This window comes from Bacillus rossius, chromosome 1 (assembly GCF_032445375.1).
Source record: "Bacillus rossius redtenbacheri isolate Brsri chromosome 1, Brsri_v3, whole genome shotgun sequence".
Lineage (NCBI taxonomy): Eukaryota > Metazoa > Arthropoda > Insecta > Phasmatodea > Bacillidae > Bacillus > Bacillus rossius.
In genome coordinates this window covers 139,425,267-140,571,659 of record NC_086330.1, presented here as the reverse complement: position 1 = coordinate 140,571,659, position 1,146,393 = coordinate 139,425,267, and the positions used below count along the sequence as shown (strand labels likewise).

The window sequence follows — 1,146,393 nt, the reverse complement described above, 5'->3', positions numbered from 1 at the left end:
GTAAAACGTCGACAGTAAAGAAACGCTTTTAGCATAATGAACTGAAATGAAATCGTCTACGCGGAGACATTCCCGAAACTGTCTCGCTCACTCGCCTGTGTGTTCCCAGATCCTCCTCTTTCCAAACATCTGCGTAATCTACATTTCAGCCTGGTTCTTAGGCCATAATCAATCATTGAATATATATAACGTATAGAATTCGCGAGGGGATATGATTTATTCCACGGGGGGTAGCACAAGGTCGTGCGATGCACGAGGGGTATGACGCCTAGAAGGGGGGGGGGGGAGAGAATCAGCTGGCCGCCATATTGGTAGATTCCACTTTCCGAAAAACACTCATAAGATTGCATTGGGCAGGTGGTGGTGTTGAGCTTCAAGATTGGTGTAAATGTGTATTTAGTGGCTTAAAACTAACATTTCGTGAATATATTGATATAAACAACGTGTACATGATCTGCTACCTTTATTATTTCATGTCACTAGATATTGGATAAACGAAAATGACTTGTATAGCATTCGGCTGTAGTAACCGAACTGGACGAAAATCTAATTTTCAATTGGAGAAAGAAAGTACTAATAAAATCACTTTTTCACGGGTATTTATAGATTATTTTATTATTAGTTACTGTTCTATTTATTGTTTGAAGCCTGTTTTTTCTGTTTATGCGCTTGTTAAAGTATCACCAGTGAGTTATTTCTATTTTGCTATATATATTGTTGTTATATGAAACACTGTCTTGATTATGCTTATGATTTTTTCCCCACACTTAGTGAACATGTTCTTGACCAAAACACACTTGATAATCATAAGTTTCACTTGATGAAAAGTGTTTGTGAGAAGTACATTACAGTGAGAATGCACTACATCTCCAAGAGGACAGTAGACAAATCAGAAAGAGACAATTTTTCAACAAATTAACACTCTTCAAAGGGTATTAATTCATACATTTCATTTTTTTTTTACTGTGTGATACATTTGTGTACTATGACTGCATTGTCTTTCTGTGTTACATTTGTTTGCTCAACAACAGTTTTACTAGACTAAATTACATTAATTGTTTATGAATTTTGTACTGTCAGTACCCAGCGATTGAAGCGATCGCTGCGACGGAGCTTCCTACTACAACAATTCTTCTGCGAAACCGACCAGAAAATTTACCTGGGCTCGCGAATTCTATACATTATATATATTCAATGATCATACCAACTGATTTTCTAACACGTTTTTATTGACTCGCTTTCTTGTCTGTCTGTTTGTTTGTCTGTCCATTTTAAACCAAATTCCCGATGAGCTAGAGACTTGAAACTTTAAACACAGTTCAGAACTCACACACACAATACGAAAGAGCAGAAAATAATTATTCAACTATTTTTTTTAATACACCACGTTTTTAAAACTGGTTAAAAAATATACAAATAATTTCTCCTAGCCCGATACAGATTTAAACAATTGTAAGGAGTGTAGGGAGTATCTGTCATTGAGAAAGCAGTTCATATAATTTACAGTGCAATAAAATTATTAGTGACTTTGGTGATCTATTCATCCATCAATTATCTATTGCATGCGCTCCATGTTTTTCTTTTTAAATATTACAAGTATTTTCATAGCTATTAAATAACAAATTTTCAAGACAATCTGTATGGGGTTGGAAATCTGTGTGGGGTTATAAATCTGTATGGGGCGAGGAGATATATATATAATGTTATACTTTTTAGTCCATTTTGAAAAACGTGGTATATTAAAAATTATTAATTAAATAATATTTCAAGATTTTTTTGCACACTTTCTCACCACGTCTGGGTCGTGAAAATGTGTAGAATGTAAAAAAAATTCAATAATCATAATGTCTGAAACATGGATATAAATCACTACTGCTTTACGCTTAAAAAAATACCTAGCTCAGTGAAAACGCATCCTAAATTATGATGATGATAATGAGGAAGGAATGATTACACGCTGTTAAATATTTTCACTTTAACGATGAACGCTGATAACAAATTATCGAGGGTTCTTCGTAAATTTACTGCTATATTCATGAAATTACGGACACGGAGTTCACTTACTTTGTAAACGAGTCCAAAAGAATATTCTTGGTATATTCACAAAACATTCAAGAACTGGTTAAGCCTACAGTAAGAACAATTTTCTTTTGTCCAAGGATGTGTTCATCTTTATTTAAAACGAAACATACAACTTGGAAGTAAAAATACGGCGTATTTTATACAAAGATTCATTTATTTTTATTTACAAATAACTCTTCGTTAATTTTAGTTACATTTTTTCGTTGAAAAGGCCGTAAATTTATTCTAGTTTCTAAGAGTGCAGGTGGGACTGACCTCACTTATTAAAGACCTCATTACAATACTCAGAACCAAAAATGTAGTCTACGTAAAATATGATATGCCTACAAAGAATAAAACCGTAGTGTTCGATCGCGAACAGTATGCTATAGCAAACAACACCCAAGGATGAATTGTAATTTTGTGAAGCTATTATTCAAGGGCTGTTTCCCAACATTTCACATAACTATAGTAAATTGACTTGTAAACGAAAATATTCTTTGTAAAGTTTTTTTTTTTTTTTAGAAAAGTTTTTTAACTGCAGGTCATTTCAATGTTTTACAATTAACGATAATTCAAAGATGAGCCAAATAAGTTTTTTTCCCTATCACTTTGTGAGAACTACAAGACTGGTGTTTTTAAATCTTTTTTCCCGCCGGAGCCGTAATCTACAAAGATAAACTGTCGAAATTTCTCAGTGTAAACAAGAACTAGTGTTTTGGCGCTATCGCAAAACAATCAGTTCAGAGTTGCTTAGCCTTTTATCCTCTCCGGATGTGCTTTGACGTTAAAACACACTTGTGTGACGACGAAATTGCCTCTTCGAGGGCACTAAATGTAAATTGGTTACAAGAAAATAAATTACGTTGACGGCTACATGAAAGTTAAAAAAAAAAAAAAAACCTCTCGTAGAATTTCAATGAGTGTCCTTGAGGTAGCGCTTCAGGGGGGACTTGAGAAACACAATCCACAATACCTCGTCTGTCCTTTCTCACGTTTTTTTTAGAACAAGCTAAAGGTCAAAATTAAAGACATGGATATATAAAAAATATTTTTTTTGAAACAACGTCGTGGGTTTACGGGAAAAATTAAATATTTAACATTACTAGGTATTTTGATGTACTCTGTATTTTTTTTTTGTAAACGGAACAGATTAATTCATGTAAAATTACGATTAATTCATGCAAAATTACAGGTATCTGTTAACTTGTACATTTACGTGAAAAAAATTGGTATCATTACAAAATAGTATTCGCAGTAATACTGAGTTCAGATTCTTACCCGGATATTTATGCTTTGTGTTGTCCCAGTTCCTCCAATAGTTAAAAGTTATTTGTAAACCGTTCCCTAAATAGCTTTCGAGAATTAACTGCGCACATAATAAGCATGATTAAAACAAAAAAGTCAAATTGTTTAATGTTCCATTATCTTATACATGGTTTTAAAAATTTATCCTTCAATGAAACATCAATTAAAACATAAAATTATACGCCATTTTCATAAGATATACTCAGTATTATCTTTAAAAACGTATTTCACATATGCAAAAGCAATCACAGCCACATGTACATAGTTACAATACCTTTCCTGTAGCATTAAAAAATATTTCTTCGCAACTGGTTTCCAAAGCACAATTTTTTTTTCTGTGTAATCAATGAAACAAAATAGTCCAACTATTTAATGTCTAAAACAACCATAAGAAAAATGCTCAGTAATTTCTCAATTTTCCCAGATACACAATTCGTTTTCTTTACCCTACGCCACAAACAACACCAGATTATCATGAAAATGAACTTACAAATTTTTTTGTTTCAATAATCCTACGATGTGTTTCACTACAATGAATTATATTTTTATTCCTTGCTAGTGGAAGTACCCGGCGTTGCCCGGCTGAACATAGGGTGAAGGGGATTTATTTTTGAAATCAGATGTAGACAGTCATTTTCTTCTTAATTTTAACGTCATGTGTGCAAAATTTCACCAAGGGTTAATTGCCCAAATTTTATTCAAGAGCAAGAAAGGGTGATGTGGAAGGGAGGGGGGTTGGGGGATACAGAAGAAAGTAATGTTTCAAAATTCATGTTTTCAATTAACCTTTTGTTAAAATCAGTTGTAGTGTTCTACTCGTTTTTATCAAGTGTGCAAAATTTCATCTAGGAGGGCCAAAATACTGGTTTAACGGGTATTCAGGTAAATTGAATTGTTTTTCGTAATTTCATGTTTTCAGTAAATTTCGTTTTGGCACGAAAATTGTACAATATTTCACCGAGAGCCAAAAATTTTCTTTAATGGGTAATATTTCATAACTTCATGCAGCTAGGGAAAAGCGTAGGATTAACAGTATTTTTATTTTAATTTTAACATCAAGTGTCAAAAACTTCATCAAGGAGTGAATGTTCCTTAAAGGGGTGGGGAAGGGAGATGGGGTAGTTTTTTTAAAATAACATTTATGCACTAATCCTTTCTTTATGATAATCATATGTAGACAGTAAGTGTGCATAATGTTATCAAGTTGTACTAGTGCTATACTTTAAGTGGCGAGTAAGGTAGTCGGGTGGGGTACCCGCCAGTAGGCCTAAAATAAGGCTAAATAATTTTAGACCATGTGACTTTATGCCAAACAATATTAGGTCAAATGACTTTAGGTCAAATATATTTATGCCAAACGACTTTAGGCGAAATAATTTTAGGTCAAATGACTTTAAGCCAAACAAATTTATGTCAAATGGCATTAGGCCAAATACATTTAGGCCAAACATCTTCAGGCCAAATAATTTTAGGTCAAATAAGTTTCAGAAAATTATTGTATGTGTCTTTATGCCAAACGCCTTTAGGCGAAATAATTTTAGGTAAAATGACTTTAGACCAAACAAATTTATGTCAAATGGCTTTAGGCCAAATCTGTTTAGGCCAAACGTCTTTAGTCCAAATAATTTTAAATGAAATAAGTTTCCGAAAATTATTTTAGGTCAAATGATTTAAGGCCAAACAATTTTTGGTCATTTGGTAGAAAGTAACTTTATTTCTGGCAATAGGAAGTGCTTGCACATTTAGCTCTCTCTATCTCTATCTATCTACCACACTCTTCGAACATTCAACATGGCTAGAAAACTTAAAATATGTTTAGCGGATTAAACACTGATGAACTTTTCTGTTCGCAAGTTTATTCTTTGCTTGTTATTTACATATTGCTTCTCTGGCGGTTATTTTAATAAGCGAAATTAGTAAATGATTATTTTATTTTCTGGTTAATTCGTTTAATAAATACCCCGTTCCTGGAAAAGACCAATAATGTGCACCACATGTTTTATGTGAGTGTCTTGTCATACTGTCCTTATCACAATTGTGTGGTTCGAGTTGAGTGAACCAGAATAAATTAATAAATAACACGAGTAAGACTTGTTTAACTATATTTTACTTAGGTGATAGATAAATTTCCCTAATAAATAACTAACAGTATCAGTATTAGTATCCAGTACGGTACCTTACTGAATACATAAAACCACTGAATACATAAAACCAACTGTAAACATAACATTAATAAACAACACGGAAACTATCTTTAGTCTACCATCTGGCGATCTCGGGTTCGGTCCAGCGGGTGATCCTGTCAAGTTTATTAGCGTATCAACTAGATGGCGCTGCAGCGCATCAACTTCCATCTTACACTGGCAAAACCATATCTACCGGGTTTTGCTAATTAGCTATAAAATGCTCCAATCAGGCTTTAAAGCAGAAAAATTTGATTGCCACACAAAAATGACTTGCTGAAAAATTTTTTTTGCAGATATAAAAAACATTTTCCAATAAAAAGTCAGTAATTGTAGCCAACTTTTTTCCAAGTGAGATGCACCAACTTGTAAAAAAAACATTCACTCATCCAGTATTTTTTTTTGTGCACTTCAATTTTTCGTCATACTGAGAGCATGCATTATTTGCTTAACTAGACAAATTATTTAACACTTAAATGGGAACCAGTTGTGACATGGAGAACAAACTGGCGCTACTTTATAAGCGACACATAGGTTTCATCAGTAGCGGTTGTTAAAATGCATGTCGCCATTATCAACTGTAGGGCACAGAAAATATATCTTGTTACTTTATGTCGGTAATCCAAATGTTCTGTTGTGCACACACTGTAACAGCGATAATTGGAAGAATAAAAGACAACAGATAAGTGTAATAAAAGTCTCATCTAAATGACCGTAAAATAATTAACTGCAAACATTACCAGCTATAATTTAACCCAAAGCATCTCGAAAATAATTTCTTTTAGATTTATTGGAAATGTATTTTATGCACGCACTAGTAATTTCACATTAATTTGTGTTTTCTTGTAACCAAAAGAATAATAATCTAAATAAACACAGTGTAGTATAGTACTTAAAAATAACAAAGAATTTGTACAAAAAAATGGCCTTCCAGATCTGACTCAACTGTTTGCTAAATAAATTGCTTTTTGTTTAATTTATTGTTTAGTATAATTATAGTAGTTTACATATATTCTTTAATTCAAAACATAATGCTATGAGTCTGATTTATAAATGCTATTTTCCATCATCTCTACCAATATGATATCACATTGATTTTTTTTTACAAACGCAAAACAAGTTTTATATTAGTGAGCAAATTTGCAATTTACAGCTATAATAATCTTGTAAACTGCAATTCTGTGTGCATTTTAGAAGTTTTTGTATGTCTAAATAAAGGGTTGTAAATTATTGCTTTATAAAGGCTACAGCTCAACATGTAGCATAGCTGGAAGTAACTAAAACATTCTACTATTTGCTAGAAGTACCTCTTGAAAGTACAGAGTTAATTATTCTAAAAACAGTTTAAGGCCAAATACCTTCAAGCTAAATTATTTATGCCATACGACTTTAGAAAAAATAAATAATTTTAGGTCGAATGACTTTAGGCCAAATACGTTTAGGTCAAATGACTTTAGGCCAAATACGTTTAGGTCAAATAACTTTAAGCCAAATACGTTTAGGCCAAACGTCTTTAGGCCAAATAGGTTTAGGCCAAACGTCTTTAGGCCAAATAATTTTAGGTCAAATAAGTGTCACAAAAATATTTTAGACCAAGTGACTTTATGTCAAACAATTTTAGGTCAAATGACTTTAGGCCAAATAACTTTATTCCAAACGAATTTAGGTAAAATATTTTAGGTCAAATGACTTTAGGCCAAACAAATTTATGGCAAATGGTTTTAGGCCAAATATGTTTAGACCAAACGTCTTTAGGCCAAATAACTTTAGGCCTAATGACTTTAGGTAAAAAAAATTAGGCCAAGTGAATGTTCTGAAACAGTTTTAGGCCAAATATTTTAGGCCAAACGACGCGCTCCCGTCGGGGGTTAGTTTTCCGATCGAAAACTAGTAGTACGGTGAATAAGGGGTGGTTTTTCGTACACTCACGTAAACAATGGAATAGGAGCATTTTTAAAAATCGGACATAACAGTTATCTTCCTATTCATTTTAACTCAAAGTGTGGACAATTTCGTAAAGAAATGCCGATATCCTGTTTTAAGGGATGGGAAAGGGGGACGGGTGGTTTATGAAACCTCATGTGACATAAAGATGGGGATGCCTCTTTTTAAATCAGATGAAGCAAAAAGATTTCCTCTTATTTTTAACATTTATTTTGCTTTCTTTTATTTATACATACCATTATTATGCTTTAAGGGATGAAAAAAGGAGGTGGGTTGGTTTTTCGAAATCTCATATAGGCAGTGAACTTACACTTTTCCCTAAAATAAATGTTGAACAGTAATTTTCTTCTTATTTTGAATGTCATGTGTGCAAAATTTTCATCAAGAAGTACGAAGTGGGAAAGAGGGGTGGGTGTGGTTTTCGACATTCCCCTTTTTTTTCTAATTAATTTAAGACAGTAATTTCCCCCCTAATTTTAACGCAAAGTGTGGTACAGCTCATCAAAACGTACAAAAATTATGTTTTAGGGGGAGAGAAAATTAAATGGAGGTATTTTTTTTATTTAATGTAGGGATGTAATACACCACATTTTTTTATAAATAAATTATAGATATAACTTTTCCCTTATTTTGAATTCAAAGTGAACAAAATTACATCAAGTAGTGTTGAAGTTCTGTTTTAAGGAAAGTGAATGGTGGTCGGGGGTGGTTTTTCGAAATAGCATGGACACTAACCTTTCTCGTGTTTCGAAGGTCAGGTGTGCAAAGTTTCAACTCCATCGAACGAACGATGCGCGAACCCATAGAAGACGAACAAAATAAAAGACGAACACACTAACATTCATTTTTATGTGTAAGATATAAACTTTCTCAAACACATTAAAGTAGATTCTTGGAGATACTATGTTATACTCACTAAAAAGGTGTGGATATTAATTTACGAATAATAAAAATTGCCTAGTAGGTGGTTAAAGTAACGAAATTCTCCAAGTGTTTGGATGTATGCATAGTATTTCGAAATAAACATACCTCCTTTCACTGCATACAATATAAATGTATACCTACTGTGCAATATTCTTACTGACAAAGAGTCGACAGCTATTATTTAAGCTGTGTATTTGTTCACTAAGCACACATCCTTATCTTGGTGTTTAAATACTCTCAGTGGAAATAATCACTAACTAACTAAAGTCAGTACAACTGTTCGCAAAGTAAGATTTAAATTACTGACTACCGCGGCCAGTCTAGGTATATGTAGGCAATTCGCGAAACATCGTGCAAGGCCTGAAAACTACCAGGTTTGAATATCTTACTTCGGAATTGAAAAAAAAAAGAGAGCATCGTGGGGTGGGCCAAGTGTAACTAAAAACATCACCCCTTCACCAAGGGTGCAAATCTGTATGATTCGCAGGGGTGGAATCTTTTGCCCAAGGGTTTTGCGTGTGAGGGTAACTGACAGTCACCTCACTAGGGGATCTGTACCTATATGCATGCAATAAGCGGAACACTATAATGCTCAAGAAGTTTCTCTTAAGGAGCCCGCCTACCTGGGCAAACATACGATGTACAGAGCTTCAGAAAAAAAACCACGCAGTTTGATAACTACTCAAGATATCTTAGTGGTGTCTGTTTACAAAAATCGTTTAAGTAAATGCCGAGGGCGAATGAATGGTTCTGCTTCCGTATTTCGTTTTTGAGCTGTTTTTATAAAAGTGTAAATGGCTAAAATGCTTGTTTTCGGAATAATGTTCAGGCATGAAACATTACGTACATTTTCTTGAAAGCACTCAAGAGACTTGTATTACGCTTTTATCTTCATTTCTCCGCCATATTATGTTATGGTTACCGCTCAGATTTCATAGTTGTCCTCAGCACGAAGAGAAGACTGCGCGCCAGTTCAGAGCCTTGAGCTTATAGAGGCGATATCGCGCTAGAACCACCAACGAGCTTCGCACTTATCATCCCGCCTGGTGGGGCGCACGAGCTCTAAAGCGCGGGGCACTAAGGGCGACACTGGCTCGCACATCGCACGCCTCACAGTCTCTATGCGCCAGGCACAGAACTGGCGTGCAGTCTTCTAGACGGTAACGCTCCTCTGTGGGACTTTAAGCGGTGGAATATTAAATATAATTGTTCCCTGTACTGTCGTATAACATTTACAATATTGTGTGTAAAGGTTTTCACACCTAAAAACGTCCATGAAAAAAAATCCGTTTTAACATTTTCACTGTCCATAAAGTACACGTTATAGCGTTATAGACGAAACCATGGAACGAAACAAGTGCAACGGCTCTTAAATATTATTCGCAATCAGACAATTTAAAGAAATCTCGAACGGTTTGTAAGTGGCGCGTTGACACCCGGAGCTCTGCAAGCCGCCTGGCGAGTCGCGTCTGAGTCGGAGCTGATGGTGTAGATACGGATATGGCATTTGTATGGTTCACGTGACCTATGGCGTCAGTAGGTAACTGATCCCTCATGATGGCGACAGCAACGTCGACCGAAACGTCGGTGATATCTTCACCTTCGACGCGGCTACAACCCAGAAGCCAAGCAACTCCAATATTTATATGGTTTACAAACAATTTGAACTGATTTGAAGGTGTGCCTACTAAGAGAGTTAAGATTTTTTTTTGTCCTACAAACCCTGTTTTTTCAACCCCTTGCAGTTATGGTTGGTCGTATAAAAATTATTTCAGAAGAAAGTTGTAGATAATAATTTAAGGTATTACAATAAAACACAACATATTTAATAGTGTACATGGTACGGAATATACATTGTTTTTTTATACCCTTTATTTTTTCAACTCCTGCATCATTCGCATGTCTTATCAAAAATTATTTCAGACAAAAGTTTTTGATAAAAGTTGTAATATTAACAAACGATATGTACGAATTCGATGTTGTGCCTACGAAAGGAGTTATGGTTTTTTTTTGTTCTCTAGCCCTTGTTTTATCAAGCCCTTGCAGTTATGGTTGGTCGTATCAAAAATTTATTCAGGCAAAAGATTTTTATATTACCTACTACTAAGATTTATAATGCGTTCAAACGGATGTGATATTTTCTATATTATGGGAGTTACAGCGATTTTTATGTTTTACAAAAAAACCTTCCCCATTTATACCTCTTTGGTCGGATATTGCCCATTAACGAACTCGACCGAAACTTTCCAATACTAGATTTTATGTATCAGTTTGAAAGTGATTTGTGAAAAATTTCGGCAGATATCGTATCCATAAAATTGTGATATATATATATATATATATATATATATATATATATATATATATATAAACTTTTGAGATAACGATGGTTTTGTGGTCTATGGACCATGAAACGAAAAACTGTAAAAAAAAAAATTGCGGAAGTCGTACCATGGTAACGACTAAAATGGTAGTATTTATTTCAAATCTACCTAAAATAATTTCTTAACGGGCTTTTAAAGCTCGAAGGGCGGCACTAGATAACCGTCAAGTCTCGCAGCATAGTATAGAATTAATAATAATAAACGCCCAAGACTTGTTTAGTTCCAGGATGCTCGATACAATTTCAGAAAGATGATTTTTTTCTTTTCGATTTAAAACAGTTCTTTACATTATGGACTATATTATACCTGCTTATTTCAATTTCTTCAGTTCTTATAGAAGCGATCAGGTGGTAACACATTACCGTTCAATAAACAAGCAATAATATTATATAGTAATTTATGTTTTGCTACATTGTATTATTTAATTAATACGTATATTCCGTCATAAACATTTCAATCAATATTTTATTCTAACTATTATGGCCATATATGAATTGGGGCGACTGAATTATTGTCCATTGGAAGGACAGCCCTTTAGGATTTTTCTGACAGTGGTTAGTTTGTAAAGTGACCTAACCTAACCTAACCTAACCTAACCTAACCTAACCTAATCTAACCTAACCTAACCACTGTCAGAAAATTCCTGAAGGGCTGCCCATCCAACGGGCAACAATTCAGCTCCTCCTATGAATTTACAAAAGAACTAGCTAGCCAGCTACAGTAGTGCTACCTATCGGGTGTATCTGAAGCACTACAAGGGCCGCTACCCGCGCGGCAGGGCGTGGGCGGGACTGCCGAGGACTCGTCCCTCGGCCTCCGGTGGTCGGCGGGCGCCGCTCCTTGTACGGCGACGGCAGCCGCGCGACTCTGACCCCCCTCTCCCCCCCAGCCAATCCCTCGTCACTCACTTCCCCGGTAACACAGCGCGACGGCCGCGGAAATAACTTCCTCACCAATCTGCGTCCGACGCATTTGTGACGTCCACTCGACGTTGCCTTCCGAACAGGAAGATCTACTACCATCATCATGTCGCGGGTGCGACGTTATCGAAATGAGCGTCAGAGCTTTTTTTTTTCTAATAATATTCTTACGCTGGGGCGTGGTTTATAAGATCATCGCTGGAATATTTTTATTTAAAGTTTTTTAAAGTGTTTACTGGATGCATCTGTTAAACTTTCAAAATGTGTTTGAGCAAAGTGATACGTAAACATTCACGACTGTTGTGTGTTTCGTGTGATTCCTTTTTGAAGTTATACTTCTTTAGGCGCCTTATGAATATATTATGAGGGTGAATTATTTATGATGCGCGAGCATAATGAAACGAAATTTTCACCGGATGAAAAAAAAAAAGCTTCACATAAATAAAAATTATATGTGCTTGTGCTTTTTAATCTGATACTTTAGTGACTGATATTGAATTCTGGCCCATATCATTAAAAAATTATTTATTGTGAATTTTAGTGATAGAAATTGTGTTTATAAACTTTTTAAGTGTATTTATATAAGTAAGGAAAGGTAAGGTTTCTGTTGTATAAAGATGTAAGGTTGCTTGTAGGTTTCCATTGTCGCTGGCAGTGAGCGTCTGTGGAAGGTTCAGTAGTCTCCTGGCCGTTTTCATGGGAGTGTTTGTGAGATTATGTTCCTGTGTGTATAATGTATCTGCATTATAAATAATAAATCATTACATTATTATTTAATAAAAGATTTAAATTAATAAATTAGAATAAAAATTCAGCATATTTATTGATTTTTATTATTAATTAAAATTCATCTCGATAGTTTTACTAAATTAAACAATTAATTTTATACAAGTTATATAAATATTGAATGTTGAGTATTTATTTAAAAAATAATAATTTGATTGAATTTATACTTTTCCAGCCGTATTCATAATATCACTCCATTATTTTTATTATTTTATTTTTATTAATTATTTGCATGGAAAATTAAAGTAAGTTATTTATTACGTCAAGTAGGTAAGTATAACTTCTAACGCGCGTACATAAGTGTACGCACCTTTTTGTTTCTTTTTTTATCGCGCGGTTAAAATATCTTATCGCGTCCTTCGCGTCGCGACGTCGCGCTGTCGCGCTGTCGCGCTGTCGTGGTCACAGCACGACCCGGGAGGTGCCGGGTTCTCCCGAGGCGCTCCGAGTCGCCTCCGCCCTGACGAGACCTGGGCCATGGTGTACACCATGACCTGGGCTGCGGCACGGCGCTGCTATCGCGCGTCCTGCAGGGTCTCCGCACACTGTTCCTTGATCCGGCATTTCCTGCCACCCACTAAATGTAGTACGTCCCTTAATTTGCGAACATTCTGTACATGTGTATATATCTGTACCACGGAGGCATAAGACACTATGTTACATAAACCATTTTTTTTCTTCATTAGATCAGTATAAACATTTTTAATTAGTACCTCAACTATTTTCTACCCAAATATACGTAGATTTTTAACTTGTCGAACAACGTCATACGATGGTTAAATTTATGGTTAAAATTGCATTTTGCCCAAAAGTGGACATTGTGTCTTATGCCTCCGAGGTACAGATATATAAAATTCGGCAGTAACCGGGCTGGCTTCAGGACAGCCACCGGCGACACACGTCGGCGTGTAGGACGTGATCCCGGGGCGACCTCTGTCGGCGACGTCAACGAGGCATCTCCCTCGCGATAACAAGTGCACGCGGGTGGTAGAAGGGGGGGGGGAGAGGAGCCGGAGCAGAAGAAACCCCCAGCGCCGGACGATTTATCACGGCAGCTCTCATGCCTCCCCCGACGCATCCCGCGCCCCCAGCGCTGTCCCATTAGCCTAACAAGACCCGCGCACCGCCGCGCGCCAGCCGCCCTCCATCACGGGCCGGACAACCAGACAACCGCCTAGTCAGGGGTGTGTGTGTCGGAGAGCCGGGACGCTCGCTGGTGCTTCTAGCTCTGAACATGCGCGCCGTCTTCTCGCCACGCATAGGGCAACTGCGAAGTTTGAGCGGTGACCGTAACGGGAAGCCTACAACTCACGTAGTTTCGGTTCCCTACCACGTTCGTGTAACTTCAGATTTCTCTCAAAAATTGAAATTTAAAAAAATCGAAGGGTTAGGTAAGGTCAGTCACAACATGCTTGTTTTCATTGGAAACTTCTGATTTAGCGGCTGAAGTGGCGTTAGTACCAAAACGCAAAACTTCGGAAATCTTCGGAAATTCTTGCAGGGAACCGAAACTACGTGAGTTGTAGGCTTCCCGACCGTAACATTACATGGCATAGACTTGAGGGTAAAGGTATGACGCAAGACACTTAAATGCTTTCAAGGATCTGTACCGGTTGTTTTATGCTTAAATATTACTCTGACAACACGCCTTCTAGCCACTTTAAATCTTATAAAAGTAAAGTTAAAAATCTTAAAATTAGATATCAAAAGTAATTTTCGGCCCTCAGCGAATTCGTGAATGCTTTTCGTAAACAGACCCCACTCGGATAGCTTGAGCTGTTTATCCTGAAGCCCGGGCAGGCCATCTCCCTCGACACTCGGAGAGCGCCCCTAACTCGAGCAATTACCGGGTCAGAGGCCCGCCGTGCAGACACGAGTATTCAATTATCCGTGGCCGACCATTTGGTTTCTGATTGTTATTTACCGCCGCGACGGCACGACTCGGCACGACTCGCGCGAGCTGACGGGGGGAGGGGAGGCGGTGTGGGTTCGGAACCCTGCTACATCCGGCACAAGTGCGGCGCAAGTGGTCCCGTCGCCTTGTGCATGCCTCCTCCCCTAGTGTTTCATGGCATAGTTCAACATCCACGACAATATTTACGGGTTTTCCACTATTGCATTTCGAGTTTTTAAGCAAATTGTGTCATAATATAGTACCATAAACTAGATGTTATCTGCTGTAGTATTTTACCAAGATAAGCAATTAATGTTTATGTAACTTTAAAGGAATTATAATTTTTTTTACTATGCAATGATTAGTATTAACAAGATTTAAATATAAAATTGTTTTAAAAGTTAAGAAATATGTTGAATTCATTGCAAGTTGGTATTTTCTATCCAACAATGCTATGCATTTTTTTTTAATTTAAAGTTTATGTTAGTGCTGAAAAGTTTGAGTTTTGCAGAGTCCAAAAATAAAACTCGGTAATGAAAAAAAAAAAACATGATTTAAAACATGTTTGAGATTAAATATGTCCATATTTATTTGCTGGAGAAATTTTGGAAGCCGCATTTCGTCCAAAATTAGCCATCAATCGTTGCTGTCAAATTTAACTGCAGACAGTGTCGCAGGGCCTTAACATAAAAATGGCCTCGTTACATACAAATGACGTCAAATGCCTTCCCGAATGTTGTCAGCATGCGGTGACAATATACCTATAATCTGTCTCATGCTTGGATCACAGAACAGAGCAAATGCCGTCCACTTTTATAAGATTAATACTACTTGGCTTCTTAAAATTAAATACTTATTTTCATACCGCTTTAATATTTTCTAATTTTACTACTGTTTTTTTCTAAGACCATTAAATGGTGTATTTTGACAATATTATTATAGCTGTATACATTCTGAAAGAAAAATATACTATCAATTCTAAATATCAATTATATTTCAACAGTAGAAAATTATTTTCAGCAGACTGTCTCTATCAACAGCAAGGCATTATTTGCTATGATGAAAGAGAGCCAAAAAAGTTTTAATATTAAATTATATTATTTGACATATATGGTTTTGAAACAAAGTTGTCTTTCAGTTAGTTACGTTTCCTTAGAAGTAAGAATAAATAGTATATTATCGGGTGATGCTATCATTACAAGAATATTTATTTCCGAAATTCTCGGTCCAAAAGACTCCTTTACAAAATAAAACTTTTTTTTAAGTACGTAAATTTTAAAATTTATTATGTAAAGTTTAAAAGACGAGACGGACAGTGCGCCCGGTGTATCAGGAGCACAGCGCGGCTGAGGAGGTGGACGGAAGGTCTCGCCTCTGCCTCTCCTCCCGCGGACAGCCGCGACAACCAGGCGCCACCGCCTGACAAGAGAGCGGCCGTATTTGGCCACGCCGCCGCGGGCTGTACACCCGACCGAAGTAGTCACCATCATACCCCGTCCACGCAGGGTTGCTGTCAACTTAGCAACACACAAGATAGAATTTTATAAGTTATGCTTGTTCAATTGTGTGTTTATAAGTATTGATGATTCTAAGTTGTGTGGTTCGGCGTTGTGTGTTTCTAAGTTACGTGACTTTAATTTATGACATTTTTAAGTTGTATGTTTAAGTTATGATAGTTTTAAGTTGCGTGTTTCTAAGTTATGACAGTTCTAAGTTGTGTTTCTAAGTTATGTAGTTCGGCGTTGTGTGTTTCTAAGTTAGCTGGACAAACATACGTTGTGAAGAGCTTAAGAACCCACGCGATATAAAACTGCTAAAAAGATATCCTAGTGGGGTCTGTTTAACAAAAGTATTTAAGAATATGCTGAGAGCGGATAAGTAGTTCTGTTTTTGTACCACGGTTTTTACACTTTATTTTTAAGGAGTGAAATGGATCAAATGCGTGTTTTCAAAATACTTTTTGGGTATGAAACACCTGGTACAGATTCACGAAAGCACTCAAGGCACTTGCAATACGCCTTTATCTTTATTTATTCTCCATATAACGGTGTAATACGCGCTCAAATATCATAGTTGATCCTACGAACGATGAGAATACTGCGCTTCAGTTCAGAACCTTGCGCTTGAAGGAGATACCGCGCTAGAAGCACCAGCAAACATCAACCTTATTATTCCGCCTGAGTGATAGGAAACTAAAGGCCCTTCTTTCTGGGGATAAGTTACTGAAGTGTTGAAATAATTTATTGTTGCACATTTAAAACAATTTGAAATGATCGATTTAAAACATTCTTGAGAAAAGGACCCGTAGTACTATGGACCCATCTTCCCTAGAACTCCTCAACTGTATCGTTTTAGGGGAACCTGGAGAATTATGAAGTTCTGGACAAATACACATTTTTAAAAGAGTTTGATAAGTGATAAAAATAAATATGTACATTTAGCTTGCTTTATAAGACCCAATATTAGGAACCAAATTACACAATAATTATAACATAGCAACAGTGAATAGTAAATATATTCTTACTTGTCTCATTCTGCCCCATGGCTGAGCCAGAATGGGGTACTTGAAAACGTCAAAAATTGAGGTTTGTAAAAGTCATATGTCTATTCAAGCACAAGAGTTATACGACTAATTTTTGCAACTTGAACATGATACCGTAACTTCGTTTCATGGTGAATAAAATTAACCATAGTAAAGACAGTGTCTTCCTTTAAATTCAACTTTGGATTAATTTGTTTTTGAAGAGCTAGGATTAAGATTATATTTTTTAAGCACTTTAGCATTCCCTTGAAAGTTTTTTTCTTACCATTTCCCTCGGCGTTTAATGATCTTGAGTTAGAGTTTTAGATTCAGTATGCTTTTTTCTTCCAATTTCTTTAAATACTTAGATTTATTATTAGATACTTCTAAATCAGTTGTATATAGGGAAAAACTAAGAATTGCAGCTTTTCCGCTTTCTACTTTGCTCCACTTTTGAAACTAGCAACGGCATCTTTGGTATAACGGAAAGAAATGCAGAAGTTTTACCAACAGTTAACACAGGAGTGTCTGGCATCCATTAAAATTTTGGCTCAACAGAAACATCTTCAACCGAGGAGTTAATTTCCTCGCAACTTTCATGGTTAGCACTTTCTTTATCTCTGTTTTTGGTTTCTGGAAGATTGTGGGCCTCTGGTAACTGTAGGCCCGTATTTGAAGCTGGCAAGAAGTCGTCCTCTGTGAAAACACTCTTATTTGGAGGCCAAATACCTGTTTGTTTTTAACCATTTGATGGCTGTGTTCTTTGCAGCGGCATTGATATTAAGCAGCATCAAACAGGGATGAAATTTTCCACAGTGTTACAACATTTCTTGGATTGCATCTTAGCCATTTTCTAACGTCTTCTTCATAATACATACTCAAAGGTTACGCGATAGCAATATCTAAGGGTTACGTAAGTGGATGTAAACACAGAAGAACTACACCATTTTTCTTGGCCATGTCAATGACTAAGTTTTTTTTTTGTGTACGCTGAATGGCCGTCCATAATGAGAAGAACAGGAGACCATTTGCTGGCATTAGATAATTTTACAAATTTCTTGAAACACACCAAAAACAATTACGAAGTTATTTAGCCTGAACCATTTACCTCAGCTCATGAACCAGATGGCAAGCCTGCCTGGAACTCTTTTTCGTTTCCTTTCCTAAGGAAAATCATCATTGGGGGTATAAATACAAGATGCAGAAAAAAACACATTTTTTCTGCAGTTACTGTTTCCCCACGTTCTGCGGACGTTATTATCCAAACTTACCACTTGTCTAAGCATTTTAAACTATTGCTGGAACCATAAGGTTTCGATAGCTGGTACGCTAACAGACGCAGTTATTTCATGGTTAAACCAAAAAGTATTTTTTAATGTCTTTGAGATAATCTACCAGCTCTATTTTTTTCTGTTCGTCAAAAAAAAAACAGGCACATATTTTCCCGTAGACTCATCTATACCTAATACAGTCTTTATCAGCTGTTCTCTTTTTTACATACCTTTCGAAAGTCTACTGAGGCACATAAAACAGTAGGGTAGACTGGGTACGATTGTGCCAGGGTACGGTCGTGACAGTCGTCGTATTGGCGAAACTATAAGGAATACGGGGTAGGCTTCAGGGAAGATAGGAGCGGCGTGCCTGTCCGCACGTGTTTCACAGTATTGCGTCAGCCGGCGCGCGACGTAGCGGCTTGCAGAGTACCACATTACTATTTTTCCATGAAATGTAAGTTTTTTTGTTTGATTTCTTTGTGTGATTGTTGTTTTATGTATACAGATAGTGTGATAGGTGTTTTTTCTCGTAAAAACTTAAACATTAGTGGTTAAATAGCAGCGATTACTTTGAACGTAGGTTATCCGGTATAGTCATGGCAATTTTTTTTGCGAATGAATGCAATGGGTACGGTTGTGCCATATCTTCTGGGTACAGTTGTGACAAAAGTAAACAATTTTTTTTCTTTTTGCTTTTAGATGGATCAAATGCCTTGGAATATGTAAGCTCTGGTCCCACTTTGAGTGCACAGATGGTAGTCGACATTACATTTGTCATAACTGTGAAGAGTCTGACTAGAACTCAGTAGGTTACGTTTTTTAGAAGAACTTCCTTAGATTTTATTGATTTCGTTTTTGTTTTTGCATGTTCACTTACACAAATGTTTATTTAAGCTGTTATACAGCTTATTAGAATTTTAGTTAACTATTGGCTAATTAATATGAAGACTGTTAATAATTGAAGATGCTATAGAGCCTTGTTAGTTATAAGTGATACAAATGTTACTTTATTTCCTGTATTTTACCACAAAATGATTGTATGACATTTATTACGTGCAATAAAGTTGATTAAAGATCATTTATGTGTATTTTTGAAACCCAGGCACTGTCACAACTGTCATTGGGGTGGGGACGATTGAGACATTCGTTTCTTTTTTTTAATGGCTCCTATAAGTTAACCTTTGAACTTATAGACAAAATTGTAGTATTTATACGTAGACAAATGTCCATTTCACTATAAAACACACCTTACATCCAGCTAACGTGAATACTTACGAAATTACGGGCGATCAAATGAAAATTGGCACAACCGTACCCAGTCTCCCCTACTGCAGCTTTTTTCTAGCCCATTTCAGCAGTAATTACTATTGTAACAACATTATTCATGGATTTTGATGACCATTGTTGTCTGTTTGTCTTCCTTACGTATGATTGAACCATCTGTAAAGGTTTAAAAAATTATATTATTTTTACAATGTTCAAAAGTTTACGAATAAATTTTACTCGACGCAGAATTGGATACTAGCATCGTTCCTCCCCACCCCACAGTGTACCAGATATATGTGAGAGGTTATAAGCAGATAACATAACATTGCCATTACACCACATTCTATCATAACTTAATGCATTAAAATATTGCTTACGGTAAGTATTATTTATGCTTTCTATAAATGAGATAAATATTTAAATGAAGTTTGCGACTTACTTCACGGAAGACTGTCTTTAATATTGCAACTAATCATAGAAACTTATGTTAACACTAAAAACCTACAGAAAACACACAGCGTTAAAAGAGAAAATGTATCTCAGCTATACGGGAAGACTAGTTGTAATCTCAAAAATTCCAGATAGGGAATACAGCCGATGTGGGTACAGGTTCGTGTTCTGCCCCGCTGCCACATTCCGCCCCAAGTTCCCTAATATAGTATGTAACAACCTAATATAGTGTGTAACAACCTAATATAGTGTGTAACAACCTAATATAGTATGTAACAACCTAATATAGTATGTAACAACCTAATATAGTATGTAACAACCTAATATAGTATGTAAAAACCTATAAAGTTGTAGTATTTGTTTTGATGTAGTGATGTATTTATAGTGCAAATTATTTCCTTTGTACCAAATGTAAATCAGCCAATGGCTTAGAAGCTATATTTCTATGACATTACTAAAATATTAACCTAACATTTTGAAACACATACTATGTAAATAGGCATATGTTTGTATAAGTATTTGTTTTTGCTTAAACGACTTAAATCAAGCTGTAAATACTTCCTACACACAAACTTTAACCTTACTGAGCTGATTGAACATTGAATATTAACTAGCAAAAAATTAATAACGAAATAATTTTATTGAACATGGTGTCGAAATAACGTCACAATTAATTTCTTGAGTCTAGATGGTGAATTGTTGCGCTGAAAAGTCTAATGCTTGCTGGGTTTCGTTTTACTGTGTTCTACAAAATGTTTTAGCGGAAAAACCAAGCAAAAAATAGCCGTTTTAGGATAACTGACCCTAGCTTTTCACTATTTCTATTGTTACTTCATTTTCAATAAAATTGGATATTTATTTTGATCATATATGTAAAAAATAATTGTCAGTTTGTATAAACCAGCGTGTTATTACCAAAATACTATACTTCGAAGCTTCAAATGATGTACCCTTACTTTTAAATTGTTAACGATCAGTCAAAAAGTGGGGTAAACACTTTTAAAATGTTTGAACGATACGCATGATACATCACTTGAAATTTTAAGAGCAATATGAAAAAAAAATTAAAAAGTAAAAAAAAAGTTTTTGTACTCACTACACACTTTAGAAGTTATACTTATATGACATTACTAAAATAAAACCTGAAACATTTAAAAACACATATTTTAACAATAAGTATATGTATATTTGTTTTGCTTAAACGACAGAAAACTGTCTGTAAATACTTTTTACAAACAAACCTTAACCTTATTGAGCTGATTCTACATTTAATAAGATTTAACAGTCAAAATATCATCATGAAATTCATTTTTTTTTCATGGCATCGAATATATTTAGGCCACGAATTTGTTGAGTCTCTACAGTTTGACGAATGCTGCGCTATCTCTACATTTCCGTGGTAACTAAGGGTTAAAATGCCAGTATTCTAACTCATTTATGGTGTCGTTATTTTTTATGACTATGAATTATAACATAAAGTACCTATTAAAGGAGAGCTGCACTATTATAAAGTTTTATTCTTTAATGTCTATGCGTGGTGTAACTTCTGTGATGTTCACGAAATCAGTATATACGGATGAATCACACGGGTCCGCCATTCTTTAGAGATTTCTGACACTTCCAAAGATGGCAGCACTGTGGTGAAATATTTCCGTTCCATTCTCGAAAATTACTCCTACCACATGCCGTGCACCGAGAGCTAAGATGTTTACGTTTGACGCGGAGGACGGTAAGGAATAATCTTGTTCGGGTATACAACACGGGAGATCACAAAGCGACGAGGGATGGAAAAAAAACCGAATAAATTGCCGCGGCTGTCACTGTTGCCAGCACTGCGGTGGTCGAGTAGAAGCGGTTTTGAGAATTAGCGGTAATGAATCGAGAGGCGACCGTCTTCAGGGACTGGGGAATTTAGGGTTGGCGGGCTGTAATCACTGCAACGCCGAAGGGTAATTCCTCCGTTTAAAGATACCTGTTAAACCGCGACATAAATTATGAAGCGACGCGACAAAATACTGCGCACCAAAGCACTTAAATTTATCGCAAAAAAAAACGTGATTTCGAAACTTAAATATCGGTCAAAGTATATTCAAAGCATTAAATAATAATTCTTTACACGCAATCAATTAACACTTGTAGAAGCAGCCATGTTTCTACACATGAGAGTAATAACCGGTCCTAATCTAATTTATCAGTGAACGCCATAATATTACCTAGTTTATTTCCGCAACGTATGCCAGCACGTTGCAGTATAAAGGCAATTTTTTTAAGTTGTTAAAGGGAATGAGTGGTGAATAGAGAATATAAAATCATTTTGCAGAATGAAAATGGCTTGTCATAACAGATTCAGAAGGCTGGCCATGCACTTGTTTGTGAGTGTATTGGAGGCCAGGGAAGTGGGGTATGAACTTGGTTGTAGCGAAATGAAGATAGGAGATTCTATGAACAACTTATTTGTTTAGCGTCGTAAAACGAATTTACTTAAATGTAAAAAGGGTAAATAAAAATTTAATGGTATAGGTACATAGACTACCCTAATCAACTGTCTTGTAGTAGCACCTAGTTTGTTATTTTAATTTTTTTCCATTAGTGTCAACTAAGATATTTTTCAATACATCTCTTTTATTTCAATATATCTATTGCATTTGTTGTTGGATAACAAATTTTCTCACCAGATGTTAATGGGCGTGATTTTCGAGTTTGATCACGCAAGTGATAATAATTATGAATCATGGCTTTATACGCTATTAAATAAAATTAATTTCATGTCTATTGAGAAAATGCACACGAATTTAAAATGATAGTAATGACAAGAAATTCTAAATAACAAACATGGCGCGTGAAATAGAGCTTTAAGATCCAAAAATGAATAGGTAGATTTAAACCTACTTTTAAGGTGGATTAGACCTTATTACATTCTTAGATTTTTTACATGTTTGGCTATAATTTATATTTTTAATTATTTTTGGGCATGTTAATGAATAAATCATGTCTCCCAGACCTCCTACGACTTTTTACAACCACATACTTACTAACAGGCTCTATTCAATAAGCGCCGCAAGGAAATGACTACAACGCGGGTGACTACAACTATCATGATAACCACACCAGTTCACAAAAGTTGACTTCAAAAAGTAGCCAAAGCTAAGTACCTATTATGTCATGTCGAGCCACAAAATTTAACGCGGAGGCTTTATTGCAAGCGGTATGAACATATTTGAAATTGCAAGATGGAGAGGCCTAATTCCCCTTGATGTGAAATGAAAACCAATACCTATGCACAGAAATGTGCACTGCGGTACTTTAAAGGAAACCACCTCGAGGTCGAAACTCGATCCGGCCATGCTGATTCCAGGCTTTCCATGGGTTTCTCCAGAAATAACACCAGGCAGATGCTGGGAAGAATTATCACTACAGCTCGTGCTCGAAGACTTTCCCAATAGGTAAACATAATTTGTGTTTCGAAAGAGTCTGGAATGCATGCCATTATTTACACGATAGGAATTATAGAATATTTAGGGACTTTAAAATGAAGAACTAACCTGGATCTTCGTAGAAATGACGCCAGATTCCGAATTCAGAGTTTTGTATTTATTTGCAAACAAGGTAAACTCACACGTGAAAGTAAATATGGTTTTCGCTGTAAATTCAAAACTATTTTGATTTTTTTGTTAATATAATATTATTATTGTTCATTCATATATAAAAAAAGTGCACTGAAACCCGTAAACTTACGAAAATTACAGTAAATTTAACAAGATCCATGGAAAATTTGTAACAAGAGATCTGCAAAAAAATTTAGGTGAAATATTTTAAGTGCACCCTGTAACTGCGTTCTCGTTAGTCTCGACAAACCCCGAAGCACAACACACCGACAACAACACTGAATAAGTTAAAAAGGACCAAACGCATGAGATTCGGCCGGAAGGTTAATGTGGTGGCGCCCAATGGTCGAAAAGATTCCAACATTTCGTGTACCAGAAAATAACGCGAATTTCGCTGGCCACTACTCATTAATTATCTCTATAAACATAATTCAAACACACTACAATCGGTGGACAGTGAATAGCACGGCGTCGGTCTTATTTGATATTGAGATTCGAACTAGTCATAATTTGAGAGCAACCATAGTTTGATAATACTATGGGTAAATTAATTTTAAAATCAGACAAAAGTTATTAAAATGTCCAATACCAATTCCTTGCTGGGTTGTTTCGTGTTCCACATTCCCTCCAAATGAGAACACGTCGGTTATCAAGTTCCGCACTGAATTGCGACTCATCGGAGAACAGAAGGGATCTACTCTCGGCGTGCCCCATCCACGAAGTTTCTCCGCCCAGTTCCCACTGGCTGTGCGGTGCTCTCTTGTTACTGGGACACACACCATGGCCTACCTGCATGGAGGACACCTGCTTGGAGACGACTACTGATAGTACCAACTGGCTGTGCGGTGCTCTCTTGTTACTGGAACACACGCCAGGGCCTACCTGCATGGAGGACACCTGCTTGCAGACGACTACTGATAGTTCCCACTGGCTGTGCGGTGCTCTCTTGTTACTGGGACACACACCATGGCCTACCTGCATGGAGGACACCTGCTTAGAGACGACTACTGACAGTTCCCACTGGCTGTGCGGTGCTCTCTTGTTACTGGGACACACCAGGGCCTACCTGCATGGAGGACACCTGCTTGGAGACGATTACTGACAGTTCCCACTGGCTGTGCGGTGCTCTCTTGTTACTGGGACACACCAGGGCCTACCTGCATGGAGGACACCTGCTTGGAGACGATTACTGACAGTTCCCACTGGCTGTGCGGTGCTCTCTTGTTACTGGAACACACACCAGGGCCTACCTGCATGCAGGAAACCTGCTTGGAGACGACTACTGACAGTTCCCACTGGCTGTGCGGTGCTCTCTTGTTACTGGGACACACACCAAGGCCTACCTGCATGGAGGACACCTGCTTGGAGACGATTACTGACAGTTTCCACTGGCTGTGCGGTGATCTCTTGTTACTGGGACACACACCATGGCCTACCTGCATGGAGGACACCTGCTTGGAGACGACTACTGACAGTTCCCACTGGCTGTGCGGTGCTCTCTTGTTACTGGGACACACCAGGGCCTACCTGCATGGAGGACACCTGCTTGGAGACGATTACTGACAGTTCCCACTGGCTGTGCGGTGCTCTCTTGTTACTTGGACACACACCATGGCCTACCTGCATGGAGGACACCTACTTAGAGACGACTACTGACAGTTCCCACTGGCTGTGCGGTGCTCTCTTGTTACTGGGACACACCAGGGCCTACCTGCATGGAGGACACCTGCTTGGAGACGACTACTGACAGTTCCCGCTGGCTGTGCGGTGCTCTCTTGTTACTGGGACACACCAGGGCCTACCTGCATGGAGGACACCTGCTTGGAGACGACTACTGACAGTTCCCACTTGCTGTGCGGTGCTCTCTTGTTACTGGGACACACAAGGGCCTACCTGCATGGAGGACACCTGCTTGGAGACGATTACTGACAGTTCCCACTGGCTGTGCGGTGCTCTCTTGTTACTGGGACACACACCATGGCCTACCTGCATGGAGGACACCTGCTTGGAGACGATTACTGACAGTTCCCACTGGCTGTGCGGTGCTCTCTTGTTACTGGGACACACCAGGGCCTACCTGCATGGAGGACACCTGCTTGGAGACGACTACTGACAGTTCCCACTTGCTGTGCGGTGCTCTCTTGTTACTGGGACACACCAGGGCCTACCTGCATGGAGGATACCTGCTTGGAGACGACTACTGACAGTTCCCACTGGCTGTGCGGTGCTCTCTTGTTACTGGGACACACAAGGGCCTACCTGCATGGAGGACACCTGCTTGGAGACGATTACTGACAGTTCCCACTGGCTGTGCGGTGCTCTCTTGTTACTGGAACACACACCAGGGCCTACCTGCATGCAGGAAACCTGCTTGGAGACGACTACTGACAGTTCCCACTGGCTGTGCGGTGCTCTCTTGTTACTGGGACACACACCATGGCCTACCTGCATGGAGGACACCTGCTTGGAGACGACTACTGACAGTTCCCACTGGCTGTGCGGTGCTCTCTTGTTACTGGGACACACCAGGGCCTACCTGCATGGAGGACACCTGCTTGGAGACGATTACTGACAGTTCCCACTGGCTGTGCGGTGCTCTCTTGTTACTTGGACACACACCATGGCCTACCTGCATGGAGGACACCTACTTAGAGACGACTACTGACAGTTCCCACTGGCTGTGCGGTGCTCTCTTGTTACTGGGACACACCAGGGCCTACCTGCATGGAGGACACCTGCTTGGAGACGACTACTGACAGTTCCCGCTGGCTGTGCGGTGCTCTCTTGTTACTGGGACACACCAGGGCCTACCTGCATGGAGGACACCTGCTTGGAGACGACTACTGACAGTTCCCACTTGCTGTGCGGTGCTCTCTTGTTACTGGGACACACAAGGGCCTACCTGCATGGAGGACACCTGCTTGGAGACGATTGCTGACAGTTCCCACTGGCTGTGCGGTGCTCTCTTGTTACTGGGACACACACCATGGCCTACCTGCATGGAGGACACCTGCTTGGAGACGATTACTGACAGTTCCCACTGGCTGTGCGGTGCTCTCTTGTTACTGGGACACACCAGGGCCTACCTGCATGGAGGACACCTGCTTGGAGACGACTACTGACAGTTCCCACTTGCTGTGCGGTGCTCTCTTGTTACTGGGACACACCAGGGCCTACCTGCATGGAGGATACCTGCTTGGAGACGACTACTGACAGTTCCCACTGGCTGTGCGGTGCTCTCTTGTTACTGGGACACACACCAGGGCCTACCTGCATGGAGGACACCTGCTTGGAGACGACTACTGACAGTTCCCACTTGCTGTGCGGTGCTCTCTTGTTACTGGGATACACGCCAGGGACTACCTGCATGGAGGACACCTGCATGGAGACGACTACTGACAGTTCCCACTGGCTGTGCGGTGCTCTCTTGTTACTGGGACACACACCAGGGCCTACCTGCATGGAGGACACCTGCTTAGAGACGACTACTGACAGTTCCCACTGGCTGTGCGGTGCTCTCTTGTTACTGGGACACACCACGGCCTACCTGCATGGAGGACACCTGCTTGGAGACGACTACTGACAGTTCCCGCTGGCTGTGCGGTGCTCTCTTGTTACTGGGACACACCAGGGCCTACCTGCATGGAGGACACCTGCTTGGAGACGACTACTGACAGTTCCCACTTGCTGTGCGGTGCTCTCTTGTTACTGGGACACACCAGGGCCTACATGCATGGAGGACACCTGCTTGGAGACGACTACTGACAGTTTCCACTGGCTGTGCGATGCTCTCTTGTTACTGGGACACACACCAGGGCCTACCTGCATGGAGGACACCTGCTTGGAGACGACTACTGACAGTTCCCACTGGCTGTGCGGTGCTCTGTTGTTACTGGGACACACCAGAGCCTACCTGCATGGAGGACACCTGCTTGGAGACGATTACTGACAGTTCCCACGGCTGTGCGGTGCTCTCTTGTTACTGGGACACACACCAGGGCCTACCTGCATGGACACCTGCTTGGAGACGACTACTGACAGTTCCCACTTGCTGTGCGGTGCTCTCTTGTTACTGGGACACACCAGGGCCTACATGCATGGAGGACACCTGCTTGGAGACGACTACTGACAGTTCCCACTGGCTGTGCGATGCTCTCTTGTTACTGGGACACACACCAGGGCCTACCTGCATGGACACCTGCTTGGAGACGACTACTGACAGTTCCCACTGGCTGTGCGATGCTCTCTTGTTACTGGGACACACACCAGGGCCTACCTGCATGGAGGACACCTGCTTGGAGACGACTACTGACAGTTCCCACTTGCTGTGCGGTGCTCTCTTGTTACTGGGACACACCAGGGCCTACATGCATGGAGGACACCTGCTTGGAGACGACTACTGACAGTTCCCACTGGCTGTGCGATGCTCTCTTGTTACTGGGACACACACCAGGGCCTACCTGCATGGAGGACACCTGCTTGGAGACGACTACTGACAGTTCCCACTGGCTGTGCGGTGCTCTGTTGTTACTGGGACACACCAGGGCCTACCTGCATGGAGGACACCTGCTTGGAGACGATTACTGACAGTTCCCACGGCTGTGCGGTGCTCTCTTGTTACTGGGACACACACCAGGGCCTACCTGCATGGACACCTGCTTGGAGACGACTACTGACAGTTCCCACTGGCTGTGCGATGCTCTCTTGTTACTGGGACACACACCAGGGCCTACCTGCATGGAGGACACCTGCTTGGAGACGACTACTGACAGTTCCCACTTGCTGTGCGGTGCTCTCTTGTTACTGGGATACACACCAGGGCCTACCTGCATGGAGGACACCTGCTTGGAGACGACTACTGACAGTTCCCACTGGCTGTGCGATGCTCTCTTGTTACTGGGACACACACCAGGGCCTACCTGCATGGAGGACACCTGCTTGGAGACGACTACTGACAGTTCCCACTGGCTGTGCGATGCTCTCTTGTTACTGGGACACACACCAGGGCCTACCTGCATGGAGGACACCTGCTTGGAGACGATTACTGACAGTTCCCACGGCTGTGCGGTGCTCTCTTGTTACTGGGACACACACCAGGGCCTACCTGCATGGACACCTGCTTGGAGACGACTACTGACAGTTCCCACTGGCTGTGCGATGCTCTCTTGTTACTGGGACACACCAGGGCCTACATGCATGGAGGACACCTGCTTGGAGACGACTACTGACAGTTCCCACTGGCTGTGCGGTGCTGTCTTGTTACTGGGACACACACCAGGGCCTACCTGCATGGAAGACACCTGCTTGGAGACGACTACTGACAGTTCCCACTGGCTGTGCGGTGCTCTCTTGTTACTGGGACACACACCAGGGCCTACCTGCATGGAGGACACCTGCTTGGAGACGACTACTGACAGTTCCCACTGGCTGTGCGGTGCTCTCTTGTTACTGGGACACACACCAGGGCCTACCTGCATGGAGGACACCTGCTTGGAGACGACTACTGACAGTTCCCACTGGCTGTGCGGTGCTCTCTTGTTACTGGGACACACACCAGGGCCTACCTGCATGGAGGACACCTGCATGGAGACGACTACTGACAGTTCCCACTGGCTGTGCGGTGCTCTCTTGTTACTGGGACACACACCAGGGCCTACCTGCATGGAGGACACCTGCTTGGAGACGATTACTGACAGTTCCCACTGGCTGTGCGGTGCTCTCTTGTTACTGGGACACACACCATGGCCTACCTGCATGGAGGACACCTGCTTAGAGACGACTACTGACAGTTCCCACTGGCTGTGCAGTGCTCTCTTGTTACTGGGACACACCAGGGCCTACCTGCATGGAGGACACCTGCTTGGAGACGACTACTGACAGTTCCCGCTGGCTGTGCGGTGCTCTCTTGTTACTGGGACACACCAGGGCCTACCTGCATGGAGGACACCTGCTTGGAGACGACTACTGACAGTTCCCACTTGCTGTGCGGTGCTCTCTTGTTACTGGGACACACCAGGGCCTACATGCATGGAGGACACCTGCTTGGAGACGACTACTGACAGTTCCCACTGGCTGTGCGATGCTCTCTTGTTACTGGGACACACACCAGGGCCTACCTGCATGGAGGACACCTGCTTGGAGACGACTACTGACAGTTCCCACTGGCTGTGCGGTGCTCTGTTGTTACTGGGACACACCAGGGCCTACCTGCATGGAGGACACCTGCTTGGAGACGATTACTGACAGTTACCACGGCTGTGCGGTGCTCTCTTGTTACTGGGACACACACCAGGGCCTACCTGCATGGACACCTGCTTGGAGACGACTACTGACAGTTCCCACTTGCTGTGCGGTGCTCTCTTGTTACTGGGACACACCAGGGCCTACATGCATGGAGGACACCTGCTTGGAGACGACTACTGACAGTTCCCACTGGCTGTGCGATGCTCTCTTGTTACTGGGACACACACCAGGGCCTACCTGCATGGACACCTGCTTGGAGACGACTACTGACAGTTCCCACTGGCTGTGCGATGCTCTCTTGTTACTGGGACACACACCAGGGCCTACCTGCATGGAGGACACCTGCTTGGAGACGACTACTGACAGTTCCCACTTGCTGTGCGGTGCTCTCTTGTTACTGGGACACACCAGGGCCTACATGCATGGAGGACACCTGCTTGGAGACGACTACTGACAGTTCCCACTGGCTGTGCGATGCTCTCTTGTTACTGGGACACACACCAGGGCCTACCTGCATGGAGGACACCTGCTTGGAGACGACTACTGACAGTTCCCACTGGCTGTGCGGTGCTCTGTTGTTACTGGGACACACCAGGGCCTACCTGCATGGAGGACACCTGCTTGGAGACGATTACTGACAGTTCCCACGGCTGTGCGGTGCTCTCTTGTTACTGGGACACACACCAGGGCCTACCTGCATGGACACCTGCTTGGAGACGACTACTGACAGTTCCCACTGGCTGTGCGATGCTCTCTTGTTACTGGGACACACACCAGGGCCTACCTGCATGGAGGACACCTGCTTGGAGACGACTACTGACAGTTCCCACTTGCTGTGCGGTGCTCTCTTGTTACTGGGATACACACCAGGGCCTACCTGCATGGAGGACACCTGCTTGGAGACGACTACTGACAGTTCCCACTGGCTGTGCGATGCTCTCTTGTTACTGGGACACACACCAGGGCCTACCTGCATGGAGGACACCTGCTTGGAGACGACTACTGACAGTTCCCACTGGCTGTGCGATGCTCTCTTGTTACTGGGACACACACCAGGGCCTACCTGCATGGAGGACACCTGCTTGGAGACGATTACTGACAGTTCCCACGGCTGTGCGGTGCTCTCTTGTTACTGGGACACACACCAGGGCCTACCTGCATGGACACCTGCTTGGAGACGACTACTGACAGTTCCCACTGGCTGTGCGATGCTCTCTTGTTACTGGGACACACCAGGGCCTACATGCATGGAGGACACCTGCTTGGAGACGACTACTGACAGTTCCCACTGGCTGTGCGGTGCTGTCTTGTTACTGGGACACACACCAGGGCCTACCTGCATGGAGGACACCTGCTTGGAGACGACTACTGACAGTTCCCACTGGCTGTGCGGTGCTCTCTTGTTACTGGGACACACACCAGGGCCTACCTGCATGGACACCTGCTTGGAGACGACTACTGACAGTTCCCACTTGCTGTGCGGTGCTCTCTTGTTACTGGGACACACCAGGGCCTACATGCATGGAGGACACCTGCTTGGAGACGACTACTGACAGTTCCCACTGGCTGTGCGATGCTCTCTTGTTACTGGGACACACACCAGGGCCTACCTGCATGGACACCTGCTTGGAGACGACTACTGACAGTTCCCACTGGCTGTGCGATGCTCTCTTGTTACTGGGACACACACCAGGGCCTACCTGCATGGAGGACACCTGCTTGGAGACGACTACTGACAGTTCCCACTTGCTGTGCGGTGCTCTCTTGTTACTGGGACACACCAGGGCCTACATGCATGGAGGACACCTGCTTGGAGACGACTACTGACAGTTCCCACTGGCTGTGCGATGCTCTCTTGTTACTGGGACACACACCAGGGCCTACCTGCATGGAGGACACCTGCTTGGAGACGACTACTGACAGTTCCCACTGGCTGTGCGGTGCTCTGTTGTTACTGGGACACACCAGGGCCTACCTGCATGGAGGACACCTGCTTGGAGACGATTACTGACAGTTCCCACGGCTGTGCGGTGCTCTCTTGTTACTGGGACACACACCAGGGCCTACCTGCATGGACACCTGCTTGGAGACGACTACTGACAGTTCCCACTGGCTGTGCGATGCTCTCTTGTTACTGGGACACACACCAGGGCCTACCTGCATGGAGGACACCTGCTTGGAGACGACTACTGACAGTTCCCACTTGCTGTGCGGTGCTCTCTTGTTACTGGGATACACACCAGGGCCTACCTGCATGGAGGACACCTGCTTGGAGACGACTACTGACAGTTCCCACTAGCTGTGCGATGCTCTCTTGTTACTGGGACACACACCAGGGCCTACCTGCATGGAGGACACCTGCTTGGAGACGACTACTGACAGTTCCCACTGGCTGTGCGATGCTCTCTTGTTACTGGGACACACACCAGGGCCTACCTGCATGGAGGACACCTGCTTGGAGACGATTACTGACAGTTCCCACGGCTGTGCGGTGCTCTCTTGTTACTGGGACACACACCAGGGCCTACCTGCATGGACACCTGCTTGGAGACGACTACTGACAGTTCCCACTGGCTGTGCGATGCTCTCTTGTTACTGGGACACACCAGGGCCTACATGCATGGAGGACACCTGCTTGGAGACGACTACTGACTGTTCCCACTGGCTGTGCGGTGCTGTCTTGTTACTGGGACACACACCAGGGCCTACCTGCATGGAGGACACCTGCTTGGAGACGACTACTGACAGTTCCCACTGGCTGTGCGGTGCTCTCTTGTTACTGGGACACACACCAGGGCCTACCTGCATGGAGGACACCTGCTTGGAGACGACTACTGACAGTTCCCACTGGCTGTGCGGTGCTCTCTTGTTACTGGGACACACACCAGGGCCTACCTGCATGGAGGACACCTGCTTGGAGACGACTACTGACAGTTCCCACTGGCTGTGCGGTGCTCTCTTGTTACTGGGACACACACCAGGGCCTACCTGCATGGAGGACACCTGCTTGGAGACGACTACTGACAGTTCCCACTGGCTGTGCGGTGCTCTCTTGTTACTGGGACACACACCAGGGCCTACCTGCATAGAGGACACCTGCTTGGAGACGACTACTGACAGTTCCCACTGGCTGTGCGGTGCTCTCTTGTTACTGGGACACACACCAGGGCCTACCTGCATGGACACCTGCTTGGAGACGACTACTGACAGTTCCCACTGGCTGTGCGATGCTCTCTTGTTACTGGGACACACCAGGGCCTACATGCATGGAGGACACCTGCTTGGAGACGACTACTGACAGTTCCCACTGGCTGTGCGGTGCTGTCTTGTTACTGGGACACACACCAGGGCCTACCTGCATGGAGGACACCTGCTTGGAGACGACTACTGACAGTTCCCACTGGCTGTGCGGTGCTCTCTTGTTACTGGGACACACACCAGGGCCTACCTGCATGGAGGACACCTGCTTGGAGACGACTACTGACAGTTCCCACTGGCTGTGCGGTGCTCTCTTGTTACTGGGACACACACCAGGGCCTACCTGCATGGAGGACACCTGCTTGGAGACGACTACTGACAGTTCCCACTGGCTGTGCGGTGCTCTCTTGTTACTGGGACACACACCAGGGCCTACCTGCATGGAGGACACCTGCTTGGAGACGACTACTGACAGTTCCCACTGGCTGTGCGGTGCTCTCTTGTTACTGGGACACACACCAGGGCCTACCTGCATGGAGGACACCTGCTTGGAGACGACTACTGACAGTTCCCACTGGCTGTGCGGTGCTCTCTTGTTACTGGGACACACACCAGGGCCTACCTGCATGGAGGACACCTGCTTGGAGACGACTACTGACAGTTCCCACTGGCTGTGCGGTGCTCTCTTGTTACTGGGACACACACCAGGGCCTACCTGCATGGAGGACACCTGCTTGGAGACGACTACTGACAGTTCCCACTGGCTGTGCGGTGCTCTCTTGTTACTGGGACACACACCAGGGCCTACCTGCATGGAGGACACCTGCTTGGAGACGACTACTGACAGTTCCCACTGGCTGTGCGGTGCTCTCTTGTTACTGGGACACACACCAGGGCCTACCTGCATGGAGGACACCTGCTTGGAGACGACTACTGACAGTTCCCACTGGCTGTGCGGTGCTCTCTTGTTACTGGGACACACACCAGGGCCTACCTGCATGGAGGACACCTGCTTGGAGACGACTACTGACAGTTCCCACTGGCTGTGCGGTGCTCTCTTGTTACTGGGACACACACCAGGGCCTACCTGCATGGAGGACACCTGCTTGGAGACGACTACTGACAGTTCCCACTGGCTGTGCGGTGCTCTCTTGTTACTGGGACACACACCAGGGCCTACCTGCATGGAGGACACCTGCTTGGAGACGACTACTGACAGTTCCCACTGGCTGTGCGGTGCTCTCTTGTTACTGGGACACACACCAGGGCCTACCTGCATGGAGGACACCTGCTTGGAGACGACTACTGACAGTTCCCACTGGCTGTGCGGTGCTGTCTTGTTACTGGGACACACCAGGGCCTACGTTCGTGGATGACACCTGCTTGGAGATGATAACTGACAGTTATAGACGACACCCTCAGTCATGTTGCTTTTTCAAGGCACGTTGCAGTTTCGTTGCATTCTTCCCGTGTGCACCGTAAAATCTTTTTTTTTTGTAAATGCAACAGTAATGTTCATTTTAACTTATAGATGTTTGTAAATTTGCATACATACCTCAAATCAACTGTATCACTTCAAATAATGTTCGCAGTATAACTAACTGGGTTCGAATTCTTACCCGGGTAATTATGCTTTGTGTTGTCCCCGTACCTCTAATAGTGAGTTATTGGTATCACTTTCCTGAATAGTTTTCCAGCATTAACTGCGCATATTACGGACAATTAAAAAAATTAAATTAAATTTTGAATAGTCGATATATTTTCCGAGTTGGTTCTTCTATGTAACGAAAGCGCCAAGGTACCTGCTCTTCTGAACCCGCAAAGACTCAAAGCTGGTTTACATGGTAAAACATTGTACCTCGAGAAACATTTCTCTTACATAAAAAAAATTACAGCAACAACAACAAAAAAATCTCTTGTTTTAATCACAAAAACCACGCGCAATGCAACGTTTAATTCTTCTTGGATGTCAGCAGAACAATGGAGTTTGTGAAAACTATGCCATGGGCAAATGCCTTAATAAAGAACACAAGGAAGGTTATAATTTTTTCCGTTAAAAAAAAGGATTGCGTGTGGTATTGAAGTTATAAAATATTAAAACGGGTGATCGTTTAAAAAACGGAGATGTATAAAAAAATTTAAATACCTTTTGACATCTGAGGGTTGGCGATTGGTTTTTGATGGAGGGGCGGAAGGGAGTGTCGGTAAGTTGGTGACATGGGGTTACACGCGTCTTTACAGACAGTCACTTTAGGGACCAAAGGTAAGGGACGGCTGAAACAACTCCGAAATGGTTCCACCAGGTTGGGGGGTGGAGATGGGGGAATAGGGAAAGAAAATAACTATTCCGGAGCGAACGCTAATGGCGGGGCGCGCGCGTTTTTTTACGACGTCGTAGACCATTGTAGACGACCGAATAACCGCCTCCCTTCATCATCTCTTTGCCCCTTTCCACTGGGTTTATGGACCACGCTGTAGCGACCACATGACAATGAAGGAAAGGGGGGAGGAAGGTTGTAGAGCGTTGGCGAGAGAGAGAGAGAGGGAGAGAGAGAGAGAGAGAGAGAGAGATAGAGAGAGAGAGAGCTCCACCGAGGAGACCAGTCACAAATCACCGCGCCTCTTGAGAGTGACACTGGAACCGCAGACCGCGCGAGATGAAGAGGGCATCTCGACCAACAGACAGACCCGGTCACCCGGGCTGTCGTATACTCACTCACCATGTTACTTTATAACATTTTTGTTTTTCCTTTCCAAAGATTTAAGTTCAAGTACCCGTATAATCCAGGAAACAAAGACCAAAATAAGCACAAACCTCCAAAACATTCGTCCAAAACTGAATTTTTGTACAGTGTTAGTCAACTATGCTCAAAACATACCACATGTTTACCGCCGTGCACCTTGTGCGTCACACCGAAAACATGCAGTAAAGTCCTTTATGACAGCGTCTTACAGCCATCCATTAAAATGTTTCCCATTTCTATAAGGCCGTAGACTTTAGATAAGGCCATAGAAATGATAGAGAAACGTTATTCTTCAAAACCATGTAAAAAATACTTAAATCTTGAATACTCAAAGGTATGACTAAATAGGTAAAAAATCATTGGGAAATTGCTTTAATTATGTATTGTAAGCAGGTGGAAAAGCGTGTTTGATTTTTATCACACGCCAGAATAAAAATATTTCCTTCTAATTAGAAATAACATTCCTTAATGAGAACTATCTGTGTTTTGTTTTCAATTGACCATGTAGCTGGGTAAATTATAAATTGACTGCCCACGTTACGAAAGTGGTAGTTTAAGTCGGTATCTTTCACATTACGTACACATTTTGGTTAATTAGTATATGTATTAATTTAAATATTTATTTTTAAATAATGATTAAATAATTTACATATTGGAAACATATTCTCATATGATACTATGTTTTATTTGAAATGTGAGTTCAGGTTTGATTCCTAGTGTATATCACTTTAAAGCTTATTACTGATTCCCTTCTTCCATTCCAAACAAACAGATACCAGCCAAATTATTAATGAACACATTAAATCGTGATTTATGAGAAAGAAAGCTTACCTGAGTTTTTATATATATATTTACATATATAATTGTTTAACTTAGATTTTAGGGTGTTACTGTTGAAAAGTTATCAAAAATAAGTTCTTTGCAATTTTATAGAGCCAATTTAAAAATACTTCACACAAGAGCAAAATGATTAAAATATTATTTTACGTGCGTTAATTTAACTAACATATACTAAATCGAATAAACTTAATATATTTTCAGCAGTTTCTAAACAAACGTAATTCACGTACTTGTGAACCTGGCCTTGAAGGTCGCGAGTGACGCACGTCGCGCGGGCTGGCTGCGACAGGGGCACCCCTCAGGACGACTCACTCCGGCGCCTGGGCTGCTCTAGCATTCAAGTAATGGCGCTGGATTCTTTATAATAATACCGCCTTAAAGCTTCCAGGACTGATTAAAAATAAAAATCAATAATTCAAACGATTTTTATTTTTGGACGCTGATCACGGCCCCCAGTGAAGTGCACACTGCGACGCCCCGACCTCTGTAGTGAACCAATCGAGTACTACAGACTGTTAGCAAATATAGCACTTTTAAAGATTAAGAAATATGCAACTACATTTGCTTAAGTAGTTTTCACGTCGGTCCAATCATGTTTATGTAATTTGTATTTTGACTTCCGTAAATTTTAAAAATATCTTATCTTTGAAGTTCAGCCAAGCAACGAGCAACGAATGACTCGGCAGAATTTTCATGTCTCTGATCAGCACTGCTTACCCTGCATTTTGTTTCGTTCGATTGGACCATCGATGATCTGTAAGTCCCCGAGGAAACGGAAATATTTCGAGACTAACTGAAGAGTTAAAACATTGTAGCATCGTCCGTGTTTTTTTTTTCCAGATAAAAGTCTCCACTTAAATAAAATAAAAATTTTATTTACGTGCTAACTGTTAAAGGAATCGCATATACGCCACTGGAAGGGCACAATTACATAAAAGAAAACGGAGAAAGCGATGGGAGAAACCTATGTAATCATCGCGAACATTTTTTGCCAATGAAATAATCACGTAAATTTACATATATTTGTAAATTTGTACATTTACATAAAAACAACTGAATCTACAAAAAAAGGGATTTGCAGTAATACTGGGTTAGATTCTAGCCCGAGCATTAACACTTTGTGTTGTCCCAGTACCTCCAATAGTTAATGTTATTTGTAAACCGTTCTCTAAATATCTTTCCAGTATTAACTGCGCACATAATAAGCATGATACAAAAAAAAAGGGTCAAATTGTCAAGTTTCAAATATATTTTCCATTATATATTTTATTATCTCAACAACAACAAAAAAGTACTTCATATGTGCAAAACGAACCATAGACATGTGTTGTACAAAGTTACAATATCTTTCTTGTGGTATTACAAACTGTTTCTTGGCAGTTGGTTTCCAAAGGAAACTTTATTTCCGTGTTGTCAGCAATGGAAACGACGGATTTGCGGTTCGCATGCAGGGTGATGGAGATACTGTATTCGAAGCGCGTAGCCTCGTACCGCAGCCGTGGTGGCGGGAGGCCTAACTGACCCGACCACCCACATCACGGCAAGTCAGGGGTCAGGGGTGTTCCTGCGGTGCATTAGTCGAGTCCTTCCCACATTCAGTCACCAACAGGCAAAAGGCGGAGATGGACGACAGAAAGATTAATAACAACGGCCGCGCAACTCTTCCACCGTGTTTATGAATTCATGAGTTTTATGGTTAGAGACAATATTTGATAGCTTTACTTTTTGTTCAATTTCATTTTTTAAAATATACAAGTTTCAGTGTTGGTGGTTTTATCATTTTCAATGTGCAAAATGATACTCTTATAAATTACCATTTTTAAGCCGCGTCGCCTACGGCTACTTCGATAGGCTCATATGTCAGTGTTAGTGTAAATAGTAAAATATTTTTTCTTAATACATGGGTTAAAATTTAAATTTTTTATGCCTATATTATTTTCTATCCGAATCCCCTTATTTCCCTCTCACCGAAAAATATACTACATCCGCCATTGCACTCCGTTTGGTGAGCTGAAAATCCAGTTTTGTTTCGACCACCATACGAGTATCGACCTCGGAAGTTTTGAGTCACGTTAAGTTCACCCACACGACACCGGATCTTTTCCACGCTAGGAAGGTGACATCTAAAGCAACGGCACACGCATAAAAAAAAAGGTCGCGAAACTGCAAACCAGTTTAGCGCTCGCTTGAACACGACCAATGAGACACTGAAACATTTCTTGCGGTAACGTGCCAAGTTTACGGACTTAAGCATTTCAAGACGGAAATGGTTACTTTATTTTTTCTGCTGGAGGAAAAATTCACAAGGAGTGGGTTTTACATGCATTGGCTTTTCGAGTTTCCTCAAACACTCTTAAATAAGTCGTGTACTCAAGGTACGCATGCTATCTCGTCATAACGCTGTAAATTACAGCAAATTAATATGTATTAATATATCTCGAATAAAGCACAATAATTAAATGCTTTCCTGTCGTCTCCGAAAAATAATTATAATTATGTACGACAAAATACCATAAATCCACTGCAGTCTATACATGCTGTACATCCTAGCAATCTGGTGAGTAGCAAGTAAACTTTTAGTTTGAAAAACACTTAAAAGATAGCGCCGCGTTCGTAATGCTTTAAGAACCAACAAAATGTTAAATATCTTTAACGCCATGTTTGTTCCAACACAATTTTCGTGACTAATAAATATCAGATATTTTTAAGTTGCGATTATATCTTGTTATATCTATTAAAGTTAACAACATGTATTCCAGGAGAGTTTCACTGCCATAAAGTTTACTTTGGCACACAAATACGCTTAGTACATCCTCCGCTGTTCGCGAAAGTTAATATATACGGGTGCATATTGCCACACGTGGGACCGTCATCTTTCCGTTGTGTAGTGTACGCTTATTTAATTTAATTTCTGGTTCATAATAACATTTCACCCTAACGTGCCTAAAGAAGTATAACCTCAAAAACGTAGGCGATGATAATTCCTGTCTAGCGGGAAATGTCACAAGTTCAGCGTTGATGTATTTACATGCGACATGTTCGGTACTCCTGTTCGGCCAGTACTAGCTTGTTACACGGAATTATAGTAAGGTTTTTAAAAGGGAAACAATTGTTATCGTTTTTCCCTAAAATGAATACTTTTCGTTCATTTATCAGGTTCGGCGTTATTTAAAATAATTCTACGTTAAATTTGGTACCAGAGCTTAATCGTATAAGTTTATTTGCAACATGAGAACTAGTGAATTTGCTAGTTACCGAGGTTAGATACTTCTACATCACTGGCGAGTACTGAAAGACTCGCCCCTTTTTTCCCGCTAGCTCTGTTAAATTTATTGTTGGGTCACACATTTTCTCGGATTTTCTAATCGTTATTTCCAAGCTGTAAAATTCGCGCAAATAATCATAATTATGAACAATTAAGTGAATGTTTACCGCTAGTGGACATTATTCCGTACATAAATGTTGAGAAAATTTGAACCGAAACATAAAATGCAAGAAAAATATCGTGATTAAATTAAAGTAAAAGCTGATATAAATAGTAGTGACAAGAAAATTAAATAACCAAAAAGGGTGAGACAGAGACTTAAAAGTCTAATTTGCTTGCAACAGAAATTTAAAAATTTTGTACTTCTTAATCAAACATTGGAGACTTACGCACTGAAAATGGCTTTATTTACACAAGCGACAAAAAAAATCAACAACTGTAGATGAAATAAGATACAAAACCTTACGTTTTGAAACTAATGTGCAAGAAAGCATTCGTATGTATTCGGAAAGTAAAATGTGTGGGAAATGAAAGTTGATGAATTATGAAACCACGTGCTTTAGCCGCGCTGTCTGGCACAAAGGTTTGAAGAATGATTTTTGTTTTTGTCTTCCTTGCATGGAACGTAATTTTCTCAACACAAATCACTTTTACGCCTCAACAGACAGTGATTTACAACGGACAAGTTAAATACGCTCTACGCGGTTTGCTCTAGCGATGCTCAACTTAATGCTTGGTCTCAAGTCCAGTCACGTACACACACTTGTGTACTTATTGGTCAAACGAAAGTGATAAATAACAATTTATACTAACGATCGCGGCCGTTGTCTGCTTTTTTTTTTTTTGGCTTATGGGTTCTAGTCTCATCAAAGGCAAAGAGTTAAACGACGTTTCGGTCGATGGTTGCAATCGGCATCTTCAGGGTAGTTTCTCGTACAATACGTTCTCTACAATCAGGTTTTTTTGTTAACATTCATACAGAAACAAGGCATAACACCTTTATTTTAAATATTAAAATTCAAGTATGTTCAAGTATGTTTTTAATTAGCAAATTCAAAAATTCCACAAATATGCATTGCATATCACAAAAGTACTCACTACTGTTCTCATGAAAACAATTATTTACCAGAATTATCTCAACAACTTTTGGGTCGAAGAATGTTACACTGTCATAAATAACTTACCTTAAGAAAATGTAATTAAATATAGGTCACATATATAAAAAATATATAAAAAAAGGTTCGAAAGAAGTCTGCTACTGTTATATTTAAATAGAAGGTATAAAGCAAAGTCGCTAACCACGTCCGTCTATTCGTTAGTTCACTTCTAAACTACACAATGGATTTTGATGTAGCTTTCACCATCACTTAGAAAATTTCTTCCTGAAGGTTTATTAATTTAAATATAGTTGAGAAATCTCTATGTTTTGTAAAGTAGTAAAAATACCCTTTTAGGGCTTACGCTGACTTATACATGACTGATACAAAAAATTAATGTACTACAAAATTGAAGGTCTTAGAAATACCTACAGAAAAGTTCGCGATAGAATAAATATATCTTCTAAGGATGACTCTCAGATACAATTTTTTTTTAATTTTGAAAGAAAATTTTCTTTAGTTAGACCAGTACGTGTTAGTATGGAAACTTACGAGAACTTGATACTTCTTAGTACATACTTATTAAATTTAAATTACGCTAAGTTAGTAGATCGCAGCAGTGTGAATCGGGGCGTGTCGCTCTTCGTATAGCATCACAAACACTTTTGAATGAAGTGTCCTCTTTTGCAAACACTCTTAATAATTCAAAAGTAATTTTGGTTACATACTCCTCAATACAAATTCACCTTCATTTAGGCAGAAAATTTACAGAACGAGATTTTATGGAACAGTAAAACAATGAAGTTTTATTATATTACATTGCAATTACCCATAAAAATAAAATAAATACCGAACGCCACTGATTTCATTGCCAAGTTTAGAAATTGCATCAAATTGTTTCCTTTGCCTTGAGGGGGAGAGATCACAAACAAATTTGGTTCCAACATATTTTAATCCCTAACAATGTTTATTCTATTAATATTGAAAATTTGCTTTCGTAAAGGCAAAAATCACCCATTAGAAAAAAATTCTGTGACTATAAAATAGAGTGTATTGATATTATTTAATTTGTAGTCATACACGTTAGGCCTAATAATTTCAAAGGGAAACCCATTTGTAGCAGCCAGTTACTAATTAATTTCAAACATTACATTATTATAATTTTAACGAAGCCAAATACATTATTTTAACCTCTAAAAATAGTTATAGCCGAAAACCTTTAAATTTAAGATGGAATCTTTCGATCTCTCCGCCTGAACTCAGTCGATCAGCTCGGATATTCATACGCTGACTGCCAGCCAGAGACACGACAGATTAAATAAAGATTTTTAAGATCCATTAATAAACATAAACTTTTGATAGCAAATCAAACATAAATTCCCGGTTATCAAGCACATAGCAATTCTACACACGCTGTGTGTTCGTGTTCAAGTAATAATTCCAATTTTTAGGCGGCGGTGATGAGGGATATATTGCATTTATATTATTGGATAGCTGATTTCATCCACAAACAGCACCACGCTGTATCACCGCAGACGGGAGTGGAGGGTCTCTAACACTCCAACCCCCCCCCCCTCCCTTTTCAATACGTTGTTAAACCACTACCATCACAAGTCCAACCATGGAGAACTCATGTTGGGACCGAACGATCTATGGAGGGAGAAGTCAGGGAGTGGGTGTGTGAAATCTTTGATAAGCTAATAATCCAAGTCAAAATGACAAAATAATGAGAACTAACCTCTACAAACCACTCCCATTTGATAGGAAAACATATATTTTGTTCAAAATTTTAAATCTGATGATTCTTTGCTAATGATCTATACTTATTTTTTTTTTTGTTTAACGATGCTCATTTCATAATGGCTAGGGTCAGTGATTTTTCACACTCCACGGACTACTACTTCCATGAACCAGAGTGAATCCAACTTCAAAAACAGTCACCCAAGTACCAGAGGTACTCCAACTTCAAGAACAGACGCCCGCTCGGCGGACACTCACCGCGGCACTCGTGCGCGTCCTGGGCGGACGCCCGCGCCCACGGGGCGTCGTTGTAGAAAGGCAGGCACTCGCCGCAGTCGGGGCCCGCCGTGTTGTGCTCGCAGCGACACACTCGCCGCGAGGCGCCGTCCAGCCCGGCGCTCGACACGCACTCGCTGGCGTGGCCGTTGCACTTGCACCTGCGCACGCACACACACACACGTGCGGTGACGTCACCCCAGTCCGGTCCGGTAGCCGAGCACGGTGAAATAACACCTTCATACAGACAACCAAGCCTACAGCAGGGACGTAGTCAGGGGGTCCAAACCCCTCCCTTTCAGAATAATAAAAAAAACATACATCATGTTACGAATATATAATTTTGGAAATATTATTGTAATCCTTGGTTGGCAATATTTATTTATATCCTCCATATTACAACCCTCATACACAGAAACGTCTGGAATTGTGTTTCCAAGTACAGTCTATATTTCATGCCAGTTAGCACATATTATGTAAGTATGTCTTTCATACGAACCTGACGTGTGTGTTTTATGTATTTATTAACATTAATATATATGTATTTATGACTTGTCTTAACGAAATCAAACTTAAGAACAAATCATTTACACAATTAAATAAAAATAAACAAAATATAGAATGTCCAGTTTTCTTTTTTCAAGCAAAATCATGACTTATAATTCTATGTCTAAACGTTGGAGTACTAAAAGTCTACTATTCACTGAGATTTAAGTGTGACAATTTTCTTTTACAAATTCCAAAAATTTCACTATAAAGAATACTTACTCGTAAAAAATTATATAACTATTATACTGGATTCCCTCCTTCACAAAATCCTGGCTGCAGTTCTGCGTAGAGACCCGGAAATTTCGCTGATTCGCCTGGCCTCAGGGTAGAATACAAAGTCATAGGTGTGTTCAATACATGATTGCTTTCCCACTGATTGATTTCTTAATGAGTACAATTGTATCTTTGTTAATTGACACTACCTGATTCGCTTACTTCTCTCCTAGCTGGTCACAGCTGGCTCAAGGTCATAGTGAGGGCATGTGAATGTTTGCATTCTAACTTGCGACTTTATGAATGCACGAATAATCCATATATCTAACCATGGCACTTTTAATATACTGTATTCAATTTTGTGAGTATCAGTGACGTCATGCCAGCGGCGGTCCTGAGAGAAAGGCAACGTGAGCCTTCACCCACACTCCACCCCCACACTCTAGCCACCCCGAGGAAAAAAAAACTGACAAGATAACAAGAAATAATATACTCCATTCCGCACATAAATACCAAAGTAGGTTCAATTTGTTAAATGTATTATTCTACTTTTTTTTAGTGCTACTACACTGTGATTAAAAAAAAAACTTCAGTACTAATTAAAAATAAGATAAAAGCAATATTTTTTTTTCATAATGACTTTACAAGTCCTCAAAAATGTGTTAAAATTGACCTTTAAAAGACTCTTATTTGTCAAAATTTTAGATTGCCAGAGGCGAATAAAAAAGTGTAGGATCTCCGGGGGCGGAGAAGGTGGAATTACGATCATCAATCCATTTTTCAATTGAGATTTTGCAAGCGAAAGTGGACACCCTCCGTTAGGGGCTTTTTGATTTTAGTGGGGTCTAGGGTCCCCCCCCCCCCCAATTCCTTGGATTTACGCACATGCCGGACTCCCCTTTGAACTGGGATTTATTACACACAAACTTAAACACTTCGGTCATCAGTCTTCCCGAAAATACGAAGCTCTGTGAGATCTTGAACCGAGCACTGCAGGACAGTGACACAGCAGTAGGTATGTTGGGTAGCAGTTTTTTGAGGCAGTTGACGAAGACAACAAGATAACAAGGTCACATCCTTTGGCTGTTGGCATGTGATTGGGTAACCACTTCTCCTTGTTTACAACTGGCTATGGTCGTCAAGAAAGTAGCGGACCCGTCTTACTTTTTTTTTGGGTTGGTGGTGGTGGGGGTGGGGGGATTTTAGTCTGAGGGTGGAAGTAGATGACCTAAGGAGCGGGAGGGGGGAGCTTATGTATCGAATACCTACGAGTTAAATGGGGAGTCAGACACTATTAAAAAGTAATAGCCCATTAAGGTATTTAATGCATTTCTGACGTCTCAAAAATCTATATTTTTTTATCTCTCCAGTTAATTTTAATCATTTAGGTTATGTACTGTAGTCCAATCACTGATGTGAAGCAGACGTATATAAGCTTTAAGTCGACTTTGCTGTCCAGACGATAGACGAAATACTCGCGGCTCTATCTCTACGTGATTCCCAAAGCGCGCAGTATGAAGTTGAACGAGAGGATGTGGGGAGGTAGGTAGGTAGACAGAGAGTGGTCAGCAGCTCACCTGGCACCCACGGCGATGTCGGAGATGGCGTAGAAGTAGGAGCGCAGCACCTGCTGGTCCAGGAACACCTCGTCGCCGAACGTGTTGAGGCGGTCCAGAGTGATGCGCAGGTCGGTGGCCGTCACCCACTCCTGCGGGGGGTAAGTACACCGCTGCAAGGATCTCTACGTGTTTCCAGGCAGTGGTCCTGGGTCGGCTCTGGCATTCGAGACAGAATCCATCAGGACCAAGGAACGGGTGAATGATGGTTAACACACGGCCTCTCCATACCAATGGCGACCCTTTCCGTCCTCACGGCACCACTGGTGTTGGCTAAGAGGGCTCTGTTGAGCGTATCCACCCTGCATCAAAAATCCCCAGCTTGTCTGACTGTAGGATCACGCCCTAACGGGATCATATGCCTGGGGGAGTTTAGATGAATTACGAGGTGTGAACCTTGTCTGAATGTAACGACATTTGATTAGTAAAAAATTATTATTAATTTTATTTAGGAATCAATACTTATAAATTGATTTGATACGAAAATTTCTACAAATGAATTTTCCACATAAGTAGTAACAAAATAAATCCAGAGGAATTTAACATAATAAATAAAAAAATATGTATTTATATCTATTAGCGGTGATATATTTAGAAACTTCCTTTTCAAATAAATATACAAACAAAAACGTAAAAAATTCAGAAAAGATAAACTAAATAGTTATAAAACTCTCGTTGAATTTTAAATATATTTTATCCATTGAAAACTTAGGGTGCACCCGAATTACATGCTAATGATGTTAGGATTTACTTTATTTTTTAATAATCTATCAATAGTAAAGTATGCTCTCAAATAAATATATCAGTCATTAGGTTTTCAAACTTTACAAGTAGATAATAAGCTTCTTCAGAAACAAAATAAAAATAAATATTAGAAAAAAAATTAAATGGCTAAAGGGCTGGCTGGTTCGCCGTAACGTACCAAATGTTATGGTGAAATAAGAAGACTGAGCGTGCCGCCGGTGCGATTGCAATGATTTTTTTAAAGATATTTGTAAATTCGTACATTTACATGTAAACAACTGTACCAGACCTGCCAACATTCAAATTTAAAAAATCATGAGGTCCTCGATAAAAATTTTCAGGCCCATAAATACAACCTGTACATATGTTACATGGTCTCTGCTTCAAAATTTATTTCAACAAATTATAGGTTGCAGATTTAATTTAGTTGAACATAATTTAGTGCTGTCGTGTAGTGATCATGCAGGGCCACAACTAAAAAGATGTAAAATAACATTCTGCTCGTGTAACACTATTATCACTGTTCACAGCAAAATTAATTTTTTTATTGGAAGCAATACACTTCACGTGTTAGTTGTGTTTTTTTTTGTAGCGACATGTTTCACAATGTCTCCTCTTCCACTATGCGAGATAGAAAAATCAGCACGGCACACGCTACAAAACACAAAATTGCTTCCTTTACGTGACTCGAGTATTGATTGAAACTCGTTACTGTAAGCTTTCGTAAAACTTGTTTTGTAACTTTTACAAACAAAATCTTGGGGCCCCGAAAAATCGTGAGGAAACACTATTTTGGCGTGAGGGCGTGAGATGGACCTTAAAATCGTGAGCCTCACACCAAAATCGTGAGAGTTGGCAGGTCTGCAGTGTACCATTACAAAATAGTGTTTGCAGTAATAATGGGTTCGGATTTTTACCCGGGCATTTATGCTTTGTGTTGTCCCAGTACCTCCAATAATATAATTATTTATAAACAATTCCCTGAATAGCTTTCCAGAATTAACTGCGCACATAAATAAGCATACTAAAACAAAATAAAGTCCAACCTTTGACTATTCGATTATCTTGTCCCATGTTTGAAAAAATCGTGCTTGAATGAAACATAATTAAAATATAAATAATGCGCCAATTATCGTAAGAAATACTCAGTATTGTCTCGAGAAACGTATTTCGTGTGTGCAAAAATAACCATAGCCATTTGTCGTACAAATATACAATATAATTCTTGCAGGAACAGTGGTTAGTGATACCCGAAGCGAACAGTCAGAACCAGCAAGTGGTAGAAGTGAGGGACCGGTCCTTGAAGTAAACTGTTCCCGCGGAGGAGTTCTCTGCGGGCCCAGGGGAGGACTGGTGTAGGATTCTCACTTGGCAGTGGTGTGTATGTCGCTCGGAGCACATTGGAGGGTTGAGCGGACACAATGAGTGACAACACAGTTCCGGACACTAGACTGAACATCTGGAAGAGGTTGGCTAGGCCTCCGTGGATCACAAGTTCTCTGGGTGACTCATGAGGACCCGACTGGTGTGGTGGCTCGGGGTAGGCGCCAGCAGTACTGAATTAGTTATCGCCAGTTGCACCATTCTCCTCTTCGATCCGCGATCCAATCATCTTAGCCCAACAATGATCCGAGGATCATTGCGCCAACACATACTGTGACTACACGAGCTTCGTTCGCGTGAACTGTAGTCCATACATTCCCAATCTGCGACAACAGGCAGCAGCAGCAGCAGCGTCGAAGAAATGTTAGCTGCATTTCTATTGGCGGGATAGACGACTCCATTCGTTACAATCGATTGTGACGCGGCGAAAAAATGGTTGATGCGATTGCCACAAGATGGTAGCACTCATAGCCGCTGCCTCATCTTTAGAAATTTAATAACTGAAAACACATACTGTTTTTAAAACTTAATATAAGACGAAGCAGCCGGAAATATGGAAAGGTTTTTACAAAAAAAAACTCTTCTATTTAATATGGAAAGTTATCATTACAAAATAAAATGTTAAAACATTCAACTAAAATATTAAGCATTTCAAACATTTAAAATGTGTGTAATTCTCGTGAGAAGAGGTTCTAACACTAGAACAAGTTTTTATACTTGTATTGTATATGATCTGAAATTTCTTAAATAATGCTCTAATATTTACGTCTGATTCAATTAGCCTGCATAAAGTCCGTGAAAATGCCGGCCATGTCTGCCGGCGCGGTGTCGATCCGAGATAATAGCTATGAACCTACCCGAGAGTCGGTTCACAGGCTTCACACCGCAGTTCCCAATGATCTTCGCTCAGCGCTCACAACACAATGGTGCAACAGAAAATTTGGTCGAACGATGATCAAACCAGCTTATGAATTGCGATCACTCTTATGGTGAAACTGGCCATTATAGGGCTGTGGACTCAGTCAACTGTCCGGTTAGCCGAGTGAGCTGATGGGATTTCGGTGGTGATGATGATGAGATGGGTTGCCTCAGCCTCTCGTCATGGTCAGGTCTCTAACCACCCTCCTGATGGCGTATCCATTTCCCGCATCCATGGGCCCAGGGCGGAAAGGGCGCAATACCATAGTGTACTGGGTTAAACGATCAAAAGTCTATACCTATAAAACAATACCGTGACTGATTGACAGACAACGTACCGCATGAACCGATGGATCTAGAGATTTCAAATTTGAAGGAAATATCCTTTGAGTACCCTAGGGGTTCACTAATATGAGATTTTTGTAATATTATCCCTAAAGGGGTGAAAAGAGACGGCAAAGTTTGTATGAGAATACATTTTTTTTAAATTTACGGTGATGAAATTTTATAATTATACTTTTCAAAATAAATAAAATTGCATATTATTCATTATTTTTAAAATTAATTTCCTAAGGGAATTTTTACCATTTTTCAAGTAAATGTGTCCTACAACAAACTTGAACCTCGGCAGTGGTGTTACTTACATTACATAACCATCAACTGAGAACGAGGTTTTCCGAAAATCAGCTTCCAAGGGTAGTTCAGTTCGGACAACGCCGGACACTTCAGCTAGTGTATACACACATATACACACATACACACACTACGTTTTTGGTTCACACTTTCAAAAAAAAAAAAAGAAAGTCCGTTGATGCACAGTTGGGAAATAAATCCACGTGACTTTGCATTATCTGAATTAGACAAATCGAAAGCCAAGATGTGACGTCGTGTGCGCAAAAGACAAGAACCGGTATACATCATGGAGGTAAGAAGTCAAGGAGTGGGTGTGTGGAATCAATGTCTTGTTAATAATTGAAGTCAAATCTAAATAGCAAAATTTTTTTTTGTTATATTGAAGCTTTACGCTAATTCCTTGCTGATGTGTTGTTAACATCTTTTTTAAAAACAATACTCACTTCATGTAAACTTTTTTTTATAATTTTCCTAGCAAATTCCTTTCAAACTATTTACTAAACTTTTAGCATTAGCATCTATGCAGATACTGTATGTTTTGCGAACCAGTTGATAACCAAAATGACTTCAACTTTATACGATAGGTACTAGCAGAACCTGCCAGACGCTGTCCTGTGTGTGTATTTTTTTTATATATAAAAATGAATGGTTCGTATTTTACTTAAAATCTATAATGCGTTGTAAAAAATTTGGAAAAATCAAACAGAACTTATGGTGATAAGATTTAAGTATATTTATTGGTATAAATTATAAACTTTTTTTTAAATTATTCACTTAAATGAACAATATTTCGAGACTATTCTATTTGTTATGTAATTGAAATAATTTTAAATAATTTAATTAATACCTACTAACATATAGCATAACGAGTTGAAAAATATTTTTGGTTTTCTGATTTGGTGTATAGATGTACAGAGTTTTTGGAGTTCTACTCTGGAGCAAGCAACATGTATGATATGTTAAATCTAATCCGGTAACGTGCAGTGACTGCCCTTGAGCTTTGTTTATTGTCATCGCGAACTCAAGACGCACAGGAAATTGCAGACGTTTGAACGTTAAATGCAAATCAGTGGGAATAATTTGAATGCGCGGAATCAGCACATCTCCTTTACATTTGCCTTTAATTATTGTTGCTTCATTCACATTTGGCATCAGTTTTTTCACAGAAAGTCTGGTTCTGTTGTTTAACTTTGGCGTGTTCAGATTCCGAAAGAGCAGAATTGATGAGCCAATTTTCAAAGTCAGTTTGTGCAGTGGGATTCCAGGTGGCTTCAATGAAATGAGAAATCCACTTAGTTGCGTGTGATACGAATGTCAATTGCCTCCAAATAAAAAAATAAAAGTTATTCATAGCTGCAGTACACGGCGTTTCCCGGACTTAAACCAGGGTGATAGCGCTATATGTTAGTGTGTTGGACATAGAGAAATGACACACAATTACTGTTTGTATGTTTATGACCTATACTTATCTGTTTACCCATGGAGATCGGTTGCACGGTTTATAAGATTATGAGCTAAAGCGCCATCTAGCGGCGAGTTACAAAAAAAACCTTATCCATGAAAAAAAAAACACTTCTATGTGCCAACTTTCATGGCGATCGGTCAAACGGGGCCCGTGTGCCAAACTTATCCCACAAGACACGCACCCCCGCCGTCGATTCAAATGATTCTTCACCAGTGTGGGGTGCACCTGATTTACTATGCACTTGGCGAGTTATAGAAACTTCGGTTTCTGGCCTCGCCCACGCTTACTGCCCCGGATGGCAATATGATGAATCGGCGGCGGTCAAACGGTGTCGGGGTTTATTGACGTCATTCATACATACAACAAATTTTATATAATAGATACCCACTCCATAAATTATACGTCCCTGAACCAGACTGTATTAAGGCAAGCCCACAATTCACAAGAGACGAAAGCCACACCCGAACAGTTCCGAAGTTTTCCAAAGCTAGCCTGATCGCTCGTAAAACAAAACTGTTTTGCAAGGATTTATATATATATTACGGTCATAGAGTACTTTAAATTACTCTAACCTAACCAACCTAATATTTAATTTCGAAGACGTAACCTAACCTACCCTCTATAAAAAAAAAGATAAAGAAATACGTATTTATTACACTGACCGAATTTAATATTTTACTTCGGTAAAATTCGGGACTGTTTGGGTTGTGGTTGTCTCTTTCATCCCTGTGAACTGCAGGCTATCCGTGAATTTAATTTGAGAACAATCGCCACTCCATAGACTAATACCTACAAGAAACCAGAGAGACTTCAACATGGTCTATCACACACACGCACCTGCAGCTCCGGGCTGCTGTCGAAGTTGTAGGCGGAGGGCCGGCCCTCGAGGGTGGAGAAGGCCACGTTGCCGCCCGTCAAGGGCGAGATGTCGGAGTACTCGGCCGTGCACAGCGCGCGCGTCTCCTCGGGGCCCTTGCGCGTCGAGCTGGAGTCGGGCAGGCCGTACGTGTCGCGGCACGTCGCGCTGCAACAACATGGCCGCGGAGGACGACCGTCAACAACATGGCGGCCCAGCAGCTGTTCAATTACTTTGGTGGCGCGTCTTGCCACGCTGCGGAGACAGCAATGCGCCATCGTCAACAACATGGCGGCGGAACATTGGTTACCATATTGCAATTCATTATTTTTGTTTCAAGAGTCGTCACAATAAAGGAACAAAAAGGCACGGTCAACAACACCAGTCACCATACAGCATTAATTTTTTTTTACTTCTTACCGCAATGTGGAGACAACAACGGACGATCATCAGCAAAACTGCGACTGAATATTTCATAACCAGTAAAGAGTTGGATCTGAGCGTCAACAAATTTAGCTGTGCAATCAACTTTTATTATTGTTACGAGGCGGCCAGAGGTGACTGGAGAAGCGCGCTGGCCGTTTATCTCTGGGGAAACCCCACTGCGACTCGGGTAATCTCCATTCCTCTCCCTTCCCCCTTCTCGTGACAGTTCGTGGACTCCATTAGTGGGCTACGTAATGAAAACCACACCTCTGTCCCGATGAGTCCAGGGGTAGCGCCTTATTGTCTCGTCTGCTACATTCTGCGTGTCCCGAGAGCACACACGCGTGAAGGGGAGTAACTAGAACGCCATTGTTCTTGGAGCTTCGAGTGTTAAGTCGGTAATTCTGATGACGCGACACTTCGTAGGGCTACGAGACCTTCCCAGGGTGGGACTTGACAGGTATATGAAAGACGGGCGCCGACTTGCAGCAGTAGGCGTGTGCGTGGCTGCACAGAAGAAAAGGTTTCTGTACTTTTACAAAATATTCCTTCGGAATCTAGTTGCCAAAAAAAGTTATGATACTACAAGAAAAATATTGTAACTTTGTTCAACAAATGGCTATCGTTATTTTTGCGTTTATAAAATACGTTTTCCGAGATTATATCGAGTATTTCTTACAAAAATTGGCGCATAAATTTATATTTTTTAAAATTATGTTGTATGCCTGCAGGCCTAAAAAATATAATATTGTATTATTTCGGCCATTTGGAAGCTGTAAATATGAACTTTCATACTATCTGAAGGTGCTTAATTTTATTACTCTAAGTAAAAAAAAACATGTTTTTGCACATTTAATTTCTTTATATATGGCATTGTGTTAAATTGTTTGAATTGTATGATCTTAAATAGCATGTTATTCCATTTTTGTTTTAAAATTACATCTAATGCTAATTATATTGACAGTAAATGTCATACATTACTATAATTCTGGCGAGTCTTCGTTACATTTTGAGCTTTAATATGTATTTATTTTATTTCAAACTAAATCATTGACCGGAATGAGTTATAAACATATTTTGTAAAAAATTATATTATTCGTCGTCTGTATTTGAAAATAACTACGAGAGAATAGTTTTATAAACATTGACTATACAATTAGTATGTCTCTATACTCAAGAACAATCTAGTAGTCTTGAGAAAGTGATCGTGTTTTCAGACTGATATTTAGCCTGGATTTTATGTATATAAATTAAAGTAAAATAGTAACACTATTGCAAAACTGGTACCTAACCAATACAGAATAAACGTAAAGATTACAAGCATAATTTTGCTAAACCATGTAAAATATACTAGTAATGTGCGCAGTTAATACTATAAAGCTTTTCAGGGAACGGTTTACAAATAACTTTGACTCATGGAAGTAGTGGGACAAACACAAAACATAAATGCCCCGGTAAGAACCCGAACTCAGCATTAATACGAACACCATTATGTAATGATACAGTTGTTTTCTTGTAAATTTACAAATATCTGTAATTTGATATGAGTATTTGTAACATTTACAAAAAAAAAAGCACAGTGTGGAGGCTATACCGGCGCATCCTAGGGCAGTGAAGTTAAAAGGGCGAGTGAATCTTCGTGCGTCGGTGTGTAGTTCAGATTCACGGCACTGACGAGTGAGCACTGAGAAGCGGTGTGTTGGGACCGAGGTGCGTTGTAAGAGACAAGCAGTAGAGATAGCCATTGTCGAGTCGAGTTCTAGTGGGGCGAGTCAATTGTGGATCTACAAAAGTACGATTCATTCGTGGGCAGAAATTTAAATTGTTGTAAATAAACAATAAACTGATAGTGTAAATATTAACTAGTGAATAAAACTCCATTTAATTAATTGGGCTATGCTTTCCGGACCAAAATTCCCAAACGTGTAACGTAATAAAGGAATGATAGAACAGAACATTAACTAAATATTGCTAATAGTATCACAAAAAATAGGCCTATGAATTGTAAGAAAACTCGAGCAGCAAGCGGAGACAGTTTAATAAGATGGCGGAAAATGTTCAACTTTTGAATTCACACAAGATAAGTCGTTGTGCTCTCTACACAGAGATAAAGAGGTAAATAGTGGACAGTTGGCGGAAGTCGTAAAGCGTATGCGGGAGTCAAATATCAGCTAAGTGCCAGGTTTTTAAAATTCCGTCCTTTACGTGTAAACATCTGCTATGTACTGAGGCTAATGCACCTCCAAAAAACGACAATGTTCCATTTCCCATTCTAAGTAGTTTAAACTGACCGTAAAAAAGCCTGCACTTAAGACACGTGTCACTTAAAAAATTTTTGTCGTGCTACTGAGGAAAATTATTTTTCTGCCTTATGCAAAAACTTGTACAACGCAACACAAACAAATGACACTTTAATTATTGTTCAGAACCACAGTTGAATTCGTATCAATAAACTTATAGAAATAAACGAACCTAAACGATTAAAATATTATTTTTCAAGACAGTTTTAAAGAGTCCAAGGTCAAGTTGGTGTGAGTGTAAAACATGCAAAATAAAGCTTTGGCCTGGGCGTTGTCCTGCGTTAAACTTACCAATAGTTTTCAGTAAAATGAACAAATCTAATGATATGACCAAGCCCCTTTATTGACATAGCTTTCTTTAGAAAACCATGTTTTAATCTGGTATGGTTTAGTTTTAAAGAATTTTTTTTCAAATAATCACAACAATGCGTAAAATTTTGGTGTTCACTTATTTACATATTTTGCTTCAATCTAATGAAAATGTAATCGATAGTACAGAGAATTCTAGTTTTTTTGAAGAAAAAAGTCATCGTCTTATTTACAATAATATCACGTGATTGTATGGAAAAGACCATAGTTTTTCTCAGTTCAAGATGAAAAATAGGACACTACTAAATAACAATCACAAGAAGATACCAATACTGCACTAACGATGCTCTGAATTTCCAACATTAGTACGACTACTTACTGAAAGACACTCCTGTAAATGGAAAATAAATATTCATGTAAATTTCAGATACTTGTAAATTTAATACATTTAATTGAAAACAACTGTAGCCATGGGCGTAGATCCCGGGCCGCCAGCCCCCCCCCCCCCCCTTTTTTTTCTTTCTGGAATAAAGAAACCTCTCACTTAGGGGACCCGCTTGCACTTGCAAAAGCGTGACTGTGAAAAACGGGTTTGATGCCAAAAATTTGTTTTATGGATAACTTTCTGCATATTTTAAAGTGTTCTGCTTATTGCATGCATGTAGGCCAAAATATTGGCAGTATAAAACATACAAGCACCGTATACAGAGACGTGTTGGTTAACTCCGCGTGGAAAACTCTCACCAACCCCCCCCCCCCATCCCCCCCCCCACACACACGGATATTTCCGTGGGCCTTGCGAATCCTACAGATTTGAGCCCCAGACTGGAGCACTACAACATAGTGTTCGAAGTAATACTGGATTTGGATTTTTTCCAAATTTTTTTTGTAAACCATTCCCTGAATATATTTCCAGTGTTAACTGCGCATCTAATAATCATGATACAACAAAATAGTTAAATGATACAACAAAATAGTCAAATAATTGAATATTCGATTTTTTTCCATGATTAAAAAATATGCTTGCATGAAACAATAATTAAAATTAAAATGATACGCCAATTTTCATAATTATCTCGAAAAAGGTGTTTTATATCTGTAAAATTAAGCAAAGCCATGTGGTTTACATATTTACAAAATCTTCCTGTAGTATCACAAACTATTACTGGCAACTGGTTTCCAAAGGAATCTTTTGTATAAATACAGAAACTTTTCCTGTGTCAGTGTGGTGGCGCGAGAAGCGGGAATAGCCAGAGCTACTAACATTTCTTACTGAATAATTTTATAGTAGAACCTAAATTATCTGCTACCCGGTTAAGGTTCACGATTAAAAATTAATTTGGGGGGGGGGGGGGAGGGGGAACTTAGCTCACGAAGTGGGCAAGGGAAGACGCAAGAAAGGAGTAAACATAAAATCTACGTATTGAAAGTAGAATTGTTTGTTATTCGTTACATTTTACGTACCTATTCATAAAAAATTGTAAGTATAATTCATATTTTTTATTGAAACTGTGTATTTTAGGTCATTACCAATTTCATTCATACATATTTTTAAAAATTAATAATTAGTTTCAATAGAAATTGTACATTTTTGTATAAATTACTTACGAAATTTTGCTGTATTGTATAACCTAAATACATTTGAATTCGATTATCCGTAATTTTCGCTTATCCAAGCTGACATACCCTCCATTACCCCGATTAATCAAGTATATACTGTAGTTGTAGAAAAATATATAACTGAAATAAGTAAAAATATGTACTAAAATTTAAAACAAAACACCAATTTATGGCAATAATTTTAAGGTTCTGTCTTTGTTTCACTATATATGTTCATTTATTTGTTTAAATATATCCACGTCATTTAATATGTTGATCTTGGGAAAATATAATTATTTTAGAATTATTTTATTTTATTTTTCAATCATCTCTGACCTACAAAATATTTTTAATAGCGAATTTCTTTATCTATAAGTACGTGAGAAGTACAAAGATTCGTTTATTCGCATTCCTGCATACTTCACTTCCAATTCGGACAGCTCTTGTGATAGCACTTCCAGGGGCAATTTCGTTTAAGGCCATATTTCACAGATTTTTTTTGATTTTTCCAAGTAAAAGAGTTGTGCTTAGACACTTTAAAATTGTAGTTGTTTTTTGTTTAGGGAGCATAATTTTCAAAATATTTAATTTCAAAGTTCATAATTCTGGGCTTTTGTGTACCAATATTTTGATTAACTATCCATTTTTTCCTTAAAGAATTGTATTTGATGTGATCTGTACAAAATAACTTATTATGAAAGCGATAAATCAATTGCCGAATGTTTGTTGTAATCATTAGTTTCACTTGAATTAGACATTATTATTTTGATAACAATCACCATTAATCTCTCAATGAAATTATTTCAGAGTTTGTTAATTTCTAGTTTGAAACTTAATCTGTAAAATAAAATCAGTTTCGAATTTTAAAGTAATTTGCAAAACCCAAAAAAATATCCAGTTTGGCAACACTGTTTTTGTTATATGTCAGTTGGCTACAACACTCCTCTCTTGGACTGTACAGTAGTTGTACCTGTGTTGGGGGTGCTGTCACATCTTAGAAACACACAACTTAGAAACACATAACTTAGAAACACACAAGATAGAATCTTATAAGTTATGCCTGTTCTAAGTTATGATAGTTCTGCGTTATGTGGTTAGGCGTTGTGTGATTCTAAGTTACGTGTTTCTAAGTTATGGCAGTTCTAAGTTGCGAGTTTCTAAGTTGTGATAGTTCTAAGTTATGACTTTTACGTTACGACGTTTCTAAGTTGTGTGGTTCTGCGTTGCGTGTTTATAAGTTACGTGTTTCTAAGATATGGCAGTTCTAAGTTGTGTGTTTCTAAGTTGTGATAGTTCTAAGTTATGACTTTCTACGTTACGTTTCTAAATTGTGTGGTTCTGCGTGGCGTGTTTATAAGTTACGTGTTTATAAGTTATGACAGTTCTAAGTCGTGTGTTTATAAGTTGTAATAGTTCTAAGTTATGACTTTCTAAGTTACGACGTTTATAAGTTGTGTGATTCTGCGTTTTGTGTTTCTAAGTTATGATTTTTCTAACTTATGACAGTTCTAAGTTACATGAATATTTCGAGGTTTCTAAGTTATGACTGTTCTAAGTTGTGTGTTTCTAAGTTATGTGTGGTTGTACACATCCCACTGGCACCCCCTGCTGTTAGGCCGCGCGGGATTTTCCCCTTCTCCCCCACAGGTACAGTAGGCTGCTGTCTGACCTTGAAGATTAGTCACACAAAATAAATACTTGTCAAGGTTCAAGGGACAGAGTGAGCATTCGTAGAAAGAAGTAAGGTGAAGTGAAGTTTGTAGAAATAAGTGCAATTTTTTTATGTTTTAAATTTGCTTTTCGAGGTTTTATTTAAATATCAAAGTATTAATGGGTAAACGAATTCTGGGAAAACCTCGGGCTTCTCGTCCACGGAAACGAAACAAACACGCGAAAGCTGCGAACGAGATATGGAGGAAAAGTAAGCAATATTGACAATGAGAAACAGGGGTAAGCAAAAATGTATTAATAAGCCGAGTTTAATCGAAATAGAATAATACATATTTATTTTACGTGAAACAGTACAGTTTAATATTATATGTAATACATTTATATTTTATATCGTGGAGTTTTATCGAAGTAAGAATTTTAAATACTATGTTAAAGTTAAAGTCTTCCCCCATGCGAATTGGATTTAAAAATGTAAAATTAAACGCATATTTTTGAAATTTGAGTATTGCACTGAGTTGCTTCAAACTTAGAGCTGAGAGCTTATTTCCCCATACGGATTTAACAAACTTTCAGTTGATTTTACTTTTTTGTTTATTGTAGTTATGTATGTTGAGTTTTATATTTAATAAATGCAATTTTATAACCGTTTTGAAGCTGGCTACCATTGTGTAATTGGTAGAACGCCAGCTTATAGTGCAAGAGGTAGCGGGTTCGAATACCGGCCAATTTTAGTTTTCTTGTGGACATATGTTTAAGTTAATAAGTAATGCAGCTTATAAACCCTAGTAATGCAGATAGATAACGTAAACGTCAGCTGAAACAATTTTATTTAACTTCTGCTAACAACATGGCTATAAATGCTAGTAAACATCGCGGGAAATTTTCTTTCTGTTTCTTGGATTTTAACATACGAGTAACAAATTTTCAATTTTTTCTTTCATTATTTTCTGTATATTGTGTGTGACGCTACTTTCCTATTTATACTGACAAAACAAATTCTGAGTCTTTTAAAAAAAATTGCAGTTTTTAACTTAAAAATCTAAATGTATTTAGCAAACCTGTGCGTGTTGATTCTCGAGGCCACAAACTTTGCTGAGACCTGTCAACGAAATTCGCTAGGCAGGTGGGTGTCGGACCCAACACACATGTCTTCCTTCTCCTTATTCAGTTTTTTTTCCATGTGTCATGTACTTAAAAATGTTTAGTCAGATTTTCTAACACTGTTTTAGCTACGCCCATGCTTACAGTGGGTGTATGTATTAGTCTTAAACCATCTAATCTGTGTCATAAGTACTAATTGTCCAATCCAATCGAAAAAGCAGCAGATCATTACAGTATTTTGAAAACTTGTTGATACAATTTTTATTATTAATGTACTACCAACTATGATTGACGATGTCACCTCAAACTCGGGTTAGTTGTAGGTACATACCAATCATCTAGAAATTATTTTTCTAGCTGAGAGTTACAAACAAGCATTTATAGGTCATCTTTTTAATAGCTTCTAGGCAATAAATGTAAATTAGTATTTTTTAAATTATTTTTGTCACTCAACCATAGCGTGAATATAATCATTAATAATATAACAGACTGTATTTAGATGTATAACAATACTATAGAACCAAGTCGGTGCTGTGAATACTTTCTTAGTGTCAAGCCGTATTAGCAAGTGTTTTTTTTCAACGAGTCTCCAAAAAACTTCAACACACAAATTTTCACAACGTAATAATTTTTTTTTCTCAAAAGTAACACGTATAAGACAGCTTTAAATTGTATACTAATATTTCAAACATATTTTTAAGTCATTATTTCAAATTTGTCTATCTTGTTCAGTGCGGTATAATGTAATTAATATTACCATACCTACCATTATTTGTTTATCCTATTCGGTGTCGTTCTTTGACCTGATTTCATGTACCTGTGCTGTTAACTTTAAAGTATATTGTATAGAAACACTCCTATGTCTCACATAGAAAATTTTATGTACAAAAACTATTTTTTTTTCTCAGAAACAATGTGGAAGAAATACAAAACATGTCTGGAGTGGAACGGCTATGAAGCAGTGGCAATCTGTCTTCTTCGGAATGTGAATCTCATGCGTCGTTATGCGACAGAAAGGAAGACCATGATAAATTGTCCATATCTGATGAGGAAAGTCTTCCAGGTCTATTAGTTGAAAACGTTCCTTCGTGTGCCCCTACAATAGCAGAAAACAGAATCGTAGACATCAAACATTTTATGAAAGAAATGGGAGTAGTCTACGAGCACCCAAACATTTGCACACTAGGACGTTTTGAGCTCAAGAGTGAGCAAAGAAAATAAGTTTGAATTCTACAGAAGTATGGTTGTCTTCCAAAAAAAATTGTTTAGCATCTAGTTCCCAATAAATATATATTGTACTGTGTACCCAATACTTTGATTTTGTGTGTTCTCGCAAATTGAAAATCTTGCGCATCCTGAAATATTAAAAAAAAATTAAGAATCTTTTATGTACTGAAACGTATATTTTATACTGTTTGCCATAAAATATTTATTCGTATGAAAACAAATAAACAATGGGTTTTAATGTTATTTTTGGCTCGCAGTTATATGAAGATACGTTTAGCCATCTAAAAAAAATCAAGGGGGCCTTTTTTTGTAAATATATCCATCTATGAATTTTCATGATTAAATGCTTGAATATACACTTTATAAGCCAGCTTATGTGTCTATTTTTTTTTTCTAAATCACCGTCGCATTTAATCAGTTTTCTGGGCTGGCAATAAAAATGCGGTATGTTGAAGTTATACGTGGACTACGTTAAAAATTATACCTCTTCCCTTCGCATCTCATTTCTCGCGGTCAAGATTTTATTACAGAGGGTTTTTCTTCCCTAATGCTTCTCCAAAAACAGCTTTTACAAACATTTTCAGAATAATAAATCTTTTCTGAAAAGTAGGACATCTAAGGCAGTTTACCGCAAACAAAAATTCTTAGTATTTTTTTAATGTTAATTTTTTTATGCTTGTTCATCTTGCTGCAACGCGTTATTCAGGGGTGACATTTGATTGTGTTAATTGTTTCGCCTTTTTTTTCTCTTTAGGTCCATGATTGAGTTACCCTGCACAATATTTGTTTCATATCTTAACAATTTTTTGTGAAAATTTGCCGCCAGTTCATGAGTGAATTATAATAAAGTATACTTTTTGGGCTGGAGAACTATAAGTACATCTCATTTTTGCTGTATTTCTCTTTCTTGTGCCCACGATTCGTTACGGCATATAGAAATGCTATTTTAGCTTTTTTAACAAATTCGTTCAGAATTAGAAAATAATCCTTATTTTTAAAGTTGATCATATTAATTTCGTACAGTGGTCGCTGCTCTCTGCAATGTGGTCATTTAGTTGAAATTTGCAGTGGAATCGTCAATGCAAGGCTAACGACTCTTTTTCAAATATGTGATAACGGTGCTATTTTCTCTGTCTTCGCTTTGCAGCTTTCAGCTCAGTTCCGGGAATCACTTCAGGTAGGCTCGGGAAGGGTGTGTGTTGGTTTAAGAAGGGGTGGAGGGGGAAGTGGGAAGGCATTAGGGACAGTACAGTCGCGCCTAGAACATTGTAGCCGGACATATACTAGACTTTCTGGCAGGTAATATGGCCTTAAGTATATACTTCATGCGAATATGGATACGATCTAAGTCGGGGAGTTACAATTGTATATACAATGTCAACCTAAATAGTGCTTACCAGTTTAGAGGTGGACATGTGTTTTCACGCCCAGTTTGCGAGTATATATATTTTTTCAATGGTTCATTTCAAGAGTTTTCATATAATCCCGAATTGACTGAGAGAAAAATATTGATGTATTGAGTAAGTATAGCCAGTAGCCAGGAGCGTACGCAATTTTTTTCATTTCCGGGGGAGCGGGAGTATTTTGACAACTCTGCCTGCTGTCATTTTGTTAGTGGGGATTATAGACTTTTTTTTTAAGATTTCTTAGAATTTACGGGTGGAGGGATATATTTCCCTATCTCCTCCCCCCTTTTTCTGAGTAGCCTACGCTCCTGTATATACCTCCGTAATGTTTCCTAGACACTGCCGCATCGCACATGAACTCTCGAAGATGCAGAGTTTCGGGATCGCCTGCGAACCAGTGGATATGCATCGTGCACGACGCGACGGTGTGTTTGGTTGCCTGCCAATCACGGCGCCGTAAATTGGAAATAATAACATCAGTAAAGAGAACCCGAAACTAGAATGAGTTTCAGTCTCATACACGCCAAGAAAACACCGCCAACTCCATGGAAGAAAAATTACTGGTGGTTAGTTTTCTGGTATGTATAATGTGTAAGGTCATGGTTATAAGTGACTTGGCTAGAGGGTTTTAACAGTTTCGAAAATTGAAGAAATGATCTAGACTAATAATATAACGAGAGTGAGTTTGTTAGTAATCTCGATAACTACTGGACCGATTAAAAATTTCTTTACTGTTTTAAAACCAGGTTATTCCAGATGAATATATGCTAATTAATAAATTATCAATATGTTTCCGTAGTTACAAAAATGTTTCTAAATAAAACCGGATACAAAACGACTAAGTACACACTGTGTTAGAGATTTGAAGTTTTTACAGTGTAAAAAATTCCCGCAGCGTCGTCCAATATGTTTCTCTATCCCCCGGCGTGAAATGCCCTTCTGTACTCAGACCGCTCAGTGACGACATGCCAGGAGGACATCGCGACGAACAGTGATGCGAGCCATCTATTCAGAGTATTGATGGGTCGGACACAAGACATTAACTCAGATTTTGGATTTTTTATAGTGATTCTTAAAGGTCGTCAAGTTGGTTTAAACTTGACGTGGCTGAAAACCTCGGCAATCTCGTTCGGGTGTCTTAAAGGTTTATAAAATAGGTAAAATGCGATTATGTCACTGAATGCATAAGCGCTAGAATAAATGACGCTCCTGTTCTGAGGAGAATGACACGCGTAATGTTTTACGTCACACGATATTGTAGTGGTTTAAAATGTTTTGGAGATACGCCACTGCTGGTTACACAATATGTCATAAGAAAACCTCAATAACGAACAAAATATAATAATATACAAACACAAAGAAAACCAGCCAAAATCAGCCGATTTCAAAAGTTATAAGTATAGGCAGCACAGAAAACTCCATGGCAGGAAATAGTCAGAAAAATATTACAGCGCGGATGGAAATTGTGGGCTGACAACGACAAGATAGAAAAATAATGTGAAAAAACAACACGAAGACGTATAGACGAACCAAGCGCTGTAACAAAATAAACATCCTGGACACCTCAGCGACCACAGCATAGACGAATTCAATATGCAGTTTTTTCTGTACTGTTTATGCTTCTAACTTTTGACATCGCCTGATTTTGGCTTGTTTTCCGAGTGTTGGCATATTCGTCTTTTTTGTCCGTTATTGAGGTTTCTTATGATATACAGTGTAACCAGCAATGAGGTATGTTCATAAAAAATAATTTTTAAATCAATCTTCCCCACACAGGAAAAAAAAAGTCCTGTACTTTTAAAAACGATTCCTTTGAAATCCAGTCACCAATAAATAGTTCTTAATACTACAGGAAATATATTGTAACCTTGTACAACACATGGCTATGGTCATTTTTGCATATATGAAATACGTTTTTTGAGATAATGCTGAGTATTTGCTACCAAAATTGGTGCATAATTTTTTGACGTGACAAAATCTAATAAATCGATGAACGCCGGCTGCACGCACGAAAAAGTGTCCCGTAACGCACATTGTCCCACTACGTATGTGTCCTGTTACGCTCATTGTACTCATGCGCGGAATCTCTCTTCCACTCGATTGGAACAACCATCGATTTGACTTTTCAATCATGTTTTCGTCGTTTGAATTATTAATATTATGTAATTTAACGATCGTCCACCGATTTTCAGCACAATCAGTACTGTTATTTAAAAGTAATGTTGAATATTCAAATACGATTTTAACGAACAATGGTGTTTTACAGTACACATAATAATTCCAATTACACCCAGAATCTTTTGCACAATGGTTTAAAAAATATTATAACACATTATAAATAAGTTTGGTGTATTTGGGATGCGTATTTCTTATAAAATCGTATTATAAAAACGAAATAATATTATTCCCTTACGGTACTGTCATCTACGGTGACGGACGCGAACTGAACGAATCCTGCTCTCTATCAACTGCCGCGGGAACTAGGCACTCGTTAACACATATTTTCCTTTGTTTATCGCGAGGGGCGTTATTATTAATGAATTATAAATAAAATTTCGTGCCTGGGGCCACAATTGCATATCATTTTGAGAACTGGAAGACATAAAAAAGTAAAATATTCTCGACGAATTTTAATCTGTGGTTATCATTGCTTATTACAACAACAATTTCGGCAATAAAAGTTCATTATTCTTGCATTTTAAAAATCTGATTGCTAGTATAATTTCAAGTACCTATTTATTCTTCTATTATTAAAAAAGTAGCATCTGTAGGCAAGTGCAGTTATAATAGGTTATGTTAGATATTTGATTACAATTTATTTATATGAAAACTTTAACATAATTTTATTTAAACGAAAAGTTTATGTGGTTTTCATTGCTTATTACAACAATAATTTCGGCAATAAAGGTTCATTATTCTTGCATTTTAAAAATCTGATTACTAGTATAATTTCAAGTATTTATTATTTTATTATTAAAAAAAGTAGTACCTGTCGGCGAGTGCAGTAATATTAGGTTATGTTACAATTGACTAAAAAATTATGGTGATTCATATAATTGATGATAGATATTTGATTACATTTTATTTATATGAAAACTTGTTCATAATTATATTTAAATTTTATAGCTAAACGCCAGTTTTTAAAATTAATTACAAGTCATCTACACGTGAACTGTTTCGTCGACTGTTTATAAAGTGAAGTGAAAAGTTAATGTGGTTTTCATTGCTTATTACAACAACAATTTCGGCAATAAAGGTTAATTATTCTTGCATTTGAAAAATCTGATTACTAGTACAATTTCAAGTATTTATTCTTTTATTATTAAAATAAAAATGATTCAATCTAATATATAAAATTCTCGTGTCACAGTTTTCGTTGCCATACTCCTCCGAAACGGCTTGACCGATTTTGATGAAATTTTTTGTGCTTATCCGGTATCTATGAGAATCGGCCAACATCTATTTTTCATCCCCCTAAATGTTAGGGGTAGTCCACCCCTAAATTTTTTTTTTTTAATTTTTGGAGAAAATTTTTTATTTTATTTTTTTTATAATGTGGCATTAAAAAATACACACAACCCTAAATTTTCACCCTTCTACCCCCAACCCCTAATTTTTAATAGAATTTTATATTTTTCAACCCCGGTCGATAGCTGATCAATTAACACTTGATCAACCTTCCCCGCCTACAGCGAGCTCATTACCTGGATTAACACATAGACCACATATTAATATGAAATTCCATCCCTAAGGGAGTGAAAAAGTGATAATTTCATTTTATAACAGAAAAAATCATAGGTCATAGACATACAAATAGTGAGGGAGTGTCATTTCTTTATGTCTGCCACACGATCATACACATAGTAAGGTCTGGCAAATTCATATTTTTCTCCTTGGTGAGACCAGCCCGCTTAGTGGAGCTCGCAGCGGCTAGCAAAATAAAGGCGCTCATAACCGTTTTGTTCTTAACTTCGTCAATAGATAGAGTTAGTTGCCTTGAATTTTAAACACACCATCGTTTGATGCGTTTGTCATGTCTTTAATTTTCGTTTGTTTATGCCGTATGCGTTACTATACCGTTCATCCAATTGCGATGCAATTTTGGTGAGTTGTAATGCGCATGCCCGTGAAGGTTTCTGAGACGGTATAACTATTTTGCAATAGTTGGAGCACAAATCGTTTCAAAAATGTGTTTATTTCATATTATATAGCGGTAATTCGTCTGTTTTTGTTGTATAAGTGCACACTAATGACATAATTTATTTAAATATAAAAGAGAGTCAGAGATAGAGTGATATATATAGAGTGAGATAGAGAGAGACAGAGAGATAAGTTGAGATAGAGCGAGGTATAGAGAATGAAATGGGTTAGATAAAGAGATATATAGATGTATATAGCTATATAGAGATTTATATATAGAAGAGATAGAGATAGTGTGAGGTATATATGTAAATATGTAGATATAATGAGATAAATAGCGATAGAGAGATGCATAGATATATAAAGATGTAGATAGAGATAAATATATGTTTAGAGAGATGGATAGATGATTTGTATATGTGTAACTACTTCAAACATATTACAAAACATAGCTGAATGAGGCATTGCAATGCATGTCGAGCATTAGCTAGATAATTGAATTTTTTCTATATTTGTAATCTCTTATTTTTAAGCTTTTTTCTATATTACTTTATAGAGTCTAGATTACATACAGACCAGGTAAATAACTATAAACTGGCAGAGCAACGTCTGTCGGGATCTGAAAGTGATATAAATTATTTTGCACACTTGACATTCAAATTAAGAAGACAATTACTAACTACATCTGATTTCGAAAAAGGTACCCTTCATCATGTATTCAGCCCGGGCAACGCCGGGTACTGCAGCTATAAATTCCCTAGAAATAATTTATATGGCAAAACAACGTTTGCCGGGTCAGCTAGTTTTATTCATAAAAGTATGCAATCATTTCATCAATGTTTTGTTATGACGTTGTCACGTTAAACTATCGTCCGTAAACCGACTTTACCGACAACCAATTTTTTTTTTGGATGAACATTAAATCTGTTTAATTTCATCTCTGGGTTCGCCTGTGTCACTGTTTTGTCGTCAAGTTGTCGAGACTATCTTTTTTAGAATTGATTTTTTATTCAAGCATTTATTTTAACCATGGAGAAGATGATCAGATATTAAATAACATGGTTTATTTAGATTTAGGGTAAATAATCCCAATTATATATCTAGTTTAATGAAAGAGAAACGAATGGGTATTTAATTTAATTAGCTTAAAAAATCTGCGTTCATTATTAGAATTAAAAATGTAACTATGATACGTAAATATTAGTCTAGCATGAACCAGGCCGTTTGGACAAAGAAATTATAAACATAATGCTAATACGGATTACGGCGCCCCGACTCAAGCGCTCATGGTGGCCTTCAGGGCGAAGTCAGTAATCGGTTAGATTCCGGCGTCATCTGACGTCTGGCTATCATCGATGAGTAATAATTGTACTAGGAACTAGCTGCAGTACGAAACATACAGCAACAATCTACCACGCGCAATTGCGGATTTGATAAGATTCTAAAATGAACTGATTTAGTAGGAGTTGAATTCACTTGAACGGAAGTAGAATTTTGACGTGAATAAATCGGGATGTCAGTTTGAACAGTGGAGTGTAACGAAAATAGGATGGATTTTGAAATTTTACGAAATATAAACCACATTTATATAGGTAGTGTAGGGGTTTACGCATGTGCCATTATAAACAGTTTGTGTGTGTGTGTGTGTGTGCACGTGTGTATGTATACACAGGTCGATAGGAGTAATATGCAAGTTTCTTGAACGTCCAGTTCCAGGTGACTCATCTACTCTGAGAGCAGAAATTGGGCACTTGTGTTTAGCAATTCGAATAAAATAAATTTCATTTTGTGCGAAAATAGCGAACAATTTAAACAATGTTAAAAACTTTTTAACAATTTTACGATGTAAACACTGTGCAACGAAATTACGAAGAATAGTGTGAAATAATTTAAAATGTCGAGGATTTATACAATGCGAATTGCAAGAAACGACGGTCAGAAGAACGAACGGTTTGCGGAGATTCCTAACTGCATGGAGAGGGAGAAAGCTAAGATGGCGAATGTCACCCGGGCTAGTATGAGTGCAGGTATTACCGATAGTGACGTGAGTTACAATGATAAAACTACCCCAATTTTCTGTGTTTACATGGAGATATTCTGTGTCAAGTTCCAACAGACAACATTTTTCGACTCACCTGTAGAACTGATAAGGAATCCATGGCCCGTCCTCTACCGTCCGTTTGTAGATGGCGAAGCTCTCTGGTCGAGGAGAGTAGAACCACAGACGGATGTAGGTGATGTCGAACGACTTTCCTGCAACGACAAGCAAATACATTTTTCATCATTCCCGTCATGTAAAAAAACGAGATGTTACAAAAAGCAGACAACTAAATCGTCATGTCCATTTTACAGAGCAAACAAAAAATCTAACATCAAACAGAATACCTACTAGACAAAACAAGTATTTATATCTAACTGCGAAACTGAAGTGAATATTTAGTTAATCTGACAACTTTTTTAGCGAAAACCCAAAACAATAGCGACTTAGATTTTTTTGTATAATTTAATCACTCTTCAAAACTTAGTAGCTAATAAAAAAAAGTATAAGGGTTTGGGGCTGTAATAACTGAAACCTTCTATTTAAGTACATATATTAAATTTACGATGAATTATCATTTTTATATCTACATGTGAACAGGAAAGTTGTTTGTATTTGCTGTTTTTGTTACAAATATCTTGTCATCAGCCCACTATGTTAAACTGTGTTGTTATTTGTCCTGATAAACTCCTTCCACGGAATTATCTGTGCTGTTTATGCATTTAAAATTTGACGTCAGTTGATTTTGGCTTGTTTTCACCTTTGAGCGTTCTTCAGGTTTTCTCTACGATATACAATGCAAACTAGCAACGGCGTATGGCCAAAATAACTATTTAAATGTTCATTTAAATTAAAACAATACAATATTCAATTCACAAATAAAATAATTTTGAACCATAATCATTTACACCTTCTTCCTCTGTCTCACACTCACAGCAACAAGACTCTTCCATATCTATGCTACACACTAATGTTAAGGTAGACCAATTTTATTTTCTGTTCGTACACCCATTATAGGCTTGATTTGCTAATATAACTTTAAAAATCATTGATTAAAATAATAAATTAACATGATATTGCTTACATTTCGTATGCAACTGATCTTAAACTTCGTTGAAATTCTTAAATTTAAATTTGTAATTGAATGTTGTGCGTGTTTTATTGGAGACATGAACAAGTCACGAACTATCAAACGCTTTCTGCAATGAAAGAGCTTAAGACTTTAAAGCCTCAATAATAACACTGTATATAAATAATTTTCACCATCAACACCACCACGAGGTGATTACAATGCCATTTCGTGTCGGGCAGCACTACACACAAGCCTTATAAATTACATTGAGTATTATTTATATTCAAATGTAATAAGCTAGTTGCGTACATCATAATAGGTATTTTCACACTTTGCACAAAAATAAAAGTTGAAACCGTAATTCGATTAAATTTAATTTTACTCGGATAATTATGATAGGTACCTATTTGTAATTTTCACTGCAATACTGCAATTCCATAATGAATTTATTCGTTTGAACAACCTAAATGTTTATTGCAAAGCTTTATTATGTTAACAAAGATTTCACACATTTATAATAAATACATGTAGAACAGATTTGAATGATGTATGTTATCATTTATATTAAAATAAAATAATATTAAAAAATCAATAAAATAATTTTGAACCATAATCTTTCCTGATTCGACTTATATTCGTGGAGCTATGTCTACACGATAAACTAAAAAATTCTTCTTCCGCAGCCCACAGAAATGTCGGCGTGAGCTAAGTTTTCGAAGTAGTTCGATAATTCATGCGGACGATAAAACTACGCTCTGGTTTGGTATTTTGATGTCCGCTGTGCCCGCTCAGCTGATTCGAATGTTGTAAATACTCACGCCGAATGCAGTATCGGAAACACACACTTGGGCGCAGCACCACACAGAGGAGGCAGCATTTGTTTCGAACGTCACACGCTAGAGTGCAGCAGCTACCGGTCCTACCACCGTACGAAAAAAAAAATCCTGATTGAAGTAAACCAATAAACTGTTTTTTTTTTCAATGGTACATACTGTATTCTGTATATTCCAATGTATACTCGGTAGTTCTATTTATTAAATATTAATTTACTCTACAGTTTATTCCTTTAAAATATGTGACCTGGAACTTGTATTCAATTATTTAGTGTAACATTACTACCGTGAATTTTATGAACGTGTATTTTAAACAAGCAAGGGGGCGTAGGCGGGTAATATTTCCGCGTTGAAGTGTTGAAGCCCCTCATTTTAAAATTTAAAATAAATATATACTTATAAAGGTAATAGTAAAATTATAACGGTTTGCAGAAAGTAACGCTTTTCTCGTGAACAATAAGGATAATTTAATCCCAAAATTGCTTTAATAAATATGCATTTAAACAATAAAAATAGTTATAAATGGGGATTCATCTCACCCTTGTCTTCCAAAAAACAAAAGTAGGCCTACCGCTCAATTGAAAAATACTTCGATAATTTTTCAGGTGTAAGACAGTAATGAATGATTGGTTCTTTGCTACTACTGCAGTACGTTACGTATTAAAACAGAAAACTCTGAGACATTTGTCAACTTTTAACGTGATTGTTATTTTTAAGGCAAAGTAAATCAATGTACAGTAAAGGCTCTTTAATGGCAATCGAGCCAAAGATAAATTAATGTAATACAATTATATTTAAACAAAGTGATACAATGACGGCAGAGCGTTTATGTTTATATAGGTATATGAAATAACGTTACAATAACTAAATTCACGCGAAAACAAATTTAGAAGGCGAGCTGCCTAGTGGGTGCCGAATTATAGAATGGGTTGAACCGAAGAATGTACCACTTATACCTGTACTTCACAAAAACCATTTTGCACGGGTTCTAGAACAGAAATTATAGCTAATAATGTGCCATACAGCACACAATGCTTCAAGTACATAAAAGAAATGTAACATCTAATATAAACGTAGTGATGTTCCTGTAACAAAATTGTCTGGAACATTTGTGTTGTATGGGTATAAAGGCCCGTCTACAACAGTCCGAACCTATGGGTGGTCCGTGTCCTTATCCTAATGCGAATGACGTCACATTGTCGCACGGAAAACAGCCCAGTATACAATAGCGATGTCCGATGTCCGAATATACTGAGTAGTCACCAGAGCTTCTGTCCCTCACGAGGATGAATGTTAAACATGCAGATATAGTTTTTGTCGTACAATGCTGACACAAGAAGGCCGCTCAGCTCACGGCACTCATGAAAACTTGAATGGCGTTATTTTTATAAAATGTAAAATCTCTTTCCAGGCAGTTAACAAAACAATTACTGCAGCCAATCGCTGCAAAATAACCAACAAGTTCTATAAAAAAAATTCCTTAACAATTTGTGCAAAAAACTTTGCAGCTGTCCAGCTAAATTAACGTGCAATAAACTCAACCGGTTTACCAGATTATGTTCGCCGTTACACATGCGAGTGCAGCGAATAATGAAAAGAAGCGCATAAAAGTTAAAGAGTTGCTACGGAATTATTATCCGCAAGCTAAAAAGAATATAAAAATATACTTGCAGAAAAAAAAATCTGTTATCTTGCACATGCAACTTGTGCAACCAGTAATTACGGGAAAGTCGAATACTTTATTCAAAAATAAATTACAGACAATTGTAAATTTGTAATTTGTAATTTACATGAAAACAACTATATCACTACAAAATAGTGTTCGCAGTAATACTAGGTTCGGATTCTATCCCATCATTTATGCTTTGTGTTATTCCAGTACATACAATAATAAAAGTTATTTGTAAACCGTTTCCTGAATAGCTTTCCAGTATTAACTGCGCACATAATAAACATTATACAAAAAGAAAATAAGGCCTATTGTCGACTATTCGATTTTTTCCATGGTTAAAACAGTTATGATTGACTGTAATTAAAATATAAAATTATGCGCAAATTTTCGAAATAAATACTCAGCATTATCTCGAAAAACGTTTTTCATATGTGCAAAAAATAACCATAGCCATATGTTGTACAGAGTTACAATATATTTTTTGTAGTATTACAAACTATTCCTTGGCAACTGGTTTCCAAAGGAATCTTTTACTTGTAAAAGTATAGATTTTTTTTTTCCTGTGCGCAATAGCGCGACAGGCGCAACGCAAAGGACACGATGCAACAGCAAAAGATCGCATTATTATGAACATGAAGTTTTAAACAGCGTTTCCATTACATTCGCACTGCATATAGGCTATACGACAGCCATGAATGTTGACGATTTTCTTTATTGAACCTGTTCGAGAAACATTTGTTTAATAAATATTAAATATTTTTTTCAGGGAAAAAAAAAATTGTACATGAACGTATACCCGTGTACACAAAGGAGTTTAGTACACAAAACATCAAACACAGACCATTTCACAATGGAGCTATTCGATCGAAACTAATAGAATAAACGGAAAATAGCAACGAAAACAAAAACACTATTTCGTTTTCAAATAAACTCATGGCTCGCTATATTAATTTGCAAAAGAAGTATCAGTCAAACCATTAAATTATAAGATTTATTACTTGAAGAATCATCAATTTTCAATTCCCACACAAAATACTAAGCATTGCGAGTGTGATACATTTAGGAAGTAATATTCATTAGTAATTATTCCCACGAGGAAGCAGGGAACAGTAATGTTTCAGAACTGCTTTCCATGACATTAAATTGGTCACAGATTGAACTAGGAATATTTAAAAAAATTACGATCATAAATATAGAACTTTTGTAATTTCATACAACTTTTTATGAAAGAAAATTTAACTTAACACTTTAAGAAAACAAATATACGATCGAGAATTTAAAAAAAAAAGTGAGAGAGTCTTTTAGTACTTGCCAGAGATGTGTAACATCTAACCTCGGTAACGAGCAAACTCAAGTGTTCTCATGTTGCAAATACACTTATAATACGAAACACGGAAACAAAATTTAACGTAGAATTCTTTAAAATAATGCCGAGCGTGATAAGTACACGAAAACTGTGTTATGAACTACATTTCTTGATGCGAACCACGTGTAGTTTCCCTCACTTGACGCTAGAATTCACTGCCGGAGTAGCTACGTTGATTAACCATTTGATTGACAAACCAAAATTTTAAATTACATAATCAAACGGCTCCGATAACGGAAAAAGACATAAAAAAAAATAACTAAACCCCGGCTTTGAGCCTGATTTTCGACAAGCAATTTTATTAAACTAGTGCCCATCTTGTTAAAATTATTAAAGGTAAATACTATAAAGTTTCTCTTAATTTTGGCTCGCGACATCCGCTACAGATGACTACACTGTGGTTTCACATTTCCGTTCCATGCGACTTCCGTTCCATTCACCAAATGTCGTGTACCGGGTTCGGGTTCGGTGCTATCTCGCCCCCCCCCCCCCCCCCCCGGGGGGCAGGGAAGACGCGCCTGTAACATATCTATCCCAGGAACAGCGGAAAGGTTGATGTTCGCGCTGGACAAAAATGATAATTTTGCTAGTCATGGATATTCTGAGGTGGTGTTGATGACTGGGTGAACGATTTGGAGGCTTCTTTGAAAATATCCTACCCCCCCCCCCCCCCCCCCCACCTTTTTCATCGGCTTAGACACAGGGAAAACCCTGGGCTCATTAGTAGTTTATAAAAGGGGCTCCTGTTACTGGGTCCATGGGTTTGGTGCCTGTGGTGCCGACTGCCAACTGGAATTCTAACGTTATGGCGGCCATGTTGAATGACTTGACCCTAAACCCGTAGGCTATTTTGGATTCACCATTTTTTTCTGCCATATTGTTTTACGTAATTTAATTTTCTAGAACTTTCCGCCATCTTGGAATCGAATGACCCACTCCCTAACGTTGCACCTTTCGTTGTGGCCGTCATGTTGAAAAACCATAATTTTTATGCTAGAAATTCGGCGAAAATTTAATTGATTAGTTTACGAAACTACTCGTACCTCAACGAAGTATCCTTCATACACAAAGGACTGAAGGGAATCTGGCCACATACAATAATAACCTGTTTTACTTGCATGTGAATAAGATTGAAAATTAAATTATATATAGGTTCTCAAAAGTGATTGTTTCATTTATCGAGATCTGACTTCAAACTTATAATGAGTTCTCGTAATACAGATTCCTTTTTGTAAATTTGCTTCCAAATGTGCTTCCTTTTTTATTTTTTTGAATGTGCTTCTTTTTTCGATTGTGCTTCCAAATGTGCTTCCTTTTTAGATTATTCTTCCAAATGTGCTTCATTTTTGTCGAGTGTGATTCCAAATGTGCTTCCTTTTTTGATTATGCTTCCAAATTTTCCTTCCTTCTTTTTGTCGAATGTACTTCCAAATGTGCTTCCTTTCTGACGAATGTGCATCGACAAGTCTGTAATCATGACATGATGGCTTCGTGGTGCGGATACGCTTAGTCTATACGTTTGACTTCTTAACATGACTTGTTTTAAAGTTATTCCAAGTATCGAAAATAAGGCATCTTGGCTACTGGCTATATGTACCCAACCACCAACTGGATGTGGCTGGCCACCGACTGGCCGTGTTGCCTTACTAAACGGCTGGTCGGGTCTGGTCATCTAACATGACTTTCCTTGTTAATGACAGGTTAATCGACTGTCATGTAGAACTGCCCTGAAAATACATACAAAAGACTCGTTTCACCTTCTAAGAAGACTCAGAAATCATGAAATACTAGCAATTTCCTTGTCTGTACTTGTAGAATTTACTTAATAATTTTTTTTATTTGTAATTTTGCTTTTTTTTATTGAACCTCTCATTTCAATGTGTAAATTAAAATAAATATATTTTACCTGAAATTACTTTTTGAAAGAAACAAGGATTGAACCGTGGACTAAAATATATCCAATCAATCATTATTTAAAAAATAAATGTTTTTATGCTTGTTGGAAATATTTATCGAAATTTCTAGGTCAATAATTACGAATTACCAAGATGACAGTCAATATGTCATCATTGGCTTACTGGAGGCTGTTAGATAAGGAATTTAAGCCTCGTTTAGGATATTTTACCATGTTTTATTATAAAAGTTTTTAAACCTGAAATTAACTTCTTGCATTGTCCAAGGATTGAACCGAGGACAGGAATCGATTTAATCAATCATTATTTTAATAAGCAATTCTGATGAATTTTGGAATTTTTCCCGAATTTATATGTCAATAATTACATATTTTCAAGTTGGCTCCCAAGATGGATTACAAGATGACGGGCGCCCTGGCAATAAATAATACTGCACTCTAGCAGGCAAAAATTAAACTAATATTATGGCAGCGTCCACTAGCCGACGAAAATTAGATTGTGACCTCCAGAAGACAAAAACAAAATGACCACAATGATGTCATACTGGCTGATATAATATCTGCTTGGCATTAGTGGTGGGTAGTGGTGGTAGCTCTGTCTGCTGGTCGCCTCCGTGGAGAAATGATCCGTCGCCATTTTTAATCAAATGATCTCACCAGGGTCATACCCAGTACCTTTTTAAAAATTTAGAATCAAAATTTAATTAAACATTAGTAAATCTACTATATAAAAATAAGTCGGGTTTTCCTTCCTGACGCTATAACTCCAGAACGCACGAACCGATTTTCACGGTTTTGCAGTCGTTGGAAAGGTCTCGGGCTCCGTGAGGTTTATAGCAAAGAAAATTCAGGAAAAATTCAGGACAAACCAACATTTTAAGTAGATGGCGCTGGTGCGTGATACATTGTTTGACAGCTACTCATTGTTCTCTGCTCAGTTAATTTCATGTGACAAACCGGTATTGTGTTCACTGTGAAATTGTGAAAAAAAAAAAAAGAAAAAAAATAAGTTATTCGTTTCCTAACATTTCAATTGGAAACCATCAAATCAACTACTCATTGTTCTCTGCTCAGTTAATTTCATGTTACAAACCGGTATTGTGTTTACTGTGAAATTGTGAAAAAAAAAAAAAAAAAAGTTATTCGTTTCCTAACATTTCAATTGGAAACCATCAAATCAACTACTCATTGTTCTCTGCTCAGTTAATTTCATGTGACAAACCGGTATTGTGTTTACTGTTAAATTGTGGGGAAAAAAAAGTAAAAAAACATATAACGTATATTGTGCAAATTTTTATTCAATTTCAACAGCAGGCATTTGTCTTTAAGGTCGTAAGTTGAACTGTGTAAATTATGTGGATCGTGCATTTGAGGTTAAATTCACCACTCTGTCCATAGCTCAAAATGCCTAGAGGACGACGTGCCAACATCGGCCGCCGCATAAGACATGCAAGCCAGCAACAAGTGTATTCACAGAACTTAAGCGAAGAAAGACAAAATATAATAAGAGAAAATGCCCGATTGAGACAACGCGTGAGCACACGAAGATCATTGGCATCATACAATCGCTTGGCATTCCAATATGATCCCACTGCGAACTACAGTGATGATGAAAATTTAGATATTGGACCAATGACGACTATATGCCGATATTGCAATGCGTTAAAGTTCAAAAGAGAAACGGCTGGATTGTGCTGCGCAAGTGTAAAAGTCAAACTGGATCCATTACTTACACCACCACAGCTACTGAAACCATTGTTCGATGGAAGTGATCCCGATTCCAGCCATTTTCTTCAACACATCCTTGAATACAATAACTGCTTTCGCATGACTTCCTTTGGAGCTAATATCATTCGAGAAGGCGGCTTCATGCCGACTTGCAAGGTAAAGTATCACTCACACCAACACAATGAATTGCAATACATAACTACATATACACCACACACTACACCATCACACGATCAGAAGTTACACCGTATTCTTAAACAAATGATTGTTTGCAATTACAGATACAAGGACAAATATATCATTTGCATGGTTCAATGGTGCCAACACCAGATGAACCGCATCAATTTCTGCAAATATATTTCATTTCGTCGATGGTGGATCAGCTGAATGTGCGGTGCAATATACAGGGAACACAACAGTTAAAGAGACGAATTATTGAACAGTTGCAAGCGTTTTTTCACGCTAATAATGCTGTGGTTAATATGTTCAAAACAGCATTGGAACGAATGCCATCGGATACGCACAAATTTGTCATAAGAGCGGATTGTACCCCAACAGGTGAACATGTGCGAAGATTCAATGCACCCACCGTTAATGATGTTGCTGCAATTATTGTTGGCGATCCAACTAAATCGCGAGACATTGTCGTTCAGCGAGGAAGCAATATCATGCATCGTGTAAACGAGACACATCGTTTGTACGATGCGTTACAATATCCAATCATTTATTGGCAAGGGCAAGACGGATACGACATCACGTTGAAGATGGTCGATCCAATTACAGGTACAATATTCACACACTAATTATTGCTATTATTGCTATTATTGGTTTCCATTAATTATTGCTATTATTGCTGTTATTGGTTTCCATTAACAATTCATTTAATTTTGCATTTTCAGGCGTATCAACGAATAAAAATCTAAGCGCAATGAATTACTATGCGTATCGTATGATGATTCGTACACATGAGGAGAATGTCATTCTGAAGTGCCGTCGGCTATTCCAGCAATTCGCTGTCGACATGTATGTCAAAGTCGAGACAGAACGTTTAGCGTTCATCCGATTCAATCAGGCAAAGCTACGATCTGAGGACTATATACACTTGCGTGATGCTATTCATTCAGATGGTGATGTTCAGAATATTGGACGTCTGACGATTCTCCCATCATCTTATATCGGAAGCCCACGCCACATACACGAATACGCTCAAGACGCTATGGCGTACGTGCGAAATTATGGAACTCCGGATTTATTTATTACGTTCACATGCAATCCGAAGTGGACGGAAATTGAACGTGAGTTGGAACCGGGCCAAAAACCGCAAGATCGCCATGACATAATCGCCAGAGTATTTCAGCAAAAACTGAAGGTTATGATGGATGTGCTTACTAAGTATCGAGTTTTTGGTGACACGCGTTGCTATATGTACTCGGTGGAATGGCAGAAGCGTGGACTACCGCATGCGTGTTCACGAGTTGGGAAACCATCCGCTTTGTTTGTGTTAACGTCAGACCAAAAAACAAAAAATGTGGTTTACCAAAGAGCACTTCAATGAAACGGATAATTTGCGGACACGTATAACGCTTCGATTCAGTATTTACTTTGGATTCACTTTCATTTACTTAGAGAATTTCAACTAAATAACACTTCTTTTTTGTAATCGAAATGAATTCATTACTGTTGTGAAATGAAATAAAATTTTTCCTTTTCAAATATAAAACAAAAAAAAAAAATTCTTCATCTTTTAATCACCAAACGAAATGTTACATAAAACGAAGCCATTTGGTGGCGAAACGGAGTTCGCCGGGTTTGCTAGTTATTTTATAAAATTTTAAAAAAACTTCAGATTTTCTAGCTTTAAAAAATAAGGATTTTAAATATGGTGATTGGATTTCAAAATAGTGGAATCGTGTTGTTTTTTTTTAATTTTTCTAAATTTCTAACATAAAATATAAGATTTTTCAAGATAACTGCCACAACGAAAAGTACAATGATTGAGGGTAGGGCATTCGATTCCAAGATGGTGGAAAGTTCTAGAAAACACAAAGGCGTAAAAACGATATGGCAAAAAACAAAATGTCGGATACAAAATGGCCGTGGGGTCAAGGTCATCCAAGATTGCCGCCGTGACGTCAGAATTCAAGATGGCGGTCGGCACCACAGGCACCACACTCATGAACCCAGTAGCAGGAGTCCCTTTTATGCAAGAATTAAGCAGGCAGGTTCCATACAGGACAAGAGGATGGTCCAGAGGCTGAAAAGTTTCAACCATATTGGGGTCAAGATACGCCCTTGGCTGGGTCGTTGGTACTGAAATATATCTTTCGCAACCATGCTTTCTCCTCGGTGTAGCCTTCCGTGAGGTTCGTCCGCTTGTTGCCCATTTCGAGGAAGGAGCGTAAACTGCGGCCAAGATGATGGCGATAAATTCCCTCGCCTTCTTCCATGCACCGTTCTGATGGAACACCATCATCATCAACAACAGCAGCATCTGCTCGCAGCGCAGCGAAGCGGCTGGAACGCACATTAATAACTTACACTACATTCCCTAAAGAACTTTTTTTTATTATTCTGGCCGCGAGAAGAAGTGCTGCAGGTGTGCAAAACTGCTGCGCACTCGACATTCCTCTCGGTGTTACCAACGGCGCGGTCGTAAACGAGAAGTTGCCGAAGGAAGTTATTACACACACAGCGTGTACGTCCATTTTCCTAACCGCTTACAATTACTTGCGCTGAAGGGAAAAAAACTTAAGACATAATTACGAGTCAATGGTTTTAAAATGTTAATTATTGTAAGCGAGAAAATAGATGGGCGAGTGGAACTCTTGTGCGCTCAAGTGAAGCTTATTACTAGCAATATATTTAAATTTAAAACAAAACTTAGCACAGTGAAATGAATGTATGCTTCACGTTCATTTGAATGCGTAACCAGGCATAAAATCGTACATTTTAACAGGATACTTCCTGGCTAACAAAAATTTTTGATTATTAGATACTTGTAATTATGGTCTGTATCATGCTTAGATTGCAGCACAGAGCAACTGTTGCCAGATTGATACTACCCGGCTTGTTAACAATACAATTCTTATTTTGTATACTATCAATAATTATTAAAAGTTTTTATTTTTTAACTTTTTAAATTTAATATATGTTGGTTTTTCTAAGACCATTAAATATATTTTGACTGTGTTATACGTGTATACATTCTGAAAACAAAAAATAAATTCTAAACATAAATTATTACTGTACGAAAGAAACATTTTGTAGTAGTCGGTTGCTACGAGAAAAAGAAGGCATTCAATTTAAGATATGCTATGGTAAAACAAAGTAAAACTTTCGAATATTAAACGAAATAAAAATGTTTATGATAAAAACGGTTGTAGCCCAGATGGCATCTTTCAGTTAAGTGCCCGTAAACGTGAGAATCTAATATTGCCGGGTGTTTATTAAATAGAACAAAAAATGTATTTAAAAAATTCTAATTCTAAAATTTCCTTTAAAAAATATTTATTTTTGTCTAAACTTTGGTGCTGTTTGGGTATCCGACAACAGATAACACCGAAACAAAGACAGCGCTAATAGAACATACAGTGAATTAGAAAGAGAGTAATTGCAGGGTCTGGAAAAATTCGCGGGTTCAGTGACCTCCAGGATAGATACCACAGTTTTATACATCCACGGGAAAATGACACCCGCTCATTGGTTGCTTCTTGCGAGACGTCTCGACGTAGTAGCCTGTGTTTCAATACAGCTTTGGTCGAGTGATTTTCGTAGGCCCAGAGTCAGCCAGGTGAGTTGTGACCCAATAGCAGAAGCAGCACCGAGGTATATCGTTGTAATTATAAACCTATCGCTAAAGTAATACGCGAAATTTTCCTGTCTCTATCAATTGCCTATTGAAACATACACTTCCAACTAAGGATCAGCCTTCCGGTGTGTATGTGTGTGTATATGTGTATATATATATATATATATATATATATACACACACACACACACACACACACACATACATACCAGCCATTTTATTCATTTTTACCGACGAAAGTTAAAGTTGGTTCATCAGTGTCTCGAGACATGTGGAAATCGCGAAATTTCTTGGCCCCAGGGTAGAGTTCTCATTGTACATAATCAGGGCGTGTCGTTTGCTGATTGGCTGACTGATCAGGAACGCAAGAACTCATCTTGGCACTCCTTTTTCTTCAAACCACCTAAACCAAAACATTTCCCGGCAAAACCTCATATCGCCACCACATATTAATTCAACTAGACTATTCCAAAAAATTTTAATTAATTAAATGGTAAATAAATATATTTATTTGCAGTCATTTCGTTTTTAATACATCGCACGTTGGATCGTACGCAAAAAATACCAGTTTTTGAATATTTGACAATGTACATGGATGTATCTTTCAATACAAATAATTCAGTTTATATGCCCTCCCATATGTTTTTTTTTTGTTATAACATTACGATATTCAAGTAAATGTCTATAGTTAAAATTACTCTGCCAGTTTAACTCCCCCCTCAATTTCGGCGCGCGGTTTACAAGCCCCGTCTGCCTCCCTCTGGTAACGCCCTTGTGACTGACACATTGTTCCACTTCCCTGGGTCCTCATGACGTAACTTTTTTTTTACAAGATTGTGAACGGTATCTAGTCCTTCAGGGAGTGTCAAGTCACACATGAGTTTATGAAAGTGTATAACAGTTTGCAGCCTTGTCTGTTGCAACACAGTAACACGATAAGGCGGGGCCTTTGTCACGGTCACACTTCCGATCTTGGCGGAAATGCATCCTCAGCAGTTTGCGGCTATGAGCAGTGAACTCCAGGGTCGTGAGTGGTGTTGATGCGCGTCCTGAACGGAAGCACGTGTTCCTTGTTTAGGCTGCAGGAGTCACGAGAGTCTGTCGCTGACACAACCGCCTGCCTCCTTCGCTTCGACCACTTACGAGGTAACGCTACATTGCCTTTAGCGTGCACCCTGACACAAGCACACGCCGTAGCTTTAACACATCTTTGCACTTAATGAACAGAAATAATTTTTGTTAACCCCTACACGGAAAAAAAATTCCTGTACTTTTACAAAAGATAACTTTGGAAACAAATTGCCAAGAAATAGTTTGTAATGCTACAAGAAATATGTTGTATCCCTGTACAACACATTTTTGCATATACGTTTTCGAGATATAACTGAGAATTTGTTACCAAAATTGGCGCGTAATTTTATATTTTAATTGATGTTTTATTCAAGCATACATTTTTAAACCATGGAACAGATAATCAAATATTCAATAATTGGACTTTGTTGTATTATGTTTCTAATGTGCGCCGTTAATACTGGAAAGTTATTCAGGAAACGGTTTACAAATAACTATAACTATTTGAGGTAATGGGACGACACAAAGCATAAATGGCCAGGTAAGAATCCGAACTCAGTATTATTGCTTACACTATATTGTAATGATACAGTTGTTTTCGTTAATATGTACAAATTTACAAATATCTGTAATATTACATGAATATACTGTGTAATTTAAAAAAATTTCAATAATAGGGCATTTTGGCCTTTCGGATCCTTGAAAATTGCATCCTAAAGAATTACAGCCTTTTTTGGCTCATCTACCGAATAGTTGTAAGTATCGTGACAGAATGGCTGATGCAGTCTTTCGAGAAATGACTAGTCATCGCTCATTTTAATGCATTTTTGTACCCCTTGAGAGGTTGGGGGTGTTATATTTTAGTGCAAATGTAACGACGATCTTGATTTTAGCCAGCCAATAACTGTCTGCGCCTTTTGTGTTTATCCATACAGTCAAATAATTATCACTGACCCTTTGAAAATTAGAATTGCGTGTATTGCGGGAATGCCAGCTACAGTACTAACGAAGAAATTATCCTCTGATATCAAGGAAGCTGTTGAGTCATTCACAGCTTCGAAGGCATTTAGGCAGCCCATGGTGCTTCGTATATAAAGAACGGGGACATTTGCAAAGTTACTCTCCAAATCGTGGTAGGAAACCCAAGAAAGAAGGCCAATGCTGTGATGAAAAGATTGAACACTAAAAGAGTCTAAGAACATGAGGTCGAACACTGTGCTTCGCATGCCGATAAAGAAAACAAGTACAATGCAACTGCCCGAATCGTGACAGGAACCCCCCCCCCCCCCCAAAAAAAAAAAAAAGAGTCAAGACTGTGATAACAAGATTGAACAGAAAAGAGTCTACCAGTTCGAAGAACAAGAGGTCGCCCACAGTACTTCACATGTCGAGAACGGGAGCAATTTCAACGCAACTGCCCAAATCGTGGGAGTAAACCCAATGAAGAAGGCCAATGTTGTGAGAACAAGATTTTACAATAAAAAAGTGTCTACCATTTCGAAGAACAAGAGGTAGCCCACTGTGCATCGCATGCCGAGAACAGGAGCATGTGCAAAGTAACCCCCCCCCCCCCCCCCAATTCATGGTAGAAACCCAAGAAATAAGGCCAATGCTGTTATTACAAGATTTAACAGGAAAAGAGTCAACCTGTTCTAAGAAAAAGAGGTCACCCACAGTTCCATGCATGCCGAAAACGGGGGCATGTTCAACGTCACTGCCAGAATCGTGGTAGGAAACCCAATTAAAATATGATAATGGGGTTAAAGAGGACAGTTTTCTGGTTCAAGGAGCAGGAAATTGCTCACGATATTTTGCCTGCCAAGGTCTTGAGCATAATTAATGGATGTGCCCGGAACAGGAATGTACCTTAACTGGTGGAATAGGAATTGCCATGGCAACAAATACATAAGTTAGGAGGCCCGAATAATCTTGAAGAGCTATTATTATGTAAAAGTAAACAGATTACTAGCGTAGGAAAAATTATAATATTCTTTCTCGGCTGGTTCCACACTGAATGCAAATCAAACAATCTTTCGGTTCAGGTTGTACCTTTGAAAGGTCACATTCGGAAAACCATAAATTTATTCTTGAAATCATATATTTTTTATGTTTTTACTGTCGGAAGAATTACTTTAGAGTGTCATATAATAAATTTTAGTAAAATAATATATTATAGCATTTTGATCAACTGCAATACCAAACTTCCGTTATGTCACATTGACATAGTCACGAGAATTTGGTGTCTTATTTTATTTGTAAGCAACCTAGATAGTAAGCACATATGCATTTGCTTTACTCAGATAAATAAACCATTGATATCGTTGAACCGAAAGTTTTCTAAACAGTAGCCACATTTCATACAGCTAAACTGATGACATGCTCCAATAAGATTCAAACTTTTCGAAAGTAAAAAAAAAAATCTTAGGGGAGGAAATCGGATTAATTAATTATTTACTAATAGCGGTTAAACATCTAGTCGAATTCGGTTTTTTTAAAGACGGTGAGGAATCATTTATTGAGAATGGAAAATTAACTTAATGAGGTTACAGGAGTACCCTGAGACCACCCACTGGTTCATTTCAACATCTGTCACTATCTCTTTTTGCGAGAAAAAAAAAATTTAAAAAAATCCGTTTTTACCCCACCATGAGCCAAACCCGAGTGATCTTGGCAGCAGGTGAGTGATCTGACCACTCACAGAATTTACTATCGCTATAAACGTGTTTCCGTATTTCTTCTGTGTAGGAGTCAAGTGTCTGTGTAAGGTAGCTACCTATAAACTCCTCGTGAACTATTTGCCACCTCGTTGAAGAAGCGTGGTTGGTATGACATGAACGGGGCTACCCACCTGGCCGTAGCAGCTACGACCGCCACTGGTGTTTCCAAAGAGTTGAGTGGGAGGAGTAAGTGTGGGTTTAAGGTCGCTACCTATAAACTCTGTGGGTGCTCTTTGACGCCTCGTTAATAATGCGTTGCTAGTACAACACTGACTGCAGCTTCACACCTGGCCATTGCAGCTACGAACGCCAGATGCGCTTCCATGGAGCTGCAGGGGAGGTGTCAAGTGTCGGTGAAAGGTCGCTACCTACAGACTCCAAGAGTGTTATTTGTCGCCTCGTTAATGACGTGTGGCGGGTGTAGGCGCCGCAATGCAGGTCCAATTGGCGGGTGGTCTGCTTCGCCTTTGTAGAAGACGCGCACTTACATCACTCCCGACATCTCACTGGAAAAAGACGTACCTCGCTGTCTCATTGTAGTCACTGTTGCAAGAATGATTCTAGTCGTTTAAGGCTCAATCTCACACGCCATATTGATTTTTTTAGTTCTTTTTTCCTTCATCACTTTTTAAAAGTGCTTTTTTCTAAATTTTTAACTCCATACCTCCCTTGCATTTGTTGTCCTGCGACAAATATTATCCACGGATATCACTTACAACATTTTTATGCAATAGAAGATTTTACAATTTATTATATATTGATCGTTTTCCTTCGTTTGGACAGCGATCATACACTGAGAGATTTTTAATGATTATAACATACATAGTGTCTATGAGCAGTATTATTTTAGCTGTAGGTTACTAAAAATGAATTAAAAAAACTAAACGCCAATGACTTTACGGGGAAAACTGAATATTTCAGGAATTATATTATGTTTTATGAACTATTTTTTCCAAAGCCAAATTTTGAAAACTAAACGATACAAAATTGTTATGGTTTTAAAAACTATTGAAACAAAATTGGCATTGTTCCTTTATCTTCTTTTTTGTCGTAAAAATAGGAACTGTTTATGGTGTCATAGTTTTTATTTATTTTAAATTCCTGTCACTGCGAGATGTTTATCAAAACGTTCGAAAACCGCTTAATTTTCTTCTAATTTTCGCGCAAGAACATTATGTACTTGGTAGTAAAAGAAATGGGCAAAACGATTTCATAATGGACAGGAATGTTTTAAAAGTCATTGTATGTCAAAATTTTCTTATATACCTGTATATGCATATTTATGAATAAACATATAATTATCTATGATATTATCAAGTATGAGGGTAAATATATATACAAATAACACATATATGTATACATAAATACACATAAACACATTTATAACCATTAATACGTATACACATATTCAAATATATTCATATACACATATATATGTGTTTTACACATATTCCAAAAATATACACACATATACACATGTATACACTTATACCTACATACATGTGAAACAATTAATACTATAACTTTTATCTAGAAACTCAATCATATCATTTTAAAGTTAGCAAAAAACGTATAGTATACATACCTGCTGACGAAATCATTAGCAACATTTCATTATTAACACATATGTACAAATTTATGCGAATATATACATATATATACTCGTATACACATACGCAATTACATATATATATGCATGTCAACATACATATGAATATACACAGATATGTGCATATACTGTGCGAAAATTACAAGTAAGTTTGTCGATTTTTTGCACGTTTCCTCACAACGCAACGTTTCGAGCGCAGCGGGACGCCGTCGCCGAGAACAGGAGAGACGCGACTATGCAGCTGACGGGCAAGTGCATCGCGCTCCATTGACCACGAGCCGGTCCTGCTGGTTCTCTTGAATGGGAGGGCGTGGCACTGGTACGAGTGGAGAACCTTCTCTCTCTCTCTCTCTCCTTATATCCCCCATCCCCCGCCTTGTTTGTCTTCCCACTCAGCGGCTCGCACGACAAACAAACTTGCCCGCGTGACACTGACAGGCCCGGCTTCCGACCGACAAACCCACTACAGTCTGTCTCAAGCTTGGATTGCAGTCCAGACTAGGCGGCGCACATTGTTGCTGCATTGATACTACCTGACTACACACTTACAACGGAAAGAGAGTACATGCCCATTTGAATGCACACTGCACTCTAAGGATGAGACGCGCTATAGTATTCGTTGACTCCCGAGTCACACGGCCGGATAATCCGCATTCGTGCATCTTCACAATTTTTTTTATCTGTTGTAAAAGTAAATGAAAGATAGGTAAGTGAGTTACATAGATAAAAACATCGCAAAAATTCGTTCTTTAGTTTTTCGTTGTCTAGGTAATCGTAGGGTGCTGTCATAACTTATAGCTACACACAACAACTTAAAAAATCATAACTTATAAATACACAAGCTGGAATTTTCTACTGTAAGACTGTTCTGAGTTATGTGGTACTTACTTGTGATTGTTCTAAGTTATCTTTCTCTAAGTAGTGATACTTTTAAAATGTGTAATTATAAGTCACATGTGTCTAATGATTTATTTTTTGTGGTTTGGCGTTGTTTATTTCAAAGCTATGACATACGCCATTGCTGATGAAAACTAGTAGTCACTTAAAAACATCGGGAATGAACTCCTTCCTCGCGTCGCTGTTGTCCAAGGTTATTGTTTAATGTACAGTACTTGTTGTAACTGTCACGCCGTCGTCAGCTCACTGCGTTTTTCTCTGTGAGTAATTTTTTTCTAACAATTCCTTCCATGGATTTTCTGTGCTGTCTAGTAATGTAACATTTGACGTCAGCTGATATTTGCTTGTTATACGTGTGTTTATGTATTCACCTATGTGGTACATTATTGAGGTTTTCCTACGAGAACCAGCAGTGGAAAAAATTAAAAATGGCGTTATAACGGCTTAAGGTCTGGAACCACGACTATAGCACACTCTTAAGGACGTAGTATCCTATATTATTTTGCTGCTAATACTTCGTGTTTACAAACTTTTAAATAAATTCATAATGTACATATATTTCATTGTTTATAATATTTTTTTACTTAACACGTCGTTATTTAATGGTATATATAACCTTAAAAACAAATTTTTATTGTCAAACGTAGTATGTATTGAAAACATGAAACCATGTGGTATACCGTTTTGAAATAACCGTTCGTATGTAGCATATAACTTAAAACTCTTAATATGTTAGTATTTTATTCATAATTAGGTTTTCTTCCCAAAACTCTGAAAAACTTAAGATTCGCTAGGATATGGCCTGGGAAAATACGCGATGGAGGGGAGGGGCAGGGGAGACTTTTGGGCGTGGGTTTTAACTGACACAAATAATCTTTGGATATAGGATGCTTGTATGTCGTACACTGCCCATAGTCCGACTCACATGCAAAAAAAAAAAAAAAAAAAAAAAAACTTTAAAATACACAGATAGTTTTTCCATAAAATATAGTTTTGGCATTTACGTTTATCAGCCCCGTTTCACAGTCACGAATTTGCAAGCGCAAGCAGGCCTTCTCCGTGAGGAGCTTCTTAACTCCAAGGAGGAGGAAGGGGGGGGGGTTCGGGTCTCCCTGGGTCCAGCCTTTAAGTTCATAAAAATTCATTGAATAACGTCTTGCATAAATAACGCATAAATAATTAAATATGGGTACATATGGATATATTAAAAAAAAAAAAAACATTAGAAGCAAAAACTGTGGCGCGGTGGGACTCGAAAAGAGAGAGGAAGCCAACCGCAGCTTCTCTAGACACGCACCGCATCGCTGCTGCGGTCGGGTGCTGGGTAGAGGAGAGGAGAGGAGGGGAGGGGAGGCCTCCCGACCGCAGGACCCGCGACCCTGCGATGCACAGGGAGGGGAGGGGGGGGGAGGGGGAGGGGGAAGGATCGCGGCACGAGCGCCCAGGCCGCAGCCACCGCACTCACGACACCCGGGGCACGCCGACACACCGAGGGCAAGGCCCGACGAGGCAGCAGCGTCCACACAACAGTACATACACTCTTCCCACGGCGCGGCGCCGTAAATGTTCACGCTCAATTTCACATGTTTGTGAATTTGTACGTTTACACGAAATCGCTACAAAATAGTGTTCCCGGTAATACTGGGTTTGGATTCTTACCAGGTCAATCATGCTTTGTGTTGTCCCAGTACCACCAGGGGCGCAACAACAGGGGGGGGGGCAAGGGTATTTTGCCCCCCCTCTGAAACCTTGAAGTGGGGGCAAAGAAAGTGCTGTATAATCAATTTTCAGATAATAAAACTGCTTAAATAGCACCATTTTCCACCTTGAAATACAAATTTTCCCGGGGTTGGACCCCCGGACCCCCCGGTTCAATAGGGGGGGGGGGGGGGGGGATCGATGATTCTTTATAAAAAGGTATATTGCCTTCCCCTTTGAAAATTTAGTTGTTGCGCCCCTGAGTACCGCTAATAGTTAAAAGTTATTTGTAAACCGTTCCCTACATATATTTCCAATATTAACTGCGCACGTTAATAAACACAATAAAAAAAATTAATTTCCAACTATTGATAAGTCTAGTATCTTTTAGAAGTATAGGAATGTATGTCCTGAAACTGGGTCCGGGGCGTGGAGCCGGAGCCGGGTCAATGACCGATTGCTCTGACGTCACGGCGGCCGTCTTGGATGTGTGTGACCTTGACCTTTGACCTTGACCTTGACATTTGACCTTCAACATTTGCCAAAATTTGCCCAAAATTCCTCAAAATTCGCCAAAATTTACATTTTCGTGGAAAAAAATTCCTCCAAAAAATCTCAAAAAATTCCACAATTCAAAAATCAGGATTTCGAAAATCCTCAAAAGTCGTTTTGCCCAGAAAGAACCCAAATTCCTAAAAACGGCTTAAGCATCCATGTCTAAAGCCTCCGGTACGCCATTTCTAGGAATAAGGATGTCACGGCAGCCATATTGGATTATGTCGTCACCGTTGCAATTTTCGTTACGGTCGCCATCTTTAACTTTTTATTTATTATCCGATTTTAATAAAAAAAAATTAAAATTTATAAAAAAAATTATTTTAAAAAAAATAATATTTTTTTTTTAAAAACAAACATTTACGACACGGAGTTCGGAGTCCTCGGTTCGAACCCAACGAGTGCAAAAAAAAATTAAAAATGGCGACAGGCTCCTTCCTCAATGGTGGCTGCAGGCAGACTGACTCCCACCACTTTTTTTCAAAGCACATATATCGTCACCTAGTATGACGTCACGTCCGCCATCTTGAAATTTGGACGCCATCTTGAAAATCTTTATTTATTATCCGATTTTAATGAAAAAAATTCCAAAATTCATCAAAAAATTAACTTATTTGAATTTCGTTTGATTAGATCGATTTACGTCCTTGGTTCGATTCCCGGCGAGAGTAAACGGCCGATCCTTCCTCCATGAAAGCTACCTAGACTGATCTACCACCAACAATACCAAGGTACATATATCATCAGCTGGTAACACGACATGTCCACCATCTTGTCTTCATCCACTGGAGACCACCATCCTGTTTTCGTCTGCTAGAGTGTACCGATACCATGTTAGTATAATTATCTGGTCACCATACCTTTGTCCTCAACTGTTGACCTTGAACTTTGCCCTTGACCTTGAAATTTGACCTTGACCTTGAAATTAGACTTTGTCCTTGAAATTTGACTTTGTCCTTGTCGACCATCATGGATCCGACATTTTATGTTCAGTACATGCTACCAGGAGCTACCACCTGCTGGAGTACACCATCTTGTGTGTGTGTACTCGTATTATGGAGTACTTTTCCATCTGGATAATTTTATTCTAACCCGCTACAGTGCAGTAATCATTTATTACCGAGGTGCCCCCGCCATCTTGAAAGCATTTGGATCCTTTTGGAGCATTTGGAGCCATTTGGAGCATTTGGAGCCTTTTGTAGCATTTGGAGCTGTTGGAGCCATTTGGAGCTGTTGGAGCCATTTGGAGCATTTGGAGCTGTTGGAGCCATTTGGAGCTTTTGGAGCTGCTGGAGACATTTGGAGCATTTGGAGCTGTTGGAGCCATTTGGAGGCCGTTTGGAGCTAAGAAGTAGTCGTTGCACGTCTATGCAGGGCTAAATGTTTATAAGATTGCTGGCTTTCGCAAGTGATTCTGTAGTAGGATAGAAATTGTGTAATAAATATTTTGTTTGTAAAAGACTTTGTGGTGTTTTATTTCTCGAACCTTACACTTTTCTGGTATTTAAATTAAATTAAGTTTAGCTTCGTCCAGGATCGTGCCAAGGACCTTAGTCGATCTAATAAATCAGTATATAGATTTCAAATTGATTTAATGAATTTTGAACTTTTTCCCGAATCTATAGCATTACAATTATGGATTTCCAATATGGTGGTCTTGATGTCTGATAGGACGATGGTAGTAGAGGATTCAAAGTCTCTTTAAGAATGTTGAACGTGGTTTATTGAAATTATTATTTTTTTCATAAAATTAAACATTATTGCATCGATCGAGTATCGAACCAAGGACTGGAGCGGATCGAATCGATATGTAGGTTAATGAGTGATTTTTTTGATGAATTTTGGATTTTTTCCCGCTTTTCTAGCTACATTATTACATGATTTCAAGATGGCGGCCGAATTTCAAGATGGCGGGGGCACCTCGGTAATAAATGATTACTGCACTGTAGCGGGTTAGAATAAAATTATCCAGATGGAAATGTACTCTATAATACGAGTACACACACACAAGATGGTGTACTCCAGCAGGTGGTAGCTCCTGGTAGCATGTACTGAACATAAAATGTCGGATCCATGATGGTCGACAAGGACAAAGTCAAATTTCAAGGACAAAGTCTAATTTCAAGGTCAAGGTCAAATTTCAAGGTCAAGGGCAAAGTTCAAGGTCAACAGTTGAGGACAAAGGTATGGTGACCAGATAATTATACTAACATGGTATCGGTACACTCTAGCAGACGAAAACAGGATGGTGGTCTCCAGTGGATGAAGACAAGATGGTGGACATGTCGTGTTACCAGCTGATGATATATGTACCTTGGTATTGTTGGTGGTAGATCAGTCTAGGTAGCTTTCATGGACATAGGCGTGCGCAGGACTTTAGTAGTGGTGGTGCCAGATTACACAACACCCCTATCATTCACGGACCCCGAGCCTAAAGCGGGGAGTCGGGGGGTCCTCCCCCGGAAAAATTTGGATTTGAAAGCGCAAAATGGTGCTCTTTGAGGTGTTTCCGAACAAAAGCATTAAATACACGGATGTAAAAATTTTAACATTTTTTATGACAAATTATGGCTTTGAACATTATAATCGCCAGGAAAACTACTAAACTATTTACAGTTTTAAGCTTTGTTGAGCCATAAAGTAAATTGCACAAATTGTTTGCACGGAATTCATGCTGGTGGCTTTGAAAAACCGTACTTCATGTTTTCTGAAGATGCCAAATAAATGCTAGAAAAAACATTCTCAAATGTTAAGTTTTAAAATCAACAAATCAAGGGAGTTTTTGTAACAGACCTCAAATATGTAAAATTTTAAAATAATAAAAATACACAAATAAGAGTGGGCAAAAGTTTTAACTTTTGGAATACCTACAACAATAATGTTTTGTCGGCGACTGCATATGAGTCATCGAGTAAGCCTATCCGATTAGAATAATGTATTTTAAGTAGTAGTATATGTTTAGATACAATATTGTTCAAAATTTCTTTTGAAAACCAGTTTACAAGTCCAGAAAAAAAAATAAAAAACCTTAGGGAAATCTGCTGAACATAATACTCTGTATTACTAAAGGGCCATTCGTCGATGAAACGGAACAATGTTTTTAAATTCATCAATGATAGCATTTGTGTTTGCACAAGCAGCCAGTTTTTGCTCCACAAATGGAATTATCAGGTTTTTCAAGCATTCCTGGCGCATTGTAGACCTAAGCTTTGATTTTATGATAATAAGCTTTGAAAAAGTTATTTTGCTTGTACAGCTAGTTACAGGCATTGTTGCAAATGTATTCATTACTGCACTGAAGCTTTTGTAGGTTGAACTTCGCTGAAACATTGACAGCCAATAAATCCAGTCAGAAACAGTTTTAGGTTGAAATTCGGTGTCCATATCTCTCTTTGTCTTCAAAAGCTTCACTTCTGCTTCTAGTTCCGCAGCATTCACTCTGAACTGTTTTGGGAGAACTTCAAAGTCACTACTTTCACACTTGTAAGGACCCAAATTTAACCCAATTAGCTTTCCTGTGGCAGAGATTAATTTCTTGGTTTCTTGTTTCTTGTGCAAACCTAGAGTTGATACCTTGAAATAGACTGTACAAAACAGAATGAAATGTAAACAGTTTCAAATCATCCTTTTTGGTTTCTGCGTAGAAGGCAGTAGAAAAGCACGAACTGACAATGCCTTCTAAGATGACTGAGACTTTTCGTTTTCGAACTGTAGGGATTTGAACATCCAGTAAGTTACACATTTCCTTAGTTTTGGTAAAAATATCCTCAAATTCTTCTTCGTTGTTTCACATTTCTACCAAGGCAAGGGCCACGCTTTCAACATCTTCAACTGCTTGACAAAGGTCTATTTTAGTATTTTGCAGGGCTTTGATCACTTTCACCACAAGCTGAAGGATTGGATGCATGATTTGCAAAGACGCGATGAAGTTGAAAGATTGCACTTGTAGCAAAATGCCTTTACCTTTAGCCCGGAGTTTTGAGTCGGAAGTAGATTCTGTATACTCTTCAATGGCTTTTACAATGTAAACCAAGTGAGCATGAATAACAGACACAGCTTCTGAACGGCACGCCCAACGAGTATCTGAAAGGGATTTTAGAGTCTTGATTTTGATAGTAGTTTCTTTTACAATATCCTCATATATAGCATGCCTCTTAGGACTACCTTCAATATAGCTGAAAATTATCTGGACTATTCCAAAGAAATCAAATATGATCGGATTTTCCTTGTGACTAGTGCAGGCGCTTACTAAGGCAAGGTTCAGACAATGTGCATAACAAGGCACATACATTATCGATGAATTGACCTCTTTGCATCTTGCCTGTACGCCGGTAAATTCACCTGCCATTGCCAACGCCCCATCAAAACACACACAAACTACATCTTTCCACAGAACACCTACTTCAGTCAGTACACAGTTTATCGCTTTAAATATGTTTTCGGCATCAGTTGACTTCAATCGCTGTAAGGACGTCAAGTCCTCGACAGGATATTTATCTCCTTTAGGTATGTAGCAAAACACGACTGTCAGTTGCTCGTGATGGCTCACATCAGATGTTTCTTCGGCAATAATTGCAAATGGTTGGCCCCTAATTTCATCACTTATATTACTGTGTATTACTTGTATTACTGTGCTTAGGGACGCTAATATGTCGTTCTGAATATGGTTGCTGAGATAAATACAGTTCTTAGGAGAATTTTCAATGTAACTCTTAAAAATAGGATCGTATTTTTCCAGAATGCTAACGATTTCCAGAAAAAGACCTTTCTCGTCACTCTCCTCGCTCACGTCATGACCTCTAAAGGGTTTTCCACCTTTTACCAATAGACGGACAATATCAATAAGCCGTGACATGTACTTATGATTTTCCAGATGTTTTTTCTCTTTTCCTTTTAATTCAGCTTCCTTAGCATCATCCAACATAACATCAACTTGTTTACTTACATTAAAATTTTCCCAGCCAACCATACATCTACTCTTTTCGTGTGTTTTGAACATTTCGTGAGCTTTATGCCACGAAGAAAACCCCATTGTTGTAAATGCATTTTCAATTGACCCAGGAGCTGAACTGTCATTAAGAGCGAAACAACGGCATGCAAAACAATAAGCAGCATCTTTCATAACGCTATACTCAAGCCATTTGTAATCTTGAACGATCTATTCCTAGAATATTTCCCCTTTCCAATAGTTTTTACAGGTTAGGTTGAAAGACAAGAATGATATGGTCCACGAGAAGTTCTAGCCAATTTCTCTCGTCTGTTTTTTTTGGTAGGTATCGACAAGGATCATCAAGCTCAGCTTGTCTTTTCACAGGTTCTTCATCCGTTTTATCGTCTTTGCAAACAATATCCGTACTTAGACCAGCAACAGCAGCTGAAAGGAAAGGGTACGTACAGGTAGTTTCAACTTCAACTTAATCATTATGTATTGTGATTAAGGGACTCGCCTACCCATGCCCAAATTGCACTGTCGTGGAGAACAGGAGAAGCCCTGTAAAGCCTGCTCCACACGATGCCCAATTTTGCTACACATTCTGTTATACCCGTGGGTATAAAAGTGGGTATAAAAGTTTGTTTAGCAGAAGAGAAGAAATAGTTCATTTCTCTAAATACACGAGACATAGAATACTAACAGAAAACCAGCACTTAGTTGCCGAGCAAAGCAAGCATAACAGAGTAGAATAAATATGCCGCTGTACATTTTACCAAATACTGAAAATATATTAAAATTGCAGTTGTTTATTTTAAAAATTATTTAATCTAAAAAAAAGTCTTGCAGTTTCATTTAAGCCAATACGTGTGGCGTTTCTAAGAATCATTAAATAAAATGTAAAAATACATACTACTTGGAACAATTGATATAATACAATAATATTATTATAAAAAAATGTTAGATGTTTAACACCATGGTTTGAACCACTCCACAATTCGCATTTTGAATCCTATCTGCGCGCTCTACCACTACACTACCGAAGCTATTATAGTTCGGTCGAGATACAGTGTATTATTAAGAAAGTAAAGCAGGTTTTCTAACGTATTTTAAAACTTCTGATTACTTTTTTATAACCATTTAGTTTAAATGATATAGTTCACGGTAGTTTCACACTTTCACTATCATATAGTTTTATTTGACACACAAATACATTTAGTATCTCTACTGCACGTAGGTCCGTCATTTTGATGACTCTGGCACGTTCTATTACCGTTTTGTTTAAGACATCTGTTATGAAAACTTTCATACCCGAAGGAAGACCTGTTGAAAGGGTGCTGAAAAGTTACCCACACGAGAGCAGGCGCGCTAACAGAAAAAAGGTATGAAAACTGCTAAGGAAATGGGTATCGTGTGGGGCTTGTCTAAGCACACAAAACCATCAAATGTCCATCCAAAGTGTTTATCTAAAAGAGGAACGCAATTTTTAAACAACTGTCCTTAACGCCTTAAGTACTTTCAAGACAACGCACATTCATAACAGCAATTTTTAAAAGCCTTCAAAACAGCTAAAACTGGCTTATTCAGCAGGCCGCTATCTCTCAAAATATACTAACCTTGCATTGGACTTTCCACCCCATTTTACGCTAATGCAATTAAAAAATAAATATAAAGTACCACAGATAAAATATAGGAAAAATAACTTACGGTTTTCAGGCTGAACATCCGTACCCTCCGATCTGGAACTGGAATCATTTCGGGATCGGGCTTTTTCATTTTAATCACCCATTTAGGTATAATCATAGCAGACCGATATATACAGCAATTAACGAACCATAACAACTAACTGTCAACTAGTGAAAATAAAATGATAATTAATTAATGACATTCACATAACAAACACAGGCTGTACTCGTGTACTCATTAGAACAGTAAACTGATGAGTAAGCAGTAAGAGTAAACACTACACAGTAGTGCTACCTGGCGGACGGCGGCAATTATTCCGTGCGCCTGCCGAGTGGAGTGAACAGTGGACACCGAGCGCGCATTCTATGTTATTCGAGGAGAACTAGGAGAAGTATTTACATTTCAGAAGTTTCGTAGCCACGGCCCGCGTGTACAACTCAAGTAATTGCACCTGGCTTGTTTCCGTGTGTATAGATGGTTCGATTGATAATTGATATATTGATAGTGTTATGAGCACATATCTGTAACTCGACACAATTGAAAAACATATTTTTTGTAAATAATACGGTTTTTTGTAAGTATGTATTATTTCTACTTGTAAAAAACAAATAACGTTAACCCTAATGGTGGTGCCAATGCACCTGTGGCACCTACCGTGCGCACGCCTATGTTCATGGAGGAAGGATCGGCCGTTTACTCTCGCCGGGAATCGAACCAAGGACGTAAATCGATCTAATCAAACGGAATTCAAATAAGTTAATTTTTTGATGAATTTTGGATTTTTTTTTTCATTAAAATTTGATAATAAATAAAGATTTTCAGGATGGCGTCCATATTTCAAGATGGCGGACGTGACGTCATACTAGGTGACGATATATGTGCTTTGAAAAAAAGTGGTGGGAGTCAGTCTGCCTGCAGCCACCATTGAGGAAGGAGCCTGTCGCCATTTCTAATTTTTTTTGCACTCGTTGGGTTCGAACCGAGGACTCCGAACTCCGTGTCGTAAATGTTTGTTTTTAAAAAAAAATATATTAATATTTTATTAAATAATTTTTTTTATAAATTTTAATTTTTTTTTATTAAAATCGGATAATAAATAAAAAAGTTAAAGATGGCGACCGTAACGAAAATTGCAACGGTGACGACATAATCCAATGTGGCTGCCGTGACATCCTTATTCCTAGAAATGGCTTACCGGAGGCTTTAGACATGGATGCTTGAGCCGTTTTTAGGAATTTGGGTTATTTCTGGGCAAAACGACTTTTGAGGATTTTCTAAATCCTGATTTTTGAATTGTCGAATTTTTTGAGATTTTTTGGCGGAATTTTTTTCCACGAAAATGTAAATTTTTGCGAATTTTGAGGAATTTTGGGCAAATTTTGCCCAATTTTGGCAAATTTTGGCCATTTTTGAGGGTCAAATGTCAAGGTAAGGTCAAAGGTCAAGGTCACAACCATCCAAGATTGCCGCCGTGACGTCACAATGTAAACAATCTTCTATCCACGCCCCGGACCCAGTTTCCGGAGGAACCAAAACATACTACTTCTTTGCTATGTTTTAAAAAAATCATGTTGGAATGAAACATCGATTAAAATATAAAATTATGTGCCAATTTTTGTAAGACATACTTGGTATTATCTCGAAGAAACTATTTCATATACGAAAAACTAATCATAGCCTTGTGTTGTACAACTACACAATATCTTTCTTGTAGTATTACAAACTATTTATTGGCAACTGGTTTCCAGAGGAATTTTTTGGTACGAGTACAGATATTTTTTCTGTGTGGTTCACAAGGAACAGATCATGCAAAATAAAACGAGACGAATAAGAATTATAGGATGTGCAGAGTAAGGTAATACTATTGAATATATAATTACATTAATATATATTCAATGGTAATACGGATGAATTTGCCTGGAAAAAAAATAATCTAAGAAATAGATGTTAATTCAGGGAACTTAAATTAAATCCCTAAACTAAGGCATCTCCTGTGTGTCATGCATTGTGTACAGTTTCTGTTTTCTGCAAGCCCATTTTTTTAGAAGTCTATTTTTTTTGCACATGAAGTTTAATTATATCTGCTATCCATAAGTAGGCCTATGTTGTAACACTGACAAAACTTTTCTAAATGAAACTCTCCGGGAAATTAAACTGTGTTCGTGTGTACAGCATTGACTATCCAGGTTGCTATTAATGTTTCAGCTTTGAGGCCTGCCTACTACAAACCCAATTTTATTAAATACGATTTTAAAGTTCTGAACTGTAAATTATTTTGTTTAAATTGTATTGTTTTATTACATAAGTATTTAAACTAATCTAATCTTTAATGATGTATACACAGAGAAAATATTGTTTTGTCACGTACCAATAGTAAAACGACCAGGTACATAATTTGGCTGTGAATAAATAAATTGTTAAAATTACACAACTGAAAAGCAGTTCAAGAAAAATTAGTACATCCGAGAAAAAATTAACTCCCATATACTAAACGGGTTTGAAACTAAGGACCTTCAACATTGTGGCCTAACAACGCAACGCCTCGATTCACACATCCACTCTCGAGAGCTGCTGTTCGTGAGCCACGACGTCTGGGTTCCACTATTGTTGCAATCAGCCAAGTAATACATTTTCTGCCACACGCTGTGCCAAACAGCAAAGACTTTGTCGCCGTACCGCTAGATGTAAGGCCCATTCTACCAAGGTAAGGAAACGGAGACGTATCAAGTTGACGGAAACGGATATCCCAGAACAGGATATCCCAGAACAGAGTTTCTACAACAGCACGCAGATGGTGACGGACCGGCAGTGCTAAGCTCTCCCGTTCACATTGCCCCGTGCGACCAATATAAGTCGAGTACTTGGCTGCGATGATAGCCATGTTTGTTTACGTTCTAAACACGTTAAAAATTGTTTCAAGTACAAGACTATCTAGTGTTCCATTATTACTAGGTCGTTTATTTTTATTATAGGGATATGCAAATTCTGCCCGTGCTGTGATCTTAAAGCATAATATTTATACTTTTTATTGAAATTAATATTTCGTAACCTTCAAAAGCACATCATTAATTGCCATTTGTTATGTTTGCGTGCATTGTGGAAGCAGCAGACGCGATAGTGAGATGTTCCGGGAGATCCGTCTCCGTCTACGTGATTCGTCTTTATTCTTGACATTGTAGAACGGGCCTAAATAATAACACGTTATGGGCGCCAATATGTGTTTGTGGAAGGCTGTGCGCAGATTCTCAGTCGGTAGGGCAAGAGTGGAGAGGGGAGAAGGTCGAGCCACGAGGCAAAAGGTTGGCTATACCAAGAATGATGAACACGGACACCGTTTCTCATTCGGACTGGTTTAATCATGGAGTTATTAATTGACTGGAGACGGAATGCTGTGACGTAGTTGAAGTCACTTTTTTAACCTCGTCATCGCCGTATTTAACGCCCAAAACATTTCGTAAATGGTGCTTGATAACGTCAAATGGTGGTTAGTAATAATGAATTAGAATCTCTGACGTTAAAAGAAGTCACTTTCATGAAAAAAATGTTTCCACGATGCAAACACTACACTTCAGCCAATGCAAAGGGATTCTAATCAATATAGCGCAAAAACTAGTTGAAGAAGAGAAACGGCTTCACACACTTACCATGTAAGCATGCAGATGTGGCCAACTCCTGAGTTTACTCATTCAGTTGTCAAAGACATATCAATAGAGACCGGAAAAATTCGCGGATTCATTTCACGATATGCTAGAATCCAAACAACTGTACCTTTATATTGCTTCTGCGAATGGCTTACAGTTTATCTGAAGGACTTTGAGCCAATGGAAAACCTTCAACCAAAAGAGTATCGAATCGCAAGCATCCCAGTTGACAGGTGTCACGAGTCAATAGCCAATGAGCAGGTGGCATTTGCCTGAGTGTGTAGAGGGTTGTGGAGTCTATCCTAGAGGTCATCGAAAGCGCGAATTTTTCCAGTCTCTACATATCAAACAGAGACTACGCACTCGGGCAGCTGCGGCGTTGATTGCGAGTTCGTGGTGAAAGAATGCAAGGAAACGAATACACAGCCAACGACTGCACGAGAGCGCGGTCCCGACTGCCCTGCACGGGCTCTCGAGCCGGACTGCCCTTCCGCCGGAGCAGCTGGCCCGGAGTTCCGCGCGGGACACGGCGCAGCCAACCTCGCTCTGCGACACTCGCGACTCTTTCAGGAGGCATGCACTGTTCCAGGCCATTCTTTTACGTTTACGTTTGACACGGTTACAATTGTACGCTTTTTGAGTCACCGAACTTCAACATGAAAATATATACAGTGCTTACGTTTTGCATAATTAGCTGGCAAAGTTGAATATTTTAACATTTTCGTGCAGTATGGATAACTAAAACCAAATGGAATAAATAACAGAAAATGAATGGGTTTAAAGACCGTGCTGGTGGCTACTGCGTGATATGGTTTCAATTTATTTCAGAATAAATTATTATATATTTTTTAGGCTTTTCAAATCATAAACATTCTAAGGATTTTAATGGGCAAAATTAAGTAATTTTTTTCTGAAATAAATTAAACGATGTCCTTGTCCATATTGCACAAAGCGTTAAAAATGAAAACTTTTCCCGCTAATTAGGTAAAAAGTAACTATGATATGTTATTATAATGTATATTATATATAAAATACTCTTTATTTTTGTGATTCTTTGATATTGATTTAGGAAAACGTGCGTTTGTATTCTCCATGTGCTTCTGATTGTTCTTGCACATATTTTGATGGTTTTCTCCGTATGTTCTTGATTATTTTTCTATATTCACTCCTACAGCTTTACAACCCCTCCTAATAACAAACAGACACATGTATATCCCTTTACAGAAGAGAAAAAAAAGGCAGTAAGCTACCCTTTCTTTCCAGTTTCTTTTATTAAAACTATAAATATATATTTCATTTTGTGAAAGTTCAGCCACTCAAAACGTCGGGCGAGTTAAATTGAGTGCGAAGTAAATATAAACGAATGACTTGGAACGGGACATATAACTTACCCTTAAACCTAAACATAATCAGTTGGAACTGCACGTGAATCATATGCTGGATCGGCTCATAACGGCCTTATAAGAGCTTTAAGGCCCATTGATCAGCGTCAACTTTAAACCCACCAAAGATATACTTCCAAGATTTGAAGATGTGGGTAGGCCAATTGCAAACAGCACTTCGCCCACAGCCAATCATTCTGAGATAACCGCAAAAAAAATTATTACTGTGACCCACCGAGGAAGGACAATATAATTATTTATTTAAAAAATATATAATTGTTTTGACTATACCACAGAAGTAAATCTATTTATATAAAATGTTTTCCTATGTTGTTATTAAGTTTGAATAATGCTCTGATAGGAACCCAATTTTTGACAAAATGGAGTTTGGAACAGTATCTAATGGACAAAATAAGTTTTGGAAATCATTCGGCTAAGGATTAAATAACAAAGAAAAAGTGATTAATAATAATAACCTAATCTTTATAACAGACACTTTTAAATAGAATTGCAAAAAAATGTTTCCTCGGAAAAAGGAGATTAAAAATAAGGTCCACTGTACTCTTAATTAGCACTCATCCTTCACAGGCTCGTCGTTAGAATCCTCCACACCAGGAAAATTTCTTTGCTCACAGAAACGTGCTTCATAAAATTTCAAGTTCCCGTAAGCTTTCCGGTCATCACCAAAACGTTTCTTTAAGAGTCGGTTAACATCTTAGTTTTTTTTCTGATTTAAAAGGGCACAAAAATTTATCTTCAGTTTGTTGGGGGAATTGATGTTTATAGCTGTTTTCCCTTCAAATGAGTATACCTTGAGATGATATGAATTTGTTGAATAAGATACCTCTCTTACTAGGTTCAGGAGTAATGAAAACCGTGGATTAAGCTGAATTTGGAATAGACTATCGTAATCCAACAAGGAGTCCTGTTGAACAATATGAGATTTACAACAGTTATTTGAGATCAATACAAAATGTTATTTGGAACGGAAGGTAAGAGGACTAAGTTGTGATTGAAAATTTATCTCCTTTTTTATAAAGTATTTTTTAAATTGTATAAAATGAGTTCTGGAAAAAAATACGTCATTTGTAGGTTTATACATGCACTGCAAAATGGCACAGCTAGGTCAATTTTGACAAAGTGGTGTTTCAAAACGGCTGTCACGATCTTTTGGAATAAAAAAATACAAGAAATAAGACCATTAATGAATTTTAATTTGTTGTATTGAATAGATAGAAAATAATGACTATGCGTTGAATAACGGAACTGCTTGGCGTAATAAACAAAATGATGTGAAGAGAGCAAAACATAGGCAACAAAGAGGACCTTCTTCGGTGGTAGGCGAGGAAAGACGTCGCACTCAGCGAGGCGGGGCTTGGCCAAGATTCGATCATAGATAACACATTCGGGCTCGCCTCTGGGCGTTTTCTAATCATGGCATCGTTTAAGTTTTTGTTTCGTACAGTTCCCTAAATAGTTTTCGTTCAACGACTTTGGTGACGTGTTGTTTCTTTGGCGTTTCATATTCCGTTCTCAAAGATAGATTTAAAAAGATGACCCTTCAATTATAAAAAAAATTGTTCATTTATGATTCATGCAATGGGGAATCTTGATTTAATACAATTTCTTGGACGTACGCCATTGCAGTTTTGTACTGTTTGTATGGGAGCAATTCATAAATGCAAAATAAGAAATAAAAATTATAACATAAAACTACAGAAAACAAGCCTTCATCAACTGATGTGAAACAGATAAACCCAACACAACCTACAACCAAACAAAACGAGGTCAGCACAGGCGAACACATTCAAACTTAAATATCAGACTAAATTCGTTCCACGGAATTCTTGTGATCCAGGCTAGAATAAACGTGCCGATATTACAAACAAGCATTTTGGTAGTACGCGTTGGTCGATAACGAGGTCACGTTTACTGGCGGGTTACATGTTATCTTTTCCTAGTGTCTAACCACTCACTAGACTGCAATAAAGCATGCCTCCGCTAGCGATTGTTCCATTGTAATTGGCGACCGTATGAAAGACACACCATTACCCTATTAGGTCAGGTCATTCAGGACGCGTTTGCGTGCGCACTGGATGGCTATGGTTATTTCTACATACGTAGAAATAAGCCCAAACAACCACGAAAGCACAGACAAATATTCTACAAAGTGTTAAAACGCAGCTTATCTGGAAATACACGGCCCCACTTAAAGCTAGCTCAGGGGAGTCAAGGGCCCAACCAACAACGCGAAAGGTGCAGTGTGGAAACTTGCTGATTTGAAAGGCCAATAAAAAATAAAGTAGTAGAGATATCATTATATTTTAATTTTTCTTGTAATATATATCACCTGAAATTTTTCCATTACATAGTTTTAAAGATGACAGCCATCAATGATGGTCCCCACATTGTCAGTGCATTGAGTTACCCGAATTCTGAAGTTCTGTGCAACTCTGTCAAGCATATCGACGGGTATCTTGGCGATAGCTTGGCATATGTTGTTTTTCAGATGAGGTAGGGTCCTTGGACGGTCATTGTAAACAATTGATTTCAGATAACCCCATGAAAAAAGTCACACGGAGCCAAATCGGGGGAACGGGCGGGCCAAATAAGGTCGCCTCTCAATGAGATAAGGCACTCTGCGAAATGATCTATTGAACATCGCGCGGTGTGTGCCGTGGCTCCATCCTGTTGAAAACAGACATCCCCAACATTCATTTCTGCGAGTGCAGGCAGACAAAATCCTTCAATAATTTGTGTGTAACAAGCCGCAGTCACCGTGACTGTTCGTTCATTTTCATCAAAAGAAAAAAGACCAATTATCCCCACTCTTGACACTGCACACCACACAGTTACTCGTTCACAGTGAAGTGGCCGCTGGTGAAGTTCACGTGGATTTTTATTACTCCAAATAACGCATGTTTTTCTTTTTTACACTGCCCGAAATGTGAAAGTGAGCCTCATCACTGAAGAACACGAGTGCGTCATGAGGCAAGTTTTCACGGAGCACTTCACATGCATTTCGGTGAGTAATAAAATTGCGTTCACTAAACACTTGTGTCACAGCCATTTTGTAGGGATGAAAGTTCAGTTCATTATGAAGAATTCATCTCACACTGCGAATCGAAATCCCCAGAGCAGCGACGTGTTTACGTGCTGAACGCCGTGGAGAACGCAAAAATGACTGTCTCACTCTCTCAATGTTTTCGGGGGTAGTGACAGTCCGCGGACCTCCTGTCCCACTTTTCATCACACTTCCACCCGTCCTAAATGTGTCCACCCACGTAACAATCGATTGCCGATCAGGAACTGGACCTGCAGGACGAATAGTGAACCGAATACGGAATGCTCGTTGAGTGGCGATAATGGAACGGCCATTTGAAAAGTAAGCCTCGACGGAAAACGCGCGCTGTTCGTTGGTCCAAGGCATGGCAGCAACTGACTAGGCGGGTGACAACACGTCATGGACTGCCATTTCGAACGAGGACCCCCCCCCCCCCCCCCCACCATTTCCCGGTCCCATCTCACCTCTTGACAAGTTTCCGCGCTGCACCCTGTATGTGTGCTTCAAGTCCACATTGTCTTCCCAACGAATCCCTGGAATAAAGGTGACTAAACACAGAGAAAAAAATGTTCTGTACTTTTGTAAAAAAAAAAAAATCCTTCTGAAACCACTTGCCAAGAAATAGTTTGTAATAATACAAAAAATATATTTTAACTTTGTACAACACATGGCTATGGTTATTTTTGCATATATGAAATACGTTTTTCGAGATAATTACAAAAATTGGCATACAATTTTATATTTTAATTGATATTTCATTCAATAGTAATTTTTTAAACTATGCAAAACATAATCTAAGATTCAATAATTTGACTTTATTTTGTTTAATAACTGTTAATACCGAAAGCTATTCATGGGACGGTTTACAAATAACTTTTAACTAGTGGAGGTACTGGGACAACACAAAGCATAAAGGCCCGGGTAAGAATCTGAACTCAGTATAACTGTAGTGATACTGTTTTTTTTTTATGTACATGTAAAAGTTTACCAATATCTGCGATTTTGCATGAATATTTCAGTTCCATTTACAAACAAAAAGCTACTGTGTTTTTAAACGCCCGCGGGATTTTGAACACGTGTTACGCGCGGGCAGCAAGCATAGGCGGTTTTAATTTTTGTTCTCGTTGTTCATGATGTCACTCCGAGTAACAGTTTGTTCCCTCCCTACCCCCCTCCTGCAGCACCCTCGATTAATCATCCAGCTGTTGTGGACGCGATCGGGTGCGGTCGTCCTCACACCTCCCTCCGTAGGTCCGCGCCCCACAAACACGTGGCCCCAACCTTCACGAGCCCACGCGCCCGTGAATGTTACACATAAATAAACGCGATCAGATAACGCGTGTAGCATTAATAGCCCCCCCCCCCCCCTCACCTTTTCTCTCTCTCGGGCGCCCCTAGGGTACGGCAGGAGTGGGAAGGTGTTTGGCAACCGCTTGTTTTTATTTTTTCCCCTTCCTTTTGCAGTCCTGCCCGTCCCATAACTTACATTAATCTCCCCGTTGGTCGGGAGCGGCCTTCGTGGAAATCGCATCTAGGTTCCTGCGGATCCCAGACGCCAGCCTGTATTTTTTTTTTTTTTTTTAATAAATGGAACAGAAATATTTCTGTAAAATTACAGCTATTTATACATTTTTGCATTTACATGGAAAAAACTGTGTCACTACAGTAATACTGGGTTCGGATTTATGATGTAGCCTATGTTGTCCCGGTACCACCAAAAAAGTTATTTGGAATGGCTTTTCAGTATTAACTGCGCACATTAATAGGCATAATAAAACATAGTAAAATTATTGAAAATTCGGTTTTATTTTTCATAAAATATAAAATGTTGTGACAACTTTCGTAAGAAATACTTAGTGGTATCTTTGAATATATATACTGTATAGAAGTCGCCAGCCCAGGTTAAAATTTCTAATACGGTTTTGAGGTAGTTGGTTAATTCACCGCCGCAATCGCCACCATCTCTAGGGCATCGACTTGTGGTGGTCCCTAGCGGATAAGTGTCGAATTCTTCAAACACCCCTTCCCCCTCCCGTTGAACGACGTTGAGCTGCAGTGAATGATGGAAGAGGGGTGCGGGGAATGACAGCGGGCGACAGCGCTGCGCTCTAACGTGTAAATAACAACTAAGACGATACAGGGCGTTACGGCAGCGCACTGCAGCGGTGAAGTTCCCAAGCTGCTCATCATACGCTTCTGAAAAACGTAGAGTAAATCCTATCCACTCGCGACTTCTATACAGTATATATATTCAAAGGTGGTATCTCGAAAAACGTATTTCATATATGCAAAAATGTAATATTTCATATATGTAGTATTCAATGTATGCAATCATGTAGTATTTAAATATTTCTTGACAACTGGTTTCCAAAGGAATCTTTTCTAAAAGAACAGAATTTTTTTTCCGTGTAAACAAGCTTTGCAGGTGACTTTTGAAAGACGGGCACCACTAGTACTAGGTACATGCGAGAACTGTTAAATTTAAAACAATTTACGTTACACAGACTTTACCTGAAGCCACGTAGGTTGAAGAAAATACTGTTTCGTGCCGAAAATAGATCCTTGAAAAAGCACACTTGGTGGTCTTGCTCTAATTTCTATCTGTCGAGACATATTTAAACCTTTATGGCGCTTCCAATTAAGTAATATTCTCAGGCAGGAAGATGTTTCCATCTTGTTCAAAAAGATGACATGCCTGACAAATTACAGTGTACGGAAACGAGTTGAATACATTATGCGTGTCATTAATAAAGGCCTGCATTCAATTAAATAATTCATCCTCATTAACCTGCTATGCTGGGTAACGTTTTTTTTTTCTCGGCCACGGCACAAGACGCCTTGATATTTCCACTTTGAGCCAAAGAATCATATTGAGGATCGCATTAAAAGATAATATCTCCGGCGAAGGGAGTCGGGCAGAAAAGGCGGCGACTAAATGAGCTGGAAGACGTGGGGGGAATTCAGTTTCAATTAACTAGGAGGCGTACGGCCCACATTACCCTGGCGGGGGCCGGGCGATTTTCGGCCATAAGGGAGAGGGCCGGTAAGAAAGGCGGATCTGGATGAACATGAGGGGGGGGGGGGAGGCGGGAAACTGGCATTTAGGGTTTATCACGCTGGGGAAGGGCATGCGAAGAGCATCTCGCGACCAGCTGCGCTGAGTGCTCCAACGGTGGCTGGAGACTTGGACACACGATCAAGAAACAAACCCTGGCGACTGCGAATCTGGAGATTAAATAATTTCTTGTATTACAAATTATATTTAAACATTACTTAATAAAAAAACAAAGATCAAAAAATGCATAATCATAGCTATCGGCAAGATATAAATGAACTGCACGTACACATAGCAAAATCAAAAAGCCAAACACTTGTGACACAACGAAGTACACATCGAGACAAGGACGCGAATCTATAGGTTTCTCAAGGAAATTCACAGGGAAGCCGCGCGGCGCGAGAATTGTGCAAGTGGGGTTAACCGAAACAGGTTGATATGATATTTGCCTGTTGTATACTGCCCATATTTTTGCCTATATACATATAATAAGCAGAAAACTGTATAATATACAGAATGTTTCCCATAAAACATAATATTTGACGTTGACATGTACCTATCCACCCCGTTTCGCAATTACTATTTTGCAAGCGCAAGAGGTGCCCCTTCAGTGAGGGGCTTCTTAATCACAGGAGGGGCTTGCCCCCCCCCCCCCCCCCACCTCCCCCCCTCTTTCCCCCGATATACGCCCATGTGGAATTGAGGTATGACGACAGACAGGACAACAAGACTCCGTGACGTTTCAAGAGGAGAATGTGAGAAGAGTCTAGCGACAGCAACTACCTTCCTGCAACTGCCGCACCGCTTACGCTCGTTCCGGGGCCGGCTGCCGCATCGCTCACGCTCGTTCCGGGGCCGGCGGCACGATCATATATGTCATCTGAAACTTCTATTCGTCAAATATGGCCTCGTGGCTGAGCGCTTAGCGGCGCTATCATCTAATCGTAAGGTTGCCGGTTCGAATCCCGGCAGGTGCGAATTTTTCTTGTACTTGTAAAAATAAATACGAGCACGTATAATTTCAAAAGTAATAAATATATTTGAATAATGAATGCAAATAAAAGTAAATTTATTAATTAAATTGTAATTTTCAGATAAGGACATGATAACTAATGGTCAATTAGGTTAGGTTAGCTACATTATAAATACTTTAAAACTTTGTGGACGGTTGATTTGGTTAGGATAGTTACATTAAAGATACTTGGAAATCAAACATCCAGGGGGTAGGCGCTCCCGATCGGCCAACTTCGGAGAGGATCGGCATTTGCTGCCAGTTGCAGGACGGTAGCATTGCTGTCGCTAGACTCTTGTGAGAATGTGTCCCGTCTTCAAAGATAACATTAATAACCGTGGAGTTAGGAATCGTCAGGAGATGGCATGCTGTGACGTTGTTGGTTTCTCTTTCTGCCTCACAATGGTCGTACTGCAACACCCAAGACGCCTGAAGACGTTAATAAGTATGAATCAGGATTATACCACTAAACACAGTTACTTCCATATATCAGTTTCCACCATGCAAACACCACAATTCACCCGAAGTCCTGGTCGTCCTGGGTGTCCCACAAACACGGTTCAGACCAGCAGCTGAACAACAATTCCACTTCATGAAGGATCCATCTAGTAATGCATGTATGGCCATCCCTAACTAAGAACCGTCACGCTGATTAAAGTAGGTTCCCTGTAAAACTTGGTCTGTGGGATTGGTGGTAATAAGTGAACATCGGGAGTTGGAAGTTGGGCATTCATGGGTGTTCTTGTGTTGGTGAGGCGGAGTGATACTTACGACGCTCGCTGGTGCTTCTAGCGCGGTATCTCCTTCTACGCGCAAGGATATTAAGTGGTGCCTCAGTCTTCTCGTCATGCATAAGGCAAAAATGAGATCTAGTGGTAACAATAACAGTCTTTGGCAGAAAAAAGAAAATATAGATTTGATACAAGTCCCTTGAGTGCTTTCAAGGATCTGTACTGGATGTTTCATTTCTAAAAATTATTCTGAAAACACGCGTTTCAGCTCTTTTCACTCTTCTAAAATAACAATTTAGAAAATAAACACGGAAACCAAACTACTCATCCGCCCTCAGCGTATTCTAAAGTGCTTTTCGTAAACAGACACTGCTGTGATATGTTGGGCAGTTTTCAAATCTCGAGGTTTCTTCTGGAGCTCTGCACACCGTGTGAGTGGCCGAGCCGGCGGGGGGGCACATAACTCTCCTTTGTCCCCCCTCCCCCCAATCACTCCAACCGAATAAACGCAGAGCCTTATCGCTCACCGCCACCGAGCACCGCAGCCCGCGGCGGGGGCTCGCAGTTCGTGAAAGGGGCCGCGGCGGCGGAATCTGTTTGCACGCAGAGGCCTCCGCGCGGGGTGATTAGGGGGGTTTGGTAGCGGTAATAATCCTCCGGTTTAGACGTTTCAACAGCCCCGGGAGATGGAGGGGGGCAAGTACAGGGGGTGTAATTTGGCGCGGCGAGCTGATAAATGGCCGCCGAACCAGCAACAGACCGTATACCTCCCCTCTCTTTATCTCTCCTGCACGCCCCCTTCGAAAAACCCTTTACTTTCGACGGCTACGCGAGGTTCAACGTCCTATCTCCCCCCTCCCCCATAATTCGGACATCGCTTCGTCGGGAGTTGCTGGACGTCTAGGTTGGTGGGCGCTCCGATCGGTCACGATATCTTCCTGAAGGCCCTTTCCATCGCAGCTATGCCCGGGGTAACTTACCCAAAACCACTAAGCATGAGTTTATTGGGGGGAGGGAAAATTTGGGAAGCCTAGTTAGGAAATAATATGGTGATTTGCAATAACGAAGGTGAAGAGAATACTTTCTGAAGTCATGAAGTCCAAAAGCAAATTTCACACATGAAAAAAAAAGTACAATTTCGTCCCACTGTTGACAGAAAAATACTTGTACATTTGCTTCTGATAGCAACCTTTTTTCCAGTAACCACTCAATGTAGAATACACACAGCTGCCTGCACTGCTGTTGAATGTCAACATCAAACAGCTGAGAGTGGCTTGTTTGGATTACCAAAAATGTCTTTTAAAAAGTGGCAGTTAAAGATATGTATAATCTTGTCAAGTCAATGCGAAGATGACTGGCCACACCTTCGCAAATGATTCTACATTACGATCATTAAAAAGCTGACTGCTGAAATTATGGTAAATTGGTTCAGAGTGGTTTGGCTTACTACCGTAAAATAAACTTCGTTATTAAAAATTAACGAATATTTCTCAAATCTTATAGTAAAAGGCAAATGTGTTTATAATGCATGAAGGCATGAATTGTCTGACTCTGTATTGTCTGGGTTACTGGTGTAGGCTTTGTCTATGATCTGTATGTCGTTGTTTGGTACTACCATTCCTCTCAAACCTCAACAAAAACTCTGTCAAGTTCACGCTATGCGGCCTTGCTTCCTGGTACGCATGTAACAATATGTATTTATAACATGTTTTTATCACAATCATTAACCAATTTATTGAAACAAGGACAAAAAATATATTTTTTTAATCATAAAATGTTGAATTTTCTTTTCTCAGACAAAAGCATTACTTCAATTTATGTGTAACATTGGAGTTTCAAAAGTCTACTATTCCCTGAGATTGTTGTGTGTTAAAAATTATTTTCAAATAAAATTATATCAAAAAAGAACTCATAAAAAATGATATAATCATAGTGGACCACCTCCTTCACAAAATCCTGGCTGCCACACTGAACCTTACTATAGAGCCGTGGCCACCTTCTTCCCCAAAGTACTTGGTTTGTGCTATTCTGTGTTTCCGTTTCGAGTCTCAAACTTCTCCCCCACGCTATAGGTGAGACTCAACTTTATTGGCACTGAGTCGATTATCGAAGATGTTCGGAGTCCAGGCCCATTGGTAAACAATATTGTCGGGGCCCCCATCCCCATTACTTTCGAAATCCCACAATGGAAAAAATTTTAAGACTGTAAACGTTAGCACGACGTTAACTTTAAACGTAATCTGAGCGTGAAAAAACTTGTAAGGAATAGATTTGTAATGTTTGTCCTATCAGGGTAAACTAACGTAAACTTCAGGTATTTTTATTCCCGGGGATTTTGCCCACCCACCCCCGCTCCTTTTTTCTACGCGCTACTTTTTTCCTTGCTCCACCCTCTCGGAGACTAAAATCTTAAGAGGTTCGTCGCCATAATCTTTATTAACAACCAGCGACGTTATAATCCTATCAAGTCACAATCACACGCTAAAGTTTGGTGGGATGTAGTTTTTTTCTTTCGTCGTAAAGAAAGTGGTTTCCGAGCGTGGGTTCGCGCTACGTTAGGAGTGGCCCGTGCCGGGCAGATTACCGCGAAGCGCTTCCCACTCGACGCCTCGGGTGCCGACGGACACCTGCTTGGACCACACAGGTGCGACACCCACACGCCCACACACACACGTACACACACACGTTCGGTCCGTGCACCACTTGGGCTTCCTGAAACGTTTAGAAGTCTTGCGTTGTCATACTTAGTAGTATATAATAGTTCCTCCGAGCTCTAGTTTCTGGTTGTGAATTGGAGTTTGTCGGTCACCACCTTGGATTTTGACGTCACGGTGGCCATTTTGGATTATCTTGTCGTGACCTTTCACCTTATCCCCGGCAACCATTATGTGTGACCTTGAACCCGGCCACTACCTTGGATTACGCAATATTTGATTCCGCCATTTTCAATTATGATGCCATGACCACCAAATTAAAATTCCGTGATAATTATCCAAAAATGGAAAAAAATTAAAATTTATAAAAAAATATTTAATTACAATTTTAGAAACAGTTAAATATAAAACCGCTCTTATGTATTGGATCTTGGGGTCCACAGTTCGAACGCAATAAATGCCATTGATTAAAAAAAGACAGGTCCCTTCTCATTGATGTCCTCAGATTGACACTCCAACACTTTTACTAAGGCATATATTACTTCCATGATATGGTAGCCATATTGGATCCACCATCTTGTTCACATTTGCTAGTGTGCAGTGTGCTACCATCACATTAGTTTTTTTTTTTTTTTTTTACCTACTAGAGTGCAGTATTATCAATTGCAGTATTATCATTCACCAGACAGTCAACTATCGTAGTGTCCGCCATCTTGTCGGCTATCTTGGCCACCATATTGATAAATTGTTATTAATAACCTAAATATTCGGAAAAATACTAAAAACCATAAAAAACTATCTATAATATATTGATTTATTCGATCGAGTCCTGTATTCGGTTCGATCCTTAGTCGATGCAAAATATATATTTTTTAATATTACTTATTTAATTAAATATGACGAAATTTCCCTACATAACCTTAGATTCCCCATCTACCAGCCTACAGAAAGCCGCCGATATATTGTTCACCATATTGAAAATCTGCATTCATTAACCTAAAAATTCGGAAAATTCTACAAATCATCAAAATATTTCCTATTAATATATTGAATGACTCGATCGATTCCAGTACTTGGTTCTATCATTGGTTGATACAAAACAGTTATTAAGGTTCAGAAACATGAAATTAGTTTCATATCACTTGAATTTAATATTTTACCATATAAGTCAACATTAAAGAAATAAAACATCATATTTTCATAAATATTATTTATTAAGTAAATTCTACCATACTACAAAAACAAAGCATACACATCATGAACAAAATTCATTCAATTATAAATGATTTGGAAACCAGTCCTTTGCATGTCTTGGCGTGTCTTTTCAGGGTAGCTTTTCGTAACACTTGATTACCACCTGTGTCATATTTGTACCACACTGGAACTATTTTTTTTTTTTTTTTTTTAGCAAATTCTCCATGGCGCTTAAAATTGCTACAATGCACAAAAGTCTTATCGAAATGCATAGTACCCAAGCGTACGTGATGATAGCACAACAGCATCGGTAAATGTTGAGTACGGTGCCTTTATTTAAGTTTAAAATTGAACGTGGTAATATAGATTTTATAGACTGGGGAATTTGTTGAGAGGGGAAAAAAAGGATCTGTCTAGATGACAAATGCTGCAGCAGTGATTGAATTCATTATTAAGTTTAAATTTACGAATTTTCTGATTTCAATATTGATTTTGGTTTGCGTGCTAGGCACTGTCATGTTTAAGTTGTGAGTTGCCTAAACCAAGGGCCACTTACATTTTTTTTTTTTTTTTTTTACCGGAGGCAGGGAGGGGCTAGGCCCGAGGAGGAGACCGCAACCCTCGACCCACAGCCAGCTACGCGTCTCGCTTGTTTCCGTGCTTCGTGAATAATCCGCCTACTCAGTGTTAGTGAGGCGGGATGGTTGTTAGTGAGGTGGGCTCGCTGGTATCGCCTATAAGTGCAGGGCTCGTCATAGGACAACTAAGAGAAATTAAGATAAAGATATGATAGAAGTCCCAATTACCGGTTGTTTCACGTCCGAAAATTATTCTGAAAAAAATGCGTTTTAGCCATTTTTCACTCTTCTAAAAATAGAGTTTAGAAACGAAGTACGAAAACATAACTACCCATTCGCCCTCAGCGCATTCTTAAGAGGCCACTCCAGTGTTTCAGGGGCACTACGCAACCCGCGTTAACATCATAAGATTCAATGCTATTTTCATTTTGCTTATAACTAATTAACTAATATATATTTCGAAATGATGCTTGCTTGATATGTAAGACAACGATGCTCTTATCAAAGCCCCTTTCTTCAAAAATGTGCATAAATTATGGTTAAAACCTAGACAATACACTTATGCATATTAGTAAGGATTAGTATAAAACCATAATTTATGCACATTTTTGAAGAAAGGGGCTTTGATAAGAGCATCTTTGTCTTACATATCGGGTAAGCATCATTTCAAAATCTATATTAGTTAATTAGTTATAAGCAAAATGAAAATAGCATTGAATCTTATGAGGTTAACGCGGGTTGCGTAGTGCCCCTGAAACACTGGAGTGTCCTCTTAAATGCCTTTCGTAAACAGGCGCCACAGATACACCACGTGGTTTCTCCTGAAGCTGTGCACATGGCGCGTGTGCCCGGGCAAGGTGCCGTGCAGCGAGAGCGACCCGCGTGCAGACCTGCGCACGGCGGCGCGGTGCCGCGCCGGGAAGAGGAGGGTCGTCGGCGATTAGCGCGCCTGATAGTCGACGACTAATTAAGGTCGGCTACCGGTTGCCCGCCGTGGTCGCGGCAGTGAATTAATGACCGGCCCGCATCGCGTCCATCGCGGGCTGTCTCGGCTGGGCCCCGACTGTCGGGAGTCCGAGGCCGACGCACCCCCGCGGGGTGCTCCTGTTGCGGAGCTCCAGTGCTGCCAACTTGCTAAAACCAATACCCCCTTTACGTGACCAGAAATATATCCCTTGCAATTCCCAAAAAAAAAAAAAAAAAAAAAATTCAAACGGGTTTGTATTGCGGCACGGCAATATTTATTTTTGGTTTTAAGTCTCCCCAAATCACTAATGACAAATTCTGGAATTATTATTTACTAGTTACTACATTGCTAAAAATGTTCACCTTAAATTTACAAAGAATGCTGATTAGGAATTATCCAGGGAACTTCGTAAATTTATTATCTTAGTAGATTTACGGGTACTAACTGCACTTCAAAAATGAATCTACAATAATACATTCAAAAACTGGTTAAGGACAGAAATCGGAAGTTAAAATACGACGTTGTTTCCACGAAGACCGAGTTACCTGAAATTACGAAGAATTCTTTTAATTCAGGTGATTTCTTCATTGAAAAGTCTGTAAGATTATTGTCATTCCTAACAGTTTACAAGCCATGAAAGAGTCTTTCTCCAGATTCCATGTCAATGGCAGTAGTATATATAAATTTGTTTCTGGGATTGGGTTCAGGGTGTGGTGTGTGTGTCGTGGACCGCCATATTGGATTGTGACGTCACGGCGGTTATCTTTGTTGAACTTGACCTAGACCTCCAAAATTTGCCAAAAATTCGCCAAAATTTCCAGTTTTTAGGAAAACAAATCCACTAAAAAAATCTTTAAAAATTTTTCAAATAAAAAAAAAACATTATCGAGGGAGAAAAACCCATAAAAATCAAAAACCGTAAATTCTAAATACCTCAAGGCTTTTGCCTTATAAAGAAACGAAAATTTCTCATAGCGGCTAAAATTCCCGTCATCTAGCCGCCCTAAGCCACCGAGATCATGTCCGCAATCGTGTCGTCTGCTGGAGACCACCATTTTGAATTGTGACGACAGCATTGCAATTTCAGTAAATTTTAAGCTAAAAAGTCAGGAAAAAAATTTTAATTAATAAAATAATTAATTAATAAAAATTTAATAAAAAGCGTTTAGCCATTTTTAAATTATGATGTCACGTTCACCATCTTGAAAACCCGTAATAAATTATGCTATAAAATCGGGAAATAATTTTAAATTACTAAAAAAGATATTTAAATATTTTTAAAGAAAGTTTTAATTAAAAAACTCACAAACGTAATGGAGTTTTCGGTTCGAATCCAGTGAGGACAAAATAAAAATGACGACGGATTCTTCCTACATGGAGACCACCGTCAGACTGACCACCACTAATACCAATGTATAATATATATATATATGGCAGCTACTATGGCGGCACGTCCACCATCTTGTTTTCGTCTGCTTGATGAAGTATTTTCAGTACTTGTAACTAGAAGAGCTAGTTGACACACATTGTCTGCTAGAGATCGCTGCCACCATATTGGTTAAATTTTTATCCGCTAAAGAACATTAGTAGATACCTATTGCAAGGGCGCCCGCTATATTGCTAACCGATGGAAAAAATATATAATTTGTACGTTTAAAATATTTATTTTATTTTAACATTAAAGTGACAGGTTCAATAAATAAAAACAAAATTACAATAAAAATTTATTAAGTAAATTCTACATGTACAATGAACAAAGCAAATTACTAGTGTTTCTCGATTTCTGTAGTCTTCTTAGACGGCAAAGCGAGTCCTTTGCATGCCTGGATATATATTTTCAGGGCAGTTTTACAAGACAGTCGATTAACCACACATGTCCAGTCAGCAACAACGCCCATCCGGTTAGATGCCCAGACTCAACCAGCTACTAAGTAAGGCTAACACGGCCAGTTGGTGGCCAGTCCCATCCATTTTATGGTTAGGTACATATGTTAGTATCTAAGATTCCTTTATTTTCGCTACTTAGCATACATTTCAAACAGTTACTGTAAGATGTCAAACATATAAACCAGACATCTCCGAACCATAAGACTCATCATGAACTGACTATAGACTTAATGATGCACAATCAATGAAAAGGACGAATGAGCTCGAAGTACCCCAAGTGCCCCAAGTGATTTCAATTGCATTTTGATCGAACTTGCCCTGATTGATGTAATGACTTTTTAATACTCTCCTTTTTGTTAGTCATTGGTGATGATTTTCTTCATTAAGTAAAAGTTGTACTACGAGAATTCAGTCTTAGAAATCTGATTTAGAGAAATAAATCAATAACTTTTAAAATCAAAAATATTAATTTTTAAATTTTTATCAACATGCAAGTAAAAAAAACGCCATTATTGCATGTATTCAGCTTCCCTCAGTTCTTTACGTATGGTGACTACTTCGTTGATGTGAGATTAATTTCCTGCCCTAAGCAAAGGCAACAGCAGTCTCAGACGAGCCACCAATTTGTTAGGATCATCCCATGTCATGAAATCAATCTCTTCTGCTGCTGTCATCTTCCTTGTGTGTTTGTTATTAATATTTTAAGATCTCTGACATTTTCCGTTTTAACACCAGCCTCAGGGTTACTATCGTCATCGTCCCAGTGATCATCACAAGTTTGATCAGAATAATTTATTTTAACGCATCGTTTCCAACATTTTGGTCTCAACGCTTCATCACAGTCTTCGATCATGTCAGCTTCAGGTGATTCATCACAGCCTTCGATCTTGTTAATTTCAGGTCGTTATCTATTGTTCAAAATTTCATGGCGGCAGTTTTGGTGTAAATATATTTTGATTTCCATGAATATCCTACTTACTTCATAAATTTTAAATCATTAGCGAGATCTGGGATAGCAGTTTTAGCCATAGCATTTTTACGTTCTTCATTCGTGATCATTATAGTCGTCTAAAGTAGTATAGTTTGGCCGGAACTGGCGCAGGCTTCAGGCTGTGGATTGAAGATTGTTTACATTGTGACGTCACGGCGGCCATCTTGGATGAGTGGAACGGGACATAGCGTAACGGGACATAACGTAACGGGACAAGTAGATCACGGCAGCCATATTGAATCCGCCATCTTGGATCCGCCATTTTGGATGACGTCATTGTGTTCTCGAAAATTCCGGCGATGTGTTTTCCGCCATTTTGAATGATGACGCCACCGTTGCAATTTTCGTTACGGCCGCCATCTTTAACTTTTTTATTTATTATCCGATTTTAACGAATTTTTTTTTAAATTTATAAAAAAATTCAAATAATAAAATTTTAACAAAATAATTATAAAAAATATACTTTTACGACACGGAATTCGGAGTCCTCGGTTCGAACCCGACGAGTGCAAAATAAATGGCGACAGATCCAACCCTCACAGTGGACGCAGGCAGACTGAATCCCACCACTTTTTTCAAAGCATATATATCGTCAACTAGTATGACGTCACGTCCACCATCTTGAAATTTGGACGCCATCTTGAAAATCTTTATTTATTATCCGATTTTAATGAAAAAAATTCCAAAATTCATCAAAAAATTAACGTATTTGAATTCTTTTGATTATATCGATGTACGTCCTTGGTTCGATTACCGGCGAGAGTAAACAGTCGATCCTTCCTCCATGAAAGCTACCTAGACTGATCTACCACCACCAATACCAAGGTATATTTCGTCAACTGGTATGACATCATGTCCGCCATCTTGTCTTCATCCGCTGGAGACCACCATCTTGTTTTCGTCTGCTAGAGTGTGCCGATACCATGTAGTATAATTATCTGGTCACCACACATTTGACCTTGACCTTGAAATTTGACATTGACCTTGAAATTTGACCTTGACCTTGAAATTTGACCTTGACCTTGAAATTTGACTTTGTCCTTGAAATTAGACATTGACCTTGAAATTTGACTTTGTCCTTGTCGACCATCATGGATCCGACATTTTATGTTCAGTACATGCTACCAGGAGCTACCACCTGCTGGAGTACGCCATATTGTGTGTACTTGTATTATAGAGTACATTTCCATCTGGATAATTTTATTCTAACCCGCTACAGTGCAGTAATCATTTATTATGGAGGTGCCCTCCGCCATCTTGAAATTCGGCCGCCATCTTGAACTCATGTAATAATGTAGCTAGAAAAGCGGGAAAAAATCCAAAATTCATTAAATAAATCACTCATTAATTTACATATTGATTCAATCGATTCCCGTCCTCGGTTCGATCCCTGGCCGATACAAAACAACTTTAATTAAAAAAATACTAAAAAAGTGTTAGGTTTGAGAAAATAAAAACACCACAAGTTCTTTTAAAAAAATTTTATTAAATAAATTCAATACACTACTACAAGTACAAAAAAACACTGACAAATTACCAAAGCCTTTTGGATTCCTCGATTCAAACAGTCTTCTTATTGTACGGACTAAGCCTTTTACATGACTTTAAATGTCTATCCGATCCGTTCATCACCGCAGCCAGAGACGGACTGAAGTTCATAGCACCTATATATAGTCTCATTAGCCGATACAACACATGAGTCAAATCAATAACCATGTTCATTATACGTCTCGGAGCATTTTTTATAATGACGATGTAAGTTATCGAGACGTGAAATTAGTTTATTGCACTTATTGCACTGAAATTGTATTCTTTGAACATTATTAGAACAACCGCTTCTTTCATGTCTGCGAGCATTTGAGGTGATAGTAAATGATGCACCACAGTATTTGCACTGATGCGAAGTACGCTCTTCATTAATTGAAGTATTCAATGCTGATGAAACTTCAGCTGATGGTGGAACAGCACAAATCGAAGTCTCCTCCAGTGTTGTCAGAGGCGTTGCCAACGGGATCTGCTCCAACATCGTCGGCGCCGACGTCATGGTTCCCGTAGTCGATGGTACATCCTCCATCGAGTACGACGTTAAAGTCGGTAAAGATGCCATCGAAGTCTCAAGAACAGGCAATTACGCGACTTATGCACCAGAAGAAACAAACTAGGTGATCCGTACACCGTCGACGGCAGTAACAAACTGAGCGTCCTGCTGTCTTGGACTCGTTTATATACATTAACCGGTTTGAATAATACGCTAGTCAAATCAAGAACAATTTACTAAAATACTAGAATCAAAACAACATTAAAAAAATAGAAGCACAATCAACAAAAAAGGAAGCACATTTGGAAGCACCTTCAAAAAAGGAAAAACAATAGGAAGCACCGACAACGAAAAGGCAGCACAATAGGAAACACCGACTACGAAAAAACAGCACATTTGGAAGCACCGACTACGAAAAGGCAGCACATTTGACAGCACCGACAACGAAAAGGCAGCACATTTGGAAGCACCGACAACGAAAAGGCAGCACATTTGGAAGCACCGACTACGAAAAGGCAGCACATTTGACAGCACCGACAACGAAAAGGCAGCACATCTGGAAGCACCGACTACGAAAAGGCAGCACATTTGGAAGCACCGACTAAGAAAAGGCAGCACATTTGGAAGCACCGACTACAAAAAGGCAGCACATTTGGAAGCACCGACTACGAAAAGGCAGCACATTTGACAGCACCGACAACGAAAAGGCAGCACATTTGGAAGCACCGACTACGAAAAGGCAGCACATTAGGAAGCACCGACTAAGAAAAGGCAGCACATTTGGCAGCACCGACAACGAAAAGGCAGCACATTTGGAAGCACCGACTACGAAAAGGCAGCACATTTGACAGCACCGACAACGAAAAGGCAGCACATTTGGCAGCACCGACAACGAAAAGGCAGCACATTTGAAAGTGCCATCATCGAAAAGGCAGCACATTTGGAAGCTCCATCAACAAAAAAAGGCAAAGAGGAAGCACAAGTTACGAGATCTAAGTCTTAGTTAGAAATCAGAATACAAGAAATAAAAACATTAAATTCTTATAATCTAAATTATTTATTTTATTGCTTTACACTATACAAATGCAAGTAAAACAAGCTATTATTGTATGAAGCCAGCATTCCTCAGTTCCTTGAGTATGAAGGATATTTCTTTGATGCACGAATAGTTTCCTGCACAAAGCGAACCATGTAGAAGTCTTAGCCGGTCAACCAACATGTTTGGATCTTTCCATGATGTGTAATCAATCTCTTCTACCACCATCTTCCTTGCACCTTTATAATAAATATTATGATCTCTGGTGTCTTCCGTTTTACCACCAACCTCAGGGTAACTTTCATGTTTGAGACGGTGATCATCACAAGCTTGATCAGATTTATTTAATATATCACGTCGTTTCCACCGTTTCGGTCTCAGGACACCGCCACATTCTTCGATCTTGGCAGCTTTAGGTGCTTCATCATAGTCTATGTCTTTATCAACAGCCTCAGAGTCACTGTAACAATCACCGTAGAAGGAATCGTCTTCACCCAATTTACCGTAATAATTCGATGTTGATGATGTTGAAGTGTCTTCATCGTCTTTATGCTTCCTTTTTAGGAGTCCATCATTTTTACAAAGTAGGAAAGATCTACTTGAATTCGGCTGGAATATATTCTCACTTTTCACGTTAAGGATTCTTCCATTGTCTTCATTCTTCCGTAAATCATCATCCTCCTTCAATTTAAGTTCTTTGTCGAGATCGGAAGAGCCAAGAAAATTATTGTCGTAATGCAGATCACTCTTCCTTAGGCTAGTAGATTCATCGTTTTCCTCTTGCTTGTACGCAGGCTTGGCGCTACAAGTTCTGCCATGTCTTTTTAGGCTCTCTCTCCGCGTAAACGACTTGCTACATCGAACACAACTTATCATATTGCGCAGTGGATTTTTAACACAGTCATTCTTCTCGTGTTGTCTTTTATTCTTTCTCAAGATAAACTCTTTACTGCAAAACTTACACCTATGTTCTTTCGATACAGCGTCAGATCCCAAATAAGAATTCATATTAGTTACTGAGACTAATGCCAGATACCAATTGAGTGTTTTAAATTAGATCCAATACTTAAATAGAAATTTTTTCATATTTCATCAGCGAGAATTAATATATCTCATGCAAAAGTACTTTATGTATGTAGTTCTGCTTTTCAACAACAGATGTCGCCACATGTTGCTTGCAGGTAAATAATATTTAGTTCTTTTATGCGGGATGCGGGATGCTCACTAACGATCGCAAAAGAAGGATGGCTTCGCTAGACTTCAAGGAAAAGGAAGTTCGTCTTGCATGTTGGTGCTTCACAGATGTCTCATGGCATAATATTAATTTGACTGAGTAATGATATGTGTTAATTCCACCTGATAAAAATATTGCAAGTTTTGATTTAGTAGCAGAAATTATCGAATTAAATGTAACTCCAAATAAAATGACATGTCTCATTAGACAAAAAAAATCCATGCAGAGAGCGGTTTCTCAGAATAGTCAGAAACACTTGAAGAAACCACAGGAATGATTGCAAGAACACGGGAAAGCCATCAAAATATTGACAATAATAATCAGGAGCACACGGAGAAAACCATCAAAATATTGACAAGAATATTCAGGAGCACACGGAGAAAACCACCATAATATTGACAAGAATAATCGGAAGCACACGGAGAAAACCGCCACAAGTTTTCTTTGTTATCATAAAATTACAGAAAAAAAAATTAATAAATAAAAAACACAACAAATTCAAAAACTGATTATGCTAGCTTGTGAACTTCTCATTGTTGAGCAAAGATAGAGTTCTAGTCCAAGCCAGAATCAGTTTTTGAATTTGTTGTGTTTTTTTATTTATTAATTTTTTTTCTGTAATTTTATGATAACAAAGAAAACTTGTGGCGGTTTTCTCCGTGTGCTTCCAATTATTCTTGTCAATATTATGGTGGTTTTCTCCGTGTGCTCCTGAATATTCTTGTCAATATTTTGATGGTTTTCTCCGTGTGCTCCTGATTATTCTTGTCAATATTTTGATGGTTTTTCCCGTGTTCTTGCAATCATTCCTGTGGTTTCTTCAAGTGTTTCTGACTATTCTGAGAAACCGCTCTCTGCATGGATTTTTTTTGTCTAATGAGACATGTCATTTTATTTGGAGTTACATTTAATTCGATAATTTCTGCTACTAAATCAAAACTTGCAATATTTTTATCAGGTGGAATTAACACATATCATTAATCAGTCAAATTAATATTATGCCATGAGACATCTGTGAAGCACCAACATGCAAGACGAACTTCCTTTTCCTTGAAGTCTAGCGAAGCCATCCTTTTTTGCGATCGTTAGTGAGCATCCCGCATCCCGCATAAAAGAACTAAATATTATTTACCTGCAAGCAACATGTGGCGACATCTGTTGTTGAAAAGCAGAACTACATACATAAAGTACTTTTGCATGAGATATATTAATTCTCGCTGATGAAATATGAAAAAATTTATATTTAAGTATTGGATCTAATTTAAAACACTCAATTGGTATCTGGCATTAGTCTCAGTAACTAATATGAATTCTTATTTGGGATCTGACGCTGTATCGAAAGAACATAGGTGTAAGTTTTGCAGTAAAGAGTTTATCTTGAGAAAAAATAAAAGACAACACGAGAAGAATGACTGTGTTAAAAATCCACTGCGCAATATGATAAGTTGTGTTCGATGTAGCAAGTCGTTTACGCGGAGAGAGAGCCTAAAAAGACATGGCAGAACTTGTAGCGCCAAGCCTGCGTACAAGCAAGAGGACAACGATGAATCTACTAGCCTAAGGAAGAGTGATCTGCATTACGACAATAATTTTCTTGGCTCTTCCGATCTCGACAAAGAACTTAAATTGAAGGAGGTTGATGCTTTACGGAAGAATGAAGACAATGGAAGAATCCTTAACGTGAAAAGTGAGAATATATTCCAGCCGAATTCAAGTAGATCTTTCCTACTTTGTAAAAATGATGGACTCCTAAAAAGGAAGCATAAAGACAATGAAGACACTTCAACATCATCAACATCGAATTATTACGGTAAATTGGGTGAAGACGATTCCTTCTACGGTGATTGTTACAGTGACTCTGAGGCTGTTGATAAAGACATAGACTATGATGAAGCACCTAAAGCTGCCAAGATCGAAGAATGTGGCGGTGTCCTGAGACCGAAACGGTGGAAACGACGTGATATATTAAATAAATCTGATCAAGCTTGTGATGATCACCGTCTCAAACATGAAAGTTACCCTGAGGTTGGCGGTAAAACTGAAGACACCAGAGATCATAATATTTATAAAGGTGCAAGGAAGATGGTGGTAGAAGAGATTGATTACACATCATGGAAAGATCCAAACATGTTGGTTGACCGGCTAAGACTTCTACATGGTTCGCTTTGTGCAGGAAACTATTCGTGCATCAAAGAAATATCCTTCATACTCAAGGAACTGAGGAATGCTGGCTACATACAATAATAGCTTGTTTTACTTGCATTTGTATAATGTAAAGCAATAAAATAAATAATTTAGATTATAAGAATTTAATGTTTTTATTTCTTGTATTCTGATTTCTAACTAAGACTTAGATCTCGTAACTTGTGCTTCCTCTTTGCCTTTTTTTGTTGATGGAGCTTCCAAATGTGCTGCCTTTTCGATGATGGCACTTTCAAATGTGCTGCCTTTTCGTTGTCGGTGCTGCCAAATGTGCTGCCTTTTCTTAGTCGGTGCTTCCAAATGTGCTGCCTTTTCGTAGCCGGTGCTTCCAAATGTGCTGCCTTTTCGTAGTCGGTGCTTCCAAATGTGCTGCCTTTTCGTAGTCGGTGCTGTCAAATGTGCTGCCTTTTCGTAGTTGGTGCTTCCAAATGTGCTGCCTTTTCGTTGTCGGTGCTGCCAAATGTGCTGCCTTTTCGTTGTCGGTGCTGTCAAATGTGCTGCCTTTTCGTAGTCGGTGCTTCCAAATGTGCTGCCTTTTCGTTGTCGGTGCTGCCAAATGTGCTGCCTTTTCTTAGTCGGTGCTTCCCAATGTGCTGCCTTTTCGTAGTCGGTGCTTCCAAATGTGCTGCCTTTTCGTTGTCGGTGCTGTCAAATGTGCTGCCTTTTCGTAGTCGGTGCTTCCAAATGTGCTGCCTTTTCGTAGTCGGTGCTTCCAAATGTGCTGCCTTTTCTTAGTCGGTGCTTCCAAATGTGCTGCCTTTTCGTAGTCGGTGCTTCCAAATGTGCTGCCTTTTCGTTGTCGGTGCTGTCAAATGTGCTGCCTTTTCGTAGTCGGTGCTTCCAAATGTGCTGCCTTTTCGTTGTCGGTGCTTCCAAATGTGCTGCCTTTTCGTTGTCGGTGCTGTCAAATGTGCTGCCTTTTCGTAGTCGGTGCTTCCAAATGTGCTGTTTTTTCGTAGTCGGTGTTTCCTATTGTGCTGCCTTTTCGTTGTCGGTGCTTCCTATTGTTTTTCCTTTTTTGAAGGTGCTTCCAAATGTGCTTCCTTTTTTGTTGATTGTGCTTCTATTTTTTTAATGTTGTTTTGATTCTAGTATTTTAGTAAATTGTTCTTGATTTGACTAGCGTATTATTCAAACCGGTTAATGTATATAAACGAGTCCAAGACAGCAGGATGCTCAGTTTGTTACTGCCGTCGACGGTGTACGGATCACCTAGTTTGTTTCTTCTGGTGCATAAGTCGCGTAATTGCCTGTTCTTGAGACTTCGATGGCATCTTTACCGACTTTAACGTCGTACTCGATGGAGGATGTACCATCGACTACGGGAACCATGACGTCGGCGCCGACGATGTTGGAGCAGATCCCGTTGGCAACGCCTCTGACAACACTGGAGGAGACTTCGATTTGTGCTGTTCCACCATCAGCTGAAGTTTCATCAGCATTGAATACTTCAATTAATGAAGAGCGTACTTCGCATCAGTGCAAATACTGTGGTGCATCATTTACTATCACCTCAAATGCTCGCAGACATGAAAGAAGCGGTTGTTCTAATAATGTTCAAAGAATACAATTTCAGTGCAATAAGTGCAATAAACTAATTTCACGTCTCGATAACTTACATCGTCATTATAAAAAATGCTCCGAGACGTATAATGAACATGGTTATTGATTTGACTCATGTGTTGTATCGGCTAATGAGACTATATATAGGTGCTATGAACTTCAGTCCGTCTCTGGCTGCGGTGATGAACGGATCGGATAGACATTTAAAGTCATGTAAAAGGCTTAGTCCGTACAATAAGAAGACTGTTTGAATCGAGGAATCCAAAAGGCTTTGGTAATTTGTCAGTGTTTTTTTGTACTTGTAGTAGTGTATTGAATTTATTTAATAAAATTTTTTTAAAAGAACTTGTGGTGTTTTTATTTTCTCAAACCTAACACTTTTTTAGTATTTTTTTAATTAAAGTTGTTTTGTATCGGCCAGGGATCGAACCGAGGACGGGAATCGATTGAATCAATATGTAAATTAATGAGTGATTTATTTAATGAATTTTGGATTTTTTCCCGCTTTTCTAGCTACATTATTACATGAGTTCAAGATGGCGGCCGAATTTCAAGATGGCGGAGGGCACCTCCATAATAAATGATTACTGCACTGTAGCGGGTTAGAATAAAATTATCCAGATGGAAATGTACTCTATAATACAAGTACACACAATATGGCGTACTCCAGCAGGTGGTAGCTCCTGGTAGCATGTACTGAACATAAAATGTCGGATCCATGATGGTCGACAAGGACAAAGTCAAATTTCAAGGTCAATGTCTAATTTCAAGGACAAAGTCAAATTTCAAGGTCAAGGTCAAATTTCAAGGTCAAGGTCAAATTTCAAGGTCAATGTCAAATTTCAAGGTCAAGGTCAAATGTGTGGTGACCAGATAATTATACTACATGGTATCGGCACACTCTAGCAGACGAAAACAAGATGGTGGTCTCCAGCGGATGAAGACAAGATGGCGGACATGATGTCATACCAGTTGACGATATATACCTTGGTATTGGTGGTGGTAGATCAGTCTAGGTAGCTTTCATGGAGGAAGGATCGACTGTTTACTCTCGCCGGTAATCGAACCAAGGACGTACATCGATATAATCAAAAGAATTCAAATACGTTAATTTTTTGATGAATTTTGGAATTTTTTTCATTAAAATCGGATAATAAATAAAGATTTTCAAGATGGCGTCCAAATTTCAAGATGGTGGACGTGACGTCATACTAGTTGACGATATATATGCTTTGAAAAAAGTGGTGGGAGTCAGTCTGCCTGCGTCCACTGTGAGGGTTGGATCTGTCGCCATTTTTTTTTGCACTCGTCGGGTTCGAACCGAGGACTCCGAATTCCGTGTCGTAAAAGTATATTTTTTATAATTATTTTGTTAAAATTTTATTATTTGAATTTTTTTATAAATTTAATAAAAATTCGTTAAAATCGGATAATAAATAAAAAAGTTAAATATGGCGGCCGTAACGAAAATTGCAACGGTGGCGTCATCATTCAAAATGGCGGAAAACACATCGCCGGAATTTTCGAGAACACAATGACGTCATCCAAAATGGCGGATCCAAGATGGCGGATCCAATATGGCTGCCGTGATCTACTTGTCCCGTTACGTTATGTCCCGTTACGCTATGTCCCGTTACACTCATCCAAGATGGCCGCCGTGACGTCACAATGTAAACAATCTTCAATCCACAGCCTGAAGCCTGCGCCAGTTCCGGCCAAACTATACTACTGTCTAATATTTTGCCTTCGTCCACTTCCTTGGTGTTGTAGACCAGTCCTAGTTAGCTTTAGTCAGCTCAGTTGTAAAGGTCTTGCGATGTTTACTGAAGAAATATCTTCAACCAAAGAATTTATGACACTGACTGCAAATAAATGGTTTTTGGCAAGGGTCCAAATTACACTCGGTCCTCATGCCGTTTAGCATTTTTTCTAAAGGTAAACTCCTTGCTGCAGTATCTACAGCAGTGTCCTATCGATAATACTACAGGATCGAATCGGGATCCACATTAGCTTCTGTGACTAACAGCAGATGCTTACTGAGAGTTTAAAATTGGAACCATTACTTAAATTAAATTTTTATTATTTCATCAACGGGAATAAATTTATCTCAAACAAGAAATTTGTTGCAAGTAGTTCCTATTCTTTTCCAACAGATGAGGCCATTCGTCATGTTGAGGTAAATATTATTTTTTTTTATGTGGGAAGCAGGATGCTTTCTCATGGTAGCAAGAGAAGGAGGGCTTCGCTAGACATAAGGAGAAGGATGTGTTTCATGCATGATAGTATTTCTCAACCGTCTCAAGGCATAGTAATCTACTAAGTAATGTATCCTATTTCGTTTTAATTCTACAAATAAAAATATATTGTAAGTGCTGATTTGGAAACAGGAATTCATCAATTAAATGAAACTCTGATACAATTGCATGGTCGAACAGGATAGGTAAACAGGACTTGGAAGATGTAAAGAGTGGTTCCTGTGGACCGAATTTTTTAAGACTTAGTCGGCACTCTAAGAAGTGTCGCGTCGACATGATCAATGTACGTAAACTCGTTGCATGTAATGTACGAAGCTAAACTTGACTAACCTGAAATTTTAGAAATCGACTTGTGACGATACATTACTGTCGGAAACAACGAATTTAAATTCAAAGACCACGTGTCTTATAATCTAAATTTTAAACAATAGAAACTTCTCCAACTGAATGCAACTTGATAGATAATCCGTTTTAAAAATACTGCATTTTAATATTCTTATTCCAGTGACTATAGAATTCACTATGAAAAGTGGTTTCCAATCCAAGCTCGAATTCCCAGTATAAAACATCTATTCACCAGTCACAACCCAGTTACAACCAGAACGTTAAAAAAAAATACTGTATTTTAGTTTGCAAGTTTTCGCAGCAATTTTCTGATAAAAAAAAAACTGTATTGACTTTCGCGGTCCAGCCGCGTCTCAGGGCGGTATTCCAAGACGTTCGGGGAAAGTAGCGAGTAATAACGCGGGCCGTATTCCAGAACGTGTCCAAACCGAATCCTAGCCAGGAAACAAATCGGCAACCGTTTTAATAATTAGTGCCCTGCGCGGGGCAAGAAACTGGTTTCAAAACAATCTAGCAGACGTTTCTTAACCATAATTATAAATGTTACGGCAAAAATACTAGAGATAGAATCATCATCGCACAAAAATAGAGGCACCTTTCTAATTTTCTCAAGAACTATTTAATCTGCGATTATTTCTTGTTATGACCATTAAAGAGTACAATATAGTTTCCATGATAGTTTCGGTATCATAAAGTTTCATCTGGCACACCAACACGCTTGGTTCGTCCCCGATGTTCAAAAAAGTGACTAGGCCTATATAGGAGTTAATGGCGCCAGACGCGGGTCCGCCATCTGGACGAAATCAACAAAAAAGTGAGCTCTGCGCATGAGCGAAATTTGGGCAACAGATTGTCAAAGGATAGGACACAATAATCCGTTCCCTAAAAAATAAGACTGGCCGTATCCTATCGTGCACTAGGAATACGGTTGGGGTACAGGTTTAGCACATTCATCACCTAAACCCTTATTTTTGTGTCTTGGAATACCGGCCTCAGTGGTAGAGTGTACTGACGATTCCCGCTGAAATACTGCATCTTCAGGGTGGCTCCACCTCGAAAGACTATATTGCTTGCTATAATTAAAAACTGATTTTAATCCTGGATTTGGGTTAAGAAATCACACATCTTTAAACTAGAATCATTTTAGAGAAAGTAGTTTCATTTCAATTCTGTAACTTCATTTTCCTGTCTTTCTTTTATGAGATGCGTTCGAACTAACTTCAATATTTTATCAAAAATATTTTTCGCAATGCCACATAAATAATAACTGTACGTTTTATGAGTTAATCTTCATAACGGCACCACGTTACTCAGTTCAATTTATTTTTAGCAAGTAGACGAAAAAAATCGTCAATATCAAATATTAGTTTTAAAACTTTTTTCAACCAATTTCCATGGTAAATATCCCATGAAAACGAAAGCAAATTATCCTGTTTTCACATTGTTTGTTGTATTTTGTTACTACTGTTTATTCATGCCTAACAGACATCTAATTTTATGCAGCCAAGCTTAGAGGGAGTCTAACTAGAGTCAAGTCCATCCATATCATGTGAAACTTACAGCTTCACTTCGTTTTCTTTTTGCGGGCTTGACGTTTAAAGCCTATGACTTCCAGGCATACAGACAGACACATGGGTAAAACAAATTGGAAGGAGGAAATGAAGAATTAGCATGCAGCAGTTGCCGCCTCCCGGGCTAGCAGAGCGCTCCCTTCCCCTCCATCCTTTCCCCCTCTCCACCTTGCCCCAGCCTTCCCCTCCGCACTTCCCCTCCTTTCCCGAGGCTTCCCGTCTTCCCTTCTCCTCGTTTCTCGAACCTTCCCCTCCGCCGCTTTTCTCTATTGTTCTCGAAAGACAGTTCGCCTGTATATAAGGCCGCGAGTTTGCTTAGGCCGGCACTGTCTTCAGTCACTCTCGCTCGTAGGCAGTCCGCTGGGAGGAGGCCGCGCTACTCATGCTCATGGTTGATTAGTTATGTTAGAAGCTTCGCTCTAAATCCACTATGGATCTCTGCCTTGTAATTTCCGCGGGCATTAATGGTCTGTTTGCTCAAGTTTAACTTCTTTCTTACGAGCCTTCTGCTCTTGATAGAGTGGTCTAGATGGGTCTTGTACCTAATTTTGTTGGATGCTCCATTTACCACCGACCTTAATTTACATGAGTGTTTGCTTGATTATTTGTTTTGCGCATTGGGCTTCCTCCCTGTCGTAATATTTTTGTCTTTTAGCTGGGGTTCGCGATTCCCATTTAAATTTGCCATGAAAACTTATGTTGCGTGTAAACGTAATGCATAATTTAAAGCCTTAATATTTATACTTAATTGTTTGATAACGAATTTGCTCTGCGTGAGACTTTTATATGATTTTTGTCTGCCTGCTAAGGTCTTTTAAATGTACATTAATTAAGAGAATTTTCCTTATGCGCAGTACTTAAATATGTGTTACGTCAGGCGCATATTTCATTGCGCAAATTGTTCATGATGCTCTCTTTTTAAGCATCTGTTTTATACTCATGTTTGTAAAAAACCACAACGATTAATGGGTATTGCCTGCACATTTGTTATATCTATTTGTACCTTAATATATTATCATTTTTGTTTAATGAATAAAATATATTTTTTTTCTACTTTCATGTTTTTTCTAATATAACAACATTTTTACAACTGCTGTTGTATCATACTGGAATGGTACACCATTGGTTCCCACTTAACCAGTTGAAGTTACATCCATCCCACTTACACCCAGTTTCAAGCAGGTAGCAAGTTCAGTATTAAAATAAAAATAGATTCCAAGTTCGAAATAAAGTGATGATCTTGCTGTTATTTCCAGCCAGTTTGCAAAGCCCAGCTCCCACCTAACTATATAAAAAAAAACACAGTTTGCGACGTGCTCATTTCATGCAAATGCCGTAGGCGGGATCCACGCGCAGTGGGGCCGAAGCCACAATTCCAGGAAGACCGCGTGCGGGAGAATCAACGAGGGAGTAATTAAGGGCGCGGTGAATGGGGGAAAGGAAAAAAAACCTAAAACTGCTCAGCTGAGCTTCAGGAAGAACGTCCGCAGCCAACCAATCAAGGGTCGAATAATGAGAGCGCCGTTGCCCCGATTATACAGACTTTTTTTTTTTTTTTTTTTTTTTAACTTTTACAAAGGTTTCCTTTGTAAACCAGTTTCCAAGAAATAGTTTGATATCATACACGGGGGGAAAAATCTAAATTTGTACAACACATTTACACGATTATTTTTGCATATTTTAAATACGTTTTTGGAAACAATGCTGAATATTTCTTGGCGCGCTTACTAAAATTGGTGCATCATTTAAAATGTTGTTTGATATTTTATACGCGCATGAAGTTTTTTTAAAAAAAAAGTAAAAAAAATGTTTAAATATGCTTATTAATGTGCGCAGTAAATACTGGAAAGCTATTCAGGGAATTGTTTACAAATAACTTTTAACTATTGGAGATACTGGGACAACACAAAGTGTAAATAATGCCCGGGCAAAATCCGAACCCAGTATTACTGCGAACTTTATTATTGCAATACAGTTGCGTTCATTTTAATGTAAAAATTTAAAAATATCTGTAACTTTAGACTATCATTTCAATTCCGTTTGAAAATTAAAATTACAATATTCTGTATCTTCCTCTCTCTTGCACTTTCTGTTCCGATTGTCGACTAAATCTTCTTGCAACTTCCGCGAGCAGGGATGCTATGGCAACCAAATTATATTTTAAGAGGAGGTAAACAAATAAAAGGACGCTTCCTGCTTTCAAAAGTTTTTAAGCCATGAAACTTTTCTATCGTTTAATTTGCATAATTTGGTTTCGTTAAAGCGTAGTACATAACTCGATGAAATGTCTGAAGTCAATAATGACTCGTTGCTACAAATAGAATCCCCCGTGAAGTCCTTTATAATAATAATAATAATAATAATAATAATAATAATAATAATAATAATAATAATGGACTCTGTGGTTTTGTCTTGTGATCTCTGCTTAAACGAAGGAAAAAAATTGATATAAAACGTTTAAAAATTTAATGGCAAACCATTTTAATAATATCTTCACAATATACATATATTATTCTTAATTTTCTATAGTATTATTTTTATTTTTAGCTTACAGATGTCATACATGGCCTAGTACGTGAAATTAAAAGAAGCAGTCTAATAGTTATGAAACACCAATAAATTACTCATCTACGGAGGAAATGTGTCTCTTAATATTGAGAAATTACAATTTATACCTAATACAAATTCTGCATTGTGCAATAGATTTGGCCAAAAATCGTACTATAAGTTATCAGAATAAATTTTTGAAATTTAAACTTAAATAATTTTAAAGAGTGTCGGGTTTTGAATAAAAAGTATCTTCACGGTATTCTTTTGACGCCAAGAAACAATCTACCTGTATCTAGAATCATACTTATTAATTAAATTCCCTTATTTTGTGTAAACTAATATTTTATTTCAAAGTATTAACAACCATATATATAGCAAAATCATTTTCCATAGGTGTTATATACAAATGTTGAATTAAAATTCACCGCTATAAGGCGAGTTTCGGTCGTTTCCAGGACGCCAAGTTGATGGTGGATAATAGGTTCACAAATTCGATTCCCGTCGTGTTGAAATATTGGCAAATAACAGCTTGTTATACTTGAATATTTTTTTAGATGGTATTTTCACTAAATTGAAAGAAAAAAAAGTGTTTCATTTTTTTGCATGATTAGCTGTAAAATTTCCATTTTCAACATTTCGACTGCCCACACCAAAGGAGAATTATTAATGTTTCCGCTAGCTACTTCATGAACACATTCATTATTTCTCCAAAAGAAATTGGTATAAGTTTTCTTTAGCTTGTGGGTTTTAGCCGCGTCAAAAAAAAAATTTAACCAACGTTTCGGTCGATATGATAGTCTCTCCATCATCAGGGTAACAGTCTTGGCAGTCATCTGGCCTTAAAATACTTTCGGCTGAGAGATGAGCCTTTCCTGATTGGCTGCAGCTGTGAGCCAAGCAGATGCTCCTTTCCTTCTGGTTGGCTGGATGGTTTGCCAACGTTTGGAAACGTCGGTGAACCCTTCACTTCTGACCCGGCTATCACCCACAAGCCAAGAAACTCCAGTAAATGGCCGAAAAACCTGCGTTCCTTATAAAGTTATGTACTTCCTTTAATTTTTGGTGTAAAAATGAACATAAAACCTCACCTTTGCCATTTATTTTTACTACGCAATTTCGTGGCGGCAAGGAAGATTATTCGCGTGCCCACGCGACCTAGGGGATTATGTAAAGGAGGGGGGGGGGGGGGGCGAAAAAAATCAAAACAATCACCGAAATAAAAGCAGAATGTCGGAATCGTCCGAAGGTCGAGGAACCTACTATTCATTGACCCTGAGTCAGACGCTTGTTGTTGTTGTTGTTGTACAAGTAAAATTTATTTTAGGTTAGGTCTGTTACATTAATACAAGTCTTGCAAAATTAGTTCTTTATAATTCTTTGACCCGGGATGGTAGGTTTTCCCACGCGATGATAATAAATTGAAAGCTTTATTGGGTTAGGTCAATGACATTTAAAATACTCTTTATAAATATGAAAATGTATAAAATAGCACGATATGGTACAATATTTTTTTTTCTTCTGAACGGGGAGTTGCACGAGAGAGCGATGAAATTAAGATGTGTTTGAAACTAAAGCAAAGTATTTTTCGCAGAAAAAAAATTAGACTTTACATATGTCAAAAGCAGAGTAGCATCATCTGTGTTTGGTAGTTGGTTCGGTTTCTTTCAGGAACATGTTTACCGTTTGTACACAAACCACACCCATCCAGTGCGAAAGCAAATTTGTCCTTGACAGCCTGGTCAAATAAGGCAATTGAATGAAGAAACCGCTGACGCGAGCATGCCTTACCGACCAACTCGTCTTCCGGGTCATCCTTCTTGTCCTGTCCTGAACCTGACCACTCAATGCTTGCACTATTTCACCTCGCATGAATGAGCCCAGTGTTTTCCCCGTGTCTATGCAGGTTTTACAATTTAAACTAGTTAGTCTAGTTATCCTACCAATATTATAAAAGCGAAAGTTTGTGTGTATGTTTGTTACTCCCTGACGCCCCGAACCGCTGAACGGATTTGGCTGATATTTGGCAAACAGCTAGCTCATAACCTGAATTAACACATAGGCCACATATTACAATGAAATTCCATCCATAATGGAGTGAAATAGGGGTAAATTCATTTTTATAACAGAAAATCATAGGTCATAGAGATACAAACAGTGAGTGTGTGTCATTTCTCTATGTCCAACACACGGTCATATACTAAGGTCTGGCAACTTCATATCCTTTTCCTTGGTCAGATATATACGCTTAGTGGAGCTCGTAGCGGCTAGCTAACGACCCTCATAACAGCTCAGTTTTTAAACTTCCATCAATAGATGGCGTTGACTTCAATTTTAAACGCGCTATCGTCCGTCACGTCTTGAATTTTCGTTCTTTTGTCCCGAATGCATTCTTATACCATTCATCCGAATGCGATGAAATTTTGGTGAGTTGTTAAGCGCTTTCCCGCGAAGGTTTCTGAGTTAGTGCAACTATTTTACAAAAGGTGGCGCACACAACAAATGTGTGTATTTGATATAGTTTAGCGGCAGTTTATGTGTTTTCGGTGTATGAGTGCACACACATTACAAAATTGAAATTAATTAAATAGAAATAGCGATAACTCACAGAATTAAACTGAATAAGATACTAACAGCGAAATTTCAGTTCGTGTGTGATATAAACAATAGGTAGCCCGAGAGTAGTTTCAACAAATGTGTTTATTCGTATTGTATAGCGACAGTTAGTCTGTTTTCGTTGTATGAGTGCGCAAGCAAAGACACAATTGAATTGAATTAAATATAAAAGAGAGATAGTTATATATATATAGTGAGTTAGAGAGACAGAGAGATAGGGGGAGATAGAGCGAGGTATAGAGAAAGAAATGGAATTATATAAAGAGATATATTGATATAGAACTATATGCAGGCATGTATAGAGAAGTACAGAGATTGGTATATAGAGGATAGATAAATACAGTGGGAGATAGATGTATATATGTAGATAGAGAGATAAATAGAGATAGAGCGATATATTGGTATAGGTATAAATGTATACAGAGATAAAAATATGTAAAAATATGTATATTTAGAGAAAGAGAGATGCTTTCTGTAAGTTTAGCTACTTCAAACAAATTAAAGAACAAAATTGAATGAAGCATTGCAGCGAATGGCGAGCATGAACTAGATAATTGATTCTATTAAATATCAGTAATCTTTTATTTTTACACTTTTTATAGTGCTTAATAGAGTCTAGAATCTAGATTATATACAGACCATCCATTTTTAGATATATAGAAGTAAATATATAGGTATACACAGGCAGAATAACGTCTGCCGGGTCTGCCAGTAATATAAATTATTTTGCACACTTGATGTTCAAATTAAATTAAGAAGATAATTTTATTACTGTCTGGATCTGATTTCGACTGTTCGCTGTTTGATACCTTTTTTTAATGCCTGTTGGCTTATTGTTGTATTTTATTTCCCCGAGTTTCACGTGATTTTATATTCGTAATTTTGTGTACAGTTTTTATTTAAAATTTTCTGTCTTCGGTAGTTGCATTTTGCATTGGTGATTTTTTGTTTAAGTTGGTACTACTGGCAAGACGGTTTCTGGAACGATTCATTAGATTGTTTATATGAAATGAAAGTAGTGTAATTTTTATTTTAGTATTATGAACTTTTAGAGACTGTAGGTATTTTCGTAAATAATGATGTTTACAGTTAATTTTATAGTTACGTGTTTTTTATATCAATTTTTTTGTTTGGTTATCTGTGGGACTTCAAATTGGTTGCGGTGGTCAGTGACGTATGCAGGCTCGGGGGAACGAGGCCGGCGGCGGGGGAAGCGGAGTTGCAGCCGAGCCACGTGTGCGCGGACGGACGCTGTGCCGCGGAACAGCTGACAGGCAGGGCGACTGGCCGCCTCGCGCGATCTTGCGTGCCTGGCGCGTGCTAGTTTCAGTGGCAGGCAATTTCACCGAGTTTAAGAAATACGTGACTGTTTCGCGTAGCAGCAAAATACCACGCAACAAGTTACGTCAACGTGTTACCGGAGTGTTAACTTCTCGCAAGAGTGCAGCTAGAAAACTAATCTTTGCTTCGCTACGAGTGCACTGGCGTTTAGACATCGGTATTAGATCTGAGGGCGCAAGTTCCTGGAACGCCATGTGGTCCGAGCAGACAAGAGCTCGGGTCGTGACCGTGGTTTCGGCCGATGCGCCAACTACGAGCAGGTAATCGCCAAGCAGATATAATCAAGAATGATTACAGCCGCGAACTTTCATTCCTTTCGCCTCGCCCGCCTTTTTGAATGACTAAGACTATTTTTTTTTTTTTTTTGCAAAAATCGTAAATCAATAATGGCCATTGAAAGAAAGACGTAATTTCAAGGAAAGTGAACAGATATATTGTTTGCAGGACACACAAAATTATTTTTGGAGTAATTTTTACCAAAGTTGTAAAGGGATGCATATTTAAATTCAGTGTATCTTAGAGAAACTAAACATAATTACGCCCGTAAAATTTAATATTGAGAAGTTGGTTTTCAGAATATTTTTATTATATTTTGTATTGCCAAATACATATAGTAGATTCATTTTAATATGGTTATAGATACTAAGAACCCAGCTCATCTGAGTACAAAGAAAACTGTTTAGTCGAGAAAGTCTAAAATATTTATTTTAAAACAATTATAACCACTTTCAGGGAATTTAATTAATTTTTTCGCGGGATCATTTTTAACTATCACTTTTCTCCTCTTAATTTTTTCAGAAAACAAAAAAAAAAGTTAACGATTTTACTTGCTCATATACGTAAGGGTAACGTAACGATAAGTTATATAATGTTTTATTTACGATTTTCTGAAAACAGTTTAGTATAGCCATTGTGGTATTGAGACGTTGTCTAGTGTGAGGACGTGTGCCACAAAATCTTTGCGAAAAATAGGTGTCCATAAAAAAAAGTCCCAGTTTCAGCGGTATACTGACACAGTTTAATTTAGAATATTAACAACAAACCATTCATAAAATGTAAAGTAAACTAACCTAAATTTTCTTTAAAATTTTCAACATGTGCACCTTTAGTTATACGGCACACATCCAACCTAAATTTCCATTTTTCCCACACTTTGGTTAACACGTCCGGGGTAATAGAAACAATAGCCTCTTCAATTCTGTGTAACTCTGACAAATCATTAGGTAGCGGCGGAACGTAGACACGATATTTTATAAAGCAACAAAGGGAAAAATCGCACGGCGTTATGTCAGATGAACGTGGAGGCCAGCGAAAAAGAACTCTGTCGTCTCGACCACTACGACCAATCCAGCGGTCAGGGACTTCGACGTTCAACCACTCTCGTACAAACGAAACGCACGTAGAACCGAAATTCCAGATTCACTCTTAGCAAATAGCAGAACACAAACGCTTTACGCCCAGAAGTCGCCATTCTGCATAGGTGGCGCTAAATTGTTTGAGTTACTCTTTAATTGTGACCTTCAACCAAAATCTACAACGCTTACAAATGATATTGTTAAAATTTATAACTGGGACATTATTTTATGGACATACTGTACATGTCCCTATTCCAGTTCTAGGCTTACCCTGCAGGTCTGGCGCCGTCGCCATTCGCCGTCTACGGCGACCGCGAAATCACGCGCAGGCGGGAAAGAAGTGGCTATAGTTACTTAGTTTGAGAATACGGGGGGGGGGGGGGGGGGGAATTGAGTCGCAGATAGACCAGAGACAACGGCACGTGGCCAGCACTCCGGAGTATGGGCGCGATCAGCCCAAGGAGGTTGGATCTGCCGCGAGCACTCAGCTGTGTGGGACGAGAAGCCTAACAGGGTTCCCATACTCTTGGTCTGTTTCGCCTGAGGACGGAAACAGAACTCGGTTCCCGAAACGTCGCAACTGTTGTCTTAGGAAGTCTACTGTGTTCACGGGTGCTTTCGTTGTTACGGTGTCCAGAATATATGTTTTGTCACATCGCTGGGTTTGCCTGAGCATTTGTGTTTGTGGTGTCCAAATTATCGTTGGGTTCGTCTGTTTGTCGTTGTATTATCCCAGGACGGTGTGCGGTGTGTAAAAACCGAGTGACTGGGGAAGCAACATTTTTTAAGTGTAATTGATTATTAGTCGTTTTTATAAGATTATTTGCTAGTGATGTAAATTTGGCAATCAATAAAACTGTATAGTAAAATCTTTAATTGGGCTATCCATTTACGAACCCAGTAGTTTCCCACACGACGATTTATTGGTTTTAATAAATCGTAACAATATATATAACTCACTTTTCTTCCACATAACATGAATCATGTCGCATTATCAACCATGCGACATTTTCCTCAAAGTTATCATTTTCAAAAAAAAAAGTTTTGGAACTTAGTTCACTTTGCAGCGGATCACTTCAATTCTGCTTGACTTTAGTGGATACTGGGACAACACAAAGCATAAATGCCCAGATAAGAATCCTAACCTAATATTACTGCGAACACTATTTTGTAGTGATATAGTTGTTCTCGTGTAAATGAGCAAATTTACAACTATCTGTAAATTTACATAAATATTTCTGTTCCAATTAAAAAATAAAATACAGTGCATAGATGTGTGTGTGTGAACGTGGTATAAATAAATGTCATTTATTTTGTCTTAAATTGACAACGTGTAGCTAATGTTTTTCTCACAATTTAATTACAGTGGATGTATGCATATAATTTATTTATATTAATATGTAAATTAGTTGGTTGTAATTTGTTCTTTTTCTCTAGTTTTTAAACATTTACCTAGCACTTAAATTTTGTTTTCTAAAATATAACTTAATTTATCATAAAATCTATCATTTGTGTTATTTTTATGTTAAATGGTTTATATTGAGTAGCAATTTCTATGGCAGTTAATTTTAAAATGTGGTTGAGCGATAAGAGAAGGCATGTCGTCTAAACTTTGCCGCCTACAAACGCGATGAAAAAAACAACACGTGAGCGAGTCTTTCAGTACTCGCCAGAGATTATAACATCTAACCTCGGGAACGAACCAAAAAAATGTTTTTTCATGTTGGAAATACACTTATTGTACGAAAATTGAACACTTAATTTAAAGTATAATTCTTTAAAATAATACCAAGCGTGATAAATATATACGCAAATTGTGTTTTCAATTACATTTCTTGCGTGAATCACACGTAGTTCCAGCACCCGCCGACATAATTTTTTGCCGGAGCAGCTACGTCGAATACTGAATAATTTGATTAGCAGATCGAAATTTTAATCTTTATGGTGTAACGGCTCCTATAAAATTGAAAAAGGCTTGAAAAAAAAATTACTAAAACCGGACTTTGGACCTGATTTTCGACAAGGAAATTAATTAAAATACTGCCCATCTTGTTAAAATTTATTAAACAATTGATACTATAAAGTTTACTTTTTGGTTTGTGAACTTTGATTCGCGACATCCGCAACAGATGGCAGCACACCATGATTACTACTTCAGTCGCATTCACGAATGTCTCTAACCAAGTGCCGTATACCGAGAGCTAAGATATTACACAGCAATAAGTATATGTGCTTCGCGACTACCTTTCCGTCCCATGAATCTGAGAAACAATAGTGCAGTTTGTTCGCCAGCACGAATGATACGGTAGTCTCTGCTTCAGGCTCTCAGCATCAAAATGACGCGGCGGTAGCAACGGCTAATTTCCCCAGAATCATTAGCTATAGCCCACGCGTAATCTGCTTCGTGACTGGCGACTTCTGGAGGTCTAGTGCGTCGTCGCAGCTAGCCGGCGCTTCGCTGCTAATCACGAGAATCCGGCACGTCTCAGAAGAGCAGAAAACCCGCCTTTACTTTCCCACACTTGTAAGGTCCCTCCCTGTCGTTATTTTTTTTAATCCTTCACTGCATGCTACCCTAACGGCTAGTGCCATGTATTATACGCGAAAACATTTTCAGACCAGCTGTGTGTTAAAACTTTGTAGCACTGTCTGTGTTTCGAGGATGACTGGGTTTTTTTCCAGGTGAAACATGTCAACTGTCAACACATCCAGTGCGGAAACAAAGCGTCTTGATTGGCATTGTCAAATAAGGCAACGCATTCTGTAACCCGCCCTGTGCTAAGGAATGCCGGCAGTTACGTCCTTTGATTGGTTTTACTCTATGCTACTGCTAGGACAGGGTAAACTCGCACGACTGACAAATTAAACCACAACTAAATTAAAAATGGCCACTCGTAAACTTGACTGCCACTGTTCCAATTTATGACCAATTTAACATAATATTTAATTATTTACTATTAGGATTCTATCGTAAATCACGGACGGAATTATTATTCGATGAACTATCTCGTGCCTCCACAGGCCGATACAATTCCCTGGGGTCAGCGTTTTTGCTTCAGGCCCTCAAAACTGGATCAAATACTACACGGCGCCGTCACCCTTCGAAGGCCGGACGCGTCAGAACGCCTGCGAGGCAGTGTTTTACTTCGCACATCGTCCCTCGAGGAGGCTGGTCCGGCGCCCCGGACACTCCCGGTCCACCAACCAGCAGTCATCGAAAAAAATTAAGCTCCGCCCCCGCTGTCAAATTTCATCTTTGTGGGCGGTGTTTCAGTGTGATCTATTTGGATTTTCATATTTGGACATCTGTGCATTGGTATATGGATTTCTTAAATCAGAGTTATTTGTGCGATAGTTTAGATAATATTTTTAAACTGAATATACGACTATCCTTGACATGCAGCTCCCCTATTGGCCAGGAGGAAAGGGAGCCGGGTCAGTGACCCTGGCTGGCGCCGCTAGCTCCGGCGTGGTCCTCGTGTACACCCAGGACGCCCCTTGACAATGGATAACATTAGGATTCCGTTCAACCAAGCAGTAGTGCAAAGTTTAAATTACTTAATATTCAGCATGAAATCTTAAATTAAAACATATTATGAAGTACCTTAAATACATTTGATGAAACGGGCCTATTACAGTTCTCTTGCAGCCGGCCACCAATCACAAACAACAAACTGCTGGCGCGGGCATACCTTATTGCAGTTTAGCGAGTGTTCAGATTTTTTCCGCAAAAAAATAATCCTGCTCCTACTTTTGGCTATTACCATTTCCGGATTAGTAAGGATGCATCCCTTACCGATGCGCCCCTAACCAAAGATTCATTTAATGTAAAGGCAGCAAGCTCGAAGTGAGAAACTACCGTGAATGGATGTACGAACGTATTTTCGACAATTAACACAACCAATTTTAAACAGAGAAAAAATTACAAATAAAATATAAATTTAGCAGTGTTTTTTACAGATCCTTCACGACTTAATATTAGGCCTTTTTATTTTAATATTTACGTGTCCTAAGTTGATCAGTTCACAATAAGTACACAAAAGAAAATGTGGATGGTATTTGGCTAGTTCAACTGCTGACTATTTACACATTTTTACTTAAGGAGATGTCACAAGTTAAAAATTACTGACAGATTTTAAGAAAGGTTATCTATTCAAGGAACGTTTAGGCTAAATGATACTTTCAGAATGTATTTTTAGCGCTTCTACTCATCAATAAATCGATAAACTTGATTTACAAATTATAAACCGCCATCATAAGTCACCGTAGAGAACAAATTAATGATTGTATGTATATTCAAAGTTTTGCTAAATAGAAGATACGGTTTTAAACGAGTCACTCCTCGCTAAAGTGATCAAACATATGGAATAAAAAGACACAGCGCAACACCCATCCCTTCCAAAAAGGGGTTAGAAACCTGAAAGTGATATTATTATTTTGTTAGCAACTCAAATAAAAACACGAAAGAGATATAAATAAGCAACGAAGCTCTCACGTGCTCCTGGCAACTTACTGACAGTGTAAACCTGGCAAAATAAAAATTATAAGCAGACCGTGGAAAGAGGGCGTAGAGAGGGTATCGACTGGCGTCTAAATAAACGAGACATAAATACCACGAGATACATTAATTTTGGTATGTCTGCGTGCGGTCTGCTGAGACAGGTACGAGTTTGCAGGGGAATACAGATGAACCTATCACGTTTTTTCCCCTCAAGTACGAACGGTTTTTTAATTTGCTTGCGGAGGGATATTTTTAAATTTTAATGAGTTAGGCGTATCACGTAATATGATTATTTTTGTATTTATGAAATGCTTCTTTGGAAACAATACTGATTATTTCTTGACGCGCTTACGACAATGTGCGCATCATTTTAAATTAAATTTGATGTTTTATACAAGCATATATTTTTGTAAAGATTGAAAAATAATCGGATAATCAACCATTTACCTTATTTTGTTTTATCATGCTTATTATGTGCGCATTTAATATTGGAAAGCTATTCTGGGAAGAATTTACAAATAACTTAAACTATTGGATGTTCTGGGACAGTGCGAAGCCTAAATGCTCTGACAAGAATCCGAAACCAATATTACCGCAATTTTTTTTTGCTACAGTGCTTTCATATAAATGTATAGTAATTTTACATGATTAGTTCAGTTATATTTATAAAACATTGTGTATCAAAGAGCATAATGATGCACAGTATTTTTTTATAAATGGAACAGAAATGTTCGAGTAAAATTACAGATATTTGTAAATTTGTACATTTACATGAAAACAAGTGTATCAATGTAAAATATAGTCGGTAGAAATACTGGGTTCGCATTCTTACCCGGCAATTTATGCTTTGTCTTATCCCAGTACCTCCAATGGGTAAAGTTATTTGTAAACAGTTCCATGAATAGCTTTCCAGTATAAACTGCACTCTAAATAAGCATGATAAAACAAAAAAAAAATTGAATATTAGTTTACTTTTTACATGGTTTTAAAAAAACTATGCTTGAACTGAATATCTGTTAAAATATATAATGATGCACCAATTTTCGTAAGAAATACTCAGTTTTATCTCTAAAAACGTATTTCATGAAATACGTGTTTAACACAAAGTTACATTACATTTCGTGTAGTATTTCTTGTCGAGTGGTTTCCAAAGAAATCGTTTGTAAAAGTACGGAAACTTTTGTTCCCGCGCAACTGGCCACAGTCTGTTGTTTCGGAACGCGACCGTACCCACGGCCTCGTCTCCGCCGCGCTCACCTGTTCCGCCAATGGGCAGCCTCAAAGTGATCGCGCTGCAGTAATAACTGTAATCCCGCGGTGCATTAAATCCTGCCCGTTGGCGAGCGAGCTAATTGCGATGCACGGTACAAGAAAAGGCTCTTCGGGAGGGAACAGGCGGAATATTGGATCAGGAAGGAACAGAGGGAGAAGCAGAACAAAAGAAGAAACGGAGGAGAGACGACCGGGAAGATTCTTCTTGGCTGATCAGCTGACGGCGGACGAATAGTTCGACCGAGGACGTGATAAAACACAACATGTGATTTCCATCTTACTGTTCTCAGTAGCCAACAGTTACCTCCAGACGATGACTCTCCAGACGAAAGAAATCTAGTCAGAGGTGTATCTATGTTGGTGAGGCAGGATCATAGGTGCGACGCTCGCTGGTGTTTCTGGCGTGGTGTCGTCTCTAAGCGCAAGGCTAACTGAAAGATTTTAACGGTAACCAGAGCATTATATGGCGTGGAAATGAAGATAAAGTTTTAATGCAATCCTTTGGGTGCTTTCTAGAATTTCTACCGGGAGTTTCATACATAAATATTATTCCGAAAACACGCGTTTTTAAGCACTTTCATTGTTAAAAATTCAGTTTAAAAACGAATTACGAAATCAGCTTATTATTTTTTAATTTTAACAGATACCAATTTGCTATCTTGAGCACTCTTTATACCATGTGTTTTTTTTAAAGCTCTGCACATTGTAATTGCTCACGTATATTTAACTATCATACACCATTATATGTGTAATAAATTTAACCTTAATATTATATTGTTACATAAATATCCTTCATAGTGACATCCACGAAGATATTGTTAATTTTTATTTTCATTTAAGATATTTTGAGGTGGGCCTTTTTTTTTTTTTTTAATTGTTTTGCCCGAAGGCGCCGGACCAGCCAAGTAAGACAAGGGCTACTGCGGACGAGAACACAGGAACCTTGAAGCGGGTGCCCCCAAGGCAGGACCCGCAGAGAGAGCGGCCAGGACTACCACCATCCGTCTCTGTCGACCGCGGCTCGCCGGAGCAACAATGGCGGACCCGCCGCCTCCAGCTGTGGTCAGCGGAGCGTCCTGCCTCCGGAGATCATTGTCCAGCGAAGCTGTGCTCTTCTGCAATCCTCCTTTTACCTCTTTGCGCACTCCTCACCACCACCCCAACAAACTCTCTCGCCCAAGGATTCTCATTCGGTGATCGGCATTTTTGTGAAATATGCGTCAATGTTATATGTTGTCAGTGTTAAATAATATTAAATATTATTCATCGTCATATCAGCTTTAAAAAAAAGTTATAAAGCCCTACAAGAAACTGCTGGACTGCTACTCCACAAGCTAACGAAAAATTCCCTAGTTTCCTTATAAATATTCTATAGGCCTACACAATTTATTGTAAATTTAAAGCGTGAATAAAACCGCGTTCATATTTGTCAAGTTTGAGATCTTTTTGCACGATTGTGAAAAAAAAAAACATGTAGAATTAATAGCATTGAGTGAGTACGCTATTTACGCTAGGCTCTTGACCAAAGAGCCTGGAATCGGAAGACGTAGTGAAGCACCTAGAGCTTACAACCAGGAAGTGGCCATGCATAAGCTATTATATAGATAATAATGCGTGAAGCCACTTTTTTCCCAGAAAAAAAAGTTTTGCACCATGTTTGCATAACACTTAAAACATTGGGTCAAGTGTGGTTTTTGCATTGTGTAAAGGAAAGTATTTAATGGAAGCATGTTTAAAAGACCGAAATTCTAACGCATACGTACTAACCATCATGCAGGCGTGGTCAAGCTCGATTTCTGCAAAGGTATGAGTGTTACCATATGGCGATAGTGGGGGAAAATGTAACTTCAACTACGTCACAGCCTGATTTCTCGTGACTAAATTCCTAAACTCCACGTTTACAACGATGATCACGTTAGAAAAAGCAACTGTTTATGAAGATGATAAAAAAATGTGAGCGCTTTCAGTACTCGTCAGTGATGTTTAAACATATAACCTCGGTAATTAGCAAATTCATGTGTTCTCAAGTTGCAAATAAACTTATAATACAAAACTGTCACAAAATTTAACTTGGAATTCTTTAAAATAATGGCAAGTTTGATAAATATACTGATAAAACAAAAACAAAACTATATTTTCAAGTACCAAAATTTCTAGACGCGAATCACCCACGAACTTTCTTCACCCACCTCTAGAATTCGCTGCCTGAAAGGTTGACGTTAACTGCCACCATAACGAGAAGATAGCAGCCCGAAACAGGCGGAAATTTTAAACTATCGGAAACGGCTACGATAAAAGCGAAAACAACTTGAAAAAAGCTTAAACCCCGGATAGTAAACAAAAAGGTTTTCCAGTGACGGGGTTTGAACCACATCATAAAATACCCCTTTAACTGCACAAACACACGCTCTGACGCCGCGCTGCAGAGACATTTATAATTTTGAAAGAAGATTATGTATATCAATAGTGTAATGCTAGCTTTCTAACGTATTTTAAAGCTTTATATTATTTTTACTATAACTATTTTAGTTTAAAAAATATATTACAGGATAGTTTCACTACCATTAAGTTTCATTTGGCACACCAATACGTTTGGTATGTCCCCTAATGTTTACGAAATTGACTATATAGGTACGGATTTACACGTGAATTTCGGCACCGTGGTTACACATTTCCATTCATTCGATTTCCGTTTCATCCACGAAATTACTCCTGCCAAATGCCGTATACCGAGAGCTGATGGACAGCTTTAATATAAAAATGAATATGTAGCGCACGAAGAAACGGAAAACGTACGTACTCATTACGGCTGTATATTCTGATGTTGGCACTTCCACAAAGCAATTAATGTTGGGTGCATTACTAACGAGATCAAAATATTGACTAAGTTACATCTAGCATTAAAATGATATATTGTGCATACTTCACAAGTACACATATTTCATTACTACCTTACTTGTTTCGTCAAAATAGTAAAATTGCGTTATCATTATTTTGTTTTCTATTACAAGAAACTTTTAAATAACTAGCTTGTTTTATATACAATGCGCAAAGAATGAATGACTGGGCTTAACGCATCGTTGACATCGAGTTCATTAAAGAATGAATGGGCGAGTAAAACGAGAGTACCCCCTAGAAAAACAACAAAAAAACACGGCAACGTTAGCCACGTTCCCGACACACAAAAAATCCAGGTTCGATCCTACCACAGGAATCGATCCAGCCACGGGAATCGAACCGGGATCGCCCTGAAATGGTGCGAGTGATCATACTATTTATTTTTTTTAGATGATGGTCTTGCTAGAAGATATAATTAGAAAACTCCGCGGCTTCAGTGACATTTGGGCTAGACTCCAAAGTCTTCTTTATAGTCGGGAAAATGTCACCTTTTCATTGGATGCTGGCTTGTGAGATGTCTCAACTGGGTTGCGCGTGTTTCGAGACTTTTTTTTATTGGTTCAAAGAACTTTACTCTGGGAAAGTCTTAGAAGTTGACCAAATGTATAAGATTTTAGGTAGATTTCGAAGAAATACTACCTATTGTAGCCGTTACCATGGTGCGACGTTATTGGGCAATATCCGACCCAAGAGGTAGTAATGGGGACAGTTTTTTCAAAAACAGAAAAATCACCATAACTCCTATAATCTTATGAATATCACATCGGTTTGAACGTTCTATAATTTGTAGGTGTAATACCAAAAAATTTTGTCTAAATGATTTTTTATATGACCATAACTGCAAGGGGTGGAAAAAACAAGGGTTGCAGGACAAAAAAAATCCACAATACTCTTCGTAGGCACACCATAGAACCCGTTCAAACTGTTTTTATATAAACCTATGTCTGAAACAATTTTTGATAATACACACTATTACTGCAAGGGGTTAAAATACCTGCGTTTAGAATAATATAAATAAATAAAATTTCCCTGCCATGGACACTGTCGAATCCATTCTAATTTTTATTTAACTTTCTAAATATTGTCTAAAATTGTTGGTAAAATAAATTTTTATGTGAGCAACCAAACCTTATTTTCACAGTATAAACAGTACTTTGCGGAAAAAAAAAGAAGAAAAAAAAAAGTAAGATGGAGAATGTTCATGGCACGAGTCTGTGTAATATTTCACCGACTGCAACAAAAAAAGATCAAAGGTTAGATATTTTATTGTTTTAAAATTGATGCTTACGGTAATTCTCCAACAGAGATACACTTCCTCATTTTGTTTCCAAGTCTTTTTGCTGAAGACATTTTATTAAATGTTTTGTCAGTTGCTTCTGCTTTGTAAAGTGACTGATATAATTAAATAAAAACAACGCAGATCCATTTTCCATCTCTACTTACATTACCCTACAACCAATTAAAAAAACACGTTTTCTAGATACATAATAAATAGGATCCACAACACATTCATTCGATGACAGCAGACAGTCGGTTTTGGATTCGAACACACTTGATACCAACTGCCGTGTAACCGTAATCTTTCGCGTTTGTAAGCATGTTCACTTAAACCTGTTGACCTGAAGTATCTCGGTGTCGAGTGTAACCGCGCCCCAAGTGGAGGTCCAAGACGGACCCAGAGGGCCCGGACCACTCCTTGTTTTGTCCCTTGGCCCCTACACCCTTCCGGCCGGTGTATTCTTGCCCCAGCCACCCTCGCTGCGGGAGCTGGCCGGAGCGGAGGGACTATTTGTTATATAGATGTTGCTGTGACTGGGGAGGGGGGAGGCAACAACAGCGTCCCGGTCGGGGCTGCGGCGCCCTCCCCCTTGGGACGGGACGCTAGCCTAAAAATACATCTCCGGACCCACCCCCTCGCCGCGCATCCACCTACCAGCATGCGTCTGGAGCAGTCTGCCTCCGATCTGACGACTCTATTGCCCTTCGCGCGAGCGTAGGAAGCCAGAGGCCGCTAAGGCCCCCCGACACACGATCAGTCCAGCTCCCAGTTCGGAGGAACTCTTACAGTGGAAACCTAAACCATGTTTTGCGAGACATGTGAAGCCATCCATCGGGTGGGCCCAAAACTACTAGCAAAAAAAAACCTCGGACGGGTGATTCAAATCCAAAGTGTTAGTTTTATAATATTAATTTAACTACTAATTGCTTAGTAACAGAGATTTAAACTGCGCGAATAACATTTAATGATGTATTCTAATTTAAAAAACATGTTCTATATAAATTAGTAGGAGATGAAAATTTGTAGTATGCCACACCACAAAATATGTGGCTACCAAAATAATGTGAATTAATTTTCACTGGTTGGTTTGCCTGATAATAGCTTATGCATAACTTCTCACAATCAATATAGCAATTTTAATAATGTATTACAAAAGCTGCTACCTAGCGGGTGGGCTCGAAGCTACTTCAAAAAACAAGGTCTCAGTCTTGGCAATTAAAGTTTTTCCCCTATGGTTCGGACTGCTCAACCCAAAATGTTAGTTTGTTTGCTGTTGGATTTATCGTATCATCGTAGAACTATACACTAATCCTAAGCATTTGGAAATATTTCTTAGGGCGTCTGGGAGGATGAACACAGTTACAAATCACAATAAATTAACGGAAATTTCAACGATGAATGCACATCGAATAATCGAATTTTTCTTAGAATTTCCCGATAGCTGGAAATCCTTGGTTGCTACGTTTGTTTTGAAAGGTTTTGTTAGTACCTAACAGGCATTTTTTGGACGTTCAAGTCAAAAAGAATTTAAATCACAATCCATAAATTTATAACAAAAATATTCGTAAATTTATAAATGTTTTTTGAATAATTTGTATTTAAAATTCTTTGTAAATATACGATGAAAATATTTGACAGTTATCTATCAATTTTTTTATTTATGTATTTACTATCGTCCTTATAGGTGGTGAAAGTAAATAGAATATACATTTTCTTAAACTTACGTACATTTTCTGCTATTAAATCAAACTTAGAAATTTTACAAAAATAGGCATAACAAACATAATAGGTGATGAAATCGGTGATAAGATAGAAAGCAGAATTATGCTGTAACTAAATGTTCAAAGATAAAAGGTATTCATTATAAAATTTAACCAGAAAGCTAATAATTTACAGAAAACTAAAAACTAAGCATAGGCATACACGTGTTGGAAAGTAGCCTACTTAACACTTAAAAAATCCGGCGTTGCCGAAACAAGATAATAATTAGTAGTAATACATTAACCCAGTCACTAACACATTTACAAACACGAGAGTGCCAATGAGCAGCAGTATCCCTGGTATCTCGCGTCTCATCCTTATTTTGCAGCGTGCATTAAAATGGGCATTTACTATATTTTTCCAATGCACGACATTTGCTATTAGCGCTGTCCTTGTTTCAGTGGGCTCTGTAGCCAAATATACGACATAATACAAAAGTTTTCAACAACTTTACAACGTAATGGAAAAAAAATAATGTGTCTGAAACATTTTATTTTCTACAGGAAAAGTTTTGGAATGAGAATTTTGGAAATACATTTTCTTGTATTTCATGAAGAACATCATCTAACTGTATTAAATTTTTACTTCTAAAGAGACGTAACTGAAATACACCCTCTTGGTTGCAACCGTTTTTGTCGATAAATATTTTTAAATATAAATTAGAATTAAAATTTTGACTATTTGTGCATAGCATAGATTTTAATGAAGTTCCTTGTTATTAATATTACCAACTGCTACAAATAGTTTCTCCTGTGAAATAATAATTGACTAATTGTTTATATTTTTTTATATTCTTTCAAAATGACTACAACTGCAGTGATATCTTCAGCAGACACTTTTTATGGTCTTAGAGAAATCCATAAATTGTCAAACTAAAAAAAAACTTAAAATTAACGATGGTATACCAAATAATGTTTGAAGTTATAAAGCCGGATAATATCAATCGCATCAATGGACGCCATTTACTCTGTACTGCAAACTAAAGGCGGAATTACAATAGTCCGTAGCCTCCGTCCGTCACTCTTTCGTCCGTCAGCGCCACGCATCTACCCAAGCGATTTACAACTTGACTTCATCCGTCCGTCAGAACATTTACCCCAGTAAGTGCTACCAACAATCAATGTTTTTCTCTTGGAGATTTATATATATACATATGTGTGTGTGTGTTAAGTGTGTGTGTGTGTGTGTGTGTGTTGTTTGCTATTTGTATCGTTTTTAAGCAGGTATTGTATTAGCATTTTCTCGGAAAAATTCAGTCGTAATTAAAGTATGTGAACATGAGTTTTAAGAAACGCAATGTTATTATACGAAACATTTGAGCGCCCTACACAATAACCACAGGTCTGTGTTCTGGTAACAATTGACTTCCGCGGCCAAAACCATAGATATAATCCGTCCTTCCGTCCGTCAAAAGTCAGAGCTTGCCAAGCCTTTGACGGACTGGCAGATATAATTCTTCGGGCCATCCGCAGGTCACTCGACACACGGACGGATGATGGACGGAGGCGCCGGGCTTTTGTAATTCCGCCTCAAGAGTGAGACACAGTATACCCTTTCCTCCCTCCTTCGCGCAACACCTCCTTTTAAATAACGTCCTGGAGAACGGTAATTACGTGGCGAGATGTTCCGTCAAGAAACGCCATCAGCAATTCCCCCGGGGGGCGGGAGGGAGGTTGCCCTTGTGAAACCCTCCCCGTCCTTCATTCGCCACGAGAAGCAATTACCGCGACGCGACCAGAGTCGCCAGGAAGATTACGGTACGTATTGCGGAAAGGAGGGAGGGACATTTTCATAGACGAAGTCAGAATTTGTGAAAGGAAGCTAAGGAAGCTATAATAATATATTTTTATAGGCCTGTTTATTTGTGTCAGAGTGAAGGTGGGGGTGTGAATGTGTATGTATATATATATATGTAGGCTATATATATGGATTCTTGAAAATGGATTTTGAAGCTACTTGAAGAATCTTAATGATCTTTAACGTCTTAAATTCATGAATAAAAAAGTGCCATTTACGAAAGGTAGATAAGAGCCTTACAATACCACTGTTTATGATCGTGTTCATATGTGTGTGTGTGTGTGTGTGTGTGTGTGTGTTCAAAGAGAAACCTTCTCTATAATTTTTCATATTTAGTGGCCATAAATTGAACCACACATCAGTCATTTTAAGCTACTCAATTCCTTGCATTATTATCGTCATAAAATAAGCTTTAGAAGGGACGGGGCTATAGTACCTTCCTGAATTTCCCTGACTACACTCTTGAATATTTTGTTTATGAGAAAACAGATTCGAAACATTACATTATTAATAAATACTTAGTTTTTTTTACTACTATAGTAATATAGGCCTATACCTCACAACTAAAACACGTTACATGACAGCACGACAGTATCAAAATTGACAACTGATCGAGTAACTTTTTTTTCTTCGCAACGAAGTGCAGTTAACTGCGAAGTAATTATCTTCCATGGGTGTTGGTTTCACGTGATTGGATACGTTTTAATTATGTATCTGATAATACACGCAACGCTAGGTTAGTTACCTTCGTATAAATTGACCCACCTGCAATTGTTTGAACGTTATCTCCGGTATGTCATGGTATCTTACAAGCTCCACTAATCTAGTTGTACCCGGGGCAATTCCCCGATGGTTTCTGTCGCTGTTTTAGCGTTGTTAAGTTAATTACACACGTATTGAATACTAGCGACCCTAATATCGCTTTTAATTGTGAATGTTCAAAAATCTATTATATGTATAAAATCTAATAATGTATTTATTTTTTATTGAAAATATGACACAAAATTGTCTGTTGATCCGATCACTACCAAACTTAGCAGGATCACCCGCTGGGCTATCTGAAGATTGCCTGAATATTTTATCAAAATAGATCCAGTCGTTTTGGAGTCCATAGGGAACATACATACACACAGATACATACACACGCCGAGTCGCGTGATTGGTAGTAAATCCAACGAACAAACATATTTAATAAATATCCCTTCTTTTTGAGTAAAGCACTGATAGGTCATTCCCCGCCAATTCGTTCATTACATAATATAAAGTACTTTGTTTTCCAAAGAACTAGTTTGAGCCAACCATTCGTCTGTATTTTTTTCTCAGAAATGATCGAAGAATATTCAAGTTTCAAACTAAAAATGTTGATAAGGTTACCTGCCAGAGAATTGAACTCTTTCGTGGTATGCATAGTTCGCGTGATGTAACGTGTCTCAAATTTGACAGTTCTCAAAAATAGTAACAATAGTAGGCTACGATGGGGTGCGGTCGGCTGGGGGTTAAGATCACCAAAGGCCGGCCCCACACCTGGTCTGACTTGCGACCCCATCTCCCGTCGGTTCGATGTGGCTCTATCCATACTTAGAACAGATTGTACTCCCTGGTTCTACTTTGTCGGGTGCCGGCACAGGGAAAGATGGATTTGTGTGCAGCCAGGAGTCCGGAGATGTACTCTCGGAGAACACGTGTTCGTAAGCAACTTCATGTGTTCGTAAAAAATAAAAAGTGAGCGAGTCTTTCAGTAATCGCCAGTGATGTGCAAACATCTAATCTCGGTAACAAGCAAATTCATTTGTTCTCATGTTCATGTTGCAAATAAACTTTACGACAAAAAATTTTACTATAATACTGTCCATCTTATTAAAATTCATTAAACATTTAATATTTTAAAGTTAATCACACACGTCATGAATTCACACTTTTATGGCATAACTAAAATATTAACCTGAAACATTTTCAAACGCATACTATAACACTGGTTAAACGACTGAAATAAGTCTGTTAATTGTTATTACTACAAACAAACCTTAACCTTACTGAGCTGATTAATCTTTGTTATCACATAATAATACTCAAATAATTCCAGTGACGAGATGGGAACCACGCGCTTTACCGCTGTGCTACCGAGCCCGTTAACATATTGCAAGGAGAATGTGTGTTATAATCATTGTAATGCCAGTTTTCTTAGGTATTTTTAAACTTGAGAATACTTTTTACAATGATTATTTTAGTTTAACAAATATATTCCAGGTTAGTTTCACTATCATACGGTTTCATTTGGCACACCAATACGTTTGGTATGTACCCTAATGTTTATGTTGCTGCACGTGGATCCGCCATCTTTGTGTCACATTTCCGTTCATCGACTTCCGTTCAATTGTTACGAAATTACTCCTACCAAATGCGGTCTACTGAGATCTATGTTTACACAAATATATATACATTATATATTAATGTGTATATATATATATATATATATATATATATATAGCTTTGCACGTGGCAGTTAGGAAATGAGTACAAATGTACTTGTTTTTGGTAACTGTAGAATTTGAGAGAAGTTACGTGACAGGGACTATAGTAAATAATGTACGACGGAGCCCAACCTGAAGATGCCAAAACACTTACTCCTTCCCACACACCGGCGAGGCAGCGTCTGGGCGCGCGCTCACAAAAGTTCGCTCTTTTACCTCGCTGGAGATAATAGATCGCCCGGCTCAAGATTCCATTTAATCGGCGTTTAAAGGGCAGGAGCTGCCTACACAGGGCCCCAGCAGCCATCGCGTGGAGTGGATACCGGTCGCAACCACTGATTAGAATTCCTTTGCCGCGAAGGGCGCTCGGAGGTTCACCGACTCTCCCATTAACGGAAATTTCACCCGGGCGATGGACTATGCGGCGCGGTACATAAAAGACTTCGGGGCAATTTCTGCCGAGCTAAAGATCGTCAGTCTTTGAGAAGAAGGTGGAGGGTTACTTGAAGGGTGCCAAGGGTCGCGGTAAACTTCATGGGCGGCTGGTCCTTCTCATTTTTATTTTTCTTGTTTGCCTAGTTTTCTGTGAAAAAACAGACATTTATGAGATAAAGGGAGAATTCAATTATTATTATCCTGTAATTAAAAAAAGGTGGGCAATACCTCTTAGATTTCAATTGAGTTTTCATAATTTCTTACTATAAAACTTCCAAAAATTTTATTGCATCATGTAATGTCGCGACTTCACCGGAATTCGATCATCAGCACTTATAAAACTAACTCGAGTATAATTTATTGGTACATATTACCATAATTTCTTAAGATAAATTAGCAAAACATTCAACTAAATTTAAGTTTGAGGTTGGTTTGAAAACGTTATTTTAAATAGACAATTTTTAAAAATTTTCTATACCGCCCATACCCCCCGATAAAACCCCTTTCAAAAATGTTTGGGCCCCGCGGAAAGTAAATGACTCAGGGCTCCGCCAAGTCTAGCGCCCCGCTGGTAAACGATGGTAAAGACAACCGCGACTCGGTGGACACTTACCTGTCGCTCCAAAAAGACCCGGGTTCAATTCACAGCCGGGCAATCGAAAAATTTCCTTTCGATACCCAACAGTGAATTTTACGTTTCTCCTTTGACCGCTATACTGCTGGAGGCGGAAGCGACCCACCGTGCGATTACTTCAGTTGGGAAAACCATTAAATGCCAAGGATTACACGAACACCTGTGCTGTGCTTGGGATCACAAATCGTTCAGTTATAGTCATGGTGCATCAACAACATTATTGTACATTAATTATAAGCAAATTGCGAAGTGTTATTCCATAAAAAAAAAAACAAAAAAAAGCCCATCTTATATTTAAAAATGTAATACTGAATTCAAGGAATCTAACAGTTTTTTTCTACTCTTCAATAGTTAGGGCAAGTAAGTCAGCCTCTTGGTGCAATTTTCACAATTTTATTAGTTTACGAACATTTCTACAAAGAATACGCCTAAAATGATTCTTTGAATTGTTGCTGGTCAAAGAAATGACCATCAGGAATGGAAAACAAAGATTAATACATTATAAACACATGGAGAACAAGCCGATTTCAGCTGATGTCAAATGCTACACTCTTAGAAAACAAAGTAAATTAAGTGAAAGGTATTAAGTCAGCAAAAAAATATAGCACAGACGAACACGACTGACAACTACGAGACAGTTCCAACAATAACAGTAAATAATAATAAAAAAACATGTGATCGAGTTTTTCAATACTCGCCTGAGATGTGTAACATCTAACCTCGGTAAAAAGCAAATTCTTGTGTTCTTAAGTTGCAAATACACTTATAATAAGAAACTTGGACACGAAATCTAACGTAGAATTCTTTAAAATAATGCCGAGCGTAATACATATATACGCAAATTGTGTTTTCAACTACATTTCTTGACGCATAATCACAGTTTCCGCATCCACCGCTAGAATTCGTTGCCGAAACAGCTACGTCGATTGTATAATGAAACGGCTCCGACAAAAGCGAAAAAATACTATATCCGGCTTTAGACCTAATTTTCGACAAGAAATTTCATTAAAATACTATCCATCTAGTGAAAATTTACTAAACGCGTAGTACTTTGAAGTTTCCCTTTTGGCTTTGTAAACTTTGGTTCGCGCCATCCGCCACAAATGGCAGCACATTACACATTACACACTATTACACTTTTCCGATAATACTCTTACCAAATGCTGTATACTGAGAGCTAATATGTTACACATGAAAATTTACAAGAACTCAGGACAACGCAGCTACACACAGTGATAACACTAAACAGATAATCAGGACGACACAAGGGCGACAGAATGGACGACAACCAGCGTAAAGCAGCAATGGCGTGTGTCCAAGATACGTATTAGGGGAAAGTGGGGGAATATGGCACACCTTAGTAAAAAAAAGTCTAAATTTTATTTAAATAATGACATTTTAAGGTGTAATATCTCATGTGCTTTCTCTACTATATATACAACACAGTTACATAAAATTTGTTCGCATTTCAGCACCATAAGTACTGGAGTGGAAATAGCAAAACTGGATCCATCACACTGCGTAATTTTACCCGAAGCTTCGGGTAAAATGACGCATTCGTTCGGGCAATATGACGCATAGCAGAAAATTGGGAGGAATAATAGAAAACATTCATTTTAAGATGGCTTAATGACATGTAATGGACTAAATAATACTATATGACAGACAATAAAAAATATTTAATTTATTTTTATTATTTTATTAAAGTACTTAAATATTTAGCAAAGCTTTTCAGTCCCATAAATATCACTTAAACTTGCACAGGCAAAATATAAATAAAAGTCTATTATGATGTAAAAATGTGAGTCATGAAAAATCATGTTCCTGTAAAAACAATGAAATTGTCAAAATAAAATGTAATTGAGGGATTAAGTACAAATTTTAAATAAGTTGTATTGATGCATAACAAAGGATATCATGAAAGCAAAATCGTGAATCACGTGACTATAACATAGACATTCTAGTGCAAAACATTACAGTAATTACTAAGCAACAATACATGCATCTTCATTTCAACTCACAGTTTAAAATTATGGTTTTGTCCTTGAATGTTTAAAGCCTACAGAGCACTGTCCCATCCCCTGCATTGGCCATGACACCACAGAGAACACACAACACAACGATACCAAATTTCCACATCCGTCCCGAATTCACCACAAACCAAACAAACGTCTGTTCCCAAACAGTTCTCCACTTTCCTTTTGCATTTTTCAGTTTGCACATTAGCTTCATCTGCTTGAGATTTTGAAGTTGATTTTAAATCAAAAGCAATCCGTCTATTAGGCAATTATCTTTGAAGAGTTTTTGACTTCGATATGGTGTTATTTCTTGACTTTTTTGACATTTTTTCATACTTAACATTTGGAGTCTCTGACCTAGGATAATTCTTTTTTATTTTCTTCTTTTGCGTTCAGCATCTATTGGTTTGGTGTTACTGTCAGAATTTTAGAATGTTGTTTTCTTCCTTTTGAATGGTTTGTAGTCATGAATGCAGGTTTTGGTATTGGTGACATTCCTTCTACATTTATATGGACATTTGATGTGGATGGGATAGGAGAAAATCTGGGTGTTTCTGCATTTGTCACTAGAAATGTAGTGGGAAATACTGGCGGGTTTGAACTCTCATTTTCTTCCTCGTCACAAATATGCATTTCAGGAGGAGAGATGAAACAATGCCCTGAAGCATCAAAATAGTTCACAGTAATATTTTCCCTGTTTAAAGGAAATATTCCCGCTGCTCTGAATCCTGACTGGGCTTTTTATATTGTTGACACTTTGGCATATGCATGATTAAAAAGTTCAGCCAGTTCGAAGGCTTGATTCTCACATTTTCTTTTGAAGTTTTCGAAAACAAGTCACTTTCCCTGTTGAGTGAATTTTTCAATTTGCCGAAAAAAAGTCAGATCATGAAGCCTGTGAGAATTGTGTGGAGGTATTTTCAAGAGAACAATTACATTTTGTTTGCAAAACTAATAAAATGGAAGAGAAATATGACTACCATGGTTATCAAGCATAATTAGAACAGGATCATCAGTAGTTAGTTTCACAAAGCTCTTAAAGTGATCAAGTCAGTCAAGGAAAATCTCTTCATTACTCCAACCATTTTTTGAGCATTTGTAAACGGAACCGATTGGTCCATTTCTACATAGATTTCTATCCATTCGTTTTCGAGGGAAAATAAAGAGAAGGGGCGCATATGTACATATAGTTGTTACATTCTTCCCCCGCTACCACGAAATTCGTGATCCAAACTGTTGCACTCCTTTTGGCCCGAGCTGTTTTGGAAGTTTCTGGACTGTGGTATCTCTGCCTCATCAACGTTAAACACTCTATTTTCTGTGAACTATTTTTACTCTAATACATTTTCTAAGTTGTCAAAATAAATTTTCAACGATACTTCATTAAAAGCTGTGATTCTGTTTAGACTTGTGCCCTCTGGTTTTCTTTGACTTATTTCAGGGTATCGTTTCATGATAAGATAAAACCAATCCTTTCCTGCAATCCTTGTTAAAGGTATTAGGAATATTGTTAACTTTAGGACACTGGAATGCCAATTTTATAAGCTAATAAGGTGTCAATCCATAGTATAACATAGCTAGTTTTAACACATGAGCAGCGAATTCATTTTCTTTACTTTGAGAAAATGCAGGTCCCCTGCCTAAGTTTGTCTTCAAAAGTTTTCCTTCCTCACTTTGCTTTCCCATTTTCATTTTTCTCCGTATTGTAGCTTCCGGAATACCGTGCTTCAATGCACTCTGTCTTATCAAAATCCCAGATTCAACATCTTTAATAGCATCTACTAACTATTATTCTGACCACAAGGCTCTTTAGAACGATAGCCATAATGTAACCTAGCTAATATGTATAAGCTTTTGAAGTTGGGAAATATAGGGCATGTGTGGGGTAATATGACGCACTCGAAACTTGTGCGCCATATTACCCCATTATATAGAGTTTACTAAGAACGCGAATTTTAAATAGGATTTTTTAATATAGTGTCATTCAGATATATAAAATAAGTCGCAAATAGATATACTTTTTAACCTATTTATGCATTTGACTAGATTATTAATAATACTTTCGATTCCTTTTACCAAACTGCAACGAAAAAATTACATGAAACATTCACAAAAACTAAAACCCTCCACAGATTCACCATGAGCACGACTATCGATATCTCGTTTTGAGAAAGCAGTGATTTCAACAAGTTTCTAAAAGTTTTGTTACTACTCAGAACTGATTCCTGTGTGGTCATACTCAAAACAAATAAATTTAATATCCATTAATTTACCGATATATACGTAAGTTTACGAAGATCCTTGGATCAGTGGAAATTATTATACTGTGTGGTATTGATATCTTTCGAGATAAATTAGCACTAGAGATGTTAGTTTTCAGGAAAAGTATTTTTTTATATTTTTTTTTTTAGTTCCAATGAGTTATACTTTCACAGAAACACACATAATTTTTGTTAACTTTTTTTGTTCCAACAGAACAAAACAGTCATACTTTTCTTGTCTTTCTTTGCCGCATAATGGCTCACTAACATTTGGAGTTAGGTAGGAATCATGCTACTCTCTATGCTACCCTCTACCAACTGATAGGAACGAAAAATTGTTTTAAACAATACCTACCAATCTACTGAAAATAAGTTCTTGCGTACAGATTATCAACCTATCGAAATTTATGTAAATATATGTTTATTATTGGGAAAAAAATTAAAACTATCTGGAAAAAAACTGTGTCGTTATATTTTTCAAGAAAATTTTCTGAACGGAAATTTGTTTCCCACTCACGTCTCTAATCACACAGCATTCCTTTAACTATACGAATGCATTAACGCGTCCGAGTAAACTACAAGAACTCACAATGTCTTGTAGTTTACACGGCATGGATTCCAAGCACGGACAAAACACGCGTGAAGAGAGAATTTGGATTTTATGCTCTTTTCGTCCTTTTTCCCCCCTTCCTCCTGGTCTTGTACCACCCGCAGTAGTTACATTTCCAGAGAGCAACCTATTCGAGCTCTTAACAACTCCGTCGGTTTCATTGTACGACTTTAGATAATGCACTGCGACCATTAAAGTAAACCTCTCGGCCGAGGTGTCCAGAAGCCCGCCTGTTTACGATCTCCGAATGGCGTCGCAGCTGGGAGCCCCATTAACTCGCGAAGGAAAGCAGCCACTCCCCAGTCATAACGGATAATTGTCCCTGAAAGAAACGGCCGTCCCGACTTCTGGAGGTGAGATTCCTCACACTACGACACCTCTTTCTCCCATTCCCCTTTCCGATCAAGTCTCCATGCTGCAATCTTTTTTTCTTTGTAAATGGAACAGAAATATTCATGGAAAATTACAGTTAATTTAAAACAAATGTATCACTAAAAAATATTGTTCGCAGTTATACTGGGTTCGGATTCATTCCCTGTCATTTATGCTTTGTGTGTCATACCAGTACCTCCAAAAACTTAAAAATTATTTGTAAAACGTTCCCTGAATAGATTTCCAGTATTAACCGCGAACATTAAAAAGAAAAAGAAAACAAAATCAAGTCCAATTATTGAATATTCACAATTCTTTCCATTGTTAAAAAAAAAATTATACTTAAATGAAAAGTAAATCAAAATTTAAAAACAACTAAAAAAATGTAACCCGACTACGAAAAAAAAAAACACTAAAAGGTAAGAAACAAGGTAGGCGCTGTTTTATATCATCGTCTTATTGAGTCAAACAAGTCAATTGATATGTTAGATATTCCTATTTATTTAGTTATATTGAAATCCTTTGTCACTTCCACATTAATAACATTGCAATTCAAATCAAATGCCGTAGTCGTGCGTTGTCAACTACAAAAAGCAAGCATTTTAATTTGATACACAAGCAAGCATTTTAGTTTGATATACAAGAATGGTAAATTAAATTATAATGTTATTATATCGAACTAATAGAATATTTTAATTATAAAAGATTAATTTTACTTAATAAGACTATAATAGTAATCAACACCTAACTTGTTTCTTACCTTTTGGTATTTTCCCGTAGTCGGGTTAGTTTTTTTTTTTTTTAAATTTTCAGCTTAAGTTCGTTTAGTCATCTGGAGTCCATACATTCCTCGTTAGATGCCGGGCTATTGGAAGTATTTAGTTTCGAAAATCGGTGATTTGCTGTACCTTTCATTTTTTTTTTAAATTTAAAACTGCTGAAGGCCATGAAAAACCCAGTGCATAATCATCGGGGCCAAAAATGTTAGAAACATTTTGTAACGTAAAAAAAATGATAAACAGTTGCCATAAATTTTTTTAGTACAAAAAATGCTGTAAATTCTACAGAATATTTATAACGGGAGGGATACGCATTTTTACAAAGGTGTTTGTGTTATATGTGTAATTCAGTGTAACAAAATTGTACTTTTAACAAGTAAAATCATTGGAAACCCTGTTGCCAACATTGTCATTTGTAAAACTGTAAGGCAGAGCTTTGTAAAATGGTCAATGGTACAAAGCTTTGCCATGAAATTTTCCAAGGACTATTCTTGTAAAAGTACAAAAAATGTAAAAAATGTTTGAAAGTGTATTGTTGCCAAAATTGCTTGTAATGATACAAGATATTGTCAAAGACTATGATGTATGTGTATGTATTATTATAACTCAGACCTAGGTAAAGTATGATAAACAACACTCAACACTGTAAACAAAAAATAAAATGCACAATTCTTACATAAAAAATTACTAGTTTGTTGAGCGCCTTGGTTATAATGAACTCAAACATGTTTCATGAACTGGAAATAAAAGCAACCAAAAGATTATATATATATAATTATATAAATAATAGTTAGGTGTCAATATTGATATAAATAAAAACAGTTTGTACCGAAACGACAGTTGTCTTGTACAGAGCCTATAATAAGGCCACGCTAGACAGCAACCACATGTACAGTTTTCTTTGGAAACAGTTGGAACAGTTTTGCAATTACGAGTTGTAATGTTTTAAAATCTTGTTTTATTCAATAGATATATATCTCTCCCTTTTCTTTTATAATTTTTCACTGACGTAAAACACGCGATGAATTCCATTGAAAACCAGAGTGATAAATTAATGCTCTACTTCCTAATACTGCCATAGACACAAGCATAGGCGTACCCAGGAGGGGGGGGGGGAGTGTTTTGGGGGTTCTAAACCCTCCCCCCCCTCCAAATAAAGCAAGAAAATTATGAACTCTCATGTCATTCGAGCTCAATTTCTAAACACAGAGCAACGAGAGAAATAACGTCACCAAGCAGCCCAATTGGTAAGTAAACGTAAACAAATTTGAATTGCAGTGGTTGGTTGATGATAGGTCAGTCTAAATTCTCAAATCGCGGTGATTGGTCTATGGAATAATCAGTTCAACTCTACTTTGATTATGTTTTAGATTGGCTTAGTAGAATTGGGCATTGAGTAACAGTAGTGATTGCGACCTAATTTCATACAAAACTCTATAAAACTATTAAAACTTGGGGGGGGGGGAGACTTTTTTGGTCGTTTTGTCAAGTCAGGTACTTTCATTTAAATATTGTATATCTGTACGTATAACACGAAGAAAAAAGTTTGATTATCGCAAGTTGCGTAATTTTAAACGACTGTTACAAACATTGAAAAGCTGAAATGTAAATTTCTCGCCTCAGATGAAAGGGACCTCGTTGAGTGCAACGTGGTGTGAAGTTGTGTTTGAGTCAGTAGCTTAATGGCCTCAACTCAATGTGTAGGTGTTTTTAGCGAATATTGTAATATGAAAGGGACCTCGTTGAGTGCAACGTGGTGTGAAGTTGTGTTTGAGTCAGTAGCTTAATGGCCTCAACTCAATGTGTAGGTGTTTTTTTTTAGCGAATATTGTAATAGAACAATATAATTTAATATAAATATTATACTAGCTGCCCGACCCAGCTTCGCACGGCTATACTAATGGGAAAAAATGAGACTAAATATTTATCCCATTTACAGTAATAATAAATGAAATAAAATGCAATTAATTTCGACAAAAATGTATTACAATGCTTTGTAATTTACCGGAGAGAAAACGAGTAGCACCGATGGTTTCCCGATTCTCGAGCAAGCAAAGTACAACTGATGTACCCGTACTTCGCTACGGCAGTTTACAGGCAGAACACTTGCGCCGCTCATTATACATGCCCCTCCTTGTGGGTACGCCACTGCTGCACCTTGAATGGAAAAAAAAATCAAAGCAATGCTCGTTGTCATGGAGACGCAGAAGGCATAAACAATGCAAAATCCCGCTGTCCCACTGTTGCCCGGGCTTAACCACCCTTGGGAGTTGATTTTCGGAAAACGTCATCCTGCATAACATTAGGAACATTACTGTCAAGTTCAAGTCTGTAGGATATAAAATTGAAGGAAAAAAGGGTAATTTTTGATATTTAAAGTCCCCGTAAAATTTCAACGGTGATGAGGACTGCACTAACAGTGAATTAGTTGTTGCCATAGAGACGAATGAAGCATCAACAAAGCAACAGCCGTTGCCATGGTGATTTTCTACCAAAAACTGGAATTTTGATATTTTACACCCCCAAAACTCCCTTTGGGAGCTGATTTTCGGAAAATCATATCTTAGTGAGCGTCTACATACATCACAAAATGAGTAACTATGCTAAGTTTCAATCGGTTGAAAGATTTCAAGTCAATAGTAATGAGTCAGTAAGTGGTATTTTGCACAATTATACTTTTAAATTGAAATAATTTTACATAATATAATAATTAAATCTATACATAAATATGCCTCGAATTGAAAAAAAAATAGATCTAAGCGATGCCCGTTGCCATGAAGACGCAGAAGGCATAAACAATGCAAAATCCCGTTGTCATGGAGATGGAGTACCCACTGTTGCCAGTGCTTAACCACCATTGGGAGCTGATTTTCGGAAAACGCTGTCATTAATTGAAATAAAATGTAGCCTATATATAAAGTTGGACAAAGTTACAAATATTTGTGCGAAATTTCATTAAAATCAATGCATTAGTTTCGGAAATTAGCCCGGACAAACATCGTGACACGAGATTTTTATATATAAAGATTTAATTCTGTTTTGCTACACTTGAATTGTAAAGCGTGAATTACAACAGCCCGTCGCATCCGTCCGTCATCCGCCAAACGATATACAACTTCACTTCGCTTCACTGTTTGGATTTTGGCCTTGAGCGGTATCCGTTTAGCCAGAAATATCAATTACATTATTATTTTTCATCATCTTTTATCGCAAGTGTAAATTTTGAATAAGTCTGTTTTACTCCCATGCCTTACCCGGGACTCGAACCCAGAACCTCTCCCACCATAAGCCGGTGTGCATCCGACTACGCTACGGAGGTCGGCTGGCGATTTACAACACTCCGCTCGTCCGTCATAATATTTCTCCACGTCAATGCTGACAACTGTTGAGAAAACTTAACAATTTGGGGGGAAAAAGTTATCATATGTATTTATATTACTTAATAAATTATGTAAAGTAAGTAGGTACTTGAAACCCATTAAACTCGGAGTTTTTTTCGGTATGTATTTTCACATTTCCAGAGTTACCATACGTAATTATAATACTTACGTGACTTAGACCATTTTTGTTTCAAAAACAGCTTTTGAAATGTGTCTAAACGTAAGCTAAGAAATTATTTTGGAATTAGCTAAACAGTTAAACAAAATTTAATACATTTTAATATACTTAATATTTTATATGTAAACACCTAGAAGACATAAGGAGGTTATAGTTTCATCCGTTCACCCGTCAAAAGTATAAAGGTACCAAGCTTTAGACGGACGAGTAGATGACATTTTTCAGTCCATCTTATTGGGTGCAGGCAGTAGCGGATCCAGAGGGGGGGCTAAGGGGCTCAAGCCCCCTCCAAAAGCATCTGAGTCCACTCTTGTTTTAGTGTTTGCCTTGATAAAGCCTAGCCTCAGCTGGGTCAAGCCCCTCTCAAACCAAAATCCTGGATCCTCCACTGGGTGCAGGTCACGTAATTGACAGACCGATGACGGATGGACGGGGTATTGTAATTCCGGCCTTATGTTGCCAACACCCTTACAATCAAATTATACAGCAATTATTCTATTGCCATGCCGTCAACTTATTAGGAATAAGTTTGTAAAGTGCGTACGTAAATTCGTTAAGTTAACTAATTATTTTTATATTTTTTATGTATATCTTTTTGGGGGGTTTTGTAGGTATTTTAATATTGTAATGTGAACTTACTTAAGTTAATTGAAAGAAAAATTACGTACAAATAACATCAACAATAGCCCAGGTTAAAAAATGAAATTTGAGACTATTATATTTATTTACTCAAGAAATAATAATTTTTGGTGTTTATGCAGTAGTTTTTCTTAAAAATCTGGAAGAACACCCCCCGAAAAAAATTCATGGGTACGCCTATGGTCACAAGCGTACATACTTACAGGTTTTTCTTCAGTGTCTTGGAAAAATAACTTCAAACGGTTTAAAAAAAAAAAAAAAAAAAAAGTGAACGAATTTTCTTACATCGCCTCGAGGTACCATCGCAGACGGAATCTAGCCTCACTTGCCAAAAAATTACAACATTGCTCAAAACTACTTGGCACACCAACGTTACCGAGCCCAATTATAACACGCAGGACACAGAAAATTAAATTCCTATAAAGAATGAGCCTCTGTATGAGAATTCAATTCAAATTCATAACGTGCATATCATTGCTGTTCCCTGATTTTTCGACAAATCAAAAAATTATTTATAATTCCGGGTTTTCCTTGTTTTTCCTGATGGTGTGAACACAGAAAAAAGAATTCTGTAATTTTGCATAAGATACCTTTGGAAATGAGTTTCCAATAAATAGTTTGTATCTAATACTACAAGAAAGATACTTTAACTTTGTACAATACATGTCTATGGTTATTTTTTTATGAATGAAATAATTTTTCGAGATAATACTGAGTATTTCGTACGAAAATTACGCATCATTTTATATTTTAATTTATGTTTCATTCAAGCATAAGTTTTTTTTCAAACAATGAAAAATATAATCGAATAGTCAATAATATGACTTAATTAATTTTATTACGCTTATCGATGTGCTCAAGTTAATACTGAAAACTTATTCAAGGAACGGTTGACAAATAACTTAATTATTGGAGGTACTACATAAAACATAAATCCGGGTAAGAATACGAACATACTTAGTATAACTGCGAACACTATTTTGTAGTGATACAAGTGGTTTCATGTAAATGTACAAGTTTACAGACATCTGTAATTTTACATGACTATTTCTGTTCCATTTAAAAAAAAAAAATGTACAGTGCACCCTGCTCAAGACAAAGTGACCTCCCACTTTACAGTGAGCTATTAACTATTCGGTTGTAAGTATCGAGTTCACATACTCCAGCGAACCCCTCGCTGCAGAAACACGAAATGTAATTTTAACTACGCTCATTGTGAAGTGGACAACCAGAGCATCTTGTGTTTCGCTGTCTTCGTGGACATAAGCGGCTACGATGCTCATTCTTCTTACACTTTATGTAAGCACTCACTCATCCTTTTATTTTATTTTAGATACTCTTTTTCCCCCTTTGTTGAATTTTTTTGTCAGAGGAACGGCGGAGGCCTTTTTAAGTCGGCGATGATGGAACTCCATAAATTAACTACATGTGGAGCTAGCTGCAGATGGCGAAGACAAGAGAGGAGGAAAAAACAAAGAGAAACAAATGCAGTGTGGGCAACCTCGCGGATATCAAGCAAATGCGAAGAGAACTTTGTTCCGCTCTTGGCTGTACATAATGTAAAACCGGGTCCGTTGCAGAGACTGTTATATAATACTATACATATGCATACATTACTAACTCCGTGACTGATTTGTAGTAGGTTTAATAGTGTCGTGTATACATAACCTACCACACAATCACACACACACAATCTCTCTAATATTGCCAGGGCGCCAGGTATCTTAGATACCGTTTACTGTTATCAATTGTTTTAAACAAACTCACAGATGTCATACCTTAAACGTGTGTAATTTAATAACACCTGCATTGATTAACAGTATAACTCATATTATTTAAATATACAAACATCGAAGAAAAAAATAAAATAATAATAATTTTATTTAAAAATAAAGTACAAATTTATATCCAGCAAAACTGTGTTTAGCCTTAACTTGATAATCGGCCGGAAGTTTACGGCGTGCGCAGATTTAACTACAAATGTTCTGTATCTGATTATCACAACAAATAATGGATTGAAAAAGTTCTTGATGTTATTTATGCACACGAGGGACAGTTCTTTCGGCTTGAAAAGAAAAGACATATTACAGAAAAAGTGAAATTTACGTTAAATTTTCAATTAACCTAAATTGTTTTCATTTGGCTTAGCTCAAGGTAGATTTGATATATTGTTAGTTTCTCACACCTCTGGGGAGATAAGAAAAGATTTAACTCTGATAATAATGTTATGGCCTGCATCAAAAGTACGTTTACTAGCGATTAATCTCAGTTTGCAATCGTAAGTGGCTGTTCATTCACGGTATTTACGGACGTAAAGCACTACCGATTTAAGTGTATTTACTGTTATTAAATAAATATAGTTTAAAAAACTAAAGAAACATGCTTTTAAAGATTATCAAACTAAAAAGTAAAAAATAATTTTAAAATTTAATTCATGACAATAGTATATAAGCAATACTAGTATAAATGAGAAAAAAGCTTGAGGCGCTTTGTGCCATATTTTTTGTATATTAAGCGCCCCATGCTTTTTTCTCATTTATACTAGTATTGCTTATATACTATTGTCATGAATTAAATTTTAAACTTATTTTTTACTTTTTAGTTTGATATTCTTTAAAAGCATGTTTTTTTAGTTTTTTAAACTATATTTATGTATAATTATCATAGGGAAATGAGTTACCGACACTACCTATTACCATCTGAGATAACTATTTGGAGTTGCAACGTCACAAAGAAATGGTAAAGTCTCTCCGAATCATTTACAGTTAGATGTATGGATATAATCTTAGAATTTACCGGGAAAAAAAATATATATTTTTTTTTTTGGCGTGGCCGGGATTAGAACCCACGATCGCTTCATCCGAACACTGACCACAGAAGTCGCGCGCCTTAGACCGCTCGGCTAACGAACGTAATGAAATTGATGGGACATTTTACAGTGATGCCGCTCACTCTTAGTCGAAAGAGTTACAGACGGACAGACAAACATACAGGTGAAGCTAATATAAAGCATGTAAATAGGCTTACTCATTTCTTCGTAGGTTCCGTCGTCCGAATCAACTTATTTATAACACTTTTAAAGAACTTTCAAAATGATTGCACTCGATGTACATACGCACCAAAAAAAACTGAATGTCCTTTTTAATATGGCATCACCAGAAGTTTTTTTTTTTTAATTCCAAACAAATCTTTCAAAAAGGTGCCAAAATCAAATGCGGGATTTTGATTGGCCGCCTCTTAATAATGAATATTGTTCAAACCAATGTTGATTTGCTCCTGTTATAATATCATAGAGTCTATCAGTCCAGAGAGCAGTGTAATGTCCAAAAATCAGTTAATTATAAATAAAATATATAAAAACAAATAATAAATAAAATATATTGCTGACAGCTTTGACTATCCCGCTGTGACTTGTTACGTCACACCGTTTTAATTTATAGTGCAAATTGTATGTTAATGAAAAGTCGCTACATTTTTATGTAACTTGTTACTGCCATACTTAATCTTAATGAAAAACGCCTTACAGCTAAAATATACCGAGTAGAAGTTTTTCACATGGTTTCAAAAGTAGTGCTTTGACTCATCTCTCCTTGAATGTTTTGGGTTAGCAGGGTGTGGGACAGATGGAGAAAAAATCGGTAAACATTTATATGTAAACACATTACATACAAAACCCTTTTGCTTTGTGAACAATGGGGAAAAAATGCAACATTCATTCACTTCAAATATACTTCCTAGCAATACCATTGAACATAATAATACTTTTAGAAGTTGCCAAGCCATAAGAAGAATTTTGTGCACTTTTAAAGTTAATAGGACTGCCCGACACGAGATGGCATTGTAATCGCCTGGTCAAGATGGTGGCGCCATTGTGCGATGGGAAGGGGAATTACCTTAAAATATCGCTCTTCCTCTATCTAAACAAAAGCGAGTAGAATAACAAAATAAAATAGAAGTGCGTTTTTACGCAAAGGAGAGTTATAATTGCTATTTTCAGTATTTTTTCATGGCGCCTTGCTGAAATATGGCATGAAGGGTTGTAAGTGATATTTACAGCAAGACTAGATTGTGTTTAAAAACTGTGAACAAAGAATGAGCCCATTAGAAGGATATGGTAAAGTGGAAGCTGTCGGTACAGACGCCCTACGCGGAAAAGTGCGTGAACGGCCTGCTCTTGTGTTCCTGCACGTATTTAGACTTTCAGCTCTGCATGGCCGTGCGCACTCGAAAAAAGCCTTAGTGTTGGTTCGGGCGGTAAAGCCATGAGCAGTTTCAGATGGAAGGTCAGAAGAAGCCTGAGATGTGCTGGGGTCAGATTTATGGAATGAATAATTAATGATTTATATTTATAACGTCTCGCCCACATAAGGTCTTAAGAGACGATTGAACCGTACCACAGTGAGTTGAAACGGCGACGAGATGCATCAGTGCGGAAAACAGGAATACCAAATATACCAAGAAAACCCACCGGCCGAAGGTACCATTCATAATTGCTAAAATAATAATAAGTTTAATTGCGCCGGGAGTATCCTAGTTGGGTCGGACCCTTCTCAGGAGCCCGCTCGTGGGACTCAAGCTCAGAATGTCTAAGCATCCAGAAGCGAAACCATCCTGTTAACCGCGAGCTCCAGCCTCCCACGCCAAGACAGCCGAGCTGGACGGCAATGCGGCGGATTACAATTCACCAATCATTACTCAAAAATAAACAGCCAATGAACGATCAGCCACGCCTTCATCAAAATATAGGCTACGACACGCTGTTATATATATATATATATATATATATATATATAATTAATTTCGCTCTAATTCAGACTCCACAATAATTATCTTTCTCATTTCTTATTAAATTTTAATTTTCTGGAATACAAATTACAAATTAACGTAACACTAAAATGTTAAGGAAACAGAAATTATTTTCACAACGGCTGATATTATGTTACGTTCGTCAGTTAACACAATAAAGGGCCAAAGCTTGAAACTTGATTGTAACAGCCAAATTTGCGAAAAGGTAGAACTTGCTATACTGAGAACTACCAAGTGACTTTAAATTCTTCAGTTTTTTTCCTCTAAAAAATATAAAATATGAACGAAAAGTATAATTCGCATAACATAACATTCCCGCAAAATACAACACGATTCTAAAACCGATTGCATTCCAATATTAATGATTCCCGAAGTATTTTAAAAAAATTAATATTTGAACTATTATTTTTTGTTGCAGGACTTTAAAACATTTAAAAAACCTTAGAATTGAATCTAAGTTAAATTTATATCTTTACGCCACACGTGTGTGCTTCAGAACTCTCCGGTACTGACTCAGTGCTCATGTTTGAGACATGCCGAGGTGTTGGGATCGAGCCACGACCCTGCCACGTGAACGAGACGTGTTACCAACTAATAAACTAACATTATGTAAATAAATGTTAAAAAGTTATATATTAATACATACCTAATGTGTGGTGATGTATTACAAATGAAAATATGTTTAGTTAGTAACATTTTTAAATTTAGAGTCAAAGGTTTTTGACAGGTTTTTAAACATATCAGAGGTTATCTGGCCAAAATTTATTCAATGGAAAAATTTGAAAGCCATATTTTGTAAAAAGGTATCCTACGTCCCACAAAATTAACTACATAAAATATTTTAAGATTGAATTAAATCGGTGTGGTGGGCTCTCAAGATAAAAGATTATATATATATATATATATATATATATATATATATATATATATATATATATCGTTGTACTCGCGTGACACTTCTTTACTACTTGTTCTGCAGTGAGCAGTGAAATTACTACAATCTCTCTCTATGTCTAGGCAGCCAGCAAGTCGAAATAAAACATGTAGATTGTATTATAATGCCAAGGAGAATAGTATTTCATGTTTTAAATTTCCTTGCTCTTTGGTATACAGAAGTAGAGTAGGCGAGACGGTTCTGATATACAGAAACGGTAAAGTAAGTGGAGGTAATGACTCATTAGAATGTAACAAAAAATGCAACATTCAGGAATGGGGAAGTCGATGGTGGAAAAGGGAAGGGGGCTTATGTGTATCTTGATGAGGGAAGGAGGCTTATGGGTCGCTTGATGAGGGAAGAGCTGATGGGTAATATTGAGTGCCCCACTCCTCTCTCTTGGGCAAGCGTTGGTGAAGCGACGCTACAGTGCTGCATTTTTCGTCGCACTGGAAACAAATTTTTTCTTTAAAAATTTATTTAAGTTGAATTATAATCGTGAAAATTTGTACGGTCATCTCCACTAGGTTTATGTATAATATATTATAGCTAATATAAACTCTTTAATTCATTCTTGGGAAATGCAATGGCAGAGAGAGGAAAGGGGCTAAATCATGATTGACTTTACAAAAACCCAATTTCAAGAGGAATAAAATAACTCATTATAATCAAATTTGAAAGCCGACTTTCAGGACGAGATAATTTGGGCATTATTATTATCATATCATGATTTATAGGTTTGAAGACCTGGTAGTCAATGATCGTTTCGGTTTAAAAAAGTAATTATAATAAATTACGTTGAAGAAAACTAGGATTGATCTACATTAAGTAGGCTACAGTTATTAATGCTTAAGAAATTAAAAATACAGGTAATAAACATAGTCCGTTTTCTGATCCACTCGTGTGTGGCGGCTTTATAACAACACGCTACATTGTTAAATTCAAGTAATATTTTATGAATACCTATTTCATTTTTAAAAAAATTGCTTTAGATATTCAAGTCAATTGGTAGCTTCCAAAAAATAAAGTTCTCCCTTTTCCAAAATACCCTTTAATGATCGTTGAGGTTACGGATTTCCCAGGAATCTTCGCTAATTTACGTACGGATTATTTCCAAAAACCACAGGTGCAGAGTTAGCTATCTTAGAACATGAATCAGCCAGTATAAACTTGAGGAGTACAGGTTCTACCTAGAGTTTAAGACCATCAGTAAATTTAAGATTATAATATTTTGGTTATAAAATCATGGTGGAAATAATGTCTTAGTTATCATTCCTAATTTTACTAAGACATTTTTAATAAACGAAAATTTAGATTTTTTTATATTAACTGTTGTAAAAGCTATTAATTTTTTTTTGTAATAATGAAGTTAAGATATATTTTATACATTGAAACAAACCTATATCTAGTAAAAAAAATTAATTCTCGCAATAATACGGAAATTTTTTTAAAGTCGTAATTAGTAAGGAAATTAATGGAAAACACATATCAGTTCAGAGAAAAAGTTCTAAAAACCTTATGTTTTTATAAAAAATCTTAACCGGACATCAAACGCCATTCATAAGTAGTATTTAGAAGATTTATTGTGGTTATTAAGCAATTTATACCAAAACTATACGGCGAAATATTATCATATCAAATTATGTAATGGTCTTAAACTTTTGATGGGTCCTGTATTAACATAATCTTTGAAAACTTGACTAAGCCTATAGCAAAAATACTCTTTCTTTCGCGTGCATGTTTTTATCATTTTTAAACCAAAGCCAAAGACTCTCTATTAGTCGGAATACGGGGTACACTTTCAACGAAGATCCAGTTACTCGCAACTACGACCGTACGTTTACTGTAATTTCTAACAGCGTGCCATTAAGGGCCCCGCCTACCCGGACACACACCCGGTGTGCACAGCTTCAGAAGAAACGCGGTTTGAAAACTGCTCTCGCTACCAGAGTGGAGTCTGTTTACGAAAACCATCTATCTATGAATACGGTGTGGGCGGATGAGTAGTTCTGTTTCCGTACTTGCTTGTGATTGTTATTGTTATCACGTGCGCGGCTTTTTTACTGCAATTATATCAAACTTATTAAATAACTCTTGAAGATATATCTGGGACAGCATGACGAGAAAATAAAACATTTAACATGGCGTATAAGACCCCACCTTAAATTGCATTATTAGGAGCGATAAAATGGGTAAAATTCGTGTTTTAAGAGTAATTTTTAGATGAAACGCCCGTTAAAGATTTTTTGAAATCAATCCATAGGGGCATGCATATTTCGCGAAAAGATTCAGAAACTAGCTGAAAGTTAAAACACTGTAGCATCGTCTGTGTTTCGTGATTGGTCGAGTTTCTCTCAGGTACATGTAGGCTATACTCTTGCAACACCCATCACAGTAATTCAGTGCGGAAGCAAACGCGTCCTGAATGGCTCGGCCAAATAAGACAACGACTCCTCTCATATAGACGGCCGACAATCACAAGGAAGAAACCGGTGGTGCGGGTATATCTTGTTGCAGTCTAATAAGCGTTCAGATTTTTTTTTCGGGAAAAATGCCTGCCCCTTCCAATCCACCTTCATTTCTACGGCGTATATAATGTTATGGTTACCGCTCAACTCTCACAGTTGCCCTATGCCCGACGAGAAGACAGTCCTCAGCCTTGCGCCTAGGGGCGATACCGCGCTAGAAGCACCAGCGAACGCCCGCTTATCACGCCACCTCAGTAACGCAAATACACCCATGACTAGACGGGCCCCTTGAGATGGTGACTCCAGCGTCGATCGGAACATGTGGCGCTTTCTTAGACTTCTACACTCGCTGACAGCTCAAGTCAGCAGTAATTATTGTTTCCCGATCGACCAGTTATTTGTTTCAGCGATGTCCCGCACTGAAACACGGGTCGTCCACTCGCGGCGGACAGCCTCTTGCTCGTGTACGCCCTGCCGCAACAGCGGTCGCTGAAGACATCCAAGAAAGAAATCACCATGGGAACGAAGATGCGGGGCAAAAAACAAAAGGACCTTTCCCCGGGAGCCAGATGTAACATCGCCAGCGAATCGTCATCTAACGCTCCGCCCCTCCCCCCATCACAAAAAAAAATTCTTATATTTCCTCTTCATCTCGCGTCCTTGTCTCTTGTTCTGATTGAAGTTCGCCGCCAGAGCTTCTGCCTGCAAGTCCTGCCTCCTGTTCCTTTTCTTTCCCCCCCCCCCCCCCCCCCTTCCCTTTTCAGTGATTCCTTCCGTTGCCCAACCAACATCCCGGCAGCTCAATTTATTGTCTCGGCTTGGTAATTTCACTTCTCACCGCCTTCAGCGGTTCCTTGTCCCCTAGTGCTCCATTCCCCCGCCAGTCCGCTCTTGCGGCAACGACAAAAGAGCAAAGGGGCGTTAAAACAAAGCGAGGTCATTTTATTTCCAGCGTCAAATGCGCCGGTGGCGCTCGGCTGGCGAAACGCAAAGACGAGCTCTAAAAGCGCGGGGGGCGCTAAGGCTCGCGCAATGCATGCTTCTTCGCGCTTCTAAGCGCCAGGCACCAAACTGGTCAGTAACGCGCCTCTATGGAACTTTAAGGGTCACCTTGGAATTTTATGCTGGGTGCTGCACTTCCCTGTAACACTAACAATAATGTGTTTAATGTTTTTCGTGACTTAATTTCTCCCGTGCAAAACCCACTTTAGCCCCTTTAACTGTCCAAAATATACACGTTAAAAACGAAACTATGACACGAAACTTGCACAAATAAGTGTAGTGGCTCTTAAGGTTGTATGTCCCGTTCCAAATCATTATTTTATATTTATGTACCATACGGTCAAACTTCCCGACCTTTTGAGTGGCTAAACTTTCTCAAAATGTATGTACGTGTGTATGTATGTATGTATATATATGCACACATACACATGTATACATATACAAAATATATCGCATACTTTTTGCATAATTGGCTAGCAAAGTTGCATTTTTAAGGTGTTTGTGCACTATCGATAAGGAAAATGAAATGTAATTAAAAACTGGAACTTTTTAGTTTAAAGTCATTTTTACTGGCTGCTAGTGATATGGTTTAATTTATTCCAAAAAATAACCTATTTAATTTTACCTGGCCTTTTAAATATCCTCATTTTTTAATTTAAAAGGCTATATAAAACTAAACTATATAAATATACATAAACTATATAATATTATATAAACTATATAAAACTATGAAACTAAAATATTTCTGAAATAATTTCAAACCATACCACGCAGTAGGTACCAGCTTTGCCTTTAAACCCAAACATTTTCAGATATGTATTCTGTTTGGTTCTCCTTTATCCATACTGCACAAATATGTTGAAATTCAACATTGCCAGATAATTATTTAAAAAATACTGCACTGCGTTGTGTATTGCGGCCACTCAAAACGTCCACAAGCTTAGCAGTGTTAATCGTAAAAATAACATAATGTCCTGAAACCGGACACGCGCCCTTAAATGCTGTTCGTAATGACACTTCCAAGAAATCTCGAGAGGTTTGTAAATGGCGCGTCAACACCTGGAGTGTTCTTCGCCCTGGCCACGCGGCCACCTTAAGACACTTCCACGATTAATACCATCAAGGGGGAGGAACGGCCGTGGGGGAAGGGGAGGGCTACCGAACAGGAGTGGGCGGAATGCGGAGAGGGAGACACGGAGACGGAATTTCGCCCGGAGGTTAGACAGAGGAGTAGCTCCAGTAATAGGATTTCTACTTCGTGACGAAGCTGGTCGGACATTAAATGGGATACCTTTTACTCCCCCCCCCCTCCTTTTCACCCCCTTTCTCTTCTACAAATGCAGCAGCTACCACGGTGCACGGGTCCAGTTCCGAAAACATCCGCTCTAGGAGGATAATGTTATATCATGCTAATATCGGATATCGAATCACAGGAGATGGAATACTCCACCAGCGACACAGTAAACCAAGACTAAATTCAAGTCTCGCCGAACACACTACCACTTCCATCCTAATCGGTATTTTAAACACCGAAAAGAAAAAAAATTGAAACCGCTTACATACATCGCAACAATAAGCCCACGACTAGTTTAATCAGAAAATAAATAATGCTTGATAACGTCCTCCACTTAACGCCTTGAATAGGTATCAAGAAGACGGCTTGCCCAATAGCTCATGAATTGACTGATGCTCCTGCCAAAGTGTTGGGGGATTAAACCCGTGAAACCTACGTTCCCTTTAAACTGCTTGACTTACAAATTAGAACTAGCTGTGCGCTTGGTAAAATAAATCGATATTAACCGCCTTGTCCACCATACGACGGCATGTCAGAATCTCAAAATTGTAAACCGCAAGAGGCAAAAAAGCACATCACTGATCCAAGAGTTGAAACCACGCGATTTCAAGCGTGGTCATGCTCTGAAATCCACCTTCAAGTCAAAATTTATGTTCCTAGTCAATTGTGCAGATAATTTAACATTGTTATCATCAAGATAGTATAATCGCCAAAATTAACTCTTCTTTTTTAAATCAACATCAAAGCGTGACGGCAGCATGGTTATACATTTACGTTCCTCCCCACACACCGAGAGGAGTGCAACTTTGAAACATCTTGCTCGCTCTAGGTTATATTTTCGGTCCACCTGCCCTAAAACCGGTTTCCTATTGTTTCCCGGAATCACCCCGGGCCAATTTTGTGATAGGATGTATCCTCAATGTAGGCAATGGCCGATTACTTTCCTTATTTCCCTGCGTTGTGTTAATTACGTGTGTACGTCATTACACTGTAAAAGAAAATGTAAATGGGACTGAAAAGGTCATGTGGATTACAGGTACGTATTTGTAAATTTTTACATTTGCATAAAAGCAGCTGTATCGGTAAAAAAAAAAAAAAAATTCGGTCAGTAATACTCGGTTTGGAATTTTTGCCCGAGCATTCGTGCTTTGTGTTGTCCCTGAAGCTACATTACTGTAGTTAGTTATCATTTGTAAACCGTTCCCTGAATAGCTTTCCAGTATTATCTGCCGCATATTTGAACAAATTAATTTCTAATTGTTGAATGTTCAAATATCATTTCCATGGATTAAAAAACTAATACTTGTATAAACCATCAATCAAAAATTTAAATTATGCGCCATTTTTCGTAAGCATGTCAAGAAATATTTAGTATTGTTTCCAAAAAAGTATTTTATTTGAAGTTATACAAAAATAATCATAGCAACGTATTGTTTTACCAATTTACTATATTTTTCTTGTGGTATTACTAACTATTCCTTGACAAATGGTTTCTAAAGAACTCTTTTGTAAACGTACGTAATTGTTTTTCTTTATAATGACCTCGCTATCGACTAGAAGTAGACTAAAGTCCCAATAAAAACAATAAAAGCCTAAAAACCGTCTTTTATTTCCATATTGAGCCGCGTTAAGTTGTAGATTGTATTGTTTTCTCTATGCATTGTGTTGATTTCTCAATCCTGAGATACCTGCTGCAATGCAGAGCGAAACATAGGTACCATCTACCACTTCGATACGGCTCAAAATTCGAAATCCAAGATAGTTTACCAGACAATTCCCGAGAAAGACTGCAATTTACAATCAAAATCTAACTGCAGCATTGTTTCCAAGTATTACAGTTTTTACGTAATTATTACTAATTCAAACGTCAGTTCACGTAATTACGGATTGTTATTTATTTATTTATTACGGATACACATAGAAACTATAATAACACATTAGAAATATCGTGTCACTATCAGCGTTTTGTGTTACAAATATCCCGCATATTTTTGGTTGGCTGTCGACTGCATATCTAGCACAATACCAGTGGCATAATTGAGTGTGGTTAAACAGTTTATATTTATCAAGAGTACTATAAAAACAAATTTATCCCCAAGGAAATTCAATAATCCAATCATCCAATGCTTACATTATCAGTAGGTAAATAATAATGGTAGATGTAAATATATTAATACTAATATAATAATTTTATTTATTTTCTCCTTTTTTTTTACACTTGCCTACAATTCACTAAATAAAACAAGAAATTTAGCACTCACACAATCAAGCTTGTGTGTTAGTGCATCTAGTCACTTTAATCTACGTGCAGTATTTTGACGAAGGTAGAAATTTTAAAAATTGTAACAATTGACAAATATATTAAAAAAATTACCAACAATCTTACATAAGAATTTATAAAGTTAAAAAATTTAAATACGTGATGAAGTATAACTTTGTTTCAGGAATATGTATATAAAACAGTCAAAAATTAATATTTAAGTGCATAAGTTGCAACAGTATATTACACCTTACTTAAATATTAAAGAAATTTCTTCATCAGTTAAATTGTTCGGTCAAATATTGACATATTTTAATATTATCCCTAATAATTATTTAGTTTTTATAAATTTGTTTCTAGACCTTTGTTATTATTAAAATATTTACTGGGTGAATTAGCTCATTTCTGTATAAATGTCTTAATGATTTTATAGTCTAGTATTTGGCGTAAACATTACCACGTTTTATTTTTCGGATAAATGTTATTTATTACTGATGGGTGTGTATATAATGGGCAGCACTGCTGCAGTGAAGAAGTAGTGAGTAGTTTGAAGAGACCAAATGTCGTAAGTCTGTGTCGAAACTCGTTTAAAATTTGACAGTTCTCAAAAGTGGTACCCATTTGCCAAAAGTAGCATGCCAAGCCACGCATTATTTTTATTTACGAACACTGGCAACCGCATTAAAACGTTTACAACAATATTGTTGGTGCCTGATGACGGGAGCATAGGACAGTTCTCGAAATTCGCAACTGCTTTGTCATAGGAAACCTGCTGTGTTCATCGGTGCTGTCGTCGTTGTGTTGTCCATAATACCTGTTTAGGTTCATCGCTGGGTTTATCTGTTTGAAATCAGGTGACTTATGCTTGTTCTCTGAGGGTTTTTGTTTTCATTTTTATTTCTTAATTTGCATTTTTTTTTCCTTGACAAACAGTGCAAAACTGCAATGGCATATGTCCAAGAAATTTTAATTCACTCAAAATTCCCCATCGCATTAATCATTTAAAGAACGAACAAAAATACGGTTGATAGAAAAACAGAAAAGCAGCGACACAAGAATATTTAGACCATTGGCAGGCTACATTAAAAAAAACTAAATTTGAGACAGTTTGCATTGTATAGACTATACGTGAGCGTGCCTGCATTACACCTCAGTATGAGTTTATTTTTACTGATACTAATCGTTGCAGTTCAAGCTAAACTCTATTGCTCTTGAAACGTATATTTTTTTTTTTTTTAGACAGACGCAGTACTTTAGACAGACCCACGCTCGTCCTTTAAGGTGAGAGTCAATAGTTCGATCCCAACACCTTGAAGATTCATTAAGTTATTAACAGAGTCGATCCGAAGTGCTTTCGAGCCCACGATAATCTTGAAGGTACAAGATTTCATGAAAAAAAAAAAAAGTTAAGTAAATACCTTACTTTTTCTCTCTTTATACCACGCGGTGGAGGAAAAGTATCGAAGTTCATTATCAACAACATTTTAGTGATGTTTGAAAGAAGATGTAAACGTGGACGTTTTTGCCCATTCTAAAGGTAACAAAAATATGGGATTTGAAGATTAAATGTAACTGTGTAGTTGAAGTTCTATTTTTTAGTAAATTATAGTTTTTGGTTCTTGTTTATCTATCTTTTTTTAATTTGATATTTATATAGTGTACTTTTTCTGTAAGAAATTAGACCACCATTTAAGAGCACATATTGAAATAATTGATTAATTCTATATTCTTTTCCGTAGTTTAAGTATGAGCTATTTTCTTAGTTCGGTTTTTTTTAAGTTATCACTTCTTTGTTTTATCTATTTGATGTTTATTTTTAATTGTAAAAGTATTTTTTTAATCTACGCCTTAACTTCGCCACATGTAAAAATAAAACCAATAAATAATTAAGTGTTAAGGAAAAAAGTTCTCGTTTCGCGGAAATCTCTTCCCAGCTTGTGCATATTTTCAAAATCAAGCCAACGAGAGGCCATGAATACACTTCCAAGAAACTTCCATCCCCATATAGTTCACTGCGTTTTTTAGTCGACAATCATGACAACGTAATCGTTTAAGGCGTTAGCTGGCTCGGTGCAAGCACTATTTTTCTCTCCACGCCTTGTTTAGCACGACTCTAGACGCACATTGTCAAATGTTACAGAAAATTTACGGTCCTTCCAACGACAAAAAATATAGTTTAAAAAACTAAAGAAACATGCTTTTAAAGATTATCAAACTAAAAAGTAAAAAATAATTTTAAAATTTAATTTATGACAATAGTATATAAGCAATACTAGTATAAATGAGAAAAAAGCTTGAGGCGCTTTGTGCCATATTTTTTGTATATTAAGCGCCCCATGCTTTTTTCTCATTTATACTAGTATTGATTATATACTATTGTCATAAATTAAATTTTAAAATTATTTTTTACTTTTTAGTTTGATAATCTTTAAAAGCATGTTTCTTTAGTTTTTTAAACTATATTTATTTTTAACTTTTTAGTTTGATATTCTTTAAAAGCATGTTTTTTTAGTTTTTTAAACTATATTTATGTATAATTATCATAGGGAAATGAGTTACCGACACTACCTATTACCATCTGAGATAACTATTTGGAGTTGCAACGTCACAAAGAAATGGTAAAGTCTCTCCGAATCATTTACAGTTAGATGTATGGATATAATCTTAGAATTTACCGGAAAAAAAATTTTTTTTCGGCGTGGCCTGGAGTAGAACCCACGATCGCTGAATCCGAAAGCTAACGTCACAGAAGTCGCGCGCCTTAGACCACTCGGCTAACGAGCGTAATAAAATTGGTGGGACATTTTACAATCATGAGACACTCACTCTTAGTCGAAAGAGTTACAGACGGACAGACAATCATTTACAGTTAGATGTATGGATATAATCTTAGAATTTACCGGGAAAAAAAAAAAAAAAAAAACATTTTTTTTTTTTTTCGGCGTGGTTAAGCAAGCTGAAAGGCTAGCACAGAGGAAGGAACAATTGAAACTGTAAAAGTATGTGCTTTGCAAGAAAAGAAAACTTAGTCGAAAGAGTTACAGACGGACAGACAAACATACAGGTGAAGCTAATATAAAGCATGTAAAAAGCATCTCGAACTCACGAAGTTCCAGATAACTGTAGCTTCGTAGAAACTAGTCAGGATTCCGACTTTCGAGTCGTAAACCAAATAAATCTGCACTGGAAGGAAGACAACCGTTTTTGACGTGTATTCAAGCAGTTTTTTTTATAGGTTTTGTTAATACTCCAAGGTGATTCTTGAGAGTTAAAGTTAAAAGAAAGTTTAGCTTCAATACATTTACAAATAAATTCACGACTATCCATGGATATGTTTTTAACCAGCACCGCGCAAGTGATCATGATAACGAAGACTAGTGCGTATTTTTCATCCATGATTTAACACTAACTGAATATCTGTTAAAAATATATGTGGCAGAACAATAAATTCAAGAGAGGTATCGAGTTAAAACGAAAAAAAAACTTATATAAAAGAAGTTATCTAAAAAACGAAAGAAAAAAAATCAACATGTGTGAGACCTAGCCTTAATGTGTAAAATTTTTAACGTGCATAGGATTGTAAAATTTTATGTCGCTCTGCGTTCGACGAGGCTGAAGAACAGGGTATACTTAAATCAAATATTCATAACAAATTTAAGTACCTACATTCTAGATTGCAATGTCACGGTTACCGTAAGAGTTAACGGTGTGATGCCTGCGTTCAGTTCCCCAACGAGTATGAAGAATGTTAATGCATCCCGTCACATCGAACAATTCCTGAGCTCGTAAAAACCTGACCGTAAAGCTACATGCGATCTGGAACCTCTTAGCATTCTTGGCGCGCTTTGACCTTGCAGCCTTCCTCGGCATTTCGCTTGTTTCGAGTACAGGGTGGACTCGCAATGAGGAATCCATTAAGGGGGTCGCCCAGACAGGGGCGTATCTGTGTTAGTGCGGCGCTCGGGCCACTGAATAATATGTTCAATCCTGGTGCTAACAGCGCGGTATCTCCTCTCAAGCACAAGTCTGCGGACGGGCTCGCAGCATTCTCGTCGTGCAAAGGCCAACTATCAGATCTGAGCGGTGACCATACCATTGTATGCCGGAGGAATGAAGATAAAGACGTAATGCGAGTCTATTGAGTGTTTTCAAGTATCTGTACCTGGTGTTTCATGCCAAAGAAAATTATTCTGAAAACACGCGTTTTAGCCGTTTTCACTCTTCTAAAACAAACAGTTTAAAAACGATATACGGAAACAGAACTACTCATCCACCCTCAGTGTATCCTTGAATGTTTTTTTGTAAACACGACTCCACTCGGACGTCTTGAGAAGTTTCCAAATCGCGTGAAGCTCTGCAAACCGTATATGTCCCCGGGTAGGCGGATCCCTTAAGAGCGCCATATTAATTTAAACTGTTTTAATGTCAATAATTTTTTCCCCACGTTTGAAATTGAAGATTTTTTTTCGATAAGGCAGATATCACACATGAATAGATTTTCAAAGACTATAACGTAGGGTCTATTAACAGTATTATTACAGTGAAGTCATTCCTGATAAATGAATTTAACACCTAACGCCAATGACCTCACAGAGGAAACTATTTGTAGCAGCCGGTATCTATCAACTTAAGGCTCGGGTTCACACGCTATGTTGATTTTTCGTTTTTTGATCAATATTTTTTTTTCAAGTGGCTATTTATAAAGTATTATCTTGATACCTTCCGTACATTTTCTTTTCTGTCACCAATATTTCTATAGACATTAGTGTAATATCATAGGTGTAAAACGTCGCGCTAGAGATGATAATTCCTATGGCTTGGTCGCCTTTTTACACCCATGACATTACACTAATTTTTATAATTTATACAAATATTTTTGTTAAAAATATTGAGTTAAAATTTTATAATTAGCCCTTAAATAAAATTAATGACAAAAATAGAAAAATCTACATGACGCATGAGACCAAGTCTTAAGGCCTTGCATTAAATTTTGAATTATGCCTAAATTAAGGCAACATTTGAAAGTTAAACACATACAAATTTGTTAGGGCCTAAAAACTGCTGAAACCAAGATGGCGTCTTTTAATGCCCCTCTTTCTCGCCCTTAAGCAAACGACATTGTTTACATTTCGTCTCGTAAGACAAAAAAAAAACAGTTTTCCAGGCGAGCCCGTTCACGAGTTTACGTTTGAGTACTAAGAACTTACAGCCGTGTCCTTAAGATACGACTGTATGTAGGCAAAGGCATATGACCGTCGTGTGGAGATAGTGACGGGTCTTGTGCCAATCAGTTGTGGACTAAAGTATTAACAGAAATTGATATATTTAATAATTCTTTTTTTTCCTTAAGGAATTATGGGAAAGTCCCCATCAGAGCACAGTAAAATTAGTTGTTGTTTATGAGAAATGCTGTTTTCTTGGCGAAAGTAAGTTATGATGTAGTCCGTGAGGAGTAGGAAATAAGGAATTATTAGTAGCGTGTCAAGAAATGATAAAATACGTACGTGGTTATTACACAAAATATTTAAAACAATTTTTAGAGGACTACTTATTTTTGTGTTGTTAGTCTGGGAAATGATCATTCCGGTATGTTTCTGGTTGATTTTTGCTAGGCATGGGTTTATTTTTTTGGTGAGTTAGGATGATAAGGTCAACGGTCGCTTGTGTTTAAAGCGCGGTATCGCCTCTAAGCGCAAGGCTTTGGATTGGAGGGCATTTTGGGAACCATTACATTATATGGCGGAGAAATGATGATAAAGGTGTAGTATAAGAGTACCTTGAGTGCCTTCAAGAATCTGCACCGGGTGTTACATGAATAAATATTATTCTAAAGACACCCGTTTTAGCCATATTCACTGTTCTGTAAGCACAGTTTAAAAAGGAATTACGGAAACTTAACTGTATTCATCCGGCCTTAGCGAATTCTTAAATTCTGTTAGTAAACAGACATTACTCTGATATCTTGAGCAGTTTTCAAACAGCGTGTTTTTTTTCTAAAGCTCTGCACTCTGTATGTGTAAAGACCGGAAAAAATTCACGGTTGCAATGACATATACGATAGACTCCACGATCCTCTATGTACTCGGGCGGCTAATTACAACTGATCATTGGCTACTGGTTCGTGACGCGTGTTACCTGGGGTGCTTGTGATTAGATACTTCATTCGTTGAAAGCTTTTTTTTTCATTGGCTCAGAGTTCTTTAGGTAAACGGTGGACCAATCCCTGAAGCAGCTTGAAGGTGTACGAGTTTGGAGTCTAGCCTATCGCGAAATGAATCCGCGAATTTTTCTCGGTTACCACGCATGTGTGCCCGGGTAGGCGCGGGTCTTAACACGTGTCGGCGTCAGGCAACGGAGGAGACAGGTGGAGCTCAGAGCGAGACTGGAGGCTGGGGATTGTGGGAGGTGGGAAAACGTGTTGCTGGAAAGATGGCAGCGGGGGAGATGGGGAGGAAGCGGCAGCATCAAGTAGCACCTGTTACCATCCGGACTGGACCACGAGTCCATTACCGCACGATCGGGTCCTACAGTATATCCCGCGAACAATATGCACTTGTTTGACACGTGTTGAAAGTTGGTAACAAATAATGTGAGCTAGTTTTTCAGTACTCGCCAGTGATGTATATAAAACTCTAACCTCGGAAAGAGCAAATTCGTGTGTTCTCATGTTGTAAATGTACTTATAATACGAAACTCGCAACACAATATTTAACGTAGGAATATTATAAATAATGCCGAGCGTGATAAACATTTACGAAAATTGTGTTTTCAACTACATTTCTGGATGCAAATCACACTTAGTTTCCACAAACTTCACTATAATTTGCTGCCGAAGCAACTACGTCGACTATTGAATCATTTTATTTGCAGAGCGAAAGGATAATATATATATAATGAAACGGCTCCGATAAAAGCGAAAAAAAAAAAAAAAAAAAAAAAGCTTGAAAAATACTAAACCCTGGCATCGGACCTGATTTTCGACAATCAATTTTCTACTTTTATTAAATTACTGACCATCTTGTTAAAATTCACTAAACAGTTAATACTTTAACGTTTCCCTTTGTCTCTATGAACTTTTGTTCGCGCTATACGCCACAGGTGTTAGCACTGTGGTTACACATTTCCGTTCCATGCGACTTCTGTTTCATTCTCGAAATACTCCTACCAAATTCGTATTCCGAGAGCTAAGATGTTTACACATAAAAATTAAAAAAAAAAAATCAAAATGGCGGAAACAATGTTCAATGCTGGCATCACAAAAGCGCGATGACCTCAACGCGATGGACGCGACACGAATAAAATTATTTCCTACTCGGTCATGTTCGAACTCTGCGACGCCAGCATGACAAAATTCGCGGGTTCCACAATCTTTACGATTAGAAATATTCTCCATTCCCGTCGCATGGCGGAAGGTCGCTACGAAATATGTTTGGATCGGCGAATTGGTAATATTGTTGTTGGTGTATTACTGATGTGTAAACATCATAGCTTTCGGTGTACTGCGTTTGATAGGAGTAATTTCGTGAATCGAACGGAAGTCGTTTGGAACGGAAATGTGTAAACACAGTGCTCTCTCTGCTAGTCTCAGAAGTCTCGAAAATATGACAGAACCGCTTCCGTGCTTTCGTGAACGTCGCAGAATTTACACCGCGCATATAGGTATTAAAAATAAAACGTTACAATATTACAGCTAATGTATATTACTTTTTTATAATTTGAGTCATAACAATAAATAATGTAACTTAAAAAATACGAATTACAATTTTGACCATCCTTAGTTAAAATTGATAGGTAGAGATAGATCGGCGTTCGTCATACCGTAGACACAATAAATTGTTAGCCTACATGCATTCGACGCCATGTAGAATAAAATAATTTAATGATGAAATTATTACTGTTACAGCTTAAATGTTGAATCACCTCAATTAAGTTCATATTTGTTTGTAGGAAGTATTTTCAGACTGATTTCTGTCGTTTGAACAAAAACAAATATACATACATATACTTGGTGTTATAAGATGTGTCTTAAATTGTTTCAGGTAAATTTTATTTCGATGTATCTATTGGACTGCAACTTTTAGTTTGAAAAATACTTAAACATATAGCGTTATGTACGTAATGCTTTAGAGAACCAATAAAATGTTAAATATCTTTGACGCCAAGTTAGTTCTAAAAAAAAATTCTCGTGATTAATAAATTATAGCTATTTTTAAGTTGCAATTATGCCTTGTTATTTAAATTCAAGTTTTAAAAATGTACTCCAACATAGTTTCACTACCATTAAGTTTACTTTGGCACACCAATACGCTTAGTACATCCCTCGATGTTTGCGAAAGTTAACACATACGGGTGCATGTTGCCACACGTGGGACCGTCATCTTGACGACTTCAGCTCGTGGCTATAGCAGTTTCTACACACACTGGACTTTCAACCTGTTAAATTTACGTTGTGTAATGTGCGCTTGTTTCATTTCATTTCTGGTGCACACTAAAATTTCACCCTAAACGCGCTTAAAGGAGTAAAACCTCAAAAACGTAGGGGGAAATGTAACAGGTTCAACGTTGAGGCGTTTACATGCGACAAGTTCGGTACTCCTGTTGTTCGGCTACCCTGAGAAATCAATCGTACCGTCTTGTTAAACAGAATTATAGTTAGGTTTTAAAACTGAGAAAATATTTGTACATATATTCTCTAAAAATTACTACTTTTCGTACATTTATCACGCTCAGCATTATTTTTTAGAATTCTACATTAAATTTGGTGTCAGAGTTTTGTATTATGGATTTATTTACAACATGAAAACACATTAATTTGTTCGTTACCGTGGTTAGATGTTTACGCAACATTGGCGAGTATTGAAAGACTCGCTCACACATACACACACCGACACGCACATGTGATTCCTTTCACACGTATCTATGAAATATTCTAAACAAGCTGATGTGCCCGCGCTTCGCTACGGCAGTCTGCATGTAGAACACTCTCGTACTGCTCATTATGCATGCCCTTCTTCGTGGATATACCACTGTCGCGCCTTGAACGAATTTAATTCTGAAAATCAACTAATTAAAAAAAATCATTATAACTAAGATAAACCGAAAGAAAATGGATTAAAAAGGCCATCATTTTAAGAGCCTTTAAATGCACAACATTTAATCAATATTAAGTATGATTTTAAAGAAGATAACAGAAAGACTGGATTAAAATCCAGAAGTTAATGAGGCGTCAACAATGCAATAGACGTTACCACAGTGACGAAGAAAGCATAAAGAATGCTACGGCCGTTGCCATGCAGATAATCCAGAAAACGTGGTCAAAAGTCGCTAAAAAATATTAATTTAAATTTTTTCAGACCTAAGTGGACACACTGAAATTTCGTAAGTTATTCGTCTGTTAGCAAGTCAAAACGCCAAACCTCTTAGCTTTTTTTATTTTTGCATTGAACTGATGAACTAGTTATTTGGCCGTGCAAGCCAACCTTGAGCCAACAACTGCCAGTTACCAGAACAATAAGCAAAGCACGCACCCAAAGCAATTAAAGGAGAACAAAAAGGTTTCAAATAAATCCGGCAATGGAATACCAAATGTGGTTAGAACCCACAGAGGTCTTAGAATTTGTAGCATGGCACCAAAAAAGCACGCGAAATGTTTTAGTCTCTACATATAAAGCACAGAACAATACATTAAAGTAATCCCTCTAGAAGATAAAAAAAGTTTTTAAAAACAAACCGAATTTTTTTTTAAAAATTAACATTTATATGTGAGGTTCCCTTTTTTACTTTTAACCATATACCACTCATGTCGATACTAAACTAGTGAATCTGAGAGAAATAATTTAGTCTGTTATGTAACTTGTCTCAAATTTGACAGTCCGTTTAGTTGGTCTGTCACCAGTGTTGGTAAACAACTTCATGCGATTGCCATTGTTCGTAAATAAGCATAAAGTTTTAGTCACAAGGGATATTAGGGAAATGGATTCCACTGGTACTACTTTCAAAAACTTTCAAATTTGAGACAAGTTACGTGACACACTAATTTTTTACTGTACTATCCAGTGCCACAAGTTAGGGAGATGTTGTTTGACTGAATAATACCCGTGGGGGAATAAATTTGAAAATGTATTTCAAGCAGGAAAGTAACTATGCGATGCTAACTTTTTCACTTCACAGGATCAACTCATTGCTTCAACTTATTTAGTCCTTACAAATATCAAACTTTAAAAATGCGGCAAGAGAATTCACGAATGGCGAAAAAAAAAAAAAAACATAGAGCTATTATTAGTTGAATAACTACGTAGACAAAACTGGTAGCATTATGCAGTCAAAATGTCTTGCAGTACTCTCAGGATGGGGATCTCCTGTGAGTCAACCACAAGTCAGCTGAATGGGATAAAGGTGTTGGGTGGCAGTGATGCTGCGATGGGTTTTCTCAGAATCTCGTTGTAGTCTCTCACCTAACAATCCCGGTTGCGATGAAATGGCCAATTGGCTACGCTGATTCAGTTCCGCCCCTAACCGAGAGTATAGGTATACTGGTCCCGCAAGGAATTATAATGGGCGTGTAATAAATTTGCACAGATACAAACAATTGCGTGAATTACTTGAGTAATCTTTACAGGCCCAGTGCACAACAATGAATAGTACATAAAATGAAAATATTTTTTTAAAGGAAAACACGTGGTTACGAAGCCACAAAGTAGCCAAGTTTCTCTTCAAGACTTCGGGTCAAGCGCGCTACGCTAACGAAATGTTGAAAAACCGGAACCGGCCGGAAAATTTACTGCACACTGAAAACTCTAAATCAGATGTCAAAAAAATATTTCCATGTACTCACAGACCGAGGGCTGTAGTTCACGTGACCCCGCGAGTGTGACGATAAACGCCGCAGTCAAACGACGGAGTTCGAATTCACCCGTCAGAGCCACGAGCTCCGAGAATGTAATTAATGTTTGGTTTTTAGTGACCACTTGCTGGGTAAGAACTAACAGTCTCTTTCTTTCTAGAGACACAAGTACCTAACATTATATTTCTCCCTTTATAGAGACACAAGTATCTAACATTATTTCTTCCTTTCTAGAGACATAAGTACCTAACAATCTCTTTCTCCATTTCTAGAGACACAAGTACCAATCATTCTCTTTCTCTCTCTCCCTAGAGACGTATGTACCTTCCAATCTTCCCTTTTCATTCTTTCTCTAAAGACTAAGTACCTGTCATTCTATTTATCTCTTTTTCTAGAGACGTTAACTATTAACCAACCTATCTCTTTAGAGAGGTAAGTACCCAACCAATCTCTTTCTCTCTCTTTATAGAGACGTAATTACCTACCAATCTCTTTCTCACTTTATCCACCTCTCTCTTTCTCTCTCTCTCACTCTCAATCTCTCTCTCTAGGGACTCAAACGCATTAAATTGTTTCACTACAAACCAATGAATATATTTTTTTTCTCATTCTCTTCACAAACCTCAGTCACAAACACTCTCTGACGTTTCACTGAAACATGCTCTGCCATCTCTCAATGCAACCTGGACTACTCAGTATTACAATTATTAGTAATATACATACTATCAACAACATTATTAATGACATCGACGGATGGTAATTTTGAAATAAAACACGAATCGAATGCCATTATTTTATCTTCCACTTTATCTCATTTTAGTAGGAAGTGGTTATAATTTAAGTTATCTGTATTTATTTTGTAACGTTACCGCGCCTGGCTGTTCTTCCCTTCACGTTTGTTTTTTGTGTTATTTTCCTTTTATGTTTGTATTTGTATACTGCCGGCTTATTTTGGACTCCGTCTGTTGGGTAACAGAAATTAAATAAATTAATACAATTTCCACAATTCAACTCAATAAGCGAGTTTTGGAGGCTGTTCCAACCGACTCCACTCTGGTGATGTGTTTTTTGTCTGTGGGGCTGTACGTGGGGGAAATGTTTGGTCGCGCCGTGTGATGTTCTTCCCTGGACCCTCTCTTCTCCGAGCCGGTACTCCTGTTACGAGGCTTCACTATCAGATAACGCCAACCCCTCGGACCTAGCCTCTCCGACCTGAGACTACCTGAAGGGGTAAATCATCCAGATTTTTATTACGGAGGGACTCTTCAGAAAAGGAACAAAAAAAACACAATATTTGAAAGCCCCCCGACTGGGTGTGCTGTAAAGTGTATTCCATGGAAAATGGTGACCTTTAACAGATATTATGGTTATGAATGGTGATTTATAGCGAGAAAATTTTGAATTTGTTAGGTTTCAATCATTTTGCTAATGTCTGTAAAATTTATTACCTATCTGCACATAAATAAATTTCTGTACTTTTACAAAAGATTCCTCTGGAAACCAGTTGCCTAGAAATAGTTTGTAACACTACAAGAAATATACTATAGCTTTGTACAACACATATCTACGGTTATTTTTGCATATATTAAATAACGTTTTTCAAGATAATACTGAGTATTTCTTACGATATTTGAGGCATAATTTTATATTTTAATTGATGTTTCATTCAAGTATAAGTTTTTAAATTATAAAAATATAATCGAATATTAAATCATTAGACTTTAAATGTTGTATCGTGCTTATTAATGTACGCAGTTAATACTGGAAAGCTATTCAGGGAACGATTTACAAACAACTGGAGGTATTGGGACAACACAAAGCATAAAAGCCTGGGTAATAATCTGAGAAATCAGTGTTACTGCGAACACTATTTTGATGTGATACATTTGTTTTCATGTAAATGTACAAATTTAAATTATCTGTAATTTTACATTAATATTTATGTTCCATTTACAAAAAATATTTCACTGTGGTTGTGTCCGATTGAAGAAGCTTGTGTGGTTCCTGAATCGGCCAATGAGAACGCATCTTGTCGCATTACAAAACGCCCGGTATTGGTCTGAAAATACCTACGTCGTGTAGAACGGATTTCTTCCAACCAGAATAGTACGAAGTTTCTGTGTTTTAATGACTATTTTAGTCCAAAAAAATCTTTTTAGGCATACGTGTGATGAAACAGCAGGTTACCATGGAAATATTCTCTTTTGAAAAGAAACTGCCGAAAGTTACATGTCGCTGATGGGTTTAATGTTGTTAGGTTGACAGTTAGTACTATATATTACTATAAATTAAAATTTATTACTGATTACCTTGATAAAAAAAACTCTGGGATTATTAACGTATGACAATGTTTACACTATTTTCTGCGATATTATCTTTTTTTCTATAAATTTAATTAATAAGTAACAAATTTTCATGGCTTCTTGGCTACCTAGGCTGGTTTATCCCGGACACTAGCGTTTTCTAGAGCACGGGAAAACTATTTCAGTTGTTTTCTATAATGTGATCGTATAAAGAAGTATGTTTTGTAGGCATGTGATTATTCAGAACATGAAAAAAAAAAACATTCTAAATAAATTAAATTTATTTTATAGGTGTATACATTCAATTAATCAATATGACAAGAGCCCAAAAATATTTTGTAAACTTTCAACCGCCATGTAGTGTTGGTAACGAAAAAAATATTATCGTCGTAGCCGTCAAAAATATTAGCAAATGGGAACGTTTTTTGGTTGTTCGCGTAACATCACTATTTACCGCGACACACACTTTGTTGAAGAAGTAAATAAGAAGTAAATTTTTACTCCTGCATCAATTATTCCAGTCACGAGGCTATCACGGGTTAACAACACGGGAGAGAGTTTTAGACATCACACGGTGTACAAGCAACCGAACAAAAAAACAAATCGGAACAAATCATGCCCTGGTTACAAAAATAGTCATACAAGAGAAAACTTTCAAAAGCTCATTCATTAAACGAGGTACACTATAAGAAGTTGCGTGATTTAAAGCAATAAGTAACAACTAGTTTCTTCTACGCGGCATGTGTTTTTGAAGGCCAAAAAAAAAAAAAGACCCCGATATTAATGGCTGATACGCACACAGCGGGTAAACTTTTTTATATATTACTACCATTAATTCCTTACTTTGCTTGCTAAGAACGTCTTGAAAAGTTTCCACTGAGCTAAAACCTAACTGATACTTAATAATGTGCGGGAACCTCCAAATACTTACAGTGAACGAGAATTGCTTCGTTTGGGGGAAGACAAAACAAAATAACACAAAAGTAACACCATTTGAGCAAAGTTGCTTCCTAAAAAATCACTCTAGATACATTCTACGTCATATCAAGTCACAAAATATTATAAAAAAATTGATTTACTCAATGAATAAAATAATTGCAAGATGGTTCGTAGTAATGGTTTCACTTGCAGGCAATTTTACAAAACATTCCTTGCCTATAAATATTCGAAAAAATTTTACGAACATTTTATTTTTCAGTTTGCTTTGTAACTACTGACTTCAGTTGGAGTATCTGGCAAGTACAAATTTATTTCTCGAGGTTTGATCGTATCTGACTTTGTCGAGCACCAATTAACTGATGACAAGTTTCAAAATTGTGGCCGTTTGGAAAAAAAAAAATTTTTCGAAGTCATAATAAAATTCGATTTAGGTTGAAGTTTTGAGTCTGACTCAACAGTCGATATATATGTAAATATATAGTAGTTATATATACTTTGTTGTGGTTCTTGATTACTCGCGCATTTTAGGGTAAAATAAGGGAAATTCGAGCATCAGCAAAAAAATTGCCCGTAGCGATAAATTGGGCTGACGAGGTATTCTGTAAGGTAGTGTTGACCCAAGGGGGGGGGGGGGGGGGGGGAGGCGGAAAGGATGGTAGAAATTATATTTCTCATTTTCATCCTAATACACAGAGCGCCGAAATCAATCAAGCTAATGAGGTGCAAGTTCGTAAATCCTCGCGCCGGCTTCGGGGCGTCGTCATTATTACGAACTCCGGGCGCGTTCCCTCGGGACACGGAACTCGCGGGATTAATCACGGGCACATGATTGGGCGACCGGGCGGTTTGCAGGGAACGGGCGGAAGGAGGACATATACAGCGCGTCCCATCCTTAGTTTGCGGTGTGCATTTGAATGGGCATTTAGGCCGGTATTGTAAGAAACAAAAATAGGGTTTAGGTGTTGAGTATGCACGCTAACAGTATTTCTAGTGCACGATAGGACACGACCAGTCCCTTATTATTTCTAGGGAACGGTTTCTGGTGTCCTATCCGTCCACTTTTTCGTTGTTGCCGTCCAGATGGCGGACCCGTTTTTGGTGCCTTTAACTCCTATATAGTCATTTTTAGAATCATCGGGGGACGTACCAAGCGTGCTGGTGTGCCACATGAAACTTTATGATAGCGAATCTATACTGAAATACATTTCGTACACTTTAATAGTCATAAAAATAAATAATCGCAACTTTAAAAGTATTAGAAAAATTAGAAATGCGATTCTATTTATGTGTGATGATGCTGCTATCTCAGTATTTTTGCCCTAATATTTGTATTGATGGTTGAGGAATATCCCCTATAATGCGTTGAAACCAGTTTCTAGCCTCGCTGTGGCCGGTTTGGTTCCTTACTGGGATTAGGGTGGACACGTACTTGAATACGACCCGCGAGTTGGGTTATAGTTAGTTATATCCCAACGAGGCAGTGCTTATTCGGTACCTTACCCGAACGTCTAGGAATACCGCCCTTACTCTTCTCTTTCCAATGCACGATGTTTGTCATTAGCGCTGTTCTAGTTTCGGTATGCTGTGTAGCCAGACAACCATTGAGCGAAAACATTTTTAACACAACTTTGTAATGTAATGAACAATTTTAAAAATGTATGTGAAACACATTTTGTAAAGTAAAATTTGAAATCAAATTTTTTAAATTACATTTTCTTGTCTTTCATCAAGAGCATCATCTGATAGTTTTCATTATTTATTTCTAAGGAGTTGTGGTTGAAAGATACAATTTTGTTCTCACTCTTTTTCCCGCTAAATTTTTTTATATCATTAAAACTTTTATAATTAAATGTCTTGTTATTAATAATGACAGACTGCTGCAAATAGTTTGTCCTGTAAAACAATAATTGATGTTTAGCAATTAATCGTTTTTTTTTGTTAGAATGACTTCAACTGTGATAATACTATCAAAAGACATTAATTTATTTTAAAAAATCAACAAACAGTTGGTATACAAAAGATGGTATACAATATATATATATATATATATATATATATATATATTTTTTAATATTAACAAGCTGGGTAGTATTAATGTGGCCACAGTGGTTGTCATTTGCTCTGTGCTGTACTGCAATCTAAGAGTGAGACACGCGTTAAAAAAGAATACGCAAAAAAAAAGAGAGTGGCTTAGCGCGCGGTGCATGATGGAGTGTTTAGGCTTGGGAAACTTCCCGCATGCCGAGGGACCTGATCTGTATTCCTCGGGCGCGTCGTTTCGCCTCGGGGGGTGGGCGGAAAAGTTGTTCCTGAGGAGAGAAGTTGAACGGATAAAGGAGGGGGGGGAAGGTCAGAGACACGCTGTCTACCAGGAATAATATCCCCCTGCAGCCTCCAGGGCCCTCAAAGTGTTAGCCAGATACAGACACACGCGAAACTTTACCAGAGTTGAAGAAGACGCGAATTGCCCCGGTCTCTACACATTCCGAATCTCTAGTTCTGTTTTCCGTTATCAACGGGCAAACCCGAAACAGAGTTCTGTATTTTTGCTGTAGACATAATAAGTTTTTGAAGGTTTTGTCGATATTTCATATAATACTTGTGAGTTTTGTTCAAATTACGTAACCTCTCTACTTGTTAATTTACGAATATATCCGTATTTTTAGGAAGTTCCCTGGATAATACGTAACCAGAGCTCTTCGCAAATTTCAGTTGAAAATTCTTAACAGTGCGTGTTCAAAAACAGCGCCATTAAGAGCACCTTGAACGACAAAGTGACCAAGTTAGGGCCTTGAATATTTCCAGAAACTGGAAATTGGAATTAAAGAGTCTCAGTAAAGCCGTCTGCAGTTGCTAACTTACGTTTCAAAGACTATCACTATTCGTATGTTCCAAATTATGCTGAAAACTAGTATGTACCTCATTTGTTAGGTGTCACAAATAACCTAACAATCATTGGTATTCTAACCTGCTGTCAGGAAATAAACACCCACATAGGCAGGGGTTTTGTTCACAAGTTCTACGCGCGATACATTTGACACGGGACTTCGAACTCACGCGCATCAAACAACCAAAACTTAAATTTTCAAATGCGGCTAATTTGAACACGTTATGCATACAACGTTTGTCTCGGCTCACATTGAAGAGGTCACAGTATACGTTACGAAAAATAAACATTTTTAATATGTCCGTCATATACACATGCCTCATGTGACTTAAGTCTACTTAGAAGCAATCAAGAAGTGTTTTATGAATATTTATATAGTGATGAGGTAATTGATGGGCAAGTGTGTGTGCATAACAATTATGTGTTTTAAAAAAAAGTAAAGCATAAAAAAACTAACATGGCAATACGAAAATCTCTCAAAACAAAATACAACTACTGCTAGACTGTTTTTGAGACCCAAGAACCCTTCACACTATTCACATATTCGCATAAAATAAAAATATATGAACATAGTTTATCAAAGAAAAAAATACGGTAGCCAAATACCGAACATGTCATTCATCAAGAGTGGCCGTTATCTTTGTGATCTAAATGAAGATATTTTTGTATCCACTTATGACGTAAAAGTAAATGAAAGGAAATAGAAAAAACTCAAAGGGTTAACCAATAAGACCAATAAATCTTAATCAAACAATCTTAAGAGGCCGTGTCACAAATTTGCGCTCCTATCTATATCAATGTTATTTTAAAAGGCAGTTTTTCTCAAAGTCTATAAGAGGTAGGGGCCGGAAATTTTGCCTACTGAAAGTATACAATACATTTAACATAACCGCTTTTTTCAAATTTATTTATCATATCATATATTATTTCTGTGATGAAAATAATATTATCAATATTTTGATTTGTCCAGATACATTGAAATTTTGCTTATATTTATAATTATTTAGCAAAAACTGAAAACGCCATTGAAATGTATTGCATATTACCTTCCGATCAGTGTCTTCATGATCATGATGGGTTTATAAACCTGGGTGTAATCAAGTCTTTAACTATTACATGACAACATTTATACTTAATAATTTGGAGATATGCCTTTTCTATCCTCAGCCCCTGAGCTTTTACTATCTGGTCTGGCGACCGACCTGACACTCTTCAACCACCCCAGGGGTCTCCGATTACACATCTTATCAAAAAAAAAAAAGCTGTTCGTTCATTTGTTTTTGTGTTCGAGCGAAGGTTTACTTCTCCATTAGTGCCACAGAATTCACACATTTATGCCAAGGGAATATTCCGCTGATGTGACGCCATACGAATGTATTATTCGCGACCATACAACTTTTTTGTTTGTCATCGGGAAAATGACGCCGCAGTTTGATTTTTTGTGGTGATATAAAATAAATTTTCTTGGAATGTTCATTTTAAATTGAGCATTTTTAAATGTCAGCGTAGAATATGCTTATCTGCCCATTTTGTTTCTTTCCATAATAATGAGTAAAGTTAACATTGTCATAGACATTTTATTATATTCGTTTGCCGTCCAAGTACAAATGTCACACTATATCGCACGTAATTATATTTTTTTACTAATTTGTTAGTTGTCATTTTATTTAAGTTATAAATAACATTAATAAAAATTATTACTTAATAGTCCAGAATAGAGATTGAGTTATTATTCATTTAATAGGGGTTTAAAATATGGTACTACATACATATTTATATTATCTTGTTGTCTTCTTTGTAACTTTACTGGAAGAATGGCATTTGGTATGTATGTTAACTCACAATGAAAATACTTCAGAAGTACTCAATTAACAGTGAACAACCTAGGGCCTATACTAATTTCATTATGTTCATGAAATATAATTGATATTACTAATAATGAACTGTATGTGTTTTGCGTAGAGATATCGTACGAACTGTATGTGGTACAGACCAACATTAGCTAAGACTCTGTAAATAAGTAATTTCAGTTAATGTGTAGAGAATATTAAAAGTTAGAAATAATGATATATATAAAACAATGCAGAGTTATCAGCATAAAAATAGAAGTTGTTTTTACGTAGCGCCTACTGGAATGTATATTTTGTGTTGAATTATGTGGTATAATTAGTATTCTCTTATTGTAAGTGTGTTTTGTTAAAATCTTATAAAACATCACTTACTGTTGAAGGATTTTCATTTTTTTTGTGATGATCTTACTTAAACAAGTTTTAATTATATTACACATGTATATTTTAAAAGCATTTTAATGTATACTTATAGAATTGTAATAGGCTTTATACGGACTCTCACGATGCATGTGAGCATCTATAATTAATAGAGACCGGAAAAATTCGCGGATTCATTCGGCGATAGGCTAGAAGTCAAATACATATACCTTTTAGATGATTTTGCTATTGGCTTACTGTTCATCTGGACGAATCTCAACCAATTATAAAACACCAACCAAAGAAGGATCGAATCACAGACAAACAAGCTGAGACGACTAACAAGTCAGCAGCAAATGAACTGCCGTTATTTGCCCGAGTGTACAGGGGAATGTGCAGTCTATCCTGAAGGCCGTCGAAACCGCGAATTTTTCCGGTCCCTAATCTACATCAATATTATGGCTGTTTCACAAGATCAAATATTTATTGAATTCAATCTGTTGCATTCATTGTACATGATTTTCGATATGTACATTGAATTCAATACAAATTGAAGATGTTACTCAACTAAGCTTATTCTTATTAACTTATAAGTATTTTGTTTGTTCAGTACATAAAAGTAAAAGATTCGTTATTATTTAAATAATGAGCATCTTTAAGCAATAACGTTTTCAAAATATTTACATAAACATAATGGAATATATTTTTTAAATACTTTATATCTACGATCACATCAACGGCAGTATTATGTAATGAATGAGGTAATGAAATATCTTGAAAGGATATTTTCTTCTCTGTAAAGTAAATTTGTAATGCAGCCCTCTTAATGTTAGTCTTGTGAGTTATTTCGTCTTCTAATATGCTACAGCAATGTATAAAATTAAGTTTTGTTAGTGTTTTAGTCTTGTGTAATGTTAAAGTGTAATGTGATAAATTCAATAATTTTTTTGTAAGTTCGTATTCATAAAGGTAGGCTACATATCGTATTAAGATAAATAGTATAATATTTGTAAATTTAAATTCTTTGAAACAACGTCGATAAGAGGTTCACCTACCTCTGTTAAACTGTATGATGGTGCATTGTAAAAAATTAGGTAGTCTGACTTAAGTGAGATTGTATTTAGATTGTGTGTGATGCATATGCAATATCTAAGCATATGCATTTATGTTATTATCCTTTTAAAACGTTACATGATGAATTTCGTATACTTTTTAATGTCAACTAACATTATTTATCACGGACTATTACATCCAGATAAAGAATAATTACCACATGTTTGAAGATTAATTGTATTCCGATACGTTTAAAGTATTAAAATTTTTAGATTCGACTCATACCATAGTTGTATAAGTGAGGTTTCTTGATTCTGAATCCCTGCATCCGCAATTTCCTAGTGAGCCGCCGGTCAGATTGTCATCCTCTCAGATTGTCGAGGAACCAGATACATTTTTCGTCGAGTAAACTCGAGCTGTCAACCTTCCCACTAATCCTGTGATAAGGGTATATATAGTAGCTTTATCACGCGCTGCGGCTACAGTTCCTTCGGTTGAAAAAGCCACTAAATCTCACTGTTAAAAGAGAGAACTTCTAGAGCAGAATATTGGAAATAAACATTTACTGACACGGCCTCTTAAGGAGAGATGCACAAAAAAAAAAGAAACAAATAGGATGGAAAATTTTAGATATACACGCAAGACGTCACACACTGCACGATAAAGAAAATTTGAATCGTACATATTATCACCCTGATCGCGTTACAAAAAAAAATCTGCACAATATTTCTGCAAGTTATATTCCTCTCGGGTCGGAGATTTACACTTGTGGAAAATGTTTCTTCCTGCTCCTGGTTTAGGGTTTCGTTTACCGCTTCATCTCGATAGAGCGGAACGCAGTGAGAAACATCCGCAGATAACCTTGATGTGTGCGCTGGTCGCATGTCGTCTCACCATGGCTGGTGATTCTCAGATTATTGAACTAGTAGTTTGTTCTACTTTTTAGTGTAGATAAGATCCTGATCAAAGTTAGTACCTACTTACTTATTATCAGAACAAACCAAGCAAACAGTTTCAAGTAAAATATTTTTTAATTCGTTTTAAGTTGTTATTAAAATTAGTTCAGAGTTGCCGTCAATAATCAGGTGTACATACGTAACATGTTTACTAAATGGTGCCAAACTATATCACAGAGAAGCTTTAATGATACTTTAACTTTACATTCCGTGATATTAAATATCTTTCCTGTCTAAATAACCTATGTACGTTATTTTTTCCACAGAACTGAGATACGGGTTCACCTAATAAGTAACTAAATAAATATAACAAATAATTGTTAAATATTCATTAACTATGCCATTGAAGCCGGTACTTACCGTGTGCGTCAACAGTCCACAGTCACGAGAAGGCCCACAGTCTTCGCCCTCTTTAGGCGGCGAACCTAACCAAATCGGTAGTACGTTCTTTAATTGATTCATGCAATGGGACTTGAGATTTAGTACAATTTCTCGGACCTACGCTATTGCATTTTATCACTGTTTGTCATGGGAAAAATTAATTCCGGTGTCCGATACCAGTTTGTTTGTGCCTGATGACGGAAATAGATACCAGTTTCCGAAACGTCGCAACTGTTTTGTCATTAGAAACTGTGTTCGTCGGTGTTATCGTTGTGTTGTCCATAATATCTGTATATCTTCATCGTTGTGTTCGTATATTTGCTGCGTTGTCCAGGTTTTGTTGTCTGTCTCTATTTACTGTCATTGTTGAAACTGTTTCGTCGTTGTTAGCCCAACTGTGTTCGTCTGTGATGTTATTATTTTTTTTATGATTAAATTCCTTTCACGGAATTCTTGTGCCGTCTGATATTTAAGTTTGAATGTGTTCGTCTGTGTTGTCCATAATACCTGTTTAGGATTCATCGTTGGGTTTATCTGTTTGACATCGGTTGATTTAGGCTGGTTTTCTGTGGGTTTAGTTTCCATTTTTATTTATTATTTTCAATTTATGAATGTTTCCCATGACAAACTGTGCATAACTGCACTGGTGTATCTCCCAAAAATTTGTATGGACTAAAATCGGAAGTAGCACAACAGTCGGCGATGTTTTCAGGACGCATGGTACGCGCCCCGGGTGCATGTTTTCGTCACGGGACGTGCAGCGGGTAGAGAGGAGACCCCCAGATGTGCAGTGCAGGCTTACTGTCTCTCTCTCTCTCTCTCTCTCTCTCTCTCTCTCGCTCTCTCTACTTCTCTTCCCCCCTCCCCCAAAAATCCAAGGCCGGTAAAACGCCCGCCTTTTTGGAGGGCCTATTTGTTCCCGCGCGACGCCGGCCCCTAGGCTCTGTTTGTTATGCGAGGAGGCCCTGTCCTGTCCCAACCTGCTGGCGCCCGTCTGCCCACTCCACACAGAATACCGCGCCTCGAGAGCACTATACCTCAAAGTATATTCAACTCTATTGCTGGAACCCAAACAGTAACTAACACAGGCGCGACGCGACATCTAAATATCGCGTTTTTGTGATTACTCGATTTTACCCGTAAGACAAAACAAAAATAAATCATTATATTTTATATAAATAATACCAATATTTATGTGTTTCTTATTACTTTCCATACAAGTTTATTTAAATTGATTTTTTTTAGCGATATGTTTAATATTCAAATTTCACCTTCATTTTGGAAAATCACCGCGCGTGAACACATTTGAAAGATTTCACGGATAAATTTAGTAAACAAAACATTTAAAAAAATACACATAAGAACAGTATTATCAATACACCAGTTCAAAATATTAAAAAAAAATAATAATAATTCCCATTTCAGTATCGGTCGCGCCCGCGACGCATTGGTAATAGAAAATGTTTCGTATCGGGAGTCTGTCGCGCTGAACGTCAAAGCTGCGCCGAACGTGATTGTTGGAAACTTAGTTTATTTGCGTCACATCCATCGAATGTGATTCCAGCGTAACAGTTGGATAAACCCGTCGCCTGGTCAGGAGACCACCCACAAGTCATTGCGCGCTCATTTTATATTACTTATATTTATATTTAATCCAGCGGGCGGTGTGAGGGCAACGGAAATTGGCTACACTGGAACTTTTTTTTTTTAAATAGAACAGAAATATGCATGTAAACTTACAGATATTTGTACATTTGTACATTTACATGAAAACAAATGTATCACTACAAAATAGTGTTCGCAGTAATACTGGGTTCGGATTCTTGCCCGGGCATTTATGCTTTGTGTTGTCCCAGTACCTCCAGCAGTTAAAGTTATTTGTAAATCGTTCCCTGAATGGCTCTCCAGTATTAACTGCGCATGTTAATAAGCATGATAAAACAAAATAAAGTCGAATTACCTAATATTAGATTATATTTTTGATGGTTTAAAAAAACAAGGTGACAATTGTCGTTAGAAATACTCATTATTACATAGAAAAAGCATTTCATATATTCAAAAATAACCATTGTCATGTGTTGTACAAAGTTACAATTTTTTTGTAGCATTACATACTATTTCTTGGAAACTTGTTTCTAACGGAATATTTTCTAGTATTATTCGACGTAGAAATGAAGATAAAGGTGTATTGCAAGCTTGATTGCTTTCAAGAATCTCTACCGGAGAGTTGCATGCATAATTATTTTTTTCTGAAAATACGTGTTTTAGCCATTTTCACTCTTTTAAATATATTGTTTAAAAACTAAATACTTAAATTGAACTACTCATTAAATTATTTTCGTAAATTTGGCCAATTGTCTTTCGATCGCATGGTTTTTTTCTGAATCTCTGCACACTGTATTTGTCAAAGGATCGGAATAATTCTGTGTTTTCACGTATGTGGTGCCCAGCAGAAATGAAATTCTAATCAACGATTGACGGTTCCTCAGTAGAGAGGGGAGGGGGGCTGGCGAACTAGCAACAACGTTTCCTTACTATAGGCCAAGTCTGGCATATTCCCTCATATCCCTTATTTGCAGGAAACCAAAACCTTTCGCATATTAAATTTCGCTAGGCTAAACTACAAATATTTCACCTTCGTATTACATCTGCTTGTAAAATTCGCGTTATTACCAAGTGGCTGCCTTGATTGCAAATGTATGTGCATACTTGAACTGTCTGTATCATTCAGTGTATAACGAGTTATTTTACAAGCTTTGAATGTCTATAATACAATGGCCAGCACCTTGATAAAAGTCCGACCCAATCATGTGTCACCCGGACGGAATGTAAAATGTGGCAGGAGCTAATGGAAACGCGACATTGAGTCGATAACGCACACTTATGTGGAATATAGCCTGGCACTAGAAAATTGCGCCAATTTCGTAGTTCTCCACTGAAAAAGAGTGAAAAGAATAATAATTTACACACATAGTTCGTTAGCTGACGAACAGAATACATCGGTCCGAGTGTGCATGTACACTGTTAAACATTTTCAAATGTTACGAAGAACGCTGGTTACAAACTATCCAGGGATCCTCGTAGATTTGCGGACACTGAGCTCATTTCCTTTGATCAATAATCCAAAGAATATTCTTGGTATTTCAACAAAACATTCATAATTTTAAGAACGTCTACAGTAAAAACACTCCCTTGAACCACGCGTGTGTTTTGCCTTTGTTTGGAATGAAACCTACCACTCGGAAATTGAAATACGGCGTCAATTCTACGAAGATTTAGTTATTTGAAAATACGATGAACTCTTGGTTTATTTCAGTTAAAATCTTCGTTAAAACGTGGGTAAAATTAAAGTAATTTCTAACAGTGCAAGTATCATTGAATACGAAATTCATTTTTTTTAAAATCAACACAGATTTTTGTCGTTCAGTGAGAATCTCTAATGACCTCACTGCCGAAGTAAAACTCGATACAGAAAATTGTTTCCACGATAAATCAGTGTCTCTACTTCTCCCAATACTGGGCCTAAATTGAGTCTGATGCGCCAAGCAACTCCTGATGTCGAATTTCGGCAGACCTAGCTACTAAGGTTCCCACACTCTTCCTATAGAAGAATTCCCTGAGTTTTCCATGTTTTCATTCCTAACCAAACATTATTTCCCTATCACATCAATCAACCTTGTACGATGACATGAGACCTGAAAAACTCGCGAATTCATTACGCATTACACTAGAATTGAAATACTTACACAATTGTAGTGCGTCTACTACTGCTCACAGTTTACGCGAAGGTCTGTGGGACAGTAAAAAAAAACTCACCCGGGTAAGTACCGAATCAGAGAACAGGGAAAACGTCTCGCAAGTCTTCAGCCAAAGAACAGGTAACACTTGCTCGAATGTACAGAAGATTGTAGAGTCCATCCGCGAGGCCGTTGAACACGCGCATTTTCCAGTCTCTACATATTAATATTTTAATACAAATGCTTATCGAAACTCACTTGAACCATACATAACATATCAAAATTAACATAACATATAACCCCGCGAAATACACAGTTTGCATTATCATTTCCTTCAATGGTAGACAACAAGCTTTGCCTGTCTGTAATATTAAATTACTTAAATCGATTTTTGAAAAAAAAAAAAATTAATGATTGTGAGCATGTGAATGACTATCCACATTTGATCCTGCTTCTATTCATTCAATCAAAACACATTTTAAATTATTGATTAGTTCTCTTACGTATGATTAATGACGCAAACATATGGTTTATTTAGTACCCATGATTTTGTGATTATAATACAGACTAATTTTAAGTCATTATAGGTACACACTGTATTGAATATTACAAATACAGATTGGTAGAGACCCAAAATTTCGCAGGTTCATTTGGTATCAGGCTAAAATGCACTGTTCTGAATAATGCACCCTATATGCTTCCCTCTCGGCTGATTTACTATGTAGAACCTCCCCTTCTTTTAGTAGGTTGCTGTAATTTAATCTTTCTACTGCTAGCTCTTACTGGTCCACAATTGTAATAGAGCTGGACTCACAATGATCCGTCGCGTCTGTCCGTCACTGATCCGTCCGTCTGTCCGTCAACAAGCTAAGCGATTCACAATGATCCGCACGTTCGTAGGTCATATATATTTTTCTTCTTAAATGCTGCTAAAAAATGTTAAGACATATATTTTTTGAGGAATTTTATCATGTAAAGGTTTACCAGTCTGACGATCATGTACGCTAAGCACTTATAAATGATACAACAAACTCTAAAATATTTATTTAAATATATTTTCGAGTTACCTCTCAGACAATTTTTGTTTCAAATATCAAAATTAAAACGTGTCCATAGGCAAGTTAAAAACATTATACGGAAGCAGTTTGACAAATAAACAAAATAAAAAATCTTTTAAAAAATGAAAAAGCCTTTCAGACATTTTTGAGGTTATAATTTCATCCGTCCGTCGAGGTTGGCAAGGTTTTGATGGACGGACGGTTGGAAATTTCGGGCCAACTGATTGGTTGTATGTCAAGTGATTGATGGACGGATGTATAAGACGTATCATTGTGAGTCCAGCTTAACTAATATTTTGTCTATTTCCCTATGATTTCCCGGTTTTTAAGTTACCTTTTCAATTCCACAAATTTTCTTTTTTTTTTTCTAGATGTTTCTTATCCGTGGGAACCCTTAGTTACCCAGAAGCTACTACACCCAAACCCGGTGGGAAACTAGCAGGGCTGACGGGAACGGGGTGAGACCCTTCTCTGGAGGTTTGGACGTGGGGCTGACTCCTCTGCTCTGCAGGAACATAAACCGGTTACGAAATCTAAACCAAGCCTCGGGTTGATCTCCAACAGCTTCGGGCACGAGGGTGGATGTGTGGTGAGGTTCGGTGAAGGAGGCTTCACTAGATGATAACAAATATGATGATAATTAGGAGGGAATGATCACACACTGTTAAATAGTTTCACTTTAACTAAGGACGCTGGATACAATTTATCCAGGGATCTTCGAAAATTTACGGCTATCTTCGTAAATTCACGGTCACTGAATTCACTTACTTTGAACATGAATCCAAAGAATATTCTTGGTATATTAAAACGAAACATTCAAAAACTACAAAAACTAAATAAGAACACTCCTTTGGTTCACACGTGTTTTTTTAATGAAACATACCACTCGTAAGTTTAAATACGACGTCGTTTCTACGAATATTGTTATTTAAATTACTAAGAACTCTTGGTTTATTTGAGTTAGTTTCTTCGCTAAAAAGTCCGTAATTTTACAGTTATTTCTAACTGTGCAAATACCTACATCTCGCCAGAAAATCTGTTTGTTGGACTTGGATAAACTGTGCTCATACTTTTTATGATTTGGTTTATTAATCTACTTCTAAAGTCCATGATTCTCCAAATCTATAAACACCCTGGAATTCTGCGGATTAATTTGGCGTCAGTCTAAAATTCTCATTACAATATGTATGTAGACTATACCCACATTTGCTTTTTTATTGGTTGATTTCTCATTGCGAGATCTCTACTTCTTTCAAAAGGGTTACACCGATCCATTCACTTGAAATAATTGTATCCACTCATCTGCAACGGCCATATTTAGGCTGAGTGGGTGTGACAGTTTTTTCTGATACCACCAAAATGAACTCTAGAATAAAGTGTATGGCGAAGCAGTAGGGAAAGGAAGGGAAAAGGTCAGTGTCGTATCGGGCGGAATTCTGTATCTTCGCTCTTATAGATTAGGTATGGCGTTAGTCCGGGAAGTCGTAAGGTAAACTAAAGTTTTATTACACGCTTGTTCGGTTCATTAAACACTCCATTCATTGCTTTTGCACGGATATGAACTTTACTGATTCGGTCGCTGGATGCTCTCTCTCTCTCTCTCTCTCTCTCTCTCTCTCTCTCTCTTTAACTTTGAACCGGAGAACCACAACGTGCTCGACCCGAGTGCAGTACATCCTGAATATCGGGTATTCAACCTACTACAATCGTTACTATCAGACACTTAACTATTAATATCCTAAAGGCGTCTCTGCGCAACCATCCCTCTATGCAACTACCCTCTCTCACGCTAAATATAACTCTGCTCTATTCCGTGGTTCATCACGTCCTCCCTTCCTCCCGGTGTTGCCCCCTCACCTGGAGCTCACACATGCTGCAAGTCAGCGCGACTCTTCCGACAACAGAAGAAACTGCTGTATGACGCAACACATGCCTCGCGCGGCGGCTGCCAGAGGAGCGACGAACCCTGAGCTGACGATGCGAGCACACACACTCGCACGCCCAGACTACCTAACAATATAATCCAATATTAATTTCCTTTACACATCAAAGTAATGCACAAATATGCATGTTTAACAGTATACTTCGGCAAGGAAAGAATTCTCGGAATTCCGGGTCTAGCTAGCTATAACTAAAGACAGGAAAAATTAGCAGATTCATTTCGTGATATGCTAAACTTCAAATATACCTTTGCTCTATCACTGATATTGGTTCACTGTTGATCTAGAGGTCTCTAGGCCAATTAGAGATCTTTGGTCAAAGAAGTATCGAATTACAAGTTACTCAGTCGATGAACAGGCAATGAACAGCCAATGAACTGGTGAAGTTTACCCACGTGAGCAGAGAATCGTGGAGTGTATCGCTCTATCCTAGAAGACATTGAAACCGCGATTTTTTCCAGTCCCAATGTATAACAGTATGGAAATTATACAGCTGTTTGAGAAATAGCTTGCCATGTAATGTTTTCGCGAGCTACAATTGTCTCTGATGGTGATGGTGATTATTATAATTACGAGTATGAAGATGATGGTACGTTCTTTCAATGGTTCTTGCAATCGGTATGTCTGATTCAAGATGTTACTTTGGACGTACACCAATGCTGGTTGCACTGTAGATCACGATAAACCTGAATAACGAACAAAAAAGATGAAAATTAAAAAAAATGATGAACATGAATCATACAGAAAAAGGCCAAAATCAGCCGATGTCAAAAAATTAAAAACATAAGAAGCACAGAGAATGACATGAAAGAATTCAGTCAAAACATTATCACAGCCCAGGCGGACACAGTAGATTAAAACGAAGAGACAGTAAAAAAATACAGTAAACAAAGACACAAACGACCTTGGACAACACAGCGACAAACAGGCGAACGAAACGATTAGAACCGGAAAAATTCGCGGTTTCATTTCGCGATAGGCTAGAATACAAATGCGTTTAACTTTTTGCTGCTTCAGTTATTGTACCACAGCAAACATGAAGGACTCTTGAGTCAATGAATAACCCTCAACGAAGGAAGTATCAAATCACAAGCATCCCAGTTAACAGGTGTCACAAGTAAGTAGTCAATTAGCAGGTGTAATTTTACCGAATACAGAGAGTACAGGGAGTAGATCCTAGAAGTCATAGAAACCGCGAATTTTTCCAGTCTCTAATGACGATACTTGAAAGATATTCTGGACATCACACAGACGACAGTACAGACGAACAGAGTAGGCTTCCTAGGATAACTGATGATGATGATGATGATGATGATGATGATGATGATGATGATGAAGGATGCGATTCAGACAGGCGAACGACCGAACGCCTTCTCCCAGATTGTCGGCGTCCCACGCAGAGGGAGTTCGCGAACCCGCGGACAGGTTAACACGAGGCGCCACATTTGAATACAATCGCGGTGCGGGAGGCGACCTCTCCACGCCGTGTCGACTCCCCCCCTGCGGGATCGAACGCGAGACAAATATCTTGTCCGCGATCAATCTTCTTCCGCGTTCGATAACATCGCCGCACGACGTTCGACCGTTCACCCAAATATGAAACAAACAAACAAAAAAAAAATACTAACACGACAAGTAAAGCGGACATCTAACACAAGCCCTAAGGGCCAAGGACCGAACGTTTCCGAAGTTCACAGAAGTTCGCCACTAGCTCGTGCAACTACGGTAGCACATACTATAGGATACAATTGCAAAAGAAATATGTCGAGCTCGTCTTTCATAGACTTTACTGACGGAGAAATTAGGAAAGCTACATTAAAAATGCTTGGAAATAGTTTAAATGGTTAATTAGGTTAGGTTATCTAAAATAAAAAAAATACTATGAAATCGTGTTAACTGTTGGTTAGTTTACGTTAGCTCCATTACTACTATTAAATAATAAGGGCAATTGGTAATGTAAAGTTTGCTCCATCTTAAATTGATAATTCCTAACCAACCATTAAAATTTATTTTACAGATTTTTAATGTAGCTATCCTTACCTTACCAACATTCCACAATATGAAAAGTATGTTTTATGTAGCTAACCTTACTCAATCTCACGATTTTACAAATTTTGTAATATCAACACCAAACCTTAAAATGGTAAACTAATAACATTTTGGAACTTTAAATTTTCAGAAATATGGCTCTTCTTCAAAATTGGGGGTTACATATATATTTACCATATATTTTTGTGATATGTTACTACCCTCAATTACTTCAAAGAAATCCTCTTACGATAGCGACAAAATTTAGTGTTTGTAAAACTTCGTTCAATTAAACATAATCTAGACGCTCAAATTCTATATTAAATACTTTCCCTATTACTTACAATAAAAATTATGTTCAGCTCTATATTCAAAGCTATCTACCAGTCTTGTGAAGCCCTTTAGTACATAATTGAATGGATGTTTTCAACTTATTTTGTCGCGATGAACCTGGAGCCGAAGTTAGTCGTTCGACTTCACACACAGCCTGTATAATGAACATTTCTTTTATTTAATGACAAAAGTTTGCATAACTAGATACACGATTGTTTCGCGGGTTCATTCCCCACCAGACGGGTCTCAACCATCCTATATACAATCAAGCTTATTTTTATAATGTTCATTGGTCAATAACGAGGTCACATCCTTCGACGGGATACACGTGATTGGGTTACTACTTCTCCTCCTTGTTTATAACTGGCTCGGGTCGTCAAGGGCGTGTCGAGAGCACTGCAGTCCAATCATCGACGTGAAGCAGATGTATATGTGCTTCAAGTCTACTTTCATAACCATTTAATCCACAAAGTACTCTTGGCTTTAAACATGATAGGTATGGACCGGAAAAATTATCGGATTCAATCTGCGATAGAATAAAATTCCGTTATGTATACCTCTAGCCTTATTCCGCTACTGGCACACTGTTTAAAGGGAATACTCTTGCCCGATGAGATACCCTCACCTACAGAATGACCGAATTAACAGGCTACCCAGTTGAGAATATTCACCAGTCGGTAGCCACTGAACAGGTGACATTTGCCCGAGTTTATCGAGGGACTTTGGAGGTCAATGAAAACGCGAATTTTTCCTGCCCCTAATGACTAAGTGACAGGAAAAATTCTCGGATTCATTTCGCGATACGCTTAAATCCAAAAACATTTACCCTTGTGTTCCTTCTGCTATTAGCTCACGATTTATCTTGAGAACTCTGGGCCAATGAGAAACGATAAAATCAAAGAAGTGTCCATTCACGGGCTACCCTGCTGAGCCGTGTCACTAATCAGCGGCTAATGAAGAAGTGACTTGTCCCGAGTATGCGGACGACTGTGGAGTCTAATCTAGAGGTCACTGAAACCGCGAATTTTTCCCGTCCCCACTAATGACAAGAGATTCGCGGGTTCAATGACCTCTAGGATAGCCTCCACTATCTTCTGCTTTTCTCGAGCATTGGATGCTGACTGGTGAGGCGTCTCGACTGGGTAGTCTGTGATTCGGTGGTTTTTTATCCCGGTCACAAAAGTACCGGGAATTTAAAGTCGATTCCTGGTTCCTTCGGTACTTTCTGGACTTGACAACAACAGCAATAATTTTCGTTTTTATTGCGCGCTAACGTTAATTTCATTTAATACTCTCCTCTAGCGAGGCTGTAAAAAATTGTAAAACAAATGTTTATCTTTTACTTTTGGTCACTAACACTTGTTTAGTCGTTCAAAACCAACTATTACTACTTCAAACACCGACTACTGCACCATTAATAAAAAAAAAATTACCTAGTACCGGGAATTCTCGGTTCCGCTGAAGAATAGTACGGAAATTCCTGGTTTAAAAATCTGTTACGGTTCCGAATACCCTACTCAGAGACCTTCAGATAAACTGCGGGCCAATAGCCGAATCAGCAGAATGATGAATTTCCCCCTATCGCAAAAAGAATTCGCAAATTTTTTCCGGCCTCTGGGCGTGTCGGTGATGAGATGAGAGGTGTGACGGTGATGAGAGGTATGTCGGTGAAGAGAGGTGTGTCGGTGATTGAGAGGTGTGTCGGTGATGGCAGGTGTGTCGGTGATGAGCGGACCATCGCGGGAGGGGCACTCACCAAGGCGCATGGTCAGGTTGACCTGGCTGGGGTACTGCACGCCCTCGTACATGGTCTCCGACTGCCACCATGTCTGGTTCTCGTTGTTGTTGAAGTCGGTGAGGTAGTAGGCGGGGTGGTCGCCGGGCCGGCACACGTCGCACGACTTCTCGGTGACGGCGGTGCCCGTCTGCACGCAGTAGACCGTGGGCCCGGCCTCGCCGCACGTGTTGGTCGCCTCCACCGCCACGCTGAAGGCGGCGTTCTCGAAGGTCGGGATGCAGCGCTGCGCACACCGGCGAGAACACGCTGTCTCACGCACCGCAGCACACACGAGCACGCAAGTATTCATGTAAGATTACAGAGGTTTGTAAATCTGTACATTCACATGAAAACAACTTCATCACCACAAAATGGTGCTCGCAGTAAAACTGGGTTCGGATTATTTTGTGTTGTCCCAGTACTGTCAATAGTTAAAGTTATGTGTAAACCGTTCCCTGAATATCTTTCCAGTATTAACTGCGCACATAATAAGCATGATACAACAAAATAAAATGGTTGAATTTCGATTATCTTTTCCATGGTATAAAATATTAAATTATGCGAAAATTTCCGTAAGGAATACTCAGTACTATGACTAAACCCCTATTTCATATATGCCAAAATAGCCATAGCTATGTGTTGTACAAAAATATACAATATATATTTTTTTTGAAATACAAACTATTTCTTGACAACTGGTTTCCAAAGGAATCTTTCTTAAAAGTACACAATTTATTTTTCTGTGTACCTACATTGTGTGTCTGAATTTGACCCACAAACTTCGGCTGCAGGTCATTACAAAAAAAAGAGTCGATAAAGTCTATACGACTAATGGTCTAAAGTACTTCCCAAGTCTGGTATACGTCTTTAAAGATGGGGCTGGACAAATTATTTTTGTAAATAATAAAGTATTTAATTTTTAACACTGAGCGTCTGGATAATGTTTAATTGAATGAAGTTCTACAACTACGACGAATTTTGTTGCTGGCACAATATTATTTCACTGAAATATTTGAGGGTAACACTTTTATTTTTCAATTACTTTGTGAAGTGTTACTTTCCTCAATTATATTAATGAAATAATTATGCGACAGCAAAAATTCGCAGTGGTTGAAGAACTTAATTCAATTAAACATACTACAGACGCTCATTGTTAATCTCAAATACATTATCTATTATTTACAATAAACATATTTGTTAGCTCCATCTTCAAAGATGGGAGCACTTAAAGTCGTTTAGACGTTTTAAACTTATTATGTAAACCTGCAGCTGACGTTCATCGGTCAAATTCCGACTCGTTCCGTACACTGAGAGTTGAAAACACTGTAGCATCTCGGTGGTTTCGTGATTGGTCGAGTTTCTTTGAGAAACATGTCCGCTGTCAGCACACCAATCACAGTAATTCAGTGCGAAAGCAAAAGCGTCCTAAATGGCCCGGTCAAATAAGGCTATGTCATCTCTGGCAGACGGCAGCCCATTGCGAGGACGAAACCGCCGGCGCGGGCTGACAGTTCAATGGGCGTTCCGGTTTTTTTTTTCTCGCGAAAAATGCTTGCCCCCAGGCATGCCTGTGCTAGAAAATGTTCCCGTGTAACTGGCGGCCGCCTGCAAGAGACTATTTTAGCCGGGCCATTCGGAACGCGTTTGCTTCCGAACTGGATGGTTATATGATTTGTGTGCTGACAGTAGACGTGTTACACCTGGAATAAACCCAGCCAACCACGAAACTCACACAATGCTACAAAGTTTTAACACGCAGCTGGTCTCAAATTATTTTCGTGAAAAAATACATGCCACTAATCACCTCACAGCATAATTAGAGACACTGCAATTTTTTTACGGATACATTAGGCGTCAGGCTGGAATCCCAAATCATATTTATACTCTACCCACATTACTTTTCCATTTGGATTGAACCTTACAGAGGAATCACTCATTCTTTTGAGAGCGTCAACGTGATTGAGCCGCTCTGCTGCTTGCTGGTAGTTGACTGGTCCACGGTCGCAGAGGGGAGTGGTGAAAGAGTTGTGAATCAATCAATGAACAAGGGCATGCTGAACTGATGGTTTACACTGGTTATTAATAAGGAACAACAAAGATAAGTACATTAACACATGGAGAACAAGTCAAATATCAACTGATGTCTAGAGGTCAGAACATTTTGCGGATTCATTTCGCGATAAACTAAAATTTAAATAATTATACGTTAGTGCTGCTTCAGCTATTGGCTTACAACTCATCTGGAAGACTCTAGGCCGATGAGAAACACCCAAGCAAAGCTTTATCGAAACACAGGCTCCTAACTACGTTGGTACGTAGGGACCGGAAAAATTCGCGTTTTCATTTACCTCTACGATAGACTCCATAGTCCTCTGTACACTCGGGCAAATATCGACTGTTCATTGGCTGCCGACTGGTTAGTAGTCTCAACTTGGTAGCCTGTCATGTGGTAATTTTTTAACTGAGGGTTCCTCATTTGGCAAGGATATTCCCTATAAACTGTGTGCCAATAGCGGATGCAGGTTAGAATTATAGTGGAATTTTATTCTATCGCAAAATGAATCTGCAAAATTTTTTCGGTTACTTTTGGTACGTCTCACAAGACAGTAGCCATTGAGTGGGTGACATTTACCTCGCGTACGCACAGAACTGTGGAGTCCATCCTAGATCCCCAAATATTTCCATTCCCTTCTGATGTCAAATGTTACATGCCTAAAGAGAACAGATAATGCAGCGTCTAGGCATGTAACGTTTGACATCAGCTGATCGTGGCTTGATATATTTATATACTCACTCTGTGAGTTTGTGTATTCATCTTTCATTTTCATTCTTGTGGTTATCTATGACGTACAATTAAAACCAGCAATGGCGCATGCCTATTAAAAATTTAAAATCAAGTTTCCTCTTTGTAAGAATCATTCAAAGAACGTTTAAATGCAATATGTTTCTGTTTGCTATATTTTTAACCTTATTAGGTTTTCCCAGTGAAATAAGCTTGTATGTCTCTCCAATGAACTAATGAGAACGCAGATGCTGCATCACACAACCTCTGTGATTCGTCTGAAAATAGCTGCGTGATGTCAATGTATTTATTCCAATAAAAATTTCACGAATAATTTACAGCTCTAGCCATGGCCTACAGTAGAGAAATATTCCATTGATTTCGTTGAAGCCATGGATAATCCGAAATCATTATGACCGCCCTGCGACTCGAACACAGGTCTTCTGGAATGAGAGTCCAGCATCTTAACATTTAATCCCCACGCTCTATACTTCCTTACTAGGAACAGGAAAAATTTGCTGGTTCAATGATCTCTAGGATATATTCCACAGTCAGTGTAATCGAGACAAATGTCTTCTGCTTATTCGATAAAGTTCCCAATACTGGGTTGACCGTGATTCGATAAACCATTTGGTGACAGTTTCTAATTGGCTCAGAGTATTTCAAATAAATTATGGGCCAACTGCAGAAGAAGGCTAAAGTTAAAAAAAAAATTAATCACGTACAAATCTTCAATTAGGTGAAAAGATTCACAGCTACACTATAAATTCTAATGAGGGACCCAAGACTCTGTCTGTCAAAAAAATTTTGAAACTTTAGGGTAAATTTCAGAGAAAATAAATTTCATAAGCGGGAAATTTGTTGAGACTTAATTAAAGAAAATAGGGTTTAATTTTAATGCACTAAGTTCAACCATTTATATTATCTACCAAACCATACACTGTAAATGTTTATTTTGTAAATGAAATAGAAATATTTACGTAAACTTGCAGATATTTGTAAATTGGAAATTTACATTAAAACAACTGTATCACTACAAAATAGTGTTCGCAGTCATACTGGATTCGGATTCTTAACCGGGCATGTATGCTTTATGTTGTCCCAGTACCTCCAATAGTTTAATTTATCTGTAAACCGTTCCCTGAATAGCTTTTCAGTATTAACTTCGCACATTAATAAGCATAATACAACAAAATAAAGTGCAACTAACGAATATTCGATTATCTTTTCCATGGTTAAAAAAAACGCTTTAATGAAACATAAATTAAAAATATAAAATTATGCGCCGATATTCGTAAGAAATACTCAGTATTATATCGATGTATGCAAAAAATAGTCATAGACATGAGTTGTACAAAGTTATAATGTTTTTCTTGTAGTATTACAAACTATTTCTTGGCAACTGGTTTCCAGAGGAATCTTTTGTAAAGGTACAGATTATTTTTTCTGTGTAGTCACCTTGAAGTCTTCACGGCCAGCATTGCTATTACCGTTCACTTGACCACCAGTTCCCAAAGGGGCAACGGAGTGGTAAAAGGCAGAAGGCAAAAAATATAGGTATATCTGTATGAAATATGATAGATGCAAGCCCCGAAGCGGCTGCCCCGACAGGCAGAGGGGCCAGGGGCAGCAGGAGGGGCTCTTCGGCACTCCTCGAGCTCCGTCGTTATCGACGGGAACCATCGCAAATTTCCGTTGCTCCTCTATTCCTTTCTACGCCCCAACCTCCCGCGGCGGGGCGCTCGCTTCGTTAAGGCGACCCGCCTTCCGAGAGGCCGCCTCGGAGCACTTCGTGCATGACGGCGAGGGCGGGCGAGGGCGGGCGAGGGCGGGCGAGGGCGGGTGCTCGCGGCAGACGACGGAGACGACGCCGCTCTGCCGGGGAGATCGGGCTCCAGTTAACGTCGTCGTCCGCAGACGAGACGCATTCGAGCCACGCCTCGGCGTGACTGCGCAGGTCGCCCTCTTGCTGGAGGGGGGCAGGGCCAGTCAAGGCGATGGCTCAAAAGACCGTAACCTGGGAGTGGGGCGCTCGATGACAGAGAGGGGACAACGAATAAAGTAGCGTGTCGGACAACTGCAAGACTCTTTAGCAGGGCTCCACGTCGCCATGTTCTTTATAGTTGTAGTTTTATTGTCCACGTTAATAATTGAATATTTTGTTTCATCGATTAACTAGATTATTGACGTGTGAAGTTTCGCTTCTAATGCGCATGCAGGGGATGTTCAATTTTTTGTTATGTGTATCGTCTTGGCTCTCGGTGCACGGCGTTTGTTTGGAGTAATTTCGTTGAATGGAACGGAAGTCGCATGGAACGGAACCGTGTAACCACGGTGCTGCCATCTGTGGCGGATGGAGCGAACCAAAGTTCGCAAAGCCAAAAGTTAACTTTATAATGTTAACTGTTTAGTAAATTTTAACAATATGGGCAGTATTTTATTAAAATTCCTTTTCGAAAATCAGGTTGAAATTCGGGGTTTAGAATGAAGTCTTTTTCGCTTCAATCGGAGCCGTTTCATTGTATACCTAGTATAAAATTTAGTTCTGCTGATAAAATAATTCAAAAGTCGACGTAACTGCCCAGGCAGCGATTTCTAGCCGCGGATGCTGAAACTACATGTGATTCGCGTCAAGAACTGTATTAGAAAACGTAATTTGAATATACATTCATCACGCCGGGCTTTAGTTTAAAGAATTCTACTTTGAATTTCGTGTGTCCACTTTTCATATTCTAAGTTTCAATTTACAACATAAAAAACACATTCTCGTTACCGAGGTTAATGTTACTCTGGTGAGTACTCAATCACTCGCTCACATTTGTTTTTATTATTTGTGTGTAACGACTCGTCGGCAGAAAATCCATCAGAGACGATAACACACATGCACTGAATAACGACTTTGAGGAAAGGAATCTGTTCGTGGCCAATAGTAAGTAAACCATCCCGGCATATGCCCCTGGAGAGACTTGGGGGACTCCACAGAGAAACCCGACCTCAACATGGACTGACTGTGATTCGAACACAGGGTCCCCTCAAATGCAAGTATGCATTCTCACCACCACACCACCTCGCTGCGTTTCCTTGTCGGTCCACGACCAGCTGATCAGAAAAAACATAAATATACGAAAAATTACTGCGATGTTTATTAAAGGAACATTCCTAAAAAAACAAATGTGAGCGAGTCTTTCAACACTCGCCAGACACGTGTCACATCTAACCTCGGTAACGAGCAAATTCATGTGTTATGTTCCAGATACCTTCATAATACGAAACTCGGGCATGAAATTTAAAGTAGAAAATCTTAAAAATAATGCCGGGCGTGAAAAATATATACGCAAATTGTGTATTCAACTACATTTCTGGAAGCGTATCATGAGTATTTTCCGCATCAGCCGCTAGAATTCGCCGCTAAATCGACTATCGATTCATTCGATTCGCAAAGCGAAATTTTGCAATATATAATAAAACGGCTCCGAATAACCCTTATTTGGTCATGATTTTCGACAGGGAATTTTATTAGAATATTTCCCATCTTGTTAAAATGTATCAAACAGTTAAAATGCTATAAAGTTTTTCTTTGGCCTTGTAAACATTGGTTCGCTCCATCCGCCACAGATGGCAGCACCGTGGTTACATATTTTCGTTCCATTCACGAAATTGCTCCTGCAAATGCCGTATACCGAGAGCTAAGATATTACACATTAAGTAAATAAAAATCCAACCTCACTTAGAATCTAGACAATTACATTTGACAATGTTTTCATTCTTTATAGAAGCGAAACTTAGACTGATTAATAGAGGCGGTTTTTTTTCTCGAAAAAGATCTCAACACTTATTAGACTATAAAAAATGTACGTCCACGCCAGTTTTTTCTTCCATGCGAATGGCGCCCGTCTGCAAAGTAAATCCATTGACATATTTTTCCCGGGCCATTCAGGACGCGTTTGCTTCTGCAAGAAACTGCTGCGATTCGCGTGCCTGCAGTAGGCTATACCTACATGTACACGACAGAAACTGAACCAATCACGAAACACAGACAACCACACAGCTATAGTCTCGAATTATTATCGCGAAAATTTGCAAGCCTCTACTAAATATTATTCCACAAACGAAAAAAAGCTTTTGAAATGTGGTTTTTCAGATGAATGCTGAAAATTCATTCACTGGCGGAAGGGACAAAATAAAATGTATTATATCTAAACCGTGGACGTAAACAAAGGCTACGGTGTGCTGAAGTAAATAATAGAGACTGCAGGACATGCTAATTGTAAGTAGGGGCAGGAAATTTTCACGAAAAAATCTGAACGACCATTAGACTGCAATATGGCAAGCCTGGGCCCACGATTTTCTTTCTTGTGATTGGCGGCCGTCTGCGAGAAGACATTGCGTTATTTTACCGGACCATTCACGAGGCGTTTGCTTTCGAGCTGAATTACTCTGATTGGTGCGCTGACAGTAGACATGGAACCACTCGAACAATCAGGAAACCCAGACTATGCTAAAGCGTTTTGACTCTAAGCTAGTCTCGAAATCTATTCGCAAAAAAAAAGTCCTTATGAGAAAATCAAAACACCACCACAGGCTAAGAAGGCATGGTGAGAGTTTCGTCGAACCAGACTGTAGAGTGATAATTTGAACGAAAAAAAAAAAAAAAACAAGGAAAGGCGCATTTGGGATCCGCGCCGTACATGTTACGTGAAAAGTCAAAATATAGTCAGATTTTCGTTTCCTATTCGACGCTGCCATGACTATCGCATTCGCTCGGCACTGGACTTTTAAAAAAGCTTTTCGGATTCCTTTCGACGCGAGCTTTCCTCTAGCTCGCATTTCCTATAATTCCGAGTATATTTACGAGATACATGAGATTAAGCTTTAATTATTTTGTAATATTAAATTTAATAACGATTTTCACTTATATTCCGGCGCATATTTTTACTGTCTCACTTTGTGTCCTAATAGTTTCCCGCAAGCTCTTCACAGTGACACACGAATCCAGTGTCCAGCAAAACGCGTTCCCATGCTACAAAAATTCATAACTTTACACGCAGCTCATTCGTAACAATCACACGCATGCGCCTATACACTGGTATGATGACGTCACCGGCAAAACAAACACTGCGCGAAAAATACGTAAGACATGATCTATCCGATTATTAGTCTCATAGTTATTAGCGATTCAAATCTGATGGTATTTTGTCACACAAGAAAGTTCGACGGACTATCACTGTAACTAGCGAATAAACATTTTCAAGTAAAATAATAATTCTACGACTGCTTGCAGATCATAAGAGAGCGTTTTCCCCAATCAGCTGGCACTTGTTCACTTGTTCGCCCAGCATCACGTGACGTAAGCCCAGGGCGCATGCCACGAGCTGATAAGATACGCAAGCATTGTACGGTACATGTTGCACGTGCTAGCTAATGAAAAATTCAGCTACTCATCGGTAGACATCTGTGAAATTCGCGTTATATGGAGGCACGCTGCAGTGTATACCGTTATTTGTTGGGGAGTGATTCCCATTGGGTCGTAAATAATTTGAGACGCGCCGAAGCAAATTTAACCCATTAGAAAATACCAAAAAAATTCATACGTTCCAAACATATCCAAACCTGATAGAAGGCGAAAATCTGGCAGCAGCCAATGAACAAGTTATTGACTTGTTTGTACATGAATATGTGGAGTCTAGCGAGGTACCAGAAAATAACACGAATTTTGTAGGTGTCAGTCTAGTCAAAGGGAACCTCGAATGTCCAACAGCAAGTACGATTAACACACACACATATTATATATACACACACATTTTCGTTCGTTCAGTATCTTACATCTCCGGAAGTTCTACACCGATTGCTTTGAGATTGGGAAAAAAAGTTGCATTCGAATATGCGCGTGTTTTAAATACCTAGGTCTATATCTAGAGACCGGAAAAATTCGCGAATTCATTTCGCGATAGGCTAAAATACAAATAGTTGTACCTCAGTTCTGCCTCTGCTATTGGCTCACAACTGACCTTTATGACTCTGGGCCAATGAGAAACACAAGACCAAAGCTTTATCGAATCACAGGCTGCTACGCTGGGTAGTCTCACAAGACAGCAGCCAATGAATGGGTGACATTTAACCGAGTGTACGTAGAACTATGGAGTTCATCCTGGAGGTCATTGAACCCGCGAATTTTTCCGGTCCCTACCTATATCACATCTGTGACAGGTAAGAAGACAGATAAAAATAGATAGTTTAAAAAATGTATAATGAATATTTGTGTGTTCTTCTTGTTTTGTAAAGATAAAGATATAGATATGAAGATATAGACAAAGAGATAGAGATATAGAGAGGTATAGAGAAAGAGGGAGATATATTGATATTTAGAGAAATTGATAGCGAGGCATATATAGATATATAGAGTGATATAAATAGAGATATAAAGATTTAGATATAGAGATATATACAGAAATATAGCAAGATTTATAGAGGGACATATATAGAGAGATAGAGAGATGCTTTGCATGTGTGCAAGCCTACCTACTTCAAACAAATTACAAAAGAAAATTAAAGAGGCATAGCAACGCATGCCGGGAATCAGCTTGTGTGAATGTGTGTATATATAATATATATAATAAATAATATATATAAAGAAAGAAATCCTCATCACATTAAAGAGTTTAACGTGGTCGCTCGCAGTCGCCATTTAATTGCCACGCCGCAGAATATATTAATTTCATCCACAGATGAAAAAACGTTACGTGCTGACAAACCTAGCTAACAATTTTCAGGTGGGTCGGATGGGAAAAAGAGTTTCCTTAGGGGTCTTCGTATTGTAGTTGTCATCGTGCCAATAACGACCAACCCCTGAGTCGTGTGTTCGTTCTCATATTTTCAGGTATTCGTATATTTTAGATTATTTAGACCATAAGTCTTCCCCCAATAACACCACGGCATAAAACCTTTGCGCATCAGGCTTACTAAAAATAAATAGATTAAAAAAAACTGCTCGGATGTAAAGCGAAGCGTAGAATAGCCAATGTTTTGCTAAGAATTACGAGGTGGAATCAAATAAATACGGTGAATGAATTTTCATAGCATCAACTGCTGACGCTAGTGTCCAGTTTGAACAAGCTGTGACTTGCCAGTCGGCTTCCAGAGCCGGCAGATTGAGGTCGTGTTTACCGTGTCTGTCGCGCATCGTGGGCAGATTGAGGTCGTGTTTACCGTGTCTGTCGCGCATCATGGGCAGATTGAGGTCGTGTTTACCGTGTCTGTCGCGCATCGTGGATAAGAGACCCGGAAATGCAATGTGTTCGTCTGGTCTCAGGCTACAATTCAAAGTCATAGGTGTGCTTTCCCAACTGAAGGCCCTTCCGAAAAACCTTACAGTCATGGAATCAACATTGGGTTAAGTGCGCATCGCTAGCCAAGAAAGTTTTGAAGGAGATTAGTTCAAATTTGAAATTTGTTCGTAATAAAATTATTTACCATAGTTTAATCACACCTCGTATTTGAATTAGGGCTTGTCGCGTGTGCTCACGTAAAGAGGCGATATTCAATGGTTTACGAGACCAGTACAAACGTATGTAATGGTTTTGGACCCGCTAACTCTGGCTGTGCATAGCAATACGATGCAAAAATCAGCAACCTTGCCCTTTCCAGCTGTATCAAAACGCAAATATTTGCAAGACATGCAGCATACCTGCAAACAACAGCCGCTTGGACGCGTCCTCGAAACGGAACGCCACATCAGTCACGTCTGTCCGCGCGGCCACGCGTCATGAATCGGCGATTCAACATTCCTCGCGTCTCGCCAGCGGACGCCGTGCGCGAATCGTTTCCCACGCCGTGCGCACAAGCCATTCGCGACGCTTCCTTCTGCCTGGATCGTAGGTCTCGGCCAAGGGTCATTGCAAGGTCACCGATAAGCTGCACTGTAATTTTTTTTTGTAAATGGAACACTGCATACCTGCCAACATTCAAATCAAAAAAATCATGAGGTCCTCGATAAAAATTTTCAGGCCCACAAATACATGTTAGATATAAAAAACAACAAATGAGAATCTTTAAATTTAAGTGACATACCTGTACATATGTTACATGGTCTCTGCTTCAAAATTTATTTCAACAAATTATAGGTTGCAGATTTTGCAGCCTTCAAAAATTTTTCGTCGAAGAGTTGTTCGTAACACACGCCCTCTTGTGCAGATTTCACTTTTAGCAAACTTTCAAGCGATTTTTCCGACAATGACGATCTGAATTGGGTTTTTGTCTTCTTTACCTGGCTGAAGATCCTCTCACACTCGGCGTTACTATGAGGAATGGATAAAATACCTAGCATAAGTTGAGCTAACTTGTCATACTTCAAACTCCCATCTGTAGTCTTCATCTGTCCAATCAATGACCACTTAGAGTCAATTCTTTCCTGCTTCAATATTTCCTCAGGAATATCTTCTATTTGAAATGAAGAAAATTGTGACTCCAAAACATCAATTGCAGCATCTATATCTTGTCCTTCCATAATTATAATATTTGGAAATTTATCAACAAAATATCTTGCACTAGAAAATGATGCATGGCTTATGTTTTCAATGCATGCTACTTCTGCATGAGCTAGAAATGTACTTTTTAATGGAAATTTGTGTACTATGTAGTCACATGCAGCCACATAATACTGTCTAATTGAACTGTAAAACAATTTGCCCTGTTCAACACTCAAGCCACCCACAATTTTGAATGCCGCACTACCAATAACCAAATCTTCATCCTTTTTTTGATTATCATGAGTGTGATAATCAATCTCCAAAAGAGAAGTAGATGATTTTACTACATCAGCACACACAAATTTTGACATCAAGTTTCGCAACAGGTCGTAAAGTGTGGATTTCAGCTTCTGAATCTGAGGTTCTTGCGACTGTAGTAGTACATTGGTCTTGTCGTACATAGGGATTACATTTAAGAGAAACATGCAAAATGCCTTGTTTAAATCACTTGATAAAAACATGAATAGCCTCTCTTCTCTAGTAAGTTGGGATGACATAGGTCTACATTTTTCTGCTGGTACCTGAGGAACTGATGTTTTCATTTTAGGTCTGTGTGTTAACTTGATTTTCTTTGAGCTGGTCACATCCATTTTAGAACTGCGCTTCTTTGAACTGTCACATTTAGAAGCTATTTTACTGGGAAAAGTGAACTTGGAAATGTTTTTTTTATCATTTGAAGAAACTGCATGGCTACTGTTTGTACTACTACTACTTTCTGTGTTTGTGGCACTGGATAAAACTGTGAGGTTACTTTGACTACCTTGTTGAGATGGAATTGAACATTCACCTATTTCTGAAACTAGTTTGGGGATTTTGTAGCTCTGAAGTGTGCTCCTGCTTTCATTTGCAAATTCAGGCCGACATTCTACCAAAAAAAAACTAGTTAATGGCTGCCATTGTTCTACCAACCTTGTCAAGCATTTTCCTAACGAAAGCCATCGTGTACAGACATGTTTGAGGACTTTCCTAGTGTCTACGTCATGCAACATCTGAAATTCTTTTAGCTTTTCTTTCCTATTTACACTCTTTTCCAAGTAATAAAATATATCAATCAAAATGTCATCCACTTTAGATGGAAGACAAGCAGCAGCTTTTTCAGCACATAAGTTTATCAAATGGCATGGACAACCAACGGCAATCAAATTTTCGATTTTACTTTTCATAACAGCAGCCACACCACTTTTATGTCCCATCATCACTGGCGCATTGTCAGCGCTTAGCGCCAAACAGTTTGAAAACGGAATGTTGTTTTCTTTTAAGGTATCAAGTAAAAGATTACCAATATTTACTCCTGTTGAGTTGCCTTTGAGAACTGGTACTGCCAAGAGCCTATTTTGAATTTCGAGCTTGTCTTTACTGTGGAAAGTAACCACAATGGGGTAAAGTTTGCAATCACTTTCATTACTACCATCGGTTGCGATGGAAAATGGTGTATTACGTAACACAGATACAAGTTTCTCATGCGAGCTTTGATCCATTTGTCCCAATATTGCTGCAGATTTGGTCCTCGCACAGCCGTATTTTTTGGCAATGTCACTATCGGGAAACATCTTTCTAAAAAGCGGCCCTGCATGGTCACTACAGGACAGCGCTAAATTATGTTCAACCAAAAAAGATGTAAAATAACATTCTGCTCGTGTAACACTATTATCACTGTTCACAGCAAAATTTAGTTTTTTATTGGAAGCAATACACTTCACGTGTTCGTTGTGTTTTTTTGTAGCGACATGTTTCACAATGTCTCCTCTTCCACTATGCGATATAGAAAAATCAGCACGGCACACGCTACAAAATGCGAAATTGCTTCCTTTACGTGATTCGAGTATTGATGGAAACTCGTTACTGTAAGTTTTCGTAAAACTTGTTTTGTAACTTTTACAAACAGTTCTATCAGACATGTTCACGTTGCTCTAGACACAAACACCGCCGCCATTTGCAAACAACAAAGGGAGCAACGCAAGACGAAAATAAACATTCGACTTCGACACCAACTACTCACTTACTATCGACTATCGAACACGGCGAGAGCATGGTATGTGGCTCGGCTGCGGCAAACAGAACGGCCCGGCTCAGCCAAAGAGCATGAGCTCGGCACGGCCCGGCCGGAGGCGAAACGTAGCCGTGTAAAATATCAGCAACAGGTTCAAATATAACAATACTGTTACAGTTAACACAAATAAATCATAGTATTTACATAGCTGAACCTCAAAATAAATGCAACCTTAACATCTTATTCACAGTTGCGTTGCCACTAATATTCCCCCTTGCTGATGCAATATAATTATGTCGTTAAAAAAATCTCGGGGCCCCGAAAAATCGTGAGGAAACACTATTTTGGCGTGAGGGCGTGAGATGGACCTTAAAATCGTGAGCCTCACGCCAAAATCGTGAGAGTTGGCAGGTATGGAACAGACATATCCATTTTAAAATTGCAGATTTTTTGTAAATATGTATATTTACATTAGTAAATAGTTTTCGGCAGTAACAGTGGGTTCGGATTCTTACCCGAACATTTATGCTTTGTGTTGTCCCAGTAACTACAATAAAGTTATCTGTAAACCGTTCCCTGAACAGCTTTAGTGATAACTGAGCACATTAATGAGCATAATAAAACGAAATAAAGTCCAATTATTGAATGTTCTATTATGTTTTCCATGGTAAAAAAAATGTTTGAATGAAACATTAAAATATAATAAAATTCTCTGGAACTGAACAAAGGGGATGGAAAGCGCGGCATCCCAAGATGGCCGAGCCTTGAAACAGTTGCCCCGCGCCACCGCAGTGTGGCCAACGGCGCAGACACGAACACGCCGAGAATAGCGCTCACGCGGCGCTAATTGGCCCGGCGGGCGGGAGAGGCGGTGGGATCGAGGGCAGCTCCACGCTCTACACGAGGGATGAAGAAGGGGGGGGGGGGGGATAGACTCGTAAACTAGCGCAACTCGAGTGAATTGTGAGACGACCCGGATGTTTTTTTTTACAACCCATAGTCGTGTCCTGATATGGCGCTCCCAGCAGCTTCCCATCTGCGCCAGTTCTCCAAGCTGCTAAACAGGCGTTACAATTTTTTTTTTTTATTTTTTTTTTAAGTTTTGCTTCTTCAGGCGCGTTATGAAAAAAAATGATGAGAGTAAATTTTTACGATGCCCGCGCACCATGTAACGAAATTTTTCACAGGATGAAGAAAAGGATACATAACAAAAAAAAAAACCTACATGCGCATAAAAACCATACATGTGCGCTTTTAAATATTATACGTTAGTGATTGATATTGAATACTGGTCAATATCATTATAACGTTGATTTACTGTGAATATTAGTGATAGAACTTGTGTTTATAAACTTTTTAAATTGTATTTATACCAGTGAGGTATTGTTCAAGAAAGTATAATTTTTGACATTGTATATTATATTTATTATATAATTTAATAGACAGTTGAAATTAATACATTAGAATACATATTCAGCATATATAATGATTTTCATTATTTTTTAAAATTTTATCAGGATTATTTTACTGAATTAAATTATTAATTTTATACACATGTTTGTATTAATATTAAATACTGAGTATTTAAATTTTTATTCGATTGAACTTATACTTTATTAATCGTATTTATAATATCACTCCAGTCATTTTATTATTTTATTTATAGTAATTTATTTATATTATTTCAGACCATCTGTGTAGTAAAACGTTGTAGCATAGTCTGTGTTTCATGGTTGGCTGGGTTTATTTCAGGTTACTGTTAGCTCACAGATCCAGTGCGGAAGCAAACGCATCCTGAATGGCCCGGCCAAATACGGCAATGGCTTCTCTTGCAGACGGCCGCCAATTACAAGGAAACAAATAGCTAGCGCGGGCATGCCTTATTGCAGTATAATGAGCGAACAGATTTTTGCGAAAAATGTATGCCAGCCATATAAATTTTACAATGGCCGCGCAAGTTTGCAATTCGCACTCTGAACTCAAGTTACCCTTCAGTCAAAAACACCACTCACATCCATACCTCACGCGGAATTTAAAAACCAGAACCACACACGCACCGAGGCTGGTTCTACGTCCAGCTACGCCACTGAAGTTGGATGGCACCGGAGCTGGCGACGAGTGGTCGTAGTAGTTCCGTAAGCCCAAGCATATTCGAGCATAACCTTGCGACATGCTCTGCCATAGAACTCGTTGCAATTCATCCATTTTTTCCGACCTCATCGAACCCTTTTGTACTTTTTGTGAATTATAACAACCACGTTCGCTTGAAGAATAAACTAACTATTGAGGGATCGTCTCATTGTCTCATTGTCTGGAAGGGCACATTCTGAGTTGCACACAGAATAATTTTTTTCTGTATATTTACAAAAGATTCCTTTGGAAACCAGTTGCCAAAAAATAATTTGTCATACTGCAAGAAAGATATTGTAACTTTGTACAACAGTTGGCAATGGTTATTTTTGCATACATGAAATACGGTTTTAGTGAAAATGGCATTGAAGCGCACTTAGACGAAGATTTAAAACTAAAAAAAGCCTTATAATATGTTCTATATACACCGAAAAGATAAAGTCCTTTAATTAATTTGGACCCCTTTGGCAGTGTTGATACTAATCCTTACGTAAATAGGCGCATATTTATTATTTTAATTGATATGTAATTCAAGCATTATTTTTTAAACCATGGAAAAGATACCTAATCTAATATTCAATGACGTGACTTTATTTTGCTTTATTTATGCTTGTTAATGTACGCAGTTAATACTGGAACGCTATATAGAAAAAGGTTTTAAAATAAATAACTTTAACTATTAGAGGTACTACAAAACAATACATAAATGCCTGGTTAAAAATCCGATCCCAGTATTACTGCGAACACTATTTTGTTGTGTAATTTTACATGATTATTGTTGTTCCATCTACAAAAAAAAATGCAGGGCATAGTGATTGTAACATGGGGCATTATAACTTAACGGTTTCGAAGCAGTTTTCAAGGGCGCGAAGCCGTGTAGTTAGTAGGTAAATTGGAGAAAACTATTACAACACCTTTTTTGCTTACAAATTTGAAATGTAACTAGGTAGACTATCATATGTTCACATATGTAGATATGTGGGATCCCACAAATTGTGGTTGAAGTTACCCATGAATATGTCCTAAGCTCGCTTCAGCAATCAGTAGAGCCGCGAATATTTGGCATATTCCTTTCGCTCTAGATTAGACACCACCGTTCTATATGTAAATAAATAAAGATATTAGGCTTTCGTGGACATTGTCTGGAGTTGCTTGGCTTCCGGGTAGTAGCCGCCTCAAAGACGAAGATATCCCTCCAACTTTTCGCTCGACGTTGCAGTTGTCATCATCAGGGTAGCAGTTACATCTGGGAAGTTCTCCTGCCTTTTAATACTTTCGCCTGAGAGGGGAGTGTTTCCCGATTGGCTGCATATGTGGGCCAACCAGAGACTTCCTTTTTTCTGGTTGGCTAGTTGGTTTGGACAATATGAGCTGGGCCTCTGTGATTGGCTGAGGCGTTCTGGCCAATCAGAGGCCTCTTCTCTCCTGGTCGGCTGGGATACCAACGTAAATAAGCTGTATATGTGTTTCAAGTCTACTTTGCTGCCGAACGAATCTGCGAAATAATAGAGAATCTATACAAATAATCAGTAGGGACCGGAAAAATTCGCGGGTTCAATGACCTCCAGGATGAACTCCATTGTTCTACGTACACTCGGTCAAATGTCACCCACTCATTGGCTGCTGTCTTGTGAGACGTCCCAACGTAGCAGCCTGTGATTCGATACAACTTTGGTTGGGCGTTTCTCATTGGCCTAGAGTCATCCAGGTGAGTTGTGAGCCAATAGCAGAGGCAGCACTGAGGTATAACTATTTGTATTTTAGCCTGTCGGGAAATGAATTCGCGAATTTTTCCGGTCTCTAATAATCAGGTCCACTGCTGCATTTAGCTCCCCCTTCCCCCAACCGACCCCAAAATATCCCTGTAATCTCGGCTAGTAGATAAATACAGCATCAAATAGCAGCACATGGGTGAAACGTGGGTTGCGTTTGCACCTGAAGTAGATGAGAACAACGATAATTTCCCTAAGGGAAAAAAAAACTCCAATGTCTTCATGCGATCAACCAACATACGCACAAAAGTATAGTTCGAGTAACAGTAAAAACAATTTTGATAAAAATATTTACAAGCGAGACAATAGCCCCGAAGACTTGGAGAATACGTGAATTCAATTGGTGACTTAAAATACTGAATTACTATTGACCTGTAAATCAAGAGATATTTACATCCATTGTGCACGCCAGCTAATTTTAACCTTTGGAATTCGTCGTGATATTTTTCGAAAATAATAATAATAATAATAAAATAATTAGCAGGCATTTGCGGCACATGTCTGATGAACTATCTTGGCTTATCAAAAGAGAAAAAATATATTCGAGCTGTAAATGGCGGTGGCAACGGGCCAGGGTATGTGTTGCATGTCTCTCCCTGAAGGTCCAAACACCAATCACCAACTTGAAAACAAACAAGAGACCCAGCCATCAGGAAACAGGACGGAGGGTATACGATGTGACAGCAGCCAATAAGAAAACTCCACTGCCCTGATTAAAACTATTATCATAAATAATTTTAGTTTGTATCCTGTCATCGAAATTTAAAAAAAAACATTCTTGTCATAATTTTTGGAAATCCGGTAAAATTTAAACATAATAGATTGTTCTAAAAATTATTATAATCAATAATTTTAATTTGTTTTCATCGTAAAAATTTACAACATATTTGTATTACTATCATAATTATTGTTTAAGCTTTAAAAATTCAATCATTTTTGTTATAACCTTTTCCACATTTATGTGTTTTTTCCGTGTGTTTTGTTGTCACGTGTATTTTTACTCTAGGTATATTTAAATTGTATGTTTGTTTTAGCAGTTTTTTATGTAATTGTGTGTTTTGTATGTTATTGTGTGTTTTATGTGTTTAATTTTTTATATTCTGTTAATGGCCTGCAGCTTTTGGATGACTCATAATACCAGAAACAGACCCCCCCCCCCCCCCCAAAAAAAATTAATAGGAACTATAACATAATGTCACGAAATAAAGGAGAATTTTTTTAGCTGTCTGCTGAGAAACCATTCGTAGGACACGGTTCATATATTTACACTTTAAATCAGGACAGTGTAGTTTCCTGATTGGCTGCTACCACGTCGTATACCCTCTTCCCTGGTCCCTGATGGCTGGGTCACTTGTTTGTTTACACGTATTAACGTAGGCACAGTTATCCCTGTATCGCTTTAGCGAATATCTTCCGTTTAGGTGCGCAAATATTTACTAAGAGTAGTTTCTAACGGCTTTCTATTAGTCAGGAGACTATCAGTTTTCAGGGGAAGTTCTGACAGGCGGAAATAAAAATAAATTTAAGCGGGTCATTTTGTTGGATGCACATAGAAAATTAAGCGGAGGTAGTACTATTACCTACAGACCAGTTCTGTAGTAAATTCCGATAGTAGCAATTACAAATACTTCAGCGTTAGCACTTTATAACTAGAGTTATATTTTGGTAGGATACACGTGATTGGGTATAACCACTTCTCGTTGTTCATAACTCGCTCAAGAGTCACCAAAGGTGTGTGAAGTGCACTGAAGTCCAACCATCATAGTTGCGCCGAATGGCACACTCCTAAAGAGGCAACGGCGGGATAAGTGTCAATTGTTTAAGGACGATCTGCTGGGCTGCACTCGAGAGCTGTACCAGCCAGGGTGACTTACCCGTTCTTTCCTTCCTTCTGGCAAATGGGGAAGCTGCATTTCAAGGATAGTCTCGCAATAATAAATTTAAAACTTTATTTTCTTCAAAATATTATACAAATATTAATTCTGATTCAAGATCTTCGTGTATCAGTGTTTAGACGTACATTTATAAAAATTCAAAGAGATGACAATAAAACTCTGCCCACTTATATGAAATTGGGCTGCGGGAGCGGGACTTATGATTTTCGATGTGGGCTGGTTGGTGGACCGGAACTAAAGGTCACTGATCAGGCCTCCTCGAGGAGAAAACGGGAGTCTCAATATTACGACGAGGGCGTACTGACGTGTCCGACCTTCGAATACGTTCACGGCATTTGGTGTAATTTCGTGAATGCGACGGAAGTCAAGAAACGGAAATGTGTAAACACGGTTCTGCCATCTGTGGCGGATGGACCGAACCAAAGTTCACAAGAACATAGGTTAACTTTATAGTATTAACTGTTTAATGAATTTTAAAAAGATAGGTAATATTTCAATAAAATTCCTTGTCGAAAATCAGGTCCAAAACCGGGGTTGAGCATTATTTTCAAGTGATTTTCGCTTTCATCGGAGCCGTTTTTATTATTTAGTTTAACATTTATCTATGCAAATTGAATGATTCTATAGTCTACGTAGCTGCTCTGGCAGCGAATTCTAGAGGCGCGTGCGGAAACTACGTGTGATTCGCGTTTATAAATGTATTTGAGAACACAATTTGCGTATATTTATCATTATCGGCATTGTTTTGAAGAATTCTACGTTAAATTTCTTCGTGTCTGGAGTTTAGAATTGTAAGTGTGTTTGAAACATGAGAACACGTGATTTTGCTCGTTACCGAGGTCAGAGGTTACACATCATTGCAGTGGCGTAGCCAGGATTTGTGTATAGGGGGTGATAAGAAGCCTGCCCCCCCCCCCCGTATTAAAGCGGGGGGTCCGGGTGTCCTCCCCCGGGAAAATTTGGATTTTAAGGTGTAAAATAGTGCTATCTTAGCAGTTTTCGGTACTTAAATTTAAATGGTAAAAATTTTATTAATTTTTAGTATGAAATTTGTTTGAGTGATGAATAAGAAATTTAATTGAAGATTTGGGGCTAGGGGGAGGGGTTGAACCCCTAACCTCCTCCCCCCCCCCCCCCCCCCCTGGTTACGCCTGCATCATTGGCGATTACTGAAAGACACGCTCACGTGTAATTTTATTTTTGTTTTAAATACACGTGTTAAATAATTTTTTTTAACCCCCCTCCGAAAAATGTATGTACAAGCCACTGCTGAACGAGATTCCGGTGACAGAGCGTTCCCGTTTTCTTTTCCTCCCGACTACCCCGAAGTCCGACGCAAGTGTCCTCGCTCTTTTCTCTGGTACTCCAGGTCGGAGGTCGCTCCCGGGTCGACCCAAGAGGGTTCAGTGACTCGCGACGGACGCGCGACGCTTATCAGCAGGAAGCCGGCCTCCTCCTCCTCCCGCTGTGCTCGCGGCTCGACAAGATGGCTGCCCACGAGACCACGACGACGCATCCTCCGTCCGCCGATTACCGCCGCCGGCCTCAGCTCTCTGGGCCACTGGTGCCAACCCTCGCGAGCTGCTGCCCGACGTCGGTGCTGCCAACTTAATGCTCGGATCCACACCGCCATGTTGGATTGATGGCTCATTTGCTATATGTAGATCAAGGGTGTATCCAGCGTCCACCCATCTCCCTCCTGACAAGGTGGCACTTCCTGCCCTCCCCCCCTCCTTTATCCACATTATACAAAAAATATATGAACAAAAAATATATATTTTTATATGATTTTACTGGTTGGTTGTTGCTATTTTAACACTTAGAAAGAAATCGATTACGAAATAGAGACAGTGCGTCGTTCGAGCTACTTATATCTGAATGTCTGCCATATCTTAATTTCAGCCATTCCATAAGTTTTCCTATTTTAATATATTAATTATAACGCATACATGGTCTAGCTGGCATGGCCGCTTAGCATTTTCTGGTACAGTTAAAATAAAATTTCTAAGTTATGCCCTCAGAAATAAGCTTTATTTTTAACTCTATAGCCTATTACATCTTGGAGTTAATGTTGGGTAGAACATGCTGAGAGGTCATGCCATCTAAACCATGTATGCGATATAACTAATTTATTAAAATAGTAAAACTTATGGGATGGCAGAAATTACGAATCAGATATTCAAATACATATACTATTAATTTGTGGCCTACAGAGATTATAAGTAAACTGTCGAATATATATATATATATATATATATATATATATATAGACACACACACATACACACATATCATCACTGTAAAGTTTTCAAGATGAAACCTACGTAATCAAGAAATTGGTTCAAAGCAAATTATTTTTACAAAGCCGATTTAGAAGTTGACCAGCCTTCGCGTACAATTGTGTCCTAAGAAATTACGAAGGAACAATACCTACACTAGTAATAAAACTGTTTAAGTTAAAAAGTCTGTACATAGGATTAAATGAAGAAAAAAAATATTGCGAATTGCTATTTACATTACCTATAAATAACTCGAAATTATATATATTTTTTAATGTTTTGTCTGTTTGTTCTAGCATCAATTGAAAATTACGTGACGGATTCTGATGAATTTTTGAAATGAACTTACTTGCTGAGGGGGCTACAATTTTCGAGTGTTACGAAAACTCCGATCGCATGAGGGGAATAGTTAGGTACGTGCCGGTAGAGGAGGAAAGTTCGTCAGCGGCGACGCCACTCCAACGCATGCACTAGCGGTCGAATGGGGTGATGGGGTGAGGGGAGGAGGATTATAGGTACGTAGCGCAACAATTAACGGCTAACAATTGACGCTACCATATATATTATTTTATTTAAAGTATCTACAACATTTATTCGTGTGAAAAGTGTTACTGATTTCTGCAGTTAACTTAATACCCCAACTACCGGGTCGGGTACAACAATATATGCTGTATTTTATAGGAATTTATAACGTATCAACGAAGACAACAAAGACGAACAAAGTAAGCTTATTAAAATACAACAGTTACGACGTTTCGGGAATTGAGGTCTGTTGTTTTACATGTTTTCCAATATCCTGTATCAATCTGTTTTGTGACTGAGGACGGGAACAGATCTCAATTCCCGAAACGTCGCAAGCATAATTCGTTCGTTTGTGTTGTCTTCGTTGTGTTGTCGGAATATTTGTTTAATTCCATCGTTGGGTTAGTATGTGCATCGCTCTATTGTCGTTGTGGTTTCCATGTTATCTATTTTTAACAATCGTTGGGTTCCTCTGTTTGTCGTTGAGTTGTTTAAAAATTGTGTATGTTTGTGTTCACGGTTCTGTCTCGTCGTTGTCATCCCACTGTGTCCATTTGTGCTGAAATTGTATTTAGACAAATTCCTAACATCGAATTTTCTCTGCTTTTTTTTTTTGTTTGTTTTCTTGACACTTGGCTGGTTTTGGCTTGTTTTCTGTGTGTTTGCGTATTAACTTTTTTGTCAGTCAGTGAAGTTTCTTATGACAATAGGTGCAAAAAGCAATGGCGTATGTAAAACAAATTATCGTAATTGAATTTATGTTGTTTTGTTTTTAATGTTCTGAATATAAAAAAGCCACGATAAAGTAATTTTTGATTTTCGAAAAATACAAGGAAGCCACGTAACATTTAGTATGGCTCACTCTTTGAGTACAGAGTAAATTGTGCTCACTGTTCCCAGATTGATACTACCCAACTTGTTAACATTAAAAACTTTATTTTCCAAACCATCGTTAATTATTATATTTTTTAATATAAGATTATTGTTTGTGGTTTATTGTAAGACCATTTAATAGGGTCTATTGCAGTATTATTACGTTGTAATTATTCTGAACGAAAAAAATATTAAATTCTAAACACCAATTATTATTTCACAAGATATAGGTAATATTTGTTTCAGTTGTCACTATCAATAACAATACATTCCATTAAATTGTGTGATATGGTTAAACCGAACCAAAGGTTTTCAAATTAAATGATATAAAAAAACTTGTCTGCAAAAACGGTTGATTCCAAGATTGCGTTTTTCAGTTACATCTTATTAGAAGTAAAAATTCAATATTATCAGATGGTGATTTTAATTAAATACAAGAACATGTATTTCCATAAATCTTATTTCAAACATTCCTTTAAAAATTACAATGTTGCGTATACATTTAAAAAATTCCACATATGATAAATATTAGTCCAAAACATTTGTGCTGGGGCATATATCTGACAGCAAAAAACACCAAAACAAGGATAGTGCTAATGGCAAAAATCGTGCTTCAGAAAGATATAATAAATGCCCATTAAAATGCACACTAATAAGGATGAGAGACGCCATAGTTGTATGTCGATTTCGTTTTCAAAACCTGTCGCGGCTAAACGAAATCAAGCAGACAGCGTGAGAAGGGTTTTGGTAGGATTGAGTGAGAGGGGGGGGGAGCTTTCAGAACGTGCTTCATTCTCCCCAGCCGAGGCGTTGTGGGCGCGTGGTACGTGGCGCGAGTCTCAAGACACGCAGACGTGCCTGGGGTCAAGGGTCAAGCTTCGCCATGTCGTCTCTCTCTCTCTCTCTCCCTCTCCCTCCCTCTCCCTCCCACCCCTATTCCCAAGCCTCTTCACCATCACTCCATCCCGCCAATCCCAAATGTAACTGCCTGCCAACAGGCTTGAAGTGAGCCATCCGCCCCGCTCCAGCTAGTTCGCGCCTCCCGGACGGCGCGGTGACGTCATGCGCGCCATCGCGTCATCGCCCGGGCCAATCCCCTCTCCGCGGTCCACCCCTCCACCCCTCCTAGGCAGAAGCACGCTGCTTGGGAACCCGGCCGGCGGCGGACTCGAGCCGGTCGAGACGGCCGTGTTGACGTCTCGCGGGTGGGAGAGGAACAGATGAGTTTGAACAAGGGGAGGGGGAGGGAGGGATGGGGATCATCGTGGGCGCACATGTGCGGTGCGAGCCCGCGTCACGTTGCTTCCAGCTGGAAGTAGCACGCGAATCAAAAACATCGAGTAAAGAATCTGATTAAAAAAACATCGGTGTACCCCGCGTGGCAAATATGACACGGAAACTTGGGGGTCGTTAGGTCAACAAACCTCTTAGGCCCGTTCTTCAATGACACGGAAACGGAGACGTACTTCACGCAACAGAGTTTCTACTATCGCACGCAGAAGGAGACGGAATCGTGCGGATCAGCTCGGCAGTGCTGAGCTCTTTGTTCACGTTGCTCCGTGCGACCAATAGAAGCCGATTATTTGGCCGCGGTGGTAGCCATGTTTGTTCATGTTCTAAATACGTTCAAATTTATTTTAAGCACAAGAATATCTAGTGTTGTATTGTCACTTTGTGATTTATTTTCATTATACCTGCAAATTCTGCTCGTGGTATGATCGCGAGGCATAATATATATTTTTAATTTTTTTAATGCTTAGTTACCTTGAAATTCCATCTCATTTTTGCAATTTGTTACGTTTCCGTGCATTGGGCAAGCAGCACACGTGACAATAAAATGTTCCTAGAGATCAGTCTCCACTATCATGTCATTGTAGAACGGGCCTTATCAAGGCGATTCGTGTTAATATTCCCGGCGGTGCAAACTACAGATTTTTTTTTTCTTCCGCAAATGTGGAAAGTGACGGACGTTGCTGTTGATTCGCTTGGGAGTTATTCATCGTTGGTTCTTACATTTTTTTCATCAATTCAGTCTGTCACCCCCCCCCCCTCCTCCTTTGTTCTTCACCCGTTCGATACTCACGACCTCTTATGTCAACGAGAGGAAGAGTTTATAAAAAAATGCGATCTATTTTTACCCCGTGATTTTCCAAAATCACTCATTTTCGTTTGTCTTCTCATTGAGCGACTGGGCCATCGATAGGGGCTTATATTTATCGCGATAAGATTTCAAGACTATAGCAAAGAGTTAAAACACGGTAGCATCGTCTAGGTTTTGTTTCGTGATTAGCTGAGTTTATTTCAGGTGCACACCAATCACAATAATTCATTGCGGAAGCAAACGCGTCCTGAATGACACAAAATAAGCCAATGGGTTCTCTTTCAGAAGGCCGTTAATTCAAAGAAAATTTCTTTTCGTGAAAAAAAAATGCCTGCCTCTGTCCATCGGCGATCCGACAGACTAGAAGACCTTGATACAGTTTTCGGGGTGAATGAATTCCGTGGGGTTCGAATAAAAGAGAAAGGCGGTGAACGAACAATGAACAGTTCACTTCATCGGAAGTAATAACATGACTGGAGTTTGGCGTACTGGACAACTATACCGCTGAATGTTGAGAAGTCGTGAATAACATTTCAGAAAAAAAAATTTTTTTTTTGCAGCGTACAGATCGCCCGCGCCGGAGCGGGGCTGGCGAAGCCGCCTCTGGCCGCCAATAAAACTGCGGTATTGTTTCCCCTGCGTCTCTTTAATTGGCAGCGGCGCTCGTGACGTCCTGCCCCCCCCCCCCCCCCCCTTCTCCTCCTCGCCCTTCTCTTCATTTTATTTTCATAGTCATCCTCCCTCGTCTCTGGCAATTCATCTTATAGTCTTTGTCATGGAATGGAACATGTCTCAAATTTAGGGATGGCAAACGTTTTACACCCATCGCTTCATTGGTCTCTTGATATATCTTTTGAATGAAATCGATACTGAAAAAATATCGGCTTGAAAATACCGATATTTTGGATGATTCGGGTTATCATTCTACGGAAATTTTTCCTTGTTTCACTTAATTTAAAATTATAATTTAAGTACACTTTGAGTTCTTAATATATCTCAACTTTTACAATGAAATTACCTGAATCAAGTTTGGCCCTCACTAACAAAAAATATTCTGCTGATTTATTATATATATTTTTTTAGTTCTTTATTGGTTTTTATTTAAAAATATATATATAACTTTATTTCGCAATAAATAACAATTCGTGTTAGCCGGAACGCACTATACGTTACGAGATTGGCTGAAATTGTTCTGGTCACGAATCGCGGGTCTCATCGTCTGAGCCGGACCGGACTCTGGACATGTTAGAGAATGGAGAGGCTTTTTCCACCGACTGAATTCGAAGAAATGGATTAATGAATGGGGGCTTTACTGTCTCATCGACATCGGGTTGTTTAGAGGTGATGACGAGATGCTAGCATAGTATTGACAGAATGAATGTGTGAGGAAACGGGAGCACACCGAGAAAATTCACCGGACCACGGCAACGTCCACCATATTTCCCAGTTGCAAGAAAAATACGGGCTTGAGACGAGCCGAGCCGAGCCGAGCCGAGCCGAGCCGAGAAGCGAACCCGAAGCACACTAGCGGTAGGTGAGTGCTCCGACCACTATAGCACTGGCGCCATTCCCACGCAGTATCAGTAATGGAGTTTGGAGAAGTTAGAAACTTTTTTTCTAAAGCCATTATATTATGCTCAGCGTAATGAATACCCCATATATATATTTTTTTTAATTTTAAAAGCGTGGCTGCCAATCATTGTATAACAAAATACATCAAATAAACCGAAGCGGTTCTTCATAAAAACAGTTGAAAACAAGATGGCATTTTTAACGTACATATTCTTAGTTTAAAAAGTAATAATATTATCAGAGACTTCTGTTGATGAAATAAAACAAAATGTATTTACAAAATTCTCATTCCAAACTTTCCTTTAAAAAACACAATGTTTGAAAAACCATTTAAAACAATTTTCATCGCACTATAATTATGTGTCTAAAATATGTGCTTTATAGCGTATATCTGGCAACAGACCACACCGAAACAAGAGCAGCGCTAATGGCATAAATCGTGACTAAAATGCCCATCTAAATGCACTCTGCAAAATAAGGATGAGGCACGATATAGTAGTATGTGCACCGCATACAGACGGGCACGTCTAGTAATGGCTTACGTGAAGTCACGAAGATGAGTTTACGAACTGTCCACGGAGAATTCAGTCAATTACAGACAACACCGGGCCCAGTCAGGTTTCAAGTCGGCAGAGTCTACGGGGCAATCGAATGGCGGATTGCTCGGCGTTCCAGGATAATAGGCTGCAGTTCGATGGTGAGGCGATCAACGAAGACGGATCAAGTTCTAAGATTACGCACTAATGTATACTCTCACTATCACTCGTGCAGCGTGTGCTCGATTATCTCTCTGCGTTACGATGTCGTCCGCATCCAAAGAGATTCCAAGGATCTCACGATTTCCAGAACTGTACCTTAAATAAAAAATAAGTACATTCGACTATGCCCTTGTTTTACGAAAGCTCACTCTATTTTATGCACAAAACACGTAAGGCAGCCATAACCTAACTCGCGGGCCGTATTCCAGAACGTGTCCAAACCGAAATCGCAAGGAAACAAATCGGCAACCGTTTTGATGAACGGTGACCTGCGCGAGGCTAGAAACTTATTCCAACGCATTCTGGCGGACGTTTCGCAACATCGATACAATTGTTACGGCAAAATACTAGAGATAGCAGCACCATTGCATAAAAATATAATCTTATCTCTAAACTTCTCAAGTACTTTTTATGTTGCGATTATTTCTTATTATGGCTATTACAGTTTATAAAAGGTATTACATACAGGATAATTTCGCTATCATAAAGTTTAATTTGTCACACCAATGAGCTTGGTACGTCCCCCGATGAACAAATAAGTGACTACATAGAGTTAGTGGCGCCAGACGCGGATCTGCCATATGGACGAAATCAACGAAAAAGAGGCACCGGATAGGATACCAAAATCGGTTTCCTAAAAATAAGGGACTGGTCTTGTTCTATCGTACTCTAGGAATACGGTCAGGGTATCTACAGGTGCAGCATATTCAACACCTAAACCCTTATTGTTGTGTCTTGGAATACCAGCCGTAGTCCTACTGACGAAACTTTCAAAATGCTTTAAAAAAACGTAAACTATGGACCATTTTCTCATGCTGAATTTAGAACATTTCTGGTGACACCTGCCATAAAATATGACCTACACAATTTTTTTAATGGGCTTATTACAACCTTTATATTACCAATGCGATTCGGTTGTAAGGTAAGTGACTTGCTAATCTGCTAATTGGACCGAACGTTTATTTTCGTTCGCAAAACCATGCACACTCGAAACCAGAGCTTCGTGTTCTGTTGGTATTATCCAATTGGCGGAGTTTTAATATATGCACGAGAGACGAGGAAAATGTTAACAGAAACTGTAGTCATCATCTACCGCATTTTGATAGTATTTTACAGTTCTCTCCTAAATAAAGTGTTACACTGAATTTATCAAATATTCAGCCATAAACTTACTTATAATTCCTCGATAGATTCGTTAGGAAATATCTATGTGAAATTGAACTAAATCATTAGTGAAAACTGATTCCCTGGAAATACTTAAATTCACATACTTATCAAGCAGATTAATGTCACAGATCAAATATTTTTTTTATTGAATTTTCATTGGAGTTTCATGCAAAACCATGGACCCAATCCAAATTATATATATGTATTCAATCATTATCTGCCATATTTTGGCGACGCTATGTACTAGAAACTACTAATATCTCATTGGCCTCAATACGATTACTCTGATAAGACAATTTTGGACCGCACATTGAATCCGTTTCAGCCAATGACCCGTAAAGATAAAGATGAACCTCGCCGGCAGGCGAGACCATTCACAAAAACATTCTCTATAACGTAACTTTTCCAAAGTCCTCCAAACTTTTATTTTAAAAATAGTTCGATGTTAGGATGCGATTGGAAATTCGGCAGAAGTCTTGTTGCAAGGAATTATGTTAGACTAACTTATAACCTGCAGCTTTAGTCGCGCAACTTCAGGGTATTGCCGATTTTGCACCGTTTTGAGAAAAGTATGGAATTAATTCCAAATATATTTTTGAAAGAAATACACGCACTAAATTGTCAGGTGTATAAAATATTTAATTCATAACAAAACCATTTAAGAATGATATTTTATAAAATGGTTGTGTGCAAGATTTTTTTTATTTTTAGTATAGAATAAGTATCTGATTTTATAATTCCTATTTGAGTTTGTTCGAGGATATATTTTACCATGATTAAATCTCATTTAGGCTACATACTTTCCATTTCAAAAGGTAGCCTAATTTAAAAAAAAAAAAAAAGAAACACGCACCTATTTCATTTTAATTAATATTATTCCATCGTTTACACTACTTATAATTTTATTTATTTTGATTAGAGTTATGTTAAAAAAGAAAATTCCCCTACTTACAGAAACATTATTTTAAGATTTTTGAAACAGTTGAATATTTATTTGGAATGTAGAGTACAGTTATCAAATTTAGTTTCTAGCATATTAGTTAATTCTTAGTTGTTCTTAGTATTACTTAAATATAATTTCAACAATTTTCACCCCTTCGTTTTTTTCCCACATGGTGAGAATTCATATCTACATATTTAGTAAATATGGCAATATCTGTTCATCAAATAAAACCAAACTCATCCAGTTTTTTTCTGCAGATGTGAGATCCAAAATATTTATAATAAGTTTATATTTATATTGAATCTTAATACTGATTTAATGGATTCCGTTGATTTTTTTAAGTTTTTTTTTGTTTGCAAGTGGGGTAGCAACTTTATATATTTTAGAGTTCCCTAATGTTTTATTAACTTAATATAGCGATGGGAGGTTGAATAAAATCCTTTCTCTTTTCTTGTGGAATCACACATTGCTCATAAACACACCCGTATTTAATAAAAATTCCAACCAATGTTTAAGAAATCTAGCAGCAAGCACACATGACACTATCACTGCGCTATTTTTGATCGCTTCTTCTTTGCTAGGATGGAAAATTAAAAAAAAAAAAAAAAAATACAGAAATAACAATTTGGAGGTTTCATTATTTTGAAAATAAGTAGAATAATACAGTACTCCTAAGCAGGGTATGTTGACTTTAATCAGCATGATTTAAATCGTGATTTTAATCACGATTTAAATCATGTGATTTTTTTTTAAATCAGTGTTTAAAATCAATTTATAATATGATAATATGAACGTTAATATTTCCTATACTGTATTGTTTAAACCAAGTAATCATGCCTGCTTACATAAAAATTGACTGCTGCAAAGATAGAATGAAAATTGAATAGTAGGTACTTAATTTCTTCTACAATGTATTTTTAGTTATTTTGAAACACTTGTTAAATATAGGTGGGTGGAATGTACCTTTAAATGTCACCTCATTTTCTCTCTTCTCTCCTCTACCTCATGTGTTTGTGTTGTGTGTGTGTCATATATCTCCTTGGCAACAGGTTGGTCTTCCAACAATATCAAATGCTATTTTTAGAACTGTAGGAAGGAAATTTTCAGTTCTTTGGTATGTCTGGTTTGGTTCAGTCAACATTAAGAAATCGACTGGGTACAGAAAAAGCTGCAGAACTTGTATTTTTGTTTAAAATTTTAAATAAGTAATATTTTATGTAGAAGTTTTACTTTGAATACTCTCGTATGTGTGCAATTCTGAGAAGAAGAAAAAAAAATGAAATTGTGGTTTTGGTTTAAATTACTTTATTTAGAACAATTGGACTATAAGACTATAAGAAATGACAGAAGTGACATAGTTACATTTAAATATGATATATTTTCAATTATGTAGTTATTTTCTATAAGACATCTTTTTTTTACTAATGTTAACTATGTTACTGTACTAAATAAAGAGACATCATTAATATTTCCTTAAAACATTATGCAATGTAAAATGTGGTTATTTCAAAGAAAGAAAATTAGGCTCGTTGTCTCTACAAAATGAATTATCTGTTATTAATTGTACCGCAGAGCAAAGTCAAGTCATGAAAACAGCCATGAAAATGTACAGTATATTACACAGATTACAATTTTTTTTATATTTTAATCAAAAAAATCATATTTTAATAAAAAAAAAAACGATTTTAATCCAAAAAATTTAATTTTTTTGATTTTTTTTTAAAAACAAATCAGGATTTTTTCATAACCTGCGTCCTAAGTGACGAACTGTGTGTTGTAAAGTTTCAATTATTTTCCCAATGCCCGTGTACCAACTGGAAAGTATGGCTCCGAGTGCGAACGCGGAAGACGCGCCTACTAAACCACGTGACCCACCACGTGTCTCGGAGGACCTCAGCCTCCATGGCCAGAGAAGGAGCGGTGGTATGGTGTGGGTTGGTGGAGGGGAGAATTACTGGCGGGCGCCGGAAGCAGGCGATAACAACACTCGCCCTTCTCTCTCAGAGAGGGAGTGTGTGTGTGTGTGTGTGTGTGTGTGTGTGTGTGTGTGTGTGTGTGTGTACGTGTGTCTTGCGGCGTGCGGAAGGGAGGAAGAACCCTTCTGCCGACAGGAAGCGGTTCCTCACTCTCCCCCCTCCCCCTTCAAAGCAAATCTTCCCAAGCTTTTTTTTTTCCTTCACTCCTCAGGGATAGCGAAGGCGCGCTAACCACAGGCGGAACAGAAGGCAGTAACTGACCCAACCACCGCCGAGTCGGGTAGCGGCCGTAAAGTTTGGTTCACGTATAGTCTGTCTCCTGTAAATTATCTCAACTTTGTAGCTTCTCGAAATTAGTACCAATCAAGCGTGGCTCAAAAGAAAAAGAAAAAATTTCAGTGACAAGATTCTAACCATGTTCCCACGTCCCTTCGTGAAACGCATGGCTATGGTTATTTTTGCATGTATATAATTATAAGTTTTTCGAGATAATACTGGGTAATTCTTACGAAAATTCTTGCATCATTTTATATTTTAAATGATGTTTCACCAACACAATTTTTTTTAAACCATGGAAAAGATAATCGAATATTCAATCAATTGACTTTATTTGTTTCATAATGCTTATTATGATTGCAGTTAATGCTGGAAAGCTATTAAGGGAATGGTTTACAAATAACTTTAACTATTGCACGCACTGGGACAGCACAAAGCATAAATTTCCTAGTATTACTGCGAACATTATTTTGTAGTGATACAATTGTTTTCATCTAAATGTACAAATTTACAGATATCTGTAATTTCACATGAAAATTTCTGTTCCATTAAAAACAAATACAGTGTACAGAGCTTAGGATAGAAATAAAAATTACAACAAATAGACAATAAGAAAATGACTATTTTCTTCACAAAAAAAATTGGTTGTCTGTAAAGTCGGTTTGCGGACATAGGCTGAGCGGTGCTCTCTTGTTACTGGGACACACCAGGGCTTACCTTCATGGAGGACACCTGCTTGGAGATGACTACTGACAGTTCCCACTGAATGTGCGGTGCTCTCTTTTTACTGGGACACACACCAGGGTCTACCTGCATGGAGCACACCTGCTTGGAGACGACTACTGACAGTTCCCACTGGCTGTGCGGTGCTCTCTTGTTACTGGGACACACCAGGGCCTACCTGCATGGAGGACACCTGCTTGGAGACGACTACTGACAGTTCCCACTGGCTTTGCGGTGCTCTCTTGTTATGAGACACACACCAGGGCCTACCTGCATGGAAGACACCTGCTTGGAGACGACTAATGACAGTTCCCACTGGCTGTGCGGTGCTCTCTTGTTACTGGGACACACACCAGAGACTACCTGCATAGAGGACACCTGCTTGAAGACGACTACTAACAGTTCCCACTGGCTGTGCGGTGCTCTCTTGTTACTGAGACATACACCAGGGCCTACATGCATGGAGGACACCTGCTTGGAGACGACTACTGACAGTTCCCACTGGCTGTGCGGTGCTCTCTTGTTACTGGGACACACCAGGGCCTACCTGCATAGAGGACACCTGCTTGGAGACGCCTACTGACAGTTCCCACTGGCTGTGCGGTGCTCTCTTGTTATGAGACACACACCAGGGCCTACCTGCATGTAAGACACCTGCTTGGAGACGACTACTGACAGTTCCCACTGGCTGTGCGGTGCTCTCTTGTTACTGGGACACACACCAGGGACTACCTGCAAAGAGGACACCGGCTTGGAGACGACTACTAACAGTTCCCACTGGCTGTGCGGTGCTCTCTTGTTACTGGGACACACACCAGGGACTACCTGCATAGAGGACACCTGCTTGAAGACGACTACTAACAGTTCCCACTGGCTGTGCGGTGCTCGCTTGTTACTGAGACACACACCAGGGCCCACATGCATGGAGGACACCTGCTTGGAGACGACTACTGACAGTTCCCACTGGCTGTGCGGTGCTCTCTTGTTACTGGGACACACCAGGGCCTACCTGCATGGAGGACACCTGCTTGGAGACGACTACTGACAGTTCCCACTGGCTGTGCGGTGCTCTCTTGTTATGAGACACACACCAGGGCCTACCTGCATGTAAGACACCTGCTTGGAGACGACTACTGACAGTTCCCACTGGCTGTGCGGTGCTCTCTTGTTACTGGGACACACACCAGGGACTACCTGCAAAGAGGACACCGGCTTGGAGACGACTACTAACAGTTCCCACTGGCTGTGCGGTGCTCTCTTGTTACTGGGACACACACCAGGGACTACCTGCATAGAGGACACCTGCTTGAAGACGACTACTAACAGTTCCCACTGGCTGTGTGGTGCTCGCTTGTTACTGAGACACACACCAGGGCCCACATGCATGGAGGACACCTGCTTGGAGACGACTACTGACAGTTCCCACTGGCTGTGCGGTGCTCTCTTGTTACTGGGACACACCAGGGCCTACCTGCATGGAGGACACCTGCTTGGAGACGACTACTGACAGTTCCCACTGGCTGTGCGGTGCTCTCTTGTTATGAGACACACACCAGGGCCTACCTGCATGTAAGACACCTGCTTGGAGACGACTACTGACAGTTCCCACTGGCTGTGCGGTGCTCTCTTGTTACTGGGACACACACCAGGGACTACCTGCAAAGAGGACACCGGCTTGGAGACGACTACTAACAGTTCCCACTGACTGTGCGGTGCTCTCTTGTTACTGGGACACACACCAGAGACTACCTGCATAGAGGACACCTGCTTGAAGACGACTACTAACAGTTCCCACTGGCTGTGCGGTGCTCTCTTGTTACTGAGACATACACCAGGGCCTACATGCATGGAGGACACCTGCTTGGAGACGACTACTGACAGTTCCCACTGGCTGTGCGGTGCTCTCTTGTTACTGGGACACACCAGGGCCTACCTGCATGGAGGACACCTGCTTGGAGACGACTACTGACAGTTCCCACTGGCTGTGCGGTGCTCTCTTGTTATGAGACACACACCAGGGCCTACCTGCATGTAAGACACCTGCTTGGAGACGACTACTGACAGTTCCCACTGGCTGTGCGGTGCTCTCTTGTTACTGGGACACACACCAGGGACTACCTGCAAAGAGGACACCGGCTTGGAGACGACTACTAACAGTTCCCACTGGCTGTGCGGTGCTCTCTTGTTACTGGGACACACCAGGGCCTACCTGCATGGAGGACACCTGCTTGGAGACGACTACTGACAGTTCCCACTGGCTGTGCGGTGCTCTCTTGTTATGAGACACACACCAGGGCCTACCTGCATGTAAGACACCTGCTTGGAGACGACTACTGACAGTTCCCACTGGCTGTGCGGTGCTCTCTTGTTACTGGGACACACCAGGGCCTACCTGCATGGAGGACACCTGCTTGGAGACGACTACTGACAGTTCCCACTGGCTGTGCGGTGCTCTCTTGTTATGAGACACACACCAGGGCCTACCTGCATGTAAGACACCTGCTTGGAGACGACTACTGACAGTTCCCACTGGCTGTGCGGTGCTCTCTTGTTACTGGGACACACACCAGGGACTACCTGCAAAGAGGACACCGGCTTGGAGACGACTACTAACAGTTCCCACTGGCTGTGCGGTGCTCTCTTGTTACTGGGACACACACCAGGGACTACCTGCATAGAGGACACCGGCTTGGAGACGACTACTGACAGTTCCCACTGGCTGTGCGGTGCTCTCTTGTTACTGGGACACACACCAGGGACTACCTGCATAGAGGACACCTGCTTGAAGACGACTACTAACAGTTCCCACTGGCTGTGCGGTGCTCTCTTGTTACTGGGACTCACCAGGGACTATCTGCATAGAGGACACCTGCTTGGAGACGACTACTGACAGTTCCCACTGGCTGTGCGGTGCTCTCTTATTACTGGAACACACACCAGGGACTACCTGCATAGAGGACACCTGCTTGGAGACGACTACTGACAGTTCACACTGGCTGTGCGGTGCTCTCTTGTTACTGAGACACACACCAGGGCCTACTTGCATGGAGGACACCTGCTTGGAGACGACTACTGACAGTTCTCACTGGCTGTGCGGTGCTCTCTTGTTACTGGGACACACACCAGGGCCTACCTGCATGGAGGACAGCTGCTTGGTGACGACTACTGACAGTTCCCACTGGCTGTGCGGTGCTCTCTTGTTACTGGGACACACACCAGGGACTACCTTCATGGAGGACACCTGCTTCGAGACGACTACTGACAGTTCCCACTGGCTGTGCGGTGCTCTCTTGATACTGGGATACACGCCATGGCCTACCTGCATGGAGGAAACCTGCTTGGAGACGACTACTGACAGTTCACACTGGCTGTGCGGTGCTCTCTTGTTACTGGGACACACACCAGGGCCTACCTGCATGGAGGACACCTGCTTGGAGACGACTACTGACAGTTCCCACTGGCTGTGCGGTGCTCTCTTGTTACTGGGACAAACACCAGGTCCTACCTGCATGGAGGACACCTGTTTGGAGACGACTACTGACAGTTCCCACTGGCTGTGCGGTGCTCTCTTGTTACTGGGACACACGAGGGCCTACCTGCATGGAGGACACCTGCTTGGAGACGACTACTGACAGTTCCCACTGGCAGTGTGGTGCTCTCTTGTTACTGGGACACACACCAGGGCCTACCTGCATGGAGGACACCTGCTTGGAGACGACTACTGACAGTTCACACTGGCTGTGCGGTGCTCTCTTGTTACTGGGACACACACCAGGGCCTAAATGCATGGAGGACACCTGCTTCGAGACGACTACTAACAGTTCCCATTGGCTGTGCGGTGCTCTCTTGTTACTGGGACACACACCAGGGCCTACCTGCATGCAGGACACCTGCTTGGTGACGACTACTGACAGTTCCCACTGGCTGTGCGGTGCTCTCTTGTTACTGGGACACACACCAGGGACTACCTTCATGGAGGACACCTGCTTGGAGACGACTACTGACAGTTCCCACTGGCAGTGCGGTGCTCTCTTGATACTGGGATACACGCCATGGCCTACCTGCATGGAGGACACCTGCTTGGAGACGACTACTGACAGTTCACACTGGCTGTGCGGTGCTCTCTTGTTACTGGGACACATACCAGGGCCTACCTGCATGGAGGACACCTGCTAGGAGACATCTTCTGACAGTTCCCACTGGCTGTGCGGTGCTCTGTTGTTACTGGGACACACACCAGGACCTACCTGCATGGAGGACACCTGCTTGGAGACGACTACTGACAGTTCCCACTGGCTGTGCGGTGCTCTCTTGTTACTGGGACACACACCAGGGCCTACCTGCATGGAGGAAACCTGCTTGGAGACGACTACTGACAGTTCCCACTGGCTGTGCGGTGCTCTCTTGTTACTGGGACAAACACCAGGTCCTACCTGCATGGAGGACACCTGCTTGGAGACGACTACTGACAGTTCCCACTGGCTGTGCGATGCTCTTTAGTTACTGGGACACACGAGGGCCTACCTGCATGGAGGACACCTGCTTGGAGACGACTACTGACAGTTCCCACTGGCAGTGCGGTGCTCTCTTGTTACTGGGACACACACCAGGGCCTACCTGCATGGAGGACACCTGCTTGGAGATGACTACTGACAGTTCAGACTGGCTGTGCGGTGCTCTCTTGTTACTGGGACACACACCAGGGCCTAAATGCATGCAGGACACCTGCTTCGAGACGACTTCTGACAGTTCCCATTGGCTGTGCGGTGCTCTCTTGTTACTGGGACACACACCAGGGCCTACCTGCATGGAGGACACCTGCTTGGTGACGACTACTGACAGTTCCCACTGGCTGTGCGGTGCTCTCTTGTTACTGGGACACACACCAGGGACTACCTTCATGGAGGACACCTGCTTCGAGACGACTACTGACAGTTTCCACTGGCAGTGCGGTGCTCTCTTGATACTGGGATACACGCCAGGGCCTAACTGCATGGAGGACACCTGCTTGGCGACGACTACTGACAGTTCACACTGGCTGTGCGGTGCTCTCTTGTTACTGGGACACACACCAGGGACTACCTTCATGGAGGACACCTGCTTGGAGACGACTACTGACAGTTCCCACTGGCTGTGCGGTGCTCTCTTGTTACTGGGACACACACCAGGGACTACCTTCATGGAGGACACCTGCTTCGAGACGACTACTGACAGTACCCACTGGCTGTGCGGTGCTCTCTTGATACTGGGATACATGCTAGGCCTACCTGCATGGAGGAAACCTGCTTGGAGACGACTACTGACAGTTCCCACTGGCTGTGCGGTGCTCTCTTGATACTGGGATAAACTCCAGGGCCTACCTGCATGGAGGACACCTGCTTGGAGACGACTACTGACAGTTCCCACTGGCTGTGCGGAGCTCTCTTGTTACTGGGACACACACCTGGGTCTACCTGCATGGAGGACACCTGCTTGGAGACGACTACTGACAGTTCCCACTTGCTGTGCGGTGCTCTCTTGTTACTGAGACACACATCAGGGCCTACCTGCATGGAGGTAACCTGCTGGGAGACGACTACTTACTGTTCCCACTGACTGTGCGGTGCTCTCTTGTTACTGGGACACACCAGGGCCTACCTGCATGGAGGACACCTGCTTGAAGACGACTACTGACAGTTCCCACTGGCTGTGCGGTGCTCTCTTGTTACTAGGACACACACCAGGGCCTACCTGCATGGAGGACACCTGCTTGGAGACGACTACTGACAGTTCCCACTGGCTGTGCGGTGCTCTCTTGTTACTGGGACACACACCAGGGCCTACCTGCATGGAGGACACCTGCTTGGAGACGACTACTGACAGTTCCCACTGGCTGTGCGGTGCTCTCTTGTTACTGGGACACACACCAGGGCCTACCTGCATGGAGGACACCTGCTTCGAGACGACTACTTACAGTTCCCACTGACTGTGCGGTGCTCTCTTGTTACTGGGACACACCAGGGCCTACGTGCATGGAGGACACCTGCTTGGAGACGACTACTGACAGTTCCCACTGGCTGTGCGGTGCTCTCTTGTTACTAGGACACACACCAGGGACTACCTGCATAGAGGACACCTGCTTGGAGACGACTACTGACAGTTCCCACTGGCTGTGCGGTGTTCTCTTGTTACTGGGACACACACCAGGTCCTACCTGCATGGAAGACACCTGCTTGGAGAAAACTACAGACAGTTCCCACTGGCTGTGCGATGCTCTCTTGTTACTGGGACACACACCAGGGCCTACCTGCATGGAGGACACCTGCTTGGAGACGACTACTGACAGTTCCCACTGGCAGTGCGGTGCTCTCTTGTTACTTGGACACACACCAGGGCCTACCTGCATGGAAGACACCTGCTTGGAGACGACTACTGACAGTTCCCACTGGCTGTGCGGTGCTCTCTTGTTACTGAGACACACACCAGGGCCTACATGCATGGAGGACACCTACTTGGAGACGACTACTGACAGTTCCCACTGGCTGTGCTGTGCTCTCTTGTTACTGGGACACACACCAGGGACTACCTGCATAGAGGACACCTGCTTGAAGTCGACTACTAACAGTTCCCACTGGCTGTGCGGTGCTCTCTTGTTACTGAGACACACACCTGGGCCTACATGCATGGAGGACACCTGCTTGGAGACGACTACTGACAGTTCCCACTGGCTGTGCGGTGCTCTCTTGTTAATGGGACACACACCAGGGACTACCTGCATAGAGGACACCGGCTTGGAGACGACTACTAACAGTTCCCACTGGCTGTGCGGTGCTCTCTGGTTACTGGGACACACACCAGGGACTACCTGCATAGAGGATTCCTGCTTGGAGACGACTACTGACAGTTCCCACTGGCTGTGCGGTGCTCTCTTGTTACTGTGACACACACCAGGGCCTACCTGCATGGAGGACACCTGCTTGGAGACGACTACTGACAGTTCCCACTGGCTGTGCGGTGCTCTCTTGTTACTGGGACACACACCAGGGCCTACCTGCATGGATGACACCTGCTTCGAGACGACTACTGACAGTTCCCACTGGCTGTGCGGTGCTCTCTTGATACTGGTATACACGCCAGGGCCTACCTGCATGGAGGACACCTGCTTGGAGACGACTTCTGACCGTTCCCACTGGCTGTGCGGTGCTTTCTTGTTACTGGGACACACACCAGGGCCTACCTGCATGGAGGACACCTGTTTGGAGACGACTACTGACAGTTCTCACTGGCAGTGCGGTGCTCTCTTGTTACTGGGACACACACCAGGGCCTACCTGCATGGAGGACACCTGCTTGGAGACGACTACTGACAGTTCCCACTGGCTGTGCGGTGCTCTCTTGTTACTGGGACACACACCAGGGTCTACCTGCATGGAGGACACCTGCTTGGAGACGACTACTGACAGTTCCCACTGGTAGTGCGGTGCTCTCTTGTTACTGGGACACACACCAGGGCCTACCTGCATGGAGGACACCTGCTTGGAGACGACTACTGACAGTTTCCACTGGCTGTGCGGTGCTCTCTTGTTACTGGGACACACCAGGGCCTACCTGCATGGAGGACACCTGCTTGGAGACGACTACTGTACTGACAGTTCCCACTGGCTGTGCGGTGCTCTCTTGATACTGGGATACACGCCAGGGCCTACCTGCATGGAGGACACCTGCTTGGAGACGACTACTGACAGTTCCCACTGGCTGTGCGGTGCTCTCTTGTTACTGGGATACACACCAGGGCCTACCTGCATGGAGGACACTTGCTTGGAGACGACTACTGACAGTTCCCACTTGCTGTGCGGTTCTCTCTTGATACTGGGATACACGCCAGGCTACATACTTTCCATTTCAAAAGGTAGCCTAATTTAAAAAAAAAAAAAGAAACACGCACCTATTTCATTTTAATTAATATTATTCCATCGTTTACACTACTTATAATTTTATTTATTTTGATTAGAGTTATGTTAAAAAAGAAAATTCCCCTACTTACAGAAACATTATTTTAAGATTTTTGAAACAGTTGAATATTTATTTGGAATGTAGAGTACAGTTATCAAATTTAGTTTCTAGCATATTAGTTAATTCTTAGTTGTTCTTAGTATTACTTAAATATAATTTCAACAATTTTCACCCCTTCGTTTTTTTCCCACATGGTGAGAATTCATATCTACATATTTAGTAAATATGGCAATATCTGTTCATCAAATAAAACCAAACTCATCCAGTTTTTTTCTGCAGATGTGAGATCCAAAATATTTATAATAAGTTTATATTTATATTGAATCTTAATACTGATTTAATGGATTCCGTTGATTTTTTTTAAGTTTTTTTTTGTTTGCAAGTGGGGTAGCAACTTTATATATTTTAGAGTTCCCTAATGTTTTATTAACTTAATATAGCGATGGGAGGTTGAATAAAATCCTTTCTCTTTTCTTGTGGAATCACACATTGCTCATAAACACACCCGTATTTAATAAAAATTCCAACCAATGTTTAAGAAATCTAGCAGCAAGCACACATGACACTATCACTGCGCTATTTTTGATCGCTTCTTCTTTGCTAGGATGGAAAATTAAAAAAAAAAAAAAAAATACAGAAATAACAATTTGGAGGTTTCATTATTTTGAAAATAAGTAGAATAATACAGTACTCCTAAGCAGGGTATGTTGACTTTAATCAGCATGATTTAAATCGTGATTTTAATCACGATTTAAATCATGTGATTTTTTTTTAAATCAGTGTTTAAAATCAATTTATAATATGATAATATGAACGTTAATATTTCCTATACTGTATTGTTTAAACCAAGTAATCATGCCTGCTTACATAAAAATTGACTGCTGCAAAGATAGAATGAAAATTGAATAGTAGGTACTTAATTTCTTCTACAATGTATTTTTAGTTATTTTGAAACACTTGTTAAATATAGGTGGGTGGAATGTACCTTTAAATGTCACCTCATTTTCTCTCTTCTCTCCTCTACCTCATGTGTTTGTGTTGTGTGTGTGTCATATATCTCCTTGGCAACAGGTTTGTCTTCCAACAATATCAAATGCTATTTTTAGAACTGTAGGAAGGAAATTTTCAGTTCTTTGGTATGTCTGGTTTGGTTCAGTCAACATTAAGAAATCGACTGGGTACAGAAAAAGCTGCAGAACTTGTATTTTTGTTTAAAATTTTAAATAAGTAATATTTTATGTAGAAGTTTTACTTTGAATACTCTCGTATGTGTGCAATTCTGAGAAGAAGAAAAAAAAAAGGAAATTGTGGTTTTGGTTTAAATTACTTTATTTAGAACAATTGGACTATAAGACTATAAGAAATGACAGAAGTGACATAGTTACATTTAAATATGATATATTTTCAATTATGTAGTTATTTTCTATAAGACATCTTTTTTTTACTAATGTTAACTATGTTACTGTACTAAATAAAGAGACATCATTAATATTTCCTTAAAACATTATGCAATGTAAAATGTGGTTATTTCAAAGAAAGAAAATTAGGCTCGTTGTCTCTACAAAATGAATTATCTGTTATTAATTGTACCGCAGAGCAAAGTCAAGTCATGAAAACAGCCATGAAAATGTACAGTATATTACACAGATTACAATTTTTTTTTAATATTATTAATCAAAAAAATCATATTTTAATAAAATAAAAACGATTTTAATCCAAAAAATTTGATTTTTTTGATTTTTTTTTAAAAACAAATCAGGATTTTTTCATAACCTGCGTCCTAAGTGACGAACTGTGTGTTGTAAAGTTTCAATTATTTTCCCAATGCCCGTGTACCAACTGGAAAGTATGGCTCCGAGTGCGAACGCGAGAGGACGCGGAAGACGCGCCTACTAAACCATGTGACCCACCACGTGTCTCGGAGGACCTCAGCCTCCATGGCCAGAGAAGGAGCGGTGGTATGGTGTGGGTTGGTGGAGGGGAGAATTACTGGCGGGCGCCGGAAGCAGGCGATAACAACACTCGCCCTTCTCTCTCAGAGAGGGAGTGTGTGTGTGTGTGTGTGTGTGTGTGTGTGTGTGTGTGTGTGTGTGTGTGTGTACGTGTGTCTTGCGGCGTGCGGAAGGGAGGAAGAACCCTTCTGCCGACAGGAAGCGGTTCCTCACTCTCCCCCCTCCCCCTTCAAAGCAAATCTTCCCAAGCTTTTTTTTTTTCCTTCACTCCTCAGGGATAGCGAAGGCGCGCTAACCACAGGCGGAACAGAAGGCAGTAACTGACCCAACCACCGCCGAGTCGGGTAGCGGCCGTAAAGTTTGGTTCACGTATAGTCTGTCTCCTGTAAATTATCTCAACTTTGTAGCTTCTCGAAATTAGTACCAATCAAGCGTGGCTCAAAAGAAAAAGAAAAAATTTCAGTGACAAGATTCTAACCATGTTCCCACGTCCCTTCGTGAAACACATGGCTATGGTTATTTTTGCATGTATATAATTATAAGTTTTTCGAGATAATACTGGGTAATTCTTACGAAAATTCTTGCATCATTTTATATTTTAAATGATGTTTCATCAACACAATTTTTTTTAAACCATGGAAAAGATAATCGAATATTCAATCAATTGACTTTATTTGTTTCATAATGCTTATTATGATTGCAGTTAATGCTGGAAAGCTATTAAGGGAATGGTTTACAAATAACTTTAACTATTGCACGCACTGGGACAGCACAAAGCATAAATTTCCTAGTATTACTGCGAACATTATTTTGTAGTGATACAATTGTTTTCATCTAAATGTACAAATTTACAGATATCTGTAATTTCACATGAAAATTTCTGTTCCGTTAAAAACAAATACAGTGTACAGAGCTTAGGATAGAAATAAAAATTACAACAAATAGACAATAAGAAAATGACTATGTTCTTCACAAAAAAAATTGGTTGTCTGTAAAGTCGGTTTGCGGACATAGGCTGAGCGGTGCTCTCTTGTTACTGGGACACACCAGGGCTTACCTTCATGGAGGACACCTGCTTGGAGACGACTACTGACAGTTCCCACTGGCTGTGCGGTGCTCTCTTGTTACTGGGACACACCAGGGCCTACCTGCATGGAGGACACCTGCTTGGAGACGACTACTGACAGAGATGACACACTGCGTCCTGTTGCTGTTTGCAAAGCATGTTGCTCTCCCTGTGCTGACGGGCTGTCGTTAGATATTTCTCGTAGCTCATACAGTAGATGAAAACACGTCTTGTCTGGTCCCTTAGTTATGTGTTGGACAGATAACCTCTAACATGTTTTAAATCATGTCACACTACCAAATTTTATATTTGGACGGGAGATACTTAAAAAACTTTTCAAATGAAATTTCATTTTAACTTTAATTAACGCATCCTAGTGCTAGATGGAAATTTCTATGATTTTTTTTAATGTATTATTAAAACATCCATATATTTAACTCACACTGATGCCTGTTACATAATAAAAGATATTTTCTGTGCGTTTGTAGTTACAGACACATCATTTGATTTTTACATACAAAATTATTTTGCATACGAAATAAATATTAATAATTTTTAATTCATTTCTTCTTTATTACTTCTGTAATTGTCCATGTGTTAATCTCTATTTTAAATATTTTTCGTGACGGAAACGAACGCCTTTCCGTTTTGCTGAACACGATTCTGATTGGGTGAAACCATCCAAATCCAACATATTTAGAAACTCTCAATCACCTGAATATCCCACGTTTACCCTGATCCTGGATTGTTTTGGAGCACGGTGTATATACGTGCTGCATTTACGAGTCAAGGAAAAAAAAGGTGAGCGTTTTCTTGCGTCCTGCGGTCGTATGCGGTGTACACTATTTTTATTTCGTGACATCGACCGTTGGTGACGGTGCTTCCGTCGTATTCACTGAGGATAGCCTACAGTTCACAGGAATGAAAGCCACAGCCCAACCCGAACAGTTCTGAAGTTTACCGAAGTAAAAGGAAGGATTAGGTTAGGTTAGATTCGGCCAGTGTAATCAATAATAACTCCTTTTCTTTCGGGAGGGTATGTTAGGCTACGTTATCGTAATTAAAATGAAAGTTTGGTTAGGTAAGGTTAGCGTTATTTAAAATACTCTTATGACCGTAAAAAATACCGGGTGTGGTTCTCAAGTAGGCCTATGTGAACTGTATGTAGGCTTCCCGTTCACAGATGCCTCTCGGCGCATCAGAGTGGGTGTTTTAGTTTGATGCGGATGGAGGGGGGTTTGAAGGGGGGGAGGGCGCTTTGGAATCCAGAATCCATCCTGGACAACTGCAGCTGTGTGTCCTAACGACATCGACATGTTCATAGTTTCACACGGAAGAGTCCCCAAAGAGTGCTGCAGCGAGAACATATGTCGTCCGTCCGGATTTGTCTATAATCGACAATTATACACTGTAATATTTTGTAAGTGGAACATAAATATTCATGTAAACTTACAGATATTTGTAAAGTTGCACATTTACATGAAAACAACTGTATCACTACAAAATTTTCTTCGTAATAATACCGGGTTCGTATTCTTATCCAGGAAGGTATTCTTTGTGATGTCCCAGTACCTCCAATAGTTAAAAGTTAGGCCTATTTGTAAACAATTACCTGAATAGCTTACCAGTATTAACTGCACACATTACTAATAATAATAAAACAAAATAAAGTCCAATTATTGAATATTCAATTATAATTTCCATGGAATAAAAAAATTGTGCTTGAATGAATCATCAATTAAAATATACAATTGTGGCATGTGCCACTTTAATCCCGTTTTTTTTTAGTATTTTTGTTATTGCTCTTATTTTTATTTAGTCTATACGCCCATAGATTTATTTATTTTTTAGAAATTATATTGTTAACTCATTTATTTTAGCCGTTTATAGTTGTTTGACATTTTAATTGAGTTTAGTTTATGCCTATCAATATTGGCCTTCAGAGGCTTGCCGAAGGCCTTTAGTTTCCCAGAATAATCCAATATATGTGAGAGATAATTTATCCTAGGGTATTTTAATTATTAAGGTTATTTTATGTTAAGATGTTTAATAAGTAATGTATATTTCAAAGTGGGCAGAGAGACTAATATATTTGTGGGCGAGCCTACGAGTGGGGTTGTTCAAATAAACTTTTGAAGTGACGAACTACTTTCTATGGCGCCACATTGGCGGTGCCGTACAGCACCGCGCCGGCGCACAGTTTGTCGGCGCGGAAGAAAAAAGGAGTCGTAAACCGACCCCGCGGCTGGGAGGTTGTGTGTGCGTTTTCCCGCGGGACAAGGATACTAGTTGGTGGAACATAATGTGGAGTCGCCGGGGATTTTGGTTTTGGTTTGATTTAGCCTGAATGTGAGGCTAGTTTTCGAACGGTAAGCGGTAAACTGGTGAAGGTTTACCAAGAAGCCTACATCGCTGAAGAATTTACACGCCTGTGTTACAAGTGTTCACTGCTTCGCTGATTTATTCCGCTACAACTAGTGCTACCAGAACGTCAACTTTAAGCAGCGGCCAAGGTCAATGTCCGCTTACCTGTATGAGGTATTGCGCCTATCGGCTTTAAGGGCGCTCGAGAAGTGCGGCAAGCATCGCGGCTAGTAAAATTATGATGTCGCAATTTTTGCCCTCAATCCCGGCCGCAAATCAAGACACCGCAACGTAAGTACTTAGTCACCTGATGTTCATCGTACCAACTGACTTGTGATTAAGTGAGAAGCCTTTTTGTACAACCAAAACTGTGTTTACGATATTTTTTTTACGTTAACGGCGCGGCGAACTCGGTGATAGCACGTGCAGTATTTCTTTAATGGGCTGGCGGTGACAATTTATTTAATTCTGAGATTCTAGAAGGACTTTAACCAGCAAGAGTTAGATTTTTAATTCCTAGTGGGTAGCCCAGATAAACAATACCCGGACATGAACAACGATAGCCCCAGAGACTGTTGGTTGTAATATTTAAAGTATTGTTTTAATTATAGCTTAAGATTCTTTGTGTGTTAATTACTAATTTAGCCAAAATTTTTGTTAACTCTAATTTTTCTTAGCTCGGCCGGGCGACGCGCGTATGCTAAAGGAATTGTAATATTATTGGAATGTTGTTTTACCGTTACATAAATTTATAAATTAATTTACCAAATAAATGGAACTAGTGTACCTACATCATGATTGTTTTCTTTACTAGTAAAAATATGTACAAAGCTGCCGAAATAGTTATGTGTATTAGTCACCCTTTTTTTTATAAATGCTGGGAGTAGTATAGGATAGGGCATCCGGGGACAGGCGCCAGGCGGTGGAGCCGAGAGCCGGTCCGCCATATTGGATTGTGACGTCACGGCGGCCATCTTGGAGGAGTGTAACGGGACATAGCGTAACGGGACAAGTTTGACCTTGACCTTTGACCCTCAAAATTCGCCAAAATTGGGCAAAAATTGCCCAAAATTCGTCAAAATTTACATTTCTGTGGAAAAAAATTCCGCCAAAAAATCTCAAAAAATTCCACAATTCAAAAATTAGGATTTCGAAAATCCTCAAAAGTCGTTTTGCCTTAGAAAGAACCCAAATTACTTAAAGAGGCTTAAGCATCCATGTCTACAGCCTCTGATAAGCCTCTGACGTCATCATGGAATATGTCATTTTGAATAAAGACGTCACCGTTGCAATTATCGTTATGGTCGCCATCTTTAAATTTGGACGCCATCTTGAAAATCTTTAATTATTATCCGATTTTAATGGAAAAAATTCCAAAATTCATCAAAAAATTAACTTATTCGAATTCTGATTGATTGGATCGACTTAGGTCCTTGGTTCTAAACAGGTGAGTGCAAAAAAAACTAAAAATGGCGACAGGCTCCTTCCTCAATGGTGGATGCAGGCAGACTGACTCCTATCACTTTTTTTCAAAGCATATATATCGTCACCTAGTATGACGTCATGTCCGCCATCTTGAAAATCCATAATTTTAATGCTAGAGATTCGGGAAAAATTTAAAAATCATTAAAAAAATTAACTAATCGAATTAAATAATAAAAAAATCCTTATAACCACCGTTGCACTTTTCGTAACGGCCACCATCATTTAATCAAGAAACTGGAGGTCACCATCTTGTTTTCATCCGCTAGAGTGTGCTGATACCATGTTAGTATACTTAACCGGTCACCACACCTTTAACCTTGACCTTGAAATTTGACCTTGACCTTGAAATTTGACCTTTACCGTGAACTTTGACCTTGACCTTGATATTTTACCTTTACCTTTGACCTTGTCCTTGAAATTTGACCTTGACCTTGAAATTTGACCTTGACCTGGATATTTGACTTTGACCCTGAAATTTGACTTTGTCCTTGTCGACCATCATGGATTCGACATTTTATGTTCAGTACATGCTACCAGGAGCTACCACCTGCTGGAGTACGCCATCTTGTGTGTGTGTACTTGTATTATAGAGTACATTTCCATCTGGATAATTTTATTCTAACCCGCTACAGTGCAGTAATCATTTATTATAGAGGTGCCCCCCGCCATCTTGAAATACGGCCGCCATCTTGAAATCATGTAATAATGTAGCTAGAAAAGCGGGAAAAATTCCAAAATTCATTAAATAAATCACTCATTAACTTACATATTGATTCGATGGTTTCCCGTCTTTGGTTCGATACCCGATCGATGCAATAATGTTTAATTTTATGTAAAAAAATAATTGCCATAAACCATGTTCAACATTCGTAAAGAGACTTTAAATCATCTACTACCATCATCCTATCAGACAACAAGACCACCATATTGGAAATTCGTAATTGTAATGCTAGAGATTCGGGAAAAAGTTCAAAATTCATTAAATAAATTTGTAATCCATATAATGATTGATTGGATCGACTTAGGTCCTTGGTTCGATCCCTGGCCGATACAAAACAACTTTAATTTAAAAAAATACTAAAAAACTGTTAGGTTTGAGAAAATAAAAACACCACAAGTTCTTTTAAAAAAATTTTATTACATAAATTCAATACACTACTACAAGTACAAAAAAAAACACTGACAAATTACTAAAGCCTTTTGGATTCCACGATTCAAACAGTCTTCTTATTGTACGGACTAAGCCTTTTACATGACTTTAAATGTCTATCCGATCCGGTCATCACCGCAGCCAGAGACGGACTGAAGTTCATATCACTTATATAGTCTCATTAGCCGGTACAACACATGAGTCAAATCAATAACCAGGTTCATTATACGTCTCGGAGCATTTTTTATAATGACGATGTAAGCTATCGAGACGTGAAATTAGTTTATTGCACTTATTGCACTGAAATTGTATTCTTTGAACATTATTAGAACAACCGCTTCTTTCATGTCTGCGAGCATTTGAGGTGATAGTAAATGATGCACCACAGTATTTGCACTGATGCGAAGTACGCTCTTCATTAATTGAAGTATTCAATGCTGATGAAACTTCAGCTGATGGTGGAACAGCACATATCGAAGTCTCCTCCAGTGTTGTCAGAGGCGTTGCCAACGGGATCTGCTCCAACATCGTCAGCACTGACGTCATGGTTCCCGTAGTCGATGGTACATCCTCCATCGAGTTCGACGTTAAAGTCGGTAAAGATGCCATCGAAGTCTCAAGAACAGGCAATTACACGACTTATGCACCAGAAGAAACAAACTAGGTGATCCGTACACCGTCGACGGCAGTAACAAACTGAGCGTCCTGCTGTCTAGGACTCGTTTATATACATTAACCGGTTTGATCAATACGCTAGTCAAATCAAGAACAATTTACTAAAAAACTAGAGTCAAAACAACATTAAAAAAATAGAAGCACCATCAACAAAAAAGGAAAAACAATAGGAAGCACCGTCAACGAAAAGGCAACACATTTGGAAGCACCGACAACGAAAAGATAGCACCGCCATCGAAAAGGCAGCACATTCGGAAGCACCGACTACGAAAAGGCAGCACATTTGGAAGCACCGACTACGAAAAGGCAGCACATTTGGAAGCACCGACAACGAAAAGATAGCACCGCCATCGAAAAGGCAGCACATTCGGAAGCACCGACTACGAAAAGGCAGCACATTTGGAAGCACCATCAATGAAAAGGCAGCACATTTGGCAGCACCGCCATCGAAATGGCAGCACATTTGGAAGCACCGACTACGAAAAGGCAGCACATTTGGAAGCACCGACTACGAAAAGGCAGCACATTTGGAAGCACCGTCATCGAAAAGGCAGCACATTTGGAAGCACCGACTACGTAAAGGCAGCACATTTGACAGCACCGTCAACGAAAAGGCAGCACATTTGGCAGCACCGCCATCGAAAAGGCAGCACATTTGGAAGCACCGACAACGAAACGGCAGCACATTTGGAAGCACTGAAAACGAAAAGGCAGCACATTTGGAAGCACCGACTACAAAAAGGCAGCACATTTGGAAGCACCGTCATCGAAAAGGCAGCACATTTGGAAGCACTGACTACGAAAAGGCAGCACATTTGGCAGCTCCGACAACGAAAAGGCAGCACATTTGGAAGCACCGACTACGAAAAGGCAGCACATTTGGAAGCACCATCATCGAAAAGGCAGCACATTTGGAAGCTCCATCAACAAAAAAAAGGCAAAAAGGAAGCACAAGTTACGAGATCTAAGTCTTAGTTAGAAATCAGAATACAAGAAAAAAAACATTAAATACTTATAATTTTAATTATTTATTTTATTGCTTTACATTATTCAAATGCAAGTAAAACAAACCATTATTGTATGTAGCCAGCATTCCTCAGTTCCTTGAGTATGAAGGATATTTCTTTGATGCACGAATAGTTTCCTGCACAAAGCGAACCATGTAGAAGTCTTAGCCGGTCAACCAATACGTTTGGATCTTTCCATGATGTGTAATCATTCTCTTCTACCACCATCTTCCTTGCACCTTTATAATAAATATTATGATCTCTGGTGTCTTCCGTTTTACCACCAACCTTAGGGTAACTTTCGTGTTTGAGACGGTGATCATCACAAGCTTGATCAGATTTATTTAATATATCACGTCGTTTCCACCGTTTCGGTCTCAGGACACCACAACATTCTTCGATCTTGGCAGCTTTAGGTGCTTCATCATAGTCTGTGTCTTTGTCAACAGCCTCAGAGTCACTGTAACAATCACCGTAGAAGGAATCGTCTTCACCCAATTTACCGTAATAATTCGATGTTGATGATGTTGAAGTGTCTTCATATTCTTCATGCTTCCTTTTTAGGAGTCCATCATTTTTACAAAGTAGAAAAGATCTACTTGAATTCGACTGGAATATATTCTCACTTTTCACGTTAAGGATTCTTCCATTGTCTTCATTCTTCCGTAAATCATCAACCTCCTTCAATTTAAGTTCTTTGTCGAGATCGGAAGAGCCAAGAAAATTATTGTCGTAATGCAGATCACTCTTCCTTAGGCTAGTAGATTCATCGTTGTCCTCTAGCTTGTACGCAGGCTTGGCGCTACAAGTTCTGCCATGTCTTTTTAGGCTCTCTCTCCGCGTAAACGACTTGCTACATCGAACACAACTTATCATATTGCGCAGTGGATTTTTAACACAGTCATTCTTCTCGTGTTGTCTTTTATTTTTTCTCAAGATAAACTCTTTACTGCAAAACTTACACCTATGTTCTTTCGATACAGCGTCAGATCCCAAATCGGAATTCATATTAGTTACTGAGACTAATGCCAGATACCAATTGAATGATTTAAATTAGATCCAATACTTAAATAGAAATTTTTTCATATTTCATCAGCGAGAATTAATATATCTCATGCAAAAGTACTTTATGCATGTAGTTCTGCTTTTCAACAACAGATGTCGCCACATGTTGCTTGCAGGTAAATAATATTTAGTTCTTTTATGCGGGATGCGGGATGCTCACTAACGATCGCAAAAGAAGGATGGCTTCGCTAGACTCCAAGGAAAAGGAAGTTCGTTTTGCATGTTGGTGCTCCACAGATGTCTCATGGCGTAATATTAATTTGACTGAGTAATTATATTTTTTAATTCCACCTGATAAAAATATTGCAAGTTTTGATTTAGTAGCAGAAATTATCGAATTAAATGTAACTCCAAATAAAATGACATGTCTCATTAGACAAAAAAAATCCATGCAGAGAACGGTTTCTCAGAATAGTCAGAAACACTTGAAGAAACCACAGGAATGATTGCAAGAACACGGGAAAAACCATCAAAATATTGACAAGAATAATCAGGAGCACACGGAGAAAACCATCATAATATTGTCAAGAATAATCAGGAGCACACGGAGAAAACCATCATAATATTGACCAGATTAATCAGAAGTACTCGGAGAAAACCACCACATGTTTTCTTTGATATCATAAAATTACAGGAAAAAATATTTAAAAATAAAAATAAATTAATAAAAAAAATAAAAAAATGCATAAATTTCTGGCTTGTACAAGAACTCTATCTTTGCTCAACAATGATAAGTTTACAAGCTATCAGAAACTGTTTATGCATTTTTTTATTTTTTTTATTAATTTATTTTTATTTTTAAATATTTTTTCCTGTAATTTTATGATATCAAAGAAAACATGTGGTGGTTTTCTCCGAGTACTTCTGATTAATCTGGTCAATATTATGATGGTTTTCTCCGTGTGCTCCTGATTATTCTTGCCAATATTATGATGGTTTTCTCCGTGTGCTCCTGATTATTCTTGTCAATATTTTGATGGTTTTTCCCGTGTTCTTGCAATCATTCCTGTGGTTTCTTCAAGTGTTTCTGACTATTCTGAGAAACCGTTCTCTGCATGGATTTTTTTTTTGTCTAATGAGACATGTCATTTTATTTGGAGTTACATTTAATTCGATAATTTCTGCTACTAAATCAAAACTTGCAATATTTTTATCAGGTGGAATTAAAAAATATAATTACTCAGTCAAATTAATATTACGCCATGAGACATCTGTGGAGCACCAACATGCAAGACGAACTTCCTTTTCCTTGGAGTCTAGCGAAGCCATCCTTCTTTTGCGATCGTTAGTGAGCATCCCGCATCCCGCATAAAAGAACTAAATATTATTTACCTGCAAGCAACATGTGGCGACATCTGTTGTTGAAAAGCAGAACTACATGCATAAAGTACTTTTGCATGAGATATATTAATTCTCGCTGATGAAATATGAAAAAATTTCTATTTAAGTATTGGATCTAATTTAAATCATTCAATTGGTATCTGGCATTAGTCTCAGTAACTAATATGAATTCCGATTTGGGATCTGACGCTGTATCGAAAGAACATGGGTGTAAGTTTTGCAGTAAAGAGTTTATCTTGAGAAAAAATAAAAGACAACACGAGAAGAATGACTGTGTTAAAAATCCACTGCGCAATATGATAAGTTGTGTTCGATGTAGCAAGTCGTTTACGCGGAGAGAGAGCCTAAAAAGACATGGCAGAACTTGTAGCGCCAAGCCTGCGTACAAGCTAGAGGACAACGATGAATCTACTAGCCTAAGGAAGAGTGATCTGCATTACGACAATAATTTTCTTGGCTCTTCCGATCTCGACAAAGAACTTAAATTGAAGGAGGTTGATGATTTACGGAAGAATGAAGACAATGGAAGAATCCTTAACGTGAAAAGTGAGAATATATTCCAGTCGAATTCAAGTAGATCTTTCCTACTTTGTAAAAATGATGGACTCCTAAAAAGGAAGCATGAAGACGATGAAGACACTTCAACATCATCAACATCGAATTATTACGGTAAATTGGGTGAAGACGATTCCTTCTACGGTGATTGTTACAGTGACTCTGAGGCTGTTGACAAAGACACAGACTATGATGAAGCACCTAAAGCTGCCAAGATCGAAGAATGTTGTGGTGTCCTGAGACCGAAACGGTGGAAACGACGTGATATATTAAATAAATCTGATCAAGCTTGTGATGATCACCGTCTCAAACACGAAAGTTACCCTAAGGTTGGTGGTAAAACGGAAGACACCAGAGATCATAATATTTATTATAAAGGTGCAAGGAAGATGGTGGTAGAAGAGAATGATTACACATCATGGAAAGATCCAAACGTATTGGTTGACCGGCTAAGACTTCTACATGGTTCGCTTTGTGCAGGAAACTATTCGTGCATCAAAGAAATATCCTTCATACTCAAGGAACTGAGGAATGCTGGCTACATACAATAATGGCTTGTTTTACTTGCATTTGAATAATGTAAAGCAATAAAATAAATAATTAAAATTATAAGAATTTAATGTTTTTTTTCTTGTATTCTGATTTCTAACTAAGACTTAGATCTCGTAACTTGTGCTTCCTTTTTGCCTTTTTTTTGTTGATGGAGTTTCCAAATGTGCTGCCTTTTCGATGATGGTGCTTCCAAATGTGCTGCCTTTTCGTAGTCGGTGCTTCCAAATGTGCTGCCTTTTCGTTGTCGGAGCTGCCAAATGTGCTGCCTTTTCGTAGTCAGTGCTTCCAAATGTGCTGCCTTTTCGATGACGGTGCTTCCAAATGTGCTGCCTTTTCGTAGTCGGTGCTTCCAAATGTGCTGCCTTTTCGTTTTCAGTGCTTCCAAATGTGCTGCCGTTTCGTTGTCGGTGCTTCCAAATGTGCTGCCTTTTCGATGGCGGTGCTGCCAAATGTGCTGCCTTTTCGTTGACGGTGCTGTCAAATGTGCTGCCTTTACGAAGTCGGTGCTTCCAAATGTGCTGCCTTTTCGATGACGGTGCTTCCAAATGTGCTGCCTTTTCGTAGTCGGTGCTTCCAAATGTGCTGCCTTTTCGTAGTCGGTGCTTCCAAATGTGCTGCCATTTCGATGGCGGTGCTGCCAAATGTGCTGCCTTTTCATTGATGGTGCTTCCAAATGTGCTGCCTTTTCGTAGTCGGTGCTTCCGAATGTGCTGCCTTTTCGATGGCGGTGCTATCTTTTCGTTGTCGGTGCTTCCAAATGTGCTGCCTTTTCGTAGTCGGTGCTTCCAAATGTGCTGCCTTTTCGTAGTCGGTGCTTCCGAATGTGCTGCCTTTTCGATGGCGGTGCTATCTTTTCGTTGTCGGTGCTTCCAAATGTGTTGCCTTTTCGTTGACGGTGCTTCCTATTGTTTTTCCTTTTTTGTTGATGGTGCTTCTATTTTTTTAATGTTGTTTTGACTCTAGTTTTTTAGTAAATTGTTCTTGATTTGACTAGCGTATTGATCAAACCGGTTAATGTATATAAACGAGTCCTAGACAGCAGGACGCTCAGTTTGTTACTGCCGTCGACGGTGTACGGATCACCTAGTTTGTTTCTTCTGGTGCATAAGTCGTGTAATTGCCTGTTCTTGAGACTTCGATGGCATCTTTACCGACTTTAACGTCGAACTCGATGGAGGATGTACCATCGACTACGGGAACCATGACGTCAGTGCTGACGATGTTGGAGCAGATCCCGTTGGCAACGCCTCTGACAACACTGGAGGAGACTTCGATATGTGCTGTTCCACCATCAGCTGAAGTTTCATCAGCATTGAATACTTCAATTAATGAAGAGCGTACTTCGCATCAGTGCAAATACTGTGGTGCATCATTTACTATCACCTCAAATGCTCGCAGACATGAAAGAAGCGGTTGTTCTAATAATGTTCAAAGAATACAATTTCAGTGCAATAAGTGCAATAAACTAATTTCACGTCTCGATAGCTTACATCGTCATTATAAAAAATGCTCCGAGACGTATAATGAACCTGGTTATTGATTTGACTCATGTGTTGTACCGGCTAATGAGACTATATAAGTGATATGAACTTCAGTCCGTCTCTGGCTGCGGTGATGACCGGATCGGATAGACATTTAAAGTCATGTAAAAGGCTTAGTCCGTACAATAAGAAGACTGTTTGAATCGTGGAATCCAAAAGGCTTTAGTAATTTGTCAGTGTTTTTTTTTGTACTTGTAGTAGTGTATTGAATTTATGTAATAAAATTTTTTTAAAAGAACTTGTGGTGTTTTTATTTTCTCAAACCTAACAGTTTTTTAGTATTTTTTTAAATTAAAGTTGTTTTGTATCGGCCAGGGATCGAACCAAGGACCTAAGTCGATCCAATCAATCATTATATGGATTACAAATTTATTTAATGAATTTTGAACTTTTTCCCGAATCTCTAGCATTACAATTACGAATTTCCAATATGGTGGTCTTGTTGTCTGATAGGATGATGGTAGTAGATGATTTAAAGTCTCTTTACGAATGTTGAACATGGTTTATGGCAATTATTTTTTTACATAAAATTAAACATTATTGCATCGATCCGGTATCGAACCAAAGACGGGAATCCATCGAATCAATATGTAAGTTAATGAGTGATTTATTTAATGAATTTTGGAATTTTTCCCGCTTTTCTAGCTACATTATTACATGATTTCAAGATGGCGGCCGTATTTCAAGATGGCGGGGGGCACCTCTATAATAAATGATTACTGCACTGTAGCGGGTTAGAATAAAATTATCCAGATGGAAATGTACTCTATAATACAAGTACACACACACAAGATGGCGTACTCCAGCAGGTGGTAGCTCCTGGTAGCATGTACTGAACATAAAATGTCGAATCCATGATGGTCGACAAGGACAAAGTCAAATTTCAGGGTCAAAGTCAAATATCCAGGTCAAGGTCAAATTTCAAGGTCAAGGTCAAATTTCAAGGACAAGGTCAAAGGTAAAGGTAAAATATCAAGGTCAAGGTCAAAGTTCACGGTCAAGGTCAAATTTCAAGGTCAAGGTCAAATTTCAAGGTCAAGGTTAAAGGTGTGGTGACCGGTTAAGTATACTAACATGGTATCAGCACACTCTAGCGGATGAAAACAAGATGGTGACCTCCAGTTTCTTGATTAAATGATGGTGGCCGTTACGAAAAGTGCAACGGTGGTTATAAGGATTTTTTTATTATTTAATTCGATTAGTTAATTTTTTTAATGATTTTTAAATTTTTCCCGAATCTCTAGCATTAAAATTATGGATTTTCAAGATGGCGGACATGACGTCATACTAGGTGACGATATATATGCTTTGAAAAAAAGTGATAGGAGTCAGTCTGCCTGCATCCACCATTGAGGAAGGAGCCTGTCGCCATTTTTAGTTTTTTTTGCACTCACCTGTTTAGAACCAAGGACCTAAGTCGATCCAATCAATCAGAATTCGAATAAGTTAATTTTTTGATGAATTTTGGAATTTTTTCCATTAAAATCGGATAATAATTAAAGATTTTCAAGATGGCGTCCAAATTTAAAGATGGCGACCATAACGATAATTGCAACGGTGACGTCTTTATTCAAAATGACATATTCCATGATGACGTCAGAGGCTTATCAGAGGCTGTAGACATGGATGCTTAAGCCTCTTTAAGTAATTTGGGTTCTTTCTAAGGCAAAACGACTTTTGAGGATTTTCGAAATCCTAATTTTTGAATTGTGGAATTTTTTGAGATTTTTTGGCGGAATTTTTTTCCACAGAAATGTAAATTTTGACGAATTTTGGGCAATTTTTGCCCAATTTTGGCGAATTTTGAGGGTCAAAGGTCAAGGTCAAACTTGTCCCGTTACGCTATGTCCCGTTACACTCCTCCAAGATGGCCGCCGTGACGTCACAATCCAATATGGCGGACCGGCTCTCGGCTCCACCGCCTGGCGCCTGTCCCCGGATGCCCTATCCTATACTACTGCTGGGTTTTCCCGTTATTTTTTTTATTAATTTTTACTAAATTATTTGGCTCCACATCTTAAGGGGCCTCCCTAGTAGCATCAGAAGTTAGTGGAACACTATGTTTTTAAAATATTGATGGGACTTTATTAATCGACACTACGAATCTGAAAATTTTTCACCCACGAGAAGATACTACACGAATTGTCTGTATATGTTTACATTTTTGTTTTTTTCTATAAAAATATGAAATAAAAAATCACCAACTTGTCCAACTTTGGGGCCATTTTATACTGCTTAGAAGAATGACAGAAAAAAAGTAGAAGTCTAGAAAAAAAGATAATTTTTTTCTGAAGAAATTCATGTATTTAAAACATATAGTCATCGCTTTGGATTCCGAGGTTTCTTTTCCGCAATTTCTGCAAATCCTGAAAGTTTTCCGCCGTCTCGTGCTGCCGCTCGGCGAAGCCAGCTCGCAGCCCAGAGCTCTGGTAGCGGGGTGGGGGAACCCGCGCCCGGAGGGGAGGCAGGCTACCTGTGTGTGCGTGCGTGCGTGAAAGGGAGACAACCCACAACCGGCAACAAAAGATAATCCCGTGACCGAAAGAAATTCTCAGAATTGCTTTTAGTGTGCCTCGCCACAGTACCATGTGCTCGACTTACTCTGTGACTATATTCGTGTATCTCTAAAACATCGCTTTTGTTTAAACTACAAATATCCTAAAGCTTACCATACTAGATCATGTATTACGAAATAAAGTATTGAAACTGATCAATCAACACATTGAAAGTTGTCGTAAAAACTATTTATTGGTGGCTTTACAGTCTCGCTAGCTAATTCGACATAATTTATATTTAACTGTTAACATGAAAATACACTTCATTTTTCTTCCTTCTATTTTTAATAAAAATTCAAAAAAACAATTACTATACTACCCAATATTTTTTAAAATTATTTTAGTTTTCCAAAATTATTTTACACATCTTACAATGCCGGGGAAAAATTTTATACTGGTATTAACCAAATGATTAACTATTTACAACAGTTTTGATACTTTAAAATGTAGCTTTATATAAAATGTATCTTAAATTAAAAGAAATATCGTATTTTGAAAACTAAATGTCATTTTGCTATGCTTTTTGGTTGGATAGATATCTGATTGTCTGCACTGTTTTAAAAATGTTCGTGGAATGATAAATAAAAAAGTTTAAACTAGGGAAGTTCTATATTAAATAAGCTAGTCAGAAGTATATAAATGTTCCTCCTGGCGCAGGAGTCACGAGGAGGATTGAAGATAGGGTCAGTGACCGATCGTTCACATATGTAGTTATGGATGGTACGTTATTAATTACAAAATTCAAAAACCATTTTGAAGTTAAAAAGTATAATTAGTGGCAATGTTTAATAAAGATGACGTAAATTTTCAGATAAACTTATTTCTACAGCTCGATTAATTAATAAGGGCAGCAAATAAATTTTTTACAGCAATTATACAAAATTATTAAAATTTACTAACCACAATTAATTTATCCAAAAACCAAAATTAAGTAAATATTGCCCACACATTACAACATCCACGAAAGAACCTTGTAAATTATTTTTGTTAGATGCATTATTTTGCATTCAAGTTCTTTATTTTTTAATACTTCACCTACTTATAATAAATTGTTACATTTTTGGCACATGGTCCGTCACGCTCAATTAAAGGGCCTGAATATGTAGAACGCGTTTCTCATCAAATTGCACGCCTGTTACTTTACCTGCAACCCGGAGCGGTGTGAAATAAATTATTGTACACTCGTGACGTTGGCAATCAACTTAAATATTTATGAGTTAAAACAAATCATAACTATAACGGATAATCAAAGAAATTGTGAAATTTTGAAAGCTTGTTCTGTTTTTATATAGTACACAAAGCAGTAAACCATAAATTATTTGTTGTTGAAAAAAAATAATCTTTAATATTTCATGTTTTTTTTTCATTTATTAATTATTACCAGATATTTCCGTTGAAGTAATACTTATATATAACAATATAGCAATCTAGAAAAAAAATTGAGGTAGCCTTATTCCAAATATGTTAATTCGCGGGTTCAATGACCTCCAGGATAGACTCCAATATCCTCTAAACACTCGGGCAAATGCCAACTGTTCATTGGCAGCTGACTTATGAGCCGTCTCGACTGGGCGGCCTGTGATTCGACACTTCTATGAGTGAGGGTCTCTAATTGGCCCTCAGTCCTTCAGATTACAGTGAACCAATGACAGAAGCAGCATTAAGGTATAATTATTTGAATTTTAGCATAACACGAAATGAACCCGCGAATTTTCCGGGTCTCTAGTTATGATAGACGTTAGTTAACTAAGAATATAAATTCGCTTTACAACCACAGCTTGTACACAAGTCGTAAAAAAAAGCATGGGTTCTACTTGCAGGCCGTATTGAATGTAGTAGGTTTATGACAAATGCAACAGCAATAAACATATGACTTGATGTAAGTTTTTGGACATACGCCATTGCTAAGAAATGTCCAAAAACTTACATCAAGTCATGCACTCCCATTGCACAAATCTTTTAAAGATAACAATAAACATATGGCTGAGTCTGCTTCCATGTACAATTTTTTTTAAGTTATCACTTTTAAAGCGGGTAAAGTGTACCTATCAAGTAGCTTAGTATTACCCAAAGTGAATGTCGTGCTCCAGAAAATGTTCGAACTATGTAATATTTGTATCACTGTTGCGTTACCTGCAACTTTTTTCAGTGCGCGATGTCACTCTTATGTAAAAATATGTCGTGTTTAGCGCAAACGTGTTCGAATAAATCCACATCGAGCTGCCAAATAATACCTATCGATGTCGGCAACATACATAAGTATACAAACGAACGATTACAAGTGTATTCATACGTAAGTATAAAACTGGCGGCGGGCCATGGTGCAGTTGGTTCTTCGCGTACAGTCCACTGACGGGATAAGAAGCGTCAAAGATCTTATATGGCTATTCTGTAAACTTCTATGTCATTTCACTGCCTGCTTTAGACAAACAACATCCATTACTTTTAGCTTTGGCTTGAAAAGAATTACTCCGGCCGGCTTTCTTATATGACTTATTTCAGCTCCTCGTGCGACCAGTGTGTATAATTTGTCCGCGGCCTTATCTTTGGGTGAAAGTTATTTGGAAGGAAAGTTGTATCGGTAATGTTCATAATGTATTACATAACAATTCGACTTAGATACGCACATGTGTTTTTAAAATATATGTTTAATAACTTGCAATACAAAGTATGTGTTGAATTTCATGTACTGAATTTTTTTTTTTTACATTATGTACGAACATAATAATCACAATATATCATGAGAAATTTTTAAAACATTTTACAAAGCAATCTCTAATTTCTTACACACCTCATGGTTAACCGTACTATTTTATTTCATGTTTCAGTTGATTTAAACTGTTTGGAATCATAATATGACGGACAATGAAGAATATTAGTTTCAGTAAATTTTATGAGAGGATTTACTTATTACATTAAATATACCTCAATTTTTACCTCAAAGGAAAAAGTTGCATATCATTAAAGGATAAATATTTGTTTCCCATTAATATAGTTTATGAACATAACGTATTGTGATAATACCTACATTAGTTAAATTGTGTTTTTGTAATGCTCTTCTATTGCAGTAAAATTCTTGGGCAAATTGAATAGCATATAGTTGATCTTAAACATAAGTTTTTGGAATACATAAATGTAATAAATTATGTTCTCATGATTTTAGCAATTAAATATTTCTTTGCATGAAAAAATTAACTAACTAAAAAAATATTTCAGTTAATTTATACTCAAGGACTAATTTTTTTTTTAATTTCAAATAATTTTGTATGTATGTATACTTTTCTGAAAAAAGTAGATTCAAGAAAACAAATTTTTTTTTTATTTTGTTCTTGAACTTACTTGACAAGCAATATTGAACTTCAACTTTATACTTTCGGTATAGCACTTTTCGATTTATTTTCTCCAAACGGGAATTAAAAGTAATGAATAAATAACGTTTTCCTCTATAATTATTGCTGCCGTATACTGAAAAGTTTAACTTTCCTTTATTTGCATGACGCGGAGCTCCTAACTAGACAAAACTTTTGTTATTTATTTTGAACGTTATATTTATGTTTCCTTACAAACTTAAATGAACCTCTTAACATTTAATTTCATCAAAAGTTATACAATATAAGTATCAAGTTAAAATATTTTAAAGTGAAGTTGTGGCTATTTTGTTGTTGAAAATGACACTCTTAAATTTGAATGAAAGTGAGATATAATAAAATTATATTTGTAGTTAAAAACAGATAATTCATTTCAAATTCAATTTGACAATATATTAAATTCTATGCATTTGAATCTATTCGTATATTCTGCAGCATTAATTCCTATAAGCAAATACTTATTACGTACAATGTAATTTTAGTCCTGTCGTATGATTATACAAAAAATTGTATCTAAAGTATTGTTTCTTCTATGCGGTTATCGTTTAAAAAAGAAAAAAAAGTAATTTTTATTATTTTTAAATTCGGTTGTCAGTAAAACACGTATTTAGTGTAATACGACATATATTATTCTGTTTATTAAAACATTACTATCGATAACTCTATTTTAGATTTATCTGTCTATGTTGTATTTCAAATAGATTTTTTTTTCTTTGGCTTATGACAGCAGCAAATTTTGTTTTATCGCATATGTAATGTTTTTATGTTTTGCATATTATAATTAATGAGTTAGTATTGTTGGCGGGTGAGGCTTTTTCACAAATGAACGTGTTCTTGGCGGCTAGCAGGTAGGACGCGTGTATTACGCAGGCTGGATAGGGAAGTACGACTGCGGGCGAGCTCCAACATGATAGAAGCAACGGGAGTAGTAGCGCTCGGCTATTCGTATAGGCTGGGATAGCTGTGCGAGTGGCAGAACAGACCACGGGTCTATGGTGAGGAAAAAGGTCCCAAGCTTGACATCCCGACGATGAGACCGTTTACGAACTGTCGATGGATCATCAGGAAAGTCAACAACTTCTTCAGAAACTTGAGTCCCTCTTTCAAAATTCAGTTTAATACCTGGAGATGACTATATTCGGTGTTCTACCAAGCGAAGCATACTCTTAATTCATTACTAGTTGATGTTTAATATTTTGACGCAAAATAAAATTGTGAATTAGCTTACTTTGCTCATGCCAGGTTTTACAAGTTTTGTCAAAGTTAATTAAATGATTAAAAATTGTGTCCCTTTGCTGCTGGCTACCCGCAATAAATTATCATGGTGAATAATAATAATTTTAAGTCGACATGTAATATTATATGATTTTTATGGGATTGTGTTTTGGTAATGATGTGTGTAACTGTCTTGTGTATTTTATTACATTCACTTCACGTAACGAATTGTCTGAACGTAATGTTATTGTTTGTTTGTTTTAATATTTCGTTTTATTGAACAAAGAAAGATAGTTTGCCGCTTCGAGCGACTACAGAAATGACAATACAATTAGTTTACAGTGTTCCAAACATTTCTGTTTCCTCTACTGTATATGGGGCGAATATGTTTTATGTTATGTTTACTGAAACCATTATACGCGCTAAGTGAGAAGTTGCAATTGAGTAGAAGGGAAAATATGTCTTAAAACCCTGCGTAATGTTATGAATTCCATTCATTCGTTTACTCTGTGATCCGGAGGGTATGTTGTTAAGACTGAATACATGTGCACTTCCTCAATGTAGAGTGGCTTCATTGAGATGAAAGCATAGCTCACGTTGATGAAATACTTATTAATTAAAAAATAAAAATGTTATTTTATGGTTCAATTTCTGTTAGTGTCGTACACAGATTAAAAATGTAATGCAGAGTTCCTCAGTTTTATGTATATTGAAATTTACTCATGTGTAGAGTAGTTATTAAAAGCATAAAAAACATATATGACGAATTGTTGTTTATTATTTCCATTAGGCGTGACCATGAAAATAGATAAGATTTTATCATTATGTGAAATCTACATTTGAAATGTTGGCGTTTAAATATTTATGAAAGCGTGTGAACTCTTAAAGCACTATTTATCTATTTAGGAAGTAGGTAGTTTATTTGATTTTAGAAAGTTTTTTTTTAAACAAACAACTAAATTAATTCAACAATTTTAACTACTGCAAGCAAAAAATACTTTATTCCATTTTTATTTTAAAATTAGCCATTGTATTCTACCTTGCTTACACTCTATTATCGAAAAAGATTTTTTTTTTGACAGAGATGAATACCGTAAATTAATACACAAAACCTACATGTTTTCGTATGATACAATAACAGCTAGTGACAGTGACGAAACCAAAATTATTTTGATTGTTTGCATAGAAAATTCCCAACAGTAATGGTGGTATATTTAGGGATTTCTTTGTAGATGGGTACTATTTCACAATAAAAAGGAGTTATCGTCAATTATCAAAGCAGCCATATTTCGTATCTTCTTTGACAGTCTAAATACAGCACCAAATGACGTAAATTAATTCCAGCTGCATGCGTAGATTCCGGGAGGAGGGGAGAATCTCAGGGTGGCCCGAACCTCCCTGAAATAAAAAAGTCCGTCTGAGGGGGCCCGCTTGCATTTGCAAAATCTTCACGTTATCCCGCGGGCCTCATAGGAATCCTACAGATTTTCGCCCGTGATTCCAGTTATACACTTCACTGACACCTTGAGCACAACAGTCAGTGCACACTGAGTTCTTCCATACCACCCGCACTTGTCTTCGATAAAATCTGAACTCAGGTGGATTCAGCGTGACTGACTAAGCCTGCAGTCTGAATCCACCTGTAGGCCATTGTTGCAACAGCTAAGAAATTTACACTGCTCGTAGTAAACAGTCTGTATGTAACTCGGAACGGGATTCCAGTTCATTCGTGTATACTTATTCATCATATTATGCAACGTTAAAGTCATTAAAAAATATGCAAAATATAAAATAAAATGCTAAACATGTAATAAGTGCCAGAAAATAATATTATGCAGTAATATTTAATGTAACTAAATACGACGTGAACCCTAGAATACAAAGTTGACGATGCGTCGTTGGTGGGAACACTTGTTTGTTCCTGACATTTTTTTTCTTTACAGAATTTTAAAGTGAGTTTGACATGCACTTTTTCTTCAGGAAGTAAGTTAAAAATTTGTTTGTCGTTATTGCGATTTCAAAAGTTGATTTGTGTCTAACAGTAAAAATATTTAATATTATTTTCATCATTTTATTCCCAGTTTTATTACTCAATCTATTAGTAGGACGTGATTTCTCGTCGCGGTGCGGAAGACTTTTATGAATGAAAGGGTAACTGTTCGTGCAAAACCATTCATCACACAAATGTCAGTTCGAAAGTATAATGTTGGAAATTTTTTTAATGATATAATTTTTGCAAATTTTTTCTGAAAACACAAGTTAACGCATCGATTGTTGATGACAGCAATTTTTGTAATGTATGTAAATCTCTTAATTATGTAGAACATTAATTAAAAAATAAAAATACATGGTTTAAACAGAATTGACGATTGTTTGCATTTGATGGATATGGACTGGATCGCAAAACTAATTTAATGTTTCAAGTTAATAAACACTGTCAGGAAGCAAGCAAGGCAATGCGAGAACATTATCCTTTTGGTTGAATGTAGCGAAAGGGAAAAACAGTCACCTTTCTTGCCACGATCTTGTTCGCAGATAACGCAGGTATGAGCAGCAAATGAACTCCACACAATGACAAAAGAGCCTTCCCCTCCAACCTCCCATTATTCCGCCCCCCTCGCTGAAACGCCCTCTCCCCCCTCCACCGCAGCGCAGGCGACATGCTCAGGTATATCGCCCCGCCCAACCACTGGCCGTAGCACGTGGCCAGTGGCCCAACGCGCTAAACATTTTTACTAGGGAGGCCCGTTAAAGATTTTAGGATCAGTTAGATGGAGACCTTGGTTTTGGAGAAAGATTATTTAAACAGTAATGTGGTATTCGTCTCCGAGGGGCCTGACTGTTCCTGGTGGATGTGGGGGACTGTGGTTGGACTTGGGTGCAAAAACACAGCAAGTCACAACTCACACAATTATTCGCCAATTTTCGTAAAAAAAAAAACTCAGTATTAATTCGAAAAACTGCATCAATAATGCAAAAAAAAACCATAGCCATGTGTTGTACAAATTTACAATTTATTTCTTGTAGTATAACAAACTATTTCTTGGCAACTGGTTTCCAAAGTAATATTTTGTGAAAGTGCACTACGAACTGCACTCAGCATAGCGTGGGTTATATATAGCCCCGCCCGCTCCCACGTCTAGTTATTCACTTCGGCAGACAGCAACAGTCACCTAAACCACTTTCCCACCGCAACCAGCTCTACATAGAGGTATTGGGCGGCAATCCTTAGCCTGGAGCTCCCGCCAGTGGCGGCTAGAAGAAATTACTTCAGGGGAAGGGGAGGTGGATAAAAAAAAATGCATTTGTATACCTATTTAAAAACTTGCAGTTTCGCGTGTCCTAACAAATCACCTCGCATCTCCCAAAACAACAGAACACCTTTGTCGAACAACTGCAGCTGCACTTTTTTATAGCTTTAATAATTAATTTATGTTTCTTTTTTTTAACTACTACAAATTATGGTCACAATAATGTATTATGTATATAGATCAAGTTGTTCATTAGGCGGTGACGAACCTTTTTTGAGTTGTTACAATTACACTTTATTTATCTGCTGATGATGCTGTCAGAGCATCATTCTTACAAATTGTATAATTCCTTTGGAAGTTTAATCTCTGGGTAACCAACCTCACTTATCACACGGAAATTTTACAGGTTCAAAATTTCTCCGACAACAACGATTTACGTGTTTTCTTGTATTTCGTCGTCGTTTAAAACTTTTACCGCATTGGCTGTATTGATGCTTTGTTGACGGTGGTAAATCAATATATTCCGATGCTGGAGCAGTAGGTACTAAATTTAACCCCTCTATCCCCCCTCCTTACGCCCGCCTATGCTATCCACCAGTCCGCCGTTCGATGCACGCTTCTGGAAGTCGGACTGTGAGGCCACCAACTGCTACGTCTACGATACTATTTGCGGCCTATCCTGTCGCGGTGTGGTCCGAACAAGCAAATGAGGTTGGGGGGGGGGGGGGGAGCTCTCTTCATTTACTTTTGCTAGTCAACAACACTAGCCTTAACTTCCATCTTCTCTTAACATTAGCAGCAACTTTATATATTCTAATCACTGTTGTTTACGAAATAAAAGTTATAGCCAGAGAACTTGGCAATACAGCATTTTGACCTCCTCTGACACAAAACGATTGTATCGAAACAGCCATGAATTAAAAAAAAATTCCGTTATTAAAGAATAAACACATTATTTTCTTTATTATTGATGCGCATTGATTTCGCATTCGCCTGTTCTTAGCTCAATAAAAGCCACGATTGTTTTTAAACTATGTAAATCAAATGATAAAATATTTTTTAGTGCAGGTAACTAAGTTATGTGCAAAACTTAATCTTGATTTTGTAAGGTCTTTAAAGTTTTCTTTCAGCTCATTATCTATGTTTTACAATTTTCTTGCTACTAATTAATTCTCTTCTACATAGAGATAAACTATATTTATAAAAATATATAAAAGATAATATAATAAATATATAAGATAATAAAATTAATAATTGTGAAATTTATCACGTTATAAAAATTAAGTAATATATAAGTCCGCTGAAAATAATTAAATATAAAATTAAGTTACAATATCAATATTGTCATAAGTTACCACATAATTTATTGCTCTTTTTAAAATATGCAGCCACAATGAACAAGACAATTAAAAACTGAAGGATGTTTTAGTCAAATTTGCTGATTTGGTATTTCACCTCTTATTTAACCACACTTTCTTACATTTTATTTCATAAGTCAGCCATTTTATCTCGATAGATAAGGTCGGTAGCGAGTTAACACCACATACGTGCCAACCATTAAGTTAAGGACAGTAGGATGCGCGAAAAGTCACCATAAAGCATAGAGCATGGCTACTGACCTTAATTGCGAAGTAAGTTCACTCTAAAATGTTAGTGAATGTACCCTCACATCTGAGCAGTCGGTCCGGTCATGGTCCGAGCGAGAGACCGCCCCAGGGGTCGCTCTCATTACTTAGATACACACAAGATAGAATTTTCTAATTAAAACCTTATATAAGTTGCAAGTTTCTAAGTTATGAAGATTCTAAGCTATGACGCTTCTAAATTGTGTGTTTTTAAGTTGTGATACGGTAGTTCTAAGTTGTCTGTTTCTAAGTTATAATGTTTTAAGTTATGTGGTTCTGTGTTGCCTTTCTAAGTTATGGGTTTATAAGTTATGATAATTCTAAGTTGTGTTTTTTAAGTTATGATGTTATGATTGTATATGAACACCTTCATAGAAGTAATTACATATGCAGCTAAATCATCAATTTTGTTTTGTACATGAAATGTGTTATTTTCAACCAAGTAATTTTGTTCTCTATGCGTCATACTTTCGACGAGCAGTATTAAATATATGCCGTAAATATGTAATGTTTTCAACTGCCAATAAAAAGTGTTGTAGTAAAATTAGTGTTTATATAAAATGTTAATATATTTTAGTACTATTTAAAGTGGTAAAATTTTCAAAATATGAGATCAAGTTTATGTATGTTTTTTATTTTATTTAAATCAGTTCGGTAATGTGCATTTAAATTCTATATGCTAAATTACCAAAAAAAATACACGCATTAGTAATGTCTACTGTGATTGGTTAGAAGTTAGATAACATTTCTGAATCGGTGGGACTACCACATGCTTACATAAAGTTGATCGTTGCTAAGAACGACCAAACAAGAAAACCTTCTAGAAGCTTTTAGTTTTTTTCTGGACTTGCTCCGAATAGGAAGATTTAATTTTAATGTACAATTTTGCAGCAGTACAATACTCAAGAAGAAAGATTTGACGACTGCTATCAAGCTAATCAGAATATAGAAATACATTGAAGAACTAATATTATAAAGCTGAAGAGTTTGTTTGTTTGTTTGTTTGTTTGAACGCGCTAATCTCAGGAACCACTGGTCCGATTTTAAAAATTATTTCAGTGTTGGATAGTACATTTATCGAGAAAGGCTATAGGCTATATTATATTATCAATAACATTAGGGATCCTTACTAAAAGTCCAATTTAGAATCAAATGCGTTGGAGGGGGTTAGATACAACATGCAGTACACGTACGAAGTGTGTGTTGACAATGCCGCAGGCGCTAGAAGTTTATTTCCTATTGCCTATTAACATTGCTGCCACGCACTAGATGCCTTATCATTCTTAATTTTACCATACAAGTAAAAAACACCCGTGTGATATTAACAACGAAGCAATCAGTACCCTCATATATAATACATAGAGATAGTGTGAGGTATATATGTAGATATATAGATATAAATACAGATAGAGAGATACATAGATATATAGGACTATAGATGTAGATAGAGATAAATATATAATTAGAGACATGGATAGATTATTTGTATATGTGTAACTACTTCAAACATATTACAAAACAAAACTGAATGAGGCATTGCAATGCATGCCGAGTATTAGCTAGATAATGGAATCTTTTCAATATTAGTAATCCCTTATTTTTCAGTTTTTTTCTATATTGCTTTATAGAGTCTAGATTACATACAGACCAGGTAAATAACTATAAACTGGCAGAACAACGTCTGTCGGGATCTGAAAGTGATATAAATTATTTTGCACACTTGACATTCAAATTAAGAAGACAATTACTAACTACGTCTGATCTCTAAACAGTTCCCCTTCACCCTGTGTTCAGCCCGGGCAACGCTGGGTACCTACTGCAGCTAGTCGAAGATAATAACGTCGAAAGTCGACGATTGGAATCAAGTTACGATTCGAGTTGAAATTTAGTACTAACTGCTGAAACCAACAACAGAAAGAGTAAGAAATACCGATCCTGATCCGAGAGCCACGACGATTACCCTAGAGGAAGAAAGTACGTTAACTGCATCGCTGACTTCCAGAGTACGTCCAGTTACGGCTCATCTTCGCTGGTGAACAAGATTCATCATCTTTGGTACAGTTTTGTTACGTTGAGGTCAGTAAAAGATAAGCAGTTGCTAAGCTGTTAACATTAAATTTTAAAAGCATTCTAATATTTTTATATTTTGACAGCAAAGTCATATCCCGCTGTTGATTACTAACTCGTTGTTAATTACATGTAAAATATATTGTATGTCAAACTAACGATATTACATAGTTTAGAGTCTTACACACCGTAAAGACGACTGCACTAGTTTTGCTGCCAAAACTGATATGTAAATATTAGCTATATTTTATACTTGCATTTGCTTAAATGTTCACTAACTTGTAACGTAAAACCCGGTGGTAATTTCTCTGCCTTTTAAGTCTATTCGAGGTATTTGTATGAACCAGTGATATTATAACTTTTGCGATGATTGAAATAATTTTTAATTTCTCTACTTTTCGTTATATTTGATGATTAAATTTTGTAATATGTATAATAATTGATTGTGACATTTTGAACTGTTATATGTTGTTGATTAAATGGTCCGCAGAATTACTATTTCATTAACATTATAGTCTTAAGCTGACCGAATTGTTTAAGTATTAAAATTTAATTTTGTATAGTGATACTCCAAGTGAATGTTCATTAGATTGAAAATATATGTTACCAGACACGTATGTGAAAGTTAAAATTATTTCAAATTATTAGTTGGAAAATGGCGCCCACAAACATAAATCAATTTATTAGTGGAATATAAGAAATTCCACAATTAATTCATTTGAACATTTGTTCGGTGATGATACAGTTACTACCCGACGAGTAAAGTTACTATTGAGATATATTAAATTATAAGCCATTTCATATAATAATATCGAAAGTAGTCCCATAAATCTGTCGTCCAACGTGATAGCTGAAAGGTTACATATCTATTATCATAGTTCTAGTGAAACATGTAAATGTAGTTACCACAGATCTGATGACAACGTGAGAGGGAGTTATTTCTCAATGTTTCTAAGCTATGTCGTTCGGCTTCGTATGTTTCTGTGTTACGTGTTTCTAGGTTATGGCAGTTCTAAGTTACGTGTTTCTAGGTTATGACAGTTCTACGTTACGTGTTTCTAGGTTATGGCAGTTCTAATTTGCGTGTTTCTAAGTTATGATAGTTCTAAGTTATGATATACTATGTTATGACTTTTCTAAGTGTGTTTCAGCTTTGTTTGTTTCTAAGTTGTGTGTTTCTAACTTATGTGAGTATCCCCCGCCTCAGGAATCGGAAGAAGCTCTGAGGGCATCTCCTGCCGACATAAGTGGGCCGGCGAGTACGTGAGTACCCATTCTCTTTCGCGCCGAGTCAGGTCGGCCCTCCTTCTTCCCGTCAGGCACACCGTGACCTCGCTACGAGGAAGAGAAAGGAGCACGTACATTGTTAGATACCACAGTAAGTGTACTGAACTCTTCAACGAAGGATGCTCCTCCAATAAAACGAATTGTTTTTCTTTTCTCGTAGACCCTGATAATTTGATTTTTGCACCCTGTTGGGGATTACAGGAAACATGCGATCTTTATAACGAAGAATTTACCTCCATAAAAGAAATAACTATGTCATAAGATAATAGTTATATTAACATTTTATTACAAAATGCATTTTAATAATATTAGTTATGATATATGAATGAAGAGGGCGTATGTTAATGACATACGTATGCAATAAGATTATTTATAATTTTTATTAGGTCTTAGGTCAAAATACATAACTATATCTTAATATTAAACCTTTTTATTAATTAAAGTTTACATTAAATTTTTATTTCTACATTATTTTATATATATAGACCTATAAAAGAACTAGCAAGTCGAGATGTAATTGAAGCTGTTACGTAAAATTTTCAAAATAAGGTTGTATTATTAACAGGGTCCGACGGTTCGATTCCGACCCACCGCAAACGAGTTTTCATAAAACTAAAATAATAATATCACGAAATTAGCGCGCACACGAATAACTTCACGACCTATTCGTGTCATCATTGCGATCTCCAGCAAACAGCATTCCAGACTCCGAATGGCTTCCTCCCCCCTCCCCTTTAACTAATTAGCATATTGTATTCTCGATCAAGCGCCTATGCTCGAACATACATTTTCCATCTACTAATGACCACCAGGATAGACTCCAGAACCTGTTCATTGGCTGGTGACTTGTGAGACATTTTCCACGGTTAGTCTCTGATTCGAGAGTTGCCTGGGTGAAGGGGAAAAAATAGGGGAGGGTATTTTATCGTCCCACAGTCATCCGTATAAACTGTGAGTCATTTAGCAGACGCACAACAATTATATAGTTACTTCAATTCTAGCCTATCGCGTAATGAATCCGCGAGTGTTTCCTGTCTCTAGGAATAACGAATGGAAGCTTACGGCAATAGGTTACAAACGTGTGTCGCCAAATGAAAGAAATGTTTATTAAGTAATCAGCGACTCAAAAACAAAACAAAAAAAGCATACATTAACTTACGCAAAAACACGCGCCACACCTAGTCAGGCGTGTATTTGTGTCAGTGAGGCGGGATGACAGGTAGGGACCGACGAATTACGCGGTTTCAAACACCTCTAGGATAGACACCATACTTGAGCAAACGTCACATGTTCATTGACTGCTGACTTGTGATGCGTCTCTACTATGAAACTTGTTATTCGATACTTGTTTGACTAAGGGTCAAGTCGTCCAGATAGCAGAAGCAGCACAAAGGTATAATTATTCGAGTTTTATTCTACCGCTAAATTAATACGTAACTTTGTATTGTCTCTAATGATAAGTGCGACGCTTGCTTGTGCTTCTACAGCGGTATCGCCTCTAAGCGCCAGGCTGTGGACCAGCGCGCATTTTCTCGTTGTGCATAGGACAACTATCAGATAAACGTAACATTATATGGCGTAGAAACTAAGGTAAATGTGTAATGCAAGTCCTTTGAATACTTTCAAGAATCTATCAATCATTTCATGTCCACAAATTATTCTGAAAACACACGTTTTAGCCTTTTTAACTCTTCTAAGAATAAGTTTAAAAGCGAAATACGGAAACATCTTCTCATCCGCCCTCAGCGTATTCATTTTTTTTTTTCGTAAGCAGATAACACTGATTATTTTTAGTAGTTTTCCAATCGGGTGTTTTTTTTTTAAAGCTCTGCACACGGTGTGTATCTATTTTGAGCAGTTTTCAAATCGCATGTATTTTTTCTGAAGCTCTGCACACGGCATGTGTCTACTAGTAGTCATAAACCTTGGCCGTGCTGCAAAAGAGACGACGGTCCTACCGGTACCTATAGTTTCTCCGTCGAAAATCTGTCCGAAGTCGCCATCGGATCCACTGCCATAAACTGCAGTCGCGGCGACCTTTTTTTCTTTCCAGCGAGGCATGTGTTTATAACGTCAGCTTATTCGTGTTAAATAAAGATCTTTTACAGACGGTTGGTGGAGATCTCTCCCAGCATGCAGAGAGATAACGTAGCAGCCTTGCTACATATATTCTCGGTGTTTGCGTAGTGGAGATCAGGAATAGCTGAACCGCGAGATTAAAATCTTGCTGTGGTTCCACAGGGTCATGTTTGCGACCAGGAACTATGCACTGTCAAAAACTACTGAAAATTTAAACTCGTATTTGTTTATTCCAATGCATCACCCCAGCGCTTGTACTACATATTTCTCTATAGCTTCAATGCGCGCTTGGAATGCGCTTGAAGAGCCAATAAGGCTCATCTTTCAGGAAGTCTGTTATAAAATATTTCAACAAAAAAGAAAATATTGCAAATTGGAATAAGTAGTTTATATGATCCTTATTTTTATGAGCTTTGTACAAGTCGCGCGCGCGTGCGTTGTTATAGATTAAATTTTTAAATCTTGAGTTTAATTATTAACTTATTTTTAGTTTCCTGTGAATTTGACATGATATATTTTCAATTTTTTTTGTTAAATATATTACTGTCCTGTATTTACTATATAAAATTGTATCAATTGTGATATCAGTAACGTGTTGTTTAATATATGTGAATCATGTTTTATTACTTGCTAGTAATTAATTTCATATTTAGTTTGTATTGTATTTTGTAAGTTGTTTATCATGTTCCTGTTTATTGTATTGTATTTAGTTGATTTGAATGAAACAATAGTTTTTCGTAGTTCCTTATAACCTGATCTTCACTGGAAAAACACGGTAAACAGTATAGGTACGGAAATTTCGCTAATTCATTTGGTCGCAAGCTATACTGTAAATCTTCATAGTCTACCAATGTGCTCATGATTGGATCACAGTTAAATATGGACACGCACTTTTGAGACCGTGAGCCAACGATGCCCACCTAGGAGAGAGGTAATCGAATCAGGTAGGCCATTTAACAAGAAAAAAAACATGTTTCTCTAAGAAATCAGCCTAATTAAACCAAACGCTGATAGAGCTTGAAGCCAAACGTATTCGCAAAATTTCCGGATCTCTATAGTAAGCAAGCACTTGGAAGTAAGAATTCTATTTTTGCTGTAGACTAAATTAATTATTTTAAGTAAATTATTTGGCCACGACGAAGTGGTAGATAACTCTCGAATTAGTTTATAAACCTTGAATATGACTGCTGAGATTCAGAGCGAAACGTCGACTCAATCTACTACTGCGTTAGCTCGTTACCATGGAAGCCAAGATAATTTATTAGAGAACGGCAATGAAAGCCTGCAATCTACTTTTAATACTGAAATGCGGTTTTTGTATGTTTAAGTACGAAAACTCAGTACTCGAAAAATGTACTTAGATCACTGTATACTTATTAAATAATGTTCATTGTCAAATTTAAGGTTAAAACTATTAAGTCAATGAACAGACTACTTGCATAGCATATCGATATTAATATAACTTAACGTATCTGAGCTCTGAGCTCGTAGACAGCTTGCAGATTCTTCCGTGAACGAATGCGAAATCATATTATTAGTATTAGTTTACATCATTTACTCAGTCACACTACGTTTTCCAGAACATTTAACATTCGCAAAAGCAAGCTTGTGCGTGAGTGTTACGAGACCCTTTATCCTACGTGTGGTATTTTAACTATATTATCAATATATTGATTAAGAAATATTACAAAGCGTACAAAATTATTTTAAAAAATCAAAAATACTAAAACCAAACAACAACCTAACTATTTCAAATACTATTTTTTTTATAAAAATACAAACAAACACATTAGTTTTAAGTTGGATAAAGTAATGGTTTGATTCAACTATACAGAATGGTTTGTAGAGGATTAGACAAACGGAACGGGCGTGTTGGTGGACCCATTTAAAAAATAAATTTTTAGCGAAAAGTCCCTAGGAGTTCAATTTTTTTGTTATAATATTTTTTATAAGTTTTACCGAAATTTGACCGCGTAACTCCTATTGCTTTTTTATGCGTGTTTTTAAATTTTGATCATTTTATTTTCTTTTGGTCCCTGATGCATCTTTCGTCTATGCAAGGCAGTATCAGATGCAAAGAACGACTGAAGAATTAGTTCTGAACTCATAATTAAGAAACACGGAAACAAATAGGCAAAAAGGTCATCTTTAACTTAATTTTCAAAAAATAATCACTTTTTTTTTGATGTTGTACTAAATTGGTATAAAACTCTGTTAAAAATGAGATAAAAAGAAAAATCAAGCGCAAACAATAAGAATAAAAATAATAATATATTAAACAAAAAATCGCAATCCTATTAAAATAGCATGCTGTTGTGGTATAAGAAATAAGGGCGCATTACTCGAGTCAGATTAGTAAAGTTTTGATAAAAACAAATATAAATAAAATATGTTTTGTAATTTTACTCAATAATCACCCTACATATTGTTACGATTTACTGCGGGTTCATGAAGGATAGCCTAATTAAAGATTTTTATCACACACAGTTTTATTTATTGCCACTATTTACATTACTAGCCAATAATCTACAATTGTCAATTAATCAATTGTACTTTAAAAAATGTTGCTTCCTCCAGTCACTCATTTCTCACAATCCACACGCCTTGCTGGGCCGCACCTCTGGCGCAACTCTCGCCACAGCACGTCTCGTGGTCCTCCATCGCAGGACTCCGTCGCCGCACTCCGCCGCCGCCGCCGCCGCCGCTGTCGCACTTCCACTTCGCCGAGATCCCACTCGACGCCTCGCTTGGAACTTCGCTCGAACTCCGCCGCGCCCACGACACTATCGCCCGGAACTGAACTCTTCGCCCTAGAACCTTCGTCCAGGGACTTCGCCGCTCTATCGCCCGGAAACTCCGCCGCGGGAAAACTCCCGACTTCACTGAACTACTCACTCCCTGCCCTGGAACCTTCGTCCAAGGACGTCGCCACTCTGCCGCACCCGCGGCACTATCGCCCCGGAAGCTCCGCCGCGGGAAGGCTCCCGCCTGAACTCTCTCTCTCTCTCTGAACTCCACTGACTCCCTGCTCTGACGTCCTCGGGCATATATATAGGCCCTGGCGCAATTCCAGAACTCACGAGAGCGGCCGGGCCAGTCGCGTCATTCCAAGCCGTACCGACGGCATAAATCTCTCGAAAACACGTGTCGGCGGCTCGCGTAACTCCGCAGCTGGCAGGTTTCGGATGTCAAACTAACAGTGCCGCGCGGAGGTAGCGGAGGGCTGGAGGTAGATAAAGCGGCGACCCAGGTGCGCAGAACACATCTCATGTTACGGCGGCATGTGATGCAGCCCAGCTAGCTCTGCACCTGCGCGTGACGTGGCCTTGCTCACGTTCGTAACAATATGATTATTCACACAAGCTGATAGAGTTTTATACCAATTTAGTACACCGTTGTAATAAACAATACTTAGGGAAGTTTTTAAAAGCATTTGAACTTCCTTAACGTGACTTGTTTAAATATTAAGTTTATGTTGACCTGTTTGCCTATTTGTATCCAGTTTTCCAACTTATGAGTTCATAACTACTTCTTTAGTCGTTGTCTACATCTAACGCTGCCTTCCATTGACGAAGAATACATCAGGGACCAAACGTAAAAAAAAATAATAAATAAAACACGCGAGGAAAATTCCATAGGGGTTAAGATGTCAATTTCGGTAAAACGTAAGAAAAATATAAAATAATATGACGGAAAAAATTGAACTAGATTTTTCGCTCAATATGTATTTTCTAAATGATTGCACCATCACACTAGTTAAGTTTGTGTAACCCTCTACTAATCACACACACATATGTATATATATATATATATATATATATATATATTTAAAATTACGCTTAAAAAAATAAATGTAATATGCTACCTGAGAAATAACAACCCTTCTCTCATCATCAGTTAAAGAGAAGCATGTAAAAAATGATTAGCCTTAAGACACATTAAAAACTATATGGTTTACAATAAACAAAATGATAGGTCAGGTTAGAATCACTATGTAAGATGTTACAATTATTTGTTCCTGCATCTGCAAAATAGGGACTGTTAACTTTTTCTTGGCTTGTTTCCACATCCATGGAAATGAATAATGTGCCCAAAGTTTCGTTGTGTCTTGTTGCAGCCATCTTCAAGGGCGACTAACAAGTGAAGGCCAGATGTCCTGACACAGTATTTTTAAAAGGTCAATCGCCGCCATGCATGGAGGAGCGTTTGGCCAATCAGGATGAGTCTGCTTAGTAAGTGTAGCAGCCTTGAATGTATTAAACTATAGTTTAGAATGTTCTGTACGAGAATAGTTCTGCTGCTGGCACCTAAGTGTGGTTACTGTTTCCTTTTTAAATTTATTGCAGATTCGATGTTTCCATTTCTTACTAATTTTCCTCGGTGAAAAACAGCATGATAAGATTAGTGTGTGTGGTTTTTCAACTTTTATGGTTTTTACATAATATCACATACTGAGGCTGATATTGTCAGCCAATTAATATTTCATATTTAATTAATACTTGTTTTTAATTTCGTGATTGTTCCTTCTTGGGCAGTCTGTAGGCAGAGGTGCGAGTAGTAGATCAAGGGCCGACTGCCATCTTAAGATTTTTGACGTCACGGCGACATGATCTTGACTCCGGTCGCCATATTGAATTCCACCAAGTAGTTAGTATTACAGAACTTTTCTCAATTTGTGTTTCTATAACTTTCCGCCATTTTGTATTATTACGTCACGTCCTTCATGTTGAAAATTTTACTACCTACAATTATATTAAAATTTTATAAAGAAACGTACTTACGTCATGCATCTTCGAAACCTCGGTTCGAATCCCGACGACGAAAAATTTAAGAATAAATTCTCCATGAGGACTACAATAAGTACTGAATCCTACCCCTTTCGCTGAACATATCAAATATGGCGGAACGTTCTAGAATCCAAACAAGATGGATCCATAATGGTAGAATCCAAGATGGCAGACAGGGTTAAGGTCGTCCAAAATCCAACATGCCCGCCGTGACGTCACAAATACAAGATGGCGGTTAGTTATTGACCTGCACCGCGCACCTCAGCCTCCAGCCAGACCCAGAAGGAATACTCAACACACTACTGTGATATTTATATGGTAAGTTTACTTCTTGATACTTTCAAATACAATTATTTTTTAAACATTGTTTAGTTTGATTTAAACAAATATCATGGAAACAAGCCATCCCTGGATTACACTTTGTCATAGGAAAAACTCGGGAATGGACAACAAAGAAAACACAAGAGAACAAGCCAAAATTGTCTGATGTAAAATGTTAAAAGAAGTCTAGGCAGCACCTAAAATCTCGTGAAAGGAATTTAGTTAAAAAAAAAAAAAAAAGTACAGACAAACTAAGTGGGCTTTCTACGACCAAACAGTTGCGAAGTTTTGGGAACTGACATATTTGCTCCCATCATCAGGCACAAACTGACTGTTGTCCTTTTTGGAGGTTTTCCTATATGACAATACAGTGTAATCCAGGAATGTCACTTATCTATTAAATTTTGTTTGCAAGAATAATTGAATAACCTATTGTTTACTTTGCAGTGAAGATGGCGACTGTGCCGTTGACTGAAAAGTCGTATTCTACGAAGTCGACTCGGCTGGAGAAAAAAAATACTCGCGAGCAAAAAAGAAGATCCATGGCAGTTATCTAACGAAATGGAAGCTCGACCCCAGAGTCGTGACTGCCTGTCGCATGAACTAACGATGACACGCACTGCGGTGGTTCTCTCTCTCTCTCTCTCTCCCCCCCCCCCCCCCCCCCTAGCTAGGAACCCGCTCGGGCGCCGAGCCAGTCCCATCCTGCCGCTGACGACGCAGGGCGTCAGGCTCGCTAATCGGGCACGTAGTAGCCAACCCGACACGTCCGGCCCGTAGGAACGGCGTTTCGACACGCTGGTTCCCACCGTTCACGGTAGGTGGAGTTCACTTGGGGCGGTATTCCAACACGTTAGCGAACAAGCACTGCCTTCCTGGGATACAACCGTAAAATATCTCGCGAGCCGTATTCCAGAACGTGTCCACACCGAATCCCAGTAAGGAAAAAATTCGGCAACCGTTTTAATAATCTGTGCTCTGCGCGAGGCTAGAAACGGGTTCCAACGCATTCTAGCGGACGTTTCGCAACCATAGAAAAAAGTTGCGGGGGGAAAAAAAACTAGAGGTAGCAGCACCTTGCACAAAAATAAAACGGCGTTTACAAATTTTCAAGTACCTACTTTTAATGTTGCGATTATTTATTGTTATGACTATAAAAGTGTACAAAAATGTATTCCAGGATGGTTTAGAATTATAAAGTTTCGTTTGGCACATTAGTAAGCTTGGCAAGTTTCCCCGATTTTCACGACAGTGACTATATACGAGTTAATGGCACTAGACGCGGGTCTGCCATCTCGACGAAATCGCCGAAACGTGAGATCTACGCACGCGCGGAAGTTTAGGTTACAGATAGGTCACGGATAGGGCACTAAAATCTGTTCCATAAAAATAAGGGATTTATCGTGTCCTATCTAAGGGGTTTGGAGCGGTTTTGTGCACTATAAAAGTGAAATTTTTGTATTCAACGAAATGCGCGCGCAACATTCCACCATGAAGTCCATTGTGCATGGGCGTTATACGACGTGACACGTGGTTTATTTTCAAACGAATGGAAAGTAGGTCACGTTACAATAAATTGAAAAACATAGTACTCATAGACATTAGAAATATTCAATGAATGGCTACAACTACTGGTGAATATTTTTGTGTTAGTGCTGAAACCGCAGCGAACGTAGTTTCATCAAGTTTGCCGAGAAAAGTATAAACATTGCGCCGATATTATCAACCCGTTGGTGGGTTCTATTTAATATGACGAACGCTGCGCTGTCTGTACATAACGCTGTTAACTATTTGCTTTATTTAATCATGCCAAATAAGTACTGCGTCGAACGGCAATATGTAAGACCCGGGAATTTCGCGGATTCATCTAGCTCCAGGCTGAACTCCACATTCATGTGTATTTTCTACCCACTTTAGTTTTTCTATTTCATGATACCTTACAGCGGAATCTCTCCTCCTTTTGAGGGGTTCGACGTGATTGGATCGCTCTACTGCTAGGTGGTAGTTGACTAGCCCACCGTTGTACAGGGAAGTAGCAAAGAGAGTTGTGCATTATTCAATAAAGCATTAAAGAGGCATAGACGTGTACGGTCTACCTTGCGACCAAAATAATCTGCATATTTCCTACGTACCTACTCATATAATTCAAATCATGCGTACGTACATGCAAAATTAGCCTTATTACTTGGCAACAGGCTGGATTGCTAACACTTCTAGTTCTGACTGACCCAGATCGTTAGATCGGGGGCTGTCTGACACGCCCTGGAATGTAAGAAGACAATAGACTGCACGCAAAGAAACACGGCCGAAATCGTGGGTAGTCTTGGCCAGATGGTAGCATGTGACAGCAAGCAACCGAGTAACTACACGGAAATGATAGCAACTACTGGAAGCAACGCGAATTTCGCAAGTCTCCAGTCAAGCGCCTCTTCTCCAATGCAAAATAATGATTAATTACTGCTTGTACACACGTTTTAACGATAAAGTCAAACAGGAATTCCTGTAAGTAGTTGGAAAAGGGGGGTTCAAGCACAGGCGCAGGAGCCAGGAGCCGGCCGCCATCTTGGATGACGTCATTTTTGACCCAAAATTCCCCAAAATTCCTCAAAAATGACTCAAAATGACTCAAAATTTCCCGTTTTCGAGGGAAAAATTCCCGTTTCGAGGGAAAAATTCCCGTTTCGAGGGAAAATTTCCCGTTTTATTCCGTAAAAATCCCAGTGGATAGAAAAGTCCTAAAAGTGGCTTAATCATCCCTAACGCAAGCCACTGTTAAGCCGCTATCAGGACTTGACCTTGACCTTTGACCTTACCAATCTATGCTAATCTATGCCAATCTATGCCAATCTATGCTAATCTATGCTAATCTATGACAATCTATGCTAATCTATGCCAATATATGCTAATCCATATGCTAATCTATGCTAATCTGTATGCTAATCCATGCTAATCTGTATGCCAATCCATGCTAATCCATCCGCCATTTTGTATTTCTAGAAATTTCCACAAACTTCGAATCATGACGTCACCGTTGCACTTTGTGTCACGGACGACATCTTGGATTTGAATTTTTTTTTTTCGAACTTTGAAATTCGATGTAAACATCAACCATTATCTTGTTTTCGTCTGCTGGTGGCCGCCATCTTGTTTTCGTCTGCTGGTGGCAGCCATCTTGTTTTCGTCTGCTGGTGGCCGCCATCTTGTTTTCGTCTGCTGGAGGCAGCCATCTTGTGAGAGTGCGCTCACGCCATGTTAGTTTAATTCTTACCCGCTAGAGTGCAGTAATCATTTATTATTACTGTGACACCCACCATCTTGTCATTTGGCCACCATCTTGAAAATCCATAATTATTTAGCTAGGAATTCGGGAAAGATTCCAAAATTTATTAAATAAATCACCCATTAATTTATTTATTGAATCGCTGGATTCCCGTCCTTTGTTCGATACCTGATCGATGCAATAATGTTTAATTTTATGTAAAATAATAATAATTTCAATAAACCATCTTCAACATTCTTAAAGAGACTTTAAAACCTCTACTACCATCATCCTATAAGCCATCAACACCACCATCTTGGAAAATTCGTAATTATATTGCTAGAGATTCGGGAAAAAGTTACAAATTCATTAAATAAATTTGCAAACAATAAAATGATTAATTAGGTCGACTCAGACCCTTGACACGATTCGGAATGAAGATGGAAAAAAAATAAACATAATATAATAGTGGCATGTTCGAGAAAGAAAACAACACAAGTTCTTTCACAAAATAAACTTTATTACATAATTTCTACTTTACTACACGAACACTTGCGAAAGCCAGCAATCTTATAATCAATTAGGTCCGCAGCGGCGTGAAATGACTAATTCTTAGCTCCAATCGACTTATACTAGAAAGAGTCCAGCCAGAACCTTTACAGACATAGTCCTCCTCTTCTTGACAGAGTTTCTGGATACCGTTTTTAACAGTATGCTTCACATCGTTAGAACTGTAAATTACTGCAGCCGATGTCTTGAATGCACACTTCTTCACTTCGTCTTCGAATGGATACGGCTTTCCATATATACAGTCCAACCACAAGTTGTATTTTAATGAACCGTTTGTTGCTACATCATCAGTAAGCTGATTGATTATGTTCTCTTTGATATCATCAAGAAAATTACAAATGTCTTTCGACTCACCTAACGTATTTGGATAATAGTAGTCTTTCAATGTCCCACGAAATGCAGACTGCGCCAAGTAGAACCCATTATCATTCACTTGTAATGCGCCGAACACAGTCTTAGGTTTATTTTCATGTTCAGACGTCATACCAATCGGTTGCTGCACATCGGTTTTCTTGCTTGTTCTCTTACGAGTCTCCAATCTAAAGCGAGGAGTCGAAGTTTCTACAGGTAGTTCTTCAGTAGACACACGGACTTTACCGTTGCATTTTTTCACATGTCGTCGCAAACTGTCAATACGTGTAAACCATTCATGACACCCATCACAGCGAAACTTTATACGAGATGGATTCTTCTTGCATTTACTCCGCTCATGTCTTCGTGCATCATGAGAAAATGCGAACGACATATCACAGTAGCTGCAAGGATACCGTGGTGATGAAGACGATCCTTTCAGACCCGAACCAGATGATGTTGTTGCAGCAGTTACACCTCTCCAGGCATACTCTTATGAACATCAATACATCGTTGCTGCACCGAAACCTTTACTTTCTGCCGCACAGCAGGTCCTTTGCATGTCTTCATGTGCGTTTTCATATTATCTTGTCTTGCAAATTGCTTGTGACATTTCTCACAAACAAACATTTTACGATAAGGGTTCTTAGCGCATTCTCTCCTTTCATGTCGTCGAGTATTGCTGCTGTTTGTGAAAATCTTGTCACAGTAACAGCACCGATGTTCGTTAGTCGGTGTTGAATCACCAGTCATTGAAGTTTCCATCGAGGGCGAAACGAAGTTCGACGAGTTTTCCTGCGTAGTCAGCACCACCGGCATTAAAGTCTCTCCTGCTGACGGTATCGCGACTGTTGAAATCTCCTCTTTTGATGACGTCGTCTTTGCCGACGGGATCTGCACCTTCTCCACCATAGCTGACGTCAGGGTTCCCGTAGACGATGGTGCGTCGTCCATCAAGTTCGGCGTTTAAGATGGTAAAGATGCCATCGAAGTCTCAAGAACAGGCAATTACACGACGTATGCACCAGTAGAATCAAACTAGGTGATCCTTACACCGACGACGTCAGTAACAAACTGAGCGACCTGCTGTCCAGGACTCGCTTATATACACGCACCGGTTGGAATAATACTCTAGTCAAATCAAGAACCAATTACTATAATACTCGAGTCAAAACACCATTGAAAGAAGAAGCGCACCAAAATAAGGTAACGCATTTGGAAACAAATTCATCAAATGAAATGAACACGCAATGCACGCACTTGCAGCTTTCATCTCAAGGTATCATTTAAATTTCATTCAAGCGAAGTATCAAACCAATGTCACATCATATTATCATCCTATTGGTCATACTATCCTCAAAATATAACAGTCTTATAAATCACACCAGTTATAGAAGGACTTATAGTTTATAACACACATCATTTCAGCCATTGTTCTTTAACAAATTCGAATTTAAAAATGTAAAATGTAAGTACTTGTTAAGTTGAAGAACCAGGTACGTAAATATATTATATACTTTATGGACACTGTAGGCACAAAAACCCTGAAAGTACATATGTAAGAATGATATTTAATAAAACTAATATTAGCTCTATACCCACACGACTATGTGTTGACTGCTGTGTCTAGGGTGTTGACCTCAATTTATACCGCTAGGACCTCCCTCCAGTCCAGTCACGTGTACCGTTGCTTCCGTTGTTGTCCCCCGCCTTGCTGGCGGCCTCCAATATTCGAACGAGGTGATCAACCATCCAAGCCCTAAACATGTTCGCATTGTGTCTTGAGATCGGACCTGGACATCCAAGTTACATAGAGTATAATATACTCTGAAATACATAATAAAGAGAAAATTGATATAAATAACATTATACTTTGCTTAATAGTTCCAGAAGTAATGAACGCACTGCTTGACCAGTGACAGGGGTAACTAAATATTAAATATATTTTATTTTCCATTACCTTTCGTGGAATTTATTAATCATTCACTCTACGAAAAACAACTCAAGACAATATACCTGACCATCGAATTAAAATACAGTACCGCTATGCCTTACATGAAAGTCTAATTATTCGATAATCTGAATAACCTATAAATCGTTCATGTACAAAGCCACACATACAGGCCAATTGTCTATGGACCATCAGACCGAGTCATGACAATATCAGACGTATAGGTTAGAATTTTCAGAACCGCAGGACCTTCTTCGTCTTTAGATAATTACAGTCATTTAGACCATCATGAAATCTTAATACATACTAAAGGACCAAGCGACCTTGAAAAATATTTTAGTAACACCAAGAGGTTTTGAACTAGTAAATATTCAGTCACTACATATTTTACTATGCGCAATCAACAAAAAGGAAGCACCATCAACGAAAAGACAGCACATTTGTAAACACCATCAACAAAAAGGAAGCACAATCGGAAGCACATTCATAGAAAAGGAAGCACAATCGGAAGCACAATCACAAAAAGGAAGCACATTTGGAAGCACAATCACAAAAAGGAAGCACATTTGGAAGCACAATCCACAAAAAGGAAGCACATTTGGAAGCACATTCAACGAAAAAGGAAGCACAATCATAGAAACAACGCACAATCGGAAGCACAATCAACAAAAAGGAAGCACATTCGGAAGCACATTCACAGAAAAGGAAGCACAATCGGAAGCACAATCACAAAAAGGAAGCACATTTGGAAGCACAACCACAAAAAGGAAGCACATTTGGAAGCACAACCACAAAAAGGAAACACATTTGGAAGCACAATCCACAAAAAGGAAGCACATTTGGAAGCACATTCAACGAAAAAGGAAGCACAATCATAGAAACCACGCACAATCGGAAGCACAATCAACAAAAAGGAAGCACATTTTGGAAGCACCATCAACAAAAAGGAAGCACATTTTGGAAGCACCATCAAAAAGGCAGCACATTTTGGAAGCACAATCAAAAAAGGCAGCACATTTGGAAGCACCATCAACAAAAGAAGGAAGCACATTTTGGAAGCACAATCAAAAAAGGCAGCACATTTGGAAGCACCATCAACAAAAGAAGGAAGCACATTTTGGAAGCACCATCAAAAGGCAGCACATTTGGTAACACAAGTTACGAGAACTAAGTCTTAGTTAGAAATCAGAAATAAAAACATTAAATTTTTACTTTTAATATTTAATTTATTTCTTAAGATTATACAAATAGAAGTAAAATAAGCCATTATTGTATGTAGCCAGATTTCCTCAGTTCTTCGAGTATGAAGGATATTTCTTTTATGCACGAATAGTTTCCTGCACAAAGCGAGCCATGTAGAAGTCTTAGCCGGTCAACCAATAAGTTTGGATCTTTCCACGATGTGTAATCAATCTCTTCTACCACCATCTCACTTGCTTGTTTATTATAAATACTTTTAATATCACAATCGTCCCAGTGATCATAATAAGCGTTATCAGATTTATTTATTATAACACGTCGTTTCCATCGTTTCGGTCTCAGGACACCGTTACATTCTTCGATCTTGTCAGCTTTAGGTGCTTCATCACAGTCTATGCTTTTGTCAACAGCCTCAGAGTCACTGTTACAATCACTGTAGAAGACATCCTCTTCACCCAGATTACCATATGAATTCGATATCGATGATGTCGAAGTGCCATTATCGTCTTCATGCTTCCTTTTTAGGAGTCCATCATTTTTACAAAGTAAGAAAGATCTACTTGAATTCGGCTGGAATGTATTCTCACTTTTCACGTTAAGGATTCTTCCATTGTCTTCATTCTTCCATAAATCATCATCGTCCTTCAATTTAAGTTCTTCGTCGAGATCGGAAGAGCCACGAACATAATCTCTCTCAAGACAAGGAAAATTATTGTCGTAATGCAGATCACTATTCCTTAGTCTAGTAGATCCACCGTTGTACTCTGGCTTGTACGCAGGCTTAACGTTACAAGTTCTGTCATGTCTTTTTAAGCTCTCTCTCCGCGTAAACGACTTGTTACATCGAACGCAACTTATCATATTGCGTAGCGGATTTTTAACACAGTCATTCTTCTGGTGTTGTCTTCCATTCTTTCTCAAGATAAATTCTTTGCTGCAAAACTTACACCTGTGTCCTTTCGATACAGCGACAGACACCGAATCAGGATTCATATTAGTTACTGTGACTAATGTTAGATACAAACAGACAGTTTTCCAATTGGAACCATTACTTAAATATATTTTTTTAAATATTTCTTAAGCGATAGTTATCTCATGCAAAGGTACTTGTTGTAAGTAGTTCTGCTTTTCAACAACAGATGACACCACGTATTGCTTGCAGGTAAATATTATTTCTTTCTTTCATGCGGGATGCAGGATTCTCACTAACGATCGCAATAGAGGGATGGCATCGTTAGACTCCAAGGAGAAGGTAGTTTGTTCTTCCAGTTAGTGTTTCTCAGATTTCTCAGGGTATATATTATTATTTGACTGAATAATGATTTTTTTTTAAATTCCACCTAATAAAAATAAAATAGAAGCACTCAGAGAAAACCATCAGGGATGATGTCGTTTATAAACATCATAAATTACCATTTTTTTTAAAAAAAGTCCAAATTTAATCCTGCTTAAGCAAAGAGTTCTAGCACAAACGGGCTTGTGAACTCTTTGCTTAAGCAACATGAGAGTTCTAGCACAAGCCCCGCTTGTGAACTCTTTGCTTAAGCAACATGAGAGTTCTAGCACAAGCCCGCTTGTGAACTCTTTGCTTAAGCAACATGAGAGTTCTAGCACAAGCCTGCTTGTGAACTCTTTGCTTAAGCAACATGAGAGTTCTAGCACAAGCGGGCTTGTGAACTCTTTGCTTAAGCAACATGAGAGTTCTAGCACAAGCGGGCTTGTGAACTCTTTGCTTAAACAGGATTAAATTTGGACTTTTTTTAAAAAAAATGGTAATTTATGATGTTTATAAACGACATCATCCCTGATGGTTTTCTCTGAGTGCTTCTATTTTATTTTTATTAGGTGGAATTTAAAAAAAAAATCATTATTCAGTCAAATAATAATATATACCCTGAGAAATCTGAGAAACACTAACTGGAAGAACAAACTACCTTCTCCTTGGAGTTTAACGATGCCATCCCTCTATTGCGATCGTTAGTGAGAATCCTGCATCCCGCATGAAAGAAAGAAATAATATTTACCTGCAAGCAATACGTGGTGTCATCTGTTGTTGAAAAGCAGAACTACTTACAACAAGTACCTTTGCATGAGATAACTATCGCTTAAGAAATATTTAAAAAAATATATTTAAGTAATGGTTCCAATTGGAAAACTGTCTGTTTGTATCTAACATTAGTCACAGTAACTAATATGAATCCTGATTCGGTGTCTGTCGCTGTATCGAAAGGACACAGGTGTAAGTTTTGCAGCAAAGAATTTATCTTGAGAAAGAATGGAAGACAACACCAGAAGAATGACTGTGTTAAAAATCCGCTACGCAATATGATAAGTTGCGTTCGATGTAACAAGTCGTTTACGCGGAGAGAGAGCTTAAAAAGACATGACAGAACTTGTAACGTTAAGCCTGCGTACAAGCCAGAGTACAACGGTGGATCTACTAGACTAAGGAATAGTGATCTGCATTACGACAATAATTTTCCTTGTCTTGAGAGAGATTATGTTCGTGGCTCTTCCGATCTCGACGAAGAACTTAAATTGAAGGACGATGATGATTTATGGAAGAATGAAGACAATGGAAGAATCCTTAACGTGAAAAGTGAGAATACATTCCAGCCGAATTCAAGTAGATCTTTCTTACTTTGTAAAAATGATGGACTCCTAAAAAGGAAGCATGAAGACGATAATGGCACTTCGACATCATCGATATCGAATTCATATGGTAATCTGGGTGAAGAGGATGTCTTCTACAGTGATTGTAACAGTGACTCTGAGGCTGTTGACAAAAGCATAGACTGTGATGAAGCACCTAAAGCTGACAAGATCGAAGAATGTAACGGTGTCCTGAGACCGAAACGATGGAAACGACGTGTTATAATAAATAAATCTGATAACGCTTATTATGATCACTGGGACGATTGTGATATTAAAAGTATTTATAATAAACAAGCAAGTGAGATGGTGGTAGAAGAGATTGATTACACATCGTGGAAAGATCCAAACTTATTGGTTGACCGGCTAAGACTTCTACATGGCTCGCTTTGTGCAGGAAACTATTCGTGCATAAAAGAAATATCCTTCATACTCGAAGAACTGAGGAAATCTGGCTACATACAATAATGGCTTATTTTACTTCTATTTGTATAATCTTAAGAAATAAATTAAATATTAAAAGTAAAAATTTAATGTTTTTATTTCTGATTTCTAACTAAGACTTAGTTCTCGTAACTTGTGTTACCAAATGTGCTGCCTTTTGATGGTGCTTCCAAAATGTGCTTCCTTCTTTTGTTGATGGTGCTTCCAAATGTGCTGCCTTTTTTGATTGTGCTTCCAAAATGTGCTTCCTTCTTTTGTTGATGGTGCTTCCAAATGTGCTGCCTTTTTTGATTGTGCTTCCAAAATGTGCTGCCTTTTTGATGGTGCTTCCAAAATGTGCTTCCTTTTTGTTGATGGTGCTTCCAAAATGTGCTTCCTTTTTGTTGATTGTGCTTCCGATTGTGCGTGGTTTCTATGATTGTGCTTCCTTTTTCGTTGAATGTGCTTCCAAATGTGCTTCCTTTTTGTGGATTGTGCTTCCAAATGTGTTTCCTTTTTGTGGTTGTGCTTCCAAATGTGCTTCCTTTTTGTGGTTGTGCTTCCAAATGTGCTTCCTTTTTGTGATTGTGCTTCCGATTGTGCTTCCTTTTCTGTGAATGTGCTTCCGAATGTGCTTCCTTTTTGTTGATTGTGCTTCCGATTGTGCGTTGTTTCTATGATTGTGCTTCCTTTTTCGTTGAATGTGCTTCCAAATGTGCTTCCTTTTTGTGGATTGTGCTTCCAAATGTGCTTCCTTTTTGTGATTGTGCTTCCAAATGTGCTTCCTTTTTGTGATTGTGCTTCCGATTGTGCTTCCTTTTCTATGAATGTGCTTCCGATTGTGCTTCCTTTTTGTTGATGGTGTTTACAAATGTGCTGTCTTTTCGTTGATGGTGCTTCCTTTTTGTTGATTGCGCATAGTAAAATATGTAGTGACTGAATATTTACTAGTTCAAAACCTCTTGGTGTTACTAAAATATTTTTCAAGGTCGCTTGGTCCTTTAGTATGTATTAAGATTTCATGATGGTCTAAATGACTGTAATTATCTAAAGACGAAGAAGGTCCTGCGGTTCTGAAAATTCTAACCTATACGTCTGATATTGTCATGACTCGGTCTGATGGTCCATAGACAATTGGCCTGTATGTGTGGCTTTGTACATGAACGATTTATAGGTTATTCAGATTATCGAATAATTAGACTTTCATGTAAGGCATAGCGGTACTGTATTTTAATTCGATGGTCAGGTATATTGTCTTGAGTTGTTTTTCGTACAGTGAATGATTAATAAATTCCACGAAAGGTAATGGAAAATAAAATATATTTAATATTTAGTTACCCCTGTCACTGGTCAAGCAGTGCGTTCATTACTTCTGGAACTATTAAGCAAAGTATAATGTTATTTATATCAATTTTCTCTTTATTATGTATTTCAGAGTATATTATACTCTATGTAACTTGGATGTCCAGGTCCGATCTCAAGACACAATGCGAACATGTTTAGGGCTTGGATGGTTGATCACCTCGTTCGAATATTGGAGGCCGCCAGCAAGGCGGGGGACAACAACGGAAGCAACGGTACACGTGACTGGACTGGAGGGAGGTCCTTGCGGTATAAATTGAGGTCAACACCCTAGACACAGCAGTCAACACATAGTCGTGTGGGTATAGAGCTAATATTAGTTTTATTAAATATCATTCTTACATATGTACTTTCAGGGTTTTTGTGCCTACAGTGTCCATAAAGTATATAATATATTTACGTACCTGGTTCTTCAACTTAACAAGTACTTACATTTTACATTTTTAAATTCGAATTTGTTAAAGAACAATGGCTGAAATGATGTGTGTTATAAACTATAAGTCCTTCTATAACTGGTGTGATTTATAAGACTGTTATATTTTGAGGATAGTATGACCAATAGGATGATAATATGATGTGACATTGGTTTGATACTTCGCTTGAATGAAATTTAAATGATACCTTGAGATGAAAGCTGCAAGTGCGTGCATTGCGTGTTCATTTCATTTGATGAATTTGTTTCCAAATGCGTTACCTTATTTTGGTGCGCTTCTTCTTTCAATGGTGTTTGACTCGAGTATTATAGTAATTGGTTCTTGATTTGACTAGAGTATTATTCCAACCGGTGCGTGTATATAAGCGAGTCCTGGACAGCAGGTCGCTCAGTTTGTTACTGACGTCGTCGGTGTAAGGATCACCTAGTTTGATTCTACTGGTGCATACGTCGTGTAATTGCCTGTTCTTGAGACTTCGATGGCATCTTTACCATCTAAAACGCCGAACTTGATGGACGACGCACCATCGTCTACGGGAACCCTGACGTCAGCTATGGTGGAGAAGGTGCAGATCCCGTCGGCAAAGACGACGTCATCAAAAGAGGAGATTTCAACAGTCGCGATACCGTCAGCAGGAGAGACTTTAATGCCGGTGGTGCTGACTACGCAGGAAAACTCGTCGAACTTCGTTTCGCCCTCGATGGAAACTTCAATGACTGGTGATTCAACACCGACTAACGAACATCGGTGCTGTTACTGTGACAAGATTTTCACAAACAGCAGCAATACTCGACGACATGAGAGGAGAGAATGCGCTAAGAACCCTTATCGTAAAATGTTTGTTTGTGAGAAATGTCACAAGCAATTTACAAGACAAGATAATATGAAAACGCACATGAAGACATGCAAAGGACCTGCTGTGCGGCAGAAAGTAAAGGTTTCGGTGCAGCAACGATGTATTGATGTTCATAAGAGTATGCCTGGAGATGGTGTAACTGCTGCAACAACATCATCTGGTTCGGGTCTGAAAGGATCGTCTTCATCACCACGGTATCCTTGCAGCTACTGTGATATGTCGTTCGCATTTTCTCATGATGCACGAAGACATGAGCGGAGTAAATGCAAGAAGAATCCATCTCGTATAAAGTTTCGCTGTGATGGGTGTCATGAATGGTTTACACGTATTGACAGTTTGCGACGACATGTGAAAAAATGCAACGGTAAAGTCCGTGTGTCTACTGAAGAACTACCTGTAGAAACTTCGACTCCTCGCTTTAGATTGGAGACTCGTAAGAGAACAAGCAAGAAAACCTATGTGCAGCAACCGATTGGTATGACGTCTGAACATGAAAATAAACCTAAGACTGTGTTCGGCGCATTACAAGTGAATGATAATGGGTTCTACTTGGCGCAGTCTGCATTTCGTGGGACATTGAAAGACTACTATTATCCAAATACGTTAGGTGAGTCGAAAGACATTTGTAATTTTCTTGATGATATCAAAGAGAACATAATCAATCAGCTTACTGATGATGTAGCAACAAACGGTTCATTAAAATACAACTTGTGGTTGGACTGTATATATGGAAAGCCGTATCCATTCGAAGACGAAGTGAAGAAGTGTGCATTCAAGACATCGGCTGCAGTAATTTACAGTTCTAACGATGTGAAGCATACTGTTAAAAACGGTATCCAGAAACTCTGTCAAGAAGAGGAGGACTATGTCTGTAAAGGTTCTGGCTGGACTCTTTCTAGTATAAGTCGATTGGAGCTAAGAATTAGTCATTTCACGCCGCTGCGGACCTAAATGATTATAAGATTGCTGGCTTTCGCAAGTGTTCGTGTAGTAAAGTAGAAATTATGTAATAAAGTTTATTTTGTGAAAGAACTTGTGTTGTTTTCTTTCTCGAACATGCCACTATTATATTATGTTTATTTTTTTTTCCATCTTCATTCCGAATCGTGTCAAGGGTCTGAGTCGACCTAATTAATCATTTTATTGTTTGCAAATTTATTTAATGAATTTGTAACTTTTTCCCGAATCTCTAGCAATATAATTACGAATTTTCCAAGATGGTGGTGTTGATGGCTTATAGGATGATGGTAGTAGAGGTTTTAAAGTCTCTTTAAGAATGTTGAAGATGGTTTATTGAAATTATTATTATTTTACATAAAATTAAACATTATTGCATCGATCAGGTATCGAACAAAGGACGGGAATCCAGCGATTCAATAAATAAATTAATGGGTGATTTATTTAATAAATTTTGGAATCTTTCCCGAATTCCTAGCTAAATAATTATGGATTTTCAAGATGGTGGCCAAATGACAAGATGGTGGGTGTCACAGTAATAATAAATGATTACTGCACTCTAGCGGGTAAGAATTAAACTAACATGGCGTGAGCGCACTCTCACAAGATGGCTGCCTCCAGCAGACGAAAACAAGATGGCGGCCACCAGCAGACGAAAACAAGATGGCTGCCACCAGCAGACGAAAACAAGATGGCGGCCACCAGCAGACGAAAACAAGATAATGGTTGATGTTTACATCGAATTTCAAAGTTCGAAAAAAAAAAAATTCAAATCCAAGATGTCGTCCGTGACACAAAGTGCAACGGTGACGTCATGATTCGAAGTTTGTGGAAATTTCTAGAAATACAAAATGGCGGATGGATTAGCATGGATTGGCATACAGATTAGCATGGATTAGCATACAGATTAGCATAGATTAGCATATGGATTAGCATAGATTGGCATAGATTAGCATAGATTGTCATAGATTAGCATAGATTAGCATAGATTGGCATAGATTGGCATAGATTAGCATAGATTGGTAAGGTCAAAGGTCAAGGTCAAGTCCTGATAGCGGCTTAACAGTGGCTTTCGTTAGGGATGATTAAGCCACTTTTAGGACTTTTCTATCCACTGGGATTTTTACGGAATAAAACGGGAAATTTTCCCTCGAAACGGGAATTTTTCCCTCGAAACGGGAATTTTTCCCTCGAAAACGGGAAATTTTGAGTCATTTTGAGTCATTTTTGAGGAATTTTGGGGAATTTTGGGTCAAAAATGACGTCATCCAAGATGGCGGCCGGCTCCTGGCTCCTGCGCCTGTGCTTGAACCCCCCTTTTCCAACTACTCCTGTAATAACACCATACATGGTGGCTTCAATCAAGTAAACGAGATATTACTCCATGCCTGCAAAATTCGCGATATTTTCCGGCACCACGGCAGAATTCACATTTTTATACGTAATCGCAGCACAGATCGTTTGATGATTAGTTGACTGCCACTTTTCACCCTCTGCAGCTCTGGTTACTCTCGACTGAGTCACTTCTTTGTTTGAACGATTGCGATTGGTTAAGGCGAAATTAAAGTAGCCCGTCACCTTCGTCCGCCATCCGTCCGTCCAACACTCTTTGATCCGTCAACGCCACGTAGCTAGCCAAGCGAATTACAATATTTTCTCAAATAAGTGCTGCCAACATTCCATGTTTTTCTCTCAGTGATTTATATATATATATATATATTGTTTGGTATTTATGTCGTTTTTAAGTAGGTATTGTATTAGCATTTTTTCGGAAAAATTCAGAGTCGTAATTAAAGTATTTGAACGTGAGTTTTAAGAACCGCAATGTTATTATACAAAAATCTAAGCGACCTACACAATAACCACAGGCCTGTGTTCTGGTAACAATTGACTGCCGCGGCCGAAACCGTGGGTGGATATAATCCATCCGCCCGTTCTTCAAAGTCAGAACTTGCCAAGCCTTTGACGCACGGACAGATAGAATTTTTCGGGCCATCCGATTGGCTGCAGGTCACGTGACAGACGGACGGATGACAATAGTGGCCTTGGGCTTTTGTAATTCCGCCTTTAGTAAACCTTTAGGAAATATCAAAACACTATAGGCAGACAAATTTTTGCGAAAAAAATCTTACAACCTATTAGACTGCAAAAAGGTATAACCGCGCCAGCTGTTTCTTCCTTGTGATTGGCGGCCGTCTGCCAGAGAAGTCGCCATGTTTGACCGAGCCATTCAGGACGCGATTGCTTCCGCACTGAATTACTGTGAATGGTGTTGTAACAATCGATATTTACCCGAGAGAAACTCACCCAATCACGAAATACAGACGATGTTACAGTGATTTGACTTTCAGCTAGTCTCGGCACGTTTTTTGCGAAATATTCATGTACCTACAAATAACACATTAACCAATAACAGCGGGTGTCAAAATTTGGAAACGTTTGCAGACGTGACTGTTGGCGAGTAAAAACGCGAATTTCGCATTTTCCTGCATGTAACAGCTTACATGCTCAGAATGTCTGCTTATACTTTTAGCAGTGGGCCACAAAATCGTAAACAGATCTTTCAAAATTGTGTGATTAAAATAACACAGAACCCCATTTTTTTAAAATTTTGAGTTCCAATTGGTTTTCAGAAATAAATTGTAGCTATTTCTTGTTCTCGTTAAAATATTTTGTTTCACGATGATTACGTGATCCAATAGTATTTATTAAAAAAAAGATTACTTACTTATTTCGTAGAATTTGTTTTGAATCGAATTTTGTAAATGATTAAAACCACAAAAAAATACTATTTTGCCAAGTTTGTCATATTAATTTATTTTGATCTTTAGCACTTTAAACTGTGATAAAAGCACTACTGACCATATGCGCGACTCAGATATGCGATATCACATCCTCCTTCTACAAAAAAAAAATTACCGATGACCTCTTTCGTCTATTTCATCATAGAAGTTTAGTGATAAGTTGGGTCCAAAGATCATCGACCTGACATGAACTGCTAGAAAGTAAGACAGAAGAGAGGATAAAAAGTGAACTATGTTGTAGAGCCGAAAACAGATTACAAAATACCATTCATCAAATACTCCGTTCATGGTCTACTCCAGCAGAAGCAGAAATCAAAAGACATGAATGATGTTCACACATTAAAAAATTATTAAAAACAATCTCACAATTTATATTTATCTTTAATAGTACAAAGACAGTTCAGATATAATGTGAACATTGAGTTAATCTTGAGTTCAGCTGAACCCTACCTATTTTTACACTCAAAAGTGAAATCGCAAAAACAAAGATCGTAAATAATTTTTTTTATCTAAATTGTTGTAAAAAAAGGGAGTTGTCTGTAAAGTCGGTTTACGGACAATAATTTTACGTGATAACGTCATAAGAAAACATTGTTGAAAAATTGCATACTTTTTAATTTTCAAATTATATTTACAGTTTTTGCATATTTAATTTAAATAATTTGTTTAAATATAATCACGAACAATTAGTTAAAAATCCCGCCTTACACTGCTTTATATTATAGAAGATTATCTTGCACGATGGTTGACCGGTTCTTGCACGCTCGGCTCAGGCGGAACGTGACAATTTTTCGTGCGTACAGACGGCGTTCATCGATATATAAGACGTTATCACGTCAAAAACATAAATTAAAATAACGGCACACGCTTGTACATTGTTCTCAGCAAATTTGAAGAAATCGAGACAATTTAATAAAATCTCAAAATACTATTGTTTAAGAGATAAGTTAATTGCTTGTATACGTTCCGCTTTTAAAAGCATTCTACGCGATACTTTAGAGCCATTAAATTCTGTTAGGGAATAAAAACTCTTGAATGGTCTATGAGTTGCTGATATAATCTGTTCTACCATTCTTGTGTTTCATATATTTTTTATTAAGCGTGAGAAGGCTGTAGCTTGTTAAAACTAAACTAACCTAAAGCCCTAAAATCATATTTCCAAATATCAATATCTATCTTGTTTCAATAGGACGATGAAAATGTTGAGTAGCTACAACAAAGTTTTTATTTAAATTTTGTTATAAAATTTTCATCAAAGCAAAGCTATATCGGGAGATTTTATCACCAACGTACACAGAAATTAAAAATAGATTGGACGCAACGCGTTTCCAACCTTGCTTCATGCAAATATTATGCGAAAATCCGGACAAACCGGAATGGAGCGAGAAATTACCAGACGCGCAAGAAATTTTTTCTTCTCCTCATCAACAATTCATTCTAAGCGAAATTTTTTTTATTAAGTCAGCTTGCGTTACTCAACTCATTTAAACGCCGTCTCAGCATCGCTTACGACAACCTGCACACGATGCTTACATTTAAGTATGCCACGAAGCAAGTACCGCGACGGTGCGTCAGCTCAGCTGACTCGAACAAAGCCCGGTGCCGGCGTGAAGAAACGTGGCAACGTCGGCGGCGATATCCAGAGGGAACACGTCCTTGCCGTCAATTTGACTGCCATTAGATTGCGCACCTATTGGAGAATAGGCACATTCCGCAAATCGCAGCGAACGTAGACCAGAACGCGTACCGATTTTTCATAATTGTGGATTCAACACGACACTTGTACGAATCCGTAACGAAATGGTCACTTCCTGCATTTCGATAGCGCTGTTTCAACTATTAACTAGGAATTGGAAAATTCTCTTTATTATTTGGCAACAGACCAGGCTATAAACTGTTAAACATATTTATATCATGTAATTGGCAGAGATTGGAAAAATTTACGGATTCATTTCGTGACACACTAGAAACAAAAATTGTTCACCTTCGTGCTGCTTTTTGTGAATGGCCTACAGTTTATTAGAAGGATTCTGAACAAAGGTAAGACCCTAAACTGATGTAGATGATTTTGGAGTCTAACGTAAAGGTCACTGACAACGCGAATTTTTCCAGTCCCAAGTCATTGCATGATGCAATTAAAGTACGGCACCAAGGAGGAGAGGAAAAAGCGTAGTTGATACAATATGTTTCCTTTCATTGTAATTTACTTTATTGATGAAATCAAAACAATTTAGAAGCAGTTCATAAAAAAAGTGTCTGCTCCCGCTGGGAATAGAAATGCACACAAAGAGTCTGAGAACATTTAATTATAAAACTTTACAACTTCATCCTTCTTTGTACGATAGCAACTTCACTGTACTTTTAAAAAAATGGAACAGAAATAGTCATTAAAATTACACGTATTTATTTGTACATTTGTAAATTTACATGAAAACAACCGTATTCACAGTAATACTCGCTTCGGATTCTTACCCGGACTCGCTTCGGATTCTTACCCGGACATTTATGCTTTTTGTTGTCCCAGTACCTACATTAGTTAAAGTTATTTGTAAAACGTTCTCTGAAGATTTAAAATATTAACTGCGCACATTAATGTACATAATAAAACAAAAATAATTTATAGTTATTTAATATAAGATTATATTTTCCATGGTTTAAAAAAATTATGCTCGAATAAAGAACCAGTTAAAATGTAAAAAATTGTGTCAATTTTCGTAAGAAGTAATCAGTATATTCTCGACTAACATACTTCATTAATGCAAAAATATATATAGCCTTGTGTTGTAGAAAGTTACAATATATTTCTTGAAGTATTACTAACTATTTCGACGCAACTGGTTTCCAAAGGAATCTTTTGTAAAAGTACAGACCTTTTTTTCTGTGTACTGAAAAGCCTTCGGAGCCACTCTCTGTCCTTTAAACTTCCCGAAGGACTGTAAACCAATCACAAACTTGCAGAAAAGCATGTGACCCAGTCCTGAGTATCAAGATAGAGGGTACAATGTGACAGCTAATCAGTATACGACACTGCTCTGATTTAGTACAATCACTTGGATTCAATCGTGGGGGTAGAAAATTAGGCGAATTTTGCAGTTAATTGACTGCATGCAGACTTGTGAGAAGTCTCATGTTGGTAGAATGTGATTCGTAAATTCTTTAGTTGAGGGGATTCACTTTGGCCTAGCGTCCTTCACATAAAATGTGAACTAATTTTACAAGCAGAGCAGAGATAAAATTGGTTGAATTTCAACCCAATACGAAATGAACCTAAAATTTCCCCGGTATCTAATTACTTAATGACAAATTTTACTGTTACAGAGCAGTTTTTATTTATGTATAACATGTTAGCTCTCGGTATACGGCATTTGGTAGGCGTAGTTTCGTGAATTAAACGGAAAAGTGCAACCACGGTGCTGCTATCTGTGGCATATGGTGCGAACCAAACTTCATAAAGCCAATGGGAAACTTGTCCGCAAATGGGATGATTCGATAGTCGACGTAGCTGCTGCGGCAACGAATTCTAACGGCTGGTGCGGAAACTACGAGTGCTTCGAATCAAGAAATGTAGTTGTATATATAATTTGCGTATACGTTTATCACGCTCGGCATTATTTTAAAGAACTCTATGTTAAATTTTGAGTCCGAGTTTTTCATTATAAGTGTATTTGCAACATGAGAACACTTTAACTTGTTCATTACCGAGGTTAGATGTTACACATCACTGGTGAGTAGGTACTGAAAGTTTCACTCAGAAATTTTTTATTGTTTAGATTTTACTATTTTTAAGGGTTTATGTATTAAGTTTGACACATAAATGCAAGACATTTGCGTTTATTGTAGTTAATGTTTGAGAACGTAAAGATATTTATGGCGCTGGTTTCACTAACTCCCATCATTCTAACACGTCAGACTGTATAAACACAGGCGGCTGCTCTGACGTCACTCACACAAAATGCACCATTCCCTCGTAGCTAGCTTCCTGAAACTGTTAGTTTAAGAACGTTGCTCTGCCATAAACACTGATGTCATACCTCGGGCGGGACAGTAGACTGACCTTCAAGAATCTGCGTTGCTCCCAGATGTAACTGTTTTCTTGTAACGGCTCTCCTATGCATTTACTGCATAACCTTTTAAAATGTTTGAAAAATGAAATGCTCAAAAAAATCACAAACAATATTTACATAATACATTCTTTCCTGACTTAATAAAAATTTTAATTAACAAATTCATTTTATAGTATCCATGTAATGGTCATGATTAAATTTAGAGTTTTTACTAGACGTAGCCTAGCTCAAAACATTTTAATATAGGTACTAAAAATTAATAAATAGTTGTATTTCGAAAACTGACGGTACACAAACGCTAAGAGAAGAAAGTGTTGAGAATAAAGTTTATCAGACAACTGCGTCCAAGCCCTGCCACCAACAGTGACTTAGATAATTTTTTTTTATGTTCTTGGAGTGATTTGGCGATGGAGGGGGGAAGACAGGAAGGAAAGCGAGCAGACGTGGTTATACGCACACACACTTCCACTTCGCTTTGTGACTTCTGTATATAGGAATTTAAAACGAAATACGTTTGCAAAGTTCCAAAACACATTTATCTGTTCCTCAGAACCAAACGAGCCTATATCACTATTACGCAACTTTACAATTAAGTAGAATAAAAACCTGCTCGTTCAACGATACTGTGTTTTCCAGTAATCTCCATATGTGCGTGTCTGGTAAGAGGGAACTTATGGTTAATTTTTCCAAGGAAGGTACTTTTTCCTAAAGCCGCACGTACATAACATTGTAATTGGACTGCGTTCGGCTCAACTAAAGCCTTGGACTAATAGCTGTCGTTAAATTGTACGGAAAAAAGTTCGATTGGGTAATGAATTTTTGATTGAATAGAAAACTAACCTCTAAGACACTGTCTGCAAGAAAACAAAAATCAGCGAATTTTGACTTAATTTCGTTTGGTTCTGAGGTACAGATATATCAAGAATTATGTGGCCAGTCCTTTTACAATCTTTACTGTATAAATTTCTGCTAGGTATTGATATAATACCAGGCGTGTTTTTTTAAAGTAAGTACCGCTTTGAAATAAAAAAAGAATAGGCTTTTCGTAGCAATTTTATTTATACATGAAAGCCTACATCTTAATCTACTTTTCTACATATTTTCCACCAATATTAAGGAACTTATCGTATTGTACAACCAGCTTTTGAATACCATCCTCATAGAAGTCTACCGCCTAATTTAAACTCATCGGATAACGACGAAATCATAAAAAGTCTGTTCTCTTTCACATTTTCGTCAACTTACTGCACAAAATCTTCAGTAATTACATAAGGTCGCCCACTTCGTTCTTCATCGTGAACATTCGTATGGCCATCTTTAAAAGTTCCAACCCATTTCCGTACCATTCCATCAGTCATAATGTTTTCTCCATACACTTCACTGATCTGACGATGAATTCCAGCCGCTTTCACGCCTCTATCACTAAGAAAACGAATCACAGAACGCATTTCACAGTCGGCGGGATTCTCAATGGGCGGAGGTATTTAAAATATAAACAAACGTTTCCGCAATGGCATGTGTGGCTTGCCAACATACATAGGTACACAGCCCGTATGGGCGGAATATCAAAACTGTTCTTAATTTAAAAACACCTCGTAGTAATAAAGCGTGTGGACCCCGATAAACAACCTTTCTGACTACGAGCCTGTTACCTATCACTGTTATGCTTTAGTTTTCGGCATGCAAACAAACAGTCATGCCGATCCAGCAGCGAGAAAATTATCAATGCGCTGGCGGTTCACAAATAATAAACGTTTTAAAGTTGCAGTGATTCAAGAGATAATATAATCATAGGCTTTCTGTTGTTAAGGTATAGTTAAATATTTTAAAACTAAAGCGATTGCCAACTGTTTCATTTGTTTACCTAAATATTTATTTTAAAACTACGCTACAATGAAATTTACACTCAAGACGACTGTAATGTACCAGAATAGGTCATTAATTTCGTTCACGGAAAACATTTTTTATGTGCTTATTTCTTACATGATGACAGGCTGTAGCACCTTTAGGCATTCATGCGAAAGTATAGTGATTACGACATCGTAATAAAATAAAAACCATCACGTAAAGACACGGACGTCTCCTTTAAAGGCAACGAAACATCCATTGCAGCTGCATCGCTTTGCACATTGAAAATATTTTCGCAGCGGAGTAATAAATAATTTACGATAGCTGCCTCATTACCCAGTAACAAAGATAAAGGGCGTTTCTTTTCTGCGTGGAGGAAATAATACTGTATTAGCAAATGTATAGTCATGTACTGCTAAATGGTTGTAGGAGGTAATTCTCAAATTATAATATTTAGTGAAAGGAAGGTTATAAATATGACACGTCGAGTGTGTTAACGTGTAAAAACCTTAGAGTTAGCTCCCTATTCAAATTTCCCGAACACTTAAAAAATTCTTTCTAAATATTTTCCTTTGGTAAAAAAGATGTTAAAGTATTAATGAGTTTCCTAACTTTCACAGTAAAATATTTGTGTGCGGTGTGTAAAAATGTATTTTAATGTTTTACTGTGCATAATTTTAAGTGATTCCATATAATAAAATAGACATATAAACAGATTCCAGTGTAATGCACTAATAAAGTTTATTTTAGGAGAAAGAAAACTGCTAAAACATGTGATTTCAGAACAATTTATAACCATGAAACTTGCGGTACATATAACTGAAAGCACCCAAAGGCTGTAGCGGTTACCGCAGCGCACCAGCGACACCAGCACAGACGCGCTCCAGACTGCACACCGCCGCCCTCACACCAGACCTCCCACATCATTCTGTGGGCCCCGTTGCTAGAAGTCAGGATGACCCCCCCCCCCTTGCCCTTTTTTTAACAGAGATAAAAAATGTTTTTTCCTTTATGTATATTGCTTTAGTTATATTTTTTAACCTTTTCACAATTATTTTTAAAACACATTAAAACTAGTTTTAAGTCAGTGTTTCGATTGTCAACATAAATTGATTTAGAATAATGGCAAATAAATGAGTGTAAGTGTTCTGCACTGTCAACACATGGTGTCACGTCAATTTGTGGTGGTTTTGTTACTCACAGTTGTAGATTCAGACACGTTCTGTACGCACAGCATATTCCGAATAATATTACTCAGGTGTAATTTTTTCATCGGTAACTAAATTTAGGCCTTACTGTTTAATTGTTTTCTATGATTTATTTAAAATTGTCTACTTTTTTGTTTTAGGTTTTTTTTTCTTGCCTTCGCAGGCCCCCTAGACCCATGGGCCCCGTTGCCATAGCAACGGTAGCACCGGCCATGTGGGGGCCCTGCCTCACACGACGCGACGTCACGCCGAGCCGCAACACCCGGCGGGGAACGGAACTCGGAGAAACAAAACCCCATCCCCCGCCGGGCGGTTCATTCACAAACGTCGTCGCCCGGCACCGCGCGCTAATGCAGTAATGATGGCGCGTCCGAGACCGCACGCTGCAAGTCGTAAGTGGATAATGGCGGAACCGGCGTGGTGGTTGTTTCTTATTTCTTTTTTCTTCCGCCGGACCGACGCGAAGAGCGCTGGTGGTCGGGTAGAGGTCTCGGAGCAGATTTCCCTCCCGCATACGGAGCTACTACCTCCGTTGAAAACATCCGCCCACGTTAGAACGAAGGGGGAAAAAAAATGGGACGTAGACGACTCGTGCATTAAAAGCAGATAGTATCCTAAATTATTTTCTTTCCAACGCTTCGTTTTTTTTTTACCTATTATTCAGAATATAACTAAACATCCTTAATTGTTTCTAAAATGCTTTAAAAAAATAATACGTAAATATTTAATAGTATTAGAAACTCAAAGACAAATTTTTATGTCAAACCTAGCATGAACTAAGAACATGTTATCGTGTTGTTTAAAGTTTTATATTGACTTTTGACACATTTTACTGAATTTTTATGTTTATGAATATAAATCAATAAAAAATTACTTAACTCGCAATCCTACAAATCTATTTTTTTTTTTTTTTATGGTTTTGGGAAATTCACATCACTAACTGATATGGGCAGTGTCATCTGCTGATTTGCTGACTGCCTCATTGCAGCCTTTATCCTGTTTCCTCCTCATGACTGGGTCATTTGTTTGTTTGCAAGTTTGTGATTGGTTTCGAGTCCTTCAGGGAGTGTCAATGAAAAGGTTTATAAAAGGATAGAGGGTATTTATGTGGTTAACAGTTGGTAACTTTGTTGACAAAAAAATTAAGCGAAATTTTGCACGTACCTAATAAATAATAACATGCATGGTCGTAGCCAAAATTTTATTTCGTGAAATAATATTTTTTGGTAAAAAAATGTCAAAAAATTACAATAAATGTTTGCTTATGGACTATTATTTTTTTATTTACTTGTATAATACAGGACGAACAACAAGAATAACAAAAGAAAATTCATCATAAGTAAGCCCCTCTCTAAGAGGGCTCACTTGTGCTTGCGAAATCGTAACTGTGATATGGGAATAATAATAATATGTTATCACTCCCCTCCCCCCAAGAGAATCCAACAGATTTTCGCTCATGTAGGCTATGAATGTACGTACACATACAAGAGCACGCACACGCGTTTTAGACGTACGTATTCTTTCAATAGCATGATGTAATTTGAGCACTTACATACGTCTGATTTAAATGCGTAATTGATCCACAATCATTTAGACAAGCACAGGACAACCCTACTCAGGAAATAAACAGTAGTTGTGTGACAATACCGTGTGCAGATGTAGTTGTCACAAGCTGCCGCTCTACACAGTGCGAGTCGGAACTTGCGAACCGATATACTTCGGCTGCAGGTTCATTGCACAAATATATAGATTAATTATAGTCTGAAGTTCTTCTCAAGGCGGGCATAAGCTTCTAAAGTTGCAAATATTAAAGCATTATGATGAAACGCTGTTAGTTCGGATAATGTTTAGCTAACCGGTGTTCTACAACAAACACGCAAGTTTTCGCTGTCGTAAAATTATTTCATTGTAATAATTAATTCTGACATTTTTTTCCCGCAAATTATTTCAAAGAAATATTTTCAGGATAGCGACATTTTATTTTTACGGTTGTTGTAGAACTTTGTCCAATTAAACATTATGCAGACGCTTTCTGATCCAGCCTCAATACTTTCATTGTTATTTGCAATGAAAAAAATGTTAATAAATATTGCAGGCTTTCGAGGTCAATGTATGAGGATTATTGGCTTGTGGGATAAGCCACGCCGAGGGCGTAGGTTTCACCGAAGTTTCGGTCTACACTGTAGTCGCACATCATCAGGCTCGCATCAACGATGTCCTCTTTCCTTTATGTACTCTTGTTTGGGATCCACGCGTTGTCTGATAGGCTGCATCTGTGGGCCGATCAGAGGCTTCTTTCTATCTGGTTGATTGGTTTGGCCAATCAGAGATGGGCTCCTGTGATTGGTCATGCTTATGGCTTATATGTGGCTTTACGAATGTATAGTTTCTTTCTTGTATTGTAAAGTTGTTCAGCTCCAACTTCAAAATGCGTATACAAGCCTCAGGAAGCACTTCAAACCATTAGTCACGTATATGCCGTCAACTTATTTTTCTCGTGATGAATCTGCAAGCGAAGATTGTCGGTCGACTTCAGGCTCGACCTGTGAAAAAGTGCTGTCATAACTTAGTAACACACAACTTAGAAACATACAATATAGAATTGTCTAAGTATGTCAGTTATAGTTTATGACTCCCTTAGATTCTAAGTCACGTGGTTAGGCGTTGTGTGTTTCTAAGTTGTGTTATTTCTAAGTTATGGCTTTCTAAGTTATGTGGTACAGCATTGTGTGTTTCTAAGTTGTATTAGTTCTAAATTATGATATTTCTAAGTTGTGTGGTTCTAAGTTAATTTTTTTAAGTTATGATGATTCTAGCTTATGACAGTTATAAGTTATGTGAAATTTTATCAAGAATTCTAAGTTATTAATGTTTTAAGTTGTGACTTTCTAAATCATTTGGGGATCCCCCTGTGCCCACTATATCTTGTCCGTGGGAGACGGACTGTTCCAGTTGGAAGGCGCGCCAAGTGAAGCGACCATGTGTGTGCGTGCGTGCGATCACGCAGACGGCGAGAGACGCAGAGAGAAGAAGAGAGAGAGAGAGTGAGGCGAAGGATCACTGTTTAACCGACATCTGGGCGAAACATGTTCGTGCCCGAGCTGTAGGCAACATGGGTCTAAATAGCAAGGATCTACTCCCTCTTTCTCGCTCGTCTGGACCGCCACAGGCATCGCTCCTCGACGCCATAATGCTCTTTGTGGTGGATGACAAGTCCGCTCAGTATCAGCTGTGCGTTTGGAAAGAAACCACGTCATTCTTTGACTTGCGCAGTAATAGCAATCCGCGCACATCGCAGTATGGAAACGCCAACCAGCCGTGACGAATCTAGAAACCCTTTTGGGCAGTGTGGAGAGGAGAAGGGGTGCCTTGCGTTAAGAGACTAACGTTTTTCGCAATTTTTATGTATTTATTGAGAGGGAACAAGGAGTTTTCGGAAGGCACAGAACAACATATGATTAGGACCATGTATTTTTCAGGGGAAAAAAAATTCGAGACTTGCGTAGGATTAAAACAATGTAGCATCGTCTGCGTTTCTTGATTGGTTGAATTTCTTGCAGCGGCATCAGTGCATGTCCGCTGTCAGAAACACGGATCTCAGCCATCCAGTGCGGAAGCAAACACGTCCTGAAGGACCCGGCCAAAGAAGGCAATGATGAATGGCTTCTCTCACAAGACGGCCACCAATTGCAAGGAAGAAACCTCTGGCGCTGGCATACCTTACTGCAGTCCGATGAGCGTTAATATGACTCTACATATGATTTAATACAAAAAAAAATAGCTTAGGTGGTTGCTTTCTCTAAACTATACAGCAAAAAGTCATATTATTAAATAATTTAACAGAATATCACCAAGGATAATAGAAGATAAACGAGACGTCTTCACATCGTAGAACTACTCGGTGAATGTCATCGCTCCAGGGCCAGCGCCGCAGTTTTTGAATACAACCCAAAAAAAAGTGAAAGAAAATTTGTTACATGAACACGTAGGAAGTCCGTAAAACCATAAAAACAAGCAGAATTATTATTTATACAAATTAAAACATGTAAACACTTGTAATAACTCTGAACTGAACTAGTAGTAAAACAAATTGTTAACACGGACTCAGTTATCTACTGCTTTAAGTTTGCCTGCGTTACTTTCTTCTGTAAACTTGTTCTCGCCATAATATCATGTTTGCTTCTCATAATATCTGACCATTTTCCATAACTTACATTTTTCATTTTGCTAGATTTTATTGGTGACTTCCCTTATAAAGCAACAAACAAAAAAGAGATTTTGTAAATTAAGATGTTGAGTAAAACCATTTAAAATAAAATAATTTAAAAAAAAGTGCGGGCATTAAATGTCACATATGGCTAAGATTTTTAAAAACCTGGTACATCCTTGTAAGGAAATACTCCATTCCACCACGATTACGTTTTCGGTTTATGGTCCTAATTTAACGCGATAAAACGTACTTCATTTAAAGCGTCGCAGTTTCTCGTTTCTGGACTATTCGACACTTCCTTAACTTGAATATATATATATATATATATATATATATATATATATATATATACACACACACATACATACATACACATATATATAATCCATGAGAGTTTTGCAAGAGATATAAGTAGAGTCACGATTAAATGGCGGATTCATATCACTCCAGGCTAGACTCAACAACTCAGTGTGTTTATTGGTCGATAACAAGGTCACAGTATATGGTGTGTTACTCGTGATTGGGTTACTACTTCTTCTCCTTGTTTTTGACTGGCTCCGGGTCGTAAAGGGCGTGTCGAGAGCGCTGCAGTCCAATCACTAACGTTGAGCAGATGTATATGTGTTTCAAGTTTACTTTGCTAGCCAATCAAATATGCGAAATTTTCGTGGCTCTAGTTAGAACGGTTAACATAAATGAAGCAGATGTTAGCAATAATGAGTAGGGGCATGCACATTTCGCAAAAACATTCCGAGACCATTTGAAAGTTAAAACACTGTAGCATCGTCTGTGTTTCGTGATTGTTAAAGACCTGTAAAATTCGCGGATTCATTTCGCGATAGGATAGAGTCCAAATACTTTTGAAATTATTTTGCTTCAGTGATTGGGCCACAGTTTATCTGAAGGACTCTGGGCCAATGAAAAATCTTTAACAGAAGAATTAGCGAATCACGATCATTCCAGTCAACAGGTGTTACGAGTCGGTAACCAATCAGCAGATGTAATTTGCACGAGTGCATAGAGGATCATGGAGTCTATCCTTTAGGGATTTGAAATCGCGAATTTTACAGGTCTCTAGTGATTGGGTGAGTTTCTGCCGGGTTCATGTACACTGCCAGCACATCAATTACAGTGATTCAGTGCGGAAGCAAACGCGTCCTGAGTTTCTCGGTGAAATAAGGCAACCACTTCTCTCGCAGACGGTCGTCAATCACAAGGAAGAAACCGCTGGTACGGGTATACATTTTTGCAGTCTAATAGGCGTTCAGATTTTTTTCGCGAAAAATGCTTGCCCCTAATAATGAGACGCGTGTGCTTAGTCCGCATGCGGCTCTTGTCATAGCCTGTCCTCGACCTGCGCGCGCCTTTCGTCGCACCGCCCGCCCGCGCACTCGCCGGGTGTTTTTAATTTAACAATTAGTTAATTTTAATAATATAGTTTTCTTGTTTCATCAGTAGAGCTCAACTGATGATTACTAGAGACCTGCAAAATTCGCGGATTCATTCGGTGATAGGCTAGAATTCAAACACATATACCTCTTAGATAATTTTGCTATTATGGCTTACTGTTCATCTGGACGAATCTCTACCAGTTATAAACCCTCAACCAAAGAAGGATCGAATCGCAGACAAACCAGCTGAGACGACTTACAAGTCGGCAGCCAATGAACTTGCGTTATTTGCCCGAGTGTACAGGGGTATGTGCAGTCTATTCTGAAGGCCATCGAAAACGCGAATTTTGCAGGTCACTAACAATTATTTAATTTAAATAATATAGTTTTCTTGTTTCATCAGTAGAGCTCAACTAATGATTACCATACATTTTTTTTTACATTTACGTGTTTTTTTACATTAAGTAGCCTTTATTTTTTAAGTGTTTGTGGATAAAATATGTTGATTTTATATATATTTTTATCGTCTTAAAATTCCACGTAGATACAGAGAAAATACATGCTTAGGTGTCGCCACGGAGTTATGGCCATGTTGAGACTAGCGTAAGGCGAACTAGGCAAGCTGATTCTACAGTGGTTTGCCCATTCCTTCCGCAGCTCGGTGGTGAGGGAAAAATCACGACACCCAGTATCGGACCACCCAGGGAGGAATTTTTCCTACATGGAAAATAAAATTGCCTGTACCTACATTTACAAACGATTCCTTTGGAAACCAGTTGCCAAGAAATAGTACGAAAACAATAAATATGTTGTAACTTTGTACAGTACATGGTTATGGTAATTTTTGCATATATGAAATACGTTTTTCGAGAAGAGTACTTCTTACAAATTTGGCGCATATTCTATAATTTAATTTATATTAGATTCAAACATAATTTTAAAAATCGTCAAAATAATCGAATATTCTAGAATAGGAATTTACATTGTTACACTATTATAATTATTAATATGCGCATTTAACACTGGAAATCTATTCAGGGAAGGGTTACAAATAAGTTTACAAATAACTTTAACTGTTGTAGGTACTGGGACAACACAAGCCATAAATGCCCGGTTAAGAATCCGAACTCAGTATTACTGCGAACACTATTTCGTAATGATACAGTTTATTTCTCACGTAAATGTACAAATCTACAAACATCTGCAATCATACATGACTATTTCTGTTACATTTACGAAACAAAACTACAGTGCACGCGTGGGAACCTAACCTTCGACCCTTGGATCGCCAGCCCGGAGCTCCAGCACTGGGCCGGCAAGTCAGCCGACTCCTAGACAAGCATCCGAACCACGCGACACAACCTTCCATGGCCTTTAAGCTGGGTTAACATTTGCGAGTGAACAGCAGGTCTATACACACGGCTGTGCACACCCACTGTATACGAAACTAGTTTCTTATGCGTTAAAAGAGACCCGGAAATTTCGCGAGTTATCTCTGCGTCAGGTTAAAAATTCATACCCTTCCTTACATACTTGAGATCTAACGACGTGAATTTTTTTTTTTCCATCGGCTGATTTCCTGGCGAGAGCATGTTTGTTCTTGTTAGGTTTGTTCTTGTTAGTTGGCACACCACCATATCCGCAGAACCAAGCCTTTTTTTCGCGATAACATTTTCAGACCAGAAGTGTGCCAAAACTCTGTTGCATTGTCTGTGTTTCCATGGTTGACTGGGCTTATTTCAGGCACATGTCTACTGTCAGCACACCATCATAGCCTGAAAGAACTAGACCAGAAATTGCAATGACTTCTCTTGCAGGGGGCTGCCAATAACAAGGAAACAATCGCTTGCGCGGCCATGCCCCTTGGAATTAAGAAGCCCCTCTCTGAGCGATTCTGCTTGCGAAATCGTGACTGTGAAACGGGGTTGATGAATTATTGGAAAACTTCCTTTGCATTATAAATTTGTCTGCTTACTGCACGCATGTAGGCCAGCATATGGGCAGTGCACAACGTGCAAGCACCCCGTCCAGAGATGGCTTGTGTCGGTTCAAACCCACGCGCAGAACACTCGGACGGCGCGGGCCACAGATTTGCGCCCCTGCACACACTACCACGAGTGTTTGTGGATCAGCCAGTTCGAAAACATGGGGGTCGAAATTTGGGGCACACGACCCATATTATATGTTGTTTTTTTTTTTTTTTTTTTTTAAGTGAAACGTTTTAAGGGGATTGGTGCAGGACAAAAAACAGTCATTCGCCAGAATTTGTTGGAAATGAGCTTAAGTGTTTCATAAATGCTTGTTTATTACTACTGTAAGGCCAGCCAGCACGTATATAAGCTAGCGGGTTAGATTTGGCGAGTTAGTGGCGAGAGAGCTTCTGTGGGTGGAGGTTGTCGAAGGTCGCAGCTCTGAGGCCTGCCATCTAGCGGGAATCTTTCGAAGGTCTTCCACAATATCGCCTTTCTCTCTCTCTCTCTCTCTCTCTCTCTCTCTCTCTCTCTCTCTCTCTCTCTCTCTCTCCAACACGGACGGAAAGCGAACCGCGATAACCAGCTATTATCTTCGCTTCCCATCTCGCCCTATCCTTCATTCTCGGATCAGGTAGCCGCCCTACCCCGCGTAGACTTTCGTGTTACTCCAGGAAACCAAGACTTAAAAATGCACAAACCTGTGAAAAATTTGTCCAAAGCTGAATTTTTGTACTGTGGTAGAGTTGACTATGCTTAATAACATACAGAAAGTTTACCGCTGTAGACTTTGTACGTTATCACCGAAAATTTGCATTTAAGTCCTAGGTGACAGCAACTTGCATCAGTCCATTAAAATGCTACCCATTTATACAGTTTTTAATTTTGACTGTCCGTAAACTTACCAAAATAATCTAGAAACTGTAATACACCCATTAATGTTAGAAAATAAATAAATTTTTAATATTTAAGATATGATATAAAGCGATTAATTCACGACATATATTTTTTTATCTTTGCCACCCAGATAAAAATACGATTTACACCGATTTGAAGAGCCCAATGCGAAAAAATGTCTAATGTTTTTTAATTATACTTTTAGCTTTAAGATAGTATATTTATAAAGAGTCTAGCATAATTATTTGCCTCATTAAAGCTGCCCGAGCGTTGCAGTGTACTGCGGCCGTACTGATCTTTCACGGCCGGCGGGCTTTGAAACACGCTGCGTACTGCGACACTCAATAAACTTAGTCTTATTTACGGATTACTTAAAATATATTTAATGCATATGATATGGTGTATTCATGTTACATCTATTGAGATATACATATTCTTTTTTCTTATATGAATGATTTTTGATACAATAAAATTAATAATAAACAATTTCTGCTTGGAACTTGTAAATCAAAATTCTAGAGGACCTCTGGTTTTATATATATGTGTGTTCGTATTTTGTTACAAAAATTTTATTATTCAAAATGATTTTAATACCAAAAAATATAATTATGTTTTATTTCTAATCTTAATATATATAAATCTCGTGTCACAATGTTTGTCCTCAATGGACTCCTAAACCACTTAACCGATTTCGATGAAAATTGGCATTTATGTGTAATTTTTTCCAACTTGAGAGATAGGATAGTTTTTATTTCGATTAATGGTCTTAATCTGATAATTTTAGAGTTTTCTAATGTGATGTATGTATGAGTTGGCAGAAAATCACCACGGCAACGGCTGTAGCATTGTTGATGCTTCATTCGTCTCCATGGCAACGACTATTTCATTGTTAGTGTAGTCCTCATCACTCATTAAATACAGACCACCAATTTTTAGATATATACAGGTAAATAACTATACACTGGTAGAACAAAGTCGGTCGGGATTTGAAAGTGATATAAATTATTCAAATTAAGAAGACAATTACTAACTACATCTGATTTCTAAAAAGGTCCAGTGAACTCTTTACCAAGTCAACCGATTTAGATGAAAATTGGCATTTATGTGTAATTGTTTCCAACTTGAGAGATAGGGTAGTTTTTATTTCGATTAATAGTCTTAATAATTTATAATTAATAATAAACTGATTATCAATGTTGATTGGTGTTTAAGCCCGGGAAACAGTGGGTACTTCGTCTCCATGACAACGTTGCGTGCTTGAGAGTCGGGAAACCATCGGTGCTATTCGTTTTTTCTTCGGTACATTACAAAGCATTGTATTAAGTTTTTGTCAAAATTAATTAATTTTCGTTTTATTTCATTTATTATAACTGTAAATAGGAGATTTGGTCTCATTTTCCCCCCCATAAATACAACCGTGCGAAGCCGGGTCGGGCAGCTAGTACACTATATTATTTTCGATCAGAACTATGCAAAATTTTAATGTAGCCTATATTATAATATATATATATTTCATTGTATAAAATTAGTTTACTACATAACAATTGAAGAAAACCATACACCGTAAATGTACTTATTGAGTTTTGTCACTTTTATAACATAATTCGTATAATATTATTTTTTTCCAGAAAATAAATAAAACATAAGTTGTGTTGTAAAATGTATTGATAGAATTACATATTTAGTATTTTTTTTTCTAAGTTAATTCATTGGAGTGCTGCGCCTAGCTTACTTCGTTGAATTGCTAGTGGCAAAGAGCGGTGGTGGATGTTTTTGCAAGAGTTTGACCGTATTTTATGACCCTAGCTGTGAGAGGGTGTTTGTCCCAGAAATCCTAACGGTCAAGGAAAATAGCCTTTCTCTGTAGTCACGTACGGGTCTGCTACTCGCGCAATATCGTCAGTTTATCACAACTTTCTGGGAAGTTCTATTGTTGTTATTTATTAATAATTTAGAAATTAAAGAATTTATCATACTAACACTTTTACCTAAGCAAATCGCATCCTGGAAGATTTTTATCTACGTTTGCAGCAAAAATCACTTGTAGTTAGGAAACTTTTATTCTTTCAGAGTAAAATTCAGTCTGGAATTACCATACATTAAAAACCTTAGTTTTCTGTAGCAAAAAACGTCCCAGCACGAGCGACTTTAACACTGCTGCACACACACTACGCAGCTTGAAATACATCAGTGGTCAGACTATTGTACCAGACACTCAAAATATACACATTTAAACCTTTAAAAAAAACACACACACAGACAATATTTATGAAGTGATTTTGACGCTACGCTCAACATATTTAATTTATGTAACATGTAGTCAAATTTCTATAAAAATATATTTTTTTCTTACCTTTTATGATTAAAATTACCAATTTAATAATATGACGTTTAAACTTTGAGGTGTTTATCACAATTACCATGTAGGGCATTCTTTTATATAACATTGGTGTCATAATGAGAACCGACTTAAAAAAGTATTAAAGTTATTAAGTTTACGAAACATTTTTGTGGATCATTGTAGAAATTATCATTAAGGACTGAACTGCTCATTATTGGTGTGATCACAAGGTTTCATCGGTAAACGTTTGACGTGTTACTAAGAAATGTTCATTCTACTACTGTACAAAATTTTTGCTTTGGGATAATTTTCCATGTATTAAAAATTTTTGTTTCTTAACAGCGAAATTCGTCCCGACCCGAGCCTACTTCGACAACCTCGCAGTAGTATACACTACGCGCTCGGATCGCTTTAGTGGTCAGACTAATTGTATGAGACACTTAAAAAATATACCAATTTAAAGATGAATAAATATGCAACAACGTTTACTTCAAGCGATTTCCACGTTGGGCTCTTTAAGTTTATGTAAGATGTATTTATATTTCCTTAAAATTGAATGAAAGTTAATTCGTTACCTTTAATGATTTAAAAGGTCTATTTTATAGAAACATGTTTAAACTTTGTGCTTTTTATCACTATCCTCAGATAGGGCAATGTTTCTAGATTATTTTTGGTCCCATACTGACGGTCTACTCCATAAACTGCATTAGCAATATCCATTATTGTGGATCGTTTCAAAAAATTGTCATTTTGTACTTAACTGCTCGTTTTTGGTGTGACGCAGGGGCGGAACAACTAAATTTCCAAAGGGGGGGGGGGGAATATACCTTTTTATAAAGAATCATCGATCCTCCCTATTGAAGCGTGGGGGTCCGGGGGTCCTCCCCCTAGAAAATTTGTATTTCAAGGTGGAAAATGGTGCTATTTAAGCAGTTTTATTATCTAAAAATTGATTACACAGCACTTTCTTTGCCCCCGTTTGCCCCCACTTCAATGTTTCAGAGGGGGGGGGGGCAAAATACCCTTGCCCCCCCCCCCTTGTTGTTGCGCCCCTGGTGTGACGCACAAGGTTTGCGGCTGTACTTAAACTTTTGACGTGTTACTAAGAAATGTTCATTCTACTACTGTACAAATTTTCGGCTTTGGGATAATTTTACATGTATTAAAAACCTTTGTTTCTTCACAGCGAAATTCGTCCCGACCCGAGCCTACTTCAGCAACCTCGCAGTAGTATACACTATGCGGCTCGGATCGCTTTAGTGGTCAGACACATTGTACCAGGCTCTCAACAAATAAACTAATTTAAAATTTAAGAACTAAATCGTGATCGTAAAATGGCCGCCATGGTGATTTGCGAATTTATGGAGAAATAAAAGCAGTTAAAATCTTATGTAGTTTCCAAGAGACATTATTACATCACCAATCATCTAAACAGGTTTAAAAATTTTAAACATATTCAGTAACTGGTCAGTTTTTTCAAATGTGTTAGTATTAACAATCTGGACCATATCTAGTCGGTGAGGTCTGTTTTGTTACAGACTATCTGTATTCTGGTATTTGGATTTTGAAGCTACTTAATGATTCGCTTTCAATGTCTATTAAAATATACCTAATGCTAATTGCAGGAATATTTCTACTCGATTTCAAAATTATAATTCCTGAACATTTGTAGCGGACACATTTCAATGTAACACTTAGTGATTTTCGAGTTGTGTTGAGGTTTCACATGCCACTTCGTATATACCTGCTCTGGTAACAATGAGTCATCACAACCGGTGCCGTCTGTACGAGCGTCTTCACAAGTTATCCTGAAATATGTTCTTAAATATTAATTCAAGTGAATTCTTAAAATCCTACACACCTTATCTTAAGTGTCGTAAATGAATCGTTATATTTTGTAAATCCATATAATATAGTAGCCAACATGGCGCGAAGCGATGGACGCGATACGAATAATATTTTTTTTTTTACCAACCACTACATCAGTAAATATTTGTGGTTTCCATTCGCTATGAATTCAAGCATGTAACATTTGTACTGCTTCTTCAATTCGGCCACAGTTAAATGGGAGGCTCTGAATCACTGAAAACTCCTCAACAAAATCAACGATGAATCACAGGCATTACAACAAACAGTTGTCACAAGTCAAGTAGCCAATGAGCAGGTGACATTTTTCGAGTCCGTAGAGGATTGTTGAGACTATCCTACAGGTCATTGGCAACGCGCCCTTACGCGCATGGTTAATACCCCGCATGAGTAGAGTGTAAAGGCGTAAGCATGAGACACATCTAGGTCCTCATCTAACCGCGCACACTTATATTTAACTCAGGATAGGGTGAAAAATGTTTACTAATTTTGCAGTCCTAACAGTCACCAACGAAACGCCAGTAAAATAAATAAATAAGCTCACGAATATTGTTCGTGAATGAAGGCGAAGCTGATACTTTGGAAACGTTACCAGCAGATATTAAATAATGTTTAACTATTATTTACGTAGCTTACTTCTTAAAACTGCATTCATGTAAACTGATTTTGTGTGAGACTATGTTGAGTGTTTTCTGCTACACTTATTTTTCTGAAAAAAGTCTATTGTGGCTTAAAAAACTTGTTAACATTGATGCCTCTCATAAAAAAAATTCAAACGTAATTATACGTATACATGTTGAGTATAGTTTATGAATGGTTCACGCATTGCTGGAAAAAAAAACATGTTTACAATTTTACACATCTTTTTGTTGTCGCATCGCGTCCATCGCGTTGTACATACGCAACTCTGAAAAATAAATGTATGGCAAAAAAAGCTATAATAAAATAATATCTTATCTTTCTTTATTCTTTTTTCTAAGCGCTCTAATGGCTTTCGATAGTTTTGTTCTTTTGTGTACTCTGCTTCTTCGGCATTTTATTCCTGAATAAATCTCACGCTTACAACAAAAAACATCTAGCTAAATCACTGTGCTCAATAATAACAGAGAATAACCATTCAATTATACGCCGAGCTAGACCAAACACGTTCTCTTATCTACTGAAAATGAATACGTTGACTTCATATCAGTTTCACCATTGAATATATATAATGTATAGAAGTCGCGAGCCCAGGTTAAATTTTCTGCCCGGTTTCTCAGAAGAATTGTTGTAGTTCCAAGCTCCGCCGCTGCGATCGCTTTCATCGCTGGGTATCGGCCGTATACGCCCCTGGCGGTATTTGGCAGAACTAGGTTAACCAGCCAGTCGTGACATCATCCTTCACTTCCCCCACCCCCCTCGAAAATCCCAGACCAACGATTCAAATTACCCGGCAGGTCTTATCAGCATCGTTAGGCGACCTTGAAGAGGAGCTTCCCTTACCGTCGTTTGAGAATGATGAAATCCCAAAAGAAGCTAGCCACGGAAATCACTGAATGATGGGATTCTGTACCCGAGTGAAGTGAAAATTAGCTATTAAAACTTTGTATTGGGCCAATAGTCAGTGTTACGTTCAAAATATGGTTTTATTTTAAAAGTAAAATACTTATTTAAACTATATTTCGCGTTTGTACAAATTTACTTTTAGATATTGGCAAGGAAAATCAACATACCTTAAACAACCTTCTCTTATTCAATGTTATCTATTAAGTAGTAAAAGGGGTAGATATTATTTTTAAAAATAAAAAAAAATGTAACCCACTAAATCAGTATTGGCAAGATATATATATAAATTCAATATTAAAATACGCACATTAAAATTTTTTGTAATTAACTTTTTTCGGTAAAAAAAATTCAGGATGATTTTGGTTTAATTGGTTTACGTATATTGCTATATTTTCTAAATCACATAGAAAAGGGAAAACAGTGCATCAGTGAAAATTCAACAAATTAGTTGAAGTAATACTAGCCATACCAAAAGATCAATATGCGAGATGAAATTTGGTAACTGCTCTACATTTCAAATAAAAATGCATTGGTTTCATGAATACTGAAATGTTTGCGTAATAAGGCATATTATGTTATTATACTAAGCATGACTATAACTAAAAAAATTGCAGTAATTTAAAACGATGGCAGTCTTAACATACAATAAGTGCGCGAGTCTTAGTTTATTTTTTAATTGGCTTCTTCGTCAGATGGAAAAGAGTTAAGATTTCATCAAGGAAAAATATATTCTCAAAGTCACTAAACCGGGAGATAGAAAATAAGGTAGGTACTTAATTTTAAATAAAAGTTAAAATAGACTTACGCTAAACCAATTAAAAATAAGTCGTAAAAATATTTTTATTTATTAAATATGTTCTATACTTGACAGTTCTTTGTGTATAATTCTTCAAAAATCTTTGAAATTTAATACATATTTTCTTAAAATGGTAGAATATCAGCAATACCCGGAAATTACGTGAGCAAAGCCACGGGTTATTAGATACACTTTTATTATAAAATAAAAACAATTATGCATTTGTAGTTCACGAATGTGATATTTTGTTTATTGCTTCACAACATTCATTTGCCAGTCTCAAATTTCATCGTACCACTTGTCAGAAATGTCACCAAAAATGAGAGATAGTTTTTTTTGACGAATTTCAATTACGAGGAAACCTTTCGCAAGACTTTTTTCTTCGCAGTAGTCACTGGGACACCATTAATTTAAATCCACTAAGATAATAAAATTGTATGTATAATGATTTGTTTTTGTATATTTATATAACTTCCCAACCAATTTTTAATGATTTTCATGTGAATAAAAACTTGTAAAGCAATTTAATTAACTGTGTCATAATACTTCTGATTAGATGGAAATACAAACTTTTCATCAGTAATATACGATGATAAAAATATGTATTATTGCAAAATAATATTCACTGTTCAAATGCAAATTTAAATAGATTATTCATACATGTTTCCTGCTAATTAATGGTTTAAAATAATAATTTTTTAGTATAAAATCATTTTTCTCTTGTGTTAAAATGGGTTGCTAAAATGAGGAATTATAAATATGTCACTTACTAAGTCCGTGCACAGATTTACACAAAACAGCAATGTAAATAATCTTTTTTGGTAGTTTCTAATTTTGTGCCCTGGATAACATGAATTTGGTTTAATTCATACCAAAGTGAATTTTTTGAACAACTTAAATTGATGTCATAAATAAATATTTATTTTATATTAAAAATCCACAAACAGTTTTTAAAATATAATATTTATCACGCCAGATGGAATAATAAACAAAAAATAGCTCTTATATGTTGTCTGTGTTTAAAGAATTGTATTATATTTCATGGAAATAATATTTACCTTTCGGTTATTAAAAGAAAATATATTTGTATTCAAAATACTTGCGCATCGTTTTTACGAGCATAAAGGCCGGGATACATTCGCAATAGCACGCAAACAGCACACAGATAGCACACACGCACAGAGATAGCACAGAGCTTGATGCTACATTCACGCACAACACAACACAAAATAATACCGGAAGCATTCAAAAAAGTTTTTTAAATGTAAAACTCCCGTTCACAATTTTGGTCACTGAAGTTGGCATACGTGACGTTTGTTTAGATTCGTGTGTTGTTATTGTGGTACGGTTTTCGTTAAACCCAGAAATATTTTAAATATTTCAAAGTTAACGTACAAAACACAATGAGCATTCAAAAATATATATCACTGTTTATTTCAAATCCGGCTTCTTTAACACATTCAGACACAGACTTCCAAGCATTTAATTTAGCTTCTTCATTTTTTTATCCTGCGGATCCCCTGTCATACAAAATATTTTTACTTTCTATTACAACTATCAAAAAGCTATCAAATGTGCCTTCCATTTTTATGTTATCGCGTGTTTGAAAACAATAACAAACTACTCAAGTCAAGAGCACCAATACTTTCGTGACAATTGTTCTTTTATAAGCCCACTCGAGTAGTACTTAAACTGTTTGCTGATTGGCTACCACCATGGTCGCGCACAGAAAATAACCTAAAAGTTAAAAGTTAATGAACATTCTGTGCGCCGATCCTGTGCTATTTTTCTGTGCGCGTGCTATTTGCCAATGTGGCAGCTCATATCTAATAGTGTATGTTGAACTTCTGTGCGTCTGTGCTGTTTGCTTGCTATTGCGAATGTAGCCCGGGCTTAACTTGTGTATCTAACCTCAATGCTATAACAAACACTCTTATTTTCTTTGGAGATCCGGGAAATGTGCGTTATTTATAAGCAACTTAACATAGTAAATCGTTAACTTTTCAGATCTATGTTGGCAAAATTGATTTTTTTTTTGTGGTCATTCGCTACTGGGAATATTCACCATATAACGTTTAAGATTATTTATTTTGAATTACGAAACAACCAAAACATTATGTAAAAATGCTTCATCTTATGTTAAAAAAATTATAAACTGCATAGCCACAAAGTATGACATCATACCATTAGTTTTAGTTACTAATAACAACACGTGCACGCGTTTGAACAGTCATCGCAGCCATAGTTGTTTCATAGCTACCAAAATCATTCAACGTTGTCAAGAATTATTCCAAATTATGTTTTGCCATTTTACTCAATGTGCCACTCCGTTAACACAACATTTTATAAATTCTGAACTACGAATGTCAGTGGGAATGTACACTATACTGTACATTCCAATCTGATACGCTTTAAGAACTTTCTGTAGTTTTCTTATTATTAAAACTTAATTTTTGATGTTGGCATCTTTTAACCGCACTTTTTTTTTTTTTTTTCGGTGGCCGTACTCGTCCAATTCAGTTGCGCCCGCCCGTATCTAAGCGCTCGGATTTCAACAAAAGGCACCGCCTCTCGATAGAGTGAAACAGAGAATTACGCGCACGACCTTGAAAAAAGCGACGCTACAGCGCTCTGGCGTGGAAGCTGGTAACTACGAGTACCCTCTTGTGGAAAGAAGAGCTGTCTAGCGGCGGAGCTAACAACTACCTCAGTTTTGGATCCGAAAATTGGAATAATAAATCCTATCCCCTCGCGACTTCTATAAGTTATATATATTCAATGGTTTCACGCGAAATCCCGTCTCCCCTTCGTAAACAGCAGACAGCTGTGGCAGGGTGGGAACGGGCTGCAACAAGTTCGGGAAACTGTCGCAAGGTGTCACTACTGTCCAGCGCGCTCCATAATTTCTCGTATCCGAGCTTGCACGCGGCTCAAACATCTACAGCTACGTTTTTACTTTAGGTCCGACTGCAATAAGCTAAAGACTAAAATAAAGTCAATCATTCAGCCGACAGATATGTAGGCGTTTGAATTACAAATGAAAACGCGAATGTTATTAAATTCGCAAATGAATATCACGCAATTTCGTAGCAGCTCATTTATTAAAATTTAAATTGTAAATACGTTAAATTAATAATGATTACAGATAAAATAATGCTCACAGTCATATCTCCCGTGTCTGAAAATTTATCTGCGAAAGTTTTACCACTGAATTCTTTATAGTTTTTTAATAAAGCTTGAATTTAAAAAATTCCCGAAAATCAGCAATAATCTAATTAAAATAAAAAAATAAAAAAATAAATTTTACACCCGAATGGTTCAAATCTTCTCTAGCAGCTGAATCATTCACAAATATATTGTTTTTTATAATACGATGCTGGTGCACCAATCCCCTTAACAACCGGTAGAGTTCAAGTAGAGGCAATGAAGTCATCAGAGCGTACGGAAAGAGAAACAAAAAAAAAAAGGTAACGTTCAGAGCGAACGAAGTAAGAAGTCAAGACAACTGTTAAGACTCTTTGAAGATTTTTCATCGCTGTGTTGGTTAAAGTTGTGAAAATTTACCGTGCATTTTATTAGCTATCAAATTACTTACCGACCACACAGATGGCAGCAGCTGCGCTCCATAACACGTTCGCATAATAGCACTATAATACCTGCGCACCTTTGTGCTAGCGCATTTGCATACTTGCTCACTCACGTACTTCCGAACTGGGATGCCTGTACATTACTCCTGTGAACTCGCCTGTACGCTAGTATACTTGAACCCTTTTACACTTGTTTTAAATAGTTGGGCACCCTACAAAATGTCCTATCCCTCTATCTGCGAAGATGCGCGTATACCGGTCAAGCATCCGCTTCTTTGACGTGAAAACGTCTATTCGCTCGTCACAGTGATAGTCGGTCGTATTTCCTTGTGTGACAAAATACAGTCAGATTTGAATCACTAACAACTACGAGACTAATAATGCGTCAGCAATGGTTGAGCCCAGAACGGATAAATCATGTCTTTACATGTTTGTCGCGCAGTATTTGTTTTGCCTGAGACGTCATCATACCAGAGTAGACGCAATTATACTACTCTGTGTAACCATTGTATTAAAAAGATTGATATTTAAATAAAATATTAATACGAAACACTTGTCATGGTTTTATCGAAAAATCTGCGCCGCGAACACAAACAGCGCCTATCTGTATTTTTTTTTTAATTGTGAGTCTCCAGCTTTACGCACCACGAAAAGACGGGGTATGCTCGAGACTTGGCCGCTTTTTGCCCTCGAAGGAGCAGAGAGAGAGAAATAGAGAGAGAAAAGTTGTGTGTGTGTGCGTGTGTCCGTGTGTGCCCTTGCACGAAGGGAGAGTGAAGGATGGTCAGAAGACAGATCGTAGAGCTGCGGCAGGCGTGGATCAAAGCTGGCCTTTGTACCCGCAGCCCAAAACAAATACTCCATGGATGGTGAGGGATGGAAGGGGGGGGGAGACGTCGCGGGGGCCAGCGACCGAGGGAGTCTGGAAGTCTTACAGGGAGGGGGTAAAAGACGGACAACCTCCCCCTCCCCGGGTCAAACTCCACCAACAAGACCACAGTTTTGTCCGCCGGCCAGCAAGCACATGCGGTTACCAGGAGACTGTCCCAATACGCAGATATTTCTTAGCCATTTCGGAAAAGTATGGAAGAAGACTGGCAAAATTTTTCGCAATATGTTGACCAGTTGTCTGGTAACTTTCTCTGAAGGTTGGCAACACTACTTAAGTTTGGTAATTTTGTTTTTTGAAATATATACTTTTAATTTTTCAGAAAGCCAGTTCATTGTTTTTAATACAAATTTTTAATTTAGTTTAATCATAGCTGATATTGTACGTAAATTCTTTGTTCTGAGTAGATTATTAATGTGTAAATTTAACGAGGGATTGAAACAAGTAATTTGGTTTGCTATTTCTGTTTGTCACCACGCTTGCCACTTGTGAACTTCGGGTGTTTTCGGTTACGAGTCGAGCCGAGCCGAAGACTAAGACAGAAGACAAGTGAGAGTCGTTGGGCGTTGGCGACTGTTGCAACGAGTGGAAGAAAAAAAACTATTGGGCCAATGTTCAAATTTAAACCATTTTACGTCCGTGCGGCTTCTGTGATTGGCCCACAGTTCATCTACGGAGAAATCGTTGGCTAATGATAAACCATCGTTCAGAGAAGTAACGAAACCTAGGCAATCGAGTTGAGACTTCCCATAAGCCCGAAGCGGACATGCTCATCAACGTCAGAGTGCATAAGACGGTGTTGTCTATAAATGCATGGTCCTGTTTTGTATACTCTGCACTCTTGAATGCGAATTATGTAGTTGAAAGTGTTCCACTTGAATCAATGCAGTCTGTTTCTCTAACCTAATATCATTAATGATTTTTAATCTAATGTTCACAATGAAGCGCACTGTTTTACCAGGCAGTAAGTAACCACCAGTTAGCATAATTTTCAGTTATTTACATTTCACTGATTTATACCACTGATTCGGATTTAGGGTTTAGATTTATAATTTTATTTCCATTAGCTAAAATGAAGTACTTGTAAAGAGTGGACACTCAATGCTAATGAATCTTCGCGGTTTTTTTCTCTCGTTTTAGTCGGTAATAAAAAAAATGGAGAAATAAAAATTATTTTTGTGCTTTTAAAACACAAACTAACCGTAATCCATAAATCAGGTATATCATTATAAAATATGTCCAATTGCTAGTCTTTTATGTAAATATGAACAAATACTTAAAAATGTGGATCAAATCTATACCGGAAAACTAGGGATTTTTTTCTCGTTAGAATATAGAATAGAACGTCTGCGATATTTTAATTTAGTTAACATCACGATAAGAGACAGAAGAAAAGCACATACATTTTGTTAAGATTTTTTTCCTTGTGGAATTGCACACAGTACATATCAAATTCAAGAATGTATCATAAAATATCCGACCATTGAATAACATTCCTTGCAGTTAGCACGCCGATCACTACCAACACGCCGTGTTGTCTTCTTAGTTTTGCCAAGATTCGACATACGCAACACGAAATAGAAAATTAAAATTAAATTATATTCCTTTTATTTAAAAGCGTTACATAAAGTTGAAAATAAGTAAAATAAGGATTTATTTCTAAATGGAAGTACAAAATGTGACTTCAGTTTTACTTAGTTTTCCATGTTTGATTTAGCGAATAGCAAATGGAACACCTGGCTCACTGCCCAGTGTCCAACCCGTGGTATAGTTTTTACCGCCGTGCGTCGCTAAAACTCTACCTTCCAAGAGCGTATCCAACTCAGAACAGAAAATGGGGGGGGGGGGGGGGGGGGGATATATATACATCATGTATATATATTGGAATTAAACCTCTTTCAGAAAAGGGGGGGGGGGGGCAGTTACATGGTGCCATTGCGAAAACCCATTCACTGTCTCACTTTGAAAGAGAGTAGGCAGCTATGCCCTTGCTGCAATTGGGATGTCCACTTAGTCTTTAACAATATTTCATTGATTTTTTCCTGACTTTCACTGACCAACATTTCAAGTTTCCCTGACATTTTTAATACGTATATATATAGTTTAGATACTTTTGCAATCTTCTGAATGAAATAAAGAAAACCTTGCCTCCACCATTACAGCTAGCTTAGTTCTCTCTACACCTTGTTCTATCAAACAGGAAGATGCATACACCATTTTATATAGTCTATGACTATGCTACAAAACAGTATCCTAATTTTTTTTTTTTCAGTCTGGGTAATGGCAGACTAGTTCATGAAATTTTACCCTCAAATTACTATCACTGAGGAATTTATATGCATTGTCTAAGATATTAAGATAGTTAACTGGCTTTTCCTGAACCAAGGGAGGATCCACATTGAGGTTCAAAGGAGAGCCAAACTAACATTTCTAATACAATTTTAGTACATTTACAATACAAATATTTAGTAAATTTTATTTGTGGTTCAAAAACGTCAAATTATCTATAGCACTGCAGTAAAATAATACTTTAGTAAGTTTTGTAAAATATGACAAGGAATTGGGAGAAAATCTGAAAATTATTCAGGTTTCGGGGGGAGGGGAAAATTCCGCTATCCTCCCCCCCCCCCCTTTCAAGGTCCACCAGCGCCGTGACCATTTCTAATTTCCATGACTGTTCAGAATGTGTGCACCCTGTACCTCGTGCTTCTACAAGACAATAGAGACATAAATAAAGACTAGTGCCGTTGTTCATCACGCGGCGGGGCGGCGCGCGACCCCCGGCCTGCGCCGCGCCGACATGACGGACGTCCGACGCGGAGGAGTCCCGGCGCCCGAGGGCTCGTGCCATCGCGTGATTGGCTCATCCGTCTGCGCTGGCGAGCGAGGGCCCAATTAGCCAGAGGGACGCGAGGCTTTATGACCGCGCCCTGCGCCCTTCGCCGCCTTGTCCCAGGTTCCCTCGTCCAACTACGGCTGCGAGACCTAGGTCCGGCTGAAGAGCACAGCTGCTTCCCGCCAACAACTACACGGCGCATGGCTTGCGGTTTCTGGCTGAGTCCACAGAGAAACGTATGTACACCGACGCGACGTTTCGATCGACAGTGCAGCAGTCGCCGTTCTATGAGAGGGCGATGGGAACGATTCTGCCTCCCTTCCCCCCCCCCCCCTTTTTTTTTAAACCACTGTAACTGAAAAAAGAAAAATGGCGAAGTGAAATCATTATTTAAAATTACGGAAAGTTCTAGAAAACAGAACGGCGAAATTCAAAATGGCTGTATGGATACAGGTCATGTTCATCCAAGATGGCCGCCGTGACATCACAATCTAATATGGCGGTCGGCAAACTCAGTACTTCAGCCTGAAGCCCTATTTATATACTACATACATAGAAAAATATAATCTACTCCACTCAGCACCTAAACTTGGTCAGGCGGTTCATTTTTTTTTGTACAATTGCATGATTTAATATTTATAAGTGCTACTGTACTCTTGTGATTTTTTTTCATTTTAGTATTCTCAAAAAAATCAAAGATTTGGATTACTTATGTCTATTTGGACAATTAGTTAAGCTACATAAAATGCCTAATTATCGGCAAGCTTCAAGTCTAAAACGTATTTAAAATCAAAATTTGTTTTAAATGTACGAGAAAATTTTTTAGTACTAAAATTCAAATAATCTACAATTTATTTATTTGTGTGGAAAAGAGGTATTTAATTTGAGATCATACCTGCATCCTTACTATCCTCAATTATTATCTCTTGTTACAGGTCTCTGGTAAGAAGCTCGTCAGCCACCTTGCATCCTTGCCTGCAGGTGGGGCGCGGACATCACCGCTACACACCTAATCTGATTAGCAACTCCCTTCAATACCCCCTCCTCCCTCTCCCCGATTCAGGGATCATCAGCGCTTTCTCATTTAGACCCAGAGAACTATCTGCGGCTCTGGAGAGTTCGGCATGTTTCCAGAGCCCCGTCGCTTGAAGTGGCGCAACTAGGACACCACTGTTCTGGAAGCTTCGGGTGTCAAGTCGACCATGTTGACGCGACACTTCGAAGGGGTTCTAGACCATTCCACAAAGGAGCTGAAAGGTATAAAAACGGCGACGCTAGCCTCAGAGACACTGAAGTGTGCGAAGACTGGTGCAGCGGGTACCGATGCATGGGGGACTGTGGTGGGTGTAATATGGATGTGAACCTCTGATCCCGTCGAACTTACCTTATACATGAAAAGTGTCACAACTCAAAATGTGCCCCTCTTTTTGACTGGTCACAACTGCACTCAGGTGGATGAGTTGAAATATATATATATATATATATATATATATATATATATATACAGACTTGCCAACTTGTACGATTTTCCCGTACAATGTACGGAAAACGACTTACTTGTACGGCTTACGGGGACGTAAGGAAATCTTCCGGATTTTTTGCATTTTGTAGTGTATGTTGGTGAAAAGTGAAACGTTAGTTGCTCGCGCTCATGTGTCATGTTTAGGCTTACTGGCAATTTTTTTTTTTTGTGATTTACTGTTAGTCACGCCGTACCCTTTTCGCCGCCAACCAATACAAATATTTTCACAAATAGAAAATATACTGGTAAGTTTTGGATAATTAACGTACTACGAATACGTTTGTGTGGCCGTCTTTTGTTTAGATAGCTGTATGCAGCGACAGTTGCGCGCGCACAGGTCAGTGTAAACAACATGGCGTCTCGCAGCGCGTGCCTTTGTTGATCGTTAAGGTTTTATATGCATATATTATTTGCCAACTCACGTAGAAAGTTCTTTTGTGCAGTGGATCTAAATCCGGTTTACATTTTTGTGCTCACACTTTCGCTCTCCGCCCGCGAAGATTTAATTTCCTTCATGTAATAATATTGTTAGTTGACGACGCTTCAGGTGGAAAATGCCTCCAAAGTTGAAAAAACAGTATATGCAAGTTTTCCTTGACGTTTACGCGAAAGATTTTCCGTATATGATTAAATCTGGAAAAGGAATAAACTTCGCGTTTTGTTCGATTTGTAGGTGTGACATAAATATCGGAAATGGTGGCAGAAGTGATATAAATGCTCACTTAAAATGTGCAAAACATGTTTCGAATATTATGAGTAAGGAGACGAGTTCAAAATTTCTTGACTACTTTGCTAGGAATGAAAAATCTGACAGTTGTTTTAAGAAATGTTTACATTCATGAAAATAGTTTAAAAGAAAAAATATTTAGGTAGGAGGGCAGGGGTCTTGCAATGTTACAATTTTGAAAGTTTACTTCAGAGAATTGCCTATGCAAAAAGCATTGCACACACACTTTTTCCAGGAAGCCAGGTAATACTGAAGGTCAACATCTTTCTCAGAAGAGAACTGTCAAAATTCGGAAAACTTTCTTTTTGATTGTGAGTCGGTCACCTTTACATGTGATCTGGATTGTACTTTCATGTGTGTTCAGACAAAGGACACACCTAGAAAAATGTACAAGTGTTTAAGTTTTAACTTGTCACAGTTTCTATTTTTTTTTCTTCCAGAATATTTATTTATTTGAATGCACATATTTTGTATGCCATTAAGACTGTGCTCAACAGGTCATGATGCCATAAAAGTTTTGATAACATCTCTTTAAGGACATCAGTTTTTACAGATACTTGTTCCAAAACTCCCGCGAGCATTTTACGCACTTTTTAAACATTTTTGCTTATTGTACTATTTGAGAATTTTAAAAGTTGGCAAGTCTGTATATATAGGTATATATATATATATATATATATATATATATATATATATATATATATATATATATATGATGCTTTTCTTGCACGTTGGGGCACTTCATACATATTTTTCAATGACATAGCCTCAAAATAGTTATTTTTGAACTTGGGGTGATATATATGTTTGGTCGATGGTCTAGGCGCCTTCTCCGCATGCACTGCTCTTGCAAAGTCCGACACGAGACGTTCGGCTCGAAGCATTAACCTGCTCTCGCCTCCTGCTAAAGAAGGAGGGGGAGAGGACGAAGAGGGAAGAGAGAGAGAGAGAGAAGACTGTGACGTCACGGCGAAACTCTTGACCCAAATAAGGAGCGCTGTGATACACACGTTCTTCCCGCGACGCCGCGAGGTATTCTCCGGCGTCGACAGCCGGGAACAAGTGGACCGGCGGCATCTTGACGGGAATTTTTTTACCGCTGAAGTGTTCGGTCTCACGCACAGAATTGGTGACTGCATTTCTTCTCACTGTTTTTAATCCAATGATTTTCCCTCGGCAAATGTTTACTAAACCTTATTTTCGAGCTCTAAAAGGTCACGCATGCTAACATGATTATGAATATTTGTGTAAATTTTTACCGTTATGTCTGTTGAGAAAAATTTGAAACTAAACATAAATTGCAAAGCGAGCTATCGGGATAAACTTACAGGAACAGCCCTCAAATAACAAGAAAATTAAATTATCAAAATTGTTTATGAACCAGGCCTTTAAGTTGTCTGCAAAATTAATGTTATTGAATGGCTTATCATATGGGTTACAACATATTCCATTTGAGGAGTTCCAAGGAAGAGGGCCCAATAGTGCTACGGGTAGAGAGACCCGGAAATGTCGCGAATTCGTTTGATGTCAGCCTAAAATATAAAACCTTATGTTTGCTTTTCCATTGACTGATTTATTAGTCAGACTTTTTTTTGTTAAATGGTACTACCTGACTCGCTTACTTCTCTCCTAGATGGGCATCGTTGGCTCGCGGTCATAAAAGTGCGTATCCGTATGTAACTGTGGTCCAATCATGAACCAATACGAAAGTATGAAGGTTTACAGTCTAGCTTGCGACCAAATGAATCCACGAAATTTACGTACCTCTAGCTACGGGCCCTTTTCCCCAAGACCCAAGATCCAAAGTTTCTGCGAAAAAATTTATGACCACGGACCAAAGCCAGCTCCATTAAGTACAATTTACTATTATTTTTATTTGAAAAATGAATGAAATGTCGTTTTATGTAGGCGGGGAACCACGGCGCGATTTCGTCACGTCTTCCGGGACCGGTTACCTCGATGCTGATTGGCCGTCGACAACCCACTCCTGCAGAGAGCCGAGAAACAGGTCTCATGTCTTGTTTGGGCTGTGTTCCGTTTTAGGCTTGAACGCGCGAAAACTCATCTTCGCTGAACACGTTCCAATACTCCATGCCATGAGCTTGTTTCTATGAAAACGTGAAATAATGGCTTCCGTACATTCGTGTGCGTGTTTTGTTTTCAAAAGAGAGGACACGCACACCCTTAAAAATACTTCACTGTCTCGAGTTTCCGTGGACGTGTGGGTTTCTACCCCGGCAAACCTCTGCCTCACGCCCTGTCGGCGTATCGCCCCCGGCAACCCAGCCTCAAGCGATGCCCAACGGACCCAACTACGACACCCTCAACCGAGCCACCACACTCAAAACCGCACAGACCTAGACTAGAGGCGCTCCGCGAGCCCTGGTGGCCGCCAGCTCGGCTAGGACCGGGCGGCTCGCCGCAGCTGCGCGGGTACACTCAGTTCGCGACACACGTGTCGTAGGCGTGTCAGCTTTAGCAACTGATCTGAACTACCATATTGCAAGGATTTTATGGTCATCGAATATTTTAAATAACGTTAATCTAATATACCCTCTCGAAAAAAAAAACTTATTAATTGCGCTGACCGAACCGAACCTAACCCAACCTTTTACTTCGGTAAACTTCGGAACTGTTCGGGTTGAGGTTGTTGCTTTCATTTCTGTGAACTGTAGACTATCCTGACTAAACTGTTATATACGTACACAAGACACATTCGTCATTCTAGTCTGTTTCTTACAGGCCCTGTGTTCCAGGTCGTGTCGAGATAACTGTCGTCCAATATCAACGTAAAGCTGGTGCACATGTTTTTCGAGTCTACTTTCCTGCCGAGTGAATAGGCGAAATACTCATGCCTCTATTTAACTGTCTATTTTATTTTTTAAAACTGTATCTTAGTAATGTCAAGAGTCAGGAAAAAATTCGCGGGTTCATCTCATGACAGGTTAGAATTCAAAACCTTTTTACCTTTGTGCCACACAATTTAGCAGGCAGGACTACAATCCAATGAAAAACCACCGGTCAAAGAAAAGAAACGAAGAAAAGAAAATCCAGTTGAGAAGTCTCTTTGAGACGGCAACCAATGGATAGGGGCATCTCTTTTCCGCGAAAAGAGTGCGAGACTAGCTGAGAGTGAAAACACTGTAGCGTCATCTGTGTTTCATGATTGGGTGTGTTTCTGTCAGGTATATGTCTACTGTTAGAACACCAATTACAGTAATTCAGTGCGGAAGCAAACACGTCCCGAATGGCCCAGTCAAATGATAATGGCTCCTCTTGCAGACGGCCGCCAATTACAAGGAAGAAAATGCTAGCGCAGGTATAACATAATGCAGTCCAATGGGCGTTCATATTATTTTCGTGAAAAATGCCTGCCCATAATAATGCATATGTGAAGATATAGCAAAGTATCAAGGATTCATTTCGCAACAAAATAAATTTCAAAAATTTATATGTTAAGTGCTACTTCTACTAAGTTAATTGGTTTACAACTCATAGAGGACTCTGGGCCAATGACAAACACTCAACCGAAGCTGTATCAAATTACAGGCTACTACGTTGGGACGTATCACAAGACAGCAGCCAAAGAGTGGGTGGCATTTGATCGAATATATGTAGAACGGTAGAAATGTGGGGTCCATCCTAAAGGCCATTTGAATCCGATAATTCTTCCAGTCCCTATACATGTGTGACATTATCCCTAAGTATGCTGACAACTGTACTGTCCATCAGTAGACCAGCGAACCCACGGAGTTTTTTTCCCAGTCCCTAGTAAAGTCATTTCTTTTTAATGGTTGCTAATCAAGGGGGAGTGGAAGAAACAGGCATCTCAGTCGCAAAACATCGCAGCTATGCGCCCACGCCAAATATGAGAGTCGAACACAAGAGTAATGACGACATCGTTCGCCAATTGCTCCACGAAGGCCGGCTTCATTATTTCATTTGGTAGGTACGCCTAATGACTGCATCGGCGGCCTGTCCAGATTCGGCGACCGCTGATCACGATGATTTGAGCTCTCCCGGCAACCCATAAAGAGAGTTCGTCCATAACCGACCTTGGGTTCAAGGAGTTACTCCCGCGATTATATGGTTTAGCCATGACCACTAGAATAACAAAAAAAAATTGTCAGCTAGTCGTTCAGTACTCGCCAGTGATGTGCAACATCTAACCTTGGTAACGAGCCAATTCATGTGTTTTAAATTTGCAAATACACTTATAATACGAATCTCGAACAAGAAATTTAAAGTAGAATACTTTCAAATAATGCCGAGCGTGGTAAATATAAGCAAATTGCTTTTCCAACTAAATTTCTGGACGCGAATCACACGTAGTTTCCGCTCCCACCCCTAGAATTCGCTGCCGGAACAGCATTTTAGACCGTGATTTTAAAGCGGGGAAAAAAATTACTATATCACGACTTTATTTCTGATTTTCGACACGGAAATTTATTAAAATACTAAACCTCTTGTAAAAATGTTAAAAACTATTTATTTCGAGTCATCCGCTACAGATGGCAGCACCGAGGGTAAACATTTCCGTTCCATTCACGAAATTACTCCTACTAAATGCCGTATCCCGAGAACTAAGATGTTACACATAAAAAAAAGTCTTGTTTTCGCAGAGAAAAACTAACGAATCATGTTGTTAGAGATGATTTATCGCAAACACGTATTGGAGCAATAAAGTCTACAAAATCATTGCAACTTCTTCGTACTGAGTGGCAAGTATTTTTTCGTGAAAAAATCAAAACGCCCATTAGACTGCACCAGCTGTTTCTTCCTTGTAATTGGCGACCGTCTGCAAGTGAAGTCATTGCCATATTTGACCACCGGGCCACTGAGGACGCGTTTGCTTTCCGCACTATTGAGTTACACAAATAGATTTAAATGGCCCTACTTGTGATGCCACTCATTGTATGTTTACTCTTACTCAGTGTGGCTGTAACAAAATATACACATCTTTCCCTTTATAATGTGTGAAAATAAAATCAAGAAAACGTATCTTTGAAATCAATTGTGGAAAATATTTAGAATTGTTGATAGTTGAATTGCTCCTGTTAGAGCAGTGCTAGGTCATTCAAACAACAACTCCTTTAAACACATATTGCATAACATTTATTAAAGACACTTAACTAAAACAATGATTACTTCAATATCACAAAGAAAAACAAAAGGACATAGTTTACTTTCTAGCGTAGCCAGTACGATAGACACACTACACAAAAGTTCTGTCACACGAAAATTAGGTGAGTTTAGAATCCAAATTTCAATACAATTGAGATATTTTCAAATTTCCCAGGGTTTTCGAAACAAATAATCTGCCGGACTAGTTCAAAATAGAGGTAGTAGTCAAAACTAACTCAGGACTTCTAGCCATTATGCTTGTATTCCGTCAATTAAGTCAAATAAGTTTTAACGTTACATTAAATTGGTGCTTAGCCAGTTCACCAGCACTTATCGGTGCGTACCAGTTAGTAAAAACAGCAAGGCATCCTTTGTATGTGCAATATTAGTGGCCGAACTGAACTGCAATCGGGCCTATCTTAGCTTATTCCAGATATGGACCAAATATAACTTACATATATTTACGTTGCCGAATCGTGGAGTTTCCTGCATTCAATTGCACAGCTAAATTTCACTTAATCCGCACTATTTAACTGTATTTCGGCATTACAAAACACATTCTACATGTTATTTGGTCAAAATGAAGCCTCCCCTGACACGGGAGACGCTGATCGTGACAAAAAAACAGAAAAAAACTTTTTTTTGACGTTTCAAGATCCCAGTATACAACACTTGAAATGCCGCCCGCCGAGAAGGGGACAAATCACATGCCGCGATTCCGAAACGTCAAACAATACCGTTGTCTGTTCATATTTTTACATAACACGAGCTTAAATAAACCTAAAAATGTCTCTTAAATATATTAAAACATATTTAGCAATGTTTTCAAAACACAATTAGCGTCCGAAAAAAAACACGTTTTCACGATATAAACAAAGCAACTTTTGGCTCCAAAACGGCCTTTTGGCAACGGAAACTTCATATTAAATAAAGTTTTGATTTAAATTTAAATTGCAGCACTGACTTATTGAGACTAATGTGCTGACAGTAGACATGTACCTGACAGAAACTTATCCAATCACGAAACACAGAAAATGCTACAGTGTTTTATTGCTCACCTATAGTTTCGAAATCTTTTCGCGAAAAATAAATTCCCCCATTCTTACTCTTTTGATTAGAAGAAATACATTTTACACAACGTAGTAATTTTCAGATCAGTCACAGACTTCTCTAATGCAAAAGATGCATATTAATTGGCTTATTCAATAGTCAAAACAGCTTCTTTCATTGAACAGAACTAGCGATGTAATACATTTTGCAGACACAATTAAAATACATTAAGCCTAATAACAGTCTAATTTTCCCATGATATAGGTACCATATCCCTAGAGGTAAGGAAAATTTTTTGATTCGTTTAGTTGCAAGTTAGAATGCAAACCTTCATACTCTTGTACCGTGTTCATATTTGGGGCGTAGTTATTTCGATACGCCCCTCTGCTTCAGCTAACGATGCTCATCTAAGGTATAATAAGTGCCAAGTAATAAGAACAAAATTTCACGAACAAATTAGTCAATGGAAAAGCAAACGTTGGTAAAGCAAACGTAAGGCTATGAATTTTAGCCTGACGCCAAAGAATACGCGAAATTTCCGGGCATCTAAAAATCCTTATGATTTTTTTTACCATCCATATCCTGAACCCAAGAAGTGTACAAGTTCAAGCTTATGTTCTAAAACAATAACGTTTCACGGCGTGCTTATCACGCAAGTCTTAACTCCCATCGTGTACTTATTTAGCGAGTGGCAGGTATTTGTCGTGAAAAACTCTGAACGCTCATTAGATTGCAACGATTATTTCCCGCGCCAGGGTTCTTCCTTCTGAATGGCGGCCGTCTGCAAGAGAAGGCATTGCCTTATTTGGCCGGGCCATTTGCTGCGCGTTTGCTTCCGCACCAAACTGCTGTGATTCGCATGCGAACAGCAGACGTGCACCTGAAAGAAACTCCACCAATCACGGGACACAAGCGATGCTACAGTTACGTTTGTTGAATTGATTCTTGCAACGAGGAAGATTGATTTAATTTTTTTATATACGCCATTGCTGGTTAAACTGTGTGTCATGGATAAATCTCAATAACGGACAAAAAAAAGTGACAACGCAAACACACAGCCACAATCAGCCGATGTCAACATTTACGTACATAGACTGCACACAGCATTCCTTAGAAGGAATTAGTCAGAAACAATGTTACAGCACAGACGAACAGTTGTGTTGTCAGTCGCTGGGTTCGTCGGTTTGTCACTGTGTTGTCCAAGGTCGGTTTTGTCTTTATTTACTGTTGTCAGCCCACTATTTCATATAGATATGCAAAAATACCCATAGTCATGTGTTGCACCGTTACAAAATCTTACTTGTATTATTACGAACTATTTATGTATAGTCATCTGGTTTCCAAAGGAATCTTGTAAAAGTACAGAACATATATATCTATGGGCGATTCAGAACGTGTAGCTCTAATCGATCTCGCCACACCTCACCGTCGAACCACGCCGCGCCCACTTCACAAGCACGCGCCTCCCAAAACGCACGTCGCGCGGTTCACACATCAAGCAACCTCCACCGAGCAGCTGGCGCGCGGTCTGTCCGCGCCTTAAAAGGCCAGCCACTTCGCCAGTTTAGCAGCCTTTTTTTATATTGTCTCTTTTTTTCTCTCCCTGCCCGCGGCGAATACTATTTCTTAACAAAGTTGGGTCAATCGGCCTAAAGAAAAAAAAAGTTAATACGTGCCATAAATAAGTTAAGGGGCCTGCGAGCGCAAAATAAAACTATATTTCTAATGGCGTTGAGAATTGGCGGGTTATGTTACGTAATTGGCCCTGACACACTCTCCAATGTTCGCCTGCGACTATATTTGGCAACAAAGCTTCATGGATAATATTGGACGAAATATAGCTTCCAATAAAGTCGTACATAATCTTTGAACATGTTTTAAATACATTCATACTATCAAAGTTTATTACTGGACTCAGTTCACTTAAACGTTTTCCATTTTTATCTTATTTTTAAATTAAAATAATGCGGTACAGTTCTAGATGCAAAATTTGATCTTATGAATTTTATGAATTGTTAACATTTAAAACATTTGTAATTAATACACGTAGCATAATAAAATGAATGATCAGCGTTTTTTAAAAGTTGTCACATAAATTGCTTTTTACAGAGAAATTACTTTACAATCGACACTAATACTAACTTTATTTGAGTTATGTTACCTATATGTCCTATTTATCTCTCACGTATAGGGACAGGAATTTTCGAGAAAAAATATAAATGCCCATTGGACTGCAATATGCTGTTAAACCTGCGATATCGTTTTCTTCCTTGTGATTGGCGGCCGTCTGCAAGAGAAGCCACTGCCTTATTTGACCGCGCCATTCGGGACGCGTTTACTTCCGCACTGAATTACTGTGATTGGTTTGTTGACAGTAGACATGTACCTGACAGAAACTTACCCAATCACGGAACACAGATGACGCTACAGTGATTTAACCCTCAGCTAGTACCAAAATTTTTTCGCAAAAATACATGACCATATTCATGTGTATTTGGCTAATTTAAAAATATTTTGATCCGAGAACACAAAGAATTGCCGCATTCAGCTGGGCACTATTCTGACTGGCTGATTCCGCCAAACATCCAAAATATTCCATAAGAAAAAAAATGGTGGAAACTCATGTCATGCTACTTGTTGTACAATCATGGCTTTGCTAGTAACGTTTTCGGTGTCGTCATAATCATCTTAGATTTGATCAGCTTCACTGGGAGGAGTTGGAAGCTAAAGTTTTAAAGTGCGGCAGTGCCTTAAAGAACTCGCACAAACTCGGCGTGAACACGACAATATGCCCAAAACTGGTCTTCTCAGAGCAACCCGATGCATCACGGGTACCAATCATGCTACGACCCAAAACACCAAGTGACAAGGTCAATAAGCCAATTGTGAAATCAAAGTTGTGTTTATGGTATCGAAATAGCGCTAGAACGCAATCGACTATCAAAGCACGTTTACAACCCAACTTCGGGTTATTCTTGAGGTTGTAAATGGTTGAAAAACGGGAAGCGTGTAGCGTCGAAGTATATAATTGATCGTTTTATAACGTAGCGGCACATTCCTTGCTTTAAGGGGCCCCTTATACCCGGGCACACATACGGCGTGCAGAGCCTCAGAAGAAACCACGCGATTGAAAAACTGCTCAAGGTGTTAACAGTGGCATCTGTTTACAAAAAAATTTAAGAGCACGCTAAAGACGGTAGAGTAGTTCTGTTTCCTTATTTCGTTTTAGAACTATATTTTCAGATGAGTGAAAATGGCTGAAACGCGTGTTCTCAGAGAAATATTTAGACATAAAACTTCCGGTACAGATTTCTTTTACGAACTTTTAACTTCTTAACCATACGTGAAGTGTGTCTATGTTTTATCACAGCGCCAATTGACGGAAATTTTTAATCATGAACATTTGTTCGCATGCTCCATGTCAGGTAACCAGCTTTAGTGGCTGTGTTGCGTCTAACAGTTCTCTTACGCTTTGTCACATAAATTCAGCTGTCGTAATAGTGAAACGTAAACTTTTTATAATTTTCAAATGAAATATTTAGTTTATGTGTAAAGCTAAAGAGACATTAAGGCCTAGAGTTTAAAGTCTTTACGAGATAACTACTAACTAAAAAAATCTAAACACATGAAAGCCTGAATTGGAAGTTGGACTTTTAACCACCGATATATAAAGACCTGCAAAATTTCATGTTATTTACTGGTGCCAGGATATACTCCACAGACGTGTAGGCCTACATAATACTTTCGCCGTCGAACATTCATTGGCTGCTGCTACTTTACTATACCTTCTGTCCTGATTGTCCAAGATTCAGTTCTGTGGTTGTTTAATTTCTTGTTACTGGCTACTTACCTTTCGGGGAGTGTCAAAAAGTCCCATAACTTTGCAAATCCAGCATGTCGTCAAATAATAAGGCGAATTCATCATCCCTAGCTATAAGAAGAAATTGAAAAAAAAAAAAATATTGTTTTTTTTTTTTAATTACCTATACAGGCAACTCTCCACAGTCTTTGGATACTGGGAAAATGACAAATGTTCTTTGGCTACTACTGAATTGTAAGACGTCTTACTTTTGTAGTCTTTTATTTAATACTTCTTTGGTTTGAAAGTTTCTTGTTCGTTCAGATAAAATGTGAGCCACCAGGAGAAGCACTACAAAGGTATACGTTTTTGAATTACAGCCTGTAGTGAAATAATTTGGCACATTTTCCCCGTCCCTACACTGATGCACAGACCTCCGAACCACTGCTAAACGTATGCAGAGGATTAAAAAAATAAAATAAAAAAATAACTGCGCTAGGCGTCACTTCGAAATCGACCACAAGTTCGCGACGTATCCAGAGCCGCTCCCTTATCCACGCACCGGGCGAGACCTAACACCGGGGACTTTTTTTTTTCCACCCCGTTTTACTGCGTCGCAAAGTAGCAGCGTAGACTTTTACTGTCGGGCGACGAGGCGATCAGGAGACATCCCAGAGAAGTGTTTTCTAATCGTCGTCGTAAACACCGGTGGGAGTGGTTCCAGAGTCCTTCATTGAAAGTGGCGACGCTCCGAAATACACCCGTTTGTCACTACCTTCCAAATTTTTTCCGCATCTTCAAACGAATCCAACCGTTGCAAATTCCTTCAATAACCTGCCTCTAAAAAAAAGGATACATTTTACGAGTGGTTAGAAGGTAACATGCGCGTTAAATTGTTGGTAGAATTGCAGATCATTTATACACACACACACACAGATAAGCGACCGTTCAAGTTATTTTCGAGTGACTTATCTGTAGGGACCGGAAAAATTCTCGTTTTCAATTACCTCTACCTTGGTTACTCGGGAAAATGTCAGCTGTTCATTGGTTACCAACTGGTGAGACGTCTCAACTTGGTGGACTGTGATTCTGTAATTCTTGAGTTGGGTTTCTCATTGGACAAAAGGATTCCCTGCAAACTGTGAGTCATTCGTGCAAGCAGCTTAGAGGTATATTTGTTGGAATTGTATCCTATTATCCTAATGCGACGTAAATCCGCAAATTTTTCCGGTCTCTGCTTATATGTCTCTATATTGCTCTGTATACTTTGAGGCGACGCAAAAAAAATTTGCAGAAGCGAATGGACATGACTAGGGGCGGGAATATTTCGTGAAAAAAAATCTGAACGCCTATTAGACTGCAACAACCGCATCAATGGTTTATTCCTGATGATTAGCGGCCGTCTGCGAGAGAAGTCGTTGCCTTATTTGACCAGGCCATTCAGGACGCTTTTACTCCCGCACTGAATTACTGTGTTGGATGTTGTAACACTCGACATGTACCTGAAAGTAACTCACCCAATCACGAAACACAGACGATGCTACAGTGTTTTAACTTTCAGCTATTCGGGAATCTTTTCGCGAAAAATGCATGCTCCTAGTCTTGACAGAAGCGTTGACTTAGGTGTACTGGGTCGTTTAGGTTAATCACAGATCTGCAAAAATCGCGTTTTTTTTCAGCACCAGGTAGATCAAAGGACACCACGCTCGGGGGCTCATGTAACAAGTTCACTGGCTGCTCATATAATAGGCTCGCCGATCATTCGATACTTCTATGGTTAGGAGCAACTCAATTAATGAAATCCGTCGACTTGAGCTATGGGCTAATCGCAGAAACAGTCTACATGTAAAAATATTTGCGTTTTAGTTTATCGCGGAATGAATCCATATTTTTTTCCCCCCAAATGCTTCTTATATCTAGAGACCTTTTAAGTTACAGTTATTTCTGGCCCGGGGGTAGAATCCACATGTTCATGTTTAACCCAGTGCCGCTTGCCGATTGGCTGCTACCACATTACATTATTTTTACATGTAGACTCTTCCGTGAATTCTCACGACTGGGTTACATGTATTTTTAGAAGTTTGTGACTGGTTTCTAGTCCTTCAAGGCGTGTAAAGTAACACATGACACAATAACGAATGGTATAAAATATATAAGAGTTTGCAGTAGTGTCTGTTGCCTAGTAATATTGTGAATTTAACAGATCTCTAATATCCTATGCATAAGTAGGCCATGTAGCTTACTTTTCGCGAAATTATTTCTAGACCAACAGTATTTTTAAACTATGAAGCATTGTCTGTGTTTCGTGATTGGCGGGGTTTGTTTCAGGTTACATGTCTACTGTCAGAGCACCAATCATAGCCTTCCAGCGCGGAAGCAAACGCGTCAAGAATTAAACCGGTCAATGGCTCTTCTTGCAAACAGCCACCAATCATAAGGGAACAATCGCTAGCGCGGGCATACCTAATTAAAATCTAATGAGCGATCACATTAATTTGCGAAAAATTACATCCCCCTATGCACAAGAAGACACCCAGAAATTTCCCTGGTTATTTTGACTATAACTTAAACTTCAAACCCTTATATGTTTCTACAGTTTATGTAATTGTGTCACATTGGTAAAAAAAAAAAAAAAAAAAAAAACACTTATAACTTACACATAGAAATATTTCATCGAATTGATTTGGGTCAAAATAGTTCGGGAAATACTGTAACGCATTCGTACTATTTTGGTTGGAAGAAATACAATTTACACGGCGTAGTTATTTTCAGACGAGTCACAGCTATTCTGTTATGCAACATATGCGTTATCACTTGTCTGTTCAACGGCCATGCAAGCTTCTTTCATCGGACAGTGCAAGTCTGGTTATTATAGTTCGTAGACATAAGCGAAACACACGACTAATTTTCACTAACATTACTAATTAGACTCTAAAGAAAACAGCCTTCAGAACGCAGAATCTGCGAAATTTCCGGTTACATAGTTAAGCAGACTATGTCCGCGTACACGTAGTGTGACTTAGCGCCTGCGCTCGTGAAGACGCCGCCCGCAACGCAACGCGCGGCGACCAGCAGGTTGGAGCAGGTCGGAGCAGGTCGGAGCAGGTCGGAGCCGCTCGGGCAGCTTCGGTCGGACTCGGCTCGTTTAATGCCTCTAGATCGTTCCATTTTGTTATCGGCTGAGGTTCTGGGAGTATATCTAACCCCTATCTGGAGGACTGGGGAGAGTCTTCGCTCGGAACAAATGCTGTGACATCGGAGCTACGCCCGAGGCAGACCTGATAACTGCTACACCGCCAAGCTCGCCCGCTGTTGTCTCCCAGTCGCCACCACTGTAAGCCCTGAGTGAGAGATGAGAAGTGGTTGTCAGCAGCAATTGGGACTTGGAATTTTCAGAGTCGGCCGTTATGAGTGATAATTGATATTCGTCGGGTCTTGAAATTTTTATGTTTTCAAGGCATACGATAGTGTGTGGTGTGTGGCAAGTGTGGCTGGGAGCGACGTGTTTGAGCGAGGGCAACTGTCAAACTTTGATGTGGACTTTGATTTGGGAAACTGCCGGTGTGTTGGTGTACACATACTTACAACACCCTTAATGAAGGACTTAGCCGGTTAACGACTTCTGGACTTTTGTTTATTACGACGCCCTACTGCTGCAGTCGCACGCTGATAAATTGCGTGCAGTCTCGTCTAAACAAGTCGTTAAATTTGAGGAATGTCTTGGATGTGTTAAAATTTTGAACAGCCATTAATTGCATTGTGTTGAGACGCGAGCCCACGAAACGGATGGTCGCCACGCACTAATGAAGGGCTGCTCGCTGTCCACCCAGCGAGTTCGAGCCGTAACGAGTCTACCAAACTAGGAGACATTCGTCCGGCCTGGTGTGATCGCTGGTGACACCGGCTGGTGTCCAACATCGCTGTCGCATCACTGGTTCAGCGAGCCAACCTACTTGCCAGGCGAGTAAAAACGCACAAGAATGCCGCAATCTCCGCGGGGTATTCTATACACTGCCAGTCGCTGCACATAAACATTTAATGAAGTAATCAAACTTTGAAACACATCTTCCAAGTTTCTTGTCAAAGTGTGAAACTGACTTTAACCAATTTTAAGTAATGTTTGGTACCTTTGTTGTTGATTAATTTTAGATTTATTCATTATGAACGCTCAGTATTACATTTCATAAGCCACGCTTGTAAACATAGAGCCTATAAAAATATCATTTATAAATTGTAGTTTTTTGTAAATTTGTTATTGTACTCTTACTTTACGTTATTTCTATTGGTCTTATGTTTTGGTATCACGAGCTTTCTAATTAGTCAACACACTGCGCTTTGGTATATTTATATTCTAGTAAAGTTAACATTTTAACTAACTATAACTAGTTTGCCTGTCGCAAGTAATTTTGTAGCTACGCATTTTTGACAGTGTACATAAGCACGGCAATTAAGGCGGCTAGCTGTGAAGCCGGTGCAAAACTACTTCAACTGATAGCCTCGCATTCCTAGTGTATTAAGGTCAATGTGCTCGTAATTTAAGGCTCTTATTTATGCTAGTTATTTTGTTCAGACTCCTGTAGGCTGAGCCGGCTTGTACGAGGGATGTTTAGGTTATCGAAGCTCAGCAATTTTAAATATTTATAATCTCGTGTCACCACAATGTGTGAATTATAAAGCCCTGATGTTCAATGAATAAATTATTAAGTTACACTTTAAGTTTCGCATACTTACTCTGCAGGCCCCTTTTTCCTCTTGTTCCTCTGACCTGTTTTCACTATTTGGGACAAAGGTTACATGAGTAAACAAAAAAAAATAACGCGTTCTGAAACACTGAAGCTGAAACGATTAACGAAACTATATACTTGAAAATTAAGTACTAACCTTTTACGAAACCAACAAAAGCACATTCGAGCGACGAGCATGCAAAGTCTGGGATTCCAAACAGGAAATCATTCCCACGTGGGAAAACGGACTATGGAGAAAAATAAATGGTATTGTGCAAATAATAAAGTCCGTAAAAAAAATTAACATCCAACCATGAGGATGGCACTCGGGAAACCGGTTTAGAAGACGTCAGAGGGATAAAAAAAATGGTGATAAGTGACGATATTTCAGGAATAGACGTGGCCTGACGAGGCGTGTAGTTTTCGGACAGGAGAGAGCCCGCATGCACGAGGCGACTTGAGACCTGTGCCGCCGTGTGGAACGGCGGAACGAAGAATTCCCGTAGCCTACCGGAGACAACCGATTTTCAACGCTTTAAAATTTTTACAGCTATATGGTGAGCGCTTCTTTTAGTACTCGGCAGTGATGAGTAACATCTATGTACTCTGCTCTTGAGTCACACTTACCTGAAATTAAAAAAAAAATCTTCTTGAATCAGAAACTTATAATATAATGAATTTGTTAATTTAGCATGTATAAACTTAAAAATTATTAATTAACACGTCATTAAATTAATGAACCTCAAATTTTAAAACGACATTATATAAATTAAAGAACTTATTTATTAATACTGGATTTATACAAATAACTCCCAGGAATGAATTCGAATCACAAGCTATGTATTAACACAACACGTACTTTAATACAACACTTATAAAATTATTGAATTTGTTTACACATTGTATATTGTACATTATTATTTCCCAAAGTATAACGTATTAGAAAAGCTACGTATTATGTATTACTAGAGACCTGCAAAATTCGCGGACTCATTCGGTGATAGACTAGAATTGAAACACATATTCCTCTTAGATAATTTTGCTATTGGTTTACTGTTCATCTGGACGAATCTCAACCAGTTATAAACCCTCAACCAAAGAAGGATCTAATCACAGACAAACCAGCTGAGACGACTTACAAGTCGGCAGCCAATGAACTTGCGTTATTTGTGCCCGAGTGTATAGGGGTATGTGTAGTCTATCCTGAAGGCCATCGAAACCGCGAATTTTGCAGGTCTCTATGTATTACGTATTAGAAAAGCCACATGGCAATGCGTCGCGCTGTTCAAGCCTACTGTTAGCGAAACGAACGGTAAACGGCTGTATCTTCTCCCTCTCTCTTTTCAAACGCCATGAAATGTCTGACACGCTGCCGCACAAGCGCCAACTGCAGGCCGCGCCGAAAAATTGTAATGGCGTGCGCTTCCTCCTACTTCCTGTTACACATTTCCGTCGCATTCACGACATTACTCTCACTAAATGCTGTATACTGAAAGCTAATATGTTACACACAAAAAAAATCAATGATAAAATATTAAAAACCTGTATCCTACAAAGAATAACTAGGGCCATATATTTTTAGCGAAAAGTTTTCGAGACAAGCTGAGAGTCAAAACACTGTAGAATCGTCTGTGTTTCGTGATTGGGAGGGTTTATTTCAGATACAGATCTACTCTTAGAACATTAATTCAGTGCGGAAGCAAACGTATCCTAATTGTCCCGGTAAAATAAGGGTGTATCTTCTTTTGCAGACGGTCCACCAATTGCAAGGAAAGAACTGATGGCGCAGACATACCATATTGCAGTCTAATTAGCGTTAAGATCTTTGCACGAAAAATGCCTGCCCGTAAGAATAACTAAAGAGACCTGCAATTTTTTTTTCTGCTAGTCTATACAGTCAATATTGTATGTAATCAAGGGCAGTGTCTTTTTTCTGATTGTTTTACTGCCACGTTGCACCCTCTGCTCTGGTTCTTCATGACTTTGGACATGTACTTAAGGCGAAAAGATTCTGAGACTAACCAAAAGTTAAAATAGTGTAGATTGAGTTTCCTTCAGGTACATCCATGATTGTCTACTGTTATAACACCACAAACAGTGGTTCAATGTGGAAGCAAATTCGTCTGAAGAGCTCGATCAAATAAGACACAGGTTTCTCCCACGGACGCCAACTGCAAGGAGGAAACCGCTGGCACAGTCCAATGGGCGTTCAGATTTTCATTCGCGAAAAATGCCTGATCCTAAATATTTCTTCATCATATTTTTGATGCGTAAAATCTTAGCTCTCGGTACGCGCCATTTGGTAGGAGTAATTTCGTGAAAATGGAACGGAAGCCGATGAACGGAAATGTGAACAAAGACGGCGGACCCACTTGTCGCAACATAAACTCGTATATAGTTACTTTCGTTAACATTAGGGTACTTATCCAACGTATACTGGTGTGCCAAATGAAACTTTATGATAGTGAAACTACCCAGTAATATGTTATGCAAACTAAAATAATCATAGTAATAAGTAATATCAAATTAAAAATACATAAGAAAACTGGCATCATAATGATTATAATACATATTCTCTTCGTAATTATAAACGGGCTCGGTAGCGCAGCAGTAGAGCACGCGCTTGTTAACCTCAAGGGAGGTCATTCGAATATCATTATCATTGGAAAGAAATTACTTTTTAAAAATATCTACATCTATAATATAATATTGTATATTAATAATGTTCAATCAGTTCAATAAAGTTAAGGTTTTTATGTAGTAATAATTTACGGACTGATTTCAGTCGTTTAAGCAAAAATAAATATACAAACATATACTTAATGTTATAATATGTGTTTTAAAATGTTTCGGGTTAGTATTTTAGTAATGCCATGAAGTATAACTTCTAACGTATGCGGAAACTTTAAAGTATTAACGGTTCTATTAATTTTAAAAATATTCTCATATCAATTGGACACAGATCGTCGTTACGGAAAATTAGAAGGTTGAGTTTCTATTGTATTCTATGGCGTAAATGGAATTGTTACCTGCGGTGCGCCGTGGTGGAAACAGCTGCCACCAGTAGGACGGTCGGTGTAGCCCACATGACTTACTTAGGGCTATTGTTGCATCGCACTCACAAGCACAGTCCTATAACGCAGCCCAGCCTATCCTGTATTGAATGTTGGGCTATAAGATGCTGTACGTCCCTAGGCTTACAACAAAGGCAGTTGCTATTTAAAAATGTCTAAGTTCACAAAGTCCAAACTGGCACCTAAATATACCGCTGAGTGTCGTGGGTTCAGTCCTGGACGCACGTGGAACTCCCCGAAGAAACGGGACCTGGAGTTTATATACCGGCGTCGGCGTACCGACGCCTTGCTGAGATTGGTCCAGATTTGGCGCTAAAGCGCCTAACGTAACAATGCAATAAAAAAACAATCCAAAGTAAAAGTTACGTAGGGTGCATACACTACACACACCTAGTAATTACTGACGTCTTATAAAAGTTTAATAAAAATGCACTTAATAATTAATATGAAAATACTTCCGGCGGCTTCCTGATTACAGGTGTGTAACCCCACTTCCGGTTATTTGAAAATTGGTCCATGGAGTCTGTGTCTGTAGGATGCTCACAAAACGTAAACAATGAAACAATGGATAATAGTTCATGGCAGACCTGAGCACTGGGGGCGACAGTTAATGTTTATGTTTTTAACAAGTGTATATTTAGGTATTATATTTAACTTCATGTGGGCCGCGTATCAGCACAATAATATCACTTTAATACTTTTATTATTTTGTCTATTAATTGTTTGAATGCAAAATTAAAGTTAGAGTTTTACTACGCCAGTCAGTGTTTGTCGGTGGATTTCAAACTTAGTCTGTAGATGTCCTGCGGTGAAGTTTGTCGGTGTATTTCAGACCCGCCATGACATTGTTAAAAAAAATTTCACGTTCAATTTACGAAGAACGCTGATTACAAAATATTTCAGGGATTTTCGTAAATTTACGGCTATCTTCGATAATTTACGGACACTGAGTTTACTTACTTTGAACGTGAATCCAAAAGAATATTCTGGGTTTATTAAGAAAAGTTTCAAAAACTTGTTACGGCTACAGCAAGAAATCTCTTCTTTCGAACAAGTATCTGTTTACCTTTGTTTATAACGAAACATGCAACTCGTAAATCGAAGTACGGCGTAGTTTCTTCGAATATTTAGTAATTTTAAATAACGAATAACTCTATTTTTTTTAAAGTTAAATTCTTAGCTGAAGAAGCCGTACATGTTCTTGTGATTGCTAACAGTGTAGATGTCCGACCCGGGGCCGCGGCTTGTCCCGTCTCCAGAAGGCGACATCAGTTCTCGGAAACCCTCGGCAACGAGATACGAGGACCCAGAGGGCCGCGCGGAAGCCTCACAAAAAAACGCAGACGTCTGGTATTTTTTTTTTATTCCTTCATCTCACGTCGGCTGCATTGTGCGAGGCTTCGTAACGCGTGACAACTGACGTGTTCCTATATATAGGCCTACTGTGCGTCCGTCCGTCCGTCGCCATTGGTCGGAGAAACTTATTTCGTCTGCGTGGACACGCCAGCCTTACACGGAGTATGACAAAGGTTCCAGTGTCACTTTCAAGAAGGAGGGGGGATGTACGACAGCTTTTTTTTCAAACTGTTAACCAGAACCTAATGTGCAAGTAATAAATAAAACACATACCCACTACAATTTCTCTTAAATATCGGACTACATATTTTAAAAAAACTTAAGAACACGTATGAATTTTTTAGAAGTATTATAGTTTGTGGTTGATGCACAATTCGAGAATTTTTGACACGTAAATAAAAAAATCTTACCTAGCTTTCACTAGGAGTAATATTATTGGCCTGGCATTGATACTTACCAGGTCATAGTGTCAAGAAACTTGTCTAGTTTTTGACATATGTCAAAAGTAGTACCAAAGGTCAACGTAGCCTTCTCCCAGAGTGGTTCCGTCAACAGTATGAAAACAAATAAATGTCCTTTTCAGACTTCGTAAACAAACTTCACATGATGGTTTGCAAAGAGACCGTTGGTAATTAGACATCACTAGTACTACATTTGAGAACCGTCAAATTGGAGACGAGTTACGTGACACACTATAGTAAATTAAACAGAAATATTCATGTAAAATTACTAATATTTGTAAATTTGTACATTTACATCAAAAATACTGTATCATTACCAAACAGTGATCGCAGTAATACTGGGTTCAAATTCTTAACTGGGCATTTATGGATTGTGTTGTCACAGTAGGTACCTCCAATAGTTAAAGTTATTTTTAAACCGTTCCCTGAATAGCTTTCCAGTATTAACTGATCATATAATAAGCCTTATATAAAAAAATAAGTTCAATTATTGAATATTCGATTATCTTTTACATGGTTTAAAACATTATGCTTTAATGAAACTTCAATTAAATATAAAATTATGCACAAATTTTCGTGAGAAATAGGTACTCAGTATTAACTCGAAAAAAGTATTTCAGGTATAACGTAGCCTTGTGTTGTACAAAGTTACCATATATTTCTTGTAGTATTACAAAATATTTTTTGCAAATGGTTTCCAAAGGAATCTTTTGTAAAATAAGAATATTTTTTGTGCACGGTCTATATTTGTTGCCAAAGCTAGAATGTTGGTAAACATGGGACATTGATACATTGGCGAGCGCCAAGTGGCGACGGTAACAGTCAGCGCAGTCCCCCCCCCCCCCCCCCCCCCCTTTTCCAAAGCAGGCACCACCGCCATTGTATGCAAATGTCGCGCGCGCCCCCTTTGCGCGTGCAGCGCTCCTCGCGGCCGCTCGCCGAAACAAGACTGCCTCGCCCAAGGGGCTGACTCTATACAAAGATGCTACGTTTTCCCGACAAACTCAAATATCTTTATTTCCCATCTTTAAGTATTTAATGGTTATGAAGTTATTTAATTTTAGTGTATCGACATTGATGTGGACATACATGCAAACTTTCCATGAAATGGCCACACTGTTGTCACATGCTTATTGTGTGTATACGTCAGCGGCTTTTATTATTATTTTTTTTTTTGCTAGATTACGTGAAAATTTTAATTGAACTAAACTCGAAAGTGGGCCAAAAAAAAACCGTTGTGATTTAAAAGCAACAAAAAAAAAACTCTGAAACGAGGGACTGTTGAGGTAAGAACTAGTCTATGTAAGAAAATCAAATCAACAAACATTTGGTCCTACATGGAAGATTTTGGTATTTTTTCAATGAGTTTTTTATTTTTATTGTGATTTACTGATCTTGCTTTAGGAAAACGTGGGTTAGTTTTCTCCGTGTGCCCCTGATTATTGATCTTAATATTATGTTGGTTTTCTCCATGTGCTCCTGATTATTCCTACCAATATTTTTTTTTATTTTTTTATTTTTTTTTGTTTCTCCAAGTTCTTCTGATCATTCATGTTGACGCTTCTGTTGGTTTTTTCCACGTGCTCCTGGATATTCCTGGCGAGACTTCTGCTGATGTTCTCAGAGTGTTTCTGGTTATTTCTGAGGAATCAAACTCTGCATGAATTTTTTTTTTTTACTTAATGAGACATTCAGTTTTATTTAGAGTTACATTTAATTAGTGTATTTCTGTTACTAAATCTGTAATACAATAATTTTATCGGGTCAAATGATATGTTCACTTTCATGGAAGACGAACTTCCTTCTCCTTGATGTCTAGCGAAGCCCTCCTTTTGCGATCGTGGGTGAGCATCCCGCATCCCACATGGAAGAGCGACTGCCTGTACAACACAACATGTGGCGTCAACTGTTGCAAGAATCGGGACTACTTGCAACAAGTTATTTGCATGAGAAAAATTAACTCTCGCTACTGAATAAGGCTGTTATAGCCAGTTGCAGCCTTGAAGACTCGCAGTCTCATAGGCCTGTTGCCTCGTAGTCTTGTAGTCCTGTAGTCTCGTAGCCTTGTAGCTTTGGAGCCTTGTAGCCTCGTAGACTTGAAGCTTCGTAGTCTTTTAGCCTTGCAGCCTTATAGTCCCGTAGCCTTTTGGTCTCACAAACTTACAGCTTCGTATCCAAGAAGTCTGTAGCCCTGTTGTCTCGTAGCCTGTTGCCATGTAGACTCGTAACTTATATAGCCTCGTAATATCATAGTCCTGTTGCCTCGTAGTCTTGTAGATCTGTATGAAGTCTGTAGCCCTGTTTTCTCGTAGCCTGTTGCCATGTAGACTCGTAACTTATAGCCTCGTAGTCTCATAGTCCTGTTGCCTCGTAGTCTTGTAGATCTGTGGCCTTGTAGTCTTGTAGCTTCGCAGCCAAGTCACCTTGTAGCCAAATGTTGCTGAAGCAGTGGGCCTAAGTTGGAGCCGATAACATTTGTAACCAATTACTTTTGTAACCAATGACTGTTGGAGTCAATGACTTTGGGAGTCAATGGGAGCCAATGACTGTTGCAACCAATGACTTTTGGAGGCATTGCAACCTATCGTAAATTGACGATCGCATCCTACTGAGTTATATGCTCGTGTAAATGTACAACCTTTTCGTTAAATATACGTAGTCAAGCCTGTATTATCGTATCCTACTGATGATATCGTATCCCTGTTGCGAGAACGTATCCCTGTTGCGAGATCGTATTTTTGTGGCGAAATCGTATCCTACCAAGTGGAATTTTCGTATAAATGTGTGTCCTTCTCGTTTAATATGTTTCCTTTTTTATTGTGCTTCCCTTTTTATTGTGCTTCCAAATGTGGTTTCTTTTTTATTGTGCTTCTGACTCTGCTTCCTCTTTGTCGAATGTGCTTCTAAATGTGCTTTCTATTTGTATTGTACTTCTGAATGTTCTTCCGTTTTTATTGTACTTCCAAATGTGCTTCCGGTTGTGCTTCCTTGTATTGTATGTACTGTGTGTATATTTCGTGTCCTGTATGTGTGTTGCGTGTCCTGTGTGTGTGTTAAGTGTCCTGTATGTATATTGCGTGTCCAGTGTGTGTACTGCGTGTCCAGTGTGTGTACTGCGTGTCCATTGCATGTCCAGTGAGTGTAAGTACTTCGTGTCCATTGCGTGTGTGTGTTGCGTGTCCAGGGCGTGTATTGCGTGTACATTGTCTCCTGTTTGTGCACTGTTTGTCCATTGGGTGTCCTGTGTGTACATCGCGTGTCCACTGCGTGTCCTTTCTGTCGAGTGTGTGTATATTGCGTGTCCACTGCGTGTCCTTTTCGTTGATTGTGCATCGTCAATTCTGTAGTCTGGACATGATTGACCTCGTGATTCGGAGACGTCTGGTCTATATACCTGACATTGTACATGGCCTGGTTGAAAGGTATTCCAAGTATCGTAAAATTGGACTTCCGTGGTAGGCACAGCAACAACATATTTATTTCGTCGGAGAGGTATCTTGTATAGAGTCGTTTTTCATAGAGAGAATGATTAATAAACTCCAAGAAAGTTGATGGGAATCAGAATTAGAATTTTTATTTTAAGATTTATGTACTCTTATCACTGGCCGATAACGAAACCAAGGACGTAAATCTAACGAATCAATCATTATTTTAATAAGTGTTTTGATATTTTTTTTCGAATAACTAGGTTAGTTATTACGAATTGTCAAGAAGGCGGCCATATCGGCTTAATGGATGCTGGTAGACTAGGAACCTATACTGGTTTTAGGATTTTTCTCCATATTTTATTAAATAAGTAATTTTTACGTAAAATACAATTTTTGCAACGACCAGGGTTCGAACCAAGCACAGTAATCGATTGAATCAATCATTATTTTGAGTGATATTTTTGAAGAATTTTGGAATTTGTTCAGAATTTATAACTTAATAAATTAGATATTCAACATGACGGCCAAATGTCAATATGGCGGACGCCACAGTAATAAATGATAACTGCACTCTAGCGGACACAAATTAAACTAATATGGCGGCAACGCACTCTATCAGACGTAAGCAATATGTCGGATCCAAGATGGCGGCCTCCAGCAGGTGAAAACAAGATGGCTGTCATGACGTCATACTGAATGATGTAATATATACATTGATATTAATGGTGGGTGGTCCGTCTGTCGGCAGATTCAGTGGAGGAAGGATCCAAGCCATTTTTAATCAAATGACCTTATCGGGTTCGAATCAAGGACTCTATGTTGTGAGTGAGTTTTTTTAATAAAACTGTATTTAATTTTTTATTTAAAAAATTTATATCGTTAAAATTTGATAATAAATACGGATTTTTAAAATGGCGGCCGTAGCGAAATATCAACGATTACGTCATATACATACAAGAATTCACGATCGTTACAAAAATTGCAGTGTTTATACTCAAGATGGCGAGCGTAATTAAAAGTGTAACATTCTAGAATCCAAGATGGCGGGCGTAACGAAAAGTGCAACCATGACGGTCAAGGTCAAAGCTCCCTTCCAGAGATTTATTGGAGGCTTGCCCATGGGGAATTTAAGCCTCAATGGGAACATTGCGAATGTTTCTGGAATAAAAACGGAATATTTTTCCTCTAAACGGGAATTTTACCCTCGAATTAGGGAAATTTCTATTAATTTTGATACATTTTTGATAAATTTTGTGACGTCAGAGTGAACGGTCAAAGACCGGCACCACGCTCCAAGCTCCGGCTCCAGTGCCAGAACATACTTTCATATATTACCCCTGTTCTTACATTCTTATTTGTTTGTTTTGTTCCCCGCAATTACCATCCAATAAAGTACTTTTGCTAACATGGGAGACAAGGGGTGGCTACATCTGCGTGATTTATTACATGGTAACCTAGTAAAGTTCATGGTCTGCGCTGTGTTTATTTGTACGCCCATAACAGTGCTAAAGTGTAGTGTTTGCATTGTGGAATCAGTTGCAAATGACGGACAGTATTTTATGTAAATGGCTTTGTTTAACGACGGACATTCAAATTAACACTTTAACTAAACCATCATCAAGCGTGGTCAAGTACCATTGCCGCATTGCTTTGAGCGTAACAATATGGCAATAATGTGGCAAAAAAATAGTAACTTCAACTACGTCACAGAACGCCCTCCTAACTCCATGATGGCAGTTGACATATCTGTCTCTTCAACTGATTCTATGGCCGCGCCCTTATGAGCACAAGACTACAGCATGTCTCATCCTGAGCTTGGAGTGTGCATTTTAACGGGCATTTACTTTCTCTTTACAATGCAATATTCCTGCCATTAACGCTGTCCTTGTTTCGGTGTGCTCTGTAGCTAGATTTACGCAAAGAGCATAAAAGTTTTAGACTCAACTTTATAATGCAATGAATTTTTTTTTTGACGTGACGTCTAATAAATCTATGAACGCCGGCTGCACGCACGAAAAAGTGTCCCGTTACGCACATTGTCCCGTTTCACTGTGTCCCGTTACGCGCATTTTATATTGCTCTTTGCTAACCTGAACCTCCTAGCATTGCGATCGAGTCCGTGGCGTAATTCTGTTTTCATGCATTTCAATGTAACATTTTCATTGATCTTTGCTAACCCGTTACTCCTAGCATTGCTGCAAAGTCCGTGGCGCAAATATATTATTTTTGACTGCATTTTGGTGTTGGGTAAGCCATTTTCCTTCACATCATCCTTGAAACACTCCCATTCGTTTCCTACTTTTCCTATCATATCCTATCCTTAACAGAATAACACAGATTGGAAGAAGTTAAATAGCAAACATGTATAAAAGTTACAGTTAAAATAATATCTTCGTTAAAGTAATAAACATATTTGAATTAATGAGTGCAAATATAATTAAATTTATCAATTAAATTGTAGATTTCATTTCACTCCTTCTTTGTATCCATACAAAATACTGATAATTCAATAAAAGTTATTCAATTTTATTCATAAAAGTATGCAATCATTTCATCAATGTTTTGTTATGACGTCACGTTAAATTATCGTCCGTAAACCGACTTTACAGACAACCAATTTTTTTTATATATACTTAATGAATTTTATTTTGCTAATGAAATTTTGTAATGAAGATTTTGAAAATTCATTTACGTGTATTTCATCTAAAACACCATATGATAATACACAATTATTACTTCTAAGGAAACTTAACTTAAATACGCCCTCTTGGTTTCAAACATTTTTGCCATCAATTTTTGTTATTTTTTTAATATAGAATATTTAGTCACTGTTTGACTATAGCATATATTTAATGGAATGCCTTATTATTAATACCAGTGTTCGACTGATACAATAAATTTTTACTGTGGGATAATAATTTGTGTTTAGAATTAATACTTTTTTCTTAGATAATGTAAACAACTATAAAAACACTGTCAAAGGACACAATTTTATGGTCTTACATATATTAATAAATAGTAAAAATAAACAATAAAAAAATCATGTAAGCGAGGCTTTGAGTACTCGCCAGAGAAATTTAACATCTAACCTCGGTAACGAGCAAATTCATGTGTTCTCATGTTGCAAAAACACTTATAATACGAAACTGAGATACAAAATTTCACGTAAGATACTCTTAAAATATCTCCAAGCGTGATAAATACATAAGCGAATTGTGTTTACAAATACATTTATTGACACCAATCACAAGTAGTTTCCGCAACCCGCCGCAAGAATTCGCTGCCGGAGCAGCAACGTCGATTAGCGATTTTATTCAATTTGCAAGGCGAAAATTTTAACTATATAATGAAACGGCTCCGATAAAAGCGAAAAATACTTGTATAAACTACTAAACCCTGGCTTTGGACTTGATTTTGGACAAGGAAATTTATTATAATATTGCCCATCTTGTTAAAATTCACTAAACAGTTAATACTAATAAAGATTCCCTTTGGCTTTGTGAACTTTGGTTCGCACCATCCGCCTCTTCAAAAAAAATATTAAAGCTTATAGCAATTAACGATGGTACAAAAAAGTAAGTTTTTTTTTTTTTAATTTAACAAGCCGGGTACCTAGTAGGAATGTAACAACATTGGGCACCAATTGCTCTGCACTGCAATCTAAGAGTGGGACAGGCTATAGAAACGCAGAAACGGACACGGGTGCACCGCGGGGAAGTTTGGGCGGCGACAGGACAGGACTCGTCCCCCTCCCCGCGCCCTTCATATCCGCCGTCATCGGTTAAAGGAAGAGGAGGGGCGGGGGCGGGGCGGGAGGAACCCTTTAACCACCGCGACAACGCTGGCATTAGCGGGCGCGACCCTCTCATCCACGCATCGTAACTGCGTCGCCCTTCCCGCGGCCTGCTTATTGGCGGGCTCTGTCCCGCGGGCACCGATCCTGGCGTGCTTCAAGGTCTCGAGGCGCACTGCTCAGAAAATACACCATATGTTCCAACATTTTTAACGAAGAAATTACGTGGAATAAACCAGATAGTTAGTTCTTCGTCAAAACTACGCCGTGTTCCAACTTTCTAGTTCCGTGCTCCGCTGTAAACAGGGCAAACAGGCAAGTGTAAGGGAGAAGAACGTTCTTGCTGTTGACTTAACCAGTTTTCAAATGTTTTTGTGGTATACCGAGCGTTCTTCGTAAAACTATCGTGAAATTTTTAACAGTGTGTATTTATATTTTTAAAAAAGTAACACAGAACATGGGCCATTTGACACATGACTTCCAACGTACTGATTCACAACTACGCATAGTAGGCCTACGGTCGTGTGCATACGTCGGGAGGTGGGGCCTTCCCTGGATCCCCCGCTGGCCGGCGCGCCTCGTTGCCTCGTCTCTAGCATCCTCGTAACAATATTTTATTTTTGTTACAGTTATACGTCGCAAAGCCAATGCGAGTAAAGTAATTTGCCTTTCGGCGGACGTTTGGAACTGTTATATATTAATTTATCATGATGGTACGTAATTACCGAGATAAATTATGTTCCTCAGGTAATTTCTGGTTTGAAAATTAATGATGGCAATTACTGAATAATTTACTACCGACAGGAGTTTATACAAACAGTACTACAAATGTGTTGAGGTCGATATTGTTTTTAAACGTAACAATTTATTATATGCTGAAAAATAGTGCTGCATGGTCAACTGTCGCGAAATAATAAGTACCGTATAGTTTACATTGAAATACGTAGCCGACTATTAAAAATGTCCGATACATCCATAAAATCTTTGGCTAAATGACCAAATTAAAAAAAAAATTTTTGTAGTTAAAATTTGGCGGACCACGCTGTATCATACACATAATACCACAATTACAATTCTAATCAGTGTTGTTTTACGAGGATTTGTTTATCTGTTTCTATGATTTTAAGAAATCATTATTTTTTATTGATTTAATGAATAAAGAGTTTTAAGACGAGGGCTACATAGAACGGTTAATCAAAAACTATATCCCAAATGATTTCAAGCTCTCAGTAAATGCTAGGACTGACAAACATTTGCCCAAGTTCATAAAAACAAAAACAAAATAAAGTTTTTTTAGTACAAAAAGTCTTTTATAAACAATTAAGTATGGTTACATTATTAGTTTATTTTAAATAATGTGCAAAAACACAGAATAATATAAGTAATACTGGAAACCACTATGTGGCCGACAAATAAATTGAAATCAAACAATATTCACTCACAATTTATATTTGAATCGCTAACCGCAGAACTGTAAACACATCCAGGTTGTTCAATTTTACAGTAATGTCAAAAGTTTAAATGCAGAATAATCCATTACTTAAATAAACCAATAATAAAAAAATAAAAAAACTTTGTGCACATCAAACACGTCTCTGTTAAGTCTGTGAAAAGCACAGTAATATATGTATTTTTTTTAATATTGCACTTGATCACTTTCAAAGGCTAGCGATTAATTTCTATAATACCAATTATTGTTGCTGGTGAATTTACTGTAAGCTTTAAAATTTTCGGGAAAATCACTAGCATACAGTCAGGGAACTATGCTTATGATTTTTTTGAAGGGAAAAAAAAAGACCTTACATTATAAATTGGCTCGCTGTTTTTTTTTTATTTTTTTTTTTTAATGTTTTGTGATTGGCCCTCGCTGCTTCAAGGTGGGCCACCAATGCCATAAATCGTTCATTCAGCGCAGCATGCAGTCGTTGGATTGTGGAGAGTGATGACCGGGAGAGTGAAAAGAAAGGGGAGGGGGAACAGATCCGCGAGATGCAAGGCTGACGAGCTCAAATGTGCAGCTTCCTTCCTCCCCCTCCCCATACGCCCTTACAATACGCTTGAGAAGTCCCTCTATCGGACCTCAAGTCGTGCCGGCCTCAAACAACGCAGGTCGTATTACAACCCTGTTCTACACTCCTCTCCCACAAGACGAGAGGTAAAAAGGTAAAATAAGCCTCGTACGTACACGAGTTCTGCCGCCAGTTTACAGGCTGTATCAGGTTCCTCTCCAGCCGACCCAGTTAGTGGGTTTTGTTTTCCTACTTGCCTGCCCCTCTCCCCTTCAAACAATACGGCTAATCGGCGCTCCATACAAACTGAATGCTGTTGAAGGAACCGCCAGGCTCGGGCAATATTTGTATTTGAGGACTAAAACCGAGATTCTAACACGACACCTCCCTCAAATTTGTTGTTCTATCACAAACCACTATATTAAAGATTCGGTATGTTATGTTGTTTTCAAGTGTTTATGCAAGTAACAAACAGACGGACAAAGTAGAGATAGCTGGAGGTTTAGACTGTTACAATGTATGTGCGTGCATTTTTTGGAACTTAGTTATGAACATGTTAAAATTTTATTGTTAAATATCTTATTTCCAGTAAAATATAAAACATTTTTTTTTTTAAATTACGATTTTTTTTTTTAATACTGGAAATACGCGAGACGTACAAACACAGATACTTTTACTTGCGTACCTGCACACGTTACTTGCTGCTAGGGCAGACCTCGTGCATTGTAATTTTATTAATTTTTTGTAAATAGAACATAAATATTCATGTAAAATCACAGATATCTGTACATTTACATGAAAACAACTGCATCACTATAAAATACTGTTTGCAGTAATACTGGGTTCGGATTCTTACCCAGGCATGTATGCTTTGTGTTGTCACAGTACCTCCAATAGTTTAAGTTATTTGTAAACCGTTCCCTCGATAGCTTCCCAGTATTAACTTCTCACATGAATAAGCATAATAAAACAAAATAAAGCCCAATTATTTAATATCCTATTATTTTTCTTGCAATTTAAAAAAATGCTTGAATGAAACATGAATTAAAATATAAAATTAGGCGCCAATTTTCGGAAGTAATATTATGTATTATCTCCAAAAAGTACTTCATATATGAAAAAATACCATAGCCATGTGTTGTATTTCTTTTCCGGGAAAAGCAAGTCCTACATACATGGACTTATATCCTACTTCAGGCAGATTCGGACACGGCCTTATTCTGGAGTGGTGAGTGTGGACACAGCCGCTGGCCCTTCGTGGATGAGAAGTTCGCATCCTACATCTTCTCATTTCACGTGGAGATACGTACGTGAGACAAGAGAGACGCCAAAGGACCCAGGGTCAGACTGAAGTTAAAACCTTCCGAAGGGTCAGTAAAGAGGTCCTGGGAGTACATTCCGCTAACAAGCTCCTTAAGGGCGATTAGACCCCTCCATCAGGTCAACAAACCTAGCGTTTCACGCTATTTTTAAGTAAAAATTCGTTGACTGGTAGAGTTTACTACGACAGTTGTCGCCCGCCCGTCGGTTACTTCTTCCCGGCAGTTACGTACAAGCTGGAGTTTGTTGGTCACTCACGTCGAATTTTTAGGGAATTAAACATGCCTGTGAAGATGTATATGATGACATGTCATTTTATTTCGAAAATCTGTATAAAAAACTAGAGGTTGAAATTGTAGCAAAATATTTGTAAAAATAAGACTAAGCAATGCCCTTTAAGTGCCTAAAGTGGATATAATAGTCTGTTCTGTGAAATTTGTCTCAAATTTGATGCTCTCAAAAATAGTACCAATGGTACCCTTTTCTTAATTTTGGTTTGCAAAGCATCACACGATGTTTCTTAACGAACACTGAAAATCTCATGAAGTTGTTAAAAACAGTGGCAGAAGGATAGTTACGTAGAACAATGGTATTACAATGGCACATTCAAGATCACAGGCATGTTATAAGCACTCGAATTGTGGATGTAGTTATACGAAGACGGTTTCCTTCAAGTACAAGTAATGGCGACGCCATCAAACTTTGCAGCAGACATTTTCACCTATATAATTAAACTGTAAGTAATCATGGTGCTGACAATCTTCCTTCTGCCGAACCCCTTGACTTCTGCCTTTTTTTTTCTGTTCCATTTAACGTTTTGACGTGAATTCGATGAATCTTATGTTTCGTACGGGGGATCATGACAGAATTTTGGCGAAACGAGAATAGGGATACATTCGGGGCTAATAATAACTATACGACCACAGAGTTCGCTCTGATGGTAACGATAAACGCTGGCGCTAAAGCGTAATGACGTAACCGTGCGGCAGCGAACGCTAAAATGCGTAGTAGGCGCAGCTAGCGTTCAGTCGCAAGCGAGCTAGCAACGAAAGTACTTGGTCGATTTGCTCCAAACAACTTTTATTCTTTACATTTGAGTGTAAACTATGTTTTTTTTTTTCAAACTAATATTTCGTGCACAATTTTTTTTTTACGCAAGCAGCAATAAATAATGCCCAAAACAAAAATGACGAAATCGAAGAAGCTACGAGTAAGCAAGTTTCTAACCGGCCACCTAGACTTCCTCTATGGATGCAGAAAGAAGCAGCCCAGGCAGAAGCCACGGTCTAGGCCCAGGCCCGGAGGTGAGCGCCGCCTGCAGCTGCAGCCAACTGCTTGGCCCGACCAGCGATAACACAGCGAGTATAGACTCACTGGCCGTGGACAACACTGAACTCGTATCCTACTTTGGAACTTAAATCGAATTAACGGGGGAAAAAAAAAAAAAAAAAGCTCTAGTCGTTTCGAATTCTACCCACCCCTTTCATCTACCCCCTTATATCATCAGTCTTTGTCAGATAAAGTTACATGACAAAAAACAGTATGCACCGTTGTAATTTTTTACGTAACCAACACTACTAGCGTGAAAAATACAATGGATATATTTTTTCAAAAATTTTAAATGTTACTGTGTTTCAAATTTATACAAAGTTGTTCACATCCCTTAAGTTTTATTATTGTGTTAAGTATTATTAATGGCTTACTAATTTGTGATTAAAACACATATCAAGTTTAAGACATGTTAAGATACGGCATAGTATGTAAAATTACTGATGGCTACTGTTTTGCAACCAAGGTTTTGTCAATTTTCCTGTAATGTCCAGGTTTCTAAGACAATTTTTCAATTCCCTGAGTTTTCCTTTTTTTTTTTTTTTTTCCAGATTTTCCATGTATGCGGAAGCTCTGAGTAATTTTATTCGCTCGTCATCTCCCTGTGGTCAATGCCTAAGCCTCATTCAGGCCTTCAGGAAGGCAGATTATTTGTCAGCTGTTTTGCCCGGTAAATCGACATACGGAACCTTCGGCTGGGGCCGGAGACACGAAATTCGATCTGTCAACAATGGCTGAGGCGGTTCCAGACTTTGTGGCGCCTTAATATTTTGGAGAGGAGCCTTACCGAGTTGTTAGAAGGGGGAGGGGAATGAAATAGCTCCCAAAAAATGGGGGGAGTTCCTTAAAGCAACGTTTTGAACCCATAAGTAATTTAAATTTCTAAGATGGTTTTACTAATTTATTTAGACTTATATGTTGAAAGCATGAAAAAATAATCAGAATAATAAATATGATTTTAGCACTATTAATATATTTGCATAAATTATGTTTACGTTACATACATAGGCCTAATGAAAATAATTTTATCAAGAGCAGAATTTCTTTCCGGGGGATGGTGAAATAGAACCACTTTTACCGCTGTTTGCTTTCAAATTATTTCCTTAGTGGTGGGAATAAAAAGAGTTTGTTAAAAGGATTTTGGGGTGTTATACACCCCGCCCCCTCCCTGGATTCTACACTTTAATGACAGTAATTTTACATTATAGGTGCGTCGGTGATAAATACCATATTTCTTATCATATTGTTACGAACGCAGACAGGGCCGCGACACGCGCCAGGTTCCGAGCTGGCTGGCGGCTCTGCCAGGCAACTGGCGTCATACGTCGTGTCACGTGCCGTCAACTGACGTAAGGCGTGCTACGCGTGCCTGGCCCAATAACAAGGATCGTCACTACTTCCCCCCCCCCCCCCTCATCGTCGTCCTGCGTCCACACTGTTATCTATCGCTGAGCGGCCTTGGGAATTTCGCGGGTGCCGAACGGAGCGGCGTGAATGAACGCCGCATTTCTGGACTGTTCGGGCGTCGGGTCGACCCGGGATGACGCGACTCGTCACTGCCACTCTCGTCGGTTCTGGAAAGACAACCTACTATTACTTAAGCAGCAACGCCAGCCTCCACGGCAGTTCCGAGAGTTCCGGAGTTCCACGAGTGAAGGGAAGTGTGACAATGGCGAAGAGGGCAGCTCCAGTGAGGAGTGCGAACTGCAGAACTTGACAGACATTAAGTGACTTGAGAATAAACATTTTTAAGTGCCAGTGATTTGTGATCGTACATTTTTAAGTAAAAGTATTTATTATTAATGTAAATATAAGTAATTAATAAAACTGTAATAAAATTTAATTGGGATATCCCTTACGAACCCAGTTCTCCCCACATAGGTCATAACAATATTAACTTGACCCTAAGCTATATTTTGTTGTAATTACAATCACGTTTCGAAGAGAAAAGGCAAGTCGCAGGCAGCTGGTCGAGTGTAGCAATGTATGCACAAGAGTTGTGTACTGAGATAACGTCGTCACTACTCACGTACTACACGTCTCAGCCAGCCGTAGACGAAAACAAGTGCCTCATTCAAACCTTCAGGAAGGACAGATTAGCCTATATGTCACCGCCATTACATGCCATGTTAGCCAGGCCAGAAAAAAAAAGAATAGAAACATAGTGTGTTCACAAAAATTTTAAAGTAGGTTCATGGTTCGAATTTGGGTTCCAAAACTAAGACTGGTCAAATATAATTTATTTTCTTTTAGAATCCATTAATATTTTACATGAATTTATTGCTATCAGCAAAGTGTCTACACTGACCGCAATAAGCCAGATAAAAAATAAGATTTGTTTTGCATAGTCTATGAGCTACAAAGGCATAAATGTAAAATTGGAAGCAGGCAGATACTAAAAAAATAAGTTTAACACACGAGCTCATTTGAAAGTTCACTCTGATTTTCCAGCCTGTTTGCATTCGAGCCTATAATCAACCTACCTGAACACCATAATTACGGGTACCAAATTATTACTAGTCATTTTCACTGTCAGGCTATAACTGTTTTATGAATAAACTGTAAAGTTCACATTAGCAGACTCTTTATTACTGCACTAAAATAACTTACGGAAAGAGACAACTATATAGCATAACAAAAAAAAAATAGAACCTGTTGTAGGAATTTGCTGGCTAAAGTTAGGGAAAAAATAATATTAATCTACAGACAGGCACAACTTTAAACTATAAATGTAAATCATAAAAATTAAAAATTTTGCCAACTTAACGTTAACACTATTTGTACAAGTGATATTTCGAATAGTTTTACACACTGAAGCTTAAAAAAAGTCCTAAAAGATACTACTAAATAAACTAATAACGAGGTATGTAGGCTCGGCGCAACCCTGCAATATGTGGATAGACTACAGAGCGAAGAATAATTTTAGATATAGTTTTGGGCCCAAACATTTTACAATAACCATTCACACCACATTGTTTATTAATTTAGTTGCAACTATACTCTAACATAAATAGTGTATGTACGTCGGGAGTATTATTTACTGCATTTTGTTTAATACGATATCTTACAATGAAAATATGTTAATAATACCGCGCTAATAAAAGTATTGTAATTAGTTCACTAGGCCAGTAGGCTTAATAAAAAGATCTAATGAATGCGTAAATAAATTAAACTAAAAATAAAGTATTTGAATGTAATTTCAACTTAGCGCATATAAAAATAATTATCATGAAGTAATGAACTATCATGATATTTGTTTAGTATCATTTCAATTGAATTAATTCTGAGTTTGTGCGTTTTTACTTTGCATTAAGTACATAATTAAAGATAATGCTCTAGCTTTATTTTATCTTAGGTGGAGTTTATAAGACTTTAAATTAATATTTATAGTAAAATTATGTTGTAGACACATATATGCAGTTTATTGCATGTAATTGTAGTATTTATCAAAGCAAGCTACATGTATAATTAATATGGCACATTTGACGAGCCCTATAACTGGATAATCTTGTGCCCAGTACCCAGGTCTATTGGGCGATGAAATACAAGGCACAAGTGGCCTATGCTGATGAAGGTTAAGATAATAATACACCCGGACACATGGCCACAACTACAATACAAAGCCAAAAAGCTCCGTTGAGTACCTGCGGCTTGCCCTGGTCGTCGTAGCACCTAGTCCTGATGGTCCCTTCGTGGTGATCCTCCTCTACCAGCTGCGCCCGGGCGATGCCGCCGCCACACAACACCAGCACTAGCACTACCGCGCCCCCCATCGTCGGCGGGACCCACGTGCAAACACTCCCTAGCCACTCCGCCAAGTCCCCGCCTCTCTCCCTCGCTCGACCGCACCGCACGACTTCCCGCCACGCACTGCGGCCGGCAGTCCAGTCCAGCTGGGAGTCTGCGCTTTCCTCGGGGAGGGGGAAGACCGGGCCTGCGCGCGCACTCGCTCGCGCAAGCGCGCTTTCTCCAGCGACCGCCATTCATAGCGGTCGGCCGTGGTCCGTGAGCGAGAACGTAAACGTAGCAGATCATACTTCTTTTGCCCGAGCTGGCGAGCGTGATGCGCGCCTGTCGCCGAGAGGCGCTTTTTTCACCCTTTCCACAGGGAAATCGAGACTACTAGCTTCGATTTCTTAAAATTTAATTAATACCGGCGTCTTTCAGGCCATTAACGCATTGAGCTAATTTCGCGATGTATTCGGCATATGTTGGCAATGTTCACAAATATATTAACTATCTGGTAACTATACCGTGACAGCTGACATGCAGCCCATGAAAAGGTATTTACCGTATAAATTAATATAGAAGGCATAGCATTTTCTAACAAACTAGTTCAATGGTAAATTCATTTTGAAAAATACAGGTGAACATTGATAGCTTTCGTATGTGTGGTGCACATGTAATGGCCAGAAACATTTTGAAGTGAAATTTCTTTGCTGCTGCGGCTGCGATTTTCGAGCGTTAAAAAAAATTTCCATCTCATGAGAGGAATAGTTAGGTAGTTGGTGGGGTAACCAGAAGAGAAGACGACAAACGAGAGATAGAAATGACGCAGCACTTGCACACTTGCATGTTTGCACACTTACTTGCACACGTTCACACTCGCATACTTGCATTCTTTTAGCGCTTAATACTTTCATATATATATATATATATGTATGTATATACACACACGCGCGCGCACACACATACAGTAGAGTCTCGCTAATCCGGACTTGTCCGGACCGGACCCTGTCCGGATCACCGAAAGTCCGGATTAACCGTAATCAACTTTATAATGTATCAAAAACAAGTTTTATAGGCTAAAGAAAAAATCTTTATGCTTAAAGTCAACTGTGTTTTATTATAAAGTACTTAAGAAACTACGTACATATATGTAATTTATAAATAACACAATACATTAAATTTACATTTAATTTTTCGTTGAGTTTTAGCGCGAACGCTTGCAATGTTACGCCCGACAGCGGAACGCCTTAGGTTTGTTTGACTCGAGGTCTCTCGTGCTCCTCGGGAGTTGAAAGAGTTGGGAGCAAGTTGACCTGAGGGCAAAAAGAGTCGGTAACTTTTAATACACGAAGAAAACGCTATTTGTTGTAAATCAATGATGGCGGAAAATATAGCAGACATCGTGAGATATTTGTTTGGAAATTAAAATTAATCTGAAGATGAAGCTGCTATTGATTTACCATATATTGGACTACAAATTATTAGAGAGCTTGATGAAGGTAAAAAATATAAATATTGCTTTTTGACTTTAAACCGCCTGTTATGCATTAGCTAACCTGTACTAGGAAACGATTGCAAATCTTGTGATTGTTAAATAAAGGACGCCAAATAAGTTATATTGAAATGTTTTTCCGCTTCAATGTTGTCATCTATTAAAATATTACAGTCATCACCAAATGTAGCTTGATAACATATTGACTCCCTCGTCAAAGTCGCGCCAAAACAACCAGCAGACGACTTGCCCTCGCAACTCTTCCTCGAGAGGAGGAGCATCGAGAGCATGACCTGAGTGACCTGAGAGCAACTTGCCCCCGCGAGTAAAACGACCATCCGCCATACTGCTTCCGGATAAGGGCACCCCGAGAGTTGACAGGTCAAAAAGAGACCTCGAGTCAAACAAACCTCTTGTTCACGTTGTTGGCAAAAACAATGTACAAAGCCTCGTTAAAGTTTAATTTTTTTTAACGTGCTTCTGTTACCCAGACTGTCCTTACCATTTTGGCACAAAAATCTTCAATTTCTTTCCGATTTTTTTCCCCAATTAGAAACAGTTTGTTTTACACTCCTAAATCTTGCGCGATTCTAGTTAATGATTCACCCGCATCAATAGGAAATAAGACTTGGTGTTTTTGCTCCATTGTTACAGTCACTTTCTTACATTTAGTGCCATTACGTTGCTCTTAATAAGTGCACACAATACAACACTCGCACTGAATAAAAATAACTGTCACGAGTAACCATCGACTGAAGGGAAAGGGAACAAAACAAAACAACTCGCAGGTATAGAGTGAGTCACTTCTTGGAAAGCAGACGATGAGTGGAAAACTAGCGGTAAGACTCCCGGCAACTGAGGGCAAGAGGACCGTCTCTTAGAAATGTATTTTCTTATTTTCATTTGCACAATATTCTCTTTAATCATTTTTTTTAGATCCGTCTGGATTAACCGGATGTCCGGTCTAGCGGGGTCCGGATTAACGAGACTCTATTGTGTGTGTGTGTGTGTATATATATATATATATATATATATATATATATATATATACATATATATACATATACACATACATACATAAATACATATATAATCTGCGACTTCAGCCAAAGATAAATGTGTCCAAATCAAATAATAAGCAATAAGTTTCACTTCTGTCGCGCGTGTACTCCAAACACGCTTTTTTAACAATCACTTATTTTTGTTAGTCGCGCGTGTAAATAAACCGCGTGGTCATAAAAAATTAACATATTTTTTTTTATCGTATCACGTTCTTCGCGTCGCGTCCGTCGCTCTATTGCGAGTCCTGCATCAATGGCCGAGGGGGGGGGGGGGGTGGAATAAATATAATCCTTCCCTTCCATTAGGGCCGTAGAGAGAAACCAAGGGGCCGGAGACAATTTTCTCGGGCCCCCTCCCATTACTTAATGTAACTACAATTTTTCCAACCCCACATTCAAATAAAAAAATTTCTAAAGACTGTGAACGTTTCAGTGGCCATGAATGTAAATGTGATATGCCCGTATCGCGTAACCTGTAAGGTAACAATAAACTTGCCATTTTCGTCATACTATCAGGGTTAACACGTGCATTACACACACACACACACACACACACACACACAATCTCAATCGGGACCTTGTACCCGGGCCACGGGGACTGCCCCTCCCGCCCAGGCCCGTGGCTTCCATCTTCCCCGGCGTGGGCGCGGAAGATAACCACACATCCTTCCGTTCTTCCCTTCGGCATTCGGATATCGCCGGCCTCGGCGTTGCTCATTAGCCAGAGGAAGTGACGTACTTCTCCCGCACTTATCTGCCCGACAAAAAAATAAACGGCAACAAGCGACAGTCGCTTCGTCATTAATTTTCAACTCATAATTTTTATTATATTATGATAGAATAAGCAATAATTTTAGAAAACAACATTTACGTAACCTAAAATAACTCTTTTTAAGCATTTTTTTACATACATTTATCACGGGTGAGTTAAATAAGTAATTATAATTTTTTTAAAGAAACAATTGCATCACGATAATTATAATTTCCTACTACAAAATTATAAATAAATATAAACAGTGCCCAACTCCCGCAAAAGCGGCACTCTACTCTACTCTGGCTGTTACGCAAGTAAAGGCCCATCTACAACAGTGCGAACCTGTGGGCGGTCCGTGTCCTTATCCTAATGTGATTGAAGTCACATTGCCGAACGTAAAACTGCCCTGTCTACAATTGTGATGTCCGATGACCGAATCTACTGATTTCCAAAGCAGTGACCAGCGCGCATTTAATATAAAACACCAATATAAGTGTTTTCTGATTATTTTTGTTGTTTTGATGGATTGTTAATAAATGTTCGTTTAACTTGGAAAAATTTAGGATTTCAATAATACTTAGTTATTCGGTAAAGCAAAAGTAAATGCTAAAAAATTAATTCGCATGTTCGGCCTTTGAAAACCGCCATCCGCAAACGGGCAGCACTAATCAATATTTCGTCTTGTTCTTCTTGGCTTCCTGTTCCTACCACATCTTCCGTTATTTTCCGTTTACCCTTTTTTGAACGGGAACCGGAAACTGTAAACATCTCGAGTGTTCATATTCTACTCTTTAAAAGGACACAAATTGGGACAAAAAGTTAAAGTTGACCAATGTATTCGGACTATTACCCACACTTCCTATGACATCAGAGAATGGTCCAATCAACGATCAGTGTGCGTCGGAAAGAGTTTTGGCTCTTTTCAATTGTAGACAGGTCTTAAAAATATAAAAACATATTCCTCTCCGATGCCACGACCGTTCTGTGTTTTGTCGTATCGACAACATTGCGGTCATTCTTGTGCGCACGACCTGCTGTTACGGTTATTTATTTAATAGTGAATCCAGCAGAGAAGCCTTCGGAGTCGTCAGTGGATGGCAATGGCATGATATAGTAGAAGTCACTTTTTTACCTCACCATCATCATATTGTAACACCTAGAACATTATATATTGGTGCCTGACCATGCCCGTGTGATGGTTAATAGGTATGAGCAGGTGAGACGCAAAACTGCCCTTTTCCATAAATTGAAAAAAAAAAACGTTTCTATAGAATTTGTAAAGTAAGAGTTCCCCTTCATGTATAGACAATATTGTTGTGTTTCTAAAGTCTTCTTTTCCCACGATAATTGTGAGTTGAAGAATGTAGTTCGTTGCAAAACTCTCCTATTCCAAGTGCCAGTAAGTTACATAACTGTCCTTTTCCAGTTTCTTACAATTTGTTTCAAAACTGTCTTTATCCTACATGTTTTAACATTAGTAGATGTATATAGTATGTATGAGGGCACCAGTGGGTGGTGGGGGATCCGGGGATCCGATCCAGACACCTTAAGGCTTCGCTTCATCACCCATGTTGGATTACGTCACTTCCGCCGGCCATACACGCACGAAAAAGTGTCCCGTTTCGTTCATCAGCCATGTACGCACGAAAAAATGTCCCGTTACGACGGACAGACCAGCTCGCCAGGACGTCTCGCTATGAAAAGTATTAGGCGGTAATAAACAGCCAGGAGGTAACGAATATAAGCCTACTTCTACACGTGTTATGAACGCCGGATACATACGGCCAGGCAACCGTGTGTTTTGGCGCGCTCTACTTCCACGACGCGCAACGGCACCGGCAAGTTTTTATTACTACCTCCTCTCAAGTTCTGATCTCCTAATACTTCACAGCAGAGAAGCGCTGTTGGTCGGAGCCCGTAGGTACTTCCTTCGCACGCCTAACCTAACCTAACCTAACCTAAACTAACCTCACCTAACCTAATCCATATGCTAATCTATGATAACCTAACCTAACATAACCTAACCTAACCTAACCTAAACTAACCTAACCTAATCCATATGCTAATATATGCTAACCTAACCTAACCTAACCTAAACTAAACTAAAATAAACTAAACTTAAAAAAACTAAACTAAACTAAACCTAACCTAACCTAACCTAACCTAAACTAAACTAAAATAAACTAAACTAAAATAAACTAAACTAAACCTAACCTAACCTAACCTAACCTAATCCATATGCTAATCTATGCTAACCTAACCTAACCTAACCTAACCTAATCCATATGCTAATCTATGCAAACCTAACCTAACCTAACCTAAACTAAACTAAACTAACCTAACCTAATCCATATGCTAATCTATGCTAACCTAACCTAACCTAAACTAAACTAAACTAAACTAAACTAACCTAACCTAATCCATATGCTAATCTATGCTAACCTAACCTAACCTAAACTAAACTAAACCTAACCTTACCTAACCTACCCTACCCAAACCTAACCTAACCTAACCTAACCTAACCTAATCCATATGCTAATCTATGCTAACCTTACCTAACCTAACCTAATCCATATGCTAATATATGCTAACCTAACCTAACCTAAACTAAACTAAAATAAACTAAACTAAAAAAAACTAAACTAAACTAAACCTAACCTAACCTAACCTAACCTAACCTAAACTAAACTAAAATAAACTAAACTAAACTAAACCTAACCTAACCTAACCTAATCCATATGCTAATCTATGCTAACCTAACCTAACCTAACCTAACCTAATCCATATGCTAATCTATGCAAACCTAACCTAACCTAAACTAAACTAAACTAAACTAACCTAACCTAACCTAATCCATATGCTAATCTATGCTAACCTAACCTAACCTAAACTAAACTAAACTAAACTAAACTAAACCAAACCTAACCTAACCTAACCTAACCTAACCTAACCTAAACTAAACTTAACTAAACTAACCTAACCTAATCCATATGCTAATCTATGCTAACCTAACCTAACCTAAACTAAACTAAACTAAAATAAACCTAACCTAACCTAACCTACCCTACCCAAACCTAACCTAACCTAACCTAACCTAACCTAATCCATATGCTAATCTATGCTAACCTTACCTAACCTAACCTAATCCATATGCTAATCTATGCTAACCTAACCTAATCCATGCCAATCTATGCTAATCCATATGCTAATCTATGCTAACCTAACCTAACCTAATCCATATGCTAATCTATGCTAACCTAACCTAATCCATGCCAATCTATGCTAATCCATGTCAATCTATGCCAATCCGTATGCCAATCTATGCTAATTCGTATACCAATCTATGCTAACCTGTATGCCAATCTATGCTAATCCGTATGCCAATCTATGCTAATCCATATGTTAATCCATGCTAATCCATTTGCCATTTTGTATTTCTAGTAATTTCCACCAACTTCGAATCGTGACGTCACCGTTGCAATTTTCGTTACGGTCGCTATCTTGAAAATCCGCAATTTTTTATGTTAGAAAATCGGGAAAAATTTTAAAAATCATTTAAAAAATTAAATAATCGAATTAAATAAAAATCTTAAAAACCACTGTTGCAGTTATTGTTACGGTCGACATCTTGGATTATATAAATGTTGCATATTTCGTTACACCCGCCATCTTGGTTGAGTACCATATCATTCTTACACTTTTCGTTAAGACCGCCATATTGGGTCCTATTAATGTTACAATTATCGTTATGGCCGCCATCTTTAAATTTAGACGCCATCTTGAAAATCTTTATTTATTATCCGATTTTAATGAAAAAAAAGTTCAAAATTCATCAAAAAATTAACTTAATAGAATTCTGTTTATATCGATTCCCGTCCTTGATTCGAAACCGGCGAGGGCAAAAAATATAAAATCAACAGATCCTTCCTCCACAGAAGCCACCTTCAGACTGACCTACCTCCACCAATAACAAGGTATTTACCATCAGCTGGTATGACGTCACCACACCTTTGACCTTGACCTTTGACCTTAACCTTGAAACTTGACCTTGAAATTTAACCTTAACCTTGAAATTTGACCTTGACATTGATCTTTGACTTTGACCTTGATGTCCATCACGGATACGTCATTTTATGTTCAGTACATGCTAGTGGTCATTGCCACCATCATGTTTTCGTCTGCTGGAGGTCACCATATTGTGTGTACTTGTCTTACCATCATGCAAATTCTATTCTAACATGCTACAGTGCAGTAATAATTTATTATTGCTGAGGTGCCCACCATCTTGAAATTTGACCGCCATGTTGAAATCATGTAATTATTTAGTTAGAAATGCGGGAAAAATTCCAATAGTCTCCGAAAAAATCAATTATTAATTTACAAATTGAATCGATGGATCCATGTCCACGGTTCGATTCTTGACCAGTGACAGTTGTAACTAATTATTAAATAAATTTTAAATTCTTTTTTCCGTTACCTTTCGCGGAGTTTATTAATCATAAGTCAATATACCTAACCAAAGAATTAATACAGTGACGACCAGCCTATCATGAAAGTCTAATTTTTGAATAATCTGAATAACCTATAAGCCGTTCATGTACAAAACCGCACATAAAGAACAATTGTCTTCAGTCCATGAGACCGAGTCATGTCATTATCAGACGTATAGGCTAGTCATTTCAGGACCACATGACCTTCGTCGTTAGCTAATTATATTCAATTAATCCATCGTGACATTTTTATACATTCTAAAGGAGCAAGTAACCTTGAAAAATATTTTAGTAACACCAAGAGGTGATAAACTAGTAAATATTCAATCACTACATTTTGTACTACGCGCAATCAACAAAAAGGAAGCACCATCAACGAAAAGACAGCACCACCAACGAAAAGGCAGCTCCGCCAACGAAAAGGCAGCACATTTGGAAGCAACGACAACGAAAAGGCAGCAAAGACAGCAGCGACAACGAAAAGACAGAACATTTGGAAGCACCGACAACGAAAAGGCACCACATTTTGGAAGCACCGACCACGAAAAGTCAGCACCGCCAACGAAAAGTCAGCTCATTTGGAAGCACCGCTTTCGAAAAGACAGCACATTTGGAAGCACCGTCAACGAAAAGGCACGGACCGCAAGACCGGGCCATGAACAATGTCAGTCATATAGTCCATGAACACAGTACACACAGAAAAACGAAATGTACACCCAGTACACACAGGAAAACGTAATTTACACACAGGAAAACGGAATATACACACAGTACACACAGGAAAACGGAATGAACACACAGTACACACAGGAAAACGGAATGTACACACAGTAAACACAAGAAAACGGAATGTACACACAGTAAACACAAGAAAACGGAATGTACACACAGTACACACAGAAAACGGAACGTACACACAGTACACACAGGAAACGGTACGTACACACAGTACACACAAGAAACGGAACGTACACACAGTACACACAGGAAACGGAACGTATACACACAGTACACACAGGAAACGGAACGTACACACAGTACACACAGGAAACGGAACGTACACACAGTACACACAGGAAACGGAACGTATACACACAGTACACACAGGAAACGGAACGTACACACAGTACACACAGGAAACGGAACGTACACACAGTACACACAGGAAACTAAACGTACACACAGTACACACAGGAAACGGAACGTATACACACAGTACACACAGGAAACGGAACGTACACACAGTACACACAGGAAACGGAACGTACACACAGTACACACAGGAAACTAAACGTACACACAGTACACACAGGAAACGAAACGTATACACAGTACACACAGGAAACGGAACGTACACACAGTACACACAGGAAACGAAACGTATACACAGTACACACAGGAAACGGAACGTACACACAGTACACACAGGAAACAGAACGTACACACAGTACACACAGGAAACGAAACGTACACACAGTACACACTGGAAACGTATACACACAGTACACACAGGAAACGGAATGATCACACATACAGTAGCGGAAACACACAGGCTTAGTTGGAAATCAGAATACAAGAAATAAAAACATTAAATTTTTACTTTCAATATTTAATTACTTCTCAACATTACACAAATACAAGTAAAAGAAGCCATTATTGTATGTAGCCTGCTTTCCTCAGTTCTTTGAGTATGAAGGATATTTCTTTGATGCACGAATAGTTTCCTTCACAAAGCGAGCCATGTAGAAGTCTTAGCCGGTCAACCATTATGTTTGGATCTTTCCATGATGTGTAATCAATCTCTTCTACCACCATCTTACTTGCTTGTTTATTATAAATACTGTCAATATCACAATCATCCCAGTGATCATAATAAGCATTATCAGATTTATTTATTATAACACGACGTTTCCAACGTTTCGGTCTCAGGACATCGCCACATTCTTCGATCTTGTCAGCTCTAGGTGCTTCATCACAGTCTATACCTTTGTCAACAGCCTCAGATTACCGTATGAATTCGCTATCGATGATGTCGAAGTGTCTTCATCGTCTTCATGCTTCCTTTTTAGGAGTCCATCATTTTTACAAAGAATGGAGGATCTACTGAATATAGGCTTGAATGTATTCTCACTTTTCACGGTGTTGATACTGCCATTAGTTTCAGTCTTCCCGAAGCCATTAGCATCCTTCAATTTATGTTCTTTCTCACGATCGGGTGAGCTAATACCATCACGCTCAGGACAAGGAAAATTATTGTCGTAATGCAGATCACTCTTCTTTAGTCTAGTGGATCCATCAGTGTCCTCTATGCCGTAAGTAGTCTTGACTTTACATGTTCTACCATGTCTTTTTAAGCTGTCAATTCGTGTTAACAACCTGCTACAACGATTACAGCTTAACATGTTGCGTAGTGGGTTTCTAGCACAATCATTCTTCCCATGACGTCTAGCATTCCTTCTCATGGCAAAATCCTTGCCACAGTAACTACAGCGGCTTCCTTCCCATTCAGCTGCAGATAACAAACCACGATCCATGGTAGCTTCTGTGACTAATGCCAGATGCAAACTAAGAGTTTTAAATTAGATCCAATACTTAAATAGAAATTTTTTCATATTTCATCAGCGAGAGTTAATTTATCTCATACAAAAGTACTTGCTGCAACTAGTTCTGCTTTTCAACAACTGATGACGTCACGTATTGCTTGCAGGTAAATAATATTTAGTTCTTTAATGCAGGATGCGGGATGCTCACTAACGATCGCAAAAGAAAGATGGCTTCGCTAGACTCCAAGGAAAAGGAAGTTCGTCTTGCATGTTGGTGCTCCACAGATGTCTCATGGAGTAATATTAATTTGACTGAGTAATGATATTTTTTAATTCCACCTGATAAAAATATTGCAAGTTTTGATTTAGTAGCAGAAATTATCGAATTAAATGTAACTCCAAATAAAATGACATGTCTCATTAAGAGTAAAACTCCTTCATGGAGAGATCGGTTTCTCAGAATAGTCAGATACACTTGAAGAAACCACAGGAATGATTGCAAGAACACGGGAAAAACCATCAAAATATTGATAAGAATAATCAGGAGCACACGGAGAAAAACCATCATAATATTGACAAGAATTATCGGGAGCACACGGAGAAAAACCATCATAATATTGACAAGAATTATCGGGAGCACACGGAGAAAACCGACATAATATTGACAAAAATTATCGGGAGCACACAGAGAAAACCACCACACATTTTCTTGGATATCATTAAATTTAAAAAAAAAATTAAAAATAAAAATAAATTAATAAAAAATTTAAAACAAAAAAAATCTACAAAAAAAATACACTAAATTCTGGCTTGTACTAAAACTCTATCATTGATGAGCAAAGATAGAGTTTTAGTACAAGCCAGAATATTGTGTATTTTTTTTTGTAGATTTTTTTTGTTTTAAAATTTTTATTAATTTATTTTTATTTTTAATTTTTTTTTTTTTAATTTAATGATATCCAAGAAAATGTGTGGTGGTTTTCTCTGTGTGCTCCCGATAATTTTTGTCAATATTATGTCGGTTTTCTCCGTGTGCTCCCGATAATTCTTGTCAATATTATGATGGTTTTTCTCCGTGTGCTCCCGATAATTCTTGTCAATATTATGATGGTTTTTCTCCGTGTGCTCCTGATTATTCTTATCAATATTTTGATGGTTTTTCCCGTGTTCTTGCAATCATTCCTGTGGTTTCTTCAAGTGTATCTGACTATTCTGAGAAACCGATCTCTCCATGAAGGAGTTTTACTCTTAATGAGACATGTCATTTTATTTGGAGTTACATTTAATTCGATAATTTCTGCTACTAAATCAAAACTTGCAATATTTTTATCAGGTGGAATTAAAAAATATCATTACTCAGTCAAATTAATATTACTCCATGAGACATCTGTGGAGCACCAACATGCAAGACGAACTTCCTTTTCCTTGGAGTCTAGCGAAGCCATCTTTCTTTTGCGATCGTTAGTGAGCATCCCGCATCCTGCATTAAAGAACTAAATATTATTTACCTGCAAGCAATACGTGACGTCATCAGTTGTTGAAAAGCAGAACTAGTTGCAGCAAGTACTTTTGTATGAGATAAATTAACTCTCGCTGATGAAATATGAAAAAATTTCTATTTAAGTATTGGATCTAATTTAAAACTCTTAGTTTGCATCTGGCATTAGTCACAGAAGCTACCATGGATCGTGGTTTGTTATCTGCAGCTGAATGGGAAGGAAGCCGCTGTAGTTACTGTGGCAAGGATTTTGCCATGAGAAGGAATGCTAGACGTCATGGGAAGAATGATTGTGCTAGAAACCCACTACGCAACATGTTAAGCTGTAATCGTTGTAGCAGGTTGTTAACACGAATTGACAGCTTAAAAAGACATGGTAGAACATGTAAAGTCAAGACTACTTACGGCATAGAGGACACTGATGGATCCACTAGACTAAAGAAGAGTGATCTGCATTACGACAATAATTTTCCTTGTCCTGAGCGTGATGGTATTAGCTCACCCGATCGTGAGAAAGAACATAAATTGAAGGATGCTAATGGCTTCGGGAAGACTGAAACTAATGGCAGTATCAACACCGTGAAAAGTGAGAATACATTCAAGCCTATATTCAGTAGATCCTCCATTCTTTGTAAAAATGATGGACTCCTAAAAAGGAAGCATGAAGACGATGAAGACACTTCGACATCATCGATAGCGAATTCATACGGTAATCTGAGGCTGTTGACAAAGGTATAGACTGTGATGAAGCACCTAGAGCTGACAAGATCGAAGAATGTGGCGATGTCCTGAGACCGAAACGTTGGAAACGTCGTGTTATAATAAATAAATCTGATAATGCTTATTATGATCACTGGGATGATTGTGATATTGACAGTATTTATAATAAACAAGCAAGTAAGATGGTGGTAGAAGAGATTGATTACACATCATGGAAAGATCCAAACATAATGGTTGACCGGCTAAGACTTCTACATGGCTCGCTTTGTGAAGGAAACTATTCGTGCATCAAAGAAATATCCTTCATACTCAAAGAACTGAGGAAAGCAGGCTACATACAATAATGGCTTCTTTTACTTGTATTTGTGTAATGTTGAGAAGTAATTAAATATTGAAAGTAAAAATTTAATGTTTTTATTTCTTGTATTCTGATTTCCAACTAAGCCTGTGTGTTTCCGCTACTGTATGTGTGATCATTCCGTTTCCTGTGTGTACTGTGTGTATACGTTTCCAGTGTGTACTGTGTGTACGTTTCGTTTCCTGTGTGTACTGTGTGTACGTTCTGTTTCCTGTGTGTACTGTGTGTACGTTCCGTTTCCTGTGTGTACTGTGTATACGTTTCGTTTCCTGTGTGTACTGTGTGTACGTTCCGTTTCCTGTGTGTACTGTGTATACGTTTCGTTTCCTGTGTGTACTGTGTGTACGTTTAGTTTCCTGTGTGTACTGTGTGTACGTTCCGTTTCCTGTGTGTACTGTGTGTACGTTCCGTTTCCTGTATGTACTGTGTGTATACGTTCCGTTTCCTGTGTGTACTGTGTGTACGTTTAGTTTCCTGTGTGTACTGTGTGTACGTTCCGTTTCCTGTGTGTACTGTGTGTACGTTCCGTTTCCTGTGTGTACTGTGTGTATACGTTCCGTTTCCTGTGTGTACTGTGTGTACGTTCCGTTTCCTGTGTGTACTGTGTGTACGTTCCGTTTCCTGTGTGTACTGTGTGTATACGTTCCGTTTCCTGTGTGTACTGTGTGTACGTTCCGTTTCTTGTGTGTACTGTGTGTACGTACCGTTTCCTGTGTGTACTGTGTGTACGTTCCGTTTTCTGTGTGTACTGTGTGTACATTCCGTTTTCTTGTGTTTACTGTGTGTACATTCCGTTTTCTTGTGTTTACTGTGTGTACATTCCGTTTTCCTGTGTGTACTGTGTGTTCATTCCGTTTTCCTGTGTGTACTGTGTGTATATTCCGTTTTCCTGTGTGTAAATTACGTTTTCCTGTGTGTACTGGGTGTACATTTCGTTTTTCTGTGTGTACTGTGTTCATGGACTATATGACTGACATTGTTCATGGCCCGGTCTTGCGGTCCGTGCCTTTTCGTTGACGGTGCTTCCAAATGTGCTGTCTTTTCGAAAGCGGTGCTTCCAAATGAGCTGACTTTTCGTTGGCGGTGCTGACTTTTCGTGGTCGGTGCTTCCAAAATGTGGTGCCTTTTCGTTGTCGGTGCTTCCAAATGTTCTGTCTTTTCGTTGTCGCTGCTGTCTTTGCTGCCTTTTCGTTGTCGTTGCTTCCAAATGTGCTGCCTTTTCGTTGGCGGAGCTGCCTTTTCGTTGGTGGTGCTGTCTTTTCGTTGATGGTGCTTCCTTTTTGTTGATTGCGCGTAGTACAAAATGTAGTGATTGAATATTTACTAGTTTATCACCTCTTGGTGTTACTAAAATATTTTTCAAGGTTACTTGCTCCTTTAGAATGTATAAAAATGTCACGATGGATTAATTGAATATAATTAGCTAACGACGAAGGTCATGTGGTCCTGAAATGACTAGCCTATACGTCTGATAATGACATGACTCGGTCTCATGGACTGAAGACAATTGTTCTTTATGTGCGGTTTTGTACATGAACGGCTTATAGGTTATTCAGATTATTCAAAAATTAGACTTTCATGATAGGCTGGTCGTCACTGTATTAATTCTTTGGTTAGGTATATTGACTTATGATTAATAAACTCCGCGAAAGGTAACGGAAAAAAGAATTTAAAATTTATTTAATAATTAGTTACAACTGTCACTGGTCAAGAATCGAACCGTGGACATGGATCCATCGATTCAATTTGTAAATTAATAATTGATTTTTTCGGAGACTATTGGAATTTTTCCCGCATTTCTAACTAAATAATTACATGATTTCAACATGGCGGTCAAATTTCAAGATGGTGGGCACCTCAGCAATAATAAATTATTACTGCACTGTAGCATGTTAGAATAGAATTTGCATGATGGTAAGACAAGTACACACAATATGGTGACCTCCAGCAGACGAAAACATGATGGTGGCAATGACCACTAGCATGTACTGAACATAAAATGACGTATCCGTGATGGACATCAAGGTCAAAGTCAAAGATCAATGTCAAGGACAAATTTCAAGGTTAAGGTTAAATTTCAAGGTCAAGTTTCAAGGTTAAGGTCAAAGGTCAAGGTCAAAGGTGTGGTGACGTCATACCAGCTGATGGTAAATACCTTGTTATTGGTGGAGGTAGGTCAGTCTGAAGGTGGCTTCTGTGGAGGAAGGATCTGTTGATTTTATATTTTTTGCCCTCGCCGGTTTCGAATCAAGGACGGGAATCGATATAAACAGAATTCTATTAAGTTAATTTTTTGATGAATTTTGAACTTTTTTTTCATTAAAATCGGATAATAAATAAAGATTTTCAAGATGGCGTCTAAATTTAAAGATGGCGACCATAACGATAATTGTAACATTAATAGGACCCAATATGGCGGTCTTAACGAAAAGTGTAAGAATGATATGGTACTCAACCAAGATGGCGGGTGTAACGAAATATGCAACATTTATATAATCCAAGATGTCGACCGTAACAATAACTGCAACAGTGGTTTTTAAGATTTTTATTTAATTCGATTATTTAATTTTTTAAATGATTTTTAAAATTTTTCCCGATTTTCTAACATAAAAAATTGCGGATTTTCAAGATGGCGACCGTAACGAAAATTGCAACGGTGACGTCACGATTCGAAGTTGGTGGAAATTACTAGAAATACAAAATGGCAAATGGATTAGCATGGATTAACATATGGATTAGCATAGATTGGCATACGGATTAGCATAGATTGGCATACAGGTTAGCATAGATTGGTATACGAATTAGCATAGATTGGCATACGGATTGGCATAGATTGACATGGATTAGCATAGATTGGCATGGATTAGGTTAGGTTAGCATAGATTAGCATATGGATTAGGTTAGGTTAGGTTAGGTTAGCATAGATTAGCATATGGATTAGCATATATTGGCATGGATTAGGTTAGGTTAGCATAGATTAGCATATGGATTAGGTTAGGTTAGGTAAGGTTAGCATAGATTAGCATATGGATTAGGTTAGGTTAGGTTAGGTTAGGTTAGGTTTGGGTAGGGTAGGTTAGGTTAGGTTAGGTTTAGTTTAGTTTAGTTTAGTTTAGGTTAGGTTAGGTTAGCATAGATTAGCATATGGATTAGGTTAGGTTAGTTTAGTTTAGTTTAGTTTAGGTTAGGTTAGGTTAGGTTAGGTTAGGTTAGGTTTGGTTTAGTTTAGTTTAGTTTAGTTTAGTTTAGGTTAGGTTAGGTTAGCATAGATTAGCATATGGATTAGGTTAGGTTAGGTTAGTTTAGTTTAGTTTAGGTTAGGTTAGGTTTGCATAGATTAGCATATGGATTAGGTTAGGTTAGGTTAGGTTAGGTTAGCATAGATTAGCATATGGATTAGGTTAGGTTAGGTTAGGTTAGGTTTAGTTTAGTTTAGTTTATTTTAGTTTAGTTTAGGTTAGGTTAGGTTTGGTTAGGTTAGGTTTAGTTTAGTTTAGTTTTTTTTAGTTTAGTTTATTTTAGTTTAGTTTAGGTTAGGTTAGGTTAGCATATATTAGCATATGGATTAGGTTAGGTTAGGTAAGGTTAGCATAGATTAGCATATGGATTAGGTTAGGTTAGGTTAGGTTAGGTTAGGTTTGGGTAGGGTAGGTTAGGTTAGGTTAGGTTAGGTTTAGTTTAGTTTAGGTTAGGTTAGGTTAGCATAGATTAGCATATGGATTAGGTTAGGTTAGTTTAGTTTAGTTTAGTTTAGGTTAGGTTAGGTTAGGTTAGGTTTGGTTTAGTTTAGTTTAGGTTAGGTTAGGTTAGCATAGATTAGCATATGGATTAGGTTAGGTTAGTTTAGTTTAGTTTAGGTTAGGTTAGGTTAGGTTTGCATAGATTAGCATATGGATTAGGTTAGGTTAGGTTAGGTTAGGTTAGCATAGATTAGCATATGGATTAGGTTAGGTTAGGTTAGGTTAGGTTTAGTTTAGTTTATTTTAGTTTAGTTTATTTTAGTTTAGTTTAGGTTAGGTTAGGTTAGGTTTAGTTTAGTTTAGTTTTTTTTAGTTTAGTTTATTTTAGTTTAGTTTAGGTTAGGTTAGGTTAGGTTAGCATATATTAGCATATGGATTAGGTTAGGTTAGTTTAGGTTAGGTTAGGTTAGGTTATGTTAGGTTAGGTTATCATAGATTAGCATATGGATTAGGTTAGGTGAGGTTAGTTTAGGTTAGGTTAGGTTAGGTTAGGCGTGCGAAGGAAGTACCTACGGGCTCCGACCAACAGCGCTTCTCTGCTGTGAAGTATTAGGAGATCAGAACTTGAGAGGAGGTAGTAATAAAAACTTGCCGGTGCCGTTGCGCGTCGTGGAAGTAGAGCGCGCCAAAACACACGGTTGCCTGGCCGTATGTATCCGGCGTTCATAACACGTGTAGAAGTAGGCTTATATTCGTTACCTCCTGGCTGTTTATTACCGCCTAATACTTTTCATAGCGAGACGTCCTGGCGAGCTGGTCTGTCCGTCGTAACGGGACATTTTTTCGTGCGTACATGGCTGATGAACGTAACGGGACACTTTTTCGTGCGTGTATGGCCGGCGGAAGTGACGTAATCCAACATGGGTGATGAAGCGAAGCCTTAAGGTGTCTGGATCGGATCCCCGGATCCCCCACCACCCACTGGTGCCCTCATACATACTATATACATCTACTAACATTATGTATGAAAACCATCTGTAATAATGTTTATATGTTTCTATGACAAATGTATAAAACAATTTATAATTCTTTTTTCTTTCTATAATGTGTGTTTTAATATATTGCAGTTGGTTGCCCTTTATGTGCATATCTGTGGAAATAATAACTAGCCTTGATGTTTACTTTGTTACCTTTTTGTGTTTTTGTGGGAATAACTAAACGAATCATTATTCTTGCCTGTGATGGATTATTCAGAACATTTTAGTAACGTGATTGAAGTTACTACTGAAAGGGGCAGGAAACGAAATCGGCGAAAGGAAACATGGACTCGAGAAATATCCAAACGAGAAAGGTAACAGCAATATAACCTCTCATATTAATGCAATACATTAGGAAGTGAAATTAGAATGTAAAATATTTTGATATTGCGATAACAAACAAATTACGCATGCCATTTTGCTAGTTCTGGTTTAAATTGTGACATACTTGTCCTTAACAAAATTTTCATAATTTTTAAAACTAATTATCACTCATGTTTTTGTAGCAAGCAACTCTTTCTACATGTAACAGGACTCTTGCATTTTTGCGATTATACTGTGTTGTATGCATGGAATAATACAAAGATTGCTCATACCAGTTACTTATAAATTTTATGATTAATTTATTGCTTCAGGTATACATCAAAATCACTGCCGAGAAAGCCGCAGTGTGGACATGATACGAAGACCTATAAATGTACAACTCTAGCCATGCAAGATATCAGACGTTTCCATCAGGCCTTTTATGCTACGTCTCGTAAAACATCTCAGGATAGCTTTATTTTGAAGTACACTTCCCAGATGTCTCCAAAGAGGACTTCTCGGTCAAAAGTGGCAAACAGTTCCAGGAAAACATCTTCAAACAAGTACTATGTAAAAACTCTACACGGACCTGTACAGGTATGTGCTACCACCTTCCTATCTATTTTAGGATTATCTCGATACCGTGTGCATAATTTATGTAGGAAACATTTAAGCACTGGGTATTCTCCAAAAGAAAATAGAGGTGGTGAACGATCAAATAAAATATATGAGGCAAAGAGAAATGCAGTTTGTGAGTTTATTAAGAAATTACAACCAGTTGAAGAACATTACACCAAGAACAAAACTAAATGTCAGTATCTTGAGTGTGGTTTAAGTATGAAAAAACTATGGAGGATTTATAATGGATCTAATGATAGTGAATTTAAGGTTAAGTATAGTCTGTTCAGACACATCTTCCAATACAACTTTAACATAAGTTTCAAGACCCCCAGAACCGATGCTTGTTCTACGTGCCTTCAACTCACAAATCAGATGAAGGCTGCTACCACAGGCAGTGAGGAAAAGTTTGATTTAATGGTGAAATTAAGGGTTCATAAACTAAAAGCCTCTACATTTTATTCTCAGATTAAGGAAAGGCGTACTGAACGTACAGTGGTTTTTACTTACGACTGTCAAAAGAACTTAGTTTTACCTCGTGTTCCTGATCAAGCTGCTTACTACAGCAGACAGATGTTTATGTATAATTTTACTATGTGTAGAGGACATTCCAAAGCACCTCAGAATAAGGACACGGTCACAATGTATGCATGGCTAGAAAATGAACGTTTAAAGGGATCTAATGAAATTGCTTCAGCAATTATTGACACATTAAGAACTGCAGATCTTTCTGATGGTGACATAGAATGTATTCAACTGTGCTCCGATGGCTGCCCGGGCCAGAATAAAAATAGTATTGTCATTGGGGTTGTTATGAAGTGGTTGGGAGGATAGAAAAAGTGATAAGGAGTAGGGAAACAGTAATAACACCAGATGAATACATTGACATTTTCAAGTCATTCGGAACAGTCAAGAGACTTGGAAAGGAAGTACCTGTTTTTGACTGGAAAACTTCTGTGCAAAATGTACTCAAGCCTACATCACAGTGGCACTTTCGGTTATCTATGTGCAAGAGGATAATTCTAACAAAAAATAAAAATGGTGCAGTTCGTGTTAGAGGCGAAATTAACTATGAAACAGATTGTTCAACTGTTTCATCTATCATCAGAAGGGGCATGGCTATGGCCAATATTCATCCAGAACCACTGTTACTCACAGTTCCTGTAAAAAAAGCATAATTGAAAGATGTCAATAATCTTCTTTCTAAACATTTTGGCGAGAACTGGCGAGACTTAGAACATCTAGAATACTACCGAAATGTTATTGATGCTCAAGAAGAAGATGAGCATAGAGATGCAAACGCAATCGAAGAGTGTGCCAATGTGGATGAAGCAGATGATCCAATGGTGTAGACTTTTACTCTTTCCAGAATATACATTTCTGTTTTATGTGAAACATTTTGTACATAGTACATAAGTTTGTAAATCTTACAATAAAAACTAAACTGCCCTATTACAAGGTGTTTTAATAACAAAAATATTATTTTTCGCTAGTTTGCTGCAAAACTTTCCTTTTCCATATTACAAACCCAAATAACTCAGGGAGGTTTATCCAGATTTTTAAAATATTTCATAAATCAACTAATATTATTGTACTCTTACTCCACAAAAATTTAGCTGCATAGAAAATGTAAATTACTCAAGTTACGAGTTTTTCCCAATTCCTGAAAAATCACTTCTGGTGGATAAGGATAGTTCTGCATCTCACCTGCTCGTATGAATTAGCATATCCATTATCAAACACACAACCCCTTCAATGACCTACAATCTTCTGAAACTGTTTACACAATGCAAATAATTGTGTTCAAACTCCTAATTTAAAAAAAATGTAGTCTGCCAAAATTAAAAGATTATAATTCTAAATAAATAGGGCCTACAACAACAAAATTTTCTCAATAAAACATAATTTTCATCCCTTTATACTTTTTCACAAAAAATGAAAAAAAAAATATTTGTAGAACTTAACAATTACATAATACTGAACAAATTAAATTATAACATACTTAATACTGAATGAATTAAAAGTCAAATCATTAAAGTAATTTATTGCACTTTCACTTCAATGAAAGGTTCAATAATAGTATTAAAATTCTACGCCAGTGCAAGACTTGATTTAATGCATTATGTTGCTAGGTCAGTAAGTCTTTGTTGAACCATTGTCCTTCTTTTTTTCTGCTAAACACACTGAAAGATCTTTCTATTTGAGCAACAGAAAACAGGACGTAGGTACGCAGGAAAATGTGCAGAGCAACACACATTCGGAAATAAATTAGGAATATTGAGTTCTATTTATTTTTGGGCGATTTTTGAGGCTTTAGAGTATATTTAGATTTGTTCGTCTTGTAAATATTGAGAATAATGAGGAATTTCAAACACATTATTTGTATCCTTACTTGTTTATCATCTGTGATAGATAACACAAACCCAATATTAAATAAATTTGTATGACTTTTATTAGCATTTTTTCATTTTGATTCTTTTCTGCTTTTGAGCAATGTATAATTAAGATGCCACATAACATATAATTTTTAAGCTACCCTATTTATTATCTGCATGTTCAGCGATACGCACCACTGTTTCTTTAGTGAGATTTTGGAAATTTGTACTTGGTCATTTAATTAATATTCCAAGCAAACTGAAGACATCTGGATATAAAAAAAAACATGTATGACAAGATTATGCTTCGCCAACTGTATGTGTTCGCAGTGCCCACTGTAACATGCTACAACTGAATGAACACGGTAGACAAATCAAGGAGCGTAAATAAATCCAAGTACGTGGCTGCAACAGAAGCTGTCTCGCTCATTATCATGAAATAACATCTCCCTCAAGCAACATCCACCTGCCCTGGCTGGCAGATTTTTCATTGCCTTATAAGGTTTTTAACATTCCGCCACCAAGCGACAACTAAGCCAATGGGCGTCGCATAGATCCCGGCGACCAGGTAGGCCGTACCCCCATCCCCCTCCCCAAATCAAAACTTCCCCCCCTCCTGGCCAAATCTTAACTGAAATGGGAATTATAAAGAATATCTCACCCCCCCCCCCCCCCCTCCAAGGAATCCTTCAGACTTTCGCCCTTGACTAAACCACTTCACTTCCTCATCCAATATATATATATATATATATATATATATATATATATAGTTACGATTTACTGCGGGTTCGTAAAGGATAGACCAATTAAATATGTTTATCACACACACAGTTTTATTTAGTGCCACTACATATGTCACTTACAAATAATCTAAAATGGCAAATAATCAATTGCACTTTAAAATGTTGCTTCCCCAGTCACTCGTTTTCACACACCGCACACCTCGCTGGGCCACACCTCTGGCGCAACTCTCGCTGCAGCACCCCTCGTGGTCCTCCGCCGCGGGACTCCTCGCCGCACTCCGCCGCCGCCGCCACATGCCTTCGCCGAATATCCGCTCGACGCCTCACTCGTAACTTCGCTCGGAACTCCGCCGCGCCCGCGACACTATTGTCCGGAAACTCCGCCGCGGGAAAACTCCCGACTCCACTGAACTTACTCACTCCCTGCCCTGGAACCTTCGTCTAATGACTTCGCCACTCTGCCGCACCCATGATGAAAAGAAGGGGAGGTGAAACCGTGCGCAGGTTTTCCCCCTCCACGCGCTCCCTCGCTACGTCACCTTGGTTGTAGCCAGCGCTCTTCTTCCAGGCTCTTCCCATCCATTTCATCTGCGTCTCGTGCGAACCTTTGTTATTTTTGGTGCTTACACAATCCTGAGTGCTTTTATGTAGTTGTCCAGTGTTCGGACTTCACAATCATTTCAAAAAGACTCGAGATTCTGGCATAAAATATTTTTCTTTTCCAAAAAATTAAGATCTTTGCAATAAGTGGGTGAACGTATGCAAAAGGAAGGACACATTCTGTGTTAGCAGAGGTAAGTTTAAACAAACGTGATTTTAAGTAGAAATGTCACATGTTTTATAATACGAGTATTTACTTTAATTTTTTATATCATTAACTGTAGGTTAATATTAGGTTAAGGAATATATTTCGTGCAAAATACTGAGTTATTATCTATAATAATAAAGTCTTTCGCGGCAAAAAGGTTATTTATTGAATTAATTTATTAAAAATGAAATCACAACGTATATATACCCATTTATAAAAACTCAAATCAATTGTTTTTAAAATGTTTGTGTGTTCGGGCATTAGCGAGAACTACAGAATTTATTAATTTAACTTTTTTTTCTTGTTTGTTATAGAACTTACCTAAACACTAGGTTGTGTAGTATTAATAAAGGGGGGAAAATATTTCATCAATGCATGTAAACAAATCGAATGAAAGTAGGAATGTGAACCCCCTATACATCAAAAAGAAACATGCGCATTTTTTCTATTGTTCAAAATGTTATCTTTAATGGAGTGGGGAGGACATATGATATCATTACGTTTAAATATATTTAAGTATACACGAAAAACTGTGAGATAAGAATTATAAAATATACAAAAAATAAACAGACTTACATACAACCACTTTTGAAATTTGAGGTCTAATATGTTTGTTTTAAATGAATTCGTTTTGGCTTTGGAAGAAGTTAATTTTTATTTCATTACGATATGTATTTAACTTAATAATGTTAATGCAAAATACCGCTCAAAATGCGGTGCGTGAAAGTGAATTACTTTTCTTGTTACATGTGATGATACTGATTTTAATAATATGTTAGTTACCTAAAGGTATTTTAAGATTTCAGCATTACAATCTCTATGTGTTGTGTTATGTTGTTGGTTTACACACACAAATGAAAATTAACGTAAATGAATTCATTGTTATAATTTTGTCTTTGCCAATTTTTCCATTCAAGCGTTTAGATAATGGTACAATTTTGTTTCGTCTCTCCATGTAAGAGTTTGTGTTTAGGCCTTAAATAGCATTTAACGCGTTAAAAAAAACTGCCGTTTTAAATACTTAAGAATAAGGTTTGCAGGGACCATAGCTCAGTACATTCTCAGCGCACGTGCGTGTGTGCTCCATAGGTGAATCCTGAAAAGGGGGGGGGGGGGGGGCACAGGGGCACTGGCCCTCCCACCCATCTAAGGGTAAAATATACATTGATTAATAACGACTTTTGCAGTAATAAACAGGTATCATACTAGGCCCAGACTCACGTTCCCCTCCCCCCCGCCCCAGTAATTCCTGGATCCGCCCCTACTGTGTCTACAATCCTAACACTAACACAACTCGGCTATAACTAAAAACAGTGTAGCACATAAGTTTGTATGTTTGTAGGTATTAATTTTTCTAGATTCTATAACTATAAAGCGCATGAGATATATAAAAAAACAGCTATTTATTGAAAATTGTACATGTGGACATTTGCAGCGCGGCCTTGGAATAGTAATCATGGAGGGAAGCGGCTTTTCTGTAAAACTAGATATAAGTGGGAAAAATGGTATTTCCGATTTTAATGTTTCGACGATTACAATGATTTTATTATATTTAAATATTTTTATATTTTTAATGTTTTTATCACACCATTTCCCTTGAATTTATTGCCTTCAAATAATTTTAGTATTACAGAATACAGAAGGATTTTTTAAACGCCAATTTTAAGGGGAATTAGATGAACTTAGATATTTATTTTGTAATTTTTTTCCATGGAACGGCCGTGACTCTCTTCAATTTTCTTATCAAATTAGGCGTGTGCCTGCAAATGCACAATGTACAGGAGGTAAAACAATACTTATTTTGTTATAACCTGGAATTTTCAGTAAATAGCAAGCAACATTTTTGAGTTTTCAGAAGTTAACGTTATAAAAATTGAGAAAGAAACACCTACAGCCAAGATACACACGTTAAAATTACATTCAAATACCAATGAGGGACGGGAGTTCTTCAAGCCATTATGAATCTATTTTGGCTTTAATAAAATGTAGTGTAGAAGGCATACGGGTTTTGTGAAATATTTACTGGTGAGTTATTTTGCAATTGAGTTATTTTTAGTAATCAACCAACAATTATGTGCCATGTTTTAACGCACAATGTGCTTGGGGGATTTGAAAACTATTAGGTTTTTCCTCTCCAAGATAATAAACAAATCCAACCTTTTCGTTTTCTTTGCCATGAAAAATTTTTTGTAATGCCTGCAAGCTGTTTTTTTTTGCTGAATATTATAGAGCTATTTAATTTAATAATATGTTTTTTTCATTTCATCAATGTTTTGTTATGACGTTGTCACGTTAAACTATCGTCCGTAAACCGACTTTACAGACAACCAATTTTTTAAATATACTTTCTATCATTATTTACCCTTTTGTTTATTGTTTGTAACTAAATAAAATAAATTTAGTAAATAAATCAAAAACGCTTATGTTTATGTAAATTACAAATACGTATTTATAGAAACTTTGCATTGTGTCAGATGCTTTTTTTTGTAATATGTTTGTATTATTCTTTGTTGCCTGCATCCTGAATGTTTATTATATATTTTTTATTAATATTCATAATAAATATTTTCGAAGTATATTCATTCCAATTCCCATTACCATTCTGTGTTTACAAGACTCAATCAACAATTTGAAGTGATGAAACAGCAGAAAAATATTGCTTCGTTGATTTTATTATTAATATAAACCCCGTGTTTGGATGCTAATACATTTATTTAAACTATATGATCTAAATGCATGCTATACAATGCACATAGCAAAGTATTTTCACGCTTCGTGGTAACTCTTACTATACAAACGATTGTAAATGAACTATCTGCGTCGTATTCCCGTTAGCGCGCTGCGTGTAGACCGGGCGGTGCGACCAAGGTGACGTAGTGCGCAGTGGAGGACGCGTTTGGGCGGCCGGACGGTTTCACCTCCTCTTCTTTACATCATGGCCGCACCCGCGGCACTATCGCCCCGGTAGCTCCGCTGCGGGAAGGCTCCCGCCTGAACTCTCTCTCTGAACTCCACTCACTCTCCCCGGCCGGCGTCCTCGGGCATATATATAGGCCCCGGCGCAATTCCAGAACTCACGAGAGCGTCCGGGGCCAGTCGCGACATTCTGCACCGACACGACGGTAGAAATCTCTCGAAACACGTGTCGGCGGCTCGTGTAACTCCCAGCTGTCCGGTGTCAGTTATGTGTCAAAGGCAGGGCGCCGCGCGGGGAGTGTTGGAAAGGAGGGGGGAAAGCGACAATCCTTGTCATCTTCCAGGCGCGCGTGGCACATATCATGTTGCGGCAGTCGCCAGCCAGCTCTGCACCTGCACGTGTCCCGGCCAATGTCACGTTCGTAACAAAATATGTGTGCAGTGGCGTAGCCAGGATTTGTGTATGGGGGGTGTTAAGAAGCATGGGGCCCCCCCGTCCCCATATTAAAGTGGGGGGTTCGGGGGCCCTCCCCCGGGAACATTTGGATTTTAAGGTGTAAAATAGTGCTATTTTAGCAGTTTTCGGTACTTAAATTTAAATATTGTAATGGTAAAATTTTTATTAATTTTAATATGAAATTTGTTTGAGTGATGGATAAGAAATTAATTAAAGATTTGGTGCTAAGGGGGGGGTTTGAACCCCTAAACCCCCCCCCTGGCTACGCCCCTGTATGTGTGTGTGTGTGTATGTGTGTATATATGTATATGTGTTTTTAAGTCTATCCTTGTAATCTGTTATCATAACTTTCTTCCAGGCAGATTGCAAATCTGATGTGAGCATATAACATAACTTAAGGTTTCCAGACTTCATCCTTCCGTCAGGTTAAATCTACGCATTTACAACTATTCTCACACAACAAAAAATAAATAAAATCCACATTTGGTCAATTTGTCATACCACACCTCTGCATTTGACAGGCCTTTGGTTCTGTAATAAGATTTTTCCCTTTTTCTCTACCCAAACTAAAACTGGTGTAAAGCGGTTGTCGGCCAGGCCAAATTATCTTACAGAGGCTACAGTGGTGACAGGAGGGGTGAGAACGAGGGTGTATCAAAGAGGAGGGGAAAAGAATACAGATTTTACACTGGAAAAAGAAGTAAAAGCAAAAAAAAATTATATATGAACATCAAATTTCTAAAAAATTTCATAAAAAATGGGTGTTGGTTCTTCCTTTTGTATTAAAACATTGCTAAGAATTATTATTGGTGTAAAACCGGTCAAATAGGTTAGCCATTCCAAGCATTCACTGTCGCTAGTTTTTCCTAAACAAGGAGCAAGCAGTTGTAGTTAAAAAAAAGTGAGCAAGTCTTTCGGTGTTCACTAGAAATGTATAACATCTAACCTCGGTAACAAGCAAATTCATGTGTTCTCATGTTGCAAATACACTTATCATACAAAACTCGGGCAACGGTCACAAAATTTAATGCAGAATTCGCTGAAATAATGCTGAGCATGATAAATAAATGCAAATGGTTTTTTCAACTACATTTCTTGACACTAATTACATGCAGTTGCCATACCCACTGCTAGAATTCACTGCCGGAGCAGCTACGTTGACTATCAAATCATTCATTTTGCACTCTAATTTTAAACTATATGATGAAAAGTTTCCGATAAGGGAAAATTTTCTTTTCCACAGAAACATGTCGAAGGAGACATAAGAACAATATCTGCATACATCCGTGTTATTTGTATAACATTTACTGTTTAGTAGCTTGTTGCTTATTTTGTCATATTAATTAACAGAACATAACCCTATCAAAATGGATGGTCTAAGGGGCCCGCCGCCCATCTTGGATCGGTCACTAGGTGCACGTCAAAAATTTTGCACATTTTGAGATAGAAACGTATTTCACCTCTGACACATTCAGAACATTAATTGGTAAGGAAAACTCAAATCAGCAAAATCCTTGAATTACACCACTATGTTCCTCGGCTCCTCATATGTTTTAAAGTTATTTCTTTGTGATGAACCTGATGCCAAAGTTTGTCATTCAAATTCAGAATCAGCCTTCATACGTATACAGCATATTCTACCACCCGAACACACTACATTGAACTATTAATTCACGACTTAACATTAAAGACACAACAAACAAATCAAAGTTTCAGTAACACCACAGTTTACCTTTAGCCTTTATAAAATAATAAAGTACGTATAAATTAAAAATAAAAAATTATTTGCTTTTTTTTTGAATAAAGGTGGAGTAAAAAAAGGTTATTTTAACACATATTCTAAAATAATTATTGTATATTATCGTACTTTCAAATTAAAAACAAAAGTATGAAAATCATAAAAGACATTTTTAGGGATGTTATCACTTAACAAAAATAAAAGTAAGACGACTTCATATTTATGTTAACATCTGGTGGTACACCAATCAGCATATTTTAAATATGCTTTTAAAAGAAAGAACTCATCATAATTATTTAAGAATGTAGCAAATACGAACTTGACACTCAAACTATTTACAAGATAAGAGGCATTTAACATATGAATGTACATACAAGACCAAATGGATACCTACAGTATGGAACACAATAAAGAGAAATTAAATTACTAATTTTAGGTTTAAAAAAACTAATGTACCTACACTGCTTACAAACACCTGTGTTTAGAACCATATAATTAGTAAAAGCATTACAACTTTTCAAAAATAAATATTAAGGTGGAAACGTTTCAAGTGAGTGTTCTCTACTGTTTTCACTGAGCCGGGGATCTCTCGCTACCAGAGAAGTGAAGGCTTATCTAGGCTCACATACAGTGTGTAGAGTTTCAGAAAAAAAAAAAATTTGTAAACTCCTCAACATATCACAGTGGTATCTGTTTACACAAATCATTTGTGAATACACTGGGGGACGATGAGTAGTATTTTTAGGAGAGTTTAAGTGACATGAACTGTATGTTTTCAGAATAAATTTTAGGCATGAAAACACTCGGTACAGATTCTTGAAGCACTCAAGGGACTTGCATTACACTTTTATCATAATTTCTCCGCCGTGTAATACACCAGTGACTAGGCGGGCTCACCACACAACTACCCAAACGTGGCTTCTTGCGCCAGTAATTACTTACAGGCTATCTACACACACATCCAATAAGCATACATATTCAAACCTACCATCATTCCAAGGGCCACTTAAAGTAGCCTGTGATGAAATTTACATGATTGCCACCTACTAAATTATTCGTCGAAGCAATAGGACTTCAAGCCTACAATTATCAGGAATAAATACCTTATTCTGTTAAAGAGTTTCTTGTAATTGTGTATATGTACAAATAATGATAATGTTTATGCAAATCAACTAACCAAAATACTTTGCATTTACATAAAAGCAGGAGGTGAAAAGGAGTGAAAAAAGGTAAAAATATTTCTGGGAATTTTCAATATGGCTCCAAGTTAATTGGATAACGCATTAAACGTTGCTTCAAAATACTTTGTCACATTAAAGCCAATATACCAGATACCTAGTTCATAAATTTTTCAAATTCAATCTCCGAATAAATATTAAATAACTATAGAACCATTCATAATTTAAAATATTTCAAATACAAATGCTAAAGAGTTATTGCAGGAATATATTAAATTTCATTTCAAAATGGGGGAAAAAGGAGTAGAATGTATTGCCTTAGAAACTCAAACACTATATTTAATGCAAAAAAAATACTGAATGATTTCACAATTCACTTCCCAAACCGCTGAACTTAAAGGATTGAAATGATACAAAAAATTCCTTACAAAATATTTCATGAAATATGTAATTTATTCTAATGTTTAATAATTCATTTAAATGACAAATTCTTTTGAACCTTAAAATTATAGCTTTCAAAACTACTTAAATGCGTCTAAGGGTAAATTGTCAATACAAATTAATACAAACAAGTAATTACAATAATTGTTGCCTTAACTTAATACTTCAAATTTGTTTTGCAACTGGGTACAATTCCTTCCTTCTACAAGGTTAAAAAATTGTGGGCCGAATGGATTACCAAAATTTTTATGCAGGAAATAATACCACAATTAACAAACATATAGCATAGTGTTTTTTTTTTTAACTCTATTGCTATTTAAGTAGTGTTAATCTTGAGTTAATGACAGTAACCAACCTGTGAGAGCAAGTAATTGCAATGTGTAATTACACGTGTTTATATATACACCAGGTGCCTACAGATACATACTAAACCAATTTCAACAATTTTTTCAGAACCTTAAAATAAAACTTTGTTACACTATTTTAAGTTGCAACGATAAACTTCCACGAGGTGTAAAAAAAAAAAAAAAGTTAGCAAAGGTTGCTGGAAATTAAAGTTTCATGACTTCCATCACTATTACTGTGACCTGACCTTCAGTTTTGTTACATAGCATAAAAAGAGACTCATAATTTCAGTGATACATAAGGTATCTTATTTTGATAGAAACAATAAATTAATATTATATAAAGAATACAGAATATCCACAAAAAATTGTAATAAAATTTCCATGACATAGTTTTTTTAATAAGTTACATATTTTGTTATTTTCTGCAAGAAATACTTGAAACCCAGCATGCCACAGAACATTCCATACTTAATTTTACAACATATATGATTATGCACTAAATCACCAACTCAAAAAATAGAGAAGAAAAAAAAATGCTGTCAGTGTATGCATAATGGAAAACCAGAGCATGACATTATCCCCTTAAATTACTATTATTAAGGAATTTCCATGACTTTTACAGGATTCTGAGTGAATTCCCTGACCAACTCCAACTTCCTTGAATTTTCCCAGATATTCTAGAATGTGGACACCCTGGTATAAGAACACAGCAAAGGAAGTCCCATCCCCCCCCCCCCCTACTTTTTTATATTGTGCTGAATACGTAGTTTAAAATAATAATAATAATTTTGGTCACAGAAAACAAAAAAACTTAAACTATATACATATTTTGCTCTAAAATATAGTCTAACATTAGGTAGGCATTTTCTTTACCACTGACTGGCACTAATTATTAATGCACATGTGCATAAATATTTTCAAATGCTGTAAGTTTAATGTGCAAGAAATATATTTTGCCACTTAGTCAAAAATTTTTACCCCCTTTTTTTCTCTCAAAAACTATCTGGCTTAATGCTCCAGGTAAAAACAAAATGAAAACTTTTTTTAAGAAATATAATTGTAATCTTCTCACAATCATTTTCAGTCATTGTTTCTGTTCAATTGCTCCTTAAGCCCACATTATTTAAGTGAACTCCGCAGAAAAAATTTTATTAGACTCAAAATTTGAAGTACTTGTAACGACCTTGGCTACTGCCCTCCCCAATTGGTGAACAGCTGAATTAATGATTTATTACGTAGTCTGATCATGTGCAGTATTATGGTTAGGTTGTTCAACATCATTTAAATAGCAGCTTTTAATTCCTTTCAAGAATACATGTTTTATGATTATAGTTTACATTGTTTCATGCTTTTTAAAAGTTATGATAATTTGCTGGCTGTGTGGTGAATAAGCCCTTAGATGTTATTTTGAACTGTTTATTTGTGTGGCTACATTATTATGTCCTTTCACATATTTTTTCAAGCATTGCTTATTTTTTTCATTTATTCGTAAATGCATGTTAATGTAATTTTCTTTTGCATTTTTTGCCATGATTGTGTGTTTGAATGCGCAGATGCAAAAGTTTGTCAGATACGTAATAATTAGAGAGATATATAGAGTTTGGCAACTGTGAAAGTACTGGAGTTAGTTGGTGTACTGCCGTAATGCGCCTTGATTGGCTGATATTTTCCATGCAATTTTGAAATTGGTTATAAGTGATGTCACTAGACTTCATGATTTCTTTCTTCTTGTAATTTTTTCTGGAAAATCTTGGTTGCGAGGGTTAGGAAATTTGTATACTGCTATGTTTTTGTGAGTGCTGTGCTTTGATTGGCTGGTGAGGCCATGCACCTGCCACTTCCTTCGGGTGGTACACATTTGCCTGTAGCCTTGTACTAGGTACCACGAGGTCGCATTTAGGGCAGTGGCTCAATAACATGTTATTACGAGTCAAGCGGAGAATTTTGCAGTTGTATAATTAACCTTTTACGTGTATTGGAACTTTTAACTAGAATATTTTGACCCCATTCGTTTGTATTAGTTCAAACAAGGATCAAGTAAACATCGTCCATTGTCCCGAGAAACTATATTTTAATATTCATCCTTTGGTGTCTGCGAACACACAACTTGTTTGTTTTGGAGTCAGTGAAGAGGTTATGTGCGACTTGTTTGTAGATTACCTAGACAATTTATTCTTGTGGTTTGAAAATGGTGGCCATGATAATTTGACAGTTTCTGTGAAATATAAATACGAAAAAATCAGTATTGATTTGTCAGAGACATATTTTAGCAACCAATCATCAACAGTGACATTTCTTTCATACCTTAAATAATTTTCAGTGCTCAGCTTATTTCTTCAAGTGTTCATGAATAAACACTCTAGACTGAATTTTGAGCTAGCTAGGTCTGGATTGTTAGATACTTAACAGAGTTTTCAAAATTAATGTTAGTCAGGTTTGGAGTGATCAGAACAGCACTACAAAAAATTGTTCAAAATATATTTTTTTTATATATATTTGCATGGTATGTAAATACAATTAAATGAAAAAAAAAAGCATTTAAAAATACCCAAACAAATATTGAAATGATGCTAAGATTTTATAAAATATTCAACTCTCTGAATTTAATACAGAAGAGACAGATGCAGACAGATGCATTTGACTAATAAATACAAATGCACACTGCTCCTCTTTAATGCCCAGAGTTTTCACACCGAATACATGTACCACCCTTCCCAGAGCATAGAAGAGCCTTTGAGATTCACTTCAGCACAGGCATCGTGGCCTCAGCAAGTGATGGACAAAAATAAACAGTTCATCTCCACTCCCAGTTAGCAAACAAACCCCTTTCGCTGTAGTTAGATTGGTATGGACGCGAAGACGCTCTTATGCGAATGTTGTGCTGGGCAGCACTAGTTCACAGCTATTTACTGTTATTACATGTTGTTACAGTGATTAAAATAAAACTAAATGATTTGATTACCTATTAACAATAATTAATAGAAAACAGTAAGTTTTAACAAATCTCTTGGCACAGTATTATATTTTTAAATAATTTACGTTTTCACATTAACAAAATAAACACATAATAGGAGCTCATCAACAAACTCTCTTAAGACCTCAGGAGATGTAATATATTTTCACATTTAAATGAAAATGCCTATACAATATGTGTAATATTTTTATTTCATTCACTTAAAATAATCTCACAGCAATTAAGACAATGTGCATTAGGTATGAGATTTATAGGTTACAAATTCTGCTTAAGAACATATTTAATTTCTCATAAATATAAAACTGTTTCGTTGGCTAAACCTGTACCAGTTGTAGATTATAAATCATTAAATTTCTTTCATTATACTGGATGCTAATGCTAATCAAATAAAACTCACTTTTTAATGATGAGATAATTTTATCTCAAATATTAAAAATTATTTAAAACCCACATAACCATTTAACATTATTTTCCTAACAATAAAAATGTACTTGTCTGTTATAACCTGGACTACCTAGCTAATTATTAACATATAGGCCTATAGATAACCACAGGCCTAGTAAGATATAGTAGAATATATGCCATATAAATGTTAATCCTATGGATTAATATCGGTTAGGCTAAAATTCCATAACAATCTCTACATGCCCTGTTTTACCAGGAAACAGGATTCACAAATAACTTTGATGCTTTATTGCTTTAATATGGTTTCAAGGGCACTCTTACTCAAATGGTTCCGTACTTTGCTTATACAAATGTGTGCACCAATGCTTGTACGGATATGTATACCAAAAGCATTTATGAGGTATGCATTAAGCCCAGTCTCAGCCTCCCACACGTGGCTTGAAATACTACAAGTCTTGCAAACAGCTGCATCAGCTGGGGTCTCAAAGTTTTTCATGAATATGTTGGTGATCTAATATTTACAAGACAGAATTCTCTAATGCATCAGAGCTTAACTGAAATGATTATGAAAGCCATACTTATTATCTTCCAACAATTTTGACAATAAAAAATTGAGAAAGTGTTGAAAAATAGTAAAACTTCACATAATGTAAAAGGCAGAAGAAGAAATCACCTTTCCTAAACACGTATACAAACACTTTTTCCACCCTATCTTTAAATAAACATTGTTTTTAAAATTTCTGAGTACATCAAGCTTTCAACAATGTTGTCTGTTGGCCGATAATTTTACATAAAAAAAAAAATACTATTGAATCAAAACTGATTAAAAGGCATGTGTTCTTTCACAATTTAAGATGAGCTGAAAATTTAATGAAAAAGGTATGACTCACTATGTAGTAACAAATGATGCAATAAAACACAATTGTGTCACTACAAATATTTATTTATTTATTTACATAATGGAAAACAAACACATGAGGATGAAACCATATTCCTTCTATGAATGTGACAGAATCACCAATCCAGAAGATTCTATGATTCACTGGCTGCCTCCGTAGTCAAATGCTCTGTAAAAAAAAAATTACAGAAAATTAAATCACAATTTAGTCTTTTTACATGATCACAACTGAATTACCTCAAACAGTTTTAAGCTTATTTGAATAAAATGCAAACACAATTATTATATTTAAAATAGCTAACCCCAAGTGTGAAGTCAATTACATATATGTTTTCTGACTTGTCAATGACAGCAGTGAACTGGTATTTTGGACCCTTTCCAGGAGTTTTCTACAACCTTTAGAGGTATGGATAAGAGATGGTCTGTGAGTGTTTCTAACCAACTTTGCTAGACCAAGAGGAGTCATACTACATGTTTTGCCACCAAAACACTTCATACAGAGCATCTTACTCTTGATATGCAGTACACAGTAAATGGCACGCATTGTTGCCAGTGATACTATGCAGCAACATAGATTAGTTGCGTTCCACTTATTAACGATATGGATTATTCAAATTTCATTTTGTATGCCCTCGCAAAACATATATAAGGTTTCATATATTTAGCTTTAATATTTTCCAATCTTTTTAAGACCAAAATATAGTGTCTATTAACAATATTGTTACAGACTAATTGCCAATTTTTTACACGAGAAACTATTTGCAACGGCCTGTCACTATTAATTTCAGCCATTCCATTAAATCACGCACCATGCAAAATTTTAATATTAAATTGTAAAAAAAAGGTTACTGACAAAGGCATTTGAAACCAAGATGGCATCTTCGGTTCTGTCTCCATAAAAGTAAAAATTATATCATACTTTTGACGAAATACAAGAGGCATTTCTTCACAAATTCTCATTTAAAAATTCCCTTTACAACATACGATAATTCAGATTTTTTTTTCCAATAATGTTTCACAAACTTATAGAAACATAAATTTTCTGAAACAACACAAAGTTGTTTTGATATATGGCCACAGTGCATACTGAAACAAGGACAGTGCTACTGGCAGAAATTTTGTATTGGAAAGAGAGAGTTATTGTTCATTACACTGCACACTGAAAACTAAGGTTGAGAAGCACTATAGCGTCAATCCTCTCATCGGAAGGAAGTCTTTACAGAAACCTAAAGCTGTTTTATTACCGGTCTGGAAATATGCTCTCATGCTGTAAATAATAATTTTGTTGGTAAAAACTGAGAGCCGGCTAAGTTGCTACACACCTAGTCACCTGCAGTAGCGATTTGGCAATGCAGCAATCACAATTCAGAGGATTGTAGTTAAGTAAGTGTGAAAGCAATGAAGTTGGAAAATCAACTACTGACACAAAGAACCTGGTACCCTTTTGACATACAATTAGTAACTCTCATCCCCTTATTCAAATGATTTCAGCAGATCGATTACAAATCTCAATTTCACCCATTCATAAAGATAAGGCATCACAGTTAAGACGAACAATGAAATATGACTACTAATCTCTCATATTATATATTAATATTTAATATAATGAAAATACAGCCTACACCACTTCCATAGCTGGCCTATACATCAAAAATTCAAACAGAACCTTGCATATGCCATTTTCTAGTGTGTAACACTACATACTAAAAAATGTGAAAAAAAATTCAATCTGGGTGATAACAGACTATAGCATGAAGGTCTCCTTCAAAATTACAACCACTGGGGGAATTTCCAAGATTTCAAGTAAATTCCCTGACTTTCCCTAAACACTACCAACTTCCCTGACTTTCCAGAATGTGAACACCCTGTGAACCCTATCACGCCTTGAAGAAAACTGTCAGCAATGCCAGTACGACTCTTTTTCAAAACGTCTCGTCATCAATATAATTAGAGATGGACAAACCCTATCCAAGTCAGGGAAGTAGAAGATATTGGCAATGGCCTGTGGTAACAATTTGCCTTAAGTGATTTTGAGAAACCATAAAAAACCAAAATTAGGATAGATGGATGGGGATTTCAACCTGGGTCCTCGCAAACGAGACCACTGCGCCACTCATGACCATCAGTGTGTGTGTGTTTATGCGCAAACTCCCCGGGGCCCAGGCTAAGTATCAAAGATATTTTTAAATGCCTGATAAGACAAAAATAACGAATCTCTTGTTTTCAACAAAGTTCAGAGGAAACCTAACAAATGATGTGATATGCACAGATCACATTTACACCTATGGCCACCGTAATTGGATTTTATTTTTTGATTGTGGGGTAAGAAAAGTTGTACATTAAATAAAAGGAAGTGGACACAACAAATAAAATTTTCCCCCACGCCCTTGGCTTATCTCGATGGCCCTTGCCGATCTCTATAAATCACTGTGACACTAAGCAACTCAGCTGACCTCTTCTGCAAACTACAGCCCACTTGCACAGCGGTGACCTGCGGCAAAGGAAATACAGCATCGCTCAAATTGTTGAACCTACACAATTTTTATTACATTTCACTGTCCTGACTGTACAAGCCAACCCGAGACTTGAAGAGGTGATTTTGAGATTACGAATAAAGCAGATGAACAGAGAATATAAGTGTAACTACAGCATGGACCTGGAATTATCTAGAGGCCATGTTTATCATTGATTCCCATTGCAAATGAATGAATAAATGAACGCGGGCTTAACCCACGACACCAAGGTAATTTGAGAATATAGTGTAATTAGATAAGAACGGGAGCACTGACAGAATGAAAGGTAGAGGAAGTGGGCTCTAAAGAAAACACACCTAACACCTGGCTCATGGAAAAATCTACCTTGTTTCTCACTAGCAAAATACTTGGGTCTAAACACTCCCCCAGAATTCAACTTTGGTGAGATGAGAGGAATCTAATCACTCACATGTTGGCCCTTGCAGGCTAAAAATTGGTTCATTTATAGTAAGAGTAGAATGTTTTGTAATCATGTGGCCACATACGTAAATTTGATTAAGGAGCCAAGTATTGATTAATATCCTTTAAACATTCCAGTTTAGTGTATCGCACATGGACAATGTTTAAGATACCAATTTTCCATTACGAGGGTCAGACGGTAAAAAATGTTACCAACAGAATGTGTGTTCTGAGGACAGACATGCTCAAATTTATCAATATAAATAAAAATTGAGTATATTTATTATCTTATATGTAACATCTTCGAACATAAATATAATAACCCGTATTCACTCAAAAATAAACAAAACTTAATTTAAGACAACCCTTAATAATACAAGTCACAGTTCCAAATTTTTTTTAGAGCTGTAACGAAACAAATCAGCAGAATCAGATTTTGCTGATAGTTAATTGAATCGGCGTTTCTGCTGATTCACAGTACACTTGTTAATTTTTGGCCAATATCACTGAAGAATTTAAGTGTTTGCCTAGCCCAAAAATCCACGAAAACCCGTACTACATACTTTGAACTCGGATCATTTCTTAGCTACGAGTGCAAGTCATACATAAACGAACTTAAAAAACCTGTGCTTCAATAATGTTCTTGAATTTAATGCATCATGAATAACTATACCATCATCGGTATAATGGTAAAATTTGATAGGAACAAAAACTTAATTTATTTAAAGCATACCTGCCACTACAAACAAAGGAAAATACCAACTGCTGGAACTGCAAAAAAATGTTCCTAATATTGTGAGACATTTTTTTAATTAACTGGTGCCAAGTTTTTAAAATTAAATAAAAAATGCAATAATTAAGTCTTCAAATAACCTAAATTACTTTTACGTTTTCCCCTGCAAAGCAACCATATGAAACGCATTTCCGTATAAATATTTGGTACCATGAATTTACCATTTAGTTTGGTATTAGAATTGAAGTTCTTGAATTTTCAACATGTACAAACATCGCAATATTCCACAGTTTGAATTCTCTTTTTAACTTCATATTTTGTGAATCAATATATTTCATAGTTACCTATTATTAACTTATTATATTTTATATAGTTACGTATTAAATAATCATATTTTCCAGCCTCCATTTGTAAATTCATGTTTCATTAAGCAATTACAATTAAGAAACCAACAAATGAAAACCAGCTAAAAAAACATGAGTTAAGAAAGAGAGGTTATTTTCCGTTTACAAACTGAAAATGGAGAGTGTTAGTTTCATGACTAAACTAAACACAACTATGCAATTGCGAAAAACAGTTTTTATTGATGTTAATGTGATTTCTGTACAACAGAAATTATGTCTTTCTGCTGCAAAGTACTTGTGTATACATGATGCTATGTTCCATCTGAAAGACTTTTAGGAAGTGTGGAATTTTTTATGATATAAAAGACATTCATTGAAAAATTAAGAATGTTTTCTTAATAAACATCTACGAATTATGTAATTTGTGCAAGTTTAGTTAATTTTTTTCTTTAGTGAGCCAATGTATGCATATGTAAATTATGATTATTTTTTAATTGTAAAATGTTTAATGACAGCAAACTTTAGGCAAGCACTTATTGGTTTTGTTATTTATATTACTGCTAGTTTAAAAAAAGAAATCCCATTTAGTTCATTTTAGGTTATCTTTCTCTTCAATTAACTTTTGTTTACTCAAACTAAAATACACATGCATTTGCATTGCATGATTTTCTAAGAATGACAGATTTTGGTTAATTTAATAAAATTATAAAAACTTTTTAACCAAAATGTGATTTCCCCCATATAGGTTCGAAATTGGTGAATCGGCAATAGATAAATTGGCACATTGGCAAAATTTTGTGAATCAGAACAGCTCTAGAACAATTATACACTCGCCTTTCTCCTTTCATTGCGCTTAGTAGGAGCCACAAAAAAAATATAAATAATTTATTTGTCCCAATCTCTGTGAATTAAAAATGGTTAATATTTAATATAATTAATAATGCTTCTATTCAATACAAAAAAATAAATATAAATTCTGTAATTTTTAACGACTTTTTAAAAACTAAACAGACTAACTACCGTAAATGGTTTTTTGAAATACATACATAGTTTACTGTCAATTGTAAGGTGACCCTAGATTTTTTGGGTGGTCTTCAAGGAAAATTTTTTGACCTTTTTTTTTTGGTGAATACGGTTCTGAAAAAAACAAGTTACTCCCAGAAAGCTGTATTCTCCCCAGATCTAAAGCATTTGCAAACTAATAGTAGAGAAAGACTAAAGCAAAAAAAAAAAAAAAAAATATATATATATATATATATATATATATAAATTTTTTATAACTTGCAGCGATATTAAATTATTTTTCTCCACAACTACAATGCAAAACTTTTATAGCCTCTATAAAAACTAACTGTTCAAGGCATAGGGGAATGAGAAATGATTTAAACATCGAAGGAATTGAGGGAGCATTTACACCATCCACCATAAATGAAACTAAGTACTGGTCAAAGTAAAGAAGTCACTGAAAACCATTTAACCCAAACACAATTATGATCTTTTCTTAAGCGTATTCCAGCTCACTTGACAGAACTTTGGACACAGAGTTAAAAATCCTGATTTTAAAAAGCAGTCTCATGCCAGACAGCCATGCTACACACCCCACAGCGGCAGAGAGTGGTGGAACAACTTGTCTCACTCAGAATCTTAGAAAGTCACCCCTCAGTATCATGTTGCTAACACAAGGAATCTTCCAGAACCTGGGTGCCAACCCAACAAGTGTCTGTATAGTGTGTGCCAAACATCCTTGTAAGCTGGGCTCCATAGTTTGATGGAAACACGCTGCTTAGAAAGGACCGTCATAGCCAAACAGTAGGCGGTAACTATAGAATCCAACAGTGCCAATTCAATACTTCTAAGTTGCACATCAACTGTTCATCAATCATAATAATAATGCAGGTGTGTGTACACTACGAATCACTAATTAAGCACTACATGATGCATGATCAATATATTTTGAACTAATGTATAGAAAAAATGAATGCCCAAGGAGGGTTTTCATCATCATCTGTCAAGTCGCACTGATGATATATTCTTTTTCCATACTTTCCCTTCTGTCACCATCACCTCTAACACTCCTCACCTCCACAATGAAAGCTCGCAAAATATTTGACCTGCACTATGGCTTTGAGAAGGGGCATATTTTAGGCACAACTTAGTTCAAGGGATTTTCTTATAGTGGTTTTACATTTTGCTGACAAGGTCATTAGAGTCGAATATGTACAACGCAATTCAAGGATACTGAAACCACTGGCATCTAAAAACAAACCCAGGTCCTCCCGAAACCAAGTCCAGCAGTTTCTTCAATTTTATTGGTCAGCGGTGGTTGTTACCCACAGAAGGGATGTACAGTTCTCAGGGACAAAACATCTTTTATCTTTGTCTTAAGCCTAGAAAATGCACACTTAAAGAGTTCCATCAAATATTGCAGTAGGACAATATAGTAAAGTCGTCAAAAATCGGCGAGGCAAGTTATGGCAGCGATCCTGATGACATGGTACTTGACATAGTAAACAATGCTTATCAGTAAGATATTTATGAGTTTTTGTGTCACTTTTATAACTATTTGATGCATAAATGGATTATAAACAAATAATTTGCATTCTTTATGGCTTCTACCACAACATTCAAAGAGTGTAGGCTTCCCAAATTCCAGCTGACAATCCACAAATATGGCAATTGGTAGCATACATAAACAAATTTTAATTTTGCAATTATGCTTACAGCTCACTCCACTAGTATCACTGTAATAATGTGTCTCATGCCTAACCAATGTTAACGGGCCTGAGTTTCCTCCATTGTCTTCTACAATATTTGGTTCCACGCAGTGAAAAACAAACAATTTGGAGCAGAACTATGTTGCCACACTTCTGAAGCAACAAGAGAATTTATGCCTTTTTTTCATGGGTGAAACACCATGCGACAATGAGAAGTTTTCAAGAAAAACAATTGTGAGACTCAAGTAAAGCAAGTCATTACACAGGTAAATGTAGTGAGATAAGGATGCTCAGCTGTAAAAATATTTAACTGACACAGCAAACAAGTATTAGTAGATTAGAATGCATTCCAACCACTTAGGAAAAACTACTAGAGTTAGTTTGTGATGCACAAACCTGAAAATCTTATAAATGCAGACTGCAGTGTTAACTTCTAAAAGTTAGTACACACATTCAATTCAGTAATTATAAACCTACTACTGTCTATTCCTACAAGCCTGCAATAAACACACACACACACACAAAAAAAAGAAACAAAATCACGTATCAGGTTTTCTCACAGCTGAAAAAAAACTTCTGCACAACTTGCTTCAACATACCAGCCAGATGAAATTATTTTGAACCTGAAAATATTAAAACACAAACACAAACATGTTATGTAAATAAGCATAAATATATATATATATATATATTTAAATAATTAATTGGTCGGAATTTTACTGTTCCAGCATACAGTTGAAACCCTACTTAGAATTTTTTTTGGAGAAAGAGAAATAGCTGTATGAATCCAGGAAAAATTTGACAAAAAAAATTAAACTTTCATATCAATTACTTAAATACCATCTCAAAATCAATACATACACACATACTTTTGTTTTAAGCTTTATGGTTTTTTTTAAAATCAGTAAGTTAAAAACAGAGTGCCAGTTTTTAATTCTAAATTGTAATTAAAATAATGTCAATATTTAGACACATCAGTACGTTTCATTACATAACAAAATTTCCAGCTACCTTTCGCAATACATAAAGACTGATGACTTACATAAAATGTTAGCTATTGTATCTCTCTGTGCTTAATAATAAAACATAGCTGCAGTAAATAACTTTAACTACACTAGATTATAAACATATTGGTTTCAAGCAAAACCATTGTTTCAACATCTATGATAAATGTGCATTGAAAGTTACAAACACCTAGTTAAAGGTGTACCATTAAACATGCAACATGTTTGTAGATTAGACATGTATTTGTTCTTTCAGTTTGAAAATGGCAGCCATGATAACTTGAGTTTTCGTGAAATATTAATAAAAAAAAGTCAATATTGATTTGTGTCAGAGAATTATTACAGCAACCAATCGTCGACAGTGACCTATCTTTTACACCTTATATATAACTTTCAGCACCCAAGTGTTAATGAAACATGTATGTCCACTCCTAGGCTAACCGGGTGGTCTGGGGTGTGATATTTACTGCAATACTCAAAAACTGTCATGCTTGCACATCACCATTCAGCAATTTCCATTAAGCTCAAGTTCAAACTGCCAAACACGATACAGTAATTTACAAGACAAAAAAAGGCAAATCCATAGGAGTTCTCGAGGGCCTGACAATCCCACTTTTTGATCATAACTTACATTGCATAACATGAGTTTTAAGGAGGAAATAAACTGTAAAAAAAAATTTGTTTTTGAGGTTCTGCATTTGCCATTGTGTAAGAGGTATTACTAGTGTTTATTATATGTACGGTGGGCTCAATCATCCATCATTTCCGTCCATCAACATGCCACTTGGATGTTGCCAACAGAATAAAAGGTTAAAATTTTTGAGAAAAACTCTCTTTTAAAGCTTTAATAGTTTGATGATCATATACACTAAGCACTTATAAATCATTGAACTAATTTTTTTTCACACTAATATTATTTTAATATATTTTTGAGTAACTGTACCAAAAAACTTTAATATGGAAGCCGCTAAACAAATAAATACACTAAAAAACTTTTAAATAAAAAGCAATTCATTTGACTTTTGTTGGTTATAATTTTATGCATCTATTCGTTGAAAGTTGAAGCTTAGTAAGGTTTTAACAGACGGAACAAATTTTCTTGGCCATCTGATTGGCTACAGGTCACGTGGTTGACAGACGGACGGTTGATGGACACTTGCGACTGATCATTACGAGTCCAGCTTTATCCTTTAAGTCACTGCCGTGGAGGAAACGTGCATCCCTCACAACAGAAGTGAATCAAAACAATCGCACAATGCACTCACTTTGTGCTTTGCCCTCGACCCATGGTGTCCACCTTATGGTAGACTCCTCTCTCTTAAGTGCTTCTGTCCTCAGCTCTGGCTTCAGAGCTCTCCTCAGAAGCTTTGCAGCAATGTTGGAGTAGTTCACATAGCTGAAATGAAAATGCATGCATGTAATTTACTTCAGTTAACTTCATTCAAAGTATTTCAGCTAGCCTATCTAAGTAGGTAAATGTGTAGACGTGACTTCTCGGAAATAAGTTGGTTACTTATGTTTAAGTCACAAAATCCAAATACAAAATATACATGTACTTATATATGTATTACCAGAGGATCAAGTTACAATGCTAAAGCAAAAATGGCAGCGGCAACATCACTGCACACGTTACCTATTTTAGGCTACAAATGTATTGGTTTCTCAGAAACCAGTACAAATTTTTAAGGTAATTATTGGACGTCTGGGCTTTTTAGAATGGAAAGAAAAAAAATTGGAGAACATGGATTCCACACACTACACACGTCCATAAATTTACCTCATGGGATGGTATCTGAATTCCTACTAGTTTGAGAAAAATAATAGTTTATAGTTTACGTTACTATAGGCCTACCAGCATCAGAAGTCACGGCTTTGTGGAAAAGTATATAAAAACTGAAAATATGTTTTTCAAATCCTAGAGATATCCCTAAATTTACCCTGAAAACATGGTTTCTTAATACCTACTGGTATGAAAAAAAATATCATGTGGTACATGATGCTTGCTGTTTTAGTTCAGGACGTTGAAAGATCCTGACGGCATTACCCTGTTGGCATGAACCTATGGTACACAATGCTTGCTGTTTTAATACAGTACATCGGAAGATCCTGTATATAAAAAAAAATATTGTCATATAATAATGAATTGTGATTGTAAGTTGAATAAAAAGGATTTATTTTCAACTTACAATCATAATACTTTCTTATTTCACAATTTATTTTATGAGCAAGATCTTCTGACGTTCTGAACTAAAACAGCAAGCAAAATGTACCACAGGATCAGACCAAAAGGATTTTGCCTTCAGGAACCAGGGATAAACTAATTCCTCACAGAAAATTTGTGATGTTAACAATTCAGTTCAAATTTTTGCCTCCCATTAGAACCGTTCATTACAAGAAGACTCAAAATAGTACATACTTAAATGCAATGTAAAAAAAATAAACATTTCGTAATACAATTACTTATTCTAATAAAACAACAAACATGATATAAAAACATAGAATTTAGGTAATTATCAGACATCACCGCTTTTTATAACGGAAAGAAATAAAAATAAAAACATTGTTTTCCCACACTACAGATACCCTAAATTTATTTTCAATGGTGGCAGCAGCGTAAAAGTACAGGTATTGTAATGTAAGATTTTAATTTTTTCACAAACTAGTAGGAATTAAGAAACCATCCCTTCAGGGTAAATTTAGGGACATGTACAGTATGTGAAAAACATGTTAAGTTTTTTTTTCTTTCTGTTCTTAAAATCCGCTAGTCCGATAATTACCTTATTGATTTATGGGAAAGCAGTTACAATAGAAATTTACCCAAAAAGGTTGTGTTGAAGTAATAATCTCTGCAATCTTATGATACAAAAGTGGGAATAGTGCTTTTGGACGGGAAGATTCACATAATTGTTTAGCGTAAGATGTTTCTTGAGGAAATGACATCAGTGTTTGGAAAGTAACGTATCTTCAGTATCATGTTAAATACTAGAATAGGTAGGGGTATATTAAAAAAATACACAAATCACATAAATTTGGTATACGAAAATAGGCTCAACCTGGTGGAATTGTAATATAGAATACAAAACTGTAAAATATATATGAACTATATCATATTACCACAATAAGAAGGGCTGAAGTATATTCCCAAAACCTAAAAACTTTAAATTAACCAAACAAGTTTTACTATCTACCACCTAACCCTAATTCAAAATAATTAAATAAGCAGAATTATAAAAGCAGCACAATGTAAAATAATACTATACAAAAAAATCAAGTCTACTACGAAGAAACCCTCTACAAATACAAAATAAATTTGTATAAAATATTAAGTGCAAATTATATTTCTCTTTAATAATTTATAATTTTCGTGTAATTTAAAGCAAACTTACTTTAAACCTGCTGCACGCCAAGCGCTCATCTTGATAAAATCTAAGATATTTCACAAATATCTACAAAATTTCTTCAACAGTTATAAGAAGAACTACAAGCAGACAACCGGATGCAAAAAAGAAAACTAATTTCCGACTTGCATAGGTAGAATTTAAATACTAACACAACTTTCAACAATTGTAAAAATAATAATATAGATCTATATATAAGTAAATAAAGAGTAAATAATAGAACAATAGAAACTCAATTTTGGTTACAAAACCTTTTTCTTGTCAATTTAATTTAATCAAGTTTATTTTCTGAATTTTTCCTTGTTAAATCTGTGTACACAATTTTATTAACACCTTGACATTAACAGTGACAGCCTTATACAGATAATAGTAAAAACCGGACTTTTAGAATTATATTTATTTAAAAGAAATTGAAAAAACTGTATATATGTCGCCCTTTGGTTGTTATTTTTAATTTTTAAAGCTTTTAATAATGCTTCCCGTTCAAAACCATTCCGTGAAAGAATGATAAAATTAAAACGCCATACTTGTTTCAACCAATAGTTTTAAGGCCAAATATTTTCTGTTTTTTACTATTTAAAATTTGATTTTGTCTAAATATAGTATATATATTTAAGGATTTTTCAAAGATAAAAGTGACTGGCTGACAAGCAGCTTTCCCTTTGAAGTAAATGGCACTTATTGTTTAATTTAAACTTAGGAATGACTATAACTATAACACCTATCGTAGACACTGTGTGAATTGTATATCTCTTAATGTGCGCTCTATACTACAACAAAATAATATAAAGAACCAAACATTTATGGCCAAAAAACAATACAAAACAATAAGGCATGAACACTTACTCCTCTAGGCATAAGGGAAGGCCATCTCAGTATCATCCACTGCTGAAGTAACATGCCCTGAAATGTTACTGCCACACTCTGTTGTGCTCTATTTAATGTATTGACATCGTACCGATCATGGCCTCGAAGCCCGTGCTCCGCACCGCTAGTACCTGATCCCATTTTCGGAACACACCCCCAGGCCAGCGGGAATGAGTCAGGCGAACGCCTCAGGCGTGACCCCAATAGACGTAAAGAAAGTTAAGGGCACGGAACTCCGGGGGCTCAAACCATAAAACAATTAAGGGAAAAGCCATTTGGACAAAATTACTACTTAATTACCAGACATTAGACAAGTGTGTCGTAGCCACTCCGTGCGAGCACCGCACGCACGGAGCAGACAACAAGCCTCATTAACTGACGTCCCTCGGCCTATGGTCCCTAATTTCCTTTTTGCGAATATGTCCTGTTTTGCCCCTTTAGCTCTCGTCGGTGAGGAAGTGAGTTCAGGCCAACGTGGCCGGGACCGGAAAATACGGGACCTGGAGGGAACGTTACGTAGGTAGGAGGAACGGTAGGTAGTTCCAAGGATAAAGCGATAAAGTCCGTTTTCACGAGCCCCTTTTTATTCCGTAAAGAAATCCTGCCGCAGCCAGGCCGGCACGTCGCGGAACGAGCGTCCTCCCCGCCGCGACCCGGACTTCCTCGTCCTCAAGATGCGACCCGAAACGACAGAGAAGGTATCCCCGTAGCTAGTCGTACTGGTTACGAAAGTTCCGTATAAATACACAGCGCGTACGTGGCCCGTCACGTAAGCGGAAAAAGGTCCAGTAGATACACGTACTGACTGAGAGGTTCGGCGGTTCAAAGAGGCCCTCACACGGCATATGACGTATGCAGCTAAAGTCCCGAAAATATACGTAAAACTGAGAAAGTCCAGCGGTATAATGAATGCTAATGAAGAGCAGCTCGGCTGCAGAGACAGTCCCGTGATGTTTCACTGACTGCTAACTTTGAGCTAAGAAAACGCGTCGCTCGAGCGGAGCGGAGCGGAACGCACATCTACTCACTCTCGCGTCTGATCCACTACTGCCCTCCTCCGCCCGCTAACAGGCCGAGGCCCGCGGGCCGCGGAGGAGGGGAGGGGAAAACGGCCAGCGTGGGCGAGGCCCACCTCGCGGTGCGCCAGGCTGCAGATACATGGCTGACATAACACTTGAATGAAAACTCAGAACTATTATAACGATATAAAAAGTAGTCAGTTAATAAAAGCAACACAAATGACTCAATTAATAAATTACAGAATAAAGACGAAGTATTTACACAACATTTATATACACTATTTCCAACATCCTGATATCCGCTGACGTACCAGGGCGCACGCGGGTGCGTCCCTGCTCGTAGCACTGCACTTTGCCGTCAGCTGCGGTCTCGTGTTCGAGATCGGGCGCAGGTCCTAGCGGGGTGGCTGGCTTTCTTAGCGTTTTCTGCTCCGGCAGGGCGCCAGGCTAGCTCGGTGTCTAACCGTGTGATGGTCGTGGGTTCGTTGCCCCAGCGTGGTCCGCTAGAACCGTCGGCGGTGGTGAAATTTGTTTCCTGATTGGGTTGGGTTGTTTAAGTTAATTTACATACACTGTTTTGGTTGTTCTACGGGTCGCACGTCGCGCACGGGGGGTGCGGGGTGGACTTTTTATTGTTCACGATTGACACTGGTTCATTACATTGGGCGCGAGGTTTACTCGGCGGTACATGACTGCCAATGGGGCGTCGGAACACGTAGAAGTTTTGATTACACTATGATTACAATTACACTTGATAAAACGGCACTCTGTGGTGCTTTTAAGTACACGACTACACTGCACACGTTATCTGAGAGGGGCACCTGCGTGCCTCTACGTGCGTTTACTTAAGTCCTCACGCCAGTCGCAGTCGAGGGAGAGCGTTAAATTAGCATCGGCTAATTTCGTAATCTGTAATTGGCGACGCGCGGGCCCACCTGTGCGGACCGCGGCTCGCTACTAAATTAAAACACGTTTAATCTTGAAGGTAGCCTGTGCCTGTGCACTAGGCGATTAAATAAAGTTCTGGGGTGGCGGGAGACGGCCCGTACCGTATACTGCACGGCCCCACGTAATGCTTTGTGTGGGGCGTGTTAAATTTATGCGGCTGGGTTAGGCCCTACACCGGAAAAAGGACCGGGCGCACACGGGGAGTATTAAAAAAAAGGTTTTGGTGGTGACTATAATTACCAGATGGAGGTTCGGTGGAACAAAGAGATGCTGGCTCCCCGTGGGACGTGCGTCCGTCCCGGTCCGCGAGTCGCGCTGTACTGGTGTGCAGGCCTGGCGCGAGGGGAGGGGTGAGCTCCCTGTCGCGCCAGAGTTTCTAAAGTTCCGTTATTCGTAAAAATCTATATAATTAACTAATTTTAAGTGGCTCTAAATTCACATAATAAAACATAATGATTAATTTAATATCTATATATGTTATAGAAATGACATTTAATAAGTTTGTCTAAAATAAGTTTGAATATTAGAGTCAAGCTGGAGACTGTCTGTTTCTTGTAAACTACTCCAGTGGCGAACGATAATGCTAATTTAGGGTGGTTTGAATTACGTCACACGTTTCCCTACTGAAATTAGGCTGAAGGCCGCAAGGGTTGCACTCACAGCTGTTTTAGCGGAAAACTACACGTGAGTGAGCCGGGCACTCCTACGTCGCACTTTATTAATTAGGGGCTTTTGTTTGTTTTTGATTACGTTATTATTGCGTGGGGAATTTTGTAGGCACGGTGAGTGCATTGCATGCGTAATTAGAAATGGTTCGCTATTCTCTACCTTGGGGCTGCGGTCCGCTCACTTGACTCGGGTGGGCCATGGCTAGGGGTGCTTTCCATTAGCGGAGCCGAGTACTGGCGGGTGCAGGTCGGGCTTTGGGGTGGCCTTCGGCCGTACGATGTCTACTTAGGTTGCACTAGTAATGCAAGAGAGGACGTTGACGAGGCATAAAGGCCTGAAGGAGCCGAGGAGACACTTGGGTCGATGTCATAACATTCACCGCAGCCACTGGCCTTAATTAAAGTTCCTGTGACAATGATCAAGTCGGATTAGGAGAAATCCCAATAAAACAATTCGCAGTGAGACAATATGTTAATAAATTTACAGTCGCCAACTTGATGCCACAATTCAAATAATTAAATACTCTTGACGCCGTCCCCGCTGCCTGTCCTGAAATTAATTTAATTAAAATGTTAGAAAGGAAATTTAGTCTCAAGGGCGGGGTTCCTGGCCTCGTGGCTGCAGGCAGGACATGTCGACAAAGGGCCCCCCGGGCTGTTATGGCCTCCCAGGATGCCGTATTAGTAAAATACACACGTGACTTTGATTATTTTATTTCGGTAACACACGTTACAGAACTTCTAGTCGCACAAGGCACTGTCACGCGGCTGGCCGTATCGTCGTCAACCTTCACTCCGCCCATACGGCCCTTGAATGGCGGCACTGATTAACGTCTCACGGTGTTCCGAAGACATAGGTGTGCCTACGGGGGGGCCAGGTGGGCCATGGCCCCCCCTAATGTAATCACTCAGATCGGCATTTTCTTTAATGCGTTCGTTAATATTCGTATATTCCTGGCACTGTGACACTCAAACTGTTTTTCATTGAAGCAGCGTGCTAATTAACAATATTTTTAAACATTTTATCGTTCTGGAAATACAGCCGCCTTAGTTTATTTAAAACACGATGTTCCTTAAAATGGCCAAGCAAAAAAAAATTTTTAAGAGGTTTGTTAAAGTTCTGTTGTCTGAATTGTTGTGTTTGCATTCACAAAAAAGAAGTTAATTTCAAGGTAGATCTGGACCAAGCTATTGGAAAATTCGAGGGGGATAAATGTGGAAGTAGTGCCCTATAAACATTGTCTATGGAAAAAAAAACATATTTTCAAGATTGTTAAAATTATACGGATATAAATATTAACTAGTAAACATATCTTGTTGATACTTCACAAAAATATAAACACGGAAATGAGTTAATGTATTGAGGCTATTTAACATTCTAAATTCAGCTTCTGATTTAAAAATTTAGCAGGGCCCCCCCTAATGGAAATGTCTGGGCACACCTATGTCCGAAGTCTACCCCAGCGAGGTGTGCAGGCTAACCTGAGTTACGGTGACGGCGGGTTGTGACGCGGCAAGACTGGTGCCTGGCACGTGATAGTCCAAAATACACTTCATATATGAATCCGCTAATGTTTGAGCGAGTTTACAAATAACACTGAATTAAGCATAGACGTAATGATGACGGCACACACTAATCTTAACACGGCAATTAACACTATATAATTATGAGCGCATCCCGTGCTCGGAATAGGTTCGGATCCTGGACCTCTGATGGTAACGTGACGCGAGGCTGGTTCTGGCAGTGGCGTGTACCACATTTAAACTGGGAACGGGCGCGACGGGACCCAGCGTGGTCTCTCGTTCACGTCCATTGCACGTCCCAGGAATTGAGGCATTCTTAAATTGAGTTACGCGTTTGGCGCAATGCCGCCCTGCGTGGGCAAAGTTCTAACTCCCCGTGGGGAGATCTTAAGGCGTGAGGCGCAGGCACCACGGCGGGTTGCCTTGAAACACAATAATTACGTATTACGTTAAAAGACCCGTAGTCGGGTCGCACACTTTAACTAAGGACCACACGACAAATCGTACGGCCGGTTAGGGCCGACCGGGGAGCTGTAGAAAGATGATTCGGAGATAATTACCTATTGATGCGAAACGTGGATATTGGCGCGAAAGTTGGATGCTCCCCGTGCGCGGGCCTGCCGGCAATGGCGAGTGCTGGATGGCTACTGACGACTTTCACTGGCAACCGGGCCAGGGAGGGGAGGAAAACTCGCGGGAAAACGACCGAGTGCGGGAAGGCGATGCCGGCCAGTTTTGTGAGCGGAAATATTTGACGCAACCATTAATTAATTAAAGACAATTTTTATACTTATTAAAAGTTCTAGTCTCTGTTTGATATTTGATTTACATGTGCACTAGATACCTGATGCGCATTGCCACACCCGACCAGGCGCTTTGGACATTTAGCTGGCTGTGACTGACGTCACGCCGTTCGAGACGCTGCACTAAGCCACACGCGCGGGCATGTTCGTAGCACTAGCACTGGCTCAGGTGTTGAGGACACATAGCGGCCTGTGCTCTCAGAGGGAGCACCGACGGTGGTGTCCCTCTGAAACAATTGTTAAGCCTTAAGTACCCAATTACCAGGTGCTACCTATTAATAGGGGACCTGGAACGTATATTTAGCTTATAATAGAGCAAATTAAGTTAAGGTAAGTTTTTGGCACCGACTCAAAAAGGAGGTAAAACTTTCCCTCCCTTGCGAAGCTGCCATGTTCGGTAGTCTCCAACCACTCCGCGCCAGGTCAAGACGTGTTTCCGTAAGCAGCCTTTCACTTTGTTTCACCGATCGGTCATTCTGCAGTTATCTTAATACTTAAACCTTTTCTTTTATTTCACAGCTGCTCACGTCGACTCGGCGTGTATTTTTCGGGGCCAGGCTTATCCCGACCGCCTTCGTTAGTGGTTCCGCACCGCGTCGCGTACCACGCCACGTACGGTGCTGGCCTATTCCAGCCAACTCGCTTTCAATAAACCGCTACGCATACGCCTGCCGGTTGCAATCCCAAGTAAGTGAAATTTAAGGTCACGCTCACTGAGCCACCCTAAGACTTTCGGTACTGGCCATCTCCAGAACACTCGCAACCACGTCCCGCGAGACCGCCGCAGCGAATTCAGTGTGTGATATTAGTGTCGTGTTTTGTTCTGTTAGTAGCGTATGTTCATGTAACTGTTTCGCATAGTGTTTGTAGCGGTTCTGTCACCGCATAGAGTATGCATAGGGAGTACCGCGTACCCATGCATACCGTTAATTCGTTAATTAACGTACCGTAAATCTGTTAATTAAATGTAAATCAACAGAACCAGTGTGACATCGTACCGACCGAAGGCCATTAGCCCGGCCTCGGCCCGCAGTACTGGCTCCTGCTGGCGGAACACACCCCTCGCCAAATCTCCACCCGGGTCAAACGAGCGGCGTAATGCAAGAACTCTCATTACCATAAATGGTGTAGTGTAATTACCACCAGCGCGACAGTACACCCATTAATCAAACAGTGCACTGATCAAGTCAAACCAAATTAATCAATTGTGTTTCGGAATGTGCATCGTAAGACGTAAGTGTAACTCCCTTAAGGAAGATGCGTTTAACGAACTCCCTTAATTTTCATCTCGGCTCAGAGCCTCAAATTAAGCAAATCCACAAACACACGTAAAATCAGTGGGTTTTAGCATTTAGTAACAGTCTTTAAATTGACTCAATTTTAGTTTTTTCTCAGATGTTAACTTTCAATATTCGTAATTAAAGAGCTAATCAATAGTTATTGAAGTAATTCACGCATGAATAATTAATTAAGAAAGGGCCATGTATGTTTAGCGATCAAGTATTAAAGTTTACACCAAATAACGGTAAAAGTTTTTTTTGTGGCTTGATGGGCGGCATAATTGTTCCCCCCTCCGCACGCCAACCCCTTAGGCAGTTCTGATCAGCTTGCGGCCTGGGGCAGACGTGCGCGTACCGCGGGGAACATTCACCTTTGTCCCTCCGATTCCTCGCTGCTGGTAATTATAGTCATAACCAAAGCTTTTTCAACAAAACTCCCCACGTGACCCCGGGTTGGTTTTCTTTTTGTCTTCGGTGCAGGGATTAACCAGGCCGTCGCCACTTTTATTGCCTTAAGGCAGCGGGCCACAAGGCCACCTTAAGCACAGCCACTTACGGACCTGGCCAAACCCAGTCAAACAATTTTTTAGTTAATGCAACCGAGCAAATGCCTGCCGGCCTCACCGAGTTCCCACGGGACGAATTTCACGACTTGATTCGCTACGCGAATCATAACTGCCTACAGTTAACATTCACGTACGAGCTTGGCCGTCTCCAAGCACCCCAATATTACTTCCTCACGCAGGACTGCTGTAGGGAGAGTTAGCCAATTTTCATCAAGAGTATTGTGTAGTGTTATGTTTTTACGTGTATCAATTCCTGCCCAAGCGCCAATCAGCTAGTGTGCGTGTAGAAACGTATAATGTCCGTTAAGCAATAAATATGTGTAACCACGTTTCACGAGAGTCTAACGAGTGTGTTTCTTTGGTTGTAGTTAGGCATCAGCTCCCTATGCTGCCTAGGGAGTGCACCCAACTTCATTAGCATATCATTTCATGTAATTCAAATCAAGCCACCGAGTCTAGGGGATGCATTGGGACCGATCGACCCACTAATGGTTTGCCGACAGAGCTAGCCTGGCGCCCTCCCGGAACACACCACCAATTCTCACGACCAGCCCCTTAGACTCGCCACGGGAATTGCACCCGAAACCCCGGCTGATGGCAAGTGTTGCTTACAATTATTTCGCGCCACCCCATCCTCCACACGGCCGAACGGCCTCAGGGGATTTCAGGGTAGACTTCAAGCCGCGTACCTGGCGGGGCACGCGGGGGCAGAGTACCCACGACCCACCATTAATGGCCTAGTGTCTCACTAGCCTGGCACCCCCCGGACAACAGCAGCACGCGACGCCCGTAGCGCCAATCAGGTACTTCCCGGGCCATCTACAGAGGCCAGGTGATGGCAGTATATACCTTTTAAAAACCATAATCAGCCAAGTGAATGGCATAATAGTTCAAGTATTTATTATGTATTTCTCTTCCATCTATGCAAATAAAAACTGGCAGTATTCAAATTCGAATTGCTGTGAGGCCGGTCCCATTTGAACCAATCACTCAAGTGCAAGCACCAACTCTATCTTTCAAGTTTGACGTCGTCTGGCCGACGACCACCCCAGAGCCCGACCTGCACCCGCCAGTATACGCTCCCGCTAACGGAACACACCCCTGGCCATGGCCCACCCGAGTCAGGCGACCCGAACAGCAATTAAAGACAAAGCCGCGGAAACCTGAGTAGACAAGAGAAGAACCGTACCCATTCCTCCTGAAACATTAAATGAGGATTTTAGCGACAATAAAATCTCTTCCAGACACACCCGTTTGGAGTCTAGCGTAATGAGGTCACGCCTGGCGCGAGAGAGGCCGAGCCTCCTTCGGACGCCATGCCAGTTCGGCAGTTCAGCGCAGCTCATGGACCGGGGCGGACCTACGTCCCACGGAGAGGCAACATCCTTTGTCTACATTGAAAGTAACGTCCGGTAAATATAGTCACTAATTAACCAAACCCCTTTTATTACTTAACCTCTCCGTGAGTACCCGGTCCCTTTTTTCGGTCCCGGACCTAATCCGGCCGCATCAACTTAAGGACACCCCGCACCACACTTGGTCAGCGGGGCTGCTCTTCAGCATACGGCACGGGCCGTCTCCCGCAACGTACAGAACTTTGTTTAAGGTCACGCGCACGGCGCTGACCACAAACCCGCAAGGGAACTTGGACAAACTTAATTGCGGTGCGTGTTTCACCACAGTGGGCACAACACCCGCGCCGAGACATTTGCATACGGGATTGGCCGTCTCCAATCGCCCGCCCCTTAATTCAGTGTATTTTTGTATCCCGTATTTTGTACTGCTAACTTACGTTACCCGAGTAACGAGTGCCACGTAACTTGTGCGCGCCCCCTTAATCCAGTGTATTTTTGTATCCCGTGTTTTGTATTGCTAACTTACGTTACCCGAGTAACGAGTGCCACGTAACTTGTGCGCACCCCCTTAATACAGTGTATTTTTGTATCCCGTATTTTGTATTGCTAACTTACGTTACCCGAGTAACGAGTGCCACGTAACCTGTACGCGCCCCCTTAATTCAGTGTATTTTGTGTCACGCCTTTGTGTTACGAAATTACGTTACCTGCGTACCCAGTGAGACGTCTGAGACATAACAGCATCCGAGGCCACGTAACGCGGAACACAAACAATACGGCGCCACGGAATAACAAGTAAAACCCCCCGGGGACCTCTGTAGAGTGTTGTATTGTGTACGACTCGCTCCTCTGAATAAAAGGTACGACACCGCCACCTCAACTCCACGTCTCTTATTTAAAATCATCTCACGCAACACCGCCGCCGGCCCTAGTGGGCCACGCAGGGGCACATACATCCACGACCCCAAATTCACGACTAGAAACAAGCTAGTCTGGCGCCCACCCGGACAACACAGATCAAGAACCGCCTTTTCCCACTAGGAGCCACACCGGGACTCGAGCCCGAGACCCCGGACGACGGCATTTGGCGCCCGCTGCGTGGGGCAGAAAATAACGTGAAAAATTTTTTTTTCTCACTTCTGGACATTTTCGAAATAAATTCACCAACAGGCGACAGCGGAGACACGAAACGGCCATTTTGGACACAGGAAGGGTCGAAGGCCAGACAGACCGGCGCGACGAGGCGAGCGGACAAAGGACACTCCAACCACCCCCACCCCCGCACGTCATCACGGCGAGGCGAGCAACGGAGCGACGTCACCACCCCCACTCCGCACGGACCGTTTTCGCCTCCTCTTTGTGCGGCTGTCCGGGCACCTACCCCCACCTCGTCACCCCGCTTCACGCTCTCCGCTTCGGGCAACCATCCTGATACCCCCACTCCGCGCGGACCGTTTTCGCCTCCTCTTTGTGCGGCTGTCCGGGCACCTGCCCGCCGCCGATCTCAAACCCGCGCGCTACAACACGCGCCCAGACTACAAACAGCCCGTCACAGACGGCGAACTTGAACGTACAACATACAACTCAACATGCAGGCACCACCTACAGACCTCGTGTGCACGCGTTGCCTATTACCAAGGGAAATAGACCTATTGACGGGATCACTGCCGTGGTACAGGACATGCCAATGCGCGAACACCCGGGACAACGTCACTGAGCAGACCTGGGGCAAGCCCTGGAGCGAGACGTTACTCGGCGAGCCGCACACCCAATTACCGTGGTCATGGGCACCGCTTAAGACGGAGGCACAAGCTAACGTCACACTGGGAGACATACTACCGACTATGGGCCTCACGAGTGCGCGGACCAATCCGGCACCCAAATACATCCCACTACCAAGCGCAATCACCGGACCAAACACGGGGATGCATACACGCAACCCGTGCTACACAGGGAAGTTAGCACTACCCGAGTTCAGCGGAATAGGGCACGAAGTACCCAGAGACTTCCTAACACACTGCGAGGTCAGACTGGCACGGTCCGGAATACCGACCGATGAGTGGTCGGGGCGAGCGAGCGAACAGCTGAAGGGGACCGCCCGCCAATGGTGGAACACCTGGGGACGCTTCGGCATGCCCTGGGAGGAGTTTGCCATGTCGTTCAACCGCCGATTTGACACGGAACACGCACTGGTACAATGCACGACACAGTTCTATGGCGAACGCCAACGCGACGGCGAACCCGTCGAGCAGTTTCTGGCCAAGAAAATGCAACTGTTCAATCGTGTAGCACCCGGCGCCGCGCCAGCCACCGCGCTCGCAACCATTACCACCCTCCTACACAATGAACTGCAACCGTTCATGCGGTGTTACCGCGCAGAGGAAGTTGAGGACTACGTCCGACAAGCCATAGACACGGAACGGAACATCCGGGGACTGCGACACTACGACCCCCCGAACACCGACCGGGACCTGGCCAGACGCCCAATGGGTCAGAGAATAGCCAGCGTCCAGAACCGGGAAGCAGGGGGCTACCCACCCGACCGCCCGCGACGAGCCATCGAGGACGCACCACCACCTGGTAGGCCCGATGGGTCATCGACACAGCAGGAACCCCCACTACCGCGATGCCAGTTGGGCTGCCCCGCAGGTACCCGCCACTGGCATGTCGACTGCCCACGCCGGCAAACACCACACGTCACCAACACGTCGGGAAACGCCCACCCGGGGGCACGGCGGTAAAACCCGCGCCTCCGAGCAAACCGAGCCAACCCACACCCGCCGCGGAAATAGCCACACCGCAACTAAACCAGCTAGTCCGTCCCCGCGACGGCCTACTCCGCATCCCCGTGGAAGTCAACGGACAACCCACGGCGGCCCTGGTAGACACGGGCGCGAGCCACGTGTTTGTGGCCCCCCACCTGGTACCCCCCGGCGCGCTGCAGCCCCACCAAGCCGAGTTACGGTTAGCAACCAGCACGCAACCGGGAAGGACAGTGGGGCAAGCCGAACTCGAGGTACGCATTCGGGACGACGTCACCACGGTAACCGCCCTAGTGGTAGAGGACTTACACGAAGGGATAGTACTAGGCCAACCATGGTTAGCGAGACAAGATGCGGTGATCGAAATGAAACCCAGACGAGTTTACATTGGCACCCGCGAGCGGCGCACGGTGTACGCCATAGGCACTACCCCCGAGAGTCAGGGGGAGAAAGTAACCTTAGACCAGTTCCGCCACAACATCCCCCACGAGTACCGAGCAGCAGTGGAACGCGTGTTGGCAGAAAGGCAGGACGTCTTCGCGGTAGCCGACCCACTGAAGCGCACCACCATCACCGAACACCACATCCCGACCACCCACGACAACCCAGTACACGAGGCCCCGAGAGGCTACGGGTTCCGGGAGCAGAGGGCCATCCGGGAGCAAGTGGCGGATATGCTTCGCGACGGGGTAGTCGAACCGTCCAACAGTCATTACAATGCTTGCGTCGTATTAGCCCCAAAGAAAGACGGTTCGCTACGCTTCTGCGTCGACTTTCGGCCGCTAAACGCGATCACGATTAGCTCACCCCCACCTCAAATCAGCGTCGACGCCGCCGTAGCCAGACTCGGCCGCGCGAAAGTCTTCAGTACGCTCGACCTGAAGGCTGGGTATTGGCAAGTGCCCATACGGGCGGAAGACAGGGGGAAAACCGCGTTCACGATACCAGACGGGCGGAAGTTTCAATTTCGCGCCATGCCTTTTGGGCTAAAGTGCGCACCGGCCACGTTCCAGGGAATGATGACCCGAGTGTTGGAGGGGTACCTGGGCCGGTTTGCGATCGCGTACCTCGACGACGTGATCGTCTTCTCCGAGACGTGGGAGGACCACGCCAGACACCTGGCGCTGGTCCTAGAACGCTTAGCCACACACCATCTCACGGCCGCACACCACAAGTGTCATATAGGGACCCAGGAGGTCGAATTCCTGGGCCACCTAGTAAGTGCGGCTGGCAACCGACCCCAACCCGTTCACTTGCGCAAGATCGCTGAGGCGGCACCACCGCGGACGAGGAAGCAACTCCAACGGTTTATCGGCCTAGTGAACTGGCTCAGGGGGTACATTCCCGACTTCTCCCGTACCATCGCACCGCTGACCGACCTCCTGTCACCACGGGCACGGTACCATTGGGGCGAACCCGCGCAACGCGCCTTTGAAGAAATAAAAGCCGCCTTCACTCGCTGTCACACCATCACACGAGTAGACCCCGGACGCCGCCTCTACCTCCAGACCGACGCCAGCGCACTCGGTGTGGGCGCGGTGCTCTTTCACACGGACCCGAACGGGGTCCGCGAGGTCATCGACTACGCTAGCGCAAAGCTCGGACCGGCCGAACGCCGGTACCACAGCAACGAGCAAGAGTGCCTAGCCGTAGTCTGGGCCATGAAGAAGTACCGGCCCCACCTGGAGGGGAAGTGCTTCACACTGAGGACGGACAACAGCTGCCTCACCTGGCTGCGTACGATGCAGGGGCGGAAAGGCAAACTCATACGATGGGTGCTATTCCTCCAGTCGTTCCACTTCGACGTCGAGCACGTTCCCGGCACGGAGAACTAGCTCCCCGACTTACTGTCGCGGGAACCCGACGACCGAACAGAGCTGACGGACGAGGACGACTGGGAGGAGATTCTACCCCCGGACACACCACACGGACACGCATCGCACGACTCGGCATGCGCGCGCATCACGGCCGACGCGGACGGGGACGAAGACCCACCCAACACCGTGGCCGACGTCCAAGACCGGGTACGTCGAGCACAGGAAACATAAATAGACGCGGCAAGACGCCGCCAGCAAGCGACCGCCGGACATGAGGCGTGGCGCGTGCAAGACAGCCTGATTCAGACTCACACACCCGGACACCAGGAAGACTGGAGGACCTACGTCCCGACGGAAACCCGAGAAGCGGTCCTTCGGTTCTTCCACGACCACGACCTCGCTGGACACCCGGGGACCGATCAGACACGACGAGAAGTCACCCGGCACTACCACTGGCCCCGCGTCACGTACGACGTACGTACGTGCGCGAATGCGAGGTCTGTCAGGCGAGGAAGGCGAGGCGGCGTGACGGCGAGGAGCAACAACGACCCAGGGAACCCACCACCGCCTTCCAAACGATAGCCTTAGACGTAATGGGCCCCTACCCCCGCACGCCGCGCGGCAAACGCTTCCTCCTCGTCGTGACAGACCTCTTCACGCGGTGGACAGAGGCGTATCCATGCGGGAACGTGCGCACACCTACCATCATCAGCCTGCTGACCAGGGAATTCCTGTCACGTTGGGGATACCCCCAGTCGGTGTTGACGGACAACGCCAGTCAGTTCCTGGGGCGACATTGGAAGGGCTGGTGCGACGAACACCAGATCGAGCACCACACGACGCCCGCCTACCACCCGAGAGCGAACCCGACAGAGCGCCGGAACCAGGAACTGAAGGCACAGCTCCGGATCCGGCTGGGGGCGGACCACACGCAGTGGGACCTGCACGTGGCTGACGCCCTCTTCTGTGTACGACGCCGCACCAACGCCGCAACCGGCCGCACACCGGCCGAAATGACACAGGGCCACAACCTGCCCTTACCGGGAGAATGGGCCACACACGGCACTCCACACCCCGACGAGACGACGGAGGAACGTGACCAACGACGGGTGACTCTGCACGACGAGGCAAGACGTAGACAGGAGAGGTACGCCAACCGGATCACCCCAACCACAGATCATCCTCCACCCGCCGTGCAGGTCGGCGATCAGGTGTTCGCGCGACTACACCCACTTTCAGCCGCACCCCGCAACTATTGCGCGGGACTGGCCCCCCGCTGGGGCGGGCCATACACGGTACGGCGACGACTAGGCAGGACAACGTACTTAGTCCGCACGGAGGGACGGCGCCTGAAGAAGGTGCACAGGGACGACATCCGGCTCACCGCCCTACCTGGGGAGAGGAACCTAGACGGAGACGCAGGACCCCCCACTCCGGACGAAAACGGACGCCGTACGCCGGAGAGCGACGTAGTCCAGGAAGAGGACGACTCGCCAGAAGCGACCCCCGCTAGGAGCCGACCCGAACCGCGCCCATACCGCACCCTGGTGTTCACGAACACCACGTCCAACAGGCCCCGCGACGAACCCGCGGACACGCCCGTGACATCACCCGCAGAGGCCGCGTCAGACGACGAGGCGAGTCCACAACCACGGCGGTGGCGGCGCCCGCCCACGTACCTCGACGATTACGCCCTTAGCACGGCCACGGGGGACACCGGGGGCGACCCCGCCCACGACGTGCCAGACGAGCCGGAAGAGGTCCACGAGGACGCACCGGAGACGGCAGTGGTACCTTGGGAGGGGAGCGTGGTGTACGAGAGCCCCCCACCGCAATACTACCCACGGGGCAAGGACGAAGAGGCCGTGGAGATCGCCGAGCTGTTGCACAGCATAGGTCAATCCGATGCATGCAACGACGACGGGCCAACGCCGATCGTCACGCAACCTGGAGAGACCGACTCGGAGATCGCCGCCTCAGCATCAGCCGCCATACCCGAACGGGAACGGACCCCGTACCAGTCCACGAACTGTCAACCGCCGCCGAAGGAGGACCTCCGCGGACCGGGACATCGACTGGGGACAAGCGAACCCGCCAGCGAGCCCGCGGAACGACCCCGACGGGCCCACAGACCTCCAGTTCGCCTGGCCGACTACGACCTGGGAACAGGGCGCGGAGCCTGTCAGCCGCAAGGCCACCTCGACGAGTCGACCCCCGGATGTTCGGCGTGGGACGACCCGGGACAGGTGCTCGGGCCCTACCAACTGCGGCCACCGCGAGCACCACCCGGGTGGAGCTGTTGCCGGAGCTAGGAGGCGCCACGACGCCGCCCCCGGCACGCCTGCCACGACGGCAACCGGGGCGGCGCGCACGCTGGCCCAGTCGGCCACGATCACCAGGTCCAGTGCGCTGACCCTATCAGCCGCTGAACCCACCCAGGCGCCACGACGCCGCCCCCGGCACGCCTGCCACGACGGCAACCGGGGCGGCGCGCACGCTGGCCCAGTCGGCCACGATCACCAGGTCCAGTGCGCTGGCCCTACCAGCCGCTGACCACACACCGGCACCACGACGCCGCCCCCGGCACGCCTGCCACGACGGCAACCGGGGCGGCGCGCACCTTGGCCCAGTCGGCCACGATCACCAGGTCCAGTGCGCTGACCCTACCAGCCGCTGACCACACACCGGCACCACGACGCCGCCCCCGGCACGCCTGCCACGACGGCAACCGGGGCGGCGCGCACGTTGGCCCAGTCGCCTACGATCACCAGGTCCAGTGCGCTGACCCTATCAGCCGCTGAACCCGCCCAGGTGCCAAGACGCCGCCCCCGGCACGTCTGCCACGACGGCAACCGGGGCGGCGCGCACGTTGGCCCAGTCGGCCACGATCACTAGGTCCAGTGCGCTGACCCTATCAGCCGCTGAACCCGCCCAGGCGCCACGACGCCGCCCCCGGCATGTCTGCCACGACGGCAACCGGGGCGGCGCGCACGTTGGCCCAGTCGGCCACGATCACCATGTCCAGTGCGCTGACCCTATCAGCCGCAGACCCCGCACAGGCGCTGCGACGCCGCCCCCCGCACGCCTGCCACGACGGCAACCGGGGCGGCGCGCAGGTTGGCCCAGTCGGCCTTGATCACCAGGTCCAGTAGGCGGAGCCAACCAGCTGCTGAGCCGCGAACCACGCCGGGATGGAGCGGCCGGAGCTAGGGGTGGCCCCATGTTAGCGGGACAATAAGCGGCGCAAGGTCGGGCTTCACAGGGGGGGGGGGGGGGGGGGCGTTTGACGTCGTCTGGCCGACGACCACCCCAGAGCCCGACCTGCACCCGCCAGTATACGCTCCCGCTAACGGAACACACCCCTGGCCATGGCCCACCCGAGTCAGGCGACCCGAACAGCAATTAAAGACAAAGCCGCGGAAACCTGAGTAGACAAGAGAAGAACCGTACCCATTCCTCCTGAAACATTAAATGAGGATTTTAGCGACAATAAAATCTCTTCCAGACACACCCGTTTGGAGTCTAGCGTAATGAGGTCACGCCTGGCGCGAGAGAGGCCGAGCCTCCCTCGGACGCCATGCCAGTTCGGCAGTTCAGCGCAGCTCATGGACCGGGGCGGACCTACGTCCCACGGAGAGGCAACATCCTTTGTCTACATTGAAAGTAACGTCCGGTAAATATAGTCACTAATTAACCAAACCCCTTTTATTACTTAACCTCTCCGTGAGTACCCGGTCCCTTTTTTCGGTCCCGGACCTAATCCGGCCGCATCAACTTAAGGACACCCCGCACCACACTTGGTCAGCGGGGCTGCTCTTCAGCATACGGCACGGGCCGTCTCCCGCAACGTACAGAACTTTGTTTAAGGTCACGCGCACGGCGCTGACCACAAACCCGCAAGGGAACTTGGACAAACTTAATTGCGGTGCGTGTTTCACCACAGTGGGCACAACACCCGCGCCGAGACATTTGCATACGGGATTGGCCGTCTCCAATCGCCCGCCCCTTAATTCAGTGTATTTTTGTATCCCGTATTTTGTACTGCTAACTTACGTTACCCGAGTAACGAGTGCCACGTAACTTGTGCGCGCCCCCTTAATCCAGTGTATTTTTGTATCCCGTGTTTTGTATTGCTAACTTACGTTACCCGAGTAACGAGTGCCACGTAACTTGTGCGCACCCCCTTAATTCAGTGTATTTTTGTATCCCGTATTTTGTATTGCTAACTTACGTTACCCGAGTAACGAGTGCCACGTAACCTGTACGCGCCCCCTTAATTCAGTGTATTTTGTGTCCCGCCTTTGTGTTACGATATTACGTTACCTGCGTACCCAGTGAGACGTCTGAGACATAACAGCATCCGAGGCCACGTAACGCGGAACACAAACAATACGGCGCCACGGAATAACAAGTAAAACCCCCCGGGGACCTCTGTAGAGTGTTGTATTGTGTACGACTCACTCCTCTGAATAAAAGGTACGACACCGCCACCTCAACTCCACGTCTCTTATTTAAAATCATCTCACGCAACACCGCCGCCGGCCCTAGTGGGCCACGCAGGGGCACATACATCCACGACCCCAAATTCACGACTAGAAACGAGCTAGTCTGGCGCCCACCCGGACAACACAGATCAAGAACCGCCTTTTCCCACTAGGAGCCACACCGGGACTCGAGCCCGAGACCCCGGACGACGGCAAGTTTAACTCACAAAAATTAACTACTTGCTTGCGCAGATGGGGCCTGACTTGCACAAATAAATTCAAAACACAAGAGAAAATAAACTAAGAGCAGTAATCTTTAAAAGGTTGGCAGAACATTTATAAGGTGATCAAATCAGAATGAACAATTAAATTATATTTTCATTTAAATATTGACATCGTTCCAGCTGCCTCCCTATGTGTTTGAGCTTAGAGCACAAGGATACTCAGGGGGTAGGCATCGGCTACGTGGTCAGAGGCAGTGATGCATCGACAGTTGAAATTTTTTAATGGTTTAGGCTGTTCAAGATGCTCTAACTTAATGGAATGAAAGCCATGACTGGTAAGACATTGGATTTATTAACAGCACACACACTTTACATTGTGCTGTCCGTATATTTGCCTGTTCTGGTCTGGGAATTAACATATGACTAACAATAAAGTATGATGGAATATGCATAACTGGACGCTACCCTTAAGGAAATACTGATTACAGTGGAAATAGAATAATACATGCAGACAACATGGCATGATTGGCAAACTAGAAGACATCAAGCTTCTTCGTTGAAAACTGGACAGGGGGCCATTTTAACCATATCACTTGTGACTGCTTCACGGTTCACAGGAATGCCCCAGGTAATGATGCATTGGTAAGTTCACTGTACGTGAAGCTTGTAGGTAGCCCTAAGTGCTAAGGCTTGCATTTTGTCATTATGCTGGAAAATTTCACATAATAATTTAGCTTGAATTTTAGCAGTAGTAACAGACTTGGCTGTGCTCGCAGCTCCAACAATCCAACTACCTAGCACGGACAACACTGTAAAAATAAAAGGTTGACGCCGTCCCCGCTACCTCTGACTATTTAGACGTGATTTTTGCTCGGGTTCGTGATCTCAGGGAAGGTTCGGCCTTGTGGCTAGAGGTAGGGGTTAACGCAGTAGGGCCCCCCGAGCTATTATGGCCACTCGGGATGCCTGAAGAATAACACAAAGTTTAGTTGGTGACTTTAATACAGCACAGCCCAATACATGGTGCTGCCCGTTCTGGCCGTAACGGTTTGCCCGACGCGACTACTCACATGCGCAGCTCACTTACTCAGTGGCGGCTCACGATTTTAATGCGCGTGAGGGGCGGACTTGTACACGTGATGCGATAGTTACAAAAATACACTCTGACCTGGCGCACGATATCTTGACGAACAATACACTTCACTATTACCTAACACTTAATAAACTGGGCTAGCAGCACGTAGGCCCGTGTCTCCGGCGACTCTACGCGATGTCTAGATGTGTCCCAGGGACTGAATCGCTATTATGTTTGGCGGCTCAATGCCGTACAACGGTGATACATGAACCCTAATGTGACAGATAACACTTGGACGAACAACTATTTCACTAATACATTACACTTAATAAACTGGGCTAGCGGCAAGTAGGCCCGTGTCTCCGGCAACTCTACGTGATGTCTAGATGTGTCCCAGGGACTGAATCGTTATTATGTTCGATGGCACCCGTCGCCTGCTGGCTGCCCCGTGCGGGCCAAAACTAGGTAGCCTGTAGGCTAAGTTGGGGCGTGAAGCGCCGACGTAAATTCACATAAACTCCCCACAGTACTTACGTATGACGTAGAACACTCATCTTGGAGAACTGATTTAATTAAGTTAAATACCTTATGGTAAATTTAGGTCGACCGCGGAACTGTACATAAAAGGTTGAAAAGATATTACACTATTGAAAACTACATGTCGGTGGAAGCAAAGGTTGAAGGTTCCGCGTTGCGCGCAGGCTGCCGGCCTGGTTGAGCTCTCGAAGGACACTGCCGGTGTCGCCGCGCGCGACCCCCCTCCCCCACCAGCCCTCCCACGGAAACGTGTGAATTTCGCGGGAAACTGAACCGGCCAGGTTCGGGACAAAACGCACAGTGAGACATCATTTTGACAGGACTGAATTATTAATTAATGAAAAATAATGTTTAATAAAACCCTGTGGAAAAATACAATTAAAATAATTGGTTGTAGTGCGGCGGAAGGATATGCCACACCCGGCCGGATCCTTCTGCCGGCGCAGCACTCGTTGCATGGCATTCGCCTCGTCGCACGCACTACCCTTTGCTGCGCGCATGGGCGCGTTCGGTGCACACGCTTTTGCGAGACGCTGATGAGGCATAGCGGTCTATGCGACAGAGGAGCATTGGCGGTCGGCGTCAAGGTAATGGTCCACCCTTCTTCGTGCAAGATTTCCAATTTTGTTTTTTAATTGTGGGTGTGTACATTATGCCCAGGGCAGCAACTAGGGGGGGGGGGGGGGCAAGCGGGGCATATGCCCCGGGTGCAAGGCTGTGGGGGCACCGAAATCGGTTGCATTGTAATTCCTACTACAACTGGTAACTGGTAAAAAGTTGACGCCGACCGCCAATGCTTCTCTATGTCACATAGACTGCTATGCCTCATCAACGTCTCGCGAAGACGTGTGCACCGAACGCGCTCGTGCGCGCACCGGAGTGTGGAAAGTGCAACGGGATGAACGCCAGGTAACAAGTTCTACGTCGGCGGAAGGATCCGGCTGGGTGTGGCATATCCCTCCGCCGAACTACAATAAATGTAATATTTATAATTTTTTCCACTGGATATTATTAGACATTATTTTCATTATTTAAAACTTGATTTTCTCCAAAATTATGTTTCACCGTGCGATTCGTCCCGAACCTGGCCGGTTCAGTTTCCCGCGAAAATCACACGTTTCCGCGGGAGGGAAGGCGGGGGAGGGGGGTCGCGCACGGTGAGAGCGGCAGTATCCTTCCAGAGCTCATAGAGGCCGGCAGCCTCCGCACAACATGGGACCAGCAATTCTTACTTTCACTGATATGTAGTTTCAATAAATAGTTCTAATTTTTCGCAAACCTTTTTCTTTCAGTTCCGTGGTCGGCCTCGACTTACCAAGTGGTATTTAACTTAATTATTCTGTGCTTTGTAATACGTAAGTACTGTGTGTGAACTACGATATGTTACTTCGGCGCCTCACGCGATAATCTAGCCAACCGGCTAACTAGTTTCAGCCCACACGGGGCAGCCAGTAGGCAACACGTAATTTTAAACTTACTAACGCATCAATTTCTGGGACAGGCCTAAGAGTCAGGTAGCGTCGCCGGAGTTACGGGCCTATGTGTTCTTAGCCCAGTGTACTACGTAATTTGTAATTGTGCAGTGTAATTTTTAATCAGGATTGTAGTATGTCATGTTAGGGTTTGTTTTGTAATCACTGCATCGTGTCCGAGTGTATGACCTTACCGGGGAATAAAATCGTGAGCCGCCACTGAGAAAGTGGTCGCGCGTGTGATAATTCAATTCGGGACAACCGTTACAGCCAGGACGGGCAGCACTATGTATAGGGCTGTGCCGTAATAAATTAATCAGGCATCAGTTGGTCTTTTCGTGATATTTTCAGGCGTCCCGAGTGGCCTAAACAGCTTGGGGGGCCCTACTGTGTCGAACCACTACCTCTATCCACAAGGCCGAACCTACCCTGAGATTTCGAACATTACTAAAAATAAGTTAATTTTAATAGAGGTAGCGGGGTTCGCGTCAAAGTTTTTTAACTTGCATGCCAGGAATGTCTAATCTTATTTACAATACGCCTCAACATAATTATTTTAAAATACTCTGAGAAAAATGTTAAGTTCATCATTAACATAAAAAATTGTAAAGGAGAAGTTAGAAAGTTTTAATGCGTCCTCTATACGAATACAGTACAATGTTGTCAGAGAGGGTGGTATCACTGGCTGTGAGGAAGCAGTGGCGATGGAATAGTGAATGCCTTAAAATCCCGGTTTCAGGCTCTTCAAGCAATTAATGACAAGTTTAGATTGTTAAATGGGAATAACATCTACAAAATGAAAGTTAAAGATTTGAAGACTGCAGCCAATTGGTTGTCTGAAACATACAATGAAGACATCAATGGAGAAGAAATAGTTTAAGAAATGGAAAGTTTTAAACATCACGCCTTGGCAGTTGATGACGCTATGAAAACATCATCTGCAGCGACCCTCTTGAAGCTCATTCACGAACACAGAATTGAAGAAGGATATCCAAACCTGACCATAGCCCTTAAGATATTTCTTACTCTTTCTGTAACAGTTTCTTCAGGCGAAAGAAGTGTCAGCATGTTGATAATTGTAAAAAATTATTTAAGAAATAATATGAGGCAAGACAGACTGTCGAATTGGAGCATTATTTCCATAGAACACAAGAGAGCATCCTCTATTTGCTATGATGATATCATCAAAATATTTGCTGCAAAAAGGTCTCGCAAGTTGAATTTGAATCTTTAAAATACATTTATGACGACAATTTAATGAACAAGTCTAGTGATTATACAGACTACTTTATGGACATAGTGGGTTCATGCATGGAAGTTACAGTAGCACAGAAACTGTTACATGTAGGTATGGAAAATGCTTAAATAGCAGCATTTTTCCATGGGAGGGCCCCCGGACCCCCCTTTTTATTGGTGTGGTATATGCAAATAAAAGGGGGGGGGGGCGCATGAATTTATTCATGCCCCGGGTGCCAGAGATTCTAGTTGCGGCCCTGATTATGCCAGATACGAGTTTTCATTTAGCTCTCATAATTTTATTTTCACTCCATTCTGCAAATTCCTTTCCGAATTTTGTCCCTGAATTCTTTGCAATTTGTACAGCTTTGTCCGCTAATATACTGTCGGCTACATGTATGTAACTTAGATTTATGCTTTAAGAATAGCTAATTTCGTTCTGCTTGCATGCTTTGTCAAGAGAATTGATGCCTACATCAACATGGGCTAGTCTTTTGGCTAATCTTGTTCCTGGAACACAGTGTTGATATCCTGGCAGATGAAGTTCGAATGGTAGCGTGTTAATAACTGAACTGATTAGCAGTCCCCCTTTGTGTATCTTCCTTTCTGCTCGAGTCACAATGATGCCAGCTGCCGGTGTTCCCTCTGGGTCTCACAGACCATTACTTTCCAACAACACTTACGCGTGATGTCCGCTGTGTGAGTTAAAGTGCACCGCGACGAACATCAAGTCGACTACAGCACCCGGCCGGGTGTGGCAATGCGCTAGTGTGTAATTAAATAAGTAATTCCTCTTTTCAAAACCAAAATAATAACAATTAAGAGATACTGAAATAATATGAGAATTATGTGCAATTGTAAAATAATCATGTAATATCAAATTTAACAACTAAGTCCAAAACTGGTCGGGGCTGTTTTCCTGCGCTACACGTGTCTTGGCGCGAGGTCGCGCAGTGCTCGAGCGCCAGTTGCCGTCGTGAGCTCACAGGGGTCGGTCGCTCTGCGAACGCAGAGCCTACAGTTTTCGCACCACTTTTCCAATTCATCGCCATAGTCGTAAGATTACCTAATCTTTTCTATTAGCTCTGCGCCCGACCCCACTTAGCCGTACGTTCTTACGTGCGGCTCTTCGCTTAATCATTTAAATCCCAACAGGGATATTTCGGCATATTAAGTAAATTTTATGTTCAAAGTACTCGGACAGCGGACTTGAGCCTTACACATTTTCCCATGCTTCGACGCCAGTTAATCGTTGTTTGATAAGGGCATCTGGCAAGCCTTTAGTTGTCGTAGTCACGGATATCACCCCCATGATGCTGGTTGCGTCTTATTCTCAGGTGGGGTTCAGGCCTCGTGACGGGGGAAATTATCACTATCCGTACTACAATGACAGTTCGACAGTTTGAATGCAAGTATTTAATGAGCCCTTCACACAGTCTCTTTACATGGGCTGTCCGCGGCACAACACCCGTCCCTCCGCGGAGTGAGGCTCGGCTGCACGTGTTAGGGTGGGTAGGCGCAGAGTGCGGGCTGCCCCCGTAGCCTCGTGTGCGTACATGAAGGAACCCTCGATGACCCCTTTTAAATGGTAGCAGTGGAAAAGGTAAATTTGAATGCCAGAGCCTGAGACATAGAGTCCGTCTCTCTACGGTAAGGACGTGCCCGCTGATACGCGCAATGTCTAGTCACAAGAGAAAAACTTATATATAATTTTAAACTAGTTACAATGAAGACTTGCGGCATAACACACATGGTCGCGAAATCTCCACTCCCCAGACTCGATCTCACCCGTCGTTGCTCTGCGACACTGGTCCCCATGTGCGTCTGCCTTGTCCGGCCACCAGATGCTTACTGATCCCTCTCCTGCCGCGTGTCGCGCCTCTCCACCCGGCCTACCCCCACTCCGCGACACGTGCAGCGCTCGGAGAGATTCCGGGTGTTGGCCTCGGCTTCATCGCCCGGTGAACAGTCACATAAATATTTCACAAAGTTTTTGGTAAAATATATATAATTAATAATACAAAATATTACGTAAAAATAATACATAAAATTATATTAAACATATTAAATATTAAACACTAAACATATTAGTATGTTCTTAATATTAACACATTATCACACTGCACGGGGCAGGGGTGGATCAGGGGTTGGCACAGCATAACGGCCTTTATGAGCAGGGGAGACACTTGGGTCGACGTCAAATGCCCCTCCCTCAATGAGGCCGCTATGTGCGCCGACGCCCTTCTACACTGAACATATGTATTTACAAAAGGTCACGTTCGGGTACAAGCTGCATGCCGGCTGGCCGTCCTAGGGATGTCCTGTCAGGGTCACTCATCTGTGCGAACCAGGGCAGCAGATTCATCACGCTGATGCATAGTGTCTCCTCACGGGTGGTTGTCTGAGTCTGTAGTGGGTGGTATTCGTTGTCCTTCAGGTAGGCCGGCGCTCTCCGCACCCAGGAAGGCCTCCCGGTCTCGTCCTCCTGTATTGCGGATACCAACACCTCCCCTGACGTCGTGGACCCTTGGACATCTTCGTCCGATATGTCGCACGGCGTGTCCACCAAGATTCCCACTGGTACCTCCGTGTGGTCATGACCCCCCTTATCTGGACTCGCCAGACAACATGTCTGTACGGGTGCCTGCCGTCGACATGGTGGGTTCCTTCTCCCCTGGACCGACCTACTCTCATCCGACTCCTCCCCTTTCGACTCCGGCTCCGTAACCGAAACCGTAAAACTAGAGGTAGTCAGACTGATGTTCACTGGCCAGATGGGACTATACCAGTCCCCTAAAGACTCTGTATCTTTGTTGTCCGCATCTGGCTCCGTGACTATTCCCTCTTGCTCATCCCCAGCCAGCTCGTGGCTCGACGGCCACACTATCAGGGCCGCAACTAGGAGGGGGGGGGGGGGGGCAAGCAGGGCATACGCCCCGGGCGCAAAGCTGTGGGGGCACCGAAATCGCTTGCATTGTAATTCCTACTGCAACTGGTAACTGGTAAAAAGTTTTTTAACTTTCATGCCAGGAATGTCTAATCTGATTTACAATATAACGTCTCAACATTGACGCCAATCATTAATGCTCCTCGAATCCGCACAGACCGCTATGGCACATCGCCGCCTCGCCCCGAGCGTGTGCGATGTGAACGCACCTGGGTGCAGGGTGGTGCAACGCCTCGAACGTAAGCTGCCCTGCCTAATCGACTATCGCCCGCGCGAAAGTCGACCACGGGGGTACTGTTAGGTGACCTGATTACCTGGACTTTGAAATTAACATTCAGCACTCTATAAAACAATATTAATTAAGTAATGACTATTTTTAAATATTAATTGTAATTCTGGACTTTAGCGCGATCAGGCGGCGTGCATGGCCCGGGATTACTTTTGCACACGACATGTTTTCGCGGGAGCGAGGCTGGGGAGTCGTGCGGACGTCACAGCCATCGCCAGTTAATCACCGCCCTCCAAGGAGACGAATCGCGAGTCGCCCGCGGAGCCTCTCGACCTCTGCCCTTGCCATCTCTCCCGGAATTGCGTGAGTTTTCAGCCCATCAGAAACGTGTCCTGTAGAGCGCGGCTCCCAGTAAGCGGGTCATGCACGACGCAGCGCATGTATAGCGTGCCTGACAATAAATCACTTTAAATTGAGCCTCCGCGTATTTGTTACAACGCCCGTAGTATAGCGTCCCTGGTGGCTAAAACAGCCGGGGGTAACTCTGACGGAACGACCCTTACTGCCTGCCGGCCACGTGGCGACGTCACGCCCTGAGTCAAGAGTCTCGGCTACGCACTAGCACGTAGCTATTATTGCTAGTTGGCACCCAGAAGCAACTCCACACCCTCAACATCACCTTGGCAGAAGGCAGAAGGCGTCAACATATTTAATGAACAAGTCTAGTGATTATACGGACTACTTTATGGACATAGTGGGTTCATGCATGGAAGTTACAGTAGCACAGAAACTGTTACATGTAGGTATGGAAAATGCTTAAATAGCACCATTTTCCCGTGGGAGGGCCCCCGGACCCCCCGCTTTATTGGTGTGGTATGTGCAAAAAAAGAGGGAAGGGGGGGGGGGGGGGGCATGAATTCATTCATGCCCTGGGTGCCAGAGACTCTAGTTGCGGCCCTGCACACTATCATGTCCCTTTCCTCCACTTCCGTTATCTCCATCTCCTCACCTTCATCACTTTTAAGAATATTGTTATAAATTAATTTTTTAATAATTAAATTTATGTTTATTTTTTTTTGAAAATAATCAAAAACTAATGGTTAAAAGTAGAGTCGTTTTATAATAAAAAATGAACAGATTTTAAAATTTATTATTAAACTATTTTTTTTAATTAATTTAAATCTTTATGTTAATTTGTTAAAGGAAATAAATTTATTTTAAGAATTTAGTGTTACAATTTTTTTAATTAATTTAAATCTATGTTAATTTGTTGAATTATTATCAAAAACTTATGATTATAAATGGAGTCATTTTATAGTAAAAATTGAAGAGATTTATTTAACATTATTTTAATGTTTTATCTCACATTATTTCACTACCATCGACCGACAAATACTATGTTTTTGTTTTCATCATTTACTTTGAGACTTTTTTTCCCCCTTTAGGGTTTTTTTATAAAAGATGTAAAATTGCCGCCGCTACGTAATGATTTTCCAGAGTTGAGACATAGAATTGAAAAGCGTATTGCTTCCATCGCTCTAAAAATGTTTTTAACCAATGTGTTTGCTCGCGTTAGCACTATCGTTCCAGATTTAGGTCACTTGTTATTGTGTTAAAGCGGAGGTGTTTGCCTTTTGCTCGGGGTTCGTCTCCCTCCGGTGGGAACGAGTGGTTAGTTCTGTGTGTAAATGTGGCGGACGTTGCTGTGAGCCTGCGAGTGTTCTCGAGTTTCTCTCGTTTCCCTCTCAACAAAAAAAAAGCGGAATGTAGTTGACGTTACAATGCATCATTGTGGGGGTTATCTCTAAGTTAATTGTACCAATTGTGGAATTTCGCAACCAGTATATGGAGCGAATAAGAGAGAGGAAGCGAGAGAGAGAGGAAGAGAGAGGTTTTGTAGGTTTTCATTAATGTTTTTACAATTGTGAGTTAGCACATATACTTTTTAATAGTTGTAATTATATTTTTAAATACACAGTAATTTTATCCTCCTAATTTTGCTACACAACGATTATACACAAAAAGATTCCTGTGTGGTTAATAAAAGTATAATTATATATATATATATATTTTTTCTTAATGCATGTGGATGTAGAGATGAAATTGATGGTACTATCTTCTTTCCACCCAATGGTGTTATGATGAATATTTGTCTGTGTTCGCTAGCTTTTTTTAAAATTTATTTTTCTAGTTCAATTGTGACATATGCTTACTTTCGTGTACAATGCTTGGGGTGTAATGGAATTTTCTGTTTCATTGGGTTAGTATTGAAAGGGTACTTTGATAAATATGTTTTGAAGTATGGGGGGATTTTTTTTTGTCTTATATAGTACTTATCTATCATTCATGCATATATTCGTGTGTTATTGTATTTCGGTGAACTTATATTTTGTGGAATATGAGTGTAAATTGGCTAGTGCTATTTCTTACATTGTATGTTTTAAGGTTTAGGAATAGCTAATATTATTTTACCAAGTTGTGTTCTGGCCTGTTTTCACTTAAACTATGAGAATGCTAGCCTGATTTAACTTACATGTTTGATTTTTTTAATTGAGTCTTTTACAATAATTACATATTGGTTGCGCACTGGCAACCCCTTCTGTCTGTGAAGGACACGTCTGGCAACTCATGCTGGGCTGCGGTGGCCGGCAGAGTTTAAGGTCTTTATATCGATACGTTTTCTTGGCTGCTTCTTTTTTTTTTATTTCACGGATGGGGTTTGTGAAAGTGATGGAGAATATTCTATTAATTGTGTTGTGTTTAGCTACTATCGGTGCTGCTGTTTATATATTTTAGGTTCTCGTTGTTAATCAATGTAAATTTAAATTTAAAATAAGTATAAAGGTTCCAAACATGATGATGGAAACATCCTGGAAGTCGTGTGAGTGTGTGTGTTACGATCTAACCCTGTGTTTCGATACATTTATGTGGGATAATGTGTGCTACTGCAATGATTAACATCCTTTATCCGCGAAGGAATTGGTCTTTAAATCTTCATCTTTACTGATCTACTTGCGTTTTTTCACCTTTCTGTGTTTGTAATGTCTGAACTTTGTTTTCTTTTTTTTTTAAGTGATTCCATTTTATTGGTAATTTGGTTTGCTTTTCAATTGTATATTTATTACTATATGCTTCTGAATAACCTAACTCATTGTTAAGTGCATATTTGAAATATTTCTGTTTTTTTTTTCTGTTTGTAACCACTGGATGTTTATTATTACTTCATTATGTGTACAGGGAACTATTGGTGACATCTTTGATCATGACAGTATGGTTATAGATATACGACATACGCGAGGTTTTTTTTTTGTTCTATGTTTCGTATTTAAATTGTTATAATTGTATGGTTGGTATCTAAATATACATAATTCCATATTTTTCGTTTCTTGTCACTACATAGCACTTTAAAGAGCAAACTAATCAATTTTTTCTCAAATTGTCTGCGAACATACATAATTTAATTAAAATGAGTTATGCGAAGACAATCAATGGGTCTCTAGAGTTCGATTTTCCTTTTAATATTCTTAATTATAATGCGGAATATCTCTTCCATATGGGTTTTTTGAACCTAGGTTAATGATTCGTTTAGGTGAACAAAAAACATTTTTTTCTTTTCTTTTAGATGATGAATTTAATTTATTGTTGGGGATTAACTTTTACGCGTCTTTAACGAGTGGTTGTCTTTTTATAGTCGGTGTCTAACTCTTTCTATTTCACAGGTATGTTATTAGGAATTGTGACAATCACCATCGAATATTTTGTGATGGGGAAGCGATGTCTGGTCTTTCTGAATGTATTTTTTCTTATGCTAGGTAATGTAATATATCGTTTGTAATATTTTCAAATATATATTTCTACTTACTTGTACTCTCATGTGTATACTTCAATATTTACCAAAAATTTCTTTTCATTTTAGACTTTTGAAATTGCTCTTTTAGTTCACTCTCCTGTTTTGTGTTACTTATAATTTTTTTGAGGCTGTGATATTTTCGGTGGTATTATTGTATTGTTTCTTTTGTATATACTTTCAGTTATGGCGGTTAAACCTGTTCTTATTGGTATACATGTGTCTTTTTAGTTCAGCACCTGTAGTATATGGAAATGTGATTTCTCCTGGCTATCTCTGTGGGTTTATGAAGTGTCTGGGTTTGCGTCTTGTGCTCGTTTCGATGTAGGTTGCATATTTCTATATGCCTGTAGGCGTTGTTTGGTTTTTTTTCGAGTTGACTTGTTATTTATTACTAATAACTATATTATTGTAATATTAACGAATAGAAAGCACATGTCTATGTGGGGGTAAAATTCAAGGAATATTTATGATGAGAAATATAGCGTTTTGTTTGTGTAAACGCTTCAGTTACTTCAATACTTATTTTTTTTAGTATTCTCCTGACACTATATTTATTGTAATGTAAAGATATTTTATATAGTAATAATTGGTTATTTTATGTGTGGAAATAAAGGGTTAGCACTAGTAGGTAGTACATAGTTTTGAGTCTGGTGGGTAAAGAGTATTAGTACACCATACATGTACTTGGATACATGTTTACTTTCATGTAAATATTTTTCCTTCTTTACTCCTTGTCTCTTGAAAGTCGTTGTCGGGCTTCGTCGTTCATGTTATATGGTTTAAAGGCATGGGTGGCGTAATTAATAGTTTGCAAGGCGTCCTTGTTGTTTTACATATTTTAATATGTTATTTTATACAGCTTTACAGCTGGAAGCTTGTTTTCGGAGGACGCTGCGTGTGTGTACTAAACAATAGTTATTTCCGTCTGTCCTCCGGCAATGTGAAAGTTACTAGTGGTCCGCCGAGGCGACTGTGGCAGTCTCTGGGAGGCAGATATAATTTTTGTGTTCTGGACCATCGTCGAAGCGAAGCGGTATTTGAGGCATGGAATTGCTATGTCTGTTATTCTGTAAACGATTTTGGCTAAGTGGTTATTAATAGAATATGAATATCCTTGTGTATTCTTTCACAAACATTACTGGTGTGTTCTATTCAGGTTTTGTTGAAATGGGATTATAGTGCTTCCTATGCTTAATGGAATGCATAGTAGTAGGATATAGATTCTTATTTAAATCTGAACCATTAACCTTTTATTTTACTTTTTGTTATTAACGCCAGAGCTTCCTATGCTTATTGGGATGTAGTTTAATAGGTTCTTTTTTTATTTACCCCGATATATCCTTAATTATTATTTATTAGTATGAAGCTATAGTTGGTATACATAGCTCTGATTATTCATGTACCACTATATAAAGATTGGTTTTTTTTTTATCAAGCCTTGATGGAAAGTTAACAATAATCTTATAAGCATTCTTACTGTACAACGTGACTCATATAATATTCCTTTATGGGTGTCAACACTCCTTATTTAGAACACCACACGCACACACTATGTATATTTCATGAGCGAAAGGGAAGGATGGATAGCACTTAATATTTTTTTTTTGTATAAATAAATAGTATCATTATTTATTAACGATGGTATGACTATTACAAATGAGTTACCAGTATATTGCGGTCTTTATACTACAATGATACATAGTTTATTTTATTATTAGTATAACATGCTATGTTTATAGCCGGGAACTAGCATTCGTATTTCTTATATGAAGGACATATTAGTCAGAGCTGATGATCTACCTATATGCATATGTATTACACAGACTGTTTTATTTAGAAACAACTTATGTTTATATTCCTACAAAGTATCTGGTTTAATGACTATAAGAGTTTAAACATTAACATATATAGTTTAATAAGGTATGAGTGTAACACGTTTTACTTACATATATATTATTTAATGGCTGGTTTTCGTCGCGCGAGAAATTGTCAACAGTCTTCCGAGTACTTACATGGCATACAGACGTGTTACTCTAACGCTCCCGCTTTGTTATATGTTTTATAAATTTACTTATCGTTAAACGCTGTCGGGTGGGCGGGTTGCGCACCACACGGATTACATAGCTTTCCTATTTTTAATATATCTTTTTGTCTGCGTTTTTATTTATTTGTTACACATCGCCGGGGTGGGCAGGTTGCATTCCGGTGAGTTTTTTCTTTTATGTATGCTTATTTGCTACATGTCGCTGAGCGCCTTTTGCTGTGCTTCATGCTATTTGGACGGATAGTACTGTTTTTATTATTTTTATTACCTAGGTAACATACGTAAGTTTATTTTCTGGTGATCGTGCCGCAGCCGGGCGGGGCCGGTGTCCATAACAGATTTCCCCGACGAGCGGTGTAAACATATTTTTTCTGGGTCTTCGTCCACTCCGTGCAGTTTTTATTTTAAATATGTTTATTACTTAACGCTACGGCGCACGAGCGGCTCACGAGCGATCGTTGAACACTCTTTCCTACACGGGCGTTTGTTCAACATTTATTTAAATTTATTTGCTTATCGTTACACGTCGCCGGGGTGGTCAGGTTGCATTCCGGTGAGTTTTTTTCTTTTATGTATGCTTATTTTCTACATGTCGATACATTTTTTAACTATGCTTATTTTTTCTGTCTTCACAATATTATACATTTTTACTATGCTTATTACTTGGTGTGTTGCACATGTGCTACCACTAAAGCATATTTTACGTTACACGAGCGGGCTTATCTTCCCTACACGGCGTTGGTAAAATTTATATTTTAAATATTTAAAGACATTATTATGCTTTTAAATATATATATAATATGATGTGGGAATTATTATTGCGCATTGTGTGCGTGACGCCCCAGTGGACAACATCTCGCAGTCTGTGCACGGGTTTTTGAGGTTATGTTGTTCCAAGGTATTTGTATTTAGTCATAGCTAGTATGGCGGTGCTTTTAAGCATAGCGGTATACTCTGGGTGGTGGGGTTTTGGCGGCATTTGTGGAGGAGTGGGGTTTGCTTTAGGCATACTTCATGGTGGTATTTTATTTCTTTTTGAAATTTAAACATGGCGGCTTAAGCATATTTTTTTCGTAATTTAAACATGGTGGCATTTTATTTATTTTTTCGAAATTTAAAATGGCATCAATTGTTTTAAGCTTACAACATGGCAGCTTAGGCATACTTTATATTTTGTCGGTATTTTATTTGTTTTTGGAAATTTTAAAATATGGCGGTATTTTATTTCTTTTCAAAATTTAAATATGGCCGTATTTTGTTTCTATTTGGAAATTAAACATGGCGGAATTTGTTTTTGGAAATTAGACATGGCGGTATTTTATTTCATTTTTTCTAAATTAAACATGGCATCAATTGTTTTAAGCATACAACATGGCGGCTTAAACATACTTTATATTTTGGTGGTTTTTTGGAAATTACACATGACAGTATTTTATTCCTTTTCGAAATTTAAACATAGCGCCTTTTAAGTATATATTTCTTATTTGATTCTACACTTCCCAACTGATCTCATGGTCTAATGGTTAAGGTGTCTGTCTTGTAACCTCGACGTTGCTGTGTCCCATGGATCGAATCCCCACACCGCCCAGGTTTTTTTGTATACAATTCCTGCCTTCGGAGCGACGGTAACCAAAGGTTGAACTAAGATGGCGGCCTCCCGCAGACGTAAACAAGATGGCGGCCCCCAGTGGCTGCGACGGTGGCGCGCCCTGGTAACCAATATCAACAACAATGGCGGCCCCCATGAAACAAGATGGCGGCCCTCAGGGGGGTTCTGACGCAATGTTTACATTTAAATATTTGCATTGGTCCAGAACCCTCCTGCACCCCCTACTAATAGCATCATGGGCGTCGCAACCGGGGGGGACGGGGGGGGGGACACTTCCCCCCTAATAATAAAATTCTTCAATTTCGTCCCCTCCAATAATATATTTAGTTTCGTAGTTATATTAAAAATATGATTTCTGTGATACAACCCATATGTTGCGCATGGTGCATTTAGTCCAATCGTGGTAATGTGAGCACTTTTTAATTCGATCTTCGTGTAAAATAAATCAGGAGAGATACTATAATAATAATGAATATAATCACTTTATTACTTATGTTTGTGTACAAGTGCGAAATATTCTTAATACTGCTGCGGCATTTAAGTGTAACATTCAGGTTTCTCCTGAAGTTTAAATTAATTATATTGTGTGGATATAGCACCAGCAGATATGTTAACTGTGTTTATACAAATTTGTTCTCTGAAAATATTTTTTATAAAAAATAAATTATATATTGCAACCAACTATAATTAGAATATTTATGAAAGAAAAATGCCTAAAAACCACCTTTTTGCACCTTCAAACCCCAAATTTTCCCGGGGGAGGACCCCCGGATCCCCCGCTTTTTTCCCCAGAGGATGGATATTCCTCAACAACTAAATCAATTGAAGACCCCCCCAAAAATATATATCCTTGCGACGCCCATGATAGCATCATAAATTCTTTTTTGCTTAAGGTACCTGATTTGTTAACACACGCACAAAAAAAATCCATTTTGGCTCGGCCTATAGGCGCAGGTAGGTTTTTAAGTTCACATAACCTTAGTTTGCAGAATTTCTAATCAAAGCACCGTATACAGGATGAGTCTGAATTCGACCAACAAACTTCAGCTGCAGGTTCAACACTTAAAAATAAGTTGAAAACATAATACGACATATGTTGTAAAGTGCTTCCCAACGCCTTCGAAACTGCAAATGAATTGCTCTTTTTTGAAAAGAAAAAAAAACCTATGATGAAACGCCAAGCGACTGGGTAATGTAATATTTTTGAATATATATACTGTATAGAAGTCGCGAGTGGATAGGATTTACTCTACGTTTTTCAGAAGCGTATGATGAGCAACTTGGGAACTTCACCGCTGCAGTGCGCTGCCGTAACGCCCTATATCGTCTTAGTTGTTATTTACACGTTAGAGCGCAGCGCTGTCACCCGCTGTCATTCCCCGCACCCCTCATCCATCATTCACTGCAGCTCAACGTCGTTCAACGGGAGGGGGAAGGGGTGTTTGAAGAGTTCGACACTTGCCTGCTAGGGACCACCACAAGTCGATGCCCTAGAGATGGTGGCGATTGCGGCGGTGAATTAACCAACTACCTCAAAACCGTATTAGAAATTTTAACCTGGGCTGGCGACTTCTATACAGTATATATATTCAAAGGTAATATGGAACACAGTTATACAAACAGTGTAAGTCTTGTCGCTGAAGTAAAATTATTTAATTAAAATAATTTAGGATGAGACAATTATTTCCCATAAATTTTTGTGATGCGGAGGGATAATGTGGTATTTAAAGACAGATTATTAATCTACATGTCAAAATTAACGAAAAAGGCCACCATTTTGTACTCCCCTTTACCCCTACCGTTTTCGCGACAAACTAATATAAAATTTGAAACGAATTACTTCGACGCTTGGTAGTTATCCAACACTGTCAACACTGTTAGAAACAGCAGTTTAAATCAGGGGCACTGATTATTTGTTACCTCCGTGGTTTCATTTATATAGTTGTACTAAATAATGCCCGGCATGCATTACAATGCACCTTTCAATTTTATTTTTTTTTATAATTTGTTTGAAGTAGGCTCTCACATACAAAGCATCTCTGTAAAACTGTCAGTGTGTCTCTCTTTCTCTCTCTTTCTCTCTTCCTCTCTCTATCTCTCTCTCGATTCGCGTGTCACCATTATTAATGGGATCATAGAAAAGAGGAAATAGCCATAAAATTATTACTTACTAGTAATTATTTGATACAATTCTCGCGCCACCTTAAATTCGGCTTGAAGGGTTAGTGTTATCGAAATCTGTTTTAGACAGTGACCTTCCTCGTATTTCGAAGGTCAAGTGTGCAAAATTTCATGGAGCTCGGATGAAATATGCGCGAACACATAGAAGACGAACACACATTAATTTTTATATATACAGAATTAGGCTCCAGATTTATCCCACAGTAACTGTGCATTTTTCCGGGATAAGAAGTATCCTATGTCACTCTCCGGTATATACATTATGTCTATGCAAAAAAAAAAAACTTGTTGATTCCTTGCTTCGTTGCTGCGTGAAACAAGGAAAAACCAACAAACACACTTTCGCATTTATAATATTAATTATTAGGGATTTCAGTCGTTAATGTGCCAATGTTTGAAGTAACACCCTTGGAGTATAATACTGCTTAACTCCATGACGACACACACACACACACTTGCAGTACACCAACACTTTCGTAATTTAAATATCTATTTGGGGTAAAGTTGCACCTGGTGCAAATCCTTAAGATTGTAAGAATTTAATTTGGTGGGGATAGAACCACTTTGCTGCTGTTTTCTTTCAAACTCTTTCATTTGGTTGGAGGGAATGCTAGATGTTAATAGATTGTTTAGGGTTTCGGGGGGGGGGGGGGGGGGGGATATATTCTCCCATACTCTCCCCAGTCTCCACCCCCGAGTTCTTGTCAGCTCCCCTGTGCTTCCCCTCTTCCCCCTCCACATTGAGTTGTCCACCCTCCCTCATCTTCCCCTTCCCCTTGTCCGGCGTGGTGCATGCGCACTAGGCCTTAAGAATTTACCATAAATTATATTGCTGTGTAATTTCTTGTGCTTATTATTCTTGTATGTTAAGCACACTGAAAAATTAAGGTGGAGCCTCCTAGATCGTGCTTCAGGTAATCCATGGCAACACATAATTCGCAATAACGTTTGCTTTTTTTGCATGTGGTGGACATACAATTTAACATAAATATAACTGTCTTAAGTTATAAGTATACATTTGTAATTTCGGTAAACCAAATTCTAAATTTATGTTTTGTCTTATTTTCGTTTGCGCCTTTGGGGCTTTAATTCTAGTGTTAATGTTTGCTGTTGTATGTTGCCATGAAGAGTCTAGGCACGGCCCTTGGTAGGTAAATAAGAATGTTTTTGAGTCAGACTCGATTGGGACTTAGTCCTACACTGCTCCTTCGTTTTCTTGAATTTAATTTCTGAGCTTGTCTTACTATTTGCTCTTTACACTTTTGATGTAGAGCCTTATCGTGCTCTGATTTAATGCAACTGATACCTGAGTGTTGCATCCTTGCCCACTGTACAACTTATGTGTGTTGAAATTTTAATTATATGTAACCAAGCATTTAACATTTAGCATATGTATACCAATATTATAATAATGAATTGACAGGATGGTTGTTTTAGTTTCTCTCCTTTTATTTTTGCAAGTATTTATTAAGGGCACGCGTGTTTACGTCTATGTTTACTGTGTGCTAAATTTTTATGAAATTTAAAACTGTAATATTTATCATTATATATATATATATACACACTATTCTTGAAACAATATTAAGATGTGTTTATCGTAAGTTTTCAGTCATAATTTGTTTCCCACTGCACACACAAAAAAAACTCTCTTCTCCTTTAACTTTAAATGTATGTTAAAATGATTTTTCTTATGTTTGGAAGCTAGTTATATCGGTTTCTAGCCCAGGAAAACAGCTGTTCGGTAAATTTAAAATAAATCACTAAAACTGTTTTCGAGAATGCCAGTAAAAGAGTTTTTCATTAAAAAGTACAATTATCAAGCACCGTGGCTGTTTCGTGTCATAATTTTATTTTCACTTAGCATACAATCTGCAAATACGTTCAAGTGAATAGCTTTTCACAGTCGGAGTAAAATAAAAACGAGAATTCGTACATTTTCACAATTAAATTGTATTTTAAAAGTCACTGATGTAACCTAACCAACCTGTCGTTAAGGTACGATTATTTAGACGTGCGAAAACCTACCCTACGAATTTTCGCGATATATAATACATTTAAACGATTTTAATGAATTTGAAATGTCACTGACCTAACTTAACCAACTTTTTTTTAGTTGCGTTCACCTAGGCCTTAAAGGAATGAAAAAATAACCCTATTCTCCTCCCCCCCCCCCCCTCTTCTACGATAAAAATAATTCGAGAATTTTAATACTTCAAAGATTTGACATTATATGTAACTAACCTAAACCATCTAACCTTTCTTACAACAATTTAGGTTTGATCAAATAGACGTGCTATAACTCTCGGACAAAAAAATTTAGCGAGGGTTTCATTTTAGTAACTGACCTTACACAACCATTACTTTAAAACAAAATAATAACAATAACGAGACGCAGAAAAGGCGGGTATTACGGGCGTCTGACTCGGTGGTTAGTGAACCTTAGGCCTCTCCTCCTCCAAAACTCCAACTTCACGCCAACCTCCCCCCGGCTTCCTTTACCGCTAAAAACTCTCCAGCATTTTCGTAACAACGTCTGCAGAGACCTTCGCTGTTTCCATCCACTCCAGACGTTACGTATCTTCCTGATTGTCTCCGCCGCGGTGACACTGCCACGATGTCTTTTGTTTTGTTTCTTTTTATTTTTTTCGGTCTCCTTTACGACTTGTTTACGCCACTCGCCGCCAATCAGCGACATTCACGCGGCGCCCTCGCCACGGCGCCGGCGGCAGGCGTCGCACGGGGCCCGCGGAAGAAAAGGCCGGCCTTGGGCCTGTTTGCAGACGAGTCGGCGCGGGCTCTCTCGCCCGGAGGTCTCGAGTCGCGCACTTGAAGCACGGGACTTAACGACGCGCGATTGTCTGCCGCGTGTCGCAGGGACGCTTCCACTGGGAACCTGGCGTAACCACCGCCACCTACCACAACGCTACTTGCTGCTTGCGCCAGCAGTGGCGTAGCCAGGGGGGGCGGTCGGAGGGGTCCGGACCCCTACCTCTCTCAAACAAAAAAAAATAGCGAAGCCATGTTAAAATTACAGCAACTTACACGCATAATATTACAGATATATTATTGTAGAAGAATAATTGTAATCCTTAGAGAGCTGCAATAATATTTCCTCCTCATTATAGCCCGACATGCCTCATGCACAGAAGCTGCAGGAATTTTTTTTACCAAGTGGGCTATATTTAACGACGGTTTACTCACGTGATTAAATAAAAGCTACATCATGAAATATTCAATCTTCTTTTCTCAGGCAAAAAATTTCTTAAATTTTTATGAGTAAGCGTTAGAGTTTAAAGGTGTGTGGTATAGCGCGCACAGAGATGTCCAAAACTATAGGTCAAATCAAAATAGGTTAGAAATTTTTTATTTTTAACTTTGAGTTTTTTACGGACATTCATTTGGTAATAGTTTAACGATTGTTTCATTGCGGAATTGTTCCAGACAAGCAGTCATATTGTGTGAAATGATGTGCTTTGACGAATATGTCAAGTTAATATTATATGTAGCTCGGATTTCAGGGCTTACAAGGATTATAAGTTGTTTAAAATTATAATAACGATTTTGATACATGTCGTTAAAATGGAGGTGAAATTCATGCTGTGGAGGTAAGCCTCCACATTCATTGGACGTAGTGACGTGTATATATTGCTGTCCAAAGTTAAATATTTTGAACACTAACTGTCTGACTCGTAACATTTATATGAGAAGTTATCTTTTGGTACAGTAATTACATTTTGATCTTCAACTAGATTCTAAAGCAATCAGTGATCAATTATTTCTTTTTGTGGAAGACCATTGGTCCGAGTTGAATCTCATGCAAAATTAATACCATGAGTGAAAAACCTATTGAATTTAGAAAAAACTTTAACTTTTGTGAGCCCAAAAATTAATTAAATTAATTAAATAATATTAAAAGTACTGTCCCGTAATGTGTTATACTACTACTCTATCTACTACTAGTACTACTATATATGTGAACCAGTATGTGTACTTATATCGACATATGTATATATGCATATATACTTATGGGTAGGTATACAGTTGATTGTAAGGTGGTTTACAAACACAATGGAAATTTCAAACATTCGCTATTTAAGGGAAAATTATCTCAGGTTTAGAGCTAAAAATGTATCGTTTTCACAAAAAAAAAAAAGTTTGTACTTGTTATTACAATTCAGAATTCTAACAATTGTTGGCACTGCAGAACACATATGTATTGAAATTAGCTGGAGTTATGATGCGCACATTTAATTAATAATCAAAAGTCTCTTTATGTTCATGTCCAATATCGTATACACAGATTTAGTTTAAAATTTTAATTTATGTACAGTTTTGACCTCGGCTACATCAATAATAATTTACAGTCGGTAGAGTTTCGATGATCTTTCTCCCCGACCACTGGGAATTAAAGTCATGTGTTATAAGAAAGTCAAATTAAATTCACGTATGTTAAAATATTTAAGTTCTTTCAATATCTCTCTTTAAGTTTGACCGCCAAACAAATAAGTTTTAAGTGTGGTACGTGTTTCAAATTAACAAATAGAGTAAAAAACACAGTCGTATATTACTCACATATTTTATACACTCCTAAGTTCTTTATCCTTCTGGATAAAGCCTTACAAACTTATTATAACACTCAAACAACACATTAATATGATCCTTTTTCCTGGATACCTAATTCGAGTTAATTATTTTTCTTAGATAGTTTTTCCGTCGATGCCAGTATGTGTTACTTCAATTGTCAGCCATGGTATTCTCTCTCGAATCCTTTCTTAATTTTATTAGCTCAATATTGCGTGCCACTTTAAAAGACGGCTCCTGATTGGCCTAGAATTTTTGATAGTTACAAATCTTTTAAATAAAACACATCAATTCCGCGCGCAACAGTAGCATGGAACACAAAATCTTACGTTACATTTAAAATAAAAATATTTAGTTATACAATTTAACATTAATAAACAAGACATCAAATTAGCAATTTATCGTTGCAAGTTCAATTGTTCCTATAGGGGTCCTTGTAATTGCTAGTCCTCAAACGCTCGTTTCATACATAGAGCTTCAACTAAATAGATTCACATTATTAAATTCAAAGAGTTTTAAAAATATAAAATATATACATAAGAACAAAAATATATAATTTAAAAAAAAATTGGTTGTCTGTAAAGTCGGTTTACGGATGATAGTTAAACGTGACAACGTCATAACAAAACATTGATGAAATGATTGCATACTTTTATGAATAAAATTGAATCATTTTTATTGAATTATCACTATTTTGTATGGATACAAAGAAGGAGTGAAATGAAATCTACAATTTAATTGATAAATTTACTTTTATTTGCACTTATTAATTTAAATATGTTTATTATTTTAACGGACAGATTATTTTAACTATAACTTTTATACATGTTTGCTATTTAACTTCTTCCAATCTGTGTTATTCTGCTAAGGATAGGACGATGATAGGAAAAGTAGGAAACGGATGGGAGTGTTTCAAGGATGATGTGAAGGAAAATGGCTTACCCAACACCAAGATGCAGTAAAAAAAAAAAATTGGTTGTCTGTAAAGTTGGTTTACGGACGATAGTTTAACGTGACAACGTCATAACTAAACATTGATGAAATGATTGACCCAGAAGAAAAGGAAATATCATATTCGGCCTGAGACTGAGCCGTAATAGGTTTTTGCAACCAAACTATTTAGGCATTAAAAATATTATATTCTTTGAGGAAGAATTTTTTTTAATTTTTCTTTCTTTTGCATGATAAAATCTACCACTGCATACTTTTATGAATAAAATTGAATCATTTTTATTGAATTATCACTATTTTGTATGGATACAAAGGAGTGAAATGAAATGTGCAATTGAATTAATAAATTTACTTTTATTTGCATTCATTAATTCAAATATATTTATTACTTTTGAAATGTTTCGTGCGCCGTAGTTATTATTACAAGTACAAAAAAAAATTTCGCAGCTGCCGGGTTTTGAACCGACAACCTTTACTTTAAGACTTAAGGGCGTATGTCCCGTTCCAGGTCATGATTTTAGATTTATATTAATCACTGATCAACTTTTAGACATTTTCAATCGTTTAACTTTCATGAAATGAATAATATATATAGTTGCATACTTTTTGCATAATTAGCTGCCAAAGTTACATTTTTAACCTTTTTGGGTTGTACAAATAAGGAGAATTTAATTTATTGCAGAACTGAAACTTTTTAGGATTAACTGCTATGCCACTGGCTACTTCAAGAAATGGTTTGCATTTCTTTCAGAAAATATTAATTAATTTTACCTGACATTTCAAAATTCTCAAAATTTGTATGATCTTGACAGCCAAGAAACATGAAATGAGTTTTTGTGATAGAAATGCAAACCATTTCTTAAAGTAGCCAGTGGCATTGCAGTTAATCCTAAAAAGTTTCAGTTCTGCAATAAATTAAATTCTCGTTATTTGTACAACCCAAAAAGGTTAAAAATGTAACTTTGGCAGCTAATTATGCAAAAAGTATGCAACTATATATATTTTTCATTTCGTGAAAGTTAAACGATTGAAAATGTCTAAAAGTTGATCACTGATTAATATAAATCTAAAATCATGACCTGGAACGGGTCATACACCCTTAAGTACGCTAACCACACGCCCACGAGGCCATACTATGATAATGTTGTTTCAGATTATATATATATATATATATATATATATATATATATATATACACAAATTTTGTTCACGGTAGGGGAATAATATGAACACGATTTTATAACAAATACGCATTCCAAATACACTAAACTTATTTATGTGTTACAATATTTTTTTAAAACATTGTGCAAAAGATCCCGGGTGTAATTTGAATTATTATGTGTACCTAACTGTAAAACACCATTGTTGGTTCAAAACGTATTTGAATTTTCAACATTACTTTTAAATAACCGTACCGATTGTGCTGAAAATCGGTGGACGATCGTTAAATGACATAATATTAATAATTCAAACGACGAAAATATGATTGAAAAGTCAAATCGATGGTTGTTCCAATCGAGTGGAAGAGAGATTCCACGCATGCGTACAATAAGCATGAAGAGAGATGCCACGCATGCGTACAATGAGCAAAAAGGACACATCCGTAGTGGGACATCCGTAGTGGGACACTTTTTCGTGCGTGCAGCCGGCGTTCATCGATTTATTAGACGTTGTCACGTCAATAATATATTTGCGCCACGGACTCTGCAACAATGCTAGGAGGAACGGATTAAGCGAAGAGCAATGAAAATGTTACATTGAAATGCATGAAAACAGAATTACGCCACGAACTCGGTCGCAATGCTAGGAGGTTCCGGTTAGCAAAGAGCAATATAAAATGAGCGTAACGGGACAATGTGCGTAACGGGACACTTTTTCGTGCGTGGAGCCGGCGTTCATCGATTTATTAGACGTCACGTCAATAAATTATTGAATTAATCTGAGCTGGAAATATCCATTGTTGCAGCACAGTACTAACATTCCTGTAAAGAATTCTTGACTAGACATTTATGCCCTACCTTAAATCCTTGATTTCCCCCCCCTCGAACCTGCTAACTTTATTTATGTGTGAGGGATACAAACATATGGCGTAAATTTAACTTGCCAAGAAAATAATAATTTCGTTTTTTTATTCCAAAGTACATATAATTATTATGCGTAGTATTTTATTGGTGTAATCCTTAAGCATTTACATGCTTGTTTGTTGTGTTGTGATTACTGTATTTTGCATATGTTTAGTTAACTAGTTGTTATAAGGATATCAAAACCCAGTAAATGTGTAATCTGTTAAATGGTATGGTAATATTAAAAGTATATAAACATTAGTATACTGACAGAGAATAGTATTTAGTGTATTACTACACTACTGTAAATAACCATACTCACACATATTATATACAAACACACAGATGAGTCGGTGGTCCATCTTACGGGATATTTTAGAGTGACAATCATTTTATTTTAAAATTTATTTTCAAGGAAAAATTACTCATAAAAACTTAGATACATAGTGTTTATACTGGACGCCCTCCTTTACAAAATCCTGCTACGGCCCTGGCGTTAGTATAGTTCGTCTGTGATGAAATAAAAAATAACGTAAAATATAGCAAACACCAAGGGCTTATCCAGCTCCAAACAGAAAAAGGGAGGAGGCAGTTTTATAAATCCAGCCTCTTTCATTGGTAAGGAGAGTCCATGAGGCCATACAGTAATTACACACACACACACACACACACACACACACACACATATATATATATATATATATATATATATAAAACAGTTAATACTATTAAGTTTTTATTTGTCTTTTAGAACTTTATTTTGCGCCATCCGCAATTTCCGTCGTATTCAAGTAACTACTCCCACTAAATGCCGTATACCAAGAGCTTAGATGTTACACACCAATAACCTTGTACAGCGTGTTATTTACTGCTTTAGTGAATAAATTAATGTTGCACAGATTGTTTGGTTAGAAATGTTTTTATAATATAAATCCTACTTACACTTATTTCGCACTTCGTATATCAACTAGCCAGAAGGCTAGGTGATGCCAATGGTAGGGCATTTATCATAGGCGTACCCAGGAATTTTTTTCGGGGGGTGTTCTTCCAGATTTTTAAGAAAAACTGCATAAACACCAAAAACTAATTATTTCTTTAGTAAATAAATAGAATAGTCTCAAATTTCATATTTTAACCTGGGCTATTGTTGATATGTAATTTGTACGTAATTTTTCTTTCAATTAACTTAAGTAAGTTGACATTACGATATTAAAATACCTACAAAACCCCCGAAAAGATATATATATACAAAATATAAAAATAATTAGTTAACTTAACGAATTTACGTACGCACTTTACAAACTTATTCCTAATCAGTTGACGGCATGACAATAGAATAATAAATTGCTGTATAATTTGATTGTAAGGGTGTTGGCAACTAAGGCCGGAATTACAATAGCCCGTCCATCCGTCATTCGTCTGTCAATTACGTGACCTGCACCCAATAAGATGGACCGAAAAATGTCATCCACTCATCCGTCTAAAGCTTGATAACTTTATAATTGACGGGTGAACGGATGAAACTATAACCTCCTAGTGTCTTCTAGGTGTTTGCAGATAAAATATATTAAAATGTATTACATATCGAAAGCTCTTTTTTGAAACAAAAATGGTCTAAGTCACGGAAGTATTATAATTACGTATGGTAACTCTGGAAATGTGAAAATACATACCGAAAAAAAAACCTCTGAGTTTAATGAGTTTCAAGTACTTACTTTACATAATTGTTTAAGTAATATAATTACATATGATAATTTTTTTCCCACCAAATTGTTAATTTTTCTCAACAGTTGTCAGCATTGACATGGAGAAATATTATGACGGACGAGCGGAGTGTTGTAAATCGCCAGCCGACCTCCGTAGCGTAGTCGGTTGCACACCGGCTTATGGTGGGAGAGGTTCTGGGTTCGAGTCCCGGGTAAGGTATGGGAGTAAAATTGAGACTTATTCAAAATATACACTTGCGATAAAAGATGATAGTAGTATAGGATAGTATTTTCTGGGACAGGCTTCCAGGCTGTGGAGCGTGTGGGCACGTCCGCCATCTTGGATTGTGACGTCACGGCGGCCATCTTGGTTGACCTTGACCTTGACCTTTGACCTTGACCTTTAATTTGATCCTCAAAAATCGCCAAAATCCGCCAAAATTGGGCAAAATTTGCCCAAAATTCCTCAAAATTCGCCAAAATTACCATTTATGTGGAAATAAATTCCGCCAAAAAATCTCAAATAATTTCACAGTTCAAAAATTAGGATTTCGAAAATCCTCAAAAGTCGCTTTGCCCTAGAAAAAACGAAAACTCCTAAAAGCGGCTTAAAACTCCTAAGAGCTAGCCGCTTATAAGCCGCCGACCTTGAAAATAAGGATGTCATGGCAGCCATATTGGATGATGACGTCACCGTTGCAAATTTTGTTACGGCCGCCATCTTTAACTTTTTTATTTATTATCCGATTTTAATGAAAAAAAAATTAAAAATTATAAAAAAAATCCATTTAATAAAATTTTAATAAAAGATTTATAAAAATTATATTTTTACGACACGGAGTTCGGAGTCCTCGGTTCGAACCCGGTGAGGACAAAAAAATTAAAAATGGCGACCGATCCTTCCCCCCGTGGTGTGTGCTAGCAGACTGACTCCCACCACTTTTTTTCAAAGCATATAGATCGTCATCTAGTATGACGTCATGTCCGCCATCTTGTCTTTGATGCTGGAAGCCATCATCAATGTATCGTCGGCGAGAGTGCGCTCACGCCATGTTAGTTTAGTTCTTATCCGATAGAGTGCAGTAATCATTTATTACTGTGACACCCGCCATCTTGAAATTTGGCCGCCATCTTGAAAATCCGTAATTATTTAGCTATAAATTCGGGAAAAGTTCCAAAATTCATTAAATAAATCACTCATTAATTTACATATTGATTCGATCGATTCACGTCCTCGGTTCGATACCCGATCGATGCAATAATGTTTAATTTTATGAAAAAATAATAATTTCAATAAACAATGTTAAACTTTCGTAAAGAGACTTTAAATCCTCTACTACCATCATCCTATTAGACGTCAAGACTACCATATTGGAAATTCGTAATTTTAATGCTAGAGATTCGGGAAAAAGTTCAAAATTCATTAAATAAATTTGTAATCAATATACTGATTGATTGGATCGACTAAGGTCCGTGGTTCGATCCCTTGTCGATACAAAACAACATTAATATTTTAAAAAAGTACCACTAAAGTGTAAGGTTTGAGAAAATAAAAAACACCGCAAGTTCTTTTAAAAAAACTTTTATTTCATACATACTACACTACTACAAGTACAAAAAAAAACACTGACAAATTATTAAAGTTTTGTGGATTTCTCGATTCAAACAGTCTTCTTATTGTACGTACTAAGCCTTTTACATGACTTTAAATGTCTATACGATCCGTTCATCACCACAGCCAGAGACGGACTGAAGTTCATATCACTTATATAGTCTCATTAGCCGGTACAACACATGAGTCGAAACAATAACCATGTTCATTATACGTCTCGGAGCATTTTTTATAATGACGATGTAAGCTATCGAGACGTGAAATTAGTTTATTACATTTTATACACTGAAAATGTATTCTTTGAACATTATTAGAACAACCGCTCCTTTCATGTCTGCGCGCATTTGAAGTTCTAGTAAATGATGCGTCACAATATTTGCACTGATGCGATGCACGCTCTTCATGAATTGAAGTCTGGAATGCAGATGGTGAAACTTCAGCTGATGGTGGAACAGCACATATCGAAGTCTCCTCCAGCGTTGTCAGAGGCGTTGCCAACGGGATCTGCTCCAACATCGTCGGCGCCGACGTCATGGTTCTCGTAGTCGATGGTACATCCTCCATCGAGTACGACGTTAAAGTCGGTAAAGATGCCATCGAAGTCTCAAGAACAAGCAATTACGCGACTTATACACCAGAAGAAACAAACTAGGTGATCCGTACACCGTCAACGGCAGTAACAAACTAAGCGTCCTGCTGTATAGGACTCGTTTATATACTTTAACCGGTTTGAATAATACGCTAGTCAAATCAAGAACAATTTACTAAAATACTAGAGTCAAAACAACATTAAAAAAATAGAAGCACCATCAACAAAAAAGGAAGCACATTTGGAAGCACCTTCAAAAAAGGAAAAACAATAGGAAGCACCGACTACGAAAAAATAGCACATTTGGAAGCACCGACAACGAAAAGGCAGCACATTTGGAAGCACCGTCATCGAAAAGGCAGCTCATTTGGAAGCACCGACTACCAAAAGGCAGCACATTTGTAAGCACCGACTACGAACAGACAGCACATTTGACAGCACCGACAACGAAAAGGCAGCACATTTGGAAGCACCGACTACGAAAAGGCAGCACATTTGACAGCACCGACAACGAAAAGGCAGCACATTTGGAAGCACCAACTACGAAAAGGCAGCACATTTGGAAGCACCGACAACGAAAAGGCAGCACATTTGGAAGCACCGACTACGAAAAGGCAGCACATTTGGAAGCACCGACTACGAAAAGGCAGCACATTTGACAGCACCGAAAACGAAAAGGCAGCACATTTGGAAGCACCGACAACGAAAAGGCAGCACATTTGGAAGCACCGACAACGAAAAGGCAGCACATTTGGAAGCACCGACTACGAAAAGGCAGCACATTTGGCAGCACCGACAACGAAAAGTCAGCACATTTGGAAGCACTGACTACGAAAAGGCAGCACATTTGACAGCACCGACAACGAAAAGGCAGCACATTTGGAAGCACCAACTACGAAAAGGCAGCACATTCTTAAGCACCGACTACGAAAAGGCAGCACATTTGGAAGCACCGACAACGAAAAGGCAGCACATTTGGAAGCACCGACAACGAAAAGACAGCTCATTTTGGATGCACTATCATAAAGGCAGCACATTTTGGAAGCACCATCGAATAAGGAAGCACATTTGGAAGCTCCATCAACAAAAAAAAAAAAAAAAAAAAGCAAAAAAAGGATGCAAAATTTACGAGATCTAAGTCTTAGTTAGAAATCAGAATACAAGAAATAAAAACATTAAATTCTTATAATTTAAATTATTTATTTTATTTCTTTACATTATACAAATGCAAGTAAAACAAGCCATTATTGTATGTAGCCAGCTTCCCTCAGTTCCTTGAGTATGAAGGATATTTCTTTGATGCACGAATAGTTTCCTGCACAAAGCGAACCATGTAGAAGTCTTAACCGGTCAACCAATATGTTTGGATCTTTCCATGATGTGTAATCATTCTCTTCTACCACCATCTTCCTTGCACCTTTATAATAAATATTATGATCTCTGTTGTCTTCCGTTTTACCACCAACCTCAGGGTTACTTTCATGTTTGAGACGGTGATCATCACAAGCTTGATCAGATTTATTTAATATATCACGTTGTTTCCAACGTTTCGGTCTCAGGACACCGCCACATTCTTCGATCTTGGCAGCTTTAGGTGCTTCATCATAGGCTATGTCTTTGTCAGCAGCCTCAGAGTCACTGTAACAATCACCGTAGAAGGAATCGTCTTCACCCAATTTACCATAATAATTCGATGTTGATGATGTTGAAGTGTCTTCATCGTCTTCATGCTTCCTTTTTAGGAGTCCATCATTTTTACAAAGTAGGAAAGAACTACTTGAATTCGGCTGGAATATATTCTCACTTTTCACGTTAAGGATTCTTCCATTGTCTTCATTCTTCCGTAAATCATCATCCTCCTTCAATTTTAGTTCTTTGTCGAGATCGGAAGAGCCAAGAAAATTATTGTCGTAATGCAGATCACTCTTCCTTAGGCTAGTAGATTCATCGTTGTCCTCTAGCTTGTACGCAGGCTTGGCGCTACAAGTTCTGCCATGTCTTTTTAGGCTCTCTCTCTCCGCGTAAACGACTTGCTACATCGAACACAACTTATCATATTGCGCAGTGGATTTTTAACACAGTCATTCTTCTCATGTTGTCTTTTATTCTTTCTCAAGATAAACTCTTTACTGCAAAACTTACACCTATGTTCTTTCGATACAGCGTCAGATCCCAAATCAGAATTCATATTAGTTACTGAGACTAATGTCAGATGCAAACTAAGAGTTTTAAATTAGATATATTACTTAAATATAATTTTTTAATTATTTCATCAGCGATAATTAATTTATCTCATGCAAAAGTACTTTATGCATGTAGTTCTGCTTTTCAACAACAGATGTCGACACATGTTGCTTGCAGGTAAATAATATTTAGTTCTTTTATGCGGGATGCCTGATTCTCACTAACGATCGCAAAAGAAGGATGGCTTCGATAGACTCCAAGGAAAAGGAAGTTCGTCTTGCATGTTGGTGCTCCACAGATGTCTCATGGCGTAATATTAATTTGACTGAGTAATGATATTTGTCAATTCCACCTGATAAAAAAAATTGCAAGTTTTGATTTAGTAGCAGAAATTATCGAATTAAATGTAACTCCAATTAAAATGACATGTCTCATTAGACAAAAAAAAATCCATGCAGAGAGCGGTTCCTCAGAATAGTCAGAAACACTTGAAGAAACCACAGGAATGATTGCAAGAACACGGGAAAAACCATCAAAATATTGACATTAATAATCAGGAGCACACGGAGAAAACCATCATAATATTGGCAAGAATAATCAGGAGCACACGGAGAAAACCATCATAATATTGACCAGATTAATCAGAAGTACTCGGAGAAAACCACCACATGTTTTCCTTGATATCATAAAATTACAGGAAAAAATATTTAAAAATAAAAATAAATTTAAAAAAAATAAAAAAATGCATAAATAGTTTCTGATAGCTTGTAAACTTATTATTGTTGAGCAAAGATAGAGTTCTTGTACAAGCCAGAAATTTATGCATTTTTTTATTTTTTTTTAAATTTATTTTTATTTTTAAATATTTTTTCCTGTAATTTTATGATATCAAGGAAAACATGTGGTGGTTTTCTCCGAGTACTTCTGATTAATCTGGTCAATATTATGATGGTTTTTTCCGTGTGCTCCTGATTATTCTTGCCAATATTATAATGGTTTTCTCCGTGTGCTCCTGATTATTAATGTCAATATTTTGATGGTTTTTCCCGTGTTCTTGCAATCATTCCTGTGGTTTCTTCAAGTGTTTCTGACTATTCTGAGGAACCGCTCTCTGCATGGATTTTTTTTTTGTCTAATGAGACATGTCATTTTAATTGGAGTTACATTTAATTCGATAATTTCTGCTACTAAATCAAAACTTGCAATTTTTTTTATCAGGTGGAATTGACAAATATCATTACTCAGTCAAATTAATATTACGCCATGAGACATCTGTGGAGCACCAACATGCAAGACGAACTTCCTTTTCCTTGGAGTCTATCGAAGCCATCCTTCTTTTGCGATCGTTAGTGAGCATCAGGCATCCCGCATAAAAGAACTAAATATTATTTACCTGCAAGCAACATGTGTCGACATCTGTTGTTGAAAAGCAGAACTACATGCATAAAGTACTTTTGCATGAGATAAATTAATTATCGCTGATGAAATAATTAAAAAATTATATTTAAGTAATATATCTAATTTAAAACTCTTAGTTTGCATCTGACATTAGTCTCAGTAACTAATATGAATTCTGATTTGGGATCTGACGCTGTATCGAAAGAACATAGGTGTAAGTTTTGCAGTAAAGAGTTTATCTTGAGAAAGAATAAAAGACAACACGAGAAGAATGACTGTGTTAAAAATCCACTGCGCAATATGATAAGTTGTGTTCGATGTAGCAAGTCGTTTACGCGGAGAGAGAGCCTAAAAAGAAATGGCAGAACTTGTAGCGCCAAGCCTGCGTACAAGCTAGAGGACAACGATGAATCTACTAGCCTAAGGAAGAGTGATCTGCATTACGACAATAATTTTCTTGGCTTTTCCGATCTCGACAAAGAACTAAAATTGAAGGAGGATGATGATTTACGGAAGAATGAAGACAATGGAAGAATCCTTAACGTGAAAAGTGAGAATATATTCCAGCCGAATTCAAGTAGTTCTTTCCTACTTTGTAAAAATGATGGACTCCTAAAAAGGAAGCATGAAGACGATGAAGACACTTCAACATCATCAACATCGAATTATTATGGTAAATTGGGTGAAGACGATTCCTTCTACGGTGATTGTTACAGTGACTCTGAGGCTGCTGACAAAGACATAGCCTATGATGAAGCACCTAAAGCTGCCAAGATCGAAGAATGTGGCGGTGTCCTGAGACCGAAACGTTGGAAACGACGTGATATATTAAATAAATCTGATCAAGCTTGTGATGATCACCGTCTCAAACATGAAAGTTACCCTGAGGTTGGTGGTAAAACGGAAGACACCAGAGATCATAATATTTATTATAAAGGTGCAAGGAAGATGGTGGTAGAAGAGAATGATTACACATCATGGAAAGATCCAAACATATTGGTTGACCGGTTAAGACTTCTACATGGTTCGCTTTGTGCAGGAAACTATTCGTGCATCAAAGAAATATCCTTCATACTCAAGGAACTGAGGGAAGCTGGCTACATACAATAATGGCTTGTTTTACTTGCATTTGTATAATGTAAAGAAATAAAATAAATAATTTAAATTATAAGAATTTAATGTTTTTATTTCTTGTATTCTGATTTCTAACTAAGACTTAGATCTCGTAAATTTTGCATCCTTTTTTTGCTTTTTTTTTTTTTTTTTTTTTTTTTTTGTTGATGGAGCTTCCAAATGTGCTTCCTTATTCGATGGTGCTTCCAAAATGTGCTGCCTTTATGATAGTGCATCCAAAATGAGCTGTCTTTTCGTTGTCGGTGCTTCCAAATGTGCTGCCTTTTCGTTGTCGGTGCTTCCAAATGTGCTGCCTTTTCGTAGTCGGTGCTTAAGAATGTGCTGCCTTTTCGTAGTTGGTGCTTCCAAATGTGCTGCCTTTTCGTTGTCGGTGCTGTCAAATGTGCTGCCTTTTCGTAGTCAGTGCTTCCAAATGTGCTGACTTTTCGTTGTCGGTGCTGCCAAATGTGCTGCCTTTTCGTAGTCGGTGCTTCCAAATGTGCTGCCTTTTCGTTTTCGGTGCTTCCAAATGTGCTGCCTTTTCGTTGTCGGTGCTTCCAAATGTGCTGCCTTTTCGTTTTCGGTGCTGTCAAATGTGCTGCCTTTTCGTAGTCGGTGCTTCCAAATGTGCTGCCTTTTCGTAGTCGGTGCTTCCAAATGTGCTGCCTTTTCGTTGTCGGTGCTTCCAAATGTGCTGCCTTTTCGTAGTTGGTGCTTCCAAATGTGCTGCCTTTTCGTTGTCGGTGCTGTCAAATGTGCTGCCTTTTCGTAGTCGGTGCTTCCAAATGTGCTGCCTTTTCGTTGTCGGTGCTGTCAAATGTGCTGTCTGTTCGTAGTCGGTGCTTACAAATGTGCTGCCTTTTGGTAGTCGGTGCTTCCAAATGAGCTGCCTTTTCGATGACGGTGCTTCCAAATGTGCTGCCTTTTCGTTGTCGGTGCTTCCAAATGTGCTGTTTTTTCGTAGTCGGTGCTTCCTATTGTTTTTCCTTTTTTGAAGGTGCTTCCAAATGTGCTTCCTTTTTTGTTGATGGTGCTTCTATTTTTTTAATGTTGTTTTGACTCTAGTATTTTAGTAAATTGTTCTTGATTTGACTAGCGTATTATTCAAACCGGTTAAAGTATATAAACGAGTCCTATACAGCAGGACGCTTAGTTTGTTACTGCCGTTGACGGTGTACGGATCACCTAGTTTGTTTCTTCTGGTGTATAAGTCGCGTAATTGCTTGTTCTTGAGACTTCGATGGCATCTTTACCGACTTTAACGTCGTACTCGATGGAGGATGTACCATCGACTACGAGAACCATGACGTCGGCGCCGACGATGTTGGAGCAGATCCCGTTGGCAACGCCTCTGACAACGCTGGAGGAGACTTCGATATGTGCTGTTCCACCATCAGCTGAAGTTTCACCATCTGCATTCCAGACTTCAATTCATGAAGAGCGTGCATCGCATCAGTGCAAATATTGTGACGCATCATTTACTAGAACTTCAAATGCGCGCAGACATGAAAGGAGCGGTTGTTCTAATAATGTTCAAAGAATACATTTTCAGTGTATAAAATGTAATAAACTAATTTCACGTCTCGATAGCTTACATCGTCATTATAAAAAATGCTCCGAGACGTATAATGAACAAGGTTATTGTTTCGACTCATGTGTTGTACTGGCTAATGAGACTATATAAGTGATATGAACTTCAGTCCGTCTCTGGCTGTGGTGATGAACGGATCGTATAGACATTTAAAGTCATGTAAAAGGCTTAGTACGTACAATAAGAAGACTGTTTGAATCGAGAAATCCACAAAACTTTAGTAATTTGTCTGTGTTTTTTTTTTTTGTACTTGTAGTAGTGTAGTATGTATGAAATAAAAGTTTTTTTAAAAGAACTTGCGGTGTTTTTTATTTTCTCAAACCTTACACTTTAGTGGTACTTTTTTAAAATATTAATGTTGTTTTGTATCGACAAGGGATCGAACCACGGACCTTAGTCGATCCAATCAATCAGTATATTGATTACAAATTTATTTAATGAATTTTGAACTTTTTCCCGAATCTCTAGCATTAAAATTACGAATTTCCAATATGGTAGTCTTGACGTCTAATAGGATGATGGTAGTAGAGGATTTAAAGTCTCTTTACGAAAGTTTAACATGGTTTATTGAAATTATTATTTTTTCATAAAATTAAACATTATTGCATCGATCGGGTATCGAACCGAGGACGTGAATCGATCGAATCAATATGTAAATTAATGAGTGATTTATTTAATGAATTTTGGAACTTTTCCCGAATTTATAGCTAAATAATTACGGATTTTCAAGATGGCGGCCAAATTTCAAGATGGCGGGTGTCACAGTAATAAATGATTACTGCACTCTATCGGATAAGAACTAAACTAACATGGCGTGAGCGCACTCTCGCCGACGATACATTGATGATGGCTTCCAGCATCAAAGACAAGATGGCGGACATGACGTCATACTAGATGACGATCTATATGCTTTGAAAAAAAGTGGTGGGAGTCAGTCTGCTAGCACACACCACGGGGGGAAGGATCGGTCGCCATTTTTAATTTTTTTGCCCTCACCGGGTTCGAACCGAGGACTCCGAACTCCGTGGCGTAAAAATATAATTTTTATAAATCTTTTAATTAAAATTTTATTAAATGGATTTTTTTTATAATTTTTAATTTTTTTTTCATTCAAATCTGATAATAAATAAAAAAGTTAAAGATGGCGGCCGTAACAAAATTTGCAACGGTGACGTCATCATCCAATATGGCTGCCATGACATCCTTATTTTCAAGGTCGGCGGCTTATAAGCGGCTAGCTCTTAGGAGTTTTAAGCCGCTTTTAGGAGTTTTCGTTTTTTCTAGGGCAAAGCGACTTTTGAGGATTTTCGAAATCCTAATTTTTGAACTGTGAAATTATTTGAGATTTTTTGGCGGAATTTATTTCCACATAAATGGTAATTTTGGCGAATTTTGAGGAATTTTGGGCAAATTTTGCCCAATTTTGGCGGATTTTGGCGATTTTTGAGGATCAAATTAAAGGTCAAGGTCAAAGGTCAAGGTCAAGGTCAACCAAGATGGCCGCCGTGACGTCACAATCCAAGATGGCGGACGTGCCCACACGCTCCACAGCCTGGAAGCCTGTCCCAGAAAATACTATCCTATACTACTGATGATGAAAAAGAATAATGAAATTGATATTTCTGGCTAAACGGATACCGCTCAAGGCCAAAATCCAAGCAGTGACGTGAAGTGAAGTTGTAGGTATATCGCTTGGCGGCTGACGGACGGACGGATGCGACGGGCTGTTGTAATTCAGGATTTACAATTCAAGTGTAGCAAAACAGAATTAAATCTTTATATATAAAAATCTCGTGTCACAATGTTTGTCCGCGCTAGTTTCCGAAACTACTGCATTGATTTTAATGAAATTTCGCACAAATATTTGTAACTTTGTCCAACTTTATATATAGGACACTTTTTATTTCGATTAATGACAGCGTTTCCGAAAATCAGCTCCCAAGGGTGGTTAAGCACTGGCAACAGTGGGTACTCCATCTCCATGACAACGGGATTTTGCATTGTTTATGCCTTCTGCGTCTTCATGGCAACGGGCATCGCTTAGATCGATTTTTTTTTTCAATTCGAGGCATATTTCTGTATAGATTTAATTATTATTTTATGTAAAATTATTTAAACTTAAAAATATATTTGTGCGAAATACTACTGACTGACTCATTACGATTGACTTGAAATCTTTCAACCGATTGAAACTTAGCATAGTTACTCATTTTGTGATGTAGGTATGTAGACGCTCACTAAGATATTATTTTCCGAAAATCAGCTCCCAAAGGGAGTTTTGGGGGTGTTTTTGGTAGAAAATCACCATGGCAACGGCTGTTACTTTGTTGATGCTTCATTCGTCTCTATGGCAACAACTAATTGACTGTTAGTGCAGTCCTCATCACCGTTGAAATTTTACGGGGACTTTAAATATCAAAAATTGCCCCTTTTTTCAATTTTATATCCTACAGACTTGAACTTAGCATTAATGTTCCTCATGTTATGCTGTATGACGTTTTCCGAAAATCAACTCCCAAGGGTGGTTAAGCCCGGCCAACAGTGGGACAGCGGGATTTTGCATTGTTTATGCCTTCTGCGTCTCCATGGCAACGAGCATTGCTTTGATTTTTTTTTCCATTCGAAGTGCGGCAGTGGCGTACCCACAAGGAGGGGCATGTATAATGAGCGGCGCAAGTGTTCTGCCTGTAGACTGCCGTAGCGAAGTGCGGGTACATCAGTTGTACGTTGCGTGCTCGAGAATCGGGAAACCATCGGTGCTACTCGTTTTCTCTCCGGTACATTACAAAGCATTGTAATAAAATTTTGTCGAAATTAATTACATTTTATTTTATTTATTATTACTGTAAATGGGATATTTAGTCTCAATTTTTCCCCATTAGTATAGCCGTGCGAAGCTGGGTCGGACAGCTAGTATATTATATATATATATATTAAATGATATTGTTCTATTACACTATTCGCTAAAAACACCTACATATTGAGTTGAGGCCATTAAGCTACTGACTCAAACACAACTTCACACCACGTTGCACTCAACGAGGTCCCTTTCATTTGAGGCGAGAAATTTACAATTCAGCTTTTCAATGTTTGTAACAGTCGTTTAAAATTACGCACCTTGTGATAATCAAACTTTTTTCTTCGTGTTAAACGTACAGATGTATAGTATTTAAATTAAAGTACCTGACTTGACAAAACGACCAAAAAACGTCCCATCCCCCCCCCCCCCCACGTTTTAATAGTTTTATAGAGTTTTGTATGAAATTAGGTCGCAATCACTACTGTTAATCAATGCCCAATTCTACTAAGCAAATCTAAAAAATAATCAAAGTAGAGTTGAACTGATTATTCCATAGACCAATCACCGCGATTTGAGAATTTAGACTGACCTATCATGAACCAACCACTGCAATTCAAATTTTTTTACGTTTACTTACCAATTGGGCTGCTTGGTGACGTTATTTCTCTCGTTGTTCTGTGATTAGAAATTGAGCTCGAATGACATGAGTGTTTATAATTTTCTTGTCTTATTTCGGGGGGGGGGGGGGAGGTTGAACCCCCAAAACACCCCCCCTGGGTACGCCTATGGCATTTATACTTGTAATAATATTCGTCTGCATCTAAACATACAAATATTCATATGGAATAACTTTTTTTTTCGCCTTTTTCTCAATTTGAACGACAGGTGCATCCTGAGCTTGGATTTTATTGCGGTATTCAGCACACTTGATCTTCGAAACAAAGTGGTCACTGTCTAAGTAAAATTTCGGAAGACTAACCCTTAAAGCAGAATTTCTATACTTCTTGATGATATTTCGTTATGGTATTTTTTTTCTTCGCTTCCTGACGTCTATTGCATTGTTTGAAAAAAATCCATTTAAAGTGCGGCATTTACGTACCCACGAGGTGAGGCGTGTAATACGAGCTAGCTGTGCGAGTGTGAAAGTTTTTTCATAAATACAACTCTGTTTTTTATTGTTTTTGTCCACTTTGAAAAAAAAGGAGGGGGAGTTACCCTCCTTTTCCCTCCCTGAATGCGCCCTTGGCTCATTTTCTGTTCGTTTTCAGTTGTGGAAGATACTTTGACGTGACTTCAACAACACTTCCTGATTAGCCTCTGGATAACTACAACCTTAATATGTCAGGATGTCAGCCAAATCCACACATCTGATTCCCTGACTTCTTCGGGTCTTGTACAGTTTTACACCGACTAGAAACCTCGAAAACAGCCAACATAATTTTTTGATGCGTAAAATGTTAGTTCTCGGTATATGGCATTTGATAGGAATCATTTCGTGAAAGGAACGTAAGTCGCATGGAACTGAGATGTGTAACCACGGTACTGCCATCTGCGGCGGATGGAGTGTACCTAAGTTCACAAAGTCAAAAGGAAACTGAATAGTATTAACTGCTTGATGAATTCAATCAAGATGGGCAGTATTTTATTAACATTCCTTGTCGAAAACCACATCAAAAGCCGGATTTTAGTATTTTTTTCAAGTATTTTCCGCTTTCATCGGAGACGTTTCATTACATAGTTAGAAATTTCGGTTTGCTAATTAAATGATTTAATAGTCGACGAAGCTGCTCCGGCAACGAATTCTAGCGGCGGGTGCGGAAAGTACGTGTCATTCGCGTCAAGAAATTTAGTTTAAAATGCAGTTTGCGAATATATTTATCACACTCAGCATTTTTTTTTAAAGAATTCTACGTTACATTTCGTTTCGGGGTTTGGTATAATATGTGTATTTGGAACATGAAAACACCCGAATTTGCGAGTACTGAAAGACTCGCTCATGTGCTTATTTTTTTTCGATGTAATAATTTATTAGTTCTGAAGGGTTATAGATTTTGTTGGTTTTGGAAATTTTATATAAACGCCCGAACCTATCCCAAAAAATTTGAACGCCAGCGGTTTTGATTGGTGCCGGTTTACAGAATTTGTCGAGTTGATGAACACCATATCAAAGACCGCCGACTGACCTCTTGTATTTATTAAATATATTTAAAAAAATCGCAGGTGCATAGCCGTCACGCGCTTTAAAAGTGAAACTTCACAGACAAGACGGAGAGGAAATATTTATGTTATTCTAATATTTGAAACACGATAAATCATGCGTTGAAAATATACCTTATTTACTAGTGTCTGTCCATGTCTTCAGTTGGAATCTAAGAATGAATTAATGGTTTTATGGTAGCTAAAATAATACACATAAACCTATTTGAAAAATCTATATAAATTGTCCATGTTCTAAAGCTAACGCCGGAACCAACCTCAGAGTGGAGAGTTGACTGTTGCAAATTACGAGTTTCGAAAGTATGTAAACGTTTACAAAAGTATTGGAAAGGATACGAAATCATGCACAGTTGCTGCCATCTGTAACCGGCTGTAAAGAAGTTTCGCTTCAAAAAACGTATTTTTTTTTTTAACCCTACGCCATCGAGCAATATTCGTTACGTGTTACATATACGTTACAAACATTAACTCCGTTACCTACTCACTTCCGTTACCCTCGATTCTGATATCACTCTACCGGCAATAAAAAAAAAGTTTCACTTCAAAAATTGTGGTTTGTGTTTTCATGACGCGTAGTAGTGGTGTGCGGTTAATTCCGAAAGGCAGGAGCACCACGGACCATCATGGCGAGTGACTCACGAAATCTCTAGTCTTCGGGTTCGGCGTACGTCATCACCGGTATTTAAAGAACTCTAAGCTCATCCTTCAGAACGTGCCTGCGCGTGTATACAGCACTTATTCCGGCGACTCCAAATATCATTATTTTGGCGCCCAATGCTTGTAGTAACTGCTACGACGACTCCAAAGAAAAGAAACGCGAAAACATAACTTAACATTCGTTGCTTTTGTGTGTGTTTGTGTGTGTGTAAACAGACTTATTGGTTGATATTGAGATGATATTGAGATGGATTGATGCCAAACTAACGTGTTCCTAACTAATACCCGTCATATATGTGTTATAGACCAATTATTGTATTTTACTCATGAGTACAGAGACGCACGATACATATTCCATGGAAGTTTCGGTGCAAGGATATATTTGAACTGTGAAGCAAGCTGTCGTGCAAGTTTTAGCAGACCATTGTGCGTTTTGAAGGAAAGCTTCGTACAAATTTCTGTGGAATTTTGGTTAGTGAGCAAATCAGGTGGTAGCAGTAGGGCACTCGTAGTGATGCCAGCAGTAGTTATATTTTCTACGAATTGTTTCATTAAAGCGAGAAATCTGTGGCCTCGTGAAACTGTTCCAGCGATAAGATATAATAATGAAGAGTATCCGTGTTTATTTAATACAAAAGCGGCACACTACAACAATAAAAACATCCGAAATAGTGCTTTAACAGATTTAGCAAAATATGTGGGTGAAATGAATCCCGAAATCACAGTTCAGTAATCGCAGCCCAGCCTATATGAAACCATATATTGTGTGATGTAGGATTAATATTGGCTTACAATATTCTATAAGAACTACCAAATGATTTTTCAAACACTGACATGAGTAGTATGGGTATGGATTGAGATTGTGGGCTCCGCCATCTTGGATTGTGACGTCTACGGGGGATATCTTGGATGACCATTGAACTTGACCTTTTACCTTGATATTTGACATTGACCTTTACATTAAACCCTGGTGGCAATTTAGGATAATCTTGACCCCGCTGCCATATTGGATTCTGCTATCTTGTTTACCACTATTATTATTCCATAAATTTCCACCATTTTGAACATAATGTCACAGCTACCATTTTGTTTTCTAGAACTTTCCGCCATCTCTGATACCGTCATATTGGATTATGATTTAACTATTGCCAAATTGAAAATCCGCAAATACTATCCCAAAACGTAGGAAAAAAATTTAAAGTAAAAAAATGATTTATTTACGATTTTAATAAAAAAACACACTTATATCATGGGCCTTGGAGTCCTTGGTTCGAACCTGGTTACGGCAAAATGGCGACGGGGTTTTCCTCCATGCAGACTACAAGAATACTGACCCTCTACCACTTATACTAAGAAATATATTTTATGCCAACCAGTATGATGTCATGACCGCCATCTAGGATCACTATTTTGTTTTCGTCTGCTAAAGTTAGATGCCGCAATATTGGTTTAATTTTTACTCGATAAAGTGCAGTAGTGTAAATCACCAGATTGTCAGCTGTCGTAGCATCCGCCATCTTGTCGGTTATCGTGGCCGCCATATTGAAAATCTGTAATTATGAACTTATAAACTAGGAAATTTTTTTAAAAATCATCAAAAACCACCTATTAATATAGTTGTTGATCCGATGGATTTCATTCTTTTGTTTTTTTGCTTAAAATTACTTATTTAGTTATATATGACGAGATGTTCCCAAAAAAAGTTTACATCCCCCATCTATCAACCTCCAGTAAGCCGCCAATGTTATATTGTCCACCATATTAAAAATCAGTAATTACTAACCTGAAAATTCAGACAAAAATTCTAAAAAATCATTAGATGTGATCCTAATAATATATATATATGTTAATTCGATTGATTAGTATCCTTTTTTGTCAGTGCTAAAATTAATTAATATTTAGAATCATTTATTAAATTATTTTTTCCATTACTTTTTTTTTAAAAGTGTTTTCATCTTTATTACTAAGAACAAGAACTATATCCAAGATAACTGATAGACTGAATTCGTATGTTACCTGATTTCACTATGCCTACATATTCAGCGCACATTATGACTATGTACTACCCTACCAAAAATTTACAACAGAAAATAACAGAAAATACAACAGAACTTTACAATAGAAACCAACTGAAATACAATAGGATACAACAGGATTTCTGTTGTATTTAATGCGGGAATTGGCCGCTTTCTGTTGGTTTCTGTTGTAAATCTTAGTGTATTTCAGTGGTTTCTATTGGTTTTTGTTGCAAAACATTCTAATGGATTCTGTTGTTTTCTGTGGGTTTTATTGTATTATGTTGGGTCTTGTTGTTTTCTGTTGCAAAGAGTTCTGTTTGTTTCTGTTGCATTTCAGTGTTATTCAAAGTATTCTGTTGGATTTTGTTTATTTATGTTGCAAAGAGTTCTGTTGGTTTTGGTTGTATTCCAGTGTTTTTCATTGTATTCTGTTGGGTTGTGTTGTTTTCTGTTGCAAAGATTTCTGATGGTTTCTGTTGTATTCCAGTGTTATTCATTGTATTCTGTTGGTTTTTGTTGTTTTCTATTGCAAATAATTCTGTTGGTTTCTGTTATATTCTAGTGTGTTTCATTGTATTCTGTTGGGGTTTATTGGTTTCTGTTGTATTCCAGTGTTTTTTATTGTTTTCGGTTACAAAGAGTTCTGTTGGTTTCTATGGCATTCCAGTGTTGTATTCTGTTGGGTTTTGTTGTTTAATGTTGCAAAGAGAGAGCTGTCTAGGCTTGTTTAGCCCGCATGATAATTACATTTCCCTTCTACAATCATTCATGTTACAACTTTACATTGCTATTGCTTTGGATGTTTTTCATTTACAATATTATTTACAAGGCTACGAAACATACTTACACTACACACTTAATAATCTTCATAAATATTTACAATCATAACATGTCTTAACATAACTATAATACATTGTCTGTTCATATTTAACGACTGCCATCTGGTGACGAGTGGTGGCACTACAATGGCCATGGCCGGAAAATTGTGCCGGGACAGGACTGTGACCCGGGTTTTTGTTTAAATAAAGAGGAGGTACAACGTCAATCTGTTGCAAAGAGTTATGTTGGTTTCTATTGTATTCCAGTGTTTTTCATTGTATGCTGTTGGTTTTTTGTTTTCTGTTGCAAAGAGTTCTGTTGGTTTCTGTTGTATTCCAGTGTTGTTCATTGTATTCTGTTGGGTTTTTGTTGTTTTATGTTGCAGAGTATTCTGTTGGTTTCTGTTGTATTCCAGTGTTATTCACTGTATTATATTGGGGCTTGTTGTTTTCTGTTGCAAAATGTTCTGTTGGTTCAGGTTGTATTCCAGTGTTTTTCATTGTAATCTGTTGGGTTTTGTTGTTTTCTGTTGCAATTAGTTCTGTTGATTTCTGTTGTATTCCAGTGTTTTTCATTGTATTCTGTTGGGTATTGTTGTTTTCTGTTGCAAAGAATTATGTTGGTTTCTGTTATATTCTAGTGTTTTTCATTGTATTCTGTTGGGTTTTGTTGGTTTCTGTTGTATTCCAGTGTTTTTCATTGTATTATGTTGGGTATTGTTGTTTTCTGTTACAAAGAGTTCTGTTGGTTTCTATTGCATTCCAGTGTTTTTCATTGTATTCTGTTGGGTTTTGTTGTTTTCTGTTGCAAAAAGTTCTGATGTTTTCTGTTGTATTCCACTGTTTTTCATTGTATTCTGTTGTTTTGCTGATAATTTTGAAGCACATATGTAAAGTCTAATTACCATCACCATGTATCCCGTACATTAATACTGATATAAATCAATAGGTAAAAGTTCTGTATCACGTAACCAAGATTATCACTTGGCCTTGTACATTTTGATCCCCCGTAACCTGAATAAAGATTATAATTTCTTTTATACGTCACATTACGTGCTATCGGACGTAACACGTTGGCAATTCGCGCCTCCATTCCGCTAAAAAAAATCCCTGCAAGGATTAACGCTTGGTTTTGGGTACACAGTAGGGACTCACGTATTTTTTTTGTTATTATTTACGTTGCATCAAGTAAAACAACAAAGCATATTATTTTATTTGGATATATTAAAGCATTGTAACATAAATAACAACGAAAAAAAATTTAAATTATTCCCTACTGTGCATCCAAGCCCAAGCGTCAATCCTTGACGCAAGCCTAAATGTTTAATAAATCTTATCTATAACCCCTAAATATATATTAAAATAAATCATAATTCTTGCCAATTTCTTCATTCACTTTCGTAGCAAATAAATGTCACATTCGTAACCTTGCAGTGTGTCCCAGCCTGTACAAAGAGAGTGAGCCATAAAAATGTGTTAAATAGTTAATGAAAAATGTATTTAGATAAATGTTATTATCCAATGGTAATTATACATTAATCAAACTCGGTAAATAAAATATGTAAACGATAAACAGAAACGTTTTTCTTAAATGCCAAAAATTATGTGGGTAATGCCGATCACTGGTGGGAAATGTGATCACTGTGATCGGCATTACCCCCGAAGTCATCCGCCATGAAACAGGTTATGTACAAGGGAAAAAAAAACAATTATACAAAAATCACTAAAGACCAGAAAGAACAACAAAAAACCCAACAAAACCCAACAGAATGCAGTGAAAACCACTAGAATACAACAGAACTCTTCGCAACAGAAAAAAACAAAACCCAACAGAATACAGTGAACAACACTGGAATAAAACAGAATCCAACAAAACTCTTTGCAACAGAAAACAAAAGAATACAACGAAAAATACTAGAATACAACAGAAACCAACAGAAATTCTTGCACCAGAATACAACAGAACCCAACAGAATACAAGGAGAAACACTCAAATAGACCAGAATAAAACAGAACTCTTTGCAACAGAAAACAACATAATCCAATGAGAAACACTAAAATACAACAGAATCCAACAGAAATCTTTGCTACAGAAAACAACAGAATATAATGAAAAACACTAGGATACAATAGAACTCTTTGCAACCGAAAACAACAAAACCGAACAGAATACAATGAAAAACACTGGAATACAACAGAAACCAACAGAACTCTTTGCAAAAGAAAACAACAAAATCCAACAGAATACAATAATAAACACTAAAATACAATAGAATCCAACAGACTGCTTTACAACAGAAAACAACAAAACCCAACACTTTCTGTTCCAATATCTTTCACAACAGAATCCAATAAAAACCAATGAATTCAGTGGGCTTTGACAACAGAACCCACTAGAATACAATGATGTACTTTTTTGTTTGTGTAAATTTTCCCCAACAAAATACACTGAAACCCAATGAAGTCAGTGTGTTTACAACAAAACCCAACAGGATCCAATAAAATACACTGAAATCTCATCTGTCATACAACAGGATACACTGAAATTCCTGTTGTATTTGATTGGTTTCTGTTGTAAATTTTTGGTAGGGTAGAGTGCGAAGCATCTCCGAACCATGGGGACTTATATATATACATATATTAATATATATAAATCCAGTGTCCTGATGTTTGTTTCCATTGAACTCTTCACCAAGTCAACCGATTTCGATGAAAATGAAATGAAAATTGGCATTTATGTGTAATTTTTTCCAACTTGAGAGATATGATAGTTTTTATTTCAATTAATATTCTTAATAATTTATAATTAATAATAAACTAATTATCAATGTTGATTGGTGTTATTAATCGTAAGTTTCATAAGTATCAAACAGATGGCGCCTTAAATCAGTTTTTTACAGACAACTGTTGTACTGTCTGACAAATATCTCATAGATGGCGCTACGTTTCAATTCAAATTTTATTTTTCTCCATGTTGTGCACATTTTCGTTGATCAATGTACTACGTAACCTCGATTTTTTGTATTGTTTTTGATTTTATTCTCACGTGTTTACAATTATTGATATCTATCTTCAGATGTCAATCTAAAGATATAATAATAAAACAAATAATATTAGCTAGAGAATCAGAGTTCATCAAATTTATTTCATGTTAAAAAAATTGTAAGTATTAATTAATTCTACCTTTCCTGTTATCTTTAAAAGATTTGTGCAATGGGAGTGCATGACTTGATGTAAGTTTTTGGACATACGCCATTGCTAAGAACTTTTTCTGTTTGAAGAAAAACTAATAAATAAAATAAATAAATAAAAATACTCAAAAAAAGACAAAAAAACACACAAAATTAAGCAAACAATTGCTGTTGTCAACAAGGATATGAATACCACAAAATATTCCGAAACAGGAATATGGTCAGCAAACAAACAAAGAAAAACAAAGAAAAATGTAATAAGAGAACGAAAAAATCCCCACAAATGATGACAACACAAAAATATTGAAACCCAAAATAATTCAGCACAACAGTTGAAGCGAGACAAAAAACATGACAAAACGAAAAGACAAACAAATACAATAGTTTTACCTAAACAGAAACAAGGTAAAACTAGGTTTAGGTAAAACTATTGTATTTGTTTGTCTTTTCGTTTTGTCATGTTTTTTGTCTCGCTTCAACTGTTGTGCTGAATTATTTTGGGTTTCAATATTTTTGTGTTGTCATCATTTGTGGGGATTTTTTCGTTCTCTTATTACATTTTTCTTTGTTTTTCTTTGTTTGTTTGCTGACCATATTCCTGTTTCGGAATATTTTGTGGTATTCATATCCTTGTTGACAACAGCAATTGTTTGCTTAATTTTGTGTGTTTTTTTGTCTTTTTTTGAGTATTTTTATTTATTTATTTTATTTATTAGTTTTTCTTCAAACAGAAAAAGTTCTTAGCAATGGCGTATGTCCAAAAACTTACATCAAGTCTACCTTTCCTGCAAATTTTATAATCTAAGTTTAGAAAAATTACAAAAATATCTATGTATTAAGTGCTGGCTTTTTATTTTGATTGAATTTTTGTTATTTTCAGTAAAATGCCACAGCAACGCGTGGCCGGGTCTGCTAGTACTTTATATACCTTTCAAACAAGCCATGACTAATGCCAGGCATATAGACCAAACATATCCGAAACATGAGACCTTTTTCGATACTGGTCTTAGGTACCTTTAAAACAAGCCATTTCAAGCAGTGCCTGAACTGCTAGACCTACTGTATGGATATAACCTATTACGAGCACATTGACCACCTAAATAAACATGATTTATGTTTATTATACAACCAAGTAACCCTGAAATATGTTTTAAACTTATCACTAGACCAAGAGGTTCTGAAACAATAACGGTTCAGTCCTGACTACAGACTTGACTACGCACATTTGAGGAAAAGGTAGCACCTTTGGACGCACATGGTAGAATACAACCGGCAGGATACGATATGATAAGATCGGCAGGATACGATCGTCAGGGTTCGATTTTCAGGATATGATAGAATATGATGGTGAAGATACAATTGGATATGTTTGGGGCAGGATACGATAGGATACGAATTGCAGGATACGATCAACAGGATACGATATGATATGATTGGAAGAATACAATATTCGATTGGTAGGATATGATTGTCAGGATACATTTTTCAGGATACAATAGGATACGATTAACATAATACGATAGGATACGATCGGTAGGATATGGTAGAATATATGATCTGCCGGATATAATCGGATATGATCGGCACGATACGATTGGCAGGATACAATGGTCAGGATACGATAGGATGGGATATGATTAGCAGGATATGATAGAATACGATTGGCAAAATACGATAGGATACAATTGGCAGAATATGATAGGATACAATTGGCAGAATACGATAAGGTTTGGCTCCATCCTCGTTTTTTGAACATTTACTTTTGCAACATAAAGTTTAAACTATAAAATATATATGGCAACTGCTATTGAAGGTATTCCTGATCAATTTTTGCTGGGGCTTAATTTCTGTGATCGAGTATAGGGTAGTTATGAAACCTGCATTCACTTTCTTGGGTTTGTGATGGGTATTATTATTATTAAATGTGTGACTGTTATAATTATAAATATTATTATTTATGTTCTTTTTTTCTATGTATTCAGGTATCAGGTTTATACAGATGCATATTACATCTTTCGGGCATTCTTTGTTGATTTCTAAGTTATGTTTGAATTTATTTTATATTTAAAATAAACTATTTTTAAAATTCCATGTTAGACCATAATAATTATTATATTAATGTGAACATTTTTACTGTGTGATTGTTATTATATTGTGATTTATGAAAATAACGCATATTTATTTAGTTTTCATTGCCGTAGAGTATAATGATGACTAGAATGTACTCCTTCAGTTCAGGGAATTCGGTGATTGATTCAATTCATGTACCATTTGGGTGTACATTTTTATTTCAGTGAATGAATACATCGAAAGGGTTACTAAAGATTTGGATTGTGAACTAAGTATTTTCTTGTGGATTTGTATAGATGTACTTTTTCTTATGTCTTATGTTGGAAATTATAATTTTTTTTTTGAGTGTGTGATTCTGAGTTAGTTTCTCCTCTCTAATTTTACTGTTTTGATGATTTATTTAGTTGTAAATTTTATTTATTCTCTCTATTTTCTCTTTATCTTTCTTTTTTTATCGGTGTATTTCTGTCTCTCTTTTCGAGTGTTTGCACACACGCATGTGTTTGGATTTTCTCGAAGTGTTATCATGTTTGTAGTATGTAAATTGTTTTTATTTCTGAAATATTCTTTTTATTTCTTCTTCTTTGTGTCCTCTGTGAGGCAGGCTGCTCTCTGGTGGCTGGCTCCAGTCGAAGAGTGTGCGGGCATGTTGCCATATGTCCGGTGGATGCATTAGACTCTCAGATAATCTATGCAGTAACTTTCAAAAGGGCTGGTGCAAGGGGCGAGGGGAGTGCATCGGCAGGGCGTGGCTGCTGCCTTGCTCCAGGTTCCTGTCATCACGCTGGCTTGCTCAAGAAAGTTTGTCATTGTGTTATCTCGTTGTAAATGCTTTCGTTATTGCAGTGAATTAGTTTAAGATAATTAGCACCCCGTGTTGCAAACAACTCGTTAACTTCAGTTTGCATTAGTGAAATTTTAAAGTCAGGTTTATAAGGGCGTGTGCGGTCGTGATCGTTTGTGCGTATTTTCACTTCATTCATCATGCTTCGATTAAGAGGTGAGTTTTTACATTGTGTTTTATTATTTGAAATTACGCTTTGCATCTTACCAGCTTCTCTCTCTCTCTCTATCTCTCTCTCTCTCTCTCTCTCTCTCTCTCTCTCTCTCTCTCTCTCATGGGTGTGAAATGTTCCTACATATAATCTGCAGTGTACATGCTCTGCCTCTACTACAAGTTTTTTACAGCCTTCAATATGGCTGGTGATCTTCTTGAGGGAGGCATACTCTGACAATTTACTGTTTGCCTCTAGTGCTCCTTGTCAGGTACTTTCACTGATAACTAAAGTAATAATCCCTGGTGGCAATAGTCAATGCAATTTAGGTACTCCTGTGTGCCTTGGTGACTTATGAAACATACGTTTCTGATGCTCTCTGTCAGCTTTTGATTGTCATTATTTTGTTGTAGGACATTGTGGGTACATCCCAGGGGTAGTTTGGTAGGAAGGGGTGGACATTAATGGACTACCATTATTTTCACCATTTCTGGGCTATAGTACTTCCCCTTGGGCATAACATATTTTTAACATAGTGTACCATAACTTTATTTCCGAATACTTCCTTGGAAATATATTAAAAGAGGGTTATGACATACAGTACTTTTGTACCTGCTACAGAATATATGGTATTATATATGTTTGTCCTATTGGTTTAAAATACTTTGAAAAGAAATCCCTTCGATATTCTGTAAATGTTTATACTAATCTTATTTAATCCAATAGAAGCTAATTGTGCTGTTGATCCAGTGGATAGCATGTCTGCCTCCTGCCATTATTATCACTCTATTGCTCATGGTATTATTCTAACCACTGCACTATGGTTTTTATATAACTTCAAATATGTAACTTACTTATAGCTACACTAGTGCTTTCCTATGATATATCCTGGAATAAAATGTGACATCAGTAAAGATGGCGGATAGCTGTAGTCGGTACTAGCACAGTGTTGCAGCAAGTAATTGTATAAAAATGGTGGTCGTGCATCATACATGTTCGTCGACAGCTGATGATCGTTGCTGGCGAAACTGGGTGAGGGAAAGGGAGGGGAAGTGTGTGTGGATGGAATGGTGTAACATAATTTATTTTTGCGACACATACTGCACACGATAATTTCTCCTCGAATTCTTATTATGTGCCATAATTATTTACCAGCATACCATAATTCTGGCACAGCACAATATAATTATTGGGCATATCGGAAAAGTTGGACCGGACTACCTTGCTCCCCCTACTCACCTACTCATGTTTATTTTACAAGTTTAATGACCTGAGTTTCCATGATTTTTTTTGCATATAAAACGGGTTCTAATAAATGTTTGATATTGGTCGGAATCAGCCCAACAGAATCGTGCCCTTCGAAAACGGAAAAATAACTTCTTTTTTTTCGTCACAACGAATCTTTAAAATGGTAAAGAAACATGGGCGATAGAACATATGGACTATTTAAGAGGTTTTAAGGCGAAAAAAAAAACTAAAATAAAGCTAATATGAATTTTGTACGCAAAATTGTTTTATATATTAAAAGCTAATAACGTGTCCAAAACTTTTAAAAATCACAGAACATTTTTTTATTGTGTAATGATTATTAAAGTAAGTTCAATTCATAGATGTTTTAAGAAAACATAATAAGTTCAAAATTTTATCCAGCAATGTGATCCATTATTTATATTTCAACATGAGATTAAATCGAACCCAAGTTCGAGATAGTTTAGTTCACAATTAAAGATTAATATTGTGCAATAATTAAAAACCTATTTGAGGTTATAATTATGTCCAAATTTATTTGATGGAGAAAACTGTATGCTATAATTCTTCCATTATAACCTCTCCAACTCTGCTGTCAAATACAGTTGGAGTCGAAAGTTTGACAGTGTGACTGGTCCTTAACCTACAGCAACATGCAAGTAACCTCCTCCCTCCCTTGCCTAAACGCCCTTCACACTGTCAAAGTTTTACTTCCAGCACCTTCCAATGTCAAATAAAATTGGATGGTTATGACGTCACCGAAAACATTACTATCGTTTGTTTAACAGGTTGGATAACTTGAGTTTCCATAAAATATTTTGTACATAGGACGGATTCTAAAATATCTTGGATCTTGATGGATCGACCAATCAAAATCGTGCCTAGGGAAAAAGGAAATGACATCCGTTTCCGCCACTGCGATTCTTTAAGATGGCGAATAACACATGGGCGATTAAAGAGGTTGTAAAAGAGAAATAACTAAAATAATGTTGTGTGCGAAAAATAATCGTGTAAAAAGGAAATTATATTCTAATATTAAAAAAAAAGGTCACTAAACATTTATTTTATTAGGTAACTAATATGATTGTGAATTAAAACTATATATGTTCAAAAATTTAAAAAAATAAATGCACGAATAGCATAACAAGTTAAAAAAAATTATATCCAGGACAGAGTGCATTATTTAATTTACAAATTGGGATTAAAATCGAAAAGTTGAGAGAGCTCAGACCAAAAATAAACTTTGATAGTGTGACCTGGTTTGAAACCTATTTGAGGTTATGTGTCCAAATGTATTTGATGGAGAAAATTGGAAGCCATTTTCCGTCCAATAATACCCCTCCAACTGTATGTTCAAACATATTGGGGACTATTATTTGACAGTGTGACAGGACCAACCAGCGACCACGGCCTCGAGACAGAGCGAGGGGGAGGGGGATGGTCCGACGCCGCCTTGTTGACGCCGGGGTCACGTCCAGGGGCCTAGCGTGCGATAAGCCTGGCGGGAGGTTATCGCCTTCCGCCACCGGAGCTCCTACGTCGTGGTTTGTCCTGTCCTAGCCTTGCACCTTCGCTGGCAGAAACCCCCTGTTGATGACAGTGGCGGGGTGATACGTCGACGACTTCCGCGGCACGGATGACGCAGCACCCAGACACGAATCCCCTGGGTGCTTTAAGCGTCTCTGAAGGTTTTCACGTGAGGTTAACCCCTACACCCCGGAACAAACTGCACCGCTTAAGAAACTAAACCAGCTGTAATACCTTAAGGCTCGGTCTCATAGCAGATATACAATGGGAAAAAGTGTTCATTTTGCTGCACTCTTAGCACAGATGAGAAACATCTTAAATCATCAAATTAACTATCTACAGAAAGTAGACATTGTTGACATTGGCTGCATAGTAAAAGTTAGCGGCTTAACTGTTTTTAATAAGTTTTAAAAAATATTATATTTGTTCATTTTTTGATTATCAAAAAATGGTTTTATTTTACAATACAGCTATAGGAAATATTACGACGATATTGAATATATATACATTTGTGTACATTCGATAGATAGTTTGCTTATAAACAGTATTTAAAATATTTATATTTAGTTCCGGCGTTTGCCTCAAGAATGCGCGACCCCGAGATCTGTTGCCCCACCACCGCACCGGTAATATCCTTCCCCTCCGCGCTCCGGCAGAGCGAGAGCTTGGACTTTCGCAATGGGGGATTAGGGGGTGGGGTACTACCTGCTGTGGCCACAACTTACCTGCGACCCTCTTTTTTTTTTCTTTGCTTCCGACAATAAACGAAGATGCACGAAGTGGTCGGTCGGGTGGATGATGTCTTTCCCGCGTTACAGGTATTTGTTTTATTGTTTTAGCTTCGTCGGCGCGGGAGCGGGTCCTGTTTAGCTCGAGACGACAAAGCACCACCGAGTTTCATTCTATACAAAGTACCAGTTTGACCCATTATCCTGATCAGGATCTTCAGGATTAGCGATTTTTTTATACCCGGATACACGGTAGTGTCTTGCACCATGTACTCGTATGAAATAAAGTTTCCAGAGGGAGATTAATAAATTATCGTTTAAAATTAAAAACCACACATTAATGATAAATTGATCTAAAATTTAAAAATAAATAATAGTTTAAAAACTAAAAAAAACACGCTTTAATAGAAAACAAAACTAAAAAGTAAAAAATAAATAATAGTTTAAAAACAAACAAAAACACGCTTTGATAGAAAACCAAACTAAAAATTAAAAAAAAAAACAACTAAAAACACGCTTTAATAGAAAACCAAACTAAAAAGTAGAAAATAATTTTCAATAAATTTAAATTAAGAATAGTGCGATAAACAAAAAAAAATATTGTGAAAAACGTGAGGTGCTTGATGTCAATTGTTGTAATATTTTATTGACTGATATTGGTAAAAGTAGAGTCATTATGGAAATATCTTAAAAAGCACCCCACGCATTTTTAAAATTAAATAACATTTTTTGATAGTCACACTATTCATAATTTAAATTTATTAAAAATTATGTTATACTCTTTATTTTAGTTTGGTTTTCTATTAAAGCGTGTATTTGTAGTTTTTTAAACTAGGTATTTATTTTTACTTTTTAGTCTGTGTCTCTATCAAAGCGTGTTTTTTTAATTTCTTTAACTATTATTTATTTTAACAGAAGTACCTACCATAATACAAACTAAGGTAATTACATCAATTAGATTATTTACACTTATCTATGGCGGTATTAGCTACTTCAAAAAATGTATGAAATTATACATACAGAATTTTGCGATTTTACAAATAAATTATAGGCAAATATTTAAAAAATATTATTTTCACTCGACAATTCGACAAGATATATTATGCTGGTAGACCACACACAAATTACTTGTAAAATTTATTGTAAATAATGTGTATTGTCACCATAAAATTTTTGCCAGCTAGTTTCGAATTTTTTTAAAAGTATAAAACGTTTTTTACTGTATGTATTGTTTTACAGTGTAGGCTGTTCACGGTAAGTTTAGGTCTTTTGAATTCAATATTTGAAAATTGTCCCTACCTGACTGTATGTCCCTGAAATTAAACGTACTAGCCGACTGTTATAAACTGTGTTGTGTTAGTATTGACGAGGGGAAACTAGTTGCACTGTGTTGTGCATACTTTGGTAGACACACACAATTTAGAATTTAAGCAATGCCTTACAAAAGTTGTCTATTTGAACAGCCTCTCATAGTCCTAACCACTTTATTTTCCATTGTGCACTTGCCTTAGGATATAAATATTATTTTACTGGAACTTAGCCGTTTTACGCATAGGATAAAAACTATTCCGGTTTCAGTTATGTTAAACTGTCCATAAACTTGTGAATAATATGAAGATTTACAAATTGTACCAGCGTACTGTTAATTTTTTTTTTTTTAGGTATTTAATAGCAACCATATAAATAAACTGTTTTCTATTGCACTTCACAGTACGCATTTATCATTGTCCGTATATGGTGACCTTTGTTTTTTCCAGAAACATCAATCATGTTGATACGAGTACACAGAAATGTGCATATTCCTTTAAATGTAGACGTATTGTTCATATCGGCTTTCTTTTCCAACTGTTAAAAACCTTAGATGATTACATTCCCTTTCATTGTTCATTAAAAAATATGATTCCCATTTCTGAGAAAAGAGATGGCCTGAATTCGGGAAGAGTACTGAAATGTCAATTGTGCGATTTGAAATCCACCGTTTGGACGAATATAAAACGGAGCTCTACATCCATGGATGTAAACACTACTGCTATGTCAGCATCAATAAGTACTGGCGGAGGACAGTCTCAGCTAGAAGAAATGATGACTAAAATGGATATCCCATGAATGTCACCTAACACATTTAAAAAATATCATGACAATTTGGAGGAACATTGGGCGAAGGCTGCGCAAGACGTGTGTCAAGTTGGCGACCACACATTTGAATTTCAAGGTCAAAATTTGTCACGAATTAGTGCTCAATTTGTGCTAATTTGTGCCGTAGAAACCAGAGTTTGTGCTGCATTACGTAAAAAGTTATAGCATTTATTAAGGTGGTCGCCAACTTGACGTCAAGTTGGCGACCACCCAAGGAAAATATAAATTTTTTGTAATGAATTTTATGTCACAAATTAGTGCTCAATTTGTGCTGCCAGAAGCCAAAAATTCGAGCTTATCGCAACGTAAACTAAAACGTTATAGCCCTTGATATGTTTGAAGCGAATTGACAGCTGGCGACCACACATTGGAATTTCAAGGTCAAAATTTGTCACGAATTAGTGCTCAATTTGTGCTAATTTGTGCCGTAGAAATCAGAGTTTGTGCTGCATTACGTAAAAAGTTATAGCATATATTAAGGTGGTCGCCAACTTGACGTCAAGTTGGCGACCACCCAAGGAAAATATAAATTATTTGGAATGAATTTTATGTCACGAATTAGTGCTCAATTTGTGCTAAATTGTGCCGTCGAAATCAGAATTTGTGCTGCATTACGTAAAAAGTTATAGCAAATATTAAGGTGGTCGCCAACTTGACGTCAAGTTGGCGACCACCCAATGAAAATATCAATTTTTTGGAATAAATTTTATGTCACAAATTAGTGCTCAATTTGTGCTAATTTGTGCCATCGAAATCAGAATTTGTGCTGCATTACGTAAAACGTTATAGCATATAGTAAGTTGGTCGCCAACTTGACGTCAAGTTGGCGACCACCCAAGGAAAATATTAATTTTTTGGAATGAATTTTATATCACGAATTAGTGCTCAATTTGTGCTGCCAGATGCCAAAATTTCGAGCTTATCGCAACGTAAACTAAAAAGTTATAGCCCTTGATATGTTTGAAGCGAATTGACAGCTGGCGACCACACATTGGAATTTCAAGGTCAAAATTTGTCACGAATTAGTGCTCCATTTGTGCTAATTTGTGCCGTCGAAATCAGAATTTGTGCTGCATTACGTAAAAAGTTATAGCATATAGTAAGTTGGTCGCCAACTTGACGTAAAGTTGGCGACCACCCCAGGAAAATATCAATTTTTTGGAATGAATTTTATGTCACGAATTAGTGCTCCATTTGTGCTAATTTGTGCCGTAGAAATCAGAGTTTGTGCTGCATTACGTAAAAAGTTATAGCATATAGTAAGTTGGTCGCCAACTTGACGTCAAGTTGGCGACCACCCCAGGAAAATATCAATTTTTTGGAATGAATTTTATGTCACGAATTAGTGCTCCATTTGTGCTAATTTGTGCCGTAGAAATCAGAGTTTGTGCTGCATTACGTAAAAAGTTATAGCATATAGTAAGTTGGTCGCCAACTTGACGTCAAGTTGGCGACCACACAAGGAAAATATCAATTTTTTGGAATGAATTTTATGTCACGAATTAGTTGTCCATTTGTGCTAATTTGTGCCGTAGAAATCAGAGTTTGTGCTGCATTACGTAAAAAGTTATAGCATATAATAAGTTGGTCGCCAACTTGACGTCAAGTTGGCGACCACCCAAGGAAAATATCAATTTTTCGGAATCAATTTTATATCAGGAATTAGTGCTCAATTTGTGCTGCGAGATGCCAAAATTTCGAGCTTATCGCAACGTAAACTTAAAAGTTATAGCCCTTGATATGTTTGAAGCGAATTGACAGCTGGCGACCACACATTGGAATTTCAAGGTCAAAATTTGTCACGAATTAGTGCTCCATTTGTGCTAATTTGTGCCGTAGAAATCAGAGTTTGTGCTGCATTACGTAAAAAGTTATAGCATATAGTAAGTTGGTCGCCAACTTGACGTCAAGTTGGTGACCACCCAAGGAAAATATCAATTTTTCGGAATCAATTTTACATCACGAATTAGTGCTCAATTTGTGCTGCCAGATGCCAAAATTTCGAGCTTATCGCAACGTAAACTAAAAGGTTATAGCCCTTGATATGTTTGAAGCGAATTGACAGCTGGCGACCACACATTGGAATTTCAAGGTCAAAATTTGTCACGATTTAGTGCTCCATTTGTGCTAATTTGTGCCGTAGAAATCAGAGTTTGTGCTGCATTACGTAAAAAGTTATAGCATATAGTAAGTTGGTCGCCAACTTGACGTCAAGTTGGCGACCACCCAAGGAAAATATCAATTTTTCGGAATGAATTTTACATCACGAATTAGTGCTCAATTTGTGCTGCCAGATGCCAAAATTTCGAGCTTATCGCAACGTAAACTAAAAAGTTATAGCCCTTGATATGTTTGAAGCGAATTGACAGCTGGCGACCACACATTGGAATTCCAAGGTCAAAATTTGTCACGAATTAGTGCTCAATTTGTGCTAATTTGTGCTAATTTGTGCCGTAGAAATCAGAGTTTGTGCTGCATTACGTAAAACGTTATAGCATATATTAAGGTGGTCGCCAACTTGACGTCAACTTACTATATGCTATAACTTTTTACGTAATGCAGCACAAATTCTGATTTCTACGGCACAAATTAGCACAAATTGAGCACTAATTCGTGACATAAAATTCATTCCAAAAAATTGATATTTTCCTTGGGTGGTCGCCAACTTGACGTCAAGTTGGCGACCAACTTACTATATGCTATAACTTTTTACGTAATGCAGCACAAATTCTGATTTCTACGGCACAAATTAGCACAAATTGAGCACTAATTCGTGTCAAATTTTGACCGTGAAATTCCAATGTGTGGTCGCCAACTTGACACACGTCTGCGCAAGCTGAAATGAAAACAGCTGTGAAGGAAGAAATTGAAGAGGCCAAGAAACGTGGTCACATAGAACATGATGGCATTCCATTACTCACAGTTGTAGCTGTTACTTGCCGGGGGAAGAGATCTTACAGAAACAACTATAGTTCACTTTCTGGTGTAGTAAGTACCAAATCTGTACGATTTATATATATATATATATATATATATATATATAAAGAAATAAAATCGTATATAATATAATATAATAAAATATATACATATATATATATTTATATATATATATATATATATATATTAGTATCGAATTTGTACTCCCGCTTTACTCCATGAAATGCAGAACATTTTCATGCTCCCTTGTTTACAGCATGAAATTTAAGCGGATGAGTTTATAATATGGTTCTTTGACATTTTACATGTAATCGGACAACTTTTTTTCATTTGGAGACTAACTTGCGTTGATGTTTACATTATTTTATTGTAAATTACTGTGTCTTAAAAATAATTATACAGAAAACTGAAAACGTTCCCATACATCTATTCAAAAGGACTGGGGAAGTAGGTTTTTTTTTTTTTTTTTTTTAGTGAGACAGCTTGTATGCGTATGCGCGTATCTCAGGAAGTAAACGGTGTGGGATTATGTTTTTTTTAAATAAAATTTAAACATTTATTATCTATGGATGATCCTTTAGTTTTTATCCTTTTTAGTATATGAAAAGAAAACAAAATTGTGAAAATTGTCAAAAAGCGCATATTTAAATCTTGCCTGCGTAGTTTCCTTTAAGTATTTTTAATGGCCGAATTTGACGTGTTATGAAAATTACATGACAACGGTACAGTGTTTTCAAGAAATGCAGTGTGTTTATGTGTCGATTTGCTGTTTTGCATTTGTAAAAGTAAACCTGGTACTTACAGATTGTAATGTCTGGAGTAGGAATGCAGCGCAAGGCTAGCCAAACAAGATCTTATAAACACCATAATTACTGAAAATAAGATAAATTTCTATCTTTTTTAATATTTTATTATTTTTTCCCAATATGTTATTGGAAAACTATTTATACTGATACACTTATCCATAGCGCTAAGATATAAAAACAAACCAGCTATAAAACCAGGTCTATACAAACTAATATCAAAGCAGATGACACGCAGACGACACCTTTTGACTGGCGCGGTGTGTTACCGATAGTGGCCGTGACAAATCACATGTCTGAAATGCGAGGCTACTGAGCCTAGGCCAGGCGGAAGGATTTTCCCTCCAGGTCGCCTGTGAGATAACAAATTACAGGTAGGAAGAGGGGGAGGGGTGCAGTCCGTAAATATCGGTTCCATGCGTAGGCGATGGGTGAAGGGTAACCAAGGGGCGAAGGAAAACCTACCTCCCTCGCTGGTCTAGAGAGGGGGTAAGGCATTGTGTTGTGAATTCTGCTCATCTTTCCATCCCTCAACGGCCAGAGTGCCGCAAGGACAATTTCTCATGACTGAGACCGAGCCTTAAATACAATTAAAAAAACAACATATGAGCAAGTATTTAAGTACTCGCCAACGATCTAATTCATGTGTTATCAGGTGGCAAATACACTTATTATACCAAACTCGACCCGCAATCCAAAGTAGAATTCTTTAAAATAATGTCGAGCGTGATAATGTTATACGCAAATTGTGTTTTCAACTAAATTTCTGGAAGCGAATTACACGTAGGCTGGTATTTATAGTCGCATCTTGAGCAATGTCTTGAGACCGTCTTGACGAAGATGGTCTTGTTTCTCAAGGCAGCGATTTCAATCTCCATGTTTCATAGTCCGCGAACAAGACGAGCTTCATGAAGACTGCATGCTCAAGCAACAGCTTGTTTGACGTACTTACGGCTTGACGAAGCACTTACTTGAGACAGCCGAAAAGACACGAGCATACACGAACTTTGCCGATTGAACTGTTTTCGTTAAATATTCTGGTACTATTCACACCAAGCACTGAAATCCCAGAATTTGAGGCTATTTATAGTAACAAGATTTAGTGAGTATATATCACTACATTCGAAGTGCGTTTGTACGTTGATGTGAGGAATTCGTTTATTGTTTTAATACTCTTGAATCACACTTGGAAAAATTATGTTTTGCGACCACAAATATGCACACCTTCTAGTGCATCTCAACTTGTGTCACTTCAGATGAATGAAATTAAGAACTTTATAGACTTTTGTCTTTCCTGTGTAAGTTTGACATTAAGAAATTATGTATCTAACTATTTAATAATACCTACCCTTTTAAAAAATAATAAAACTAAGTTAGCATCTTCAGAACTGTTAATACTGAATTACTACTTGTTTAAAAGCTACTTGTCTTTACAGAATTATCAAAAAATACTTCAGGTAGTGAAAAACGTTTTTAGAAAATGTCACTGTTCAGCTTCAGGATAAGGTACAGTAAATGTTAGTTTAATAAAAAATATCAGATTTAACTACACGGTAAAATAATTTTTTTAATTTAAGTAAGAAAAAATGTATGTTTAGAATTATAACAATAAGTTTGAATGAATCTGATAAGGGTTCATAGTAAGGAACTTCAAATTTTGTAAAACCCTTTATAAAGTGTTTGTTTGTTCATCAATAATATAAGACATTAATTCCCTCATATACCTAATAGGTTAATTTTTCTTGTTCAAGTTACTTTTGATTCCATAATTTAATCGTATTATAAGTAAAATATATAGACTACAGTATGTGTTCAAAGCCTACTGCGTATGAATTAACAAAATCAATAAACTGAGCTATGTATTTAAATATATTATAACAATTAGATTTCAAAAAAATAATCAAATAAAAATTATCTTAAAGCTATATTTGCATTTTTCATTAACTATAAAAAAAAGTATTGTCAGTGCCTGGATTGGAACGACATTCGTACAATTTCCAGGTTTCATGGACTTGAAACCCAGCTCCCTAACCATTACACTACCAAACCTCTGACAATTAGTTGTGGAAAATTATTATATATTAATAAAGTAGTGCTACTTTTTCTTAAATTATTTTTAATGTATTCTGGGTGTCACGAATTTAGAATTAAATTTTCTGATTGTGATATGTACCATCAACCATCATTAAACGCATCGTTTTCCACATCCATTGTACTCGTTCTATGATCGATATGAAAATAAACGTGTCTGTTTAGCACTTGAAAATGTAACCACTGGTCACAAACAAATACTAAACTCATTTAAACTACATATAAAATTGCTTCAGCACTTCATACAGGATTTATTTAAGTTTAAAAATACGAGGTTCACGAGAATCCGCCATTTTCTACATTGCGATCAGAACAAGCAATTGCTTGAGACATCCCTGCAGTGGTCTTGGCAAAGACGATCTTTTTCGTGTTCTTAAGCACGGTCTCAGCGACTATGAAACATGCTTCTACGATGGTGTTCTCAAGCAATGACTATGAGACAGGAGAATGCCCTCTCAGAAATAAGAAATATGGGACTATCATAAGATGGTCTTCATCAAGATTGTCTTGTTTGCGATCACTTGAGATCATCTCAAGCAACCTCTATGGCACACAAATGTTAAATAAGAATGCATATAAGAATTTCTTGACGAAGGAATTGCTCAAGACGTGAATATAAATACCACCCGGTAGTCTCTGCATCTGCCGTTAGAATTCGTTACCGGAGCAGCTACGCTACCTATTGAATCATTTGATTAGAAGTCCGAAATTTTAAACTACATAATGAAATATTAAACCCCGGCTTTGGACTTGAATTACGACAAGGAGTTTTATTAAAATAATGCCCAGGCTATAACTTATAAACCGTCCAACTTCTATTGTCTACGTAATTCTGAAGAGGCAATAATTGATCCCAAACTGTTATTATTTATAATTACATCCATACCGTACGCTGACTTTCGTACGTGATTCATAACTATATTACGTTATTTTCATGAAGTTTCTAGTTAATATGACCAAATATTATTTTTTTTTTCAAGCAACCTTTAAACCTTCTTTTTACTCGTTTAAGTGATAATTTTTTTATCTTTCTTGGTGGCTGTCTTTATTATTTAAGGACTGTTTCCTGCAAATTTAAAGTTTCTAGAATCAATTCAATAGCTGAGATTGGGGTTTATATCCTAATAAGTTTTCCTATATACATACACACACTATAATGCGCTGCTGTTGACGTCTACCACTTCTGAATGAGGACATGTCATGGAAAAAAATTATAAAGAACAAATAAATAAAGCTATATAACGAATATACTGGGAATAGTATAGGATTAGGTTGAAGAACTACGGCTCTTGAACGGCCTGTGACGCAGTTGGGTACGAAATTAAGTACATATATATGTAAGCCAACTAGTAATAACGTGATTTGATACCAAGAAGTGAGTAGTTGTCACAGGATGACATACTGTGACATATTTCAAGTCACTTCCTGACTCACCATCGTCTTATTTCAAAGACTAAAAAAAAAATTCTGAGGCGGTACTTGATCACGCCTAATGGTGGTTAATAAGTACGAAAGGGAAGTTCCGTCATTCAGCACAGTCGCGCGCTTGAAACACACTCGTGTGAAACAGTTTCTCATGTCCTGTAAAACACACTCGTGTGAAACAGTTCCCCATGCACTGTAAAATTATTTTGGTACTTTTACAAGGTTAGTCCTTGGAAACTCAGTTGCCAACTTGTAAAATTGCAAGGCAGAACTTTTTACCATTGGCAATTTTACAAAGCTCTGCCTTGTAGTTTTACAGTTGATATCGTTGACAACTGAGTTTTGAAAGATTTTTTTCCTTTCCTTGTAAAAAGTACAAAAAATGTTTTACAGTGTGATGGAAGTACCCCGCTTCAATCACTGTTTCCTGTGTCCCGCGAACATGTCACACCATCAGCTGGACAAAACAAGCCAGCTGTAATCACTTGGTAGGGGGGGGGGGATGGGTTAGGAGATTTATAAATTCCACATTCCCCCCAAGTAGGATAAAAATTGCAAAATATCGGCGAAGCGGTGAGGCAGTATGTTATTTTGGATGGTGCATTGTGAGCTGTTACAACACCTGCCATTACCTGTGTAAGAAGCCGCGTCGCCTACAACTCATTATTCACAGAAAAGAAAGAAAAAAAGTTCCTTTAGAAACCATCTGCCAAGAAATTGTTTCCAATACTACAATAATTATATTGGCACTTTGTACAACACATGACTAAGTTTATTTTTGCATATATTTAAATAATATTTTTCGAAATAATACTGAGTATTTATTACCCGAATTGGCAGATAATTTAATTTTTAAAGCCATGTTTCATTAAAGCATTTTTTAAAACCATGGAAAGTATAATAGAATATTCAGTAATTAAACTTTATTATTTTATAATTTGCTTATTAATGTGCGTAGTTATAATATTAATGGAAACTGGTTTACAGATGACTCTTTTGTAAAACTACAGCCAATAAATATCTGTGTAAAATAGAGGGATGGTTTATATGTTGGTAATGAAATATTTCCGACGAGCCAATCATTTAAAATAAAAAAAGTGGTAAAACAACGGATTGGCATTCCATTGGACAAGGGTTCGAATCACTGTCTGACCATCATGATTTTGGTTCACGAACTCAAGTGACTAGTTACAACCATTTGATTTTCTTCCGAGATTATTGCCTACCACATTACAACTGACACAGATACTTCCTCCCAAGTGTTTTAGCATTTGACATACTTTGCTTCTTCGGTCAGCTGACTTAAAACACGTTTGTGTTTCCTTAGCCTCACATGAAATTTTTTAAATTTAATGTCTTAAAATTTATACAACATAGTGTGTTTGCGACAGATGATTTTTTTGCCAGACATGTTTTAGATTTGAAAATAACATGAACAATTACATTTTATTTGTAAATATTTACACGCCCTATTTCCATGTTCCTTTCCTACCACTCATTATGTTTATGTATTTCTTTATTAGCCCAGGATATATATCACTCTATCTCTGTCTCTTTTTTATATTTAAATAAATTGTCTCATGCGTGCGCACTTAGACAACAAAAACAGACGAAGTGCCGCTATATAATATGAAATAAATACATTTTTTTTTTTTTTTTTTTTTAAACGATTCGTGCTCCAACTATTGCAAAATAGTTATACCGTCTCAGAAACCTTCATGGGCATCCGCATAACAACTCACCAAAATTTAATCGCAATCGGATAAATGGTATAGGAATACATACGGCACAAACAAACGAAAATTAAATACATGACAAACGCATCGAACGAAGGTGCGTTTAAAATTCAAGGCAACTCTATCTATTGACGAAGTTAAGAACCAAACTGTTATTAGCACCTTGTTTTGCTAGCCGCTGCGAGCTCCACTATGCGGGCTGGTCTCACCAAGGAGAAAAATATGAATTTGCAATACCTTACTATGTGTATGGTCGTGTGGCAGACATAGAGAAATGACACTCACTCACTATTTGTATGTCTATGACCTATCATTTTTTTCTGTTATAAAATGAAAATATCACTTTTTCACTCCCTTAAGGATGGAATTTCATATTAACATGTAGCCTATGTGTTATTCTGATGTATAAGCTATATTATTGTAAAGTTTCATTAAAATCCATTCAGTAGTTTTTACGTGAAAGAGTAACAACATCCATTCATACTTACAAACTTTCGCGTTTATAATATTAGTATGATTTTACAAATTGATATTTTTTTTTTAAGAAATGAGCACCTGTGGTTTCTACTGATCACTAACGAAAGAACGAAAGAATGAATGGTACAGTAAAAGTATGAAAGAGCGAAAAAAATGAAGTAACAAAAAAAATTAAAGAGTGAATAAAGATTGTAAGAATGAAAGAATGAGAAGATTAAATAATAAAAACGTGATAGTGAAAAACTGAAAGTATGAAAGAATTAAATAATAAAAGTGAGAAAAATGAAATAGTGTAATAATGAAAGTTTGAGATGAATGAATCAATGAACGAATGAATGGAGCTTCAAGCATTGTCGCTGAGGGGCGAGACTGTAGCGCCCGGCGACAGCGGCAAGCACCCCGCCACGTCTGCCCGCTGGTGAAGCGCGGGAACGCCGCACACGTGGCAGACCACACAATCCACACGGGCGCCTCCCTACGCGCGCGGAATCCGGCCAGCGAGGCGAAATCCAGGCCAGGGCTGGAGGGACAACGAGAGCTGATTATGCGTTGTTTCTAACGCCGAAACGTGACGTGAAATTCTTAACTTTTTTATTTGGTCTTCAAAGTTTCTTGCCTATATATAAACTTGTTCCTGGGCCCCTTTCCCCCCCACACTACTTCACTGTTAGGACGAGACTGGAAACCCAAGGTCGACCACTCGTCGGGCATCTGACGTGTGAAAATTGCTATAAAAAATTGATGCAGGCAATTCATGGACTTCAAATTCTAAGCGGACTCTCGTGTTTCAAAAATCAAATTCCCGTAACTGCTTCTAGCAAATAAGATTGTATCAAAAATCCATTTACGTGATGAAAGAACTCGCATAGCGCAACCAATAAATTACTCATCGTTAATTGAATTGCCCTTAAACGAGAATCTTTGCACTGGAGGATACAGTGATTTAAAGCAAAATGGAAGTGGCTGTAAAATTTCCATTAACGTAATATTTTTCCCTTGGTTTTTACCATGGAAGAAAGACATTAGGGAGAGGGTATTTTTTTTTTAAAGTTAATTATGTACAACCACCTTTTGTTTCACGGGGATGAGAGCCACACCCGAACAGTTCCGAAGTTATCCCAAGTGTGCCGATTTTTCGTGAAAAAATACCACGTTGCAAAGATTTAACGATCATAGGATATTTAAAATAAAGGTCACCCAACCTAATCAACCTTTTATTTTAGTTACGATTAACTAACCTAACCTAGCCAACCCTCCCGCAAAAAAAAGTTATTATTACATTGACAGAACCTAACTTAGCATAAAGTTATACTTCAGTAAACTTCGTAATTGTTCAGGTTGTGGTCGTGCATTTCATCAAGGCTATCCTTTTTCCAATTATATTGCAAATTATTTTTTTATAAACGCTAGTTCCGCGCTGATTGTTTGAAAATACATACTTCAAAATGTCATTTTTACGATTCTTCCCTAGCGGGTTCCTCACAAGCTATTAAACAAACTACTAATATGAACCTTTATACATTTAAGATTTGTATTCCTGCACAATTGTTAATCAAAATGATTTTAACCTTAGAACCATGGAGTTTGGAATTGTCAGGAGACTGCATGCTGTGACGCAGGTGAAGTCACTTTTTAACCTTGACATCGATATATTGTCCCGCTCAAAACATTGCGTAAATGGTACTTTATTACGTCAGAAGATGGTAAGTTTGAATTATAATCTCCGTCATTAGAAACAGTCAATTTCATACAAATAGTCATTAAAACTGTTTCCAAAATGCAGCAACTACACTTCAGCCAATGATTTTTTTATGGCACAACAATAAACTGAAGAAAAAGACGGTTTCACACACTTACCTTGTAATCATGCAGATACTCAGTCGATCGACTAGTTCAGCCATTATTTATACAATGGTAAAAATGCCATGTTCACTTTTGAAGTAAGTACATATTACAGACATTCATTCATAAAACCATTTCACACAACAATTTTTTTTCAAATCACATTTAATTTTTATTGAATTGAATCCTTTATAAGTCAAATATGTCACTATTACGTCATAATTACGGACAATTGTTTTCGTCATTCAAGGAACCCAGTGTTACAAATTTCATCAATATAATATCGTTTCGTACATGTTCTACATTTTCTGAACGGGAGTTTTCAGACATCCTACTAATATTATAAAGTTTGTAAGTATGGATAAATGGATGTGTGTTACTCTTTCACGTAAAAACTACTGAATGGATTTGAATTAAATTTGGCATATAGCTAGCTTATAACCTGGATTAACACATAGACCCCATATTAAAATAACATTCCATCCCTAAGGGAGTGAAAAAGTGATAATTTCATTTTATAACAGAAAAAATCATAGGTCATAGACATACAAATAGTGAGTGTCATTTCTCTATGTCTGACACACGATCATACACATAGTAAGGTCTAGAAAATTCATATTTTTCTCCTTGGTGAGACCAGTCCGCTTAGTGGAGCTCGCAGCGGCTAAAAAAATAAAGGCGCTAATAACAGTTTTGTTCTTAACTTCGTCCATAGATAGAGTTGCCTTGAATTTTAAACGCACCATCGTTTGATGCGTTTGTCATGTCTTTAATTTTCGTTTGTTTGTGCCGTATGCGTTTCTATACCAATCATCCGATTGCGATGAAATTTTTGTGATTTGTTATGCGCATGCCCATGAAGGTTACTGAGACGGTATAACTATTTTTCAATAGTTGGAGCATGAATCGTGTCAAATAATGTGTTTATTTCATTTTATATAGCGGCACTTCGTCTGTTTTTGTTGTATAAGTGCGCACGCATGACACAATTTATTTAAATATAAAAGAGAGACAGAGATAGAGTGATATATATATATATATATATATATATATATATATATATATATATATATATATATATATATATATATAGAGCGAGATAGAGACGGAGAGATAAGTTGAGATAGAGCGAGGTATAGAGAATGAAATGGGTTATATAAAGAGATATACCTATTGATGTATAGAGCTACATAGAGACTTATATATAGAATATATAGAGATAGTGGAAAGTATATATGTAGATATAAAGAGATAAATAGAGATAGAGATACATAGATGTTTATAGATGTAGATAGAGATAAATATACATATATAGAGAGATGGATAGATGATTTGCATATGTGGAACTACTTCAAACATATTACAAAACATAACAGAATGAGGCATTGCAATGCAGGCCGAGCATTAGCTAGATAATGGAATCTTTTCAGTATTAGTAATCTCTTATTTTTCAGCTTTTTTCTATATTGCTTTATAAAGTCTAGATTACATACCTACCAGGTAAATAACTATAAACTGGCAGAACAACGTCTGTCGGGATCTGAAAGTGATATAAATTAATTTTCACACTTGACATTCAAATTAAGAAGACAATTACTAACTACATCTGATTTCTAAAAAGGTCCCCTTCACCCTGTGTTCAGCCCGGGCAACGCCGGGTATTGCAGCTAGTCATTAATAATTAAGTGATTTAGTGCCTTCTTGGAGATTTGTCTTCCGAAAGTACCCAATTAACTTTAGAAAATGATTTAAAGTCATACTTTGTAATACAATAAAATGGAAAACTAAACATACGCAGACTCGAACTGAAAAATAATTTTATTTTCACTGTCAAGAAAAAGTTGTTGAAACAGAATGGTCATCAGAAATTTTAATTTAAAAACACCACATGAAAGAACAGAAGTATTAATTAATTAAAAATTTTAGTTAAAATGTTAAGGGAATGTGAATGAAATGTTTTTAAATAAACATTCAAAGGTCATTGAATCCAATAACTGAAATTAATTCTAACTGAGCTATCGAATTCAATTTTTATTTACTTCTAATATTTACACTACTATTAAATCACACATACTTAATGTCTGTTCACAAATAACTCGCACTCAAAAATGGCTGTTCAAAAATCACTAAGTATTTGTCCAGTCCACAGTTCACACTCCTCACTGGAGCTAGGCTCAACAGTGGTTCGCCCCTTGCCTCGCACCTGTCCACACACTAAGTCACACATGCACTATCCTGTCACTCCGTATCGCGCAGCTCGCATGGTGGGTCTCTCGTCCTCCTCGCCAAAGACGCACTTCACTCAACTCGCACTTTCGGAACTCACGGAACTCTTGCAGAGGCCGGCGTCACCGCTTTTATACCCCTTGGCAGTCATTCTGTAACCGACTGGAGTGGTTGTAACGTGTCGCGTCAACCCAGGCCGACCCGATGCTCGAAGCATCCAGAATAGTGTCGAATCATTCACGCCACTCCACGCGGCGGCCTCTGTCAGCCCGCAGAATTCACAGGTCGCTAAGGGAGAGATAAAAGCACCGAGGAAGGATAGAGAGGGACGGGGAGGGAAGGTTTGGCAAGGCCGGGTCGCTATAATCTCCGAAGGTATGCGCGTGACGTCAGTGACCGTGTGGGCCCACCAGGCACCCGGGTACCTGGTACGCGTCTCACACAACACATCACCACCACTCCAGTCCATTCCAGAAGGACAGCCAACTGGTATAAAAGCGGTGACGCCGGCCTTCACGGAAGTTTCGAAAGTGTGAGTTCAGTGAAGTGCGAGTTCAGCAAAGAGGGAGAGAGGGCCCTCGTTGCAAGCGATGCGGACGCGGAGCGACGGGACAGTGCCTGTGCGACTGAGTGGCGCGAGACTGTGTGTGCGGACATGTGCGAGGTAAGGTGCGAACCACTGTTGAGCCTAGCTCCAGAGAGGAGTGTGAAATTAAGATTTGATGGATATTTAGTGATTTGCGATGATTTAATTAGCAATATAAATATTATTAGCAAATAACCCTCTATAAAATTAATTGGGCTATCCTTAAGAACCCGTTTTTCCCCACCTATAACAATATATTCTATGGTCATATATATTTTTCGTTATCGCTGACATAACCTAACCGTTCTTACTATAACCGAACATAACCTACCCTTCCAGAAAAAAATTATATACCTAAATATAATTTTTACACTAAAATATCATAACCTAACTTTTTACTTCGATAAACTTCGGAACTATTCAAGTCGTGGTTGTGGCTTTCATCCCACAAAGCAAGGAAGATGTTTCATCCCTGTGAACTGTAGGCTATCAATTATTTATAACTCTGTTTCTTTTTATCTTGACATAGAAAACATATGATATATCTCATAGTGATATATATATAGTACACATAATTTTAGATCAACTAATATAAAAGTGTCTATAGAAAAAACACGGAAGGTACGTTGGACAAAAGTTCTAAGCAAAAAAAAAAAATTTAATTGTCAAAAAATCCTTATAATTTCAGTCACTAACCATCAAAGAACGTTTTATCTGCTCTTGACTAATATTTCAGGGCATTTACTCGCAAAGTCTCCATTTTCAAATCACTAGATTAATAAACCACGCCGGACTTATTTAACACTATCATTATGTTTAGTATTTATCTAGGTGAAAATTATTTTTAATGTTCATAAATCAGGTGACTTAATGCCCTGCCGCCAATGAAGTCATAACTTACTCAGTTAACAGAATCACAACCAATTATATATTACTGAAAGTTTTCAGTCCAAACAAAAAAAAAATTAACGTCATTACATCTTATACAAATATTTCACTTTTAAAAAAAATACATTTAATAACAACCAACTTCATTTACAGTAATTACGATAGTTTCAAGTTCCGCCTAAACAAAAGGAGTATGTAAATGGGCGTCCGAGATCAGGATTCAGGATGTGGATTGTGATTGTCGGTCAGCTATCTTGGATTTGTGACGTCACGGAGGCAAAAATTCCTCAAAATTCCTCAATAATGACTCAAAATGACTCAAAAATTCCCGTTTTAAGAAAAAATATCCCTTTTTCGAGGGAAAAATTCCCGTTTCGAGGGAAAATTTCCCGTTTTATTCCGTAAAAATCCCAGCGGCTAGAAAAGTCCTGATAGAGGCTTAAGCATCCTTAACTCAAGCCTCAGTTAAGCCTCTATCAGGACATAACCTTGACCCCGACGGCCATTTTGGATCCGCCATCTTGGATCCACCATTTTGGATGACGTCATTATGTTTTCTCGAACATTCCGGAGTTGTGTTTTCCGACATTTTGAATTATGACGTCACCGTTGCAATTTCCGTTACGGCCGCCATCTTTAAATTTATTATCCGATTTTAATGGAAAAAAATTTAAAAATTATAAAAAAAATTCAATTAATAAAAATTCAATAAATTCTTTATAAAAAAACATACATTTAGACACGGAGCTCGGAGTCCTCGGTTCGAACCCGGTGAGGGCAAAAAAAAATACAAACGGCGACCGATCCTTCCCCCGTGGTTAATCCGTGTGCTTGCGATCATTCCTGCGGTTTCGGTCAAAGTTCAAGGTCACACTCTACCATTATGGCCACCGTGACGTCGCAATCCAAGATGGCGGACCGTGAGAAATCTGAGAAGCACTAGCAGGAAGGACGAACTTCCTTCTCCTTGGAGACTATCGTAGATATCCTTCTTATGCGATCGATAGTGAGCATTTCACATCCTGCATAAAAGAAATAAATATTATTTACCTGCAAGCAATACGTGACGTCATCTGATGTTAAAAAGTGGAACTAGTTGCAGCAAGTACCTTTGCATAAGATAAATTAACTCTCGCTGACGAAATATTTAAAAAATTGTATTTAAGTAATGGTTATTAATTTAAAACTCTTAGTTTGCGTCTGGCATTAGTCTCGGTAACTAATATGAATTCCGATATAGGATCTGACGCTGTATCGAAAGAACATAGGTGTGAGTTTTGCAGCAAAGAGTTTATCTTGAGAAAGAATAAAAGACAACACAAGAAGAATGACTGTGTTAAAAATCCACTACGCAATATGATAAGATGTGTTCGATGTAGCAAGTCGTTTACGCGGAGAGAGAGCTTAAAAAGACATGGCAGAACATGTAACGCCAAGCCTGCGTACAAGCTAGAGGACAACGATGAATCTACTAGACTAAGGAAGAGTGATCTACATTACGACAATAATTTTCCTGGCTCTTCCGATCTCGACAAAGAACTTAAATTGAAGGAGGTTGATGATTTATGGAAGAATGAAGACAGTGGAAGAATCCTTAACGTGAAAAGTGAGAATATATTCCAGCCGAATTCAAGTAGATCTTTCCTACTTTGTAGAAATGATGGACTCCTAAAAAGGAAGCATGAAGACGATGAAGACACTTCAACATCATCAACATCGAATTCTTACGGTAAATTGGGTGAAGACGATTCCTTCTACGGTGATTGTTACAGTGACTCTGAGGCTGTTGACAAAGACATAGACTATGATGAAGCACCTAAAGCTGACAAGATCGAAGAATGAGGTGGTGTCCTGAGACCGAAACGATGGAAACGACGTGATATATTAAATAAATCTGATCAAGCTTGTGATGATCACCGTCTCAAAAATGAAAGTTACCCTGAGGTTGGTGGTAAAACGGAAGACACCAGAGGTCATAATATTTATTATAAACGTGCAAGGAAGATGGTGGTAGAAGAGAATGATTACACATCATGGAAAGATCCAAAACATATTGGTTGACCGGCTAAGACTTCTACATGGTTCGCTTTGTGCAGGAAACTATTCGTGCATCAAAGAAATATCCTTCATACTCAAGGAACTGAGGAAAGCTGGCTACATACAATAATAGCTTGTTTTACTTGCTTTTGTATAATGTAAAGAAATAAAATAAATAATTTAAATTATAAAAATTTAATGTTTTTATTTCTTGTATTCTAATTTCTAATAAAGACTTACATCTCGCAACTTGTGCTTCCATTTTGCCTTTTTTGTTGATGGAGCTTCCAAATGTGCTTCCTTATTCGATGGTGCTTCCAAAATGTGCTTCCTTATTCGATGGCGCTTCCAAAATGTGCTGCCTTTATGGTGGTGCATCCCAAATGTGCTGTCTTTTTCGTTGGCGGTGCTTCCAAATGTGCTGCCTTTTCGTTGTCGGTGCTTCCAAATGTGCTGCCTTTTTCGTTGGCGGTGCTTCCAAATGTGCTGCCTTTTCGTTGTCAGTGCTTCCAAATGTGCTGCCTTTTCGTTGTCGGTGCTTCCAAATGTGCTGCCTTTTCGTTGTCGGTGCTTCCAAATGTGCTGCCTTTTCGTTGTCGGTGCTTCCAAATGTGCTGCCTTTTCGTTGTCGGTGCTTCTTTTTTTAATGTTGTTTTGACTCTAGTATTTTAGTAAATTGTTCTTGATTTGACTATCGTATTATTCCATACGGTGCATGTATATAAGCGAGTCCTAGACAACAGGACGCTCAGTTTGTTACTGATGTCGTCGGTGTAAGGATCACCTAGTTTGTTTCTTCTGGTGCATTAATCACGTAATTACCTGTTCTTGCGAACTCGATGGCATCTTTACCGACTTTAACGTAGAACTCGATGGAGGTTGTACCATCGACTGCGGGAACCATGACGTTAGCGTCGACGATGGTGGAGCAGATCCCGTTGACAACGTCGATGTCAACACTGGAGGAGACTTCAACAGACGTGGTACCGCCAGCAGAAGAGACTTTAATGCCGCTAGTGCTGGCTGCACAGGGAAACTCGGCGAACGCTGGTTCGCCATCATTGGAGACTTTAATGGATGCCGAATCGACAACAACTAACGAACATAAATGTTGTTACTGCGACAAGATTTTCTCAAACAACAGCAATGCTCGACGACATGAGAATAGAGAATGTGCCAAGAACCTTTATCGCAAAATGATTGGCTGTAAGAAATGTCACAGGCAATTTGCAAGACAAGATAATATGAAAACGCACATGAAGAGATGCAAAGGTCCTGCTGTTCGGCAGAAAGTAAAGGTTTCTATACAACAACGATGCATTGATGTTAATAAGAGTATGCCTGGAGATGTGCAACTGCGGCAACGTCAGTATCTGGATCGGGTGTGAAAGGTTCGTCTTCATCACCCCGGTATCCTTGCAGCTACTGTGATATGACGTTCGCATTTGCTCATGATGCACGAAGACATGAGAGGAGCAAATGCAAGAAGAATCCATCTCGCATGAAGTTTCGCTGTGATGAGTGTCATGAATGGTTTACTCGAATTTATAATTTGCGACGACATGCGAAAAACTGTAAAGGTGAAGTCCGTGTGCCTACTGCTGAACTACCTGCAGAAATTTCGACTCCTCGGTTTAGGTTGAAGGCTCGTGAGCGTACAAGCAAGAAAACCGATGTGCAGCAACCGATTGGTATGACGTCTGAACAGGAAAATAAACCTAGGACTGTGTTCGGAGCATTACAAGTGAACGATAATTGCTTCTACTTGGCGCAGTCTGCATTTCGTGGAACATTGAAGGACTACTATTATTTAAATACGTTAGGTGAGTCGAAAGACATTTGTAATTTTCTTGATGATATCAGAGAGGATATAATGAATCAGCTTACTAATGATTTTGCAACAAACGGTTCATTAAAATATAACTTGTGGTTGGACTGTATATATGGAAAGCCATATCCGTTAGATGACAAAGTGAAGAAGTGTGCTTTCAAGACTTCGGCTGCAGTAATTTACAGTTCTGACGATGTGAAGCAAACTGTTAAACATGGTATCAAGAAACTCTGTCAAGAAGAGGAGGACTATGTCAGTAAAGGTTCTGGTTGGTCTCTGTCTAGTATAAACCGATTGGAGGTAAGAATTAGTCATTTCACACCGATGCGGAACTAAATGATTGTAAGATTGCTGGCTTTCACAAGTGTTCCTGTAGTAGAATAGAGATTATGTAATACATATTATGTTTGTAAAAGAACTTGCGGTGTTTAATTCCTCGAACCTGTCACTATTATGTTAAATTGTTCTTATATTTAATTTTTTATCAACTAGGATCGTACCAAGGACCTTAGTCGACCTAATCAATCAGTATATAGATTACAAATTTATTTAATGAATTTTGGAATTTTTCCCGAATTTCTAGCATTACAATTACGAATTTCCAATATGGTGGTCTTGATGTCTGATAGGATGTTGGTAGTAGAGTATTTAAAGTCTCTTTACGAATGTTTAACATGGTTTATTGAAATTATTTTTTTTTACATAAAATTAAACATTATTGCATCGATTGGGTATCGAACCGAGGACGGGATCGGATCGAATCAATATGTAAATTAATGAGTGATTTATTTAATGAATTTTGGAACTTTTCCCGAATTTCTAGCTAAATAATTACGGATTTTCAAGATGGCGGCCAAATGACAAGATAGCGGGTGTCACAGCAATAATAAATTATTACTCTACTCTAGCGGATAAGAATTAAACTAACATGGCGTCAGCGCACTCTCGCCGACGATACAATGATGATGGCTTCCAGCATCGAAGACAAGATGGCGGACATGACGTCATACCACCTGACGATATATTTGCTTTGAAAAAAAAAGTGGTGGGAGTCAGTATGCCTGCAGCCACCACGGGGGAAGGATCGGTCGCCGTTTTTTTTTTGTCCTCATTGGGTTCGAACCGAGGACTCCGAGCTCCGTGTCGTAAATGTATGTTTTTTTATAAACAATTTATTGAATTTTTATTTATTGAATTTTTTTTATAATTTTTAAATTTTTTTCCCATTAAAATCGGATAATAAATTTAAAGATGGCGGCCATAATGGAAATTGCAACGGTGACGTCATAATTCAAAATGTCGGAAAACACAACTCCGGAATGTTCGAGAAAACATAATGACGTCATCCAAAATGGTGGATCCAAGATGGCGGGTCCAAAATGGCCGTCGGGGTCAAGGTTATGTCCTGATAGAGGCTTAGCTGAGGCTTGAGTTAAGGATGCTTAAGCCTCTATCAGGACTTTTCTAGCCGCTGGGATTTTTACGGAATAAAACAGGAAATTTTCCCTCGAAACGGGAATTTTTCCCTCGAAAAAGGGAAATTTTTTCTTAAAACGGGAATTTTTGAGTCATTTTGAGTCATTTTTGAGGAATTTTGAGGAATGTTTGTCTCCGTGACGTCATAAATCCAAGATGGCTGACCGACAATCACAATCCACATCCTGAATCCTGATCTCGGACGCCCATTTACATACTTCTAACAAATTCACTGAAACGACTGTAAATGCCTTAATATCAGTCCAAAATGAAAACTGAAATGCATCCTAATAAGAAATATAAAATTTCCCTGCATTACTGCACAACTATATAAATGCTGTCTACATATTATTTGAAGGTTTTGTTTCCCGTCTTTCCTGCCTGAGGCTGGTACGAATACAGAGAACTACTACCCTACCCACCACCCCCAAAATATACTATTACATAAGAAACTTTTGCTAACATGGGAAGTGACGTGTCTGTCTATCTTTTCTTATTCTGTGGCTTTTATAGCCTGTGTCGTGAAACATGTCTCAAATTTGTCTGTTCTCAAAATATTCGTCTGTGACTGCTGTTAAGTCAACAGCGTTTTTTTTGTCGTCAAATGTTTGTGAACAAACATCATTGTTGCTTTGCAAGTGACGGCTGGGGAACTATCTTCGGGAACTGACGAATATTCGAGACAAATTGCTCGAGTCAGACTATACCCGAGCGTCACTGCAGTCAGGAATAAGGTCTAAACCAGTCCGGGGAGAATTTGATTGGTGCGTGCGGGCGCCGGGGGAGGACTGATAGCCGGTTGTCGCGCGCGGGGGACAGCTGATAGTCGGACAGTGGGGCGTAGCGCGGCGCGAGGACAGTGGCCGTCGACGCTGCACGAGGCAGTGGCGCCGGCGGGCGCCGCTTCTTCTCCCGTCAGGGCACGGGCGATCGTTTGTCATTGCAGGGTGAGTCTGAATCCTACCGACAAACTTCAGCTGCAGCTTCGTCACGACAAATTAAGTGGTAAACATGTATACATCGCTTCGCTTGGACAAAGCCAGCCACCTCCTATCAAATGTGAATGTAAAAAAAAAAAAAGAACTTATAATTACAGAATTTATCAAGCTAACCTAAATCATCACTATAACATTCTGGAACATTCTACAACATTCATTCTAGAACATTCAGAAACATTCTGGCCGATCTCGGTCACTTTGGCACCCTATTCCCAGCTGCTTCGCTGACTTCTTATCAGAAGTCCATTGGTGCGATGCTCTCTTATGACGCCCACATTTTCTAACCCAACCCCTGCAGTTTCCAAACCGAAACCTTCTTCATGCATGGGGGATGGAGTTATAGCGGTACGCAAGGACAAACCACGCTTGCATTATATTGATCTATAACTTGTGGTCTAAAGTGCTTCCCAAGGTTGGTATACGTCTTTGAAGATGAAGCTGAACAACATTGTTATTGTAAATAATAGAGAAAGTATTTAAGATGTAACGCTTAGCGTCTGGATTATGTTTGATTCAATGATTTTCTACAACCACCACAAATTGTGTCAATGTTTTTCAGCCCCAGCTCCAAAGACGTATACTACTCTTGGGAAGCACTTTAGGCCGTAAGTCGTAATATGCATTCAATTTATTTTGTCGTGATGTACCTGCAGCCAAAATTTGTCGGTTGAATTTAGACTTAACCGACATAGGTAGACCTGCAAAAATTTCACTTTATTATTCGGCAACATACTAGAATTCAAATGTGATAACTTTTCAACGTTCTTGGTAATGGGATGACTGGCTTATTTGTTGAGACTGGAAAAACTCTCGATTTCAGTGACCTCTAGGGTAAACGTCACAGTCCTATGCATACTCGAAAATAATACAACCTATTCATTGGCTGCAGCTTGTGATACGTCTCGACAGGCTAGATTGCGATGCGATACTTCGTCTGTTGAGGGTTTCTCATTGGCCCAGGAGTATTTACGATTAATTTCGTACAGCTGCTTTGAAAGTTTAGCCTATCTCTAGGGCCACACATTTTTTGCGAAAATATTTTCAGATCAGCTGTGTGTTAAAACTTTGTAGCATTATATGTTTTCCGTGGTTGACTGGGATTTTTCAGGTACGTGTTTAAAAGTGTTACCAAAACAATCACGGCCATCGAGAGGAAAGCAAGCTATGGCTAGAGACCTGTAAAATTCGCGGATTCATTTCGCGATAGGATAGAGTCCAAATACTTTTGACATTATTTTGCTTCAGTGATTGGTCCACAGTTTATCTGAAGGACTCTGGGCCAATAAAAATCTTTAACAGAAGAATTAGCGAATCACGATCATTCCAGTCAACAGGCGTTACGAGTCGGTAACCAATCAGCAGATGTAATTTGCACGAGTGCATAGAGGATCATGGAGTCTATCCTTTAGGGATTTGAAATCGCGAATTTTACAGGTCTCTAGCTATGGCCCATCCAAATACGGCAACGGTCGCCAATCGCAAGGAAACAATTGCTAGTGCGGGAGTACCTTATTGCAGTCTAAAGAGCGATCAGAATTTTTTTCGAAAAAAAAAAAAACATGCCCCTTCTGTCTTGAAATGGGTTCGCGAATTTTTCCGGTTTCTGGTTATTTGACTCGTCCTGAAGGACTACAAGCCAGTGAAAAACATCTGGCCGGATGATGTGCGACCCTCAAGAAGGTGAAATGAAGAAGCAGCGGCCTACGGGCCTGGCAGCATGGTGACGTAGGGTGTTTCGCTCAAGTGGTCAGGCGCAGAGTGCTCTCGAGTCGTCGGGACCTGAGAGGTCACAGAGGACCTCGGGACACTGTGTGCCGCAGCCCGCCGCGCGACCCCTCGCCAAGCAGGGGGAGCAGAAGACACCCGTCAAGGCACGGCTGTTCCCGGCTGGACGCGGCGGAGTTCCGCTGGAAGAAAGTGCGCTTGGAACATATCACAGGTACGCTGCCGGGGCGAGGGGGTGAGGGGGAGAAGAATGTTTGCAGTAACGAAAATATGGTACTGACAACCCATGCAGACTTAAAATATAGGCACAGTTGACTGATTGGTTGGTGGAACAAAGTTAAAAATAACAGTATATACAGACTATTCAACGAAGAATTCACCTGACATTAAGGCGATTGGTGCATGGAAAATATTACGACAAAACTAATTTAACTGTACATATTTATTTTTGATGCTTCTTTTTAAGACATAATATACCTAGGATATTTTTAATAAACTTTTTTTTACTGAGTTATGTCATTTTAAATGCATTAATTTTTATTCCAAGCCAGAATTATTTAGAAAACACATAATTATGTTAAACTTAAGTATAGTTCAAGAAACGAGTGTACGAATAGGTTTCTGCACCTATAAAAGTAAGAGAAAAAAAATTTCATCGTCAAAATTACAGTTTAATATTGACAATTTACATTGATCACTGCTGGACTACTTCAGGAGCGATTTAAAGAATAACTTTAAATGAAAATGAAAACATAATTGGCAGAACACTATTGAGTTATGTATATATTTTCATATCCTTTTATTTTTGATACGATCCGACTCAAAACACGCCCTCTGGAGTGACACTTCTAGTGCTGCGTATAAAACTCTCGCCGCCGGGAAGAATGTCCCCGCGACGTGGCGCTGAGGGTGGCGCTTGTCGGAACCAGGTAGTCCGGCGGAGCTCGGGCCGGCTGGCCGCAGCCTGCGGGTGGGGAGGGGGAAGAATGGGGTGTAGAGGGATGACGAGAGAGGAGGCTCTGTCAAGGTCGCGCTCATGGAGCTAATATACAGTAATACATCTGGAGAGGACAAGGGAAGGCCAGCAGAGGATGCGAGGTGAAGCCGGGTATCGGCTTTTGTTCCCTGCTTCCTACGCTGGAAGAAAACGAAAAAGAACCAAAATTGCCTCGCGCGGCCGAAAAATCCTCCAAACTAAACTCGCAACAGCTCCGAAACTATCAAAACAATCAAACTGAAAATTTTACTGGAGTATCTGTAAACATTTTTCCAACTTCGCTTTAATATTTTTTTCGAAACATGAATGCTTTCATTTTTAAAAATTAAATACATATTTACTGCCAAAAAATTTTGTGAATAAGCAGAGTAAATTACAACATCGAGGAAAAATTTTTGTTTGCAATTATAAGTAGGGGGACACCAGCGTATGAAATAAGGAAGAAGCCTCAAATTTTATTTATATACCCCTTTTGACGCATTCAACCCCATACTTTTATTTTTACAGAGAGTTGAAGTGGGAATAATGTTTCAGTGGGTAACACTACCGACATATGTCTTCGGAACGCACTTCTTTTTGTTATTATACGTCTCAAAATTTATAATTTCATACACAACGTTTATAAAAACGAATTCTTACTTACCTCATTTAATCTATTACAAACCTCTTGTAATATACGTGTATTAGTAGAAGAACCAACGTAACATGCAAACCTTAGGTAAACACTGGTAGAGAATTGTTTGGAATAACTTTAATGCTATGCATATACTGACAATGTAAGAAACTTTCAATTTTATTAATTGTTTGCATAAGAATTAATAATTTTAAAAAAAATCATAGAATAGGCCTTTATAGACTGAAAACCTTTCACGTAGTTTCAAGTCGCGTACATAAAAGTTTTTTAATATATATAATTACCAATTATTGTTGAATATATTTAACATTTTTATACATGTTACAACACACATATAATAACAAACCTATATAGTATATTAAAAGACAAACGCCAAATTTTAGCATTTTGTATTTCTTTTCTCTGTGTGAATAAAATAACAGTTCTTAACGTAGTTGCTAATACTGTACTATATTTTTAAAAAAAATTACGAAAACCCCTGACATCGTCACCATAGCAATGATAAATTTGCAAAATAATTAAGGCACATCTTTTAATGCTACGAAGCACACTCTTAAGAGAAATGTTTTAAACTTATGTTGGGATGTAACTAATATCTTAAAAGCATTGTGAAACCGTTACTTTGAGGGAAACCTTAATATACCGAACACCATACCATCCTTTAATCGAGTACGATTTTCGCTTCTTAAGACCCGTTTGTCTTCAAAATGCACTGTACTGTGTAAGTAATAAATCAGTCTTAAAATCAGTTAATTATTTTGTCTTCCTATTTCGTATTCTAATTGAGATAAATATCAGATAAGCATGTGTTACTTGTATCACGACGTCAAGGTATTATTTATCAGTAATTAATATTTCATTTTATTTTTTTGTTAACTAATGTGCATAGGGCAGTGCACTAGACATCACTACCTGTGTGTAGTGTTGCGTTACACTTTTTAACGCATTAGAGTTTACATAAAATGATAAATCCAAAATTTCGTTTAAAAGTATAAATATCAGCGATCAATTTAATTAATGTCCAGTATAACTCAGTCAGTAAAACATTCGGAAATATGTATAGGACCTGTTAACCTAAATATTTGTTAACAGTTAAACTGAACTAAGATGTGTTAGAGTGGTTTTTTCTCTCTCCGTATATTAGAGGTATGGGACATCAAAATACGCATCTGTCGCCCATTGACTTTAGATACAGAATTATAAACTACATATTGTGAAAACATTCTGCAGCAGTTTTTGCTGAACGGAAAAACACGGATGAGAAGACAGACGAAATGTGTTTGGTAAGTGATTTTTCGTCAAATGAAATGGAACAGGACAGTGCTTATCAGAATGAAATTACAGAACTACTTTTGTGCAAGGAAATGTATTTTACAAAGACATTTCAAGAGAAATCACCTTTAAATGAAATAGATCTTGCTGACATGGAAGAAATAGACTTAGATTTAGAGGCCAGGTCCCTTTCAAGTGACGAATTTCTCTTGAAGGGCTGAAATATGTTTCTGGCTATATAGCTCATCGTTTCAGAAATAAATATCCTGACCTTGGCACTACGGATTTCAATTCGGAGGACGATAGCTGGATACATGTACAATCAAAGGGTAACTTAAAATGTCCCACTAATGAATTTTTGGAATTAATAAAGATCGCTGAAATGTGTTTTGATAATGTTAATGGCAACAATTTGTGCAAAAAAGAGCGGATTTTTGAATCACTGACTAAAATTATTTGCGGAACTACTGAAAATAAATATCCAGAAGAAGTTATATACTGTTTTGTCAGGACAAGAACGTATATGCGTATCAAGTATTTGAACATGAAATATTTTAACGAACAAGACCAAAAACGCAAAGAAAGAAATAAGATGAGGAAAACTACCCTCTAAGATTTTTCAGTGTGATAGTGTCCACTTTCCTTCACCATAATATGTATGTTCATAATTTATTTACGATGTTTTTTAATTACTATATTTAAGAAAAGCATTTATTGTGAATATCGCAGCAATTATGTAGGGCTTAAGGTATTTATTGTATTCCAAATATTGAGTATGCCATTTTTATTGCCTTTATTAAAAATAATATATATGTTAACAATGTAACAAAATTGCGATATTTTTGTATTGCTATTGCAATTTCGTTTCTTGTAAACATTATTGTAGACTTTTTCATATTGAAATTAAATTTGCTATAGAGTTGTTTGTATTTTAATTTTACATTTATAAGATTTTTTATATGTTGTTTACTGTTTACAAACATTTGAAAAATATTTCCTTAACCATATTTCAACTTCCATGGCAATAGTCTTGTTAGCTTTTCGGGTAACTCTTCTACATGAATGATAAGATGGTGCGACATCTAAAACATATCACACCACCTTTACATAACTATAAAACTAAGAGGTGTTTTCTTTACATAATATTAAAGCACAATGTTTCCTTGTGGCGTAGGTGATTTAGAATTTCCATTTATCTAGAAAAATGGGCTTTCAGAATGTTTTTTAACACACAGTGTTTCAGAAGGTTTTTGAAGAAAAAAATTGACTACCCATTTTATTTTTTTGCAGCTGAATTCGGGCACGTGCATGAAATATAATTAATCCGTAGGAAGCGCAATGGTTTAAAGTATTGATGTTGAAGATTTGAAAAAAATTATCGAAATAGTGTGAGAGAACGAGTGAGTTGAGTGAGAAGATGTGCGCTCTCAGCCACATGACGTGCGCAGTTGCGAACAAATAAATAATCCATTCCGCCTCCCCATGGCGAAGGATGAGTGAAAGAGAAAACCTGCTAAACCTTCCCCTCCTCCGGGCACGATAGAACCGTATCGGCTGTGTGTTAGAGGGAGAGGGAGATAAAACCTTCGAGGTTCTGTTAGTTCCTCCTAGATGGCAGGCCGCAGAGCGACCACCAGTAACACCCTTCCCGTATGAAGGCCATCTCGCCACTGAAGAGCTGGAACTAAGCTCCTGACCTCCCTACATAGTAACAGTCACCCACATAGGCATCTAGACTCTTTAATGATCATATGATACAAAATTCATTGCTTTCGGGCCTGTGACCGTTTTTTACCGTGCACCAATCGCCTTAACGCAGATTTCTTCGTAATTTCAAATAATTCGATTTTCGTAGAAACAACGCTGTATTTAGACTTCCAAAATTCTGTTTTTCGTTATAAACAAGGATAAAAAAAAACACAAGTGAAATAAATAATGGTGTTTTTTGAAGTGTAAATATTTTAGCTCTCGGTAGACGGCATTTGGTAAGAGTAATTGCGTGAAAATGGAATGGTAGTCTATGAATTAAAATGTGTTTCTAAGATGGCGAATCCACGTGTAGCAACATAAACCCGTGTATAGTCACTTTCATAAATATGACGGGACATACAAAACGCATTGGTGTGCCAAATGAAACTTTTGTGATATTTAAACTACTCTGGAATATACTTGGTAAACTAAAATAGTCATAGCAAATAGTAATCACAAGTTTTAAAATACCTAAGAAAACTGGTATTAAAATATTATTATACATATTCTCATTCTAAATTCCTAAGAGGCCTACTAGCACAGCGATAGAGCGCGCGCTTATGACGTGGTTCTGTTCTAACCATTGCATTTTTCTTTTTGACATGACAACATCTAATAAATCGATGAACGCCAGCAGCACGCACGAAAAAGTGTCCCGTAAAGCACATTTTCCCACAACGGATGTCCCACTACGGATGTGTCCTGTTATGCTCATTGTACACATGCGTGGCATCTCTCTTCCACTCGATTGGAACAACAATCGATTTGACTTTTCAATCATATTTTCGTCGTTTGAATTATTAATATTATGTAATTTAACGATCGTCCACCGAGTTTCAGCACAATCGGTACGGTTATTTAAAAGTAGTGTTGAATATTCAAATACGTTTTTAACGAACAATGGTGTTTTACAGTTACACATAATAATTCAAATTACACCCGAGATCTTTTGCACAATGTTTTAAGAAATATTGTAACACATTATAAATAAGTTTGGTGTATTTGGGATGCGTATTTGTTATAAAATCGTGTTATAAAAACGAAATAATATTATTCCCCTACCATGCTGCCATCTACGGTGATGGACGCGAACTGAATGAATCGCGATATCTATCCGCTATCGCGGGAACCAGGCACTCCTTAATACATATTTTCCTTTGTTTATCGCGAGGGGCGTTATTATTAATGAATTATAAATAAAATTTCGTGCCCGGGGCCACATTTGCATATAATTTTAAACACTGGAAGACATAAAAACGTAAAATATTCACGACTAATTTTATTCTGTGGTTTTAATTGCCTATTACAACAACAATTTCGGCAATAAAGGTTCATTATTCTTGCATTTTAGAAATCTGATTACTAGTATAATTTCAAGTATTTATTCTTTTATTATTAAAAAAGGTAGCATCTGTCGGCGAGTGCAGTAATAATAGGTTATGTTACAATTGATTAACAATATTATGGTGATTCATATAATTGATTATATAAATTTGATTACAGTTTATTTATATGAAAACTTGTTCATAATTATATTTAAACTTTATAGCTAAACGCCAGTTTTTAAAATTAATTACAAGTCTTCTACACGTGAACTGTTTCGTCGACTGTTTATAAAGTGAAGTGAAAAGTTAAAGTGGTTTTCATTGCTTATTACAACAACAATTTTGGAAATTTCTTGCATTTTAAAAATCTGATTACTAGTATAATTTCAATTATTTATTCTTTTGACGTGACAACGTCTAATATATCGATGAACGCACGAAAAAGTGTCCCGTAACGCACATTGTCCCATTACGCTGTGTCCCGTTACGCTCATTGTACGCTTGCGCCGCATCTATCTCTCTTACACTCGATTGGAACAACCATCGATTTGAATTTTTCGAGGCACATTAAACTTGAAACACTCCCATTCGTTTCCTACTTTTCCTATCATCGTCCTATCCTTAACAGAATAACACAGATTGGAAGAAGTTAAATAGCAAACATGTATAAAAGTTACAGTTAAAATAATTTTTTCACTAAAGTAATAAACATATTTGAATTAATGAGTGCAAATAAAAGTAAATTTATCAATTAAATTGTAGATTTCATTTCATTCTTTCTTTATATCCATAAACAATAGTGATAATTCAATAAAAGCGATTAAATTTTATTCATAAAATTATGCTATCATTTAATCAATGTTTTGTTATGACGTCACGTTAAACTATCGTCCGTAAACCGACTTTACAGGCAACCAATTTTTTAATAATAAAAGAATAAATACTTGAAATTATACTAGTAATCAGATTTTTAATAACATTTTTTTATAATGTAATAATAACGTTGAATCTGCTCAATAAGGTTAAGGGCTGTTTGTACCATGTATTTACAAACTGATTTCAGTCGTTAAGAGTAGTATGTAAATGGGCATACTAGATCAGGGTTCAGGGTGTGGAGCCGAGAGCCGATCCACATCTCTGACGTCACATTCATCTCTGACGTCACGGCGGCCATCTTGGCCAAGCGTAACGTGACAATGTGCGTAACGTGACACTTTTTCGTGCGTGCAGCCGGCGTAACGGGACACAGCGTAACGGGACAAGTAGATCACGGCGGCCATTTTGGATTCGCCATCTTGGATCCGCCATCTTGGATGACGTCATTGTGTGTTCTCGAAAATTCCGGTGATGTGTTTTCCGCCATTTTGAATGATGACGTTACCGTTGCAATTTTCGTTACGGCCGCCATCTTTAACTTTTTTATTTATTATCCGATTTTAATGAAAAAAATTCCAAAATTCATCAAAAAATTAACTTATTCGAATTCTGATTGATTATATCGATCACCGTCCTCGGTTCGAACCCGACGAGTGCAAAAAAAATTAAAAATGGCGACCGATCCTTCCCTCACAGTGGACGCAGGCAGACTGACTCCCACCACTTTTTTCAAAGCATATATATCGTCAGCTGGTATGACGACATGTCCGCCATCTTGTCTTCGTCCGCTGGAGATCACCATCTTGTTTTCGTCCGCTAGAGTGTGCTGATACCATGTTAGTATAATTATCTAGTCACCACACCATTGACCTTGGCCTTGAACTTTGACCTTGACCTTGAAATTTGACCTTGACCTTGAACTTTGACCTTGACCTTGAAATTTGACCTTGACCTTGAAATTTGACCTTGACCTTGAAATTTGACCTTGACCTTGAAATTTGACCTTGACCTTGAAATTTGACCTTGACCTTGACCTTGAAATTTGACCTTGACCTTGAAATTTGACCTTGACCTTGAAATTGGACTTTGTCCTTGAAATTTGACTTGGTCCTTGTCGACCATCAAGGATCCGACATTTTATATTCAGTACATGCTACCAGGAGATACCACCTGCTGGAGTACGCCATCTTGTGTGTGTACTTGTATTATAGAGTACATTTCCATCTGGATAATTTTATTCTAACCCGCTACAGTGCAGTAATCATTTATTACGGAGGTGCCCCCCGCCATCTTGAAATTCGGCCGCCATCTTGAAATCATGTAATAATGTAGCTAGAAAAGCGGGAAAAAATCCAAAATTAATTAAATAAATCACTCATTAACTTACAGATTGATACGATCGATTCCTGTCCTCGGTTCGATACCCGAACGATGCAATAATGTTTAATTTTATGTAAAAAGAAATAATAATTTCAATAAACCATGTTAAACTTTCGAAAAGAGACTCTTAATTCTCTACGACCACCATCCTATCAGACATCAAGACCACCATTTTGGAAATGCGTAATATTAATGCTAGAGATCCGGGAAAAAGTTCAGAAATCATTAAATAAATTTCCGATCAATATACTGATTAATTAGATCGACTAAGGTCCTTGGTACGATCTAGGATGATGCAAAAAAATTAAATATAACATCAATTTAACATAATAGTAACAGGTTCGAGGAATTAAACACCGCAAGTTCTTTCACAAACATAATATTTATTACATAATTTCTATTCTACTACAGGATCACTTACGAAAGCCAGCAATCTTATAATCATTTAGTTCCGCAGCGATGTGAAATGACTAATTCTTAGCTCCAATCGGTTTATACTAGACAGAGTCCAGCCAGAACCTTTACAGACATAGTCCACCTCTTCTTGACAGAGTTTCTGGATACCGTTTTTAACAATTTGCTTCACATCGTTAGAACTGTAAATTACTGCAGCCGATGTCTTGAATGCACACTTCTTCACTTTCTCATCGAACGGATATGGCTTTCCATATATACAGTCCAACCACAAGTTATATTTCAAAGGTCCGTTTGTTGCTACATTATCAGTAAGCTGATTGATTATCTTCTGTCTGATATCGTCAAGAAAATTACAAATGTCCTTCGACTCACCAAACATATTTAGATAATAGTAGTCTTTCAACGTTCCACGAAATGCAGACTGCGCCAAGTAGAAGCCATTATCGTTTACTTGTAATGCTCCGAACACAGTCTTAGGTTTAGTTCCATGTTCAGACGTCATAACAATCGGTTGCTGGGCATCTGTTTTTTTTTTTTTTGTTGTACGCTTTCGTGTCTCCAATCTAAAGCGACGAGTCGAAATGTCGGCAGGTAGTTCAGCAGTAGGAGCACAGACTCCACCTTTACATTTTTTCGCATGATGTCGCAAACTGTCAATTCGAGTAAACCTTTTAAGGCACTCATCACATCGAAACTTCATGCGAGAAGGATTCTTCGTGCATTTGCTCCGCTCATGTCTTCGTGCATCATGGGAAAATGTGAACGACGTATCACAGTAGCTGCAAGGATACCATGGTGATGAAGACGATCCTTTCAGACCCGATCCAGATACAGGCGTTGCAACAGTAGTACCATTTCCAGGCATTCTCTTATGCACATCGATGCATCGTTGTTGCGCCGAAACCTTTACTTTCTACCGCACAGCAGGACCTTTGCATGCCTTCATGTGCGTTTTCATATTATCTTTTCTGGCAAACTGCTTATAACATTTCTCACAAACAAACATTTTACGATATAGGTTCTTGGCACATTCGCTCCTCTCGTGTCGCCGAGCATTGCTGTTGTTTGAGAAAATCTTGTCGCAGTAACAGCACCGATGTTCGCTAGTTGTCAAATCAGCATCCATTGAAGTCTCCATCGAGGTCGTATCGTCGATCGTCGTGGTTTCCTGCACATCCAGCTCAGTAGTCATTAAGCTATCTTCTGCTGGTGGTATCACATCTGTTAAAATCTCCTCCAATGTTGACGTCGTCGTCGTTGCCAACGGGATCTGCTCCACCATTGTCGTCGCTGTCGTCAAGGTTCCCGTAGACGATGGTACAACGTCCATCGAGTTCGGCGTTAAAGTCGGCAAAGATGCCATCGAGTTCTCAAGAACAGGTTATTACGCGACTTATGCACCAGATGAAATAATCTAGGTGATCCTTACACCGTCGACGACAGTAATAAACTGAGCGACCTGCTGTCTAGGACTCGCTTATATAAATGCACCGGATGGAATAATACGCAAGTCAAATCAAGAACCATTTACTATAATACTAGAGTCAAAACAACATTAAAAATAGAAGGACCATCAACGAAATGGCAGCACATTTGGAAGCACTGACAACGAAAAGGCAGCACATTTGGAAGCACCGACAACGAAAATGCAGCACATTTGGAAGCACCGACAACGAAAAGGCAGCACCGACAACGAAAAGGCAGCACATTTGGAAGCACCGACAAAGAAAAGGCAGCACCGCCAACGAAAAGGAAGCAAATTTTTGAAGCACCAACAAAGAAAAGGCAGCACCGCCAACGAAAAGGCAGCACCGCCAAAGAAAAGACAGCACATTTGGAAGCACCGTCAACGAAAAGGAAGCACCATCAACGAAAAGGTCGCACCGCCAACGAAAAGGAAGCACATTTGGAAGCACTGACAGAGAAAAGGCAGCACCGTCAACGAAAAGGAAGCACATTTGGAAGCACCGACAAAGAAAAGGCAGCACCGCCAACGAAAAGGAAGCACATTTGGAAGCACCGACAACGAAAAGGCAGCACCATCGACGAAAAGGAAGCACATTAATTTGTCATTGACTCCAATATTCATTGGCTCCATCAGTCATTGACACCTACAGTCTTTTGGTTCCAAAAGTCTTTTGGCTCCAAATATATTAGGCTAGAATTCTTCGAGTCTAAGAGACTATGAGACCACATGGCTACGTGTCTAAAATGATCTAGCTGGTTACGAGTTATACATGGCTTGCGAGGCTACAGAGCTACGAAGTTTCTAGTACACAGGTTTACATGACTGCGAGGATACAGGACTACAAGTCTGCAAGAGTACTTGACTACGAAGGTACTCGTCTACATGACTCCAGTTACCGCATCTGTCTTCGACAGAATTTTCTCTTTTGCTCCAACTGCTCCATCAGCATTATGTTATAAGATTACAAGACCTCTTGCTTACGTAGCTTCAAGTCTACGAGCCTCCAATGCATCATGACTACGAGACTACGAGCCATGAGGTTATGAGTCTATGCGATTGCGAGTCTTCTAGGTTACGTGATCGCGAGGCTATAGGACTACGAAGCTTCCAGAACGCATGGTTACGAGACTGCGAGGCTACAATTCTACGAGGTCCCAAGACATCCTGGCTACGCGACTACGAGCCATGAGGTTACGAGACTACATGACTACGAATCTTCAAGTTTACGAGACTGCGAGGCTACAGAGCTACGAAGCCTCTAGTACACAGGTTTACGTGTCTGCGAGAATACAGGACTACCAGTCTGCATGAGTACTTGACTACGAAGCTACTCGTCTACAAGGCTACAATTACAGCATCTGTTTTCGTCAGAATTTTCTCTTTTGCTCCAACTGCACCACCAGCATTATGTTATAAGATTACAAGGCCGCTTGCTTACGTAGCTTCAAGTCTACGAGGATACTTGGATACGTAGCTTCAATTCTACGAGGTCCTAAGACTTCATGACTACGCGACTTCGAGCCATGAGGTTACGATATTACGTGACTACGAGTCTTCATGTTTACGAGACTGCGAGGCTACAGAGCTACGAAGCCTCTAGAAAACGAGTTTACGTGACTGCGTGGATACAGGAATACAAGTCTGCATGAGTTCTTGACTACGAAGCTACTCGTCTACAAGGCTCCAATTGACACATCTGTCTTCGATGGAATTTTCTCTTTTGCTACATCTACACCATCAGCATTATGTTATAAGATTACAAAGCTACTTGCTTACGTAGCTTCAAGTCTACGAGGCTCCAATACATCATGACTACGAGACTACGAGCCATGAGGTTACGAGACTATGCGATTGCAAGTCTTCAAGGTTACGTCATCGCGAGGCTATAGGACTACGAAGCTTCCAGAACGCATGGTTACGAGAATGCATGACTAATTGGCCGCATGGCTACGAAACTTTATGTCTCTAACTGACTACAATAGCACTATTCAGTGGTGAGAGTTAATTTATTTCATGCAAAGGTACTTGCTGCAAGCAGTTCCGCTTTTCAACATCAGATGACGTCACGTTTTGCTTGCAGGTAAAATAATATTTATTTATTTTATGCGGGATGCGGGTTGTTCACTATCGATCGCATAAGAAGAATGGCATCGATAGTCTTCAAGGAGAAGGAAGTTCGTCCTTCCTGCTAGTGCTTCTCAGATTTCTCACGGTCCGCCATCTTGGATTGCGACGTCACGGCTGCCATCTTGGATGGGTGTGACTTTGACCTTTGACCGAAACCGCAGGAATGATCGCAAGCACACGGATTAACCATCAAAATATTGATAAGAATAATCAGGAGCACACGGAGAAAAACGACACATGTTTTCTTTGATATCATAAAATTACAGAAAAAAAAATATTTAAAAATAAAAATAAATTAATAAAAAAATTTAAAATAAAAACAAAAAATACATAAACAGATTCTGCTAGCTTGTAAACTTATCATTGTTGAGCAAAGATAGAGTTCTAGTACAAGCCAGAATCTGTTTATGTATTTTTTGTTTTTATTTTAAATTTTTTTATTAATTTATTTTTATTTTTAAATATTTTTTTTCTGTAATTTTATGATATCAAAGAAAACATGTGTCGTTTTTCTCCGTGTGCTCCTGATTATTCTTGCCAATATTATGATGGTTTTCTCCGTGTGCTCCTGATTATTCTTATCAATATTTTGATGGTTAATCCGTGTGCTTGCGATCATTCCTGCGGTTTCGGTCAAAGGTCAAAGTCACACCCATCCAAGATGGCAGCCGTGACGTCGCAATCCAAGATGGCGGACCGTGAGAAATCTGAGAAGCACTAGCAGGAAGGACGAACTTCCTTCTCCTTGAAGACTATCGATGCCATTCTTCTTATGCGATCGATAGTGAACAACCCGCATCCCGCATAAAATAAATAAATATTATTTTACCTGCAAGCAAAACGTGACGTCATCTGATGTTGAAAAGTGGAACTGCTTGCAGCAAGTACCTTTGCATGAAATAAATTAACTCTCACCACTGAATAGTGCTATTGTAGTCAGTTAGAGACATAAAGTTTCGTAGCCATGCGGCCAATTAGTCATGCATTCTCGTAACCATGCGTTCTGGAAGCTTCGTAGTCCTATAGCCTCGCGATGACGTAACCTTGAAGACTTGCAATCGCATAGTATCGTAACCTCATGGCTCGTAGTCTCGTAGTCATGATGTATTGGAGCCTCGTAGACTTGAAGCTACGTAAGCAAGTAGCTTTGTAATCTTATAACATAATGCTGATGGTGTAGATGTAGCAAAAGAGAAAATTCCATCGAAGACAGATGTGTCAATTGGAGCCTTGTAGACGAGTAGCTTCGTAGTCAAGAACTCATGCAGACTTGTATTCCTGTATCCACGCAGTCACGTAAACTCGTTTTCTAGAGGCTTCGTAGCTCTGTAGCCTCGCAGTCTCGTAAACATGAAGACTCGTAGTCACGTAATCTCGTAACCTCATGGCTCGAAGTCGCGTAGTCATGAAGTCTTAGGACCTCGTAGAATTGATGCTACGTATCCAAGTATCCTCGTAGACTTGAAGCTACGTAAGCAAGCGGCCTTGTAATCTTATAACATAATGCTGGTGGTGCAGTTGGAGCAAAAGAGAAAATTCTGACGAAAACAGATGCTGTAATTGTAGCCTTGTAGACGAGTAGCTTCGTAGTCAAGTACTCATGCAGACTGGTAGTCCTGTATTCTCGCAGACACGTAAACCTGTGTACTAGAGGCTTCGTAGCTCTGTAGCCTCGCAGTCTCGTAAACTTGAAGATTCGTAGTCACGTAGTCTCGTAACCTCATGGCTCGTAGTCGCGTAGCCAGGATGTCTTGGGACCTCGTAGAATTGTAGCCTCGCAGTCTCGTAACCATGCGTTCTGGAAGCTTCGTAGTCCTATAGCCTCGCGATCACGTAACCTAGAAGACTCGCAATCGCATAGACTCATAACCTCATGGCTCGTAGTCTCGTAGTCATGATGCATTGGAGGCTCGTAGACTTGAAGCTACGTAAGCAAGAGGTCTTGTAATCTTATAACATAATGCTGATGGAGCAGTTGGAGCAAAAGAGAAAATTCTGTCGAAGACAGATGTGGTAACTGGAGTCATGTAGACGAGTACCTTCGTAGTCAAGTACTATTGCAGACTTGTAGTCCTGTATCCTCGCAGTCATGTAAACCTGTGTACTAGAAACTTCGTAGCTCTGTAGCCTCGCAAGCCATGTATAACTCGTAACCAGCTAGATCATTTTAGACTCGTAGCCATGTGGTCTCATAGTCTCTTAGACTCGAAGAATTCTAGCCTAATATATTTGGAGCCAAAAGACTTTTGGAACCAAAAGACTGTAGGTGTCAATGACTGATGGAGCCAATGAATATTGGAGTCAATGACAAATTAATGTGCTTCCTTTTCGTCGATGGTGCTGCCTTTTCGTTGTCGGTGCTTCCAAATGTGCTTCCTTTTCGTTGGCGGTGCTGCCTTTTCTTTGTCGGTGCTTCCAAATGTGCTTCCTTTTCGTTGACGGTGCTGCCTTTTCTCTGTCAGTGCTACCAAATGTGCTTCCTTTTCGTTGGCGGTGCGACCTTTTCGTTGATGGTGCTTCCTTTTCGTTGACGGTGCTTCCAAATGTGCTGCCTTTTCGTTGGCGGTGCTGCCTTTTCGTTGTCGGTGCTTCCAAATGTGCTGTCTTTTCTTTGGCGGTGCTGCCTTTTCGTTGGCGGTGCTGCCTTTTCTTTGTCGGTGCTTCCAAATGTGCTTCCTTTTCGTTGGCGGTGCTGCCTTTTCTTTGTCGGTGCTTCCAAATGTGCTGCCTTTTCGTTGTCGGTGCTGCCTTTTCGTTGTCGGTGCTTCCAAATGTGCTGCATTTTCGTTGTCGGTGCTTCCAAATGTGCTGCCTTTTCGTTGTCAGTGCTTCCAAATGTGCTGCCTTTTCGTTGATGGTCCTTCTATTTTTAATGTTGTTTTGACTCTAGTATTATAGTAAATGGTTCTTGATTTGACTTGCGTATTATTCCATCCGGTGCATGTATATAAGCGAGTCCTAGACAGCAGGTCGCTCAGTTTGTTACTGTCGTCGACGGTGTAAGGATCACCTAGATTATTTCATCTGGTGCATAAGTCGCGTAATAACCTGTTCTTGAGAACTCGATGGCATCTTTGCCGACTTTAACGCCGAACTCGATGGACGTTGTACCATCGTCTACGGGAACCTTGACGACAGCGACGACAATGGTGGAGCAGATCCCGTTGGCAACGACGACGACGTCAACATTGGAGGAGATTTCAACAGATGTGATACCACCAGCAGAAGATAGCTTAATGACTACTGAGCTGGATGTGCAGGAAACCACGACGATCGACGATACGACCTCGATGGAGACTTCAATGGATGCTGATTTGACAACTAGCGAACATCGGTGCTGTTACTGCGACAAGATTTTCTCAAACAACAGCAATGCTCGGCGACACGAGAGGAGCGAATGTGCCAAGAACCTATATCGTAAAATGTTTGTTTGTGAGAAATGTCATAAGCAGTTTGCCAGAAAAGATAATATGAAAACGCACATGAAGGCATGCAAAGGTCCTGCTGTGCGGTAGAAAGTAAAGGTTTCGGCGCAACAACGATGCATCGATGTGCATAAGAGAATGCCTGGAAATGGTACTACTGTTGCAACGCCTGTATCTGGATCGGGTCTGAAAGGATCGTCTTCATCACCATGGTATCCTTGCAGCTACTGTGATACGTCGTTCACATTTTCCCATGATGCACGAAGACATGAGCGGAGCAAATGCACGAAGAATCCTTCTCGCATGAAGTTTCGATGTGATGAGTGCCTTAAAAGGTTTACTCGAATTGACAGTTTGCGACATCATGCGAAAAAATGTAAAGGTGGAGTCTGTGCTCCTACTGCTGAACTACCTGCCGACATTTCGACTCGTCGCTTTAGATTGGAGACACGAAAGCGTACAACAAAAAAAAAAAACAGATGCCCAGCAACCGATTGTTATGACGTCTGAACATGGAACTAAACCTAAGACTGTGTTCGGAGCATTACAAGTGAACGATAATGGCTTCTACTTGGCGCAGTCTGCATTTCGTGGAACGTTGAAAGACTACTATTATCTAAATATGTTTGGTGAGTCGAAGGACATTTGTAATTTTCTTGACGATATCAGACAGAAGATAATCAATCAGCTTACTGATGATGTAGCAACAAACGGACCTTTGAAATATAACTTGTGGTTGGACTGTATATATGGAAAGCCATATCCGTTCGATGAGAAAGTGAAGAAGTGTGCATTCAAGACATCGGCTGCAGTAATTTACAGTTCTAACGATGTGAAGCAAATTGTTAAAAACGGTATCCAGAAACTCTGTCAAGAAGAGGTGGACTATGTCTGTAAAGGTTCTGGCTGGACTCTGTCTAGTATAAACCGATTGGAGCTAAGAATTAGTCATTTCACATCGCTGCGGAACTAAATGATTATAAGATTGCTGGCTTTCGTAAGTGATCCTGTAGTAGAATAGAAATTATGTAATAAATATTATGTTTGTGAAAGAACTTGCGGTGTTTAATTCCTCGAACCTGTTACTATTATGTTAAATTGATGTTATATTTAATTTTTTTGCATCATCCTAGATCGTACCAAGGACCTTAGTCGATCTAATTAATCAGTATATTGATCGGAAATTTATTTAATGATTTCTGAACTTTTTCCCGGATCTCTAGCATTAATATTACGCATTTCCAAAATGGTGGTCTTGATGTCTGATAGGATGGTGGTCGTAGAGAATTAAGAGTCTCTTTTCGAAAGTTTAACATGGTTTATTGAAATTATTATTTCTTTTTACATAAAATTAAACATTATTGCATCGATCGGGTATCGAACCGAGGACAGGAATCGATCGTATCAATCTGTAAGTTAATGAGTGATTTATTTAATGAATTTTGGATTTTTTCCCGCTTTTCTAGCTACATTATTACATGATTTCAAGATGGCGGCCGAATTTCAAGATGGCGGGGGGCACCTCCGTAATAAATGATTACTGCACTGTAGCGGGTTAGAATAAAATTATCCAGATGGAAATGTACTCTATAATACAAGTACACACACAAGATGGCGTACTCCAGCAGGTGGTATCTCCTGGTAGCATGTACTGAACATAAAATGTCGGATCCTTGATGGTCGACAAGGACCAAGTCAAATTTCAAGGACAAAGTCCAATTTCAAGGTCAAGGTCAAATTTCAAGGTCAAGGTCAAATTTCAAGGTCAAGGTCAAATTTCAAGGTCAAGGTCAATAGTGTGGTGACTAGATAATTATACTAACATGGTATCAGCACACTCTAGCGGACGAAAACAAGATGGTGATCTCCAGCGGACGAAGACAAGATGGCGGACATGTCGTCATACCAGCTGACGATATATATGCTTTGAAAAAAAGTGGTGGGAGTCAGTCTGCCTGCGTCCACTGTGAGGGAAGGATTGGTCGCCATTTTTAATTTTTTTTGCACTCGTCGGGTTCGAACCGAGGACGGTGATCGATATAATCAATCAGAATTCGAATAAGTTAATTTTTTGATGAATTTTGGAATTTTTTTCATTAAAATCGGAAAATAAATAAAAAAGTTAAAGATGGCGGCCGTAACGAAAATTGCAACGGTAACGTCATCATTCAAAATGGCGGAAAACACATCACCGGAATTTTCGAGAACACACAATGACGTCATCCAAGATGGCGGATCCAAGATGGCGAATCCAAAATGGCCGCCGTGATCTACTTGTCCCGTTACGCTGTGTCCCGTTACGCCGGCTGCACGCACGAAAAAGTGTCACGTTACGCACATTGTCACGTTACGCTTGGCCAAGATGGCCGCCGTGACGTCAGAGATGGATGTGACGTCAGAGATGTGGATCGGCTCTCGGCTCCACACCCTGAACCCTGATCTAGTATGCCCATTTACATACTACTGTTAAGCAAAAAATTATACAACCATATAGGCTATATCTAGTGTTATAATATCTGTTTTAAAAATGTTTCAGGTTCATATTTTAGTAATGCTCTAAAAGTATAACTTTTTACGTGTGCGGAAAGTTTAAATTATTAACTGTTTAGTGAATTTAACAAGATAGACAGTATTGTAATAAAATTCCCTGTGCTAAATCAGCTCCGAAATCGGAGTTTTATCTTAGCCGTTTCTAATACTTTAAACTTTCCGGTTGACCGTGGGCCAGACAACTGTCAGATAGCAGTAGGATGTATCCTCTCAAAAGAAGGAGAGACTTCGCTGTAAAGGTATCAGCCAACAAGGGATATTAAAGTGTTTAGACAATTCAGAAAATATTTCAGCCTGAAGCCAAATGAATCTGCGTATTTTCAAGGTCTCTGCACATGGATAATAATTCGTAACCAGTGTTCTTCGTAAATTTAACGTGAAAATATTTAACAGTGAAATAGAGTGTACCACTATAAAAATATTTTGTAGCTGTCCAAATTTTTTTTCAATAGAGAAATTACACACACACACACACACACACATGTTTAAAGTGTTACAGGACACGTTATAGGGTACGCTGATAAAATTTTCACCTTAAAATTTCGAAGAAAGCAGATTACAAATTATCCAGGGATCTTCGAAAATTAATCGTAATCTTTGTAGATTTACGGGTATTCAGTTCACTTACTTCGAAAATGAATCCATTAGAATAATCTATGTAGGCCTATAAGTAAGACCTTAAAAATCCTTGTAAAGACTACCGACAAAAAATCGAAAGAGTCTTTCAGCACTCGCCAGTATGTGTAACATCTAACCTCGGTAAGAATAAAATTCGTGTGTTCTCATGTTACACACACACTTATAATAACGAAACTCGGACACGAAGTTTAAGGTAGAATTCTTAAAACAATGTCGAAAGTGATAAATATATATTCAAATTGTTTTTTCAACTACATTTCTGGACGCTATTAACACGTAATTCCCGCACCCGACGCTATAATTCCCTGCCGGAGCAGCTACGTAGGCTATCGAATTATACTATTAGTAGACCGAAATTTTAAACTGTATTGTGACACGGCTCCAATGAAGACGAAAAAGACTTGAATAAATACTAAACCCCGACTTTGTACCTGGTTTTCAACAAGGAATTTTACTAAAATAAATCCCATCTTGTTAAAATTCATGAAACCGTTATTACTATAACGTTTCCCTTTGGCTTTCTACTTGCAAACCCTTTCTATAACTGTCGTGTTTTCCTTTTTCTGCGTATTTTTCCGTGTATGCGCTATTACTGATCCATCGCTTATCTTCCAGGATGAGTTTTCTGCAGGTTCATTGCGAAAGTACCAATTATGGTGTAAAGTGCTTCCCAAGACTGGTATACGCCTTTGATGATAAAGCTGAACCACGGGTTTATAGCAAATTATAAAGTATGTAACACTGAGCTTCTCTAAAAAATGTCTAAATTGTCACTGTTCTACAACCACTGCTCAACTTATCACCGTCGTGAAACTACTTCATTGAAATAATTGGGAATAAAAACACGTTTACCTAAATTTATGGGAAAATAAGTTCGAACAAGCACCGAACTCTCCCAGTTCGTTCTAGTAGTAGCTAGCACAGTTTCGTTATTTCCTTCGCGAGGTTATGAGCCGACTCAGACTACTTGCTTAATCAGACAACACTGCGACACAGTGTGCCGCAACCTGTATCGTCATCAGAGCGATTGCGGGCCTCGTGGTCTGTAAGCAAGAACTGGGCATCGAACCAAGAGCCCACGAAGAGTTCCAAGCCGCGGAATGCCGTCCACTACCTCTAATGATATATAATTCTACAAGTGGGAAAACAGGTTCGAGAAGGATAGCTGGGTTGATTATATACAGTTTTATTTATTAACTACTATTTACACTATTAATGAAATTACAAAAATGAAAATGTTTGTCCACCAAATAATCACCCTTTCATTCAGTCCACAGTTTACTGGAGCTCGGCTCGACAGTGGATCTCCCTAGTGCTCGCCTCTTACCGCTCGCCTCTGTCCAGCACACTGCCTCGCTCTGCTCACTCGTCCGCCGTACACCCACCACAGTCCCGATGCACCAGTCTTCGCTCAGGAAGCCCGTCGCCCGTCGTCCACCTTCGTTCACCAAGGTATCACCCGCCCTGTTCACTTCGCTGTCCGTCGTTTGTATTACCCTCAGCCCCCTTCTGGAATGGTCTCACATCCCTTTGAAGGGTCGACTTGACACTCGAAGCTCCCTGGACAATGGCATCCTAGTTACGACACTCCACACAGGCAAGACTCTGGGAACATGCTGAACTCTCCAAGTCGCAGAGAGTACTCCGGGTGAGGGGGTAGTGAAGCGCCGTTGCTAATCGGATTAAGCGTGTAAAGCTGATGGACCGCGCCCCACCCGCGGGCTAACGTGCCAGCTGGCTTGTTAGCCGGGCCTTTGGGCTGCCTCATGTACTTTCCTCCAGTATACTCGTAACAATAATTTAAGTGTGGATGTCTGTGAAAAAGATGATACTGAATAACTTCTAAAGTGAGGTTATTTATTTTTTTTTTTTTTTGGCTGGCTTGTGGTCGAACTGCTGAGGGCAATGCAAAAAAAATAGGGAGCAGTTTCAGTCGAACTGCCAGAGTTTGCAGATTAATTGTGCAGTGTGTGGGCACCAGCCTTTTAACATAGTTTACGTTTGTCGTTTTGCAGTTGGTTTTCAAATTCATTGATTGCTGGGCTCATGAAATGTGACGATGATGTTCATGAGCCAATGAGATGTGTTGCGCACCCTCGGCCATGGGTAGAGAGCCCTAGGTTTCCTGAACCGTCCGCCTATGCATGCAAGTGATTACGTGTGATGATGCGACAGCCCCGCGAAATACTGCAAGTTACGCCCCACAGCCCAGAACAGTTGCTTGAGGAAGCAGTTCCGGGCACGCCACCGGGCCACCACGGGCCCAGACCGAGCACCAGACAGGCATGGGCCCGCGGAGTCCACCGGGAGTGCCCGCCCCTAGCCCCCAGTGTTTAAAAGTGTAGCTTATGATGGGTTGGTAAAAAATATGAAGTGTTTGCTTTTAGCAGATGTTAAACAGAATGCAAGAGATTGTTGTTTGAATGTAATTTTTTTTACAGTTATTGAATTTAAATTCAGGTTTTTGGTAAGTATATAGTTATTTGAAGACTGGTTTAAGTTTTTTTTTTTTTTTGGGGGGGGGGGGGGGGGGGAGGTTTTTGAGTTTACGTAGGTTATCTGCCCATGGAGGTAGCTGCGCAGTGAGCACTTTTTTTAATTATCTGCCAGCAATATTTAGTTAGGCTGTATGTCTGTGTGCCAGGTACCACACAACTCGCTCCCCCGTGGGAGCCAATCACTGCTCTGCACGCCAGCACTTGTCTGCCAGAGCGGCGAGTGTTTCCCACCGCAGGCGCTGACAGCGTGCTTATCGCCGCAGGTGGCCCTGTTCTCCCTCCCTCCCCCTCTCCCAAACTAGGTTGTCGACTGTCAGCCGCCTTGTCGGAGTATGCTAGTTCGAGGAAGTGCCGATAGGAGGCGGCCGCGGGAACTCGCCACCACTGCCAACGCAGAAAGCGAGCACACCCAAAATAATAAGGCGGTTAAACGTCGTGGCAGCAAGGTTTTCCATCCATGCGATTCTCTCCGTCGCTTCGTTAAATTAGAATTAGTTTTTTCAGCGTTTCTGTTCGAGCAATGGTGGACAACCCCATCTCGTGAGTATATTGTCTGGAACCTTAGGTCGGGTATTGAAACTACACAAGAAACGCATAAAATTCAATAATAAAGTTTTCAAATAACCGTTTCTAAATTATGCAAGACGTCAAAACGCGACGATAGCATCGGTCAACTTTTAACTTGCGTTTCGGCTTTCATGTACGCAATTCCAGATTTGAAACGAAGTGTTCATAAAATTTCTAAAGTCGCAGCCACTATGCGAATTTGAGACCACGTTGTGGTTTTGTTAATATATGTACATCACGTTTTTACTTGTTAAACTTGTGCACAGTAAAATAAAATAATTGAAATCTAATTACTGACTATTTCATAAGTTTTCACGATAAACATTAATTTTCTAAACATCTAAAGAACCTCGGGGAAGAAATTTGTTTTCTACTGTTTACATAACTAATTCGAGTTTTAGAGTTGGCGACGTCTCCTGTTTTATGAACGTTGCGTTGGTTGCGTGTTGCGTTATTGCGTCGCTGTGTTCCTTGCGTAGTTTATAAACCTGACCTCGGTTTTTGTTGAGACCTGCAAGATTCGCGTTTTTTTTTCCGGTACTACACTAAAAAAATCACCTTTAATTTACGAAGAACGCTGGTCACACATTATCCAGGAATCTTCGTAAACTGTGAACGCTGAGTTCACTTACTATGAACATGATTCCTAAAGAATATTCTCGGTATACAAACAAAGAAAAACACTCTTCTTTTGCCCACTCGTATAACCTGTGTTTAGAATGTAACATCCAACTCGGAATTCGAAATAAGGCGTAGTTTCTACGAAGACTTAGCTACTGGAAATTACGAAGAATGCTTCGTTTATATCTTTGTTAAAAAATCCGTAAATTTACTGTAATTTATAACAGTGTAGGCTAGATTCCACTAACTTCGAACATAAACAAGTCGATGTCGTTCGTTCATTGGCAGTCTGGTTGTTCGTTTGGATCACTGCAATTTATTTTCCTAGTGGGTTTCTTGTCCTTTACGGTGGATCAAGCTACCCGACTATACCCTAAGTAGAATTATTTATTAGTAATGTAAATATTAGTTATTAATAAAATTGTGATAAAACTTAATTTGTAAGCTTAATTGGGCAGTCCTTTTTAATCCCAGTTTTCCCCCACATTGGTCACAACAATATGTGTCGCAAATTTTACCGTGTTTGTGCATTTCCCATTGTTTGAAAGTTTAACCTGTGATCAATAGAACATATTTAGTTGTTATGGTAACGATAAACAGAAGTATTTCCGGACCTATGCCCTTTGACCTTTTAACCACCTCTACGCGACCTTCGTCTGTACCCACGGTTTCGTCCTGGATTTTAGATACATGCTGTATAGTACCTGAAATATTTTTATTTGAATTGGCAGACTCGTCGCCAGTCCTCCTGTTATCGCCGTTGTTACAGCTGCTGTATTCGAGGCGGGTTTGTTTTACCAAACGCTTACGTGCATGTGTTGCGTTGACAGCTGTATTGATAGTGAACACCACAAGAGCTGTGACGTTTGTATATACTTTTCAAACGAGGGTATTGACAACGTCTATGTCAAGCGGGAAAAGGACTGATTATATAAGGTCAACTACGCCATGTCAAAGCTCGGTTGATTATATATTTGTTTTACTAATGGTAATAGTTAGTATCAAAATCTTTAATAGTTATAGTTAGTTTAATCAGTAAGTTGGATTCTCAGTGTTTTTTTATATTTTTGTATTTTTTTGTGAAAACAAGTCCAAATATTTTTTTTTTTTACATTTATATAAGATAAATGATCGAACACAATAGTATACCAACTGTTTTTTTATTAATTTATAACCTTTGCAAAACCCTTGTAAACTATACTAGTTGCTAAATAATTCAAAGAGATTCCACTCTAAAAATAATGATAAATCTCTTCAAATAATAGGTATTACAAACTCGTTAAAAAAAACAACATAAAACAGAAACAATCTTAACACAATTTATCTACCAAAATAAAATCCTACATTCTGGATAAGCTGATTTTATTTGTGGTAAAATAAACTTTTTTTATAAATTTAATCGCTAAAATACTATGATCTGTTACAAGGCAGGAATATTAAATAAAATTTCAGTGTATTTTTCAAAGATTCGAATTATGTTACAGGCGGTTTATTAATTCTCTTGAAAACCTTAAAACATCCTATTATCACCGGATTTATCTTGTATGATTTAATATATATAATAATATATATCTAGGTACATACTTAAAGGAAAGAAAATATTCTTATCTGAGCAGAAGTTATATAAAAATTACTATAGCTTGCGTTACATATTCACTTATGGTCACACTTTTCTAGCGAGTAACACATACTCGTCTCAGTTTGTATGTATACATATATGATGGTGTATATATATAATGGTATATATGACGTTGATCAACGCAAACACCGTTTGACCGATCGTCATGAAAATTGTCACATCAAAATGTTTTTTATGGAGAAGGTTTTTATGCTATCCATTTTTGTAACTCGGACGGAGATAGATGGCGCTGCAGCGCATCAACTTCTCTACCGTTCAAACGATCACCATAGGTAAACAGAAAATCATAGGTCATAGACAGACGAACAGCAATTGTGTATCATTTTTCTATGTCCACTACATTGTCCTACAGCGCCATCCATTTTGCCTTAACTCACGGAAAATATATCACCCTGTGTTCAGCCCGGGCCACGCCGGGTTCCAAGAAGTAAGTTGGTTACTATTTAGGCTCATCTAAATAAAGATTAATAATCGGACGGTGTAATAAAAAAATATGAAAGAATGTCCACTTCTTTTTCAGTGGTGTTCAGATCAAGGTTCAGTGGTATTCAGATCAAGGTTCAGTGGTGTTCTGGTCAAGGGGGGGGGGGGGGGGAGATAGAAACTGCAAGACGCCACTCTGGTTTCAAAATTTTAGACTGTAATAATTTTCTACCATTTAATTTTCAAAATTTTTATGTCGTTAAAGTCGTTAAAGTATACAATTTAGTGGAACGCCTGAAATTTATAATGAGTAGCTGATACAAGTAGTTCCTCCTGCGAAGTCATTGGCGGTTATAATTTAATGCAATTCTGGCAATTATAATAGTTGTAAATATACTTATTGTTTCATATCTGCCTGAAAGATGGAAATATTTGAATGTTAAACGAAAGAAAATTGTGATGGCATGGCAACTGTTGATACCAATATGGCGTCTTAAGGTTCCCGTCTCTCTCCCGTGGGCATGTTTCACAATGACACGGAAGGGGAGACGGATTTCACGGAAGGGAGTATCTACAATGAAACGCATGCGGACACGGACCTGTACGGTGTAGCTCGGCAATGCCCAGCTCTTTCGTTTACGTTCGCGTGCGACCATTAAAACCAGAGCATTTGGCCACGGAGGTAGTCATATATGTTCTAGTTTTAAATATGTTATAAATCGTTTCAAGTAAAAAAGAATGTCTAGTGTTCTATCATAGTTTGATGGTTAACTTTTACTATAGGGCTATATGTAAATTCTGACCGGGTAATGTTCTCATACATCAAAATTATTTTCAAATAAATTAATTTTTGGCATAGCGGAATCCACTCTTATTGGTTACCATTTGTCACGTTTTCGAGTAGTTTTGAATCTGGCCTTAACGTCGTGATAAACTGGCCAGTTTATCAAGAGTACTTTGGAGGACTACTTGCGCAAACCCATTTCCTAGTGTTCGTAAGCGTCGCAAACGTATTCAGTTGAACGGCCATTCACAAGCGCGCCTTTTGATCGAACCTATGGAATTATGAAGGAAACTATTTAACTGATATATTTTAACTTCTGTATGAAGACACAAAGCCAACTAAAATATCATACACAGCAAAGAGAGTAGTAACATCTAACATGTACAACAACAAAAAATGATCAGCATTGTCACTAAAAAAAATACGAATATGTACTTCAAGGCCAATTATCTACACAGACACAATTGATATTTACATAAAATGACTTAACGTGATGAATTGGTGTTTACCTTGTACCTTGTGAACTCAGTGGTTCAAAGTAGGTTTTATTTTTAAAGCACTAATGAAGTGAAATGATTAAATTCAACGATTTCTGGACTCAGTAAAAGGAAATAGCTGTAACGACAGAAAAAAACACCACCAAAAGCAATACTTGGTTTGAAACGTTATTTAAATGATGTCCGCTAGCTGACAACTCGTAGACGGCATTGCCACTTGTTCAGAAATCATTAATCTATTTTAAAACTTTTTTTTTCTTTTGGGGAAAATTATTTTGAACCAAAGTTAAAAAAAACAAACTTTTAGACCCGCTAAAGATGTATTAATATCAATATACATATATTAAATCTTAATTAGGTACTTTACAACCAAAATTAAAGCTGAAAAAAAATCTGGGCGTTATACATAAAATGTCATGGTCGTCAATTTTTAATCAGCGTATTGTTGATCTTGATCTTGTTGCCATAACTGGCGTGGGCCTGAGTTGCCGGCAACAACAGGTTTGATTCTAGCCTTTGGTTACCAAAATAAAATTAGGTTATGCTAATCTGAGCTCTAGGGTTAGGCAAGGCTAAATTATTTTACGTTAAGTGGTACTTATCACTGCCTATTCTCTCGTTTGATTATCTCGAAATATTTGATTTTCATAACGCATGAGTGTAAAATTATGCATCCTATTTACCAAGCTCATACGAACTATATTATATTGCTCTTAACTTAAGCAACAAAAATTATGACTTGACTAATGTTGAAACAATAAACACAATACGTAGCATACTGGATTCTAAGGAAAGGAAAAACAGATGCTACAAATTCTACACATTTGTTGTAATTTTTATTTTAAAGCAATGGTGTCAAATGTATTTCAACGGTGGGGCATTACATTAGTTTGTTTACATTATGCTGGCCGACACGATATTCACGCAACATGCTTGATAATTTATTGGTCTATATTGCACAGGAGCTCCTTATATAACGTATGTAGGTGAACACTAAGAAAGGACTTTCGAGTATTCATCCCCTATTGGGCTTAAATAGGTGATGAAAGTTTGTATGGAAAATTGTAATTATTGTAGTTAGAAATATGGAAATTGGGGCTTAGGCTTCTGATTATAAATAAAAGTCAGTTGTGTCAGCGTTTTTAGGTTGTTTGTCAAAAATGAGGACCAAATACTTTCCCATCAGGCACGACGAATGAGTAATTCTGTTCGGAGAAGATTGCTTACGCCTTACTAACACTGTTTTGGATGTTGCAATATGGCGATGGGAGGAAGAAATAACGACTCTATAGACCGTACCATTTAAATTGTAGTACATGGCGCACCCTGTTGCCAAATCTCTAACACGTTAAATAACAAAGAAGTTCAGGGGGATGTACTCCTATGGAACAAGAACCATTTTAATAATCCATTTTTTGTACTTCACAATGTTTTAGGCATATACCTACTATCATACTCATAAATCTGTAATAAATCACCTCTTTTGAAATTAAAACAAGAAACAAATCACACATCCAAAGATACGAATTTATACGAAAATTGTAATGTTAACTTGGCAAGTAGGTGAGCAATATCCCAGTACCTTCTATTTCAAATACTTATTACATTTGGCAACAGCGCTTACGGCAGTCGGCGTGTCAGAAAGAGATAGAAAGCGCCTCTGTACTTCCCAATTGCAATCTAAGAGTGGGGGCGCTCTACACGTCACAGCATGCCGTCTCCTGACCTCTCATAACACATTACATGGGCATGACACGGAGCGGAATGGAAGACTGTCCCGAAGAAGAGTGCGGGGAACGACTGCGAGGGAGAAGGAGGGAAGGGAAAGAGCGACGCGCGACCTTGAGGCCTCGAACCCCTCAAGAGGTGGCGCGGCAGGTGCGCGTCCCAGTGCGACTGGCGACTCGCTGCGGTACGGTCGCGGAGTTCTTGTTTGGGCGGGAAGCTCATCACGTGGCCAGACCGCCGGTCCAAAGGGATAACGTCCTTCCGCACGTTTCGGAGCGCAGCAACTTGGATTCCTCCGCCGGTCCGCGACTAGAACACAACCTGCCAACATGCTGGGGAGGAGGGCCTCCACGGACACGTGGATCAGCGGTAGGCCACCAACACCACGTCTCATTTCTTCTTTTTGATGTGTAACATCTAACTCTCGGTTATGTGGCATTTGGTACGAGTCATTTCGTGAATGGAAATGTGTAACCACGGTGCTGTCAGGGATAGTATATAGTATTAACTGTTTAATGAACTTTATTTAACACGATGGGCATTGTTTTACAAAATTTATAAAATTCACTGTCGAAAATCACGTCAAAATTCGGGGGTTCAGTATTTCTTTTCAAGTAATTATCGCTTTTTGTCGGAGCCGTTTCATTAAATAGTTTTTGCTCTGCAGATCGAATGCTTCGATAGTCGACGTAGCTGCACCGGCAGAGAATTCTGACGGCAGGTGCGGAAACTACGTGTGATTCGTGTCAAGAAATGTAGTTGAAAGCATAATTCCCGCGTGTATATCACGCTCGGAAATATTTTAAAGTATTCTAGGTTAAATTTAAATTTCGTTTTCGAGTTTCGTATTACATATGTGTACGTATTTGCAACATGAGAACACATTAATTTGCGAGTTACCGAGGTTAGATGTTACACATCATTGGCGAGTACTGAAAGACTCCCTCACTTTTTTTTTCACTTTTGCGATTTGTTGAAGATCTACAACAGAATTTTCCGCAACTACGACGAAACGAACAAAAAACACATTTTTGAAAGTGACGCTCGTTACAAATCACTATTCAGATGTACTGCAACATTCACGTGTTTTCAGTTTTTTTGTTCCTTTCAGACTAGTATTACCACCACTCGGGAACCAAAACTCAGCGAGCATTGTTTGACCCACTGAACTATTGTGTTATTGGCGTGAAAAACAACAAACTCAGAAAAATAAAACAAAGACTCCGATGAAGGGTGAGGGGAAAAATTAAAATGTCTCACACAATTATTTTCAACACACGTAGTATTAAAAAAAATGTTTATAAACAGTGCTAACCCACTTTCAGTACGATAATTAAGCCCAGGTTATAACTCGCCTTTAATTACTACATGTCAGATTTCAGAACACTAATAATTATCGTTGATTGCCGCTATCCGTGGCTGTTTTTTTCTCTCGTTTCCCCATTCATCTCACTCCTTTGAAACGTCCACACGTTTTTTGTAATATAAAAATCGCGTTATTTCACTTCGTATGTGCTATCGCGAGTCGTTTGTTTACGTCAGCTCATGGTCTAGCATGATTTAGTGGTAGCAATGACGTCTTTAGTGCCTCAATGTTTACTGCCTCAGTACAAAGCACAGGGCAGCACATACGTCACTTAAACCATAAGTCAAAACGAGAACGACCCTCGCCCCTGTTTCCTATCTAGATAGAAAATAGTTTTTTTTGTTGTAATGTAGTTTAACGCCAATTCCTTGTTGATGTGTTTTTAACATCTTTTTTTAACATCACTCCATTATGACACGTTTACGATCCTTCCTATCGAGTTCTTTTCAAGCTATTAAAAAAAGCTCTAACATGAGTCTTTACACAGCTACGGTTTGTTTTGCTAAACAATGTCTAATCAGGTTGACTTAAACTTTAGAACAGACAACCACTCCATAGACAAATACCTCGCATGATCTACAACGAAGAACACAGCTACTATTACGTGTGTACTGGTTTTATTGTTTATTTTCTTTGCAACGTTATTTCCACGACACTGTCGTTACACAAGTCGCAATAACTTTTTTTCACTACCTTCCATAAAATGTACTCCACATTCTACCATGCCAAATGTTGCTAGAATAATGTTCGCATTCTCATTGCAGTTTTCACAGTTTTACGGTTGTCACTGTTTGTGTTACTGAGGAGATAAACTAGATTGTGGACATCGTAGTTATTTTTGTTAACTAGCTGTCCTGCGACTTGGCGTGGTCAGAATAATTCACTCAGGTTATTTTAGGGACCTTTTGGGTCGCATATTGTTTTTTTCGTAAGGTAGACCGCATACTTGTATACTTATTATTATCATCATCATCGATTTCTGCTGCGATTGGGCAAAAACACGGTGAACTGAGTTATATACATATACAACACGCACTCCTCTTTCAATACATTCCATTCCCTATCGTTCTCGCAACCATAATTTTTTTTTCCCCTTTCCGTTTTTTTCTCTCGCACGCCTGTGTGTCAGTCAACAACCTTTAAGCATTCACGTCTACCCTCTCAAAAGGTGAGATTTCGCTGTAATATGTCAGTCAATAGGAAAATTAAAGTACGCAGGAATGTGAATTACAGCCTGACGCAAAATTGTATCCTTGAACATTTCAGGGCCTGTAGTTATTTGGTTACGGAAGACGGACGAGTATTGTTTCATTAAAACTTACCTGTGAACTAAGTTTTTGGTTTTACTTTGCTGGAGCAAACACAAACAATTTAGAGAAACTACTTACTCGGAAACGTGGTACGTACACCAGATCATTCACATATTTAAGCACTCCCAAGTTTGCGACAGCACTAAATTAATTATTTAAAAAAAATATATCAAATTTCACGACTCAAATTATTGCATGACATTTATTTATAATACTTAAAGTCAATTGCCTATTTAAATATTGCATGATATTTATTTATCAATTTACCAGTAAAGGTTCATTTTTCAAACTTAACTATTATGTCTTTGAAACGTTTGGCTATCAATATAAGAAGAAAGATTAAATTAATCCTTTGGTTACTATCTAAAATTGTTTGTACTGGAAGTCAGTAGCATCACCAGTTTTTGAACTTAATCATTTCATACAGACAGAAAAACAAAACTGCATCTAACATTAGATTTGGTTTATGACTCGGTCTCACAAGCCACGTTAATTAATTTATTTTTTCATTATAGCTTTTATTCAAGGGATATTTTTAAAATTTTAACTCGATAACTACCTTGCATTTGTTTTTCTGCCACAAATATTTTCAACAGATATTAACTCAGTGTAGTATCATGGGTGTAAAACGGCGCGCAAGTCTTCATAATTATCATCACTTACGCAAAGTTTTACACTTTGACATTACACTAAGTTAATATCTGTTGAAAATATTTGTGGCAGAACAACAAATGCAAAGGATGTAGCCCTTAAAAAAGTGATGAAAAAAACGAAGAAATCAACATGGTGTGTGAGACAGAGCCTAAGTAAATCATTTGCTGACAGGAAAAATATTTGATAGTGATAATTATAAATCAAACAAAAAATTATAGATTTTGTTTATTCGTGTTTATTGTATTATTTTTGACGAGTTGAATAAGTGAAAGTACAATGGGCACAGTATATCTCAAAGCTTGGCGAACTACGAAACCACTCTCGGATGTTTGTCTCAGGCTGTTAGTTACCTTTTCATTCACAAATAATTAGTAGGGGCAGAAAAATTCGCGGATTCATTTCGTGATGGAATAAAATGTGAATACCTCTACGTTGCTTCCGCTATTGGCACACAGTTGGCCAATGAGAACCCCTCAACTAAAGAATTACCGAATTATAGGTTGCCCAGCCGAGACTTCTCACCAGTCGGCAGCCAATAAACAGGTGAAATTTGCCCGAGTGGACAGATTATTGTGGGGAGTCTATCCTGGAGACAACTGAAATCGTGAATTTTCCCGGCCCCCAAATAGTTAAATTTAAAAATTCTTGTAAGTTATATAGCTGTTAATGGGATAATTACTAACCCAGGCTAGTATTAGATGTCCTTGTTCAAGAATGAATACACCGGTCGGCCAAGCTCTCGGCTAGCCTGCGACCTACCGCAGTGACCGCACGCGCACTAAAGCGGGTTATCTACGCGTCCTTATCGTGGCGAATAAAGCTTGCCCGCGCGAAGCGAACGCCGCGAGCGTAAAAAGGCGGAGGAAGGCCGTCAAGCGGCGCACTCCACCGAGCTCCACGCCGCGTTGGCCGCGTGAGTCACTCACTGCCCCCGTGTGCACAGTGCACTCATGTCCACCCGTGCGCGACAGCGAGCCGCAGTAGGCACGGCCCCCATGGCGGGATGACGCGCACGACAGGGCCCTACGTGGTATCCGCGGAAAAGAAGATTGTTCCAGATGAGCTGCGCGTGATTGGTGGAGCTGCTCTCTGGTTCATCTGTTGTCGGCACACCAGTCGCAGCCATCCAGCGAGGAAGCAAACGAGTCCTAGATGGCCCTGTCTCTTACAGACGGTCACATTCCCTTTTTTGCAGTCTAATAAGCAAACATTACTTGTTTTTCGCGAACTATACATGCCCCTACGCATAGATTATTGATGGATAGATACCTGAAAAATTAGCTTTATTATTTGGAGAAAGACTGAGTGAGCTGCATACCATTATACACTTTAACTGCATCCTCATTGAGCCATATAGATAGTTTTTACCCCAGCCCTTTCCATGAAAAAGAGACTAATAACATTATAAAATTAAAATTACCCAATCACACGCAATCCGACGGGAAGGTACAATTTGACAGCAGCCATTAGACGCCCCCTTCTTTTTGTTCAGTAGTGTGGAGTTAATTCTGGTACCAGAAAATAACGCGAACTTTTCAGGTCTCCTGTAGATCTAGTCTCTTGCGCGTGGGGGCGGGGGTTCAAAATTAGTTCACCATTCTGTCAATGAAACTGCCGGAAATCAACTGTTGTAAAAAAAAAATGCCACGGGCTATCTTTTCAGGAACATTACTTCCAATAGAAACGTTTGTTATCGTTGTCAAATGAGCATAATTTAAAGTTTTATTTTGACGCACGTAATAGCAAACACTTGCTGCACTATGTCCGACCTTCGGGTAAGGCTTTGATGTAACTTTGCATCGTTCAGAGATACCAAAGAAACAAAATTAAACAATCGGATGTCTTTAAAATATATGGTTTACCAACGAGAAAACTGGTGATTAAGGGGGGGGGGGGGGGAGTGATAGCAGGAATATCTCCACTGAAGCTGAGGAAAAATACAGTTGAATTCAGTATGTAATTTGAGGTGGTTACGACACCTGCAAATCCAACTGTGAGAAGCCGCTTCGCCTACGGCTACTTCTGTAGACCCATATTTGTCAAGACTGTTTGTTTCAGTAGTAATGTAAGGTTTTTTAATACATGTGTTCACATTTTCTTAAAGTCCTCCTCCTACACCCACCCCCGGGCCGAAAAAATTATTGTATCCACCATGGAGTCATTTTTGTATAAAAAAAGAGTTTCATCTTCTGGCTAATAAGCCAAGAAAGAATTAAGGGTTCGATTCTCGGTCGATTCGTGGAGTAGTTTGTACGACAGATGGAGTCACGTATAGAAACATTAATTACGTGTTTCTTGTAGCAGTTTTAGATAAGGGGAACTAAGTGGGAAAATAAAAATTTCCGTATTTGTAGTTGTGTTCTTCAATAGTTTAGATACGAGTTGAGCTGATGGTGTTTGTTTTTGTTAGTGCTCGATAGGTGATTTTTAAGGCGAGTTAATGAAATAACAATATTAAACAATATGAAAATGTTCGGCGTGTTTGCACGAAAGTCAGGGCAAACGCAAATACTAGTAAGTCTCCCACTAATAGCTAAATTATTATTTCTCCTAACGAACATGTTATTTGAAACAACCAAATATTTAATTTTTAATTTTATTTTTAAACCACTGAGATTTCAACACTGCCTACCGAACAATCCTTCAGAAGAACCAGATTCAGCAGGAAGACAACTAGTTTGAGGGTTGGCAACACTGCGGGCGCGACCATCCAGAGCCGTGGGAACAGAGGAATAACGAAGTAACAACATTGTGTGAGAGCGAAGGGACTCGGTAGCGGCCAGTATCCGCTTCTTTTTTTGGACAACAGATATTTTCAGACGTGTTTATCGGATCGTCTGTCAGTTGTCTGGAGGCAGGATGTACATATCTTTCCGTGATAACCTTATATCTTTTAGAAACTCAAGTTGTTTTGCAGCAGGCAATTTTGCTTCATACTATCATTACCTAACACTTTTCTAGGCCATGTATTTTTTTTTTTTCGTAATGGCAATTATGCCAAATTCACGCTTTTTTTTTTGTGTTTTAGTCCACATAAAGTGAAAAAGTTTTATAACTGTGAATCTATCTTAAGTCTAAGATATTGGCTGTTACAAGACTAATTTTAAATTTGTCTTTATATGTTACTATCTTTTAAACAGGGCGTGTAAAATAATTGAAATGATGTATTAATTAAATCCACACATCGATGAAATATTTATCAGTATTACATGTGTTATCATATTTAATTTGATTCCGAGTTTCTAAAGTATTCTGACTCGACTAAACTTCGTAACTGTGAAGAAAAAAATTACTCTTTGTCGTCACAAGAGCAAATAAAGAAGAGAAATAGCTGTTCGGTATTAATATGTTTAACGTGAAATGATTGCTAAACTGAACTTGTGTATACTGACGTATACTTGTGTTTACTTGTATATACTTGTGTTTACTTGTGCATACTTTTATATACTTGTTTTTAGCAGTTTGGTATTGTTAGGCACTTAAATAAAGTATTTAAAACAAAATTAATATTTTTTTGATGTGGAAGAGCCAAGAAGGAAAGGAACACGAAAATGATGCGTCAAGAGTTTTATGTCGTAATAAATCAATTTCAACATAAAGAAAAAAGAGCGTCTTTATCCAAGTGACTATAGGTGTGCTTTTGGCTTCTGGATTGAGACTACGCGTGTGGAAATGGTGGGGTTTTCATGGGCATATATCATATTGAGAAAAAAAAGGGGGGGGGGGGGGGGCAAACGTAAACGTTCAAACTATGTTTCATGGAAAACTTTCTGTGCGTTATAAGGTGTTCCACTTATTGCATGCCTATAGGCTATGCCAGCATATGGGCAGTATACAAACAAGCGCCCTATTCAGAGATGACTTGTGTCGATTCAGACCCACGTGCGAAATCTCTCGCCGCACGGGCCCCCCTTGCGAATCCTACAGATGTGCGTCCCTGGTGTGCCCGAAGTTTCGACATGCCTTGTTGCAACCTGCTCCAAGCGCGACTGGCTAACAACGGAAGGGCCAGGTGTTCTGGCGCGCGGCATTTATTTAGGGCCACTCGCAGCCGAAGCTGTGATTGGTTCCTTTGGGCGGACGTGATTGAGTGTGGCCGGTTATTTCGTACCGCTACGTTACTTAAGACTGTAGAACGAATCACCGATAAAGAGAGAGAAAGACCATATACAGAGTGAGTCTGAATTCGATTGACTAACTTCTGGCCAGTCGGGATGGAGTTGGCTCAGTAGTTACAGCAGCCGTGACTGTGGCTAATCATTGGATGGTGACCGTTCATAACGATGGCGAAAACGCCACTCAGATTTCTGCCTCTAATGAAACAGCCACTGGACTGTCATCACACCGGTTGCGTACTCCGGGGCCGATGCCAGACTAATCGCCAGTGTCGAAATATTAAAGTTAGCGTACGGTAGTTAGGATGTTTTTGTATAAAGGAGAGTGTTAATTATTTTATCAGCTCTTTTAGGTTATTTTCAAGGGATTGTAGTATTGATTTTATTAATTGAATTTATTGCTTTTGATTTTAAATTTAAAATGAATTTAAAGTTAATATTTATTTTTATGATGGTGCTTTCAATTGGTTTCCGGGAAGGGGGGGGGGTTGACGTTATTTGTGCAAGGACTTAGCTTCGCAGTGGGCAGTTTTTTTTAGTTATTTGATTGTGAAATTGATTGCAGTACTTATTTATTTATAGGCTGTGCGTATGTGTGCTAGCTGTGTTGTTTATACTGAGAGATTCCTAACACTGTGGGCCACTTCCAATCTCTCTTGACCGGTCGCGAGGGGCAAGACCTGTGGAGGGGACGAGTCCCCTCGACCCACGGCTGGCTCCGTGCACTGCACTGCATTGCCGGGAGGTGCCCTTGGCGTTGATACCGGCGCAGAGCTCCTGAGTGGCCTCTTGCAGAGTCTCGTAGGCCGTTCGGTCAGAGGCCGGTGGGGCGCCCTGTTGACCCGCCAGCATTTCCACACCGGGGGTTTGCCGGCTTCCTGCAGGGCAGAAGCCACGTGTTCAGCAGGGACTCCTGCATCCCTGCCGCCCCTCTATGCCACGGAAACTGAGGCGGATCCCACGTAACAGGGATTCTACAACAGCACGCAGATGGAGACGGACCGGCAGTGCTGAGCTCTCCCGTTTACGTGCGACCAATAGAAGTACTTGGCTGCAGTGGTAGCCATGTTTGTTTATGTTCTAAATACGTTACAATTTGTTTCTAGAACAAGAGTATCTATCGTTTTATTACAACTTTGAAGTTTATTTCTATTATTTATGTAATTTCTACCCGTGCTATGTTTTCGAAGTATAAAAAATTATTAAATTAAATATTTCGTAACTTTGAAATGCAATCCCATTGGTAGCCATTTTTTTTATGTGTTCCCGTGCATTGTTGCATTGTGGAAGCAGCAGACGCGATAGTGAAATGTTCCGTTCACGTGATCCGTCTCAGTTTCCGTGTCATTGCGGGACGGGCCTTAAGACGACAAATGTATTTAAGATAAATTCTCAAATATTATATACAGTTATTTAGTGCCAAACATTATTAACTTAAAAAAAATATTAAGTAATTTTTTTCATCGTATGTTGTTACCACATGTATTAAACAGCTACATTGTTCACACCGGGCATGCCATTTGCCATCCATCGAACTAACGTGACATCAAAGCCAGGTTTTCACACAACATTCTTAAAGCTGTCCATTATTAGTCTTTAGTGTATGTGGTACAGGGTCTTGCAGGCAGATTCTCAACTGCGGTGCCCAGCCGTAGCTCAGCGACTCCTTCACTGTTTCTGCAGTGTCGCCAATGATTCCACAACCACAGTCGCTCATGTGTGCAATGTTTGTAACCACACAATTTGTGTTCCTGTTTTGAGTTCTTTTAATGTTTGTAAATTACGTTTGTTTATGTTCTTTAGTAATGCAAACTGTGTGAATTTTAGTTCATAAACCGTTAGGTTTGTTTAGTATCCTAAGTATATGAAGTATGATTTTTGTATCGTTCTGTAGTTCTGTGGTTTAGTGTAAGGGAAGGCTGAACGCCTCAACTTCGCAATAAATTCAGTAAATAAATAAATATCGGTATCTTCGTGCCACGCATGAGCTCAGCACGCTCCAAGATCCTACGAGGCCGCGGTTTAGTTGCCTGTACCGCCACCAAAAGAGCTCCTCTCAGAAGATGAAGCTAGTGTTAGGGCTAAATGTCCCAGAAGTTAGCTTCGAGATCTCCTTTTCCTTGTGGTTCGGCTCACACGATACACAATTTCTGTACTTTTTACAACAGATGCCTTTGGAAACCAGTTTCCAAGAAATAGTTTGCAATACTACAACAAATATATTGCAACATTGTACAATACATGGTTATGGTTATTTTTTTCACATGAAATACGTTTTTTGAAATAATACTGAGTATATCTTACGAAAATTTGTCCATAATTTTATATTTATCAAGCTTATAATGGCACAGTAAATACTGAAAAGCTAGTTGTTCAGGGATCAGCTCACGAATAACTTTGAACTATCGGAGGAGCTGGGACAACACAAACCATAAATACACCAGTAATAAAGCGAACTGCGAACACTATTTTGTATGTATGTATGTATGTATGTATGTATGTGTATGTATGTGTGCATATATATATATACACATATATATATGTATATATATATGTATATATATATGTATATATATATATAAAACAATGCATGGTGCAAGGCGGGAGCGAAGTAAAAACACACCTGCTGCCGCCCGCGTCTAGGGCTCGAATGGTCGAATGGCGGAAACACACATCCTCCTTGGCCACAGGGACCAATCACAGCTCGGCTGAATACTGTGCCAGAACATCTCGCTGCAACGTTGCCGGCACCATCAATACTATAGACGCGGGTTCAAGCCAGAGGTTAAGAAATGGTTGTCAACTCTGGACACGACAGCCTACGATCTAGATCTATTCAAGTGGCATACCTGTATCATAACAGTATGCCTCAGATTCTGGAAAGTCTGGGAAGTTTTAATCGGTCAGGGAAATTCAGGGAATTTTCTTGAAATCCTGTTATAGTCATGGTAATTCTCCACAGTGGTAGTAATTTGAGGGAGAAATTTCATGTTCCGGTTTGCCATCATCACCCAGACTGTGAAAATATTTTTTTGTTCACACGGTGTTTTTGTGCACAGTTGTAAACAGTATAAAATGGCGTAAATAAGATTCTCTTTGAATGTGTTCGTCTGTGCTGTCGTCGTTGTGTTGTCCATAATACCTGTTTAGGTTCATCGTTGGGTCCATCTGTTTGGCATCAGCTGATTTAGCCTTGTTTTTCTGTGGGTTTATTATTTTGCATTTATGAATTTTTCCCAAGGCAGACAGTGCAAAAACGTGCACTGGCGTATTTCCAAAAGCTGTATTAAATTAAAATTCCCCGTTGCATCAATCATTTAAAGAAAATACCCATCGTGACGACGCGAGGTTCGCAAAAAATTTCGCAAGCTTTATTTCATGTTGCGAATGGAGTATGTGTCCATGAAGACTCAGCGAGTCTTCCTTATGGTCGCGCCGGTTCTGCTAGTGCCGTATCTGCGCGCAGTCTCACTAGAAGCACGGGAGCCTGGGGGTGACTGGTGCCAACACCGACTGGCGTACGGTGACGCAAACACGGCCGACCGAGGGAAGACAATGGTTTCCAGTCTCGCATGCGACAATGGCCGACGGCTGTTTGCAGTTGTTGCACAGCTGCGTCGCGAGCCGGACGGCATAGGAACGGTGTCTCGCTACAGCCCACACACAAACAGTCGCCGAATGCAGTGAGTAGCCTGATTACATACATGGCTTTACTCATCAAATTCAATATTTTTTGTCATTAATGCAATAGTATATTTTTTTAAAGTTAATGCTAGTTACTGGCGTATCCTACGACACGAATATATGGTCTTTTAAACTGAAATGTTTTTTTTTTAATTACAGTAATTTTTAATTTGTAAATTTACATGAATACAGCTGTATAACTACAAAATAGTGTTCGCAGTAATACTGCGTTCGTATTATTACCCAGGCATTTATGCTTTGTGTGGTTCCCAGTACCTCCAATAGTTAAAATTCTTTGTAAACCGTTCCCTGAATCTAGTTCCATAATTAACTGCGCAAATTAATAGCACAATAAACCAAAATTAAGTGCAACAATTGAATATTCAATTATTTTTTCTATGGTTTGATAAATTGTACTTGAATGAAACACCAATTAAAATATAAAATTATTCGGCAATATTCGTCAGAAATACTCAGTATTATCTCGAAAAACGTATTTCATATATGCAAAAATAACAATAGCCATGTGTTGTACAAATTTACAATATCTTTCGTGTAGTATTACAAACTATTTCTTGGCAATTGGTTTCCAAATAAATTCTGTAAAAGATTTTTTTTCCTCTTTACTGCCTCTACACAGTAAAACAAATTGTATTCAGAACTGAAGTATTTTTTGTAAAAGTACAAGTGTGTGTGTAAAGATAGTTAACTCTTTTTTGTTAATCTCTGTCTTATTTACAATAATTATTAGAAAATTAAATCTAGTTTTAGGCTACAAAATACAAATTTTGTCGTATACAGAACTTCTGTAAGTGCATTTTTCATTGAGCAGTGGGGAATAAAAAATTGATAGTGACAATATGGTCGTTCCCAGGATGAAGCTCTCTTGTGTTTGATCCTCCTGAGACATCACAAGCTGTTTCTTGTGACATTATACAGCTTTTATTGAGAACATGATAAGTCATATATAGGGGTGTGCATTTTTCGCGATGAGATTTCGAGACTATAGCTGTGTGGTCAAACGTTGTTGCGTTTTCTGTGTTCCGCGATTATTTCAGTTTTCTCTCAGCTGCACGTCGGTTCCAGGCACGCGAATCGCAGCTGCTCAGTGCTGAAGGTAGCAAACGCGTTCTGCTGACGTGGACATACCTTGTTGCAGTCTAATGAGTGTTTAGGTTTTTTCGCGTAAAATACACGCCCCTAGTCGTATCTTATACCATTGCAAGCCATTTATTGCAACATTACAAAAACATTGCCTGCTGAGTAGAAATTGAGAATTTTCTTTGTATTTTCCTCATAAAATATTTGCGGTAGAATTTACAGCATTTTTATTATACTTTTACTAATAAAAAAGACTTATTGGCAACTGTTTTACAAAAGAAAAGTGAACTATTCTTTCTGTACTCGTCAGTGATGTGTAACATATAACCTCGTTAACGAGCGAAATCCCGGTTACGTTGAATAGAATTACGAGCAATATTTTTATGGCCCTCCTCCAGTTTGCAATGTTCCCTCACGCCTAGGCTGCTTGTATTCTCGCATGGTAACTATGGTCTTGATTTATCCATCCCTGTGAACGAAAAAAATTAACAAAATATTGTTGACTCAAGAAATTGTTATTAAGTTAATTATTTGTTTTTGTAATTAATTCGTTAATTTCTTATGCACCAAATTTCAAATGATTAATTAACACGGCATTCAAAAGAATGAAATTCTAAATTTAAAACGGCATTATAATATCAACTACTGAACTTATTTATTAATACTTATTTTATAAAAATAACTTCCAGGAATGAATTCATATTACAAACTATGTATTAACACAACACCTATTTGAATACAACATTTAAAAATTATTGAATTTGTTTACATATTATACATTATTATTTCACTACGTATTTATAAAGCATTAGAAAACTCGTATGGCGTCGCGCTGTTCAAGACTACTGTTATTGGAACAAACGGTGAACAGCTGTATCTTATTTTTCTCCCTTTCTCACTCTTTTTTTTTTTTTTTTTTTTCCAAAAGCCATGAAAATGTTCGCGCTCGCTGACACGCGGCAGCACAAGCGCCGACTTCAGGCCGCGCCGAAAAACTGAAATGCTTCCTGTTACACATTTCCGTCGCATTCATGAAATTACTCCCGCCAAACGCAGTATACCGAGAGATAATACGTAACACATAAGAAACAAGGGTAACTATGTTTCATCATTTATACTGAGTACAGAATGACGAAATTTTAGTTGTGGTTCAAGAACTTCACGAGCAGAGCATGGCATGGCTTCAAACATCGAACAATTGCAGACCGTAACGGTTGTGTACAGTGGTTGAAATATTTTCCCGCTGAGGTAAATCGACAGTTGACGTCATAACTGCCGTATTTTACGAGCCATGGTCGTTTCACTTCATTAGCCGTGGGCTCGGGTTGCCGCCTGGCCTTAGCGTGGCGAGTGATGACCAGTCTTCGTACAACTCCCAGTTCTACACGCGCCTGGCAGTGATTCCGCGCATTACATATGCGAGAAGGACCAAAATAGATATAATCAGGCCTTTTTCTACAACTACACAGAAAATAAACTTCTCTACTTTTACAAAAGATTCCTTTGGGAACCAGTCGCCAAGAAACAGTTTGCAATACTACAAGAAATATTTTGTAACTTCGTACAACACAAGACTATGGTTATTTTTGCATGTTTGAAATAATTTTTTCAAGATAATATTGAGTGTTTCTTTTAAAAATTTTGCACATGATTTTATATTTTAATTTATATTTCATTTAGAAATTTTTTAACCGTTAAAAATATAATCGAATGTACAATAATTTGACTTTTTTTATTTTGCGGTTTACAAACAACTTTAACTTTTGGAGGTACTGGGACAACACAAAGCATAAATGCCCGGGCAATATTCCGAAACCAATATTACTGCGAACATTATTTTGTAGTGATATAGCTGCTGTTTGCATGTAAATTTACTAATTTACTAATATCTGTAATTTTTGCGTGAATATATCTGTTCCATTTGCAAAACAAAATTACAGTGTATAACGTATAGTGCTTGTCATGTTGCAACCTTCGTTTGAACTATTCGTTCCTGGCATACGTCATTGGAAGCTGCGCGCTGACTAATAGCCTGTTTTGTTTGTATGATGACTGTGCAAATAGGTCACTTTGTACTGGAAAGAAAACAAGATAATGACAGCGAGCAAATCATTTGCTGTAATGTATTTACTTATTGGCCTGGGATTTACACGTCACGAATAAACAACTCCTTCTAGATCGTTGCAGAACTTCGCTTGAAAGGAGTGAAATTTCTTTAATAGATTGTTTGAAATAACGCATTTCCTTACCGTAAGAACTGTCTGAGTGCTGGAAATATACACCGTAATGCTGTCCTATAGAATCATAAAAGTTTTAAATTTAAATGACATTTATAAAACATTTTATTTATTATCATTTTCTTTAAGCCGATGTAATCGTCTTCTTATACACTTAACAAACTCAAAATCACGTGACAAAATCTTGCGACAATACTTAACAAATTAATTAACCTAATAACTTATAAACTCAAGTCCAGCCATAAAGGTCTAAAGAACATAAACAAAGGTAATAAACATAAAATATAAAATATGCAATACAGTAATGGAACAGAAAGGTAGGTATGAACATTACACATATCTTAGGTACCTATCTACACGAACTTCCGCCTTTAAATGAACTCGGCTGTGGTTCTGGAGTCATTGACGACACTGGACGATGTATTTCGCAACCTCACGTTTAATCTTGGAGCGTGTTTTTGCGCCCCGCAACTCTCCTGAGCTTATTCCAACAGCGAGCCGCAGATTCAGTGAAAGATAACTGAAATGGTACTACTTTTTGTGGGCGGGAATACAAGCACGCCTAGTCAGGGTGTATGTGTATTAGTGAGGCGGGAATATAAGTGCGACGCTCGCTGGTGTTTCTAGCACGGTGTCTCCTCTAAGCGTAAGGCTATGAACTGGCGCGCAGTATTCTCTTCGAGCATGGGAAAACTATGATATTTGAGCAATAACCATAACATTATATGTCGGATAAATTAAGATAAAGGTGTAAAAGTACCTAAAATGCTTTCAAGAACCTGTACTGGTTGTTTCATGCTTAAAAATTACTCTGAGAACATACGTTTTTGCCCTTTTTCACTCTTATAAAAATACCGTTTTAAAACTTCATCCGGAAACAAAACAACTTGTCTGCCTTCAGAGAATTCTAAAATGCGTGTAGTGAACACATCCCACGCTCTGCACATAGTGTGTGTACCCGGGTAGGCGGGGGCCCTTAAGGCAGTTTTGAGCGTGTACTAAATCTGTTCCCAAAAACCCGACACCAGTCGATCGCAAAAAGAGACTGTGATTAAAATTTTAAAATTTTATAAAAATTAGTTAGGGCCGTGCACTTTGTAGCATTGTGTGTGTATCGTGGTTGGTTGGGTTTATTTCAGGTTAATGTCTACTGTTAAAACACCGGTCACAGCCATCCAGTGCGTAAGAAACGCGTCCTGAATTGCCCGGCCAAAAAGGGCACAGTGACTTACCTTTCAGACGGCCGCCGATTACCAGGAAGAAACTACTGGCGCATGTAGATCTTATTGCAGACCAATGAACGAACAGATTTTTTTCCCGCAAAAATTGCATGCCCCGCTAAGCGATTTAAATGTCGTCTTTCGTGAAGTAATAATCTAGCTGGCCACATACGCTGACAAGATTTCGCGGAACTTCAAGTTGGATATTGTTCTAGGACAATGTGTAACATCTTAGCTCTCGGTATAAAGCATTTGGTAGGAGTTATTTCGTGATGACAGAAGTCACATGAAGCGGAAATGTGTAACCTCGGTGCTACCATCTGTGGCAGATGGCGCGAAATAAAAGTTCTTAAAGTCGGAGGTAAACTTAAATAGAATTAACTGTTTAATGAATTTTTACAATATGTAAAATATTTTAATAAAATTCCTTGTCGGAAATCAAGTCCAAAGCCGGGATTTAGTATTTTTTTCAATTATTTTTTTTTGCTTTATAGGAGCCGTTTCATTGCATGGTTTAATACTTCGGTCTGCAAATCAAATGATTCTATAGCTGACGTAGCTGCTCTGGCAACGAATTCTAGCGGCGGGTGCGGAATCCCAGTGTGATTAGCGTCAAGAAATGTAGTTGAAAACACAATTTTCGTATACTTATCACGCTCGGCATTATTTTAAATTTCGTGTCCGAGTTTCTTATTATCAGTTTATTTACAACACGAGAACACGTGAATTATCTCGGTACCGAGGGTAGAAGTTAGGGCCTACACATCACTGGCGAGTACTGAACGACTCGCTCACGTGTTTGTGTGTATTTTGGACACGTCAGCGACAGAAACACACAAGACAAATGATGATAACGGGGAAGGAATGGGGCTTGCTTTATAATAAGGGACCGTCCCAGCATTCAAGTGGAGCGAAGACGGGTGAGCGTGGGAAACAGAAATAAGCACGGATGGTCGGGGACTCGAACCCGCTACCTTCCCGAGTGCGAGCGTGTGTGTTTCCTGAAGCCAATGCGCTCAGTTTGGCGGCCTGGGCAGCAGGCATTCGCGGCTCGTGGTAATCAATCTGTGTGCACTGTAAATTTTCTTTGTAAAGGGAATGAATATATTCATTTGAAATTGCAGATATTTGTAAATTTGTACATTTACATCAAAGCAACTGTATCACTACAAAATAGTGTTCGCAGTAATACTGGGTTCGGATTCTTACCCGCGCATTTATGCTTTGTGTTGTTCCAGCACCTCCAATAGTTAAAGTAATCTATAAACCGTTCCCTTTAAAGTTCAATTATTACACAATAAAATCTCATTTTTGAGTATTCGATTTTGTTTATCAAGGTTCAAAAATTATGCTTGAATGAAAAACCAAACAAAATGTAAAACGATGTGACCGTTTTCGTAATAATTACTCAGTAGATATTATCTCAATAAACGTGTTTCATATATGCAAAAATAACCATAGCCATGTGTTGCACAAATGTACAATATGTTTCTTGTAGCATTAGAAACTGTTTCTGGGCTACTGGTTTTAAAATAAATATTTTGTAAAAGTACGGATTTTTTTTTGTGTAGTGATGCCGAGTCAATTCATCTCTGGATCCAAGTGCCCAAACCCCTGCTTGGTATTATCTTTCTGCACCGACCAACTCTTCGTCTGGACTATCGTCTGTATCCTGTTTTCTCCTACAGTATTATTTACTGTCCATTGCAACCATCAGTGTTTTCCCTATGACAATGCAGGTTTTATTTGGGCCCAACCTAACATTGTTAGTCATTGCTGCAATTGCTGGCATGGCTAGACAATCCCTGAAACAAGGACACGATCCATGCAACCCTTCCCTGCATGGCTAATCCCTCCATGGTTAGGCGTATAGGCCTCGGCTTGAGAAGGACTAAGTCCCTCCGCCTGCAATATATGCTACCTCAACCTCTCATCCACCAGGCCGCGGTAGTGCATCATAAGTAGTGTGTTTCTTGACTTTTCCCTGTTTCGGCGAGTAGTTACAAGTGTAACTAGACCTACTCGATGACCGGCTTTGTTTTATAACCGATCAGGAAAAGGGAATGGGTCCGACAACTGTTTACTAGGTAGGGACTTGGAAAAAATTTAGCGATTTATATGACCTCCAGGATACATTTCGCAGTCCTGTGATGCATTCTTGGTGCAAATGCTCATTTGTTGTTCACTCTAGATATGTATAAACTTAGTTGCTAATCGTTGAAGCTTATGAAACTGTCTAAATCATAGATACCGCAAAATGAATTAGCAAAATTTTCTGGTAAATACCATTTACCTTACGCAGTTTATACCATTTTGAAATCTCCATCAAAGAGACATATTTACGAGTGGGAAAACGGGTTCGTAAGGATAGCCCAATTAATTTTATACAATTTCATTTGTTACTAATAGTTACATTATAATTAAATCCCCACACTTAATATTTGTCCACAAATCACTGAGTATCTGTCATGTCCGCAGTACACACTAATCACTGGAGCTAGGCTCAACAGTGCCTCGCACCTGTCCACACACAGTCTCGCGCCACTCGGTCACACTCGCTCGGTCCCGTCGCTCGCCGAACTCGCACTTCACTCTACTCGCCTGTTGGAACTCCCGCGGAGGCTGGCGTCGCCGCTTTTATACCCGGTGGCCGTCTTTCTGGAACTGCCTGGAGTGGTTGTGGCGTGCCGCGTCATCCTGGGCCGACCTGACGCTCAAAGCATCCAGAACAGCGGCGCGTTATTCACGCCAAACCACGCGGCGGCCTCTGTAAGCCAGCGAAATTCCCATGCCACTCAGGGATAGATGACAGCGCCGGGGAAACTGTGCCCGGGGGGGGGGGGTCAGGGGGTGGTGAGGCCTGGCCGCCTTAATACCCAAAAGTATGCGCGCGTGTCGTCAGTGGCCGTATGGGCCTTTTACGGGAGCCACTGGCTCGGTTGACAGACCGGGAGGCACCTGGCTTGCATTGCGGTCCTGGTTCTAGCACGCATGGAACAATAATTAAAAATAACTTTCCCAGTTAGCATAGTAATATTTTAAGGTAAGAATATTCTAAGTTACCCGATTTAAATTTCTTGCCGCATAATTAGTGTAAAGATTTGTTCCTCATAAGTACAGAATGATAATATTTTGGATTGTTATTATTGTAGGGTTATTCAGGTCTGTGTACCAAAACATATAGTAGTACCTATAATATTATACATTTGTAGTCAGAGTACATAATAAATTTGGTGCAGGATATGGATTTTAAACCCTAAGAGAAACAAATGTATATAACTCGAAAACTACTACACTTTAGTTTAGTTTTTTTATTTGGAACCTCCTTTAATTGGCCTATCAACGGTTCTCGGACTAACGTTGAATTCTGTCAACTAACCAAAAAAACTTATTTGAGTTAGTTATGCCAGAAAAAAATGCATGCGCTATTTAATCTAATTGCCCAATAAGGCCGTGAGTTAATCTTCAGTTACAAAGCCAGTTTACGAAGTTAAGACAGACGTAAGTCCCAAAGTGTACATTGCGGTAGTAAAAAGTTTTAAATTTTTCAAAAAATCGCCAGTGTAATTTTAAATAACGTATAGAACAAAACAGTATGTCAGAAAATAGCTATTTATAGAACTTTTACTTTTAGGTGAACGTTGAACGGCGTTAAAGCTTTTAAAAGTCCTCTTTTGAAGGAAAAAACTTATTTTTAATCGTGGGCGTACTTCTCTGACAGTGCGAGCTAAAAGCTGAACCAAACAATTACTTAACTGAATGTCAAATTGAAGTCATTTGACATGTAGAGGCATAACAGTAATAACATATCTTCGCCACAAGCTCTAGCTGAATATCGATCCATATTAACCTTTAAGTCCATCTGTCGGTTCAGTAGTTTAAAAATACCTCGATATTAAAAAAAATTGGGTGTTAGCTTCAAGCAGTTACACCTTATATACCTACATAAATAAAATTCTTCTGCTTACGATTCAGCTCTTGAAGTACTAGTTGTTATATTCAAATAACTGGCGTGCCTTTTTGTGAAGAAAACTTCTCTTCCGACGGCGTAAGGTTTTACGACATTTACCATGGCAAGTCATGCAAAACCAGTTTACAGCCGGCCCTGACTGTCGTTGAGGGGAGGGATGGTTGTAACTCGTTTCACAAAGACCTTTGTACTTACAGTTTTAAAAAATAAAAATGAAAATAAAAATGCGAGCGGTTCTTTCAGTTCACGCCAGAGATATGTAAAATCAAACCTCGGTAACCAGCAACATTTATGTGTTCTCATGTTGCAAATAAACTTATGATACAAAAATAGGACTTGAAATTTAACATAGAATTCTTTAAAATAATGCCGATCTTGATAAATATATGCATACGCTAAATGTGTTTTCAATTACATTTTTGGACGCGAATCACATGCATTTTCCTCACCCGCCGCTAGAATTCGTTGCCGGAGCAGCTATGACGGCTATGAAATCATTTGATTAGCATACCGTAATTTTAAACTATACGATGAAACGGCTCTTATAAAAGCGAAAAAGGCTTGAAAAAAAAATACTAAACCGCCGCTTTGGAACTGATTTCAGACAGTGAATTTTATTAAAATACTGCCCATCTTGTTATACATTCATCAAACATTAATACTATGAAGTTTCCTTTTGTTTCTGTGAACTTTAGTGTGCGCCATCCGCCACAGATGGCAGCACCGTGGTTACACATTTCCATTCCATGCGACTTCCGTTTCATTCAGGAAATAATTCCTACCAGATGCCGTCTACCGGAAACATAGATGTTACACATCAAAAACAAAGCTTTTGTAATCACAAGCTGTTACGAACAGGCGTTTCACACAGGTAGATTTTCGAAAGTTGTTACTTTCAAGAAAATCTTTCTGTTGTGTATATAAGTGTAGTTGGGGACATTCGACACTTTACAAATTGGGCAACATTACTAAACTTGTAGCTAACAATATTAGGAAATAAACATAATTTAATAAATATACCAGTATTAGTTGATATTTTCAAGTTGCAGCAATAGATTATTTATTAGTCTAGTTAATTTCACGAATTTTGATTTTAAATTTATAGATGAACAGTTACATTACAAATTCAAGAGAATTTATAGTTAACTTGTAAATGTAACGTAGCCAAGATATGCTCTAGGAAGAAAATTAGTAGTAAACAACAAAATCTCATTTAAAAGCGTAAGCTGCAACTGTCAGTTACCCAGGTTTTGCTCTAGTAGTCTACAGGTAAAACACCCGTAAACTCTTGAAGATTCACTTGTCGTTACAAGTTTACAAGAGTGCTTTTGAGAAACTTCTATTACTGGATACTTCCAAAAATTGTTGGCTACAAACTTGTACTTTTTTGCTTTTAGTAATTTTGTGAGGGTTTTTCAGGAAAGACACGCGTTAAAATTGAATTAAAAATCGACATTTTATTTTCCCGCTGAGGCAGGGTCTACCGTCAAAGGAGCCTACTGCCCTTACCGAGGTACAGACCTGTGGTTCCGGCATGCCTGAAGAAAGTGTGTGGTGAGGTGAGATGGACTGTAGAGCAGCGACGGAATGAATAGGTGTGGACAACGGGAGTACCCCGAGAAAACATACAAGCCACGGTAATGTCCACCATGTTTTCCACTTGCTGAAAATCCGGGTTAACCCCACCCGGAGCGCCTGGGTGGGAGGCGAGTGTTGCAAACACTCAGTCTTCTACACGTTAAATTTATTAAGAGGCCGTGTCACAAATTTGCGCTCCTATCTATATCAATGTTATTTTAAAAGGCAGTTTTTCTCAAAGTCTATAAGAGGTAGGGGCCAGAAATTTTGCCTACTGAAAGTATACAATACATTTAACATAACCGCTTTTTTCAAATTTAGTTATCATATCATATATTATTTCTGTGATGAAAAAAATATAATCAATATTTTGATTTGTCCAGATACAGTGGAATTTTGCTTATATTTATAATTATTTAGCAAAAACTGAAAAGGCCATTGAAATGTATTGTACATTACCTTCCGATCAGTGTCTTCATGATCATGATGGGTTTATAAACCTGGGTGTAATCAAGTCTTTAACTATTTCATGACAACATTTATACTTAATAATTTGGAGATAGGCCTTTTCTATCCTAAGCCCCTGAGCTTTCACTATCTGGTCTGGCGACCGACCTGACACTCTTCAACCACCCCAAGGGTCTCCGATTGCACATCCGATAAAAAAAAAGCTGTTCGTTCATTTGTTTTTGTGTCACAGACTTCACACATTTATGCCAAGGGAATATTCCGCTGATGTGACGCCATACGAATGTATTATTCGCGACCATACAACTTTTTTGTTTGTCATCGGGAAGAAATGTTCATTTTGAATTGAGCATTTTTAAATGTCAGCGTAGAATATGCTTATCTGCCCATTTTGTTTCTTTCCATAATAATGAGTAAAGTTAACATTGTCATAGACATTTTATTATATTCGTTTGCCGTCCAAGTAAAACTGTCACTATATCGCACGTAATTATATATTTTACTAATTTGTTAGTTGTCATTTTATTTAAGTTACAAATAACAGTAATCAAAAACTATTACTTAATAGTCCAGAAAAGAGATTGAGTTATTATTCATTTAATAGGGGTTTAAAATATGGTACTACATACATATTATATATATTATACATATTATATATATTATACATATATTATCTTGTTGTCTTCTTTGTAACTTTACTGGAAGAATGGCATTTGGTATGTATGTTAACTCACAATGAAAATACTTCAGAAGTACTCAACAGTGAACAACCTAGGCCCTATACTAATTTCATTATGTTCATGGAAATATAATTAAAATTACAAATAATGAACTGTATGTGTTTCACGTAGAGATATCGTACGAACTGTATGTGGTACAGACCAACATTTGCTAAGGCTCTGAAAATACTTAATTTCAGTTAATGTGTGGAGAATATTAAAAGTTAGAAATAATGATATATATAAAACAATGCAAAGTTATCAGCATAAAAATAGAAGTTATTTTTACGAAGCGCCTATTGGAATGAATATTTTGTGTTGAATTATGTGGCATGATTAATATTCTCTTATGGTATGTGTGTTTTGTTAAAATCTTATAAAACATAACTTACTGTTGAAGGATTTTCATTTTTTTTTTGTTATGATCTTATTTAAACAAGTTTTAATTATATTACACATGTCTATTTTAAAATCATTTTAATGTATACTTATAGAATTGTAATAGGCTTTATAAGGACTCTCAAAATGCATGTGAGTATCTATAATTATCTACATCACCATTATGGCCGTTTCACAAGATCAAATATTTATTGAATTCAATCAGTTGCATTCATTGTACATGATTTTCAATTTGTACATTGAATTCAATACAAATTGAAGATGTTATTCAACTAAGCTTATTAACTTATAAGTATTTTGTTTGTCCAGTACATAAAAGTAAAAGATTCTTTATTATTTAAATAATGAGCATCTATAAGCAATAACGTTTTCTAAATATTTACATAAACATAATGAAATCTAATTTTTCAATACTTTATATCTACGATCACATCAACGGCAGTATTATGTAATCAATGAGGTAATGAAATATCTTTAAAAGATATTTTCTCCTCTGTAAAGTAAATTTGTGATACAGCCCTCTTAATGTTAGTCTAGTGAGTTATTTCGTCTTCTAATATGCTACAGCAATATATAAAACTAAGTTTTGTTAGTGTTTTAGTCTTTTGTAATGTTAAAGTGTAATGTAATCAATTCATTTTTTTTTTTGTAAATTCTTATTCATAAAGATACATATCATAATAAGATAAATAGTAATATTTGTAAATTTAGATTCTTTGAAACAACATCGATAAGAGGTTCTCCTACCTCTGTTAAACTGTATGATGGTGCATTGTAAAAAAATTAGGTAGTCTGACTTAAGTGAGATTGTATTTAGATTGTGTGTAATGCATATGCAATATCTAAGCATAAGAATTTATGTTATTATCCTTTTAAAACGTTACACTATGAATTTCGTATACTTTTTAATGTCAACTACCATTATTTTTCACGGAATATTACATCCAGATAAAGAATAATTACCACATGTTTGAAGATTAATTGTATTCCGATACATTTAAAGTATTAAAATTTTTAGATACGACTCATACTACAGTTGTAAATGTGAGATTTCTTGATTCTGAATCCCCGCATCCGCAATTTCCTAGTGAGCCGCCGGTCAGATTGTCATCCTCTCAGATTGTCGAGGAACCAGATACATTTTTCGTCGAGTAATCTGGCGGTATAGTAGCTTTATCACGCGCTGCGGTTACAGTTACTTCGGTTGAATAAGCCACTAAATCTCACTGTTAAAAGAGAGAACTTCTAGACCAGAATATTGGAAATAAAAATTTACTGACACGGCCTCTTAAACCTAAAATGTTTTGCTAACGCATTACTAAAATTCATGTATTTTTCGCCAAAACAAAGTGTTCGTCCATTAGACTGCAATAATGCCTAAATGTGCCAGCAGTTTCTATCTTGTAATTGGCGGCCGTTTGCAAGAGAAGCCACTGCACTATTTGGTCGGGCCATTCAGGACTCGTTTGCTTCAGCACTGGTTGACTACGATTGGTGCGCCGACAGTAGGCATGTGCCTGAAATAAAAACCCAGCCAACCACAAAACACAGAAAATATTTCCTGAAAGTTTTAACACACAGCTTTTGTGAAAATCTTCTCGCGGAAAATTCAATTACGTATTATGTATTTTAATGTACATTTAATTAATTGTAAAGTAACTTTGTGCATTAAAGTCCGACCCAGATGGCTCGGTGAGTAAGCTTTTGGCTAGTGAACCGAAGGGCCTTAAAATTGATTATACAGCAACGTCGGAGATTGGCTGAAAATCGCCCTTCCCGTGTTCAGGGCCTGGGAGAGCATTCTTCGCCACCGTACTGCGGAAGGCATACGGCGAACCATCTCGGTCATGCCAATGGCCATTTCCCCATTGTGATGACTGGGTGGTCAAACCAGTCTCCCCGCCGACGATCCCATTTACTAATTTACTAAGGCCCGTGGTGTTAGGAGACAGTCGAATACTCAAAGTGTAGAGATTACTTGCAGACTAATGCACAGAAAAACATTTTCTGTACTTTTACAAAGATTCCTTTGAATACCAGTTGTCACGAAACAGTTTGAAAGAAGGATATTGTAACTTTGTACAACACATGGCTATGTTCATTCTTGCATGTACGAATATGAAATACGTTTTTTGAGATAATGCTGAGTACCGAAGTTGGCGCATAAGTTTATATTTTAATATCTGTTTCATTCAAGCATAATTTTTCTAAACAATAGACAATCGAATAATCCAACAATTCGACTTTATTTTGGTACTGGGACCACCGAAATCATAAATGCCCAGGTAATAATCTGGACCCAATATTACTGCGAACGCTGTTTTTTTTTAGTGATAACAGTTATTTTAATGTAAATGTAGCGAAAGTTACAAATATCTATAATTTTAAATTAATATTCCTGGTCCGTTTAAAAAAAAAAAACTTACAGTGTGCCGGATTTATATAAACTACCCAAGAAACGCAAGATACAAAAAGTAAAAATCGACGTTTTCAAACACCTGTTTATAAAGTACGCAAGGCGCAGAAACAGCAACGCAAGTTTCAGCCCACTCTCAAATTTTATCTTTTCGACTAGCGTTTCCGCCGTACATATCTGCAGCGACGTTTTCCCGAAAACTATTGAATATTAGTCGTCAATTGCATGGAATTCCACGAGATTCCTTTTGTTATACGTATCACGTTTTCACTTATGGCGTTTTAAATCAAACTATTCAGAATACAAAATATTTTCGTGAAGAAAATTTACTGTCAGAAAATACCGAGATTAGTTTACTGTAATTTACAATTTCAGTTGGAGGATTCGTGGCATCTTGGGACTTCCGTGCTTATAAACGACTGTGATTTTCTTGTTCCGTCGTTGCGCTCTCGCGTCCCTTGCGTAACTTATAAACCCAGCCTGTAACTCTCGGGGACGCAACACAGACCAGCAGTCTGCACCGATTGATTGTTTTGAAATGGAACAAAAAATATTCATGTAAAATCCTAATATTTGTACATTTGTACATTTACATGAAAACAACTGTATAACTAAAAAATAGTGTTCGCAGTAACACTGGGTTCGGATTCTTAACCGGGCATTTATTTATGATTTGTGTTGTCCCAGTACCTCCATTAGTAAATTAAAGTTATTTGTAAACCGTTCCCTTAATAGCTTTCCAGTATTAACTACCCAAATTAATGAGAATAATAAAACGAAAGTCGATTATCTTTCCATGGTTGACAAATGCGTCAATTTTCGTAATAAACACTCAGTATTATCTCGAAAAAACGTATTTATTTCATATATACAAGAATAACTATAGCCATGTGTTGCACAGAGTTACAATATCTTTCTTGTAGTATTACAACTGGTTTCCAAAGGAATCTTTGGTTAAAGTACAGATAAATGTTGTCTGAGCTTCACGTGCCGGAGAGCGATGGCTGACCAGCACCCACGTGACTGCCAGGGGACTAGAGACAGAACGCCCCGTTCTGTCGAGTAATTAGGAGCTAATTGCACATCCTTTGGAAACCCCCTGCTGTCGGGAGGAGGGGGTGGGAGAAGAAACGAAATTGCTGGGGACGGAAACAATAGCGGTAGCGTTGGTAGGGAATTACAAGGGTGGTTGGCGGGGAAAGGGGAATCACAGGCACACTGCAAGAAATTGTTCCAAAATGTACCATACGGAATTCAAAACACGTTAATAATTATTATTGCGCATGCAGCTATAGCCTCTCTCCAATAAGTTTGTTTAGAAATTTTTAGGTAGAAACTTGAAGTACAGTTGTTATAAACAAGGAGAAGAACTGGTTACGTAATAACATGCAACCCGTCAAAGGCTGTGACCGTGTTATTGACCAACGAGCACCATAAAGTGTTTTAACTTGTACGGGCAAGTTGAGTCTAGCAAGTAAAAAATCAATCCGCTGAGTCGTACCGGCTCTATTCATGGGTTATATAATATACGTTTACAGGAAATTCCCCATAAAATACATGAAAGGCGTTTCCAGAGTAGTGGACAAGGGAAATGCTCCCACTTTCGGGCGGAAAACAAAATGAAACAGAGAAAAGAGTATTTAACGGAAATTTCAGAGAATTTATGAACGGGTGGGTTGTTGGTGTTACAGCACTTTTATAAAAGACACTAATTATTAAATACAGAAATAGACACAGTGTCATCTGTGATTTCTGTTTCGAGCTGCATACCGCCTTGCAATATAGGTTATTATCTCCATTGCCTGATTAAGGGCAAGCTTCAAGGTCGCGGTTGTGAATCACGGTCACCAGATAGTGCTGGGGTGGAGCTGAGAGCGAGAGATCGCAGACAGAGATAAGACCGTGGCAGCGAGTGGGCCGCAGGGTGGAAGGGGTGCGCCGGCGGGATCACGTGTTCATCCGGTGTTGCCAGCTCTGTGTCCCACTGAGAACAGCCGCGTGCCTAGCTAGGGGCGGACCGTTAGGCGAGTCACACCCACTCAGCAGAGTTTCAGCACTAGAAGCCCCGGACAGCCTGAATCTTCATTGGGCATCGTATAGAGCAGGATTTTTTTGGAGATGAATTCTGATAATACGACATCGATAACGTTTTTTTAAATTATAATCCTACAACCAATGGTCAGTTAAACTGAAATCTATTGCATGTCACGTTCAAGGATGACGTGCACTTACACGTCCCAAAACATAAGCCCCGTCACTCTGGCGGGTTTTCCTACACACACATTTCATTTTATGAACAAACCTATTTTTTTTTAATTTAAAATATTTTAACTTATCCACATAATGTATGCGAATATTACACTTGTGACCAAATGTTTGAATTATGTTTATATATATAAACATAATTCAATATATATATATATACATACTCGAGTTATAGGGCAGGACTATTTTCATAATATTAAACAATTTGTCATTTATTAAAAAATTTAACAGTAGTCGAGATGCGTTTCTTGAAATATAGTTATTTATTTCAAGACACAAATATTTCGTAAGAAATAAAATACGATGTACATACATGCATATACTTGTTACACATTGGCAATGTAACGAAATGTAAAAAATTAGAACCTAATACAAGTATGTATTAAAACTTAAGTTTATAAAAGAATTGCCAAGTGCAAGTACAATAGGTAAATCAAGTACTCCGTATCGTTCATGGATATGTGTTCTTAGCTTGCAAACTTGTAAACTGAAGTAATCTGTTAATTAGTAGTATAAAAATAATTTAATATAATTAAATATCGTATTCTTTACACAGAAAAAAAATATTTTTGGACATTTACACAAAATTCCTTTAGAAATCGGTTGCCAAGAAATATTTCGTAATATTACAAGAGAAAATATAGTAAATTTCTGCAAAACATTGTTATGGTTATTTTTGAATTTATGATTTGCGTTTTTCGAAACAAAGCTGAATATTTACTGTCGCGCTTACGAATATTGCAATATTATATTATATTATATTTTGACTTTTTTGTATAAGTTCATTTATTAACCCTTGGAAAATGTAATAATATTTAGCAATTGGACTTCATAATTGTTTATTGTGCTTTTTTATGTGCGCATTTAGTCGTGGAAAGCTATACAGGGAAAAGTTTATAAATAACTTTAACTAATTCAGGTACTGGGACAACCCAAAGCATAAATGCCCGGGCAATAATACAATCCCACATTTGCAGCGATTTGCTTTCGTGCAAATGTACAGATTTACAAATATCTGTAATTTTGTGTGCATGAACATTTCAGTTTGATTGAAAAAAAATTACAGAGTACTGTCTAAGCTTTCCAGTATAAGAATCAACAATGTTTCAGTCATATATTGGCTGTAACCACGGTAAAGTTATGCTTGACGAGCTGTCAACAACTTTGCAGATGCAGCGTTCCTAACAAACTATATAATATGTGAACATGGAAATTTTTATAGTTTGTCTTTTATGATCTACAGGCCAGTGCGGACAAGACCTACAAGCAAATGCAGACTGACAAATGACCAGATTAGACAAAACAAGGTTGGTTACCAAATCTGTTAGACCTTTTACCTGAAACAGTGACGGAAAAGTAAAAAGAGGCGAAAGAAGTATAGGAATGTATGTCCGGGCACAGGCGCCAGGCGCTGGTGCCGGTGCCGGGTCAGTGACCGACCGACCGATCTCTGACGTCACGGCGGCCATCTTGAACTTAAAAGTTCCTCAAAATGACTCAACATTCCTCAAAAATGACTCAAAATTTCTAAAACATTTCCCGTTTTTCAGGGAAAAATTCCCGTCTTGAGGGAAAATTTACCGTTTTTAGACCTTAAAAATACCAGCGGCTAGAAATATCCATATTGAGGCTTAAGCATCCATGTCTACAGCTTCCGATAAGCCTCTGACGTCATCATTGAATGTCATCATGTAATATGACGTCACCGTTGCAATTTCCGTTACGGCAGCCATCTTGAAAATCATTATTTATTATCCGATTTTAAAGAAAAAAATTAATTTTTTTATAAATATAACTTTTTTATAATTTTTTTAATTTTTTCATTAAAATCGGATAATAAATAATGATTTTCAAGATGGCTGCCGTAACGGAAATTGCAACTATGACGTCATATTACATGATGACATATTAAATTATGATGTCAGAGGCTTATCGGAAGATGTAGACATGGATGCTTAAGCCTCAATATGGATATTTCTAGTCGCTGGTATTTTTAAGATCTAAAAAGGTAAGTTTTCCCTCGAGACGGGAATTTTTCCCTGGAAAACAGGAAATTTTGAGTCATTTTGAGTCATTTTTGAGAAATGTTAAGGAATTTTTGAGTCCAAGATGGCCGCCGTGACTTCAGAGGTCGGTCGGTCGGTCACTGACCTGGCACCGGCACCAGCGCCTGGCGCCTATGTCCGGACATACATTCCTATACTCCTGGCGAATCGAATCACAGCCAGTATTATCAGTCTGGATAGGCCTATAAATAGAGATAGGTAAATTTCGCGCATTCATTTTGTCGCAAGTTAGTATGAAAACATTTATACTGTTCCACTGAGTTCATTTTTGGGCGATAGTTATTTGGCTACCCATCTGCGATGCCCAACTAGGAGAAAAAAAAAGTAAATCAGGTAGTGCTGATCAACTAGGATAAGAAATCAGCCAAAGGAAAAGCAAACATGGGTTGAGCACATGTAAGACATTTATTCTATCCTGATTCCAAATTAATTCACGAAATTTCCGAGTCCCTACATAGAAGTAACGTGAAATCAGTACGTGTGTACGAATATTCGTATTCACTTAGTCATTTTCTCAATTTTCTAGAAGTGGCCATACAAACCTCATTAAAAAATATATATTTCCTTTTAGTTTCCCATTACCAAGCAAATAATGATAAATCAGCATTTATTAATACACACAGAGATTTTCAGTAGAGTAATATTGTTCTTAATGCATGAAAATGTCTACATATGTATATATATATATATATATATATATATATATATATATATATATATGTATGTATATATACATATATATGTGTGTGTGTTTGTGTGTGTCATTGAAATATAACTTTACTTTGAAAACGAAGTTTTTTGCGAAACTGAGATCTCTTCAAGATAAAGAAGTTTGTTATAAGTTAGTAAGAACCACACATTAACGTATTTATATGTTTTTATCATTAATTTCAGTTAAGTGTAGGACATGCTTAGCTGAAATCGATTTACGTTTTTAATATTCAATTGCTGCAAGAAAAAAAAACCTCATAATAATAAAACACTAATGAAACCTGCCAGAATTTGAATAATTTTCATCCACATATAACTTCACAGCTAAAGAATTACATAATAATTAAAGTTGTTTGCGTTGATTTTTAAAAATTATTTTCAGGCAATTAATATCAGCTGAGAGTGTGTCAAAATAATTACAAGAAATGTTTTATGTATTTTTGAAACATAAATATGGTTCCATACGTTTCAAAGCTGTAAATTTTACAAATATTTTTCTTTATTGATCAGTAAATGCAGCGATATGAGTTAATATTTATGAAGGATCTTATCAGAGGATGTGGCTATGACAATGCTCAAAAAATTGGTATTGTGAAAAATGTGTCTAAATCAGAATTAACACAATATTAGATTAACTTTTCTTTAAAAAATTGATGTACCCTCTGCCATATTGTTTAATGCTAATGATTGTACAACTATTGGTAACCGTGTATTAATTATTACATTTACCGGTACTACAAATAGTTATTACGTAGAATGATCACTTCTTAAGTTGTTGCGAAATGTGAACCACAGTTAAAGAAAATACATTAGGTTTGAAAATCATGTTTTATATTTCATATTTTACAAAGAATTCAAAATAATAGTGACATTAACTCATTCAGTATAATATATCATACAAATAGAAAAATGAGAAGAAAAACGATAGGCTATAACTGATAGTAGAAACACAGTTTATATCAGCATAGAGACCAAAAGACACGTATATTACTACAACATACAAAACAAATAAATAACTATAATAAAAATAAACAACTGTAATCAGTTCTTCGGAATTCATTGTAAATAATATTTTAAAAGGTATGTCTCAACAGAATTAAAATATAAACTTCAGATAAAATTATAACCTTATATAAAACTCATGTACAGTTACTTCCAAAAAAAATTTTTTTGCTTTCGTTTAACTTAATGTTTTCGATGTTAGAACAAATTTGAACACAACAGAACATTTTATGGCAATCGTCTAGAGTTTCAAAGAACAAAAATATCTTACTTCAATTATATTTACATTCATTTATCCCTTTGCTTTTTCCGGGTCAGTTTTTGACGTCTTGATTGCTGTTTCTCTGCCAAGCTTCTTTCAGCTTCCAAAATGTAGTCTGGTTCTCTAATGGCTCTGTCTATGCTTTGATTTGGCACCACTATCTCAGGCAGAAAACACCTACGATAAAATCTAGTCAGTTTCGGCAACATTTCTGTTTCCCGCATGAGCTCATCTCTTTCTACTCTTTCTATTTGTAAATTCTGACGAACAACAGACATTACCATGAAGTAACAGTATTCGCGCTATGTATGTTTAAAGTCCCTTGCAGCTCATAAAAATAAAGGTGTGAACGTTTAAGAATTAAACTTCCGTTTCATTCACACGTGGAAAAAACTTTCTTTTTATTATTGCAGTTTCTTGGAGCCATTGGTCAACTGCAGAAGGCACACACTTGATTTCAACAATCACATTTTCTTCGACCACAAGTCCGTCAGGGCTAGCACTGAAATATCCGTATTAGAGATCCAAAAATAAACCACACTTCTGTACAACTAATCCGGTTTGTGCTTGAAACATCTGAATGGCAATATTCTCATTGCGACCACTGTACTCCATTGCCAGTGTCGAAAACGGGGGCGTGTAAAGTAGGTAACTGTTTAACATGATTTTAACAGGACAAAGATTCTTTCCGGCGACAAACAACGCCGAAATTACTGACTTTTAACCGCACACGTCTCATTTTGTGCCATAGCTCACAATCGGCTAGCATTTTTGTTCGTTTCACGATATTAGTTCTTTCTCCAAAAGTGACTTGCAGTGATTCGATGTAATCAACAATAATTACATAAGTAGTTTTGTCACAGAAATAATACTCCTAAATATACTAACTTGTGCACCTGTTAGATATCAGACATGCAATTATAAATATAAGACGTGTGTATAATCACAATGGCAGTCCATCGGTGAGTGGGCAAAGGCGTCACCGAAACTCAGAAATTCTAATTTATTACTACTTTTAACGTAAATTGATTTTTACATTCAATTAAAATTTTTAATAAAATGTTTGTTTTACATAGACGTATAAAATAATTATACATGGTAAAATTTAAAAATTGAATAACATAAAGCATATTTTACAGAAATATTTCGGGATTGTTTTCTCAGTTTCTATTTTATAATCTATTGTCGCTGACAATAAGTGCCAGCACGTAAAATTGACAGCAAAGATTACAAAAAATTATAGACAAAATTGCATCCTAATAAAAATGGTTTTTATAGCTGCATATAAAAATCAAAATTGCCCCGCATGCATCCGCAATTTTACGGCTAACATTGTCACTAGAACAAATGTGTAATGTATCATTAATAAATTTTCAAACTATAGGCTTATTTTTACGCATAAAAGGAAACGTTAAATTCGTTTAAAATGTTTTTAGAGCAAATATATTTATCAACTCTTACAAATGTTAAAAATTAATTTCCAGGATTCAGTTTTCAATGTTATTTTAAAAGTTTTACAGTAGGTCACATATAAATGTCTCATATCCGTGTATGTATAATAATATATATAACACATGTACATACTTTTTATTTTTAGCAGTACCTACGTGCCAGAAGCATTTTCTTTTTTTGCGGATTTCTTTCGCTTTGATAATTGTGGCCGTTTCTTGAGACATTTTGTGCTGCCGATAATCGCACACTGCGTACCAAGACTTGATAAATTTCGTTGAATAAGTCACACGTAGTCGAGCGTCACACTAATACTACACAAGAGAGAATGAGTGACCTCGGTGAGGCGCTGGCGCCAAACACCTTTCCCCATCCCTCCCCCTCATGCAAGGTAGTCGAGGGCGCAACTAGCCACGGGCTTCAACGCCATTAAATTTTTTTATTACAAAAAGTTCTAATTGACAGAATGTGAGTGTCGCTAGATTTTTTTTATCTACTCAGGTCTACCAATAATATCAAAGTTTGAAGCAAACCTCCATAATGTAATAGTTTGTGCGTCTTCAGAAACATTTGCATTTTCAGGAGAAGCCTAAACCTAAAGATAGCAAAAGCTATTCTATGTTATTTTTTAAACTCGTTATTAAAATCAAATTTTTTCAAGTATGTGTAGATATTCAGATAGGAATTTGAGATCTGTGTCACAATAAATGTGAAGTTAAAAATTTTAATAAACATTTGGTTTAGACAGGATTGTTTCGATGAAGCGTCGGTGTGCATAAAAGTGTGACATAAAATCCTCCTAAATTATATACGAAAAAACGACCACAGAAAAAGCTATTTAAAATAATGAACAAATTTAATTTGTGAAGACGAACTGCGCGAGCACAATTTATACTGTTTTTAATACATGCCATCGTGCTATCAGTTTTTGTTTTATTTGCTGTCCTGTAAAGAGTTTAACATTAACCACTGAAGTTGTAAATGCAGAAATGTCACTACCTCGCGCGCAAGGCGTTACAGATGACTAGTCCGTGTCCGTCTCCCTGGCTCACAGTCGCGAGGGGTGGGTGACCTTCCAGGAAGGAGCTGGCAACACGGCAGCGTGTCTCCGCCACCCGGCGCGTAATCCTCTTCCCCCTGCCGCCCCTCGTTCACAACCACGTGCTAGAGCCTCGCGGCCTCAATGTTTCCATTACAAATAACCATGCTGTGTCTTTGTTTTTAGAGATAGAGTATCAGCCCCGCTGACTTTTTTAAAGAATTCAACTCAGTCAAGGTTTCAATACAGCTGTTTAAGCGATTAAATGAATAGCCTGAAAACTATGATACTTTGAATATTATATCACATGATTTCACCATCTTGAAATAAAAAATTAAAACTTTTAAAGATATAGCGCTGTTAAGGTCTTCAAAATCTACAACATGGTTTTTGTTTGACGCCGTTATCACAAAAATTGTGGAAATCGCGCGGGAATTTGTTTTGCATGTAAATGCCTATCCCGCGGCCGGAGTGAATTTGGTTGAAGCCCGGCCTTAAGACCCTTACAATTTTTATTTTTTGCAGTGTTTGAAGGGGTGTCTGCTACTTCAGGTAGTTTGCGTGTGTGCGCGCGCGCGTCCGTTACGAAGCAGAACGCCGTGAAGCGAGGACAGAATTACGATCGTTATTTGCGTAACGCTTACGTGGCGTGCTGGAAACGTGGAACGGTCTACCGCATCACACGGCGCACCACTCGAGTTACAATCAGAGTCGGGAAATGGCTCGAAGTACTGCAGCGCACGTGGTTGAAGAACGAAATAAATATCCCAAGTATCACTTTAGATCTTAAGTCGTGTATATATCATATATATATATATATTATTGTATATGTGAACTTGCAGCCGAAGTTTGTCGTTGAAAATCTGTCTCACCTTGTTAAGTCAAGAAGACGTTGATAACCTTCCGAACCTTTCTACCCCACCTTGATTGCTATGCGTAAGGAAAACTACTTGTGATGAGTTTAACACAATCGTTTATGAAGTCGACGAGGGCGGGTTCGCCAGATTAATTTGTATCTCATTGTAAAGAATAACCTCTTTTTAGAAGTGAATTACATTTCTCCCCATTACGTCTAACGGTAACAGACCCTTGTAACCATGTCAATTTATACATTTTATCGACCAACCACTGAATTGCTTAATTGGGTGTTAAAAAATAGACATGATATCATGTCAAGTCAGCATTTATGGGGATTCCGGCTTTTTCGAAGTAAGCCTCACTTCATTCAGCTATCTTGTTTGAAGTATTAGGACATTTCGGTTTCCTCCTGTTTCATGATACGATATTTTTCTCAAAGTACAGTCTTTGTTTGTTTTTTTTTTCCTTTGAGATAAAGCAATTTCTCTGTCAAGCCAATTAAAAATGAGTTGTAATTTTATTGTTTTTTGTTGCAACTTAAAATGACGTTTTCTTACTATTAGTTTTAAATGTAAACGTTGAAGAGAATAATTATATTTACAAGTGCTCACTCCAAGAATTATCTTAAGATTTAAATTTTTCAAAAAAGTTTATATTATTTTTTATAATTAAAAAAATTGGACTGAAAACAAGAAAACTTTTATGTCCAAAAGTTAAAACAACCAGTGGCGTAGCCAGGATTTGTGTATGGGGAGTGTTAAGAAGCATGGCCCCCCCGTATTAAAGCGGGGGGTCCGGGGGTCCTCTCCCGGGAAAATTTGGATTTTAAGGTGTAAAATAGTGCTATTTGAGCAGTTTTCGGTTCTTAAATTTAAATATTGTAATGGTAAAATTTGTATTAATTTTAATATGAAATTTGTTTGAGTGATGAATAAGAAATTAATTAAAGATTTGGTGCTGGGGGGGGGGGGGTGTGTAACCCCTAAAACCCCCCCCCCCCCCCTGGCTAAGCCCCTGAAAACAACCAAACCATATTCCATCAGTTTCAAATCAATCTATGGTAGATTATATTTGACGAAGGGTACTCAGTTGAACTAGTTTTGATTAAGTAACTTATTTTTTGTATATTCCCAAGGATTTTGCATGTTTGGTCAACGCGCATGTAAAACACCGCAAAGCTTTAGAGGAACAAACAATACGATGAACGTTAATTAGCATTTACAATAAAAGTTATTAATTCAACCATCCGCCATCTGTCTGAGAGACAGTTGAAACTGAATGCACCGTTTGCCCACCAGTTTAAGATGAAGGTTATACAGGAACTAGTTATTCGCCACACAATATTTTTTTTGCAAATGGAACATAAATATTCATAAAATTTTCCGATGTTTGTAAATTTGTACATTTACATGAAAACAACTGTACTACTACAAAATAGTATACGCAGTAACACTGGGTCCAGATACTTGCCCGGACATTTATGCTTTGTGTTGTCCCAGTGCCTCCAATAGTTAAATTTATTTGTCAACCTTCCCCAAATAGTTTTCCAGTATTAACTGCGCCCATCAAAACGTATAGTAAAAAAGTAAAATTTTTAATAAGTTATATTATATTTTCCATGGTTGAAAAAAAAATGCTTGAATGAAACATAAATGAAAATAGAAAATTATGCACCAATTTTTGGAAGAAATACAAAGTATTATCTGGAAAATCGTATTTTATTAATGCAAAAATAGCTATAGCCATTTGTTGTAGAAAGTTACAATATCTTTCTTGTAGTATTACAAAATATTTCTTGGCAACTAGTTTCCAAAGGAATCTTTAGTAAAAGTACAGAAATATTTTTTCTGTGCACTGTGATCCATCTAAGTTGGGAAACATTGCGGTCGTTGCCAGAAGCTGGCTTCTTTACACAGCTTCGTCCCTCGCCTGTCTCTTATGACCTGTATGTCGAGGAGACAAACTATGTTTCACTAACTACAAAATGGCCAAATTATATCCTCCTGTTGGCGACAAGCAACGATTAGCGTTGCTAGATATTTGGGGGGGGGGGGGGGGGGGATGAATGGTATCCCCTTGGAAAGGTTACCTTTCAGACTTATGATGGCGATAGTGTAGCTGGGTAGGAACTGGAAAGGTACCTTTTCCGATTTCTTAAAATGTTTCGGTTTTAATGCAAATATGCACTGGAAAGGTATCCCCTCGGGAAGGGTACCTTTCAGGATTTTCTGTATAATGACACAGGAGAAAATAAACCGGAAAGGTACCCTTTCCGATTTCTTAAAATGCATATTATTTTCTGCTTTAAAATCCTGAAAGTTATCCCCTTGGAAACATATCCCAAAATGGTTGTGATCACTCATAAAATCCGGAAAGCTATCCCCTCTGGAAACATATCCCAAAATGGCTGCCAGACAAGTGATATATCGATACAGGCCAGGTGAAAGAATGGTATGAAGTAAACACATCAGTAAAACGACATTATCTACAATTTTACATTTGATAAATGTTAATTTATTAGCTCCCTATAATGTTTAATAAAGGTTAGGTAGGGTTAGGTTAGGTTAGGTTAGGTAAGGTTAGGTTAGGTTAGGTTAGGTAAGGTAAGGTAAGGTAAGGTTAGGTATTCTGTGGACACTCCTTACCAGTGCCACCTAGTATGAAACTGAGGAACTAGGTGCTTGTATCGATACATTAGTTGTCTGGCAGCCATTTGAGATATGTTTCCATAGGGGATAACTTTCAGGATTTTAAAGCAGAAAATAATATGCATTTTAAGAAATCGGAAAGGGTACCTTTCGAGTTTATTTTCTGCTGTGTCATTGAACAGAAAATCCTGAAAGGTACCCTTTCCAAGGGGATACCTTTCCAGTTACTACCCAGCTACACTACCGCCACCATAAGTCTGAAAGGTAGCCTTTACAAGGGGATACAATTCTGTCGCCCCGATATTTTTTGAGGAACTCACAAATATTTTAACTGTGCCCAAAAACGCGCAAATTATATATATTATATATGTATGTGTATATATATATATTTATTACATACCTATGAAACTCCATATTCTGTGACTTTTTTTTTGCTAAACTAGAAATAACATTTAGTGTTGCTACTTCAGTATATTTACATTTAAATGCAGATGCTATGATTTCGTGACCAGAGTCACTAACATCTTCTTCTTGGCCTCTTTGTTGGGGCCATGTTCGACGTTGCGACATGCTTAGGCCTGTTTCACACTAACCCGACAGCCAAGTAAAAGACGCCAGGTACACACACGATTGCGGGCAGGAGAAAGGTATGGGACATTTTTCACCTGCCCGACACATGTGGTTGGTGGTCGTGCGTGAGACACCGGACTGCCGGCAGCTCCCACTGCCGGTGTAGGCGAAACAAGCCTGTGAAGGTGGTCACACTGCGAGCACTGGAGAACACGTCTAGCCGTCTCGTGTCGTCTGTCTGTAGTCTCTCCTTGTGACTTCAGTTTTCGTGTTTTCTTTGATTGAAACGTTACAATTTTTTTTAGCATAGTGGAAGTTGATACTGAAATACTTAATCGTTAATTGATGATCGACATAATTTTAACGAGAAATGTTTGGATTTAATTTTTCAAAGAATTTTAGGATGGACCCGAAAGGATGAGTCACTGCATCACATTTCTTCTTCATTTCCTCGAACGCCTATGCAAGACCATCCACGTTAGAAACTTATTTCTACCCATTTGCTAATGTGTGCCAAACTAGTATAATTTCGTTCACCCGGCTGTTGGATTAGTGTGAAATAGGCCTTTATGCAAGTATCCTCAATGGCACGTCTAAAGGTCGGGTACATTTTCAACCCAGAAGTCAAAAACAATTTTTATATTGTGGAAAAAAAAACTTGATGTAATAATTGTTTTAGATACAAGCATTTGCGTTTTATATGCACCTATCAAAATATCGTCCTCTGAAAGCAACAACAAACTTTCCTCAAAGGCTTCTGCATCTCAGTCATAAACCTGAAGTTCTGTTATTCAAATAACTGGCGTACTTATCTGTGAAGAAAATCTTTCTTCGTACATCGTAATAAATTTTCATATGCCTGACAGATGAATTCTCATGTGCAAAATCGTGCTCAAGCATTTCCATCGTCATTCTGGTTCGAGTTATATTTTCTTACCCACAGTAAACCTACAGCATCTACCTTTGAAAGAAAAAACCTTTCGCCATAGCTTACAGGCGTAGGTAGATTTCAAAGTACCTATTTATTCTGGAAATATTTCGGAAACTTGTATAAACTTATAGAACATTTCTGTTCTCCAATATTACAAAATGGTCGATTAAATATTTCCTCCTTTTTCATACAGTGAAAATATTACGAATATTCTAACTCAGTGTATCCACCATTGAATAGTTAGAACGCAACATTGAATAGCTTAGAATGATTTTCATATAATATGGCCCAACAAAGGTAATTATTTAATTTTATTGACCTTCAAACATTATTTTTTATACCTTACACTAATAACGTGGTAGTATAAAAATTTGCTTTGCACCAAGGTTTAAGATAATATTAAAATGGTTTCAAATAAATTCAAACAAAATTGATACTAAGAAAGTTTTGAATTTTTTAAAATTTCAACACATGTTTTTACGGTAATGAGTTTCATCAAAAAATGTTTCAGCCAAAGTTTTAGATGAAGTTTAGCATTCATACCATAAATTATAATAATATAATAGTATATATATTTTTTAAAAATTGGTTGTCTGCAAAGTCGGTTTACGGACGATAGTTTAACGTGAGAACGTCATAACAAAACATTGATGAAATGAATAAAATTGAATCATTTATATTGAATTATCACTATTTTGTATGGATACAAAGAAGGAGTGAAATTAAATCTACAATTTAATTGATAGATTTACTTTTATTTGCACTCATTAATTCAAATGTATTTATTACTTTAACAAAGAGATTATTTTAACTACAACTTTTATACATGTTTGCTATTTAACTTCTTCCAATCTTTGTTATTCTGTTAAGGATAGGATGATGATAGGAAAAGTAAGAAACGAATGAGAGTGTTTCAAGTTTAATGTGCCTCGAAAAAGTCAAATCGATGGTTGTTCCAATCGAGTGGAAGAGAGATAGATGCGGCGCAAGCGTACAATGAGCGTAACGGGACACAGCGTAACGGGATAATGTGCGTAACGGGACACTTTTTCGTGCGTGCAGCAGGCGTTCATCGATTTATTAGACGTCACGTCAAAAGTAATGATTATTTTTTACTTTCAAACCTCGTTATTTCCACCCCTTAAAGTAATGGTCGAGTAAACAAAATTTTATTTTAACAATATTTTAAGTCAATATTTAGAAAGTTAAACAAAAATAAGAATGGAATCGACAGTGTACCGGGTAGGGAAGTTTAATTTATTTCTCATTCCAACACCAGGTTGTTTCAATCCCTTGCGACAATGGTTTGTACTATCAAAAATTGTTTCAGAAAATAAGATTTACAAATAGATTAAAGGATTTGACAGTGTAACTACTAATGGAGTTTTGATTTTTTTTGTCCTTCAACCCTTGTTTTTTAACTCCTTGCAGTTATGGTTGTTCATATCAATAACTTATTCAGACAAAATATTACGTTCAAACGGATTTGATATCTTCCATATTATGAGAGTTACAGCGATTTTTCTGTTTTTAAAAAAACCTCAATTTCTACCTCTTTGATCGGATATTTCCCATTAACAAACTCGACCGAGATATTCCATGATTATGTATTATGTAAGGTAGTGGAGCGTAAGTGTGCGCAGGCGGGAAAGTGTGCGCAGTGATGTTTTTCAGTAAATGGTAACACTGGTGCAGCAACTGACATGCTAGTATTGTAGCGAGTTGGGAAAGAAACAAGAAGAATGAACAGCGAAGATTCCTAATCGAATTCTGCGGTTTGTACAGGTAATATACTAGTTTTCACCGTATATAATGTAATATTTTGGTATGTTAATATAAGGGCTTAAGCCTTTTAAAATAATTCAATCGTGTTCTCGCAGTTGTCGCGTAAAAACTGGCAGGCGTAGCTTACGTTTGCTGTAGCTCACTTGTGAAAATGTTCCTTTTTATGCCATCTAGAGGGACTTTTATGAACTAGTGTTGCAGGCGTGCAAGTGTGCGCACCAATATTGTTAATGCGCACACTTACCCGCCTGCGTACACTGCCTCTCGTTCCCGAAAAATACATTCAATTAGTTTATTATTAGTATTTTGCTATTACATAATTCCTGTATTGGAATCATAGGTTCATATTATTAATTTTTCCAGTTGTAGAAGTTGAAGAATTAGAGGATAAAATAACAGGAGAAGAAACAAAGACACAAGAAAACACAAACGTGTCACAAATAGAAATAATTCCAATTGCTGGTACTTCATCAGGACCAACTGTCTCAGTCACAGCGATTTATCCCTTGCCCAAAGCTCAAAAGCAAACCAAAAGGAAAAGAATTGGGCAGAAATCTGAGATTTTAACTGCAACACCTTACAAAAATTTGCTCTTGGAAAAAAGAAACTTAAAGAAGAGGAAGAAAAGAAAAAAAAAATTGAAAATGCGAAAGCAAGAGCTGAAAGAAAGATAATCAAGTCAATCACTCGGTTGTTGAAAAACAACAAAGAAGAGAAATGTGAAACATCGAAGTTACTTACAGCCAAACGCAAACTAACATTCAATACGAGAAGTGCGTCCGATCAGCAATCTCCTTCACAAGACTACATCTGCCCTGGATGTGATGAATCATGCAGTGATGAGGACTGGGTGCAATGTTGTGAGTGTCGTGAATGGTGACATGAACTTTGCTCATCTTATGAAGGGTGCGGAGTTTTTTATTGTGATTATTGTTTAAAGAATATTTGATGATTTTGACTGGGTGCGAGTAGTGTGTGTAAGGAATAGTAGCATCAGATTTATTGGTTGTATAAAAAGAAATTCAAAATGTTTTAATTATCAAAATAATATTTTACATTTACGTATAAATGTATAAATGTTCGTCCAGTACGATTTTATGTGTAAAAGTGAATACAGTGGGTACAGAAATATAAAGTATACAATGTACAACTGATAAGAATTATGCGCACACTTACCCGACATGCTGCGCACACTTACCCTCCCACAGAGGGTAAGTGTGCGCAAATGCCGACTTTTATCACTTTGCTCATTAAAAGAGAATCTCCTGCTGTACAATTACTTTGGCTCTCCAGGACATTCTCCAATAATTATTCTATCATACTGTATTAATAATTTTCTTCAAATGCGTATTGGTAAATATTTATGCCAAATATTCCACTAAATGCGCACACTTACCCTCCACTACCTTATCAGTTTGAAAGTGATTTGTGAAAAATTGCGACAGTTATCGTGTTCACAAAATTTTGATTATTTATTTAATTATATATATATATATATATATATATATATATATATATATATATATATAAACTTTTGTGTTGACGACGGTTTTTGGGTCTATGGACCATGAAACGTAAAACTATATAAAATTTTTCCAAAAGTCGCACCATGGCAACGGCTACAATAGGTAGTATTTCTTTGAAATCTACCTTAATTTTTTCTTGTTTATACAAATATTTATACCTCATTAATTTTACATTATACCAAACCTCAGACTATCTAATACACTGAAGTTAATTTTAATTGTGTTTGATGATTGATGCGGAGCGCAGACAACCGAAGGTGTATAATTTTATATACTTTTGGCAAAATCGTATTTAAAACTAAAATTATAAAATATGAGTAGTCTACAAACTACACAAGAAACGCAAGATGCAAAAAGTTCAACAACGACGTTTTCATTTCAAATACTCTTTTATAAACCACGCAACACGAAAAATAATAAACGTAACTTCTCGCGTTTGTTTTGAGTTTCCCTTTTTCCATATTTGAAATAGAGTGTTCCGAAAACTTCAAATATGTGCATAGAAGGCCAGATTTCTTTTTTTAAATATTTAAATGACGTTTTCACTTATTAAACTTTTGCAGAGCGAAAGAAAATAACACTTTTAAATCAAATTATTAACAAAGAAGTTTTTTTCATGATAAACATGAACAAAAGAATCTCGGGAAAGAACCAAATTCGTTTTCTACTGTTTTACATTTACAAGTCGTCGGATTCGTGACATCTTGTGACTTCCGTGCTTTATTAATTTTCCCGTGTTTTCTAGCATCGGTTGCGTGTTGCCTTAGCACGTCATTGGGATTTTTTTTTGCGTATTTTATGAACCCGTCCTTAAAAGTTACCACTTCATTAAGAACGATCGGCTTGATGGTGGACAGTCGAAGCTGCTAGTTGTCAGTCGTAAACTTTGCCTCGAAGCAGCACAATCTGGCAACGTCGCCTCAACGTCCGAGTCGGTGCGCGGTTGTCTTGTGTGCGCAGGTGGTGCGCGCAGACGCGGCGGTTGTGGTACGCCTGCAACAGACACCTGCTGCTGCCCTACCCCGCGAGGTTATGCGATTGTCTGTTGGCTGTCGTAGTGCCCGCAGGCTGTCTGTTGGCTTGCGGTTTGGCGCTTGTTGGGAAATCAACCCATTAAAAAAAAAAAGAAAAAAAAAGAAATTCGCTGCCAGTAACTACATATAATTTAAAATTCGAACACTACGTTGTTATACACTCGTTGAGCCTGCCAGCAGGTAAAGTTTATCTAGAAGCTTTATGACATCTCCAGCATCAATGTCGGTCATAATAAATTTATCAGAATTTTAGGCGCCGTGTTCGAATTCCATAGACACCTATGTACACACTAGTACCTATTTGGCATTTAAACAGGTTGTTAACATTTATTAATTTTTCCAATAAATTTATTCCCAAAAAAATTAATCTGATGACACTAAATGTTTTATATTTATTTACACACAAATTCGTTTCTGGCAATCTTACTTCAGTCCTACCTTTGCTTGAAACGTTAAAAAGGGTAATGTTCCTTTATTTGGTTAAGCTCTTTAAAAAACCTGTTTAAAAAATTACTTTTCAAAGATATGTTAGTTTGGGTAAATAATAAAGTGAAAATTTACGAGTTTTTTTATGTGCATAATCAAATGTAACCTACCAAACGTTTCTCCGGCCGAAAGTACGCAAGAAGTACAGAAAATTTGTGCCTTTCTGATGCCGCTTCCAAGGATAAGTACGTATAAGTATACACTTTAGGCAAATCCGGACATTGCCTTCCTTATAGCTACTGTGTGTACCACGGATTTTGCGTCACATTTTCTGGTCTGACAGGGCATGGAATCTAGTTTTGGTCAATTGGGTTGAAGTGACATTCTTGGAAAAGTTTTACTAAACATTTGTAGCCCTCATGAAAAACATAATTTATTTGTTTTCAGGTTGTAATGTGGAAGATATTATTAATGTCATGCACTTAAAAAAACTCAACAAGTCAACAAGTTTCTGCTGACTGACAGATATGTCAGTCTGTGAGAATCAATACGTGGAGCTGAGAATTTTAATGCGAAATGGACTAAAATCACTGCAAACATACATACAGATAAATCAGTAAAAGTTTATAAATGATATAATTTATAGGATTCTGCTGCGTGTGACAATTGATTTTTTCTAACTTTTTTAAATGTAGAAAAAAATTATGCGAATCATTGAAATTTCACTGGGAAACTGTTGATACTTATATATTTTTAATCTATGTGAAGAATATTCATCAGTTTTCGAGTGAATTTCCATTGTTTTTTAAGTTATACTTTTTTAGGCGTGTTATCAAAAAATGAGTGAATTTTACGATGCGCGCGCAACATGCAACAAAAATTGACAATATGAGAAAAGGTTACATAAAAATAAAAATTATGTATGTGCTTTTAAATCAAAGACTTTAATGATTTTTATTGAATACTGGACCATATGATAAAAACATTTATTTATTATTAATATTAGTGATATAAATTAAGTTTATAAACTTTTTCAAAAGTATTTATATAAGTGAAGTTATGTTTCATATGCATAAATTATTTTCATTATAAATGATAAATTATTACATTTTAATTATTAAATAATAATAAATCATTATTATTGATTTGCTTTATTAAATCAAATTTATCTCGATTATTTTACTATGTAACCTTTGTCCTGAAAAGTGAAAACCGGTAAGAGAAACAAGAGGAAAAAGGGGCCGGCAGAGTACCTAAGCATGCTGAAACTTTAAGTGCAACTTAACAATTCATTAATTTAAAATAAGGGCTTTATAATTCACACTGTGATGAAATGAGATTATAACATTTAAAGAACGCTGAGCTTCAATAAAATAACATACCTTGTGCAAGCCGGTTCAGTCTACAGGAGTCTGAACAAAATAACTAGTATAAATAATGGCCTTAAAATTACGTGAACATTAGCCTTAACACACCGGGAATGCATGGCTATCACAGTTGAAGTCGTTTTGCACCGGCTACACAACTAGCCGCTTTTATTGCCGTGCTTCTGTACACTGTCAAAAATGCGTAGCTACAAAATTACTTGCGATAGGTAGGGGCATGCACATTTCGCGAAAAGATTCCGAGACTAGCAGAAAAAATTTAAAATACTGTAGCATAGTCTGTGTTTCGTGATTGTGTGAGTTTCTGTCGGGTTAATGTACACTGTCAGCAGGGGCGCAACAATAGGGGGGGGGGGGCAAGGGTATTTTGCCCCCCCCCCCTTCTGAAACCTTGAAGTGGGGGCAAACGGGGGCAAAGAAAGTGCTGTGTAATCAACTTTTAGATAATAAAACTGCTTAAATAGCAGCATTTTCCACCTTGAAATACAAATTTTCCCGGAGGAGGACCCCCGGACCCCCCGCTTCCATAGGGGGGATCGATGATTCTTTATAAAAAGGTATATTGCCCCCCCCCCCCCCTTTTGAAATTTAGTTGTTGCGCCCCTGACTGTCAGCACACCAATTACAGTGATTCAGTGCGGAAGCAAACGCGTCCTGAATCACCCGGTGAATTAAGGCAACGGCTTCTCTCGCACACGGCCGCCAATAAAAATGAAGAAACCGCTGGTACGGGAATACCTTTTTACAGTCTAATATGCGTTCATATTTTTCTCTCGAATAATGCCTGCCCTAGCGATAGGCAAACAACTAGATATCGTGGGTTAGTTATAATGTTAACTTTACTAGTATCTAAATATACCAAAGCATAGTGTGTTGTCTTACTAGAAAGGTCGTGATACCAAAACATAAGACCTATTGATATAACGTAAAATGAGAGTACAATAACATATTGTTACTATTTACCGCGGGTTCGTAAAGGATAGTTCAATTAAAGATTTTATTACACACACAGTTTTATTGGTGGCAACTACTTATGTCACTTACAATTAATCTTATAAAATTTCCAAATAATCAATTGCACTTAAAAATGTTGCTTCACCAGTCACTCGTTTCTTACGATCCACACACCTCGCTGGGCCGCACCTCTGGCGCAACTCTCGCCGCAGCGCCCCTCGTGGATCTCAGCCGCGGGACTCCGTCGCCGCACTCCGCCGCCGCCGACGCACTTGCCTTCGCCGAGATCACACTTGACGCCTCGCTTGGAACTTCGCTTGGAACTCCGCCGCGCCCGCGACACTATCGCCCGGAACTGAACTCTTCGCCCTGGAACCTTCATCCAGGGACTTCGCCGCTCCATCACCCGGAAGCTCCGCCGCGGGAAGGCTCCCGCCTGAACTCTCTCTCTGAACTCTACTGCTGAGGCCGACGTCCTCTTTTTATATATCAGCCGCCATTTCTGGAACTCACGAGCGCGGCTGGGGCCAGTCGCGTCATTCCGCGCCAACACGACGACAAAAATCTCTCGAAAGACGTGTCTGCGGCTCGCGTAACTCCGCAGCTGTCAGGTTTCGGATGTCAAACTAACAGCGCCGCGCGGGGAGCTGAGGGCTGGAGGGAGGGGAAGCGGCGACCCAGGTGCGCACTGCACATCTCATGTTACAGCGGCATGTATCAGCCCAGCTAGCTGTGCACCTGCGCGTGACATGGCCTTGCTCATATTCGTAACAATATTTACAAAAAAAAACTACAATTTATAAATGACCTCTTTACAGGCTCTATGTTTACAAGCGTGGCTTACGAAATGTGATACTGAGCGTTCATAATGAATAAATCTAAAATTACTCAACAACAAACGTGGCTTACGAAATGTGATACTGAGCGTTCATAATGAATAAATCTAAAATTATTCAACAACAAATGTACCAAACATTTCTTTAAAACGGTTAAAGTCCAGTTTACACTTTGACAAGAAACTTCAAAAGATGTGCTTCAAAGTTTCAGTGACTCGTTCAGACGAGACTGCACGCAGTTTATCAGCGTGCGACTGCAGCAGTAGAGCGTCGTAATAAACACAAGTCCAGAAGTCGTTAACCGGCTAAGTCCTTCATTAAGGGTGTTGTAAGTATGTGTACACCAACACACCGGCAGCTTCCCAAATCAAAGTCCACATCAAAGTTTGACAGTTGCCCTCGCTCAAACACGTCGCTCCCAGCCACACTGTTGCCACACACCACACACTATCGTATGCCCTGAACACACAAAAATTTCAAGACCCGAAGAATTTCAATTATCATTCATAACGGCCGACTCTGAAAATTCCAAGTCCCAATTGCTGCTGACAACCACTTCTCATCTCTCACTCAGGGCTTACAGTGGTGGCGACTGGGAGACAGCAGCGGGCGAGCTTGACGGTGTAGCAGTTATCAGGTCTCCCTCGGGCGTAGCTCCGATGTCACGACATTTGTTCCGAGCGAAGACTCTTCCCAGTCCTCCAAATGAGGGTATATATACTCCCAGAACCTCGGCCGATAACAAAATGGAACGATTTTAATGTCATTTTGCGCGACTAAAGTTTATCGAACTCAAAGCTGGTTCTTATGACTCGTTAAATCCTTTGGAAATCTTTTTTTTTTGTGTTACAGTGTTTTAGCATGATATAAAAATATGTTTTAAGACATAATCTTCAATAAAGCCAATCGAACGTATTTCGTGAAACTTTTTTTCTGGTTTCGAAGCAAATCCGTGTGTGGTCGTGGAGACTCGACGCGGACTGGTCACAAAGAATACAAAGCTCTTACCTGAAGTTATTCCCTACGCCATTATCAACCTCGAATAATGCACCGACTCGTATGATTTAAATGTATGCTTTTAATTCAAGCGGAAATAATTGCTTTTTGTAATAATCTGAAAATCCTTGTTTTGCAATTTAATAATTTTTCCCCTTCTTTCTTGGACTGCCACATCTGATAAACGTTAAACTACTTTGTATTGTTTTACTTTTTTTTTGCCATCGTATTATAAGGAAGGTCTGTATTTTAACTGCCTGGCCATTTAAAGTTATATTCCTTAGTAAAAACATATCCTATGCAGTCATTCCTTAGTAAAACACTCTTAAAAAAGGAGCACTTCGCAGTCCCGAAGGGCATTTCTACTGTGCACGCCAGACAGCGCGCCGGGCCGCAGAACATACAAGCCGACTGTGAGGTGACGTCTGTGTCTACTAACGTTTAGTGCACGTAGAGTTAATACTTGACCTTTATGCACTTTGCATACGCTTACATTATCCACCTTTCGATAACGAAATAATATTACAAGCTTCAAATACACTGATTGTCGTATTTTTTTAGTGAAACTTCTTTGCTGAGAAGGGCTACAATTTTCGAGCGTCACCGAAAATTCCGATCGCATGAGGGGAATAGTTAGGTGCGTGGAGGGGGAACCGGACTGGAGGAGACGGCAGGGGAGATGTAGAAATGACGCGGCATACTTGCACACTGGCATACTTGCCATTGCTCAATTGCATACTTTACACTTACACACTTGCGCAATAGCATAATTCAGCACTTGCATATATATTTATCTGCGACCTCAGCCAAAGAGAATTATATTTTCCATATTTAATAATATAATAAACAAGAAGTTTCAGTTGTGAGGTGCGTGGATTTCACGTCATTCTTCCATATTATAGCTACTGAAGTGTTAAAAAAAGAGGATCCATTGGCGGCTTTGAACCTTCAGAAACAGAACATGCAATTTTCGTGGAATTTGGTTTGCCGGTTACTCGCCAGTGACGCGTTTAGTTCACCGCGGCGTGCAGCTGAGCTGGCCGGGAGCCGGCGTCCCTTCTCGCGTGAGACCAAAAATGGCGCTCGAATATACCCAGTCTTCAGAGGGTCCTTAGGCTCGGTGACACGGTACTCTGAACTACTTCAGGTAAACATGTTCAACTTTTGCGAGCGGTTACACACAGTCTGAACATGTTTAGTTCGAGGCCATTTCTCTTTCAGCCCAAACAGGGTACAAAGTAGTTCAGAACGCCATCTCTTCTACGTAAATGGTTGGCTGTTGAGAGTTAAGAGTATAAACAGTCCTTTGTGGGGAAAAAAAAAAAAATCAAGATGGAGAATGTTCTTGGTGCACGTTCGTGTAATATATTACCGACTGCAACAAAAAAGATTAATAAGTAAATTTTTTTAATGTTTTAAAATTGTTGATGACGGTAATTCTCTGAGTTACACTTGCTTAAATAAATATAATCCAGAACACATTAATTCGATGACATTAGACGATATATCTTGGAGATGAACATACTTCATACCAAATTCACTGTAACCGTATATTTTTGCTTTTCTAAACACGGTTTACTAAAAACTTGTTCGCCTGAAGTTGTTCGTCGGCCAAGCCATGCGCGACCTCGGACGACCTTCGCGGCGGGCTCGCGGGACGCGTCTTCGGCGTCGTCGGCGAGACGGCCTGCGCTGATGGCCTCGTTTCCCCGAGTCGTTTACCCTCAATTAACTACAATTAGTTTTTGAAGTGAAACTTCTTTGCTGAGGGAGCTACAATTTACAAGCGTTACGAAAACTCAGATCGCATGAGGGGAATAGTTAGGTACGTGGTGGGGGAATCGGAAGGGAGGAGAGTACGTCAGCTGCGACGCCACTCCTACGCATGCGCTAGCGGTCGAATGGGAAGACGTTAATGTGGAGGGGGGGGGGGTAGTTATGTAGCGTATCATGTTATATGCTTGGTTATAACGGCTTGCTGGGGAGAGGTAGAAATGACTCAGCAGTGATGCTACGGAATCCGCGTAACGCTGCTTGTGTTTATCTGCAGCTCAGTTTTCGTAACTACTAACGATTGACGCTACCACATTAATTTTATTTATTATTTCTTGTTCAATACACAATACTTACTAATAATTTACCTCTATCCATACCTAATAAGCAAGAAGTTACACTTCTGTCGCGCGTGGACTCCACGCACAATAGGACACGGCGCACACATCTGACATTCAGGGGCCCGCCTAGTCAGGCTTGTATTTGTGTTAGTTAGACATGATGACAAGTGCGGCGTTCGCTGGTGCTTCTAGCGCGGTGTCGCCTCTGAGCGCAAGCCTCTGGACTGGCGCGCAGTCTTCTCGTCGAGCATAAGGCAACAAGATAACCATACAATTATATGGCGGAGAAATGAAGATAAAGACGTAATGCAAGTCCCTTGAGAGCTTTCAAGAATCTCTAGCCTAAATATTAAGTATTTTGAAAAAACGCAATTAATTTTGAAAATTTCTTTCTTTTAAAGCATAGAATATTATTATTTTATGTAAAACCTGAAGTAATAATAATTACCTCCTACAAATAGTGAAGTTCTCTAAATATTGCATTCATTTACACGAATGACTAATACTATAATACTGTTTTTAATAGACACAGTGTAATGTTTTTTGAAAATATCTTTGTGTGGGAATTCTACCTCAATTAAGGCAAAATTTCAATATTAAACTGTATAAAAATATTTTGGCGTAGAAACTCTTGTAACCAATATGGCGTTTTTCGGTTCCTATATCTCCCCCTCCCCCTCCCCTTTAAACCGCAATTTAATCGAGTGGACGGACGTTCCATCGTCAGAAGCGCCCAATGTTTCTTGTTCATTCCCCCACTGTGCATCTTCCAGAAGCGCCCGTCCCGCCTCATGGCCCTCATGCAGCAGTCCGAAGGTCGTCCGTGACTGTACCCACTCTGTGGTTGTTAGGATAACCTGCGCCGATTATGCAAGTTTTTAAGGGGTAATGTCCCGTTCCATGTCATCATTTTAAATTTACGTTTAACACGGTTAAATTGATAGACTGTTTGAGTACCCGAAATTTAACAAAATGAAGAAAAAAAAGTATGTTGTATATGTGCATGGTGCAAAAGTATGGTGCATAATTCGCTGGCACAGCTGAATTTTAACATTTTTATGCAGTATGGTAAAGAGAACCAAACCGAACAAATAAATGAAAATTGTGATTAAAGGTAATGCTGGTCGCTATTGTGTGGCATGGTTTACATTTGTTCAGCCTTTTAAAATCATAAAATGTGAAGATTTTAAAAAGCTAGCTAAAATAAAATAAAAATTGATTTTTTCCTGAACGGTATTGAAAAATATCACAGTAGTCTGTAATATGACTTTTAACCTAAAAAGTTACATTTTTATGTTCCTTTTCATTTTGCTTATCCATACTGCACGAAATAAAAAAAATACACCTTTGCCAAGCTAATTATGCAAAAATTATGCGATGGTATTTTTTTTTAATTTCGTCTTAAAGTTCAGCCACTAAAAAAGTCGGCAGGTTTAACCGGATTGAACGCAAATATAAAATAATAACCTGGAACTAAACATACACCCTTTAGAGTATTCCTTAGTTGCTCGGGAACGCAACTAACTAACTAACTAACTAACTAACTCGACGCCTACTGAATCGACGGTCTGTTGATTTGGAAGAAGTGGAGCCAATTATATATTGCTATAGAGACGCGAATATTTTACAGATTCATTGACCTACAGGCTAGATTGAATTAACAGTAATGACATGAAAAAAAAATGGCAAGTGAGACTGAACTGTAAGCGCTTATCACTGTAAACAATAATTTCGTGCTGATAAATTACTCTAAAAATTAGACCTCGTGGAAAATATGTTATTCCTGCTATTTAACTATCATGTTGTTTAAAAACCTGTGCATATAATTAAGGCTTATTTTGGCAGATTAAACAAATATGTAAGCAAATGATTGCAAATGCAAAAAATTACATAAGTTGACACAGCTTTCGGCTTTTTCGTGAAAACGTTTTAGTTTGAGCAGGATTAAATATGTTTTTATTTGGGCCATGAAAGACAAGAACGGTTCATTTAATGAGTCCAAATAGATTTAAATGAACTGTTTTGTGTCGTTTTTTATATTGGTGGGAAAATTATTGAACATATATTTGAATTTAAGAAACTGTCTGCTGGTTTATTCTCCATTTTGTCAAGGCTTTTTTCCCACTATGAAAGTATAACATATTGTTACGAGGCTGCTAGAGACGAGGGCCGGCCAGCCAGACAGGCGCGCAGGCCTGGTGGATTCGTAAAGAAAACACCGCTTCCTCCTCAAGCAGGCGCGCCATAGGCAACTCCCGTCCCTCCCCCCTCTACTACACGGACTTTCTCGTCTGCAGGACTCTGCAGGTCCCCAGAGCAGTGCGGCCAAGTATCACGAATTTTCCGTATTCATTACTGATTTAGACGTCCAGCTACTGAATTATGGAGAGTAGTTCATTTATTACGGAGCAGAGAAACTCAAAATAACGTGTCAGAAATATCGCGTGTCTGATCAGCGTTTCGAACGATAAATCATTGCGCATATAGCAGGTTGGCTGTGGGCTGCATGTATTGCACATTTAATTTTGGTAAAATCCAGTTTGGTCAGATCCAGTTCAGCTTATTAGCTGTGCTATAAAAAAACTAATTGATTTATATGTTAAAGTTTTTGAGCATCAATATAAATCCTAATAATTATTTTAGTTTTTTTTAAAATTAAATAGTAGGTAAGTTGTTTTTAGACCTGTGTAGTTTTTATAACTTTTTTATAAGTGGATAAGCTCATTTACTGCATTAATGTGATAATTATTTCGTAGAGTCTTCGTATTTTGCGTAAATGTTATCGCGTTTGCTGAAGTTTTATTGCAAGCTTAAAATATGAGATTTCTGGTGGGTGGGCCTGTAAGTGGGCAGCACTGCCAGAGCACCGTCGCATAAAGTGGAGTAACTCGGACGCCATCTTTCTCGCAGCTTCGAGTGTTCACTCGGGGGACTTTGAAGACGCGACACTTTGGAGGGATCCGAGGGATACGCACCTGCAGGTAATGCAAGGCTAGGCCTATCTGGCGGCGAGAGAGCGAGGCTGGCGGCGATACCAAGTGGATTGAAGTGAAGAGGGCGTGCGAGACCCTCGCCGAGTGATGTCGAGCGACGATCGACGGGCTTCGTGTGCGAAGATCGGAGCATTTGAGACGGTGTTGGGGCGCGCAGGATGAATGAGCAGTGCGAGTCAGCGTGTTGGGACCGAGGTGCGTGGTGAGAGAGAGCCATTGTACAGCGGGGAGAGTAAATAGTGGATCTATTTAACTGAGATCAGTTCAGCGGACAGTCATTTAGATTGTTATAATTTAGGGAAAAAATGTAAAAACTAGTTGATGAATAAATTCTAATGACTTAATTTTTTGCTGTCCTTTCCAGACCTGCATTCCCACACCTAACAATAGTTTTAGAAATATTATTCGACGAGTTCACACATATAAAAAATAAAGAAAATATTTCGAACTCACGTCGGGCTTAGTATTAATTTTATTACTAGACACATACTGGATTTTTAGACGAGAGAATTTTGATGGAGTTGTTTTTGTGTTGTTTTTTTCGTGGCTCTGTCGTGTAAGAAAATTACTCGGGTGTTTCTAAACAGAACATTTATCTCCTGCTTCCGTGTTGTTTCTTTCAACTCCTTAAGTCGTCGTATGAGAGGAAAACGACCGTCAAGTTTCTATCTACTGATTTTCTCACTACTAGAATCCGCTTATAGATAATGCAGTATCTTTGCAGATTGCAAAATATTTTTCGTTTCGGATCCTAGAGTCAATATTTTTCCTAACCTGACTGAAACTAGTGTAATTGTAGGAGGGGTCCGGGTGAGGGAGGGACCTAGGTGTGTCTCAGGCCGAAGCCCATACGCCTAGTTTTGCTGGGTACAGCCATGCAGGGAGAGGGTCGTATTTTATCTTGAAAAACGTATTATATATATATATATAATAAAATAACCATAGCTATGTGTTTTACAAATTTACAATATTTATCTCGTATGTGTTGGTGGGTGGCTACACTCACCACCTACTGAGCTGCCAGTCAGAGCCTAAAAGCTAAGGAACAAAAAAGTATATGCTAGCGCTTGTTGCCCTTGTGCCAGTGGATAGTCTCGAGGCGTTCCTGTTCCAGTCGCTATCCATTACCATTCAGTGATCCATTCTCGTATCATCGTCTTGTATCTCCTTTTACCGACCTTATGTGTCGAAGATACATTCAAGTTTATTCTCTAAAACCAATAATTTTGTCTGACGGGGACACGCTAGACCAAAAGGTACTAAGACTTAAAGGCACTTGACCGAAAGGCACCAGATCGAAAGGTACTAGACGGGTTCGCCTGTGCGTTGATATCGTGTCGTGTTGTCCAGATGATCTGTTTATTGTTATCGTAAAGTTCGTCTGTTTATCGCTGTGTTGAGGTTGTTGAGAGTCTGTTTTTCCGTTCTTGTTACAACTGTCTAGTCGTCAGCCCGCTGTGTTCGTCGGGGCCTTTATATATATTTTTCCGCTTTATTTCTTTCCACGGAGTTGTACATTTTTTAACATTTGAAATTGGCTGATTTGGCTTTTTTTTTCCTCCTGTGGCTTTGTGTATTCATCTTTATTGTCCACTACTGTGGTTTCCCTATAATCAGCAGGAAAAAAAAAACAGCAATGGCATATGTCCATAAAAATGTTTAAAATGTATTATTGTGTGATATTTAAAAATCAGTGTATTTTGTATTGGCTTGCTTGGTTAAATATGTTTTCACTAGGTACTCACATTCAACCGAACCTACGAACCATGCTTCTTCGCATGCAAATTACCCGTAGAAAAAAAACTTTCACATTGGTATTCTTTAAAGTGTTTAAACGTTTGTAAATACTTTTTAATTTAACGATACAGAAAAGAAAATAATCTCTAGAAATATTTTTTTATGATATGATCATTAATACGAGAACTGATGAAGCATCTGTTGGGTGGCGAAAGCTACGGAACTTGTAAAATATTGTATTTTCGCCTTTGTTTAAACCACTGCGCAGTATAGTGTAAGATATCTTTAGACCTAAATTCTTTGAAATTTATGGCTCACAAGAGAGGTACAATTAAAAATAAACATGTTACCTTGCCGTCTCGAGATAGGCGGCGCAGCGCACTAAATCATGAGTACGGGAGAATGGGGTCGGGGAAGCATCACATGTGAGTAGTCTCGAGCTGTGCGCAACTGAATCACGCGACAGGGCGAAGGCTTGGAACAGAGTAGCTTCGTCGACTATCGAATCATTCGATTTGCAGAGCGAAAGGTTAAACTATATAATGAATCGGTTCGGATAAAAGTGAAAAATACTTGAACAAAATACTAAAACTCGACTTTGGACCTGATTTTCGTCAAGTAATTTATTTAAAATACTGCCCACGTAGTTAAAATTCATTAAACAGTTAATACTATAAAGTATCCCTTTGGCTTCGTGCACTTTGGTTCGCGCCATTCGCCACAGATGACCGCATCGTAGATACACATTTCCGTTCATTTCGACTTCCGTTCCATTCACAAAATTACTCCAAACAAATGTAACGAGAGATACGTTTCTTTAAACATCAAAAATAATATTTGACAGGCTGTCAAGTATTTGGCTGTTTTCCAAAACGACTCTTAAAACTATAGAACCTTGATAAGTGCTTTTGAATAATAGGTCATCCATTTTTTTTGACCTTCCGAATAAATGCGAGGATCTCGAGAAGGCTCTACGTTAGTCAACCGAACATACCAACAGCAAACCGCAAATGGAGGTCCATTGGTGAGACAGAAAGGCAAACAGCTGGTGGTTTGCAATTATTGGTCTGGCCAGTCAACATCAACAATAGTTTGCGTCCCTACGCAGAAGCAAATGTGTACTTTGGAAACCATTTGCCAAGAAATATATAGTTTGTAATACGACAAGAAATATATTGTAATTTTATACAACACATGGTTATGGTTCTTTTTGAATATATGAAATAAGTTTTTCGAGATAATACTGAGTATTACTTACTTAAATTGGCCAATAATTCTATATTAAAATTAATTTTCATTAATTATATTTTTTTAGACCATGGAAAAAGATAATAGAATATTCAATGACTGTACTTTATTTTGCTTTATTATGCTCTATAGAAAACGGTTTAAAATTAAATCACTTGAACTATTAGAGGTGCTGGGAAAAACAATTCTTACGTAAATATACAAATTTACAAATATCTGTAATTTTACATGTACCTATAATTCTGTTTCATTTACAAAAAAAAAAAAGAATTTACAGTACACTACCGCCATTTGTGAGGTTGCTTTGTGTGAAGGGGTTTGCACTTAACAATTGGCTCTCTAGAGGCAAAACTATGTAGACAGATAGATCGATCGTATACTCACTTCATACTCCTATCTACTATCATCAACCTTTACCTTTACCTTCGTCACGTCACTGTTCTCCTCCGCTACTTTCTCCACATCCTCATTATGAAGCATATCTTAATTAATTACCTTATTATCAAACCAATGCAATGAGTCAGGGCAATTACGGAAATGTTTTTTACGAGTTTCTTTCCCTAAAAAAAGCTATTACATAACTTTATACTTGTTTGCTGAAGGTATTGTATTTCTAAGATAAAGTGCTACGAAAAAGTATACCTGTGGAATTTGATTTTGTTTCTAACTTTTCAGTCATATACTGTATTATTTCCACAAGGTAAAAATATTTTATTAATTTCCTACCTTTATAAACGCCTTCAAATAGTATACAGCTGTGGTGATATCGCTGCATTGAATGTGAGGTCGGAATACAATCGTCTATTGGCCAAATAGCTCAGAGTTACTGCATGAACCTTTTTTTCTAGGCTGAGTGTAACCCTAAAACTTGTATTTCGTTTCTGTATGTGATTCTTCGCTTTCCCAGCAAGTCGGTAAAAACTTTGCTTCGCCTATCTTGTCCATCTGTTATATGAAACATCTCAGTTCTCGGTAGGAGTTGTTTCTTGAGTGGAACGGAAGTCGCATTGAACTGAAATGTGTTACCACGGTGCTGCCATCTGTGCAGATAGCGCGAACCAAAGTTCACAAAGCCAAAGGGAAACTTTAAAGTAATTAGATGTTTCATCAATTTTAACAAGTATAGTGTGTTCATACACTATGTTTTATCGAAAATCAGGTCTAAATCCGGGTTTGGTTTTTCCACCAGGTCTTAATAGTTTTTTATCGTAGCCATTTTATCATATAGTATAAAATTTCGTTGTGCAAATTGAATGATTCGATAGTCGACGTAGCTGCTCAGGCAAAGAATTTTAGTGGCGGGTTCATATATTTGGATCACTCTCGGCAATATTTTAAAGAAATGTGTGTTACATTTTGTGTCCGAGTTTTATATTATAAGTTTATTTGCAAAATGAGAATGCATGAATTTGCTCGTTACCGACGTTATATGTTACACATCTCTTATGTAATGGCCTTTGGTGTCTATTACACATTTAGCAAAATATAATAAATTACCTTGGAAGTGGTTGGGATCTAAAAAAGAAACAGGCTAATAAAACTTTAAACTTTAGAGGCGACACTAAAGGCCAAACAAAGAAAAAGATAATGCCTACCAAAAAACACTGTGGAGACTGTGGATCGGTAACTTTATATTAATAAATAAAAAATGCAGTTTCGTCTATAGGCGTGTTTCGATTTATTTTACTTCATAGGTCTGAATTGTTATAAAAGGAAACAAACATTATTTTGGATAATTGAATAATTGAATGATGTGGTTAGCTGAATAATAATAAGTTAACTTAATAATATAGTAACTTTATAATAGGGCTGGTCCGAAAATAATTACACAAATGCATTAAGACATAATTAAAAATAAAACATAATAAAATATGTTAACATATAAGATCTACACACTGGTGCTTTTATTTGTTACATAAGTAGTTATAAAAAGGTGGCGGTATTTAAATTTCACATATTTTTCTCGACTTGCTGACATCCTGATTCTTGCAGAAAAGGCCCGCTGTGGGTATCCCGGACCAAAAAGGGGTTCTGAGTCGTCGTGGAGAATTTGGAAGTTGAAAGACCGTAGTCTGTGGGTCTGGAGTGGTTATTTCTTATGTTGCCAGGAAGGCCATTTGGCTGCAATCTCGGCTCCGGTTCTTGGACCCTGTCTGTGAAAAAGCCAAATCCAAATGAATTAGACCTGGTACGCAGACAGCCTTTAAATGGGCACAAATGCCCGCAAAAAAGGGAATTATCGGGAAAGAGAATGGGTATCCACAACTCACCAAAGCAGGGTGTTGCTCCTTGAAATTAGGAGGTGTCTTGCCAAAGTGCCCACGGAACTCGGCGCGGAACTAGCGCGTGTATATTAAAAAAACTAAAAAACTATGAACTATAAACACTGACAGATTACAAAAAGTAACTTAATACTATATTTGGGAAAACATCCCTTGACGAGGCGACTACATCTTAATTTAGATGTCGAAGGCGAATCTCGCTAAGCGCTGCCCGAGAACGATGCAGTCAGTCGGAAGTCAGGCCAAGAAGTCCCTGGTGTGGCACCTGTGTCGCTTAATTAAATCAGGCGCTATGCCTTGAAAGGAGGGGGGGATAGTTCGAGTTCAAGGCCGAAAGGTTCCGAAGACATCTGAGGGAGTGGTCGAGAAATACAGGCTTTGAGAGCTCTACGCTATTGTCGGCACCCAATCGCAGCGCTATATACTGGGGAGTGGCCGAAACAGAGACGAAGTCGACTCGCAAATCTGGAACGAGGCTACTTCAAAAGCAAGGGGCTTACAGAGGAGACTGGTGGAGCGCTCTGGTGGTTCGGAAGATGACGACAGTAGAACATTTGTTGTGTGTGTCACTAGAAGGCAGTAGCATATAGCAAGAACTCAAACACGCAGGGGAAGTAAGTGACACACCACTAGAGGTCAGGGGTGGTACATTCGAACACCAGTGGCCAGTCCTCGAGAAAGGCCGTCGGTCGCCATGGTTAGGCACCGGTCAATACTCTGGGCGGTGTTCCTGGAAAATATGGAGAGGGCGAGGTGGAAAGATGCAGGGGCAGTGGGAAATGAGCTCTACTGAGCCTGTAGATGTGCCAGGGCTTTAGGTAAACTGACTCGGGAGCCTGACTGGAAGTGCTCACCTCTTGAGAGCTCTGAGAAACGAGCTGCTCTGGGAAGCTGCAAGGCAAGCGGTCCTGATCACGACTACAGGCCGAGTTTCAGGAGCCAGGCGTGCGCCAAGGCGGGGAGAAAATGAGGCAGGATGCTGTTCTCGCAAATGGTCTGAAAAATCTCAGATACTGCGCTGGGAACGACTCGAGGAAAAAGCCGAACAAAGATTAAGTGGGAGGGTACAGTGAGCGGGACAAGTTTAAACTAAGCCATAAAATTATTGTTAAGATAATAATTTAAAATTAAAAATTTAAAAGTTGTGCTGAAAATCACTACTGGCGGCACAGTTGCGAGTACTGAAAGACTCGCTCACACATTTTTTTTGATAGGGTGATAGCATTTCTTCCCTTCTGACAAGCCATTTCTTCGCTCACATTTCTCTTTCCTTGGTTTGATAATGGACAAAACGGTGTTGTTTAGTACGAGATGAATTTACTTCCTCCTCGTGACCCGGACCTCTTGCAATTAAACTGAAGGATGTTTGCTTGTTTTTTTTTTGTTTGGTTGGTAGGTGTGGATACCTCCAGTGTTGGTTTGCGGTTTATTGATCGGCGATGCAGATTTTCGTGAAAATAGTGTCGCGGGCTAACAGACTGCACAAGTCTGCAAGTGTGACGATAGTCCGTAGATGAACCAGCCAACGGATGTCCACATTTTTTTCTGTTTTCTGTGGATACGGATGCAAGCGGGCTGTGGATACGGATGCAAGCGGGTGTGAACGTATGCTGAAAGCTCCGGGCACCGGAGCCGGTAGTGTATCCGTGGGGCTGACCCTAGGCAACTAGTTCCCGAGCGTCTCCTGTGTCTCGGACTGGGGCAGTGGCAGTCATAGCACACGGGCTAACAGACCGCACAAGCCCGCAAGTGTATGGGAAACCTAGGAAGTAGTGTGGGGCGACCCTTGTTGATGCTGGGACTTCCCACGCTGGGGTTCCCTCTACCGGCCAAGGGTCGCATGGTGAGGACTCGCACTGGCAGTTGGTACTCTGATCTCTTAGAACACGTCCAGGAGTCATCTCCCCGTCGAAGGGCGAACGAAGTGGGCGGCGAAGCAGCTCCGGCACCAGCCTGGACAGCCAGTGTGTACTTCGGCCAGAGCACAGGCAGTCTAGGTTGTCTGAGGAGTTCCAGAGACGTGATAGACTTGGTTCAGGATGGGGTTTCCTCTGAGTCAGTCAAGGAAATCTCGGTATTTTTAAGCAATGACTAGGTTTTTAACATATCAATTTCTTCAGAATTTTTTTTTATCTTTATGCCTATAGTTTTACTTTATTTCATTCTCCCAGACAGTACAAAATTGACTTAAAGTTGAACATTTGGTGATTTTTTTTAATTTTATACTTTGATACATAAAATAAAATAAAAATTATACCATACGCACAATTGTTTGATTTTCTTCTCGCGGCAGAACTATTTTCAGATTCGAAGTGTTGATAAATAATGTTTTATCATCTTCCAAAATATATAGTGTTCGCTAACTTTTGATGCTACTAGGGAGAGCCGTTAAGAGGAAGTGTGGGGCAGCGATGCTGGGATGGGGTGCCCTAGCCTCTGTCTGTCCAACATCTCGTGGTCGCGATGAAATGGCGCATCCATTTCCCCGTGGCTCTAGGGAGCCCGTGTCGGTGGCTATCCAGCTCTCACCAGTGAGCAGTTGCCATCATGTCCAGCACGGTAAACACAAAACGCAGTAGTAGCTGAGCTATTCATTTATTCGTTATTGTAGATTGATCAACTTGATTGCGTAGAAAATTAAATAACACAATAGTGCACAAACAAACGATCACCGAAAATGTACTTATTGTTTGATACACAAAGTTCTGTTCTTGTCGAAAGAATTGGAAAATCCTTCCAGGACTATTTTTCCCCCCACTAAATTCCATTTTTACTTAAAAGCAATATTCACTGTAAACAATTTTTGTACAAGGAAAATCCTTGGAAACTCGGTTACCAACGATATAACTTGTGAAACTGAAAGGCTGCCTTGCAGTTTTATAAGTGATATCGTTGGCAACTCAGTTTAAAGTACTTGTAAAAGTTCAAAACATTTTTTACAGTGTTTGGTGAAGGTTCCATCGCTGAAGGGCGCATCCGTTCTGTTCTGAAAAACCATACTTATTTAAAATAAAAATGTAATTTTTAATTGTTTTTTTTTTAGAACCTCAGAACACCTAATAATTTGTGGTTTTTAAATTAGGTAGGATGGAGGTGCCAAAATAATCTTCCGTTTGAGGATTTTTTTTAAGGGGAGGGAGAGAAGTTAAATACTGGCTACGTATATTTCGTTCACGTTTTTATATCCCTGCGCTAATTTTTAATGGTATGATGTTAGGTAACCTGAAAGTTCGTGTCTTCGCATCAAAAATGACACTGGGCGTGATGGCCAGTCCAGCTAGCCTGATTTGGTTTTTCCATGGTATACCAAAAATACTTCAGGCAAAATGTTGGATAATTCCTTACAATAGGCCACATAAGATTCCTTCCCAGCATTTTCGGAAATTTTGTTGTACCTATTTCTTCTTAAGTGTTCTCGGGAGAGACTTAGCATTAAAATAAATAGAAAAAAATTCAGTACAGTGTAAAACGTGATATTAGAAAGAGAACAATCACCAGAAAAACTAAGAAATAGAACTTGAAACTGACTGTACCTGTGTTTTTCTTCCAGTATCCTACTTCCGCGATCGTTAGCCCTAAAAGTGACGCCACTCGTGTGCCTGGTTCCATAATTTGTGTAATTACAGTGCAGTCGAAAAACATTCATTAAAACTTGTGACGATGTTGAGGCGCTTAAGACTACACTTCTCGGGTTGAGGATGGGATGATTATTGTGTGACCATTACAAGTCTCATAGTTGAGATATAATGTCTTTCCCCATCACCCGGTTTTGTAATTTGGCTAACAGTATTAAATCAGGGGTTTGATATGTTACAGTTCTGAGTGATCAGTTTTTTAATAACGGCTGAAATTTTTCGTGATCCTTAGCTACACAAAGTAATCCAATTTTTTAGTCGTTAAAACACACACTATACTAGTTTAGAAGATGTCTTAATGTTATGCATGCATAGTTCTAGTTGCACAGTCCTGACTTGAAGCAGAGCACCATTGAATCAAAATTAGGGAGTGGGTGTATGCAATATTTGCCTTATTAATAATTTAAGTCAAAATGGATCCCTCCCCCTGATACCCTTTCATATATAGATAGCAAAAAAAAAATTTATAATGAAGTTTAACATTAATTCCTGCTCATGTGTTTGTTAACATCTTTGTTTAAAACTACTCACTTCATGATAGTATTTTTACGAGTTTTCTTTGCGAGACTACTAACATTAGCCTTTATACATCTATGCATTGTTTCGCTAACCAACTGCCAAACAGAGTAACTTCAGCTTTAGAACAGACGTCTTCTCCATAGACTAATTAATACCTCCATGCGAAATACAGTACTGACATTGAATATAAATACTTGTTCATATTAAATTTTACTATATTTGATTATCATGAAAGTTTTTTCCTCAGGTAGCCTTACCTAACCGCGCAAGGCAGCCTGTCTCTTGTGATTGCCTGATACAATTGACAGTTTTAGAAAAAATTAAGCCAATTTGCAGGGAGGGTTATATCCCCTTTCCTCGAAATTCTAAACAATCTGACATTCCCACCAACAAAGACAGTAAAAATTGGAAGCAAACAGCGGGCCATGTGTAGCGCTTGCAGGTTTTGCTGTCATAGTTTATTTCTATAAAGTGATCGATATTTGAGTATATTTAAGTGATTTTTTTATACAGCCTTAACATAAATGCAAACAATTATTTTAATTTCAGTGCGTAACATTCAAGTTTTAATTGTATTTGTGTAAAATTGCTTGCAAAAATATTTTCTCAAAATAAATTTTTCTGTTCCCACCGTTGTGTGCATTAAATGTTGAGGTACGAAAACTGCTTGACTAGAAAGAATTATTTAGCATGTTGAAATCTAAATTTCCTCCGGAGAAGACCTGCGGGTTGTATTTGCGAGATTAGTGTTCCTCATTAGTGAAATTAACTACATTCGGAAGATTAATTGATTCGAAGTTATATCTCTCCCTCTCCCCCTCCTTCCCTTTTCTCTTCGAAATGAAATTGCGCATGATCCATTTTGTAGATCGTACCGAGAAACAGTGAATACGAGAACAGGATATTTCAAATTTATTAAAAATAATGTTTGCGTGGTTTTGCCATTGCAAAGAGAAAGCGTTGTAATGGTACTATGAATAATAACACAGCTTACACGTTGTTATTTGAAACTGCGGTAGTAATTGGCACGTGTTACTGCACTAACAAAGGACTAATGATTCTGCTAACCTTTCCTGGCTGTGCAAGTGCCTCGAGGCTGCAAGTCATACACTTAAAGAGCCTGGGCTTTGAAATAAAAAAAAGAACCTTTAATTAGATACAAGGTTTGCGCTGACCCACTTTCTGACTGCGGGGTTTCAATGAAGGTGCAATCCTGGCGGGTTCGTTCACATGTTTTGCTTCGCATTTACTTCTGCCGTCTCTCTAAAGGCCCTGGCACATTGTCAAATGTTCGCTTCCCAGCACATTCCAATATGATCTTACAAATAAAGTTTTGAGGGTTATGAGGTCACCGAAAACGTCACTGGCTCAGTCATGTTTGTTTGAAAAGTTGAACGTCTTGAGTTTCCATAAAATATTTTTATATACGAGACAGGTTTTAAAACATGCTGAATGTTGGATGCAATCAGCCAATCAAAATCGCGGCTATCAAAAACGGAAATGACATCCTTTTCCGTCACAACGAATCTTTAAAATGGTGAAGAACACATGGGCTATTAATGAGGTTATAGAAGTGAAATAACTCAAATATTCATAATGTGAATAGCGTATGTGAACTAATTTAATGTGCAAAAATGGAAACTATGTTCATATAACTTAAAATAAAACTGAACATTAATTTTTATTATGTATTGAATATGATTGTAAGTTGAATTGATATATGTTCAAAAAAATTTATAAATACACAGATAGCTTAAAAGTTCAAAAACTCAATCGAGCACTGTGATGTGTTATTTAATTTTAAAATGAGACTAAAAATGTAAATTTTGAGATAGTGCAGACCAAAAATAAACTTCGATAGTGCGACATGATTTAAAAAAAAATTAAGGTTATCTGCCCAAATATGTTTGATGGAGAAAATTGGAAGCCATTTCCCGAACAATACTACCACTCCATCCCTATTTTCAAATATAGTTGGAGACAGATATTCTGCACTATGGCATGGCCTTTAGAAAATTAAATTTCGAGAATCACGATACGTCCAGAAAGGAGGTACGGTGGTTGAGCGGTTAGAAAACTCGCCTCCCACCAAGACGGTCCGAGTTCGATTCCCGGCTGGGGTCGAACTGGCCTGTGTGTTTTCTTGGGGTTCTCCCGTTTCCCCCACCAATCCATTCCGTCGCTGCTCCATACCTCATCTCATCTCACATATTCTCCAGGCTGGCCGGAAAGAGAGGTCTGTCCCTCGGGTAGCGCAGCCGGCTGCTGTGACTGTAGGCCCTGCATCAGTCGGAAACTACATTTTCAGCATGTCCACAAGCGCATGTCGTCTTTCCCGACCCCAGACTTCTTGGAGTAGGGGAATGAAGGGAAAACGCAAGTACTTTCGTCTCGTATGAAGCCTACTGTGCTCGTATTTGCGGTTGTTTTTGTTTGTCTCGAATATTTTGTTAGCATCAATGTTTAGTACCCCAAGGTGGTTGTTGGTATTAACTGTTCTTATTGCGACTGTCTCGTCAGCACCAGTGTGTTCATCTGTGCTGTAGTAATATTTTCACGAGAACATTTCTTAAACGGAATATTTGTGTGCGGTCTAGGCATTTAACATGTGACATCAGTTGATTTCGGCCCTTAACTTGCTTTTATTTATGTAGCAAAATTTACACGAACGTTGAGATTTTCAATTTACCCCCCCCCCCCCCTTCCCAAATCATACGGCCTCTACGTAGTATCATGTGAAACTGTGATAAATTCGTAGTAGAATTCGACTTTTTACTAGAAAACGGTACGCTCTTTTAATTTATTAAACGTATGTTTCGGCATCGGCTATGACAGGCGAACGAATTTTGTGCCTTTATTCATTGGGCCAATAAGGACATAAGTGTTGTTGCACTGTGAAAGTTGTGGATGTAATCCTTCTGGTGATTACAACTTCAGGTTATGAGTGTATGTGGATGTAAAGGGCACCATGTACTTTTTGTTATGAAATAGAGTTGGTACAATTAAAACAATAAACCAATATCCTTGAAAATAGCGTTTTATTATAATAAAGAGTACCAAGAATATTGTGTTAATTTTTCACAAAGCAATTCTATTACTAGCGTAGAAACATGATAATAAAGTTCAAATGAATCTAAAACCTGAAAAATTAAAGATTTTGGGACACTGTGTCCTCTACTTCAGTGGTGCAGATAGCGCATTTTTATATACGTGACAACTTACCATTTCTACGCATCGTGTTCAGTGATTGCACATCATGCTCGATTGCAGTTTTTTTATCTGTCTGCCTCAGCGAGTCACTCTGCTCTGGGAGTTTACAAGAATACCGATTTTCGTAGGTTTTTGTCGCAGAGGGAAAGAGGAAGAGGGAGGGGGTGAGAAGGGGGTGTCACGTGTCACGTGACGTCTCAAATTTGAATGTTTTTAAAAGTAGTACCTGTGGTTACCCATTTTCAAACTGCAACTTGCCAAAACACGACACGTGGAGTTGTTTACAAACACTGCTGACAGAACAACAGAACACGTGGACCGGTATTACTTTTGAGAACGGTCAGATTTGTGGCAAGTTATATGGCACAGACTATATAGTTTCTTCTCTGACGGCAGGTGGCTCTAATGTGTTTTTAACTAACGCGATGAGAAGAAAAAAAAAAGGGAGCGACTAGTTAGCTTGTTTGTAAAGCTGAACGCAACCAAGCGTTCTAGCCCATTTGAAGACAGCCGATGAAAGACGTGGGAAAATCGTGCTAACGCTTGAGAAACATTTATCACAGAAAAAAGGTTCGGTCGATACAAACAGACAGTGGCGGCTGGTGCCTTTTGAAAATGGGGGTTCACAGCATTAGGCTCTTTTTATAAAGAATCACCGAACCGAACCCCCCCCCCCCCCCCCCCCTTTTGAAGCGGGTGGTCCGGACGTGATCAAAAAGGCATACCGCAGAATAATATGTTGTGAAAGAAAACCTCTCCTTTACTTGATAAGTAATCACATCACATACTTCCTTGGCTGCAACAGTTCTATTTACATGAACATCTTCCACTTTTTTTTTTTTTTTAGAATGCTGCTCTGGCACCGACATTTCAGTTCGCATTCTCACTTTATCCATATTCTCTCTTTCATTCTCAAATGAAAGTCGAAAACTGTCAACATGTTTCCTGACTTTATCGGCATCGATGCTCCTGTTTTGTAGGTGATTAAACAAAATGTCTACGTGCGGCATTATATTGTGAAAAACTGTCAGCCAAAATACAAACACTGGATCATTCAACATACGCCGAATAGCTCCCGACTGATTGATTGTTGTTGACTGCTTGCATGACGACTCAATTTTTTTCATGCATTCAATCAGTTGTTTTCTGTACTCGTACACCGTGTTAACGGTAAGACTCTTAAAATTCCATCTTGTAGAAGAAGCACGAGGAATTCTCCTGCCAACAACGCCATCAAGAACAGCAAATCTCTGTGTGAGGCTAAAGAAGTAAGTTATATCACTCAAATTGGAAAAGAATACACGGACTTGGTTTTGGCTTGTGGATTGTGCCACAATTAAATTCAACTGATGCGCATAACAATGAACGTAATGCGCATACCTATATATAATTTTTTTGAATAATGGCCTGAACACCATTGTGATGCCCACTCATTACACTAGCCCCATCATAACTCTGTGATATCAATTTATCGGGTTTGTCAACAATACTTTCCAAAACAATGCGAATAAATTCTGCGATTGACGCAGCATCATGTCCTGGAGGATTTACAAACTGCCAGAATCGTTATACTGCTTGCCCGTTAGGTAACACATAGCGAAAAACTATAACCAATTGAAATAAAGATGGTATGTCTGTCGTTTCGTCTGCAATCACTGAAACAAAACTTGCACATGAAATTTCTTTTTTGATGTATTCTTGGCAGACTTTAAGCATGCAATCTAGCAAGTCGTTTTGGATTTCTTTAGAAGGCCCTTTGAAAACAGTTGCAATTGCAAGGTGTTCTTTCAAAGATTTGTCTAACTCTGCTGAAAAATTAACTAACCCTCTAAAAATTCCAGGATTAGCAGATTCTTGTGTCTCGTCGTGACCTCGCAGCGCGAGTTCAAGCGCCCCGCAAATGTTTATACAATCTATAATTTTAGACAAGACATAACGAATTTTTGTAACTTGCTCGTTTATATGTTGTTTAATGTTCAAACGGTAGGCACAATCAAGTTGTTGGCGAATGTCTAATTTCCCCAAAAGATGAAACTCCCGGACGGAATTCAAATGTGTTTCTGCACTCTCATGCTTCTTTATTTTTTGACTTAAGTGAGACAAATCTGAGACGCCAAAACTTATAGAACTAGATTCACCACTTCGTTTCGCGAAGAGCAGGCAGGGAAAACAATAGAGCCGGTTGGTTTCTTCGCATCCACAGATCCACGAGTTTTTCTCGTAAATGTCCTGCTTAAATTCTCTCCTGAACTCCCTATTTTTTGACTTAGTCACTTGCACTATAGTAATTTTAGGCATTGGCCTGCCTGCTTGTTTTATTTAGATTTTCCTTTCCAATGACAAATTAGAGAAAACCAGTGTTTTTATGTCCGAGACTGTTAACTTACTCAAGGCCATAACGAGTAACTTAACTTAGTAGTTAAAACAAACTTTTTAAACGTCGCACTAAACGCACTAAAGAAGAACAATAACACGTGACAAACAGCGCCGTCATCATTCTCGAAGAGCGAGCCAAAATGGGAGAAACAGGACAAGAAATGTCGCGCCGCGCACAGGATAGTGTTGCGCACGCCTGGACTGTGCTCCTAGGCTGGCTTATGGGGAGCTACCCCCACCACGTCGCGTCGCTCCGAGCTGAGCGGCGCGCCGTCGCCCGCCTAGCCACCATCGCACGTGCGATCCCAGCATAGCTGCGCTTACTCTATAGCGGCGGTTTTGGAAAATATTGCTAATGGTTATAAGACCAAATGGGTTGCATTTATTTATTATTCGATGTGTATGATATTTAAGTATTACAGTAGGTGCCTATTTAAATGAGGTGAGGGGGTTCACGTGAGAGTGTGCTCTAATGCAATAACCGCCACTGCAAACAGATATGCATTCGTTTGTATATACGGCGTAATAAACACTCTAGTTGCTGCAACAAACTATTGTGTTGTCCTTATCAATTAGATGCGTAAAAAATATTGATATTGTACACTTAATAAAATATACCGTTGAAGTAGGGAAAAAAAATTTGTATTGTGAACGGAATCTTTCCTGCTACAAAATATGCGTTTGGATATATTGTAAAGAGGGGTGCAAATGTGAGTATTCTTAGGCGCGAGTAGGTTATTTAACCGACACAAGTCATCTCTGGACGGGGTGCTTGTATGTGTTATACTGTCCATATGTTGGTCTAAATGCACGCAATAAGCAGGAAACTTTAAAATATACAGAATATTATCCATAAAACATATAGTAATTTTAACGTTTACGTTTATCAACCCCGTTTCACAGTCACGATCTGCAAACTGAAGACAGCCCCCTCAGTGAGGGGCTTCTTGATTTCAGGGGACCTGGGCTCCCACTAGCCCCCCCCCCCCCTTCCGTATTTTGCCCATGACTGTAAGTCTTTTATTTCGCCATTTACTACCGAATATGTTTGTTGTTGCAAACAATATTCTTTTTTTCTCAGTGTTGACTTTTATGTTTCATGTTCATTGTAAACAGCAATGGCGACTTGCGCTTCTCTAGTTATGTTATATAGTGACGATTGCAATTTTTTTTAAGGAGAATAAGAAAAAAACTAGTATATGTGCTCTAAAACAACTTCGGGAGGGGGTGGAGAGAGAGAGAGAGAGAGAGAGAGAGAGACAGAGAGAGAGAAAGTGTGTGTTTGTTAAAAATTTACCCCTTCCCCCCAAATATAATCCCTGTGTCCACCTCTGACCTATCACGCCATAACGGATGTACCACGAATTTGTAAACATTTTGCTTTGTTGTATATATTATGTTAAGTGCTGTCGCTGGCGAGGTCATTAGACACTGATACATGCCATGAACACAGGGCCGCGACTGGCTGGGATGTCGGACGCAACTGCGGTGAACATGAATGGAACAGAAATATTCATGTAAAATTACCGATATTTGTAAATGTTTGCATTTACTTTATAACATCTGTATCACTACAAAAAAAAGTGTTCGCAGTAATGCTGGGTTCGGATTCTTACCCGGCCATTCATGCTTTGTGATGTCGCAGTACCTCCAATAGTTAAAGATATATGTGAACTGTTCTCTGAATAGCTCTCCAGTATTAACTGCGCACATAACTGTATAACAAATAACTGTAATTTTACATGATAATTTCAGTTTCATTTACAAAAGAATTTACATTGTAAATAATATTTGTGAAAATACAATTATTGAATATTCTATTATCTTATCCATGGTTAAAAACAACTATGCTTGAATGAAACATTAAATAAAATATAAACTTATGCGCCAATTTTCGTAAAAAATACTCAGTATTATCTCGAAAAAGTATTTCATGTATGCAAAAATAACCATAGCCATATGTTGTACAAATTTACAATATATTTCTTGTAGTATTAGAATGTATTTCTTGGCAACTGGTTTCGAAAGTAATATTTTGTAAAAGTACAGATAAAATATTCCTGTGCAGCTACGAGGTGCATTGAAGTTTCGCTGTTGGTCGAGGGCAAATCCCCCGAGAGTAATTGGGGGCAGCTGCCCTCCCTCTTCCGAAGTGAAAATAAAATTGTAAACAAGTAATTTCTGAACTTTTTTTTAACAGTTAGAATAGAGTCCCTGCGTGATCTATGAGGAGTCTTAAGAACTATATCCTGTGGGATTTCTCATTAAATTACAACTTTAAAAAAATGCACCTCTCCATCTACCCAGTTTTTGATCTGGATACGTTCTTGCCGTTTGTAACGGCCGGTGAACTGAGACGGCAGTGCTTCGTCCTCGACGTCTTCGTTGTTGCAGCCTCCAAAGGCTGCCGTATTCGTGGTGATGCTAATCTGCGTCCCCTCTCGCAGGAATGCTCAGCGGACGAAACGACCAATTACCCTCTCCCCACAATCTCCCCCTCCCCGACTCCCTTTTCCCACCGTCGCGGTCATTGTAGATGTGTCAAGGTCGCTGAGGCCACGCCCGCTAATTGCTCCTGCGAGCAGGATTTCACGAACGCTGACCGAGGAGGGAAAATTGCTTCGGTTTGAAAACGCCGCCGGGTGTCGGAGTCATTACTTGCAATTCGAAATAATCAACGTGCTATGGTTTTCTTGTGAACGTGACGTTTCCATTTGAATTCTGGCGTCCTAGATGTATGTTAATGCAGTCAACAGTCGAAGACAGCTCTATATTCAGTTAGTTAGAAAGACAAATAAATTCGAAGCATTTGTGTGTGGTTTTCCAATTATTTTATAATGAATATGTTTCCTTTTACATCCCTGAACAATAATCTAACGTTTGAAAACGGCTCTGAAGATGTGATGATAATTATGTAACGAAAGTTGATTTCCATAAAGCATTATAACGTATAGTTATAACTTTAGTACGTCTTTTTTTATTTATGCTGTACGCGTACTAATAAACGCTTATATAAAATTATTTTTGTTCGTATGTATTCTTATTTTATTCTTGTTCGAAGCGCGAAAATTTTTACGTACCAAGGATTCCAACCATACCCACGAACTACACATTTCAGTTAAGATTACAATTTTCCAATAATTTATTTTTTCCTGGCAGTGAATAAAACACTAGGCAGTATCCAAACTAAGTATATAATTGAGTAAAAGTTGTTTCAGCTGTGGAACGTTGCATATTCTCGTGCTAATGAATTTACTCAATTGTTTACAGATAAGTTTTAACATAACCTTAACTTTGGTGTTTATATTAATAAACAATAAGTGTCCATATTTTCTACCTACACAGAATTTTTTTGTATTGTATCAAAAGACTCATTTGGAAACCAGTTACCAAGACATAGTTTGTAATACTACAAGAAGAAATATTGTTAATTTGTATAATACTTTGCTGTGGTTATTTTTGCATTTATGAAATACGTTTTTGAAAACAATACTAAATATTTCTTGTCGTACTTAAGAAAATTGGCGCATAATTTAACATTTATATTCAGGTTTTATGTTCTCATCAATGATTTAAGTCATGAAAAATAAAGTAGAATATACCACAATGGACTTGATTTTAATTTATTATGTTATTAATAAGTGCAGTAAATACTGGAAAGCTATTCAGGAACGGTTTACAAATGACTAAATCAGGTACTGGAACAACACAGAGTATAAATACCCGGACAAGAATCGGAACACAGTATTACTGCAAACAAAATTTTTTGTAGCGTTACAATTGCTTTCATGTAAATTTAAAAAAATTCAAATATCTGTAATTTTACATGATTATTTCAGTTCCATTTAAACAAAACCAGCGTAAATATTATTTGTGAATTATTCTTTCCATGCGAACGAAGTCGCGGCAAAGCTAGTATAATAATATAATTTTATAACCATTTGAAAATTACTTCCATTTTATGTTTGGGATGTATTCAACTTTTAGTTATCTTCAATAATGTATTCGTCACTCTTAAATTTGTTATTAAGTTAATGTATCTATGCTAGAATCAGAGTACGATAAAATGTGCACGACTTTTATTGTACGTTCACAATGCCACGACAGATTCTATAATGTCAGATTTGTAGCCATCGGTAGTGCAGAGACTGCTGTTAGAATAAATTTTATTAGCCTTCTGATGTCCATATACAATGGCATGAATGTTTACGAAAAATGATATGATACAAGTCAATTCAATTAAAGGATTAATATAAAAATTGCAGTGCCTATTTAAGTATGACGTCTATGAATAAAAAGTCACGATTGTGATAGAAACATAGTTATTATTCAAGCAAAGTTGTAATTATCAAAAAGGTAAGTGCCCACATTTAGAAAATATGTGTAAACAATATTTCTTTACTTAATTTTACTCATTAAATTCCTTTGTGAGAAATCAGTTGGTAAAATTGTAATGAGAAAAATTCATTTTAGGAAGCTATACACGATGTGTGTTATTTTCAGTGAAAAATACCTATTATATTATTACAGAACACAATTAAAATAACATACTATAAAAAGTAATTTAATCCTTATGGAGAAGAGTTCTTAGTTCTTCTAAATTTAGGGTTTTCTTAGCCAATTCCTTCTAGAGCATCATTTAAATAACATAATCGTTATATAAAATAATGATTTCTTCTAAATGCTGGGGTTTCTTAGCCAATTCCTACGATTTCAATCTGATTTTTCACTCATGTTATAAATAACAAAGACCCAAATTTAAATGTGTAATTTTTACGTGTTGTCATTCGATTAGAGACGTAGATCATAATAGAGATAATTTGAAGGGGAAACAAATATATGTTCGCAGTAGCAGTCCATGATGTCAAATAAATCGAAGTTCGAGCCAAAACACACCTTAAAATGTGTTGATTAAGGATGTTTTTTGGACATACGCCACTGCTGGTTACACCGTATGTCATAAGAAACCTCGACACAGAAAACAAACCAATGTCAACCGGCGTCAAAAGTTTAAAACATAGACAGCACAGATAATCCTGCGGAAGGAATATGTAGAAAAAAAACATGAAAGCACAGACGGGCACATTGAGATGACAACAGTGACAAACAGGCGGATCCAGCGATGTGTCAAAACGGATATTCTAGACAGCACAGTCAAACGCAGTAAGTTTTTCCCGAGACAAAACAGCTGCGACGTTTCAGGAACTGAGATCTGTTCCCGTCCTCAGTTACAAACATGCTAAATCAATTTTCCGGACTACAAGAACCATTCAGAGAACCTAAAGTTTGTTACACGTGATAGCAAACGCAACCTTATTGTGCCCACCCACCCGCATCTTACTCGCATCTTGCTTAATACCGTGAACACACATCAGTCAAGCAACTGCTATTGTGCTACTGTTTGAACCTCCGCCTAGCAATCTTGACAAGTTAATCGCCTGCGATCTGGGGCGCATGCACTTCTAACATAAGCTGCACGTGAATGGGTATCAACTCGTTCACTCCAGGAAAATAAAGGGTCCCAGTCTTTTGAGAAAAAAAATATTTATTCGTTGATGGCTGTATTACATTTTAGGTTATTTCGTTAGATTAATCGGAGAACTATGCAGCCCGGGGAGAAAAGAATTTTATGGGGCATCCTTCCTATTATTTGATGTAATATTTTTCAAACCCCCACAGTTAATTTTTTTCAAAAATATTATAAACGTTACTGTGGCCATAACTGTAAACGTGATCTGCGTATCGCATTACTTGTGAAGTTTCCTAAGAATTCTATTAACACTCCAGTAGTTTTCGTCATATTAGAGTAAACCCAAGTATTTAAAAAATCTCTAAACTAAATTTCTCCCCTCCCCCCCCCCCCCTCCTCAACACGGGCTGATGACGTCTCTGCCAGGGATTACAACCTGCGTTGCCAACCATACGGAACTTCCCGTACCGTACGGAAATAATACGGTTTCAAGTAGCAAGTGAGGATTATTTATATTTGTACGGTCCGCACATAAACGGCACAAGGATTTATACTGTTAGTTATTGTTATTTCAACCGAATGATTATAAAATAAAATTTTCATCATGTCTACTGTGAAAATCTTTGGAAGAATTTTTTTTTACCTTGTTAACTGTCAGGCAGTCTTAATGAAAGAAATATATGTTTATTTACTTGGTGCACAATATTTTTCAGGCACTTTGTTTAGATAATTTATTTTTTATCTTTTTTGTGTGGATGACATTTGTACCAGTACTTGCTTTTCTAGCCTTGTTTTAATTGTTGAAGTATGTAATAAGACACGTAATTAAAAAATTTTAATTTAAATATTTTTTTTTATTTTAATTGAATCCGACGTATTGAGCTTGAAATTTTTTTTAGAGAAAACAATTTACGCGCACTTCGACAGGTAATGATTGTACATTTATATTTTATATATTGTTTAATATTTTACAATCGTTTCGTGAATGTTCGGAAATTTTACATTTTGAATACGGAAAATTCACAGCATGTTGTTGGCAACACTTATAACCCAGACCTTCGAAGCTGTTGTCGGTGTCGGAGCCGCTGGAAGCACGCCGGCCTTCGGTGCCAGGGATCCGGGTTCCAGTGTCGGGCAAGGCCTGGCTGTGGATTTGTTTCATCGCAATTGGCCACACACTTTTCGAAATCACTGAAACTGTATAATTGCAAACAATAAAATTAAAGGATGATGAGAGGCTTGTTGGTGATGCATTATATACATGTATGTATGTGTAATGTGAGCGAGTTTTTCAGTAGGTACTCGCCAAAGATGTGTAACAACTACCCACGGTAACTGGCAAATTCACGTGTTCTCATGTTGCAAGTACACAAGACAATACGAAACTCGGACACGAAATTAGAACGTAGTTTTCTTTAAAATAATGCCGAGCGTGGTAAATACACGCAAATTGTGTTTTCAGTTACATTTCTGAACGCGAATAAAAAGCATTTTCCGCACCCGCCGTTAGAATTCGCTATGTAAATTATAGAATCATTAGATTTGTAGAGAGAAATATTAGACTATCTATATAATGAGACGGCTCCGATAAAATCGAAAATGACGTGAATAAATACTAAACCCCAGCTTTGTACATGTTTTTAGACAAGGAATTGTATTAAAATACTGGCCATCTTGTTAAAATGCATTAAACATTTAATACAATAAGTTTCTCTTTGGCTTTGTGAATGGCTTTCTATTGTTAACTACGCACATAATAAGCATGAGACAACAAAATAAAGTCAAATGGTTGAATATTCGATTAACTTTTCCATGGTTTAAAATATTATGCTTGAATTAAAAATAAATTAAAATATAAAAGTATGCGTCAATTTTTGTAAGAAATGCTCAGTATTATGTGGAAAAATTTATTTATTACATGCAAAAATAACCATAGCCATGTATTGTACAGAGTTACAAAATATTTTCTTCGCAAATGGTTTCCAAAATAATCTTTTATAGAAGTACAGAATTTTTTTATGTGCATGAGCTAGCGGCCAATTGTGTAGTGGTAGAGGTAAACTGAAAAATATGTGAACATCTTTTGTAAGCCTCTCACAACGCAGTTGTGATACTCAGTTGTGAACAAAACGGTATGAGAATGTATCACTGCATTTACCTCTGAATGGGTTATTGTTTTTATTAAGCATTTTTCTAAAGTTAGGTATTAACTGTGGGAATAAATCTTACATTTATATGATATTTTTTCTTCACATATTATAGTGGTGCTACAGCTAGAAAGAGAACAGTTAACTGTTAAAGTTAACTGTAAATCTGAGTGCGCAGTGTGTTTACCTTGTTTACAAAAGATGACAGCGTGTAGATACTGAACTTTAAGATATCTCAGGACGTTGCCATTGTTACCTTGTAGGGACATCGAGTCGGGTAGGTTGGTAGCTCGAGTGAGTAACTCGCTCTCAGGTGTAACAACCGTGAATAGTGAAATATCTTTAATCCGGTGCGTTCGGTTCAATGGCCATTCCGGATCAGCTGAATTTGCCGAATAATCGAACGTCATTGTAGTTTTAACGGAATATATGTATGTGTGTGTATGTATATATATATATAGAGCTATATATATATATATATATATATATATATATATATATATATATATAGCTGCTGTAGGCAAAGAAAAACTACAGATAACACTTTTTTATATACTTATATTTAAATCATTACGGAAATGTACTCCTATTCGTGAAATGTGAAATTTAACCCACTATAAAACAGGAAACACTGTTTCTGAAATGAAAACAGACCTTAAGAGTGAGCGATAGTAAAATTTTTGCTGCAGATTGGAAATTAAATTTTGTCAAAAGTTTTATTTAGCTACTGTTGTTGTCTGTACGTAGTTTCGAAAATTTTCATAACATTTTAATTGAGATATTAAAAGTTAAGTTTTAATAATTTAAAGCAGTTTTATACAGAATTTTAAAAAGTCTCGTGTCTGACGCGTTAACTATATTTGCATGTAACCTTCTTGTTTACTAAAATAAAATTTCGTTTTAATAGGTGCAATAATTCTATCATAAAATAATTAAATTATAAATCTCTGCATAATGTAGAAGTGCAGTCTTTTATGAAATCCCGTCATACACGTTACTAACATATTGTAGAGAGATGGGATGAAGCCCTTATAGAGACAAAGCACCATGGATATTTGTTAAGGCTAAAATATGTCAGAATTATATCTGGGAAAGCCAAACGATGATCAGCTAATATGACCAATTTTTCACACGTAGCGAGTGCAGACGTCTGTGAAACTATTTCCACCTAAGTTCGTATTCAACGAATCAAAATGAAAGTTAAACTATTATACAGTAGAAAGAATACTGCATCGTTTGGTACCTAACATATGTTTGTGCACTGCCTGGAAACTCTAATCGAAGGTTAGTTGAAAGTCCAATTTCGCGTTGTTTTTGGAATTTTACTCGCAGCCGTTTAAAAATAATAGGCGCCGAAGAGCGCTGAACAGTGCTGCTAAGGATTGAGCAGCGGGAACTTCCCTGAACCAGGTACTACCTGCTCGTAGTGGGGACTGGCGAGCCCCCGCTAAGCCGCTTATCTCTCTTCAAGATCAGGAAAGGGGGCAGTGCATTGTTACCTGCCTTTTTCTGACCACTGAACCATGGAAGTGCAGAGTATATCAGTGCTGTCGTTCAAGTTCCTTGTGCCAGCCGAAAGAAACTTGCATCAACAGCTTCTATGTTCAAAGAGCTAATTAGTAATCATATTGAATTCTTTAACATTAATTTTTATTAACGTTACCGTATTTTTCCCTGTTCACTTACAATTTGGTTTATCTCACACATCTGCCTCCCTACTCTCAGTACGCCTTCATGGCCAGTGACAGTACACCTTGTTATCATTAGGCCCGTTATGTAATGATACGGAAACGTAATCAAACGGTAACGAACCTCGTAAACGCAAGACGACCATGTACGGTACTCCGTCAGCTCGTTCTACAGTGTACGGATTTCACGGAAAAAACAAAACTTGTGCCAATAAGCGTAAAAAAATACTGACGTCACGCAACATCATTGTAAACAAGCTCAAACGTGAAATTTTAAACATGCATCGGTTTTTATTTTTAGTGTACGTTGAATTGTGCATGATGACTTCTGTTTTCATTTAACTAGTCAAACGGCTTATAATTAAAGACGCCTGAATTTCGCGAATAGATTTCGTGACTGGTTGTATTGCATATCACTGCATCTCGTATTCACGTAACTGATTGGGTGCTTGTTACTCTCGCGCGTCTGGGCACTTAAAAAAATATATGTCAAATATCGTACCACACGTACGCTAATGTATGAATAATCACTTACTGTAATTTGTACATCTCGGAATGCATTTATACACAACACATTCGGCTTCGTTTTGATAAAACTTAAACAATTAGCTTGTCGGTTTTGCACGGTAAATTTATCAATGTACTGAAATGTCACTTTTGGTTTTAAAGAAATAATTTTTATATATTACACTGTATAAAAACATAAAATTGTGTGAATTAGCACACAACAAAAAAGGTAAACAACCTAGATTTCATAAAATCATTGCTACATCCACCGGTTTTAAAGTCACGATGTATGTAGATTAACCGACATGCCGAAGGCATTACTTGTTGGAATTTCGCGCTTAATCTAGCTCTAAAACTAAATATTTCCATTCGTTAAAAGTGTGCCGCAAATATACTTATGTTTGTTTATTGACATTGTTTTTTTTTTACTTGAGCCATCGTTGTTACCCAGCCTCTTTTGGCCGTTAAAAACTGATATTCCCGAAAGGGAGGTGTACACCAAACTAGACTTTTTGATATTCCAAACAGAATAAATTACGTCTTAAATAATAAAGCGGAAACAACTAGCAAATACATAAATATCGTATGGGGAAGGTACCTGAGGGTAGGGTATCGTACCCCGAGTGCAGACTTGTTATTGGGCGCCTGTAGACATCTGCGTGCCCTAAGGGATGAAAGCAATGAAGCCCTGCAATGGCGAAGCGCTTGAATGAGCGGGGCGGTGGGAACGGGAGATCCCCGAGAAACCCCGCCAACCACGAAATCGGAATGATTCCTACATGCGAAATTCCGGGCTTCTGCCCCGCTGAGATCGAACCCAGATCGCTTTGGTGGGAGGCGAGGGATCTGACCCCTCGACCGCCGCAGACCCTAACATGACTATTCAAAAACAAGAATAAAATGGACATGTACATGGTATACGTAGTGATAAAATAGTGTATTGCTATTAGCTGCATGGAAGAACGCATGCACAAGAGTTCGGCATTGCCCATTTCTCCATCTCTCTTACGCTTGCGGATGCAAATATGTGTACACTTACGTGTGAATGTAGAACGAACTTAGAGTGTCATACGTTTCCCTTTTCGTGATACGTATACGTTTGTGTGTCACGGTCAAACGGGCCTAATCATAACTTGCATAGCCGTTTCATAAATAAGTACTTAAAATTAAATGTACAACTCCTGTGCTCAGAAAACTGCTCGTAACTAAATAGGCACTTCGTTAGCGATATAAGACTTTGCTGCAACTATTTTAGTATACAACGTTTATTTTATTTAAATTTATTAACATTTCTGAATGTGTACTGCTGTACTTTCGTAAAATTAATACCACACCCGTGATGTCACGGAAGTTGTTATTATGGCATAGTTTTAATGCACGTGTTACTGAAGTCTCTATTGTTTTATATAATCATCCTAACTACACTATTAATTTCAACGACAGTTTGTCATTTATTTGGAAAAAAATTTATCTTGGTTTTCATCTGAAATAAGTGCATATAGCCTGAACACTGGCGAAGTACACTGTTTCAAATAACACTACGACAGTTTAAATTACAAAAGAATTACAATTAAAACTTTTTTATATATCTGGTTATTTACTAATAATACGTTAATGGAATTTTAAAGAAAATAGACCCTAGTTAACTTTAAAGAAACCGCGTCTCTATGAAGATTCGAACCACAAAACACTTTATCTATATTAATCTAAACACTGCTAACTAAACATACCCCAGAACAAATGAACAGTAAGCACCAAAACGAAAATATTTAACAGAATTAGCATAACATGTACAAAATAAAAAAGCTTTTTTACAATAGCATAAAAAATAAAATATACAATAAGCGGGGATGTGTCTTATAGTGCCTGGTTTTAATACTACTATAACAACCATGATTTAGTGAATTATTCTGGACACACGCCATTTCTGTTTTGAATTGTTAGTCATTTGAAAACCTCCAAAAACCAAATAAATAAATAAAATATTAAAAACAGAAAAAATAATTTCCAAAGACAAACAAGACCGAGTCAGATGTATTAGAACATAGTCTGACCAGCGAGGAAAATAAAAATAAATATGGACAATACAACGAAAACATCACAGACCAAATATTTAACCTAAAAAAAACTAGACAGCACAAGAATTCCGTGAAAGGAACTTAGTCATGAAAAATAATGTATTAAACACAGACGAACACAGTGGACATACAGTGAGACAGATTAGATGCAAGCAGACAGAAAAACTGGACATCGCAGCAAACACATAAACACAACGATGAAAATAAAGAATTATATGAACAACACAACGACGACAGTACTAACGAACACAGAAGTTTTTCAATGGCGGGAACAGATGTCAGTTCCCGAAACGTCGCAACTACTGTCATTGAAAAACTTATTTGTTTGTTAGTGCTGTCGTCGTTGTGTTGTCCATAGTATTAGCTTGAACTCAAATACAATTTGTGGACACGATAAATGCAGAAATACTTTACCAATCACTTCTAAACTGATAAATAAATTCTGAAAGTGGAAAATCTCGATCAAGTTCGTTAATAGGCAATATCTGACCAAAGTGGTAGAATTGGGGAAGGTTTTTCGAAAACCTGAAATATCGCTATAACTCCCATAGTATGAGAAATATCATATTCGTTTGAACGTATTAAAATTTGTACAAGTTATGCAATGAAGTTTGGTCTTAGCTATTTTTTATACGACCAACCATAACTGCAGGGGGTTGATAAAACAAGGGTTTGAGGACAATAAAAAAATCATAGCTCCCAATGTAGGCACAACTTCGGATCTATGCGATTTTTGTAGTATTTTTATGATTTTTATCTAAAACTTTTGTCTAAAACATTTTTGTATTAGACAAACGTTTTCTGAAAGGGGTCAAAAAATAGGGGCGAATTATTAAAAATAATTCATAACGCCCTTATTAGAAACACTACCATATCCGTTCAAATTTTTTGTTAATCTTTGAATTTTTATCTAAAAATCCAATATTGCAAGGGGTTAAAAAAACTAAAGTAAGAACGAAAAAAAATCATAGCAAGGGCACAAATTCGGATCCGTACGATTTTTGTATTAATTTAATAATTCTAATCTTAAACTTGTGAAGAAAAATTTTTGATTACACAAAAAATTGCTGCAAGGGACTGAAAAAAGAGTGGTATATAACACACACAGTTCCCTTCTTAGTCATACCATAAAATCCGTTCAAACTGTGTTTAAATCTTATAATATTTATCCAAAACATTTTGTCTAAGAACATTCTTGATAATACAAACCATTGCTGCAAGGGATTTTGAAAACTTGGGTATGGAATATGAGAATAATTAAAAGCTCATTATCATGTACTCTATGAAATTAATTTTTGTTTTTGTTTACATTTTTAGTGTTGTAAATATTTTCCTAAGTAAATTTTATGTTACAAACCATTACTGCGTGGGGGGGGGGGGGGAAATAAAAACGATAGAAATCTAAAAATGTTATTACTTTTTTAACAAATTTTTTCTAACTTTAGAAACTTTTCCTAAAACGTTAAGCTGAAATAATTGTTGATATAAAGAACAATAAAAACCGAAGTTGGGATTATAAAAAACACTAACCTTAATAAGTATCAATTTAATCGAATTTTATTTTTATTGCCTTTTTTTAATATTAACTTAAACCTTTGTCCAAAGGATATTTTGTACGACCACGTATTAGTGGCAAGGATGAAAAGTAGTGTTTGAAGGTTGAAAACAATTACATAACTACTTAGTAGGTACAATATTAAATTCGTTTAGACATTAAATGCTGAATGCATTGAGTTGAGAAAAAACATTAAAAATAGTTTCGCTGTCTGGAATGCAAGAAAATGTTTAGTCGGACATTTTTTAATATTGGGTAACATATCTATAAAAGGATGTTATGAACATTTAATTTATAAAATGTTCCAGGAGTTTGTAAAAATCTTCAAATCACTTCCACTTTGAAATCTAGGTACGCCTGTAGGCTTTGCTGAAATTGATTTTTTATATCTATTTACAGATACATCAAGTCACGGTTAGGTTTTTTAAGGCCTCCTAGGTTTATTATATATATTTAAATGAAATTATTTACATTAAGAAGATTAACGGATATTATTGTTGCCAAAATAGTTCACAATTTTACTGACAAATTTGGACGTTGTTTGACTAAATGGTTTTTGATTTATGGCGAGTTGAATTTGGCAGATTTTTTGATGCGCGTGAGCATGTACTGCACGCGCTAACAACTGACGATAAAAAATAGAGGACGCGCATACACACTCCTTGCGCCTTACACATCCCAGGTACATCACGGGACGAGATCGCTCCCCCCTCCACCCCCTTCTGTTTTGCTCTTCATAACGGCCCAACCCCAACCGCTCTAGCCAGACACAGTGGCGGCAGCTAATCCTGCTTGATTGACAGCAGCTACCCAGCTACGACAACGCTCTCTATAAGAATATTCTGGAACTTTTTGGGAGGCATTTTCGTGACATCGGTGGCTCCTCCTCGATTTTGTCATTTGCTCCTTCCGTCTCCGGCCTGTCGCTCACTCTTAACGATAAACTTGGGGCGATCTTAAACGCCGACTTCGCTGTGATGTTACCTTGCTCCCACGGGTAACAGCCTGAAGCTATCCGAAATAATTCTGAATGCGAACCACTCGATTTGTGCCGGTTTACAGAAGGTACCATAGAATGCCGGATTAAAGACTTCACTAAGAGCCGGTAAAATTAGTATCTTGCTGTAGAAGCTAATTTTTTGCTAACTTACACTTTAAATTAAATGTTTTGCTAATTTCTGACATGCGTTTTATTTTAGCTCATCTTCAAAATATTTTTTTTTAGCTGAATTGGTATAAAATGTCATTCATTTGTGTAACACCCTTTACAAAAATTCCACAAACTGCTTCACTATTTATAGACAGTTTTCAAAAATTTATGTTACAAAATTTATCGTTTCACACTAAGAAGAAAAAAAACCTGTTTTCTGTGGACTATTAGTTCATACTCAAAAACAACTTAATCAGCACATTTACTGCAGATTTTCTCTTGGCTCACGGTCAAAAGGGTGTATGGTTGGCCAATAAGGACGGCACTCTCTTGCGTTTTGCTTTAGCAGGAGTGTGAAGTAAGCCACAGCAGTGACCACTAGTACTTGGCGTCCCCCAAATGGTACACTTGACCCATGCGGTGATCATTCTTTGCACTAGTTCTTGGGACCAGCGTGCTTCTTGATATTGCTATGCCTCTGTGATGCTACCAGGTTGCCTACATTCCGAGGTAACTTCAAAATATAATCCTAACCCAATTTATCTCATTGATTTCTGAATCACTACTATAAATGAAACCTCCAACTCAATGTTTTTGACATAATTTTCTCAAGTAAAATAAACGTTTGGAATATTTTACGTGGATTTAATCTAAAAAGTTATAACAATTTTTTTTTAAATGATTGAATTACTTTGTATTTGTGTATATAGATATAAAGTTTACGAATATTTACAATGAAAATATTAAGATTTATATTGAGTTTCATGATTCAATTGCGTGGTATTTGCGTACATAAATATAAAGTTTACGAATATTTAGAATGAAAATATTAAGAATTATATTGAGTTTCATGAAAAACCTTGTTTCGCAATCGCTGATTTGTGAAATCATAGATGCTAATTTTGGAATTAAATATATGAAAATTTTGGCAGCCCCTACCTTTCACTGTACTTCAGTCTCCGTGGCTCCTAAGAATGGGAAATATTATCTACCGTCACGGCGACAGCCATGTCGCGTATAGCAGTCGCGACTGTTACTGTAGGTCGCAGGGCCATGCCACAACCTGTGTCGTGACATGCGGAAATGTCACGTTACGTTGCTCTCTCCTCGAGCAGCGCCAGGCGTGTCGCTAGAGAGTAACGGCGCCGCCCTATAGATGGCTAAATGCCGCGGGCAAGTCTCCATCTTCTGAGCAGCGACACGCGCCCCGCCTGGCCGCTCGTCCAGCGGCACACACGCGACAGGAGCGTGGCCAGCTGCTCTCTACGAAATGACACGTGAATTTAACCTAAATGTTATCGTCTACCGCGAATTGGCGAACAAAACACAAAACCACTATTTTATTGCACCGAAGTAGGACACTGCCCAGTTCATGTGACATTTGGTTTATTAGAGAAATGTATACTAAATCATAACAATAAAATATGAGCTAATTTGGTTTCTCTGAGCATACATCATATCAATTAATTAAAAATTGATGATGATAAATGTAACACATCAAGTATTAATAAAACTTGATTAGTGAGATAAAAAATAACACAATAAAGAAAGTTTTTGATTAAAAAAACCACGCGTCTATTACAAACAAAGTTCTGTTTTGATGTCCCTCCATCATATTATTCCGTTTGTGAAGCTTCGGGATTACGATGTCGCTCTAAGCGACAATGTCGCGGTGACTTGGCCCTGTGGTATTCATGTCGCTGGTCGCGACTTGTCGCTACGCGCTACTCCCACCTCTACCTGCCTAGTCTTGAGCAGCCTCTTCCCGTTCCCACGCATGGCCTTCGATTTGATGTGTCTGAGAGCGTTTTCTTATTCAACCTCTCATTCTCATCATCTTTTACGGCTCCTGAAATTACACCGGCCTTCGTGCAAGGATTAGTCATCTCCTTGATTTAGATCCAAACCAGCCTCCGTGCTGAAGCAGCTCCATGACTTGCAATGCGAAATGGGTCACTAATATTTATAATTCATGTGGCTACTCTGAGGAAATGGCTACACGGTAATGTTTTTTGTAAATGGAACAGAATTATTCATATAAAATTACAGATAAATGTACATTTTTAAATTTATTTGAAAACTATTTTGTAGTCTTCACAGTAATACTAAGTTCAGATTATTACCCGGGAATTTATAAATTGTATTGTTCCAGTACCTCCAATAGTTGAAGTTATTTGTAAACCGTTCTCTGAATAGCTTTCCAGCGCACATAATAAGCATAAAATCGGATTGTTGAATATTTGTTTATCTTTTCCATGGTTTGAAAAAATTATGCTTGAATGAAACATCAGTTAAAATATTAAATTACCTGTTTAAAATGTCGGTCGAGTATCGACGATGAAATAACTATTGGTACGGAGACGCTTGGCCTATGCGCATGCCTTTGTACATGAACTGTTTAAAATGTTCGCCGAGTATCGACGAAACTCCTGGCTACTGACTGGATGTGTGTGACCACCTACTGGATGCGCCTGGCTACCAACTGGATCACTGGATGTGGCTTGTCACCTACTAATCGTGCTACCTACCGAATAAGCGGCTGGTAGGGTCTGGGCATCTAACTGGATATGCCTTGTTGCTGACTGGACATACCTGGTTAATCTACTGTCTTGTAGAACTGCCCTGAAATCACATGTCCAGGCAAGCAAAGGAGTCGCTTTGCCATCTAAGAAGACTACACAGAAATCGAAAAACATGAGTAATTTGCTTGTCATTTGTACTTGTGGAATTTGTCATAAATTTTTATTTGCAATTTTGTTGTTTTATTTTTCTAACCTGTAGCTTTTATGTTGAATTAAAATTAATGTCTTTTTACTTAAAAATTACCTTTTTGCATCGACCAGGAATTTAACCGAGGACAGGAATCGATTGAAAAAATCATTATTTAAATAAGCATTTTTTGTAAGAATTTTGGAATTTTTTCGAGAATTTCTAAGTCAATAATTACGAATTTCCAAGATGGCGGCCAAAATGTCATCAGCGACTTACTGGAGGCTAGTAAATGAGAAATTAAAGTTTTTTTTTTTTTTAGAAAATTTTACCATATTTTATTGAACAGGTGTTTTAAACCTTAAAATCAACTTTTTTTGCATCATTCAAGGATCGAACCAAAGCGAGGAAACGATCAAGTAAAACATTGTACTAATACGCGTTTTTTTAATGAAATTAAGATTTTTTCCCCGAATTTCTAGCTAAATAATTAAGGATATTCAATATGGCGGCCAAGACAACCGACAAAATGGCAGATACCATGATAGTCTGATGATTGGCACTCTAGCAGGTAACAATTAAATCAATATGGTAGTACTGCTCTCTAGCAGACGATGTGTATACTACATGACAATGGTGCTTCTGGTATCCAGTATTGAAAACAAGATGGTGGCTGTGCTGTCAAGCAGACGATGTGTATACTACATGATACTAGTGATGCTGGTAGCGAGTGTTGAAAATAAAAGACGGCGATCTCCAGCAATTGAAAACAAGATGATGGCTGTGATGTCATAATCCAAGATGGCGGTCTCCAGAACACAATGGTGGATGTGACTTCATAATCCGAGATACTGGACGTTACCTCATTCAAGATGGTGGACTCGAGCAGACGAAAACATGATTGCGGCTTTATAATTCAATATGGTGGTCTCCAGCAGACTTATACATGATGGCAGATGCACGATGGCTGACATGACGTCATACTTGCTGATGCAATATATTCCTTGGAATTAGGGGTGAGAGCTCAGTCTGCCGGGGGCTTCCGTGGAGGAAGGATCCATCGCCATTTATAAGCGAACATCACCGGGTTCGAACCCAGTACCATTTATAAATTTTGTTATCTATTTTATTAATTATTTTTTTCTATTAATTTTTAATTTCCACCAATTCTTGATGAAAATTACGGATTTTCAAGATGGTGGCCGTGACATTACTATTTAGGATGGAGGAAGGTTCCAAAATCAGTGATTACAGATGTGATTTAGGCAAGATTTATTATTCAAATTTTATTTAAATTGTTATTTAGTTTTTTCCCTCATTTTTTATATATTAATTACACATTTAATCTCGCCGGAAATCGAAACGAGGACTGAACCGAATTGAGAAACTAAAAATTTGAAGTAAACAATTTTTTTTTTTTTTTGGAATTTGTTTGGAATTTTTTTGTTAAATATTAAAGAATTTCAAGTTTACGGTCAAGGTCATAACTTCGGCAGCTTAGCGCGGTTTGCGATGGGGAATTTAAGCTGATTTGAGGGATTTTCGATTTTTTTTTAAATTGGTATTAAAATGAGAAATTTTCCCTCAAACGGAAATTTTTCCCTCGAAATATGGCTTTTTTTTAAAGGAACTTTGAGGAATTATAAGGAATTTTGAGGAAATTTTACACCAAGATGGTCGTCATGTCAGTGGTCGGTCGGTCATTGACCCCACCTCATCCAGGGCCACTCATATAACTCAACATGTTGCCTGGAGCTGATAGTAATTAAGTTTTTTTATTCCTTCTGGTATTATTGGGATTTAAAACTGTTAATTTTAACGACAGTCGCACTCTTAAGTCTTATAAACCAGGTTATTGTATGCCTTGTGCTCTAATATAAAGTGTTATTTTAAATTGTATACTAGATCTCCTTAGTATGCATAAATATTAGTCGAAAAACAGTGTGATGTTCTGTTTTAATTTTTTTTCTAGGTAAGTAATGTTCGTTGGGAGTACCTGCACTATGACGTCGGGTTGTTCCATTATGAATCGACACCGGGTATTTTCCCAGTCCAACAAGGTAAGATTTTAAACAAAATATTTCGTGTTTGTGCATTCTTCTTAAAGTTTCCCTTGAAAGCAGTCTGCTCCTTGACTGTAAGCAGTACATGCCATTCATGCCGACACAACTCAGTATGCCTTTTACCCCCTTGAAAACCAGATAAAACTGTCAGGAATCGACGCTTTAATTTCATTTCTCAATCAAATTAAAATAAAAACGTTTAATAGATTAGCAGCAACATAGTTTTCGAGTGACGTCTAGTAAAGCTGCAAGAAATATTGCAATTGGGAAATCAATAATGTCATAAGTCCAAAATAAATAAATACGTCGGGATCGAAAACTTCTCGTCTCCAGTCGCCCGGATGTCTTCAACCGTGCCAGCTAAGCTGTACGAGCGGTGGTCTAACTTAAGGCAGTCCTGTTGCACTTCGAATTACCCCGCCGCCTTGAGATGTACCGGAAACAGTCGAATCGGCTCCCTGCATGTGTTCTCAAACAACGTACTTTTTGCCTTGTGAAATTATGAGCATATTAGCATCCTGTCACTATGCAGCGATCGTGGTTGGATCCCTGGTCAGTTCAGAGCACGGTGGACTTATTCGATATACAGTTAGTGAGGCGGGTTGATAAGTGTAACTCTAGTAGTATGGAATAGTATGTCCGGCGCCAGGCAGTGGAGCCGTGGAGCCGTCCGCCATCTTGGATTGTGACATTACGGTGGCCATCTTGGATTGTGACATTACGGTGGCCATCTTGAATGATCTTGACCCCGGCGGCCATTTTGGATCTGCCATCTTGGATCCGCCATCTTGGATGATGTCATTTTGTTTTTTCGAATATTCCACCATTTTGAATTATGATGTCACTGTTGCAATTTCCGTTACGGATGCCATCTGAAAAATCTTTATTATCCGATTTTAATGGAAACAATTTAAAATTTGTAAAAAAATTCAAATAAAAAAATCTCCGTACAGCATGAGCAAATACAAACGTCATATCGCAGTAGCTGCAAGGATATCGTGGTGATGAAGACGAACCCGAACCAGATGTTGATGTCACTGCAGTTGTACCATTTCCAGGCATACTCTTATGTACATCAATCATTCGCTGTTGCACCGAAACCTTTACTTTCTGCCGCGCAGCAGGACCTTTGCATGTTTCCAAGTGTTGCTTCAAATTAGCATTTCTTGTAAATTGCTTGGGACACTTTTTACAACCAAACATTTTACGATAAAGGTTCTTAGCACATTCTCTCTTCTCGTGTCGCCGAGTATAGTTGATGTTTGAAAAAGTCTTGTCGCAGTAACGACATCGATGTTCGTTAGTTGTTGACGAATCACCATCCATTAAAGTCTCCATCGACGGCGAAACCACGTCCGTCGAGGTTTCCTGTGCAGCCAGTACTGAAGTCATTAAGCTCTCTTCTGCTACTGGTACCACGACTGCTGAAGTCTCCTCCAGTGTTGACGACGTCTTTGCCAACGGGATCTGCTCCATCTTAGACGTCGCTGACGTCAGAGTTCCCGTAGACGATGGTACAACGTTCATCGAGTTCGCTGTTAAAGACGGTAAATATGCCACCGAGTTCACAAGTTTAGGTAATTACGCGACTTATGCACCAGAAGAAACTAACTAGGTGATCCTTACACTGTCGACGACAGTAACAAACTGAGTGACCTGATGTCTAGGACTCGCTTATATACATGCACCCGTTGGAATAATACGCTAGTTAAATCAAGAATTATTTACTATAATACACGAGTCAAAACACCAGTTACAAAAGAAGCTTATATGATAGAAAAAATTCGATGCGGTTTGATATGTTCTCGTCTCATGAATTCGATCCCACCAGTATACGCTAGGCTCCAACAGCTCCAAAGCTCCAACAGCTCCAAAGTGCCAACAGATCCAACGCTCCAACAACTCCAAAGCTCCAACAGATCCAAAGCTCCAAAGCTCCAATAGCTCCAAAGTTCCAATTTCCCATCAGCATAAAGTGCTCCAAGAGCACCAAAGCTCCATTCGCTCCAACACGCAATTGACACGCAATGTACGCACAATACACGCAATTTACGCGCAATACACGTCATGAACGCACAGTACACGCAGTAAACGGAACGAACACGCAATGTTCACGCAATTGAAGCGCAATACACGCTAAGTACACGCAATGTATGCAATGTACACGCAATGACTTTTGCATCATTCACACAAGTCAAGCATTTAATGAAAATGTAGCACATTTGGACGGAAATTCTACAAAACGAAAGCTCATTTAACGAAAAGGGGGTGCATTCTCACGTACATTCAACTCGGTACGATGCGATCGACAATGATAAGTTAGGATATAATGTCTCCAACAGTCTATAAATCCAACAGTTTTTAGTTCCAAAAGTCATTGGCTTAATCAGTCTATGACTTCAAAAGTCATTTAGCTCCAACAGTCATTGGCTCCAACAGTCATTTGCTCCAACTATATTTGGCTCCAACAATCAATAACGTCAAAAGTATTTGACTCCAAATAGTCTTAAGCCTAGCGCTATTTGACTGCAAGACTAGGAGGCTATGAGTTACGAGACTACAGGACTGCATGTATACATAAGTACTTGACTACTAAGCTACAAGTCTACATGGCTCCAATTGCAGCATCTGTCTTCGACGGAATTTCCTCTTTTGCTCCAACTGCTCCAACAGCATTATGATATAATATTACAAGGCTACTTGGTAACGTAGCTACAAGTTTAAGAGGCTCCAAGGCATCAAGACTACGTGACTACAAGCCATGAGGTTACGAGACTACGCGCTACGAGTCTAAATGGTTACGAGACTGCGAGGCTACAGGACTGCGAAACTTCCAGAACACAAGGTTACGTGATTGCGAGGCTTAAGGACTACGAAGCTACCAGAACACAAGTTTACGTGGTTGCGAGGCTACAGGACTACGGGGCATCCAGGCTACGAGACTACTTGGCTCTAACTGACTACAATAGCACCATTCAGTGGTGAGAGTTAATTTATCTCATGCGTAATGACCTGTTGTAAGTAGACGCGATTCTTACCAACAGATGACGCCACGTGTTGCTTGCAGGTAAATAATATTTAGTTATTTTATGTGGGATGCAGGATGCTTACTAACGATCGCAAAAGAAGGATGGCTTTGCTAGACACCAAGGAGAAGGAAGTTCGTCATTCCTGTTAGTGTTTCTCAGATGTCTTAGAGCTTATTATTCGAATGAGTAATGGCTGTTTATTTTTTGAATTACACATGGTAAAAAATATTGCAATTTCTGATTTAGTAGCAGAAATTCACTAATTAAATGGAAGCACGTGGATAAACCACGGGAATAATCATTAGAACAGGGAGAAAACCATCAAAATGTTGACAAGAATAATCGGAAGCACACGGAGAAAACCATCATAATATTAACAATAATAATCGGAAGCACACGGAGAAAACTATTATAATATTTACAAGAATAATCAGGAGCACAGGGTCAAGGTCAAGGTCATCCAAGATGTCCGCCGTAGCGTCACAATCTAAGGTGGTGGACGACTCCACCGCCTGGCGCCTGGCGCCGGACATACTATTACATACTACTGACTCTTGTTGCTGCATTTAGCGCAAGGCTCTGAACTCTTTGTACCTAGGTAGAGTATGAAACTTGTGCGGAAACTACATTATATGGCGGGGAAACGAAGATAAAGGTGTAATGCAAGTCATTTGAGTGTTTTCAAGAGTATATTACCGGGTTTTTCATGTCTAAAACTACCCTGAGAACCGGAGTGTTAGTAATTTTCCTAAAAATACAGTTTAAAAATAAAACGGAAATAAAACTACTCATCCGCCCTCAGGGTACTCTTAAATGCGTTTCGTAAACAGACACCACTCAGAATTCTTAAGCGGTTTTCAAATCGCATGGTAAAGTCTGAAGCTCTGCACACTGTATGTTGCGTCTGAAGCTCGGCACACTGTATGTTTCGCTTGGAGCTCTGCACATTGTACGTTTCTTCTAAATCTCTGCACATTGAATGTGTGCCCAGGTAGCCGGAGCCCGTAATCCGCACGTTCGGATCACAAACTTGCCGGATTATCGGCTTTGCAGTGTTATTAAACTTCAATATAGTTCTAACGGGAATATAAAAATGGAAAAATGGAATATATTAAATGCAACCCGTTTGAAAAACAGGAAATACTGATACTGAAATGAAAACCAACAGTAACGGTAAATTCTGAGCGAACTATAAACGCTGGAAGTGCAGACGGAATCCTCCCAAATATATATATTCACATACACACACACGAGCGGCTTGATTTTGGTACAACATAACAGTTTGTGCCGAACCATATAACGCCGGAATAAAGAATGTTTACTACTTATCTTGCAGTTCAAGTCCTGTATAACATCTTGTGGTATGGCGAGGCATTCGAAAGTGTCTTTGGACACTTTCAAGAAGTCGACGTTTCGTAGACCAGTGTAGTCATTAATAAGTATTTTGGTATTTCGCACATTAAAGTCTCTTATTAATTTTTTGCCAGTAAAACAGGCAAATATTTATTCATACCGTACGGTTATGATTACAAAAAAGTTACAAATACATACATGTATTTGATGTGCCAAACCCAAAATTTGCATGTATAATAAAAATAAATTACAACAAAAATTAATTAATTACAAGAATAGTGACCCAAACTCTCTACCTCTAGGTTACAAGATGGGCACACACTATAAAAATAGCTGCTATAGGACCCGGAGATTAGAATCTCGGGCCGTCTTCGAATTCAAGTACGCAGCTAAGCACCTGCGACCTCACGTACTTTATTGTCCTTGAGGTGTACAAGTGAAATTTGGACGCTTATGATTTCCGGCTCATACAAACGGTATTAACTGACCTTTTCTTAAAACTAATTTATCTACTTAATAAAACTCTAAACACTGATTGACTAACAGAATACGCTCAGATTAAAACGATGGGTATTGAAGAATGAAATTTTTACTGGAATTCCTTACATGACATAGGTGAGCTCTAAGAAAGGATTTTTGAAAATTCACCCCCTAAGATGGTTAAAAAGGGGATGGAAGTTTGTATGGAAGTTCAACGTATTGTTACGATTTACCGCAGGTTTGTAAAGGATAGCCCAATTAAATATTTTATTACACACACAGTTTTATTTATTGCCACTATTTACATTACTAGCTAATAATCTAAAAATGCCAATTAATTAATTGTACTTAAAAATAATGTTGCTTCCTCCAGTCACTCGTTTCTCACAATCCACACGCCTCGCTGGGCCGCACCTCTGGCGTAACTATCGCCGCAGCACCCCTCGTGGCCCTCCTTCGCCGCACTCCGCCGCCGCCGTCGCACTTCCCCTTCGCCGAGATCCCACTCCACGCCTCGCACGGAACTTCGCTCGGAACTCCGCCGCGCCCGCGACACTATCGCCCAGAAACGTCGCCGCGGGAAAACTCCCGACCACTCACTCACTCACTCCTTGCCCTGGAACCTCTTCGCCACTCTGCCGCACCCGCGGTACTATCGCCCGGAAACTCCGCCGTGGGAGAACTCCCGACTGAACTCTCCGAACTGACTCCTGCCCTGACGTCCTCGGGCATATATATAGGCCCCGGCGCAATTCCAGAACTCACGAGAGCGGCCGGGGCCAGTCGCGTCAGTCCACGCCGACACGACGGTAGAAATCTCTCGAAACACGTGTCGACGGCTTGCGTAACTCCCAGCTGTCTGGTGTCAGTTACGTGTCAAATGCATGGGTCGCGCGGGGAGTGGTGTTAAGGAGGGGGGAAAGTGACAATCCTTGTTATCTTCCAGGCGCGCGCGGCACATATCATGTTGCGGCAGTCGCTAGCCAGCTCTGCACCTGCACGTGTCCCAGCCTTACTCTAGTTCGTAACATTATATTAAGTTAGAAATATGGGAATTGGTGATTGGTGTTTAGGCTTCTTTTTACAAATAGAAGTCAGTTGTGTCGGAGTTTTTAGATATTTTTTTAGAAATTTATCCTCTAATATGGTTGAATAAGGGACGAAAGTTTGTATGGGTAAGTACGTCAGTTTTGAAGTTAGAAACGTGGAATTTGGTATTCAGGCTTCTGTTGCCGATGGGAAATCCCATCGGGCACACGGCTGGTTTATCAATAAATCAATATGATCATCATAGCAGAAATCAATAGTTAAAAATTTAACATTTGTATACATAATCAAAAACACATGTATGTATGGCAATCTTTCAGTTCCTACTTTTTATTCGTAAAATACGTTCTTTTAAGGTGATTTCAATCGTTGAAACTTGATAAATCTTTTATAATATATATATTTTTCTTTTTTTCTTAGTTGTGGTAATTGATAAAATGGTAATGATTTTACAAGTAATTTAGTTATAAAAGTTTTCTACCGAATATAATCTACGAGACGCTTTTTTCACTTTTCAACATGGCAATGTTTTTCAAAATGGTGGTGACGTTTATTCGCCCGGTAAAAACGCAATAAGCACACAGATTCTTTGTCAGACCTGCGTATTTATTTTATAATTAGGACATCCCTCGTGACTTCACGTCCCTGGGACGAACACGCAAGACGCCATGTTCAATTTTGTTTTTAATTTCTCATCAATGCTATTAGTTGAGGGCTATTTATGTGAGTTTAATACTATACCTCGCTTGCATTTGTTTTTGCTGTAAAACGTCGCGCAAGTGACACCCATTATAATAACAGTTAGTAAATATCTGTTGGTAATATTTGTGACGCAACAACAAATGCAAGAGAGGTATAGAGTTAAAATTTATAGTATAATAGTTCTTTACAATATTAGTACTGACGTGACAATAAAAATCAACATTGAGTGTGAGACTCCGCCTTAAGTATATACTTAAGGCACATCCGGACATACTTAGCGCCAGTGGCGGACAAAAGTAAAGGGGCCATAGGTGAAATACATCCCGCCTCCCCCCCATCCAAAGTTTTAAAAACATTTTGCAAAATATCAGTAAAGACATCATGTTACTGCGTGAGAAGCCACGTCGCCTATGACCACTACTGTAGTCTATATGTCAGTGTGTTGTGCCAGTAGTAATGTAAGTTTTTTTTTTTAAATACACATGTTCAAATTTTATTTTTAAAAAATTCCCTCCCCCCACCCCACGTAAGACACTGCTTGGCGGGGTAAACGGCCTGCTCGCGGAGAGCCTCATGAGTGGTGGATTCTTCCGCAGCCGTGCGGCGTGAGTTATTCAAGAGGTCACGACTGGTCGCAAGATGACCCCGGCCGTAGTCGCGCTTCTTTTCCGTCAAGGTCATAGGCGCTGAGCACCGCCGAGCTCTTCGTGACCTCGCCGGTGAACGGGCCAATGAGAGAATGGCGAAAAAATGAAGGGGGAAAGGGGGAGGGATGTGTTGGCATACACTGGCACGTGCGCGCGCACACACACACCGCTGCGATTCTCGTCTGTTGATGTTGTTTATTTGCCGCCTCTCTGAGGCTCGTAGCGCGGCCTTCGGGCATGAGATCATTGATGGGTTGTATCGTATGATTTTAGTAACCGGTTATTAAACCGATTTACGATTTAATTCATTCAAAATGTGTCCATTGTCCAGTGGCAGAATTTTTTTTTTAAAATTTGCTGAGCTGTAATTCAGTAACTCCTGGCAATAATAAACGGAATTAAATATTACTTTTGTGTTAAGGCTTAAGTTTAATTTCATTCTTTTAAGTTATTATAGTTGGCGGCAACTTTTTTTCAACTGAAGGATGAACATTGGTCGTGCGAGAAATATTTACTGCGTGGAGCAGTAAGTTAAACATTTGAAAAATTGATGATCCCCTAGAGAATCGAGGAATCGTGTGTAATTTATTGAGAACGTACTATCCGAAAGGAAAAATAAACATCGTTCATCGAAACTCAGAAGTGGAAACTACAAGTACGAACCACATAACACATGTATTTCATATTGTTATTTAGTTTAGCTGTTTTGGTATTCGCCTAAAGCGAATATAGGTCGGTACTCACAGATATTGTATCGTACAGTAATGCACTACCAAGATCGCCATAGGCTCAGACTAGTTCTACGTTTGGTTTGAACCTAAGACACTCGCTATTCAAGTGTGACGCATTATTGACCATGGCCAAACATGCAAACATTACACACACACACACACACACACACATATATATATATATATATATATATAATACTTTGTATCGCTCAAGATTTTTTCAATACAACTTTCATTACACATTATATCGCTTAACGTAGCATAGTCCTTAACTATCTTTGGACCCTTGTTAATTTCAAAATTTAGGTACTGGTTTTGTCATAACGACAGCCTAGTCGTCCGCGTTTAGGTAATCAGTAATTTACTCGAGGTGATCACAGAGAAAGTTGGAAAGAACATAATTTATGCCATGACATTACAACCATTTAAAAAATAAACGAAAATTTAATTTATTCAAAAAGATTAAAGTATAAAAAACATTGTAACAGAACTCAATCCCTTAAAAATTAAATTTATTAGTTTACTGGTATTAATTCATAAATCGTATTCTTTTTAATTTATGTTGAGAAAAAATTGATTTGTTAGTACGCTACAATGTCGCTGTAATAAAAAAATTAGATATCGTCACGTGATAATAAATTCGTTTATCTCCAAATAGCCTCCTCTGTTCCAAAATTATGATTCGGAACTGTTTTCTAGAAATCATGCACAGGGGGAATAAAATCAGTTGTGAAACCAACACAAGATATTTTGCAGGTTTTCAACCTGCCAGTTATACTTGTAGTGTCAACTAAGCAATTCCTTTACTGTTCATTAAAGCTGTAAATGGTAAGTAACGAAAGTTTGTTGTCGCTGTGCTTCAAGGGTGTTCAAATTAGCGCGTAACAAAATGTATACGCTCCATTGATCGTGAAAGCTTGGTGCGATGCGCACACTGTAATTGGTTTTTTTTTTTTTTTGTGAACGGAACAGAAATATTATAGTTTTTTAAAGTTTGTACATTTACATGAACGCAATGTATCACTACAATATAGTGTTCGCAGTAGGTAATACTGGGTTCGGATTCTTTGTATTGTCCCAATACTTCTAATAGTTAAAAGTTATTTTCAAACCGTTCCCTGAATAGCTTTCCAGTATTAACTGCACACACATAATAAGCATAATTAAACAAAATAAAATACCATGATTGAATTTTCGATTAAATTTCCGTGTTTTTTAAAAATATATTTGAATGAAACATCAATTGAAATATAAAATTATACGTACATTTCCGTTTGAAATACTCAGTATTATCCCAAAAACGTATTTCATATAGGCAAAAATAACAATAGCCATGTGTATAAAGTTACATGATCTTTCTTGTAGTATTACAAACAATTTCTTGGCAAATGGTTTCCAATGGAATCTTTTGTGAAAGAACAGAAAATTGTTTTCTAGCGGAGTGAGAAAGTGTTGTACGGACGAACAGCGAATACGTAGAGTCGATTAATCGGTCGTGGTTACGCGACGGCAACTACATCATCACTACATATAGCTCCTTCGAGGCGCAGGAACGTAAATAATAGCCCCACGTTTACAATGTTCACTTCTTTTTTTATCCGTAACCCACGATAGTGACTGTAATTGAAACCAGTGAAAATTGCAAAGGCAGGGCTTTTACGACGCGTCTGTGCACGTAAGTGGTCAAAGTGACGGTGGGACGAGTTCAGGGCGAGATAGTGTTTTTCTTTCCTAGTTGCATTCTAGCCAAGGAGTGGGTGGCCTTGCATGCATTACTACATGGACACGGCGTGAGCATTGTTAAAATTTTTCACCTTTTAACGTACGAAGACCACTGGTTACAAATTATCCAGGGATCATCGTGAATTTGTGTTTTTTTTTTTTTTTTTTGTCAATTTACGGACGTTGAAATCGCTGTCTTTCAACACGAATTCAAAAGAATATTCTTGGTATATTAACAGTAGTTTATAAAAGAGCATCCGGACACAGGGTTTAAGGGTGAGGATGGTTCAATGACCGACCTCTCTGACGTAATAATGGCCATTTTTGGTATCAAATATCCCCAAAATTTCTCCAAAAATTTCTCGAAATTAAAAATATATATCCTATTTTGAGGGAAAAAAACTTTTGTTTTTAGGAAAAATTTCTTGTTTTATTCCTTTAAAAAAAATCAAAATATTTATATTCTAACTGCCTTAAAAGTATTATTTGCCTTTGTAAAAAAAAATGTCCTTAAAGCGGCTTAAATTCCCCATCGACAAGCCGCCCTAAGTGGCCGAAGTCATGTACTTCACCTGACTGTAAACTTGAAATTATTTTTTTGTAAGAATTTTGAGAAATTTTGAGTCATTTTTAAGGAATTTTGACACCAAAAATGGCCGTCGTGACATCAAAGTTCAGTCATTGAACCCATCCTCACCATCCTACCCTTAAACCCAGTGCCAGGATGCCCTTGTATATCTTAGCTGCTGTCAAAAAACCTTTCAAAAACTTGTTAAGAACACACTTCTTTTGTCCACGTGTTAGTTAATCTTTGATTAGAACGAAAAAAAAATTGGGAATCAAAATACGTCGTAGTTCCTATAGGAAGATTCAATTATTTGAAATTACGAAGAACTCTCCGTTTATTTGAGGGAAATTATTCGTTTGTGAGTCCATAAATTTACTGTAATTTCTTACGGTGAGGCAGCTTTTTGTCTAGCCGATGATACGCTCCATGTTTGCAGCACACTGAGTGAAGTGTAGTGTTTGTATTGCGGCAATGTTTAACGACGGTATTTAAGTAATTAATTCACATTCATTGATATTTACTTTCGTTAGCTGAGGTCAAAAACAATTACCGCGATGTGTGGGTTGTTGCAATATGAGGATAGCGGGGTGTGAAGTGACTTCAACCACGCCACAGCATGGCCATGCATAATTCAGAGATACTTTAAATTAGTTTTCTGTTTATATTTTGTATTTGAACATTTAGTTATCATTCAGTTTGGTTTTCTCGCAGCTTATCTACAGTTCTAACTTGTATGTTTCTAGGTTATTGTTGTGACGAAAATACCGCACAGATAATCTAGCCTTCATTGTTTATAAACTGAACTGTATACTTTTTAAAACATATTTTGGTAATTTGTGTGTAAACAGTATTTCGGCCAAATAAACACTATCTTACTACAGCAAGTACGCTCCATGGCGTCTAAAGACTGTTTGAAATCTCAATAGTCGGGACCCCTCTAAGGGAAATTGCCCCAGAAACGAACCTTTTAAGTACAATTTCTTAATACAATTTATTAACATTAACCGTCATTATTGTTAAAGTTATTTAAAACCGCTATATTTTTATGTAACTAGTATTTGTGTGTTTGCTGCTTTTGAAGTCAGTTGGACCAGTGAAGCAGAGCCAATCAGCGACGAGCGTCGGAGAAACTGATTTGTGGAACGAACAATGCAAAAAGGAAGTGAAAAAGGTTTTTAAAATGACCTTACGCAGTTGTCAAAATCTGCAAGATTATATGTGTGTTTTAGCTTAATAAACCAGCATCTATCATATTTAAGATGCTTAGGGAGTGCTAGTTAGCTGGGTAACAGGGCAGTACTGTAAATTATTGCTTATAGGTATAAATCTGCATTTCCATAAACGCAGTAAAGTGTCTTTACCAATAACCATCATTGTTATTTGCCGTGCGACGCCTTGTCACTAATTCAAACTGTAGTGAGTTGACACTGAAGAGACATCTTTTAAAATAAACGTAATTAATTTAATTACCGAAAGCAACAACCTATTTATACGTAATATTCCGAAATTTACTACAGATTGAACATAAAAACAAGACGAGCACACGTAATCCTAGCAGTCCTTGGAAAATGATTCTGTTTACCTGCCACTGATTTTAATTAGTCTGAGTCCATAAAATTAAACGGAATCAGAGAAACATTAACAGTGTTGTGCATTATTTTGTTAGGTTATTGTGCCCACCGTAACAGCAAGACCGTTTTTCATTATTAAGTGAAAACTGACACCGCTTGCTTATTTATTAAGTATTCTGACAAAACTGTGTATGGTACCTGAAAACATAAATAGCAAACAATTATGTGAGCTAGCGAATACGTTTTATGAAACGGGACGATGTAAGATTTAATTTTGTGTAAAACCAACAGAGTACAAATTACAGTGATTTCTCGAGTTATCTGTTTGAAGTATTTCTATAAAATATTGAAAACCATATTTTCTAGTGCATGTTTATTAATAGTCGGTCAGAATTCAACTGAATTTAGTAGGCTAGTATACATTTGCCAGTCCTTATAGAGATATTTTCTACAGTCACACACTAGTGTGTATATGTACACAACCAGTCTAGTTGTGAAGAATCTATATTTCAGATCGGTAGGCCAAGAGGGGCCTAGTATCATATTAGATCTTATAGGTATATCGCATATGTTGTTACATACCAGCACAGTGTGGAGCCCCATACACCCGACTTGCAGCTCTTATGGCGCAGTTAGCGCTGGGCGGGGACGGAGAACCATCACGGACCTCGAGCATAATCGCCAACTACGCATGAACGTCAGACGTCTGCGGGTTGTTTGTGTTTCCTTCCTTCTTTACTTGTATTTTTTTTATTCTCGTCCATCTATAGGAAAACCGCGGGGGCGTCCATAAATTACGTGAGGGGTTTGGGGGGGAGGGGGGTTCTAGAAAAATCTCACCCATTCTCGCGTGTTGGGGGGGGGGGGGGGGGGGAGGTTGGTGTTTCTCGTCAAATATCACGTAATTTTGTTTCCCGCAAGAAACAATGTAAAATTGCGATAAAAGTGGGTTAAATTAAGTAATGTATCTGCACTAAAACATGACTAAATCCTACACAATAATATTTATCGCGGTTATGAGAATGTCTCAAAGTCACACATGAGTCCCCGTGGACTAAATTAGAATTAATATTCTTTCACGAATTTTAGTAGTTCTTATGTAAGTATTTTATTTTTAGTTTTTCTCACTGTGATTTTAGACTGCGTTCTGTCTTACTAGTTCTAACTAGTCTTTAATAACAATAATTAAGCAAATTATTATTATTTTTAAACAAATCCAACGCAATAAAGCGCAGGTTAACGTATTTATACTAAAAATACGCATTTAGAAAAATCTCACGTTTGATTAGGGGGGAGGGGGAGGAGCCAAATATCACCAGGGGGGAGGGGTGTCGAAAAATCGCCGAAATCGCCTCACGTAATTAATGGACGCCTCCAGTCCAGCAGCGCCCGTGGCTCTGGAGAATCACTGGCCGGTCTCTCGACACGCCAGACTCCAACCTGTCCTGGGTGGGAGCGAGGAGCCTCTACACGCCCGAGCAGTTCCGAATATATCCGAAAGAGAACCGCGTCGCTCGCTCATGCAATAAGATACAAAATTGTTGCCAACGTCTCTAAACTAACCAGACCTTTCATTTTATTTACGAACTACCCTTCCGGGTGAAAAAAAAAGGAACTAATTTTTTGATAGAATTCTATTTGTTTAACACACACAACCTAACATAACCTACCTAAAAGACCAGATTTTTAATACGTTCTTTGAATGATTCTTACGTAGTTTATGAACCTGATTAAAAATATTTTTTTTTGTTCATACGTATGACGTTATGACCATAAAAATGTTAAAACCATGTTTATAAATTATGCAAGAAACGCAACACACAACCAATGCAAGAAAAACACGGTCGTTAATAAAGCACGCAAGTGTCAAGACGTCACTAATCCGACAGATTATAATTGTAACGCATTAAAACAAATTTGTACCCCGAGCTATTTTTTATGATTTATATTTATCATAAATATACAATTTTTGTCAATAATTTGATTTCAGAGTGTTATTTTTTATTTTCACTGTGTATAAGTTTAACAAATATAAACATGATTAAAATAAAAAAAGAATAACGTGGACATCTACGTATACATAACGTCTGCGTCCTTAAAAGTTTTAGGAATACTTCTCTTCAAATATGGCCTTCGGAAATGCAAGCCAAAACGCAAGAAGGTTTTATGTTGGCCATTACTGGCGTTGCATTTTTGGAATTTGCGTAGTTTATGAACGGGTATATTAAGACACCGTTATTGAACTTTTAGCGTTTCTTGCGTAAACACGGCATAACATTTACAAAAAAAAGGAAGATGCACGAACGAGATTTATTCAGTCGTCTGATTTCTTGTCAGAGAATTTAAATAGGTTCTTCAGTCGGCGATTATGCACTCTCAATATTGCCAACTTTCAAGTCATTTTGATCGTTTCAGCAACTGTAACTATCGTAGGACAGTTTAAGTACTCCATTAAAAGAATCCTTTTAAAGTTTTCTCATTAACATTAGCCCACTCTTATGACTAAAAAAAATCATAGCTGACAGTCATTATCCGTTCAACTGTTTAAAATCTAAATAATTTATAGAGTTATTTGTTTGACTATAATGGTTGTTTTACTACAATTGTAAAATCATCGCGAATTTTTGTTTCATAATCAAATGAGCATAGATCAGTGAAATTCGGGTTACTTTTCTGACCTCACAGTAGAATCCTCATTATTAATTTTACCCAGCACAGCAGTGTCGTTTGCTGATTGGCTGGCTGCCTGCCTCATTGCATACCCTCTGCTCTGGTGTTGGATTGCAAGTTCGTGATTGGTTTATCGTCCTTCAAGGAATGTCAAGTAACACATGGTTCAATAACAGGGTATAAAAATTATGTAAATGTTTTGAAGCTGTCTTTTTACAAATAATAACGCGAATTTTGCAGGTATTTTACTATAAAATTACCTTTTTGGTATAAATTACCGAAAAACATACCAGGAATTTATAATTCCTAATGGTAGCTGAATTATCACAGATCCGCGTGGGAGCAATGTTTTCTTATTATTGGTCCATCGACACTCGCCTCCCACCCCCCTTAAAAAAAAAAAAAACTCCAATCCTTTGATGCAATAATTCGCCCGTCACCTTGAACCGTGCCGATTCATGACGCAACTAAACCAGCTAGCACGAGCCGGCAGAAAATGACGTCAAATTTTAAATGAGCTCGTATTACGTCACACACGTGACGCAATGCACTGTGCGCCTTCCTGAATTAATTACCTTCTGCGACTCCAGGACGGCATCCAGCGCAGGCATCTTCTCTTACGTACACATCATTTTGTTGTAATCCGTATCGGTATCACTCAGAAGTGTATTGAGGGCGCCGCGTCTGGTCGGGGTATAGGTGTGTCTGTGGGGCGGGATGATAAGCGCGACACTTGCTGGTATTTCTAGCGCGGTATCACCTCTAAGCGCAAGGCTGTGAACTGACGCGGTCTTCTCGTCGTCCTTAGGAAAACTGTGAAATTTGAGCGGTGACCGTAACATTATATGGCGGATAAATGAAGATAAAGGTGTAATGCAAGTCCCGTAAGTGCTTTCAAGGATCTTACTTCGAAAACACGCCATTTAGCCATTTTTACTCTTCTAAAAACACAAGTTTAAAAACTTAATCCGAAATCAAAAGTACTTTTTGACCCACAACGAATTCTTATTTGCTTTTCGTAAACAGATCCTACTAGGATATCTTTTTCCTGAGCCCGGGCAGACGGCGCCCTTGAAGTCCATCAGTCTTGCATGATCATGCCAGATTTGCCGAACAAAACGTAATGTGTGGACGTCAAGTTTGTACGTCTTGCATGAGCTGAATGAGGCTTGACATGCCCGCAAAAGACCGATGGGCCGGAGCTTTGTGTACAAGCAATACCGCAGACAAGTCGGTGCGCGTAGACGGGGAGACAGTCTACTCCGTCAAACTTCTCTCCCTCCTCAGTCTGCGTCGCAACGTTCGAGGTGATACTTAGTTTTCTGTGCGTTCAGTTACAAAAAAAAAAAGGTACCAGATCTGCGCCACTGGTCCCATGAATTTTTCACGGAATTTATTGAACTCTGCCGTAGTATGCAATCATTTCATCAATGTTTTGTTATGACGTTGTCACGTTAAACTATCGTCCGTAAACCGACTTTACAGACAACCAATTTTGTTTGACGTGACAACGTCTAATAAATCGATGAACGCCAGCTGCACGCACGAAAAAGTGACCCGTAACGCACATTGTCCCACTACGGATGTCCCACTACGCATGTGTCCTGTTATGCTCATTGTACGCATGCGTGGCATCTCTCTTCCACTCGATTGGAACAACCATCGATTTGACTTTTCAATCATATTTTCGTCGTTTGAATTATTAATATTATGTAATTTAACGATCGTCCACCGATTTTCAGCACAATAGGTACCGTTATTTAAAAGTAATGTCGAATATTCAAATACATTTTTAACGAACAATGGTGTTTTACAGTTACACATAATAATTCAAATTACACCCGGGATATTTTGCACAATGTTTTAAAAAATATTGTAACACATTATAAATAAGTTTGGTGTATTTGGGATGGGTATTTGTTATAAAATCGTGTTATAAAAACGAAATAATATTATTCCCCTACCATGCTGTCATCTACGGTGACGGACGCGAACCTAATGAATCGCGGTATCTATCCGCTATCGCGGGAACCAGGCACTCCTTAATACATATTTTCCTTTGTTTATCGCGAGGGGCGTTATTATTAATGAATTATAAATAAAATTTCGTGCCCGGGGCCACAATTGCATATCATTTTGAGCACTGGAAGAAATAACAAAAAAATATTCTCGACGGATTTTAGTCTCTGGTTTTCATTGCTTATTACAACAATTTCGGTAAATTAATTTTGCATTTTAAAAATCTGATTACTAGTATAATTTCAAGTATTTATCTTTTATTATTTAAAAAAGTAGCATCTGTCGGCGAGTGCAGTAATAATAGGTTATGTTAGATATTTGATTACAGTTTATTTATATGAAAACTTGTTCATAATTATATTTAAACGAAAAGTTAATATGGTTTGCATTGCTTATTACAACTACAATTTCGACAATAAAGGTTAATTATTCTTGCATTTTAAAAGTCTGATTACTAGTATAATTTCAAGTATTTATTCTTTTATTATTAAAATAAAAATGATTCAATTTTATTAATAAAAGTATACAATCATTTCATCAATGTTTTGTTATGACGTTGTCACGTTAAACTATCGTCCGTAAACCGAGTTTACAGACAACCAATTTTTTATTTTAATAATAAAAGAATAAGTACTTGAAATTATACTAGTAATCAGATTTTTCAAATGCAAGAATAATTATCCTTTATTGCCGAAATTGTTTTTTGTAATAAGCAATGAAAATCACATTAACTTTTCACTTAAATTTATAAACAGTCGACGAAACAGTTCATGTGTAGATGACTTGTAGTTAATTTTAAAAACTGGCGTTTAGCTATAAAGTTTAAATATAATTATGAACAAGTTTTCATATAAATAAATTGTAATCAAATATATATCATCAATTATATGAATCACCATAATTTTTTAGTCAATTGTAACATAACCTATTATTACTGCACTCGCCGACAGCGTAACGGAACACAGCGTAACGGAACAATGAACGTAACGGGGTCACATCGTAACGGAACAGTGAGCGTAATGGGACACTGCGTAACGGTACAATGTGCGTAACGGGACTTTTTCGGGCGTGCAGCCGGCGTTCATCGATTTATTAGACGTCGTCACTTCAAAAAGACTCGAGCCTTATAATACTGAACATGTAAAACAGAGTTTTCCAGACTTTTTTTTCTCATAGACCACTTTCAAAATTTAGCTGGTTCCGATGGACCCCCTGCAGCTACATTTATACCATATTCCCTAAACTCGACAAATTATGTGAAGATTAGATCTAACTATGGAAACTTGCGTTGCGGCTGAGTTCCAACCACGAATTAATAGTTTTCGACAGAAAGTGAGAATTGATTGGTTAATTAATTAATTGATTGTGCTGAGTGTATGTCAAAAAAGTAAAGTTTGCCAATCAAAAAAGTAATTACATCCAACTTTACTTTTTTGACATCTACTCATAGCACAAGGAACCAATCAATTCTCACTTATTTCATTTAGAAAACTCCCCATTCGGAGTGGTAAAAATAAAAAATCGTATTTTTTCTTGTCGTGTATTTATTCAAATAAATCATTATCACACTAATAATTATTGTTGTTATATTACATTGTAATATGATAACAGTCGTAATATAATTAAAATTAAACATTAATAACTTAACGTAATTTCTACAATGACATTCACAAAATAGTCATAATTTAAATGAGAGGGATGTACTTGATGGATTGACAGCAAATTATCAATATTTGGCTAGTGTTTTGTTAGAAATAACCGCAAATCTCCCCGTTCCGTGATATTCAATCTGCTCCTTTTTTTTGTTAAACGGTTTGTAACGGCACTAAAACTTTTTTCGATAAGATATGACGAAGGAAACGCTATCAAAAGCTTTCTCGCAATTCCCCACAGTCCAGGATATCTTTCGGGTATTTCTGCCTGCAGCCAAAATGTTTGATACCCTTTTTTAAATTTCACCTTCAGCTCCTCATTAGTGCTAAGCCGGAGTAGTTCCTCTTGTAATATCACATTCTCCACTTTCTTTTCATCAAATGGATTTATGATTCATGGTGGTATTTCCATCGTCAGAAAATCTTCAAATCTGATTTTGAAGTCATCATGCAAGGCAATTAAATGTTGAACGTATGTCCGAATTTCCTCATCAAGGCATTCTACCTGTGACAAGTTTTAAAACTGGGAGAATTCGCGCCGAATAATATTTTGCCTCATAAATTTCAGTTTTCCAAGAAAATATGAAATTACACCCTTCATTTTTATTAAATTGAGGCTGTCCCCGTAATTGTAAGTTAATGTCATTAAATTATTTGAAAAAATCTGTCAAATAGGCGATGTCTGCTTTCAAATTTATCAGGTTTTCTTTTAAATCTGGATATTTACTTTCCAGAAACTCTAAACCTGATTCAAAAAGTGAGTAAAATCTTTTTAAACATGCACCTTTCGACAACCAGCGTACTTCAGTATGTAAGAGTAATCGTTGGAAGTCTTCATCATTTCCATAGCACAATAGTGCAAATAAACGCGTATTCAACGCATTGCTTATTATTTTGTTAACTGCATTAATCACAAATTGAAGCGATTGGTGCAATCTATCACTCAAATTTTTCGCTACTAGGTGTTGCTGGTGGATTACACAGTGAATTGCAGTTACCTCTGGTATAATTCTTTTAAGATGGCTTATAAACCCATGATATCGCCCGACCATGGCAGGAGCTCCATCTGTTGCCATCGAAATAACGTTTGTGAATGTAATCGATTTTTCCTTTAAAAAAATCACTCAGGACATTAAATATTGATTCACCTTTAGTGTCCGTCTCCAAAGTTTTCGCAAATAGTAGCTCTTCATGTATTTCTTCGTCCATAACAAATCGAACATATGCCAATAATAATGCTTCATTACCAGGCAAAGTTGTTTCGTCCAGTTGAATAGAAAAAGTGAGTTGTTTGCAGATAATTACACAAGAAACTTTCAATATCAGAGCTCATTTCAATAAATACGTCTTTGTATACTGTTGTTACTCAAAGGAATTCTTTTGAGTATGTCAAATGGAGATTTGTGCAGAACAGTTATTAAAACCTCTTCAACAGTGGGTAAAATTAACTGTTGTCCAATGGTGTGCGGTTTTCCAGATTTTGCTATAAGTAATGAGATATTGTAAGATGCCAGCAAGCCATCATCGTTACTTTCAAATGTTAAATCGAACATACTGTGCACTGTGGGTCTCTTTTCATATTTTTCCTTCAATGCTTGAAAATATTTCAAATCTTTACCTATTTTATCAGGATGACACCTTCTTAGATGATCTTCGAGCTTGATGGTTTCATAAAGTCATTGCTCAAAACTTTGTTGCATAAAAGGCCTATGGGAAATCGCTTGTCTGCCTTTGATGGAAGAAAACCAAATTTTAAATAATCAACACTATACTGTCGACATTTCTTCTTAGATTCACTATGTTTCGTATCAGTTACCTACCTATAAATAAAAAAACTTTGTTTTATCCTACTAATATTATAAACGTGAAAGTTTGTAAGTATGGATAGATGTTTGTTACTCTTTCACGTAAAAACTACTGAATGGATTTGAATGAAATTTGGCCTACAGCTAGCTTATAATCTGGATTAACACATAGACCCCATATTAATATGAAATTTCATCCATAAGGGAGTGATAAATGTGATAATTTCATTTTATAACAGAAAAAAATCATAGGTCATAGACATAACAAATAGTGAGTGAGTGTCATTTCTCTATGTCTGACACACGATCATACACATAGTAAGGTCTGGCAAATTAATATTTTTCTCCTTGGTGAGACCAGTCCGCTTAGTAGAGCTCGCAGCGGCTAGCAAAATAAAGGCGCTAATAACAGTTTTGTTCTTAACTTCGTCAATAGAGATGCCTTGAATTTTAAACGCACCATCGTTTGATGCGTTTGTCATGTCTTTAATTTTCGTTTGTTTGTGGCGTATGCGTTTCTATACCATTCATCCGGTTGCGATGAAATTTTGGTGATTTGTTATGCGCATGCCCATGAAGGTTACTGAGACGGTATAACTATTTTTCAATAGTTGGAGCACGAATCGTGTCAAAAAACGTGTTTATTTCACTTCGTCTATTTTTGTTGTATAAGTGTGCACGCATGACACAATTTATTTAAATATAAAAGAGAGACACAGATAGAGTGATATATATACAGAGTGAGATAGAGACGGAGAGATAAGTTGAGATAGAGCGAGGTATAGAGAATGAAATGGGTTAGATAAAGAGATAGATGTATAGAGCTATATAGAGACTTATATATTGAATATATAGAGATAGTGGGAAGTATATATGTAGATATAAAGAGAAAAATAGAGATAGAGAAATACATAGATGTATATATATGCAGATAGAGATAAATACCTATATATAGAGAGATGGATAGATGATTTGTATATGTGTAACTACTTCAAACATATTACAAAACAAAACTGAATGAGGCATTGCAATGCAGGCCGAGCATTAGCTAGATAATGGAATCTTTTCAATACTAGTAATCTCTTATTTTTATGCTTTTTTCTATATTGCTTTATAAAGTCTAAATTACATACAAACCAGGTAAATAACTATAAACTGGCAGAACAACGTCTGTTGGGATCTGAAAGTGATATTAATTAATTTTCACACTTTACATTCAAATTAAGAAGACAATTACTAAGTACATCTGATTTCGAAAAAGGTCCCCTTCACCTTGTGTTCAGCCCGGGCAACGCCGGGTACTGCAGCTAGTTAATCATAAGGCGGTACTCAACAAGACATGGCTATTTTAGCAGAATAGGATTACCTAATTAATTATTGCAATGAAATAAACAAAGTACCGACGGCAAACTGATTCTAATTATTAAAAGCAATAAATCGCTTCATGAAACTCTATTATGGATCGTAATCCATAGTAGTTTTATGAATACGGCTGAACCGATTTTAATGTAATGTAAAACTTTTTTTCATAAATATATTTTGATACACATATTTCTGAAAATCGATAGAAAATACTTTTAAATGATATTTTGATATCAAAAATCCGCGATTTTAATTCTTTGTTTATTACTTTGATTCACGTTACGGTTACGTATAGACGCGTACAATTTATGAAAATATATTAAATTAAGTCATTTAGCATTAGGAACCTTAAATATTTACAATCATGCAGGTCAATCATAATCATAATATAGCTCTCCTTTAATGAACCACCACACAGTCGGGTAAAAAAAAATTACTAATAAAGTAGGGTAAATAGTTCAACCTTTATCGGCTTTCTGTTATTTTATGGAAGTATCTAATGATGACTCTGTTTAGTATTTAATTTTTAATACGTACCTACCACTCGCAAACATTACAATTATACTTATTAAAACATAAAATAAAAGTATTTATACCAAATAGGCAGGTAAATACTTACTTTTTCCGACACTGGCAAACACTACCATCGATTCACCTTACTTTATTTTTCTTTTTGAAATTCCGGAAACAAATGAGTAACATTTATCCTTGGCATTCGTATTTATATTGGTAAAGAATCAAACAAGTCCATGCAAGATTGCAAGCACACACACCACAAGTCGTATTTCGTCCCTTTGCACGTCTGAACAAGCGTTGCGGACGGCGGCGGCAGCGGCGACGCTTTGTACTGAATATGGAATACGCAAGTTTTTACAAGTAACAGTCGCTGAGCTTCTTAAAATATTATCAGCCTACACTGATAGGTGAAGTCAAGCCAACAGTTTAGTTCTTCACTATCGAAAGCAGATAAATTTTCTTGGAGCCCCGCTTACGAATTGTTAGAGTCCTGGAAATTTCGCTGATTCCTCTGGCCTCAGGATAGAATTCAAAGTTATAGGTGTGCTCGACCCATGTTTACTTTCCCATTGGTTGATTTCTTAGCGAAAACATTTTTATCCTTGTTATTTGGCACTACCTGATTCGCTTACTTCTCTCCTAGCTGGACATCGTTGGCTCATGGTCGTAGAGAGGCATGTCCAGATTACTGCGGTCCAATCATGAACACAGTGCGACAGTGTGGAGGTTTGCATTCTAGCTTGCGACTAAATGAATGCGCGAAATTTCCGTGGCTCTACGAATTGTGAACCCCCATTTTTTTGTCACGCCAACGTAGACCCCCGTCGAGTCTCCCGTGGACCCCTAGGGGCCCACCTGGACCACTTTGGGAATTAAGGATGTTTAACAACCCTTTTGCAAGTAGTTATACTGTGATATTATTCAGAAAAAAAGTCTGTGTTCAACTCTCAGTACTTGCTTATTGAAGTTAACACCTGGGTTCCACAGAATGTTTTCTCTTGAAAACAAAATCATTTTGATTTAGAATTTATAGGTTTATATGCTGTATCATTATCTCGATAAAAAAAAAACTTTAGCCAACGAAATAAGCGGTTAAAACTTTTGAAGTCGGAGAAAATTGGGATTTAAGTGATGGTTCGTGGTGTATCGTAAATAGCAGAACGAGAGGCTGTTCTGGTGCTTGAAACTCGGTACCATTCGTGAGCTCTGTTCGGTGGAACCCCGCCACGAGCCGCAGCCTTCACCCACTGAGGAACCTAGCGGGTGACGTCACACGGCAGAAACTAGGATGTCCCTCCAGCGTTCCGCAAAGGCGGCCGCAGGGAAGAAAAAAAAAGAAAGGATAAGGACTTTTCACATGGTCCGTCACGCTAAATAAATCCTTAGGTAGCCTTGAACGCGGCAAGGCACGTCCATATATCACGGTTTCAAGACTCGGGAGGGTTTTCAAAATGGCGGTCTGTGCTTAGCATCAGAAAAGAGGTAGCTGGTAAGTGGTAACCACGAGTGCTGAGGCGTTACGCTTTTCATAAAGAAAGGGAGGGGAATAAACGCTGATCGCGTTTGCTATGATGTGCTTACCGTCAACCTTCATACACTGTACGTGTTTATGTACTCTCACAAGAGATTCCTTTGGAAACCAGTTGCCAAGAAACAGTTTGTAATGCTACAAGAAATATATTGTAACTTTGTACAACACATGGCTATGGTTATTTTTGCATGTATGAAATACGTGTACAACACATGGCTATGGTTATTTTTGCATGTATGAAATACGGTTTTCGAGATAACACTGAGCATTTCTTACGAAAATTGGCGCATAACTTTATATTTTAATTAATGTCTTAAGAGCATAAAATTTTTAAACCATGGATTGATTTGATCTTTTTGTTTTATTATGCATAAGTATTAATGTGCGCAGGTAATACTAGAACGCTCTTCGGGGAACGGTTTGCAAATACTTTAACCATTGGTGACAACACACAGAATAAATACAATTGTTTTAATGTAAATGTACAAATGTACAAATATCTGTAAGTTTACATAAATATTTATGTTCCATGTAGAAAACAAAATAGTATACGCACGTGATCGGGAAAGATACTACCTGTGATTACTATTTTTTTTTACAAACGATTAACTGTTTTTCTCTAACAGCCACCGGCTCACTGGACTTCAAGTTTGCCTGGATCAACTAAAAATTTTCCTAAAGACCAGGACATTTCGCGGATTTATCTGGCGTCAAGCTGAAATTCACATTCATGTGTATTCACTACCTACTTTAGTTTTCCTATTGGCTGATACCTTACAGAGAAATCGTGCCTTCTTTTGAAAGGGTCGATGTGATTGGGTCGCTCTGCTCTAGCTGGTAGTTGACTGGCCCACGGTCGTAGAGGGGTGTGGCGAGAGAGCTGTGTATTAATCAACAAAGCATTGCAAATCTATAAATGTTTGCGGTCTACCTTGCGAACAAAAGAATCTGCGTTTTTTCCGGGTCCCTGCTGATAACTTCCTCTAAATTATTTTGAGGAATAAAAATGGGTGCGAGTGTACGTGCGCGCGTTAGAAGTTTTACTTACTTGGTGTGATAAAAAAAAAAACTTTAATTTTGCATGCAAATAATAAATAGAAATAAAATAATAAGACGAGTGGTTTTAAAAATACGGCTGGTAAAATATAAATTCAATCGAATTATAAATTTTAATAAACTCAAGACTTCAATATTAATGTAAACACGTGTATAAAATTAATTTGTTAATTTAGAAAAAAAATCCGAGATAAATTTAGATAAACAATGAAAATCAATAAAAATGATGAATGTTTATTCCAATTTTTTATTTATTAAATAATGGAATATTTTATAATTTAAAAGGCAAATTCATTATACATAAGTATAGGAAAATAACCTCACTTATATAAATACACTTGAAAAAGTTAGTAAACATATTTTCTGTCACTAATATTCACAATAAATAATTTTTTTATGACGTGAACTAGTATTGAATATGAATCACTAATGTATATTATTTAAAAGCACATATAATTTTTATTTGTATGTAGTATTTTTTCATGCTATAATTTTTTGTTGCATGTTGCGCGCGCATCTTAAAAATTCACTCTCATAATTTTTTCATAACGCGCCTAATGAAGTCTAGCTTCAAAAAAGATTCAGGGGGTGTCATGTTATGGTTCGACCTCAAACAGCGCACTTTTAAGACATATCTGAAATAAAACTCCAATCTCAAAATTTGGACGTTGACTGGTTTTGCTCCGAGGTAAATATATATATGTAGAGGCTCGAAGTTTTTTCTGATTCATTCCCTAAAAAAATAGATTTCCCAAAAGTATAAATCAACTTTAAGGGTGTCCACATTCTTCAAAGTCAGGGACGTTGGAATTGGTCTGGGAAAGTCAAGGAATTTACTTGAAATCCTAGAAAAGTCATGTGAGTTCCCCAGTGGTTGTAAATTGTTGAGACAATGTCATGCTACTGTGTGCCTCACCAAGATGGTGAAAGCATTTTTTTTAGATGGTATTTCAGTGCACAGTCATACACACTAGGAAATGACGTATGCAAGGTTCTGTTTTAAATGAAGACTGGAAGAAGAACTAGGTCAGCAAGTGGGATTGTTGGAGGCTGGTATTTATTCATTTATTTCAGACATTTGCAAGAAAAAGGATTATTAGAAATTTCGGTCAGGGAAAGTAGAGGAAAAACCAGGGAAATTTTATTTCAGAAATGTGTGTACACTCTGGCTTATTTCGATCTTTGACTCAACTGTATTTCAACACGTCCCACGCGACTAGGGAGCCGACAATAAACAGAGAGAACCAATCATGTGCAACCCATTCCACAGAATGACAATCCCCTGACCGTGACAGCGGCCAATAAGCACACTGTCGTGGCTGGAGCAAGTATGGGACATGAGCGGTGACGAATACAAGGGGGATGCTGCCCTCTTTCAGAAAAGTGTGTGTCTGTATATAATATGTAAATTTTCGTTCGTTCAAAATCTTAAACCTCCGAAAGCTCTTCACCGATTGATTTGAAATTTTGTCACGAAGTTGCATTCGAATGCGCGCGTGTTTTTATTTACCTGTGTTACAACTGTTAAAGGTAGAAAGATAGGTAAAAACACAAAATTTAAATATTTTCATTGCTATAGAGTGACGTATATAATGACACATAGGTATATAGAGGAGAGAGATACAGAGTGATATATAGAGATAGAGAATTAGAGTTGGAGAGATAGTTTGTATGTGTGTACGTACTTAAAAAAAATTACAAAAAAAAGTTGCATTGCAACGCATGCTGGACATTAGCTAGTGTGTGTGCGCGCGTGTGTGCGTGCGCGTGTTTGCGTGCGTTGGTGTGGATGTGTGTTTGTGTATTTAATCACATTTCTGAGAAAATAATAATGGTTGCATCATCTGTGAGAAGTCACAAAACCCTCCTTTTTCTTGAAAGAGGTTGAATTCCGAAAAATCATCCCCCCCCCTTTTTTTTTTTCCATTTTGAGCTGGTTACGCTCTTGGACATAGAAAAAGTACGGAGAATGAATTTTCATAACAGCAACTACTGACGCTACAATTGTTTGAAGTAATAAGCCCGATAGCCTGATCCGTTGAGATAGTCAGTGTCCAGTTCGAACAAGTTGTGACTTGTCAGTCGGCTTCCAGGGCCGGAAGAGTGAGGTCGTGTTCACCGTGTCTGTCACGCATCGTGGATAGAGACCCGAAAATTTAACGGATTCGTCTGGCCTCAAGGTAGAATTCAAAGTCATTGATTTGCTCAGCCTATGTTTGCTTTCCCACTGGTTGATTTCTTAGCGAAAAAATTGTTATCCTTGTTGATTGGCACTACCTGATCCGCTTGTTTCTCTCTTAGCGGAGAGTAATTGGCTTACGGTCGGAATGGGGCGTGTCCAAACAACTGCGGTCCAATCATTAACACACTTCGAGAATGTGAAGGTTTTAATTTAAGTTCGTTTACAAGATTTTTTCACAAAAAGAGAATTTTATAGGTTGAAATGACACTCTTGTTGCAATTTGTAAATGGAGTAAACACGTCCCGTATGTATTTGTATGAATTACGTTTTTTTCTTTGGAATTAAACTAAATTTCAAACAAATATACCCTTGACTCGGAGGTAGGCCTACCTGCATTATCACATCGCGTACTATATCTGAATATTCATTACATACTATTATAACGAAATGGATAAGTTATGTAGCTGACCTAACCCAACTTAGACATCTACACTATTTTACAATATTTAAAGTATTTAAGCATCGATTTTCAACTAATCAAATTTCTGAAGAACAATAAACTTCTTATCTCTAGAGGAATTGCTACTTCGCAAGTGAATGAGGTAGTGGAAAATTCCATCTTGTCGCGTCATTCCGATACCTAATTCCGCTAGCGAACGTTAAAGAATATAGTTTAGCAATTCTCTGTCGGATTGAAGTCATTCCTCTAGAAATAATTGTCCCAACATCGTCAAGCATAGGGCCGAAGAACCTGAGCAAAAAAAAAAAAAAAATGTGTTGACCCAATTACGTGCAAGCCGATACAGAGTAATAATACTACCTTTGATATTGCACTAAAATAGCTTGTTTACAAATACTGCAGTCGAGTCTAGTGTGACACGAAAACAATACGCCAATTTATCGTTATCTCTATAAGTCGGAACTGCGAAATTCTTTTAATTTTCAGGGCTTTTGTGTTTCAAATTCGAATAGTTTGTTCATTGGATGTGCTTTCGTCTATGTTTCTCGGGATTTGATCGTCCGATTATCTCGAATTTCTTTATATTTGTTCTTCAGTTTATGGCAAATTTTCCGTGATTAATTTATTCAAATATTTACATATTCATTCGAGCTTGTTGAAAAAAAATGAGTTTCGCAGATCGCTGGCTGTTAATTGAATAGCATTGACCACTGTATAGGCCTAATTAACTTTCTTTTAATATCAATCTTTGGTTAAAGACGAAAGTCCGTCATCTAGCAAAGAGATTTAAAACTTCACTTTATCCGTCCGTCAGAAAATTTCCCCAAATATATGTCGCTAACAATCCATGTTTTTCTTTCGGAGATTTATCTCGACGTAGTTTACTATTTATGACGTTTTTTGTACGTTTTATATTAGCATATCCTCGAAAAAATTCAGAGTCGCGATTGAAGTTTTTAGACATGAGTTCTAAGAACCGCAATGTTATTGTACAAAACATCTGAATACCTAATAAAAACACCAAAGGCCTGTATTCTGGTAACAATTGGCTGCCGCACCTAAAACCGTAGATATAATCCATCGCCCGTCCGTTAAACGTTACACCGTTGCTTTTGACAAACGGGCGGATAGAAATTTTCAGGCCATCCGATTGGCTGTAGGGCACGTGACCGACAGACGGATGACGGACGTACGGAGGTGACGGGTTATTGTAATTCCGGCCTAAATACTTCTACATATTATAATATTGTGTTTTACATATTTCATATTTTTTAGCTTTACTTTAAAAAAATATACAAAGAAGTATACGCAATCCTTTAATTTGTGTACTTTGTGTGTGTTGATAGGTGTGTTAGTATAAAATCGAATATAATTATTTTGATGGTAACAAAAAAAAATTATCTGCTACTTCTATTCAATTTCTGTTCTCTGTTCAGTAATTCAAGGCACAGAGACGTCCGAAAATGAATTATATTAATAATTTTTATAATTCTTATTATCATGTATTTCTAATTTTTCATTTTAGACTGATATTAAATCATGTTTATGCGCGACTTGAATCTATCGTACTAACCATGATGTCAATAATTTTTTGTTTTAAATCTGTAACTGTTGTGGTTTGGAAATTCTCAGTAAAAAAATACATGTTTTTTATCCTGTTAGCTAATTCATTTATGGCGTCATTTCCACAGGGCGTATCAGTTTGACATTTTGAATCGTTGCTACAGTCAAGGAATCGTTCCAAGGCAGCGCCCATTTTAAGTGTGTGACCATGGCGCTTCTGATATCTGACAATTGAATTTATTTAGCTAGGCATCCATTGTTGTAAAACGGCCTAGAAATGGCTGGAAGGACCAGTTATTATATCTTTAGGTAGATATCTGACGGTATCTAGGCAAAAAGTGTGTTAAAGTGAAATGCTGAATCGGTGGCAAAGGTAAGCTGTAGTCTTTATTGTTGAGGGTTCCGTCTGGTCGGGGTGTATGTTTTTAGTGAGGCGGGATGATAAGCGCCACGCTCGCTGGTGTTTCTAGCGCGGTATAGCCTCTAAGCGCAAGACTCTGAACTGACGCGGAGTCTTCTCTTTGTCCATAGGACAACTGTGAAATTTGAGCGTTGACAGTAACATTATATAGCATAGAAATTTAAATAAAGGTGAATTGTAGGTCCCTTAAGTGCTTTCAAGAATAATATTATTTGTTTTATGCCTAAAATTTACTCTGAAAACACTTCTTTTAGTAATTTTAACTCTTCTAAAAATACAGATTAGAAACTAAATCCGAAATCAAAAGTACTTTTCGGCACTAAGCGAATTCTTAAATGTTTTTCGTATACAGAACCCATTCGGATATCTTGGGTAGTTTTGAAATCGCGTTGTTTTTCCTCTAGCTCTGCGCATCTTGTGTATGCCCGGGCAGACATATTTACCGACGCCATCTAATTTTCAGCAATTCAGAACGAACTTCCTGGCCCTAAATTCCCCTGATTTATGAACATTTAAAAATTTTTTGCACTAAGATAACATATTGTTTGGACACTCGGTGCAATATTAAACATTTTTACCTTGATGAAAAATCAGTCCTATGCATTTTGTTTAACCAGTGGTCTAAAAAGAGAAACTTTGCGAGTAACTGGCCTACCCTAAGATATTATTCGAGGGCAGATAAAACGTACTTTCATGGTTAATGACTCAAATTCTAAAGATATTTTCACAATTTAAATTATTTTGTCCATCGTACTTCCGTGTTTTCCCATAGCGCTACGATATTTGTTAACCTAAAAGTATGTGTACGTGATGCAACACTATTTTAAATCCTTACTAATATTATAAATACGAAAGTGTGTTCGTTGGTTTGTTCTACTTTCACGCATCAACGGAGCAACGGATCGACATGATTTTTGGCATAGATATGAGCCGGAGAGTTACATAGGATTCGTTTTTATCCCGGCACGGCTCCTGTGGGATAAATCTGGAGCGTGGTTCTGTAATAATAAACTCTCTGGCTTGAATAAGTGCGCCTGTAAAAAGGAGAATTCGGGAAATTTATAATGTAGTTCGGTAATGCAGATAGCCGATGCCTAGCTCTGTCAGGGATAATCATTTTTCCCTCTTTTAATGAAACAATTTTAATAGATGATCTCAAGCATGAGTCTATTTTATTCGTTTTGTATGCGTTCGCGCATCGTTCATCCGATTGTGTTGAAACTTTGCACACTCAGAACTTCAACACTACTTGATGAAATTTTGTTCACTTTGCATTCAAAATTAGGGTAAAATTACTGTCTATAGTTGATTTATAAAAATAAGCGGGTCACTTTCTACATTAAATTTAAAAAAACACCCACATTCTTTTCTCACCCCTAAAACAGAATTTTTGTACCTACTTTTTTATACTTTTGCGTTTAAATTAAGGGGGGTAATTTCTGTCTTCAGCTGATTTAGAAAAAAAAGAAGGAAATGTTGAAAAAACACCCCTATTCCACTTTGCCACACTTTAAGGCAGAAATTTGCATCTTCTTGATGAAAATTTGCACATATGGCATTCCAAAATAAGAAGAAAATTACGGTTTAACTTATAATTTAGGGAAGTGTGTAAGGTCACTGCCTACATGAGATTTTGGAAAACCACCCCATCGCCTTTTTTCATCCTTTAAAGCATAATTTTGGTACATATAAATAAAATTTGGCACTATTAAAGTTCAACACAAGAGCAAATTTACTGCTTTATCTTATTTCAAAATAGCCACCCCATTCTTCCTGTCCACATGAGGTTTGAGAAACCACCCTGTCCCCCTTTCCCATACTTTCAAACAGAATATTCTTATTTATGCAATTTTGCACACTTGGCGTTCAAATTAAGAAGACAAGTACTGTCTGAACCGATTTTTTTTTTTTTTTTTTTTTTAAATAAAATCCTCTTCACCCTACGTTCAGTGCAATGCCAGGTATTTCAGCTAGTATTTAATGTTTTATCAATGCCAAGAGAAAAACGGAGTTATAAATAATTTTTTGGATAAATTCTGCATTGTTACCAATATTTTTGCCAGTGTGCGTACTTGTGTTAATATTATGTGTAGTGTTGTTGTGTCTTACCGTTTGTTGTTATGTGACAGTGTGTCACTACTTACGCAAGTTGGAATTGCATAAATTATACTCAATTTTTTAATTAATCTATTGCTAAACAGCATAAAATTAGCTGAAACCCAGCACTCTAGTTGTGTGCTTTGTATGTTTTTGTGGCACACATGTAAACACACTGCGATAACGTAAATATTTTATTTGGCATTCCAAGGGCCTTTGTCACTGTTCTACTACAAAACAACAGTAACAAGTTAACAATACATACATAGCTAATCTATTATGACTAATGTGGAAACAGAGATTCCGTAATATAACGGACTGTTGAAAACTATAGAAATTGTATATCGAAAGAATTATTTAGCGTAAATAAAAGTTTTATTTAGTAATTAGTTGTTAAATCGCAAACTTAACAATATAAAAATAAATAAGTTTTAAACAATTCTGATCGTTTAGCTTGTGCTAGAAATCTTAAAGAAAGAATTTTCACGGTGTAATGTTTTATGACGTAATCTCCCACGAGCTGAAGCAAGTAGTTTCAGCAGTTACCGAGAGATAGCGCAGGTAGCCTTTCACCTGTTCAACTCAGCAGCCCTGGCGGCTTTCCTGCGGTTGTTAGTCTCGTATACCTGTAAGAGAGGTCGTTGCTGCCTCATTGTTTTTCATATAGTTGTAAAACCACAGCTAGATAGTAGCACGGCATCTTTCATGGCACATACAACCCCGTTTACGCATGCGTGCACAATAAATCGCAGGTTTATTTTTTAAATTTCTAATAATTCTACGTAATTTGTGATTTAATATATTTACACGTTCCTAGGTTTTAATTCAGTTTCATTGAACATTTTTTTCGCACTCATAAAATTTCTATGCTTTTAACATTAAATATTATATGTAAAGAAATAGATCTTATAGAGTATTCTTTAGAGTTTGTCTCGTGTTATTTTAATTAAATACATCGCTCAAATATATCAACGGAAATATACAAATAAAATTATTTCACCAATAGTCATTTAAATTGGAATAGTCATGAAAAATAATTGACGACAAATAATTGATCTAACAGCAAGTACCTACTATTATTTATTATGATAGTCACGCGTAGTTTATAAGTTTAAAATAATCCAACAAAAATACACTTTTACGTTATAAAAGTTTAAATCAGTTTTGAAAATTCATGATTATGTATCCTTGTAATTTTGTAATTGCGTTGGATACAGATTACGAAAATATATTACGAAATTCGTCAAAAACTTTTTGTACAGTAAAAACTCGTTTATTATTGCTAATAATATAAGAAACTTCATGCTTTTCAGAATATAGAGAACGACCCACAAATATTTTCGAACTGACACTATGCACACCGCAGAAGCTGTCCCATTTGACCTCAAAAGCAATATTTTTGAAACCACGGTGCGTATTGTGTGCTCATTGCAGTTTCTATTTTACTTTGCTGATAGTATCATATGTGGCCATGTGTGCTTAGTAGGCCAGTCAACAAGAGGCAAAGTAAGCACTTTTTACCAGCAGACCAGAATACTTGATATATGCAGCGGCGTAGCCAGGATTTGTGTATGGGGGGTGTTAAGAAGCAGGCCCCCCTCCTCCTTATTAAAGCGTCCGGGGGTCCTCCCCCGGGAAAATTTGAACTTTAAGGTGTAAAATAGTGCTATTTTAGCAGTTTTCGGTACTTAAATTTAAATATTATAATGGTAAAAATTTTATTAATTTTAATATGAAATTTGTTTGAGTGATGAATAAGAAATTAATTAAAGATTTGGTGCTAAGGGGGGGTTTGAACCCCTTAACCCCCCCCCCCCCCCTGTCTACGCCCCTGTATATATGGTAAGGGTAATTCGAGGACGCTGAATCGAATGGTGCTTTTTTTTTTTTTTTTTTTTTTTAAATCGGACGTGAAGTTTCTGGAGAAAAGAGCTAAAAATTGGTTTGACTCATTTTTTTTTTCAGAATCTAGGCGTTTAAGAGAAAAACGTTTCAAACAAAAGTTGTGGAGAATTAAAAAATACATAAAAAAAGGTTCGCAGGTCCATCTTAGTATTTGAAAACATGAGCAAGCAATATTGGAGAGAAAATAGTAAAGCGTATTTGTAACAGTGGGGCTAGTGTGCGTGCAATCGTACTTGTGCACTAAACACAAACGAAGGGTCTTCGGCTATTCTCGGGCCTCTCTGTCATGACTAGAGAGTGCGAGTGAGACGAAACCGTTTGTTCTCTCTTTCTATTTTCTCACGCGTTAGCGAATATTTTTCGTCTTTGGCCGTCGAGTGTCGAGCATTCTATATATCTACTAGATAATGCCCGGCATGCGTTGCAATGCCTCAATCAATTTTTTAAACGTATACTAAGCATCTCTCTTTATCTCTCTAATTCTCTATCTCTCTATGTATATCTCTATAACTCTCTCTATGTATATCTCGATAACTCTCTCTATGTATATCTCTATAACTCTCTCTATCTTTCTATTTATATCTCTATCTTAATATATATAAATCTCGTGTCACAATGTTTGTCCTCAATGGACTCCTAAACCACTTAACCGATTTCGATGAAAATTGGCATTTATGTGTAATTTTTTCCAACTTGAGAGATAGGATAGTTTTTATTTCGATTAATGGTCTTAATCTGATAATTTTAGAGTTTTCTAATGTGATGTATGTATGAGTTGGCAGAAAATCACCACGGCAACGGCTGTAGCATTGTTGATGCTTCATTCGTCTCCATGGCAACGACTATTTCATTGTTAGTGTAGTCCTCATCACTCATTAAATACAGACCACCAATTTTTAGATATATACAGGTAAATAACTATACAATGGTAGAACAAAGTCGGTCAGGATTTGAAAGTGATATAAATTATTCAAATTAAGAAGACAATTACTAACTACATCTGATTTCTAAAAAGGTCCAGTGAACTCTTTACCAAGTCAACCGATTTCGATGAAAATTGGCATTTATGTGTAATTGTTTCCAACTTGAGAGATAGGGTAGTTTTTATTTCGATTAATTGTCTTAATAATTTATAATTAATAATAAACTGATTATCAATGTTGATTGGTGTTTAAGCCCGGGAAACAGTGGGTACTTCGTTTCCATGACAACGTTGCGTGCTTGAGAGTCGGGAAACCATCGGTGCTATTCGTTTTTTCTTCGGTACATTACAAAGCATTGTATTAAGTTTTTGTCAAAATTAATTAATTTTCGTTTTATTTCATTTATTATAACTGTAAATAGGAGATTTGGTCTCATTTTCCCCCCCATAAATACAACCGTGCGAAGCCGGGTCGGGCAGCTAGTCTCTCTATATATCTTTCTACATATATATCTCTATATATCTTTCTAGCGGACCCGACAGACATTGTCCTGCCCAAATGTACTTTTTGTGAGATATGGATATGGCGGTAAGTATTTCTACGCTGGACATTTTGTATCTTCTTACTATACATACCCCTCCTCTTGAGCACGCCACTGCCGTTACCAAAAAACTTTCCCATGGTTACGCAGAAGGCAACAACAATGCAAAAGCCCGTTGCCATGGAGGCTAATTATCAACAATGCTTAGTTTTTTTTGCTTTTAAAGCGTGTTTTTTTAGTTTTTTCTTAACTCAGAATCGAGATAAAATATCCAATTGTGAATCTAAACCATCCTCGAATCCCCGTGAACTCACACAAAAAATTTCATCAAAATCGGTCCAGCCGTCTAGGAGGAGTTCAGTGACATACACACGCACACAAGAAATATATATATATAAAGATACTTATCGGCGTATAAGTGCGCCGTTTCTAAATCGAATTGTGTTGCTTATGGCACGTCGTTTTCTTATTTATTGTCAAAAATAGTGAACCAAAAATAAATAAAAATATATCATTTTAACAGAAACTAATAGTTTCCGAACCCATTTTTCTTCAACCAAGAGTAAAAATAATGAATTAATTTTGTGACTGGACATAAAATTATTTATGTAATTAATTGATATAATTTTTTTGTTTCACAAAAATTTATTTGTACATAAAATTCAATACGTATTCTTTTAAAGATGAAATTAAAAATTGAAATATTATTCCTGTTAAATTATGTATTTTATAAAATTTTAAATTGCAGATTTTTGGCCTCATAAAATATTTATTTGTATATCAAAATGAATACATATTTGCAAAAGAAGAATTCTATGTCTATACATAAAATTAATTCAAAATATACAGGAAGGGATAATAAAAACCTGGAATTTATTTTTTGTCTCATGAAATTTTGTGCGAATATTTTCAAGGGTATAGTGAAGGACATAGGGCTCTTTTTATAATAATAAAAAAAACATTTTTTCCAAAGAAAAAAAAATTGATATTGGTATGATCGTCCGACTGAGAGTTTAAGTAATTGAATGAAATTTAACGCCATCTGGCGTTTCCGCAAGTAAATTAAATAAATCGCCAATCTAATACTGTAATACTGGCGGTCAATTCACTATTCAATTTAGTATAGCATCTACTTCCACATTTATTTTTATTTTTCTGTCACCGCCAAACAGTACTAAAACTTTTTTTAATTTTTGAGGTAAGTTATTTTTATTTTATTCGGTGATGGTTGTTTGGACGTTTATGCTGAAGGTTATATTTTACTTTCAAGATAATTTTGTAATTTAGTAGAAAATGTGGATCTTATTACTCAAGTTTTCCCGGACTTGCAACAAAATTTGAATAGTGATCAGTGGTTGTGCGCAATAGCAATATTGGTTCCAAAAATGATATCGTTAATATAAACAAAACACTTATATTTTAAAAGAGGTGCAAGGGGAAATTAAGGAGTATTTGCCAATAGATACAATCATATATACAGAACAAAGCACTTAATATCCTGCGGAATTTTTAAATTCACTTGAACTTTTGAGTGTACCCTCACATAAACTTCAAATGAAACTAAATGTACGAGTTATGCTTATGCAAAATCTAGATGCTCCTCGACTATGTAATGGAACGAGGCTTCGGATCAAACACTTGGGGCAGAATATACTTGGTGCCACTATTTTAACAGGTGTCGGTAAAGGGGAAAGTGTTATCGTACCTCGAATCCAAATTATCCCCACTGATCTACAGTTCCAATTCAAAAGAGTTCAGTTTCACTTCAGGCTTAGTTTTGCTGTTACCATCAACAAATCGCAAGGGCAAACATTGCAGGTAGCAGGGGTACATTTGGAAAAGCCATACTTTTCCCATGGCCAACTTATGTAGCATGTTCGCGTGTATCCAATGTCCGAAATCTACACATATTTGCACCGGACAGAAAAACATATAACAGGAGCATCCTAGAATATACTCTGATTTAAACTCTTTCAAAGAAAAAAATAAATTAATATACGTTAATACTTTGAACTTTTAAAATGTTAGTATTTAAAATTATTTATTTTTTTGTAATAGTGCATATTTCAATAAAGCATGTTTTCAGTTTTTTAAGCTAAATTGTATGTTGGAATTTTTAAATACTGATGATCCCAGTCACGCAATAAAAAAAAACAATTGCCATTTTTTTATTTCTCTCTTTGCAATGATCTTTGATACTTATTTAAGGACATCAACGCGAGCGAAGCCGCTGATAAAATCTAGTTATTTAATAAGTGTTAATTAATTTACTATTGATTAATATATTATTTTTAATAATTTATTATTTTAAAATAATTAAAATTACAATAAATTATAAAAAAATCTGTTGTAAGGAATGAATTTTTCATTACAAAATTTGCGCTTAGTTGAACGTTCTATGAGCTATTTTTTGTTAATATTTTGGGAACATGGATACATTTTGCTCCGCTTCTATTTTACACGTGGTTGGCACGTGGTTCTCAAAACAATTGCTGTACGCACATGTTTTTATATTGTAGGCGGGACCTTTTAAAATTCTGTTATGTCTAAAATATTCTAGCCTACACATTTTATTATTCCTTTTTCTTCTATTTTAGAAATTTAAAGTTTCCAAAAAAAACCTTTTAACGATATGTTGAAATTTGGGTAAATCTTTTTTTAATGTATAAGCAAACTTATTAAGCGTACATTTAGATACAGTTGCGCTTATCTAAGCGAGTATAGTTTGAAACTATTAAAATATTACGTCTTAATTCTATTCGGGTCGTTACCACAACGCCGAACGTACAATAACGCCGAGTACCATAACGCCGAATGCCAAATTGACCGCAACGCCGACAGCTAGAAAACTGCTGTGTGCTGTGTACCACAACGCCGAACTGCAGTAACGCCGAAAAATGTTGCTGCGTAAAGGGGGGGGGGGGGGGGGGGGGGCACAGGAGCAAAATGAAAAACAACTGAATGAATTTGTGTGTGTTTCTTAAATGTATCTTAACACCGAAATACCATAACCTAACCTAACCTAGCCTAACCTAGCCTAACCTAGCCTAACCTAAACTAACCTAACCTAACCTAACCTTACCTTACCTAACCGAACCTTTGTGGCAGTCCTGCAATGACATTTTTCGGCGTTAATGTATTTCGGATTCGGCGTTGGGGTACACAGCAGTTTTCTAGCTGTCGGCGTTGTAGTCAATTTGGCATTCGGCGTTATTGTACGTTCGGCCTTGTGGTGCGTCCCCATTCTATTCTATGTAAATAGTAATAGAAAACACATTAAATTAATAATTAAAAATATATAAAGGAAAGACTTGCCCAAATAGTAGTAACCACTTTCAACAAAAAAAAAAAAACGTTTATTATTTGAACGCTAAGATAACTATAAACGAACTCTAATGAGTTATAATTAACAAATTTTAAGTAACACTCTAATGAGTTATAATTAACAAATTTTAAGTAACAGTTGATGACTGACTACACATTTCAAAACAATAAAATATATGTTATTTAGAATTATTAATAAATAATAATAAATTATTACAATTATTAACTAATCAATAGTAATTTGATTAACCATTATTAAATAATAATGTTTAATACTTTTTAAAAATCTGACACCAGATTACTAAACAATAAATATTAATCAATAGTAAATTTATTAGCAATAGTTAATGATTAAAGATTAATTTCTTGAATTTAATAATCAATAATAAAGAAATACTAAGTGAAACTGAATTATAAATAAAGAATAATAATAAAAAATCATTAAAAAATAATTAATTAATCAATAACCGAAAATTTATAGGAACTCTAAGCGAGTCTAATATGTCCGAGTTCTTTCGATTACAATTATAATTGTATATGAAAATAATATATGTGAATATTGAACTTAACTAGATATACGTTTTTGAAACAAAACAAAAAAAAACGTTGGAAGTGTGTAGATGCAGCATACAAAACTCACACAGCACAAGAATTTCGCAAACCGAGATATATAACGTTGAAACAAATTTTCTGCTCCAAAGCGTCCTACCGTTTCATACACAATTATACAAAAAATAAAAATAAATAATTGTAATTATTACAACAGTAATAACAATTTATACACGAAACAAACAGAATACGATACACGAATCCGAAGCGCCCCGTTTTTGATCGGTCACCTTGTTCATAGGACTATCGCGTCTTTTTTTATTTATAATATTTTCCATTATTTAATTCTCAAATTAAAATTATGTACACAATTGAATGTCCCGAATTATAATGTGAGAATTTAAATTGTCTATAATTTTATTAGAATTAGAATTCTGTACATAATTTTAATTTCTGAACAATATTTCGTGGAATTAAAATAATGCACTTAATTTAAATTGTCTATATTTGAATATGCACATATTGAAAATTGGCAATTTGTGTGGGCCCAATACAAATTCCGTGAGATATAAAATTTATTTCAATTAATTTAATTATTATAATTGTGGTATTTAAATTTAAATTTGAAATAGCACGCAGTCGTAGTATAATTTTAATTAATCACATTTGAATTCCAATTATTTTGTGGCTCATTAAATTTTTTCCTGCAATTTTAACGATTTTGAAGATGAAAAAAATTCATTAATGTTTTCTTATACCATAATAAAATTGAACTAAAATTATGTCGAGACAAAAAATAAATGCCACGTTTTTATTATCCTTTCCTGTATATTTGGAATTAATTTTATGTCCAGTCACAAAATTAATTCATTATTTTTATTCTTGACTGAAGAAAAATGGTTTCGGAAACTATTAGTTTCTGTTAAAATGATATATTTTTATTTATTTATGATTCACTATTTTTGACAATAAATAAGAAAACGACGTGCCATAAGCATCACGATTCGATTTAGAAACGGCGCACTATACGCCGATAAGTATAGCTATATAGAATGCTCGACACTCGACGGCCAAAGACGAAACATATTCGCTAAATTACAAATTGCAAATACTAAGATGGACATGAGAACTTTTTTTTATGTATTTTTTAATTCTTCACAACTTTTGTTTGAAACGTTCTTCGCTTAAACGCCTAGATTCTGAAAAAAACTGAGTCAAACCAATTTTTAGCTCTTTTCTCCAAAAACTTCACGTCTGATTTCAAAAAAATTAGCACTATTCGATTCAGCGTCTTCGAATTACCCTTATATCAAGTATTCAGGTCTGCTGGTAGAAAGAGCTTACTTTGCCTCTTGTTGACGGGCCTATAGTATCATTATCATATTTGTGACGAGATTTTCGGAGAGGAAATGATTTCGACCAAACCCTGGCTTCTGTTAAATCGTTTTGGGCAAACAATAATCTGTTGAACCAGACAGCTCTTTTCCTTCCTTCTCATAAGTCACACTTTGATGCGACATAGATGTTTTAAGCTGGTCAGTGACGGAACAGCAGTATTTAGATCGAGTTTTGCATGTTTTAGATTTTTACTAGTAGCATCTGTTCTTTGCAGGATATCATACCAGAAGGTGGTGTAAATATTAATTTCAAGCTTATTCATCTATGTTAACAGTCCTTCTGATTCACACTGTACACAGCCTTTTTCTTAGAAGTCATCAGCAATCTGTTTAAATGCATCATTAATATGCTGATAGTCATGCTTAAGTGCCTTAGTTGTGACAGCTCTGCAGGACCAGTGCATTGTTGTGACATGTTTGAGAATTAATGCTGAGTCAATGTTTTTCAAATTCTCAGTCAGAAGTTGATGCCGATGCGTTGAAACTGTGAAGAATACAAATAGCTTTTCGAGGAAGTAAAAAAAAAAAAATGTACAGGCACTCGAGCAGCTTTATACAGAATTTTTACCAAACAGATTTAGAGAATATGCCGTACAAGGAATTCAGGGCGCAAGATTGTTTTTCTCTCTCGCTTTGGCTTGTAAACAATTGCACTTTCCACTCATCGCAGAGGCATTTTCATAACTTTGACCGCTGCAGTTTCCCAGGTCTATGTCATGTCTCTTCAAAAATTGCGTCAAGCCATTGAACATGTCTTGAGCGCCATGGCCTTTGTTTACCATGGATTTTACAAAGCGTTCCACGGGGCCATCTTCCTCCATATACCTCGATACAAGCGTTAGTTGGTCAATGTGGGCTGCATCGGGTGTGGAGTCCAAAGAGATAGTGTAGTATTTTGATTTCTTAACTCAAGAAATAATTTATCCGAGGAATTGATCGCCCATTACACTGATAAGTTCTTCCATTATTGTTGATTACAGGCAGTTTGTGTGACCATTGCCGAGATTGGCTTGCGTTTCGATATGCTGTGCAAGAAAGTCGTGTTACTGGGCAATGAATTCAATAATACCCAGAAAGTTTCCATTTCTAGGTGATCCAACCAATTCGTTATCTCCTCTTAAATGCTAAGCCACTCTTCGCAATAAACTGAATAAAATTTACTACTCGTTTCAACACTGATCTCCAATAATGCTCCAGACGCTCGACCTGTTGTGTCAGTTGCATATCAATTCGCCCAATCGCTTTTAACCTCCTAATGAAAGAAATCGTAGCCTTTAGATGTTCTGTTGACCGCTCATGACTTTGTATACGTTCTTGTGAATGTTTCCAATCATATAATCCATTAGACGAAATCTGAGAAGACTCAGGTGCTGTAGTTGTAGTTAAGCACATCAATCTGCGCGTGAAGCAGTAAACACGTCTATTAGAAGGAGAGAAGCATAATCAATTCCTATTTATTACTTCTCCATTATGATTTTGACGGTATAAAAGCCCAATTATGCACATTCTTGAAATATTGTGGTCCTTTCTAGGTTACTGAACCGAGTGTGCGATGAACAAACTTTCATCCCAGTGCTGGATTGTTGATACACCCCTTTTCAGCCAGTAATCCCGCATCTGTTCCGAAATAATGGATGGCCAAAGACCAATGTCATTGCCCCATTGCCCTCTGGTGGGCCCCCAGATTCTACATAAGATGTTCACTATCAGCCTCCTTTCCCGCGTGTTCTTCAATTGGACACATTACTACTTCTGCCTTTTCTATCCCATGATCAACAACCTATTCCACTGAAGCATTGTCATGCTGATCAGGTTCTGCAAAGTAATAATTCATTTCCGACACTTGTCTTGATTGAAAAGTGAAGAACTGGTAAAATTTTCTTATCTTTGCCATCTCTTCTGCTGATTTTATTGTTGCGTCTTTTTCCTTAAATCTTTTAGAAGCCCCAGACTCCCAAATTCTTGTGTGATGTCTGTATATATCTCCTTCACGATTGTTCATGCTGGTAACCTAAAAATAACAAAATGACCTTGTTAACGCTTTAAGTCTTGAAGGGGGATTAAATATTAAAATATTTATATAGAGGTGTCCCATAAGTTAAAACAAGGTATGCTGCTTACTTACACAATACCTAATAACACAAATAACCAGTTTATTTCAATATTCTAATTTCAAAATGGCGGTCATTGTTATACATTTGCCTATTTAAGTGATATACAGTCAGAATTTAAAATGACCACCATTTTTAAATGCTACTAATTAAGCAATCCATACAAAATTTAAAAAGGAAAACTATTACTTTCGGTTAATGTAAATAACAAACTATAAATACCTTGTACAAACAAATTAAATGTACGATGTTTTAATATCAACAATATAGGCATTAGGTCTAGTTGCCTATCAAAACATATTAAATTATAAGTACATATATTTATCAATATTAACTTAAATATACAAATAATAATTAAATTACTATTATAAGCAAAAAAACTTATTTAGCTGTTTATTTAGTTATTATTTTCACCAAAAGTTTACGTACAATTGAGAAAGTATGTGGCGGAAAGTTGTAGCACTGATATTTTAGAATAGTGACGGACGGACGGATGGCGGATGGTTGAGAGTCGGTAATAATTGCCGAGAGAAATAACGGACCGAAATTGACGGACGTACGGGTGATGGACGGATGAAACAGATGATTGGGAGTCCAGCTTAAGAGTGCGCGATACATGTGGTTCCGAGCAGCAAAATCGACGTTTGCGGTGGAGCAGATTCTGTAAATACAATGACATAAATTGAATTTTGGTAAAATATTATTTACAGAGTAAGGATGGATCATAAAATCTTATTACTCGAAATTTTGGTATGTGTCTTATTTTATTAACTAATTATTCCTAAAAACGGTGAAGTTTAGTAGACGAATGCTAGTATAATTTGATTGGAAATGGGAAACAAAATAATAATATTATACAACACATATGTGTGCATGAGTTAGAAACAGCAGGATGCATTTAGAAGCAATACCAGCTGAAAAATCTGTTCCGCCGTAACCTTTGTAATCGGTATACGAAGAACGAATTTTACACATCGTAGTTCACGCGTCCACACACAGATGTCGGGCACTCCGTACGCAGAGGAGCATCCGAGACCGGCCGCAGCGTGGGAAGATAGCGCGGGAAAGGGCGGGCGGCGCCGGGCTGGCGAAGCCAGTGCGCATTCCACGTTCACACGCTGGTGACAGTAGATAGGACAAACTGAATCCTTAAAAATGAGATCATACCATGTTTCACCAACATCGGAAAAAAAATTACAAGTTTTGATCTCTTTAGTTTATTACATATCCAGTTATTATAATTACATACGGCCATCTTTGTCTTGTCTCGTGGTAATAATGGGATTTGAAAGTAAAAGTATATAATTTAAAAAGGCCACTGAAAACTAGATGCTGCGTGGCATTTTGCTGAAAACGAAAATTAGAGCACGTTGGCCTGTCGTTCTCCATATTACCTGCTAGGGCTGCTACTGTAGTTTTAAAAGTTGAAAATTAAAAAAAAATTAATAATGGAATGGAAAATAAATATAATAAACAGAAATAAAATTCATTACTAAACGATCATCAGTTTCAATCTGGCTGTATAATTAATTTGGACTTTACTAGTGCAGAAAAATGTTCTATAAGTACATACACTGGTTGAATTTAACTCTAAATAAATTGGTGGTCATGTGGGTAAAGGCGTCATATCTCTAAACTAACGTTTGAGGGTTCGAATCCATTATTAATCTTTTTTTTTTTCTATTGCGGAAATAGTTTAACGTCCCATTATAAGGACTAACATAAAGCAATTTTACAATATCAGTAGCCTTTATCGAAACCATATAAAATATGGCGACTACAAAGGTGCCAACTATCACACACTAAACCTTTCTCAGGTTGTATCTGGCTGTAATTTTTTTGTTGTCAAGTTGCAAAGAAATGGTATGATCGCAAGGGTTTTGTTTACAAATTTAAGCAAACGATCATTACTATGGGAGTAGCGCCTCTCCCTTTACTTACTCTATGTGCTGCGGCCGGAGGTTTTTCCCCCCCCCTCGTTGCAGTAGGTAATAGTCGTTAATATTTAATGATATGTTGTTTATAACGACAAAATACACACAAGTAATACCAAATGTATTTAGTTCGAAAAGTTAAAGAAATAAATTGGGTGAAAAGGGGGGGGGGGGGGCAAATGGGCCAGCCCCGATTTTACAAAGGCAGCGATTTTACGAATGTCATCCTTGGAACCGTGAGCCAAGGGCGCCCATACCCATGGGCAGGGTAGGGCCGTGGCCCCCTCCCCCAGCTTTCAGGAAGAGGAAAAAATGTATGGGTTTTTGAGGATTTTTGGCAAATTGTAATTTTTGACACTTTTTGTCAATTTTTGAAGGTCTGCCCCCTCCCCTTACAAACTATTTTATAGTCGGCCCCCCCCCCCTCCCCTTACAAACTGCCATATGGGCGCCCTTGCCGTGAGCATACGTAAAATCGTGGTTCTAGTATTATTAAAATGTGGAAACTAACAAGTGTTGTCACAAAAAACGAACTCGAACCCAAATTTATTGACACGAACTTGAACCGAACTATTTCAAAGTTCGGTTCGAGTTCGAAATTTCGAACGTTCGCACAGCCTTATGCAATACAGTAGAGCACTCCTCAACCGGAATCATCGGGGGGAGGTCTATTCCGGTTATGGGAAAATTCCGGGTAAGGGGAGTTGCGGTAGGGAGGCAAATAAAAAGGCCTTTACATGCTGCACATATTAACTTATATGTATAGCCAAACTTCTACTGTAAATATTTTCCACAGTTATAAAACCATACAATAAAAAATATTTAGATCTACAAGTACCTACTGTTTTCAAAACGTACCGGGTCGTAAAACTCCGGGCTGGTTAAATAACCTTCATTCTAGCAAGCTGGCAAGCGGGTGTTTCTTATCTCTGTGGGTAGGTGGGGGCGTGCGTGAGCGAAGAGGACGATGAAGAGGGTTCGGGTGAGGTAGTTTGTTAAAAAACACAGAGATAGAAAATACAGATAAAAGTAGACTGTTTAACCATATATTAAAGTATAAATATTTACATAATACATATTTGCACACTAAATTATTGTCTACAAACTGAAAGCATCACACATTGGAAGTATATGTTACTCGCTATCACGTGTGTCAGCGTGTATAGTGGGAGTCGGTGTACATACTCTCGGGCCGGCCGGAATTTTCCGTTTACTTGACATAGTGAATCAATGATACTACTTATAGTTACTTTATAGTAATTCACGTCCTACGCGAAAACCAGCGGTGTATTTACGTAATGCGCGGGAAAGACAGGCTATAATTAGCTCTCTGACAGACGTGCGCGCGCGCGCCTACATGTACAGTCAGGCAAAAGCAAAAAAGCCTCGTTCCAGTGCGGAAATGTTTTGGAGGTGTTTTGTAATGTTTTAATTTTTTTGGAAAATTAGTTCCGGATATCGGGAGTTCCGCTTGTGGGACTTATTGTTGAGGGGTGCTCTAACTGTACTACTCTTGAAATGTCACACGTGAATGGAAACTTATCAAATAAGCGTAGCATAGCAATTATATATCGCTTCTATTAAAAACATGATTTTAGAGGATTTAAAAACGGCTATCCAGGACTCTTTTTGGTCATTACATATTTTCTATTGCTACATCTGGACACACATTAATGTTAATTGTTGCTGACATCACATAACACAGTAAAAACAAATACTAAACGTCCAAAATATATACGGCACAACTGCATTGCCAATTCACTATCTAGCACTAGCGGCCGGCCGAGGTCGACGTGCGACCTGAAAGATAAGGTGTAACGCTGTAAGCAACTACCGCGTGTACCATAAAAGGCAAGTGAATGGGTGTTGTGGGTTTGACGGAGGGGAAAAAGTAAAGGGAGGAGGGCATCGTGTTGTGAGGTTGTACGGGCCAGCAGATGTTTTCCTCAACTGTAGTTCCGGATAACTGGATGCTGGATACACGGGGGAGGAGTACAGTATAATATAATATTATAATTACATCGTAAAATGTTATTGGTCCCGAAATGTTTGTATCAGTACGCGGTGTAACATAGTTACACTTATTTGTAAGTGAGGAGTATTTCAAACTTTTGGGCACGGTAAACGAATCTTACGAGATGCTATAGCTTCAATTATTTAATGTGTACTACTTTTGGCGGTGAATCCTTTTTGTACCCTTGTTCTGTTTTGTGCGAGTACATTACAATAATCGTAATTTTCACCGCGACTGAAACTGGAGAACATTGTAAAAATTCTCACGTGTCTAAAAATTTCATAAATACGCATGAACAGATGAATAGAAAACAAATTGCAATGGCTACTAAGGTACTATTCCATCTTTAACAATTAATCGTTAATTTGTGGTATCATATGTGGTTTTCTACTAAGACTATGCTTTATTTCAAAATAAATTTTGACGTACTTTATATAGTAAATTTAAAAAAAAAAACTTATTGGTGGAAAATAACTTGAAAGTTTATGTATTTTATCGTTCAAAGACTTGTTGGAACCTACAGCTTCGAAGCAATTTGATACCCCGAAAATCTTAATGAAATTTAAGAACCGTTACTAATACTTAGCTAACCAACATGAAGGATTTTGGGCTCTTTTGGCGAAAAACCGAGACTGCCTAAAATGACTCATGCAAACTGAGTCAATAAAGGTGCTTCACCTACACCATTACAGACATCCTGCACTACGCCAAGAGGCCCTGACCCTTTGACCCCATAACACGTAACATTTTTGAAATATTGTATTTCCCCCAAATTTAATGTTACTGACAATATTTCATTTTCGTGACTTTTTATTAATACATACACGACTATGTGACCTTGAACTTTACTACATACCCAAATGAGCCAAAAATCCCCCCCCCCCCCCCTTTTATATACGCCCATGGACCTATCCTACTGTAAATTCATTTCATATAATTTTCTTAAAATATAGGTACTCCATAATCTTTTATATTTTCTGCACACATTACTTATTATTTTGTGGATGCGATTTGTAAAACTTCGATTCTTGCAAGGGCCGAACACGGAATGTCATCTTTCTAAAGTATTCTATATACATTTTTAAAGTTAGTAATGTATTATATATATTATATATGTAAACTTTCTACTGGATTCCATATAAATATATATGTAAACTTTCTAATGTATTCTATATACAACGTGTATCTAAAACATACTGACAAATTCTGGCATAATATTCCTGGCGAAAATACAAGACGTAAACCTGTGTACCATACTTTTCTCGTCAATGGATTCGGAGTTTTGAACCCCCAAAAATCAAATTTTCTTATTCTTGAATAACTTGCACTGCGTCTGATGATTTTGTAGAACGCAAATTTTTCACCACTAGATACGTAGGTTGTAATGAACAACCTTCAATGAATATAACTGCATTTCTGTTTTAGCACATTTTACCACCTGAAAAGCTAATAATAAATAAAAAAAACCGGGGCAGGCATTACAAAGCACGTTTGCAAGGTGTAAAGTTTCCTTTCTAAAAAAATTATATGCCACAGTTTACTTACTGATGATGTTAATTTCAAGATATGGAAAATTCCATTTTCGGAGGTTCGTAACTCGATTAATGAGTAAAGTGGTTATTAGGCTTTCGTCTTGTATTCTTTCCAGAAACAGCCTGCCGAAGTTTGTACGTATGTTTTAAATAGTCGTTGTGTATATATGTCAACTTTATATGTATTCTATATATAGTGCTCAATAACCAAGAGTAAACTTACTTTGGTTAAGTTGCTGAACCTATGACTAGCCAATTGAAAGAAAACGCTATGTAACATGAACGAAAAAAAATTCTAAAGTAATACATAATTTTTCACCCAAATTTATTACATGTTTCAATATTAATTTTCGATGGGCTCTTTCGTGGGCATCTTTATTGGAAGGCCGCGGTGTGCTAGGGTTAATGGCTGTCGCTCATTAGCTGTTATAGTATCTGTATCATATTTAGATATACCGTAGCTTCGATTACAAAATAGCCACTGAGCGACAGGCAGCAAGCTCTCCCACACCTTAGGCCGCGGCCTTCCACCATAGACGCTCTTAACGACACATATAATTTAGTCTAAAATTTGCCGCAATATAGATACACTACATAAAATATAACAAGACTCGCTGGAAAATGATTTAAACTAAGGCCAACGCGAATGCGAGTTCAGTAATTGAACCTTCAGAGGTAGTATATACATAGGTGGGTAGTTACAATGACCATGTTCTACGTTACTACGTTATATGAGAAGAGACATAAGTTTTCTTTCTGTAGCGAGAAGTTGGCTGAATTTCAACATAACACAATAATTATATAGTGAACTGTCATTCAATTTCGAAAAACAGATATAACTTCCATTGAGATGAAGTCCATGTTGTCCGAATTTTGACGTTCACTTTTTTAGAAAGTTTCTGGCAGTCCAATAGTTTTCTGGTAAAATAAGATCTTTGCAATCCTGTTTACAGAGACCTTTCTCACAAGCTAAACGTCAAAATTCGGACAATGAAATAGATTATAGTAGTTCTGTTTAAATTATGATTACCAGTTGTGATTTCAATAATAATAATTTATGTGTAATATACTGTAATGCCAGTAACATTCACTTTTAAGTTCACTTAATTGGTTACGGAGCAAATATTATGTTGATCGATAAAAAAAGGTAATCTTAATTATACACAACATACATTTATAAAAGTTAAATTAAAGTTAAAATTAAAGTATGGACATTTGGATTTAGAGAAAATATAGGAACTAGTATCTAGGTCCATTGCGGGGGGAAAAAAAAAGACAAATTCTTGTTTGACTTTTCAATCAAAAACGTAGACTACCCGGACTTCGTGTTTTTTTTAAACTTCGAAACGAAATTTGGAGAAACAATTAGCAAATGTTCATGTAGAAAATAGCACACTAGCAAACTGATTAGAATAATATTTCCTGGAGTAGTTCAGCTTCAGTTGCCTGAGCCAGTGCCTAGTAATTCGGGTCATCCAGACAACGCTGACCAGACAGAGCGGAAAACTGTTCCAGCCTATCAGGACGCGCCATTGGTATTAACGCAACCTCGCGCGATAAGAACAGAAAAATTGAGGTCAAGCCGATATTTTGTAATGCGGAAAGTGCCGAGATCGGTGATTTTTCAGAGTTTAATATGCTGTTATCTTCTCAAACTATTAACAAATTATGTTGTGTTTTATTCTCTACAAATCAACGGTACATTTGTTACAAAACACGAGTCAGAAACGTCAAGTGTATTAAAAAAGGTATAGATAAGAAGTTTCGTTCTGAAGTTGTCAGACAGATGACAATACTAAACTATTAGGTATGTAGTGTAACCTTGTATCGAAAGTTCTATTTTTTTTTTTTGTTTCGCTTGCAGTAAAATGTAAAATAAACATGAGTGATAAATTTACTTTGTAATATTTTATGTACCAGAACTGTTGTACGGTTTTTATTTAAACGAAGTGATGTTGTATCACACAGTAACATCCACGGACGCCGAAACAGTTAAGCATAAAAACGGCGTTCCTTTAAACGAAAAAAAAAAAAAAAATGTTCTATCCGCTCTGCCTGGTTATGTATGAAACGGGCGTTATAGTCCAGTGTCGTCTTGTGCTTCTCAGCACATCACAAAGCCGTTGCGTTGGCTGCTACAGTTGACTCATCCCACCCCTATCAGCCGTCCTTCATTCTTCTTTGTGTCTCACTTCCCCGCGGTGACATTCCGTTTTCCTACTAGTTCGCGGTATCTCCACTTGGGTTCGCACCATACGCCCGTGGCCGAACGCAACGCTATCCTACGAGGAAAAAATGAACCACTTCAACTGACCGCGCGCGAGAAAATATTATCTCCCACGCGCTCTTAAGCGTAAGCCACGCTAGCGCAGGAGTGAATGTGGAAGGCGTTGGAGGTGTTGACGGGCCGGCAGGAAGGGGGGAGGGAAAGTTGGTGTCGTCCTCGCGGGAGTGGAGGGGGTAAAGGTCGAGGAGCCCCGCCGAAGAAGGGGTTTGTCCCAGTCGGGACGAGTTGGGGGTGAAAACTACGAGCATTGAGCCAGGTTTTAAGGCCCTGGCACACACGCAAATTCTCGCTTCTAACTCCTTCCAATGTGTTGTGTCAAATAAAGTTGTAGAGTTATGACGTCATCGATGACATTATCGCAGCCATGTTTGTTTTACAAGTTGTATGACTTGAGTTTCCATCAAATATTTTGCATACAGGACGGGTTCTTAAATATCTTGGATGTTGGATGCCATCGGCCAATCAAAATTGTGCCTAGCGAAAACGGAAATGAAATCCGTTTTCGTCATTACGGTTCTTTAAAATGGTGAATAACACATGGACGATTAAATATGTTATAAAAGAAATAACAAAAATAATGTTAATATTATTTTCGTGTCCGAAATATTTTTTAAAAATTGTTTTGTGTAAAAATATAATTGCATTTTTATAACTTAAAAAAAAATAACCTACATTTATTTCACTGTGTAACGAATATTATTGTCAATTAATTTTACACATTTTCAAAAAATTTAAAAACGGTTAACTAGCATAACAAGTTCATAAATAAACACTGATAGTGTGACACGATTTAAAACATATTTGAGGTTATCTGTCCAATTATATTTGATGGAGGAACTTGGAAGAAATTTTCCGTCCAATACTCCCCTCCAACTCTGCTGTAAAATATAATAGAGACAAATATTTGACAGTGTGTCAGAACCTTCACAGTGTGTGTATACGCTAAATTGAACCATGGAAAAATAAATAAAACTTTACACTCTATGTTACATTTGTACGTTAAGCATTTTACTTTACTTTTTCTCAACTTTATGAAATTATTAATTTTGTTATTTCTTGTAAATATAAAAGTATAATTTTTATTCTTTATTGCTTGCTGCACACACTGAATGTTGGCAACACGAAGCAGGCCACATGGCGGGCTGATAGTGGCCAGTGTGCTGGCTGCAGGAGTCCCGTGCATTAGTCGCAATTATTGTGAAACATGAATGGATATGATATGAAATGTGTATAGTTCCACAAGGATAGCAGACCAAAAAACTTTAATACGCTTTTATTCAATAGCCAACCTTTTTTATTACTTAAATAAAATGCCTAATTTTCCAACACAGATTTGGGACACATTTAAACAATTTATTGGATACCTAGACAGAAGTCTGGCATTAAGACAAATTTTTATTAATACCATAACTCATTTGTTGTATTATGATCCGTTTATTGTATTTAAAAAATGACGAAACTGCTTTTCTGTTTCTCAAGTTTGCGATATTGTATAGCGAATACTAGATAAAAGGGGGGGGGGGAGGAGGTGCGAAGATTCAATGCCACTGATTGTCCATTTTGTAGATACCAACACCAGGGGGTTCATTATAAGTTTCTCGTTTATTCTATCGTAATATTTCTATATTGATTACGAAATGCTGCTCGCTCGCCGATTGGAATCCAAGCGTCTGGACAACAAATAACAACGTTACCACCTAGGCCGCTCCACCGTTAGCTAGAGTGAAACTAACAAATATATTTTCAAAAGCTTTTTTGGAATTAGCTGGCCATTTCACATTTTTTTAAAAAGGGGGGGGGGGGGGGTGGACACACTAAATGAATAGATACTACGAATACACTGTTTTCCGGCCCGAAGGCCGGCTCACCCGCCACCTCCCCTCCTATGTCTGCTCCCTTTTAGGGTAGAATAGGAGTCGTCTTACAGATCTTATTTAATCACGAAGTGAATTTCCCAATTCGTGCCCTTCCCTTGTGAGAGCATCTTCCCCCCGCGAGTAGAACGACCACCCGCCATACTGCTTACCACAATTAACACACGGCCCTCCTTTCAGCTGTGACGTATTCGCCGCCACTGAGGCGCTCCATCAACATTGAGGTCGAATCATACGACCCCAGTTTCGCTGTGCGTACGGCGCGCGTGTCGGCGCCGAGAGGTGGTTGGATAGCCTCGCCTGACCGCCGCGGCCCGGCAGGTGGTGAGCGGGGGCGGGGGAGGTCAGCGGGTCCGAGATGAAACAGTGCGCTATTCTTAGCTCGGAACCTGTTCGCCGCCGAGAGTCGCTGGCACGAGTGTCAGTGCGCTCACGTCACCAGTTTGTTGCGTCCGAGACCCCGGCGTTTAATCGTTGTTCACACTAATTAAGGGTCAGACAATAATTATTACAGTATAAGACTGAAGTTTTTGGGGAATCTGACACAACCCATCACGGGATCAGAAAAAAACTTATCAAGGGACCCGACACTTATAATTAGGGGAACTGACACATTTTAGGGTACAAACAAAATTTGTTACAGAATCCGACACGCTTTATTAGGGATCAGACAAAAAAAATTATTAGGAAATCTGACACAAAGTTAGGGGATCAGACAAAAATTATTAGACGTTGACACATCTACTAAGGGGATTTGTAACAGAAATATAGAATCAGGCAAGAAAAATTAGGGGATGTAACAAGATGTGTTTTCATTTACTGTATGAGCTACGAGAAGCATCTATCGACAGCCCGTCAGCACACGAACTCATGGACAGCAATATTCTTTGCAAACAGCAACAGGAAGTAGTAAGTCAGCTCTAACTGCCAGTAATCGTCTTCAAGCAGGCAGGCCCTGGTGTGTGTCCCAGTAACAAGACAGCACCGCACAATCAGTGGGAACTGTCAGTAATCGTCTCCAAGCAGGTGTCCTCCATGAAGGTAAGCCCTGGTGTGTCCCAGTAACAAGAGAGCACCGCACAGCCAGTGGGAACTGTCAGTAGTCGTCTCCAAGCAGGTGTCCTCCACGCAGGTAGGCCCTGGTGTGTCCCAGTAACAAGACAGCACCGCACAGCCAGTGGGAACTGTCAGTAGTCGTCTCCAAGCAGGTGTCCTCCACGCAGGTAGGCCCTGGTGTGTCCCAGTAAAAAGAGAGCACCGCACAGCCTGTGGGAACTGTCAGTAGTCGTCTCCAAGCAGGTGTCCTCCACGCAGGTAGGCCCTGGTGTGTCCCAGTAACAAGACAGCACCGCACAGCCAGTGGGAACTGTCAGTAGTCATCTCCAAGCAGGTGTCCTCCACGCAGGTAGGCCCTGGTGAGTGTCCCAGTAACAAGAGAGCACCGCACAGCCAGTGAGAACTATCAGTAGTCGTCTGAAAGCAGGTGTCCTCCATGCAGGTAGGCCCTGGTGTGTCCCAGTAAAAAGAGAGCACCGCACAGCCTGTGGGAACTGTCAGTAGTCGTCTCCAAGCAGGTGTCCTCCACGCAGGTAGGCCCTGGTGTGTCCCAGTAACAAGACAGCACCGCACAGCCAATAGGAACTGTCAGTAGTCGTCTCCAAGCAGGTGTCCTCCACGTAGGTAGGCCCTGGTGAGTGTCCCAGTAACAAGAGAGCACCGCACAGCCAGTGAGAACTGTCAGTAGTCGTCTGAAAGCAGGTGTCCTCCATGCAGGTAGGCCCTGGTGTGTCCCAGTAAAAAGAGAGCACCGCACAGCCTGTGGGAACTGTCAGTAGTCGTCTCCAAGCAGGTGTCCTCCATGCAGGTAGGCCCTGGTGTATGTCCCAGTAACAATAGAGCACCGCACAGCCAGTGGGAACAGTCAGTAGTCGTCTCCAAGCAGGTGTCCTCCATGCAGGTAGGCCCTGGTGTATGTCCCAGTAACAAGAGAGCACCGCACAGCCTGTGGGAACTGTCAGTAGTCGTCTCCAAGCAGGTGTCCTCCCTGCAGGTAAGCCCGGGTGTGTATCCCAGTAACAAGAGAGCACCGCACAGCCAGTGGGAACAGTCAGTAGTCGTCTCCAAGCAGGTGTCCTCCATGCAGGTGTCCTCCATGCAGGTAGGCCCGGGTGTTATCCCAGTAACAATAGAGCACCGCACAGCCAGTGGGAACAGTCAGTAGTCGTCTCCAAGTAGGTGTCCTCCATGCAGGTAGGCCCTGGTGTGTCCCAGTAACAAGAGAGCACCGCACAGCCAGTGGGAACTGTCAGTAGTCGTCTCCAAGCAGGTGTCCTCCATGCAGGCAGGCCCTGGTGTGTCCCAGTAACAAAGCACCGCACATGCAGTGGGAACTGTCAGTTGTCGTCTCCAAGCAGGTGTCCTCCATGCAGGTAGGCCCTGGTGTGTCCCAGTAACAAGAGAGCACCGCACAGCCAAAGGGAACTGTCAGTAGTCGTCTCCAAGCAGGTGTCCTCCACGCAGGTAGGCCCTTGTGTGTGTCCCAGTAACAAGAGAGCACCGCACAGCCAGTGGGAACTGTCAGTAGTCGTCTCCAAGCAGGTGTCTTCCATGCAGGTAGGCCCTGGTGTGTCCCAGTAACAAGAGTTCACCGCACAGCCAGTGGGAACTGTCAGTAATCGTCTCCAAGTAGGTGTCCTCCCTCCGGATTGGCCATGGTGAGTGTACCGGTAAAAAGATAGCACATCACAGCCAGTGGGAAATGTTAGTAGTAATCTCCATGCAGGTGTCCTCCATGCCGGTAGGCCCTGGCTTCTGTCACAGTAACAAGAGAGCACCGCACAGCCAGTGGGAACTGTCAGTAGTAGTATCCAAGCAGGTGTCCTCCATTCTGGTAGGCCCTGGTTTGTGTCACAGTAACAAGAGAGCACCGCACAGCCAGCGGGAACTGTCAGTTTTCGTCTCCAAACAGGTGTCCATGCCGGTAGGCCCTGGTGTGTGTCCCAGTAACAAGAGAGCACCGCACAGTCAGTGGGAACTGTAAGTAGTCGTCTCCAAGCAGGTGTCCTCCATGCAGGTAGGTCCTGGTGTGTCCCAGTAACATGACAGCACCGCACAGCCAGTGGGAACTGTCAGTTGCCGTCTCCAAGCAGGTGTCCTCCATGCAGGTAGGCCCTGGTGTGTCTCAGTAACAAGAGAGCACCGCACAGCCAATGGGAACTGTCAGTTGTCGTCTCCAAGCAGGTGTCCTCCACGCAGGTAGGCCCTGGTGTGCCCCAGTAACAAGAGAGTACCGCACAGCCAGTGAAAACTGTCAGTTGTCGTCTCCAAGCAGGTGTCCTCCGTGCAGGTAGGCCCTGGTGTGTCCCAGTAACAAGACAGAACCGCACAGCCAGTGGGAACTGTCAGTAGTCGTCTCCAAGCAGGTGTCCTCCATGCAGGAAGGCCCTCGTGTGTCCCAGTAACAAGAGTTCACCGCACAGCCAGTGGGAATTGTCAGTAATTGTCTCCAAGTTGTTGTCCTCCCTCCGGATTGGCCATGGTGAGTGTACCGGTAACAAGAGAGCACATCACAGCCAGTGGAAAATGTCAGTGGTCGTCTCCATGCAGGTGTCCTCCATGCCAGTAGGCCCTGGCTTCTGTCACAGTAACAAGAGAGCACCGCACAGCCAGTGGGAACTGTCAGTAGTTATATCCAAGCAGTTGTCCTCCATTCAGGTAGGCCCTGGTTTCTGTCACAGTAACAAGAGAACACCGCACAGCCAGTGGGAATTGTCAGTAGTCGTCTCCAAGTAAGTGTCCTCCCTCTGGATTAGCCATGGTGAGTGTACCGGTAACAAGAGAGCACATCACAGCCAGTGGGAAATGTCAGTAGTCGTCTCCATGCAGGTGTCCTCCATGCCAGTAGGCCCTGGCTTCTGTCACAGTAACAAGAGAGCACCGCACAGCCAGTGGGAACTGTCAGTAGTTATATCCAAGCAGGTGTCCTCCATTCAGGTAGACCCTGGTTTCTGTCACAGTAACAAGAGAACACCGCACAGCCAGTGGGAATTGTCAGTAGTCGTCTCCAAGTAAGTGTCCTCCCTCTGGATTGGCCATGGTGAGTGTACCGGTAACAAGAGAGCACATCACAGCCAGTGGGAAATGTCAGTAGTCGTCTCCAAGCAGGTGTCCTCCATGCAGGTAGGCCCTGGTGTTCCCCAGTAACATGAGAGTACCGCACAGCCAGTGAAAACTCTCAGTTGTCGTCTCCAAGCAGGTGTCCTCCATGCAGGTAGGCCCTGGTGTGTCCCAGTAACAAGACAGCACCGCACAGCCAGTGGGAACTGTCAGAAGTCGTCTCCAAGCAGGTGTCCTCCATGCAGGTGGGCCCTGGTGTGTCTTAGTAACAAGAGAGCACCGCACAGCCAGTGGAAACTGTCAGTAGTCGTCTCCAAGCAGGTGTCCTCCATGCAGGTAGGCCCTGGTGTGTCTCAGTAACAAGAGAGAACTGCACAGCCAGTGGGAACTGTGAGTTGTCGTCTCCAAACAGGTGTCCTCCATGCAGGTAGGCCCTGGTGTGTCCCAGTAACAAGAGAGCACCGCACAGCCAGTGGGAACTGTCAGTAGTCGTCTCCAAGCAGGTGTCCGCCATGCCGGTAGGCCCTGTCTTCTATCACAGTAACAAGAGAGCACCGCACAGCCAGTGAGAACTGTCAGTGTTCGTCTCCAAGCAGGTGTCCTCCATTCAGGTAGGCCCTGGTGTCTCCCAATAACAAGACAGCACCGCAGAGCCAGTGGGAACTGTCAGTAGTCGTCTCCAAGCAGGTGTCCTCCATGCAGGTGGGCCCTGGTGTGTCTCAGGTACAAGAGAGCACCGCACAGCCAGTGGGAACTGTCAGTAGTCGTCTCCAAGCAGGTGTCCTCCAAGCATGTAGGCCCGGGTGTGTGTCTCAGTAACAAGAGAGCACCGCACAACCAGTGGGAACTGTCAGTTGTCGTCTCCAAGCAGGTGTCCTCCTTGCAGGTAGGCCCTGGTGTGTCCCAGTAACAAGACAGAACCGCACAGCCAGTGAGAACTGTCAGTGTTCGTCTCCAAGCAGGTGTCCTCCATGCAGGTAGGCCCTGGTGTGTCCCAATAACAAGACAGCACCGCAGAGCCAGTGGGAACTGTCAGTAGTCGTCTCCAAGCAGGTGTCCTCCATGCAGGTGGGCCCTGGTGTGTCTCAGTAACAAGAGAGCACCGCACAGCCAGTGGGAACTGTCAGTAGTGGTCTCCAAGCAGGTGTCCTCCAAGCAGGTAGGCCCGTGTGTGTGTCTCAGTAACAAGAGAGCACCGCACAACCAGTGGGAACTGTCAGTTGTCGTCTCCAAGCAGGTGTCCTCCATGCAGGTGGGCCCTGGTGTGTCCCAGTAACAAGACAGAACCGCACAGCCAGTGGGAACTGTCAGTTGTCGTCTCCAAGCAGGTGTCCTCCATGCAGGTAGGCCCTGGTGTGTCCCAGTAACAAGACAGAACCGCACAGCCAGTCGGATCTGTCAGTAGTCGTCTCCAAGCAGGTGTCCTTCATTCAGGTAGGCCCTGGTGTGTCTCAGTAACAAGAGAGCACCGCACAGCCAGTGGGAACTGTCAGTTGTCTTCTCCAAGCAGGTGTCCTCCATGCAAGTAGGCCCTGGTGTGTCCCAGTAACAAGACAGAACCGCACAGCCAGTGGGAACTGTCAGTAGTTGTCTCCAAGCAGGTGTCCTCCATTCAGGTAGGTTCTGGTGTGTCTCAGTAACAAGACAGCACCGCACAGCCAGTGGGAACTGTCAGTAGTCGTCTCCAAGCCGGTGTCCTCCATGCAGGTAGGCCCGGGTGTGTGTCCCAGTAACAAGAGAGCACCGCACAGCCAGTGGGAACTGTCAGTTGTCGTCTCCAAGCAGGTGTCCTCCATGCAGGTAGGCCCTGGTGTATGTCCCAGTAACAATAGAGCACCGCACAGCCAGTGGGAACAGTCAGTAGTCGTCTCCAAGCAGGTGTCCTCCATGCAGGTAGGCCCTGGTGTATGTCCCAGTAACAAGAGAGCACCGCACAGCCTGTGGGAACTGTCAGTAGTCGTCTCCAAGCAGGTGTCCTCCCTGCAGGTAAGCCCGGGTGTGTATCCCAGTAACAAGAGAGCACCGCACAGCCAGTGGGAACAGTCAGTAGTCGTCTCCAAGCAGGTGTCCTCCATGCAGGTAGGCCCGGGTGTTATCCCAGTAACAATAGAGCACCGCACAGCCAGTGGGAACAGTCAGTAGTCGTCTCCAAGTAGGTGTCCTCCATGCAGGTAGGCCCTGGTGTGTCCCAGTAACAAGAGAGCACCGCACAGCCAGTGGGAACTGTCAGTAGTCGTCTCCAAGCAGGTGTCCTCCATGCAGGCAGGCCCTGGTGTGTCCCAGTAACAAAGCACCGCACATGCAGTGGGAACTGTCAGTTGTCGTCTCCAAGCAGGTGTCCTCCATGCAGGTAGGCCCTGGTGTGTCCCAGTAACAAGAGAGCACCGCACAGCCAAAGGGAACTGTCAGTAGTCGTCTCCAAGCAGGTTTCCTCCACGCAGGTAGGCCCTTGTGTGTGTCCCAGTAACAAGAGAGCACCGCACAGCCAGTGGGAACTGTCAGTAGTCGTCTCCAAGCAGGTGTCTTCCATGCAGGTAGGCCCTGGTGTGTCCCAGTAACAAGAGTTCACCGCACAGCCAGTGGGAACTGTCAGTAATCGTCTCCAAGTAGGTGTCCTCCCTCCGGATTGGCCATGGTGAGTGTACCGGTAAAAAGATAGCACATCACAGCCAGTGGGAAATGTTAGTAGTAATCTCCATGCAGGTGTCCTCCATGCCGGTAGGCCCTGGCTTCTGTCACAGTAACAAGAGAGCACCGCACAGCCAGTGGGAACTGTCAGTAGTAGTATCCAAGCAGGTGTCCTCCATTCTGGTAGGCCCTGGTTTGTGTCACAGTAACAAGAGAGCACCGCACAAGCAGCGGGAACTGTCAGTTTTCGTCTCCAAACAGGTGTCCATGCCGGTAGGCCCTGGTGTGTGTCCCAGTAACAAGAGAGCACCGCATAGTCAGTGGGAACTGTAAGTAGTCGTCTCCAAGCAGGTGTCCTCCATGCAGGTAGGTCCTGGTGTGTCCCAGTAACAAGACAGCACCGCACAGCCAGTGGGAACTGTCAGTTGCCGTCTCCAAGCAGGTGTCCTCCATGCAGGTAGGCCCTGGTGTGTCTCAGTAACAAGAGAGCACCGCACAGCCAATGGGAACTGTCAGTTGTCGTCTCCAAGCAGGTGTCCTCCATGCAGGTAGGCCCTGGTGTGCCCCAGTAACAAGAGAGTACCGCACAGCCAGTGAAAACTGTCAGTTGTCGTCTCCAAGCAGGTGTCCTCCGTGCAGGTAGGCCCTGGTGTGTCCCAGTAACAAGACAGAACCGCACAGCCAGTGGGAACTGTCAGTAGTCGTCTCCAAGCAGGTGTCCTCCATGCAGGAAGGCCCTCGTGTGTCCCAGTAACAAGAGTTCACCGCACAGCCAGTGGGAATTGTCAGTAATCGTCTCCAAGTAGGTGTCCTCCCTCCGGATTGGCCATGGTAAGTGTACCGGTAAAAAGATAGCACATCACAGCCAGTGGGAAATGTTAGTAGTCGTCTCCATGCACGTGTCCTCCATGCCCGTAGGCCCTGGCTTCTGTCACAGTAACGAGAGAGCACGGCACAGCCAGTGGGAACTGTCAGTAGTTTTCTCCAAGCAGGTGTCCTCCATGCAGGTAGACCCTGGTTTCTGTCACAGTAACAAGAGAACACCGCACAGCCAGTGGGAACTGTCAGTAGTCGTCTCCAACAAGTTGTCCTCCCTCCGGATTGGCCATGGTGAGTGTACCGGTAACAAGAGAGCACATCACAGCCAGTGGAAAATGTCAGTAGTCGTCTCCATGCAGGTGTCCTCCATGCCAGTAGGCCCTGGCTTCTGGCACAGTAACAAGAGAGCACCGCACAGCCAGTGGGAATTGTCAGTAGTCGTCTCCAAGTAAGTGTCCTCCCTCTGGATTAGCCATGGTGAGTGTACCGGTAACAAGAGAGCACTTCACAGCCAGTGGGAAATGTCAGTAGTCGTCTCCATGCAGGTGTCCTCCATGCCAGTAGGCCCTGGCTTCTGTCACAGTTACAAGAGAGCACCGCACAGCCAGTGGGAACTGTCAGTAGTTATATCCAAGCAGGTGTCCTCCATTCAGGTAGACCCTGGTTTCTATCACAGTAACAAGAGAACACCGCACAGCCAGAGGGAATTGTCAGTAGTCGTCTCCAAGTAAGTGTCCTCCCTCTGGATTGGCCATGGTGAGTGTACCGGTAACAAGAGAGCACATCACAGCCAGTGGGAAATGTCAGTAGTCGTCTCCATGCAGGTGTCCTCCATGCCGGTAGGCCTTGGCTTCTGTCACAGTAACAAGAGAGCACCGCACAGCCGGTGGGAACTGTCAGTAGTCGTCTTCAAACAGGTGTTATCCCTGCAGGTAGGTCAGGTGTGTCCCAGTAACAAGAGAGCACTGCACAGCCAGTGGGAACCGTCATAAGTCGTCTTCAAGCAGGTGTCCTTCATTCAGGTTGGCCTTGGTGTGTGTCCCAGTGACAAGAGAGCACCGCACAGTCAGTGGGAAGTGTCAGTAGTCGTCTCCAAGCAGGTGTACTCCATGCAGGTAGGCCCTGGTGTCCCAGTAACAAGACAGCACCGCACAGCCAGTGGGAACTGTCAGTAGTCATCTCCAAGCAGGTGTCCTCCACGCAGGTAGGCCCTGGTGAGTGTCCCAGTAACAAGAGAGCACCGCACAGCCAGTGAGAACTATCAGTAGTCGTCTGAAAGCAGGTGTCCTCCATGCAGGTAGGCCCTGGTGTGTCCCAGTAAAAAGAGAGCACCGCACAGCCTGTGGGAACTGTCAGTAGTCGTCTCCAAGCAGGTGTCCTCCACGCAGGTAGGCCCTGGTGTGTCCCAGTAACAAGACAGCACCGCACAGCCAATAGGAACTGTCAGTAGTCGTCTCCAATTTGGTGTCCTCCACGTAGGTAGGCCCTGGTGAGTGTCCCAGTAACAAGAGAGCACCGCACAGCCAGTGAGAACTGTCAGTAGTCGTCTGAAAGCAGGTGTCCTCCATGCAGGTAGGCCCTGGTGTGTCCCAGTAAAAAGAGAGCACCGCACAGCCTGTGGGAACTGTCAGTAGTCGTCTCCAAGCAGGTGTCCTCCACGCAGGTAGGCCCTGGTGTGTCCCAGTAACAAGACAGCACCGCACAGCCAGTGGGAACTGTCAGTAGTCGTCTCCAAGCAGGTGTCCTCCACGCAGGTAGGCCCTGGTGAGTGTCCCAGTAACAAGAGAGCACCGCACAGCCAGTGAGAACTGTCAGTAGTCGTCTGAAAGCAGGTGTCCTCCATGCAGGTAGGCCCTGGTGTGTCCCAGTAAAAAGAGAGCACCGCACAGCCTGTGGGAACTGTCAGTAGTCGTCTCCAAGCAGGTGTCCTCCATGCAGGTAGGCCCTGGTGTATGTCCCAGTAACAATAGAGCACCGCACAGCCAGTGGGAACAGTCAGTAGTCGTCTCCAAGCAGGTGTCCTCCATGCAGGTAGGCCCTGGTGTATGTCCCAGTAACAAGAGAGCACCGCACAGCCTGTGGGAACTGTCAGTAGTCGTCTCCAAGCAGGTGTCCTCCCTGCAGGTAAGCCCGGGTGTGTATCCCAGTAACAAGAGAGCACCGCACAGCCAGTGGGAACAGTCAGTAGTCGTCTCCAAGCAGGTGTCCTCCATGCAGGTGTCCTCCATGCAGGTAGGCCCGGGTGTTATCCCAGTAACAATAGAGCACCGCACAGCCAGTGGGAACAGTCAGTAGTCGTCTCCAAGTAGGTGTCCTCCATGCAGGTAGGCCCTGGTGTGTCCCAGTAACAAGAGAGCACCGCACAGCCAGTGGGAACTGTCAGTAGTCGTCTCCAAGCAGGTGTCCTCCATGCAGGCAGGCCCTGGTATGTCCCAGTAACAAAGCACCGCACATGCAGTGGGAACTGTCAGTTGTCGTCTCCAAGCAGGTGTCCTCCATGCAGGTAGGCCCTGGTGTGTCCCAGTAACAAGAGAGCACCGCACAGCCAAAGGGAACTGTCAGTAGTCGTCTCCAAGCAGGTGTCCTCCACGCAGGTAGGCCCTTGTGTGTGTCCCAGTAACAAGAGAGCACCGCACAGCCAGTGGGAACTGTCAGTAGTCGTCTCCAAGCAGGTGTCTTCCATGCAGGTAGGCCCTGGTGTGTCCCAGTAACAAGAGTTCACCGCACAGCCAGTGGGAACTGTCAGTAATCGTCTCCAAGTAGGTGTCCTCCCTCCGGATTGGCCATGGTGAGTGTACCGGTAAAAAGATAGCACATCACAGCCAGTGGGAAATGTTAGTAGTAATCTCCATGCAGGTGTCCTCCATGCCGGTAGGCCCTGGCTTCTGTCACAGTAACAAGAGAGCACCGCACAGCCAGTGGGAACTGTCAGTAGTAGTATCCAAGCAGGTGTCCTCCATTCTGGTAGGCCCTGGTTTGTGTCACAGTAACAAGAGAGCACCGCACAGCCAGCGGGAACTGTCAGTTTTCGTCTCCAAACAGGTGTCCATGCCGGTAGGCCCTGGTGTGTGTCCCAGTAACAAGAGAGCACCGCACAGTCAGTGGGAACTGTAAGTAGTCGTCTCCAAGCAGGTGTCCTCCATGCAGGTAGGTCCTGGTGTGTCCCAGTAACATGACAGCACCGCACAGCCAGTGGGAACTGTCAGTTGCCGTCTCCAAGCAGGTGTCCTCCATGCAGGTAGGCCCTGGTGTGTCTCAGTAACAAGAGAGCACCGCACAGCCAATGGGAACTGTCAGTTGTCGTCTCCAAGCAGGTGTCCTCCACGCAGGTAGGCCCTGGTGTGCCCCAGTAACAAGAGAGTACCGCACAGCCAGTGAAAACTGTCAGTTGTCGTCTCCAAGCAGGTGTCCTCCGTGCAGGTAGGCCCTGGTGTGTCCCAGTAACAAGACAGAACCGCACAGCCAGTGGGAACTGTCAGTAGTCGTCTCCAAGCAGGTGTCCTCCATGCAGGAAGGCCCTCGTGTGTCCCAGTAACAAGAGTTCACCGCACAGCCAGTGGGAATTGTCAGTAATTGTCTCCAAGTTGTTGTCCTCCCTCCGGATTGGCCATGGTGAGTGTACCGGTAACAAGAGAGCACATCACAGCCAGTGGAAAATGTCAGTAGTCGTCTCCATGCAGGTGTCCTCCATGCCAGTAGGCCCTGGCTTCTGTCACAGTAACAAGAGAGCACCGCACAGCCAGTGGGAACTGTCAGTAGTTATATCCAAGCAGTTGTCCTCCATTCAGGTAGGCCCTGGTTTCTGTCACAGTAACAAGAGAACACCGCACAGCCAGTGGGAATTGTCAGTAGTCGTCTCCAAGTAAGTGTCCTCCCTCTGGATTAGCCATGGTGAGTGTACCGGTAACAAGAGAGCACATCACAGCCAGTGGGAAATGTCAGTAGTCGTCTCCATGCAGGTGTCCTCCATGCCAGTAGGCCCTGGCTTCTGTCACAGTAACAAGAGAGCACCGCACAGCCAGTGGGAACTGTCAGTAGTTATATCCAAGCAGGTGTCCTCCATTCAGGTAGACCCTGGTTTCTGTCACAGTAACAAGAGAACACCGCACAGCCAGTGGGAATTGTCAGTAGTCGTCTCCAAGTAAGTGTCCTCCCTCTGGATTGGCCATGGTGAGTGTACCGGTAACAAGAGAGCACATCACAGCCAGTGGGAAATGTCAGTAGTCGTCTCCAAGCAGGTGTCCTCCATGCAGGTAGGCCCTGGTGTTCCCCAGTAACATGAGAGTACCGCACAGCCAGTGAAAACTCTCAGTTGTCGTCTCCAAGCAGGTGTCCTCCATGCAGGTAGGCCCTGGTGTGTCCCAGTAACAAGACAGCACCGCACAGCCAGTGGGAACTGTCAGAAGTCGTCTCCAAGCAGGTGTCCTCCATGCAGGTGGGCCCTGGTGTGTCTTAGTAACAAGAGAGCACCGCACAGCCAGTGGAAACTGTCAGTAGTCGTCTCCAAGCAGGTGTCCTCCATGCAGGTAGGCCCTGGTGTGTCTCAGTAACAAGAGAGAACTGCACAGCCAGTGGGAACTGTGAGTTGTCGTCTCCAAACAGGTGTCCTCCATGCAGGTAGGCCCTGGTGTGTCCCAGTAACAAGAGAGCACCGCACAGCCAGTGGGAACTGTCAGTAGTCGTCTCCAAGCAGGTGTCCGCCATGCCGGTAGGCCCTGTCTTCTATCACAGTAACAAGAGAGCACCGCACAGCCAGTGAGAACTGTCAGTGTTCGTCTCCAAGCAGGTGTCCTCCATTCAGGTAGGCCCTGGTGTCTCCCAATAACAAGACAGCACCGCAGAGCCAGTGGGAACTGTCAGTAGTCGTCTCCAAGCAGGTGTCCTCCATGCAGGTGGGCCCTGGTGTGTCTCAGGTACAAGAGAGCACCGCACAGCCAGTGGGAACTGTCAGTAGTCGTCTCCAAGCAGGTGTCCTCCAAGCATGTAGGCCCGGGTGTGTGTCTCAGTAACAAGAGAGCACCGCACAACCAGTGGGAACTGTCAGTTGTCGTCTCCAAGCAGGTGTCCTCCTTGCAGGTAGGCCCTGGTGTGTCCCAGTAACAAGACAGAACCGCACAGCCAGTGAGAACTGTCAGTGTTCGTCTCCAAGCAGGTGTCCTCCATGCAGGTAGGCCCTGGTGTGTCCCAATAACAAGACAGCACCGCAGAGCCAGTGGGAACTGTCAGTAGTCGTCTCCAAGCAGGTGTCCTCCATGCAGGTGGGCCCTGGTGTGTCTCAGTAACAAGAGAGCACCGCACAGCCAGTGGGAACTGTCAGTAGTGGTCTCCAAGCAGGTGTCCTCCAAGCAGGTAGGCCCGTGTGTGTGTCTCAGTAACAAGAGAGCACCGCACAACCAGTGGGAACTGTCAGTTGTCGTCTCCAAGCAGGTGTCCTCCATGCAGGTGGGCCCTGGTGTGTCCCAGTAACAAGACAAAACCGCACAGCCAGTGGGAACTGTCAGTTGTCGTCTCCAAGCAGGTGTCCTCCATGCAGGTAGGCCCTGGTGTGTCCCAGTAACAAGACAGAACCGCACAGCCAGTCGGATCTGTCAGTAGTCGTCTCCAAGCAGGTGTCCTTCATTCAGGTAGGCCCTGGTGTGTCTCAGTAACAAGAGAGCACCGCACAGCCAGTGGGAACTGTCAGTTGTCTTCTCCAAGCAGGTGTCCTCCATGCAAGTAGGCCCTGGTGTGTCCCAGTAACAAGACAGAACCGCACAGCCAGTGGGAACTGTCAGTAGTTGTCTCCAAGCAGGTGTCCTCCATTCAGGTAGGTTCTGGTGTGTCTCAGTAACAAGACAGCACCGCACAGCCAGTGGGAACTGTCAGTAGTCGTCTCCAAGCCGGTGTCCTCCATGCAGGTAGGCCCGGGTGTGTGTCCCAGTAACAAGAGAGCACCGCACAGCCAGTGGGAACTGTCAGTTGTCGTCTCCAAGCAGGTGTCCTCCATGCAGGTAGGCCCTGGTGTATGTCCCAGTAACAATAGAGCACCGCACAGCCAGTGGGAACAGTCAGTAGTCGTCTCCAAGCAGGTGTCCTCCATGCAGGTAGGCCCTGGTGTATGTCCCAGTAACAAGAGAGCACCGCACAGCCTGTGGGAACTGTCAGTAGTCGTCTCCAAGCAGGTGTCCTCCCTGCAGGTAAGCCCGGGTGTGTATCCCAGTAACAAGAGAGCACCGCACAGCCAGTGGGAACAGTCAGTAGTCGTCTCCAAGCAGGTGTCCTCCATGCAGGTAGGCCCGGGTGTTATCCCAGTAACAATAGAGCACCGCACAGCCAGTGGGAACAGTCAGTAGTCGTCTCCAAGTAGGTGTCCTCCATGCAGGTAGGTCCTGGTGTGTCCCAGTAACAAGACAGCACCGCACAGCCAGTGGGAACTGTCAGTTGCCGTCTCCAAGCAGGTGTCCTCCATGCAGGTAGGCCCTGGTGTGTCTCAGTAACAAGAGAGCACCGCACAGCCAATGGGAACTGTCAGTTGTCGTCTCCAAGCAGGTGTCCTCCATGCAGGTAGGCCCTGGTGTGCCCCAGTAACAAGAGAGTACCGCACAGCCAGTGAAAACTGTCAGTTGTCGTCTCCAAGCAGGTGTCCTCCGTGCAGGTAGGCCCTGGTGTGTCCCAGTAACAAGACAGAACCGCACAGCCAGTGGGAACTGTCAGTAGTCGTCTCCAAGCAGGTGTCCTCCATGCAGGAAGGCCCTCGTGTGTCCCAGTAACAAGAGTTCACCGCACAGCCAGTGGGAATTGTCAGTAATCGTCTCCAAGTAGGTGTCCTCCCTCCGGATTGGCCATGGTAAGTGTACCGGTAAAAAGATAGCACATCACAGCCAGTGGGAAATGTTAGTAGTCGTCTCCATGCACGTGTCCTCCATGCCCGTAGGCCCTGGCTTCTGTCACAGTAACGAGAGAGCACGGCACAGCCAGTGGGAACTGTCAGTAGTTTTCTCCAAGCAGGTGTCCTCCATGCAGGTAGACCCTGGTTTCTGTCACAGTAACAAGAGAACACCGCACAGCCAGTGGGAACTGTCAGTAGTCGTCTCCAACAAGTTGTCCTCCCTCCGGATTGGCCATGGTGAGTGTACCGGTAACAAGAGAGCACATCACAGCCAGTGGAAAATGTCAGTAGTCGTCTCCATGCAGGTGTCCTCCATGCCAGTAGGCCCTGGCTTCTGGCACAGTAACAAGAGAGCACCGCACAGCCAGTGGGAATTGTCAGTAGTCGTCTCCAAGTAAGTGTCCTCCCTCTGGATTAGCCATGGTGAGTGTACCGGTAACAAGAGAGCACTTCACAGCCAGTGGGAAATGTCAGTAGTCGTCTCCATGCAGGTGTCCTCCATGCCAGTAGGCCCTGGCTTCTGTCACAGTTACAAGAGAGCACCGCACAGCCAGTGGGAACTGTCAGTAGTTATATCCAAGCAGGTGTCCTCCATTCAGGTAGACCCTGGTTTCTATCACAGTAACAAGAGAACACCGCACAGCCAGAGGGAATTGTCAGTAGTCGTCTCCAAGTAAGTGTCCTCCCTCTGGATTGGCCATGGTGAGTGTACCGGTAACAAGAGAGCACATCACAGCCAGTGGGAAATGTCAGTAGTCGTCTCCATGCAGGTGTCCTCCATGCCGGTAGGCCTTGGCTTCTGTCACAGTAACAAGAGAGCACCGCACAGCCGGTGGGAACTGTCAGTAGTCGTCTTCAAACAGGTGTTATCCCTGCAGGTAGGTCAGGTGTGTCCCAGTAACAAGAGAGCACTGCACAGCCAGTGGGAACCGTCATAAGTCGTCTTCAAGCAGGTGTCCTTCATTCAGGTTGGCCTTGGTGTGTGTCCCAGTGACAAGAGAGCACCGCACAGTCAGTGGGAAGTGTCAGTAGTCGTCTCCAAGCAGGTGTACTCCATGCAGGTAGGCCCTGGTGTCCCAGTAACAAGACAGCACCGCACAGCCAGTGGGAACTGTCAGTAGTCATCTCCAAGCAGGTGTCCTCCACGCAGGTAGGCCCTGGTGAGTGTCCCAGTAACAAGAGAGCACCGCACAGCCAGTGAGAACTATCAGTAGTCGTCTGAAAGCAGGTGTCCTCCATGCAGGTAGGCCCTGGTGTGTCCCAGTAAAAAGAGAGCACCGCACAGCCTGTGGGAACTGTCAGTAGTCGTCTCCAAGCAGGTGTCCTCCACGCAGGTAGGCCCTGGTGTGTCCCAGTAACAAGACAGCACCGCACAGCCAATAGGAACTGTCAGTAGTCGTCTCCAATTTGGTGTCCTCCACGTAGGTAGGCCCTGGTGAGTGTCCCAGTAACAAGAGAGCACCGCACAGCCAGTGAGAACTGTCAGTAGTCGTCTGAAAGCAGGTGTCCTCCATGCAGGTAGGCCCTGGTGTGTCCCAGTAAAAAGAGAGCACCGCACAGCCTGTGGGAACTGTCAGTAGTCGTCTCCAAGCAGGTGTCCTCCACGCAGGTAGGCCCTGGTGTGTCCCAGTAACAAGACAGCACCGCACAGCCAGTGGGAACTGTCAGTAGTCGTCTCCAAGCAGGTGTCCTCCACGCAGGTAGGCCCTGGTGAGTGTCCCAGTAACAAGAGAGCACCGCACAGCCAGTGAGAACTGTCAGTAGTCGTCTGAAAGCAGGTGTCCTCCATGCAGGTAGGCCCTGGTGTGTCCCAGTAAAAAGAGAGCACCGCACAGCCTGTGGGAACTGTCAGTAGTCGTCTCCAAGCAGGTGTCCTCCATGCAGGTAGGCCCTGGTGTATGTCCCAGTAACAATAGAGCACCGCACAGCCAGTGGGAACAGTCAGTAGTCGTCTCCAAGCAGGTGTCCTCCATGCAGGTAGGCCCTGGTGTATGTCCCAGTAACAAGAGAGCACCGCACAGCCTGTGGGAACTGTCAGTAGTCGTCTCCAAGCAGGTGTCCTCCCTGCAGGTAAGCCCGGGTGTGTATCCCAGTAACAAGAGAGCACCGCACAGCCAGTGGGAACAGTCAGTAGTCGTCTCCAAGCAGGTGTCCTCCATGCAGGTGTCCTCCATGCAGGTAGGCCCGGGTGTTATCCCAGTAACAATAGAGCACCGCACAGCCAGTGGGAACAGTCAGTAGTCGTCTCCAAGTAGGTGTCCTCCATGCAGGTAGGCCCTGGTGTGTCCCAGTAACAAGAGAGCACCGCACAGCCAGTGGGAACTGTCAGTAGTCGTCTCCAAGCAGGTGTCCTCCATGCAGGCAGGCCCTGGTGTGTCCCAGTAACAAAGCACCGCACATGCAGTGGGAACTGTCAGTTGTCGTCTCCAAGCAGGTGTCCTCCATGCAGGTAGGCCCTGGTGTGTCCCAGTAACAAGAGAGCACCGCACAGCCAAAGGGAACTGTCAGTAGTCGTCTCCAAGCAGGTGTCCTCCACGCAGGTAGGCCCTTGTGTGTGTCCCAGTAACAAGAGAGCACCGCACAGCCAGTGGGAACTGTCAGTAGTCGTCTCCAAGCAGGTGTCTTCCATGCAGGTAGGCCCTGGTGTGTCCCAGTAACAAGAGTTCACCGCACAGCCAGTGGGAACTGTCAGTAATCGTCTCCAAGTAGGTGTCCTCCCTCCGGATTGGCCATGGTGAGTGTACCGGTAAAAAGATAGCACATCACAGCCAGTGGGAAATGTTAGTAGTAATCTCCATGCAGGTGTCCTCCATGCCGGTAGGCCCTGGCTTCTGTCACAGTAACAAGAGAGCACCGCACAGCCAGTGGGAACTGTCAGTAGTAGTATCCAAGCAGGTGTCCTCCATTCTGGTAGGCCCTGGTTTGTGTCACAGTAACAAGAGAGCACCGCACAGCCAGCGGGAACTGTCAGTTTTCGTCTCCAAACAGGTGTCCATGCCGGTAGGCCCTGGTGTGTGTCCCAGTAACAAGAGAGCACCGCACAGTCAGTGGGAACTGTAAGTAGTCGTCTCCAAGCAGGTGTCCTCCATGCAGGTAGGTCCTGGTGTGTCCCAGTAACATGACAGCACCGCACAGCCAGTGGGAACTGTCAGTTGCCGTCTCCAAGCAGGTGTCCTCCATGCAGGTAGGCCCTGGTGTGTCTCAGTAACAAGAGAGCACCGCACAGCCAATGGGAACTGTCAGTTGTCGTCTCCAAGCAGGTGTCCTCCACGCAGGTAGGCCCTGGTGTGCCCCAGTAACAAGAGAGTACCGCACAGCCAGTGAAAACTGTCAGTTGTCGTCTCCAAGCAGGTGTCCTCCGTGCAGGTAGGCCCTGGTGTGTCCCAGTAACAAGACAGAACCGCACAGCCAGTGGGAACTGTCAGTAGTCGTCTCCAAGCAGGTGTCCTCCATGCAGGAAGGCCCTCGTGTGTCCCAGTAACAAGAGTTCACCGCACAGCCAGTGGGAATTGTCAGTAATTGTCTCCAAGTTGTTGTCCTCCCTCCGGATTGGCCATGGTGAGTGTACCGGTAACAAGAGAGCACATCACAGCCAGTGGAAAATGTCAGTAGTCGTCTCCATGCAGGTGTCCTCCATGCCAGTAGGCCCTGGCTTCTGTCACAGTAACAAGAGAGCACCGCACAGCCAGTGGGAACTGTCAGTAGTTATATCCAAGCAGTTGTCCTCCATTCAGGTAGGCCCTGGTTTCTGTCACAGTAACAAGAGAACACCGCACAGCCAGTGGGAATTGTCAGTAGTCGTCTCCAAGTAAGTGTCCTCCCTCTGGATTAGCCATGGTGAGTGTACCGGTAACAAGAGAGCACATCACAGCCAGTGGGAAATGTCAGTAGTCGTCTCCATGCAGGTGTCCTCCATGCCAGTAGGCCCTGGCTTCTGTCACAGTAACAAGAGAGCACCGCACAGCCAGTGGGAACTGTCAGTAGTTATATCCAAGCAGGTGTCCTCCATTCAGGTAGACCCTGGTTTCTGTCACAGTAACAAGAGAACACCGCACAGCCAGTGGGAATTGTCAGTAGTCGTCTCCAAGTAAGTGTCCTCCCTCTGGATTGGCCATGGTGAGTGTACCGGTAACAAGAGAGCACATCACAGCCAGTGGGAAATGTCAGTAGTCGTCTCCAAGCAGGTGTCCTCCATGCAGGTAGGCCCTGGTGTTCCCCAGTAACATGAGAGTACCGCACAGCCAGTGAAAACTCTCAGTTGTCGTCTCCAAGCAGGTGTCCTCCATGCAGGTAGGCCCTGGTGTGTCCCAGTAACAAGACAGCACCGCACAGCCAGTGGGAACTGTCAGAAGTCGTCTCCAAGCAGGTGTCCTCCATGCAGGTGGGCCCTGGTGTGTCTTAGTAACAAGAGAGCACCGCACAGCCAGTGGAAACTGTCAGTAGTCGTCTCCAAGCAGGTGTCCTCCATGCAGGTAGGCCCTGGTGTGTCTCAGTAACAAGAGAGAACTGCACAGCCAGTGGGAACTGTGAGTTGTCGTCTCCAAACAGGTGTCCTCCATGCAGGTAGGCCCTGGTGTGTCCCAGTAACAAGAGAGCACCGCACAGCCAGTGGGAACTGTCAGTAGTCGTCTCCAAGCAGGTGTCCGCCATGCCGGTAGGCCCTGTCTTCTATCACAGTAACAAGAGAGCACCGCACAGCCAGTGAGAACTGTCAGTGTTCGTCTCCAAGCAGGTGTCCTCCATTCAGGTAGGCCCTGGTGTCTCCCAATAACAAGACAGCACCGCAGAGCCAGTGGGAACTGTCAGTAGTCGTCTCCAAGCAGGTGTCCTCCATGCAGGTGGGCCCTGGTGTGTCTCAGGTACAAGAGAGCACCGCACAGCCAGTGGGAACTGTCAGTAGTCGTCTCCAAGCAGGTGTCCTCCAAGCATGTAGGCCCGGGTGTGTGTCTCAGTAACAAGAGAGCACCGCACAACCAGTGGGAACTGTCAGTTGTCGTCTCCAAGCAGGTGTCCTCCTTGCAGGTAGGCCCTGGTGTGTCCCAGTAACAAGACAGAACCGCACAGCCAGTGAGAACTGTCAGTGTTCGTCTCCAAGCAGGTGTCCTCCATGCAGGTAGGCCCTGGTGTGTCCCAATAACAAGACAGCACCGCAGAGCCAGTGGGAACTGTCAGTAGTCGTCTCCAAGCAGGTGTCCTCCATGCAGGTGGGCCCTGGTGTGTCTCAGTAACAAGAGAGCACCGCACAGCCAGTGGGAACTGTCAGTAGTGGTCTCCAAGCAGGTGTCCTCCAAGCAGGTAGGCCCGTGTGTGTGTCTCAGTAACAAGAGAGCACCGCACAACCAGTGGGAACTGTCAGTTGTCGTCTCCAAGCAGGTGTCCTCCATGCAGGTGGGCCCTGGTGTGTCCCAGTAACAAGACAAAACCGCACAGCCAGTGGGAACTGTCAGTTGTCGTCTCCAAGCAGGTGTCCTCCATGCAGGTAGGCCCTGGTGTGTCCCAGTAACAAGACAGAACCGCACAGCCAGTCGGATCTGTCAGTAGTCGTCTCCAAGCAGGTGTCCTTCATTCAGGTAGGCCCTGGTGTGTCTCAGTAACAAGAGAGCACCGCACAGCCAGTGGGAACTGTCAGTTGTCTTCTCCAAGCAGGTGTCCTCCATGCAAGTAGGCCCTGGTGTGTCCCAGTAACAAGACAGAACCGCACAGCCAGTGGGAACTGTCAGTAGTTGTCTCCAAGCAGGTGTCCTCCATTCAGGTAGGTTCTGGTGTGTCTCAGTAACAAGACAGCACCGCACAGCCAGTGGGAACTGTCAGTAGTCGTCTCCAAGCCGGTGTCCTCCATGCAGGTAGGCCCGGGTGTGTGTCCCAGTAACAAGAGAGCACCGCACAGCCAGTGGGAACTGTCAGTTGTCGTCTCCAAGCAGGTGTCCTCCATGCAGGTAGGCCCTGGTGTATGTCCCAGTAACAATAGAGCACCGCACAGCCAGTGGGAACAGTCAGTAGTCGTCTCCAAGCAGGTGTCCTCCATGCAGGTAGGCCCTGGTGTATGTCCCAGTAACAAGAGAGCACCGCACAGCCTGTGGGAACTGTCAGTAGTCGTCTCCAAGCAGGTGTCCTCCCTGCAGGTAAGCCCGGGTGTGTATCCCAGTAACAAGAGAGCACCGCACAGCCAGTGGGAACAGTCAGTAGTCGTCTCCAAGCAGGTGTCCTCCATGCAGGTAGGCCCGGGTGTTATCCCAGTAACAATAGAGCACCGCACAGCCAGTGGGAACAGTCAGTAGTCGTCTCCAAGTAGGTGTCCTCCATGCAGGTAGGCCCTGGTGTGTCCCAGTAACAAGAGAGCACCGCACAGCCAGTGGGAACTGTCAGTAGTCGTCTCCAAGCAGGTGTCCTCCATGCAGGCAGGCCCTGGTGTGTCCCAGTAACAAAGCACCGCACATGCAGTGGGAACTGTCAGTTGTCGTCTCCAAGCAGGTGTCCTCCATGCAGGTAGGCCCTGGTGTGTCCCAGTAACAAGAGAGCACCGCACAGCCAAAGGGAACTGTCAGTAGTCGTCTCCAAGCAGGTTTCCTCCACGCAGGTAGGCCCTTGTGTGTGTCCCAGTAACAAGAGAGCACCGCACAGCCAGTGGGAACTGTCAGTAGTCGTCTCCAAGCAGGTGTCTTCCATGCAGGTAGGCCCTGGTGTGTCCCAGTAACAAGAGTTCACCGCACAGCCAGTGGGAACTGTCAGTAATCGTCTCCAAGTAGGTGTCCTCCCTCCGGATTGGCCATGGTGAGTGTACCGGTAAAAAGATAGCACATCACAGCCAGTGGGAAATGTTAGTAGTAATCTCCATGCAGGTGTCCTCCATGCCGGTAGGCCCTGGCTTCTGTCACAGTAACAAGAGAGCACCGCACAGCCAGTGGGAACTGTCAGTAGTAGTATCCAAGCAGGTGTCCTCCATTCTGGTAGGCCCTGGTTTGTGTCACAGTAACAAGAGAGCACCGCACAAGCAGCGGGAACTGTCAGTTTTCGTCTCCAAACAGGTGTCCATGCCGGTAGGCCCTGGTGTGTGTCCCAGTAACAAGAGAGCACCGCACAGTCAGTGGGAACTGTAAGTAGTCGTCTCCAAGCAGGTGTCCTCCATGCAGGTAGGTCCTGGTGTGTCCCAGTAACAAGACAGCACCGCACAGCCAGTGGGAACTGTCAGTTGCCGTCTCCAAGCAGGTGTCCTCCATGCAGGTAGGCCCTGGTGTGTCTCAGTAACAAGAGAGCACCGCACAGCCAATGGGAACTGTCAGTTGTCGTCTCCAAGCAGGTGTCCTCCATGCAGGTAGGCCCTGGTGTGCCCCAGTAACAAGAGAGTACCGCACAGCCAGTGAAAACTGTCAGTTGTCGTCTCCAAGCAGGTGTCCTCCGTGCAGGTAGGCCCTGGTGTGTCCCAGTAACAAGACAGAACCGCACAGCCAGTGGGAACTGTCAGTAGTCGTCTCCAAGCAGGTGTCCTCCATGCAGGAAGGCCCTCGTGTGTCCCAGTAACAAGAGTTCACCGCACAGCCAGTGGGAATTGTCAGTAATCGTCTCCAAGTAGGTGTCCTCCCTCCGGATTGGCCATGGTAAGTGTACCGGTAAAAAGATAGCACATCACAGCCAGTGGGAAATGTTAGTAGTCGTCTCCATGCACGTGTCCTCCATGCCCGTAGGCCCTGGCTTCTGTCACAGTAACGAGAGAGCACGGCACAGCCAGTGGGAACTGTCAGTAGTTTTCTCCAAGCAGGTGTCCTCCATGCAGGTAGACCCTGGTTTCTGTCACAGTAACAAGAGAACACCGCACAGCCAGTGGGAACTGTCAGTAGTCGTCTCCAACAAGTTGTCCTCCCTCCGGATTGGCCATGGTGAGTGTACCGGTAACAAGAGAGCACATCACAGCCAGTGGAAAATGTCAGTAGTCGTCTCCATGCAGGTGTCCTCCATGCCAGTAGGTCCTGGCTTCTGTCACAGTAACAAGAGAGCACCGCACAGCCAGTGGGAATTGTCAGTAGTCGTCTCCAAGTAAGTGTCCTCCCTCTGGATTAGCCATGGTGAGTGTACCGGTAACAAGAGAGCACTTCACAGCCAGTGGGAAATGTCAGTAGTCGTCTCCATGCAGGTGTCCTCCATGCCAGTAGGCCCTGGCTTCTGTCACAGTAACAAGAGAGCACCGCACAGCCAGTGGGAACTGTCAGTAGTTATATCCAAGCAGGTGTCCTCCATTCAGGTAGACCCTGGTTTCTATCACAGTAACAAGAGAACACCGCACAGCCAGAGGGAATTGTCAGTAGTCGTCTCCAAGTAAGTGTCCTCCCTCTGGATTGGCCATGGTGAGTGTACCGTTAACAAGAGAGCACATCACAGCCAGTGGGAAATGTCAGTAGTCGTCTCCATGCAGGTGTCCTCCATGCCGGTAGGCCTTGGCTTCTGTCACAGTAACAAGAGAGCACCGCACAGCCGGTGGGAACTGTCAGTAGTCGTCTTCAAACAGGTGTTATCCCTGCAGGTAGGTCAGGTGTGTCCCAGTAACAAGAGAGCACTGCACAGCCAGTGGGAACCGTCATAAGTCGTCTTCAAGCAGGTGTCCTTCATTCAGGTAGGCCTTGGTGTGTGTCCCAGTGACAAGAGAGCACCGCACAGTCAGTGGGAAGTGTCAGTAGTCGTCTCCAAGCAGGTGTACTCCATGCAGGTAGGCCCTGGTGTCCCAGTAACAAGACAGCACCTCACAGCCAGTGGGAACTGTCAGTAGTCGTCTCCAAGCAGGTGTCCTCCATGCAGGTGGGCCCTGGTGTGTCTCAGTAACAAGAGAGCACTGCACAGCCAGTGGGAACTGTCAGTTGTCGTCTCCAAGCAGGTGTCCTCCATGCAGGTAGGCCCGGGGTGTGTGTCTCAGTAACAAGAGACACCGCACAGCCAGTGGGAACTGTCAGTAGTCGTCTCCAAGCAGGTGTACATGCAGGTAGGCTCTGGAGTTTGTCCCAGTAACAAGAGAGCACCGCACAGTCAGTGGGAACTGTCATTAGTCGTCTCCAAGCAGGTGTCCTCCATGCAGGTAGGCCCGGGTGTGTGTCATAGTAACAAGAGAGCACCGCACAGCCAGTGAGAAATGTCAGTAGTCGTCTCCAAGCAGGTGTCCTCCATGCAGGAAGGCCATGGTGTGTCCCAGTAACAAGAGAGCACCGCACAGCCAGTGGGAACTGTCAGTAGTCGTCTCCAAGCAGGTGTCCTCCATGTAGGTAGGTACGGGTGTGTGTCTCAGTAACAAGAGAGCACCGCACAGCCAGTGAGAACTGTCAGTAGTCGTCTCCAAGCAGGTGTCCTCCATGCAGGTAGGCCCTGGTGTGTCCCAGTAACAAGAGAGCACCGCACAGCCAGTGGGAACTGTCAGAAGTCGTCTTCAAGCAGGTGTCCTCCATGCAGGTATGCTCTGGAGTGTGTACCAGTAACAAGAGAGCACCGCACAGCCAGTGGGAACTGTCAGTAGTCGTCTCCAAGCAGGTGTCCTCCATGCAGGTAGGCCCTGGTGTGTCCCAGTAACAAGACAGCACCGCACAGCCAGTGGGCATTGTCAGTAGTCTTCTCCAAGCAGGTGTCCTCCATGCCGGTAGGCCCTGGTTTGTGTCACAGTAACAAGAGAGCACCGCACAGCCAGTGGGAACTGTCAGTTTTCGTCTCCAAACAGGTGTCCATGCAGGTAGGCCCTGGTGTGTGACCCAGTAACAAGAGAGCACCGCACAGCCAGTGGGAACTGTCAGTAGTCGTCTCCAAGCAGGTGTCCTCCATGCAGGTAGGTCCTGGTGTGTCCCAGTAACAAGACAGCACCGCACAGCCATTGGGAACTGTCAGTTGCCGTCTCCATGCAGGTGTCCTCCATGCAGGTAGGCCCTGGTGTGTCTCAGTAACAAGAGAGCACAGCACAACCAGTGGGAACTGTCAGTTGTCGTCTCCAAGCAGGTGTCCTCCATGCAGGTAGGCCCTGGTGTGCCCCAGTAACAAGAGAGTACCGCACAGCCAGTGAAAACTGTCAGTTGTCGTCTACAAGCAGGTGTCCTCCATGCAGGTAGGCCCTGGTGTGTCCCAGTAACAAGACAGCACCGCACAGCCAGTGGGAACTGTCAGTAGTCGTCTCCAAGCAGGTGTCCTCCATGCAGGTGGGCCCTGGTGTGTCTCAGTAACAAGAGAGCACCGCACAGCCAGTGGGAACTGTCATTAGTCGTCTCCTAGCAGGTGTCCTCCATGCAGGTAGGCTCTGGTGTGTCCCAGTAACAAGACAGCACCGCACAGCCAGTGGGAACTGTCAGTAGTCGTCTCCAAGTAGGTGTCCTCCATGCAGGTAGGCTCTGGTGTGTCCCAGTAACAAGACAGCACCGCACAGCCAGTGGGAACTGTCAGTAGTCGTCTCCAAGAAGGTGTCCTCCATGGAGGTGGGCCCTGGTGTGTCTCAGTAATTAGATAACACCGCACAGCCAGTGGGAACTGTCAGTAGTCGTCTCCAAGCAGGTGTCCTCCATGCAGGTAGGCCCTGGTGTTCCCCAGTAACATGAGAGTACCGCACAGCCAGTGAAAACTCTCAGTTGTCGTCTCCAAGCAGGCGTCCTCCATGCAGGTAGGCCCTGGTGTGTCCCAGTAACAAGACAGCACCGCACAGCCAGTGGGAACTGTCAGAAGTCGTCTCCAAGCAGGTGTCCTCCATGCAGGTGGGCCCTGGTGTGTCTTAGTAACAAGAGAGCACCGCACAGCCAGTGGGAACTGTCAGTAGTCGTCTCCAAGCAGGTGTCCTCCATGCAGGTAGGCCCTGGTGTGTCCCAGTAACAAGAGAGCACTGCACAGCCAGTGGGAACTGTCAGTTGTCGTCTCCAAGCAGGTGTCCTCCATGCAGGTAGGCCCTGGTGTGTCCCAGTAACAAGAGAGCACCGCACAGCCAGTGGGAACTGTCAGTAGTCGTCTCCAAGCAGGTGTCCGCCATGCCGGTAGGCCCTGTCTTCTGTCACAGTAACAAGAGAGTACCGCACAGCCAGTGAGAACTGTCAGTGTTCGTCTCCAAGCAGGTGTCCTCCATTCAGGTAGGCCTTGGTGTCTCCCAATAACAAGACAGCACCGCAGAGCCAGTGGGAACTGTCAGTAGTCGTCTCCAAGCAGGTGTCCTCCATGCAGGTGGGCCGTGGTGTGTCTCAGGTACAAGAGAGCACCGCACAGCCAGTGGGAACTGTCAGTAGTCGTCTCCAAGCAGGTGTCCTCCAAGCATGTAGGCCCGGGTGTGTGTCTCAGTAACAAGAGAGCACCGCACAACCAGTGGGAACTGTCAGTTGTCGTCTCCAAGCAGGTGTCCTCCTTGCAGGTAGGCCCTGGTGTGTCCCAGTAACAAGACAGAACCGCACAGCCAGTGAGAACTGTCAGTGTTCGTCTCCAAGCAGGTGTCCTCCATGCAGGTAGGCCCTGGTGTGTCCCAGTAACAAGACAGCACCGCAGAGCCAGTGGGAACTGTCAGTAGTCGTCTCCAAGCAGGTGTCCTCCATGCAGGTGGGCCCTGGTGTGTCTCAGTAACAAGAGAGCACCGCACAGCCAGTGGGAACTGTCAGTAGTGGTCTCCAAGCAGGTGTCCTCCAAGCAGGTAGGCCCGTGTGTGTGTCTCAGTAACAAGAGAGCACCGCACAACCAGTGGGAACTGTCAGTTGTCGTCTCCAAGCAGGTGTCCTCCATGCAGGTGGGCCCTGGTGTGTCCCAGTAACAAGACAGAACCGCACAGCCAGTGGGAACTGTCAGTTGTCGTCTCCAAGCAGGTGGCCTCCATGCAGGTAGGCCCTGGTGTGTCCCAGTAACAAGACAGAACCGCACAGCCAGTCGGATCTGTCAGTAGTCGTCTCCAAGCAGGTGTCCTTCATTCAGGTAGGCCCTGGTATGTCTCAGTAACAAGAGAGCACCGCACAGCGAGTGAGAACTGTCAGTTGTCTTCTCCAAGCAGGTGTCCTCCATGCAAGTAGGCCCTGGTGTGTCCCAGTAACAAGACAGAACCGCACAGCCAGTGGGAACTGTCAGTAGTCGTCTCCAAGCAGGTGTCCTCCATTCAGGTAGGTTCTGGTGTGTCTCAGTAACAAGACAGCACCGCACAGCCAGTGGGAACTGTCAGTAGTCGTCTCCAAGCCGGTGTCCTCCATGCAGGTAGGCCCGGGTGTGTGTCCCAGTAACAAGAGAGCACCGCACAGCCAGTGGGAACTGTCAGTTGTCGTCTCCAAGCAGGTGTCCTCCATGCAGGTAGGCCCTGGTGTGTCCCAGTAACAAGACAGCACCGCACAGCCAGTGGGAACTGTCAGTAGTCGTCTTAAAGCAGGTGTCCTCCATGCAGGTAGGCCCTGGTGTGTCTCAGTAACAAGAGAGCACCGCACAGCCAGTGGGAACTGTCAGTTGTCGTCTCCAAGCAGGTGTCCTTCATGCTGGTAGGCCCTGGTGTGTCTCAGTAACAAGAGAGCACCGCACAGCCAGTGGGAACTGTCAGTTGTCGTCTCCAAGCAGGTGTCCTCCATGCAGGTAGGCCCTGGTGTGTCTCAGTAACAAGAGAGCACCGCAGAGCCAGTGGGAACTGTCAGTTGTCGTCTCCAAGCACGTGTCCTCCATGCAGGTAGGCCCTGGTGTGTCTCAGTAATAAGAGAGCGCCGCACAGCCAGTGGGAACTGTCAGTTGTCGTCTCCAAGCAGGTGTCCTCCATGCAGGTAGGCCCTGGTGTGTCCCAATAACAAGACAGCACCGCAGAGCCAGTGGGAACTGTCAGTAGTCGTCTCCAAGCAGGTGTCCTCCATGCAGGTGGGCCCTGGTGTGTCGCAGTAACAAGAGAGCACCGCACAGCCAGTGGGAACTGTCAGTAGTCGTCTCCAAACAGGTGTCCTCCAAGCAGGTAGGCCCGGGTGTGTGTCTCAGTAACAAGAGAGCACCGCACAACCAGTGGGAACTGTCAGTTGTCGTCTCCAAGCAGGTGTCCTTCATGCAGGTAGGCCCTGGTGTGTCCCAGTAACAAGACAGCACCGCACAGCCAGTGGGAACTGTCAGTAGTCGTCTTAAAGCAGGTGTCCTCTATGCAGGTAGGCCCTGGTGTGTCTCAGTAACAAGAGAGCACCGCACAGCCAGTGGGAACTGTCAGTTGTAGTCTCCAAGCAGGTGTCCTTCATGCTGGTAGGCCCTGGTGTGTCCCAGTAACAAGACAGCACCGCACAGCCTGTGGGAACTGTCAGTAGTCGTCTCCAAGCCGGTGTCCTCCATGCAGGTAGGCCCTGGTGTGTCCCAGTAACAAGACAGCACCGCACAGCCAGTGGGAACTGTCAGTAGTCGTCTCCAAGCCGGTGTCCTCCATGCAGGTAGGCCCTGGTGTGTCCCAGTAACAAGACAGCACCGCACAGCCAGTGGGAATTGTCAGTAGTCGTCTCCAAGCCGGTGTCCTCCATGCAGGTAGGCCCTGGTGTGTCCCAGTAACAAGACAGCACCGCACAGCCAGTGGGAACTGTCAGTAGTCGTCTCCAAGCAGGTGTCCTCCATGCAGGTAGGCCCTGGTGTGTCCCAGTAACAAGACAGCACCGCACAGCCAGTGGGAACTGTCAGTTGTCGTCTCTAAGCAGGTGTCCTCCATGCAGGTAGGCCCTGGTGTGTCCCAGTAACAAGACAGCACCGCACAGCCAGTGGGAACTGTCAGTAGTCGTCTTAAATCAGGTGTCCTCCATGCAGGTAGGCCCTGGTGTGTCCCAGTAACAAGACAGCACCGCACAGCCAGTGGGAACTGTCAGTAGTCGTCTTAAATCAGGTGTCCTCCATGCAGGTAGGCCCTGATGTGTCTCAGTAACAAGAGAGCACCGCACAGCCAGTGGGAACTGTCAGTTGTCGTCTCCAAGCAGGTGTCCTCCATGCTGGTAGGCCCTGGTGTGTCACAGTAACAAGACAGCACCGCACAGCCAGTGGGAACTGTCAGTAGTCGTCTCCAAGCCGGTGTCCTCCATGCAGGTAGGCCCTGGTGTGTCCCAGTAACAAGACAGCACCGCCCAGCCAGTGGGAACTGTCAGTAGTCGTCTCCAAGCAGGTGTCCTCCATGCAGGTAGGCCCTGGTGTGTCCCAGTAACAAGACAGCACCGCACAGCCAGTGGGAACTGTCAGTAGTCGTTTTAAAGCAGGTGTCCTCCATGCAGGTAGGCCCTGGTGTGTCTCAGTAACAAGAGAGCACCGCACAGCCAGTGGGAACTGTCAGTTGTCGTCTCCAAGCAGGTGTCCTTCATGCTGGTAGGCCCTGGTGTGTCCCAGTAACAAGACAGCACCGCACAGCCAGTGGGAACTTTCAGTAGTCGTCTCCAAGCAGGTTTTTCTCCATGCAGGTAGGCCCTGGTGTGTCCCAGTAACAAGACAGCACCGCACAGCCAGTGGGAACTGTCAGTAGTCGTCTCCAAGCCGGTGTCCTCCATGCAGGTAGGCCCTGGTGTGTCCCAGTAACAAGACAGCACCGCACAGCCAGTGGGAACTGTCAGTAGTCGTCTTAAAGCAGGTGTCCTCCATGCAGGTAGGCCCTGGTGTGTCTCAGTAACAAGAGAGCACCGCACAGCCAGTGGGAACTGTCAGTAGTCGTCTTAAAGCAGGTGTCCTCCATGCAGGTAGGCCCTGGTGTGTCCCAGTAACAAGACAGCACCGCACAGCCAGTGGGAACTGTCAGTAGTCGTCTCCAAGCCGGTGTCCTCCATGCAGGTAGGCCCTGGTGTGTCCCAGTAACAAGACAGCACCGCACAGCCAGTGGGAACTGTCAGTAGTCGTCTTAAAGCAGGTGTCCTCCATGCAGGTAGGCCCTGGTGTGTCCCAGTAACAAGACAGCACCGCACAGCCAGTGGGAACTGTCAGTAGTCGTCTCCAAGCCGGTGTCCTCCATGCAGGTAGGCCCTGGTGTGTCCCAGTAACAAGACAGCACCGCACTGCCAGTGGGAACTGTCAGTAGTCGTCTTAAAGCAGGTGTCCTCCATGCAGGTAGGCCCTGGTGTGTCCCAGTAACAAGACAGCACCGCACAGCCAGTGGGAACTGTCAGTAGTCGTCTCCAAGCAGGTGTCCTCCATTCAGGTAGGTTCTGGTGTGTCTCAGTAACAAGACAGCACCGCACAGCCAGTGGGAACTGTCAGTAGTCGTCTCCAAGCCGGTGTCCTCCATGCAGGTAGGCCCGGGTGTGTGTCCCAGTAACAAGAGAGCACCGCACAGCCAGTGGGAACTGTCAGTTGTCGTCTCCAAGCAGGTGTCCTCCATGCAGGTAGGCCCTGGTGTGTCCCAGTAACAAGACAGCACCGCACAGCCAGTGGGAACTGTCAGTAGTCGTCTTAAAGCAGGTGTCCTCCATGCAGGTAGGCCCTGGTGTGTCTCAGTAACAAGAGAGCACCGCACAGCCAGTGGGAACTGTCAGTTGTCGTCTCCAAGCAGGTGTCCTTCATGCTGGTAGGCCCTGGTGTGTCTCAGTAACAAGAGAGCACCGCACAGCCAGTGGGAACTGTCAGTTGTCGTCTCCAAGCAGGTGTCCTCCATGCAGGTAGGCCCTGGTGTGTCTCAGTAACAAGAGAGCACCGCAGAGCCAGTGGGAACTGTCAGTTGTCGTCTCCAAGCACGTGTCCTCCATGCAGGTAGGCCCTGGTGTGTCTCAGTAATAAGAGAGCGCCGCACAGCCAGTGGGAACTGTCAGTTGTCGTCTCCAAGCAGGTGTCCTCCATGCAGGTAGGCCCTGGTGTGTCCCAATAACAAGACAGCACCGCAGAGCCAGTGGGAACTGTCAGTAGTCGTCTCCAAGCAGGTGTCCTCCATGCAGGTGGGCCCTGGTGTGTCGCAGTAACAAGAGAGCACCGCACAGCCAGTGGGAACTGTCAGTAGTCGTCTCCAAACAGGTGTCCTCCAAGCAGGTAGGCCCGGGTGTGTGTCTCAGTAACAAGAGAGCACCGCACAACCAGTGGGAACTGTCAGTTGTCGTCTCCAAGCAGGTGTCCTTCATGCAGGTAGGCCCTGGTGTGTCCCAGTAACAAGACAGCACCGCACAGCCAGTGGGAACTGTCAGTAGTCGTCTTAAAGCAGGTGTCCTCTATGCAGGTAGGCCCTGGTGTGTCTCAGTAACAAGAGAGCACCGCACAGCCAGTGGGAACTGTCAGTTGTAGTCTCCAAGCAGGTGTCCTTCATGCTGGTAGGCCCTGGTGTGTCCCAGTAACAAGACAGCACCGCACAGCCTGTGGGAACTGTCAGTAGTCGTCTCCAAGCCGGTGTCCTCCATGCAGGTAGGCCCTGGTGTGTCCCAGTAACAAGACAGCACCGCACAGCCAGTGGGAACTGTCAGTAGTCGTCTCCAAGCCGGTGTCCTCCATGCAGGTAGGCCCTGGTGTGTCCCAGTAACAAGACAGCACCGCACAGCCAGTGGGAACTGTCAGTAGTCGTCTCCAAGCCGGTGTCCTCCATGCAGGTAGGCCCTGGTGTGTCCCAGTAACAAGACAGCACCGCACAGCCAGTGGGAACTGTCAGTAGTCGTCTCCAAGCAGGTGTCCTCCATGCAGGTAGGCCCTGGTGTGTCCCAGTAACAAGACAGCACCGCACAGCCAGTGGGAACTGTCAGTTGTCGTCTCTAAGCAGGTGTCCTCCATGCAGGTAGGCCCTGGTGTGTCCCAGTAACAAGACAGCACCGCACAGCCAGTGGGAACTGTCAGTAGTCGTCTTAAATCAGGTGTCCTCCATGCAGGTAGGCCCTGATGTGTCTCAGTAACAAGAGAGCACCGCACAGCCAGTGGGAACTGTCAGTTGTCGTCTCCAAGCAGGTGTCCTCCATGCTGGTAGGCCCTGGTGTGTCACAGTAACAAGACAGCACCGCACAGCCAGTGGGAACTGTCAGTAGTCGTCTCCAAGCCGGTGTCCTCCATGCAGGTAGGCCCTGGTGTGTCCCAGTAACAAGACAGCACCGCACAGCCAGTGGGAACTGTCAGTAGTCGTCTCCAAGCAGGTGTCCTCCATGCAGGTAGGCCCTGGTGTGTCCCAGTAACAAGACAGCACCGCCCAGCCAGTGGGAACTGTCAGTAGTCGTCTCCAAGCAGGTGTCCTCCATGCAGGTAGGCCCTGGTGTGTCCCAGTAACAAGACAGCACCGCACAGCCAGTGGGAACTGTCAGTAGTCGTTTTAAAGCAGGTGTCCTCCATGCAGGTAGGCCCTGGTGTGTCTCAGTAACAAGAGAGCACCGCACAGCCAGTGGGAACTGTCAGTTGTCGTCTCCAAGCAGGTGTCCTTCATGCTGGTAGGCCCTGGTGTGTCCCAGTAACAAGACAGCACCGCACAGCCAGTGGGAACTTTCAGTAGTCGTCTCCAAGCAGGTTTTTCTCCATGCAGGTAGGCCCTGGTGTGTCCCAGTAACAAGACAGCACCGCACAGCCAGTGGGAACTGTCAGTAGTCGTCTCCAAGCCGGTGTCCTCCATGCAGGTAGGCCCTGGTGTGTCCCAGTAACAAGACAGCACCGCACAGCCAGTGGGAACTGTCAGTAGTCGTCTTAAAGCAGGTGTCCTCCATGCAGGTAGGCCCTGGTGTGTCTCAGTAACAAGAGAGCACCGCACAGCCAGTGGGAACTGTCAGTAGTCGTCTTAAAGCAGGTGTCCTCCATGCAGGTAGGCCCTGGTGTGTCCCAGTAACAAGACAGCACCGCACAGCCAGTGTGAACTGTCAGTAGTCGTCTCCAAGCCGGTGTCCTCCATGCAGGTAGGCCCTGGTGTGTCCCAGTAACAAGACAGCACCGCACAGCCAGTGGGAACTGTCAGTAGTCGTCTTAAAGCAGGTGTCCTCCATGCAGGTAGGCCCTGGTGTGTCCCAGTAACAAGACAGCACCGCACAGCCAGTGGGAACTGTCAGTAGTCGTCTCCAAGCCGGTGTCCTCCATGCAGGTAGGCCCTGGTGTGTCCCAGTAACAAGACAGCACCGCACTGCCAGTGGGAACTGTCAGTAGTCGTCTTAAAGCAGGTGTCCTCCATGCAGGTAGGCCCTGGTGTGTCCCAGTAACAAGACAGCACCGCACAGCCAGTGGTAACTGTCAGTTGTCGTCTCCAAGCCGGTGTCCTCCATGCAGGTAGGCCCTGGTGTGTCCCAGTAACAAGACAGCACCGCACAGCCAGTGGGAACTGTCAGTAGTCGTCTTAAAGCAGGTGTCCTCCATGCAGGTAGGCCCTGGTGTGTCCCAGTAACAAGACAGCACCGCACAGCCAGTGGGAACTGTCAGTAGTCGTCTCCAAGCCGGTGTCCTCCATGCAGGTAGGCCCTGGTGTGTCTCAGTAACAAGAGAGCACCGCACAGCCAGTGGGAACTGTCAGTAGTCGTCTTAAAGCAGGTGTCCTCCATGCAGGTAGGCCCTGGTGTGTCCCAGTAACAAGACAGCACCGCACAGCCAGTGGGAACTGTCAGTAGTCGTCTTAAAGCAGGTGTCCTCCATGCAGGTAGGCCCTGGTGTGTCCCAGTAACAAGACAGCACCGCACAGCCAGTGGGAACTGTCAGTAGTCGTCTCCAAGCCGGTGTCCTCCATGCAGGTAGGCCCTGGTGTGTCCCAGTAACAAGACAGCACCGCACAGCCAGTGGGAACTGTCAGTAGTCGTCTTAAAGCAGGTGTCCTCCATGCAGGTAGGCCCTGGTGTGTCTCAGTAACAAGAGAGCACCGCACAGCCAGTGGGAACTGTCAGTTGTCGTCTCCAAGCAGGTGTCCTTCATGCTGGTAGGCCCTGGTGTGTCCCAGTAACAAGACAGCACCGCACAGCCAGTGGGAACTGTCAGTAGTCGTCTCGAAGCAGGTGTCCTCCATGCAGGTAGGCCCTGGTGTGTCCCAGTAACAAGACAGCACCGCACAGCCAGTGGGAACTGTCAGTAGTCGTCTCCAAGCAGGTGTCCTCCATGCAGGTAGGCCCTGGTGTGTCCCAGTAACAAGACAGCACCGCACAGCCAGTTGGAACTGTCAGTAGTCGTCTTAAAGCAGGTGTCCTCCATGCAGGTAGGCCCTGGTGTGTCTCAGTAACAAGAGAGCACCGCACAGCCAGTGGGAACTGTCAGTTGTCGTCTCCAAGCAGGTGTCCTTCATGCTGGTAGGCCCTGGTGTGTCCCAGTAACAAGACAGCACCGCACAGCCAGTGGGAACTGTCAGTAGTCGTCTCCAAGCCGGTGTCCTCCATGCAGGTAGGCCCTGGTGTGTCCCAGTAACAAGACAGCACCGCACAGCCAGTGGGAACTGTCAGTAGTCGTCTCCAAGCAGGTGTCCTCCATGCAGGTAGGCCCTGGTGTGTCCCAGTAACAAGACAGCACCGCACAGCCAGTGGGAACTGTCAGTTGTCGTCTCCAAGCAGGTGTCCTCCATGCATGTAGGCCCTGGTGTGTCTCAGTAACAAGAGAGCACCGCACAGCCAGTGGGAACTGTCAGTTGTCGTCTCCAAGCAGGTGTCCTCCATGCTGGTAGGCCCTGGTGTGTCTCAGTAACAAGAGAGCGCCGCACAGCCAGTGGGAACTGTCAGTTGTCGTCTCCAAGCAGGTGTCCTTCATGCTGGTAGGCCCTGGTGTGTCTCAGTAATAAGAGAGCGCCGCACAGCCAGTGGGAACTGGGCGGAGTAACATCGTGGATGGGGGCACGCCGAGAGTAGATCCCTTCTGTTCTCCGATGAGTCACAATTCAGAGCTGATAACCGACGTGTTTTCATCTGGAGCGAACACGAAACAACCCAGAAAGGTTCTGCTCCTTCAAAAATTTCATGTCTGATTCTCTAATTTTATATATACAAACACACATATATCTTACTTGGACAGAAGCAAATTATTATCTAAAAATCAATTTGTTTTTCGTGAATTGTGAAGATAAGTCTAAATGATGTCTGTGCGTCGACCTGCCTTTCAGCAATGTACTTGCCAAAAGGTTGTGAAATTGTGATACGCGTGTCTACATCTTAAATTTCCCTAAATCGGTACTTCCTGAAACAGGCACTGGACGGCAGTAAATTCAGCTGGAGTGTATCAAATAAAAAGTATTAATTCTTAAGAAATAAACACTAATAATCTTTGACGCGAATTTGTTCACTGCGGTCGTATTGCCTACGCATACAATTGTGCTCGTAAACGCATCCGACATCTTCCAAGCGTGAAAACACGCCAAGTGACAAGTAGATTATTGTACTAGTAAAATCATATTGAGTTATTTTACAAAAACAAAAATGTATTTGGCAGCAGAGTATTTTACCGATGTTTGTGTAAGTCACGTGGTGGTGTTTTTTTTTACTCTTGTATTCAAGTAAACATACTTTCAAGAGTGTAAAAGTATAGAATGATATGGCTTGGAAAATTTGCCATTGCTTCTGGCGTACCTATTATTACTCAATAGCATTTAATTTTATAATATGCGCGCATTTGTAAGTTTACCACAACTGCTAGTTAGTTTTAGTAGATCGTTTGTAATGAAGCAAATCTGTACTACTTTTGTAGCGTATAGTTGTTGAACAATGTGTACTGAAGAGCGATTTTAAATTTCATAGTCATTTAACGATCAAGGATACACTTCTAATAATCTCAGTAAACTAAATTGTATTTTTTTTTTTTTTGGTAAATTGAACAGAAATATTCTGGTGAAATTAAAAATATTTGTATATTTACATGAAAACAACTTTTTAATACAAAATAGTGTTCGCAGCAATACTGGGTTCAGATTCTTACCTGGGCACTTATTTATGCTTTGTGTTGACCCAGTACATCCAATAATTAAAATATTTTCAAACCATTCCCAGAATAAATTTTCAATATTAACCGCGCACATTAATAAGCATAACAAAAATAAATTCAAATATATATTTCAAATATTTTAGTTTAAATATAAAATATGCACCAATTTTTGCAAGCAATACTCTGTATTATCTCGAAAAATGTTTTTAATATATGCAAAAATACCCATAGCCATGTGTTATACAAAGTTACAATATCTTTCTTGTGGTATTACAAACTATTTCTTGGCAATTGGTTATCAAAAGAATATTTTGTGAAAGTACAGAACATTTTTTTTCTGTGTAGCGTAATACCGAATCCACGAATTATTGTTGGAAATTCTAACGTCCCAAAATTTCGACTATAATGTACACTAATAAAGGAATATCTCTTTTATAACGCAGTTTTTGAACCTATATAATAAACAACCTAATGTAAGTAAAATCGTATTTATTTTGGTTAAATGCATAAGATTTTTTTCAGTTCCTTAGCCATTGTATGTTGTAAATTTATGTGACAAATTTTATGCATTTTTTCATTGATGTGGTTGTATGCAACTACAGTGGACTGATACAAAATGAGCTATTTGTTGATTTAATATAAGTCATATGTTAAATTATACGTAAGCATCCGAATGAGTAATTTAACGCGTAATTTATTGACATAAAAGATGTAGCCTACAGTAGTGAATTATAACCGAATCCTGTAGCACGATTTGGTTTCCTAGAAATATTTGTGAAAGTAAGCAAATTTCTCTTGTTTTTAAAAATTACACGTCAATATATGTAATATTACAATACTTTTGTATATTGTTCAATTTTTTTATAGTGTACCATAATGAAGTATAGTCTTTAACTACATGTCGAAACGACTCCGCATCTGTGCTCCTTTCTCAGAAACTTCAAGAAGGGCTGGTGAAAGCTGGCCGTACTAGGAACATATGGCGTAGTGAAGTACATTTTACTCTTCAAGAGGTTTCTCAAGAATTCTACTTCTTGCAGAACCCGTTTGTTGAATAGGTTCTGCAAATTCACCTGCAAAGCTCATTTGCGTCATTAGTAAGAGTACTCAAGCTCAAGCAGGGTTTTTTTCCCTCCTCAAGGTCTTCTGAGTATCTCAGCTTCAGGCCATACGATCATTGCCTCTCAGTGGTTCTTATAACAGTTTATTTTAATTTTTATCGGAATAAAAGAATTATAAGTCTATATGTACCTCGGAGGCATAATACAGTATGTCACATAAACCATATTTTTCAATAGAGCATTTGGAACAACTATTTTCTACCCAAAATAGGTGAATATTTGACTTATCTTAGATGTTGTTGCATGCCCCTAGAAAGAACGTCAAACGGTGGTCAAGTTTATGGTTAAAATCGCATTTTTCCACAAAGGGGACATAGTGTCTTCTGCCTCCGAGGTACAGATATAATAACACTTCTTAGTAAGACCATCTACCATTATCTCTTCGCTATTGTAGCGAGCAACTCACATACATTAAACACGAAGTGCAACCAACGCTATCCCTTATTAGAGACGTCACAACACTTCCTGGAATTCTTTCCGCTCCAGGATAGAGTCAAGCCACTCCAGTGTAGTGAATTCTAGGACGTGACCCCAGTGTGCCTATTTCCCAATAAAAATTTCAGAGACTTTTTACCTTTTCGACTGGGTTGATTCTACCAACTTTTTGTAATAAGTTCACAGTAGTTGACGAGGGCGTGTTGCTTGTAAAACGTCATTGATCATGTCTTGTTCACTTTCTCAAATATCATTTTCTGATTTTCAGTAGTTGGGCACTTTAGTATATTTAACTTATAATCGTAATAAATTATAGGTTGAAAAACGCTTTTATCGTTGAATTTAAAAAAATTAAAAAGAAAATTTAAAATTAAGTATTTTGTCCAACAGCCAAATAATGCACCACAACCCTGTATAACTAAAAACGTGTGGTATTTGATATCATTTGTCTAAAAATTTCGATCAGTAATAAAAATATGATTGCAATAGGTTTTCTAACACTAAGTTTGGGATATTGTCAATACGAAAATTTTAGAATATAGTCATTTCGAAAATTTGAGGATATACTCATTAGAAAATGAATATATGAACTTAATAATAATAATAATAATAATGATCTTAAAATTAGTAGTGGAGTGATTCAGAGGCCCAAATCTGTAAGATTCACAAGTTGGGCCCCCGGAAATTTACGGGGGAGGGGGCCCGAGAATTTTGCTCGTGGGATTAACCGACACGCTATATGTGGATGCGGTGCCCGTATTCTGTATACCGCCCATATTTTGGCTTACATGCATGCGATAAGAAGAAAACTTTAAAATATACAGAAAGTTTTCCATAAGACATAGTTATTGACATCAAACACATTTCACGCTCTTGCAAGTGCAGGCAGGCGCCCCCCCCCCCCCCCCCATAGTGAGGGGTTTCTTAATTACAGGGGGGCCCGGGCCCCCTGGCCTCCCCGGGATCTACGCCCAGGGGGTACTTTATATCATTTTTCTGAAATTTTATATCACTTATTTTAGGATATAGTCAATACGAAAATGAAAGAAAAGAGCACCCCACGCTTTTAGGTATAGAGAGTTGTGGTGCATTATTTGACTTTTGGACAAAAATTTGAATTTAAATTTTATATTTGAATTTTTAGTTTATTCAACAATAAAGGCGTTTTTTTAGTATTTTTAAAACAATAAGTTTATTTTAATCTTTTTATTCTCAAAATAAAACAAAAATATCGAATATCAGTTATTGAAACTTATTAATAAAAATACTAAATATGAGTGATTAAAGTATTTATTTTACAATTGAACATAACATTAGTCATTATTGTTCACGTAATCTAGTCATTTCAGCTAATGCGTCAAAACTACATGGAACTTTTATTGTTATCCCTGTCCGGCAGCAAAGAGACGCGATCCCAAATAAACAACTGCATAATCTACAGATGCCCAACTCATATTAATTACAACATTCGCCTTTCAGCAGTACAATAGCTGTATTTCTCTGGAAACTGAATGGCTATTGGTTTAATTATACGTACACCATCTGTGCTGAAATCAACACGGACTCATGGAATGTCCGTATCATACACTTGATCACGCCGGAAGAGTGGCGATAATTTCAGATATAGTACCCATATTGCCATTAACGCACCCCGGACAGATTTTTCCACCACAACCCGACCTCGGAAACACTCTAAACAGAAAATAATATACTTTAAAAATTTTAAAAATTTAGGGGCATTACGCCTCCCTCTTTTGACCCGGGCACATTTTTCACTTTAACACGACCTTTAGAATCAGAAACACTCCATATCGAAAAAGCACCGAGTGTTTAAATTATAGAACATTTGGGTCTTTTACCCCCCCCCCCCCCCTTTTCCTCTGCGTAACAGTCAACCCCGGGTCCAATTCCCACCATGCCCTGACCCCATGGATGCACAAAAAGCCTGGTTATTACCCATAGCTCGAAATTAGTGTTTTTTTTTTACCCTCTGACCCCCCTACCCCAACTCAAACCTTATAAATAAGGTCTTAAGTTTTCAAAATATTGTATTGTCAGAGATTTTTTATATGTATGCAAACTTTCAACACATTCGTACGTCGAAAAGTGGGTAAAAACTGAATGGAAAGATTTTATTAAGTCCATTTATACATACACTAGCTGCCCGACCCGGCTTCGCACGGCTATACTAATGAAAAAAAATTAAGCCACATCTCCCATTTACAGTAATGGTAAATAAAAAAAATTCAGTGAAAATTTATTACAATGCTGTATAATGTACCGGAGAGAAAATGAATAGCACCGATGGTTTACCGACTCGTGCACGCAACGTACAACTGATGTACCCGTACTTCGCTACGGCAGTCTACAGGCAGATCACTCTTGCGCCGCTCATTATACATGCCCCTCCTTGTGGGTACGCCACTGCCGCGCGATGCCCGTTGCCATGGAGACGCAGAAGGCATGAACAATGCAAAATCCTGTTCTCATGCAGACAAAGTACCCACTGTTGCCTAGTTTTAACCACCCATGGGATCTAATTTTCGGAAAATGTCATCCTGCGTAACATAAGGAACATTACTGTGAAGTTTTAAGTCTGTAATATATATATATACTTGAAAAAAGGGGCAATTTTTGATATTTAAAGTACCCAAAAAATTTCAACGGTGATGAGGACAGCACTAACAATGAAATAGTCGTTGCCATAGAGACGAATGAAGCATCAACAAAGCAACAGCCGTTGCCATGGTGATTTCCTACCAAAAACTGGAAATTTTGATATATTACGCCCCCGAAACTCCCCTTGGTATCAGATTTCCACAGATCCGTTCTTAGTGAGCGTCTACATCACAAAATGAGTAATTATGCTAAATTTAGAGTCAATCGGGTGTATAGTTTTAGAGATCTCGTGATGAGTGAGTCAGTGAGTGGTATTTCGCTTAATAAACTTCTAGCGCCTGCGGCATTGTCAGCACACACTTCGTACGTGTACTGCATGTTGTATCTAACCCCCTCCAACGCATTTGATTCTAAATTGGACTTTTAGTAAGGATCCATAATGTTATTTATAATATAATATAGCCTATAGCCTTCCTCGATAAATGTACTATCCAACACTGAAATAATTTTTCAAATCGGACCAGTGGTTCCTGAGATTAGCGCGTTCAAACAAACAAACAAACAAACTAACTCTTCAGCTTTATAATATTAGTATAGATATGAAGCTAATAAAAGTGTGGTAATAAAATTTAAAATTAAGTTTTTTGTCCAACAGCCGAATAATGTACCACAACTCTGTATAACTAAAATCATGGGGTGCTCTCTTCTTTCATTTTCGTAATGACTATACCCTAAAATTTGCGTAATAACTTTATCCTAAAATTTTCGTATTAACTATATAGAAAATTTAAGACAAATGATATGCAGCACCCCATTACTAATTTTAAGTTCATTATTGTTATTAAGTTTATATATTAATTTTCGTAATGACTATGTCCTAAAATTAGTGATAGAAAATATATTACAGAATATTTTATTACTGATAAAAATTTTAAGACAAATGATATCCAGAACCTTACAATTTTTTAAGTTCATATTGTTATTAATATCATATATTCATTTTCATAATGACTACAGCGTAAAAATAGTGATAATAATTTAAGACAAATGATATCAAACACCCCACGCTTTTAGTTATGCGGAGTTGTGGTGTATTATTTAGCTGTTGGACAAAAAAAATATTTTTTTATTAATTAATTATGTTTTTAGTTCACTCAACGATAAAATCAGTTTTATTTTTTTTAAATTATAAGTTTATTTTATTATTTTTAGCATCAAAATAAAATGTGTCCATGTTTGATACAGTTGTCATTACCCATGTTTACCACTGCATATTGGCGTTACAGCATTACCACACAACTGCAGACATTAATTAATTAATAAAAATTAAGAAAACAATGGTTTTAGGGATATTCTTTATATTACGTACCTATTAACTGAGCACGGGGTTTTCCTAAAATCAGCCTCCAAGCCGGGTTACAGGAGAGTTAAAGATTTTAGAGCTTTAACACAGTCCCCGGAACATTTACCACCATAACCCGACCTATTTGATCAGAAACACTCCTTAAAAATATACATTTTTAAATTTTTCGAAATTTAGGTTTATAAACCCCTCCTCTCTCTCGATAGGAAGAAAGTCAAAACCTGGGCACTTTTTCCACCATAACCCGACCTCATAAACACACTAAATCGAAAAGAATATATTTTGACGTGACAACGTCTAATAAATCGATGAACGCCGGTTGCACGCACTAAAAAGTGTCCCGTTACGCAGTGTTCCGTTACGCTGTGTTCCGTTACGCTGTGTTCCGTTACGCTGTGTTCCGTTACGCTGTGTTCCGTTACGCTGTGTCCCGTTACGCTCATTGTACGCTTGCGCCGCATCTATCTCTCTTCCACTCGACTGTTTATAAAGTGAAGTGAAAAGTTAATGTGGTTTTCATTGCTTATTACAACAATTTCGGCAATTAAAGGTTAATTATTCTTGCATTTTAAAAATCTGATTACTAGTATAATTTGAAGTATATATTCTTTTATTATTAAAATAAAAATGATTCAATTTTATTCATAAAGTATGCAATCATTTCATCAATGTTTTGTTATGACGTCACGTTAAACTATCGTCCGTAATCCGACTTTACAGACAACCATTTTTTTTTTGTTAGGTAGATCTCGGAGAAAGACACTGCCTATTATTGCAGCCGTCACCACGGTTCGATTTTCGGAAAACATTTATATAGTTTCTCGTTTCATGGTCCATAGACATCAAAACCACGATAAGCGCAGTATTTTTTTTAAATTTTCGAAAGTTAAGGGCTATCCAACCTTAGCCCCTCCCCGGGCACATTTTCCATTATGAACCGACGTTTTGGATTGGAAACACTCCAAATTGAAAAAGCATTAATTTTTCACATTTTCAAAATTTTGGGTTTTAACCCCACCCCTTCCACTTAAGAGCACAGTCGACCCCGGGGAAAATTCCCACCCTGCCCTGACCTCATGGGCACACAAAAATCATTGTTATTACCCATAGCTCGAAATTAGTTATTTCTACCCTTTGACCCCCTCCCCACACCCACTTAACACTAAGGTCTTAAGTTATCAAAATATTGTATGCAAAATTTCAACACATTCGGAAGTCGAAAAGTGGGTAAAAAAGAATGGAAAGATTTTATTACATAGTCCATTCAGACATAGGCCTACATACATGTGAAGCTAAAAAAAGCGTAATAAATTTTTTAAATCATAATAAATAAAACTCTCTGTCTGCGTGCGCACAGAGTTTCTGTGTGCATAATTGTGACTTAGTATTAATGAGTTGAGACCCGGAAATTTCGCGTAGTCGTTTCGTTGACAGATACTGCAGACATCTATACCTTGGCATTGGTTTGGTGATTGGATTACAAAAGTTTGGACACTCCCCCTCTAAGACTGCGGGCCAGACGACGACTAGCTAGAAGTAAAGTGAACGAATCACATTGCTCCACTCCAAAGAAGGGGACGGAATCTGCTAATAAGCATATTTTGGTACACATAGGATTGTGAATCTAAATCTGTGACACCATTAATCCGCGAAACTTCCTGGTGTCTACTAAATAGATTATTACGTCTGTGGCTGTCCTTGATTGGCTGGGAGTAATAGTTTCGGAGATGGTAAGTTAAATATCAATAATTGAAATTTACTGTAGTGTTTCTCCGCTGGGGCATATAGACCAAGGCTGTCCGCAAGGGGGGATATACGGTGCTAATTGCGTCATTGAGAAAATGTGATGGGGGAGGGAGATTTAAAAACTTGGGGAGGAAATAAGAAGAAAAAATAAACAATTTTTTTTTTAAAAAAGGTTTATCAGTTCACATTATTTCCCTTAGGTGCAATATTTCGTTTAGTATTTTAGTGTTATATCTGAATTAAAACACGATATTGATTAACTATTTTTTCAAACATTTCCTGGAATATGACCACCGGACTATCTGATTTAACCCTATCATGTTCCAAGACAGAGGTTTTTTTTTTTCTTTTTTGTGGGGGGGGGGATGATTGTTGGTTCATTTGGGAAGGGAGGGGGAGAATGCGCCATCATCATTTGGGAAAAGGAGTTGGGGGAGGGGGGGTTGTATGGGTACATATGACGAACATCCTTGAAGTGAATTGGGGGTAATGAGTGTTGCAGGCTGGCCTTGGAAAACGCGAAGCAGCTTCTTCGGGGTTATGCTAAGGAGGCATTCGCGCGTGTAGAACGCGAAGCACGGATGACGGGCCGACCTCCCGCGGGGGGCGGGGCGTGCGTCTGCTTCCCAGGCACGTCGGGGCGCGCCCCTGCCTTGGCCCGGCTGCGAGCCGTGTCCAGCGCTGCCCTCCGGGGGGCGTGGCCGCGCGTCGATAGGCATCCGCGATTTATCTCGATCCGTCGACCTTGGGCCGCGCGGCCCGGCGGAACGACCGTCCTTCGTCGATGCCTGGAAACCGTCCTAGTCCTAGTCGACCAGTTCCAGACGGTCGCGACCTTTCAATCTTTCCAACTTGCACGCCGGATTGCGTATGTCCCACACACGGTGTGCAGAACTTTAGATAAAACCATGTGATTTGAAAACCGCTCAAGATAAGATATTGGAGTGGGGCTGACGGCGGTGAGTAGTTCTGTTTCCGTATTTCGTTTTTGAAAGATTGAAAATGGTTAAAAAGCATGTTTTCAGAATAATTTTTAGGTATGAAACAATCTGTACGGATCCATTAGCTTGATTATAAGCTTATATTTCTATATTTTATTGTATGATGCATAAACGTTTTTGTTACTTTAGGTAATAGTTAAATGAAAATAATTATTAATTTTTTATTATATAAAAATCTTTATTTTGTCAAGCATTCCATTATTAACTAGATATTTTTCAAAATATCACTTGAAGATTTATTATTTGATTACACAAGCCAACAAGAAATTTTTTTTGTGCCTAGGATTTTGGAACTGATTTTAGCTATATTTTGGTTGCCCAATCTAAATATTAAATTAATTTTTTTTCTATCAGCTCTACTTTTTGAGATAAGCGAAGCTTGAAATGTGTTCTTCTACAGAATGGGCACAAATATGGTTCAATACCAATTGCTCATTTAACGACAATGAAATAAACATAAAGCACCATAGCTTTGGTCTTAGAGAAGATAAGGTATCGTGAACATCAATAGGTGATTTGTGTGGACATAAAAATGGTGAACTTTCTCCTCGGACAGCAAAGTGGCCACACCAAATATCCTTGTTTCTTGTTCCTCTGGGATAGCAGAGACAAAACACACCATTGGGTTAGACAAGAGTGACCTAAAGCCTTATGAATCAGTTTGTAAAGGCTCTTGATAAGGAAGAATCATGCTTTGCATTTATAGGGGGTAAAATTGCCTCACTTGAGTAAGAAAAAAATTAAACAGGGATATTTAATATTTAACAGTCCAGAAATAAGACAATTCATTAAGGACCAAGCCTTCGGAAATTCCATGAATGAGGCTGAGCGAAAATCCTGGACTTCATTTGTTGCAGTTGTCGGACAGTTTCTGGGCAAAGAAAAGTAGAAAAAATATTGAACTGGTAAACAATATGCTTAAAAATTTCGAATCCCTTGGGTGCAACATGAGTATTAATGTGCACCATTTACACAGCCACCTGGACCGTTTTCCTGAAAATTTAGGAGACAGCAGTGAAGAGCAAGACGTACTATTTCATGAAGATATTAAAATTATGGCGGAAAGCTATCAAGAAAGATGGGAAACGCACATAATGGCAGATTATTGCTGGAGTTTAAAACGGGACTATTTCAAGATATATAAAGAATTTAACGAAAAAGAAGCTTCCCAAGTGGTTGGTTCAATCGATTTCTTGGTACTTTCTTTGTATATATAACAATATTAGTATATACTAATAATATTTGTATAATAAAATGATATTTGTGTAATAAATGTTTTTAGTTTAATATTATGAATTTCATGTTAAATTTTTATACTTGATTCATGGATTTAACCTTAAATAACGTAATACGTACATTTCACTTATAAATTTGACCTCCTAGGTAAAAACTAATGCCATATTTGAATTCAGGGCACCAAATTCATACGAAATCAGCTCCAAATACCCCCGACACCAAAACTATTGTTGGCCTGCGTTATATGCTTACTGCCCAACCTTGTTCAGTTTATTTACTTTGCAAAGTTTTCTTTTAGTTTGCCGAATTTGCCGATAAATAATATTTTTTTCCCTAAGGGACTTGCAATACACCTTTATTTTCATTTATCTGCTACATAATGTTGTGACCGCTCAAATCTCGCCGTTGCCGCAGGGCGACAAGAACCCCGCGCGCCAGTCCACGGCCTCGCGCTCAGAGGCTCTTTGCTTTTTTTTTTTTTTTCGCACTCGCCGACCCTCGACTCCCCTGAGGCAGGCCGGTTCCATTCTCCCGAAGGATCTTCCTCCTCGCCGTGACGTCAGCCGCCGTGACTGACTGAACAAACGCGGCAAAATGCGTCGAGTTTTTGTTGCGCTGCGTCGAGAGATGTAAACATGACGACGTCGCCTCGCCAACAGGCGTTGAGGTCGGCCGAAAGCCTCACTCCCGGTGAAGGTCAAGACAGCCGTCTAGCCAGGAGTCATTGTTGAGAATACGCGTGCTTGAATAGTCTTTTTCAATCACTCACCCGCACGACTAATCAGTGGTGGATTTACCAGCAGGCTAGTAGGCTTGAGCCTAGGGCGGCAGATTTTTGGGGCGGCAAATTTGGGGACCGATTTTTTTTGACGTGACAACGTCTAATAAATCGATGAACGCCGGCTGCACGCACGAAAAATTGTCTCGTTACGCACGTTGTTCCGTTACGCTGTGTCCCGTTACGCTCATTGTTCCGTTACGCTGTGTTCCGTTACGCTGTCGGCGAGTGCAGTAATAATAGGTTATGTTACAATTGACTAAAAAATTATGATGATTCATATAATTGATGATAGATATTTGATTACAATTTATTTATATGAACACTTGTTCATAATTATATTTAAACTTTATAGCTAAACACCAGTTTTTAAAATTAATTACAAGTCATCTACACGTGAACTGTTTCGTCGACTGTTTATAAAGTGTAGTGAAAAGTTAATGTGGTTTTCATTGCTTATAACAACAACAATTTCGGCAATAAATGTTAATTATTTTTGCATTTTAAAAATATTAGTACTAGTATAATTTCAAGTATTTATTCTTTTATTATTAAAATAAAAATGATTCAATTTTATTCATAAAAGTATGCAATCATTTCATCAATGTTTTGTTATAACGTTGTCACGTTAAACTATCGTCCGTAAACCGACTTTAAAGACAACCATTTGTTTTTTTGCTACCTCATAGAAATCAAAAAAATTTCTGCATGACGGTTTTCTGTTTTCTGATGTTTTACAGATAGACGTCTGCAACAAATTTTGCCGATGACTTTTCCCTCTCCCTTGTCATTGTACGTTCCGTGAATCCGTGTAGCAAACTTCCATATTCTAGAGTGAAACAGCTAGTTCGCCGCCCCCCAACCAGTAATCGGCCTCTGCGCCCTCTGCCCACATTTTGAATGAGTGAAAAGAGCGAACTTGGACATAGCTCTTCGTATGGCTTTATGTACACCAGCGACAAATTTTTCGGGTGAGAGAAGATTTTCTTGTCTAAAACATTATCTGAGATTGACTTTGAGCCAAGAAAAATTAAATGATTTAGCTCTTTTGTGCATAGAGTTTGGACTAATGAACCAGATTACTTACGACGATATCATCGATGATTATGCCAACAAAAAATCGCGCAGAAAGGTATTGTAACGAACTTTTATAACTTGACTGAGTTGATTATTTTTATCTGTTTGAGGTGCAATTAAGAATTTGTATTCACGTTTACCAAACGTACATTATTGTGTAAGTAGCATACATTACCCCGCCTTATTAATCGTACATGATTGAGCTTTGATTAGCTCAAAAATATACCCAAAAATTATTTTACGTGCAATTTCAACGAAATTGTTGGATTGTAAAAATAATATAGGACATGAAAATTGTAGAGGCAAGGGCGGCAAAAACTTTACAGCCTATGCCTTGAAAATTTGTAAATCCGCCGCTACGACTAATGGTTTGTTATTGCTGATTACACTGTTAAAAATATTCTCCTTGAATGTACGTTGATTGCAATTACCAGAGTAATGTGGAGGTGTGACGAACGTAAAATCGGAGACACGGTACGTCTGAGCGGAGCAAAGGGTGCAAATCTCCGAGGGGGAATGAGGAATATCTGCGGCCCAAGGGATTTGCGCACGGTGGTAACTGAGAAACGTCAACTCGCCAGGTGGTTTAGGCCTGTATGCATGAAATAAGCGGAAAACTGTATAATATTAAAAAAAAGAATTTCCTTAAAACTATTATTACGTACATCATCTTTGTTTCACACGACTGCCAACGCAGTGAAGGGTTATCCCGTTCCGGCAGGGCAGGCATGGTTCTCCTTCGCGCCCGTCGTGCGAAAGACGTGTTACAGGCGAGTAAGAATTGTGTCATATTCCGTAAAGGCTGGGCTGCATCCGTGACAGCACGCGCACAGCACAGACGGACAGTAGTAGAATATGCACAAACATATAGCAGATGCCACATTTTGAATAGCACACGCACAGAAAACAAAAGCGCACCGCGCACAGGAAGTTTACGCGTACGTCTAACTTTCATCTGTGTTATGCGCCGATTTATGTTTGCAGGAGATCAGCGTGCGCTACATGAATAACGTGGAATAACTGATGGTGGGTTTGATATGTACACTTCAAAGATAAAGAGTGAAACCAGTACGAATATGTATTTACTTGCGAGGAAATTATCTGTTGCTTATTATTCCTAATAATACAGGCAAATGGTAGTTCAACGTTGCAAAAAATTCAGTAGTCGGTTTTATTATCATTCCCTATGTTTTTTGGCGTGCCGAATCCGAATCAATGGTTATTCAACAACATATCCTGACACGTTGTTAGATATTCGCAAAAAACAGCTTAAATTTCGACCTTTTTTGTTTGTTTTTCGCATTCTAATCCCAACAGTTTAAGTGATAGCAAAAATCCCACTCTTACAGTTTGTAAGAAGACTAAATGTGACATAATTTGAACTTAATTGCAGCTGTGTGCGTCCTATAGTTCTCGAAATACAGCACTTAAAATATTGGTCATTTATTTCCCCCCTAGAGTGAAATTTTAAATATTAGGTCAAATTTTGAGACAAATATTGGGAAACGTAATAATCCCACAAGGAAAAATTGTCAGATTTTGAATTGTTATCAATCCGTATTGTAAAAATAAATAAATAGAGGCAATCTATTTACGCACCTATGTCATATTAAAAAAAAATTAAAAATAATGGTCAGAATACAAATATTTAACATTTAAACGAGAAAAAGCCAGATTAATTGATAATTCTCAAGTTTAGTGTTAAACACTTAAATGCATTTCGTTTGTATGGCATCTACTAAAACCAGCTAATTTTTCTGACAGACGTGAACATGCGGGCTCCTTGAAACATACATTTGGCGTTATCATGACAGTTTATCATGTCTGGCTCGATGTGAAGATGGCTTCCGCCGTGAAGAGCCTGTGAGTCTCTCCCGTCCATCAGCCCGCGATCACCACGCGTGTCTCCGGGGGGGCCTCCACCTCTAGGGCCACGGCGCGGGGGGAGGAGGGGGCCTCGGCGCGCGGCATCGCGGAGAACACGTCACGCTGCAGGCTGCAACAAGGGCGTCGAGGCACTCTCACAAAAGATTATTTTGGAAAGATACTGTAACTTTGAACAAAACATGGCTGTGGTTATTTTTGCTTTCATGAATTACGTTCTTCGAGATAACACTGAGCATTTCTTACGAAAATTAGCGCATAATTATATATTTTAACTGATGTTTCATTCAACAATATATTTTTTTTATGCATTGGGAAAGATATTCGAATTTGTTTTGTTATTCTTACCTATTAATGTGCGCAGTAAATACTGGGAAGCTATTCAGGAAACGGTTTGCAAATATATTTTAACTATTGGAGGTACTGAGACAACACAAAGCGTAAATGCCCGGGTAAGAATCCGAATCCAATATATTACTGCGAACACTATTTTGTATCGATACAGTTTTCATGTAAATGTACAAATGTAAAAATTATGTGTAATTTTACATGTTTAATGTGCAAAAAAAATACAGTTTACAACGAAAGGTCTTAAATACGGCCCAAGAAAAATAACTATAAATTGCAATGGTGTTTAAAATAAGGTTCTAAGCTAAGCTGTAAAAAGAAAAAAAATACAGATGGGCGTTGGTCTTATTCAAAAGAATCTTTACGGAGACGTACCCGTGAAGTGTGAACTGTAATAGGCTAGGAAACAGGACGAACTGTACTGAAATGAAAACCGACAGTAATGATAAACTTTGAGCGAACTAAGAACGCCGGTAGCGCAGTGCTGCGACCTGGCGGTCAAGGTCAACAGCCGGAATCCACCCGGAAAAATCTGGACGCGAGCGGCACGACCGGTGTCGGTTTACAGAATGTGCCGAACCGTAGAAAGCTGGTTTGAATACGGTTCCCTGTACTTTCATTCAACTGCATTTAACATTTGGTAGCTAACATCCAGTAAAAAAAAAGAGAGATTTCAAGCATAAACTCAAAATGCTACCTTGCTGTTTGAAAAATTATATTGGGCAAAATGAGCATAATACTACCACACATTAAGTTTGTATTTTTTTTCTCTGTTTGTACATTTCAATGGAAGAAAGAAATATTTTCATGGTTACGCAGCTCAAACGCCTGCAGTATTGTGGTTATACAATTGTATCGTACAGCAGTGATGTGCGTGTTGCGTGTTCAGCCGTAGGAGGCGTAATAACTTCAGAGTCGACAAACAGCTGTTAAAGCATTTTAATAGGTAGTCCGTCGTCTGCACTAAACCTTCTAACGGTGTGCGGAGGTCAGTAAAAAAACCTCTTTATTACTTAATAGCGTTCATATTTATTAATGATGTACAACGAATAGCATTAACTTATCACTTCTGTTTTCTATCGTGACTCACTTCCTTGTTTTTTTTTCTCAGGAGAGAATGGTTAAAACGAGTTTCTTTTTTTAGATCGCTTCTAGTGATTGACTTTGCAGTGTGGACTCTGAAACATAACGAATGCAGATACCACACACCTGCATTTATATTATTACGACTTAAAATGGTTTGAGTCATGCTTGAAACCCTATTGAGGATCTTCACCGTCGAAAATATCGCATTTGATTAGTGTTATGAACGTAGATGTGACTACGGATCTGACGCCAATGCGAAAGTCGCCATTACAGCTCCCAGGCTTCTGGACTTCAGACACGAGGACCACCTTCAGTTCTGGCGATATTCTTACAGATATTCGTGTAACTGAAGCAACAGTCACGAACATATAAGAACCTTACATCAATGTAAAAATACTTTAACTTACCTTTATTTTAATTTTAAATTTGTGTGATTTCTTCATTTTATTAAAAAATTCCCTATTTTATATGTATTTAATTTATTATTTCTTATAAACGCTGTACGTGAAATGAATCTTACGTTTGAAATCTGTTATTTTCTTTGGGAAATTTGTTTATTAATTCAGATAATTCATTTTATCGGGTTTTTTGAAACGTTTTTTTTAAATTCCTGAATTGGTTTTTAATTGTTTCTATCAAGAAAATCTGGGCCAGAGATAATTTGTATTTAATTAAATTATTTATTTAAAATCTTATTAATTCATAGGTATTCGCTTACGTATTAACTAATTTCGCAACATGTTCAGTACCTTATTGAACCCTGACAATAAGTTTTTTTAAAAACTGAGTTTAATAATTTAAGGGACTTAAATAATCACTTTGCGTTGTTATAATATTTTAATGTGTATAATGTATGTAATAAACCAACTCGGTGATTAATAACCCGGTAAAGATATAAATCACGTGTATAGGCTGCGCAGTAAAAAATAAAAAATAAATGGCTCTCAACACTTACCGATTATGTGCATATACAAGGGTTAAGTGTAATCCTTAGCTTCGCTGTCACGTCAATAAATAAACTTAGTTACGGCTAACGCGGTTGGCATGGTAAGCTCACCAATCATAGCCTTTCAGTGTGGAATCCAAACATGTCCTGAATGGCTCGGCCAAATAGGGCAATGACTTCTACTGCAGATGGCCGCCAATTTCATGGAAGCATAAATTTTTTTGCAGTCTAACGAGCGTTCAGATGTATTCGCGATAAATACCTGATCTATGGTGCAGTGCTGGAATTGCATGGATTTAAATGTCACTTCTCTCGCCCCCCCTCCCCAAATCAAGAAGGCGTACTGGAAGCCGAATGTCGACGGTGTGGGGTACTAATATGTACCGGGTACTAACTAGTAGGTACCGGGTGCCGGCGGGAGAGACCATGGAGCCGCCTGGGCAGTTCTGGAAACACCGTTCGCTTAAGCGTTTCCACGTACGCTGCAGTGTGCACGAGTTGTTGTCCACGCTGATTAGCTCCTCGGGTTTTCCTCTCTCTATCTCGCCAATCTGCAAGCTCCGAACGAAGGTTGCATCATACTGCAATGGAACTTACAGTTGCCGGAGTTTAGCAAGCAGGAAGAGTGTGTGTCCCGTTCCAGTAATCGATTTATTTCTATGTATAACAGTTTTAAACTTGTACACTTTTTGAGTGGCTGAACATTTAAAAAATGAAAAAAAAAATTGTGCATACTTAATGCATAATTAGCTGGAAAAGTTGAATTTTTAAAATTTTTGTGCAGTATGATAAGGAGAACCAAATAAAATAAATAACCGATTTTTTTTAAGGGTTTAAAGTCAATGCTGGTGGCCACTGCGTGGTATGGTTTTAAATTCTTTCGTAATTGTTTTATATTAAACCTTTAAATTAAAAAATTCTGATTATTTTAAAAACAAGATAAAATTAATTTTTTTTCTGAAAGAAATTAAACCCTATCACATAGAATCCAGTAAAATTAACTCTTAAACCTAAAAAATTCCAGTTTTGTACTCCATTCCATTCTCCTTATCCATACAGCACAAAACACGTTAAAAAAAAGCAAGTTTGCCAGCTAATTATGCAAGAAGTATGCGAGGTATATATTTTCTTTGTGTGAAAGTTCGGCCACTAAAAAGTCGGCAAGTTTATGACCATGTAGAACGTAAATATAAAATAATGAGGCGGAATGGGAAATACACCCTTAAGGCTGGGTTTCATTCGCCATGTTGATTTTTTTTTTCATTTGCTCGTGATTACTATCAGGTTAGGGATATTTCCGTAAACTTAACACTAATATTTTCTAGCGATTTTTACTTAGTGTACTGTGGGCGTTTAAAGTTGCGCAAGGGATGATAATTACAAAAAAAAAAACATGTGAATATTTACACCCATTTAGCCACTCTAGTGAATATCCATTGAAAATATTTGTTGCATAACTACACATTTATGGGAGATATAGCGACAAATTTACAAAAAAAAAAAGTCCTTTAATAACAGTAGTAACGAGAAAATTGGTAGAAAAATACACGGCATTTATACCCGATCTACAATGGCACGGAAACGGAGACGGATCTCCGGGAACATTTCATTAGTGCGTCCGCCGCTTCTCGTGATCTTACGATATCGCCAGGTAAAATTAGTATCGGTTTATTTTTTTTTAATTTAAATTCTTAGTACCCAGTCTCACATTGAATTAATTTTGAATGCAGGTTAGTTATCCCGTCAGTTGTGACGGAAAAAAAAAATGTAAACGTTCTGGGAAACGATATGACGTGTCTTGCTCGCGGCCGAAGGGAGAACGTGTGTGGGCAATGACATTGCTGGATTATTTACTGCTCTCGCTCTCTCTCTCTCTTCTCCTTCTCAACTACACGCCCACGTCTTCTCTCTCTCTCTCTTTCTCTCTCTCTCTCTCTCTCTCTAGCTGTCGCGACCGCACTAGCACTCGGCCACACACAAGGACGGCCCAGATAAACAACCGGCGCGATACAAGTGCAAAAAAAAAAAACATTCGACGAGCGTTTGTTTGTGTCCGGCGCTCGCGGATGTAGGTCAGTTCCGCCCCGTCAGCCGAGCGCCGCAGAACAACAACACTGTTAAAATCGTTCAGGTAAAAGATCGGCGAACGACACTAGTCACGAATCACGCAGCACTGACACCCTCCCCACAAGATCAGAGGAAGTGCGTGCGTATATAGACCGCTTGTACTTAGCTCCACACTGTTAAAAATGACACTGTATCTGCAGACATTTCAATGAAGAATTCGCATGAAATAAACGAAGAGTTCTTCGTAAATTCAGATAGCTGTATCTTCACATGAACTACGCCGCATTTAAACTTTTTCGTTTTGATTTTTGTTAAGGACAGGATAAAAACACAACGTAGAAGACATAAGAGTGTTCTTGATAGTGGTCTTTACAAATTTTTGAAGGTTTACTGATACACTGATTCATGCTCATAGTAAGTGAACTTAGTACCCGCAAATTCCAGAAGATAGAGGTGAATATACGAAGATCCTTGGATAATTTGTTACCAGCGTTCTTTGTAAATTTAATATAAGGTGAAACGTTTTAACAGTGCAGCACCAAACACTTCCCACGAGATTGAAAGGAATACGTTTAACTTCGTAGATGTACGACTGCTGAGTTAACCTTTCTTTGACCACGAACAGAACTAACAAGAATTATCTTGGCAGATTAACAACGCCTTCAAAATAAATCTACAACAATAAAAAAAACTATTATTCATTTGATACTGTTGAAAAATTTTCACCTTAAATTTACGAAGAACGCTGGTTACATATAAACTTAATATACTTGATATACTAGCAAAACATTCAAAAACTTGTTAGGACTCCTGCAAAAACACTCTTATTTCCTCTCTCTTCGTTTATACGAAAATTTCGTGAATTTGCTGTAATTTCTCACAGTGCACGTAAAGCAAAGCTATTCTATCAGTGAAACAGAGAGTCGGTGACTTCGCCGACTGCACTACTAGAGAAAGTATGAATTACAAGAGAATTTTAACGTACTTTCTAGTTTATATCCTTGCTTCTTCTTTACTTGCAGATTGAGTCTTCGACGTACTTGTAAGCAGCAACTGTAATGTTTTACGTACATGTCGAAGAAAGACTACCTATTCGCATGTTGAGACTTCACTAGATTGTAGCGTGTGTCCGGTGACCTAATTTACAAACATTATCATTTGAAATTTTCGCACAGTGAAGCATTCATATGAGTCCCCGCCATATTTAGTTATGACTTTTTATGTGCAACATCTTAGCTCTCGGTATATGGCATTTGATACGAGTAATTTCGTGAATGGAACGGAAGTCGCATGGAACGCAGATGTGTAACCACGGGGCTGCCATCTGTGGCGGATGGTGCGAGCCAAAGTTCACTTTAGAGCATTAACTGTTTAGTGAATTTCAACATGATGAGTAGTTTATAATAAATTTTCTTTCTTCGAAAATCAGATCGAAAGCTGGGTTTTTTTTTTTTTCCGAATCTTTTGAGCTTTTGTCGGAACGTTTCATTATAAAGTTTGAAATTTGGTCTGCAAATGGATTGGTTCGATGATTGACGTAGTTGAAAACACAATTTGCGTATGTTTATTACGCTCAGGATAATTTTAAACAATTCCACGTTAAATTTCGTGTCCGATTTTCGTATTTCAAGTGTATTTATTACCAATATGAGAACACAATTTTTTTTCCTAGCCTAAGTTAATCTAAGTGTGTAGGGGAGGGTCCAGGTTAGGGGAGGACCTAAGTGTGTCTCAGGCCGAAGCCTATACACTCTACCATGCGGGTTTTTAACCATGCAGGACAAGGGCGCGTGCATCGTGTGCTTATTGGGGTTTACTGGCCAGCCATGGCTGCAATTGGCGCCATGACTGACGCCCCTTTGGTCGCCTAGCTTAAAGCTAGCTAATGTGACCCAGGTAAAACCTGCATAGACACAGGGAAAACCCTGGGCCGGTTCATGCGGGGATCAATTAACATGCATTACGCAAGCAGGTAACTACTGGACAAGAGGAAGAAGGGTCCAGTTAAGAAGAGTTGGAGGGGCTGAAAATCAACCTTGGTGGAGTTGGGAGCTTGGGCCTTGCGGCCCGCATTTAAGTTGGGAGCTCCTGGGTTATTATTAGCCAGGGGCGCATGCGCCCCCAGGGGCGGGCGACTTCACGTCAGCCCAGCCACAGCTGCCCAGGCAGCCACAGTTAAGACAGAGTGGGCAGACGAGCCAGTGAACCGGCTCGAACTGCTGGCTCTCGGAGCGAAAGGCAGCCTGACATTGCGCCATCTTAATCTTCCTTCTTCAGGTCAACAGCAGTACTTCTCAAGCCAGGGTGGGGGGAGGGACCCAACCTCGCCACCCAAAATCCCCGAGACGGTTGAAGGTCGCGCCGCTCGAGGCTACTGCTGCCACACCTACAGCAGCCCCAGCTGGAGGTTCCTGATGTCTTCCCTCAGAGTTCCGATGCATTTCAATTCCGTTGCGCGCGCAGCAGTTCACAGCTCCGCAAGTTCCAGCCCGCAGTTCGTCTACACTTCGCTACTAAGGCACATCGAGCTCCCCTGCGGTGCCTTCGCCGACGAAGCTGCTTCCTGCCACGCGCCGAGCTGCATTCAGGCTACCTTTCTCCCCGACAGCCGTGATAACGACTCCACAGGCCGGCCATTGGTCCGTGGACTGCTATTGGTTATTCACAGCCACCCCAGCGAGATTGCAACTCTCGGGCAGGGCTCCCGTATCCGCCACCCGCGGGACGCGGTCGGTAGCAGTTGGCGCTGCTAGGCCGCCCCCAGCACGCACACAAAACCCACACGCACTGCCAGCCTTCGGTTACCCAATAGGGCGCAGGGAACTCCCAGCCAACAGCCCGCGAGAGAGATGCGCACTCCCCGAGAGACGACCACCGTATGAGAACACGTTAATTTGCTCGTTACCGAGGTTAGATGTTGCACATCACCAGCGAGTACTGTAAAACTCGCTATTTGTTTAATGTACGCTAAACCACGGATAACAAAAACACGTGATACAGTATAATATCGTCAGGGCTGCTCACAGAGGTCGGTAGCTCGGCGGAGGGAACGTGGCGGCCGAGAGTGCGGTCAGCGCTATAGCACTCGGCGCTCGCGGACCCGCGTCACGCGGCTCCGACGTGCCGGCGGGCAAATGTCAGCGGCGGCCCGGGGCGCCGAAGGCTGCCGGCCAGCGGCGGGAAGGACGCGGCGGTGCCTCGCCGAGGCCCTCCAGAGGTCGGCGCGAGGTCGACCCCGCGCTCGGCGGTAAACACCGGGCACCTGCCTGCCGCATCTACACTTGGCACCGACCACATGCGTCTCACTCTTCCATCCATCAGGTTCATAGCAATATTCTAGTGCAATCAAAACATATTCGCTGAGAAATAAATATAATATTCTTTAAGGCTGGTTTCACACGCCATTTTGTTTATTTTCCATGATCTTGACCCCAATCACCATCTTGGATTCCACCATTTTGAATTTACATCATATCCGCCATATTGTTTCAGTACTTTCCGGCATTTTGAATTATGTCACTCCTGCAATTTTGGATTTCAAAATTTGTAATTATGACGTCAATTTGGTTTTCTAGAACGTCCGTTATTTTGAATTGTCACGTCACGTCTGCTATCTTGGATTCGCGAACTTTCCGTCCTCTTGGATTCCGACAGTTTGAATTATGTCACAGCCATCATCTTGGATTTTATAATATTCTGATGTGTTTGATTCTGTCATTTTGAATTAGGTATGTCACAGCCACCATTTTGATTTCTAGAACTTTTCGGTACTTTGATTTATGATGTCATGTTCACCAATTTTTGAAAATCCGTAAGTATTATCCAAAAAAATCATTAAAATTATAAATATTATACAAATAATGATTTAATTAGAAATGTCATACAATTATAATAAAACAGCACTTATGTTACGGACGGACTTCATGATTGGTCCAGAGACGGGCCGCATGAACTTCCTTCCTCGATCGATCCTCCAGCTCAAGGCACGGTCCCATACGCCTAGTAGCTTGTTTCCTTTTCTTGTCATTTTTGTCAATCAAGGTATTTGGTGTGAGTGCATTCCTACAGTTCACTTGCATTTGTTGTTGGGTCTCGGAATTTTTTTTTTCCCCCACCACGTATTTACTAAACGTTATCACACTGTAAAAGGTCACGCGAGTGATCATAATTATGAAAACTTTCGTGACTTTTAACTATTAGAATAAGCAATCTCCGTTTCATGCGTTCTTAGGCTAAATTTTAATGTGTTTAGTGGAGGTCCGGGTAAGCAAAGTACCTAAGTGAGTTTCAGACCTAAGGGTGGAATGAAATTCATATGCTGTGTTCGGGATTCCCCTAACAATTTATTTTGATTTTGATTTTAAATATGTAACTTCCAAATAAGTTTATTACACAATTTAACTGAACGCCTGGCCTTTATAGTCGTTGGTTCCTACAAATACTGTGTAGTCATTGGCTTCTAGTATTGAAATAATTTTTGAGAATAATTCCAATTTACATAATAATTTCAACAAAATTATATTATAGTCTCAAAATCCCTTACCGTACACTCTTCGCATAAATTAGTCAAAATTCCATTACTAAACTATACAAAAATAGCTATGGCCTAAAACCTCGTTAAACCATGAAGGTGTTTTTCATTTCCTATATCCCCCCCTCTGCTAAGCTCATATATCGTTGCTACCCAGCCCTTTTGCTTCGACACTACACACGGCTGCCAACTTCTATTAAAAAAATTCTGAGTTTACGCGATTGCCTATGGCTGAAAAAGTGGGGTTTTCGCTCCTAAAGGACTCATACAATTTTTTCCACCTGAACGCGAACCAAGCAACTCTCATGCAATATTGCTAAGTATAGAATACGCGTGTATCAGTATGCAATAAAATTCTGCTAAACCATGCTCGCTCATAATGAATGTATTGTGGACCTATGGTAGAATGAGTATAATTTGATAAACTTTGACAGCAATGACTAAATGAAGTTGTTAAAATTATGTTCTAATTGCCATTTAAAACAATCACGCGTGTAACCATACACAATGCTTTAAATGTTTCCTGGAAGTCATCTGCTAGTCTTTATTTTTGTTTTACATCATATCTTAAATTCAAATGAACATTCTAAATTGAGGTTAGAATTATTTCTAAAAAACCGCGCAATTCAGCCAGAAGGGAAATATGTAGGATTTGCAAGGAAACCGCGGGATTACGTTTATCAGTTCCGTTTCGTAGTTACGATTTTGCAAGCGCAAGTGGACTCCCCCAGCCCCAATGAGGGGTTTTTTTTTTTTTTTTTTTTTAAGTTGAGGGAGGTCCAAGGCCCCTCGAGCCCCCTTTCGGGATGTACGTACGCCCATGATTCCACACATCTGCTTTTTACAGTCATCCCTTACAACCATACTTCACACAACTCAACATAGTCAGCTAACACCATCGGTTCCATCTGAAAACTTTCTGGGGTAAATAGTTTGATATTTAAACATTATTCTGGCTTGAAGAACACATATGTTAAGGATTCAAAACTGTTCAATTTAGTTGGAACGTACGCTGTTTCAATCCGTTGTCAGAGCAAACACCAAAACAGGCATGCCTGTAGTCATTCACACAACGTGAGAAATAAACTTCTAAATACTTACCTTGGTGGATTCGCGCAAGGCTTTAGGCATTGATTTAAGTGATAAGTGATATCATTAAAGGCGCCACAGGCGACCAGAAATCGAGAAAGTCTTTCCTCTTGAACTCATTCGTGGCCGAACAGGAAACTCGACACAGCTTATTTGTAAACAGCGTCGCGAACAATACACATGATTTTTTTTTAAAGAAAGTGACGTCACTAGCTTACATTGTTCGACATATTGCGCGCGAGCGTGTCACAGATTAGGAAAACCCAGGTAATCGCCCAAGAATGCTGGGCTTCGCTTGTGATGTCAGCGCTTTCTGCATGCTGGGAACCACCAGCTGATAGTCGGTCTCCCGGGCATGGGGTATTTTTCTCTTATCATTGCTATAATTTACGGTATTTTTCTCATTATGGTATCACTATAGCTCTCTTGCATTTACTCGTATGTTTCGCCCCAACATTTTTCACTAAATATTTTCTAAGTGTTATCTAATAGCGGAAAAAAATTATTCAAATTGTTTTAAATATTGCGTGACAATTTTACATTACGTTAATAATATTTAGTTAATTTCAAGATCTATAATTTGTGAATAGCTGTTGTGATAATTACTTAATAGTAATGTAAACAAAACGGAAATACCAACGTGGCTATTTCTCTACAAGCGTATGATTGCTTTGTAACACGACGTATACTCTGTTTTTCATGCAGCATTGAGCGTTTCCTCCATTCTTGCCTCTTCAGCTCCGGCAGGGAAGCCTACAGTTCACAGGGGTGAGAGCCACATCCAAACAGTTCCGAAGTACTCCGAAGTTTGCAGATAGTACGTGAAAAAAGAACACCATATTACAAGGATGTTTATATTCTACGATAATATAGTATTTTAAATAACGCTAACCAAACCAAACCTACTTTTAATTTTAGTTACGATAGCCTAACCTAACCTACCGAAAAAAGGAGCTATTATTTATTACACTGACAGAACCTAACCTAACATTTTACTTCGGTAAACTTCGGAACTGTTCGGGTTGTTGTGGCTGTCATCCCTGAGAACTGTAGGCTATCCGTGCTGTGCGTGCCACACAATTCGGAATACCAGGCGTGTGCTGACGCAGTGGTCCTACAGGCAAATTCCGGGAGGTGTTTCTTTTCTTTATACCCTACGGTCGATTCCTTGCGCAGTTTTAACTTTGTTGATTAGCATAAAGTACATAAAAGTACTAGTATGTACTGAGTCAGGTGAGGGCCATGTCCCACACTATTATGTGGTAACCGTGTGAAGTCTTCTTTTTATCTCGTCTGCGCCATGTTGGTTGGACGCCCATAACACCGGCTCGAGTGTAGTGTTTGCATTGTATTTTATTGAAGTGACTGTGTTTACCGACGGAGATCCTAATTCTTGCTTTCTAACCATCATCATGCGTGGTCTAGCACCGTTTCCGAAATGTTTTGGACGTGACAATATAGCGATGGAGAGGTAAAAAAACGTGACTAAGGCTACTTCACAGCATGCCAGCTCCTGACAGTTCCTAACTCCATGTACTGAGTGGTCACTCGATGCTGTTTTGTGATTCTTTTTAACTTTCGATAAACGCATCTTAAGTTATTACGTGAATAATATTATGACTAAATTCTATAGCTATCTATGAAGATATTCACTAAATATTCAAACGAGTAAACTAGTGATTTTTTTTATTTAGAATGTGGAGTAGCAAACCTGAAATTGTTTTTAGGGCTTTGTAACATTTAACTGGGGACGGAAAAAAACATAATGTTATTTCGTCTTCTGTCATGGAGGTATCACACACAGTACATATCCAATTCACGCGTATTTCTCAAAACTTCCTACTACTGATAGAAATTTACTACACATAGCACGCCAATCACTTGCATCACACTATGTTATCTTTTTTTTGCCAAGATTCAGCATGTGCAACCAGTGATAAAAAAGTTTTTAAAATTATTTTTTTTATATGTAAATGGTAATAATAAAATTGTTAGCTTTATAAAGTTGATAATTAGAAAAATTAATTAATAATGCCAAAATTTAAGTCAACACAATGTATTGTGTTTCATTTATTTTACCAAGGTTCGATTAAGCGTATAGTGAATGAGAAAACTGTATGACTGTTCCCACTCCTCCTCTTCCCGTAGTGGAGTACATCCGCCTCTAATGACCTCGCTGTCAGTGGCGGAGGTAGTTGGGGGGGGGGGGGGGATGGGCGGATTCATGTCCTCCCCCTGAAGTTATAAAACAATATGCGAGATCTCGGTAAAGGCGAGCTTTATGCAACTGCTGTCTTAGGAAGCCTTCTGTGTTCGTATGTGCTGCTGCCGTCGTTGTGGTGTCCAGATTATCTGTTTGGCCACATCGCTGGGTTCGTCTGTGCGTCTCCGTGTTGTCTTTGTGTGGGCCATACTATCTGTTTAGTATCATCTTTAGTTTCACCTGTTTGTCGATGTGATGTCCAAGGTAATTTTTTGTCTTTGTTTATGGTTCATGTTGTAACTATTCCGTAATTTTCTTTTAAATTATTCCTTCCGCGGAATTTTCTGTGTTGCTGTGTTTTCGACTTTCTGACATTGATTGATTTTGGCTTGTTTTCTGTGTGTTTGCACATTCATCTGTGTTGTCTGTAATTGAGACTTCTTATTGCATACATTCTAATCAAAAATTTTGTACGTAATAAAAATTCTTTTCCCCCTATATTTCCCATTCAAATAACCACAAAGTCAGTGATGCATGTTGACGATGATGCAACTGTCCAATCCCCATGTTAGTAAAATTTAAGTACAAACATTTTTATTTTATTTATTTTCCCCAAAGTTCCTTCCGAAATGAAATGTACAGTCGCCACGGCTCGCGCCAAGTAAGCAGCGGAGACGGCGCGCGGCGTCGTTGCGTCATCTGGATCGGCTGCAGGTTGCCAAGGTGACGTAAACGCCACCGCCGGGAGAGGAGAAGTAGTGAATAGCCTGGTCTCGGCTCTGCCAGGAGCGACCCGGGTCGCGACAGGCGCGGGAATCACGCACGAGAAGCGTGCCTGCGCGGCTTCCCCGCGGACCGACGCCACGGCGTCCTTCAGGGGTCTCGCCTCCGCTCGCCGACTCTTTTTATTTCCCGCACGCATGATCGTCAAGAGCCGCCCAGCAGCTGGTCCACCGAACATAAAATCAAGGATTTTATCTTATCTTCATCGTGCCTCATCCTTGGCCTGCAGTGTGCATTTATATGTGTATTGACTCTCTCTCTCTCTCTCTCTTTCCAATACAAGATATCAGCTATTAGCGGCGTCCTCGTTTCGATGTGCTCTGTTGCCTGACACGCGCCATAGAACACAACCTATTTAGACACATTTTAAAATGTATCTGAAATATTGTATTTTTTTTTTCAAGGAAAATTTTAAATGAGAATTTTGGAAACAGTTTTCTTTTGCATCGTGTTATAATACTCAATTTTATTTCTAAGGAGACTTAATTGAATGTCGTCATCCTGCTTTTAACCGTTAATGTAAAAAATATATGATTTAATATTAAATAAATGTACTCTCTTTTGAGGTGTCACATAATTTTATATACAAAATGCCTTTTTATTAATAGCTTTTAATTATTTTTCGTTTAAATTACAACTGTAATAATACTGTCATATACACTAAATTATGGTGTCAGAAAAATCAATAAATAGTAAAATTAAAAGTATACATAACCTATTGTAAATAACGATTGCAAACAAAATAAGACATTAAATGTTAACAAGCTGGGTAGTATGGTTGTGGCAACAGTGTTCGCTGGTACTCTGCGCTGTGATCTAAGCGTGAGACAGACTGTAGCCAAGGCTCGGCCACTCACACCATGTTGTTTATTTCATGCTCTTGTCATTACTATTGTTTGAGGGATTTACCTGCAAATTTATCACGGTTGCACTTTTGAATTTTGTGTATCGTCTCAAATTATAAGAAGTTAACTAAGTGTTATCTAATGACGTTAAATAGTCATACAACTCGAAAATATCGTTTAGTAAACATATGGTGAGAAAAATTGAGCCCAACAACAGATACGAGAGAACGATCTGAATAATTTTTTTTTAGGTTTTTTTTTAGAAAACAACCTTAATTAATAGAAAAAGAAAAATGACCACATGTGCAAGACCGAACCTTAAAAAAGGCGGGGGGAGGAGGGAAGTTAAAACTCTTTACTTCAGAACCAAAAGATCCTGAGTCACAATTGGGCAGCTTTACTACATTATGAAACTTAACATTTTTTTTTGTGTCAACATCATACGGCATTTGTTAGGAGTGATTTCATGAATAGAACGGCAGTCGCATGGAACGGAAATGTGTAACCTCGGTGCTGCCATTTGTGGCGGATGGTGAGAACAAAATTTCACAAAGCTAAAGGGAAACTTTATAGTGCATTTTAATAAAACTTTTTTTTTTTTAACAAGTCCAAAGTCGGGATTTAGTAATTTTTTTTCAAGTGATTTTCGCAGTTTCATTATATAGTTTAAAATTTCGCTCTACAAATCGAATGATGTGATAGTGTACGTAGCTGCACCGGCAAAGAATTCTAGCAGCGGGTACGGAAACTACGTGTGAATCGCGTTAAGAAATGTAGTTGAAAACACGAAAACACAATTTTCGTATATTGATCACGCTCGGCATTATTTCAAAGAAATTCTGCGTTACATTTCGTGTGCGAATGTCGTATTATAAGTGAATTTGCAACATGAGAACACATGAATTTGCTCGTTACCGAGGTTATATGTTACACATCTCTGGCGAGTACTGATGGACTAGCTCACTATTTTTTTTTTGTTTAACAATGTGACGGCGAAGAATTTACTATCAGTTGTCAATAACAGTTTGTTAAATCAGTGACGTTATTTTTAAATGTTTGAAAAATGCATTAAAAATTATCGTCTAAGAATAAGTTCAGTTGAAACATGAATCATATGAATTAGGTATGAATCAAAGCATGACATTTCCATCCGGATAAAATTTTCTTGGTTTTTTGTTCGTCGACGAGACTGGCCTCCAAAAAGGTCTTCAGTGAAAATATCTGCTATAAATGTAAATTGTCGTACTTTCAAAATATTTCAACCAATATTTTTTTTTTCTGTACCAGACAAACGATGGAATGATTTTATGTAATTTTTATTCTCCTTAGAGCCTAAACGGTACGATGTTTTGAACGTTAACTGGAAAAAATTTTGGAAATAGTTGCCGAAATATTTTATTGTAATGTTTACAGGTAACAATTTGCACGTTGTATTATGCGGGTTACTTCATTTCGAACACTTCTGTTCTGTTTGAGTTACACCAATAAAATATAAGAGACCGCGCATTTAATACACGCATAAGCTCATTGTTATGCTTATCTACCGACTGCCCATTAGTTTAGTACACTGATATCTACTCGAGTCCGTCTGTGTTACATCTACTTAACTTTTTTTGCGAGATTTTCCCAATTGGCAAGTTACTGTTTTTTTTTGTATTTTTTCGGAAATAATCTACCTGCTGGTGAATACTTCACGGCTACTTTTAGAGTAATTCACTATAGTGCCCGAATTATTGTCCTATTATTTGCAGGAATGCATTATAGATATTTATAATTTATATATGCTACTAGGAACATCTCACAGAATTTGATATTGTTTTTTCGTTGGAGTCTTACGTTCCACGGTTATGCACACAGTTTTAAGGCTATGAGACCTCCAAGATTCCAATTATTCAAATAAAAGAAAATATAATATTTATACATCACCTGTATAAAAACCCTATTTTTATTTTCCCCTTTATCTTTAAAATTTATCGTTTTTCAATATATCTTCCCTTTCTTCTCTTTATTTTATTTTTTGTTGGAACCTCTGACTTCATGGTTTATATTTTCTCTTTTGCGTCTCGAACAACTCACTTCAAATTTCACTTTCAATTACTTTATAATTTATATATTATAATTCTATAGTTAATTGGGACTATTTTCTTTCATTTTCTTCTTTTTCTTTATTATTTGTTATTGATCTATCTTCACTCCTCTTAAATAATTTTTCAATAACACCCGCTTTTTTTTTTCCCCCTTTTTTCAGCGTACAGCATATTTCTTCCATATTCTTCCATGTTTGAAATGTATGGTATATTATGTTCGTAACATATTTGGATATTTATTCTTGTATTCTTCTTGCAATTTTATCGTTATATCTCATCGTGATTCGAACAACTTGGGTAAAGACTCTTTGCTCATAAATATGAGTAATTCCGAGAAGTGTTGGGATCGAACCCACGACCCTCGCCACATGAGCGTTACGCCTAAGCGATCATGGCCATCGAGGACATAACGTATTAACTTAGCAGATTAACCATAAATGCTGAAAAATACTGACCCATGCTGTATTTGCCATATTTTTGATCACAGTTTTAAAACTCAACATTGGCAGCTCTGTTGCAGATTACTAGTGGCGAGTTGCACATTAGAGTGCAGGGGTGTTCTTGTTTCATAAACAGGTTTGATAATGGTTTCGACCACATTTTCTGTTGCACCATTGTGGTTTAGGGCGCTGAGTGAAGATCGTGGGAACTTCGAGTTGAACCGACAGTCGGGTAGGGTCATGACTGGTTTCCACCTGGGGCGAGAACTCATCTTGGCGCCCTTTTCTTTACAAACCACCCAAACCAAAACGTTTTCCCGACATCGCCTTACATCGCCACCACATATTAATTCCCCTGTTCCCAATATGTTTTATTATTTTATTCAACTTTGAAAGTAAATAAATATATTTATTTGTAGTCATTTAATTTTTAATACATTGCAAGTTAGATAGCACGTAAAAAAATAAAAGTTTTTTTTTTTTAAATATTTGACAATGTACATGTATGTATCGTTCAATACAAATAATTCAGTTCATCTGCCCTCCAACTTTTTTTTTGTTCTAACACTACGATACCCAAATGAATAAAAATCATTCTGCCAGTTCAGCGCCCCCCCCCCCCTCCAAATGTGTCGCCCGGGGTACAAGCCCCGTCTGCCCCCCCCCCCCCCTCGTCATCCTGGTTGCGTGCCTGGTAACGGACAATGATCTCAGATCGACCCAGTGCGAGCAGACAAGTCCGGAATTGGTACGGACTTTATGGGAGGTTATTTTTGTGAACAGGCGCGGGCCTACCAATAGAAATGCACCAGAAATTCTTTGGACACTGCTGCCGCCTGTTGCCGCAGATTGAAAACGCATGAACTTCGGTTCGCGCGAGCGAAGTTATCAAAGTCCCAGAATGTGTTGGCGCAACGTTCCGCGGAATGATCGTTACATCATTCTTGGGCCGATCGAATAGCAGTTACAACTCGCCATGACCGAGAAAGTTTCGTTCGATAATGCTTCTCCGAACTGATTCACAGTTTTAACACTGTTTTTATATAACTCCATTGGAGTCAGGAACTCACGGGAGATGGCTTGCTGTGACGTGGTTGAAGTCACTTTTTCCTCGCCATCGCTATGTTGCAACACCCAAAACATTGCGGATATGGTGACTGATGACGGTTAAAAATATTGAATTAGAATTTCTCGCGTTTGACGCAGTCACTGCCATAAAACAGGGTGTCTCAGGGTCACGAAAGTCCTGTAATAAAAAAAAACTTAACTGAACGGTTGGTTACAAAAGTCCTGTAATAAAAAAAACTTAACTGAACGGTTGGCTACAAAATTCCTGTAATAAACTACTTAAGGTGCTAGAAGTAATGAAACTTTAATATCTAGCAGCCTTTTGTTAACTTGCATTTTGTTTTGTGACGCCTCTATTCTGTTTATTAATTATAGTTAGTTAATATATTTTATACATTTATACAATTACTTATATGTATATAATTTATTGTATATATTTTTAATATTTTATATTAATATAATATATATTAATACAATTTATATATAAATAATATAAATAATAATTAAATATAAATAGTTGGAGAATGCCCACATAAATCATATGGAAGTATTTTTTTTTTTAAGATTTCAGTTTTATAGCCTAAAATGTTGTCAAGTTCCTGCAAATAGTAGATATATTTCTTAAAAATTTTAATTTTGCATATTATACCTGTATGTCAAAATGATCCTGTGATGTATAAAAAAGGCTGTAATTTTTTTACTAAGGGGCCCGATTTTTGAGAAAGTCCTGAAAATGATTCACCCGGTATCTGTTGGCACCCTGCAAAATACAGGCGTATGAAACCGTTTCCATTAAGCTAACACTGATTAAAGCCATGGAGTGAGGAGACGGCATGCTGTGACGTAGCTGAAGTCACTTTTAACCTCACCGTCGACATAGTGTTCCGCCCAAAACATTGCGGAAATGGTGCTTGATAACGTCAGATGATAGTATGAATTCAAATATCCGTCATAAAAAAAAGTCATTTGAAACTTTTCCCACAATGCAAACACTACACTTCAGCCAGTATTTTGGGCGGCTTACCAATATGGCGCAATAATTAACTAAAGAAAAAAATGGGTTCACACATCATGTAATCATGCAGACGTGGCCACCCCCTGCTTGAACCACAGTTTCGGGTGTCCTGCAGACATGCAGTGGACCATCAGCTGGCCAAGAAGCGGCTTCACGTGGTAGATACGCAGTAGTGTACGCACGGCCAACCTTGTGTAATTCAACTGATTCGCGGTAGTTTAGTAAACAGTTTCGAATTTAGATCGTGTATCGAAGGGGTCGCCACGCCACTTTTCGATTCTGTGCTTCTCTTGTTTCTGTGCTGTTTGAGCTTCCGTAGGCGTCGACTCGAGGCAGGGACACGCGTTCCCCCACCCCCACGACGCTTTGTTTTGGAATTCCGCCGTCTTTTGTCTGCGCCTAAGAACGCGTGCGCACGCGCTGGCCACTGTCGCTGACGCGCGGCCAGAAGAACGCGCTCGTTTCTGAAGTCCCGTGCGCGGTCCACCGGCGGGAAAAGAAGGCGTTTACCAAGATATATCTCTCTGCTCCTCGGCACCTTGCCAACAGGTAAGAAAGTGCTCATTGCTATTCCTCCCCCCCCCCTCCTTTTTTCAATGTGCGTTCCTGCTGACAGAGATCGATGAAATTTAATATTTAAGGCGCCCGCCTACCCGGGCACACCTACGGTGTGCAGAGCTTCAGGAAAAACAACGCTATTTGAAAACTACTCAAGATATCCGAGTGGTTTCTGTTTACGAAAAGCATTTGAGAATTCGCTGAGGGCCAATAAGCAGTTTGGTTTCCGGTTAAAGATTTTGAACTGTATATTTAGAAGAGTTAAAATGGTTAAAACCCATGTTTTCAGAAAAAAAAATATAGGCATAAAACAACCGGTACAGGTTCTTGAAAGCACTTACGGGACTGGCATTATACCTTTTTTTTCATTTCTCCACCATGCCCGACGAGACGACTATGCGCCAGTTCAGAGCCTTGCGCTTAGAGGCGATACCGCACTATAAATAGCATCTAGCTTCGCGCCTATCATCCCGCCTTACTGACACAAATACACCCTTGAGGAGGCCTGCCCCCTTAACAGGGAGGTATTCTGTGTCACCAAAAATCCTCCGGTAATCGCCCCTTCCAAGATTCGAAGCTGGGTCCTACACTGAGAAGGTCACGCAAGTTCTTGCGTTACTTTTCACTGCTATTACATAACATTTAGTAAATATCTGCCGAGAAAATTCTCAACAAAACATGACCTGCAAGAACGCTGTCGCATAATTTTACAGGAGAAGCCGTTAGATTATACCAACAACCAACAACATGGCGAGCGAGACCGAGCCTTAACATTGCTCAGACTTTCAATCCGATTAAGCTTATTTACACAGGAAGGATAAGGCCAAATTGAATGAGTTGAAAAAGGACAGTAGGTATCTAATTAGAAAAAAAAGTGAGTATACGGTACTACAAAAAAAAGAGTATTTTTTTTTTTGAAATCGCTGACCAGTGGATAATCTTCGTTGAAATATTGGCCATATATATATATATATATATATATATATATATATATGAGCGAGTCTTTCAGTTCTCGCCAGAGATGTGTGATATCTAACCTCGGTAACGAATAAATACATCTGTTCTCTTGTTGCAAATATTCTTATAGTACCTATATAATTCGAACACGAAATTTTAACGTAGAATTCATAAGTAATGCCTAGCGTGAAGAAAGAAAATTGTGTTCTCAACTACATTTATGGATGCGGAGCGTTTACTATCAAACCATTCTATTTGTAGAACGACAGGTTAAACTTTATAGTGAAATTGCTTAGATAAGACGGGGGTAAACTTTTTAAGGGGAGGGCCAGATAAAATAAAAAAATTATCTGGGCGGGCCCCAAAAATTGATAAAATCCCATTTTTATAAGCGATAAACTTTATTTTTGATTTTTACATCAAAAAAGTCTAAAAACACTACCAACAAAGCAAAACTACAGAAACACAAGTCAGACACAGTCGCAGAGGTGACTTGTCACTGACTACGTGATTGTGCGAACTACACTGACCTTGAGAACAGACGAAACAAAAATGGTAGCGCCCGATTCGTTCCGAACTTAGCCGAGCAACACCGTGATCTTTACAGGCTAGGCACTGTGAAGACACCAGTGTGAACACTGCCACACGCATTGTACTTCACGTCGCCATGCTACCGATCTACAGACATCTACTACGGCACTACGCCTACGCGAGGTTGCGTGCAAACTCAATTCATATTAGATGAGATAATACAGTACTTTAAACGCAATGAGAAGAAAACCGTTATTCTCTTCTAGCTACGCAAAAAATGCATTTTGTCCTGTGTGTAATTGCAGTAATTGCAGGGGTTTTCAGAACCATGTCGCGGGCAGGATTGGCTAGCCCGAAGAGCTGCACTTGGCTCGCGGGCCGTACTCTGCCCATTAATATCTTAGATAAAATAGGGGGGGGATATATGCCAGATAAAACACTAAACCCCGGCTTTGATTTTTGACGAGGAATTAATAAATATTAATTTTAATTAAATTAAAATTAATTTAACAGTTAATACTGTAAAGTTTACTTTTTTGCTTTGTGAACTTTGGTTCGTTCCATCCGCCTCAGATGGCAGCACAGTCCGTTCCATGCGACAACCGTTCCATTCACGAAATTACTCCCACCATATGCCGTATACCGAGAGCTAAGATGTTGCACGTCAAAAATCATATGCCGTTTATTCTTACAGAATTATTTTTCTGCATGATATTCGAAGAAGTACGTACAAGGTTGCTGTCGTAAATCTTGGTGGTTCCGCGGGAAGACTATGTAAACTTGCTTCCGAGGCATCACAATGGGAGAACGTGGAACTCTCGCGCTAGATAACAGTCTGGACTGAAGGTCGTGCTCTCGTACACAGAAAAAAGTTCATAATTGTTATTCGCTGGTCTGAACCACGATAACACACATTGCTGTACACTCTCGCTGTTCCTCGCAAATAAAAAAAAAGTGTTACGAAATAGCCGTCAGTAGAGAGTAGACCAAGTGTTTTGTCGTTTCGTGCGATGAAGGGACCCGCTAGTCAGGGGTGTATCTGTGTCAGTGAGGCGGGATGATACGTACGACGCTCGCTGGAGCTTCTGGCGTTATCTAGCGCAAGGCTCAGAACTAGCGCGCAGTATTCTCGTCGGGCCTTGGACAACTATGAGATTTGAACGGTAACCGTGACATAATATGCCTAAGAAATGAAGATAAAGCGAATATTCAAGGCCCTTGGGTGATTTCAAAGATTCTAAAAATGACTCTGAAGACATGCGTTTTAGCCCTTTTTACTCTCCTAAAAATACAGTTTAGAAAGAAATTACGGGAACGGTACTACTCAGCCGCCCTCAGCGTATTCTCAAATGCTTTTCGCAAACAGACCCCACTCGTATATCTCGAGCAGTGTCTTCTGAAGCTCTGCACACTGTATGTGTGTCCAGGTTGGCGGGGCCCCTTTAAATTCATTCTTGCTGCCCTGAACATTAGTACCGACCGAGATGACGCAGTGGTTAAGACTAACCCGCACTAACGAGGTCCCGATTTCGAATACCGGACCGATCATTCTGAGTTCGGTTTTCTATTGTTTTCCCGACATCGTTCCAGCAATTTCTGGAATGGTTCCCCTGATTCTACGTGTTTCCATCATTAATGGCATCACTGCCGATGACGTATTAGACCAAGTTAAAATAATAATAATAATAATGGGTGCTTGGCCGCCACATGTGTTAGAAGTAAAGCTTCACAGACTGGTAGTAGTTCTACGTCAGGTCACTAACGGCGCTGCAAGCAGTGCTGCTGCCACCATATATGGATTCGAGAATTAACTTGATAGCTAGAATATGATAAATAAATGCGTGTTTTTAGTGGCTTTAGTGTTAATGCTAGTACATAACAATTACAAGTTGTGTTATTTATGTGTTTTCAAATTTATACAAACCTGATAGTCCAGTGTACAGTAGTTATAAGAGGATTCAGAATAATGTTTGAGATGTGCAATTGATGTATCCGCAGCCACAAAGCCTCACTACACCCAAATGCTTCGTATCGCCAAACAAGTGCAAGTCCAACAAACATGGTGCCAAATAGCAATGCAGATCCATACCTAACTGTTTTCTTGATCGTTATACTTTCCGTAACGCTCTGAGCGTTTAACATTTTTTTCGTGCTCAATGACGACATCGCCTTGACTTACCTTAACAGTTGTAAAGAGGTTTCAGTAGTATAAAAATGGGACTACTGGCGCTGGTACCAGTGTTTGGATTGTGTATGGGGTATGCCATCTTAGATTATTAGGTCACGACGGCCATCTTGGATGACCTTGACCTTGAACTTTGACCTTGATTTCTGACTTCAGTCGTTGTCAGTTGGATTCCGCCATATTGACATCGAGCGCCCCAATCTCGAATGCTGAATTTTTCGTTACTCTTGCCAAATTGGATGTGTATGACGTCAAAGTTGTACTTTTCACTATGACTGCCATCTTAAATTATGACGTCACCGTTGCAATTTTCGTTACAGCTGCCATTTTTATGATCGGTAATTATAATCCGATTTTAACGGGAAAATGTTTAAAATACATGAAAAATTTCATTATTAAACTTTTGTTTTAAAAATTCCGCTATTTTGAAAATTGGACGCCATATTAAAATCCATCACTATTAACATATTATAAATGTAAAAATGTTAAAATTAATAAAAAATTAATTTGAATAAATTGTAACCAACAACTGTACTTACAGTTTGAACCCAGTCAGGGCAAAATAAGAATTTCAATAGACCCTTCCTCCATGGAAGCCACTGGCAGACTGACCTCCCATCACTAATGCCAAGGAAGATATTACGCACGCCAGTATGAAATCATAGCAGCCATCTTGGGTCCGCCATCCTGTTGTCGTATGGTGGATGTCGCTATCTCATTTTCGTTTGCTAAATGATGCTGTCGCCATATTAGTTTAATTTTTGCCCGTTAGAGTGCAGTACCCTGGCATCCGCCATCTTGTCAGCCGTCTTGGCCGCCATCTGGCAATTCTGTAAATTTTAAGCTAGAAATTCGGTAAACAAAAAATATATTAAAAAATATAACTCGTTAAATGATGATTGATTCGACCGATATCTGTCCTTGGTTCTATCCTTGCTTGATGCCATAAAATTTAATTTAATTAAAATTACAAAAAACGACAGGTTCGAGACAAAACAACAAAATTACACTTAAAAAACATTTATTACAGAAATTCTAGAAACACATACAAAAAAAAGCAAAATACAAGTATTTATCGATGTCAACAGTCTTCTTAGTAGGCGAAGCGAATCCTTTGCATGCCTTAAAATGTGTTTTCAGGGCATCTTCACATGACAGTCGGTGGCCAGGTACATCCAGTCGGTTAATCAGGCTAACACGTCAAGTTGGTGGCAAGGTACGCCAAGTCGGTGGCCATGACACGTCTATTTAGTGACCAGGAACGCATGTCCAGTACGTGGCCAGCCACATCCAGTTGGTAGCCAGGCGCATACAGTAGGTGGCCACACACATCCAGTCAGTAGCCAGGAGTTAATTTTCGTCGATACTCGGCGAACATTTTAAACAGTTAATGTACAAAATTACAAAATCATGCGCATAGGCCAAGCGTCTCCGAATCACGAGGCCAGGTCATGTACAATGTTGGGTGATAGGCCAAGCGTCTCTAAAACAAGAGCTATTATTCGTCGATACACTACCAACATTTTAATCAGGTCATGTGCATTGTCAGGCGTATAGACCAGTCGTCTCAGAACCACGAGGGCAGTCATGTACTGAGAAAAGACATCGATTCACATTAAAAAAAAAAAAAAAGAAAGCACACTCAAAAAAGAAAGCACATTCGACAAAAATGAAGCATATTTAAAGAAAAGGATGCAGTTTTGGACGAAAATTAAACTCAGTAGGATACGATCTCATCGCAGGGATACGATCTCGTCACTGGAATACGATCTGGTCACAAGGATACGATCTCGTCACAGGGATACAATCTCATCAGTAGGATACGATAATACAGGCTTGAAAAGGATGTACATTTTCAGGAACTTTCAACTCAGTAGGATGCGAACGTCCATTACGGTAGGCTACAATGCCTTCAACTGTGTTTGTCTCCAGCAGTCTTTGTCTCCAACTGCCTTTGGCTCCAAAAGTCATTGGCTCCAAAAATCATTGACTCCAAAAGTCATCGGCTCCAAATGTCTTTGGCTCTAACATTATTTGGCTCCAAAAGTCATTGCTCCAAAATTCATCGGTTACGAATGTATTTTGCTCCAACAGTCTTTGTCTACAAAATTCATTGGCTCCAAAAACCATCAGTTCCTAAAGTCTTTTCCCCAACAGTTTTTGGCTCCAAAAGTCTTTGACTACAAAAGTCATTGGCTCCAACAGTCATTGGCTCAAAAAGTCCTTGGCTCTAGCAGTATTTGGCTCCAAAAGTCATTGACTCCAACAATCATTGGCTCCAAAAGTAATTGGCTCTAAAAGTCATCGGCTCCAGCTGTCTTAGGCCTAACTGCTCTAGCAACATTTGACTACAAGGTGACTTGGCTTCGGAGCTAAAAGACTATGTGGCTACGAGACTATGAGGCTACAGGACTACAAGACTACGAGGCAACAGGACTATGAGACTACGAGTCTACGAGGCTCCAACCAGCTACGAGATTACGAGGCTACATTGTATCAGGCTACGAGACTACAGGACTACAGGCTTATTGACTACAAATATACAAGTCTATGAGACTACAAGACTGCAAGGCTACGAGGTTACATGGCTACGAGACTACGAAGCTACATGACTACAAGATTATGAAGCTACAAGACAGTATACAAGACTTCAAGGCTACAAGACTCCAAGACTACAAGACTATAGGACTACAAGGCTACGAGGATACGAATCTACAAGGCTTAAACTGGCTACAATAGCTCCATCCAGCAGCGAGGTTTAATTCATCTCATGCAAATTACTTGTTGCAAGTAGCCTCGATTCTTGCAACAGTTGACGCCACATGCTGTGTTGTACAAACAGTCTGTTCGGTTGTGCGATAATTCCGACCCTAGACAATTCCGGAAATGGAAAAATTCGCGACAGTTCCGGCCAGTCAGTGACAATTGCGGACATGTACACCTGTTGTTTGTTGACGCACTACAACCTTCTCCCCTCCCCCTCCGGAACTTATCCCCTCCCTTACACCAAGCGTAAAGACTGTTTATCAATCAGTCAGTCTACGCTGCTCTTTCTTTGTTGACGTACCACAACGTTGTGATGGAAGTTATTGAAACGGAGAAAGGGAAGCCTGCAGTGCTTTATGGTGTACCTGCCTATCGAAAGAAGCGTGTCAATGCTAAAGGTGCTGTGACGTGGGTTTTCTTGGAAGAAAGGACTAAAAACTGCAAGGGAAGAATAGTTAGTAAAAATATGGAATTTTTAAACGTGTTAGATCTCGAATGTATTTCAGACATTTCTAAAATTGACATGATGAAGTCTGTCTTTAGAGCCAAGAAAAGAGTACGAGAAGATTTTGTTACCGTGGAAAAAGTGTACCCTGACAATTGGGCACTTCACACGGTAAAGGATACGAATTCGTGACTGAATTACCACATGAGTCGTCAGTTAAGCGGACTCTTTACCACATAAATACCAGGCACATTGGGTCATTAGCAGAACCTACTGAACGTCAGGATGTTGTGTTATCAGGAAAAGGTTTAAAGATGAGCGATGGCAATAACTTACTTTGAACAGATAACGGGAGAAAAGACAGAATCATTGATTTAGCTGGTGACTAGGGGAGAGAGTGCCTCAGAACTCAATGCCACTTTTTCATGGATGGCACATTTCGGAGCTGCAGCAAGCAGTTCGCACAGATCTATACTATTCATGTAGATATAGGAAGCAACGAAAAAGAAACATACATAATGCCTGTTCTTTTTGCTTTGCTTCCCAACAAGAAGAAAGAAACTTAGATTCGTCTGTTTCGGTTGGTGATGGAGAGAATTCCAGAGTGGAATCCTCAGACAATAAACGTGGATTTAGAGTCAGCGGTCATATCAGCACTCAAAGAAGTGTTTCCTTCTGTTGATAACAATGGTTGTTTTTTCCACATGAAGTGCCTGTGGAGGAAGGTACAAAGCGTAGGTTTAACGAATGAGTATAAAGAAACGAAAAAGTGAGACTCAGCATCCGGATTTGTGCAGCTCTGGCTTTCCTAAAACCTGAAGATGTGTGCGAAGGATAGCTCATGATCCACGGAGAAGCACCCTCAAACTCAAAACTAGAAGAGTTCTTCGATTACTTCATTGAACAGTGGCTTGAAAATGACATCATACCTGTGCAGCTATGGACCTGTTATAAGCAAAGGCACCGAACCAATAATGCAGTAGAGGGCTGTAACAGTAAAATAAACGCGTGTCTTGGTAAACCCCACCCAAAGATACAAGTTGTTATATCTTGCCTGAAAAGTGAAGCGGAAAACGCCAACATTATGTACATGAGTATGGAGCTTAATTTAGAAAAAAGAAAAACGTTGTACAAGAATATCGACGAAAAAATTCAGATGAGCCAAGGAAAGTGCGAAAACACTGGAGACTGGAAGAAACATCTCAGAGCCTATGTGCAAAATTTAGATTAAAATTTCAACACTGACAATGCGTATTAGCGTTGATTTGAAATATTAGTAATAAAAAACAAAAAAAAACCAAAGACAAAAAATATCGATTGAACGTTGATTTTAAATATTATTAAAAAACTTAAAGAGAAATAAAAAACGACTTTAAACCCGCCAAAGTAGTTTTGACTTAAAAGTGAGAGAACTCAAAGTCCCCTCCCCCCCCCCCCAATTTATTTATTTCCTAATGTTCGGTGTGATGATTATTTAGCTGTCCGGAATTGTCACTGGATTTGAGTTTGAAATTGTGATTATGTTTATCTGTTTGCCGGAATTGTCGCTGTCCGGAATTGTCCCGACACGGCTCTTGCATGTGGGATGCGAAATGCTCACCCACGATCGCAAAAGGAGGGCTTCACTAGACACCAAGGAGAAGGAAGTTCGTCTTGCATGATAGTGATTCTAAGCCGTCTTAAGGCATATTATTTGACCGAGTAATGATTTTTTTTGTTTGAATTCCACCTCATAAAATTATTGTAAGTGTTGATTTAGTAACAGAAATTCACTAATTAATTGTAACTCTGAATAAAATTGCATGTCAAATGTTTTTCATGCAGAGATTGATTTCTCTTAAATAACAATCACTTGGAGAACATCAGCAGAAATCTCGCCAGAAATAACCAGGAGCACACGGAGAAAACTAACAGAAGCGTCGACATTAATGACCAGAAGAACTTTGAGAAACCAACAAAATATAGGCAGGAATAGTAGGGAGCACTCGGAGAAAATTAACGCTAGTTATCCTAAATCAAGATAAAGTGAATCACAAAAACAAAATACAAAAAATAAAATAAACACAAAAACAGCTTCTGCCAGCATAACTTCTCCTTTGTTCAGCAAGGATAGTGTTTAGCACAAGACAGAAGCTGTTTTATTTTTTTATTTTTATATATTCAATGTTCTTAGTGACCTGTAAATATACCAAAAAAAAAAAAAAACTTTTTATGATGCGCATGCGTAAACCTTTACCCTACCCATGTATATGCGTAACTCGAATATTCTAACCCCGGTTCATATATTTTATAACGTTTCATAATCCATCTTTTTTTTACATTACACTTTTCAAACCGGTAACCCGATTTATTAAACGTATTCACGTCAAAAACTCCAAACATCTATGCTGTCAAGTTGGCATGAACCAGGTAAAGGTTAAAATATAAATTTGTTGGATCTAAAAATCTGTAGGCCTACCTCGCAGGCATAAACACAAAAATCATATTTTTCATGAGAGCAGTTTAAAGAATTTTAAATAGTGCATTACTTATGTACTCAACTATTATCCACCAAAAATTGTTTCATTTTTGACGTATCGTAGATCTTAGTGCTGTATGCCACTAGAAATAACATCAACAGTGATCAAGTTAATGGTTAAAAGTGCATTTTGACCAAAAGTGGACATAGTGCCTTATGCCTCCGAGGTACAGAAATATTAATTGCGCTGACAGTGTGATAACTGAGTAAACTGTCGCCATCTTGATCTATGTCAACGACGGCGGTTCACGCTCGTTCATTGTCTGCGTCACACGCGTACTGTTCGTCTTGTTTGATTAGCGTCGCGCGTGGCGCACAGTTCGCAGTCTGATACGAGAGCCGAGTGTTGACTGGAATTACTTGCACGTTTGTGAAGCACGGCGAACAAGATTCTGGGAGGTTGAAAGGATTATTAAAACGAACGCGTAAACGCCATTTATTCTGTTGACTCGGCCTAACAAGCACGTTAAAAATGCTTATCATAAGAAGCGACCTCTTGATTTTGCGACCTCATCTTACTTTAACCAGTAGTTATTTCATTAAGTGTTTCGCAGTTTAAAGTTTAATTTTTTAATCATTCAATTTACATAAAATTTTATTATATGACTAACTGTGCTCGCAACTTCTTTCGCGAGGACAGACTATTTCACACAAGTCATTTAGACATAAAAGGAAAGTTGATGTTTATTAATGTTAAAATTTAAGATAATGTCACAACAGTGCTTCCTTGTGAGCTACATTTTTGGTTTTACGTTTAAGAGTAAAGCGTAAACCATTTAGTGGAATCATTAATTCGAGACCATGCTAGTATAGTGTCCATGGTTGAAACAATTTTACATAATTCTTTACCTACCTTGGAAATTTATCTGCCGTTTTGCTGTATAAATGCCGCTGAAAAGGATTAATGATGAATTGTATGGTATGTAAACTTTTTTTCTCCTTTCGTACATTGAGTGAAATTAGAACTTCACGCTGTAATGCTTTACGAAAATAAATTCTTAGTGTATAATTAGCATCATATCTTTAGAATCGTTTGGAATATCAGTAAAATAATGACTTAAAAATTCAAACAAGCTTAAAATAATAACCAGAGGATATAATTTTTGAGTTAAATAATTTTGTACAGACCAGACAAACAAAAAATTTCATAAATTTATATTTAATTTCTATAGAATTCTAATTTTCCAACAAGGAAAATATTTATTTTGTAATAATTTGAATATTAGTTACCTCGATTTAATTAATTAATTAATTTTAAATTAATGAAAGTGGATAAGATATAAATTAACATATTAATATTTTAAGCTGCTTTGCTAGGTTGCTTTGTTTTGGTAGGTAACTCTACTCTGATGATGGCAACTACAACGTCGACCGAAACGTCGATGATATATTCGCCTTGGACGCGGTTACAACCCATAAGCCAAGCAACTTCAAACAATAGCCGCGAAATCCTGCAATCTTTATATTAATATTTGAATTTAATTAAAGTTTTTAAATGATTACATATCGCTCGTCAATCTCAAATAATTTTTTTAATAAGCCGTGTCGGACTACGTATATTGGAATGTGAGTTTCGTAAGTTTAGAGTTTATTTTGAAGGAAATAATCAAATCACGCTGAACACTTGTAACCGTCAAAGTTGCTTAAGTTGGTTGTGGTTGCCTCATTGCCTCACGTATGCTTATGTCCCCGGCGCAGCCACGACTCATATTATTGTATGAGCCCCAGTACCCATCAGACCGTAACCTCAGATAAGTTGAAATTTTCTTTCCTTGCACCTACAGCCTTGGTTTTAGTCACTTTTTCCACTTCTTTTCCCAATACCAATTTTTTTTTATTTGTGGCTCAGGTTTTTAAAGTTTCTTAATTATTTTTATTTAACATTCAGTTGAGAATCGGATATAAATTTGATTAAATCCGTTGTTGTTGGAATATATGTAATTTAGTCTTTGATATGTTCTAACGTATTGAAATCATAATGTATCACACATACACGGTTGGTTAGCCTTTCCTTTCGGCGATAAACAGTTCTCTGCACACTCGGTCAAAAGTCACTAGCTCATTGGCTGGTGATTTGTGAGACGTCTTCACTGTTTTGTCTCTGATTCGACACGTCTCTGGTTAGTTTTTATGATTAGTTCCTCATTAACATGTTATTTAATAGCAGACGCAGCACAATGGAATCAGTATTTCAATTCTAGCCTATTGCGAAATTAATCCGCGAATTTTTCCGGTCTCTAAAATACGTAACGTATTCTGTCGCTTTAATAGAAAGAAGAGATTAAGGAAGGAGATATGATTCCTGCGCTTTTTGGGCAATAGCTTTCCTCCGCCATTCTCTCCCTACTGACGTCGGGAAGTGATAAGTCTTATTATTGTCCACCCCCTCCCCCCACCTTTTTACCACGAGTCCACTTGTGTTGTGCTCCTGCTATTCTCGGCATATTGTGGATTTTAGTATAGTATAAATAATGTAGAGTAATGTAAGGCTTTCTTGTTCTTTATCTGATGGTTTTTTTTATAGACAATAGCCGGTCGTCGATACCGTTTGCTCTTACAACACTTAAATGCGTCACTCGGTGAGTCGCTGCTGTTGCTTGAATATGAATGTAATCAGTTGTACTCGTGCATTTAAACGAGATGAACTAAAGTTTTGTGATCATGCTTTTTTTCCTCAATAATAATGAACGTAATTTGACAATCTTAAAGTTAATAAAGTATGACTCCATTTGTGAGCACAGAATATGCAAAATTGAGAGAAGGCCATAATAATCAGCAGTGGTAGTGTTAGGGCCTCATTTCCATAAGCGTAAATTTTTATCTAAGAATCTTAGATTTTGAAAAATCTTGTAAGAGTCCTTAAAAAGTTTTAAAAATGTGTTTTCAAGTATCAAATTTAAAAAATTTCCCGGGAAAGGATCCCTGGGCCCCCTTTCAACCCTCTGATTTCATGTCCCTTAGACACAGGCCTATTCTAAATATATTCTGAGAGTTCCATTCATCTCTCTCTCTTTCTCTCTCTCTCTCTCTCTTTCTCTCTCTCTCTCTCTCTCTCCTTTTCCACAAATCCCGGCTACGCCTAAGCCTACAGCTTCACTGGGCGCCCAAATTAACAGGGAGGATTACGGTTTTTTCCTCTAATAATGTTAAAAAAATACCCTATTGAAGTATGGTTTATTGTTTATTAATGTTTACGCCAATTTAAAAAGTTTTTGTGAAATAGTTTTTAAAACCTTTAACGCAATTTATTTTTCAATACTAGCATGAAACTATGACCATGTAATCGTGTGGTATATGGTTTTAACTCATAAACGAATAAGAACTTTTTATTTTCCAAAATTATAGAAACATGAGTTTATCAGGGTTTTGGTCATACCAGATTCCAATTGATCTATAAATGATATACTAAAAATGAAGATTTTTATTACAAACGATACATATACACCTCTGATCTAAATTGGTGTACTACACAATTGCATGATCTCAATTGAAATATAAATTGGCCCTTAAGATATCCAAAACCGTTAGAAACTTATTTCATGAATAAAGTGTATATTATAAGCTGTCGAATAAAGTTGTATTATTGATTGAAATTGTCACTGGAATAAAAAATTATAGAGGAAATTAGCTGGCTGTTACAGATAGCGCGGCTTGAAACACCGACAGCTATTCCCCCCCTCCCCAAACAGGGCCGATTTCAGCCTGTTCATGTCACCGTTATTCCTGATAACCTTCACAGCAGTAGGTCTGTTTGGGAAAGGGGAGGTGTGGGTTTTAATGCAGACAACATCCTTGACGTTGAGAGAGTGTAATTCAAATGGGGTCCTCCAAGTGTCTGTTGCACCCAATACCGTTTTGCGCAATTGCTTGAAAAAAAAATCCGTCTGTGTGCCATGTACACGTCAAGAACAACAATTCTCTGTTGTTTGAGCAGGTTTTTGCCGTAACACCCTCTTGACAGGGACATCTCTACTAGTTTTCGTGGAGAGCTGAGCTCCCCCAGACATGTTCTCGCATTGTTAACTGTTTGAGAAAGACTATCGCGTCCGCGAAATGTGACGTTTGTGTTTTTATTTTTTGCGCCAAGAAATGTTGTGCAAAGTTAAAAAGCTACTTTCCATAAGACAGGGTGCTGAATGACATTGTTATCTACGAGGATAAATACACTCTGAATTCAATCAGTGATATGCCTAATTTTTATTTCAGCGACTTAAGCCTTAATGCTACGCTATTCAAGATTTACAATAGACAACTGAACGCACTGGGTTAGACGAAGAAAAAAAATCTAATTGAGATTTTGCGCTCTGGGTGTATGTATTTAAACAACAGGTAATAGTTTATGGAAAAAATGTAAACAAAAAAGAATTAAAAAAAACACAGGATATGCTTTATGTCAGGGAATTTATAATCCATTTAAGATACAGATTTTTTTCCCACCTCCGGGATTCCAGGGTGTTTACAGTTAGAATTTTTTTTATTTGACGCATTACTTCATTTTTCAGCCGCACATTAAATTATGTTTGAAACGTTTTTAGGTTAACTCACAGATTTGTTTGGTACACGTACAAAAATATTCCTTTGAAACTCAGCTGCCATGAAATAATTTTTAATACTAAAGAACATGGCTGTACACAACACACTGCTTTGGTGACTTTTGCATGTTATATGTAAGTGGTCTTTGGAACCAATACTGAATATATATATATATATATATATATATATATATATATATATATATATATATATATAGTTGCTCCTCCGAAATTGTCAGATATTTATTGATGTTTAGTAAAATCTTAATTTTTTTAACCATTATAACGATAATAGAATATTCAACAATTTCACTTTATTATTTTTTCATGCTTATTCATTTGCGCAGTTAGTACTGGAAAGCAATTCAGGAAACGGTTTACAAATAATTTTAACTAATATAGGAACTGGGTTAAAAAAAACATTATATCCCGGGCAAAATACAAACCTATTAGTAATGCCAGCATTTTTATAGCAATACATTAATTTCTTGTAAATGTACAAATTTAAAAATATATGTAATTTTACATAATAATTTCTGTACTATTTACAAAATAAAAATACAGTGCAACATTAAATAGGAAGTTCCTGCGAATAGTACATCTATTTCGTATCATTTTAAGTTTTTTATGCTTATTTTATATAAAAATTAACGTGAATTAAAAAAATTTCTTAGAAAATATTACTAGTAGGGCCTGGATAAGCCGAAATTCGTTCACCAAGCATTTGTTCACTACGCAACTGCGAACTGCTATTCGTCACGCCTCTCCCGCAAGCAGCAAGCACTGAGTGCAGCAGGGATTGCAGCACCCGCCATAAAACATAAAACTTAGCGAAGTGCGAAACAGGAAGAAAGAAGACAGCGCACGCAACCCACCGCGTTGAGGCAGCTCGTCTCGCAACTGCAGGTGCGAATTGAATCGCTTGTTCTGTAATATCGCTGGTGTTTCGTGTCGTTATGTAACCGCAGCCGAGGCTGAGCCGCGCCTGGCCGCGAGACACCGTTGTCGTTCTTAACCCCCCCCCCCCCCTTCACAAAAAGGTGTCGAGAGCCGTTAACTGCCTGCGCGCGAAGTTTTTATCGCGTGTGGATGCGTCGACCGATGTGTCATGAGTAGGACATGTACGAGGTGTGATCATTAAATACGGTGAATTAATTTTCATAACAGCAACTACTGACGCTAAAATTGTTTTAGGTAATAAACCCGATAGCCTGATCCGTTGAGATTGTCAGTGTCCAGTTCGAACAAGTTTCGACTTGTCAGTCGGGTTCCAGGGCCGGAAGAGTGAGGTCGTGTTCACCGTGTCTGTCGCGCATCTTGGGTAGAGACCTGGAAATTTAATGAATTCGTCTGGCCTCAAGGTAGAATTCAAAGTCATAGTTGTGCTCAATCCATGTTTGATGTCCCATTGGTTGATATATTAGAAAGAATATTATTATCCTTGTTAATTTACGTTTCTTTAATCACGGATTTCGAACAACTCGTTAACATTAGGTTGTGTTTCCGAAACGGAGGCCAGAAAAATGAGTCGTGCGAAAGGAAAAAGTTTTGATACCATTTCTTCAGAAAAACCTTTCATAAATGCTTCCAGTCATGGAATCAGAATGGGATGAGTGCGCATCGCTAGCCAAGGAGAATATTTTGAAGAATAGTTAAAATTTGACGTAAGGTTACTACTTTTTTTCGTAATAAAATTATTCACAGTATTTTTTGATAACATGTAGTATTTTTCACAAAAATATTTCCAGACCAGCAGTGTGCTTAAACATAGTAGCACTGTCTGTGTTTCGTGGTTGGCTGGGTTAATTTCAAGTACATGTCTACTGTCAGCACGCCAATCACAGTAATTCAGTGCGGGAGCAAACTCGTCCTGATTGGCCCGGCCAAATGTGGCATTGGCTTCTCTTGCAGACGACCAGCGATTACAAGGAAACAATCGCTAGCGCAGGCACGCCTATTGCACTCTAATGATCGATGATGTCTTTTCTTGAAAAATATATGCACCTGGTCATGAGTAGAGTGCGCATGGTCTCGACACGTAATAATTTAATTGCCAAAAGAAACTGTTGAATTTAAAAAAAACACAGAATGTCTGCAGATCATGAAAGTCTGGAAAATCACGAATAGATAGGGAAACTGGATTGGTCACGAAGGTGTTGATGAAGTTCCGAAATAAACACCAGTGTTGCTGGAGGTACGAATCATCAATTTCCAGCAACATTTCCAAACTTTATTTAGTTTTTCGAGCCTCGCCTAAGTTTATAATCTTATATTACACATATGTAGTTGGAGACCGTCCAATTTAAATCGCGTGGAAATTTTCGCTGGATAGATTTAGCTTTTTAACTAATATTCGGTGCGTACATGCGTATAGTAGAAAGTTTCGTATTACATCTGCTCAGTTTTTATTTTGATCATTATGTATATTTATTTTTGAAAAATTACCCTTTGATACAAAATCTCTTAAGTTCTAAAATTGGTACACCAAGTATTTGTAGATGACACCCTAAAATATTTTGTGCACTTGCGGTTCGACAAATTTCTTATAATTAATTTATCATGCTCTGAAAAATATAGAAGCCATTAAGGAATTGACATAGAACGTTATTTCCGAATCACAATTAGCGTTACAGACATTTGAAATGCGGAAGCGACCAGTAAAGAAATCGTTCAAATTTGATTATTGCACAAATTTTTGGGTGTCCATGCGGTGACAGAAAATGACTTCAGTTAAGCACGTCACTGTGCTTAAACATTTTCGCTTTTTATTTACAAGTACTGCACTGTATATCTATTTTTGTAAATGGAACAGAAATGTTCATGTTAACTTATATATATTTGTAAATCTGTATATTTACATGCAAACAATATATTGTATCACTACAAACTAGTGTTTGCAGTAATGCTGGGTTCGGATTCGTAACCAGACATTTATGCACGAGTCGGTAGTGTTTGTGGTCGGAGATGTAAAAGTTTTAAGGATCAAGCTAGATCAAGCTATGCTTCTCCTCGTCAGTACTGGTCCAATCGACTTCAAGTTTGGCCTCAGTTGTTGCTCTTCATGAAACTCGTGAGTAAGGATCAGTTTTGATTAATTTTAAATAATAGTTAAGTCATAAAGGTTAGGGTAACATTTCGTGATGCTGTCTATAATTTCTAGTTTTACGGTTTTAATGACTACCTAAACAACCGTGGAGCCAATTCTTAATTCTAATTGTAATCTATGCAGACATGCTATTTTTATTAATCTGTTTTAACTCTTTAAAATAAATGTAAGTTATTTTGGAATTGGTATTAAGTTATAAGTTTTAATATTGAAACTCCCATCAGTACCGCCCTGTAAACGACGAAGGAAAAGCTCGCTGGAAGCGATACTCTTAACTTTTTGAAAAAGTAAATTTAGGCTACGTTTTTCTCCTTTTGTTGTGTGAAGTTGTGAATAGTTGTGCTGAGTTACTTTAAGACAGGACGTCTTAAATTTTTAGTGTTAACGCAAAACTTCTACTTTTAAGTGTGGGTTTTCATCGCGGTATTTGGTATTTATTTACATTTTATATTTTCGTATTTTAATTAAACCAACGCCGTGAACGTGTTGTCCCAGTACCTCCAATAGTTACAGCTATCTGTAAACCGTTCACTGAATAGCTTTAACATGATACATCGAAATTGTTACATATTCGATTATCTTCCCATAGTTAAAAAAATGTATGCTTGAAATTGACATCAATCAAAATATAAAATTATGTGCTAATTTTCGTAATACATTCTCAGTGTTATCTAGAAAAACGTATTTCATATAATGCAAAATTAAACATATTTTTATATATTCACAATATCTTTCTTGTAGCATTACAAAATATTTCTTGGAAACTGGTTTCGAAATGAATCTTTTTTTTTAAATAACAGAAAATTGTTTTCTGTGTGGTTATAAATTATCCTCGAGATCTGTGCAAACTTGCGGGTGTCTTAGTATATTTACGTACACTGAGTTAACTTTGCATTTGATTGTTTAAAAGTACGTAATTTGTCTGTGATTTCCAGCAGTGTAGCTGTTAATAGAGCCACTATTATTTGTGGTCTTATTTCGCTCCAGTCTGGACTCTTGCCTACATATAATAAAGCTTTTTTTTCTTTAGAATGTGCATTGGTCGACAAAAGGATCACATCCTTGGTCGTTTACACGTGATTGGGCAACAGCTTCTTCTCCTTGTTCGTAACTGGCTCGGGCTCGTCAAGGGTTGTCAAGACTACTGTAGTGTGTCGTCCAATCATCAACGTGAATCAGATGTACGTGTACGTCAAGACTTCTTTGCTAATGCATCCGCGAAATACTCTTAGCTCTAGCTGTTACTCTGGTGAACATTAAAAAGTTTCTAAAAAAAAAAAAAAAAAACTAATATTCTTCATTTATTAGCGAAACAGCCAGATTCCCTGAGAACTCAAGTGTCGAAGGTAAAAAATATTTGCGACCTTAGCGACGAAATGGCCTTCTGGGCTACTGTTAGGTGAGGTTTTTCCTTGGAATCTGCTGTGTAGAATAGTTTGCGCTAATTGGTCACAGTAGGGGCCAATCCAGATGACCTTGAGACGAGCGAATGATCCTCCTAGCGTCAAAAGGAAGAAAAAAAACACCTTGAAATCTTTCTAAGGACTGTCGGTCAGTTCTCAGGAAACCCAAACTCAACTTGAGCTAACTAATCCGAAATTTAAGAAGCAATACTCCGTAGTAAATGTCAGTGAACTCATATATTTCTTACGTGATTTCATTAAGGTCTGAAGAATTGCATTATGGCACCAGTTTTAAGGCCAGCGTTGGATTTTTTTTTACATTGCATTAGAATTCAGCTGAGTCTTAGCACTTATTATCCAAGGGGTTCTTTGTTTTCTATTTCCTTGGAGGTCCCGCTACCTACCCTTAAAGTGCGTGCGCACTGGCGCGAAGCGAAGCGAGGAGACGAGAAGCGAAGCACCGCGACCAGGTTGGCATCCACTGGTGCGAGGCGGCCAGCAACACAGCAGGGATCTCGTTGCGCGCTACTGCGCAGGGGAAACTTAGGGAATAGGGCGCACCTTAAAATAAAAGCCTCAATTTGAATAAATATCGACATTTTGAGCTATAATTGCAGTTGTGCCCACTCCACTTTATTAATATTACATATAAAACTTGTATGCATTTTACTGCAGTGGATGAACAAAAATTAGATTTACCACAATGAATGCGTCATTTTTACCCGACACTTCGGGTAAAATGAAGCATTTATTTTGATAATACGATGGGCACAACAAATTGGTAGAAAGCCTTTATAAATTAATTAAAAATTATACTTGACGTTTAAAGGACTTATAATATATGAAAATAAACATAAAAATAATTAGTATGTTTATTTAGTACCATAAAATGCACTCAATTGTAGAAGGAAAGTTTTGTAGTCCTTTTAACTAATATAATTGATGACAATGTTTTAAAATGTTTTACTATAGGCCGATTGTGATTAAAATTTCAGGTTCATTAATAAATCTTGCTCATACTTAGTAGATATACATGAAATTGCTAAAATTTACCTTAATATTACATGTTATCTATGCTAATAAAAATTTGTAAGGCAAAAAGTCCGTACATTGAATGATTTTATAAAAATTAATTTAGAAATGGCTATTTACATTATTTATAAAATAAGATTTTCGTTATTAATTTTTGTGTTGTCTTGTTCCAACACCAACTGCAAACTGCTAGACGAATTTTGATGATTTTTTTCATTAGTTAGGTCTTTCAATGGCTTAAAAACCAGGATATATATAATAAGAGAATTTCGCCCATATGGTGGTGAAAAAGGGGTAAATATGGTTTTAAGCTAATTAATATCTCCGAATCTAATCAAGCTAAGGAAACGACATTGTGTTCCAATAATAAACACAGGAATACTACCAACAAAAATTTTACCATTTTGCGAAAAACTGTAAATATCGTTATCACATAATTGATTATAACCCTGAAATAAATCCATCATGATAAAATATATTGGGTACCAATAATGCACATACGTAAACTACCAACCATAATTTGACGAATTTGCGAAATTCAACCCCTAAAAGGCGTAAAGAGGTAAATATGTTTTAAAGTTTAAAAAAAATTATAAATCTTAATCCAAAGATATTTGATAGTAATAATAAACATACAAAAATACCAACACAAATTTACCATTTTGTAGAATTTCTCCCCTAAGGGGGTGAACAATTGGTAAACACCTATTTCATTTAATAATCATAACTCAGAATCTAATCAAGTATAATAAAAAAAATAGGGTGACATAATAAACATACATAACTACCAACTATAATTTTGCCATTTTACGTAATTCAAAAAGGGTAAGTATGATTCTAAAACGACTAATGAACACTTCATTTCAGAAATAGATGTTAAGAACTAAGAAATAACATTTAAAACTAAAAAAGAACAACTTGCATGTAGAGTTACGTAAGGTATTTTTTCAATCATCGAAATTAATCTTTCGAAGGGGTGAAATGTGGGTAGGTTTTAATTTGTTTAAAAATATATATAATTTTGGAAACGAATTGAATAATACGTATATTATTGGTAAGTTTTGTTTTAAGGAAATATGCAAATTTCCGAATTTACTAGATTAAGGGTAAGAAATTAAGACTAAACAACAAGCATAACTTATAGAGTTACGAATTGTATATTTCCCATTTTCTGGAATTTTACTTTTAAGGGGGTGATAAGGGGGTTAAGTTTTAATCTATCATGGAAAAAAAAACATATCTCCATAGCAAATAAAGCTGGATGTAAGGAACTGAGGATGAATTATTTAAATAATTTATTATGTTGGGTGCTTTTACTATGTTTCAAAATTCGACACAAATGCAGCAAATCAGGGGATCATTTTTTATATATAAAAATTATTCCTATATCCATGTAAGTTCGATGTAAGAATCTGAGCAAGAATAACGACAGTTACATGATTTCAAAGCATGGTTTTTACCTTTACCAATTGTATATATTCAACCGCAAAAGGTCGGTTTGGTTTTATTATAAAAGTAATATCTCTGATGCTAATGAAGTGGGGTGTAAGTTATGTAGTAGGATTTATACACACAGATAATTTACCAATTTTTTTACTACTTCCTAAATTCTATTTCTTAAGGTATAAAAGTTTGTAAATGTGGTTTAAAATTAATATATCTTCTGATCAAATCAAACTTAATTTAAGATATTGGCAATGGTTTATAAAAATTTCCTGAAGCACCAAAACACTTCCCTGGTAAAATTTAAATATTTTCACTGTTCTAAAAAAAAAATCCTGTTTTTTTTTTGAATGGAATTCGTGGTTTTTTCCTCAAAGATCAACTTTCCTCACTTAGTATTACCATTTTCATTTTTCTCCTGGTGGTAGTTTCCGGAATACAGTGTTTTTATGCACCATTTATACGTTTTTAATGACATATTTTAAAGTATTACGTATGATCACGGAACATATGGGGTGCATTGTGTTAAGGCCAAGGGCCGAACCGGCCCGGAAGTGGCCGAAGGGTGCCGAGTCGCGCCGCTCGCTGCCCTCCAGACTATTCGCGACGCGCGCGCCTCTTCTCCTCTTCATCTCTTCTGGGTTCGCCTCGCCTCTCCTCCTGTTCTCCTCTTCTCGCTTCGCCTCTCCTCGCCAGCAGTACACGCATTTGACAACATGGAACACATCCCCGCGGAAAAATCGCGCCTCTTCTCCTCGCCTCACTTGCGCTTACGTGTGCGACCTAAAACTTACTTTTACCTTAGCACTCTCCAGGGGGTTGTTTCATTAATTATTATGTTTAAATTTTTGGTGTTTTGTTTGTTTACATTCAATTCGGCAATAGTTAATAAATAGATGTTTAAATTCAGTAAGAGATAATTTTAATTTTTTTAAGAACTTTCAACGGTCAATTTACATTTAATTTTTAATAATGAACTGATCACTTGTAAACCGGCTGCATATAGTTCTGAATTAACCGTTCGTATGTATTTTTGAAGTAAAGCTTTATAATTTTAGAATGACGTTCATAATAATAATAAAAAAATACTCCCAAATATAAAAAACTAATTTTCGTTATTTAGGGGGGAAATTATTAGAGATTTCTGTACGATATCCTAGAAATGAAGAGTTTTACGACACTGTTTAATTTAAAACTGTAGTTAACATAAAAAGTGGAAAAAATATATAATAGAAGCAAAACTATTTAGCTAACGATCCCCTTGTACCAGATAATTACTGTTAGGCGTCTTATTATATGTAACTCGTTTTCCTGCTTCACTAATCTCTCATCTCGTGTGGTGGCTAGTTTGATAAAAATTGCTTGACCCAAGTTCATCTGGTCCAAGTAATGCCACGAGCGAAAATACTATTAAACTGTTGCAAACACAACTTGAAAAACAATCTTCCTAAGGTAATATTTGTGTAGACTCATTTCTATTTGTATGAATTATTCTTACGTTTCGATTTAGTTCATCACTGATCGATAAAAGCAAAATTCGTGTTAGAATTTGTATACATGCTAGAAATTATTGTTATACGTTTAACTGACACTATCAAAAAAAAACGCACCGAAAAACAAGTAGGACATAGCTCAGTTACAAGATTCGTGAAAGATCTAATCAAATGCAGCACAGACAAAAGGTAAAATGGAAGCTTGGTCTGATACTAGAAAATAATGCAACGTTTTGCATTTGTCTAATTAGGAAACCTAGCCAATAATTATGTCGTGTTTTTGAGATTATACTACTTTAGGTGCTTTTTAAAAATATTTAAAAAAAAAAAAGTGAAATTTACAATGCGCGCGCACAATGCAACAAAAATTGACAGATTGAAAGATGGCTACATACAAATTCAAATTGAATATGTTCTTTTAAATCAAATACTTTAGTGCTTGATATTGAATACTTGTCCATGTAATTAAAAACACTAATATATTGCGCATATTAGTGATTGAACTTGTGTTTGTAAACTTTTCCAAGTGTATGTTATTACTTATACATATATATAATTGAAGTTATGATTCAGTATGTGTAATTTATTTTCATTATAAATTATTACATAACCGTTTAATAAATAATTGAACTTAAAAAAAATTAGAATATACATTCAGCATATCCTACATATATTGATTTTCACTATAAATTAAAATTATCTAGATTATTTTATTAAATTTAAATAATTAATTTTAACACTTGTTTATATTAATTTCGAATACGTACTTACTGAGTATTTTTTTTTAAATTTGATTGATCTTATATTTTACCAACGGTAATTATATCACGTTGGTCCTTTTATTTAAATTAATTATTTTCATCCATAATTAAAGTTAGTTTCTATTACGTCAAGAAAGTATAACTTCTAACACGCGTACATAAGTAAACTCACCCATTTTTGTGTTAAATTTCGTCAACTATGGTAGAATTGTATTGGGCACTATTCGCAAACAAATATTTTAGTTAAAATTATATTACCAAGTAAAAGAAGTTACATAAAGTAAAATGTGCCGTCTAATGTCGAAGTATACCCTACGGGCGAGCTGTTAACTGTATTCAGCTAAGTTAAGAACGCTGGAGTCGTAGGCAAATATCAGAGACGTGCAACATGACACTTCAAGCTTTTCAGGTGAGTGCGTCTATTATACCTTTGCCCTTGATAGCTCACCGTGGTACGCGTTATCATGCGGCAGTGTGTGGTATTCCCGTTAGGTTGACATTGGCACACGCATGAACATTTACGTAAGTTAACTCGCTTAGTTTCTCCGAAAAAAGCTTGTTTTATGACTTGCAGTGAAGGCTTACGTACTTGCGTAGGGGTTGTGCAAGTTAGAATGACTAGCAAGAAATAAATTTTTGCCGTGTGTGGTGATGATTTGGTTTGTAAACGTTAATGAGCTACAATTTATTCAACTCGTGATAACACAAGCTAAGGCGTTGCAGTAAAAATAAAATAAAAATAAAAAAGAAAGTTAACTCACAGCTGGTCTGAAAATCTTATCGTGAAAAATGCAGTCCCTAATTCATATCTCTGCGTTATTTGAGCTTTGACAGATGTGATCATCGCGTCAATTCCATTTAAATCTTATTCTAACGGGCTTACCACTTGATCAGAACCCAAAATGTCATCATACCGTAAACAGTAATTTCTTTTTTTTTTTTTTGTAAACGGAACGGAAATATTAATTTAAATTCACAGATACTTGTAAATTTGTGAATTTACATAACAAATCTATCAATAGTGTTCGCAGTAATATTGCGTTCAGATTCTTACACGGGCATTTATGATTTTCGATTGTTCCAGTACCACCAATAGTTAAAGTTACTTGTAATCCGTTCCCTGAATAGTTTTCCAGTATTAACTGTGCCCATTAATAATCTTTATTCAGCAAAATAATTTCAAATTTTTTAATATTAGATTAACTTTTCCATGGTTTTAAAAAAATATGCTGAATGAAACATCAATTAAAATATAAAATTGTGCGTCAATTTTCGTAAGAAATAAAAATGTATTAGGCCTATCTTGAAAAACATGTTTCATATATGCAAAAATAACCATAGCTACGTGTTATACAAAGTTAAAGTACAATTTTTGTTTGGTAAATTTTTTCCAAAGAAATCTTGTAAAAGTATTTTCCAAATAAATATATTGTAAATGTACAGCATTTTTTAGTGTAGAGACATTGAAATGTTAGTTAAGGATAATCTATTATATTATTACTATCTGATAGAACGTTAGCCATTGTGTAGCAGGTAAATCTGTCGAAAAAAAAGTGCATAACGTTTTAACATAATAACTACTTATAATAGGTTTTTTCCAGCCGAGGTATTTATTTAATTTCGTGTCCTGGGCGTTCATTTGTACTTCTAGTGCGAGGGTTCTGTCGCGAGGAACACTTCAGGTTCGCCTGCGCGTGTTTCTCCCGCCACACGTGCAGCCAGGAAAATAAAACAACAGAGCGACGGCAAAGAACGAGAGGGGAATGCAAATTCCAGCTCGCATGCCCCTCGTCGCGTGACGCTAATAAGCAGTTGCCTCGGACGTGCCAGCGGTCCGTTTGGCGAGATGATTGCGGTGTGGGCACCTCTCACACGCCATATCGAACATTTTCGTTTTTTCGTCAGTTTTTTAAAGGGTATTTTCTATAATTTTAACCCAGTACCTATGTTTCATTTGTTGTTCTGCTACAAATTACCTATTTCAAAAAGATTTCACTTAGTATAATATCATGTTTGTCAAAAATTATGGGTAGGTTGTATTTTGAATGAACTACAGACACCAGGGGTTTGTTTCATGAATTTCCATCGCGCTGAACGGGAAGGTTGTGTATGAAATAAATAAAATAATTTAACAAAATTGATGTTGCTTTATGTTTTGACGTGAATTCGATGAACGTCAATACATTTTGCACACTTTAATGGTCATAACAAGAAATAATCGGAACTTAAACAGTACGTGATAAAATTAGAATAACACCATTTAATTCGTGCGGTACGGTGCTCATCTCTCTAGAATTTTCGCAGTAACAATTTATCGATGGTTGCCAAACGTCCGCTAGAATGAGTTGGAACCAGTTTCTAGCCTCGCGCAGGGCACCGTTTATTAAAACGGCTGCCGATATGATCGCTTATTGAGATACTGTTTGAACATGTTCGGGAATACGGCCCGCGAGTTAGGTAACGGTTGTATCCCAAAAATGCAGTGCTTATTCGCTGCCTTACTCGAACGTCTGAGAATACCGCCCTTAAGTCTAATATCATGAGTGTGAAAAGGCGCGCAATTGTTCGTATTATCATCACTTGCGCGCCTTTTCAGACCTATGGCAGAACAACAAATGCAAGTGAAGTATTAAGTTCAAATTTTAGAAATGGCCCTTAAAAAAAGTAATGACAAATAAACCGAACCAAAAAAAAAGGTCAACAAGTCGAGTTAGAGAGAGCCTTTAAGTGTTACACGAATTCGCGAATTTGCGTTGCACTTTTTCGTTGGCGCCTGAGATACCGTCGTCGCTCTGACGCGCCCTGCCGGCCGCGAGTGGGGAGCTGCCCTCGAGACACCGCCGGAGATGACGACTTGGCCGGCAGCAGATCCTCGCCGCCCCAGATCCGCGGCGCCGGGGCAGAGGCCGTGGCGACGAACCTGCTTCTCCGCTCGCCCCGGGGAGAGAAGGAGAGAGAGAATGTGCGTGAGAGAGAGAGAGAGAGAGAGAGAGAGAGAGAGAGAGAGAGAGAGAGAGGATTGGCCTTCCTCAGCAGAGACAGATACAGCTCCCGGCGGAAGATTGACAGCATCCGCGCGATCACGGCTAAACCGAGCCACCGCGACCTCACTATCTGCACCTTAAAATAAAATTACAGTTCAATTTTACAATAATTGGTACGTAAGTGGTACGTAACAATTATTTCGGTGTACTTTTTTTTTACTCTTGTGCTCGAACAAATACTCTCTTAGAAATTACAGCAGATGTAAGGAATTTTCAACGAAGACTACACCTCAAATAAGCGGAGAATCCTTCGTATAAATCACCCCGTATTTTGACTTTCAAGATAGGTATGTTATTTTAAGGTAAAAACATTCGTAGAAAGAAATGCGAGTGTTTTTTCAGGAGTCTTAAACGAGTTTTTGAATGTTTTGCTGGTATAGCAAGATTATTTTCGTGGATTCATGTTCAAAGTCAATAAACTTAGTACTCTTGAATTTACGAAGATCTCTGGTTAATTTGCAACCAGGGTTCTTCGTAATTTTTAAGGTAAATTTTTTTTTAACAGTTAATTTATCATTTCGTGAATATTTTAAGCTTTTCATACATTTTCATATTCATACAACTGTGTGTTAAATTTACTGAATTTTTTATTAAATTTATAGAAACATTGATCATGAATATTTGAGCTACTTTAAATATATACAACAATTTTTGAGAGATTTTTTTTGATAATGTCACCGTTTAGAAATAAATAAACAGAATATAAGTGAACCAGCGGAGCACCGAACCCACTACCTGTTGTTTGATAGTCTGACGTCTTGAACATCGTAAGCGCTAGTAAATTATGAATTAGTTCCATTACAATTTTAGTAAATTTGAGTATGTATTGTTGCAGTTAATTGGTCGTTGTAAATTTACTCTGAAAAATATTGTGCACTCTTAGCAAATAACGTATGTATAAACAATTATAGTTTACTGATTTTAAAAAAGTATAGTAATCAATTTAACACTGGTTCTGTTTGTCATTTAACATATGGACACATCCAAGTGTGCCTTTTAACAGTGTTGATATTAAACGTGTAGCATTTGGTTTCTAGAAACCTTTTTTGTAAAACTACACAAGAGTGCTTTTTTATAGAAATCACACGGCAAAAATATCAAATCACTAAACCTTAGTATACTGTGTAATTTTACTTGTTTTTACATAGTGTCCTTTATCTATAGTCATGTCGATATTCGGCGTCAGCTCGTATGTCCGAAAATGTGCGGTTATTTTGAACAGAAACACTCACTAAGAAAGTAGCTTAATGAATAGTATAGAAAAATTAAACAATACGCTTTAAATTTGAATAGATGTTAAAGTGCCTTAGCACAAGTTTCATAACTGACAGTAAAAAAAACCGTACCCTTTAGAAATATGTTACCATTTTCTTGACTATCATTCGTCTGGGAGTGTTGCACCAAGACATTTGGTTTTTATTAATCTTCTCGTAGCTCGTGTCTTGCATTGCGTCATAAAACTACTAAAAACCGTAGTTACTTTTCATTAAAATATTTTTTTCATGAATAGTTTTGATTTCTATATAATTTTTTTTTGCAATCAGTAACCTCAAAGATTTTTACATGTGGTTCAAAATAATTCTGTTTAAATATTCAAACTATAATCAAAGCAATATGGAAACTATTACACAATACGGAGAGTTGGATTCAGCTTATCCGAAAGTTCCGTGCTGTTGTTTTATAACTTAACCTGGGGCAGCTAAGAACTAAATTATTTCGCTGAGAGGTTTGTCATGTAAACGTTCTGCGTGTGTGTGTAAATATCATTCATTTGGATCGAGTTATAATATTGAGCAAATTTTAAATCGCATGGTTTTTTCTGAAGTTCTGTTTTGCGTACTGTGTATGTGCTCGGTTAGGCAAGCCGGCCCCTTGATCCCTATTTTGGTTTAACTGAATCCTAAAACCACGCCAGTCTAATGCTTTTATCAATTCCTTATCACAGGTCATGACTGATTCCTTCTCCATGTCTTTGGGTTTCGTGCTATTGTATTGTATCAGTAAAGCGTACTGCATTTTTACTTTAAATTACAATATTTGTATGACTGATTTACTTTATCATTTGAATACACTAAGACACTAAGACATAAAAACAAATACTTTGTACACTTTTCAATATTTTCACCTTAAATTTACAAATAACACTGGATACATAGAATACAGGGATCCTCGTTAATTCACGAATATCTAGTCCGTTTACTTTTATTTGAACACGAACTCAACAATCATTATTCTTGGTTCTGTGATTTCTAGCATTGTATAGAAGCTGTATGATTGATTTTTTTTTAAATACAAATTATTGGCTTATGTCTATCGCAGGGACTGTTAATAATTGAAACGCGTGCATTTTGGTATGTAATATCTTAGATCTCGGTATCCGGCATTTGGTGGGAGTAATTTTGTGAATGGAACGGAAGTCGCACGGAACGGAAATGTGTAAGTACAGTGCTGCCATCTCTGGAGGATGATGCGAATCAGTGAATCAAATGGAAAATTTTTAGCATTTGAATTTAACTAAAATTACTTGTCAAAAATCACGTCCAGTGCGGGTGTCTGTTTTTTTTTTTGGGTGGGGGGGTATTTTTTTTTTTAATTTATCGGAACCGTTTAATTATATAGTATAAAATTTCTCTCTTAAAATCGAACTTTTCAACTGACGTAGCTGCTCCGGCAACGAATTCTATCGGCGCGTGCGGAAATTGCGTGTGAATCGCGTCAAAAAAATGTATTTGAAAACTCAGTATGCGTATATTTATCGCGCTCGGTATTATTTTTAAGAATTCTATGTTAAATTCGGTGTCCGATTTTCGTATTTATAAAGTGAGAACATATTAATTTTCTCGTTACCGAGGTTCCTGTTCTATCTCTGACAAGTACCGATAGACTCGTTCACGCTTTTTTTTTTTATGAAATACCTTCATGCACGATCGCTGGCGATCGCGGTGCCAACGAGCGACCGATCTCGTTGACAAACTTCCACGGCGATCACGCGCGCATGCGCAACCCGCTGTCCCTTGCCCAAGCGCGCGCGCCCTGGGTCGATCCGTCGTCGCGCTCGACTAATCGATCTCGCCTGTCTTCGCCCGTGACGACGTCTTGGGCCTGGCACCTTCCTCACTCTTGGCTTCAGCCCAGCCGCGTCTTGCAGGCGTGTGTCCCACTTACGTGCGACCGTAAGGCCGTGCTACAGTTGAAATAACAATTTGCACACCGAAGAGGGGGGAGGGGGGGGAAGAAGGAGTATCTCAGTGCTCGCCAGAAATGTGTAACATCTAACCTCGATAACGAGCAAATCCGTGTGTTCTCATGTTGCTAATACAAAACTTGGACACAAAATTTAACGTAGAATTCTTTAAAATAATGACGAGCGTGAAAAATATACACAAATTGTGTTATTAACTATTTTTATGGACGGGAATTACACGTAGTCTCCGCACCCACCGCTAGAATTCGTCGACACTCGAATGATTCTATTTGTTAATACTATAAAGTTTCCCTTTGGCTTTGTAAATTTTGGTTCACTCAATCCGCCACAGGTGGCAGCACCGTGGTTACACACTTCCGTTACATTCACGAAATTACTTCTACCAAATGCTGTATACAGAGAATTAAAATGTTACACACAAAAAAAAATTGAAAAAGAGAATTTAAACCGTCATTTTATGTTTACAATATATCAGTGAACACACTTTAGCACCGCAAACAGAATGATTTGTATACAGACCGTTCTAAACATTGTTAATAACGGTTATTTTGTTGCATACACAGTTATGTTCCTTGAATGATTCATACAAGGGAAAAAAAATTTTTAAATAGTTTTTTGGATGTACGCCATTGCTTTTTTGCACTGTATATCATAGAGAAAACCCAAATAACAGTCAAAGAAAGATAAATATACAAACACACAGAAATCAAGCCAAACTCAGCGGATGTCAAATGTTAATTGCATAGATAGCACTGAGAATTCCGTGGGAGGAGTTGATCAGAACAATATCATAATACAGGCGAACATAGTGGACTGACAGTGACAGCGAAAATAACAATAAGTACAAACAACAACAACCTTTTACAGCACAGCGAGTGACAAACAGGAACCCAACGATGATACTAAACAGCTACTCTGGACCTGGACAATACAACGCCACACATGCAAACCCAGCGATGAAATTAAACAGGTGTAACCCCTCCTCTTCCAGAGAACACAGCAAACACAGCGACATCTGGCAAGGAGCATAAAAAAAATTAGTTAAAATTACCAAAATTCTGACCAAAACCTCGAAGTATCACTGAGTTCGCGGTTTGCGTGAAAAAAACTCTCTTCCAGAAAGTAGACTTAACACCGAGTCAAAAGGCCTAAAACGTAAGCGGGCTCAAACAAACCAATATTAATAAATTTACAGCCTGCGTTGTTTGATAGTTTTTCTTACAACCACGATTTGACAAACTAAAATACTCGATCATGCCAAAAAAATTGCGTGGGCTTATCAAAATTTAATACTCACTACAAACTTCCTAGTAATAAAAATAAGTTTTACACATTTAAATTAATTTAAACTGCTTCCAAAAACAAACTGTGCCCCTAACCAAAATACATAGCTAAACTTGTACCTTAAGTCCCACTAACACAGTAGCGACGGAATATCTAAAACAATTTCTCGTAAATAAAAAGTTCTGGGACGCAGTTTTTCTCCTCCTGCTCTTCGTTTCCAAATCCGCGTCGTGCGGTTAATTTACAGGACGTTTCGTACACGCAGTCTTAACTTAAATAGTGTATGAATCTCTAGCTTCCCAGTAAATTTTCTTTAACAAGATTATGTGGCCAACTCCCTGACCTGATAAAGTTTATATTCCATTAATTTGTTTTGTGCTTATTCGTAGTTTTGAATTTGCATTTCAGAAGCAAAGTTTCAGTAACAGTCCCTAAACCTATAGTTTTATGCTGTAGTTTTATTTTACGTGGTGTACAATATTAATACGAACGTTTCTCGGAAAATGTACACATTTTCCCGAAATTTGCATGGATAGGTTTTATCTTTTATATAGTTCAGAAATACATTTTTCAAGTCTTAATATAATTCTGTAACTTTATGTATAATATATTGGCTACACATATGTAACTAAATTTTCACGGAGACGTGTCTGTACAGAAAATATTTTTAACACAGAGGTGTGTCTTAACAAGAAGTGATGTAGAAGCCAAAATAAGTTTTAGAATATTTGTTGTATGTCGGTTATTTTTTACAGCATCACATAAAAACTATCTATAGGATTTATTACGACAGTAATATGTACATGCTGTGAGTTAATAATCAGGACACTTTTAATCCTGATAGGTTCCATCGTATCCGCAGGATATGCTTCTTTGTTATTACACGCATCGTATCCAAACAATTTAACGTAATTCCTAAACTACATACGAAGTCCCGGACACATCTAAAGACTTGGGAATCTTTGGTTCAGAATTTTTTTTTGTGTATTTAATAGCATGCGTACCAAAGCAGGCTGTGAGTATGTCGTCCCTGTAGCGGATGGATGTGTGACAAATATGTTGCGTCTGGTAACATTGGAAAGCCGGTGGAGGCGATCTTCGAACAATGAATACTTTTTTTGTAAATGGAACAGATGATATATTTGTAAATTTACATGAAAAAAAAATGTATCACTACAAACTAATGTTCGCAGTAATACTGGGTTCGGATTCTTACCCGAGCATTTTATGTTTTGTGTTCTCCCAGTACCTCCAATAATTAAACCTTCCTTGAATAGTTTCCCAGTATTAACTGCGCACATTAATAGTCATAATAAAACAAAATAAGGTCTTTTGAAAAAATTACAGAAAGTTATTTTCTTTGAAGCATTCAGCGACTTATCAGGTGCCTTCCGGCTAGCAACTTGGCTGTCACTGTCGACGGGGTCTTGAACATAATTACGTGTTTTACCTCTAAATACTGTAAAACTCGGTAAGCATATCGCGTACATTTATACGCTCAAATTACATCAGAAAGTCAGCGTGATCGTCAATTTTGAAGTTTGGCAAAGTCTCTCATGGACTTCTATTTCGCACTGCCATTTTTTTTTGCTTTGCAAACTAATACTATAAATGTCTTAATTTAAAGGAAGCGAGAATGAACCCGGATTTTTTACAAGTCGTAAACTTGGTGGATGTTGCCATGAACATGTGGGTTTTTCTCCGGGTTTTCCATTATCATCTCAGTCACCCCTGGACGTTTCTGACGACCCCGATCTCATCATCATTATCATCATCATCATCATCAAAACTTAAAATGAGTTACATTTTTTCTCTCTCTTGGTGCTCCCGTGATCTTCCCCTATTTAAGGTAAACAGCCTTGCTGTGCCTCTAAACGTGCAGAGATACAGATGTTCACGTGCTATTTACAAACCGTTCGAGATTTCTCTAAAGTATATGATGAATAGCATTCAAGAGCTATTGCACTTGGCTATATAGGTTTCGTTTCATGATTTCGTCTTAAACATGTAGTATTTTTGTTCTTAAAAAAAAGAGCCTAAAAGGGTGTTTTCAGTTAAAGCCTTTGTCTTAATATTCCAGCTTAAAAAAAAATTGTATAGGAGCGAATACTGCACGCCAGTTCTGTGCCTGGTGCGTAGAGGTGAAGAGGCGTAAAATGCGCGAGCCAGTGTCGCCCTTAGCGCCCCGTGCTTCAGAGCTCGCGCGGCCAGGCGGCCACCCCAGCCACCGTCGCCTCGCGCGATCTCCGATCAGCGGCCAGGAAAGACGCTTCCGTCTTCCTGATGTTGCCGACCTTGTTACGTTCACGTTGACTCCTTCCACGGCAAGAAACATCGATCGTATTATCGTTTTCATTAGGACCGCAATAACTTACCGGGTGACAGGTAAATGACAATGGCGGCAGAACGTGTTTTCGTAATAACGAAGTAGCCTGCACTAGTCCCCACGCCACCGCTGAAGACGCGGCGATGAGCTAGTATGCACCACTGTACTACACCAACGCTGCTTTCTTAAGAGGGCGATAAAGGGCTTCATTTAGAGCTGTTTTACTGGTCAATGCGACGGCAAGTAGAGGTCAAACCAGTTAATGTAGATTAATGATATTTTTACACATCATTGAGGAAATGTATAATGAATGATCCCAGTTGTCAAAATGCGGTTAATGTTGTTATTAATAAGCAAAATTAATTAGTAAAAAGCTTTATATTAGCGCAAATTTTACAACTTGCAGAAAATAAAGTAATCGGAATAACAAAAAAGTAAAAACTGAACGATTTACATGTAACATTCTTTTATAGTATATGATTTTTGGAAATAATTATCTTCATACAATTGCGAATTACTTGCACACACGTAAGTCACTACACATTCATGTTAGAGCCGAAAATTTGCCACTTCACTGTTTGGAGATAGGACACTTTTATTCCATCCCCTCAGCAAGACCCGAGCGCTGTAGATAATCCTCGCCATTAGAGTGGTCGGGTTCAGGCTGTTATCTGCGTCTTGTTGACGAATGTGTGGGAAGGGGTGTAGAGGAAGGTCTGGTTTTCGATAACACATGTCTTGTCGGGTTACTCTGCATTTCTCTTGTCATTGCATTCGCGTCCATCTCATTTACATTAGAGTTTTTTACATTACATTAGAGTATTCTTTGCACATATATATTTTATAGCACCGTTTATTTACAAATATTTAACTGGATTGTGGATATACAATTAATAATCTTTAGTTGTTTTTAGGTTGCTTGGCATACATCTTATTTTCAACCAAATAATAATAGTTGTCTAAAAATTAAATGAACTAAATATACCGTGAGATATTACTTTGCAAGGCATTTATTGGGGGATAAGTTTTACAGATGTTGCAGTCCCAACACTTATAAGTACAGCACAAAATACGAATAATTACACAAAACTGTAAAGCTGATTTGTAAACAAAATACATAAGTTACAATAGTTTACCCCGTGGTTACATACAAATTGATAATATACATAAAAATATTACAAGTTTTCAAAGCTATCATGTTGTTTCATTACGTAGCATATAAAAGTACTAGCTGCAGTACCCGGCGTTGCCCGGGCTAAACACATGGAGCTTTATTGTCTGCGAGTTAAAGCAAACTGGATTGCGCTATATGTCAGTGTGTTGGACATAGAGAAATGTCACACAATTACTGTTTGTATGTTTATGACCTATGATTTTTTGTTTACCCATGGCGATCGGTTATTTATTATTTATTATTAATTACAAATTATTAAGACCATTAATCAAAATAAAAACTATCATATCTCTCAAGTTGGAAAAAATTACACATAAATGCCAATTTTCATCGAAATCGGTTGACTTGGTGAAGAGTTCACTGAAAACAAACATCAGGACACTGGATTTAATATATTAAGATCTCTTGTTTGTATCCCATTTAACACTAAACTGTATTTTTTATATAATGTATCACATATATAACACATGTATATTTCATGAATAGTAGTTACTGAAGTAAAAAGGTTTTTCCTTTATTACAAAATAAAATACACAATATAAACTATTCATAACGTAATTTTTTCTTGCTTTTAGCATTCTCAGATGTAGTTTCTACAATTGGCGTACTTTCTTCAGTCTTTGTGCTTTCATTTAACCTTAAATCAAGGTAAAAAAAAACACATGTTTTTATTATAACACTGCCTGAAGCTATACACTGAAAACGACCCATGAATACTATAAATGATTTGTGTACTTACTTATTTTTCTCGCTCCAATTTGCTATATTTTTACCTCTATTCCGTTTTCTTCGCACAGACAAATGCAATTTACCACGAGCATTACCTTTTAAAAAACGCGCGTTTGTTTTCGCCATTTATAAATGAACACCCATTCATATATCCCGAGCTAACACAGCGACAGCAAGGAAAACTATATCCGACTGCCTCGCAGTGCCACCCCACCCCTTTCGGTCCTTATCGTGGGACTCAGAAGTGTCGCCTATCGCGAGGGACTCAGAGCAATATCGGTCTAACGCACAATATCAGGCGCACATGTTACGCTTCAAGCAGCTGAAATTTCTAGCAACTATTTATCCCACTCTTAAGGTGACAAAATATTTATTTTTTTTTTCAATAGTTAAGTATAGTAGCCTACAGCCCCTTACTTCACAGTCATCTTATGGTACCTATAAATTTTTAACAGACGGGAAAGTGTGAAAAGGGGGGGGGGGGGGGTGGCATTCACAAACTTCCACCACTAAGGAGCCTAGTAAGGGTTGTATTTGTTTTGTTGAGGCGGGATGATAAGCGCGACGCTCGCTGGTGCTTGTAGCGCGGTATCGCCTCTAAGCGCAAGGACGTGGACTGGCGTGCAATCTTCTCGTCGTGCATAGGGCACCGAGATTTGAGCGGCCCCCATAACAATATATGGCGGAGAAATGGTTCGAAAGGTGTAATGCAAGTCTCTTTAGTGCTTTACAGAATCTGTATCGGATGTTTCATGCTTTAAGATTATAATGAAAACACATGTTTTAGATATTTTCTTTCTTATAAAAATACTGCTTAAGAACTTAATACTGAAAAAACTACTACTCAATCGCCTTCAGCGTATTCTTAAACGCTCTGACATATTGATCAGTTTTGAAATCACGTGTTTTTTTCTGAAGCTCTGCACACCGCATGTGTGCCCAGACAATCGAAGACATAAGCAAACACAAGTATTTCGGCTGCTGGTTAATCGTGACAAAATAAGTCAAAAACATTTATACGACTTTCGGCGTAAAGTACTTCCCAAGTCTTTATACGTCATTGAAGTTGGAGCTGATCAACATTTTTATTGCAAATAATAGACAAAGTTTTTATTTTGTAACACTGTGTGTTCGAAATATGTTTAATTGAATGACATTCTACAACCACCTCGAATTTTGTCGCGTTTGCGAAATTATTTCATTAAAATAACTAGTAGCAACACTGACTGTTCACATATGTTTCTGATGTTTTACTACCCACAATTATTTAAATGAAATAATTTTTCCACAGCGACGTAATTTGCTGTAGTAAAAAATCATTCGGTTAAATATAATTCATATCCAACTTCAATGACGCCTACCATTCTTGGGAAGCATTTTAGACTACAAGTCTTTTTTAAAGTTTTCAACTTATTTTGTCTTGATAAATCTGCAGCAGAAGTTTATCGCTCGAATTCAGACACTTTCTATATACGGTGAGCCTTATTTAGCGACATCTTAATGAGAGGATTTTTTTCTATACCTAAGATAGAGGTCTACACTCCCTTCCCTGACCACCAACAACACGTAAAACAAGCGGTTGGAAAAGAGCCAAGGCCAATGTAAAGCGACTGAGTTAACGTAGAATTAAAGTCTTTCTTCGTGATAGTTTGGCAGCGGTGGCAGTCATTGCTATGTTGCTGAAACATAAATTTTTACATATATCTTCGTGCACTTTATGGTAGCGGGCGCTCTCAATGACAGATATCGTATTCCTAATGTGTATTAAAAAAAACTCTAGAAGTGAACTTGAGTGGTTTAAATGGTTCCATTATTTTACACTATTCCAGTGACGTCAAAAAAATGTTTGAATATAAAAACCATAATTTAGAGTTTTTTTTCTGATTGAACCGGTAGCAAAATATACTTGAAGCACACAGGCATCTGTGTATACTTAGGGCCTACCTTCCATCTTGGATTTTTTCATATCTTTGCTATATATCTTAATTTTTTGCATGTCAACGCATAAATCATATCTCTGAGACCTTCTATACCGTGTTGCAACCACATATTTATCAACAGGCTCTACTCTGTAAGCGCCACGAGGAAATAACTTATTTCATGCGGGCTACTACTACAAATGTCATGATAATCACACAAGTTCACAAGTATTGACTTCAACAAGTAGCCAAAGCTAAATCCTATGCCATGTCAATTTAAAAAAAAAGCAATGAAACTTTATTGCAAGTGGTATGAAAATATTAGAAAGTGCGAGATGACGAGGCCTAATAACCCTTAAGTGAAATGTTAGGACTACCTTGCGTTAGTAATAAACATGGGAAAACAGTTTAACCCAAACCTGCGCAACCCAAATGATTCTCACCTCGGTCTCGGTTCATGATAACACCAAAATGGCTTGGTTACAGCGAAGCATATCCTGGTCGTACAGAATCCACGAAATGATCGTGGCTCTGGCAATGACTCGTTAAATTACCGTTATTTTCTGGTATCGTGCTAGACTCCACGAAACTCGTACACAAACAAGTCGACGTCTTTTGTTTATTAGCTGCTGCCACAGCTTGCCTTCTGTCTGTGTTGCATAGGTATGTTTGGTATTTTATCATAGATTTCTTGTACTTCTGGGCATGTTAAGCTACACATGAGTAATAAAAATTCCATAAAAAAGAAAAATATATTTATACATTCTAGCCTGTTTCCAATTAATAATGCGTTTTTATAAGATCTCAACATATTAAGGAAACTATTTGAAATGTGAATGGCGCATTAAAACGGGGGCTAGGGTAAATATAACATTTAAACCTAAAATTATAAATGTAGGTGGCTGGTTTACAAGCTTGAACACTCTAAACGTTCCGCGTACAATTTTGTAAAGAAGAAAAATTAATTTTCGTTTCATCCACCACCTATTTACGTATGTGTTGGTTTAAGAAGGCATCAGGAACAGTGCAGTAGCGCCTAGAACATTTGAGCCGGGCATATACTAGACTTTCTGGCAGGTAAAATGGCCTTAATTGTCCTACAGTGAATTATTACCAAACGTGTGAAGTTTTAAATTTACTACGAAAGGTTTTTTTTTTCTGCGATATTTAAGCTGAGTCGCGAACACATAAAATAAGTGCTTAATATTTGTAGCATTTCCCAGTTGCTTTCAAGTAAGTACGTACACAAAGTAGGCTATATGCGTGATTAAAATCCTAGCTGATGCCGCGTGTGCATGTTGTGGTAGAACGAGTTGATACAGTGTATGCACGGATTGCATAGGTGAGAGTTTTGTGCTTACCATCAGGTAATTTATTCCTTATTTTATTTTTGACCACTTTACGCTTGAATTTTTTTTACATTGAAAAATAAAAGAACAACAAGCTCCCGAGGAAGGTAAGTGTTTCCGTGGAAAGCCCTCTCGGGAGCACATTGGGATGCAGGACGCGATCAGCTCGCTATAGTAGTCGAGGAAGATTCATGGAAGAAGCCCAGAGGAAAATTGATGTGCGATGGCAGTCTAATTTTCCTCAAAGACGCGAAGGTGCCTGGCTACCAGTCCTTGGATTTCGCCATCAATTCAAAGAAGTGTTCTTCCGGAGAGAGCGTTTTTTTTTTTTTCCAAGATGTATCCTCGTTTATTGATTTACGTGTAGAGGAAGATGAAAAGTAAACATTAATAATTTTGCCGCTCGTTTGAAGTAGTAATAACGAGAGACCGACAAATTTTCGTTGTTTTCCTGCGTCAAGGTAGATTCCATATAATAGCACGTGGTCAGGGCAGTGTGGTCTGTTGATTGGCTGACTGTCACATTGTAACCTCTGACACGGTTGTTTGCATGTTTGTGATTGGTTTCCAGTCCTTCATGGAGAGTCGGATAAAAAAAACATGATCCGGTGATATAGTAATAATGTTTCCCCTAAGATACACACGTATGTTTCGTCTCAAATTCTCTCACCAGGTATTTTCTTAATATTATCTGGTAGCGGTAAAAATTCACGCAAATGTTAATGATAATAATTGTCACTTCGTGACGTTTTACATCTCGAAAATAACGACTGTGACCCAACGACAAGTGTAGGAGAACTATTGGGATGAATCGACAGGAAAATTCTTCAAGTGATAGTTTGTAACGGCAAGAAAATGAAAAAAGGTATCGTACACGGCGAGTGGGCACGGGCCTTAAAGCTGAGTTGCACTAAATAATTTGGTTTTGCTAGTTTTTATCTGGAAAGAAATATTTTTCAGATACAAGCTTTGCATGTGTGTACTGTCTAATAAAATTTGTCACCATTTGTAAGATATTTATTATTGGATTTTTTTTTAAGCCAGGAAAATACTTGTGGTTTATATTTTGGCCTGGCTAACTGATTCGTGATCAATCCCTAGTGTACAGTAAAAAAAAATTGTAACGCCACAGAAATGTTTTGAAAACAAGTTACCAAGAATTAAAAAAAAATATACAAGAATAATGTGTAAATTCTACAGCATATTTATGGGGAAATTTCTTTATTTCTACAAAGGTGTTATCAATCAGGAACTGGAAAAGTGGAAAATTTTATTCGAAATTAACTTAGTAAACCCCCAGTTTGTAATATATGCAGGTAGTATTTTGTAATGTTGCAAACAAATTGCTTGTAATAGTATCAAGACCTGGTTTACAACGTCACAAGAGGGTTTTTTTTTTCTTAGTAGGAAGAGCGTACCCTCTTTTTCAAAGTCTAATGGGATACCTAAACCTTTCACTTTTCTTGTAATTGCACATTGGACACAGGTTTACAAAAATCTCATTTTTGATTAATTTCTGAAGAAAAAAAATCTGCATTTAGCGTAAAACCAAAATAGGCCCACGCTGTTGTAGCGGTGAGATCACTCGCTTCCCACCAATGGTGGCCAAATTAAGGAATATTTTGTAAAAGTACAGAATTTTTTTTCCTGTGTATGCGTCGCGCGTAATCGGCTTCATGCAGTGCAGAGCACAGAGCAATCTGCAACGGCGTTGTAATTTCGAACCACGCCCTACGAGCGTCCAAGGCCAACCGCTGCCGGCCGCAACCAACGACTGTCGTATATCTTACGAGACGCATAAAGATAAATCAAACGTCGCAGTTGTGTTTCGTTCGATTGATTTAAGACGTTATTTAGGAGGATATGAAAGGTGCCATCGTACATGATTGACGAGAGAATAAAAACAATAATAGAATCTGTACGATTTGAAAAATTCGATGAATTTGGTTTTGTCGGTAAGATATTTTCATTACGGACACCTGAATGTTTAGAAATAGTCAATACAGTGTATAGTTTAAAAGAAAAATTGAGACTGTTTTTCAATAAAATATATTTAGAATTAAGTTTTGGTTACTATAGAGATATTTTATGTGATTTTAATAATTTTTCAGCAAAATGTTTTTCATATTTCTTTATTTTTTTTAGTTTCAAGCCCTTATTTTATGAAAAACCGTTTACGTGTTTTTTACTATTCACTCTGTTAACTATTACTGTCCATTCATGTTTCAGTTATGAAAATATTTAGTCGACAAAACCAAACCAACCGAACTTTGTTAAGACGCCCAGATTCTATTATTGTTTTAGTATTCTTGTCATTTATGCACTTTTGCGAACTTTCCTATCCTCTGAGGCTCCATTGACTGTAGCTGTGTATGTTTCGCATGTTGGAAGTTTCACATTACCTCTAATATTAATGTGGTTACACGAAGTGCTTATAGTCGCCGAAACCAAAATACACAGAAATACCTGGATCTGCTGTAATTAACATTTTAAGGATGAGAGATAAAGGAAGCTAAAGACGCCATACTATTTTCAATCGCTTTTATGCTTAAAAATGAACGACAATTACTTAACGGGGGAAATTATTTGCAGTAGCCAATCACTTAACTTCGGATATTCCATTAAATTATTCGCTATGCCTTAACGAAGCTAATTTTTGAACTTTAAACGATAGAAAATTGTTACGGTCTCAAAAGGGTTGAAACCAAGATGGCGTTTTTCGTTTCATATCTCCCCCTTTTAACTTCTACCGAAAATCATCGTATGATCCAAAAAATTACTAATGAGCTTCAAACTGTTCAATACCACTTGAAACCACAAGTGAGAGCAATAACAAAATAAAATAAAATAATGTGAGCTAGTATTTTAGTACTCGCCAGTGATGTGTAAACATCTAGCCTCAGTAACGAGCAAAGTGGGGCGACTGAAAAGTATCCAATCGGAATGGTTACCATTCCGTAAATTATACATCCTCATGTGCCCAGAGCAATCCGGAATGGTTACCATTCAGGATTTACTAGCAAATATCGTATAATTGCAAATCCTGAAAAGTATCCACTGTATGAATGGTTACCATTCCGGCTTTTACTGCAAATGTGCTGTTAGAAAAAAATCCGGAAAAGTGTCCGCAGTGTGAATGGTTACCATTCCGGATTGGATAGTCTTCAGTGTTCGTCTGCAAAATACGGAAAAGTATCCGCTGTCGGAATGGTAACCATTCCAGTTTTGTGTGCGCAGATATAAAAGGGGCGACTGAAAAGTATCCAATCGGAATGGTTACCATTCCGTAAATTATACATCCTCATGTGCCCAGAGCAATCCGGAATGGTTACCATTCCGGCTTTTACTGCAAAAGTGCTGCTAGAAAAAATCCGGAAAAGTGTCCGCAGTGTGAATGGTTACCATTCCGGATTGGATAGTTTTCCGTGTTCGTCTGCAAAATACGGAAAAGTATCCGCTGTCCAGCTTTGTGTGCGCATATATAAAAGTAGCTCCTAAAATCCTGAATGGTTACCATTCCGGTTTTCCTTGCGAATGCACTTAATTTTAAAATACGGAAAAGTTCCCGCAGTGTGAATGGTTACCATTCCGGGTTTATTTGACAATGCACTTACTTTAAAAATCCTGAAAAATACCCGCAGCCGGAATGGTTACCATTCCCGTTTTCGCCGCTGTTGCACATCTCATAATAATCCTGAAAACTATCCATTCGGAAAAGTATCCGCTAAGGGCGTGCAGTTGACTCATTTACCCGTTGCTAGATGGCAGCAATGTTATCTGTACACGAGAGATGTCGTGCACAAAACATTTGTATATTAATTTATGATCAATTATAATATATTTTATTTTAGAAAGATTTAATACTCATATCTGTGTTGCAAATAACTGGATAATGTCAACTGAAAATAAATATTTAGTGTGAACAATATGTTTTGTAAAATATCTCTAATAATTTTTTTTATTTACGGGACTGGACTTGTCTTTATACTAAAAACACGCAATTAAAAACATTGTACGTATTTTAAATTTCAGAAATAATATGCCTACTGCCAAATTATAATTGAGTGTTCATGAATACAAAAATATCTACACTAATGGCGTTCTTAAAATCAATTTTGTTTGGGCAAAGGCAGAAAGTACATAAGTGATAATAGCTGTATCTGAATAGTGGCCTAATGAATCCCTTAGCTAAGGTATCTATAGATATCTATAGATAGTGCATCGTAATGGACGCGGCCATCTTTGAGTTGTATCCGAATTCTCACAAGGGATGTCAATGCATCCTCTCATGCGTCCACTAGTTCGAGATTTTAAAGGGACGCGACTCTCACATCCACTGATACGTCCATACATCCCTTAGCTTTGTTATTGTGACCTTAACCCTTTGAAAACGAGAGTGTGATACGAGATAGTTAATAAAAATGGATTTTGAATTTGAAGTTAATCACGTAAAATGTAACTATGGTACTTATAAATACTTATACTAAGTATATGTTACATAATTCACATAAACAGTAAATTAATTTTATTTGTAGGAACAACAAGTGCCCGATTCCAATTTTCTTCTATATTTTAATTCCCAAAAATAATTTAAATCATCTGAAATTGTTTAGAAATTTAAATGTTCATTTACGTTTTACTTGCCCACCTTAGATGTCATGAATATAAAAGGCCAATCCACATTAGTACAATGACAAACTAACAGGCAGTGGTAGCTGTATAACTATTCGGATATCGTACATACTTTAGAATGTACCTTTAAATTATGGTGCATTTGTTTAGGGATGTAGGGACGTGAACTTAATGGACGCATCCCTAGGTATTCGGATACAGCCAATATTTCGGTCATAAATGTAATAACAGTGCTAGCACACACAAATCTGAGCATGTAAACTATTGTTTACTTAACAACGAATATTTTAAAATTTAATTTGAAGGATAGGTAACAGAAATAATTCAATAACAACTTACTCATCAACACAAATATATTTTTAACGTGACAACGTCTTATAAATCGATGAACGCCGGCTGCACGCACGAAAAAGTATGACTCATTGTCCCGTTACGCTCATTGTCCCGTTACGCTCATTGTACCCTTGCGCCGCATCTATCTCTCTTCCACTCGATTGGAACAGCCATCGATTTGACTTTTTCGAGGCACATTAAACTTGAAACACTCCCATTTGTTTCCTACTATTCCTATCATCGTCCTATCCTTAACAGAATAACACAGATTGGAAGAAGTTAAATAGCAAATATGTATAAAAGTTATAGTTAAAATAATCTGTTCGTTAAAGTAATAAACATACTTGAATTAAGGAGTGCACATAAAAGTAAATTTATCAATTAAATTGTAGATTTCATTTCACTCCTTTGTATCCATACAAAATAGTGATAATTCAATAAAAATGATTCAATTTTATTTATAAAAGTATGCAATCATTTCATTAATGTTTTGTTATGACGTTGTCACGTTAAACTATCGTCCGTAAATAGACTTTACAGACAACCAATTTTTTTCGTTAAAACCATTACTTCCTACATTGTAACACTTGGAACCGGTCTGAACCTGGGTCTGTAATGAGTTAATCGGCAGTCTTGTCACCAATGTTGTCTGTGCTGTGGAATCTGGGTTTAGAGCTTGCCATTAACACTGAGAATTCTACTAGCCCACTTATACTATAAATGCAAATGTGAGTTCGTTTGTTATGCTTTTACGCCTTAACTACTCAACCGATAAACCTCAATTTATCTTACACGTTGTCAGAGGTGCAGAAAATGACATAGGATACCTGTCATCAAGAAATAAATTAAAGTTTGAAAAACAAAAAGAACTTTAACAGCAAATCTAACAAATATATCGCTGGACGTAGATTTTTTTAGTTTATATTTTCACGTTGCGTAATGAAAAAAATTCAATAGCACTACATATTTTAATGTGCTTTTAACGTTAGCACTGCTTCCAAATTAATTGTCATCAGATTTCTGTGTGTAACATCTTGGAAAGTACCCTTAATTACTAATACTTATTGCCTGATATTGGTAGGTCAAACAATTCTTCAGGATTAGTTAAAAAAATTATTATTATTTTAATTTTCGATACACCCGCGCCCAACATTCACCTCCTCTGGTGTTTATTTTCGTAAATATGTTTTCGGAAAACTACAAGAATATAATATTACTTTTTTTATCTCTTGTGTATGTATTCCTTTGCAAACTTTTAAAATGTACCATCTTATTAGTATGATCAATTACTTGAATTATTAATTTAATTAAAATTTTAAAAAAATTAAATACTTCTACAAATGATCACAACGAAATTGGTAACTTAGCTGACGTTTCACTTAACTTATGTTTGCTTTAATAGGTGAATGTGGGGATACAGGGAATAATTACTTGTCATAATAAACATAATGAACATATTGTAATTAGATCATCTTTATCTAAATTTCATTTTCAAGAAGTAATGTGAAAATAAACAATATAGATTAATATCAGTGGGTTTTTTAATCTGTGTTTTATCTAATAACACTAATTTCTTAACGTTTAATAAAATATTCTCAAACCTTTGGCGGATGTCTTCTAATTTCGTTATTACTATATTTAAGCGTGTTTTCATAATCAATCCACTTGCTTGATTTTTTTGTTTACCGGTAAGTTACTGAAAAGAGTTCAAAGTTTGTGGCACACAACGGAACAGTTAAAATTCTTTCACGAAAGTTGAATATAATAATTCCACGAAAACGATAAAAATATGAACGCGTTTTGAAAACTGGCTTGACATCCGCTAGTTCATAATATTTTAGGTGTATGGTAAATTAATATAGACAGTTCGTTGGTGTCGTTCCCTTAAAAACATTTGGAAATTTAAAATGACCTGAAATAAATCTGTAACTTGTGGTTAGATTAGACATGTTTCCTTTCGTCAATATGTCCACCCAGGGATTATGGCAACGTCGCTGTTAGTTACCTCTACCATCCTTACTATATTACCAGTTTCTACAGTGCGACTAGTTGCCTAGACCCCACCTTGCGAATTGTCATTTCCGGCTGTTGGAAGGAGTTGCCAGCGACGTTCGCATATACGAATTTAAACCACGCCTCAGTTACTTGCAGCAGCCAACCGAAGGCCAGTCGCACCCCTCAGCAACAACCTCAACCACCAACCAACTCTTCTTATTCAATGGCATTTCCACTTGCAAAATGCAGAAATATCATCGGTTTCTCACTTATTCCGATCAATAAAGATTACATTTAATATTCAGATTAAGCTGTTGCGCCTTGTTAGGGGCTTGTTGTTCTTTTATCCATACAAGTTCTTTGACGATACAACAAGCCCATTTTTTTTTTTTTAATTTTATTTATGTGGGGTGAACAAATTCCCGTTTTCGCCGCTAGTGCACATCTCTTAATAATCCTGAAAACTATCCTGTGATGGCGTGCAGTTGACTCATTTACCCGTCGCTAGATGGCAGCAGTGTTAACTGTACACGAGAGATCGCTTGCACAAGTCAGTTGCATATGAATTTATAATCAAATGTAATTTATTTGCTTTTAGAAATCCATAATCCATTGAAGTATCAAAACCGTTGCATGACTTTTTCTCTCTCTACCTCCACCCCTCTCCCTAATGGGTCTTAAATAAACAAGAAGTCAGCATCTCACACAGACCTTTGATTTCACGCGAACATTGTTTCCATTTCGTAGATACCTGTGATGGGGATGAGTCACGTAATTGTTGCACTAATTCGCTGCCAGCCTCGTGTTTAAAGTGTGGGCGTATAAGGGGATTGGGAGGGGGGAGTGAAAACAAGGTGGGGTGAACTTGCTGGCTAGCACAAAATGACTGTTTAGTGTTTGCAGACCAGCTAAGACTCAATCTACAATGTTTTTATTTAGCATTAACACATCCTCGTATACCAACATCACAATAACATAAAACTTCAATAAATCTCAATGTGAATTACTTAACACGTGAAGTAACTGTGTATGTAATAGTATTATATCGATTTAAAATGATTAGCCTATAGCTTAGAAATGGCTAAGTTAATAATATAATGGTTTATTGTACATTTTTAATTATCTGTTAGGGTGACTTCTTTGTTATGGCTGCCGTTATCTATCTTGGTCTCTGCAAGGCCCGTTCTACAATTACACGGATGCAGAACACGGATCACGTAAGCCGAAACGTAAATTAGTCTGTGTTCATTCCACAGTGGGACGTATCCGGTTACGGAAACATACGGATTCGCGGCAGAAAACTCGTCAACTCCCAACTATTGCGTGCCCGTGAATCCGTATATAGCCAATAGGAAGCAAGTATTTCGGCACCATTTTGTTTTAGAAGAAAACGGTGGAGATAAACAACTGAACAAAATAAGTTTTTGGCACTTTATTTTTTTTTAAATATTAATAAGGTAAACAAAGAGTTGTAGTATTTGATATACAAATTAAAAACATAAAGTAATATACATGGTTTTTGATGTATTTTGTAATCGTAAAAGCATTAACATATTAATTAAATATTATTTATAACTATAAAACCATAAACAAATATCAGAAGCACGTTGAATATTTTATAAAACGTAGGATTATGGTTGTTTTCAAAACAATTATTTTTGGTTTTTCAAAGGTTGCCATTCATTACTTTTGTGTTGTAGAAAACAAATTTTTGTCCCAGCCGTCTAGTTTGCTCCGCTTACGTGTTCCGTGTCGGAGCTTTTACGTGTCTGTGTCATTGTAGAACACGCATAAGAACGAGTCGGGCTACGCCAAGTGTTTCGTATTTTAACATGTATGCTCATCTACGAGGCATTTACGGCCACATCAGTATCGTGACACCTGATGTAGTAATGAAGGGATGGCGGAATGGAAGAACCAAATCTATTAACTAGTTAACAGCAGCCTATACTACTTTTGCTAAAAAGAAAAGTCGGGAGTGACCCAAAACTTAATCGCACTCCAGGTTTTTTTTTTGCAATAAAGTGAACGGTATGACCGTTTGTGTTTCAAAGTTAAGTAATTCTAAGCGCCTAATTATAGAATCATTATTATAAACCCCCTGTTAATGATAGTAATGTGTAAGAAATGCTGAATGTGAATTATTTAATTTGAGAAAAAACGGCACAATTGAGGTTAATGTGGTTATTTTTTGCGTGCGAGGTATTGGGACGAAGGAGCGATAAGGCGACACGGTTATACGCACCAAGTGTACCTTCGCCTCAACACGCAAGGCTCTGAAATTAGTGTTTCATCGATGTGTTGTTCTAGCCTAATATGTGACTTTCAGTAGCAACCAAATAATAAAATATTTATTTATTTGTCTTTGGAATGGCAATGTTAAGGTATAGCCTTCTCTTAATATGTATAAAAGTTCAATGCAAGACAATATTGTTATATTTTGAAATAGGGCGTCTGAAAACACAGTTTTTGACTGTTTGAGGACTCCGAAACTTTATTTATAATACGCGTGATGTCTTGAAAGTAGGTCTACATACTCGTTCTCGTCTGAAGTACACAAGTTGGTGACAATAGGTAGAATGGTCTCGTAAATAAAACGTGTATTTCATACACATTTCTGTACACAAACGTACTTAAAAAAAATAAAATTAAAAGGACTGAACATAAATAAGTAATTAAATACCCTGGGCGCTTGTTCAACTATAATACTGAGCTGGGAAAACCATAGAAATGACATACAACAAATGTTAATTCACTAATAAATATGAAAGATTTATTTTATTGGTTAAACAAATCAAAAGTACAATCAGTCTCCAGTTAATAAGTAGGAATAAATGAAGCTCAAATATTAACTAACTAATTTTGATCACAATCTATAGAACAGTTTGTAGAAAGTCCAGATATTTCAGAAAACAAAAAAATTAAATTAATTATTTAATTTATTTAAATATGTCAGAGTCTAATTGTTAATTATAAATGTTCCGGTTAGCTCAAGCATGAGATCCTTGCACTCAGGACCTCTGGACCTGTGTGAATAAGACGGTTTGTGTTGTAGAAAAAAAATATTAAAGTTAATGTTTACTCAATGCACATCACTTATTTACCGTCGGATAGTCAAAGTTTACTGTCTCGGCGTTACGATTACTGCAAAAATACGTTGGCATCCCTAGTGATTAGCCACGACAGCCATACCTGGTTGATAGTATAAAGTTGCCAGTTATATTACCGTCGTAACTCACGGTAAAATGCGTCCCGCAACTTGCCTTCAATAGTTGTGGTAACTCACGTTTTTCCCTTCGGAAAAATGTATAATTCGTAGTAAAAACACTTAATAATAGTCCGCCAAACTATTATATTCCCTGCAGGAATTATCTTGAAACACACATGGCATCATTTAATCACTCTTTTTGACGTGACAACGTCTAATAAATCGATGAACGCCGGCTGCACGCACGAAAAAGTGTCCCGTAACGCACATTGTCCCACTACGGATGTGTCCTGTTATGCTCATTGTACGCATGCGGGGCATCTCTCTTCCACTCGATTGGAACAACCATCGATTTGACTTTTCAATCAAGTTTTCGTCGTTTGAATTATTAATATTATGTAATTTAACAACCGTCCACCGATTTTCAGCACAATTGGTACGGTTATTTAAAAGTAATGTTGAATATTGAAATACGTTTTTTAACGAACAGTGGTGTTTTACAGTTACACATAATAATTCAAATTACACCCGGGATCTTTTGTACAATGTTTTAAAAAATATTGTAACACATTAAAAATAAGTTTGGTGTATTTGGGATGCGTATTTGTTATAAAATCGTGTTATAAAAACAAAATAATATTATTCCCCTACCGTGCTGTCATCTACGGTGACGGACGCGAACCGAAAGAATCGCGATATCTACCCGCTATCGCGGGAACCAGGCACTCCTTAATACATATTTTCCTTTGTTTATCGCGATGGGCGTTATTATTAATGCATTATAAATAAAATTTCGTGGCCGGGGCCACAATTACATATCATTTTGAGCACTGGAAGAAATAATAACAAAAATATTCTCGACTGATTTTAATCTCTGGTTTTCATTGCTTATTACAACAATTTCGGCAATAAAGGTAAATAATTTTTTGAATTTTAAAAATCTGATTGCTAGTAGAATTGCAAGTAATTATTCTTTTATTATTAAAAAAAGTATCATCTGTCGGCGAGTGCAGTAATAATAGGTTATGTTAGATATTTGATTACAGTTTATTTATATGAAAACTTGTTCGTAATTATATTTAAACGAAAAGTTAATATCGTTTTCATTGCTTATTTCAACAACAATTTCGGCAATAAAGGTTAATTATTCTTGCATTTCAAAAATCTGATTATTAGTAAAGTTTCAAGTATTTTTTCTTTTATTATTAAAAAAAGTAGCATCTGTCGGCGAGTGCAGTAATAATAGGTTAAGTTACAATTGACTAAAGAATTATGGTGATTCATATAATTTATGATAGATATTTGATTACAGTTAATTTATATGAAAACTTTTTCATAATTATATTTAAACTGTATAGCTGAATGCCAGTTTTTAAAATTAGTTACAAGTCATCTAGACGTGAACTGTTTCGTCGACTGTTTATAAAGTGAAGTGAAAAGTTAATGTGGTTTTCATTGCTTATTACAACAACAATTTCAGCAATAAAGTTTAATTATTCTTGCATTTTAAATATCTGATTACTAGTATAATTTAAAGTACTTATTCTTTTATTATTAAAAAAAGTAGCATATGTCGGCGAGTGCAGTAATAATAGGTTATGTTACAATTGACTAAAAAAATTATGGTGATTCATATAATTGATGATAGATGTTTGATTACAGTTAATTTATATGAAAACTTGTTCATAATTATATTTAAACTTTATAGATAAAATCCAGTTTTTAAAATTAATTACAAGTCATGTACACGTGAACTATTTCGTCGACTGTTTATAAAGTGAAGTAAAAATTTAATGTGGTTTTCATTGCTTATTACAACAACAATTTCGGCAATAAAGGTTAATTATTCTTGCATTTTAAATATCTGATTACAAGAATAATTTCAAGTATTTATTCTTTAATTATCAAAATAAAAATGATTCAATTTTATTCATAAAAGTATGCAATCATTTCATCAATGTTTTGTTATGACGTCACGTTGAACTATCGTCGGTAAACCGACTTTACAGACAACCAATTTTTTATAAGTCACCTCACTGCAGAATTACAGCATATATTTAATCATTTAATTCATACATAATTACTAGGTTATTAGATACATCAAATTACATTTTCACTTTAAAAACGCAATAAACAAGCTACTCGGCTAAAGGAAATGTGCATATTTGAACAAAAGCTAATGCTTATACTGAAGTCCAGCCAAAAGTGTGATAATTTTGCCGCACAGAAACATGATATTTAAGATTTACAGAGCCAATTATTGCTCAACTAATCTTCAAGAATAATTGCTATCATACAAACTGCTATGCTAAAAAATTCTCATTGATACACAGAGCAGCTTTGTTTACTATTACAAATGGCTATTGCTTATTGACACTGTAATATATTGTGGTAAAAATATAACACAGAATATGCTTTTTCAACAATGGTAATTATTTATTTCGAAGGCAATTAAAAAAAATTAACAGATTAGCATTAAATTACGCAGTGCTGTTGAACGTACTATAAGAACAGCAGGCCGCACATACATCATGTCTGCCAAAATTACACAAGAAAAATGAAAATATGAGCACGGACTTTTAGTCACGTAAATTTTGAATTCCCGCGGTAATGTGGTCTGGCATGTATGTCATACGCGATTGACCAATAACAACAAAATAACGGGAGGAAATGACCTGGTTATATAGACCTTGATTGATGACCGAAATATTATCACTAACATTCTGCCTTTGCCCAAACAAAATTGATTTTAAGAACTCCATTAGTTTAGATATTTTTGTATTCATGAACACTCAAGATTTTTTTTTTTTTAATGAGGGACCCCCCCAGGGGGTCCTCCCCGCCAAAAAAATGTGCTCTTTATTGGAAAAAGGGCGAATACAAATACATAAAAAAAACATGGAGGAGAAAATTTGAACAGATAAAAAGAAAAATAATTACAATTTATTACTTGACATTGGCACTGGGCCCCTCCCAACAAAAGAGTTCTTGGGGGCTGGTGGTGATGTGTGGTGATGTCGTCGATTTGTTGGTTCATGAACACTCAAGTATAATTTGGCAGTAGGCATATTATTTCTGAAATATAAAAAATTAAATTTAAAATACGTACAATGTTTTTAATTTCGTGTTTTTAGTATAAAGACAAGTCCAGTCCCGTAAATAAAAAAAAATTATTAGAGATATTTTACAAAACATTGTTCACACTAAATATTTCTTTTCAGTTGACATTATCCAGTTATTCGCAACACAGATATGAGTATTAAATCTTTCTAAAATAAAATATATTATAATTGATCATAAATTAATATACAAATGTTTTGTGCACGCCATCTCTCGTGTACAGATAACACTGCTGCCATCTAGCAACGGGTAAATGAGTCAACTGCACGCCCTTAGCGGATACTTTTCCGAATGGATAGTTTTCAGGATTATTATGAGATGTGCAACAGCGGCGAAAACGGGAATGGTAACCATTCCGGCTGCGGGTATTTTTCAGGATTTTTAAAGTAAGTGCATTGTCAAATAAACCCGGAATGGTAACCATTCACACTGCGGGAACTTTTCCGTATTTTAAAATTAAGTGCATTCGCAAGGAAAACCAGAATGGTAACCATTCAGGATTTTAGGAGCTACTTTTATATATGCGCACACCAAACTGGACAGCGGATACTTTTCCGTATTTTGCAGACGAACACGGAAAACTATCCAATCCGGAATGGTAACCATTCACACTGCGGACACTTTTCCGGATTTTTTCTAGCAGCACTTTTGCAGTAAAAGCCGGAATGGTAACCATTCATACAGTGGATACTTTTCAGGATTTGCAATTATACGATATTTGCTAGTAAATCCTGAATGGTAACCATTCCGGATTGCTCTGGGCACATGAGGATGTATAATTTACGGAATGGTAACCATTCCGATTGGATACTTTTCAGTCGCCCCTTTTATATCTGCGCACACAAAACTGGAATGGTTACCATTCCGACAGCGGATACTTTTCCGTATTTTGCAGACGAACACTGAAGACAATCCAATCCGGAATGGTAACCATTCACACTGCGGACACTTTTCCGGATTTTTTTCTAACAGCACATTTGCAGTAAAAGCCGGAATGGTAACCATTCATACAGTGGATACTTTTCAGGATTTGCAATTATACGATATTTGCTAGTAAATCCTGAATGGTAACCATTCCGGATTGCTCTGGGCACATGAGGATGTATAATTTACGGAATGGTAACCATTCCGATTGGATACTTTTCAGCCCCCCCAGCAAAGTCATGTTGTTTTCATGTTAATGTTGCAAATAAACTTTTCGACAAGTCATTTTATTACCATACTGTCCATCATGTTAAAATTCACTAAGCAGTTAATACTTTAGTTTCCGCATACGTTAGATGTTATACTTCTATGGAATTATTAAAATATTAACGTGAAACACTTAAAAGCACATAACACAACACTAAGTATGTGTTTTATATTAGTTTTTGCCTAAACGACTGAAATCAGTTTGTAAATAATTACTAGAAACAAACTTTAACCTTATTGAGCTGATTCAACTTTATTACTATGTATAATATTATAATTTTATAAAAAAGTAAAAAAAAATTGCAGGTTACTTTTTAATATAGGTAATTATTTTAGTTTACCATATATATTACAGGGTAGTTTCACTATCATATGATATCATTTGGCACACCAATACATTTAGTGTGTCCCATAATGTTAACGAAAATGACTACATACGGGTTTATGTTGCTACACGCGGGCTTGCCATCTTGTGCACATTTCTGTTCATTGACTTTCGTTCCATTTTCACGAAAGTACTGGTACCAAATGCCGTATATTGAAAGCTAAGATTTTTTACACAAAAAAAAATTAAAATTAATTTTGCCAATTTATTCTGAATGCCATTTTGCCATTTTTTAAATTTGTTTCGAGGTAGCACCGTAAACACAAACATCTAATCAACTTATCATTCGCATCCCTGGTTTTTAGCAATTGTGAAGTTTCATTTACAAGTTTAAATAGCGCGAGAATGCATTATATATATATTATTTTTTTTCAATAAATTTTAACGTGAAAACGTTTTTAAGAAGGGTTTCATACTACGGTCCCGCCAGAGTTAGCGATGGAATGTTTTTTTTTGTCGCCAAAATTTTTAATATATGTACGTGACTCAAGTGTATCGCCAAGTGTTGTATATCTATATCCTGAAAATGGACCAGTGTACGTAGTCTGTTAGTGCACTTATGCCATCGTGCGCCTACGTCATTGTGGCGAGGGTTGAAAAAGAGCCTCGAAGTCCACCCTGCGCGACCAAAGAATTTAGTCGTAACTGGATATTGAGGTGCTCTAAAAGTTGTGCCGGGTGACAGTTACAATACGTTATAAAAGTGTTTGTTCCAGGCAACGCCGCGCAACTACAGAAGTAGTCAGTGCCAGAGGCAGCGAGCAAGGGCCAGAGCGCTCTGGCCGGTTCGCACCGAACCAAACGAGCGCCAGAACTTATCAACAGAGCGAGTCTTGAAGCACCGGGCGCTGTCGTAGGGCCGCCGATTGTGTCGACCAGCACAGAGGCTAGGGTGGCTGAAATCAACTCCAATAATGAAGACTCGATACATATGGACCAAGACGAAGGAAATGGAACACATCGGGGCAATATGGACCCTCATTTTTAGGGATTCCTAATCAAGTCTGCAGCCAAGTGAACTCATTCTATACGTATGTCCGGATCGCTATCGTACGCTCTGGCAAGGTGCTAATAATCATTTTAGGCGCCAGTTTATCGGGTACGCGTGTAGCATATTAGATAGATTATGGTTCAAGAAAGATGCAACCGTGGCAGCCTTGGTCGCCGTACACTTTCCCGGTGAAAATATGGTCAACTTTGAGCTCTGCTACAACTGACTCTAATCGTGCAAAACAGGCAACATTCAGACGATGAACAAGCCCGACCATCTACCCAAGCTCGATCCGAAACAACTGAACTCGCCTGGAGTTCCTTATTTGTAGATAGGTCGCTTACGCCGCGAGGGGAGATACGCTACTGTGGGGCAAATGATAAATGTGCCCGTAGACGTTCAGACCATGGTCTCTGCCTGCCCAGATCACTACATGATGATCACGCCTTTTATGTGAATTTAAAACGTAACATCGTGCACAAGTCATTCTCCCTGAGCGGCTACGTGTGAAAATCGACGGTGCAGGCCTCGTTGCGGTATTTGGTCGACCAACCGTTATACATACAAACATTATAACATCTCGATCGACTGTTTAGTCGGTGACTCGAAAGTTCCAATGGTGCTTCACTGAGGATGATCGACAGACTACCTAAGGAAACAATTCAGGCTTGAGCTTAAGAACAACCCACGTGAACACACTTCACTCGCCGGGACCTGACTGGATCTGACGTACGCGCGCGATATGCATTTGATTTGCAAACCACACGTCTCGTATGTCTCATTTCACTCCCCAGTTTTAAATTCATTAAATGTAAAGTAAAGTATTTATTTACACTCGATAAATGTAAAATATCGTTTTAATATTAACGAGGAAAATGTAAGTTTTATTTATTTTCTCTTGAAATTATACCTGATGGTCCACTAAAAACGTTTTCACTCAAAAATAGTGTAGTGATACTACCCACAACGATTTTTTCAGTGGTGGCGAAATCCTGTTAGTCTTGAGGCCCTTTTATAGAGCTTTTGATGGTGCTCACCATGGGCTTACAACCATATAATTTGTATATATGTGTGTGTATAAATAAGCGTTCCGCAATTTGGGATGCGAACCTACGACCTTCAACGTAGGCTACAAGCGTGAGGCGCTAGCGATTTAGCGACCACGGCTACCGGAATTTGTTTTTTATTCGGACATCTACACATCAATCACATTGATAGGAAAAAAATATGGGTTGTATTACAATATAATTTTGATAAAGGCTTTTTTTGCATATTTTTAATGACTATTTTTTAAATTATGTAATTTGCAACGTTTCGGAAGAATATTTATTAGTTAACTGAAGTGTGTATCAATTTCCTAGGCAATATTTTTTTAAATTAGGAAATATTCTGCAGAATTACTTGTGCTTGTAACTGAGTGTAATGCAATGCAGTGCAAGAACTAAGTAGGTGTGCGTCTTGGGAGAAAACAGAAGTGATATAAAGGCAGTGCTTCCAAGTATTACGGATTTTCTGTAATTATTACTGACTTAAGAGTCCAGTTACGAAGTGACGTAGTGTTAATTATTTTTATCGTCAACAGAGAACCTTAACGAAATGTGTGAAATAAAGTGCGCATCAGCGTTTAGTATGATAAATCTGTCTTATGTAACTCATATAGGCAAAAATTTTGTAAAATACTTCACATGAATACAAATTCATAAACTTATTTGAAGTTTTCTTGCAAACATACACAGTTTTAAATTCATTAATGGGTGGATTTGCTCGTTACAGTATAGGAGTGAGTGTTAAATGATCTATTATTTAGCTTCAGCTTTATCAACTGAGCTTCACTTGTTTTATTGAGTGCACAAATGCAATTACTGACGTGTGTGCCTGGAAGTTGGCAGAACTGTCAAGGTCTTCAGGTTTCGCGGCTCCACGAGGCTCTCCTGGCGAGTACCGAACTCACATGTCACGCGGGTGACAACAGAGCCAGCTCAGCGTGACCGATAAGACAGCAATTCGGTTATCCGTCCACTCCATGGACACGTGATTGTGCTCTTTTCCCTCCGCAGAAATACAGCCTTCGCCACTGAGACAGCGCGATTACAGTCATATTTTTCCTGGCCAAGATTCAGATTCTGGGTCATGTAACGTTTCTCAAACTTCACAGTTTCCAAAAGAATAGCGTGTCTCTTCCTTAGATTGCAGTATGCTTTTATCCTCTCTTTTCAGTGCACGATACGTGCTTTTAACGCGTGTTTTAGTGTGCTCTGTTTTCAGGTATACGCAAAGAGCACAAAAGTTTTAACAACATTTTATAATTTATTGAAAAAAATTTCACATTTTTATTCTTAAGAGAAATTTTTGGAATGAGAATTTTGGAAGTATATTTTTTTTGTAGCTCATCCGGACCATCATATGATAATATTCAATTTTTATCTTTTAAGGAAACATAACAGAAAGAAACCAACTTGGTTTCAACCATTTAAAATTTATTTAGCCTTTAATATAAAAAAAGACTGGTTCCGTTTGATTACAGGAAAATATTAACGGAAAGCGTTGTTATGTATTAGTGATCGACTGTCAAAACAGTTTCTCTTGTAAAATAATAAATGGTGTTTAGAATTGATACTTTTTCTTTCATAGTGTGCTTACCCATCTGTAAGAAAACTATCGATAGACAATAATTTATATTTAAAAAAATTGGCAAATATTTGAAATTTAAAATATACGAAAAATTATTACTATAGATAGTACACAAAATTAGAATTTTAATGTTAACAACGTGGCAACAACGGGCGCCATTTTATATGTACTGCTAACTAAGCGAGAGACAGACTATAGTAGTAATGTTACCCAATTACAAAACTTCGCCTTCAAACCATGGCATAATGTTTGTTTACGAACACTGACAATCATATGAAGTTGTTTACCGACACTGTTGACAGGTACAACAGTAGCAGAAGGATGTGTAGAGACATCTGGTAGGGTAGGGTGGGGCTATTTGGGTAGTAGGGCTATTTGAGTCGAAATAAGACTTTCGGCTACTGCGCAATAACTCCGCGCATCATCGGCACGGACTGGACTTCAGAAGCGAGAAGAAGGTTGTGCTGAGCAGACGGACATGTTGTGTGCGGATGTTATGTAATATTTTGTGTACGGATGGGCGGCGAACGGCGCAAGGTAATCATCTCACTGTCTTGAAATATTAAACTCTAACTTTAATACCCGGGGAAATAGTGATATCCATGTGTAACATGAAACTTTATCGTAAGTGTTATATGTCAAACGAAAGAAGAAGAATTTGTGAGTCTTAGTATATTGACAGCAAGAATTATTTTTAATGAATTGAATATTTTGCTAATTTTGTGATTTTAAGTAATTGGGGCTATTTGAGTAGTTTTTCTGGGGATATTTGGGTCAACAATGGGGCTATTTGGGTTAACACTAAAGTGATTGTTGTGATACCAAGGATATATTTATTAAATGTAAAGATGGTTTTTGCTAGTATTTATTATATTACATTACATTTATATGAAAAAGTTTTGTTGCACACCATATTATGTAATTTTATCTCACTGTTTTTTTTCAGATGGTTCGCACTTACAAAATGACTGGTGCATACTTAAAGTGGACAAGTGAGAAGCTTAATTTAGCATCCAAAGCTGTATTGGAGTGCCATTTAAGTGTGAGAGTGGCAGCAGTTCATTTCAGCATACCATATGAAACTTTGAGGAGAAGTGTGTATACAACTTCGACAATCGTACAGTGAGCATCACCTCCAAGATTATCTTTCAAGAAAGAAAAAAAATTGGCCACCCAACAGTGTTAAGTGACGAACAAGAGAAGGTACTTGTTTTGAGACGGATAAACTTATCCAACCGAGGATTAGGATGTGATTCTAAAGGAGTGTGTCGTGCTGTTTACAAGTATGTTGTATCAAATAGTATAAAACATCCATGGGGAGAATCTGGAATCGCAGGGAAAGATTGGTTCCTTTAATTTATGAAAAGACATCCTGAATTATCGTTGAGAAAACCCGAGGGACTTTCAAAGGCTCGTGCTGCAGGGGTGAATAAAGGTGCGGTTAATGACTTTTATTCTTTGCTTCAAACCACAACTCTTAAAATTGGAGTCAACTGTAAACCTCAGAACATTTATAATGTTGTTGAAAGTGGCCTACCTATGAACAATAGACCAGTCAAAGTTGTAGCTCCAAAAGGGAAAAGAGAAAGAACATCTATCACCAGTTTAGAACGCGGGGAAAATGTTACAATATTTGCAGCATGCAGTGCAAGTGGTCAGTATATTCCACCAATGGTGATATTAATTTAAGGGTGTTCGTTTCCGACAAGAGTATAACAAGCACATGCCATCAGGAATGGTAGTTAAAATTTCGGAGTCTGGGTACATAAACGAGGAAATATTTATCTTTTGGTTAAAACATTTTCATGTTTTTAGGGTTCCCAGAAAATGTCTTCTCGTGCTGGATGGACATTCTTCTCACTGCTCCCTCGAATGCTTGGAGTTTTGTGAACAAAATGACATTGAACTTCTTTGTCTGCCCCCACACACAACTCATGTGCTTCAACCCATGGACAGAACTGTGTTTAAGACTCTCAAAACACACTATCATGCCGAAGCCACGCAGTATATCCATAGCCAACCAGGTGGAAAAATCAGCAAGTTCAATTTTGGGGAACTGTTCAAAAAGGCCTGGCTCAGAACTGCAACGCCAGCTCTTGCAGAAAAAGGTTTTCAATGTACAGGAATACATCCATCCATACAATCCTGAAATAGTCCCTGAAGAGAAATTGTTACCATCGACACTATTCTACACACAGCAAGAACCACCTGGGCTAGAGAGCTCTATTCCATCGACTCCACTTTCTGGAGAATCTGCTTCTACACAAAAAGATCGTGATTCCTCCGAGATATCTACTGTAACTTTAACCACGAAGCAGTTGTCTTCAAAGTCTCCAGATTTTTCACAGATTCTCTCAACGCCAGTTAAAACAAATAGTAACAAAAAACAAGGAAGCAGAAAAGAAAAATCTCGACTTTTTACATCAAAAGATAATATTTCTGACTGTAGAGCAAAGAGGCAAATAAAACTATTGAAAGGACAACAATGCAAGAAACTAAAGAAAAATTCGAGTGCAAGAAGTTTTCACTGTCCAGATGAAGATTTACGTTAAATATCTACAAATTCATCTTCTGAGGATGATCCAAACGAAGTATCAATGCACTGCGAAGGAACTGATAACACACCGTGTAGTTTTTGTAGCCTACGTTATAACTCCTTGGAATCGCTGAAGAAAGGTGACTGGATAGCTTGTCAGCAATGTGCTCGCTGGCATCATGAAGTTTGTGTTGGAGCTGTTGGTCAGAAAAAGTTTGTTTGTTTGTTGGAAATGCATTTAATGCCTATGGAAACTGGTGTTTCTGTTTACTTTTTAAACATGGTCTTAGTAGACATTTTATTTAGTAGGAAACATTTGTACGCAAAAGATTGCCTAAAGGGACTTGCAGATAACTTCGAAGCACAATTTATGTTATTTAACAGCTAATTTACTCCAGAATTAATTATAATTTTGACTCAAATAGCCCCTTGCGAAACCCAAATAGCCCCACATATTCTATTATTGAAATACTTTACAATGGGTTTGACTTTTATTTCTGTAGTATGCATTTTGATAGATACGACTTCTATAACTGAGATACACGTAATTCTATAAGTGCAATTACAATGTTTAGCAAAAATAAATTTTTAAAATCGATTTAAGATGTAAAATTTTTGATTTTAATGTTAGGGTACTCAAATAGCCCTACCCTACCCTACCCTACTACTTTTGATAACTGTTCTAAATTTGAGACAGATTACATGACACAGAATATAGCTGCGTGACTTTCGCATACGGTTCGTTGTATTTAATGCGTCTATCCTGAACACTGTCTAATTCAACTACCCAAAAAAATACCCTGTTATAGTAAAAATTGCTGGCTGTATGCGTGTAGTTAAACTGGTAGCATGCTATAAGAATTAGTCGCCATTCAGCGCCTTCTTTGATATCCCAAATTTAAATTTGTAGCTACTAGAATGGGTTAGTTTTATTTTTGTTTGAGAAAAAAATTACTGAAGTAATTGCCGTCATAGTTAAGTATATGTTGCTTTAAATTTCCCCTGTTTTGATTGCTCGCCTTGAAAGATCCATGTCAGTATCAGTTTTGACTTGTGGAAGGACAGTGAGTAATACAGAGGTATGTTTATTAATTTTAATTGCTTTAATTTATGTGCCGCCTTGTCTTCCACCTTAGCGACTACTTCTATAAATTAGAATATCTTTCAGATTTAGGTAGATTTCGAAGAAATGCCACCTATTGTAGCCGTTACCATGGAGCGATTTCCGGAAACGTTTTATGTAGGTTTTTGCTTCATTGTCCATAAACCCCAAAACCATCGTCAAATAAAAAGTGTATATGAATTATATATATATATATATATATATATATTACATTTTTGTGGACACGATTACTGTCGTATTTTTTTTTACAATCACTTCCAAGCTGATACATTAAATATAAACATGGAAAATCTCGGTCAAACTCGTTAATTGTCAATATCCGCCTAAAGAGGTAGAAATGTGGAAGGTGTTTTAAAAATTAAAAAATCATTATAACTCCCATAATGTGATGAATATCTCATCCGTTTGGACGTATTATAACTCGTAGGAGTAATACAAAAAACTTTTGTCTAAAACATTTTTGATACGACCAGCTATACATGCAATGGGTGGAAAAAACAATGATTGGAGGAAAAAAAATTCATAACTCTGTTCGTAGGCACACCATCGAATTCATTCAAAATATTTGAAAAAAAACTTATAATTTTTATCTATAACTTTTGTATGAAATAATTTTCGACAAGACGAACCATTGCTGCATTGGGTTGTAAAAAAAAGGTGGGGGTTAAATAAAAAACAACATTATTAAATCTGTGTCTTGTACACTATTAAATCCATTCCTTTTTATTGCATTGCCTAAAAATATTATCTGCAACTATTGTCCGAAATTATTTTTATATGACTAACCATTACTACAAAGAGGATAATTAACAGGGTTTGAAAGACAAAATATTCATAACTCCCTTAAAATGCACTCTATTAGATCCGTTAGAATTGTTTGTAAACCGTATAAATTATATCTAAAACTTTTGTCTGAAACAATTTTTTATAAGATGAGCCATTGCTGCAGGGAGTTGAAAAAAATGGTAGGATTAAAAAAAAATTCATAATTTCCGTACCATGTACACTATCATATTTGTTTTAATTAATTTAAAAAAAAACTTGAATTATTATCCACAACTTTTGTGTGAAATAACTTTTACACGACCTACCATGACTGCAAGGAGTGGAATAAATACACAGAGGTTAAATAAAAAAAAAAAATTAATATCCCATAATAGGCACACTATCAAATTCGTTCAAATTGTATGTTAATCTTATCATTCTTATCTTAAACTTGGTTTGAAAATTTGTTTTGAGTATACAAATTATTATTGCAAAGATTTTAAAAAAAACTGTGGTTGAAATAAGAAAATAAATAAAACTTCCTTACCATGTACACTATCGAATTCATTCGTGTTTTTGTGTAACTTTCTAAATATTATCTAAAAACTACTGTTTAAATAATTTTTATTTAATCAGCCATTACTTGAAATGGTGGAAATAATTTTTGAAAGTAAAAATAATCATTACATTTTTCCATACATATATTTTATCGAATCCGTTATAATTTATTGTATGAATCCTAAACATAAATTAAAACTTTGGCTGAAACTATCTTTGAGAAACGAATTATTACAGTAAAATCAGGGGTTCAATATTTTAAAATAATTCAAACCTTTCTTAGTAGCAATTTCGTTAGAATTAATTTTAACCATCTTAATATTATCTTAAACCTTGGTGCAAAGCAATTTTTTATAAGACCACGTTAGTAGTTCAATGGATGAAAAATAGTGTTTGAAGTTCAAAAAAATTAATTAATTGCCTTAGTTGGCATATAATATGAAATTTGTTCTAAGCTATTATGCTGGATACACCGAATTAAAATATTCGTAATATTTTTTTCTGAATGGAAAACGAGCAAATATTTTATCGATGATTTTGTAATATTGGAGGACATAAATATTTAATGTTTATTAAGTTATTATGTTATAGAAGTTGCCAAAATATTTCCAGAATAAATAGGTACTTCAAATCTACCTACGCCTGTAGTCCGTGTCAAAAGGGATTTTTCGAATTGTGAGATAAAACTCCATTATCATTTTATAACGAAAGCATAAGCATCGGTTGACCCGATTTATAAGGTGTCATTTCCCCAATAGTGTTTATAAATGGACATAAATTTAGATATTACGTAAATACATTCTTGTAATTTTTTTTAATTTTGAAGTATTTATTTCTTGTTCAATTAAACAATATTGGCTAGTATTTAAAATATGTTTATTTATTTAATATGTCTTAGATTAATTAAATTATCGGGGCAAGTGATGATTGTATGGTTCTTAAATTAAAATGTATTTTCTGTTTACTCATATTTGTGTGTATAATCGTGTAGGACATTAAATTTTCTTTATCTATATGTTAACAAGGTTTTGTTTAAGTATTTTATTTGTCAACTAAATGTGGTTACTTAAAAAGGCCTGATCTAAAAATAAATATCTAAATGTTTTTATATTAATGAATAATAAGGAAAACAGATCACTCTAACGCAGCGTAGGCATACCCCAACACTTGTTGCAGACGTAATTGCGTGATTATAATTCCCAGCTCGTCCTAGTCAAATAACCCGACGTCCTGAAACAGGTACTCAGACTCAAGGTCTTATAATCCCCGCTACGTTTCCGAGAAACCTTGATTTGATTGTGTGATATAATACAGTTCCTTGAAAAACGTGGAGCGAGAATTTCTTTTTATTTGAGGTTTCATAACAACTTACAGAAGAAGATAATGAGTAGATACTTCTCCATTTTGAAACTGAAGGGGTTCAAAATAAAATTTCCGACCGCACATGAAGGAGTTTTCCAAATGCGAAACAGACTTCTGACGACAAGTGGTGAATGAGCGAACTACCTATCGCTTGTATGTATATATATATATACAGACACAGACCCAAACACTCACACACACAAATGAATGTTGGTATATATGACGTTCATAAACTCCGACACCGTTTGACCGATCACCATGGAAGTTGGCACCTCTGAGTGTTTTCTCTTGGATAAGGTTATAATGCTATCCATTTTCCTGTAACTCGCCACTAGATGGCGCTGCAGCATATCAACTTCTACACTGTTCAACCGATCGTCATGAAAATTGGTGTATTGTGATTTTTACTATCCCTAATCTTCAATAATACAAATAGTGATTGTGACTGTGATTAGTATTTGGTGAGTGAGTTTAATATTGAATGTCATTTAAAACGCTTTATAGATACAGGTAGTTAAATAAACACTGGCAGAACAACGTCTGCCGGGTTCTGCTAGTAATTATATAACAGCGTTCCCCAGTTACTCACTCACTTGCGAATACTGTTGCCGATTCCTGACTCCGACTATTCTAATTAATGTATATACTCGCCCACTCGCTTTTCACTAGCGAGTAATAGTTGTATTGTGTCCTACTATTCTTGATACTCGCTTGCCTTAGCTGTGTGTTTATGTGGTAATTAAAGTCTTAAGAAAGTGGGCAAAGGCGCTTAAAAATAAACTATCCTTAAAGCTATTTGAACAGAAAAAATTAAAATGTAGCGAGTGGCGCCATTTGATGCATACCGGCTTTCAGCGCGAGGGATTTTGGGTTATATTCCCGGGCAAGGCATGTGAGTAATTTTTGTTTGTCTAAATTCAATACAAATTAATAAGTAGACGAAATTCTCAAAAGAATACATCAAACCACCAATAACTAGTAAATAATGAAGGTATGAATGGTTCTTGGGTGATTAAAAAACTACCAATGTGCCAAACATTTTTTAAAATAAAGTGTGAGCGAGTCTTTTAGTAGATACTCGCCAGAGATGTGTAAAATCTTACCTCGGCAAAGAGAACATTCATATATTCACATGATTCAAATACATACTTATAAAGTTATAATACGAATCTCGGACACATAAATTTAACATATAGAATTCTTTAAAATAATAATTCTGAGCGTGATATACGCAAATTGTGTTTTCAACTACATTTCCGATGTGAATTACAAGTAGTTTCCGCAACCCGCCTCTAGAATTCGCTGCCGGAGCAGCAACGTCAACTATAGAATCACTCGATTTGCAGAGCGAATTTTAAACTATATAATGAAACTTCTCGGATAAAAGTAAAAAAGACTTTACAAATTACTGAAGTCCGGCTTGGACCTGATTTTCGACAAGTAATTTTATTAAAATATTACTCATCTTGTTAAAATTCACTAAACAGTTAATACTATAACGTTTCCCTTTTGTCTTTGCGAACTTTGATTCCGCCACAGTTGGCAGCACCGTGGTTACACATTTCCGTTCCGTCCACGAAATTACTCCTACTAAATGCCATATACCGAGAGCTAACATGTTACACTTTACAAATTTAAAAAAAGTAGGAGATTCGACTTCTATTCCGGAGAACTCCAGTGCCTGTTTTTCAGTGGCTGCTCGAAATAACTCCACGAGATGCTGCTATGGTTTCTTACGATAGGCAATGACAGACTCCTGTCTTAAGTTTACTAGTATACTGTGTTTCTGGGACTAACACGTCTCTAATGACCTAACTGTAAATGTACGTTTAAAACCACAAGGGAAATGAAAAAAAAATAACAAAAACTAAACCTCACGCCGAACCTGACAAATTTAGCCGGTAATTGGCTAACCACGGTGAGATGGGTTCAAATAAAAATAATAATAATTAAGGCCCCTGTAAGACAAGGTGGTTTGGTTGATGGGACTAAGTTGCCTGGTTGACTCTCAACTAGTTGACTGCCGTGAAAAGACCCTTTTTGGGCTGGTTTCACACCATGCAACTTGTGGAATCAACTGCTCTTCCCAAAGAGAGGTCAGTGCGATGTTATAAGCAGCAGGAAGCAGGAGTACTTCTTGTGCTTGTCCTCCTGCAAGAAGAGAAGCAAAGGAGGAAACCCAGTCGAAGAAAAGTGTTTGTCCATCCGTTGTTACAGAACTTCCCTCCAAGCTTCACTCCTTTTGATTTTATCGCTGTATTCCTCACGCCTCATACATGCATTATCGGAGGACTATTAGGAATTTCTTGTACAAACTGGTCCACACTGAAACCGACAGGTGGAACGCCCTCGGGTAGCTCTACAGTGGACTGGTGTAAGGACCAGTGCCGGGGTCTAGTGGTGGGGACGAGGGCGAGAGTGGCACTGGCCACCCGCCACAGCGGACCAGATGAATGCGTGTGGAGTTCGCTACATCGTTACACTCCTTGACATGTCCTTCAACTAGTGGAATCAACTAGTCGCCTCGTCTGAAAGGGGCATTGTACACGACTGTGCGATTAATTTTCACAGTTTAATTATAATGCATTAACTTTAGACAGTTTACTATTGGTAATGTTCTTAAATAAATATATTAACAATCTAGTAATTATTCAGTGTCAGCTGTCTAGCAGGCTATGAAAAAAAAATTAATTTAGGTTCAGGTAGAAAATTTTAAAGTTTTTGTGAAAAATTACAACATAGCAACATATTATTTTTATCAGTTACATTTATCGCTAGTTACATTTTGCAGATAATTTGCATGGTTTCTTTTTAAAACAGGAACCACCTGAACTATGTAACATCATGATAATTTCTCGCCTTTATTTATGACACATACAAACAGTTTCCAACTCCTGTCAGAATGTCACCCTACTTTGCTTTCATTTGCTGTTCAGCCATGTGTACGTAACATAAATGAAATAAAATTCGTTTCCCTCAGTGCGAGCACGACCTCTCTCCAATGCGCAGTACCGTACAATGCGATGTAAAAAATTAAGCTTCGAAAAAAAAAATCGGTAAAATCGTATGCACACGACCCATGTTCTGTTTTAGTAATAGTCATCTTCATTCTTTTCGAGGGCCAGGTATCATTCTTTAAACTTATCTTGAGGACCAGACACTCATGAATAAATGCTACATTTCAAACAACGTGTTTTTTTAATGTCGTATTATTCTGTAAAGTAACCAATAAATACAATTAGTGGCATGCCATGAAGAAAAGAACAATTATTATTTTTAACGTAGTATATACAAAAAAAGAAAACATTTTTATCTAAGAAGAATTACCATGAAAACAAGATATAGGTAGATTACGAAAAAAATATAAATAATATTGTTCAATGTTTCTATGAGAATAGGTATGTACTATGGCTTCATTACAGTGACTGCTGACAACTGTTATTACATGCAGGCAAACAAAGATGGCTCATTGCTCATCACTGTTCCAACTGTGAAACCACCTTAAGGGGCCCGCCTCGTCAGGGGTGTATGTGTGTTAGTGAGGCGGGATGATAAGCGCGACGCTCGCTGGTGCTTCCAGTGCGGTATAGCCTCTAAGCGCAAGGCTCTGAACTGGCGCGCATTCGTCTCGTCGTCACAGGATAACTGTGAAATTTGAGGGGTGACCGTAACATTATATGGCGGAGAAATGAAGATAAAGGTGTTATGCAAGCCCCTTAAGTACTTTCAAGAATCTGTACTGATTGTTTTATGCCTAAAAATTATTCTGAAAACACGCGTTTTAGGCATTTTAACGCTTCTAAAAATACAGTTTAAAAACCTAATCCGAAATTAAAAGTACTTTTCGGCCCTCAGCGAACTCTTAAATGCTATTCGTAAATAGGCCCCACTCGGATATCTTGAGTAGTTTTGAAATCGCGTTGTTTTTCCTGAAGCTCTGCACACCGTATGTGTGCCCCGGTAGGCGGAGACGCCTGCTGGGTGCACGAGCTCCAAGAGCGCGGAGTCGATAAGGGTGACGTAGCCTCGCGCATCACACGAATCTTCACCTCTACACACCAGGCACCGAACTGGCTTGCAGTATTTGCGACGATAAAGCGGCTGTATGGGATTGTAAACGGTGTCCCTATCATTTTATGCTTGTATATTGTTATACAGCTTCCTGTACTTTCCTTTACCACTTAAAATACAATGTTTAGAATTTTTCGTACCAAAGAAGTATTTTTAAAAACACCCGTTTTAGCCCTTTTCACGTTCCGAAAAATCGTTGTTAAGGGGTAAAAGCCTAAGTTATTTTGTGTTCATAATTTCTTGTTTTTTCTTGTTTTAAACAAATATATATTTTAACAATCGTTACTTTTTTTAGTGTTTATAATTAAAACGCATTTATTTAGTAGTTTTTAGAACCTTCCAAGCCCATATTTATGTAAACCCTAGCATATAAGAAATGTAAACGTTGTGTATACAGTTTTAAATTAATGGTTTTTGACGTGATAACGTCTTATAAATCGATGAACGCCGGCTGCACGCACGATAAATTGTCGTCACTTCCGCATGAGCCGAGCGTGCAAGAACCGGCCAACCACCGTGCGAGAAAATCTTCTATAATTGTTTGTGATTATATTCAAACAAATTGTTTAAATTAAATTTGCAAAAACTGTAAGTAATATTTAAAAATTAAAAAGTATGCAATTTTTCATCAATGTTTTCTTATGACGTTATCACGTAAAATTATCGTCCGTTAACCGATGTTACAGACAACCCCCTTTTTTATGCAGCCTTGTCGTGTAAAACTTATTTTTTTGTATATTATTCACAAAACAATAAAAAATTGGTTTTATTACAATCTTACAAACCATAGTTTTTCAGGGTCTTTGGAAATTCAAATTTTTATCGATTTATGAAATAGATACAAAAATTACGTAATACATATCAAAGGTTTCACACAAACGATTAATTTAAAACTGTATAAAACACAAAAACATGCTCTTGGGTTAAATGCTATGGTCGAAATAAAAGTTGGCCTCTAAAAATAATTTTTAAATTTTAACAACACTTTGTAAATAATTAACGACAGTTATATTATTATATTTATTTAAAGCAATGAGAGAAAAATCGAGAATATGGAAGAAAAATAAATTAAGATACTACCCCCTATATGAAGAATCTCAGACAAGGCAAGAGGAATGGTTCTTAAATTACTATCCGTAATCAGACACCAGAAATATCGAACGTTAAGTATGCAGATGGTGTATTGACACATGGAGCTGTGTTCGGGGTTTGGTGGCCCGCGGTTCGCGAGCCGCTAGTTCTCACAATGAGGAGGGGGGCTGTACACAGAAAACAATTGTTCTATCCAGAGGAGAGGTTCCCAAAGTGCTCCCGGGTGGTCATGCAGAGCTCACAGGCGCTCCTTCTCTCTTCTCCTACTTATATCCGCAACAGACAGCTCCAGTGCACTACTCGCTGTGTTCGCCGGTACTCATGCTCGGGTTGCACTGGACATGAGATCCCCTGGCATTAACCTGACACTGGGTGGTTTTACTATATGTTCTGCAATAACAATATATTCTTGTGTGTCAATTCTAATATATATGCCTATGTGAGCCTCAGATTGTGGCTGTTTAAATTTGTGTGCCTAGTGCAATAAGAAAAATCTTTATTATCTTTTGTTGTCATTGTACACATATTTCGACTAGGAAGGGCGCCGCGAACTAAAAAAGTTTGGGAACTCCTGTTCTATACTTATACAAACGATTCTAACTTTGTACATGGCTATGATTATTTCTTGCATATATGAAATCCCGTTTTAGAGATACTGTTTATTTATTAAGAAAATCGGCGCATCATTTTAAATTACTTTAATTGATGTCTCATTGATGCTTAATTTTTTTAACCATTGAAAAGATAATCGATTATTCAAGACTTATTCAGTCATCGGTTTACAAATAACTAACTATTTGAGGTACTGCAACAACATAAAGAAGAATCCGAACCCAGCAATACTGTGAAAACCTTCTTATAGTGATACAGTTGTTTTCAAGTAAATGTACAAAATGTTTATTGTCTGTTATTTCACGTAGATGTTTCGGTTCCGCTTACAAAAAATAATTCATAGTGTAGCGCTGAAAGAACAACAGCTCGTAGCGATCCGCCTCCTGTCGGTTTTTACTCACGAAAACAAAGGCTTTCTCAGTTTACATTGGCGACGGCGTCGTTTCAGAGAGAGCCCGATCCTGTTTCACAGCCCCCTTCCCTCCACCTCCTCCGGGGGCGCTACAATCAGCATGTCTAAATCCTGAACCTTTATATGTCAAAGCAATATGACAATCAAGCTCATGTGATGAATGTTTACTTCTGTTGACGTACAGAGTTTGGCGCTGGGACAAACTTGGCCAGGGGAGATGGACTCCAAATGAACCGAGCGCTCGGGGACTGCGTCCCCTGCGCGGCGTGGCGGCGCCTCGCGAAGGCCGGGACCCGGAGACAGTCGACGGGCGAGCCACGTGACATCCGGAGATCACGTGCCGTGACCACGCGTTTCCTCGAGTTACGTGCACACTGCTGAAAAATTTTTCACCTTGAATTTAAGAAGACGACTGGCTGCAAATTTTCCAGGAATTTTCTTCGTGAACACACCGGTAATGAGTTCTTTCTTTGACCGTGGAAGTTCTTTCTTTGACCGTGGATTGAAAACAGACCTAGCGTCCAAGTGTCAAAACCCCCCGCTGGTACACTTTTTTCTTCCCCGACCAACTCTTCGTCCAGACCATCCTCTGTCTCCTGTAGTCTCCAGCACCCCATATGTCTATGACTATGGATGTTTCACCTGGGCACAACTTATAGTTTAGGGGAGTTAGTCATGGCATCAGTCGCTTAAAACACACGATGCAACTATACCCTTCCTGGATGGCTGTACCCAGCGTATAGGCGTATAGACTTCGACCTGAGATGCATCTAGGTCCCTCCCTCAAAATATACTTAAAAAAATGAACTTATTTTTTTTTTTGAAATATAAAAAAAATTCAAACACTTGTAACGACTACAATAAAAACGATATTCTTTGTTCCACAAACGGAAACTCAAAACTCGAAAATCGTAACTCGACTTATTTATTTATTTGCGATGAATTTGTATCCCTACAAATGTGTTGTTGAAAACAAAAACACCAACTATATTTTCGAATGAACTGAATACGAAGAAATAAAATAAGATTTTTTTGTTTGTTCAGCCATCCAATATAGAGAAGAGGCGATAGAACGTTTTTGTTACTGCAATACAAAAGCGCGTGCGAAGGAAACATCTGATTGAAATAACTATTTTTGATTTCTTCACCTTTTTTTCAAACAAATGACGATTACATTAACCTTTTCCTTGCTCTCAGTTAAAACTTTTGTCACTCTTTAATAACTCTGAATTCGACGCAGATCAACTTCTATATTGATTATAAAATTCTCCTTCACCAAACAAGTTAAAAATATCTCAGTTCATGTAATATAAGGCAATATAAAATCATGAATTGTGGTGTTGTGTATATCTTAATGAAACAAGTCAGGGGTGTATTTGTGCTAGTGAGGCGGAGTAAGTGCGATGCTAGCTGGTGCTTCTAGCGCGGTATAGTCTCTAAGTGCAAGACTGTGAACTGTCGCGCAGCCTTCTCGTCGTGCGTAGGGCAACTATGAGATTTGAGCTATAACCATAATATTATATGCCGTAGAAATAAAGATAAAGATGTAACTCAAGTCCCTTGAGTGTTTTCAAGAATCTATACTGGATGTTTCACAGCTAATTTTTTTCCCTGAAAACACACGTTTTATTTCAGTCTTTAAAATTACAGTTTAGAAATTAAACATGGAAACATAAATAATTGCTTGTTCCCAATCAGTGTACTATTAAATGCTTTACTTATACAGGCACCACTCGAATATCTTCAACAGTTTTTAAATCGCAGGTTTTTTTATATAATTTATTTACACCGTGTTCGTCCACACGTGATGTACAAGCGGTCATTGGCAGAAACCAGTCAGAGAAGCAAGTGTTGACGTTTCATACTGTGCTCGCGATTCCTTCAATTTTTTTCATGGAAGATAATATATTTATCGCTGAAATTTTCTGGGCTGAATAACAAAGACTATTTGATTTCAATGGTTAAAACCTAAATGGCGAATTCCTAATTCTGTTTTACGAGTTACACTCCTGGTGTGACCCAGTCAAGAATCGATCCGGGATCGCTTTATGGGGAGGCGTGTTATCTAACATTTAAATGTTTTAGTTTTACCTTTTTTGAAAGGTATTTGCTTTAATTTTCGGATAGCGTGTATTATTATTATTATTATTAATAGTTTATTTTGGATGATTTAACATTCCTTTGACCATTGACATAACACAGTGAATTAAAAAGGCTTTTTCCAAACCGAGAAAACATAGGGAAGGTAGCAAAATGTTACGTTACCAAACCAGATTACAATTCTTAACATTAGTGTGTTTCTTTGATTTGAACCGGTCTGTAGTTTTAAGAAGCCCAGCTGTTTTCATAAGAAATTAAATGTTAAAGAAGCAGATAATGAAACAACTGTATTGATTTATTGATTTTATGTTTCTTAAACATATCGATAGTCATTCACCAGGTCCCAATCAATGATGTATAATTTCAAAGTTTGGTCAAATATAATTGTGAATTTTGAATTACATCGATGTAAACGATAAAGCTGTAAACTGTTTATTTTGCGGGAAAAATTTTTATAGTCAATTCTACATGTTGTGTATGCCTGAAATGGGTTTCGGTAAGTATTTTTATATTGATATATGTATGTTACCTTGCAAAATTTATTAATGAGCAAAGGGGGAAAAAATGTTTGGCTGGACGTGGAAAACAAGAAAACCCCATGGAAATTGTCCAGAATACAGGTTCCACCAGAAATTTTAGACCGTTAGATAATTGAATGTCATAATATTTTTCACCATATTTTGTATAAATTTCTTATTAACCGCAATAAATTTCTGAATGGCTTTTGACGTCTGGTTTAGAAAAAATGTTATAAAAATAAATGCAATATAAACGTTTTCTCTGAACTGATATTTGTTTACCATAACTTTCTGTAATAATTACGAATAAAAAAAGACCGTATCTGGTAAGAGGGAATTTTTTGCTAGACAAAGGTTTGTTTAAACAAAAAAAAAATATTGACTTCATTATTACAAAAGCCTTTAAAAAAACTCATTTTTTTTTTTTTTAGTAAAATTAGGAATGAAGAAAAAGTATAATCTATGAGTTATTTCTACAGGAATTTTATAACCAAAACATAATTTTAAACCAACTAATGTTCTTAAAACTTTTCAAAATGTCGACACGACCCACACCCACGCTCAGCAGGCCAGTGGGGATCGCACTGCGTCGCGGAGGTCGGCTGCCCCCGCACCGCGAAGACACTTCATTTGCGAACCACGTGACCACCGCTCGTCCACGAGACCCGCCAACTCGCACGAGGCCGGAGCGCGCGGGTGACGTCATGCTCTCCGCCGGGTCGAAGGACGCGACCTCGCCGCGCGCACCGTGCAACGAAATTTTCGCATGACGAAAAAAAAAAGCTAGATGCAAATAACAAATTTATATATGTGCTTGTAAATCATATACTTTAGTGATTTATATTGAATACTGGTCCATATAATTAAAAACAATTATTTACTGTGAATATTAGTGATAGAAATTGTGTTTATAAAATTGTTAAAGTGTATTTGTATATTTAAGGTTATGTACCCGTATGTATAATTTATTTCAATCATAAATTATATTTTTTATTTAATAAATAATTAAAATAGATTAATTAGAATAAACATTCACCATATTTAGTGATTTAATTATGAATTTAAATTCATCTCTATTATTTTACTTATTTAAATAATTAATTTTATTCATTTGTTTATATTAATTTTGAATACTGACTATTTTTTTTAATCAATTGACTATGTTTTTTCCCAATAGTTTTTAAATTATCACTACAGTCTTTTTATTATTTTATTTCCATAAATTATTTGCATGCAGAACTAAAGTAAGATTTTTTTTACAACACTAAGAACGTATAACTTCTGACACGCGTACGTAAGTACACGCACTAGGTTTTTTTTTTTTTTTTTCTGAATGTTCTTTTGACAGTGCATTCTTGAGAGACCGACAAAGAAAATCTGAGTAAATAAATGTATAATAATCGAACATGTGAAACAAATTATGTAGAAGAAATCACCGAGTAAAAACTGGCAATAGCTCCGGTTCAACTGAAAAATGAGACACAGGCATTAACACACTGACACGTTACGTTGATTTGTTATGTCATTACTTTTTAAGGGCTATTTCTAACATTTTAACTCCATTTGTTGTTCTGTCACAAATATATTCACCAGATATTCACTTAGGTACATGGGTAGCGATACGATTTTATGGTTTTATTTTACTCAAATTGAAGTTTTAAAACAGAAGATTTCGGTGTTATTGCTTTTTGTTTTATAAATCTGTTTAGTAATACTTACCCTCAAAAAAGTGGTAATATTTATATGTTGCATTTTTTTTAGAATAATTTGTAATAAATGGTCAGAAACATACATTCAGGACAATAAAAATAAATTGGCGAGCATTTTTAGTTCAAAAATGAATCAATAAGAGAAACACAGTAAAATTTCAACGATTTTGAGCTATGCACAATGGTACAATATTTTGTTCGGTAATAACGACATTCTTTGAATTGCAATCATTAAAATACTACTTTTTTATCATTTGAATTAAGTTATGTTTGCATGCTGCTTAATTCCATGACAACTTGTCTTTCGGTTATAAATATATGGTGTATTAACTTGCCTTTTTGATGCTATGCTGTGTACTGACATTTATGTTTCATATAATCTTGTCCTAAAATTATGGGTGTAAAACACCACGCAAGTAACGATGATTACGTACACTTGCGCGCCTTTTGTGCAACCATATTACACTTGGTGACTATCTGTAGAAATTATTTGTGGCAGAACAACAGCTGCAAGGGAGGTGTCGAGTTGAATTTTTTTTTTCAAATAGATCTTAAATAGAAGTAATGACAAAAAAAATGGAAAACTCAACATGGCGCGTGAGTCCGAGCTGCGAGTGTAAGATAATCTGGTCGGCAACCACGAGAGGCGTAGGGATTCCCCCTGTAGGCGCGGAGGTCTCGTCACTTATTTACCGCCGCTTGTGACGTGTTCTCAGTAAGCTGCTTCAGACCGGTCTTCGCTCTCGGCCCCGTCTTCGCGGAACGAGTCGCTGCAGTGTTGCCAACTGCGTCATCATTCCGCGTCGCGCGACATGCATCTGCACCCAGGGTTCCCTCAGACATTTGCAAACAACTCCAGATGCCCGAGTGGTAGAATACGCTGAGGGCGAACTAGTCGTTCTGTTTCATTATTTCAGACGAGTGGAAAGGGCTCAGACGCGTGTGTGCACGAAACACTTGTTACATTTTTCTTGAAAGCACCCAAGGGCCTTGCATTACATCGTATTTCATTTTTCCTCCAACTAAAGTTATGACTACTGCTCATATCTCAAAGCTGCCCCACGCACGACGAGAAGACTGCGCGCCAGTTAACAGCCTTGCGTTTAGAGACACCGTGTTAGATGCACCAGCGAGCGTCGCACTAACACTAACACACTCATGAATAGGCTCCGTCTCAAACACATCTTCCCTTTACTCTTACTAAAGGTCTCTTTCTGAAATTCCAACACGGTAACCCCCTGGCATTTGTTGTTCTAGTTCTAATATTTTCAACGGATATTCACTAATTGTTTTTAATACAGTATGTTTAAAACGTTGCGCAAGTGATAATAATTACGAGCAGTTACGCGACTTTTTACACCCATTATATTAAGCTTCGTGAACATTTGTTGAACATATTAGTAACAGAAGCACAAATGCAATGAGTTAAAATGCTAAACTAAGGAAATTAAAAAAAAAATTAAACATGTCTTATGAAACCGAGCCTTAAGAATCTGGAGCGCACGGGAAATTTACAATATAAGTACTAGTTACAAAACTATATAGTGTATCGGTATTTTGTCACGCTACGTAGTATTTTAATGTCTTGAACCAATATATTTTAACAATATATTTTAATTAATTCGTGTGCTGTTATAATCAGTATTCTTATTATTTTATTACTATCATTGATTAAAACGCAAGGGATACACACAACTGTATATTGATTTGAAGCACAGTAAAATATACATAGTCTTCTGTGTGTTTACAATCAACGTTCTTATTTTGATAAATATATTTGTTTTATTTTTTGGATTGGCAATATTGGTTACGTATTTTGATGGCAATGATAACAATACTTAACAAGTATTGTGCAGGAAAACATTTTATAGTCAGTTTTGCATAGTATATATTATGTTAGTTGAAATGTTTCTTGATACTAAGCTGTCTTGTAATTTATCTATAGGCCGATGATACAGGGTAGTAGTTTTAGGTGAGACAGGGAAAACAGGAAAAACTCAGGAATATTTTATGAATTAAGAGAGTGGGAGTCCTGCACTGTATTTTTTTTCCAAATGGAACAGAAATATTCATTTAAAATTACATTTACATGAAAACAACTGTACCACTACAAAACAGTGTTCACAGTAATAGTGGGCTCGGATTTTTACCCTGGAATTTATGCTTTGTGTTTTTCCAGTACCTCCAATAAAAATATTTGAAAACCGTTCCCTGGATAGTTTTCCGGTGTTAACTGCGCACATAACGAGCTTGCTACAACAAAATAAAGTCAAGTTGTCGAATATTCGATTATTTTGTCATGGTATAAAATTATGCTTAAATGAAACATTGATTAAAATATGAAATTATGCGCCACTTTTCGTAAGAAATACACAATATTATCTCAAAAAAACGTATGAAATATATTTAAGAATAACCATAACCATGTGTTGTACAAAGTTATATCTTTCTTATAGTATTACAAATTATTTCTTAGCAACTGGTTCCCTATTCTTTTGTAAATGAACAGAAAAATTTTTTCTGTGTGATAACACACATCAAAACTGAGGGGTGCATACGCAGGAATGTAGAGGAATCAGAAACGTCGCTGTAACCGTTACCGTGGAACAAAAGACACACTGGAGCCATGTTATGTGTAACGCCGTAACGGCAAGGTACACAAACCAGTTATGCGTATGGGGTGTTGTGCACCATGCAATCGATCGCTGATATGGAGTTCCAAGTAAAAGTGATCCAGTTAAGTACATTGAAAAGTTTACGTCTCTAGGGATAGACATAAGCTGTTTTCTTTGGTATTTCTGTTTCCTCTAAAAGCCACGCATATGAAACCGTAGTTACGATTATTTGTTAAGATACCAACTGTGTAATACTTGCCTACCTATAACTTTGTGCAGCATATAAACTTTTTAATTGGCATAATTTTTGTTATGTTAAAAAATTATTTCTTATATTATTTTGCACGATAAGATGTCATAATTCAAGTTTCATCATGACTTTGAACCTATCTATAAAGAAAAATAAATTGAATTCGGCTCCAAAAATTTTCATAGTTTGTGTATTTGGTCATTGAATCATAGTCAAATCTTGAAGGTGTTTGAAAATTTGCTCCTATAGTCTGTAAATCATTTTTTTTTGGTAACGCTGTTTGTCGTCATTATGTTTCATGTTTCTTAGTAAGCTCGATTGTGCCGCTTCTTGGAATCATTTCTCTTATTTTTAATTCGTTCCGGAACACTATTATCAAAATTCTACATCATCCCGCGTTGTTGTACGCAACTCCGAAGATGAATCAAAATATTCGCCTTAGGTCTAATAACAGGTCCTTCTGGCACTAATATCAGTGAATTATGCACGATGTCTTGTTATGTATTAACCTGATAGTTTTTTTTTACTTTGCGTAATTTGATGCTACGTGCGTTAATATATAAAATCATGATACGCTTTTTTTTTTATATGGACTGTTGATTACCACCGACATTTCTTGCACGAGGAGTAAGTTAAAAAAAAATAATCCTGTTCGCGTGGGTTTTGTACAGTTGACGTCATAAATCCCACTAAGTTATATTTAAAAATATATATTCATATCTGTATTATATATCATATATACAAATATATGTCATATATATCACACCTATATTGATATATATTCCGTAGGTCCAGTTAGAAATGTATCGTTACTGGCAATATTCCTGCTTAGTTTTTCACAAATAGACACCCGGAAATTTCGCAGATTCGCCTGGTCTCAAGATATAATTCAAAGTCATGGTTGTGCTCACACCATGTTTGCTTTTCCATTCGTTGATTTCTTGAGAACATTTTTATCCTTGTTAATCGGCACTACCGATTTGCTTACTTCACTCCTAGCTGGACATCGTTGGCTCACAGTCGTAGAAGGGCGTGTCCAAATAACTGCGGTCCAATCATGAACACAGTGGGACAGTGTGAAGGTTTGCATTCTAACTTGCGACATAAATGAATACACGAAATTGCCGCACCTCTTCTCATAAGATAACTTTTCCACAATAATTTTAATCTTTTCAGTTCCAAAACTTTGAATGTATTCTTGCGTAGTTAAACCCGAATTCACAACCGACTGTTTGGTCTTGCCGATCTTACGCCTTATGTTCAGGATCCACAAGATCACGTGTTCGATTCCGGCCGGTTTCATTGGCCTTGGATTTTGTCATCTTAATTCCAAGCGAGTCCGATAAAAATTCTTGACAAGCCAAAACTATTTTTAATATATATAATAGTTAATAATTGACTATATTCAATGCCGAAACTATGCCCGAGAAATCGAGGACTGTTTTTACCGTCTTCGTTTGTGATCTGTTATACAACTGATCAGTGATAACTAGGTACTGTCCAGGTTGCGCAAAGACCCTTGAGAAAATATTCGCATTGCATATCTTATGCGATGGACATTTTACAGAAATCATTAACAGTGCGTGGCTTTCTTTAAGTTTTAGATCGTCCTGTTTTGGTTAATTATCAATTTTCATGCTGATTGGCACAATTTTCCCTGAATTAGAAGTACAGACGATGTTCCTTGTATAACGGCACTTTTCCGTAAACATCTTGTTATATATGTGTAGTTCCAGTTAGAAGCAACGATATGTATGGACTTTCTCGTACAATCACTTTGTCACACTCATAGAATAACATCTAGTATTTAAACTACTGTTTTATTATAGTGTTTCTAAGTAGCCTATTTGTTTTATAACTAGTACAAAAACACCAATTATGGCGTATGGTTTTCACCTAACTGAAAAAAAAAAACTACTGTAAAAACATCTACTTAATAAAACTCTAACATCGACTGACAGACAACGCACAGCTTAAACCAGTGGGTATATACATTAGCATGAAATTCATGCATAGGAGTTTCTTACATAACGTAGGTAAGCACTAAATAAGTATTTTTATAATTCGTCCCCTAAGGAGGTTTAATAGGGGATGAAAGTTTGCATGGAAGTTTGTCATTTTTGAAGTTAGAATTATGGAAATTGGTGTTTAGACTTTTGTCTATAAGTAAAAGTTATTTTTAGCAACGTTTTTTGTAATGCATCAAAAATGAGGATCAAATACTTCCCCATCGGGCACACGGCTAGTAACAGTTTCGTTCGTTTCGTGCTGAAACCATCTTGTGTTTGTAACCCTAGAGAACTCTCTTAATGTAATCGGTGTGAAAGGCGGTGGTCAGTTATTGTCTGGACGTCGGGTCTGCGCCGGGCCTCAGGGAGCCGCGGGTCACGGACGCTCTCTCGTGTTTCAGAACTGAGATACGCCCCCGACATTCACTTGCGGCCTGTTTCAGCCTGCGCCTTTCCTCGCAGTCGAGTGAAAGGTGTCCAGAGCACGATTTCAAACAATCGCCATACCTTCTATTATTCCCCGTTGGTTGGGTGGTAACTCTTCTATGAGTGGTGCTCGATGATTGGGTGATCAATTTTATATGAGAGGGCTACGGTAGTTGGGTGGTACCTCTTCCATGAGTGGTGCACGGTGTTTGGGTGGTAACTCTTCCATGAGGGGGCCACGGTGGTAGGGTGGTAACTCTTCCATGAGGGGGCCACGGTGGTTGGGTGGTAACTCTTCCATGAGGGGGCCACGGTGGTAGGGTGGTCAGGTCACTCGCTTCATACTCAAGCCAAGTGAGAGTGGCAGACTTTGTGGTGACGTGTTTTTTTTAATTATTATTTCGTCGTCTCCCGTTTCAAATGACTTTGTCCCTCATCGTCTTTGCAAACCTCGAAGTCGACCAGACTTTGAGCCTCGATCCGTTCATTCATTCTTTTACTGTTGGTGTTGATGGGCTGACGTTCGACCTGACGTAGTCTTTTCAGACGAATATAGGCCTATCAGTGGTAATGTAATCGCTTTCTAATGGCTCGGTAAAGTGCGGAAAAACACCTCTCACCTATGAATAGAGGTACGGAAATTTCGCGGACTAATTTGGTCGCAAGTTAGAATGCAGACCTTCATACTCTTGAACCGTGCTCACGATTAGCCTGCAGTTATTTGGGCACGCCTCTCTACGACCGTGAGTCAACGATGCCCAGCTAGGAGAGAAGTAAGCGAATAAGGTAGTGCCAATTAACAACAACAAATAAGTCCCTACTAAGAAATCAGCAAATGGAAAAGCAAACGTTGGTGGAGGCTTTGAATTTCAATCTGATGCCAAACAGTGGCGGATCTAGGATTTTGGTTTGGGAGGGGCTTGACCCAGCTGAGACTAGGCTTTATCAAGGCAAACACTAAAACAATAGTGGACCCAGATGCTTTTGGAGGGGGCTTGAGCCCCTTAGCGCTCCCCCCCCCCCCCCCTTTGGATCCGCTACTGATGCCAAACGATTTCACGAAATTTCCGGATCGCCACCTATGAATGTACTCAATAATAAAAACATTTGTGCTAAACAATAACACAGTGTGTCAATATCTAAGAAACGATTTTTAGAATTGGTTTGAAAAATATTTTGTTATATTAGTTGTGTTTTATAAATTTATCTTGAATGACAATTGAATAGCTTGCATACCTATCTAAAGTAAGCTTTTTGATAACTGTATTCGTAAACCATTTTCCAGCTGGAAGACTTTAAATCCGTATAGGTGTTGGGAATATAATTTAATTAATTATCCATGGACGAATATAAACATGTAACAATGATTGGTGGAATCAGTTATAGTTCGGTCAAAAAGAAAATGTAGTTTCATTGTAATTACTGCCAAATAAAAGACGACCCCATCTTGGACTTACAGGCTTTTGGAATAAAGTATGTTTCCAGACAATGTTGAAAATTATACGCATTGAAAACGACTGGTGCAAAAATTCCACTCAGCCAGTGAACGACCAAATGTTATCTGGAGGACAAGGGCGTAACTCGTATTGCAAGGAACATGGCGAGGACATGTGTTATGATGGCCATTCAGATAGTTTGATGTTCTTATTCTGACGGTGTTATATTAGATAAGCTCTAAATGGTTGATGTAGGCGTGCAAAAAGCTTTTAAAATGCTGCGTGCTAAAAAATTACCGTCCAGGGTTTGAGAAACACATTTGCTCTTCAAGTTTGATTTAAAACTTACATTTAGTTAGGAAATGTTTCCATGTTTGTATGTGGTCTTTAATTTGTGTGTTGTGAATACTTCCACCAATTTTGCTGTACCCCTCTAATCACAATTGAATACTTAACGCTGTGGAAAAAAAAAACACAAATATAGTAACTCGAGAAACAATATTGTGAATGAACCTTGAATTCATTATTTCTGATTATATTTTTTGACCAAATTTAGTTCCTAGCTGTTTAAAAATTATTATTTTGTACTTACACTAAAATGTTCTAAATATTATAATTTAACTTAAACCGTGAGAAAAGACAAAACGATGGTTCACAGTTTTACGTTGCCCTAATTTAATTAACATTGTAGTAGGAAAACGCTTTTTTATCTGAACGGGACAGGCTCCACCTTATTGGTTGCTTATAAATAACAGTTATGCATTATGCGGTAATTATTTATCGTGTCGTTATGTCATTTTTCTCTGTCTCTCCCCCCCCCCCCCCCCAATTATTACTCTTACCTACTTTTCCTCCAGGTTACTCCCTTATAAAATACCAACTAGCCTTGTAAGATTATGAGATATAATTCTTGGAGGTTCCGCGAAAAGTTCAAGGAAAAATGTGCTATTGTCCTGATCCACCTGTTCGTCAGAGTTCCTAGTCGGAAAACAATACAAGTTTTAATTTTTTTCTCTAATACGAAGGCCACCTCCAGTAGCAGCACTGGAAGTTGTTTTCCAGCGGTTATAGCCTACGTTTATTAGCTCTTGCTGTTGTAGAGGAAGTTCCATTTTGGAGAGAACATTCTCATAGGGAATTGCTTTTATGGCGTGTTATAAGTTGCTTGATTGTATAAGCGTAGAAAATTATTATTTTCCTTCTTCGTGGACTCCAGACAATCAGGCAGAAAAACCTACTGAGTCAATTATACGTATACAAATGCAAGGAAAATAGAAACCGAAGTAGTCAAATGCTACCCTGATGATGGCGACTGCGATGTCGATTGAAACGTCAGAAACTATTATTCAAATTTTTTACCGCAAAAAACATCATAAGCCAATTCTATTCATTAATTTCCGTAGAAAATTGTTTTCGTGGGTCATTATAATCCCAGTGTTTACGCAGATAAAAATGTTCGTCGTTAACTAAGAGTATATTTTCTCATGAAAATAAAAACACCAAAGTGCGTGTGGCCTTCCCTTATGTTAGAAGTGAAACTTCACAGACGGGTTATAGTTCATCAGCTCACCAATGGCGCTACATGCAGCGCTGCTGCTGCTGCTGCCATCTGTGTTTTCTGTGGCAAGTAACTTGATAGGGGAAATGTTATACATAAATAAGCGATTTGAAGTGAACGTTATTAGTCAGTTTTAAAATTTATATAAACATGTAAATTAATTTATATAAATGTTAAAAGGCTTCATAATAATGAGCGTAGTGTGCAATTGTCGTTTCCGCAGCCACAAGACCTCGACGCGCCCATTGGATTTTTGTCGCTACAGAAGTGCAAGTGGAACAAACGTGGCGTCAAAGAGCAATGCAGTGACGCAGCTCTTCTTATCGTTGCGCTCTGATGACGTAATTGAGGCCGTGAAGACGTTTACCTTCAAGAAATAGCCACCGAAAAAATAAGGCGTGTTCATGCAACGTGATGCATAATGTGCTGAGGTAATAACGAGGCGACGTGGGTGGCAGCGAGACAAAGGGCGCCAACCGGTGCAGAGCTCGTGCGCGGCGAACAGAACACGCTGCCGCCCGCGAGGCGCTGGTGGTTCCCGCTCTCGCCGACAGGTTGCACCACCTGCGCCGCGCGCTTCTGTTCCTTCCGCACGTGGTTGTCACGTGCTGCATCACAGCGGCAGTGGCGGTCCTATGGGAGAGGCGGTATGGGTGTTGTGAAGGGGATGGGGGAATGGGCATATCAACCCTTTTTCTAAATCCTGGTACTTATAATAAAACTGTTCAAGCCATTCAGTTTTGTAAAAAAAATTACTTTATATTTTTTAGTGTTGCTTTACGTGTAATGTGTGTTTTTAACATTCTAAAATTAGGTTAAGTCTATACCATAGTTTTTCTAATGCCTTTTCAAGACGTCAGAAATGCGTTAAAATAAAGGCTAGTGTTATTTTTTTACAAGCTTTATATTAGCTTTACCTGTATGTTTGTTTGTATGTTTGTAACCGACTCCTTTGCACTCGATTTTGACCCACTTTAAACGGACAGATTTAATCTAAACTTCGTACACTTATCGAGGACCGATGACAATACACTAATTTAATAAGTTTATCTCATTATCCTGATTAGGATCGACAGGATTAAATAATTTCCTCACCCAGCCTGTGTGTGAGAGCAAGTGAGACAACCTTGCAGTCGGCGCATGCGTACCGTCTACCTACTTTCCAGCTCGAGCGCTGGGGTTATTAGTATTATTACAATATCATCTCGACGGTTGGTTTGTTGGCCGAGCGGATTCGCTAATCCTTCTAGTCAAACTAAAAAGTGAAAAATAAATATAGTTTAAAAAAACTAATAAACACGCTTTTAAAGCACATCGAACTAAAAGGTGAAAAATAATTTTTAAAATAAGCTTAAAACAATAATGAATGAAAAATACTAGTGATATTGTGAAAAAAACGTGGGGCGCTTTGTTCCATATTTATCGTAAATCGAGCGCCCGATGGTAGAGCAGCCGACAAGTCATCGGAAGGCTCTGGGTTCGAATCCCAGTCCGGGCTATCCTAATTTTTTTCACATATTCTATACACTCTCATTGAGAAGGTCCTTTCCTCATCCTTTCTCAATCCTTATCCTTCCCAAAATTCTTGTTACGTAAATGTGTAACGCTTCACGTAATAATTAATCCGTAACCCCCATCCTTTCCTACTTCACAGCATTAATTTCGTACAGTATGTAAGACTGGTCGATATCACTTGTTCGTCAATAACCTTGTACCATTAAGTCTCACTGTATATATTGATAACGTTAAAATCTTTGAATGGCTTCTAAAACCGAGATTTTACTATCAATACAGCTGTACACATTAATAATTTGGAAAATAATTACAGTTAGGTACTTATAGTTACCACGGAATTAATATTAGATTAGAATAACACTATAAAAAATTAAAAAACACGCTTTTATAAATAAACCAAACTAAAAAGTAGAAAATAAATAATAGTTTAAAAAACTAAAATCACGCTTTTATAGAAAATCCAACTAAAAATAGAAAATAAATTTTAATAAATTTGAATTAAAAATAGTGTAAAATTAAAATGAAGTATTTTATTTTTTTTAAAAAAAAAGTGGGGTGCTTTTTAAGATATTATCAAAATGATAATACTTCTCATATCTGTCAATAAAATAATTATAATTATAACTATTGACACCATGCACTCCACGCTTTTTTAAAAATAAAATAATTTTTTTTATTTTACACTATTTTTAATTCAAATTTATTAAATATATTTTCTATTTTTTAGTTGGATTTTATATAAAGGCGTGTTTTTTTTAGTTTTTTTAAACTATTATTTATTCCTGCCAAAATTCAGGCTATAACATTTAACTGGGAGATTTTTCTTATCACCCAAAACCTTCAGGTGTGGTTCGCCCTTCTACAGTTCGAAGATATGCCCGCGACCGGACGACAGAACAAATTAGACACATCAGAAATTCGTAAATTTCTTTGGGGCCGCGTGTAAGTTGGTGCCATGTTTGCAATCGGACTCCAGTTTTTAAGAGACACATTCCTCGAAAAGATTCAGAGACTAGGTGTTTGTTTGAATGCTGAAATCATCGTCAGTATATTTCGTGATTGGTCTAATGTATTTTCAGGCACATGTTTTCTGCCGGCACCCGAAACTTAGTAATTTTGTGCGTAAGCAAACGCGTTTCGGATTGGCCCGGCCAAATAAAGCCATGGCTTATTTTGCAGGCGGCCGCCAATTACAATGAAGGAACCACTTTCGTGGACATATATTGTTGATAGGGACAGGAAATATCACGATTTCAAAGACCTCTAGGATATACTTCATTGCTCTATGCATACTTCAGGAAAGTCACCTGTTTGTTCATTGGCTGCTGAATCGTGAGGCGTTTCAACTGGGTAACTTGTGACTCGATACTTCCTTGATTGAGGGTCTCTAATTGGCTCCAAATTAACAGTGAGCCAATATTAGGAATAGCACAAAGGTATAATTATTTGAGTTTTAGCCTACCGAAATGAATGCGCGAATTTTTTACTGTCTCTATTTTTTGCACTTATTGAACGTTCATTTTTTTGCGAATATTTGTTGACCCTATCTATAACTGTTGATAGCGATTTATCGCTAGGGACTTGAACAACAAATGTCGAATTCTGTGACTCAAAGGTAATATGCATTGTGATATCCTTTGCGTCTGTATATTAGCTTATGACATGACTTAAGACGTATCAACTGTGACGCCCGAAATTCGGGAAACTTTAGGAGTCTGTTAGAGGCTCACAACCTCAGGATTAATTTTTGGACCAGTTACAGAAGCAGTACGGAGATTTGGATATTTTATTTAATCCTGTCGCTAAGTTAAACGGCGAATTGTCCAGTTTATTTTATTGTGAGGATGATCTTCTGTCCGTAATTTGTTCCAAACTTTTCGAATGAAGATTGTCGTCATTGTTGTTTGGCTTAAAATACAAATAGACAAACAGTTGTGACCAGGCTCCTGAACCTTAAATTAATGTTAAGTGTATGATTGAAATCAGCATGTTAGAAATAACAGTAAACTTACAGACTTTTCAACGAAGGTTGTCCAAAGAAAGTAAACATAGTGGCTTCAAATTTACGAAGATCCCTGAGAAATTTTCAAACAGCATTCTTCGTTAAGTTTAAGGCGAAAATATTTAACAGTGAAGTCAGACACATTATGACTAGTGGCCCTAAGCTTTAAAAAGGGGCAAGTTTTTAAAAATAAATTTCAGGTTATTACTATTATTTAATGGCTGTTTTTAGGAGGTTGAACATGCGTCAATTCTCCGCCATATAAAGTCATGGTTACCGCTCAAATCTCCCAGTCTCCCTATGCACGACGAGAAGTCTGCGTGCTATTTCAGCTCCAACGAGCGTCGTCACACTTTACCATCCCGCCTAGCCAACACGAATACACCCCAGACTAAGCGGGTCCCCCCTCTAATGTGTATAAAGATTAGCGCTACCACTTTCCCGTTTCTTTCGTTTTCCGCTTCTCCTGCTTCTTCGCCTTCCATTCACGCGGTCGTGCAGCACAGCCGTCCTGGCTTCCCACTAAACGTTGCGAAAACGCAATCCTCCCCTCCTCCCTCGCCAACCCACCCCAGTGAACCCCCTTCACTTTTGTTCGTTCCCGTGGACCGCTCTCACCGAGGTGACCTTGAGAACTCCCCAGCGTGAGTGATAGATCTCCTCCCCCGCCAGCGATCCTTCCACCGGCCATTGTTGTGTGTTTTTCAGTCCGCTCAGGAAACACGCTCGTTAACCATTGCGAAGCTCTCCCCCCCTTCCTGCCGCGGCCCCTCCGTGGATGCTGCCCGCCACCGCCGCGGCGAACAACTGACGGGCGGTCAAGGTCAGGACGACGCGACCGGGCCTTCTCCCGGCTCACGTGGCTGCACACAATGTTCTGTGCTTTCACAAGACATTCCTTTGGAAACCAGTCTGTAATGCTACAAGAAATATATTGTGACTTTGTGCAACACATGGCTTTTTTTTTTTTTTTGCATATATGAAATACGTTTTTCGAGTTAATACTGATTATATCCTAAGCATATTGGCCCAAATTTTTTTATATTTTAAGTGAAGTTTCATTCAAGCATAATATTTTTTAACACGGAAAAGATAAGCGAATATTTAATAGTTGGACTTTATTTTGTTTTATCAAGCTTAGTTCGTGCGCAGTTTATACTGGAAAGCTATTCAGGGAACGGCCAACAAATAACTTTAATTATATTGGAGGTACTGGGACAACACAAAGCATAAATGCAGTATTACTGCGAACATTATTTTGAACTAATACAGTTGTTTTCTTGTAAATGTACAAATTTACAAAAATCAGTAATTTTATATGAATATTTCTGTTCCACTTACGAAAAAAAAATTACAATGAATCAAATATTTTACATTTATTCTGGAAATAATTTGAAAACTTCTATAAACTCCTGGAACATTTTAATAACTTAATGTAGCCTACATAACATCCTATATGTTTGCCAATATCAAAAAGATCGATTGAACATTTTCTCATATTCCATGCAGCGAAAATATTTTTAATGTCCAGTATTAAATATCTTAACGAATTTCGTATTATGCTTTTAGGTAGTTATGAAATTATTTTCGATCGTCAAATACTATTTTTCATCCCTTGCACTTATACGTGATCGTAATTTTTTTTTGACAAAGGTTTAAGTTAACATTTAGAGAGTAATAAATTCAGACGAATTCGATACTAAGTAAATTTAATATATATATTTTTAAATTTCAACACCTGTTTTTACGTTTATAGTTAGTTTCATCAAGAATTGTTTTAGCTAAAGGTTTTAAATAAAGTTGAGGTGTTTTGCAATAAATTGAATGGATTTGATAGAATATCTATTTTTTTTTTAAAAAGTAATGACATTTTGTATTTCCACTCTTGTTATTTGCACCCCTTGCAGTAATTGTTTGTATTATCAAAATTTGTTTCAGATAAAAGTTTTAGGTAAAAATTTTAGGATTTACAAACTTTTTGAACGGATTTGATGGTGTACCACTAGGGGAGTTATATGTATATATATACATATACATATATTTATACATATACATATATACTTATATATAAAATTCACACCCCTCAGTTTTCAACCCCTTGCAGCAATTATTCACCTAATCAAAAGTTGTTAGACAAAAGTTTTAGATAAAAATTATAAGATTTAGGAAATATCCGAACGAATTCGTTTTTGTGTCTACGAAGGGAGTTATTATATTTTTTGTCCTCCAACCCTTGTTTTTTCAACTCCTTGCAGTTATGGTTAGTTGTATCAAAAACTTATTCAGACAAAAGATCTTGGTATTGCTCCTAAGAGTTATAATACTTTCAAACGGATTGATAATTTCCATATTATGGGAGTTACAATAATTTTTCCGTTTTTCAAAAACCTTCCCTATTTCTAGCTCTTTGGTCGGATAGTGCCCATTAATGAACTCGACCGAGATTTTTCACTACTAGATTTTATGTATCAGTTTGTAAGTGATTTGTGAAAAATTGCAACTGTTATCGTGTCAACAAAATAGTGATTATATATATACACACACACACACACATATATATATATAGACACACACACTTGAGTTGACGATTGTTTTGAAGTCTATGGATCATGAAACGAAAAAGTACATAAAGATTTTCCGAAGTCGCATAACTAGACACTATATAAAAAGGCCATTTATATCATTTGTGAAACATGAGGAAATTTTGGTGATGTCTCCCACGTGGCCTATGGAGGAAATCACACACATTTCTATTTCACTAATGAAACAAGTCCAACACAGAAATATTTATACTGTTTGCATTATTTCAACAAACTCTTTACCACAACAAAAAAAGAGTTGATATATTGTCACGAAGATGCTAGCGACGAGGCTGGCCAGCCAGCCCACGAGCCAGCCTGTGGGAGGGGCGCGATGCAGGTAGCGCCTGTCCCTCCATTACAGATACTACACACCTAATACGATTAGGAGCGGTGCCTCTCTACCTCTCACGGTTATTCGGCACATTACCAGTTCCTCGTCTGCGTGAAGTGGCGCAACTAGGAAGACACTGTTCTCGAAGCTTCGGGTGATGAGTTGACCCTGATGACGCGACACTTCGAAGGGCTACTAGACCTTTCCAGAGCGGACCTGAGAGGTATATAAACAGTTGAGGTCGGCTTGCGAGACAGTGGAGTGAAGAGGGTGAGAGACCCCTTGGCAAGTGATAACCGGGCGTATGCATCTTCGGAGACCGGAGAATCTGGTACGGTGTTGTGTGTGCGGCGGACGAGTGAGTATTGCGAAACAGTGTGTTGTAACCAAGGTTCGCGGTAAGAGACTATCAGGAGAGAGAGAGAGAGAGAGAGCGCGAGAGAGAGAGAGAGAGAGCGAGAGAGAGAGAGAGAGATTGTCGACCCGAGCTAAAGGCATGTATGGACAGAAAATTATCTGTTGTAATTGAAATAATAATGTAAATATTAGGTAATAAAAGATTTCAATTAATTAATTCTTCCATCCTTTCTGGACCTGCTTTCCCCAATCGTAAAAAAAAAGCTTTATGGTTTTTTTTCTTAATTCAATTCTGGTTGCTATATGCATGTATATGTGGAGCTGGCCAATACATTATTAACAAAGTAAGTATTTAAGATGGAGCACTCATCTCCTCGATAATGTTTAATTTATATTCCACGGTCTTCTATGTACTAGAACAAATTAATTTAGCTCTTTGGCTACAGACTCGTGACGACTGTTAACTGGTATTCTTGTGATTTGGTCCTCCTTGAACTGAGGTTTTTCCATTGGCTCAGAGTCTTTTGGGTCCAAATTCTAGTCTATCGTGAAATGAGTCCGCTAATTTTGCTGGTCTCTAAACCATAAGTCGTCAAACATGGTTTCAACTTTTTTTTTTTTTTCGCGATGCATCTGCAGCTGAATTTTATTCGTCGAATCCTGGCACATCCTGTTTGTATACGTTCTGCGTCCTTTTCATGCCTTGCGTCAGCTATACTGCTCCGCATGTTTTATTTTTCCATCGACAGTGAGCTGTGTTTACTGCCGAATTGTTAAAGCTAAAGAAAAATATTTACTTGTCTGCGCGAGCTGCGAGGGTTTCGTCGATGCAGAGCCTCTAAACGTACTACTCAAACGCGGTGATTTCCGTTAAGTGGCTGTGCATGCCACCCGTTTACTTCTCCTTAAACGGCGCGAACGCCCCAGCGTTGAGTCATCAATTAGTGGAAACGGCGTCGCGTCATGGCAAGGGCTCGACAAACAGCGATAAGGCCTGGCGATCGGTGCACTGACAGACATCGTGGGGCAGCTCAGTGATGTTGTTGACTTGAGTCCCTAGAGTAGAGGTTTTCCTCTGGCTTTTTTTTGTCCCCCCGAGAATTCACGACTCTTCCGACGTGAATTCATACCAGGTGATGTCGTTGTGAGCGAGTCCTTTTAGCGCTGCCAGAGATGTGTGACATTTAACCTCGATAACGAGAAAATTCATGTGTTCTCATGTTTCAAATACACTTATATAATACGAAACACGATGACGAAATTTAACGTTTAATTCTTCAAAATAATGCCGAGTGTGATAAATGTACGGAAATGGTTATTTCAACTACTTTTCTAGACGCGAATCTCACGTAGTTCCCGCACCCGCCGCTAGAATTCACTACCGGTGCAGCTAAATTGACCATCGAATCATTCCATTTGCAGAGTGAAATTTAAAACTAAATTTAAAAAATAAATAAAAAAAGACTTGAAAAAATACTAAACCCCGGCTTTGGACCTAATTTTCGACAAGGAATTGTGTTAAAAACTGTCCATCTTAAAATGCATTAAACCGTTAATACTATAAAGTTTCTCTTTGGCTTGTAAACTTTATTCGCGCCATCCGCCACAGATGGCAGCACCGTGGCTACACATTTCCGTTCCATGCGACTTCCGTTCCATTCACATAATTCCTCCTACCAAATGCCGTATACCGAGAGATAAGATGTAACACATCAAAAACGAGCGAGGCATCAGTGTGTGTCGAGAATTCGTGTACTTACCGAAATATGGCCTTGTATTCTTTCACTTAATAACGTGACCGCTCATTTAATGTATGCCTAGGCTAGCGATTATTTCCCTGTAATTGGCAGTCGTCTGCAAGAGAAGCCGTTGCCCTGTTTGGTCGGGCCATTCATGACGCGTTTGCTTCAGCACTGGATGGTTGTGATTGGTGTGCTGAAAGAAGACATGTACCCGAAATAAATCCAGCAATGAGCCAACTACGACAAACAGACAATGCTACACACATCTGACCTGGAAATGTTTTCGCGAGAAAATACATGACCCTACTTATTTGTGATGGATAGGAGCAGTTTTTTTTCTTTTTTTTTTTCGCGAAACGATTTCGAGACTAGCTGAGAATTAGAACACTGTAGCATTGTCTTTGTTTCGAGATTGGTCAGCTTCTTTCAGGTACTTGTCTGTTGTCGGCACACCAATGGAATCTACATTTCAAGAGTCTAAATAATGATGAGGAACAAAACATAAATTTAAGATTTGAAGAACATGTTACCTATTTGTAATTTTTTTCAACTATTTAAGATATAAACCGTTTCTTTTTGTGTCAGAAATATTTTCCGAAGTGCTAAACAAAATTTCACATAACATAGTGGAAGCTGGTGTCAATAACAAACATTTATTTTATAACATATGTAGATATAAATGACGAGTGTTTTTATTTCTGAATTTTCCTGTGTCAGATATTTTTTTTAGTATTTTTTTTCTTTTCCGAATATCAAATCTATCAAAATCAAAATGTTTGAATGTGTTTGAGGATTTTAACTTTGCTTATTAAGTTTCGTAAGCTACCTGTTAGACGAAAATAATTTATCTGTTAGACTCAGGAATCAGTTTGTTGGTTTCTGACTGAATCAGGGCTCAAACGTTTGGTTGACATCGGGATCTATTAAAGACGATGAGGGATGATGGGATGTGAATGAATGAATGAACGAATGCCGGAGTGAACGGGATTTGGGAGGAGATACGGCATCGACCCATGGCAAAGTCTGCCACGTAACCCCACCCCGCCGGGAATCGAACTCGAATAGCCGAATTATGGTCTTGCACGATGTTGTTCCGTAAGTGACCCCCTGAACATTTGTGTATGTTGAGTGGGTTGGAATCCTGATTACAAATTAAAACGTGAGGTCTACTGACTACAAATGTAGAAACCCAATATACCACCTAGCACGGGTAAATGTGTCAGTTCGCTAGGTTGAGGTTTAATACCCTCAATATATTTGGTGTTAAAAGGTTCTGGGATCGCACCTTGGTAAAAAAAAAAAAAATGTTTAAATTTTGTACCGTCTAATTTTTACACCACACAGAATACTTAAAAAAAATTTAATACAAAATTTCAAAAATAATAAAAATTTTACGAACGTGTTTGATTTGTAGCATTGTGAGGGTATGATTATAACAGTTTATTTTCTATGTTGATTATTTTCCCCTCCTAATTTTAATTTTCAAGAAAATGTCTATGCATATCTGTAATTTTTTTTGTAATTTGGATATCTATTTACTGTGTCAGGTTTATATTTAACGTTTATTCACCATATAAGTCTAAAGTAAGTTTACCGTCCCTAAAATAGTGAAAATAAGTGACAGTCAAGTTTCCAAAAGTGACTACCATTTACCTTACAAAATTTAATAATGGGTAACGAATTCTATTTTTTTTAATTACAAATTCATGCACATAATATTGCAAATATGTGTACAGGAAGACACGTTGAATAAGCAAGCTTTGCAACAAGATGGTAACGATAAAGTTTAACATTTTCATTATTTTTTGTACATTAAGTTCATGTTGTATTTTTCTTTGCTTAGATATTAAAATTCTGATACATTTTTTGCAGCATTAAAATCAAAGTTAAATAAAAAGTATCAAGAGAAAACTTTCGTCATTAATATATTAAATTAAAATGAAAATAACTTCAGAAGTATTATTAGAAGAATAAAGTGTGTCTGAATAAAATGGGCTATTTAAATTATATTTTCACAATAGGTCTTGTTCGATTTTTCCATCTTTTCTTTTAACGACGCTGACTTCTCAGAACAACAGTTAATTAAACGATAAAATTCCAACAAACATAAGTACGAGTTACCATACAGTTTTCATTTTATTTGAAATTAGGCCTTTTACAAAACAATATTTGATATAAATTATTTTATCACATTTTTTCAATGGAGAGCTGAATATTGTCTGCAGGACGTTTATTTTTCTTCTTCGTTTCTTACATTATGCACAGTCTCAAGCGTAGCTTGTGTTGCTCCTATTTCTTCATGTTATTCTGAGCGCCAGACGTTTTTTTATTCTTACACTTGTATCTTCAAGAAATTTGTCTGCAGTGATTCTTAAAGGGCAAAAAACTTTCTATACCTCTTTATCAGGTGACTGGTAAAATCTATAATAATAATTTAAATCTAATAATTATCTAAAACTTTGGTTTAATACAATTTCTGATAAGACGAACCATTACTACAAGGGGTTGAAAAAAGCCGGGGTTGGAATAGAATAAATAAATAAATAAAACTTTCGTACCATGTACACTATCTAATCCGTTCTTATTTATTTTAAACTTTATAAATACTGTCTAAAATATTTATCTGAAGTAAATTTTTATGTACCAACCATTACTTCAAGGGGTGGAAATAACAGGGGCTAAGAAATAAAATATAAAACATCATAACATGTTTAGTAGGCAAACTATAAAAACAGTTATAATTTATTGTAAAAATTCCAAAAATATATCTAAAACATTTAACTGAAACAATTTTCGATTAAACGACAATTACGGTAAAAAAAAATTAAATATCAATACTTTCTTACTATAGAATTGGTTAGAATGTATTTCAAGCCATCTTAATATTATTTTCACCTTGGTCCAAAGCAAGTATTTATACTACTACATATTAGTGCAAGGGAAGTAAATTTGTGTTTGGAGGTTAAAAAATAACTACGTTAGTAGGCATAATATGAAAATATTTCTAAGCTACTGAGTGCAGGATTCACTATGTTAAAAAATTTCTCTGCATGGAATATGAAAATGTTTTATCAATTTTGGAATATTTGACAACATATGGGATGTCATGTACATTAAGTTCTTAAACTGGTTCAGAAGTTTATAGAAGTTTTCAGAAGAAATAGTAATTCGAAATCTACTTATGCCTGTAGGCTGTTCCAATTTTTTAGTTTGATTGTGTCTAATGACTGAGTTTTGTTGTGTGTCACTCAAGTTACTAATATTTACTTATACTTTCATTTATTTGCAGGTGAGTCCAATTTCGGTAGCTAAAGCGAATGGATTGGCTGTCAGAGAAATTAAGAGGAAGCAAATCGTAAGTACTTAAAAAATTTAATTTTTGAAAAATGGAGAAATGTATAAGATATTTCAAGAATCTTTGTTTTGAATAAACCACTAGAAATCTGTCTCGTCGTAACGAGCTAGTTTAATGACCGGAACAAATTTGTTTTTCACTGCAGAGTAAAAAACCATATACGCCTTAGAGTCATACGAAGAAATGTTCAGTAAAGAAACTATTTCAGTTAACAAATAGGCACTTCAAAAATATACTTAAGCACACGGAAAATTGATGCTTTCTTTCATCAAGTTTCTCTTCTTTATTTCTTTAAAAGCCCCTTTTTTCTTCAGCGTATATATATATATATATATATATATATTTCACTTTACCCATAACACCTGAGTGAATTGGGTATCACAGTATCAAACATTCATTACAACGATCAAGTGTGTATAAAGTATTAATTAAAACAAAAATAGCTTGTGAAAAAAATATAAGAATTGATAAATTAAATTTTTTTTATAAAACTAATTTATAGGCCTACACATAATTTTTTTTTATACTTTTAAACAATATTCCTTTGTAAACCGGTTGCCAAGAAATAGTTTAAATGCTAAAATAAATATATTGTATATTTGTACAGCTCATAACTATGGTTATTTTTTCCTATGTGAAATACTTTTTTCGAGTAAATACTGAGTATTTCTTACAAAAATTGGCGCATAATTTTATATTTTAATTGATGTCAGATTCAAAAATATTCTTTGTCGAATTGTTATCTCCTGCACCGACTCGTACAGAGTTGCCAAGGGAGATAGGTTGGGTTTTAATCTTGCGAAGAAACTTAAACAGTTTTGTGTACAAGACGCTTTTATTGGTTATGATACAGCACACGACAAACATGCCAACTTGGTAGTGATACTTCGCCGTTATATAGCTGAAACAGGTTTACTGCAAATGGCTGACGATCTCTGCGAACACAAATTACACACTTTTAATTTGATGCAATAATCTCGTAATAACAACAAATAATAATCCTGACATTTACCGATTATGTTAGCTATGGCAACAAACAAAATGGAAAAGATAATGGACTAATCAATAATTTGACTTTATTTTGTTATATTATGCTTATTAATGTGCGCAGTTAATACTATACAGCTATTTAGGGAACGGTTTACAAATAACTATTGGAGGGATTGGGACAGCACAGCATGAATTCTTGGGTGAGAATCCGAACCCAGTATTACTGCGAACACTACTTTGTAGTGATACGGCTGTTTTCATGTTAATGTCAAAATGTCAAAATATCTGTATTTTTACGTGAACTTAATGTTCCATTTACAAAAAAAAAATTACACTGTGTGTGCAGGAATAGCCACGCAAAGTTGGACGGGGGAAGTGTTGGATGGCAACTTGAGCTGGAGCACCATGAAGAAACAGGATACAGCCTCCCGGCGTCGGGTTTCCAATTCCCCTCCCTTTCCGTGCCTCTCCTTCCATCCTACCCTCTAACCCCCCCCCCCCCCCCAAACAAAAAAAACAAACAATTCCGTCGTGTTGTGGGGAAGGGGGCAACCGGTTCGTCCTGCGCATGCGCCAAAGACCTGCCGTGTCTGCCTGTCAGTGCCTGAAGGGGAACCAAAGATTTGCCGATTTTTTTTTTTCCTAACCTAACTAAAACTAAGTGTATTTTGGAGGGGTCCGGGTTAGGGAGGGACCTAGGTGCGTCTCAGGCCGAAGCCTATACGCCTAGTCATGCTGGGATTAGCCATGCAAGGAGAGGGTCGCATGCATCATGTGCTAGGAGGGGATTGGCCAGCCATGGCAGCGATTGGCGCCATGACTAACTCCCCTCACTCTTAAATCTAGACTATAACTAGAGATAGGTTGGGCCCAGGTAAAACCTGCATAGACACAGGGAAAACCCTGGGCACATTCATGCGGGATGCAAATTGGCATGCATTACGTGTAGGAGTTTACAGGAGACAGAGGATGGTCTGGATGAAGCGTTGGACAGAGTAGAAAAGAGTCTACCATGCGGGGGTTGGGAACTTGGACTCGTAGTCCGCTTTGCTTTTTATCCAGGACTGGATTTAGTGACCAGGGACGCGAGCGCCCCTGGTGGTGAGTGGTTGCAAAAAAAAAATAACGTTACATGACAAAAGTGCAATTGTGCGTGAGATAACCCTTAATACCCACGTTTTGTAAAATAATATTGTCATACAATATTCTAAGTTGTATAACTGGTTTTTATTTTGGGTCCGAATCAGATATAAATTCTCAACCGTAACTTCCAAGAAACTTTAAGTTGCTTGGTTTCTAGATTGTAGCCGCGACCAAAGCGAATATATCACATGATATGTATGATATATATCTTATATGCGATATATTTGATTTATTCGCCTTGGACGCGGCTACAACCCAGAAACAAAGAAATTTCAGACAATGGCCACGAAAGCTTACGATCTTCCAAGAAACTTCCAAGAAAGGTTCAACCTTCAAAAGGTTTTTCGGACCCTGCAGAAAATACATCGATTGCCCCTCCCCGCCAATTATTATCTGCAATCAAATTTTTTTTTCCAAATTAAAAAAAACGTATTTACAAATGTGGTTAGGTTTCACACAATTTATTTTTGTGTACAAATTGTTTTCTGGAGTGTAAAGCATTCCGAGAGCATTTCAGCTGATTGCACGCACAATAAACCGTTTCCTGGATATATTTCCTTTTCCAGTATTAACTGCGCACATTAATAACCATAATAAAACCAAATAAAGTCAAATTATTGAACATTCGATTATCTATTCCATAGTTAAGTAATAAAATTGTGCTTGAATAAATCATCAATTAAAATATAAAATTAAGTGCCAATTTTTGTAAGAAATAATCAGTATTCCTCTGTGTCTTTGCTAACTACACGGGTGCTTGAGTTTCAGTTTATTCGAATCTTTTCCCTCGAGTATCATCATTGTATAATACTAAAGATGTAATGGTATTGGAAGATTTTATTGGCTCATCAGTAGTAGATAAGTACGCGTCGTCTACACGTAATATTTGTAATGGCAGTTTCTCTCTTGCTGATCAATTTACATCTATATGGCCGCAGATATTTGATGCGTTTAAAGTTTGCCTTAGTTGTTGCTTTTATAAAATCGATATCAGATTGTAAGCACTACAGCCACATACATATTTTGTAGCGTTTTCAACTAGTGGGCACTTTATCAACCTACACATTTGGTGAACATTAATTCAGTTAGCTAATACTTTTAATTTGTGTTTATTTACAATGCTTATTTTACCCACATCTTTCTATATTTTTAACTAATAGTGAATGTTTGGTCTGGTCTTCAACTAAACGTAGGAAATATGTAGGAAATATAGGAAATATACATCGGAAATATGTGTTCGACATAGAAATGAACTTTGTGTCGAATGTAATTTATGTTTTAGGGAAAAAAAATACATTTAAGAATGATCTAAATTACGTAAAAATGAAAACAATAACATTTAATTTTAAAAAATCAACACAGTTTTTCAATGATTTTAAACCAGAGAATGTCAATGAAAAATTTGTGTTTTGGGACGATATTTGCCTTCAAAGCATGTGCTGATATGGTTAATTCTATTATTGATTGTTTTTCTAAATGGCAACTTTTATAAATACGAGCGCATTAAAAATTAAATAAAATATGTACCTTGCAACGCATGTTATCAGCCAGTTGATTATTGTATGCGATAACTGGCATGTATAAACATGCCTGTAAAAAAAAACACTCCAGCCAATCAAATTTGCATTGCACGGACCGCAAAGTGTTTAGGCGAGTTATTATTATTTTTATAAATAACCAATAAATCAAAAGAAGTTTACAAAATATTTAACCGCCTTGTCATTTAAAGCACGGAATGTGGATCTCAAAATTAAGTCACGCAACCGAAGTAACTGTATCCGATTTTCTAGGATCATTAAGAAATACGTTAAAAATGCAATAATAAACGTTCCAGCCATCTTCGTTTCGTCTTTGCTGGTTTCCAGAAATTACATCATTCAAATGAAGATCTGGTCACGTTACGTGTTTCAAATGTAACAGTTATCAGAATTAGTACTAATAGCTTACGATCCTTAATTTCAACCCGGTTTGTAAACATCACGGGGTTATTGTTCGCAGACATAAACATCATGATTTTCTTTGCAAGTGAAGAGACCGAAAAAATTCGCGTTTTCAATGAACTATAGGATATGCTCCACAATTATTTGAACACTCGGGCAAACGACACCTGTTCATTGGCTACCGACTTGTAAGAAACCTCAATTGGTTAGCCTATGATTTGATAGTTCTTGAGGGAATCTCATTGGCCAAAGAATATTCCCTGAAATGTGTGTGCCAATAGCGGAAGCAGCTTAGAAGTATATGCATTATAATTTTAGCATTTTAACTTTATCTTATGACGAAATGAATCCGCGGATTTTTTACGTCCTCAACAATAGGCCATGACCACGGTTTCTTCCTTCCTTAGCATCCCTGTGGTGTGCTGTGTTTCTTTCTCTGAAGAACTACCTTCCCGTCGACGAAACGGTGGCGTGTATTCAGATAGAAAAATTCAAACGAGATTATGGCGTGTATTCAAAAAGAAAAAAATTCAGTTCGCGATGATGTTGTTTTCCCACGAGCACGCAGCTTCCGCCCGGGAGAGCTCTGCCGTGACCTTGCGAGGCTCTGGAGTGGGTTTCCGGCTCCGTCGCGCCCTGCCGCCGCTGCTGTTGTTGCTGTTGTTGCTGCTGTTGCCTCCACCTCTCCTCCCGCCCCGGCCGTCTTCACGCCCGCGCGCTCCGCCGCCGCAAGTCGGAGGATGCCCTCCGCCACGGGCTGGTCCGCGGGAATCATATTGGGAGGGGGGAGGGGAAGCGCTGCCCGAGAGTTATGCGCGTGTGGCTGAGCGGCCCCACTGGTCGGGGTGTATGTATGTAGGCCACGAGGGATGATAAGCGCGACGCTCGTTGGTGCTTCCAGCGCGGTGTCGCCTCTGAACTGGCGCGCAGTCTTCTCGTCGTCACAGGATAGCTGTGAAATTTGAGCGCTGACCGTAACGTTATATTGCTGAGGAATGAAGATAAAGGTGTAATGCAAGACCCTTTAAGTGCTTTCAAATATCTGTACCGGTTGTTTTACGCCTAAACATTTCTCTGAAAACACGCGTTTAAACCATTTAAACTCTTAAAAAATTAAGCTTAAAAACTTAATCCGAGATCAAAAGTACTTATCGGCCCTCAGCGTATTCTGAAACGCTTTTCGTAAACAGACGTCACTCGAATATCTTGAGTAGTTTTGAAATCGCGTTGTTTTTCCTGAAGCTCTGCGCACCGTATGTGTGCCCGGGTAGGCGGGGGCCCTTAACCGACACAGGTTTACGTTTATCAATCCCGTTTCGTAGTCACGGTTTTGTGAGCGCATGGGGGCCCCCTCAGTTTGGTGAGGGGCATCTTAATTCCAGGGGTTCCCTGTCCCTTCCCCCCCCCTCCCCCGGTTATACGCCTGTGTTCTTCACCCTCGCGTCGATCGCCGTGTGTCGGTTCTGACCGCGAGCTTCTGGGATAACGTTCGTGATCATTCCACTGCGAATCGAGGTTTACAAATACCTGGGCTTTTTTGAAAGAAAATTATTCCTATTCCTTTAACTAAATCTTTTTTTCTTCAAAATATCTGCATTTTGGTGATTTTTCTGAAAAAGTTTTATTTCTTCCAACCAGTAAACTTGTTAATTTTAACCTATCAATTAATTTATGTTTAGTTGTCGACAATCTTAGTTTTTCCACATGAGTAATAATTATTTATCTATTACTTATATGAATTTCTAAGATGTAATAAGCTGTCCGTGATTTGTACTTTTGTATCCATCTGTAATATACGTATGAACTTTGAATGTGCTAATTATATTAAGTTTTAATAAAATATATTATTTTTGTAATGGGAATTTTATATGATTACTGTTGAAAAAAGCGGGGTTTTTCAGCTAACCATTGGGTCGTGTACATGGCTGCCAACTCTGCTTCGAATCTACTGAAGTGCCGGCCAGACAGTTCTTCTTAAGGGTATAAGACACTACTGGACAATGTGAACACAACTAATTTTTGGCGCCTGGCTACGTCGATAATGTAAAACTCTCAAACTGTACAAAAAATATTTTTTTTTTAAAACAAGTTATAGTATTATTTTTTTTTTAACATTTTTTGAGGCATGGACATTTTTAAAGAGTGACGAAACGCCGGGCAAGCATGTGGCCTCAAACCAGAAGCCAACAAGTAGTTCGGTTTGCGACTCAGGCTGCGAAAAGATTCAATCAAAATGGCAACTCAGCCACATAAGACTCACAATAAATAAAGAAGAACTTGCTCGAAATTAAGTATTCTACTCTCCATGAGCGTAGATCACGGGTGCCCCCCCCCCCCCTTGTAGTTAAGAAGCCCCTCGCTGTTGGGACCCGCTTACACTTGCAAGTGACTGTGAAATGGGGTTAATAAAAATAATGTCATAACTTTATTTCACCTAAAACTTTCTGTAAAATACTTTTTTTTTCTTATTGCATGCACGTTGGCCAAAATAAGGGCAGTATACCACATTCAAGCACCGTATCCAGAGACGCCTTTTGTCAGTGAACCCTACGCGCAGAACTATCGGGACCCTGCGAACCCCACAGATTTGCGCCCCTGTTACTCCCAGTGCTTATTTTAAATGGAAACTGCAAATGTTAATATAACACGCACAATGTTATGCGTTGTATATCATGCTGATACCAGGTTAGTATGATTTTTCTTGTCGATCTTCACGAGTCGCGAGAGTCCTAAGGACAATTCACACAGCTTCCGAAAAAAAAAAAAAAAATGGTTATAACAGCGTCGATGTCGTCTGCGGGCAAGGTGACCAAACATGGCAGTCCTTAGAAATGTAATAATAATAATATTGTTATTACATTCTTCGAAAATATATTTCATAGTTCTATTTAATATTTGCATACACCTCTGTTTACAATATTCCCCCTTGTTAATGGTACATGGTAACTTGTAAGTTCCCTTGCAAACGTCCATAATAAGGAGTGTCCATAACATTTCCAGTTTCAATGGTATATTATAGCAGTATAATATATACTATTTACAACAATTATACATAAAATTAAAGGTAAACTAACCAAATGTCCAATATGTGCACCTTTAGTAATACGGCACACAACCAACATAAAGTCCAATTCTTCGTTAACACGTCCGGAGTAATGGAAGCGATATCCTATTCACTTCAGTGTCTCGCCTTTGGAAAATCATTGGGTAGCTGCAGAAACGTTGACGCTAATTTTTATAAAGCCCCAAAGAAAAAGAAAAAAATCGCATGGCTTTATGTCAGGTGAACGTGTAGGCCAGCGAAAAAGAGCTCTGTCGTCTCGATCATTACGTTGAATTAAATTCGACGTCAACCACTCTCGTACAAAGAGATTCCAATGGGGAGGGCTGAAATTACAGAGTCACTCTTAGAACATTTCAGAACACAAATCGTTTTGCACTCAGGAGTCGCAATTTTCCGTAGGTGGTGCTGCAAGCGAGAAAACAACAAAGCTGTTCTCGCGCATGTGCTTATATAAAACGGTTTGGGTTACACTTTAATTGTGATCGTGAACCATAACTCTACAACGCTTGCAGTTGATACTATTAAAATTTATAACTGGGACATTCTTTTATGAACATACTGCATAAGGTTAGGTTCTCGCATTACTTGTACATATGGAAGATGACACATTTGCCCTCGCAACTCGCGCTGCGAGGATGAGCATCGAGGAAAATGACTCCACAACGCGTGCTGTGCTTACAGTAGATCGGACGCAAAGGAGACGATAGACCAGAAAAGGAGACCCTCAAATTGACCAAACAAAATAATATTACCAATCGGAGTCTTGAGTGCATTCAGCTAATGTCAACATTTTGGAAACTGCCAACAGCTGCAAAAAATTTAAAATAAAATTGGCTTGTATTTACGCCTATTTCAACTGACAACACATTAGACGAGAACGCACTTTGTGTATAAAAAATTTTTACAATTTAAAAAAAAATATCGTGTGAACTTTACCCCAAATAATTTGTTTTACGAAAATAGCTCTATGTGTAGCATACGTTCATACGTTACATACGTTCTTTGGAATAAAGGCCCTTATGCTTGGGGTAATGTTTCCTTAGTTCGGTTCTCGGTGGCTGTGTTCGTCATAGAGGGCCATCAAAGAGAGGTGTGGGTCCGATCCCGCCCCCTAACATGACACAATAGTAGGGGCTCGGACTTATGGTTTGGAATCTATTCTAATTTTCTAGGCCCCATAAGCCTTTCAGCATCCTTGGATGACGTAGAAACTTTTTTTTACCTTGACTTTCCTCATTGGTATACTGAACCACAATATCAATTTTTTTTTTGATGCGGAAACTGTAAAATAACAAGTTCCTCTAGGTAAATTAATAAATTCGCATAATTCGTAAATTCATGTTAGGGAATTTTACACGGTATGTAGTTGAACTTGGTAAAGGAATTTCATTTACAAAACAGGTTATCATATTTGGCGGGATAAAATACTAGAATTTAATATCTGTCCAGAATTTGAATAATTCTGTTTTAATGGAAATTTTATCCAGGCACTACGTCTTCTTACATAAAGCTATAGTTAGGCTTTTGCTTCATGCGATTATTTTTATCTGCAGGCACGTTAAAATTATATGACTTTATAGTATGCAATTTCACTTGTTCTTTGTGAATTTCGTTTTTGTCTTGTTTTTGGTTGAGGAACTTACACGCAGCCAATTTTTTTGTCACTTTAACTATATTTTACAACAGAGTTTAAGGGGTAATATTGTACTAAATATGGCTTTCAATTTTCTTTATCAAATATTGTTGGACAGATAACCTCAAACGTTTTTAATCCTGTCACACTAACAAAATTTATTAATTGGACTTAGCCAGATATCACTTCAATTTTATTTCACTTCCTATTAAAACTAAAATAATACATCACAGTACTGAGAGGAAAATTTAGACTATTTTTATATCTCAATAGTTAATCAATTGTGGTTTTTAAATCACATAAATAATTTTTGCTTCATTTAATGAATGTTTTGCAATATTAAAATTTAAAGACACGTCATTAGATTTCATCAGATGGATTAATTTACAGACAACATTCATACCAACATTGTTTAACCTTCATAATCTATTTATCCTCTCATACGTCCTTCGCCGTTTTAAATACTCGTTGAGTCGTAAAATCCATAATTTCCATTTTCGCTGGGTACGATTCTGACCGTCTTACACTATTAAACGAACAAGAAACTTTATAACCAGTCCCTTAAATAAATTATCAGTATTGGAAATTCAAGTAATCCGAGTTGTCGAACATAGTAGTGCTTGTTTCATCATAGGCGGTTAAACCGGAGCGTTTGTCAGTTTTTACTCGGTGTATTCTTCTGGATCAGTTGTTCAAATATTAGATTTTGATTAATCAAATAAGTGCATTATTGAGAGACCTGCATTTTGCACTCTATGAAAAGCTGCCGAAAGAATATTCGGCACAAAAAAAAACGCTGCGGGAGTTTTATAGCCGCAGCGGCAGAAATGAATCTTGTGACACCGGCCTTAATATCCTGGAATACATTCTGTACACTTTCATGCTCATAATAAATAATCGTAAATTAAAAAAAAAAGTTACTTAAGAAAATTAGAAATGCTGCTATAATTGTGTGCGATGGTGCTGCTATCTCTAGTATTTTTGCCGTAAAAATTGTATTGATGGTTTGCGATACGTTCGCTAGAATGCGTTGAAACCAGTTTCTAACCTTGCGCAAGGCACCGTTTACTAAAACGGTCGCCGCTCTGTTTTCTTTCACGGATTCGGTTTGTAAACGTTCTGGAACGCATCCCAGTGCTTATTCGCTACCTTACCCGAACGTCTTGGAATATCGCCCTTAGTATAATATCATGCGTGGAAAAAGTCGCGCAAGTGAAGATAATTACGAAGACTTGCACGACTTGTTATACTCATCATGTTACACTTAGTGAACATCTGTTGAAAATATTTGAGCAGCAGGACAAAAAATACAAGGGAGGTATCGAGTTAAACTTTTTAAAAATAGCCATTAAATAAAAGTAATGAAAATAAATCAACATGGCGTGTGAGACAAAGCCTTGACCCTCCGACATTATTTGACCAACGTTACTGAAAGTTGCTGGAAGCAAACGTTTGACGGAGTGTGACAAGGGCCTTCAGGGTACCTCGATGCCAACTACAGGAAAAGGGCAATAGAACGGAATTTTTCCTTGACGTCACAGATCAATGGCGAACACATTCGACTTTTATCAGTACAAGGACGCCCCACTAATGTCCTTGCTTATCTGACAGCGATCTGGGCCAGAGTGGTGAAGCTTGTTTCCTTGTCTCCTGGAGCGAATGGTGAAGTGGGAGGGGGGGGGGGACCGAGCTAGAGGCAGGAGACCAGACAGACGCCTTGTGAGGGAGCAGCTTGAGAACACCGTAAATTGTTTTTCGTAATGGAACAGAAATATGCGTGTAAACTGACAGACATTTGTAAATTTGTACATTTACTTGAAAACAACTGAATCACTATAAAATAGCGTTCGCAATAATACTTGATTCGGATTCTTACCCGGGCATTAGTGCTTTGAGTTGTCCCAGTACCTCCAATAGTTGAAGTTACTTGTAAACCTTTCCCTGAATTGCTTTCCAGTATTAACTGCGTACATTGATAAGCATAATACAACGAAATAAAGTCAAATTATTTAATATTCTATTATCTTTTCTATGGTTTAAAGAAATTATGCTAAAAAAAATATTAAAATATAAATTTATGCGTCTATTTTCGTAAGAAATATATACTAAATATTATCTCGAAAAAACGTACTTCATATATGAAAAAATAACCATAGCCATGTGTTGTAAAAAGTATCTTTCTTGTAGTATTACAAAATATTTATTCGAAATTGGTTTCTGAAGGAATATTCTGTAGAAATACAGAAAATTTATTTTCTGTAAAGCGCCGTTTGTATTTCTTCCCCTTTCTGTACCGGGTTGCTACCTGGATGTCGCAACGAACAATGGAACGATGTTCTCCTTCGGGTGAGAGAAGGGTCATTGGCAAGGATGGCAGCCGGGGGGGGGGGGGGGGGGGGGGGCAATGTTTCTTGGGGGTGGGGATGAGTTCCGAAATATCTTATTAATGCGTATTTCATCTTTATAGTGTGATTAAAATTAACAAATATATTGCTGATAAAATCCACTGGAAACCTTGCAAGAAATGCGACGCGTACATATCACGTTAACAGTTATGATCACGGTGTTTTTAATGTGTTTCCACATGCATATGGAAATGGGGGCCCGACAAAATCATTTGCCCCAGAGACATTTAGTTTCTCTTGAATGCCCTGTGTCTACACCGTCACCTCGCTGGGTGCGTACATTCTGGAAAGTCACGGAAAATCAGGGAAAATGCAGGGAAGTTTGGATTTGTCAGTGAAAATCAGAGGATTTACTTTAAATCCTGGGAAAGTCATGAAAAATTCCCAAGTGACAGTTATTTGAAGAGAGAAAATACCATATTACAGTCCACTATCACCCACTGAAAATGCATTTATGGTGTTTTAGTGCATAGTCAAGCACACCATAAAAAAGTGGAGCAGAACTAGTGCAGTTATGGGGATGATGGAGGCTGGATTTTATTCCTTATTTCAGGAAATCGCAACGTAGGTAGTTAATGAACAAATGTTATCTTATCTTTCAGTTCTCGTCAGTGATACATAACATGTAACTTCGGTAACGGGCAAGTTCATGTGTCCTCATGTTGCAAATACACTTATAATATAATATTCAGACAAGAAATTTGAAGTAGATGCTTTTTATTTAATTCCGACAGTGATAAGTATACACAAATTGTGTTTTCAACTACATTTCTTGATGCCAATCACACGTAGTATCTTCACCTGCCTCTAGAATTCGCTGCTGGAGCAGATACCTCGACTATTGAATCATTTGATTAGTAGACCGAAATTTTAAAATACATAATGAAACGGTTCTGATAAAACCGGAAAAAAAAAGCTTGAAAAAATTCTAAACCTCGGCTTTGTACCTGATTTTCGACATTTAATTTTATTAAAATACTGCCCATCTTGTTAAAATTAATTTAACAATTAACACTATACAGATTACCATTGTATTTGTGAACTTTGATTCGCGCCATCTGTCACAGATGGCAGCACCGCGGTTACACATTTCCGTTCCTTGACGTCCGTCGCATAGAGCTAAGATGTTACACATCACAGATATAGGTAAATTTGAAAATCTAGTCAGGGAATAGTCAGGGAAATTTTATTACAGATTTGTGTTGACACCCGTATACACACATGAACAAGCTCTGAATTTGCCATTCGTCTGCTTAGGATGCAAGTATATTTACTTGTTTATAGGGGAGAGAAACCCCTTAAAGCCCCGGATAATTCTCGTCAGACAAGTGTTTATTTACTGATGATGTCGCACCTGCGCATTATTTATGTTCAACTTCGCGGCAACAACTCGGTTGGCACGACACGCACAGTTTCCGCTACGTCGCAGAAGCTTCATTCTACATTCTTGGTTTTTGAAGCGTTACATCTTAGCTCTCGGTACACGGCATTCATGAACGCTTAGGAACTCAAGGAACGGAAATGTGTAACAACGGTGCTGCCATCTGTGGCGGATGGCGCGGATCAAAGTTTACAAGTACAATGGGTAACTTTAAATTATTAACTGTTTGATACTTTTAACAACATGGGCAATATTTAAATAAAAATGCATCGTCGAAAATCAAGCCCTTTAGCAGGGAGATTTTTCCATTTTATGTGAGCCGTTTCTTTATACAATTTAAAATTTCGGTCTCCAAATTGAATGATTCAGTAGTCGACGTAGCTGCTCCGGCAGGGAATTCTAGCGACGATTGCGGAAACTACGTGTGATTCGCGGCAAGAAATGTAGTTTAAAACACAATTTGCGTATATTTATCACACTCGACAATATTTTTAATAATTATACGTTAAATTTCGTTTCAGAGTCTCGTATTATATGTCTATTTGCGACATGATAACACATGAATTTGCTCGTTTATGGTGAGTACTGAAAGACGCGCTCACATTTTTTTGTGTGTTTTTGTGTTTCCTAATGGAGAAGCGTAAGGAATGGAGGGGACTCGAAAGCGAGCGTAAATGGATGGGTGTTGTCTCCTTAAGTTGTTCCGGCGAAGTGCAGGGTGATTGTTCGCCTCGACCTGACCTCTCTTGAAACAACAGGTGTTGTTGGGCTGTTAGCTGTCCTCCAGTCACGGCGCGCTATCTCCTCCAAGATTCGCCCGACACTTCCAGGCAAGGTCGACGAGAAAAAAAATTACCGTCCGGAAAATTAGAAGAAAAACAAGGAGGTTTGGTGGGCGAAGACTTTTCTACAGACAACCTTGGAAGCCGGAGATGGATTGCTCGGAAAATATAGTTCTTCTGCAACCAAGGAGTGCATGGGTCTCGATTTATTTTTGGCAGAATCATGCCGGAATCAAGCGCTACTCCAGAAGTGTGGTGGTGGGGGGGGGGTGGGGGGGGGGGGAGTGACATACCCACCCGATCCAAAATTTTATTTTGTTGGTATATCTATGTTAACTTAAATACTTTCATCGAAAGTTGTTTGAAACCATTAAATATCAGTGGTTTTTGAGTTCACAAATGAGTAAATACGCCAAGCCTACCCGTTACTTATTCAAGCACCTTTGCGCTGGCCACTCGGCATAGCCACAGTGCGGGTGCGTGGCGCGTTGTGAAGACCCGAGCCACCGCGCCACATTCCCAACTGCCGATAAATTGATTTGGCGTGAGCAAGTTCATTGTTTGTGTTGTTGTTACAGCGAAAGAAATGCTGTAAAAACAAAAGATATTGGATTTATACTATCTTTTGCTGAGCAATACATTTTTTTTAAGATTATTATTTATATATATATATATATATATTATTTATTCCAGATTTCGATTCCGGTCTGCACTTCTAAAATAAATCTTTCGGTGCGGTAACGTAATCCCGCCATCACTCGAAGAAAGAGCTATATTGCAGGAAGTGTCGTGGTTGTAAACGCGCCAGTGTGTGCACGACCTTGCTGGCTTGCACGTGACACTCAGTATGTGAATAGTTGTGCTGGGTTTGATGTCACCACGGAGTGGCGCGTTTCTATTGGCGCACTCGCTGCGGCCCAGTGTGTAGGGAGCATCAATACTATGTTTCGCAACTGCATCATTTCTTTGTGTGATAGCCCCTCTCATAAAAGTCTTACTTGAGCTGCCCTTGGTTCGGGTTTATAGCCTACACCAGAAACACAAAGACGCAATACGAAAACAGTTTGAATAGAAAAATCTATAATGTCTGTTTATAAATTACGCCTGACGTAGAAACTATTTGTCTGATGTTTGCTTTCAAATTCTTTCTTTTAACTGAACGAAACCATTGCTAAAATTTCAACATCTGAGTTTCGTCTTGCTTTTCCGCCTTCTATTTTAAAGTGAATTTAATATTCAGAAATCTTCGGAAGATGCGGACGTTGTGTGTGTAGAAGGATACGGTTTTCTTTTGTTATTGCATCCACGACGTTATCATTTGTTAACCTTTTGCACAGTGTCAAATCGCTCGGTCGGACGGGGAGCTGAATTGTATCCCCTTGTAATGGCTACCTTTCATACTTTTTTTAAATTTATTAGCTCCCTATAACGTTTAATAGAGGTTAGGTTAGGTAAGGTATTCTGTGGACACTCCATACCAACTCTACCTAGTATGAAACTGAGGAACTAACTAGTTGCTTGTATCGATACATTACTTGTCTGGCAACCATCTTGGGATATGTTTCCAGAGGGGATAACTTTCAGGATTTTAAAGCAGGAAATAATATGCATTTTAAGAAATTAGAAAGGGTAATTTTCCAATTTATTTTCTGCTGTGTCATTGTTCAGAAAATCATGAAAGGTACCCTTTCCGAGGGGATGCCTTTCCAGTGCATATTTGCATTTTAAGAAATCGGAAAGGGTACCTTTCCAGTTTCTACACAGCTACACTACCACCACCAAAAGACTCTTTCCAAGGGGATACAATTCTATCGTCCCGGTCGGACGTTGAGAGTGTAGCATAGCATCGTGCGGTAGATCAAGTGACCACAACTGCGCATGTCTACCCGTGCGAAATTTCCTTGACGCGATGCCCCGAGGGAGAGATGCTCGCCGTCTTACTCAAGGTCGCTGGTAATTCACACGTAAAGACCTCCGAGCGTCCGTCAAAAGTCAATTAAGGGCCGCGGGAGATAGTGCGCAATTTTCCCGCCGTCCATTGTGATTTCGGCGTCGGCGGACGGGTGTGGCGTGCTCCCCAAGGTGGGGGCCTTCTTCCGGAAAGTCCTGCGCGGGCGGTTCACGCTTCGTTAGCGTCGCGCACGCGTAGTGCCGTGAGGTCACCGCGAGCCGAGGTGAAGATCTGCCGCGCAGATCTCGGCTGACGTGTGTTCCGCGTGTTGAATCGGACATTGTTTTAGAGAACAAAATTTACGGTGGGGAAATAAGCGACTGGTTGAAAACTCTTGACACTCGAGATTCATCAAGGGTCGGCAACTGCGTGTGACCGAAACCGCACGTATGTCTACAAGCTGCATGCACAGCCTGGCCACGAATTCGTTCACGTGGGATTTAGGTATTACATTTGAGTAGTTTTAGGGCGATTCGTGTTCAAGCAAAGGTGTGCGTCGGCTGAAACGATGAAACATAGCGGGATGGAACGTTACAACAGGACAAATTACCAGGAATAGGCAAAAATTTATGTTCTGTCTATTTCGTGTAGGATAACCAACAAGAAGCATGGCTTCGTGAGGGCTAGCGAGCTTCTTCTATTTTTTTTCTTCTAACGCTCGTCCAGTGCAATAACGATATCAGGACGCCATTGGCGCGACCGTGCTTCTGTAGTGCATCCGACATGTTTGCAGATGCTCATGTGGACGGCTTCCCTGCTACATAGCCCAGGGTGCGCTACAGCTTCAACACCATCCTGAACATGATCACTCGTGATGACGCAATTTAAGTGCATATCAATATAACCAGCTCGATTCTTATAAATGTAATGTATATTACATGCATATTAAATAAATTCCTTATATAGTAATCTCATATAATAATAGGAATTTTTGTTAATGTATGGATAAGGATTTTGTCTGAAAAAAAAAATATTTTAAATTCATTTAATAAAAATAATAAGTAGGACGGTACGAATTTAGAAATCAATATATTATGTTAATTGTGTGTGTTGAAATTCCATGATCCTGTCATTTTACAAAAAAAAATACACTTGTTTAAATCTTTGTAAAAGTTTTATTTTTATTTTACAAATAATACATGGAAAAAATATGAGTCATCTATTCATCTATATACAAACTACTGCTTCTATAAGTAATTTATTTTAAAATAATTTCCAGACAAATTTTTAATTTTATTAAAACTTTAAATTCCTCATACGAATTTCTTCTTGGCTCCCACATTTTAACATAGCTATATGAGTTTGTAATATTACCTACTTAATCTATCATAGGGAAATTTTAATTTTCGCGATACATAGTTAAGTTTTACTATGCAATGTATCAACTGTTCTAAAACTCATTAATGAATTAAACTCTCATAGCTAACATTTTAGACTTTATTTTTCACAGTGTGAGAAAGGATTAAATTTGAAAATTCGTTAACATTTTCAAACCGCGATTGTAATTACGCGTAAATGTTTTGTTATAGTAGGTATATGTAAACTTTAAAATTTCATTAAAATAAAAATTAAGTTAAAATATTCACCTAACTACCGATTTTTATATACACTATCTATCTTAAATAGGAACTTACTTCCCTAAGTATTGTTAAAATAAAAAAAATGAAAACTTACCTATTAGTTATTTATAATCAATATTACACTTCATAAATGTTCCGATAAAATAAATATATCACGCACATTCACAATTTTGTAATTCATCACCTCTCTCTCTATCTTGTTTAGCGATTTTGTTCCCAAACAATCTAGATGTATTACACATCGGCATGCCCTATTAATTCTATAATTTATAACAGATGGCATTAGTAACAGTCTCTTTACTATTATATTACACATCATATCCCCTTTTCATTCTAAAGTTTGAAGCACAAAGCGTTAGTAGTATAATAACATTCTAGTTAAGTATTACACATCTCTGTTTCATATTTTTTTTACAAAAGTAATGATAGATATCACATTTAGATATGACTTTAAGTTACTGTGTTAAATTTAAAATCTATAAGTGTAATAGTTTTTTCGTAAAGTGTACTACAAAAATGTACGAGTTGTGGGATAGTGTTACGGCTCGTTCGCCCGACCTAATATGAGCTACATAATTTAACTGATTTTATTTTCGATGTATTCTTGTTATGAAGTTCTAGTATCTATTCTTTTAATATCAAGTAATCTTAGAAGTTTAAAAAGTTCCTTTAATGGGCAAGTATGATTTTTTATGCGTAAACATCTTAGCTCTTGGTATACGGTATTTCGTAGGAACAATTCCGGGAAAATGGAACGTAGTCGATGAACGGAAATGTGACACAATGTTGGCGGACCCACGTCTAGCAACATAAACCCGTATATAGTCACTTTCGTAAAAATTAGGGTACATACCAAACATATTAGTGTGCCAAATGAAACTTATTATAGTGAAACTACCCTGGAATATATTTGGTAAACTAAAATGCCATGGTAAAAAGTAATCTCAATTTTTTAAATACCTAATAAAACTGGCATTACAATGATTATAGTTAGTACATATTCTCTTTCTAAATTCTCTATTGTCTTAAAATAAAGGTGGTAGAGTGAACGCTTGTTAACCTCAAAGTACATGTAATGGTCGAAATCTCTTCACTGGATTTTTTTTAAGAGAACCAAAAACATGTTAAATATCTTTGACGCCATGTTCATCCGAACACAATATTCCTGGCTAATAAATTATAGTTATTTTTTAAGTTGCTATTATATTTTATGAGTATTAAAGTTTATAAAATGTATTCCAGGATAGTTTCACTGCCAACAAGTTTCCTTTGGCTCACCAGTAAGCTTAGTATATCCTCCGATGTTTGCGAAAGTTAGTATTTACGGGTGCATGATGTCACACGTTGGTGCACCAACTTAGTGACTTTCTACTTTTCAAATTTCCGTTGTGTAATGTGCGCTTATTTCATTGCATTTCTGGTGTATACTAAAATTTCATCCTAAATGCGCCTAAATAAGTATAACCTCGAAAACGCAGGCAATTATTCCGGTCTAAGGGAAAAAATCACATGTTCAGCGTTGAGGCATTTACATGCGACGCGTTCGGTACTCCTGTTGTTTGTCCAACCCTGAGACATCAGCAGTAACGTCTAGTTAAACTGAATTATAGTTAGGTTTTAAAAATTATACTTGGTTTTTACTTTTTTCCCTCTAAAACGATACTTTTTTATAGTTTTTCACTCTCACCACTATTTTAAATAATTATACTTTAAATTAGGTATTCCGAATTATGTATTATAAGATTATTTGCAACACGAGAACACATGAATTTGCTCGGTGTCGAGGTTAGATATTTAAACAACATTGACAAGAATAAAAGACTCGCACACATTTTTAATGACTTGTATATTAAGATTTTGGATTGTAATAAAAAATAATACGTTTTGCTCATGAAATTTTGTTGTTTAAAATTTTTGCGTGAATTTGTAAAAATTTGACAAATTTGATAATTTTGAAAAAATATCTTGTTAGATTTACGTATTAAGTTTGCAGACACGCGTCGATGTTACTTTTGTCAGATGGCGGAAGGGTAAACAATGAGCTGACCGGATGGACTGCCTACCTGCAAGCCTACTAACTACTTACTCGTGGCATTTCTGACTGGTTTGGGGTTGTTATATTGCTGTTGGCATTACATTGGTTTTAATGGAATTTTCTTAAACAGTCTTTGTGGCGAGATACTTGGGAGTTCTGCAGCAACATTTTGTGAACTAACTCAAAGCCTCTTAAAAAAACATGCCCGTAAACTGGCTATAATTGATCTTTTGAGGGGAAGAAATATAAACAGAAATATTTAATTATAATTTAAGCAGTTTTTTTACTATTAACAAGTTGTTGTCTTATAAATTAATATAATGACCCTCCGTTAAGGTAGAGATCACATAATATAAGATTTTAAAATTCCATTTTTTAGTTTATTGATATCATTATTATGATTGTAGTTATCCCAAAAAATATTTAATACTAGAAGCCAATAATTTCACAAGGAAAACCATTTTTAACCGCCAGTCTCTGTTTTAACTTTCAGGCACTCCATGCTTAGACAAGAACCAATTTTAAATAGCAAACGGCAAAAAATTGTTGTGACATGAAAACTGTTGCAATGAAGATGGTCTCAGTTTCTAACTATACTTCTTAACTCTGCTTCAGGTTTACAGACATGCACTGTATTTTTTTTAATGGAACAGAAATATTCATGTAAAATTACCGATATTTGTAAAATTGTACACTTACTTGAGAACACTGTATCACTTACAAAATAGTGTTCGCAGTAATACTGGGTTCAGATTCTTACCCGGGCATTTATTATTTGTTTTGTCCCAGTACATCCAATAGTTAAATTTATTTTTAAACCGTTTCCTGAATAGTTTTCCAGTTTTAACTGTTAGTGTTAATAAGCACGGTAAAAACAAAATAAAGTCCAGTCGTTGAATATTGGATTATCTTTATATGCTTGAATGAAACATCAATTAAAATATAAAACTATGTGCCAATTTTCGTACGAAATACCCAGTATTATCTCGACATACGTACAGTATTATCTCAGTATTCAAAACGTATTTAATATATACAAAAATAACCATATCTATGAGTGGTACACAGTTACAATATATTTTTTTTGTCGTATTACAAATTAATTTCTTAGCAACTGGTTTCCAAAGGAATATTTGGTTAAATCTTTTTTTCTGTGTGCAGTTCCTCGGGAAGTTATTATAGGCGACTGCTTCGCTGCTCCGACACTACTTCTCTGAAATGCCCAAGCGTTGTACAAGTTGATTACGAGGTTGGTCTCGTTCCGAAAACCAGTTGTCTGTGTACGGTAGCGCCCGTCACCCCTCTTCATGGTAATTCCATTAGAGCGGGGCCTGTCTGTCCCTCTCGAGTGTTCGGTATCTCCCAAGAACCCCGTCCGCGTGAAGAGGCGTAACTAGGACACAGATGTTCTAGCAACTTTCGGAATAATTTTTAGGCATGAAACATCCCGCACATGTTTTTGAAAGCACCCTTTATCTTCATTTCTACATCATATGATGTTATGGTTACCTCTCAAATCTCATAGTTGTCCTGTGCACGACTACAAGACTATCCATAGCCTTGCGCTTGGAGTAAATACCATGCTAGAAACACCAGCAAGCGTCACACTTATTATCACGCCTCACTAACACACATACACCCCTAACTAGGTGGGCCTTTGAAATAAATTTATATATAAGGCTCAGCCTCAATCGCAGATTTGGATTATTGTTTTTTTATGTTATAATTTTTTATTATAATCCTAGGTATTAAGGGGCCTCCCTAGTAAAAATGTTTAGCGCGGTGGGCCACTGGCCACGTGCTACGGCCAGTGGTTGGGCGGGGCGATATACCTGAGCCTGTCGCCTGCGCCGTGGTGGAGGGGGGAGAGGGCGTTTCAGCGAGGGGGGCGGAAAAATGAGAGGGTTGTCATTGTGTGGAGTCCATTTACTACTTATACCTGCGTTATCTGCGAACAAGATCGTGGCAAGAAAGGTGACTGCTTTTCCCTTTCGCTACATTCAACCAAAAGGATAATGTTCTCGCATTGCCTTGCTTGCTTCCTGACAGTGTTTATTAACTTGAAACATTAAATTAGTGTTGCGATCCAGTCCATATCCATGAAATGCAAACAATCGTCAATTCTGTTTAAAACATGTATTTTTATTTTTTAATTAACGTTCTACATAATTAAGAGATTTACATACATTACAAAAAATGCTGTCACCAACAATCGATGTGTTAGCTTGTGTTTTCAGGGGGGAAAAAATGCAAAAATTATATCATTAAAAAAATTTCCAACATTATACTTTCGAACTGACATTTGTGTGATGAATTGTTTTGCACGAACAGTTATGCTTTCATTCATAAAAGTATTCCGCACCGCGACGAGAAATCACATCCTACTAATAATTGAGTAATAAAATTGGGAATAAATTGATGAAAATAATATTAAATATTTTTACTCTTAGACACAAATCAACATTTTAAATCGCAATAACGACAAAAATTTTTTAACTTACTTCCTGAAGAAAAAGTGCATGTCAAACTCACTTTTAAATTCTGTAAAGAAAAAAATGTCAGGAACAAACAAGTGTTCCCACCAACGACACATCGTCAACTTTGTATTCTAGGGTTCACGTCGTATTTAGTTACACTAAATATTACTGCATATTATTATTTTCTGGCTCTTATTACATGTTTAGCATTTTATTTTATTTTTGCATATTTTTTTAATGACTTTAACGTTGCATAATATGATGAATAAGTATACACGAATGAACTGGAATCCCGTTTCGAGTTACATACAGACTGTTCACTACGAGCAGTGTAAATTTATTAGCTGTTGCAACAGCGGCCTACAGGTGGATTCAGACTGCAGGCTTAGTCAGTCACGCTGAATCCACCTGAGTTCAGATTTTATCGAAGACAAGTGCGGGTGGTATGGAAGAACTCAGTGTGCACTGACTGTTGTGCTCAAGGTGTCAGTGAAATGTATAGCTGGAATCACGGGCGAAAATCTGTAGGATTCCCATGAGGCCCACGGGATAACGTGAAGATTTTGCAAATGCAAGCGGGCCCCCTCAGACGGACTTTTTTTATTTCAGGGAGGTTCGGGTCACCCTGAGATTCTCCCCTCCTCCCGGAATGTACACATGCAGCTGGAATTAATTTTTAGCCAAGTACGTCATTTGGTGCTGTATTTAGGCTGTCAAAGAATATACGAAATATGGCTGCTTTGATAATTGACGATAACTCATTTTTATTGTGGAATAGTACCCATCTACAAAGAAATTCCTAAATATACCACCACTACTGTTGGGGATTTTCTATACAAACTATCAAAATAATTTTGGTTTCGTCACTGTCACTAGCTGTTATTGTATCATACGAAAACATGTATGTTTTGTGTATTAATTTACGTTATTCATCTCTGTCAAAAAAAAAATCTTTTTCGATAATAGAGTGTAAGCAAGGTAGAATAGAATGGCTAATTTTAAAATAAAAATGTAATAAAGTATTTTTTTGCTTGCAGTAGTTCAAATTTTTGAATTAATTTAGTTGTTTGTTTAAAAAACCCTTCTAAAATCAAAAACTACCTACTTCCTAAATAGATAAATAGTGCTTTAAGATCACACGCTTTCATAAATATTTAAACGCCAACATTTCAAATGTAGATTTCACATAATGATAAAATCTTATCTATTTTCATGGTCACGCCTAATGGAAATAATACACAACAATTCGTCATATATGTTTTTTATGCTTTTAATAACTACTCTACACATGAGCAAATTTCAATATACATAAAACTGAGGAACTCTGCATTACATGTTTAATCTGTGTACGACACTAACAGAAATTGAAGCATAAAACAACATTTTTATTTTTTAATAAATAAGTATTTCATCAACGTGAGCTTTGCTTTCATCTCAATGAAGCCACTCAACATAGAGGAAGTGCACATGTATTCAGTCTTAACATTAGACCCTCCGGATCACAGAGTAAACGAATGAATGGAATTCATAACATTACGCAGGGTTTTAAGACATATTTTCCCTTATACTCAATCGCAACATCTCACTTAGCGCGTAAAATGGTTTCAGTAAACATAACATAAAAAATATTCGCCCCATGTACAGTAGAGGAAACTAAAATGTTTGGAACACTGTAAACTAATTGTATTGTCATTTCTGTAGTCGCTCGAAGTGGCAAACTATGTATCTTTGTTCAATAAAACGAAATATTAAAACAAACAAACAATAACATTACGTTCAGACAATTCGTTACGTGAAGTGAATTTAATAAAATACACAAGACAGTTACACACACCATTACCAAAACACAATCCCATAAAAATCATAATATTACATGTCGACTTAAAATTATTATTATTCACCATGATAATTTCTTGCGGGTAGCCAGCAACAAAGGGACACAATTTTTATTCATTTAATTAACTTTGACAAAACTTGTAAAACCTGGCATGAGCAAAGTAAGCTGATTCACAATTTTATTTTGCGTCAAAATATTAAACATCAACTAGTAATGAACTAAGAGTATGCTTCGCTTGGTAGAACACCGAATATAGTCATCTCCAGGTATTAAACTGAATTTTGAAAGAGGGACTCAAGTTTCTGAAGAAGTTGTTAACTTTCCTGATGATCCATCGACAGTTCGTAAACGGTCTCATCGTCGGGATGTCGAGCTTGGGACTTTTTTCCTCACCATAGTCCCGTGGTCTGTTCTACCATTCGCACAGCTATCCCAACCTATACAAATAGCCGAGTGCTACTACTCCCGTTGCTTCTATCATGGAGCTCGCCCGCAGTCGTACTTCCCTATCCAGCCTGCGTAATACACGCGTCCTACCTGCTAGCCGCCAAGAACGCGTCCATTTGTGAAAAAGCCTCACCCGCCAACAATACTAACTCATTAATTATAATATGCAAAACATAAAAACATTATATATGCGATAAAACAAAATTTGCTGCTGTCATAAGCCGAAGAAAAAGAATCAATTTGAAATATAACATAGACAGATAAATCTAAAATAGAGTTATCGATAGTAATGTTTTAATAAACAGAATAATATATGTCGTATTACACAAAATACGTGTTCTTACTGACAACCCAATTTAAAAATAAATTAAATTACTTTTTTTTCTTTTTCAACCATAACCGCATAGAAGAAACAATACTTTTGATACGATTTTTTGCATAACTATACGACAGGACTAAAAGTACATTGTACGTAATAAGTATTTGCTTATAGGAATTAATGCTGCAGAATATACGAATTGATTCAAATGCATAGAATTTAATATATTGTCAAATTTATTAGGAAATATGCATGTAACAAAAGATTGAATTTGAAATGAATTATCTGTTTTTAACTACAAACATAATTTTATCATGTCTCACTTTCATTCAAACTTAAGAGTGTCATTTTCAACAACAAAATAGCCACAACTACACTTAAAAATATTTTAACTTGATACTTATATTGTATAACTTTTGATGAAATTAAATGTTAAGAGGTTCATTTAAGTTTGTAAGGAAACATAAATACAACGTTCAAAATAAATAACAAAAATTTTGTGTAGTTAGGAGCTCCGCGTCATGCAAATAAAGGAAAGTTAAACTTTTCAGTATACGGCTGCAATAATTATAGAGGAAAATGTTATTTATTCTTTACTTTTAATTCCCGTTTGGAGAAAATAAATCGAAAAGTGCTATACCGAAAGTATAAAGTTGAAGTTCAATATCGCTTGTCAAGTAAGTTCAAGAACAAAATTAAAAAAAAAGAAAATTTGTTTTCTTGAATCTACTTTTTTCAGAAAAGTATACATACATACAATATTATTATATATTATAAAAATAAAATTTTTTAGTCCTTAAGTATAAATTACTGAAATATTTTTAGTTAATTAATTTTTTCATGCGAAGAAATATTTAATTGTTAAAATCACGAGAACATAATTTATTATATTTATGTATTCCCAAAGCTTATGTTAAAGATCGACTATATGCTATTCAATTTGCCCAAAAATTTTACTGAAATAGGAGAGCATTACAAAAACACAATTTATCTAATGTAGGTATTATAACAATAAGTTATGTTCATAAACTATATTAATGGGAAACAAATATTTATCATTTAATGATATGCAACTATTTTCCTTTGAGGTAAAAATTGAGGTATATTTAATGTAATAAGTAAATCCTCTCATAAAATTTACTGAAACTAATATTCTTCATTGTCCGTCATATTATGATTCCAAACAGTTTAAATCAACTGAAACATGAAATAAAATAGTAAGGTTAACCATGAGGTGTGGAAGAAATTAAGAGATTGCTTTTTAAAATGTTTTAAAAATTTCTCATGAAATATTGTGATTATTATGTTCGTATATAATGTAAAAAAAATTCAATACATGAAATTCAACACATACTTTGTATTGCAAGTTATTAAACATATATTTTTAAAAACACATGTGCGTATCTAAGTCGAATTGTTATGTAATATATGATGAACATTACCGATACAACTTCCCTTCCAAATAACTTTCACCCAAAGATAAGGCCGCGGCAAATTATACACACTGGTCGCACGAGGAGCTGAAATAAGTCATATAAGAAAGCCGGCCGGAGTAATTCTTTTCAAGCCAAAGCTAAAAGTAATGGATGTTGTTTGTCTAAAGCAGGCAGTGAAATGACATACAATTTTACATAATAGCCATATAAGATCTTTGACGCTTCTTATACCGTCAGTGGGATGTACGCGAAGAACCAACTGCATCATGGTCCGCCGCCAGTTTTATACTTACGTATGAATACACTTGTAAACGTTGGTTTGTATACTTATGTATGTTGCCGACATCGATAGGTATTCTTTGGCAGCTCGATGTGGATTCATTCGAACACGTTTTCGCTAAACACGACATATTTTTACATGAGAGTGACATCGCGCACTGAAAAAAGTTGCAGGTCTGTAACGCAACAGTGATACAAATAATACATAGTTCGAACATTTTCTGGCGCACGACATTCACTTTGGTTAATGCTAAGCTACTTGATAGGTACCCTTTACCCGCTTTAAAAGTGATAACTTAAAAAAAAGTGTACATGAAAGCAGACTCAGCCATATGTTTATTGCTGTTGTATTTGTCATAAACCTACCCTACGTTCAATACGGCCTGTAAGTAGAACCATGTTTTTTTTTTACTTGTGTACAAGCTGTGGTTGTAAAGCGAATTTATATTCTTAGTTAACTAACGTCTATCATAACATATTTGGAATAAGGCTACCTTAATTTTTTTTTCTAGATTGCTATATTGTTATATATATAAGTATTACTTACACGGAAATATCTGGTAATAAAAATAAATGAAAAAAAGAATGAAGGGTTAAGGATTATTTTTTTTCAACAACAAATAATTTATGGTTTAACTGCTTTGTGTACTATATAAAAACAGAACAAGCTTTCAAAATTTGAAAATTTCTTTGATTATCCGTTATAGTTATGTTTGGTTTTAACTCATAAAGTCATAAGTTGATTGCCAACGTCACGAATGTACAATAATTTATTTCACACCGCTCCGGGTTGCAGGTAAAGTCACAGGCGTGCAATTTGATCAGAAACGCGTTCTACTTATTCAGGCCCTTTAATTGGGCGTGACGGACCATGTGCCAAATATGTAACAATTATAAGTAGGTGAAGTATTAAAAAATAAAGAACTTGAATGCAAAATAATGCATCTAACAAAAATAATTTGCAAGGTTCTTTCGTGGAATGTGTGGGCAATATTTACTTAATTTTGGTTTTTGGATAAATTAATTGTGGTTTAAATTTTTTTAATAATTTTGTATAATTGCTGTAAAAAATTTATTTCCTGCCCTTATTAATTAATCGAGCTGTAGAAATAAGTTTATCTAAAAATTTACGTCATCTTTATTAAACATTGCCACTAATTATACTTTTTAACTTCAAAATGGTTTTTGAATTTTGTAATTAATAACGTACCATCCATAACTACATATGTGAGCGATCGGTCACTGACATCATCTTCAATCCTCCACGTGATTCCTGCGCCAGGAGGAACATTTACATAATTCTGACTAGCTTATTTAATATAGAACTTCCCTAGTTTTTATTTTTTATTTATCATTCCATTAACATTTTTAAAACAGTGCAGACAATCAGATATCTATCTAACCAAAAAGCATAGCAAAATGACATTTAGTTTTCAAAATACGATTTTTCTTTTAATTTAAGATACATTTGATATAAAACCTACATTTTTAAGTATCAAAACTTTTGTAAATAGTTAACCATTTGGTTAATACCAGTATAAAATTTTTCCCCGGCGTTGTAAGATGTGTAAAATCATTTTAGAAAACTAAAATAATTTTAAAAAATATTGGGTAGTATAATAATTTTTTCTTGAATTTTTATTAAAAATAAAAGGAAAAAATTGAAGTGTATTTTCATGTTAAAAATTAAATATAAATTTTGTCGAATTAGCTAGCGAGACTGTAAAGCCACCAATAAATAGTTTGTAGGACAAATTTCAATGTGTTGATTGATTAGTTTCAATACTTTATTTCGTAATACATGATCTAGTATGGTAAGCTTTAGGATATTTGTTGTTTAAACAAAAGCAATGTTTTAGAGATACACGAATATAGTCACAGAGTAAGTCGAGCACATGGTACTGTGGCGAGGCACACTAAAAGCAATTCTGAGAATTTCTTTCGGTCAGGGGATTATCTTTTACCGGTGCCGGTGCCGGTTGTGGGTTGTCTCCCTCTCACGCACGCACGCACACACAGGTAGCCTGCCTCCCCTCCGGGCCAGGGTCCACCACCACGCTACCTGGACTGCGAGCTGGCTTCGCCGAGCGGCAGCACGAGACGGTGGAAAACTTTCAGGATTTGCAGAAATTGTGGAAAAGATATCTCGGAATTCAAAGCGATGACTATATGTTTTAAATACATGAATTTCTTCAGAAAAAAATTATCTTTTTTTCTAGACTTGTACTTTTTTTCTGTCATTTTCCTAAGCAGTATAAAATGACCCCAAAGTTGGACAAGTTGGTGATTTTTTATTTCATATTTTGATAGAAAAAAACAAAAATGTAAAAGTATACAGACAATTCGTGTATTATCTTCTCGTGGGTGAAAAATTTTCAGATTCGTAGTGTCGATTAATAAAGTCCCATCATTATTTTAAAAACATAGTGTTCCGCTAACTTCTGATGCTACTAGGGAGGCCCCTTAAACTGCTACCAACTACTGCAAAACAGTGGAGTTTCGTTTAAAAAAAAACTGTTAAAATCCTCCGAACAGCTTCGAAATGAATCATTTTCAACATTTTCCTATTTAAATTTGTCTGATTCCCAACAGTTTTAATAATTACGTATTTAGAACGTAGGCTTTAGCAACTCCTACGGAAGTAACATTGTATAAGCTTTTCTATTACATGTTAATTTTGTCGCTGGATACTTTATATTCGTTATCTGTTGTATGTAAAGAGAAAATGCAAATTAAAAAAAAAATCTTGAATAAATTCCCTTTCATTTTCTGAATTTTCACAGCTGAACATCTTCTGTAGTCTTATTTTCAAACAATTCTTTTATAAAGATATCAACCTGCCAACCTTCCCTTCCTCCCACCCCCACAAAAAAATTTTAAATGGCGGATATGATGAAGATTTAAACAAATGTTAGGTGTAAAACAATCAGCCTGTTCTCAGTTTTGGGTGGGTTATTTTGCGCAGAAAAATACCCCAAGTCATCCACACTACCAAGAATATGGCAACTTTAAATCACGCTGCAAAAACTAGTTAAGAATGTTACGTAACTACGTAGTTCACGGTGACATTTACGAGGTCACTGCGATGCTTGGTGTGACTGTACCTTAAGTCCCCTCCTTCCTTGCATCCTGGTACGTCAATGTCAAAGCTCTTTTTTTTTTTCATGAAGTATTTTTTTTTTTGTTTGTCCATTGTTCTTCTCTCGTCCCGTCCACCTCCTGTTCCAAGTTCACGAAGCAGATTGTGACGGAAACGTGGCAATTAAATAATTGCTTACCTGTAAAGGAGACACCACTAAGCAGAGAGCGATCCGAGCCGGTTGGAGAATCTCTCTCTCGCTTTGCCAGTTTGAAGAGACGTAATTATTTTTTTTTTCTGTCAGAACGCAGAATAGTAGTTTTTAAATCACGCAACCTCGTGGTTAAGTTGGATAAATTTTATTCTTTTTTAATTTTTAAATCAACTACACTGTAAATTTAGTCTTAAAAAACACAGCTTTGAAGCTTAGATATCCAACGAAAGATAGGACCTGCACACATAATTGGAGTCCTCGGTTAAAACAATGTATGTGGCTCCATACACTGCAAAAAGTATTCGTAAACGGTACTGAAATAATCATGTGAAATTACAGATATTTATAAATTTGTAAATTTGTATAAAATCAACTGTATCTCTACAAAAAAAAAATTTTCGCAGTTATACAGTGTACGGTTTCTTGCCCAGGCATTTATACTTTGGTTGTCCCAGTATCTCCACTAGTTAACAAACATTTTTAAAACTGTTTCCCGAATAGCTTTCCAGAACTAACTGCTCACATTGTTGTGTATAATAAAAAAAAATCAAGTTCAATTGTAGAATATTTGAGAATATTTCCTATCGTTTGAAAAATTAATAATTGTATAAAACATGAATCAATATTAAAACTATGCGCCAATTTTCTTATTCACGACAAGAAAAAAATTCATATTTTTTTTTCAGAAAAGGTATTTTTATTGTGCCTTTGCCACAATAACTATGTGTTGTACAAATTTACAATATTTTTTTTCCTTGTAGTATTTCAAACCATTCCTTGGAAACTGGTTCCCAAAGGAATTGTAAACGTAGAGAGAAAAAAGAAATTTCTGTGCAGAATACTGAATATGTTTCCGAATACCTCCTTAAAGGATATCAGCCATTTTTGTTGACCTTCTGTATAGTTGTAGGTATCCTCGCAGAATCGCCGATGCATCCTTTCGTGAAATGACGAGTTACTCGCGTCCTTCATGCATCATTGTGGCCTTCGAGGAGTTTGTGTAGCTTTTTAGTTAAAAACATCTAACGGTAGTCTTGTTTGTTCTTCAACCATCTGTTGTCTGCACCCAATGATTTATTTTAATGTGTAAAAATAAAAAATTGCTTTAAAATATAGTGTGAGAAATTTATAAACGCCAACAAATTGACTAAAAAACGTAGGTACATTTCTTTGTGAAGAAACCAGGTTGTGTTAGCTTCGAGATAATTCGGATATACTTTCACGGCTAGTTTTTCACTTAATTCAGCCTTAAAATTGAAGGATATTTTGGTTAAGGCTCCAACGGTAAAAAAAAAAAAAATCCTTATTATTCGGAAATATGACACAACTCAAAAATCCTTTTCGGCACAGCCTACAGGCTTAGGTAGATTTCGAAGTACCTACTTATTCTGGAAATGTTCTGGAAAATTCTATTAATTTTTGGAACATTTTAAAAACATCAAAAATAATCGATAAAACATTTTCTCATATTCCATGCAACGAAATTTTTCGAATGTTTTTAACTCGATGCATCCAGTAATGAATAGCTTAGAATTAATTTTATTGTTATGCCTATTTAGGTAGTAGTAGATTGGTTTGACCTTCAAACACTATTTCGATCCATTGAACATGGGTATATAAAAATTCACTTTGGGCCAAGGCTTAGGATAATATTAAGATAGTTTAAAATTAATTCCCACAAATTTGACAATGAGGAAGTCTGAATCTTTTTAAATTACAGCCCCCTTCCTCGCCTGTTTTTATTGTAATAGTAAGTCTCTTCAAAAATTGTTCCAGTCAAAGGTTTTACATAATTTTTAAGATTTTTACAAAATTTATAACGGATTTAATAGTATACCTACTAAAAAATAATAATAATTGTTTTCATCTTTCAAACCTTGTTATTTCTTCACCTTGTAGTAATGAATGATAACATAAACATTTACTTTGCAACAATAATTCTTAAACCATATTTAAGAATTTAAAATAAATAAGAGCGGATTCAACAGTGTGAATTGTACGGAAGTTTTATTGACTATTTTTATTTCAACCACAGATTTTTTTTAACCCCTTGCAGTAATGGTTCGTCTTATCGAAAACGGTTTCAAACCAAAGTTTTAGATAATTTTTAGAAGATGAGCGACCGATGGTTATAGATTATATAGTTTACATAATAAAGAAGTTAGGAATTTTTATTGTAATTTAACCTCAGGTTTTTGATAATATTTTTTGAAGATTTATAAACAGTTTGAACTAAATTATGATTTTTTTTGTCCTTCAACTTTTGTTTTTTCTACCCCTTGCAGTTATGGTTGGTCATATCAAAACTTTATTTAGACAAATGTTTTTGGTATTACTCCTACGAGATATAATACGTTCAAACTAATGCGATATTTGTCATAATATAGGAGTTATAGAGATTTTTTTCTGTTTTTCAATAAACCTACCCCATTAACGAACATGGCCGAGATAATCTATTAATTTATTTTATGTATCATTATCGAAGTGATCTGTTTAAAATTACGGCAGATATCATGTACATAAAATCTTATAGATTTATATATGTGTGTGTGTGTGTGTGTGTATGTGTGAACTTTTGAGTTGGCGATGGTTTTGGGGTCCATCGACAATGATGGGTACTACGAACTCAGCGGCGTAAGCGCTTTTTTATTAAATTCTTGTTTGATTTTAAAATAACTTTTTTTTTAAACAATTTTTAGAGATTTTCGAGATAGCGGCCATGACGTCACCCAAGAAGGCAAAATATTCTAGAATCCAAAATTGTGGAACCTTTTGTAATACAAAATGGCGATCACTAGAATTTTCTTGTTGTATAAAATTGCGGCCGGGGTCATGGTAAAAGGCCAAGGTCCTCCAAGGTGGCGGCTGTGACTTCACAATCAAGATGGCAGTGGACCATCTTCACTTCTCCCCTTGGACCCTTGGATCTCCTGTATATACCTACTACTGAGCCGTAATTGAAAATTAAACAGATATAATATTCAGAAGAAGAAAATTGGCCAATACTTTGTGCACTCCATTGTCTCCTAACTTGATTACACGAAACACAAAATCTGTTTCCGAAATGCTCCGGAAAGGAGCCGAATTCACGTCGCTCGGTTTCGAGTCTGCCTGGCTGCCCGCCCCACGACGGGGACTCGAGACGTCTGCGATCCGTGGTAGCGACCTACGCGTGGGTGCTTCTGTGGCCTGTCCCGAACAGCGAGCCCGCACAACCTCCGTCAGCGCACATCTCCGTTCCTGCGGAGGTTATAAGAGTGGGAAATTGGCGCTAACGCCCGAGCAATTAAGCCCGTGAGTGACGAATCATGTTTAATTCATGAAACCGTCTCCGCTACCCGGCAGTGCATTTAGGCGGAAAGCAACAGGAACAAAAAAGTGTTTTCCCCCTTACTAAGAGCCAAACACACAACTTCTTCTCAGCGAACCATCGTACACTAAATGCACGAAATTATAACGCCCGTGGGTTTACGTAACCATGCACTTAAGATCCTGCTTTTTTCCTCCTTTCCATTGAAACGTTAGTGTATAATTTACACATTACGCTTTGTATACTTAATGAACCACCTCTGTGTTCCTCAAGGACGCTTTGGGCGAGTGTATTACAATACGTTACTTGCTCACTTAATTAAGGTGCTCAATTATTTCCAATTAACCCTGTAAAAAACTCAAGTTTTACCGCAAAGCAGTGTTATATACTGCTTGAATTAAGGGGGAAGGATATGAATTAAATACGCCATCTTTGTTTCAACAGTTATTAGACCATTACAATGGTTTATCGTTATAATGTTGCGATTTTGCCTCCGTTAAAGCATAGAGCACACGTTAAAAGATTTTCAGAGATGTTTTCTAAATATGAATTCAGCATTTAACGTCAATGCGTTTGCAGGGAAAAATATTGGTATCAGACAGTCCCAACAATTTAAGGTATTCGACTAAATTAAAAACATCGCTTTAACGAAGTAAATGGTCTAATTTATAGTTTAAGAAAATCTAAAATAAAATACGCTTTTATTGTAGAATGAACTAAAATTTAATTTTAAGTTTTTTTTTTTACAACAGCCAAATAATCCACCACAGCTCTGTATAACTAAAAGCGTTTAGGTGCTCAATTAATTTATTTTCGTAATTATCATTTCCTAAAATTAGAGATAGAAAATTTAAGACAAATAATATCCAGCACCCAATTACCAATTATAATTTCATTATTGTTATTATGTTCATATAGTCATTTTCGTAATGATTGTATCATAAAATTTTCGAAATGACTACATATTGTTATGATTCAACCTAAAGATGATCTTAATTATTTACTATTCTAAGACAGGGTGATAGGGGGCTCAAGACTAACAATGAAAGGCAATTCAATATAGAGACTTGATTTAATGTCACGTACTATTATAGAGTTAGCGGTCACCAATTTAGACAATTATCGGGGAGCCTCGCTACCACACCTCGGCAGGTTCCTTACCCACGCTGTGCTGGATCGCGCTCGCGGCAGGTTCTCGACGACGGACTGCGGCGGCCGAGGACACGGCGCTCCGTGGTTCCGGCGTCACGACTCCAGCCGTCCAGTCGCCGGTGACCAGAAGAAGCCCCTTCTCGACGGTGGCTGTCGTTTTCATCCTTCTGTCCGCGTCCGTGTTGATGTTCCGTGTTGTCCTCTTTTCTCTCGCAGCGGCGGTCGGCCTTCGGCGACTCGCGTCGCTGTTTCGCTGGCGGTGTTGAAACTGCTGACACCTCGTGTTTGACTCAGGGCGAGCCTCGAAGCCGCTTGCCAGAGTGCTCAGAGCGAGTCATAACACTCTCCCCCTGGTTGGATTAAGAGGCTGTCCTCAGCCTAGTTCAAGAGGACACTGGAACTGCATCTTGGAGCGGGAACGTAGGTGTCTTGATGCATCGGCCGCGGACACGGCGCTCCGTGGTTCCGGCGTCACGACTCCAGCCGTCCAGTCGCCGGTGACCAGAAGAAGCCCCTTCTCGACGGTGGCTGTCGTTTTCATCCTTCTGTCCGCGTCCGTGTTGATGTTCCGTGTTGTCCTCTTTTCTCTCGCAGCGGCGGTCGGCCTTCGGCGACTCGCGTCGCTGTTTCGCTGGCGGTGTTGAAACTGCTGACACCTCGTGTTTGACTCAGGGCGAGCCTCGAAGCCGCTTGCCAGAGTGCTCAGAGCGAGTCATAACAATATGTACTAAAACTTTCGTATTGACAATATTCTAAAATAGTGATAAAAATATATTACAAAACATATTTTTATTACGATAGAAACTTTAAGACAAATGATATCAAGCACCCCACGATTTAGTTATACAGAGTTGTGGGGCATTATTTGGCTGGACAAAAAATATTTTTAATTTTTAGTTCATTTAACGAAAAAAGCTTTTTTTTTTCAAACTATAAGTTTATTTCATTCGTTTTAGTTTCAAAATAAAATTAAAATATTGAATATGAGTAATTGAAACATTAAAAATACTAAATATGAGTGATTAAAGTCTTTATTTGTTTCTATGAACTTAAAATTAGTCAGTTTTCAGTACCACAGAACGCAGACATCAATTAATAAAAAATAAGACGACAATGGTTTTAGATTGCCAGTTAAAATTTATTATAAAATTAAATAACAAACGTTTATGGTTTTGAAAAACTAATTTAAAGGACTAGCCTACTGATCTGGATTTGTGAGTTCTAGGTAAAATGAAAGCTCTTGACCATCTTTCAAGTATAATATGTCTACTTGGTAGAAATGACAACACATTTCGCATAGATTTTGTAGTGTGTGGGTCCTAAAGAAACAAAATGAAGAATTTATCAACGTACGAATTTAATATATTGATACTAACCTGTTAATGTAAATATATATTTTTAATCAAATATAATGTAAATAAATATGAAATCAAATGCAAGACTAATTTTATATAATTTTTTCACGTTTATTCGACTAAAAACTATTAACTGTAAAAATAATGCAACTATTTATAATATAAAGGATGATTCCGAACAACAATCCACGGTAAGTAATTCTTTTTTACGTATTTATAACTTTCCCTTAAGTGATTACTAAAAACGTAATGTCTGTGTCATGAATTCAATATCATATTTAAAAATAATTTGAGACGTCCCGACGTAGTAAGTAGCCTGTGATTTGATACAGCTGAGTGTTTCTCGTCGGCCCAGAGTCAGCCAGGTGAGTTGTGAGCCAACAAACAGCAGAAGCAGCACTGAGGCATGTAGTCCTATATCTGTTTGGATTTTAACCAATTGGGAAATGACTCCCCGAAATTTTCCGGTTTCTAGTCATCAATACCAGGAATTTCTCCCCGTCAGGTTGGACGAAGTGCAGCCTGACCTCGCCTGAAAGGAGTGTGTGATTGCTTGCTGCGGCAGCGGTTACGCCCGTCCTAACCCGCACATGAGATACAGCACGTTAACCACAAGCCTCATCACAGCTCGTACAAGGTTGTGTGACGTAGCTCTATTTCCGTGGGTGGTTTGTGTGCTAAAGTGTATGCAATTTTCTCCACAAAGATTTGTTCTCAGTTCTCATTTCTCAGATAATGTATCAGACTCTTTTTGGCTAACACGCAGCAAAACTATTTTTAAAACTTCTTTTTTTATTTTATTTAGAGCGGTTGCTTTTTAACGTCTTCGCTACATATCATGAAGCATATTCAAGAATTACCTTTTTTTCTCTCTCTGGAATAGTAATGGTCCTGAGTAGTGGTGTAGCCAGAATTATTCCTTCTGAAAGCGAAACATTGAACGGGGAAAACTTTATAAATTCCTTTTTCGTCTTATTTTATTATAATGAATCGCTTGCCTCATGTTGCCGGTATTGCTGGAAAAATTATATAGTGTATTAATTTACTTTTTTTTATTCAAATAAAAGTCAAAAATAAAATAAAACAATTATTTTAATTCGATAATCAAACAATTAGTCGATTAGGACATTATTTAAAGGTTAAAATCAGTATCGTAAATGTATAATACTTTTTCAATTCGATGTTATGTATGTTTCATTGAATACAACATACTGAAAATTTTTGCGAAAAGTGTCCTTTTCCATGCACAATTAGATCATGAGGACCATTATATCAAAAATAACATAAAATCTCAAACCTAGATAGAAATTTTTACACCATGATAATTGCAGTAGTTAGTCTTAGAAATCTACGAAAAAAAAAGGAAACAAGTGTGAATACTACAGGAATGCTACGAACAATATATATATATATATATATATATATATATATATATATATATCAATGTATAAATGTATGTATGTATGTTTCCTATGGACTCCAAAATGCTGGACCGATTTTGATGAAATTTTCAGGCAATCTTCAGATTAGCCCATTGGGTGATCCTGTGAAGTTTGGTAGCGTTCGGATCAACATATTTTTTTTTGCAATCTTGTGTCATATTTTCAATGCAAATTAATACAAAATTAGATTGTTTCTACATATATATTATTTTTGAACATTCACGATTAAAAGCGATATTAGGGTCACTAGTAACCAATAAATAGGTAAATGTTCCTCTGGTTTTCAAATTGTATTCGTTACAAACATACTGTATATGTTTAAATCGTCATTAATTTATATCCTGAAAATACATAAGTTTATACCTAACATTTTTTTGGGTGAGTTATAATGCTAAGGGGAGGGGGAGGAGGACTGCAACTTTCTTAGCCTCCTCTACCTTGTATTCAGCCATTGTTTAGGCCTATCTAAGGTTAAGTGAGAGATATCGCGTAATAATTTTATCTAAACGTAAACCTAAAATCAGCATGCCATCGTCCAAATTACATAGAATTCTACAATTCAAACCTAGGCCAGATCCAAGCGACTTAACGCGTGATCATGAAATTCGTTTTTGATCAAACTGTACACACACACACACAGACACATATATACATACACATATATATGTGTGTGTGTGTGTAGTTTAGTGTAGTGTAAATTCGTATGCTTGTCTCACTAAAGTGCAAACATATATCTAAGCTGAAATGTAAGATACGAATATATGCTTGGATTATAAATTAACAACAAATGTTAGCGAAACCTTGCAGTGAGTTGGCCTTTCCTGCATTTGTTCATTCAATTCGTCACCCTTCGTAGTCTCGTATGAGACGATGTCGACGAGACCCTAATTTCATTCCATCCGTCATTTCAGATTTCTTATACGACGTACTGAAAATTAAAAAAAAAATTAAAAACACTTTCGACGTTTGATGAGATAAGTTTCAACATAGATTTAGAAGAAATGAATCATACAGCAATGCTTCTTTTTTTTTCCTCTCCGAGGAAACGGGACCACAGTATCTCAATTTAGTTTTTTTTTTGCGAAAATTCTATAAAGTTCTACGTCCAGTCAGAACTATGCAAGACGGACGTCGGACAGCACAACGAAGGTGGACTCGAACAAGCTACCAGAAAGTGAGGGGGGGGGGGGGGAGGGTAAATTGGAATTTTTCGTCTTAGACCGGTTTGCTGCAAACTCCATTGTCATGGAACTTAAATAAATACCACGAAAGCAGTCGCACCCAGAAGGTAGGTGATTCGAATATCTAAAATCCCCTTCCCTCCCACCCGCTCGCCAACAGAAATTATACTGCAGAGATCTCCTTAGTTTTGTAGTCGCACTTAAAATAATACTTTCTTTTAATAGATTTTCGTGTTGTTTGTCCACAAAGTTACAGAAAAATTAGTCCAAAAGAACAGGGAAGAGCTACTTCAAACTGTCGGCAACGCCCCAAATACCCCAAATAAAATTCGGGTGCGATCCAGACACCTCGGTTGGAGTCCCTGTGTAAGCAGTGCGCGGGGCCGCGGTTTCTCCCTGAGGAGGGAGGGAGGGAGGATTGCCCCCTCCCCGCGCAGGCAGGCGCCCGGGTAGGGGGGTGGCTGCTGCTCGTTGGAGGGGAGGGGAGAGGAGCCCGTCACGTGACCCGCCGAAGAAGTCCCGCGCGGGGTCGCTGATATGGTCGACGCGACTGCACCGCGGGAACGACAAACCAGACGCGGTGGTCGCAGCGAGCGAGTCGAGAGCAGCAGCAGCAGCAGCAGCAGCAGCAGCAGCCAGAGCAACTGAGAGAGAGAGATAGGGAAGAGCTGTGATTGGCTGGAGGACGTTCCGAGTTCAGCCAGTAGTGCGTGTGGTCGCAGAGGTCGGAAGCTGGTGTCGAACCAGTCGACTGTTCAGGCACCCGCGGTTCGAACCAGGAAGACATCCCCCCCAGCCACGAAAACGGAGTCGCCTGTGCTGCACAACCCGACGAGGGAGTGAAGATCTTGCATCTCCTCGCGTAAGTTGAAGATATTTTTATATATATCATAATTTTGTGGACACGTTAACTGTAGAAATGTTTCTCAAACCACTTCTAAACTAATACATAAAATATATTAATAGAAAATCTCGGTCGTGTTCGTTAATGGTCAATATCTGACCAAAGGGGTAGAAATGAGGGAGGTAAAAAAAAAAAAAAATTCGAACTCCTGTAATATGGAAAATATCACATCCGTCTGAATGTTTTGTAACTCCTAAGAGTAATGCCAAATCTTATGTCTGAATAAGTTTTAGGTACGACCAACCATTACTGCAAGGCGTAGAATAAACAAGGGTTAAAGGACAAAAAAAAATATCATGACTCCCTTCGTAGGCATAACAACGAATTCGTACAAATTGTGTATGGAACTTATAACTTTATCTAAAACTTTTGTCTGAAACAATTTTTGATTAGACGAACCATTGCAGCAAGGGGTTAAAAAAAAGGGGGTAGAATTAAAAAAAAATTACTCCCTTTGTACGTACAAGATCAAATCCGTTCAAATTGTTTGTGAATCTTATAATTTTTACATAAAACGTTTGTCTGAAACAATTTTTTATAATAGAAACAATTACTACAAAGGGTGGAAATAACTAGGGTGGAAAAACAAAATGTTATTACTTTTATTTAGAACATTTACTTTCATTTCCATTATAATTTTTTGTAAAACGCCTAAACTTTATTAGAAACCTTTGGCTGAAACAATTTTGAAACGAAATATTACCGTGAAAAGAGGTGTTTAAATTAAAAACAAATTAAACTTTTTGGTATCAAATTTGTCGGAATTTATTAATAACTATCTTAAACCTTTGTCCAAAAAAATTATACGACCACGTGTTAGTGCAAGGGATGAAATATAGTTAGTGTTTGATAATCAAAATTAATTGCATGACTAACTTACTAGGCATATTATGAAATGCGTTGACATTCAATGCTGGATGCATTAAGTAACAAAACATTAAAAATATTTTCGCTGCATGGAATCGTTCTTTTTTGAATATTGACGAACATAGAGGTTGTTAATGTAGGCTACATTAAGTTCTTAAAATGTTCCAGGAGTTAATAGAAGTTTCCAAAATATTTCTAAAGAAAGAGGTACTTAAAAATTTACCTACACCTGGATTTTTTTTTTATTTTTTTATTTTTTTTTTTTTTTACTGAAAGCATTGTGCCGCGGATCCTGAAAGCATTGTGCCGCGGATCCTGAGTTCGTAACCCGCGCGGGACAACTCGCGTCTTATCGAGAATATTCGGCCAGACTGATTTCTCCTTGCTCGGCCTGTGCGTTCAGAGGGCGCCTACGTGGATAACTAAGTTCACCCCACTGTCTTTTCTGGGATTTAAATTTTAAAAAATGCGCAACAATGCAAAACTTTAAAGAATACAGGTACTGAATTATTTGATATTTTAGTGCATTTTAAATTTGTTATAGCTAATATTTTCTGTACGCTATTTAATCTAGCAATTACATAGGTTCCATTTTACAGTTCTGCAACGATTAATACAATCCATGATGTATAATTTTTAAAATGACCGACATAAACTACCAGACAATCACATAAATACGAGTAAAGTTGTGTAATAATAAAAGAGAGAACATTTTATAAAAATGTTAAACCCGAGCAAAAAATTCAATATGTTTAGTAAAATCATACATGAGTTATGAGGAAACGTATAATTTGTGTTTTTTCATGACATGTTATTTTTCAATTATGTGTTACACACAAAAATAATCGTTGATCTATTCAGATTAGCTTTTTAATAGTGTTTTACTGTAATAAGATATGAGTAACAATTTTTTTTTCACTACGTACAGTGGTAATATTATGTAAATCTCTTTACATATTTTTACCTTTTTTACTTTGCAGTTCTGTATCATAGTCAATCCTAATTTTCAATATACGTATATTTTTCCTCCGTACATACAGATAAACCTTCCCATGTTTTTCGTTACTGATGGCAGTAAATTGTTACTGGGACTGTTCGAGTGATTAAAACATCTTTTCCCTCAGTAAATTTTGTTTGTGTCTTGATGGTGGGCGCTATTGCAGTATTTAAATCTTAATCTGTATTTATTCTTTATCGATTTTCTCTGTTATACTAATACGCCTTATTACATATTTGTTACGATTTAGGAAATATTGCTTTTATTTTATAGTATCAAATGTTTATTTGCTAGCGTTCCATGTTTTCTTGATACAGATTTCAAATTTCGGAAATGTGTAGTTGTCATGATAAATTCTAGACATTGTTGCTAAGATGTTATACAGAAAATTTATTCGTCTGTAAAATGCTTCTGTGCCGTGATTCCATTTCATTTCTGTTATAAAAAGTTAACGCATTTTAAATAGGTTTGCATACATTAACTTGTCAAGAGTTACGCTCATATCTATGTATGTTGACATGAAAAAAAAATTGTTTTTAGAAGAATGAAGCTATTAAAAAAAAAAGTTCGTGGCAGCTGCGAGAAGTGTGATAACATACCCACATTGGAAAGTCGGGTAAAATTCAGGGAAGTTGAAATTATTCAGAGATTGAACTTTACAACCCGTAAAAGTGATGGAAATTCCTCAGTGATGGTTATTTGAAGGGGAAATGTCATGCTCCGATAGTCCCAGATTTAAACACCCCCCCCCCCCCCCCTCCCCAGATTATTGCATACTCATACACACTGTAAAGTGGCGTTCGCAAGGTTCTGTTTGAACTAGTAAAGCTATAGGAATGGTGAAGGGTGTATTGTTTATTTCCTTCAATAATTTGCAGACTAGGTAAATTATTTTTAAAAATTTGTCGGGAAAATTGTAATTTTGGTCATGCACTGTGATTTTTTTTTTGTAAATGGAACAGAAATATTCATGTAAATATACAGATATTTTCAAATTTTACATTTAAATTTAAAAAAAACAAACTATCATAACGAAATAGTGTTCGCAGTAATATTGGGTTCGGATTCTTACCCGGGTATTTATGCTTTGTGTATTCCCAGTAACTCCAATAGTTAAAAGTTATTTGTAAGCCTTTCTCTGTATAGCTTTTCAGTTCTAACTGCTCACATTAATACGAATAATAAAACTAAATAAGTCCCAATTATTGATTTTCTGTTATCTTTGCCATATTTGAATATATATATATATATATATATATATATATATATATATATATATATATATGTGTGTGTGTGTGTGTATGTGCGCGCGCTTCAATGTACTATAAATGAAAATTTAAAATCGTGTGCTAATTTTTGTAAGAAATGCTCACGAGTTATCAATTAACATAACAGTGTGTTGTATGCAGAGTTGCAATATCTTGCTTGTAGTATTACAAACTACTTCTTGGCAACTGGGTTCCAAAGGAATCTTATTGTAAAAGTACAAAAAAAAATTCTGTGTGTAAAGTCATTGAAATGCAAGAAATTTTTCTGCGAACACTCTGGCTAAGAAAAGGAAAGCCTGAACAAAGTCGTCTGAAGCAAGTTGTTGCCTGTTGACAAAGTGGAGTTGGCCACTGGGCAAAGCGTGCTCCTGCTTGTTCGTGTAAACAGACGTCATTTGGCATGACTCACGCTGCACAGTTATGCCCCTTCAGCAGACATTCGTTTCTGTTTCAAGGTCTGGGTCTATCCGCTTCCCGCAGGTTAGCAGAATATTCGAAATTTAGCAACGTTGATATCAGGTCTTTCTGTCTTCGGACGTAACCAGAGGGGAGCGGATGGGGCTTGTGCCCCGGGTATTTGGGTGGGAGGGGGGAAGGGGGAAGGGGGTCGCTAAAACGGCAGAGCAATTCTTACTATAGATATTTTATTGAATTTCGTAGTTTAAAAAACAAATGTTGGAAGCAGATGAACTATTTTGTTTTTTGAAAGATACATGCGTGATTATCGTAAAATATTTAAAAACGGGTATTTTTGCATATTATCCAACTTGCGATAAATAAAAAATGAAATCACCGCAAGTTTACCAACTAAGATAAATAAAAAATATTTAAAATATTTGAAATGGTGGAATCAATATGTGGTGGCGGTATGTGGTTTTGTCGGAAGGAAAAGGGTTTGGATTGATTGGTTTGAAGAAGAAAATAAAAAAGGTGGGGGGGGGGGGGGGGGGGGTTAAGATGAGTTCTTGCCCAATATGGAAACTACTCTAGTTATGTCCCTGTTTCTGTCCGTGAAATAAACTTCACGAAGTGCTCTTATATGCGGATGATGGGATCGCAATACTGCAACGCGACGAACGCAGCGAGACAGGAAAAATATCAGTATAAATATAAAATGTTACTTGCCATTAATGCTTGAAGGTTATTTTTTATCGACAAAAATTTGGCTCATTCAAATTTTATTTACATGAAAAAAATCATTGTGTGAACTCATTTAAAGGATTTTACATAAATTTATTAAACAAAATAAAAAAATACTAGGAATAATATTTGTTTTCCTTAATGCCCCAGTATAACCATCTTTTGAAAACAAAATTCTGACGCTAACTTCAAGTAATGCTGGAATCACAATGGCCGACGGCTGCGAAGCGAAGATTTCAAACTAATCACGTTGAACACATCTATGACTTCAGCGCGAACGAAATGATGGACGCTACAAAATTTTCGATTAAAAATATTTGCTCTTTTAACCACGTAGCGAGCGTGGCGTTGTTGAAGTGTACGTCAGAATTTTGTTTATGGTAGATGGTAAAATTGGTGCATCGGTAGATTTTTTTTATTATTATAATTTTAAGGTTTTGTTTACTAAATGTATTTGTGAAATATCTCAAAGTTGATTACACACAATAATTTTTAAAATAAAGTGCTAAATTTTAATTAAAACTCTTTCAAACATATCTATTAAAAATACCTGCAATCACTGATGACTTTCGTATATTTGGTGCGTATGTAACAGCAAGAAACATTTTATATTCAACCGATTATTTTTGGTTTTTCCGGAAGTATAAAACGCGTGTTCCCAATAACGCGATATTTTACTGTCGCGTCGCCATTCACATTGCGCCGTTGCGTTTTTGTGACTCAGCAGCATAATGTCGCACCCACTCCGCGATGAAATTAGAACATATTTATAATCGGACAGCCTGTAGCGTCCGCCATTTTGGTAGCATCGACGTCATAGATTTGTCGCATGTGATTGGTCGCAGTATTGCGATTCCAGAGTAAAGCGACCAGAATCCCATCATATCAGAACGATACAAGGCTAGCCACTTACGCACTCGAACCCCTCCTAGTTTTTTCGACCACCCTGCATAACGTTTGCTGGTTCTAAGTAGTGAGTACTATCGGCAAAGGCAAACAACTCATCGTAAAATTGACGCATATGGCACAATGGCATCTGAGTCACGTCTTCTCTACGATAGATTAGTGCTTATTTTTAACACTTCGAAAAGCACAACTCGTTTCTCGCTTAGTGGCAAGTGATATTGATAAAAGGGTTAGTCACGAACTGTTCTGTTTTTTTATCACCCGCGTCATGCGGGAAATAATATTTAAAAAAATACCTGTAGAGTATTTTCATATTTACCTCTTTTAGTTTTAAGTCACTTATTAGATGCTCCGGTGATAAAAAACATGAACATATAAAATTGGCAATGTGCATTTAACTTTTAAAAAGACCTAAAAATATCCTAACGTTGCAATGGCTAAAATATTTGTGTTTATAGTTGAGAATGTACGTAGAAATTTCATGGTTTCATAAAAGAAGTTGCACCTGCACATTGCACATTTTATTATTTTGAACTTATAAAAATATTGTAAAGTATTTTACTATAAGGTTTTGGAGCGAACATGATGAATTTATGAAAAAATGTAACGTTTATCTTAAATATCGGTCATAACAAAGACGTGATAAGTCAGTAAATACAATGTGGGTATGTTTTCACGTACAAACTATATAGATATAGGGCATAACAAAAAAGTGACAGTTCAATAAATAAAATAGGGTTTTAAGCACAAACTGTTTTTATCATATATATGTGAGTGTGTTAACTTATTTGGACAGTGTTAATTTACATACAATTTTAGAATTGTTTGATCACTGGCAGAATTGCATATATTGTAAGTATGAGAAGTTTCGTGAACGGAAATGTGTAGCCACGGTGCTGCCATCTGTGACGGATGGCGAGAACCAAAGTTCACAAAGCCAAATGGTAACTGTAGAGCCTGAACTGTTAAATGAATTCCAACAAGATAGACAGTATTTAAGTAATATTACTTGTCGAAAATCAACCGGGTTAAGTATTTTTATCATGTCTTTTTCGCTTTTATCAAAGCCGTTTCATTATATGGTTTTAAATGTGGGGTTTGAAGAGTTGTGCAATAAGTATTGTGGAGGGAACACGGCAGAAAAAGTTATTTATTACCTTGAGCGCCTTAGTTTTCTTGACGACACTGATCGTGGGGTACTAACGTTTGGTTCCTGCAACCGTACTGTCTCTCCTCTCTTTCTCCCCGCGTGTGACCCGCGCTCTGACGGAACCCGCCCGTGCCTGACCACGGCCGGGCAGTGCATCCTTAACCCCGATAGGAGCGCTGCGAGCGCCTGACCGCCGCCGCCAATCATGTGGCCGAGGTCGTCCGCTCGCCGGGCGTCTTCGCAGCTCTCGTGGGACTGGCTCGAGCCGGCTGAGAGTGTCCGGTCGACAGGCGAGCGCGGCTGCGGGCTGCTACGCTCGGCATCCGCATGGACTGGAAAAATCCGCGTTTTGATTACCTCTATAGGCTGGACTCCACCATCCTCTACACTGATCATTACAGAACAGTGTACGCACTTATACTGGGTTATAATTTTTATTACCCGGGTAATAACGCTTTGGGTTGACTCAGTACCTCCTATAGTTTAAAGCTATTTGTAAACCTTTCCCTGAATAGCTTTCCAGTATTAACTGCACACATAATTAGCATGAGGAAATAAAATAAAATTATTGAATATTCAATAATCTTTGCTATGGTTTGAAAAATATTCTTGAAAGAAACATTAATTAAAATACAAAATAATGCGTAAATTTTCGTAAGAAGTACAAGTATTATCTAGATATGAGTGAAAATAACCATAGCCAAATGTTGTGCAAAGTTACAATATATTTATTGTAGTATTACAAACTATTTATTGAAAAAAATGATTTACAAAGGAATCTTTTGTAGAAGTGCAGAACATATTTTTTTTTCTTTGCAGCACTTGCATTGAGTGTTCTCGGGGGAAACAGAAAAAAACGTACATCAGGTTTTCCTGGTATTTCATAATTGTGTGTGAATATTTCTGGTGGTCAGGTTGTATACAACGTCGGCAGTCAGTCACGAAAACAGCTGGCATGCTTTGCGTGCCAGCTCGCGATTAATTAATTTAATTAAATTAACACAATAGTTTTCTTGTGTGCGTTCAGCACCATCTTGCGTGTACTGACTGGCAGCCGTCCACAGAGGCGCATGCGTCACTGGTTCCAACCCAGACGCGCAAAAACACCAATGCGGACCGCAAGGTCCAAGTTCTCCCGACCCCAGCATGGTTGAAACTTCCTGCCCCGACAATCCTTGTCCTGTACTCAACTTACCTCCTCAATGCTTGCACTATTTCACTCCGCATGACTGAGCCCAGTGTTTTTCCCGTGTCTATGCAGGTTAGACCTGGGCCTAACTCAACTAGTTATGTTATTTAAGATAGCTGCGTTAGTCATGACATAAATTGCTTCATGGCTGGCCAATCCCCGAACAAAGAACTTTTATGAGTGCTATCTTTTTTTTTGCATGGCTGAACGTTTAGGCGTAAAGGCTTCGTTCGGCCTGGAACGCACCGAGATTCTTCCCTAACTCAGACCACTTCCAAACAAATCACTTAATTTCAGTTACGTTAGGAAAGAGAAGGAAAAAAAAGTTGAAAACAGTTGACCCCATCGTCCTTTCCAGGTAATGTCTGTATTTCCCGACCTTAGAGTTTTTGCATGAAACCCACAATTAATATTTTGTTTACGTTCCGAAAAGACTGAGAAAACTTGTAATTTGTGTTTGTTTGACCGCGAGTCATAAGTGCATGTTATTAGTTGTGCTCTGTCTTTTCAGGAAGTGCTGGTTATGGTTACGTTGGTCCTCCAATCTAGAAACATATTTTCCTGCCCCCGGCTGTTATTTACCACGTACACCACCACCACCACCACGTACAGCTAGCTGTAGCTCCACGAACCACAAGAGTGATCAAAACTTTACAATTTCGCTGCTCGCTGGTTATCTGCAACAGCGAGCCTGAGGTCGTGGCCAATCTCTCGCTGGGGTTCTTGGAAGACCAGGCACGTAGTGCGGGCGGGAAAGATGCCTCTAACAGGAGGCCGCTCGACGCCTAGCGCAGCGACTGAGAACCCAAAAAACCTGTACGGCTGTCGTGTTTTGACGATCACACCAGGTGAATGGCCCCGGTACACCACGTGCAGAGGATTCCTGGTTGCGTGGAGGGGGGACCCCATTACCGCTCGTGGGAAGCAAATGCCACAACGACGCAGGCCACCACGAACTTGAGGTATGGTGAAGGAGAACGGATGAAAACATGTGGTAAGAGTACCGGGGGAAGTGAAATGCCTCGGTAGTACCTCAAAATTAACGTAAATCGAATTTTCCATGTTCCGAAAAATCATGGACTATTACCGTTCCACCCACCAACCCGGGGGGGGGGGGGGAGTTAAATTTATCCTAAGTCTTAAGCTTATGGCGTTAACAATGTACATATAAGGTACATAGACCGTCATGTCTCCAATCGTCGAAAAAATATTCTTAGTCCTCGTTTTCCGACAACACAAACATACCCCTCCTGTTAAGCTATCTCGTCCGTGAGTATACGGGTGGTAGATGTGTTTAAAGCGTGGATGTTAAAATCGGTCCAGCCATTTTGTTTAGTCAGCTCCTGAAATTTTGGATTTTTATGTCAAAATCTTCCGTTCCTGATTGATGAAATAAATAGGACGAAATAATCATTGATTTTAAATTCTCTTTTGCTGGTTTTTAATTACCTTTGTTGAAAAAGGGGGGGAGGGGGAATCGGAGGTGTAATCTGTAGCCGAAAGAGGGTTTTGCGCGTGAGGGTACCTGAAAATAAGGAAATTCACTAGGCGGTATTGTCCTATAGGTATGTATGTAATAAAATAGTTTCTCTCAACACATAGTATCAACGTTGTTATTATTACTTTTATCTTCGCAGTTGTGACTATCACCACGATTTGGGACTTTCAAATTGGTGGGGGGAGGGCTTTAATAATCTTTGCCCATGCCTCAGCTGATGCGCTGTTAATGAAAAAAAGGTTCCCCTTAAAATTAAGAATAATATACTGATTACACATTATCCAGATTCGTAAATTTATAACTACGTCTACTCACTTTGAACACACGGACTTTCAAATAATCATCTTCACATTCTAACAAAACCCTCATAAGCTTGTCCACAGTAAATATACCATTTCCCCCTCATTGGGTGTTTTCCAGAGGCGAACATGTCATTCGTACCGATTGTATAAGTTAAAAAATTTTTTTCACCTGTTATTTTCACACGAGTTCTGATGATCGGATCAGAAGCAGTGAGAAAGACAACAGAAAATTTCCGTTTTGAAATCAACGTCATTTTGGTCCGTGTTATTCAACTCAGTACTAAGATAAGAACACTTAATTGGCTTTACGCATGCCATATTGTTAATTCATATTATTTAACCATTAACACGTATGAGCGAAAGAAATCTTATTCATTGGTGTTATGAAAGAACTCATAAAAGTTTACTTTTTTTGCATTGTATGCGAATGTAAATTAAACACGAATATTTGGCAGTAAGAATAAAATATTGCAGGACAGTATTGTTACATGTCTGTATTTGATTTTCTCCAAGTTGTCCACACATGATTTTTATTTTGTAAAACAGAAATATTCATGTAAAATTACAGATATTTGCAAACTTTTACATGGACATGAAAAATACTGAATTACTACCACTGCGCCGGAATACTGGGTTTGGATTCTTACCCGGGCATTTGTGCTTTGTGTTGTCCCAGTACCGTCAATAGTAAAAAATAATTTGTAAGCAGTTCCATAAATAGCTTTCCGTTATCAACATTAATAAGCATAATAAAACAAAATAAAGTCAAAATATTGAATATTCGATTATATATTCAATTATTAAAAAAAAATTATGCTTGAATGAAATATCAGTTAAAATATAAGATTATGTGCCAATTTCGTAAATAATACCTACTCAGTATTATTTCGGAAAACCTATTTCATATAATATGCAAACATAACCATAGCCATGTGTTGTACAAAGTTAGAATATTTTTCTTGTAGCCTTGCAAACTATTTCTTGGCAACTGGTTTCCAAAGGAATCTTTTGTAAAAGTACAGTATAATTTTTTTATATGTGCCTGTGAACATTGTTTATCAACTCTGTTCATTTTATTTCTTCAGCCTTTTCAAGTATGATCGTTAGTCTAAAAAAAGGGTGGATGGCTTTGTCACGGACACTGCGTAAAGCCACCTAGTTGTTCAGCAGATGGACTGTGCCATGTTGGCACTTGACACCAAAAACATTGCATCGTGAGAACAGTTTTAGATGACCGCATGTTTTACGTAAACGACTTTTTTTTTTACGACGGAAATTCTTATTCATGCTTTATCACCCATCGTCAGGCGTGGTCAAGCACCGTTTTTGCAATGTTCTGGGCGTTGCGATGTGGCGATGGTGGGGTGTACACGCGACTTCAACCAAGTCACGGTGTGCCGTCTCCTAACAATTCCTGCCTCCGTGGACTGACGCCTTCCTTTTCTTCATAGTTTATTTCTGCTAGGTGTATGCGCATCTTGTTTTCCCACTTAAAATCTAATATAATACTATTTACTAATATAAAATATTTCTTTAAAATTAAAATTGAACCATACAGTTAAATTTTGATATCACAATTCACAGAATTAGTAAGAAAAATTGATGAAAAATAGAGTATGATAGAAAAGAGAAGAATTTGGTATCATTACAAATTATTTGCTACACAATAAAAGTATCGTTATACTGTGTTGCAGAAAAATCGAACTTCATCAATAAATCTTTTTTCCTTCATTTATTTTTTTTTTCTATTTGAATCTTTTGGAAATGAGTCACACTTACTGTGTATATCAGTAACAAATAATCATGAAAAAAATAATCGTTGAAAATTTTGGAAACCCGCAAACCTCTAGTTTGTGCACACGCACTTGCGCGATGGTCACGGGCGCAAATGTATAGAATTCTTCAGTGTTGTGCGTGAGGGGACGACGGCGACCGGGAATCTGCTGCCGAAAAGTTTTGCGCTTGGGAATAAACAACACAAATCATCTCACTAGCAGGCACTATTCCGCGATAAGCGGAAGACTGTATAATATTGACAATAGGTTTTCTCTATGGGCCCGCCTAGTCTGGGGTGTATTTGTGCTTGCTAGTGAGGCTGGGTGGTAAGTGCGACACTCGCAGGTGCTTCTGGCGCGGTGTCGCCTCTAAGCGCTGTCGTCTCGCCGTGCGTTGGGCAACTATAAGCTTCGAGCGGTAACCGTAACGTTATACGACGGAGAAACGAAGAATAATGTTTAACGCAAGTCATTTTGAGGGCTTTCAACAATTCTCGGTCGCGCGGCCCGCTGCGGGCGGATTTCGTCATTCGACAAGACGCCCGATGAGGAAGCCTCTCGTTGTTCGTCAGCCCCGGGGTGGGCGCGTGTCCTATCTCCAGTCCGCCGTCATCCGGCCTTGGTTGGCGGCTTGTTTCTGTCGACATTCCTTGCGGACCGCTCTGCTCCCTCCTCCTCCTGTTCTCGCGACGCCGCGGGTCCCCGGCTGTCCCCGGCTGTCCCCGGCTGTCCCCGGCTGCCGAGGATGGCCTCGTGCGCGCCGCGATCTGAAGGACGCCATGCGACAGACAATTATCGCGTGTTCTTTTTTTTTTGTGGTCGGCTTACGCGTGGTACGCAAAAGCGCGACCAAGTGTACGGAAGTAGACGGAGACATTGTTTGTACATGACGTTTGTAAGCTTTTTGTGATGCTCAACTAATTAGCAGTACAGTCTGATAATGCATCACTGGATCACTCTTGCAGACATGGGCCAAAATCTGTAGGATTACGGGAGAGGGGGGGTGGGGCAACGTATATGATTCCCACTTCACAGTTACGATTTTGTCAGAGAGGGTTTTTTTCTACTCCAGTGGGAACGCAGGCACTCACCCCTCCCTCCATCCTTAATCTACGCCCATGCTGGCACATATGAATTAACATTAAATTTCTTAAAACAGTTTGTTAACGTCGTTTTTTTCTGTAGAGTAACCAATAAATACAATACGTACGTGGCATGTGGTGAAGAAATTCCATGAAACAATATTTAGATTATAAATATAAAAAAATATATATACCTATGTTTCAGTATTTCTGTGAGAATATTGCGGCTTCAGAACAGTGCCTGTCAACAACTTATTGTACGTACGTGCAAACAATTACGGCTTATACCCCGACAGTATACGTAATATAATATTTATTTATCGGAAGATTTTTTCAAGTGGGCCGAACTGAAAGATGTCGCGAGTCCGCGATTTATTCAGCACTGTTCTTGAAGAATAATTTTTGTATTCGTAATTATTTTTTATGTTTCGAATTACTTTGTGAAGATTTAATGTGTTTTGTTGAAATATTGTAAAGCTGACAAATTACCTCCCCCCCCCAATTAATTTGTCAACTCAACAGTCAATCTTGTTAGGTGTTACAAATGAATTTTGTCACAGAAAAACGATAATTTTTACGCCATATACAAAAGAATATTTGTTGGATCCAAACAAACCCTTTTCTTTCCCTGTAAACTCCTCGTGAACCCTCCCGTGTGACCGGTCCACTACATCACCCGGCTGTGCGCCGGAAGCCCGTGTCGGCCTGCGAGGAGAGGAAGCCGTCCGCGGAGTTTTTTTTCCCCCGCACGCTCTGATTCGCCCGCTTCCTCGTTTTCAGCTGGTCAGATCACTTCCTTCCCCCCTCCCCTCGATGTGCTTGTTTGTGTGGTCGGCTTCCTGCTGGCATGTGCGCCAGTGGCGGCGCGTCTCTCCTGCGCCTCGCCTTTCTCCCCGAGCCCGGGGCAGCGGGGGTTGCGCCCTCCCCGTGTGGGGGGGGGGGGGTGGATCCCACAAGACGTCGAGAAGCCCACTCTTCTCCTGGACCATCCTTCAGGCCCGCTTCAAGAGGACACGAAGACAAGAGACGGGTCACCCGGAACATCTCACCAGCGCGTGTTTTGCTTACAATGCAATGGATACTTAAACTAATGACAATCAATTTTAAGATAACGACGTATTCAATTTAATTTTTTAAAAAAAAAATATGCCTCGACAGTATGAATAAACAACATAGTAATAGTAATGACAGGCGGAAAAAATTATGTAAAATATGTTTGTATTCTTAGGTTTTTTAAAACGTTAAGTTACTCTTTACTATGACTATTTTAGTTTACCAAATGCAATCCCACATAGTTCCACTATCATAAAGTTTCATTTTGTATGTCTCCTAATTTTTGTGAATGTGGCTACATATGGGTTCATGTGTCCGCCATCTTCGAGTGAAAATTTCGTTGCAAGGTGCGCGCGCATATTCAGAATTTCCTCTCGTCATTAAAAAAAAAAATATCGCCTAAAGGAGTATAACTTCAAAAATAAAATAAAATTGGTGGAATTTAAAATATAGTCTACTAATATTTATTATAATCATAATGTCAGTGTTAACGAGGTGGGTAGTATCAATCTGGCAACATTTGCTCCGCGCTGCAATCCAAGAGTGAGACGGAGGAACCAGGTCGAGCAGAGTGGAGCACCCGCGGTCCCCCCCCCCTCACGTGAACACGGAAGCGCGCGCCGGTCACGTGGCAGTCTCGCGGAGGCCTGGGGGAACCAATGGGGCGGCCTGCGCCTCGGCGCTGGCGGGCAGACGGGCGGGTGGTGCCCCAGCTGTGTCTGCACGGCTCCTCAGGTGAAAATACGCACAACGTACGTCCTGCACTGTATTTTTTTTTAAACGAAACCAAAATATTCATGTACAATTACAGCTATATGTACATTTGAACATTTACATGACAATAACTTTATAACTACAAAATAACGTAGTTATAGATCGACTATATATATATTAAAATTCCGTTGTAATTTTGCAATTCGTCTTGCGGGGTTCATACAAACATGTATGAAAAAATATCTCTGATTTATTAAATGTAAATGAACAGTTTTCTTCACCTTTTTGGAATGTCATTAAAAATTACTTTTATGAATTTTACATTCGGTGCAGTGCCAGATTGTACTATAGTTAGGGACAGGAAAAAAATTGCGGATGTTTTTCGCAATGCCAATGAGAACATTCGACTGAAGAAGTGTCGAATCACACCCTACCCAGTTGAGACGCCTCACAAGTCAGCAACCAGTGAACAGGTGACATTTGCCCGAGTGTGCAGAGGACTGTGGAGTCTATTCTGGAGGTAATTAAAATCGCTAATTAATCTGGGCCCTAGGCCCTAGGTTGCAATTGCTACAAACCTACACGCTTTCACCAGCTCAACATTTTATCAAGGATATTTTGTGCGACCACTCATTTCCTTTCTTGCCGAACTCTTATTCTTCCAAGAACCTGCGGTCTTCAGCTGGGCATGAGTCAGCAAGGCTTTCTTTTTTTTTGCTGATAAGCTCTGTTTTGTAACCTAACATCAAATCACAAATCGGTTGCGCATCCGCTGGTAGTGACTAACTTGGCTCAGAGACGTGAGTCACTACTTTGTTTTTGTTTTTTTTGCCAAGTTCATCGTTGATCGTTCCAAGGTGTGACCCGATCACACAGGACAGTAGGCACACTCGTGACCTCTGCTTTGTCACGATAGGGAAATCTGTACAGCTGTGCGGGATTATGACACCAAACACCAACAAATCATTGTTTCTTATTTTGTGTGTGTCAGATATACATTTTTACTCTAAATACTGAGGACAGGAAAACTTGTACCACTCATGTATTAATACACCTATTATTCCGTATTGTAAATTTAAAACAAAGTGTTAGTTTACCAAATATTTCATGTTTTATCCAAATTTGATCTAAAAGAGATTACGGTTAATCATCCTTAGAAGATAGATAAATGCTATCGTTGACTTTTCTGTATGCTCTCAAGCGCCCCAAAAGCGTATTTTTACTGCTTAATTACAAAAAACCTAGATCTCTACTATAATTAAATTTGAAATGACTGTATTAAACGAATGCAGCTTCCTGAAGAAATTATCTCAATGATCAAAATCAATTTTTTAGTTTAAAATAAGTACGCAGACAGATAAACGTGGATAGCGACTTTGTTGTGTACTGTTTAAAGATATTTAAATTACTCTATGATAAGAAAATATGTTGTGAGAAAATTTTATCTAAGGTTCCGAAAAATATCTACCCAGATATTTACTACACATCCCATAATTTTTTTTTGCAAAGTGAACTTTCGTCCGTGGTAGTTGAAGGGTGTTGGGTCATGCGCCTCTGGGTGGCGGTAAGAGATGTGGACTAGTTCCCTGGTGGATCTTTCCCCGGGCGACCTTCCTCCAGTCGAGCGGAGTTGTCGCAGCCGCGGTACCTCGCAGGAAGCACGGCTGCGGTTGCTAGACACCTTTCATTCGGATGCGAGTCGCTCCTTTTCCCCGTCCTGGCTCAACACGTTAGTCCCACGTCAAACACGAAAGAACGCGCCCAAGAAAAACAATCCATTGTCTCCTCCGGTACTTCTAAAAGGTGGGTGGGTTGGGTGGTTTTATGTTTACGAGGCGCCTCTGCAAACTCCCCATTCCCCCCTCCCCACAAATTCCTCCTTTTTTACGTGCATGTTTCGAGTGTAAAGATGGCTCCACCGCACGCCACCGACCACGGGACTGCCTGCTGAAGCGCGCGACCCAGAAGTATGTTCGGCCTCGGGATTCCTACAGCCTCCGTGACCTTCATTGTGATTATGGCGTCCTTGCTCGGATCATGGTGTTGGCCTATGAAGCGGTGTCTGTTCTAAAGTTGAAGTGTCATCTGGTTCATGGAGTGGATGTCTGTAATAAAATCAAAGTCACTCTGGTTCATGGAGGTATTGAAATATGAAGGGATGTATTGTTTTAAATTAAAAGTCACTCCATGGAGGTATTGGCATATGGAGTAGATGCTTGTTCTCATGTCGTTAGGAACGGCAAGCTGTGGCGTAGTTGAAGTCACTTTTTAACCTCACCATCGCCATACTGTTCCGCTCAAAACATTGCGGAAGCGGTGCTTGTTCACGTTTTTTGATGGTTAGTAAGTATGAATTAGAATATCCGACGTTAAAAACAGTTACTTTCATTAATAAAAAGTCATTTAAAATTGTTTCTGCACTACAAACAGTGCAGTTCAGCCAACATGGCGCAACAATCAGCTGGAGAAAAAAAGGTTTCACACACTTGCCATGTAATCATACAGACAGGGCCATCCCCTGCTTGTTCTCAAGTTACAGTCACTCTGGATCATGGAGGTATTGGCATGTGGAGTGCATATTTTCGAGAGATGAAGTCACTCTGAATCATTGAGGTACTGTAATGTGGAGTGGATGTATTTCCTGAATTTGAAGTGTCACGCTGGTTCATACAGGTATTACATAATTGAGTTTGATCTATGGAATGGGGTCTGTTCTAAAGTTTTAAGTCACGCTGGTTCATGGCGTTATTAGTCTGCGGTGTATGTGTATGTTATAAATTTGACGTCACTCTGTATCTAAAATTATACCAAATACAAAACTGCTCGTTGTGTTTAATACCAAGCTTTTCTGTCAAATTATTTTGTATGATAGTTGTTACTTCCCTTACAATATCAAATAAAAAACAGACTACAGTTTTAAAATTTCCAAGGTAACTATTTAAATTGAGATATTCGAGGATAAAAGAGGTTAATTAAAAAAATCCACGTGAAATGGAAATAGTGCTTTACTGTTTAAAAGAGAGAATTGCCTTTTTAAATAGTAAGTTTTGGGATAAATGGCGGCAGCAGTAATGTAATAATCTCAACTCTGAAAATAAAAACATGGAATTATGTGTAGCGTTATTATCAAGTGTTCATTCAGCTGACGCTGTCGACTCATGAGACAAGCGCGTGCGTGTCTGTCAAGTGACACGTTGCTTGACTTGAGCATTTAAGCCCACGTGTAGTTTATGAGCCTTACTTCACGTACGCGAGCAAGTCATGTTTGCATAATTCGCCGCGCGTACGGGGCAAACAGCAAAGTCCAGTCGAACTGTAAACGGAAAAAGCGAACTTTGAAGTCCCTTGCTTCTAACGACGCAGCACACTTAGTCACGGACAGGATTATTTGGCGGTTAGTATGGCAGTATGATAAAGACAAATCAGCTCGGGCAACCTATACACAATTTACCGCATATTTATTTTTTTTTAATTTGCTATGAACGAGAGTAAAAAAGTGATCCTCTGAAAAAGTGTTGGTGAAAAATCTCACTGAAAAAGTGTTATGGCCGCCATAAATAGTTGAGAACAATGTTTTACTTTGCCAAACACATATTTTGTGGAGACAACAGAATCATCTTGTTGTCCAAAAATCTATATTTAATAATAAAAATATTGGTTTTTAATAAAAAAAATAGCTTTGGTCATTGCAAAATTATTTTAAAAGACACAGATTTCTTTGAGCTGATTGATTGCTTATAAAATGGTATGTAGCTGCCACGTTTATTTCCATAGCAGGATTTTTGTTTAGTGGCAGTATTATCATTGATTACCTACTTTTATGTGATAACTTTAAGTGAGAATTTCGCTGAACAATCAGTTACATTTTAGACTTATAATGTGGCATGAATTTTTACTACAGTATATAATTTAGATTTGTTATAGTATTTTGTCGTGTAATGATAAACTGTCTGTTTTATTATATTAAAACTAACATAGTCCATAAATTTGTGTTACATATTAAAGAAATAACACCGAGTCTAAGTTTTCTACTATAGAGAATACTAACTCTTTATATTAACATTTTTTAAACTTTCAACAAGATAATATTAAATTGAATTCATATCAATTTAATTTTTGCAATGCTGTTGCGCTGTATAAGTTCTTTAAGTCGCCATAAATCACTAACTAATAGTGAGAGATGTAAACGTAATTTAGTATCAACAATTGCTTCGTTTCTTTCAAATATTGAGTTTTGAATATTTAATTTTAGAGAAACTTCGTAGTTGAAAACACTAGAAACCATTAAAACATTATAAACAGTATTATATTAAAAACAATTATGAGATGGATACAATCTAAAAAAAAAAATTGTATTTGTACAAGGATATTCCTTGGAAACCCTGTTGCCAACGATGTCACTTGTAACATTGCAAGACAAGGCTTTGTACTATATACAATTTTACAAAGCTCGGTCTTGTTGTTTTACAGGGGATATCGTTGGCAACAGTGTTTCCAAAGTTTTTCCTTGTTAAAAATTACAAAATTATTTTTACAGTGTATAATTGGAGATGATGGTTAATCGCTAAAGTATTTTGCACCAAGAAAGTCTGCAGTCAACTGTAACATTTTTTAATAGCAGGAATATTTATTTCAAGGAAAGTTATTTTATGGCGAATTACGTGCGTTTTCCTTTGCAGCAAGTTTTTCCCCATTCGTTGATTTGTATGCGGGACGAGTTCCTTTAGCCGATAATAGCCAATAAGGAAAGATTGTTTCAAATATGGAGAAAATAGTTGGAGACTATTAGTAAAGTTGTCCCGCGAAAAATCACAAATTTTTGTGCTACTCTATAACTTCTACAAGTAATTTGGTGATATTTCCGTATGTGACATGTTTAAGACCAGTTTAAACGAACACACTAATCTTCAACTCTTACTTCAGAGGAAGCCATAAACTTTCGTAAACAGCTCAACGCTTTTGAGGATTTTTTAAAAGTTGTTTATATCAATGAGTAGTTGCTTTCGCAGAATTTACGTGGTGAACATGATATTTCTTCTTTTTTTTAGGACTTTGTAGTGTGTGAGTAAATAAAGCATGCGTATTAAGAAATGGTCTCACGCGCCATGTTGGCTATTTCATTTTCTCGTAAGGATAGCCTGCAGTTATGATAAATGCTACAACCACACTCCGAACAGTTCCGAAGGTTATCGTAACTGAAATTAAAAAGTTGTTAGGTTAGCGTTATTTAAAATACTCTTTGACCGTAAAATGGTGTTTATTCACGAGCGATCGGCGAACGTCGGAGAACCTCGGAATTGTTCGGGTGTGGCTTTCATCCCTGTGAACTGCAGGATATTTAGGTAGTATGTTTAGTGACTATTTTTAATTGCGAGTTAGTAAAAAAACATTACAGCAGAGACTTATTTAGATTTGTACTGTTCCATGCACACAGCCTTTCATCCTCCTCAACAGCCTGTTACCCATGTGTTACAAAATAATTTGCCTCCCATTCCCTTTTTCTCATATCAGCACTTCGATCACGCGCATTCACTTCAGTTCTATCGATAGTGTAGTGCTCGTGTAGAGGTAGTAGTAGCGCGTTATTATGTTATATGTGGTTTCGTATGCATCTTGCCACTCGGTTATATATTCCGCTGTAGTGTGGGTGCTGTGTTGCACAATACAGTCGTGGTTGTATTGTGCATACTGCTGTTTGTGTTGTGGTATTGACAGTGTACTGGATTCTGATCCAGCAGTCAACCCACTTCAGCCACGTAAAACACAAGTATTGCAATAGCAATAATAATGAACAAGAACAACATAGACTTGCCTATAGCTTGTGACGAAACCTTAGGAGTGAGGCAGATATGTTTATCTACAATAAACAACATACTTATGTTTTTAAAACATGATTTATATGGCTCCAGAATTATATGTTTTCCAACGTAAACAAATACCAAAGATATCAGGGTAGCTTCCAAACCTATGGGTGACGAACAATAACAATGGATAGTTGACAGCTAGCTGTGTGAACAATGCTTGCTCAGGCTGTAAAAAAAAACACTACAGTTCAGTCCTTCAATAAAACAAGGATAAAGGATCAGCAGTCTGTGTCAGGCGAATGCAAATTAAAACACACAAAAACAGTATCATCACAAAACTATAGTCTTCACGTTAAAATAGTTTCTCGGGGTTCTAGTTTTTCATATTATAAAATATACCGGCTAGCAGTAACCCAGTGGTAAGCAAGAAATCTATGCCAAGGACCACTGGGCCAAACCAGACTGATATTCGCAGTGTTGGCTAACAATATAATAGCTTGTTTACAAAAAATCAATTGGACACAGATCGTCGTTAAGGAAAATTAGATGGTTGCATTTATATTGTAATGGCGTAACAAGGAATTGTTACCTGCGGTGCGCCTTGGTGGAAACAGCTGCCACCAGTTGGACGGTTGTTGTTGCGTCGCACTCACACGCACAGTCCTATAACGCAACCCAGCCTATCCTGTATTGAATGTTTGGCTATAAGATGCTGCACGCCCCTATGCCTACAACAAAGGCAGTTCCTATTCCAACATTTCTAAGTTCACAAAGTCCAAATTGGTGCCTAAATATACCGCTGAGTGTTGCAGGTTCAGTCATAAAAAAACAATTCAAAATAAAAGTTACCTACTGGTGCATACACCACAACACACGTAGTAATTACTGACGTATTATAAAAGGTTTAATAAAAATACACTTAATAATTAATATGAAACTATTTCCGGCGGCTTCCTGATTACAGGTGCGTAACCCCACTTCCGGTTATTTGATGAAAATTGGTCCATGGAGTCTGTGTCTGTACGATGCTCTCAAAACGTAAACAATGAAACAATGGATAATAGTTCATGGCAGACCTGAGCACTGGGGGCGACAGTTAATGTTTATGTTTTTTAAGTTTATATTTATTATATTTAACTTCATGTGGGCCGCGTATCAGCATAACAGTTAAGCGATGAAATAATTTTATAATTGCGTGATGTAAAATTGAAGTTTGGTATGCCAACGAAAAACTATTTTGAATTAGATTTTTTTGATATTTATTGGCGACTAAATTATATCAGTGGCCAAGGATTTTTTTTTTCTAAAACTGGAGAAGTCAGAGAATTTTTCATCACAGGCCACTCTGACTGTGTTCCTCGCTTTGCAGTCTGCCCCTGAACGAACAGCGCGTCCTTGCCACGTCCAAGTCCAGGACTTCCGCAGACCCCGAGCTTCCATTGCTTCGTTTGATCTTCGGCGTTCGTATCCGCCTCCTGCGATCAGAATAAACTTGTTTTATGTAATTATTTTATCATTTATGTCACACTGCAAATCAGAGATCAGAAATAACGACAGTAATCCTTAACATTTACTGAGCTACTATCTTGCCACGGGACAACTAAACAAAAGAAATCCTTTAAAACAAATCAACAGTAAAAATAAATTTTCTGTGAACTACAACTGTATCTACACCGTTAAAAAAAGTTTTCACTCTTTAAGTTCACGTGAATAACCCTGCAAATGTTCATGAATCGTTGTAAATTTACAAATACATTCCTTATTTTACGAGTACTGAGATTTATTTAATCGAAAATGGTCAAAATGAACTCGCACAAATATCGTCGTGGAGTATTAACAAAACTTTAAAAAGCTTGTTTATGTAAGTATAAAACAATTTCCTTCTTCCACTTGTATATTTACCCTGTTTAGGACAGGAATTAAATCTCGGGAAGTAGTTTCCGGCGTAGTTTATACGAAGATTTAGCTATCCTCTATTATTATTTTTCTTTTTTAAACTCTTTTTACACTATAATGTTTTACACGAAATAAATATAACACTCACAAAAGCAACAGTGTGTGTGTTGTGAGTATTGGAAGTCAAGGACCTGACATTTTTGAGTAATTATTTGTTAGCAAACAGGGCTGCTAACAGTTAATCGTTTGAATACCAACTATCATTTTTTAACACTCCTTAGAGGACAATAAACCAGTCACAAACTTGCAAAACAAAAGTGATCCAGTATTGAGACACCAGGGCATGTGATACACTGTAGCGTCAGCAATTCAGCATATATCACAATATCATTATTATGTCTACGTGGAGTTCTTACAATTTATAGCATCATATAAACAATCGAACGAAAAAATATTATTATTAAATATATATGTTTATAAATGAAATTAATCGTCATTGAAGATAAATTAATACATTGATTTAAAACAAAAGTTAAAATCAATTTAATAAAAAAACATATACGTAAGTTACCGAAGATAATGAAAACCCTACTTAAATTTTAGAAGAATCACATCATAAGTTAAATCATCCAGACATGTATTGATAGACTTCGTATTTGTAAATTATTTTTGTTTTTATTTTTCATGAAAAAAATTGTAAACATCTAAAATTATTTATTTGAAATAGAACAGTGTATCAGGTCGCTGTGCAGGTATCAGCACAGTATTCCACAGCTGTTACAAACGATCCTTTGCATGCATAATGGTGACCTCGTCTTGGGCAGTAAAAGCGCATTAATTATCAGCGGCTATCACTCTTATCGGAGGTGACCTATTCTCAGCTGGGGAAGAGCGCGCATATTTAACATCAGGTACGCCGTACGTTTGATAAATATTAATCAAATGCCGCCGGCGAGGTTTCTAAGCTGAATTATTATTGTTATTAGTTTCGTTAAAATAATCCGTAACTGACATTAATAGACCCTCGAATTCTTACTTTCTTTTGGACAGCGAAAAACTAGACCTCTCTTGCGCACACTCTCAGGAGAGACTGTTCTCCTCTTTGAGGTGCTCGATATCGTCATGTATCCAGAAGTAACTCAGGTGTTATTATTTGTTATGTGTGTATGTGCTCGAATCAACGAATTTTTCAATAGTACTCGATAGGAAAATTATTTTATTATTTTCAGTTTACGTGATTAATATTATATACAAACACCATTTCACTATTATTGTGTTATGTTCAGTATCATTTAAAATTAATTAACTATGTATCACCTATTACTAAGCACTATCAAATGCTGTTTACAGTGATTCATAAGAGCTATTTTAAGTAATTATTTAATAAAATAGTTCCTAACCTAAATAAGAGTATCAAGCATTAAGAGCACCCACTGACCTTTTGATTGTATTTTTGAATTCATATTGCAAGAGACCATAGCGAAGGAGATCTAGGTTAAGGCTCCCAAAATAATGATACCCAACATTGTTTTCAATAAAAAAAACGTTAATTTGTTAATCGTGTTGTTATTGGAATTTTTTTCTCAACTGTATGTTATTTATTTACAAACACCATCCCATTTCGTCAAGTGGAAAAAATAACTTGTGATCAGTATTTCGTCTTGGAAGGGGGAAAAAAAAATGATAACTTCCTGAGGCAAACACATCATCTCGTAAAGCTGTGAATGCCGTAACTTGGTTGGTGAATATTTCTCGAAACGTAAAATTTGTTTATGCTCAATAACTTAATGACATATTATGAAGCACACCAGCTTGGAATAAACACAACATTAGGTGACCCTGACACACACACAGCAAAATCTGGTGATATTGAAGGCGAAATGAGGTCGTTGGAGTACGAAATGAGGTCTTTGGAGTACGATTCATGTGCCACTTTGTCCTAAATTGTATTTTGCCTGCGAAGCGGCTTTTTGTTTTTTAATTATTTTATTTAAGGTGAAATGGCTGGTCGCCGAACGGCGTGCAAAACTCCATGTGTTAACGCGCCACTTAAAAACAGGTCAAGATTACTTAAAGCTGTTTTATTACGAAGGATATTTTTTTTAGGTATGAAAATTTTTATACTGTGTGGTAAGTGGCAAAGGGGTATGTAAGGAGTCTTTTTCTTTAATGTTCCCGATTGAAGTTACAAGTTCGCCGCTCCAAGTCCCATAGAGGCGCGTTCCTGACGCGAAGATGCACGTCAGATCGGTGCCTGGCGGTAGAGGCGAAGAGGCGCGCGGTGCGCGAGCCAGTGTCGCCCTTAGAGCTCGCGCGTGCAGCCAGGCGGTGGCCACCTTGAGTTGGCATTCAGAAAGGGAAATTATGGAAGGACCTGGCCATGACCAGCGAACGTATTTTACCTTGTGCGAAAACATTTCGGGACCTGCGTGTGAAAAAAACTGCGGCATCGTCTGTGTTTCGTGACTGGTTGAGTTTCTTTCAAGGTGCATGTCTACTCTCAGCACACAATTCGCATCAGTTTTGTGCGGAAGCAAACACGTCCTGATTGGCCTGGTTAATAATTGTGGTAATTGCTTCTCTTGTAGACGGCCGCCAATCACAAGGGAGGAATCGCAGGCGCGGCCATAGCTTTTTGCAGTCCAGTGAGCGCTCAGACTTTTTATGCGAACATAAATAAATGCTATTTATAATGAGCAAGTGCCTGGAGTGACAAGGAAAAACTCAGGTAATTTAAATTCTTAAAATTCTGTGAAGACAGGAAAATTGACAAAATTGTTGTCACTTAACAATGTCAGTAATTTTTCTTACCTAGCAGTATCCTTAAACCACTCTGAAGTTTAGTAATAAATTTGTATATCGTTAATAATCCGTATCTTATTTTAATTAAAACTTATTTAACTTAAGGGATACAAACAATAGTGTATTAATTTGAATTATAGTCATATATATAAATATATATATTTCCGCCTAGTAACAATGATGTATCGCATGAGTTTGATTAAACAAATTAATATTAACCTTTTTTTAGGCTGGCGGTGTATTTTAGTGTCCATAAAGATAACAGTGCAAACTATATAGATACAATATTGTGCTGGAAAATACTGAATAGAAAATTCGGCATGTTATATATGTTTGTTTAAATGTGTTCTGATGATAATTAGTTTTTCAACCGATCTGTTATGATGCCAGATAGTTAGGGGCTTGAATTCATTGTGAAATAATCTGATTGTCCATTAGACTGCAGTAGGTAAGACACGCCCGCGCTAGTGGCGATTGTTTTCTTGTAATTGGCGGCCTCCTGCAGGAGAAGCCATTGCCATTCGGGACGCCTTTGCTTACGCGGTGGCTAAGATGGGTGTGCTGATAGTACACGTGGACCTGAAATAAACCCAGCCTTAACTTCGCCACAATAATGACGATAAATAAATGAATTACAGACAATGCTACAATGCGCAGATCTTTTCGCGGAATGCGTACATGGGCCTCACAGACAGACTGCTTAGACAGAACATGTTAGGCAGGACAGGGAAAACATGGAAAACTGAAGTAAAATAGTCCGAAGTAAGAGTGCGTGTGCTGTAATCCCGACCGGCGACCATCCATCTGAAAGTCTGGAAACTCAACTTTGTTATTCTGTACCCGCATACAATAACCGACTATACTGCCATCATTAACCTATAAATAAAGTAACGTGATCGAATGTTCGTGATGATAGAGTGTATTGAAAAAAATTGACTGTCAACGGTTTTTTTTTAGGCTCGAACGGAGGCACTAGATAACTGTCAAGTTTCGCATCGTAGAGTAGTAATAATCATAAATGCCTCAAGACGTGTGAATTGCCGGGATACTCGATACAGTTTCAAAAAACATTATGGATACGTTATACCTGTTAATTACATTTTCCTCTGTTATAATAGAAGCGCTCAGGTGGTAACACGTTACCGTAAAAAAACACACTTTTAACAAATAATAACATTACATTATAATGTATGTTTTACAACTATTATTTAATTGAGTTACTATGTCTCTTTCAATCTTTTTTGTAATGTGTTTAAGTATATACAAAGTATCTCTCTCTATCTCTATATATGTCCCTCTTATAAATCTCACTATAGTTCTCTATATATGTATGTATCTATCCATATCACTCTCTTCTCTCTCTGCATCCCTCTATTCTTTTAAATATATCTCTATCTTGATATATCTGTATATATCCCTCTGTCTATACCTCTGTCTATATTTTTTTTTATCTCTCTACGTCTGTATATTTCTATCTACATGTTTATTTTTACAGAACAGAAGACGAACACACAAACATTCATTTATATGTATTTATATAAATCTAATTTTAATCTATCTTTTTTTATCTGTCACAGGCGTGACATAGGTATGTAAAAAAACATAGGCGTACCCGAGTGCGACGTTGAGTAAACATTTCAAAGCAATCGGTGATGTACTTTCCGTGATTTAAGATTTTGAACGAACTAATATTTACGTTATTATTCGTATAGGCAAGTATTGACACATAGGCTACTGTATGTTCCCTAGCTACAGTAGCGCAGTCCACCGAGTGGCGCCAGGCGCCCTTGGGGGCCCCGCGGTGCGTTGCGAAGGCCTCTCCTTCGGCCCGCATGTCGCCCACCGGCCGCTTTCACTCCACCCCCCCCCCCCCTCCTCCCTTCTCCCCGGCGGGGGGCTGGAGTCGTCGGACCCCCGCTGGTTTTCGCGAGCGAGGACAACTCTGCAGTCACCGCCGTCAGGCGTGCGCGGAGCGACAGCGGGATGTATCAGTATCGTGAACGTTCTGAGAAGCCTACATCTCACATAGTTTCGGTTCCTTGCAAGAATTTCCGAAGATTTCTCAAGTTTTGCGTTTTGGTATTAACGCCACTTCAGTCGCTAAATCAGAAGTTTCCAATGAAAACAAGCATGTTGTGACTGACCTAACCTAACGTAACCCTTCGATTTTTTTTAAATTTCAATTTTTGAGAGAAATCCGAAGTTGCACGAACGTGGTAGGGAACCGAAACTATGTGAAGTGTAGGCTACCGGAACGTTCTGGTTCTTTCCCCCCCAACCGCTTGATAAACAACAAACTACTGTTTGCTAGCTTACACTGCACGTCACAGAGGAAACATCAAGAACGGACAAAGACTGGCGACTACACAAACACAGAATTAAAAAAAAAAAAAAATAGACGAAATCAGCCCGATATTAAATGCGCTGACAGAACAGAGGATTTCCGTATGACGGAAATCAGTCAGGACAGTGCCACAGCACATACGAACAAGGTAAGCTGACAACAAAAACACCTTGGAAAACACAAGACAGCACAGGCGACAACAGTCGGCTTCCTAAGACACATCAGCAAACTAGCAATGGCTTATGTAAGAACGAAACAACAATGCCCGAGTAAGAATCCGAACCCAGTATCACTGCGAACACTATTTTGTAGTGATACAGTAGATTTAATGTCTATGCACGAATTTGCAAATATCTGTAATTTTACATGAATATTTTTTTTTCCATTTACAAAAAAAAATTAACAGTGTATTAAAAATAACGTGTAATATAAAAATCTGAAAGAAAATTTAATAAAAAATAATGAAAAATTACAGAAATTGATTCACCGTGTATTCATTAATACATAGCCTAACGAATAATAGGCCTACTAAGCATTGCATTGCCATAACGGCTTTATCAATTATATTATTTAGTTTTACTTTGACTGGGCAAGGACTTCAACTGTGACCATTCCAAGTCAACTAAAAATTGAAATTTATTTTTTTATCGCAGGTTGCTGTGTGACATTGCTTTGGCAGATGTCACGAGATTCACCTCCGCCTCGGCCATATGCGGGCGGCCTGTTCACGTCACCGCCGCGGCTGAAGGGCACGCGGTGTTTTCACACATGCACGGGACGGCAAATATTTACGTTCGCGCGCGCGATTTCCCGCGAAATATGACGAATCGTCATCGCCACGTATTAAAAAAAAAGGCTCATGTTCTCACCCCGAGCTTACGCGGTATCCGCGTAAATCGCTACGTGGAAAACCTGAAGCAACCTCTGGGATATGAGTGTATCTTGTAAACAGTGCAAAGTTGCCGTAATTACATCACAAGTATGGAGACAAATAATAAAAAAAATGTGATCTAGTCTTTCAGTACTCGCCAGCTATGTGTAACTTCTAACCTCGGTAACGAACAAATTAATGTGTCTCGTGTTGCAAATACACATATAATACGAAACTCGGACACGAACTTTAACGTACAATTCCTTAAAATAATGCCGAGGGTGATAAATATACACGCAATTTTTGTTTACAGCTACATTTCTTGACGCGAATCACACGTAGCTGTCGCAAACGCCGCTAGAATTCTTTGCCGGAGCAGCTACGTCGACTACTGAATCGTTTGATCAACAGACCAAAATATTTAACTAAATAATAAAACGGCTCCTATAAAAGCGAAAAAGACTTGAAAAAACCTCGGCTTTGGACCTGATTTTCCGACAATTTTCTATAAAATAATGACAATCTTGTTAAAAATTTAATTATACATTTAAAACTATACAGATTCTCTTTGTATTTGTAAAATTTGTCTCGTGCCATTCGCCACAGATGGCAACACTGTGGTTATGACACATTTCTGTTACTTTACTTCCGTCGCATTCACGAAATCACTCCCATCAAATGCCGTATACCGAGAGCTAAGATGTTATACATCCAAAATTAGTAGCTACCTGCAGAATATTTCAATTATGAATTACGAATTTTCGTACTGGACGTTTTTTCGTCCACCGTTAACTGAAATAAATGCCCTGGTTACTCCTCCCCGTTTTGCACTTAAGAGATGTTACTTCCTTTCACAAGTACTAGAAATTATTAATATGTGCATTGTATTACAATGTTCCCCATGAATCTATGTTATTATTCCTACGTTTGTATAGGAAATGAATCGTGTATGGTATGGTCAATTTACCATGCAGTGTAGGTTAATATAGTCTTTATCTTGTAACTTGTATCGTATTTCACTTTCACAACTGGCATGAACTTGCAAAACATCACATGATTTTTTTTACGAACACTGACAACCACATGAAGTTGAATATAATTCCTGTTGACAGAACATCAGTGGTAGAAGAATATATAGACAATTGGTAGACTACTTTTGAAGACTGCCAAATTTTTTGACAATTTTATGTGAGACAGACTATAAGCTTTAGTTACACGTTTAGGAATGTATATTTCCTTATTTATTGCAGAAAAATACACAGTGTACGACGTCGCCTAGTGAGATAGTTACTGTAACTTTTTTTTTAAACGTATGGAGCGCCAAAGTAGCGCCAGCAGACAATGGCGGAAAACTTCGTGTACGAGCTTTGTTACATTTCCTCGCATCAACCATGTAAAAAAATCGAAATCCCAAAAATGCAAACATTTCCTGGCATGACACGCTTCTTGGCTTCTGGGCTGAGGCAACGTCCATGAATGTGATGTGCCCAGTGTTTCGACATGTCTTTATTGCTGTCATCCTGTAAGGCAGTTGTTACTCGTCTTTGAGAATGGCTGCATCCAGGCATGTCGAAACGTCGGGCACGTCATTTCCACGGACGGGGGCCTATCATCAACCCAGAAGCCAAAGTAGTGACTCTGGGCAAAAAAGGTCCTCATTCTAGATTGATTTTAATTTACACATAGAAAGTCAAATTAAATGGCCACTAGTTAAAATTAAAAATTTACTTTTTCCACTTTGTAGAAATTTAAACTAGTTAATAGGCAACTAGCCGTGTGTTATATTGGAAAGTTTTGGATCCTCATGTTCTAATGTTATGTTTAAAGCTCAAATTCCATAGTTAAGTAAGACGAGAAGACTGCGCGCCAGTTCAGAGGCGATACCAGTTGGCTTTGTACTTATCATTCCGCCTCACTGACACAGATACATACCTGACTAGACTTGAGATATTTTACAGCACGAAATGATTTCAGTTGACGTAGACTATATGGTGACTGTACCAAAAACTTTCTCGAATTCTAGTTTTTAATTATAATACTAGCTTTGGCGTTGTTTGGTTTTACACGTCAGAAGGTGTATTAAAAATATCTGGACATTCTTTTATCTCGAATACAAAGCATAATGTTCATTTTTTTTAACTAATTGATTTTTTAAAATTTGATTGCATGGACTTATTTTACGTGGTATAGTTACTTTTATTCACATAAATGTTAACAAAGTGATAATGAAACATAAATTATATAACTAAGCTAACCTTAATACAACATATAGCCAAAAAATTGAAAGCAACTTGCAAATACAATTTCGATGTACGGAATGTTATTCGTGAATATCGATACTAACCGACTGTCATTTTAATGTGCAGTTTTTACTCAAAAATCTATGCGTGTGGTTAAAGTACATCGTACTGTAACTTTTTTATATTCGCATTCTCATTAAATATTTTTTACAAGTTTTTGCTTTCCTATTAAATGTATTTTTCTGAATCAGTCTGCACAGAAATACACAGTAAATTTTTAAAAAGGCTTTTACAAAAAAAATTACACTTCTCCCCCCCCCCCCTCCCCCATGAAAAAATGTATAAGGAAACAATTTTTTTTCTTCCATTTAATGTGTTGACTATAAGACTATAAAATATAACTGCTGAATATTATTACAGTACTAGTACCTCCAGAACGCGGCCGTGGTAACATAAAATAAACAAGTGTTGTTTTAAATATTTAAATTATATTATTAAACTAAAATGTATTCTGCACCTATAATTATCCTGTGATTGTGACGAGTTCCTAGTGAACTTGAAAACTTGTATTCTGTTTTGCTTTTATATATATATATATATATATAAAGTAACGTAGTTAACGATGGAGTCGTTGCGGCGGTGCGAAACGTCGATCTCCGAAGTGACGTCGCAGTGCATAGGAACGGGCGCGCCTCTCATTGGCCGCGGTGGATGCGCGGGGAAAATGCGCCAGACGTCTCCTCCAGCACGGTTCAATGAGTCACGAGTGATGCATGGTTCCGTGGCAACCAGCTGTCAGCCGGCATCGCGCTGACCACCCGCCCTCTCCCCCCTGTAATCTCCACCTCCCCTCACCACTCGACAGACGTCATCAATAAGACAGCTGCAGTGAAACAATAACAAAACAATTTGCCTTGCTACTCCCGACCTCGGAGGAAGAGGGCAAAAAGTAGTTCGCTGGGTGGGTCAGTATTCTTGCACTTCAAACTCAAAGAAGTCACCTTGGGGCCGCGGTACGATGCGGGTTCGAATCCCGTGGGACCTCCTCCTCCCCCCTCCCGCGGTTTATGATTTTTTTTTAATGCGAGAAATGTGACTGGCGATTATCTAGAGCAGGTGGTTTTTTTCTCAGGTTATTTCCTTTCCTCTCCACAAATACATTCCGTAGCTGCTCCATCTCAAGGGTATTTCATAGGCCGGGTATTCACAGAATGAGGCACGACGCGATATTTTGCCTCCCAGTAGTTGACGCACACGGGATCAGACGCCACCAAACTGCCGCCATCAGACACAGGCGGAAACATCCGAGGGGCTGCTCCAGCTTCGTCGTGGGCAGACTAGACTGTCTGATGAAAGTGTCAACAAAGGCATGCCGTAGTGTGTTTGAGTAGTTAAAACACCGTGTTACATTTTTACTTTAATATGAATGATTATTCAATTCAACATATGTATTTTAAATATTATTTATCGCAGTATGTTTGGTACAGGTAATATGTATTTCATATGATCCATTTTTGAAGGAGTATCACGTCAACCATTTCATTTCAAGAATGCAGACTTACGGCTGTACAGAATTTCCACATTCCGGAGAGTCAGGGGAAAAGTCTGGGAATTTCGAACTGTCACACCTGTTGATCTCAAAGTTTATACATGGAAAACATTTTTATGTACTTTTACAAAAGATTCCTTTGGAAACCAGTTGCCAATAAATAGTTTGTAATACTAAACTAAATATATTGTAACTTTGTACAACACATGGCTATGGTTCTTTTCGCACATATGAAATACGTTTTCCGAGATAATACTGAGTATTTCTTAAAAATTGCTGCATAATTTTATATTTTAATTGATGTTTCATTCAAGCATAGTTTTATAAACCATGCAAAGATAATAGAATATAAATAATTGGGACTTATTTTTTTTTATTGTGCGTATTAATGTGAGCAGTTATTACTGAAAATCTATTCAGGGAACGGTTTACAAATAACTTTAACTACTGGAATTTCCGTATGTAAGGTTCTGATAGAACTAAGCTTTGGGAATGGTGGAGGCTAGATTTATTTCTTCAGAAAATTGCAAAATAATTTATTAAACAAAAGAGGGAAATTTATAATTTTGTTCATGGAAAGTCAGGGAAATATTAATTAGAGATTTGTGTGAACACCCTTCAATACCCCCGTGAACCAGAGGGAACAGACGCCCAGTCCACAGACCAACACCTCCAGGAAGGATCCTCGACTGGGGAGCCCGTCGCACGTGTAGCCCGACGAGGGCGACAGTTTCGGCCGCGGAGATTGCGACGTGACGTCGGAACACGAACCCCAAGATAGCGCGCGGCCGGCTCGTGACGGACTTGCGGATGGCCCCACTTCTGGCGCGCTATTGTTAGTCCCGTCATCAGTGTCCATGCGCGACCCGACCTCAGGAGTGTTCCTCGTGCGCACTAGTCCACAGCTGATGTAAGCTTGTCGCCATTGTTCAATTAACAGCATTATTATTGAGCTCTACCCTCAGGTCTCTTAAGAAATGTTATTTTTCTTGTCATTTCCATCATCCAAAGGCTGTACATGTATATTTATTACGTAAGCTCTCTTACGTTTAATTTCTAGTTGCAATTGTTATCACCGAATATGTATAAATAATAACCTAATACCAGTAAAAAAAGACACGCAATTGTGGGCGTGAACCCTTAAAAATTTTTATCTTTACCATAGATATAAAGGTCCTAAGTGAAAAATGTTATGATTTTTTTTACTGCGGATTGTCTCAAAACGTTTATTTTTGTCTAACCATAACATCGTAACACCTGCAAATTTTTTCTGAAGCATTTAGCGAAGGGTTATAAGACATAAACCGCAAAGCTTTAGTTGAAGCAGACAAATGAAAGTCCAGTTACTTGTTACGTACCTGTGACAGTAGGACACAGTCCGCTATTTGGAAGAAATTAATAATAAGTTCCTTCTTGCTGGTATCGCGCATACACAGAAGTTTATGGAAAGCAAAGTTCCATTGAAAAATAAGTGTTTTTTTTTCCTACTTGACTGTAAATTCATCCAATTGTGACTCAGGCTCGTTTAGTTTCGAGGAACGGAAATTACAAATGGCTCGAACCCGCTGCCCTCGACAAATGAGTGCATTGTGTTAGCCGCGGTACCATCAGAGCTGAGTCTTTTCCTCATCAATAACCAACTAAAGAACAGGATGCAATGTTGTAATTGTTTCCTCGAAGGTGAGTGCCAATAATGTTGTGCGCGAGAGCATGCGCAACACTCATGTTAACTTTTCCGGCTCCCGCAGTTGGGACACACCAAACCTACCTCCTGCGCTCCCGCCGCCAATGCTTCCACGCAGTCGACTCTCACGGAGTGTGAAGTGTTCAGAGACGGGTTCGCGTCACTCAAAGACACAGGTTTTGTCACGTGGACCTAAACAGCGATCAATGTACACAGAATTTTTTTTGTAAATGGAACAGAAATATCCATGTAAAATTACAAATATTTGTATGTTTGTACATTTACATGAAAACGACTGTATCGCTACAAAATAGTGTTCACAGTAATACTATGTTAGGATTTTCACTCGAACATTTATGCTTAGTGTTGTCCCAGTACCTCCAAGTTATTAAACTTATTTGTAATAAACCGTTCCCTTAATAGCTTTCCAGTATTAACTGCGCACATAAACGTGATGGAACAAAATGTTCGATTATCTTTGGCATAGTTAAAAAAAAAAGCTTGAATGAAACATAAATTAAAAAATATACAATTACGCGCCAATTTTTGTAAAATACATTCATAATTACCTCGAAAAAACGTATTTCATATATGCAAAGGAACCATAGTACAAAGTCACAATATATTTCTTGTAGTAGGCCTATTGCAAACTATTTCTTGGCATCTGGTATCCAAAGAAATCTTTTGTAGAAGTACAGAATTTATTTTCTGTGTAGGTTAATACCGCTTGGGGGCTTGACCTCACACACCATATTGTTTTATTTAACTTTATTGCAATTAATTATGTCAGACGAATATTTATCACTAAATTTTTTGCCTGACTAACTGGACCGTGGTCACTCACGAAGATTTTTTGACGTGACAACGTCTAATAAATCGATGAACGCCGGCTGCACGCACGAAAAAGTGTCCCACTACGGATGTCCCACTACGGATGTGTACTGTTTGCTAATTGTACGCATGCGTGGCATCTCTCTTCAACTCGATTGGAACAACCATCGATTTGACGTTTCAATCATATTTTCGTCGTTTGAATTATTAATATTATGTAATTTAACGATCATCCACCGATTTTCAGCACAATCGGTAGGGTTATTTAAAAGTAATGTTGAAAATTCAAATACGTTTTGAACCAACAATGGTGTTTTACAGTTACACATAATAATTCAAATGACACCCAGGATCTTATGACGTTTTAAAAAATATTGTAACACATTATAAATAAGTTTGGTGTATTTTGGATGCGTATTCGTTATCAAATCGTGTTATAAAAACTAAATTATATCATTCCCCTATCGTGAACAAAATTTTTATAAACCTATATATAACATCTAAAACTACATTTCTTTAAATGTAGCCTCGTGGGCTTGCGGTTAGTGTAGCTAACTCCTATATCAAAGGTTGTCGATTCGAATCCCGGCAGCTCCGAATTTTTTTTTTGTATTTGTAAAAATAAAAACTGCGCACGCATTTCAAAAGTAATAAATATATTTGAATTAATGAATGCAAATAAAAGTAAATTTATTAATTAAATTGCACATTTCATTTCACTCCTTTGTATCCATACAAAATAGTGATAATTCAATAAAAATGATTCAATTTTATTCATAAAAGTATGCAGAGGTAGATTTTACATGCAAAAGATTGAAAAATTTAAAAAAATATATTCCTCAAAGAATATAATATTTTTAATGCCTATATGGTTTGGTTGCAAAAACTTATTACGGCTCAGTCTCAGGCCGTATATGATATTTCCTTTTCTTCTGGATCAATCATTTCATCGATGTTTTGTTATGACGTCACGTTAAACTATCGTCCGTAAACCGACTTTACAGACAACCAATTTTCTTTTTTTTCTGACTTCTTGCAGCTGTGTGGAATGTCTACAAAATTACTTCGAAACATTCCTCTATAAATATCTGGAATTTGCAACAAAATAATAAAAACAATGACGAACGAAGCCGAGTCTTGTGGTTCGGTCTCACACATTAGGTTATTTATGAAATTACTACGGTTTACATACACGTTATATGTGATGTATGTAAAATGGCACGTAAATAATAGGTATTGTTTATGCCAAACTTTGGTCAATTAAGATAATATAACTGTAACTGTGAGATTCTATGGTAGGTGTTGTTTTATAACACGGGTAAAATAAAACAATTATTTTGATGAGTCCTGATGCACATTTATGAGCTTAGTGACTTATTCTTAATATGCAACCAAGAAAATGTTGATGAACGACAAGTCGTAGCAGCTGCCGCCTGCACCGTGTTGTCTGGCGTGTCGCGACCGACGGAATACGTGCTCTCATTCTGGTTCGAGCCTCCAGCGACACAACTCGGGCTCCTAGTGCCTTCAGGAAATGGATACGCCACTGCAACGCAACCTGGAAGTCTTTGAAGAGGAGTTACAACGAGAGGCTGAAGCAACGCAGCCCAGCATAACCGTCGCCCACTCTCCCTTAACCATCAGGCTAACATGTGGTTGACCCAAGGACTGCCCTGTTCCAAAAGTATCCAGGTCTACCACATATCTGGGACCCCTCAACGAATCCAGAGAGCCTGTGGTGCTAATGAACGACTACATAAGTACACGTTGTTGAGAGATGACTGAAGCGGGCCGTGAGAAACGTGACTATAGGGACGCATCCGGCCCGCGGACCGCAGGTTGGTCATCGCCGCTCCAAGGCCCGTTCTGCAATGGCACGCAGACGGAGGCGGATCCCCCTGAACATCTCACTATCGCGTCTGCTGCTTCCACAATGCACGTAAACGTTATAAATGGCAAACAAGAAGATTGAATTTCAAGATTACTAACTATTAATTTAAATTATTTATATATCCGTTTAGATGATAGCACCGGCAGTAGTTACATAATCAGTAAAAAATAAACGACAAAGTAATAATATATTCTTTATATACTAGATATTCTTGTACTTGAAACAATATTTAACGTAATCAGAACATAAAACAAACATGGCTACCACCGCAGCCAAGCATTGGTCGCACGGAGCAACTTAAACAGAAGAGCTCACTCAGTGTTGCCGGGATGATACGCACGGATCCGTTTCCCTTGGCGTGTCATTGTAGAAACTCTGTTCCGTGTGTTTACGTAATCCGTCTCCGATTGTGTGTGGTTGTGGAACGGGTATAAATTATGAAATCTCTTGGACGCAAGTTGTGGAGGTTCCCGTCGACAGCCGCGAGCTGCAGAGCCGGCAACCGCGCCTCCGCCGGGGACGGACGTACTTCGACGCGGCCTTGGCGACCTGCGCCTTATGGAGGGCGGTAATTACCAGCGATTGTCTTCGGGCGAAGCACGGAGCGCGCCGACTGCCGACTTCCTCCTGGCCGGGAGACCGCGCATGCGCAGCACACATGGAGCACGCCTGCGATATGGGTGGGGGGGAGGCGACGCAGGCTCAGTACCCCCCTCCCCTTCCCCACGAAGAGAGATGGCGACTGGCAAAATTGATCGAAGAGTTTTAAAATATTCGTATTAGCTGCCATTTCCAAAACTGGTAGACGTTAAAGCATGTATCTAACTAAACATGTACAGTACATTTTACCAACCACTTAAGGGGCCCCGGCCCGCCTTGTCATGGGTTTATTTGTGTTGGTGAGGCGGGATGACATTTACAGTATATAATTTAATAATTAGTTTTTATTTATTATAAATACTGTTTTGAGAGAATTATTATCAAAATCTACGTATTGCATTGATTAGTTTCTCAATATAATAAAACGACACAAAAAAAAGTTGTAAGACATGTAATAGCTATCATTTCATAGGAAACGTATACCTGGCCCTTGAAAAGTGTTCAATTGACCATCGTTGTTGGGGGAGGGGGGGGGGGAGGGTTATATCTCACATGGACAGCGATGCAATAGCAATGGATAGCAATGCTGGAATCAAAATAGCGCAAAGGCCGCGATGCGTTGCATGCTAATATTTTTAACAATATTTTTCTAACGCCACATAAATGGCGGACGTGACATACTTCTCGATTATAAATGCTAATTCTTCCACACTTGCTGCCATGGAAGATCCAAGGAAACTTACCTCGTGTGATAGGGGCCTAAGAAACTGGTGTGATCACCATCGTATTCTTGCGTGCGTCAACCATTCGCTCGTGACGTAGTAGCTCCGAGACACAGAGAGCATACACGCACACACGATTACACGGATGACTCATTCTATCAGTCACTCCACAGCTAACCACTACATGAAATTTTAACTGTCTAAAGGCTCTGTCACACTGTCAAATTAAATTATTGTCTTCAAACTATGTTTGACAATAGATTCGTAGGGGTAGTATTGAAAAAACCAATTGACTTCAGATTTCCGCAGTTATGTTTAAAATCATGTCACATTATCAAAGTTTATTTTTATTCAATGATATCTCAAAACGTTTAGAATATTATCCTAGTTTGAAATAAAATATTACATCACTGCGCTGGATGTAATAAAATATTGAACTCATGAATTTTGAGCATTTTTAAACTTTTAAAAATCCATAAATTTTAATCGAATTATTACTCGTTACTCAATAAAATTCAGTGATTTTTAAAATTTTAGATACATAATTTAGTATGTATACCAAAATTATTTTGCATAGGCATACGGCATTCATATAAACATTATTTTTTTTTTACATTTATAACCTATTTAATCGCCCATATGTTCTTCACCATTTTAAAAATTAATTGTGATGGAAACGGACACTATTTCCGTTTATCATTTGGCACGATTATGATTGGCTGATTCCGTCTAACATCAGACATGTTTTAGTACCCGTCCTTTATGCAAAATATTTGATGGACGCACAAGTCATCCAACTTTTCAAACAAACATGGTTGGGCCAGTGACTTATCGATGGCGTCATAACAACCCCTCCACAGTCATTCGACATGAAGTTTGGCAGTGCGACAGTTCCAACTTGAGCAGCGCATCAGGGCGAGTAGTTTTGCATTCCAACTCCTTGTCGACTGAAAGAGAACGCGAGAAGCGAGCTGCGTGGACGTGAGAGCGCCTCGCGAGATGAGCCCGGGGATAGCAGCCGGCCGGGCACTTGCAGGGTCAGCGAACCCCCGCGGCCTCCAGTCGGATGACGGTCCAACTGTTCCTCCCAGACTGCGGTTTCTTATCTCCTTTACATCCTCAACGTAAGAACATTTTCCCTTTTGGGGCCTCAACCAAATCAATTATAGACTTAATCCCCGACAGCCCCAAGATTTTTATGTGAAAATCTGACGTTGTTTTACGTCAGTACGATAGATGGCAGATTATGTTCCATATAGACCATGTATCTGTTTAATACATATGGTACCAATATTATGAAAACGTAAATAACTGTTTGATGGTTATATTAATTTGTGAAGAAAAATAAACCTCCTGGACTTTAAATTTATTAAAAAGAAGTGAATCATATTTGACACCAGTTATTATAGTATATAATATTTAAACGTATCTCTAAAATATTTTTGTAGGTACACCTTTTGCAGCTACGTTATTTTTCATACTCTTGCCCGTGTTGTTAGTATAGAGCTGCTTGGTATTAGTTTCTAGTGCATTTCCTTCAACTACTACCTGTTACGGATTTTTCGAACTCTTCTCCCTCGGTTCAGGACTGAGTGTCTGCGATGTCCCTTTCACCTTCATCCTGCGGAAGGCAATGACACACCACCGTGTAACCGTCCTGCTTCTACAAGCACAGCGGCGTCGCGGCTTTGCCTGTGATCACGACACTCAGTAAAGGGGGAAACTGCTCTTCATCATGACTACTTACCTGTTAACACAGCCACACTACTGTGTAAGGCTGTTGCAGTTAACCGCAGAATAACTCTGCCATGAAAACTTCAGGTAATTAGAGACTTTCGCCGCCACACACAGAACTGAGCAATATGTCTTTACAAGCAATACATTATTATAGGGTTTCCAGGACACAAAAATGCAGTCAATATCGCCACATCGTCCTGCTAAGTGTATTTACATTCTTTAAAAAAATATATATAATGTCTTATTGCAGATGATAAAAAATGTAATTGTCTTTGTTATTTTCTGATAATATGCAGGAATTCACAGTGTAACAACTGCGTTTTACGTTTCAACGTTTTTCTTCCTAAATTGTATTTTTTTTTTTGTAATTAGACTAGAAAATTTCTGTAAAAGGACATATTATTGTAAATTTATACATTTACATGAAAACACCTGACTGTATTACTACAAATAGTGTTCGCAGTAGTAGTGTGTTCGAATTGTTACTCGGGAATTTATGCTTTGTGTTGTCCCAATACCTCCAATAGTTAAAGTTATTAGTAAACTGTTCCCTGAATAGCTTTCCAATATTAACTGCGAACATTAATAAGCATAATAAAATAATAGTCAAATTATTAAATATTTCATAATATTTTCCATGTTTAAAAATTATGCTTTAATGAAACATCAATTAAAATGTTAAATTATGCGCCAATTTTTGTAAGACATACTCAGTATTATCTCGGAAATCGTATTTCATATATGCAAAAATAACCATAGCCATATGTTGTACAGAAATACAATATCTTTCTTGTAGTATTACAAACTATTTCTTGGCAACTGGTTTCCAAAGGAAATTTTTTTTAAAGTACAGAGTGTTTTTTTTCCTGTGCGAGCTCCTTTAGTTGGCCACGACTGACGAAGAAAATGCTCTGTTCTCCGAGGCACACGTGTGAAACAGCGCTTCACTTTTATGTCAATAATAACCATTTATAGTCTTACTCCTAATCTTGTAACATGCTAAACTTGCGTTTGAACATAAAGGCTGTCAGTTGCCGTTGATATAATAAGCTGGCAATGCATTAGACCTGCAGTGCAATTCAGGCTAATTTGAACGGTTTTCAATTCTTATTCTCTTTCAGTCCAGAAGTGATGAAACATGACACCACCGCCAGTGACGGCCGGTGTTCGTCTGGTTATTTTAAAAATGAATTTTGAGCAATTAATGGGAGGAATGACACACAAGTCTGTTCCCAAATGTTCTGGTCAGCTAGCACTGTAATAAGATCGTTGTAACACCGACCCTACATGATAACTCTGCGCCGTGGTATTTTAGCTAATATAAAGTTATTTTCATTTCTCCCTTCTCGATATTCCACCCGTTATTGTTCTTACCATAATATTTTGTAAAATATAATATAAATATACAAGTTCATGCTGTACATATGATTTCAGTTTTGTGTGATATTAAATAAAAATTATGATGATTTCCTTTTTTTTCTTTTAATTTATTTGCTGAATTTTTGACAGCTAACTCAATACTTTCTTGGAATGATCTTTCAATGGGAAATATTGATTAAAATAACTATTTTGGACATACGCCAATTAATTGCCACTGTATATGATTGATAATTATCAACCGAAAACCCAAACTGAAAATCGTTGGATTCCACGCCTGATTTGTTTTTCTCGATATCGCGCGGGTCTGCAGCTTGTCACGTTTCGTTCGCCTGCCCTTGGGAGAAGTCTGGCAGAGACGGGCGACCGTCGTTGGTTCAGTGAGTTGTGTGGCAAACGTTCAGTCAGGCGTTGAAGTTAAACCCGCGGTTCCGACCAGATTTTCCGCGCCGAATATTTCCTGTTTCCACGTCACGTAGACATTTTCTTCGGCAGAAAACTCTGGAAAGACAATTGGCGTGTAGTCTGCCTCGTATGACTTGTCTCGAATCCGACAGTTTCTCAAAATTAGAGCGCATCTTTCTGTTACTGTTCGTTCTATCGATAGTGTTTTGTAAACAACTTCACGTTAAAGGTGCTGTGTCAAATAAAGTTGGGGGTTATGACGTCACCGAAAACGTCACTAGCGCAGCCATGTTTGTTTGACAAGTTGGCTGACTCGAGTTTCCATAAAATATTTTGCTATAGGACGGGTTCTAAAATATGTTGGATGTTGGATGCGATCAGCCAATCAAAATCGTGCCTTTTGAAAACAAAAATAACATCCGTTTACGTAACAACAAATCTTTAAAATGGCGGAGAGCACATAGGCAGTTAAAGAGATTATGCAAATTAAATAACTAAAAGAATTTTAATAAGAATATCGTATCTGAAACAATTTTATGTGCAATAGAAAATCAGGTTTCTGTAACTTATAAAAGTCACCGAAAATTTGTATTGCGTAACTAATATTATCGTGAGTTAAATTTATACATGTTTAAAAACTAAAACAAATTCCTTCCAGCACTGTAATGCATTATTAAATTTAAAAATGATATAATTGAAATGTTTGTAATAACTTAGACAACAAATAAACTTTGATAGTGTGATATGATTTAAAAAACATTTGAGATTATCTGTCTTTTTATTTAATGGAGAAAATTTGAAGCAATTTTCCGTCTAATACTACCCCTCCCACTCTATTGTCAAATATAGTAGTAGACAGATATTTGACTGTGTGACTGACATGAGCCTTACAGAAATGGGTACCAGTGGCACTGGTTTTGAAAATTGTCACATTTGAGACGTCACATAAACGAATACAAACTATACCAAGAAACTACCGGCCGAACACTGACATTTGAAATTAACGCAAAAAAAAGTACGATAACTTTTGGTTAGGAATTATGGTTAATAGCGAAACTATTTTGCGCCAAATTAGTCTAAAATCCACTGCAAATTAATTTATTTTTAGCGCTAGCCAACAAACGTAGTCCAAAATAGGCTGGCACTATACAAGTATAAAACAAATACAAATACAATCAACAATAATATATAAAATAACTAAGGAAAAAATAAAATGTGAATTGTGGACGCGGATATCCAAGTAATCATCGCGAAATAATCTTATTGCTCATTAGACTGCAATTAGGCATGCATGCACTAGCGATTATTCTTTGTAATTGGCGGTCGTCTGCAAGAGGAGCCATTGCCCTGTTTGGTCGGGCCATTCAGGATGCGTTTTCTTCCGTACAGGATGGCTAATATTGATGTGTTGACAATAAACATTTACCTGAAATATTATCTTAAACTTTTGACTGAACCAATTTGTAATGCAAAGTAGGTTAACTATCAATACTAAAACAATGTATTGTAAACCTTTTTTAAGTATTATCTGAAACTTATGTTTAAACAATTTTTGTTAAAACGAACCATTTTAGCAAGAAGTTGTAAAACAAAGTTGAAAATAAAAAATTAATAACTTCAGTACCAGGTATACTATCGAGCCCTTTCTTTATATTAAACCTTATAAGTTAGTACTAACTATTTTCTAAAGCAAATTTATATGTAATTAAATATTGCTGCAAGGGATGGAAATAACAAGAGTTGACGGACAAAATAATCATTAGTAGTTTAGTAGGAATAATATATAATCCGTTATAATTTATTGTAAAAATACTAAACATTATCTAAAACATTTGGCTAAAACAATTTTTAGTGAGATGAACCATTACTGAACGTGGTTGAAAAAACACGGGTTTAGATTAATATACAGATAAATAAAGTTCCTAAGTACGTACTCTATCAAGTGTTTTCAAACTTATTTGAAACCTTAGTCAAATACAAATTTTTATTTGACTACAAAAGTGCAAGGGATGAAATATAATGTTTGAAGGTAAAAAAAAAACATTCGAAACTTTTTTGCTGAATGGAAAATGAGTAAATATTTAACCAATCATTTTGGAAAATGTGAACACACATAGTTTCAAAAGTTCCTAGAAGATTCCTTAATATTCCAGAAGAAAAATGTTACTTCGAAATCTACCTATGCCTGTATGCTGTGTCGAAAGGGATTTTTTAAGTGGTAGGTTTGGCGACGTCTTGCGACTTGCGTGCTTCATCCGTTGCTGTGTCGTCGTTGCGTTCGTTGCGTAGTTTATAAACCCAACCTATTAGAAGCTCTGTACCGGCATCACTCGGGGAGAGGTTGTTGGCAAAGGAAACCTTCATTTCACAGACGAGAGAGCCACACCCGAAGTTCCCCGAAGTCCATGCTAGCTTTTTTTTTTTTTTTCGTTCTATCTCATTGTATAGACCGGTGCTTCATCAAATTTTGCGGTCGATTAGGATAGGTTAGCTACATTATAAATACTTTAAAACATTGTGGATGGTTGGTTATATTAGGTAAGTAAAGCTACATTAAAAATACTGTAAAATCATTTTATGGTTGCTTAGCAAATAACTTTTTAATATGTAGCTATCCAGGGCTAGGAAACCGTTTACATGATTTCATAGTATCTTTAATGTAGCTATCCTAACCAAATCAACCGTCCACAATGTTTTAAAGTATTTATAATGTAGCTAACCTAACCTTATTGACCATTAGTTATCATGAGTTACAATGAACAAAAAAAAACCGAAGTTGCACGATCGGGGGTTTGGCTCTCTCGTCTGTGAAAAGAAGGCTTCCCTTGTTGGTAACGGCCAGCCAGTCCGGCACGTGGCCAGCGTGTGACGAGCTCTGACGCCCGGACGTCGCTCCAGCGGTGCCTTCTACACTCCAGGCTCGCCGGGGACCGCCAGCCGACTGCACCTTCCGCTAAACCCCAGGCGTTTCACTCAGCAGCCCGGCGAAAGGACGGTTTCTCTTTCCTTTTTATTTTCTTTCTCTTTCCGCTCCTTGAAACTCATTCATTTTCGCTTTCATCGTTCCCCGCGTGGCCCTTGTAACTCACGGTACACGGCAATGCATACGCGTATATCTCGCCAGGTCATTTTGTTGTATTTACGTTTAACGCGGTTAAACTTGTAAAACTTGTATACTTCGTGAGTGGTCGAACTTCTACAAAATAATTACATATGTACACATACATACACACATAGTGCATGCATGCATGCTTTTTTTTGCACAATTAGCTGCCAAAGTTGAATTTTTAAAATTATTGTGCCGTATGGATAAAAAGAACCAAATGGAATAAATAATAGAAAATAGTTAGGCTTTAGGCTGGTGATTACTGCGTGATATGGTTTTAATTCTGCCAGGAAAAATTATTTAAATTTATTTAACTTTTTGAAAATCGTAAAAAATACTGCAAATTTTAAAATACTAGTTTTATTTATTTTTTTGTGAAATAAATTAAACCACCTTACATAGTAGTCAGTAAAATTGACTTTAAACCTAAAAAGTTGCAATTTTATATTTCATTTCATTATCGTTATCCATACTGCACGAAAACGTTAAAAATGCAACTGTGCCAGAAAATTTTGCAAAAATAATGCTCTATATTTTTATATTGTGGAATGTAAATGTAAAATAATAACCTGGAACAGGACATACACCATTAAGTGGGTCCGTCTAGTCAGGAGTGTATCTTTGTTAGGCAGGATGATAAGTGTGACGCTCGCTGGTGTTCCTACGGTATCGCCCCCAAGTCGAAGGTTCTGAACTTGGAGGTTTTCAAGAATCCATACCGGATATTTCTTGACTATAAAAAAAAAACTCGGATAGCTGGAATAGTTTTAAAATCGCGTGGTATTATTTCCGAAGCTCACGCAGTTATCATTTTAGGGATTTAAAAAAAAAATAAACGTGACGTAATTTATATTGTGGAAAGGGGAGGTATTTAGTGAATTACGACGTGAAGATATTTATACTCGCTATATCTTTCCATGTGTAGCGAGATGGCGCAGCGGTAAGACAATGGACCTGGATCCAGAGGGTGGTCTGGGTTCAAATATTGGTAATAATTTCACTCCCACGCGTGGAAAGTGGTGGTATTTGATTGATGGAGGGGGGGGGGGGGGTGTTGTTTACGCGCCCACGAAGCACGGAAGTCGGGACGGAATAGTCGATCGCGGCCGTGAGTCACCGAGAGCTCCCAGACGCTCGCAAGGTCGTCGCGGCCGGCCCAGTTGGCCGACGAGAGTAGAATCCTCGACCAGGTAGCAGTGGAGGGGAAAAAAACTGCCCGCGAGAATCTGGAATTGTAAGAGAAAACCAACCTGTACTTTCCCTTTCCCGTTAATAATGAACCCTTGTTAAGACTGCACCGTAATGGATTTTTCCACCTTTTTGGTATAATTCTGATTTTTAACTATTTATCCGATTTGTTGGCATGTCATATACCTCAGACATTCTACGCATTAATGCAACCACATATTTACGAACAAGCTCTACTCTGTAAGTGCCGCGAGGAAACTACTTATTTTTCGTGAGCAACTACAACTGTCATGATAATCACACCAGTTCACAAATGTTGACGTTAACAAGTAGCCAAAGTTACAACCAATGCCATGTCATACCAGAAATAAATTAGGAAGGAAGCTTTATTGTAAGCGGTATCAAATTTTTTTAAAATTTGCAAGATTTGCAAGAGGTTTTTAAGCCAATTGAGGACAGTATTGTCACGTCGCTTCCTCATTCTCCCAACCATTTCTCCCCCCCTCGTCGTAAACACACGTGCACACACGTCTCCGTGGCTGGCACGAAGCCGAGACACTCGCAACAGCCCGGGACTGCGTGGCGCAAGACACGCGTGTTCGGACCGCCCTGTCGCAAGTCGCGTGCCCGTGTTGCGAGTCGCGCGCCGACTGCTGGGCCCCTCCACACCGTAGCTTTTAGTATACGAGCACTGGGTTTAGTTAGTCTTCTTTCTATATATTCCTTGGCTTGTAACTTCTTGTCTCAAATTTGACAGTTCTCGAACGTAGCACCAGTGGAACCCATTCATTCCTCAACTGTCACTGCAGAGCATCGCATTATTTTAATTATTTACTTTATGTTCTATTTTAAGTGGCGAAGTTAAGGCGTGCCATTTTTTCTTACACTTAACCACATACGTATTTACTAAGTAAGTACATGCATGATAAGCTTAATGAAAACTGTAGCCTTGAAAAACAAATACAATAAAATAAAAACTTAAGTAACAATAACATTGCAATTGGATAAACATGACTTACCTAACGTATAAGATAAAAAAAGAGAGATTCTATTTTTTTTTAGTCTATCTAATGCTATAGTTTTAATGGTTTTAAAATATTCTATGATAGAAACAATTAAATAAAAACTAACCCAGAAGTAAACAATTTTTAATAATACTAGTACATTTTCGTATAATAAACCATACATATTCACACATATTCAGTCACACATTGTTGATAACACAGCGAAACCTGATCATCAGAGTTAGCAAGTACCTGAATAATGTTTTCTTAAACACAGAAAGGGAATTTTGAAGTCTTATTTTGAATCGGGTAGTTCACTACAGGTACGTTCAGTATTCACATAAAAAAATTTTTTTTAGTATGCAGCTGTCGTGTTGGGGGATGCGCAAAGAACAATTTCTCTGAGAACGTGTGCCGAGCTTTTTTTTCACAAACTCTAACAACCACGTAAAGTTGTTTGCAAAACACTGTGACAGGATAGTACGTAGACCACTGGTACTACTTTTGAGAATTGGCAAGTTTGAGACAAGTTACATGAAACCGACCTAAAATGGAACACACAACTCAGGAGTCGGAATCCGACATAGTTTCTACGGAGATCCAGTTATCGGGAACTACGAATAACCTAATGTTTAATTTGAGGCGCATCCTTAGTTGAAAAGTGTGTAATTTCCAACAGCGTTCTTGCGTGCCTCGCGCCGTAAGGGACCTCACACTGCCTGTCGGCGCTGCCCGATCAACTCGACGACGTTCGCCCGCGAACGAGCGCTTCAAAAGGTCGCGGAGGTTGTTACTTCGACGGCGCCGGACGATGCAGGGGTCGGCGCGCTGGGTCAGAGGGCCTGGTTTCACTGAGGGGGTTGCGTCATGGGGCCGTGCATGAGTGCTGACCTCTGTGGTATCCCTGCCGATGTATCAACACTACCAACAGCTGCGTACAACATCGTAGCTCCCTGGTTGGAGTTCCACATCAAATAGATTCATTAAAAAAAGAGAAACTTTAAAATTAAACAAAGTAATATTTCGAAAACGACGGTACGAAAAATAAATACAAAAGCAGAGAACAGGTAAATTTTACGGGAGCATGTAATTGGGAAATATAAGCAAAAAAAATATATATTAATGAGAACATCTCAATTTAAAAGTTGGAAAATGACAACAATTTATTTGCACCATAAGCGCAGCACGTAAACGTCGATGTCTCAGCAGTTTTAAATTTGCTGTATAAAAAACTAATATTTAATTTAGTAAAAATAAATAAGCCAATAGTTAAGTAAAAGTAAACAGCCTAAACAAAAGTGCAAAAAAGGCTGCCATTTACAGTAGGTTATTTTTTACGTACCTAAAGTGGAACTATCTAAAAACTTATAAACAAATTAGACTACAAATACAATATTAATTAAAAATATTAAGAATATAAGTGTAACATATTTATGTGGGATGACCACTAGCCACTTAACTCTTCGGGAGTTACTTCGGGTTCCTCGCTTAGACATTCGTTAAAGTCTCTCGCAAGAAGAGGTTATTTACGGTTTGTATGTACACAAGGATAGAAAATATAAATATATATTCATATGATTTACCAGAATTTCTGCTTGAGTCGCTTTGCAGAGTTGCTTTTCTATATTACAATATTAGACAACATAAATTGGGTAAAAAAAAAAGATACATGCTTAAAATTATTCGCCATCTGTTTTTTTTAAAATGACATTAATTATCTCAGGGACCCTGAATATTTCCAAAACACTTATTTTACTGTTAAACGACAAATTCAGAAACGTTTCTTCAAAAGCTTGCGTTTAACTGCATACAGAACCACCAACCACAGATTTAATTGCCTCGTAAAAATCCGTACTGCTGTAGACTAGTTGTTAGTTGGGTTGTTCACAACACCCACAAAATAACCGTTGCGGTGTTATATTGCTGTTAAGTGTAGTTTTATTTTATGTTCCCATGTATTAATGTGAATATTCCTTAAAGAACTTTTTTATTGCGCTGTTGTTTATTACAACTATAATTCTAAGTAAGGTTTTGCTTAAAGATTTATTTTCAGTAGTTTCGAAAAAATCGCAAGTGTTAAGGATCTGAATTCGGAAAAACCAACTTTAATGGATTACAGTCTTTTTTTACTGAAATGTAAATATTTGAAGCTTTTATACTGTAAAAGGTGTTATTTCACGTTCGAATTGTGTTTTTTAAATGATATATATATATGTGTTGTAAAAAAAACATTGTGTGTAATTTTATATGTAGTGTAGCCAACACCGTAAAATATTCTACAAATCATAAGTTTGAAAAATATCGACTTTGTATATTTTTATACAAATGTAGGTTTAAAATTAAATCTTGGTGAGTATTATATGTATAAAATATTTTTGCACGGACATTCGGTAAAAATGCAGTTGCAATTTAGTTGTTGGTTTACATGTTTTATCGTAAAATTTACTCATAATTCATTGCTAAATGTCTCCTCCATTATTGGAGTAAAATTATACTAAACTTATTGAACAATTACTTTGACATAAGATGTAATATCTAGAACTAAAGTGGATGTCATTAGCTCCCTTGGAAGGTGATTTTGTTAGTTAAAAATATTGCGAGTGGAACGAAAGTGATTAAAACAAGTATTCGATGGAACCCCCCCCCCCCCCCTTCCCAAAGGCAAAATAGCTTCCTAGGGAACTGTCTACAATTTTAAAAAATATTCTTATTGTGTAGCCTAATTATGAAGGTCGTTGCTTTCGTAGTACTAAATGCCGATCTTGGTTCGACTCCGTGCCACCGCATTCGGGATTTAATAATGATATCTACAAGACGCTACACTAGCAACACCTAGTAGCGCACTACGGAACCTTCTATGATGTTGTGCAAAATTAATTTATGAATTTATTTGATGAACGATAGAAACACACATGGAGCAGCGTAATTTTACAGAAAATCAGGTTGTTATTTTATACTATGCTACACATAGCTACATTCACTGCATTATTACATAGACAATGTATGTGTATATTTACATTTAAAATAGTAAAATTACTCATACAAACTGTAAAATCACGCCTACAGTGTATGTGATTTTTAATGCTACATTGCTAAATTACCTTCCAGTGATGTGTAAAAATTACATCTACTCTGTTGGTGTACAACAAAATTGTGCTTTTATACAGGTAGGTTTGAAATAAGTACACACGTGCGGTAAATTACGCTTACATCTGTGGAGATACAACTGCCACCTACATTAGTGTAAACCTACACTATTTATTACAGTGTACAATTCAGTATAAGTTTCCCTTACACAAACAACTAAAACGCGGTCCTTTTACAAAATAAAAAAAAGCGTGAAGATGCACAGTGAGAGTTGGAACGTAAAAAAAAAGTCTGTTACACGTTCACCTCTTTCGTATTCGAGCCCGGTTGCGAAGGCCGCCTATGTCAGCCGGTTATCCTCTCAGCGCAAAGAAGACGACCTTGCTTCATCAACATTTCGCGCCTGTACACTCAGCCAACATCGCGCCGTTCCACTCCCGTCTAGTTTGCGAAACCGTCCACTCAACAACGTAAAGGCATGGGATTAGGATTTAACGTCTAATTGACATCGCGGAGGAAGATGAGGGAGAGTGGAAGATGAGAACCATCGACGAAATTTCATGAGTCTCTTGATGAATGATTAGCTCATTTCAATTCCAGCCTGTATAATGGGAGTATCATTTCATTACCTTCCACTAAGCTGTTTTGTGAACTATCAAATGTTCCAATAAAGTACCTACTATTTCTCGTATTGACGTGTCAAAGCTATAAGATTAATCAGAACGATACATTCAAAGAAAAAATAGAAGGCTTGAAACACCCGTGTAACATTTGAGCAAAATGTGGGAATCTCTCCCCTCAGAAACTTTCAAAACCCTAGCTTTATATTCAAAAGAAAATAAATACAGATCGCTTCTGACCGATTTCACAGCCCAGCGAAACAGGAAGGGAAAGGGATGGAAGAGGTCACTGGATTGACCATCTGAGTGTACAGGCGCGAAATGTTAATGAAGCAAGGTCGTATTTTTTCGCTGAGGGATAACAGGCTGACATAGGCGGCCTTTCGAATACGAAAGAAGTGAGCGTGTAACTGACATCACATAAGCTCATCTCCGATTAGCCAAACCACACGCCCAACCAGAAGGAAAGAAGCCTACGATTGGCCCTCAGTTGCAGCCAATTGTAAATTACCACTCAGGCGATGGTATTTAAAGGCAAGAGGACTGATGGCGCGACTGCAATGTCGACAGAAACATCAGTGAGCTGTTCACCTTTTGGCGCGGCTAAAACCCAAGAGCTAAGATACCTCGGACAATGGCCGCAAAAGCCTAGAATCCTTATTAATAACGTAAAGCTTAGTTTTCTCCTTTACGTTCTAAGATAAAAGTTAATATTGCCTCTAAATTGTAGCTACGTATAATACAATGCCACCATTATAATGGTTCATTTTTAAATTTTTCCCGCATGATTTAAAAACAAAACAAAAATTGTAACAAATTATTATTTTTGTTGACTTACTCGACGCAACAATTTATGTCTGCTGTGTTTCTAGGCGGCACCGAGACGCTTTCAAGGAAACATTCCTCCGTTAGCGTGTTCCACACTTTCTCTTACTTAGAATATCCCCCCTCCCCCCTGCCCCTAACCGGTTTCTCCTTTTTTTGTGCGAATGGAAAGCCTATAAGCTTGTTGCAAAAATAAGTATGCACGTATAATCATTTGTTTTTGCCGTGGCATTTGCGTGGCTGGTGTTAATGTTGCATCAGCACGGGCGGTGCTAGTAGTAGACTATTTACCCAGGGCGTTATTTACCTCACCAACCTACTTCTTTTATCATCTTTGCTCCAGTGCGCGTATTGATTGTATTCTTCTTGTGTCCCTTCAAGGAGTCTGGTGTAGTTAATCTTTAACGAAGATCAAAATAAATAATAGGTTTTACGTCAGACGGTAATGCACAAAAATAGATCAGGCGATAGGATCTTCGAAATTGTAGTAAGCAAACTCGGTGCTCATACATGTGGGAGCCGTGCCATAGAGTTTTGAATTGAACCTACAGCCCTCAGTGATCACGGTAACCGAAAAATCCTTTTTTATGTGTAACATCGTAGCTCTCGGTATACGGCATTTGGTGGAATGACGTGAATGCTATGGAAGCCAAAGAACGGAAATGTGTAACAACCACGGTGCTGAAATATGTGGCATGTGACGCGAACCAAAGTTCACAAAGCCAAAGGAAAACTTTATAGTATTAACTGTTTAATGTAGTTTAACAAGATGGACAGTATAAAATTACTTGTCGAAAATCAGGTCCAAATCCAGTGGCTCAGTATTTTTTCAAGCCTTTTTTTGATTTTGTCGGAGCCGTTTCATTATATAGGTAGTTTAACCTTTCACTCTGCAAATTGAATGATTCGATAGTTGACGTGGTTGCTCCGGCAACGAATTCTAGCGGCGGGTGCGGAAACTACGTGTGATTCCCATCAAGAAATGTATTGGCACATGCAATTTGCGTATATCTAACACGCTCGTGTCCGAGTTACGTATTATAAGTGTATTTGCAACATGAGAACACATGAATTGCCTCCTTTTAGTTGTTTAACAAATCACTGGCGAGTTTTGAAAGACTCACTCACATTTTTTTTGTTAAGACTTATTTACGTGTGCGACATTAATGCGGGGAGAAGAGTTAAATACACACTATAGTTAAATAATTTTCTTTACTTCGAGAGTTATCGAATCCACTGCCTAAAAATCATCAGGCTCGCCTATTACGACGTTGATTTTTTGCGTAAAAATTTAGTGTGTTTAAAACCAAACATATTGTTACGAACGCGAGAGACCAGACCGCGATGCCATGTTCGGAGCTGGCTGGCGGCCCCGCACGGTCACTGACGTCATGCGCCATCCATTGACGTAAGACATGCCACGCGTGCCTGCCCGGATTACAAGGGTCGTCGCTACCCACCCCCTCCTCCCCCACGCTCCCCACGTGACTCCCTGCCTCGGCGCCGGACAGCCTGTGGGAATTCCGCGGGCCATCGCGCGAGCTACCGATTCCCTTCTCGGCGCTTCGGGCGTCGGGTCGGCACAGGATGACGCGACAGGCCCCCGCCGCGCTCGTCACTTCTAGAAGGGCGCCAGGGTCTATATAAGCCTGGACGCCGGCCTCCGCGACAGTGGCTCGGCGAGTTGGAGTGAGCTCCTCGGCGAGGGGAGTGTTTGGGTGGCGAGAGTGCCGCGGTTGCGGCGAGAGTCTCGAGCGAAGTTCTGAGCGAAGCGTCGAGCGGAGCCTCGGTGAGGGGAGGTGCGACGGCGGTGGCGGAGTGCGACGAGAGTTCGGCGACGGAGGTCCACGAGGAGCGCTGCGGCGAGAGTTGCGCGAGGGGTGCGGCCCAGCGAGGGGTGCGGTGTGTAAGGACTGGAGATACTGAGTGCGAGTAATTGATTAGTAGGCATTTAAAGTACTGTTAAAACTGTGCAATAAAAATAAATGATTGTACTATCCCTATACGAACCCAGTTATTCCCTCGTCGATTATTTTAAATATCGGTACAATATATAAGTACATATTTTCAGCTAATATGAATACTATAAATCAACTTATTACAATCCCACTGTAGCTCGCAGTGACGCAGATACATTTCAGAAGTGCATCGTTATCTAAATTAACAGCTGTAATGTTCCTGCAACAGTAAATATGCGAGTCTAAACCTTTTGTGCTGTATGGGGGGGGGGGGGGGGTCACGCATCTTTTAGGGCCTCTGTGTTACTTTACTCACACATCGTGTGTACGGGACCACGATAATTGAATGGTCAGATCAGTAGTCACCCACGAGAGGCAATATCTATGATGTGAAAAGGGTTTGGGTGGGAATCGAACCCTAATATTTCTTCGCAATTGGGAATCGTGGCGGATGTTGCCATAAGTCTGTAGATTTTCTCGGGGGACTTCCGTTTTCCGTATCCACGTCTTCCGTCAGTTCTCCAATCTCCTCTCACTGTCTCGCGTGACCCTTGGTTCATTACAAACGTGTAACATTTAACATGCTAGTTTCCCGTATTTCAATTATGTTTACCAGAAGCAGTTTGTTTAAAGTTACATAAAAACAACCTGTTTTTAATCTACACTAATTTATTTTACAGCATAGCCCCAGGCAACGGTTTTTAATTTCTCATGCATAGGTATACTATAGGGTAAAACGTACCCACGAAGTACCCGATGGCGACTTGCTGGTCACACACGAAGAGGCGGCGGTGTATAACGGTCCATAAAAATAAACCGTAATGAGAGACTCTCTCTCCCCCCCCCCCCCCTTTTCCCTCTCCCTCCCAATCAATCCGGCATTTTTAATGCTAGGCACAGGTCATCTTTTATAGCGCCGTAAAGCAAAACGACCTCTGGAACGTCTTAGCCAGAAATAACGTTATTCCCCCCGTTCCGTTTTTTTTTTGACCCCCTTCTTTACCCCCCTGCCAACATTTTTGACTGCGCTGGCGATCTATGGCGGAAGAGAGGGAGTTGTGCCGGTGTGAGCGGTTTTGGAAGAGGGGGGCGGGGAGGGTGAGAGAGGAAGGTCATAATCTCAGTATTTCATAACGGTCGCGACCTGCCGACTGAACGTCAGGGACCACGCCTCCGCGGCGCCAGTGTTTCCAACTCACGTCTCAGGTGCCTGGCCCAGGGGAGTGCCGCGCTGTCCGTCCGCCCCGACTCGCAGCCAAACCTCGGAGCTGAAACCTTCACTCGATTCAGATATTTAGTTTGAGGGGTATTATTGGACGGAAAATGGCTTCCAAATTTATCCATCAAATTAATTTTTTTTTAGAGATAAACTCACCTATGTTTTAAATCATGTCAAACTATCAAAGTTTTAATTTTTGGTCCGAGCTACCTCAAACTTTTCAATTTTAATCTCATTTTGAAATTAAATAACGTATCACAGTGCTGAATGGAATTTTTGAACTTGTTATGATATTTATAAATTTATAAATGTTTATAACGTATATAAATTTAACTCAATAACGTTCGTGACATAATATAAATAAATGTTGAATTAATTTTTTAAACGTTATAAGCACGATGTAATTTTTACACAAGATTTTTTCGCATACAACATTCATATTATCATTATTTAGTTATTTTACTTTATACCTAACCTCTTTAATCACCCATGCACTCTTCTCATTTTAAAGATCCATCCAATTTGTCCTACAAACATGGCGGTGCTAGTGACTTTCGGTGATATCACAACCCTCCAACTTTATTTTCTACAGCATATTTTAAGGTGTATGAAGTGATAATTTGACAGTGCGGCAGGGTTTTAAGGAATCGTAGGAAGTTAAGTCACATACTACATCATCAACACCATACTGCAACACCCAGAACTTTGCGACAAATTTGTATGATTAATGATCATCGAAAATTATTGCCGGATTTCTCATTGGTTAAATTATTAAATGTCGTACAAGAATGATATTTTAAATTTTCAGGAAAAAAAATATAAATTTTAGACTAAGCTTAGTACATTTCGATATGGGCAACATTTAAGCTCTGGTGATGTCAAGATGGTATCCATTAAGCTGTCACGTCTTGTAACTGTGTCCATAGCCACCAATTAAAAGTGTTATCATTTTGATTTTTTTCCCTGTGACTGCAAACGTTGCCAAATCCGTTGCACTGCGACAAACGATTTCGGCATACCACAAAACAAACAGCCGTCGGTTGTAGGGTAGACACGCAGCCTCACTTGTATTTCCCTCTCATGCGACGTTTCAAGCCTCACGGTAACACAAAGTCACACAAAAACTTAACTACTTTCTTTTTGTGGGGATACGTTAAAAACATTTGTGTATGCTGAGGAGATAACGAATATCCAGAAGTCCCATTGATTGCACATTCTTGGTGCATCAATGCTACGCATTTACGCATCAGCAAAACCGGGACGCCATTATTCAGCTTCATTTTGTGGGAAGGCAAGACGTGATGAACGCACCCAGCGCGTTACAAATTCAAGGTAACGCCATCTATTGACGAAGTTCTAAACTGTTATTAGCGACTTTAGTTCGCTAGCAGCTGCGAGATTCACTAAGCAGATGGGTTTTGCCAAGGATAAAGGATAGGAAATTGCCAGACCTTACTATATGACCGTGTGGCGGACATAGAGAAATGACAAAAACTCACTGTTTGTCTATTAACTATCTCCTGTGATTTTCTATCATAAAACTGAATATACCCCTTTTGCACACATTAGGATTAGAATTCCATAATTAAATGTATTATATTTCACTCTCCGGCCCATAAACCAATTTTTTGCAAAAATATATGTCGATTCGTTACTGCGTGAATGAAGGACAAACATACAAACACACTTACGCATTTATAATATTGGTAGATATAACAGGTTAGGATCCCGGTAATCATTCTGATATGTATTTGTATATATAAACGTTGATAGTGTGATTTCATTTAAAACATATATGAGTTTATCAGTCCAAATTTATTGCACGGGATAAAATTGGCAGTCATTTTCCGTGAAATGAGCCGCGATGGTCGAGTGCTCAGAACACTCGCCTTCCACCTAGGCGAATAGGGTTTAATTCTGGGGGGTTTGCCGTGGTCTGTGGGTTTTCTCTGTGTACTCCCGTTTCCCTCATCAATTCGTTGTACCATATTCATCCCATCTCAAGCATTCTCCCAGTCTGGCCGGAACGCGACAGGCCTGTTCCTCGAGTAGGACAGCCGGCTCGTAGGAGTGCGGGATACTGTATTTCGATTTTCACTACCCTACAACACTGTTGCCAAATATAGTTGGAGACAAGTATTTGGCAGAGTGACAGGGCCTTATGGCGGTAATTGTGAGCCAGAGATGCGCGCGCACTTTTGTTATCTCGCCCCGACCAGCCTTGAACGGACTCCCGTTGTGCTCTTAGCGCCTCCTTGCCGCTGGGCAGCTAACGAGCCAAGGATGCGCGCTGAACACAGTGTTAGCGAGTTGCATTTCGCGGCCGCGACCTTGTTCCCGACGGCCGCTGTGCCTAGCGGTGCCTAGCGGTGCCTAGCGGTGCCTACACACCGCCACACCTTCGCTTCCAACGCCTATTATTGTGCTGTGTCCAGCAAAGTCGGAGGGTTATGACTTCACTGAAAACGCCACTAGCGCAGCGATGTTTGTGGTTGGCAAGTTGGATGACTCGTGTGTCCATAGAATATTTCGCATATAGGACAGGTTCTAAAATATCTTGGATGCAATCAGCCAGTCATAATCGTGCCTATCGAAAACAGAAATGACATCCGTTTCCGTCAAAATTAATCATTAAAATTACGAAGAGTACATGGGCGATCAAAGAGATTATAAAAGTAAAATAACTAAAATTATGATAGCATGAATGTCGCAAGCGAAATAATTTGTTGAGTAAAAAGATAATTTATGATTCTATAATTTTAAAAAAATACACAAAATTTATTTTTATAAAGTAACGAATTTTTTCGTGAGTTCAGTATTTATGTATGTTGAAAAAAATTATAAATGCACGAATAGCATAACATGTTAAAAATCCCTCCAGGGCTGTTTTCGAATACCCGTTCCTAAACAACGCACGACGTAAAAACGCGTGTCTGCCAACTTTCAACTTGATGCGTTTCGGCTTACGTTTTTTTGCCTTCCATATTTGAAGTAAAGTATTGCGCAAAATTTTAAAGGTGAATTCTTTGTGTGCATAGAAGGCAACAATGTTGTTTTTATTATAAAGATCACGTTATCACCTGTTAAATTTTCGCAGAGTGAAAGAAAATAACCCTTTCAAATGAAATTATGACAGTTCCATATGTTTTCATGGTAAATATGCGTTTCCAAACTAAATCCAGATGAGGAAATTTGTTTTCTAATGTTGGTGACGTCCTGCGACATCCGTGCTTTATCGGGGCGTCAGTACAAATCAGAAGAAAGATGTCTCTGACTTTTTGATGGTTTTTCCGTGACCAAAATTAAAGTTTCCCTGAAGTATTTTAATGAATAATTTATTTATTTTGCAATTTTCTAAAATAAATAAAGACAATCCAGCCTCTACCATACGTCTAGCTGTACTGGTTCAAACGAAACTTTGCACACGCCATTTTGTTGTGTGTTTGACAATGCACTAAAACACTACCTGGAAACCAAATGTATTCAGGGTCTGGGTGGTGTCATTCCGGAGCATGGCATTTTCTCCTCAAATTACCATCACTGAGGAGTTTCCTTGACTTTTCCAAGTTAATTGGTTGAATTTCCAGAATGTGGACATCCTGTTTATATACGACTGTGATTTTTTTTTGCGTTGATTCCGTGTCGCGTCGTTGTTGCAACGTTACGACCCTTATGTATTTTATAAACTCGGCCTAAAAGCCCTGTCACACTGTCAAATATGTGTCTCCAACTATGCTTAACAATAGAGTTGAAGAGGTATTAGACGAAAAATGGCTTCTAATCTTCTTCATCAAATATATTTGGGCAGATAACCTCAGATATGTCACACTGTCAAATATTATCTTTGATCTGAGCTATCTCAAACTTTTCAAATTTAACCTAATTTTGAATTTAAATAATGCATTACCGTGCTGGATTGAAAATTTTTAAACTTGCTATGGTATCTGTGATAATTAAAAAAAATTAAACATACATGAATTGAACTTACAATAAAATTCGTCACTTAATAAAAATAAATGTCGAGTTTTTTTTTTTCAGTTATAAAAAATAATTTCCTTTTTACGCACAGAATAATTTCGCTTACAACATCCATACTATCATAATTTTAGTTATTTCACTTCTATAACCTCTTTAATCGCCCATGTGTTCTGTGCCATTTTAAAACATTCTTTGTGATGGAAGCAGATGTCATTTCCGTTTTCTATAGGCACGATTTTGATTGGCTGATCGCATTCAACATCCAAAATATTTTAGAACTCTTCCTATATGCAAAATATTTGATGGAAACTAGTCACCCAACTTGTCAAATAAACGTGCGCTATGACGTTTTCGGTGATATCATAACCCTAACTTTATATGACACAACTTTATATGACATATATATAGTTACGCTCATTACCGACTTAATGATTGCGTAATGCTGTAGGCTATATAATTTTTATTGTTCATTGCTAACTTGTACCTCCTAGCATTGCGAATGAGTCCGTGACGTAATTATGTTTGCATGCGCTTACAGTATAACATTTTCATTGCTCTTTGCTAACCTGTTCCTCCTAGCATTTCTGCCGAGTCCGTGGCGCAAAGATAATATTTTGACTACATATTGGTGTTCGGTAAGCCATTTTCATGCACATCATCAGTAAGTTGTATATTAAATGTATGATCCTGTGTGTTAGTTGATTTGTATAATTCAGTGTGTGAATGATTATGTGTTTGACCATTATCTTCCCATATACATTATCATTATCTTTCCATACGTATGCCCATTATCTTCCCTTACGTCGTTCTGTGTTTGATTCATTAATGCTATAAGGTAGTAGAATGGTCTTTCTTTTTTTGTTGGTATCACCTTTATATGCAATTAAATATGAAATACATATTAAATTGTTCAATATATCTTCACACGACCCACTTTATGTGGCTTTGTCACGATCAAGAGTTGCAAGTCAAGTGAAAGTGTATATTGAATCAATCATCAGCAAGGAACGTTATTGAATCACCAGACACAATTAATGCGCAATTTAATTTTTCTAAAGGTTCTTCATTATAACAATTGTTTGGGATTATTTTTTATCATTGATATTTATATATATAAATAATTTTCATTTGCAATTTATTAAAATTAATTAAGTTTTTAATAAATATTTTAGTATATTAAATTAAAGTGTTTGTTATGTTCATCATTTTTCAACGGATACCTTAGGCGCCTTACAGCTAACTAAAATTACGTAAGGAATTAAATATCAAATTCAAATTGAATGAAATGTTTTTAAGTTACACATCTCTGGGCGCGTTATGATAAAATGATAGTGATTGTTTACTAAGCGCGCGCATCATGGAACGATATTTTTACAGGATGAAAAAAAAAGCTACACACAAATAAAAATATATGTATGTGCTTTTAAATCATGTACCTACTGGTATATATAATTAAAAACATTTTCAAATTTATTTATAGAAGTGATGTTCTGTTCACGTATTTATAAAATATTTTCATTATAAATTAGAATTATATTAATTAATAATTTAATTGATACATTAAATAAACATTCAGTATGTTTATTTATTATTTAATTAAAATTGTTCGATTATTCTAATAAATAAAATAATTATTTATACATGTGTTTATATGAATATTGAATGCGTATTATATATTTAGTAAGTTTTAATATGATTGAATTTTTTATATTACCAACTGGAATTATATCACTCCTGTCGTTATATTTTTTTTATTAATTATTGGCATACAAAATTAAAGTTAGTTTTTTTATTATTCCAAGTAAGTCTTAACTTCTAACGCACGTAGGCCTACATAAGAACACGCACTATTTTTTTCTCGCAGTGAGACCTCCCATAGCATGAGCACTGGCACATAGCATGACTAAACAAACCTATCTAGGAAAAACGCTTCATACCCTACGAGCCCTGTTTTCTCCTTTCAAGGGGCCCGCAGCGACTCCTTGCGTTAGTTCCAGAAGACCGCCCACGTGATGACTCGGTATCGGGTTGGCAACAATGTGGGTCGACGGGCTTCGACCACGAGATAGTACTGTCGCTTTCACCCTCAGTGCGTTACCTCGTCACACACACACACGGTGTGCAGAACTACGCCAGACACCACTGCTCAAGGTATCCGAGTAGTGTCCGTTTACGATAAGCATTTAGGAATGCGCTAGGCGCATTAGTCGTATTTTCTTTTCAAACTGTGTTTTTATGAGGGTGAAACGAGCTAAAGGGTGTGTTTTCGTGATGATTTTTAGACATGAAACAACCAGTACAGACATTTGGAAGCACCCAAGGGCCTTGCATTACACATTTATTTTCCTTTCTCCACCATCTAATGTTATGGCTACCGCTCAAATCTCATTGTTATCCTGTGCACGACGAGAATACTGCGCTCCTGTTAACGGCCTTGCTCTCAGAGGATATACCAGCGAACGTTCACTTAAAATCTCGCCTCACTAACATACATATACACCCCTTACTAGATGGGCCTCCTAAACTTCTTGTCCTGTAGCCACGACGAAATTATTAACATACATATTTGGGAAGTTTGTGATCTGTACGTATATAGGATGTCTAAATGTTACGAAAAAGACGAAATAAACAGCGTTAAGATTTGCATTTTTTTTACAACCATCTTAAATTTATAATCTCACATAGTTAAACCTAAATATTTAGAGCTCGTCCACTTAGGTCGTACCAATAAAAAGGTTTAAATGTTCTAACATTAAAATCGACACGTTCCTGATAAACAGTACGTCTCATATTTTATTTTATTTTTGTTATCATAACTTACAACTGAAATTGGTTCACCAGCTACACCTGGCTTAATAAAAACCGGGTTGAAATCTTGGCTAAACGTTTTGGTTAGTAACATGCAGTAAATTCAAGGGGCGAACCGGTAGCCTTTTTTTGATCTATTATAATTTTGCAGTAGTTCTGTTTTGAGAATATGACATAATAGATAGCAGGGGCACACACATGTTGTATTCTGGGGTGTTGGGGGGGGGGGGGGGGGGGGTTGAGAATTTCAGCCCAAGGGTTTTGCACGAATGGGTAACCGACACGTCATCTCTAAGCCCACAAGCTCACACAGGTTTATTTTTTAGAACTGTAGCATTTTTGGAGACAATTTACTTGTCACGTGGCTGTATACTGCCCGAGTGCAAGCAGTCAGCCTGGTGTCACGACGTCGCACCATGGACAACTCCAGGAAAACTCTTCGGGAGAGTCTGTCTTGCAAAGAAAAGATGCTAAATATGTCAGAGATAGGCTTGGAATATTTAAAAATATCTCAAATACTGATATTTAATAGTGTCATTCAAACCTTTGATGAAAGAAAAATTTAATATACGAATAAAAGTTTCTAAGTTGACATACATATACCTTATTAAATAAGAAACAAAATAAAATTTGAGCTCGGTAGGTGCAGTCGCCCCTACTTCAAACCCCCCCTTTATCCTCCACTTTCTGGAGCCGCACTTGTCACACCACCTTCGTGTTTCGGTGTTCTGCGATGTCGCTTTACACACACGTGACTTCACCTGTGTGTACTGTGGAGCCACGTGACATCACCTGTGAACTGTGGAGTTTTGTTTCGAGACTCCCGGAAGTTTGTTTGAGCCAAGCACCTCGCCCGTCTTGCTCGCCGATTCGACCGTAAAACAACGCAAGAAGCTTGCGAAAATCACCGACGTTCATCACGTGCGGTAAGCCGGCGACTGCCTCGCTAACACCAGCTGTTTTATTTTTCCATGGGCTGAGTCGTCGAGAAATAGTTTTCATGGAACGTGCCAGACTCTGATTTACTTGAAGCGTTTGTCTGGCACGTTTAGCAACGTCTTTGTGTACTGACGTGCAGCTCGTTTGTCAGTTGTCAGTGGAAAGACAGGCGCTCTCCAATCAAATCAGAGTAAAAACAAAATCCCACGTATTTTCTACAATTCCTAAGAAGGGAAATCGTTTTTGGTACTTATCAACTTTAACATATTACCGTCGATATTGCGCTTCAGAAAATATTCTGTCCAACTGTCCAACTTATACTGAACTTATAAAGTAAGTTTTCACACAGAGAATTTCAGGTATATTTCAGGGAAATACTACTTATTGCAGCCGTTACCATAGTGCGACTTTCAGAAAATTTTTATATAGTTTTTCGTTTCATAGTCCATAGACCCCAAAACCATCGTTAACCCAAGTATGTGTATAATCACAATATTGTGGAAATGATAACTGTCGCAATTTTTCACAAATCACTTCCAAACTGATACAAAAAATCTAGTGGTGAAAATCTCGGTCGAGACCAAAGGGGCAGAAATGGGGAAGGTGTTTATGAAAAACTGATACATCTCTGTAACTCCCATAATATGGAAAATATGAATCCGTTGGAATTTATTATAACTCTTAGAAGTAATACAACAGTCTTTTGTCTGAAACAGGAAGGGGTTGAAAAAAACAAGGGTTGGAGGACAATCAAATATCAGAAATCCCTTCGTAGGCACTACATCGAATTCGTACGAATTTCGTATTAATCTTATAATTTTTATATAAAACCTTTGTCAGAAACCATTCCTGATTAGACAAACCATTGCTGCAATGGATTGAAAAAATAAGGGGTAGAATTTAAAAAAAATCATTACTCCCTCAGTAAGCACACTATAAAATCCGTTTAAATTGTTTGTAAATATTATAATTTTTACCATAAACTTTTGTCTGAAACAAATTTTGATAGTACAAACCATTACTTCAAGGAGTGGAAATAAGGGTAGAAATGCAAAATGTCATTATTTTTGTTTATATATATATAAATATATATATATACTATCAAATAATCTATTGTAAAACGCCTAAAATTTGCCTGAAACCTTGGCTGAAAAAACTTTTGATGATAAGAACTATTACCGTAAAAGAACAGCGGTTGAAATTTAAAAAAAATTCTCTTAGTATCAAATTTTTCGGAATTTATTAATAACCATCTTAATTTTACCTTACACCTTTGTTCAAAAAATAATTTTACACGACCACGTATTAGTGCAAGGGATGAAAAATAGTGTTTGGAGGTCAAAAATAATTAAATAACTATCTCAGGAGGCATAATATGAAATTCGTTAAGATATTCAATTATGGATGCATTAAGTTAAAAACATTCAAAATATTTTCGCTGCAGAATATGAGAAAATGTGAAATCGATCTTTTTTGCATTATTTTTATATTGGCGAACATTTAAGATGTTGTGTAGGCTACATTAAGATCTTAAAATGTTCCAGGAGTTTATAAAAGTTTTCAACATATTTCCAGAAGAAATAGTTACTTCGTAATATACCTACGCCTGTTGGCTGTGCTGAAAGATCCTTTTTTTTTAACCCTGTTGCCGAGCTCTCGGGTTATAGCTTGCTGGATAACACAAACATAGGAGGCGTATTTTAATAAAATTTCTATTAACTAAAAGATATCCTGTCAATTTCTTCCGGTAGTTCTTTTGCATTTGTCTCAAATCTTTTCGCCAGATATCCACTTAACGTTGTTTACGAGCTGTCACGTAAGTAATCAGAAAATTATGATTACTTTCGTGATATTTTACAGCTGATAAATAATATTTAGTAAATATCTGCTGAGAAAATTTTGAGACGAAAAATAAAATTCTATACAGCTATCGCTATAAATTTACAGCGGAAAAAAACCACATTGGATAACGGCAATGACTAACGACAAGAATTGAAATAACAGATTTGGCACGTGAGACCGGACCTTCGGGATCTCAGTTACCTTTCAGAGGTTTGTTTTCTATACAGGGGGGGGGGGGGGGGGGGGGTTAGGGTATCGAACCACCTCGTACCTCGCCACGTGAGCGCGACCTGATTTTCGCAGTCTGCCTCACTCTTAGATTGCAGTATATAGCAAATGAAATGGCAGCCATTGTTTCCAAATTTATATTACCCGCCTTGATAACATTAATATTTTATTTTGTTTACTATCGATAATTATGATTAGGTTTAGTTTGTTTTAAATTTTACAAATTAAGACCGTATAATAGTGCCTTTTTATAGTTATAACAGTTGTATATGTACGTTATGAAAGAAAAATATATATAAATTCTTAACGCCAATTTTTATTTTACAAGAGAGACTATTTGTAGCGGTTGGTTACTATTAATACCAAGGCATTCAATTCTATGGTCGATCAGAACTCAAATTTTTAATACTGAAAGATATGAAAAAAATGGATGACAAAAATGGTTGAAACCAAGATGGTGCCTTCCTGATAATTTTTCTTGTATGAGATAATTGAATATTATCAGATTATACTCGTGATGAAATACGTCAAGAAACTGTATTTTCAAAAATCTCATTCCAATTTTTTTCCTAAAATATTTTTTTTCTTAAATACATTTAAAAACTATTTTAATTATAATAATGTCTATAACTTTTGTGCTCTTGATATATATCTGGCAACAGAGCGCACTGAAACAAGGGCAGCGTTAATACCAGATATCGTGATTGGAAAGAGAGAAAGTTCGCATTAAAATGCAAACTGCAATCCAAGGTTGAGACGCGCCACAGTGGAAATACTTTTCAGTGCTACACAGCTGCGCAGGTGATATGAATTCCCGTGTACCCTCTATTCACAGGTTAAGTGCGGTGAGTGACCTGCCGACGAATCACAGCGAGAAAAGCCCAGCTTGCAGCCGCCGTCGCGCTCCCTGGGTTTGTCTCCGGTAGATTGGAAAGATTAGGGGTAGTGGGTTTAAACTTAGGCAGACTGAAACGTCCCCTTCATTCTCCTTTTTCCCGATTAGAATGGACGGAATAGAATTAGAAATTAATGGAGCGCCGTTTATAATCTTGCTGGGGGTGATCACGTCTTAAATAAGTCTGTGAAAAAGGGGCAGGGGGTCAGCTAATGACTTTTGTTGTGAAAGTGTTTTTAACGACGGAGATTATAGTTCATAATTATTAACCATACATTGACATTATCAAACATGATTTCCGCAACATTTTGGGAGTAACAATACGGCGATGTCAAGGTTAAAAAGTAGTTTCAACTACGTCACAGCATGCCGTTTTCTGACAATATTCATAACTCCATGGCCTTTTCCCGTCGGACACTAGGCAATATCGTTCTCGACGGCAAGAGCCTCTGATGTAGACCGTCGACCCCTGTCGCCCAGCTGCGGGGCCAAGCGACGGCATTCCGCGCGCAGTCGCCACCCAGGTCCGTGACGGCCCCTCCTCCCCTCCCCTCCTCTCAGGGTTCCTTCGTCCGCCCGCTTGAGATGCCCGGGCCGTCGTGCGTCTGACTCAGAGGACGTTGGCGCGCGCTGACCTTGACAGCTGCCGCGAGGTCTGGAGGAGGGGGTGCGCACACCGCGGCCCGCAACCCCGTCGCCAGGCGCCTTGGAGGATCGCCTCCCTAGTGCTCGGCTCCCCCACCCCCTCCTGCCTGCACTTCCCGCACTTCCCGCACGGCGCCACACAGACCAGTCATCCTGCAAACATTCCACTGCTACTACTAAACAAGCCGGGAAACATTTGCCCTCGACAAGCCAAGAAAGTCCAGCCGGTGACAGCGAAAGCCTGCGGTCTTTATTACTGCCAACCTTATTCGGCGAAACTATGCCTGCGCCAGTTTTCCTTTCTTTTTCCTCCTCAAAATCCTCTGGAGATGGTCTATCTTACTCCCTCGCAAGTAAGCTTCAACGTTTGGCGACAATATTACATCTCATTCAAAAGCCTCGCTACACATTCATACAAGTGTAATGCTGTGATTCTGAAGTGAAACTTGTTTACTGCCGGTAGGAAGTCGAAGGCAACCAAGTGCAATGTGGGGCGATAGATGGTGAAGAGGGAGAAAGAAGTCTGACAATTGTAAGACTCTTTGAAAGTTTTTCGTTGCAACACTATTGTGAACTTTCATTGCTTTTTTTTAAAAAATAGGAAAGTGAATTATTGATGTGTGAAGTTTCACTTCTAACGCACGTGGTGGCAGCGCACCCATTTTCTTTTTCTAAATTTAGCCGTATCTTTTTACGTTCAGACATGCATCCTATAGCTGGTTTCTTTTCCAATCATCTCGATGTGCCTAGAGTCCATGGAGTTAGGAATTGTCAGGAGACGGCAAGCTGTGACGTAAGTGAAGCCGCTCTTTTACGTCGCCATCGCCATATTGTTCCGCCAAAAACATTGCGGAGATGTTTCTGCACCACGTCTAATGCGTCACTGCCCATAAAATACAGTCATTGAAAACTTTTTCCACAGTGCAAACACTATGCTTCAGCCGTTGTTTGGGGCCTCCAATCAAAATGGCTTCACCCGGCTCCCCCTGATCGAGTCGCATGGCACGGGGCCGCAGGTGTGACCCTGCTCTGCTGCGCATGCGCGGGAACGCCTGAGCGACGACGATGACGCCGCGGGCGCAGAAATCGCGCGCCTCGCCCCGACACGGTGCGGAGCCGTATCAAGGCCAACGGGCCACCGCGTGTGACGTCCCACCTCCCCTACCCCCCCCCTACTGCCCCTCCCCTCCTCCGGGTGCAGATCCCGGCCCCAGCCTTGGAGCCGTACCTTGCGCCGCTTGGCACGCCATATTGTTTCCCACGGAGCGTGCCGCAAGCCGTCTAGTGGAGGGGAAAAAAAACAACATCGCGCGGCCTTGCGCATGCACACGGAAAGCCCGACTCTCTCGCCGGCCGACGAGGGCTCTCGACTATCGCGACGGAAGATTCAGTGTGCGTATTTTGTTTACGTTGTTAGTCATCTGCGAAATCGATTCTTCCTCCGTGACTCAAGTCCCAGTAGCTTAACTGTCATCTCGTCTTGGGCCAACAAAGTAATTCACATAATAGTGAATAGTAGTAATTTATTGTTATGTTCCCTTAACAAACAGTGCAAAACTGCAATGGCGTATGCTAAGAAATTGTATTAAATAGCTTATTGGTGTTATTGACGATGCACTCCAATATCTGTAAAGTCCATTTTAGGGGATGCGAAGATTATTCTTACCTTGTAATCTGTATTTTACATGTGTTAAAGATATTATAGCTATTGTATAAATGCATTCAATAAATTGTTGTATTAATTCACAGCATTTACATTGATTCCTCTTACGTTTCAGCCAAATCAAAAGTCTTTAAGAGAGCTTTAGTGTTCTTCATATCAACAGTTCAAATTACGTATTAATAAACATTATAAAAATTGAAATTTAAATATTAATTAGTAGTATAACATGTTCTTTTATGGCACACATCTGTTCTAAATAATTAACATATTGTGGGTTTCAAAATCATCGTGTTTTTTTTTAATTTGCAATAATATAGATATAATAGGACATTTGTTGTTCTATTGTTCTATTGCTTCTTTTATATACGTACGTTAATGTCTCTCCGTTGTGTTTCACTTTTCAAACATTTTTAAAACACAAACGTGTCTTTCGCATATTCAAATCTCTTTTTTCTCTCATTCACTTCTCTTTACATCATAAAATCATTTTCCAAATCCCCCCTACCCCAACAATATTTTTTTTATTTGCATTTCTTGCTGAATTTTCGATGAATTCGTTTTAAAATGTACTAAATGAACGTATTTTAATTTGACAAACCTGTATTTTATTATTCTATGCTGTTAAAATTCCATTTAACTCTATCAAAAGTGAATACTCAGCGTAAACGTCATGATTGAATCATAGTAAAAAAATAATTGCGTCACTTTTGCGAGATGTTATGACAGTACGACAATGTGTCTGTGATGAAGGCCATGTTTGCAAAAAAAATTGTAGTCGTGTTACAACATGCATTTCCAAAAATAAATTGCTCATTTTATTAATCTTTACAAAAATTTCTAAACAGAAGTGTAGTTACATTACTGCAGAAGACAACTTTCAACAAGTTTTAACCAAAATTATAAATTTACAGTACCCATCAGACAGATAGTATGGTAGAAATGGACGTGGTAATGTAACTGCAATTATTTATTTGGGGTTCAAGCATTTTTCGATAAAAACAAATTGTAAATTAAAAAAATAGTGAGCTAGTCCATCAGTACTCGCCAGAGATGTGTAACATCTAACCTCAGTAACGAGCCAATTCATGTGTTCTCATTTTGCAAATACACTTATAATACTAAACTCGGACACGAAATTTGACGTATAAGGGCGGTATTCCAAGACGTTTGAGTAAGGTAGCGAATATGCACTGCCTTGTTGGGCAACTGCTGTACCCTAACTCTCGGGTCATATTCTAAAACGTGTCCTAACTGAACCCCTGTAAGGTATCAGATCGGCAGCCGTTTTAATAAACGAGGACTTGTGCGAGGCTATAAACAGTTGTATTTCGTGGAATCCATCGTAATTTTAGCTTATTTTTTAAAACTATGGAATTATAATGTGAAATAAAATATTTAATTTTGGTTGTACAAGAATAAACGATGAATTTTTGCCGTATTTATGTTTGCTGTTTTTTTAGATATTAGGGGGGAAAATTGTAATTGTAAAAGTTCCGTTAAGTTAATTAAAAAGGTGTGTGTCTATATATATATATATATATATATATATACATACATACAGTTATGGATCAAATCGGCAACAGATAGGACACCAAAAATCAGTGCCCTAAAATAAGGGAATGGTCGTGTCCTATCGTGCAATTGGAATATAGTTAGGGCACAGGTATTGCATATTCAACTCCTAAACCCTTATTTTTGTGTCTTGGAATACGGCCCTAAGTCTTTAAAATACTGACGAGCGTGATAATTATACGCAAATTTTGTTAAATACATTAACGAAAGCGAATCACACGTAGTTTCCGCACTCGCCGCTTGAATTCGCTGCCGGAAGCAGGTATGTTTACTATTGAATCATTTAATTAGCAGACAGAAATATAAATCCCGGCTTTGGACCTTATTTTCGACCAGAAGTATTATTAAAATAATGCCCTTCTTGTTACAATTCATTAACAGTTAATATTATACGGGTTTCCCTTTCTCTTTGTGAACTTCATGTTCGTACTATCCGCCAAAAATGGCAGCACCGTGGTCACACATTACCGTTCCATTCTACTTTTGTTACATTCACGAAATTACCCCAGCCAAATTCCGTAACCAGAGAGCTAAATCATTACACATCAGAAATAAGCAGAGAAGTTCAGTCCGTAAATGTGGAAGACTTACGGCGACCGTTTTGCGCATTCCGTCCAACCACTTCCACCTGTCGTTACGCCCCTGACACCTTTCCTCGCGCTGTGTTCCGTCGTGTCCCTGCCCTGGATCTCAGGACAGCGATATGCTCGCGAAACACACGGGCGCGCGGAAACTAAGACGTGTGTGTCAATGCATGGCCCAAGTAGAACTGCAGTGCACGCGCTCGCAACTTTGGAACAGAGCCATGTCACACAGCCAAATTTTTTTTATCGTAAAACACTTTCCAATTGACTTGGTCAAATAATGTTGGAGGGTTGTGACGAGAGTTTTTTTTAAATTTGCAATAATGTATACATAATATGAAAGTTGTTGTCTCACTTCTTCTGTATTATAGCGCATTAAAGTCTCTGTATTACACATTCAGGTTGTTTTTTAACATATTTTTGTGTCTTTCGTGTATTAAAATCTCTAGGACATATCGGATGACTTGATTTGCCATCAAATATTTTGAATATAGAACTGGTTCCAAAATTTTGTAGGATGTTGAGACTGCAACACCCTGTCAATTTTGCCCAACAAGAAAGGAAAAGGCTTGAGGTTTCGTCTCAAATATTTATTAAATGGTGAAGAGCTAAATTGTGTTTCTATAAACGTATTACTTTCAGTAATACATCTGTAAAAAGGCAAATGATATGTACATAACAGGTCGCAGAAAACCATTTTATCACGCAAAAAGTGGTAGTGTAATTTAAAATTTTAGATCATCTAAACATTAGGAAATTTACAATTACCATAACAATTACAATTGTCCATCCTGTATTGTGATTCATTATTTTTAGGCCCATAAAATCACAATTGAAAAGTTTGAGCTAATCCAGTCCCATTATAAAATTGCATTGTGACAGGATTTGATACATGTTGAGGCTCTCTGGCCAACTTTATTTGATGGATAAATTGTATGACACATTTCGTCTATTAAACTTCGCAAGATACGTAAGAACGTAAAAAGGCAACTAACACACGAAAAAGATGATCGGTTTATAAAAAAAATAAAAGTGGTTAACGTCACTAACACTGCAACTTGAAGTTGTAAAACTGTTGAAAACAATATTACTTCAAAAACCTTAGTTTCACTGTTAATGTTGTTTTTTTTTCCTCTCGAAAGCATGTGACATTTTAGAAAATTTGATTTGTTTTTTTTCACTTTGCGATAACTCATTAAGTGGAAAAGTGATACGTACGATAAACAGAAAATCGTGGCGTTCTATAGCCATAACGTCTGGATTATTAAATTTTTTTAGTACACTTCACTTTAAATGTGGAAGCTGTAGACGCGAGGCGAAACTCAAACGTTCCTTCTCAGCGTCTTGCATAAATTATAGACAGGTAGTCTAAAATGTTGTTATTCAAAATTTTGCGTCCTACGCTTCTTGCGTTTTTGCGTTTCTTGCGATTTTACCTTTCTTGCGGGTTTTATGTACCCGGCCGTAGCGTAAAGACACGCACTGTGTGCTAATCGAAACGTATTCGGGCGAAGGAGGAGGGAGCGACCTAAGGTTGTCAAGTTTCCCTTTTCTGCGAAGTTTCTCGTGTCATTGCTGCGGGAACAATCAGAGTCAAGGTTTCGTTATTTCGTATTAATTATTCATGCCGGCCGTGGCACTAAACGGTGGGCGTGTCCGCCCCCATTTAGTGATTACGTATACGTATTTGTTCGCGTAACGAGCACAATTATCGTACGTCCGCGAGAGTCGACGCACACGAATCGCCGAAGGAAGTTTTTCGCCTCGGTCCGAAATAAAATCGCTGAGCCCACTGCACACACATTCCCTCCTATACACCATTAGAATTCTATCGCGATAGACTCTGTCAAGAGAGAGAAACATAGTTTTTAATGAAATGGCTTATTTCATAGCTAAAATAATTTTGTGACCAAAGAGCTTGTCACCTCACGATTTCAAATAGGTATTCGTCTCCAATACTATTTGACAACAAAGTTGAACAAACAATTCCAAACATGTTCTGAACCCTATAACAGTATCAAAAGTTTTTTATTATTGGACTGAGCTAGATCAGACGTTTCAATTTTAAACTTATTTTAAAATTTTATTGATCTATCTCTCTGCTGGATGAAAATTTCGAATCTGTCATGATTATTGTGCATTTCGTAACTAGGTGGTTTTTTCTAGCTGGTGAGCCAAATGTCCCGGTTTCGATTCCTGATAGGGTCAGGAATTTTTCACTCATGGAATGAAAAAGGTCTCCCTACCCAGGTTCAGGACCAGTGTATTGTATTGTCTTTTCTCCTCTGTGCTCGGGAGGGTAGGCAATGGGGAACCGCCGCAGAATCATATAGACTAGTAATACGTGGCGTTAGCTTGGGGTTCCAAACCGCTTCCTAGCCAATCAATCCATCATCATCACGCTATTTGTAATAAAACCTTAAAATCTATTTTTTAAAAGTATATAATTTGTTTAACAAAGCGGTTTTTTTTCTGAGGTTCCGTTCCACAGGTAGGCCATGTACCTCGGTGGCCCGTCCAGAGCCAGAGTAGCTGGCACTAGATGGGAAACTACCAAGCTCTTACCTGAAGTTAATCCCTGTGCCATTACCGACCTCGAAATAATGCATCAACCCGCATGATTTTAAGGAATGTTATGTAATCAACGATAGTAATTGTTTTCCTATATCCTAAATTTTTTCGTTTGCATCTTTAAATATTATATGGTTATAAAGATATTTAATTTTAGGGTATCAAAATTATCACTTTTATTGTGGACGTATATAAAACTATTCGAAACGGTGGTCACACTGTTACTTTAGTTTTTGTGGCAGATGTTTAAAAGTAATTCCGCACACGTGTATACTTACGTGGTTTATTGTTGCTAGATAATTCTCAAATTCCAACCGAATTCGTTTCTGAAATCGAAAATAGGCCGGAAAAGATGTTGGATCCGGCTTATAAACAAAAACTTTCCCGAAACGAGAGACTATTGAGAGAAAATAGCTAGCCTATATATAAAAAAAAATCAACGTAAATGAAGTCATGTATATCCGCAAAAAAAAATTAGCCTGTAGATTGAAAATTTATTTTGACAGAAGGAATACGCTAAACATTTACCAAGCATATAACAGTCATAAGTGTGCAGGATATAGGCACTACTACATATTAAAAATGCTTTTTTTTATACATATTATTTGATTGTTCTTTTTCCCGTCTTTATTGACTGTGGTTGGTACGTATAGAGACCAACTACCCACCCTTCACTCCCAAAGGAGACTAGACAATAAATGTCATTTCACGCAGTCAAATTTTCGCTTCCAACACCTTACAATAATAATGTCGTGTCAATGTTAGAGGGTTGTGGCTGAGCGACAGAAAGTCTCATTGTCAGTCGCTTGACCTTGAACACGAGCGTCACTTCTGTCGCAGTTATCGAGATGGATTTTGCTTGCTCGGAATGCTCGGGCTAAAAGAAAAGAAAAAAAAAACTAAGACAGCAATGGGTGTATTCGCTAGTAAGTCGGCCACTTATTAGAATCTTTTGATAAATAAAATTTTGTTGTCTTTCTACTGGACACCCAGGTCATTCCAGTTTGAGATACCACTCTTACATACCTACATCTGCCCACAACTTCGTTTCCAAATTCATCACTAATGTTTAATGCACCGTTGTAGAGTTCAGGTAGTTTTTCCACCTCTGGAATGAACAGTGATGCTATCTTCATTGTCGGGCGCCGTGTCGACGCACCACGAGGCACGAGCGCCCTGCTCTGGCTACAGTCATGTTGCCTGTGTCGTTGTCTTCGGCGATCGCTCAGCGACTGTGTGGAAGCGGCGACTCGCGACAGAAATGGCACCCGTTGCGTCTTTTTAGTCGCGGCGACAAAAAGGTCGCTTGTGTGCATGGATCAATTACAAAGCATTGGTTCCGTTAAGAGCTGCGACAGAGCGACAGAAAGTCGCCCGTGTGTAAGGGCCCTCACTCTGTGGCCAGAGCGCCGCCAGCTGACCGCTCGCAGAGTATCGCACGGTCACGTGGTGCAAACACAGGTGGTGTCGAGTGTCTCAGGCAGTGGTTGGCGGGAGGAATCTCGAGGTCGCGAACAGCTGTCGTGTCGCGCGCGCAGCCTTGTGGGCTTGTCGGGTGGAGGGGGAAGGCAAGTTGGCACACTTATTTATAACACATCTGCGAGGCGGCACTCCACGGGGAACTCAGAAAGTTTTTTTTTTTTTTGCGAAAGAGAAAGTTTAACGCGGGCGGGGCCAGTCCGCGCCTCAGAAGCCAGTGTTACACGAGGTAAAACGGCAATGTCTGGCCAGACACGAACCTTGCTGTGCATCGTTTGGGAAGGGGGGGGGGGAAATACACCCAATGTTGTGACCGCCATAACATATTTCACAGTCAAAGTACAACTGTTTACATATTATTGACAAAAAATAGCATGCTGTAAATTAAAAAAAGAAACACTTAGTGACCGTCACAACGTATTTTTGACAAAAATATTTGGCGGAGGCAACAAAACCTTTTTTTTATTTCAATGCCGTACACACGATTGCTTTTTTTGTTGTTGTAGTTGTTGTTGTTGTGAGGGGGAGGTTAGGCAAGGGGGAAGTGTAAGTCTTACTCGGAAATCGAGAATGTTTCTTGAAAGAAAAACTTGTCTATACTTGCTAACGTTTGAGTACAGCGAATGGAAAAAAAGTCACTTTTTTGTAATATGTAAGCAAAAGTGGTAAAGACGAATGTAGAGCCTTTTTTTTTAAAGCACAGTCAAAATCATGGAGAATAATAAGGAATGTGTTGATGTACAGAATTGCTAGCAGATCACCGAATTCTACCTCTAATGCAGAGGTCATGAAAACAAAAGAAATCATCAATAATTTCATTTAAAATAGTTATTTTCTTTCCTGTGTGAAAGTTTAACATGTTTAAATAGGGTGTATGCAACAAAAATAAAATTGTGGCTGTGCACATAACGCCTGTGTCTTCAAAAGTTTTCGGAACATTTTTTTTTCCAAATGCGTCCGTCGGAAAGGCAAGCAAAAACACAAGAAAGTTGAAAAATACTTGCATTGCGTTAATGCGCCTTGCGTAGTTTAGATACCGGTACTCTAAAAAGCTGTTGCTGATCATTTTTCGTTCTTGCGTAGTTTAAAAAAAATGCCTATCGGGCGAGTGCGTTGAATGGTTGGTGGTTGGTTGCGGTAGGAAGGTGTTTCTTGGAAGCATTGGCCGTCGCGTGGGTTAGAATAACCAATGAGTGAAATGTGTGGCCCCAGCTGGAAGAAAGAAAAAAAAATGTAACGAGCAAATACACTTATAATTCGAAACTCGGTCAGGAAATTTAACGCAGAACTCTTAAAAACAGTGCTGAGGGAGAAAAAAATAGAAAAAAATTGCAATGATGGGTTTGCAGTCAAAGCTAACTCTTTCGCTATCTTGCCGATGCTTTGGCACACATTTATTCTCGAACGATCTCCGATGCGCTAACGAGGCTAGTCAGTAAAAAAACTCTCGGCTCGGACACCTTAGTTGGCCAAACAAATGACCCGTCTCGTCCGTCTGTCAGTCCGTCCAAACCTTGCCAAGTTTCAACTTTTGCGGACGGTCGGAGGAAATTATAACCTCAAAATTGTCTGAACAACTAGAGCTTAATTTTAAAAGAATTTTTAGTTTATTTGCTAAGCTTCTTCCGTATAATGTTTTTAACTTGCTTATAAGCACATTTTAAGTTTGATATTAAAAAAATCGTCTATGATACAAAATTGATTAATAGCGTTCGGTAACTCGAATATATATTTATATTTAAAATTCTTAGGGTTTGTTTTACTATTTACAAGTGCTTAGCGTAAGTGATTGTCAAACCGATAAATCATTACAAAATGAATTTCCTCAAAAACATAAGCTTCAATTGTTGTTGACAGCATCCAAATAACGAAAAAAAAATATTATAACGGACGTGCGAGTCATTGTGAATAGCTCGCACAGACGAGTGACGGACGGACGAGTGACTGACGGACGCGACTGATCATGGTCGAGTCCAGCTTTATTCTAGCGCCGACGCGGCCCGTGGCGACCTTCATGGGCTCCGTTAAAGAGCTTCCTGCTGTTCGAAAATTTCAGTCACGTAAAGGCGTTTTTTTTTTCCTTCTTTTCCCGCAGAACGGTATGCAGCGAGGCTTGTGGGTCGGTTCTTGATCGCGGAGAGTTAGGTAGAAGGGGGGGTGAAGGAGGCGGCGGCAAGGCGAACGACTTCCCCGTTGGAGTCGGGCTGGTCCAGAGTAAAAGAAGCGAAGTCGCACCAAGGAACTGGGAAGGGGGGGGGGGATGTCGTTGTTACTCAGGCGGACCACGCCGTCGCCTGGCAACCGGGTGGGCGGCGATTGGCGACATATATTTTCTCCTGACCCCGGGTGCGGACAGGATAAAAATAAGTCGGACCTCAAGGTTCAGAAGCCAGACGACCACGCCCAGGCGACGTGGCGCGCGGCGTCGGCAAGACTCGCGGGAACTCGCATCCGGGACGAGCCGCTCGGTTTCGGATCCTGCGTGCAGGCCTGTGCAGAGTTCCGACCCGGCGCATTAATCGAAACTCTCTTTTCAATATTCGATTTTGACTTACCCAGGAAATTTTATATTCCTTTTATTTTAAGCTTCGATTGTAATGCAAAGCTTTTCGCGTCTGATGTAAAGCTTCGCGTTTGTTTCGAAGCTTTAAAACATCGAAAACCTAAGATTCGTTCATGAAAATATTTAGTTTTTTTTTTTTGCTTGAATAAAGTTTGTAATAAAAAAACATAAGAAGGCACTCCGTTTGCTTTTATGAATGCTCAGTATTTATATGCAAGGTTAATTTATAATTTTCATTGAATGATGTTATATATAGTACCCAATGTGTAATGTGGCTTCGCTGAAAACAATATTCGCTATTCGATTCGACTTCGCAAATATTTTAAACATTAGATTTGATATTCGCTTCGCATCGAAAAACTAGTATTCGCACTGGCCTACCTGATGTCCCTTCGTTGAAAGATACATTCTGTTAATTCTTTTCACAGGTGCTTCAGTAAACATTACAACCTTGACTCTGTCAAGTCTTTTTCTCCAACTACATTTGAAATTTTTTTCAATTTTATTCTCATTTTGTAACTAAATAATTTTGTCACAGTGATGGATGGAATTTCTGAACTTGTTATACCTTCTTTTTTTTTCTTTTTTTTTCATTTTGTAACTTTTAAAACTATAAATCTATTCAACATTAGGTAATACTAGTTACATAGGAAAATAAATTTTTATGATTTTTTAGCTTGTAGATACATAGTTTGTATTTTACATATACAAGTATTGCGCATAGGACAGTCTTATTAACATTATCCAAGTTATTTTTGCACACATAACCTCTTTAATCGCCCATGTGTTGATCTCCATTTTAAAGTTTCGTGGTGACAGAAACGTATTTCATTTTCGTGATTTCGCTAGGCACGATTTGATTGGCTGATCGCATCCAGAATCCAACATATTTTAGAAACAAGTCCTATACGCAAAATATTTGATGGGAACTTTAAGTCATCCAACTTGTCAAGCAAACATAGCTGCGCTAGTGACGTTTTCGTGACGCCACAGTCCTCCAACTTTGACTAACATATTGAAAGGTATTGGAAGCGAATTTGTGTCAGGGCGTTAAGAAATAATGAATACAAACCGAGTTTCTTGTAGCACCACACTAGATATATTTTGAATTCAGCTTTTATTTTATTTTTAGAGAGAGATCTCGTTGTTTGATAATATAGAATATAAACTTATGAAATTCCGATTGCTGGTCAGTCAGAATGATCATCTTAACTTGCCTACATAACATACTCCATGTTTGTTGTTAAATGTTTTTGTTATGACTTATAACTAAGCGCTATTCTCTACATACATAACCATAGTTAGTCTAAATTTTGTCAACAGATACCTACTACCTAAATACTACATAACTGTGGATGTCACGCAGCTGTTCATCATATGGTCACTTGGTGACATTTTACAGCCCGAAAATAACTTAGTAAATATCTGGTGACGACATTTCGCGTGAACTGTATTTCGTAGATTTACAATCTGCGACAACAGGCCGCAGAAGTGTCGAAAAAAATGTTAGGTGCATTTCTATTGGCGGGCTGGATGATTTGATTCTCTGCAATCGATTGTGACACGGCGAGTAAATGGTTGATGCGATTGGTACAAGATAGCAGCACGTACAGTCGTCTGCCTCATCTTTTGAATTTAAAGAACGACTGCACTTTCTAGTATTTAAAAGTTTATATAGAAAGTAATCATGATGAAATAAATGTTAAAAATTAAACTAATATAACAAAAATTTAAAAAAAAAATTAAAAGGGTATTTAGTGGGAGAAAGTGTTGTAACACTAGAATAAGTAAATATTTGATAATTATTGTACTATATATGATCTTAAATTTCGTAAATAATACCTACTCAATGTTAACGGCTGATTAAATTAACCTGAATAGAGTATGTGAAAATGCCGGCCATGTCTGCGGGCGCGGTGTCGATCCATCATTGCTACGAACCGACCCGAGAGACGGTTCACATCGAAGATCCCAATGATCTTCGCTCAGCGCCCACAATACAATGGTGCAACAGAAAATGTGGTCGGACGATGGTCAAACCAGCTTGTGACCTGAGATCACGCCTGAACTCTAATGGTGCAACTGGCCATTAGTGAGTTAACATATATTTGCAGGTCCCTTCCGATGATTCAGGGTTTCTTCTTCCGCTTCGCGTGTTGAACTGTCGGTTTCCGACGAAACACGCGCGCAGTGCGTCTTTTCTGTGGACGTAGGTCACCATTCGACGACCCTCTTGCCGCGGTGACCTCGCAGTGTCACCCGGCTGTCCCCCCCCCCCCCCCCCTCTTTACCCGTCGTAACAACCCACTCCAGGGCCTTCGACCGTGCTGGGTCCAGTAGCCCTCATTTCCTTCGATGCGACGTCAGACCCGTGTTTTCTCTCTGGCAACACCGCATCAAGGGCAAGCGTGGTCGTCCGAGGTCGGTAAACATGCAATTCAGAAGCTTTTTTTTTTTAAATCGATTTCCCTATCGATATGTTGTGGGCACATAGTCTAGCATTAGCGATGGCTTAAGGGTCCCACCTGCCTGGACACACATACGATATGCAGAGCTTCAGAAGAAACTACGCTATTTTAAAACCACTAAAGAGATTCGAGTGATGTCTGTTTACTAAACGCATTCAAGAATACGTTGAGGGCGGATGATTAGTTCTGTGTCCGTATTTCCTTTTTTAAACTGTGTTTTTAGGAGAGTGAAAAGAGCTGACAGTGTTTTTTCAGAGTTATACTTAAGACATGAAACGCCCGGTAAAGACTCTTGAAAGCACCCAATGTCATGGTTACCGTTAGAATTTCCTAGTTGTATGCACGACGAGAAGACTGCGCGCTAGTTCAGGTCATTGCGGTTAGAGACGACACCGCGCTAGAAGCACCAGCGAGCGTCGCTCTTATCATCCTGCCTCACTAACACATACACCCCTGACTAAGCGGACCCCTTAAGGTCTTGTTCTCGGCACACCTCTACTCATCAAATTTAATTGTACCCTCTTAATTCCGAAGTAAATAAAATATATAATACGCCCGCGGCAGAAAAGACTGCTTGAAACGTATTCTTTTTTGAAAGCTTTTTGTAAATAAGCGTTTGATACAAAACACAGCCAGCAGATGGCACCATAATTTGCGAAGGTAGCATTTCCTGAGCGACTCAAATGTTTGGTTTAGTTTTAAAAAATGGGGGGGGGGGGGGGGGGGGGGGGGGGGATCGTGCCGAAATAATTTGTTTCGACAAGAAGAAAAAGTCTAACAAACACTTGAGAATTAATCACGTGTAAATCGTTTGGACAAGCTTTTACTGTTTTATTTGTAACGGACAGTAATTTAAGCAATTAATTAAAATTTTGGGCAAAGCCTGGTGGTTTTTCTTGCTTTCATATCCGACACCGATAACGGCATAACCCTCTATTTGTCGATCTAGGCGTTTATAGTTCATGGTGATATTAGAGGTTATTAATTAAAAAGTATGTTTTATGAACATTCTATTGGATTGTTTTATTTAAGTATTTTGCGATAGTGGAATGTGGAGTATTTTCTAATCGAACAACACCGGCGATGTTCAAACTTGAAAGGCCTGATCAAACATTAAGTGATCACAGCCATTAAATCGGTACTGGAATTCAATAACCGTTTTTAACCGACGGGATCGTCTTTATATGAAAATAGGTTCATGGCCATTTGATCAAAATATATCTTCACAAATGAAATGAATGAATTTATAAATTAATATATAGTTGAATAGTTTTCATTGATGCGGAGACAGTGAGAGATGAGATGAAATTGAGCATTGACGAAATGCATTGGCGGGATAAATGGAAGTACCCCTAGAAAACCCACATGCCACGGTAACGACCGCCACGTTTCATACTTGCTATAAAAAAATTCTGATTTGTCCTCGTTGGGAATTGAACTTGGGTGTGAGGGCGAGTGGTGTTACTTCTTTTTAGGTAGATTTCAAAGAAATACTACGTATTGTAGCCATAACCATGGCGCGACTTCTGGAAAAATTTTATATAGTTTTTCGTTTCATGGTCCATACACACGAAAACCATCGTCAGCTTAAAAGTTTATATAATAATCACATTTTTGTGGACACGATAACGGTCGCAATTTTTCTTAAATCACTTCTAAAATGATACATAAAAAATCTAGTAGTGTAAAATCTCCGTCGAGTTCGTTTATGGGCAATATCCGACCAAACGGGTAGAAATAGGAAAGGTTAAAAAAAAAAAAAAAAACACAACAGAAAAATGGTTTTAACTCCCGTAATTTGGAAAATATCCGTTTGAACGTTTTATAACTCGGAGGAATAATGCCAAAATCTTTTGTCCGAATAAGTTTGTGATACGACCAACCATAACTGCAAGGTGTTGGAAAAACAATGGTTGGAGGACAAAAAAAAATCCATTGACTGCATGCAAATTTTGTATTAATCTTAAATCTTTTTATCAAAAGATATGCCTGAAACAATTTTTAGCTAGACAAACCATTTCCGCAAGGAGTTAAATAAATAATAATAATAATTTATAGCTCACTTAATATATACACTTGTAAAATCTTTTTCTGTGTGTACGTATATCCTCTGCTTCTGTGGTGTGTACGGCCCCACGTTGTGGTAGCCACTTCTGTCAATATATTACTATGCCTCTTCTTCTTCTTCCTCTTTATGTGTTGCCCCTACACTGCTACCACCTCTATAATTCAATTACATAAATTACTTACAAAGTGTGAGGTTGAATTTATGTTATCTGAGTGTGTTAATTAATATTTGTAGGCACAATTAATCAAATTGGCGCCATGTTCCTATTATTGTTCATATAATAAACTTTAATTGGAACAAATATATACATAAACCAGGTACCTAAGAAATGGCATGATTGTAGTGTTTCCACTATTTTTATATAGAATCATCCAATAATATTCAACATAAAAAGGATTTTTCTAGGTTTGTTAAATTTAATTACCAGGTGACAAAATCCTTCCAACAACATAACACGTATAAACAAACCCATCAAATTACATCCTTCCATAAAATCTTCTCATACATACAATATAACTTAATTATGTTGAACCAAAACCTTACTCAAAACAGTACTTGTAATAAAATAAACTATTAACTTAGCTATAAGATAGTCAGCTTTAAAATTGGATGAGTTTAATGTTATCATACTGGAATATAATCATGACTGTTAACTTTCATGGTACTCAAAAGTTTGAACGAAAAATCATATAACAGTTTATATTTCCTATAACTAGCTTCACTCGGTCACACTGAGATTCTCACCCCTACCTCTGGGTTTCGTCGACAAAGTATAATTTTGTTTGTTGTAGAGTTCAACATATGAGTTTAATCTGTGTCAATTGATAATAGGTTATGATGCTCGTAAAAATTCAGGTATTTCAGGCTTACCTTAAATCTTCTTTTACAGAATCAAGCCTGAGGCCTTACAAATCCTGTAAATGGCCAAACCAAATTATACTTCCACTTGTAGACAAACATCACAGGATTTTCCTCAATCATAAATCTTGATGAATTAAGGCCATTTCCTGACGTTAAATCCCATTTTAGTAGACATCAATCCTCGCTCAGGCCATATTTAAACAATGGCTTCCAAAGACTCTTTCTTCTATAGCTTTCCTGCACTACATACAAATTTCATTTATCTAATTGTTACAAAATTTAAACATTCATTGTTAGCCTAAATCAAACTTATTACAATATGGCCGAAAATACATTAAAGGATACTCAATATACGATGAAAAATACGTTAACACATAATCAAAATATTGCAAACTGACTAATTTTAAATATAAAAATTATGTAAATACCTGCCCTCCACATTAACATTCAAAACAAAACTAATTGTAAATATTGTGCACAGAAAGAAAATTAAATTAACATATGGCCAACATGAACAAAAATAAACTTCAGAGTCCAAAGAGTAATAAATAATTGTCCATGGATGTAACACAAGAATAAAAATCTGAAACACTCATAATTACAGAAATTAAATATTGTTTTGAGGCAAGACTCTGTACGTGGCTACGCGTACACACTATTATCAAATCCGTTCAAATTGTTTGTAAATTTTATAATTTTTACCTAAAATTTTTGTCCGAAACAACTTTTGATAATACAAACCATTACTGCATAAAAATAACAAGGGTAAAAACACAAAAAAAAAATGTTACACCCACCTTACCCGGTACTCGAGCTCAGGACCTCTCGAACCGAAAGCCAGTGTTCACCCGACTACGCTACACAGAAAAAGGTTTTCTGTACTTTCACAAAACAGTTTCGCAAATAGGTATAGTTTGTGAACACATGGCTTTGGGTATAACACTTGAGTATTTCTTGCGAAAATTAACGCAAAATTTTATATTTTTATTTTTTTTCATTCAAGCATAATTTTTTAAACCATGGAAAAGATTCGACTTTATTTTGTTATATCATTTTTATTATGTGTGCATTTAATATCGTATTTGTTATAACTATTCAGGGAACGTTTCACAAATAATTTTAACTATTGCAGGTACTGAAACAACACAAAACTTAATGCCCGGGTAAGAATCTGAACTTAGTATTACTGCGAACACTATTTTGTGGTGAAACAGTTGTTTTTATATTACTGTACAAATTTAGAAGTACCTATCTGTAATTTTACATGAATGTTTATGTTCTATTTACAAAAAAAAACCTTTGACCACCGTAATCTCTTCCGAAACAGGTTGTGGGTGGGTTCTATCCAATCACCGTTTATTTTATTTTTATTTTTTTTGCGACGCTTGTTAGTCGAAAACCATTCAGTGTTTCTTTTATATGCTGTAACAAATGTTTTTCGGTATCGTTACTTATCATGAAAAAAATCAAACTAGTTTAATAGTTTTAAACAAGTACATTAAATCCGAAATTCAGATATTATTGCAAATGGCAAATTTACTAAGAATCAAACTTTTTTCGATTTATAATATTATGCGATACTATATTTATTTTTTGAGGCTAGTCTTATTCTTAATATATTTTATTTTTGGTTTGAGGATATCAACCCGAGCGTTGCTCGGCAACTACAACGTAGTGTAGGTATATTGACTAAATAATTACAGCTGTAGTCTTTGCCAAATAACTTCCAGTAGTTGCATATATTTTCTACCGTGTAAAATTACGTTATCATTTGTGTTAATCTGAATGATATTTTTTTTTTAATAAGAAAGGAAATCTTGCGCTGTGAGGTTGTGGTTTTCAAGGCCACCCAGTCGCAAGATTCCGTTATATCTCCCACCACGAATGTCTGCGCGCGCCACCGTGTATAATCGATGTGAAGCCACATTTCGAGCCGTGAGAGGGAAATAAAAAAAATCAGGGAGGAAAACATTGCGAAACCAGAAAGAGACGCTGGACCAAAATGAATGGCCCGTGCTTCGTTTTGGTGCACTGTTGTTATTTACGGTAAATGTACGGACTTTTCCAAAGAAAAGTTCTTCGTAATTTCATATAACTGGATATTCGTTGAAACTACGCCGTATTTCAACATCCGAATTTCTTATATACAAATATTATTGTTCTTCTGGGTTCATATTCAAAGTAAGTTAGTTTGCGGCCTTAAATTTACGAAAATATCTGTTAGTTTATGAAGATCCCTGGACAATATCTGTAACCAGGGACATAACTAAACTATTTTCCACCCGGGGCAAGAACGGATTTTGGATTTTCGTGCTCCCCCACTTTTTTTTTCCTTCAAACCAACCAAACTACAACCTTTCCCTACAATACCTTATATCGCCACCACATTAATTCCACTTTTCCAAATACTTTTTATTAAACTTAGATGGTAAATAACTATATTTATTTGCAAGCATTTAAATTTTTAACACAGCGCAAGTTGCATCGTACGCGAGAAATACCCGTTTTTAAATAGTTGATGGTGATATACATGTATGTATCTTTTAATACAAACAATTCAGTTCATCTGTCCAAAAACACACCTTCTCCCCCCCCCCCCCCCAGGGGGGGAATTATAACACTACGATATTCAAGTAAACATTTTTAGTAAAAATTACTCTGCCAGCAGTTTAGCGCCTACCACGCGTCAATTGCGGCGCCCAGGGCACAAGCCTGGTCTGCCTCCCTCTGGTTGCGTCCCTGTCTGTTTCTTCGTGTTGATCAAAGGTGAAATTTTTTTTAACAGTGTGGTATTTTCTCTTTCTCCGCCGCGGCCTTATAACACATTGCGATCGGGGCGTCGTCGCGTTTTCGCCCGTCGGACGTGCTTGGCCGCGCGCCACTGCCCGGTCTTTGTCCCCCGCGGGCTGCCGTGCGACCCCCAGCGCCTCTGCGGCTCTCGGGCGAGCTTCCCTTACACATCGTCATTCTTTAACATTGAACTTCTTTGCATTACGAGCATTACGAAAATTCCGATCGCATGAGGTGAAGAGTTAGGTACGTGATGGGTGAACATAGTAGAGTACGAGCATTACGAAAATTCCGATCGCATGAGGTGAAGAGTTAGGTACGTGATGGGGGAACATAGTAGAGTACGAGCATTACGAAAATTCCGATCGCATGAGGTGAAGAGTTAGGTACGTGATGGGTGAACATAGTAGAGTACGAGCATTACGAAAATTCTGATCGCATGAGGTGAAGAGTTAGGTACGTGATGGGGGAACATAGTAGAGTACGAGCCTTACGAAAATTCTGATCGCATGAGGTGAAGAGTTAGGTACGTGATGGGGGAACATAGTAGAGTACGAGCATTACGAAAATTCTGATCGCATGAGGTGAAGAGTTAGGTACATGATGGGGGAACATAGTAGAGGAGGAGAGTGCGTGCGTATCCAACCCATGCACTAGCGATCGAATAGGAAGACGACAAATGAGGAGGCGGATAGTTACGTAGCGTAGCATACTATACGCTAGTTGCTTAGGTCGGAAGGGGAGACGGCAGGGGAGAGACAGAAATGATATGCAGCAGTGATGCTACGGAATTCTCGTAACGCTGCTTATGCTTGGCTATTCCTTAGTTTTTTTTATTATTTGAAAATCATACCCGCTTCCTTACTGCTCTCAGTTATTATCTCTTTTTCAGTAAAAAAAAAAATACTAATAATTTATCTCTGTACCTAATAAGCAAGACGTTTCACTTCATTCGCACGTGTACTCCACGCATACGCTTTATTTATTTTTTTGTAAATGGAACAAAAATATCCATGTAAAATTACAGATATTATTAAATTTGTACATTTTCGTGAAAACAACTTTATCACTACAAAATAGTATTCGCAGTAATACTGTGTTCAGATTCTTACCCGGGAATTTATGCTGTGTGTTGTCCCAGTACTGCCAATAGTTATTGTTACTTATGAACCGTTCCATTATTAACTGTACATATTAATAAACATAATAATTAATAAAGTCTAATTGTTTATAAAATTATCTCTTCCATGGTTGAAATGTTATACTTAAATGAAACATAAATTAAAATATAAAACTATTCACCAATTTTCGTAAGTAATAGGTACTCAGTATTATTTCAAAAAACGAATTTCATGAATGTAAAATAACTATAGTCATGTGTTGTGCAAAGTTAGATTATATTTCTTGTAGTATTACAAACTATTTCTTGCCAACTGGTTTCCAAATGAAACTTTTGTTCAGATACTTAGAATATGCCTCATCAAGACACAACAAACCATTGGAAGTAGGTATACGTCGATCTTCAAGATAGAGTTTTGTGGTTGAAGAAACTTATCTGCCTAATGTTTTGTGGCTAAAAATAAACGTTTGGTGGCGTGAATATTGATGAGATGTGTATGTGGTTGCGGTCAAACACTCTTTCCTCTCCCTCCCCCCCCCCCCTCCTTTTTATTTCTCAACGAAACCTTAACATGGACAACTCACTCACCTTCTCATTAAGTAATGAAATAGCGTGGATGTGGTTTCTTATGAGTGGTCAGTACAAGTCACAGAATACGCAATGGAAATGTATTCTGTATAGCTTCGCTTGTGACTGCGTGAGAATATTGGCAGATCGCCCGATTTTTTTAGGCTTATAAAGACGACTTCTTTGTGTTTTGTCGTTGATTACTTTGGTTCAGAAATGCTATTTATTGAAATTAATGGTGGTCACTGTTTCGACAATTATTCTTTTACTCTCCATTGTTACAGACAAAAATAATCGAACGATCTTTCGTAATTTTGAAATGGCAGTGTGTCTACAAGTCATGGGAGTCATGTCACAAAAATGTAACTAAACTGAAGTACTGGTCACGAAAGTCACGACAAAGTCCCGAAACACACAGCAACAGTGCGGAAGTCACGACACGTTATAAGTTCCATCAGCCTTAGCTAACTGGCATTGCTGTTTTTGTTTTTATGCTTTACTTCATTTCATAGTCCTATATTAATTAGGAATACAGGCATTGGTGACTGTCCAATAAATCATGTGGAAAATACCTCTAAATATGTTACAGCTTTCTAACAAATATTGGCTCATTCATACGAGTTGTAGATCTATTTCGCAGTATGTATGATTTTTTCCGCCTATTATAGCTACATAAATATGACCCTGCGATATTAAAAACGTTGTTGCGATATTAAAAACGTAAGAAAATGTTACTAAAACGTCTGGAAAAGTCATAAAATTGGTTTCCGAAGTATTTTCTGGCACCGTTAATAATACACGCATAAAAAATATATTTAATTCTATTTTTTTTAAATATTTATCTTATAATTAAGGAGTGTAAGGTTGAATACACTAGAATAGTTGTGGAATAATATGAGTTTTCTTCTTTGTCTTAGCTGTAATCATTTGCAAGGGCATCACAAATGTCCATCGTGGCACATCTTCGTATAATAAAACTTATAAATATTTTTGTTCCTCAGGAATGACTGACGTCTGCATGTCTTTCTTATTCATGCCAAGAATAAAACCCGGATTCTGAAACACAAATCATACGGTACTTAATGTCAGAGTCGAGAGTTGGTGTCTTCCTTCGTCCAAGCCACCTTTGTGGGCGAGGCTGGTGTGATTGTCATAGTAATAATAATAATGGTTATGTCATGCTGAGCTCCGTGATGATGCGCAGCTGTTTCTGCTATCTTCTTTCTTCGCCGTAAAAGGCGCTGATATTAAAATTCCACTATTACAAATAAAATAAACTACTAAAATTTTACATCTGAACCCATCTACAATATTTTACCAAGCAATAGCAAATGTCATCTGTCTGTCATAATTGGCTGTAAAGTGATAATAATCCATAGCTGCGTATGTTGAGAAAAAAATGAAGTACCCAGACATTTGTTCAAGTTGTAATTTTGCTGTCTAAAATAATATTTAATTGCAAAATTATAAAAGATTCTTGCATAGTAGATATAATACATCTGGAATTGCGCTTATTATTTTCAAGCCCGCTTCATTTCGTAAGTTTTAAAAATATAGCGCATGCGTCGTATGAGGTTTTGTCTCGCGTGCCAGAATCGTTGGTAAATTTCATTCGAAACTATAATAACTCTTGTGCCATGTTCACTATCGTACGAACTGTATTCGATCACCCAGCGCACCGGAACGGCGTGTAGCAGCCCCGAGTGAACTACCCGTGCGACTACAGCGCGCGCGGCACCTGTCTCGATCTTGCGTCGAAGTCTCCCAGTCGGCCGAGCAGCCGCTCGTCAAGCCAAGCACATAACAGTACATGCATCATCGCCCGGGGTAAGTGGGGCAGGCTCTCGCTTCCTTGTCACGGGTGGGGAGGGGGGGTGTTCCTTCTGGTTCACCGGGTTTATATGCAAATACAGGCCATAGAACGTCTCCAGAGGACGTCCCGACAGAGCGGAGGCCCCGATCGGCCGTCGTCTATTCGGAGCGGCCGTAAATAAAACTTCTCGACGGCACACCGCCAACAGGTTTGCGTCTCAGGGAAGCGAGCTGCGACGTCTAAAAATAAGCCCGACATGTTCAGCTTCTGGAATAGGTTGTTCATCAATCACTCTTCTATGGGGAGTTCGGGTATCTTTTCGAGGCCACCAGAAAAACCACTCCCCGTCGTCATGCCAATCCATTCTCTATATAGTTTACCCGGATTCACCCTTTCGTAACGGAAATCCTGTCACGCGCTGTTTATTATACGTTCCAAGAAGAGTCGGAAATCTAATTCGGAAATGTGATGGTTTTTATCGAATATGCTTACCATGAAATAAAATTAGTGAGCTCGAAGAAAACTAAGTTATAGACAAAAACGTCGTCGTTGAGGTTATCCATGTGGTTTTAACGTTTCAGTCCTCACGTGCCTTGGTTCTGGAAACGAAACGATTTACGAAGAAACATTAAAATACTTTTTACCACTTCTGTCATCGTGTGGGTGTCGCGACTGGATTTGGGTCAAGTTTATTCGCGGGTTCGCCATCGTAGATATTCTGTCCTACCTAGCGGGAAAAGGATATTATTAGGTAATAGCAAATGTAAATAGTTACTTCCCGCGAAAAAATTTTTTTTTTCAATATGATTTTGGTTTTTCTTTTATTCTTAACAGTAGTCTATGAAATATCCAGTTCCTCGATTTAATTATGCCGAAAATTATTTTATTTTACTTTAGCTAACGGGTTATCATTCGCCTGAATTCAACTGAACAGTGTCCAAGATGTATAATTTGATTGTCTTAATTAGCCATTGTGTTTTTAAGAATGTCTTGGCACAAAAAAAAATATTTACGATAAATTACCATTTGTATCAATGAAGTATGGGTTGGCTATGCACCGCTTTGACAACGTAAGATGGATGGTTTTATTTACTTACCATTGTTTCTCTCGCGCTCTCTCTCAATTTATTGTTTGAAAATATATGATTACTACATAGTATAAAACAAAGTCGCTTCACGCTGTCTGTCCCTATGTATGCTTAGATCTTTAAAACTACGCAACGGATTTTGATGCGTTTTTTTTAATAGATAGAGTAATTCAAGAGGAAGGTTTATATGTATAATACATGCATAATATAGTAGAGAAACGCTGATAATTTTAGAGGTTTCTAATGTGATGTAAATAAACACATTTTTTTGCTCTTACATTGCAAACGCTGGCTGAACCCTACGAGATAGATCAAAATAATGTACTACAGTATTGTTCACCTTAAAAAGGTCTACAAAAATTTTCGCGATGGTATATGTCTATCTCTTTGGGATAACCCACAATAACCATTTTTTATCCTATACTTTTTACGAGAAATAATGGCTTATTTACGAAGCGATTTTAAGCAATACAGCTTTAATCCTTATCCAATTAAGTACCTTAAATACATGGTGCATTTAATTGATCTATGTTATGTTTGTATTGTCTAATGACAAAAAAGCTGCGAACGTTGTATATAAAGACATTCTGTAGTATATTAAGTATCAGCATTGCACCCGTGCGAAGTCGGGGCGGGTCGCTTGTAATGTATAAGTGTATACTGTGTTGTAATTTAATGTAAACTAGAATTAGAATAATTTTTTGCCTTGCCACATATTCTTATACAGTGTCAAACATCAGGTTTTAGCTACCCGTATGAGATTCAAATGGTCTAGATTCACGATGGTGTTTCAGATAAATTTTTATTTTTATTTGACTGGAAACACACAAACTGGTACGATGTACTTGTTCCAACAAATGTGAGAGTCGTTGCTCTGGGTTATTCTGTAATTTACAGCACACACTTGCTAAACCTGTATTCACAGGCCATAAAAAAACTGTGGCGATCAGTAACTTTTTGAACCTCAGAACAATTTTTTTAATGGATATATCGCCTTTTCCATGTCTCACAGATGTTTCCGTTTTAAGTAAACTTGTTAATAACTTCCAGCACGAAAAATTATACATACCTGATAATTCAAGTGTACTATAAAATTTAATTGTATACTTTTAAATAAGACGTGAACATATTATATGCTAAGCTTATTATGTTCACGAAGACAGAGTCAAATACGTTTATGTCATATGTCAACTTTCTTTGTCTGTAAAAGTCAGAAACTTGTAGCTCGTAAACGAGAATAATATAATGCCTACCTTTGAGTTTATTTTTTTACAAATCATCCTCAACTTCGGTGTGAGCTGTAATTTAATTTTCTCAATGTTAGAGAGTTTTTCGATTGATTGTAACTTGATAATAATTGTTGCTAGGAATACAAAATTCTTTGCCCAACAGAAAAAAACTATTTCTAAAACACTTCCATCTTAAATAATTTGTTAGTTCCCGTTCTTAAATTTTTTTAAAAAATTTGCTGTTTTGCTCTTTAAGTTTAAGCTATTTATAAAAACGTTTTGCCATAAATCATAACTTACTTGCCAAAGATTTTTAATCTCCTTTTAATTGTATATTTACTAACAAGCGAAACTAAAACTGCCATTATATTAACCTAGTCTACGAATGCCAACTTCATCAAGTACTAATGGCCAAGTTCCTTGCCTTATCGCCCAAAATCCTTTTTTTACGGGAGCTGAATTGCAAGCTCTAGCGAAAATTTTGAAAATCCAAGATGATAATTCCCCTTAAAACCACGGTGCAAAAGCCCTCGTGTATGTGAGTCTTATCAACACGTGACCCGGTTTTATTATTCATTTCATTTTAATGACTCTACATCAACATCGTCCTACATTATTATACTATCGCAAATGCCTGGCACTGCCGTGCCAAAGCCCAGCAAGTAGAAGAAGCCTACGATTCATCGACCCCCAGTCAGTTCTCCGCTCGTTCGTGCAACTTCGCGGTCGGAATGAAAAGGGGGCAGGAAAAAAAAAGCACATTGCAAGATTTGATACATCACTATTTTAGAGTATTTTAAATGTCGACCGGTAATTATTCCGTATTACGTATCCAAGTTTCTCCCTTGATCCTGATTGTATGATCCTATGGTACATGATGCTCGATGTTTCAATTTAGTACTTATGTCGAAAGATCCTAGACATTCGAATATCTCAATGCAAACAAATTATGTCAGTATAGTGGAAACTATTTTCTTTTGTATACATTTTATGATCATATTTCATTGTTATATAGCAAGTTTTTTTATGTTCAGGATATCTCGACATTCTAAATTAAAACAGTAAGATCATCTACCACAGTATCAATGCCTTCATGATCAAGGGATGGACTTTCCTCGGTAGTATAGTGGTCAGTATCCCCGCCTGTCACTAAATGTACATCACTAAGACGTCTGACTAGGAGTCAGTGAATATTAGGTTTACCAGGAAGTAAGCAACAGCCTTCGGGCAGAAAAAAAACAAACAGTGCGCACACAGTTATTCGCGAGTTCGCAGAGGCAGGCACTGTTATTATCACATGGACAAACCGGGCAGAAATGTGGTGATTACATCTTTCGGTCGACTACAGCTGCCGTTTTAGCCAATCAGGACTACGGATTTCGGAGCCCCGGGCGGCCGTATAACAGCAACACCAACGTGCGAGTCTTCAATTTCTCTTATTTTCCCCGCGTGGCCTCAATCACGAGTCGTAAAAAAAAAAAAATGTGTCTTGTATTCGTTTCGGCTGCGCGCAGTAGAGCCGGATCAGTTCAGCGACGTTTCGTCGAGAAGAACGCGGCTAGGTTTTAGACTTTACTTCGCACGGTAATGCGGGCACGCGTGTTTCCGGATGAATGACTCAGAATCGCATTTCATACAAAAACAATTACGCGTAAGCACTTCTTGAATTTTATTTCAACACACTTGATGAAACTTACCTAATCTAAAGGTGAACGAATAGTTCTGTTTCAGTATTACGTTTTTAAACTGTATTTTTTTTTAAAGCAAGATTGCTAAAACGCGTGATTGTAGTCACGTAACAACCGGTAGAGATTCTTGAAAGCACTTTATGTATCTGCTAGTGTTCAATAGCGTATTTGCATTTATATGGATACTAATTGCGGCCAACTTTTAATAAACGTTCCTACCCATGAACGCATTTCATTAAAATCCTGTCTAGTTAATAAGAAAAGAAGATATCCTATATATGTATTATTCAAATCTTATAGTTTCCCTATACTCGAAGAGAAGTATGTGCACCATTTCACAGCCTTGTGTGTAGAGACAGTACCGCAATATAAGCAACAGTGAGCGTCCGCCTCACTAAACCATATATTATTACATTTTTATTAAGTCGTTAAAATATCTTCGTTTCCTGTCATCTTTACTGGATTTTGATGAAATGCATTCATGGGCAGGAAAGTTTTCCTAAAAGTTGGCCTCATTAGTATTCATATCAATGCAAATACGCTATTGAACACTAACCTTCAAAAAACTCTATCGTGAACATAGTTGTTGCAACGGGTGCTGTACTTTATTCGTTTTAGACAACCCTTTTTACATAGTTCTGCAAATCCTTATAAACATCAAGGTATATCCTGAATATGGCGTGTGAAGAAGGTTTTAACTCTATTAATTTGAAATTTATTGAATCGACGATATTCATACCCTGGCTAAGAAAATTAATAATGTATGGGAAATTTTCCAAACACAGAGAAAAAAAGATGTGTTTAGTCAAACAATATTTTTTTATGTATGTCTAAACAAATATTTAATTTTTGTAGTAAAATATTTTGTTGGCTTAGCCAAATTCCGTGGGTAAAAATAATTATTTGTTACATCTAACCAACTATACATCTGGGTTGACAACATCATTTTGTTAGGTAAACAAAATATTTCCTACTACAAAATATTTGTTTGAATAAACAAAATAAGCCATATAGAAACAAATATTTTGTTAAGACAAACAAACATTCCTCTTAGTGTAAAATATGGTAAATTTCCTATGAAACAGGCATTTAATAAATAAATATAGGAAGGATGCCATGTACGTAGGAGAAATATACTTATCATTCGCAATCTTTTATAACACCCATAAAATATTAAGGTAAATCTCAGATAAATTTATGACCAATAATTTTCGGCCCACGAACACTCGGAAAGATGTGTTATAGTGGTTTGTTGGTGTGTGTATTCTCATAATATAAGGTGTTTACATGAAAGAAAGGGGGCCTTCCCCCCTTCTATTCCGAAGTGGGGAAACAAGGAGCAAGAAAATGTATTTTGAAAATTTGGAATTATTCCTCATAAACTATTTTTCAAAAATATTTGTTCAAAATAAATTTTGTTTTTCTTTATTATTTATTATAGAATGCACCATAGACACTCTCTCTTCCCACCCCCCACCCCCACCCCCCTACACCCAACCCTAAAAAAGGAGAAGATTTTTGTCCCTGACCTATTCGAGTTGGTTACGCCCCAGACTAACATTAGTACGTGGAATTCAAAGTTTCCTGAGAATTCACGGTCGTGATATTTCCCCGATCTCGTCCTAGGACGAGGGGAAAGCTATTGAGCACCGTGCGCTCCGCATCCGACGCCCCGTTGTGCGCGACGCGATCGTTCCACGAAACAGCCCGGAAATAGCCGGAAACGGCCGAAAACGGATGTCCTGTGGCGAAATAAAAGTGCTCCGGTACGATTGACGCCGAATTTCGGAAATCAGTTGCGCAAGCGAATGGAGGTTAACTTCCTAGACTGCGTGTGGCAGCCTGTGGACTAAAACCGACAACTCAATATTAATTGTCTGTGACCATGTTTTGGGTGGTGTGTGATACTTTGTATCGAAGAATAAATATTAACGAAGTAACTGCTTTTGTCAAACCTAGCAGAAAATTCAATGACAGTAATAAAAAAATTCAAAAAGTTGGCACCGGATAAGCAATACTATAACGCTTAACACAAAAACCTATAGACGGGTATATATATATAATCATTCGATGAGGAAAATTGCGATTGCGATTGAAAAGTTTTTTTTCCGTGCGTATTTCTGTTATTGTAAAATATAAATAAACGATTAGTGGTATTTTATGCGTGTTCAGTTCGTTTTTACAGCTAAAAATTTTCCCTCCCCGTCATCTTAAATTAAAAGGCTGTCCCGTTTAGTGGGAATCATAATGGCTCTTTTATTTAAGCTGAAGTGTTAGGACCCCTTCGAAATTGTTGTCTCCGGTAAATTAAAGTTCCTATTTACTGTTTCAGGTTCTTGCCTCTCGCGAGTGTGACCGGTTGTGGTAGTGGCAGGAGGAATCATTAATTCTTATTAGAAAAACTAGAAAATCATGTAGTGTTCCTTTTCAGTGAGGGGTAAAGGTAGTTTTCCAGTGGTAATTCAAAATATTTAGTTACAATAATTCGAAGGAAAAAAAGGGTAATTTTTTTTCGGCAGCAAATACCTTGACTTTTTAGTGCTATGATTGTATTGCTTGATGCTATTTGCTGTAACACTATTTTGAAACTTCAGTTAAAAATATACTCTTATCATAAAGTGAATTTATTGTTATCTAAAACTTTGGAGAACCAACCTGGAAATACTTTACTACTGTAGATTACTCGAAATAACATTTTACTGCGCCATCTTGATGGCAGCCAGTTGAAGAAAATAGTTCAGTGTGTTTACGCCTTGATAAAAGAATTTTTTTTTGTGACAGTTGAACCAGTTCCATTTTATTTTAGATAAATTAGAACAATAATAGTTGTAATAGCTGCATATTTAAGTTTTTTACATTTTCTCAATGCTTTTGATTTAGTCAGTAGGCTCATTTTTAGCCTTTTGAGCGGCTGTTCAGCAGTTTTGGGTGTCAGTTTTGACCTTTTCCCCCTTGGATATTGGATCCTGTGCCCAAACTGCCAATTTCCTACTACTGAAAAACTTACGAAAAGTTATAAAATTACACAATTTCTTGATCACACAATGTTTAATGCCACAAGATAACACCAAAACAAAATCTTTACCAAAAAAATCTCACGAGCTAGAATTCCTAAGAATATTTCTACAATAAAATACTATATTAAATTAATAAACTGCAACAGTTTAAGCAAAAAAAATCCTTACTTTCACCATCTTTTCGTTTAATGTGGGTAGGTATTTTATTGCGTAATATACATGTCAGTATCCTCATCCTCATTTACCATTACTCCATCTGCTTTAAAGTTTATTAGCAGCTCATCTTTAGGTAGCTTATAAAGCCAGCTCACTGCCATAATAAAAAAGAAAATCAAAATTACTGCTAACCAAATAGTACTCCCCCCCAACAGAATTGAGCACTTTGTGGCTACTACTCCCAGCGGGTTGTCCGAGTTGTGGATACTGACTGGGGAAGCGAGTAGTATCCAATTCATTTTCCAACCACGGGACTAAATTAACATCGTCAAAGCGATGCATATTCTTGTAGATAACATCAGCACTTCCCGGCGTACGCTGCCGAGATGTTTGCCTCGGACGAAAGACGTCCTCTAAAGTGACGCCCCATTCCCGGATGTCGTAGCTCGGCGCAGACACGGGCAAGGTAACTCAAAGACCCCCGACGTCTCCCGAAGGTAAATAAACACCGTCTGGCAGGTGGCCGGCTCCCCGGGGGTTCCCTTCGTATCGCCGCAGCTAAATGGGAGAGCGTGTCTGCCCGAGATAGGCCCGAGGGGGAAATCCCGGAACTCGAAAACAAGTCCAACCCCCCCTTCCCCCCTCCCCCCCCCCCCTTCTCATTGGAAAAAGGGACGATGACACTTGGCTCTCGTACCGGAAACATCTCACTCATATCTACCGTTCGTTGCGAACATGTTGTACAAATATTACGGTCACCATCAATCTCCACCCTCGGAGAACTTACCCATTAGCTCATACACACCAACACATTTTGAAAATTAGCATGTGCAGCGATTAGAAACCGAAGCCAGCAATCAACCTACGCACCTGGCAGGGAAGACAGCTTCACTGAAACTGCTTCCACTGGGATTAGAACCCACGAACCGTAAACTCATTCATCTATTTTCTCCCGCTGTGCTTTTGGAATCACCCTCAGCACAGCGCTGGTACGAGTCCCGACTGCAACCTCGCCTAGTTACACAACTCAAAAACACCTCAGGGTCCCCAAACATGCTTTATTTACATCACCATTAAAACTAACTCATTAGGGCGAATACACCTAATCGTACTTAATCACCGCAGTGTCATTTGCTGAAAGACTGACTGCCACATTGCACCCTCTAACATAGTTTCTGATGATTGTAGTCTTTCAGGGAGTGCAAAGTAACACATTGTATCAGAATGTATAACAGTTTTTAACCTGGTCTTTTTCTAAATAGAAACGCGAATTATGCAGGTACCCACACTGTTCCGCCTAAAATTTACGACGAACTATGGTTACATATTATACATGGATCTTATTAAATTAGCGGCTTACGAAGTTTGCTTATTTTTAATCTGAATGCCCAAGAATCATCTTGAGGTGTTGACAGAACATTAGAAAAACTTGTCAAGTCTACAACGTAAAACATTCTATTTCCTTTCTCGTGTACGATGGATTTGGCGTGTAGTTCATACGAAGAAACATTCATCTGGATACACGAAGGACACTTCGTTCATTCGAGGCTTATTCTTCATCGGAAATCCCGTACATCTACTGCTATTTCCAACTGTCAACTTGTAAGGCACAGAACTGTTTCTAGTGCGTTCCTTCATTGCCACTGCAGGTATTTATTCGCTGGTATATCGCTATCACCCTTCCGCGATCCTTGAGTTCTAATGCCGTGCCACAATTTTTCCCCCTTGTTTGTCTCTGTCCTTCCCGCGGCACCTGGTGGGAACGACACGGGCCTGTTTCCACGTCGCCGTCGGACGCGAACAAAAGAGCTGCTCACCGAACCGTGCGTGTGTGCGCGTGTATGAGAGTGTGTAGTCCTCGTGCGAGTCGCCGTGCGAACGAAAATGAGAATTTTCCCCCGCGTGTCACGGCGTGACGAAAGGCCAGTCGAAGGTACTTTGGGAGAAGCGGAACTATCCCTCCTTCCCAAGGCAAATTTCGGGCTACATGTTTCGGGACACAACTAACTTGATATCCGTTTTTCTAGCCGTTCAGAGAAAGACTTCTCCTTCCTCGATATTTCGGCAGACCTGTGCTAACTCGTGACAATTTTTCCACACGCTTCCTTTTGAATGAAGAGGACACAAAAGAGTTTTCCCGAGCTAAAAAAAAAGGTTTGTCACCGACTCGATGGTTCGGAGCTCTGTCACGCTGCCAACCAGTAAGGCTCGGTATCATACTCCATGTTGGTTTATTTCTTTCGTTTCTATGTCATTACTTTTTTTAAGTGATATTTCTAAATTTTTTCTCGATACCTCCCTTGCATTTATTGTTATAAAACAAATAATTTCAACCAATATTCTCTTAGTGTAATATCATGGATTTAAACATTTGCCCAAGTGATGATAATTACGAAGACTTGCGCACATTTTTGACACCCATGACACTAAGGGAATATCTGTTGAAAATATTTGTAGCAGAACAACAAATTAAAATAAGTTAGAGAATTATAATTTTAGAAATAGCCTCTAAATAAAAGTAATTAAAAAAAACAACAAAAAAAGCAAAGATGGCGTGGAGACCGAGTCTTAAGAATGCACGAGGCCAGAAACTGAAGCATATTATTGCAGATGCACTCCACAGTCCACGCTGTAATAAAATCACTTGTACCGGAGGGAGAGGTGCATGTTGTGAGGAATGTTTACTCACACGAGTCAAGTATGTTTGTTATGTTCTTTTTTGTTTTAAGCTAAAACATAAATATGTGGTGTTGTGTCGGTAGGATAGAGATGCTCCCAACCAGTTCGATCCGCTAACTGGTATACATGTTAGTGTTACGTTGACTGTACTTAGAGGCTTGTTTGTGTCCTTAAAAAGTCGATTGTTTGGATCCCATTACATTGTTGATTGTCATGTAGCGTTAAGGTATTTTTTTGCCTTACATTATGACATGAACCCCACACATTTATTCTTCGCTGGGTAGATTTGAAAAATTATAAACTGCTTTGCACAAACTGTTGATATTTTAAACAAGAGCTAAGTAGAAAAAAACCAAACTTTAGGGGTATATTAATACAAATTCAGCCAGAGATTTTTTTTTTCAATGTCGTGTAACAGTTCTATAATCATGCTGGGGAAGTTCAAAGTCGTATTAGGTGGGATTATGGATCTCTGTATCTTCACACTTATCGTTTAAGTATTGCCTTAGTTTGGGGAGTCATAGATGTACCCAGATACTACATTCACGCCTGTTAGATTCCGTAAACAATATATGTATTTTCTTTGACACGGATCTGCACTTTACAGCTTCGGTCGCTGGTTGCTCCTACTCTCTCTAGCTTCGAACCGGAGACCCTCAATGTGTGCGACCCGAGTGCAGTGCATCATGAATATCGGGTATTCAACCCACTGTACTCGTTGTATCCGACACTATATCATTAACGTGCAACTATCGTTTCTCTACTCTCACTGCTAACATAACTCTGCTCTCATCCGCGGCTTGTGCACCAGTCCACGTGACCTCGACTCCTCCACTCGGGCCAGCGCGACTCCACACGAGGGAACCACTGACGAGCGCGGCGGCTGCCAGAGGAGCGACGAACCCTGAGCTGACGATGCGAGCACACACACTCGCACGCCCAGACTACCTTACAATATCATCCAATATTAAGTGCTCTTACAGTTGTTAGTTAAGTGTAGCTGTGCAAGCGTTTGACCTTACTTTCGTGCATTTTAAGTTGCAAGAAAATGAAAACTGGCAATTTATGGCAGTTCGCAATATTACAATTCATGTTGGTCAACAATCTGGCTTTCAGATCCAGTGCAGCGCAAATAAAAATCACTTTGTTGGAAAGTTGTGGGAGTGTGGAGCAGGTGGTTGAGAAGATTGTTGTTGCGATTCGTGTGCTACGCGGTCGCTACTGTTTGTTGAGACGTGTGCGTGCGCGCATGCTCGTGGCCACGACTTGCGGCTGCCTGACACAATCAGGCTTGATAGTCGTCATACCCGGCAATTTTCGGTGACGGATACTTTTTTTTCTTCTTTTCGCGCGGTGAGAACGCTGGTGGATAAATTTTCTCATGCTTAAGATTATATACTACATACTCGCGGAGGAAGAGGGTATGGAGTTGGGGGGGGGGGGGGGGGGGAGAGTAAAAGACCCACAGGCTATTCTGTAGACCTCTTCCCGTCAACTGCTGGGACACGTGACTTTACAAATCCTTATTTTCTCCCACAGCAGTCAGGGTTTTACGTGTGGGTTTGTTTCAGTGGTTCCGTGTAGGATGATTCTCCTTAGAGGGGAAGAGTTTCATATCTTTAAGTGGTGTATTATAAAAACGAAGGGTTTATTAATTAAATTTCCAAAAAAAAAATAGGGCAACAAAAGAGGCCAGAAAATAATTCACTTAGTTCGTTTATTGAGTGCCAACTTTTATTAGCAAACAATCATCATACTTGATGTTAAAACGTAATCATTATTGTTAATTCAATGCCTGGCGAGTTCGCTGGCGCATGTGATCCTTGTGGCATCACTATTTTAGTTGCGTTAATAGCCTCTGTAAGTACCGGCTTAGAATCTGTGCAGCTCTCTTCAGTAACAACTTGGTGATTTCAACTGATGGAATGCTGGAGTTCAGTTAACAAGGTACTTATTACTGGCGAATTAGTGAAATTACGTTCCGGATCGTGCCCCAAGTAGTGAAACTTAACTGTTATTAAGTAGAAATCGTCATTAAACCAGCGAAATTCGGTCACGAAAATAATTTCGGCTGTAAACTCAGTTATTTTTTCAAAACATATTTGACTGATTTGAGCAAATTTCGTTGTTTAAAGTTTTGAGGATACGAATGAAATAACATAGCATCTCTACTTCAAATTTTATATAATTGAACATTTTGCTTTCAGTCTTAAAGGCAAAACTAGACTGATAAGTTATTAATACTGTTTTTTTTCTTTAACACCTTTGAAACGATCAGGTTAAATACATTCTTCCCAAGTTTTCTTTTTACAAAGAGACGTTAATTGTTCCAGAAAGTATGCCATATATTAGGACCAAAATAATATCTGAGCATTATTTATTAAAAAACTTATGTTTGAGTAATTGCACTGCAGTTATTGCATGGGCAGTGAATGTTATTCGTTGTCAACTCAGATGTCTAGTGCCTAAAAGTAACGCTCAGTGACATTTTTCAAGGTTTATGTCATATTGTTAGCGGCAGGTATTTTTCTCGAAAAAAAAAATCTGATTGTCTATTAATTAGACTGCTCTAGCACTTGTTCCCTTGCCCTATTCGGCCGGTCATTGAGGGCGCGTTTGTTTCCACGCAGCTGGTCTGGAAATGTTGGTTGTACAGCTTGTGTTTGCAGTGCGGCAGACATGTGCTCATGCGAGTGTTTCGACCTTGGTGTTGCAGTGACGTTGGCAGTAGCTGACGGCGACATGGTGGCGGCGTGCGACGACCGGCCGGCGACCAAGGCCCGCGACGACAAGAAGCACCCGACCAAGAAGAAGGACGACGACTCGGAGGGTGACGTGGTCACGGTCTCCGTCGGCGGCGGCTACGCCAACGAGGCGTTCAAGGACGACGGCGACATGAACGGCCACGGAGGCGGCGTGACCAAGCCGCCGCCGGGCGCCGGCGCCGGGGGCGGCGCAGAGGAGGCGGGCCTGCCCGACGACGGCAAGTGCCGGCTGTCGCGGCGCGAGAAGTGGCGCATCCTGAAGAACATCGCGGCCGTCAGCCTGGCCTTCATGGTGCAGTTCACGGCGTTCCAGGGCATCGCGAACCTGCAGAGCTCGATCAACGCCAAGGAGGGCCTCGGCACCGTGTCGCTGTCGGCGATCTACGCGGCGCTCGTCCTCTCCTGCATGTTCATCCCCACGTTCCTCATCAAGCGGCTGACGGTGAAGTGGACGCTGTGCCTGTCCATGCTGTGCTACGTGCCGTACATCGCGGCGCAGTTCTACCCGAGGTTCTACACGCTGGTGCCGGCGGGCGTGCTGCTGGGCCTGGGCGCCGCGCCCATGTGGGCCTCCAAGGCCACCTACCTCACCCAGGTGGGCGGCGTGTACGCCAAGCTCACCGACCAGGCGGTCGACGCCATCGTCGTCAGGTTCTTCGGCTTCTTCTTCCTGGCGTGGCAGACGGCCGAGCTCTGGGGCAACCTCATCTCGTCGCTGGGTGAGTCTCGCCTGCTCGCGCCGCAAGCAACTCTTCCCTAGCCTCCTGCTGCACCGTCGATGTGGGTCACTGCACTTTCACGTCATTATCTCTGTGCCTCGGAGGTTTGGGAGGGGCTTCACCAAGCTGAGGGCTTTCTTATAGAAACTTAAAATTTGAAAACATTCTATACCAATTTAAAATTGATTAAGTATAAGTGATGAAAATTGTACTGTAGATGGTGTAGTACTAAGAAAGAATAATACCTAATATCCAGTTTAATTTGAGATTTGTCAAGGGTGGACCCCAGGTGTTTTATTTGAGGGAGACCCTTTTGAGCCCCATAACCCCTTCCCCCTAATGTGCTACTGCTACTGTGTCACAAAAAAATATTTTTCATAAGAGCATTTAACAAAAAATGATTAGTACCCCACTTATTTATTCAACTATTTTCTGCCCAATATATGTGAATTTTCAACATATCGTAGTCTTAGTGTTGTATGCCACTTGAAAGAACGTCAAACGATGGTAAAGTGTATGGTTAAAAGTGCAATTTGCCCAAAAGTGGGCATAGTGTCTTACGCTTCCGATATACAGATTTGTTTCGCCATGTAAGAATGCCCATTATTATTGTTATTATTATTATTATTATTATTATTATTATTATTATTATTATTATTATTATTGCGCCACGTTATGTGCAACGTAGAAATTTTTACCTGCCCATTAGCGCCATTGTAACTCACTAGAAGCTCATTTTAATTGTATTTTCACAACTGGGTGGACTAATACTTTAAAAAACATATTTTTAATATCCTATTTTCGATATATTTCTTCATGAAGATCTGAAATTAGCAAAAATAAATCAATTCTACTTGGTGGTTGAAGTCGAATGCTATATTTGCATGTTCATTATAAACACAGAAAATGCGGTACTTTCTTGCTAACACATTTTTTTCTTAAGATACTGCTAAATTTAGTTTATGTGCTATATTCGGATCACATTGTTCTACGTTCAAATCTCTCGCAATCCGTGATTGGTTGTACCTCTTAGTTCACGAATCGCCTCCTGAAAACCCCTCGCGACATTAATCCGTGTGTGTCGATATGCGTGATAAAATAAACTAATCCATTACGTTGGTGTCGTTGGCCATGGTCGATGAAGAATCCCACTTATTTGGCGAGGCAAGGGTCGACAGTTCGAAAACAAAACCGGCATTAGTCATTAAAGTTTTTAACCCACTATCATCTACCCGCGATAAACCTGTAACTCATCTGATATTTTCAGCATTCGTGTGTAACACCGCGTTTAAATAGATCTTCAATTTTTTTTTCTTAGATGTATACAAAGAAGTTTCGAATTCATTTATATACAGATACACAGGCTAAGATTTAAAAAAAAGTGTTATATCATTTGCAGGACGAGTCTGAATTCGACCTACAAACTTCAGCTGCAGGTTCATCTCGACAAAATAAGTTGAAAAAGTAAAGTGACGTACGGTCTCAGATACTTCCCAGGAATGGTGTGCGTTTTTGAAGTTGGAACTGAAAATGTTTTTTTTTTTAAATAATAGAGAATTTTTTAATATGGAACAACACTAAATGAGAGCAAATTTTTGTAATAAGTACTCGAGTGTTTCATAAAAAGTATTTAATATATGCAAAAATAACCATAGCCTTGTGTTGTACAAAGTTACCATATATTTCTTGTAGTATTACAAACTATTTCTTGGCAACTGGTTTCCAAAGGAGCTTTTTGTAAAAGTACAGACAATTTTTTTTTCTTTGCAGCATTGAAAAGCACTTAATCTATTAGATCGCAATTGTTTTAAACTTTTTTTTTGTTATGAGTCCGCAGCCAAAGTTTTTCTGTCAAATTCTGAGGCATTCTCTATATGTTAAAAAAAAAGTTTAACTAATATATTTTCCCTCTCCTAGTTAGACTTATCACATGATTCGCTTTTTTTTTTTAAAAAAAAAAAAGGTAGTTAGTGGATCGATGCGTGTTTTCACTCGAGGTCTCATGCAGAATTTAGGCAGCCTGTATATACTTGACGCCTTGATTCTCTCTCCCCCCCCCCCCCTTCTTCTTCGCCCTTACCCATTCTCCTCATCAGTAATTCATGATGGTGCTCGCTTGCTCTCCAGCCTGTTCTTGACCAACATGTGGAGGCCATGTCACGTCGGAGATGCGTGATCTTCCGACTTCTGTTGAGTATCCCCGCTGGCAGTTGTTGTTAGCACAGAACAAGGGTGCCTCTTTTATAGTGGCAAAAAGAGAACAAAAATACAAACAAAATTTAGTAACAGATTTGTTTTTTGTTTTTTTTTTGTGTGATTAAACACTTTAAAAGAAAATGATTTCGAAATAGACACTGCGTCATTTGTGAGAAGTCATTAGACCCTCCTCCCTCACGAGAAAAAAAATATAGGCCGAGGTTTGAAAAATTGCTACACATGTGTATTTTCGCTTTGAGTTGGATAAGCGCTTGGTACAGAATTATTTCATTTTACGCCTCGGCAAAGTACAAGGCCCTGGCTCTGATCATTTTTTAAAAGTTAAGTGCTCCACTTAAAAACTGTTTCTATTATTTAAAAAGTTCAGGTCTCAGTCTCACACGCCATGAACGTTTATTTTGTTTCTTCGTCGTTACTTTTTTTTTAAAGTAATATTTCCATTCAATTTTTGTTCTGTTACAAAATATTTCAACAGATATTCGCTTAGTGTAATATTATGAGAGATAAGTTGCGTGACTATTTACAGTAATGATGTTACACTAAGTGAATACATATGTTGAAGATATTTGCGGCAGAAAAACAAATGCAAGGGAGGTATCGAGTAGAAATTTTAGGACTAGTCCTTAAATTAAGGTAATGACGATAGAAAAAATCAACCTGGTACTGAACGTTAAGATGACAAGCGTTCCTAAAGACTGAATAAATTCGCATTATCAGCGACTTCTACGATGAATTTCATGGTCCTCTGAATACTCGTGTTGTTTGTGAGACGTCTCAATCTGTAAATCGATACTGAGTTCACTGGAGAGTGTCTCGTTGGCCCAGAGTCCTCTATATTAACTATGAGTCACTACCAAAAGTGAATCAGGCCACGGAGAAACCACCCCACAGCTGTGTCGGTGAGGGGCGAGGCAAGGTGCAAGGGTCGAACCTACGTCACCAAGCCAAATCGGGGTGAATTTAATCAAACACATCATCACACTCGACATGGCAAATCGGGAGTCGATGTCTGCGTTCAGCAAATGCAAAGATGTGCAGTAAATTGTTCTCATGCAATTATAATGAAAGTTTTATAATACAATTTGGAAAAATAAATGAAAGGCCACGCCAATATATAAGGGTTTGCTGAAGGATATCGAACCATCTTGGAGATAAATCAGGAACAATTTCTCATTAGCAAATTGCCTATCCTTGAAAGTCGGATGACCTGTCAGTTCTACTAAAAAGGTTTGCGTGTGTCGAAATAAAATCATCTAGGAATCTCTGATGAGCTCAACAAACACAACAGGAAAGAAAGATTCACGGACCCATCAGCGACTTGGTTCGCAGTGTTACGCGAGCAACGTATCTGACCGGGGAGAGCGCAGAAATTCCTAAGGAGTAGAAAGTTGGAATTTAGTGGCGTTCCCGAACGTTTATGCTCTGTTTAACAAACTTGCACATCTCAGTGGCGGCACAACTGGTTGGTTACGTTTTCGCCGGAGATCGTATCTTTCAAACACGCGCCTAGCCGCAGGCACGCTTCTGTTTGTTTACTTCTCGGAGCGAGTTTCCTACGCTCGTTCAGTTTCCTACGCTCGTTCAGTTTCCTACGCTCGCTCAGTTTCCTACGCTCGTCAGTTTCCTACATTCGTTCAATTTCTTACAATCGTTCAGTTTCCTACGCTCGTTTAGTTTCCTACGCTCGTTCAGTTTCCTACGCTCGCTCAGTTTCCTACGCTCGTCAGTTTCCTACATTCGTTCAGTTTCTTACAATCGTTCAGTTTCCTACGCTCGTTTAGTTTCCTACGCTCGTTCAGTTTCCTACGCTCGCTCAGTTTCCTACGCTCGTCAGTTTCCTACATTCGTTCAGTTTCTTACAATCGTTCAGTTTCCTACGCTCGTTCAGTTTCCTACGCTCGCTCAGTTTCCTACGCTCGTCAGTTTCCTACGCTCGTCAGTTTCCTACATTCGTTCAGTTTCTTACAATCGTTCAGTTTCCTACGCTCGTTTAGTTTCCTACGCTCGTTCAGTTTCCTACGCTTGCTCAGTTTCCTACGCTCGTCAGTTTCCTACATTCGTTCAGTTTCTTACAATCGTTCAGTTTCCTACGCTCGTTCAGTTTCCTACGCTCGCTCAGTTTCCTACGCTCGTCAGTTTCCTACGCTCGTCAGTTTCCTACATTCGTTCAGTTTCTTACAATCGTTCAGTTTCCTACGCTCGTTCAGTTTCTTACACTCACCATTTTTTCACGCTTGCAATTTTTTCACACTTGCCGACTTTTCTGTCGAATGTCTAAAACAGAGATTTGAAAGTAGTTACTTCCCTAGATACACCGCTGTTAAGAATTGTTCTCACTTGTCATGAATGTTCTTTATTTCATTTTCTTATCAGAACAGTTGTTTTTCATTTTTGTATGATCGCGAATTTCTACATCAGATATTTTACCATACGTTATTTGTGAGTTTTAAAATGTAATGTAAATTATCATATTTGTGAACCATTGCATAACTTTATTTGCTGATTGATATAACTTAGTAAATATCAGGTGATAATGATAATTTGTGAAAAACATAAAATGCTAGTGTGCCTTCGTGATAATTTTATAGGAATAGCCCTGTAACAATAGATGAAAAGAATATAAAATAACAAAATTGGCGTGTTATACCAAGTCTCAGGTAGTTAGATGAAGATTTTTCTCCGTGCCAATAACTGACAAAACTATTGTGGTTAATTAATGAATAAATCACGTTGAATTTATACTTTTTACACAAAGATTACAGCATCGAGTGCTGCTTAAATCTAGGAAAATTCAAGTTTCAATGCTATTTAACAAAATGCAATTTGTCAATAAGGATTTGTGACACTATCTCAAATGTTTGTCCACATTTAACATCAGGACGTTTCCTAGCTAAGCGCGAGGGAAGATGGTCCCTTGTTCGGGGATGTAGTCGAGTTTAGCTCGCAGCTTGCATCGCGACTAGCAGATTGTTAGGTTGTACCAGTGCCTGGCGTGGTTAAGCTCAAGATTCGCTGATCCCGATCAGTTTCCAAACGAATCCGAAGTTCCGCCAATTTCTAGGGAAACGTTACGTTCGGAAATTTATATATATATATATATATATATATATATATATATATATATATATATATACTGTATTTTATACATTTTCACGTTTACAGAGTATTTTAAATGTCCCTGGTCTAAGCCATCAAAGCTTTTTATTTTAGTTGCGATTACCTACCTCTACTAGTATATGAGCGAGAAAAAAAACTCAAAATATTTTTGCAATTTTTTTAATGTTATATACCTAATCTAAAACAAACAAAAAAGTATACAAAAATGCGGATTATTCAGGAGTCTGAGTGGTTGGTTTCTCGCCTGGTGTGCTGAATAATCGCATTATTCTGCGAATAGCTTCCTCGCATGGACGATGCTCAGCGCCGGTTACGTAATCCTCAGTGCGGCGTTCGGAAGAACAGAAAGCGATCATTCAGCTCGCTGCAGAAACAGTCGCTCGCGAAATGAGTTCCACTCACCCATCGGAACGAAAACAAAATCAAGCTGGACGCCTGCAGCAAAAAATAATTAAAAAGTCGGTCTGTTGCAGTCCTTTTAACAGTGCTTTGGGTTCTCTCGCCTGTTGTAGGTTGGTTCCACAGTGCATTTGCACATGTAAAACCGGTATTACACTATAAGATTTCCCTGACAAAGATTTTGTTAAATTTTTTCTACTTTTTAAAAATTAAAGTGGTGCCCAATACAGATTTGCTATATGCTGTAGCTAGTTGCGCCTCAAACCTTCCCATTTATTTTTCACGTATCTTCTATTGTGTAAGAGAGTTTTGTTTAGAGCACCATCTGTTCTATACGTTTTCAGGTCTTTGTTTCGATTTTATAATTAATATGATGAACGCCATGTATTATAGCATTCCATGCCTTCCGTAATCAAAATTTAACAACTTCGTGGTCACCTGAGAACTCATGTTGTGCACCAACATGAAACCACTACACGGAATATTTTATGAAGTAGGCTGTAACATTCACTTCACTCCACTGGTTCGGAGGCTGGCGTCGCCGTTTTTATACCCCTTGGCCCCCTTCTGGAATGGCCTCGCACACATCAGATGTGTCGCGTCATCAGGATCGTCTTGACACCCGAAGCTCCCAGAACAAAGGCGTCCTTGTTACGCCACGCAGGCGGGTCTCGGGAGACGCGCTGAACATACCATGCGAGACAGAAAGGCGCAAAGACTGTTTTGAAAGGCGCTGGAATAGGGGGAGGGGGAGCTGGGTGGCAGCAAGGTTTCCCTAGGGTTAAGCGCGGTCAGGATGCCGCATCAGCCATCGGATTAATATGTATATATTGCCGTGAAAAATCCCTTGCAGACCTCCGAAAATCCTTATGTTGTGCTGAAAACTTAACTTATTTAAATAATGTATGATTATTACGCTAACTGCCTTCCAAACATTCTCTGCGGAGTCTGCTTATTTATTCATTCAAACAAAATTATTTCAAGTTAGATGCTTTCGTAGTAGTGACGTGCATTCTTACCGTGACAAGCCGAATCCTATACATCTTCACCCAGATTAGAGGTGGTTATCCCAAATAATTTAGACGGTCTGTAGCATCACCTATCGCTGAATGCAAATTAATAATACTTACTGGAATAATGTACGTGGATGTGGATTTGCAGTCGATACAGAAATGTAATATATTTCATGCTGAAAACGTCATGCCGCTGTCACAAGCGAGAGCCCCTTAACAACCACTCAAAAGGCGCGAACAAATCTGAAACTAATGTTTTAAGTGGTTTTTAATTTCTTATATTAATAAATAAAAGTCACTTATCTTCAGGGACAAGACATTTATTTGTGTTAAGGTCCTGTTTAACGTTTAAGAGTTTATAAACTTAAGAAAAAATCTGTATATTTACAAAAGATTTCTTTGGAAACCAGTTACCAAAAAATAGTCTGTACTACTACAAGAAATTTATTGTAACTTTGTACAACACAAGGCTATGGTTATTTTTTGCATATATGAAATATTTTTTTCGGGATAATACTCTAGTTCTTACGAAAATTGGTGCATAATTTTATGTTATAATTGATGTTTCATTCAGTCATAATTTTTTTAAACCGTGGAAAATACAATCGAATATTCAGTATTTTAGATTTATTTGGTTTTATTATGCTTAGCCTATTAATGTGCGCAGTTAATACTGGAAAGCTATTCAGGGAACGGTTTACAAATGGGACACCACAAAGCATAAATAAATTCCCGGGTAAGAATACGAACCCAGTATTACTACGAACACAAAAATTTGTAGCGATACAGTTTTTTTTCATGTAAATGTACAAATTTACAAATATCTGTAATTTAATGGAATATATCTATCTGTTCCATTTACAAAAAAAATTACAGTGCATCCTACTTTTACGAAACGCTTTTTTCAGTGATGCGACATCGCGGTTTTAGTTCGCGGACGATAAATGTTTCTTCAGAAGTACTGTATCAGCACTCCTACTTCTATAATTTTTTCAATTTATTCTGGTGAGTTCTTTGACTCGGCACGGAGTTGTTTTGTTTACTACCTGCGTGTCGCGCGGGCGGGTTCAGTTGCCCCATGCGCCGACACGGGTCCTTTGTTTAATTGCAGGGGGGAACGATGAAGGGGAATGGGGTTTATGACAGGCCAATGGAAGGAGTAGAACACTTGTCCGCTCCATTTGCCCGAGCCTTAATTGTATCACTGACCTTTCTCCGAGCGCCGCTCCCTTGCGCAAAAGGCAGCGCGCCTTGTCAGCTCCGAACTGCCCATTAGGAACATTAATTTTCGACCGCGGACTGAATTGCGAGATGTCTCCCGAGGGCGATCAACTTTGGCGTCTCTTGCTTCTTTTATTTTCATATCCCGCTATTTGCAAAAAAAAACTGTTTCCTAAAAGTTCAGTATCACGCATTCAACTAAGTCCATCCCTTGATCGTAAAAGCATGAGCCTGTATACATTAATCCTGTGGTACACGATTTTGCTGTTTTTATTTATTACAACTAAATATCATGGACATAAAAAAAACTGATCACGAAATTATGCGAAAGAAAAAAATAATCCACAAGACCTGATATAATTTGTTTGTATTGAGATATTCGAGTTTTTGTTATGTCCAGGATCTTTCGACATACTAAATTCAAACAGCAAGCATCATGTACCACAGGAGCAATATATGCGTATCATTTCATCAGGATCAAGGAAGAAACTTGAATAAGTGATACGGAATAGTTACCGCCATCTTTTTTCTCGCTGACATTCTCTCTCGCCCGTTGAACTGGAACGAAGCCAATTTTCGGGCGGATGTTGTACCTGTCTTTATTTCCCTTTTGGTTTAGTTCCATTGGTGGATATTTTTTTCTTATTTTGAATTTACAGTTAACTATTGAAAGTACTAAGAAAAAAAGTATACTCGCCCAATGGTCAGCTACATTTCTCCGCCGCAAACAGACTTGGATGAGAAATAAGTTACTTTCTTTCGATTTCTTGAAACCACTTAACTAAAAAAAAAAAAAAAAAAAAAAAACTAAAAAAAAACACTTTTTTTGTATGTTCGCAAACATGACTGAAAAAATGATAATGGTCACATACTTTAAACAACCACGTGTTTGAAAATTACAGGCAACTTTTTTAATAGGTATAGCGCTTCATATCTCATCTACAGCGAAGTCATTAGAGGACCGGAAAAAAAATGTGTGTGAGTCTTTCAGTACTCGCCAGAGATGTGTAACATCTAACCTTGACAACAGCAAATTCATGTGTTCTCATGTTGCAAATACACTTATAATACGAAATTCAGACACGAAATTAAAATAAATTTCTTTAAAATAAGACCGAGTGTGATAAATACACGAAAAGTACTAATTTTATGGAAAAACGCTAAATATCGCCCACCCCTTTTTAACGTAACTATAATTATGTTTAACAAGATGGTGCTATTGATTTTTCATTGCTAGCTGAACATCAGGAGTACAGAACCACATGTAAGTGCCTCAACGATGAACCTAGCGAATTTTCCTCCTAGACCGGTACTATCATCGCCTGCATTTTTGTGGCTATACTTCTTTAGACGCGTTGAGGGTGAAATTGTGGTATGCACCAGAAATTCTATGAAATAAGCGCGCATTACACAACGGAAATTTAACAGGTCGAAAGTCCATTGCGCATGCATGCAGAAACGTATTTCGTATGTACAAAAATAACCATAGCAATGTGTTTTATGAATTTACAATAATGTTTTTTGTAGTATTAAAAACTATTTCTTGGCAACTGGTTTCCAAAGGAATCCTTTGTAAAAGCACGCTGTAATGCTTAGTTACTATAGATAATAATCTGACATCAAAACATTGTGAGAAATTTGATATTTGATTCGTATCGACCGGCCGTCGGATTAGTTTTGAAAAAAAAATTATATGTCTGGTCTGCGTAAAGAGCTAAGTAGAATATTACTGGTTTAGATTAACAGTTGAGCGAACCATGTTAGGGCCCCGCCTGCCTGGGCACACAAGGATGTGCAGAGCTTCAGGAAAAACCACGTGATTTGACAACTGCTCAAGATATCCTAGTGGTATCTGTTTACGAAAAACATTAAATAATACGCTGAGGGCGAATGAGTTCTTCTGTTTCCGTATTTGGTTTTTTAACTGTTTTTGTAAGTGTAAAAATTGTTAAAACGCATGTTCTCTGAATAATGTTTAGGCATGAAATACCCGGTACAGATAGTTCGCCATATAATGCTATGGTTTCCACAAAAATATCGTAGTTGTCCTATGCACTACGATGACTGCCTGCCAGTCCACAGCCTTGCGCTTAGAGGCGATAACGCGCAAGAAGTACCAATGAGCGTCGCACTTATGATGTGTCCCTTAAATGCCTCAATAATCAGTGTATACTTAAAAGAAAAAATCATGTGAATTTGAAAATGAATCTTTTTTTCATCATTAGTTAAACATAAGAGAGACAGTGAAATGTGTATTGATTTAATGCACTGTAAATTGTAGAATGTTACCATAGTCAATTATGTATTTTTCAAAGTTATCCAATTATAATTTATTTTGTTACTGATTGGTAGAGCTAATTTAAATTATTGATGCGCAAACTGTGTATTGTGAGGGTAAATATTTTATCGGCAATTTGATGTGTATTGTGTGGTTGAAAGTAATTACGGTAAGTACGAGGTGTGATAAAAAAAAATACTTTGAATGGATTTTCATAACAGCAACTGCTGACGCTACAATTGTTTGAAGTAATAAGCCCGATAGCCTGATCCGTTGAGATAGTCAGTGTCCAGTTCGAACAAGTTGTGACTTGCCAGTCGGCTTCCAGAGCCGGAAGAGCGAGGTCGAGTTTACCGTGTCTCCACCCATCGTGGATAGAGACCAGGAAATATCGCTGATTTGTCTGGTCTCCGGATTATAATTCAAAGTCATAGGTGTTTTCAACCCATGTTTGTTTTCTCATTGGTATAACATACTTATCCTAATTAATTGCGACTACCTGATCCGCCTACTTCTCTCCTAGCTGGGCATCGTGGGCTCACGGTCGTAGAGGGGCGTGTTCAAATAACTGCGAACACAGTGAGAAAGTGTGAATGATCGCATTCTAAGTTTTGACGTATCTTTATCATGAATTTAGAAATATGCGTGTGTTTGTTAAACGGAAACAAGAAAAATGGTTCAGTGACTTCCTCCTTCATCGGAACAACGCGTCGTGCCACACCTCGCTTCTGATCCGCGAGTTTTTGCCCGAACAAAAGGTTCCCGTCTGTACACGTCCAGAAATGCTCATGGAATCAACATTGAGAGATGCGCGTATCGCAAGCCAAGAGAATTATTTTGAAGGAGATAAAATCAAATTTATGTATTATTATTACTATTCATAATAAAATTATTCACCCTAATTTTTTATCACACATCGTTTTCTTAGTTAAATATATTTATCTTATCTTGCGAAATTGATTTATTGATGAGACCGGGAGAAATGTTTGGTTGTTAGAGAAAAAAAAGAAGGAAGAATCAGGAAAATGTCTGGCTTAAGAGTTGCACGAACCCTTAGCAGAAAACCAAAATTCAAACTGCACTGTAAATTATTGTTATTTTAATGGAACAGAAATATTCATTTCAAATTACAGATATTTGTCAATTTTGTACACTTACGTGTGAAAACAACTGTATCACCACAAAATGGCGCTTTCTCGAAGCAATACTGGGTTCGGATTCTTAGTCGGGCACTTATGCTTTGTGTTTGTGTTAAAAGTTATTTTTAAACCTTTCCCTAAATAGCTTTCCGGTATTAACCGCGAACATTAATGATCATTCTTAAAAAAAATAAAGCCCAATTATTAATTTTTTTCATTAAAAAAATGCTTGAAGGAAACACGTATTTCATATATCGTCGGCTTACTTCCTAAACCTCGTAACTCCATTTCAGTCAATTTTACAGGAGAACTTATGAGCTTTTGGAGCACGGTTTCGACTGACAAAGATACGAGGTTTTATAATTTGTGAATAGAAAAGAGACTATGTAGAGTTGACTTACGAGGTTTTATCAGCATATGCACTATGAAAAAATGAAAAAAAAATACACCAAACTCATCCGGAATATAAAACTGGGAAAATCTGGACTTACAAGGTTTTAAAAGTAAGCCGACGATATGCTGAAAAAATTATAGCCATATGTTGTAGAAATTTACAATATTTTTCTTTTGATGCTGCAAACTATTTCTCAGTAACTGGTCTAAAAAAAAAAAAAATCTTTTGTAAGAGCACAGAAAAGTGTGGAGGGTGGAGAAGAGCCGCTGGGTGTTCGCAGTGCTGTCGGCGGGCGAGGGCGGGCCGGGCAACCCCAACACCACGCAGACGGCCGAGGACCTGGAGTACTGCGGCGCCAACTTCTGCGTGATGACGAACCACGCGAGCGAGAACCTGGAGCGGCCGCCCGACTCGGAGATCTACGAGATCAGCGGCATCTACCTGTGCTGCGTGCTGGCGGCCACCGGCATGGTGGCGCTCTTCGTCGACCCGCTCAAGAGGTCAGTGACTCCTCCACGCACCCGCACTTCTGCATTTGTGCATTTACATGGGAACAACCACGTCACTACAGAGGTGTTCGGATTCTTATGCTTTGTGTTTCCTGAATAACTTTCAAGCATAAACTGCGTATGTAAAATTTATAGACAGCACAGAGAATGCCGTGGAAGGAATAAGTCAGAACATTATCACAGTAAAGGCGAACAGTCGTAGTTTTGTTGACAGAATATTTGTTTAATTTAATCGCTGGTTTCGCCTGTACGTCGCTGTGTTATCATTGTGTTATTCAGAGTATCTGCTTAACATCACGATACAACAAAATAAAATGTTTGAATATTAGATTATTTTTTCCGTGGGTATAAAAAAAATTATGCTTGAATAAAACATCAATTAAAATATATGATCACAATTCATTTTTGTAATAAATACTCAGCATTATCTCTTCTACCGCAAGTTAGTTTAAGAATTTAGAAACTAGCAGATCCTTCCCAAAGTTTTCATTCACAACCATCTCTAAAGCCCTCCGATGTAATTGAGAGACTAAACCTTATTCATCATCATTTAGACGCTGTATGAACGATATAGTATGTATCATTTAACTTGGTTTCACATTTTATGGTTCTTCCAAAGCAATACAAATGGTCTATACTATATAAGTAGCCTCCCGCCATCGTTCTCGGCAAAAGTACTGGTTAACAACTTCATGTGGTTGTCATTGTTCGTAACCATACCATACACCACGTGTTGCTTATAATTGACAGTTGGGAACCGTTAAGTTATTATTTTTGTATTACTTTGTGTGCCATACAGAAAATCTGAAGAACGGACAAAGAAAAGAATCACAAACATACAGAAAACAAGCCAAAATCAGCCATGGTCGAATGTAAAATGTATAGACAGCCCTGATGCCGTGGAAGGAATAAGTCAGAACAGTATCACAGTATAGGCGAACACAGTCGTAGTTGTGTTGCCAGAATATTTGTTTAATTTAATCGCTGGTTTCGTCTGTACGTCGCTGTGTTATCGTTGTGTTATTCAGAGTATCTGCTTAACATCATCGCTTGGTTTATCTGTGTGTTGCTCTGTTTTTCAAGGTGGTTGTTTGTCTGTATTCACGGTTACGTTTGCACCTGTTTCGACATTGTCAGACCACGGTGTTTGTCTGTGCTGTGATATTGTTCTGACCAATACATTCCACGGAATTCTCTGTGCTGTCTATAAATTTAACATTTGACATTGGCTGGTTTTGACGTGTATTCTGTGTGTTGGTGTATTCTTTTTTATGATCTATGACCAAAATAATGTTTAAAATAAATTTTCATGACATAGATTTATCGTATGTTGCAGGATATTTATGTAGTTAATTGTAAGTGATGTACTTTACAATGCCGCTAAAAGAAGGAGGGGCATGGGGCTTATTTTTTTTTAGATGATATTATGTTTGGTTAGAAAGTTTGCAAGTTATGTTTATAGGTCTTGGGGTAGGAGAATTCGTTTTAAATGCATTTATAACTCTTTCTTTCGTAGAACCCCCATTTGCTAGACGTATTTGACTATTGTAGCAGAGGAGTTTGGTTAATACCATAAAGGTATTATCAATGAAGTTACCCTGGTTAGCAATGAGATATCTAAACAAACCGTAGTTGTATAAAGACTGATGACATCCTGAAAAGAGTTTTGTTTTACAGAGATGTTAAAACACATCAGGAAGGAAAACTTTTAACTTCAGTATAACCAAAACGTGTTTTGCTGTCCATCTGGAAGAGGTGGAGGTTGTTCTCATTTTGACAACAATTATTAACATGGAACTTACCCGTTCCTTAAATTTTTATCTCCATGGTTTAGAAGCAATCAAATTAGTTACCTAGTAGAATTTTACTGAGAATTGAGATTGCGTAGAAAGCAGAGTGACAAAACAACACAGAAGTTACATTTTCTGAGTAATTTCTGTTACGTCATCCCTGCAATAAAAACCCCAAGTAGAAAGTGGCGTAATTTGATTTTCAAGGCAATAGTGAGGTCTGCGCAGGTGACAACTAAGTTGTTTGACTGAGTTTAATAAATCTAGAACCTGCATTAACGGAATGCATTGCTAGTAAGTATAATGTTTACGCTTAAGGACATCAGTACACTGTATTTTTTTTTTTTGTAAATTGAACTTAAATTATCATGTAAAATTACAGATATTTGTACATTTACATAAAAGCAAATGTATTGCTACAAAAAATGTTTTTGCATTACTACTGGGTTTCTGATTCTTGCCCGGCCATTATGTTTTGTATTATCCCAGTTTCTACATTAAAGTTATTTGTAAACCGTTCCCTGAATAGCTTTACATTATGAACTGCACACATAAATAAGCATAACAAAACCAAAAGAAGTCCAACTCGTAAATATTCGATTACATTTTCCGTGGTTTAAAAAACCATTATGCTTGTATAAAACATCAAATTTTAAAATTATGCGCCAAGTTTCATAAAATTAAAAAGAAATGTTAAGTATTGTTTCTAAAAAAACATATTTTATAAGTGTATAAATAACCGTAGAAATGTGTTTTGTAAATTTACAATATATTGTTTGTAGTATTAAAAATTATTTCTTGGCAACTTTTTTTCAAAGGATTTTTTTGTAGAAGTACAAAAATATGTTTTCTATGAATACTTAATTTGCGAAGTGTAAAATAAATCGCATGGTTATAATCATCCGTGGTAATGCATGTCTGGATTTAATCCGCATTTCTGGGTTCTTTAAACGCTATATACATGATCCATTGTAACACCTTGAGATATATCAACGACTTGAATTCTGCTATCGCTAAGCATACCAAGAACAGAAGCTACTCTACAGAGAAAAAAATATTATGTACTTTTAAAAAATATTTCTTTGGAAACTAGTTGCCAATAAATAGTTTGTAATACTACACGTATGCTATTGTAACTTTGTGCAACACGTGTATATGTTTTTTTGCATTTTTATGAAAAATGATTTTCGAGATAATACTGAGTATTTGTTACGAAAATTGGCACATAAATTTTAATACATTCATATTTTAATTGATGCTTTATGCAACCATTTTTTTTTTTTCAAATCTTAGAAAAGATGATAGAATATCCAATAATTTTACTTTAATTTTTTGTATCATGCTTATTATGTGCGCAGTCAATACTGGAAAGCTATTCAGAGAACGGTTTACAAATAACTTTAAACTATTCGAGGTTGGGACAACACAAAGCATAAATTCCCGGGCAAGAATACGAACCCAGTAGTAATTAAAAAAAAAAAAAAACGTTATTTGTAGCGATACAGTTCCTTTCATGTTGATGTTAAAATATACAAATATATGTAATTTTACAAATATATTTCTGTTAAATTTACATAAAATATATATAGTGTACATAATTATTATGTGAATAAAGTCTTCTTCGACTGGAAGCGATAAAAGTCACTCGATCGAAGGTCTGTAGAAGAACTTGACTTGTTAACAGGAAAAATACGGAAATGTTTCCCTTGCCACGCAGCACGAAGTCCATGTTGCTGCATCACTGTCGACTGTATTAATGCGCATTAATTTCTTTGAACGACTTCTTTTGCTACAAGTCGGCAAGTTATGTATAGGTTTAATCGGCTTTAATTTTTAAAATAAGAATCATTCCCTGTCCTTATTTTCGTGTAAGTTTTGAGTTTTACAAACGATACAGCTTTATGAATAAAACATAATACGCCATAACACATTTATTTTAATATTCCATTTGCTATATGTAAACATTTTCATGAAATGAAACTTCCTACGTGTAAGAGAGACTGTCAGTTATTTCTGCGGTGTTTCCAGAGAGACGGCGACTATCACTTGAGCCTCACTCAGAATATATAGTGGGGTTTTATTTAGGCTACATAGCTTTTAGTTGGTTTGCATTTCCTAAGCCTGTTTCCTCCACGTTTTACAATGTTTCTGCTCACTCAAAAGGGGGGGGGAAAAAATCACTCTTCCATTCCGGATCAATTTGCGGAAGGAAACGCCTTCACTTTAAAAAAAAAAAAAAAAAAAACGTTTACATTCTGCGAAGTTAATTTCATCACTTATGGCGCTCTTTTAAATCACTACCTTAGCTGCAAATATCCTAGCCTCGATTTGAATTATTTGACGATTATGATTTATATATTTGCATTTAATTCATTATCTCTGTTGTGTCTATAAATTTAACATCGTCTGATTTTGGCTCTTTTTGTGTATTTTGTGTTTTTCAGTTTTTTTTTTCTTAGTCTTCAGGTTTTCTCTAGGTTATATAATATAAACCACCAATGTTGTGTGTCCAAAATAATATTTAAAATTAATCTTGGCATAGTTGTTTTTATTCTCACTTAGTGAATGCCGAGTGTTTCGGAGTTGACGGTAACTTATGAAACCTTAGAATTCACATCGCATAAAAATTTTTTGGGTTTGATGTGTGTGCCATACAAACCAACCTAATATTAAAAAAAATAGATTAACTTAAACCAGCCAAACTACAATGTAATTTGTTTTTAAATGTAACAGAAATATGCATGTACAATAACAGGTATTTGTGAATTGGTACATTTACATGAAATCAAATGTATCACTACAAAATAGTTTTCGCAGCAATACTTTAGAAAAATAAAACATTTTGTAAAGTAAATAAGGGCTTGAAACTTAAAAAAAAATAAACATTTATATAAAATGTTTGACTTTAAAATTATTTAAATTACATAAGAAAAATCCCAATGATAACCAAATCTTAGAACGAAATATATTATGTTATAATAAGCTTTAAATTGTTATACTTTTCCGTTCTAAGACGAGGTTATTATAACTTAGAGGTTTTTCTTATGTGGTTAAATTATTTTTGCAGTAAAAAAATATTTTTTGTTTATTTTTTTTTGTTTCAAGCCCATATTTTATGAAAAACAGCTTGCCTTTAAAAAAAACTATATGCTATATTGATTATTTCTGTACATTCAGATCTCTGCAATGAAAATATCTAGCCGACGAAAGAACCCCATCGAATTCTGTGAAGTCGTTAAGATTCTATTATTGTTTTTTATATTCTTGTCACTTATACACGATGCGACAATTCTTATCTTAATCGTTGCCGTTAGTTTTCTTTTCAGTGCAGTGTTTCCTGTTTTGTAGCGGGTTGTGTTTCACGTTTTCACAATTGTACCTACACATCTCCGTCAAAATCATATTGACGTTCGACGAATTGCTAACCCGGGATGACTTAACGGTTTCATGAATTTGAAAAATATTGGCAGTATTCTAATAAAAATTTTTGTCCGGAAATCAGGGCCACAGTTGGGGTTTAGTTTTATCAAGGGTTTTTTTTCGTTTTTATAGGAGCCGTTTCGTTATAACATATGAACACAAGAATTCCGTCGTTACCGTGGTTATGTGTTGCACAATACTGGCGAGTACTGAAAGAATAGCTCGCTTTTTTTTCTGTAATATTGCATGGGAATGTGAATAGAAGACGAGGGCCGGAGTCTCAACTCGAGACGCGGTAAAGTGCGCAAAAAGAAGCCTAAACTCGCAAGTTGTTTCGACATTCCTAGGCCGCTGTCCGTGACAAACATGGCTGCTGGGACGTGCGGTTGTAAACAACACTTGCTCGAGTCTCGGAGCGCGTATTCGAAGGGCATTTACTCTCTCATTCTAATGCACGATATCTGCCACTGGCACTGTTCTTGTTTCTGTGCGCTGTGTTGCCAGATGTACGCCAGAGAGCAAGAACGTTTTGAACACAACATTTTAATGTAATTACAATTTATTAACTAATACCTGAAACATTGTATTTTGTGAAGTAAATTTTTGGATGAGAATTAGGAAATACGTTTTCTTGTTGTATATTTCACCAAAAATACATTCTGATAACATTAATATTTTTTAAAATATTATTTCTAAGGAGTCGTAATTGAAATACGCTATTTTGTCTCAGTTTTTTTGTCAAAATTTTTGTAACATTAAATATTTAACATTTTTGCTCTTGTGAGCAGAGCACATAATTTTATGGAATGCCTTATTATTACTAGTGACAAATGCTACAAATAGTTTCTAATGGGAAATAATAATTGGTGTTTAGCATAATTTTTTTTGTCAGAATTATTACAACTGTGAAAATATTATCAATAGACAATAGATCAACAAATATAAAAAATTAAAATAAAAAATATACTACATCTTATTAAAGATAATATGCAAATTAAGATTTTTAATGTTAACTGGGTGGGGAGTCTCAATCTTGCAACGGTGCTGCAATCCAAGCATGAGAGAGACCATCGAATCACTCATTCGCACTAGAGGCTGTCCGGGGCCGAAAATAGGTTAGCGAAATGCCAGCGGTCACGTCTGCTCCGTGGATAAAACGTCTCATGGTGTGTCATTACACAGTAAAAAAATTGTGAGCGAGTGTTTCAGTACTCGCCAGAGATGTGTAACATCTAACCTCGGTAACGAGCAAATGCATGTGTTCTCATGTTGCAAATACACCTATAATACGGAAATCTGACACGCATTATAATGTAGGATTCTTTACCTAAAATAATGCCGAGTGTGATAAATATATACGTAAGTTGTGTTTTCGACTAAATTTCTGGACACTAATTACACATAGTTTCCGCACTCGCCGCTAGAATTTGCTGCCTGAGCCGCTATGTCCACTATTGAATAATTTAATTAGAAGACCATAATTATGTTTATTCAAAACTGTTTAGCCTAGTTTGGAACATCTGCAGGCATTGTCTTGCAAAGTAACAAGAGATGGCTTGTAATAGTGCGATAAATGATTTGTAATGATTCTTACATGAAATAGCTGGCAACGGTACATAAGTGCTTACTTTTACTATTCTTGTGAATCTACAGAAGACATTGTTTACAAAAAAATTGGATACGTGTACTTATGTCCACGCCTTAGAAGTTATACTTACCTAGAGTAAAAAAATAACTTTAATTTTCAATGCAAATAATTAATAGAAATAAAATAATGAAAGTACTGGTGTGATACTATAAATATGAGTGATTAAGAATAGTTTCAATCAAATTAAAAAATTAAATAAATACTCAGGTTTCGTTATTAATGTAAACACGTGTAAAAATTAATAATTTAAATTTCATAAAATCAATAAGTATGTTGAATCTGTATCCTTATTTATATATTTTAATCATTTATTAAATAATAATATAATAATTTATAATGCAAATAAATTGTACATAGCTCTACGGGAACATAACCTCGCATATATAAATATACCTGAAAACGTTTATAAACACAATTTCTACCACTAATATTCACAATAAATAAATATTTTTAATTATATGGACCAGTATTTAAATGTCATTAAAGTATAAGATTTAAAACATATATATGATTTATTTTTATTTTTATGTATCCTTTATTTTTTTCATCCTATGAAAACTCCGTTGTATGGTGCGCGAGCATTGTAAAAATTCACTGCCATTTTTTTTTCATAACGCGCCTAAAGAAGTATAACTTCTAAAATTTCTAACTTTGCACAGATTTGTAGTTTTACCAAAAATGCTTCTGTTCAAAATACATTTGTTATCCAGAGTGTACCACAGGGCCACGAACACGATGCGTATATAGGTTATCGGGTTGCATAATTCATCTCCGGTCGACCTCTTGCGGAGAAACAGGAAATCCTGCGGCCATATTACAGAATGCGTCTAGAACGTAACAGATACTAATCAAGAGCTATTAAACCAAACTTTCTAGCGGAAATCATCTCACCGTTAATCAATAACAATTTATTCTTCCAGGATTAAAAAAATATAAATGTAGTTTGTGATAACATACTTCCTTTAATATTTTTTTTTTTGATAGCCTTAACTTTCTTCTGGCACACATTCACATATTTTTTTTTATTTTAAACTATTTTTTTTATCTTTGCACACACGTTGCAGTGTGTTAAGAATTAACGACAGCCAAAAAAAAAGTTTAATCTCTTAATAAAATATCCTTGTTCTCTATAGAAAATAAGAGTGCACGTACTATCAACGTGGCAGTATCCAATAGACAATCTAACACATCTAAATGACAAATTTATAATATAGCATACACGTGGCTATAAATAAATTGCAGGGACAGCTTGTGACTGTAAAGTTAAAATTTTAATTTAATTCTCATATGAAAGTACTTTACTTCGATATCTCAGGTTGTTTAGCACTAATGTTTTTTTGTTAAGCCCAGTAGTCATTCGTGTAAATGTTTTGTAAGGTTTGCAATCTCGGCCATGTTTGAACGATTCACGCGAATGCGAACTATTTGGCGCCAGAGTCCACTTTAACGCGTCCCACAAATCAGCACACTTCACCGGGACAAATTGCGTCCGCCGACGATCAACCCCCTACCCCCCCAACACATCCCCCCCCCCAAACACACATACACACAACCACGTCCAATCACGGGAGCACTATTCGCCTATAGGCGCCACGTCCCCTCCCCCCTCTACCCTCATCTTTGTTTGAAGAAATGTCATATACGTTTCAGGAGTTGTCCGTAACCCACTAGTGGGTCATTCGTCAAGTGCATTACCTGCGTTAGCTCTCTCTCGCTAAATTTACATATTCCTCTACTTCACAAAAAAATTCACAGGCATTTTTAGTATTTTTGCTTCCATAAATGGAAGCTATTCTTCCATTGAAATTTATAAATAAAACTATGTCATTTTAATATAAAAATATATAAATCTATGGTTAGACAAATTTAACAAATGGCAGTGCTATAAAATTTAAGTGTTTTGATTTTTTCTTGTGGATTATGTAGATTTATTTTCCTTTGAACGTAATTTTAATTATTACGTGTTTTGAATTAGAATATTACTGTATTTTACATATCATTTAATTTCATTTTCAATTTCCTGACGTCTAAAAAGATTCATATAATTTTTATGTTTGCTTTTTTATATAATATATTATTGTAAGAATTCTGTATGTAGTCATAAATCTCATCATTATAACAAACTCAGGCTAGCTGTTTTTGGTGCTTTATATTTTGTAAAACCAATGTAATCGTTTAAATTATGTAAATACAGAAAAACATTAAAATGAAAAATAATCATCGTTGCTTAGGGCGCCACGTAGAATTGTAGTGAAAATGACAAGGCGGTGAATACATATCACATATCATCATTTGGGTATTTTTTAGTTTTCTTCTACAGAAAAAGTGCTTAGCAATAGCGTATGTCCAAAAGCTTAAATCAAGTCATCACATATCATAGATGGTGGGGGAGAAATCGGCCACGACATTATTATTAGGAGGAAATTATTTCGGCGTTTGCCTCGAGTTGTTTCTCCATTTTGTGCTTTCAAGGTGTGTTTCATGTCTGAAAAAATCTTCTGAATACACGCATAACAGTGTATTCTTAAATTATTTTCGTGATTAGACCCCCACTGGGATATCTTGGGCAGTTTTCAAATCACGTGGTTTATTCTGAAGCTCTGCCCGGGTCCACTGTTCGAAATTACAGTAAATTTACGGACTTTACAACGAATAATTCTCCTCAAATAAACGAAGAGAAGTTCTTAATTTCAGATTGCTTGATCTTCGTAGAAACTACGCCGTAATTTCAACTTATGATTTTAGTTATTAGGTTTAAACAGGGTAAAAGCACACGTGGCAAAAAAAGAGTGTTTTCACATTAGTCTTGACAAGTTTGTTTTTTTAAGTTGCTTATACACCCAGATTATTCTTTTCGGCTCATATTCAAAGTAGGTGACCTTCGTACCCGTAAATTTACGAAGATAGCAACTGATACCTGGATAATTTGTACCAGCGTTCTTCGTAAATTTATGGTGAAAATTTTTAACAGTGTAGGCTGGGCCCTTAAAGGCGTGCCTCCCATTTCAGGTCATGACTTTATAATACTTATGTTAATCACAGATAAACTTATAGACTTTTATGTAATTAAAACATATATACATATACATAGGATACATAGGATAGCATACTTCTTCCATAATCAGCTGCGAAATTTACATTTTTATTGTTTTTCGGGCGTACAAGTAACTGGAAAACAGGACTAAAACTTATTTTAGATTTTAGGCATTTATAGTGGATACTTCAGGATAGGGTTTGTATGTATATTACAAAAACTTATTTCATCTTGCTTAGCTGTCAAAATCCTCAAAAAATTTGAGGATTTTGAAAGGCCAAGTCAAATTAGTTAGAATTTACTGAAATAAATTCCTACCTTTTTTTTTTCGTTAAGTAGCCAGTAGCATTGCTGTTGCACCTAACAGGTTTTAGTCACGTTTGCCAGTTGATTCTGTTTATTTGTACGCCCCACAGACGTTAAAATTTAAACTTTGGCAATTAATCAAGCAAGAAGTATGGTGTGTAAAATATGTTTCATCTCATGGAAGTTGAACCATTTAGAAAGTCTGCATGTTTACCAGAGTTTCACTTAAATACAAAATAATGACCTGGAAAGTGACGTGCTCCCTCAACGCCTTTGCAGTTGGCAACACAGGTTCAGAAACTCCGGGGCCTCCGAGATTATCGCGCGCTCGAGAACCACCCCCCTCGCCTCGCCAGCCACAGCGCAGGGACGCGAGGTTCCAGCTGTGCCGCGCGCCGATCCTCGGGAAGTGCTTCTTGAAGGATGTCCGGACGTTTCCGGCGACCTCCCGACTAGTTGCAGGGATCGCATACACGGCCTTTCGTGAAAGGACGAGTTGCTCGCGTCCTTTCGTGCATCCTTACGGCCTTCTGAGAGGTTATCTACCATTTAGTAGAAAAAAAACGTAACGATGGTCTGTTCTTAAGCAGGCAGCTGCTGGCTACGACATTTTATGTTTCTCCGTTACTGTAGAATTATTAATTTAAAACGCAAAAATGGAAAAATTTATAAATGTAATGACTGCTGAAAAAGTAAATGTTGATGCACCGTGTTTGTGTTGGCGTAGAAAAAATTGGGATATCCTTCCACGGCTGGTTTCTGTCTGAACGCAGCCTATAAATTGAAGGATCCTTTGGTTAAGGCCACGTACTCGGGAAACAGCGACGGTGTATTTCCTGAAACCGCCTTCACGTCGCGACCATGGAGTTAGGAATTGTCTGGATACGTCATGCTGTGACGTAGTTGAATTCGCTTTTTTTTTATTTCGTCATCGCCATATTTTCACGCTCAAACCATTGCTGAAATGGTGCTTGACCACGTCTGATGATGGTTAGTACAAAGAATATAGTTTACTAAACTTTTACAAAAAAATCCTTTGTAAACCGGTTGCCAAGAAATAGTCTGTAATGCCACTTAGTAAAATACACGATTATGTTTTTTTAATATATAAAATACTTTTATTAAGAGAATACCGAGTATTTCTTACGAAATATGGTGCATAATTTTATATTTCAATTGATGTTTCGTTTAATCATAATTATTTTAAACTTTGGAAAAGATAATCGAATATCTAATAATAAGACTTAAATTTTCTTGTATCATGCTTATTATGTGCGTAGTTAATACTGGAAAGCTATTCAGGAACGGTTTACAAATAACTTGTACTATTGGAGGTAATGTGACAACACATAGCATAAATGCACGTGTAAGAATCCGAACCCAATATTACTGCGAACACTATTTTGTAGTGATATAGTTGTTTTCGTGTAACTGCAGAAATTTACAAGTGTATTGTAAGTTCAAAGTAATATATCTGTTACGTTTACAAAAAAAAATTACAATTTGTTTAGTGAAGTATAAATTAGAATCTCCGTCGCTTTAAACAGTCACTTCCGTAATGTAGAGTCATTTGAAACTGTGTTCACGGTGTAAACACTCCTTTTCAGCCGTGGCGTAGAAATGAAGTGAAAAGTTTCGCCCGATGACGTGATCGTGAGGTCGCCGCGAGGCCGGCTCAGCCGGGCAGCGCAGCTGGTGCTGGCTCTTATCGCGCTGCGCCGTCTGGGGGGTCGTGTTCGTAGCCGCCGAGCCATCGGACCGGGAACAAAGCAAGCGCAGTCTCGCCATCTCGCCTTATTTCATGGCCCGTGAGTCTTGAAGGTCCATCCGCCTTCCTCTCTTTCTCTCTCTCTCTCTCTCTCTCTCTCTCTCTCTCTCTCAGAGGCTTTCATGGTCCTTGCTTAACATTCGTCCTTCTCTGTAAACACGAAATTAGGCATCTCGCAAAACAAACCGTTCGCGAATAAGATTAAAAAAAAAAATATGTGAGCGAGTATTTCAGTACTCGCCAGAGATGTGCAACATCTAACCTCGGTAACGAGCAGATTCATGTGTTATCGTGTTGCAAATTCATGTGAAATTTTAAGTAGGATTCTCTAAATAAACCGAGCGTGATAAATATACGCAAATTGTGTTGTCAGCTACATTTCTGGACGCGAACCACACATGGTTTCAGAAACCACCGCTAGAATTCGCTGCCGGAGTAGCTACCTACGGCTCCTATCGAATCAAACCATTTGTAGTCTGAATTTTCAAAATATATCATGAAACGGCTCCGATAAAAGCGAAAAAGACTCGAAAAAATACTAAAACCTTGCTTAGGACCTGATTTTATACAAGGAATTTTACTCAAATAGGTACTGCCCATCTTATAAATTTTTTTTGAACCTTTAAAACTAGATAGTTTCTCTTTGGCTTTGTGAACTTTGGTTCGCGCCGTCCCTACAGATGGTAGCACTTTGATTACACATTTCCGTTCCATGCTTCTTCCGTTCCATTCACGAAATTACTCGTACCAAATGCCGTAAACCGAGAGCTTAGTTGTTAGACATCAAAAAGTGTAATGCGATCAATATCATTATTTTGGTTTACATACTTTCTCTTCAAAGAATAAAATATGAACTACTGTCGGTAACAGCAGACACATGTAATATGACATGTTTTCAGTCTTACATTTTAATACAACATAACGCATGAAAAAATACACATCAAACCAATTAACTGTAGCACTCAGTTGCTAAAGATGCGGGAACCGAAAATTTAATTATTTTTTGTGAGTAATGTGAAGCCTGAAGCAGTTTCATATCATGAGTTCAAGGTAACTCAATGATTTATCTCAAACGTTTCCGACATACTTAATCTACGAAACGCAACCTTTTGCGTCGTAATGGTACCTCAATGTTTAATTTTTAGAACACCATGAGAAAATAATTTGTATAAAGAGTTCATCAGCCTTGAACGCGAGTCGAACGTGTTTGGCAGAACTACTGAATCGAAATTGCCGCCTTAGGGGACTGAGACTGAAATTTCTCGAGCTATAGATCATCGCTGCTTTCTTGTCCTGTCGAAGCCAGTTCTTTTATCTGTCCCTCTTATTGAAGCAATTTAACATCGAGAGCAACCTTTTCTTCGAACGAGTATGTATGCCATCGGTTCAGAGAGGCGTTTAAAGTCTGGACGTATTAATAACTGTAAGGTTCTTTTGACACAGTCTTCAGGCCAATAGTAACTTTTTTTTTGTTATGCATAATCATGTCCTACTGTATAAGAATCAAACATGCAACGAAATAATGACTTGCAATACTCGCACAAGGATGTGCTACTTCAAAATAGTAAAAATAATACATTACCTTTTGACATGATCCGGGTATCACATAAAGCATTTTTTTTCTCCCCGTCATATCAGTATGAGTAAAAGGTTGCGGTTTTATCTATTGGTTTGATTGAAGAATAATGATGGCCCTGGTGAATTCCCAGTATAACATGTTAATTAAAAAAAGTTTTAGATTACTCAAATAATTATGAAAACCCCAACAACGGAGTGATCGTGTTGTGGAGTTTACAATTATTACTCTTAATAATTTTTATTTTTAATGTTTTTTTTTAATTTTAAATTTTTTTTAATATAAAAATCAGCTGTTTACACGTTATGTTGATGTTACCACATTGTCAATACCAAAGTAACTTAGGTTTTATTCTTGACGCAAAATACGTAGGGGGGAGATTTACTTATTTTTTTAGGAAACATGCAGACTTCGTAATAACAAGTATGCGAAAGGTGAGCATCAATAACACCATAATTTAATGATAATTATAATAATTTAGGGTCATACAGGGCCGTAGAGAGAAACAAGGGTCCGGTGGCACCTAATGTACGATTTATAAACCATAAATTAAAAAACGTCTTAATACTGCAAACGTAAATGACGCGAGTAGTAAAGGAATGGGGCTCCGGGGACTGGAGTTGTAGTGTGGAGCTAGGAGGGGGTCAGTGACCGACAGCCCTGACGTCATGTCAGCCATCTTTAATGACCTAGACCTTGACCTTCAAAAATTGCACAAAACTACTCAAAATTTCCATTTTATTTTGGAGAGGGATCTCAAAAATTCGGAAAAATAAAACTCTCCCTGTTTCGAGGCAAAAATTTATTTTGATGGGAACATTTCCCGTTTTTTATTCCAAAGAAACTAAAAAAGTCGGAATTCGAAATGCCTCTAAAGAATTTTGCCTTTCAAAGAACACGAATTTGTAAAAGCGGCTTAAGAGTCCTATAAGCAAGACACCCTAAGCCGCCTAGGTCATGACCTTGACCTTGACCGTAAATTCGTAATCTTGAATTTCTGACCAAATAATTCTAATATATATATATATATATATATATATATATATATATATATATATATATATATTACAAAAAATTTTGGCTTGTGTTAGAACTCTATCCTTTCATAACAAAGGAGAAGTTCACGAGCTAACAGAATCTATTTTTTATTTTTTTTTATTTTTCAAATTTATATATAGTGAAACACCGATCTTGATTCAGGAAAATGTGGTTTAGTTTTCTCTGTTGCTCTTGATCATTCATCTCAATATTTTGTTGGTTTTCTCCATGTGCTTCTGTATGTTCTTGCCAATATTTTGTTTGTTTTCTCGAAGTTCTTCTGGCCATTCATGCCGACGCTTCTGTTGGTTTTCTCCGAATGCTTCGGGTTATTTCTGAGAAATCAATCTCAGCATGAAAATTTTTTTTTAACTAAATGAGACATGCAATTTTATTCAGAGTTACATTTAATTAGTGAATTTCTGCTACTAAATCAGTGCTTACAATAATTTTATCAGGTAGAATTCAAGCGAAAAAAAAATTACTTAGTAAAATAATATTGCTTAAGACGGCTGAGGATTACTATCGTGCAAGATGAACTTCCTTCTCCTTAATGTCTAGCAAACCTCTCCTCTTGCGATCGTGAATGAGCATCCCTCATCTCACATGAAAGATAGTGTATCTGTACAACATGTCAAACGGAGAGATTCAATACTTAGACGATTACTATGACTTGACAACTGGGAAACATTGACTTGTGAGACGAATTACCTTCTCCTTGATGTCTAGCGAAGCCCTCCTCTTGCGATCGAGAGTGAGGATCCCGCATCCCACATGAAAGAGCGACTGCCTGTACAACACAGCATGTGGCGTCAACTGCTGCAAGTACCGGGTCTACTTGCAACAAGTTATTTGCATGAGATGAATTAACTCTCCCTGCTGAATGGAGCTATAGTAGCCGGTTGTCTTGTAGACTCGTAGCCTTGTAGCCTTGTAGCCTCGTAGTCTCGTTATAAGATGACGGCCTCCAGCAGACTAAACAAGATGGTCACCATGACATCATACCGACTGACGTAATGTCTGCCCTGGCATTAGGGATGGGAGGTAAGTCTGCCGGTGGCTTGTGTGGATGTGTGGAGGAAGGATCCGTCGTCATTTTGAACCGATCGCCCTCGCTGGGTTCGAACCGGGGGCTCCATGACGCAAATTTGTTTTTATTAAAATATAATTTTTTTTATAATTTTAAAAATTTTCTTGTTAAAATTGGATAATAATTACGAATTTTCAATATGGCGGCCGTAACGAAAATTGCAACGATGACGCATACACATACAAGGTGGTGACCGTGACGAAAAGTGCAGTGTTCTAGAATCCAAGATGGCGGGCGTAACGAAAAGTGACATTCTAAAAACCAAGATGGTGGCCGTGACTTCATTATCCAAGATGGCGGAGGTTTTTATTAAAATTCTATTCAGTCTATTTTTTATAAATTTTAATTTTTTTCCCATTAAAGTCAGATAATATTTACAGATCCAAGATGGCAGGTGTAACGTAAGCAAGATATTGAGTTTGCGGTCAAGGTCTAGGTCATGACCTCGGCGGCATAGAGGGGGCTTGCTTTTTTAAGACTCTTAAACCGCTTTTATTATTTTGGTTTCTTTCGAAGGCAAACATCTTTTGAGGGATTCAGAATTTTTAATATTTTTTTCAATAAAAACAGGAAAGTTTACCTCTAAACGAGAAATTTTCCCTCGAATTAGGGAATTTTTTTTCAGATTTTTTAGCAGATGTGTTTTTTAAAAACGGAAATTTTTGTAAATCCAAGATGGCCGTCGCTCCGAGCTTCACACTTGAACCCCAGACCCCAGAGCTCCATTCCTATACTACTCACGTGATATGCGCGTAACGCATAATTTGTAAGTTTTTCTGCATTATAATTAGCATTAGACATGTAGTTTCGTCCAAACATTAAGGTAAAATCGTGCACACAGAAAATACCTAAATTTGTACTTTTGTAAAAGATTCCTCTGGAAACGTGTTGCCAAGAAATATTTTTTAATACAAGAAAAATATTGTTAGTTTGTACATCACATGGCAATGGTTATTTTTGCATGTATGCAATAATAAGTTTTTTGAAATAATACTGAGAATTTCTTTTAAAAACCGTCGCATAGTTTATATATTAATTAACGGAAAAGATATTGGAATATTCTAAATTTTACTTTATTTTGTTTTATTATGCCTATTAATTTGTCCAGTTAATATTTGAAAGCTATTCAGGGAACGGTTTACAAATAACTTTAACTATTGGATTTACTGGAACAACACCAGGCATAAATTGCCAGTATTAACTATGAACACTATTTTGTAGTGATTACAGCTTTTTTCATGTAAACGTTCCATTTACAAACAAAAATTGCAGTGCAGTAAAAACAGTTTTGAAACTATGCCACCGTATCTCTCTCTCTCTCTCTCTCTCTCTCTCTCTCGGTCCTGGGTTCACGTGACGCTCAAGTGTCATGGGAAACAATTGGGCATTTGGGCATGAACTCGCCTCCAACTCGCCGTCTACTACACGGTCGTAGAGGAGAATTGCTACGTCGGGGAAAGTCATCTGGAAGACGGCACGTGGGACGTAATGGCGGTAAACCACAGAACGGCGGTTGCCCAACCGTCGCGCAACAGTCCCCGCGAAGATCACGAGGCCCGCGCCGAGATGAGATTTCGCGTCCTTGCGCGCAGCCAACCACCAGAACTGTCCGCAGGGGAAGCGGCCAATTACGCCCGCGAGCGCACGGGAAGGAAGACGGCGAGTTGAAGACGCACCAGAGACACGCTGCGTTTACTTGCCGGCCCAATGGGAAACACTGCTAGCAAACAACGCAGCTGGGTCTTACTACACAGACACCCGGTTATTTCGCGTATTGCCCTCGTCTCAGGGTAGAATTCAAAGTCATGGGTGTGTTCAACCCACTTTTGCTTTCCCAGTGGTTGATTATTTATCGAAAACATTTTTATCATTGTTAATTGGCACTACCTTCTAGCCCGGGTATCGTTAACTTACGGTCGTGTCCAAATAATTGCGGTCCAATCATGAGCACAGTGCTAAAGTGTGCAGGTTTGCGTTCTAACTTGCGACTTGATAAATTCGCGAAATTTCCGTATATCAAGTAATAAAGATCGCATGCCTCCGTAGCCATTGTCTGAAGTTTGTGGGTTTGTGGGTGCTAGCCGCGTCATAAGTCAAGAGTTTTTCCAACGCTTCTGTTGACATTGCAGTTGCCGTCATCGGGGTAACAGTCTTCTGGACTTTACTGAGTCTTGGCAGTCCTCTTGCCGTAAATAAAATTTGGCCTGAAAAGCTTCTTTCCTCGTGGTTTGCTGGGTGTTTGTACCAGTCCGGGATGATCTTCTGCGATTGGTTGGAGCTGCTGGCCAGTCAGAAGTTATCTGGGTTTTTTTCTGAATGCACAGTTTGTTTTTGAAGGTTTCTGAACTGTGTAAACACTGGTTTGTGCGGATTACCTCATAAAAAAGAGTAGTGTATGATTAGCCCAGACTATAGGTTTTACAGGATGAGTTATGATTCTTCCGCTTCAACTGCAGGTTCACTACGAAAAATATAAATTGAAAACATGTACACTAGTTATATTGTAAACAGCGCTTCCCACGGCTGGTATACGCCTTCGAAGTTAGAGCTGAACAACATTTTATTCTAAACACTGGACGCCTGGCTGATGTTGAATTGAACAACTTTCTATAACGACCGCAAAACTTGTAATTGTTGTATAAGTATTTCATTGAAATAATTGGAGGTAACAAATAGTCAAAAGTAGAATCTCTAAAAAATTTGTTTTCATTAAAATTCTAAAGTAAAAAAAAAGTTTTGTTCATCTAAATTAACTTCCTGAATTTTTTCGTTTTTGTTTTTGTTTTGATTTAGTTTATGCAAGATTTTTATCCTATACTGTAATGCATATGAATATATGTTGTTAATTTAAACGCCCGTTATCTCCCATTTTGTAAAAATGTTTGCCTGACAAAGTGCGTCACTAGGAGATAATTTTCCTTTCTTCCGCAACATTTCTTCATTAATATTGGGAAATGGCCAAAAAATATCAACGTGTTGAGTAAAGTTTGTCTCTCACTATAAAAATAAATTTTATGGCTCAATCGTAAAGTAATTTATAATCCCGTCATTTTTTTCAATAAATTCAGTTCAGAAGAAAAAAAAATCAGTTCTGTAGTTTGAAATGGATTTAGCTTTTTGATGTGCCAGGAAACCTAAAGTTACGGAATGCAGTGTTGAGGGTTGTTTTTTTTTAGTATCGCTCCATCCGGTTGGCGGGAGTTTAGAAAAAAAAATTGCTACTCGCTTGCGAAGTTCTTCGGACAAAGAACCTGCCGACTCTGCTCGCCCGCAGAGAGCAGTTATTTTTTTTTTTTTTTACCCGGGGTTTATTATCCCGAATCCCTATTCAGACCCGCGGCGCCGTAGAGATTGGTCACGCCGTATAAGGCGGGCATCTCGTTTTCGCGTGTGTTTTTTTGTTCCTCTCGCTCGTGTCCGGAGCGGTTGGCTGCCGTGCTATCGACCCGGGCAGTAACCGAGCCCCAGAGCTGTTGGGACGACCCTCCGCGCCGCACAGTCGAGCGGCGACCAGAGTCGCGCCTTATTTGTAAGCCTGCCTCCCCCTCCACGTCCCCTTCCACACGACTGATTCCCGTCGTATTTCATTAACAGCATCGTCTGATACTACCCATTATTTATTTCAAAGGAGTGGTAATTGAAAGACGCAATCACGTTTTTCAACTATTTTTCAACAATTTTCTTTTTTTTATTATTTAAATAATATTTATATATTACTCTTCTGAGCAAGGCTACAAATAGTTTCTCCTGTGAAATAATAATTGATGTTTAGCATTGAATTATTATTTTTTTGTCATAATGACTACAGTTGTGATGTCCTTAGAGCTGATGGCCAGTTAACTGTTGATCTGTGTGTTGCTGAATGCAGAGCTTGATTTTGAAGTTCTCTGAAACGTATAAACACTTTCTGCTGATGACCTCATAAAGAAGTAGTCTATGATTAGGCCGGGGAAATAATCTTTTACTGACGACAATAACAGAATTTCATCCCTGATTGGCCAAACCACCCAGCCAACCAGGAGGAAAGAAACTTTTTAGAAGAAAAATTTTAACGACAACTGTCAACAAACACTAATTTATAGTCTTAAAAATTAAAAATACTTAATATTATTATAGTTAAAGTTATCATGCAAAATAAACTTTTGATATGAACAAGCCGGGTAGTGCGTATGTGGCAACAGTGGTCGCCACTTGCTCTGTACTGCAAACTAAGCGCGGGACGCTTCAGCAACTGTCCCGGGACGTCATCTCTCGACGACAATAACACCCGCAATGGTAATACGGCTCGCAGCCCACTATACTCTCGGCCGACCTGGGTTAGAGAGAAGACCAAGAGTGATGGCTGGGCTGGGGCGAGCGCTGATAAATGCTCGGGTTTAGGACTTCCATACCACTCAGAAAAAAAAATTATTTTTACAAATTATTTATTTGGAAATCAATTGCCAAGAAATAGTTTGTAATTTATCCCAAGAAGCATATTTTAAATGGTTATTTTTTCATATATGAAATACGTTTTTCGAGATAATAGTATTTCTTAAGAAAATTGCCACATAATTTTATATTTTCAATAATTTTTCATTCAAACAATTGTTTTAAAATCGTGGAAATGATAATCGAATATTTAATAACTAGGCTTTATCTTGTTTTATTATTCCTATTAGTGTGCGCAGTTAATAATGGAAAGCTATTCAAGAAACAGTTTAAAAATATCTAACTATTGGAGGTACTCTCACGAAACAAACAATAAATTCCCAGGTGCGAACAATATTTTGTAGTGATACATAGTTGTTTGTGTAAATGTACAATTTACAACTATCTGTAATTTTACATTAACATCAATGTTCCATTTACAAAATATATATTTCCAGTGTGTGATTTTTTTAAATTTTTACTGACATGAAAACTCATCTAAGTAGTTAATAGTTCAAATACAATTAACTGGAATAAATTGTACATGAAATATTTAATGCTCCACCATTATTGCTCATTGGTTAGTAATTCTGAGGGAAAAAATACTCTGCTCTGTTTACCCATACTTAACATAACGTATGTGATGTTGCGCCATGCGTGCGTAACATAAATAAAATATATTAATTTCCTGCCCATGCACATTAATATTTTGTGTATGTAGTGAATCAGCAGGTTTGAAAACGTGGCGGTCAATTGTGCATACTGAACCCGGCCTGACCCTTGTGCATACTGAACCCAGCCCGACCCTTGTGCATACTGAACCCGGCCCGACCCTTGTGCATACTGAACCTGGCCTGACCCTTGTGCATACTGAACCTGGCCTGACCCTTGTGCATACTGAACCCGGCCTGACCCTTGTGCATACTGAACCTGGCCCGACCCTTGTGCATACTGAACCTGGCCTGACCCTTGTGCATACTGAACCTGGCCCGACCCTTGTGCATACTGAACCTGGCCTGACCCTTGTGCATACTGAACCCGGCCCGACCCTTGTGCATACTGAACCTGGCCCGACCCTTGTGCATACTGAACCTGGCCTGACCCTTGTGCATACTGAACCCGGCCTGACCCTTGTGCATACTGAACCTGGCCTGACCCTTGTGCATACTGAACCTGGCCTGACCCTTGTGCATACTGAACCTGGCCCGACCCTTGTGCATACTGAACCTGGCCTGACCCTTGTGCATACTGAACCCGGCCTGACCCTTGTGCATACTGAACCCGGCCTGACCCTTGTGCATACTGAACCCGGCCCGACCCTTGTGCATACTGAACCCGGCCTGACCCTTGTGCATACTGAACCCGGCCTGACCCTTGTGCATACTGAACCTTACCTGACCCTTGTGCATACTGAACCTGGCCTGACCCTTGTGCATACTGAACCTGGCCCGACCCTTGTGCATACTGAACCTGGCCTGACCCTTGTGCATACTGAACCCGGCCTGACCCTTGTGCATACTGAACCCGGCCTGACCCTTGTGCATACTGAACCCGGCCCGACCCTTGTGCATACTGAACCCGGCCCGACCCTTGTGCATACTGAACCCGGCCCGACCCTTGTGCATACTGAACCTGGCCCGACCCTTGTGCATACTGAACCCGGCCTGACCCTTGTGCATACTGAACCCGGCCCGACCCTTGTGCATACTGAACCTGGCCTGACCCTTGTGCATACTGAACCCGGCCTGACCCTTGTGCATACTGAACCCGGCCTGACCCTTGTGCATACTGAACCCGGCCTGACCCTTGTGCATACTGAACCCGGCCTGACCCTTGTGCATACTGAACCCGGCCTGACCCTTGTGCATACTGAACCCGGCCTGACCCTCGGCCCGCAGGTACGGAGAGAAACAGCGCAAGAACGACAGCTCCGAGCTGTCGGGCATCCAGCTGCTGTCAGCCACCGCCTACCAGCTGAAGAAGCCCAAGCAGCAGCTGCTGATCCCCATCACCGTGTGGATCGGCATGGAGCAGGCCTTCATCGGCGCCGACTTCACGCAGGTGAGTCTCGGCCGACAGGTACTCCAGGGCCCGCTGGTGCTCCCGGCGCTCGTGAGCGCAAGGCTGTGAACTGGCGCGCAGTCTTCTCCTCGTGTTTAGGGAAGGTGGTGATAGTTGAGTCGTCGCCATAGTTGTGATGCAAGTCCTTTCTGTGCTTTTAAGAATTTGTACCCGGACACTTTCATGCCTAAAAAAATTATTCTGAAAACACTCGTGATAGCTATTTTCACTCTTCTATAAAACACAGTTAAGAAAACGAAATTCGGAAACGTACCGACCATCCGCCCTCAGCGTTACCTTAAAAGCTTTTCGTAAACATATCTCACTCTGATATCTCGAGCAGTTTTCACATCGCGTAGTTTCTTCTGAAGCTGTGCACACCGCGTGTATGTGCCCGGGTAGGCGGGGCCCTTAATCTTGCGCATCGGCAGAAAGCACATATGTAACTACTTCCACTGGGATTACAACCCTTGTTTTCATTCATTTAATTGTCAGCCCCCTTTTTTTTTTTATTAATTTGCCCTAAGCACAGACGGGTTCGAACACAGAATGCAAACCCGCCTACTTACTTAACTCTAATACACTTCAAAGTCCCAACCCATTGTTTACGTAACCATAATAACATAATCGTCAATATCATTACCATGGTTAGCGGGCGGCAGTCCGCGGCCTGGAACTCTCCGCGGGTCCTTGGTTCGATGCCCGGACCTGGCAGTCGGACCTCGAGTCCCGCTGTGGCTGGACGACAGTCTCTCTGATATTAACGAAGCACACGCCGCATGTTGGTTCGCAGTCGTCAGTCTGGTACGTGGAGTGTACCACCGCATGTCCCGCGAGTGCTCGCGATAACGCCCGCAGGGGTCAGAGGGCGTCGGCCTCCCGACTGTGGAGGCGAGGTCTTAATTGCGCGGTCCCACCACGGCAGGCCGGGCCGGTCACGACTTGCTATTTTGAACCAATCAGCCGCGGGCGACCGCCGGCCCGTGTGTGCCGCGAGCGGTCGTGCTGGCCGGGACCTTCGTTCCGAAACTGATCGAGGCCTCGGAACGCAACAGCGGTTTGAAACATCAGACGTCTTTTACGTGCGTGTTCGGGTGTACTCGGGTGCAGTGGCGTAGCCAGGATTTGTGTATGGGGGGTGTTAAGAAGCATGCCCCCCCCCCCTCCGTATTAAAGCGGTGGGTCCGGGGATTTGGATTTTAAGGTGTAAAATTGTGCTATTTTAGCAGTTTTCTGTTCTTAAATTTAAATATTGTAATGGTAAAAATTGTATTAATTTTAATATGAAATTTGTTTGAGTGACGAATAAGAAATTAATTAAAGATTTGGTGCTAAGTGGGGGGGGGGGTTCAACCCCTAACCCCCCCCCCCCCCATCCCTGGCTACGCCCCTGCTCGGGTGAGAGCGGTGTTACGAATCGCAGTGAGTTTGCCGAATATTAGCGCTCCATTACAACCGACCCAAGGACAATATGAAAAGAAAAGAAGAAAAACGAGAGACTCGTTCATTACTCGCCAGTGATGTGTAATCATACAATCTCGGTAACGCGCAAATACACGTGTTCTCATGTTGTTCATGTTGCAAATTAATTTATAATACGACAGTCGGACACGAAATTTTAAAGTAGAAATCTTAAATTTAATTCCGAATGTAATAAATATACTGATGAATAATAAATATTCTATTTTCAAGTTCGTACCAGAATTTCTGAACACGAATAACAAAGACATTAAAAAAAATCCTAAACCCAGATTTTTGACCAATTATCGACACGGAATTTTTATTAAAATTTAACCTTGTTGTTGTTGTTAAAATTCACTCAGTTAATGCTTTAAATTTCCCGCACACACAAAAGTTATACTTCTATGGCATTACTAAAATATTAACCTAAAACATTCTAAAACCCATATTATAACACTTAAGTACATGTTCGTATATTTGTTTTATGCTTAAACGACTGAAATTAGTCTGTAAATAATTACTAAAAACGAACCGTAACCTTATTAAGTAGATTCAACATTATTATATAATATTATTTTGCTAGAAAGCCTCTTGGGCGTTTAGAAGAAGAATGTGTATTATGATCATTGTAATGCCAATTTTCTTAGGTATATGACAACTGAAGATCACTTTTTACTACTACTATTTAATTCACCAAATATATTCCTGTGTAATTACACTATCATAAAGTTTCATTTGCCACACCAATACGTTTGTTATGTACCCTAATATTTACGAAAATGACTATACGGGTTTATGTGGGTCCGCCATCTTTTTTTCACATTTCCTTTCATCGACTTCTGTTCCATTTTTACGAAATTACTCCTACCAAACGCCGTATACTGAGAGCTAAGATGTTTACACTAAAAAAAAGCGCTTGCAAACATCAACATTCAGTTTCAACTTATTGAATTGACCGTTCAGAATTTAGTTCTGACTCTGAAATTTTCGAGTATGACACAAGGTGAATGATCAAGTACACGTGGGAACCAGCCGGTAGGCAAGAAGAGATTTAGTAAATATATGATTCAGTTTGACTTTCAGGTATGTGCAGTGTCTTGCCTGGTAAAAAAAAATGCAATCGGAATGTCGAAGCAACAGATGCACAACCAGATATAATAATTAAACAAAATAGTTCTCACTCTATTGTATAGCCTACTAATTTTCGTTATCAGGTTGTATTTTCATGAAACTAACGGATTCTGCGACAGTGAGTATTACGTGAGTTTAACAGGTGGCAGCTATCAGTGATCCAGTGGCTGCCGTAAGGGTTGGGGGGGAGGGGGGAGGTATACCTCCCTCCTCAGAAGGTATGAAAATATTTGCTAAATATCAGTGATGACCTTGTGTTACTGTGTGAGAAACCACGTTACCTACGGATACTGTTGTAGGTTCGTAAGTCTGTGAGTTAGTGTCAATAGTAAAGTAAGTTATTTAAAATAAGTGTGTTCATATTTTCAATTTTTTCCCTGCAAAATATCCCTTCCAAACTTACCCCTAAAAAAAAAAATCCTGTGTCTGCCACTGCGGTGACCTTAATTCCTGGTACCGTATATCGCTTGGCTCAAGCGATGATCTGTTCACGAAAACTTTCTACCGTGTTCCAGCACCCAGTGGTGACCTTATTCCCACATGTCAGACGGTGTAACCACTAGCACCGTAATGTAATACACAAATAACCAGTAACCTTTCCCGTCCCCCTTATTCACGCCCCAAATACATTTTTTTTTTAGAGCTGCTTATTACCTTCTTCCGGGAGTATTATCTTCTTCACTGCTTTCTATTATTACTTGATTGCTGTAGCCGACGTTTGCTTCAATGGCCGTAACAAGATAGGCTACTTAACATATTTTTTTTTACTTTTCTTAACACCATTTTGTATTTGCGTATTATTAATGACTAGGAAGATATATTTTTTGCGTAACATGCGTAATTCCCACTTTTGAACTGGCAAATCAGGGCGAGCTTGCCTCCGCACAAGATTGCTGCGATTCGTGTACTGACAGTGGACATGTACCTGAGAAAAACTCAAACCAATCACGCAACATAGACGATGCCTCAAAGTTTAAACATACACAACTATAGTCTCGAAATATTTTTGCGAAAAATACATGCCCCTGTTAGTAACCCATCCAGAGTTAAATGCAGTGATGCATTATCACACCTTAGTGTTCATGGTTGAGTATTATCACAATTGCGTGTAGCAAAAGATGTCCACAAATATTTCCGTATACTTTCATGCTCCTTGCTCACGCTTGTATAATGTTCGTGGATTATCTTTCTGTCTTGTTTCTTGTTATTTCACAACACAATAACTACCACCCTTTAGCCATTCATCGGCTGAGTTCTGGTATGGTGATATTTTATCTCTTTCTGTCACTTCCTAAAATATGAACTAAAATTTTCTGTTCATTTATCAATACTTCTCCGAAAGCATTCACTTTTTTTAATTTATTTCTTTACTAAGTTAAATATAACGAACATTATATTGATATTTACCCAGTAAACCATTATGAGGTAATTTCGTTTTTTTTTAATAACGGAAGAAATTGTACAACATACAAAGCACCCTATCCAGAGATGACTTCTGTCGTTTAATTGCACGCGCAATCCCTTGGGCCGCAGATTCCAAAAACCTTCCATGTGAATTCACATATGTGCAACTCAGTCTGAAATCACACCAGGTGATATGAACGATTCCTTTCGCCCATTTCCCCTGACCTTATGCAGTCGTTTGGTAAAGGATGTTCTTTGCCCATCCCCATACTGTTAATGGTAAGGTGTTTCAAATCATCTAATAACTCCGTGAATAGAGGACACATGACCCACGCCAGTCCGGTGGTGGAAATATAAGCTAAAATGTTGCATGTTAATCGAATGGTATAATACTCACCTTTGACTGAAGATCCGACTGTTTAAGCGGGCAGTAAACTTCTTGTCAAAATTAGTGATGCCTACGTTTGTATTCGCTGCGAGAGAAGTGTCTATAAATAATTAAATGTTATAATTATCTGTATAATTAAAATGCATCTAATAATTATAAATACCTTAAAGCTCGGGATGTAACAATAAAAATGAGAGGAGTGGGAAAGGATGGAGACAAATGAAATGATAATAAACGTTATGGTCATTAGAATCAAACCTAGGACTAAGGCTAATGGAGAAGGCGATACACCGCATGGTTATGGATGATGGATAGATGATGGATTATACATTTATGGATTTATGGCTGATGGGTGATGGCGCTGCCGATGATTTCGTGTGTGTGTGTATAATATGTATAAGGACAGTGGACTTAACAGTCGGAAATGATGGACTGGCGAACTGATGGCTTCCCATCAAATCGGACTTTGGACTTGAGTGCCCTCAGTCCGAACTGCCGTGTGTGGGAACGTCTCACTAGTGTTTACTGTCTGCCCCAACAATCAGCCGAGTGTCTTGCCATACGCATTCGTTTATATTCATTTGTTACATTCCAATTTTTTCTTCTTTTTTTCTAACCGAAAGTGCAGCGGCAAATTGCAACAGCCAAAGTTTCTTCCAAGTTCTACGATCAAACGATAAATCCAACAGCATTAGCAGCCACGAGAATGATCGTGTGTGGGAAAGGATTCAGTTCAGTCCAAACTGTCAGTTCGGACTGTTTGGTCCGAAATGAGCAGGTGACTGATTGTGTGTGCAGATAGCCTCAATCAATTCAAACTGTCAGTTGACCTCTGTTCGTGTGTGGCAGTCTTTTACCCTACTATCCATCGCAGTTCACGGCCAGTGACGTCGAAATTACTTTGCCCTTCGAGCGAAATTAAAATAAACATAACGTGCTAGTTAGTGTCCTCGACTTTTGACAAAAATATTGCTGAGCCAACTGTAAGTGTCCTGAGTCTGTAGAGTATTCTCACCGACAGACCCGACTCTTCTTAAGACCCTGACACATTCACGTCTGTTTGATTTGTCTGAGTTTTCCGACAATGCTGTCTGGTACGTTTTCTATAGCAGCATGCCACAGTCACTTGTCTGGTGCATCTGATTCCCATTATTCTGCAAATAATGCAGCACAGTAGGTTGCTATACTAAAGACTTCAAATAAAGTAGATATTAATGGAAATGTGTATAAAATATAATTTCGATATATTTCCAGAAAATTTAACCGACGTAAATATAGGTATATTTTGGCCAGACCTATTATTTTCATACTTTCACGTACTCGTAATTTTTATTTACATTTTTCGGGTACTACATTTTCCGTTTTAAAGCAAAGTATTGAATTATAAATAATAAAAAAAAGCTGTCCAAGACTAAATGATGAAAACCTAAAATTAAAATGTTTGTAAATAAATAATTTATATTTGAGCGATTTGTACTCATCTTACTTCTTATTGGAAAATATTGATCATGAAGTCGGAGGTATAGCATAGGAGGTTCAAGTCAGCCAGCTCCGGCGACGCTGCCATCAGCACCAGACGTCAAATGCCATGTTCACATCTGCACCGCCAGCTCTGACAGAACAGACGGACGCAACTGCGCGGGGGTGCGGCGTTTGTCCTAAAATCGTTTGTCCTAAAGCGTTTATCCTAATTTCGTTTGTCCTAAAAATTAGGACAAACGACGTTAGGACAAACGACTTTAGGACAAACGACTTTAGGACAAACGACTTTAGGACAAACGAATTTTAGGACAAACGACGTAACAGCTTCAAAATATTTTTACTCTGAGTTTTAGGACAAACGACTTTAGGACAAACGACATTAGGACAAACGACTTTAGGACAAACGACTTTTAGGACAAACGACTTTTAGGACAAACGACGGTTCCAGTATCGATAAATCCTTACTCTGAGTTTTAGGACAAACGACTTTAGGACAAACGACATTAGGACAAACGACTTTAGGACAAACGACATTAGGATAAACGACTTTAGGACAAACGACATTAGGACAAACGACTTTAGGACAAACGACATTAGGACAAACGACTTTAGGACAAACGACTTTTAGGACAAATGATTTTAGGACAAACGACATTATGAAAAACCAAGTTAGAACAAATGACTTTAGGACAAAAAACTTTGAGTCAAACTATTTTATTTAAAAACCACAGAGCATGTGAGAACTTACAGTAAAAGAAAACGTTTGAAAAAATAATGTTATATACTGGGGAAATTACATTCTATGTAAAAAAAAATTCAGCGTTTACGATCGTTACAATTTTTAGACATCTAGGAATAAACGACTACGGTTTCGACCTAAATCTGTTTTTTTTTTTTTTGCCATCTTGGATCCGACATATTTAAATAGAGCGCCCCACTCATTATGATGAAATTTTCGTCATGACCGCCATATTGAATTTTTCTGTTCCACTGGAGGCCGCCATCTTGGATGCCGTCGACTTTGTTTCTGTTCTTTGTTCCTAGATAGTGCCAGCAACGCTCTTGATTTTTTTTTGTTCTTCTGGAGGCCGCCATCTTGGATACCGTTGACTTAGTTTCTGCTGTTTGTTCCTAGAGAGCGCCAGCCTAGCTCTTTATTTTTTTTTTTGTTCTTCTGGAGGTCACCATCTTGGATACCAAGGACTTTATTTCTGCTGTTTGTTCATAGAGAGCGCCAGCGTCGCTCTGATTCATCACATAAGCTCGATGTTCCACTACCTACCATTGCTATTATGGTCCTTATCGACATATTAAATTTAAATTTTTTAACAAAATACATTGGAAGCGCTGTGATTCGAACCATCGCAGCTCTGATCTCTAGATTGGAAAACATACTCCTTTAACCGCACGGCCATCGAGACATTTACCAAACTGAGAATAAAAAGGTATATATAAAAATAACATGCATATTCGGAAATGTAATTTTTTTTATTTGAAGTAATAATAGCACCACCTGTTCGAGACAGAACCACCATCATGTATTAAGACGTAACTGTAACAATTATCGTTATGGTCACAATCTTGAATATCTGTAATTGTTTTGTTAGAAAATCGGGAAAAAATTTAAAAATCATTAAAAAATTAATCAATCAAATGAAATAATAAAAATCTTAAAAAACACCGTTGCACTTTTCATTACGGTCGCTATCTTGAAAATACATAATTTTAATGCTAGAGATTCGAAAAAAAAATTACTTATTAGAATACTGATTAATTAGTTCGATTCCTGTCCTTGAGTCGAAACTATTAGAGCAAAAAAAACAGTGAAATTTTCTTTGACCTTGAAATATGATTTTACCTTGACGACCATCATGGATCCGCCATTTCTCGTTCAGTACATGCTACCAGGAGCTACCACCTGCTAAAGGTCATTGCCACCATCTTGTTTTCGTCTGCTGGAGGACACCATCTTGTGCGTGTACTCGTCTTATAGAGTACATTACCATCATACTTGTCTAAGTTTTACCCGCTAGAGTGCAGTAATCATTTATTATTACTGAAGTGCCTGCCATCTTGAAATTTGGGCGCCATCTTGGAATCGTGTAATTATTTAGCTAGAAATTCTGGATAAAATTACAAAATTCATCAAAAAATTCACTCATTAAAGAAATGATTGATTATATCAATTCCTGTTCTTGGTTCGATCCTTGGATGATGCAAAAAAATAATTTTATGGAAAAAATAATTATTATAATAAATTATTATCAAAGTCCTAAAAGAGACTTAAAATCATCTATTACCATCATCCTTTAAACCATTACGACCGCCATTTTAGATATTTGTATTTATTGACTTATTAGTTCGGGAAAAATTTCAAAATTCACCGAAAAAATCACACATTATTTTACATATTGAATCGAAACTTTCTTCGATCTATGAACGAAGCTGAAAATAAATTTAATTTAAATACCAGAAAAATGTCAGGTTCGAGAAATAAAACACCGCAAGTTCTTTTACAAACATAATATTTATTACATAATTTCTATCCTACTAAAGGATCACTTGCGAAAGCCAGCAATCTTATAAACATTTAGCCCTGCATAGACGTGAAACGACTAATTCTTAGCTCCAACAGCTCCAACTGCTCCAAATGCTCCAACAGCTCCAAATGCTTCAAATGCTCCAAATGCTCCAACAGCTCCAAATGCTCCAAATTCTCCAAATGCTCCAAATGCTACAAATGCTTCAACTGCTCCAACAGCTCCAAATGCTCCAACTAATTTCAATTACTTTTTTTTATCGAACATGACATGAATACATGCATGACTTTATCAATATACATTTTGGATGTCAGTGGTGACTTTTTTACACCTTTTAGTTATAAATTTATTTAGATATGAGCTTTCGAGAAATGATAAAGTACATTTTTAAAAAATCTTAATTTTTCTTCAAGTTTATACACATGCAATTAATGGAAACCATTATTTTATGTAGCTAGCTTCCCTCAGTTCTTTAAGTATGAAGGATATTTCTTTGATGCTCGAATAGTTTCCTGCACAAAGCGAACCATGTAGAAGTCTTAGCCTGTCAACCAATATGTTAGGATCTTCCCATGAGGTATAATCAATCTCTCTGCTACGTTCATCTTCCGTGTATGTTTATAATAAAAATGATTATCCCTGGTGTCTTCTGTTTCAACACCAACCACAAGGTCACTTTCGTCATCGACCAGTGATTATCACAAGCTTGATTAGGATAATTTATTTTGTGCCGGAAATTAAGCATTTCGTCACCTTTTTTTAATTTTTCTATAATTTTAAATTTTTTTTTGGAAATATTTTTTTAATTTATCTGGTTGTTAAGGCGATTGGTGCACGGTAAAAAAACGGTCACAGGCCCGAAAACAATGAATTTTGTATCATATGACCACTAAAGAGTCTAGATGCCTATGTGGGTGACCGTTACTATGTAGGGAGGTCAGGAGCTTAGTTCCAGCTCGTCAGTGGCGAGATGGCCTTCATACGGGAAGGGTGTCGCTGGTGGTCGCTCTGCGGCCTGCCATCTAGCGGGAACTAACAAAACCTCGAAGGTTGTATCTCGCTCTCCCTCTAACACACAGCCGATAAGGTTCTTTCGTGCCCGGAGGAGGGGAAGGTTTATCAGGTTTCTCTTTCACTCATCCTTCGCCATGGGGAGGCGGAATGGATTATTTTTTGTCCGCAACTGCGCAGACGTCATGTGGCCACTCCCGCACTCTTCTCACTCAACTCGCTCATTCTCTCACACTATTTCAATAAATCTTTTCAAATCTTCAACATCAATACTTTAAACCATTGCGCTTCCTACGGATTAATTATATTTCATGCAAGTGCCTGAATTCAGCTGCAAAAAAATAAAACGCGTAGTCAATTTTTTTCTTCAAAAACCTTCCCAAACACTGTGTGTTAAAAAACATTCTGAAAGCCCATTTTTCTAGATAAATGTAAATTCTAAATCACCTACGCCACAAGGAAACATTGTGCTTTAATATTATGTAAAGAAAACACCTCTTAGTTTTATAGTTATGTAAAGGTGGTGTGATATGTTTTAGATGTCGCACCATCTTATCATCCATGTAGAAGAGTTACCCGAAAAGCTAACAAGACTTTTGCCATGGAAATGGAAATATGGTTAAGGAAATATTTTTCAAGTGTTTGTAAACAGTAAACAACATATAAAAAATCTTATAACTGTAAAATTAAAGTACAAACAACCCTATAGCAAATTTAATTCCAATATGAAAAAGTCTACAATAATGTTTACAAGAAACGAAATTGCAATAGCAATACAAAAATATCGCAATTTTGTTACATTGTTAATATATATATTATTTTTAATAAAGGCAATAAAAATGACATACTCAATATTTGGAATACAATAAATACCTTAAGCCCTACATAATTGCTGCGATATTCACAATAAATGCTTTTCTTAAATATAGTAATTAAAAAACATCGTAAATAAATTATGTACATACATATTATGGTGAAGGAAAGTGGACACTATCACACTGAAAAATCTTAGAGGGTAGTTTTCCTCATCTTATTTCTTTCTTTGCGTTTTTGGTCTTGTTCGTTAAAATATTTCATGTTCAAATACTTGATACGCATATACGTTCTTGTCCTGACAAAACTTCTTCTCGATATTTATTTTCAGTAGTTCCGCAAATAATTTTAGTCAGTGATTCAAAAATCCGCTCTTTTTTGCACAAATTGTTGCCATGAATATTATCAAAACACATTTCAGCGATCTTTATTAATTCAAAAAATTCATTAGTGGGACATTTTAAGTTACCCTTTGATTATACATGTATCCAGCTATCGTCCTCCGAATTGAAATCCGTAGTGCCAAGGTCAGGATATTTATTTCTGAAACGGTGAGCTATATAGCCAGAAACATATTTCAGCCCTTCAAGAGAAATCTCGTCACTGGAAAGGGGCCTGGCCTCTAAATCTAAAGCTGGGTTTACGATTGATTTCCTTAAGAATTATAACTTAACATCGAGCACACGATTAAGTCAAAACTACATTTTACAGTTTATGATTGCCATAGAAGTCGTTAATTCTAAACAATCACAGAACAAAACACATGGTCGGCCATTGTTCGAAACGGAGAAGCAGGTTTGAAATAGGTTATTGACAAATGGGATATCTATTTTTCGAAATGGATGATGATTACAAATTACAAATATACGAATTCTAACCCAAAATACTGCCTCGCTCAGTCCAATAATAAGACATAAACTTCCGGTTGAAAGGTTCCGGTTTGTTGTGATTGGTCGCTTCCCTTAAGTCTTAACGAAAAATATAAAATATAACCATTTCTGTTAAGTCTTAAGTCATCATATGGTTCGCACACGACCCGTCAAAATTCACACACGACAATCATAAACCATTACACTAGTTTACATAGAGTCATATGGTAAGTACAGGACTAAGTCTTAAGTCTTAATTCTTAATTTTCAATCGTAAACCCACCTTAAGTCTATTTCTTCCATGTCAGCAAGATCTATTTCATTTAAAGGTGATTTCTCTTGAAATGTATTTGTAAAATACATTTCCTTGCACAAAAGTAGTTCTGTAATTTCATTCTGATAAGCACTGTCTCTGTCAATACCTACTTCATGTCCTGGGGAATCCTTCCCAACCCCGCCAAGACAGAAGCAATTCTTTTCACCAGACGCCGCCCCCGTCAGCCACCAGCACTGTTCGTGGGAGGCGCAGTGATCAACTGGAGCGATTCAGTGAAATACCTCGGTGTGACACTGGATCGCACACTGCGCTTCTCACAGCACTTCTCGTCGGCCACTGCCCGGGCCTATCGCGTATTCAACTCGCTCTCCCCCATACTCCGCCCCTACAGCCCCCTCCCAGACCAGGACCGTGTACGCCTCTTCAAGGCGTACATAGTACCTATCTTATTGTATGCATCAGTAATATTTGCCCATGTACCCGACATCCGTTTCCACCAACTAAATACATGTTTCAATAAACTACTCAGAGCCACACTCGGGAAATACAGACACGTAACCAACATACAGCTACATGACCTTGCACACACACAATCACCAAGATCTCTAGTCACACGATACACAGACAAATTCTTCCACAAAGCTGCACAACACCCGTCTACACTGATACAGAACATTGGCAAACACGACATCACCAGACCCTATCCACACAAACTCATTACAGATTACCACCCCGGCAGGCCACCCTGACTGGGCGGCCCCAAGATCTCCACTGGGAAACCATCCAAAGTGAAAGTGCAGTGTATATCATGTATATATGTGTATAGTATGGACGCCAACCACAGTGCCATACCGGTGTAGCCATTAACGGACGGCAACCATAGCGCATTGTTTATTTGTTTGTTTGATAGCTTAGTTTTTAAACCAATAATATTCAGTTTTCTTGTAACACTTATCTGTATTTATTCATTTTTAATTCTTTGTAAATAATACTAAATGTAATAATGTGTGCATTTCCCAGTGATGTGAAGACATTGAGCCCAATGGCTCCAAAGGCAAAGACAAAAGGTTTTTTAAAGTTTCCTTTTATGATATGTATATATTCTGTGACATGTAAAAACTGAAGTGTTAATATGTAAAAATTTGGCAAAAGAGCAGGAAACTGCTGGTATGTCTAAATAACCCTGCAAACCATGTACCTATTGTGACAATTACGAAAAATAAAAACCTATTAAAAACCTAAAAAAAACTTCTGAGACGTCAGCTTTCGGATTCAGCGATCGTGGGTTCTACTCCCGGCCACGCCGGAAAAAAAATGTTTTTTTTTTCTGGTAAATTCTAAGATTATATCCATACATCTAACTGTAAATGATTCGGAGAGACTTTACCATTTCTTTGTGACGTTGCAACTCCAAATAGTTATCTCAGATGGTAATAGGTAGTGTCGGTAACTCATTTCCCTATGATAATTTTACATAAATATAGTTTAAAAAACTAAAAAAACATGCTTTTAAAGAATATCAAACTAAAAAGTTAAAAATAAATATAGTTTAAAAAACTAAAGAAACATGCTTTTAAAGATTATCAAACTAAAAAGTTAAAAATAATTTTAAAATTTAATTTATGACAATAGTATTTAAGCAATACTAGTATAAATGAGAATAAAGCATGGGGCGCTTAATATACCAAAAATATGGCACAAAGCGCCTCAAGCTTTTTTTCTCATTTATACTAGTATTTCTTATATACTATTGTCATAAATTAAATTTTAAAATTATTTTTAACTTTTTAGTTTGATAATCTTTAAAAGCATGTTTCTTTAGTTTTTTAAACTATATTTATTGATGTTCCATACCTCTAATATACGGACAGAGAAAAAACCACTCTAACACATCTTAGTTCAGTTTAACTGTTAACAAATATTTATATTTTCAGGTCCTATACATATTTCCGAATGTTTTACTGACTGAGTTATACTGGACATTAATTAAATTGATCTCTGATATTTATACTTTTAAACGAAATTTTGAATTTATCATTTTATGTAAACTCTAATGCGTTAAAAAGTGTAACGCAACACTACACACAGGTAGTGATGTCTAGTGCACTGCCCTTTGCACATTAGTTAACAAAAAAATAAAATGAAATATTAATTACTGATAAATAATACCTTGATGTCGTGATACAAGTAACACATGCTTATCTGATATTTATCTCAATTAGAATACGAAATAGGAAGATAAAATAATTAACTGATTTTAAGACTGATTTATTACTTACACAGTACAGTGCATTTTGAAGACAAATGGGTCTTAAGAAGCGAAAATCGTACTCGATTAAAGGATGGTATGGTGTTCGGTATATTAAGGTTTCCCTCAAAGTAACGGTTTCAGAATGCTTTTAAGATATTAGTTACATCCCAACATAAGTTTAAAACATTTCTCTTAAGAGTGTGCTTCGTAGCATTAAAAGATGTGCCTTAATTATTTTGCAAATTTATCATTGTTATGGTGACGATGTCAGGGGTTTTCGTAATTTTTTTTTTAGAAATATAGTACAGTTTTAGCAACTACGTTAAGAACTGTTATTTTATTCACACAGAGAAAAGAATTACAAAATGCTAAAATTTTGCGTTTGTCTTTTTATATACTATATAGGTTTGTTATTATATGTGTGTTGTAACATGTATAAAAATGTTAAATATATTCAACAATATTTGGTAATTATATATATTAAAAAACTTTTATGTACGCGACATGAAACTACGTGAAATGTTTTCAGTCTATAAAGGCCTATTCTATGATTTTTTTAAATTATTAATTCTTATGCAAACAATTAATAAAATTGGAAGTTTCTTACATTGTCGGTATATGCATAGCATTACAGTTATTCCAAAATATTCTCTACCAGTGTTTACCTAAGGTTTGCATGTTACGTTGGTTCTTCTACTAATACACGTATCTTACAAGAGGTTTGTAATAGATTAAATGAGGTAAGTAAGAATTCGTTTTTATAAACATTGTGTATGAAATTATAAATTTTGAGATGTATAATAACAAAAATAAGTGCGTTCCGAAGACATATGTCGGTAGTGTTACCCACTGAAACATTATTCCCACTTCAACTCTCTGTAAAAATAGAAGTATGGGGTTGAATGCTCAAAAGGGGTATATAAATAAAATTTGAGGCTTCTTCCTTATTTCATACGCTAGTGTCCCCCACTTACAATTGCAAACAAAAAATTTTCCTCGATGTTGTAATTTACTCTGCGTAATCACAAAATTTTTTGGCAGTAAATAAGTATTTAATTTTTAAAAATGAAAGCATTCATGTTTCGAAAAAAACATTAAACCGATGTGGGTAAAAATGTTTATAGATACTCCAGTAAAATTTTCAGTTTGATTGTTTTGATAGTTTCGGAGCTGTTGCGAGTTTAGTTTGGAGGATTCTTCGACCGCGCGAGGCGAGTTTGGCTCTTTTTCATTTTCTTCCAGCCGATACCCGGCTTCACCTCGCATCCTCTGCTGGTCTTCCCTTGTCCTCTCCAGATGTATTACTGTATATTAGCTCCATGAACGCGACCTTGACAGACCCTTTGTTTCTTCCGTCTCCTCTCGTCATCCCTCTACACCCCATTCTTCCCCCTCCCCCCCCCCCCCCCCCCCCAGGCAGCGGCCCGCCGGCCGGAGCTCCGCCAGACTACCTGGTTGCGACAAGCGCCGCCCTCAGCGCCACGTCGCGGGGACATTCTTCCCGGCGGCGAGAGTTTTACACGCAGCACTAGAACTGTCACTCCAGAGGGCATGTTTTGAGTCGGATCGTATCAAAAACAAAAGGATATGAAAATATATAAATAACTCAATAGTGTTCTGCCAATAATGCTTTCATTTTCAATTAAATTTATTCTTTAATTTGCTCCTGAAGTAGTCCAGCAGTGATCAATGGAAATTGTCAATATTAAACTGTAATTTTGACGATGAAAATTTTTTCTTCTTACCTTTATATGTGCAGAAACCTATTCGTACTCTCGTTTCTTGAACTATAATTAAGTTTAACATAATTATGTGTTTTCTAAATAATTCTGGCTTGGAATAAAAATAAATGCATTTAAAATGACATAACTCAATTAAAAAAAGTTTATTAAAAATATCCTAGGTATATTATGTCTTAAAAAGAAGCATCAAAAATAAATATGTACAGGTAAATAAGTTTTTTCGTAATATTTTCCATGCACCAATCGCCTTAAGGGGGTGATTTACTCTTTGTTAGGCCGGTGTACGCCACGTGTTTAAACTTTGTGCCAGTGGACCGAAGACCCCTTTCCCAGGGGGCCTATCTGATATTTTGCTGTCAAATGTGGATGTGGGCAGCCCAGTTTAAATTTCTCTCGCCTGCAGTCACGTCCCGAGTTTGTAATTTTATTTCTCTTCGTGACCAAAATTGCATAGAGTGGCTTCTGGGCTGCAAGCTGCTACTTCTTAGAGGCCTGCTGAGAATAGCAAGTCTCGTCACGAATGAGTCTCCAGTGGACCTGTGTTCCCACCTTAGTGGCTATTTCTGTCCCCCCTTCCTCTCACTCCACCTCACATTTGTTCTGAGAAATCAAGTCGGGAGCAGTGACCTGACGTGAACTTAGTCAAAACGATGGGCTAATTCAAGGACTTTCTCCCTGGTCTTACAGAGACGTCCACGACATCTAGTGGCAGAAAAAGTAACCGCGGGCCTGGTCGCCAGTGTGTATAGCACACCCTCTTGACACCTGGTGGCAAGTCAGCACACCGCCTCAATTAGTTCCCCTTTACGCCACTAGAAAGCAGCACCGCAGTGCCATAAGGCACTATGTTTCTTCTCGCGGCCAGTAGAAGTCGATTGTTTGTTGCCTTCTGTACTTGCCAGTAGAGAGTGCGCATGTCTGTGTTCTTGTCACGACCGCCTCGGACTCCTTCGCATGTTTGCGGCCATGAGTCCACCCTTCCCCGTCTTTTTTCCTAGGGCCGACCACCCGATTTAATTAGTAGCTTTGACCGTCATCGCCAGGTCTCAGTAATCTGACGTCGACTGCTGACCACATCTTCTCGGCGTCCTCTGCGTTAAGAGGCTTTTCGCGGGAATGGCGACTTTCGGTTGCATAAAAGATGTAGTCAGTTGCTTAAGGGATGTGATCCCATTTGTACAGTAACCAGGCAGATGTAGTTTTTAGAAAAAGTCATGTGTAGTTAAAATTTTTAATTTTTTTATTCTTTAAAAATTTGTTTTCCTAACGCGCATCCGCGATTTCTCGGTGCGCGTCATCCTGATGTCAGCGCGAGACACCTCGGAGGCCCAGTTTCCACACCCTGTTTGGTGAGTAATCCGTTTTTTCCTCCTCCCCATATTCCCGATTGTTGGCCTTTCGCGCCGAATGTGTATGACTGTCTGGAAGCAGGTCTAATTCGTTTTAAATTTGACTTGTGTTTCAGACAGGGTCCAAGTTTCTGGGGAGAGAAATTGCTCCCCACATGATCTTCGGGACCTCCAGCTAAATTCCCCCTTTAGAAGAGTTTTCCTCTCGGAGCGACGTCATCCTGGGAAGATCCGGGTGATATGAGCTATATATATTTTCCGCTTGCATGGAAGGAACTAAATTCATTAAAAAGATACCAGCGAGCAGTGCTTTAAGAACGTAATCCTCAAGAACATGTAAAATCAAGGAAACTAATATATATGTAATCGTTGGGAGAATCAAATTATGGTGCTATACTTGAAATTTAGTTAATGTAATAATTTTTTGTTAATGTGTAATATGTATAAGTTAATTACCAGAGGGGACACGAGGCGGTGAACACGACAAAATTTACACTCGTTGCACTCTAGTAACTTGGGAGTTCGTGGATCGTTATGTAGAAGAAGGTATATGATAAATAAATACACTATATAAATAATTGTTAATTACTAAGATCTTTATTATCATGTCGAAATAATACTAAAACAAAACCTCTTAATGATAAACCAGGAAAACCTATAGACCAAATTATTTATATAGTGTATTTATTTATCATATACCTTCTTCTACATAACGATCCACGAACTCCCAAGTTACTAGAGTGCAACGAGTGTAAATTTTGTCGTGTTCACCGCCTCGTGTCCCCTCTGGTAATTAACTTTAATTTTCTTAATATTTTGCCCAGCAGTTTCCAAGGTGTTTTTAATTAATTTAAAATAATATATTTTTTGGGCACGAGGGGCGTTACAATTTTATTACGTCATTTCCATCGTTTTGATCTCAAGCCACTATCACTGTCTTCGCTCTTGACCGCTTTAGGTGCTTCAGCACAGTACTCAATTATATCAGCATCACAATCTTGATCAGGAAATTAATTTTATTACGTCGTTTCCATCGTTTTGGTCTCAAGCCACCATCACAGTCTTCGCTCTTGCATGATTTAGGTGCTTCAGCACAGTACTCATTCATGTCAGCCTTAGATTTGTCAGCACAGTCATCGATCATGTCAGCCTCAGATGTGTCACCACAATCTTCAATAATGTCAGCTTCAGATGTTTCATCACAGTCTTCGGTCTTGTCAGCTTCAGGTGGTTCTCCATCTTTCACATTTTCATGGAGATGACTAGATATTGATGTAAATATATTTTAATTTCTAATGAGATTTCTACTTTCTTCGTTTTTTTTTTTTTTTTTTGAAATTATTGTCTTGATATATATCAGTATTTTTAGCATTAGCTTTTTTACATTCTTCATAATCATTATTGTCGTCTAATATTCTGCCTTCGTTCCTCTTCCACGATGTTGGAGCACAGTCTTCGTTATCTTTATTCATCTTAGTTGTACAGTTCTTGCAATGTCTATCCAAGTAATATCTTCAACCAAACGATTTATGACACTGACTGCAATTATATGGTTTTTGACAAGGACCCAAATTAAACTCCTTCTCTCATGTCGTTTAGCATTTTTTCTCAAGTTAAACATCTTGCTCCAGTATCTACAGTGATGTCGTTTTGATACAGCTACAGGCAACAAATCAGGGTACATGTTAGATTCTGCGACTAATGGCAGATGCAAACTAAGAGTTTTAAATTAAAACCATTACTTAAATAGAATTTTTTAAATATTTCGTCAGCGAGAGTTAAATTATCTCATGCAAAAGTACTGGTTGTAAGTAGTTATGCTTTTCAACAACAGATGATGCCACGTGTTGCTGCAGGTAAATAATATTTATTTCTTTTATGCGGGATGCGGATGTTCACTAACGATCGCAAAAGAAGGATAGCTTTGCTAGACTCCAAGGAGAAGGAAGTTTGTTCATCCAGTTAGTGTTTCTCAGATTTCTCAGGGCATATTATTATTTGACTGAATAATGATTTTTTTTTAAATTCCACCTGTTAAAAATATTGCAAGTGATGATTTAGTAGCAGAAATTCACTAATTAAATTTAACCTTGAATATAATGACATGTCTCATAAAAGTAAAACTCCTTCATGGAGAGATCGGTTTCTCAGAAATAACCAGAAGCACTTGGAGAAACCATACGAATGATCGCAAGCACACGGAAAAAAACCATCAAAATATTGACAAGTATAATTAGGAGCACATGGAGAAAACCATCATAATATTGACATGGATAATCGGGAGCACACGGAGAAAACCACCACACATTTTTTTTGATAAATTACAAAAAAAAAATTAAACAAAAATTACAAAATATAAAAAAACTGATTCTGCTAGCTTATAAAATTCTCATTATTGAGCAAAGATAGAGTTCTAGTCCAAGCCAGAATCAGGCTGACATGATTGAGTACTGTGCTGAAGCACCTGAAGCGGTCAAGATCGAAAACTGTGATGGTGGCCTGAGACAAAAACGATGGAAACGTCGTAATAAAATAAATTATCCTGATCAAGCTTGTGATGCTGACATGAATGAGTACTGTGCTGAAGCACCTAAATCATGCAAGAGCGAAGACTGTGATGGTGGCTTGAGACCAAAGTGATGTAAATGACGTAATAAAATTAATTTCCTGATCATGCTTGTGATGCTGACATAATTGAGTACTGTGCTGAAGCACCTAAAGCGGTCAAGAGCGAAGACAGTGATGGTGGCTTGAGATAAAAACGATGGAAATGACGTATAAAAATTGTAACGCCCCTCGTGCCCAAAAAATATATTATTTTAAATTAATTAAAAACACCTTGGAAACTGCTGGGCAAAATATTAAGAAAATTAAAGTTGATTACCAGAGGGGACACGAGGCGGTGAACACGACAAAATTTACACTCGTTGCACTCTAGTAACTTGGGAGTTCGTGGATCGTTATGTAGAAGAAGGTATATGATAAATAAATACACTATATAAATAATTTGGTCTATAGGTTTTCCTGGTTTATCATTAAGAGGTTTTGTTTTAGCATTATTTCGACATGATAATGAAGATCTTAGTAATTAACAAAGTTAAGGGGGAGCCCCTACATTATTTAAAACAATACATATTACACCTAAACAAACAAATTGTTACATTAACAAAATTTCAAGTATAGCACCATAATTTGATTCTCCCAACGATTACATATATATTAGTTTCCTTGATTTAGCATGTTCATGAGCATTAAGTTCTTAAAGCACTGCTCGCTGGTATCTTTTTAATGAATTTAGTTCCTTCCATGCAAGCGGAAAATATATGTAGCTCATATCACCCGGATCTTCCCAGGATGACGTCGGACCGAGAGAAAAACTCTTCTAAAGGGAGAAATCAGCTGGAGTTCCCGAAGATCATGCGGGGAGCAATTTCTCTCCCCTGAAACTTGGACCCTGTCTGAAACACAAGTCAAATTTAAAACGAATTAGACCTGCTTCCAGACAGTCATACACAGTCGGCGCGAAAGGCCAACAAACGGGAATATGGGGAGGGGGAAAAAACGGATTACTCACCAAACAGGGTGTGGAAACTGGGCCTCCGAGGTGTCTCGCGCCGACATCAGGATGACACGCACCAAGAAAGCGCGGATGCGCGTTAGGAAAACAAATTTTTAAAGAATAAAAAATATAAAAATTTTAACTACACATGACTTTTTCTAAAAACTACATCTGCCTGGCTACTGTAAAAATGGGATCACATCCCTTAAGCAACTGACTACATCTTTTATGCAACCGAAAATCGCAGTTCCCGCGAAAATCCTCTTAGCGCAGAGGACGCTGAGAAGATGTGGTCGGCAGCCGAGGTCAGAGTACTGAGTCCTGGCGATGACGGTCATAGCTACTAATTAAATCTGGTGGTCGGTCGGCCCTAGGATAAAAGAGGGGGAAGGTTCGGCTCAAGGCCGAAAACATGCGAAGGAGTCCGAGGCGATCGTGACAAGAACACAGACATGTGCACTCTCTACCGGCAAGTACAGAAGGCAACAAACAATCGACTTCTACAGGCCGCGAGAAGAAACATAGTGCCTTATGGCACTGTGGTGCTGCTTTCTAGCGGCGTAAAGGGTAACTAATTGAGGCGGTGTGCTGACTTGCCACCAGGTGTCAAGAGGGTGTGCTATACACACTGGCGACCAGGCCCGCGGTTACTTTTTCTGCCGCTAGATGTCGTGGACGTATCTGTAAGACCAGGGAGAAAGTCCTTGAATTAGCCCATCGTTTTGACTAAGTTCACGTCAGGTCACTGCTCCCGACTTGATTTCTCAGAACAAATGTGAGGTGGAGTGAGAGGAAGGGGGGACAGAAATAGCCACTAAGGTGGGAACACAGGTCCACTGGAGACCCATTCGTGACGAGACTTGCTAATATCAGCAGGCCTCTAAGAAGAAGCAGCTTGCAGCCCAGAAGCCAATCTATGCAATTTTGGTCATGAAGAGAAATAAAATTACAAACTCGGGACGTGACTGCAGGCGAGAGAAATTTCAACTGGGCTGCCCACGTCCACATTTGACAGCAAAATATCAGATAGGCCCCCTGGGAAAAGGGTCTTCGGTCCACTGGCACAAATTTTAAACACGTGGCGTACAGCGGCCTAAAACAGAGTAAATCACCCCCTTAACAACCAGATAAATTAAAAAAATATTTCCAAAAAAAAATTAAAATTATAGAAAAATAAAAAAAAGGTGACGAAATGCCTAATTTCCGGCACAAAATAAATTATCCTAATCAAGCTTGTGATAATCACTGGTCGATGACGAAAGTGACCTTGTGGTTGGTGTTGAAACAGAAGACACCAGGGATAATCATTTTTATTATAAACATACACGGAAGATGAACGTAGCAGAGAGATTGATTATACCTCATGGGAAGATCCTAACATATTGGTTGACAGGCTAAGACTTCTACATGGTTCGCTTTGTGCAGGAAACTATTCGAGCATCAAAGAAATATCCTTCATACTTAAAGAACTGAGGGAAGCTAGCTACATAAAATAATGGTTTCCATTAATTGCATGTGTATAAACTTGAAGAAAAATTAAGTTTTTTTAAAAATGTACTTTATCATTTCTCGAAAGCTCATTTCTAAATAAATTTATAACTAAAAGGTGTAAAAAAAGTCACCACTGACATCCAAAATGTATATTGATAAAGTCATGCATGTAATCATGTCAAGTTCGATAAAAAAAAAGTAATTGAAATCAGTTGGAGCATTTGGAGCATTTGGAGCTGTTGGTGTAATTGGAGCTGTTGGAGCATTTGAAGCATTTGGAGCTGTTGGAGCATTTGGAGCCTTTGGAGCATTTGGAAATGATGGAGCTGTTGGAGCATTTGGATCTGTTGGAGCATTTGGAGCATATGGAGCATTTTGAGCTGTTGGAGCATTTGGAGCTGTTGGAGCATTTGGAGCATTTGGTGCATTTGGAGCCTTTGTAACATTTGGAGCTGTTGGAGCATTTAAAGCATTTGTAGCTGTTGGAGCAGTTGCAGCTGTTAGAGCATTTGGAGGAGTTGGAGCTGTTGGAGCTAAGAATTAGTCTTTTCACGTCTATGCAGGGCTAAATGTTTATAAGATTGCTGGCTTTCGCTAGTGATCCTTTAGTAGGATAAAAATTATGTAATAAATACTATGTTTGTAAAAGAACTTGCGGTGTTTTATTTCTCGAACCTGACAATTTTCTAGTATTTAAATTAAATTTATTTTCAGCTTCGTTCATAGATCAAAGAAAGTTTCGATTCAATATGTAAAATAATGTGTGATTTTTTCGGTGAATTTTGGAATTTTTCCCGAACTAATAAGTCAATAAATACAAATATCTAAAATGGCAGTCGTAATGGTTTAAAGGATAATGGTAATAGATGATTTTAAGTCTCTTTTAGGACTTTGATAATAATTTATTATAATAATTTTTTTTCCATAAAATTATTTTTTTGCATCCTCCAAGGATCGAACCAAGAACAGGAATTGATATAATCAATCATTACTTTAATGAGTGAATTTTTTGTTGAATTTTGTAATTTTATCCAGAATTTCTAGCTAAATAATTACACGATTCCAAGATGGCGCCCAAATTTAAAGATGGCAGGCACTTCAGTAATAATAAATTATTACTGCACTCTAGCGGGTAAGACTTAGACAAGTATGATGGTAATGTACTCTATAAGACGAGTACACGCACAAGATGGTGTCCTCCAGCAGACGAAAACAAGATAGTGGCAATGACCTCTAGCAGGTGGTAGCTCCTGGTAGCATGTACTAAACGCAAAATGGCGGATCCATGATGGTCGTTAAGGTAAAATCTAATTTCAAGGTTCAAGGTCAAATTTCAATGTCAAAATCAAATTTCAAGGTCAAGGTCAATGTTCAATGCCAACAGTTGAGGACAAAGTTATGGTGAACAGAATATTATACTAACATGGAATCAGCACACTCTAGCAGACGAAAACAAGATGGTTTTCTCCAGCGGATGAAGACAAGATGGCGGACATGTCGTCATACTAGCTGACGACCACCTTGCTATTGGTGGCGGATATCAATCTGTAGGTGGTTTCTGTGGAGGAATGATTTTTTTTTTAATTTGTGCTCTAATAGGTTTGAATCAAGGACAGGAATCGAACTAATTAATCAGTATTCTAATAAGTAATTTTTTTTTTGAAATCTCTAGCATTAAAATTATGTATTTTCAAGATAGCGACCGTAATGAAAAGTGCAACGGTGTTTTTTAAGATTTTTATTATTTCATTTGATTGATTAATTTTTTAATGACTTTTAAATTTTTTTCCCGATTTTCTAACAAAACAATTACGCATATTCAAGATTGGGACCGTAACGATAATTGTTACAGTTACGTCTTAATATATGATGGTGGTTCTGTCTCGAACAGGTGGTGCTATTATTACTTCAAATCAAAAAAATTACAAGTCCGAATATGCATGTTATTTTTATATATACCTTATTTTATTCTCAGTTTGGTAAATGTCTCGATGGCCGTGCGGTTAAAGGCGTAAGTTTTCCAATCTAGAGATCAGAGCTGCTATGGTTCGAATCACAGCACTTCCAATGTATTTTGTTAAAAAATTTAAATTTAATATGTCGATAAGGACCATAATAGCTATGGTAGGTAATGGAACATCGACCTTATGTGATGAATCAGAGCGACGCTGGCGCTCTCTATGAACAAACAGCAGAAACAAAGTCCTTGGTATCCAAGATGGTGACCTCCAGAAGAACAAAAATAAATAAAATAAAGAGCTAGGCTGGTACTCTCTAGGAACAAACAGCAGAAACAAAGTCAACGGTATCCAAGATGGCGGCCTCCAGAAGAACAAAAAACATCAAGAGCGTTGCTGGCGCTATCTAGGAACAAAAAACAGAAACAAAGTCGACGGCATCCAAGATGCCGGCCTCCAGTGGAACAGAAAAATTCAATATGGCGGTCATGACGACAATTTCATCATGAGTGGGGCGTTCTATTTAAATATGGCGGATCCAAGATGGCAAAAAAAAAACAGATTAAGGTCGAAACCGTAGTCGTTTATTCCTAGATGTCTAAAAATTGTAACGATCTTAAACGCTGAATTTTTTTTACATAGAATGTAAAGTATTTCCCCAGTATATGACATTATTTTTTCAAACGTTTTCTTTTACTGTAAGTTCTCACATGCTCTGTGGTTTTTAAATAAAATAGTTTGACTCAAAGTTTTTTGTCCTAAAGTCATTTGTCCTAACTTGGTTTTTCATAATGTCGTTTGTCCTAAAATCATTTGTCCTAAAAGTCGTTTGTCCTAAAGTCGTTTGTCCTAAAGTCGTTTGTCCTAATGTCGTTTGTCCTAAAGTCGTTTGTCCTAATGTCGTTTGTCCTAAAGTCGTTTATCCTAATGTCGTTTGTCCTAAAGTCGTTTGTCCTAATGTCGTTTGTCCTAAAGTCGTTTGTCCTAAAACTCAGAGTAAGGATTTATCGATACTGGAACCGTAGTTTGTCCTAAAAGTCGTTTGTCCTAAAGTCGTTTGTCCTAATGTCGTTTGTCCTAATGTCGTTTGTCCTAAAGTCGTTTGTCCTAAAACTCAGAGTAAAAATATTTTGAAGCTGTTCCGTCGTTTGTCCTAAAATTCGTTTGTCCTAAAGTCGTTTGTCCTAAAGTCGTTTGTCCTAACGTCGTTTGTCCTAAAGTCGTTTGTCCTAATTTTTAGGACAAACGAAATTAGGATAAACGCTTTAGGACAAACGATTTTAGGACAAACGACGTGTACCCAACTGCGCGAGTGTGGCGGGCTCTCGAGGCCAGGCCAAGTTGAGCCCGCCAGGTGACGTAGGGCGACCCGGGAAGCAGCAACTGCGCGCAGGGAAAGCGAAAGCCTATCCGTGGTTTCAAGTACATGCACGTGCTGACTGGCAGCCGCAGGGCGACGAACGAAGTCGCTCACCGCCAGGGTTACCAATCCAAGACGCGCACAGGTTCAGACCGCAAGGTCCCAGCATGGTTGTAACTTTCTGCCCCGACCAACTCTTCTTCCAGACCATCCTTGTCCTGTACTGAACCTGCCTGCTCAATGCTTGCAATTTTCAACCCCGCATGAATAAGCCCAGGGTTTTACCGGGGCCCGACTTTATATAGCCTAGAGTTTAAGATAGGAGTTAGTCATTGCATCAATTGGTGCCAGGGATGGCCAATTCCCAAGCAAAGCACATGATGCATGCATGCTACCCTTTCTGCATGGTGGAAACCCAGCCTGATTAGGCGTATAGGTTTCGTCCTCGGACGCAGAGTCCACCCAAACAAAGACACTTAGTTTTAGTTAGGTTAGCAAAAAATTGAGAGCGAATGTTGAGGCGGCAATATTATCGCCACTGCGCATCTATGACGTGCGCGATAACTACAATTGAATCTTTACTAAGTTCAGAATATGATTACAAATCATCAATATGTCAATAGATACTGCAGGGTGTAAGGCGTCAAGGCCTTCTGGAACTGAAGAAAGCTAGCTTTATTGTTAGGTAGGGTAAGATATGTTTTAATTTTATATACATTAACATTTTAAAAAACAAAATATATAAAACAATTATAAAAATTAAAGTTAATAGTAAATTAAAATAATGCAAATGTAAAGTTTAACACTAATTGATAATTAACCTTTTTCAGTTTTCAGAAACCTGAGTTATAAAATTTAATTGACTAAGTATCACCTTCATCTCGGCCTTCTGATGGAACTTTTTTTTTTCTGCGAGCAGATGGAATCTGTGTCGCGAGCACAGACCTTCGCAGCTCACAGACGCACTGAAACCGTGTCACTCCATCCTGCGTGCGGACATTCTCTTTTGAGAAGTTCAGATTAGGTAGCTAATAAGCACTGCCTTGTTGGGATACAGCCGTAACATAACTCGCGGGCCGTTTTACAGAACGTGTCCGAACCGAATCCCAGTAAGTAAACGAATCGGCAACCGTTTTAATAAACGTTGCCCTGCGCGAGGCTAGAAACTGGTGTCAGCGTATTCTATCGGATGTTTCGCAACCATCGATTCAATTGTTACGGCAAAAATCATATACGTTGCAGCACCGTCGCACGAATTAAATGTTTTTTTCTAATTTTCTCAAATTTTCCAAGTACTTCTTAAATTGAGATTTTTTTCTTGTTATGACCATTAAAGTGTGCATATTGTATTTCAGGATAGTTTCGCTACCATAAAGTTTCATTTGGCACACCAGTACGTTTGGTACGCCCCCCGATATTCACGAAATTAAATATATACGAGTTAATGGCGCCAGACTCGGGTCCGCCATCTGGACGAAATCAACGAAAAAGTGATATTTGCTCATGCGCAGCAATAGATAGGACACCAAAATCAGTTCCCTAAAAATAAGGGACTGACCATATCCTATCGTGCACTAGGAATACGGTTAGGGTACAGATGTAACATATTAAACACCTAAACTTTTTTTTTGTATAATGGAATACCGGCCTTAGTATATCCTATCCGTCGTATCGTCACCGCGATGGTGAAAAATCTTACGGGACTGTAGACGCGGAAGAGGAAATCGACTCGTTAATGGCGACTATCGTGCAAGCGCAAAAACAGTGGCGTAAACACTTGTTGCCTGCGGCCATAGTGTTTTTTTTTTTTTTTAAACAAAACTTGATGCTTGATGCTTACAGAACGACACATGAGCGGCCGTGTACTTCTGGCAACAACTTATCGGAAATTTCCATAGAGCAAAAAGTGTTTCCGCTGTCATGATATTCTTACACAAATGTGACTTCCAAAAAAAAATTTTGAAAACTAGTTTATAGTCCCGGTATAACTATTCTGATTTCTCGAGATCACTCATGCTGAAATTAATCTTTCTAGAAATAATACGCGATGTCCTTGAATATTGTTACATGATTAAGTTTCTTCAACGGAATTATTGTGCTGTATGATATTTATATGTTGAACATTATTGTCCGTGCTGTCGTCGTTGTGTTTTCCATAATACTTGTTTAGTTTCATCGTTGGTTCCGTTTGTCCGACATGGGCTGATTCAGTCTTGTTTTTTTTGTGATTTATTTTATCTTTATATATGTATTTATTTATTTTTGATTTTCGGGATTTTTCCATGACAGTGCAAAACTGTAATGGCGTATGTCTAAAATTATGCATTAAAATGTATATTGTTGTATTGCACTGGTACCATTGTGTGTGTGTTTTTTTTCTCATTATTTTGTCATGATAATGTTTATAATTATGCAATATACATTAGGAAAATCAAAAATACATGAAGGATCTGAAAGTGGTCTACATAATTCGTATAAAAGTGTAGGCTATTTTTCATGTTGTTTTTCAATAAGAATAATCACTTAAGAACATAATAACAATACTTTCAAAGATATTTATTCGATATTGTTCTTTGTTACGTGAATTGTTTTCGATCAATCATGTAATAATGCAACGTATTAGAACCACATTTATGTGAACATGAAATTGGTTGAATAATAAAAATTTTAAGACAAGATTTTTGGAAAGAATAAACTTTTTTTCTTCAAGATTTGGCTTTGTAAATTTTTTTTAATAATTTTCATCATGAAACATGTTTTTTTTGTTCTGTTGCGACATTAGTAAGAAAAATGGGTAGGCATAGTATTCATTGCATGGGTGCTTGCAATGTGAAGCAACATTAATTGAAAAGGGGGAGGGGGGTCGAAACCGGTTTTCCCAGGAAGATAGGTTTTCTTTGGTACGCTGATGGGAACGACCAAAACCTACGGCGTTGTTTGGGTGATAAACACTGCGTGTTTATGGCCAACAAGTTACATTAGTTTGCATAAACGCATCTTGCGTTAATGGAATCGTCTATTCTTTGCGTCGTTTCGTGTTAACGCAAGCAGAGGCGTCATGTCTTGCCATTATGAAAATTTTTGGGACAAATTACTTTGCTTCAGCTTGAGAAAAAAGCATTACATAAATAACCACTAGTTTCTTTTATACCTTCATATATGGAAAGGAATTACTCCGTGGTTTTTGAGTTTTTCACCGTTCATTAAAGCCTCCCATAACTGGTTTATTTGCGTGAACCTCGACCTTTAATTACAACATTTTGATGTGCAGAACTTTTGACTTGCCCAGATATCTATTTCACGTTTATTTACTACATTTTATATTTCTATTTGACAACTTAAAGATCCGTGCTGCGTTGTATGGTTGATAAATATAAAGTACACTAATAAGAATTCACTCACAAGCTAAAATTTGTTATATTCTTTTCCTGCAAAACATAGTGTAAATGTGTTAAAACTATTTGTCCCCGCTACGATGTTATCAAATAGAGTAGAACAGTCATGACAAGACGTAACCAGGACATCCACAGCTGTGACGGTTCCAATTTACTTATTTTGTAGTGCTACTTGACTTTTTTTTTTAAGTCATGAGGAATTGAAGGAAAAAATACAGCTGACGTTGGCTAGGTCGCCAAACTGCGCCCAGAGTTCCAGTTGTTAACGCACCATTTACAAACCGCTCGAGATTTATTAAAAGTGTCTAATTGCGAATAGCATTTAAGAGCCATTGCATGATTCATTCCATTGTTTCTTCTTTATAATGTATTTTCTGGACAGTGAAGAAAAAAGTTAAAACTGTTGTTTTCGCGGACATTTTTAGGTATGAAAATCTCAACACACTATTGTGTTATAGGGACGTGCAGGGAACCTTTATCTTTAATATTCCCTCATAAAATGATAGTGCGACCGCTGAAAGTCCCATAGAGACGCGCTACCGACGATAGGACTGCACGTCAGTTCTGTGCCTGGCGCGTAGAGACTGTAGGCGACGGGCCTTGCCGCTATTTTTTTTCCTAACCTAATTAAAACCTAATTAAAAGTGTATTTTTTTGGAGGGGTCTGGCCTAGGGAATACTCTAAGTGCGTCTCAGGCTAATCATGCTGGGTTTCAGCCATGCAGAAAGGGTAACATGCATCATGTGCTTTGTTAGCGATTGACCAGCTACGGCAGCTACTGTTGCCATGAACAACTTCCCTATCTTAGATCTATAGACTATAACTAGTTAAGTTGAGTGCAGGCTTCGGCGCGACGCGTCGGCGATGACGTCCACCGGGGACCCTCGTCCACAAGGTAACCGAGGACTGTGTGAACCGGGCGAGAGACTCATCGTCCCAGAATGTCTGGAACGCTTGTTGACTTCGTAGACTGGTGGTGGAATAGACCGCGCAGGCAACCTGCGCACGTACAAGCTCGTATTCCTTGAGGTCCCCGCCTACCTGGGTACACTCACGATGTGCAGAAATTAAAAAAATTAACGCGCGATTTAAAAAAAAAAATTGCTCAATATATCCGAGTGAAGACTGTATATGAAAAGCTTTTAAGGAAACGCTGATGGCGGATGATTAGTTGTGTTTCCGAATTTAGTTTTTAAACTGTATTTTTAGAAGTGTGAAAATAGCTAACACGTGTGTTTTCAGAATAGTTTGTAGGCATTAAACTCCTGGTACAAGTTCTTGAAACAACTCAAGGGACTTGCACGACACCTTTATCGTTATTGATCCGCCATATCATGTTATGGTCACCACGCATATCTCATAGTTTCCCTATGCACGACGAGAAGATCAGAGACTTGCGCGTAAAAGCGATAGCTCGCTTGAAGAACCAGCGAGCGTCGCACTTATCATCACCCCGCCTCACTAACACATATACACCACTGACCAGGCGAGCTCCTTAACGTTGTGGCGTACGCGTTTAAAACATTGCTTAGGTTATAAAAAATTTCAAATCCATGCGAAAAATGTTGCAGGTTAATTAAATTGGACTTTGCCTGAGGTCACGACTGCAAAAGCCGGCTGAGCACAGCGAGTGTTTGATATATGTCCAAAACAAGGATTAAACTTATTGAATTTAACTGAAATGCGTGTTTAAGGGTACAATTTGTATACATAGGCATTTCTTTGGTTACATCAGCTTATTTTAACAGTTATATTGACAAATCATATGTTAATGATACTAGCGAGATGGTGACACATCGAAGCGTTAAAGGTGTAGTGTGAATATGCGGAAGACCACACCCCTGAAATAAACATCTGCCATCCTCCTGTTCATAAAACGAACTTATTTAAGGCACGTCCGAATGCAATTTATAAAAGGCATGTATTTTTCGCAAAATAATCTGATCGCTCATTAGACTGCGCTAGCGATTGTTCCCTTGTGATTGGCAGCTGTCTGCAAGAGATGCCATTGCTCTTTTTGACCGGGCCAATTAGGTCGTGTTTGGTTCCGCACTGGATGGTATGCTGACAGTTGACATGTACCTCAAATAAATCCAGTCAACCACGAAACGCAGACAATGTTACAAACTTTTTTTTTTTAACACAGCTGGTCTGGAAAGCTTTTCGCGAAACGTACATGACCCTAGTAATTGATGTAGCCAATAACTTGGTCTCCAACTGTGTAAATAACACGGTGTATTACACCGTGTAATTTAAACTGTACGTACGTTATGTTAGTGACACGGGAATAATATTGATTGGCTTATGCGCAGAAGTCATGAATCTGTCTGAATCTTGTTTAGTTTCTGCCGGTAGTAAAAGCTCTTTAATTCGACACGTTTGGGACCAAGGCCATGCGGAATAAGCTATTTTCCGGATTATCGAACAGCAATATTGTTTTAAGAAGTAAATAAAAAATTAATATACCTACAGTGCAGTGGTGTCAACCCTTTCAGACTTTTCGTCCACTGAAGTGGACAATTTATATACCTATGATACATTGAGTTTATGAAACCTTGAATGTTTTGGTTAAGGCGTTCTCACATTTTAGTGGACGTCATTCTTTATGGTTATAAAATAAATACTTTTATTAATTTTATATAATATTTATTTATTAGTATTATAATTATAGTGTTAAGATTATTACCACAACATTACAAAAACAGGTGGTTTAGTTACAATAAAAAAAATTAAAATTAGTTATATCTTAGGAATTGACAAAGTGTGACAAAGAGTTAAAAACACGTTGTTACAAGCTGATCTATGGCTGTACAACGTATGTACACAGTTGTCATATTTTGCAATCGTGACATGTAACTCGCTAGTAAACAGTAATACATCTGGGGCTCGATCGGTGCCGGACTGCACAACTCTGACTGCAACTTCCGCAGAGGCTAGCGAGGAAGGTCGCCGGCAGGGCATGGCGTCTTGCTCTTCGGTCCGCGACGTGTAACGAGAGACTTGAACGTCGGGTTGGGCGACGAACCCTCCAATTACCGCCAGGGTTGCAGGCAAGGTCTCGTCCTCCCCCCCTTCACCATTTTGCAGACTCACCTGCATAAACCCACAAGGATTTGTATCACAACATGAACACATGGCTTGCAATCACATACAGGCTAACTATATAGAATTGGTGTAATGCCCGAGGAGCGGAATATCATGAACGTCATTCAAATTTGCCGTGTAATACACGTGAAGCTACAGCATACCTAATAGTTAAGAGTCGTCAAACCAGACGAGCGCCTCCAAGAAAATGCTCAGGGCTGTTTACTTCCAGGTTCGGCCTTGCTCGCTTTATTGGACGGGTTAGTAAAATCTGTATTAGGGCAACTTTAAAGTGTTTCTCATTTTGGAAATTCTGTATCTTTTAGAAGTCATACTTCTTTAGGCACGTTATGAAAAAATGCGAGTGAAAAAAAACTACATACAAATAAAAATTATGTGCGTGCTTTTAAATCTTATACTTAAGTGATTGATATTGAATAATTTTCCGTATAATTAAAAAAAATATTTATGTAAATATTAGTGCTATAAATTGTATTATATAAACGTTTTCAATTTTATTTATATAGTGAGGTTATCTTCCCGTACCTATAATTTATTTATATTATAAATCATTACATCATTATAAAATAAATAATTAAAATTAATAATTTAGAATTATTAATATTTCTCTATTATTTTTCGAAATTAAATAATGTGTTTATATACGTGTTTATATTAATATTGAATACTGAGAAGGTATTTATTTAATTGATTTAATTTGATAGAGTATATTTTACGAACCGTACTTATAATATCAGTCCAGTATTTTTATTAAATATTTTCATGCAAAATTAAAGTTAGTTTTTATTACGTCAAGTACGTATAACGTCAAACGCGCGTACATAAGTACTCGAACCCGTACAATTTTATGTTGAGGTACAGAATATACGTTTTGAATAAGCGAGGACACGTTCAACGAGGTGTCAATGTCGTTGTCCGCAGGCGTACGTGTCGTGCGCGCTCGGCATCCACAACGTGGGCTACGTGATGATCTGCTTCGGCGTGGTGAACGCCATGTGCTCGCTGCTGTTCGGCTCCATCATGAAGTTCGTGGGGCGGCTGCCGCTGATGCTGCTGGGCGTGGGCGTGCACGCGGCGCTCGTGGTGGTGCTGCTGCACTGGCGGCCGCACCCCGCCTCGCCGCTCATCTTCTTCGCCATCAGCGGCCTGTGGGGCGTCGGCGACGCCGTCTGGCAGACGCAGGTCAACGGTGAGTGCCTCGCTCCCGCTCGCTCCCGCACCTTCCCCCCGAAACCAGTCAGTTGCCGAGATGACAGTCTTTAATACTACAAGAAACATGTTCAACTCTCTACAAAACATCAAATTCAAAAGTTTTTATTCACACATTTTGCACTTTACAGGTTTTGTGTGTATAATGCGACATCCCAGCATTCAGTGCTTCTTTGCCTAAAACTAATTCATATATGTACAGAAATTATTTAAATTAAACATGTTGTTAATAAAAGGAAAATTTATAATAAAAAAAACCTTTTGTATCAAAACATGGCGATGGGAATTTTTCCACGTGTAAAATAACGTTTTTTTTTGTTTTTTTTTTCCCCGAAATAATGCTGAATATTTCTTACGAACATTGACCCATAATTTTATATTTTATTTGCTGTTTCATTCAAGCATTATCTATTTTGTTTTATTGTGCTTCTTAATAAAGAAAAAAAGTTTTACTTCCCCCCCCCCCCCCCCGGTTCCCTCTCTCAGCAATACACAGTGGTAAGTGAATAATAATTCGCATGTAGACAGTGTAAACAATCGTGTTTAAAATCACTGTGAAGTCTATATGTGCATGCTATAAGAGGAATGTAGTATTAAAAAAAAATATTACTTTGAATATAATTTAGGTGAACTATAACGTTCATTATTCCCATTTCACATCACACATTGCAAGCGCTGCTTTGTCGGCCGCTGAAGACGCTCGTGTCCGGGCGTAACTAACTGTATGCAGGCCTCGTTACCATCCTTCACCTGAGAAACTCTAGTCGGCGGCTCAGTAACGGAGCCGTCGGTGAAAGCAGACGTCCTGTTCTTTTTGACACGGCCGTGTTGTACAGCATGCCTGACGCGTCAGCAGTTTCGAGAAGTTACACCCTTATGACGAAGGGACAAAGAGATTCCCCAAGTTCATTTACCCCGAGTTAAATTTCTGTGATTTGGAGTGAATGATTGTATTAAATTATCCCTCTGTAACATGGTGGGTCATGGTAGGACATGGTTGGGCATAGTAGAACATGTGGGACATGTTGGGACATTTTAGATCATGTTGGTAAATGGAACATGATAGGCTATTGTAGGACATGGTGGTGGGGTATGGACGGATATAAGAGTACATGGTGGGAAATTGTGATAGCTGTTAAGACATGCTAGGGCATGGTGGGACATACTGGGACATTGTAGGATATAGAATTAATCCACACGACTAATTGATATGGAATGATGACCAAATTTCTGTGAATAAAATACCTCAACAAATGTGTGTAATTTGTACAGATACAGTAATTGTATTCTAGGATCTCCCAGCTTCCCTGATATTAGTTTACAGTGACATATTAGTCCCCATTTTCTTAAATTCTATATCTTGGTTGTAAAAAAATTAATGATTACAACTTAACAATTATATTGAAAAATAACAATACCAAACTATGGGGCCATGATTCAATTGAATTTTATTCGCAAGGCTTGGTGAGAAATGGATGTTAGACAAGAAAGGTGACTTTGTAGTTATTCCTGATTGCCTACCGATAACCAATCGTAACTCACTTGTACAAACCAGAAAAAAAATTTTCCTGTTCCTAACCATTTCTCTAGGACACTGATAAAAATGTTATCGTGCGGCTGTACACACGGTACAGTTAAAACTGTAAATTTATCGATGCACGAAGTCAAACCAATACATTTATATGAATTCTAGGTATCAATACTTATTAGCTTAACATTTGTGTTTCAGAATGCAGTATAAATTGATCCGTCTGTTTATTTCATTCTATAATGCCTACACTAATGTTGCTATAAAATAGTATATGGTTCTATCCCGGCTCCATGCATGACCCAATATACCAACTAACTATAATAGAACCTATAGTAGTCTTTAACCTTTCTTTACGCAGCTATGGTCTCGTAAGAAATATTTCTTCGTAGGCAAGTGAACACTTTAATTTCCAAATAAAATTTATTGTGGTAAAATCTTTTGATAAGTGAAATTAGTGAGAAAAGCTAGCGTCTAAAGTGCAGTGTTAACAATTGTTTTTGGTGTGTGGAGGTTAAACACTAGTATGTTTTATTAGTCTTGGGTCAGAATTTAAAGTTATTCGTGAGAAGATGGCAACATATGAATGGTAATTACATCGCAGTACATGATAATTACCTCGCTGTACTTTCAGCTATTGCGTGTACCCAGTAGTTGTGGACTAATTGCTTAAAAGCACCAGCGTAACCACCACGAGAGCGAAAGCTGTTTTTCATGAAATGTTACCGTAACGAAGGCATTGCATTTGCCATCACTTTTTTTTGTAAACATCTTAGCTCTCGGTATACGGCATTTGGTAGGAGTAATTTCGTGAATGGAACAAATGTCGCATGGAACGGAACTGTGTAACTACGGCGCTGCCATCTGTGGCGGATGGTGTGAACTGAGTTCACAAAGACAAAGGAAAACTTTATAGTATTAACTTATTAATTAACGTTAACAAGATGGGCATCATTTTAATAGAATTCCTTTGTCGAAAATCAGGTCCAAACCAGGGGTTTTATTATTTTTTTTCGCTTTAATCGGAAAAGTTTAATTATTTAGTTTCACCTTTCGCTCTGCGAATCGAATGATTCGATAGTCGACGTAGATACTCCAACGAATTCTAGCGGCGGGTGCGGAAACTAAGTTTGATTCGCGTCAAGAAATATAGTTGAAATCTCTATTTCCGTATAGTTATCATGCTCGGCATTATTTTAAAGAATTGTGCGTTAAATTACGTGTCCGAGTTGATTATTTGAAGTTTATTTGTAACATGAGGAACATGAATTTCTTCGTTACTGAGGTTAGATGTTTACACATCACTGGCGAGTAGGTACTGAAAGACTCTATCAATGTTTTTTTTTATATAATAACGGGTAAGATAAACAACTAAAACAGGTAATTTTTAAAAAAGCTATATTTTGCATTTTGTAATTCTCAAGGGGAAATAATATTTTTTCTCGGTACAGTCAACACTTCTTTATCTTATTGCTCAAGGGGTCTTCGGTGTTTGAGAGAGCCGACCTTCTTGACGTTAGAAGTACTTCGTCTTTCTTCGCGAGGGGTGCGGGGTTCGAGTCCCGCGTAAGGCATGGCTATGAGTTTGTATCGTCTACATTGGTTAGCACATGTGTCGAAGTCAACGGAACTGTCAAAGGTAACTGTCAATAACAATTAAATAAATTGGAATAGTTAGTTTGTTAGTGATGAAAAAATCTCTTAGCCACTCATTGATGGGAGAAATAAATTTATTGTTTAAAAAAACTTTAAAAAAACGTTTATCGTTGAATAAAATAAAAATAAAAGTTAAATTTAAGTTTTTGGTCCAACAGCCAAATAATGCACTACAACTCCGTATAACTAAAACGTGGGGTGCTTGATATAATTTGTCTTTAAATTTCCTACTAGTAATAACAATATGATTTGTAGTAGATTTTCTGTCACTAATTTAGGATATATTAATTACGGAAATGAGTATATGAACATAATGATCTCAAAATTAGTAATGGGGTGCTTCATGGGCGCAAATCTGTAGGATTCGCAAGTGGGGCCCGCGGAAATTTACGGCCCCGGGAGGGGGGGGGGGGGGAGAATTTTGCACGTGGGTTTAGCCGAAACGCCATATCTGGATGCGGTTAACCGTATGCTGTACACTGCCCGTATTTTGGCCTACATGCATGCGATAAAAAGAAAACTTTAAAATATACAGACAGTTTTCCATAATACATAGTTTTGACATAAACATGTTTCACGGTCACGCTTTTGCAAGTGCACGCAGGCCCCCCTTAGTGAGGGATTTTTTAGTTACAAGGGGGATCGGGCCCCCTGCCCCCCTTCACCCAAATGTACGCCCAGAGGGTGCATGATATCGTTTGTCTTAAATTTTCTATCACTAATTTAAGGATATAGTCATTACGAAAATAAAAGAAGAGAGCACCCCACACTCTTAGTTATACAGAGTTATGGTGCATTATTCGGATGTTGGACAGTAAACTCACTTTTTTTTTTTTAATTTTCAGTTCATTCAAAGATAAAAGCTTTTTTTGTGTTTTTTTTTTGTTTTTCAAACTATAAGTTGATTTTATTCTTTAGTTTCAAAATAAAATAATTTAATATGAGTAATTGAAATAAATAAATAATACTGTATATGAGTGATTGAATTGTTTATTTGTTACAATGAACTTAATATCAGTCATTAATGTTTACGTAATCTAGTCATTTCATCTAATGCGTCAACATTAATGGCACTTTTTATTGTTATCTTAGAGCAATCAAGTTCTACCTGGAGACCATCCAGTTACTTTACGCGACTTATAACTACAGTATAGCCTTGCATTATAAGCACGGTAGATGCCCAACTCAGTATTAATGGCAAAATTTGCCTTTCAGTAGTACCATAGCTGTATTTCTCTGGAAACTGAATGGCTATTGGTTTAATTATATGTCCACCATCTGTGCTGAAATCAACACGGACTGATGGAATGTCCGTATCATACACTTGATCACGCCGGAAGAGTGGCCAGATAATTTCAGATATAGAACCCTTACTGCCATTAACGAACCCCGGGCACATTTCCCACCATAACCTGATATTTTTGATCGGAAACGCTCCAATTCGAAAACGATTGAGTTTTAAACTTTTCGAAATTTTTGGACTATAATTCCCCCCCCCCCCCTTTTCACTCCACCATCCCCCCAGGGTAACAGTCGACCCCGGGGCAAATACCCACCATACCCCGACCTCATGGATACACAAGAAGCCTGGTTATTACCCATAGCTCAAAATTAGTGATTTTTTTTAACCCTTTTGACCTCCACTCCCGCTTAACAGTAAAGTCTTAAGTTATCAAAATATTGTATTGTCAAAGGTAATTTATATCTATGCAAAATTTCAACACATTCGGAGGTCGCAAAGTGGGTAAAAATGGAATGGATAGATTTTATTACATAGTCCATTCATACATACATACTGGTGAAGCTAATAAAAGCGTGATAAAAACACGCCTTTCACCAGAGCGATCCAAAGTCATATTTCTGGTGGGTAAAATTAGGATTTTTCACGAGAATAAAACATGGTGGACGTTGAGATAGTGTGTGTGTTCCTCGGTGTGCTCCCGTTTCCCCCACCCAGTCATGCCTCCAGTGTTCCATTCCCAACTCATCACCTCTCAGCCTTTCAAATGAGTTCAGTGTTGAAACTCTGAGCTCTAATTTAGTCATTAATTCGTCTCTCATTGATGCTTTCTTCCATACGACATCGGTGTTTACATATTATGATCCTAAAGAGCTGGGTTTGAGGGGGGTGGGGGGGGGGGGGGGAGAGAGAAATAAAAACAACAAATTTCTAGAAAATTTACTAACATGTTTGTTGCTGGTATTTCAACATTTCGAAAGAAACTAATTACGAAATTGAGACACTGCCTCAGCTTTGAGAAGTTCTACTAACTGCAGCCTGAAAAATTTTTCATAATATTTCTCTTCCGAAAAATTAGCCCCTTTTATTTTCCGTTTGGGGCTGTATACGCCCATGACTGGGTGAGATGCAAAAATGGCATGAAAGCAATCAAAAGTCGTATAAGGGAAATTAGAGGTTACTGTAGAAAAAAAAGGATGTAATTAATTAACTTTAGTATTTCCATACAACTTTCATTAAAGATAAGTTTATCACATGAATTTATGCGCTTGGACATAAGTAAACTTTGTTGCTTCTTTCTTTAAACGCCAAAGGTTTATTGCCTTTTTCCTGAGTTATCGTTTCTGACTACTGTAATGGCTAGGGGCATGTATTTTCTGCGAAAAATGTCGAGACTAGTTGTGTGTTCAAACATTGTAGCATCGTCTGTGTCGCGTGATTGGTCGAGTTTCGGGTACACGTCCACTGTCAGCACACGAGTCGCAGTAATTTTTATTGCGGAAGCAAGACTCGTCCTGATTGGCCTGGTCAAATATGGCAATGTCTTCTCCGGCAGACGACCGCCAATTTTGGCACGGGCATTCTTCATTGCGGTCTGATTTGCGCTGATTGGTCGTGGAAAAAAAAAAGTACACGTCCCTAGCAATGGCTGCACTAGTGGCCAATGTTATTTGCACTGGAGAACCGTCGAGTCGGAGCAGACGTGCGCAGCGCGCCGCGGGCCGTTGGCCTGGAACCAGCCGGATCCGACGTTGCCACATCTGTCGTCGCCGGAGCTCTCGCCGGGATTAATGAACCTGCCCGGGACGATGACAAGTAAACAACTTTCCTAGCGGACACGCAACGTGGGCCTTCCTAACCAGCCGACTGCCCGGGGTTGTTTACCAAAGAGAATATATAAAGGTCGGTGGACCTAGAGTAAATTGCTTTGAAGTATCTCTCAGTGATTGTAAGATACGAACGTAAACAAATATTACGTAATGTTACGCGCTTATCCCGAATTTATTGCCGATCTGATGACGTAAAAAATAAATTCCTTGGAGGTCAGAAACATTGGCGAGCGCCTACTTCGGAATTCTTACGATGTTGTTTTATTATTATTATTTTCTTGTAATGACTTCAGTTATAATGATATTTCTGCATTCGCGTTTAACGTTAATTCACAATTTTTTTCCATAATATGTTTAGAAAGTGCAGTAAAAGGTCACACAAGTATTCGCAATCATGATAACTTGCGTAATATATTACAGCACACTTATAATGTTTAGTTTATTTGATGACAAAATTTGCGTACTTTTTACAGGACGATTTAGGGTAAATTAAAATTCAGCTTGATATCATAAATATCACCAATTATAGTGACGGATTGTAGGACAACGGAGCAGTGTGTCAGAATGTAATGTTGGAGTTTCCACGCGGAATAGTAAAAGGTGTGTGTACTCAGTGCGTAGTGCACACGCCTTTGGGAAAGACTGTACCAGAGCGGCGACCGCTCCACCGGTCCTGCAGCATTCCCGGTATTTATAGCCTCGCTCGGGGGAGCAACAAATACCGAGAGATTGGTTCCCGCCCACTCTTATCCCTATTCCGTGGCTGCGGCTGTGAGCTGAGTGCGCCCCGATTCGCCGCGATTGGGTTGTCGCGTCAGGGCTCGATGTTGCCTGCCCGTGCCACCTTGTCCGCAGCCGAGGATAGCCTGCCGTTCACACGGGCGAAAGCCACGGCCACAAATCGAACAGTTCCAAGTTTACCGAAGTAAAATATCAGGTTGTGCTAGGTCAGGTCAATACAGCATGTCCATAAAAGAATGTCCCAGCTTCGACGGTGTATTATAACAGTTTAACTTACACTATTTACAACAAATCATACATCAAATTGAAGGTAAACTAACCTAGTTTTTGACGTGAATACGTCTTTAAAATTGCTTCCATAGTGGGAGGCAATTCAAAAAAACGAATAACAAAATCGGGGGATACAGTTTGGTGTTGCAGCTACATATCTATCATCTCCATCGAAAATATAATTTCACCACTGGATAGCTAAAGGATCAAAGAATTCGTTACGCTAAGTGAGGACTGTGACGCATCGCTCGCGGTGGAGAGGTCATCGCCGCCATTTTGAGGTCATTTTGCTGCGTTTCGAGATTTACATTTAAAATGTTATTTTCCTATGTAGGTGTATACTAAATAGTCAAATCGTTTATAAAATCTGTATGAGGAAATGCCAGGTGATTTATTTATAGGGTTTTGTACTTTTTCATTTAGCTTATATGACGATGGGAATTTTAATATTCTGACCTTGTAGTATAACATACACCAAACATCAAATTAACGCAATTTTCACTAAAAATTATTCTCACTGAATGAGATTGCTTGCAGCTAGTACACTAGTCATTTTCATCATGTCTGTCGTCTTCTTGGTTTTGTCAATATTCAACACGTGATAGAAATTAATAATAAGTATGTTTCTCATATTTAAAAGTAATAACAATTTGAGCGTTTTATAAAGTTAAAACTAAATAGAATAAAATACATGGTATCGGAAATTTTACTAAAATACGATAGCTTGAACAGTTATTTATTTTTTCAAAGTTTGCTAATGGGTTGAGCTATTAGAAAACCTGTCTCGCTGCTCCTTAAAGCGTATCCACCCCCTTTTAGTGGCTTGGTCCTCGTGCGTGGAAGGTCTGCGGCTGTGATACCAACATACAGGCTTAAGTCCTACGTATGAGCACCGAGTGGGTACTCGAGATTTTATGAGCCTGCCGTCATCTAGGAAGGTCCCCATAAGCCTCGTGGTGAGGACTGTGTATTTTACGTGAAATAAATCTGAACCATCATTAGACTGCAAAAAGGATGACTGCGCTAGCTATTGTGTATCCTTGTAACAAGCGGCCCCTGCTACAAGAGTAGCCTTTTGCCCTATTTGGCCGGGCCAGTCAGGACCTGCTGGCTTCCGCACTGGACGGCTGTGATTCGTGTGTCGACAGTAGACGTACACCTGAAAGATGCTCAAACAGTCACGAATACAGACGATGCTGTAGTGTTTTAACCCCCAATTGTTCTCGAAATCTTTTCGCGAAAAATACATGGGAATTAGGGATTAGGAAATATTTGTGGCAGAACAATAATATTGTAAGATATTTATAGTGTTAAAATCGTCATAAATAGCCCTGAACTAACAGTAGTGACGAGAAAATGAATAATAAACACGGCATGTGAGACCCCAACGTTGGCAAGAGGCGCCTCGGTCCAGCGGAGACTGCTCGCGTGTCTGGAGTAGGAGGGGGGGGGGAGGGGAGGGGGGGAGGGGCAGGAAGCGGAAGCGGAAGGCAGGCCAGATCGACTCGTTGAATAATGCAGGCCAGTTTCCCTCAACGGACCGTCGCCTTCCTGGTCGGTGCCTCTGCGTCCTTGCTTCTGGCTCCCCCTCTCCTTCGTGCTGCTCTTCCGCTGCAGTCCCCGGCCGGCATATGCGCCAACATATTTAACAAAATATAGAATAAAATGCCGTAGAAAACAAGTACGATATTCTTCTGAAGGTAAACTATAATACTTTTAAAAATAAATTTTGTTTTGACTAGTAAGAAAAATAATAAAAGTAAAAAAAATATTTGTTTTAGTGTTTTTTTTTTTTTTTAATTTTACCCTAAATGTGATAACTACCGTAGTAATTAATGAGTTTTGAAATCATCCTGTAACAATCAAAATGCCTATTTATAAATTTTATTCACCGAGATTCCCTATTATTTTGTTTTAGTTTGGGTATGGGTGAAAAAATAGTAGTTACTGAAGAAAAATTATGTAGTGGTTTCATTAATATTTAACATGTACGTTCCTCTTTTACCCGCAAGAAAACGTTTTCCTTATTTTCGTGGCGATTCGGACATAACCTGTATTGTTAGTTCGGCATGCTTTGCGTCATTAGTTGCAGACGTGTCTTGAAATTATAAGCCTTTTTTTCCTCGTTCTGAGCCTCCGCAAGAGACGCGGCCTTCGGTTGGTCGTTGGAGCCCGCGAGGGGGGGGGGGGGGGGGAGGTGCGGCTCGAAGGAAAAAGAAAAGCGCGAACGGTACCCACGCGTCCTTTGTGCCCCGCCTGTTCTCGGAAGGCCGTGAACGAAGTGTGTTTTTCGCGCGCGTCAACCTGGCGGCAGCTCGTCCACGCTCGTCCACGCTCGTCACCTTCCCCGGACCAGGCTGGCGCTGCTGGAAAATATATTTAAAAAACTCTACTGCTGGTACATATACATTTGTTTTTAATTCGTGATTTTTTTTAACAAGGCTTCGCTTAAGCCAAACAATGACGATGGGAGAAGCAATCGGTAATTTTAACGAACAGAAATGTTTTCATTTCAGATTTGTTTTTTTCTTTTCTTGAAAGGCAATGTGGGGCTGGAGACGAAAAACGATTTAGGGAGTCCACAAACTCCCAAAAGCCACAGCATAACCAAACGCACTCGGTGTAGACTTTGTTATTGATTTTTGATTTTGATAGTGTTTTACGTCGCTGGGTTTATAAACTCCACAAGGGACGCAACACGCAACCAACGCAATGAAATCACAGTCGCAAGACGTTACCAACTCTATAACTTAAAGACAACAAATTTCTACACCAGGCTTCTGTCGGTAATTTATAACACGGAAACAAAAGAAATTGTCATCAATTTGATTATCAGAAACCTTTTTTCTTTCATTGTGTAAATATAATGTATATAATTTAAAAAAAACACAAGAACAATTATTTCAGTATTCGCCAGTGATGTGATCTAACATCGAAATGAGCAAATCCATATGTTTTCGTGTTGCAAATAATGCACTTATAAAACGAAACTCTGCCACAAAATTTAACGTAAAAGTCATGTTAATAATGCCGAACGTGATAAATATATTCGCAAATGGTGTTTTCAACTAAATATCTGGACGTGAATCACAGTAGGTTCCGCACCCGCCGCTAGCATTCGCTGCCGGAGCAGCTGCGTCGACTATCGAATCATTCTATTTGCAGACCGAAATGTGGTTCTATGTAATTAAACGGCTCAGATAAAAGCGAAAAAGACGTGAAGAAAAATACTAATTCCAAGCTTTAAAACCTGATTTTTGACAAGGAATTTTATTAAAATACTGATCTCATTAAACTTGTTTCACAGTGCACCACAGCTGGTAGCAACAGTGGTTACACTTTCGTTCCATTCCCAAAATTACTCCTGCCAAATGCTTTATATCGAGAGGTAAGATGTTACACATTAAAAAAAAATCGTGCTTCTCTGCACGTAACGTCTGCTTCTTTAAAAGTTTTCGAATACTTCTCTTCAACCAAGTCCGTTGAAAACGCAAGTTAAACCGCAAGCAAGTCGGAAGTCGAACTATACTTGCGTTGAGCTATTGCGTCTTGAGTGGTTCATGAACCCGGCCGTAAAGTGACGAGAACGTAATTCTTGGTCATGACGGGGCTGCCGGGGATGCGACCCACGACCCTCGCCGCGTGATGAGCGTGTCGCGCGGCGAACCACCTCGCGGTCTCCGAGGACTGCGCAGGCGAACACAGTTTATGCTTCCCCGAAGATGGCGGGGATCTTTATACTATTTCGTCGAGTGTAAGCAACTAGAAAGTGGTAAAAGTAGGGGAGGGGGAGGGGAGGGTTCGTTTATGCCCCAGCGCCGGCGGCCATTCGCGGTCGCTGCAGGTCGTCGACACCGGACAACCGGCCACCGGCCCTGCTGCTCTTGTTGTGCCGGCGGCTGTCCCCCCTCCTCCTGCCCGCTCCCCCTCCTTCCCCTCCCCTCCCCCGCCTCTACGAGCCGCCAGTCCGTCGCTGCTGCACCGGTGTCCAGGGCTGGTAGACTTGCACGCGCCCCGCGGGCTTTGGGTCGGCTTTTCTTTTCCAATAAAACCCATTTAAAAAAGAACCGTCTATGAACTTCTTGAGTTTTTTTTTTCAGTGAAGAAAAATAATTACAAAAGTTAGTTTTTTTTTTAAAATTAAAATTCAACAAATGACACATACAAAGAATGTACCTAGGTACATTATTACAGATGAACACAAAAGTACGAAAAGTAATAAGCTGATATTAGCGCATTATAAATAATCCCTTCGAAATTCGTACAAGTAATAGATAAATAATATTTCGTTTAGAAAAAACTTATATTGTAAAAACTGTATACAAGTATATTTTTAAAAAAATCAATGTAAAAAATTAGGATTTATTGTAAAAAAAACCACATGGTTTGAGGTTTTTTGCCCGTGTTTTGCCAACCCTGCCGTAGACTAATAACAAACGCAGACATTATTTTCCTTCGGCTAACGTCGCCCTCGTTTGTCCTTGTGTAGACAGAGTGTGTAGGAATTCGACCGACAAACTCCAGCTGGAGTTTCAACACGAAAAAAGAAAAGATGAGACAACAAAACATATCGTCTGTCATTTGTAAGAAGGGGCCATCTTACATTTTTGTTGAAAATGAGTTAACTGCAGAAATACATGTTTTCTTTCATCCTTCATGGTCTGTAAGAAGGGGATAACTGTATCTCTAATAGTTTTTAAGATATGACAGGGGCTAACCATAAATAATTAAAATACAGTGATGCATTACAGTGTTCTCATTTTGTTTTTCTGCTCTCCTGAAAAGTTTATGTTTTGTAGGTTAGCCCCTTCTTACAAATGACAGACGATATATAAAACCTAATTCTAAGGTAATTTCCCAGGCTAGTGTATGCCTTTGCGGCTGGTTAATGCTTAATTGAATAAATCTATACAACCACCGCATGTTGGTGCTGCCGTGAAATTATTTCATTGAACTAATTTTTTTTGGGGGGGGGAGGGGGGGGAAATTCGTCAAAAAAAATTGTGGGGAAGAATGGCATTATTCCTAATAATTACAATTTAATTTTTTTTTTAAGTTTCAAGATTTACTGTAGTTATAGAACTTTGTTCAATTAAACATTATCTAGACATTTAGTGCTTCAACACGTTCTCAGTTAATTAAAAAACGTTCTCAGTTAATTAAAAAAAATCTGTTGTTTAACTCCAACTTGAAAGCCGTATATGGTGGAAGCACTTTCAAAAAAAATATGTTTTCATTTTATTTTTTTCGTGATGAACCTGTAGCTGTTTTTTTTTTTTTTTTTTTCGGTATAGTTCAGACTCAACCCGTATTTTCAAGGTAGTAAATTAGGCGAGTTGCAGCACGCAGTCTTCTCGTCGTGCATGGAGCAACAATGAGATCTCAGCGGTAAAAATAATATCATATGGCGAAAAATAGAGGAAGATATAGATACAGGTCCCGAAAGTTTTTTCAGTAGTATGTGCCGAATGTTTCATGTAATTTTCTAAAATACTGTTTTCTAATTTTCTAAAATACGGATTAAAAACGAAATAGGGGAAACATAACTCATCCGCCCTAATCGTATTTTTTTTAATGCTTTTCGTGAACTGAGCCCATTCGGATGTTTTGAGCTTTTCCAAATAGCGTGGTTTTTTTTTTTTTCCTGAAGCTCAGCACACCGTGTGTTTGTGCCGGGTAGGCGGGGTCCCGTGTAGAAGTATTTTCCTGACGTCACTGGTGTTCCCTGACGTCACTGGTGTTCGCCGAGCACACCCGGAGCGCAGGAGCTCGGTCCGCTGGGGAGACAGACACAGCGCGGGGCAGGCCGTCTTGGCAGTCGGCAGTCGGTCGGCGGGAGAAATGGAAAGTGCCGCACTGTCCGGCGCCGACTCCTGTCGCCCGGTGGCAACTAACACACACACACTCTGCGGATTAAATTGTGTTTTTATCCCCGACGTATCGTTGTCCGACCGCTTTCTCTGCCGCAGGGTCGACAAACCCTCTAGCGCGTGTGCCGTGGCTGCTGCTGACCCCTCCCCCCTTTAGCACTCCGTCACTCTTGCGTGCGTCTAACTTCGTACACCGTCACGTCCTCGTGGAGTAATTGCTTCCGCGGTTCGATTCATCCGCGCTTCCCCGCCGCTCCTGCGCCTAGTGTAACCTGTGCTTTACGTCTCCGACGGCTTTAGGAATCTCCCTCCGCGCCGTTGGTCTCGGTCGTTACGATGCTTGCAAACTGGTCAAGTGATAAGCGTGTCGTAACTTGTCTCCCCAATTCGACAGTTCGGTAAATTAATAGAGCAGTAACAGTGTCGCCCGTTTCAAAAACGTCACTTCCAAAGCATCGCACGATGTTTGTTTACAAATCTTAACAATCACGTGAAGTTCGAGGTTCCCGCTGACAAGAATAATCTGGGAAACAAAGAAAACTCAGGGAATTAGAAAGGTGTCAAAATCCTGGGAAACGCAAGGAAATTTCTATATCTTGGTACAAATCAGTTTCACTAATTTTTAATACTATTGCAGTATCTTGACGTATTAAAACAGAATGTATTTTTATCTTAAATTCAGATGCGGTTAATAACTAAACGCAAAGAGATACAAAAAAAACAGTGTTTTAATTTGTAGCGAAATCAAGCCTGATCACAATCAACTATTGAAAGTGTCTCATTCCAGATATTGATAAAAAAAAAATATTTTACTCGGTATCTTTTAAATATTAGCAGTGTTTATTACGTAGTTTTGAACGAAATCATATCACTGCAGTACATTGTAGTCTGTTGTACAGAAAAATATTTTATGGCCAGTTTTGCATTTTATTTATGTTATTCGAAATGTGTTTGATAGTTTTGTATTATTTTAGTCGTTTTATCATATTGACAGATGAGACAGGGAAAATATGTTTGAGGGGACAGGGAAATTAGCTGAAATAAGAGTGTGGTAATCCTGGAATACAGGTAGGCCATTAGTATTTGGTAGGTACTCTTTTTTGGAACTGTCAGATTCGAGACGAGTTAATTACAAAATAAAAATGAAAACATAAACACACAGAGAATAAAACTAAATCAGCTTATGTCGAACAGATGGACCCTACGATTAAATAAAACCGGTATTATGGACAAAACAACTACGAGAGCACATACGAATAAAATCAAAATTAAATTTTCAGACAGCATAATAATTCCGTTGAATGAATTTAAAATTAATTTCTGCTTCTTATATTTTAAATTTGAATGAGTTCGTCTGTGCTGTCGTCGTTGTGTTGTCCATTAAACCTGATTAGTTTCATCGCTGGGTCCATCTGTTCATCAGCTGATTTAGGCGTTTTCTCTGTGGGTTTATGTTTACATTTTGCCTATTTCTTTTGCAATCTTGAATTATTTTTTTTGACAAAAAGCGCAACACTGCGATCGCGTATGTCCAGGAAATTGTGTTTAATCAAAATTCTCCCAACCATAGTTTTAGAATCAGTTAGGAAAAATAATACATCCATAATATTTATCCATACTTGTGACTTGATTTTCCTTATTGTCACGCTGCCAAACTTTCGCTTCTAAAACACCTTCCAATAGAGTTGGTCGAATGTTAAAGAGTTATGACGTCACCAAACTTTACTATGGCAGCCATGTTTGTTTGGCAAGTTGGATGACTCGAGTTTCCATCAAATTATTTGCATTAAAGAATGGTTCTAAAATACCTACTTTGGATTTTAGACTGAATCAGTCAATCAGTATCGTTTCAGCAAAATCTGAAATGGTGAACACATAGGCTATTAAAGAGGTCATAAAGATGTAATAACTAAAATAATGTTAATATGAATGTATGTAAATAATTATATGGTTATAAAGATGACGTAACTAAAGTTTATGAATGTCGTATGTAAAATAATTATGTATTATGTGTTTAAACTAAAAAGATTCACCTAACATCAATTTTATTATGTAACAAGTAATGTGATTTAAATTTTCATGTGTTTTAAAAGATAATGAATGTACGAAAGTCATAACAGGATCAAATTTTCCACCCAGAAATGTGATACATTATTTGAATTTCAAAATTAGATTAAAATTGAAATTTTTGAGCTAGCTTTGTCCAACAATAAGCTATGATAGTGTAATAAGTTATAAAATATATTTAAGGTTATGTGTCAGTCTTTATTTTATGGAGATATTTGTAAGCACATTTATTTCCATATTTCCCCTCCAACCGTTGTCAAATGTAGTTCTAGACGAAATTTTGATCGTGTGCGAGGGTTCTAAGGCCGGTCTCACACGACAAGTTTTTTTTCTCGTCATTACTGTTTTAAGAGTTATTTATAAAATAATTATTAACTTATCGTGAGAGACGGAGCCTTAAGGTTTTTGTAGCCTTTATTATTTTTTCTTCCAATATTCGTGTTTTTTTGGTGCATGATTTTAAATAAATTCATAATATAATCATATTTCATTTTTTAATTGTTTTTAAACACTTGAAGAAAAATTTATATAAATCGTAACATGTACAGAAAACATGAAATCACGTGGCTTGTGTTTTGCATCGCGTCGAACGTGAAACGCCCAGCGTATGCGCTGTCCACCCAACACAAAGGAAACAATGCGCTCTGTAGGAAATCAACCTCATTGTTTCCTGGGAGTTGGGTGGACGGTGCATTTCGTTCGATGCGACGCTACAAACCTGCTTCTAGGAAAATCCCACTTTAGTATGCAGCCTTTGTCTTTAAACACATTATTTTTAGTATACCATTCATGAATAAATAAAATTTAGTTTTTCCCAAAACCATAAATTACACTGGTTTTTATGGTATTATAAAACCAAATCTGTAATGGTTTAATTATTATACACTAAAACAATTGTATTTATGAAGAGTTCCACTATCCACCTCCAGGCTCCATCATCAGATTAGTTCGATGGTGCCAAATTATTGTAATGTCATCCGGATTACATACACTTGCCAAGTTTCAAATCGATACGACAATTATACGTATGTTAAAATCGACTCACAGATCTGTTTACACAGTTCGTTAGTTACAAGTGAAGCTAACATAAGCGCGTTAATAAAGAATTTGAAGATGACTGCTACGTTAATGATCAGTTAATCCAAAACAGAATACCACATGATTTCATACTTTCAATACATACTACGAAAAAAAAAAAAAAAAAACATTAAATAAGGACGTGTTAAGTAGAAAACACTTATATAAACTATCAAAAATGATTATATTGTGAAGTGTTTTAAAGTACGGTGCAGAAACACGAAGTAATGTGGGGCAGTAGCCGGCGAGTGACGCGCCTCGCCCTGTGGTTGCAGGCATCTACGGCACCTTGTTCCGGCGCAACAAGGAGGCCGCGTTCAGCAACTACCGCCTGTGGGAGTCGGCGGGCTTCGTGGTCGCCTACGCCTACAGCACGCACCTGTGCGCGCGCATGAAGCTGTTCGTGATGCTGGCCGTGCTGGTGGTGGGCTTCGCCGGCTACCTGGTGGTCGAGCTGCTGCAGAAGCGCAAGGCAGACCGCCTGAAGCGGCTCGCCGAGGACCCCAAGGCCGCGGCCGCCGAGATGGCCAGGAGCCACGCCGTGGAGGAGACGGACGACGAGAAGGACGACATCGACGACGACATCATCATCACCCACCTGTAGGGCGCGCCTCCTGCTCCGCTACCCTCGCCGGGGAAGTAGAGGACTCCGCTTCCCATCTCCCGGTGGATCGGCCAAGTAGTTTCAAACGAATTGCAATCAAGTTTTTTTTCTCACTGATGTGAACAAGTTCTCCTCTCCCTTCCCCCCCCCCCCCCACCACCATCTCAAATCTATAGAGTGGCGGGATTTCCCCCCCCTCCCCCAAACACTCCCCTTCCCGCTCTTCCCGCACAGTCAAAAGGACTCTGAGTGCTTCGGAGCCGGTCTGAACGGTGGTGCAACGAGAGACAAAGGCAGAGAGGTACTTTGATACTTCCAGCAGTATTCTCATGTAGTGATTATTTTACCCCTCCTGCTCCAAGATGGTAAAATCATTAAAACTATGTATAGCGTTTGCGGTGACGTCGAGAAAAGACGAAGTCAACGCACCCCAAAAGTGTTGAAGAAATATGTTGAAAGGCTTGTGCCTTTCTGGGAATTATTGTAACAAAAAAGTAAAAACATATTTCTGATCATTTTTTTTTTAAATATATTCTACAGTTATTCTGTTATTTCAGCCCTTCTGGCTGAAAATAACACATGAGAAGAATATTTAATAATCCATACGAATCATTCCAACTTACTCGTATCGGACATTATTTTATTCTAGGTAAGAGGTTTGCTTTTTTTTTACTACGTGACAATGCTATGTATTATTTTTTTTTTTTTCAGGCAGAATAGGTTTTCCGTTCGGTGAAATGTATTGGAAAGCCACCTGCTTTTGTTTTCTTTCTGTCCGGCCTTTCCGAAAGTTGACACACAGTACGTCGCTGTCACATACAGAGAGTTGTTAGTCGATGGAGACTTTCAGTGGAAAAATAAAGGTCTGGGTTCGTTCTGTATTCTGCAACGTTAAAATTGTTTATCATTGTGAAAGTAATATCATCTTACATAAAGGTCAGTTACACTTCGCAAAATGTGGTTATGAAAATGAGGAATTGTATTAAGAGAAATTACAAGGTCGCACTTTACTTGAATATATGATGGCCAATATTCATTCGAGAAGAAGAAAAAAACAGGTACTTGTGAAAATTATTTCGACTGGAGGTGAGATATAACCCACGCACGCAATAGTTGCCCTCGCTGTCCCGTTCTGCAGAATTTATCACGCGACAGGTTTGCGTCTTATTCAAACGAGTTGCCTTGAAAGAGTAAGAAAAATTGTTTGCGTACTTGAACTTTGAGTGCGCGCGTGTGCGGCTGTGACGTCAAACGCGGAAGTGCTAAAGCTGTCAGTATAAACAAAATACGTGCACTATATCACAAATAGGAATTACCCCTCTTTCTCCAGTGTCGAGTGTAGTTGCTTTTCTTTTCCTGGTTTCTTCTGTGGGCAAAGCATTGTTTAGTTCACAACGTTTCATGTAAAACATAAAAATGTCTTATGAGAAATGAACAATAGATAGTTTCTTCGAAGAATAACAAGTAGCGAAAGTATCAATATGACGCATACTGTTGTATTGTGTTAATAAACGTCTTTTGAGGAATTTTTTTCTTACAATTTTTTTGTAGCATTGATTTAAAAAACGAACATTTTTACTTGCTTTTCAAGGATATATATATATATATATATATATATATATATATATATAAAATTACTAGAGTTACTATCAAATCCTCAATTACCATTAAATACAAATTTGTGTTCGAAGTGTAATATTTTAAGAAAACATATTTCAGGAAGGGAAACATCAGACAATCACTACTACACTAGCTAACGAACTAACGTATTTATCTCTGCAGAGGCTATCTAACATCAAAGATGTGCTTGTGTTTTCTACCAGTTCCAGTGCTCCCAGAATGATTGTTTAGTTCTGCAGGGAACACATGTAACACAAAAATAACTTGTTTGAATCATAAACATGTTTTATATATATTAATTTTAGAAACTTTAATTTCAGTGTTTTTGCTCATATATTGGTTTATTCTTTACTCGTCAGGTCTGTATTCAGATTCGAGGCACTCTTTTAGGAATTAAAGTCTAGATTCGAATTTCAGAAAAAGAAAATAATGGCTTCGACTTGCCACTGTCTATAACGTATTTAGTTCCGTGACGCTAACTTAAACACAGGTAGACATGTTACTTAATTAACTGTCGGGTTTCCCTTTCTTCAGTACCGTGTGCTTGAAGCTAATGCAGTCCCCTAGTCCCGATACTGTTGCAAAGGTGATCCTAACCTCGCCGACTCCAGCCAGGATTGCCAACTTGAAACATATTGCGTAACCAACCCGTGGGGTCAGTAACCCCGCACGCAAGAGAGAGAGAGAGTGCGTGTTTTGTGTGTTGTTCTGGTCACGTGTACAAGAGTAACAAGTCAATGGGGCAACGTTCAATTTGCAACAAACCTGGAATCCTCTCACGCCTACTTTCGTGTGGCGTCTGAAGCAGTCATTCTCTCTCTCTTCTTGCGGCCCTTTTCCAGAAGTTGCAGAAATGTTTTGTTTTTATTTTTCCTATGACCTACGCTCGCCGGCTACCTTGTCATCGAAGTCTTTTTCATTCCGAAAAAAAAAAATGCATGTCCTCGCCAGTTTCGTGTTAAGGTAGGCGCACTCAGGTCGTCAAGGCGCGCTTGGCATGAATTGCCATAAAAGTAGGAAGTTTACTCGCTTTGAACATGAATCCACAAAAATAATCTTGGTAAATCAACCGAGGATTTTAAAAAAAATGATAAGTATACAGCAAATAACAACTCTTCTTCCTTCCAGTGGCTGTTTTTCCTGGATAACATCTGAACACAAAACCCGAAAAACCGGAATACATCGCAGTTACTACGAAGATCCAGTTATTTTATATTACGAATAACTCTTCATTGGAAAGCCAGTAAGTGTGCTTGTGACCGTGTAGTACGGACACTGCATTCGGGACATCGGAATTCCGGAAAGGGTTCCCCATCCTCTGTGTCGTTCATTCATCCGCATCGCACGGACAACACTGATGTCTTGCCCCCTCGCCGATTCCCACCGGCATTGTCGTCACCCGATAACGATCGACGCGGATAAATGAGCGCAGTCTTATTTGATGCAAGGTGCAGAATTCTCAAATCCGATCTGTGCGATCCGTGTTTGCGTTGACGGCGAGTATGCGCCTGCCTTCAGATGTGGCAGCGACGAATATCCATCCTAGACCTGTGCGAATACTAGTTTGTTATTTTACAAGAAGCGAATATCAAATCGAATGTTTAAAATATTCACGAAGTCGAATCGAATTGCGAATACCTATTGTTCAAGGCGGAGCTTTGTTACATTTATTTTGAAAAATACATAATTGAAGAAATAAAAATCATTAAAAAATTTCATGTTTGAACTAATTAAGTGATTAACCAATTTGGCTCTACATATTACACCATTCAGTAAAAGTTATAAAATAATCATGCATACGATTAAATTAGGATATTCATACTCTTGAGTGTCTTTTTTTAAGTTGTCAAAATCATTTAAGCAAGACATATACAACACAAAAAATAATATCTTCATGAGAGAATCTTACGCTTTCAATGTTTTAAAACTTTGCATCAAACGCGAAGCTCTGCGTTAGAACCGAAGCTCCAAATAAAACAAATAGCAAATTCCGTGGCAAAGTCATATCGAATATTGTAAAGAGCTTCGATCGATTCGCTTAGTCGAAGCTTCGCAACAGTCCTAATTGTTCCACTTCGCGTCGTACACTGACCCGACCAGGCGCGTAGGGGCAAGTGTGTAGCTATCGGGCGCGTCTGTGTCGCCCTTGTCACCCATGCTCCGGTGTCTCCACCACATAGACAGGAGCGCGCTCTGAACAGGATGTCCACATTCTGGAGATTCGGGGAAGTTGAAATTGTCCAAGGATTTTACTTGAAATACCGAAGATGTCATGGGAAATTTACCGGTGATACTAATTTGAGGGGAAAATGTCATGTTCCAGTACCTATGCCATAACTTAGACTGTAAAAGCCATTTTTTTTCTGATGGTGTTTTAGTGCGTTTCAATGGCGTATGTAGGGTTTTTTTTTGTTTTTAAGATAAAGTGGAGAGAGAACAAAGCGTGCTGGGGGGATGGTGAATACAAGGGTATTAGAAATTTTGGTCAGGGAAAATCATTTAAAAAAATGGCACCAAAGAAGTTTAAAGACAAGTAGACAAACACCAAGTTTAAATTACCATTATGTGCTGGGAATTTTACGAACAGCGCGAGTAATGTGCAGAATAATTTTCGTTAAAAGATATATATACATCGTGCAATACGTAAGCACCCAGAGCCTGCGCAGTGTAAATCCGGAACGAGAGCCGTGATGAGATGCAAATGCGGTAAGCCGCCGTGGACGGGAGGGGCCGAGCCGCGCACCACAGGCTGAGGAAGAGCGGGCGACAGAGGGAGGCGGGTGAAATGTGTGCCAGCCACCGCCGGCGGCATGTGGGTCACCGGGTCTCGCCGGGTCGACGCCCCGCGCGGCGTGTGTGCGTGTGTGCGTGTGTGCGTGGGACGGCCATCGCTCCTCGCTGCGACTCCATGCTTCCTTCGGCCAGTAACAAGCAGCGCAGATAAACATGTGCCATGTTGGCGCATTCACTAGCGCGTTCTTGTGAGACCTGCATTGTGCATCTTAACCTGCGTAGTGTGACATCAGCCTTAAACATACTCCATTCCCACGTTTTCACGCTTTCGGTGACATTGCTAGCAAAAATTGAAGCCTAACTAACAGCAACGATCGGAATATTGCTCTTTACAACCATGAAGGTACGAAGTTAGGAAGTAGTTTGCCATGTTGGTAGGAATTTTTGTTTGCTTGATTACGTGCTGTTAACATCTTTGTTTGAAGACACCTACTTCATTGTGGAATTTTTAACGTTTCTTACTATTGAAGTTCCTTTCAAGCTATTAAAGCAAACTTTATACCTTTATTCAGCTTTGGTTTCTTTTTCTAACCAATTGCGATTTTCAACTTTCGAACAGACATCACTCTGACTAACACCTTTATTTTTCCCGTCAAAAAAACCACTCGATGCTTTTTTTTTACGGAAAAAAAACTTTATGAAAACCGTTCTTCTGAAATGACGCAACAACTTGATCCTCTTCCCGTCTTGGCTTCACGCCATTTCGTCATCAATCCGGCACGGTATTGGCGATTCTTGCGGACATGATTTGTACCACAACCACAGCCATTTGGTGGACCGCGTGGCGTAGGAGATAATAAATAATCCCCTGCTGGCACGCATTACAGTTCTCGCGAGCGAGCAGAAACCACGATGGAGAGGCTGTGGTGACTGGCAGCTAGAAGCCAGCGGGCGCGGCGCTAATGGAGCCGATGCAGGCAGGCGCCTGGGAGTGACGGGTGGAGGCTGACCGACGCAGGTAGCGCTAAGGGCGATGCAACCCAGTGAATTTACAAGCGCTACCGCCTCTACGGGAATAAGTCTTATCGGTGTACGGAATTAATGTTGTCGTCTTTCGTTGTTTTGCTCGTACGAGATCGCTATTTTTTAAGATATAAGAGTTTAAGAAGGGAAAAAAGAACATTTTTCGACAATTATGGAAGTATAATTTTGATTTATAAGTTGCGCACGTTCTTAAGAAATCCTAGCCTGTAGTACTGCAGGAAAAACCAATGTTTTTGTTTAGTATCTGAACTCACTGCGACGGTAAAGGTTATGTTTCACGTCGCACGGTCGTGCACAGAGGCGTAATCGTCACGCGTTGCAGATCACGGATCGTTGAGTCGTTGCATTTTCAAAAGTCAATAGTTTTGGTTTCGAGGCACCTTCTTTGGGCTATTGAGTATAATGCCAGTTTTCTCGCTAACGTGTGTTACACGCTTGCTTGAAAAGAGTCAAGTGTTGTATTCATAATAAACACTCAAGTTTAACACACACAAAATTGTTCATTTTATGAATTTCACTAGCTGGGTAATGCACGCAACTCAAATTCTATCGTCCCTAATTTTTAAGTAATTTGTCACACAAAAAAAATTGAACTCAAAATGGCGGCGAGTAGGAGCCTACTGATCCGTGGATGCACCATCGAGTTGGTCGACGGAGCCCTCGCTAACGGAGAAAGTTATTTTTCGAGAGTCATCTGGCGCGCCACCCGTCATTTCCGGGAGAGTTAGATGGATGGGGGGGGGGGGGGGAGCGGCGAGCTGGTGGACAGGACATTCCTTTGGCCGCGGGCAGCCTGGAAAGTCGTGTTCCTGGCGGGGGTGCGACGATACCTCTCATCAGAGTTGCCTTCCACGTGCCCCTGCCCCCCATCCCACCCAGGACTGGTGAGGTAACTGGGGGTCCGCCTACTTTCCACCGATGCGGCGTAATACGGCCTTGCCGCGGCCGTCGAGTCTTCACAGAGATTTTACCAAAAAAAAAGTTCACTTCTTAGGGCTTATTATTTTTTACTGAAACATTTAATTATAATAAACGTGTTTCGTTAAGATCATCCTTAGCCAAAAATTGCACTAAATTTACCAGAATTTTCAACTTTGAATTTCACTTAAATAAACAGAAGAGTTCTTCATAATTTCAAATGACTAAATCTTCGTAGAAACTGCACAATATTTTGACTGCCCCGGTGTATATTTCGTTCTGAACAAAGTTAAACACACGTGTATACAAAATAGTTTCCTCACTGCAGACTTATTCAGTTTGTTAATGTGTTGCTAATATACCAAGAATATACTTTTTTATTCAAGTTCAAAGTATGTGAAGTCAATGTCCGTAAATTTGCGAAGATAGTCGTAAATTTAAGAAGATCCCTTAATAAGTATTAACCAGTGTTCTTCGGAAATGAAAGGTGAAAATTTTTAACAGTGTAACATCTCAGATACAACATAAGTTTTCATGGCGAATAATACATTTAAAATAAAATAATATGGTTTATAATCGTTTGTAATGAGTGTGTGGGGGGACGGATGTGTTATATCTACATTCGCAATGATTCTAAGCATTGTTTCGCAACGATCCTGTGTTTTGTTTTTAGCTACATCTTTAACGTCTGGTGAAATTTCAACGTTGCAAGTTCTTAGGAGGTTAATTTATTGGTCTTGGGCGAAATGTCACTGCATAATACGTTTCTTACTGTAACGTGTCCTGCGTAAGTTGTTAGTTATTTGTCTAAAACTGGCAAACGGGTAAGTTATAGCTTTTGAGATTATTTATCGGGTGAGACCAGGCGGACTTTAGTTTTTATCTCCGCTTGACGTGTTTTTTAAAGTATCAAATAAATTGTCACCTCGGTAAAATCATTTAAACCCAGGACCTGTATGTTTTTGTTTCACTGCTCCACCGACTAAGCCATCCAGATTGACAAAGCCTGATTGCCATTTTTAGTAAACCATTAAATTATTATACTCTCTCGGGTGTCATTTCCATGTGGTGTGCTTTGTCAAATACATCGTGTTGGAAATCACGTCTGCGCGGTAGTGACGTCATTTATTCCACCCTATCATAAGCAGTGAGTCAAGAATATCTTTGCTGACTGGTGAGACACGTCACATCTCGTAAGTCATCACTACTCACTATTTTTTTTCAGCAAATGTAAACACTACTGTGTGTCAGCTGTGACGGTATAAAAACTAATTAAAAGGAAGTTGAATTGTTACTATAAATAATTATTATTGTTATTGTTGCAGAGAAATGTTTCAGTATGTGATTGTAGTTTTTTCATATGACGTAGAGTAGCTAAACATTTTAACTGTATTGGCGGAAGTGATGTAGTAGGTTTGTAAAAAAAAACTATTGGCTGCAAGTGCGAAACTGCGCGCTCTGACGTGTCCAGAGCGCCGTTCACATTGCAACTTGGTTCAATAAAACATATTGTTTAAAAAAAATTACTGAGTGTTTATTTTGATGTGTCTTCTGAAATTTCAGTTCATGATTTAAAATTGTTGCTGGCCGAAAATCGATTCCTAAACAGGTTTTATTGTGATTACTCTGGGAAATGAATTTCAACTGTTAAACATTTACAAATGTCTATCAAAACCAACATCGTCGTGACTGCTTCAAATATGCAATGTGCAAATTAAATATTTATACATATTAAATTCTCATTGTTTTTTCTTTATGAAATTTTAAAACAAAAGAATTCAGTCTTTTTTTTTTTTTTTTTAAAGCTACACAGGCAATATATTAAAATCTGATAGTTATGTAATTGTGAAAGGTTTCTATGCCAATTGATAATTTTATGATTAAGGGTATTTTTAGGCTCAAATTTTCACAATCCCATAACTGTTTCACTTAATATGAGTTAACGAATGTTATCAAAGTCACTAGCATTAACCAGTGTTGTTACTGGAAATTTTAAAAAAAATAGAAGCTATACATATAATGTGGTGGCAAATATAAATGTATTTGTTGTATAATGAAACCACTTTTATGATGAAAGTAGTACATGTTTTCTGCTATTACGAGAATCACTAATCAAATGGCGTTCAGTGCGGTGATAATTAATGAAAATAAGCTAAACCTACTCCTGAAATAAATCTGTTTCAACTACCTTTATTTGATTACACAATTCATTTATAATAAACTTATAATACAAACTCCCATTTATACAGTTTCGTTTACAAAAATTATACATTTTTCAGGGCCATGTCCAAGCTTCCTTAATTTTTGAAGTTTTGACAGATATTGCAGTCGGAATCTTCACGTTTCAAATTCTGCGGAGCCGTTCTTTTTTCCTTAAGTTAACCTGAAATGTTAAGTGTTTCTTCCTGACTGGCTGGAGTTCCTGGCCAATCAGATGCTACTTCGGAAAGCCAACAAAAGCCAAAAAAATATTTCAAAGCTCATCGTGAATCGACCAAACAACACTAATTGGTCGATAAGAAATAACCCGCTGGGTCTGCAAACCACTTCCTTGCTTCCCAGTCTATAATATACAATCGCAATATTTTAAAGGCCATTTCCGAATTCGACGGAAGTATATACTGCTGTCCAGACGAAGTGCAGTATTAAGGCGCGTAAATAAACTAATATTTGTACTACTACTCGCGTGCTCCCAGGTGGAGAAGCCCTACGAAGCATAATGACTTATCGGCACACTCAAATATTGATCTTATTTACCTTCGTGTAACTTGGGTGCCCGAAGAGTTCCGAAGTTGACCGAAGTTCACCGCCCTCTCAGGAAAGATGTCGATGTCATCTTTCATAGACTTAAGTGTCGGAGATATTATATAATTGTCTGGCTACATAAAAAATACTTAAAAAATAGTGTGGAGGTTGGTTAACTATGCTAGCTACAATCAAAATACTGTGATTTAATGTGAACAAATGGTAAGGTTAAGTCAGCTTCATTACCAATACTATAAATTTAAAGAGGGTAATTTTTTACGTTGTTAAGTTAGCTACATTTTCAATTTGCATATCTCCACAGTATTTTTAATGTAACTAGTCAACTGACACAATTTTACATTAACTACCATTCTCACGATATTACAAATTTGTGATATTTACACTAAACAACCACTCAATGAAATGGTAAACTACTAAAACCACCATTTTGGAATTTTTATTTTCAGATAATTGGCTTTCCGTCAGAATTACCAATTCTTTTTAAGCAATCAGCATAAAATTTTCAACTAAATATAACACATACGTTATAAATGGAATTTAAAGTTGGTGACGTTTTAATTTTAAGTAAACAGAAAGAAAAATAAATGACAGGTTTTGATTTTAAGGTCCCTGTCTTTACTGTTGCAAGCTGTTTGTAAACACAGTAAGGACGCATAAAAAAGCACAAGTTAAGCAGATGTAAATATTCGGGTGTGCCGAAAAGTGTAGGCTTCCCTTCCAGGTGAAGAGAGACAACCGTTTTTAATATCGTTTTGGAAGTTTTTTTATGAAAAAACACTTTGGTAACTATAAAACTCGTAAAAATCATTTTCACTTTATTATTTACCAGACTCATTTTTTTAAGAGTAATTGTTAGGTGCAAAACAACAGTGCGCAGATTCTTAAAAACACTTACGGGCCTTGCATTACACCTTTATCTTAATTTCTCCGCCATAAAATTTCACTGTCACCGCTAAAAGTTCACAGTTATCCTGTGACGACGAGACGACTGCGCGCCAGTTCAAATACTTGCGCTTAGAGGCGATACCGCGCTATAAGCACCAGCGAGCGTGGCGCTTGTCATCCCGCCTCACCAACACACATACACCCCGACCAGACGGGCCCCCTTAAGACCAAGTCTTTAGTTTGAAAGAAGTCGACTGTGATCTCGTATCTGCGACAAGAAACACCGCCTCCGCTGAAACGGGCCAAGAGGCCCGCGAACAAGCGATGACCAAGTCGCAGCTTGAAGACGCTGGGGCAACCAGTCACGTGGTCCGACATTCCACCCAAGGCTGCGGTTCGCTGCCACCCGCCCACCAGAGTGCGCCTTCCCCGTCGCCACTGGCGCCGCCCGTTGGCTGGAGACCACCGCAGCGGGCGTCACTGGAGACGGCGAAGGGCGACGAGATCATAGGTAACGAATAGATACCTGCAAAATTCGCGGATTCATTCGGTGATAGGCTAGAATGCAAACACATATACCTCTTAGATAATTTTGCTATTGGCTTACTGTTCATCTGGACGAATCTCAAACAGTTATAAACCCTCAACCAAAGAAGGATCGAATCACAGACAAACCAGCTGAGACGACTTACAAGTCGGCAGCCAACGAACTTGCGTTATTTGCCCGAGTGTACAGGGGTATGTGCAGTCTATCCGGAAGGCCATCGAAACCGCGAATTTTGCAGGTCTCTAGCTAATGAAGCACCGGACGGAATGCAAGTACGTTCGACGAAACCCACCGTGTCGCTGCAACATCCGCCCTCCCTTCTGCAAACATCTGGGTTCGATACCCGGAACACCTCGGCGGGAGGGGCCCGCCTAGTAAGGGGTGTGTCTGTGTCACTGCTAGTCTCGCTGCTGCTTCTAGCGCGGTGTCTCCTCTCAACTGGCGCGCAGTCTTCTCGTCGTGCATAATACAACTACGAGATATGAGCCGTGACAGTAACATTTTATACGCGTAGAAATAAAGATAAAGGTGTAATTCAAGTCCCTTTGAGTGTTTTCAAGAATCGGTACCGAAAGGAGACTCGATGAAAAATCGACGTCTTCGACGACAATAACGTGTCCAGTTTGCGATCACGAAATCCACCGCTGAAGCTTCCCCTTGCCATTGTCACGTCACCAGAGACGGCATGAGGTTCACCCACGCCTGGCCATCTGCGTTTGTCACTGACGTCACACCTAGCTAGTGATAGGGAACCCTTCTCCCCCCGCCAACAACTCTTGGACACGTCGACTCCTCCACGTCATTCCAGACGCCTGCCAATGGGGACAAGGCGTACTACTGCGAGCACCGCGCGGCTTCTTCAGAAAAAGGGACGATAATAGGTGTGGGGCAGGTACGCACTATTAAGTCGTTACAAGAATTATTACAAACACTCCAGAGAGGCCACTGATATTTTCATACGACAATTCGTACTCGTTTGCGTTTTGAGAGGAATTTTTAACTGGTGAATCGACCCAAATGTTTTTTTTTTTTTCAGATCGGCGTTTGAGAAATCATGAAGGCACTAGCTGCGCTTACGTAATTTTTGAGTTTTGCATTAATTGTAGTAACGAAAATGAAGAACTACAATGAAGATAATAGGGAGACAATAAATTTGGTTGTATCAGTTAGTTGAGGACAGTGAACGTATTAGAAACGGGTACTCGTAACATATGTAATGGTCTACGATTAAAAAATAATCCAATCATTTTCCTGGAGTTATTCTGGGAAAATGTGGAAAACCGAAGTCAGGCTGGCTTGAATGAGGTTCGAACCCGCGTTCTCCTGAATGCGAGTCCAGCGCTTTAATTGTGCGCCTCGTCGCGTGGTTGCTTGTTGATAAATCCCAATAATTTAATTTTATGTAGTTTCGCAACCTGGGTGCGAAAGAGAAGAACTCAGTTCAGAACCATTTTTTTTTTTTAATGTCTTACTTGCCGCTGGATCAAACGTGTCAGCCATTATTCCGTCACGACTTTCAAAATTTTTCTTCCGCTTTCCCTAGCCTCCAGATAATACTACCTATCATCCGTACCTACTAACCCTGTCCGACAAACGTTTGACGGTTCCAAGAAAGCCCGTGCGCCGCTATATCTCGTGCGCGCACCGACACCAAGGTCCCGCAGGCTGGCGCGCGCCGAAGGAGGACTAAGGCGGACGACGCCGCAAGGTTGGAACCGTCGCCAAGGACGTGGAGGGGGGTTCGACGCCGGCACCGCGTTGTTGTCCGCGCGCTCGCGCAACAGCTGTCGAGACGCGGCGCCCGCTCTGACCGGATCCTGGTCGCGGCCAGCCACTCCGCCATCAAGGATAAGTTGGCCTCTTATTTTTGCAGCCGATTGTGCCAATGTAACTCGCTCCAACCAGCTGTCCTCAAAGGTCGAGTAAACAGATATCTCATTTATATGCTTTTAACTACTTCACTGGTCAGAATCAAGCACGTACTTTTTTTTCCGCTCCTTAGTACATTTATAAAAATAATGGTAGGAATAAGAAGTCAACACTTTGGTTTCAAAAGTTTTAAACAATTTAATTTTTAATGTTGAAAATTGTCCCTCTTTAAGGCAAATACAACACATTATGAGATTTTTAAAGACCATAAAACATCGTGTATTGGCAGAATTTCAATTGTATTCATTCCTCAAAATTATTTCAATACTAAACGCTAATGTCTAGAGAAAAATTAATTCGTAGCAGTCAATACATTGTTAGAATTTACAGTAATTTGAAGGAATTATAAACGAAGATTTTTTCGTAATTTCATGTAACAACCTTCGTAGAAACTACACCGTATTTCGATTTCCGAGTTGTATCTTTCCTTCTAAACAAAGATAAATTCACATGTAAACATAGCCAGTTTTTCAATGTTTTGTTAATATGCCAAGAATATATATATTTTTTTATTCGTGTTCAAAGTAAGTGAACTCAATGTCCGTAAATTTACGATCACTGGATAATTTGTATCCAGCGTACTTCATACACCGAAGGTAAAAAATTTGAACAGTGTAGTTATTAACTTTAGGCATTCTACTAAATTGTATACTGTGGTCTAACAGAGCCAAATAAAAAAAATATATATATAAAATTGTCGTAACCGTAACAGCTGTTGAAACCAAGATGGAGTCTTTCGATTCCTATCTCTTGGTCTTAAGAATTTATAAAATTATTTTTAATAGCATACCATAAACATGTACAGTACTTGTCTGTATAATTAATCGTCACTCTATGAAACCTTTTTTAAATCCCAAAATTAATGTTCTAATGAATATATATTGCCACTACTCAAAAATTCGTTTAGTTTGCAAAGCCTACCGTATGGTTGAGTAAGTTATAACAGACCAGAAATTTAATATACTTTTGTACAGTAGTTTTGTGAGTTGCTGAGTTGCATAATACTTGACTGCACTTTTACACAAGGGCCAATGAAATACGAGAGCGGTAGTAAGGCGAAGACAACAAAAACTATAAAACTAACAACTTATTTAATTATGGTTTTATAACTTTAGTTAAAGTTTTGCAATTCATAGCTAAAATACTTAAAAATCAAAGCTTAATACTTATTAAATATACTGTTTAGTATAATTTTAGACTAAGAGTGTGAAACTCTTAACGTTACATAAAAATTAAATAATACATGAACTTCTTAGTTTAAAATGCGACGCTTTTTTTTTAATTACTACCTATAAACACAAATAAGAGGATGAATTCTCTTAACATTATATAATACTTCTCAAAACATTTGCCTATAAAGTTAAAGGCCAAGCCAGGAAAAAAAAATTAATAAATTCGTAAGTTTTATAGATAAATAAAATTATTAAGTCTCGGTAGACTCTTTTTTTTTTGTTGTTGTTGTTAAATTTGCACACCTAAGTCTCTCATTGTCTTGTTCGTACGGTTGAAGCTGCTGCCGCCGAGAAGCTAGCAATACTTGTCGAACATCTTGAGCTGTTCTCTTGATCTGCAGGCCTTACAGTCCACGAGACCGGCGATCCGGGACCTTCGGGGCCGTTCTGCGATCTCCTGGCGCCAAACAGTCCCAGCTCGCCTGGCCAGTGCGCGACAGCCAACACCTTGCTAGTAGGCAACCCGCCACGCAGGCTGGTATGGTTGGCTGCGTGACCCGAGGTCATCCTCCAGGGCTCGTCGGGCCATTCACCCATCGCATCATTATTTTAAGCGTAACAACTGATTTTCGTTTACAAGAAATCGTTTTGTTTTCATTGGATATAGTTTTCTCGCAATGGTAAATATTCGTTTAAGATTTTTTTTGGACACACACCTTAACTGGTTACATCGTATACCACACGAAACCTCAATAACGGACAAAAAAAGATGAATATGCAAACACATAGAAAACATGTCCAAATCAGCCATAGACAACGCAGAAAATTCAGTGGGCAGTGGCAACATTAATTGTAAATAAAAACAATAAACGAACTGTGGCAACACAGCGACAAACAAAGGAACCCAAAGATGATGCTAAACAGATAGTGTGGACTACACAACGAAAACACAGCGATGCATAGGTGAACCCAGCGATGTGACAAAACAGATATTCTGGGCAACACAACGACGGCAGCACATACGAACACAGAAGGCTTCCTAAGACAAAACAGTTGCGACTGGAACTGAGATCTGTTCCCGCCTTCAGAAACGGTAATGTCGAGCATATAACACGAAACACCTTCATACTATCATATTTTCGCGCATTTAAGTTTATTTTAGACTTGAAGAATTAAATAGTAGGTCTTTAAATGTAGTAAATTACTTTCAAAATGAAATGTAAGAAAATAATATTATAACATGTCTGATGATCATCTAGGCGTATAAATTGAATATCTTGGCTCAAATATTACATTTCTACGAGTTAAAGGTGTATTCTATTTTATGAGTGAGGCCGAAAATTACTATTTTTTATACAATGTAAAATATACTAGGATATTTTTTTGCTAAACGTATATTAAGTCTAAAAATCTAAAACTATACTATTTAAAAAAAATTATTTTAGTTCAGGCCTTTTGTACGTTTTAGTCTGAGACAAGTTCAAAGGTTCCAGTAAATATTCAGGTTGAAAAATAAAGAAATAAAGTGAAGTGTTTTCAGAATTTCAAAATTCTTAAGTATTTTCAGAATTTCCTTTTTTTTCTTTTCAGACAGCACCAAGGATGAGTGACCAAAATTTCTAAAAGGGTGCGCCACCGTTGAGTGACCAGAATTACTCTATTGAGTATATTTCCTAAAATGCCAAAATCTCTGATGTAAAATGTGTTATAGTTGGGCGCCTATAAAACTCTATAAAGTACTAGTGTTGTGATTGTGTATCTAACACAACTACTAACCTCTACAGAATATTAAATAAAATATGTCTTGTTACGTTGGTAATGAAAATAAATTATTCTCAGGTTGTATGTACTGGTGTAGTTTGACTCTGTGTGAATATTAGAAAATAAAATGTCGTATATTTTCTTAGCAGTATGTCTCCTTCTCTTTGGTGTAAGTATTCTGACCTTAAAATCAACAAATATAATGACTAAAACAATATTCCTTAACTGGTAGTGTGTTTAAAAGCATTAACTTCTCTATGAATGCTGATCTCAGTGTAATAAAATTTAATTATTCTTTTCAAGACAGCCAAAGCTAAATAATTCTTTCTCTCTGGTTTAACATACACATGATATGCAAGTATGGTTATCAATCGGAAAAATAAAAGATATAATGAAAATTTAACTTTTTACTAGGGTCAAAAGTATGGTTGTATGGGTGACAATACTCTTTTGCAACATATTCAAATGTAACATGAAAAGTGACAGAGTCAATGATTAGCGAGCAACATCCAAACACCTTTGGGACAATTATTCATATTTAAATAGGTTTTTCATTAAAAAATTTCAATATCAGTTATACTTAAATGTCTTTCAGAATTAATTACGTTTTACGTAATTGAATCACTGAATAGTGGTTTGGTTATCAGTCAATATTTTAAATCTTATTGAACACATTTTACCTGGCAAATTAGTCTTTTTTGTTGCTACTAGCTCAGTTTCTTTCGGTAGATCAATATATCTCAAGACTTCTGGACCTGGGGCTATTCTTTAAACATTCAAGACAATTAATGACTTTAACAGACTTTAACTTCGATCTCGTACATATTACTGATCAATGTAAGTTAACCAGGTCCAGTATGTACAAGCTACAAGTCTTTAAGTAGTTAAGTAGTATTAAGTTGGTTTTGCGAGTTTCAAATTAGGTCTTGATCGTAAACATCATGGTTTAAGATATCTTGCCATTAGAATAGGACAGGTACCTTCTTGCTGTTCTTGTTAATTCGGGGATGTGGCAGACAAACCTCGTCGCGTCGTTACAAGACCAAGAGGCTGTGGAAAACCTCTCCGAACCTCAGTCTCTACTCCGATGTTGCTGGTTAGATCTCAGTCTCTCCTCCGATGTCGCTGGTTGGGTCTCCGTCTCGATGCACCTCCTCTCGTGCTGCTGGTACTCCCGCAGGACTGGCGTCGGTCACCTGGAGTCGTCTAGAAGACTGGTGCCCTCCGGTACACCGTCTACGATGCCGTCTACAGCCGTTGAACTCCTTCCATCTCGAAGATTGATAGTCGTTTCCTTTTTCTTCTTAATTAGTCGTTGATCTAGTTATATTTAGGCTATTAGTCAAAAACCTATCGTCGTCGTCGATTCTTTAGTAGAGCTCCGAACATCGGTAACTATCTCTTCTTCATTGCGTAGTTCCGGGTATTTCTTACAAAATCATCATTTTCACGTATATTCTAGCTATTCAGTCGTCGTTCCAATGTTTTACGTGATATTCTTACATTCATTTATGACTAAATCACGGAGATCTCTCTCTCTCTAATCATTCTCCCATGATAGTAGAATAGAAACTAAAGTTCCAATTTTTTTTTAAACAGTTAAAGTTTACTGTATTGAACACACTCCGAAATCTCACTGGAAATTACTAAATTGTTTAAATAAAATACATGCGCAGTCAAGCGTCCAATCACATATCCTCTTTACTCAGTCATGACCCAAAAACAATATTAAAATGTGCAAGCTCATTTCCTATTCGTCGCCGTTTAACAAATGTTTGCAAAGACATTTCATAAAATTAGTACTTAGATAAAACAAGATAAAACATTAAAAAAATTAAAGAGTAAAACAAAATTGACCTGACCATAGAGAAACAATACTTGTAAATATAATTCATAACAGGGCTAAGACAAAGTCATAGATGTAAGAAGTAAAATAATAAACATAAAATTCCTTTCTATTGAGGGCTTCTCAAATACCTCTATAAAAGAAAGCTCAAAGACTTACTAAAAGGCCAAAAAGTCAAATATTATTACCTGGTCCTCTCACGTTACATTGTACAATATGTCCATAAAATATGTCCCAGTTGTATTTTTCAATAGTATCAACTGTTGTAAGCGTTGTAGATTTTTGAATAAAGGTCACAATTAAAGAGTAACTCCAACAGTTTTGGGTAACTTATGCGCAAATACTACTTTGTTGTTTTGTCGCTTGCAGCGCCACTTACGCAAAATAGTGACTCCTAAGCGTAAAGTGTTTTGTCATCTGTATTTTACTTAGAGTGAATCTGTAATTTCTGTTCAGAATATGTTTCGTTTGTACGAGTGTGATTGAACGTCGAAGTCCCTGACCGCTGGACTGGTCGTAATGCTCGAGACGACAGAGCTCTAATTCGCTGGCCTCCACGTTCACCTGACAAAACGCAGTGCGATTTTTTACTTTGAAGATTTATAAAAGATTGTGTCTATGTTCCGCTGCTACCTAACGATTTGGCATAGTTGAGACACACACACTGTGTAAAGGTGCATATATTGAACATCTGTAAGAAAAACTAGACTAGTTTACCTTCAATTTTGTGTTTTATTTGTTGTGAATTGCCTAAATTAAACTGTTATAATATATCATTGAAACTAGGTCATTATTTTACGGACATCTTGAAGTATTCTGGAACCGGACGTTCTAAAGTATACTATTTTATAACTATTTACATCTCATTAAATCGATCCGGGATTTTTCCTAGTTACATATAATCGACAACTTCAAAAATATTACTACACATCTATAAAAAAAAGGTAATTCTTCACGGCAATAAATGCGCACCTAATTTAAAATTAATTTAGCTTTCAACACAATACTAGTGAGACACTTCTGAAGTCTCATGTTATTATGTTTAATGTTTAATTATGTTTAATGTTTAATTATGTTTAAAGTTTAATGTTAACGTAATTTTTTTAGTTAATGCTTTAATATTTATTTTTATTTATGTCTTCAAAAGGTTCAGTTAATAGTAATCAAAGACTTTGGTTTTTCCGAGCGGCCATTTACCTCTGTTGAATGGACTTGTCCACGTATGAAAGAGGGGGAATTAGCGGAGGGAGGTGTATGACGTCACGGGAGTGTGACGTATGCAGGGGAGAGACGTTTTGGACTCTAGCGACACTAGTGGATTCGCGGGAGATTGACCGACGACGGGACAGCTGATAGTTCCATGAATATGGGGTGTCGGTGTAGCTACGTGCACGGGGAGTATGGACGCGACCCACCCGGTCGTTGTTAGCTGTTAGCCGTGGAGAGTGCTACGCGGCGCCGTCACTGCAGTGGCCTGGATCAGCTGATTTTTAATTATAATTTGGAATGAACTGCAACGTATTTACCGTAAGCGATTTTAAACTTTTCGTGAGTCGCGAGTGTTAATGCACCTCGCCCCGAAGTGCGAAGACCGCTGCCGTTTGACTGTGCTACATGTGTCACCTACGCCGACTTTACAGCCCGGGTACCCGGAGGCGCTACAGTTTTGGTAAATTTCTACTACACGGCGAGAATTACTGTAATTAAAACTTGAATTTGTTATTGGTGGGAGAAGAAGTTGGTTTAGGACGGTAGGCAAGCTTTGGTGTGGACTCCCCCTCGCCCCCGCGTCAATCACGTACGGACTTAGACTTATGCGAAGGTCAGGCCTTGGTGTTGTAGATAACGTGATCGCTACGGCCGGGCATCACGTAAAGATTGTAATTTTTTTATGTATTTTATGCCACTTGTAAGTAGTCCGTGTATTATAATTTATCTTTTTTAATGTGTCAGAATAAATTGATAAATGCTGCAATAATCTACTCAACACATAATCAAGCATTTTATTTTAGTTTTGCGTCCCTATCGTGTCTACGCGACTAGCCATGGTGAAGTCAGTCATCTGGGTTCAAAAAGAATGATAGTAACTGGCTGTCCTTAGGGACGGACGTGGGCTGCTCGCCCCGGCACGGGGTAGCAGGCTACACTGGGTCTGTTCCGTTAAGAGTCAAGTGAGTTCTGGATGAAAGGAGGAAAAACGGCGGTGTTACATAATGTTATGGAAGGTGATACTGCTTTTTTTTTTACCGGTAACAGTATAAATTTTTCCTTCATGAAAAAGCTTCAGTAAACAATATTCATAGCCGGTTGGTGAGAAAGCTGGTGGGATGTATCGTCGGGTTCAGGGTCTTTACGCGAGGTGAGCTTACCTCGCTGCACCTGGACCTGATAAGTAAATCCCGGCAGTAAATCTAACCCGGGAACTTGGGCCCGCCAGCCAGGAGACCTGGCCACTAGACCATGCGGCCGGCCCTCTCAACACCCGGGGCTCCGCCCCTGGGGCACACACACGGTGCGCGGGGCTTCAGTGGACACTGGGGGCGGATGAGTAGTTCTGTGTCCGTATTTCGCCTCTTAAACTGTATTTTCAGGAGAGTGAAAAGAATAATTTTTTTTAGACACGCAACACCTGGCACAGATTCTTGAAAGCGTTCGAGAGTGTTGCATTACACCTTCTATCTTTATTTCTCCACAAACAAGTGTTATGTTCGCTGCTCATATCGCGACGAGAAGACTGCGCGCCAGTCCGGAGGCCTCACGACCCCTGCTGAGGCGCCTGGAGCGCAGGCGCGCGGCGCGGTGACGTCACAGCAGTCCCCGGGAGGAGTGGACGCGCGCCGCCTTGCCTCGCCGGCGCGCTGTTAGGGCCGGCCGCGGCCCTCAAGGTCGCCGCGCGTGCCCTCAAGGTCGCCCGGGGCTCGACGAACCGGATCCGACTGCCGACCTCCGCGTGCCGAGAGCTGGGGCGCTGCACTGCACGCGGCGAGCAGCAACGAAGCCATGCTGCGGGAAGAAGAGCAGGCAGGTGTCTGGGCAGGCAGTCGTTCAAATATTCCAGTCAAGTTCTGCGAAGCGGGAATTTTAATTGCATGGAAAAAGGAAGAAAAACATAAATCATGAGAATGATTTAATTCTTGCGTATGAAGCATTGGTGGAACAGGTCTATGGCGTTGCCCGGGATAAATCTCCCTTGGTTACTGATTTGCGGAAAACCACGTTCTCATATGATGGCTATGTGATGTAAGGAACATCACTCCAGACTTCCAAATCTGTAGTATTTATACATGAAAAATGGGAAAATGGCGAGTCATTAAAACATTTCAACACCAACCCGAATTGCATCAACCGATGCAATGGCCGTTGCCCTGGAGACGAAGAAGGTATCAACAATTCAAGATCCCGTTAGCATGAATACAGCTAATGCTTCAACTCCAGATCCATCCTACAGGAGCCGTGCATTTTTCCGAAATAAACAGTAGCTTATGATTCTCTCCGGACCATAAACTATCTCTATGCAAAAAATCATGTCGGTGGGTTGCTGCGTGAAAGGACAAACCAACAATACACCTTCGCATTATAATATTAGAAGGGATATATATAAATAGAGCATATATAATGCCGACATACGCAATACACATAACGTATATATATATATATATATATATATATATATATACGTTATGTGTATTGCGTATGTCGGCATTATATATGCTCTATTTCTACTAAATAATTATTACTAAATAAATAAAACAGATAATAAAAATTTTGTAAGAGATACATGATAAATTGGAACTATAATAATAATAATAATTACAGGATAGGAACGTGGACACTACACCACGAGCGAATCAATCTTGAAGTAGAAACAAAGGTAACCTATAGTAGAAGACCTCATGACTTATTAATTTACCCCGGAATTACACCTAGAAGGATCACTTACAAGAGGCGTTGCAAGATTGACGGACATATAGTTGGAATTATCTGTCCGTGGCTGCCTCGCGGACACTCCCGGCCGATATTGGGTACATGCACGAAAGTACAAAAAAGCATAATCGCGAGAAAAAATATTGGGTGTGGCTGTGTCATGGACACTGCCGTGTATTGTACGTGAATACGTGCACGTAACAGGTAATATTTTCTATACAAAAGTTATTATACGCTATTTTTTATTTTAACACCATATATATTCATGTAACTATTTTACACTAATGTTTTATATATGCAATCGATAGATTTCGACGAGAGCTGACGATTGAAACTCAAACGAACGTTGTAGCTTCGAGTCAAACGTTATACTAAATGGAAATCTCGAAACGCAGCGAAATGACCTCAAAATGGCGGCGCTTCCCTCTCCATCGCGAACTATGCGTCATATTTCTCACTTAGCGTAACGAATTATTTGATCCTTTAGTTATCCAATGGTGTAATTACATTTTGGATGGAATTGATAGATATGTAGCTGTAACACCAAACTTTAGCCCCCGATTTTGTTATCATTCGTTTTTTGAATTTCCTCCCACTACGGAAGCAATCTTAAACACGTATTCACGTCAAAAAAAAAGTTCCGTTACTCCGTGCGAAAGCAGCCACACATCACTAGAAATCATTACACAAAACCTTTTTTATGGTGTAAGTGTAAGAAAGGAAGCTGTACGTATTTACATATTTTTCTCAATTTTACATTTCCGTTTATAAGTTCCTTACTTTACAGTTTCCCACCTGAAAAGCTGAAGGAAATCAGTGAAAAGTCAGAGAAGTTGGAATTTACTTGCAAACCCGGAAAGTCGTGGAAATTCCCTAGTGATACTAATTTGAGCGGGGTCGCGTTTAGTCTGTTTAAGCACTTCGCTTTCGAAAAATTAATGACTACCGTACACTTAAAGGTTTTAATTTTAAAAAATGGAGGAGAGACACTTGTCAAAATGCCTGGAAACGTACTTGCTCTTCCGTAAATAAATCCGCAACACATTTGCATTTATAAAGTTTGCATTTAACTGTTTATCAACTCGCTTGTTTTCTTGGAATTCTCATCTAAAGCAAAACCTGATAAGTTACCTTACCTGGAACTTAAATCTTGCAGAACCAGACAACCGTCAATTTTAAATCGCGTCACAATGATGTCGATTATGGTGCAGAAGGAAATACATTAAAACACTGTTATGTAATTACCTTAACTTGAAAGGCCGTAAACATGATTATTTATATCCGTTAAAGGCGCTAACATTGATCGCATCAATTTCTGAAAACTTGCCCGATCAACTACTGGTTTCACTTGTCCTCGGTGGTTGCGGTCTCTGAAGCGGCACGCTCAAATTACGAAGGAATTGGACCGGCGGTGGTTCGAATGCATCCAGAAACCATACCTGGAACTAACAAGAATTTATCCATTATTCAGCTGGTTCGTATAGCCTGCATAAATTTGATAGGCGCCATGTTCTTCGGCGTTTCCACGAGTTCAATATTTTTTTTTTAATTTTATTTAAGAATAATATAATAAACCAGGCATTTGTAACAGAAGAGAAGCCAGGAGTCTGACGGGCTGCCAAGCGGTGCGGCAATGAACTTCGCTATCTGCAGGAGCAGGGTTCGAGTCAACCTGGCATACTGATGTCAGTTCTGCCATGTACACTCGCAATCTCGCCGGGATCATCTGCATTTGATTCTTCCGAGTCGCCGGTCAGAGGTCAAACATCGAGGACTGCTCCAGAACATTAAACAGGAGGTTTTGTTGATGTGTAACATCTCAGCTCACGGTATACGTACATTTGGCGGGAGTAATTTCGTGTATGCAACGGAAGTCGCGTGGAACGGAAATTCGTTACCACGGTGCTGCCATCTGTGGTGAATGGCGCGAACTAAAGTTTACAAGGCGAAGGGGAAACGTTATAGTGTTATCTGTATAATGACTTTTAACAAGATGGTATTATACGTGTATTTGCAACATGAGAATATGTGAATTTGCTAGTTTCCGAGGTTAGACGTTTACACATCACTGGCGAGTACTGAAATACTGGATTACATATATTTTTTTCTTAATTTCCCTTCTAATTTTATACTTTGCAAACATGGGAACACGTTTATACATGAAAAATGAATTAAACTAGACAAACGAGCATTTTGTGCTGGCATGTCACAATTGAAAGTGTATGTAAATCAATGTACAACAATGTAAACCAGATAAATTGTAAATTTATATCTGCCAAGAATGTACGACTTCGATTCCTGGTAGCACAGTCGTAAAACCCGGATTTTTTTCGCAAGTGGGAAACGTGGATGACGTTGCTGTGAGAGTATGGGTTTTATCCGGTTGCTCCCGTTTCACCCGACAGTTCATTCCATCAATGGTCCGTTAGAATTTCACCCTTCTTCGTCTCTAGTAAGCCCGCTGTCAATGTGTATAGCCACATGAACATAAGGCAATGCAGATTGTCCGCAATTCTCTTGAAGACCTTGATGACACTGTCGTGTTGTACGACCTCTGGCACATTCAATCTGTTTACAACTCCGTTGTTCCTGTTTCGAAAACATCGTGACAACACGAGGCTCTGTACTTCTCGTCAGTGCGCATGCGCGTGACGTGGGAAGGAAGAGTCAATTTTCTCTGGGGTAAGGTAGGTATGTAACTAACGTGTGCTATAAGCGACGTTATTTGGTTCTAATACATGGCGTCTCTACATCAGTGTTTTCACTATGAAAGTTTCCACCCTTGTATAAATATAAAAAGGGAATATATATTGGAAAATTGCAGCTTTTTAAATTGATAATCTGGATATAAAGTAAAGTGGGGATAGTCAATACGCCAAACGTCCAGAACACGAGTCACGAATGCGATGGTTTGATCAAACAACGCTACGTAACGTAAAACGTAATCTCCCGAGTTTTCAATAAGCATGACACGGCATGAAAAAATAACAGCGACCTTTACCTGTCATTCAAAACTACCCCCTCTTCCCGACCCTCTTTCATTCCGAAACTTCCTCATCCGGACAGAACACAAAACCAGCCACGAGTCGACGCGACGTCTGGTACACTGAACAGAAGTTGTCACGAAACATGAGTGACATACACACGCTGTTGCAGCCTGAGCAGGGCATAGTCTGTACGAATAAAAAGAGAGAATGTTTTCTCTCGATGAAGCGACTGGCTTACGTGGGGAATATAATGAGGTCTAATGAGAATATTGAAGTCGAATAAAATATAAAAAAAAAGGGGGGGGGGATAGCAAGAGCAGTAGAATCATAGTGGTGGAGAAATTGAAATACACCAGGTCACTTTATGACTAGGCATCGATATAATAGTTAACTCAACACACCAAATAAAACTGTCAAAATAAGGCATAACGTCGCGTAACACAGTAAGTAATATAAGGCATCGATGGGTCAGATTGTGTGGAAGCCAAGCCAAAGAATGCTAAACATTACATGTGACGGCAAAATGTCATTTCAGTGATGCTGTTTAGTATTTACTCGGTCGTTCATTGCTGAATCCTGACGAAAACGGTTGTCTATTTTTCTCTTAATATAGTTTGGTGAAACCTGGCAAAACATTACATGACAAAATAATTAAATTTCGTTGGTCTAAAAATTCTCAGCTTGTTTAGTTAGAACTTTCTCGAAATAATCTAAATTAAAACACAAATATTATTGCATATTCTTACAAAGTGTAATCTAGATTACCTGGCTACGTGTGCTCAGATTTTTACAATAATTATGCGATTTAGATGCGCTTAAATTGCATTAGCCGCCATTCTCAGGTAAAATACCACGCTAACTTAAACTATAAAAACACTCATGAAATGTATTGCTATCGCAGTCAATGAAATTTGGCTTGATTAAAAATAATTTTATAAACATGCATTTTGTGTTACTCATAGAAAAAAACACCACGCATTGAAAACAAACATGAATGCACAACACATGCAGAACAATCCAATATCAGCTGAGGTCAAATATGCATGCCTAGAAAGTAACAAATAAATCCATGGAAAAAATTCAGTCACAAAAAATTTACACCCAAAATTAAACAATATGCTAAAAAACTACAACACGGTTGCAACAAGAATATTTAAAAGAAAATAATGGCGAACGCAAAGGGAGGGGTTAATATAAGTGATATAGCCCATTATGAAGTTACAAAAATATGCGAAATCTTAGAGAAGTCAGTATGTTATTTTGGATAATGCAAGGTGAGCTGTTATAACACTTGGAACTATGAACCCTAAAGGCAGATGCAAGTTGAGAATGAAAATAAAACAGTCCAAAGTAGTATACAAATGTATGTCCTGGCGCAGGGTTCAGGGGTGTGGTGCTTGGTGCAAGTCCATCTTGGATAGAGACGTCACGTCGACCATCTTGGATGACCTTGAACTTTGACCTTGACCTATGAACATGACCTTTGACCTTCAAAATTTGCCAAAATTGGTCAAAATTTGCCAAAAATCGCCCAAATTTACCCAAAAATCGCCAAAAATCTCCAAAATTAGCCTAAATTTCCAGTTTTTTCGAAAAAAATACTACCAAAAATTCTCTAAAATTTGACAGTTCGAAAATCACGATTTAGAAAAACCTCAAAAGTCATTTTGCCTTAGAAAAACACAAATTCCTAAAAACGGCTTAAACATCCATATCTACAGCCTCCGATAAGCCGTTTCTAGGAATAAGATGCCATGACGGCCATCTTGGATTATGACATCACCGTTGTAATTTCCGTTACGGCCACCATATTGAAAATCTATATTTATAATCCAATTTTAATGAAAATAATTCTAAAATTAATAAATAAACTAAATAATCAAAATAAAGTTAAATATTATTCAAACCACGCACTTACGACATGAAACTCAAAGTCGTCGAATCGAACCCAGCGAGGGCACGGAAGCCACCGACAGACTGACCTGCCACCACCAATACCAAGGTATATATCGTCAGCTGGTAAGACGTCATGTCCACCATCTTGAAAACAGTAATTATAATCCAATTTTAATAAAAAAAATTCTAAAATTTATAAAAAAAATTATTAAAATTTAATAAAATATTACTTAAAAACCACCGTTGCACATATCGTTACGGTCTCCATCTTGGATTCTATAAATGTTGCATGTTTCGTTATGCCCACCATCTTGGTTAAGTACGATGTCATAGTTACACTTTTCGTTACGGCCGCTTCATTTGATTCTAGATCGTTACACTTTTCGTTACGGCCGCCATCTTTAAAATCCATAGATTTAATGCTACAAATTAAAAAAAATCCAAAAAATATTTAAAAAACTGCCTACTTCAAATGTTTAGTTACTTAAACGATTTCGATCCTCGGTTCGATTCCCGGCGAGAGTAAACCAGTAATTTATTAAGATATATAAAAATTCTCAATAAAAAGTAATAAAAACATCTTACACCACACCCGACATTTTGAATTATGTCACCACTGTTTAATTATCGTTACGGACGCCATCTTTAAAATCTTTATTTATTATTCAATTTTAAAGAAAAAGGTTCATAATTCATAAAAAAATACTTATTAATATACTGATTGATTATATAGATTCCCGTTCTTGGTTCGAACTCTGTTAGAGCAAAAAATTAAAAACGACAGATCCTTCCTCCATGGAAGCCACATGAAGACTGACCTCACCACCAATACCAAGCTATATATCATCAGCTGGTAGGACGTCATGTCCGCCATCATGTCTTCGTCCGCTGGAGGCCACCATCATGTTTTTGTCTGCTAGAGTGCGCTGACACCATGTTAGTGTAATTTGTTATTTACCATACCTTTGACCTCGGCCTTTGACTTTGACCTTGACTACCATCTTAGATCCGCCATTTTGTGTTCAGTACTCGCTACCAGGAGCGATAGTTAACACATATCACCTGCTAAAGGGCATTACCACCATCTTGTTTTCGTCTGCTAGAGGATGCCATCTTGTGTGTGTACTTGTCTGATAGAGTGCATTACCATCATATTAGTTTAAGTTTTACCTGCTAGAGTGCAGTAATCATTTATTATTACTGAGGCGCCCACCATCATGAAATTTTGGCACCATCTTGGAAATTTGTATTTATTGAACTATAAATCTGGAAAAAATTCTAATATTCATCGAAAAAATCACTCATTAATTAACCGATTGATTCGACCAGTTCCTGTCCTTGGTTCGATCCCTGGTCGTTACAAAAATAAATTTTAATGAAAATTCCATAAAAGACACAGGGTCGAGAAATAAAACACCGCAAGTTCTTTTACAAAATACAGTTTATTACATAAATTCTACACAACTACAAGTACAAGAAACACAAGCAAATTACTAAGGTCTTGAGTATTTCCTGATTTGAACAGTCTTCTTAGAGTCTGAAGTAAGACCTTTACATGACCATAAATGTCTTTTTAGTTTGTCAGGCCGAGTCATTGCTACACCAATTTTTTTACACAGAGAAGAATTATCGATTTCATTAAAAAGACAGTGATATATTTCATGACGTTTTGTGCTTGGAATATTTGCTAATGTTTTGCACAAAATATACAGCTAAAATCTAATGAATGTTCATCCTGTCCTTTATAAACCACATGTGCCTTTTCAATTTTCCATGGTGTATAAACTGACTACAACACATGTTGCACTGATGTTTAATACGTTTAGAGTTATTATTACAATTGTATATTACATAATCACATAATTTCAAGTTTTTGATTTTGTCACAGTACGTAGAGTTGGGTGATGGAACACCATTGGATGCTTCTTCCTTTATCAATACCACTGGCACTGTTGACAACCATTGTAACACCGCTGAAATGTTAACTTCTGAAGCCTTCGAGGTCTGCTCTGCGGAAGATGTTGCACACATCGAAATCTCCTGCTGTGCTGAGAGAGTAGCACGACGTTGTCATCGGGCTCTGCATTGTTGATGGTAGACCTTCCATCCAGGTTTATGTTAATAGTGGTAATGATGACATCGAGTTCTCAAGAATAGCTAGATACTGGTATATTATGTTATGCAAATCTAACTAACAGATCCGCACGGATCTTTGGAGCTTTGGAGCTGTAGGAACTTTGGAGATTTGAAGCATTTGGAGCTGTTTGATCTTCGGAGCTGTTGGAGCATTTGGTGCTGATGGAGCATTTGGAGACAATGACTTTTTGGAAATAAAAATTGTTGGATTCATAGATTATTGGAGACATTATATCCTAACGTAACATTGACGATCGCGTCCTACCGAGTTGAATGTACGTGAGAATGCACCTTCTTTTCGTTAAATGTGCTTCCGTTTTTTATGATTGTGCTTCCGATTGTGCTTCCTTTTTGTTTAATGTGCTTCCGATTATGCTTCCTTTTCTGTATAAAATTAATTTAAATAAAGACAATACTTTGACTCATGTAGTATACCAGTAGGCCTCGCGTATATAAGTGAGGTTCAGACGACAGGACCCTCAGTCCACCTCTGGCCTTGGTGCAGTACAGATCGTCGCTCTTCAGCAAGTTTCGTGAGATTTAGTTACTGCTCCAATGTCGACCTTGATGAACGATCTATCATCAACATCGCGGACCCTGATGACTTCGACGATGACCATAACGACTACAGCGACAGCGGAGAGCTCAGTGGCTGTGGTGTCGACGGCTGCGGAGATCCCGACTTCATCGGTACCACCAACTGCAGACATTTCGGTGCAATCTATGATACCGGTACCGACTTGTGCTGTTCCATCGATTGAAGTTTCGACCATCAATATTGAAGACTTCAATGAATTACGAGCGTTCATCGCGTCAGTGCAAATACTGTGGTGCATCATTAACTACCACTTCAAGTGCGCGCAGACATGAAAGAAGCGGTTGTTCGAGTAATGCTCAAAGAATACTATTTCAGTGCCAAAAGTGCAATAAACTAATTTCACGTCTCAATAGCTTACATCGTCATTATAAAAAATGCTCCGGGAACTTTTGGCGCGACTGTTTTCCAAAAAAATGGAAATTTTGGCGATTTTGGGCGATTTGTAAATGTTGGCAAATTTTGCCCAATTTTGACAAATTTTGAAGGTAAAAGGTCATATTAAAAGGTCAAGGTCAAAGGTCAAGGTCATAAAAGATGGCCGCCGTGACGTCAGAATCCAAGATGGCGGACTAGCACCAAGCACCACAGCCTGAACCCTGCGCCAGGACATACATTTGTATACTACTTTCCAAATTCCTTGTTGTAAGTTTTTGAATACAATAATTCTTATGTTTGATGTGTAAAAATCTTAGCTCTCGGTGTACGGCAATTGGTAGTAGTAATTTCGTGAAAGAAAGGAAGTCGATTGGAACGGAAATGTGTAAACACGTTGCCGTCATCTGTGGAAGTCACAGAAAACTCGGAAATATGTCGGACCCGCGTGATTCATCCGTAAATATTAACTATCACGAACATCGTAGGCTGTACTAAGCGTAGTGGTTTGTCAGACTAAACTTTATAATAGTCAAACTATCCCCTAACACGATATGTTATAATTTTTAGTCATGTGAAATAATGACAACTTTAAACAAATATGTATAACAATGTTGACAGTCCTTAGTTAAAATTTAATTGTAGAGAGTTATACTGTAGATCACAGAAATTGTTAGCATACATAATTATATTCCACGCCATTTTAATAAAAGTATTTCGTGATGAGATTATTACTGTTAAATCTTAAATTTTGAATCAGCTCAATAAAGTTAATGTTTGTGTGTAGAAAGTATTTACAGACTTATTTCTGACGTTTAAGCAAAATCATATATACATATAATTAGTGTTTACTATGTATTTTTTAATGTTTAGGGTTAATTTTGTTTTGATATAGCTACTGGACTAACACGTTCAGTTTGAAATTTTTTTTTAAACATAGCGCCGCGTTATTAATGTTTCAGAGAATTAACAAACTATTAAATATCTTTGACTACATGTTTGTTACTTCAAAATTTTGCGATTGTATGTTTTGATGACTATTCAAGTTTATAAAATGTATATCTGAATAGTTTAACTACCATAAGTTTACTGTGGCACACCAATGCGCTTAGTACATACCCTATGTTCACAAAAGTTAATATATACGGGTGCATGTTGAACGAGTGTCCACCATCTTAACGACTTCAGCTCATGGCTATAGTAGTTTCTGCATCAATGCGCACTGGACGTTTAACCTGTTAAATTTCCATTGTGTAATGCGCGTTTATTTAATTTCATTTCTGGCGCATACCAAAAATTTCACCGTCAACGCGCCTCAAGTTGTACAACCTCAGAAATGCAGACGATGATAATTCCGGTCTAGGAGGGAAATGTTGCAGGTTAAGCGTTGAGGCATTTATTTATATGCGACACGTTTGGTACTCCTGTTGTTAGGCTATCCCCGATAAATCAATAACACCATCTTGTTAAACCACATTATAGTTGGGTTTTAAAAGTGAGTAACATTTTTACAGTTTTTCTCTAAAATAAGTACTTTTCGTATATCTGTCACGCCTGGCATAATTTTAAAGAATTCTAAATTAAATTTCGTGTCCGAGTTTCGTATTATAAGTTTATATGCTACATGGCATGAATTTGCTTGTTACCAAGGTAAGATGTTAAGGGCGCGGTTCAGTTACTAAAAATCACTACTCTAACAAATATTCATGTTTTGGCAAAAATGTGAATAATACCATCGAAATCAACTACCCGACCACTCCGCCCGGTCAGTATAAGTGTCTGCGTAGCTGGGAACAGCGGTCATTCGAGTCAGGCTCTTCATACCGGAAATGGCGTGTTTCTCATCTCTCCTGGCCGGCTTTAGACACGCGAAGGCAGTCTGCCTGCCCCCTCCCCCAGAATGTGCAGGTTCTACCCGCGCATGCGCAGTACAGGGCTGATAACCGCACTGTTGCCAGTTCTGCTCGACCCTTCCCATTCTTCCTTCCTCCTTCCTCCTCACCATCACCCGGCCGTGTTGACAGTCCGCCGGAACAGAGACAAGCTTGGCTGGCGGCCCGCGGGAAAACACTTCACACACTCCAGAGTTCACACATTTAAAAAAAATACATTACCGTGTTGTACGCAATAATTGGAGTTAAATTTGTTTAGAAATAAAACAATAATACACAGTGTTATTCACTTTTTGACGTGACGTCTAATAAATAGATAACGCCGGCTGCACGCACGAAAAAGTGTCCCGTTACGCACATTGTCCCGTTACGCTGTGTCCCGTTACGCTCATTGTACGCTTGCGCCGCATCTATCTCTCTTCCACTCGATTGTAACAACCATAGATTTGACATTTTCAAGGCACATTAAACTTGAAACACTCCCATTCGTTTCCTACTTTTCCTATCATCGTCCTATCCTTAACAGAATAACACAGATTGGAAGAAGTTAAAGAGCAAACATGTATAAAAGTTATAGTTAAAATAATCTCTTCGTTAAAGTAATAAACATATTTGAATTAATGAGTGCAAATAAAAGTAAATGTATCAATTAAATTGTAGATTTCATTTCACTCCTTCTTTGTATCCATACAGAATAGTGATAATTTAATAAAAATGATTCAATTTTATTCATAAAAGTATGCAATCATTTCATCAAAGTTTTGTTATGACGTCACTTTAAACTATCGTCCGTAAACCGACTTTACAGACAACCAATTTTTATGTAAAAACATTTTAATAAATTTCTACTAACATATCAATTTTGAACGCTGAAAACAAAGGTTAAAACAAGCGCACTCATACCACAATTTTTAATTCTGTCTAGGTAACCTAAATTTTGAATGTCTTATAGTTATATTTTACTTATGACTCACATACAAGAAGTCAAATAAATCGGAAACACAAGGTCACAATAAATATATAAGTAGCATTAATGTCAGATATCGTCATTATGTCACTTAGATGTAATTAGTACAATAGTAGAATGTAAAATTAGAGGTATAACAATAATCTTGTCAGTTAAATGGTACATTTTTATTTCCTATCTAAATCATTACAAATGCTGTCAAAAAAACACAAATAACACGAACATTTAATCACATAATTCGGTTCCTATTTACAAGGGAAACAGAGAAACCAACATTTACTACTACTTTATATAGGTATATATAAAATCGTCGTAATTTTTTAGTTAGGCATTGTTGAATTAGGAATTGTTATCAATTGTAGTGTTACTCAGAATTGCGTAGCAATATTTTATAATAAAAGGTGGGTATTTTAACACTTTCTAATTCTCATAGGCCTAACTACAAAATTACGACACATTTTTAATTTAGCATTTTTGATGTAGAACCGTTAATAATTAGCCTATAAACTGTTTTCGTCGAGTTCTGAAACAATCTTTATGATTACAAAGTACATGATAATTCATTGGCGACCGATGTGAGCTGCAGGAGAGGAGTTTGCCAGTGCGCTGTACATTCACAACAAGCATAATTCACCGATGACCACAATGCCACAGAGGAGCCAGCGACTACCAACCAGTTACAGCCACGCTGATCAATATTTCAGTGGGCGTTGCGTCTACTGGAAAGAATTGGAGTTGGAACACTGCATTTATTTACTAGTTAACACAGTAACAATGCGCTACAAAAACAATAAATTACAATAATGTTGTCAAAATAAAATTAAAATACCTTGTATATGATAGTAACTTAGTAACCTCGGTCCGGAAATGGTGTCGTCTGGTTGGCGGCGACTGTGGCAGCTAATTCAAAACGCCGCTCCGTAGATAACCTCTGCTTTCTCAACGATTAAACCCACAGATTACGGTGTCAAAATAATTACACTTACTTTTCTGATGAACTTGGCACTTTTAATTATTGTATGCACACTACTTCTGTCGCTGACTTAGGCACACCTAACTTCCAGACTCTCATCTCAAAGACTGTCTTCTGGGTAACTAAAGCTATATGCTGACTGCTGCCCCGTCGCTAGGGCAAGGTCAACAAGCATGAAGACGTTTATAAAAATTGAATGAAATAAATGTGGCATAATACGAAAAAAAAAAATGTATTTATGAAAATAAGCATGAAAAGCCACCCGGGAATAATAAAAGCATAATTATATATCACTCCTGGGAGTTACTTTTAAAAAAACTGTTTAAAGAAAAGCTAAGAATCTTGTTACATAAAATAGGTATATTTTTAGGAGTATATTTCTTTTGAAACATTCTGTGAACTAGAAACGTCTTGAACATCTTCAAGAACTTATATTAAGTTTTATCGAATTTGATACTACTCATAGTAAGGAAGTTTTAATTTTTTTTTTTCAACCCCTGTTATTACAACCTCTTGCAGCATATTTCGTCTCAACAAAAAATGCGTCAGCTAAAGTATTAGATAGTGTTAAGATATTTTACAATAAATTATAATGGATTTGATAGTTTACCCCTTCAAATAAAAGTTTTAATTTTATAATAAAAATTGGATTTACTAACAACTCTAACGGATTCGAAGGTGTGCCTAAGGCCTGTTCCACAATGACACGGAAACGGAACAGACGGAAACGGAGACGAAAACGGAGTATTGTTCCGTTCCGTCCGTATTTTTCTCGTTCTACAATACATGGACCCGTAAGAAATCTTGGCCAATAAGAAAGAGCGAGCGTGACGTAACTGAAAACTACGAGTATCAAGTGAACTACCTGTTAAATCGAAATGTATGGTTGTTAACTTGGTAATGTAGTAAGTCGATTTTTTTTTTTTTGCGTTGTGGCGGTGGTAAAGTAGTCCTTCTCCGTCTTCTCATATATAGCAGGTGTATCTTTAACCATGAAAATTAAATGTTCATCAAAATTCGTCATGATGAAACCCACGTGCACAATTCAAATTTCAAAACAAATCTTGTTTTGTTGTTCACGCATAAAAAAGTAGTCGAAAATACGGAAACCAACATTAGTCAAAACTAATATCTTAATTAACATGAAGGCGCAACTGTAGCTTGACAACTGCAGTGAATAAATAACGTGTTCCTATTGGTCTAACGAAGTAACGTAAACGGAAGACTTCAGCACTGCTGAGCAGGTCCGTGCGGGTCCGTCTCCATTTGCGTGCTATTGTAGAGGCTCTGTTCCGTGAAATCCGTCTTCGTTTCCGTTTTCCGTCTCCATTTCCGTTTTCCGTCTCCGTTTCCGTGTCATTGTGGAACGGGCCTAATAAGGAAGGTATGACTATTTTTGTCCTCCAACTGGGTTTTTTTCCACCCCTTGCAATTATGGTTGGTCGTGTTTTACAAACGTTTTTGGTATTACTCAAACGATATACAGTTACTTCATACGGATACGATATTTATCATACTAAGGTAGTTGTAATGATTTTTTTTTTTTTAATTTCCCCTATTTCTCTACTTTCAGTCAGATTTTGCCCAACGAACTCGACCAAGATTTTCGATTAGGCCTACTATTTTTATTTTATTTATTAGTTCGGAAGTGATTTGTACAAAATAACGGCTGTTATAGTGTTCATAAAATTGTGTGTATGTGTGTGTGTGTGTATATATATATATATATATATATATATATATATATATATATATATAGCCTATGGTTTTAGGGTCCATGAACCCATGAAACAACAAACTATGTATACATTTCCTTGAAATTGCACGATGGTAATGTTTAGTCATTCTTCTAAATCTTACTAAAAAGCTGCTCGCCTCTTGCAACAGTGATAGTTGTTTTCTTTTAAACATTAACCTTTTTTTTAAACATGTTTGTGCTTCTAAAATGTATCGTGGTTCCCTAATAGATTTTCCTTTGTTACGTTTGGATCGGCTAACTATGGTAGCAAATAATTCATATAAAATCTCTGAAGTTTGGAAAGCAAATCTTACGTCCAAATAGCACCTAAGAAAGTGTTACATAAATCACTGCTTGATACTAATTCGTTCTCTTCTCGCCAGCCGCGAACAGAACGGGCGAAGGAACCGGGCGGCAACACTGTAGTATCGTCCGCTCCCTGCTGGACCGCCGTTCCGTCAACAACACTCCCCGCGCATTCTAGTGAACGAGAACAGAACTGTGTTTACCATTGAGGCACGCAGTTTGTTTTAATTGTAGCGAAGTAAATTACCGTGGTAACGAAACACACAAAATAACTAAGTAATCCGTAAAACTTGTTTTACCTCTTAGCCTACAATATCAGCAGTATTAATACTTCTTTGCATTTAAAAGTGTCGAGTTTGTCATAACATGTATTCAGTATAATAAAGAAAATAATTATTTTCTCAATAATGCAGCACTCTGAACCAATTTTATCTGTGATAGCCTTCGTGAAAAATACTAAAGAAAAGTTATGCATTTAAAATTTTTGGATATCATGCATAAATGAAAAATTATCTATAAATAACTAAATTGTGAGACAGCAGTTTTGACTCATGCTCTAGGTACTCTTTTAAGTGCTAAAAATATTTTTATCAAATTAGTAATAACTTTAACTGCAAGAGTAAAGATAGATCTTCGAATAAGCAGCAATAGACGTTTTCACAATTTAAAATAGATGATCAGTGAACTATCGCAATGAGAGAAAATTTTCAAAACACCTGAACCGCGCCCTTGGTGAACGTGACCCCGGCCGCCATCTTGAATTCCACCATTTTGTATTCCTTTATTTTTTAACTTTCCGTCATTTTGGGTTTCACCATTTTTAATCATGACGTCCCGTCTAGCATATTGAAATTCCGTAATTAATCCATTAAAAATTTTATATTTTAAAATGTATAAAAAAATTACGTGATTATAATTTGTAAATTATAAAGCGAATGGACGGTCGGACCAACCGTTGCCTTCAGACAACTGCGCAGCTGACATGCATCAAACTGGTTTTGAATTCATCCAATCTAACCTTGCAACACAGTTTCATCGGCGCTTCCAGCAAACAATTCTATCATCGCTTAACTTGGTAACAACTGGTTTTAATTTCTTGGGGAAAAACAGCAAGCCAATCTTCCATGGTAATTATTAATCTGCTTTACAGGAAATATAACACTCAGAATCGCTAGTTTGTGTGCGAGTGCTTCTAGTCTGCTTGATGTATATTTGAAATGTTCATTCTAAATATATTATATTACCTAAAAATCACATGAACGTATATTAATTAATTTAATGATAGATGTATAAAGACTTTAATTATGATGTAAGATAAAATAAAACAATAATTACAAGATATAAAAATATAATAAAAGAAAATAAATCTTTATAAACTACCAAAAAAAAGAAATCCCTAATTACATATCGCAGATATATTTATTGTCAGTTAAATTACCAAGCTATAAATTATTTTTTTATACTTTCTAAATTCACTTTTATTTTTTATAAAGAATAGCTACAATTTTTGGAAGCGAAATTTCTATGGAACTTTTCCGTTAGACTAATGTCTAAAGAACTACATAACTTCGACGAAGGGTCCACTAGGTCACTTGACTAATATCCAGTGCCGCAAATAATTTATTCCACAAATCATCTTAATAAACCATGATATTCGTAAAAAGAATTTTCAAAATATTTTTAACATGCACTAAAATAATTTTACAATAATTTCAATTAAATAAAAGCTTGTAGGAACGCAAATGCTCAGTTAATGTTATGAAAAACTCATATTAAAAAAAAATTAGTCTTGTTTAATCCCAACTGACAAATAAATTAACCATTTATAATTGTTATCAGTAGTATCTAACAGGAGTTCCGGCGGTAGGGTTCAGGATGTGGTGGTGAAGGCGATGTCCACAATCTTGGATTGTGACGCCACGACGGCTATCTTGGACGACCTTGACCTTCAAAATTGTCAACAATTGCCAAAAATGACTCAAACTTTGCCCAGATTCGAAAATTTTCAGTTGTTAGAAAAATGAAATTCCGCCAAAACTTTATATATATATATATATATATATATATATATATATATACATACATACACACACACACACACACACACAAATTACATTTTAAAAGGAAAAAAACCGTAAAAAAAATCCAAAATTTGAAATTTGTAATGGCTAAAAAATAATTTTGCCTTTGAAAGAAACAAAAATTACTCATAGTGGCTTAAATTTCCCGCCGTCTAGCTGCCCTAAGCCACCAAGATCATGTCCATCTTGTCGTTTACTGGAGACTAAATTTTGAATTGTGACATCGTTGCAATTTTCATTACGGTTGCCATCTTAAAGATCCGTAAATATTAAGCAAGAAACTATGGAAAATTTAAAAATAATATCAAATATTAATTAATGAAAAATTAATAATAAACATTCCAATATTTCAAATAATGACGTCACATCTGCCATCCTGAAAATCCGTAAATAATATGCTAGAAAATTATAAAATATTCAAAATTTATAAAATTATTTAAATACATTTTTAATAAAATTTTAATTAAAAAACACCCTTACCTCATGGGGTCTTCGGTTAGAATCTGGTGAGGTCAAAATAAAAATGGCGTCGGATACTACCTCCATGGAGACCACCGACAGACTGCCACTAATACCAATGTGTATGTCATGGTAGCTAATATGTTACATCCATCATCTTGTTTTCGACTGCTGGAGGCAGCCATCTTTATTTTCAGTACTTCTAACTAGGAGCGTATGTTAACAAACATCGTCTGCTAGAGATCGCGGCCGCCATATTGTTTACAGTACTCGATACCAAGAGCGCTAGTGCACATAGTACACGTGTCGCCTGCTTGACAATGCCTTCGCCATATTGATTTAATTTTTACCCGATAGAGTGCCAATCGCCAGACCATTGTGGCATCCGCCATCTCGTCAGCAGTCTTAGCCGCTATCTTAAAAATCTGTAAATATAAAGCTTGAAATTAGGGAAAATTCAAAACTTCATCCAAAAATCTTCCATTAATATACTTGTGACACTCTTTCGAGTGCCACGTTGTGTTTGCTCAGGCTGTGTATGTGCGCGGGCGCAAAACGTGCACGCTATCTGTGTGAAAGCGCGCGCGGCGATATGAGTTAATTGCTGGTTTTGTCGCGCGGCGTTGCGATCTGGTGTGTTTTTTTGTGCTGTTGGTACGCGAGGGAATTTAGCGCTTGGGTGAAGGTATTGGCAGGAGTGGGCGTGTGTTAGGAGTTGGTAGGAGACAGCTGGTGGAGTGAGTTGAGACGAGTCGCTAAAACGAGGAATGTCGTACCTACTGAAGAGAAGGGTTGGAGGAGGAGTAAAAGGCGGTTAACTGTGAAGAAAGCTTTCGCAACAAATGACGAGACGATAAAAAAAAAAAAAAAAAAAAAAAAAATTTTAGCTGCGCGCCCGAGACAAGAGTACAACGGAATAGAGGCTCACCTTTCATCGATTAGCTAACGAGAGTTATGAATTCAATCAGCATTAGTTTCACGAGGGACTGTGACGATGAGTAAGCAAGTGGAGAAAGAAATGAGGCCGAACTGCGTCTGTGTTTTGGACTGATCACGAGAATAAAACGTTTTGCTCTCATAAATCTACACGTTGGGGTGCCAGAAGTTGTAATAATATTTTTTGCCGAGGACAAGAAGGAAGTTTACTGCAGAGAGAGTTTTTCATGGCGAATGAAGATATGAAGAGTGCTGCTACGAGGATGCCGTGTTCTACCTGCTTGGATATTGAAGTAGAAGCTGGAGTCTACGAATACGAATAGAAGTTTTGTGAAATCAGTGCAGCAGTGATGTCAGCGCGGCGACTTCAAGGCACGTCAGCGACTGGAGAGAATGGGGCCGCTCCTCCGACACTTCTGTAAATTGATAGGGGCAATTTGATTTTTCTTCATAGATCAGTTTTCCTTCAAACTGTAAGTGTTGACATTTTTTTTTTGTGGATCTATCGAAGATTTATTTCTCTCTTAATTAGGAGTCTAGGCATGTGTAGGTTTTCCTCAGATTTAATAATTTTTTTTGTCTCGTGGAGTTATGCTCTGATTGATCGCTATGTTGTGTCGCTTTTCTTTCGTTGTGCTTTTTTGGTGTCGACTAACCATTCGGCTGTAAAATCCGGCGACTAGGAAATGCTGAGGCTTAGTCAGGTTTGCCACACAAATAGGATTAGTTTGTAAAAAAAAAATTCTTCCTTTCCTGCTAAAGTAAAGTTGATTTTATTCCGTTGGAATTTAAATTATATTTATTATATTTATTGGTGCTCACCTGGTTTATCTTCATAAAGTAAATTGGTAATGTAAATAGTGAACTGAGGAAACTTTTGTTCTTGGTTAGGTATAACTATAATACTTGTTAGGTGATTATTAATTTTATAAATGTTTTGTGGTATTATATTGTGATTACAAGGTACATAGTAGGTATAGACTTTATTGCCAGTCCAGCTTGAAGCATTTTACCAAAATAGGTGTTTTATTATAATTTATTTTAGCACAAGTGCAGGTCCATTCTTAAATACTCAGTAACTCTATCTTGGTGCTTATAAATGTATATATTATTGTGAATAGGCCAGTGACCTAATGTGTATGATATTGATGTGTGTAATAGTACCTGAAAAAGTAATTTAAATATTTTTATATCGATTGTTTATATATTCTATTTTGCTATGTATATATATTATTTTTTTATGAGATTTTTAGTGGGGTTAAGTGGTCTGGTGTAACCGGTGCACCGGACGACGGGGGCAGGTGGTTCCAGAATTTATGAGGCTGGAGGTTGAATTGGAGGGGAACGGCCTGAATGCCCCCTTTGCTAGAGACCTTGACCCCCATTGATTATTCTATTTTATGTGTCTATTTTATATGATTTTAAGACTGTTGTAGTCTGTAAACTGAAGTAATGCCTTCTTCTGATGTGGAATATTTACTGTGTATATTTTTCTTTTGGAACTGAATATTATAAACTAATACCATCAGCCTGGGTTTATTATTATTGTAATCCAGCCTTCTGCTTGGTCCCTATTAGTGTTTTCTGGCCCGGTCAGGCAATAGAGGGGGTTACATACTGATCGATTCAATCAGTTTCTGTCATTGTTTTGATACTTGCTCGATGGTAATAATTTATTTTAGGCAAAAACTAATAATTTAATAAAATTAGGTGAAAAATCTTAAAATAAGCACAAATTCCACATCTACCAGCCTACATTTGATTCCATTCAATCAAGGTCAGTCCTTGGTTCGATCCTTGCTCGATACAAATATATATATATATAATTTCAAATAAAAAATATTGATTTTTTTAAATTTAACATTTAAGTAACAGGGTCAAGGAAAAAAAGCAACAAAATTACAAATAAAGAAATTTTACTCTCCGACGTGAGCACACCACCTGGCGTCACTCAGCAGACTCGTCTGCGGCTCCGACGATCAGCTCCACACTCGGGCGCCGCACATGCGCAGAGCGCGCCACTTGCGCATCGTAAAAAAAAAACACCGGAATTCTGGTATGAGTACCAGCACAGGGTGGCACACCCATGCACACACTTCTGGCACACTTCCGGTACGCCGTTCCTGCTTTGGTGGCACCCCATACACTGTTTAATAAAAATTATAAAAATATTACAAAAATATTTATTTTAAAAATGACAATATTTTTGAGAAGATAATAAACTCGGTCCAATAATTATAAGCAAAGAAAGAGAATTACAAAAATACAATGTGCCAAACTAGTATACCTTGAAGTGAAAATATTAAATTTAAAAAAATATGTAGACGAAGGCGTGCCTTCCGTCTCAACATGTAATTCGAAATACCCCAATAGAGACGCTTCCTCCTGAGAACAACCCTCTTGACGTAATCACTTGTGGCATTACAAAAACATTGCCTCTAGGTCTCACAGAATAGCGGCGGGAGATGAACAGATCATTTCGAATAACTTGTTTCTTTGTTAATAATTCCTGTTCCTGAGTGGTAACAATTACTGAAACAATACAAACACCTTTCAAGAAATGTAATATTATCTTTATATTTTCTCTCCTATAAGATGCTGTAGTATTACCAGCGTTTTTTCTTGTAATTTTCATACAAAAAAAAATATTTGTTCGTAGTTCCAGTTTCGGAGGGGTAATATTTACTGAAACAATTCAAACACCTTTGGATAATTACAATATTTATTTGTATGTTAAAGAATTTTCAGCATTTTTTCTTGAATTATTTCTTACAAAAATAAATATATCGATAACAGTATTTAATTAAAATTGGTTGTAACGTTAAAAATGTTTTTTTACACTGTGTCTTTGATCGGAATTGATCGGGATTCGAACCCAAGGCCGCTCGCCGTTGCGTTTCCCGAGATTCCAGCGGCAACTACGCCCCGATGTTCGGATTTTATTCTCCGGTAAATATTATTTTCTTGTTTTCCGTTCCTGGCGGTTTTCAAAGGCGAGGCATGTCTCTAATTAAAATTTGCTGGAAATTGCTAGAAAACTGGCTAAGTCCACAGTGTCCTCACAGCGAAGACAGACGACTACCAAACAGAGCGTGACTGAAGCTGACATGCAAGCCGTGCGCGTGACGATATGTGACGCAAGCGCTTCAGCTACTCAAAACGAATATGATAAAAGTAACGATAGACGAACGTGACTAAACTGCTCACGGGAACAAATTTCGTGGTAAAAAAATTACTAACGTTGTTAAATCTCAAAATAAATACATTTGTAAACTTGTACAGTGATAACAATATATAATCGAACCTTTAAAAACACCTACAGTTTATTAGCCAGTAAAATTGTGTTGGAACAAACATGACGTCAAAGATATTTAACACTTCTGCTAGCTTGTGAACTTCTCATTGTTGAACAAAGATAGAGTTCTATGTATTTTTGTAATTGTTTCATTTTAAATTTTTTATTATTTATTTTTAATTAAATATTTTTTTCCCTGTAATTTTATGATATCAAAGAAAACGTGTAGTGGTTTTCTCCGAGGGCATCTGATTATCCTTGTCAATATTATGGTGGTTTTCTCCGTGTGCTCCCGATTATTCTTGTTAATATTTTGATGGTTTTCTCCAAATGCTTCTGATTATTCCTGGCTAGACATCTTATGGTTTTCTCCGAGTGCTCCTGATTATTCTTGTAAATATTACGGTGGTATTCTCCGTGTGCTTCTGATTATCCCTGTGGTTTCTTCAAGTGCTTCTCTCTATTCTGAGAAACCGTTCTCTGCATGATGGATTTTTTACCTAATGAGTCATGTCATTTTATTCAGAGTTACATTTAATTAGTGAAATTCTGCTAATAAATTGACACAATATTTTTACCAGGCGGAATTCAAAAAATAAACAACCATTACTCAGTCAAATAATATGCTTTGAGACAAACTGTATTTAACTTGGTGGTTAAGACAGGTAATTTTATTCAGATACTCAGTCAAATAATATACCATGAGACATCTGTGAAGCACTAACATACAAGACGAACTTCCTTCTCCTTGGTGACTATCGAGGCCATGCGATCGTTAGTGAGCATTCCCGCATCCAGCAAAAAAGAAATAAATAATATTTACCTGTAAGCAACATGTGGTGTCATCTGTTGACAATAATCGACACTACTTTAAACAGGTTATTTTGCATGAGATAAATTAACTCTCACCACTGAATGGTGCTATTGTAGTCAGTTATAGTCATGTAGTTTCGTAGCCACGCGGTCTTTTAGTCATGCAGTCTCGTAAACTTGAAGATTCGTAGTCACGTAGTCTCGTAACCTCATGGCTCGTAGTCGCGTAGTCGTGATGTCAAGGGACCTCGTAGCATTCTAGCAAAATATCATTGGTGCTGTTGAAACAAAAGGCTGTAGGAGCAATTGGTGCCTTCTGGAGCCTTCGATGTCTGTAGCTGTATCAAAACAGCATCAGTGTAGATACTGTAGCAAGGTGTTTACCTTGAGAAAGAATGCTAAACGGTATGAGAAGAATGATTGTGTTAAAAACCACTACGCAAAATGATAAGCTGTAATCGGTGTATCAGGTTGTTAACGTGAATTGACTGCTTAAAAAGACATGGTAGAACATGTAAAGCCAAGCCCACTTACGGCATAGAGAACATCGATGGATCCACTAGACTAAAGAAGAGTGATCTGCATTACGACAATAATTTTCCTTGTCCTGAGCGTGATGGTAATAGCTCACCCGAATGTACGAAGAACATAAATTGAAGGATACTGATGGCTTCGAGAAGACTGAAACTAATGGAAGTGAGAATACATTCAAGTCGATATTCAGTAGATCCACCATACTTTGTAAAAAGGAAGTATGAAGAAAATGAAGACACTTCGACATCTACGATAACGAATTCTTAAGGTAATCTGGGTGAAGACGATGTCTTCTACGGTGATTGCTACAGTGACTCTGAAGCTGGTAGTGTTATCGAAGACTGTGCTGAAGCAGCTAAAGCAGGCAAGATCGAAGACTGTGATGGTGGCCTGAGACCAAAACGATGAAAACGACATAGTAAAATAAATTATCCTGATCAAGCTTGTGATTATCACTGCCTCGATGACGAAAGTGACCTTGTGGTTGACGATAAAACGGAAGACACCGGAGATAATATTTATTATAAACGTGCAAGGAAGATGGTGGTAGAAGAGATTGATTACACATCATGGAAAGATCCAAACATATTGGTTGACCGGCTAAGACTTCTACATGGCTCGCTTTGTGCAGGAAACTATTCGTGCATCAAAGAAATATCCTTCATACTCAAAGAACTGAGGAAAGCTGGCTACATACAATAATGGCTTGTTTTACTTGCATTTGTATAATGTAAAGAAATAAAATAAATAATTTCAATTATAAAAATGTTATGTTTTTATTTCTTGTATTCTGATTTCTAACTAAGACTTAGTTCTCGTAACTTGTGCTTCCAAATGTGCTTCCTTTTCGTTGATGGTACTGCCTTTTCGTTGACGATACTTCCAAATGTGCTGCCTTTTCGATGGCGGTGCTTCCAAATGTGCTTCCTTTTCGTTGATGGTGCTGACGTTTCGTTGATGGTGCTGTCTTTTCGTTGACGGTGCTTCCAAATGTGCTGCCTTTTCGTTGGCGGTACTTCCAAGTGTGCTTCCTTTTCGTTGACGGTGCTTCCAAAATGTGCTTCCTTTTTGTTGTCGGTGCTTCCAAATGTGCTGCATTTTCGTTGACGGTGCTTCCAAATGAGCTGCCATTTTGTTGACGGTGCTTCCTTTTTGTTGATTGCGCGTAGTACAAAATGTAGTGACTGAATATTTACTAGTTCAAAACCTCTTGGTGTTACTAAAATATTTTTCAAGGTCACTTGGTACTTTAGTATGTATAAAAAAATATCACGATGGACTAATTGAATATAATTAGCTTACGACGAAGAAGGTTATGCGGACCTGAAATGACTAGCCTATACATCTGATATTGACATGACTCGGTCTCATGGTCTGATGACAATTGGTCTGTATGTATGGCTTTGTACATGAACGGCTTATAGGTTATTCAGATTATTGAAAAATTAGACTTTAATGTTAGGCTAATCGGCACTGTATTTAATTTGATGGTCAGGTATATTGTCTTGAGTTGTTTTTCGTAGAGTGAATGATTAATAAACTCCGCGAAAGGTAATGGAAAACAGAATCTAAAATTTATTTAATATTTAGTTACAACTGTCACTGGTCAAGAAGCGAACCGTGGACAGGAATCCATCGATTCAATATGTAAATTAATAAGTGATTTTTTCGGTGACTTTTGGAATTTTTCCCAAATCTTTAGCTAAATAAAGACATGATGTCAAGATGGCGCCCAAATTTCAAGATGGCGGGCACCTTAGTAATAAATGATTACTGCACTGTAGCAGGTTAGAATAAAACTAGCATGATGGTAAGACGAGTACACACAAGATGGTGTCCTCCAGCAGACGAAAACATGATGGTGGCAATGACCACTAGCAGGTGGTAGCTCCTGGTAGCATGTACTGAACATAAAATGACGGATCCATGATGGTCGTCAAGGTCAAAGTCAAATTTCAAGGTCAAGGACAAATTTCAAGATCAAGGTCAAATTTCAAGGTCAAGGTCAAAGTTCAAGGTCAAAGTTCAAGGTCAAGGTCAAAGTTCAAGGTCAATGACAAAGTTCAATGCCAACAGTCGAGGTTAAAGGTATGGTGAACTGAAAATTATACTAACATATCGCCAGCACACTCTAGCAGACGAAAACAAGATGGCGGCCTCCAGCGGACGAAGACAAGATGGCTGACATGACGTCATACCAGCTGACGATATATACCTTGGTATTGGTGGTGGTAGGACAGTCTGTAGGTGGCTTCTGTGGAAGAAGGATCTGTTGTTTTTTTTAAATTTTTTTTCTTACCGGTTTCGAACCAAGGAAAGGAATCGATCTAATCAATCAGTATTCTAATAAGTAAATTTTTTGGTGAATTTTGAACTTTTTTTCATTAAAATCGGATAATAAATAAATATTTTCAAGATCGCGTCCAAAGTTAAAGATGGCGGACATGACGTCATACTATCTGATTATATATGCATGGTAAAAAGTGGTGGGGGTCAGTCTGCCTGCAGCCACAGTGAGGGAAGATCGGTCACCATTTCTTTTTTCTTTTTTTTTTTGCCCTCACCGGGTTCGAACCGAGGACTCCGAGCTCCGTGCCGTAAATGTATGTTTTTTTTTTAATATTTAATATTAAAATTTTATTAATTGAAATTTTTATTAATTTTTAATTTTTTTCATTAAAATCGGATAATAAAAAAAGTTAATGATGGCGGGCGTAACGGAAATTGCAACGGTGACGTCATAATCCTAGATGACGTCAGAGGCTTTCGGAGGCTGTAGACACGGATGCTTAAGCCTCTTTTAGGAATTTTCGTGGTTTCTAAGACAAAACGACTTTTGAGGCTTATCGAAATCCTAATTTTCCCTCGCAACGGGAATTTTTCCCTCGAAAACGGGAAATTTTTCCTCAAAACGGAAATTGTTAGTCATTTTGAGCCATTTTTGAGGAATTTTGAGGATTTTTTGAGTCCAAGATGGCCGCCGTGACGTCACAATCCAAGATGACGGAACGGCACCAGGCACCACATCCTGAATCCTGTTTCCGGACATACTATTCCACACTAATAGTACTCGCTTGGAAGTGTATATCCGGCGAATTTGTTTACCTAACATCCAGTTATTTATGGATCTGCGAAGATTCCATTATTTATCGAAGACACATCCTTAGTCAAACATTCCATAAATCCACTGTTTAAACTAAACTAATAATAATTTTTAAAACTATAATTTAAATATTAAATAAATAATTTCACTTATATTTACTTCAAATAACATATTAATTTAATGTTGATGATTCCAGTAACACTAACTTAAAAATCAAGTCATAAAAGTGACGTTGAAGTGTCAGTTAAAAAAATTTAGACCAATAACTTTAGATTTTCTCAGGATATTTAATATTCATTAGTTTATTGTACATGTATGATTAATTCCATTCAATATATTTAAAGCGATTACCGCTAAAAACAAAGGAGTACTTACCTCGTGAACGATAGCCAATAATTTCACATGTTGGAAAGTGTACTGAATGGTAGCCTACTCGATGACATGTATCATTTTCGTGCTAACGCTTACTAAAATCATATATTTTTTTTGTTACTGTAACAAATAAACATAACAGTGTTGATGTTATAGCCAGTATAGTATAGTAAAAAGTGTACAAATTTATAATGACTGTGTAATAGGTTTTAAAATATCGTTTCCCTGCCTCATCCAATCAGGTAGCCTAATAGGTTCACATCCTCGGTTACACGCCCCAGAAAACCCGCGTTCGTGCATCTTACAGAATTTTGCTTCTGGGAAGAATTAGGAAAAAAAAAAAAACCTTTTTTTCTGCGTTATTTATGAGCTGACCGAACATAACCAACACTTCTTTAGTTACCATCATCTATGGACCAAGAAAAAAAAAATAATATATACGACATCGCAAAATTAGTGTGTTTAGCTGGGATGTGTGCAAAATGACTGTTTAGCTGGGATGTGTGCAAAATGACTGTGTTTAGCTGGCATGTTGGGATGTGAGGTTAGTCCCGTCCAATACGTCGCATCGCACCACAGCGTTCGTATTTTCCTTGTTGTGTTGTCACCCGGCCGTGACCCCCGCTGGCGCCGCCGGGGGATTGTCACCCCCCCCCCCCCCCCCCAAATCAGGCACGCGGCGCTGACGTCACTCCCCTGTCTGCTGCAGACACTCCGGCCTCGACGATCACGTGACCGGGTACCGCCGTCCATGCCGCACCTCAGTGCGTTTGTTCGGCTCTTGTCGAACCAAAGGCAACATCATCTTTAAAAAAAAAATGAACGCAAAATTTCATTTCAACATAGACGGAATTAAAACTAGACAATTGAATGGGAAATCTTTTTTTTTTTTAAATGCTCTTTTATTCCTCATAAAAAATTAGCTCACTAAAGAATTATCAATAGACTCTAGTGGATCTGGTTTTGGGCCTCGAAATATAATACTTTGACACCATATTAAAATAACTAATAAAACACATTTTAAATAGTATTATAGCCGACGACTACGGCACAGTAAAATTACTTTCAATTAAATTTCAGTTGACTGCAAAATTTTATCATTTCTTTCAAGATTGGCAACTGAGTTTTTTATTTTTTCGTTTTAGCAAAGAAAGTTTTAGGAATCTGCTTGTTTATTTATGATTGTAAAAGTTAAAGGGTCAAAATAATGTTTATATATTAACACGCAAATTTATGATCAGCATATTTTAATAATTTAAAATTAACTTGTATTAGGTTGGTTTATAAAACTTCCTTTGTCTTCTCAGCTTGACGAGGTATTGCAGTCTGTCTTTTAACGTATCTCAAAAGTAGTTCCATTGGTCTACTATCCTTCGCCTTCGTTGTTCTGTCAAAAGGGTTTGTTAACAACTCCATATGGTCTTCAGTGTTCGTAAGATATTTACATATATAATCATATATACATATATATGAATATATGTATACATACATAACATAATGTGATGCTTTACAAGAGACAGTTAAGGGAAAATGGAACCACTGATGCCACTTTTTGAGTTGCATGACACGGATTTCAACAAGCACGAAACAAGACGTGAGTTAAGGGTAGTCAATAAAAGTATCAATACAATTAAAGTCAGCATTATCATTCGATTTCCTTTTTACACTTGCATCTGGTGTAGTGAACGTTGCAAGCTACAGTTAATCAATTTTATCTTTGGTTAGATTTCTTCAGCCGATCCTGGTTTGACTTAGAGCAAATATTCTCTGTCATTTAGAAGAATAAAAGTTGGTAAATATGGGCTTTGTTGGAATTTGAATTGCCACTGCCCCCTAACATCATGTTGGTGTTATTTTACTTAGCTTCATGTCATTATTTATCTAGGAAAAATTTCTGCGGATGATCCACTATCTAGAATTGAATTTTGTACGTTGTAACAAATTTTGTATTTAGATTCATTTTACATATTATCTTCTATTTAAAAAAAAAAAAAAACAGCAAATATTCATTATTAAAATTTTGCTTTACTTAAATTTTTCATTTTTACTAGAAGTGCACAGTTTTTCGGTTTCCTCAGCTATGTTAAGTATTAACGATTAGTTTTTATAGTATTAATTAATTTTAGGTAATAATGATTCATATATATTTTAAATTAAAAAAAAATTAAACATGGCTGATGAAGCCGAGTCTTAAGTACGAAATTCCTACTCCAAAGCTAGGCAGTTAAGGGGTCCGCCTACTCAGGGGTGTATGTGTTAGTGAGGCGAAATGATAAGTGCGACGCTCGCTAATTCTTCTAGCGCGGTGTCGTCTCTAAGCACAAGGCTCTGAACTAGCGCGCAGTCTTCTCGTCTTGCATAGGCCACCTGTAAGAACTGAGTGGTGAAGATAACCAGTGGCGCAGCTAAGGTGACTGGCACCCCTGGCCAAACATGAAAATGTTGCCCCCTCATGGATTAAAAGAGAGGGGGGAGGGTCAGTAACTTAAAAAAAAAAAAAGTAACTTTAGTCAAACTGATTTTTGATTGATTAATTGGAAATAATTGTTATTGTGTTAAAAACTTTACAAGTATAAGTGTAAAATTCTTAGATTAGGTTCTTGGCACATAATTTTTATTTTTGAGAATCGTTTGCAGAATTTGTTTATTAAAAAACAGAAATGTGTACTCAAATAAAATCAGATCAAATCCTATTTATTTCCACAAAATAAGCACATTTACAGTTAATATTGCTTAACAACAATGAAATTTAATTGCATAAATTCAAATAGAATGTGTAAATAGAATTTTTATAAATGTGTACTGTAACAATGTTTTGGCTTTACACTCTCAAAGGAACTATTGATTTGGAAAATATAGTCAAAAAGGGTTAGTTTGGTTTGAAAAATTATATTCATACAATCATACATAAAAATAACAATTTATAATCTAACTTAATCAAAGATAACTCTACTTAATTATTTACTTAGAAAAACACATTAAATGTAAAATGTATACATTGCAGAGCACCTGCAGAAATTGAATAAACTTGTAATTAACAGGAAGAATACTTTCACATCTTTCCAAGACATATTAACAATGTAAGACAACAACATAAGACAAATGTTCACTTAAATGTTACTTCCCTGGCTTTAACTGACGCGAAATCATTGATTATCACATCTAAGTCCAATTTTCTTATTTCTTCTTGTTCAATCGAGAGTACCGCAAGATTCGCCAAACGATCTTGTCCAATTGAAGATATCAAATGAATTTTTATCAACTTTAAATTGCTGAAGCTTCGCTCACAAGAGGGGACTGTAACAGGTAGATTCAGGAAGATTCTAAGAGCAATTTGGATGTTCGGAAAAATATCTTCCAGTTTAAGTTCTTGAATTTTTCTTAGCATATCTAGGGGTATTACTTCTTCTAGATCATTTTCTACGAGTTCTTTTGCTTGCATTTTAAATGTTTCTACTTCGTTGGTCAGTTCAAGTACATCTACATTAGTAGAGTATTTTAGACCAAAGTCTGCAGCATGTTTCTTCAACACATTTAATAGTTTTTTTTTTCAGTGCTGGTCATGTTAGAAAATAGAAGTCAGAAAATAATGATTCCATCGCTCTCTTCAGTTCTGGTATAATTTGATCAAAAATAAGACTAACTTCTTTTTGGAATTCGTGTTCTGCGTTGAGGTAGCAAGTGTTATCATCGTCATCTTGGATTTTGTTTCTAAATCCTCGAGTCGTTTGCTCACTTTCTTTCGCCTTTTTTTCAGGAAAGTGATCTTCGATGCAAAGTTCCTGTGATTTCTGTATAGAAAAGTCGATTGCTGGCATGATACCCTCATCTCTAATGTCCTGAATTGTCGCTGACAGCCCCTTAATCGTTTTGCTTGCCTCGCTGACAGAAACTGTTTCTTTTTGAAGGGCTTTGTTAATTTGATCGACAACAATAAGGATCCTCTCCCATAGCTGCAAAATACACATAAATTTAAAGTCCATCTGTTTGATTAGCTCCTGCGCACCCACTGCAGTTTCTAAATTAAATTTCTCTTGACAGGTTTGATCTATCATTTCTTTGAGGATAGCATAAACCTCTTTTAGCATTTTTTTAAAGCACTGACAGTAGGGGGAGTATAAGGATACTGTGACCAATGTAAACATTGAAATGTAAACACCGGCCCCAGTACCCCCATGGGCGCCGCCATCTTGTTTCATGGGCACCGCCATCTTGTCTCACGGAGGCCGCCATTGTTGTTGACATTGGCTACCAGGGCGCACCACCGTCGCAGCCACTGGGGGCCGCCATATTGTTTACGTCTGCTGGCGGCCGCCATCTTAGTTCAGCCTTTAGTTACCGGAGCGCGCCACCGTCGCTCCGAAGGCGGGAATTGTATACAAAAAAACCTGGGCGGCGGGTGGATTCCATCCCTGGGACGCACCAACGTCGTGGTTAGGAGGCAGACGCCTTGACCACTAGACCACGGGACCAGATGAAGTATGGGGAATTAAATAAGGCACATATGCGTAAAAGAAGCTATGCTTAAAAAAAGCTATGTCTTTAAAATTTCGAAAAGCAATTCTAGCTATGCTTAAATTTCGAAAAGCAAACCCCCCACCCCAAGTATGCCTAAAACCCCCGCCATTATGCTTAACCGGCATGTCTTTAAATTAAAAAAAAATGTCTATAAACCCCCACCACTCCACAACCACAATGTCTTTAAATTCCAAAAAAAAATATGCTTAAAAGAAGCTATGTTTAAATTTCGAAACGCAATACTAGCTATGCTCAAATTTCGAAAAGCAAACCCCCCACCCCAAGTATGCCTAAAACCCCCACCACTCCACAATAGCTGCCATGTTTAAATTAAAAAAAAATAAATGTCTATAAACCCCTAACACTCCACAACCGCCATATATTTCAAAAAATATGCTTAAAAGAAGCAACCGTCATGTATTAAATTCCGAGAAAAAAAATATGTCTATAAACCCCCTCCACCCCCACTCCGAGTATGCTTAATCGAAATGTTTAATTCCCAATCGCCATGTTTCAGTATGCTTAAAAAGCCACAACCAACCATATTAGCTATGACTAAATAAACATAACCTCAAAAATCCCGCGCAGAGAGAGCGAGATGTTGTCCGCTGGAGCGTCACTCATAAACTGCGCAATTATAATCCCCACATCATATTATAAGCATAATAATGTCTTTAAAAAATGTTTTAAGTAATAAGCATAGATAAAACATATAATATTGTGCAAAAAATGTGTTAAGCATAGTTACTATTACTTTACGTCGAGTAAAATAAATATTATAAATATAGAAAATAAGCATAGTTAAATTTTTATAATAATGTATAAACAATGTGTTAAGCATATTTAAAATTCATAATATTGTAAAGAATACTAGCTATAACTAAATACTCGAGAGAAACATAACCTCAAAAAGGCGCCATACTAGCTATGTCTACCCCACCCCCACCACCAGTATGCTTAAAACAAACACCACCATACTAGCTATGACTTAATACCCGGAGCAACATAACCTCAAAAAAGGCACCATACTAGCTATGTCTACCCCACTCCCACCACCAGTATGCATAAAAGCCCCGCCATACCAGCTATGACTAAAGAAACATTACCTCAAAACTCCCGCGCAGAGAGAGCGAGATGTTGTCCGCTGGAGCGTCACTCAAAAACTGCGCAATTATAACCCCACACATCATATTATAAGCATAATAATGTCTTTAAAAAATGTTTTAAGTAATAAGCATAGTTAAATTTTATAATATTAGGAAAACAGAAAATAAGCATAGTTAGGTCCCCAACAGTTAACACATAGCGTTAAGTAATTAAAAATAAAATGTAGATGCGGCACGATGGACATAAGTTACCGAGGTAATAAAAAAAATAGCAAGTAAGCATACATAAAATAAAAACTCACCGGAACGCACCCCACCCACCCCGGCGACGTGTAACAAATAAAAACGCAGACGAAAAGATATATGAAAAAAATAGCAACACCTATGTACGCCGTGTAGAGTGCAATCCGCACAACCGACAGCGTTTAACGATAAGTAAACTTATAAAATAGGTATATTACAAAGCAGGAGCGGCCCGCTCACGAATATGTTTTAGTGTTATAAGCATAGTTAAAACTTAAAATAATGTAAAGCAAGTTAAGTATTAAGCACAGTTACTATTATTTTACGTCAAGTAAAAAATAAATATTATACAAAAAATGTGTAGTAATCGGCTCTCGGCCAATGTGTTAAGTATTACTTTATGTCGAGTTACAAACGCCGTGCTGGAAACCTCGCTCGAGCGACCAGGAATGTATTAAGGGACCCCTGCAGTTAACACGAAGCGTTCAGTAATTAAAAATAAAATGTAGCTGCGGCACGATCGCCAGAAACAAATTACGTATGTTACCGAGGTAATAAAAAAAATAGCAAATAAGCATACATAAAAAAACTCACCGGAACGCATCCCGCCAACCCCGGCGATATGTAACAAATAAATTTAAATAAATGTTGTACAAACATCCGTGTAGGAAAGAGTGTTGAACGATGGCTCGTGTGCCGCTCGTGTGCCTTAACGTTAAGTAATAAACAAAATAAAAATAAACTGTAGATGCCGCACGATCGCCAGAAACAAATTACGTATGTTACCGAGGTAATAAAAAAAATAAACTATAGGCGCCACCCCCACTCCTAGTATACTTAAAACACCCACCCCCGAGTATGCCTAAAAGAAACCCCCACCATACTAGCTATGCCTAAATCATTTGCAGCCATGCTTAAAAACCCCCACCATACTAGCTAAGACTAAATGGAGTGCCACATACACACACCGCCATCGACTGAATGGAGTGCCACATACACACACCGCCATCTTTAATGTCACAGAGAAGAGCGAGAAACGTAACGTAAAATATGCTTGAAGTAATAAGCATAGTTAAAATTATAATATTGTAAAGACATAAAAATAAGCATAGTTTAAAAACGTAGATAACCATTTAATAGTACTGGACCAAATAACATATACCATAGCGATAGCATGAATAAGCATAGTAAGGACCCTACGGTGTAGCAGTTGTGCGAAGTGCTAAAAGCAAAAATTAAACCCTACAGTCAACACGTAGCGTTAAGTTATTAAAAATAAAATGTAGATGCCGCATGAACGCCAGAAACAAATTACGTATGTTACCGAGGTAATAAAAAAATAGCAAATAAGCATACATAAAAAAACTCACCGTAACGCATCCTGCCCACCCCGGCGACTTGTAACAAATAAATTTAAATAAATGTTGTACCAACGCCCGTGTAGGAAAGAGTGTTGAACGATCGCTCGTGCGCCTTAGCGTTAAGTAATAAACATATTTAAAATAAAATAAAAACCGCACGGAGTGGGCGAAGACCCAGAAAAAACAAGAACACCGACCCGCTCAGCTGCGGCACGAAGCAAATAAGCATACATAAAAGAAAAAAACTCACCGGAACGCACCCCGCCCACCCCGGCGATGTGTAATTAAAAATAAAAAAAGCAGACGAAAAGATATATTAAAAAAATAGTAACACCTATGTACGCCGTGTGGAGAGAAACCCGCACAACCGACAGCATTTAACGATAAGTAAATTTATAAAATATATTACAAAGCGGGAGCACACGTCTGTACTCCGTACACGCACTCTGAAAACTGTTGACAAATGTCTCGTGCGACGAAAAGGAAAGCTGTTTTTCGACCCTGGGCCGCGCGCTATACCAACTTGCAGGAGAGCCTAAGCGTGGAACACAATAGAAAACGTACAGCCCAGTAATACATGAAACCGCCGAATGCATGTGACAAAAACCTTAAATCAAGTGTTAATAACAACCAAAATGATATAGCAGACACTCACAAACACAATACAGCGCAATGCAGATAAAAAAAAAATCGATCTACGAGAACAATATTATAAAACTACCACACTCTCCAACACACCAAATGGCATGACCCGAGAAATGACAACACAAATAAATATCAATAACCATAAAATACCTACATCCTCAAAATATGTTAATAAGCAACCGAAACATACACCACAGCCCACATAATACCTCGCGAACGAACGGCATAACACCAGAGACAAAACATGCTATTCCCATTTGTTAAAAAAAAGACGCACATACGAGTCTTTAGTGCTATCCCAGCTAGTATACATTCATTAATAAATAAAATCGGTTATAGTATTATGTGTAGTCATTAAATAGGAAGTACAAAGCGATATAGCCACAAGACGTTATTAAATATAGTAATAAAGTTTATGTATAGCCATTAAATAATAATATATGTAAGTAAAACGTGTTATACCCTAAACTAAATATGTTAATGTTTATACTCTTATAGTCAAACTTTGTAGGAATATAAACATAAGTCGTTTTAACGGTCTGTGTAATAAAAATGCTTATAGATCATCAGCTCTGAGTAATTTATCATTCATATAAGAAAAGTGGTACCTGACTATAAACATAGCACGTTACTCTAATAATAAAAATAAACTATGTATCATTATCGTATAAAGATTGCAATATACTGGTAACTCATTTTCAAATAGTCATACCACCGTTAATAAATAACCATACTATTTATTTATACAAACAAACATTAACAGCTATCCATCCTTCCCTTTCGCTCACGACATAGCCATATCGTGTGGTGTTCTAAATAAGGAGTGTTGACACCCTGAATATTATATGAGTCATGTTGTACAGTAAGAATGCTTATAAGATTATTGTTAACTTTCCATCAAGGCTAGATAAAACACAATCTCTATATATGGTAGATGAATAAACAGAGACCAACTATAGACTTCATACTAGTAAATAATAATAATTAAGAATGTATCGGGGTAAATATAAGAACCTATATAACCACATCCCAATAAGCATAGGAAGCTCTGGCGTTAATAACAAGACGTAAAATAAAAGGTTACTGGTTCAGTTTTAAATAAGAATCTATATTCTACTACTAAACATTCCATTAAGCATAAGAAGCACTATAATCCCATTCCGATTAAAACCTGAATAGAACACACCAGTAATGTTTGTGAAAGAACACACGAGGATATTCATATTAATAACCACTTAGCCAAATTTCGTTTACAGACATAGCAAACACCGCTTCGACGATGGTCCAGGACACGACAGACGCCTCGGCGGACCACTAGTAACTTTCACTTGCCGGAGGGCAGACGTAAATAACACAAACACGCAGCGCCCTCCAAACACAAACCTCCAGCAGGATAAAATAACATATTAAAATATGTAAAAACAACAAGGATGCCTTGCAAACTATTAATTACGCCACCCATGCCTTTAAACCAAGTAACGTGAACGACGAAGCCCGACAACAACTTTATAGTGACAAGGATTAAAGAAGGAAATAATAAATACATGTGGTGTACGAATACTCATTGCCCACCAACTATGTACTACCTACTAGTGCTAATCCATTTATTGCCAGACATAAAATAACCAATTCTCTTCTATATAAAATATCTTTACAATAAAATAAATATAGTGTCAGGAGAACACTAATAATAAGTATTGAAGTAACTGAAGCGTGTACACAAACAAAACTGTATATTTCTCATCCGAAACGTTCCTTGAATTTCTACCACCACATATATAATTCGTTAATATTATCATAATATAGTTACCAGAAATAACAAGTCAACTCGAAAAAACCAAACAACGCCTACAGGCATATTGCAACCTACATCGAAACGACCATAAGACTCAAGCCCAGACACTTCATAAACCCACAGAGATGGTCAGGGTAAATTACATTCCATATACTACAGATGCTGTACTAAAAAAGACACATGTATACCAATGAGAACAGGTGTAACCGCCATAACTGAAAGTATTATATAAAAGAAACAATACATTAATACCACAGCCTCAAAAAAAAAAACACAAGACAGGATAATGAACTAAAAGAGCAATTTCAAAAGTCTAAACTAAACAGAAAATTAGGTAAATATTGACGTTTACACATGAGAGTACAATTAAGTAGAAATATATATTAAAAAAATTATATTACCTAGCGTAAGAAAAACGCATTCAGGAAGACCAGACATCGCTTCCCCAACACAAAATGTTCGATGGTAATAGTCACAATCCCTAATAACATACATGTGAAATAGAAAGAGTTAAAGACACCGACTTTAAAAAGACAACCACTCGTTAAAGACGCTTAAAAGTTAAAGGACTAAGCTAAATGAATATAATGAAGCCACATATACGTGTGAGACGAAACATGTTTCCTATACTAAATGTCACATCCCAAATAAATTAAATTCATTATCTAAAAGAAAAAGTTTTTTTTTGTTCACCTAAAGGAAACCTAAGTTCAAAAACACATATGGAAGAGAGATTCCGCATTATAATTAAATATAATGAAAGGAATTGTGAACTCTAGAGACCCATGGTCTTCGCACAAATCATTTTAATTATGTATGTTCGAACACAAGTTGAGAAAAAATGGATTAGTGTAAGAAATTTTTTTGTTTGCTCAAGTGCTATGTAGTGACAAGAAACGATAAATACGGAATTATGTATATTTAGATACCAACCATACAATTATAACAATTTAAATACGAAACATATAAAAAAAATCCTCGGGTATGTCGTATATCTAGAACCATACTGTCATCAGTAGTTGTCTGTACACATAATGAAGTAATAATAAAACATCCAGTAGTTACAAACAGAAATATTACAAAAAATATGCACTTAACAATGACATAGGTTATCCAGAAGCATATAGATATAAATATACAATTAAAAAGCAAACCAAATACCAATAATATGGAATCACTTCAAAAAAGTAAACAAAGTCCAGACATTACAAACACAGAAAGGTGAAAAAAACGCAAATAGATCAGTAAGATGAAGCTTCAAAGAACAATTCCCTCGCGGATAAAGGATGATAATCATTGCAGTAGCACACATTGTCCCACATATATATCGATACACAAGGTTAGATCGTAACACACACACACGACTTCCAGGATGTTTCCACCATCATGTTTGGAACCTTTATACTTATTTTAAATCTAAATTTACATTGATTAACAACGAGAACTGTAATATATAAACAACAGCACCGATAGTAGCTAAACACAAGCACACTTAATAAAATATTCTCCATCACTTTCACAAACCCATCCGTGAAATAAAAAATGAAGCAGCCAAGAAAAAAAGTATTGATATAAAGACCTTAAACTCTGCCGGCCACCGCAGCCCAGCACATGTTGCCAGACGTGTCCTTCACAGACAGAAGGGGTTGCCAGTGCGCAACCAAAATGTAATTATTGTAAAAGACGCATCTAAAAAAAAAAATAAAACATGTACGTTAAACCAGGCTAGCAGTCTCATAGTTTAAGTGAAAACAGGCCGGAACACAACATGGTAACATAATATTAGCTATTCCTAAACCTTAAATTCATACAATGTAAGAAATCGCACTAGCCAACTTAACACTCATATTCCACAAAACATAAGTTCGCCGAGATACAATGACACACGAATATATGCATGAATGATAGATAAATACTATACAAGACACAAAAATTCAAAACATATTTATCAAAGTACCCTTTCAATACTAACCCCAATGAAGCAGAAAATTCCATTACACCCCAAGCATTGTATATGAAAAAAAGCACAATTGAACTAGAAAAAAATATAAAAAAAATGCTAGCGAACACAGACAAATATTCATCATAACACCATTGGGTGGAAAGAAGATAGTACCATCAATTTCATCTTTACAGCCACATGCATTAAGAAAAAAAATATATAGTTATACTTTTACTAACCACACAGGAATCTTTTAGTGTATAATCGTTGTGTAGCAAAATTAGGAGGATAAAATTACAATGTATTTAAAAAATATATATAATTACAACTATTAAAAAGTATGTGCGCTAACTCACAATTGTAAAACCATTAATGAAAACCTACAAAACCTCTCTCTTCATCTCTCTTTCTCTCTTTGTCGCTCTTATTCGCTCTATATACTGGTTGCGAAATTCCACTATTTATACAATTAACTTAGAGATAACCCCCACACCGATGCATTGTAACGTCAAATACATTCCGCTTTTGAGAGGAAAACGAGAGCAAGACGAGAACACTCGCAGGCTCACAGAAACGTCCGCCACATTTACACACAGAACTAACCACTCGTACCCACCGGATGGGATACGAACCCCGAGCAAAAGGCAAATACCTCCGCTTAAACACAATAACAAGTGATCTAAATATAGAACGATAGTGCTAACGCGAGCAAACACATTGGTTAAAAACTTTTTTAGAATAATGGAAGCAATACGCTCTTCAATTCTGTGTGTCAACTCTGGAAAATCATTACGTAGCGGCGGCAATTTTTACAACATCCTTTATAAAGAACCCTAAAGGAAAAAAAAAATCTCAAAGTAAATGATGAAAACAAAAAAAAACGTAGTATTTGTCGGACGTTGATAGTGAAATAATGTGAGATAAAACATTAAAATAATGTTAAATAAATATATTAATTTTTATTTACTATTAAATGAATCCACGTATAACCATAAAATTTTGATAATAAATCAACAAATAAACATAGATTTAAATTAATTAAAAAGTTGTAATAATAAATTCTTAAAATAAATTTATTTCCTTTAACAAATTAACATACAGGTTTCAATTAATTAAAAAAATAGTATAATAATAAATTTTAAAATCTATTCATTTTTTTTTCTTATAAAATGACTCTGCTGTTAACCGTTAGTTTTTGATAATTTTCAACAAATAAACATAAATTTACAAATAAACATAAATTTTATTATTAAAAAAATTAATTCATAACAATATTCTTAAAAAAAAATTTGCAGCCGCAAATGTGGTGACGTTGCTGTGAGCCTGCGAGTGTTCTCGTCTTGCTCTCGTTTCCCTCTCAAAAGCGGAATGTATTTGACGTTACAATGCATCGGTTTGGGGGTTATCTCTAAGTTAATTGTATCAATAGTGGAATTTCGCAACCAGTATATAGAGCGAATAAGAGCGACAAAGAGAGAAAGAGAGATGAAGAGAGAGGTTTTGTAGGTTTTCATTAATGGTTTTACAATTGTGAGTTAGCGCACATACTTTTTAATAGTTGTAATTATATATATTTTTTAAATACATTGTAATTTTATCCTCCTAATTTTGCTACACAACGATTATATACTAAAAGATTACTGTGTGGTTAATAAAAGTATAATTATATATATTTTTTCTTAATGCATGTGGCTGTAAAGATGAAATTGATGGTACTATCTTCTTTCCACCCAATGGTGTTATGATGAATATTTGTCTGTGTTCGCTAGCATTTTTTTTTTATATTTTTTTTTCTAGTTCAATTGTGCTTACTTTCATATACAATGCTTGGGGTGTAATGGAATTTTCAGCTTCATTGGGGTTAGTATTGAAAGGGTACTTTGATAAATATGTTTTGAATTTTTGTGTCTTGTATAGTATTTATCTATCATTCATCCATATATTCGTGTGTAATTGTATCTCGGCGAACTTATGTTTTGTGGAATATGAGTGTTAAGTTGGCTAGTGCGATTTCTTACATTGTATGAATTTAAGGTTTAGGAATAGCTAATATTATGTTACCATGTTGTGTTCCGGCCTGTTTTCACTTAAACTATGAGACTGCTAGCCTGGTTTAACGTACAAGTTTGATTTTTTTTTTAGATGCGTCTTTTACAATAATTACATATTGGTTGCGCACTGGCAACCCCTTCTGTCTGTGAAGGACACGTCTGGCAACATGTGCTGGGCTGCGGTGGCCGGCAGAGTTTAAGGTCTTTATATCAATACTTTTTTTCTTGGCTGCTTCATTTTTTATTTCACGGATGGGTTTGTGAAAGTGATGGAGAATATTTTATTAAGTGTGCTTGTGTTTAGCTACTATCGGTGCTGTTGTTTATATATTACAGTTCTCGTTGTTAATCAATGTAAATTTAGATTTAAAATAAGTATAAAGGTTCCAAACATGATGGTGGAAACATCCTGGAAGTCGTGTGTGTGTGTTACGATCTAACCTTGTGTATCGATATATATGTGGGACAATGTGTGCTACTGCAATGATTATCATCCTTTATCCGCGAGGGAATTGTTCTTTGAAGCTTCATCTTACTGATCTATTTGCGTTTTTTTCACCTTTCTGTGTTTGTAATGTCTGAACTTTGTTTACTTTTTTGAAGTGATTCCATATTATTGGTATTTGGTTTGCTTTTTAATTGTATATTTATATCTATATGCTTCTGGATAACCTACGTCATTGTTAAGTGCATATTTTTTGTAATATTTCTGTTTGTAACTACTGGATGTTTTATTATTACTTCATTATGTGTACAGACAACTACTGATGACGGTATGGTTCTAGATATACGATATACCCGAGGATTTTTTTTATATGTTTCGTATTTAAATTGTTATACTTGTATGGTTGGTATCTAAATATACATAATTCCGTATTTATCGTTTCTTGTCACTACATAGCACTTGAGCAAACAAAAAAATTTCTTACACTAATCCATTTTTTCTCAACTTGTGTTCGAACATACATAATTAAAATGATTTGAGCGAAGACCATGGGTCTCTAGAGTTCACAATTCCTTTCATTATATTTAATTATAATGCGGAATCTCTCTTCCATATGTGTTTTTGAACTTAGGTTTCCTTTAGGTGAACAAAAAAAAAACTTTTTCTTTTAGATAATGAATTTAATTTATTTGGGATGTGACATTTAGTATAGGAAACATGTTTCGTCGCACACGTATATGTGGCTTCATTGTATTCATTTAGCTTAGTCCTTTAACTTTTACGCGTCTTTAACGAGTGGTTGTCTTTTTAAAGACGGTGTCTTTAACTCTTTCTATTTCACATGTATGTTATTAGGGATTGTGACTATTACCATCGAACATTTTGTGTTGGGGAAGCGATGTCTGGTCTTTCTGAATGCGTTTTTCTTACGCTAGGTAATGTAATTTTTTTAATATATATTTCTACTTAATTGTACTCTCATGTGTAAACGTCAATATTTACCTAATTTTCTGTTTAATTTAGACTTTTGAAATTGCTCTTTTAGTTCATTCTCCTGTCTTGTGTTTTTTTTTTTTGAGGATGTTGTATTAATGTATTGTTTCTTTTATATAATACTTTCAGTTATGGCGGTTACACCTGTTCTCATTGGTATACATGTGTCTTTTTTTAGTACAGCATCTGTAGTATATGGAATGTAATTTACCCTGACCATCTCTATGGGTTTATGAAGTGTCTGGGTTTGAGTCTTATGGTCGTTTCGATGTAGGTTGCAATATGCCTGTAGGCGTTGTTTGGTTTTTTCGAGTTGACTTGTTATTTCTGGTAACTATATTATGATAATATTAACGAATTATATATGTGGTGGTAGAAATTCAAGGAACGTTTCTGATGAGAAATATACAGTTTTGTTTGTGTACACGCTTCAGTTACTTCAATACTTATTATTAGTGTTCTCCTGACACTATATTTATTTTATTGTAAAGATATTTTATATAGAAGAGAATTGGTTATTTTATGTCTGGCAATAAATGGATTAGCACTAGTAGGTAGTACATAGTTGGTGGGCAATGAGTATTCGTACACCACATGTATTTATTATTTCCTTCTTTAATCCTTGTCACTATAAAGTTGTTGTCGGGCTTCGTCGTTCACGTTACTTGGTTTAAAGGCATGGGTGGCGTAATTAATAGTTTGCAAGGCATCCTTGTTGTTTTTACATATTTTAATATGTTATTTTATCCTGCTGGAGGTTTGTGTTTGGAGGGCGCTGCGTGTTTGTGTTATTTACGTCTGCCCTCCGGCAAGTGAAAGTTACTAGTGGTCCGCCGAGGCGTCTGTCGTGTCCTGGACCATCGTCGAAGCGGTGTTTGCTATGTCTGTAAACGAAATTTGGCTAAGTGGTTATTAATATGAATATCCTCGTGTGTTCTTTCACAAACATTACTGGTGTGTTCTATTCAGGTTTTAATCGGAATGGGATTATAGTGCTTCTTATGCTTAATGGAATGTTTAGTAGTAGAATATAGATTCTTATTTAAAACTGAACCAGTAACCTTTTATTTTACGTCTTGTTATTAACGCCAGAGCTTCCTATGCTTATTGGGATGTGGTTATATAGGTTCTTATATTTACCCCGATACATTCTTAATTATTATTATTTACTAGTATGAAGTCTATAGTTGGTCTCTGTTTATTCATCTACCATATATAGAGATTGTGTTTTATCTAGCCTTGATGGAAAGTTAACAATAATCTTATAAGCATTCTTACTGTACAACATGACTCATATAATATTCAGGGTGTCAACACTCCTTATTTAGAACACCACACGATATGGCTATGTCGTGAGCGAAAGGGAAGGATGGATAGCTGTTAATGTTTGTTTGTATAAATAAATAGTATGGTTATTTATTAACGGTGGTATGACTATTTGAAAATGAGTTACCAGTATATTGCAATCTTTATACGATAATGATACATAGTTTATTTTTATTATTAGAGTAACGTGCTATGTTTATAGTCAGGTACCACTTTTCTTATATGAATGATAAATTACTCAGAGCTGATGATCTATAAGCATTTCTATTACACAGACCGTTAAAACGACTTATGTTTATATTCCTACAAAGTTTGACTATAAGAGTATAAACATTAACATATTTAGTTTAGGGTATAACACGTTTTACTTACATATATTATTATTTAATGGCTATACATAAACTTTATTACTATATTTAATAACGTCTTGTGGCTATATCGCTTTGTACTTCCTATTTAATGACTACACATAATACTATAACCGATTTTATTTATTAATGAATGTATACTAGCTGGGATAGCACTAAAGACTCGTATGTGCGTCTTTTTTTTAACAAATGGGAATAGCATGTTTTGTCTCTGGTGTTATGCCGTTCGTTCGCGAGGTCTTATGTGGGCTGTGGTGTATGTTTCGGTTGCTTAATAACATATTTTGAGGATGTAGGTATTTTATGGTTATTGATATTTATTTGTGTTGTCATTTCTCGGGTCATGCCATTTGGTGTGTTGGAGAGTGTGGTAGTTTTATAATATTGTTCTCGTAGATCGATTTTTTTTATCTGCATTGCGCTGCATTGCGTTTGTGAGTGTCTGCTATATCATTTTGGTTGTTATTTACACTTGATTTAAGGTTTTTGTCACATGCATTCGGCGGTTTCATGTATTACTGGGCTGTACGTTTTCTATTGTGTTCCACGCTTAGGCTCTCCTGCAAGTTGGTATAGCGCGCGGGCCAGGGTCGAAAAACAGCTTTCCTTTTCGTCGCACGAGACATTTGTCAACAGTTTTCAGAGTGCGTGTACGGAGTACAGACGTGTGCTCCCGCTTTGTAATATATTTTATAAATTTACTTATCGTTAAATGCTGTCGGTTGTGCAGGTTGCTCTCCACACGGCGTACATAGGTGTTACTATTTTTTTAATATATCTTTTCGTCTGCGTTTTTTATTTTTCATAACACGTCGCCGGGGTGGGCGGGGTGCATTCCGGTGAGTTTTTTCTTTTATGTATGCTTATTTGCTTCGTGCCGCAGCTGAGCGGGTCGGTGTTCTTGTTTTTTCTGGGTCTTCGCCCACTCCGTGCGGTTTTTATTTTATTTTAAATATGTTTATTACTTAACACTAAGGCGCACGAGCGATCGTTCAACACTCTTTCCTACACGGGCGTTTGTACAACATTTATTTAAATTTATTTGTTACAAGTCGCCGGGGTGGGCAGGATGCATTCCGGTGAGTTTTTTATGTATACTTATTTGCTATTTTTTTTATTACCTCGGTAACATACGTAATTTGTTTCTGGCGTTCATGCGGCATCTACATTTTATTTTTAATTACTTAACGCTACGTGTTGACTGTAGGGTTTAATTTATGCTTTTAGCGCTTCGCACAACTGCTTCACCGTAGGGTCCTAACTATACTTATTCATGCTATCGCTATGGTATGTGTTATCTGGTCCAGTACTATTAAATGGTGATCTACGTTTTTAAACTATGCTTATTTTTATGTCTTTACAGTATTATAATTTTAACTATGATTATTACTTCAAGCATATTTTACGCTACGTTTCTCGCTCTCCTCTGTGACATTTAAGATGGCGGTGTGTGTATGTGGCATTCCATTTAGTCTTAGCTAGTATGGTGGGGGTTTTTAAGCATGGCTGCAAATGATTTAGGCATAGCTAGTATGGTGGGGGTTTCTTTTAGGCATACTCGGGGGTGGGTGTTTTAAGCATACTAGGAGTGGGGGTGACGCCTATAGTTTATTTTTTTTATTACCTCGGTAACATACGTAATTTGTTTCTGGCGATTGTGCCGCAGCTACATTTTATTTTTAATTACTGAACGCTTCGTGTTAACTGCAGGGGTCCCTTAATACATTCCTGGACGCTCGAGCGAGGTTTCCAGCACGGTGTTTTTGTAACTCGACGTAAAGTAATACTTAACACATTGGCCGAGAGCCGATTACTACACATTGTTTGTATAATATTTATTTTTTACTTGACGTAAAATAATAGTAACTGTGCTTAATACTTAACTTGCTTTACATTATTTTAAGTTTTAACTATGCTTATAACACTAAAACATATTCGTGAGCGGGCCGCTCCCGCTTTGTAATATACCTATTTTATAAGTTTACTTATCGTTAAACGCTGTTGGTTGTGCGGATTGCACTCTACACGGCGTACATAGGTGATGCTATTTTTTTCATATATCTTTTCGTCTGCGTTTTTATTTGTTACACGTCGCCGGGGTGGGTGGGGTGCGTTCCGGTGAGTTTTTATTTTATGTATGCTTACTTGCTATTTTTTTTATTACCTCGGTAACTTATGTCCATCGTGCCGCATCTACATTTTATTTTTAATTACTTAACGCTACGTGTTAACTGTCGGTGACCTAACTATGCTTATTTTCTGTTTTCCTAATATTATAAAATTTAACTATGCTTATTACTTAAATCATTTTTTTAAAGACATTATTATGCTTATAATATGATGTGTGGGGTTATAATTGCGCAGTTTATGAGTGACGCTCCAGCGGACAACATCTCGCTCTCTCTGCGCAGGATTTTTGAGGTAATGTTTCTTTAGTCATAGCTGGTATGGCGGGGCTTTTACGCATACTGGTGTTGGGAGTGGGGTAGACATAGCTAATATGGTGCCTTTTTTGAGGTTATGTTACTCCGGGTATTTAGTCATAGCTAGTATGGTGGTGTTTGTTTTAAGCATACTGGTGGTGGGGGTGGGGTAGACATAGCTAGTATGGCGCCTTTTTGAGGTTATGTTTCTCTCAGGTATTTAGTCATAGCTAGTATTCTTTACAATATTATGAATTTTAAATATGCTTAACACATTGTTTATACATTATTATAAAAATTTAACTATGCTTATTTTCTATATTTATAATATTTATTTTACTCGACGTAAAGTAATAGTAACTATGCTTAACACATTGTTTGCACAATATTATATGTTTTAACTATGCTTATTACTTAAAGCATTTTTTTAAAGACATTATTATGCTTATAATATGATGTGGGGATTATAATTGCGCAATTTATGAGTGACGCTCCAGCGGACAACATCTCGCTCTCTCTGCGCAGGATTTTTGAGGTTATGTTTATTTAGTCATAGCTAATATGGTTGGTTGGGGCTTTTTAAGCATACTGAAACTTGGCGGTTGGGAATTAAACATTTCGATTAAGCATACTCGGAGTGGGGGTGGAGGGGGTTTATAGACATATTTTTTTTCTCGGAATTTAATACATGATGGTTGATTCTTTTAAGCATATTTTTTGAAAGATATGGCGGTTGTGGAGTGGTGGGGGTTTATAGACATATATTTTTTTTAAAATTTAAACATGGCAGCAATTGTGGAGTGGTGGGGGTTTTAGGCATACTTGTGGTGGGGGGTTTGCTTTTCGAAATTTGAGCATAGCTAGTATTTTTTTTCGATATTTAAACATAGCTTCTTTTAAGCATATTTTTTTTTGGAATTTAAAGACATGGTGGTTGTGGAGTGGTGGGGGTTTATAGACATTTTTTTTTTTAATTTAAAGACATGGTGGTTAAGCATAATGGCGGGGGTTTTAGGCATACTTGGGGTGGGGGTTTGCTTTTCGAAATTTAAGCAGAGCTAGAATTGCTTTTCGAATTTTTAAAGACATAGCTTCTTTTAAGCATAGCTTCTTTTACGCATATGTGCCTTATTTAATTCCCCATACTTCATCTGGTCCCGTGGTCTAGTGGTCAAGGCGTCTGCCTCCTAACCACGACGTTGGTGCGTCCCAGGGATGGAATCCACTTGCCGCCCAGGTTTTTTTGTATACAATTCCCGCCTTCGGAGCGACGGTGGCGCGCTCCGGTAACTAAAGGCTGAACTAAGATGGCGGCCGCCAGCAGACGTAAACAATATGGCGGCCCCCAGTGGCTGCGACGGTGGCGCGCCCTGGTAGCCAATGTCAACAACAATGGCGGCCTCCGTGAGACAAGATGCCGGCGCCCATGAAACAAGATGGCGGCGCCCATGGGGGTACTGGGGCCGGTGTTTACATTTCAATGTTTACATTTGTCACAGTATCCTTATACTCCCCCTACTACTGACCTCTTAGTTTTGTTGACCATCTAGTGTCAGAATTACATTTTAATGTAATGCCAAGTTTGGTTAGGATTACCTGCCACCTCCCGGTAGAACCGATGAAAAAGTTGAAAAACTTTTGTACTATTCCAAAAAAATGTAATGATCAAGGGCGAGACATCTGCAGCATGCGCACCAATCAGATTTAAACTGTGCACTGCACATGACACAAAATAAGCTTTGTCCTTTTGCTGAAGGATTTTTTCTTGCACTTAATTATATTTTCCAGCCATATTGCTACCATTATCGTAACCCTGGCCTCGGCAGTTAGCACCGCTCAGGCCCTTATCGCTTAGTTTTTGCAGTATTTCCATCGAAATTCCTTCCCCTGTTTTCTCATGCGTGTTGATGAAATCAATAAAGCTCTCCTTGACTTTACATGTTCCTGCTGACAAATCAACAAACCGAATAATTTGACTTCTTTGCCCAATGTGAGCACTTTTTGGAGTGCAGTCAAATATGATAGAGAAAAATTTTCTTTTTTTTTTATATTAAATCCAAGATTGTCTGTCTTACTTTATTTCCAGTCAAATTTATGAGTTAATTTTGGATTGTGGGAGAAAAGTAGCCAGGTACATTTTTGTTGGACTTGACAAATGCCATATTCTCGGAGAACTTATGATGATAGCGACTTATAATGTTAAGGTGCTTAGAAACACTCCACTACTAGACTCTCCAATTACTTCTTTTTTACTTGTTCCTCGAAGTGGTAAATTATTTTTTGCACAAAAAAAAAGTATGACAACAATGACCACTTTGAGAATTTTCCTCCACTTCTCAATCTCCTTTTGAATACTATTTTGGATTTCTGAATCCACAGTCTTTTTTAGTTGCAATCGTTTTTTTTCAAATCAATTCACTCCATACAACTTAACCTATGGCTGGATGAGTTTTCATGAGTGAAGATTAGAGGATTTAAGTGTTTCCAGTCTTTAAAGCCTTTGTTTAAGTCTGAAAATGGCGATTATTTTCCTTGTTGGTCCTTTCCAAACAGAACACAAGGGAAACAAAATAAAGCATCTTCTGACTGACTATAAAGTAACCACTGTCTCAGCCATTAGCAAGGGTCTTGTGAAACCATTAGGCGTCTAGATGCCTATCAATATCTGAAATTGGAAATTTAAAAGTTGGCACATCAACTGTTTGAGGACCTCGTTCAACCAACAGCAATCTAACTTTATCACTAATTGTTGGAGAACCAGGCCATTACTTTGGATCGTCAAAGACTACTTCGCATCTTGCTGCAGATAATTCTTCGTCAGTTGAATGGGAATTATCATAAAATCTTTCATCAAATTCATTCTAATCCGAAACTGGTAGAAAACTGTCGCTATTTTCCAACGCTGACGTTCGCGGACGTGGTTCGTTGTCTCTGGAGTTTTCTGATGTGTCTGCTAAATTGGCATCCATATCAATCTCACTTTTACCGTTTTGATCTCTAATTGTACTTGCAACTTCCTCTTTATTGGGTTTTAGCCAATTCTTTAGCTGACCTGAAAGAGTCGCAGCAGTTTTTTTTCCTTTTCTTTTTTTAATTTATTAAATGCACTCCCAGATGGCTTTTTCGGGCCCATTTTACGTTTTTTGCTTGCAAATACTGGTTTCACCTATAACAAATAAAGGGCACGTTATCTTCAACCAAGCTAGTTAAAAGTCAAAGCCAGACAAGGTAGGCACCATAATCATAAACAAGATGCGCAGTAGAATTTTGTAGAAAATTATATTCTAGAAACATTTTTATTTCACCTGTATTGAGTCAATGTTGAAAATTTTAGTAAAAAAAAACCATAATGTCTTATGTATTTAAGATAAAAATTATATTTATATAAACAAAAATTTGATTTTTTAATTTTTTAAACAGTGCTTATTAATTAATTAGTACAGGTAAATACAAACAGAAAAACACTTAGACGATGAAATATCATATCAAATATCGCCAAAATTGATTACTGTGGCATTGTGTTGTTTATTTTACGAGTTCTAGAGAAGTTATGTTTACTATTGTTCTCGGTATTGATACGTAGTTTTTCACGTATTTTTGTACGTTTGTGTTTATATATAAGTGGTAGACCATTCATGTTCGCCACTTTCTGATAACACAGTTCTTTCACGGTTCTTTCGTCAAGCCGCGACTTCCTTTGATGTGGCGGTGAAAGACCGACAAATGACGGACCAAGACCGTTGCGTATCTTCGTGTCAAGTTTTGACACGCAACGCTGCAACGAGTCCCGTCCCCACATGCGCATTTTAGCTACGCAGCGGTGATACGTTACGATACCCACATTTAAAGGCGGGTATCCATATGTTACAAACGACTGTATCGTGGCCCCGTGGCGTAACCAAAATGTTCATATGTGGACGGGACTCGTTGCAGCGTTGCGTGTCAAAACTTGACACGAAGATACGCAACGGGCTCGATCCGCCAGTTGTCGGTATTTTGCCGTCACTTCAAAGGAAGTTACGGTTCGACGAGAGAACCAGTGTGGACGGGTGGCGTGTCATTCTTCCGTTGCTCGCTCACACACTCAGCGTGAAGCTACGAGAGAACATCGTGCCTGTTCGTGTTTATTTCCTGTTTGTCGCTCCAAGTGTACTTTTTTTTTTTTTTTTTGCGAAATGGAAATGACTAAAGAGGAGACAGTTCATTTGATTGAAATTTATAAAGAAAGGAGTGTGATTTGGGATCCACAGCACCCAGACCATTATAATAAATGGCGGAAAGAAGATGCCTGGGAAGAAATTGGTACACAAATGGGGAAACCAGTTGAGCATTTAAAGAAGAAAATGGAGAATCTTCTAGCAGCCCTGTGGCGAGAAAGAATGAAAATGAAAAAGAGCATGGGTACCGGTAAAGGTGAGTGAATTACAATTATCAGTGCGATTGGAAATTTCCATAAACAATATCTAGTTAATTAAAAACCCCTTATGTATAATTTTGGAACAAACATTTTTGTTAGAGATGAGTACAAATTAAAAAGGTAAAACAATAACAGAAAAACCAATGCCGCAAGTAGTTATACGCGTCACATAACTTTATCACACAAGAGTAACGCGTGTTATCAGTTTTATGAGCTAATGTAGGTAACTGTGCGTTCTTCAAAGAGAAAATTGTCAACGATTTGCCCATGTTTAAGAGTAGAAATTATTTCAAATTGAACTTTAAGTTTGTAAGTCAACTAAATCATCTGATAAGAAAGCAGTTAAAATTTCTTCCTAAAAAATTTCAGAATTAGTGGTTATACAAAATAATGACAATAAAGTGAGATTTTAGTACAAATCCCAAATAATAAACAAAAAATTATAAATACTGCAACGGATATAAGATGACTAATTGTTGAAGTAAATATTGGATACTGTTAGTTTTTTTTTTGTTAATAATGTGTGCCACAAATGTAGGTATATATTTTAGCGCACGGAGTTATCTCAGGGTCAGGTATATATACAAACATAATCAGCGAGATAGCGCCAATATTGACACACAATGTATTTAAAAGATATATCATGTGTTATGAAATATAACACTGAGCTACATTAATGTATTAACATAAGTTACTTGATGTAAAAACATTACAACAAAGTGTTTTGTTTTGCAGGTGCGGATCAAGTTTACAAAAGCCACTGGTTCGCATTTGAAGCTCTGAAATTTATATGGGACAAGAATAAGCCTACACCAACATTAAGTACAGTGAGTAAAACTTATTGATATGCTATCACTTCTTCTCATTAATAATTATTTTGCCATGCTAGTTTCCCTTCATCCATAAAATAGTCTGCGAGTTCCTCTCTTACTCTTACAAGCATAGATTTTGTTCTCCTGGGTATTCTTCTGATAGGCAGGAGTGAACCCATCGTATCAGGTGTAGATAGGCCTACTCTCCAATTTCCATCTGCAACTACACCAGCTTCTTCAGAATCAAATGTTCCTGGTGGAGTATACAATCCAAATGAATCGGTTCTTCGTCGTAGGAAGTTATGTAACAGACAAATTGTCAATACAATAAGTGAAGCCTTTTCTGGTTCCAAAAGCATTGGTTTCCTTAGGACTCGGAACACTGATGACACTATTCCGAAGACATTTTTAACTACTCTGCGTGCCCTACAAACCCTGTAGTTATAAATTCTTTCTTTAGACCCTTTGGGGTTGTAACCTGGATAAACTTTCATAAGATTTTCAGACATTGCAAATGCTTCATCTCCAAGGAAAAAGAATGGCAGTTCTTGGTCTCTTCCATTTATAGGTGTAAGCCAAGGCAGATTTAAGCAGTTTTCCTCCATTTGTTTGTACAACTCAGTGTTAGCGAACACTCCTCCATCTGAAACTCTACCCTGACAGCCCACGTCCACAAACATGAAGTTGTAGTTAGCATCAACTAAAGAAAAAAGCACAACACTAAAATAGCCTTTATAGTTTATGAACTAGCTACCACTTTTTCTTGGACTTTGCAGAATCACGTGCTTCCCATCAATAGCCCCCACACAATGTGGAAAGTTCCATGTTTCAAACTCTTCAGCTACTTTTAACCACTGTTTTGGTGTTTTCGGTATCTGGAACAAAACATAACCATGTGCTTAACATTGGCACATATGTATGTGTATGTTAATATATATTATAAAGTTCATAACATAATGAATCATGAATATATTGACTTAAATACTAATTTTAACATTTGTAGATCGAAATTAAATAAAACACACTAAGAGATATTTCTTAATGCATATTTTGAATGACTTTGAGAACAATCGATTTCTCGTAAACGTTTCATACCATAGAATATTTTATTCTTGTTTTGAATTTCAGATCCAAACTAATGGCGATGAAAATGAATCCTTGGGAAAGACTTTGGTGGATGGAGAAACAGTAGGAACACTGTCCCCTGCTGTAACTTCAGGAGGAAGTGTGGCGTCAGCCACAGCTACCTTGCAATCGCCCCAGCAGTCAAGGCGCAAGCGGAAGAAAGCACCATCAGCAATATCTGAGGATGAGCGTCTGGAAAAGGCTTTCGGGATTCTGCTCGAATCGTCTAATAAGGATGACGAATGTAGTCACTTCGGCAATGTTGTTGCTTCAAAATTACGCTTATACAACGATGAAGTACGCTGTATAGTTCAAAATGAAATAATGAACATATTTGTAAGGGCCAATAGGGGATATTACACAAATCCACTTATTAACTCTCCTACTCAGCAAGGTGTCATTCCCTACCTTCAACCCAGTCACTCTGACATACCACAGTTTCCCAAGTCACCCAATGCTGTGAGTGTCAACAGTTCTCAGTTGTCATCACCTACGCTTTCTGACGATTACATCATTGAGGATCTGATATAAATTATTCTGTGCATTGTTTTATGTATGTAGGTCTTTATCAATACTGTATAAGCAATAAATCATTTTAAAGACATTTATGATAGTGTTATTTTTTGTTAAACCAACCTTTGTTAAAACAAATCAATAAACTTAACTGATATCCCTAAAGCTTATTGTTGGAGAATTAAACAAAAATAACGAATGTCTACATTTCCTCCCCCCCCCCCCCCCGGACCCATCTTTGTACAGAGTTAAACAGTTTTATAACAAAAAATCATGCAACTTACCTCAATGTATTCTTCCAGGGTTTTCACAATAACAGCACATACTTCTGGAACAATTTTGCTTATACACTGTTTCGAGATTTTGAAAAGGTATTGAAGGCTAGAATATGAATCACCGGTGGCCAAAAAGCGCAGTGTTACTGCCAGCCTTTCCTGCACGGAGATGGCTTTAGTAGGTATATAAAGTATGTATGAGGGCACCGGAGGACGGAGGAGATTATGAGATTATGTCACTTCCTTCGACCATGCACACACGAAAAAGTGTCACGTTACGTTCATCAGCCATGTACGCACGAAAAAATGTCCCGTTACAGTAGTAGGATATAGCCGTTTCTGGGACAGGCGCAGGATCCAGGATCCGGCGGGAATCTTGGATGACGTCATCGGCGACCATCTTGGACTCAAAAATTCCCTAAAATTCCTTAAAACTGACTCAAAATGACTCAAAAATTCCCGTTTTAAGAAAAAAAATTCCCGTTTTCGAGGGAAAAATTCCCGTTTCGAGGGAAAATTTCCCGTTTTATTCCTTAAAAATACCAGCAGCTAGAAATGTCCATATGTAGGCTTAAGCATCCATGTCTACAGCCTCAAATAAGCCTCTGACGTCATCATGGATGATGACGTCACCGTTGCAATTTCCGTTACGGTCGCCATCTTTAAATTTATTATCCGATTTTAATAAAAAAAATTAAAAATTCAATTAATGAAATTTTAATAAAAAATATTTAAAAAAAACATACATTTACGACACGGAGCTCGGAGTCCTCGGTTCGAACCCGGTGAGGGCCAAAAAAAAAATTGGCGACCGATCCTTCCTCCACGGAAGTCACCTACAGACTAACCTACCACCACCAATAACAAGGTCAACTAGTATGATGTCATGTCCGCCATCTTGTCTTCGTCTGCTGGAAGCCATCATCTTGTTATCGTCTGCTAGAGTGCGCTGACGCCATGTTAGTTGAATTCTCACCCGCTAGAGTGCAGTAATCATTTATTATTGATGTGTCACCCGCCATCTTGTCATTTGGCCGCCATCTTGGAATTGTGTAATTATTTAGCTAGAAATTCGGGAAAAATTCCAAAATTCATTAAATAAACCACTCATCAATTTACATATTGATTCGGTCAGTTGCTGTCCCTGGTTCGATACTTGATCGATTCAATATAGTTTAATTTTATGTAAAAAAATAATAATTTCAATAAACCATGTTCAACATTCTTAAAGACACTTTAAATCCTATAAACCATCATGTCCGCCGTCTTGGAAATTCGTAATTATTTAGCTATAACTCGTGAAAAAGTTCAAAATTAAGTAAATAAAATACAATCAATATACTGATTAATTAGATCGACTAAGGTCCTTGGTACGATTTAGGATGATGCAAAAAAAATTAAATATAACAACAATTCAACATAATAGTGGCAGGTTCGAGGAATTAAACACCGCAAGTTCTTTTACAAACATAATATTTATTACATAATTTCTATTCTACTACAGGATCGATCACTTACGAAAGCTAGCAAATTTATAATCAATCATTTAGTTCCGCATCGGTGTGAAATGACTAATTCTCAGCTCCAATCGGTTTATACTAGATAGAGTCCAACCAGAACCTTTACAGACATAGTCCTCCTCTTCTTGACAGAGTTTCTGGATACCGTTTTTAACAGTTTGCTTCACATCGTCAGAATTGTAAATTACTGCAGCCGATGTCTTGAATGCACACTTCCTCACTTCGTCTTCGAATGGATACGGCTTTCCATATATACAGTCCAACCACAAGTTATATTTTGATGGACCGTTCGTTGCTACATCATCAGTAAGCTGATTGATTATGTCCTCTCTGATATCATCAAGAAAAGTACAAATGTCCTTCAACTCACCGAACGTATTTAGATAATAGTAGTCTTTCAACGTTCCACGAAATGCAGACTGCGCCAAGTAGAACCCATTATCATTCACTTGTAATGCACCGAGCACAGTATTAGGTTTATTTTCATGTCCAGACGTTATAGCAATCGGTTGCTGCACATTGGTTTTCTTGCTTGTGCGCTTACGAGTCTCCAATCTAAAGCGAGGAGTCGAAATTTCTACAGGTAGCCTGTCCCAGAAACGGCTATATCCTACTACTGTAACGGGACATTTTTTCGTGCGTACATGGCTGATGAACGTAACGTGACACTTTTTCGTGTGTGCATGGTCGAAGGAAGTGACATAATCTCATAATCTCCTCCGTCCTCCGGTACCCTCATACATACTTTATATACCTACTGGCTTTTCTGAAATGGCTATCTTTCTTCTGAATTTTCGGCCCAATCGAACACAACAAAAATTAGAATTCCGTCGGATACATTCTCGTAAAGTTCTTGTATAGTCCACTTACTGCCTGAAACTTCAAATCAGCCAACAAACCTGAACCACCGCACAGCTCTCTACTTGTAAATACTTTTGACATCCACCAACGAGGTGACTTTCTTTTCTTTCTTCTTTTAAGCATGTAGTGTTTGCAAATGTAGGCTGCTGCTGCAAGCTGAGTTGCGCTCATGGCTATACACTGCTCTTCTGGTGTAACGGGATGTAACATTTGTTTTTGATACGGATACGTTGCAACGGATGAATGACACGGTAGGAATTCTAACATCGTTGCACCGTGTCGTGTCAGGGGTTTATACGTTACGATGACACGCAACGGCTGACAGGCAATATATGGATACCCGCCTTAAGTAGTTACATGAGAGCGTGACAAAGGAGCGTTTTATCTCATGTCGGTTTTCCAGCGCTTTATCAGAGGCGTGTTGCGCAGCTGCGTGGCGCATCCTCCTGGAATGTCTGGACGGGACTGCGTGGCAGTGCCATAGTTTCAAACATGGAGGAGACTGAACAATGTGCACTGCAATTTATCGATGCTTATCTTAGTAAAAAAAAAAAAGTGTTGTGGGACTCCAAACATCTTAACTAGTGTAATAAAATTAAACAAAAAAGTGTTTTTTTTTTTTTGGGATTAACTTGCAGGACAATTTTAAACTACGGCGGATGAATGCAAAGTATAAGTTAATATTCTTTGGTCAGCGTTGAAGAGGAAAGAGGCAAAAATGAAAAAGACTTGGAGTACAGAATGGACAGTGTATTAAAAAAAATCCTTATCGAAAATCAGGTCCAAAACTGGGGTTTAGTATTTTAAAATGTTTTATTAACTCTCTTTCTTGTCTGTTTATCTGTTCGGTAAAAATTTTGCAATAGATTTTAAATTAACTTCCCGATTAGCTAGCCACGTGAAGCTTATGTTTGTTCGTTTAAAAATTTGTTTGGTTTTATTTAGTAAAGCCCCAGGATTTATGGCAATAGGCTACGAGCACAACATTACTTTGCTGCGGGGTGCATAACACAGCACTCGCAAGCGGTGCCTAAATCACACATACACAGCTAGGAGAAATGTCCGCCACACGGTCATGTAGTAAGGTCTGGAAACTTCTTATCCTTCTCCTTGGTGAGACCCGTCCGCTTAGCAAAGCTCACGGCGACTAGCGAACTAACGGCGCTGAACATTTTAGTTTAGAACTCCGTCAATAGATGGTGTTTCGTTGAATTAGACACGCAGAAGAATTCCGTGGAAGAAATTTAGTCATGAAAAAATGACAGCACAGACTAAGACATTTTTCATGACTAAATTCCTTCCACGGAATTCTTGTGCTGCCTGAAGTTCGAATGGTTGTTATGTTGTCCATAATACCTGGTTAGGTTCATTGTTGGGTCCATCTGTTCGACATCAGCTGATTTAGGCTTGATCTCTAAGGGTTTATGTTTGAATTTTTATTTCTTATTTTGCATTCTTGAGTTTTTTTCCATGACAAAACAGTGCAAAACTGCAATGGCGTATGTCCAAAAAAATTTGTATCAAAATCAAAATTTCCCATTGCGTGAATCATTAAAAAGAATTGCACCTTCTTATGCCGTGTAATGAACTGAATCAAGAGGCGGGGCGTTGATCGGAGGGGGAAGGAGGGGAGCAGGAGGCTGCGATCCTTTTCCGCATAGCAGCCGTCGAGCAGCCGGTCGGGTCGGGCGAGGGCTCGTGGTAGTCTTGCAGCACTGACGTCACCGCCGGCAACAGAGAGACCTCCCTCCCCTACAGCACCTGTTTCCCGCCGCTCGGGGCAGCACCTGTCCGGAGCACGGCAGGGACCGCTCGACCCTTGTCATCCCAACAGACTTCTCAAACAACCACAAGCATTTTTTTTTCTTTCTCCATTTCCTTAAACAAGCAATTCTACATGCATCGTGAATCACTGCACAGAAGAGTAAGAGGTGAAATCATGAGAAGAACCCCATTAAATTTTAGACAAATCGTGAAAAAATTCTCACAGGTTAAGTAAACTGTCCTGATTGCTGATTTGATGTCAATAAGGAAATAAGTATGAGAAAAATCTGAAATTTGTTTTAACGAATTCTGAATGCGTCAGTGAAGTTTTACCCTTCTGATAAATTATTAACTCCGTTATCATGAGTCCTTTCTCTTAACCAACAAAACACAACTAAAAATAAATAAATACTCTTGTTTCGTAGTGCTTTTGAAATTCTCAACCTAATGTATCTTGTATATTTAGTGCAATAACATCCTTCTCTTCTGTATAACGTAGTCCTTTTCGGAAGGCTTCCGAACTGAACAGACATCACGGCATAAATAGGGGATTATCCTAATTAATTCGCTTCTTTGGGTTTGTGTTTTTGTTCATGATTTTAGATTAATTCGTGATATAACTCTCATTAAATTGTTTATGAAAAGATTTATCGATTAAATAAGTGTTGATTTAATGGTTTTCTGAACCTTTAAAGCTAATTTACATTTCAATTTTTGCATAAATTCAGAACATCAAATATTTTGGCATGGAGTTTCGAAATTATTACTGAACACTGAAAATTCAGGTTTCTATTATTTTGGGAAACCCCCAATTTTTATTGACAACGAAGGATACAAGCACTGTTAATTCAAAACTGTATACCACACGACTACATATTCTTAGTTAATGCTAGGGTTGAAACAATAATTGGCCCGTAAGTTTATAAAAACCTTTAAGTAAACACTAATACAAATGATAAAAATATTTTATAAATTTTTTAAGATTGTTATATAACGAATTAAATTGTAATCATGAGCGGAAACACGCAAGTAAAGACGCAAAGTACCCCTTTACCTACCCCCTTAACTTGCTGCATCTGGTTCTGAGAACATGTCAGATTTGCGGTCTGCGCGGATCTCCATAACAGCTGTGATCAGCTCCAGAACGAGAGAATATCACGACGAAGGTCGGTGTGTACACATTCCTGGAGTGAATATTGAATCATGACAACTTTCACCCGCCACCAGTACAGATGCACGTCAAACGAAGACGGTGAAACTGCGTGAATTTCCTTCCTTCAACATTGAACAAATAACATCCGAAGTGGGAGTACCGTTAAAATTTTGTCCGAAAAACATTATTTCAAACAAATATTTAGTTCCAACGTAGATTTCGTTGCGCCGACAGAGTGATTTCAGACCTATATCAACTGATACGAAGTTTGAAGTTAAATCAAGTAGCTAGGAGTCAAATAAAGGCCATTTTAGTTTTAGTTATTTGTTATAATTTGTATACGTAATTTAATCGACCATCACAAGTTCAGAATATTTTTTTCTTTATTATTGCTGTTACGAGGATGCTAGAGACGAGGCTACGAAGCGGGCCAGTCAGCCCGGCGGGCCAGCCAACTGGGGGTCACAGGGAGGACCGACTTCCCGGACCCCGGACAGGTAGCGCTCCCCCCCCTCCCCCCCCCCACGCTAAATGGTAATCCGCCTGTCTGTCCCTCTGGAGTATCATCATTCCTAAATAAGTGTACATTTCACTATCTATCCATTAATATACATTCTTTCACAATATGCTTTCACTGATTACATTGTTAAAATATTAATACAGATAAAAAAAATTTCTTATTTTACTAAAATTAGCAGGTAAAGAATTAAAATATTCAATACATAATTGAAATTAATATACATTTTGCAAAACTAATAATTTTTACATAAAACTTTTGCCTAAAACAATTTTTGATTAGTCGAACCATTGCTGTAAGAGGTTGAAAAAATGAGAGGTAAAGAGTTTTTTTTTTTAATATTGTTGAAAACTTTTGTGTAAAGTATTTTTATCACACAAAATTACTGCAAGGGGTAGAAATAACGAAGGTATAAAGACAAAACGTCATTACATTTTTTAATAAATATACTCCCAAATCCATTATAATTTATGTGAAACTCCTAAACTTTATCTAAAACCCTTGGCTGAAATTTTTTTTATGAAACGATATAACTTATTACCGTAAAAACTGGGGTTGAAAATTAAAAAGAAATAAAAAGTTCTTAGTATCAAATTCTCGGACTTTATTAATAACAATCTTAATATTACCTTAAACCTTTGTCCAAAAACATTTTTTATTCGAACACGTACCTATTAGTGCAAGGGATGAAAAATTCGGAGATCAAAAATAATTTCTTACTGCCTTAGTAGTCATAATATGAAATTCTTTAAGACATCCAATGCTGGATGCATTAAGCTAAAAACATACATATAATTACGCTGCATGGAATATGAGAAAATGTTAAATCGATCTTTTTTTTTAATATTGGCGAACATGTAGGATTTTATGTAGGCTACATTAAAGTTCTTAAAATGTTCCAGGTGTTTATAGAAGTTTCCTAAATATTTCCAGAAGATATAGGTACTTCGAGATCTATCTCCATCTGTAGGCTGCGTCGAAAGGGATTTTTTAAACTGTATTTTTAGAAGAATGAAAATTGCTTAAACGCTGGTTTTCAGAATCAATTTGAGCTATGAAACACACGGTAGTGATTCTTGAAAGCACTTGCATTACACCTTTATCTACACTTCTCCACCATACAATGTCATGATCACCACAGTCGCCCTTGCACTTACAGGTGATACCGCGCTAGAAGCAACTGCGAGCGTCGCCCCTTTAAGCCCGCTTCGCTAACACTAATACACCCCTGACTATGCGGCCCCCTAAGGAACCTGCTCTAGACTCCATCCCTACCTTTTTTTTCCAGCGGCCAATAAAAATAAAAATCAATCTTCCAGCAACCTTGACTCCAAGCTAGCGGCGTGCAGGAAAGCGCTCGCATTCCACGCCTTCCAGCTGGGCCGCACACAGGGTGCCAGTTATATTTACAATAATTATATATTTTCTTCTTCCCACGGCGCTGTCGCCCAGGGGAAGGTTACTAGGTCAAGGTACCGCCGCAACGACCGCTGAGTTAAACCTTGACAATCGCCGCATGGTTAGGCAGAGAGCGTATAGCTGCATGACGCAAGAGAATGTACAGGATGTCCATCAACAATGACTCAGTTTCAATGGTATATGATAACAGCAAAATTTAAACTATTTGCAGCAATCATACATCAAATTAAAACTAAACTAACCCAGTTTTTTTTTACAAATGTTTAATATGTGCTCCTTTAGTTATACGTAGGGACACCTGTATTTCGCGATTTCATTTCATGTCAAGGTATTTCACAAAACACTGTAGCTTTATCTAAGAGCCTTGGCAAATTGTGAGAGTGCAGCAGTACGGTGACCACATTCTCATTGGCCCCGTCAAGAGCGGGACGACACCTCTCACCGACCTCAGCCAATAACCACAGGAGAAAAGCTACAGTATTTTGTGAAATACCTTGACACGAAATGTATTCGCGAAATACAGGTGTCCCTAGTTATACGGCACACAGCCAACCTAAAGTCAAATTCTCCCCACACTTTCGTTAACACACCCGGTGTAATGGAATCAATAGCCTCTTCAATTGTGTGTCTCATTTCTAGCATACCATTAGGTAGCGGCGGAATGTAAACACATTCTTTTATAAAACCCCAAAAGAAAACAAAATATCATGGCGTTATGTTAGGTGAACGTGGAGGCCAGCGAAAAAGAGCTCTGTCGTCTCGACCATTAGGACCAATCCAACGGTCAGGGACTTCAGCTATTAAACTTTAAACGAAACGCACGTTGAACTGAAATTACAGATTCACTCTTAGCAAATTGCAGAACACAAAACGCTTTACGCTCAAGAATCGCCATTTTGCATAGGTGGCGCTGCAAGCGAAAAACAACAAAGCAGTAAGCATGCGCTTATCTAAAATTGTTTGAGTTACTCTTTAGCGGTGACCTTGAACCAAAACTGTACAATACTTACAGTTGATACTATTAAAATTTATAACTAGGACATTCTTTTAAGTACAGACTGTATTGTTACAAGTGGGAAATACAGGTCCGGAAATGAGAGACCATTTAATAATTTGCAGTTTTCTTTATTAGCTAATTTTTACACTATTAATCCAAAGATAACATTTTTAATGTCTGTCCACAATTTAATCACAATTTTATAAGTCCACTATTCACTCTCCCCACTGGAGCTCAGCTCGACAGTGACTCTACTGCTCGCACCTTACAGCGGATCTCGGTCCCCACACACTGCCTCGCACTACTCGTTCCGCGCCGCGACACAGTCCTCGATGCACCCTCCTTCGCACACGAAGCCATCTCGTCGCCCGCTACCACTCGCCAAGGGGTCGCACAGCTTCTGTCACCCCCTCCCCCCCCCCCCCCGGCCGGGAGGAAGTCCCGCCATGGAAAGGTATCGTAGGCATACGAAGTATCGCGTCATCATAATCCCCGACTTAACACTCGAAGCTGCGAGAAAAATGGCGTCTAGCTATGCCATTTCACGCGGATGGGTCTCTGGGAGCCCTCCGAATCCTCCAGAAGAAGGAGGCAACGTGGTCTCTTTGGGAAGTCCGCTATCGGTATTCCATGTGTTAGGGGAGGGGCGGGCGCTACCTGTATTGTGCCCCTCTAGGACTTGGGGAAAGGGGAAGGTGTATCTCCCCCCCCCCCTTCACCGAGGGATACACCTTAACTTGCGCGCCGATCTGGTTGGCCGGACCTCGCCTCCTAACTGTATTCTTATTGACGTGTAACATCTCAACTCTCAGTATACGGCCTTTGGTAGAAGTAATTTCGTGACTGGAACGGAAGTCGCATGGAACGGAAATGTGTAACCACGGCGCTGCCATCTGAGTAGGTTGGCGCGAACCAAAGTTCACGAAGCCAAAGGGAAACTTTATAGTATAAACTGCTTAATGAATGTTTAACAAGATGGACAAGATTTTAACAAAAAGTCGCTGTCGAAATTGAGGTTCAAAGTCAGGGTTTAGTATTTTTTTCTCGCTTTTATCGGAGCCGTTTTATTATATAGTTTATAATTTTGGTCTGCAAATGGAATGATTCGATAGTCGATGTAGCTGCTCCGGCGGGTGCGGAAACTGCGTGTGGTTTGCGTCTGTAAATGTATTTGAATGAAAACACAATTTTCGTATATTTATCACACTCGGCATTATTTCAAAGATGTATTATAGTGTATTTGCAAAATGAGAACACATGAATTTTCTAATTACCGAGGCTATATGTTACACATCATTGGCAAGTACTGAAAGACTAACACTATTTATTTATTTTGTATTTTAATTAAATTTTACATGGCGAAATCAAAGAATACTTACAGGTCAGGCCGCAATCAAGTGGGACATAGTTGAATATTTTAGTATTTAATATTAGATCAGCAAAATTATCAAAATTTGGTTTATCAGGCTTTAAACTTATTGTATACAAAATGCATTAAGGGCTTAACAAAACCGGTGGTTTAATACACATGCTCAAACTTAATTATCATAAAGTTTTAGTCACGGAAGGACAACAGTTTTATATAAAGTATGAAATTCCAATTTCCTTTTCATCAAATATTTCATCGTAGGCCTGTATTACTTTGTATGCTTAAACAAGAGAAAAAAACACGTAAGTATAAATAAATAAGCTATCGTCGTTGTGTTGTCCAGTGTACTTGTTTATCTTCATCGCTGTGTTTATATGTTTGCTGCATTATCCATTTTGGTTGTCTGCCTGCATTTCATCTGTCTCGTCGTTGTTAGCCTACTGTATTCGTCTGTGTTTTATTATTTTTTCCATGACTAAGTTCCATCAACAGAATTATTGTGTTGTATGTAATTATATGTTGAACTTTATTGTCCGTGCTGTCGTCGTGTTTTTCATAATACTTGTTTAGTTTCATCGTTGGTTCCGTTTGTCCGACATGAGCTGAATCAGTCTTGTTTTCTGTGAATTGTTTATCTTCATATTTTTTTTATTTTCGGAATTTTTCCATGACAAACAGTGCAAAATTGCAATGGCGCATGTTCAAAAAACTGCATTAAAATTAATATATAAAAAAAGATTACATGACCCTAAAAAAATTCAAATATCCTTCCGTGACAATTCCAAGGCATTTATTAAAAGAAAATACCAATAATTATCAAGCTACGAAAATGTAAGTTCACATTTTCCTAAGTGCAATTAAAATTTATCTAAATAACAAACTGTCACGGATGCACATTTTTAGACACGGAAGGAAAAATCCAACCAAATTTCTCAACATTACTGTTTCCTGTGCCCTCCTATTTTTTTATCACATGATATTTTCCCTCAATTTTCATTACTGAAAGATGGAGGTTGAATACTAAGTCTCCGAAGATACTTTTAATGAAGAAAATTTGTTAAATGTGATAAGTTTATTTCACTGTCATTTAACATTTTAAAGAATATACTATTCATATTTAAAAAATATTACACCAATTGTATCTATAATATTTTAACACGCATTTTAAAAATGAGATTTTGTAATATGCTTACAATTCTATCTGGTAA

The 1,146,393-nt window shown here is 38.5% G+C and overlaps 2 protein-coding genes across 5 annotated transcripts in view; one reads left to right on the top strand and one right to left on the bottom strand.

Annotated features, from left to right (window-relative positions):
• LOC134546223 (laminin subunit gamma-1) overlaps window positions 1-370,251 on the bottom strand; it is a 617,689-nt gene extending 247,438 nt beyond the window's left edge. The window contains exons 1-6 of the mRNA XM_063388849.1: window positions 370,032-370,251; window positions 208,801-209,065; window positions 67,615-67,732; window positions 51,282-51,468; window positions 45,263-45,393; window positions 42,906-43,084 (exon numbers count right to left, since the gene is read on the bottom strand). Of these exons, the coding sequence (XP_063244919.1) occupies window positions 42,906-43,084; window positions 45,263-45,393; window positions 51,282-51,468; window positions 67,615-67,732; window positions 208,801-209,065; window positions 370,032-370,160 (1,009 nt within the window). The 5' untranslated portion in view covers window positions 370,161-370,251. The remainder of the gene's footprint in view (window positions 1-42,905; window positions 43,085-45,262; window positions 45,394-51,281; window positions 51,469-67,614; window positions 67,733-208,800; window positions 209,066-370,031) is intronic.
• A 169,384-nt stretch (window positions 370,252-539,635) lies between these two features.
• On the top strand, window positions 539,636-1,070,462 carry LOC134546219 (UNC93-like protein). 4 transcript variants are annotated; one of them, XM_063388842.1, is made up of 6 exons: window positions 539,636-539,829; window positions 977,751-978,518; window positions 990,577-990,796; window positions 1,012,784-1,012,946; window positions 1,045,455-1,045,722; window positions 1,062,296-1,070,462. In XM_063388842.1, exons 1-6 carry the CDS (start codon window positions 539,790-539,792, stop codon window positions 1,062,622-1,062,624), a joined length of 1,788 nt encoding a protein of 595 aa, XP_063244912.1. In that variant the 5' UTR covers window positions 539,636-539,789; the 3' UTR covers window positions 1,062,625-1,070,462. The 4 variants fall into 4 exon arrangements, with proteins under 4 accessions (XP_063244912.1, XP_063244914.1, XP_063244915.1 ...); XM_063388844.1 differs by lacking the exon at window positions 539,636-539,829 and adding an exon at window positions 745,846-745,953; XM_063388845.1 differs by lacking the exon at window positions 539,636-539,829 and adding an exon at window positions 839,543-839,686.
• The last annotated feature ends 75,931 nt before the right edge of the window (window positions 1,070,463-1,146,393 follow it).

Bases quoted from the DNA above. Each gene is read 5' to 3' on its own strand.
- LOC134546219 (XM_063388842.1), top strand. From the start codon at position 539,790: ATGCTGGGGAGGAGGGCCTCCACGGACACGTGGATCAGCG. The intron at 990,797-1,012,783 runs GTCAGTGACTCC...CTCGGCCCGCAG, and splicing joins TTCGTCGACCCGCTCAAGAG to GTACGGAGAGAAACAGCGCA. The intron at 1,045,723-1,062,295 runs GTGAGTGCCTCG...CTGTGGTTGCAG, and splicing joins CTGGCAGACGCAGGTCAACG to GCATCTACGGCACCTTGTTC.